General features: G+C 36.2%; 1 protein-coding gene and 1 long non-coding RNA gene across 2 annotated transcripts; one reads left to right on the forward strand and one right to left on the reverse strand.

Annotated features, from left to right (window-relative positions):
- Nucleotides 1-253,189: 253,189 nt before the first annotated feature.
- Nucleotides 253,190-973,807, forward strand: DPP10 (dipeptidyl peptidase like 10). The gene is made up of 26 exons (XM_033231721.1): nt 253,190-253,631; nt 418,097-418,211; nt 448,298-448,393; nt 599,474-599,568; nt 628,872-628,946; nt 814,530-814,582; nt 814,683-814,764; nt 859,923-860,043; nt 872,529-872,683; nt 879,312-879,409; nt 886,379-886,502; nt 896,015-896,053; nt 901,576-901,683; nt 912,804-912,895; nt 913,372-913,419; nt 916,509-916,630; nt 918,012-918,059; nt 926,216-926,314; nt 926,422-926,491; nt 943,552-943,746; nt 944,428-944,482; nt 965,261-965,360; nt 965,610-965,668; nt 965,777-965,849; nt 970,104-970,177; nt 972,686-973,807. Exons 1-26 carry the CDS (start codon nt 253,560-253,562, stop codon nt 972,818-972,820), a joined length of 2,403 nt encoding a protein of 800 aa, XP_033087612.1. The 5' UTR covers nt 253,190-253,559; the 3' UTR covers nt 972,821-973,807.
- On the reverse strand, nt 927,885-943,441 carry LOC117095108. The gene is made up of 2 exons (XR_004441819.1): nt 943,364-943,441; nt 927,885-927,939 (listed from the first exon to the last, which is right to left on the reverse strand). It is a non-coding gene; the product is annotated as an uncharacterized LOC117095108 (long non-coding RNA).
- Nucleotides 973,808-1,039,492: the final 65,685 nt, after the last annotated feature.

Raw genomic sequence — 1,039,492 nt, forward strand, 5'->3', positions numbered from 1 at the left:
TAGTAGTTTGAGTAAGTTCTCTAGTTTTCCGTGTTCATTGAGTGTTAACTGTCATAAAAATAAGTTTGTATTTTCCTAAGTTTTTCTGTATCTGTTGAGATGACCATGAGGTTTTTGTTCTTTAACCTATTAATATAATACATTGCATTAATTGATTTTCAGCTGTTGAACCAACCTTGCAACCTCAGGATAAATACCCACTTGGTCATATTACATAATCCTATTTATGTGTTGCTGGCTTTGTTGTCCTGGTATTTTGTTAGATTTTCTATTTGTATGCATAAGAGATATTTATCTGTAGCTTTCTTATGGTGTTTTTTGTGTTGTTTGGTATCAAGGCCTCATAAAAGGAGGCTGGAAGTATTTCCTCATTTTCTATGTTTTGAACGTTTGTGAGAGATAGGTGTTATGCTTCAAATTTTGGGTAGCATTTACTAATGAAGCCATTTGGGCACGAAATTTTATATGTGGGAAGTTTTAAGATTTTTAATTTATTCCCTATAATTTGTTTCAATCCATTCAGATATTTTAATTTTTCTTGAGTCAGTCTTGGTAGTTTGCATGTTTCTAGAAATTATTCAATTTCATATAAGTTATCTCAATTTTGACTCACAGTTTTTTATAGTATTCATTTTCATATTTTTTAAAAAAGTCTTTCTGTAAGATCAGTAGTAATTTTAGCAATTTAAGTCTTCTTTATTTTTTTCTTGGTCAGTGTAGTGTTTTTAATTTATTCATCTTTTCTAAGAACCAAATTAGATTTTCTTGACTTTTTCTATTTTATTAATTTCTGTTCTAACTTTTATGATTCCCTTCCTTATGGTTATTTTGTGTTAGACTTTCTCTTTTTCCTGTCTCTTAGGAAGAAAAATAATGCTATTTACTTGGGATCTTTCCCTTTTTTAAATATAGAATTTACAACTATATATTTATGTTAAAACACTGCTTTTGCTGCATCTCATAGGATTTGCTATGTTGTGTCTTTATTTGCATTTATCTTAAACTATTTTCTAACTTCCCATCTTTGAGCATTGGTTACTTAGAAGAGTTCATTATAATTTTTAAATATTCCCTCATGTTTTTAAATATCCAAAATTTCCTTCTTATTGATTTCCAAGTTAGTTTTATTATGGTTCAAAAACATGTATGATCTCAATTTTATAAGAATTTTTTCAGGCCTGTTTTTTGATGCCACATATGGTCTATTCTCCTGAATGTTCCATGTGCACTTGGGAGGAATGTGCCTTTTGCTTTAATGGATTAAGTGTTCTGTACATATCTGCTATGTCTAGTTGGCTTATAGTGTTATTCAAAGCTTATATTTCCTTGCTGATCTTCTATCTAGTTGTTCTACCCATTATTGGAAATTGAGTATTGAAGTCTCCAACTACCATTGTTGAACTGTCTCTCTCTTTTTTCAGTTTTTTATTTATATAATTTTGGCTTCTGATATTAGTGCATTTAGATATTTTTACTCAAGCTAGTTGTATCTTTGAATCTAAAGCATATTTCCTTTCCAAAGTATATAATTGTTTTGATGGTTTTTTACCTAGTCTAAGGATCTTACAATCTTGATTAGATTATTCAATATATTCACATTTAATGTTATTATTGATATTGTTGGATTTGCATCTGCTAGTTTTCTTTTGGTTTTGTATGTCTCATGTCTCTTTTTGTTTCTCTGTTCCCCCATACTACTATATTTTTTAGTTACTTGCTTAGTGGATGCCCTAGGGCTTATCATCTATACCTTACCTTATGAGAATTAACATCAGACTTACACTATCTTAATTCCAGTGAGCTAAATTTTAATCTTGTAAAGCTCTATTTCTTTTTTCTTCTTTTTGTGCTACTATTGACGATTTTATCATCAATTATGATGTTTTCTCTTAGTCTTTTTTAGGGGGAGAGATGGACAAACATATCAATAAATTGTTATTTTTTAAAAATCTGGAGTGAAGATTACATTTTACCAAATGCTTTATCTACATAAATTGAAATAATTATATAATTTATTCTTTATTCAGTTAATGTGATGAATTACATTGCTTATGTTTTCTAAATCAACTTTGCATTTCTGGAATAAATATATATTGATCCTGATAATATTATTATTTTTAAATATTGTTGGCATTAGTCAATTCATATTTTACTTAGACATTTTTATCTACATTTGTGAGTTTGACTAGTTGATTCTCGTCATATTTTAATACTGTTTACTATATTGCCAAATTAAAGTTAATTAATTTTTTACAATTTCTGAAAGATTTTTTCTTGAGTTTGAAAGAAATCACTGCTGTTGTATTTTTAGCCTGAAATTTTCTTTGAAAAAAAAAGTTAGATAATGTATTTAATGGTTGTTAATAGTTTACTATTCCATCTTGAGCTTGTTTCAGTATTTATATATTTCTAGGAATATGTTCATTCCATCTAAATTTTCAAGTGTGAATTTCAAAATTTTTAAATTTGAAATTTCTTCTCAATAAAATCTATTATCTAGTCTAAGTTAGTTTTAATTCTCAATAAAATCTATTATCTAGTTAGGCAGGCATGAGTATGAATCTGGTTTCGCCCACCTGTCAGCTATGAGAAATTAGAAAATTCAGTTGGCTTCTCTGATCTTCAGTTTTCTAATGATTAACATGGATAATTAACAGTACCTATTGCATTTCTGATAGCAAATTTTCTATATGGACTACTCCTATGTACAAATGATTTAAAATTCCAGATAAAATGTATAAATAATTATTTAGCTGGAAGAGAAAGCAGAAAAATCCTCAAACAGTATAAAACATCAATACAGAGCTAACTTTGGCCTTGAGGCATCTGTGAATCTCCATTAGCTTACAAATTAGGCTTACAAAGCCTAAAGCCAAGTAAGATAAGACTCCACAAAAATCCAGATTCCCCAACATGCAATACTCTCGATAGAATCTTAGGAAAAATCCTGCCATTCAGTAGGAGTGTGTGGAGATGTATAGCATTCTTAGTCTAGATCCTGAGTAAAGTAGAAAAAAATCTAGTGTTCTCCAAGAAGTCTTAACTACAAGTCAGTAGTCAATGAGTTGGGACTAGAATTCACAAGATTTTTGTGCCTTAGGGAAAAAAAAAACCAAAACAACTGAAGTCAATATCTGTTTAAAGTTGTTCCGAGTTGGCAGTGTACACAGGCATCTGGAAAGAGCAAACACAAATCTTCTTTGTAGGAAGCACTTTCAGTCTGACCTGAATGAGTTTACAGAGGAAGTTTAAAAGGACATAAATATATGTACACATCAGGAAACGTCTAAAAAAGTAAGCCACTATAAGCAAAAGTCAGCAGACGGAATGAACTACAGACTCAGTCTGTAGCGTCTGCATATACTAGGTCCTCGAATCATCCAATACTGAATTACATATCTATGTCTCTATATCTATATATAAACATGTGTATATTTATATATTTATGCATAGATATAGATATAATTAAAACTTTATAAAGAATAGAGAACTGCTATATTATAATTTTGGTAGGCTTTAGGCACTTTTGCCTTCTTGCATAAATAAATAAGATAAACAAATGTATACACGCATATAACTTGTATTTTATGACTGTGCTGGTATAAACACAAATATATTAATATTGTATATCAAAACATTTTCTTCAATCCAAAGGTTATTTTATTTCTTCTAGTTTTATAATAATTTAAACATTTTAAGGAAAAGTGCCAGGAGCCCTAGGCATTGTACCTTATGGATAATTTGGCCCTTGGAGGAAGCAATAAGACTGTATTGACAGCCAGATTTAGAAAGTAACCAAAGAGAATGTTTAGATTGTAAAAGATTGAACTATAAAAATTATAATTTTAATAGTGGCTTAATAACAAATTTGACACAGCTGTAGAATGAATTATTCTAATAAACTGAGATTTTAAAACACATTTTGTCATTTCTAATCTAATAATATTTTTACTACATTCTTTTTTTTTTTTTTTTTTTTTTGAGACGGAGTCTCGCTCTGCCGCCCAGGCTGGAGTGCAGTGGCCGGATCTCAGCTCACTGCAAGCTCCGCCTCCTGGGTTTACGCCATTCTCCTGCCTCAGCCTCCCGAGTAGCTGGGACTACAGGTGCCCGCCACGTCGCCCGGCTAGTTTTTTGTATTTTTTAGTAGAGACGGGGTTTCACCGTGTCTCGATCTCCTGACCTCGTGATCCGCCCATCTCGGCCTCCCAAAGTGCTGGGATTACAGGCTTGAGCCACCGAGCCCGGCTATTTTTACTACATTCTGATTTGTGTTTACTAAGCAGTTTGTGGTCATTGGCCTTATTTTGTACCTAGAACTGTGTTATGTGGGATGAGGGTGTAAAACAGAAAAGCTATTCACACATATAATTCCTGTGATTTGAAAATTCTCAAAAGTTTCGTGCATAAGAAATCTGGAGCAATGATCTTTAAATATAGACTCCACAAATCTATCCCTTAAAATCAAATAGTTCATGCTCAAAAAAATCCAACACTATTTGGAATATAGGGTTTAAATTTTAATACATTTTTTCAATTTTGTTTTGAGCTTTATTTTCTAAAATGATCTAAAGAACCATTTTCTTTGACTTCTTCCCACTATAGAGGGAAGTAAGACTTTGAAGAAGCATATGGCTTATTCTTGTTCTTTAACATTCAAATGTGGCTGTTATCCCAACTATAGCCGAACACTTTTTATTTTTGTATGTACACCTCATTAAGTAGATAGGAAGTGCTCTTAAATGAAGCAAGATATCTAATGTAGTCTCTTTATTCCTTCAAGTGAGTAATATGGTCTTGCCACATGGTATATGTGAAATCAATACACTTCTCAATGCTTCTTGTTTATAGAAAATCCTCACTTTGATTTTAGTTTTTGATTTTTAATGTTCTCATATTTTTTTTTCACTTCAATTTGTCTTTTTTAAGGGTCTTGAGTATTCTTACAGTGTCAAGTTGACAAGTACTAACATTCAAGAAAGGACGCAATCTGCTTTTGTATGACTTTGTTTGTACAGCCCTAATGAATCCATTTACTCATCTATTCTAGTCTTCCATAGAAATTTATTAAGGATCCACTCTTTGTCAGCCATGGTGCTTTACACTAAGCATAAAAAATTTTGAAAAGACAAAGAAGATCTCTGTCCTCCAAGATCATAGATGAACAATACATGGGTAACAAATAGAATGATTGATTCGTCACTGCAAGGTTCATAAGCTGGGTATCATCATGGAGAATAGGAGAATACAGGTATCTACTTTGGATAGAATTTTCAGAAGGGGGCTCTCTTGGGCAGTGACATTAATCTGGCACAAAGGAAGAGAAGAAACCAGTCAAGACAGAGCTCGGCAGAAAGAATCCCAGCAGAGGGAACAATTATGCCAAAAGCACTATGTGGGAAGTAAGTTTAGTGGCTAAGGAACTGAGAGAAAGATAAACCATAATGAGCTTTGGGGCCATAGAAAGTAGACTATTACAGTGAGAAGACTCTGAGGTTTTGTTAAGCAGAAGAGTGAGTGAGATTAATGTTTACATCAATTACACTTGCTGCTCTGTAGAGAATGAACAGGAGAGGCAGAGAGGGAGAGAACTTACAAGGTTGGGAGAGCAGCCTCAGTTAGAGATTGTGAAGGCTTTGACAAGGCTCTAGGGAAAATATTTTTATGTTTCTGCATATTCAGGGCATTTTGAGTAAATTTTACTGTAAGTTTGGACATGGCCTTAAAGAGCAAGATTTGGAAGTTAAATTATAATGGATTGAATAATGATATGCCATTCAGAGAGATATTCCTCCACTGCACAATTATTTTATCCTCATCTTAGATACATATATTTGCACTCACACACATGCATATACATTTACATTTCAAAGAGTAAGAACCAAGGAGACTTCAAAAGTTGAATTTGTTTATTAAAGGAGTGAACATTTTCTCTCCATTTTCAGAGGAGGAGTGAGCACAACTTTCCCAGTACTATATAACCACTGTGATTCATATTTTCACGATTCCACATCTACTATACAGATCCTGCCTTGTAGGATGACATCTAGCTCTCCAAGAAACAGAGCAAAGAATATTCAGTGCAGTTTACTATCAATAAGTGATAACCAACCTGTATGTGCCCCAGGAAATATCATGTTTACATTCATAATAATATTACTAAGTATAGAGGTTAAAAACTTAACACTGAGAGAAGGGAGCCAAGATGGCACATTAGGCTCAGCCAAGGAGAACTTTTCCCACCAAGAGAGACAAGACCATCAAGTAGAATAGCATATTCCAAACAGATCTTTGAAAAGAAGGCACTGAGAGTGGATAGGAAGACAATACAGATGCAAGGCTAAAGCAGGAGGAAGCTGAAAACTCTGCAATGGGTTGCTGAGCACCAGGACTCATTCTGGCCCCAAGCAGCTCCCAGGGAAAAGGTGAGTTTGAATAGTTTTTTGAAAAGATCAACAAAATTGATAGACCGCTAGCAAAACTAATAGAGAAGAAAAGAAAGAAGAACCAAATAGATGCAATGAAATATGATAAAGGGGATACCACCACCAACCCTACCGAAATACAAACTACCATCAGAGAATATTATAAAAACCTCTACGCAAATAAACTAGAAAATATAGAAGAAATGGTTAAATTCCTGGACACATACACTCTCCCAAGACTAAACCAGGAAGAAGTTGAATCCCTGAATAGACCAATAGCAGGCTCTGAAATTGAGGCAATAATTAATAGCCTACCAACCACAAAAAAGTCCAGGACCAGACGGATTCACAGCCAAATTCTACCAAAGGTACAAGGAGGAGCTGGTACCGTTCCTTCTGAGATTATTCCAATCAATAGAAAAAGAGGGAATCCTCTCTAACTTATTTTATGAGGACAACATCATCCTGATACCAAAGACTGGTAGAGACACAACAGAAAAAGAGAATTTTAGACCAATGTCCCTGATGAACATCGATGCAAAAATCCTCAATAAAATACTGGCAAACCAAATCCAGCAGCACATCCCTGGGATGCAAGGCTGGTTCAACATACGCAAATCAATAAACATAATCCAGCATATGAACAGAACCAAAGACAAAAACCACATGATTATCTTAATAGATGCAGAAAAGGCATTTGACAAAATTCAACAGCTCTTCATGATAAAAACTCTCAATAAATTTGGTATTGATGGAACATTCACAAAATAATAAGAGCTATTTATGACAAACCTACAGCCAATATCATACTGAATGGGCAAAAAATGGAAGCATTCTCCTTGAAAACTGGCAAAAGTCAGGGATGCCTTCTCTCACCACTCCTATTCAACATGGTGTTGGAAGTTCTGGCCAGGGCAATCAAGCAGGAGAAAGAAAGAAAGGGTATTCAATTAGGAAAAGAGGAAGTCAAATTGTCCCTGTTTGCAGATGACATGATTGTATATTTAGAAAACCCCATCATCTCAGCTCAAAATCCCAAGCTGATAAACAACTTTAGCTTCAATGCCATCCCCATCAAGCTACCAATGACTTTCTTCACAGAATTGGAAAAAACTGCTTTAAAGTTCATATGGAACCAAAAAAGAGCCCGCATTGCCAAGACAATCCTAGGTCAAAAGGACAAAGCTGGAGGCGTCACGCTACCTGACTTCAAACTATACTACAAGGCTACAGTAACCAAAACAGCATGGTACTGGTACCACAACAGAGAAATAGACCAGTGGAACAGAACAGAGTCCTCAGAAATAATACCACACATCTACAGCCATCTGATCTTTGACAAACCTGAGACAAACAAGAAATGGGGAAAGGATTCCCTATTTAATAAATGGTGCTGGGAAAATTGGCTAGCCATAAGTAGAAAGCTGAAACTGGATCCTTTCCTTACCCCTTATACGAAAATTAATTCAAGATGGATTAGAGACTTAAATGTTAGACCTAATACCATAAAAACCCTAGAAGAAAATCTAGGTAGTACCATTCAGGACATAGGCATGGGCAAGGACTTCATTCTAAAACACCAAAAGCAACGGCAGCAAAAGCCAAAATTGACACATGGGATCTCATTAAACTAAAGAGCTTTTGCACAGCAAAAGAAACTACCATCAGAGTGAACAGGCAACCTACAGAATGGGAGAAAATTTTTGCAACCTACTCATCTGACAAAGGGCTAATATCCAGAATCTACAAAGAACTCAAACAAATATACAAGAAAAAAACAAACAACCCCATCAAAAAGTGGGGAAAGGATATGAACAGACATTTCTCAAAAGAAGACATCCATACAGCCAACAGACACATGAAAAATGCTCGTCATCGCTCGCCATCAGAGAAATGCAAATCAAAACCACAATGAGATACCATCTCACACCAGTTAGAATGGCAATCATTAAGAAGTCAGGAAACAATAGATGTTGGGAGGATGTGGAGAAATAGGAACACTTTTACACTGTTGGTGGGATTGTAAACTAGTTCAACCATTATGGAAAACAGTATGGCGATTCCTCAAGGATCTAGAACTAGATGTACCATATGACCCAGCCATCCCACTACTGGGTATATACCCAAAGGATTATAAATTACTCTACTACAAAGACACATGCACACGTATGTTTATTGCGGCACTATTCACAATAGCAAAGACTTGGAATCAACCCAAATGTCCATCTGTGACAGACTGGATTAAGAAAATGTGGCACCTATACACCATGGAATACTATGCAGCCATAAAAAAGGATGAGTTTGCGTCCTTTGTAGGGACATGGATGCAGCTGGAAACCATCATTCTTAGCAAACTATCACAAGAAGAGAAAACCAAATACCGCATGTTCTCACTCATAGGTGGGAACTGAACAATGAGATCAGTTGGACTCAGGAAGGGGAACATCACACACTGGGGCCTATCATGGGGAGGGGGGAGGAGGGAGGGATTGCATTGGGGAGTTATACATGATATAAACGTTATGCACATGTACCCTAGAACTTAAAGTATAATAAAAAATAAAAAATAAAAATAAAAAAAATAAATAAAAAAAAACTTTAGCAAAGTCTCAGGATACAAAATCAATGTGCAAAAGTCACTAGCATTCTTATACACCAATAACAGACAAACAGAGAGTCAAATCATGAGTGAACTCCCATTCACACTAGCTTCAAAGAGAATAAAATACCTAGGAATCCAACTTACAATGGGATGTAAAGGGTCTCTTCAAGGAGAACTACAAACCACTTCTCAATGAAACAAAAGAGGACACAAACAAATGGAAGAACATTCCATGCTCATGGATAGGAAGAATCAATATCGTGAAAATGGCCATACTGCCCAAGGTAATTTATAGATTCAATAACATCCCCATTAACCTACCAATGACTTTCTTCACAGAATTGGAAAAAACTACTTTAAAGTTCATATGGAACCAAAAAAGAGCCTGCATTGCCAAGACAGTCCTAAGTCAAAAGAACAAAGCTGGAGGCATCACGCTACCTGACTTCAAACTATACTACAAGGCCACAGTAACCAAAACAGCATGGCACTGGTACTAAAACAGAGATATAGACCAATGGAACAGAACAGCGCCCTCAGAAATAATACCACACATCTACAACTGCCTGATCTTTGACAAACCTAACAAAAACAAGAAATGGGGAAAGGATTCCCTATTTAATAAATAGTGCTGGGAAAACTGGCTAGCCATAAGTAGAAAGCTGAAACTAGATCTCTTCCTTACACCTTATACAAAAATTAATTCAAGGTGAATTAGAGATTTAAATATTAGACCTAAAACCATAAAAACCCTAGAAGAAAACCTAGGCAATACCATTCAGGACATAGACATGGGCAAGGACTTCATGTCTAAAACACCAAAAGCAATGGCAACAAAAACCAAAATTGACAAATGGAATCTGATTAAAGAGCTTCTGCACAGCAAAAGAAACTACCATCAGAGTGAATAGGCCACCTACAGAATGGGAGAAAAGTTTTGCAATCTACTCATCTGACAAAGGGCTCATATCCAGAACCTACAAAGAACTCAAACAAATTTACAAGAAAAAAACAACCCCATCAAAAAGTGGGCAAAGGATATGAACAGACACTTCTCAAAAGAAGACATTTATGCAGCCAACAGATTCATGAAAAAATGCTCATCATCACTCGCCATCAGAGAAATGCAAATCAAAACCACAATGAGATACCATCTTACAGCAGTTAGAATGGCGATCATTAAAAAGTCAGGAAACAACAGGTGCTGGAGAGGATATGGAGAAATAGGAACATTTTTACACTGTTGATGGGACTGTAAACTAGTTCAACCATTGTGGAAGACAGTGTGGAGCAATTCCTCAAGGATCTAGAATTAGAAATGCCGTTTGACCGAGCCATCCCACTACTGGGTATATACCCAAAGGATTATCAGACGTGCTGCTCTAAAGACACATGCACACGTATGTTTATTGTGGCACTATTCACAATAGCAAAGACTTGAAACCAACACAAATGTCCATCAGTGCCAGACTGGATTAACAAAATGTGGCACAAATACACCATGGAATACTATGCAGCCATAAAAAAATGATGAGTTCATGTCCTTTATAGGGACATGGATGCAGCTGGAAACCATCATTCTCAGCAAATGGTCGCAAGAACAGAAAACCAAACACCGCATGTTCTCACTCATAGGTGGGAATTGAACAATGAGATCACTTGGACACAGGAAGGGGAGCATTACACACTAGCGCCTGTTGTGGGCTGGGGGAAGGGGGGAGTGATAGCATTAGGAGATACCTAATAAATGACCAGTTAATGGGTGCAGCACTCCAACATGGCACATGTATTCATATGTAACAAACCTGCACGTTATGCACATGTACCCTAGACCTTAAAGTATAACAAAAAAAACAAAAAAAAAAACAAATAGGCATAGAGTGGCCCCCTCTCATCACAGACCTCCAGAATCTTAGCTGCAGCAGACTACATGATCCCCAGGGATATATGAGCTGGCAGGGTTAACTGCCCAAAGAGTTGACAGAGACAGAATAGACAGAATTATAGCCTGCACACAACCCAAAGGGTTTTACATGGGAAAGGCTGCAGTGGAACATAGCCTTAGGCTCCCATCCTCCAAGGCTTGCCATGCTCCTCTAGGTGGCTTTAGCCTGTGTTGGCTGCTAAACCTGGACAGAGCAGTGCTATCTTGTCCATGGGATGTGGCCAATATGATTTGAGCACCCCTCTGTCTTCAGACCTATCATAGGATCTCTGGCTGGGTGTATCTGACTGCTGCACAGCCTCAGCTGCCAAACCAAGATGCTTACCGGCAGCCACCACAATAGCTCTTTTCATGGAAGACCTCTCCTAACAATTGGATAGCTTCTGTAAGTGGGCCTTCACCAGTTAGTACCCATGCACAGCCTTCTTCCATTGGCATGCACTCACTTGCAGCCTCCCCCTCCTACTTTTCAAATGCATACATGCACATGGGTCCTGCCACCACCCACCACCCCCACACTGAAGCATGTTTTCCAGCATCCCCCATCAGAGTATTGTTGCCAGTGGACTGGGAACACCTTGGGTCCTCCAGTACAGCAAGCACTTAACCTTGAGAGGCCAGAGAAAAAAAGCCACGAGCCTGGTCCCAGTCCTTCAGGGATAGAGCACAAATCCTAGGATTGCTGAACTGAGCCTTGACCCCCGGAAATTATCCAGAAATAAAGCCAGTCATCTAAATTCAACTTATACCACAGCCAAAAGCAAAAAGCCCTATCCAAAAGATGACAATTTTAAAGATTAAAGAAACTTCAGCCCAAATAGATGAGGAAGAACCAACACAAGAATTCTGGAAAATCTAAAAACCAGAGAACCTCCAAACAACCACACTAGCTCCCCAGCAATGGTTCTCACATAGACTGAAATGGCTGAAATGATAGACATAGGATTCAGAATCTGGATGACAATGTAGATTAATGAGATTCAGGAGAGAAATGAAACCCAATCCAAGGAATCTAGAGAATCCAGTGAAATAACACAAGCAACACAAGAACTGAACAACAAAATAACCATTTTAAGAAAGAAACGAACTGATCTTCTAGAGCTGAAAACTCACTACAGTAACTGTACAATGCAATTGGAAGTATTAACAGAATAGACCAAGCTGAGGAAAGCATCTCAGAGCTCAAAGACCACTTCTTCAAATCAACTCAGTTAGGCACAAAAAAATTAAAAATAATTTTAAAATGAACAAAACCTCTGGGAAATATAGAATTATGTAAAGAGACCAAATCTATGACTCATTGGCATCTCAGAAGGAGAGAGAGGGGCAAGCAACTTGGAAAACGTATCTGAGGATATTGTCCACAAAAATGTTCCCAACTTCACTAAAGAGATTGACATGCAAATCCAGGAAATTCAGAGAAATTAAATGAGATGCCAAAAAATATTACCATCCCCAAGACACAGTCATCAGATTCTCCAAGATCAATGCAATATATATATATATGAATATAAAAGGCAGCTAAAGAGAAGGGGCAGATCATGTACAAAAGCAACCCTATCAGTCAAACAGCAGATATTTCAGCAGAAACTTTAGAAGCTAGAAGAGTAATTCCTATATTCAGCATCCCTAAAGAAAAGAAATCCCAACTGAGAGTTTTTTATTCAGCCAAACTAAGCTTCATAATCAAAAGAGAAATAAAATCCTTTTTGGATAAGCAAATATTTAGGGAATTTATTGCCACCACCTGCCTTATGAGAAGTCCTTAACTGAATGCTATACATGGAAATGAAAGACCATTACTTGCCACCACAAAAAGAAGTATATAGCCCGCTAGACTATAAAGCAACTATACAATAAAGTCTACATAACAACCAGCTAACAACAGAAAGACAGAATCAAATCCTCACATATCAACATTAACTTTAAACACAAATGGGCTAACTGCTCCACTTAAAAGGCACAGAGTGGCAAACAGGATAATAAAACAAGACTCAACTGTATGCTATCTTCAAGAGACCTACCTCTCATGCAGTGACACCCATTGGCTCCAAATAAATGGAGAAAGATCTATTAAGAAAATGGAAAACAAAAAGAGAAGAGGTTGCTATTCCTATTTCAGACAAAACAGACTTTAAACCAAAAATGATCAAAAAGGACAAAGAAGAGCATTACATAATGATAAAGGATTTAATTTGACAAGAAGTTTTAGCCATTGTAAATATTTGGGTACCCAACTCTGGCCAGATTTATAAAACAAGTTCTTGAAGTCTTAGTTAACTACACTGTAACAGTAGGCGACTTCAACACTCCACTGACAGTGTTAGACATCATTAAGCAGCAAATGAATAAAGATATTTGAGACCTCAGTGCAACACTTCAAAACATGGAACTAACAGACATCTACAGAATAATCCATCCAACAGTAATATAATATACATTCTCATCTGTACATGGTACATAATCTAAAATCAATCATATGCTTGGCTATAAAGGAATTATCTAAAAATTCAAAAAATGGAAATCATACTAAGCACATTATTAGACCACAGTGCAATAAAAATAGAAATCAATAGCAAGAAGATCTCTTGAAACCATATAATTACATGGAAATTAAACAACCTGACCCTGAATGACTTTGGGGAAACAATGAATATAAGGCAGGAATTAAGAAATTATTTGAAACTAATGAAAACAAAGATATAGCATACCAAAATTTCTGAAACACCGTTAAAGCGGTGTTAAGAGGAAAGTTTATAGCATTAAATGCCTACATCAAAAAGTCAGAAATATCTCAAATTAACAACCTAACATCACATCTAGAGGAACTAGATAAACAAGAGCAAACCAACCCCAAGCCTAGCAGAAGAAATAACCAAAATCAGAGCTTAACTGAATGAAACTTACACATGAATCCATAAAAAAGATTTTTAAAAAAGTTGGTTTTGTGAAAGCATACATAAGAAAGACCACTAGCTAGACTAATAAAGAAAAAAGAGAGAACATTCAAATAAATGCAATCAGAAATGACAAAGGTGACATTACCACTAACCCCACAGAAACACAGAAAATCCTCAGAGGCCTTTATGAACACCACTATTCACACAAACTACAACACCTAGAAGAAATGGATAAATTCCTGGAAACATGTAACATGCTAGGATTGAACCAAGAAGAAATTGAATACCTGAACAGACCAAGAATGAGCTCCAAAATGGAATCACTAATAAAAAATGTAACCAGAAAAAGCCCTGGATCAGATGGATTCACAATCAAATTCTCCCAGATGCATACAGAAGATCTGGTACCAAATCTATGGAAACTATTCAAAAAATAGAAGATAAGGTACTACTCTCTAACTCATTCTATGAGGCCAGCATTGTTTTGATACCAAAACCTGACACAGACACAACAACAAAAGCAAAATCTTCAGGCCAATATTCCTAATGCATATAAAAGCAAAAATCCTCAACAAAATACAAGAAAATCAATTCCAGCAGCACATCAAAAAGCTAGTCCACCACAATCAAGTAGGATTTATTCCTGGGATATAAGATTAGTTCAACATATACGAATAAATAAATGTGATTCATCACATACCATGTCCATGGATAGGAAGAATCAATACTGTGAAAATAGCCATACTGCTCAAGGTAATTTATAGATTCAATGCCATCGCCATTAACCTACCAATGACTTTCTTCACAGAATTGGAAAAAAACTGCTTTAAAGTTCATATGGAACCAAAAAGAGCCCACATTGCCAAGACAGTTCTAAGCCAAAAGAACAAAGCTGGAGGCATCACGCTACCTGACTTCAAACTATATTATAAGGCTACAGTAACCAAAACAGCATGGTAATGGTACTAAAACAGAGATATAAACCAATGGAACAGAACAGAGCCCTCAGAAATAATACCACATATCTACAGCCATCTGATCTTTGACAAACCTAACAAAAACAAGAAATGGGGAAAGGATTCCCTATTTAATAAATGGTGCTGGGAAAATTGGTTAGCCATAAGTAGAAAGCTGAAACCGGATCCTTTCCTTACTCCTTATACAAAAATTAATTCAAGATGAATTAGAGATTTAAATGTTAGACCTAAAACCATAAAAACCCTAGAAGAAAACCTAGGCAATACCATTCAGGACATAGGCATGGGCAAGGACTTCATGTCTAAAACACCAAAAGCAATGGCAACAAAAGCCAAAATTGACAAATGGGATCTAATTAAACTAAAGAGCTTCTGCACAGCAAAAGAAACTACCATCAGAGTGAACAGGCCACCTACAGAATGGGAGAAAATTTTTGTAATCTACTCATCTGACAAAGGGCTAATATCCAGAACCTACAAAGAACTCAAACAAATTTACAAGAAAAAAACAAACAACCCCATCAAAAAGTGGGCTAAGGATATGAACAGACACTTTTCAAAAGAAGACATTCATACAGCCAACAGACACATGAAAAAATGCTCATTATCACTTGCCATCAGAGAAATGCAAATCAAAACCACAATGAGATACCATCTCACACCAGTTAGAATGGCAATCATTAAAAAATCAGGAAACAACAGGTGCTGGAGAGGATGTGCAGAAATAGGAACACTTTTACATTGTTGGTGGGACTGTAAACTAGTTCAACCATTGTGGAAAACAGTATGGCGATTCCTCAAAGATCTAGAACTAGAAATACCATTTGACCCAGCCATCCCATTACTGGGTATATACCCAAAGGATTATAAATCATGCTGCTATAAAGACACATGCACACATATGTTTATTGTGGCACTATTCACAATAGCAAAGACTTGGAACCAACACAAATGTCCATCAGTGACAGACTGGATTAAGAAAATGTGGCACATATACACCATGGAATACTATGCAGCCATAAAAAAGGATGAGTTCATGTCCTTTGTAGGGACATGGATGCAGCTGGAAACCATTCTCAGCGAACTGTTGCAAGAACAGAAAACCAAACACCACATGTTCTCACTCATAGGTGGGAATTGAACAATGAGATCACTTGGACACAGGAAGGGGAACATCACACACTGGGTCGTATTGTGGGGAGAGGGGAAGGGAGAAGGATAGCATTAGGAGATATACCTAATGTAAATGATGAGTTAATGGGTGCAGCACACCAACATGGCACATGTATACATATGTAACAAACCTACACGTTGTGTGCATGTACCGTAGAACTTAAACTATAATAATAAAAAAAAAAAACTAAAACAAAAACCACATGATTATCTCAATAAATTCAGAAAAGGCTTTTGATAACTTTCCACATCCCTTCATGATAAAAACCTTCAACAAACTAGGTGTTGAAGGAATACACATCAAAATAATAAAAGCCATCTATGACACCCACAGCTAAAATCATACTGAGTGGGAAAAAGTTGGAAGCATTCCCCTGGAGAACCAGAGCAAGACAAAAATGCCAACGTTGACCATTTCTATTAAACATAGTACTGGAAGTTCCAGCCAGGACAATCAGGCAAGAGAAAGAAGTAAAAGTCATCCAAATAGGAAAAGACGAAGTCAAACCACCTGTCTTTGCAGACAATTTGATTCTATACTTACTAACCTCCATAGTCTCTGCCTAAATGTTCCTAGAACTGATAAACAACTTCAGCAAAGTTTCACAATACAAAATCAATGCACGCAAATCAGTAACATTTCTATACACCAATAATGTCCAAGCTGACAGCCAAATTAAGAACACAATCCCATTCACAGTACTCACCAAAAGAATAAAATACGAAGGCACACAGCTAACCAAGGAAGTGAAAAATCTCTGCAAGAAGAATTACAAACCAGTCCTGAAAGAAATCAGAGATGATATAAACAAATGGAAAATCATTCTATGCTCATGGATGGGAGTTAATATAGTTAAAATTGTCATACTTCCAACAGCAATTTACAGACTCGATGCTATTCCTATCAAACTATCAACGTCATTTTTGACAGAATTAGAAAAAAGCTATTCTAAAACTGAAACCAAAAAAGGAGCCTGAATAGCCAAAGCAATCCTCAGCACACACACACCCAAAAAAAGCTGGAGGCATCACCTGACTTCAAACTATACTACAAGGCTACAGTAAGCAAAATAGCATGGTATTTGTGTAAAAACAGATGCATAGACCAATAGAACAGGTCAGATAACCCAAAATAAATCCACGCACCTACAACCATCAGATCTTTCACAAAGCTGACAAAACAAGCAATGGGGAAAGGACTACATATTAAATAATGGTGCTGGTATAACTGGCTAGCTGCATGGAGAAGACTGAAAGTGGACCTCTTCCTTTCCCCACATACAAAAATCAACGCAAGATGTATTAGTGACTTAAACATAAAACCTAAAAGTACAAAAAGCCCTAGGAGAAAACCTAGGAAATACTATTGCAGACATAGGCCTTGGTAAAGATTTCATGACAAAGACCCCAAAGCAATTGCAACAAAAACAAAAAATTGACAAATGGGATCTAATTAACTAAAGAGCTTCTGCACAGCAAAATAAACTATTAACAGAGTAAACAATCTACAGAATGGGAGAAAATATTATCGAACTATGCATCCAAAAAGGTCTAATATCAAGAGTCTATAGAGAACTTAAACAAGTCAACAAGCAAAAACCAAACAACCTCATTAAATAAGGGCAAAGGACATGAATTGACACTTTCCGAAAGACGACATGCATGTGGCCAACGAACAGATGAAAAAATGTTCAACGTCACTGCTCATTAGAGATGCAAATCAAAACAGCACAATGAAATACTATCTCACATCAGTCAGAATGGCTATTATTGAAAAGTCAAAAAATAACATTTGTGATGGTGCAGAGAAAAGGAAATGCTTATACATTGCTGGTGGGGATGTAAGTTACTTTAACCACCATGGAAAGCAGTTTGGAGATTCTCATAGAAATGAAAACAATCTACCATTCGAACCAGCAATCCTTTTACTGGTTACTTACCCAAAGGAATATACATTGTTCTGCATTAAAGACCCTTGCATGCATACATCCATTGCAGTACTTTTCATGGTAGCAGGGACATGGAATCAACCTTAATGCCCATCACTGTTAGACAGCATAAAGAAAATGCAGCATACATACACCATGGAATACTACAGAGCCATCAAATGAATGAAGTCATGTCCTCTGCAGCAATATGGATGTCTCTGGAGGTCGTTATCTTAAGCAAATTAATGTAGGAATAGAAAACCAAATACTGCATGTTCTCATTTATATGTGGATGCTAAGCACTGAGTACAAAAGTACACAAAGAGGGGAACAATAGTCTCTTGGAATTACTTAAGGGTGGAGGGTGGGAGGAGGGTGAAGACTGAAAAACTACCTATAAAGTACTATGGTCACTACCTGGGCGATGAAATCATTTGTACACCAAACCTTACTGACACACAACTTACCTGTGTAGCAAATGTGCACACATACCCCCTAACCTAAAAAAAAAAGAAACAGTTGGAAGAGAGAGAGAAAAAAAAGGAAAACACTATCATTGGAGATGACAAAGAAAAAAAAAAAACTGTCATTGGAGATGACAAAAAGTAGACAAAATGGAAACATATTTGTAAAGAGATTAAAAAAAAATTTCTGATGGATTAAGTGAGGGTTAGGGGACGAAAGAAAGGTGTCAGTGATCACTCCAAGCTTTATTGAGATGAGGAAAGACTAAGAGAGGAGGAAGTTATGGGTAAAACAATAAAATTCTGTTTTGGTCAACTTAAGTGTAAAATATATATGAGGCATAACAGTAAGTTTTTAATTATGCAATTGGATGTGCATATCTCTGGCTAGAAAAAAAATCACAATGTATTGTAGTCTTAAGGGAATTTGAAGTCACACGTTCACTCTTTTGTCTCACTGAAGGCTATAGTTATTCACAAGCATGGTATGCTTCCTAAAAGATAGAGTTCAGTGACTACTCCACTAGTTTAATTGACTGAAGAGGCCTGAAAGAAAATAAGAATTTCAGAACTAGCTCACAAACTAGTCTTTTGACATTGAAGGTGTTAGACTGGAAAATAGTGAATATCTTAGTCAACTCTAATTCTGTGATTCTAATTTTTTAAAAATTTTTCATTAATGAATCCATATTGGTATTATAACGCAAGTTGCAACTGTATCCAAATTGTTCCTATAAAGCTAAACTCAACCTAGTGGACTTTCTTTTTAAGAAGAAATAATCAGCCAAAATTTACAGATATCAACAGATCTGGGTAAAAGATTGCTTCTTTTTTTTTTTTTTTTTTTTTTTTGAGATGAAGTCTCACTCTGTCGCCCAGGCTGGAGTGCAGTCAGCAAGCTCCGCCTCCCAGGTTTACGCCATTCTCCTGCCTCAGCCTCCCAAGTAAAAGATTGCTTCTAAGAAAACACCTCAATATTTCATTGGCCTTCAATAACTATTCAATGAACTGTTACTCTGACATTTGACTGGCATAACTGAGTAGTTCTCATTTGACTTATTGTGTAGTTGCAGTCTGATGATGTTTTGAGCTGAAGGCATCTGAAGATATCCCCAATCACATTTTCAGTGCCTGGGATGGAATGATTAGAAGAGATAGTTGCTAGTTGATCATCTCTTTATCCACCTGGCCTTTTCATATAGCTAGCATGGACTTGCTAACAGCCTGGCGATCTCCAGATCTCCAGATCTTCCTTCATAGAAGGGAGAAGTTGCAATGCCTCATCTTATCTAATCACGTAAGTCACACAGCATTAATTTTATAATATTTTACTGGTTTAGCAGTCGTTGGCCACTCCACATTCAGGGAGTTTTGAGAAATTAACTCCATCTCTGAGTGGCAGAATGGCTAGCTTCAGGAGGGGTGGAAAGGACTAACTGGTTATCTTTGAAACAATCTACCACATCCCTCTGATCATCAACTGATTTGAATGAAAAACAGTATTTTTTTCCTATCTCAACCTTCAGTCAGGGGTGCTGATCAGATGTAATAAATAGTGAGCTGATAACCACAACAAATGTTCTAAGGAAGAATGTGTAAGGCTGATCCTCTCATCCAGCTGTGACTCATACTTCTCAAAAGTACTCCAAGGCTGGCACACCTGACAGCACCCTACTTTGGTCATGTCCTCTCCCATCTCCATATGTGCTAGCACATTCAATGTCAAAATACTGATTTTTGAGCTAGTTCTGGAATTCTAATCTTTCAGACCTCTTCAGTCAATTAAACTCGTGGAGTGGTCACTGAATTCTATCTTTTAGGAAGCATACTATCTTGTGAATAGCTATAGTCTTTGGTGAGATAAGAGTGAAAGTGTGATTTCAAATTCCCTTAAGACTATAACACTACTGGGTATATACCCAAAGGATTATAAATTACTCTACTACAAAGACACATGCACACGTATGTTTATTGCGGCACTATTCACAATAGCAAAGTCTTGGAATCAACCCAAATGTCCATCTGTGACAGATGGATTCAGAAAATGTGGCACATATACACCATGGAATACTATGCAGCCATAAAAAAGGATGAGTTTGCGTCCTTGTAGGGACATGGATGCAGCTGGAAACCATCATTCTTAGCAAACTATCACAAGAAGAGAAAACCAAACACCGCATGTTCTCACTCATAGGTGGGAACTGAACAATGAGATCACTTGGACTCGGGAAGGGGAACATCACACACTGGGGCCTATCATGGGGAGGGGGGAGGAGGGAGGGATTGCATTGGGGAGTTATACATGATATAAAAGTCATGCACATGTACCCTAGAACTTAAAGTATAATAAAAAAAAAAAAAAAAAAAAAAAAAAAAAAAAAAGAAGTTCAAGATCAAAAAAAAAAAAAAAAAAAAAAAAAAGACTATAACACATTGTGATGTTTTTTCTAGCCAGAGATGTGCACATCCAGTTGCATAAATGAAAACTTACTGATGCCTCATATACATTTTACAAGAAATGAAAACCCTACCATATTTGCAATTCTGACGTCACTTGTGGCTACTCACGGTTTTTCCACTTGTATATTCTTGAGAATTCTAGAGCACAGAATCTCCCCAGTCTACTCGAGAACAGTGGTCCTTAAAGTATGGTTTGAGTACACGTGGTAATACAGGAACTGATGGTGATACAGGTAAACATGATGACACAGAAAAACTTCGCATCAGAGTACTTGCACCAAGAGTTTTAAGGGAATCCGTTTCCAGATCCTTAACATCCATATATGCTATTTGCCGAACTTATCTGCTTGAGAAAGAACCAGCATTAATGAATTTTTTCTTTCAATTTACCAAAAATAAATAAATGATAAACTAACAAATAAATAAAGCTCTTCACCCATGCTAAATCTTACAGTGATGTTGTAAAATCCACCAGGACATCAGACAAAGAAGTAATGGAAATGTTGGCTTATGGAACATTTTAATATTTAATTTCAGAAACACAAATATACAGGATTTCCTGACTTGATATGTATTTTGGTAAGGGACAAAGCTTGCTGTTAGAGAGGTATTTTGGCCTATTTGTGGGTGTTGTAAACTCACATAGCTTAAAAATTTTACATAATGTATTTCAAATATTGTGTGTCTCACTCAATACACAGGTGAAATCGTTTTTCAAATTACATCATAAAATGTTCATCGCAGTTAGATACATTCATATTATTTCATTTTAAAATAATTTCTGGGTATTATAAATAAGATATATTAATTTAAACTCATAATGAAAATATTTAGATGTCAAATTAAAATGTGTAGGGAATATGTAGTTTTATCAAAATTCTCTTAAGGGTTATATAAACTAAATGAGTTGCTACTCATGCTCTATTTCTTATTGCTCTATTGATCTGGCTTTATTGAATTATTTGTTATTAGTTTGACTTCACCTTTGGACTGCAGGTCACATTATTGCCAAGATAATATCTGTCTATTATGGCTATATCCAAGATGCCTACCACAAAGTCTCACATTTCTATACATTCAATGAGTGAATTGAAAATAAGCATGAATGAAAGAGTGAGTGCATGAGCAAAGCAGCAGGTATATAAAACACAGTGGCCTTTTTCCTTGTTTAAACTTTTATTATTTTCTGAGTCACCTACTCTACTACTTTTTGAGGTTTAATGCCTTTATCGTAATATTATGTGATCTATTTTGCAAAGTGGTATAATCATAACATCTGAAGAGTGTCTATGTTACATGCTATTTGGCTATTTGACTTTTTAAGGAACAGTTATATTGAGATATAATTTACATACCACAACGTTAGCCCTTTTAATTTTCAGTGTAAAATTTAATGTAAAATTCAGTGGTTTATAGAATACTCTCAGAATTGTTCAATGCTCTTTCCTATCTAATTTTAGAACGCTTTCATTATCTGAAAAATAAACTTCATAACAGCGGTCACTTCCCTCTCAATTTAGGCAACCACTAATCTCTGTTTTATAGCTTTGCCTATTCTAGACATCTTATTTTATTTATTTATTTTTGAGACAGTTTCACTCTGCCACTCAGGCTGGAGTCCAATGGCATGAACTCAGCTTACTGCAACCTCCGCTTCCTGGGTTCAAACGATTCTCCTGCCTCAGCCTCCTGAGTAGCTGGTATTACAGGCATGCACTGCCACACTTGTTAATTTTTGCATTTGTATTAGACATGGGGTATCACCATGTTGGCCAGACTGATCTGGAACTGTTGACCTCAAGTGTTCCACCTGCCTCGGCCTCCCAAAGTGTTGGGATTACAGGTGTGAGCCACTGTGCCCGGCCTAGACATTTTATATAAGTGGTACTATACAGTATCTGATCTTTTGTGACTGGCTCTTTCACTTAGCATAATGCTTTCAATATTTTTTCATGTTGTACCATGAATCGAAAATTCTTTTTTTAACATTGATGAACAATATTACATTGTACAGATTTATCTCATTTTGTTTATCCATTCGTCAGTTGATGGGCATTTGGGTTGTTTCTACATTTTGGCTACTATGGCTAGTGTTGCTCTGAGCATTTATGTACAAGTTTTAGAAGGACATATGTTTTTATTTTTCTTAGGTGTATATCTAGGAGCAGAATTATTGGTTTACATGGTAACTCTATGTTTAACAATATGAGGAACCACAAACTCTTTTCCAAATTGGCATCACTAATGAGTATATTTTTATGGACTTCATGACCATTTGTACACCTTTTTTGGGGAAATGTCAATTCAAATCCTTTGCCCCCAAAATTGGACTGTCTTTTTATTGTTAAATTACAAGAGTTCTTTGTATATTTTGGATACAAGTCTGTCATCAGATATATGATTTATAATTTTTTTCCCCATTCTGCATTTTTTTTTTCACTCTTCTTTTTTCGTTCTTTTTTTTTCTTTTCTTTCTTTCTTTTTTTTTTTTTTTGAGACAGAGTCTCACTCTGTCACCCAGGCTGGAGTGCAGTGGCACAATCTCAGCTCACTGCAAACTCCACCTCCCAGGTTCAAGTGATTCTCGTGCCTCAGCCTCCCCAGTAGCTGGGATTACAGGTGTGCGCCATCACGCCCAGCTCATTTTTGTATTTTTAGTAGAGGTGGGGTTTCACCATGTTGGCCAGGCTGGTCTCGATCTCCCGGCCTCAAACGATCTGCTCACCTCAGCCTCCTAAAGTGCTGGGATTATAGACATGAGCCACTGCGCTTGGCCTTTTTTCACTTTCTTCATGGTGTACTCTATAGCAAAATTTTAGACAATTTGAATGCAATACAGTTTACCTATTTTTTCAATTATCACTCATTTTGGTGTCATATCTAAGAATACTATATATTTTTTTAATTTTTATAAAGGCAGGGTTTTGTTATATTGCCCTGGCTGGCCTTGAACTCCTTGGCTCAAGCGATCCTCTTGCCTGAGGCTCTCAAAGCTGGGGTTACAGGTGTGAGCCAATGGGCCTAGCTTGATTTTTAATAATTACTGTTGAAAATAAATATAAGCATTGCCATGCTGATTAACTTGCTTTTTGTGACTGCTATCACTTACAATGCAAATTTTACAGGCTTCTCTAGACATTTAGCTAGAACTGCCATGTGTTTTCCCTAAAACCAGCTCATAATAGAGCTGGGCTCACCATAAATCCATTTCCTACTATTCAGTTGAGATCTGTGGGCACTTTTACTTTGTAAAATGGTCTTGCTCGCGCCTGTAATCCTAGCACTTTGGGACGCCAAACGCAGGTGGATTGCCTGAGCTGAGGAGTTTGAGACCAGGCTGGGCAACATGGTGAAACCCCATCTCTCCGAAAAATGCAAAATTTTGCCAGGCGTGGTGGTGTGTGCCGTTAATCCCAGCTACTGTGGAAGCTGAGGCATGAGAATCCCTCGAAACTGGGAGGCGGAGTTTGCAGTGAGCTGAGATTGCACCACTGCACTCCAGCCTGGGCAACAAAGTGAGAATCTGTCTCAAAAAAAAGAAATAAGGAAAAAAATGGCCTTAGGCGAACATAAAAACTGAGGGTCTTAGCAAGCAAAGAATACATATTTTGAGATGAAATTGAGGGAAAATAGAGAGGATAGTGTATTTTGGAAAAGGAAATAAAGCTGGTTTGTTGGAAGACACACCAGCATGGTCTCTTTCTTACTATCCTTGGGATAGATTTCCCAAATGATATTCCAGCCCCTCAGGGCAACAACACAAAACACAGCCAGAAAAAAAAAACAAAAAAAAAAACAAAAAAAAATACAAAAAAAAAACAGCATTTACAGGAGTAAAACTAATTGTAATCATATGATTCAAAAAAGCAGTGCTTTTTGTACTTTTATATGTATACAGATTACCTGTTGAAAACATAGGTTGGCCGGGCGCCGTGGCTCATGCCTGTAATCCCAACACTTTGGGAGGCCGAGGGGGGGCTAAATCGAGACCAGTCTGGCAAACATGGTGAAACCCCATCTCTACTAAAAATACAAAAAATTATCTAGGCATAGTGGTGGATACCTGTAATCCCAGCTACTTGGCAGGCTGAGGCAGGAGAATCACTTCAACCCAGGAGGTGGAGGTTGCAGTGAGCCGACATCACACCACTGCACTCCAGCCTGGGTGACAGAGCGAGACTCTGTCTCAAAATAAAAAAAAAAATAAAATAAATCAGGTGGTGATTAAGCAGTTGTGGAATGGGGGTTTCAAAAGCCTACATTTTTAACAAGCTACCGGTAGTGATGATACTGTTGGTCAGGAACCAAACTTTAAACTTTAAATATCAAAGTTGTAGAGGGCAGAAGGGAGCAAAGAGTTCATTCTCTCCTTCAGAAGGGGAGAAACATTCACTTTTCAATCAGACTGTGTTTATCGAGATGACTGACCTTTTTTGCATGTGTTCAGACTTAAAGGTCAGATCTGTTTTCTTCTCAGCAGCTGCGTGGGAATTGCTTATCTGGCACTTTCTGTATGGGGTTTGATTACATAAGTGAACCAAAAAGTTTCACGATATCTCGGAGAAAAACAGTTCTAGTAGCATCCAACATGCAACGTTTTAAACCAACTGTGAAATGGCAGGCTTACACAGTCAACTTGGAATTGCATCTCTGGTCCAGGCTGATGGAATGAGAGCCCAGAGACTCTCTCCCCGAGAGCCCTGTAGCTGTGTGTGAACGTGTGTGTAGGGATATAGACTGTAGACCCTGTTACAGATACTCAGTATCTCTTTGGAAGAAGGCTGTCCTGAAATGTGCCACTAAAAGCATCCACAGGTTAGTCTTAGGCCAAACTGTAAAAGGAAAGAAGCTTATCCTTGGCAACTACTCAAGCAGACAGTCTGACAAGCTTTCCTGAGTGTCTAGTACATACTAAGCACAGTGTTCATGCCCCAGGTACAGATATTAACAAGTCTCTGATCTCTAAGCCACAAGGCTTGATGGGAAGGCTGGCAATGAAATAGACAATTGCAACATTGTAATGTGTGTGGTATAATAGAGATATACACAGACTGAAGAGAGGTCCAATTCAGCCTCTGGAAGCAGAAAGATCCCGAATAACTTCTCAGATGTGATGTTTGAACTTGTTGCTCATTTTTTTTTTTTTTCCTCCCAAGTGCCTTTATACCATTTAAGGAACTCTTCTTCAAAGAGGGAATTTAAGGAAACTCCTTCACCCCGTGTTATTGATAGTGGCATAAGATACTTAGTCCAGATAATAGGCCTGAATTTCCAAAGGTATTCACCACTGCAAGCTATTCTTAAAATCTAAGAATGAATTGACAGTAATAGAGTTTCACCTGCTAGGAAGACAGATCATTTGGGGGCTAGAGTGCCTATGTTCCAATCCTTAAAAGTCACATTGCTGCAATGACTCCTGACATTTGTCAGAAACTGGATCAGATCACAAAAGCTCTTCCCTGGAGCAAGAGGCCTCCTCCAGGACTGAGCTCATTTACCTGACCTGGCCCTGAATTTCCATAGTGGAGACAGCCTTAGGAAAATGCTAACTGCCTGCTGTGTTGCCAGACTACAAAAGAGTGATCTGTAAAAGTGACAGGTACTTTCCCCCTCTGGGAGAGAAAGGTCCATGTGTTCTCCTGCATGGATCCTCTAGCAAGCCACTTAATAGGGAATCACACCCCTGGAGGATACAGGCGAACCCTTGAACATTCAGGTCAAATCTAAAAGGCAGCTGAATCTAGCTGCAGAGGCAGGTGACAGCTTAAAGTGGCACAAAGTCATAAAATGATTTCCCTTTTGAGCTGAGGGGAAGATACATTTTTAATCAGCATTCCAGGCTAATGTGAGAGTACATGGATGCAGCACTCTATCTCATGCTGGATTAGCAGCCCTGGAAACCAGAGCTGTCTCTTAATCAAGACTAGGTATTGTAAACCTAGATAATCTGAGGCAGGTCTCAGTTAGTTTAGAAAGTTTTTTTTTTGGCCAAGGTTGAGGACGTGTGGGTGACACAGCCTCAGGAGGTCGCGATGACATCGGTCCGAGGTTGTCAGGGCACAGCTTGGTTTTTCACATTTTAGGGACACATGAGACATCAATCAATATATGTAAGAAGTACATTAATTCATCCAGAAAGGCGAGGACAACTCAAGGCAAGCCCCCTCCCCATCCTGAGGTACTTCTATGTCACAGGTAGATGAGACACAAATGGTTGCATTCTTCTGAGTTTCTGATAAGTCCTTCCAAAGGGGGCAATCAGAATATGCATCCATCTCTGTGGGCAGCTGCGATGGCTTTGAATAGAATGGAAGGCAGATTTGCCCTGAGCAGTTCCCAGCTTGAAAGGGCCCAAGATATTTTCCTTTCACAGTATCTTAGTCCATTTTGTGTTGCTATAAAGGTGTACCTGAAGTTGGGTAATTTGTAAAGAAAAGAGATTTAGTTGACTAGTGGTTCTGCAGACTCTACAAGAAGCTTGACACCAGTATCCATCTGCTCAGCTGCTGGTGAGGACTTCAGGCTGCTTCTACTCATGGCAGAAGGCAAAGGGGAGCCAGTATGTGCAGAGATCACAAGGCAAGAGGAAGCAAAAGAGAGTAGGAGGAGGTTCTAGGCTCTTTTTATCAACCAACTCTTGTGGGAACTAGGAAGAGTCAGATTTCACCAACCGTTCCCACCAGGGAAGGCATTAATGTATTCACATAGGATCCACCTCCATGACCCAAACACCTCCCATGAGGTCCCACCTCCAACCTCCAACTTAAGAGGTTTGGGGAGACAAACATCCAAACTACAGCATTTTGCCCCTGGCCTTCCAAAACACATGTCCTTCTCACATTGCAAGATAAAATCGTCCCTCTCCAATAGGCCTCCCAAGTCTTAACTTGTTCCAGCTTCAACTCAAAAGCTAACATTCCAAAGTCTCACCTGAGACTCAAGACAAGTTGCTTAGAGCTGTGAGCTGTAAAATCAAAAATAAGTTATTTGCTTTCAAAATACAATGATTGTACAGGCATTAGGTAAAGATTCTCATTCCAAGAGGGAGAGATGAGCCAAAAGAAAGGGTTAACAGGCCCCACACAAGCCTGAAAATCAGCAGGGCAGACATTAAATCTTGAATCTCCAGAATAATCTATTTTGACTACATGTCCCACATCTTGACACACTGGAAGAAGAGGTGGGCTCCCAAGGCTTAGGGCAGACCTGCCACCCCCGCCCCATGGCTTTGCTGGGTGCAATCCCCCTGGCTGGCTGCTGTCATGGGTTGGAATAGAATGCCTGTGGCTTTTCCAGTCTGAGGGTACATGGTACCAGTAGTTCTACTATTCTGGGGTCTGGAAGGTGAAAGTTCTGTTCCTGCAGCTACTCTAGACATGGTCCTAGTACAGGCTCTCTGTGGTGGCTCTGCTTCTGCAGCAGGCTTTTGTCTGGGCACCCACACATTCCTTCTGAAATCTATGTGGAAGCCTCCAAACTTTCACCACTCTTGCATCCTGGACATCTATAGACATAGCACCAGGTGTATGCCTCCAAGGCTTCCTGCTTACACACCCCAGAGTGGCAGCCTGAGTCATACCTGGGGCTCTTTGAGCTACATCTGGAGCTGGAGCAGCAGGGACACAGGGAACAGGGAGCAGTATCCCAGGGAGGCACAGCAAATGGGCACCCCAAACATGTCCCCAGAATCTATTCTGTCCTCCTAAGCCTCTGGGCTTGTGATGTGAGGGCAGCGTCAAAGATTTCTGAAGAGCCTTTTCGGTCTTTTTTTCTACTGTTTTGACTATTAGCACCTGACTCCCTGTAGTCATGTTCATCTCTTAGCAAGTGGTTTTACTGCAGTACTCTTGGACTTCTCTCCTTAAAATGTTCTTCCCTACCGCATAGCCAGACTGAAAATTTTCTAAATATTTACTCTATGCTTCCTTTTTAATTATAAATTCCACCTTTAAACCATTTCCTTGCTACCGTATCAGGTTGTAAGCAATTGAAAGCAGTCCTGCCACTTCTTGAAGACTTTGCACCTTAGAAATTTATACTCTCAGATACTTTAGGACAGCATTCTTAAATTTGTCCTTTCACTAATCCCAAGGGCATAAATGCAATACAGGACAGTTCTTTGCTAAGGCTAATAAGGATGACCTTTGCTTTACTTTCCAATAAGTTCATCATTTCCATCTGAGGTGCCATCAGCATAACTTTTACTGTCTACGTTTCTATGAGAATTTTAGTCACAACCATTGTCTTAGTTCATTTGTGTTTCTATAAAGGAATACCTAAGGCTGGGTAATAAATTTTTAAAAGTCTTTAGCTTATAGTTCTGTAGGCTGTACAAAAAGCATGGCAGTGGAATTTGCTTCTGATGAGGGCCTAAGGCTGCCTTCAATCATGGTGGAAGATGAAGTGGAGCTGTTGTGTGCAGAGATCACATGGTGAGAGAGGAAGAATAAAAGCATGGAGATACCAGGCTCTTTTCCACAATTGACCCTCATGGGAACTAATAGAGTGAGAACGTATTAACTACTGCAAGAATGGCACCAAGCCATTGGTAAAGGATTTACCCCGTTTCAAACACTTGCCAATATGCTCCACCTCCAACAATGGGGACCAAATGTCAACATGAGGTTTGGACAGGTGAAATCTCCAAACTATACCAACCACTTAACAAATCTCAAAGAAGTTTCCAACTTTCTCTTGCCTTTTTGTGTTTTCTGAGTCCTCCAAAATCCTACAGCCTCTGCCCATTAACCAGTTCCAAAACCACTTCCACATTTTTAGGTATCTTTATAGCAACATCTCATTCCTTGGTAAGCCATTCATGGGGGTCCTCCCCCATGACCGAAACACCTCCCATTTGGCCCCACCTCCAACATCAGGATCAAATTTCAACATGAGATTTAGGGAGACAAACATCCAAACTATAGCACTGGGTAACTGGGTAGCAGAAAGTGTGTATGACTGGAGTAGAATAATCAGGGGACGCAGGTGTTTAGACCAATGTTAGAAATCTGCTGCCATTTGCTAACTGCCTGTCCTTTGACAGTAAGTTAACCAAGCTGCATGTCAGGATCTTCTGTGAAAAAAGGAGGAACAGCTGCATCAGTTAGGGTTGCTCAGTAAAATACTGGAGGTTCAGTTAAATTTAAAGTTCAAATAAAGAATAAATAATTTTTTCAACTAAGTGCACTCCAACTGTTGCATGGGACATAATTATACTAAAATTTATTTATTGTCTTTTGAAATCCAAATTTAACAGGGACACTGCCTTTCTCTTTGCTCATTCTGACAACCTTAGAGTTCATCAAGATAGGCTAGTTTAAGCCAAAGTAATATTTAGTTCTAGAATCTCATTGGCAAATTCTATTGAACAATTTGTGGTTCTCTAAGTGTCATCCCCAGAAAAGCAGCATCTGCATGGCCTAGAAACATTGGAAATGCAATTTTAGACCTACTGAATTAGAAACTATGGGTATAGAGCCAGGCAATTTGTTTTAACAAGCCCCCCAGGTGACTCTTATAGACTAAAGTTTGAAAACTACTGCACACATTGGCAGAACATCCAAAAGCTAAACATTTTTCTGTCCTGTAACGCAACAATTTCATGACTAAGTATATACCAAGAGAAATGAGTGTGTTATTCACTAAAATGTATGAATGGAGTTTTCATAACAGCTTTATATATGTCATGGCCCACGGCTGAAATAACCCAAATACACATCAACAGGAGAATAAATAAATTATGGTACTTAGAACATGGCACAACCCTAAAAAGAACAAATTTCTTATATGTGAAACAATCTGGATGAAAATTTACAGACAATATTTTGAGTAAAAAACATGACACAAAATGTATGTGACATGTATGTTCTATGTGATTTTATTTACATGCAGTTCCCACATCAGGTGAATCTAATCTATTTTAATAGAAATCAGAATAGTGTAACTGCGGTTGGCGTGGATGGCTCCATTGACTGGAAAGAGAAATGAGGAATCTTCTGAGGTACTGAAAATGTTGTATATCTTCACCTGGTTATGGTTATATAGGTGTATTTAGATGTATACATTTATATGTGTGTTCATTGAAGATTAATACATCTTATATATGTTATACCTCAAAAGGAGAAAAGAAAAAATAACTAATGAAAGAAATCTCAGTGCCTAAAAGAATAAAAAAGTATGCCTCACTCCTACTACATGGCTCTTTAAGCTTCCATCACCTAACCCAGACCAATCATTCATGTGGCCTTATCTATCTTTAAGTGGGAAAAGCAGTGCATCCTTCATAGAGGGAGAAATAGCAGAATAGTTATGAACTATCTTACTGACTCCAACACACCTACTTCTTGAAGTTCTATGTAATATTCTCATTTAATCATCCTCTTAAAAAAAAAAAAAAAAAGCTTATACTGTGAACAAAGCACTGTGTTAGCCATGTGAGATTCAGTGATTAAATGAAATGGTCTTGCTCTTAGGGAGCTTATATTGAAAGAAGAAAGACATTAAAAGAGATTACATAAATAATTAATTAGAATAATGATAGATCCAGTAGGATTTTGACCACTTGTCTTCATACTTTTCTTTTTATTTTTTTTATTTTTATTTTTTTTGAGATGGAGTCTCGCTCTGTCGCCCAGGCTGGAGTGCAGTGGCGCGATCTCGGCTCACTGCAAGCTCCGCCTTCCCGGGTTTATGCCATTCTCCTGCCTCAGCCTCCCGAGTAGCTGGGACTACAGGCGCCCGCCACCTCGCCAGGCTAGTTTTTTGTATTTTTTAGTAGATACGGGGTTTCACCGTGTAGACCAGGATGGTCTCGATCTCCTGACCTCGCGATCCACCCGTCTCGGCCTCCCAAAGTGCTGGGATTACAGGCTTGAGCCACCTTGCCCGGCCCATACTTTTCTTAAGGCACTGGTGCTGCCTGGGTACCTCTTTTGCAACCAGGCAGCATCAGCCAAGATACACATGACACAATCTGAAACATCCTTTCTCACCCTCTTCAACACCTCAGCAGCTACATGGGCCATCACCAGTTCATAAACAGGGTAAAGAGTAGAACTGTCCTAGCCAGTGTTTAATGGAAGAGACTGAGATTCTAAACTGCATGAGAAGCTGAATGCAAAATTCAAAATATTTCAGTAGGCAAAAGAAAGTCAAACAGGGCTTACCACTCACCACTGGTCCTCTGAAAGCCCATGATATATAACCAACTATTGCGGTGGATTGGCTAAATTTGCAAGAGTAGAAGAAAGAGAAATGTGAAAGCAGAAAAGCATCAGCAACAATAAAAAGTATCAAAGGGTGAAAGCTATATGATAAAAATAGCCAGAAGAATAGCCAAACATTTGGAAGAGAGATTCTCATACCTGGTCATCCATCAGAATTGCCTTGGGGACTGTTTAGGAAGGTTGTTGGGCCCTATCCACAGAATTTCTGATTCAGCAGACCCAGAGAGGGTCCTAAGAATTTTCACCTCAATAATTCTCAGGTCATGCTGGTGTCGTTAGTCCCTGAACACACATTGAGAATTGCTGACCTAGAGGAAGGAAGGAAATGTAACACTGAACTGCTCTCACGTTCCTTCTATTTTGAACAAGCTGCTATTATTCTGAAACAGAAAACTGAGACATTCTGCCTACTAATGCTATTATTTTTTCAAATTCACCATTAAGATGTAGGGATGTGGTAATAGCTGTGAAACTTCTTGTACTGTACCAGGTCTTCCTTGAGTCCGCTACAAAGAAATAAATCAGTGACTCTTTTCTTATTTATTGTTCAGTTGACCCTTGAACAAAGAAAGGGTTAAGAATGTGAAGTTCGGGCCCATGTCTGTGGTAAAAATCCAAGTATAACTTTTGACTCTCCAAAAACTTAACTACTAATAGCCTACTGTTGACTGGAAGCCTTACCAATAGCATAAATAGTTGATTGGCACGTATATTGTGGGTTACACTTATTGTATACTATATGCTTACAAAAAAAGTAAGCTAGAGAGAAGAGAAAATAAAATATTACTAAGAAAATTATAAGAAATAGAAAATATTCTTACTACACATTAAGTGGAAGTGAAACATCATAAAGGTCTTCATCCTCATCATCTTCATGTTGAGTGGGCTGAGCAGGAGGAGGAGAGGAAGAGTTGGCCTTGCTGTCTCAAGGATGACAGAGGCAGAGTAAAATCTACAAATAAGTGGACCCCTGTAGTTGAAATCTGTGTCATTCAGAGGTCAACTCTGTGTGTGTGTGTGTGTGTGTGTGTGTGTGTGTATTAATTCAGTTTAGACTACAAAGGGCAACCCGCTCTCCAGGAACCAAGACTGATGCTGGATTATGCCACATATACTAGAGGGCATATAGAAGGTGATCATGGAGGACCTTCAGTATCAGAGACTAGGAACCACAGGGTTGAGGTGAGGCGGTAAGTGAAATAATGGGGCTAGGCTAGAATAGAAAGTAGTATCATGGCATTCATTTTTGTATCGCAAATATCTTTTCTCCAAGTCCTTATAAAATAATATTTAAATGTGTTTTTAATCAGTCCTAAATAATTGGCAAATTATTACATCATCATGATAATCACATTTTCTCATTCGTGGAAAGGATATTTACTGAACCTTCAATGAATGCCAATCACTGTGTTTCAGAGATTCACTCATGAATGAGGTAAATCTACTCCAGGTACTTAACTGATAGAGATTTTAAACGATACTAATGTAACCATGCCATGCATTCCCCTGTCAGGACAATCCCACTGCTTCCCATTTTCATTCCTCTACATTTAATTACAACCCGGTCTTCTACTCTAACCTCTCCCTGTGATCTTGATCTATGAGATACTTGCCCCTTCATCATCCTTTCCCTTCTGTTAAAAACAAAATGCCTGTAAGCCCCATTCACCCTTATCCATTCTATAAGGATCATTTCAACCCTCATTTCTACCGAAGCCTCTTACCTCCACTTTAGTCCAAAGTCAGCAGTCTTTCTTTCTAATTTTCTGTAGGACCTAATGTGCCCATTAGGCATTTAAATGTACACATTCAGTATTGAATCTGTATTGAACCATGTTATGTGTAAGTAGTACTGTCCCTTTGCAATTTTAATCTATCAGAAATATGGATAAGATTTGCTGTCCCTTCATAAAATTGTGTTTCCATGGTAGTGCCATTTAAAGTTGAATCATTTCCTCATAGGCACTATGAGTGCAATTTGGTGGCTGGCTTTTAAAAAAATAGGCTAATTCAGTCATTTGCAAGCACAGTCTTGATCAGAAATAATCCTTTTGGTTATTTGCTTAAGTGTGCGTGTGTGTTCAGTTCCAACCCAAGACTAACTATCTCAGAATTTCCAGGTAATCTCAGAATTTTGAGATAACATGGCCTGAGGATCTGTCTTTTAAACAAGTGCCTCCAGAAAATCTTACAAAGAAGCAAGTTTGGAAACCTTCTGGCTGCATGTTAAACTAAAAAACTGAAGGTGTTTTTTTTAAAAAATCAATATCCTAGGATAATTAACTCAAAATCTCTAAAAGTAAGGTTCTCCTGGCATACTTTTTTCTTTTTTTTTTTCACATCTTTCCATGACATTTATTTATTTATTTGTTTGTTTTAATTCATTTTTTATTTCAATAGGTTTTTGGGGAACAGGTGGTGTTTGGTTACATGAATAAGTTCTTTAGTGGTGATTTGTGAAATTTCGGTGCACCCATCACCTGAGCAGTGTATTCTGTACCCAACATGTAGTCTTTTATACCTCACCTGCTTCCCACCCTTTCCCGAAGTCCCCAAAGTCCATTGTATCATTTTTACACCTTTGCATCCTCATAGTTTAGCTCCCACTTTAAGAGTGAGAATGTGCAATGTTTGATTTTCCATTCCTGAGTTACTTAACTTAGAATAGTAGTCTCCAATTCCATCCAGTTTGCTGTGAGTGCCATTATTTTGTTCCTTTTTATGGCTAAGTTGTGTTCCATTGTGTGTGTGTGTGTGTATATTTATATATATGCCTATATACACACACACACTTTTTTTTTTCTACTAGTTGACCGATGTGACTGATGGGCATTTAGGCTGGTTCCACATTTTTTCAATTGCAAATTGTGTTGCTATAAACATGCACATGCAAGTATCTTTTTAATATAATGACCTTCTTCCTCTGGGTAGAAACTTAGACACAGGGTTGCTGGATCAAACGGATCTACTTTTATTTCTTTAAGGAATTTCCACACCGTTTTTCACAGTGGTTATATTATTTACATTCCCATCAGCAGTGTAAAGGTATTCACTTTTTACTGCATCAATGTCAACATCTATTTTTTTATTTTTTATTTTTTGATTATGGCCATTCTTGCGGGAGTGAGGTGTTATCACATTGTGGTTTTGATTTGCATTTTCCTGATCATTAGTGATACTGAGCATTTTTACATATGCTTCTCGGCCATTTGTATATCTTATTTAAAGAATTGTCTATTCATGTCCTTAGCCCACTCTTTGATGGGATTGTTTGGTTTTCTTCTTGCTGATTCGTTTGAGTTCTTTGTAGATTCTGGATATTAGTCCTTTGTTGGATGTATAGATTGTGAAGATTTTTCTCCCACTCTGTGGGTTGTCTGTTAACTCTACTGATTGTTTATTTTGCTGTGCAGAAGCTTTTTAGTTTAACTAAGTTCCATTTGTTTATCTTTAGTTTTGTTGCATTTTCTTTGGGTTCCTGGTCATGAAATCTGCCTAAGCCACTGTCTAGAAGGGTTTGCTGATGTTATCTTCTAAGATCTTTATAGTTTCAGGTCTTAGATTTAAGTCTGATCCATCTTGAGTTGACTTTTCTGTAAGGTGAGAGATGAGGATCCAGGTTCATTCTCCTACCTGTGGCTTGCCAATGATCTCAGCACCATTTATTGAATATGGTGTTCTTTCCACACTTTGTTTTGTTTGCTTTGTTGAAAATCAGTTGCCTGTAAGTATTCAGCTTTATTTCTGGGTTCAGAAAGTGGGGGATGTGGAAGAGTGGGAAAGATCTGCAGGACTGCCATCAGGGCCAGACTGGCTGCCCAGTTCAATCCTCTGGATGGACTGCACAGACCCCACCTGTTTACCCTTAAGGTTTCATGCCTTCTTGAACTCTCTCTTCAAAGTTCTTTCCAACTTTCCCTTGTGGTACTGGTTGACTATTGGTCTTGTGCCAGTCTTTAGCCTTAATTGGAGTTTACCACCAGCTTTGGGCTGCATTTCCAAGCAACCTGACTCCAGGAAGATCTGGGCTGGTTCACCTTTTATGGCCACACCACCCTGAATGTGCCCAATCTCCTCTCATCTTGGAAGCTAAGCAAGGTCGAGCCTGGCTAGTACTTGGATGGGAGTCCTCTGGAATATTTTCTAAAAGCCCCCTATATTCCGAATGGGCAACTAAGTTAAGAACCACCACATAGTGTAACTTATGAACAAGATTGTTGAACAGTCAGTGAAAACAGGAAGTTTAGTACAAAGTCCGTTCATGTATATTTCCTCCATAGAAGATGTGGGAGAACCTTTAAGTTAAAAGAATACTCACTAACTGCCAATTCATTTCTTATAAGTAACATATATACATTTTAGAGAAGTTGGAAAACACTGAAAAGTATAGGAAAGTAAATGAAGTTACTCATTAAGTCAGCGTTCCCCATGAGCACTGTGATCTATTTCATCTTAACCATTTTATCCACAGATTATACATACATCTCCTAACTGTCTGTTTGTAACAAAATTGGTTTTATATTTATGTACTATTGTAACGTACCTCTTTCTATTAATATAGAATATGTATTTTACATGTTTTTTTCTAAAATATGATGTTAAAGAATGTCCATTATTAAATGGGTATAAGAAATTGTTTAGCTAAAACCTATTTCTGTAGGTTTTTCCATTATAATTAATGCCACCATAAATATTTGTACATAGTGTTTTGTATATGTCACTGGTCATTTTCCAGCATTATTGAAGATAAATATAATAAAACATATGATTCTTTCTCAAGTAACCAGAAGAGGATTACTGAGTTAATAGATGATCAAACAATTTTTATTTTCTCTTCAGAAATATACTAGTAGCTTAGCAAAAATTCATGGAGAGATCTTTTTTCATTGCTGTAATGAACACAATTTATTATAAATATGTTTTGATTGGCTAATTTTCCAAGTGAAGGAGTTGTACTTAATTTATTTAATTTGTATAACTAAGAAGTGACATTTTTTCTTAGGCATTAGTCTAATTCTTCCTTTTGCAAATTGCCCATTTATACTTTGTCCCTTTTTTTTTGGTCAGAGGAGACTTTTTGCCTCATTAATTTGTAGGAAATCCTTACACAGTAAGTAATGGTAAGTTTCTTATCCCTTTTTTGCTCTGATCATCATCCTCCCACTTTTATATCTTTTGTTATTTTTTAAACTTTAATCAAAGTTATTAGTCCCTGGGAAGAGACTTCTAACTTTTGATATTATATTTACTTTTCCTAATCCACATTCAGATATTTACTAATTCATTTACTTTCTAGCTTTCCTGTCATTTCATATGTATATTTTTCCATACATGTGAGTGTGTATACAGAAGTGCATATGTGTGTGCTTTTAATTATTCTAGAATGCATTGCAATAGATAAACATCTACTTTATATACTACATTCTTACAAAAAAGCTAGAGAAGAGAAAATATTATCAAGAAAGTTATAAGAAGGAGAAAATATTCTTACTACTCATTAAGTGGAAGTGGAACATCATAAAGACCTTCATCCCCATCATCTTCAAGTTGAGTGGGCTGAGGAGGAGGAGGAAGAGCAGGTGTTGAAAGGGGCAGGGGCTAGGCATCCTTTTGTTCATTTCTAGAAATATTCATTTCTCTCAGTGGTATTTACAAAATAATTTCAATTATTTTACTAAGTTGTGTACTGCCTTTTTGACATACTAAATTTTTAAAATTACTTTTTCCTCCATTATGTATCTTGCTTTATTGACCTGTCTATCCTGACACCTGTTTCACATTGTTTAAATTATTGTAACTACCTTAATAGATATGACTATCAGGATGCACAAAACCTACCTACTTTCTTTCACTTTTATAACCAATTTAAGCAATTTTGAGTCGAACTTCAGATATGACTTAAAGATAATGAAAGAAAAACCCAAGATATAGTTAAAATCTATCAATTTTAATTGTTATCACCAATATTTAATCTAACTCAAGTTCTCCTCTTAATTTTAAGAAAACTTACTTCATTTTTGTCCATTCATGGTATATAAACACCATGGAACTTGTGTTCACATGTCTTTGGATAATTTCTGTGATTTCATTCATTTCTTACCCTGTTTGCTTAGAGGGTGGCTGTGGTTTTACAAAATATTTTTATTTATAACTGTGGCTCATATCAAATATGTTTTATTGAAAGAAATATTTGACTTCAGTTTGTATATCTTATATAGAAAATATCACCCATACCAAAATTTTCTAGAACACATTTATTGCACACATTGAACCATATTAGTCTACAGTGGATCATGAAATACAGGCCTATAATAATCTAATTGCTATCCATAGTAAAAGACTCTTTCACGGTCTCTTGTAATGTGTGCTTATCTACCTTGTTTATGTAGTCTGCCAACTTCTTTAAGTTTGCATTTTAATCCCTAGCAGTTGGGTAAACATTCATAACGTTTGTGTAACAATTATTTCTGAACTGCCCTCCTTTCAAAAGAATTGATAATCAAAAGTTAATGCACAATCGAATTTTTTCCTTTTTGGATCAAGCCTATAACCGTAACACTGTGAAACTCTCAGAAAGTGCTCTATTACACCAGGAAGCTTACACTGCTCTTTGACACACAACCCTTTGGATGGTCTGACTGTCTTGTTATGTGCCAATTGCTACAATAATCAGTTAGAGGCCAGACACATGTTTTATTATAAGAGCAAACAGAGTGCATCTGCTCTAGGGATCAGAGAGAGAGAAAGACACAAGATTTGACAGCAGCAGACTTCTAAAAACAGACTGGCCTGAAATAAAAATTTCTGGAGCTAGAGTAGTTAGCACTGTGACAATCAGTTTACATCTGAATAACAGAATCTACATCAGAGACCACTCAGAAAAAAAAAAAAAATGGTGTTGTAATAAGATTCTTGCAGGTTTGCATTGGTTCAGCCAACACACAGCATAGCAAACCCCAGATCAAGATATGAAACTTTGTCTTTACCTTGTGTTGAGAGAATATCAATTAGGTAGAAAAGAAATTAAAACGTCAGGCTTTGATAATATAGCATTAAATGAGAAACTGAACTGCCGAGACAGCAAAGCCATTATGTTAACAGAATTGCGCATTACTATGACTTGTGTTTACTCCTGTGCTGCACACATTTTATCCTGCCTGTGTATTCTAGTCTCTGGCCTCTTAAAAAGATTAAAAGCTGTAATTTTTTCTTAAATATATCTCCTAAGTCACTAATTACATTCCCTAGACTCTTACATCCTTATTCATGTGACCATTGCTTGTATTTTACAATGGGACGATTGTCAGCTCAACAATCTAGGTGTAATACCCAGAAAAGGCCACACACTCTCAACGCTAAGTCACATTACCGAGTACTTTTTTCTTAGAACTTGTTTTATCGACCGCTTGAGAAAGGTTTAATTGTAAAAGTGCTAAATGAGAATCCAAATAATTTGTTCTTTTTTCTTAAGTAAATTTTAAATTGTTTGGCTTAAACATGTAACGATGCCTGTGATGTCCATGGCATCGAAAGAATACATAGACACTATTCAAATCTCCGAGTGACATGTGTCTTAGGTACCAATCTTCTTGTCAAATGTTCACTCTCAGGATATTTGCTGAAAGGCTTGGATTTCATTTAGGGACTCAGTTCCTGTTTTCTTCTTCTCAATTAGATACCATTCAGTTCTAAAAATCTAAAGATCAAACAGCTACCCAGAGGAGCTTCTCCATGAACAATCACTCTTTATTCCATAAATGAGCCAGATGTTCCCAGGAAATTAGTTATTCCTTGGATATTACGAGTTAAGTGAAAGATTATTTTCTAGATATTACACTATCGGGGATACATTGCTAATAAGCATAATAATATTATTTAAAGTATCTGGAGGATTTAATGATCTCCAGTTCATTTTAAATTTTTTATGTAGGAATAATATAGTTCAGTGATCCTGAAAGTTGCTGGATTGCAACAGATGTTAAATTGTTGAGATTAATTCAATGTCATGAAAATATACTCTTAGCAGAAAACAATTAGCTGCCATTCACTTACCATCTATACCAGGTAATAGACTCAGTGTTGACAAGCAATCAAAAAGGCACATTCTTAGTTGCTGTTATGAGGTTTGTATTCATTCTGTCACACCTGTGATGATCTCTGTAGGGGTGCTGAGAAACACGAGGATGTGGTAAAATTTCGGAAATATGTATTCAGACAGGCTTTGGGGAAAACATGAAATCAATATGGAGACTGTGATAAATGTACCTAATATGACCTCTGTTCTGAACATTTTATCAGATCAAAAATTATGATATCTTGGCTGGGCGCGGTGTCTCACACCTGTAATCCCAGCACTTTGGGAGGCCAAGGCAGGCGGATTACAAGGTCAGGAGATCGATACCATCCTGGCTAACATGGTGAAACCCTGACCATCTCTACTAAAAATACAAAAACTTAGCCGGGCTGGTGGCAGGTACCTGTAGTCCCAGCTACTCGGGAGGCTGAGGCAGAGGAATGGCGTGAACCCGGGAGGCAGAGCTTGCAGGGAGCCGAGATCTCACCACTGCACTCCAGCCTGGGTGACAGGGTGAGACTCTGTCTCAAAAAAGTAATAATAATAAAATATAATTATATATATATTAACATAAAATTATATATAAAAATAAAATTTATATATGTATATGTACATATATTATCTCTAGCTCATCATGAAATATTTTGACCAATTCAGTTGGTTCATTCTACATGGGGAGGATGGTTGAAACATTCTGGCCAGGAAGAATAATTCAAATCTGTCTTTTGATTACATAGATTAGCCAATTTGTTTTCAAAATTGTTGTTTCAGTAGTCAGTATCCCTGGTGCAGTTACTCTAAGATCTGTTCCTATATGCATCATTATCTGCAAACGTTCCTACATTAATTGACTTGCCCTCAGGCAACTTCAGCATCCACTGCTCTTATGATTGCCTTTTACTATAAATATATTAGTGACCATTAAACCTTGCTCAGTGTAACACAAATTATATATGCTAAAGAACAAAGTTTTTATGAGCAGTTACTTAGAAATACCGTAGTAAGTCATGTTTTTCTAAAAAGTAGGAAAATAATTGAGTTAGAGTGAAATAATTATTGCCTTTCACTCTTTGTAAAAATGAACTGTTTTTCTTCTTTTTATTATACTTTAAGTTGTGGAGTACATGTGCAGAACATGCAGGTTTCTTACATAAGTATACATGTGCCATGATGGTTTGCTGCACCCATCAACCTGTCACCTACATTAGATATTTCTCCTAATGCTATCCCTCCTCTAGCCCTCCACACCCTAACAGGCCCTGGTGTGTGATGTTCCCTCCCTGTATCCGTGTGATCTCATTGTTCAGCTCCCACTTATGAGTGAGAACATGCGGTGTTTGGTTTTCTGTTCTTGTGTTACTTTGCTGAGAATGATGATTTCCAGCTTCATCCACGTCCCGCAAAGGACATGAACTCATCGGTTTGGGGTCTGCATAGTATTCCATGGTGTATATGCGCCTTTTTTTTTTTTTTTTTTTTTGAGATGCAATCTCACTCTGTCACCCAGGCTGGAGTGCAATGGCACTATCTCAGCTCAGCTCACTACAACCTTCTGTCTCCCAGGTTCAAGCAATTCTCCTGCCTCAGCCCCCTGAGTAGCTGGGATTACAGGCATGTGCCAACACATCCAGCTAATTTTTATATTTTTAGTAGAGATGGGGTTTCACCATATTGGCCAGGCTGGTCTTGAACTCCTCACCTCATGCTCCACCCACCTCGGCCTCCCAAAGTGCTGGGATTACAGGCATAAGCCACCATGCCTGGTCATGTGCCACATTTTCTTTATCTAGTCTATCATTGATGGTCATTTGGGTTGGTGCCAAGTCTTTGGTATTGTGAATAGTACCGCAATAAACATACATGTGCAGGCGTCTTTATAGTAAAGTGATTTATAATCCTTTGGATATACTGTATTTCTGATTATAATTTAGGTCACAAATATTATAGAAAATACAGAAGTTATAAAATTATTTTAAAAATCAGTCATCACTCTAAAGAAAACCATCATTAAGATGCTAACATATTTCTTTTCATTGTTTTTAAAAATTGTTGAGACTATGATATATGTACAACTTCCTTACAGCAGTTACATAAAAGTTTATAGCAAAAGAGTTTTCTTGGTGGTTATTATCCCATTTTCAACATAAGATGTTATGGCCGCACAATATCTCATTGTGTTAGTATGTGGTAATTTAGTTAGCTCGGTTTTTTATCTTTTTTGCTATCATAATATAATTCTATTAAATATCTTAGGATAATTTTTTAAATTTCAATTTCTTTATGTGTAATAGTTTTTCAGGAGTAGAATACTTTGAATTTGTGCATTAAACATATTCTGGAACCAAGACTGACAATTTTCTTTCCCTGGGTATGTACATTTAAAGAAAGTATTACCTTGATGTTGCAAATACTGTAATTTATAGACATATTTCACATTTATCGACCCTACACTATTAATAATATGATTCATTGTTACAACAGTAGTGTATTTAGATTCTAAATCCATTTCAACCTTGACCAGCTTTGGATAACTTGTCTAATTTTACAGGAGAAAAATGGTACTTTCATTTCATAAGCCTCTTTTCTCTGATACTGGTGAATTTGATTCACGCAGTTGGTTGTTAAACATCCACCTTTCATTTCTTTAAATCAATTATTTGTTGTCCATCCTCTACATTTTAGGTATTCCTTTTCTTAATAAGTTTTGTAAATGATATTTTTTCTTATCCAAACATTGAAAATATATGGTCATCATACTTTTAACCAGGCATCATTTGTTTTATTAAAGGAAGCTTTCTTGAGCCTTAGGGCAGTGTTAAAGATTTTCTCTCTCTATAGGAACCATATAACATAGTAATGACTATCACTGAATGAGCACTAGGGTTTTTACATTAGGCATTTTACATACACTATCTTTTTAAGTCTTCAAAACAGCATTACAAAATAAATATTGACGCTGAAGGAAGTTTAACAGCTACAGGATTTTTTTTGTTGTTGTTGTTAGACTTGGTTTTTTTTTTTTTTTAACATTCTTATCTAATTTCATAATCAGGAGTTTTTTTCAGTTACTTAGGTGAATTTTAAAATGTCCCCAAGAATAGACATAAGTTGCTGGAACAAAATAGCTCCGAAATAAGATCCACACAAATATAATCAACTGCTCTTTGAAAAAGGAGCAAGGACATTGCATTGGAGAAAAGGATAGTCTCTTCAACAAATGGTGTTGGAGAACTTGAATGTCCATATGTAAAAACTGAAACAAAGCATAAAACAAAACACCTAGACAACAATTCAAAATAAATTGTATACCTACAGGCTACATGTAAAATGCAAAACCAAAAAATTCCTAGAAAAGTGTGAAGCAGAAAATCTATGTTAATTTGTGTTTGGTGGTGATATTTTAGATACTATACTAAAAGCATAATCTGTAACAAATTGATATGTTGCATTTTATTAAAAGTAAAAGATTCTTCTCTCTAAAAGATAATGTTAAGAGAATGAATAGACAAGCTACAGACTGGAAGAAAATATGTGTAAAGTATGTAGCTGATAAGGGATTCTATGCAAAATAGACAAAGAAATCCTACAATTCAACAATAAGGAAACAAGCAATCAATTTTTAAAAAGGGGCAAAATATCTGAACAGATATCTCACCAATGAAAGTACATAGAAGGCAGGTAAGCAAATGAAGACTTTCACCATAATTTTATTAAGAAATTGCAAATTAAAATATTTGTAGCTTTGGCCAGGTGCCATGGCTCACGCCTATAATCCCAGCACTTTGGGAGGCCGAGGTAGGTGGATCACCTGAGGTAAGGAGTTCGAGACCAGCCTGGCCAACATGGCAAAACCCCATCTCTACTGAAAATACAAAAAAATTAGCTGAGCATGGCAGCGTACGCCTGTAATCCCAGCTACTCGGGAGGCTTAGATAGGAGAATCGCTTGAACCCAGGAGGCGGAGATTACAGTGAGCCAAGATCCCACCATTGCGCTCCAGCCTGGGCAACAAGAGGGAAACTCTGTCTCAAAACAAACAAACAAACAAAAAGCAAAACAAAACAAACAACAACAACAAAGAAAAACCATTTGTAGCTTCACAATGGAGAAACATGATAAACACTAACTGAGCCAGGTAAACAAGGTCATCATCAATAATAATGCCATATTGATAACATGTGTTGTAACTCAAGTCCAAACATGAGAAAATATTAGGTGAATCCCAAGATGATGACATTCTACAAAACACCTGACCAGTACTTCTGAAAATTGTAAAGGCCATCAAAAACAAGGCATCTGAAACACTGTCAGCCAAGAAGAACTTGAAAAGACACGTCAACTAAATGTAATGTTGAACCCTGAATGGATCTTGGCACAGAAGAAAGAACTTAGGTATAAAACTAAGAAAATCAGAGCAAAGTATGGACTTTACTAAACAATAGCATGTTGCTATTATTAATTGTAGCAAATATACCATATTAATGTTAGATGCTAATGACTGGGGAAACTGGGTGTGGGGTATATGGGAATTCTCTATAGTATCCTCACAATTTGTCTTTAAATTTAGCACTATTCTTTAAAAAGTTTTTTTTAAGACAGTTCTAATGGATATGGAGTTTTAGTTTTGTAAGATGAAAAGTTCTAGACCTCTGTTTTACAAAGTGAATATATATAACACTACTAATTTATACACTGAACAAATAGTTAAGATGGTACACTTTCTGTTTTCTTCCACAATTAAAACTGAAAATAAAATATTTTAAAAGTCTCTAAAAAACAAGGAAATAAAAATATCCCCTATTCATATATGTTTCTCTTTTATGCTGTTAATGCAGTGAATTGCATTTTCTGATTTTTTAATGTAAAACCTATCTTGAATCCTAGCGTAAATTCATGTTTTATTATCCTTTTTATACATTAATAGATTTTTCTTGTTTATATTTCATTTAGGATTTCTTTGTACCTAAATTAATGAGACTTTGGGATTTTTCTTCTTATTTCTTGGAAGGTTCTTGTCAAAGATTTGTATCAGCGTTATTCTAGCCTCATAAAATGTATTGGGATGTGTTCCTTTCTTTTTTGCTGTAAGGGTTATATAGAATTGGCATTATTTCTTCCTTTAAATACTTGGATTATTTTTCCAATGAAGACATGAGTTTGCAGTTTTATTTCTGGGAAGACTGTTAAATGTACATTAAATTTCATAAACATATCTAGAAATATTTACATTTTCCATTTCTCCTTAGGCCAGTTTGGTTAAGCCATACTTTCAAGACATACAAACATTTCATCTAAACATTCAAATGTATTGCATGGTTTTTATCTGTTTGTTTAATCACTTAAACCTAGAGAGCTGTTGTCAAAATATTCAATTTTTTAAATTCTATGTTCTTTTTAGTTGATCATTTGCTTCTTCATATATTTTGAGGATAATCAGCAACCTGCATATGTGACCTGGATTGGTTATTGTTGTTCCTTTATGTTAGCTTTATTTATCAAAACATAATGTCCACTTTGATATCACAAATTTTAATTATTTTCTGATAAGAACAATAATCTAACATTATTTTCCATATTGGTCTAATACACAATTTTTTCCATTGATGAATCAATCTCTTGGTGTTTTTTTAAATTTCATTTATGAAATTATTTGAGAGTCAATTTTTTATGTGAATTTGAGTTTCAGGCTGTGATAATTGCATAGTCATACTTATTACTCTTAGTTTGTTTATTTCCCTCAAATAAAATAAGTTCCTTCATATTTGCCACTCACTATTCTCCATCCTCATTCCAAAACAAGATTTATTGAAAATCCCTTGTCATTGTTTTGGTTAACATTACATTTCAAAAGTTAATAATTTTTTATATTCCCCATATTTCTTTGTTTTTTTTTAACTGTAGTGATTTCTGAAAAAAGGGCCTTTCAGAGAGCGCTTTAGTCAGATGACATTTCTGAGTCTGAGTTAACTCTAAAAACATACTTATGTTTTTAAATAATTTTGATAGATACATATTTTAAGTTCAAAGTCTTCTTTTTTTTCCTGTACATGTACTTCTTGTTTGTGGCTGTAAAGCTCTTTCCTCAGGAAGATTTTGAATTTTCCTTTGGCTTTTTATGTTATTGAATGTAATTTGGTATGTTCATAAGTCTCCCCTCCCCATTATATCTTTTTGTTTCTGTACATTCTGAATCATTTTAATCTAAAATCTTATAGCTTTCTTTAGTTTTAAAAAATCATCGGTCATTAATTCTTCAAATATTCTTCTCTTTATATATTTTTCCCTCCTGGACTATTATTAATTCAATACTGACATTTCTATACATATTCTCTACATCTCTTACCTTATGTTTCTTCTGTTCTTTTTATTTCCTTATGCCTTCCAGTTGCATTGTGGGAGAGTGCCTGGACTTAATTGTTCTATTCACTTGTTTGTTCTTTAGTTGAATTCATTTGACAATTCAATCCTTCAATTAATTACTTAATTTAATTTTTAATTGCTTTATACTCAATGTTTCTATTTGTTTTTTCTTTAGAAATTCTCATTTTTACTTGACATTTCCAATATTATTTCTTATCTCTACAAAGATAATAATTATTCCTCTTTAAATTTTTCTATTTTCCTGCATTTTAGTTCAACTTTATATTGTTTGTCTTAAAAGTCCCGCTCATCAGTTGTCTTGAACTGTTGTATTATGGTTCAATGTTTCCGGTGGGTCATAATCACTTATAATACTCTCAATCTGGGAAAATGTGAAAACTCGGACCTTATTTTTTCCCCTTTTTATAATTTTCAATAGTTAAACATTTCAAAACAAAAATGGAAAATATCAAAATGTAGACTGAACCACTTCTGTTTGTCTGCCTCATAACACTGACCATCCTTATTCCTCAAGGATCTTACTTATTTTTTGTTACTATCTTATCAAGTACCACCATTCTTTCTGAGGAGGGAGAGAGTATATTATTCCGTTTTCACATTGCTATAAAGAAACACCTGAGACTAGGTAATTTAGAAAGAAAAGAGGTTTGACTGACTGGCAGTTCTGTGTGGCCCGGGAGGCCTCAGGAAACTTACATTTGTGGTTGAAAGTGAAGGAGAAGCAAGCACCTCCTTCACAAGGCAGCAGAAGAGAGAGAACCAACGAAGGGGGAAGTAAGACACTTTTTTTTTTTTTTTTTTTAAATGAGAGGGAGTCTTGCTCTGTCGCCCAGGCTGGAGTACAGTGGCACCATCTCGGCTCACTGCAACATCCGCCTCCCAGGTTCAAGTGATTTTCCTGCCTCAGCCTCCTGAGTAGCTGGGACTACAGGGGCCCACCACAACACCCAGCTAATTTTTGTATTTTTAGTAGCGATGGGGTTTCACCATGTTGACCAGAATGGTCTCCATCTCTTGACCTGATGATGCACCTGCCTCAGCCTCCTAAAGTGCTGGTATTACAGGCATGAGCCACTGCGCCTGGCCCAGTGAGACACTTTTAAACCATCTGGTCTCCTGAGAACTCACTTATTATCAGGAGAACAGCATGGGGGAACCACCTCCATAATCCAGTCACCTCCCAGCGGGTCCCTCCCCTGACACATGGGGATTACAATTTGAGATGAGATTTGGATGGGGACACGGAGCCAAACCATATCAGAGAGTATTGCTGGAAGCCACTAGTACCTATTGTTAACCACTTTCTACCCCAGCTATTATTAGCTAGTCTGTAGGGCTTCTCAAACTTGAGTGTTTTTCAGAAGTACTTGGCTAGCTTATTAAAATACAGATTATTTGGCTTCATCCTCAGAGATTTTGATTAATTAGGGCCTGAGTGGTGGGCCCCAAGAGTTTGCACTTGACATGGACCCAGATGTTGCAATGCTGGGTCTGAGTCTGGAACCACACTGAGAATATTCACATTTATTACCCCGAATTCTCTGTCTTGGGTTGGGTTAGCCCTGCTGTTGTTGCTTCTGTTTGCTCTCTCTCAGTGCTAATGATTGAAAGAGGCATCACTTCACCCAGTACAATGAGGGAGGAAACAATGTGAGAATTCTTCCCCAGACTCAACTCTTGGCTGCTAGAGCTCTTTCTGCCATGCTGGCATCCTATAATCTTCCTAAGGGTTTTCACAGTTTCAATGTTAGTAACTAGAACCCATCAAATTCCTTGTTTCTCTGTGGCATCCCCTTTAAGATAGAGTCCAGAGTAGAAAGCCACCAACTTGTGTTGGTTCATCATCTTTTCAGAAATGTGAAGTCTAATGTGACTTAAAAAATTCTTTAAAAAACTGCTGAATAATATGATTTTCATATAGCTATATGTCAAATACTTTGAGAAATTCTTGTATTTAAGATTATCTTTCCTATCTATAAATATAGTAATGTAAATGCAAACCTATCTTGTCTAAACGCAAACAATATATTTCAGTGACACATTTTCCTTTAACATCTTTAGAAGCTTTTTTGTCATTAATGTGAAATTGCCAAGACAACTATCCTATGTGGGTAAAAGAATAAAGAAACTACACTTTAATTTTTTTTTTTTTTTTTTTTTTTGAGACAGAGTCTCACTCTGTTGCCCAGGCTGGAGTGCAGCGCAATCTTGGCTCACTGCAAGCTCCGCCTCCTGTGTTCAAGCCATTCTCCTGCCTCAGCCTCCCGAGTAGCTGGGACTACAGGCGCCTGCCACCATGCACGGCTAATTTTTTTTGTTGTTGTTGTATTTTTAGTAGAGACAGGGTTTCACCATGTTAGCCAAGGTGATCTCGATCTCCTGACCTCGTGATCTGCCTGCTTGAGCCTCTCAAGATTTTTTTTTTTAATACAACATCTTGAATAGCTTTTAGATTCTAATAGCTGTATAACTTAGAATACCTTGGGGTTTTCTATCCTCACAATGTATTTATAGGACCCCACCTCGTTATTTAGGTTTTAAAGGAACTATATTAACAGAAGAAAGATATGTGTCTCCAGAGCATGAATGATTTTGTCAAATCCAGAAGAGGGTTTTAAACACTGAAAAATATCCGATTATTTTCAAACACTAGAAAATAAATGATATGGAAAAACAATATATGACAATGAGGCAGATATGTGTTCATTTCTGGTAACGAGGGCCCCTGGACCACTTATTTGCTGGGTTGGCCTAAAATTTACATTTATGTCAATTCTTTGGACTATAAGGAAAGCATCTCTTGTGGGGATGACAATAGCAAGATACAATGCTACCATGAAATCTAATTGTTATTCACTATTGCACTGGAATGTCAATGAGGGGACGCATTGTTCAAAAGCTGGCATTGGGAAAGTTATTAAATTGATTGGTTCATGAGGGAATATAGTACATTAGTGAGCTATTCAGCTGTGACTGAGCGGATGTATTAGAAAGCATGCCTTCATAAGTTTCCAACATCATAAATCAAGGCAAGATTTAGTACACAACACTGGCAGGAAGGGGCAATCATGTCTTTTACAAGGCTCAGCTCAAGAAAGCTCAATCTTCAATCATATTTGGGTCAGTATTTTATATTGATAATTTGCTCCATGCTATTGTCATGTTTATTAGATTTGGTTCTTGTACAAGGAATTTATAATATGAATATGATTATAACTGAGCAATAAAAAGATGATCTGTGCAGATTCTATTGAGTTTCCTCTATGCTTGGTAAATAAAGTGTATTTTTTTGACTTCTAATTGTGTATGTTTAAAAAGTGATTATAACCAATTTTGCATTTATTTCCCAGATTGCTTCCATAAGTAATTATTCCAAGTTATTAGATATAAATCTAAATATTGTAAAACACCCTAAAGCTAGAGTGAAAAAGAAGGTTTTTTAATAAGAAGAACAGATATTTTTAAGCAGTAAAATTAGAATTTCATTTTCACATTTATACTATTCTAGCCGAAAGATCTGCTTCTTTTATCAAATCTTATCTGGCCTTTCTAATCTGAATGAATATCACTTCTCTGGATTTTATTACTTTGTTTTTAAATGTATTAGCACTCTCAATTCACCTCGTATTACAGTTTTGCTCATATCCACTTCCTCTACCTATTCTACCTACTGACAACAAAAAGCATATCTGGTTAATGAAAATACTTCCTTCTCTTTTCCCTAATACACTTACAGTCATTTATGAGTTTAATATATTTTGTGAATAAATTAATTATCTGATGTCAAATATAAGTATTCATAAAACATCAAGCAAATGTTTTGGTTTAGCAATAATTATTACATAAGAACTATATTTTATAAATAGTAAGTAATATAAGTAGTTTAGGTATATAAAGCAATTTAGGTGCTAGAATTAGGTATATAATTTTATTAGTTACCAAACTAACATATTAAAATCTCATATTAAAATCTCAGAAGATATTTTTAGGGTTATAAAATAATCTAAATAATTAATAAGTGTGTGTTGTGTATGATAAAGTTTCCATGCATAAGTTTGCAAATAATAAAAGTGTTTATATATAAATTATATTATTCATGATATATATACACAAATGCATTCTGGAAATACATTTACATAAAGTGTATACACCCAAAACAAACCTTCTTATATTCAACAGTGTTTTCCCATGTAAACAAATGTAAAAACACCTGTAAACATTCCTATACTGTTTCTCTGATAAAACATTAACATGTTAGATACAGTATGATGTGTCAGAATGTACAGTAGCCACATGGATTGATAGTTGGGTTCTAGACTCAGCAACACTAAGAGCCACCACTCGTCATTTAGAAAATAGCCTAACTTCTCTGGTCTTTGCTAAGCTGCCTTGTAAAATGAGTATATGAAACTTCGATCTCTAAAATATCTATGACAAATAGAAAAATCTGGCCCTTAATATAGTTCTAAGGCTATCATCCTTTTAGCAGTATTAAGAGCTCATGGTGTCTGTCTGTGTATAGACATGTGTGTGAATACAACACGGGTTGGGGAATGGTGAGATCGAAAAAATACACACGAGATATACTCTGTCCAGGAGGAAGTAAAATTTGACTGGCGTAGGTCTAGGTACACAGTAGTTGATGAGCAAACAGTTATGACATGCCTAGAGTTCTTTAAATTTGCTAGTCAGCCATAGCCATGTGAGGAGGAGTTGTCGTTTAAACAGAGAGTTAAAGGATAGAAGAGTCAGTTCTGTCCATTGGATAGAGCCTTTCTGGCAAACGAAACAAAAACTGCGTGTGTGAGGCCAAACAGAGCTTGCTATTCTTTTGAGGCTTTTGTTGTTTTTTGGATGTTGTTAATTTGTCCTATGTCTCTGTAAATCATTAGGAGAGAATGTGTCAGTACTCAGTAATCCAAAAATCTTTTGTAAATACCATTAAAATATTAAATATGCTTTAAAATCCTTCAAAAGTTTAAAAACTCTAATTTTATTTTACATAATCAAATAATAGAATCAGAGAATGGAAGCAGCATTCTTCATAAATCTAGCCCAGTAGTTTTCAAAGTCTGCTATAGAACCATTAGGCTGAGTTTAGCAATCCCATAAGGCACTTAGTTAAAATTACATTAATAAAGTCTATCTTTTGTATAATTTTTGAAGTTGTAGTTTTAAAAGGGAACAACTTCAAATGTCCTATAAACCAAAGTATTAATATACTGGATACCATTAATATAACTTCTGCTTCAAATCTGACTTTTTATTTTCTGAGTCTGAGGACTATAGAATAGTTTTTCTTGCTCTCACATGTGCATGTGTGTGCGTGTGTGTGTGCACATGAACATGTATGTCATGTGTACTAATGATTATTTATTAAAATTGTAACTCAGTATTGTTATTATTCTGAACGAAGGTCTCTACATGCCTACTCCTATTAACTTATAAAGATGAGTATCCTGTTAGATCATGGGCATATCATACTTAATTTTATTTAGAATTTTATCTAAAGTTAGGATACATATTTCTTGCTATGTGCTATAATTATGGTCAATAATAGATTGTTCAACAACAAGAAAATAAAAAATATTTTCTTAATGATACTGTATTATGAATGTTCTAATTTTTAAAACTACCGATTATTTAATGTTTTCTTTGTTATTTGTTATACTTTGATTCAAATTTTGAGTTTATAATAAATACTGTGATTAGTTTTTGAAATTTTGAAGCAAAAATTTCTTCAAATTTTTAGAATCATTTTGCTGAAAAGTTACGCTACATATAAAATTGCTTAAATTATTCACAGCTACTTATTTGCACGAGTCAACACTTCTTGGAATTGTTCAACCAAAACAAAATGTAGCAATAAAATAATTCTGCCCCAGAAAAACCAATGAGTTAAAGATGAGATTAAGAAGGACATTATTTTTTTATTTTTTATTTTTTGAGATGTAGTCTCGCTCTGTCACCCAGGCTGGAGTACAGTGATGCGATTTCGGCTCACTGCAAGCTCTGCCTCCCGGGTTCACGCCATTCTCCTGCCTCAGCCTCCCGAGTAGCTGGGACTACAGGTGCCCGCCACCACGCCCTGCTAATTTTTTGTGTTTTAGTAGAGACGGGGTTTCACCGTGTTAGCCAGGATGGTCTTGATCTCCTGATCTCGTGATCCGCCCACCTCGGCCTCCCAAAGTGCTGGGATTACAGGCATAAGCCACCGCACTGGGCCAAGAAGGATATTTTTAAAATAACTTAAGACAAATGAAAATGGAAACACCACAGACAAAAACTTATGGCATGGAGCAAAAGCAATGCTAATAGGGAAGTTTATAAGTAAGTAAATCAAAAAAGAAGAAAGATTCCAGATAAGCAACCTAACATTACACCTCTAGGAACTGGAAAAAAAAAAAAAAAAGAATAAACCAAACCCAGAATCAGTAGAAGGAAAAAAATAATAAAGACAAGAGCAGTAATAAATGAAATGGAGACTAGGAAGACAATGGAAAAGAACAATGAAACTAGGTGTTTCTTGTTTGAAAAGATAAACCAAGCTGACATGCCTTTAGCCAGACTAAGAAAAAAAAAAAAAAATAGAGGACTTAAATACATAAAATTGTAAGTGAGAAAGGAGATACTACAACTGAAACCACAGAAATACAAAGAGCTATGAGAGACTACTGTGAAAAAATATATGCCAACAAATTGGATTACCTAGAAGAAAGATGTGTATTTCTGGAAATGTATAAACTACAAAAATTAAATCATAAAGAAATCGAAAATCTGAACAGACCCATAACAAGGAGGTTGAATAAATAATAATCAAATGTCAATCAAAGAAAAGCCCAGAAACAACTGGCTTTGTTATAGAAATAGGGTTCCAGTCCAGACCCCAACAGAGGATTCTTGGACCTTGCATAAGAAAGAATTCAGGGTGAGTCCACAGGGCAAAGTTAAAGCAAGTTTATTAAGAAAGTAAAGGAATAACAGAATGTCTAATCCATAGACAGAGAAGCTCCGAGGGCTGCTGGTTGCCCATTTGTATGGTTATTTCTTGATGTATGCTAAACAAAGGATGGATTATTATGCCTCCCCTTTTTAGACCATATAGGGTAACTTTGTGATGTTGCCATGGCATTTGTAAACTGTCATGGTGCTGGCGGGAGTGTAGCAGTGCGGACCACCAGAGGTTACTCTCGTCACCATTTTGGTTTTGGTGGATTTTGGCTGGCTCCTTTACTGCAAACTGTTTTATCAGTGTGGTCTTTATGGCCTGTATTTTGGGCTGACCTCCTATCTCATCCTGTGACTGAGAATGCCTTAACCATCTGGTAATGCTGCCCAGTAGGTTTCAGCCTCATTTTACCCAGTTCTTTTTAAAAAAGAGTTGCTCTGGTTCACAGGCCTCTGACAGTTTCACAGCAGAATTCTATCAAACATTTAAAAAGAAACTAATACTAATCCTCCTCAAACTCTTCCAAAATATTGAAGAAGAGTGACCATTTTCAAACGAATTTTACAAGGCTAGCATTACCCTGCTATCAAAGCTAAATGAGGACTCTATGAGAAAATAATATTTCAGGCCAATAATCCTGATAAACATAGGTGCAAACATCCTCAACAAAATACTAGCAAACCAAGTTTAACAGCACATTAAAAGAATTATTCACCATGATCAAGTGAGATTTATGCTTGGGACTGAAAGATGGCTGAACACACAAAAATCTATGAATTTGATACACTGTATTAATAGAATGAAGGACTAAGCTATATGATCATTTCAATAGACACAGAAAAAGCATTTGACAATATTTAATATTATTTTTATCATATTAAAAAACTCTCAAAAAATTAAGTATGAAAAATATATCTCAACATGATGAAGGCCATCCATATATGATAAGCCCACAGCTAACATCATCAAACTAAATGGTAAAACATTGAACACATCCCTCTAAGATCAGGAAAAACAAGGATGCCCACTCTCACCACTTTTATTCAACATAGTACTGGATGTCTTAGCTAGAGTAATAAGACAAGAAAAAGGAAAAAAAGAACATTCAAAAAGGAAAAGAAAGGGTAATATTGTCTCAATTTGCTGATGGCATATTCCTATACATAAAAAAACCTAAAGGAAACACCACAAAACCATCAGAACTAGTAAATTCAGTAAAGTTGCAGGACACCAAATCAACATGTAAAAATCAGTAACATTACTTTATACTAACAACAAACTACCTGAAAACCAAATTAAGAACTCTATCCCATTCACAGTAGAATAAAGAATAAATTTTTTAAAATGTAGGAGTAAATTTAACTGAAGTAAAAAAGTATGTATATTGAAACTTTTAAAACATTGATGAAAAACATTGAAGAAGAGACAAATAAATTGAAAGATGTCCCATGTTCATGGATTGAAAAAGTTTATATGTTTTAAATATCCATCCTACCCAAAGTGATCTACACATTCAATGCAATCTGTATCAAAATCAAAATGTCATTTTTCATGGAAACAAAAAAGTGTCCTAAAATTTATTTGAAACCATCAAAGACCAGAAATAGCAAAAACCATCTTGAGCAAAAAGAATAATCCTGGAGTTATCACACTACCTGACTTTAATACCTATTGCAAATTTATAGTAATTGAAACAGCATGATACTGGTGTAAAAACAGACACATTGACAAATGGAACAGTATGGAGAGCCCAGAAATTAAGCTATGCATTTAAGGTCAATTGATTTCTGACAAAGATGACAACATGCATTGGAGAAAGGACAGTCTGTCAGTTTCTGGTGTTTGGAAAGCTGGAGATGAAAATGAAGTTTTCTCGTATCATATAAAAAATGTCAACTCAAAATGAATTAAAGACTTACATGTAAGACCTAAAACTCTAAAACTATTTGAAAAAAATAAGAGAAAACTCCATGATATTGGTCTGAGAAAGGTTTCTTGGATATTAGCAAAAAAACACAGGAAACAAAATAAACAAATAAGAATACATGAAAATGAAAAGCTTCTGCATGGCAAAGGAAACAATAGAGTGAAAACCCAGGGATTGGGAGAAAATATTTGCAAACCACACATCTGCTAAGGGACTAATATCCTAAATATTTAAGGAGCTCAAACAACTCAATAACAATAAAATAAATAGCGCATTGAAAAATGGCAAAGGACCTGAACAGACATTTTCCAAGGGAAGACATATAAATTGTCACCAGATATATTAAAAAATTCTTACCATCTTTAATTAGCAGGGAAATGCAAATCAAAACCACAATGAGATATCACCTCACATCTGTTAGAATGTGCCAAAAGTGACAAAGTGACAAAAGATAACAAGTGTGGAAGAGGAAATGGAAAAAGGGGAACCTTTGTTGTTGGTGGAAATGTAAAGTAATACAATCATTATTTAACATTCTATGGAAGTTCCTCAATAAACTAAAAATAGAGTCACCATATGACCAGCCATTTCACCTCTGGGTATATTTCCAAAGGAATGGAAATCAGTATGTTGAAGAAATGCTTACACTTAAACGTTCATTGATGCCTTATTCACAATAGTCAAGATGTGGAACAGACCTAAGTGTACATCAATGAATGAATGGATAAAGAAAATGTAGTGTGCATATATCAATTACAAAATGTAGTGTACATATGTCCTTAAAAGAGAAGGAAATTATGCTATTTGCATCAATGTAGATGAACTTGGAGAAGATTATATTATGTGAAATAAGCCTGGCACAGAAAGACAAATATCATATAACATCTCTTACATATGCAATCTAAAATGTCAAACTCATAGAGGTAGAAAGAATGGTGGTCACCAAAGACTGGAGAAGGATTGGGAAAGGGGAGACGTTGATCAAAAAGTATGCTAAAAGAAATACTTCAGCTGAGTTAAATTTAATGGAGTTTAATTGAGCAAAGAACAGTTTGCAAGTTGGGCAGCCCCCAGAATCACAGCAGATTCAGAGAGACTCCAGGGATGCCTCATGGTCAGAACAAATTTATAGACAAAAGAAAGAGACATGACATACAGATATCAGAAGTGAGGTACAGAAACAGCTGGATTGGTTGCAGATTAGTGTTTGCCTTATCTGAACACAGTTTGAACACTCGGCAGTGTATGGGTGGTTGAAGTATGGCTGATGGGATTGGCCAAGACGCAGTACTGTTACAGGAACATACTCTTGAGTTAGGTTTTCAGTATTGTCTACCTATTAAGTTAGGTCATGGTTCAGCCACAAGGACTCAAATATAGACTTACGAAGTCTTTCTCAGGCCATGTTCGTTCACTATAACAGGTACAAAGTTTCAGCTGGGCAGGAGGACTAACTTTTAGTGATCTACTGCACAGAATGGTGAATAGAATTAATGCATTGCATATTTTAAAATTGCATCAAGATTAGATTTTCAACTTTTTCACCAAAAAAAGATAAGCATGTGAGATGATGGATATGTTAATGAGCTTGATTTAATCATTCCATAATGTAAACATATATCAAAACATCACATTGTATGCCCAAAATATTTATAATTATTTGTAAATTTTAAAAATTAAATTAAATAAATTGTTCTGATGGTATATTATTGATGCTGTCATACGTTACTTTTAACTTTAAATATCGGTATATTAGAATAGCCTCATTGTTTAATTGAATGTTTTTATAATAAGCCAGTATAATAGATTTGATATTATGAGATGAATTTGTAGTTATATATGATTTTTCTGTTTTACAAATTTGTGTTATATATAAGGTAGGCTTTTAAAATTTTTCAATGTTAAAAAAAGGGTGTAAATCACTGATGTAGATCACCCTATTATTTCTCCCAAGCTTGTTAGAGGTACAGCAAATGATTTTCAGATGGAGAAGGAGATTCTCTCAGACTTCTACAAACTAGTTGTTTTGATTGGTTGGAATTGATTGTTTGTTTTTGGGGTTTTTGTTGTTGTTGTTGTTTTGGTTTTTTGGGTTTGATTTTTTTTGTCTGAGATGGAGTCTTGTTCTGTCACCCAGACTGGAGTGCAGTGGCCCGATCTCGGCTCACTGCAACCTCCTCCTCCTGGGTTCAAGCAATTCTCCTGCCTTTAAAACACAGTTTTATTGTGATAAATTTATATTTTATGTAATCATCAATTTAAAGTTCACTGGTTTTAAGTATATTCACAATCACTAATCTGTCTGAGTCCATAGATTTGTCTCTTCTGGACATTTCCTCCTAACAGAATCTTACAATATGTGGCCTTTGATGTCTGGCTTCTTTCAGTTACCGTGTATTTCCAGTTTCATCCATGTAGCATGTATCAATACTTTGGTCTTTTTGTTTTCAAATAATATTTCACTGTAAGGATATAACACATTTTGTTTACTCATTCATCAGTTGATGAACATTTTGAGTTGTTTCCTCTTTTTGGTTATTATGAATAATAACACTGTAAACATTTATGTATAAATTGTATTTGAACACAGGATTTCATTTCTTTTAAATATATACCTAGGAGTGGAATCACTGGGTTTAATCGTAACTCTATTGTTTAACATTTTAAGGAACCACCAAACTGTTTGATGCCACATTGCCAACAGCAATAGATGAGGATTCCACATTCTCCACATCTTCATCAGCACTTGCTAGTCTCTCTCTTTTTTAATATAACTGTTCTGTGGAATATGCAGTGACATGCTATTACAGTTTGGGTTTGCATTTTTCTAATTACTAGTGACGTCAAATAGCTTTTCATGTGCTTATTGGCCATTTGTATATCTTCTTTGTAGAAACATCCATTCAGATCCTTTGCCTATTTTTTAATTGGGCTATTTATTTTCTTATTATCAAGTTGTAAGACACCAGCAGTGTTTGAGGATTCTACAAACAGTTTAAACATGTGGTCATCATTCTTGTGTAACATACATAACTCCATTTTTAATTAGAAAAAAAATTAACCACGTTTCTGTAGCTAAGCTATGTTCATCTTATATGTGAATACCCAGTCAGATAATACAACTTAGTGATATTACTATTTGAAGATTTAAAAATATATAATTTCATCTTCTACCAAACCCATTTGCTAGCTGATGTTTTAGTGCCTTTCCAAAGGCATGACAATTATTTTCCTATGAACTTTCATTTTGAAGAAGGAACTTGAAAACAAAGAGATGTTACTATGGCTCTCATTACCAAAGTCTATTTTCAAAAGAAAATGATAGAGGAATATGCATTTAGAAAATATCTCCTATGTCTCTGGTTGTACACAACAACTTTTGTTGGATGGAATATGACCAGTGATCTGTGGAAATAACTGCTGGAAAACCAAAAAATTGGGATATTATTTGCAAAGTTAATATTTTTACATTGTTAATTTCACTCATTTAAGAAAGTATAAATAATTTTATCATGCATTCATTTCCGGTGCCTGGAACATGCAAAAACTAAAATATAATTTTACATTTTTTGCTTACTCAGGTAGAACCTCATTATCTAATCTCAAGACCACTGAAATGAAAATCCAGTTGTAATCATAATAACACTCTGCACAGTGGTGATAGGTTATATCCGTACAGTTTCTGCTCCAGTGAAATTCCATTTTAAGAAAATACTCTATGCTATTCACTTGCTGGACATTCATTGTAATGAGATGTCATTTGTATAAGCAATATGAATTGTAATCTTCTGTCAAGTGGACATAAGTTCAAGTATGGGTGATTTTGAGAAAGATTCTATACATTGTGACTGACCAATGTGTTTTGGTGGCTATATAGCTTAAATATAACAATGGTTGATATTCTATGAAAAATAGACAAGAAAAAATCTAATGGTTATTGTTTAAATTTAAACAGATAATGTCAAAACTCCAGAAAATATGTGACATCTGCTAAGTAATAATTCTCTACATCTCTATGTGCTTTTTTTTTTTTTTTTTTGACAGAGTTTAGCTTTTGCTACCCAGGCTGGAGTACAATGGCGTGATCTTGGCTCACCACAACCTCCACCTCCCGAGTTCAAGCAGCAATTCTTTTGCCTCAGCCTCCCAAGTAGCTGGGATTACAGGCATGCACCACCACATCCAGCTAATTTTGTACTTTTAGTAGAGATGGGGTTTCTCCATGTTGGTCAGGCTGGTCTCGAACCCCCGACCTCAGGTGATCTGCCCACCTCAGCCTCTCAAAGTGCTAGGATTACAGGCAGGAACCACCGTGCCCGGCCCTCTATGTGCTTTTATAACATTATCTTATGAGATGTAATTGGAACACCATTCATCGCATTGCAATTGTACCTTTGTGTGTGTTTGTGTTTGAATATGTATGTGTGTATGTGTGTGCGTGTTTGTGTGTGTGTGTGTGTGTGCATTTCAGAGAACTAATAAAGGGTATGGAAATAATTGAAGGTATCTTATGAAATGTAGTTGGAACTCTTATCACATTGTAATTGTACCTTTGTGTTGGTTTGTGTTTGAGAGTGTGTGTGGATGTGTGCATTTCAGAGAAATGTGAGAAATAATGAAAGGTATGGAATGTATGGTTTATTTTCATTTTGCCAGTACCTAGTACAATGTCTGACATATAAAAGGTACTCAGGAGGCCGAGGTAGGCAGATCACCTGAGGTCAGGAGTTCAAGACCAGTCTGGCCAACAGGATGAAACCCTGTCTCTACTAAAAATACAAAAATTAGCCAGGCATGATGGAGAGCACCTGTAATCCCAGCTACTATGGAGGGTGAGGCAGGGTAATTTGTTTGAACCCAGGGGGCAAAGGTTGCAGTTAGCCAAGATCATGCCACTGAACTCCAGCCTGGGCAACAGAGAGATACTCCATCTCAAAAAATAAATATAATTTAAATATATATAATACATATTTATATGTCTTATATATAATATATAAATATAAATAAATTATATATAAAATATATAAATATAATATATATAAATAAAAAATAAAAGGTACTCAGTTCCAATTCATGAATTAATTACTACAGCTGCTGCTCTTAGATTGGCTGCTACTGCTACTGCTACAAATACTATCTCTACTATTGCTCACTATTATTTATTGAGCGCTCATTATGTGCTATACTCTTTTTACTTTTTCTCACTAAATCCTCATAAGTATGTGGTACTCTTGTATTGCTTTGTCAATGAAAAGAACTGGGTCACACAAAAAAATAAAGCTGGGGAGAGGTTAAAATTCTTTTAACAAGGTGAGTATTTTGGTTTGCTTTGTTTATGTACATTTGTTTGTTTGTGTGTTTTGCATATATAATCTCCTCAGGAAATGTGGCAGTAAAAGAAACTAGGATCCAACATATGTTTCCAAATAGTGAATGGGATCAGACGCCTGAAAATTCAGTCAATCCCTCATCAGCATGGGGCGAGGGAAAGGGATATGGGGTTGTACATGTGATGTCTTTAGTTCAACCATCTAGGAGGAAAAAGTGTGTTTTTGTCTTATTTTATTTGCCTTTCTGCCACAAACCCACGTTTCAAAGCTTGTTCAAAATGAATACTCAATAAATATTATTGATAGGCAGTCTACCTGCCACACATCATCTTTGATAAGTGAATTATAATGACAATACTTTGGGTTATGATGTCTGCCCTTTGAGAGAAAGAGAATTTAAAGTAACCATAGCCTATCTCAGCTTGCTGGAGATATGAATCTCTTGGCCCCTGTTAGCATAATCTACTTACGGAAGAGACATAAATGTGGAGCGAAAGGGTTGCAAAATGATTTGCTGGGTACTATTGCTGAGCCCTAATTTAAATCACTTGGTTTTCTCCATTATTATTCCAAAGCCTCATCTGAATTCTTCTAACATTAAATGTACTTTATGGGAACAATATATTCCTATAACTTGTAAAATCTTTAATGTAAGATTTATACTATCTTCAGTAAGATGGATGAGAATAACTACTTTGAGTCTTGTTAAGTTCCTCAACCAATACTGTTACAAATTTGTATAACAGAAAGAATTAAAATGTCACAAGATATATTTCTGAGGATAACAACCACAGCATTTAAAAATATTCTTAAGCATAGTATTTTTAAACAAAATTCATGGATTATCTTTGCATATACTTATACACAAGAACAGTATGGTTTTCTTGAAAACATTAGTTACAACCAGCTTTCAGGTTCATTTTAAGTATAGGCCATATTGCTGTTTGTGAAAGCTATCGTTTCACCAGAGCCACAAGGACATTAAAGTTTAAAACAGCAAATGTAAAATCATGCCATTGGTCATTTGATAAACTTGAAAAGAGAGGACACAAATTTCAGTATCTGTCAAAGAAAACACAATTCACTTTTTTATTCATAGCAGGGAAAGTCATATGTCAAAGGAAAAAAAGGATAATTTGCTGTGAGAAGAATGCCAAGGAAAAGGACAAAATAACATTGATTCAGTAGTTAGATTGAATATACAAGAAGGAAGGAAAAATGTGTATTAATGCACATATATTAGAGATGTAAAATTTATATGGGGTACCAAGACATCATGATACAGATTTCCTTTTCTACATAACCCAGGTTGATGCTCTGTGCCAATGTAAATAGGCCCAATTATTACAGTTTCTAGTGCAGCAGAAAGCAAAGAGATTCAGAGAAAATGCTGCCTTAGGCTGTCACCGTGGTGGTCTCAGCAGGGGCTGGGCTAAGCCTGAGAGTCTACAGGACTGACCCAAGACTTGAAGAAACCAGTGAGAGGAAGACTTCACACAGAGGGTCTTGTCGCAAGGGATTTGCTAAAGATCAAATCCTGGTGACCAGGAAAGCCCAAAAGCTAGATAAGAAGTGAAGTGTTTGAAGCACGCCTAGCAGAGCAGAACTAGAACAGGGGGTTTCCAAGGTAAAATTCTGCAAATATTGTTTGAAGCAAAGATACAGAAAAGATGAAAGATTTTATAAAAGCACTTTTGGCTCCTCCCATGGGGATAAAAGGAGTTCTTTATGGTTGAAGAAGTAAGCAGGAGACAGGACTAATAATACTAAGAACCCACCCATAGACCTTTCACTCACCCACTCGATTTCCATTGCCTTCAAGTAATATATTTGATTTCGTTATTTGTAAATGTGATAGCTAACTTGTCTTCCTTAGAGAACACCTGTGAAGATTAAAAGTGACTATGGACATAAAGGCACTCTGCAAGATTAAAATGTATTTACAAATGGGGAATTATTATTCTGTTAATTTTGTTTTATTTTCCTTTCTTTCTTCTTTTCTTACATTCAACAAATATTTCATGAGCATTTAGTATGTACCAGACATTCAATGCCCTATCTGAACAGTCAAATCTTCTTCCCCTATGGAGCTCACATTCAAAGTGGAGAAATGTAAAACAAACAAAATGCTGCAGTAGATGGGACTAGTGCTACAGAGGACGGTACATAAGCAAAAAAGAACTGGATAAGAAGTGTAAGGGTATTGAAATTTTGATAGAGTATCCATGGAAGTCTTGCCTGAGAATGTGACATTTTACGAAAGACTAGGAGACATGAAAGAATGAACCATGCAGATTTCTAGGAGAAGACTATCCAAGCAGAGGGAAGAGCAATCGCAAAGGCCATAAGGTGGGAGAATGTTAACATATCTCAGAATATCCAAGGGGAGCTATATGGTTGGACTGGATAGAGGGAAGTAAGTAGGATAAACAGGACATAGTTAGGCAGCTCAGTTTGTTACATTGAGAATAGACAGAAGAAAACCAATTGTTAAAACCGGGCTCCTCTTTAAAAATATACTGAAAGCATTCAATTGTGAAATGATTTGACGTAGAAAAGAGTGGCAGCAGTGGAAGTGCTGAGAAATGTTAAGATTTTTGGATATAAGGTTAAGGTAGACTCAACAGGTTAACTGAAGACTTGGGTGAAGGTTGTTAACAAAAAGACTAAGTAGTCTGAGCAAATAGGAGGCTGGAGTTGACATTAACTGAGATGGGAAAACTGGAGAGAAGAGGATCTGGGGAGGAGGAAGTGGTAGGAGTTCAGATTTTTTAATTTTATTTTTATTTTTTATTTTATTTTATTTTTTGAGACAGAGTTTTGCTCTTGTTGCCTAGACTGTAGTACAATGCATGATCTCGGCTCACTGCAACCTTTGCTTCCCGGGTTCAAGTGATTTCCCTGCCTCAGCCTCCTGAGTAGCTGGAATTACAGGCATGCGCCACCATGCCTAGCTAATTTTTGTATTATTAGTAGAGACGGGGTTTCACCATGTTGGCCAGACTGGTCTCAAACTCCTGACCTCAGGTGATCCACCCATATTGGCCTCCCAAAGTTTTGGGATTACAAGTGTGATCCACCTTGCCTGGCCAGTTTGGGACATTTTAACTTAGTAGAGGCATATTAAACATCCAAGTGGAGATATCAAGTAGTCTTTTGATATAAATCTGAAGCTTAGGAGAGTAGATTTGGTTGAATTTACAAATGTAGGCATTGTTAGAGTAGAGGTGAAGTGGTCTGTAAATCTAGGAGACCGGTTAAAACCTTTAGGGGAGTAAGTATAGACAGAGTAGAGATCTACAAATTACCTGAGAGGCATACCTATGTTTCCAGCTCAGAAAAATAAGGAGGAACAAGCAAAGAAAACCAACATGGGACAGTAATTAGGACAGTATGGTAATTTGAAAACCAAATAAAGAAGATATCCCGGGAACAGGGAGTGGTGCACTATCAAATGCTTATGATTCAGTGAGATGAGGATGAACATCTACCACCTGCCATGATTTGATTCGTTCTTGCTCGAACTCATGTGAAAATTTGATCCCAAATGTGGCAGTCTTGGGAGGCGGGGCCTCGTGGGAGGTGTTTCGGTCAAGGGGGCAGATCCTTCATAAGGACAGGGTAATGCCCTCCTGCAGGGTTAATTTTTTGCACTCCAGGGAAGGGGTTAGTTCCTGAGAGCAGCTTGTTTCAAAGACTCTGGTTTCCTCAGTTTCTCCCTGTTGTTTCCTCTCTCACCATGTAATCTCTGCACACACCTGCTCCCCTTCCTCTTTCTGCCATATGTTGAAGCATCTGGAGGATCTCACCAGATGCAACTGGCTAATCTTGAACTTGCCATCCACTAGATTCATGAGTCAAATGAACATCTTTTCTTTATAAACTATATATAACTGTACAAACTATACACTATAAAAAAGTCTCAGGTATTCTGTTACAGCAACATGCATAGACTAAGACAGCAGCACACACAACAATGTGGAGGCCGTTTATGATCTTGACCTGAGAAATTTCACCTCAAAGGTGGAGGCAAAGCCATGATAAAGTTAGTTTAAGAACGCAAGAGAAGGCCAGGTGCGGTGGCTCACGCCTGTAATCCCAGCACTTTGGGAGGCCGAGGTGGGCGGATCACAAGGTCAGGAGATCAAGACCACGGTGAAACCCCGTCTCTACTAAAAAAATACAAAAAATTAGCCGGGCGCGGTAGCGGGCGCCTGTAGTCCCAGCTACTCAGGAGACTGAGGCAGAAGAATGGCGTGAACCCGGGAGGCAGAGCTTTCAGTGGGCCGAGATCGTGCCACTGCACTCCAGCCTGGGCGACAGAGTGAGACTCTGTCTCGGAAAAAAAAAAAAAAAAAAGAAAAGAATACAAGAGAAGGCTGGGCATGGTATGGTAGCTCATGCCTGTAATCCCAGCACTTTGGGAGGCCAAGGCAGGTGGATCACTTGAGGTCAGGAGTTTGAGAACAGCCTGACCAACATGGTGAAACCCCACCTCTACTAAAAATGCAAAAATTAGCCAGGGGTGGTGGTGTATGCCTGTAATCCCAGCTCCTCAGGAGGCTGAGGCAGAAGAATCGCTTGAACCCGGGAGGCAGAGGTTTCAGTGAGTTGAGACAGTGCCATTGTACTCCAGCCTGGGCAACAAGAGCGAACCTCTGTCTTAAAAAAAAAAAAAACAAACAAAAAACGAGAGAAGAGAGAAAGTGGAAATAGCAGGCATCAGTAATATTTTCAAGGTGTTTTGGTACCAAGAGAAGCAAAATTAATAATAATAATTTTAAGGGGATGTAAAGTTGAGCAAAGATTCTCATTTGAATAAAAAATATTCTATTAGGAAGCATTCAGAACAGAGGAAAACAATTGATAATTATTGGAACAGTGTTCTTGAGCAAGTGAGAAGGCATAGATCTGGTGTCCAAAGTGAGTTGTCCTGAGATACGTTTGGAAACTCTGCTCTGTGGAAGCAGGAATGCCAGCAGAGTGTGTGGACACAGATGGATTTCTGGGTGAACATGGTGTGGAGAGCCTGCAGAGGCTTTCTTCTGAGTGGTCTAGGTTCTCAGTGAAATTTGAAGCTAAGAGGAACACTGGTACAGAGGGCCGGGCTTAACCAGGGGTCATATATCAAGATAAGTGCACAGAATTGGGGAATGGGGAAAAAAGCAGGGAAAGTATATGTGAGAAAGCCATTATGAATGATCATGTAAGCAAAGTAAAAAGCAAAATGAGAAATGAAGGGTGCGGGCTAAAAGTGAAAAACAGTGAAAGGCTGGAAGGTTTATACATCCCAGGGAGGTCTTACGGCCCAAAAGTCTTGGTCATTTCATCTGCTAAAATGGAATGAGTTTCTCTGCATCCTTATCGCCTCTGCCTTATTTCACATCATTATTATCATTATTATTATTCCCAGGGCATTTTCTTAGCCTCTTCTGGAGTGCTAACCAAAATATCAGAGAACAGCAGCATGAACACCACTTGGGAGCTTATTAGAAATGCAAATTTCTAATCGGCATCGAATTAGACTTATTGAATAAGAATCTCTAGAATTGGAGCTCAGGTGATTCTTCTGCATATAAAATGCAAAAATATCTGCCCTTACTGCATATAACATACAAAAATCTCTGTCCATACAGTCATCCAAGGGATATTCCACATAAGCCAACCTCATTATATTCTACTCTTTCTCAAAAAAATTTGAGCCTGCTTTACCTAAAGCATAACATCTAAAAATGTGCGCTTAGTTCATTCCCATATTTACACCTGTGCTCTCGTCTTGTTGATCATATCTTCATGTCTTAGCCTCTGCTGTTGCTGGCTCTGAAAGGTATTCCTTATCTTGCTATACAGGCATAAAACAAATTTATTCAGTTTTCACATTTAAGCTGAGACCTGTTCTCATTCCTCTTGGTCACTCAGATGTTTTTACCCTGTGCTTTCACCAAACTTTATATAGACTTCCATTTTAATAGGCATATCATTATATTATTAATTTTTCCACGTATTGCCTGCCACTAAACAGAAATCTCCTTGATGGTAAGAATATTTTTCTTTTATCTTTGATGTCCAGCATCTCAATCAGTTATTAGGCATTCACTGTATGTGCTTAGAAGATGAGTAACTGAATAAGGTATTCCAAAGTAAAGTGGTTTCTGCATTTAGATGCTCTGCCATGTCTGAATCTGACTTACAATAATGTATTATACATTGTACACAGCCAGAAATAATGAACAATCTGTTTATAAAATCTATTTCCTTAGACTGGGTTGTTTATGAATATATTAAATAACAAAATACTTACAATACTTTCATTTTTCATATGGTAAGCATTTACTAATTTTTCAGCAAGACTTTGTAATTTGAGTGAATTATTTTTATTGAACTATAAAGGATTTTTCCAATCACTCAGTTTCTTTCCCCAGAGTACCCTTGCAGTACCTGACAGTATTTGCCTATTACTTTGTCAAGTCAATGTGAATGTTTCTGTGGTTTTGCAACAAGTTTTCCAATTTGAACAATGATTGAAGTGATGATAATGACCTCATCAATTTCACATTCCGGACTGAGCCAACCAATTCCATTCAGATTTATGCACCTCATTTCATGGGGCCATACTAAGCAAACACTTTCCTGTTAATATTTGACAGCTGGGTCAACTGACATATTTAAACAAACAGTAAATTATTATTGGACAATGAAGATATAGAATGACAAATGACAAAATGATTAATTTGGTTATGTCAATATTCACTGGAATAGCTTAAATGAAGTCTTTTTATTTATTGCTGGTAGATTAATGGAATCATCTGATAGGTAAACCACCAAAAATTTGGAGGTAGTTTCAACACTTCTGGCTGATGTCATATACTTTTCACACAATAATGCAGACTCATATTACTCTTGAATTATTACAGCAAATGTATGACATGGTATAAAAACAGAACTATATAATACTCTAAAGTATTAAAGGCATATGAAATTTTTGGGAAGACTATTTGTTTTGGAAGAGCATTACTAAGCTTACAAAGGAATTTACATAGCTTCCTTTAGTATTTTGACAATATAAGGTCATTGTTTAAATTTTGGTTTTCTAAATTATACAGAGATTATAGCAGGAAATATATATATGTGTGTGTTTGTGTATCATGTGTATTCACACACACTCATACACACTAAATTAAAGGAATGAGTCAATAATTATTTTACAAAATTATAAACCCCTTGGATTGATACTTCCAAGGATTATCTGCTTGACTTTTGGAAATTCTTGACATCTGTATTGTCTCTTCCTTGGCACATGCTAGACTGCCTTTTCCAGCATTCCTACAGCTATGTGTGATGATGTGACTGAGTTCTGGTCAATGCATCGTGAATGGAAATGCTATGTGGTTCTTCTAGGCAAGAACCAAAACAGCAACAACAACACTAGCCTACTTTTCCTGTCATTGGGCTGAATGAACAAGAGTCCAAGGATCTAAAGGAGGCACCTGGCTCCAAACTGGTTCAATAGTGAAGAAATCCCCCCAACTCCAGTCCCCACTAACCTTTATTAAATTACAATGTAATCAAGATACTTGCATTGTTTTAAACCACTCGAATTATAGGGTTCATCTTTTATAGATGCTATTATTATTTGCCTTAATTAACATCACTGGAATCTACTCTCAATAGCCAAAAGTCAGTCTTATCTCACCCTTTATTCTACCTTGGGTATGGTTGAATGTCTAGGTTCTGCTTGGCAGAGATGATTCAGACAATAAAAGAGAAAAACTGGAAACTTGGACAACGATCAAGGCAGAGGATGGCCAAGCTTAGCCTGGAGCATGCACAAGTTTTCAACATAATTGCTGGCAAGCTTAGTTATGGCCTTAGGATGAAATAAGTGGAGAACTAAAATGGGGAAATAAATTAAGACAAAAATCTAGATACGACTTAAGTAAAGGTGAAGTCTGTGACAATGATGCGAACCTGCTCCAGAAGTTTTATCCACATAGGTTTACAGGTCAAAGCAATATTTTAGCAGCTCTGACTCTATGTAGCTGATTCATATTTTAAAAGCTGCACCTTATAAGAGTGAAAACTATTTTCTACATTGTTAGTATTTTTATTTATTGAGCTCTTCCAATATGCATTTGATGAAAATGATATGTCACTTTGCCACAGTGAGGAGAAACAGGAACACATCACATGCAGGACAGATAGTGACTAATCTCCTAATAATAATCAGATTGTCTGTGGACAAAGGATCAAGTTTATCTGAATTTTACCTACAGCCATGCCAGCTAAGCAGAACAAATCATGGGTTTTCAGTTTTTTCATTTAAATTTGTATATTAATATGTGATTCAAAGTAATGATATATTTAAAGCATCTTTGTTTACTTTACACCAAATAAATTAGGATTTAACAATACATTTGTGCAATTTGTTGTTTTGTCCAACCCCAAGATTATTGATCTCCAGGAACTGAATCCCCAATGCTCAAGTGATTCACTTAGTAGAACAGACAGGTAAGTGATGGATGACTGAGTTAAACACAAGGTAGAGGGCACATGGAATGAGCATCTAACTAGTTTAATTAAGTTAGTTCCATCTAACTAACTTGCAGACTAGGAATTTGAGGAGCAGCAACAAGAAGGCTCTGTTTAGAGGGTTGTTATTAAAGAACAGACAACTCAAGTAGGTAATTCGGGGAGATACATTTTGTGACATGTGTTTTATAAACATTACTCAGCTCAATACATAACCAATTGAAATAAAAGAGTACAACGCGATCACCTCTTGTGTGTCAGATGTGATGCCTCATGTTTTACTAGTGTTATCACATTTAGAGCTTAGGAAGGTCTTGCAAAATTGGCAAGCAATTTGAGAGATAAGAAAACGAATTCACATGTTGAGGTCACATTTGGATATTATGATTTATGGCTTGCTAGTCACTTTCAGAAAGTGATTTTTTTTACTGCCATTATTTAACTTTCTACTTTTTAAAATCAATTTACCTCTTGTCTTGGCAAATAGGTAAACTGAATTATAATTACATGGTACCATTATAGGTTCCTAGAAAAGTTTTTTTATCCTCTCAAAATCACCACCACTTGCTCACTTATATTTTGAATCTGTTTTAGAAAAAATAAAACTTTCTTTCTATTATTAGTGCTCTAGTTTTATATGTAAAAACACCTTCAGAAGAACTGGCACATTAAAATTATTTCACACAGAGATGTAAATGAGTGCCAATCTTCATTTAGTTTGCTGTGACATAAACAACATTATACTTTTTCTATATCGTGACTAAAAAGTAAAAGAGAGAAAGCAGACATTAACAAAATGGAGAGAAAGATGCCATAAGATTTTACAAGAAACACAGGAAAAAGGGAGCAAGGGAAATTTAACCAGAATAGGAGACTACTTTCCACTTTCTCTAAGGCACAACCTCTTTAGATGTTTAATTTTTCATTACTAAAGAAGATAACCAATCAACCTTTAAAAATAGTTGTTTTCCATATTATCTTTGTATCTGTTTTTTACAGTGAGATATTCGTGGTTTGTTCATTCACTTCTGTGATGAACACCTTGCACTAATACAATGACCAAGGGCACCCTCTGGACTTATCATGGATAATGATGAAAACCAAGCCTGAAAACTTGGATTCTCTGTGTCATCCTTTTTAGCAGCACAATTTAGAAACAAGTTAGACTATTATGAATAAGTTGTTTCTCCACAGATGATTTTCTGTGTTGTTAAAACCCCATTTAGAATGAGATTGATTGAATGGTGATCACAACTATTCTAGTTGCCAGTCACTCTTTGGGCTTCACTTTTTGTTATTGTCCTAGAGGGTCAGCAGCTGTGAACTTGTTCTCATTGATTTTCCTAACAAGTGCTAGTTTACATAGAAATGGTTGAGTCCAAACTCAGGACCAATTTGACTGAATTCATTTGAAGTTAGGGAAACAACTGATTAGGGCAGACCTCTAAATTCAACAGATGTTACATTCAGTTTTGAAAACTGATGGAGATTGAAGATCCACGGCCTCAGGGGTTTATAATTGCACTCTAGCACACAATTGATTATTGTGTATTTATTATTTGTCATTTATATGATATGGCATGAAAGACTGGAGCCCTTGACTCATAAATGAATATGTCAGTAAAGATGCTTTAGGTATCCTACTGAACCCATCCTTATACACAAAACAACTTACTTACCTAACAGGAATCTAGAAATAGGGTGGATCTCAGGGCGATGGATCCATTGACTCCATGCCATTGAAGACTGCAACATATATTTCCCCACAGTGCCAGTTTCATCCTGTATTGACTGTCCTCAGGGTGAAGAATGGTTACTATCAGCAACTGGACCTACATGTTTTTTTGTAGATATCTAAAAGCTGAGAAAGAAGGTTTCTTTTCAGTATTCTAATCGAGAAAGTGTTCTATGATTTAGCTTGATTGGCTTGTCTAAGTCACATGTCCACAGTTAATAGTGACTGTGACTAGGGGAATATAATGTGCCGATTATATTGCACTAATGCACACGAGCTCCATAACAGAAGAATAGAGGCATTACGGTTCTTTTGGAAGGAGGAAGGGGTCAATATTTGCTAATCACACAACCAAAAATATCAACGATAGCCTCTGTCCAGCATCCAGAAAACAGTCAGGCTTTGTTCTTCATTTCATTGTTGCATTGCATTTTGTAATTTTGTTTATTTTTATTTTTGCAGTTAATGAATAGTAATATAGTCATATACCACATAATGATGTTTTTGTCAACAACAAATTTCATATATGACAGTGGTTGCATAAGATTATAACGGAACTGAAGAATTCCCATTGCCTAGTGATACCACAGCTGTCTTAACGTCAAAGCAGAATGAATTTCTCATGTGTGTGTGTAATGATGATGGTGTAAACAATCCTACTGTGCTGCCAGTCATATAAAAGTATACCACATACAATTATATATAGAACATAATACTTGATAATAATGTTACTCGTTTATGTATTTACCATACTAGACTTCTTCTGGCTATGTTAGTGTGTACTCCTACTTATTAAAAAAAAGTTAACTGTAAGCTGGGCACGGTGGCTCACGCTTGTAATCCCAGCATTTTGGGAGGCCTAGGCGGGTGGATCACGAGGTCAGGAGATTGAGACTATCCTGGCTAACACAGTGAAACCCCATCTCTACTAAAAATACAAAAAACTTAGCTGGGCATGGTGGCAGGCGCCTGTGCTCCCTGCTACTGGGGAGGCTGAGGCAGGAGAATGGCATGAACCTGGGAGACGGAGCTTGCAGTGAGCCGAGATCACACCACTGCACTCCAGCCTGGGTGACAGAGCTGTCTCAAAAAAAAAAAAAAGTTGACTGTAAAACAGCCTCAGGCAGGTCTCTTAGGAGATATTTCAGAAGGTATTGTTATCATAGGAGATGACAGTTCCATGCATGTTACTGCTCCTGAAGACCTTCCAGTGGGACAAGATGTGGCAGCAGAAGATAGTGATGTTGATAATCCTGACCCTGTGGAGGCCTAGGCTAATGTGCGTGTTTGTGTCTTAATTTTTAACAAAAACTTTAAAAAGAAAAAATCGAAACAAATAAACTTAAACATAAAAAAAGCTTAGAGAATAAGGATATGATGACATAAGATATTTTGTACAGCTGTACCATGTGTTTTAAATTAAGTGTTATTACAAAAGAATCAGAAAGGTAAAAAAATTAGTTTATAAAGTAAAAAATTGCTAGCAGTAAGCTAAGGTAAATTTACTATTGAATTTTTTAAAAATAAATTTAACAAAGCCTAGGTGTACAGTGTTTATAAAGCTTACAGTAGTGAACAGTAATGTCCTAGGTCCTCTCCTTCACTCACAACTTACTAAGTCCTGCAAGCTCCATTCATGGTAAGTGCACCATGTTTTACCTTTTACAGTACTTTTAGTGTACTTTTTCTGTGTTTAGGTATGTTTAGATACACAAATACCATTGTGTTACAATTGCCGACAGTATTCAGTAGAGTAGCAGGCTATTCAGGTTTGTAGCCTAGGAGCAGAAGGCTGTTCCATACAGCCTTGGAATATATTTCATCCTTTTTTGTTCTTGAAACAGAGTCTCACTCTGTTGCCCAGGCTGGAGTGCAGTGGCAAGATTTCTGTGCACTGCAACCTCCGTTCCTGGTTTCAAGTGATTTTCCTGCCTCAGCCTCCCGAGTAGCTGGGATTAATCACCGTGCCCAGCTAAATTTTGTATTTTTAGTAGAGATGGGTTTTCCCTATGTTGGCCAGGCTGGTTTCGAACTCCTGCCCTCAAGTGATCCACCCCCTTAGCCTCGGAAGTGCTGGGATTACAGGTGTGAGCCACTGCACCCTGCCGGGATATAAGCTAAATCCTATATAGAAGGTAGTGGGCAATGAACCTTCTAGGTTCGTGTAAGTAGGCCCTATGATGTTTGCACAAAAACAAAAATCACCTAACAAGGTATTTCTCGGAATGTGTTCTCCTCATTAAGTGATGCATACTGTAAAGTGATAGTAAGAAATATATATATACATAATAATATACAAAAATCTGTTGCATCTATAAAAATTAAATGGAATAGTTTGAGAGGCTTGACACAATTAAGTGGTTAAAAGCTCTTGTAGAATTAATGTTAAAGAAAAAAATATAAGACTGACGGGTGAGATAGGAAAATATCTAGAAGGATTTGCTTGTTTGTTTGTTTTTTGAGACAGAGTTTCACTCTTGTTGCCCTGGCGGGAGTGCAATGGCACGATCTCAGTTCACTGCAGCCTCCATCTCCGCCTCCCAGGTTCAAGCAATTCTCCTGCCTCAGCATCCCGAGTAGCTGGGACAACAGGTGCCCACCACCACATCCAGCTATTTTTTGTATTTTCGGTAGAGATGGGGTTTCATCATGTTGGCCAGGATGGTCTCGATCTCTTGACCTCATGATCCGCTCACCTTGGCCTCCCAAAGTGCTGAGATTACAGGCGTGAGCAACCATGCCCAGCCGAAGGATATGCAATCACATTATTTTGCAAACGTTTTAAATGTTTTAATGTTTTACTCTTCTTTAAAAAAAAAATGAAATTAGAGACCATAGGAAATGTACTGTAGTATGATTATTCTGAAAGGAATAATTTGAATTTCAACTCAGGGCTATGCACTCAAAGAAGAAACATTTATCCTACATCGAATAACTAATGAATGGTGTCTAGTAAAAATATGTTTGTGCTAATACAAAAATGTAAAGATATGCTTATTATTTCTATCTTAACTTAGCATTTTTAAAATCAGTGTTCAATTGCTTTATTTATTTATTTGAGATGGAGTCTCACTCTGTCACCCAAGCTGGAGTGCAGTGGCACAATCTCAGCTCACTGCAAACTTTGACCTCCTGGGTTCAAGCAATTCTCCTGCCTCAGCCTCCTGTGTAGCTGGGATTACAGGCGTACAACACCAGCTCAGCTAATTTTTTTATTTTTAGTAGAGATGGGGTTTCACCATGTTGGCCAGGCTGGTCTCAAACTCCTGATCTCAAGTGGTCCACCTGCCTTAGCCTTCCAAAATACTGGGATTATAGGTGTGAGCCACTGTATCCAGCCAATCAATTGCTTTAAATAAAAGGACGTTTAATTTTAAATGAGAAGTTTCAAATAAATTAGAAATAAACCAAGTAAATTTTACTTGATTTAATGAAAGTAAAATAATTTGAAGTAGAAGTAAAACTTCTAATCTTTACATAAATGTTTATTATATGATTTTTAAATGCTCAACAATGTTTAGAAATTAAAAATCATTAAAATGTTATAATCAATTTAAACTACATAATTCATTTTTACAGCTTTAGTTGATTCTTTGCTGTGAAATACATGATTAGAACTTTTTCCCTTCTGTATTTTTTTCTCCTACCTTGCCTCTGATTTTGTTGCTTTATTCAGCATTTATATACCATTCTACATCTATAATTTTTCTATTGTTTTGTCTTTTATATTTAAATAGATTCAATGTCTGCTGCAACTTCTACCATGGTATCTTTATTTCTTAGTTATTTTAACGTATTTCTTGGCTGAATTTATCATTGTGCAGGTAATTTTTTCCCAAGAAAAATGTGAGTGCAATATTCCATGAAGGCTTTTCTTGTTCACATTTGAGAATGTCTGCCTGTTGCCTTTTTCCTCAAATGATAATGTAACTGGAAATAACACAGAATTGCTGAATCATACTTTCCTTTTTAAACTGTGTGGATAGTTTTACATTGTTTTCTAGTGTAGAATATTTCAGTGCAGAAGTTTGAAAACAGCATACTCTTTCCCTCTGTAAGTAACTTTTCTGCAAAAAATTATTTCTTCATCCTTGAAGTTCAATAACTTCAATGAACCAGGATGGATATGCATGCTGGTGGTTCAGTGATAAATTCTCCTAGTATTTTATTTATTGTGCCTATTTAGTTTGCAGTTTCAATGATCTCTCATTTCAGGAGTTTTTTCCGATAATACTTTCCTCATTACTATTTTCCATTCCATTTGTTGGATTTTCTACTTGGAGAACATCAATTATCTTTACATTCAATCTTCTTTGTCCATCTTCCATATCTATCATCTTCTAATTACTCTGTTCTCTCAGTCTTTTTCTTCACATTCACTCTGATTAATTCCCTCTATGCCAGTAGCTTGATAGTCAGAATCCTACTTTGTTTATTTTGGCTTTCATCCATTTATTATATTAATATTTGTAGCAAAGTTGTTTTGATATTCAGTTTGCTTTGATAATTTTTATTCTGCTGCTTATTAACATTTTTCTCTTTTATTGAATTCATGTTTATATTAAATTTGTTTACATCGTGTGCAATTGTCTCTGTTGTTTTATATTTTGTGTGTTATGATCCTCTCAACACACACCCTACCCTTGACCAAACACGCTTGCAAAGTTATATGCCATTTTTAAAATCTCATTCATCATTAATTTGGGCAGCTCTGTTCACACCTTCTATTTACTTTGATACAACATAAGTGAATGAATTCTTCACACTTTTACCATCTTATCTAATATCGTTGTTTTTCCTTTGAAATTATTATTTGAATGGTGGATACTAAAAATAATCTACTTTTTTATACCTGAAGTCATGAAGATAGCTTTATCTTGGATAAAGCTGAGACCATTCCTTGTTGGAGTACATAGCTCCATTCTCTTCTTTGAAATTGCATGTTTTGTACTAGAGCCAACTCTCTTAGACAGGCGGGTTCTGCAAGACAGCAACCTCCCACCCCCATCCCCCACTTCAAGAAAGCAATCACTCTGGGTTTTTTCTACCTTGCCAAAGTACTACATTGCTGTGTAAAATCCTCCAATCTCAAGAGCTATTTTCATTCTAAAAACTGTCCCTGGTTTACTTCTGGTATTCTTAATCTATTTCTATCCAAACTGGAGAAATATCATTAAAGTTATCAGTACTTAGCTAACTTCTCTTCTTTCCTCGATGCTGTTGTACCCAATTCCAGAATTTTCTTTTATTTTTTTGATTGCCACTTTTTGATGTTTATTTGCCAATGGTGAATCTTATCAATTTTTTAACCAGTTTTGTGGGGTTTTTTTTGGCAAATTTGAGAGGGAGATTTTCCAATACTGCCTTCTGCTGACATCCTAATGCAAAATCATCTGATCTCTAAAATTCTGCTGGTCATGACAAAAAGGAAGTAAAAGAAAAGAAGTACAAGCGAGTGAGGATATTATCAGTTTTTCAATAATTAAAGGTAGCATGATGAATTCAGCAGTTGGGATCACTGTCCTGACATTGGCAATCAGTAAAGTTTCTACAATGATACAAATGTTCTATATATTTCCTATCCAATATGATGACCACTAGCCAAATACGGCTATTGAGCACTTCAAGTGTGACTGGTGTGAGTGAAGAACTGGTATGTTCTATTATATTTTAAGTAATTTGAATTAAAATAAAATAATTCAGGAGGTCTCATTCAGTAGGTCGGGGAAATGACCAATGACCTGATACTTGCTATCCAGGGTACCACATTTTAAAAAGCTCTTCTCTATATAACCAACATTTCTCTACAGATTAAAATCGTGCTGTTGATAAAATTGTGCAATCACAGGAAAAGTGCTAGTTGGTGCAAAATACTTGTCTATAACAACATAGGGATTCTCAAGAATCTCAGGACATAATCTCCAGTAAGAGACAAGACACTACTCTTTGTTCTTTCCTCATAGAAAATAACCACCTTGTCTCTTTCTCATTCCTTTCAATTGTTACCTGGTGTCTTGTGATAATAACAGAATCACGAACTTCCAAGTTCTGGTTTCAACTGTAGAAGACTCTTTAAATAGGAGTTGGGTTCATTTCCAAATAAAAAATGACACTAATATTTTAATATAGGTATATATCCAAATGATTTCTTCATGACATTGCTAGATAATTTTATAACTCACTAAGGTAAATATTTTAAGAATGAGGAATGTTTTATGTCATACATGCTTGTTACCATCAACAATGTAGGAATTGTAGTTCTTTCCTTCTGTAATTCCTAACACACTGTTGACATTTTCCATGCTGGACCATATAATTCAGCATGGCTCATCTCACACAAATTAGGACATTTCGTCATGTTCAAATACAGAGAAAGACATAGTCTAGCATTTCCTAGAGAAAAAAAATTGCCAGCATTTTCTTCCACTGAATAATCTCACCATATATTTTCATTGATCTAACAGCTTATCATATTTTCTAAATCACTTGAATTTTGGTACCATTTTCAGTAGGGTTTTACATAGAGATTTTCTCTAGCTTGGATATTTAAAATGATACATATTGTTATCTGACTTTATTAAAAATGTTTACCAGGCTCAGTGGGGAAAGAGAATCAAAATAATCAGAACAGCTGTTCTATTTATTTAAAAAATTAATTTAAAAACTTTTAAAATTCTTTTAAGACATTAGAAATTTTTAAAATCATATGACAGATCCTATCAGTTCTTTTCTCACTTTTGACGTTTCCTATCATTTTGTTACTGTTTTAACAAACGTAATAAAAATCATGATGTTTATTATTATTGTTTGAGTCTATTGTTTGGTAGGCTTTCTCTATTCTTGCTATAGATTTCTCCTCAGTTATCTTAAATTTCTGTCAGTAGTTAAGATATTTGATAATTAGTGGTAATTACTAAACAATCTGTCATGCTTGACAATGTGTAAATATGATGTATATATAATCTTATATCTTGAAAACTTGTTATTGCAAAAGCTACACCTTAATCTTGAAAGAAAATCACCAAGTGATATTTATTCAGGGTTCATTTTACATTTTTTGTAGCATGCATGGATGAACTACTTTTAAGATTAAATTATGAGCAATAAAAATTAATTTGCTACATTAGCAAATATACCAGTAAATTATCAGAAAATAGTCACTTAAAACTTATACAATACAATTTTAATTTTGTAGAATCCATGTTTAGATATATTTTCTTCATAATATACGTGGGCCGCAATCAAACATATGAATTTTATGCCTAAGAAAATGTTGTCAGTTTCCATAGTCTTCTGCAATTAGGTATATTCTAAGGCTTGTTTTATTTTCTTTTGTTTTGGGTGTTAACTCTCTGTTAATCAAGTATAATGAGGATAATCTCTCTTACATTATTTTGAACAAGTCATTTTATTTCCCTACCTTCCATCATTTTTCTTTGTTTTAGCTTTATCAATGTATAACTGACAAATAAAACTTGTCTACAAGCAGGATGTACAACATAATGTTTCAATATGTTTATATACATTGTGAAATGTCTATTATTTTTCTTGATTCCTCAGACAGCCCATATGTGAGGACAGTGATGTGAATGTAATGTGTGACTGTGTGTGTTTTACTTCTTTATCCCTGCTAAGAAAATAGATAAGGAAGTTAAGTGGAAAGAATAACCTTATATGAATAACTATGAATCTGATCTTATTTATCTTTTAATAATAATATAGTCACAAATCTTCTGTCCTCTAACACTATCTATAAATGCCTACTGACACATTTTTAATATCCCTGTAAAATTACATTGGCACTCAAGAATATGGTTAAGAGGCATTTCTCTGCTGAATTACTAAGATTTTATAAACAAATTTAGAGGACAAGCGATACATTTGGAAAAATTATCTGTTACCTAATGAAGTATAAAAAATAAAAAGTCACACTTTATACAGTTTCTGGAACTTAGAAGTAACAAAAAGAATCTAGGGGAAAAAAAAAGAAAGAATATAATTCAGTAATTCCCTGAACTAGAAATCCAAATGGCCAAAACACAATCCCAGGTTCAATTAACAAATCCAAGTCTTAAGAATAATGATGCAGCAATTGTTAACTAATGAGATTGACAAAATGTAAAGATGAATAATATCTAGTGTTTCAAGGAGTGTATGGAGACAGGTGTTATCATATACTATTGATAGGAGAGTAAACTGGCCTCATCATTTCAGACAGCAATTTGACTGTATTTCTCAAAACTCTAAATACTCAAATCCAATAACTGATTAACTCTATTTCTAAGAGTAAGTCCTGAAAAGACTTTCAGCTGGGGCTATAAGATGTCTGTGCAAAGGGCGCCTATGACATTCTACAACATTTTTATGTAACTGTAAAATGTTGGAAAATACCTCTGTATCCAAGTCAGATAAAATAATTTTGTTGAATCAATAGAATGGATTACTTGTAGCTAATAAAAATAAGAAGATGTATGTGAAAAATGTATCTTTTACTGAAGAAAAAAGCAAGTTGAAAAAACAAAATCTAGTTACAACACTTTTTTACGTAAAAGGTATACACATAAGTGAATACATATGTGCATGTATAAATGCATGAGCCCATATGTTTTATAAGCATAAGAAAAAGGTCTAAAATGGTATACTCCGAATAGTCTACTACTGGGAATCGGGACTGAGTGGCTAAGTAAGTCCCCTTTCTCTTTGTCTTTCTCTCTCTCTTTCGAAACAGGGTCTCTCTCTGTTATCCAGACTGGAATCCTGTGGCACAATCATAGCTCACTGCAGGCTGGAACTCCTGGGCTTAAGCAATCCTCCTGCCTCAGTTTCCTGAGTAGCTGGGACTAAAAGCTCATGCCATCATGCCCAGCTAGGTTTTTTCTTTTCTTTTTTTTTTTTTTTAAGAGATGGGGTGTCTCTCACTATTTCTCCAAGCTGGTATCAAACTCCTGGCCTTAAATGAGTCTTCTCCTGAGTCACTGGGATTACAGTGGTGAGCTATTGTGTTCCATCTTTCTTTTTATTTTTGAGACAGGGTCTCACTCTGTCTCCCAGGCTCCAGTGCAGTGGCCCGGATCTCAGCTCACTACAGCCTCCACCTCCCGGATTCAAGTGATCCTCCCACCTCTGCCTCCTGAGTAGCTGGGACTACAGGCACATACCACCACGCCTAGCTAATTTTTGTCTTTTTTGGTAGAGATAAGGTTTCACCATTTTGGCCAGGCTGGTCTCGAACTCCTGACCTCCAGTGATCTACTCTCCTAGGCCTCCCAGAATGCTGCAGTTATAAGCATGAGTCACTGCACCCCGCCTCCACCTTTCCTTTTTAACTATCAGTTTCATTTGCCTGATATTTTTTACAATAAGTATGTTATATTTGTAATTTTTAGTTTAACTTAATGTCAATAACATTTTATATTCCATAGTATAGAAAAATATAGTATACCTATTCTTTTATATTTAAAGAAAAAATATTTAAATTAAATAAATGCAGTTTTATCCAAATATGTCATTTTATTTTTGTCCAAAAGAACACAGCTGTACTGTCCTGCCAAAAAAAAAAAACTTTCAATAATATGCAGCAAGCTTTTGTTTGGGAGGGGAGATAATATGTAAATTTAAACTATTAACTTTTCTTTAAGCATTTCTACCAAAATAGATTTTAATTCCTATCATTATAGACCATTAACATTTTATATTCCACTATTTCAACCAGTTATGCTAATTTATTTTAGAGATTCTTCAACTCTTCTTTTTCAACAAATATTTTATAATGATCTATGAAGATAAAAAGACAGAGTCAGTAAATTACGACTTTCATGTTATACTAATGCCACACATTTTATGATTGTAGTGACAGAGGTGTCCGTCATGAAACAACAGCTAATTGCAGGAAGTACAAGTTTTCTTTAAAATGAATGAAGCTTCAGCAAAATAACAAAATATGAAAAAAATCAAAACTATGTTTTACTTCAAATATACTTTTTTTTCTTTTTTTCTCTTTATTTTTATTGACACAGGGTGTCACTCTGTCACCCAGGGTAGAGTGCAGTAGTGCCATCATGACTCCCTGCAGCCTCTACTTCTCAGGCTCCATCCATCCTCCCACCCCAGCCTCCTGAATAGCTGGGACTATAGTATTATGCCACCACACCTGTCTAATTTTTGCATTTCTTTTTTGTAGAGATAGAGTTTCGCCATGTTGCCCAGGCTGGTCTTGAACTGCTGGGCTCAAGCAATCTGCCCACCTCAGCCTCCCAAAGTGCTGTGATTACAGCTGTGAGCCACCGCATCGAGCCAATTTTTCAAACTGAACTTTCAGTTATAAAAGATTATTTGTCTTACTTAAGCATTGTTGTCCTACTAAGATATTACTTCTATACATTAATTATCCTTTGGTGACTTTAGATTTGAAATCAAAACCCATTTTCTTTTATATAATATTAACAACACTATTCAGAGCTAAGATGCATTATAACTAACGATGCATTATACACTTGATTATCAATTCTGCTTTTTAAGTGAATAGGAAGAGTGGATATGAAGAGAATGCCCATGGTCCTCATTTTGCTATGGAGATTTGCTTTCCACAATTTTAAATTAGGGTTATCAGACAATCCAGTTTCTCCATAGAAAGGTTTAATTAGTTACATTTGTTGAAAAGTTTGACACATTCTAGATGCTTTATATTTAAGACTATTTTATAATTAAATGCCGTATTACGAAAGCTCTTTTTGCTTCTGCATTAACTTATTAATGGATATTGAATTAAAATCATAAAACTTAATCCTCACTGTTGAATATTTCTTGAATCTCAACTAATAAACAGTTGGCATATGGACATTCTTATTGAAATATAGGACATTTTTACTGGTGAATACATTTTTCCATTTAAAAATTTTTATGCTGATATAATATAATTGGTTCCATTAAGCTATTATAATATAAATTGCATTCCCCTAAGGTCATTTTAGCCTTTACACATGGTTAAAGGCTTTCATCAGTTATATAAAATTCAGTGCTGTCAATGAATTTACTATTGAGTAGCAGACTGCCAAGTAGACTGAACAACTGAAAAAGAGGAGAAAAAGCAAAATAATGATAAAAATAGATAACATTTATATAGAGCTCACTACAAGTCAAGCACTTTTTAAATTGTCTCAACCATATTAATTCATCTAATTCTCATAATGATCTTGAAGGTTGACCCCGTCATCATCCCCATATTGAAGAAACTGAGGCCCAGAGAGGTTAAGCAATTTACCTTTTGTCATACAGGCAGTAAGGAATCAAGCTAGGTTTGACACCAGATATTCTGGCTCCACAGGCCATGCTTTGACTTAACCACTAAGCTACACTGTCCTTCTATGCAAATTGGTTTTGGATGACTGAAATGGTATAGGTGCTTAGAATCAAGTGGCATATAAAGCTGCAGACAAAGACAGACCTAAGATTTTATCATTTTAATTTGCTAACAGTAAACAATTGGCCAGAACTTGGACTTTCTGGCCCTGTGCTTGTTTCTTTCATAGTCTACACCAATATATTTGACATGATTCTATCTTGCTGCCACAAGTGTTAAACTCTAAAGAGACATAGTTATTTGCTTATAATATCTTGCCAGATAATTAATATAGAAAATGATATATTTTTCTCATCAAATGCACCAATGCATTTTTCATTGGAAATACGAACCCTGGTTTGGAGAATGGGGTGAGTCTGGGGCACATTTGTGACTGTCACCTTGGATTCCAAAGATCAGGTTGACTCAGGAGGAATATTAATCAAGGTAACTTCAGTTTGTAAAACATTAGCAAAAAGAATAAAAAAGGAAAAAAAAATGATAAGAGCTGCAAGTCACTGGAGTATGGCAATCCTGCAGGCATGTTAAGAATGAAAACAGCTGGGTGCAGTGGCATGCACCTTTGGTCCCAGCTAATTAGGAAGGTGACACAGAAGGATGGCTTTAGGCTAGGAGTTCAAATCCAGCCTGGGCAACATAGCAAAAACCTGTCTAAATAAATAAATAAATAAAACAGAATTTAAATAGGAAAATGACTAGTGAAGTCACCCATCAGGCACCATTGTTCTAGTCAAAACTTCAGCATTTCCCTAGTTGCTTTTTTCCCTCACTTCTCTACTGTGACATCAGAGCCTTTAGGAAGCCTTGAGATTCATTTCTAAAGCAAAGTGAGACATGCCCATGTTTGGCATTTCCATGACTCCTGTCCTCTATTCCAATCTGTGGTCCTCTCTTCCTAAGAGCTTAGCCATGGTCCCTGCTACGTGTCCATTTCCATGACTTTTACACGTGCCCTCTCCTAGGTTGTGTCCAGGCCACACAGCAGAGGTTTTTAAATGAGAAATGAGATCATATCATTGTCCTGCCTAAAACTCATTTCGGTGAAAATAAGAAAGATTGATATATTCCCATATACGTTAGAATAAAATTCAAACTCCTTGTCAAGGCCCAAAGATTCTAAATAATTTTGCCTTTCTCTAACTCCATCTCATCTCTTCTCCCACCTCCTCCTATCATGCTTACTTATTTCCAGTTATACTGTTTCCCCTTCAGTTCTGCAAATAGCCACACTGTTTTTTGACTTTGTACTTTTTTCTCCTTCCATCTTGAGTGCTCTTCCCTAGCTCTTCAAATGCCTGGCTCAGTTTCACTCAGGTCTGGGCTCACTGTCAACCTTCGGAGAAACCTTGCTGATCATCTATTTAAAACAGGGCTCCTTATTTATTTTCTATCACATCACCCTATTTATTTTCTTCACAGAAGTTACTACAGTCTAAATTATCTTGCTTACCTATTTGATTACATGTGTATTGTCTGCTCCAGTAGACTGTAAGCTTTACCAGAGCAGCAACCTATTCTGCCTCATTTGAAGTGTGTACCCTATGTTGAGCAAAATGCCTGGCATGTAGTAGGTAAGTGGTAAATGTCTATTGCATGAATAAAACTGATGGTGAAGCAGTGTCCACAAATGAGCCAAGGAAAACGGCTCAGGGCTGATAGGGCTGAGACCATGGACAATAAACAAGTTCTTTGCACTGTTTGTGAGAATAGAAAGGCGGGACGCAGTCACATTGGGTTGAGTCCTCGCACAAACAAAATGTTGAAACATGGTAAAAGAATGACCCTTCCCCGTCCATCTATCTATTAGTCAATCATTTATCTATTTACCTTTTGTATGTGTGTAAAGTCTAGAGCTTTATTTTTTCATAAAATGCATGTTGTATTTGGTAATTTTCAAATTTAATCATAATATGAGCATAATTAAAATATAGATGTTTACATTTCATTTTAAAAATAAATGCAAACAGTTATGAGTTTTCAGAATGCAAAATTAAGTGGAACATCTTGTTTCTCAATCTCAGATTAACTAAAGATATACTTTTTGCTGCAGCAGTCAATTTATATGGTTAAACAGTTTATCATTGAAACACTTGCACATACATCTGTAACAATGAGATAATGAAACTACAAAAGCAAAGGAAATAATTTTGATTAAAAGTGAACATGTCTTTTTGGAAGTTAAAATAATCAAATGGTAAAATATTACTTCTAATAATTGCCATATTTATTTTTTTCTTTCATTTTATTTAGAGACCAGTAAACCTATTCCACAAAATTCTAAAAGTGCAAAGATGTGAGAAAAACTGAAACTGAAATGATCATTATTTCCAAGTGCAGGTTTTCTTTTCAACTACAACTGGGTTTTGAGCATATCGTAATTACCACAAAACTTACTGAAAGCTTAGCAAACTTTGAAGGAGGAGGTCGTAGCTTTAATTTTCTTTCCACAGTTCTCAGCAATATCATTTACACCCGCTTCCCTGAAGTGTTTACTCCATGTGCCCCTTCTGGATATAACCATGTAGGGAGTATAAGAATCTTTACAAATTGCTTAAATAGGATGATCATGATTTTAACTGCCACAACCAATCCAGTCTGAAGGTCCACTTATTTAATGAACATGAATTCATTTAAAAAAGGAAATTGCCAAACTCATCAGTTAATCACAAAAAGGGAAACAACACAAATAAATAGCATAATTAAATAGCAAAAGGTAATGAGAATCTAGGCATTTTGAGTATCTGCAAAAGGCTAACAATGACTTTTACAAATTAATTGTTGTAGGATAGGTTTTTTGTTTGTTTGTTTCTTTGTTTTATCAAGATGGAGTCTCACTTTGTCACCCAGGCTGGAGTGCAGTGGCACAATCTTGGCTCACTGCAACCTCCACCTCCCAGGTTCAAGCGATTCTCTTGACTCAGCTTCCCAAGTAGCTGAGACTACCAGCACGTACCACCATGCCTGGATATTTTTTTTTTTTTTTTTTTTTTTTTGTATTTTTAGTAAAGATGCTGTGTCACTATGTTGGCCATGCTTGTCTTGAACTCCTGACCTCAAGTGATCCTCCCACCTCGGCCTCCCAAAGTGCTGGGATTACAGGGTGAACCACTGCGTTTGGCCTAGGATAGGTTTTCTAATTGCCATTATATTAGAGTTTCAAAAAGAAATCTATTGAAAAACTCATTGAACTATACACTTATCTCAATGATTTTTAAGGCATATAAATTACACCTCAGTAAAGCTGCTGGAAAAGTTACATACAAGAACTTTTTTCCAATCATACCTCTACTCTGCATCTTCAACTTTATTCAGTCTACGCCATAGCACTTTCTCCAGTATCTACCACGTATTGCATTGCCCAACCTTCTGCTGAACCTAAATTTCATCACATTTTTAAATAAGTAACTCTCTTCTTGGGCCTTATGCTTGACATAACTTTTCCACTTTTGAGGGATTTTTTCTAAACTATAACTTCATATAATTTCACCCCTTGATTTTTCTATATTCTCTTCTTGTCTCCTCTCATGTCATCTCATTTCTTGTCTTTCCTTCCTTGCTTCTTTTATTACTTTTATTTCTGGCTATATAGTCAATTCATTTACTTAGAATGTCACCCATCCTAATGCATATAAACTGTGAAGGACTGGTACTTCTCTGAGGTTGCTCTTACTTTCACATGGAAATTGGAGTTATTAGGAACTTTCTTAAAGCTAAAATTAGTAGGAATTGCTATTCATTTTGCTCATGTGAAAAGTGTCAGAAATATCTTGGATCTTATTAAGGTTTTACTTCTCACTACTAGTACAAGACTATACTCCTTGGGTGTGGAGACAGTCATTTTTGTTTGCTTGTTTGCTTTTTGCTTTTTTTGAGACGGAGTCTCGCTCTGTTGCCCAGGCTGGAGTGCAGTGGCGCAATCTTGGCTCACTGCAAGCTGCACTTCCCGGGTTCACACCATTCTCCTGCCTCAGCCACCCGAGTAGCTGGGACCACAGGCACCCGCCACCATGTCCGGCTAATTTTTTGTATTTTTAGTAGAGACAGGGTTTCACCGTGCTAGCCAGGATGGTCTCGATCTCCTGACCTCGTGATTCGTCCGCCTTGTCCTCCCAAAGTGCTGGGATTACAGGCGTGAGCCACCGCGCCCGGCCACCAGAGACTGAGTCTTATTCATCTTCATGTGCATCTCCCATAATTGAATGTCTGGCACAGTACTCAAAAAGTAGTATTCACCAAATTTTATGTACCCAACAGTTCCAGAGAAGTTTGTTGTTTTTATTATTGCAGTTGTTCAGTGAAGCAATCATTTCAAATGCCAACATAGAATCCTACCTACCTCTTATTCAGTTCCACAGCTAATGAGGTCCACACCTATGTGGTATCAAATGGTCGTTTTGTAAATAATACAGTCTCTCTCCCTTTACTAAAAGAATAAGTAAGCTGACCATATATGTGAGAAGGAGGAGATGGCAAAAAGCCAAGATTGTTCCTTCTGCTTCCTTGCTCCCGGACTCTTCAGGACTTTACCCCATAAATTCTCATTTTTTCTCATCTACTGCTAATTGATCCATCTTCTAAGCAAATAATCATACTCCAAACCCTGCTTTTAAAAACAATCTCTCCTCAGATCCTTTCCCCGGGATACAGTCATTTTTCTCTTTTTATAGTTCTTTTTCTCATCTTTTGTTCATCAACAATTTATCATCAATATGATCTATGCTTTCATTTCCATCAGCTTCAATCTAGCTTTTTCCTATACCACTATTATGACACTTCTTGTGAAACGAGCACATATGACCTCTTAATAGTTAACTTATAGAGTTTATACATTGTTTCTTGTATTTTGTTTGCACTTAGTAAATCTATAGAATTTGTAATAATTGAGATATGGGTGAAATCACTGTAGCTATTTCAGCCTTGCTCATTTTCAATGGCAAGTAAACCTCATTCTGCATTGATGGTGAATTCAAATGCAAAGATATTTATTAACTATCTACAATTAAAAAAAAAAGGTATAGGGGAAATACAACAAATATACCAAACAGTATTTTATCTAAAATTACTATATAGTAGTATAAACAACCATATACGATGAACTACATTATGTTATGAAACAGACTGTTATGATGGAAATCAAGTGTGTATTAGACAGAAGGGTTATTCTAACTGGAAGGATTGAGGGGTGGGGTCAGGGTTGCTTTAAAAAATTTTTTTCCTTATATTTTTCCCTGCCTTTATTTTTTTTCTTTGAGCTATTGTTATTTGAGTGGTTAATAACACTTCTCAGTTCATGGGACATTGTCGTAAGAGGTCTATGCAAGGTTCTCTCATATTTTATGAATTTATTTACTTCCTGTAACTTCATTCTCCACTGGAGAAAATTTTAAACAGAAGATCACATAAGAACTGAACCTGGGTGGATGAATAGGATGTCCACAGAGGAAGTGAAGGGTGATCCAGAAAGAGGAAAAAGGAGAACATAGGTACCGAGAACTGATCGTTGCTTAAGTCTGGGGTTAGTGGTAGCATATATGTCTGGAAAGATTGTTGCAACCAAGTTGTAAACTCCTTGATATCCTGTGTTAATACAATTGCAACACCATGATGAGTTTTGAGCAAATGGGTTACTGGATCTGGTTCATGTAAGATCATTCTAACAGAAGTATAGAGAATCTATTTTAGAAACTGGGTCAGAGCAAAGATAACTGAGAAAGAACATACAAGAAACTGGACTGGGGAGATTACTTTGAGGGTGGTTCGTTATCTAAATCATAATCACAATTAAGATTTAAGGTAATATTTCCTATTGATATAGAAGTTTAAAATAAGATGTCTATTTGCAATTAATCTTTTCTTCCATACTGATCCTACAGGCCTGGTGTTAAAATGCTTTTCAAAGTGCTCTTGTTATCCCTGTAAACATTGGAGTTTGGTTTCCTTGGGAAATATAAGAGCAGAGTTGATTAGTCTATTCATTCCTAGTACTAAACTATAATGGATCCAGTGGTAGAATGAAAGACTCAGTTTCCTTAACTTGCCATATATCTTTTATTACATTAGTGATGTGTTTTCCTGATATTTGTTTCCTTGTAAACTGTACTTTTCTCTCTTTCTTTGAATTAGTTGCTATCAAGGTGAATAGCTGGATAATCTTGCATTAATTATTAATACTTCTTATGCCAAAGCTAATTAGTGGTTTTGCACAATTTAAATAAACTACAGTCTTATATAAAGAAACAGCTTCTTTCTTTAGAAAACTAACACATATATAAACATATGGTAATAATTTGAACATATTAACAATGTAAGTTTCCAATACAATCATATAAAGATATTAGAAACAAGGAGATGCTGAGTCTTCTGTGATGGCATTCTATTAAAATCCAAATTGAAATGTGAGAAAAAAGTTATGTAAATATATATGCCTATCATCTATCTATCTATAATGTATCTATCTATCTCTTTTCAGCCATCTACTTATTTTGCTGCCTTCATTACCCACAATTTGAGATTCTCCAAATTCCTTTGTATCCATATGTTGTATTTACTAAGAGTTTTGATTTTGGTCTTGGATTTTGTATGATTTCTTTATTATTCTACATTTAATTATTTTTATGCTCCAACAGTTAATGTGATAACCTTTTTCTATTAATATCCCTTTCTCCATTCAAGTATTTAAAGGAGTAAACATTTTTCTCTTTCCTCCCTGACATTTCTCTATGAAGGAAGCTTGACAGCTTTCTATCATGGTATCTTTATGGTCATAGCACAGACACCCTTTGAAGTTAACATCTTGTTTTCTCCTGAAGATAGTTTCTACTCCTTCTTTATTTTCTTTGACCCCAGCCCAGACTTCAATAATGCATTGAACTTGCTGTCGCTGATAGTCCTTCTGCTGATATTTCATTGCTGTCTCTCTTGCTCAGGGTCAGGGATAAACTCTCAGCTATTCTCACAAGATTTTAATAGGCTTTTACTGGCACTTAACATTTATAAATAGCAAACAACAAATGACACTTCTGTTGCATGTGCTACTAAATAAGCTTTTTGTACATTGAAGAATACATTTCTTAAAGAAAAAAATTAAATAATGTCTCTATAACTAAATAACAGATAATAAGACCAAACCATAATTATATAAATTAATATTATTTGGAAACATTTTAGAAAATGTTTTATATTTTTATCAGTGCATGTAGGCTTGGTTATGCTGGAGGAACATATCAACACAGAAACACCAGTGTCTTAAAGTAACAAAAATTTACTTCTGTCATCAAGTTCATCACAGCCCTAGCCAACTGTCCAGGCCAGCTGTCTTCTCAGTTTTTGGCTCACTAGTTCAGACTCTGTGATTATCAAGAGAAATGTAGAGTGTTCAGGAGGATCCACACCAGTAATGTAAGGCATTGGCCTAAAAAGGAACAAAGTTATTTTCTCTGAAAAGCCCTTAACCAGAATTATTCACAGGCTTTCACCTAAGTGGGGGGTGGAGGGAAAAGACACAAAAGGGTAATTCTCTTAAATAGCTATGGAAGTGAAGAATCAGATATGGATAGACCAGAAATTTCTCCCACAACATGATACAGTGGGTTTCTATTTTACTGCCAACAGCATATTAATTCTCCTTTACTCCATGGCTACAAACTTTGGAAGATGTTAAGTTATTAGTAGAAGAAGAAAGAGATAATTTGTTATGGATGAGGCATTCAAAGCTTGATAAATATAAACAAAGTATTTGGGACTAGAATAAATAATGCAAATACAAGGCAAAATAAAAAGGATACATCACTTAGAGGACAGAACCAGTTTGAGAGCTTTTTGGAGATGAGCGTGGAAAGAAAACAGAAAAAGTAGCAGAGAGGGATTGTATGGAGGTTGTGAATGGTGACTATTACAAACACTAAATGCTGACATCCACATATGCTTATGTTCAGGCAAGTCCACAGATGGGAAGTGACTTAGCTGGAGCAGAAATAAGGAATGGGCTGTGAGGTTTACAAGAACAGACCACCCAACACCTGTGTGAAGTGAAAACTTGGCCAAGGACCACAGACATGAATTCAACTTCATTGTCCAGAAAACTAACTCATGCCTCATAGAGCTATTATGGAAGCATCCATTCCTTTTTACATAAAGCCCAATTTTACCTTACGTAAAAAATTTACAGAGCATGCATATGGTTGCAAATAATTCATTTTCTGTGCCCTTTATTTTACTCATAGGTTGAAGAAGTAAAGAGATGTCACAAAGGAAAGATCTGGATCCTAACAGAACTAATATGGTGCCCAAAATGAAAATGCATTCGTCTACATACCTAGTTACGGTTTCGGCTGGTGTTTCTTACTTACAGTTAATAAAATGTTAGATAACTCTCTAGTTCACAGGTTACCCACCCCAGCTCCCTATTCAGAGCTCCCTAGTCAGTGGATGTCATTCATGAATGTCAGTCTCCAACAGAGAGCTTCCACAGATTGCTGCTGCTGCAGCTTCAGGATCCAATCCAGGTCCTGTTTTATGCCAGTCTGGTGTTTAACACTTAGTCTGGTTTATTACTTCCAATCAACCCTTTTTGGGGCTATGTTAACTGAAATTAGCTTCTGTTGTTTGCAACCAAAGAACCATAATTAAGACTGCCCTCTCCACCCCCCAAACAGCTGAGATTTTTGCACCCAAGTTGATTAAGAAACCTCTGAAAATAAATAGCAGGTTTAAGATCCTGGTCTAGAGAGTTGAATCACAAGTCATTTAAAGGAGGATAAACAGGGTTCAATTACTAAATTCCTTTAGTGGAGAAAACAGTCAAAAAGAGAAAAAGCAAGCATAACTAAAGAGTTTTAAAACTGATGTCATCAGAAGAATGTGATACAATCAATAATTACGGGGAGTTAGGCTGTGCATGACTTGTGGACAGTCAGTGGTATTCACATATGCATATGTTTCCATGAACCTGTTTTTCTCAACTATTCCACAAATGGAAGGGGCATGTAACTCCTTTCCGTCTCCGTGATTTTCCTCATGGCCACTATTCCAACTGCACTCCGCTATTGGTAGTTGTCTTAATATGTCATACCCTTTAATGCATACGTATTTGTGCCCAAGTTATTTCTCCCTCCTTGGAGTGACCTTTTCTCCCTTGTTTGTCTTTCACTTCTTAGAATCAGCTGTCACTCTGCGAAATCTCAGAGTCAATAATAAGAACAACCACAAAAATGATCACTCACTCACTATTTTCTTCCTACAGTTCCCAGAACCTACTCCTAGTATTCCGTTTCTCAAAATTCAGTTCATTATTTAGTTGCATTTATTGTCTTTAATGCACTGTGAATTCCTAAAAGTGGGGCTGTGACTTACTTGTCATTGCATGTCTGGTACTTGGCACAGGGTAATACGTTTTTGGTTTTTTTTTTTTTTAAATGGATGAATGAATAAATTAGTGATCTAGCCTTAAGATTTTTCCACCTAAAAATCTGACATGTACACACCTATTTACAAAACCTTACAGAAGCAAGTTTAGATAAAATTAATAAACTGAAAAAAATCCTTTTATATTTAGGTTGTAAATTCAATGTAGATAATGGATAGGTTCTTATTATGTGTGTCTATATATAATAGAATTTATGTTTGAACAGAAGCATCCAATCCTTTTTACATAAAGCCCAATTTTCCCTATGCATAAAATTTACAGAGCATGCATATACTTGCAAATAATTCATTTTCTGTGCCCTTTATTTCACTCATAGATTGTATGTCGATGTACCCATGTACATGTATGTGTGTGTGTTTTTATACACACAGATGTGTGCACACGAGTCTACATGTTTGAATAGATTTTGAGAAGCAATTGTAATGCACTATTACAAGTGAAATCCAAATTGACTGCAACTATGTCAATGGGTGCTGAATCACCAATCTCACTATTTCCTCCTTGACTAGCCTTTCAATAATCTACATTTTCTCGAATATTGCTCCATATTCCTACACTGTACCTTCATTCCCTCATCTCCTTCTTTCCATTAAATTTATTCTTCATGGAACTGACATGGACTTTATTTTCAAACAGTGACTTCATTTTTAGTAAACCAAGCTAGAAAACCCAATTCTGTATGTATTCTGGGTTTGGTTTTGCTGATGTTAATTCACCATATTAAGTTTTTGTCTTGGCTCTGCACAATCTAGTGGTTAGCATATATGTATAAAATAGAAGAAAGCTTTTATATTTAATGTACTTTCCATGTGCATTGAAACTCTGGGCAGAAGATGTGGGGTAAATGCAACGACTATGTAGAGTAGCATGGTAAATCTCAAATTACATGAGAAATTTACCTATAATTAGATCAGATACATAGACGGCAGGTAGGTAGGTAGATAGATAAATTTTATTCAAAATGACCATGATCAGGAGTGAATCTCAAAAATACTGTGAGGCTGTAGAACTTATATTGGGTACTTCTTTGGTTGCCTGTGTACATCCATTCTTCCCTTTATGCAAGCATTCCCCTCTGGATCTCTCACTCTTCCTCCTCCTCCCACATACCCCAGGGGGAATTACCCACCAGGACTACAGGCTCTCCAGGGTGTAGTTCCCAGTTTCCTGTCCCTCAGAAGCTCAACTGCCATTCTCTAGACCTTGTCCCTGACACCTATACTTGACATACTGTCATGTGCTATCCTAGAGTTCTACTTACTCATTATATTCTTTCCAGGTATTCTCTTTTCAGAGTCACACTATGTGAAATACTCTTATCTCTCCTGGGAGCCTGAAAAATGCAGCTTTATCTTGAAATCTCAGTTCTTCTGAGATGACCTGCTCCAGAAAGACTCTTCTAACAACACAGTGGTTGTTTAGATAAATTACCTCTATTTCCTGCCTTATCAATTCTAATATTGCACTTACCATACTGCAATTATTTCTGCATACAATTTTTGTGTGAGACAAAAGGAAAAACTGACCCCAATTCTCAAGCCCTCCCTGTATCCTACGATATTCCCTCATGGTGTCTGGCCATTTTGACACTGAACTTGACCGTGTGACTAACTTTAGCCAGTGGGATGTTTGCAAACGTGAAGTAAGCAGAGGCTTGAAATGAGCTTCTAAATTGAGGCTTCTTTGCTCTTGCCTTTTGCCATTGCCAGGAGAACCTGCCCAGAGGAGCCTGCTGGAGGATGAAGGACACATGGAGCAGAGCCATGTTGCCCTTATCATCTCAGCTGTGGCCATCCTTGACCAAATGCTCACCTGCAGTGTGTTCGTTACCATCCTTGTGTGGCAATGCATAACCAGTATGGTTGCTTTGCCTCTATTCTGTGACCTCTTTGTGAGTGAGACATCTATGTCTTGATTAAGTCTCTTTCCCCCATTCCTAGAACAGTAATTGATCTATTACATTTTGGTTGAATTGAACTTGTTGAATTCCATTGTATTGTTCCTTTCCCAGAAAAAAAAAAGAAAATGAGTGCTGCGTCTTACTTCTAATAGGTTTCTAAACAGTTTGATCCCCTGCTTAAAGGAATTCTACAAAAAATATTGAGAACTGCATAACCTCTTTAGAGTAATCAACATATGCAAATGACCAATTCATCTACCTCTATCGTGAGTCTTAAACTTGGCAAGAGTATAAAAAATTATACATTTTTTCTCAATAGTCTTCATGTAATGTTCTGCACTTTTCTAAAATTGGTTGTGGAAATTGTGCCTGATTTCAGGGTGGGGGGAACCAGCAAGTTTGGAAACATCATCAGTGTTCTTGTTTTATCCCTCTTCTGGTAAACACATTAGGTCTGGACAAAGTCTAATGTATATGCAAGTTCTATATAAACTGCATGGATAAATTAAGTAATCTCTCCTTTTCATGTACTTGATAAAGTACTATTGCTCATATACATTTTTAGAACAAAAATTACCTATAAATTTGCAAGATTGGCAGGTATAACCAAATAAAGACAGCTTTCACTTTTGTATAAATAATGAAAGCCATAGATAGGGAAATCCCAAGATAGGGATTGTGGAAAGACTAGGAATTCTAGGATTCAGCATATTTGAGAAGATTGCTCTGGCCCTCCTCATGAGGGACTTTTCATTCAAACTTTGAAAGAATCAATCTATGTAAGGATATTTCTCTAAGCTGCTAGTCCAAAAGTAATAAACATCAAGCTTACGGACGGGTGTGGAAACTGAATGGCTTTGCTTTTCTTCTGAGGGATTTAATTTATTTTTAATATCACAGGTGGCTGGAGGCGAGGTGTAATCATCTGTCACTCTTCAGTTAAATCATATCACCTCACTTCTGAAATATTCTTTGATCTCTCTACCTGTAAATCACATTCCACTTTCTCTGTCATAGACTGTAGCACATAGATATAATAATGACATTACAAATTACCAAGAGGGTGGAGAGTATGTCTATTTAACAGATGATTGAAAAACACAGACATGCAAATACTAACCCAGACATTTACTTTTTAATGTTGTTCTTCTTTTTTTGACTTGTTACTAGAATATAGGAATTATATGAAACACATACTGAAGACAAGTTTTAATTTTTTACATTTAAAACACAGGCATTTCTTTTTTACTGGCTTTATAGTTTAGGCGATATTAATACCTTACATCTGTAATTTTAGCATTTTGAATACACAGTTTTAAATATACATTATCCATTGGGCAGATCCATAGAACAAGCTGAAACTTTCCACGTTCACATTACTTTAAAAATATTTTGATTTGCCGGGCACGGTGGCTTACGCCTGTAATCCCAGCACTTTGGGAGTCCGAGGCAGACAGATAACGAGGTCAGGAGATGGAGACCATCCCGGCTAACACAGTGAAACCCGTCTCTACTAAAAATACAAAAAATTAGCTGGGCGTGGTGGTGGGTGCCTGTAGTCCAGCTACTTGGGCAACTAAGGCAGAAGAATCGCTTGAACCCGGGAGGCGGAGGTTGCAATGAGCCGAGATAGTATTACTGCCCTCCAGTCTGGCTACAGAGCAAGATTCCGTCTCAAAAAAAAAAAAAAAAAAAAAAAAAAATTGATTTGTAGTCATATGTCTTAGTTAACAAGTTTTCTGAGGGCATCACTGGGTATGCTATGCCTCACTATATTATGTTAGGAAAAGTGATATATAAAACATTAATTTGTATTATTCCAGTATAAAAAGGTCCTCTTTTCTTCCCCCAATCTAATTATTCAATCACTTATAAGAAACTTAAATATTACAATAAGATATCAACACTCTTGAATGAAAGCCATAGATGCACGCCTGTAATTCCAGCACTTTGGGAGGCTGAGGTGGATGGATCACAAGGTCAAAAGATCAAGACCATTCTGGCCAACATGGTGAAACCCCATCTCTCCTAAAAAAAAAAAAAAAAAAAAATACAAAAATTAGCTGGGCGTGGTGGTGGGCGCCTGTAGTCCCAGCTACTTGGGAGGCTGAGGCAGGAGAATCGCCTCAACCTGGGCGGCAGAGGTTGCAGTGAGCTGAGATAGAGCCATAGCACTCCAACCTGAGTACAGAGCGAGACTCCCTCTGTCCAAAAAAAAAAAAAAAGTCATAGATGGAATGCCTTTCTAGGAAACATTACCTTCAAAACATTATAATATTATAATAATCAAAATAGCCAAATTCACATAATTTTACCAAAAAAACAAGATTTGCTGAAATGGTAAATCAAGTCATTGTGAAAACAGCTTTAGCTGTATAAATGATAAAATCATTTATACAGAAATAGGGATGAATGTTATTGAAGAGAAGGTTTCTGTTTATACGAAGAAGGAATTCTGAAGAGATAAGGGAAAGTGATATACTGGCTGAGTGTCCTTTATGCAAAATGCTTGGGACCAGAAGTGTTTAGGGTTTAAAATTTTTCAGATCTTAGAATATTTATATGTACATGCACATTGTGCACATGTACCCTAGAACTTAAAGTATAAACAAACAAACAAAAAGAATATTTGTATGTACCTAATGAGATATCTTAGGAGTAGGACTGTCATCTAAACATGAAATTCACTTATGTTTCCCATACACTTAATACACATAGTTTGAGGGTAACTTTATGCAATATTTTAAATAATTTTGTGCATGAAACAATTTCAGAAAGCAGAGGTTCCACTATCTCCACAAACCATGTGGACAGTCAGTAGTTGATTGGCATCAGCATGATTCCTGACTCTGAATTTATATACTATTGATAAGCAATCATCTTCTTACACTTATTCACACATAAGTACTTAACAGCAAAAAAAATGTGACATGGTATTTTCTAATAAATACTTATTAGTCATATAACTGCTATCCTAATGTTTATGTTGTTAGATCAAAAAAAGGAATAATTATGTTAAAGGACCTCAGACTTCCAAAATCAATCTGTGGGCATCATTGATGTTTTATTTCTCTGAAGCCTACCAATTCCATTTCCTGATTCTTCATAGGACTTTTTGACACATTGCTTCAAACTCTTACATCAATGACATATTAATCCCTAGGTTTAAAAGAATTATTGCGGCCGGGCGCGGTGGCTCAAGCCTGTAATCCCAGCACTTTGGGAGGCCGAGACGGGCGGATCACGAGGTCAGGAGATCGAGACCATCCTGGCTAACACGGTGAAACCCCGTCTCTACTAAAAAAATACAAAAAACTAGCCGGGCGCGGTGGCGGGCGCCTGTAGTCCCAGCTACTCTGGAGGCTGAGGCAGGAGAATGGCGTGAACCGGGAGGCGGAGCTTGCAGTGAGCTGAGATCCGGCCACTGCACTCCAGCCTGGGCGACAGAGCGAGACTCCGTCTCAAAAAAAAAAAAAAAAAAAAGAATTATTGCTATAGTAGGCAGTATGCGTTTAGTTGCAAGTAATACTTTTTTAAAGGAGCTGATCAAAAGGGTGTATTTATTATAAAGATACAGTCAGAGTGGGCAGCAATATACTTAGGCCTCTGGAATGACATGAGAGAGAGGATTGGACAGAAGTCTTCTCTCTGTCCTTGTGTTTCTTATCTGAATTCATTTGATTAATCAGTATCTTGATCAAAAATAAATAGCTTACTCTAACTGAGTAATCTGGGCAGAATAAGCAGACATCTTATACAGACAAGGTATAGCACAGCTCCCTGGCACAAGGAAGACCAGGGAGTCGTTTCCACATCTCAGTCTGGAGGAGAAGGAGCAGAACAGAAAACTCACAGGGGAAAACTGCATGGGGAGGACACCAGCACGTTAGCGCTGCCCCTCTATCTCAGAACTAGCAGCAGGAATACTCCTTAAGCCATTTTTTGGATTTTTCTTCCATTGTCTCATATCTTTTTCTGACCACAGCTGGGAAAAGTTCTCCACTTTTCAGGGTTCATGTGATTTGATTGACCACACTTAGCTGATCCAAGATAATCTGCCCATCTCAATATCATATATCCCTTTGGGTTCTGTGCAGATTGTCCTGGAATAACTAATGCTTGAAGCACTTTTTTATAAAGTGTGGGGAAGTTGTAGTGTAAGAATTTAACCCCCATGAGAGCAGAGACTTTATTTTCCTTATCCTTTGTTTTGCTGTATCTTCAGGATTTAGAATAGTATTTGGCACATAAAAGGAGAAAAGTAAATATTAGTTGAATGAATGAGTGAGTGAATGAGTGGAGAGAGAAATGCCAAGAGATAAATCTGTAGTTTTGAGAAGTAACACATAGGAAAAGAGAGACGCTTCATCGATACAGCCCCTGCCATTATCTCTCTCCCAGGTTACTTCCAAGAGTCCCTCTGAGTTTTTCTGAATTGCATTAATTTCAAATCCATTCCTCATTTTAAGACTAAAATGGAATTTCTTTTGCCTAATAGAATTATTCACTTCCTTGGTTAAATTCCAACTGGGGTTTCCTTTTCCTGTTGTATAAAATCAAGTTCTTACAACACCCTTGAAGATTGGCCCTGACTACCTTTTTCCTCACATTGTGCTCTGCAGTTGCATTAAAAATGTTCTCTTTCCTTGCTCACCTCCTGTCCCTTCTTACCTTGAGGCCTTTGTTGGTGCTAATTCCTCTCCTTTGTATGCCCTGCCATTTTGAGACACCCTTGTCTGGCATCTTTGTTTGTTCTTAATACTCAACACAGGTGCTCCACCCTCCACAAAGCTTCCCTTGACACTTAAACTCTAAGTTTGCTCCTAGAACCTCCTCTGTATAGTTTTCTACCACCCCAGAAGATGCTGCATCTTGTTTTTTGGCTCTGTCTCCTGTCCACTTGATGTGGAGAAAAGCAAAACAAAATAAAACAAAATTGTATTCGTGCCAGAAAAAAAGAATCATCAAAAGGCTCACCCTTCAGAACAATATATTATACTTCCTGCTAATTCATTTCAATTTTCCCTGAGGAAATGCTATGTATACATGCATGTGTATACACCCATTGTTTTGTTAATTCAACCAATTAGGTTTTTTTAAAATCAGTCTCCTTTTTCCTCATGACCATCCCTAAACTCAGAATGAAATTTCCAGATCAATTATATTTAATCTGGTACGTCTCATGGTCTCTACATTTATGGGTTTTTTTTTTCCTCCATCTTTTCTACACAAGAACTAATCTAGTATTGGGTCCTCATCTTAATTAGATTTTTAGCTTATTTTTAATAATTTGTATATATGTGCTTTTCTGTAAATTGCCTAAAACAATTTGTAGAAAAATAAAGGCATACAATTTTAAAATCTAATTCATTAAACTTTAAGTTAGTGCTTTTTGAACATGTAGGATTGCCATAAAGGAAACTAACACACATAAAAAATCGAGGGACATAGTTTCTAGAAAAGAAAATTCTTACCATTGGTATTTTTTCTTTTCCAGGAGTCAATAACTCCAGCAAATAAATACTTCCAAAAGAACTGTGTTCTGTAGTATGGAAATGAAAAACAAATCTAGTTAATTCATTCAGAAGATTTTTCAGTACCTGCATTTAGGAATAAATTTGCATCTTTTACATTGGTTCCTTTTGTCATTACCATAAATAGCCTTGGATGGTAATAACCCACTCTGTTGCTCATAAAACCCATTTGATCTGTGTTTATCACTTGCTCTATAAGTAGCTCTTCATTTCTGTTTGTTGCTGTCATGGTTATAAAATATACTACTATAATAGTTCTTAAACATACAATAGTACTATAAAACAGTATCTTTGGTGGGTATTTAAACAATTTTAATGCTGAGACAAAATAATTTAATTTCCTGCCCATATGTTGAACATTCCTTAAGGCATTAAAAAAAAAATCCCTAAAATCCATACACTTGAAAATATCTAAATTTCTGCCAAACTTAATTCAGGCTTACTAGTAATTCCAAATGAGTGCAATCATTGTGATTACACAAGAAAAAACTGATTAAGGTATGGCAGCTTTCTCTACTATCCACTATTTCAGAACGAAAAACATTAATATGTATATCAAATCTTGGTTTTGTGACATCTAAAATTATCTACAACATTTGTGAGCGAGATAAAGTAGAACCTATCAAATAAACTTTGAGAACCATTAACTTGTTCTACTCTACCTGTAACACTTTCTATAGAGCTAAATTAACATTCTTTGTATTGTTATTTCAATAAAAATGTTACTACTATTTTATAGTTAAAATCAACTTTCTGAATTTTCAGTGCTAACCATTATCACTTAATAAACAACAGTTAGATTTTGACACTTTGATTTATTTTAAAGAAAAGTTAATATGCCATTGAGATGTGAATTTTACATAAAAAGAATAAACAAAAACACAGGATTATCTCAATATATGCAGATAAGGCTTGATAAAACTCAACATCTCTTCATGTTAAGAGCCCTCAATAATCTAGGAATTGAAGGAACATATTTCAAAATACTAAAAGCCACGTATGACAAACCCACAGTCAATATCATTCTGAATGGGCAAAAGCTGGAAGCATTCCCCTTGAGAACCACAACAAGACAACGATAACCTCTCTCATCACTACTATTCAACAAAGCACTGCAAGTCCCCGACAGAGCAACCAGGCAAGAGAAAGAAGTAAAAGGGACCCAAACAGGAAGAGAGGAATTCAGTCTATTCCTGTTTGCAGACATGATTCTATAGTTAGGAAACCTCATAGTCTCTACCCCCAGAGCCTCTTGGCTCTGATAAACAACTTCAAAAAAAATTTTTTTAATATACAAAAATCATGTGCAATTCTAAACACTCACAACATCCAAGCTGAGAGCCAACTCAAGAATGCAATCCTATTCACACTCACCACCAAAAGAATAAAATACCTAGCTCACCAGGGAGGTGAATGACCTCTACAACAAGTGAATACAGCTGGTGGATACAGCTCACCAGGGAGGTGAATGACCTCTACAACAAGAATTACAAACACTGCTCAAAGAAATCAGAGATGACACAAACAAATGGAAAAACATTATATGCTCATGGATAAGAAAAATCAATATAATTAAAATGGCTGCACTGCCCAAGCAATTTATGGATTCAATGCTATTCCTACCAAACTACCAATGACATTCTTCACAGAATTAGACAAAACTATTTAAAAATTCATATGGGACCGAAAAGAGCCAAATAGCCAAGGCATTCCTAAGCAAAAGGAACAGAGCTGGAGGCATCATGTCACCTGACTTCAAACTATATTACAATGGTATAGTAACCAAAACAGCATGGTACTGGTAAAAACAAACAAACAAAAACAGACACGTAGACCAATGCACCAAAACAAAGCACCTACAACCATCAGATCTTAGAAAAAGCTGACAAAAATAAGCAATGGGGAAAGGACACCCTATTCAATAAATAGTGCTGGGATAAAAATAAGCAATGGGGAAAGGATTGAAACTGACCCCTTCCTTATACCATATATAAAAATCAATTCAAGATGAATTAAAACTTAAATGTAAAACCTAAAGCTATAAAACTCCTGAAAGATAACATAGGAAATACTATTCTGGACATAGGGACTGGCAAAGATTTTATGACAGAGAATCCAAAAGCAATTGCAACAGAAACAAAAATTGATAAATGGCATCCAATTCAACTAAAGAACTTCTGCACAGCAAAACAAACTATCAATAAACAGACAACCTAAAGAATGGGAGAAAATATTTATAAACTATGCATCCAACAAAGGTCTAGTATGTAGAATTCCTAAGAAACTTAAACAAATGTACAAGAAAAATACAACCCCACTAAGAAGTGGGCAAAGAACATGAACAGACACTTAACAAAAGAAGACATTCATGTGGCCAAAAAGAACATTAAAAAATCCTCAACATTATTAATCACTAGAGAAATGCAAATCAATACCACAATGAGATACCATCTCATGCTAGTCATAATGATGACTATTAAAAAGTCAAAAATTAACAGATGCTGGCAAGATTGCAGAGAAAGGGGAATGCTTATACCACTGATGGGAGTATAAATTAGCTCAGTCATTTTGGAAAGCAGTGTGGTGATTCCTCAAAGAACTTAAAACAAAATTATCATATGACCCAGCAATCTTATTACTGGGTATATACTCAAAGGACTATATATTGTTCTATCCTAAAGGAACATGCAGCCATATGTTCATTGCAGCATTATTCACAATAGCAAAGACATGAACTCAACCTAGATGCCCATCAACAGTAGACTAGATAAAGAAAATGTGGTACATATACACCATGGAACACTATGTAGCTATTTAAAAAAAAAAAAAAAATGAAATCATGTCCTTTGTAGCAACATGGATGAAGCTGGGGGTCATTATCCCAGGCAAACTAACAAAGGAACGAAAAACTAAATACTGCATGTTCTCACTTATGGGAACTAATAAATGAGAACACATGGACACAAAGAGGGGAACAACAGATGCTGGGACCTCCTTGAGGGTGAAGGGTAGGAGGAGGGAGAAGATTAGAAAAAATACCTATTGGGTACTATGCTTGTTACCTGGCTGATGAAATAATATATACAGCAAATCCCAGTGACATGCAGTTTACCTATAGAATAAATTTGCACTTGAATCCCTAAATCTAAAATGAAAGTCCAGAAACAAAACAAAAAAACAAACAAAAAAGAAATAAATTTTGTGAAGTCTTTAGTTTATAAGTTAAATATGCTAAAAACATAAAGAAATCAAGAGTTATAGAGTAATTATGTCATTTATACAACATGAACAATGCAAACATAAATTTGAAAGCTTACATAATTCTCAAAAGAACCACAAATTATTGAAAAAATAAACATTTTCTATCCATGTAGCTATTGACCAAAATTTTTATAGAAAAAGAGATTAATGAATACACTCAAATTGTAAAAGCAATCTATTGGCATTTCCAAACCTATTGACTTGATTTATTCCAGTACTATAACAGTATATAAAACTATATATTATAACACTACATGTAAATATTACATATATAGTATTAGTTTATTACACAATGCATACAGTATTAGTTTATCATGTAAGCATATATAACTATACATATGTAGTTATTACTTTATTCATCAATTCAGGTATACATCAAATTCATCAAATATGTATTTGCTTACAACTTACTCAACATCTGAAACTGAACTTTGTGTTGAAGATATATAACTTAGCCAGGTCAGTTTCTGCCAGAGCTCTCACTCATATATGGGAGCTAAAAGAGTGGATGGATCTCATGAAGATTGGTGACTACCAGAGGCTGGAAAGGATAGCACGAAGAGAAGGTGGTTAATGGTCCAAATATAGAGTTTGATAAAAGAAATAAGACCTAATGTTTGATATATTAGTGGGATGACTGTAGTTTACAATGTTTTCTAATACATTTCAAAATAGCTAGAATAAAATAATTTAAATGTTATTAGCACAAAGAAAGGACAAATATTTAAAGTGGTGGATATCCCTTGGGCTAAGGGAGGGACAGCTTTAGGAGAAATACCTAACGTACATGATGGGTTGATGGGTGCAGCAAACCACCATGGCATGTGTATACCTACGTAACAAACTTGCACGTTCTGCACATGTATCCTACAACTTAAAGTATAATTTTAAAAAGTGATGGATATCCCAAGTTATACTAATATGACCTTTATACATTATATGACTGTATTAAATTATCATGATGTATATCCACTACTCATTAATAAAAATTTTTTAAAGAAAATAAAATAGATATTTAAAATATGGTATGATAAGTACCATAACAGGGGATGGTAGGTCTTCCAAAACTTACTAGTCCCTTTTCAGTTTGGCATCTGCTTCTTCATTTTGTTAAAATGAAACATAATTGCATATGTTTGTGTTTATCTTAATGATATTGTAATTTATGATTTTTATAAGTATGCAACTTTATGATTTTAATAAATCTTATTTAAATATTATTATAGCCAATTAAGTAAAGGTAATCCAGACACCTAAGCATCAAGTTTGTTACAGGTGGTGACACAATTTAAAAATGTGTACACATGGCCGGGCGCGGTGGCTCAAGCCTGTAATCCCAGCACTTTGGGAGGCCGAGACGGGTGGATCACGAGGTCAGGAGATCGAGACCATCCTGGCTAACACGGTGAAACCCCGTCTCTACTAAAAATACAAAAAAAACTAGCCGGGCGAGGTGGCGGGCGCCTGTAGTCCCAGCTACTCAGGAGGCTGAGACAGGAGAATGGCGTAAACCCGGGAGGCGGAGCTTGCAGTGAGCTGAGATCTGGCCACTGCACTCCAGTCCGGGCGACAGAGTGAGACTCCGCCTCAAAAAAAAAAAAAAAAAAATGTGTACACATTAATGTAACAATGGAATTAAGTTTTTAATTTATTCCTGCTGGTAGATAATAACAGGAAGTCAGGGAGATGGGTGCACAGTTACTATTTATCCAGTCACACATTGTTTGCGACTAAGCACCATTCACGAGACCTGCTTTCTACCTCATTAAATAAGTTAATCATGTAAATCACAGAGAAAATCTGAAAAAATATCGGTATAGTTTGCACATAAATGATGTATTTTTATTGCTGAGAATAAAAACAGATGTGACAATGCCCAGGTGTCAGGCACAAAACACTATCATTCTTTAGTATCTAATGGGAATGAATAGAAAATTAAAAGGTCAAATATATATATATATGTGTGTGTGTGTGTGTGTGTGTGTGTGTATATATGTAAAATCTGTAGAACATAATCACCAATACAAATCATACTCCATGATTAAAATAAATCTAAACAGCTCAACTGCTGTGATAAGAATTTAAAATGAGATACATATTTGGAAATGGCATTGAGAGATTTTTTAAACAGAAGCTGCAAAAATCCATCATTTTATGAAAAAAATGTCTATTAATACATGTTTAATGAGTTCATGACTCATGTCATGGCTGAATCCTTTTTATTTTTCACAGTCCGTCAGTACTCCACAAACCTTCTACTGTTGCCAGCAGTATTAGTAGTATGGCCAGACAGAGGATGCAACACCTGAAAGACTGATGCAGAACAACTAAATAAATGGAAAGGCAAATGTAAACATGGTCATTTCAAAGCAAATAATTACGGTCATGTCTCTGGAGGCAAATATTGGCCCAAATTTGTCTTTTCAATCAGTTTAACATGCTTTAAAACTTCTTTTTTGATTTTGTTTGATCCACGGGTTTTACTTAGGTATATCTTATTTAGTTTCAAATATTTCGGATTTTCCACATATATGGTTACTCATTTGGAATTTAATCATATTGTGGTCAAAGAACATACGTTGCATAATTTTAAAGACTTTTAGATTTGTTGAGACTTACTTTGTGGCTTAGAATATGGTCTATCTTGGTAAATGCTTTGGGTGCCCTTAAAAATAATGTGTAATCTGCTGCTGTACAGTAGGATTCCATAAATGTCAATTAGGGCAAGCAGATTATATTGTTGTTTACCTCTTTTATATCCTTACTGATTTTCTCTCTGTCCTGTCAATCGTTGAGACTGAATCTTGAAATCTCCAACCATAATTGTAGATTTGTGTGTTTCTCATTACAATTCGATCATTTTTTGGCCCATGCATTTTCTTAATTTTTAGGCACATAAACATTTAGGATTGCCATGTCCTTCTGATAAATTGACCCTTTTAACCCACGGTAATACTCTTTGCTCTGGAATCGACTTCGTCTAATATTAACATAGCTCACACATCTTCTTCTTCTTCTTGTTTAATGCTGGCATGGTTTGTATTTTTTTATTTCTTTGATTTTAACATATTTGGGGATAGCAGATTAAGATGGCAGATAGGAGGCAGCAGTAGCCTTGCAGCTCCCACTTGAAAGGACAGAGCAGCATGTGGAGGCTCATATCCTCAATTTTTGCTCCAAGAACTACTGCAAGAATGTAACAGGAAAGCTGAGAGAATCCACACACCTTTTGAAGAAACTGGATCATCGCTGCAGGCTCCCTGAAACATTGAAAACCTGTGTCTGCTTGCTTTTTCAACTGGGAAGTTCCTGGACTGGGGTCGATTCTCAGCTCTGGGCACTGGTTGCCTGGAAATAGACTCGGTGTTGCTGTGGGGTCACAGTGGGAGTGAGACCAGCCTTTAGGACTGCAGGCTGCTGGGAGCAGGGTGAGGTCTGTGACTGCTGGCTTTCCCCCACTTCCCTGGCAATCTGTATGAATAAACAGAGGCAGCCATAATCCCCCTGGGAATATAACTCCATTGGACTAGGAACCACACCCCATGCCCCACATGAGCGGAAGCAAGCCCCGCCCAAGGAAAGGCTGAATTCAGATATGCCTCTCCCTGCCCCTACTCTGTGGTCTTTATCTACCAGCACTGGTAGCTGAAGACAAAGGTCATAATCTCTTGGGAGCTTTATGGCCCTCTCCACCACCTGAGGAACCTGAATACTGAACCACATGTCCCTAGGGCAATTTTGCATCCTTCCCATAGGACCACAGATAATGGGCTCTTGAAAACACCACCTCCTGGCTGGAGGCCAATCAACACAAAACCAGCACATTAAACAAAAACACAACAAAGATCCCTCACAGAGTCCACTTCACTCCCCTGCTACCTTCACCAAAGCAGCTGCTGGTATCCACAGCTGCAAGACCTGAAGGCGGATCACATCCCAGGACTCTTTGCAGACATGCCCCAGTACCAGCCTGGAGCCCAGCAACTCCACTGGGTGACGAGATCCAGAAAAGCAAAAATTATCACTATAGTTTGGCTCGCAGGAAGCTCCATTCCTAGGGGAAGGGGGAGAACACCACATCAAGGGAGCACCCTGTGGGACAAAACGATCTGAACGGCAGCCCTTGAATCCTAGATATTCTCTCTGACATAGAGAAGGAACCAGAAAATGAGAAGGAACCAGAAAAACAATTCTGGTAACATGACAAAAATAAGTTCTTCAAAACCTCCAAAAGATCACACCAGCTCACCAGCAATAGACCTAAACAAAGACAAAATATCTGAATTGCCAGCGAAAGAATTCAGGTCAATTATTCAGGTAATCAAAGAGGCACCAGAGAAAGGCAAAATCGAACTTAAATCAAAAACGTGATATAGGATATGAAAGGAAAATTCTTTATCCAATTTGCCAGTCTGTGTCTTTTTATTGGGGCACTTAGCCTGTTTACATTTAAGGTTAATATTGTTATGTGTGTGAATTTGATCCTGTCGTTATGATGCTGCCTGGTTATATTGCCCATTAGTTGATGCAGTTTCTTCATAGTGTCAATGGTCTTTACAATTGGTATGTTTTTGCAGTGGCTGGTACTGGTTTTTCCTTTCCATATTTAGTGCTTCCTTCAGGAGCTCTTGTAAGGCAGGCCTGGTGGTGACAAAATCTCTCACCATTTGTTTGTCTGTAAAAGATTTTATTTCTCCTTCTCTTATGAAGCTTAGTTTGACTAGATATGAAATTCTGGGTTGAAAATTATTTTCTTTAAGAATGTTGAATATTGGCCCCCACTCTTTTCTGGCTTGTAGGGTTTCTGCAGAGAGATCTGCTGTTAGTCTGATGGGCTTCCATTTGTGGGTAACCCGACCTTTCTCTCTGGTTGCCCTTAACATTTTTTCCTTCATTTCAGCCTTGGTGAATCTGATGGTTATGTGTCTTGGGGTTACCCTTCTCAAAGAGAATCTTTGTGGTGTTCTATGTATTTCCTCAATTTGAATGTTGGCCTGTCTTTCTATGAGTCAAAACCCATTGGTGTGCTGTTTTTAGGAGACTCATCCCATGTGCAAAACACACATAAGCTCAAAATAAAGGGATGGAGGAGTATTTACCAAGCAAATGGAAAGAAAAAAAAAAAAAAAAAAAGCAGGGGTTACAATTCTAGTCTCTGATAAAACAGACTTTAAACCAACAAAGATCAAACAGACTAAGAAGGGCATTATATAATGGTAAAGGGATCAATGCAACAAGAAGAGATAACTATCCTAAATATATATACACTCAATACTGGAGCACCCAGATTTATAAAGAAAGTTCTTAGAGACCTACAAAGAGACTTAGACCCCCACATAATAATAGTGGGAGACTTTAACACCCCACTATCAATATTAGATGATCAATGAGACAGAAAATTAACAAGGATATTCAGGACTTGAACTCAGCTCTGGAACAAACAGATCTAGTAGACATCTATGGAACTCCCTACACCAAATCAACAGAATATACATTCGTCTCAGCACCACAACACACCTATTCTAAAATTGACCACATAATTAGAAGTAAAACACTCCTCAGCAAATGCAGAAGAATGGAAATCATAACAAACAGTCTCTCAGACCACAGTGTAATCAAATTAGAGTTCAGGATTAAGAAACTCACTCAAAACCACACAACTACATGGAAACTGAGCAGTCTGCTCCTGAATGACTACTGGGTAATTAACAAAATTAAGGCAGAAATAAATAAGTTCTTTGAAACTAATGAGAACAAAGACACTATGTACCAGAATCTCTGGGTCAAAGCTAAAGTACTGTTTAGAGGGAAATGTATATAGCTCCAAATACCCACAGGAGAAAGCAGGAAAGGTCTAAAATTGACACCCTAACATGACAATTAAAAGAATTAGAGAAGCAAGAGCAAACAAATTCAAAAGCTAGCAGAAGACAAGATATAAGTAAGATCAGAGCAGAACTGAAGGAGATAGAGACACGAAAAACCTTTCAAAAAATCAATGAATCCAGAAGCTGCTTTGTATAAAAGATCAACAAAATAGACCACTAGCCAGAATAATAAAGAATAAAAGAGAGAAGAATGAAATAGATGCAATAAAAAATGATAAAGGGAATATCACCACTGATCCCAAAGAAATACAAACTACCATCAGAGAATACTATAAACACCTCTATGCAAATAAACTAGAAAATCTAGAAGAAATGGATAAATTCCTGGATACATATATCCTACCAAGACTAAACTAGGAAGAAGTTGAATCCCTGAATAGACCAATAAGAAGTTCTGAAATTGAGAACAATAATTAGTAGCCTACCAACCAAAAAAATAAAATAAAATAAAAAAGCCCAGGACCAGATGGATTCACAGCCAAATTCTACCAGAGGTACAAAGAGGAGCTGGTACCATTCCTTCTGAAACTATTCCAATCAATAGAAAAAGAGGGAATCCTCCCTAACTCATTTTATGAGGCCAGCATCATCCTGATAACAAAACCTGGCAGAAAAACAACAAAAAAAGAAAATTTCAGGCCAATATCCCTGATGAACATCAATGCGAAAATCCTTAATAAATTACTGGCAAACCAAATCCAGCAGCACATCAAAAAGCTTATCCACCACAATCAAGTCAGCTTCATCCCTGGGATGCAAGACTGGTTCAACATATGCAAATCAATAAACGTAATCCATCACATAAATGGAACCAATGACAAAAACCACATGATTATCTCAATAGAGGCAGAAAAGGCTTTTGATAAAATTCAACAGCCCTTCATGCTAAAAACTCTCAATAAACTAGGTATTGATGGGACATATCTCAAAATAATAAGAGCTATTTATGAAAAACCCACAGCCTATATCATACTGAATGGGCAAAAACTGGAAGCATTCTCTTTGAAAACCAGCACAAGAAAAGGATGCTGTCTCTCACGATTCCTATTCAACATAGTACTGGAAGTTCTGGCCAGTGCAATCAGGCAGGAGAAAGAAATAAAGGGTATTCAAATAGGAAGAGAGGAAGTCAAATTTTCTCTGTTTGCAGATGACATGATTGTATATTTAGAAAACCCCATCATTTCAGCCCAAAATCTCCTTAGGCTGATAAGCAACTTCAGCAAAGTCTCAAAATACAAAATCAACGTGTAAAATTCACAAGCATTCCTATATGCCAATAATAGGCATACAGAGAGCCAAATCATGAGTGAACTCCCATTCACAGTGGCTACAAAGAGAATAAAATACCTAGGAATACAACTTACAAGGGATATGAAGGACCTCTTCAAAGAGAACTACAAATCATTGCTCAAGGAAATATGAGAGGATACAAACAAATGGAACAACATTTCATGCTCATGGATAGGAAGAATCAATATTGTGAAAAAGGCCATACTGCCCAAAGTAACTTATAGATTCAATGCTATTCCCATCAAGCTACCATTTACTTTCTTCACAGAATTAGAAAAAAACTACTTAAAATTTCATATGAAACCAAAAAGAGTCCATATAGCCAAGACAATCCTAAGCAAAAAGAACAAAGCTGGAGGCATCACGCTTCCTGACTTCAAACTATACTACAAGGCTAAAGTAAGCAAAACAGCATGGTATTGGTACCAAAACAGGTGTATAGACTAATGGAACAGAACAGAGGCCTCAGAAATAATGCTGCATATCTACAACCATCTGATCTTTGACCAACCTGACAAAAACAAGCAATGAGGAAATAATTCCCTATTTAATAAATGGTTTTTGGAAAACTGGCTAGCCATATGCAGAAGACTGAAACTGGAACCCTTCCTTACACCTTATACAAAAGTTAACTCAAGATGGAATAAAGACTAAAACATAAGACCTAAGACCTAGAAGAAAACCTAGGCAATACCATTCAGGACATAGGCTGGACAAAGACTTCATGATTAAAACACCAAAAGCAATGGCAACAAAACCCAAAATTGACAAATGGTATCTAACTAGACTAAAGAGCTTCTACACAGCAAAAGAAACTACCATTAGAGTGAACAGGTAACCTACAGAAGGGGAGAAAACTTTTGCAAACTATCCATCTGACAAAGGGCTAATATTCAGAATCTACAAATAACTTAAATATATGAGAAAAACCCCATCAAAAAGTGGGTGAAGGATATGAACAGACACTTCTCAAAAGAAGACATTTATGCAGGCAACAAACATATGAAAAAAAGCTCATCATCACTGGTCATTACAGAAATGCAAATGAAAACCACAATGAGATACCATCTCACTCCAGTTAGAATGGCGATCATTAAAAAGCCAGGAAACAACAGATGCTGAAGAGGATGTAGAGAAATAGGAACGCTTTTACACTGCTGGTGGGAGCATAAATTTGTTCGACTATTGGGGAAGACAGTGTGCCGATTCCTCCAGGATCGAGAACTAGAAATACCATTTGAGCCAGGAATCCCATTATTGGGTATATACCCAAAGGATTATAAATCATTCTACTATAATGTATGATTATACACATGCACATGTATGTTTATTGCAGCACTATTCACAAGAGCAGACTTGGAACCAACTCAAATGTCCATCAGTGATGGACTGGATAAAGAAAATGTGACACATATACATCATGGAATACTATGCAGCTATAAAAAGGATGAGTTTGTGTCCTTTGCAGAGACATGGATGAAGCTGGAAACCATTATTCTCAGCAAACTAAGACAGGAACAGAAAACTAAACACTGCGTGTTCTCACTCATAAGTGGGAGCTGAACAACAAAAATACATGGACACAGGGAAAGAAACATCACACACTAGAACCTGTTGCGGGTGGAGAGGGCTAGGGGAAGGATAGCATTATGAGAAATACCTCATGTAGATGATGGATTGATGGGTGCAGCAAACCACCATGGCACGTATATACCTATGTAACAAACCTGCACGTTCTGAACATGTATCCCAGAACTTAAAGTATGATAGAAATAATTAAATAAATAGAGTTTGATCGGTAGTGGGAGTGTAGAGTGGACCTGAGAGAGCCCTGAGCAGCCCCACTCCTGCCGCTGGTCTAGCTACCATCACACCCAGGGAGGAACCACAGCTGCTGCAGCCGGCCCCAGTCACCATCGTGGCAACCATGAGCAGCAAGGCAGACTCAGCACCCACCTGCCACCCCTCCCACACCATTCCCACATCAGACCCCCGCCCCTCCGTCCCCCCACTCAGCATTACCAACACCAAGCCCAGCACTATGGGCAGCAGTGCAAGGAGCGGTGAGATTTTTAAGAACTTCATTTTTAATTTGTAGTGAAAGCTTACAACTTGGTGATTTTTTCAAAAAAGACAACAAACTGCAAGCACCTGTTAATAAAGGTCTTTAGAAATTGTCAAATAAATAAATAAATAGAATGGAAAAAAAAGAAAGGAAAATTCTTCAGTGAAATAGCATAAACAAAAAAAAATCACAGCTTCTAGAAATCAAAGATACAGTTAGAGAAATGCAAAATTAACTTGAAAGTCTCAGCAAGAGAATCAAACAAGCAGAAGAAAGAACTTCAGAGCTTGAAGACAAGCGTTTTGAATTAATCCACTCCAACAAAGACAAGGAAAAAATGAATTTAAAAAACTGTCACGCCTGTACTCCCAGCCCTTTGGGAGGCTGAGGTGGGCGGATCACGAGGTCAGGAGATCGAGATCATCCTGGCTAACATGGTGAAACCCCATCTCTATTAAAAAATACAAAAAATTAGCCAGGCGTGGTGGCGGGCACATGTAGTCGCAGATACTCGGGAGGCTGAGGCAGGAGAATGGCATGAACCTGGGAGAAGGAGCTTGCAGTGAGCCGAGAGCGTGCCACTGCACTCCAGCCTGGGAGGCAGAGCAAGAGACTTGTCTCAAAAGAAAAAAAAAAAAAAAAAATGCCCTTCAAGAAGTTTGGAACTATGTTAAACATCCAAACCTAAGAATAATTGGTTTACCCAGAAGAGAAATATAAAAGTTTGGAAAACATCTTTGAGGGAATAATTGAGGAAAAGTTTCCCAGCCTTGCTAGAGATCTAGACATCCAAATACAAGAAGCTCAAAGAACACCTGGGAAATTCATTGTAAAAAGATCATCGCCTAGGCACATAGTCATCCGGTTATCTAAAGTCAAGACAAAGGAAGAATCTTAAGAGCTATGAGGCAAAAGCATTAGGTAACCCATAAAGGAAAACCTATCAGATTAACAGCAGATTTCTCAGCAGAAACTCTATGAGCTAGAAGGGACCTGGGTCCTATCTTTAGCTTCCTAAACAAAACAATAATTAGCCAAGAATTTCACATCCAGTGAAACTAAGCTTCATAAATGAAGGAACGGTAACAGTCTTTTCCCGTTACACAAATGCTGAGAGAATTTGCCACTACCTAGCCGGCACTATAAGAACTCCTAAAAGGAGCACAAAATCTTAAATCCTCAAAATAGAACCTCTTTAAAGCGTAAATCTCACAAGATTTATATAATGATAACACAGTAAACACACACACACACACGGTATTCAGACAACAAACAGCACAATGAATAGAATAGTACCACACAGCTCAACACTAACGTTGAATGTAAATGTCCTAAATGTTCCACTTAAGAAACAGAATGGCAGAATGGATAAGAATTCACCAACCAAGTTTCTCCTGTCTTAAGGAGACTCACCTAATACATAGGGACTCCCATAAACTTTAGATAAAGTGGTGGAAAAAGATGTTCCACACAAATGAACACCAAAAGTGAGCAGAAGTAGCTATTCTTATATCAGACAAAACAAACTTTAAAGCAAAAGCAATTTAAGAAGACAAAAAGGGACATTATATAATGATATAAGGAACAGTCCAACAGGAAAATATCACAGTTCTAAATATATATGCACCTAACACTGGAGCTCCCAAATTTATACAGCAATTAATACTAGACCTAGAAAATGAGATACATGGCAACACAATAATTTTGGGGGATTTTAATACTCCACTGATAGCACTAGACAGGTCATCAAGACAGAAAGCCAACAAATGAACAATGGACTTAAACTATACCCTACAACAAATGGACTTAACAGAAATTTACAGAACATTCTACCCAACAACTGCAGAGTATACATTCTATTCACCAGGACATGCAACATTCTTCAAGAGAGACCATATGATAGACCATAAAACAAGTCATAGTAAATTTAAGAAAATTAAAATCATATTAAGCACTCTCTCAGACACAGTCGAATAAAATTGGAAATCAACTCCAAAAGAAACCCTCAGAATCATGCAAATACATGGAAATTAAATAGCCTGCTCCTGAAAGATTCTTAGGTCAACAATAAAATCAAGATGAAAATTTAAAAAATTTTTGAACTGAATGACAAGAGTTACACAACCTATCAAAACCTCTGGAATACAGCAAAAGTGATGCTTAAAGGAAAGTTCAGAGCATTAAATGCCTACATCAAAAAGTCTGAAAGAGCACAAATAGACAATCTAAGGTCACACATCACAGAACTAGAGAAACAAAAACAACACAAACCCAAACCCAACAGTAGAAACGAAGTAACGAAGATCAGAGCAGAACTATGAAATTGAAACAAACAAACTACAACAACAAAAAAGATAAATGAAACAAAATGCTCGTTCTTTGAAAAGATAAACAAAATTGATAGATTATTAGTGAGATTAACCAAGAAAAGAAGAGAGAAGATTCAAATAAACACAATTAAAAATGAAATGGCAGGTATTACAACTGATACCACAGAAATAAAAAGATTATTCAAGGCTACTATGAGCACCTTTAAACACCTAAATGAATAAATTCCTGGAAATATACAACCCTCCTAGATTAAACCAGAAAGATATAGAATCTCTGAATATACCAATAAAAAAGTGAGATTGAAATGGTAATTTAAAAATTGCCCAAGAAATGTACAGGACCAGATGGATTCACAGCTGAATTGTATCAGACTTCAAAGAAGAATTGGTACCAATGCTATTGACACTATTCCAAAAGCTAGAGAAAGACGGAATCCTCCCCAAATTGTTCTCTGAAGCCAGTATTACCCTAATACCTAAACCAGGGAAGGACATAACAAAAAAAGAAAACTTCAGACTAATATCCCTGATCAATGCAAAATCAATGCAAAAATCCTCAAAAAATTATGACAGCAATTAATATCAAAAAGATATTCCACCATAATCAAGTGGGTTTCATACCAGAGATGCGGGAATGGATTACCATCTGCAAGTCAACAAATGTGATATGCTACATAAACTGAATTAAAAACAAAAATCACAAGATCATCTCAATAGTCACAAAAAAGCATTTGACAAAGTCCAGCATCCACTTATGATTAAAACCCTCAGCAAAACTGGCCATAGAAAAATAGGACATATCTTAAGGTAATAAAAGCCATCTATGACAAACCCACAGCCAACATTATAATGAATGGGGAAAAGTTGAAAGCATTCCCCCTAAGAACTGAAACAAGATAAAGATGCCAACTTGAATCACTTCTATTCAACATAGTACTGGCAGTCCTAGCCAGAGCAATCAGACAAGAGAAAGAAATAAAGGGCATCCAAATTGGTAAAGAGGAAGTTAAACTTTGCTGTTAGCTGATGATATGCTTGTATACCTAGAAAACCTTAAAGACTCATACAAAAAGCTCCTAGAAAGGGTAAATGAACTCAGCAAATTTCAGGATACAAAATTAATATACACAAATCAGTAGCTCTTCTACACACCAACAGCAACCAAGCTAGGAATCAAATCAAGAACTCAACCCCTTTTACAATAGCTGCAAAAAAGTCAAAATATGTAGGAATATATCTAATCAAGGACACGAAAGATGTCTACAAGGAAAACAACAAAACACCGCTGAAAGAAAACATAGATGACACACACAAATTGAAACACATCCCATGCTCATGGATAAGAATCAATATTGTGAAAATGACCATACTGTCAAAAGCAATCTACAGATTGAATGCAATTTCCATCATAATACCACAATCATTCTCCACAGAACTAGAAAAAACAACCCTAAAATTCATATGGAACCAAAAAAGAGCTCACATACCCAAGGCAGGACTAAGCAAAAAGAACAAATCTGGAGAGATCACGTTACCTGACTTCAAACTATACTATAAGGCCATAGTCACCAAAACAGCATGGTACTTGTATACAAAAGGGACATAGACTAATGGAACAGAATAGATAACCCAGAAATAAAGCCAAATACAGCCAATTAATCTTCAATAAAGCAAACAGAAACATATAGTGAGGAAAGGACACTCTATTCAACAAATGGTGCTGAGATAACTGGCAAGCCACATGCAGAAGAATGAAACTGGATCCTCACCTCTCATTTTATACAAAAATCAACTCGAGATGGATCAAAGACTAAAATCCAAGGTCTGAAACCGTAAAGACTCTAGAAGATAACATTGGAAAAACCCTTGTAGACATTGGCTTAGACAAAGACTTCATGACCAGAAACTCAAAAGCAAATACAACAAAAACAAAAATAAACAGATGGAACTTAATTTGTCTAAAAAGCTTCTGCACAGCAAAAGAAATAACCATCAGAGTAAACTGACAACCCACAGACTGGGAGAAAATATTCAAAATCTATACATACAACAAAGACTAATATCCAGAATCTACAAAAAACTCAAACAAATAATCAAGAAAAGAAACAAACAATCCCATCTAAGAGTGGGCTAAGGACATGAATAGACAATTCTCTAAAAAGATATACAAATGGCCAAGAAGCATATGGAAAAATGCTCAACATCTCTAATTATCAGAGAAATGCATATCAAAACCACAATGAAATACCAGCTAACTCCTGCAAGAATAGCCATAATGAAAACAAACAAACAAACAAAAAAAAAATAGATGTTGATGTGGATGTAGTAGAAAGGGAACACTTTTACACTGTTGGTGGGAATGTAAACTAGTACAACCTCTATGGAAAATAGTGTGGAGATTCCTTAAAGAACAAAAAGTAGATCTGCTGTTTGATCCAGCAATCCCACTTCTAGGTATCTACACAGAGGAAAAAGTTTTATATGGAAAATACACTTGCAAACACATGTTTATAGTAGCACAATTTGCAATTGCAAAAACAATATTAAATCAGCCCAAATACCCATCAATCAACGAGTAGATAAAGAAAATGTGGTTTGTGGTAAACATATATCCCATGGGATACCACTCAGCCATAAAAAGGAGCAAAATAATGGCATTCACAGCAGCCTGGATGGAAATGAAGACTATTATATTAAGTAAAGAAACTCAGCAATAGAAAACCAAGCATCATATGTTGTCACTCATATGCAGGAGCTAAGCTATGTGGTCTCAAAGGGATAAGAATAATACATTGGATTTTGAGGACTTGGGAAAGGGTGGTGGGTGGTGAGGGATAAAAGACTACACACTGGGTACAGTGTACACTGCTTGGGTGATGGGTGCACCAAAATCTCAGAAATCACCACTAAGGAACTTATTCATGTAACCAAATCACCTGTTCCCCAAAAACCTATTAAAAAATTTTTAGAATAAAAAAATTTGGATATTTATATTTCAGGTGGGTTTCTTATAGACAGTATATAGTTGAGTCTTGATTTTTAATCTTAATAGTCTCCTATTTTCATTTGAAATTTTTAGGCCATTTCTATGTAATGTGAATATTGATATGGTTGCTGTTTGTTTTTCATTTGTCCCATTTTTTCTTTGTTCCTGGTTTCCTCTTTTTGCCTGCTCTTGAATTAATTTTGTTTAATGACTCCAATTTATCTCAATTTTAGCTTATAAACTATAACCTTTTATATTTATTAATTTATGTAGTGATTGCTTAGGATTTCTAATATACATACGTATTTTTCTTATTTTTATTTGTACATAACAGATGCACAAGTTTTCAGCATACATGTGATAATTTGATACATTCATATAATGTATAAAGATCAAATTAGGGTAATTGGGATATACATAACCTTAAATGTATATATGTATATATACATACACACATATCACCTTAAATTTATATGTATATAGAGAGACAGAACCTTAAAAATATATTTTTTACACATTAATTTTGTATCCTGAGACTTTGCTGAAGTTGCTTATCAGCTTAAGGAGATTTTGGGCTGAAACAATGAGGTTTTCTAAATATACAATCACGTCATCTGCAAACAGGGACAATTTGACTTCTTTTCCTAACTGAATACCCTTGATTTCTTTCTCTTGCCTGATTGCCCTAGCCAGAACTTCCAACACTATCTTGAATAGGAGTGGTGAGAGAGGGCATCCCTGTCTTGTGCCAGTTTTCAAAGGGAATTTTTCCAGTTTTTGCCCATTCAGTAAGATATTAGCTGTGGGTTTGTCATAAATAGCTCTTATTATTTTGAGGTATGTTCCATCAATACCGAATTTATTGAGCGTTTTTAGCATGAAGGGCTGTTGAATTTTGTCAAAATCCTTTTCTGCATCTATTGAGATAATCATGTGGTTCTTGTCTTTGGTTCTGTTTATATGCTGGATTACGTTTATTGATTTGTGAATGTTGAACCAGCCTTGCATCCCAGGGATGAAGCCCATTTGATCATAGTGGATAAGCTTTTTGATGTGCTGCTGAATCCGGTTTGCCAGTATTTTATTGAGGATTTTTGCATCGATGTTAATCAGGGGTATTGGTCTAAAATTCTCTCTTTTTTGTTGTGTCTCTGCCAGGCTTTGGTATCAGGATGATGTTGGCCTCACAAAATGAGTTAGGGAGGATTACCTCTTTTTCTATTAGTTGGAATAGTTTCAGAAGGAATGGTAGCAGCTCCTCCTTGTACCTCTGGTAGAATTCAGCTGTGAATCCATCTGGTCCTGGACTTTTTTTGGTGGGTAGGCTATTAACTATTGCCTCAATTTCAGAGCCTGCTAATGGTCTATTCAGGGATTCAACTTCTTCCTGGTTTAGTCTTGGAAGAGTATAAGTGTCCAGGAAATTTTCCATTTCTTCTAGATTTTCTAGTTGATTTGCGTAGAGGTGTTTATAGTATTCTCTGATGGTAGTTTGTATTTCTGTGGGGTTCGTGGTGATATCCCCTTTATCATTTTTTATTGCATCTATTTGATTCCTCTCTCTTTTCTTCTTTATTAGTCTTGCTAGCGGTCTGTCAATTTTGTTGACCTTTTCAAAAAGCCAACTCCTGGATTCATTGATTTTTTGGAGGGTTTTTTGTGTCTCTATCTCCTTCAGTTCTGCTCTGATCTTAGTTATTTCTTGCCTTCTGCTAGCTTTTGAATGTGTTTGCTCTTGCCTCTCTAGTTCTTTTAATTGTGATGTTAGAATGTCAATTTTAGATCTTTCCTGCTTTTTCTTGTGGGCATTTAGTGCTATAAATTTCCCTCTACACACTGCTTTGAATGTGTCCCAGAGATTCTGGTATGTTGTATCTTTGTTCTCATTGATTTCAAAGAACATCTTTATTTCTGCCTTCATTTCGTTATGTACCCAGTAGTCATTCAGGAGCAGGTTGTTCAGTTTCCATGTAGTTGAGCGGTTTTGATTGAGTTTCTCAGTCCTGAGTTCTAGTTTGATTGCACTGTGGTCTGAGAGACAGTTTGTTATAATTTCTGTTCTTTTACATTTGCTGAGGAGTGCTTAACTTCCAATTATGTGGTCAATTTTGGAATAAGTACGATGTGGTGCTGAGAAGAATGTATATTCTGTTGATTTGGGGTGGAGAGTTCTATAGATGTCTATTAGGTCCACTTGGTGCAGAGATGAGTTCAATTCCTGGATATCCTTGTTAACTTTCTGTCTCATTGATCTGTCTAATGTTGACAGTGGAGTGTTGAAGTCTCCCATTATTATTGTATGGGAGTCTAAGTCTCTTTGTAAGTCTCTAAGGACTTGCTTTATGAATCTCAGTGCTCCTGTATTGGGTGCATATATATTTAGGAGAGTTAGCTCTTCCTGTTGAATTGATCCCTTTACCATTATGTAATGGCCTTCTTTGTCTCTTTTGATCTTTGATGGTTTAAAGTCTGTTTTGTCAGAGACTAGGATTGCAATTCCTGCTTTTTTTTGTTCTCCATTTGCTTGGTAGATCTTCCTCCATCCCTTTATTTTGAGCCTATGTATGTCTCTGCATGTGAGATGGGTCTCCTGAATACAGCAGACTGATGGGTCTTGACTTTTTATCCAGTTTGCCAGTTGGTGTCTTTTAATTGGAGCATTTAGTCCATTACATTTAAGGTTAATATTGTTATGTGTGAACTTGATCCTGCCATTATGATATTAACTGGTTATTTTGCTCGTTAGTTGATGCAGTTTCTTCCTAGCCTCGATGGTCTTTACATTTTGGCATGTTTTTGCAATGGCTGGTACCGGTTGTTCCTTTCCATGTTTAGGGCTTCCTTCAGGGTCTCTTGTAAGGCAGGCCTGGTGGTGACAAAATCTCTAAGCATTTGCTTATCTGTAAAGGATTTTATTGCTCCTTCACTTATGAAACTTAGTTTGGCTGGATATGAAATTCTGGGTTGAAAATTCTTTTCTTTAAGAACGTTGAATATGGGCCCCCACTCTCTTCTGGCTTGTAGAGTTTCTGCTGAGAGGTCTGCTGTTAGTCTGATGGGCTTCCCTTTGTGGGTAACCCGACCTTTCTCTCTGGCTGCCCTTAAGATTTTTTCCTTCATTTCAACTTTGGTGAATCTGGCAATTATGTGTCTTGGAGTTGCTCTTCTGCAGGAGTATCTTTGTGGTGTTCTCTGTATTTCCTGAATTTGAATGTTGGCCTGCCCTACTAGGTTGGGGAAGTTCTCCTGGATGATATCCTGAAGAGTGTTTTCCAACTTGGTTCCATTTTCCCCCTCCCTTTCAGGCACCCCAATCAGACGTAGATTTGGTCTTTTTACATAATCCCATACTTCTTGCAGGCTTTGTTCATTTCTTTTTCTTCGTTTTTCTTTTGGTTTCTCTTCTCGCTTCATTTCATTCATTTGATCCTCAATCGCTGATACTCTTTCTTCCAGTTGATCGAGTCGGTTACTGAAGCTTGTGCATTTGTCACGTATTTCTCGTGTCATGGTTTTCATCTCTGTCATTTCGTTTATGACCTTCTCTGCATTAATTAGTCTAGCTGTCAATTCTTCCACTCTTTTTTCAAGATTTTTAGTTTCTTTGCACTGGGTACGTAATTCCTCCTTTAGCTCTGAGAAGTTTGATGGACTGAAGCCTTCTTGTCTCATCTCGTCAAAGTCATTCTCTGACCAGCTTTGATCCGTTGCTGGCGATGGGCTGCACTCCTTTGCAGGGGGAGATGCGCTCTTATTTTTTGAATTTCCAGCTTTTCTGCCCTGCTTTTTCCTCATCTTTGTGGTTTTATCTGCCTCTGGTCTTTGATGATGGTGACGTACTGATGGGGTTTTGGTATAGGTGTCCTTCCTGTTTGATAGTTTTCCTTCTAACAGTCAGGACCCTCAGCTGTAGGTCTGTTGGAGATTGCTTGAGGTCCACTCCAGACCCTGTTTGCCTGGGTATCAGCAGCAGAGGTTGCAGAAGATAGAATATTGCTGAACAGCAAGCGTACCTCTCTGATTCTTACTTTGGAAGCTTCCTCTCAGGGGTGTACTCTACCCTGTGTGGTGTGGGGTGTCAGACTGCCCCTAGTGGGGGATGTCTCCTAGTTAGGCTACTCAGGGGTCAGGGACCCACTTGAGCAGGCAGTCTGTCCGTTCTCAGATCTCAACCTCGGTGTTGGGAGATCCACTGCTCTCTTCAAAGCTGTCAGACAGAGTAGTTTGCGTCTGCAGAGGTTCCTGCTGCTTTTGTTGTTGTTGTTGTTAACTGTGCCCTGTCCCCAGAGGTGGAGTCTACAGAGACAGGCAGGTTTCCTTGAGCTGCTGTGAGCTCCACCCAGTTCGAGCTTCCCAGCGGCTTTGTTTACCTACTTAAGCCTCAGCAATGGCAGGCGCCCCTCCCCCAGCCTCGCTGCTGACTTGAGGTTAGATCACAGACTGCTGTGTTAGCAATGAGGGAGGATCCGTGGGCATGGGACCCTCCCGGCCAGGTGTGGGATATATTCTCCTGGTGTGCCTGTTTGCTTAAAGCACAGTATTGGGGTGGGAGTCACCCGATTTTCCAGGTGTTGTGTGTCTCAGTTCCCCTGGCTAGGAAAAGGGATTCCCTTCCCCCTTGCACTTCCCAGGTGAGGCGATGCCTCGCCCTGCTTCAGCTCTCGCTGGTCCGGCTGCAGCAGCTGACCAGCATCGATTGTCCGGCACTCCCTAGTGAGATGACCCCAGTACCTCAGTTGAAAATGCAGAAATCACCGGTGTTCTGTGTAGCTCGCGCTGGGAGTTGGAGACTGGAGCTGTTCCTATTCCGCCATCTTGCTCCGCCCCCTGGAATTATTTTCTTTTTTCCCAACTTTTATTTTAAGTTTGGGGTACATGTGCAGAATGTGTAAGTTTGTTAGTTAAATGTGTGCCATGGTGATTCGCTGCACAGATCCTCCCATCACCTAGGATTAAGCCCACCATTCATTAGCTATTCTTCCTAATTCTTTCTCTCCTCCCACTCCCCACCCTCAAACATGTCCCAGTGTGTGTTGTTCCCTGCCTTGTTTCCATGTGTTCTCATCATTCAGTTCCCAGTTATAAATGGGAACATGCAGTATTTGGTTTTCTGTTCCTGTGCCAGTTTGCATGCTGGTGAGGTTGTGGGGAAAAAAGGAATGCTTTGACACTGTTGGTGGGAGCGTAAATTAGTTCGAAAATTGTGGAAAACAGTGTGGCAAATCCTCAAAGCGAAGACCTAGAGGCAGAAATATCACTTGACCCATTACTGGTTATATACCCATAGAATGTAAGGAATTATTTTCTAATGATTAATCTGATTATTATTTTATGATGTAGCCACACAATTCTGGGAATTTCATTTTTATTGAAAACCTTCTGACATGTAGTCCCTAAACTGGAAGTTCCTTTTGCACAAAGAATTTGACACCATTCTCAGACATTTTTTTCTCGGGAACTGTCTAAGCACCATGCAAGAGGCTTATCATATACTCAAAAGTCACAATATGCCTCATAATTTTTTTCCTCTGGAAAAATATTTTTCAAGGTATCAATCTTAGAAGAGTCATTCACGAGAATGATTTCCTCTGTCAATTCAATGTATATTGAAAAGAAAAAAAGAGTGATATAACTTGAGAAGACATAAACTGTAGGCAACATTTATGTGGCAACATGGCACTGACTTCGATCTTTATTGAGAGCTAATGAGTTTTACTGGATGCCTACTTGGCTTACCATAGATTATTAGAGTTGGCTTGGTTTATTGTGTCCAATCAGGATGGATTTGCAATCTAATTAATTTTTTCCTCACCTGTGTTGACCTTCAAGGGAATAAACAGAAGGAAATTCCTAGACCATTGAATCACTGCTTTCACCACTACATAGTCATTCTTCTGCATGCAGACTGAATATTAAAAAATAAACTGCTTCATAGGTGTTTATTTAGGGTATTGTGAAAGAAACCAAGAGAAGAGGTAAGAAATTGTTCTGTTTATCCTTTTCTCTAATAATTTCATGGACAGGTACATCTTTATAACACCTGTCAAAAAACACCTTAATTTTGTTTTTTTTTTTAATAATGTGAATGATGCAGCTTTTAGTTATTTCGCATTTCTAATCTTGCAATCTGACTTAATGGAAAAATCACTTTGTTTTCTTCATCTCGTTTCAAACAAGAAATATAGCCATAATGTGTTCTTCTCTTGTATAGACTGCATAAGATAATATTAATAAAAATCACTGTGAAACACAGGCCACCCATCATATATAAAATATACTACCACAATAATAGGTGTTGTTGCTGAATTATTCTATTTTCAATGTTCACTATGATGGTTGAACACAAAGCTTGAGTCTATTACATATAATTATTTTTATAAAATACTCTAAAAAGAAGAATCAATATAGGAGAACAAAATTACACTTTGTGGCTAACACAGTGAAAACCCATCTCTACTAAAAACACAAAAAGTTAGCCGGGCAGGGTGGTGGGCGCCTGTAGTCCCAGCTACAGGGGAGGCTGAGGCAGGAGAACGGCATGAACCCGAGAGGCGGAGCTTGCAGTGAGTGGAGATCGCGCCATTGCATTCCAGCCTGGGCAACAGAGCGAGATGCCATCTCAAAAAAAAAAAGTACACTTTGACTTCAACATAGTCTGTATGACAGTGAGGATAAAACGGCTAAAAGATAAAACAAGTAGTATTTGCTAACAATAGAAGAAAATATCCTGGAATCCATTTTTTTTTTCTCAGCAATAGAGGGTAAATCTGGAAGTAATTTTTTTCTTACCAAACTGCCAAGAGTATACAGCAGAGCAGAAAGCATGCAAAGCACAGAAGCCGTTTTCAGAGTATGTCACAACAGCTGCATTTGGAAAAGCGAGTTGAAGAAGTAAAAAACCTGAAATTTTAGTATTACCCATCTCTATATTGTTATGAGAAAGAGTTAATCATAATTCTCTTAAGGCTGTACCTTGAACTATTATACAGAGAAATTTAAAAGTCTTTGAAAACAAATATTTGCAAACAGTGTGATTCAGAATACAAAGAAAGATATTTATTTCCTTTAGCAATAATCAACTGAGTGTTAATAGTATTTGGAGAGGCAGAACCTTTATAAATTCCTTCATAAAATATTTTTAAAATAATAAAAGCAAGTTCCATCATACTTAGAATATAGGTTCATTGGCCAGGCATGGTGGCTTACACCTGTAATCCCAGCACTTTGGGAGGTCAAGGCGGGTGGATCACTGAGGTCAGGAGTTTGAGACCAGCCTGGCCAACATGACAAAAACCTGTATCTACCGAAAAAAAAAAAAAAAAAAAAAAAAAGCAAAAATTAGCTGAGTGCAGTGGCAGGTGCCTGTAATCCCAGCTACTCGGGAGGCTGAGGCAGGAGAATCACTTGAACCCAGGAGGCAGAGGTTGCAATGAGCCGAGATTGCACCACTGCACTCCAGTCTGGGAGACAGAACAAGACTCTGTCAAAAAAAAAAAAAAGAAGAAGAAGAAGAAGAATATAGGTCCATTATAGGTTCATTGTTAGGTACACTTTATAAACATTTTTGATCCATTTTCTCTCTGTTTTAATCATAAGAGTTAGTGATCCTACTCCTTGCCACAGTGACTCCTTTCACTTCTTTCTTGAATATAACAGTTAATCCTTGCAGGGCACTTACCCAGCAGTCAGGTGATCTGTTCTTCACAAATTTTATTTCATTTGAACCTCCCAATAGCACTGAGGTATTGATAGTACTATTATCTTCCCATTTGGCAGACTTGACACTAAGGCAAACAGAGGCTAAGTAATAACTTGGTTTATGCAGTTGAGTAGTGGGAGAGTGAGGATTAAACCCACAGACCCTGTGGTTATAAACATGACGAGATAATGCTTTGTTATATAAACTTAGCCTCTCACTCTGTGACCTTTCTCAGACCTACCCCATCCATAATCATCTCCAGTCTCCTGACCTTCTGTCACTATCTGTCCCTTTGCCTTCTCCATCTTCAGTGACTCCTTTTGCTGAGCCGTATATTAAAGTTTTTATGTTTATTAAAACTGCAGTAATACCACCGTTCTTACCCTCCAACTTCAACTCCTTCCTCTGTGCCAGGGTCCTCAGAGCAATGGTCACTTGGTCTCCATTTCTGGCCTTCTCATTTATTTTATCTCACCCACCATGAAACCGAAAATGTACTCTTAAAATATAGTAATAACTTTCTAATTTCTAGTTTTATTTATTTTCAGTTCACATTCTACTCTAATTGTATACAAAATTTGGCAATTTTTACCACAATATCTTCCCTTCTTTTTTTTGTTTTTTATTTTTAGAAATAGGGTGTTTTTCCATTGCCCAGACTGGAGAGAAGTGGCTCGATCATAGCTCTCTGCAGCCTCAAACTCGTGGGCTGAAGGGATCCTCCACTTCAACCTTCCAAAGTACTGAGACTACATGCATGAGCCACTGTGCCTGGCCAATATCTTTTTCTTTTTTCTTTTTTTTTTTGAGATGGAGTCTTGCTCCATTGCCAGACTGTAGTGCAGTGGTGTAATCTTGGCTCACTGCAACCTCCATCTCCCGGGTTCAAGTGATTCTTCTGCCTCAGCCTCCAGAGTAGCTGGGACTACAGGCGTGTGCTAACAAACCCAGCTAATTTTTGTATTTTTAGCAGAGACAGGGTGTTACCATGTTGGCCACGATGATCTTGATCTCTTGACCTTGTGATCTGCCTGCCTCAGCCTCCCAAAGTGCTGGGATTACAGGTGTGAGCCACTGCGCCCGGCCTGGCCAATATCCTTCTTTAAAGTCTCTTCTTCCTTTCCTTTTTACTCCTGATTTTCCTTCTATGTCAGTTCATTTATTTTTACTTTTTGTCCTCTCTCTCCCCTTAAGTGTTTATGTTTCAAGATTTCTGACCTTTTTTCTCTCTTCTCTTCTTGCTCTATAAAGCATCATTACTCCACAAACAAGAAGAGTCCTAAATTTCTATCTCTAACCCTGACTCTCACCTCAGCATGGGATTCATATTACAAACAGTACAGTGGACATCAGCACCTAAATGCTATGTGGGCTTCTCAAATATTTCCAAAACTAAACACATGATCTCCCACTGCCCTTAAAAATTTCCCCTTCTTCTTCTAAGTTAAAACTCCTGCTTAACTTTTAATCTTGATTTTAAACATTACTCTTTCCCTTCCTAGCTCCCCATCCATTTCCATCCCTACCCCCATCGGGTAGAACAGGGGGCTGTATATGAGAATGACCATTAAGTTATCTAAGCATAAAAATCAAGTCCCTTCTCAATTAGTTAAAATATTTAAAGTGTTTAGAAAAGATCCTGCACATTATAAACACTCAGTCATTTTTAGTGAATAGTAAAATTGCCTTTGCTAGTTAATAGTACTATTGGCCTTTGACTTCTCACTTTTCCTCACTTACGATATCCAACTGAACTCCCATCATGACAATTCAATCCCTGCTAAGTCTCTGGACTTTTGATTTCCCCTTCCTTTTTCACTGCCACTGCTTTAATTCTTTCAGGCTGTCCATTTTCAAACACCAGAGCTGGTCTCCCTGACTTTAGATTCTAACCATTCCCACTACATTTTGTCACTGCCTACAGAGTTATCTTGCTAAAACTTAAGTGGGGTCAGGCACTCCCTGTGATAAGTTCATGTAATCATACCACATACGGCCTTTCCCAATCTAAACACAAGCTACCCTGCCAGTCATGCCAGTTGGCATTTAGCCGATAACATCTTCCATGCCATGCTACAGTTAGAAGTGCTTCTCAACCCTCAGACTGACCATGCCCTGACATATTATACTCTTTTTATACCTATATTCTATGCCTTCTCTTTCTGCCTGGAAAACTCCTACTTAACTTTTCATCTTGATTTTAAACATTACTCTTTCCCTTCCTAGCTCCCCATCCATTTCCATCCCTACCCCCATCAGGTAGAACAGGGGGCTGTCTCAGGGTATCTAGACAAATTTGTAGAAGCCCATTTTTATAACACAAAATGCTAAATAATTGTTTTCACAATATCATAGTTTTACAACATTATGTTTATTGTCCACTAATTATGTAATAGCTAATCATAACTCCAATGTATCTTGAGGGAGGAACTTCAAGTTTGTTTATATTTGTATTTTCAGAACCATTCTTATATTTGACACACAACAAATGCCTAAAAACTGCTTGTGAAGTGAATGAAATAAAACAATTCTTACATTTCACTTTCTCAGCCAACCTACTATTTGATTATAATTATGGTAGATACTGCTTTTATAACCCACTTCATTCCTCACATCCTTTACATTTATACCCGAAATATAAATTGGTAGGAATTCTCTAAACCATTCAGTATCTCATTTTCCTCACCTGTAAAATGCTGAAACTACTTTATAAGGTTGTCATGGGATTTATATACAAAAAATGATTAGAGTATAACAGGTATCTAATTAGCATCTAATAAAATTAACTATTACTATGATTACTCATTTATTCAAATGTTCTTTTTTCCTCTGGTACATTTGTGTGCGGTGCTTCCTATGTATGGATGATAACGTTTTCTTAGTTTTCCCACATAAAAGGGAGAGATCAGTGAGTCCCTTTATAAAAGACATATATAATTATATTAGTCCATTCTCACATTGCTATAAAGAAATACCCGAGACTGGGTAATTTATAAAGGAGAGAGTTTAATTGACTCACAGTTCTCCATGGCTCGGAGGCCTCTGGAAACTTACAATCATGGCGGAAGCCAAAGGAGAAGCAGGCACCTCCCTCACAGGGCGGCAGGACGGACTAAGTGCAAACAGGGGAAAGGCCAGACGCTTATAAAATCATCAGATCTCGTGAGACTTACTCACTATCACGAGAACAACATGGACAAAACTGCCCCATGATCCAATTACCTCCACCTTGTCCTGTCCTTGACATGTGGGGATTAGGGGATTATAATTCAAGATGAGATTTTGGGTGAGGTCACAACCAAATCATGTCAATAATTAAGCCCTAAAATGCTCTTTGGTTAGAAAGGATGAGATTTGTTCTTAGGGTAGTAAGAATTATTCTTATGTTATTATTTTGTTATTATAAGAGCAAGAATTTTCAGTCAAATTATTACAGTCTCCTTTTAAACACTGAAGAACTTTATAAGTGGCTTTTGATTATCACACAATTGTAAAGGGTTACCAAAGGAAACCTAAGGATAAGGGGAGAGATGCTTGCTCTTATTTTCACCCTGGCACCTAAACAAATAAACTACTTTCTGCTTTTTTTTTTTTTTTTTTTTTTTTTGAGATCGAGCCTTGTTCTGTCGCCCAGTCTGGAGTGCAGTGGCGCGATCTCCGCTCACTGCAAGCTCCCCCTCCCGGGTTCATGCCATTCTCCTGCCCCAGCACCCCCCGCTTAGCTGGGCCTACAGGCGCCCGCCACCACGCCCGGCTAATTTTTTTGTATTTTTAATAGAGACGGGGTTTCACTGTGTTTGCCAGGATGGTCTCAATCTACTTTCTGCTTTGCAAGTGCTCCTCAGTTAATGCTGCATGTGAACCCTATTAGTTTATATTTGTTTGTTTTACTGCACTGTTTTTATCAAAGTACTGTATGCTCATTAACCTGTTTTCTATATGGATATTCCAATTAAATATTAGAACAAAAAGTTTACTTTTAAGTTTCTTTTGGGAGAATGGAAGAAACTCCCAAATTTCAGCAATAGAATCGAATTAAAATATAGAAAAGAAGTTTATCTGTGAGTTCCCCCAAGTCTGCAAGATATGAATCATGCTCATCCCTCACTTTTTCAGGCCTCAGGATCGAACTAGTGCCAGAGGAAGACCAGGTGACTTTTTTTTTCTGAGGGAGAGAAGTAATGGGAGCCATTGTCATTCCTCCCCCCCGCTTTTTTTTTTTTTTTTTTTTTTTTTTTTTTTTGAGACTGAATCTCGCTCTGTTGTCCAGGCTGGAGTGCAGTAGCATGACCTAGGCTCACTGCAAGCTCCGCCTCCCAGGTTCACGCCATTCTCCTGCCTCAGCCTCCCGACTAGCTGCGACTGCAGGCGCCCGCCACCAGGCCCGGCTAATTTTGTGTGTTTTTAGTAGAGATGGGGTTTCACCATGTTAACCAGGATGGTCTCGATTTCCTGACCTCGTGATCCACCCGCCTCGGCCTCCCAAAGTGCTGGGATTACAGACGTGAGCCACCGCACCCGGCCATTCCTCTCACTTTTTAAATGGATTGAGCTGCCACGGGAGCTATTTGTCTACCCAACACAGACCGGAACTCATCTACATTTTAACTCGTCATCCAGTGGTTCACATGCATTTCAAAGTCTAAAGAGTAATGATCTAGTCTATATGATTTCTGGAGCCAAATATAATGATGCTATGTGGAATGATTGGCGCGTGTTGTGGGAGACACACTTAAAAAGTTCTCCAAAACTTGAATCCCACCATCACTCATTATTATTCTATTTTTAACATTTCTTGGGTTAATCTGTTTCAACTACTATATTTTACTTGGGTTTCTTACTTTTGTTTGTTTATTTTTACGGTACTGAAAATTTAAAGGGTAGTGATATGCAGTTTGAGTTGGGTTATTGTTTGGATATTTGCCTGGTGGAGGGGCACATGGACAATGACTATGAATTTGCACAAATAAGGGATACACCGCAAGTCAGAGTTAGCACAACATATCTTCATTCATCCACTTCTTTATTTTACTCAGCAAATATTTTATTTATTTATTTGTTTGTTTGTTTGTTTGTTTATTTATTTATTTATTTCGAGATGGAGTCTCGCTCTGTCGCCCAAGCTGGAGTGCAGTGGCTCAATCTCGGCTCTCTGCAAGCTCCACCTCCTGGCATGCCATTCTCCTGCCTCAGCCTCCCGAGTAGCTGGGACTGCAGGCACCTGCCACCACGCCCGGCTAATGTTTGTGTGTGTGTGTTTTTAGTAGAGACGGGGTTTCACCGTGTTAGCCAGGATGGTCTCTATCTCCCAACCTCGTGATCCGCCTGTCTCTGCCTCCCAAAGTGCTGGAATTACAGGCGTGAGCCACCACGCCCGGCCTCAGCAAATATTTATTAAGCTTCTTCTGTGAGCCAGGGATTTAGATAGTATTTACAATATTAATAAAAGCAAACATTTACTAACCACTTTTACTATGTATTGATGAGTCTCCTTAATTGTCACATAAGTTACTGCATTTAACGATCACAACCCTGTAATGGAGGGACAGTGGTTACTCTTGCTTTACAAGTAAGGAAGCTGAAGCCCAGAGAGTTAGAATAACTTGCTCAGAGTCACCCAGCTAGAAAGGATTTTATTGGGAACTTGAATCTCTATGTCTTTCATCAGAGCCCTTCCTTTTAACCTCTATGCTATCCTAATGCTCAGATTTCTGGGACTTAGATCACTGAAGTCCTTAATCAAACAAACCCATGAAAAATGTATGGTGAAAATGTTACACTTGAGGCAAACAGGAGGGTCACTGGAAGTATAGAAGGAAGCAAGAATTCACGAGGAGACAGAGAAGGCCAGAAGATGCTTCCGGGGCACATGAATGGAGAAGGACAGTGGTATTCTAGCCTTATTAAGCAGAACGCACAGCAGCACAAAGCATGAGAGAAACACTGAGTGTAGGAAACTCGACATGTCTTGGTTTTGCTGGAGGGTGAGTTTTGAGACAGGGGAGAAATGGGAAATGATGGACAGAAAGTAAAGGACCAGATATTGAAGAGAATGATACGTCCTGCTAAGTATCTTACATTTCTCTTATAGGTAATACAAGTGTATTGAAAAATTTTGAACCAATAAATTATTATATTTTGCTTCAGATAAATTAATTTTCAAACATTAGTGTAATCTTTTGAATAACAATAAATCCAAATGATTTGTTACTGCAAATTTTAGTCTTCTGAGGGAACATATAAAACAGCTGTGTTTCTGAGAGAGTTTGTAGACATTCTGACCCCAAGGAAAGGGTGAGCATGACATGATTTCTTATACCAGAGGGCAAGACCTTCCCAGTGGTTTGTTTTTGACCTGGAAAATTATATGTGCACATTTTTCTTCCTTAGTCAGTGGTGGTGTTCTTGTAGGTCAGGTGCATTCAAAAAATTATTTTGTGTTGATCATTTAGAAGCACGAGTGATTTTTAAGCCATCATTTAAAAAAAAAAAATTCTTTCTAGGTTATTTGGTAGTTTGGGGTTCTAAAGACTGCACATTTTTGGGCACAACAATTAATTGTGCCACACTCTACCCACAAAGAAATGTATACACCCATCAGCAAGACTCCATTGGGCCATTTTGGAAGTAATGTTTTTTTTTTTTTTTTTTTTTTTGAGACGGAGTCTCGCAGTCGCCCAGGCTGGAGTGCAGTGGCCGGATCTCAGCTCACTACAAGCTCCGCCTCCCGGGTTCACGCCATTCTCCTGCCTCAGCCTCCCGAGTAGCTGGGACTACAGGCGCCCGCCACCTCGCCCGGCTAGTTTTTTTTTTTGTATTTTTTAGTAGAGAGGGGGTTTCACCGTGTTAGCCAGGATGGTCTCGATCTCCTGACCTCGTGATCCGCCCGTCTCGGCCTCCCAAAGTGCTGGGATTACAGGCTTGAGCCACCGCGCCCGGCCGGAAGTAATGTTTTAATAACAACACCAACTCCAGGTACTCAACAACATGATACTTATAAACCCTTACCTGATTAAGCCATCCAATTAACTGTTCAAAGACTGTGTAAATATAGACATAGATGATGACTGGGGGATTACAATCTGACATGAGATTTGGGCAGGGACACATGCCCAAACCATATCACCAGGTGATCACAGAAAACCAAAAAAGAGTAGGAATACTTAGTGTAGACATGGTCATCTGTGGGTTAAGTCCTTCTTTATATCCTATTTATTTAACCCTCCTCACAGCAGGGTTAGTCACACACTCATATGTATCTTTTTTCTAGAAAAAAATAAATATTTCCAAAAGTTTGAATTCCAATTTTATTTCTAAGTGAACTAAATTATAGTTGACTAATTTTAAAAAATAAACTTAGTCACAATTTGAAGCACAAACCAAAGGGAAAGAAGGACTTTACCCACAGATGACCACAGCTACAGGAAATATTCCTACTCTTTTTTGGTTTTCTTGATCACCTGGTAATACGGTTTCGGCCTGTGTCCCTGCCCAAATCTCATGTCAAATTGTAATCCCCAGCATTGGAGGTGGGGCCTGGTGGGAGGTGACTGGATCTTGGGGGTGGATTTGCCCCTCAGTGTTGCTCTCATAACAGTAAGTGTGTGCTGTGAGATTTGGTTGTTTAAAAGTGTGTGGCACCCCTCCACCTCGCTCTCTTCCTCCTGTATAGGCCATGTAAGATGAGCTTGCTCTCCTGTCATCTTCTGCCATGATTGAAAGTTTCCTGAGACTGCTGGGTGCAGTGGTTCACACCTGTAATCCCAACACATTGGGAGGCTGAGGCAGGCCGATGACTTGAGGTCACAAGTTCGAGACCAGCCTGGCCAACATGAGGAAGCACCGTCTCTACTAAAAATACAAAAATTAGTCAGGCATTGTGGTAGGTGCCTGTAATCTCAGCTACTCAGGAGGCTGAGGCAGGAGAATTGCTTGAACCTGGGAAGCAGAGGTTGCAGTGAGCCGAGATTGGGCCACTGCTCTCTAGCCTGGGTGATAGAGCCTACCTTAAAAAAAAAAAAAAAATTCCTGAGCTCTCCTCAGCCATGCTTCCTGTACATCCTGCGGAACCATGAGCCAATCAAACCTCTTTTCTTTATAAATTACCCAGTCTCAGGTATGTCTTTATAGCAGTGCCAGAATGAACTAATATATCTGGCAAATGGAATTAAGTTACACGATGATGCAACATTTTTTTCATTAACTAAATTTCAAGGGTTACGAATCCTGCTCACACTGATATGATTTCCAGTATCTACTACTTGTAGCATATGAAACAAATAATCATTGGCTTCTTACTTTGTGGTTAGCCTGGCATTAACCCAGGAGAGGAGGGTTCTTTGTCATTCTTCCTAACTATGAGATATTGCTTCTGAGGTAGGATAAAGCAGAGCTCTCCAGCTTAGTGATTTTTTTTACGACCCAAATCAGGATACCAACTTAAGCATCTCAGCTCTTATGCATTGACAATCTGTATTCTATGTACATTTTTCACAGTAACAGCACTTTTTGTGATGTTTCTTTATTCCTCCCTTTTGTATCACAGTGGAGCCCATTCACTCTGTTTGTTCCACACAGTATATCTTTCTAGGTCACACCCTTGCTGTCTCAAGAATTTTAATAAGAGTTATACATCTACAGTGTCCAGATACCTGGAAATCTCTTGCTGACCTGATCCTTCATCGTTTTCGCATGAGAATTTGGTATGACTTTGAGTAACGGTGTGTTTTAAGAAAGCGTATTATAGAAATGGGTGGTGCCCTTTGTAACACAGCAAGAATGCCACGAGCCCACCGGTCCTCTGTCAATAGGCCATTCTGTTGGTTGTTGGTTTTCCAGCTGTAGAGATGTCATTAAGATGCTTCCGCTTTCTTTTCTCAAATTAAACTGTTTTTCTATCTTATTTTTTTCTTTTTTTTTTTTTTGCAATCAGTAACCTGTGTTTTATTGGAAAGAACATAGGAAATCAATAAAATTTAGGTTTGAATTCAAGCTTTGGCACCTACCTACTAAGTGATTCTCAGATTCCCAATCTGTAAAATGGATAAAACAAAGCCAATTTCAAAAGATTGCTGTACCTTTTAAATTATGCAATACAAGTAAAATGCTGACATTTTATCTGCCATAAAGTTGGTCCTCATAAATATCTAGTGTAATTGCTGCTGTAATTTTTTTTTTTTTTGACAGGGTCTTGCTGTGTCACCCAGGCTGGAGTGCAGTGGTGTGATCTTGGCTCACTGCAACCTCTGCCTCACGGGTTCAAGTGATTTTCATGCCACAGCCTCCCTAGTAGCTGGGATTTCAGGCACCCACCACCACTGCTGGCTATTTTTTGTATTTTGAGTAAAGACAGAGTTTTGCCATGTTGGCAAGGCTGATCTCAAACTTCTGGCCTCAAGTGCTCCACCCACCTCAGCCTCTCAAAATGCTGGGATCACAGGGGTGAGCCACCACACTTGGCCTAATATTTTGAACACATTTTACTCTTGGCTGTTGATGAATGGAGTGTTAGAGCTGGAATAGTCCTTAATTTCAGTCTCTTCTGCTGTAGATCAGGAAGGCAAGCGATAGAGAGGACAAATGAGGTAATCAAAGAGCAGAGGGTCACAAATAGAACTAGCGCTCTCCTCAAACCATCTTGATCCATCAGTTTCAATTCATGCTATAATCTATTGTATAGTATCTGCCCTATGTTAATATTTCCTTACTGGTAGCAGTATTCCTCTTCCTACCTCATAGTGTATATTTGTACATCATTTTGAAGTTGCAGCTAATAATCAAGGACTCTGTCTAACGTATCATGTGAAACCCTTGGACTTCGTGATACTTTGAATGTTAAATACTGTCATCATTTTAATAGTGTATCTCAGCAATGGCATATGCAAAATTAGCTGGCTGAAGAGTGTTGTCTGACCAAGGTCAGAATCTGTAGCCCAGAGACATAGCACATTTTCCCTGGCCCAATGGTGCTGGAATATATATAAACCTTTATAGCCAACTAAAACAATTCGTTTAAGGAATTGCAAGAGCCAAACTATTTTTCTAGAGTCTCTAACTGATACTTCATGTGCTAATAGAGAAAAATTTATGGTGTCAATGTTTTTCTCTTTAAAATATAATGTAATGTGCCATGACTGATATAGCCAATCTTGAATATTAGAAATGACGCATCATCACCTAATTCATCAAAATCAATCTTGAAAAGGTCAGACTTGCTTGAAAAATAAGTTGATTGGCCTTAAGTGAACATTCTAAGATCTCAAAATTAGAGTGAGACCTCATGGTTTTGCTAAGTTGTTATTTCTAAGTACCCTCATCACAAAATGTAGGCATACAAATGTCAACAGTTTGTATAGTTATGAATTTAAAAAGGCTTCTTCAATGGAAATACACAATGTTTCATAACTTTCAGTGACTAATGCCTACCGTACATAACGACCACAGATTGCATAGTAAACTCTTCATTATTCAGGAATTGACCAGTCAGTTGGTAAATTAACTGCATTCCAGATTTTTAAATTCTCTCTCCTCATTGCAGGTCTTCTGATTACATCAGTACTCACTAGCAAGTCAAACATAATGAAGGAAAAAAACTAAAGAATATCCGATTGAAATTATCTTTTGATTAGCAACTTCTTGATTTTAAAAGTTATGGAGAAAACATTTAAAAATTGGCTTTCATTTGAAACTTTGAGTCTCTCTACACATAATATATCAAAGATCCTTCTCTTCACTATTTATACAAGGCACTGTCTTGCGGTCAATTATATATTTTAGCAGGTGAAGAGCAGAGGCAATAAATTAAAAATTTTTTTTCTAATTTTTAATTTTTATAGGGATATAGTGGGTGTATATATTTCTAGGGTACATGAGATATTCTGATACAGGCATACAATGTGTAATCATCACATCAGGGTAAATGAAGTAATCATTGCCCCAAGTGTTTATCCTTTCTTTGTGTTACTGACATTCAATTATACTCTTTTAGTTATTTTTAAATGTATACTACATTTTCGTTGACTGTAATCACTCTGTGTATTAGGCCATTCTCACAAGCTGTAAACAAATACCTGTGACTAGGTAATATATAAAGAAAAGAGCTTTAATTGACTCATGGTTCCACAGGCTGTATAGGAAGCACAGCATCTTCTGGGGAGGTCTCAGGAAACTTACAATCATTGTAGAAGGTGAAGGGGAAGTAAGATGTCTTACATGGCCAGAGAAGGACAAACAGATAGAGAAGGAAGAGGTGCCACACACTTTTAAAAGACCAGATCTTACAAGAGCTCTATCGTGAGAACAGCACTAGAAGGATGGTGCTAAACCATTAGAAACTGCCCCCCATGATTCAATCACCTCCCACCTCATGCCCCACCTCCAGCATTGGGGATTACATTTCAACATAAGATTTTGGGGAGAACACAGATCCGAACCATATCAACCTGTTATCAGGTTGATCTTATCAAATATTAGATCTTATTCATTCTATCTAATTATATTTAGGTACTCACTAACCATTCTCAATTTCGCCTGCACCCCTCACTACCACTACCCTTCCCAATGTCTGATAACCATCATTCTATTCTCTATCTCCTTAGGTTCAATCATTCTAATTTTTAGATCCCAAAATAAGTGACAGCATGCAGTTTGCCTTTCTATTCCTGGCTTATTTCACTCAACCCAATGTCCTCCAGTTCTATCCATGTTGTTGTAAATGACAGGATCTCATTCTTTTTCATGGATGAATAGCACTGCATTGTGTACTGTACCAGATTTTCTTTATTCGTTCATCTGTTGATGGATACTTTGGTAGATCACAAATCTTGGCTATTGTGAATAGTGCTGCAATAAACATAGAGTGCAGATATCTCTTCAATATACTGATGTCTTTTCTTTTGGGTACATACCAAGCAATGGGATTACTGGATTATATGGTAGTTCTATTTTCAGTTTCCTGAGGAACACTCTAGGATAAAAGGATTTTTGTTTTCTTTCAGCACTTTAAATATGGCATGCCATTCTCTCCTGGACTAATATATTGTTATATTGTATATAATCTGCTGCTAGATATATTGGAATGCTTTTGTATGTTAATTTTTCTCCTGCTACTTCTAAGATTCTTTCTTTATTTTTGACTTCTGAGAGTTCACTTATTAAATATCTTGAGGTAACCTTATTTGGGTTAAATCTCCTTAGCATTCTACAACTTTCTTGTACTTGAATATTGATGTCTTTCTCTAACTTTGGAAAGTTCTGTGTTATTATCTCTTTGAATAAACTTTCTACTCCTACCCAGCCAACTTCTGCCCTGTGTTGCTTTCCACTGGGATCAGGATGCACTGAGTTCCAAGGCAAAGTCCCATAATCACTGCACATAATCACCCTCTCTCAACTACACAGATTTTCTTTCTGTGCCATGTGGTCAAGACTAGGGGATGGTATCAGTAATTCAAGACGGTCTTTCCTACCCTCTTCAGTGCTTCTTTTCTTGATATTATGTTAAAACCAGATATTGTAATCACTCATCCAATTTTTGGTTCTTATGAAGGTGCTTTCTTGTGTGGATAGTGGTTCAATTTGGTGTTCCTGTTGTGGGATTGATCACTGGAGGATTCTATTTGGCCATCTTGCTCTACAGAGGCAGTAATTTTGATTTATCAGTTTTATTAGTTTATAGGGGCTTTGTTTAATTCCTTTTACTAATCCGATGAGTAATTTTCTCAAACTTGTGTTTGCATAAGACAGCCATTTTGAGTGTGCTGAAAGGCATTGTGTGTGTCTATGTGTGTGTGTGTTGCTTAACGTCAAATAGATTCAAATAGATTCAAACTGTTGGTAATTTTGAATTGACCAGCTGTTTTCATGTAAAAGCAATGATAATAAACATTTTGGTGAGATAAGGAGGTAACTTAAGATTCTAGCGATTAATTAATATAAGCAACTTAAAATTATTTCCATCTGTAAAACTATCATTTCAACAAATTATATTGTTTTAGAGCAATGATCATGTCAGCAATGACAATGACAATGTAGCAATGACAAGGACAAAGTTAATTCTGATTACAAAAGAAATAATTCTTGTTTAGTGAAACAAAGATGTCCACTGAAAACCACACCATTTGAATTCTTGCAGACTTTGAAACTTAAGCAGATTATTAGCCTTCACAACCCCTGGGTATTTTTAATAAGAAGCATAGTGCGATTCTCTGCTTGGGTAAGGAAATAAAATAGAAATTTTTCTCAAGAGAGTCCTTAGGTATATTATATCCAATTAGTCCTATCTTGACTCTGTGAAGTTGTCGCAAATAAGAGTGGGTGGTAACTGTTTGTAATTTCCAACCAGAGAATTCACCTTAGTTTGTACTTTGAATAGGTAATGCTTGGAAGTAGCAGCTTACTTTAATATACAGGACATCTGGAAAATACCTTGCAAAGGATGAAACCAAAACATTCAATTGTCCAAAAATATTATGGAGTGAAGAATGCAACCAAATATAATTAACTTAAATGTACAGTGACATTATATTTGTTAAAGAATTTATTAATATTATTATTTTTGATTTCATTCTTTGAAGGAAGTTACTATATATCAATTTTAATTATTTTGGTTTTATATTTTCTGTTGTCATCTGTGATTATTTAAATTAGAATTGCCATTTCCTTAACATAATTGCAGATTTAAACGTGTGACTATATTTTGTAGTTTGATTTTTTGTTTTATAAGCTTCATCTGGTACATATTAACCATGGACCTTACTCTCATTCAATTCAGTTCATGTTCAGGTACCAGAATTGAAGTAGCGTCACTTCTATATTTTTATCATTTATTATTGCAAGCAATTGAGAATTAATGATTTTAACAGAAGTAACATTTGTATACAGTTCCATTAAACAATTAAGATAATACTTGATCCACAGAATACATTGGAAACTTTATAAATTAGAAATACACTGAATAAATAGACAACTCATGCTGAGAATAAATGTCGAATAAATCAAATAAATGTTTCATCATACTCTGTATTCTTCCAATCAGTTATCTAATTTCTACAAATGTATTTTACACTTTATCCTTTTAAGTCTATTTATAATGTCATTGCTCTTTGCCAGCAATACTAAATGTTAATTAAATTTTGAATATTTCAATCACTATTATATTGTGATTTAAAAAAACAACAATATATTCAATCTAATTTTAATGTGTCTCAATCTCAGAAAATATTTCTCTCTGATCATATTTTCATGAGTGAGAATTATTTCCAATTATATTTTGACCATTGCTTTTTCATTGTTTTAAACAGTAAAATTTTAATATGTTTACTCCTTTCTTGTTTTATGAGTCTAAATGCCGTAGAATAAAAAGAGACAATGTGAATTACACAAGCATTTTAAAATGTAAAATAAAAAGCACCTGGATATGAAAAGAAATGCTCAGTTGTACTCTCAAGACAAGAATTTAATAATAAATACTTTTTTTTTTTTTTTTTTTTTTTGAGACGGAGTTTCCCTCTGTCTCCCGGGGCTGGAGTGCAGTGGCCAGTTCTCAGCTCACTGCAAGCTCCGCCTCCCGGGTTTACTCCATTCTTCTGCCTCAGCCTCCTGAGTAGCTGGGACTACAGGCGCCCGCCACCTCGCCCAGGTGGTTTTTTGTATTTTTTAGTAGAGACGGGGTTTCACCGTGTTAGCCAGGATGGTCTCGATCTCCTGACCTCGTGATCCGCCCCTCTCAGCCTCCCAAAGTGCTGGGATTACAGGCTTGAGCCACCACGCCCGGCAATACTATCCTTAATAAGGACAGTTTCTAAAATTAAAAAACCCGAAAGTGATACATAACATAGATATTATTAACAAAAAGAGTGGCTAGATTACTTCTTGCTGATTCTCATCTACACCAGCCCCCAGTAAATTTCTTTCTTTTAAAACTACTTTTCACCTGCTTACCTAAATGTGACTTGTATCTTTCTATCCCTCAGTCCTCCATTTGTCATGAATTGTTCTCTCACCTACTGTTCCCACAGGTCACTCTATGCCCTGAAAATCATAATAGCTTCTGTGTTCATAACTTAGTCTTACTCTCCAAGATTTCTCATATTTTGTGATTACTTTTACATTAAATGTTTTATTTCCTTGACCACATTGTAAAGTCATTGAGGACTGGAAGCATGTTTTATGCTTTTGGATTGTCCATAATGTTGGGTACAGTGCCACGGTGAACAGCGTATTGTATATGTACATTTGTATGCTCCCAACATATGTGACCCTCTTGCCATCATCAGCTTCTTTTCCCTTATTTCAATGTTTCTCAACTGAGTAGCTCCAGCATGCCTACCAGTGGTCAAATCAAATTATTGGTATTTTTCTCAATCTAACAAATCAGTAAGTCTTATCTAGTATTCCTTCTCAATATATCTTGAATTTATCACTATCTCCCATTGACACTATCCTAGGTCAAGTCATTGTTAATCTATAACTTAGCTTGCACTGGCCTTCTAATTGGTATAACTGTTCAAAATTGCTTCTTTCAAAACACTTGCTTATTCAGTAGCCAGAGTGATATTTCTAAAATGTAGACATAAGCTAATTTCCTGCTTAAAATCACCAGTTGTTTTTTATTTGGCTCATGATAAAGTCCAAGCTAAGCAGAGTAGCATAAAAGAACCATTATGATCTGGGGTCTGCCCACTTTGCCACGTCATGTCAAATAGCTCCCTTCATCACTCTCAATGTCTTGTTATACCAAATTATATGAAATACCTTTCCATTTTATGTAACAGTGGACTTTCTACATGTATCTCCTCTTCTTCATATACGTGTTCTCCTTACTTCACTTTACCAGCATGTTTTGATCTTAGCTCTTTTTACAAAAGACTTAGATGATTTCTCCTCCACTCTCAAAAGAAATATTTTGTGTTCTCCAAATGTACTTGCATAATTTCTTTAAATTTACATGTATAATTCATTATGTTTATCCCTATTTTAACATTTGTCATTTACTGATGTTATAAGTATTCTTCTGTTTGCCCACTCATCTGTTAAGTAAATTACATGCAGAGGGCTATGTTTTCCAGAGTTTAATCCCAAATACTTAGTAAAAATATGTTTTTAAAATATTTTTAAACAAGTGATGGGTGGTTTGGTAGATGGATGGTTAAAATAACAATTTTTTAATACATAATGAATATGAAGTGTGTGAATGAGAAATGAAATTTATAGAGCACTGATACAATAGTGTATAATTTTCCTTTAAAATATATTTAAAATTCATTTAATAACTCATTACTTTTATTATGATATAAATAATAATAATGATGGAGTTGGGCAGCAAAGATAATAAGGAGTTACATTACTGAGCACTTAGTGTATGCTAGATAGTCTGCTATGCCCATTTATATTACTATTACACACGCCACTCTTAATTGCTTATTTTCTTACCAAGCTTGAGAAAAGACAGTCAATCAGACTATAGTGAGCCAGCTCCAGTTTCTGTTTTACCACCAAAATGATCTACTTTATAGCCTTTCATTTCTTGTCTTTATCTATGTAATGGAGACAATATTTGGTGCCTTTATAACAATATAGTTATGAGAAGTGAGGCAAGATGTTGAAAATTATTTTAAACTCAGACTACAGAAATTTGATATAAGCCATTCCTTTTCTAAATTGTAATTTGTGTTTCTTCCATATCAGAAAATAATGTTACCCTCATTCATATCAAAAGTACTCCATATCTGAATCTTTCATTCCAGCCGATCTGATACACTCACTATATTCCAAATAGTCATGATGGCATGTGTGAAGAAAACATTACATTGTGCATTTCTGCACTCTTCTTCCTAGTTTTAACTGACAATTTAGTTCTCATAGTTCCGTTTTCTAACATCTTTATCTTTATAGAGTTTTTTAAAGTGACATTTGAACATATGTAAGTTACCTCAAATCTTTTTTGGAATAGGCTAGGGAGAAAATGAGCCAGAAATAGTGAAAATAAAATGCCAGTTATAAGATAACTGAAAATAAATTAAGATTACCTTAGCTATCAGGTTATATTATTTTTTTAACCACCACATTAGGATTCCATAAGTCCATAGGAAGAATTATTTCAAAAGAAATATCCACCAGAGCAAAAAAGGCAGAGTAAGGAACTTGAAAATTCATCTCCTCATAAAAAAAATACAAAAGCTAGCCAAACAACAAAAAAAAAACTTGTCTAATTTGACTTTTCTAGAATTCTGAAAACTAACTAAAATGCTGGAGAAATTGGCAGACCATTTATTGAAGAAATACCAACTGAATCTTGGTAAGAACAATGAGTTTTGTGTTGTTTACACTTACCCTGGTTCCATCCCATACTCTTCATCTTAGAAATGGCAGTGATGAAAATTTACTGTATTTCTAGTACAGGTAATCAGTGCTGGAGGGAGCAAAACAGATCTCACTCACAAATAATTGTTTTAGCCCACCTAGTAGCTCCCTGAAAGACCTGCTTAAAGTCAAGCTAAAAGTGCTTACCTTAATGTCTCATAACTTGGAACTCTCTCAGTGCTGAGGTGGCTACCCAAAGGGTGTTTGTCAAAAATGTTCACAGGCAAATATAATAGTCACTGTTTCCCGGGGGAATGAATAAAAGTTGGGAGAAAAAGAAAAGATTAATTAAAAGCTTAGGATGAAAGGCTGGAGACTGAAATGTTTTGGGGAATAAAGGCTTTGAAAATTTCTCACATATTCTGGGAATCCAGAGGGCCACACATAGGTACAGGGCAGTGCAAATCCTCAGGAAAAAACTAAAAATGCATTAATCTCTCCCCGCTGACTAACCTTCAGTCTCTGTGCCAGCAAGAAATGAATGCTAAGGCAGGGATGGTACACTGCCTCACTAGTGTTTAACACACACAACAAGCCCATCTCCAAATTCTGGGAGATGTTTTTGGTTCCAGGCATGTATAGAAATCTCTGTCCAATTACTAGCTGACTACTAACCTCACAGAAAAGAGATGTTATTGACCACACATAACAAAGAATACAGACTTTATGATAAGAGTTTAGAAAAGTCACTAAACAAACAATTACCATAACAAGCAGAACATGAAACTCTGGAGAAGGGAAAGAACCTGAATTCATATTTGCTACCTTATAATTCTCAAAATGTCCGGTTTTCAACAACAAACACAACAGGTATTAGCCATGCAAACAAACAAGAAGGTATATTCCATGCACAGAAAAAGAAGCCATTCATATAAACTGCCCCTGATTAAATCGAGACATTGGTCTTAGCAGACAAATCCTTTAAGTCAGCTATTTTAAGTATGTTAAATGAACTAAAGAAAGTCTTGCCCAAGGAACTAAAGAAAATAATGAGAACAATGTATCACCAAATTGAGAGTATCAATAAAGAGAAAGAAAATTTACAAATGAATGAGGTAGAAATTCTGAAGCTGAAAAGTACACACTCAAGGTACTGAAAAAAATAACAACTATCAACCAAGAAAATAAGGCATTCCATAATAAATAAAAACAGTTTTCACTAAATAGACTTGTCCTAAAAGAAATGCTAAAGGGAGTACTTCAGACCGAAACTAATGGACACTAGACAGCTACTTGAATCCACACAAAGAAATTAAGAACATGGGTAATAGTAAATAAATAGGCATTATAAAAGTATTGTATAAAAGTCATTATAAGTGCATTTATTGTTTTAACTCCTCCATTTTGCTATCTGATTTCAAAGACAATAGCAAGAATAATAATTATGAATCTATGTTAATGGACACACAATATATAAAGACAATTTATAGCAATAACGTAAAGTTTCAGTTAGGATGAATAAGCTCTAGAGATCTAGCATACAACACAGTGACTATAGTTAGGAATTATGTATTGTATACTTGAAAATTGCTAAGAGAGTAGATCTTAAATGTTCTCATCACCAAAAAAAATGATAAGCATGTGAGGTAATGAAGATGTTAGCTTGATTTAACTGTCTTACAATATGTACTTATGTCAGAATATCATGTTCTATACCATGTATACATATATATACAATTTTTGTCAGTTATACTTTCAAAAGCTGAGAAAATAAAATTAAATAAAGAATTCGAGTTCAGAAATAAATCCCAGTACTTACGTTCAACTGATTTCAACCAAAGTGCTGAGACCACTCAATAAGGAAAGAATAGTCTTTTTAAAAAACAATGCTGAGACAATTTAATACCGACAAGAAAAATGATGACTTTGGCCCCCTATCTCTCATCACATAGAAAAACTAACTAATAGTGGATCAAACACCTAAATGTAAGACCTAAAACTACAAAACTCTGAAAAGGAAACATAGGTGCAAATTTCCTACATTTGAATTAGGCAGTGGTTTCTTAAGTATGACTCCAAAAGCACAAGCAACAAAAGAAAAAAATGGTAAACTAAACTTAATCAAAATTAAACTTTTTATATATTGAAATATATTGTCAAGGAAGTAAAAAAATGACACATGAAATGAGAAATAATGTTTGTAAATAATATATCTCGTAAGGGTTTAATATCCAGAATATGTGAGGACCATAAAACTCAACACTGATAAGACAAACAACACAATTGAAAAATCAGCAAGTAATCTGGATAAACATTTCTCCAAAGAAGATATACAAATGAACAACAAGCACTTGAAAAGATGCTCAGCATCATTAGTCATTAGAGAAATGCAAATCAAAACTACAATGAGATACCACTTCATACCCACTAGAATGGCTAATAAAAATGGAAAATAGGCTGGGTGCAGTGGCTCACACCTGTATCCTAGCACTTTGGGATGCCGAGGCAGGCGGATCACCTGAGGTCAGGAGTTCGAGACCAGCCTGGCCAATTTGGTGAAACCCCATCTCTACTCGAAATACAAAAATTAGCTGGACATAGTGGAAGGCACATATAATTCCAGCTACTCAGGAGGCTGAGGCAGGAGAATCACTTGAACCTGGGAGGCGGAGGTTGCAGTGAGCTGAGATCTCACCTCTGCACTCCAGTCTGGGTGACAGAGGGAGACTCCATGTCAAAAAAAAAAAAAAAAAAAAAAAAAAGAATGGAAAATAATAAGTGTTGGTGGGCATGTGAGAGAATGGCACCCCTAATCCATCATTACTGGGAGTATAAAATGATGCAGCCACTGTGGAAAACAATCAGGCAGTTCCAAAACCTAAACATAAAGTTATTATATGACACAGTAATACCACTCCCAGATAAAGTTAAGGCAATTGAGAATAGATATTAACAAGAAAGCTCATGTTTAGAGTAGCATTATTCACAGTAGACAAAAGGTGGAAATAATCCAAATAACCATCAGCTGATGAATGGGTAAACAATATGTGGTATGTTTATGGAATGGAATATTATCCAGCCATAAAAAGCAGCACAGTACTGTCACATGCTACAATATCCATGAACTCTGAAAACATTATGCTAACTGAAAGATGCCAGACATGAAGGTCCCATATTGTAAGATTCCATTCATGTGAAATGTCCAGAATAAGTAGACAAATTCATGGAGACCTAAAGCAGATTATTGGTTGCAAGTGGCAGGAGCTGAGAGGAATTGGTAGTGACTGATTAATGGATTTTCTGCCAAGGGTGATGAAAATGTTCTACAATTAGATTATTGTGATAATTAGACACCATTGTGATTTTACTAAAGACCACTGAATTTTACATTTTTAAATCGTTAAAATGATAAATTTTATCCCTGTTTTTAAACATTTATAAGAAAATTCCAATACAAATTTTTAATATACATACTAATATAGAAAACAATGGGAATATATTTCATGGCCTTTTGTGTATTCTAAGTGAGGATTGTTTGACAAAAATTCCTTTCTTTTAAACTTTTTATCTGAAACTCACATCATGTTAAATCAGGTTTTCGCAATATCCATTTGTAGAGTCTAGTACAGTACGTTATCTTTTTTCCTAGAACATAAGCATTTTGAGGATACAAATATTTCTTGTTTAGTTAACTGTTTGCAACTAGCTTATTGATTTACAAATAATGAACATACCAATAAGTAGTTGTTTAATGAATGCATTAATTTCCTGGGTTGGGGGAAGGAAGCTAACATATTATCATTGGCAGTGCTTTGCCTAATTCTTGCCTTCAGATTTGAATATAAAAAAACATGATTTATTGTCATAGTTACAAGTAGAATAGAGCGGCTAATATGTTAGGTTCATAGAGATCACTCAATTGATAAATATGATATTATACTGACTTGAATTAATCTTCAGAAACCCATGAAAGCTTTACCTTACGTCGTATGAGTATTATTATTATCTTTGATTTCAGTATTAAATGCTTTGTGGCTCCTTAGAGTCCTAGAACAATGTAAAAGAAGTTAGAGAGGAGGTTTACTTTCATATAAGGAAGAATTTTTAGCTGTCAGATGGTTGACATTAGTGAACTTTACATTTATCTCTTCCTAACAGCAATTTTTAAGCATATGTCTGTTAATCTAGCTCTTTCATTATTTCCATACATAAGCCCATTGCAAAACTCACCAAATTACAATGTAGACTGTCCCTTCAATAATATTATTAGAAAAAAGTGCACTGTTGGATTCATTTTTTGCAGTTTCTCATAGCAACGTTAGTTAAACTAAACAACTAAAGTTAACTTTCACCTGCTTAATTTAACCTTCGGTCTATGATATTCTCATGTCTGATCTTTACTTTAGAAATACATATTATAAGCCCAGGACAGCGGCTCACACCTAGAATCCCACCACTATGGGAGGCTGAGGCAGGTGGGTCATGAGGTCAGGAATGCAAGAGCAGCCTGGCCAATATGCTGAAACCCAGTCTCTACTAAAAATACAAAAATTAGCCAGGCATGATAATCCCAGCTACTAGGGAGGCTGAGGCAGGAGAATTGCTTCAACCTGGGAGATGGAGGTTGCAGTGAGCCGAGATCACGCCACTGCACTCCAGCCTGGGCGACAGAGCAAGACTCCTACTCAAAAACCAAAGACAATACATATCATACCTGCTATGTACAATTTCTTTTCACAATATAATAGGTTTGGATTTTATCTTTTATTATATTTCTTTCCTCAAATATTATTATTTTATTTCAGCATTCTTTTTGAATTGCCCACTCTGCTTTAACAATAGTGCTGTTGTTTATTTTATGGTGCCGTGGCTGCCATTTCTTATTTCTCATCCAACCTGTTTTCTTTCAAAGAAGCTAGCTCTTATTAAAGAAAGATGACACCAACTAGTAATGTCTTGACTACTTTAGACCCCTGAAACATTGTGTTTTCCATCATTCTCTTGAACTTACATAAAGCTTGTCCTGGTTTTAATCTATTTTTCATAAGCTATAGAGCTATGCAACTCAACACAAGAAGCAATACAAATAAAACTTACTCCAAAGACTACTGCTGGAAATGTTTTGTTGTTTTGAAACTTACCATGTCATTCTTGGAAAAGGTGGCTTTCATTTCCAGTTTATTTGAGAAAGTGTTTCAGTTTATTTGAGAAAGTGTTTGGTAGAAGAAAACAACAGGCGAAGAAACACTTAAACAGGTCACTTTGAAGGAGTTCTTTATACTTGAAATTCTATTCTCTCAAGTTCATAATTTTTATAATTGAAATATAAAATATTTTGTTTTCATAGTAAACCTCAAAACTAAAATTAATATCTCATGAGCAAACTATCTGAACATGTTCATTTATTGCTAGTTGTCCAAGGGTAGTTTGAAGATGACTCATTGCAACAATGGTAGAACGGGCATCATTTGTCTGCCACCCAATTCTAGAATGAATTGCTGACTGCATTTTTTGCACCCAAGACACTGTAAGGAAGGATTTGCTCATAATTTTGTAATTGAATTCATTAAAATTTTTACTCTCATAAATATTTGCTATTGTTTGGAATTTCCTGTCATATAAAAAATGTAGAGTTTTGAAGATATGATACCAAAAATGTGTCATATTAGATTCACTCTTAAAAATTAATTAATCATGCAGCATTTAAAACATACATAAATTATAAAGGATGTAAAAGTGAAAACAAAACAAAAAAAGAAATTATAAAGAATGCAATAAATAGGCATATCTACTACCTAGCTTAATAAATAATATATTGTAAAAGGTCAAATATTTGTTGTTTTTTTCTTCCTGAACATCATACCCTGGAGTAAACTTGCATCTGCACATGACTCTCTTAAATTTCCCTGCATGTTTATCGCATACATATGGATCCTTAAACAACATCCGGGTGTTAGAGGGTGAGGCGGGGCATATAGTCTATAATTTGCAGAAAATTTTTGTATGAGTCAAGGATAATATTGTGTGGAGGACAGCATGAGCAGAAGAATAGACCCAGAGTCACTGAGGTACTATTATGTGTAGGATCTGGTAAACATGTGTCACTGAAGGCACATCCTGATTATAGGTTTTGAACACCTTTTTTTCTTTTTCTTCTTCTTTCAAGAGACAAGGTCTTGCTCTGTCACTCAGGCTGGAGTGCAGTGGCACAATCATAGCCTCGATTCAAGTGATCCTCCTACCTCAGCTCCCTAAGTAGCTAAGATTACAGGTGCACACCCCCACATCTTGCTATTTTTTTTTTTTTTTCTAGAGATTGGGTCTTCTGTGTTGTCCAGGTCTGTCTTGAACTCCTGGCCTCAAGCAATCCTCTAATTTTAACCCCTAAAAGTGCTGGGATCAGAGGCATGAGCCACTGGACCTGGTTGACAGGTCCTGAATATCTTAGGGCAATGACAATGTAAGTCCAATGCTACACATCCTCTCTCTCCAAATGGCCCAAAATGGAGGCAAAGGAGTGGGACTCCAAGACAGAAGATGTGAGTGAATTAGAGGAGAAATGAAAGAAACAATCATGGAGATACTGGCTTAGAGCCATGTGTACATTAACAACAACTCTGTTCTTTGGCCTGCAATAAAATAGTCTAAAACAGCTTATCAAAAATAGATTAGTTTTGTTTTATCACTATGGCATTAACTAGTATGTGTTCACAAATGAAGACAGATTGGGAATATACTTCCCTTCACTTTCAAGGTTCATTTCCTCAATTAAGTCTAAAAGAGGAGAACTATTTCCCCCACTCCCTCATCCCCATGAAAAAACAAAATAAAAGAAAAAATTCTGTATCTTTAATTCTTTTCTACCAAAGCTGATACCTGAAAATATTTTACAGCTGCATCTGCTATTTCCCCCACTCCCTCATCCCCATGAAAAACAAAATAAAAGAAAAAATTCTGTATCTTAGTTTTTTTCTACCAAAGCTGATACCTGAAAATATTTTACAGCTGCATCTGCTATTTCCTGCTCAGCCCTTTCTTAACTCTCTTAGATATGAGCTAAAAGAAAATATGCCCAGATACCACCTCACCCAAGCAGCATGTTCTCTACATGTTCTGCTGCCTGAGGTAGAAATAGTAGAGTTTTGGCTGCAAAATACTTTCTTCTTGCATTTATTGTAGATGACAAAATTATTCTGGAGTTAAATGGTGAGATGGAGGAATTATTTTTTTGGTCTTATATTTGACTAAAGACTTATGTTTCTTGTTTTGTGAAAATTTAATATTTCAATTGACTATTCCAGCAGCCCTGTGAAAGCAGGTAAGGTAGATGTACTAAACCCATTTACACGATAAGGCAACCAGAGGCTCAGTGAATTGCTAAGATGGTGAATTGCTTTTTTACTAGGTGAAATTATCTTTTTATGGCATGGACAGAAGGAGCGGAGTTTGTTTTGGTATTTTGCTTTGTTTTTAGTAAATGTGCATGTCCTAGCAAAAAAACAAAGCAGCAAGAAACCAAGGATGTGGTAAATTATCCACTTTATGACTTCAAAGAGCTTCTCTTTTATGAATGGCAGCCTCACAGATCAATAGATATTAGGTGTAAATAAGAGTAATAGAATTTAGAAGTTGGGCAAGGCTTTGAAGGTTATTCAGAACAACCCCTCGTAAGGAGTTATGTTGGTCCAATATCACTTGGAAAAGATAGGCTAGGCCAGAACTTCCAGTGTAGTCTGAGTTTGAGTATGTGTGAGAAATTTGACTCAGACTGGGTACAAGTCTGCTTTTTCTTTGGTTTATTCACAAAGTAGTAAATAAGAAGGGCAAAGATTATGAAAGAACTAAGAATGCTTTGAGGATTAAAATTTCTGCTGCGTTTGCACTGGGGCACTCTTGTACCTGCGATTGCTCTGGAGGGCTTAGGAGATTTCCCATATTGCCCAGTATGGTCAGAATTGTCCACAACCTGCCGCATGAACTAACCCAGACTCTGTGAGAACATTCCCCCACAATAGGTAGTTGATATCATACAGCTTTCTTTCTCACTATAGGAAACCCTAATTTGTCAGCCTTTCTTCTACAGCTTTATATTGCAATCAAGGCTAGCTTTTAATCATACAGTGACAAAAAAACACACTCCTAGTTAACCCCCAGCTTCTACTGAATCTGTTATAAGTCCCTTTGTTTCATGGAGACTAGAAAACACCATTTACATGTCCAACTCTTTGTCTTATTTTATTTTATTTTATTTTGTTTTGTTTTATTTTATTTTATTTCATCTTATTTTACACTCTGTTGCCCCAGGCTAGAGTGCAGTGGTGTGATCTTGGCTCACTGCAACCGCTGCCTCCCGGATTCAAGCGATTCTCCTGCCTCAGCCTCCTGAGTAGCTGGGATTACAGGCACCCACCACCACGCCTAGCTAATTTTTGTATTTTTAGTAGAGACGGGGTTTCGCCATATTGGTCAGTCTGGTCTTGAACTCCTGAACTCAAGTGATCCGCCCCGCCTCAACCTCCCAAAGTGCTGGGGTTACAGATGTGAGCTGCTGTGCCCAGCCTCTTTGTCTTATTTTTGCAGTCTGAAACAAAGAAAAAGTCAACAATCTTTTTCTTTTCTTCTTCTTCTTCTTTTTTTTTTTTTTTTTTTTTTTTGCAAGCCAGCCCTTCAAATACTTAAATGAATTATCTCTATTTCACAACCATTCACAGCCTTGGTCTTCATCTTTATTTTTTGTTTTTCTAGTCCCCAAATCCTGATACATCTTCCCCCATGACATAACTTCCTATTCTGTGTGTGCCTTCACCAGAACATTCTCCAATATGTCACTGCCATTATAAAACGCAGATCTCTTAGCTGACCCCAGTTGAATCTCAATCCTTCTCCCAGAATAGCACATTTCAACTAGGAATCCATTCATTTCTATTTTGGTAATCCTATACAGTCAGTCATTCCACTGAGGGTTCCACCTAACAGTGATCCCAAATGAAGGAAGGGAGGAAGGAGAAAGAAACAAAAAAAACGAGAAAGAAAGAACAAGTATAGAAATATAAGGAAGAAAGAAAAAGATAAAAAGAAAGAAGAGGGAAGAACAAAAGGAAAGATTAAAAAAAGAAGAAGAATGCATTTACTTTAGCATATCTTCTTAATAAATCATGCAAATGTTAAAGAGTCCGCCTCTTTTATCTTGTAAGGTCTCACAAACTATTTGATAAACATTGCAGTAGATATTTCTTTTTTTTTTTATTTTTTATTTTTTTTGTTTTTTTGCCTGTATAATATGCACTCTCTTTTTTCTCTAATAGCAATATCCTAATTTCCTAATGGATCCAGGCTCCGTCACTTGTAGAACAAGTGGTTTGGCAAAGCTGCTAGCTTTGTAGACACACGTTATGCTGTTCTAACCAATCAGATCACTTTATTTCTCCATCCATGACAACAGGTTCGGAGATGGCCATCAGACCTATTCAGAGCCAATCAGAATTACCTCAGAATTTTTATTGAGAAAACCAGAATAGACTCTATTTCAACAAGATTTGGAGGAAATTTTGGGGACATTAGTGACCTCAACGTGAAGCAAAAAAAAAAAAAAAAAAAAAAAAAAAAGCAAATGTGGAAGAAAAATAAGCTGATCTCAGGAGACAAAAACAGCTTCCTGATACGTGGAAATACACAAAGCAAGCTGAGGTCAGTTCTACTAGAGACCTTTTCCCTTACTGATCTTTTTTGTTTAAGCGTCTTTCAGCTGACTTTCTTTTATTTGCAATAGAAAGAGGCATAACTAATATTTATTTTTCCCAAATAGACATCAAATTTCACTTCTTTCCAAATTATTTCCAATTTAAAACATGACGATGAGGTGTGCACATCTTTAGCACTCTCAATTTTTCCAATCCTTACCTTTAATGTAGTTTACTAATAATTATTTAAATCTCCCTCTCTCACTGTTGTAAGCTACACGAAGGCAGAAAACGTCACTTATTTTATTGACCCTTGCAGTTTAGTGCAATGCCAGGCACTTAGTTAACACACCATAAATGTCTAGATAGATAGATAGAGGTAGATTATATATATATATATATGTATGTGTGTGTGTGTGTATATATATATATATATAATAGAAGGAAAGAAAGGATAGGTAGATTTATCAATAGGTATAAAGCCTGTGGGCTGTGACTCATGCCTGTAATTCTAGCAATGGGCGGCCGAGGCAGGTGAATCACTTCAGTCCAGGAGTTTGAGACCAACATGGGCAACATGGCGAACCCCGTTTCTACAAAATATACAAGAATTAGCTGGGTGTGGTGGCATATTCCTGTAGTCCCAGCACTCAGGATGGTGAGATGGAAGGATCCCTTGAGCCTGGAACTTGGAGGCTGCAGTAGGCGGAGACTGTGCCACTGCATTCCAACCTGGGCAACACAGTGAGACTCTGTCTCAAATTGATAGATAGAAGAATAGAAATAATTAAATGAACATTATGTCAACTTCCTTATGGTCTATACATCTTAAGCCTTTAATAGCGTATGCTTTGGGAACTCATTCACAGCATTTTTTATTACTCTGGCAGGTTTCATCTGATCACGTGTTCTTTTGAATGATATTTCCCCTTCTCCCTTTATCCTGGATTATCAGTGTTTCTATCTAAAGAATGTTCATTTTATGCTAAGACGCTGAGCTCAGAGAGATGCTCCTCAAATTTTTAACCTTGGAAAATTTTCTGGGAAACCTATGGACAAGGTACTCACCTCTCTTGCAAGAACAGGCTTAGTATATTCACTGTCATACGTTTCATTGTCTCTCTGAGGGCCAGTGTTTCTTGCTGCACCTCATAATGGATTTAAAAATCCTTGCAATGCCGAACTTCCCTTTAAACAATTAACCAGAGTCTCTTTGGTTCCCTTGGAGACTATTTTAAAACTCTTAAAATTGTTTGTCTTCTCCCCTGCCCACACTGCAGCTAAAAGCTATGAATTACCACAGTAAACAATATTGAGAAATGTCAAAAATCATCATTTGACCTCATGGAAAATAATCAAAGAGCAAAGATAGAGATTCCCTTCCTATTTATGCACTTGTTTAAGAAGTGTCTGACCTCTGTGGGATCTTCTGGGAAAACTTTGATATTTCGACTATTCGTTATTAAAAATTCATAGATAGAGATGAAAGTGACTCATTTACTTTTTTTTCAGTCTGGCCAAAATTAGCCAAATGGCTTTTGCAGCTGACAGTTTCCAGTTATTCTTTGCAAGGGAAAAGGGCTATCAATTTAGGAAGGAGGAGGCATGATAGTGACATCCATAATAAAATTTAAGCAATAATCTACACACAAATAGCATATTTATCATCCCTCATGCAAAAGCTAAGCCATTTGCAATTTGTAAACTTACATTAAGTTCAAAGTAAAGAAATTAAAAAATGCATGCTAGTTAAATAAAATGCACAGTGTTTATAATTGGGAAAAATAATAACAATGATGATGCTAATGATTATAGATAGAACTTACATAGGTTTAAAAGTGTGTCAAGCCCTCTAATAAGCACTTTATGTAAATTGATTCATTTAATCCTTCCAAAGATCATTTGAGGCAGGTACTCAGCTGGGAAAAATATTCTACAGAGTAGGCAGTAGGCACAGCAAGTGCCAAGGGTCTGAGGTGAGAATGAGCACATCACGTTGAAGAAGCCAAAAGACAGTCAGAGTAGGTAATATGTCTTTTACATAACAATATTTTATATCAATTTTTATTTCCTTTCTAGTACAAGGTTATTTAAAATATTAAAATTTTCAGTTAAAATTGTTTTTTTTCATGGCTATTCTTTTCTGTTGTATTTTTTTTTACGTTTTGTTTACAGAATGTGGACTCGATTTTCAGTTTCATATAATTTGTTTTTATTTTAATTTTGAATTAATACACAAAAATTTAAAATATTCTTTCATGGATGTTTGAAAAACTGTATTATTGTTTTAAGATTACAGTTCTGTGTGTGTGTGTGTGTGTGTGTGTGTGTGTCCATGGTTACCAAATCAAATTTTTAGTGGTTTGAATTTTGCTATTCCTCTTTGAGTCTAATGTCAAATAAATTTTGTATGAAGTATCTTTAAAGCTCTAACATTTAAGGATCAGTAAATTTGTCTTTGTATTTCTGTCAGCTTCATTTTGTATATTTTGATGCTGCATTAAAAAAATTACACTCAAGTTTTGTTTTTTATTATATTTTAAGTTACAGGATACAAGTGCAGAATGTGCAGGTTTGTTACATAAGTAACCATGTCCCACGGTGGTTTGCTGCACCTAACATCCCATCACCTAGGTATTAAGCCCAGCATACATCAACTATTTTTCCTGATGCTCTCCCTCCCTCTGTGCACTGCCCCCGCCCCATCAACTGGCCCCAGTCTGTGTTGCTCTCCTCCCTGTGTCTATGTGTTCACATTGTTCAGCTCTCACTTATAACTGAGAACATGCAGTGTTTGATTTTCTGTTCCTGTGCTAGTTTGCTGAAGATAATGACTTCCAGCTTCAGCCATGTCCCTGCAAAGGACATGATCTCAATCCTTTTTATGGCTGCATAGTATTCCATCATGTATATGTACCACATTTTCTTTATCCAGTCTATCATTGACGGGCATTTGGGTTGATTCCAGGTCTTTGCTACTGTGAACAGTGCTGGAATGAATACATGCATGCATGTATCTTTATAATAGAACATTTTATATGTCACTGGGTATATACCCAGTAATGGGATTGCTGGGCCAAATGATATTTCTGGTTCTAGGTCTTTGAGGAAACACCACACTGTCTTCCACAGTGGTTAAACTAATTTACATTGCCACCAATGGTGTAAAAGCGTTCCTATTTGTCCACAGCCTCCCCAGCATCTGTTGTTTGTTGACTTTTTATTAATCACTATTTTGACTGATGCGAGATGGTATCTCATTGTGGTTTTGATTTGCATTTCTCTAATGATCAATGATGTTGAGCTTTTTTTCATGTTTGTTAGCCATATAAATGTCTTCTTTTGAGAAGTGTCTGTTCATGTCCTTTGCCCACTTTTTAATGGGGTTGTTTTTCCCTTGTAAATTTAAGTTCCTTGTAGATTCTGGATATTAGGCCTTTGTCAGATAAAGAGATTGCAAAATTTTTCTCCCATTCTGTAGGATGTCTATTCACACTGATGATGGTTTCTTTAGCTTTGGAGAAGCTCTTTCGTTTAATTATAGCTCATTTGTCAATTTTGCCTTTGTTTCACTTGTTACCAAAAAAGAGCCCATATAGCCAAGACAATCCTAAGCAAAAAGAACAAAGCTGGGGGCATCACACTACCTGACTTCAAACTATACCACAAGGCTACAGTAACCAAAATAGCATAGTACCGGTACAAAAACAGACACACAGACCAATGAAACAGAATAGAGCACTCAGAAATAAGATTGCATGTCTATAACCATCTGATCTTCCACAAATCTGACAAAAACAAGTAATGGGGAAAGGATTCCCTATTTAATAAATGGTGCTGGGAGAACTGGCTAGCCATATGCAGAAAATGGAAACTGGACCTCTTCCTTACACCTTATACAAAAATTAACTCAAGATGGATTAAAGACTTAAATGTAAAATCCAAAACTATAAAAACTCTAGAAGAAAATCTAGGCAATACCATTCAGGACATAGGCAAGGGCAAAAATTTCATGTTGATGCTGTGTTTTCTTATGTATATAGGGTTTTATGACTTTACTTTTACCATTGTAAAATAGTATTAGCTTGTCTCATTCATCTTTTTCTTCTGGTATTATAATGGGTTTCACAGTGCTGGTTCAATGCTTGCCTTTTGTTAAAATTTGCCCAATTTACTTTTACCATCATTTTATTACCATACTTTATATTATCGAATTTTTAAATTGCTCACTTTCACACAACATACAGCTAGATTTGGGATTGTTGTTCATTTGTTTTCTCTTCTTTCTTTCTTTTTTTCTTCTTTTCTCTCCCTAATGCTAGAGCCTCCGATTTATAAGGAAATATAACTTATGTTTATTATCCCTACAAACATACTTAGTATTTCTTAGGTTGAGATCCCCAGCAAGCGGAGCCTGTGCCTAAGGCTGGTGTGCTTCTGCTCCATTCGAGTGTGATCCCGGGGAGAAGTAGTGAGATCAAGTGCAGCAAAGCAGGGAGGAAGGGAGAGCCAATAGAAAACGTGCCATGGGGCTGAGCATTACAAGGTAAAACAGATGTTTGACCTTCAGGATCACTTCCCCCAGAAACTATATGACTGTGGCTCAGAAGAGTGTGCCCAAAGGAGACAGAAGGGAGAATTTATCTACACACAGCTGTTGCCCATCGCTCAAAAGTCTGGCTGATAGGGGGTTAATTCTGCCCCACCACCCACCCCTACAGACACACATTTTGGTTGGACATAGGTGGGCACTGAACATAGATTCTTTGCTTCCTGCACTTATATGTGAAAAGCAAAGTGTTGAGAACTGGAAGCATGAGTGAGTGACATGCAAGGAACTGACATTGAAGTAAGATTCTGTGAGGGTGAGCTTGCATTTGTAGAAGTTGGTTATAGTCCACTTGCAATGGCCATCAGATCAGAGACTTGGCTGAGGGACCAGTAGATGGTTCTGAAAAGGTAAGTGGATACTACCTTGCTACCTGGGTTTGTTTCATCTTCTTTCTAGCAGGGTTTCTGATTGGGTTTCATTTATTTTATTTTCTTCTACTGAATTGTCTTTTCCTATTTTTCTTTTTTGTTTTAAGCATTATCCATCATACGCCTAATAGTTGCCCACATATATTTAATATGTATGTTTATATTATAATTTTTGAAGGATAATTTGAATTATTATCCATTTAGAAAATGACCATAACATACTTTCACATTTCTTGTGCTCTACCTTCTTCACCTCCACTAGCCACCCTTTATATGCTCTGGGTTTCATATTGAAAATAAATTTGAAATATTCCTGGATCATTACATATAACTCTGTAACATTTATTTTTTAAATTCTGGAGAAATGCATTTTTGAGCTCACTAGTTTCCTTTGTAAGTCTATCCATTTCTCAATTCAACCCACCCATAGAGTTTTTTAATTACCTTTTTCAATTAAAAATTGAATATTTAAATCAAACTCTTTTAAAATGACCACTGCTTAATATAAACTGGGAAGGGATAAGAGAGTCATGGCCCATCTGTTCCAGTAATCACCCCGATGGATGACCAGGTAGCCTCTCCCTTGCTTATGATCATTGACTGTGAACCTGGAGGACTGCTACAACCACCCTTAGTGGAAGATCTGAGGACACAAAAGTTTAGGGCACCAGTTTCTTATGTCCATTTTTTTTCTTTGTAGTTCTTTTAATCTTCTCTTTGTGTTTCAGGGATTCCTCAAAATTTCTGGTTGCTTGATGGCACTCTTCATCTTTCTGAAGTTCATTTGGAAGTGGTGTGTGTGTGTGTGTGTGTGTGTGTAGTGTGTGTGTAGCCAATCTTACCAGTAGTGCACACCCCGCCCCCCCATTCTCTCCTCTATCCTACTTTGTTCTTTTGATATTTTTGATTTTAAGGGATTTTGGAAAGTAGAATAGTAAAATTATATAGTCAGTCTACACCCTTTGATACAATTTCTAGTGCACTAATTAATTTTACATTTTTATCATTAATTTTCATTGAAACATGCATGCCAAAGGAAAAAAAATCCCCCCAAGAATAACTGGACTAGTATATCTGAGTTTGCTTGGTAGATAATCTTTTAAATCTTAAATTATGTTAATCTCAGCATTTGCAGAGCCATTGTCTGCTATCCTGTAGTGAACCCAGTTTCTAAATCAGAGCAATCCTTAATTAAAATGATACATTAATCAACAACAAACTATTTGCATCTACCATTATTCTAAATTGCGTGACTTGACAAGATCCATGTTATTGCCTAAGATAAACATTAAACATGTAAACTTTATAAGGCAGAAGTTGTTTATCTTAGTCTTATCTAGAAAAGACATTACAAATAAGGATTCATTAACTTATTCATTTTATATATGTATATTTTTCATGTCATATATATGTATATTATTCTTTGCCAATTATATTATAATTATATGCTTGTTAGGATTAAATAACAGTTGTAATTTTTTGTCACACACGTGCCCACATGTGTAGATGCTTTATGCATATGCACACATTTATATTTATTTACACCTTGTATTATGACTAGAAGTTACATTCAAGATTATGCAAAAAATGAGAAAAACAAAAATAAAAATATAAAAATGCTTAATTCAGTTATTTGTGCAAAGTAACTATAAAATGAGAGCATGCTTTCAGGATCTAACGAGAGTCTTAGAGGTCCATTAGATGGCACAATTGGTTTAAAATGAAAATGTCTGTCAAATTTTTAAAATTAAAATTTGCCTTCAATATAAAGCAACAGTAACAACAAACTGTTAGAATAACTTACGGCACTAACCAATTTGATTCTAAATGGCCACTTGTCCCTAATATCTATGATTTCCTCCACAGATAATTATTGGGAACCTGATACTCAGTATATGTATTAGGCATTAAAAGGATGAAGATGACTAAGAGAACAAAACAACAACTTAGAATGATTCTCTCCTTTTTAGAGTTTTTCCCTAACTTTGTCAAAGTATAATTAAAAAATAAAAATGTATATATTTTCAGCATACCATGTGATGTTTTAATATACATCTTCATTGATTACCATAGTTGTGCTTATTAACATATCTATCACCTCACAGGTTTACTTTTTTTGTGTGTGTGGTGAGAACATTTAAGAATACTCTCTGAGTAAATGTTAAGTATACAGTACAGTATAATTAATGATAGATGTGCTCTGTTGGATTTCCAAAACTAATTCATTCTGCATAACTGAAACTTTATGTCATTTCACCAATGTCTCCTCTTTTCCCTTACTTTCAAGACACTGGCAATCATCACTTTTCTCTCTGTTTCTATGAGTTTGACTTCTTAAGATTGTATATGTGAGAGTATGCTGTATTTTGTCTTTCTGCCCTAGCTTATTCCTTTAACATAATGTTTGCTATGTTCATACATGTTGTTGCAATTGACAGAATTTCCTCTTTTTTTTTTTTTTTTTTTTTTTTTGAGACATAGTGTAGTTCTGTCGCCCAGGCTGGAGTGCAGTGGCGCGATCTCAGCTCACTGCAAGCTCCGCCTCCCGGGTTCACGCCATTCTCCTGCCTCAGCCTCCGGAATAGCTGCGACTACAGGTGCCTACCACCGCGTCCGGCTAATTTTTTGTATTTTTTAATAGAGACGGGATTTCACCTTGTTAGCCAGGATGGTCTCGATCTCCTGACCTCGTGATCCTCCCACCTCGGCTTTCCAAAGTGCTGGGATTACAGGCTTCAGCCACTGCGCCCGGCCAGAGTTTCCTCTTATTAAAAGAACAAAAATGGCCGGGCGCAGTGGCTCACGCCTGTTATCCCAACATTTTGGGAGGCCGAGACGGGCGGATCACGAGGTCAGGAGATTGAGACCATCCTGGCTAACACGGTGAAACCCCGTCTCTACTAAAAATACAAAAAAATTAGCCGAGCGTGGTGGCGGTCGTCTGTAGTCCCAGCTACTCGGGAGGCTGAGGCAGGAGAATGGCATGAACCCAGGAGGCAGAGATTGCAGTGAGCCGAGATCCTGCAACTGAACTCCAGCCTGGGGGACAGAGTGAGACTCTGTCTCAAAAATAAAATAAAATAAAATAAGTAAATAAAGATGAAAAATGTTCCTGTGTGGTGTGTGTGTGGGTGTGCGTTTGTGTTTGTGTATTTTCTTTGTCCATTCATCTGTCTATGAAAACAGGTTGATTCCGTATCTTGGCCATTGTGAGTAATGCTGCAGTGAACGTAGGAATGCAGATATCTCTTCAACATACTGATTTTACTTCCTCTGAATGTATACACAATATTGGGATTGCTGGGTTATATGGTAATTATTTTTATTGTTTTAAGAACCCCCATACTGTTTTTATAATAGCTATAACAATTTACACTCCCACCAAGAATGTACAAGGGTTTCCATTTTTTCACTCCCTCACCAACACTCATTATCTTTTGTCTTTTTGATAACAGCCATTCTAACAAGTGTGAGGTAATTGTGGTGTTAATTTGTATTTCCCTGATGATTAGTAATGTTCAGCTTTTTTTTTCTTTTCGTGTACCTATTGGCCACTTATATGTCTTTTTTTGAGAGCTGTCTCTTCAGATCCTTCGCCCATTTTTTAATTAGGTTATTTGTTTTTGCTGTTGAGATCCTTGAATTCCTTATATGTTTTGGATATTAATCTCTTATTGTATAGATAGCTTGCAAACAATTTCTCCCATGTAGGTTGCCTGTTCATTATGCTAATTATTTCCTTTGCTGTACAGAAGCTTTTTAGTTGATGCATTCCCGTTTGTCTATTTTTGATTTTGTTGCCTTTGCTTTGGGGATCATATCCAAAAATTATTTGCCCAGACCAATGTCAAGAGGGTTTTTTCCTATGTTGTCTTTCAATAATTTTATAGTTTCAGATCTTACATTGAAGACTTTAATCCATTTTGGGTTGGTTTTTGTAGACAGTGTGAGATAAGGATCTGATTTCATTCTTCTGTACTTAGATAACCAGTTTTCCCAACACTTTTATTGAAAAGACTTTCCCCATTGCATGTTCTTGTCATCTTTGTTGAAGATCTGTTGACAACAAATGTGTGGATTTATTTCTGGGCTTTCTATACAATTCCATTGGTCTATATGTCTATTTTTATACCAGTATCATGTTGTTTTTATTACTACAGCTTTGTAGTATATTTCAAAATCTGATAGTATGATGCCTTCATCATTGTTCTTGCTCAGGATTACTTTTGACTGTTTGGAACTTTTATGGTTTCATAGAAAACTTTCGTAGTTTCGTGGAAACCACATAGAAAATTTCATAGAAACTTTCAAAAGAACTTTAGGATTTATTTTGTATTTCTATAAATAATACCACTGAATTTTTATGGGGATTGTATTGATTCTGTGTTTGTTCTGAATTTTTAACAATATCAATTCTTCCAATGCATAAACATAGATATTTTTCCTTTATTTGTGTCTTCTTCAATTTCTTTCATCAATATTTTAAAGTTTAACTGTACAGATCTTTTATCTCCTTTGCTCATTCTATTCCTAAATTTGTTTTAAATGATACTGTGAATGGGATTGCTTCCTTATTTTCTTTTTTGGATGCTTCATTGCTAGTGTATAGAAATGCCACAGATTTTTATATGTTGGTTTTGTATTCTGCAACTATACACTGAAGTTGTTTATTAGTTCTAACACTTTTTCAATAGAGCCTTTAAAGTTTTTCCATATATACAGTCATGCCATCTGCAGAGACAATTTAACTTTTTCAGTCAAGATCATAATGGATATCCTCCAGACTGTTCAGTCGTTTCCTTACAGAAATCAGTTTTACCCTCAATAATCTCAATACAATTACAAAGACAAATAAAAGGATCAGTATGTCTTTGATTTTGTTGGAAATACATTAACTCAGCTTTTACTCAGTTTAGTTTAGTGGTAAGATGTACAGGTTTTGGCATCAGACAGATCCAAATTCCAATTCTGCTTCCTCAAATCACATGCCGATGAATTTAGGCATGTTACTTAACCTCTCCGAGAATCTTTTCTTTCTTTTTTTTTTTTTAATTTGGTAAGTGAGTATAATAATCACAATAATTGAATAGGCTATTTTTTGGATCTATCTATCTCTCTATATAATATCTGTATATGTATATAATATTTATATGTATGTATAAAACATTAAGCATAAAAGCATTCAATTGATTTTAATCTCTTTACCTGTAAGTGTTTATTTTGGTGTGTATTAACACATTGTGTGTATGTTTATATAGTGACTGCATTTAAATAAAATAGATTTAAACTTAATAACCTGGAATGCTAGATTTATATCATCACAATTTATTAGGTTAAAATGTGGGTGCTCTAAAACAAACAAACACAATGCAACCCCTCGGGCTCATGAAAGTAAAATGAGAAATACATTATGTGGTGATAAGAGCTAATACTTCATGCAAATGTGACATTACACATCTCTTTGTGTTTAGGACTATGCTTGTCAGCTATGCAAATGCTAGTCATTATTTCTTAACACACTCTGGTCCTTTAATAGCACCAAGAAGAATGTTCTATATTTCACTCATTTAGTACATTATTGTATTGTAATTTTTAAATAAAATTAAAAAGAACTAGATCACATAACCATCTTTGATCAATGTTCAGAACAAATATATGGCAGAGAATTATTAAACAGTACCTCGAGCACGCTCTTTCCAGAGGGCAACAGATTATTTAGTACCATGTCGAATCACAAAAGCTAATTCAAAAATGATAAATTACAATGAAAATGCATGCTGATGTTTTGTCCCTGAATTCTAATAATGGGTGTCAAATAGTGTTAAGTGTCATTGATCAGACACATTTATTAGCATGCTAACCTAACAATTACCATAGTATTGACTATCAAACAGGCATATGATTATAGTATATGATGTACTATATAGTATATGATTATAGAAAAGATATAGCATGTGGGTTCATTTACTCTAGGAATGCCAATTATAAATATAAATGTAGAATACTAATTTGTTAATTAAATAAATATCATTTTAATTCACAACAGTTGACACTCTGGTTCTCCTTGACTCCCTGAGTTTTAAATAAGAAAATGTATGAACTAACTTAGAATTTTCTCAAATTAATTTATCATTGCACTTAGCCTTCAGCTAATAAAAATGTTTATTTGGCTTCAGGCGTGAAATTTCCCAGATAGTCAAAAACAAATCTGCCAAATCAATGCCAATAATCTTCTAAGTATTTTGAATATTAATATTTATGAAGGACAAAAGGTTACTTTTCTAACGTTGCAATTAAATGTCTATTTTCTCTTCATAAGTAGAAATCAATGAATCAATGCTTATGCAACTGACTGCTTGCCAATTAAACACTTATCTTAGGAATTCATAAATTTCTTTCTCTTCAAAGAGTCAGCAATAGAGAATTCTTTCTTTTTTCTCTTTTTTGTAACCTTTCTTCTACCTACTTTTTTCTTACTCTCCCTGCCTATTTCTTGTCATTCTCTTTGTTCTATACTCCTTTTTCTTTGCTCTTCATCCTCCTCCACCTCCCATGCAGTGTCTGGTGTTAACTCATACAAAGCAGTGCATGTAGAGACTGTGTTGTTAAAACTCCAGGGGTTTGTTCTAGGTTCCATTGCTCACTGCGCAGAAAGCCAATCACTGAGACAATGAGTGTTGCCTGGGAAGGGAGATGGGAGCCAAACCTCAAATCTGTCCTTCTCAATCAAGCAACACTGGGGGTTTGTATATTAGGGAAGGAATTTAGCTATGTACAGAAAGCAATCATGACAAATGAGGGTTCTAGCATCTGTCTGGATTCAGTGATCAGGTGAGTTTCAGTTCCTTCCTTGTCTGAGGGTCAATTTCCATAGGAAGGAACTCAGAAGTAAGTTTCAAGTTTTAAGACCAGAAGGGGCAATTTCTATATTTATGTTTTAAAAAAATGTAAACAAGAGTTCTACAGAGCTTTTGGGCTTGTTTCAGCAGTAGGTGAGGGCATAGCTGAGGCCTGGCAGGGAAACGATGTTCACAAAGCCTGATCACCTTAGTTTAAAACATTTAGAAGCTGAGAGGACATTTCCTGGTCAATAATCTAGGTACCTCAGAAAAGTTTCCATTATTTGTTTTCAAATACACAGATAATTGCTTGACCAAATTGTTCCATGTCGTTGGCAATGACACTGAGGCAAGACCAGGAATGAATGGCTTGAAAGAATGAGAACAGCAAAGAAGAATTGTCCAGTTGTGCAAATGAGATAATTTCAGCCCACAGTTGAGATAATGATAGCAGATCTGGAAAAGACAGGGACGATAGAAGAGACTGTAAAGAAGAGAGACACTGTAGAATTCAGCAATAGGTTGAAGAAAAGACAGAAATGAGTCACAGATTGGAAAAGGAATAAATGCACACTGATGCCTTCCTTCTCCACTGTTTTTTTAAAAAGCACATATATCACCTGATGGTTATCTGAATGAGAGCCCGACTGAAGAGGATGACAATCAGGCTAAGCCAAGCAGACAAGTAAAATAGCTATAGGGAACAGTCCTAGAAACAGGTTTTACAATTTAGCATAGATGTGTCTTTTTTCTTAAAAGAAACAATCTTGGCTTATATTTTATTCATAGAAGCTACTCTTTACTCTTTTGCCTTGAGTGATTTTGGCTATGTGTAGATGTGAGTATAGCAGCTTTAAATTCACCTGTGCCCTTGAAACAGCAGCCTGTAGTACATTCAACATTGTTGCACTGACTGCTGCTATTCTGCCTTCTTTGTGAGCCAATTATGAATCTGTCTTCAGAAAATTGTGCTCTAGTGCTATTACTGAATTAACACTTTGCTTAAGTGTGTTAATTCACAGACACCCACATGTGTACCTTCATGCAACCTCAGAGAAAATGTGTAAATAAGTTAAGAGTAGCAAAAAGGCATACTTTTTATGAAAAGCTTTTAAAGTGTCTAAATTTTTCTACTTATCCTGTTAAGAGAGAAGGATGCAGGGATTTATTAATATTGAATGAAATGATGCATATTAAATAGAATATATATATATATATATTTTTTTTTTTTTTTGAGACGGAGTCTTACTCTGTCACCCAGGCTGGAGTGGAGTGGCACGATCTCAGTTCACTGCAACCTCCATCTCCTGGGTTCAAGCAATTCTCCTACCTCAGCCTCCTGAATAGCTGGGTTTACAGGTGCCCACCACCATACCCAGCTAACTTTTGCGTTTTTAGTAGAGATGGGGTTTTATCATGTTGGCCAGGCTGGTCTCGAACTCCTAACCTCAGGGGATCCCCCTGCTTCAGCCTCCCAATGTGCTGGGATTACAGGCTTGAGCCACCGCTCCCAGCCAGATTATATATTTTTTTAAGATAGAAATAGTAAGCATAATCTTCCTGATCTTCCTGATTTTGTCTCCCATATTAAAGAACCTTTATTGTCTGTCTAAAATTTAATGTTCATGCATACACGGAGTTTAAAGACATAAGGATACATTCCCAAGAAAACTTTAACTTGTATTTTCAAGTCCTATCTTTATGTCGGAACACCCTGTAGAGCTTAAAAAGTTCTAAAACCTGAATACCACCTTGAGAAGTTATGATTTTAAAATCCCCACTGGTCAGTTGGATGCATAGCCAAAGTGGAGGATCCCTGTCCTAGGGCCTGCCTGTCACTGGGCACAGTGGGTAGTGGCAGGGCAGAGTGGAGGTGGGTGTGTGGTAGAAATCACTTCCAAACTTACCTAGCTATAAGATGGGCTGTTGGCTGGGCGCGGTGGCTCAAGCCTATAATCCCAGCACTTTGGGAGGCCGAGACGGGTGGATCACGAGGTCAGGAGATCGAGACCATCCTGGCTAACATGGTGAAACCCCGTCTCTAATAAAAAATACAAAAAACTAGCCGGGCAAGGTGGCAGGCGCCTATAGTCCCAGCTACTCGGGAGGCTAAGACAGGAGAATGGCGTAAACCCGGGAGGCGGAGCTTGCAGTGAGCAGAGATCCGGTCACTGCACTCCAGCCCTCCAGCCTGGGCGACAGAGCAAGACTCCGTTTAAAAAAAAAAAAAAAAAAAAAGATGGGCTGTTAGAGGGCAGTTCCTTCTAAACTTTAAATATGAAATCAACTATTCAGTTTACGATTCTGTTGCTGCATAACCCTGACCTTGAAGTTATCTGGGTCACTTTTGCTTTAAGAAAACAGCCTGTCTAGAAGAGCAGGGATTTTGTAACCAGAGATTTGAACTGAAGTCTTGGCTCTGGCCATTTACTACTGAGATACTTACGTAAATTATTGAATCTCTTCTAACATCTGTTTCCTCACTCTGTAAAGTAGAGTGATTAAAAATATACTCAACAGTTCCAAGGTTGTTCAAGTTCAATGAAAGATAATCTGTGTAGGATGTAACACACAGGAAGTGTTCAGTGTGCGTTAATTTCTTTCTCCTGTACTGAATGTAGCCTTTTTATACTCATTTGTGCTCCTTATAAAATAGGCAAAGTCAAGGGAAAGTGATTAAAATCATGTGAGCCTGTTCTCTATTTGGCAGTATCTCTGTAAAGAAAGAGAAGATTGGCTCTTCTAATTTTTAAGACAGGAAAATGATTTTTTGATTTTGTTTGGACAGAGTCTTGCTTTATTGTCCAGGCTGGAGTGCAGTGGTGCAATCATAGCTCAGTATAACCTTGAACTCCTGGATCCAAAATGTCCTCCTGCCTTAGCTTCCCTAGTGGCTGGGATTACAGGCACACAATACCATACCCAGATAACTTTTTAAATATTTTCTTGCAGAATTAAGGAATCTGCGCAGGCTGGTCTCAAAGTCCTGACCTCGAGCAATCCTCCTGTCTCAACCTCCCAAAGTGCTGGGACTACAGGTGTAACTGCCACAAATGGCAGGGAAATGATTTTTTAAAACACACATAGCAGAATGTTTTTGTCTTAACATGTAATACCCAACTTAAAATAGTTACCTTTGAGAGCTAAGAGGTTGTTCCAAAGATGCTGCACTGAAAAAAACAATTCATAGCCAAGTATATGAAATTGTCTTCCAGAATTTAGGATACGTGAAGCAGGATGGAAATATAGTGCAATTGCAACATCCTAGGGATACAAACCTGGGACAAACAAGAAAGTTTCTTGACTCTATAGAATATATCTTTTAGAGGAAGACAGATGTTGATCAAGTACTCCTACGGAAAACTAGGACATGTAAAATAACTAAGGATGGGAGGGGAGCAAATGTAGAATATGGTAAACCATTTCCAAGGTAATGAGGTTTGTCCAGGGAGAGAGATGATGACACCTGAGACTAGGGTGGGGTGCTGGAGTCAACTTATGTAAATCATTTAGAAGGGAGAGTCAACAGGATTTGGATATAGTGGGGATTTCTGCCTGTATTATTTTAGAGATGAAATCAGTAGGACTTGAAAGAGTAGCTTATATGTGATATATCTGACCTGAGCAACCAGATGAACCATGCTGCTAGTCAATAAAATTGGGAGGACTAAATAAATCTCTCATTTGAGGTGGGAGATCACATTTTGAATACATTGAGTTTGAGATGCCTTTGGACCATCCAAGATGAAATGTTGGATAAGCAGTAGGAGAGATGCCTTGGTCCCACAGACAAGACAGTGAGAAGCAGATATACACGGGTCTTGGTATAAGTCATATGATGGCTAGTGAAGCCATGAGTGTAGGAGGTCATATTCAGAGAAAGCTCAGAGTGAGAAGAATGCCTTTACACAAGTTTTTAAGGACTTCCTATGATAGCATTGACTGCTGATCACATTGGTGTTTGCATAAAATAGCATGATCTAATCCACACATTCTCTTTCTTAGAAGTTGTTTAGTAGTGAAAGCAAAGCTGCTCTTCAATAAACGTCTCTTGCACATACTCAGCCATCCTAGAAGAGGAGCCAAAAGATACAATCAGTGTGTAAAGATACAGTCAGTGTGTAAAGATAGGTATAGATAAGCGCAGATATCTAGGTATAGGTATTTAGAATGTTTAGAATTATCAAGGGGAAGTCCCAGATGAAAAATGTTGGAGGTTGTCTGGCCATTTCAGTTGCAAACCCAGTATGAATCCTGAGATTTTTTATGCCCTATAGAAATAGTTACTCATTAAGATTCTATCAAAATAGTCTCCTTGAAAAAATAATTTTCATGTTTGTCAGCTGCAGTGTGTAATCTAAAATTTAATTAGGGATTTTAAATATCTCTTGAATCTCTGATAGCAGTTTTCAAGACATTTGAGGCTTATTTGTTCAGCCCATTTTACTGCAGGAAAGAGTGAGACAGCAATGGTGAACTTTTTTTTTTTTTTTTTTTTTTTTTAAATGTTAGGCAACTCCTTTTATTCCATAATGAGAAAACACTTGCTCTTTAATTAAAATTCTATTTCTGTATACCTTTCTTCAAGTAGTTGAATCCTAACTATTCAGGGGCAGTGAGTCAATTTAAAACTCATAACAAGTAAAACTTCTTAAATTTACTTGTACCCTTCAGGTTCAAAAGTGCTTTGGTAATTTGGGTTCCAAACAGAATGCAGGAAGCAATTAAGGGAGGGTGCTATTGTGAATCATGCATCACAGTCAGAATCGAAAGACGATGGTTTTCATTCACCCTGTCCTACACACAGGACATGTTTATGAGCTGAGCTTTGTGGAAACAGAGACATATCTTAGTCTCCATATCTAACTTACAAAGATTTGGTACGTTTTGTTGTTTCTGTTGTTGTTGAAGTTTTAAAGTTTATGGTGAAATATATGTCAGACATTCGGTAAGAATAAAATATAAAAATATTACAATAAACAACAAGTTTCATTAAGCTGACATTAGGAAATAATGACTTCAGTTTATTATTTAAGGAATTAAATGCTATAAATACAACTGAGATCCTTTTTCTACCTTTCTCCTGTATTATTTCCTTCCCTCCTCCTCCACTAGACATACAATTAAGAATTCAGTGCACATAAAAGGATTTCTTTTTAGACTGAAGGTCTCCTAGATCCTTATCTGTGACTACAGAGAAAGGGATCAGAGAGTGTGCTAAATCTATATAGGTGCTGGCCCTGTATATGTCAAAAGGATAATAATTTCTATAAATGTATTCTTTTTTATTACATAATTATGTGTTGCTAAGTATATGTAATTTTCTTTGCATTATGTGTTACCTTTATCCAAATAGTACTACATGTACACTACACTACATGTAACATTGTACCTCTTGCTTTTACTCAATATTTTTTTGAGTTTTGTCTATGTTGGTAAAGGTTACTAATATTATTAGATATGGTACATTTGTAAATGGAATAATATGGTAAAGGTGCTACATCATATTATTCCATTTACAAATGTACCATGATATAGTCTTCCATATTCCAGCTGATGGATGTTAGATTGTTTATAATGTTGAATTGTTCATTATAAATAATGAAGTAATGAGCATTATTGCTCTTGAACATGCCTTGTGTTCATATGTGAGAGTTTTATACACAGCGTATTTCTTTCTTGCTGTAGATTAAAATTGTTCACTTTTATTATTACACTGCTATATTGTTTTCTAAAGTGGTTATAGAAATTTATACTCCCAATTGCAGTGTATGAGAGTCTTATTTTTCCGTATTTTTGCAGATATCTACTTTTTCCTTTTCTGTATGCGTACTTGAATTTATCTCAGACTTTCATAGCTAAATCTTTGGGAACACCACCACTGTCACTACCAACATCTCCACAAATGCCACCATCTCCCTGATTCTTTTCATGTAAGCATTGTACATAGGTGCAATGGAATGGGCCAAATACTATTTGTAATCATGGCAGCTGTCATCTAATATATAACTGTATATTATCAAAATAACATGAGTAAAATCTTTATCTTATTCATTCATTAGATGTTATTTAAATGTTGGCACTAAGAATAATTATAATTCTGATTTAATAATAAAAAGATAAAAGAATTATATAATTTTTTATGAGAACACACCAGATTCACCATGAACTTCAAAGAGGGATACATAAAATTCTGCCCTTGTGTGGATCAAATACATGACATCTAACCTCACCGGTGAACTGGAAAATTAGTCAACATAGCAAATAATTATTTAGCTTCTTCCATCCCCTCTTTGACATTTCCTAATTTCACGTAATTCTAGAATTAAAAAGAATACAGTAACAACCTTGCCTGAGTTTCTTATTTAAAATTTAGGAAGAATATTCTCAAATTATGAATCCTAGAGAGGTGAAATGCCTTGATAAAGTCACATAACAAGAGCCTTTCACCTTTAACTTCTTTTACCTGATTTTTGGCAGCCTAGGACCCTGCAAGGCAGTGTTCTGCCAAAACACGTGGACCTGTTGCCCTCAAGAACAGCCCAAGCAATCAAGATTTCCCTGACCCACTTATTTACTCGAACATCTCACCTCCTTTTTCTGTAGTATTTCAGGACTTTCCTCCTTGGTAACCAATCTAATAAGCTAATGAACGCAGCACTGGCAGAGGTTTAATATTCTATCCATTCTCAGCAATATTGCCCAAGAGGGAAATTTTTCAGCCACTTTCTATTGAAGCCTCTCAAAATATTACTCTATAACTATCAACCTAATCGTCTCAAATGTAGGCAGAAAAACAAAAATCACTTCAGTCTTTTCTATTTTAATTTGCTAAGGTACACTAAAGAAAACTTCTCTACCATCATCCACCTCATAAAGGCCTGAGACAATCACACTCACCATTTAAATTCAGACATAAGCATGGCACGCTAATGAAACTAAGGCAAATATGAAGGTAACAGTTTGTTTTTAATGCCTATTAAATATTGTTAAATTAAAATGAAACATTTAAGAAAATATATGTGACATTCAAATGCACACCAAATGATTTCATTTCACACTAGTCAATATTAAATTAACTCCATATTACATGAAAATGTTAAATATTACTGAAATAAGTAATAAAAGAAAATTATACTGTAACCTCACACATACATCATGGTTGGAAATTTGTTATTCAAAAAAAGATTAAGGCAAATACTGTAAAACTGTTTCAAAGTCAATTATTTTTAAAAAGAATTAGGATAAAATATCATCACATCAGTGGATCCATTATGTGTTTTAAATTAATCAGCTGAGGAAACCCACTAAAATGTAGGCAGACATAAACAAATGGCTGTTCGTATAATGCAGTGCTTAGTAAAGATTATTTAAGTAGTATGCTAAAGTCTAAACAACATGTAGAGTCTATAAAGGATAACTTTTAGAATTACATTTCAAAATCAAAAGTTGAAAGAATAAACTGAAGAAATTTCTAACGTAATCAATTCCGAGTTTGCAATATACACACGGGATTGGTCACCTGATATCAATATGTAAGTTGTTTCAAAGTGCAGACTTGATTTTTAAAAGTTTCTTTGATCTCCATATTAATTTCTATTATTCCACACATTCTTTCAAATTAAAGACATATTTAAGTATCACAGATAAATTACTCAAGTTATCAGTTAAATTGCTCAAAGAGTAACACCATAATTACTATACAATAAGATTTTGATTATTTTGACCTCTTTATAGTCATGCTGAAGAGATATTTATAGGTTTTTGATTAATGGGCAATCTTGATTTAGATTAATTCCATGATAAACTTAAGGTTACCAAGTATTATTTTTTCTTCAACCAATAATTTAACATTCACGCATAGACACATACACTTGAGTACACACTTGAGTGTCCACTGTACACCATGCTGGGACACAGAAATAAGAAACTCTTGGTGGGGCGTAGTGTCTCACGCCTGTAATCCCAGCACTCTGGGAGGCCGAGGCGGGTGGATCACGAGGTCAGGAGATTAAGACCATCCTGGCTAACACGGTGAAACCCCGTCTCTACTAAAAATACAAAAAATTAGCTGAGCGTGGTGGCAGGCGCCTGTAGTCCCAGCTACTCGGGAGGCTGAGGCAGGAGAATGGTGTGAACCCGGGAGGCGGAGCTTGCAGTGAGCCCAGATGGCGCCACTGCACTCCAGCCTGGGCGACAAAGCAAGACTCCGTCTCAAAAAAAAAAAAAAAAAAAAAAGAGAAAAAGAAAAGAAAAAGGAAAAGAAATCTTCAAGAAAATCAGAGATTAATGTGGATGACAGATAAACTAGGACACAGTGTTGCCTGCTATGCATGGGGACATTAGCAGAACACTTTGGGAGGCCCGGAGGGCAGCCTATATTGGATTTGGGGTGGCATCACTTTCTCGGGGGAGTGTTGTGTGGATTGAGTCCTGAGAGACTAGTACTTGCCAGGTAGACAAATTGGTGCACACTGGGGCTGGAAAAGCAGCCCATGGGACCACATGAAAAGCAACAGCAGCTGGTGCACTGCACTCTGGAGACCACACTACCCAAGGTCAGTCATGAGATGAGCTTGATGAAGTGAGCCAGAAGTGGTTAGAGAGGAAGGATCAGTACTAAATCACAAAGGCCTCACACGATGGTGAGTGACTGCAGCTTGATGAACAGATAGGGAAGTCTGCAGAAAAAAATGTCAACAGAGAAATGGCATTATCAGATTGATTTTCCAGAAAGTTCCTACTAGTTGCCTCATTGATGTTGAATATTTCCTACAACTGGAAGCATTAAGTGAACATAAGGAAATGCTTTCTGATGATGGCCCAGGTCTTTACCTGGGATTGACCATAGAAGGAAGGGTCAGAGCCTATGCTATATTTATGGTAAACCGTCCTGTATATCTTTTTTTTTTTTTTTTTTTTTTGATGGAGTCTTGCTATTATAGCCAAGCCTGGAGTGCAGTGGCTCAATCTTGGCTCACTGCAACCTCCACCTCCCGGGTTCAAGCGATTCTCCTGGCTCAGCCTCCCAAGTAGTTGGGATTAAAGGCACCCACCACCAAGTCTGGCTAATTTCTGTGTTTTTAGTAGAGATGGGGTTTCACTATATTGGCCAGGCTGATCTCGAACTCCTGACCTTAAGTGATGAGCCCACCTCAGCCTCCCAAAGTCCTGAGATTACAGGCATGATCCACCATGCCCGGCCTCCCTGTATATCTTAAACTACAACAATAAAGTGAAGCCTGTAAGTTTTCTTTTGTTTGTTTGTTATTTCTTCCTTGTAAACTTGGGCACAAACTAAAATGGCTCCTGAATACAGCTCATGAAGTTAAGTTAGAGATCTGCAAATGATGGCCCCTAGACTACACCTAGCCCACTATCTTATTCTGTAAATAGAGTTTTGTTGGAACCAACCCAGCCACATTAAAACCAAAGCTTATTCTTTCATGAATTGTCTGTGGTTGATTTTGTACAACAGCAGAAAATCACAAAAGATACCATAAGGCTTGCAAAGAAGAAAATACAATCTAGCTCCATATGGATAAAGCTTGCCAACCCTTCATTTAAGAGATCACTCATGCCGGGCGCGGTGGCTCAAGCCTGTAATCCCAGCACTTTGGGAGGGCGAGACGGGTGGATCACGAAGTCAGGAGATCGAGAGCATCCTGGCTAACATGGTGAAACCCTGTCTCTACTAAAAAAATACAAAAAAACTAGCCGGGCGAGGTGGCGGGCGCCTGTAGTCCCAGTTACTCTGGAGGCTGAGGCAGGAGAATGGCGTAAATCCGGGAGGCAGAGCTTGCAGTGAGCTGAGATCCGGCCACTGCACTCCAGCCTGGGCGACAGAGCGAGACTCCGTCTCAAAAAAAAAAAAAAAAAATCACTCAGGCAGAACATGTATTTTTTCTCACATATTTCCATCTTTTTTGCTCTTTATTCTTTCTTACACCTTAGATGCACCTGGGATCATTTTCTCTCTGTCTAAAGTGCATCTTTTAGAATTCCTTCAGTGAAAGTTTTCATAAAGACCCCTCTCAACAGTGTTGGCCTGAAAAATTCCATTTTTATCAACATTCCTGAAATGTTCTCTAGATTATGCTCACTCTCGTTGAGTGCATTAAAGAGATTCCACTATTTACTGTCTGACTTTGTTGCTGTTGAGAAGTTAACTATCAGTCAAATTCTTGAGCCTTTGAAGATGATATTCTGTTGCTGTTCACCTGTGGCCTTTCTTAAGATATTTTTCCTCAGTCTTTTTTTTTCCCCCAGCAGTTTCAATGTAACATATTGAGTTGCAGATTTCTTTTTAATTATCTTGCATGGGATTTGTGAGCTTCTTGCATCTGCAGATTACTGTCTTTCAGATCTAGAAAATTGTCAATCACAATCTTTTCAGATATCTCAGCTGTCCTACAGTCCCTCCTCTCCATCTGGGACTCGGATTACATTTCCTAAATCTTGTTTTGGTGTCATTCATGGTTATTAATCTCTCTCATGTATAGTCCATCATGGGTCTTTTAAAATTAAACTCAAAACAATTGTGTGTGAACAATCTTCACAGATACAAACCCTGTCTTTAGCTGTCTTCAGTTTGTTGTTAAGTCTGCTCACAGAGATTTTAGTTTCTGTTATATATTTTTCCAGAAGATTTAAAAAAATCTTCTATGTCCCTTTATATGGCTCCCTGTCCTCTGCAGATATCTTTTAGTGGGTCCTTCATTTACTGAAACCTTTCAGCATAGTTGTTTTATAATCAGTATCTAATTACTTATTAATAAATATATTTTGTCTTTACCTTTTGCTGTGGTTCTGGTTTCCATTTCTGTCCTTTTCTACTTGTTCTCATAGTCTAGCACCCTGTTGTCATTTTTGACATGATGAACATTCTTTTTGAAAAAAAAAAAATTTCGAATTAATTGACAAACATTTTTCAAAGAGAATGTTCATTGCTGTATCAAGTTCAATACGTGGTACAGACAATACATGACTGATTCTATCAAGACTCTGCCACTTCCATTCACCCTTAGCCTGAGGGTAAACTCTTCAGGGTCTCAGCTTATCAAGAAGGAGTCTTCTTAGACTTCCCATTTTAGGTGAATTCTGCATGAGGTTTTGATTCCATTCCCAGAAGGCTTCTGCTAGGAAATCAAATACCTTCAGGGAAAAATCCATTTTTGTACCAGGATAAATTTCCAAGTTTTCATTATTCCTTCTTTTTAGGCCTAAAAATGTCTTATTGTCTTGTGGTCTGTGCGATGCTTTTAAGAAATTATTTTGTAATATTTTAATCGCTTTTTTAGTTGTTTTCAACAGGCCGGAATGTCCCTGTAAGCTGACCCTCCCATTACTATAAACAGTAAGCCTTCTGAACATGCATTTTAACAGTAAGAATATTAGGTTAAATAAGGTCTTAAATAAAAACCTTCCTGCTAAGGTCATTGCTTCCTCTGCTGCCTTTGTGAGCCAAGGGGAGGTTTCTCACTCGTCAAAGCTCTTGTGGACCTAAAGGAAGGCAGCCAGGCTTCATGCTCTTTTTGCTCCAACCTGGTACAAACTCTGTGCTAAAATAGCCTATTGGCATAGTTCCATGTCTACATGGAACTATGGTTATGGCATGTAACCAGAATGCTAAAAATTCTTTGCCGGTAACAAGGTATCTTGCAAAAATGGCAACTTGGCAGCTTTTTGAAAAATGTTGTGGAGTCTATTTCTTCATCCTTTGAATCTGGGCTGCTTTGTGTATTACTTGGTTAATACAATGCTACACAAAGGATGTTCTTTGTAATCTGAGGAGTCTCAAGAATTTTGAGGTATATCCACTCTTACTTTTGGAATGCTGTGAACTTCACATCTAATAAATTACTGAAGGATTTGAGGCCATATGGAAAGATGCCCTACCCATTCCAGCCAGTGAACCTACCAGCTAACTACAGATGCATGAGCAATCTCACTTTAGATAAATTGAGAGGAACCAGTACGACCCAGACTAGAAGATTCACTCAGCAAAATTCACGCCAGATTGCCAACCTAGGAATTCGTGAGCTAAATAACTGGTTATTGTTTTCAGCTACTAAATGTGGAAGAGGTTAGGTTTGCAGGAAAATTCAACACCTAGAGCTATTTAATTGTTCTTCTTAAAATTAAATCTCTCAGTTATCAAATCAATGAGCATTTTTCAGTCCTCATCTAATGAGACTATTTTACAGTATCTGACGGTATTGATTATTCTTAAACAATCTATACTCTTTTAGGGTCTATGACACTGGATCTTCTTGCTTCTGCTAGAATTTCTGTACTATTCATTCTTCATTTCCCTTGTGGATTTTATTTCTTCTTGTTTTCCTTACAAGCATTAGGATTTGTTAGGTTTCCATCTTTTTCTTACTTTTCCATCCACAAACTCTCCCTGTTGGATCTCCTCCACTTTTTTTTGCTCTTTCAATAACCAGTTTGTATAAAGATATAAATTACGTCTTTATGCAAAGCCTCTTCCTGCACTACAGTCCTGAATATATAATCTGACAGTTAGGTAATAGTCAGATATACGTCCCGAAGCCCTGCGCTTCAACATATCCCAAAGTACATAACTGCATTCTTCTCTGCCATCTGCTGGCTGGCTATTCCTCTATTTCACATAGTATCACAATTAGTCACCCAGCAACCTGCTAGAGAAACCTGGCATAACACATGCCTCCCTCCTCATTATATTTGTGTCCACTCTGTTTCTCTCACACTACTCTAGTTTAAGGCCTTCCTTCTCTCTCTTTTGAAACATTATAATCTTTTCTTGACTAGTATCCTCAGCTGTAGTTTGTTTCTCTAATATCTATTCTAAATTTAGCTGTCAAAAAGTTATTAAACAACAACTTTCAGAGCATTTGCTGCAGTGAATTTGGCAAATAATAAACACAGTTGCTACCACGATTTTTGTCTCTGCCTCTGAAAGTCATCACTAAGTGATTTCTGCAAGATTTTCATGGTAGCATCCAACTTTACACAGCCAGCCATTGCTATTGCATAGGAGATAGCTTTAAACCTGAAATCTGTTTGCCTTAGGATTGTCAAAGATTAACAAAGCTGGACAATAGTTAACATGGCAATGATATATTTTAATCAGTAATATACTACTGCAATAAGGAAGAGGATCTAGTTGTATCACAAACACCTCTTCTAATATCCAAGTTAGTTGTCTTTCAGGTGTTTTTTATAAAACATCTAGAGTGGGTTAGGTGCTATACCTTTGTCATTCTGTCAAACCTATATGACATCCTTCAATATGAATATGAAACTTGCATGAATCCCTATCAATACACTAACTCACAATTTTGAGGTTTTCTGATGATTTTTCTATTTATTTTGCTTGGACTCTGTGAAGTCAAGTACTGTATCTTAAATATCTTTATATCCCCATCATTTAGCACAAGATGTGACAAATAAGTCACTCGGTGGTTTTAAAATTTAACAACAGAAAAACATAATAATGCACTGACCTCCTACAACTCGAATGGTGCCTGTGGACTCAACATTATCTGAAAATTGTTCATTTAGCCAGAATTATGATTTCAAAATAACTAAGGACTATAGACAACTCATTCTATTGTCTCAGGGAAATGTCCAAGGTGTCCTACTTTCGTGGACATGTGTTATCTGACAAAAGGTTGTCAAGTTCACTCTTCTTTCCACTTCTGCCTGGTACTATGATTGCGGTGCCTAAGCAGCTTGAATTTCCTGGGCAAGTGTGCACCATGCTGTAATAATTCAGAAGCTGTTTTTGTGTTCTTGAAACATATGGTGCTAGCTCAGATTTATCTTGGGAAAAGCTGGTCAGGAAGAGAAACTGCTGAAGAGCTGAAATCTCTCCCAGCAGCTAAGAAAACAACAGAGGGACACTGGCGTCCTTCCTCTGAGAGCTCAGGCTCTCCACCAGTTTGTGGTCCATATGCTGAATCCAGAGAGCTGCTTCACTTCTAATAACGATTGCGTTAAGTTGTGTCAGGCTGATATTCCTCCAGAGGGCTCACAGTTTCAAGTATACCTAAAAGCACCTATTAGAAAGCACAGCCTCAGAAAAATGTATTAGCATTTCTAAGGAAAGGGCTTATTTTTATTCTTCTTGGTTACAGTTGCAAGTTGGCTTGTTCAGATCAGTTTGGTGCAACATTTCAGTCTGGGAAGAGCACGGAGCACCAAAGGTGGCAAGAGATGGCAATAGAGAAAATGCCAAGTGCCCCCTGGCTTATCTCTTGTAGAAGAATTTGTAGCAGGGCTTAGACCACCTGAAATGAATAGCATTCTGCAGTTCTGTCTGAATTTTACTCTGTGATTTATTATTTCATTATACTAGACTGAATTTGAACCAACAAATAGTTTGCCCAGAGAAGAAAACATACTTTTACCTTACAGATCCTTTCCCTTCCCTTCCATCTCTTTTTCTCCTTTCTGTCCCTCCTTCACCAAAGTGTGTATGTATATGTGTGAGCATGTGTGTGTGCATGTGTGTGTACTCACATCCATTCTGTTATAATAATTGGAAACCCACCTTTGCTGGAGCAGGTTAAATATTGCCTCTTAAATATTAATATGTTTAGAAAACCCATTCCTATAAATAATAAAAGTGGTAATTTCAACACAGTTGTTCCCAAATTTCGATAAATTAATCTGAATAAATGAGTTTATAGATATTACATTTAGAAAATGTATAGTTAAAAGGAAACATTTTAATAAAATAACACTTTTCAAAAAGCTAAATTTCAAACTGGAAATTCAAAAGTAGGTACAATCTGAATATTTGGCCAGTGCCACTAGGATACGTTAGCAAATCTCAACGTTTCCCCTCCCCCTTTAAAAAACAGTGTTCCTCAAAAAAAATATTTACATGTCTCATTTAACTCAGCCTTTTTAGCCCAGGCCTATTATAATGCTGTTTGTTCCAAACTATTTCATAAAATATATTTATGCTAAAATATGTAATATTATCTTCCACTACATAAATAAATATATTGTACACACATCACATACATGTGTACCATCACCAACTCAAATACGAGGACTAAAGCTCTGTGATTTTTTTATCTTGGCCAAATTCCTACCTAAGGGGTGTGGGGAGTCATGTCCTACAAACCAGAAATTCTCATCAGGTGGGTTTTATTTAACCCTATATATTATGACTTACTTTCCAATCTGACTCGGGCATAACATTAGGAGACAAGGAAGAAAATCAAAATATTTCACCCCCAAAACGTGTTTTTCTGCCATATCTTGAAATGGCCCTACAAAGCCATCCTTTGTGGGGGAAGATGTGCATCTTTAAACAATCTCTGTTAACACACCTAGATCTTTTCCTTTCAGGCTCTCCCAATCCTGAAGAGATTAACTGAAAGTCTAGCACCTTTTGACGATCTGAATAGGATACATTTGTCATCTATTGTCTCTAAGGGCAGCCACTGTAAGACTTCAAAAGGATTTTGCTCTCCACAATCTTTTATCTTAACCCAAACATTTATTTTCTATCCATCTCAGGTCTTCAGATAAACTCAACCGATTGTCAACCAGAAAATGTTTAAATTTACCTATAGCCCGAAGCCACCTGCAACCCCTCCCTGCTTAGAGAGTTGTCCTGCCTTTCTGAACCTAATGTATTTCTTAAATGTATTTAATTGATGTCTCATGCCTTCCTAAAATATATAAAACCAAGTTATACCCTGACCAACGTGGGCGCATGTTCTCAGGACCTCCTGAGAGCTGTGTCATAGGCCATGGTCACTCATATTTGGCTCAGAATAAATCTCTTCAAATATTTTACAATGTTTGACTCTTTTCGTCAACATATACTATAATATCTTCCAAAATGTGGTCTGAACTCACGAGAGGAAACAATGCAGAGTGTGTGATATTTTCTAATTCCATGAGTATTAGCTGGTTGTAAAACAAGCACTCTCGGCCAAAAAGCACTGTGTATTCCAAGTCAAGCGTATTCTATCATGTGTTTTTATTTTGCTTCACTCTCTCATGTTACCATTTATCTCATCTTATGGTAAAGCAGTTTTGATCCATAACGGTATTTTTAAAAGCTGAATTTTCCAAACTAAAACACCTAGCTGAGTAGGCTGTGAGTTAAAAGAGTAGTGTTAGAATGACTGTAGATGCCTTCGAGGAAGCGGTTGAAGGAAGGGATAGATTTTAGGTATTGGTTAAAGTCCTTTAATATTTTCTTCAGCATAAAAAAAATGACTAAACCAATTAGTACAAATAACTTCCAGAGCAGTGGTCCTTAAACTCTAGCATGCATCAGAATCACATGGCAGGTGACTTAAACCACAGATTGTTGGCCCCACCTTTAGAGTTTCTATTCAGGAAGTCAAGGTTGTAGCCTGAGACTCTGCCTTTCTTTTTCTTTTCTTTTCTTTTTTCTTTCTTTTTTTTTTTTTTTTTTTTTTTTTTTGACGGAGTTTCACTCTTGTTGCCCAGGCTGGAGTTGCCCAGGCTGGAGTGCAATGGCCTGATCTCAGCTCACCGCAACCTATGCCTCCCAGGTTCAAGTGGTTCTCCTGTCTCAGCCTCTCAAGTATCTGGGATTATAGGCATGCGCCACCATGCCCAGCTAATTTTGAATTTTTAGTAGAGATGGGGTTTCTCCATGTTGGTCAGGCTGGTCTAGAACTCATGACCTCAGGTGATCTGCCTGCCTCGGCCTCCCAAAGTGCTGGGATTACAGGCGTGAGCCACCATGCCCAGTTGAGTATGCCTTTCTAACAAGTTCTGAAGTTATGCAGATGCTATGAGGTGCTGTCTTGGTTGACTTGAGCTGCTGTAACAAAAATACCATAGACTTGGTGGCTTATAACACAGACCTTTATTTTTCACAGTTCTAGAGGCTGGGAAGCTTGGGAAGCTTAAGACTCCAGAAAATTCACTGTCTGGGGAGAGCCCTCTTCTTGGTTTATAGATGGTGCTTTTTAGCTGTGTCCTCACACGATGGAAGGAGAGACCTAGCTTTCTCCAGCCTCTTTTATAATGGCACTAATCCCATTCGTGATGGCTCCCCTCTCATGACCTAATCACCTCCTAAAGGCCTTGCCTCCTAACACCATCACCTTACGTGTTAGAATTTCAGTATGTAAATTGTTAGGGGACACAAACATTCAGACCGTAGCAGCAGGAGGGAACACACTTTGAGAGCTGTTCTTCTAGAGCAATGCCTATAGTGCTTTTCAGTCTGGATTTCCTAAGGGTTACCATGGTATTATCTGAGAAAAACAAAAATGGTGCTACCTAGCTAACTCCCACAGAAAAAATCAGAAACAACTTTTCCTTTTTCTTTTATTTTCTCTTTTTCCTTTGAGAGACGGGGTCTTGCTGGGTCACCCAGACTAGAATGCAGTGGCCTGATCATGGCTCAGAGCAGTCTTGACCTCCTGGGATCAAGGGATCCTCCCACCTCAGCCTCAGCTGGAAATACACGTGGGCATCACTATGCCTGATTGATTTTTTAAAAATTATTTGTAGAGACACAATCTCAATGTGTTGCCCAGGCTGGTCTCAAATTCCTGACCTCAAGCAACCCTCCTACCTTGGCTTCCCAAAGTGATGGAAAAAAATCCAAAAAACTTAAAACTAAGCAACTTTTTAAAAAATGTAATGGATTTATATTAATTTTGTGTTTCTTTTCCACTGAGCAATTAGGAAAATGTTTAGTGAACTTTTAGCCAAATTTAAGAAAAAAACTTCTTAATTTTGTCCTGAATTCCTGGCTATAGCTGGCTAACCACCTCTTGACTTCCACAACCTTTATTGCCATCCCAGGTTGGCCCCTCATCCTCAGAGTAACATCCTGGAGAGCTGTCATCATCCAAGCTTGCCTCACATCTTCTGTCCTAAATTTTTATGTGCCACCTTCTGACCACAAGCTTCTTGACATCTTCAGCCTGATTTCCTCTTTTTCATTTTTTTTCCTTTTTTCTCCATTTCTCAGTTCATTCTCTTCTGCTTTCATTGTTTTTCTGAACATACCTAAACCTTATGGTCAATCATTTGATTGTTTCTTTCTAATATTAGAAATGTCCTGACTTTCTTGTCGTTATTCTTACACAAAGTCAAAATAACCCAATCTAATCATTCTTTTCTCTTTGACTTCCACATTAACAATCATTGCTAGGAAAATTAATGGTTAGACCACCATTTGAATTTCCAACTTCAAAATGTCTTGTCTCCAAGACTAGATGAGACGTAATTGGACATATCCCTCATGAGCACTCTGCCATTTTCCACAATTTTTATTTCAGATTGTCATCACTGAAGTCCCTTTCTCACCATCCTCTCTATCACACTTTGGAAAAAGATCTTTCCTCCCATACTGTACAAATAAAATAATAATAATGGCTACCAATTTTTTTTTTTCTCTTCAACTTTCTTCACCCTTCCCTATCCAGCTATTTACAATTTACAGTCCCTGGGTATTCTTCTGGTTTCTTTCTGTTATTACCTCTCTTAATGGGGTAGGAAGGAGTAGATAAAATTCTACCTAGAGTACCTATTTGAAGATGATACTTCAAATATTATCCCCAAGTGGTGAGGGTTTTGTCAGGGATTTGGGGAGGGGTTTGAGGGGACTTGTACTTGCCTCGGAACAGTCTAAAATTCCAGTTTAGGTTTGTCGTCTCAAATACACTCTCACAAAATCTGTTACGTTCTTCAACTTAGGAACATCACTCTGTTTAGAGTTTGTTTTTCGTAAAAGTTAAAGGAGGAGGAAAGAAACACAAAAAGTGGTTCAACAGTCAAAGACAGATTTATTTTGGAGAACAAACCTGAGAGGGGTTTCTGGCCAATTTTGGTGAGGAGCACTCTCTCTTACAGTCTAAAAGTATTTATTGGTGAGAGAACTTGAAACGTTTCTGTGTTGGAGAGAAGTTTATGGTAGGATTGGAATATCTCTGGTTAGAGGGGAGGTTATCTTGGGGCTGACATCTCTCTGGCCAGATGGCAGGGTTATCTCAGGGCTGGCATGTCTCTGGTTGGGGAGGCGTTTGGAATGTTTCTGCTCGGAGATATCATTTGTGGTTTATGGTCATGCCGACCTTAACCATTAGGCATCAGCCCTTTAGATTAGGCATCAGCCCTTTAGATTTAGGTGGTTTTTGATCAAGGTGAACTTTAAAATGGCAGTGCTCATCCAAGATGGTGATGTTCTCCTGCTCTGTCAGTTTTTAGGGTGGGATTGTGACTCACAACAAAGGTCTGTGATATAATAGGATGGCCATTGCTTTCTCACCCTCCTCATTCTCTTATATCCAACTATCTCCCTGTGCTAAGGAGCCAGATCAAGACAATACCAGTGGCCCTCCAGCAAGTTTCCACTGTACAACTTCCTCTTCTATTCTGCTTTGTGGAAATGCATCTAAACTTTGTCAGGCTCCCTTCCTCCCTCAGACCACATTCATACTTCTAAACTTTGTCAGCCTTTTCCACAAAGAATCATCACATTATCTTTTCAGATTCATTCACTCTCTTTTAGGTAAGTCTGTAGTTGTCTGAAATCTGAGGACATAAATATCAACTTTAATCATCCTCCATGATTTTGATCCAAATTTTAGTGTGTGATGGAGATCACTTGAATTTTAGGTTTGAGGTTGTTTGTTTTTTGGTTTGTTTTTTGTTTTCCACCACATAGGAAAAGTTATACTTTCCTCACCTTCCCCACCCCATCCCCAACCACAATATGTGTCTATATGTTTAGTGACAGTAAAGGGAAAAAAGTAGAAGAAAAATGGCCTGTTGCTGCTATTTTTCATTGGCCTTCCATCCTACCAATTTACTTTGAAATTTGTTTGAAGAATGATGTACTGAAGAGAAAAGATGAACTACAGCAAAAAGTCCCTTGCTAGTTATGCTTTGCTCATGGAAGGCCCTCATTTTGGTGTCCTATGACCTGCAGTTCAGTTCCATTTCTCTCCTCTGAGTGTCCATGTTTAGCCCACCAGTCTCTGCATTGGGCTTTATAGCCTATTTGTTGTTGAGTAGTGAGGATTACATCCTGTTAGAAATGTAAGCTGAAAATAGTCACAATGGAGCTCTAGAATCAATTTTCTTGGCAAAAGTGCTAAATAGTCATCCTGACTCCAGTAAGCCAGGGATACTACTACTACTAAGAGAGCACACACCATGCCAGGCAGTCTGCTAAGGGCTTCAATGCATTTTAATCTTTTCACTAGCCTAGGACTGTTTTTTTTTAAATAAAGAATTCTTAAAATAAAGAAAAATTTTAAAATAAAGAAACTGAACCTCAGAAAGCTTAGATAATTTGTGCTAGTTCATCACACTAATAAGTGGTAGACTCTCTCTGTTTGACTCCAATGACTATATTCTTGAACACTATCCAAATGAACACCAAATAACTCACTTTGCAAACATTTCATGTCCATTATCACCTCATTAATTTGTTCATTTTATTGCTCATTTCCAGAATGCTCTTGCCACTCCTTTTATCATAAAACATCCCATCCATTCTTAAAGAGCCAGCTTATATCTCATCTTGTATCTTATCCTTCCCCTAACTATCCAGCAGGAAGTAGTGTTTCTGCCTCTGTTCCCCTTAAGCATCTCTGTTTTAACACTTATTTTTAATATATCAGTTAATGTTAGAAGGATATTTATTACCTTTCGGTCTCAGAGTTGTACCAGTCCCATCTCCTACTGTGTCTGATACAGGACAGCTTTTTGTTTTGGTTTTCAGAACTTGATTTCAATGTGTATATGAAAAGAGGAGACATGATACAATAAAAAAGTAACATTTGATATAATAATATCTAAGTCCAATTCTAGGATTTACTAGGTGTGTTATATTAGAAAATGCAACAGGGATCACTGAACCTCAATATTGTCATCTGTAAAAATTATCTTCATAATAAAACTACTTGTTTTACCTTTGATTGAGTTTTTAAGAGAAAAACACATACAATAATAAGTGATGAAATACTATAACTCATAATGTGCTATGTTACCGTATTTTGTCATTGCTAATAAAAAATAGTTGATGGATGACTTTTTAAGTGACTTTTAGGCAGGGTCTAGAGCGAGCGGTAAAAGAAATTAAAGCTGAAACTGTGAACCTAAAATTCTGTTGTAGAAGTTGTTAACAACTGTCTTTCCTTCAGCAGAAGTTACCTAGTTCTACACTGCCTCTGGCTTTTTGCCACCCATTAGGATAAAAAGCTAGAAGATATGAACTGGGAAATAATAGAGATAAGGTGAAAGTCTAGCTTGAACTCAGTGAAGCAAACCAAAATAAGCAAAGATCCCTCCCTTGGAGATGTGGTAGAAGACTTGTGTGAACTGCTACGGTGACTAACTACACAGAGGAATAAGGTTATACATATAAAGTTAAAAAAATCTATAATAGGAGTGCTCCTGTTGAAGCAGCCAACATGAATTTAGTCATATATTCATAATAGTGTGCATCATAAAACATTATTACAAATGGCAATGAGTTATAAATGAATTTGACCAATATCAAAAATATACTTAGTGAGAAACTACACTGTATTATTACTTTGTATAATTAAAAAAGATAATTGCTCAATATAAATGATAACTAAAATTTAAGAAGAAATTTTCTATTTTTAATCTAGGTTATAAAATGAATGATACTAATGTAAAGTTTATCTATTTTTCTTTGGAGGAAAACCAAATCTGGAGACATAACAATAATTTGGTATCACGTAATGCCTAGGAAATAGTACATATCTAATAAATATTTGTTGAGTGAATAAATGAATGACAGCCACTGGCATAAGTTAAAAAGTTTTTGTAGGTAAAAGACAAGCCTATAACAATGATTCTTTTGATTGATAACTGGTGGGCCATTAATTATATACATATATGCACACACACACATAAACTTTAAGAAAATAAAATTTTAGGAAAATAGGTAAAATGTCAACTAGTATTTTATTGTTCTGCTAAATGAATTTGTTGTCATTCATGACAGTGTAATGATTCCATCTTGTGTCTCCGTGTAGGCACATTTGTGAACCACTTTCTATAATCCTCTTCTTTTTAGTTTTCTAACATTAGAAAAACTATTTTTTGTGTCTATGAAACATACAGTTTCAAAATTATTTTATGAAATTGAATGGATACTATAGGAATTAATGTCATGTATATTGCTGTGTGATTCCTTTTAAAACTGAATGAGAGGCATTTAAGGCATGCCTACTGTTTTTCAGGGGCATCAAGTAACTTTGAGCTATTAAGTAATGAAATGTGAGTGACAGAGTTCAAGTTCATATTAAACATGAGGAGAAAAACATTCATATAGTAGGTTTAATCACTGTTACTTTACACTTTGATGTGCAAATTAAAATCGAGAACATGTCATTTACGTAGGCTTAAGAGTTATTCAGAGGTAGAAATATGACAGCAGCTGACCTTTATTGTTATGTTTTACTGCAACAAAAGCTCTGTGGATGTTATTCAATTTCTAGTGTGAATTGTCTGAAGGTGATAAAAGAAGTCAAATATCTGGACTGAGGTATATATTTTAGGAGATAGAAAAATTACATTCTTACCTTCAGCAAACTTTCTTATTGATCACAAGAGTCAAAGGGCAATCTTCAATCCTCTAACTTACAACACATGGTGAACTACTTCCTCTGCAATCCCTGAAATGAAAGGTACAGGTGATATTCTGCAAATACAATAAGAAGATTCTGTTGAGTTACGAGCATCTTGTCTGATTAATTTTTACCTTCCATGGACCTAAAATAATACCTGTTTTGAAACAGTAGCTCCATGAGTATTTATGAGGTCAACAGAATTTCATTATCTGAATTTAAAAGTAGTAATTGAATTACCCACACAATGAATTTAGTTTGAGTAGTTTTACTTAGCTAATAGTGGCAAACATAACAATAAAATGGGCAAAGAAATAAGCACGCCAGAGTTCTGCAAGCATTTTCTATAAACAGCCAGATAATAAGTATTTTAACTTAGGAAGGTTTAAAAATAAAATTAAGGATATTATGTAAGTGCATACATAACAACTTAAAATGTAACCACCTAAAAATAAAAAAAAAAAAGCTATTGTAACTCACAAGCCATACAGAAACACAACTGGCACTTTGGCTAGTGGGCTATAGTTTGCCCTTCCCTGAAATAGATTTTTGTGGAATAAATTCAAAGATTTTGTTCATGTAGTTGACCTAAATAATTCTGTAGATTTGGGCCTCCATGGTGCAAATTTACATAGACAAGATAATTAGATGATGGATTGAAATCAATTTCTTGTGAATTAAACAATTGAGACGAATTGTTTTATTATGCCTCTGTATCTGCATATAAGTTAGCAAATTCTGGGAGCCAAATGGGAAATGTGGATAAAAGGATTTAAGCATGTCTGGAGCCCCTACGGAGAATGGCATCTTTGGAAAAAAAAAGTTAGTGGAGTTCAAAGTGTGCCTTGGAAAAGGATAGATTTAGATAGAGAGAAGATCTCATCCCTGGTCATAGGAGGAAGGTCATATGCAAATGGGCTTTGGGAGGAGTGTGAGGGTGAGTTAGTTGGAGCGGGTGAGGGCAGTGGAGCTCACTCTACCAACCTGGCAGAACATTGTGGTCCTCAAGGCCTGATGTAAGTGCATTTAGCTCTGGGAAACGTTAGACACAAGTAAGATTATTCAGGAAACTGCTATTACTTGTTCCCAAAAGGAATTCAGCAATTCTTTTTTTTTTTTTTTGATAGGGAGTCTCACTCTGTCACCCAGGCTGGAATGCAATGGCACAACCTTGGCTCACTGCAACCTCCACCTCCTAGGTTCAAGCAGAAATTCTGCACTTCTAACTGAACAAAATATGCAACTAAATACGCATGAGCAATGGAATTAAATTAACTTTAATCAATTAATTTCTGCATCTTAAATAAGAGTAGTTTATGGAACATTAATATTGCCTTATCACAGGAGCCAAAAGCCATTTTCAAGACTGTAAAACATTTTATATATAGTAGTATCAAGTGGTGTAATGATAAAATTTAAAAGATAAACAAAAAAATTAAGATGAGCAAGCCTCTTGATGTTTCTGAATTTTAGCTTCTTCATGGGTAGGGCAAAGATGTGTTATTTAATGTTTGCCAATGTCTCATCTATCTTTACAATTCCAAGAAGTCATAAAATTCAATGTTAAATATCTAAAGTATAAAATTACTCACCAAGCTACCCAAGGTACACACATATATACTCATTCAACACCTAGACCCATAGTTCCCAAACTATGTGTCAAAGTGCCCTGGGGAACTTTTAGGCTTGTGGGTCATACAGTTTCTTACAGGACAACTCAACTCTGTAGCCCTAAAGCAGACATAAATAATATGCAAACACATGAGCATGGCTGTGTTTTGACAAAGCTTTATTTTCAAAAAAAGTGGCCAACACCCAAGCTGTACTTCACTAAACTCTGGTATACAGTATATACACATATATTTATATATGCACATTAAATATATGTGTTGATATACTTTCAAGAAATGTACAAATATATGAAGTTTCCTAATTGATGAATAAAATAATAAACACATAAATACTTAAGTGAAGAATGGAGAGAAGGAAGACAGTAGGTACATTAGAGATAGCCTGAGTCAAAAGGAATAAAAGCCGCTAGTCAGAGCACTAGATGTTCCTCATTTTTACAATAGGGTTTTATCCCAATAAACCCATCATAATTCGAACATACAATGGGCTTATCAGGACAGAACCCCATCATAAATCAAGAAGTGTACTAAATGCATACGCTTTTGCACAATTTTAAAGTTGACAAATATATGCTGAACCCTCCTAGGTTGGAAAATGGTCTCTCTATACATGTACATATTAATATATTCTCTATGAAATATTGATGACGAATTTGTATTTATTTTTGGTAACAGTCTCAGATGTGATAGATACACAATGTGTATTATTATGAAACTTGTAAAAAGGTTTAAGAATAAATAAATCAATAAACATCCATTTCAAACCTGATAGTAATGAAGTTTAAACTCATTTCCTTGGTACTATCTCTTAAAAATAGTAATAAAAGGTTTTGCTTGAGCAGAATGACTGCCTAACGTAGACATTACACTCTTGTGAAAATAACCACTTTGATAATACAAAGATAGCCAGTCTGGTAGAGATTAAACTGAGACAGCTGTGCACCTGTGTGGCAGACATTCAGTTGGCCATGTTATCAAGACTCAAGATATTGTAACAATTTTTAATATAAATAAAAGTGATAATAGTAATAATAATAAAACTGCTGTAATCAGGCCAGCAGAATGCCCCCAAAATTATTTCCACTTAATAAATGCTCTACTAATCTCATATTAAAGAATGTGTCTCTGATCGCAGTTAAAGACCAAATTTTAAAAATATGGAGACTTCAAATCTGATTCTGTATTGAATTCTAATGTGAAGATCTTTGCTGGAATGCTTCAAAGGAGATTAGAAATATTGATTATCATTTAAGTACTCTTAGATCACCAAAATCTCACTAATGAAGAATTTCTTTATATAATGACTCCTATTGGCCAGTTAACAAACTATAAAATGAACATGTAATACATTAATCCCTCAATAACATGACCTGAAATCCCCACATTCTACAAGTATCTCTTTGTTTTCTGCCTGTAACTGATAGAAATACGCCATTAATGAAATGTTCAGTTCTTGCTTAAAGTTCATACCGTCATCATTTTTCAAGGAATGTAGGTCTTCAATACTTCTTAAAAGTCATGTTTGACTCTTCCTAGGATAGAATATAGAGGTATGATTAGGTAACCTTAAGTGAGAGAGAGATTGCACATAGAAAATAAAGCTTATTCTGCCACCTAGAACAGTTTTTTGAATAGTCCTTGTTAAGGCTGAATCTCGTCACCCAGGTCTCAGTTCAAATACAGAGATCATTTTTTTTGATCACTGTTTTAGGAAGGGGTGTTTAGAAATGAGACTTTGGGACAGAAATGGGTATGTAGGGAGTTTACTGGAAATTGCCTTCTAATTAACACCTGTAGTGGGGTGAAGGAACCTGGACTGGCAGATAAATGTAGTCAAAATTAAGGCCACAGCAGATTCATCTTTTTCACCAGGAGCTCTGGTGCTGGAATGCATCTATAGAATTATTCCAACTTTCCCCAAAGGAGTAGGCATTCATATCTCCATATCAGTCAGTCATTGGATGTAGGACGGGTGCACACCCATGGGTGTCTTACCTCTCCTTGGATGAGGACAATTTCCAGAGCAAGGCTCTGAGAGCTTTCAGCCAAAAACACTCCCAGAAGTTGGGGGAGTAAGAGCCTCAGTCCTAATGAGAGAACTAGGTGGTTTAAAATGTCATCTACAACATTCTACTTCCTGCACTATTCAGGTACTTGTGATTCATATACAGTCATGCATCCCTTACCAGAAGGGATCCATTCTGAGAAATGGGTCCTTAGATGATTTCATCGTTGTACAAACATCATAGAGCATACTTACACAAACCTAGATGGTATAGCTTACTACACACCTAGGTTATATGGTATAGTCTACTGCTCCTGGGCTACAAACCTGTACGACATGTTATTGTATTGAATACTGTCGTCAACGGTCACACAATGGTATTTGTATATCTAAACATAAAAAAAGGTACAGTAAAAATTCAGTACTATAACCTTACGGGACCACCATTGTATATTGCGGCCCATCATTTATCAAAACATTATTATGCGGTGCATGAGTGTATTAAGTTCTGGAATCAACTCCTCTAGAATCCCTGGAAAAACACAAAAGGACAGCAAGTCAGACAAACTACAGCCCACATACTACATCTAGTCAGAAGTCATAAATGATATTCATTGTTTTCCTCTTCTATTATCATTTCTAGATTCACATTTATCTAGTGTTTCTGCAGCTCGAGGTAGCTACCAAATGCAGAATATCACATCTGCAGGGTCTGGGCTCTTAGTCATCATAAGCTTCTCAGGCCTTACCTGTTTCTCTTGTCCAGTTACCACAAACATTTAGCAGCAGAGAACAAAGAGATGCCTCAAAAATCATCAGGTTTAGGCTGGGTGCAGTGGCTCACACCTGTAATTCTAGCACTTTGGGAGGCTGAGGCGGGTGTATCACTTGAGGTCAGGAGTTTAAAACCAGTCTGGCCAACAAGGTGAAACCCCGTCTTTACTAAAAATATGAAAAAATTAGCCGGGCGTGGTGGCAGGTGCCTGTAATCCCGGCTACTCAGGAGGCTGAGGCAGGAGAATTGCTTGAACCCGGGAAGCAGAGGTTGCAGTGAGCCGAGGTTGCGCCACTTCACTCCAGCCTGGGCAACAGAATGAGACTCTGTCTCAACAAAAACACACAAAAAAAGAATCACCAGGTTTATTATGTGGGGGCCATGCCAATTCTTCCCTGTCCCCATTGTGAAACAGCAGCCATACTTTCTCCTGGTGATCAAGGTGAACTGCCTCTACAGGATGACTATCACTTTATTTGTCTCCTGGAGAATTGGTATGAGAAGGTTCAAGTGACATGGTAGCAGCTACAGCTTAAATCTAACGGGGCTTTTGTTGCCCCTCAAGGTTCAGGACTTTTAAACCTCTAGAACCAAGAACTGTGAGGACAGAAAACACAGATTCCTAGGAGTTCAAGGCAGTGAGCTATGAGTCACTGGAAGTAATGATAAATGGATCCATTACTTAGTTCGCATATTCATGTATTATACCAGTTGAGGACGTAATCATACACAGTGGTCCTTCATGTAGAGCGCATGCTGTCTCCTGGAGGATGGGTCCTCTCAGTGTATTATTTCCAAGATGGTGTCTCCGTTGTGCCTTTATAAGGATCTTCTGTTGCTGTCTAAGGCTTGCAGCTTCTGAGTGTTGTGGGGTGTGACAGTGTCAGTGGATCCCATGGATATCTGCTCCATCTCCTTTGCTGAAGTGTGAAGTACTTGGTTCAGTACGATGTAACATAAGACATAAATGTTGATGTAGCAAGCAGTCTTTAGTCCATTGTACAATGGTTCTGACAGAGACCCTGTGAATAGAAAAGGCAAATCTATTCTTGGTTATATGGATGATGCTAGTCAAGATGAATTTCTGCTCTTTCCAGAGTGTAAGGTATCTAATACAATCAATGTGTCACCAAGTGGCTGGTAGGTCTTCTGAAAAGATGATGCCATATGGGAGGTATAGAACTTGTCTCTGTTGGCTGCACGCAGTGGTTCATACCTGTAATCCAAGCACTTTGGGAGGCCAAGGCAAGAGGATCACTTGACATGAGTTCGAGACCAGCCTGGGTAACAGGGCAATAAAGATCCTGTCTCCATAAAAACTTTTAAAGAAATTGTCCAGACATGGTGGTACATGTCTGTAGTCTTAGCTACTTGGGAGGCTGAGGTGGAAGGATTGCTTGAACCCAGGAGTTTGAGGCTGCAATGAGATATAATCTTGCCACAGGACTTCAGCTACTGGGTGACAGAACATGACCACGTCTCAATTTAAAAATATATATATTACACACACACGCACATATATATGAAATATATATAAAGGAATATATAGGAATTATATATATGCATATATTTGTATATATGTATGTGTATATGTATGTGTGTGTATATGTGTGTGTGTGTGTGTGTGTGTGTGTGTATGTGTGTGTCAATTGGTCGCTGTTATTGTCAGGTTAGGTATCCAAAATGGCAGTAACTAAGATGGCATATGAGATATGCTGATTGACATGAACTGGCTGACTTAACTTGGATGATCACTGCCTCTTTTAAGTTGCTCTTGGCTGAGTGTTAACCTGTGACACAAAGATGTTCACGAATTATGATCACTCCCATAGATCCATCCACATATCTAATTTCCGTATCTCCTCTTTCTTAGTCATAATCTTTATCCTTCCAGGCCCCTGAACAATTCGTCCATTCACCACAATCCATGAGTCTGTAAATATCCTTATCTTGGACCACTTTTCCTTCTACACCAAACGGAAAACCGCACCACTTGCAGCTCTCACCACTTGGAGGACTTCCTCTTATAGCTGTTTTTTAGGGTCACTTTTAGGTTTTACCCACATACTGAGCCAACTCCCCTGTGAACCAAGCTCAGTCACTTTCCTCCTCTGCCCACCAGTCATATTTGTCCTCATCACGCAGCCATAGGTGTGTGCTGAGGAAGGGACTTGGATGTAATAGTGACGGATGACATGGAGTCTGGCCTACCTGATTATGCATCATACTTGTGCCCTCTATTTCTGCTCTTGCTCAGTCCCAGGTGTGTAGTTCCATCTTTTGATGGATTTCTTTTGCACCTACCCCACCTTATGGCTGGATGAGTCTCTCAGAAATTCATGATGGAAATATCTGGCTGCAAAATCACTTGATATCTCATGGTTGGCTAACACATATCTCCTAATAACTGCTTTTGGAATACAGTATAATTCTCCACTGCAGTGGCATGATCTTGCACCAGAACTCTATGGGTGTATATTGTGATTATCCTATCAGAGTTTGCTATAAACTCTGCGTTCTTTCCCACCACTGGCATATGTAATAATATGTTATCTTTTGGCTCATATGGCCCAAGTAGGGAAATCACTTTCTCCTACACCTCCTACAAAGCATTTTTCCTCTCTAGTTTTCACCAAAAACAGGCAGCCTTTCCTGTCACACACTAACGGGTAGGAGTATTCCCACATGTGAAACATGCTGTCTTTAGAATCCAAAGTAGTGTTGCACTTTGTCTTTTAATTTGATTGGGTTGTTTCAACATGCCAAAGATCACCGGACTCCTAAAAACATCACTGCTGTGATTGGTCTTTAAATCTTCATGGGGTTTATGTTACACTTTCTAGGGCACTCATGTTTTCCCAAGGCCACTAATACACTTGCAATGTCTTGCTACTCTAGTCCAGTTAATATGAGATTATCAATACAGTGGACCAATGTGCAAAATATTTGGGTACCTGAACCAATTCTGCAAATTAGTTACATGGTCCAGATTTCTTCTGACTAATTATGAAGGGGAAAAACGAGGAAGTTAACACAGAGTTACATGAAAAAGTAAATGTACACTGGGAAGTGTTAGTCTGCTAGGGCTGCTATAATAAAATATTATAAACTGAGTGGCTTAAATAACAGACATTTATTTTCTCACAGTTCCAGAGGGTGGAAAGTCCACGATCAAGATGTTGGTTCCTGCTGAGGGCTTCCTTCCTGGCTTGCAGACAGCTGCCTTCTCACTGTGTCCTCACAGGGCAGAGAGAGAGACAGAGAGCTCTGGTCCCTCTTTCTCTTCTTTCCCTCAGGGGGGCTCCAACCATCATGACCTTATATAAACCTAATTACCTATCAAAGGCCTTACCTCCAAATACCATCATTTTTAGGGTTACAGTTTCAAAATATGAATTTGGGGAACATTAACATTCAGTTAATAACATGGGGGAGGGTTTTGTTTGTTTATTTGTTTTGAGACAGGGTCTCGCTCTGTCACCCAGGCTGGAGTGCAATGGTGCGATCTCAGCTCACTGCAAGCTCCACCTCCCTGGTTCACACCATTCTCCTGCCTCAGCCTCCCAAGTGGCTGGGACTACGGGCACCCGCCACCACGCCCAGCTAATTTTTGTATTTTTAGTAGAGACAGGGTTTCACCGTGTTAGCCAGGATGGTCTCGATCTCCTGACCTCGTGATCCACCCGCCTTGGCCTCCCAAAGTGCTGGGATTACAGGGTCAGCCCCCACACCCGGCCTCAGACAATGATTCTTGAACCAAGCCTTCTTTCAGATTTTGGCTCCACCATCTCCAAAACTTGGCTTCCAGAGTTAACTTGGATGTTACCTGAATTTCTAATTTTAGGAAATGAGAAAAGAATATGAATGATTATGCATGGGAAGTTTTTAATGGAGAAAGCCTAAAACCAGGTCATATGGTTACTCTTAACTGCAGAAGAGAATTCAAAATGGTTTTGCCATGAAGAATCAGAAAGGGGAATGACTTTATTCCCTGTACCCAGAATAGTGCCTGAGTGATAGCAAAACCTCAATACATAATCATTTAATATGTGAATAAATTAGTTTGCTTTGCTCTGCTTCCCAACCAACGGAGGCAGATACTGGTTGATAATTACTTATCCAAACTGCTTAGGACCAGAAGTGTTTTGGATTTCATATTTTTTCAGATTTTGGAATATTTGCATATACTGTACCTAATGAGATATCTTTGGAATAGGACCCAAGTCTGAAATTTGTTTATGTTTCATATATGCCTTAACACACATCCTGAAGATGATTTTATACAATATTTTAAATAATTTTGTATGTGAAACAAAGTTTGTATTAAGTATTTATACATGGAATTTTCCATTTGTGGTGTCAGGTTTGTGCTTTAAAAATTTTGGATTTTGGAGCATGTCAAATATACATGTCTTTTTTTGTTGTTGTTGTTAGAGGCAGGGTCTTGCTCTGTTGCCCAGGCTGGAGTACTGTGGCATCATCATAGCTCACTGCAGCCTTGACCTCCTGAGCTCAAGCAATCCTCCTGCCTCTGCCTCCTGAGTGGCTGGATCTACAGAAGCCCACCACTACACCTGGCTCTAGACCCAACCATATGTCTTGCAAATGTTTTACATGACCGTAGAGTAAGATATTACCTATATCCATGAAAATTCTGAGTTCTAGAGAAGCAACTCAAATGGTGCTGTTTGTTATTGATTGATTCATAATTTCATTTATATATGGGCAGTGGCCATCTGTCTATAGCCCCCTTAGTGACAATATATGTGGTCTTCCTTGTTCCTTCACCCTGAATAAGGTCTCATCAGTGTTTTACATAAGAGGTAGTCTGTTTTGTTTTTTTTTTTCCTTTGCCGATAACTCAGTGAGAGACCACTGCCCTCCAATATAACATCAAAAGTATTTGATCAACTAAGTCAAAAATTTACTTCATCTTCTCTTAGGTTATACAGGAAAAAAATCTGTTTTGCCGGGTGCGGTGGCTCATGCCTATAATCCCAGCACTTTGAGAGGCTGAGGTGGGTGGATCATGAGGTCAAGAGATTGAGACCTTCCTGGTTAACATGGTGAAACCCTGTCTCTACTAAAAATACAAAAATTAGTTAGGTGTGGAGGCATGCACCTGTAGTCCCAGCTACTTGGGAGGCTGAGGCAGGAGAATTGCTAGAACCCGGGAGCCAGAGGTTGTGGTGAGCCAAGATGGTGCCACTGCACTCCATCCTGGGTGACAGAGCAAGTCTCTGTCTCAAAAAAAAAAAAAAAAAAAAATCTCTTTTATAAAATTAACATTTGCTTGAATTGATTGAATTTCCCCATGGGTACAAGGAAATAACCTAGTTTGACAAAGATGACTTATAGAGTTTATATTTTACCGTTTGTCTTTAGCACATACACACATCTGGGTCTACCTCTCTATTGATTATACTTCCTTAAAATTTTTTTCTCTTAGATGACTATGTCATGATTTTACAAATCCACATGTATGTTAGTCTGTTTTGTGTTGCTATGAAGGGATACCTGAGACTGGTAATTTATAAAGGAAAGAGGCTTATTTGGCTCATGGTTCTGCAAACTGTGCAAGAAGTATGGTGCTAGCATCTGCTTCTGGTGAAGGCTTCAAGGAGCTTACAATCATAGGAAAGGCAAAAGGGGAGCAGATGTGTCACATGGTGAGAGAGAGAGAGGAGAAGCAGGACAGGCTTTTTTGAGCAATCAGATTTCATGGTAACTAACAGATCAAGAACTCACTCATTACTATGATGACAGCACCAAGTTATTTAGGAGGAGTCCGCCCCCATGACCCAGACATCTCCCACGTGGCCCCCATATCTTACACTGGGGATCACATTTCAACATGAAATTTGGAGGGGGCAAACACCAAACTATATCAGTATGATTCTGCCCATGAAACGGGTTAGCATAGTTAGAGATCATTAACTAGGCTCCAAATCTATTAAGTTAATATAAATCCTAGGCAAATACATTATTTGTATTTTCTAACAAAATATGTATTGAAGCTAAGCAGGCACATCTGATGAATCAATCATTCTTCTGTTTGTTGTTTCTTTTTAATTACACAAATTTTCAGAGATTATATTGAATATTATGCAGGCAAAAGACTCCAAATAAACAAATGAAAGTTCTTAGAAGAAATGTTACATCTTAATGGCAACACAAACCTTCTTATTTTTATTTTTTAGTATAACTTAGAGGCTTTAAGTCACAGGTCAGGTTAACTCCTGACGTAACTCAGCTATGCAGACTTTGTTTCCTAGTACAAAGACATGAACATACATATAATTTCCATCACCTAAAACTGTTTTGGCATCATTGTGATGGCCTACTGTACTTTGACAAATTACTTTATCATCCTTGCTGCTTTGCAATTCTTCTTGTCAATGCCATGTCTCCAATAATGTCACTTTGAACAGTGATTGTGTGAATGCTTAGAATTACTAATAATTTCCACAGACAGTATCTTGTAGTGAGGTAGTAACGGAATATTTTTCCATTTTGTGTCAGTGTCTTACAGGACTGATTTTTTACAAGATGGCTTTCTTGGCATCCAATGCAAGCACTCTCATCCCAAGAGAAAGCTTTTGGCACCAATTATAAATGAGGAAGTAAAGTTTATTAAACTAGAACTGCATTAGAAGATGTGTTCTCTCTGTCTCTGTTGTTTGTTTGTTTGTTTTTGAGATAGGGGTCATGCTCTGTCATCCAAACTGAAGTGCAGTGGTGTGAATATGGCTCATTTGCAGCCTCAATTTCCCAGACTCAAGCGATCCTCCTACCTCCGCCACCCCGAGTAGCTGGGACTACAGCGCATGCCACCATACCCAGCTAATTTTACATTTTTTTCTTAAGACAAGAGTCTTGCCATATTGCCCAGGGCTGATCTAGTCCTGAACTCAAGCAATCTTTCCACCCCAGCTTCAAAGTTCTGGGATTACAGACGTGAGTCACTGCACCCAGCCTGATGTGTTCTCTCTTAAAAAGTTCTTAAACCAATGATTTTCTATAATCACTAATTAATGACGATTATCATAACTTCAACAACAGTATTTTAAAAAGAGATATTTAAAAGACTTTTCCACTGGTAATTTTTATTATACATAATTTGTGTGTTATGAAGGGAATAGGGTTCACTGATTTGCCAGTCTATTGTTCAGTCTAATTAAGTGTATACAAAACTGAATTTCCCTAAAATACTGAAACTCAAGGATTAAAAATAAATTGTTTAGTAAGAGAAAGGAGAAATAAGAGAGCTGATGGGAAAGACAATAAAGAAGGAACAATAAAAAGTTTGTGGGATTGGTTATAGTTTTTTTTTGTGTATGCTAGCCATAAGATTTATCATATGTCAGATAACTAGAAAATTAAAGTCTATATTTTAAAATCCAGGAGCCAAAATTTCGGCAGATACTTTTTAAACAATAGCTCATATTAGCTAACTAGATAGGTAGGTAGGTAGATAAATAGAAGTTACATAGATAAATAGATGATAGATAGATAGATAGATAGACAGATAGATAGATAGATAGATAGATAGATAGATAGATAGATAGACAGATGAGATAGGTATAACAAAATCTTTTTCAATTTATATCACGAGTGTCTTATGTATTACCATCTTAGTATAAATGCAAAATGTACTTTAAAATGCTAATTTTGAGAAAGATAATGACTAAAGCAATTTTATAGTACTTGTGATTTGTTCCATTTTGGTATATTACCATTATATGTCAAAAGACTTATATAACATTTTTAGTCAGTCTTTTTAAGAAAACCTGAATATGCAAAATTTGAAACAAAACATTCTCTTTTATAAAATAATATATTCGTATAATCTCATCTTTGTTTGAAGGGAAAAATAAATCAAATAACCTTTATTTTTTTCCAAATTAATGCACTTATACATATTTGATCAGCATAAGTTTTTGAGATTACTTCACATAAAATTAACATTTTCAGCATTATTGCTGTTAATTTGATCACCCAGGATACCAGTGATTTAGTCACCCTTTTTCTTGGTACTGGTATTCTCTTTCACCAGACTACTTCTCAGGGTGATATATAGACCCTCTGTGGATATTTACCCCGGGAAAAGAATCTACTTGTTCCTAATATGTATATATCTCAACTTACATAGATGAAATATGCAGGGAAAGGAGATTGTGGATTTGTAAATCTGGAGTAGAATGAAAAAAAATCACTGCACAGAGAGACCAAAGTTTGCAAATTCAGATGCCAGCAGAGGTTTGGTAGGTAATATACAAGATTTGAACAGCCAGATATAACCCAATATATTGGGGTGAATTTGAAAGCCTACGCCCCACTCAAAAAGACAGCACATTATCTACAAAGCTCAAGCAAATTATTTCCTTGCAGAAATGTAAAATCTATCTTTCCAACATAGGAGAAATCAGAAATCCAATTCTTTATGTCAAGCAAGTCTCAGTTAAATGTAGGTAAGAATTTGAATTACTATGTTAAACAATGTACAAATCATACAAAACAAATCTCTTGGAGACATTTGGCCTACCAGTAAGCCAATTTAAAACCTACATATGGATCTAGCATAGGAATTACAGATTTTCTATAAGCAAAGTCTGAAAAAAATTTTAAATTGAATTTTAGTGTCATCCAACATAGCCACTTTTTCTACCATTACTTATTATTACATTCCTGTTAGTTTTAATTATTTACCTGCTTGCAGGCCCTGAATGCCCTTGAGGTTGTAATTAATGTTTGTTCAAAAATCTCACTGACAATATTATTGTGGCACAATCAGTGAAAGAGAAGTTGGAGCATGGTTGAGAAATAGGTATGAGAGATATAGGAGACTGGTTGAATGGAGGTATGGCGGAACTATGACAGTGCCCCTCCTGTATCAGATGTGCACCTCCTCACCCATTTGAGCATCCATAGCTATGTAGAAAAATCCTGAATTTATGTCATTAAAGATGTTTGATGTTAACACAGTAACTGATCATTTATAAAGCAAATAACAGGGATTTGGTGTGTGTGTGTCTGGCCTTGTCAGAAGTAAACAAGGAGAACATTCATAATCTTTCTCAAGTCATCTGGAGAAGGATAGCTCCTTGTAGTAAGACTTCTCTGGAAAACAAAGAGGTTTGGGGATTTCTTAACCCTATTGCTTTCCAGAATCTCAGGGTTCAGTTAAAACTCAACATTGTCGGTCAGGCATGGTGGCTCACGTCTGTAATCAATGCCAGCACTTTGGGAGTCTGAGGCGGGCAGATCACAATATCAGGAGATGGAGAGCATCCTGGCCAACATGGTGAAACCCCGTCTCTACTAAAATAGCTGGGCGTGGTGTTGCATGCCAGTAGTCCCTGCTACTTGGGAGGCTGAGGCAGGAGAATCGCTTGAACCTAGGAGGCGGAGGTTGCAGTGAGTTGATACTGTGCCACTTCACTCCAGCCTAGTGACAGAAGGAGACTCCATGTCCAAAAAAAAAAAAAAAAAAAAAAAAAAAATTCAACATTATCAATAAAAATTTGATGGTGAGGTACAAAGAAAAGGCTAGAGAGAATTTCAATTTAAAGAACTACAAGTTCTATTAGGGAGATATTTTGTAACACAGCTCAAGAAAATATAATCCATTCCTGGAATACAGTGGCTTTCAACTGGAGGTGATTCCTTCACCCTGAATCCTTGGGGACACCTGGAAGCATCATTGGTTGTCACAAATGAATGTGGGAATGTGACTGGCATCAATTGGATAGAGGCCGGAATTTATACTAAACATCCTACAATTAAGAGAGCCCCCCACAATAAAGAATCAGTCACCCTAAACTTTCAATAATGCTGAACTTCAGAGACTCTACTGTAGGAACAAAAACACAAGTTTGAGAATTTGCTAATTCTCTGCCATCTTCAAGCTACATGGACTCCCATAAGTAACTTAGCAAGTATGAGTCTCAGTTTTCTAATGTGATAGTTGGGCAAAATAAAATATTTATTTCACAGGGCTTGTTGTGAGGATTAGTGAAGTAAACTGTGTAAACACCTACCACAGTGCCTGGCAAATAAGTCAGGAAGGAAATAATGATTACCTCTCCATTCCCCACTCTCCTTTCCATCTATTTCTCACTTCAGTTTCTCTGGACTAACTTTTTTGGTAATCAACAATTTCATAGTGATGATAAGGAGAGTCTAAAACTTCTGGCTTTGGAAGTAAGAAAAAAAAAAAGAAAGAAAAAAAACCTTTTGTACCATCACGATCAGTTTTTATGACCTTAGGCAAACCAACTTACTCTCTGTGTTTTAGTTTTCTTATCTGTCAAAAGGACAAAAAGACATTTTCCTTTACCTGTCTTGGAGATGAAAATAAATGAGTTACTAGGAAAAGGAGCAATTTTCCCAGAAGTGATCGATAAAGAACTTTTACTTTAGCAATATATGAAAGCACTTTCAAAAGTTATGGACATTATCTAAATTAAAGGATTTAAGTTATTTTACTGTAAGTTACATTATTTGAACATAATGCATTTAAATAGTTTTTTTGATGTGTGCTATTTATTTTTTAAGTTATATTTTAAATTAGAGAACTATCTATAACATTAAAAATATATAGATGAGTCTCAGATTAAGACTATAAAATTTCTCACATACCAATACACATTTCATCTCTGAATAGTCTTTCTTTTCATAGTTTCTCAGTTTTGTTTCTTCAGGTAGTTTTCTTTATACAGTTTAAATAAATATTTTGATTTTTTCCCCTGATTTACTAGCTTTAGATAGTATCATTTTATTGTACTTTTCAAAAGTGTAATCACATAGCGACTTAGCCAACCGTATGTTCTCTTTCCTTTCCTAGAGCTTGTTTATATGGGTATTTTAAATTTGTAAAGTTTATAAATTTCACATTTGATACGTAGCTAAAGTTGTACTCTAGCTTTACTATAGGTTGATTTTTAAAATATAAGCACGATAACAATTACATTTATGGTTTTAAATTATGCGAATATGCAAACCAAATACTGAAATTGAAACTGTGAAGAAGGAAATGCAATCCTATAGCACTAAAGTTCTAATGCTCAAAAGATAATGTCCCAAACATACACAAGTAGTAGCTTTTCCTTTCTTATGTGCTTATGTTTTCTCCGTACATCTTCGGTGACCACTAACTCATATTCATAATCATCCTCTCTCTTTCTTGAATGTGTTTTTCCTTCTTTTTGTTCTTTAATTAGGTTGTATAGATTTTTGATGGTCATTGGTTTCCCAGTAAGCAGATTCTGAAACAAAGATTTGTGTTCAAGAAATTGATAGGACATTGATTGGATTTTGTTCCTAAGGATCAGCCTGGTGGGGGATAAGGGGAGATAAGGGGAAATTAAAAAGGGTAGCAAGATTGAGTAAAAGAAAAAGCTGGCCTGTGAAACCCTCACAACAAAGGCCTCAACTGATTTCACAGGGAATCTCTTGGGTGGAGATGCCCTTTTTTTGTTTTTCCAGCTGCCGCAAGGGAGTAGGCATGGGTTGTAGGTTACACCCAGGACGGGGTATGATCTTGGGCAAGGTGACTCTCGTTAACCAGAACATATTGGGATGGTGGGTGGGGAGGAATTCAGCTGTAAACTTTCAGTCATCAATAGTCCCAGCAGCTGGGGGAAGGCAGGAAGGCACATAGACCTGAAATATGTGACAGACCAGGGAAAAATTCAGGCCACATGCAATAAGAAGATCCATCCAGAGGAATCCTCAAGATGTAGATTTCTCACGAGATCCTTGAACATTTGGAAAACTGGATTTAGTTTTTCATTGTGCTTCACTGGTAAGTTAATGAAAAGTAGAAATAATTTTCCTCAAGGTGTTTCTTCATTGTCTTTTTAGTACTCAGTGCCTGATGGAAGTCAAGCAGCCCATCAGATTTCTGCTGTGTGGTATACATGTTTTACTTTTTCTCTCCATGGAAGGTTGAGGAAAGTTCCCTATCCTGGAAGTTCTGAAACTTCACAGGATTTGGATCTTTTTAAAATTCTAATCAGCATTTCTATGTTTTTAATAAGAAGATGTGCCTTCCCTTCTCTGAAGACAATCTTTTTCTGATTTATTTACTTGTTTCTTTCATTCACTTTCACAGTTCTTTTCACCCGGAACTCTTGTTAGATAAAATCCAGAATATCGTATCTTTTTTCCATTAAAATAATCTTTTCTTTTATTATTCTTCCCTTTGTCTTCTGTTCTGTTTGTTTCCTGGGAAATTTTCTCAAGTTTTATCATCCAGATCATCAGTTAGATCCTTAGGTGTATTTATTTTCCTTTCCGTTCCATAAAGTAACATTAAAAAGTTTTTATTTTACATATTTTTCTTTTACTTCTTTTCATATGACTTCTTTATAAACATTTATTATTATTTTAATGGACAAAATTTGTATATATTTATCATATACAACAAGGTGCTTTGAAATGCTGTATGTATACATTGTGGAATGGCTAACTCCTGCTGATTAACATATGTATTACCTCTCATACTTACCATTTTTTTCTGATAAGAATATTTAAAATCCATCCTCTTAGCAGTTTTCAAAAATATAATGCATTGTTATTAATATAATACATTGTTATTAATACATATGGCATGATCTCACTTACATGTGAAATCAAGAAAAAAGTTGAACTCATAAAAGTAAAGAGTAAAATGGTGATTACCAGAGACTGAGGGTGGTGGGGTGGTGGGGAGATGTTGGGACAAGGACACAAAATTTCATTTAGGGGAAATATGTTCAAGAGATCTACTGTACAACTTGGTGACCATAGTTAATAGTCCTCTCTTATTTTGACAGCATTCTGTTCTTTTATGAATACAAGTGCTTGCTCTTCTCTGAATCCACCAAATACGTGCTATAGATAATTTCTACCTCTGCTTTGTCAGCCGTATGCTTCCCCATTCTGGTATTTTCGTTCACATTTGGCTCATATGTTTGGTGGTCTATGAGTCATTATTTCATGAATGAAAACACAACTAGTTTAAATGATATAGTTGTTTTCATAGGTTTACTCTGCAGATACATAGATCTGGTTCCCAAAGTGACTAAGTTATAGATGTGTGTGTGGTGTATTTGTGTGTGTTGTATCAGTCTGGACTAAATTTTATGTAATTATAACATGTAATATTATATATCAACATATATAAAATATATAACACCTACAAATATATGCTATGTTTTATATAATGTTTGTTTTGTATGTTTTACTTGTTATATATACCATATGTTACATTTCATATGTTGTATATATGCTATATATATATGTGTATATATTTAAATGTGTCTATATGTGCTTTTTAAAGTCTAAATGTTCCAAAAGGTTTTTTGCCCCCAAATGTATCTTCTGTTAGCCTTAAATTCTCATTGTTTTTAATATTTTCATGAAGTATATCTTAGACAGGTTTTTTCTCTTTTTTGCCCATAAGAATCCTCCTCCCCAATTCCACTCCTTGGCCCAAGGAAAACACTTCTAATAGGATTAGTGTAAAATCAAACAATAGTGAATTCATAGTCACTAGCATGTAAGTTGAGTGTGCATTAAATAATACAGGTCCGTTTTGTATTATTGGTACTTAATACAGGTCTCCTTGTACTTACATAAAGGTTGAAGAGGACTAGGTTGCCAGTATTTGTCATATTATGTTTCATCTCCTCTCTACTTCCTTCATCTATGTGAACAGTCCAAGAATAATAAAGCCTTGAGATACATATTTTGGGGCAACATATAACGTTCCACATAGGCTGCTCAAAACTGAACTTTACCCGAGCAGTGTATTAAGATATCAAGCATTTGTGCAGCCCTTAATATTAGCTGTTATTCTTTTTATGTATTGCCCTGTTGAAAACTGTTATAATTGATCATACACATTGAGTCATTCTTGTCATATTCAAACTGAAACAGTCTAGAAGCTGGGGGGAAAAGCACTCAACGTATAAAACATTGCTCAAAGAATGTAATTCTCTGCAAGTCTGACTACTGAAATTGCTTGTTGTAACCAGAAACCAGTTTTATCTATAGCTTCTGAGATGACTTGCTGCAATGCTAGGACTAATTCTGCCCACCACCATTGCTCAAAAATAAGAACTTGCCAGCTCCCCAAACACTTACTAGTGTCAGTGAACTTTGTCAAAGAGCAGTACATAACATATCTCCTTTTTTATAAAACCTCTAGCCTTCTCTTTGTTCTTTGGACCTACAGAATACCCCCAGTCCATGTACATGCCTCAAACTAAAATTCTTTCTTCACAGATAAAACGTTAAGATTGGAGATTTGTCTTTACATTTTTATTTTGACTTTGAAAAGACACAGAAAAAAAAGAAAGTATGATGAACATGCATTTGATTTAATAAAAGCCTCACTCCTAATTCCTAATTCTTAGTCATGCCCATTTAAACATTCTACTATGTCTACATGAATCCATTTAAAACTGTAAATATTAATGAAGAAAAAAATCATTTATCAATTAGCACCCACCAATATTTATTCTCAAAGGGTTATATTCACAATCTAGATTCTCTTCATGTGCCACCAAATGCCCCAATTTTACTGCTCCTCATTCTGCTCAGGATCCTGTATTCGAGTTCTAACTCCACTTACCTTTTCCTCTCTAAGAGAAAATAAACACACATCCTAATGCAAGTGAATATTTTTTGGTACTGAAAACATTGAAAAATGCCCAATTCAAAATATAAAATTTCTTTCGCGTAATTTTATGTAACACTAGTAACAAATACTAGAATTTGTAACAAATCACTTTTGGCATGCCTCTATTCTGATTGTGACTGACTAGTGTTTCTACTTTGAGTTTTAGAAGTGTAGCATTAACACAAGGGAATTAATTTCCCAGTTTAACTAGAATACTGCCAACAAGGGAAGTGGGAAATAAATAGTTTGATAAGAATACAGAAAATCTAAAACATTATACTGCCTGCAAAATGAATATGTACTGTACCTCTTCACAAAGTGAACAGGTGAGCAGTCATAGGGCACTATGCTGGTTCAGTGCCTACGACGGTACAGGTCGGCTTGTCTATGTGTATGATGATATGTGTGCTCACGTTGGAGACCTATGGGGAGGTTTACAGGAGATGTTATAGAAAACTTGTTTCTTCATCATTTTGCCAAGAGCACTTGTCCTCCAACCTGTGTCCATTCATAGTGGAGCATTATTTGACTAAATGACTGAGCTCTGGGAAACGGGTAAATGACCCAAGGCAGAAAGGTGTAAATAGGCTTGCCTGGGCTTCAGTGTGTGTTACTCTGCTGCTGTGACAACCATTGTTAGCATAACAATAAGATCCATGGTTACCTTTATGGTTGTGTTGAGTTGTTGGGGGAAAACTAGAAGAGAATTTGGATCATCTATTCTCAGGAGACCCATTTGAATCATCAAAGCTTAATGTCACTTGTCTGTATCTCTTTCAGCCATGCATTCCACATACCAATTTGCTTAAATGGTGGATGCACATGCCAAATCTAATTATCCCTTATCTCTCAAAGTCATTAATCATTCCCATCCATTATTCATTGACTACCAATAGCTACTCCAATCTTTAGTACATGCAACTTCAGTACGCATTACAATACTGTGTTTATAAGTGGCATTTATCTCTGAAATGTACTGCATGGCATTTCTAAGTTAGATGAAATATTCTTGGCATAAAAACTGGTGGTGTGTTTTATGGTGTTCTTCTCAAAATCCATAAAATTAATAATATAACAAGAAAATGCTAAAGATAATTGTGAAGCTGCAGATAATTATTCATGGTGATGTTAATTAGCACAGTATTGTGAAAATGGTGCACAACCTACACAGTATCCAGGGATCGCAAAGTACTTTGAAAAGAGATTATATATTATCCAAAGCATCAGAAGGAAAGTGGTGTGAGGGATAGATTAGCCTAGTTAAAAGACAAAAACAATGTGAAATTTGGGGTAACTGAAGCATTCTCTAGCCATTTAATATTCTCAACTGCTGCATTCCACACAATTCATATTGTCCCGTATATACTTTAACCGTTTGTTTTCCTCTAAAATATTTGAGGGGTCCTTAAATAGCACAATGATTGAGTTCAAATCTCATTTTTTTCCCAGAGACACTTAGTCTATGGGACAGCAAAGATTTGAACACAGATCTCCTGACAGCAACCCAGAGCTATTTCATTAATGGATGTATTGAATGAAACCAAGTTTTTTTCAGTGCCTTCTACACAACAAATTACTATGCACAGTGCCATTACATACCATTTTCAGAAGTCTATTGAAAATGCTAATTATTTATCTATCTTTATGTCTATGTTTTCATCTATAACCTCTATCACCTATCATCTTTATTTATAGGTGAGAAAATTGAGAGTCATCAAGGTTATGTATTTTTCCCAAGCTTCCTAGTTAATAAATAGGTCTGCCATGATCCTAATCTTAATTCATCAGATTCAAACTGTGATGTGCATATTTCCAAGACTCTTACCTGTTTTCAGTTTCCTCTCATGCTGGACAAGTAGGAAGGACTTATTCTTTCTTTATAATAAAAATGTTAAGTTTCAAAGATTCCATAGAGAACACCGGGTCCAAATTACTTATTTTAAATATGAGAAGACTGAAACTCAGAGAAGGTGCTTCTTTACATATACATAATTGTTGTAAACTTGAGGTAAAGCACACATTTCCTAAATATTGATCTTATTGGTATATTTTCCACAACATTATGCTTCCCTCTTGAGCTGCTCACAATTGGAATATCATACAATCTTTTCCTCTTTGATTTTCTCTCTTTCTAGTTAAAATCAATACATAATGTAACATTAAGCTCAAAACCTTCATCTTCCATAAATTTTTACCAAATTTCTTATGCACAAGGAATTTATATTTTCTTGGAACTGATAGAACATATATATAGTTCAATTAATCTTTTCCATTTGCTGTATCTTTTTATTTATTCTGCCTCATAATCACTCACCATTTCTTAAACATGTCTATATCTTGTCCCATGAGCTAGATGACAAAGTTATGTGAGAAAATCTCGTACACTTCCTGTTTCTACACTGTTCCTATTGCATTGCCTTTGCCATGGTAAGCATTCAATCAGTATTTGGTGATTGCTTGCTTAATGTTTGACCAGGACAAAGAGTAGATTATTTAGCTTATTTTGTTTACAAGGTATAGCAAGTTAAATAATATGTGTTTTTATCATTAAAAAGAGAAAAGGGAATTAAGGAGATTGAAAATTCAGTGTTCTGCCTGCTACCATGATGGTGGAAAGCGAAAACAGCAATTTTGCCAGTCAGCTTTTCCTGTGATGTGCTTCTACATCAATGAGCTCAGTATTTTAACATAAATTGTGTAAAAATAACTGCTAGTATTTATATTTCAAAATGTGTCTATTTAGTTGAGTGTGGTGGTGTTTGCCTATAGTCCCAGTCACTCGAGAGGATGAGGTGGAAGGAGCACTTGAGTCCAGGAGTTCAAGGCTGCAATGAGCTCAGAAAGCACCACTGCACTCCAGCCTGGGTGACAGTGTGAGAACCTGTCTCTAAAAAGAAAAATCAAACTGTCTGTATTTCCCATATTTCATCACACTTTTGGAGTACTGACTTATACATAGATTTCTGAAAACACTTTGTAAGCTGAACATAAGACAAAAAGAAGATAATGAGAACCAGCCTTATCTTCTTGAAAATAACTATGAAGCTATAAAAAGAAACAGCTACAACTAGACAAGGAAGCTTAAGGGAGGGGGGGAAAAACTTGGATGACCTCTCTCCCTTCTGGTCCTCTTCTATGTGTATTGATTGCCTCAAACACCTTCAGAGTAATCATGTTGTGGGGAGCGTGGATGAACACCTAAGAGTGATAAAATATCAGAATATTGAGTAAAACTAGGTTTTCAAATGCAATAACCACTCACTGTAGCTTTTTAGGGATGATATTTGCCTGGCAATAACTTTTGTTTTTTTTTTTGTTTTTTTTTGTTTTTTTTTGGAATTTATTGTTTTAACCTTCTTATGTATCATTTCTTGTTCCTTTGTCCCTGTGGACTTGAGTTCCCATCTGATGTAATCACCTTAGTGCAATACAGCTTTGCTCCACTTGCCTCTTTTGTGCCATTATTGTCAAATATATTACATTTCTATATGTCATAGACCTAAAAATAAAATTATGTACATATTGTTTTATACAATAACTTTTTAATTCAATTAGGAGGAGAAAGGAAAAGAAATATACATTGATACTGTCTTTATATTTGCATTATTACCTTTACTAGTGCTCTTTGTTTCTTGATGTGGATTCGAATTCCTCTCTGGGATCACTTGCTCTCATCCCAAATAAATCCCTTTATAGCTTTTGTAAGATCTATCTGCTTGCAACAAATTCTCTCAGTTTTTATTTACCTGAGAATGCCTTATTTAATGCTCATTTTTGAAAGATATTTTTGCTCAAGGTAAGATTCTTGGTTGACAAGTCTTTTTTCTTTCAGCACTTTCAATATGTCATCCCATTGCTATCGGCCTCCATTGTTTCCAATAAGAAGTTGACTATTAATCTTATTGCGTTTCTTTATATATAAGAAGTGATTTTCCTCTTGCACTTTCAAAATTTTCTTTGTTTTTCAACCTTTTTAATATGACGTGTCTCGGTGTGGATATCTTTATTGTTACCTTAAGTAAGTTCATCAAGATTCTTGTGTGTGTAAACTGGTGCTTTAAACCAAATTTAGAAGGTTTACAGCAATTATTTCTTTTTTTTTTTTTTTTTTTAAATTTTATTATACTTTAAGTTCTAGGGTACATGTGCATGACGTTTATATCATGTATAACTCCCCAATGCAATCCCTCCCTCCTCCCCGCTCCTAAGTCAAAAGGACAAAGCTGGAGGCGTCACGCTACCTGACTTCAAACTATACTACAAGGCTACAGTAACCAAAACAGCATGGTACTGGTACCACAACAGAGATATAGACCAATGGAACAGAACAGAGTCCTCAGAAATAATACCACACATCTACAGCCATCTGATCTTTGACAAACCTGACAAAAACAAGAAATGGGGAAAGGATTCCCTATTTAATAAATGGTGCTGGGAAAATTGGCTAGCCATAAGTAGAAAGCTGAAACTGGATCCTTTCCTTACCCCTTATACGAAAATTAATTCAAGATGGATCAGAGACTTAAATGTTAGACCTAATACCATAAAAACCCTAGAAGAAAATCTAGGTAGTACCATTCAGGACATAGGCATGGGCAAGGACTTCATGTCTAAAACTTTTGTTTTAAGAAAAATCTTTTTCACCAAAACCTATCCCTTCTCTGAGATGGGTTCCAATCTAGATAAATGGCACCACTATATGCATGTTTACTCAAGACTCAAACCTACATACTGATTCGTCTGTTTACTGAAAACCCAAACCTAGATGTTGATCCCTTTCTCTCCCTTACCTACTATAGCGAATCAATCACCAATTTCTGCTGAGTCTACTACCAAATGTCTCTTGCGTCTTTCCACTTCTCTCCAATCTGTTACTATCACTGTAGTCTGAACCAATATTATCTTTTACCTAGACCATTTATTTACTCCAAACTAATTTCTATCACTATCAACCATCAAATAAGTGTAGAAGTTACAGTGCCAGCTTTCAAGTCAGACTGCTCACTGGTTAGCTAAGCAATATTAGGCAATTTTGAAAGCTTTTGTAAGATGAAAATAATAATATTTACCTTGTTACCAGCAGCAAATTTGTATGGGTCTGCAGCACTACTTCCCTAACTGGAGGAAAAAATTTGGCTGAGGAACAGAAGTAGGTTGAAGGCAGAGGGAGAGATAAAGGCAAGTTTGTTTTTTTGTTATGTTTTTTGTTTTGGAGATGGAGTCTCACTCTATCCCTCAGACTGGAGTGCAGTGGTGCAATCTCTCAGCTCACTACAATCTCTGTCTCCTGAGTTCAAGCTATTCTCCTACCTCATCTTCCCAAGTAGCTGGTACTACAAGCACATGCCACCACGCACAGCTAATTTTGCGTATGTGTGTGTGTGTGTGTGTGTTTAGTAGAGATGGGGTTTCACCATGTTGGCCAGGCTGGTCACACATTCCTGACCTTAAGTGATCCACCCACCTCGACCTCTCAAAGTGCTGGAGTTACAGGCATGAGCCACCACGTCCAGCCTAAAGCAAGTTTAAGAGCAGGAGTGAAAGTTTATTACAAAGTTTTAGAGCAGGAATGAAAGGAAGTCAAGTATACTTGGAAGAGGATCAAGAGGCAACTTAGGAGATCCAAGTTCCCCATCTGGCCCTTGACTTAAGGTTTCATACATTGGAATGCTTCTAGGGTTTGCATTTCTTCTCCCTTGGTTTTTCCCTTGGAGCAGTCTGTTCACATGCACAGGGGCCTGCAAGCACTTTGGAGGGGCTGCATGGTCAGTGTGTTCACTGAAGTCGTGCAGGTGCTCATTTGAAGCATTTTTCCCTTACCAGTAGAGTGTTCCAGAGGAAGGTCATATACCAGTTAAACTACAGCATTTTAGTGTGCATGCCTGAACCCGCTTGCTCAAGTCCTGAGATCTTATCAGGAAACTGTTAATCACCAGCTTCCAGTGTTTTCTATCTATTGGGAGACTGGTGTTGGCTGTGGCCAATTATTATTTTAGCGAGACAGATTAATAACCACTTGATCATCACCTGATGGATGCCTGACATTCCTGATGGGGTGCCCTCTCCTGTCCTACTCAAGTACTCCTACCTATGTACTCTAACATTTCTGCCCTCAAGAGTACATGACCCAATTATTTGATATAATGGATTAAAGTCAGTCTTTTGTGGTAGTTTGTTCTGTGAGTCTTGGTCTCCTGCTAGCTGTCAGGGAAAAGTGGCTACATGGGTGAATGAAAGTGGTATCCAGCTGGGACCAAGGGAGACAGGGGCAGGAATTCAACTCTGTTGTGTTTCTCTAATGGGCATTCTAGGGTCCTCTAAAAGGGTGCCTCTTGTATATTGAGAGGACAGTATCCCTCACTGAGGATTATTTGTAGTTTGATGGCCTGAAGGCAAGAGGAGACAAATTGGGTTATTGTGCTTAGAAGACATGTACCAAAAAAAGAGCAAAAGTAGGAGACTAACAAGTGGGCCTAAAAAGGGAAGAACTCGGGAGAACCATGTCCCAGTTTCTTCCCAATTTAGCCAGTTCTGAGTGTCTTGTTCTTATAAACTGGATGTTCAGTTTAAAACTGTCTGATGTAGTCTTGTACTTTTCCCAATTGATTTACCCCAAAGCAATATTTTTCATCTGAGTCTAAACAGATTTCTCCTTGTGCTGCCATTAACATATCTAGCTCTTGACAACTTTGGAGGACTATGACTGCTAAAGAGTCAATTTGTTCTTGCATAGTTGTTAAAGTTTTATCCATGTCATCAGTGTTACTGGATATTTTCTTTGAGAGTTGGCTATAGGCCAAGGAGGCTTTTGTGATTCCAGCAATTCCAGTACCCATACCAGCTATAATGTCAAGTCCTATGAGAAGGGGGGTTAATTGAATAGATCTACTCATCCTGGGAAGGATGGAATGCCTGTGGATTGGTGATGGGAGAGAGAGACTGCTGGGGATTTGAAGATGTCAGGGATGTGTAGCCTATGGTAGAAGTTCCAGTCTAGTTAGTCAGAAGACATTGGGGAACAGATTGGACACTTATATACAAGGTTCCTTGAACTTAAAGACAAAGAGCCTTCTATATTTGTGGAGATGGTAGAGATGTCAAAACAAAATAAAGTATGACCATATCTAGCATAGCTAGCGGGCATGGCTAACTCTGTATGTTCCCATGCCTTGCCTAGAATTTAATGGATTAAAAGCAGGCAAGTAGTACAATTATTAAGAGTCACAGTATAATTTTATACTACTGTAGCATTTAGTAGACCTAATAACCTTTACAATTTTACATTCCTTTTATAAATTCCCTTTCGCAATTTTTTTATGACTTACATAGACCATCTACAACATACTTGGATTACTTGGCTTGTCCTAAACATCCCTCTTTGTAAACAACTAGTCATTTTACTTTAGGACAATAATTTACCATACAAGATCACTTCTCATATAAAATCTATTTTCTTTATAACCTTCCTTACAAAAAAATCTCTTTACCTTTATAAACTTTGAATTAGATTGAAGTAATTTTCCTTCTGTTAAGAAGTTATGTTGTTGTGCAAGTACTACGAAGAGGGGAAGATGAGACTATCTGCATACTGTAGAAGTTATTCCCCCTCAAGGGATTGCTCAGTTAAATTTCTTACTAGGGCTTCTCTGAGCAAGCATGGACTATTTCTAAACCCCTGAAGTAGGACTATCCAAGTTAAAGTTAAAGAATTAGGTAACTTTCTCAGGAGAAATAGGGCTATTAGAGGGAAAGATTAATTCAGAGTTTGGGTAAATATTAAGCAGGCACCCATCCCAAAGGGGTGGGGGGCTTTTAGATATTACCTGGTACTTATGGAAGAATAGTAATTGGTCCATTAAGTAATATAAAAGTGTGTGAATCTTTTCTTTTGGAGGGAGGTGGTGCCATTTGCCCCCATTACCCAACAGGATTTGGAGGAGAGTTACTTAGAGAAGGAGATTAGCACAGACTAGGCAGCTCTTGAACCCAAAAGAGAAATTTATAACTACTTCGTGCCTCCAGAGTGGCCCTTTGCTTTGTCCTGTTAATGGCCAGCAATGTCTGATCTGGGAGCTGGTTGGAGCTGGGGACTCCTTCAGTTTAAGGCCTTTATTGGATTAGAGCCTGTCCTAGGGGCATTTTTGGCTCTTGGGACAGTCCTTTTTCCAGTGACTGAGCTTGTGGCAGAGGGGGCAGTCTATGTGGGGATTTCTCCCATTTGGCCCATTTGGGCAATTCTTTTTCCAGTGGTCTGGTATTCTGCACCAATGGTAGTTATCTAGAGGAGTGTCCTTAGGGCAACCTGGAGGGGGCTGGTGGGCTTGCAGAGCAGCCAGTAGTTAAGACTGCCTCTTGTTTGTGCATTTCTCCTTCTCCTTAGTCCTGTCTTCCTTATTCTGCTCTAGGTTATGAAAGACTGAGGAGGCTAATTTGAGGATTTCTTGTATAGGGACACTGGGTCCTGAGGCTGACTTTTGTAATTTTCTCCCAGATCATTTTTATGCTAAACAGTATTACAAAGGAAAACTAGATTTTTGTTTTAAGATTGGGGGGCATCAAAATTTTCCCAGGTTTGAGTATGCATCAAAGAGGTATGCCCTGTGGTGTGGAGACACAATTACCTATATGCAAAGAAAGAACAAAGGAGAGAAGAAAATGAAGACATTCTTTCTAGTTTTCCTAACATATTTTTCCTGCACTTATGGTAGACTGGAGTGAACAGAGTGTCCCCCATTCATCCTAGGGGTTCCAGAATGAACCAGTGCTTACTGGGTACCCATAACCTTGGTCCCATCTTTTTTTATGGAAGAGCAATTAGCCATTTGTGAAGATACAACACATGAGAGAAGAGGAGGGCACCCTCCCACCCCCCTTTTTCCCTGAATCCTTTGCCTGTGGCAGATCAGAGTGAACAGGGTTTCCCCCATTTATTCAAGGGACTCTGGAATGAACTAGTACTTACTGGATACCCTTAACCTTGGTCCCATCCAATTTCTGGGACCAGCCTTCATTTCTGTCCTACAGGTACTTTGGTCTCTTACACCTGTGGCCTTGGGCCTGCCTATATCCTTGTTGCCAAGACCTTACAGTGACTCTTGTTCAGAGCATTCTAGAAGTTACAAGGAGCTGGCAGAGCCAGAGGTCCAATTAGTGTGTGCCCTGGCAGTGATCCGAGACTTATCTACAAGGAAGCCCATTTCTTTGCTGCCACACAATGCAGCAAAAGCTGTGGACATACAAATAACAAACTGGGAATGTGGTCCAGAAGGAGCACAAGACCATTTCAGAATACAGACAGACAAAACAGGAGAATAGGCAGTGTGCATTTTTGGGAAAGAAGCAGAGGAAACCTTGAACATTATAGAGCCTTAGGCTTTAGCCCTACCACTCTCAGAAGCCTCCTGTCCAAGAGGGTCATTAGTGCTTCAGGTCTACTCTGTGCAGACTCCAAAGTCCTTCCCACTCCCATGAGCCACTCATCGGGGGAGCTGAGAGATCAGCTGAGAAGAACAGAGCCACTGTGACGAAGAGGAATCATTCTGGGCATTGGTTAGTAAACAGGAGAGTGAAAGGGGAGAAAGAATCCCTGTACAGGGGTTGTATGCCCTCGGCCAAAGAAAGCAAGGCATAGAGGTGTCTTACCACTAGGGAATATGCCTGCCCAAGTCACAGCACCAATGTATATTACCAACTGCAAATCCATATGGATCTGTGACAAATCAATCCTTGCCTCCTTGGAGGAAAGAATTTAGCCAAGGGGCAGAAGTAGGCTGAAGGCAGAGGGAGAGACCAAGACAAGTTGTAGAGCAGGAGGAAAAGTTTATTAAAAAGTTTTATAGCAGGAATGAAAGGAAGTCAAGTACCCTTGGAAGAGGGCCAAGTAGGTGACTTGAGAGATCCAAGTTCCCTGTCTATCCCTTGATTTGAGGTTTTAAATACTGGCATGGTTCTGGGGTCTGTGTTTCTTCTCCCTTTATTCTTCCCTTGGGGTGGGCTGTTCACATGCTCAGTGGCCCGCTAGCACTTGGGAGGGGTTGCATTTGCAGTGCATTTACTAAAGTAGTGCGAATGCTCATTTGAGGCATTTTTCCCTTACCAATCAAGTGTTCCTAACATTTACTGGTTAAACTCCACCATTTTTCCTCTTGTTGTACATCTTTGAGCCTGGTCACTCAATTCCTGAGAGCTTATCAAGAAGCGGCTGATGACTGATTCAGCTGTTTTCTGTCTACTGTGAGACTGTCTTCCTGGTGTCAGCTGAGACCAATTATTATTTTAGAGAGACAGTTTAACAACCACCTGACCATCACCTGATGGTTTCCTAACATTCCTGGGGGAGCCCTCTCCTGCCCTGCTGGTGTCTGCCTAACTACCTATTCTAACAACCTCATTGGGTTGTTTTAAATATTAATGTGTTAGATGTTTGCCCCAAAAGAAGCCTGTTGTACAGGAAGATATTCAGCAAACATTAGCCATTATTTTATTATCACACCCAACAGGCTCAGTTATATCAGTTATACATAAAATGCCTATCTGTGTATGCTTTTTTTTTGAGACAAAGTCTCACTGTGTCACTCAGGCTGGAGTGCAGTGGCCTAATTATGGCTCATTGAATCCTCAACCTCCCAGGCACAATCTTCCAACTGCAGCCTCCTGAGTAGCTGGGACTACAAACATACCCCCACACCTGGCTAATTTTATTATTCTTTTGTAAAAATGGGGCTCTTGCAGTCTTGCCCAGGCTGCTCCTGAACTCCTAGATTCAAGAGATCCTCCTGCCTCCATCTCCCAAAGTGCTAGGATTACAGGCACAAGCCACCACACTCAGCCTGACTATGCCCTTTACAAGCTTAAGACCATTCAATGAATTCCTATTATTTTTGGAATAAATTCCAAAATTATTGACATAGCTCCACATGAGCATCCTTGATTCACCTCTGCATACCTCTCCAGCCATATCTTTGCTATTCACTGTCTCCCTCATTATCTGATCTTTAGCAGCACTGGCTTAATTTAAATTTCTTAGGCACACAAGATTCATTTGGCCTGATTAAGCCCCTGAAAGGCAACTCTCTTATACCTTCCTTAGACTAGAATCCCAGTTATATTCCCTTCACTCCTGATGTTGCTTCAGAACCCAACTTAAAGAGTACTTTCTTAGGGGCATTTCCTATGTGACATTATTATGTGATCACTCAAGACAAGATCAAATCCCCTTCTTATGCAATGTCATAATACCTAGAATTATAACTAATTAATTACTTATGTAATTATATGTCTTTGTTTCTTTCTATCATGTAAATTTTATTACATTAAGTTTATAGTGAAATGGGGAATGTCTGTTAACCAAGGTATCACTAGTGTCTAAAACAGTACCTGACATCTAATGTTTAATAAATAGTTACAGTTATTGAATAAACTCATTGTAAATAAATGAACTAAAAGAAATCTGTGGAGTTACTCTCATTCTGTACTTTGACTTTCTAGGGGTTAATGCTGGATCTACTTAGCAAGAGGATAGCCAGGGACACCTTAGAGATAATTCATCCTAACCACTCCTTTTACAAATAAAACCAGAGTCCATGCAGCTATAAAAAGAGCCTTTCTCAGCCTTCCTCCAGTCAAAATAAGTTCTTTTGTTTCTCTATCTATTGTAACTGTGAAAGGAATTCCATACTTTAACTCAGGCATTAGTGGTGATTAGTTGTCCGATTCATAAAGCTATGCATTGCTAAAAGGGGTAACCCAAAGGTCTAGAATTCAAATTTCAGTAGTAATGAGATCAGTAAAATACAAGAATAAAAAAGGCTTGAGACCACAAGAAAGTATTTCTTCTATCTCATCTTTTTAAAATCATCTCTGAATATAAAATATAACGTGATGTGTATTTTTAAAGATTTCTCAAATGAACTCTAAACAGGAAAAGAAAAAATAAAGGAAAGAAACTTGGATCTTGGTTGGTGCTATAAAACCTGAGAAAGTTATTTATTTTTGTTCTTTCCCTGTGAGGGAAAATGGTATTTCCAATTTCAAGAAATCCAAACATATATAAGCTTTGAAATCAGAAAAATTAGAAGGCAATTATAACATTTTTGAAGTATTTTCTTTGCTTCCTCAATAGTGAGCCACCTAAGCAGAGTAGATCATAATACCTTTTTTGTTTTGTTTTGTTTTTTTGTTTTGAGATGGAGTCTCATTCTGTTGCCCAGGCTGGAGTGCAGTGGCATGATCTTGGCTTACTGCAAGCTCCTTCTCCTGAGTTCACACCATTCTCCTGCCTCAGCCTCCTGAGTAGCTGGGATTACAGGTGCCCTCCACCATGCCCGGCTAATTTTTTTGTTTTTGTTTTTTTTTGTATTTTTGTATTTTTAATAGAGATGGGTTTTCACCGTGTTAGCCAGGATGGTCTTGATCTCTTGACCTCATGATCCGCCCTCCTCGGCCTCCCAAAGTGCTGAGATTAAAGGCGAGAGGCACCATTCTCGGCCCATAATGCCTTTTTAAAAATGTATTTAAATTAGATATTTACCAAGCCATATTATCAGGCTAAGTAAAAAGGTACCTGTTTCATAATTGAGATTATATGTATATTTCCAAAATGACCAAATACATACTTCTGTTGAAAGCAACCCATTTTTTAAACATCTTTATCTTATATAATTTTGTTCTAGTCTACACCATCATTGCTACTGGCAAAAATTATATAGTACTTTATTGTACTCAAGTTTGTTTTGTCTTGTTTTGTTTTGAGACAGGGCCTCCCAATGTTGCCCAGGCTGGAGTGCAATGGTATGATCTTGGCTCACTGCAACCTCTGCCTCTGGGGCTTAAGCTATCCTCTTTCCTCAGCCTTCCAAGTAGCTGGGACTACTGGCTAATTTTTTGCATTTTTTTTTTTTTTTTTTTTTTTTTATAGACAGGATTTCACCACGTTTCCCAGCCTGGTCTTGAACTCCTAGGCTCAAGCAATCCACCTGCCTCAGCCTCCCAAAGAGCTGACATTACAAATGTGAGCCACTGCACCTGGCCACATTTCAAAAGATTTTGTATTTTCTATTCTTGAACAGTCTTGACTGAACGTGGATGCTCTCTTTCTGTCCACCTGGAGTAGTTGAAAGATATTTATTTAAAAGTGATATTAATGATACAAATAGGTAAAAGAAGAGTGTCACCTGGATAAGAATTTTGAAATAAGAGAAATTTGGAGTTATTTTTTACAGTGAAGTACAACTGTTCTTTTTGTTCTTGTTGTTCCGATGCTCTCGCTCTTGTTTCTTTTTGAGTGTCACAGACACTCTTTTATATTCCCCTTTTCTCAACCTAACCTTTCCCTGATTACAGGCATTGTACTAATTACTGTTGTGATTCCACAGTTCAACACAGACAGCTTTGTTCCCACTTCTACAAAAGCACAGAGCTGCATCAATATTCAACAGGGAGTTCTTGAAAATAACCTAAGTGGCATTTTGGAATAGATATTCCTCCAATGGGTAAAATACCTACCCAAAAACCACAAAATATACATTCAGTAGCATATTTTTTTGAAATTCTATAGACTTTCCAAACAACTTTGTTTAGAATAAAATATTCATAATATGCTAATACAAATGTAAATATTGTACCAGGCCACCTCTAAAGGATGGAAAAGTCTAGTAAGTCAAAATGCCCATTACTCTGTGGCTGTAAGATTTTCTACCAGAGAAGATACACAGTAATATACCCTAACTGTTAAGAACGTGGAAGTTTGTTGCTGTTGTGTTTTGTTTTATTTTGTGGGCATCTGTAAGAACTAGACAAAAAATGTAGAGTCCTGGGTGTGTTTTGTTTCACCTGTGGAATACTGATTCTCTTGGTGTTAAAATGATTAATTCTTATTTGTTATAAAATAGAGGATATTATATAAGTTCTGGATTCCTGTATTCTCTTGAAAATCATGAAGATCTGCCAACTCTGCGCCCAATCTCATCTGGCAGCTACTGCTGCAGTATGGTGCTTAGACTCACGGAGGGAGGTGGCTTTTCAGTTCAGCCCTAACCTCATCTCTGCCTTTGCCTCCCATACACTGAAACCTAGAGTCAGATGGGGCATATATCATTTTTTCCCTAATATTAGAGTTGAAAATTTATTTTGTGAATATCTGTGTCTCTATCAGGAGAGTTAAGATTAAAAATGGACCCGAATGGCTGTATGTTTCAAATAAAAGAGGTGTAGTCCAAGAAGAAAGAATATTTCTTTGTGGAAACAAGGGACATCCCATGTGTTTAATTTGTAATGTTGTCTGTGTGAAAGACTACATCTTTGTCATCTGTGCATTTTACTTTACTATACATATTTATATTCATTTACTTGCCCCTTAGTAGCTTAGTCTACAGCCACTGTGACTGTCATATGTCAGTCGTGGTGTAAGTTGACATTTTTTTAAAGGGGGGTGTGAATATGTGTAAACTTAGGAAAAAGTGGCAAAGGATATACTCCCTATGTCAACTCATTATACCTAGTTCATGGGTTTATCAGTTATTTTAACTTTCTTTTGTTTATCTTTTTCATGTTGTGAGTTTTTGACCATGTGCTTGTGTTATATTTAAAAACGGAAAAACAATAAAACACAAAAAGAAAGAAAATGATTTATTCAGAACGCTAAACACATATTTCCTTTTTGTTTCCCTCTGAATGCAATTAATGCATACTTCAATCTTCATCGAACCTAACCCAAAATGCAAGGGTCTTTATAATCAGCCTTCCCAAATTGATTTTTACTCAATCAAAAACCTCCTCTCCAGACATATTGATTTTTTCATTGTCCCTTAAACACACCTGAACTCTGAACCATTTCCTCCTTCACGTTTGTATTTATTCTATTAACCCTCTTGACTTCCATCCCAACCCAGAATATCTTATTTTGTCGATGCATCAAAATACTTACATCATTCAAGGCCAATTTAAACTCCTTATTAATGCTTCCCTTAGATGCCGGAAATGATTGCTGTTCTCCCTAATTGCAATTGCGCTTAAACCAGCTTTAGCAAACAGCTCAATCTTTACTAAATATTTCCTCATATTTCCTCTGAGGAGCACTAAGACCCTGAGATATTAATAGTTTTTATGATATAAAAATTTCCATGGCTTAAAAATAATGCAAAAATGTTCAGAAACATTTGGTTTAAACAAAATTAACCAGATTTATTCACTGCAGTATTTCTCAGAACCATTAAAACGCGTGTGCTCTCCTGCTAATAGTGAAGAGTGGTTTTCATATAAGGAATTTTACAAAATTTCGTCAGCATCAAACTGAAAATTGTCCATATTATTTTGTCCATATTTTCTAGTAGAATAATGTCCTGCAGAAGATAGATTGGGTGATCCTAGTTCACAATATAGTTTTATGTGTATCTCTTTATTTCAAACCAGCTAGCAAATTTCTAAAGTCACTGAACTTGTTCTTACAAATATTTTTACACGTCGAAATCCTTCAACAGTTATGAGTTTATAGTATGTGTGCAAAAACCACGAGAAGGAGAGTAACAATACATTGTCCATTGGCTAAGATACCGGAGCAGTAACAAGGGGACAGTCATCCCAGATTCAGGGCAATAGGAGGAAACCCATCAAAGCACATTAGGTAATCTCTGAAAGTCTGACAATGTTTCCCTCTTCGAGACACTTGGTTCTTGCTTCTCCTCTTCCGTCTGGACCAAATGATTTCAAACTCATGCTTCCTGTAACCCTCTACTGTGAAAGAGGCTTAAAGAGATAGGATCAGTTCAATTCACGGTGCAGCCTCATTTTTCCCTCTGCTGTTCACATATTGATAGGAACTTTACATCTGTCTTGTCTCCTTTTATAGATGAATGTAGGGAGGGTGGATGATAATGCACTTCAATATTTATTCAATTTCAAAATGAAAGACAAGTTGAAGATCCTTCATGAGGATGCAATCCACAGAAATACGAGAGCTGTCTACCTACCATCTCTAACAGATTTTGGCCTTTGCTTATTTCTGAAGCACTTATTTGTCTATATATTCATTAAGATAATTTTTGTTTATATTTTCTCAGGCATATTATGATTCCCTTAAATTTCCAGAGAGCCTGGTTCTATGCTCTGTAAAGGAGAGGCATATGCAGGTTAAATAAGAATTTAATATATTCTTAATAAATGTATCATTTAATTGTAGAATGCATTCTTGTTCCTCCTTGATATTCTTGCCATGCCAAACCATCACAATTTCTGCCGTTTGTCAACGTATATTCTTACTTTGCACTTACACTGATTACACCTGATAGCCCATTTTGCTGAGTCATCCTACTGTTCTCTGTGTCCTTACTTCTCATAGGGTTGTCAGGAAACCAGCAGCATAGGCATCCCCTGAGAGTTTGATAGAATGCAAAATTGCAGCTCCAACTGCAGACATAGTGATTCAGAATACGCATTTAAACAAAAGTCCTTGGCAATTCTTATGCTTATTAAAGTTGGAGAAGCTCTGCTCTAAGTCTTGCCTGGATTTTTCACTGTGGGCTGAGGCACATGACATATAGACATCTCTCTTTTTCTCAGCTTCTTCTGTTCTCCTGGGCATTGTCTTCAATATTTCTCTTTCTTTTTCCTTTCAGCAAGTGCACCTGCTTAGGACTCACTAAACCATTTACACAATTAATTTTCCACCTAATCGAACCCTCCTATCCATATATCTCTACTATCCCTCCAAAAATAAAAGTTTCATTGAGTCTGCCTCCCCTGTAGTTAACTAGCTCAGATGGAAGTTGTAGGCTATTGCACTTAGCAGGCATTTTTCAGCCCATTGTTTGCATTTTTGTTCCATAATTTTCCTGAAACTTTTAAAGTCACAATTACCTAAAACTGTTGAACATATTGAGCATTTTTTTGAATTTCAATTGTCTGGTCTCTCTGCCACCTTTGACACTGTTGTTGATGCGTTTTTCCTTAAAACTCCCTTTTTCCTCAGCTTCTGAGAAATAATCCTCTTCCGATTCCACAAAGACTCAGATGGTCCTTTCTCATTTCCACACCTCTGTGTTCCCATCCAATAGGTATTGTCCTTCCATCCATGCATGCATATATCCATCCATCCATCCATCTATCCATCTATCCATCCATCCATCCATCCATCTTCAGCTTGCTTTTTTAAATCTCTCTATACATTTTCTATAAATGATGTTTCTGACTTTTAAGACTTCAACAACCAAATTGAGAGCTACTGATTCCTTTCATCAGTGACCAAGACTTTTCTCCCACATGCCTCTCTGCATGTGAGATATCTCTCCTTGTCAATACAACCCACACTAAACTTATTTTCTCCCAACCTCTTCTACTCCATATTCCTTAGCTGGGCTGGTAGAATTGAAAAGTCTTTCTCAACTCCTACTTCCTTTTCTGTGCACATCCAATTATCCCCTGGGTTCTGTCAATTCTACTGGCTTAACAACTCTCAAGTCTATCTTGTCTTCCTATCCCATAGTTACCAACTTAGTTCCGATTTTCTTCATTATTTCTTACCTTCACTGCAATAATGGTCTCCTAGTAGGTTTTCATTCTTCTTAGCCACAGAGTTCTTCCTAATCAACATTTCTTACTTTTTACACAGTGAAAAAGCTTCCCTTCTCATACTGTAGCCATCTCAATGGGTTTGTTCATGCAGGTCCACCAAAAGCAAAAGGAAGGGCTCCTGAGGTTATACCAATAGAAAGGACAGAAAGGTGAGTAATTCAGATAAGATGTGGTTTCTCAGACAACGCTCCCTTCCAACATCTATGAAAATAGATGAACATAAAGCAAAATTAAAATAATAGCAAATAGTCTGGGCACAGTGGCTCATGCCTGTAATTCCAGAACGTTGGGAGGCCAAGGCAGGAGCATCACTTGATTCCAGGAGTTCAAGACCAACCTGGGCAAAATGGTGAGATCCTGTCTCTACAAAATTAAAAAATTAGTCAGGCATATTGATATCTGTCTGTGGTCTCAGCTATTTAGGAGGCTAAGGTAGGAGGATTGCTTGAGTCCAGGAGGTCAAGTCTGTAGTGAGCCCTTTTTGTGCCACTGTGCACCTGCCTGGCCATAAAGCAAAACTCTGTCTCAAAAAATAACAAGAAGAAGAAGAGTAGCAAATAAATAGCAAAAATACAGCAGAAAAGAAAGCAGTCAATAAAAATAAAAGTTCAAATTGATTCTGAATAAAAAGCATGCTTGCAAATCCATCTGAAGACTTCCTACCTTAGCCAGTGATTTATTATCAAAAAAAAAAAAAATGCTGTGAAATATTTAAAGAGGTTTATTCTGAGCTAATATGAGTGACCATGGCCTGGGGAACAGTTTCAAGAGATCCTAAGGCCTACAGGTATCCTCAGATGGATTCAGAGATTTTCTTGGCTGGACATAGTGGCTTACACCTGTAATCCCAGCACTTTGAGAAGCCAAGGTGGGCAGATCACCTGAGGTCAGGAGTTCGAGACCAGCCTGGCCAACATGGCGAAATCCTGTCTCTACTAAAAAAAAATATACAAAAATTAGCCGGGTTTGGTGGCACAATCCCAGCTACTCAGGAGGCTGAGGCAGGAGAGTTGCTTAAACCTGGGAGGCAGAGGTTGCAGTGAGCCAAGATCGTGCCACTGCACTCTAGCCTAAATGACAGAGTGAGAAATCATCTCAAAAAAAAAATAATAATAATTTCTGATTTGGAATTTGTTTTAAGATTTAAGCTTTGTCTTTAGACTGGAAGTCTTTGTCTAAAGACTTGAAATTAGTAGACAGAAATGCTCAAGTTAAGATTGGGGTGTTGTGATGACCAAGGTTTCTGTTATGTAGATGAGGCCTCAGAAATTGCAGTTCTCAGAGAGAATAGATGGTAAATGTGTCTTTTGGGACCTTGAAACTTGTCAGACTCTTACTTAATCTTTTCTAGATCTGAGAAGGGTCTGGAAAGGGAAGGCCTGGCTGCATGAATGGAGATTCTCTACCTATGCAAATTTCCCCCCACAAAAGACAGCTTTGCAGGATCATTTCAAAATATGTCAAAGAAATATATTTTGTCATAAAATATTTTATTTCCTTCGGGATGTGCTTTCTGTCATTTCTGTTATGTTATGCTATATTAGAGTCAGGTTGGAATTTAGCATTTTATTGCCACAAGGATTCTCTTTTGTCAGTCTTATGATCTCTGTTTTAACTTTAATGCTGGTCACTTGTGCCTAAGCTCCAAAAGGGAGGTGATATAATGAGGTATGTCCAACCTCCCTTCCAGTTATGGCTGGAAATTCAGGTTTTCAGGTCTTTCTGGGGTCCCATTGGCCTGAAGGTGGTCGGTTCAGCCAGTTGTGGGAGCTGAACATTTTATTTATGGTTTACAGACTTTAGAAATAAACCCTACTTGCCCATCCTATTTTGAGATGGTTCATTCATATATGAAAAACTCCCTCTTCCTTTACATCTTTGATTTATACCTAAAAACTCTGTGCAGGTATGATTTCTGTCATTCCAGTATTCTCCATGCCTCCAAGTAGTGTTAGAAATTTCCTTTTTCCAAAACTACCTCTTTCTGAAGGAGAGTTTTGGAAGCTATCATATAGTTTGGATTCATGGGCTGGGGTTTGGAAAAGAGAATTATTCCAGGAGTTTGTGAAGAACCCTAAAATCTTAACAGAGCAAAATCTCTCTCTGTCTCTCTCTCTCTCTCTCTCTCTCTCTCTCCATATATATATATATATACATTTTTTTTTCTTTTTCTTGAGACAGAGTCCCACTCGGTTGCCCAGGCGGGAGTGTAGTGGCAAAATCTCAGATTTGCCATTGCATTACAGCCTGGGTGGCAAGAATGAAACTCCGTCTAAAACAAAAAACAAAAAACAAACACACAACAACAACAACAACAACAAATTGGCCAGGAACATTTCTGTCTAGGAAATTTAAGATCAAGAAACTGAACTAACATTGGGTACTTACCAAAGTCTAAGACCTGTTATTAATGGGCATTTAGATAAGTTTTCTCATTTAACGTTTATAACAACTCTATTGATAAGGACATGAAATCAGTAGAGAAAAATGAGGAAAAATAAATGAAAATAACAACAATTGAGTACTTAATGCTAAAAGCTTTATCAGACATCGTAAGGTATCTATTATATAAAGCTCATTTTGCAGATGAGGGATGCTGCTCTGAGAAGATGAATAAGCTGCTCACGGAAACGCAGCTCTTAATTGCTAAAGGGAGAAACTAAAGCTTTGCCTACTTTACTGCAAAGCCTGAGCTGTTTTCATTATAGCCATCTACAATCTTCAAGATAGGGAGACCATTTTGGACACAAATGAGCTAAACTGCTTATCTATTTGTGTTTTAATCAGGTCTGTCTGCAAAGTTATCTTCCAGCTATTTTGTATTCACCCCACGATACCTAGCATTGTGTTCTACCATACGTGACAATCAATAAATGTTTGCTAAATTGATGAATGAGCCTTGGTGTGCCATTAAGGAACACTCATCACACTACAGGAATTGCTTTGTCCCCATGTTAATAGACAACTTGCTATGATGAACTTTTAAAGGAAAATAAAATTATCCTTCTTCGAAAACACATCTAATAAAAATGAGGATATTATTATTATTATTTGGTTTATTTTTGAGAATATTGATCTTAAATACAGTTAAATAAATAGCTGGAAGATTGGAAATAACATTAGGAAAAAGATCCTTTATGAGACATGATAAAGAACAATAATTCTTTGATTTATATATTTAAGTACAAATTCGCAGAAATCCTTCTGAAGAAACAATTGTTTTACTCTTAAGTACACATTAAATATTTCCTGGTAGGCAGTTTCATCTATATGTTACATGTCAGTAGCATTACCTCAAATAAGAGTAACCATTTAGACCCTGTTCTTTGGAGTTGAGGAATAGAGGTGATAGTTATTATGTATGAAGTGGTTGACTATATGGTGCACATAGACTGCCTAATGTTGATATTCAAAACAATCATATGAAATATATGTTATGATAATCACATTTAGATGGGAAAACTGAGTGAGGAGGAAGTCAGGTATGTTTCCTGGCTTACATGTCTAGTACATGTTAAAGTCAGAATTTAAATCTGTATGTCTGATTCCAAAATATTTGTCTACTCTGCTTCTCCCATGCTACCTCCAATAGCTCAAAGTATAAAGAAGGCACAGTGATGCAAATAGGGCCTTCATCTAAAAAGATTAGGGTAATAGCATAATGGATAATAAAATATTTACAATATCAACAGGGTCAAGGGTAAGTGCATTTTTAGAAAAAAAAAAATGACTGGAAGGAACCACCACAACGCAAACCGTGGTTATGTTGTATTGTATTACATTTTGCTATTTTAGTAATGGAAAATTTTAAACTCATAAAAAAGCAAGATAAGTGCATTTTAGGACAAGGCTTTACATCAGATTAAAGAAGATTTCTGGGAGAGAATCAGCAAGAGGCCATTGTGTAGCCTGGACAGAGGGAGGGAACGTTCCAAATTGCTGCTCTAACAGAACACAAGCAATGGCATATGGCACTAATTTGTGAAATTACGCTTTTAATTTCAAACCCAGGTTAGGAAGAGTAGTCATGGCTGGAGAATACTGAAGAAGACTTCCACCTATTAGCTCAAACAGGCAGGTAGGAACTAAACTGATCCAGCAGGCAGCATGCTAGATGTTGGAGATAGAGAGTTGAACACCGTCATGTAAGTAAAAACAGCATGTTGTAGGAGCATACTTTAGGGTTCTACTTCTTTATGGATCCTTTGAAGAGGGACACTTGATATATGTGTGTGTGTGTATATATATATATGAGCAAATACATACACATATATAACATCTATAAATATAAATAATATATAATAATATATAATATATAATATATTTAATTGTATGTATGACATATTTATACATAAATATGTATATTATATATTATATATCTTTATATGCTATATATTATTATATCATTTATATACTATATATTTTATATATTATTTATGTATTATATATTATATATTATATATTATATATTATATATTATATATTATATATGTTATACATGCAATTAAATATATTATATATTACATATAATAAATTATATATTATGTATAATTTATATATTATATATTATTTATATGTAAACATATATATATACACACACATATATGAGCAAACAGAACATAATAGCTTTTCTGCTTCCTTCTGCATTGCTTTTTAACCTTTCTTCCTTCCTAATATGTGCATCCTGCATGAATTCCCTATCTACCTTCTTGCATACTGGCCCAATATAGAGAATATATTAATTATTACTTTCCTTATAATAGCACCCAACCCATCTGTTTTATTCAGAAACCCAGTTTTACATTCCATTTTATCAATGTCCAGCAAAAAACAGAGAAGGCCTCAGCATTATGGGTGCTGCCCCATGAGACAGTAGATAGAATGGCCCATCTGTTAAAACACTGTTCATAATTTAAAATGGAACATTTTAAAGCTCAGTGAAATCATTTCTGGTCTCCAGTACAATGAAATTCTGTTCTCTTACCTCCTGGAGAGGTTGACCTGAACATGGAAAATTGGGCCTTTTTGGTTCTTGCAGTGAATATAAATGGTGATGTCAAATCACTAACTTGGCCCAGGAGATAATTTCTTGTGAGTCATTGGGGCTGGCTGTTCAATCTTACATGTTTTACACATAATTCCAGACCATTTTGAAGAAGGCTTCTTGGCTTCCATCTTAAGGATCAAAAGCAAGTTTCCTCATGGTTTGTGATTCTTACGCCAAGAGTAAATGTGCAGGAAGGTCATAAGCAGTAGCAAAGCTCCTTTCACATCTGCCTTAAACTTGAGCAGTCAGGCTTACTAATTTGACCTCCTACTGTCATTTAGAATCTTCTACCAGGAGAGTTTTTCCTTTTTTAAAGAAGTGAGAGGTAGATACTTTGTTTTAATTATTTATATTTAAGAAGTGGAAGGAACAGGGAAGAAAAAAGAGATGCCCTGTTTTTCTGAGGAGTATGCCATGGATGGACATTTAGGGCACAAAACAGCAGCTACCTGGTTTATGCAGAAAAAAATATATAAATATCAATTATTGTGCAGCAGTAGCCCTGAGGAGGTTCTTCTGCATACCCAATCTTTCCAAGCACCCCTAAGTGTCTTGGACTCTCTATTACAGAAAATGTGTTTAGGTCTATGAATGGAAGAGCGCACCTGTGTGTGTTCTGTCTCAGTGTTTCTGTGATGATGTGGATGTGCTATTAAAATACTAGTAGCAAATGGTAATGTTTTTCTAGCCTGGATGTTATTCTCATAGTATTTACAGGTCACATCAACTGGGCAGATGTGGCTACAAAGTAAGGTCATAATACTTCAAAAATTATTCTCCTTGAAAGCTCATGTATATATATTCTCAAGTGACACCCTCAGGCAATTAGAACCAGTGTTTATTTCTTTGTAATGACTTATTCTCCCAAACATGGTTATCTCATTGCCCAGGTCAAAACAGATTAAAAGGGGAAAGGCTTCTAACAATCAGCAAAGGCAAAAACTGCAAAGGGATGGAATAAAAAAACAAACAAACATAAGGCAGACATAATGATTTACAGAGCCAAGAAGTCTGAAGATATCTATTTGAAGAGCCAATAATTACACATATACAAATAATCTTTGGAAGAATAGCACAAAAATTGATGTTTCAGAGGTTGACCCAAATCATAATTTTTAAAATCCCTAGTGTAAGGAGGCACAGAGCAATATAATTTTAGAAAATCACCCATCCAAAATGTATATATATATATATTTTTTCAAAATATATTTTAAAGATTTTTCACTTAAAGAGGACATTCCTTTTACCAATAATGTAGACTACATTAGTTCTTCTTCCATTTAGATCTGAAGTTCAGTTAGCTCAGTCTCTTTTGTACTAGGTAGAGTTAGTGGCTATTCCCTTGAATAGTCCAGATGACTTCACTCTTAACAAGACAGTTCCAGAGTAGTTAGCATGCAAGCCACGTGTGAGGGTGTGTGTGGGAGGGAGAGAGGAGTTGGTGGGAAGAGGAGGTCATCTGTGTTAATGGAAAATAAACTCAAAGGGCATATCCAGCATCACCTTTGTATGGGAAGGACATCTATTTGGGGTTTACATTTTCTGAGAGGGAGTGATAGAATTACAATTAATCTAATAAATAAATAGAGCTTTAGGGAGTACAACCAAAGAATCCCAGCCCTGGCCAGTGATTTGATTTGCTCTAGCACATCTATCTGACTGAGCCATCTGGCAGTGAACCAGTGTTATCAGAACAGCAATGGGTGCAACCTTGAGGTGGGCTGGCCCCTTGACAAACAGACTGGTGGGAAAAACGCAGGATGTGGCAGACTGAGGGTGAACAACCATCTACCCCGCAGAGGATAGCAACATAGGGAGAGAAATGAGTGGTACACATCACTTTGTCCAGAGTGTTTGGCCAGGCCAGGTGTGAAAGGAGCTTAGGCTGCATACCTAGGAATGTCTAATAGCAGGTGGAGCAGACAAGAAAGGAGGCTAGCTCTAGTTAAAAAGAGATTAATTATGGTTTGGAGAGAGCTGTCCATTCATATGGACAGGTCATATTTGGCTCAGACAACTTTACACAGAGAAATGAAGGTCATCAGCGTAAAGATAGAGATGTTCAGAGCTTAAGGAGGAAAAGCAGATGATATCACATGAGGAATGAAAGAGGCACTGGGATGCATAACACTGTATTAAGATGAATATTACAAAGCTGAAACAAAGAGTTTTTAAATTCTAATTTGCATTTCCAAAAGTTATACGCACAGATACTTGCACTGCTTCATTTCCTCTCTACATGGGGGTCTGGGTGGCTATCTGGAGGAAAAGAAGAAAGCTTATCAATTTTTTTTTTTTTTTTTTTTAGTGCCCCATTGAACACATCACTGCATTTTAATCTGGGACAGATGGTGGAAAATGGCATCTGGTTAATCAGGGGTTCATAGATTATTTGGTGATACAACTTAACTGTGCTGATGAAGAAATGAGAAATTGTATGTCTTCCCTAGAGCAGCATTATAAAGCATCCTTCCTGGTGTTTAAAATTGATTGTGCATTATATTGGTTTAAAGAGTGGCATTTTGAAAATAAAATTAGGGCTGATTTGCATTTGTGGTGAAATAGTTGCACAGGCATTTGATAAGAATAGTTCTTCTTTCTTTTATAACACATTTATAGTTTGCATTTATTTATATTAACTCAATGTTTTATTCAACATTGTTTTAAAAGACAAGACTAACATGGATATAATTACGCATAAAGAAAATAACTCTTATGAGTGAGAATGATTACTATGTATTTCATTTGGAAAAATAAAACACAATTTTTTTTTTATTAATTAGTGCACAGGCAATACCTCAGTAAATGTACCAAGGTAATTCAATTTTATAACTGATAATTTTAAAAGGCATTTTGAAACATTATATATTATTAATATTTACATCTAGAATTGCACTTGTAGATGCTATCAGAATACTTGATCAATATCTGTTTATTAAGATTTAAGCTCCATGACTTCGTTGCATTATGTTTAATTTATGTGTATTTCCTTGATTCACAGTCTGTAGTAAATTCTGATTGCTTAGATCTGGGCAAAATGTCTTTAAAATTATCAATAACTTCCAGGCAATAAAAAAAATGAATTGCGTATTGATGGTAAAGGAAAACAAACTGCTACATGTGATGCACACAGATTTATTAACTAAATAAGTCTTCATTCCTCCTCCAAATATGATTGAAATTTATAGTCTTTCTGGAAATTTCTATTTTTCAAGAAAGTGTTTGCAAAGACATTTGTATAGTAATTAAACTAGTAACTTTTCCGGTAATTATAATGGGGAACTTGGACATGTGCAAAGTAATAATCTTATTTTATTTATGTATATCATATTATCTTTGAAAAGGAACTCAGGTGACATGATGTTTAAAAGTTTCACTCTCCTAAATGAAAAATATGTTGCCATTGTAGAATTGGTCTTGTAAGATGGTGTCAGAGATAAAAATCATAGGAAAGTTTATAGATTTTGGTTTTAATTTTTAAGGTATTTCATGTAAATCATCAATGGACTCTAGGAAGACATAATCCCTCTGACCCCCACTGCACACACATCTTAAAAACTTTACATTGTAAAAGGCCAGGAAAATACTGCTGAGACAGAGAAATATATAGTAAGCACCTTGTTGTAAATTTAACCATAATCATCCAGAAGATCAGTTAGAAAATGGACATTCTGGGCTGAGTATCAATGGTTAAGTAAATTAAGCTTTACCAGGAAAGGGAGGGAACTGAATTTCCAAGTGGGTCAGAGGTGAAAGGCAGGTTTTGTGAAACACCTAGGGATGCTGCAATTGAATAGCCTGCAATTGGAAGGTAGATCTAAGAAGTAAAAAAAAAAAAAAATTAAGATACTACTTTGTTTTGAAATAACTTGATGATTCTGTGTTCATGATACAAGAATCAGCTTCCTCCCATCAGTACAGGGAACTGGGTCAATGAACTGACTCTAATGGGTGCTTCTTTGCCCCAAAGTTATAGGGCAGAAAGTCTAAGCTTTAGAAGCTGATTCCTATGGGAGAGGGCGTAGCATTCATGTACCATGACACACATATGTTCATTCTGTGCCCCATAAGGGGCAAACACCATTCTGGGTACTTAGGGCATGAATGTAAACAAAATAGACAAAGGTTTGAAGAGAAGAGAGAAGATAAACGTATAAACAAATCAACGTGTTCCAGATGGTGATAAATTTTACAAAAATAACAAACCAGGGTAAGGAGGATAGCGAATACAGGGATGCTATTTTAGAGAAGGTGATCAGGAAAGATCTTCCAGGCACAGCGACATTTGACAGAGATATAGGGGAAGTAAACAATGAGCTATGTGGATGTTCTAGGGAAGTGCACTCCTGGCAAAGGAAACAGCAGGAATAGCGCGGAGAGTTTCTGTTTAAGGACCAGGAAGACAGGCAGCAAGTGAGGCTGCAGGGCTATGGGCAGAAGGAGGATGATGGAAGATGATGGCTCAGAGCTGGTGATAGCAAAGAGGCCAGATCAATCAGAACCTTTTGACCTCTCTGAGAAACTTGGCTTTTCCTTTCACTGAGGCAAGAGGCCACTGGACATTTTTTAGTAGAGTCATGTGATCTGGTTTCTCTTTTACATAGCTTATTTTGGCTACTCTGAGAAAATTGAAAAGAGGAAGACAACAACAAGCTTTTGCAACAATTCAGACCGAGGGTGTTAAGAGTTTGGACCACATTTATAGCAATGGTAGTGAGAAATCAGCACCTATTCTGATGTGAGAGTCAATGGGATTTGCTGACAGACTGGGTGTAGTGTGTGATAGGAGAAAGAAGTGAAAAGATGTAATCCATGATGCCAAGTTTTCTGATCCACGTAATTAAAAGGATGGAGCTACCATTTACTGAAATGGAGTTGATAATGGGAAGCAAGTAAATCTGAAGTCCATTTGGGGGGCATGATTATTTTGAGATGCTTCTTAGCTATTGAAGGACAGATCAAAAAATGTGATGTGTTCATCTTGAAAAAAAACCCTAAAGAATGAATGAACTAGAGGAATATGGTAAGATTACCAGATAGGCCTAAAAATCACCAGAGTTTGTGAATTTCCTCCAGTGTATTAAAAACTCCACCAGAAATGGGAACAATTGAGTTAGAGCAAGAAGGTAGGGATGTTTGGTGAAGTGGTTAAGGTTTGGAAAAATTACTTAGAAATATTTTATCTTCTATACGTTATAGGGGTGGGGATGTTATGGCCAACTGTGTGGCTTGGAAAAGTTCCTTAGTTAATTCTCATTTCTTCTACTCAACATGCAGTTCATATAAATGCAGAGAGAACATCTCTTTCAGGTTATATCAGGAGCATTCTCAAACTAACACCCAGAAATTGGCAATTTAGGAAGGGAGGAAAGGAATATTCACTGATTACCTGCTATGTTCCAGACATCGTGCGTGCTGCTTCACACATATCATCTTAACTGATCTTCCCGACACATGTTTTAGATGGAAACTCTTATTTTCATTTTAGGGGTGAAGAAAGTAAGGTTAAAGATTCATCTACTTAACACAGTTAGGCAGGGATAGAGCATGGAATTTGCCTTACCTGCCATCATTTCCATCTGAAGAAGCTGAAAAGCTGCCTCCAAATATTTTGGTATGAGATGGGGTACATAAATACTTGTTAATAACTTGTTCGACTACATTACGTCTAGACAAGAATATATTAAATTTGGAAAAGAAATAAATTTAGGAGTGTAAGCTTTATGAGGATTTAGTCCATGCTGTCTTGTATACAGGTGCATTCTATTCATTCACTCACCTAATATTCATTTGGTGCTTACAATAGGAAAGGAGGTTTTTTGTTTATTTGTGTTTGCTTGTTTGAGACAGAATCTCACTCTGTCACCCAGGCTGGAGTGCAGTGACTCAGTGTCAGCTTACTGCAACATCCACCTCCCTGGTTCAAGCGATTCTTGTGCCTCAGCCTCCTGAGTAGGTGGGATTTCAGGTGCACGCCACTATGCTTGGCTAATTTTTGTATTTTCAGTAGAGAGAGGCTTTTGCCAGGTTGGACAGGCTTGTCTCAAACTCCTGTCCTCAAGTGATCCGTCCGCCTCAGCCTCTCAAAGTGCTGGGATTACAGGCATGAGCCCCCATGTGGGGCTAGGCTAGGAGTTATATGCTCCATAGTTAAATAAGATACAGTTCTTGTTCTTGAGGATTTCCTATTTTATATATATATAGATATACAGACAGCCAGATAATAGCACATTGTTTCTACTTTAAAGGCTGGACTCCTTTTGCCTGTTTAATATTCATCAACTGCCTATAATCTGGGGCTTTGCAAAAAATCATTCACTGCTTTTTGCAGTGATCAGTTAATCAAGCAGAGCCACAAAGGGACTCAAGCAAGGATAGTAGAAGGCTGGCTTCTGGAATACAGGAAAAGCCTCTGTTAGCCAGAGCCCAAGGTTCTAAATACAGACAAAGTCAAAGGCTGGGAAGAAAGCAATGTGTGCACATAGATAGCATGGACCCAGGAGATCAGCCCCAGGGATGGAGATCAGATGGAAGCCAATATTGCTGGTCTAAACAGAGGCAGACCAAGTTTAGAAACTGAAGCACAGAAGTTCAACTGTTTCAAAGAGATTTACTGCAGCTTTGAAAAATACGAACTGAAAATCAGGGGTGAGTGTGGCAGGGCCCACAAGCTCCCAAAGAAAGAGAGGGAAGCATTATCCGGGCAGCCTCTGTGTGGCTTCTTAGGCTTTAGACCCTTCTGAAGATGCTGTATATCTTTCTCTATCAGAACCCAGGGAAGCTGGGTTGTTCCCTGGGAATACTTAACTGCTGCACCAGGAGGAAGAGACAGCTCCAGTGCCCTAAGTCCCCAGCTCCAGTAGCCCTTGAGGATCCCTGGTCTACTTCAGCTCCTCTTTCAAAGCTGCCTCACTCTGAGCAGTTTTTCCTCCCTCTAAGAGAGGCCTATTACCCTTGCTGCTGCTGCTGGTGGTGGTGGGGGTGTCCTAGATCTGTCTAGTTGTCTGAGTTTGGGGGCTAGATCTTGGATTGGAGTTGAACTTCAACTTTTATTAAGGGGCAAGGCTCTTGACTGAAATTTCTTCGGTAAACTTTTGTTCCTAGAAAAAAATCCAGCATTAGGCTCCCTTTCATTGACCTTTTCATTCTGTAGATACTAAGCCTAATTCTTCTCCCAGCTAGATTCGCATGTCTTGGGATATTACCTGATTCTGGGAGGGACAGTAGGTCATATCATGATTGCAGTGGATGAGTGTGGTGCTGTGAGGCTGGCTGAAGTGGCCCTCGATAAAGGTCAGAAGCAATAGGCAAGAAGGGTACACCATTTATACCTACTGGTAAAGTCTGTTGGTAGCCCATGACTGGACAGAAAAACGATAGCCCCTTTCAGAGGACGAAAGTTAAATTATTCATTATAAAACTAGAGAAAATGTTCAGGCCACTGGAAGTAATGGTTTATTATGATTATTAAAACAACAATGGCAACATGCACACTGAGGATATCTTTAAGATATTGTAGAATGCCTGAGTAGATAAAATATGAGGCAAGATAAATGGCAGAGAATAAATGGATCTGATTAGTGGATGACTTACTATCCAGGATGTAGCATAATTTCCACAAGGCTATATTCTAAAATATGCAGTTAATGCCATAGAGAGCACAAAAGTGTACAATGCACTGGGATCTCAATATGCCAAATGCACTGTAGAGTCCAGTGGGGTTGATCTTGCTGAGGATGGCCATGCCTCAGCAGAGTTTAGTCTCCTAGATCTTAGGTCATTTGTATTATCTGATGGCATAAAGGTACATGGCATCATGGAAAGAGCTCAGTACCACATTGGAGAAATCTCCCTGGATACCCAAGGATCTCCTAGGAATTTCATTCTGTTCATATCCCACTACCAGTAGAGGACAGAGCAATCTCAGATGCAGCCTCTGCCAATCGCGAGATTTGTTCTCCCAGATCTTTATGTCATCTCAGAAGAATGGTATTTGTTTTTTTAAGTTTGTGTGTGTGTGTGTGTGTGTGTGTGTGTGTGTATGTGTGTGTGTCCCTGTCCTAGATCCACTTCACACTGTATTAAGCAAAGTGGCTGAGAAAATGCAGAGTTCTTTCAGGCTGGGACCTATTATGTTGCCCTATATTGGATAATCATAAGGGCTGTTTACACCATAGGATAGAATTCACTGTTTTATTTTTCAACATTTAACACAGCGAAAGATTTAAACATAGATTATTTGATTGGCTCACTCAGTTACTTGCAGGGAAGCTCCTGAATCGCTGTTTGATCCCCATGCTCCACCAACCAATTCCTGAAACTTGGAACTGAGGCATATTTTTTAGAAACACCAATGCAACCGAAATAAATGTGATTACCCTGGGACCAGTATACCTTTTTCTGACCCATACTTCCCTCTCTCTAGGATTGCTCTCTACTGGGAAATGTATCTTGTTCTTTGGCCATTCTCATGTACACTGTTCCCTCCCCATGCACCTGTTAGGATTCAGAACAAGAAGTTACTTAACTCTTGTTATGTAGAATAGTTAAGAGTACACAATTATTCAGGAAATTGTAACTTTGATATATTTAAATATAAGAAACAACTGCTTGGAATCTGACCCATGTTTGTAGTTCATGGGTGAATCAGAAAATTAGGCTGGGCTTTAAATGATGTTTTAACTGCTCTGCAAGGTGCAGGCTAAAACCTTTCCTCTAGCTGGATACTTTAAAAAGAAAGAACTCACCCAGTGTGGCTCCCTCCTTCCAAGTGTTGACTCTTCTCCAGAATTTGCCTGCTTTTGTCACTCTCCAGTGCCCTCAGGTAGTTGTTCTGTGGTTTTTCCAGCATTTATAGTTATTTTCTTTGGGAAGGGCAGTCTGATTGAAACTTATTCACACATTTTAGAGGCATTTCTGAGGAAACAGGAAGAAAAATTTGCACTGTTAACCCTTTGCCTTGCGAGCAAAAGGTTTGTAATTATTATATACATACACTTTCTTGGCTTTCATTATTTTCTAATATGTATATCAGAAAAACAAAGGAGAAATAAAAGAAAGGCAAGAAGATGAATGGAAGAAAGAGATAAAATAAGGCTTTTGATTAATGTATCCACAATTACAGTATCAGGCAGAATAGTTTCCTGTTCCTAAACATTTCCCATTCTCTACCTATTCATCACTTCCTCCTTCCTTTCAAATTCATGACAACCACTTATCCTTTAACTGTCTCCATAGTTTTGCTTTTCCAGAATGTCACGTATTTGGAATTATGAAGTATGTAGCCTTTTCAGATTGACTTCTTTTAATCAGTAATATGCACTTAAGATTTAGCAATGCATTTTATAGCTTCATAGCTCTTTTTCTTTTAGTATTGAATAATATTTCATTGTATGGATATACCACAGTTTATTCATCCATTCATCTACTGAAGGGCATCTTGGTTGCTTCCAAGTTTTGGCAATTATAAATACAATGCTGTAAACATCTCTGTGCAGGTTTTTATGTGGATATAAATTGTTAATTTATTTGAATAAACACCAAGAAGTGCAATTGCTGGATCATATGGTAAGAATATATCTAGTTTTGTAAGAACTACCAAACCAAATGGCACAGCGGTTGTACCATTTTGAGTTCCCACTAGCAACGAATGAGAGTCTCCGTTGCTCCACATTCTTGTCAGAATTTAGTGTTATCAGTATTTTCAGTTTTAGCGTTCTACTAGATATGTAGTTGTATCTCATTGCTGTTTTAATTCTCAATTTCCTAATGACATATACTATTGAGAATACCCACAGTTTTACAGCGTGGTATACTACCACTGCTGCCATTACTTGCACACACCTAATTAAAACTTTCTATGTACTAGGTAATATGCAGAGTACTTTCCATATATTTCCTCATAACACTGTGAGTCACATACACCATTATTATGCATTTTCAGGAAAAAAAAAAAACTCTGAAGTTTAGAAGAGTTAAGTACACTGCTAGTAAATGTTGAATCTATGACCCCGGGGTCTTTCTGACTCCAACTCTCATATTTTAACCACTACATACTTTTTCATCAAAGTGTGATCCCGAATCTCCTACTTCAAACCAAGTAGGAAGGTGAAAAAAACTCAAAATTCTGAATTGTACAATATCGCATCAGAATCTTCCTGCTGGGAGTGGATCTGGAGTGGGAGAGTCTGAAACACACTCAAGATTAAGAGCCATTTTACTACCATTCTAGGATTACTCCAAGTCCAAATAGCAGTTCTGATATTTTGTTTCTATTTTGTATCATATATTTCTCTTTGAAGTATATTTACAAAAGCCTTGTTACTTATATAAAATAACTTATAATAAAAACATTGAGAGTATATCTTAAATATAGATGAATACATAGTTTTCTATGTTCCCTAATTATGGATGCTATAAAGTCTTTTCCTCGCACACTTCTACCCTAGAGATAAATTTGACAGCGGGGTGGGGGGGTGGGGAACCTGAGTCTGTCAAATATCTACTATGTATCATTCTGAATGTTTGTGTCCTACCAAAATTCATATTTTGAAATCACCAAGGTGATGATATGAGGAGATAGGGCCTTTGAGGGGTGATTAGGTCATAGGTGGAGCCCTCATGAGTGGAATTACTGTTCTTATAAAAATGCTTTAGACAGGTAGCTTGCTCCTGCCCACATATGAGGACACAGCAGGTGCCACCTATACACTAGAAAGTGGACCCTCGCCAGACTCCAAATGTGCCAGAGCCTTGATCTTAGACTTCACAGTCTGTAGAACTGTGAGAAATCATTTTCTGTTGTTTATAAGCCACCCGGTTTATGACATTTTTGTTATAATAGTGCCTAGGGACTAAGATATACTTTGTGCTAGATAAATTGAACAAAGTTCATACAAAATACTTCTGGCATTATGACAGATTTACCTAACTATAAAAGTCTAATGTCTTTACTGGACAGAAAAACTGCATATATTTGCATATATTACTATACGATACATAGTATATATATGCATATATAGCATGTGTATATATATATAGTATCGTATATCTACTATACCAGAGTATACCATAATATACTCTCTCTATATATATATATATATATGTAGTATATTTAGCAGTAATTCCAGGCCAAGGAAAAAGTCATTATTGCAGGCACTCTATGAAAACTTATTAATTAAAATAAACAGACAGCTATTTGTTGTGGCCTTTGATCCAAGACAAGACATTATTAAGGATTTTAACAATAGAATTGCCTGTGTTCAAACCTCTGCTATGCTTCTAAATCATTGTGGAACTTTGGGCAAGCTTCCGTAACACCTTTTAGATCTTGGTGTACAAGATTCTAAATGGAGATAAGGAAAGACTCTACGCTCTAGAATTATTGAATTAAAATAATTAGACAGTGCCTGATTCACATTAAACATTCAATAAATGTGAACTATTATTATTTTCACTATTATTATTCTCAAAAATAAAAATAAAAATGGGAATTGACTAACAGAGTGGTAGAGTGGAAAGCGTGGCAGAATGGTAGTGTGAGGCTCAAAAATATAAGGATAAAAATGATATGTGACAAATCCATAGTGTAGAAATTGAATACTCTGAGCATGAAAAACTGAAGAAATCACTTTTCATGGGAGTGGGCAGGGATGCATGGCTTCTTTGAGGAATGTAAATAAACTTGAAAATGTTTTTAGGTGAAAAGAATGTGTATTTGGAGTGGGTGTCCTCAGGGATGTACAAATTTAGAGACTTTAGCACTGTTTGGTGGATAGGGAAACCCCATTTGGACCCTCAGACACAGCCCACTGTGTCAAGACTTGGCAATTTGAGAAGAGATGGTGCCAAGGTAGGTGCTGTATAAGAAAGGAATCTTAGACACATAAGGAGAAGGCATCCTTTCCATACTAATTGAAGCTCAACTCAAATAGCAAGCTAGAACCCCATTTGCAGCTAGCAAATTGCAGACTGAGTACTACAGTCTTTTAAACAGGCCTGTCACTGAGTTCACAAAGGCAAGAGGCATTGTCACCTGAAGCCACAAACCCTGCTAAGAAGAGCATTAATTGTTCTCTATATCACATAGACTGTTTAGTTCTGCAATCAATAAGAAAGAGTGGGCTCATACCAGGACCCATTGCTTTTTTCAGGTAAATTTGGAATTCAGCAAATAGACCACAATCTACAATTTTCTCCATAAAGCAGAATGCAGGCTAAGTTGATACAGTATTTGCCAGTATGGAAATGAGTTAATGGCCTTCCGATGAGGATCTCAGTGACATAAATTCCCATTCTCTTTACAACTTCTTGAGTTTGTCTTGGTGTTTGCTAACTCTGAGGAGGTCTAAAACAATAAACAGTGTCTGCATTCTGCTTTCAATGCCATAAACACATTTTGGAGAGGCAGGAGCAATTTTATAGCTGTACATACACTGGAGAGAGAGCATGATCCTGGAGAGCTAGAGGTTTATCATCACTTTAAAAAATGACGGTTGAGAAGGAACTGCTCTCAGTGTAGTCTCTGTCTTTTATTTTATATATTTTTAATAGCTACCTCTTATTGAGTGTTTACTAAGAGCCACAAACTCTATTAGGCACTGTTTAAACTTTTATTTTAAAATGAAACACAGATACAGCAAACCACACAAAATTATTATAAGGCAAATATCATCTTAACCACTACATATGTCAAATAATGAAACCTTGCTAGCTATCCAGAAGTCTCGATACATTCTCTGTCCTCTCTCTCTCCAAAAATAACCACCATCTTGACTTTTATATTAATTTTTTTGCATTTTTATTGTTTATAATAAACAATAAATGTTTAAGTGAACATCCTGAGGCATTAAAATGTAGTCATCAATTTTCAAATTGATATGTCTTTTAGCTCCAATATCACCAACATGTCATCTCCCTTCTTCCCACAAACTCCTTTCCCTTAGAATGAATCTGTTGACAAATATGGGCCGCTTGTGGATTTTGCCCCAGTGTGGATTTGGTGAGTATATTGATGTACTCATGGTACCAATCTACATGTTCTTCTCTTCTCTGCATTTCCAGGAAGTGGCAGCAGGACCCTTGATCAAACTCAGCTTTTATATTGTTTGCAACATTATAGGTAGCACTGAGTCATCAGGAGGCAAACTGATGGTTAACAGCAGGCTGGTTATTTTCTTAGTGATTATAAAATGGTAATACTCTAATTCTACCCATTATTTTTACACATTAGCTCAAATAATTTCATATGTAAGATAATTCTTCCTTTCATCTACAGTTTGGTTACCCAGTGGTATAACTCCAAAAAAGACAGAACTGAGGTTTTTACGATAGGTTTGGTGATAGTAAGTTGGTTCCCTATCTTCCTCAGAAGATCAATTAGGATTTAAATTTATCTGGTGGATCCCAATGCACTGTAATTTGTATCCTTATTGAAGTGCTATTTTTTCCTTCTTCAGCCAGGTAGAGCCTTTTCAAGGTTAACTTTTGATTCCTCTTGAACTAGTACTCTTTGATACTTCCCATGTTAGTTCATAACAAAATGTTTCAGATTTATCTGGTATGCTTCTTTTCTTATATCTATATTCAGCCACTTTTCTAAGAAATTCTGTTTTTGTTTTGTTTTGTTTTGTTAACACCACAATCTGGTTGCAAGTGATAGTCATTGCTATTAGGGTTGGCAAAGTTAGCATATAAAAATACAAGCCATGTAGTCACCTACTTGGGACATACTTATACTACAAAATTATTTGTTGTGTATCTGAAACTCAAATTTAATTGAGCACCCTGCATTTTATTTGCCAATTAATTTATGCTAGGCCGGTCGTTATTTTTAGACCGAGTTAATCTAGGTCCTCTGAGAAGCAGGTGCAACTAGATGTGCAAGAGAGTTATTGGTGAAAATGTCTGTGAGGGAGTAAGAGAATGAATGGAAAAAGCAGGAGTATCCTTTAGACTGTGAGGCTTTACTGCTGTGAAGGTCAACGGGAAGAAAGGAGAATAGATAGGAAGAGTCTCAAACTGTAGTTCAGGTCTAAGAAATATTTAGGAGGGTTCTCAAACCAAAGCTGTCCAACAGAGGATTCCCACAAGCCCTAAGGGGACTGCTTCAGTATCTCTGCCACCTGCAAGGGGACTGCTTCAGTATCTCTGCCACCTGCACTCAGTCATTCACCTAGCATAAGCTGTGGGAAGCATAGCCTCACTGCTAATGCTGTTGTGCATTAGGAATGAGGTAATAATGATATCTCCAAATCAAAATTTCCAATTCAATTTCGGGGCTATTTTCTAAAGGAACTTCTTCTATTTGCCTCTTATCTATAGTGAAAATTATAGTTCTTAAAGTCTTGGAGATTAGAGAGTTAGAACATCTCACAATTACTCATTTACTTTTCTAATATTATACACACAACAATAACTATACAAATATTGCCACCACCCATTATAAATATTGAAAACATGTTTTCTTGCATATGCCGTCTCATTCTCTCCATTTGGTTGTACTAAATCTACACTGGTAGATAATATAGCTGTTATGTACTCTTTCCCACTTAACACTCAATTTGTCTTATTCTACAATAACTAAGTATGTAATCCACCATAATTCTTATGCTTATATCTCTCCAGTTCTGGATTGTTCGCAATGGCTCTTAGTGACATGTGGTATTGGACAATTGAAACATGTCTAGTCTAAATTGGTATGTTTGTAAGCATAAAATATTTTTTATGGATATTTGAAATGTACTAACAATGTAAAATCTCGGATAATTTTCATACAGATTATATATCAAAATGATAAAATGTTTAGTGTGTTGGGATAAATAAAATATACCATTGATTTAAATTCTTCTGTTTCTTTTTACTTTTTTTTCAGGTAGCTACTAAAACATTTAAAATTACATATATGATTTTTATTTTTTTATTTAATTGCAATGTTCCTGTTAATTTCATTTTCTGAAACTCATTTCTAGAAGATTCCTCAAAAAAAGTCCCATGAGGACAATATTCCTTGAGTGATTGCATGTTGGTAACAGTCTTTATATGACCGTTATAATTGATATTCAGTTTTACTGAATATAAAATCTCTGGTCCATATTTTTTTCTTGAATATCTTAAATATGTTACTTCATTTTTTCTCTCTAAGATAAAGTGTTACTGTAGGAAAGTTTAATAATAATAATCTTAGTTCCTTTTTAAGTCAAGTATTCTTTTGTCCTAGATGCCCAAGTAATTATTTTTTTTCCTCTTTCTTAATTTTACTTGGTGTTGATTGTATTATATTAATATTAACAGTTACACGATGTGATTTTTCAGTAAATTTAAATGGATTTTTAAAATTTCAGGATTACTTTCTTATACATTTTAGTATTAAGGTTGTTTTTTTTTTTTTTTTTTTTTTTTTTGAGACAGAGTATTGCACTGTCACCCAGGCTGGAGTGCAGTGGTGTGATCTCAGCTCACTGCAAGCTCCACCTCCCAGGTTCAAGCGATTCTCCTGCCTCAGCCTCCCATGTAGCCGGGACTACAGGTGCCCACCACCACACCAGGGTACTTTTTTGTATTTTTGGTAGAGACGAGATTTCACTATGTTGGCCAGAGTGGTCTGGAACTCCTGACCTCGTGATCTGCCTGCCTCAGCTTCCCAAAGTGCTGGGATTACAGGAGTGAGCCACCGCACGCAGATGGTTTTGAGGGTTTTTTTTTTTTTTTCCTTGCTTTGTTCTCTCACTGAGGAACTCCCATGACATTCATCAATCTTTTTTGCCATCTATAATATATGTCACATTTTCTTGAAACCTGTTTCTTTATTTCTTAATTTCTTTTTAGTGTTAAATATTTTTTCTCCTTTTCAACTTGATTTCCTTTAAAGTGTTATTTTTGTACTTATATTCTCTTATTTTCCTGCTAGATTAGTCTTTATACTTACTCTGCTGTTTTTTTATTTCCATTTTTTTTCTTGAGTTTGATCTCTTTTTCTAGTTCTGATTATTTTTTTTCATGTGTTGCATGATTTTCTTAATGTCCTTTAGCTCATTTTAAAGTAATATGTTACACTTCTGAAAATATTTTGAGCATGACATTTTTTGGCAGGCTTATTTTGTCAATAGCAGAAATTGGCAAATTTCCTGTAAGGTTCAAGTCAGTAAATATTTTACACTATATAGGCCATATGGCCTGTCACAAATACTTAACATTGCCATCGTACCATGAAGATAGTCCTAAGCAATATGTAAATGAATAAGCGTGGCTATGTACCAATAAACCTTTATTTCTAAAAAACAGAAAGTAGACTGGAGTTGGCCTCTGGGCTACAATTTGCCAGTCTCTGGTCCCTAGGAATGTCATTCTATGTTTTCTTGTAGCAACTTTCTTTTTGGGGCTAAACTTTACATACATGGCATTTGACCTTGATAGTTTTCAATTACTCATTTTTGTACAAATTTAGTATTTTTGAACTTTTAGATAGGTAAAAATTAAGACAGTCTTTTCAACCTAAAGGAGATCCTTCTTCTCTTATTATGTAACAGTAAATATACTGTTGGAAGGATGCCTGGAAGGTTTGTTTCAAGAGTTCACAGGATCTAGACTGCACCAGCCACCTAAGACCTTGACATAGGCCTGCTAAGCACGATGAAACATCTGAGATTTTATACTGCTTACAAGCTAATGAGTTAACCCACCAGTTTTATGGATGTTGGCAAAAGACATGAGACTCTGGGGTCAGAGGCAAAGAGTTTTATTACTCATAGTACAATGAGTAGGATGAACATGAGCATATTTGTGTGAGTTCTTCTTCTCCTCAAGTCCCATGGGAGGGATGGTTGAGCCAGATGGATGCTTACCCACACTGTAGGCTGTAGTATAGAAGTGGAACCCTGAGCTTAAGGAACACAAATCTTTTATAATGGGGAGTAAGCATGCTTGTTATTTTGTTCCAGAGGAAGACATTATCTTTTTTATAGTGAAGAGCAATAATGCTTGTCCTTTACTCCAGCGGAACGTATTAGTCCTTCTTTCCAGGTTAATTGCTGCACAAATATTCTTTAAAAGATATTATGAAACAAAGGACATTTCCTTCTGATAAGAAATGCAGAAATATGAGAGACCAATTTCCTGCTGAGAAATAGGCTCTCCACAGGGCCCCTTTTACTCAGTGTTGGAATGCACGAAATCTCTCCTAGTTCTACTGAGTGTTCTTACATTGGCCCACTGTAGTTTCTAGTGAATACCCATTGACTATTGGGGGCTTCCTTTCTTAAATAATTTGTAATTATCAGATCTGTACTTTGCCCTACTGCGTTCTTCTGCATTCGCCCACATAGATACCAAAGGCACCCACACTGTGTGGCTTTTGGTATTTAGGGATTTGTAAAGGTATCTAGTTATTTAGAATTGTTGTAAATGTTGTACTTTTGGTTCTGGTGTCTAATTCTCTATGTAGCCTAAAACCATGCTGTCATCACAGCAGCCTATCTTCCCAAAATAACCCTTTCAAAAAAAGTATGCCAAGCCTGATTTTACTTTTTTTAAAGTCCTCATTTTGAGAATAAACTTTATTTTTCCATAAAATACTTATTTCCAAGATCTTCCTAAATTGCATAAAAATACTTGACTCTCCTCCCCTTCCCCCACACTAAGTGGTAGTAAGTTGGTATTATTTTAAGTGGAGGGGCCAATGTTTTCTTTCTTTACTTTCTATAACATTCTGTGTCTTATTTTCTTGCTATATTTGTGTACTCCATCTATCAGCAATTCTTCTTACCCTCTTTCCAAATATGTTGTCTAAAACTAGCAAACCAGATAAACAAGCTTATTTAATATGTGTGCAGAGGATGTAAAGTAAAAATAACTATCTTCTGAGATTGAGCATAATCTTAGAAATTTCTATTGACTTTGTGGTCCTTTTGACAGTATATAAATAGTCTAGAGGAATTTAAGCTGTATTTACAGCAACAATTTTTTTATTCAATTTCAATATTTCCTCAGCGGTTTGCCCATTATAGCACCACCTCCTCCAAATTTAGTATAGTGTTTATATATTAGGTAAGAAATAAAATAAATTGGGAGTGATAGTGCAAACATAATTCTCTCCAAATTCTTCTATGAGCTCTCCACACTGGAAACTTGGTACTTTATAACACATAGTACCTGCTCCTAAGCAGTAGAAAATTTCAAGCTTATCTGGCTTTTACTTGATGTTTTAGAACCAAGCAATATCTGATGGGTTCTTACTCATATCTAGCATCAGTAGATCAAGATTATATAATTCCTACATATCAAAGAAAAATAAAATATTCTAGGACAACAGAAAGAGAAAATATATTTTCCCTGGATGATCCTATTCCATAAAATAAAAAATACAAGCTTGTAGGAGATGCTAACAGAGCTTAATATTGAGAGGGTGAATAAAGTTTTTTTTTTTTTTTTTCCAGAGAACATTTCCTCTGAGATTCCCCCTACTTAGGCAAGGAGACTGATGTAGACCCCTACCTAGCACCGCCCCCCCCCCCACACACACAATTAACTCTGTCCCCAACAGAATTCCTCTCTTCTAAGCATTGATATTAGTAGAAAAGATAAGATGGCACATGTGACAATTAGTATGCTGAGCAAGTTATTAGGTTGGTGCAAAAGTAATTGTGACTTTGCCATTACTTTTTTTCTTTTTTTTTTTTTGAGACAGAGTCTCACTCTGCCACCCAGACTGAAGTGCAGTAGTGCCATCTTGGCTCACTGCAACCTCCGCCCCCTGGGTTCAATCAATTCTCCTGCCTCAGCCTCCCTAGTAGCTGGGTTTATAGGCATGTACCACCACACCAAACTTTTTTGTATTTTTAGTGGAGATGGGGTTTCACCATTTGGCTACCTTGATCTTGAACTCCTGACCTCAAATGATCTGCCCGCCTTGGCTTCCCAAAGTGCTGGTGCTATTATATTTAATTGCAAAAAATGCAATTACCTTTGCACCAACCTGATATTACAAACTAGATGCATGCAATTGTGCAAAGAGATAAGACACTACAAAGAGTGAAAGAAGAAAGTCCCTGTAAACTTGCGATGGGAAGGTTGTGAAAGGTGGTGAGTCCTAATAGATCAGTTATATTCGAGAAGGTGAAAATGTGAGTGGATGCCTTCTCCATGTGGAAGGTCAGGGGACCCCTGAAGAGAAGAGGACTGCCCATTTGTCCTGTGAGGCTTTTGAAGTCCTATTAACTAAGATTAAACACTCTTATAAGTGTTGCTCAGTAAATCAAGTTGCTAACTAAAGGGTGATTTTCTAGTCATTGATTTGTAAGAACTATCATTTGTGTTATAGATTCTCTCCTCCTCCTCCACTGATGCTTACTGTATAATTGGTAAGTGTAACAAATGATAAAATATTACAAGGCAAGGTAAGCTTGTAATTAATTAGTAATATCAAGTATAACTTACCGACAGAGGAATGAGGAAGTTACACTTTTGACTGCATTCTAAAATTATACAAATATATAGAAAACCAATGGCAGGAGCAATATTTAGGCATAACCAGTGGGATTTATGGTATTTCATTTCATGATTCTTATGAAGGTGTTAATAAACCAATGAGACTTACTACACCCTAACATCCCTAACAACTTCAGAATATATTCTCTTGGCTTTTCCCTTCTGTCTCTTTTCCTCCTCCTACTCTCCCTTGTCTCTTCCCCTTCTTTCTCTTTCTTCTTTGATTTGGATAAAGATCTGTGACTTTAGTAAATATTTAGATATGCAGGAGAGAAACTGAGTGACTTAAACCTTTCCTTATTCTCCCAAAAAGATACAGATGTGTGACAGATTGACAGACAGATGAATATAACAAGGGATCTACACTAGCAAGCAACTCATTGTGTCTAATAGATTAAACAGAATTAAACAATGTTCAGTATTGAAAGATGTGTTTTAATGTGTCTTATTTCAGTGTACTTTGCCTCCCCTGGTATCCTGAAACTATTATTTGTATAATCACATGACTCTGCGTGGTGAAAGGAACCCAAGGACTTGGCCTCAAGTTTCCTTTGGCAATGGTGGAAGAAAAATCCCCAGTGGTAGAAAGTCAATTGGTAGAGACAATGCCAGGGACTCTTTAATGTCAGTGGATGCTCTAGAGCTATTGCACCTGAGTCCTCGACTATTCTTGTTTTCTAGAGGAAAATTCATGGGATAATTTGAATCTAGTACTAAATCCTTAAAAACAAATGGAAATGTTAAAAAAGATGAAAATGTTTCCTTCCAAACATTAGTCAAGATCTTCCAGTAGAATTTTCTCTTTCAATTTGTAAAAGATTTTCCAGAATGGGAAATGTGCTTTGTGCTCTTCTGGGAATTTTATAAGGAAAGAAGATGGGTAACCACTATGAAGTCTGCCTCTAATAGAAGGCTCAGTAATCTTGTACTTTTCAAGGAATAAAGGAAGATTATTTTGAATCATTAGAGAATCTTGTCTTGGTTATGGAAACAAGAAATACCAGATTCAAAGAAATTTATTCATCACAGGCAGACATTATCTCAAAAAGACAAATGTCATGCCAATGTTTCTAAATACTCCTCCATACACAGCAACTCTCTGTCATTTGTAGACAAGATCTGATTCAGAAAACTTTATTTTATTTCTAAAGAGTTGTGAAAATCAGGAAAAAATACCATTAATATCAGCTCAAAGAGATGGGTTTTTTTCTTTTTTACTGTGCCAACATAACCAATTCATTAAATGATGACTCTTAAAAAAAAGAGCAAAATAAATAAACACATGTCCCTTGTTGGGCATCTAGTAGGTAAACATAACAACAGCAGGTAAATGTCTCATCTTCTTAAGTTGTTTTGGTGTTACAATTCAGCTATATGTATATAGAGAAAAGCATACACAGGAAAATAATCTACATTGTTTTACTGTCTTAATTCCTGTATATATGACACAGAAGGGCTATGGGGTGAAAGGAAGATGTGAGGTTTTAAATGCAGCACAAAAAGAGATTTGACAACACTGGACCTCAGTAGGCATGAGCAATTTATTAATATCTTCAGGTCTCCAGAGAGCAAGAATGATTCTCAGGATACTGCAACTCTGTCTGCTTCCACCAGAGATCATAATTGGGCTATGAATTTTTATAACAGGAAAGTCTTCCTGTCAAAGACAGAGACTGACAAAAAGTTTAGTTTACTGATACTGAAAGAATCTCAGAACAGAATGAATAATATACATGGGTATCACTTATATATATAATGCCTTTACTTCTTTCTTCTTTTTTTCTTTAAAAGTAAATTCCTGTTATAGTTTACTGGTTAGAGGTTCTACAATAGAGCTTGTTTGTGAGGATTGCTCAGCATACTGGTTTTCTGCCCAGGGACATGATACACATTTTGGGGAATTCAAAAGCCAATTGAGGTGAGTAGAGGTCATTTGTAAATCGAAACCAAATGATAGCAGAAGATGTGAACTAAAGCTATTTCTTCATCTGCAAAGAGCTAATTGGGCACATTTCAGGCCAAGTCTCTGAAGACACAGCTGGTGAACTCTGTCTTCTTGATGCTGTGCTCATTATAGACACTCAATAGAGGACTGGCTAATGCTAGGGAAATCCCCATCAAGGTGGCCTTTACATGACACTGCAGGTTTACATCAGGAAGGAGAATAAAGAGAAGGAAAATGCAGTGAGGGATTCTAGCACGTAGCTGCTTGTGGAGTACTATTTGCCTTGTCTAATTTATCTGAAACTGAAGAGTTTGTCTGTAAAGGATATCCTACTTCACAAATTCTCAAGGGACATTTGTCTTTCTGCCATATCAGCTGTTAGCTAGGCCTTATTTCTTACTTGGTTGTTTTTAGAGTAAATTTTGATTCTTTGGTCTTGTGTCTGCTATTTGAGGTGGAAGATTGAATACTGCATAGATGACCTCTGTATGTCTAGAACAACTAATTTTGCCACAGATACCAAAACACTATAATGATAATCTTGAATTAATTCAATTGTTATCTAAATTTCATAACCTGTCCTCAATTATCCACCTTAATATTTCTAGGTAAAGAGAGATGTACTACATTGACACCTTGTTTTTAAAGGGTAAGACAGCAAGAGAAAGAAAGACATTGTAGATATTCACAATGTTGTATGTGAGGAAGTTTTTGAATGACTTCAGAAACCCAAATGAACATATTCAGAAAGCAGCATTGTGAGTTCTGTCTACATGTGAATCTGAAACTAGGATTTGAGGCAATCCATTTTCAGAAGGAAGTGATGGAGTTTGAATCCTAGGAAATCTTCCTGAATAAAATGGCCATGTGTTGTAAGGTTCAGATATTTATAACCCAAAACAGAAGGAGTTTTGCTAGGTGATCTCTCCAGTTCTTTTTTGGTTATGAGAATCTGATTTCTATCCATGAAAAGGGTAGAAAAACTTCCTTTACTGTTATATGAATGTTATAAAATGTATACTTGTCTATGAATTAGCTGATCAAAGATAATACATAAAGAATATTCAAAATACTCTATAAATCTTTTTTAAAAATCTCTCTTTAATAGATTTTTGTATTCAGAAATGATACTTTGTAAATGCCTTTTAAATTTCAGATTTCTGAATTCTAAACATTATCAAGACAAAATTGTGACTATATGTGTATGTAAAACTAGAGAGCACTGGAAAATGTGGTGAATGGTAAGGGCCTTTTGTGAGGTAATTAACTTATTTAACTTATTTATTGATTTTTTTTTAAAAAGTCTAAGTATTTCATTGACTCTTCCACTAAAATTTAAACATATACAAATAATTTTTCATTCAGAGGATAGGCATTTGACATATAACATCAACATATCATCATAAAAATTTAGAGAATGAGAATATCTTAATGGGCACCTGGTCTAAACATTTTAATTTTACCAGGTAAAAAGGTAGAAGCAAGAGATAAGTGATTTCACTGTGTTCTATACCTTCATGCTCTGATGGACCAAGAAAATCAATCAGTTGACATCTAGTCAGGTACAGAACCCTTGTATCTACACTGCATTAGGGTTATATCTACTTTAGTGCTTTTAAAATTTTGTAGACATTTGATTGTGAATGGACGTTTTGTATTTTTTCTTTAAAATAACATCATTAGAAACTATACAAAACAGAGCCACAAATACTCCCTTCTAAGGTGTAAGATATTCCATCATTTCTTGTTTGGACGTTAGGATTTTTCCTTCAGTAAGAAATTAAGTTGAAAATGAAGTAGAACATCTTATACTGTAATTCAAGTGCAGTACATTGAAAAAATAAAAACAGTATTTAAGTTGGGAAAATCTGTTTACATGTGATTAAGTTTTAATCAGTGCCCTTAACCTAGATCTCAAAAGCTAAAAATGTTCTTAGCTTGACAAAATAACAACCCATTCCCAAAGACAAATACTTAAATCAAAGAAGCATTTTTAATTAAAACAATTCACACCACATACACACACAGACCCCCACAACACATGAAACATATAATAATGTATGTCTTTATTTGCAATGAAGTGGGTTTTATACTGAACTCAGAACGTAGATGTAAGTTCAACAGTTGAACTCAATCAAGTAAGTAATCTTATATAAAAGGATAACTCCCTCTAGCATATACTTATCCTGTGTGACAGATATCTCTGTAATAAAGTAAATTCCTTCAACTCAAGCAGACTGTCCAAAATGGAAACACATTGAAAAGATGAATATACTCAAATAATCAACAGAAGAGCAAAATATAAAAATGGGAACATTTTCTGAATAATGCAGACACCCTCATTCCAAAAAAAATTACATGTGAGGGAATATCTAGATTGTCACAATTACTGGATAAGCTGCCCAATAGCTATTATACTGGTGTTTCATTTAAAAAATTGCTTTATACTTTTGCAACTTGCAAAGTTATTCCTAGCAAAAAGTTATTTCTCCTGAAACAGAATAAATAGGTCATTCACAATATGCACTGGAATATACTTTTGAAAAACAAGATCTCCACTCACCTCTAATTCTATCTTTCTGCTAGTGATTGTTGATATATTTATTTTAAAATATGTACTTTATAGGAACTATTGTTACAATTAAAATTTAGGACAACATTATAATTCATATTTTAGAAACTCGTAAGGCAGGACGACAGCTCCTACCATTTTACAAAGGCCTTTCTGTTAAGAGGCGATTAATTAATGGACTGAGTGGCTCAAAGGAGGGAGCCAGTCCTTAGCCAATAAAGCCCAACTCAGTGCTACCCCACTGCCCCATATTCTCTGTCCTCTCTGCTGGACCTGTCTTGTGCTGAATCCATGAACACCTAAATATTCAACTCACTCCTGCCATTTCTCTGCTGAGCAATCTCCTACAACCTGTGCCTGAGACTTGGAGACTGTTTGTGGTCCATGGGCTTTAGGGGCCCCAGGGAAAGCCACGTGCACTAGTGCATCCGGATGAACTACGGACTTTGTCTATCCACGAGAATTCAACTTCCCAAGAGCTACATTGACTCATTGATTTGTATCCAGGCTCCGGGCTCCCAATTCCCACACAACATTAAGTTCCCTGAAGCCAGGGAATTTGGTAGGTTTGACTTGTTTAGTCTCTCTCCCCTGCAACCCTCTCTCTGAGCCTCACAGTGTGTTTGGCACATAGTAGGTGCTCGGTAAACCTACTTTGAATGGGCGAGGGTTGTGTTGAAGAAAGGAAAGGCCGGGAGGACTTAAGATTTGAAGGTTTTCCTACATTTGTCCAGGAAGAAAGAAAAGGAAAAAAAAAGTGAGTATCAGATTCTTATCATCATTACAGTTATTATTGTTTTTAACCAACCCTTAGGAATTCCACTGGCATTACCCAGGCAGCTGGTAGGAGAATCTGGGCTGGAGGCTAAAGGATGTCCATTGCCCCAAATCAGAAGGCGCAGAACCCCAGGTCACAATCTGAGACAACCCCTAGGGTCCCGACAGGTGTTGCCCGCCTCCCATAGGGCTCCGGACCCCCAGTCCCCGACTGTCCCTTGCCTTCTGGGGCGCTGGAGCATGCCCAGTGGCAGAGCTGGAGTCACCGAGGGCTTTGCACGGGCGCACTCCGCTTCTCCGGGTTTTAGCAGAAGCCCGCGGGGAGGTGGGGGGTTGCGTGTGGGGGGGGTAACCGCTGCACCCGGCAGCCTTGGGCGCGCGAGTGGGGAGCTCTCGCGCCGCACAGGGCTCTCTCCCCGGTTGCGGTTGCTGAGGAGATGCTGGAGCGCGGCACCCGGCTGCTCCACCTGGCGCGCTGAGCACCGCGCCGGGAGCCCCCGGGGGCGGGCGGCAGGGGGCGCGGACTGCGGTAGAATGCGAGCCGGGCTCCTCAAGCGCTGCGAGACGTCTCTCCAGCTCGGTCAGGTGCCGGGGGCCCGCCACTCGCCGCTCCACTAACTTGCCACTTGGTCGTGTCTGGTCTCAGAGGCTCGCTACGCTTTCGGGTGGTGGGGGGCGGGGAGAGTGGGGAGTTAGAGGGTCTGCGGTAGCAGAAGGAGGGATCCTGCGAGGGGGAGCCTGCCTGGTGCCGCTCTTCTTCCCCTCCCCGTCGCTCCCCTCCCCCCACCCCGTCGCTGCCGCTTTGCCTTTCGCCAATTCCGAGAGCGACGGGCGCCTGTGACATGCGAACGCTGCCAAGTGACGGTCCCCGAGTCTGAAGTGCCCGCGAGGAAGTGAGCGCCAACGCGGGCCGCCGGCGATGACAGCCATGAAACAGGAGCAGCAGCCCACACCGGGGGCTAGGGCGAGCCAGGCGCAGCCGGCGGACCAGGTGAGAGTTGGCAGCTGCGGCCAGGCACTCCCGGGAGGGGTGGCTCCAGTCGGCGCTCCCCCCGCCTCTCCTCCCAGGCTCGGCTCCCACGCCTCCCTCTTCCCACCCTCCCCCCCGCCCCAGTTCCAGGCTCTCCTGCTTATCCATGGACTCTGCGGGAAGTTAGAGCCTCTGAGTGCGCTCCGGAGCCGGGCGAGAGGATGCGCAAGGTGGAGAGCCGCGGGGAAGGGGGGAGAGAGGTAAAGGCTGAAGGTGCCCCGGGGAGCCCCGGCGGGCGGGCTACCGAGGGAGGGAGAGGTGGCCAGGGCCAAGGAATGGGGCCTCTTGGCTCCCTATTAACACATGTTGAAAAAATCTGCTGCGCTCCTTATGTCCACTTATCGGGTTCAAGCCCAGTCTTCCTATAGCCGGGACGCTCGCTGACCAAAGCGACCCGAGTAGGCAAATGACCTTTAGGCGAACCGAGTTTTTCCTTTCCTTTCTTGTTTCTTTTGAGGAGACGGGTGTGTGTTTGTGAGGTGGGGTGGTCGCGGGGGTCGATGGGGGAAGTGTGTCCCAGACATCTGTAGTCTGCTGAGTGGAACGGAGCTTGGGGAGCAGCAAGGCATTAATTATTAAGGGGAGCTGGGAAGGTGCTGGCTTTAGTGATTTGTTGGGTTTGGATGTGTTGTGTCTGCAGAGATGAGGTGCCCTGCGTGGGCTGAGGGTTATTACTGTCTCTTTCCCGTCCTTCTACACCCGCCAACCCCTTTTTGTTTTGGTCTTTAGAAATCTGTAGCATAACCGTACCGTCGTGGATCCCCATCTCGTCTCTGTCCCCGATTTGGGGTGATTTGGGAGTTCGGTGTCGCTCTTTTTCCAAAGTTGGAGGGTCGAGAGCGCGGAGATACCCTGGCAAGGAGAAGGAGGAGGAAGGCTGTGCTGAGCCTGGTGGAGGTGCCGTCACGTTTACATCAATTAGAGACTCTGGGCAGAGAGAGCTGCCCTTAGGTCAGGGATTAACTGTGGACCCCGAAGACCCAAGCACTGGGGTAGGAGGATTGGGGATCTTTGCTCGGAGTGCACTGCGAAGGCTGCTGAAGGCGCTCCCGGCAGAAACCCTCCCAGGCTATTGATAGCATGGGATGAAGGGAGTGCACGCAGCTAGGCTCCAGCAGCAACTAGGCTTTTCGCGTATTCTAAGCACTAAAGAGCCTATTAAGGGGAGCTGTCCAAATCGCCCAGTAGTGGTGGCGAGACAGAGGAGGCGATGCCAGCGAGGCTGTTATTAATATTGCAGACTTGGTCATCTCTCCTGGCTTGTGGTCTCTTTTCTCTTCTCCCTTCCCCTTCTCTTTTCCCTCACATATGTTTCATACAGGTGGTGGGGATTACTCAATGACTTAAAGCTCCCTTCTCCTTTATTAGTGGGAAGGGGTTGAATGTTGGCAGTTTTTACAAAGCATTTGTTTTTCTTAAACTATCCTCTTTGATCCATACTCTAAGTATGAAAATATTAAAAGATCGCATGTCCCTTCCTTTTATACCTCTTCCTCCTAATCCCCAGCACACATCAGAATGTGAAAACTGGTTAGCAGACATATAAAAATAATTTCAGGACAGGAACATGGATTTAACATCCTCTTTCAGGCTGACAGCCCTTAAATTTCATTAACAAGCCGCCGAGCCTCTCTACTGCTCTTGGAATGATGCTACCAATAAGAATGATTAGTCAGGTGAGAGTCCCCACACGAAATCTTTGCTCACTAACCTGTGACACCAGCTGGTTACTTGAGGCGCTGCAAACAGTTCAGTGATGGTGGAAGTGGGAGGCAGAAGCAGAGCAGAGCACACAGAAGCTGAAAATGTATGTATAAATAGTGGACACGCTGTCTATGAACAACAAATCCCTTTGTCAGGATTAATCTGGTACTTAAAATTCATGTGAAGAAATAGGTTCAAGCTCGAATCCATTTTTCTTGTTAGTGTGCAGTTTTTAATAGCCACTTCAAATATTCAGGGAGTGGCTACTTTGCAGAACTCTTGCTTTAATAGAGTATTTTAAGTGCCTTTCTGAGTATTGACATGATTTTAAAATGTCAGTTTTATGCATCTTATGCATGTGTTAAAACAGATTGATTTTACAAAGAAAGTCAACTGAAATATATATATGGCAGCATCACAGTGAGGGTTTTTCAAGCACTCCCAGGAAATACTCATATCTAGCATATTTTTGTTCAAAGCTTGACATATGAAATGATGGACAAATAATGTGAATTATGTTGGTGGAAGCTTAAACTACTTTCCGTAAGACTACTAAGCTTTTATTAGCCATATTAGTCATTATGGTTTAATTCTGCAATTGCCACACAACTCTCATGCAATACCAGATATAATAGCTTCATACAGATGTGATTAGGTGTGCTGGTTTCTATAATATTTCAAAAAAAGATTCACAAATTTAAATTAAAATGTACCTTTATGAAATTATACCTAGTGGTTAAATAGGGCATATGTTCCAGCAAATCAATCACTATGCATTGATTTTGAACGATTTAAGCTATTGCATGTTGCCAAAAACGTCTTCTAGTTTCTATGGTAAAGATTTTTATGAAACCTCAAAGGTGCCTTGTCCTGAGGCCATCAAACACCTATTTCCACTTATAGTATAGTGGAAGACCATAATCCTTCCTCTAACTGAAAATGCTTATGGACCATATAATTTGGTTATGGTTATAGTCCTGTAGAGGGCTCAACCTTCCTGTTTTATTTGATCTTTTACTGTCCTCTGGCACAGGGTGCCATGACAAGAGGACATGCTCTCCCTTCCTAGAGAATGGTGACAACAAGAATAGGAGGGACTGTGTAGGGATCGTGTATTTTATGAATATTCTGAATCATTGGAAATATTTTTTATCATCTTAATAATCTTCCTTTTATGGATTCTTTGATCAAAAAATATTTACAACAGTTATTTTTGTTGCGTTCATAACACTCCACATTTACAAAATGTCTAAAAACAAATGCCTTGACATGAGTAGACACAATCATTTCTTAACATGATCAATATCTCAACTAACATTGAAAGATCTAAGAACTTGAGTGGCTAATTGTAATTTATTACTATTTTTTAAAATCCCTTCTTGAATACTTGCCACAGGCAGAGTACTATTCTCAGGGTTCATAAAGTAACATTTATTGAATGTATTTTTCTATTTGATTCTCAAAGTAATTTTTTGAGGTGGGTCTTGTTTTTATTCCTATTTTAAGGGTGAGAATACAGAGGATTAAGGAAGTTACGGTGGAGGTGAGACTTAGCCAGGAACTCATGGAGGTCTGAAGCCTTACCTTTTAACTTCTATACAATCATAATACAACATATTTCTATTGTAAGAATGAAAATAATTCAAATTATCTGTGTGTGCATGTGCACAAATTTACCTTGAATAGAAGATAAATGAATAATTTGTTTAAAGCTTCAGCTATACATGTAAATCACAGCTCTGGAAATTTTAAAGTTAACTTAATATCATGCTACGGATCTAAATAATATAAAAAGAACAAGATAGATCTTCATAAATTTATAGGAGCTTTTTTTGGTCTTTGCATCACTTGTCTCTGATGACGAGACTCTCCAGGTTTGTTAAATGAGTATATATTTTTTAATGGTCAATCAGACAAGGTTTAGAATTTGTTCACATTTCCACCAGGTGGCACCCTTCTGCTGACTCCAGTGGGTAAAAATATTGCCTAAAAAGCATGGCTGTTCTTTCAGCTCCAAAAACAAAACAAAAATAATCACACAAAAACAAAAGCAACAAAAACAAAACCATCCCACTTTTTAGTGTATGACTAAAAAGCATATTTTTAAAAGCAACTATTTGACTACAAAGACAGCACTTGTTATGTATTTTCTTTAAAAAATGCATTTTGGTAGAAAACCAATCTCTTACATTTGAACATGTAGCTGTCACTTGATGAAATAATTCATGACCAGAATTGAGATCAAATGTGTAATGTGTAAAATGCCTTCTGTGAAATATCGATGTGCTTTAGACATTTAGGTAATATTAACTTAAAATATTTTAATACAGAAATTGGTATTCAGTATTTTTATTTCACCTTTGGTCTAGCAAACCAGATTAAAATATTCAAATATATGCTTAATGAAAAATTGCAAAAGAGTTATTCTTCTAGGTGTCCTTTGCTAATATATACGTGTCATAATTTGATCAATAAACTATTATTTTTAAAACAGAAGCTTGAAAAGAGCTTTCATAAATCATATTGAACAATTTTAATGAATAAAAAATTTATTCTAATTATTAAACATATAAAAGTCATATTTAATTGGGGATAAAGTTTTATATAATTTGGTTATAAAAGACAATATACATTAAATAAAAATGTTATATGGAAATCTATGATTTGAGAGAAAATATACATTTCCTACTCTCCTTCAATGTCTTATTTTTTATATATAAATATTATATATTATATGTTTATAATATAAATATTATATATAAGGCATTTTATTTATTGAGTTAAGAACATACCACAAAATATCTCTTGCTTAGAAGCTTCTCATATATCTGTATATCTATTTGATTATTTCAGGATCTGAGCAAATGGTATATTTTAAAAAGATTAAATTATATAAAAACAACATAAAGAAAATTGTATTATTAAATATTAATGCTGCATTATCTTATGAAGCACATTACAGTGGAAACAAAACACTTAACCATATTTCTCCCAGTCTAAGTAAAAATAAAGCAATTTCAAAATTTTGGTTTCTTGAATTATTTATGATTACAGAATGTCTTAAGCTTTACTACTTATAGGCACATTTTAAATTTATTTAGTGTGACGTGTAGCAGATACAGTGACAGAATGCTGTGGATAAGATTGTGAGTTTTTTGTGCTATCAACCACAAATATTTATTCATCACTGTCTATGGGTCATGCACTGGAAATCACAGAGTCAAGTTCATATCCCAGGTCCATGAAAGACCGCTGTATTTTCTTGGGCAGGATAACTGAATTTCCCCTTTTCATCTGTGAATGGAGGTGACTGCAGTTCCCTTTAGATGTTTGTTCTAAAGGTTAAATGAAATAATATGTAAGAGTTTTTGAATAAGGCTTTACTCATACCAAGTCTTCTTATTAAATGTATAGTCTGGGAATAAGAGCCTAGACAAAATTGAAAAAAAAAAAAAAAAATCTGGGCCTGGTGCAGTGGCTCGCACCTGTAATCCCAGCACTTTGGGAGGCTGAGGTAGATGGACTGAGCCTAGGAGTTCTAGACCAGCATGGGCAACAAAGTGTGACCTTGTCTCAAAAAAAAAAAAAAAAAAACAATTAGTAGGGTTTAGTGGCACTCTCCTGTGGTCCCAGCTACTTGGGAGGCTGGGGTGGGAGGATTGAGGATTGCTTGAGCCTGGGAGGTCAAGACCACAGTGAGCCGAGATTGTGCCACTGCACTCTAGCTTGGGCAATAGAGTGAGACCTTGTCTCAAAAAAAAAGTCTTAGAGGATTATTAAGCCATGTATAGTTGATCCATTATTTTAACTTTACAGACAACCACATTTTGCAGTACACATATTAATATGATTACACATGAGTTTTTCGGTGCATGTAAATATTATATTAATGGATTTGGACATCAAAGCTATTTTACCAGGCATCCAGATTTCAAAATATTCTGTTACATCCTGACTTTCATTCAATCAAAATTGAACACTAAAATTCTTTACTATTCTACTCTGTAAGAAGTCAGGCTAAAAGTAAACTTTGGCTAATTCTCACCAAGAGTTGAGTTAGCTGCTGACTATGTTGCATATTGTTTTCAATGCAATGTACTTCCCAAGATAATTAGCATGAGAAAGAGGATATTTAAAGGAAAGACAGATGGGATTTACAGAAATATGTCAGGGGGTGAGATTTCAGTCAGTGTAGCAGGAGAATGTGCTTGGCAGTGGAGCCACCAAGAAACCAGGATGCATGCCCCTATTGTTATGGGGAGGGGCATGGAATTGGATTAAACATGAGTCAAAAGACTTTTTCACAAATTTTTTCTACAGCTTTTTCTTTTTAACCTTTAAACACACATGTATGCACCACTTATTAAAATAATTTCCATATAGTTTCATACTTGCTAAGTGACTTGTGCGTCCTAACCAAGTTCATGTACTACTAACATTAGAATGGGGGCCATATACTAAAACATACATCAACCCAAAAAAGGTTGGAGGATTTTCCATCTGAAGCCCTGTACAAGGTCCAAAAGGAGACCAGATAAATGATAAAGGGAATGTAAACTTCTTCATAAACTTATATCCTCATGGATAGTTAGAATTATTCTTGCTCTAGTGAACGCTGCCCTGCCTTGAGAAGTCGTGGGGCTTAGTATTGATTATTCCCAGCATAATCTTGTTTTAAAGTTTTTATTGACCTGATCCACAAGTGTCTGGCAATAACCAATCTCTGTTTATTTGTCCCTATCTAATAGCACCTGTTCTCTAAGGCATTTGAAATTAGCACCCACCTTCTTTCTACATGGTAGACATTCTTATCATCGACTACGTATTGACTCAAGGAATGGTTGTCATTTTCAGTATAGGAGAGAAGGCTGGGAAGCAGGTTCAGTGGGGAGACTGGGGCACTGAAATGAAAGCTCTTCTATTGTAGCTTTATGTTTGTTGAGCTTTCCTGAATTCTTAGAATTTCAGGCATATCCATTTGTAATGGTAAATGTGTCACCCACTGCCAGACTAAATACAGAAAATTCACTTTTATCCAAAACTGATACAAATAAATATTTTGAATTGTTCTGTTCCGTAATTGATGTGAACAGTATTCTTTCAATGTCTTCCACAAAATTAAAAAATTTTTTCTAAGTTTATCATGCCATAGTTTATTTAGAAGTTATTTAAATGTTCTGCAACATTTTTGGAATTGCCAAATGATTTTCAAATTTAATTACACTTTGGGGAGAGGCAACCTGATGTAAGACTGAGAACAAAGTCAAACAGATTTCATATTGATTCCTTCCTCTATCATTTACTAGGCAATTTATAACCCCACTAAAACCATTCTTTCATCTTGAAAAGAGAGAGGATGATGAGAATGTTGCAATAATTAGAGAATCTATGTGAATGAGTTTTTATTGCATCTGGCTCAAGCTTGAAACCTAATAAGCATTTTCATTCTTAATGCTGTCATGCTTCTAGATCATCTGAGAGGGGTATTTTATTCTTTTACAAAAGTAAATTTGCATTTATGTTAATGAAAATGCTGAATATGTGTGTGTACACCATCATCAAATATATACACACTATATACACACACACACATATATATATTTATGATCTAAATGCTGTATTTTATAGGTAGATTATTATAGGGCATTAGATAGAAATGAATTTGTGACAACTTGACTGATTTCTACTATTTTTAGATGACAGTCTATTTTCACAAAAGACTTAGAATCTTGTTTGATATGTTCATGGTTTAATATTCTCTTTCCAGAAGTTTGGTTCCCAGAAATGATTCACTTAGAAATTCTTTGCATATAGGAACTGGTGATATTACTGAGTTGAAATTTAAAGTTAGTTGAGTGCATAATCAAACCAGCTTTACATTTGGGAATGTTCTCCAGGCAAGCTGTATATTATCTGACTTTAATATTATTGTAATTTGTCATACTTACTGGTTTTCTCAGGTCAGGACAAAATACTATGTATCAGATTATAAAAGGTAGCAAATGAAGAAAAGTGGGGAAAAAAGCTGTTTTTATTATCTTTATTCCCACTCTCTTTTTGATATCTAAATGAAGATTCAGTTTCTTATTCCATCTGAGAAACTCTGCTCTGAAAACAGAAATGTGACGAATCTGTATTACATAATCAAGAACTTGAGTGGCAGGCTGTCCTGTGATTTATTTTCAAATAATGGACCAGAGAGACCACTTGAAGTTGCATTAGTAATGCTTGTACAAGGAGAAATAGGCCTTTCTTGTTATTGGAACATGGGTTTACTTTTGGCAAGAATTGAGTAAGTGAAAACTCTGATATTCATACTTGCGTTAATCAAATCTCACCTCCAGGAATGCTTTTAATATAAGTTAATGAATGCAAAACATGGCTCTTTTTTTCATTTCACATGTTTTAAAACAAGTACTAGAAGTCTTTAGTAAAGCAATCCCTTAAATCGCTGTGTCACAAATTTGCATTAATAATTCTTGTCTCTTAGACACAGAATCGAAGATTAGGAAATAAGACAATGTTTGAATAGAGGTAAAATATATCTTTTTGAGAGGAAAAGAACTGAAGTCCATGAAGGATACCTCAAATTTAGAATAGATCATTTGTTTAGCAAAATTTTAGTCTATAATTTAAATTTCCTGGGATCTATGAAATTATGAATAGATTTTCTATCTACCTCATTAGCTTTTAGGGACTTCAAGGGAAAAGATGACACGTTTCACTTGTATGTACCTTTTTAGAGTACTATAAAACGTAAGTGGTCCAAGAAATAAAGTTAACGTATTTTGAAGCCATACCCAATGTCATCAGGGTTATTTCTTTTTTTCTGATATTAAGAATTTTGAGTACCCTACTTCTTGACAACCATATTGAGAGTGATAGGCATGTGTGAATTGAACCACAAGTTGAAATGAAAGAGACTCCCCCTCCTTCACATTTATTAAGATTGTTTATAATTGCTCCAAAATGAGATTTACTCAACTTTAGGCCACTGTGGCATGATGAGTGGCTCATTATTACACATTTCTATTTGCTCAGAGTCAGTATTTCTGTATTCCAGGAAGGTACTTTTGGTTCCTTCATTTCTCTTTGCATGAATGCCATCTCCAAACCCAAATCCAGTTCCCTCCACCTCTCTACATTTCTGAGAGCCATCGTCTGTCTAGGAGTTGATTGACTTGCTGACAAAGAATACTTTGACATTGGCTGGGTACGTTGGCTCATGCCTGTAATCTCAGCACTTGGGAAGGCTGAGGCAGGTGGATCACCTGAGGTCAGGAGTTTGAGACCAGCCTGGCCAACATGGTGAAGCCTCGTCTCTACTAAAAATACAATAATTATCCAGGTGTGGTGCCGCACGCCTATAATCCTAGCTACTCAGGAGGCTGAGGCTGGAGAATTGCTTGAACCCAGGGGGCAACTGGGAGCCGAGATTCTGCCACTGAACTCCATTCTGGGTGGCAGAGTGAGACTCCATCAAAAAAAAAAAAAAAAAAAAAAAGAAAGAAAAGAAAAGAAAAAGAATAGTTGGATATTGGTAGCAGCATTGCCTTTCTAAATTCTTTCCTTCAAATAGCCATGACATGATAAATGATGGTAACATTCAGAGAAACTGTTGTTTCCTGAATGTTACACCTTTGTATTCAAACCACGAAACAGACAATGGAGAGGTGAAGTGACTTGTCTAAGGTCACATTGTTGTTTAGAATTAGAAACAGTACTTGATGCTGGTTCTCCTTCCATGTAGCCATTCCCAGATTCAGCTGCTGCTACAAAGCCTTTGGTGGTGTCATGGTGGCACATCTGCCTTCTTTGCCACTTGACATAAGTATAACCTTTTAAAATAACAAAACAAAACAAAACATGTTTTAAAATGCTTTGTGTCCATAGGCAAAGCTCATTTGACATTTCTTGATTTCTTGTTTGTGATATACTACTTCTAGGTCAGTGGTCCTTAGACTTTTGGCACCTGGCCACAAGCCATCACAGAAGTGCATATGCATCTTCTGTACTTTGCCATGGCAAGAGGTTACACCCAAAGCCATAATGCCTTTCTGAACGTAAACTGTGAAATTCACTACTCCAGTGAAATGGCAGTGCCACCACTACACAAATAGAAGTTGACTTTCTCAAGCTTCCCGTCTTACTCTTAGCATGAATAAGCAACTGCTGATATCTACACACAGCATTTGAAATCCTAGCAATGGAGTAGCAATTGGGTGAATCCCTCCTAAAGGAGAGATGCACTTAAAAACTGGGGAATGCATGCAGGTAAATTTTAGAGCTTTCTTGGGACATTAATGGAAACAACAGCCTTCTGATACACTGGGATTCTTGGTAAGAAAAGCTTTTCCACCGGGCGTGGTGGTGGGCTCCTGTAGTCCCAGCTACTCCGGAGGCTGAGGCAGGAGAATAGAGTGAACCCGGGAGGCGGAGCTTGCAGTGAGCCGAGATAACACCACTGCACTCCAGTCCGGGAGAGTGAGACTCTGTCTCAAAAAAAAAAAAAAGAAAAGAAAAAACAAATTTCCAGAAACTGATTATTTGTATTCCCAGACAGAGTTGTCAGAGCACCAAGCTCCAATACAGACCAGAGAAATGATTATATGCTAAATAAATAAGTCCATGAGAATAATTTTTGAGACACATATAATTATTTTTAGTGGATAGACCCAGGGATTTCTATTCATTTAACCTGACTTTAGACGCTAGAACCTTGACATACTAGTTTGAACAACTTACCCAGCCTCTCTGAATCTGATACTTCATCTGGAAATGAAATGATGTTTATTTTGCAGAATTGTTGTGAGGATCAGCAATGATATAGGTTTATTATCCAAGAGATGCTGAAAAATGGTGGTGCTTATTATTTGGTTATTAATATGTTGTTGGCTTGCTGTACCAGACAAAGACAGAGTGACGGAAAATTAAACTATGTCGGATTTTGAAGTTCCCAGAAGTTGGAAACACAGCTTTAAAGCACCTTTTGTCATTGTTTGACATTGGAAGCTTAAGGGCGTCTTTAATATTGAACTCCTGTTTTTGTTGGTATGCAGATTATATAGAGTCCTCCCGACTCCAAAGCAAACATAGATTGGGAGTTGGTTAAGAAAATATATGGCATCCATTTTTATATTTCTTATCATGCAGAGAAGTTGACAAAGTTTGTATTTTGAAAATGGAACACTGAATATGCATTTACTTTTCTGAATTTGTTTTTTTTTTCCATTTCCCATCCCCACGGTTAAATTCCATCTCACGCTTATAATGTATTCTGCATTTGGAGTGCAGCTTCGTTCCTTCTCAGAGCTACAGTTCTTGAGCTGTAACAGCGAATCCAAAAAAAATAATATGGAACCACAGATGGTGCAAATATTTGAAAATAGGTAAATACAATCTAGGATTAGCTGCTTGGACTCAGAAATGTCAGCTTCACATTGCTTATTGGTCACACAAGGCAATTTTAGTTAAGGAAAGCCCAGGACAAAGCCATCATGATATAAAATTGCTGCTTTGGAGATGTGCAGCATAACAAGCCCATAATTGTTATGTAAACCTCAAGATGAGTCATTCTGTAACAAGAAAAAAGTATTTTAGAGAGATCACAAAGCACCAAGAGGTTATGTAGGGATAAAAAATTAAGCAGATACCATAACATGTTCCTGTTGTACAGTACCATCTGCTGACTTCCATTTACAGCCAATTTTTAAGGAGAAAATATCCATTCTTATGGGTATGCTTTAGGTAGGCACATATTGAATGACCTGAGCATGAGATGCAACAGTCCAATTGCCAGTGTAAAATGTGCAGACGGTAATTATTAGTAACATGCAGTGTGGATTCATAGTTCTGACTCTAAGAGTCTTAAATAATAGAATCCCATTTTCTTTCCATTATCCCCCTTTAAGATGTACATATATTTTGAATGAATTTTACAACTGACTATGTGATTAGGCTACCTGGTTTACTGATAAGGCAGTTGAGAACGATAAAGGCTGACTTGCTCAAAATCATACAACTGATCAATTTGGTACAGTAGAAAGAAGAGTTCCTCCCACCTATGTTAAGAGTTGGTAGAAGGAGCCGCACTCAATTATTAGAATCATAGAAATCACTTTGGATTGTCTGTGATGATGTCGATAGAGAAAAAAATTGATGAGAATGTAAGTGGAAAGGTTCCAGCTGCTTTAGGATTTTATTTCTGTTTTTGGTAGCAGGTTTAGTAAGAAGATGTATTATATAGATTCTATCTGGAAGCAATAAGGTTAACTGTCCTGGTTTGTGTAAAGTCTAGATTTTCTGCAGGATCTCATTTTCCTGATGAAGCAGAAGAGAGTAGGAAGAGCTGTTCCAGATCAGACATGAAGATCTATAAGACAGTATTGATCCCTTTCAATGTACATGTTTCCAAATAAAAACACGTGGTTCTCATATAAATATGTAGTGAATATCTGTCAAGAATTTAGCTTATTAAAGGAAACATCAAGATGGTAAAGTTGTTTCAAACAATATTTGGGGAAGAGAGATTTATATAGTCTGAAAAGGAATGGCTTACAAGGTTTGCAAAATTAAATACAAAACTGGTTAATATTCAGGCCATAACTTTTGTGTTTGTCTTTGATAGCAGACAGAAATTTTTTGGTACTCATCTATTTTCTATAATTAACATCTACCTTTATAGACTCTGGGCCTATGTAATAGCAAATAGTAAGAGAAAGTAGGGTACATTCTCCTCAAATTATATAAGCATATGTCGGCTGATTGGATAGTGCCCCAGTTTGACATTGAAAAGATGAATGTATAGTTATATTTGTTTTATTTGCAGTTCTTAAATTGTTTTCTTAACATTCCCAAGCTCAGAAAAACTGTGCAATTTGGGCCTGCACTTGATGTCACAGCCAACTTCTTAAGCCATTTTATTAAAGTTTTCTGTAAACCCTATGGAGCTTCCAGTGTCAGATTTGATTCACCAGCAGTGAGGTCCTGGAATACAGCCAGTCAACCAACATTGCTTGTCAGGTTTGTCCCAAGAAATTGATGCAGGTGTCTATGAAGGCTAGAGGAGAACAATTTGGTAGTCTCAAATGGTTTTCTTTGGAGAAGATGAGATAGGATAATTGCACACAAGGAAGTGAAAAACCATTCTTGGAGGATTTAGCAAAATGAGGTTCAGATCAAGCTGCATGGTGGCAGTTGTTCTGGAGATGGCTACTTTTAGAAACTGCCCTTAGGGAGAAGAGAGATTAACTACCAACATGGTGTGATTTAAGGCATATCATAAATGTTCATTCCCTTGTGACTCGCATCTCTGACTGTCAGTGTTCTGAAAAATAGCTCTTCTCATTCATCTGCATAGCTTGGATGCCACCGTGACTCCCTTTGTTCCTTTAACTTCTGGCTGGGCAGGGGATATTAACAATTTATGTCTAATTTGTATTCATTTCCTGCTCCGTGACTGCTTGGTATGCTCTGTCTTGAGAACTCATATTTGGGGGCCAGAGAAAGTGAGGGCCTTATTAGTTTAAAAAGGGTGGGGGAACAGGAAGAAATAAACATATGAATGGGATTGGGAAGCTCAAGAATCACCACTTGCACATGGGGCAACCTATTTCCCTTCCCTGGCCCTTTCCTACCAGTGTTAAAAACAAAAAAGTAAATTTACATGCGTACTTCTGTGCAATATAAAAAGGAGTTCAATGAATAATTTGGAGTTTAAACAACTTATTGAATTATTGAACCTCGGTTTCCTAAAATACCTTTTACTTTCTTACAGAAAAGACCAGCACTATTCAATAGTACATACTGGAAAGATGAAAATATTCTGTATCGGTGCTTTCCAATACAATAACCACCAGCTACACGTGGCTATCGTGTTAAACACTTGAATTGTGACTAGTGACACTGAAGAATTGTATTTTTAATTTTACTTAATTTTAATTAATTTAAGCTTAAATAGCTGTATGTGGCTAGGGCTACTATATTAGAGAATCAGTTTTGGAACACTACTTTCCAAACTTTAATGTGCATATGAATCACTTGGGGATATTGCTGCAAAGCAGATTCTAGTCCAGTGAATGTTAGGTGGGGTCCATGATTCTGCATTTATAGCAGGTGCCCAGATGATGCCTAGTCTGTGGCCCACACTTTGAGGAGTACGGCTTTCTTTCTCAAAAGCAAAGATTCTCTAATCCTAATTTATGTCTTTAGCCAGGCTGACACTTGTCCTAGAAGATGAGTCAGATGAGCTGCAGCAAAATTACAAAATACGACTTTCAAATTATAAAAAGAAAAGAATTTCAGTGACAAAATTATTGGTATCTTTATTATTGACAGTAGCTAAACTTTTGAGTCTATACTATTCAATAATATGTTGTATGTTTATATTTCATATATTTATATATTGTATACAAAATTTTATATATATTTATATTATGTAATGCAATCATCAATTGCTTAAATTTTATTTAATCCTCCCCATAACCTTATGTAATAGATTCCACTTTTATTCCAGTTTTGCAAATGAGGATCTGAGGTTTATTAAGTGAAGAGACTCCTTAGATTGCACTGGTAGTAAATGCAGAAGTTGTCTTTTGATCACATACAACAGAAGTTGTCTTTTGGTCATATATATTATAATAACCATCAACTTCTTTCCTCTTATTAAGTGGAGGCCAATGATTTCCCACTTGTGGCTGATCAATAAATCCTATTTGATTCTTTTCTACAAATGTTAATAGTAAGAGACAGAACTCTGTCTACAAGTTAGTACTGTCATCCTCACTTTAAAGATGAGGAAACTGAGGTTCAGAGAGGGAACCTCTTTGATTACATAATTTGATTACGACCACATAACTTGTAGGTGGTAGAACCAGGTTTTGAACCTGGATTGTCTGCCTCTGGAGTCCATGCCCTTGTCTATTCCAGCAGACAGTTTCTCATGTGTTCAGTGAGCACCTATTCTGTTAGGTAATGTGCTGTGAGCATGGCTCCTGTCTTCTGTATATTCAATTGAAAATGGAATTTACTTTGAAAATTTTAATCATGTATAATTTTATGTCTATCAAAAATATTTTAAGACAAAAAAGTCACTCTTTCTTGTCCAAATGTATAATTTTGTTTGTATCATCTTTGATGCCAACTTTTAAATTAGTTTGTCATCTATGAAGCTGACTTTTTCATTGTGCATATTTAGTTTTAGTATCATACCTCCACTTTTTATTAGTGAAGAACTGGTGAGCACTGCAATATGTGTATGTGTATGTGTGTGTATATCTGTATATATTAATGTAAACTTTACAATTTAGAAAAACTTAAAATTGTCTTCCTTGTCTCCCATAATGAGCTTGAGCAGCAAATTGGCTTCATCATTTTATGAATGGGAAGGTGAATGCTTTGCTCCCGGTTTTTCAGTAAACTAAGCATCTGATTTAGGCCTTATTTTTCAGAGGTCTTTTGTCATTTTGATTAGTTCAGCAGTCAATGCTAACAGAGTCTGTTTCTTTCACTTCCACTTTTAAACAAAACACACAATCTTCTTTAATTTCTGAGTAACATATGCATGTAGGTCAAACATCAAATATTACACAAATATATACAATGGAATGTTTGCTTCCCAGAGTTGTTCCCCAGCTGTGCAGTTTCTCATTCTATCACTCTTTTGATAGGTAATCACTAATATTATTTTCATTGTTTTCTTTTCTTTCTTCCAGAGAAATGTTTGTAGTTTCAGGCTAGTCTAGACTCATTCTTTACCTCTGCTTTTATAAAAATGTTAGCAGACATGTTTATTTTAAAGTGCATAACATTGCTTTTTGTGTGTGTGACAGAGTCTTGCTGTGTCACCCAGGCTGGAGTACAGTGACCCAGTCTCGGATCACTGCAAGCTCCACCTTCTGGGTTCACGCCATTCTCATGCCTGAGCCTCCTGACTAGCTGGGACTATAGGCGTCCGCCACCACACCCGGCTAATTTTTTGTATTTTTAGTAGAGATGGGGTTTCACCGTATTAGCCAGGATGGTCTCAATCTGCTGACCTCGTGATCCACCCGCCTCGGCCTCCCAAAGTGACATTGCTTTTTTTGATAAAAATTTTGATATTATCAAAATAGACCCTCTAAAAGTTGGCTTCTTTAAAAAACGTTCCTCCTTTTTTCATGATGAATTAGATATTATGTGTCTCATAAACTGATAAGTGATAGCCAGTCTTGGTGCAGGTGTGTTTACTGTGCCCTTGCCTGTATACATAAGGGAAGGGCCATGCTCTCCGCACATTGCCTGACAAAGAGTAGGTGCTCATTAAACACCTGAGACACTGTCTACTGGAGTAGACAAGGGCATGAACTCAAGGGGCAGACAATCCAGCTTCAAAACCCGGTTCTGCCACCTAGAAATCACGTGGTCCTAGTCAAATTACTTTCCCTCTCTGAACCTCGGTTTCCTTATCTTTAAAATGAGAACAACAAACTAACTTGCACACAGAATTCTAATCAGCATGATTACTACAACGGCTATTATGAATACCACTACTGTCACCTGTGGAAGAGAGTGGCTACTTTACTGGTCAACCACAATCGGCATATCATTGGCCTCAATTTAATAAAGAAAATAAATTGATGGTTATTATGATATGTATGATTGCATGTAACCTAAAGATAACTTCTGCATTTATTAGCTGTTCTGTTTTGGGTATCCCTTAACCTCTCTGAACCTCAGCTCCTCATTAGCAAAACTGAAATAAAAGTATTCAATATGTTGGCATCTATTTCAATGCTATATCTATGTGTGTCTGTGTGTGTGTATGAATATGTATGTATATATATGTTTATCTGTATACAAGCTTTCCAACTTAGGATGGGGTTAGGTCCTGACATAACCATTGTAAATAAAAAATATCATCGGGCCAAACATGCATCATAAATTGAAACTATCATAAGTTCCTCTACCTATCATGGGATTGTGGTTTCTACTGGATGTGTATGGTTTTCACACCATGGTAAAGCCAAACCATTATAATCCAGGGACCATCTAGATAGCATTAGTCTACATGTCTACATATGTTAATGGGGATCTTAACCAATTATAAAAGTAGAAAAGCTTCCTCCTTATCCCCAGCATTAGACTCAAGTATGTATCCCAGCTTTTGCATATTTTAAGAAGTTGAAAATAATTAATGAGCCTTTCCTAGTAGATGAGTAAAGAAAAAGGGCTATTACTGAAATATTCTGAAACACAATTCTATACCTTATAAGATATTCATGTTAATGAAACAATATAATAATATTTAGAAATTTTGATGTACAATGGAACAAGTTCTCTCTGTTTTCCTTTATAATAAGAAAGTTATTGTATTCCTGGATGTATGAATGATATGAATGTGAAGTCTAAAGACTAGTAATGGACAGAATCCAGTGTTATGAAAATGTTGTTTCTGTATTATTATTAAAAATATAGAGACTCTTAATACATTATAATGAATACATGATGTGCTTATGTTTTCTTATATACTGTGAAATAAGCGTAATTTGAGAAATGAGAGGCATTTCTTTAAAGAATAGGCTGTGCTTCATTCGCCTGTCTTACTCTAAAAAGGCTATATGTTGCTGTCAGTCGAAGCAAATTACCCTCTCAGTGAATAAGAAGGAGAATAATAATAGTTGAGGTAGGGATACAAAACCTTAGCCTTTGCAGTATTCTTTTATGTTTGCAAAGAAAAATTACCTCGACAAATTATAAGCTTATGGATTTTTGTGTACTTAACTCCTCATATATTGAGGAAGCTAAGAATTATTCTAAACTCAGCAAATTTATTTGGTCAAAATATTCCCTTCTATTCCATCAAGTAGTAATGGAATTTAACAAACACACCAGGAAGAAAAATCGCAGCATTGAAATGTTTTATTGATCCATAAGAATGACCAGTTCTACCAAGACTCCAAACCATTTCACAGAAGGGATTTTTAGTTAAACTATTCTTAACAATAGGAAAAATAAGTTTTTTATTTCTTTTAAGATTCTGTAAAGATTATAGAGCTATTTAAAATCAAATAACCTCTTTTCTCTGAAAAATTTTAAAGAAAAATCAATTTTTTACAATACACCTGCTGAATTATTGCAGGCCATATGTGGTAGCTGCTAATCTTTTAACACAAAGAAAAAAACATGTAGTTGTTAATGCTTCTAGGAAGTCAAGCTACTGAATGGAAAGTGGTTTTCAGAGTTCAGATTAGGCCTTAATCTTTGATGTCCTGCTGGGAATATTAGGAGAAGACGTGCGGGCATGGTTGAGGGTACATTAATAGAAATCAACTAGGACTTTGATAATTTTTTTCAAGATTCTTATTAAGTAACCCAGACAGAAAAGGTATCTGAAATGTTACCAGGCAGATTCCTGATTTCATATTATAAATACTGAATAGGTAAAACTTAAAATAAATTTAATCAGTTATTAATTACATATTCATACCTAAAATTTGGGTAATGGTACCATTTGATTCTATCATAAAGAATCAAGCCTCTTGTGTGTTATAATCCAGGATCTTTAGGTCAAACCTCTTGCTTTTGTGAATTAACCTGGAAATCCTGTCAGATCTTCTAATTATGGTGATATAGGGCAGTTTAATAGGAAGTCAGGATTCCCTTGGCCTCTGAGATTTCAGTGCTTGATGGAGTACCAAGCTCTCTGTTTCACCAGCTACTGCAGTGTCTTATGACACACCCAATGGATGAATTATAAGTTATGCCCCCTGAATACATCTAACCTCTACATCCTGTCACTAGAAATGTGCATATGTATATAGACACCCAGACTGATGCTCCAAGGAAATGTTTCTAGATTGAAGGGGTGGGAGTGGGCATGAGTAAAAGTCCCATCTGCTTATTTATCTCAATGTTCATGGAGGTAACTATTTACAATGGAAGGACTGAGGGTAACCCCAAGAACTCTTGATTGTAATGACCCTCTGTCCCTCCCTCCCTCCCTGCCTGCCTCCCTCCCTCCCTTCCTTTCTTTTTTAAGCAAAAAAGCAACAGGAAATGAAGAAGTGAATAAAAGTTGTCTCTTCTTCCTGGAAATATATATTACTTAGTAAAGCGATGTATCTCACCCCTATTTTGATTTGTGAATAAGGACAACTTAAAAACCATCTTCTAATATGAAACACCTTAACACTAAGACCATTCAAGGTGCATCTGTTCTTTTTATCCTGGACATTGAAAACTAATTTACAGACATACAGTTTGGGTGTGAAAATACTTAAAATGAACAACTTTCCTTATCTTTTAAGAAATCACTGGTGAATGTCTATGCTAACTTGAAGACATTCAGAAAGTATTTTAGGTAGATTCTGTTTTATCTGTTACTTCATATCATATCACTCCATTATTCTGTGGCTTAAAACAACCATTTTATTTCTCATGATTCTGTTGGTCATGAGTCCAGGTGGCTTGGTGGGCAGTGCTTCTGATCCAAGTGTATTGTGTATCTTGACTGCATTCATCTGGTAGCTGGAAGGTCAGGAAGACTTCACTCATATGCCTTGTATATTATTGCTTTTTCATGTGACCTCTCTTTCTTTCTCCACATGGATAGTCTGAACTTCTTCATAGCATGGGTCTTAGCATTTCTGACCTGGAAGTTGCCTTCTAAAAGGTGTTATTCCAAGTACCGAGGGGAAAAAAATACCCCTGCAGATCTCTTAAGAATCAACCTTGGGAGTTCTGGAGCCTCTTTTCTGCCACATTTCCTTGGTCAAAGCAGGACATAGGAGCAGCCCAAATACAAAAGGAGGAAAAATGAATTTCTTATTTCCATAAGATAAATGGGAAGGACTGTGTAATCATCTCAGATGCACCACAGACTATCATTGACCAAAACAACAGAACTGTATCTGGATACAGACATTCACTATAATCGGGGCATGTGGATGATTTAAGAATGTTTGAATGTTGAAAATATTATAAGGATAAAAGCGATGTCATGATGTCAGTGCTGTGTGCAGTCATAATTTGTCAACACGTACCATTAGCCATAATCTATCAACACATGCAGACAAGTTACAATTTATAGAAAACAGTCCTTCATGTGCAGTGATGCTTAAAAAGATAAGAATTTACATTTTCACCGTAAAATAGAAATAAATGTAAAGCAATCACCTTTATATAGATGTAGTTATGAAATATATTTATTTGAGAATAAATCCAATGTACCGCTTGGTTGAAAAAGATGATATGTTCTAAATAATCTTTCAGCTTCGGGGAAATTATGACCATTTAGAGTAATTTTGTGTCAAAAATTAAAATATATAGCTAGACTTCTCAGAAGATGTGTATTTTAAGAAGGGACAGATACATAGAAGTGGGTTATGGCCACAAAGATACTTTAATTCTGAGATATATTACATTAATGAATTTTGCCACTGTGAAATCCTTGATGTTGTCACATGTCAGGCTGGAAGAAGCAATTGATCTGGGATTGGTGGGATTCCAAGGTTTTCACAGAAGAAAGCTTTTTCAGATGGGTGGGGGAATTATCAGCGAAAGTCTTTGGGGTTATCAGGAATATAATATAATTCTCTATGAAATACCTTTTTCAAATTATTCCAGCCCCTCTTGGTGCATGAAAATATTCTCTTCTCACCTTTTAAAATCTAACCCTTTTACAGGTACTCCAACGCAAAGACCTTGAAAGCGAAGTGTAGATACTCCTTTCTATGGAATATCACCCTAGTTACGACAAATTTCTCCTTTATTTAGTCCTTGGAATAAGTGAAGGTGATTTAACTCAGAGGGGAAGGTAGGCAGGCTATTTCAAAAGGAAGATACCTCCCTAGCCTGAGTGATGGGGGTTACCTTTCCTTTGCTTCCCACTCCTCCACGTTGCCTGTTTTGCTTAAAATATGACTTCATCCCTTCTTCTTCTTTTGTTGTCATGGGATATTGGAATGTAGGAACCAAGATGTCCTGAGTGGTAAACTTAGCTCCACTGCCTGAGAAGGGCGGTGTGGCATACATCCACTCATGGACAACAGGCTGCTGGGAGTCCTTTTTGGAAACATAAAATATTTACACACACACACACTCACACGCACATGCACACGCACATGCACACAGAGGCACGCACATTAAGGGAAAAATGTTACTTGAACACTTCCCTTGGAATCGTAAGTCTTGTAGAACTAATTGTGGCTAGATTTTAACTCACTCTCTCTTATTCAAAGCAGAAAAGAACATAGAGGAAAATTATCTGCTGCTGTAATGTGATGGTTTTGTACTCCACAATGCCACATGAGAATGTTCATTTTTTTAGAGATAAGTTTTTTAGTAGCATTATAAATTTTGTGAAAAAAAATGTCATTCTTCCAAACTGGTTCTGACCTGTGGAATTTGGGAATAAAGCCATGTGTGCATTTTAAACATGCCTACTTGGGTGCTTTGGGTTAAATGCCCCCCAGCGGTCATGCAATAGAACCTTTTTCTTGCCTCCCTATTACTTTGAAATTACGCGTTTACTGGTGTCTCTCCAAATACCTACGCATTTCTTGAGGTCAGGGACTGGACTTTCTTCATTTTGGATCACCGGTGAAGAGTTTCAAAAAATATTTGTCAATTTGCGTTTGTACTAGAAATACTTTGAAGAAAAGAGAGTTTGACATTTAGGATAGGGTTCCATGGCAATTAAGTTGATTGGCATTTATAGTATCTTCCAGTCTGTGGATCAGCTTAAGGGTATGCTAGGCTAGCAAAGCTGATAAAGTCTGAGTGATCTCAGATTGACAGGTGGAATAAATAATTAGACTTTTGGTATATAACTCTCACAGAGAAAATCTAGAGTGAGCTGATGCACAGTAGAAGGAAAAGAGCTCTAAAAGCTAGATCGAAAGAACTTTTTAAAAATTAGGAAGAGCAAGCAGGGAGAAGTGGAATCCAGAGGATAGTAGGATATCAGAGGGCTGTGTTTCATGTGAGCCTCTAAAAGTGTCCATGGAAATAAGATAGTTGGATAGTTCCTGGAGAACCAGGAGGTGAGGTGAACAAGCCAAACTAACAGGCCAGAGTGATTGCAACATTAGTTTTAACTTTAAATACAGCCAGTTTCTTTGGACTTGCAGCCTTGACAGGGAGAGGGAATAGGGAACTCAATGACTTCTTGAGTAGACAATTGCAAGAAAGTCCATAAAACCCAGTGAGACCAATAATGACCCCACTAGGTAGGGCCTGATCCTGAGGGAGATTATGGGTCAAAATAAAAACAGTTAGTACTTTAAATGTGTGTTCGGTCATCTGAATGATGTAAGCTTTGGCTATTGTTATTATTTCTTCACTATAATGTAATTTATCAAGAGCAATTCTTTTGCCACGTAATGAAGATAATTTGTGGACTTGAACTGACCTTGTATTGGATAGGGAGGAAGAAGAGGTCATTTCAAATGGAAGGGGAAAGTAAAGTTGCGTGAATATCTGTAGAACACATGTGTGAATTCTTATTTCTTCTCTTCATTTTACAAGACGATGGCAGCAGCAGCTGGGGATTCAACAAGAATCACTTTCACTTTGGAGGCTGCCCTTGAGGAATGGCCCCATTTTTCACAACTGTACAGAAGTCATCTCTAGGAGAGCTACAGCACGCAAAGCCAAGCTGGCTGTAATTAATGACCCAGACTAATATTGGTCTTCGACGTTCTTGGATATTAATAAATGTTAGATAAGAAAAGCAGCTATTTATCTTTTCACCCAATACACCTTCAAACATTTGTAGAGAAGATAGATATCCTAATGTAAACATTTGCAGCCTCACATATTGTTGGGATCTCTGAACTGTGACTGTTGACAGCAGGTTGCCTTAAGTAATTGCAATGAGACAGAATAATCTAGTAGAAGCTATTGTCATCATAAGTAATATTTTTCTGAGAAACATAGTTATGAAAAATGAATAATAGCATTTAGTAATGCATAATATGAGAGTCTAGAAGAATATGGAAGACAAAGGATATAATCATCATTGCTTGAGGACAAGTAAATTTTATATAGCTGTCTTTTGTTGTTATGTTAATCAAATTATAAAACAAGTGATAGTGGGAAAATAGCATTGCTGTGTTATAATATTATTTTTCTAATTAGATTGGCTCTGTAACATGAGATGGATCACAGTGAGATTATACCTCATGAGTGCTCAACTCTTATAAACACTACAATGACATTGTTAAATATTCCATGCTTAAAACGCATAGCAAGTTAACTCCTTTATTTCAGGGGTTTGCTTTTATAGTTAGAGAAGGTTTTTTTGTTTCTTTTTTTTTTTTTAACTTTTAGACTATATGTATACAATACATTACAGGTGCCTGTGACTTGCTCTAAAAATGTTGGAAGGTGAACTGCATCATATTCACGAGGGAGAACTTCATGTCAAGAATTTAAATTTACAAAACCCATTAATGTATATTTAGAGCATTTCAACAAAGAAATACATTTAGTGACAAAGGTTTTAAAGTATTACAGAAGAGTCAGAACTAAAAAATAACTCATGGAATTTTAATGAACCATTTTACCAAATGTCCTAAAAAATGATGAGTACTTACAAAAGTAAAAAAGTACATAAAATTTAAGTTATTATTATTAAGAAATATTTTATGTCAATCTATATTAAAACTGCAGGTTTGTTAATTTCTGAAGAAAATTGCATTAAGAGTGTATGGATATTTTAGGATAATGATTAAAATAATCCAAGATAAAATAACATAAATATAGATACCTAATGATATCCATTTGGGCATAGATGGATATGGCTCTAATTCAGTGTGTCAGGAACTCCAGATAGCTAATTTTAACAAAAGAATGTAATCTGGACAATATTAAACATGCAGGTCACAGTATTTAGAGATAATCACTATAATTTTAAACCTGTTAGTAAAGGTTGTAATGCAAGTGTATTGTACTAGAGTTCTCCAGGAATTACTTTCACTTCTCTCCTGAAAAATATTAAAAATACCTTCAAAGATAAAGCTAATTACAGCACAACAAAGCAACTCACTACCACCTCTACTTTATAATAAATACACCCCACATTATTGTGTTAGATGTGAGTTTCACAAAATTTATTGATTAGTTGAACTTTTAAACAGTCTATTATATTGACTTCGTGTCTAACCCTTTTATAAGTGAGTGGAAATAATTTCTTGTATTTCTTCCCCTATTCCCTCACTCTCATCACTGAGTAGCTCCATTGTTTTTATTATCTTATTAATTCCTGGTCTTAGTTCTCTTTGCTTTGTTCTGTTTTACGTGTAAACCCATTTCTGTGTGGAAGTTTTTCTATGCAGAGAGAGCAGGAGTATATTCTTTATTCTTGGGACAATAAACATTTATAGACTGAACATTATATGCCAGGAACTATGCTAATTGCTGGATTTACATTGCTGGAGAAGACATGACAGTCCTCTCAGAGCCTATGGTGGAATACAAACAGAGCAGCACAGTGATTTTCTGAGGTAACAGAGCATGCAGTCAATGCTCTTGTGAGAGCTTGCTTAGCTTTTCCTTGGTGGTAGTAGGGGAGGGGAGTCAAAGAAGTCTTCCTGGATGACGTGACCCGTGACCTAAAATATAAACAGGAGATAGGACGAAGAAGGGGGAAGGATGGAGGGTGGTCATTTCAAGAAGTATGAAGCAGCATACTCAAGTTGTATAACCCTCAACTGCATGGTATTTATGAAAAAATTATTAAAAATTTATGTGACTATCATGTACAGTTCCAGAAGGTGGTGTGTGATGAGGTTGGAGGAGCCATGTCATGGAAATTGTTGTCCTTGTAGGATATTCACAGCAGTTTGGGCTTTACCCGAGAAGATGAGGAGACAGTTGGAGAGTTTTAACTAGGTAACTGGTATGGCTGACTTCACATGCTTCGTTTTGGCAGCAGGACACAGGAAGGACTTGGAATATTAATATGCTAGGGTGCAGCCTCTACCCAGAGGCTGTCAACAAAGACCTGTACTCAAATCATGGTCCACAATTCTGCCAGGTTCTAGCCCTACTGAATTCAGAAGGTGGTGCAAAGATTCTTACAATTCATAAAGAGAAACAAATCCAGCTATGGAGAAGAACTCAGTTTTTGGTATAGAAAGTTAGAGATATTTATGGACATTTTTCATACATACTAAATCTTGAAGCAGAGACACACAAAGACATACATTTGTGAGTTACCACCATATACATGGTTGTGAAAATTGTGAAAGTGGATGGAGTTTTTTAGCCTTGGTTTATATTAATATCACGGGAAAGTGATGGTCCAGGAGACCTATGAAGTTTGGGAGGTCAATAACAAGGGAAGAACTTCCAGAGAGAGCTGGAATCGGAATCAGTAAATTTTAAAGCCCCTGGGAAGCTGAGGTGAAAAATAATGTAGTGGATGGGAGCATGAAAAAGCTCAGATAGGCCTGGTGCGGTGGCTCTCGCCTGTCATCCCACCACTTTGGGAGGCTGAGGCGGGCAGATCACTTGAACCAGGAGCTGGGAATCAGTCTGGGCAACATGGCGAAACCCCATCTCTACACAAAATAAGAAAAAACAAACAAACAAACAAATTAGCAAGGCGTGATGGCGCATGCCTGTAGTCCCAGCTACTTGGGAGGTCAAACCATAGCCAACAGGGGAACCGCAGAGGTGGGAGTATCTCCTGAGCCCTGAGAGGTCAAGGCTGCAGTGAGCTGAGATAGTGCCACTGCACTGCAACCTGGGCAACAGAGTGAGACTATTTAAAGAAAACAGAGAGAGAGAGAGTGCTCAGGAGAAAAGATAAATCTCAGTAGAGAAGTAAGTTTCAAGAATTTTGCTGATGAAGGAAGGAGGAAGACTAGGAATGGAGGAAACATGAAATTCAGCAGACTACCTTTTGAAAATTTTTGTTTTATATTATTTGCATGCTTTTCCTTGTTACTTTTTAGGATAAAAATAATTGAAAGGTGTGTATGGGCTACAGGCCAAGACCTAGTTGAGACTAAGATTGGAAATATGGGCGAAAACGGGATAATTAAAGAAGCAGGGTCCTGGGTGAATGTCAGGTAACTGGATCTTTCTGTATAAAGAAAAGTTTGGGCTAATATCTAGAACTACATTATGGTAAATTCTCATGGAAATTAACTCAGAGGGATCATTTCCAGAGTAATTTTAAGCCTATAGCGATGTTTTAAGAAATCAGGCAGTATTTTAGGGTCTCAAGAAAATTCACAGACCAGGTCATAAAATACAATAAACCAAACGTTTTCTAACCACACATAAAGATCCTTATACTTACTTATAAAAAGAGATATAGTAATTTATACTACACTGCAATACCATTTATCACCTTGAGATTGGCAAAATCCTAAAGTAGTGAATACTGTCATGGGAATTGCTGTTGGAAATGCAAAATGCTACGACTCTTTATGGAGAAGAATTTGGCAGTGTCTAGTAAAATTATATATACTTTTACCTCTTGACCCAGCAATCACACTTTTAGACACCTATTTCACAAAACCTATTGGTAAAAATATGAAAAAAAAAAGCACACCTAAGGCTGTTCACTGTACATCTATTTGTAATAGTGAATGACTGGAAACAGTTCAAATTTTCTTTAATAGTATTGTTGCACATCTATACAAATGTAATACTTTACAGCTATAAAAATGATTCAGAAAGGTAACTATACTATATTTTCATCATTATATATGTATACACACACATATGTACAAATATACAGATGCTCCTTGATTTACGATGGAATTGTTATAAATAAATAGCACTTGAATGTAAATTTTTCTCAGCAAGGCAGTTTTACTTCTATAGAAGGGTGTGAGTTGCAGATGGAACAATAGCAAGAGCACCTCTGAACAAGGGAGGGGAAGGGGTTCTTATGCCTGACACAGGTAGCCCCTACTGCTGTGCCGTTCCCCTGTTGACTAGGGTTGGACTGCATAGTCTAAGCTGAAACCAATGGGCTATTTTAAAGAGAGCAGGGGTATGAGCCGGAGTGGTGGGGTGAGTAGTTTGGCAGGAAGGGTGGCTACAGAACAGGTGACTCAGGATGAGCCAGGACAGAGAAGGTGACCAGGGATGACTCAGGTCAAAGCAGGTGACCAGGGGAACAGATGTGAACTACAAATTAGAACTGGTGGGAAAGTTGTTAACTGAAACTAGAGCCAAGGGGGCGAAGAGAACCCAGAAGTTAAACTTTAAAATGGAGCATCAAAGAATAAGAGAGCTGAATATACTGACTTACTGATTCTTTGAAGAGGAACTTGGGGTTCACTATGTTTAACAGTCCCCCATCTTGAATTTTTACAGTTCTTTCTCTTCAGACTTCCTTAACATGTCTTGGCTTAGTTGTTCCTGCTTGATTCTCTAAAAGAAAAAGCTTCTCTGAATAAGTTGGAGGAGAATTAAGGGAGGTTTTAGTAAGTGCTGCCTCTATGAGTCTGCGCACCAGCCCACGGATGCATGCTATGACACAACACTTGACAAGAAGGAGTACACCTTCTATGGCTGCGAGAGAAGAAAGAATCGAGACTATGATTCCTTTCCACTTACCGAACCATTTTTCTAGCCACCCTGTGAAGGGGTCATTTACTCCTGAGTTTTTGGCTAACTCATTGGACAGAGCAGTTAGACCTTGCAATGCCTTTGTTATACTTCCATCAGGGGTGGTATTGTTTGGGATGAAGGTACAACATTGAGTTTTAATCACGACGTAAACTCCTCTGCTTTCTGCTAATATCATGTCTAAGGTTATTCTATTTTCCCAAGCCATCCGGCTAGTAGCCCGATTGTTCATCTATTCCTTTAACAGCATCTCTAGTGTAGTTAATAAGCCACTGTTGGTTGTAATAAATGTCATTTATTCAAACTATGTTCTTATTAATTGTCACCCACCAAAATATTGACTTAAATCCTGCAGCTATTTGATCTTGGGTTTTATATTCATCTGGTACTCCTCGTGGAACTCCAATAGCATTTATATAAACATGAAGGTCAAAGGATCCATGTGAGGCACTTCTTCTTTTACAATTTTTTTAGTCATGTTGACAGAATCCTAGGGTGAAAGGCATGGTCAGTTGAACTAGAGCATGACTGCTGCTCTAATTACTTGGCAGAGTACCCAGCAATAGTCCCCTGCAATATCACCACACATCTGCTTGGGGATAAAACAGGGCAGACTGATGGGTAAGCTCTTGAAAAGGCTTGGTTTCACTGCACCTTGTTAAGTCTACGAGGAATACTTACTTTTCCCCTTGCCATGAAAGGCACCAGGTGAAGTTAACATCAGGGACTGGAGGCTGGATGGCACTCGGGGACTGACCCACAGGGCTCTTAACCTCAGGGAACAGCAGTGAAAAAGTCTGGCATGACTCATCACCCAAGGCTGTGGGGTTCTGGAAGAGAGCTACCATACAGCTCATGCCCAGTGCATGAGAGGACCACCCAAGTGGAAAGGGGACAATCTGGGTCTCTGGCCTGCCGGTCGCACATAACAGTCACTTTTGTTTAGCATGCGAACAGAATATTTAATCCATTCCAGCCCAGCACTTGTGTCCTGATATCCTCTTTCAATTGCTATAGTTTTTTTATTTTATGTTATTTTATTTTATTTTATTTTTAACCTCTACAGCAACTACTTTGGTTTTATCTTTGGGTACATAATGAGAGAAGGTTTGGTTAGCGGAGAACTTAGGAGAGGGAGAAGGAGGTGTAGGAGGTGAGGAGGCAATGAAGCACATTTCAAAGGATCCTATGGGGTCCTTCCCGAGACTTCTGCTCCTATACCATAGAAATAGCTTAATGAAGGGGAAGAACTCTGGGGTGCAGAGATGGTAATCTGTACTGCATTGCATTGATTTATCTGACCATGGGGAGGGCTAACTCCTTTAGTAAAATGAATATATGGTTTTAAGAAACTGCAAGTACTAGTTGGGGCAGTCCATCCTTGCTCTTTAGTATTTTACAGAGCACTGGACCAACTTCAGCAGAGAAGCTCTGCTCTAGGAGGACAAGATTTCCAGTTCATACTGGAATCTTCATCAAACTCTTCTCAAACTAACTTATCCCAGTTCACAGGATTTTAGTCTGAGGAGAGGTAGGAAGGATAAAGTACTTTTCTGAAGTGGAGAGTTGCCTCTCACTTGGTTAGTCTCCACAGGGTCTAACAAGGCAAGCAACAAATGTAATAGTTTGAGGCAAAATTGACTTGGTTACCTTAAGAAGTAGGTGATCAGCAATAGAGTGAGGAAAGAAGAAGGAGTAATAGAATAGATGAAAGAGAGTTAAATGTTTCTTAGCTTTAGTTTGGTAGGGTTTTCCCCTGGGACTATGGCCCATGATTTGGGAGAGGGCAGTGCTTTCTTGACTTGGGTATTATGGGTCCATCCTTTTTCTGCTGTTCGGACTGTGGTTTCGGTAGTTAGGAGCACTAGGTAAGGTCCTTCCCAGGGCAGTTCGAGCTCTCCAGCTTTTGACGAGCTCTCCGGCTTTTCCTTCTCTCCAGCTTTTGATGAGGACGTGGTCCCCAGGCTGATGTGGATGTACTGGAAACTCTAGGGGTGGCACCTGTGCTAAAAGATCTTTAGTTCTGAGGGAAGAGAAAGTGGAAGATAAACCTAGTATATAATTTCTGAGAAACTGATCTTTTGTTTCAAATATCGGGAGATCAGTAGTAGAATGTAGATAAGGCAATACATAAAGCATCTCATAAGGGGATAGGCCTATGTCTTTTTGGGGAACAGTTCAGACTCTCAACAGGGTAATAGGCTTTTCTACTTTCTCTGATGAAGGTGGATGCCAGGGAGTATGATGTTCCCATGTTATATCCAGTACCTGGGCTAATTTCCTTCCCTTCCCTCCCCTCCCCTCCCCTCCCCTCCCTTCCCTTCCCTTCCCTTCCCTCTTTCCTTTCCTTTCCTTCCTTTTTCTTTTCTTTCTCTCTTTTCTTTCTTTCTTTTCTTTCTTTCTTTTTTGACGGAGTCTCCCTCTGTTGCCCAGGCTGGAGAGCAGTGGCTCGATCTCAGCTCACTGCAAGCTCCGCCTCCCGGTTCATGCCATTCTCCTGCCTCAGCCTCCCCAGTAGCTGGGACTACAGGCGCCTGCCACCACGTCTGGCTGATTTTTTTTGTATTTTTAGTAGAGACGGGGTTTCACCACGGTCTTCATCTCCTGACTTCGTGATCTGCCCACCTCGGCCTCCCAAAGTGCTGGGATTACAAGCGTGAGCCACTGCAACCCGGGCTAATTTTTTAATGGCATGTGCAGTGAAATGAGTCCTATTGTCTGAAGCAATGTTTTCTATTCATCTAAACTTGGGTGTAATATTTTCAGCTAATGCCTTGACTACATCGTTAGAAGTTGTACTTGAAAAGGAAATATCTTTTACCCAATGAGTATGGTGGTCTACTATCACTAATAAATGCTTTGGATGACTAATTGGAGGCATTTCTGTGTAATCAATCTAGATGCTTTGGAATGGCGTTAAGTCTGGACTCCTCCCCCCAAGGGGTAATCTTTTACTAAGCAATTGTCTGTAACCCGTTGGCCAGGGTATAACTTTCTATGCACCCATAAACTCTGAGGACTGTGTCACACATGGCTTGGGGCCCCCAGTGAGTCCCTTGCTGCAGATGGAACAAGATTTCCCTCCTAAGGGGTTTGGATAACATTTTTCTCCAGTCCAGCAATATCCAGTTTCCTTCTGAATTATCTTTAGCACCTATTTTTATTAGCTTTTAGACCATAGAAAATCAAACAGCATTTTATATTTGACAATGCTTCCTGTATGATTTTTATCCCAGACAAGCTAAATTTCACCTTTATATTAGTGTGCTATTAATGTTAAACTCAATTTTTATAAAACCTTATAGACATATTTATCCAATTTTAATGTCTGACCATAATGTAAGATTTTTATAGACTCTTTTTAACCCTTTATAATTTTTGTTACAGAGCAAGTTAGTGCTTTAAGAAAAACCCGTTGTGCTTTTATGTCAATGTCCAGTTCACAGAAAAACTGGATGATACCCCTTTAACTTTAGCCAGTATATTTACACACAGAATTTGCTTTACAATTAACGTTTCAAACTTGCTTAACCACAAAAAAACTTTTTTAACTTTACAAAAAAACTTAACTTTACTTTTGTTGAAAACCTGTAAGTTTGGGATTTAATTAAAGAAAGGCTTTTCTGGTATCCGGGGCCATGGACAATAGCTGTTTCTTTAAAACCACCAAAAAATTGTAACTTTTTAATGTAGGTAAAAATCCACATTCTTATGCCTCCTAATAATCCTTTTACCAAAAATATATTTTACTTTCCTTACACACCTTGCACATAAACTGTTTCTTCAATAGTTTCACATTCAGGAGGCCTAATTACTTTTATTTTTTTATTTATTTTTTTTTTTTGAGACGGAGTCTCGCTCTGTCGCCCAGGCTGGAGCGCAGTGGCCGGATCTCAGCTCACTGCAAGCTCCGCCTCCCGGGTTCACGCCATTCTCCTGCCTCAGCCTCCCGAGTAGCTGGGACTACAGGCGCCCGCCACCTCGCCCGGCTAGTTTTTTTTGTATTTTTAGTAGAGACGGGGTTTCACAGTGTTAGCCAGGATGGTCTCGATCTCCTGACCTCGTGATCCGCCCGTCTCGGCCTCCCAAAGTGCTGGGATTACAGGCTTGAGCCACCGCGCCCGGCTTTTAAATTATACAACATTTCTTGCATAAATTCCCTTTTATAACATGTTTCACGACTTTCACAATCTTTGACATGCCTTAACTTTTTGACTTGTTGTAAACATCTCTTTTTTAAAATAACCAGTTAATTTACTTTAGGACAAGAATTTACAACATAAGATTCTTTTTTACATAAATTCTCCTTTTTTTAAATGTCAAAGATGATAACCATTCTTTTCCAAAGCAAACTTCCTTTATGTCTGTGGACTAGACTGCCTAAGACCACAAGATTAGAAGTTAAGATAATACATATTACAGTGTTAACTTTTAGCACACTTTACTTTTGTTGAAAACCTGTAAGTTTGGGATTTAATTAAAGAAAGCCTTTTCTGGTATCCGGGGCCATGGACAATAGCTGTTCCTTTTGGCAAATGAAGGTTATTTATATATGGGTGATTAATTCCTTGTGGACCAGGTCTTGGTCTTTGCTATTAATAAGTCCTCGTTCAGTGCAAATTTTTCCAAATGTATGAACCACTCAAAAGGCATACTTTTGTGTAGGCCTTTTTGAATCGGTAAGATGGTTCCTTCTTGGTTCTGTAAGTACTTTAAGGCTTGCTGAGTGCAAACAGCTCACACGTTTGAGTAGACCAATTATTAGGCAATTTTCCTAACTCTATTTCTACTCTAATTGATAGAGTTTCTCTATCAATTCTTGAATACCCATTGTGTCTTTTTCCCTCAATCACCCGGGAGGAACCATCTATAAATAAGTGTCGTCCAGTTCTGAAGGGAGTTTCTCCTAGGTCCCGTCGGACCTTTGTATGGTAATTAATTAAATCTAAACACATGTGCTGCCTCTTTAGCTTTGGATCCTCTGTTAGGAAACCTATTGGGTTAAGCAAATTATCAGTGGTTAATGTTAAATCATCTCTTTCTAACAAAATAGCCTCATACTTTAAGAATTTTGAGTCAGTATGCTACTTTTTTGCTTTCTGAGTTAGGATAGCTCTGCCCAGATGAGGTGTGTTCACAATGAAGTTTACTCCAAAACTTATTTTTCTACTTTCTTCTGTTAGCAAAGTCATTGCCGCTACAGATGGAATGCATTTGGGCCATCTGCCGGTTACTGGGTTAAGGATTTTTTTTTTTTTTTTTTTTTTTTGAGATGGAGGTTTGCTCTTGTTGCCCAGCTGAAATGCAATGGCATGATCTCGGCTCACCGTAACCTCCGCCTCCCAGGTTCAAGCGATTCTCCTGCCTCAGCCTCCTGAGTGGCTGGGATTACAGGCATGCGCCACCATGCCTGGCTAATTTTGCATTTCCAGCAGAGATGGGGTTTCTCCGTGTTAAGGATTTTTGATAGGAAGGCTACGAGTTGCCAGTGACCTCCGCGCTTTTGGGTAAGTGTTTCTAAGGCTACGCCCTTGTTTACGCAGACACAAAGATGGAATGGCTGCTTAAGGAGGGTAAAGCTAGGACGGGGCAGTTACTAATAGATGTTTTAACCTTTCTACCTGTTGGATTTCTGGTAATTGCCAAATGAGGGATTTTGGCCCGGCTTGCGTGAGCGTTTTGTACAAAGGTTTTGTTTTTAGGGCTTAAGAGTCTATCCATAGACAACTGTACCTGACTAATTCTAAAATCTTTTAAGTTCACAGTGTTCTGTGAACATTTGTGGAATCTACACAGCGGAAGACTAGAATGGACATTTATGTGTGATGTTTAATATAATAATGCCGTGTGTTGGACCCAGCAGGAGACTACTCCGTGTTTCATATTCTTCGACACTGATCTCAGCAGACATAGAATCTCGGGTCCCCTTGGGAAAACAGCATTTGCTGAAAAGCCTTCGATGCATTATGCATAGGAGAGAAGTCGTGGTGGTCAATTTCCTAGTGTTGGGTTTTGCCTGTCAGATAAATTTAAGTTGGAACAGTGTCTTTTGAAGCTCTGGGGTTATATTTTGGACATTCAGTGTGCGTTCGTGATGATCACTGACTGGACAAACTTATATTGATGAATCAGTATTGTTATTAGAAGATGAGAGGTGCTCTGTAATTTGAAATCTATTTTCTACTCCTGAGACATTGAAAGGGATTCCAATTTGGATTCAATGTGGGTGGCTTTCAAGATAGTTCTTTTAAGATCATGTGATCTTTGCCCTTCTCAAAGTTTAGTGTTGTCTATTTTTAAAGGTGTTAGGAGTAAATGTTGTTTAAGCACAATAAAATAACCATACCTCACTGCCACCCCTAACACCCACTGAGATGAATACACGATAGGGATTGCAACTGTGGAAGGTAAACAAATAAGCAGTTTTGCTCTTTTGTTTTTTAAAAGTGTGACTATTTGTCTTGATAGTACTACCTTGGGCTTGTGCTTCAAAAATCTGTCCAGCTATTTACTTCTGCAGGCATATTCACACTCTCAAGCCTGCTTCTGTTAATGTGTTTGTGTGATTGTTCTCACACGATGAACACGATGCTTGTGGCTATATGTACCCAGAAATTATTATTACATTTTTTTGTAACGTAATTTAGAAAATGAACCAAACGTGTGGACCTTTTTTGTTCATTTAGAAGTGGTAAAGGTTGTTGGGTGGCTTGACAGAATTCTAAACAGCTGCTTCTGCCTTGGTTCTGCTTTATGCGTTTCCTTCCCTGAATGGCCATGGCATTGTATTTTGGGACCCTCTTCCCTCCACAAAGCAACAGGGCAACTCTTCAGTGGATATTAGAATTTTTCTCTTACTTCTCTTCTGGAAACACTGGTGCACCCATACACAGTATATCTTTTATTTTATTACTTCCAGTTTGGTGCAAAACTGGATTTGTCCTGACAACCAAGTATTTAGTGGAACAGAAGCAGAGATAAAGAACACATCTTGAAAGGAATACACAGGATCAATATTTCATGCCCATTTGAAGTGTTTTCAGTGTTGTTCAGGAAAAAATACATCTCATTGAGGTGTCCTTTTTTCCCCAGGGACCAGATGTTCATTTTATTTATCAATTGTGGACAATCCATCAAGCCCAGCAATATTTTTCCAGAGGTTTCCCCCTGTGGTTTTCTAATTTATTTGAAATTTAGGAAAAGAAGAATTGCAACTGCCGCAGAAGAATTGGAGTTCAACTTACATGTGTGTGATCACTGGAGCATATTCCTCTCTCAGACATGAAATGTTTAAAAGGACAGAGTAACTTACACTTTGTTTGAATCTTGCATCTGCCTGCTTCTCCTAACTGGGTGAAGAATGTTGACAATGACCTACTGGATTAGTTATTCCTCTCCTCTATTTTATGAAATATTTCATATTTTGTATTTCAAAATATGACAGCACATTTTACAATTATTACCATAAGACTATATTTATTTTAGATACTCTCCAAATAATTAGTATTGCAAAGCTTCCTGCTTCAGAATGTATTTGTGATTTTGTTCTAATTGCATTGACCCATAATAGCTAAGATTGAACCTACATTTAAAAAATTTCATTTCCCTTCATGTTAGTGGGTAGCTATCACGGTGAACGAGACTACTTGTTTAAAAACAATTGGACTTTTACATTTATTACCACTGTGAGTGCAATGAGGCAAGGCCGCTGACCATGTTCTCTTGGAGATTGTTAAGGCATTCATGAATCTTTTGGAGCTGTCAGCCTGCACTTCTCACTTTGTCAGAGCATATGGATGTGTAGGTGTGGTGTGCAAGCTGACTGTCCTGAAGAAACTTATCAGAGAAATGTTTGGAGGAAAAAACACCATAACACCAAGCATAAGTTTGAATATAGCCATATACTAGAATAAAATATGGAGATCAGAAAAGAGCGTCCTATCAGAGATTGGTAACATTGGAACTTAAATTGCATCTTGGAAATGGATGAATAAAGTTTAGCCCAGTAGTGGATAAACATTACATGGGCAAAAGTTAATAATGGGATATTGAGGAAAGGAGTCCCGGCTGAGGAAACAAAGGAGTAGGCAAAGAGGAGAATGGAGTAAGTGGAGTTGGGAATACGGACTCATAAACTTACCTTTAGGAGTTACTAGGAGAGTTTCACATCAGAAGTGGTCTCATCAAAAAAGCCAATTAACTCCAGCCATTTTTAGTCACTGTAATTTGGCTCCAAATTCAAGTTTTAGGGTAAGATATCTTATTGGGTGTATCTTCAAGTTCTTTAAGCATTGATATCAGATTTTCTGTACCACATTTAGAGCCTACTATAAACTCTAACAGATTACTTTATCTGGGTAGCTAGAATTTGAGATACGTGTGAATCTTGGCTGTAAAATTTGGCTCAATTTGCATCCACTTTGGATGAAGCAACAGGATATTAGGGTCTTGAAGTATGCTTATGAAAATAAATATGCTATGACATTTATAATTGATATGATTCAGAATTTAATTAGATAAACTACCTAGCATTTCTCTGTATTTTCAGAATCTTATTACCAACTTTTGTAGTACTCCCCAAAGAGCAATTTCAGTAATTTGTAGTGTACCTATGGCCATGATAAATGCTATTATATCACTCTGATTTGTAATAGCAGTGCTTTTCACTGTGAAAGATTTACTGACATTTTCTAATTGACTTAGAGCATTGCCTCTCAAACTCTTTCTGTCTCTCATTCACTGTACTTTCTCATCACAACTTAGTAATCATCTTAATGTTGCTTTCTTGGAAATGATTCATATATTTGCATGAAGACTAATTAAAATAGATATGCCTGTCCTAAATGATTAGGCTAAGACTTAAATGAGCAACTCTCAGCTTAAAATTCTCCAGTGATTCCCCAGCTTGCTCCGAGTAAAAGCCAAAGCTTTTATAATAGGTTGTAACACTCTGATACTTTCCTGGATTCATCTCAAACACCCTCTTACTAATACCACTCAGCTTTATGGCCCCACTTTTGGTTGTGGTGAAGCCACCAATGAAAATGTTTGTTGTCTGAATTTGGCATGTATGTGTTTAGTAGTGTACTCACACGTCTGAAAAATATTTACCCTTTAATATAACTTTCTGTCACTCTGTATATACACCTCCAGATTCCTCCAGTTCAGACGTGCCTTTGCCTTTGCTGTTTCACTGGTCTGGAATTATCTTCTCTCAGATATCTTCATGGATTACTCCTTCAGTTTCTTAAACACTTTGATCAAATTACTTCCAGTGAATCTTTCCCTAGAGGGATTTACTTAAAATTGCATCAATTTTTACTTATTTATTCTCTTCGTTGTTTGTGTCCTCTCTCTGCTCAGCCCACCAACCCCACCCAGACTTAAGTTCAGTGAAGAAGATGTTTTTTCTTATTCCTTTACATTACTAAATTTCCAGTGCCTATGTCAAACTCCGGCATGGGGTTAATAAATGTATATAGAATGAAGGAAAGCCTCTTCTAAATGAGTGCTTACTGTCATTATTGCCTCTCAAGAAGTAGATCTTAATATGAAAAAGGATGGAAAACTCTCCTTACCTTTTCTTCTAATCAGAAGCCTTTGCCATCCTTGAAACATTAAATGGAACCTAACTTCTAGATTTATTTCTCTTTACATCTCCACACATTTGCAGTCCTTATAAAAAGCATGTTAGAGGCTAACCATGATAATGTAGATAACAATAGTAGTAGTAATAATAATAGCTAACATTTATTGATGACCTATTAAATTTCAGATATAACTTATTATATCATTAACAAATGTTATTAAATTACTTAATGAAAAGCTTTAATTAAATTTTTAACAAACAAAATTCTTGATAAGCAACTGAGTTGATAATCTTATTTGCCCATTTTGAATATGATAACAAATAGCCACACTTACAGTAACTTTATTTATTTGCGTGCATATCTAAGTATGCATTTTTTCTACTTGGGATCTGTTGTATATTTGTATGGAGGTTCTAGTATATATAGTGCAGAGACTACCATTGTCAGGTGAATTCTGTTATTTCTTTTGGTGCCTATTGGCTTTTAAGCACTGGGCATGAAATATATTTCAAATAACGATTAAGTTGTTATCATCTGACTTTTTCAAACCTTCTACACTAAGGGACTTTTCATTACCTTATTTGAACTACTACTTCTTGGTTTGAATGTAACAAATTCCTGGGAGGCCCATTTTGTCCGCAGAGAACAATGTAGCTCTATCTTTTTTAAAATAACATACCTACTTACCAAAAGAGTTGGAGAAGAAATCTTGATGCATTTAGGATTAGACTAAAATGTTAGGTTAGTTTTTCTTTTATTCGTTATCTTTTTGTTTATAGCATGTATCAAGACTGAAGAGATGATGATTTTAAAAAGATAGTCATTGTATTATGATTTGCTTTTTCTTCACTGTTTTGATAGGATGATTAAAAATATCTGGATTTCGTAAGACGTAATTGACAGGTTGCAGGTCTGAGTTGGAGCACATGTCGAATAATATAATATATCAAAAGCTTGAAACTTTTGAGATGAGATATTGTCATAACACCCACAGTGTTTTAAAATAGGCCAGAGGACAGCCTCCTGGATCTCTGACCTTTAACCAACAGGAAGTATATAAAATATCTGCAGAGTAGAATGACTGTATTCCAAACTTACATTAGACAGAAATGACACCAGCCCTGGGCTCCATCACTATTTCTGTGCATCAGTTGTTGCATCTGATGTTGCATTTGTTCCCCCACACTTCATCTAGTTTGAAGCAAGAAAATCTAAGAGTGCAGCAAAACAAACTGCCTTTTCCAGCTGAACTCTATCTTCTCTGACAGATGGTTTGGTTGGGCGTTCTTTCCATCCAGAGCAGTGCTGTATTTGAAGAATGAAAGCATTGAGAGAGATCATTTGTTGTATAAAGCAGAGTTTCAAATAACCATTACTACTGCCAATCTCTGCTGTAATTCTTGGATTTTGAGATACGTGTACCAGGAACTCTGTGGTGAGATTAAACATTCAGCTAATGCTTTTTTTTTTTTCTTTTCTGCCAAAGTCATTAAGTAGCTAGCATTTAATCTTTTATATACGCAGATTAAAAATGAAGGTTGATTAAGTACCAACAAAGGAAGCTCCATTCAGGAAAACTCTGATATACTCTTTGGTGTCTTTGGTGGAAAGGACTATTTATTATGCAGAAGAATAAGACTTTATAAGACTATTATTTCCCTAAGCAGGCACAGCGCTTGAGAAGGTTACAGAATACCTGTTTACTCCGCTAACCTAACTCTCTGTCGATTTCTCTTGTCAATGCCTTTTGCCATTTTGACACAGAATATTCTACCTAGGACCACCCTGCTGACTATAGGTCAGGCTCTGGACACTTTCTGAATCTATTCTCATAAATCACAATTTTGTTACTGTTTATTCTTGTCTACTTGAGTTATTCCACACAGTGGGAGCTTATTTTTAATACTAATTTAAACTGAGGTGCTACTGAGTGTCTTGATTAACATATTTGCAGTTCCTGAAGACTTCCGAATTTTATCCCAAAGAAATAATGCTCATAGAGAGGAAGCAGACATGCTAGTTATTTTTTGGGAGAGGAAGAAAAAAGGAAATGGATATTTGGAAACAAGAGAGACCTCCATGTTCCTCAATCCATAGCAATTATCCAGTCCTACTTTGGATCATCCTCCTAATCCTATTAAGAAAATAAATGAGACTCCAGCCATTGCAAAATCTGAAAGGTTTTTAGAAAAACAAACTACTCTAAAAGTGTATCTTTGATCAACGCAGTCAAACACAACGCACAGATTTAAAAACTCAGAATCAGCTGGGTGCAGTGGCTCACACCTGTAATCCTAGCACTTTGGGAGGCTGAGGCGGGCCGATCACCTGAGGTCAGAAGTTTGACAGCCTGGCCAACATGGTGAAACCCCATCTATACTAAAAATACAAAAATTAGCCGAGTGTGGTGGTGCATGCCTGTTATCCCAGCTACCTGGGAGGCTGAAGCAGGAGAATCGCTGGAATCTGGGTGGCAGAGGCTGCAGTGAGCTGAGATCATACCACTACACTCACGCCTGGGCTACAGAGTGAGACTCTGTCTAAAATAAAATAAAAAAGAAATACAAAAATAGTAAAGTTAAATGGAACCATTTGATGATTCCCTTAGAGACAGGTCAGATTTTTCACATCACTTCTCAGTGGGTGAAGCCTTAAACTAGGACCTACTAATTGTGTCTAGACATAAACGGAAGAGGAAATGAGTCCAACAAGAGGAAACAAAAATGATTCTTTGTCAAGTAGACTATTCTTTTCAAGAGCTCATGTTATCCTCAAGTTATGTGGAAATCCTTTCTTAAAAAATGACTCCACCTCCCGTTCTGCACGTGTTCCCAACCCCTCCTTCCCCAGTGGAGCAGTAAGAGAGTGAAGGCTTTATGTGTCCTCAAGAGCAATGATTTTGCAAATTCAGAATTGCTACTTCCTCAGGAAAAGTTGAAGTTAAAATAATCTTTATTTGAAGAAGGGAAACATTAGGGCATTATAGGATGAGGATGTCTCTCATTTCCTGTCACACATATAGTGTCTTTCTTTGAAAAGTAGTGTTTTTATGTTTTAGGATGAGGGTACTACATGACGCAGCGTTCTAAATTTTGTGTTAAATTAGTATCTCTGCATTCTTAAGATGCTATTTATCAAGATGATTTTACATTTGATCAGAACTCAACCACAGATTCATAACGCATTTTCATTATTTATTTTTTTAGAGACGGAGTCTTGCTATATTTTCCATGCTGGTCTTGAAATCCTGGCCTCAGGGGATCCTCCTGCCTCAGCCTCACAAAGTGCTAGAATTACAGACATGAGCACCCATGCCTAACCTACATTATTTAATTAATTAAAACTTTTAAGCCACAAAGGCTGCTGAATTTTAAGTTAAGCAATTTTCTATGACCTGGAAACATAAAATAAAATCTTCTCTAGTTTGTCACAAAATGAAAAATATCTGCAAATTAAGAATCAGAAAATCATGGCTTTATGGAATTGAACATATTTTCAATTTACTGATTAAACTCCCTGGGAATTTTAAAGTCATCTAACTGAGCTTCTTCTTGAGTATTTTCTCTTTTAATTGCAAAGCTTTGGTCTAAATACTTCCAGTGGATCTACTTGCCTCTACTTTTCCAGGGAAGTCTATATCAGAGACAGTTGTATTATTTTAATGTGTTTCGTTATTTTCAGAATCCAAAATTGGATTCTGCATAGCTTTACTTGCTTTTCATATTTCTCTATGTAATGGGGATATTTTTGAACTCTAGAAAAGCACTGTCCAATAGCACTTTCTGTGATGAGTAAGTATTTTATTTCTGTTTAATATGGACATGTGGCTAATGAGCACTGGAAGTATGGCTAGTGTGACTGAATTACTGAATTTTGGATTTCATCAATTTTTAACTAAATTAAGTTGAAATAGCCACACATGGCTTCCATATTGGCATGATTTTAGAAATACTGTTTTCATCAAGGACAGAGGAAGAAGAAAATGTCTTTCTCTTGTTTGACTGCCTAATGGGAAAAATTCCTTTTACAAATGTTGAGAAAAAAGCAAAACAACAACAACAACAACAACAACAACAACAAACATGTCTTTTGGAGTTAATGCTTATTTTGCATAGAAATAAAGTCATAAAGGAAATTTCAATATATGGCCAACTCAAATTTAGAAAGCAGTCAGCTCTCTGTGGTAACTAACCAAAGAAGAGATGAATATAGAAGGTGTAGAAGGTGGGGAGTAGGACCTGCTTACCAGCATAAAGACAATTGAAAAGTGACAAGAATTCAACTGCAGTACCGAAGATCATGTTTTCTACAGGAATGCGTGGGTTTTTTTTTTTTATTTCTTACTTTTTATTTTTATTATACTTTAAGTTCTAGGGTACATGTGCATAACGTGCAGGTTTGTTACATATGTATACTTGTGCCATGTTGGTGTGCTGCACCCATCAACTCGTCAGCACCCCTCAATTCATCATTTATATAAGGTATAACTCCCAATGCAATCCCTCCCCCCTCCCCCCTCCCCATGATAGGCCCCAGTGTGTGATGTTCCCCTTCCCCAGTCCAAGTGATCTCATTGTTCAGTTCCCACCTATGAGTGAGAGCATGTGGTGTTTGGTTTTCTGTTCTTGTGATAGTTTGCTAAGAATGATGGTTTCCAGCTGCATCCATGTCCCTACAAAGGACGCAAACTCATCCTTTTTGATGGCTGCATAGTATTCCATGGTGTATATGTGCCACATTTTCTTAATCCAGTCTGTCACAGATGGACATTTGGGTTGATTCCAAGTCTTTGCTATTGTGAATAGTGTTGCAATAAACATACGTGTGCATGTGTCTTTATAGCAGCATGATTTATAATCCTTTGGGTATATACCCAGTAGTGGGATGGCTGGGTCATATGGTACATCTAGTTCTAGATCCTTGAGGAATCGCCATACTGTTTTCCATAATGGTTGAACTAGTTTACAATCCCACCAACAGTGTAAAAGTGTTCCTATTTCTCCACATCCTCTCCAACACTTGTTGTTTCCTGATTTTTTAATGATTGCCATTCTAACTGATGTGAGATGATATCTCATTGTGGTTTTGATTTGCATTTCTCTGATGGCGAGTGATGATGAGCATTTTTTCATGTGTCTGTTGGCTGTTTGAATGTCTTCTTTTGAGAAATGTCTGTTCATAGCCTTTGCCCGCTTCTTGATGGGGTTGTTTGTTTATTTCTTGTATATTTGTTTGAGTTCTTTGTAGATTCTGGATATTAGCCCTTTGTCAGATGAGTAGGTTGCAAAAATTTTCTCCCATTCTGTAGGTTGCCTGTTCACTCTGATGGTAGTTTCTTTTGCTGTGCAGAAGCTCTTTAGTTTAATTAGATCCCATTTGTCAATTTTGGCTTTTGCTGTCGTTGCTTTTGGTGTTTTAGACATGAAGTCCTTGCCCATGCCTATGTCCTGAATGGTACTACCTAGGTTTTCTTCTAGGGTTTTGATGGTATTAGGTCTAACATTTAAGTCTCTAATCCATCTTGAATTAATCTTCGTATAAGGAGTAAGGAAAGGATCCAGTTTCAGCTTTCTAATTATGATTAGCCAATTTTCCCAGCACCATTTATTAATAGGGAATCCTTTCCCCATTTCTTGTTTCTCTCAGGTTTGTCAAAGATCAGATGGCTGTAGATGTGTGTATTATTTCTGAGGACTCTGTTCTGTTCCATTGGTCTATATCTCTGTTTTGGTACCAGTACCATGCTGTTTTGGTTACTGTAGCCTTGTAGTATAGTTTGAAGTCAGGTAGCGTGACGCCTCCAGCTTTGTCCTTTAGACTTAGGATTGTCTTGGCAATGCGGGCTCTTTTTTGGTTCCATATGAACTTTAAAGCCGTTTTTTCCAATTCTGTGAAGAAACAACTTGGTAGCTTGATGGGGATGGCATTGAATCTATAAATAACCTTGGGCAGTATGGCCATTTTCACGATATTGATTCTTCCTATCCATGAGCGTGGTATGTTCTTCCATTTGTTTGTGTCCTCTTTGATTTCACTGGGCAGTGGTTTGTAGTTCTCCTTGAAGAGGTCCTTTACATCCCTTGTAAGTTGGATTCCTAGGTATTTTATTCTCTTTGAAGCAATTGTGAATGGGAGTTCATTCATGATTTGGCTCTTTGTTTGTCTGTTACTGGTGTATAAGAATGCTTGTGATTTTTGCACATTAATTTTGTATCCTGAGACTTTGCTGAAGTTGCTTATCAGCTTAAGGAGATTTTGGGCTGAGACAATGGGGTTTTCTAAATATACAATCATGTCATCTGCAAATAGGGACAATTTGACTTCTTCTTTTCCTAACTGAATACCCTTGATTTCTTTCTCTTGCCTGATTGCCCTAGCCAGAACTTCCCACACTATGTTGAATAGGAGTGGTGAGAGAGGGCATCCCTGTCTTGTGCCAGTTTTCAAAGGAATTTTTCCAGTTTTTGCCCATTCAGTATGATATTAGCTGTGGGTTTGTCATAAATAGCTCTGATTATTTTGAGGTACGTTCCATCAATACCAATTTATTGAGCGTTTTTAGCATAAGGGCTGTTGAATTTTGTCAAAAGCCTTTTCTGCATCTATTGAGATAATTATGTGGTTCTTGCTTTGGTTCTGTTTATATGCTGGATTACGTTTATTGATTTGCGAATGTTGAACCAGCCTTGCATCCCAGGGATGAAGCCCACTTGATCATGGTGGATAAGCTTTTTGATGTGCTGCTGAATCTGGTTTGCCAGTATTTTATTGAGGATTTTTGCATCGATGTTCATCAGGGATATTGGTCTAGAATTCTCTTTTTGTGTTGTGTCTCTGCCAGGCTTTGGTATCAGGATGATGTTGGCCTCATAAAATGAGTTAGGGAGGATTCCCTTTTTTTCTATTGATTGGAATAGTTTCAGAAGGAAAGGTACCAGCTCCTCCTTGTACCTCTGGTAGAATTCAGCTATGAATCCATCTGGTCCTGGACTTTTTTTGGTTGGTAGGCTATTAATTATTGCCTCAAGTTCAGAGCCTGCTATTGGTCTACTCAGGGATTCAACTTCTTCCTGGTTTAGTCTTGGAAGAGTGTAAGTGTCCAGGAAATTATCCATTTCTTCTAGATTTTCTAGTTGATTTGCGTAGAGGTGTTTATAGTATTCTCTGATGGTAGTCTGTATATCTGTGGGGTTGGTGGTGATATACCCTTTATCATTTTTTATTGCGTCTATTTGATTCCTCTCTCTTTTCTTCTTTATTAGTCTTGCTAGCAGTCTGTCAATTTTGTTGATCTTTTCAAAAAACCAGCTCCTGGATTCATTGATTTTTGGAGGGTTTTTGTGTCTCTATCTCCTTCAGTTCTGCTCTGATCTGAGTTATTTCTTGCCTTCTGCTAGCTTTTAAATGTGTTTGCTCTTGCCTCTCTAGTTCTTTTAATTGTGATGTTAGAGTGTCAATTTTAGATCTTTCCTGCTTTCTCTTGTGGGCATTTAGTGCTATAAATTTCCCTCTACACACTGCTTTAAATGTGTCCCAGAGATTCTGGTATGTTGTATCTTTGTTCTCATTGATTTCAAAGAACATCTTTATTTCTGCTTTCATTTCGTTATGTACCCAGTAGTCATTCAGGAGCAGGTTGTTCAGTTTCCATGTAGTTGAGCGGTTTGGATTGAGTTTCTTAGTCCTGAGTTCTAGTTTGATTGCACTGTGGTCTGAGAGACAGTTTGTTATAATTTCTGTTCTTGTACATTTGCTGAGGAATGCTTTACTTCCAATTATGTGGTCAATTTTGGAATAAGTGGAATGTGGTGCTGAGAAGAATGTATATTCTGTTGATTTGGGGTGGAGAGTTCTATAGATGTCTATTAGGTCCACTTGGTGCAGAGGTGAGTTCAATTCCTGGATATCCTTGTTAACTTTCTGTCTCGTTGATCTGTCTAATGTTGACAGTGGAGTGTTGAAGTCTCCCATTATTATTGTATGGGAGTCTAAGTCTCTAAGGACTTGCTTTATGAATCTGGGTGCTCCTGAATTGGGTGCATATATATTTAGGAGAGTTAGCTCTTCCTGTTGAATTGATCCCTTTACCATTATGTAATGGCCTTCTTTGTCTCTTTTGATCTTTGATGGTTTAAAGTCTGTTTTATCAGAGACTAGGATTGCAACCCCTGCTTTTTTTTGTTCTCCATTGTTTTGTAGATCTTCCTCCATCCCTTTATTTTGAGCCTATGTATGTCTCTGCATGTGAGATGGGTCTCCTGAATACAGCAGACTGTTGGGTCTTGACTCTTGATCCAGTTTGCCAGTCTGTGTCTTTTAATTGGAGCATTTAGTCCATTAACATTTAAGGTTAATATTGATATGTGTGAACTTGATCCTGCCATTATGATATTAACTGGTTATTTTGCTTGTTAGTTGATGCAGTTTCTTCCTAGCCTCGATGGTCTTTACATTTTGGCATGTTTTTGCAATGGTTGGTACCGGTTGTTCCTTTCCATGTTTAGGGCTTCCTTCAGGGTCTCTTGTAAGGCAGGCCTGGTGGTGACAAAATCTCTAAGCATTTGCTTATCTGTAAAGGATTTTATTTCTCCTTCACTGATGAAACTTAGTTTGGCTGGATATGAAATTCTGGGTTGAAAATTCTTTTCTTTAAGAACGTTGAATATTGGCCCCCACTCTCTTCTGGCTTGTAGAGTTTCTGCCGAGAGATCTGCTGTTAGTCTGATGGGCTTCCCTTTGTGGGTAACCCGAGCTTCTCTCTGGCTGCCCTTGAGATTTTTTCCTTCATTTCAACTTTGGTGAATCTGGCAATTGTGTGTCTTGGAGTTGCTCTTCTCGAGGAGTATCTTTGTGGCGTTCTCTGTATTTCCTGAATTTGTATGTTGGCCTGCCCTACTAGGTTGGGGAAGTTCTCCTGGATGATATCCTGAAGAGTGTTTTCCAACTTGGTTCCATTTTCCCCCTTCCTTTCAGGCACCCCAATCAGACGTAGATTTGGTCTTTTTACATAATCCCATACTTCTTGCAGGCTTTGTTCATTTCTTTTTCTTCTTTTTTCTTTTGGTTTCTCTTCTCACTTCATTTCATTCATTTGATTCTCAATCGCTGATACTCTTTCTTCCAGTTGATCGAGTCGGTTACTGAAGCTTGTGCATTTGTCACATATTTCTCGTGTCATGATTTTCATCTCTGTCATTTCGTTTATGACCTTCTCTGCATTAATTAGTCTAGCTGTCAATTCTTCCACTCTTTTTTCAAGATTTTTAGTTTCTTTGCGCTGGGTACGTAATTCCACCTTTAGCTCTGAGAAGTTTGATGGACTGAAGCCTTCTTCTCTCATCTCGTCAAAGTCATTCTCTGACCAGCTTTGATCCGTTGCTGGCGATGGGCTGCGCTCCTTTGCAGGGGGAGATGCACTCTTATTTTTTGAATTTCCAGCTTTTCTGCCCCGCTTTTTCCCCATCTTTGTGGTTTTATCTGCCTCTGGTCTTTGATGATGGTGACGTACTGATGGGGTTTTGGTATAGGTGTCCTTCCTGTTTGATAGTTTTCCCTCTGACAGTCAGGGCCCTCAGCTATAGGTCTGTTGGAGATTGCTTGAGGTCCAGGCCCTGTTTGCCTGGGTATCAGCAGCAGAGGTTGCAGAAGATAGAATATTGCTGAACAGCGAGTGTACCTGTCTGATTCTTGCTTTGGAAGCTTCCTCTCAGGGGTGACTCCACTCTGTGAGGTGTGGAGTGTCAGACTGCCCCTAGTGGGGGATGTCTCCCAGTTAGGCTACTCAGGGGTCAGGGACCCACCTGAGCAGGCAGTCTGTCCGTTCTCAGATCTCAACCTCCGTGTTGGGAGATCCACTGCTCTCTTCAAAGCTGTCAGACAGAGTCGTTTGCATCTGCACAGGCCTCTGCTGCTTCCCCTGTTGTTTTTTTAGCTGTGCCCTGTCCCCAGAGGTGGAGTCTACAGAGACAGGCAGGTTTCCTTGAGCTGCTGTGAGCTCCACCCAGTTCGAGCTTCCCAGCGGCTTTGTTTACCTACTTAAGCCTCAGCAATGGCGGGCGCCCCTCCCCCAGCCTCGCTGCTGCCTTGCGGTTAGATCACCGCAGACTGCTGTGTTAGCAACGAGGGAGGCTCCGTGGGCGTGGGACCCTCCTGGCCAGGTGTGGGATATATTCTCCTGGTGTGCCCGTTTGCTTAAAGCGCAGTATTGGGGTGGGAGTTACCTGATTTTCCAGGTGTTGTGTGTCTCAGTTGCCCTGGCTAGGAAAAGGGATTCCCTTCCCCCTTGCACTTCCCGGGTGAGGCGATGCCTCGCCTTGCTTCAGCTCTCGCTGGTCAGGCTGCAGCAGCTGACCAGCACCGATTGTCCGGCACTCCCTAGTGAGATGACCCCAGTACCTCAGTTGAAAGTGCAGAAATCACTGGTCTTCTGTGTCGCTCGCGCTGGGAGTTGGAGACTGGAGCTGTTCCTATTAGGCCATCTTGCTCCGCCCCTCAGAATGCGTGGGTTCTAAGTACAAGGAAGAGTATTGACTTGCGTCTAGTCTTACTATGTTTTTCCCTCTCCAAACTTATTTTTTCCCAAGTTGTTGACAGTGTATAATTTCAATAGATGCTTAGCACTTCTCACATCTCCACTGGAGATGAGCTTTATACAAGTGAAAGTGCTGCTGAGATGGGAAGATGTTAGGTAATGGGATACATGCTTCTCTTTTATCTTTTCTACGGTTTGCCTCCATTCCTTATGTCAGTATCAACAGATTGGAGAGGGATATGCTGAGTGTGTCATATTGAACTGAGCTAAGTTGATCAGAACTAAGGGTGATATGCTACTACCATATCCTACTTACAGCTTCATCCATCTAGTGAAGTAATTTTTCTACCTCAGACAAATTAAAAGATCCACACATATATATCCACACACCCAGACACACACATGGACACATGTACACAAACCTATTAAGTTGGCATTTCAACTTTGACCTCTCACGTCTCTTTTTGACCCTCTCTATTGTCTGCCTCATTTTCCCTGTCCAAACACAAAATATTTTATACTGTCCAATATATTTCATCATGGCTTTTCTGATTAAATTTCCTCTTCTCCTATCTATTCAATCAAAATTCTTTCCCTACATGGAGAGGTTTACCTAGTAATAGAGGTCTACCTAATTTTCATATTAATGTAACTCATATTCAGTTGTGAGGAAGTTCTCTAAGTTAATAATAAAGATCATAGGGAAACTTTATTATCAAATGAATACCTAAATGACACATTTCTGTGGTGATGGACGAGTTTAAGCAGAAGAGACTCCCTCTCGCATTCTATGAATTTTCTTCAGTTATCGTGATTTGACCTGATTTTAGGCTACTTATGAATAAATACAAATTTTACTAATCAGTGAAATTGTCTTCTACAGTTAAAAATCTATTAAACTTTTTCTGTCTGTTTCTGCTATGCAGCTCTGCAAAAACTGGAGCCTCCTTAAAAGGCTAAGTGACTGCTTCTAGTTTAGACGAGATACAAAAACACAAGTAGCAAAGAAAGTAATTTACCTTTGTCTAGAGAATTTATTCTCTAAATATGCACAAATAACAGGCCATGTGTCAGACTTTGTCTTTAGTATTCACAGGAAGAAGGAAAAAGATGAAGCCTTTAGCCTCTTGCTGCTGACAAGAGCAATAGATACTACATGGATTATACAGACCTTGCATGCAGTTGTGATGAATTCTATGATAGTAACAGAAAAAAAAATTATGGAGCCTTTTGACAAGGCCAGCACTTAACAAAACATTTTAGTCCCAACTCTAATAGCTAAACAACCACTAAAGCAGATGTTATCACCCTCATTTTAGAAATGGGGATTCTGAGGCTCAGGGAGATGGCCTCTGTGGATGAAAACTTTAGGTTTGTTCCTGGCAGTAGTAACAAAAACCCAAACCGGCTAAACAGGTTATAAAAGTAAGGAAGCGACTCAGTTTCATCTGTCTGCTTGTTCTGTCAGATAGTGACAGCTCCTCCCCTGGGGAGCAGTGAATACATGAGTGAGAAGACTTTTTAATAGCAGCCATTCTGACTGGTGTGAAATGGCATTCATTTTCGTTTTGATTTACATTTCTCTTATTAGTGATGTTAAGTATTTTTTCCTGTTTGTTGACCACTTTAATGTATTCTGTTGAGAAACGTCTGTTCATGTCCTTCACCCATTTTTAATGGGGTTGCATTTTGCTTTTTGATTGAAGTTTCTTATAAATTCCAGATATTAGACTTTTGTTGGATACATGACTAGTGAGTGTATTCTCCTGTTCTGTAACTTGTCTGTTTACTTTGTATATAGTTTCTTTTGCTGTGCAGAGGCTGTTTAGTTTAATTAGGTCCTACTTGCCAATTTTTATTTTTGTTGCAATTGATTTTGAGGACTTACTCATAGATTCTTTGCCAAGGCCAATGTCCAAAAGGGTATATCCTAGATTTTCTTCTATAATTTTTATAGTTTTAGGTCTTACATTTAAGTCTTTAATTCATCTTCAGTTAACTTTTGTATATGGTAATAGGTAATAATTTAATTTTTTTCTTCTGCATATGGTTAGCCAGTTATCTCAGGACCATTTATTGAGAAGGGAATATTTTTCTTTATTACTTATTTCTGTAGACTTTGTCAAAGATCAGATGGTTTTAGGTGTGCAGTGCGGCTTCAGTTGGTGGGAATGTAAATTAGTTCAGCCACAGTGGAAAGCAGTTTGGAGATTCCTCAGAGAACTAAAAATAGAACTACCATTTGACCCAGCAATGCCATTACTATGTATATACCCAAAGGAAAATAATTTGTTTACCAGAAGGACACATGCATGTGTATGTTCATCACAGCATTATTCATAATTCTGAAGATATGGAATCAACATTGGTGCCCATCAGTGAATGACTGGATAAAGAAAATGTGGTGCATACATACCATAGAATATTATGCAGCCATAGAGAAGAATGAAATCACGTCCTTTGCAGTAACATGGATACAGTTGGAGGCCATTATTCTAAGCAATTTAACATGGAAACAGAAAATCAAATACCACATGGTCTCACTTGTAAGAGGGAGATAAACATTGCATACACAGAGTTATAAAGATGGGAATAGTAGACACTGGGAACTAGAAGAGGGGAAAGCAGGGAGTGGTGCAAGGATTGAAAAACTACCCTTTGGGTCCTGTGCTACCAACTGGGTGATGGGTTCAACTGTATCCCAACTTCACCATTACACAATCTATCCTTGTAACTACCTGCATATGTATCCCTAGAATCTAAATTAAAAGTTGAAACCAAAAATGAGTAAGAAGAATCTGAAAAGAGGAGAAGCAACTTCTCACTTCAAGGAAGCTTTCTTATGGGAGTATGTTTATACACACATATAATGTGAATATGTATATGTGAATCTGTTTTACACACATACACCTATTTCGTTATGGACTATGAGGACAAGAAAGTGGTGCTTCCCTCGTCTGGTGACTGGGCTGCTACTTGGATTTATTAGTTTGGTAAATATGTTAGTGTGAGATAATGTACTAGATGCCTCAGGAAACCAGTTTTTTTAAACAACTAAGAGCACCATGAATTAGCATTTTCTAATATGACTTTCAAATATTAATTACTATTCTCTGAGAAAGAGTTTCATGAAAAGAGTTCAGTTCACAGAGTCCAGGTACATGTGAGAAACTGCTGACTAGGTTCCTTCCTCAAAGCTCTGAGAAGTACTGCAGTAGAGAAAACATTTGATTTTGCTTAAAGCAATTTTCCCCATATTTATTTGGCAATAAAACCATATCTATTTGCTTTTTTCTCTTCCAAAGTCAAGCTATTGACATATCTGTTCTACAGAAGACAACTGAGAAGATTTTTATTAAACCAAAGGAATGAGTAATGTGGAAAATGTGGGCATCATAGTGGGATTAGAGAAACATTTTTGGGAGGAGATGGGTTGTGGGCAACCATTTTATTATGCCATTTAGCTCAGTTTACTCCTCTATTTATTGATGTCCAGTACTGTAAGTGTATAATTATTTAGTGTTCTGTAAATGCTAAGCCATGTTAAATAATAATGCTAAGATTAAGCATATACCTGCTATTTGTCCAATCTAGACACAGGCTAGGCTCAGAGTATGATGTGACTTCAGCCAGGCTGAGGGTTCTATGGGCTTTAATATTCTTCAGAGATGTTATCATAAGACTTAATAGAACTAGAAACAGAACATGAATAAACCAATATGACTGTATTGGAGATTTTTCCAACTGTCAACAAGTGTTTCATTGACTGTTCCAGACTTTTAAAAGTGCTGTAACTTCAACATCCGAATCTCCTTTTTGTGTGCATAATAAACATTCCTGCTTTGTGTAATTTTAACTAGACCAAACGATGCTTACACTTCCCAGATACCAGCTGTTGAAGCAGCAACTTTCAAATGATTTTGCAGATCGGCAAACACATTATATCATTGTGTGTTTTGCAGCTGTCTCTTCAGTTAGCCTGGCTTTGCTTTTTGCAGAGTAACTTGTGTACAGTTACAGAAGAGTATTTGTTTTCCTCCAACAGTCTTGGCAATTAGTGCTTTCCGAGTTTCAGTTTTACTTCAGTGCAATAGGCACCGTGTATTGTGAACCATTTATAAACCAAGGTAATGTCTTGCAGGTTTTTAAAAGGTGCTTACTGCACAAAAAAAAAAAAAAAAAAAAAGCTTTCTCCTGGCTTGAGTGATTTTAAAATTGTTTAGTCAAATATTGGAGTGCCTATTGTGTTTAAGGCACTCTGCTAAGTGTTTTGTGTCCACTGAGCAATACACAGTAGAAGTTAGTCGCATCACAAGTAGGTGGGAAGGTTGTTCTAAAGAACACCACTTTTCAAAAGCAAGAGAGCATATCCCTGTGATGCCACAGAGGGAAACTCAGTGAGACTAGAGCAGAGTACAAAATCAGAGTATGTTATGGTAGGCATGCAAGAAGTAGATTGCAGAAAGCTATGCTAAAGAGTTTGGAATGTAATTGAATTTGGAATTCATGGAAATCCTTTGGAGGATTTTTTTTTTCAAGGGTATGCTAAGTTCAGATTTGTGTTCCTGGTTAAAGATCACTCAGTATAGTAGAGAGAATGAACTTACAGGCAATCAAATTGGGTGCAGGGAAACCAGTAAGCATACTATTGCCTAGTTATAAAACAATAGATTGGCAAAAAGTGCATAGTAGAGACAGTGAGTCCTAGTTAGTTTTCTTAAATGAATCTATTAGCCGATGTACAGATATTAGATAGAGGATGATAGCATTTTAGAGCTGAAAGATCCACTAATCTAAGCCCATTGTCTAAGATATGAAAACGAAGTCTTGGGCCAATTGAATAATCTTGATAAAAGCTTTAAAGCTAGATAGTATCAAAGCTAGAATCACAATCCACATCTCTAAGGATACTTTACATTATCTTTCCTTGTGTGTGTGTGTTTTTTTTTTTTTTTTTTTTTTTTTTTTTTTTTTTTTTGAGATGGAGTCTCCCTTTGTCGCCCAGGCTAGAGTTCAGTGGCGCAATCTTGGCCCATAGTAACCTCTGCCTCCCAGGTTCAAGTGATTCTCCTGCCTCAGCCTCCCAAGTAGCTGGGATTACAGGCATCTGCCACTGCTCCCGGCTAATTTATCTTTCCATTTTTATTTTGTATTTTATTAACTTTATCGTTGAGACTTAATTGCATACATTAAAAGAGTGATTGCTAAAATGAGGACTCAGAGCAGAAGAAAAATGTTTAATGGCAGCTTCCTTTACCTCTTGCTACTTGACTTTGAGCAATGCATTCCTTTAGACTCAAAATCTCCTTTTTATTATTTACCAGTCTTCCTTGTCTGTATTATTCAGTGTGCAAGTATTGATCTCCACTTACGTTCCAGGGACTGTAGCAGGTGTTGGGCGAGTACTATGTGGAAAGCTCTATTATTGAGGCTGTTATGGTGTTGGAGAAATAGATAAGATGGCAGGTGAGATGAAGTGCAGGCCGCTCTGCAACCACAGTGGCAGGACGTCCTGCCCTTCTGGGGAGTTGAAAATCGCTTCCTGGACTTGAAACTTGATTAAGAGCAGTGTCAACATCATCGTTTCAAATTATCTGGAAGTGTACACTTAGGAGCAAATGTACAAAACTACAAAAATGTTTGTAATTCTTTTTTATACCTAATACTTGACCCTTGTGCTTGGCTCTGACGTGCTTACTCTGAAACTCTTCTGGAGTTGGCTTTGCGTGTAGACAACAGATCAGTTCTCAGATCAGAAAGTAAGTAAACTGGCATGATGTTGGATTTCGGCTAACCCTAACTATTAAGTAGTGATGACAAGGGTACTCAGCTCTGAGGCATTTATTTTTTATTTTAGATGACACTATCTTAATCTCAAAAAGATATCCTTTGAGTTGAACACCTTTCCTCAGGTTTAAGCTGTAATCAAGTTAAAAAAAGTTAAACATTCTCAGTTTCAGGAAGCAATTACTACTCTCTAAAACCTACATGCTATCCAAAAGGCCAAATATATCTCTGAAGGGAACATGAACACCTTGGCAGAAAATGAAGCTGTTTATAAATCTTATTTTCTTTGATCTCTCATTCCTTAGTTGTTTTTATTGGTCATATTTAAGATATGGACATTTTAAATATATGTACACACACAAACGTGTATGTGCACAAACACACATACACATACAAACTATGAAATAGTCTATAGCTAAGTGAAATATAAGAAGTCTCAGCATGTGAAACTGTAATAATCTCATTCAGTTACCTTTTGCTAAAGTAGACTTTGTTCTTTTGCATTTCTATTATTTCTTTCTTTTTACTTTTCTTTGTTTACTCTAACTTTCTTGTTGTCTGCCTCTGGGCTATGAGGTCTTGCAGCTCAGAACAGCAAAGAAAAAAATATTTAACCCAATAACTGCAAGGAAGAAACCATGTTTCTTGGGAGAGGAATTATTGCCAAAGCAGATGCAAGAAAAATCAGCTCTGGCAGAGACAAGGAAGAATTACACACATCTCTTAAGTTTATACTTTCTAGATTTTGATCACAATGATAGTAACAAAGATGTAAAACACTTCATTTCTATAATATCTTAAGTAGGACAGGTTCAGTGGCTCACGCCTGTAATACCACGTACTTTGAGGTGGAGGATTGTTTGAAGCTAGGAGTTCAACACTAGCCTGGGCAACATGAGACCTATTCTCTATTAAAAAAACAAAAAAAAAAAAAAAAAAAAACACAAAAAAGCAAACTTAATTAGAGATTCTAATGATACAGAGAGGAAGATCAAATAAGTCAAAGCAATACAATTAAGAAATATTCAAGACATTTATGTTTTAAGATAATTTGTTTATTTTGCCAAAAGCAATACATAATCATTTGATCAATCATATAAATCTGCTATAATTTTTATACTATATTTTATTGATTAATATATAACTTGAATTGTGCTACTCCCTATGATGTTTTGCTAAAATATTTAATTATTATTTTACAAAATTTATTATTTTGCAAAATTGGCAAAATTTTTATTTCAGAAAGGTGAGTTGCTTACTTAGTTGCTTTTGTTGGTCTTATTGATTTTTTTTTTTGGTCAAACATTTTTAAAGATGTTAGCAAATTGAGACTTTGTGTGGCCCAGATGATAAGTTATCATTTCTCATAGGAAATCATATGGCCTAAACCAAAATAAAACAAAAGAATAGGAAGTCTATGAGACAAAGCATGGAAGTCATTTAGCATAGTTAACACCTGGGAAGGCCTGAATAAATTGCCATTAGTTACTTCTTACCATTCCTACAAGTTCTACTGTTTCTGCTTATGAGAGTAGTCGTCTATCTTTCATCATCAATGAAGGCATATATTGGATTTAATAACATTGGCTCTTTTGCCTACTGAATTTTATTATTGTTGACATCAAAACTCCTCCTAATAATTTTTTTTTTTCTTTTCTCCTTAAAATATTGGCTCTGGGAGGACACTTACCCAATTTTCTTTCACTGAATTTGGCAGTAAGATGCTAATGGTCAGACTTTTTTATTGACAGAGTCAACAACAATTAATACAACTTCAGTGCATCATTATTTGACATGTTTTGTCCATATATTGTTTCAAATCTCTTTAAGAAACAAATGATGTCCATATTTGAGTTAAATACAATGGTAGATAAACTAAGTTAGAGGTGTGTGCATGTGTGTGTGTCAGCCAATACTTTGAGTGTTAGAAATGTTTTCCTATTCATTATTGTTTGAATAAACAAGTAAGTGCTAGTTAAAGCTCTATGATGCTGTGACTGTTTAGTTCCTTATACAAAAGACAGGTCAACACCATTGGATTTGTTGAGTTGACTGTGCATTCAGCATTATGCAAAGCAATGACCCAGGATGCATGGCTTAGCTCTGACCTTAACCTGCAATTACTTCTCAATCAAGCTCTGATGCTTTTGTCAAGTACTTATACTTTATTCACAGATTAGCTAATTTTCAAGTTGTGGGGTTAATCTTTATCCGTGTTCCCTTGAAACTAAACACTTACTTTCCCTAAAGCACCTTAGTGCTGGAGTGAACCTCCCTGCCCGAATCTGTTATGTCATGACCCTTTATTACAGACTCTTTTGAAGATATGAGGCAGTTTTGTATTAAGCAAAGATGATCAGAACAGTCTGCTTTATGGAAAGAATCAACCCAATGTGCACGACATGCACCAGTGTTTCTCTTTGCCAAAGGGAACACACTAGTCATTCACATTGGAGATGGTCTTAAGTTACTATAGTCAAAACACTCCACTTTGATCTGTGTTTTCTTTAATTCAGTATAAACTTTTGTGCATATATCTGAGAAGTCCATGCTGGCACTCAGAGGGTTACTCTTTTAGCATATGAGACAGAGTGATATATGTTGGATGATATTTTTATGTTTAGAATGGTCATCTATGGAATGAGATTACAGAACCAATTTAATTTAAAAGAAATAAGTATTTAACCTACTGGAAACACACACAAATATGTTAAAATAAATTAAAATAGTTATTTATGTGTATTTACACACACAAATAGATTAAATATTACCTTGACATATTTTATTATAGCATAACTTGTATCAGTATATATATACATATACATATTGGGTGTATATTTGTTCATAAATTCTTAAAGTAGCTTGGTTTTACATGCTCTATCTCAGATGAGTTTAATATGTCATTATTTAACTATGGGAAATACGTGAGTTGTTCACATTGGTTTATCACATATGGGGTTGAAAGAGTCTATTTTACTTCTCTTTCAGGATCATACAAATAGTTCATTTATATAATCACAAAATGGAGATCCACTCCATGATTAGCCCTGCTCATTAATATTGAATTTTCATCACGCTGTTATTCTTTACGTGAGTTCTTAAATATAATGCTTGCTGGGCTATAGAATATACATTTGAAATAATTATACATTGTGATAGTAGAAAATTCTGAGAGAATTACAGGAAAGTCTTCACTGAGGACTCACTGGAGATAGCTGGGGTGTGTATCTCCCCTTTCCCTAGCAGGATGTCATGCATTTTTACTTCACATATTTTGTCTCAGAATGAGTAAAAGACATACTTTAGAGTAGGGTACAACAATGTTCTTGAATAGCACTAATTTAGAAAATAACTGGGATTGTAAATGCAAATGTATTAGCCATTTTGCAAATCTCTTGCTTGTAAGAAATTGCCCGTATTTTTGCCCCATGTCACCCATCCATGGTGATCAATACTCATCCTTAAGCCTTCAGGTTTTATGTTATATCAGGTGTCCATGGAACAATGTATGTTTTCTTTATTTATCTCCATCCTGACTGATCATATACTGCTTACCTTCGCTCTTTTTAGACTAAAGTCTTTTTCGTTTCTATTTATTTGTTACTCTGACACTATTTTTCTATGCAATTTTGTTTGAGGCTTTCTAGTAGGGGAGAATAGGTCTACATTATTATTTATGATCTCTTCTGATCATTCCTTGATTTTGTTTTTAGTTGTATTACTGCAGTTAATATTTATGTTTACTAATATGTATATGCTTAATCGCAAATGAATACTAATATGATTCATTACAGTGTACAGTATGTCAAGATGACTGGCAGGTATCTGTCTCCTAAGTACTATAATGAGAAGGTTAAGCCTATAGTACTTAGACTACTGTTATTTCAGTACTTACTACAGTCAGTAAATTTTTGAGGCACACTTAAGAGCTTTATAAACTGATGGAGCTTCCTAAATCACTGTTTATTTTATGGAAATAAAGGCAGGATTTATGAATAGAAAAAAATCAGGAACATTTTTTAACCCATAAAATTAGAGTAAAATAATTTCTGTAAATAATCTTTAGTATTTAGACTTTGGTTTTGTGGATAAATTCTGTATTTGACAAACAAGCCTTTCGTGGGACAGAGTTGGGAAGCAGTCCTGGAGAGGAAACATAATATCCTGGCAAATGTGGCCAGTGGCCTGGAGAGTGCCATGCAAATTGAGAACTGAGACCAGTTGTGGATGTGGAATGAATAGGGGTTTGGTCCGGGTGCCAAATCAATGTAAGGAATGAAAGCTACATCCCATGAAGATAGTTTAGTGACAACTCTGGCTTTCAGCAAGTTGATGAAAAGCTTTATTATTCTAATTCTGCTGCAGTTACAGGAATCCTTTCTGGGGGTTAAGCTTACCCAAGAGTATTACTTCATTTCCAAGTCTAAGCATCAGGTTCTGATACATGGTATGAAATTGCTAAACTCTGGATTTTGAGTGTCCTTTTGAAATTATCCTTATCAACCGAGGTGATGTTATGATACACTGAGATCATTTTCGATTAGTTCTACTTCAGCTGATGTTGAGAGGGAGCTGATAGGGAAAAATTGATCAATATTGCCATGGGGTATGCATTTTATATATGAAATAATTACTTGTGTCACTGAGCATGTGTTTGTCTCAAAGCCATATGAAATTGTCAGAATCTGTCCTTTTTTTCTGACTTATTAAACACTCAGTGGTCCTATATCATTCTTAATCTGAGATTGACTTCTGTCTCTAAGGAATGTAACAGCCTGATTTTCTGTGTCAACTCATCACAGGCACTGGCATTCCCATACCTCTCTTCCAACTGAGTTCTTGCTTGGTTGACAGAATTGTGAACCCCTTGCTCCCCTTTGACCCCCAGGTTTCCCAATCCTCTCAAACTGACAATGCCTTTGGCTCTCATTTTTTTTATCCTAGCACATCTTGCTTTTCCTGAGCTTGCTGTCTGGTTGGCAGCTAGACTGCTGTCTATGTTGTTGATAGGACACAAATTGGAAATACAGGGAGAAAAATTTTAACCTGCTCCATTGCCCAATAGTTTTTTTTTTTTTTTTTAATTTGTATTTTTATTTCATACAAGGTAATTTGTGTTGTGACATACCTGTATGGTAATGACTGTTTGGTGGATATCTTCAATGTTGATTTTCCAGAGTTGCCTTAGAACAAAAGTGGTGACATTTTTCTCTAGGCTGGTAAATATGTTGTGCTTCCATTTATGCAGTTTCAAAGGGTAACTTATGATATTTGTCCAAATGAAGAAACATCTTTGTTTTTACCTAGTAGGAACTTATAACTTATTTCAATAATGAATTTTTGAATTTATTTGACCAATAGGATTAACGTATTAAGTTCTGATTTTAACACAAAAAAAGAAAAGGTATTATAAAATAGGCCATATAATTTTGAGCATTTGTGAATTGTATGGAAATACTGTAAGTTTTAAAGTTTTTAAATAGGCCACGTCTCTAGTATTAAAAATAGTTCACATGTCTATTATTATTTAAGTCAAAAAAATTACAGAAGTGGGCAAAGATGTGGAGAAAAGGGAACGCATACATTATTGGTGGGAATATATATTAATACAACTCCTATGGAAAACAGTATCGAGATTTTTTCAAATAACCAAAATTAGAATTACCATTTGATCCAGCAATCCCATTACTGGGTATCTGTCCCCACAACACTAAATCATTGTGTCAAAAATACCTCCATTCGTATGTTTATTGCATTACTATTCTCAATAGTAAATATATGGAATCATGCTAAATATTCATCAAAGGATGGTTGGATAAAGAAAATGTAGTGTATATACATACCGTAGAATACTATTCAGCCAAAAAAGAATGAAATTATGTCTTCTGCAGCACCGTGGAGGGAACTGGAGGCCATTATCTTAAGTGAAATAACTCAGAAACAGAAAGTCAAATATCACATGTTCTCACTTATATGTGGGCGCTAAATAATGTGTACACATGGACAGAGAGAGAGGAGTAACAGACATGGGAGAATCAGAAAGGTGGGAGCATGGGAGGAAAGAGGGAGAAAACATTACCTAATGGGAGCAGTGTACACAATTCAGGTGATGGTTACACTAAGAGCCCAGGCTTCCCCATTACACATATAACCCTGTAACAAAACTCCACTTGCACTCCCTGAATCTGTAACAATGAAAAAATATTAATTATAAAAGTAGACCACATGTTGTTTCAGCTGATGTTTACATGGAAAAATTTGAATCTCCCAAGGTCTCTGGAGAGATAATGGAACTTCAAAAATTTCAGTGACTGATTTTATAAATGCATATGTACATAAATGTGTGTGTGTATATATATATATATATATATGTCTAACTTAGCATAATCAAAAACTAAGTCAAGGCTGGGTGCAGGGGCTCATGCCTGTATTCCCAGCACTTTGGGAGGGCAAGGCAGGCGGATCACCTGAGGCCAGGAGTTCGAGAGCAGCCTGGCCAACATGGTGAAGCCTCATCTCTACTAAAGATACAAAAATCAGCCAGGTGTAGTGGCAGGAACCTGTAGAAGCTACTCAGGAGGCTGAAGAAGGAAAATCACTTGAACTGGGGAGGTGGAGGTTGCAGTGAGCCCAGACTGCACCATGGCACTCCATCCTGGGCAATAGAGAGAGACTCTGTCTCAAAAAAAAAAAGTCAAAAGCTAAGCTATATATATATATATATATATACACATACACACACACACACACATATATGTACAAATATATGTGTTTTGGGACATACATATATACACATATATATGTTGATTCACAAACAATATATGTTTATGTATATATAAACATATACACACATGTATTTATACATATATACACATATATGTCTGTATATATTTGTCTAACTTAACATAATCAAAACTACAAACTATAATTTTAAAACATTAATTACAGCATACCCATCAAATAAATATGTGTCGTGTGTTTTAGACTTATCCTTTTATCTGTCTGATAAGTGACTATTCATCCAGAAGACCTAATTCACATATTAATTTCTCATCTTCTCACAGATGAATTGTTTTCACCAGAGTTTTACCAAGATGCTTCATAATTAGGAGTAAGGAATAGGTTTTGAGCAATTTAGTTTTGAATCCTATGTCTGCTAATTACCAGCTGTTTGAACTTAGGATAATTATCTAATGGCTTTAAATATTAATTTCTTCATCAGTAAAAGGTTTAAATAATAGCTGTCTAATAATACTATATGACCCTTTTTTGTGAGTGCTAAAAGACATCGTACATGGTAAACACATAAAGTGTGCTCGCCACATAAGGCTCATTCAATATTAATTCTGTTTTTGTGGATGATGGTTATTATCACTGTTGACTCAAGACTTGGCATTTTTGTTTTCATCATTTGCTTCATAGCTTTGCTTCCTTTACAGATAGCAATAATTGGCTATGCATTGATCTTTCCTCAGCAGCTAACATGTCAGAAACATAGTAGATATTTAATTAATTTAGGGTGAATAAATGAAGTATGCCACTTCTTTACAAAATGCCACCAGTGGAATTTGCCATATACACATATGATCTAATTTTACTTCAATTTCATCATCACCTGTTCTAAAGCATCTGATCTCCCATATATGAAAATTAAGCTTTTTGGAAAATCACACTATTGTGGTTGGTAGTGATTGCTTTGCCGAAATTATTTTGCCCTCCACAATACACTGCTGATTCACATCTTTTTTTTTTTTCCTTTGGCTCATGTAATTATTGATTACTTCTGTCTAGAATTGCCCTTGCCTTACTTACTTGTCTGATTCACTTACTCTTTCAAAACTCGACTTCAGTATTGCCTTATCTCAGGCCCCGGTCTAGGTTTAGATGCTCCCATGTCATGCTCTGCTTCACCTACTTGTCATATGTTATGTGACCTTTCCTGTCATTAACTGATTTTGTCTCTTACTCATGAGATTGTATTCTTTTCAAGGACGAGCACGGCTTCAGTGTCTCAATTGTGAATTTTTTTGCCAGAGAGTTAGTTCTTAGTTCCTTACTAGGATTCAGTAAACATGTGTTAAGCTGAACTGAATATTGTATATAGATTGTACATTCTCAGTACAGTTTCTTGACTTGCATTCAAAAGGACAATTTTTATTTTTGCAAGGGCCTACATAAAATGCTACTTAAATGCCCTTGTAACTTTGCTGTAAAAATTGAACTTTTGATGAGTGTATTGCCAAAAATTTTGCTAGATCCTTGTATTTTCTAGAAAACCTTTATTTCCTTACTCCTACTTCTACTTGGTTTCCTTAAAACATGACATTTGAATAAAATTTATGCCTTAGGAAAAATGTATTTCTTTTAAGCTATAAGGTTTCCAATATAGTACTGGTATAGATTCAAAGGAGAGGTTCCATGCCGAATTTTGTACTTCAACAAGATCCTGTTCCCTTCCAATTCATTGCATCAGGCTATAGCTTTCATTTAACATGTTTTCTTTGAGAATGCTGTGAGTAAAATGTATGGCTCTTTTTCCATACCAGGAAAATTCTCTACAGAGTAGTGTATACTGGAAACACTTATAATAAGATATACTACTGATTTCCCATGTCTAACATTTGGTTCTCTGATGTTTATGAGCTCTACTAATCAGCCTTGTGGTAATTGGTTCTCTGACTATAATGTGAACAGAAAATACTACTGAATTAAATTGTTTTTAATTGAAGAAAAGTCAATGCAGTTTTCATAATACATTTTTACTAAGAGAGACCAATATCATATGTTCCCATTGGAATTAGACTCAATTATCCTATTAGTGTTAGATGCATAAATACCCATCCTCATATCCGTGACATTACTCACCAAATCACACTGAGTACTTATTATACCCTACAACCTTTGTTTAGAGATAGCATGTATTATCTTATTTATCAAAGTATCCAAAGTAACTATTATTATCCTTTTTTATAAACAATAAACGGAGGCATGGAAAGTTCAAAGTTACATTTGAATGAAATAACATGTTTAAAAAGTGAAAATAGGTTTTAATTTTTCATCCCAAGATGATAAACACATTCTCATAACAGATCTGCATTGACCTCTCTGTACCTGCAGGCTGAGGTTGAACAATTGTTATTTCTAGACCACACTTCTTGAAAATGAGCAAAATTATATTGCATTTATTTCCCTGCTATTCATTACATAATAGGAACGCACTTGATTTTTGTATGTGAATCATGAGCATGGTTCAAGATTTCCAGCTCTAACTTTAAATACTTTTCCAGAATCATCCTACTTCTGTTCCATAAGTACACACACACACACAGATATACACATATACATATATATACTTCCATTCTTACTACTGTTCTCGCTTTGTTTTTCTTTGTCCATGGTGCTGAAAGCAGGAGGCTGTTCCATAAAGAATAATGACAGAAATTATAACAGTAAAAAGGTGCTGTACTCATCAACCATCAAATGATTGATGTTAATCATATATTGTGCATAACATAGAGATATTTGTATTTCTTGGTATATTACCCTAAATTATCAATATAAAGATCAAAAGAACTTAATAATTAGGAGAATAAACTAATCTTAAATATTGTTCATCACACTTTGAGAAACCAAAGGTTAAAAGACTAGCCAGCATCTCACAGAGAGCTTTGAATTGACTGCAGCTGAATAAATATGCTGACTAATTATCATGTCCTCTAATAATACTATCTTATCTGGCTTTTGTGTTATCCTAGAGAAAATTTGTCGTGGAAAAATGTGAATGGCTAAATATTTCATTCAAATTTATCATCTATCATCAACAACTACAAATGTGTGAGCCAGTTATTCACCTAACTACATGCTATGGTAGGATGATGGCCCTGATTGTAACAAAACAACTACCATTTTTTGAACACTTACTGTGATCTTTATAAGGGTCAGCTAATTTAATCTTCACTTCAACCTCATAAAAATTAAAACTCTCATTTTGGAGTTACAAAACCTTTTACATGGGGAGATTTAGTTGCCTGTTTTCCTTGGTGTTGGAGCAGGGTTACTGTTCCAAACCAGATTATCTACACTAAAGTCTATACTCTTAATCATTATTCTATATCACCTCCTTCATTTTATACACTCATTGTTGGTAGCTATCCAAATTGTTGGTATTGCAATGACTGAAGTCTGTCTTTATGAGTCAATGTGAAACAGTGATCCAAAATAGTATATTTCCAATTAGTTACCTCTGTGCAGACCTTCCGTGTGACCTTATGAAAGGTATCTTGAGTTTAATACTATCCTAAGAAAAACAAATTCAGGGTCAGCATGGTGTCTCACACCTGTAATCCCAGTGGTTTGGGAGGCTGAGGTGGGAGAATTACTTGAGGCTGGGAGTTTGAGACCAGCCTGGGCAACAGAGTGAGACCTCCATCTCTATAAAAATAAAAATTTAAAAAAGGAAAATAAATTCAAAAAAATTGCACCACAAAGTCATTTGTTTGCAGACAATTATGTATTGTGTAGATATAACCAATCCTTGATAGACATGTCCCTTACATTTTGGAAATTGTTACACTTACCTTAACTTGTAGTTCATTTAGTTGATATTGCTAAAAACAAAACAAATCACCACTATGCCTTTGATGATTCTTGAGAAGTTCAAAAGGGAAATACAACAATAGTTTACTACTGCTATGCCATGCACTGCACTACATAGTTCACAGAATTTACTTTTAATTATCATATACCTTTTGCTCTCTATTTCATATGTATCTGTATATTATATATTCATATATAATATTTTTGTAATCATATACATTCTTTATTTATATGTAACTAAAATATTATATAGTTAATCAGTGTCAAAGCCAAAATGGTAATCAGTATATTTTGATTATAAAACATTAAAAATAGGCCAGGCGCGGTGGCTCAAGCCTGTAATCCCAGCACTTTGGGAGGCCGAGACGGGCGGATCACGAGGTCAGGAGATCGAGATCATCCTGGCTAATACGGTGAAACCCCGTCTCTACTAAAAAATACAAAAAACTAGCTGGGCGAGGTGGCGGGCGCCTGTAGTCCCAGCTACTCGGGAGGCTGAGGCAGGAGAATGGCGTGAACCCGGGAGGCGGAGCTTGCAGTGAGCTGAGATCCGGCCACTGCACTCCAGCCTGGGCGACAGAGCGAGACTCCATCTCAAAAAAAAAAAAAAAAAAAAAAAAAAAAAACATTAAAAATATTAACTATATCAGAAGTTACAAACTATTCAATTCAGTACAAATGCAATATTTAATGCATTTATATTTCCACTTTTTTTTTGCTCAAAGTGTGTATTTTATAGATGTTGCAGTTGTTAGAGTTTGTCCATAGTATTTTTGAATTAAAATATGTCACAAAGAAATTAGGATTATTTTTTCTCTTGAAATATTAGCAGTCTGGCTGTTTTAGGCTCATATTCATGCATAGATGTATTGACTAAATCCAGGTGTACTTTAAATGAGAATGTTCTCTTTAGTGTACTGTAGTCCCCACCTGACTTACTTCATTCATTTGTATTAGCATATGTTCCCTGTAGGAATTTAGGTTTGTTGCTTTTGCATTATACCCAAATGCACTAAAGCAGGGTTCAGCAAACCATGGCTCATGGGGAATAGCCTATTTTTGAATATAAGTTAAGGATGGTTTCTGCACTATTACAGGGTAAAAGAAAAGAGAGCTAATAATAAAAGGGAATGTGACAGTAACTATATATGGTCCACAAAGTCTAAAATATTTACTATCTGGCCCTATAGATGACCGACCTCTTCTGTAGAGTATTTTGTGGGACTTGTTTATTCCACACTGCCTCCAACTCTTTGAAAAAGATTGGTAGCATTATTCAATACAATCATGAACATTAGAAGAGATTTTTCGTCACCATTAGCCTGGTCATCTTGGGCAAAATTAGAGCCTTTGATGTGCTTGTTTCTGTTTTTGTTTTTTTTTCTATGAACTAAGAGAAAACCATGGTCGATAAGATATTTCTAGAAGCAAAACTAATAACCCCACATGGACAGCTGATTTTTCTGTTGCTCCTGCTTCTAAAGCCAGATTGGGCATTAAAGGATCACCTGAACTGTTCATTTGGAGCTATTTGTTTGAAGCTGATTAGTGAAAATACTAAGTGTAAGTAAGCAGTGTTATTTAAAATCTAGGATTTGGAGAGTTTTTTCACCAGAGGAATCTGATTTAGCTGATTGGAAGGATAGACTGATCGATTTCTTGTTAGTAGGAACTTAGGAACACAGGGGAGAGCAGGTTTAGTAACACAGGCATGCTGATTATGAAGCGTGGTACCACTTACGGGGGAAGAACTCTAATATGTTTAGAGTAAATGAGTAAAGAGGGCCTGGAGATGAATCTGATAATGCATGCCTCACGCAAAGGTACTAAAATAGGGAGAAATATAACAAGTAGCATTGTGCTCATCCACCCAGAGATGTTTCTAGCTCAGTCAGTTCAGCATGACTTCCAGTTGGTAATTTGGTTTGAATCATAATTGATATGATTTGGCTGTGTCCCCACCCACATCTCATCTTGAATTCTCACGTATTGGGAGGTAATTGAATCATGGGGCAGGTCTTCTCATGCTGCTTTCCTGATAGTACATAAGTCTCATGAGATCCATTGGTTTTTAAAAGGGAAGTTTCCCTGCACAAGCCCTCTTCTCTTGTCTGCTGCCATGTGAGACGTGCCTTTCACCTTCCACCATGATTGTGAGGCCTCCCCAGCCACATGAAACTGTAAGTACAGCAAACCTCTTTCTTTTGAAAATTGCCCAGTCTGGGATATGTCCTTAGAAGCAGCATGAAAATGGACTAATACAGTGATCTTTGACTATTATAGTAGAAGACATTCCAAAGCAATTTAGTGCATCTTCATCTCATGAACAGCATTAAAAAAAGCAACTAAAATGGTCATAACACTTAATTAATTTGCCCAAATTTGTCCTGAAGAATCAGCATTAGTATCTAAATATACTTTTGCAAATTTGGGACTCTTTCTATTACACTGTGTGTAATTCCACTGACTTATTTTCTAAAGAACATTATCAAAAAAATCAGTCGCCGATTGCTTTTGAGTAGCAGACCCGAAGAACAAAGGTCTTAGGATTGGATAATCAATGTAATGAATATTTATAAGACTATTTGTAAATGCATTTTGACTAATACAAATAGATCTTGTGGCAATATTGTTTCATAACATATATCGGTGAATGGTGTTTTAGTATCTTAGGGGTTGGGGATTACTTGTTGAGGAGTCAACTAAGTAAGAAAGCCAGTGCATTATTTCTGGACTCAGAATAGACCAATGTGAAGGTATTAACAAGAGTAAAGATGGCAGTAAGAGGATTTAGCTACTTCAACTTTTCCCTTAAGTAAGTTTTAACGTTTGCTTAAAAACAGTATTCTTAAGGATTTTTGTTTGTTTGTTTTTGAGGCCACTGCCACCAGGTTATTTACTAAAATACTTAATGATTAACTTACTATTTTTCTGCCAATGAAAGAGCTAGGATCCATAGGTTTCATTGTGTCTGTGTGAGCTGCTCTTTATGGAGGCTTTGGCAAGTAATTTAAATTCTGAATCTAACAAATTTCCTAAGAGTGGATGAACTGATAGTTCTAGGTACATACTGTAAAGTATATATAGGAAACTAAAATTTAGATAAGGCATATTTGGTTTGACAAACTGTAAGGAGTGAATAGTTTTAATAAACTGTGTTCAAAGTAATGTGAGCATAAGATATGTTCAGCGGAAACTAAAGAAAATGATTAAACAAAAATATGAAATAAATAACAGCAAAAAGGAGCCAATAAACGAAAATGCAGTCCAGCAGCAGCAATATGCTAGAAAATTGGAGGAAACCCTGAAAAATGGAAAGCTGTTGGGACCAGACTAAGGGAAAAAGTACTGAAGGGGAGAGTTGGAATCTTTTCTAATGAAATGATTAATAGCATGCACAAATATGTCCTGGAATGTATATCACATCAGTACGAGTCATAGAATTTGGAAGCAAACTTTTCTTTCACCAACATGCCTTGTTTTAATAAATCATGATAGATCAATACTTTGGAACATTATGTAGCCATTAAAATGATGTTGCTCAATTGTATCTATTCATATCAAAGCTGCAAAATCACATCTAAATTATTCAATAAAAATTTATTTAGCCCCTTCTAGGCATTAGACGCTATTATGTGTACTAGAGGTTCGATGATAAACTCAAAGTAGTCCTGCTTTGAGTGTATTGTCTATTAAATAGAAGACAGACAGTCATCAAGTACATATGCAAATTACTGAATGCAAAGTTACAACTGTGAAAACATTCTTAAAAGCCTCATCTTAAGGAAGTTTGCAAAATGGGATCCGGATCTAATTGGGGGTTTGAATGGGCTTTCCTGAAATCTGAAGGATGAAAGAATTAAGGGTTAACTATGTGAAAATTAGGGGGTAAAAGTATAAGGGAGGAGGAGAAAAAAGGTCATATGACCATATGGATTTTTGCCCCTTAGAAATTGAAATAAGATTTGTGTGACTAGAGGTTAGAAAGTAATCTGTGAATGTAGGATAAGTAGAGTCAGAAAAAGGAATATTAAAAATTTGCTAGGTGAGTTTCTCTCTTTAAGTTTCCTCATATAGTCGAGATATTATTCCCAGAAGCAGGGAGTAGAATGGCGGATACCAGGGGCTGGAGGGAAAGTGGGGAGGTTGGGGAGATGATTGTCAAAGGATACAAAATTTCAGTTGGAGGAATAAAGTCAAGAGATTAATTGTACAACATGGTGATTGTAGTTAATAACAATGTATTATATATTTGAAAATCACTAACATAGTAAATTTTAAGTGTTCTTATCACATACACACAATAATCCTGTGAGATAATATAATTGTAATGTGTTACATTTAGCATTCTACAAGGTATATTTATTTTTTAAAATCATGTTACACACCACAAATGTATTCAATTCTTATGTTTTTTAAAAATAAAATTGCTAGGTGACAAATATTGAATGCTTACCACATATTGAGCATTAAGAATGATCACATTAAGCACTCTGAATAGCTTTTGAGACAGGTTTGAGTATCATTTGCATTTCTCCAGATAAGTACACTAAGATGAAACTAAACCCATGTCACACAGTCCTGCCAGAGCGAGGGTTTGAATCCAGACTGAATAGTAATCACTGCGTTACACTCATCTTCTGGGTGGGAGATAGTCCATAGGTCTATTTTAAATGTTCTGGATTTTGATTTTTATTCTAAAATAAGATAGAAAGCATTGTCGAGTTGTCATTTTTTATAAATTCTTAAGGCATTTGTGGGGAGGAACATTCAAGTGGAGCAAAAGGGAAAGTAAAGGAGGCCGGCAAGAAAGCTATTAAATAATGCAGAAGAGAGGTCATGATAGCTTGCTCTAAGAGGAAAGATTAGAAGTGGAGGGAAGAAGACAGATTGCAGAGACGTTGAACAGGTGAAATTGCATGGTACTCCTTGACAGACCTGTTGGAGTGCAATGTGAGAGGCCGGTCTCAGGCCTGTGTGGAGGATGACAACCTGCCTTGAGATAGGCAGTGCTGAACAAAGGGCCCGATGACTACGAGTGTGTGTGTTTTTCTTCTTATTGAGTGCTTTGAAACATTTATATATTGAAGCCAAATTGCATGAATGTGTGTGTGTGTGTGTGTGTGTGTATGCATGTGTATCTGTAACTCAGGGAAGGTTACTGAGCTGGAGATAGATTTGTGAATCATCTATGATTAGTTAAGAGTTAGAACTGTGGGTATCAATGAAGTTTCTTTGAGACATACATGAATGAATAGAGATGAACATAATAAATCAAGTATTAACTGTAATTATTTCTCTGTTATAATTATAGGTTTTCTTTGTGCTATTTTTCTTTATTTGTACTTTTGTTTTACTTTAGTCAGCACATATTGATTTTTGTGGGAAAAATTGAAAAAGTTTTATTTTTCAATTGAGAAGAAAAAGTTCAAACTTGTAATGTACAATAGATATTATTGTATATGGCAAAGGGTAGAGGAGAAAGAGAACCAAGAAGGACCCAGGGATTTGTGTCTGGATAAAAAGGCTTTTCTCTTCTTATTTTGCACTGTTTACCCCACTCAGTTTGCCACTACCTTTTATTACTCACTGGCAGTATCATTTCCATCAAAATTCTAATTTTTAAATATTTTTGGACAGTAGCGTTAGCTGTTATCAGAAGTTGTCAACAAAGCTTAAATTCAATTTTACTTATACTTTAGCATACAGGCTACACATGCTAACCACTTGTCACTTACAATGCTGTTCTCATTAACCTGGATTGCAGATTTTGTTGTCATGATGATATATGTCTGGCAACATTCTCATAGTGGGTGAGCTCGACTGTCTAAGGACTATCTTCTATTACAGTTTGGTTTATCATGCTCTGTTTGGTGCATTCTTTATTAAGAAACTTAATTACTTATAGTTGTAGATATTATGTGCTAATGAGTTGTACGTGTGAGTACCAAACTCATTTTTGGCTGCTGATAGATTTCTACAAAGATACTTTGAGAAAAAGAAGCAATAAGATCTGGTTCCATTCTTGGTCAGAAAAGTTGCTACTTAGTCATATTGTGGCTTTATTCCATATTTCCATGGAATTCATTTGAGACATAGCAAACCCGTATTTTTGATTTTAATATTTGTAAGTACACTGTCAGTTATCCACATAGTCAAGTAAGACTTAACAGCCGTGAACAAAATCTTTGAACTGTAATGTCATATTGTGTCAGGTAATCTTATTCAGCTATGAAATACTTAACACTTTAAAAATGACACTTTACTGAGCACTTCTACGTATAACAGGGTTTTGTAAAATGTTTATTTTGACTACTTGTTATAGTTATATCAATTTGGTATTTCCAACAGTAATTAGAGGAAGCACAGTTTAATTAAATATGTGGATGAAGATAATTGATTTCAGAGCGAAGTTTCTTATTTCAGATTACTTATTTGGATCTCAGATTTTGCTTGTTGTTAATGGAGTTACATTTGTATAACCAATTGTAATAAAAAGATTTCCTTGAGGCATATGGTTGTGTTCATGCCTGAAGAACTACAGATTTCAAGTAAAACAAAATAAAACACAGAAATCAGCGAACCAAGTCACATTTATTGAGTACAGACATCAACACAAATTTCATTTTTGTATTAAAATCTAAAAATTCCATGTCAATAGCTATGTTCGTAGGTTGTTCTCTTAGGCTAAAAATAAAGATGAATATTGCATCTTTCATCAACATTAACATCAAGATATTTGGGTGGGATCAATCTCAAGATTTGATTTTAAATAGTTGCTTAGTCTTATTCAGATTACACGTATCCTTCCCTTTCAAGGTACATAAAATGAAATGTTCTGAAAAGACAATTATGTGAATATGTAAGATTCTAGGAACTTATAGACTCTACTAATTTTAGCAGTATTTTTTTTCTCATAGTGAAGTCCATTTTCAAAGTACATTAAATCATGTATAAGTAGTCTTCATCTTTCGGTAAAGAGACTGATTCTTCCAGCTGAAATTTAAACTTTCTTTTACTCTCGTTTTCTTTTTTTCTGTTGTCAACTTTATTGAAATGTAATTTGCATAACAGTGAACTTCATCCTTCTTAGTGAACAGTTCTGAATTTTGGCAACTATATATCTGCTGCCGGTATTAGGATATAGAACAATTAGCCCAAACTCCCTCATGCCCCAACTTTAGTCACCTTTCCTTGACACTCACTCCTTGATAGGCACCAATATGTTATTTTGTTCAGATAGTTTTGCTTTTGCAGATTGTTATATAAATAAAATCAGACAATATGTAGCCTTTTGGGTTTGGTTTCCAAAGTTCATCTAATGCATTTGAGATTCATGCATGCTGTGGTGTGTGTGTCAGTCTCTGTTTTCTTTTACTACAGAATAGTATCCCATTATATGAATATACCATAGTTTGTTCAGCCATTTTATGCTTTCTTTTTATTTTGTTTTTTCCAAAATGAATTATTTATTTATACTAATTTTGTAGGTACGTAGTAGTTGTATATATTTATAAGATGCATCCAGTTTTTTTTTTTTTTTGAGAAGAGTGGCATTCTGTCACCCAGGCTAGAATGCAGTGGTGTTATCATGGCTCTCTGCAGCCTTGACACCCTGGACTGAATCAATTCTCCTGCTATGGCCTCCTGAGTAGCTGGGACTACAGGGGTGCACCATTATGCCTCGCTGATTTTTGTGTGTGTGTGTGTGTATATATATACACACACACACACACACACACATACATACATATATGTTGTTGTTGTTGTTGCTGTTGTTGAAATGGGGTTTTGCGGTATTTACAGGCTGGTGTTGAACTACTGGGCTCAAGTGGTCTGTGTGTCTTGGCTTCCCAAAGTACTAGGATTACAGGTGTGAGCCACCGCACCTGGCCCTATGTATGGGGTACAGTATGGGATACAGGAGATGTTTGATACAGGCATACAATGCATACCAATCATATCAGGTTAAATGAGGTGTCCAGCACCGTAAGCATTTATCCTTTCTTTGTGTTACAGACTATCAAATTATACTCTTTTAGTTATTTTAAAATATAGAATAGATTATTGTTACTGTAGTTATTGTTTTGCTATCAAATACTAGATCATATTCACCCTATCTAACTATATTTTTGTACCCACTAATGAAACCCACTTCAATCCCCCCTCCAACCACTACCACACTACCCTTTCCAGCCTCTGGTAACCATCATTCTACTCTCTATCTCTGTAAGCTCAATTAAAAAAAAATTAGTTTCCACAAATAAGTGAGAACATGTGAAGTTTGTCTTTCTACACCACACTTATTCCGCTTAACATAATGACCCCCTGTTCCATCCATGTTGTTGCAAATGACAGGATCACATTGTTTTATATGGCGGAATAGTATTCCATTGTGTATAAGTACAACCATTTCTTCATCCACTCATCTGTTGATGGACACTTAGGTTGCTTCCAAATATTGGCTATTTTGAATAGTGCTGCAATAAACATGGAAGTGCAGATATCTCTGTGATACACTGATTTCCTTTCTTTTGGTTTTATACTTCGCAGTGGGATTGCTGGATCTTATAGTAGCTCTATTTTTAGTCTTTTAAGGAGCCTCCAAGCTATTTGCCATAGTGGTTGTATTAATTTACATTCCCACCAACAGTGTGCAAGGGTCCCCTTTTCTAAACATCCTTGCCAGAACTTGTTACTGCCTGTCTTTTGAATAAAAGCCATTTTAACTGGGATGTGATGATAGCTCATTGTAGCTTTGATTTGCGTATCTCTGATGATCAGTGATGTTGAGCATCTATTCATATACCTGTTTTCCATTTGTAGTCTTCTTTTAAGAAGTGTCTATTTAGATCTTTGCCCATTTTTAATTGGATTATTAGACTTTTTCCCTTTATAGTTGTTTGAGCTCCTTATATGATCTGGTTATTAATCTCTTGTTAGATGGATAGTTTGAAGATCTGTTCCCCCATTCTGTGGGTTGTCTCTTCACTTTGTTGATTGTTTCCTTTGCTGTGCAGAAGCTTTTTAACTTGATGTCATCCCATTTGTCCGTTTTTGCTTTCATTGCCCATGCTTGTTTAGTATTACCCAAGAAATCTTTGCCTACTACAATGTCCTGAAGAGTTTCCCCAGTGGTTTTGTTCTTTGCTTTTGTACAGTAGTTTCATAGTTTGAGGTCTTAGATTTTAGTCTTTAATCCACTTTTATTTGATGTTTATATACAGTTCTAGTCTTATTCTGCATGTGGATATTCAGTTTTTCCAGCACCATTTATTGAAGAGATTGTTCTTAGGACCTTTGTCGAAAATGAATTCACTGTAGATATATAAATTTGCTTCTGGGTTCTCTATTCTATTCTATTGGTCTATGTTTCTTTTTATGCCAGTAGCATGCTGTTTGGTCACTATAGCTCTGCAGTATAATTTGAAATCTGGTAATGTAATTTCTCTATTTTTTTTTCTATTTTTTTTTTGTCTTAGATAGCCTTGGCTATTCTGGGTCTTTTGTGATTCCACATAAATTTTAGGATTGTATTTCCTATTTCTCTGAAGAATGGCATTGGTATTTTGATAGGCATTGCATTGAGTTTTCAGATTCCTTTGAGTAATGTGGACATTATAACAATATTGATTCTTACAGTCCATGAACATGGAATATCTTTTTATTTTTCTTGGGTCTTCGTCAATTTCTTTCATCAGTGTTTTATAGTTTTCACTGTAGAAATTGTTTTTGTTGTTGTCGTTGTTAATTCCTAGCTATTTTATTTTATTTCTGGATATTGTAAATGGGATTACTTTCTTGATTTCTTTTTCAGATTGTTTATTCTTGCCATATAGAAATGGCTATTTTAATGTTGATTTTGTGTCTTGCAACTTTACTGAATCTGTTTATTAGTTTGGGTAGTCTTTTGGTGGAGTATTTAGGTTTTTCCAAGTATAAGATTAAATCATCTGCAAAGATAATTTGACTCTTTTCTTTCCAAGTTGGATGCCCTTCAGTTCTTTCTGTTATCTGATTGATTTAGCTAGGACTTTCTACTTTCTTTTCATTTTGTAGGTAGTATTTCTGCCATGAACACTAGGATTATATTAACATTTTAACTAGTGGTTGTTGTATTTACTTTTATTTTATTTTAGAACTTTTCCAATGAGTTGTTATGATTTTAGACTTTCTAAATGAAGAGCTTTTTTATTTATTAAATTATTTGTGAACATTTCAATTGTAATAAGTGTTGCATTTAATTAAAAATGAACTGCTTTTGAAAAGATTCTATTAAAATTCTAGAGATACGTTAATGATTTATTTGTTATATTTTTGGGGTGCTTTTTCTGGTGAAAACACTAATTACGAAAAATAAGAAACCACAGACATATATAAAAAATATAAGGAAGAAAGATTCATAGTATTCTAACATGGCTTATAGTTTTCTGGAAAATAATTACAATTGTTTTCAATCTCTAATATCTGCAATATCAGTCTCAAAGATTGAGAACTACTGGCAGACCATAGTTGGAAATTTTAATAGTAAAGCCAAAATTAGCTAAGTTAGTTAACTGAGGGGAAGCAAGTTGAGCCTATGGAGTGTAGATAAGAAAACATGCTTCAGTGTTCAAGACATCAAAAAGAAAAAAAAGAGGAAAGAAACATATATTTCATTATTTGAACTAGATTACATTCTTCCTTGCAGTTCCCTACTTTTGTTATCCTGTGTAATGGTGTTTTAAGTAGGGTTAAAACTAAGATATTTCAAATTCTGTGGTAGAAAAAAATAGTCTGATATTATAGATTAAAAAATGAATTAAGGCCGGGCGCGGTGGCTCAAGCCTGTAATCCCAGCACTTTGGGAGGCCGAGACGGGCGGATCACGAGGTCAGGAGATCGAGACCATCCTGCCTAACACGGTGAAACCCCGTCTCTACTAAAAATACAAAAAACTAGCCGGGCGAGGTGGCGGGCGCCTGTAGTCCCAGCTACTCGGGAGGCTGAGGCAGGAGAATGGCGTAAACCCGGGAGGCGGAGCTTGCAGTGAGCTGAGATCCGGCCACTGCACTCCAGCCTGGGCGACAGAGCGAGACTCCGTCTCAAAAAAAAAAAAAAAAAAAAAAAAAAAAAAAAAAAAAAAAAAAATGAATTAAATACAATTATTAATCTAAGATTATGAAGTCTAAGAAATTCCAACTCATTTGTTTAAAACACGAATGTCCATATTCTTTTACTTTTATTCTATGATGTATGACAATATAATAACATGCATTCTATTTATAAAAGTGTGTGTTTATCTTAAGGTACGTATGCTAATGAACATTTACAAATTGCTTTCCTTACATTTTGCTACAAAGAATTTGAAGCACATACTTTACAGTTTGATTCATATTAATAGTTACGGTCTTTTTTGTACAAGTTGTACCTACATTAAAAATTAGAATGGGTCTTAGAAGTCATCTTGGTTCAAGTACCTTATTTTTCTGGAGAAGAAATTCGTCTCTTAAATGGTCAGTGAATAGAAAAGCTTAAATAGATACAAGGATCTCTAGTTTCAATACAAAAGAATTTCGCCTATAACATTACTGTGATGCAATGAAATCTCACCAAAAATAATTTTCTATATGTCTGTTTGTAACAAGTGTTAGCCCCCAAAACTTTAAATCAAGAAGTAGCGCTATATGAAAGAAATCCAGTTCTGTAGTTCACTCTTTTCTGTGACTCTCCCCATTTCCCTCCCTCTATGCTCCCACCACAGTATTTGGGATCAGCTCCACCTCATCTCTTGTAAGGCCAGTACTTCTCACACCTTTGAGGATATGAGAATCATCTGGAGAATCAGTAATGAGCACAAAGTAGAATAGGGCCTGGATTTGCACCAAATTTTGTGGGTGAGTTTTATGCCCCCTAAAGGAATCACTGGTGTAGATTCCTGCATGTGCTTCCACATGAGCCCTTTCCTCTCCAGCCTGCCTCATTCTTCTCGAATCAAGAGGATGTACTTTGGCTGGCACAAGTCTTCTAACTGCCTACTCCATTGTGTTGTTCCAAACAAGTTAATGGCATGCACTGAACTGAGTCACACTTTCCACCTTGGCATCGGAAGCCTCCCCCGTAACATTCTAGCCTGGGTCTCTTCACTCCAGCATGACTGAACTCCGGCCCTCTGAGAGGAGTCATTAAAAGTGTGGTTTCTGTTCTCAGAGACTTGAGTTAAGCTTATAGTTGCTACTAATAGAAATGTTCTGAGCTTCACCTTTTTTCTGAAAAAAAAAAAAAAAAAAAAAAGACAAGTTTTTAGGTGCTTTGAATATGATACATAAAAGCGGAGTATGGGGAAGAAGGCACTTAGCAAACTTGGGGATGATAATGTGATAGGCTGGTCACCTTCCTCTTTAATTATTTTGCTTACAATGTTCCATTTGACCATAGGTTTTGAACTTATACATGCTTTAATGTTCAGTTTTGATTTCACTACTTCCTGGTGCCTTCTGATTTCCCATGTTGTGTCCTTTCTTACTCTTCTGAACATGTATAGAATTGTCATACAGCCACTGGTAAAAAAAAAAAAAAAAAAAAAAAAAAAAAAAATTCTGCCGTATATGAGTGCTAGTATGCCTTCTGCATTATCCTCACACAAGGCAAGGGAGCTGATTTCATTTCTTTTGTAATCACTGCACATGACAAGTTCCCAAAATACATATTGAATGAAGTGAATGAATATACTTATTTTGAACTCTTAGTCTTTATAAACATTAATATTTTCTGGTAATCATAATAACAGCTGCTGTTTATTCAGTAGTTAACATGTGCCAGCCTTGGTGCTAACTGTTTTGTGTGTGTTATTATTATATCCTTAGAACAACTACCCTGACATGCAAGTATTTTAATTCCATTTCATGTATGGGACAATTTGAAGCTCTGTAAAGTTAAATACCTTAATCACTTGCAATAGCTAGTAAGGAGCAGAGTTGAAAACTAAATATAAACTCCTAGCAGCTTTATCAATAGTGTCTATCGTCATCTTAATCTTCACTGTAGATTGACTGTTTTTAAATGGACTTAAAGTGACAGCAAATTAGTGACCACCATGTCATATTTTAAAGGCTTACAATGAAACAATTTATTCTGTTACGTAAAACAGAATGATCTTTCATCTAAATTAGAGAAGTGTTGCGATTGTGTAGGTATATTGAGTGTGTGTGTGTGTGTGTATGTGTGTGTGTGAGCGTTTATTACATGCAGTTCAAGTGAGACTAGGTGTGTGATAATATCTTATCCAATAACTGTTCCCACTGTGCTTCCCGAAAGAAACCAGTCTGATTTCATGTCATTTCAGGCACTTTGGGTTATTTTAAAAGTCTTATCTAGTTTTTTAAGACTTGGTTCTAGAATGTAGTCTAAGAATGCAGTCCCATGTGTGATTATAAGACCTCTTTCTCCCTTCCAGTCTTTCCCTGGTTCAGAAAAGACTTGACTCCGTAGGCATCATGTGGGACTAGAGAAGACCTGTTCTTTTCCCATCCCCTTCAAGTGCTCCTTGCTTTCCCCCTGGTGGTTGTACTTCATAGAGGACTTTCAAATGGGAGTTCACTCTGGGATCCATTTGATAGTTTTTCTCAGGGACTCTGGATCTCCCCTAGAGATTCCTGGAATTAGGACTTAGTCTCTGCCGAGAAAAATTGACAATAGAGTCTGCCACAGTAATAATTTCTACCCAAGTTTGTAACCCTCTTGTGGGTGAGGACAGGATGATACTCCATAGAATTTCCACAGCATCCTTTTGACTCATGGGAAACTCACTCACCTTTGCCACACCAAATGTGGAATGCAGGCTTTTCCCCATCCTCCACACACATATCCCATTTCTGCTCACCTGTCTCTCCCTTAGCCCTTCTTCTGCCTGGTAGTATCAGGTGGATTTAAAACTTAGAAAGTTCTAGACTAGAGAGATAAATCAGCCCTTGAAACAGTAGGAAGTTAAATGGAAGTAGTGAGGGAAATGCTTTCCAAGGTACCTCTTTATCTTGAAGAAGGGGAGATTCTAATAAGTGATAGAATGATGATGAAGTGGTTGTATTCTCTCAAATTCACTTATTCCCAAGTTTTATGGACCAGTGTTTATCATATTTTCTCTGCAGCCCACACTAAGGAATAATTTTTGCATTACAGTCGAGTTGACTCTCCCTCTCTCTTTCTCCTTTTCTCACACATCACACACGTAAAATAATAGTAATAATAATAATAATAAACTCAACACTCACCAATTTTGTATACCCTGCACTATGTTTCCTTTTCTTCTTCTCTCCAGTACTATCGGTGTTTAACATACTTGTTTCATGACCCACGAAACTGATTAGATAACCTTAATCTTGGCATAGGTTAAGTTTCACAATTTATAAAGCACTGCTATAGTAAAGACTAATAAGTGTGTTGGTTGACCTTTCTTCCCTTGTACAAAGGATTCTCAGGTCAATAGCTAGGCTTTACTAAACTGGCCCTGAAAATTTTATAATTTTAATTCTCAGTAGCAGTTTTCTGTACTGTAATCCATGAGCTACTGGGGAACATTTGAAGGCAAAAAGAATAGCAGTTAATATGGCGTGCCACCTTCTCACCATGTACACTTGGATTCGCAGGTAGCTGTGTATGCATGCACTTACATTTCCCAAACCAGTTTTATTGTTTTTCCTGAACATAAAAATAATACATGCTTGTTGTTTAATAAAACTATTCTGAAATATATAAATTAAAAAATTACCTATTCTTTCTCTTTCCTGCAGAGTAATTACTATTTCAGGTCTTTTTTAAGCCCTACATAATACATGTGTACACCCACTTATGCTTATACTTCAGTAGTCTTTTCATTTCTATCATGGTCTTGTTTATTCTAAAAGTTGATCATTGGAGAGAAGGTGACCTTGACATGAAAGTCGGCTCTTGCTTCAAAGTCTAAACTGGGACCTCCTTACTGCCTTGAAGGGTAAATTTATTATCTCTCTGGGATACGAACATGATCTTTAGACTCTATTAACTTTTCTCCAACTTCTTTTTCATTTAACATGAAAATGCTTAGGTTTTTCTTTTTAACCATTTTTTTTTTTTTTTTTAGCTTTTATTGTGCACTTGCTAATTTCATTCTCAGTGTGACCTCTTAAATATCCACAGGGAAAGGAAAATTGCTTTAGAAAACCTCTGTGCAAGGAAGTTCAGAGAATTAGACTTATCTTTGTAAGAATAATATAAGCTGGATATGCTTTACTGGGACACACAAAAAATCTGCATATACCAAGAGATTGGGACAATAGACATAATGATATGAGTAGTAAAAATAATAATGAGGACTTTGCCTCATTTATTGATCTTTTTCACATATTTGCCTTCTGAGTTACTGAGTACAGATCTCTTTCAATTTAGAAAAAATAAAAGAACTAAAGATAAGCAATTATTTGTGGTACACATGTATTTAAAACAATATAATTCTGTTTTAAAATCAAGTTGCCTTACTCATTTCAAAGCTAAGGTTGTGATGGCATTTCTGGAAATTCTCCAGTTTATCTTAAAGTTGACTTAAAAAAATTTTTTTTTTTTTTGAGACCGAGTCTCACTCTGTGGACCAGGCTGGAGTGGTGCAGTGGTGCGATCCCAGGTCACTGCAACCTCCTCTTCCCTGATTCAAGTTATTGTCCTGTCTCAGCCTCCTGAGTAGCTGGGGTTATAGGTGCTTGACACCACACCCAGCGAATTTTGTATATTTAGTAGAGGCAGGGTTTCACCACGTTAGCCACGCTGATCTCGAACTCCTGACTTCTGGTGATCCACCCACCTCGGCCTCCGAAAGTGCTGGGATTACAGACGTGAGCCACCGCGCAGCCAAGTTGACATGTCTTATGGCTGTTGCCTCAAATAAGTACACTATGGAGGATGGCCTTATGGCTTAAGTCTGCCTCATAGACGATTTTTCGGTGAAACATTTGAATTGCTCCCTAAGTCTCAACTCTAATTCCTTAGTTCACAACTAAAAGATTTACTTTTGGCTAAGGAGTGCAAGAAACAGACAAGCAACCAAAACAAAACCTATACACACTCCCCCCACCACACACACCAAGATTCTAATATTCATTATAATAATTATAGCCATATAAGAAGTTCTTTTTGTGTGTCTGACACTATGCTATACATTGTCACTAAATCCCCAAGGAAAACTTAGAGGTATTATTACTAAGTTACAGATAAAATATTTTAAGAAAGGTTTAAATTGATCTAACATCACATTGGTGAACATTTTAACCCATCTTTCAGAGTATACCATGGACATAGTTGTCAGGCAAGCATGTTACTGTAGAGATGCCTTTCATTGTTTAATGGTAGGTGCTCTTTTAGATGTCTGGTAGGAACCCAATAGTTATCTTGTTTATTAATAATGAAGATTAAGATGGGAAGTCATTTTCTTTGGTTCTCTTATTTCCAAGCAACATTTCGGCATTAGTAATGAACTCCTTAAACAAACACCGAGGATTCTTATTAGCTTTCTTTTCCTGTGGCAAACATTATTAACTGATCACGGCATCCTCTCACTGGAAAGGCTGGGCAGCAGAAGCTTCCACAGAGGGCTTTCTAGCCAGACACCACCAATCAATTGTTGAAGGTATCGAAATTAAAACCAATGTACCATTTCCGCCTTCTTCTATCCTATGACTCTCTTACTCTGAGGATTAGAAAGACAAATTTGAAATTTTCACTTAAATCTTAAGAGACATGTTGATTTGCAAAAGGTATTTATTAGGTGTTATGCAGAATAAGCTGGTTAACTCTTTGATATCCTCTCTCATGGAGACTGAGTAAGTTGGCTTTCCCTGTTAAGGAAAAATAGCGCTAATGTCTGCATTTCACAGTGAGTTAAGAATTTTAGGGAATGGGGCTTTACATTTACAGCCTAGGTTCTGAAATTATACATGAACAATTTGAGTTCAAAGATTAGAATGTTGAAAATCAGTGATTTTCTGGCAGCTCCTTAATGTACAGCAGTAGCAACAGCCATCACAATAATAATATAACTTTTCCAGGTTCCTACTGTGAAGCTAAGCTCTGTATAGGCAAAGCTTATTCTATTGCACTTTGTGTTATTGTGCTTTGCAGACAATGCATTTTTTTCCAAATGACAAATTTTTGGCACCATTTTTGCAACAGTATATGCCTAATTCATGTGTTTGTGTCACATTTTGGGAATTCTCATAATATTTCAAATTAATTTATTATTATGGTATCTGTTATTGTGATCTGTGATCAGTGATCTTTGATGTTACTATCGTAATTCGTTTGGAGTGTCATGAACCATGTCAATATAAAACAGCAAAGTTAATCAATAAATGTTGTGTGTGTTCTGGCTGCTCCACCGACTAGCTGTTGCCCTATCTCTCAGCCTTTCCCTAGGCCTCCCTAGTCGCTGATACACAGCAACTTTGAAATTATGACAATTAATAATCCTATAGTCACCTCAAAGTACTCAAGTTAAAGAAAGAGTCACACATCTCTCAATATAAATCAAAAGCAAGAAATGATTAAGCTTAGTGAGGAAGGCATGTCAATAGCCAAGACAGGCCAAAAGCTAGGCCTCTTAGTCCAGTTATCCAAGTTGTGAATGCAAAGGAAAAGTTCTTGAAAGAAATTAAAAGTGCTACTCCAGTGAACACACAAATGATAAGAAAGCAAAACAGCCTTATTGCTAATATGAAGAAAGTTTTAATGATCTGTATAGATCAAAGCAGCCATGACATTCCCTTGAGCCAAAGCCTAATTCCAGAGCAAGGCCCTAACTCCCTTCAGTTCTATAAAGGCTGAGAGAGATGAGGAAATTGCAAAGGAAAACTTTGAAGTGAGCAGAGATTGGTTCACGAGATTTAAGGAAAGATGCTGTCTCCGTAACATCAAAGTGCAAGCTGAAGCAGCAAGTGCTGATGTAGAAATCACAGCAAACTGGTTATCCAGAAGATGTATCTGAGATCATTGCTGAAATTGACCACACTAGACAACAAATTTTCAGTGTAGCCAAAGCAACCTTCTATTGGAAGAAGATGGCATCTAGGAATTTCAGAGCCAGAGAGAAGAAGTTGATGCCTCGCTTCAAAGCTTCAAAGGATGAGCTGACTCTCTTGTTATAGGTTAATGGAGCTGATGGCTTTAAATTGAAGTCAGTGCTCATGTATCTTTCTGAAAACCCTAAGGACCTGAAGAGTTACGCTGACTATGCTCTATAAATGGAATGACAAACCCTGGCTGATAGTACCTCTGCTTACAGCACAGTTTACTCAATAATTTTAAGCCCACTATTGAAACAAAATTTTCTATCAAAATATACCTGCTCATTAACAATGCACCTGGTTACCCAAGAGCTCTGATGGAGAGGTACAAGGAGAATAATGTTGTTTTCAGTCCTGCCAACACAACATTCATTGTACAACCCTTGAATTCAGGATAATTTTTGATTTCAAATCTTATTTTTTAAAAAGTTGATTCCAACCCTCATGAATGACTTTGGCTCCAGACTTTAGTGAAGGAATTCACTGCAGAGGTGGTGGAAATAACAAGATAAATAAAATTAGAAGTGGAGTCTCCGGAAGTTTCTGAATTGCTGTACTCTCATGATAAAACCTAAATGGATAAGGATTTACTTCTTATGGATGAGCAAAGATGGAATTTACTCCCAGTAAATATGATGTGAACATTGTTGAAATGACAGCAAGTGATTTAGAATATTATATAAATTTGGTTGATAAAGCAGTGATAGATTGTATTTGTCAGTCTAGAGGGACAGAACTAATAGGAGATATATATGTATATATAAAAGCGAGTTTATTAAGTGGCATTAACTCACATGATCACAAGGTCCCATAACAGGCCATCTGCAAGCTGAGGAGCAAGGAAGCCAGTCGAAGTCCCAAAGCTGAAGAACTTGGAGTCTAATGTTCAAGGGCAGGAAGCATCCAGCACAAGAGGAGCCTGGGAGGCTAAGCCAATCTAGCCTTTTTATGGTTTTCTGCCTGCTTTATATTCCGGTTACACTGGCAGCTGATTAGTTGGTGCCCCCCCTCCAGATTAAGGGTGGGTCTGCCTTTCCCAGCCCAATGACTCAAATGCTAATCTCCTTTGGCAACACCCTCACAGACACATCCAGGATCAATAGTTTGCATCTTTCGATCAAATTAAGTTGACATTCAATATTAACTATCACATGGAGTTTGAAAGGATAGACTCTAATCTTGAAAGAAGTTCAACTGTGGGAAAAATGCTATCAAACAGCATCACATGCTACAGGTAAATATTTTGTAAAGGAAAAGTCAATCAATGTGGTAAAATTCATTATTGTCTTAATTTCTGAAATTTTCATAGCCACCCCAACATTCAGCAACCACCACCTTGATCAGTCAACAGTCAATAATACCAAGGTAAGTTCCTCCAGCAGCAAAACATTTAGGACTCACTAAAGGCTCAGATGATTGTTAGCATTTTTTAGCAATAAAGTGTTTTCTAATTAGGATATGTGTACTTTTTTAGATGTAATGCTGTTGCACAGTAGTAGACCACAGTATAGTGTAAACATAACTTTCTTTGATTATGCTTTAAGTTCTGGGATACATGTGCAGAACGTGCAGGTTTGTTATATAGGTATACAAGTGCCGTGGTGGTTAGCTGCACCCATCAACCCATCATCTACATTAGGTATTTCTCCTAATGCTATCCCTCCCCTAACCCCCCACCCCATGACAGGCCCCAGTGTGTGATGTTCCCCTCCCTGTGTCCATGTGTTCTCATTGTGCAACTCCCACCTATGAGTGAGAACGTGTGGTGTTTGGTTTTCTGTTCCTGTGTTAGTTTGCTGAGAATCATGGTTTCCAGCTTCATCCGTGTCCCTGCAAAGGACATGAACTCATCCCTTTTTATGGCTGCATAGTATTCCATGGTGAATATGTGTCACATTTTCTTTATCCAGTCTATCATTGATGGACATTTGGGTTGGTTCCAAGTCTTTGCTATTGTGAATAATGCTACAATAAACATACGTGTACATTTGTCTTTATAGCAGAATGACTTATAATCCTTTGGGCATATACCCAGTAATGGGATTGCTGGGTCAAATGATATTTCTGGTTCTAGATCCTTGAGGAATCGCCACACTGTCTTCCACAATTGTTGAACTAATTTACACTCCCACCAACAGTGTAAAAGCATCTATTTCTCCACATCCTCTTCCAGCATCTGTTGTTTCCTGACTTTTTAATGATCACCATTCTAACTGGTGTGCGATGGTATCTCATTGTGGTTTTGATTTGCATTTCTCTAATGACCAGTGATGATAAGCATTTTTTCATATTTTTCTTGATCGCATAAATGTCTTATTTTGAGAAGTGCCTATTTATATCCTTTGACCACTTTTTGCTGGGGTTGTTTTTTTCTTGTAAATTTGTTTAAGTTCTTTGTAGATTCTGGATATTAGCCCTTAGTCTGATGATTCTGAATATTAGCCCTTTGTCTGATGGAGAGATTGAAAAAAAATTTTGCCATTCTGTAGGTTGTCTGTTCACTCTGCACATAGTTTCTTTTGCTGTGCAGAAGCTCTTTAGTGTAAACATGACTTTTAAATGCACTAGGAAACCAAAAATGTATGTGACTTGCATCATTGCAATATTTGCTGTATTGGGGTGATATGGAGTGGAACCTACAATGTCTTCAAAGTATGCCTATACCAAGCACTCACTCCTTATATGTTCGATTTTCACAACACTCTTGTAAGATAATTTTATTCTTTATAAGTCAAAACAAAATATTTGGAATTCAGGCCCCAGTAACTTACTTATCAGCAACGCAGCTACACTTCCCAACTGAATACCAAGTTTGCCTTTTCCTCTGAAGTTGTAATGTGACATAGTACTAAATGATACCAGAGACTTTTCGTGGCAAATCTATAAAAATAAGTAGTGCTGACCGGGTACAGTTGCTTAAGCCTGTAATCCCAGCACTTTGGGAGTTCAAGGCGAATGGATCACGAGGTCAGGAGTTTGAGACCAGTCTGACTCACATGGTGAAACTCCGCCCCTACTAATAATACAGAAATTATGTCGGCGTAGTGGTACGCACCTGTAATTTCAGCTACTCGGGAGGCTGAGGCAGGACAATCGCTTGAACCCGGGGGCGGAGGTTCCAGTGAGTCTAGATTGTGCCACTGCACTCCAACCAGGGGTACAGAGCGAGACTCCATCTCAAAATAAATAAATAAATAAATAAGTAAATAAATAAAGTTTCTAATATCTCTAAGACTGTCTTTAAAACTGCATGTTTAAACATTTTGCTAAACTGATATGTTCAGTAGCCTTGGTAGTTGCTAGTTTCCTGTATCTTCTTTCTTTACTCTTTCTCTGCAAAAGCATAATCCATCTCAATGCTGACATTCTCAGAATCTAATCTTGTACAGATTAACAATATCAAACAGCATGTGCTTATTCACAAAATAATACATATTTGTAGATTTTGTGATTCACAATAAATCAGTAAAAGCACATTGCTCTCTCCCCTCCCCCGACTGGCCTTGGTGATAATTTGTTCTGAGAATTCTATAAACTACGGCATCATCATGAGAGAGATACACATGCTTTCTTTCTGATGTTAATCAAACCATTTCTATTTCTTCATGGCTTTTCGTTAGATGGATTTTGGCTTTATGTATACAGAAACACATCTTTCTTTTAAATTGAACTGTATAACTTCAGTCTTCATCTTTGCTAATTGTTTTACTTTGGTCAAATCTGAAAATCCTTGTATACCTCAGAAATGTATCTGGAAAATGAGGATAAACCTAAATCATAGGGTTCTCATAAAGGTTTTAATATACTAGTGAGGAATTCCTTCGAAATTGAGTATGCATTGACCGCTATTGTTATCACTAGAACTACTTGGAAGTGGACAAGTTGTATCATTTTTAAACAATTGTTTGGTGGTACAGTTTTTTTTTTTTTTAATTCTATAGGTTTTGGGGGGCAAGTAGTATTTGATTACATGAGTAAGTTCTTTAGTGGTGATTTGTGAGATTTTGGTGCACCCATGACCCAAGCAATATACACTGAGCCCAATTTGTAGCCTGTTATCCCTCATGCTCTTCCCACCCTTTCCTCCTGAGTCCTCAAAGTCCATTGTATCATTCTTATGTCTTTGCATCCTCATAGCTTAGTTCCCACTTATTAGTGAGAACATACAATGTTTGGTTTCCCATCGCTGAATTACTTCACTTAGAATAATAATCTCCAATCCAATCCAGGTTGCTGCAAATGCTATTAATTCATTTCTTTTTCTTTTATGGTTGAGTAGTATCCCATCATGTATGTATACCACAATTTCTTTATCAACTCGTTGATTGATGGGCATTTGGGCTGGTTCCATATTTTTGCATTTGCAAATTGTGCTGCTATAAATATGTGTGTGCAAGTATCTTTTTTGTATAATAGCTTCTTTTCCTCTGGGTAGATACCCAATAGTGTGATTGCTGGATCAAATGGTAATTCTACTTTGAGTTCTTTAAGGGATCCCCACACTGTTTACCACAGTGGTTGTACTAGTTTACATTACGACCAGCAATGCAGAGGTGTTCCCATTTCACCACATTCATGCCAACATCTATTTTTTTTTTTTTTTTTTTTTCGTTTATGGCCATTATTGCCAGAGTAAGGTGGTATTGCATTTTGGTTTTGACTTGTGCTTGCCTGATCATTAGTGACGTTGAGCATTTTTTCACATTTGAAAAAACAGCTTAGCTCCCACTTATAACTGGGGGCCATTTGTATGTTTTCTTTTAATTTTTAAATAGTTTAAAAACATAAGCTAAGCTACATGGTCTCATATTTTAACAACTAGCTTGAAAATATTGAATATAAAAATTTGTAGTAATATTACTTATGTAAACCTTTATTGGTAGTTGGTGATATTTCTATCACTCATGTTAAATTCTCTTCTCAAATAAATTATAATAATGGTTTTATAACACATACACACGTGTGCACCTAATATTTGTTGTGCTTTACTAAGTACTAGGCATATAATTTGCCTCCCAATTTATTACAGGTAAGGTTTATCAAATATTTTACCACTGCATAACATGGCATATTGCCTTGCCAGCCTCCAATACTAGTTCCTTGACACCAGCTGCCTGAATGCTAAGGCAGTGACAACCATTTTTGTTTTAATTGTAGCAGGATCCCACTCTTGGTACTTGTTTAGGTATTAGGGAGATTTTGATGGGCACATTGACCTTACTGACAGAACATCTCAGTGTTTCAACACAGAAAAGACACATTTCTTGCTCATGCTATATGTCTGAATGGCTGCAAGGCAACAGTTCTAAAATAAAATTATGCTTAGCTTTAAAAAAATAAAATAAGGCCGGGCGCGGTGGCTCAAGCCTGTAATCCCAGCACTTTGGGAGGCCGAGACGGGCGGATCACGAGGTCAGGAGATCGAGACCATCCTGGCTAACACGGTGAAACCCCGTCTCTACTAAAAAATACAAAAATCTAGCCGGGCGAGGTGGCGGGCGCCTGTAGTCCCAGCTACTCGGGAGGCTGAGGCAGGAGAATGGCGTGAACCCGGGAGGCGGAGCTTGCAGTGAGCTGAGATCTGGCCACTGCACTCCAGCCCGGGAAAGCGAGACTCCGTCTCAAAATAAATAAATAAATAAATAAATAAATAAATAAATAAATAAATAAAAATAAAATAAAATAAGGGTCAGTAAAAGATCTAATTATTTTTCTCTATTTTTATTTTCTCACATTTTCATTCAATTTTACATTATTTTATAAATATAACTGTACAAACTGTAAAACCAGTTACTTGCTAAAGAGTTTTTTGATAAAAACAAATTGACTGAGTAGAAAATCTCACCATGATCTTTGACTGACTTAATGGTACTTACAGAAAACAATTTATATAAATTAAAAGGCCATAGCCCAAGCAACCAGCAAGTATTTGACTCATCCAAATCTGTATCATGGTGTCCATTAGCTCAAGATGTTGACTTTTCTTCTTTCTCTTCTTGCTGGTTTTTTTTTTTTTTTTGACTATTTTTTTTTCATGTAGCCACCAGAGAATGCTTATGGGAAGTTAACATAAATATCACACAGTGTTTTCAAATATTGTTTATGTTTGACTGAATAGAGATTTGTACAAAGAATAGTTAAATATATTGACTAAAATGAATGTTCCACAGTATAAAATAATATTTTGTAGATTACTTATAAAATTTTTCTTGTTATTTTGAAACCCAAAGTTGTTTGTATATGTAGTCTTACTTTTTAGGTTTAAACCTTTTTATGTGTTTGCTATTAACTGACTTAGAAAAAGTAATACCTTAAAATAAGAAAAAAAAATGCTCAGGACAATAGGTAGATTGAAAATTCATTTGACATTAAAAAAATTTTTCGTGACATTTATTTTTGTGCATATTAGTACCAGAACTGAAAATAAAGCCCTGGCAGTCTCTCTCTCTCTCTGTATGTATGTATGTGTGTGCGTGTGTGTGTGTGTGTGTGTGTGTGTGTATATACATGGATGTGTACTATGATACATTGGCCTTTTGGAATTACTTCTACAGTTGCTATTGGTTAAGCCATAATCATAGCAAAATATTTCACCAAAATGAAAGGAATATAAAAATGTTTCTGTCATTATAAAAATTGCAGTGAAGAAGTTGGAACTTAAAGCCAAAACAAATAGCTTGCATAATTAAAACAGAGCTCTGTCTGTGGTAAATTTTTTGGCCTGGAAATATGAAATGTTTCTTAATTCTTAAAAGTAATAGTTGTGAACACTTCATAAAATTATAGTGTGAGAGAGAATGTATTGTAATTAGCAGCTGAAGAGATAAATAGAAAATCTTGCTTAGTTGTTTACCTTACATTTTCATCCTGACAATGCTGGATGCATTTTAATGAGAATAAAATAAATTAAAGCGTCAGCATAGAATCTATATATACTATTTTTCCAATCCGCATTCCAAGGGTACCTCTGTGTTTACCATTGCTGTTAATTTATTTATTTATTTATTTATTTATTTATTGTTTCATTAGTTTGGGAGGAATGGTTGTTTTTGTTACATGGATAAGTTCTTTTGTGGTGATTTCTGAGATGTTGGTGTATCTGTCACCCAAGAAGTGTTCAGTGTACCCAATGTATAGTCTTTTATCCCTCAGCCCCCTCAGCCCCTTCTCATGAGTCCCCAAAGTCCATTGTATAATTCTTATGCCTTTGTGTTCTCATAGCTTAGCTCCCACTAATAACTGAGGAAATGTGATATTTGATTTTCCATCCCTGAGTTACTTCACTTAGAATAATGATCTCCAACTCCATTCGGGTTACTACAAATGCCATTATTTTGTTCCTTTTTATGGCTGAGTAATATTCCACGGTGTATATATACCCCACCTTCTTTATCTGTTCATTGGTGGATGGACATTTAGGCTGATTTCATACTTCTGCAATCGCAAAAACAAATAACCTCATCAAAAAGTGGGCAAAGGACATGAATAGACAATTCTCAAAAGAAGATAAACAAATGGCCAACAAATATATGGAAAAAAAAAAAAGCTCAACATCATTAATTATCAGAGAGATGCAAATTAAAACTACAATGAGATACCACCTTACCTGTGCAAAAATGGCCACAATTTAAAAATAAAAAAAAATAGATATTGGCATGGATGTGGTGAAAAGGGAACACTTTTACACTGCTAGTCAAAATATAAATTAGTACAGCCACTATGGAAAACAGTAGGGAGCTTCCCTAAAAAACTAAAAGTAGAATTACCATTTGACCCAGCAATCCCAATATTGAATATCTACCCAGAAGAAAAGAAGTCATTATAAGAAAAAAAGACCCTTGCAAATGCATGTTTATACCATTGCTTTTAGATTTTACTTTGCAGACTTGTAAGAATTCTGTGATACAATTGGAATATGTTACTTTTGTTGCTGAGTTTTACATGAAAGGTTTCTGTCATTAAGTCAGCAATAAAATTAATGATTGATTAATGATTCTTTTTTTTTTTTTTTTTTTTTTTTTTTAAATTATTTTTATTTAAGCAGTTTTGGGCGTATAATAAGTTTTTGGTTACATGGATAAGTTCTTTTAGTGGTGATTTCTGAGATTTTAATGCACTTGTCACCCGAGCAGTGTACATTGTACTCACTCCGTAGTCCGTATCCCTCACTCTGCTGAGCCCCCAGTCTATTACATCTTTCTTATGCCTTTGCATTCTCATAGCTTAGCTCCCACTTATCAGTGAGAACATATGGACACATGGCTGGGAACATCACACCCCAGGGCCTGTCGTGGGGTGGGGCATTTGGTTTTCCGTTCCCGAGTAACTTCACTTAGGAAACCGGCCTCCAGCTCCATCCATGTTTTCAAGAAAGACATGCTCTCATTCCTTTTTATGGCTGAGTAGTAGTACATGGAGTATATATGCCACATTTTCTTTATCCACTCATTGGTTGATGGGCACTTAGGTTGGTTCCACATCTTTGCAATTATGAACTGTGCTGCTATAAACATGCCTGTGCCTGTGTCTTTTTTCATGTAATGACTTCTTTTCCTTTCGGTACTCAGTAGTGGAATTGCTGGATCAAATGGTAGCTCTACTTTTAGTTCACTAAGGAATCCCCATACAGTTCTGCATAGTGGTTATACTAATTACATTCCCACCAGCAGTATAAAAGTGTTCCCTTTCCACCACACTCATCCCAATATTCATTGTGTTTTTTTTTTTTTTTTTTTATTATTATACTTTAAATTCTAGGGTACATGTGCATGACGTTTATATCATGTATAACTCCCCAATGCAATCCCTCCCTCCTCCCCCCTCCCCATGATAGACCCCAGTGTGTGATGTTCCCCTTCCCGAGTCCAAGTGAAAATGTGGCACATATACACCATGGAATACTATGCAGCCATAAAAAAGGATGAGTTTGCGTCCTTTGTAGGGACATGGATGCAGCTGGAAACCATCATTCTTAGCAAACTATCACAAGAAGAGAAAACCAAACACCGCATGTTCTCACTCATAGGTGGGAACTGAACAATGATTAATGATTCTTATGACCTCCTTATATATATCTTAATGAGATCAATATTAAAGTTTGGCGTTAACTAAATTCTGACCTGAAAAATATATTATTTCAGATATAGTTTATACATTTTTTAAAATTGACTTTTGAGCTGATGTTTGGTTTTATTAGAAAAACATATTCAATGAGCTCCAAAAGTTATGCTTATATGTGATGTCAGAAATATCTGGATACTGAATAAAGAAAATTGAAATGAAAGATGGAAACCTGAAGAAGACTACTTTTGAAACAGAGTGATCTAATTTTTAATTTTACTATCTTCAAAGCCCACCTCTCACTGTATGCATTTTTGGGGTAAAAAAAAATGTGAACTTCACATGCCCAGTTATCTACAGAACTGACAAGATTCATTTAAATTCATTACATAGTTATCAGACCTTCACTACATTACAGTGCTGTCCTACATACTGGCTAGACAACAATAATGAAGCTCATTGAAAATATCATTAGGGCCACAGATAATTTGCTGAGCTTTCCACCAGTGTAATTATCTACGTGCTGTGGTAGCATGAAGACAAACTTTATTCTGCCGGGGAAAACACTAAGGTTTTCCAGAAGAGGTCATCTTTGGTTAAGCCTTGAAAGAGTTGGTGGATTTTTTCAAGTAGAGGTCTCTCTGAGAACACTGTAAACTGAATGACCAGCGTGAACAAATGGATGGGCCATCAGTGGCCTCACAGAGACAGGAGAAATGTCCACCAGTTTGGTGCTTATTGCAGCATCTGGGCGAAGTGTGAAGAGAAACAGATGAGCAGTGTGTCAAGTAGGGAGGAGAGGTGACAGAATGGAGGGAAACTGAAATTGTGAGAATTCAATGTATGGGACACACACAGATGCTGCTGGGGCAGTAGATAGAACTTGGGAACTGGATTTCAACTCTTATTTTACTATATGTATACTTATTTTACCCATTATTATACAATGCTACATATTCTGATAGTAAAATGAGTATAACCACATATACCATGCTCACATCTTGAAGAAGGTTGAAAAAAATCAAACGCCATGGCTTCAAAGTCCTTCCTCCGAACCAGATACGCTCTGCTCAGTGAGTGAGGGTGTATTTGCCTAGACATGCAAATGAATGAATGAGTGAGAGAAGTGCACTAGAAAACCTACTATCACCGAAGACCTATGTCAGTTTTCCCAAACAGCTTTATTAGTAATGCAGCTAACTTTTACATTCAAAAATGATAAAATGAGGAGAAATGCATACATTTGTCATTTATATTAGGGATGAGTGACTAGAATTAGGAAACAGAGAGGAAGACATTTTTATATTTGAATTGCTGATAGATGGTAATGCTAAGAACAGTGTAAAGAATGGAGGAGAAAAATGAGGAGAAGCTGGGGAGAGACTTCTAGTAGGATCTAATTTTGTTTTACAGTTTGTGAAGTGCCTGCATGTCCTCATCATTGAGCTACAGTTTTTGGTTTTGAAGTCAACCAAAGTATAAAAATGAGGTCATCCATATACAGATGGCAGTTACACTGGTTGGGGGGAATGTGACGCCCAGGAATGTGTATATTAAGTCATGTGTTAGAAAGTTGAGTCATGAATACTGAATGCAGAAAGCAAGCATATGATGCAAATTCTTGAGTGATATTTATCTCAGAGAATCCGGAGACCCTGAAATGAGCCAAAAAAGGATGACTGCCCATGAAAGGAGCCCTAGAAGGAAGAGTGAAAAGAGAGAGGAATGTATTATGGTGTGAACATCACACAAGTGATGAATAGGATAAGACTTGAGAAAGGCGTCATTACTCTCGCCCCAAGAGAGTCAATGGTGTCCTGCATTGAGTACTTTTCAGTAGAGTGCTGGAGATGAAATACAGTTGTAGGAAATTAAAGAATGCATAGAGGCAAAAATAAAGAAACAGAAATGCAGTTTACACTTTCAAGAAGACTGATGATGAAGGAAAGAAATGTGTGTGACAATAAAACACCCCATGAAAGATTAGCATGCAAAGACAATACAACAAACCAATATACTGTTTTGTTTTTCCCCTTGGTCCTATTCCAACTAGCTAATGGTGGCTGTATAGCTTTCTTATATGCCTCAGTGTTTAGTTTAGGTTGTCTATCTCCAGGGAGAGCATAATATGGTAAACCCTTGGAATATCATGTCTCCTTTGCTAGTTTTCTTCTTTCCAGTTCAGGGGATTGCAGTGATATTTTACATCATTGGCTGCAGCAAAGATCCCAAAGGTGGAAATATGCCTCCCTCAAAGGCACTGATGTCATCTCCATTAGGAGAAATTTCTGTATAATCTCACTAAAGACACCAGGAAGACTTGTCCTGTGTTTTCAGTGTCTGATAGATGCTGCTGTAAGGCAGCTCTTAGATTTTATATGCACTTTTATGCTTTAATGCAATTCTCTCTCTCTCTAGGACTCAGGTATGAGTCCCACAGGAGAAGGGCTGGCAGAGGCATTAAGTGCTAGACCATGAGCTGTATTGCATCATTCTTTCGTTCAGACCTGGCTCATGGTTTTAAACTGTGCTTGTATACTCTGGCCTCTTTTTCCTTTAGAAGAGATTTCTTTCTTTCTTTTTACTTTTTTTTAAGGGGCCTCTCCGACTCTGCTTACAGACTTCTTTTTCTTTGAGTCAATCCTGCTTGTCCATCACAAGTGCTCAGATTAGGCTACTCATTGGAGTAACCTGCTGCTACATTACTTATTACAGAGAGAGTGATGAAGTAGGTAAAGTTCAAATTGCTGTTCTCTTGCTTTTCACTGAATAAAGGAGGGAGATGGGGGTATAGGGTAGTAAACTGATCATGGAAAGGAAGAGTGGTGCTACTTTTGTTAATATCTGAAGAGCAATAGCCGACAGAACTGTCTCCATGCTAAAATGAAAAGTGTAAGCAATATGATAATTCTTAATACTGTCATGCATGGATGATGTACCAATCATGCTTGTGTTAATGCACCATGTAACTGAGAAGATGAAGAAATCCAAGACATGTGATTACACCCAAAGACCAGGAGAAAAATCATGATAGTATTGAGGATACTTTTAAAGTAAGTGGCTAAGGAAAATGCTGCTACATCTTTCATGAATGTCACAGAAAAAGAGACAGTTTGAAAATGGAAACTTTTCCAAATCATATTGAAGTTTTTCTAGTATATTTTACTGAGAATTGAGCAATGATTTTTGAGACCTTCATTACGCTGAAGATTAAAAATACCAAGTTGTTGTTTCTAAACTCATTTTTTTCAGAGAATAGATAGCTTTTCAGCATTTAATATGTATGATAAATTGCACTGTGGTGACACACAGATGAATCTGACACAGTGTCTATTCTATTTAATTGATGTCCTGATATAAAATGCACTTTAGAAAACATTAAGCATTATAAGAGGTAAATTATTGAAGACATTCAAACAGATTATGTTCATACGTAGTGATTAGGAAAAGCCTTGTAAAAATGATGACATTTTAGCTGGACCTTTATAATAGATAGCACTTAGAATGGCAAGAGAAAATGTGGTGCCTTCCAAACAGAGGGAACCACATAAACCACATGGTAGAAGACACAAGCAATGAACATAGAATGCATGGTTTCTTTTTATTGGGTCAAGTGGTCTTATGAAAGAAGTTAAGAGAAATGAGGTTGAAAATGCAGTTTGAGGCAAGTCATTTCATACCATAATAAGGAGTTTGGGTTTTATCTGAAATAATTTCATTGGATAACTTTAAAACAAGTTGTTAAATGATCTGAGCTGAAACTCTACAAAGAAGCTACTGCAGATAGCAAGCGTTTTGAGTTCTACTTTTTTTCCCCGTTAAACAACTTCTCCATAAGGAAAATTAAAGTCCACAGACTATCAAAGTTAAGGGAACTTTGATTTTCTTCCTCAAAACGATGCCTACTGTAAGTAAGAAAGGTTAACGTTACTGCAGAAAAGGGAGAGTAAATCTCTGGGGTCAGGAAGGCTGTTGTGGTGAATGAATAATGTAATAAAATGATCAAATAGTCCTAAATGATGTTGATTATGACAATTTTGTATTACTATAATTGCTTTGTGTTTATTGAATTATTGCAATGGTTGAGTTACTAGACAGTGAGAAATCTATGCAGTAAGCTGAGCAAACACTGAAAGGATTACAGAATTGGAATGCTCTTGGCTGTTCGGTTCACTGCATAAGCAGTCTCCAAATACATTCAGCTATTTTCTTTTCTTTTTCTCTTTTTCTTCTTGCTCATTATCTGCTCGTTGTCCTTGGATGGGACAGTTACTTATTTGAGAGTATATCACATGATCAGATCTTTTTCATATATACCTTCCTGGCAGACACTGACTCTACAAGTGTTGTACATTGTTTAATTGTTTAATTATTTTGTAAAATAGGTATTTACTGAGAGGCTGCAGTAAAACAGATTCATCACCTAAACTCAGTGAACCCACTGCATGCAATCAATGAAGACGCTTCTCTACCATAGCTCTGAACTGAAATACAGATGCTGCCTTTAATGGCAGAGGTTAAAACCTTAACAGTTAGCATTGAAAAGGGAATGTCCTTGGGGGACATATCAAACCATGTGTGAAGATGTGTGAACAGAACGGTCTGGAGAAAAGAGAGAAGATTGGAAGAGAAATGCATGGGTGGTACATGTAGGGAATAGGGACTCAAAGGGAATGTCTGAGCAATGGGAGACACTGTGAGGCCATGGGATATGGCGATGGCAACCTCAGCTCATAGTACGCTTACATTATTTCTTCTTGTTAGTTTTCCAGAAAAAAAAATAATGTTGCCAATTATGCCAACCTAAATAACAGCTTATATTTCAACACTGTATTTTCTAGGTTATTACTGGCAACTTAGAAAGCCTTTACTTTGGAAAGAGTGCTGGTATGGTATTGAGATTCCCACATTGCCTTAGCAAAGTCTTTTTTGATAACTTACTTCTAGAATTATATTAATGAACAGTAGTAACTTGCTATTTCAGACATGATCTTTATGGGGAAATGTGTACTAAACTCCAGTAAAATGAGAACATCATATATGTCCACACCATGATAGTCTTGTATGCCACTGGAAAATGTTCGGAAGTGGAGGCTTCCTGCCAGCAGTAGTGGACAGAAGAATGAAAGTGAGAGTCGGATTTTTTGGAAAAGCATTTCATAGCTTTCATCCACAGTGTCTTTGGAGGAATATGTCAATTCTGTTATCGTGGGAAGTGCAGTTAGAAATAATAGCAACAGTGCTAGCTGCCAGGGACAGGTCTGTGGACTTTGAGAACTGAAGTACTTGAATTTGCTACCTTTATCTTGATTGGAATCTATGACTATTTTAAACACTTTATCCAATTTACAACAATTTCTCTAAGAAAAGCTTCACAGCTTTCTTTCAGGAAAGCTTTGAGAGGTACGTTTGATTAGCCTAATTTTATTAATGATGGCTTTAAAGCATATTGAGATTGAGGCTGTCACTGCCAAACACAGCACCTCTCTTCGTTAGGCCTCATTTCTCAAACATGTACATTTCTCACTCTCTGCCACTTTTTCAGCCATCCAGTTTCTCTGCTGATTTGTAAATTCAGTCGTGGAGGAAGAATAAGCTTAATATAATCCTCTTATTAGAAAGCTTTTACTTCAACAAAAAATCCCCAGGATCTTAGCTCTAAGTCTCTTCAACCCCTATCTATAGGACCTACTTAAAGGGAAAAAGTGTAAAATAAGTAAAAGCAGACAAAATGAGGAGGGGGAAAAATAAAAGAATTACTTATTAGGAAAAGTAAGAGAATGTGAAAAATAATTGTTTGCAATGTCAATGTTCGCATACTTCTCCAGGTCAAGTTTATTTTTCTCCAACATTAATGATTTATTGAATCTGAACCCCATGCACGATTCTGTGCTAGACAGTGAGGAGTCATAAATATGACAGAAAATATCCTTACCTTCAAAGTGGTACAATGTGATAGAAAAGCATATATTTATAAAATATTCTAAGCTATTTCAAAATAGAATTGAGAATGTGACAAAAGCATAGGCTGTGAAAATGTGGTTTTGAATAGATTTTCTTTGGGCAGCCCCACCTTCCAGTATCAGCAAAAAACCTTTGTTGAAAATTGCTACCAGACAATCTCTCTTGTTGACCATGTCTAAAAAAGTTTCATGCCTATCAATTTTGCATTTTATCACATATCAGTATGGTGCCCTTAAGCAGATTCCAAGAGGACCTCCTCAATCAGAACACATCACCTCATAAATTATAGGATTAATTTGTTTTAAATATGGCAATTTTCTCTTTTATTCAGGAATGCTTTTTCTAAAAATATACTTAGAACCTTATTTAGTAGATACCATCATGAATTTCATGACTAATTCTAATTTGTTCAATAAATTGTTGATTAAATTACATAAAATTTGGGCACACTGGATAATAAATGCAGAGAACTCATCCCTGTCCCCGCAACCTTGCTGTGGGAGCCACTCTTCTTAATTATCGAAATAATTCCAGTGAGTACTTTTACTTAAATTATTTGAATAATTCTACCTGTGCAAACCTGACTGCAATGGACTGTTAACTTAGAAACCCTGAATATTTGATTATATCTGAAATAATTGCCAAATTTATTGTTTAGTTTAACCCTAGTTTAACTCACATATACCAAATGCCTCATTATATTTGTTAACTCTATTCTGATTCTTCAAATATGATTAATTATGATTTATTGAGAACAACCTTTTCCCTCTGTGTTTACTTCAGTCCACAGAGTCTATAGGAGGGGAAATCTAATAGGTTTGATGTTCAGTGGAGTTGTTCATTTGAAATAATTAAAGGTTTATTTATTATTATTATTATTTTTTTTATTATACTTTAAGTTCTAGGGTACATGTGCATAACGTGCAGGTTTGTTACATATGTATACTTGTGCCATGTTGGTGTGCTGCACCCATCAACTCATCAGCACCCATCAATTCATCATTTATATCATGTATAACTCCCAATGCAATCCCCCCCCTCCCCCCTCCCCATGATAGGCCCCGGTGTGTGATGTTCCCCTTCCTGAGTCCAAGTGATCTCATTGTTCAGTTCCCACCTATGAGTGAGAACATGCGCTGTTTGGTTTTCCCTTCTTGTGATAGTTTGCTAAGAATGATGGTTTCCAGCTGCATCCATGTCCCTACAAAGGACGCAAACTCATCCTTTTTTATGGCTGCATAGTATTCCATGGTGTATATGTGCCACATTTTCTTAATCCAGTCTGTCACAGATGGACATTTGGGTTGATTCCAAGTCTTTGCTATTGTGAATAGTGCCGCAATAAACATACGTGTGCATGTGTCTTTGTAGTAGAATAATTTATAATCCTTTGGGTATATACCCAGTAGTGGGATGGCTGGGTCATATGGTACATCTAGTTCTAGATCCTTGAGGAATCGCCATACTGTTTTCCATAATGGTAGAACTAGTTTACAATCCCACCAACAGTGTAAAAGTGTTCCTATTTCTCCACATCCTCTCCAACACCTGTTGTTTCCTGACTTCTTAATGATTGCCATTCTAACTGGTGTGAGATGGTATCTCATTGTGGTTTTGATTTGCATTTCTCTGATGGCCAGTGATGATGAGCATTTTTTCATGTGTCTGTTGGCTGTATGAATGTCTTCTTTTAGACCTAATACCATAAAGGTTTATTTTTAACTTAGCCATAGGGTAAGGACTGCCAGATATTTCTTTATGTACTTGAATAAAATTTGCTTAAATTTCTCAAATCTCTGGTCTAAACTAATTGATTTCTCTGATGTAGTGCTTCCTTTTCCCAGTGGTGTGCCTTTAAATTAAAAATCTCTCTTCTAACCCTCTAGCTATAAGGAGTTCGCTGAAGGCAAAGTCGTTAACCAAGATTTTTATTTCGACCCATAGTTCCAGCTTTCTTTTCATTTTGACAGTTAATATGAATGTAAAGTATCTCAGTGTATTAAGCTATTCTTGTGTTGCCATAAAGCAGTATCTGAGACTGGGTAATTTATGAAGAAAAGAGATTTAATTGGCTCACAGTTCTGTAAGGTATACAAGAAGCATGGTGCCAACATCTGCTTGGCTTCTGGGGAGGTCTCAGGGAGCTTACAATCATGGAAGAAGGTAAAGCAGGAGCAGGCATATCATATGGTGAGAACAGGAGCAAGAGAGGGAGTGGGGGAGGTGCCACACACTTTAAACAACCAGATGTCGTGAGAGGACAGCACCAAGCCATGAGGGAGCCTTCCCCATGACCCAATTTCCACTAGTCTCCGCCTTCAACACTGGTGATTACATCTGCACATGAGATTTGGAGGGAACATATATCCAAACTATATCATTCCACCCTGAACCTGCAATCTCATTTCCTTCTCACATTACAAAATACAAAAATCTTTTCCCAATAGTCCCCCAATGTCTTATTTCATCCCAGCATTAACTCAAAAGTCCTAAGTCCAAAGTTCCGTCTGAGACAAGATGGATCCCTTCCACCTATGTTTATTTACCTCCAAGATGCAAGAGGGTGCAGGCATTAGGTAAACATTTCTGCTCCAAAAAAGGGAAACTGGCTAAAAGAAAAGGGCTCTAGACCCCATGCAAGTTTGAAACCTGGCAGGACAGTCATTAAACCTCAAAACTTTAAAATAATTTTTTTTGACTACACGTCCCATATCCAAGGCACACTGCTGCAAGGAGTTGGCTCCCAAGGGCTTGGACAACTCCACCTCTTTGGCCACTACTCTATCAGGCTGTTGGGTGCTTTTCCAAGTGCAGGATGCAAATTGCTGGTGGATCTACCATTCTGAGGTCTGTAGGGCAGTGTCCTCCTTCCCCCAGCTTCACTAGGCAATGCCACAGTGGGAACTCTGTGTGGATCCTCCAACCCCATATTTCCCTTCTGCACTTCCCTGGTAGAGCTTCTCTTTAAGGGCTCTGCCCCTGAAGCAGGCTTCTGCCTGGGTGCCCAGGCTTTTCTATACACCCTCAGAAATATAAGTGGAAGCCCACAAGCCTTCTTAACTTTTGCACTCTGCATACCTGCAGGCTTAACACCAGGTGAAAGCCACTGTGTTGATCCAATCTCATGCTTCTAATAAAGACATACCTGAGACTGGGTGATTTATAAGAAAAGAGGTTTAATTGACTCACAGTTCAGAATTGCTGGGGTGGCCCCAGGAAATCTACAATCATGGTGGAAGGGGAGACAAACATGTTCTTCACATGGAGGCAACAAAGAGAGTGCCAAACAAAAGAGGGGAAAACCCCTTATAAAACCATCAGATCTCATGAAAACTCACTATCATGAAAACAGGATGAGGGGAGTGACCCCCATGATTCAGTTATCTCCACCTGCCCCCTCCCATGACACATGAGGATTATGGGAACTACAATTCAAGATGAGATTTGGGTGGGGACACAGCCAAACCATATTATTCCACCCCTAGAGCCTCCTAAATCTCATGTGCTTGTAATTTAAAACACACTCATGCCCTTCCAACAGTCCCCCAAAGTCTTAACTCATTCTAGCACTAACGTGGAAATCCAAGTCCAATATCTCATCTGAGAAAAGGCAAGTCCCTTCTGCCTATGAGCCTGTAAAATCAAAAGCTTGTTGGTTACTTCACAGATACAATGGGAGGGCAAACATTGGTTAAATCCACCCATTCCAGATGGGAGAAATTGGCCAAAACAGAGGGGCTCTAGGCCCCATGCAAGTCTGAAATTCAATAGGGCCGTCATTAAACCTTAAAGTTCCAAAATGATCACCTTTGACTGCATGCCTTAGATCCAGGTCACCCTAATGCAAGAGGTGGGCTCCCCCAGCATTTGGCAGCTCCATCCCTGTGGTTTTGCAGGGTACATACGCTCTTCTGGCTGCTTTCATGGGCTGACATCAAGTGTCTGTGGCTTTTCCAGGTGCGTAGTTCAAGCTGTTGGTGGATCTACCATTCTGGGATCTGGAGGACAGTGGTCCTCTTCTCACAGCTCCACTAGGTAGTGATGCAATGGGGACTCTATGTGGGGGCTCCAATCCCACATTTGCCTTCCACACTGTCTTAGAAGAGGTTTTCCAAGAAGGCTCAGTCTGTTCAGCACACCTCTGCCTGGACATCCAGGCATTTCCTTGAATTCTTTGAAATCTAGGTGGAGGTTCCCAAATCTCAACTTTTAACTTCTGTGCACCCGCAGGTTCAACACCATGTGGAAGCTGCCAAGGCTTGGGGCTTGCAGCCTCTGTAGCCATGGCATGAGCTATACCTTGGTGCCTTTTAGCCATGACTGGAGAGGCTGGGAAACAGAGCGCCAAGTCCCTATTCTGCACGCAGCAGGGGTCCTTGGCCCAGGTCCACAAAACCATTTATCCCTCCTGTTCCTCTTGGCCTGTGATAGGAGGGGCTGCCACGTAGGCCTCTGACATGGCCTGAAGACATTTTCCCCATTGTCTTGGTAATTAGCATTCTGTTGCTTGTTACTTATGCAAATTTTTGTAGTCAGTTTGAATTTCTCCCCAGAAAATGGGGTTTTCTTTTGTATCGTATTATCAGGCTGCAAATTTTCCAAACTTTTATGCTCTGCTTCCTCTTTAATGCTTTGCTGCTTAGAATTGTTTTCTACCAGATATCCTAGACCATCTCTCTCAGGTTCAAATTTCCACAGATATTTAGGGCAGGGGCAAAATGCTGCCAGTCTCTTTGCTTAAGTATAACAAGTGTAACCTTTGCTCCGGTTCCCAAGAAGTTCTTTATTTCCATCTGAGACCACCATGGCCTGGACTTCATTGTCCATATCACTGTCAGATTTTGGTCAAAGCCATTCAACAAGTCTCTAGGAAGTTCCAAACCTTCCCACATCTTCCTGTCTTTTGAGCCCTCCAAGTCTCTAGAAAATTCCAAACTTTCCCACATTTTCCTGTCTTCTTCTGAGCCCTCCAAACTGTTTTGACCTCTGCCTGATATCCAGTTCAAAAGTTGCTTCTACATTTTCAGGTCTCTTTACAGCAACACCCAACTTTCTGTGGTACCAATTTACTATATTAGTTTGTTCGCATGCTGCTAATAAAGATGTACATGAGACTGGATAATTTATAAAGGAAAGAAGTTTAATTGACTGACAGTTCAGCATGGCTGGAGAGGCCTCAGGAAACTTACAATCATGGTGGAAAGGGAAGCAAACATGCCTTTCTTCATACAGCAACAGCAAGAAGTGCCAAGCAAAAGGGGGAAAAGCCACATAAAAAATAATCAGATTTCATGAGAATTCACTCACTATCACAAGAACGGCATGGAGGTAAACATTCCCATGATTCAATTACCTGCCACTGGGTGCCTCCCACAGCATATGGGGATTGTGGGAACTATAATTCACGATGAGATTTGGGTGGAGAGAGCGCCAAGCCTTCTCAGCCACTAGGGCTTATGGCATGCCTTCTCTGAAGCAGCAGACTGAGCAGTATCTGGGACCCTCTGAGCATATGGCTGAAGTTGGAGCAGCCAGGATGCAGGGAGTTGTTTTCTAAGGTAGTGTAAGGCTCTGGTGCTCTGGACCTGGCCCAGGAAAACAATTTTCTTCCTAGGCCAAAGGGCCTTTGATGGGAGTGGATACCTGGGAGACTGCTGAAATGCTTTCGAGGCCTTTTCCCCATTGTCTTGTCTAACAGCACCTGGCTATTTTTGAGTCATGCAAATGTATTAAGTGGTTGCTTCACAGCTCACTTGGATTCTTCCCCTGAAAATTTGCTAACACAGATTCAGACTGCAAATTTTTTAAACCTTTACACTCTTCTTCCTTCTTAAATAGATGTTCCAACTTTAACGTCTTTTATTTGCTCCTGCATCTGAATAGTAGGCTGCTTGTTAGAAGCAGCCAGGCCACATCTTGTATACGTTGCTGGTTAGAAATTTCCTCCCCCAGATACTCTAAACTATGACTCTGAAGTTCCGGCTTCCACAAATCCTTAGGGCATAAACAGAATGCAGCCAAGTTATTTGCTAAGGCATAACATATATGATCTTTGCTCCAGTTCCCAGTGATTTCCCTACTTCCATCTGAGACCTTGTAAGCGAGAACTTCACTGTCCATATCACTATCAGCATTTTTACCTCAACCATTTAACCAGTCTCTGAGAAGTTCTAAACATTTCCTTATCTTCCTGTTTTCTTCTGAGCCCTTCAAACTCTTCCAACCCTTTCCTGTTACCCAATTCCAAAGGTGCTTCCACATTTTCAGGTAATTTTTAGCAATACCCCACTCCTCAGTACAAATTTTCTTTATCAGACCATTCTTGTGTTGCTGTAAAGAAATACCTGAGATGGGGCAATTTATAAAGAAAAGAGGTTTAATTGGCTTACAGTTCTGAAGTTTGTATAGGAGGCATGGTGCTGGCATCTGGGGGAAGCCTCAAGGAGCTTGCAATCATGACAGAAGGCAAGGGGTAAGCAGGCATGTCACATGATGAGAACAGGAGCAAAAGAGGGAGTGAGGGAGGTGCTACACACTTCAAACAACTAGATTTTGTGAGACCACAGCCTCAAGCCACGAAAGATTCTTCCTTATGTTCCAGAAACCTCCCACCAGGCCCCATCTTCAACACTGAGGATGACATCTGAGCATGATATTTGGAGAGGCCATATATCCAAACTACGTCACTCAGTATGGCATTTCATCTGGATAGGATGCAAAACTAAGTAGAAGCCCCGCTAATTTCAGATGTTGAGTATTTTTTTCCTAAGTTATATAACATTATGATCTACATTAGTCCATTCATATAACATAGGTATATGCCTTGATGATATAACCTATTTTGTCTTCTGATTTAAAGTCATTTAATAGAATGGATTTCAAGTCAGTAATGTCAACAAAATTGAATTCAAAGTTATAAAGAGTCTTAGAAGAAATTTTTGTTAAGAGAAGGATTCAAACTGTGGAAAAGAGATAGAATATGTGTAGAATTCCACTTGCAATTAAAATATATGTACCACTATTTTCTCTTTTCCTCTACTCTTGTGATTACTTCTATTCTTTAAATGGAAACAGCTGTCATTAAAACTTGAAATTATTTCTGTTTAAAAGCAAATATTGTGTATTGATGCTAAAAGCATCAAGGAAACAAACACACTTTCAAGTTAAATTTGTTGTTGTCACGGTACACTGAAATAGATTTTGTTATACTTTATATGCCTGAAATTAGTATGCTATGCAAAAGGATTTAAGCAGGTCAACAGTGAAGATGCTGCCAGTAACTGGTGTTAAATTGAACATTTAATGTGTGTCAGCTATACGAATGTTTTTCTCTTAATTTTCATGGCAACTTGCTGAAATAGGTACCATTCCTACTTAATAGATGATAAAATTATTCAGTGAGTTTAAATAACTGATTGAAAAGTAGGATAACAAAGACAGTAATCCAGAAATAAAATTGTTCTAGCTTACAAACTGTAGTATTCAAGTTGGCAAAAACATCTTTAAAATGTTGTTAAATAAATAAATTATAGTTAAATTGAAAATCACCCTAAATTGAATATAGAATAATTTGTAATAATAAATAAACATGTATTCAACATGTTAAATGAGAAAAAGCAGATCGCGCACTTCAGGTATAATGATTCTATTTTACTTTATGTGGTCACACACATTGGGAGGCTGAGATGGGAGGATCACTTGAGGCCAGGAGCTTGAGACCAGCCTGGATAACATAGTGAGATGAGGGCATCTCTGCTACTTAGGGCACACTGGCATGCTCCTGTAGTCCCAGATACTGGGGAGGCTGAAGTGGGAGGATCACTTGAGCCTGAGGCTGCAGTGAGCTGTGATAGCACCATTACACTCCAGCCTGAGCAACAGAGTGAGGCCCTGTCTCATAAAGTAAATAAAAAATAAATAATTGTGCTTATATATGTATCTCACCAATGAAGATTAAGTTCAGTTACCTGTGACAGAACACCAAAAATTGCAATGGCTTACGCAAAGTTAAGTCATTTCTCTTTTATATAGAAGAATACAGGGGTAGTAATCCAGGACAGATAGAGTAGTGGTCATCTATTTCTTGCACCTTGCTAACATTTATCTTCCAACCGAGGATCATTCTGTGATCTAGAATTACTGCTGGAATTCCACTCATCCTGCCTGCATTCCCAGTGCCCGAAGGGAGGAAAGAATAGCAAAAGAACGGCTGGGCGCCATGGCTTACACCTGTAATCCCAGCACTTTGGGAGGCCTTGGAGGATGGATCACTTGAGATTGGGAGTTTGAGACCACCCTGACCAACATGGAGAAGCCCAATCTCTACCAAAATGCAAAAAATTAGAAGGTCCTGGTGCTGCATGCCTGTAATTCCAGCGACTTGGGAAACTGAGGCATGAGAATTGCTTGAACCCAGGAGGTGGAGGTTGCAGTGAGCCGAGATCGCACCATTGCACTCCAGCCTGGGCAACAAGAGCGAAACTTCATCTCAAAAAAAAAAACAAAAAAACCAAAAAGAATAGCAAAAGAAGCACACTTCATCTATTTGTACCCATATTAATAATAGTACCTTATCCAGAATCACCCTAGAAAACCTTTTACTTATTGTTCATTGGCCAAGAACATAATCACATGGCCACACTTAGTTACAGGAAGGTATAGGAAATATTTATAGTCTGTACCTAGACATATTGCTGCCTTAAGTATTAGGTGACCATTTAGAGGCCTCTCTCATGTCATATTTGTGTTGAATGAATGATGATATTAAAAATACACATACACATAAATGTATTCACACAAACTATATATGATATATGACATATTATCTATGTGTGTATTTCTTTACTTACAAATGTTTAATTTGGTCATACTTGATTTAGTATATCTAATAGTGGTTATATGTCAGTCGGCCATATGTTTCTTTTTATTTATAATTTAAAATATATTTTAACTTATATAATTATACTTTCAAAAATAATATGTTTAAAAACGAATAAATTTGAAAATTTATATAATTCATTCACTGCTTTTCCATAAAACAACACTTCTGGCATTAATGAGTCACTGCTTTCCAGAAACTACACATAAAAATTATATATATTATACATTATATATTATATTAATTATATATACATTAATTATGATATATATAATTGTATCATGACTATGTATTAACTTCATGGTATTATGTATATAACATCATGGTATTATTCTCAAGTCTTTTGTTAATATCAGAATGTTTTATATAGCAATTAGGGAGCTAGAAATGGATTCAATCATTCTTTTGGTAATAATTTGAACTTACTTTTCTTTCATAGTATGAAAGTTTTTGTGTGCTACTTTTTACCATTCCTAAACCAAGAAATGTGAAGATCATGTGAATGTATTTGCTGTTCAATTGGAGGTCAGATGTTCAGCTCAACAAAGGCTTGGCACAAGATAAATCACTCTGCTGTGAAATGACTCCGTAAACACAATGCACTTGCCAGCCCTCAAATAAAGTAGATTTACAAGTTTTAAAAAATCTCAGTGAGAAGTACCATTGTTTCCTTGAGTGTAAGTTACTCTTATTCATGAATATGTTTAAATTTTAGAAAAGTGGATCACAAAAGTCTATCCTAGCTATAGTAGTCTGTGATTAAATAGGCAAAAGTAAAGGGTGTATGATTTTTAAGCTCGTTTTAGTGCTATTTTCTAGTGTTTTAATTTTTTCTGGTTCTTAATAAACAGGTTTTAATTGGAAGTGTTCTTTTGAAAAATGGAACTAAAACTTTGAGTGGGGCAATATACTTTTAAAGCCAGAGTCTATCCTTGAGTTCATAAGTTCATTCAATTTGGAAATTAAAAGTAGGGGAAACTGACAAGGGAATTGGGGCATGCTACAGAATTACTCTCAAAGCTAAACATGGAGTTAAAACTGTGTCAAAACCATAATTAGTATTTGCCCTTGAATTGTCCTTGTTAATAGAAGTGGAACAGTGGAAAATAGTGCATAGAGGCATTATCTGGAAACTGCATTTCACAGCCAATAAATCCCAACCTACCTTAGTGGAATATAATTATGAGGAGGAGCTATAGTCTCTGTGGCTGAAGAAAAAACAAGAACAGCAACAACAACAACAAAAAAACGTAGAGCACATCTTGCTCTACAATCTAACTTGCATCATGGAATCCACTGAATCTATGCCATTTTGGATTTCATTGCAACTGGTTGAAAGTGGTAGATTTCTTTTATTTTAAGTCAGCTGGAAGACATAATTTTAGTAAGTCTAAAGGGCACTGAGCCATACAGCTACTTTGGTGGATCATTTCAAGTTTGAGGATTCCTAGTGCACAATCAGTTAATGTTATATGGAACGCGTGGTGAAGAAATATGGTTTAGTGAATCTGGAAACTTAAAAAATTGGACTTGGCATCATGAGGAATTCCCATTTGGCCTTGAGCATTTTTGTCTATGTTGGCTTTTCTTTCCCAAGACTTTCTATAATCCAATTTATCACTTGCTTTTTGGGTTAAAGGGAAATAAAATTTCCACACTTCTTCAATATATGTGTTGGAGAGGACAAGGGAAGGGAATTTATTTTTGTGTGTGTGTTGTAAAATCAGAAGCAAATGTTGAAAGGTGATGAACAGTTTGAAACGTATGTTATTCCCTTGTACTACATCCAGAGGTTACCATGAAGTTTTTCTCATCTCTCTTTCGTATCCTTTCTTAAATTCTGCTTTGTGGCAGAGTATCTTATTTATCTCCATATTAGCATGTCTTTTGCAAGGTTTAGTTATATTATTGCAACTGTTCTCAAAAGACACAGACTTCCTCCTAAATTATATCACAATCAGGTTTTACTAGACAGGTACTAACAACCTTAAATTAAACAGGATCTCAGGATGTCTTGTCAGTTTGGGTTTTCAGCTGCAGACAGTTGATGAGGGATAAAGAGGAGCCAGCGAGTACCCACAGAACTAGTGCCACATGCCATCTCCCTCCAAAGAGAGAATCCTTGACCCCTGAGTTTACCATTTTCATTTTTGAGGTTCCATTTTCATTTCTACCACGTATAAATTCCTTTCCTTGTTTTTAACACAGTTAAGTAATTTGAAAAACAAATCTGATAAATAATGTATCTCACATCTCTATGTCTTTTAATAGGAGGAAGGCACATGTTAATTCAATGTATTCATTTGTAAGAACACAAAATCCAGGACTTTTTTTTTTTTTTTTAACTTACTGATCATCATATATCTGAGACATTTGATGTAACACCAAGTCTTTTGTCATCAGTATCTCCCATTTTTTTAAGTCTTCTTCTATCTCTATATTCAGTAAATGTCACAATTATTTGCTATCATTATCTTAATATGTTTACTACTATTATTTTTATTTTAAAATATGTTCTCATTTTCATATACTTACTATTTTATTTTTAGTTTAAAAAATTTTCTCAGAAACTAAATTGTCAGTGAATATAGGTAAATATTTATTCATTTTGACACATATATAGAAATCTAAAGCAAATATTGATTGTGATAGGTACATCTACATATTAACATAACATTTTTATAAACGTATTGTTTCTTTATGTTTCAAACATGAATCTTGGTCAATAATGGATACAAATAAAAATTCAGTTTTTCCACAAAATTTTGCTTATGGTAAATTAAATAAGGTAACCTTTATATTCAGGCAGTTCTGACTCTTGGATAAATTGCATGCTCAGAAATTTCACTTTAATAAAATAAATGTTTTCTCCTCATCTGTAATGTATTCTATCTTTTACTATACTAGCATCTACATATTGACTGTTTTCATGAATTATTTCTTCCCAAAGTCCCAACAAAGAAGTAAAACTCATTCATAATAGATTGTATATTAATCCCCAAATTCCATGTAATTCTACAGAAGGAAAAAACATAAACCAAAATCATGGTACTTGCAGTGGAAGAAACATAAGCATCCTACATTTATACCTTTTTCCCCATAAAAACATAGTGTAGCTGGCAGCCTGCACAGTAATGATTTAATGAGACTGTAAAATCTTAGCAATTCTTACCCTGAGTCTGGAAGTAATCGCTGTGTCCAAGAGCAAGTCATTTCCTTTTCTTAGATGTAGTTTTTTATTCTACAAAATACTAGGAAGAGATTACCTACAACAGAAGTCATATCTTCTGGGTCAAATTAGGATCACAAACGTGTTTGTGTATTAAAGTGCTTTAAATTTGAATCAGTTGACCGTACTTCAAAAATTGGGAGATTTGATATTAATATCTTGCAACACATAATAGGTAGAAGACTGACTGCCCTTGGTAAAGGCATGCATCTCTGGTCCTCCAGAAGCCCTACCATTCCCCCTTGCTACCAGTCACTTAAACCAAGTCGGTGTTGTGGCTTAATATCTGATTGCCATTTTAGTTAAAACTCTGACTTTGGCCCCTGGCCTAGAATGACCATTAATGGTATATTTAGCCACGATATCTATGATTCTTTATCCAATAAATGCTTAAGGCTACCTTTGCCTTGATGTTTCTCCCGGAGCTTGCCTAGTCCAGCTTCATCCTCTTAGTTAATTATGGTCCTATATAGAATATGTGCTATTCTGTCTTTTAAAGACATTTCCAGGCACACATTTGACATATTTAAACACGATAGCTGGGTAAGCTGTTTTAAAGGCTTTATCCTCAACAACTGCAAATCCATAAACATCCCACTCTAGTATAAAAATCATTTCAAAATATACTGTTTTACTAGATTTATTCATTATTAAGTCAAGAGTTGCTTCATCGGATTAGTATTTATTTTCAAATGCCTTTCTCATATCCATGTTAGATAGCTGTGTACTCTGAGACTGGACTTGAAACTTTATTTTTTCTTTATAAAATATTAGTGCAAAATTCACAAAGGGATTCAAAACACACTCACACACATGCTCATTATTAAATAGATTTCATATGTTTGAATTCAAGAAATGATGAATTATAAGTTATATCTGAAATGTCCAGGAGAGTGGGTCTTAATTCAGAAAGAAAAAAATGGAAGGTAGTTAAAAATGATTTCCATAGTAAATATTCAATAAAATTATTCTCCAAGAAGAGTACTTATGCCAAGGAAATTATGTTGAAAACTTAAACTGTTGAGGCTTTTCAAGAGTGTTAAAGGGTATCTGTGACATATTTTTAGTACTTTAATTTGGTGGAAATATTCTTATAATCTGAGTTATAAATCAATTATTAAAACATCAATTAGTTTTTTTGAAAATAATGCCCTACAATAAATGATGCAAAATGTCAATTGACTAACCACAGACAAAATTTATCCCTCACTGAAATTCCTGTGTGTTGTTAATGTGTCTCTGCTTTGGGCTGTTGGTTGGGTTCAGGTGTCTATGTGTCTTTTAATCTGGAACCTATCCTTTGCTGGGGAATAATATTTGTACAGGATAGGGCAGGATTGCATAAACAAGTCAAACTACACATGCACATCTACAGCCTGGTTGGATACAGCTTATTATATTAACTCACATTCGATTAGTCAAAGCAAGTCACAAGGTCAAGCTCGAAGTCAGTGAAGAGGAGCATTATAGATGCATTGTGGCTAAACCACAATAAGCCATTTCAATGTGGGGAAGGAAGGAAGAATTGTGAACACATAATACTATCTGTCACGTGAAATATGCTTGGTAATTTGCATTATTTTGGATATTTCACATAACAAATTCAAAATATAGCTTGAGAAAGATAATAGACAAAGATGTCACATATTTTGGAATGATGATGTTTAAGAAAGATGATGCTATTTCAGTTCTGTAAGCTATAAATATTTATCAGTATGTCATCTTTGTTTTAAAAGATAAATCTTTATCTACATGCTGATTGCGAAAAGTGGGTACCAAATTTTGGGCTATGTAATAGTACATGAAAGGAAATAGTCATAAGAAAATCATGAATTTAGAAAAACACTATTGCATTGATAAGATTTTATTAAGGGTGTCAAATGTTTCAGCTTATACATTAGAGAAATATAAGCCCCTTTTTTTCATACTGCTATGTGGTATCACTTGCTGTTATTATAAACTTCTGTACATTGCACTTGAATTTGGTGAAGATCCATAAAGATTTATTCATTGAAGCATAACAGCTATTGTACCACATAACCTTGGGTTGAGGTCTCAATTCAGAGCCAGCTTCAGGCAGCACCATGAATAAAATTTGACCTCATCAATTTCACATTCCCCGTTTCTCCCATTCAATACATACACATCGATGCTCTCAATGTCTTTATTTTGTCTTTTGGTTTTGGATTCCCCATATATATATATATATACACACACACACACACACACACACATATATATACGTACACACACACACACACACATATATATATATGATTCTCCTTTAATTTCACTCACTATCCTGTCTTACCCATTTTGAGCATCTGTTTAATAAAAAGTTATTATTGGGCACTCTGAATTTAAATAAGCAGGAGACATGGTTCCCTAGGATGATGATATTTGAGCAATTTTTTAAAAATCTTGACAGATTATAAAAAATACATTTTAATTGCAATCCACTAAATACATACATATACATGCATACATAAAGCAAAAGTTTCATAAATAGTAGTAACCTTACTACAGGTATACATTATGATTTATTTTATTTCATTGAGTATGAGTGTTGGTAGCCACCACTAAATGAATGTCAGTCCCTAGTGTTTCTGAATTCAGTGTATAATAACACTTTAATATTTTAGGTTTAATGGTGGCCAGGGATAAGGGTCAGAGAAAGGGGCAGCTACAAATATCTCCAGTATTATTAAATGCCAAATAAATGGTGCAGATAATAAGTGCTGAAGTGTTTAGAAAAAGGGGTCAGGTGCGGTGGCTCACTCCTGTAGTCCCAGCTACTAGGAGGCTGAGGCAGGAGAATTGCTTGAACCCGGGAGGTCGAGGCTGCAGTGAGCTCAGATCATGCCACTGCAATCCAGCCTGAGCAATGGAGCGAGACTCCATCTCAAAAAAAAAAAAAAAAAAAAAAAAAAGTTTAGAAAATGAGGAAGCTTATTTTGGCTAAAATGTAAAATGGTAATACTAGAAGTTATCAAAGACGAAGAGGTAGGACTTAAATTTCATATTAGTGTTTCAAAATATATTAACATGAAAAGGTAATTTAATTATTTGGGAATGGTTATCAGTGAGACATATTTTAGAAGCTCTGTAATAGTTTCGAGGGATTAGGTATAGGAGTTCATTTTGAGAATTACCGTGAGATAAACATGAAATGAAGGATTGATTACGTATTATGTCTGAACATGAATTCCAGGCCAATTATCTCAACATTTATCTTTCATGCAATGGAGATTTTCTTTGAGTTTCTGGTGTGGAAGCTAGAATGATGTAAGAAATATTTAGGAAGGTGAATTTGATATGCACCATGGTCACCTACATGCTATTGTATTTTTTATGTTTTTCTTTGATTTTTCAATAAATATTCTACCCTGCATTTTCTGGGACTTGTTAGCACTTTAGTAGGAGTTATATTGAATAGTACTTTAACTCAAGTGAAGGATAACTGGGTACACTCTTGAGACAGGTGTCCATGGGAATACGATGTATTCATATTACACATTATAGGTTCTAGCCTTATAATTTTTCATGTTTTTCAAAGCCTTATTCCAAGTATCCAATGTATGTTGAATTTATCCTGTATGGTTTTATCCAGAATGCTAACTGTCCACAGAGGTTTGATCTTTGTCCTTTTCAAGGACAATGCAAATAGCTTCAGATTCGAGAATGATAATAATTTGGTCAATGTTTATGTACTGAGAAAATTAATTAATTAATTGAAGTATTTCAAAAAACTAAATAGCATGAAATATTTATAGTTGCTATACAGTGAAAAATAATGAGAGATTTTCCTATCCTCATACGGTATTTTGCAGATGGCATAAGTAAAAGCCCTTGTGATTTTTATCCATCTTGGGGGGAGAATTGGCTAAATTATATTATGTTTTTAAGGTACTGGTTTTTGTTTTATTGTAAGCAAAACTTCTTTACTTTTTATAGTGCTAGTCATTATCAATGCCAGAGGACTGCTGAATTGTCCTGTTCTCACCTCCAGTCCTATAGGAATTCACCATCTAAAAACAGCTTAGTTCCCATATAGCTTTGCTCTAGAGTCTACAAAGATGCTAATGATTATATGCTAGAAGGAATTAAGTGATATTTGGAGGAATTGTTCTCGTGGCTTCTAGATTATCATTTTAGAAGCAAATCATGCTTTCTGTGAGATGTCCATAAGTGCCTCTATCAGAGACGGATTATAATGCTGTGGTATCATGGGTCTGATTCTGTGGGGAGCATTTAGCTTACTAATTTCAAATATACATGCAATATGTATCAAATAGTAAGTGCTGCAAAGTATGTCCCTGTGGTTTAAAAGGGAATTATTGAAGAAATTTCTAATTCCACAATCAAAAATATTAGAGTAGCAGGGACTGGTCTTGAGGGCAGAAATCTACAGATTAGCAAGCACCATTACATTTTAAAGTGATATTTTTCAGGCATTTAAAGAGTCAAGTTCTTGAAAATAAGATGGAGTCTCACTCTGTTACCCAGGCTGGAGTACAATGGCTTGGTCTCTGCTCACTGCAAATTCTGCCGCCCGGGTTCAAGCAATTCTCCCGTCTCAGCCTCCCAAGTAGCTGGGACTACAGGCGCCCGCCACCACGCCTGTGACTTTATTATCACGTAACTGCATTTCAGCACTGCATCACTCTCTGTATCCCCTCTCCTTCTCTCCTTGTCTACCTCTTTCACCTTTATTTCAGTCTCTGCCTTCTAATCTTGTCATTTTGCTTTTCCTGCACTTTCCTTCCTCAAGGCATTTGTTTATGCAGTTTCTGTAGCCCTACATGCTTCTTCTCCTCCTATAGGTAAATACAATTCCAGTTGTTCAAACTCCATCTCCAATCACAGAGCCTTCAAGATGGTTCCCAAAGTTTCCATCAGATTTAATTTGATGTCCCCATATTTGCCATAGATTGTGCTTCTAAAAATTGTAGTTATCTTTCTGTGTCTTATTTAATCGCAATTTATGTGTGTCCACTCATTTCATAATGCTCTACTGTAGGTTAAGGGCTATGTCTGGCTCACAAACATCTTACTCATCATCGCAGAGATTTGCACATAGCAGACACCCAATAGATATTTACACTGATTATTTTACGAATCATATTAAAATCCATAGGTGGCTTTTAACCATACTTGATTGATGTTGTTATTAGAAGACTCTCTCAAAAACTTCATATGCTTTGATGCTGTGGAGCATGCCTCACTCATTGTTGTATCCCTATTTGTAACTAACATTTACTGAGTTCCAATTATGTGACAGATTCCTACTAGCACTTTGCACTTTATATGGCTCATCTCATTGAGTCCTCAGAATAACCCACCAGAATAGGTGAGCAGATATCCACAGTTTATAGGGGAAACAAATTATGCCTGAGAGGCTGATTTACTTTTCCAGGTTTTAAGAGGCAGTAAGTGACAAAATCAAGATAAAAACTCAGAAAATTCTGATATGAAAGCTTCATCACTTTCCGCAAACCTTGGACAATCTAGTGAATGAACAAATGTGGCTTCAGAGTTATGACATAACCAGCAGGAGAAAGAAACCATCATGTGTGACTTCTCAAAATACAATGCATTATTTCTTTCAACAAACTATGCTTAGTAGTTCTTTGAATCATTATCCTGGATTTTATTAACTGTAGGGCTGTAGACTCTAGAACGAAAGATCCTAGTACTGTGTTCAGGAATCAATGAGAAACAAAGGTGTTAGTAGAAAAATGGAGTGGAAGAGAGGCGGTGGGTGTATCGATTATGTACTTTGGTGATTCTTTATGATTTCTATGCTATGAATATTTAAAATTTTGTTTTTCTCTTAATCTTCAATTTCTATCTTCTTGTAACTTCTTTAGATACAAGAGCAAGACACTTTCTTTACTTTTATATCTGCTAGATTTTTATCCAGTGTATTTTAAGAAGTCTTTTTTATCCAGTGCCTTTTATCCAGTGTCTTTTAAGAAGCTGAGGCCGTGTGCGGTGGGGCCTCCAACACTTTAGGAGGCTGAGGCAGGTGGATCACGAGATCAGGAGTTCAAGAGCAGCTTGGCCAACATAGTGAATACCTGTCTCTACTAAAAATACAAAAATTATCTGGGCGTGGTGGTGGGTACCTGTAGTCCCAGCTACTTGGGAGGCTGAGACGGGAGAATTGCTTGAACCCGGGCAGCAGAGTTTGCAGTGAGTGGAGACCAAGCCATTGCACTCCGGTCTGGATGACAGAGTGAGACTCCATCTCAAAGGAAAAAAAAAAGAAACAGAAGCTCAATAAGTGTTATTTGGGATAAAAGATTAACTGGGTTGGGATTGGGCATTAAGGAATAACAGAAGCTACCATCTACTGAATTTTTATTAAGACATTTCAGGACACCAGGAGTGAGAATACAGGATAGCTGTATTTGTTACCTATTGCTCCATAACAAATACTTCCAGACTTTATGGCTTAAAACTACTCGTTATCTCACAGTTTCTTTGACCAGGAATTCAGCATCTCTAACTTAAGGTCTCTAATAGTGAGTTTCCAGTTAAGCGATTATCAGGGTCTGTGGTCTTATCGGGGAGCTTTACTGGTGGAGGATCTGCTTCCAAGTTTACTCATGGGGTCTCAGTTTTTTGCTCTCTGGGGCCAGAGCTCTCTTTCAGTTGCTTGCCATGCAGGTGGCCTCATGAGACTTTCTCATGACATGACAACTGGTTTCCCCATGGTGAGCAGTCTGAGAATCTGTCCAAAATAGAAGCCACAGTGTTTTTATAATCTAAATTGGAAGGGACGTTGTATCGCTTCTGCCACATTCTATTGGTTTGTAGAAAGTCAAAAGGCTAGCCCCCATTCAAGGCAAGAGGATTATAAAAGGGCATAAATACCAGAAAGAGAATTCTGGGGAACTCCCTTAGAAGCTGCCTATCAAGGTACTTACCCTGCCGTTCTGTCTACGTATCATTGTATTTCTCTTTAATTTGATTTTGAGATTGTAAAGTGGCTATAAACTTTAGCCCTGCCCTGATGGAGTTCCAGGGGATCTATTTGGTTGTGGATATTTATGATGTGCCTTTCACTGGATACTTCTTTATCCTAGTGGATGGCCTAATGCCTGTGCCTGACTTGTTACTAGGTATACTACATACACACACACACACACACACACACACAACACACACACACACACACTTATTTATGCTGGCAGACTGACAGTCACCTTTGCAGCTCGTCTGATCTGCCAAGATAGTCACTTTCTGGAAGAGCTATGTCCAGAAGAAAAATTAGGTCTGGATGTATTGATCAGGAGATGTAGAGAAGGCAGCACAGCAAAACACATGAAGTATGAGAAGCAGTTTATTACTCATGAGTCCACAAGAGAAGAGGATTACTACATAGGAAGCAGGGGGCAAGGTTGCAGGAGCAATGTGCTGAACCAGCAGATCAGGAGCAGACAGAAAGAGGACCTGTGGGGCCATGACTTTATTGAGCTATGGGTGTTACCCCTTAGGCTTTCCCATAGAGGTTACTGATAGGCTAGTTTAAAGAAAACACACATGAGGAGGGGAGCTTATTCCCATGACTCTGGTGTTAACATTAGGTTTTGTGGTCAGTAGCTGTGGGTGTGCTGGGCTGTAGATTAGTAAGATGAGAATCAAGCAGATTACCTTACAAATGACCATGTGGCGCGAGGAGGATTTAACTGGGCCACGGGTGATGCAGCATGACTTAGGTCAGGGACTTATGTCAGTCCTAAAGTAGATGCTGAGGCAGCAACTATATGAAACACATTTATGACACACATGCTCATTGCAGATACTAGTAATTGATCATAGCATTATTTCAAAATGAGACAAGATTTGGGTCTACAAAACATTCTCAAGGTAGTGTTCCAGGAAGCTACTGTCAATTATTTAAGATTGGAACTCCATTTGAAATCTATTTGTTCTTTATATTCTTTTTTTCCAAAAGAAGTTTATCTTTGTTAAAAAAGCTGCAAATTGGATATTTATGTTTTTTTATTCCACTTTGGAGAAAACAACAACACTAAGAAATATCAAAATTAATCATTGATATATTTGTGACCAGTACAAACTAGTTCAACCTATTGAAAAATGCTCAAGCTCTTTCCTCCATGTAATAGCACTTTCAATATCATGTTTTTGCAGCTTAAAGGGAATTTGCATTTAGGTATTTGTACAATATCAATAAACTGGTGCTACAGGCACATTTAACATTTTTCTTTTTAGAGGAAATTCAATTCAATTTGATTAGGTTGATATGGGCAACATTAAACTAAACGTTAACCTTATTTTGTATTTATGAATCATTACTGATAGTTTTAAGACACCTGGCCATTTTACTTGTTGGTAAGGTCTTGGAATAAGAAAATCTTGACAGAAGTTTTGAATAGTGTATTATTTATCATTTCAAACTGTGAAAACTATGCACTTTCCTAAGAGTAGATTTTAAAGTCACACAAGGGATCGTGCTGAAAACTGACTTCTAGAGACTTTGCTTGGCAGGTTGTTGCTTTTTTTTCTTTACTATTGAACACTCTTTTGTCCATGCCTTTTTTTCTTACTGCTTGCAGAAATGTGACAAGCTTCAAACTCACGCAGAAAGAATAAGTGGTAGAGATACTAGGTATCATTGAACAGTCCAGATGTCTTTTGAAAATATATATTCAGCTTAACTAGAATTTCAAAATCTGTTAGAAAGCTAAAATATATGTTGGAAAACAAAAGCAGATTTTGAATAAAACATAGGTTAAAAAAACTTTTAAGCAGGAAAATATGAAAAAATGGCAACAGCTTTAAATGATAACTTGATGGCTTCCACGGAGTAATTCATAGTGTATGTATTTTTTATTAAAACTTGACAAATATTCTAAAACATGTAAAAGTGAAAATTAGGCATTTTAATTGAGAAACATGAAATTGGCACCATTTAAAAATTTTTTCATGAGTTCCATTTGTGTTAAAATAGTTCTTATTTAATCAAATATATGTGCAAAATGTTATCTTAAAAATCCTTTTAGAGTTTTAATAAAGAATGCTCAATATGAGCATATATATTCAGCCACTAGTTATATTCACATTCTCTTCCAGAAATAATCTGTTAATAATTAAATGTGTTTTATAAACACTTACATAATAAAACTCAAATTAGCTTCTCAGATAAATTGTTGTTGCTGCTGTTTAGCTGGTATTGTTATAAACCATCATTCATATAACTTTATTATATTGTGAGTGTTTTATTTGAAACTGATCAACCTCAACATTTGGAATATGTAGACTATCAGATGGAGAAATGACTATCTGCCTCAGCATATTAATAAATATTGTTAGACTGGCATAAATATTAGCCTGCACTCATAATGCCTAAAATAGGCCATTCCAGTAATTGCTTAGAAAAATATTATTTATACAGCTTGTAGAAATTTACAAATGAACAGAAAAACTGCATTTGACCTAGGATATATGACTTCTTCAAATAATAAATATATCAAATGTATTCTGAGTTTGAAATAGTCTTCACCTCGAGCCACCAAAAAGGAAGAGAACATAGAATCAAGATTACTTGTTAATTTTCAATTTCGGGGTGAAAAACCTTATCCAACTTCTCCAGTAACTAAATCACATAAAGTTCTTCAGTAGAAGTTAGTTTGTGGAAATAGTTCAAGTAGTTATCCCAAGGCTCCTTCTAACAAAATATCAATGGTTAAAATATCCAGTTTCCTTTTCATTTATGCACGATTGTAGTTGCTAATATAAATGTTGGATCTTTCTGCCTCCCACTCCCACCTCCAGCCCATCTCCTGCCCACGCACCTGCGCTGGCTAACATTGGTGCTCTTTTTCTGCAGGCTGTGCTGAGCAGAAAAGGTGAGGCTATTCAGGGGTCTGTAATGCTCAATTCCATGTTCCCTTTCTTTTCCTCAGAAACAGTTGAAACCTATCTATCAATGAAAAACGCTTCAGAATCCAAACATTACTTCAGTCAGATATGAAGAGTGGGTTTGCTGTGCTGTAACGTGCTATTATTGCTTAGGTTTATTTGATGAAAGTGAACAACCACAACTTTTATGAAAAACTTTTTTTTTTTTTAATTTTATGTGAGTTGTCCTTTTGGCAATAGATAGAGGAGAGACAGAGGGACAAATAATCTACATGAATTTTGGCTTTTCCCTTGAGTATAAATGTTTATCTCTCCCCCTTCAATGTGAGTTGCTTGGATGTTCAAGTGTGGAGTACATTTCTTTTCTAAAAGACAATATATTTTTCAATTTTATTCATTGATTTATCACTCAAAACATTCACTTGAAGATACTCTTACTACTCTTGTTCATGGCCAGTTTATACCGTTTTTTCAGAGTTTCTTGAGACTGCTTACTTTTCTTTGCTTTTTTTTTTTTTTTTTTTTTTTTTTGACGGATCTCCCTCTGTCGCCCAGGCTGGAGTGCAGTGGCGCGATCTCTGCTCACTGCAAGCTCCGCCTCCTGGGTTCACGCCATTCTCCTGCCTCAGCCTCCCAGGTAGCTGGGACTACAGGCTCCTGCCACCACGCCCGGCTAATTTTTGGTATTTTTAGTAGAGACGGGGTTTCACCGTGTTAGCCAGGATGGTCTCCATCTCCTGACTTCGTGATCCGCCCGCCTCGGCCCTCCATAGTGCTGGGATTACAGGCGTGAGCCACCACTCCTGGCCTGAGACCACTTGCTTTTAATGAGCTCTCACAAACAGGTAGCAAGTGTGACTGCCTTTTGATCTAAAATATGATATTTCAGAATATGTTACTAGAAATTTGCAATAATATTATTAAAATTATTAAGCTTATTGATGTGTTTCTGGAGCTCAGTAGCAAACATTCTAAAGATTGATTTTGGAACATGAGGCCAATTTAGTGTTTCCCCAAACTGTTTTGGGTAGAACACTAATAATAATGCCATGTGCTTTTACTAGTATTTCATAGTCAAATAAATTTGGGGATTACAGAGTTAACCCACTTGTAGCTGTGTTGTGGACCGCACAGAGCCTTTACTGTTCTAGTATGCATCATGCATCCGCCTCTCTGAGAGTGGTATCATACATGTCTATTGATTGGAATGAGCAGGTTACTCCTGCTTCCCTCTGTAGAGCGCATCATGAAGAATTGTTATTTGTTTTTTGTTTAATGTGTGTGTGTGTGTGTGTGTGTGTGCGCCACTTTGGATACCCCTCAGTTCACAGTTGTCTAAATCATTCTTGTGATAGGAATGATAATCTTATTATATAAATGATAGCTATACTTGAAAATACAGCTTGATTGTTTTATCTATCCATTTTATCATTCAACGTAAATTGGAAACTTTACTCTTTTGAACCCCGTCATTTCATATTGAAGTTCTTTAACACTAGAACCTGAAGAATTAGCCACACTCTGACATTAAAACTATTTACATTGCCATCCTCTCTTTTTCCCTGATGAATATTTAGATGCACTTTGAGATCTGGTTTGCTATTGCTCTAGTGGTGTGCCTATTTTTAAAATATTTTCATTTTTGTTTAGTCTACAGAGAAGTTCCAAGATCCCCCAGAGCTCTGATGGGAAGAATTATATAGCATGTCCCCTGCCAAAAGATCTAATAAAAAATTTACACAGCGGAGGCTTTGATTAAATGAATTATTCATTGACAACTATCCATCAGGGAATTAGAAGTTTATGGCAACATGAGCTGTGGAAAATAGAAAGAAAAATTACCCATTACTGACTTTTTAAATGAGAAAGTCAGAAACTCAGATTGAATTTGAATTTAACCCATGCACATAGAAAGACACAATGCAAAATATTGAGAGGAGTTGCATAATCTTTATCCAATTTATTACTTAATAAGCACATAATTGGCTGCTAATTAACAGTTGTAGCATCTTTTTTTCTTGTCTTTCTCTCCTCTTGTTAAGCATAATATTATGTGTAGAACTAGCGTAGTGTAGTTTCTAAGTTTAACATTCTTCTGTGAGATCACTTGTGTTCAGCACCTCAGACAGGGTTCTATTGACAACAGAATCCTATTTTGCTTTCTTTTATATTAGAAAGAGTCCACGGCATCTTGACAAGGTATTATGAACTAGAGAGGAAAGGTCAATGATTTAAACCAGCTTTAGGAAAAGCATATATAGAAGTTTTTTCTTAGCTTTCTGGAATGAATTTTAACAGCCGCCTATAATTGAAAGCATTTCATGCAGGGCACTTCACAAAATGGACATTCAAAAACTGCAGGTTGACTTGTACTGAAGATGTGAAATTGCTTTGTGTCTTTGAGAAGTACTCTTGGATGAATCCTGCCATTGTCTATATTGAGTACCCTGATTAAATAATAGTCTCTCTCTATCTCTTTATCTCTCTCTAGCTAGCCATCCATCTACATATATAACACACACACATACTCAAATATTTACATAACGGATCTATCAATGTATATTAATAAGTAATTGCTATGCATTCAGCACATGAATAGGGTACATAATCTCACATACACATTGCAAAAATATTTCAGGGAAAGTATCATTAGTAATATTTTATGTATGACAAAACTGAGGTTCAAAGAGTTTAAGGGATTTTTCCAAGTTCACATGTTAGGAGAAAAAGTTACTATATAAATCACGTTAGCAGCAAAGGCAAGCCTTTCTTCTTTTTCTGGATATTGTATAAAAATTATATAGAAAAGTTTCTTTTTAAACCTAAGCCATGAGAACAATTCTTCAGTTTTCATTTTATTCATATATATATATATATATATATTTTGAGATGGAGTCTCACTGTGTCACCCAGGCTGGAGTGCAGTGGTGCAATCTCTGCTCACTGCAAGCTCTGCCTTCTGGGTTTATGCCATTCTCCTGCCTCAGCCTCCTGAGTAGCTGGGACTACAGCGCCTGCCACAATGCCCGGCTAATTTTTTGTATTTTTTAGTAGAGATGGGGTTTCACCGTGTTTGCCAGGGTGGTCTCGATGTCCTGACCTCGTGATCTGCCCTCCTCGTCCTCCCAAAGGGCTGGGATTACAGGCGTGAGTGGCCTATTCTAGTATATTTCAACTTTTAGTGGCAGAAACATCTTTCTTAAATTTCACCCAGAAGTTAATTATATGACCACCCTTTCTTTTTCCTAATGGGTATGTGGAGAGAACAATTATAGTTCTGCTTTGCTCTCAGCTGTAGGTATAGTTGTTAATAATTAGAAAACACTCAAATGGCAGGTTGCCAATTAGAGAGGGGGGTATAAAGATACATAGAACCTGGGCAATTCAAATTTGGGACAATCACTTTTAAAGAAAAGGAGAGTTCACTAAGGTTGCTAATGAATCCTGTCACTTGTATCAGTCAAGAGGATAATTTGTAAACAGCTTGTACAGAATCATAGGCCAGAATATACTCTCTTTTCTAACAAGCAGAAAACACATTATATGGGCCAATTTCCCTGCATTTTTATCTTTAAAAAAGGAGATGGCTTTCTAATTCTGCAAGCAAATACTTTTTTTTTCCCTAAATGTGAGCTACTTTGAAAAACCTAAAACCACTCATCCTTGAGCAAGAACAGGGCTAGGTTGAGTGTCCAAGAGAAGACTGTCACAGGAGCTGAGACATTAGTGAGAAAGGTGACATTACTCTGGGGATCTTAATGATGCCATTTATTTCTTGGTGCTCTGAAGTACAGCCCCCATTTAGATGGATTACTCTGAGAATTTTGTAAGATGTCCAATGAGATACAATCACCTTTATTGGTGGCACTGTAAAGGCAAGTATGAGAGATTTTGGCAAGATCATCTTTTTTTAGAGACACATGTATCATTTTTCTTTTTTCCCTCTTTATTAAGTAGGTACTAATACTATTTCTGATTCACTGCTCTCTACTCCCACGATTGCACTAATAGGATAATTTTCATAAAGCTTTTGGCTAAGAACTCCTGCTATTGACCTATGCCCCTTTGTGTCTAGGTTGATCCAGAAGATACTTCAGCATAAAAGTACATGCCAACAAAAGTTTAGTTTCAAATTACAAAAATCGGTGTTTCTGTTTTATTTGCCCAAAAGAGTTTCTAAAATGAAATTTTTGCAATTTCAGGTTCATTAACAGTCTGAATCGTATAAAATGCATAGCTTTTATAATACTTATAACTTAGATATTAAGAAAAATCAAGATGTACATTGTTAAAGAAATAACATTTCCATTATTTTTCTTTCTTAGAAGTGGGATAAACACGCACTGTAAACTGAAATAGACAATGCATTCTCAGTTCCCTCCCAATAGAAAATACTGGTGTGCACTGTATTACCATTTCAGAAAGTCCAGAGAATGCTGCAAACTAGGCAGGCAGTCAAGTGCAATGGCAATGAATAACCTTATAAAATTTCCAGACTTTAAGACTGTCAGTTTGGAAGACTACACTATCTTTTAGCACAATGTACTTTTGGAGATTACTCTAGGGATCTTAGAGAATGATAATTATACTTAAGTCCTGCCAGGGCTTTTTTCAATTTTTTTTTTTTTTTTTTTTTTTTTTTTACTGTAGTCAACAGCACTATTGTACTCCTTACATGACATTATATTATAGAAGAAAATGTTTTATAACAACGTCATTTGAGTGCTTCAGTTGTTATGTCTCCTTGACTACATATAAAAGAATAATTGGCTTTGTAGTACAGGACATTCTAGTTACACATCTATACTTTATTGGTTTCTTCTTGTTTTTCTCTTCAGAAGTAGAAACAATGAAAATATAGCATAAGTAGAGAGCAGTTTATGACAGTATTTCTTTCTAGATAAATTAAATATTTTATTATACTTTGAAATATATCACATATGTAAAATATTAAGTATAATGTGTGTGATCATTTTGAAACATAGACTTTTAAACTTTAATAAATTATATCTAAGTAACATTTTAAATTTGTTATCTAACTTCCACTGTTAACATCTGAAAAAAAAGTTAGAATTGCCAGACATGCAGGATGATGTTGATGTGCAGCCATAAAATGTGGAAAGGCCTCAATTAGTATCCCCGATTCACACTTACAAATGTCAGTTTAATTGCAGCGCAGTTTGATAAGGTAGTTAAGACCATAGTTTGGGAGACATATAGACATGGTTTCCAGTCCTGGCTCAGGCATTTAGAAAAAACTTACGTTATTTGGGCATGTCAGTTTTTTTTTCCAAGGCTCATTTCCCTGTCTGTCAATGAGGAAATAATGTTTCCTTTGTAGAAAGGTGGTTGTGAGGGTTCATTGTAATCATGCATATGCATAGTAAGTATTCTATATATCTCAATGTCATGATTGGTTCCTTTGGACAATGCTACACAAACTTACAGTCTACTCACTACCTTTGATGTAAAGCTGTCTCACTGTCCTTGTGTGCTTTTCCTAGAGCTTGAGCTCTTCCTTCATTTCTCGAAGAGTTAGATTTCACCCATAATTTGCCTTTTAAATCTGTTGTTACAGATGCTTTTTTGAATCTGACTGCTCAGAAGCTTAGTCCATTTTGTGTTGCTGTGAAGGCATACATGAGGCTGAGTAATTTATAAAGAAAGGTTTTGGTGCTCATGGTCCTTCAGACTGTATAAGAAGCACGGTGCCAACATCTTCTTGGCTTCTGGTGAGGGCCTCAGGCTGCTTCTACTCGTGGTGGAAGGCAAAGGGGAGCTGACGATGCAGAGATCACATGGGGAGAGAGGAAACACATGGGAGCGGGTGGGTGATGTGCCAGGCTATTTTTAACAAATACCTCCCAGGGAGCTAGTAGGGTGAGAATTCAGTTACCCCAAGGAAGGACATTAACCTATTAAGGAATCTGTCTCCATGACCAAAACACCTCCCACTAGGCCCTACCTCCAATATGGGGGTCAAATTTCAACTTGAGGTTGGAGGAGACAAACATCTACACAATAGCAGAAGGCTTTTTTTTTTCTTTTTTTGTTTTTTAAGCTTTAGCTTTACCGGCCATGTATAATAGTTTAAGTTTCAAGCATAAAAGTAAATGTCTTTTAGCTCATTTAGAGTTGTACTACCATCACCATAATGACACTATGAGACCTTCAAAAGAGAACACAGGTGTAAACTTGTGTTATCTTTGATTAGATTATGATTTATTAGATTTGACACCAAAAGCACAAGCAATAAAAGAGAAAATATATAAGTTGGACTTCACCAAAATTAAAAGCCGATATGCCTTTAGGAAACATGTAAACTCAGAAGCCATTCTTATGTGACTGGCTTATGAACATAATTGATTCAACCAGAAATGGACATTAAAACCATGGTAGGCTGATGCAGTCTCTCATGAACTAGGCACAAGGAAACATCATGAAGAGAACCTCTGTGGACCTTAACATTTTCGAATTTTAGAAAACAACATTTTACTGTGTGGCGTGGAGAGGGAGAGTGTCAAAGAGAAAAACAAGAAAGAGGAGGAGGACGAAAGGAAGAGAGTTTGGCTTAAAACGTTACCACTCAAAATGCCTAGCGCGGATTGGGGCAGGTCCATGAACTGCTTGTTATTGGTCTCTACCCAATAAGGAGCTGGCTCCAGAATGCAGCCCAGTTGACATTTTCTTTTGGAAGAAAGATTTTCTCAATTAAAAAAAAATTACTCTGTTGGTTTGCACTTAATAGAATCTTGTTATCAGACACTAGAATTTGGGTAGCATTTTTCTTTTTTTCTTTTATCTTTTTTCTTTCTTTCTTTCTTTCTTTCTTTTTTTTTTTTTTTCTTTTTTTGAGACAGAGTCTCACTGTGTTGCCCAGGCTGGAGTGCATCAGTGCAATCTTGGCTCACTGCAACTTCCACCTCCTTGGTTTAAGTGATTCTCATGTCTCAGCCTCCCGAGTAGCTGGGATTATAGATGCATGACAGCACGCTCAGCTAATTTTTCTATTTTTAGTAGTGACAGGGTTTCACCATGTTGGCCAGGCTGGTCTTGAACTCCTGATCTCAGGTGATCCACCCATTTTGTCCTCCGAAATTGGGTAGATTTTTCTGGAATATTGACATCTTAAGCTTTCTTATGATACTCCCTCTTTTCTTTCCTATACTGTTATACCCAGTGGGAGAAGATTGCTTGTCCTAACAGTTCTCAGTAAATGCTGAGTAAATAAACTGTAGATGGGTGAATAGTTAACAAGATTCTGAATTTGGCATTGTGATTTTTGAGCCAAAAAATAAGGTTGAAAGACATGTCTTTTGTATCAACAGGCTTGTATAGAGGTAGACATTTATAATCTTAGGCATACTAGTGAGTGATGGACATTTTATTCCTGTTTTGCAAAGATATGGACAACAACTTAAGATCTATGTCTTCTACTTTTAGGCATGTAGGTAAAAATATCAGTAACAATGCAGAAAGCCATTTTATCTGTTTAAAAAATGAATACACTGGAAGCTTTGAATGTGAGGCTGAATAATACAAGCTTTTCCCAGGAGAACTGTGACTTCTTGAGGACCAAAGCTGCACTCTGGAATTATGAGTCCTGAGACATAGTCTATAAACATTAAGTAAATATCAGTCCTATAGTTCAGTGTTCACCACTGATGACTTCTCACACATAAGCAATATCATGCTAAGCAGATAGATACTCATAGTCATCCAGTAGTTTGCACTGAGAAAATAGTTTGCTAAAAAGCAAGATGTCATATTTCTTGTTATGTTTTTCACACATGTTGAGAAATTATCTCTCTTGAAGATATCTTGAGTTAATCTTGGAGCATTAGACTTTGCTAAAAAGTTTGAAAAACTTAATTTTTCCCACTCAGTGTGATCTATTACAAGATATTCTGCTTCCTGAATTTTTGAGAGTACTGCTAGTTATTTTATTCTTGCTTACCTAAGAAGGGTCATATGAGGGAATGTTTTGATTATCCTAAATTCATTTCTATGGCTGACTTCATATCTTTGTTCATATCTGATTTCTTTCATAGTCATTTAAACATGAGAATTCTGTTCTATCTTCCACAAAAGCTATAATTGAAATAGCTGTGCTTTCCACTTAAAAAGTGAAAAGGTGAGGGGGGTGGAGCAAGATGGCCGAATAGGAACAGCTCCAGTCTCCAACTCCCAGCGCGAGCGACACAGAAGACCGGTGATTTCTGCATTTTCAACTGAGGTACTGGGGTCATCTCACTAGGGAGTGCCGGACAATCAGTGCTCGTCAGCTGCTGCAGCCCGACCAGCGAGAGCTGAAGCAGGGCAAGGCATCGCCTCACCTGGGAAGCGCAAGAGGGAAGGGAATCCCTTTTCCTAGCCAAGGGAACTGAGACACACAACACCTGGAAAATCAGGTAACTCCCACCCCAATACTGCGCTTTAAGCAAACGGGCACACCAAGAAAATATATACCACACCTGGCCAGGAGGGTCCACGCCCACGGAGCCTCCCTCATGGCTAACACAGCAGTCTGCGATCTAACCGCAAGGCAGCAGCGAGGCTGGGGGAAGGGTGCCCGCCATTGCTGAGGCTTAAGTAGGTAAACAAAGCCGCTGGGAAGCTAGAACTGGGTGGAGCTCACAGTAGCTCAAGGAAACCTGCCTGTCTCTGTAGACTCCACCTCTGGGGACAGGACACAGCTAAACAACAACAACATCAAAAGCAGCAGGAACCTCTGCAGATGCAAACGACTCTGTCTGACAGCTTTGAAGAGACCGGTGGATCTCCCAACACGGAGGTTGAGATCTGAGAACGGACAGACTGCCTGCTCAAGTGGGTCCCTAACCCCTGAGTAGCCTAACTGGGAGACATCCCCCACTAGGGGCAGTCTGACACCCCACACCTCACAGAGTGGAGTACACCCCTGAGAGGAAGCTTCCAAAGCAAGAATCAGACAGGTACACTCGCTGTTCAGCAATATTCTATCTTCTGCAACCTCTGCTGCTGATACCCAGGCAAACAGGGTCTGGAGTGGACCTCAAGCAATCTCCAACAGATCTATAGCTAAGGGTCCTGACTGTCAGAAGGAAAACTATCAAACAGGAAGGACACCTATACCAAAACCCCATCAGTACGTCACCATCATCAAAGACCAGAGACAGATAAAACCACAAAGATGGGGAAAAAGCAGGGCAGAAAAGCTGGAAATTCAAAAAATAAGAGCGCATCTCCCCCTGCAAAGGAGCACAGCCCATCGCCAGCAACGGATCAAAGCTGGTCAGAGAATGACTTTGACGAGATGAGAGAAGAAGGCTTCAGTCCATCAAACTTCTCAGAGCTAAAGGAGGAGTTACGTACCCAGCGCAAAGAAACTAAAAATCTTGAAAAAAGAGTGGAAGAATTGACAGCTAGACTAATTAATGCAGAGAAGGTCATAAACGAAATGACAGAGATGAAAACCATGACACGAGAAATACATGACAAATGCACAAGCTTCAGTAACCGACTCGATCAACTGGAAGAAAGAGTATGAGCGATTGAAGATCAAATGAATGAAATGAAGTGAGAAGAGAAACCAAAAGAAAAAAGAAGAAAAAGAAATGAACAAAGCCTGCAAGAAGTATGGGATTATGTAAAAAGACCAAATCTACATCTGATTGGGGTGCCTGAAAGTGAGGGGGAAAATGGAACCAAGTTGGAAAACACTATTCAGGATATCATCCAGGAGAACTTCCCCAACCTAGTAGGGCAGGCCAACATTCAAATTCAGGAAGTACAGAGAACACCACAAAGATACTCCTCGAGAAGAGCAACTCCAAGACACATAATTGCCAGATTCACCAAAGTTGAAATGAAGGAAAAAATCTTAAGGGCAGCCAGAGAGAAAGGTCGGGTTACCACAAAGGGAAGCCCATCAGACTACAGCAGATCTCTTGGCAGAAACTCTACAAGCCAGAAGAGAGTGGGGGCCAATATTCAACGTTCTTAAAGAAAAGAATTTTCAACCCAGAATTTCATATCCAGCCAAACTAAGTTTCATCAGTGAAGGAGAAATAAAATCCTTTAGAGATAAGCAAATGCTTAGAGATTTTGTCACCACCAGGCCTGCCTTACAAGAGACCCTGAAGGAAGCCCTAAACATGGAAAGGAACAACCGGTACCAGCCATTGCAAAAACATGCCCAAATGTAAAGACCATCGAGGCTAGGAAGAAACTGCATCAACTAACGAGCAAAATAACCAGTTAATATCATAATGGCAGGATCAAGTTCACACATAACAATATTAACCTTAAATGTTAATGGACTAAATGCTCCAATTAAAAGACACAGACTGGCAAACTGGATAAAGAGTCAAGACCCATCAATCTGCTGTATTCAGGAGACCCGTCTTACATGCAGAGACATACATAGGCTCAAAATAAAGGGATGGAGGAAGATCTACCAAACAAATGGAGAACAAAAAAAAGCAGGGGTTGCAATCCTAGTCTCTGATAAAACAGACTTTAAACCATCAAAGATCAAAAGAGACAAAGAAGGCCATTACATAATGGTAAAGGGATCAATTCAACAGGAAGAGCTAACTCTCTGAAATATATATGCACCCAATACAGGAGCACCCAGATTCATAAAGCAAGTCCTTAGAGACTTACAAAGAGACTTAGACTCCCATACAATAATAATGGGAGACTTCAACACTCCACTGTCAACATTAGACAGATCAACGAGACAGAAAGTTAACAAGGATATCCAGGAATTGAACTCATCTCTGCACCAAGCGGACCTAATAGACATCTATAGAACTCTCCACCCCAAATCAACAGAATATACATTCTTCTCAGCACCACATCGCACTTATTCCAAAATTGACCACATAATTGGAAGTAAAGCACTCCTCAGCAAATGTCAAAGAATAGAAATTATAACAAACTGTCTCTCAGACCACAGTGCAATCAAACTAGAACTCAGGACTAAGAAACTCAATCCAAACCGCTCAACTACATGGAAACTGAACAACCTCCTCTGAATGACTACTGGGTACATAACGAAATGAAAGCAGAAATAAAGATGTTCTTTGAAACCAATGAGAACAAAGACACAACATACCAGACTCTCTGGGACACATTTAAAGCAGTGTGTAGAGGGAAATTTATAGCACTAAATGCCCACAAGAGAAAGCAGGAAAGATCTAAAATTGACACTCTAACATCACAACTAAAAGAACTAGAGAGGCAAGAGCAAACACATTCAAAAGCTAGCAGAAGGCAAGAAGTAACTCAGATCAGAGCAGAACTGAAGGAGATAGAGACACAAAAAACCCTCCAAAAAATCAATGAATCCAGGAGTTGGTTTTTGAAAAGATCAACAAAATTGACAGACCGGTAGCAAGACTAATAAAAAAGAAAAGAGAGAGGAATCAAATAGATGCAATAAAAATGATAAAGGGGATATCACCACCGACCCCACAGAAATACAAACTACCATCAGCGAATACTATAAACACCTCTATGCAAATCAACTAGAAAATCTAGAAGAAATGGATAATTTCCTGGACACTTATACTCTTCCAAGACTAAACCAGGAAGAAGTTGAATCCCTGAATAGACCAATAGCAGGCTCTGAAATTGAGGCAATAATTAATAGCCTACCAACAAAAAAAGTCCACGACCACATGGATCCACAGCTGAATTCTACCAGAGGTACAAAGAGGAGCTGGTACCATTCCTTCTGAAACTATTCCAATCAATAGAAAAAGAGGGAATCCTCCCTAACTCATTTTATGAGGCCAACATCATCCTGATACCAAAGCCTGGCAGAGACACAACACAAAAAGAGAATTTTAGACCAATATCCCTGATGAACATCGATGCAAAAATCCTCAATAAAATAATGGCAAACCGGATTCAGCAGCACATCAAAAAGCTTATCCACCATGATCAAGTGAGCTTCATCCCTGGGATGCAAGGCTGGTTCAACATTCGCAAATCAATAAACGTAATCCAGCATATAAACAGAACCAAAGACAAGAACCACATGATTATCTCAATAGATGCAGAAAAGGCTTTTGACAAAATTCAACAGCCCTTCATGTAAAAACGCTCAATAAATTCGGTATTGAGGAACGTACCTCAAAATAGTAAGAGCTATTTATGACAAACCCACAGCTAATATCATACTGAATGGGCAAAAACTGGAAAAATTCCCTTTGAAAACTGGCACAAGACAGGGATGCCCTCTCTCACCACTCCTATTCAACATAGTGTTGGAAGTTCTGGCTAGGGCAATCAGGCAAGAGAAAGAAATCAAGGGTATTCAGTTAAGAAAAGAAGAAGTCAAATTGTCCCTGTTTGCAGATGACATGATTATATATTTAGAAAACCCCATTGTCTCAGCCCAAAATCTCCTTAAGCTGATAAGCAACTTCTGCAAAGTCTCAGGATGCAAAATTAATGTGCAAAAATCACAAGCATTCTTATACACTAGTAACAGACAAACAGAGAGCCAAATCATGAATGAACTTCCATTCACAATTGCTTCAAAGAGAATAGAATACCTAGGAATCCAACTTACAAGGGATATGAAGGACCTCTTCACGGAGAACTACAAACCACTGCTCAGTGAAATCAAAGAGGACACAAACAAATGGAAGAACATACCATGCTCATGGATAGGAAGAATCAATATCGTGAAAATGGCCATACTGCCCAAGGTTATTTATAGATTCAATGCCATCCCCATCAAGCTACCAATGAGTTTCTTCACAGAATTGGAAAAAACTGCTTTAAAGTTCGTATGGAAACAAAAAAGAGCCCGCATTGCCAAGACAATCCTAAGTCAGAAGGACAAAGCTGAAGGCATCATGCTACCTGACTTCAAACTAAACTACAAGGCTACAGTAACCAAAACAGCATGGTACTGGTACCAAAACAGAGATGTAGACGAATGGAACAGAACAGAGTCCTCAGAAATAATACTACACATCTACAGCCATCTGATCCTTGACAAACCTGAGAGAAACAAGAAATGGGGAAAGAATTCCCTATTTAATAAATGGCGCTGGGAAAATTGGCTAGCCATAAGTAGAAAGCTGAAACTGGATCCTTTCCTTACTCCTTATAAAAAGATTAATTCAAGATGGATTAGAGACTTAAATGTTAGACCTACTACCATAAAAACCCTATAAGAAAACCTAGGTAGTACCATTCAGGACATAGGCATGGGCAAGGACTTCATGTCTAAAACACCAAAAGCAACGGCAGCAAAAGCCAAAATTGACAAATGGTATCTAATTAAACTAAAGAGCTTCTGCACAGCAAAAGAAACTACCATCAGAGTCAACAGGCAATCTACACAATGGAGAAAATTTTTGCAATCTACTCATCTGACAAAGGGCTAATATCCAGAATCTACAAAGAACTCAAACAAATATACAAGAAAAAACAACCCCATCAAAAAGTGGGCAAAGGATATGAAGAGACATTTCTCAAAAGAAGACATTCATACAGCCAACAGACACATGAAAAAATGCTCATCATCCCTCACCATCAGAGAAATGCAAATCAAAACCACAATGAGATACTATCTCACACCAGTTAGAATGGCAATCATTCAAAAGTCAGGAAACAGCAGGTGTTGGAGAGGATGTGGAGAAATAGGAACACTTTTACACTGTTGGTGGGATTGTAAACTAGTTCAACCATTATGTAAAACAGTATGGCGATTCCTCAAGGATCTAGAACTAGATGTACCATATGACCCAGCCATCCCACTACTGGGTACATACCCAAAGGATTATAAATCATGCTGCTATAAAGACACATGCACATGTATGTTTATTGCGGCACTATTCACAATAGCAAAGACTTGGAATCAACCCAAATGTCCATCTGTGACAGACTGGATTAAGAAAATGTGGCACATATACACCATGGAATACTATGCAGCCATCAAAAAGGATGAGTTTGCGTCCTTTGTAGGGACATGGATGCAGCTGGAAACCATCATTCTCAGCAAACTATCACAAGAAGAGAAAACCAAATACCACATGTTCTCACTCATAGGTGGGAACTGAACAATGAGATCGCTCAGACTTGGGAAGGGGAACATCACACACTGGGGCCTATCATGGGGAGGGGGGAGGGGGGAGGGATTGCATTGGGAGTTATACCTGATATAAATGATGAATTGATGGGTGCTGACGAGTTGATGGGTGCAGCACACCAACATGGCACAAGTACACATATGTAACAAACCTGCACGTTATGTAAATGTACCCTAGGACTTAAAGTATAAAAAAAAAAAAAAAAAGGAACAACAAAAGCATTGCTTCAGTCTGTAAACAAGTTTTATATTACTAGTAATATTACAAAGAACTAAGAGACCAAATTTATTTTGGAAAAACTAAATCATTGTTAGATTTTTTGAATGATTGAATTATTTTTGTTTTTAATTCTTTATTCTTTTTACCTCAACCTAGAGAATTGCAGGGTACATGGGTTTAAATGGATAATTAAAATACTAATAGGGACTGAATAAAATGATTTCTGTGATTGTGTAAATCAGTAAGATGAATATTAAACATTTTAGTTGTTTAGCTATTCTAATTAGATAAAATGATGGCATCACAACAACTGAACATCAAGTTGACTGATGAAATATTTTACTTTTCAGTCATTGAAAGATCTTCTGTCTCTACTAATGGATCAACAAGTATTCTTTTTATTGATTGCTCTACTAAAAATGAAATATATATATATATATATTTAGGTGATTATAAAAACTCAGAGTTTCTGATTATGGATTTATAGAGAAATAGGTGTTCATAATCTAAGATAAGATAATTTAGAGACCTTTAGAGGATTACCTTTTTAAAAGCATTAAACATTGTTAGGAAGATTGATATATTAAAGAGAAATCAGTGATTTAGAATAATTTTTATTAGAACAAATAACATGCTGTAAAATAATATTTGTGTTAACATGGATTATTGAAGTAAACAATAGGGAATCAAATGACATTCTGGTAAATATTCAATATTAAATATGGACATATAATTTTAATCATGTGTCATAATGTTTTTCTTGCATTTCGTGATTATTATCAGAGTGAGGCAAATATAAAATAATCTATATATGTTATGGCATATTTAAAGTGATAAATATTGTATTTAACAAAGAAACGTGGAAAATAATCAAATGATAATAAAATCAATAAAACAAATTCTGATTTTATTTTAACCTGTTCATATTAAATCATCCAAATATTCCTTGGAAAACATTAGATTATTTAGTGATTTTTACACTTACTATAGCAAAGTATGAGTTCTGTTAGCCTCTGGAATGTACCTTACTCAAATGGGTTCCTGGATCCCGTTAAGGAGGTAAAGGTAAATAAATTATTATCTGTTCAATTACAAAAAAAAAAGTGAAAAGGTTAATAGTATGGAGATGAAACTGGAATCCGATCCTCATGCACAATACAGTCTTAGAGATTTTTGTGTCGCCTTTTTGATCAGCTAGATATTTTATTTTTTGTTTTTCTTTTTGTCTGATTGCTTCTAAACAGATTTCTATTACATCTCCAAATTTGAGTTTCTCTCCCACTGTCACTCTAGGATAAGTGGAGTTCTTTTTTTTTTTTTTTTTTTTGTTTGTTTTTTTTTTTGAGGCGGAGTCTCGCTCTGTCTCCCGGACTGGAGTGCAGTGGCCGGATCTCAGCTCACTGCAAGCTCCGCCTCCCGGTTCCCGCCATTCTCCTGCCTCAGCCTCCGAGTAGCTGGGACTACAGGCGCCACCACCTCGCCCGGCTAGTTTTTTGTATTTTTAGTAGAGACGGGGTTTCACCGTGTTAGCCAGGATGGTCTCGATCTCCTGACCTCGTGATCCGCCCGTCTCGGCCTCCCAAAGTGCTGGGATTACAGGCTTGAGCCACCGCGCCCGGCCGAGTTCTTACTTTATTTCAATAGAAGCTGGAAATAGGTACCTTAATGAGGTAACTCTTGATTCTATTTCAGAACTTGGTAAAACTTCAGCTTTTCATTTCAAAAACAAAAGTAAGCCTCTGTGCTTGCTGATCTGTGTTCCAAAGACTTATTCTCCCTTTGTACCCACTGTTTCTACTAGCTAGAAGTGAAGGAGATGCTGATCTGTGTTCCAAAGACTTATTCTCCCTTTGTACCCACTGTTTCTACTAGCTAGAAGTGAAGGAGAATTACCATAGAGTAATTGTATTTGAGACACCACAGACATGAGTGCTTCACAGAAGAGGTTTCTTCTTCCTCAGTGGAGCTCATTTGGTAATAGATGCCAGGTGCATGACTGATGCTGGCTTGAAATGGAGGACCCAGTAATAGCTATATCACTCAGTGAAATCGCATGAGCTCACCAGAATTAGAATATGCCCATAAGAGTAAACATAACTTCTCATTTTTGAAAAATTCCTAACTTCCCACAACTTTTGTTGTTCTCATTGCTATTGATACTGTTTTAATGATATTCATCCCTATCAGTGCCTAGCAAGAAAAGATATACAACAAATATTAGTTGAATGAATATTTTAATCCACACAGTGAAAGCCATAGGATATAAACATATGTGATCAATATTCCACTGCAGAAATCACTGGATATCTTAAAACGTTATAAAGTTAAGTGTGGAAAACTATTGCTCTGCTTCATGATTTTAAAAGTAAGGTGTATTTATAATAAAATAAATATTTTATTATATCCAATAATATTTTATTATATCCAATAATAATACCAAGAAATTTTAGAAGTTCTAAAATAGTGACCCAAGAATAATCTTTAGGTTTAATATTAATTTTTATATATGTACTTAAAATTACTATTATTATTATTACATTTGTAAAATGCAATTGGAGTATATTTGTTACTTGTAAGAGTGGGGAAGTGTTTTACTTCAGAAAAATGACATCCAGTTTTGTACTTTTTCTCATGCTGAGAAGTTTGTAGAAATAAGCAATGAACTGAATAACTTTAGTATTTATTTTAAAAAGTGATACACATCCCAACAACTTGTAACTTATTCTTTAAATAACAGAGTTTAAGAAAATAAACAATATTAGATAGTATTACATAATGGTTATGTCTCACTTTTAGTATTTTTATCTTTCTACATATATGAATTTTATAATTAACTGAATATTATAATTTTTAACTTCCAAACTAATTTTCATGATTTTGGTTATCTGCATTGGAGTATAATTTACACACAATAAAATTCACCAATTTTACTTATAAAATTTGATTGGTTTTGGAAAATGTGTGGTATTTGCCCTTGGTTTTCTGACAGTAGAATTAAAAACTCATCAAATCTTTTATCCCCCTTAATCTCATTCCAGTAGAGCTATACTTCTTACATTTTATACTTATAATGTCTTACCTATAGAAACTGATAGAATAGGACCTTTCATAGTACGAATTACTTCATTTGATGTTTACAGCCAAGAAGTTTTGTCCTCAGAGGATCTCACCTAAGAACTAACCCTCATCTGTAACTATAGTTTCTCACACCATCACACTTTTCTTAAAATGTGGCAGAGCCTAGTTAAATATCAAAGAAGAGTCCTGATAGCCTTTGTTTGGGAATAGAAAATAACATGTACTTTGAAGTTACTGTTTCTAACCAATAACGTCCTCAGATTTTAAGATTTTTGTTTTGTTTCATGTCAGTCTCACTGACAAAATACCTTTCCCATTTTGTGCCTGAATTTCTGGTGTGAAGAGCAACACCTTAACTCAGTCTTTAAATACAAGCACTGTTTTTGTCCCTTTTACTGACTGTTTGCTTTTTTAAAAAACAAGTCCAAATTAGTTTCAAGATGAAACTTCTATGTGTATTTAGAATCTAGCCTTGACTATTTCCTAATTTATACTGAATTCCATTTATGTACCATTCTTGGATTAGATTTTCTAATCTGGCCATGTTTTTTTCTCTCAGACCTCACTCTTCTCTATTCAAATCTTAACTCACTCTTTTCTATTCAAACCTTATTTCTCATCCTGGCCTATTTCCCAAGTGCAAAGACAGTGGGGCTTCCTATGTCTTAAACAGCTGCCCAGAGCTCATGCAAATCACTCAATTACAGTATTATAAATAATATTTTGGAGTATATAACAAAAATATTACCACCTTAACAACTTAAAATTGAATTTATAATCAGGCTAGAATTAATCAATGGAAAACTGTGATATAGAGCATTGTGTTTTTCTGTGCACAACTTTGTTGAAATTCTAGCACTTAGGAAATGATGTCTACTGAAGATTTACATTGGCTAATTCTCATACTAATTATTTTTACTATGTTGATTATTTATTGTTTTAAATTGGTTGATGGTTCTTTTGAATGCTCAAATAAGCAGCCATTCTTGATAACTATTGATTATCTCAGATGTGAAGTATATAATAACATTTTATTACTGGTTTTGGTTATTGGTGGTTATTTTAACTAGGATTTTACTCTTAGTTCAGTTTTTAACTGAGTCTAAAAGGTATTATTGCCAGGTAGGGGAGAGGTCAAATAACTCACATTATTTTCCAGTCATTCTGGCAATCTTTAAAAATGTGGTTCCCTGCGTATGTGTGCAGTCATGTACCACATAACAATGTTTCAGTCAGTGATGGACTACATATATGACAGTGGTTAAATGAGATTTTATTACCATACTTTTACTGTACCTTTTTACATTTAGATACAAAAGTACTTACCATGTGTTACAATTGCCTATAGTATTTAGTACAGTAAAATTTACAGATTTGTAGTCTAGGAGCAGTAGACTAGACCATATGGCCCAGGTGTGTAATAGGCTATACCATCTAGATTTGTGTAAGTATACTCTATGATGTTTGCACCATGACAAAATAGCCTAAGGATGGGCTTCTCAGAATATACCCCTGTCAATCAGCAACATGTAACTATACATATGATACTGGGTTGTGATCATTTTCCAATTACAAACAAATTAACTATCAATTTTCTCCATAATATCAAACTTTTATGTGCTTCTAAGTAAATAATTGGCAGAAAGGAGAATTCACATTAGTATACTGAAAAAAAAAAACAGCGTAGTTTTATGAAATCTTGCCTGTTGGTGATATACCCTATTCACTTTTGTTGACAAAATGCAAATTACTTTTATAATATTACTGTTCTCCAGAACATTCTGATTTGTTTAACCTCGTCATGTTTCTATTAACCCAGTTCAACAGAAAGGGCTCATCTACCCGTAAATAATGCATTATCTTTCAAAAGCCCCATTAATTTTGTGCTTATAATATCTGGGTAGCTTCAGTAAGTCAGTAAGTCAAAACGTGACTTCATATTCTAACCTGTCAAACTTGTAGGCATCAAGCAATTTTTCCTTCGCTTTTTGTTACCAGCACAAAATATTATCTGTAATGAATAGATATGTTAACAAGTTATGTTAAAACAGGACAAAACTAGCTTTTGGCTAGGTAGGGAAGAAAAATGTAACTATATTCTTGTTGCTGTTGTTAGGAGGTAGCTATGTTAGAATGTTGCTATGGAAGAGAGATGCTACTGAATTGGGTGCAGGGAGGGGGAAACATGGGAGTTAAAACATGTGATTTATACACCTGTGTATCTAAGATACCATGCAGAAGAGGATGGAATTAGGACTGATGATTAATCAATGTGATAAAGGGATGTGTTTTCAATCCTTGTCAGATGAATTTCTATTTTATCCTCTGGATTATTGGCCTTTATTCTTCTTTCCCTTAGAACTTATCATTCTTAAAAATTGGAATTATTTCAAAGATTGATATGTAATCATATCAAATTATCAGCTCTTAGTGATGTTTCTTACCCACTGTGTTTTAACATCTGAGATATGGGTGTGTAGCTAATTGTCACAATAGCTAACTAGCATTCACTGCATGTTCATATAATGTCCAGCTCTGTGTTAAGGGTTTAAAGCTCATTATCTATTTTAGACTCCACAGCACTCTGAAGTTGGTATTCTTAAGAATTCTGTGAATGAGAAAGCTAATTTAGTGATAAATTTAGGTAAAGAGCAGGCCCAGGACCTACGTCTTTCTACAGTGACATACGTGCCCTGAACCGCTATTCTCTCTCTTACGTTACCTAGGCAGCTTTTATTACACTTTGTTATCTTTAAAATAGAGAATTAACACTTGCTATTTCATAAGCTTAAAGATGCATTGCCTATAATATTGGAAGCTGATATGCAGCTCACCACATATCCAAAGGCCAGTGATAATGAACATACAATAGGGAAGAAAAGACAGAGTATACTGGAATGGATCATTATCTCTACATGTTGATTTATTTTAAAAATTCCTTTCAGTGTATATTAACACCTTGGAATGTGTGCAAGTTACACCGGTGACCTTTCTGCATAGAACTCCAATGAGAGAAAAGACATCCTATTGTTAGATGAAATGCTTTTCATTTCAAGCATGTAAGCAGTACCACACTTGGTGGATTAAAGATCGATTGATCTCAGCAAGCAAAGGACATTGTTAAATTGTTCAGTCCTCCCTTCTGGCTTTCTCTTTTTGCTAGGAATGGGAAAAGAGAAGACCTTGCTCTCTGTTTTCTCAGATTCTTGTACCCAGGGCTATAATTGCTGCAAATAAAACCCAAGAACAATTGGGTTGTGGTTTCCAAGTTTAATTATATTAGAGCTGCTTCTTTTGCCCTATAGTCACATTTGCAATTTGTGATTAAGGTATTAGTGGGAATGAAGTAATGATAGATTGTAGTTAATGAAGCATTTTCTCTATCTGTTGTTTCTTCAATGCCTCCTTCCCCCCACAGAATAACATATTTATGTTAATTTTTATGCATGCCATAGTTAGGTATCTATATATTATGTAGGGAAACTTTTGCATTAGCTCTAATAAATAAAGCATTCAGTTTTAAATCATGGTCTTTGCTCCACTTTATTTATTTGTATTTACTCTTTTTCATTACTGCAGGAGGAAACAGACTCAGTGTTTTATTTTTATAATAAAATACTCTGAGAAAGAGTTATTATGCCTCCTAATACTGGTATGCAAACATCATTAAAGTTTACACAGCAATGGTTTTTAATAACATTTGGAGATATTTTGGCTGATGCAGTTTTTGTGCTAATATTTTGGCTTCAAGATAAGAAGAACTGGATTTAATCCTTGCTAGAATGCTGGAAAAAATTCATGTTATTTGTAAATGAAGATTTAAAAGCATTTAACTAAACTTATTTTTAAGATATACATATAGAGCCACATCTTTTTTTACTTTGGAATTTTAAAATATGATTTATCTTCTCTTGTCAGGTAGACTCCAGGGTTTAAAGTTATATATATATATATGTTATATACATATGTTTTATATATACATACGCACACATATATATGTATGTGTGTATATATATATATGCAGAAGTCTGAGAATTGAACCAGTATTGAAGCATTCTTACCAATGGCAACTGGGATGGTGTTTGAGAATGAGAATATGGGACGTGTGTCAAGGATGGAGGTAAGGGTGTGGATTAGGAGTTGTGGAGGTGAGTTGATAGAGAAGGAAGAAAATTTTATTGTTATAGCTTTCCTTATTGAAACTGCTCATTCATTTGAATCCTTCACTCTTGTCTTGACTCCCCATTAAAAAAGAACATGATCACTGAGAAGGTGTCTAATTTTGATGTGATTTTGAGAGCAAAATAATTATAATAGATAAATCCTTGAAAATGAATTTCCTTGTCACATGACACTGATAACATTACAAAACAGGTGTGCCATGGCAGCTTATAATATTTAAGTTTCCTGATTCTAGGTACAAAGACCTCTCTGTGAAAGCTGGCCAGATATTTAAGAATGTACTGAAGCATTCAAAAGGTGTATATCTATGATCTAGAATAATTGATAAGAGTTTAATAATTGGATTGCTTCACTAGGGAAAGGCAGAAAATGTATGACTGTAGAGTTACCATTCATGAGATTATTAAGGAAATAATAAAGAGAACAATGGAGAATCACTTCCAGTGTACTAAAAGTTAGGGAAGCAGTGGAGGCTTTTGCTGAAATTTGAAAGAGACAAATATTGAGGCACGTGAAAAGTAATAGTCAAGTCATTTGAGATATGTGCATTTGACTCTGTCAGTTTTATTTTAATTAATTTTTAAAAATTTCAATAGCTTGAGGGGTACAAATGGTGTTGGGTTACGTGGATGATTGTATGTGGTCATGGTTTGGCTTTTAGTGTGCCCATCACCAAAATAGTGAAATTGTATTCAACAGGTAATTTTTCATCCCTCACCTCCCTCCTGAGCTTCCTTCCTCTGAGTTTCCAATGTTCATTTTACTACTATGTATGCCTTTGTGTACCCATAACTTAGCTCCCATTTATAAGTGAGAATGTGCAGTATTTGGTTTTCCATTTTTGAGTTACTTAGGATAATGGCCTCCAGTTCTACTCAAGTTGCTGCAAAAGACGTTATTTCACTCATTTTTATGGCTAAGTAGTTTTCCATAATGTTTCCATGGACTCATTTGTCAGTACACAAATCAGTAGCACTGCTGTACACCAACAGTGACCAAACTGAGAATCAAATAAAGAACTCAATCCCTTTTACAATAGCTACAAAAATAAACTAAAATACCTAGGAACATACTTGACCAAGGAGGTGAGAGAGCTCTACAAGAAGAACTACAAAACACTGATGAAAGATTATTCCTTTCCATGGAATGCTAAGGAAATAGTATTTCCATTGTATTTATCCACTTATCTATTGATAGGCACTTGAATTGGTTCCATATCTTTGCAATTGTGAATTAGGCTATGATAAACATACACATGCAAGTGTCTTTTTGGTATAATGACTATTTTTCCTTTGGGTAGATACCCGGTATTGAGATTGCTGGATCAAATGGTAGGTCTACTTTTAGTTCTTTGAGAAATATCCATACCGTTTTCTATAGACGTTTCACTAACTTATATTTCCACCATCAGTAGGTGAGTGTTCTCTTTTTACCACATCTGCACCAATATTTACTGTTTTTGTTTTGTTTTGTTTTGTTTCATAATGACCATTCTGGGTGGAGTAAGGTGGTATCTTGTTGTGGTTTTAATTTGCATTTCTCTGATGATTAGTGATGTTGAGCATTTTTTTTTCTGTGTTTCTTGGCCACTTGTATAGCTTCTTTTGAGAAATGTCTGTTCATATGATTATCTCAGTAGACTCAGGAAAAGCATTCAGTAAAATCCAACATCTCTTTATGATAAAAGCCCTCAACCTGGTTGGGCATGGTGGCTCACACCTGTAATCCCAGCACTTTGGGAGGCCAAGGCAGGTGGATCACTTGAGGTCAGGAGTTTGAGACTAGCCTGGCCAACATGGTGAAACCCCATCTCTATTTAAAAAATACAAAAATTAGCCAGGCCTGGTGAGGGGCGCCTGTAATCCCATCTACTCGGGAGGCTGAGGTAGTAGAATTGCTTGGACCCAGGAAACAAGGTTGCGGTGTGCTGAGATCATGCCGCTGCACTCCAGCCTGGGTGACAAAGCAAGACTCTGCCTCAAAACAAAAAGAAAAAAAGGAAAGAAAAGAAACAAACAATCCTCAACCAACTAGGTGTAGAAGAAACATACCTCAAAGTAATAAAAACCATATATGACAAAGGCCCAGCCAATATAATACCGAATGGGGAAAAGTTGAAAGCATTCCTCCTAAGAACTGGACTAAGACAAGGATGCTCTCTTTCCCTACTTCTATTCAACCCAGTACTGGAAGTCCTAGCCAGAGCAATCATGCAAGAGAAAGGAATAAAGGACATCCATACTGGAAAAGAGGAAGTTAAACTATCTCTGTTTGCCAGTGGTATGATCTTATATCCAGAAAACTCTAAAGATTCCCCCGAAACACTCCCAGATTTGATAAATGAATTCAGTAAAGGCTCAGGTTACAATATCTATGTGAAGAAATCAGTAGTGCTACTATGAAACAATGACCAAACTGATAATAAAATCAAGAACTCAACCCCTTTTATAATAACTAGAGAAAAGCTTTTAAATATCTGTGAATATACTTAACTAAGGAGGTAAATGATCTCTACAAGGAAAACTACAAAACACTGATGAAAATGACATAAACAAATGTGGAAAGGACAACCTATTCAATACGTGGTTCTGGAAAAATTGGATAGTCACAGGTAGAAGAACAAAGCTAGATCCCTATCTCTCACTGTATTAACATTAACCCAAGATGGATTAAACGCTTAAATCTAAGACCTGAAACCTTACAAATTCTAGAATAAAACCTAGGAGAAACTCTTCTGGATATTGACCTAGGCAAAGAATTTATTACTAAGACCCCAAAAGGAAATTCAACAAAAATAAAAATAAGTCAGTGGGACCTAATTAACTAAAAAACTTCTGCACAGTCAAAGAAATAATCAAAAGAGTAAACAGACAACCTACAGAATGGGATAAAGCGTTTCCAAATGATACATCCAACAAAGGACTTATATCTAAAATCTATAAGGAATTTAAACAAATAAGGAAAAGAAAGCAAATTATTTTATTAAAAAGCAGGCAAGTGATATGTAAATTATATTTTTAAAATTATAACAAAGAGTGAAATCTAGTAAATGTTATACCTCTTAGTGTTTAGGAGTGAAGTATACGGAGGTCTTGAAATGCATCTGAAATTATACGTTAGCTTGAAATGTTCAAGTTACCTTGAAATGTGTTCAAAATTAAGATGGATTAATTGATGGGTAGATTAAAGGTGGATCAATGGATGATAGAGGTATACATATGTGGATAAATAGGCAGGTAGATATGTGATTAAGTAAATATAAAAAATATTAATTCTACAATCTAACACTAGGAACATGGCTGCTCACTGCGCACTTCTCTCAACTTTTCTTTATATTTGAACATTTTCATAATGAAATGTTCTTTAAAAAAGTAAAGCTACCTGAGGCAAGGTGAGAAAATTCTTTTTTTTTTTTTTTTTTTTGAGGCAGAGTCTTTCTCTGTCACAGGCGGGAGTGCAGTGGCGCAATCTCGGCTCACTGATATTCAGGTAATACTAGCTGAAAATGAAATTATTGTAAAAAAGCGTTTTGTTAAATTCATGAATTGTAGAAACAATGTCACCCCTTTAAAGTTGCTAATGCCCCTCCGACCTTGTTATAATCCTAGATTAGATAAACCATTTATTTTACAAAAGTATTCAGTTTTGATACACTTTTGATACAAAAGGAATTATAGTATGAAAATCCTTGGCAGAAAATGTCCTTGAGTCACATGACACTGATCTACTGCAAGTCAGCTAAGCGGTAGCAATATTTCATATTTATACTCCCTGCTTCTGGGCATACCATGCCTTAAGGTAAGGATCAGCTACAATATTGCTGACTCATTTGAGACTACAGATCGAAGTATGTATTGAGGATAGAAACTAAGACAGGGATGAGAACCAAATTGAAAATAAACTTTAAGTGGAGATGATTGTCTTAATCCCAAAATATTGCTGACACAGATGTTAATATTAGTTAAAGTCTTTCTAAGGTGACACACTATATAATTTGGGACAAAAATAAATCATAGTGCCTCAATAATCATGCACTTGTAACAAGATTGTCTCTGAATTCTCTAACACTCTAGCATTGCTTGTGAAGGGCATTCTTCGTTTTGGCCAACAAAGAGTATTTCTGTCTTATCTTAAAACAGAGATAAGGTAAATCATTTTGACAGTCTCTGAGGCATGGTAATCCCTGCTAATCTACTCATCTTTCTACCTCTTGTATACAAAGAATAGGCTATAATTTGTCACGGGACCACAGGAATCAGGCTTTGTCCCCAAGTTTATTATTTTTCTGAGGCAGGGTCTCGCTCTGTTGCCCAGGCTGGAGTGCAATGGTGCGATTACAGCTCACTGCAGCCTCGACCTCCTAGACTCAGGAGATTCATCCAAGCCTCCAGGGTAGCTGGGATTACAGGTATGTGCTGCCATGCCTGGCTAATTTCTTATTTTTTGGAGAGACAGAGGTCTCCCTATGTCTCCCAGGCTGATCTTGAGCTCCTGTGCTCAAGCAATTCTCCTGTCTTGACCTCCCAAAGTGCTCAGATTACTGGCGTGAGCCATGGCATCTCGCCTCTGCTTCATTCTTACATACTACTTCTTCCCTCTTTCCCAGACTAAATACTCAAGGTCATTAATAGAATGTTATTAAATTTGAAGACATAAAAATTCTAACTTTAAGCTTTACTAACCAACATAACATATTGAATTTTCCCCACCACAAATTTCTAATAGCTGGTAAATTAATGGTGTGTTTTGTTTTTCATCTTTAAATATTGAATGAAACAAAGTTCTGCTAGATACTGATATCACATTACTTGTCTTCAAAAACAATTTATATGCCCAGTGTATCAACATTTAATTTATTCAGTTTTTTCACCACTACCTTTATTTGAATGATGGATGTCTTGATGCCTAAGCCCGTTTATCACTAAGAATGAAATAACTGCCACTGGGAAACTTTTGGGAATTATATATCCATGAGCATTTCAGAACTGGTCTTTTATGACATGGAGTGGTCACTGACCAGATTCTCATTGTAGACTCATTACTTTTCAACACATTCATCAATACCAAGGCTCGGGTGGCTACTGGATGTCACAGATCTATAGCACTGTGCTACCATGTGCTCCCTAAAAATCTATTAAAAAGTTTAGACTATGTTCTCCCAAGCTTAAACGTAGGAAAATTGATTGCCTTTCCTATAAGTTTACATAATCAGAGAAACTCAGAAATGGAAAGTATTTTAAGCTGTCATTCAGGTCAAACATTTGTGTTCTAATATAACTTTCTTAAAATATCCAATACAGGTAATAGCAGGTTTTGTTCTAAAATATTTCTGGTAAAAAATTATTCCATTTAGATAATGCCATATATGCATCCAGTCCTTCATTATATGCAGTGGTGACTAGTCTAATTTTCATTAGTGCTGTTTAAGCCTGTATCCAGCTAAACTTCATCTCTATAGGAATGAATCCCTTCAGTAACATCCTTATAGTAAACTTCATATATTTATAAAGCTACATAACTACATATAAAACCAATTATGTTTTGTCCTTGTCATTTTTATTTATAATGCATTGTCTAAACTCTTCTGATTTTATTTTAGAACAGCATTGTTTAAACTTTCCTGCTGAATAGTACCAGAGAAGCCTAGAAACTCAAGAAAAACTGCTTTTGAAATATTCTTGGGCTCTACATTTTTGTCTTTAAAACATGCCACATAACCTTTTCTCAGTTCTCCATACTGAATCAATGCTTACCTTAAAACACCACATTTTAACTTATGCATTAGATAGAAGACTTCCACACATCAAATGTTCAGGTAAAATAGATTATCTGTGAACAGACTTGGAATTTATTCTGCCCCTTATGAAATCCTTGCCGTGCTGCTGTTTCCTCCAATGTGGTATGTGTTTAAATCTTGGAGCATACTCTCAGGACATCACAAGTATAGCCTATTATTATTATTGTTGTTATTGATGATGCTATTGGTTTACCAAAAATAATTTCCTGTAATACTTAGCACATGGCTATCCAGTTGAAACACTTAACTTTTACTGAGGATCTGAGCATTGTCCCATGGTGTATTAGGATGTGTTATTGCTAAAGACCTTACTGAAGATGGTGACTGAATTCTTGAAATGTGTCTGTTGTGGCAATTTGAAAGACAGGTGAAAGCCAAGGTCAGGCTATCACTCAGTGAAGCCAACTGGCTGGCTGCCCACGTTTCTCATAGCATTTCATTTATTTTGATGGATTCACCAAGGTACGAGCCCTGGCACTCAGGTTTGGGGCACAGAAACTTTGATGTTTATAAGCACATTAAATGGTTCCATCTCTAGGGTACAGATTCACATTAACCAAGGGCACAAAGACTAGCAAGTAAGCCACAGTGCCAAAGGATAAATTGATAAAGAAAAGAAAAATGGCCTTACAGCTGGCAGGATGTGGGTCAGTGTGGTCAGGCCCTTTTGGCCCTTTTGGCAGGTATTTCAGAAAAGCGAAATGAACATCCAGAAGTTGCTGAGTGAACGTGAAATCAGGAAAGAAAAAAATCAGTTTTATGATTAAGATATTTAGTAGTATTAACCTAATGTTTCCTTATCTATTCATTTCTTCGTAGAGACTCACATGTCATGGGAATCAGAGTGGGAAAGAGTTGGGAAGGCAGTGGTGGTGTTTACACCTTCTTCCAGTTGTTGCACAGCTTCTACAGATGTATTTAATTAATTGTGACATAGGTAGTGCCTTTCTCTGTAGTCTGGAAACAGTTCTTTTTCTGTGATTTAACTTTGAGAAGGTGGTGCTTTCTTTTATTCACTATTACACCATCATGTGGTATAGGTGAGCTTCTGGTAAGGAAAGAATAAAGAAAAGAAATTATGTTTAGTTGTCCAGAAACTGTGTCATTTAGTAACATAGAGCTTCATTACAGTAATGTATCCTGTAAGTGGAAGGACAGGCAGCATGGATATTACAAAATGATTTTGTTTTTAAATGGGAGAGAATGATGGAGAAAGAGACAAAGGAAAGTTATGTTAGAGTCATAAACCCTGGGTGATACTATAAAAGTTCATACTTGATCACTGCAACCTGAATCAACAGGGATGTTAGTAAATCTCTGCTCTTGCTGAAGGAACAAACTAAGACTATAAAGAAGCACTTTTCATACTCATTGTTTTTCCTGACAGCCAAGTCAAAAGAAAGAGATACACAATGAGCGATTTTCTAACATGAAAAACAACACAAGAAATATCTTTCTTATAAAGGAACCCACTCAGTCTGTTAGTGGTATATACTTTGCCAGTCATTCCTACCCAATTTAATGGATATGTATTGATTGAAGATCTAGTCTTGTGAAAGACACTTGAAACTGGACAAACAGATTTAATTTGTTAAGTGCTACCATAGGGATAAGCCAAATGCCATGAGCAGACTAGGGAGGGATGCCTTGGTATCAGGGGAAATCCCACCCCCAGTATTCAACATGGATTCTTTTCTATTTCCCTAAGCGTCAACTGGTCTGAGAAATAAAGAGAAAGAGTACAAAAGAAAGGAATTTTAAAGCTGGGTGTCCAGGGGAGACATCACATGTCAGCAGGTTCCGTGATGCTCCCTGAGCCATAAAACCAGCAAGTTTTTCTTAGTGATTTTCAAAGGGGGAGGGAGTGTGCGAATAGGGTGTGGGTCACAGAGATCACATGCTTCACAAGGTAATAAAATATCACAAGGTAAATGGAGACAGGGCAAGATCACAGGACCACAGGACGGGACGAAATTAAAATTGCTAATGAAGTTTCAGGCACGCATTGTCATTGATAACGTATTATCAGGAGACAGGGTTTGAGAGCAGATGGCTGGTCTGACCAGTTTACTAGGCGGAAATTTCTTCTTCCTAATAAGCCTGGGAGTGCTTCAGGAGACCGGGACTTATTTCATCCCTTTGTCTTCGACCATAAAAGACAGCTGCCCCTAAAACAGCCATTTTAGAGGCCTACCCTCAGGGGTGCATTCTCTTTCTCAGAGATGTTCTTTGCTGAAAAAAAGAATTCAGCAACATTTCTCCTGTTTGCTTTTGAAAGAAGAAAAATATGGCTCTGTTCCGTCCGGCTCACAGCAGTCAGAGTTTAACGTTATCTCCCTTGTTCCCTGAACATTACTGTTATCCTGTTCTGTTTTCAAGGTGCCTAGATTTCATATTGTTCAAACACACATGCTCTACAAACGATTTGTGCAGTTAACACAATCATTGCAGGGTCCTGAGGCAACATACATCCTCCTCAGTTTACGAAGATGATGGGATTAAGAGATTAATGTAAAGACAGACATAGGAAATCACAAGTGGAAGTGATAAGTGTCCATGAAATCTTCACAGTTTATGTTCAGAGATTGCAGTAAATACAGGCATAAGAAATTATAAAAGTATTAATTTGGGGAACTAATAAATATCCATGGTATCTTCACAATTTATGTTCTTCTGCCATGGCTTCAGCCGGTCCCTCCAGTCGGGGTCCCTGACTTCCTGCAACACCTTGGGAGCCTCATTGAATCATTCTGAAGAAGTTCAAAAGGCAGTCATGGGTGGGTGGGCATGTGTTTAACTAGTAGGTTGACCTAGGAGGGAAATATGCTTCTGCTTTTAGAGATTAATGAATGTATTTATCAAATGTGTATTGAAATTCTAATACACATCAGGCTTCATTAACAGTATGGATACACTGAGCAAAAGAAATGAGATTCAGCTCACATACACAAGTAGGTAAATTTTGGGGTTTTTTTTTTTTTTTTTTGGATTAGCTTTTGTAAATTTACATCTAGAAGGACTGTTGCGGTTTTGTACTCTCTCTTTCTGTTTGTTTTTTGCTTTTTGGGGGGAAGGAGACTTCCAAAATGGTATTTATGACTTTCCTTCTTTGAAAAACAGTTCTTAAATTTATCTTCAAAATCTTTTCTGAAAACTAGAACAAAATGAAAAATGACTAGGACTGCATTGTTAACCTTATCAATTGTGACTATCAATATGGAATCCTTACACATATGTAGTTTATGAAGGCGAAGCCTACAGTTGGTTTGAGACAACTATTAAACCTGACCAAATTATCAGAATGCTTTTGTGATGCTAATAAGTATCACCACAAAATGAATCAATGTTTCTCATGCAGCCAACGTGGCAATGATTTTACAGGAGGGAGAGGCATGAGGTTGGTTATCTCTTCCTGGCAGATGGGCTGTCCCTCCCCAACCCCTCCTCCCAACACAGACACAGGTTAGAAGGATTTTTTCCACTTCTCTTGGAGAATGAAAATATTTTTAAAAAGCAAAACAAAAGAAAACTCTTAATTTATATTTAAATTACCCGTAATTGAATGAGTCACGCAAAATGAACTTTCAGAGCAAATGTCTTTTGAAAATGTATGAGGGATGGCTTATTTTTAACTAACGGTACTGACAGGACATTCTGGGGACTGCTGCAGATACTGGCTACTCTATTCACAAAGACTAGGGGGGAAAAAAGGCTCTCTTCAGTAGATGAATGGAAACACTGACTGGCTTTGAGGCGAGTAATTGCCTTACTCACCCATACAAAAATTTCAGCCAGAAAAGTCCTTCTTTAAGCAGAGCACAAATGAAGTGCAATGCATACTTACAGATAAAGTGTAACTTACCTTGAGTTTATTTAATTATTCTTGGTCCATAGGATTTCTGAAAATTGCCAGAATACTACTTTTCTGCAGATATAAATAAAAGATCTAAATGTTGCTTAATTTCTTTTTTCCTTAATTGCATAGTGGCTATATATAGTATACATGTGTTAGAAATGGCTAATAACCATCACAGAGTAGTAGAGAAGTTAAAACACACACATATTCTTAACATTTCTAATTAAAAGCAGCATAGGAATATTGATTACTACAGTGGAAATGTAATGTGTTATTTCTTTCCTTTTTAAATGCCTATATGGTACTTATTAACATTTTTAATGGCAAAAGCAATAAAAATAATTAAAAGCACATTTAGTTCCTGTTCTGTCTCATTTCATTAATTTCTGCTTTTTTTCTTTTGGAGAAAAAGTTGTAAAATTGATGTCTTAGCTGTAGCTGCCTCTTTATGATATTAGATTTCTGTATGTAAAGAAAGTATTAGAAAAATTTGCTCCTACATACATGGAATCTTTAAACTTAAAATAAAAAGTGACTATATCTTCTATTTTCAAGCAGAATAAAACTTTTTTGCAATGAACAGAATTCTTGATTTTCAAAGAAGTTTATTACATTTGGTTTTATCAGAGTTAATAAGTGATAATAAATAAATATGTGAAAAAATAAAATTTTGAGCTAAATCAAATGTGTTTGTTTCTACTTCAGTATGGGTTTTGATGCCTAAGAAAGTGAAATATTTATCTACTGAACGAGCATACATCTTTGTAGCCCCCATCTTTTCCTCTGGCGAACCTTAGGAAAAATAGCACTTGCTCTGGAGGCAGGGAGGAAACTCCAGATCAGACCCAGGTTTCTGGCTTGGGAGGTAGTGGTAGTGGTGAAGGAAGTGCAGTTAGTTAAGATAAGGAGATGAGGTGAATTGCCAAATTTTCCCCTAGACTCTCAGCGGCATCTAAAGGTCAGTGGTGTTATGAAGAGCAAATTAGTAATGCTGGCTTTGAACTTAGCTTGAAGCTACAGTGCCACTTGTTCTTTTCATGCAGTCGTATTTTGCCAATGGCTTTACTATTTTCTTAACCTATGTTTGGCATCTTACCTGACTCCTGGGCAAATACAACCTTTAACTAACCACTAGAAAAGGAAGTACATTAAACACACCTTGTTCATCTTGAAGAGAGAGCAGGCGAATGGGGGTTTCCTCAGCCTGGGATAACTTTCTTCTGCCTTTCAGATCTAAGCTCTTTTTGACCCGGATCTTATTTAACTGGGAAACGGCCAGGATAGATTTGATCGTTAGCATTTCTAACATACATCATCAGGGATTTCTCTTCCCTGAATCCTATTACATTTAGCATCTTGCACCACAGTGCTGAGTATTTTTTAAATATAGTTTTCTCTTTTGTTCTTCTAATGTTTGATAAATTATTTGTCTTCCCAAATAGATTGTCATTTATTTTGGGGACAGTAAGTTCATCTAGAGTCCTTCCTTCCTTACCTACTTTTCTTCCTTTCTTCTTTCATGCATTCCTTCTTCCTTCCATTAGCAATAGGCTGACACTATACTTAGACTTCAAAAATGTGCATGGGGCATGTTCTTGAAGAGTTTACAGATGTTCTAAAAGTAACTCTTTCAGAGGAACTACTTTCCTTGACTCAGTAACAGTTAATCTTCAAGAACGATTATGTATAGTTTTATTAATTCTTCAAATTTGTGAGATGTGGTTATAAGACTTAAATTGATATAGATGAAACAGTTTATAAATAGTTTTCACTTGTATTATTTGTGATTTCTCAGAAAGCTCATAAAAACTGGATGCAAGTATCACTTCTATTTTCTATGTGAGCAGCGTGAGCCTGTGTTATATCTATGAAGTAGATGAGTGGGGGTGGGTTTTGTCACATGCTGGCTACATCAGATAATGCCGCATGGCATAAACTGGACACACACTGCTGTTCCCGTTTTATGCCTAGGAAGATGAAAGCCTTATCTTAAATCATACAAGTAATTATTAATGGGCAGCCCAGGTGGGCAGACCAGGCTGCCAAGTTTACTATTTTCTATCGCTCTACAATGAATATTCCACATTAGATATGGATTATCTGTTGTCAAGAGAGTTTTATATCACACTTTGATATAAAATTAAGTGTAAAAGGCTATTGAGAATCAATATTTGACATTCTAAAAGTAACATCAAGATTATAAGGAAAAAATATTATACTAAGCCAAAAAATAGTTTCTGGGTTTGTTACATTCATCTGTTTAATAAATATAAGTGGATGTGTGGTACACCAAGAACTTTGCTTGGCATTGCAAATGCAATGAGAAGTAACTATATTCTCTACTCTCCTTGTGGACAAGAGTCTAGTCTGTTAACTAGAAACTACTTCTAGATGACTGGGCTGCAAATATGATCTTTCTGCTATGTTTTGCCTAGAACTTTAGGCAGAATGTAGCAGATTATATATGCAGCCTGCTCATCTCCTGAAATCAAGCTTAAAGATGATTGTGTGGCTTCCTATTAATCCGTAGAGGCTTATCAATCCCAGAAATATGGGCTATTGTTCCAGTTTGTAGATCACTGACATTCTTTTAGTGCTCTTTCAACCACAGTTTATAGTTCCCAGGATGGGTCAACAACTGTACTCCTGGGATGTCTTTTCTCTCTATGTTTGAGATTCAGATAGCTAGTTATCCCCTAGTCCTCACAATGCTGAAATGCATCCCTCAAGATTAAAGACCTTATTCCTAACTTTAAGGAATAAAGCTGAGCTTAGTGCTTCAATCCAAACATCTTGTCAGTACTTAGTATGTGCTTTACCAGGTGTTATGGATACAAAAATGAATGTGAAATAGTCTCTGACCAGGTGGAACTCAGTTAGACTTGAACATAATTTGGAAAATAACATGTATGGAGGAAGATTCCTAAGCCTGATCATGTGTGTTAGGCAAAACTAGTTAGGCTTATAATTATGCTTAAATAGATTAGGTCAATCATGTACGTGACAGAGCTAGTAAATAGATAACTAGATATTAAAATGCAGGTGTACTGGTTCCGAAACCACTAACTCACAATGCATTTACCAAATTCCTCTGAGTGTAAGATTGCTCATTTTAGCAGTTTCAGAACTGTATCACTCCGGGACTTAATCTCCATGGTAGGGGTTCTCCAATTTGAGTGTGCACAGGAATCATCTGGAGAGCTTGTTACAACAAAGATTACTCAGTCCTTCCCTCCCTGGGAACTCACTAGGTCTGAGTTGGGGATGAATGATTTGCATTTATATAAGCTCAGGGGTGAAGCTGACCATATTTTGAGTAGCACTGACCTTGGGGAATGTTTCCCAGACTTCAGCACACAGTAGAGTCATCTGGAGAGCCTGTTAAAAGTGGCTGTTAGGACTTCCATGGCCCTGGAGATTCAGAAGGTCTGTGATGGGGCTGAATAATTTTTATTTTCAACAAGCTTTCAGATGATGCTGACCCTACTGGTCCATGCATTGCACTGAGCTAAGGCATTGTCTAAATAGGTAGACAGAAGCAACCGACTAAGAAACCAAATTTTGAAAAATATGAAGGCTTGATCAAAATATGTACTCTCCTTAGCACAGAGTCCTTTCATCAGAGAAATGGGAAAAAGTAAAAGTAAGAAACTAAATGGCATGAATCTGATGGGCAATTTTAAGAAGCAGTAGGCACTCTAAATAGCAACTGACTTGGATATGTATGAAGGATGTGTTACATATATTGGGAGAAGATTGTCTGTCTGAATAATGTAACTGTAGTACCTCTAAGTAGACTGCTTTCTATCTGTTTAGAGGTCAATTTCAGTTTCTATCCCTCTTTCTAAAAATATCTTGCCCATGTATTCTGTTCCTAACATTAACATATAAGGTTGATAGAAAATATGGGTAATATAAAAAGTGCTATTGAATGATATCACTAGAAATAATGTTCATGTAAAGAAAAGATGTGGGCCAGCACCAAGGTCTGGGCAACTCCACAACTTTGAGAAATTGGAAAAGTTCCTAGCAAACAACAAACAAGAAAATATGGTGTCACAGGAGTCAAGAAAAGGTTCTCCTGGGAGGCTTCAGCAGTGAAAGGACTGGAATGCTGATAAGAAATATTGTAAGATGATGGAAAAATTGACTGTCTGACTTGGCTCCATGGAGATCACAGTATTTCTCATTGGAATGTTTTGCACAACCCTAATTGTCCTTCTTTGCAGAATGAAAGTCTTGTGGGAAAATAGAGATTAAAATATAACTAATTCTGTCTATAAATTATATAGACATATATAAGACATATATAATTCCATCTATAAAATATAACTAATGTGTTTGTGTGCATGCAACATTTTTCCCTGAAATATAGTTTTGCTTCCATATTTTTTGGTTCTTATTCATTCCACACATTATTCATTAGCACAGATTTATATTACATTTTGATAACTGATATCCATCAGATACTATTCTCAAAATTATTATTTTATATGATTATTTTTCCATCTAAATTTTAAAATCACTTTATCAGTTAAGAAAAAAAAAAGGGTTTGATTTGGATTTTCACTCAAATTACTTTAAATTTGTAGATTAATCTAGGAAGAATGGACACCTTTACCACATTGAATTTTCCTTAACAGGAATTTGAAGATTCTCTACATCCTTCAAGTGGTCCTATAAATTCTATAATAACATTTTGTGGTTTTCTCTCTTTGAACAATAATACTTTCTAAACACATTTAATATATTGTTTTGCTATGATAAATGTTATTTTCTATATTTTATTGTAAATTTTTGTTATTTTCAACTGTACAGTTTTTAACTGTATTATTTTTAACTGTACAGTTCATTGACATTAAGTACATTCACATTGTTGTGCAACCATCACCACCATCCATCCCTAGAACTTTTTTCATCTTATCAAACTGAAACTGCATAACCATTAAAAAGGTAACTTCCCATTTTTTTCCTCTCTTCAGCCCCTAACAGCTACCATTCTGCCTTCTGTCTCTAAGTATTTGACTACTTAAGGAACTTCGTTTAAGTGGAATGATACAGTATTTGTCTGTTTGTGACTAACTTTATTCCCCTTAACACAGTGTTTTTAAAGTTCATCTCTGTGGTAGCAACTGTCAAGATTTCCTTCATTTTCAAAGCTGAATAATACTCATATACACACACACAGGCACACACACCACATTTTGTTATTCTGTTCATTTATCAATGGTCATCTGACTTGTTTCCACATTTTGGCTATTGTGAATAATGCTTCTTTGAACAGAGGTGTACAAATATCTGTTTGTATCACTGCTTTCAATTGTTTTGGGTATATAACCAGAAGTGGAGTTACTATGGATTATTAATGATAATCCTGTTGTACTGTTCTGTTAGATATATCACAATATGCATTTCCAGCTACAATTTCGATGTCGTTTTAAATACTCTCAGTTTTCTTATGTACCATTTTCCCGATTATCTTTAGTTTGTCATTATTTTTCTTTAGCTTTCAGAGTGTGTTTAAGGCAGTTGTTTAAAAATCTTTCTCTAGTAAATCTGAAGCCTTGATTCTTTAAAGTTGGTTTCCGGAGATTTATTTTGATCTTTTGAAAGGACTAGATTTCCGTATTTCTTTGTATGCCTTGTGATCTTCGTTGAAAATTGGGTGTTTGAAAAATCAGACACTTCTTCCAGTCATTGTAGACTGCGTGGAGTAAGACGTTCTCTAAATAGCCCAGCATGAAAGTTTAAGGTTTTCTCAGGCATGTTCTAGGCATGTCTTCCCAGGGCCTGTGTGTGTGGTGTTCTCTCCCAATCGCCCCATAGACAGGGATGCTTTTATTTATTTGTTTGTTTGTTTGTTTGTTTATTGTGAAGGCTGCTTTGCTATGTTTTATCATCCATCCCTAAGAGTTTCACCCCTGCTTCTTCCTGCAATCTTGGCTGTTCCTCCGTACTACTCTTTCCATAACGTCTTGCCCACAGTTTCTGCATGTCAGCATACTCTTGCAGTTTTCACAAACTATGTTACCCATCACAGTTTTCCATGGCTTCCAAACTGACATTCAAACTATATATTCGGTTTCATCTGAAAGCTCCAATTGAGGCAAGACAGAAAGCAGTCCCACAGGCAGCCCACAGGCAGCCCACAGACAGGTCACAACGTCGCAAAATAAGTTCTACTGCCCTCCTTCCTTCCTGAGAGAAAAATACTGGAACGTGGGCTACTTCTGTTTTACTGCACTCACTGTTCCGAGGTGGGGAAGCACAAGAAATGATGCTCTGAAATGTCCTACCTTTTTCACTGTGGCTTTTTCTTGATGGGGCAGTCATGTGGTTGGAAAGCAGTAAATTTGGCTGGTTACCAGAGCTCCCAAAAGACTGTTTTAGTGAGTCGCTAGTGGTTTACTTGATGATCTTGTGGGAGAATGAGGACCTGGAGCTTTCTAATTTGCCATCTGTCTGACATCAAATGTGTTTGTTTGTATTTTGTCTTTTTTAATAGCTTTAGTTGTAGTTTTTAATCCTAAATGTGTCCAGAATCACAGTTGCTTAGTCCTATCTTAGACCTCTAAATCATGATGCTGAAAGTCTAAAACTAACAACACACAATGTATTAAGGATAGCTGTCACACTTATTTTGTTTCTAGTTTACTGTTAATTCATCTAGGAGTGTGTATTATTTCGTTTTCACATTACTGTAAATAACTGTCTGACACTAGGTAATTTATGAAGAAAAGAGTTTAATTGACTTACAGTTCCACAGGCTTAACAGGAAGCATGACGGCCTCAGGAAACTTACCATCACGGTGGAAGGCAAACGAGAAGCAAATACATGTTACCATGGCAGAGCAAGAGAGAGAGTGAGCGAAGGGGGAAGTGCCACACTCTTTTAAACCATCAAATCTTGTGAGAACTCACTCATTATCATGAGAAGAGCAAGAGGGAAATCTGCCCCCATCATCCACTAGGTTCCTTCTCCAACTGATCCCACTAGGCCCCTTCTCCAACATGTTATTTGGGTAGGGCCACAAATCCAACCATATCCAAGTGTGTCACCAATAATCATAATTATTAGGGAGGGATAAATGCAAATGGTAACTCATATAATTGCCAGTTCTTTTATAAACAAATTAATTATAAACAAACAAACCCAAGCTTAGGCAACAATGCAAGCTCCCATCTCTACACAAAATATATAGAAAAAATGTAGCCAGGTACAGTGGTACGTTTCTGTGGTCCCAGCTACTTGGGAGGCTGAAGTAGGAGGATTACATGAGCCCAGGAGGTTGAGACTACAGTGAGCCATGATTGTGCCACTGCCGTCCAGCCTGAGTGCCAGAGCAGGAACCTGTCTCAAAAACAAAAACAAGAAAAACAAACAATCCCAAATCAAAATAAAATAAACAAACAAAAAGGGCAACAAAAGACACTTGCTTGGCATTTCTAACAAGTTTCCAGCTGATGTTGATGCGTTTGGTCCGTAACTCAGATTTCAATATGAATTACCATAGTTAGCCTTATGTAGGTCAACAGCATAAACCTATAAAGAGCATAATTTTGAAAAATGTGTAACTTGTAATAAGTTATAAAAAAATTACTTTACTTAGCATAGAGTTCTCTAATCATAGAAGAAGGATAAATGAGGAAACTGAATGGCGTGAGAACAATGAGCAATTTTAAGAAGCAATAGGCAGAATAAGTATTAAGTGCAAATTAAATGAGAGAAATGATCTTCATGATTATATTTTCTTTATTGGTATTATTAACTAATGTCTTGTAGGAAACCATCACTGTTTCTCCTAATACTAGACAGTAGTCCATAGTATTTGTTATTTATACTAAACTCTTACATTCAATTGACTAAAGTTTTATTTAGTATAATTGCATTTATTTCTTTAAATTGAATTTAAATTATCTTTTTGTGGTATTTTTTCAGACATACTATTCAGACAACATGAACTTAATAAAAATTTAGAATTTTTTCTGCCTTCAATATGTTATAAAATATTTTAAATAGTTCAAAAGTTATTTGTTTCTTGGAGACAAACACAGATTTTGCCTGCTTCTTTTGGAAACACCTTGAAAATTATCTCAGTTCCTTTTATGCTTATTAATCTATTATTGCTTATAAATGTTGTCAATTATTTTTTCCAGAAGGAAAAAAATGAACACTTTGTGGAAATTTCTAAATACCTACATGTTTATTTTTATACACATTTTCTACTTACTTTTTAAAAAACTCCTCTGATTCCTTTTCCACTGCAGATTTTTTATAGTCATGCAATCCCAGCATGTCCAGCACCTTTTTTTTATAGGATGTTGATTGAATGTGCAAAGTGAATGTTTTATATCAGTATAAGAAAATTAATATTTTTTCTTATTTATTTTCCATAGCAAAATTTTATGACTTATTCTTTTACCTTTATTTGTTTAGCCTTGTGTTATATTGTTGCCTAGAAAATTCTTCCTCAGACTTTATGCTCACTGGGAACAGGTCTTATTTTAATTTGTATTCCAAGCTTCATCTTGTGTGGTATTCCAAGCCTTAACACACTCCAGTACATTTTGTTAAATGATAAATGGTATTATTTAAAGGAAATTTAAATTGAATTTCTATATCTCAATGCTTTTCAAGCCAGAGCTTGCTAAACGTTTGTTAGGTGTGTTGCAAGAGCATTTTTCTTTAAGACGGAGTTTATTCCATGTACCTTTTAAAGTTTTAACTCTTAAATGCTGTTTCTCTAATATCATGAGACAAAATAAAAACTTTTAAAATATTTTAACTTTCTTTAGGATATTTTCAGATTATTCAGTATAAATGTCTTTGGACTATTTCAAACCTTTACATATTTGACATTATTTACAGTTGAAAATATAAACACCATCAGTAAAATAAAACAAGTAAAAACCATTCAAACTTTTGAGCTATTTAACAGAAGGTGAACTGATGGACAAGGACACGTCAATTTTTTTGAATTTTGAGGCACTTTATTGAACTTCTTTGAGAAAACATTAAGATTCTTTGTGAAGACATACTGAAACTAGTAAATATAGGGAAGGGATAAAAGAAAAGTGAATAAGTTTTTGAGTGATTGGTATGACTGTGTTAAGAAAGACACTAAGAATCAATGTAAAAAATGTTAATACTCTAGGGTTAAAAAACCTAAGTACATCTTTTCAAGCAGAAATACAGATATTTTGAAGAACCTTCCTTGTTTGTGCTTCTTAGAAAGTAGACAGGTGGTTGGAGAAAATCTAGTTTTGTTAAAACATACCCACATTGAATCTAGATACATAATTTCAATATCGCAATGATTTTTCCTTGTATTTTCTCTAAATATCATGTTTTTTAGACTATTTCAATATAAATGGATTATATTTCTCTTCAGAGTACATATGGCAGATAAATACATTGATGTTTTCCAAAGGAAAGTGCAAGTGGAATACCATTTTTTTAAAAAACAAATTTTGGTATACTTTCCTTCCTTATGAAGAAAAGCAAATCAGATGGTTAAGACTTTTTCTTTATTTTGCCAAATAAAATGGTGTATAACCCTTACATTTTTCCTACTTATTATGCCCAGCATTTTTCTCCTTGCACCTAAACAAATAAAAATGAATTTGAACTTAGATAAACTATCTTTATAATGGTAAGCCTGGTCTTGTAAACTAAACTGTTCTCTGAAGGGTGATGAGTAATTTGTTAGTGGTAGATATAATGTAAATAATTAGGTTACAGACTCAGTTTAGTTTTGACTATAGCACTAATGTGTCTCTAGGCAATCACAATATTTAATATGATCTGACACCAAACACAAGCATTTCAACTGATGCATCCATCCACTGAAGGGCTCATTTACAAAAGTAGCACCATATATGGATCATTTAATGTTTGTCCCTAAGTTGCTAGACCCCCTCCTTGTGATATCATAATCCAACATGCACTTTGTTGTGTGGCCAAAGCATCAGATGACCATGTTGCAAGTTCCTAACATGTTCCTTGTCTAAGGCTGCTGCCCAGGATCATACCTGTTCTGTTGATCTGGCATGTGGATGGAATTGATTACTTTCCAATGTTGGATGGTAGAAAGTCATCAAAAACAAAGTCAATTAGGATCACTTTCACCACCACTTAATTAACTGGTCAATTACTTTCCAAGCACCTATTAAGAGAACGGGAGATTGTTAACTGATGTAAGGAATCTAAAATTGTCTAAGACTGGGTGTAGTGGTTTATAGTTTTAATCCCAGAACTTTAGGAGGCTGACATGGGAGGATTGCTTGAGGCCAGGAGTTTGAGACCAGCCTTGGCAACATAGAAGACCTTGTCTTTACAAAAAATAATAAAAAAACAAAACAAAACTGAGTGGTGAAGGCACTATGCCTGTAGTCCTAGCTACTCAGAAGGCATAGGAAGGAAGATCACTTGAGCCCAGGAGTTTCAGGTTTCAGTGAGCTATGATTGTGCCACAGGACTCCAGCCTGGGTGACAGAGCAAGACCTTCTCTTTAAAAACATTTTTTTTAATTAAAAAAAATAAAAATTTCTAAGATGTGATTCTTACATTAAGGAATTAATAACTTTAAACCCAACAGGGTTATGATGGATCTTTACACGTGGCTTTAAGCAACACCATCACTACCATTCACCATCATCGTTATGATGGTGATGATGTCGTTCATTCATAATATTATGAATGATGAGAAAGAGTGCAAGTGTATTGAGGGAGAACATTCCAAACAGTTCACGTAGTGTAAACTTTCTTATTGTATACTTAGGTGAGAGTTTTTTTTATGAGTTATTTTCCTTTAATCCTTCCAACACTTAAAAATAATTATCATTGTTATTCCAGTTGTTCAGGTAAAAATATTGAGGCTCAGGATAATTTAGAAGTGTGTTTGAAGTCTACTAGCTCTCAAGTAACAGAGTTGGATTCAAATTTACTGGTACAGTATATTTTAGGCATTTTTTTTTCCCCAGAGAAAGAAAAGTCATATGTGGCTTACATATTTAGGAGAAACTCTCAAGAGAAGAGACATTTGAGCAGGATGTTGAAGGACTAACAGTGTCTAAAACTGGATGCATATGAAAGGGACTGGATGGAACAGAATTAGGAATGGAATGGTAATGTGAAGGTTGAAGCACCTGAGGCAAATGTAAGGAAATGGTAATCAGAGCAGCATGAAATACAAGATTCTTTCTCGGAAGTAGATTGTGCTGGCTGGGGAAACGGGAGCATGGATATAGATAATTATTTTTTCTAGACTCACACATTTGTGTTTGATTCTTTAACTAGCGTAGGGATGTTAAAGAACTTTGGAGACAAAAGTAACGTAAGTAACATCATGCTTTAGAAATGTAATGGTAATAGAATATAAGGTGGATGGAAATGGGAGCATTATATTACATTCATTAAGTCAGCAGTTCTCAGACAAGGACTTGTATATGCCTTGAACATTGATGAGTCATTTCAGAGGAGCCACACATTCTTAAGTGCATTACTTTATGAACATAAAAATACGTCTCACTCAAATTTGTTTTACCGCTTTTTAAATGGTGGACTTCCATAGCCAGTTGTGACTGGGAGAATACACATTTGTTTGCAAAAATTACTGAATTCAGGATAGCATTACTGAATTCCAAATATTACTGTGCATTTTCCCAAATAAAAGGTATTGATATACAGCTATGTATGGGTCCAAATAACTTACTGATTTATTGATTCTTTAATGTACTTGTTCTAGAAATATTTATCTTTACAAATGGCATTATGGTGGTTAAGTGTGATCTTTATAATCAGATTTTATGAACTAGAACTCCAGCTCTCTCACTTATTAGCAATAAATGGATATGTTACTGATCTCTTCAAATCCCATTTTCTTATCTGCAAATTTGTGAAGATGATACTAATCTTACATGATTATTTTGAGGATTATGTGAGCTTGCAGATCTAAAATATTTCAACACCAGATACATAATAATATATATAAGCTATTATTCCTCTTTGTTAGACTATGTCTGGTAGACATTACATGGTTTTATTATAGTCACAAACTGAAAAGTACAGTCAAAAGTCATTTCTCAAATAGTTTGTCATGAGTTGAAGTGACCACCTATCAAGATCATAATCAGTCAATTTCAGTTTATAATTTTTTCTTGATTCTCTTACTGAATTGAAAAGTCAGTTATAACTGCTACATTTCTATTCTTTTTCCCTTTTCTTACATTGTGAAACAATGATGCATACTTGCTTGCCTTAGAGTCAATAAATAGGGAAATATTTATGGTTCTTGGCCCAGATCCTCATTTGCTGTTGGTTACTGCCCCTGTTTTCACTGTCTCAGTTCTTGACCTGAGTATTTCCCAACTTTCAGACCACTGTAGGCTTTGATTTACAGCAGCAACCTCTCTCGTTCTGTCACTCTACCTTCTGAGTAGTCTGGAATGTAGGGTGTTATTATAGAGAATCACTGATCCTCACAGCACACACATTCTGACAAAAGAAACTCACCTAGAAACCTGCAAGAACGTTGCATTCCAGATAAGGGTTTATGTTCACAAGACAACTATCGATCGTCTTTATATCACTTCTCTAAAGCTGATAATTTGGGGGACCCATTGTCTTGATTTACATGGAAAATATGGATGAAAATCCTAAAGTGCAAGAGGAATACAAGTGTTGGATAATAAGCATTATTTGAAAAAGAGGTGTGGAGCAAGTCATTTATGCAAAAGTGGAATTGATCTCTCCTGGATTTGGTTGATCAGAATGAAAGACTAACTTAGTGTTTTATCTGAGAAGGGAAACAGCAAACAACAAAATGCCTCCTATGCATGGTTTCTTCTTGTATTTATTTAGAGTCTAGTTATTTGAATCTGATGGGTTTATGGCACAATTCAACACCAAAATAACTATATGATATTGGCATCAGTGTTTTAATCTGTGAGTCACTGGAACTCATGTACAATTTATTAAATGTTTGCTATTCTGTTTGTTTGTTTAAAACAAAGCTGCTGTCTGTATGGCTTCTTGGGTGATTTGTGCACATGTTGTGAGCTGGATACCTTCATGTTTTGTGTCCTTTATCACCAAATCAGTTAGCTATTTCTGAATGAAGAGGCTGTGTTGAGAAAGGATGAAAAGCAGGTGGGAAATGGAGTAGAAAGAAAAAGAAAACGAGAAGCTCAGTGTTTTATAAACTCTGTTGCACAGAAAAGCTGACATTCGTTTCAAATCAGTGTGATCTGTGCTTTGCTTTGGTGAGTTATGCCCACACATATCTAGTAAACACAGTAGAGCACAGATCATTGGAGGAATGAATAGCTTTACCACATGCATTGTGAGAGATGTACAAGTTTATTTTCCTCATCAACCATACCTTTTGCCAATATCATGCATGTTGCCCAGCAAGTGTCATTAACCACTGATACAGAAGGACTAATTTAATTTAGTTACTACATCCTGTTGGTTTTTATGAGTGGTGGGAGAGCTGTTTAAAAAAGACCCGTTTGGTTAACAAATGTGTGGTGCTCTGCAGTGAGGGACATTTTGAATGATTTTCCCATTTCTTTCTTTTTTTTTTTTTTTTTTCTTTTTTTTTTGAGACGGAGTCTCACTCTGTCGCCCAGGCTAGAGTGCAGTGGCGCGATCTCAGCTCACTGCAAGCTCTGCCTCCCGGGTTCACGCCATTCTCCTGCCTCAGCTTCCCAAGTGTCTGGGACTACAGGCGCCCGCCACCACACCCGGCTAATTTTTTTGTATTTTTAGTAGAGACGGGATTTCACCGTGTTAGCCAGGATGATCTGTAACTCCTGACCTCGTAATCCACCCGTCTGGGCCTCCCAAAGTGCTACGATTACAGGCGTGAGCCACCACGCCCGGCCTGATTTTCCCATTTCTGATCTTTTCCCCATCCAGTTAGAAAGTAGTCCATAGTGCTTCAAGAACATTTGTATTTACATCTTTATTGTAGGTCCCATTGTAGCAAGAATACATGTAAATGGACTAACTCTATTTCCATAATTATTTTGCAGAGTATTTTGGCTATCATCCTGGTGTTTATAGTCAATGCATTTTTACACCATCTACATTTTGGATAGCAAGCATAATACTCTGCTGGTTTATCTCACAGAGAGATCAGATTGCCCCCCAAAAGATAGCCATTTATAATATGTGCACTTTTGAATAATTAAATGAACTACCGAAGAGCAAATGGATTCTAATCAGCTTTCAAACTGTGATTGCGCCATGCACTGAATCATTTCTTTATGAATACATTTCTCTTGGAGCATGTATAATTATGAAACTTTTTTTTTCTATCTCGGTAGGAACTGGGAAGTAACAGCCCTCCACAGAGAAACTGGAAGGGAATTGCTATTGCTCTGCTGGTGATTTTAGTTGTATGCTCACTCATCACTATGTCAGTCATCCTCTTAACCCCAGGTAATCTGTCTTTATTCCTCTCTTATGACAGTATTGTGGATGATAATTTCACATTCAAATGCCTTAAGAGGGTAGCAATATGTGGTATCTTAGGGCACATTAGCATGGGTTGGAATTTGGAAAAAAAAGCATAATCAGACATTTTGCAAATGGCACAGTAATTCTGCAGTTCAAATATCATGCAGGATATTTTGGGGAAGCTGAAAATGTAAAATATATAAGTTGAGAATGCCAAGGAGATTTTTGGTCTCTGTTGTCACTTACAGACTTACTATGTGTTAGTTTGATAAATACAGAAGACATTTGACTTTTATTGTGGGTTGAAGATGAGGGTGTGGCATCTGAAAGTTTCTATATATAGATGATAACCCAACTGTATGGAAACGGAAGAGATGATTTGATGGAAAAAGAAGATCAGATCGAAAGAGAGTGACCTAAGCCTCTATATTTGGACATCTCTTTCTTATACCTTCTTTTCCTTCCTTTCCTTAAAGTTTTTGCATTCTAAGTTTCTACCCTATCTAAAGAACCTTTGCAAATTGTGCTTGCAATGATTTTTGGACTGTGTTCTTCAGATTAAAGAGTTTAATACTAATATGGAAATTATCATTGTGCTTCTTTCTGGGGACTATTTCAATACCCAGGAGATTTTAGTAGGTACTAATAAGGAAGGCAGAGATAAGGGGATCATTTTTAAACTCCCCCAATTGTCTTCCAGATACATTTGGCATGTTGCTGCAACCCACCCACCCTGCAACCCACCCACCCAACTATTTTTCTCAAAGACTGAACACCCACATATGACACAGTGTTATGAAAAATAGTCATTTCTGGGATAGGATTGAATGAATCCAAAAACCAACTGATATTTTAAAATTATAGCCTGTTGTTGAATGTTATTTATTTCCACTTCAGGTTTGTCTTAGTTTTGTTATTTTATGAGCCCCTTAAGCACACTGAACTTATTTCCTGATGTACAAAATACGATTAACGATAACTGGTTTTCAGAGTCATTTAGTCAAGTAATTTTGGTGACTAATTATACAAATGGCAGTATCAATTGTTCCAGTGAGACACTTTGTGAAATATACCATCTTTGTAAAAATATTGACTTTGAAATGTATAGACTGCTAAAAATACAGTTTTTAGATATTAGTTAACATGTGGAGAGGTTGAGAAAGAAATTAAGGGAGATAGTAGGGAAGAAGGAGGAGAGAAAGGTAATTGGAAAGGAAGAAAGAAAAAATTCCCTGGTAAAAGTTGGCTTATCCAGCTTTCTCCCCAGAAATCTTTTCTTAACTGCCTCATTCATACATCTGCAGTACAATGTAATTGAGCAATATGATGGCTCTAAGTTGCTGCACAATGCCAAGAATCTTTGTTACACGAAGATGAGTTTCAGCATGGTGTTTCACTTAAACATAAAAAGTTTAACATAATTATAAAAAATGAATGAGTCGATATTGAGGCCTTCTATTGATGACTCTTAGCCAGATGGAGGTATTCATGTCACAATTCCTGTGTATTTCTCTTGAACTCTTTTCTTTCATCCTGATTCTAGCATCCTTGGCCCAGTGATTCACTTTCTCAGGTTTTCTTGTTACTCACTGAGGCCATAGTGATACTTTGGCATCCTTGAGAGTTTGATACAAGAAAGGCCATATAGAGTTAGCCACTCACTAAATTAAGCCTCCTCTGCTCAACCCTTTCAAATTTTTCTCAGTATAAAACCACAGTGATGAACCATAATTGAGTTCATTTTGTCCTGCACTTATTCATTTATTAAAGCAGGAGGAAGCATGACATACCTTAGTTTGAGTTCTGCCTCTGTAATATACTAGTTTTGTACAATTTGGCGAGTTATTTAATCTTGTCTCTCACTTTACTCGTCTGCATTTTAAGTATAATATTTAGTGCCAACATTGCAGTATTGTTATGGAGGTTAAATGAAATAATGTAGTCCAAGGGTTTATTTAGCACAGTGCCTAGAACTGCTACTGCTTTTCCTCTGATTATTGCTATTATTCAGTACTTATTCACCACCAGAAACCATGACAAGTAGCGTTATATAAAGGATATTTCCCAGAAAAGGTATAAAACCTCTCAGGAATATACATGTTTGTGACTTCAATTTCAGTTATGACAAATGGAAAATATTTAACCTGAAGTTAGTCTTCTAGGGTGAAATTATTCATGCATTCATTCATCCCGTAGGTAATATGGAGTTCTTACCACCCTCTAGGTGCTGTGGTAGTTGGCCCTGCACTTTCGCTATTTTATGTCTTCCACCTCCAATCCCCAGTTACACAAATGCAAATATTTAGAAAATATACATATTTAGAACACCCATAGCCCCCCAACACAGACTTAATTTCATATGATATTAATCGTACAAATAGAAGTGACATTTATTTATTTATTTATGTATGTATGTATGTATGTATGTATGTTTTGTTTTGAGATGGGGTCTCGCTCTGTTGCTCAGGCTGGATTGCCATGGTACAATCATAGCTCACTGCAGACTTGAACTTCTGAGCTCAAGTGATCCTCTCACCTCAGCCTCCTGAGTAGCTGGGACCACCATGCCTGGTTATTTTTTGTTTTTATTTTTATAGAGATAGGGTCTCTCTGTGTTGTCCAGGCTGGTCTCAAACTCCTGGTCTCTAACAATTCTCCTGCCTAGGCCTCCCAAAGTGCAGGGATTACAATCATGAGCCACCACCCCCAGGCCACAATTATTATTTCGATGTACAGTTTACCAAGTGCATTTCACATACCACATGTTCAAATGTCTTCAGATTTCACTATTATTATTGGTAGGGACATTATAAAAATAAAAAAGTAAATAATTATGCTGGGGTGGAAAAGGTACTGCTATAGGAAGCAGACACCTTACTTTATACAGAGAGTGTTCTATGCTTTCTGTAAACTCAATGCCATCAAGTGCCTAGAAGATTATATAAATTGATGAAGTGGGCAAGTGTAACAACAGTGGTTAGAAATTTGAGTTTTGACCCAGCAAAATGGCAGTGCAGTCACATGGCCTTTATGGTGGGCTCAACCCAAACATGTTAGAGTAATATATAAGGCCAGAAGACTAATGGTTTGCAGCTCAATACTTCAGTCTTCAGCCTGGAAGCATTTTTAGAAATTATCTAGTCTTGCCTCTCTCATCGGACAGGAAAAATATCTGAGTTTGTTTAATTTTTGGGGTGAGAACAAGAATATGCATCAAGGCCATGTTCCCTCTTGATTGTGCATGTGTCTGTGGCTGTGTATGTCTGTGGTCAGGCTACAGTGCTCCAATTGCACCAAGCCTTTCTCTTCTAACCCTCCGGCTTGAGTTCTCTCAGCTGTGCTAAAACAGAGCCACAAAGAAAGCCTCCAGCTGGAAATTCAAAATACAGCATCATCCTTCTGATCTTCCCTCTGTCCACCAATATGTTCTCAAGGCCTAGCTTTCTAAGTAGAACCAGTCAAACAGGTGGAAACTTTCAACCAAGTAGAAAAATCTATGTCAGGAGGGGAAGCTTCTGATTGTGGAATTTCACCAAGACCCTGGGACTTTTAGGACAAGGCCTGCCTCTAGAACAACTCTTCTAATAAGAGTGGCAGTCAAGCCAGATGCCATGGCTGACGCCTGTAATGCCAGCACTTTAGGAGGCTGAGGTGGGTGGATCACGAGGTTTGAAGTTCGAGACCATCCTGGCCAACATGATGAAACCCTGTCTCTACTAAAAATACAAAAAATGAGCCAGGCGTGGTGGCATGCGGGCTCATTTACTCGGGAGGCTACTCGAGTAGTAGTCCCAGCTACTCGGGAGGCTGAGGCAGGAGAATTGCTTGAACCTGGGAGGCAGAGGTTGCAGTGAGCCCAGATTGCACCACTGCACTCCAGCCTGGTGACAGAGTAAGACTCCATCTCAAAAAATAAAAAAGAGTGGCAGTCATAAATTCATATAGCTTTTATAATTATATAACCCTGGACTAGTCACTTACTTCTATGGCTTCAGTGTTTCATTGAAGACAAGGATATCTTTGGTTTGCTAGAATGTGAAGTGATCTCTTGAAGTGTGTTATAACTCTAATGTCTATTGTCTAATATATTAATAACAACTACCAACGATAATAATGCCTTGTCTAGTGACAAATATAGCAACAGATGAAATATGGTGGGCTCTTTCACTAAGATTTTTCTACCATGAGCGTGTATTTAATGGGTTGTTTTCAAAGATGAAAGCATACAAAAAGTTATTTAGTCAAAGAAATGTTTTAGAAACTGTTTTACTCAAAATAGCATAACAATTTGCAGGTAAGTGCTAAGGAATGCACGCCTATAACCAGAGAAACACATGTTCATTGTAATTTTGGTTTGATTGCAAATTTATTACAGAAGTAATTTGACACATGTGCCTTCATTTCTAAAATTATCAGACTCTTCGTTGCCGTGTGAAGAGAAGTCCTAACTATTTTTGAAGAATAGACTATTCAAGTATTTCATTTTATAAGTATTTCTGAAAGGAAGAAATTATTCAATTTTTTTAATTACAGGGTGGACTTATTCAGATGTATTGATGAAGCCTACATTTTTTTTTCTGTTGGGTTTGTTTAAAGAAAAAGAATTTATCCACATTTATTTTGATAATATGTTAACTATAAGATCAATAATTATACTCTACAAATATATGAGAGTACATTCATGCTTAAAGTTGTGGAAATCAGTCTAGTAAAGCTATGCATCTACTTTGCGATCTTATTTTTACATTTAATATGTGGAATGAGAAGGACTATACTTGGGAGAACATTTTGTGCAGAATACGATTACAAATTGTGGCCTCTTTTAAGAACAAAGGTGCATATTTTATGAGTCAAAATGCATTTGATATAGGATAGTCATCAGGCTCTTTAATCCATCTGCCATATGGAAATAGCCACCTGAGAACTGTGTATACTTCACAGTTCTTCAGCAACAATGACCTGTTGCCCTTTGACTGTGTCTGTAATCAGTCAATATCAAGACAGAATCATCACACTGATTATCTGTAATGGCTGACTAAGGATAAAATGGGAAAGCACCAAAATGTAGTCTTCATTGTTAGCTCTAGCTCTTGTTTCTGTTGGAAACTTCCCAGTTACCCTCTGTTACAATAGTGGGATTCATTCCTTTAGTACACTTTTTAGGTGTGCACGGTGGATGTTCTTTGCGGGTTTATCAGAGTATGAAAGAAACCAAGCATTGATGTAGGAATCATGAGAGCTCGGCTTGATCTCAGTTAAACAAGAATTTAATAGTAATTTTTCAGTTCTGCAATAGAGATGTCTTTATTTTCACTTCTAGAAGTATCTCTAAGATTAAGAATTTTAAACTAATTTCATATGCCATGTTGGGTAATAACTTACACAGGTTGATACTGCCACAGTGATGTTGATGGTTAGATAAGTCTTTAATATCAGATATGGATTACATCCATGAAACTATGCTCAATTAGTTCATCTGAGTCAAAACATAGAATTAAGGAAGTGAAGGAAATTAGAGAAACAAAGGCAGCCCTATTCAGAAAAATCAACAAAAGAAACCAAAGACTACAAGACAGCATTTAAGGAAGTATGCCTTTCTTACATCAACTTAAATATACAGTGCACACGATCATCTCATTTAACCCTTATAACACATCAGTTTAAAGGAAGTAGAGCAATTTTCTACATAACACAGCTAAGGTCAACAGCTTTGGATGACTTCAGCAGCTAGTTTGTGGAGAAAGTATAGTAGATAGAGTGATTAAATTGACCTTGGTATTAGACTGACTTGGATTCATCTCCTAGCCTTGTTATGTGCCCACAAATATGATGTTGAGGTAAAGAATTCTCTCTTTTCCTATTGTTAAGACACCAGATTAAAAAAAAAGACTTGACCCTTTGAAAGAGAGCTTTAAAAAGATTCATATGCCTGCACACACACACACACGTGAAACTCATTTCCTAGAAAGCATTTAACAAAATTAAGGACTTTATTGAACTGATGACAGCTGATCTGTTATTGTTATGCAAAAACTCAAAGTGAATTCACTCTAGTTACTATTTTGCTCTAACAAAATGACAGCTCCTGGTATAGTTAGTTAAAATGTTATGTTGTACTATATTGCAAACAGTATCTTGGCATCTGTAATTTAATAGGTGTCATTTAAGCACCTGACCTGTGTTTTAAAATGTCAAAGCAATGATTAAACTATCCCCATTATGCTTTATGAGGGGAAAATAATGTTTTACACATTTTTAGATTTGCACTACTTGTAAACATCGGCATCAACCAAGATGCAAATTGTTTATTTTGTTGAATTAAGACAGGAGATGTGTTGTATTGATAGACATAATCTAATGTGTCTCTGCTTGTTTTTTTCACGAACAGCACAGATTGAACACAGATTTCAATGTAGCATTACCCAGGCATAATCAGGCTGCAGAGAAAACAATGACAGATTCTAACAGTTTCCCCCTGGATGATATGGATTGTTGTTGCCTTTCAAAATAGATTTATCTCTGATGTTGAATAAAAAATAATTTTCTCTGGCATTAGTGGAATAAAAGTAGTTACTTTTTTGTCTTTCCTTTAAAGTTTCATTTATATATTTAAGCCATATTTGATTCCCTTAGTTACCCTCATAATGTTAGAGTGTCCAATCAGATAACTGATGAATTTGGTTTACATTATAATGTGCTTAGTTTTACAAGAGTCAGAAGAGAACTTATTAACATTTATGTATACCTTCTTTTGCCAGATGTTGTACTAAGTGCTTTACATGTACTATTTTATTTTTTCTCACATCACTAATATTGCATTGATACTATTCATCTATTTACATTCTAGAGTATTCATTTGAGTCTTACAAGTTGAAGTAAATTGGCTAATTTCACACAACCAAAAGTCTGAGATGCTGGATCACTATCTCAGGCACTTTTGGCTTTGGCATGTGTCATAATCCTTGTAATATAAGTTAAGACATATTCTTGCACCCATGGAAGATAGGGGCAAAAAATATTTTAGAAAAATAAATTTCCCTTTATTCTTTCCCATGAGTTTTGTAATTAGTAAAGTAATTCTGTGTATTTCTAAAAGGGAAGGCATAACAGAGAAAGACTTCAACTGAGGATGGAGGTGTAAAAATTTGGACAAGGGGCAGAAAGGGAGGAAGTGACAGAAGTGGGAAGGTGAAAATCATAAGTGTAAATTCTGTATGTATTTTTATTTCTGGTTTCATAATTTTTCAGAACCTCAAATACCCGCGATAAAATATAAATTCATATTTTCTATCCTAAACCATATTATATAAAATTATGTCGTTGTACAACTTTAATATTTTGTCATATATGTTATTTGCTTCTTCCTAATAGAAATTTGATTTAGAAATGTGATATTCTGGCCTCTAATGCATGATTAGATAGCCTGGTCTCTGAGAAGTCAGGTTTCCATAAAAGAGAGAGTTATGATGGGGTTTAGTGGCTCATGCCTATAATCCCAGCACTTGAGGAGGCCAAGGCAGGAGGATCACTTGAGCCTAGGACTGCAAAACCATACTGGGCCACATAGTGAGACCCCATCTCAACTAAGTGTTTTAAAACAATTAGCCAGGTGTGTTGGGACATGCTGCTCAGGAGGCAGGAGGATTGCTTGAGACTGAGAAGTTGAGGCTGTAGTGAGCCATGATCATTGCCACTGCACTCCAGCCTGGGCAAGAGAGCATAACTCTGTCAAAAAGAGTCTCCTATCTAGTTCCAAAACATTTTCATCATCCCAAAAGGAAACTCTACCTTTTGGGTTTAAGCAGTTGCTCCTCATATCCCAACTCCCTCATCCCCTGGCAATCACCAATCTACTTCATTTCTCTGAAGATTTACTGTTTCTAGATATTTCACATAAATGGAATCAAATAATATGTGACCTTTAGTGTCTAACGTCTTTCACTTTTCATGTTTTAGAAGTGCATCCACCAAGTCACTTATAACAGTGTTTCATTCCTTTTTATGGCTCATAGCAATCCACTGTATGCATGTTCCACAGATTGTGCTACTGTGAACCTGTGTGTATTTGTTTGAGTCCATGTTTTTAGTTTTTTGAGGTTATATACCTAGGAATGGAATTGTTAGGTCATATGGTAATTCTGTGTTTAAATGTCTGAAGAACTATTTGCCACAGCAGCAGAACCATCTTACGTTCCCAACAGAAATATTCATGTGTTCCAGTTTCTCCAAATGCTTACAAACACTTGTTGTTTTCTCTTTTTTTTTTTTTTCATTTATGGATATTCAAGAGATATGAAGTAGTATCTCATTTGGTTTTAATTTGCATTTCCCTAATAATTAACAATAATAACTGAGCATCTTCTCATGTGTTTATTGGCCATTTATATATCTTCTTTAAAGATATGTCTATTTAAGCCTGTTGCCCATTTTAAGGGACTTGCTGGTTTTACTGATAGTGAGTTGTAGGAGTTCTTTATTCTAGATATTAATCTCTTGTCAGAAACATATTTTCGTATACTTTTTTCTATAATGTAGTTTGTCTCTTTACTTTCATGATAGTTTCATTTGGTGCACAAAGTTCTTCATTTACTTATTTTTTCTTATGCTTTTGATATCATATCTAAGAATACATTGCTGAATCCAAGGTCACAAAGATCTATCTTTTCAGTTTTTAAAATAAGTTTATGGTTTTGATTTATCTACATTGGTCATTGATCCATTTTGAGTTAATTTGTTATATGGTATGAGTTAGGGAGTCTAACTTTAATTTTTGCATGTGAACAATCATTTCACCAAGCACTATTTATTGAAGAGACTGTTCTTTCCCAATTATGATAGTGTGACCCTTGTTGATTGTTCTTGTTTATAGATATATGAGTTATTTCTGGGCTTACAATTTTACTTCATTCATCTCTATATTTATCCTCATGCTGGTACTGCATTGTTTTGATTACTGCAGCTTTGTGGAAGTGTTTGAAATCTGGAAGTGTGACTGTTACACTTTAAAAATACATATATTACTTTGCTATGAAGAGCCCATCACAGTTCCATATACATTTGAGGATTAGCTTTTTTATTTCTGCAAGAAAGTCAGTTGGAATTTTAATAGTAATTACATTGAGTCTGTATTTGCTTTAGGTAATATTACCATCTTAGAAATATTAGTGTTCCAATTCATAAATATAGAATGTCTTTATGTTCTTGAAATAATTTAAATAAAACAAAAATCAACATTTTGTAGTTTATCATGTAAAAGTCTTTTACACTTGGTTAAGTTCATTGCTAATTATTTTATTCTGTATGATACTGTAAATAGAATCTTAATATTTTTTTCTGATTAATCATTGTTGGTATACAGAAACACAACTGATTTTTGAGTGTTAATCTTATATTCTTCAACTTTGCTGAAATCATGTTAGGTTTAGTAGCTTATTGTAGATTCTTTGAGATTTTCTATGTATAGAGGATCATGCCATTTGTGAACAGAGATAACTTTACTTCTTCATGTCCAAATCGACTATCTGTTGGTTCTTTTTCTTGTCTAGTTACTCTGGCTAGAATTTGCAGTGCAATGTTAGAAAACAATGGTAAAAGTGATTATTCTCATCTTATTCCATCATAGGTGGAAAGTTTTCAGTCTTTCTTCATTGAGTAGTCTTAGTTTGTTTAGATAAAGATTCTTTACATTATTGAGGAAGATTCTTTTTATTTCTAGATCTTAAACTATTTTTATAAGGAGTGTTGGATATTGTCAAATACATTTTATCAGTAAATTGAAATGATCATTTGTTTTCCTCCTTTTCTATTTTATGTTGTATTACACTGATTTTCTTTTGTTGAGCCACTCTTATACTCCTGGAATAAAACCCACTTGTTTATGGTGTATAAGCCTCTTCATATGCTGAAGAATTCAGTTTTCTAATATACTTTAAGGATTTTTGCATCTGTATTTATAAGATATATCGATCTGTTGGTTTCTTTTCTTGTGCTATCTTTGTCTAGCTTTCATATCAAAGTAATTTTAACTTCACAGAATGAGACAGTAAGTAATCTTTTCTTGTACAATTTTGGGAAGAGTTTGAGAGGGATGAGTGTTAACTATTCTAAATGTTAGAATTCACAAGTGAAGTCATCTGGCCCTAGCCTTTTTATTGTTAGGAAGGTTTTTGATTCATGATTTTGTAACTTACTCATTATTGATCTGTTCAGGTTTTTTAATTTCTTCTTGAATAAGTTTGTGTTTTTCTAGAAACTTGTTTACATCATATAATGTCTAGTTCATTTGTGCTGCTATAACAAAATACCACCGACTGGGTGATATAAACAATAGTAATTTATTTCTCAGTTCTACAAGCTGGAAAGTCCAAGATCAAGGTTCTGGCAGGACTGGTGTCTGGAGGGGGCTGCTCTCTGCTTTCAAGATGACACCTTTTTGCTGCACTCTCCAGAGGGAAGGAACACTGCATTCTCATATGACAGAAGGAACAGAAGGAAGAGACAGCCTTCCCTTCAATCCCAAGCTGTTTTATAAAGCTATTATTTCCATTCACAATGGTAGGGCCCTAATCATTACCTCTCAAAGTTCACACTTCTCAATACTATTGCTTTGGGGATTATATTTCAATATGAATTTGGGAGGGGAACACAGTCACTCAAACCATAGCGTATAATTTGCATCTCTATTATTTCATACATATCTGATTATTATTTTATCTATTTAATGACCATTTTTCAATATATAGTATCATTTCTTATAACAATTTTGACTTAAAGTCTAATTTTTCTGATATGAGGATAACAAATTCTGCTCTTTCTTGGTTACAGTTTGCAAAGAATATATTTTCTATCATTCACCCACAATACATCTTTAGAAAGAAAGTAAGTGAATTTTAAAAATCCATTTTGCCATTTGCAGCCTTTTGAATGGAAAATTACATTTCTTTACATTTAATTTCTTAAAATGAAGTAGTTGTTTCATTGTTCCATTTATTTTCTATTTGTCCTTTAACTTATTGTTTTCTTTAAGTACTTCAATGCTGCCTTATTTTGTGTTTAATTTATTTTTATAGTGTCCTTCTTTGATCTCTTCTCATTTCCTCTTGTGATTTTTTTTCTTATGGTTATGTTGGTTACTGTAATTCATGGTTAAATTTATAACAGTTTAGTTTGAATTAATTTTAACTTATCTTCAATCACAGACACAAACTCTGTTTTCATACAGCTTCACCCTTACAGTATGTTTTTGTCACAAATTACATCTCTATATATATTTTGTGACAATCTAGATTTATAATTATTATTATATACTTTTCTTTTAAATCATATTAATATAAGAAGTATAAAGATGAGTCACAAGCCAAACATACAATAAGATGGCCTTTTCTATCTACCTAAGGAGTTATCATTACTAGAGATTTTTGTTTCTTCATATGGCTTCAAATTATTGTCTAATATTTTTCCACGTCATGCTGAAGTACTCCCTTTAACATTTTTGGAGGGTAGTTCTACTTATTGTAAACTCCCTCAGCTTTCCTCAGCTTTTGTTTATCAGAGAATATCTTGGTTTCTCCTTCATTTGAGTGATGATTTCGCTAGATATAGAATTTTTGTTTGAAAGCTCTTCTTGGCTGGGAGCAGAGGCTCACACCTGTAATCCCAGCACTTTGGAAGGCTGAGGCAGGAGGATCACCTGAGACCAGGAGTTTGAGACCAGCCTGGCCAACGTGGCAAAGCCCTGTCTCTACTAAAAATGCAAAAAATTAGCTGGGTCTGGTGGTGGGAGCCTGTAAGCTCAGCTCCTTGGGAGACTGAGGCAGGAGAATCACTTGAACCCAGGAGGCGGAGGCTGCAGTTCGCTGAGATTGTGCCATTGCACTCCAGCCTGGGCAACAAGAGTGAAACCCCATCTCAAAATAATAATAATAATAATAATAATAATAATAATAATAGTAATAAGAAGAAGAAGAAGAAGAAAGAAAGGAAGGAAGCTCTTTTCTTTAAAAATGTTGTTCCACCTTCTTCTTGTCTCTATATTTATTGCTGAGAAATCTCCTGTTAAACTTATTGTGAATCCCTTATATGTATTAAGAGAGTTTTCTTTTGCTGCTTGCAAGATCATGTCTTTGTTCTTATCTTCTGAATATTTGATTTTAATGTGTCTCAGAATGTATTTTTTAGTGTTTTTTCTTTTTAGTTTGTTGATCTTCTTGAATATATAGTCCCATGTCTTTGCCAAATTTAGCAAGTTGTTGGCCATGATTTCTTTCAATACTCTTTCTGCCCTTTTCCTCTCTCTCCTCTTGTGATTTCCATTATTTTATGCTGCTATGTGTGATGGTGTTATAAATGTGTCTTAGGCTTTGCTCATTTTCCTTCATTCTTTTTTCTTTCTGCTCTCTATACCAGTAATTTTAATTGACCTATCATTTTTTTTCACTGGTTCTTTCTTCTGCCTGCTCAAATCTGCTGTTTTATTCTTCTACTGAGTTTGTAAGTAAGTTCTTATACTTTTAAGCTCCAGAATTTCTGTGCATGTATGAGTTTAATACTTTTTATCTCTTTATGGATATTTTCTACTTTTTTCATACATTGTTATTCTGGTTTCCTTTAGCTCTTTATTCATGATTTCCTTTAGCTCTGTGAGCATATTTAAGACAATTGATTTAAAGTCTTTCTTTATTGAATAAAATGTCTATGCCTCCCCAGCAGCAGTTTCTGTTAACATCTGTGAATGGACTATACTTTCTTATTTCTTTGGATGCTTTACAATTTCTGATTGAAAAGTATACATTTTGATTATTACAATGTGGAACTCTTATAATCAGATTTTTCTTCCTTTTCTGGATTGGCTTTTGTTTCTTGCTGTAGACTGTAGCTATTTGTGTTTTCTTTGGTAGAATCTTTTAAACTATTTTTGAAAAATCACTGTTATTCACCATGTGTGTTCTCTGAAGTCTGTTCTTTAGGTTGTGTTTGGCTAGGGTTTTCTGTTTGATTATTCTGTTTTGCTTGATTTTTTGGTTTATAAATATTTTCTCGAATATTAGGAGGCAAATGTGGCTATGGTGCGGTGTGGAGGGTAGGAGAAACAAAAACAGAGAGGGTAAAATACCTTTTCAGATTAGCTCTGTGTTTCACACTTAAACACTTAGCCAACCCATTTACAACTCTACCTTAATCATTACTTCCTGCCTCTTTTATTGTGATAAACCTGGATTCCTTACTATATTTGAAGCCCAGCATAAGGTTTATATCTTTACCACCTACACTGCTTTCTACTTTATTATATCATTCATAATAGTTTCTATTACAACTAAGTTCTCAATAAATCCAGGCATACATTGTAATATTGCAGGTTTAGTTTAAGAACACTGCTATTAAATAACTATTCCAATAAAGAAAATCATGCAATTTTTTTGGTTTCCCACTGCATGTAAAAGTTATATTTTTAGTGTTTGTGGTTTATTAAGTGTGCAATTGCATTATGTTTTATAAAATTGAACAGAACTTAAATAAAAATTGCTTTGCTGTTAAAAAATTCTATTTGATGATCTGAGCCTTCCTCAAATCATAATCTTTTTGTTGGTAGAGGGTCTTGCATTGATGTTGATGACTGATAACTGAACAAGGTGGTGTTGCTGAAGGTGGGCATGACTGTGACAATTTCTTAAAATAAGACAGAAATAAAGTTTGCCACATTGACTAGCACTTCCTTTCACAGAATTTTCTCCATAGCATGCAGTGCTGTTTGAGAACATTTTCTCCACAGTAGACCTTCCTGCAAAGTGGGAGTTGCTCCTCTCAAATCCTACTTTTTTATCAACTAAGTTTATGTAATATTCTAAATCCTTTGTTGTCATGTCAACAGTGTTTACAGTATGTTATCTAGGAGTAGATTCCATGTCAAGAAACTAGTCCTTTCTCTTCATCTGTAAGAAAAAACTCCTTGTTCATTCAAGATCTATTTTGAGATTGTGAGAGTTCAGTTTCATCTTCGTGTTCCACTTTTAATTCGAATTCTCTTGCTGCTTCTACCACATCTGCAGTTATTTCCTGCCCTGAAGTCTTGAACCTCTGGAAGTTATCAGTGCTGTTTGGAATCAACTTCTTCCAAACTCCTGTTAATGTTGATATTTTGACCTTTTCACATAAATTACAAATGGTCTTAATGGCATCTAGAAATATGAATTCTCTCCAGAAGATTTTTAATTCACTTTGCCCAGATCCTTCGGAAGAATCAGCATCTATGGCAGCCTTACCAAATGCAATTCTTAATTACCAACATTGGAAAATCAAATTTACTTCTTGATTCGTAGCCTGCAGAATGGATGTTGTGTTAGCAGGCAGGAAAACAACCATTAATATTGATGTACCTCTTCATCAGGGCTCTTGGATAACCAGGTGTATTGTCAATGAGCAGTGATATTTTAAAAGGAATATTTTTATGAGCAGTAAGTCTCAATAGTGGATTTAAAATATTTAGTAAACCATGCTACTATATCTAAGTTTTGTCAGCCAGGCTTTCTTGTTTCATTTATAAAGCACAAGCTGAGTAACTTTAGCATAATTCTTAAAGCCCCTAGGGTTTTGAGGATAGTAAATAAGCTTGACTTCCACTGAATGTCACCAGCTGCATTAACCTCTAATAAGAGAGTCAGCCTCTCCTTAGAAGTTTTGAAACCAGACATTGACTTTTCCTCTCTAGCTATGAAAGTCCTAGATAGATCAAGACCATCCTGGCTAACACGATGAAAACCCGTCTCTACTAAAAATACAAAAATTGGCCAGGCAGGGTGGCACGTGCCTATACTCCCAGCTACTTGGGAGTCTGAGGCAGGATAATTACTTGAACCTGGGAGGTGAAGGTTGTAGTGAGCCGAGATCGCACCATTGCACTCCAGCCTGAGTGACAGTGCGAGACTCTGTCTCAAAAAAAAAAAAAAAAAAAAAAAAAAAAAAGTTCTAGATAGTATCTTCTTACAATAGCAGGCTGTTTTGTCTTGTCTACATTGAAAATCTCTTGTTTAGTGTAGCCACCTTCATCAATGATCCTAGCTACAACTTCTTGATAACGGGCTGCAGTTTCTACATCAGCACTTGCTGCTTCATCTTGCACTTTGATGTTATGGAAATAGAGTCTTCCCTTAAACCTCATGAACCAATCTCTCTTTGCTTCAAAGTTTTCTTCTGCAGCCTTCTCATCTCTCTCAGCCTTCACAGAATTGAAGAGATTTAGGACCTTACTCTAGATTAGGCTTTGGTTTAAGGGAAAGGTGTGGCTGGTTGGATCTTCTATCTGGACCACAAAAACTTTCTCCATATCAACAATAAGCCTGTTTTGTTTTGCTATCATTTGTGTGTTCACCAGATTAGCACTTTTAATTTCCCTTAAGAGCTTTTCCTGGCTGTTTGGAGCGAGAGGCTTAGCTTTCAGCCTACCTAAGCTTTTGATATGCCTTCTTCACTAAGCCTAATTGATTCTAGTTTTGGATTTAAAGTGATAGATATTTGACTCTTCCTTTCACTGGGATACTTAGAGGCTACTGTTGCCCTAATTTCAATATCATTATGTCTCAGGGAATAGGGGGGCCTGAAGAGAGAGAGAGAGACAGGGGATCAGTTGGTTGATGTCACAATTAGAACACACACAACATTATGCTCTTATATGGACATGGTTCATGGCTCCTCTACAATAATGGTATCAGAGATCCCTGATCATAGATCACCATAACAGATATAATAATAATGAAGTTTGAAAGATTGTGAGAATTACCAAAGTTTGACACAGAGACATGACGTGACTGCATGCTATCAGAAAAATAGTGTCAATAGGCTTGCTTGACAACAGGCTACCACAACCCTTCAAGTTGTAAAAAACAATGTCTGCAAAGTGTAATTGAGCAAAGCACAATAAAATGGATATATATGTATTGAGCAGTGACAAATTTATCTGGTTATCCACTCTTGCAATAAAAATGTCAGAGAATTGTTTTAGTGAAAGTTCTTGATATTGAAGTACTAAATAATAATACAATAGAGTAAGGTTATTAAAGCTGATGATATTACCAAATAGAAAAGAAAGTCAACATCTTTTGAGACTTGAATAATATTTATTATAACCCTGGCGGTTTGAAATGTGGAAAAACATAAACTTGTAAAATACACAATAAAGTACATGCAGTAGAACTTAGTGTAGTGTACTCTAACAAAGTATTGAGGACCCAAAAATGCTTTGGGGTATTTGAATTGCATATATCACCATTTGTAAAATTAGACATTGCAAATAAATTCTGAGATTCCAAATAAAATATGTATTAATTTATTTAAGATGACAATAATAAAACAATTATATATAAATATAAATAACAAAATGAAAACAGTTATGTGTTTCAAAACAAAGCAAAATAAATGGTGTTGTTTTACATTTTTACAAATGTATGTAATGTCTAACTCAGAGGAAGATGGCAGAATTCTCATATCTGCTCTTCTGTTAATTCTTTTGCAATGCGTTGTTTTGGTTGAGGTATATGTGGAAATTCTGACCTCATAAACACACATAGTTAGAATATGTATGTTAATAGCTATTTCAGATAATTGTAGAGGTTTTTTGCTGTTACTTCTTGAAAACTAGATAAGTGATAGATGCTTGAAGGTTAATCACAGTGTAAAATCTGAATAATATTTTAATAATCTGCTACATTAAAGTCCGTTGGTTCATCTTACACGTTGAAAGACTCTTAATCTGCTTCTGTAATATGAATTGGTCATTTGTAAAATATTAGTTCATTGAGTTATGCAGGTCTTCCAAATGTCAGTGGAGCTTATTATACAGTCATGCACGTTATAATGTCTTTTAGATCAATGACAGACTTCATATATTTTGGTGGTCCCATTTGATTATAATTCAGCTGTAAAGTTCTTATCACCTAGTGACGTAGCCGTAGTAAGGTCATAGTAGTGTGATGCATTACTCGGGTGTTTGTGGTGATGCTGGCATAAATAAACCTACTGTGTTGCCTGTCCTGTAAAATTATATCCCATAGAATTACATATGATACATAATACTTAATAATGATAATAGACTACTGTATTACTGGATTATGTATTTAATATACTACACTTTTATTATTTTACCATGCATTCCTTCTACTTATTGAAACATAAGCTTACAGTATAACAGCCTCAGAAAGGTTCTTCAGGAGGTATTTCAGAAGAAGGCATGATTATCATAGGAGATGTCAGTTCCATGCATGTTATTTACCCTGAAGACCTTTCGGTGGAATAGGATATGAAGGTGGAAGACAGTGATATTGATGATACTGACCCTGTGTAGGCCTAGGCTAATGTGTGTGTGTGTGTTTATGTCTTCATTTCTTAAAAGTAAAAAAAAAATTAAAATAGGCAAAGGTTATGCAATAAGGACATAAAGAAGGAAAATATTTGTGTTCAGTTATGAAATGTGTTTGTATTTTTAAGCTAAATATTATTACAAAAGTGTCAAAGATGAAAAACATTGATAAAGTACAGTTACAGGAAGCTAAGGTTAATTTACTATTAAAGAAAGAAAAAACTATACATTTAATGTAGACTGTGCAATACTTACAAAGTCTAAAATAGTGTACAATAGTATCTCAGACATTCACATTCACCCATCACTCACTGACTCACTCAGAGTAACTTTCAATCCTACAAGCTCTGTTCTTGAAGTGCCCTATCCAGGTATACCATTCTTTTTATCATTTATACCGTATTTTTACTATACATTTTCTATGTTTAGATACACAAATAGTTACCATTTTGTTACAATTGCCTACGGTATTCAGTGCATTAACAGTCAGTACAGGTTTGTAGTCTAGGAGTAATAGGCTGTAACTTACAGCATGGATACGCAGTAGGCTTTCGTATCTCGGCTTGTGTAAGTATATTCCACAGTGTTTGCACAACCATGAAGTTGCCTAATGACACATTTCTCAGAACATACCCCTGTCATTTAGTGACATGTGATTGTACAGTTGTTAAAAATCATGATTAATTTTACTGATGATTTCACTAGAAAAAGCTCACTAGAGAATTATTGACAAATGTTCAAACTCAAGATGGAGACAATCAGTTTTCTAAATTTCATTTTCTTGCTTGAAAGCTTGAATTTTGGCTGGGCGCGGTGGCTCAAGCCTGTAATCCCAGCACTTTGGGAGACCGAGACGGGTGGATCACAAAGTCAGGAGATCGAGACCTCTACACGGTGAAACCCCGTCTCTACTAAAAAAAATACAAAAAACTAGCCAGGCGAGATGGCGGGCGCCTGTAGTCTCAGCTACTCGGGAGGCTGAGGCAGGAGAATGGCGGAAACCCGGGAGGCGGAGCTTGCAGTGAGCCGAGATCGCGCCACTGCACTCCAGCCTGGGTGACAGAGCGAGATTCCGTCTCAAAAAAAAAAAAAAAAAAAAAAAAAAGAAAGCTTGAATTTTATTGTTTGTAACAAATACAACCAATTGTGGGTTTTGTGAAGAAAAAGGTTACTTCATTTTGAAGAAAAAACATCTGTCAAACACTTAAATCTGAATAATTATAATTTGTTACTCATTCCTTCCATTAAAAATAATGTTCTATGAAAAACAACGTGATGAGGTTAGCTCATAACTCAAGCAGCTGCCCATATGCTTTTCCATGAGATAACCATCCTATTTCGTATGTGCTGGTGTTATTTTATTTTATTTTTTTGACATACTGCACGACACAAATATTTAAAAAGTTGTTCAGAGTCAAGATTTAGTACAATTAATATTTTTCACTACTTCTGAACTGAAACTGGGTTTATTTTTAAATTGAGGCTATATGGCCATAAAGAATATAATGACGATTGTTTGATGTCACAGTGTCGACTCATGAAAGGGTACCTGGAGTTTTATCAACCATTGCTTTTGCATTACAAGTGAAAATTTCAACCCATTGACAAGGACAATAATGTCTTTGGGTTATTATGAATACAGGTTTGACTTCTGTGACACCTGTCTTCCTGAAATCCACAGCCATACACCGGAAACCTCTGGTGTACGGTAATAAAGACATGGAATAAAAATTTGGTCATGGTAATGTGATAGAAGCAAGCAGCATATGTGAAGGAGGAACTTAAATGTATGACTTTATAGAGCTGCCGTACCACTTTAGGGTAAAAGGATGACATCATTTCAGGGTGTATGTGTGTACACATGTGTATGTATCACAGTGTGTAACTGTTCTTCTCCTAGTGTGGAAAGCTTTCATACATTTCTCATATTTAGATTCTTTACTTATATTCAGGAGATGTTAACTTGAAAACGGTCTCGGAAAGAGGGTTGAAAATGATTAGCATTTTGAATGATTGACTAATTTGGCTAATTAAAACTACGAGTAAATCCGAAAGCTCTTGACTTATGTACTCAAGGGATGATAAGTTTGAAGTAAAATTTAATAATAGTCCTTCAGAACCAAAAAGTACATTTCTTATTTGATGAGCACTTTGAGTAGCTGCTGAAAATGAAAGAGCTAGTATAAAATATACCAGAAATTCGAGAATCCTAAGAGATGCAAGCTAGTGTGCAGCTCATCATGTGTGTTTGTATGTGTTTTGTGTGTGTGCAAGTTTGTATGCGTAATGCTTCAAATAAAATTCTATACAAAGAACTAAACATGCCAAAGCAGCACCGTTCTGGTTGAAGAGGTCTAATCACATAACCTCTGTCCTTCCCTCATCTCGTCTGTGTCCTGAAAGAGTTCACTAGAGTCCTTAGAACCCTGTTGGATATAGTGTGGTTTAGTCCAACCTTTCGTCTTTGCAAATGCAAAAAATGATGCATAAATAAATGGAATGATCTAACCAAGGAGATACCTGCTAGTGAAGGGTTGAATTAGGACTAAAATATGACCTTCTAACTCTGATCACTGTTTTTGAAGCATCATTGCTTATCCCCTTTTGAGAAAACAGAAGCAGAGGTTAGATTTATTACAGTGTGCTGGGCACTGCAGGGAAGGTGAAGACATTGTAGGAGGTAAACTTCTTGCAGTTTATGCTTTTGTTTTATGTATTCAGTATGAATTTCCTAAATATTATTTCTATATTTGTTGAGAAAAGAGCATAGTTTGGTGAGAAAAAAGAAAGAAGCCGATAATAAATAATATTTTATTTGTCAACTGTCCTCCTCATTCTATTTAATATAGGCACAGTTTGGTCTTAATGTCTTACCCCATGTTGAATTTTAAAAATGTATTTATAATTAAAATATGGTTTTCTGTACAAAAGTCCCATTTTGGAAATATACTCAGATAGGAAAGAACATTCAGTGGATGATTATCTGACCCAGGAAAGAAATTAAGTTAAGGAGTATGTATTATTAGGCTTTGTAAGATACAGAGATAATCTGAATCAAAAGTAGTTCTAATTAGTGGAATTGATCAGGAATTGACCAGACTCTTTTTTTTCCCCAAGAAACCTAGCTATTGCTTCACCAAGAGAGTCGAAAGAGTAAGAAAAGGCAAAAGAAAGAGATATAGAAGGAAACCCCTCATATGCCAAGAAGAACAAAGGTGATTTCCTGGGACTGTAAAACAGATGTAGTGTGACTAACTTTTCCTTTTTGACTTTTGCTTGAATGGATGAATTACATTTCACAATACTAAGTGACAGCTATTTGGTTTTCTTCATTAAAGAGCTTGAATTATAGATTATTATTTTTCTGATTCATATTTTGAAACTTATAAAGTCAGCATAGTTAAATACACTTCTGAAAAGAGACTTCTGGGTGAATTTTACATTTTACTATATTTTTCCTGTAACTATGAAGAAACAACTTCATATTGTGTTTCTAAAGGTAAATCTGAGAATACATGTAGAAACATTTTGGCTGAAGAGAACGACTATGAAAGACACATATTTCGAGAGAATGAAAAACATTTTTTGTGTGTCTGAAATTGAACAATGTGAAGGTGTTTTATGTGGCCCTATACATTTTGCATTTTGATAATAATAAAGACAATGGCTGAAATTAAATGAGCTAAGTAATTTGCTTAGTGATTTCTATATAAGTCTTCTTTTATGTAAAACACAAAACAAAACATAACCCAAAAAATCTATGCAAAATATACCAGGATATATATTTTTATTTTTTTCTGTTCCACTACTGTATTCATTTTCACGCTGCTGATAAATATATACCTGATACTGGGGAATTTACAAAAGAAAGAGATTTATTGGACTTACAGTTCTACATGGCTGGGGAGGTCTCACAATCATGGTGGAAGATAAGGAAGAGAAAGTCACATCTTAACGGGATGACAGGAGGCAAAAAGAAAGCTTGTGCAGGGAAACTCCCATTTTTAAAACCATCAGATCTCGTGAGACTCATTCAGTATCATGAGAACAGTGCAGGAAAGACCCACCCCCATATTTCAATCATCTCCCACTGGGTTCCTCTCATGACACATGGGAATTGTGGGAGTTACAATTCAAAATGAGATTTGGGTAGGGACATAGCCAAACCATATTAACTACCATACAAATTAACTATTGATATTTATTTTTTAAATTTACCTTAAAAATTGTAATTTCTTAAGTAGAAAAGAAGAAACCATTGTTCATTTTCTAGGTGATAAATTAGGAAACATTAAAAAAACAAGTTTGTGATCTTATCCTGATCTCAAATGACATAAATTTAGACAATATTTCATCTACTGCCTAAAATTTCAGCATCGTAGGGAAAGAAAAGAAGGGATATTTTAAAAAGAAGATAAGAATAGAATTTAAATTTCAGATATTAAGTACTAAAACAAAATCTTAGGATCTGCTGACAAGTTAGAGAATGTACAAATCAACAGCAGATATTTTCAAAAATCTAGAATTTAATATTGACTATTGTGATTTGCATTCTATAGTTTCATCTGGCTGTGCAAGGAGGGGTAAAGTGATGTTTTTTTCAATGAGCTATTCAATAATGTTTAAAATGGAAATGCACTAGAAGACTATCCCATATGACACTAATCAGGGAAAATGAAGAAAATGATTAAGAATAAATATTTAAACTACAGCCTTGGGAATGGAGGTGGTGGTACTGGGAAAACCCAGCTAAGGGAGATTCATGTGAGTAGAAAGGAAAATGGCTTGTTCTTCTTGTGGAAAATTTTAAATAACTACTTGATTAGATTTTTCTTTCTATTTCTGTTTTAATAGGAAATTATTTTGAATCGGATTTAAATTAAAGAAATATTTCTGAACCTCTGATATCAAGAATAAACTAGATAAAACGAACACAATTATTTTCAGCAAAGAGGAACCAAGAACTTAAAGTCATAAATTAGCTTTTCTTCAGTTGAATGCTGAAGAACTTTCTTTTTTTTCTTCTAAGATTATGCAGCCAACTCATTTCAAAAGGCCATTTAAAAGGAAGATTGGATTTTTGGAAGAAAGAACAGAAATACCCATAGCAGTCTATGATCTTAAATGACCAAGTAGAGCAGAGAAAAGAACATGGCGTGAATTATTCAATTTCAGTTCTGTTGCCACATTCGTATTGTCAAAGCTGAACTTTTTACTTAAGATTCTATATTACCTTGTAACTATTTAACCATTAAGGATTCTGCTTCCAGGTCTCTAAATACTTGCGAATTGTTAAACCATGCATTTATTTGGATTTTTGTGTCGCTATTCATAATTATAGTATCTGATAAGGTTAACAAATATTTACACTTTTAATAGCAACTGTTAACATATATTAGGTTTTCAGACTTTCATACCTGTATATTCTCTCTCTCTCTCTCTCTCTCTCTCTCTCTCTCTCTCTCTCTCTCTCTATATATATATATATATATGTAATTGTGCCTTATGTTTTGTTACACAATCACTAGAGATGAGATATGTTCTCAAATACCTTGCTAGTAAAGAGAACAGCCTATAAGAGGTGAATATTAAATTTTAGCAGTATTTTCTTTACATTAGGGACTAAGTATTGATTTTAGAATTTCTTTCTCTAAAGATTAATAAGAAAGGAGCTTTATATGAAAGAACGTCTCTTAAAATGATTTACAGTCTAATACTTTTCTTCTGAACTGCCTTCTCATTGCTCAATGTGAGCGATTGAGATGAATGATTGACATCCAGATTTCTCTGTTTGTTAGGTAAAAATTAAGAGAAAATTATTTAAATATATCAAATAGCAAGATTTCTCTAGGTGATTCTCCCTGGGTCTGATTCTAACATAAATTAAGTTCCTGCTAAATTAGGTTGCAATGTGAGTAATAAATGTTTGCTGATGACTGAGTCCTGTTGCAACTATAAATTGCCTGTAACAACGCGCAGAGGGTAAGCTTGGAATTAAAGTCATATTGCAGACAATTGTCTTGAAGAAAGCAAAAGAAAAAAAAAATCCTACATTTTTGTGAATGCTGTGACATTTGTCTCTTTGAGAAAACAGATTATGCTAATATTACCTTCCTGGGCAAGTTGAGGCAGAATGGGATGCTGATAAGGTCCAGAGGGGCTTACACTGAAGAGTTGGATTTCAGCTGTTTCTTGTGGCTAAAAGGCAGTAAGAATATTCTTAAAATATTTTTATAAGATTGTATATTGTCTTGTTAAAAGATGCTATTAATACATTATTAAAGAGAAAAGGAAAGAAAACTTATTTTTGGGAGACAGTATAGTTTAACGAAGAAAACCTAAAGTCAGAGAGATGCAGGTTCAAGTTTCAGCTCTGCCACTTACTAGTTATGTGGTCTTTGTTGACATTGCTGAGCCTGTTTCTCTGTAAAATGAGGATACTAATACCCAGTAGGGTGTGGGGGACATTCAGAAGTGAGAGGATTGGTTGCAAAGGATGAGCAACCCAAATGATTATGATGAGACGGGGGGAAGCCTGCTCATAAAAAAAAAAAAAAAAAAAAAAAAGATAGGGGATAGAAGTTAGCCTTAGAGGCTATTATTCATTATATGTGTGAGGAAGGAGTCTTTATTCTAGGAATGAAAAATTCAAGAGACCTCAGGGTAGGCAGCTAAGGAAAATTTAAGGAAAGGAACAAAGAAAGCAACACAGAAGAAGAAAAAAACAAAGAAATGAATAAAGTATATAGTATTCTCAGTATTCAATAAAGTCAAATGAATTAATTCTTAAATTACATAATCTCTCCTCATTATTGTTTAAACAGAAGATTTATTTACAAGTGTTTGAATTACTTTGAAGGGCTGGTTTTAGAATAAGTTCCAGGGGCAATTGAAGTTAAACAATATTCTTATTATTAAAATTAGTAAATTTTTCTATAACACAGAAAATAAATACAACTCCAAAAATATTTGATAAATGTGTTAATGTGCTAAGTGATCAATATAATACAGAATAGAAAACAAAGGACTGTGTAATTTTATTTATTAACAGATGTAAATATTTAAATAAAAGTTTAACGTATTAATGTAATAGTATAAAAATAAGAATTCAATATGGTTGGATTTTGTTACAGACATATAGGGTGGTTGTAAACAGGAGATTTTATTTATGTAATTTTTATATCAATGTATTAAAGAAAATAATATGTTTGTATAAGCGTCTGGAAAGAAATAATGATTATTTCATAATGGAAACAAAGACAGGAATGTCACTGACACTGTGATCATTCAGCATTGTTTTGTGTTTTTTTTAATTAAGTTTTTTTTAGTTTTAGGGATTAGGTCTCACTCTCCTGCCCAGGCTGGAATGCAGTGGTGTAGTGGCACAGTCATAGCTCACTTTAACCTTGAACTAACTCCTAAACTCAACTGATCCTCCTGCCTCAGCCTCCCAAGCAGCTGGGATTATAGACATGAGCCACCTTGCCTAGCTCAATATCATTTTTCACATTCAAGTTAATGAAATAATTCACTAGAATTAAACAAATGCTTTTCAAAAACGAAGTTGGAACAATTAGTCATCCATAGACACAAAACAAAATAAACCAGCAAACAAACAAAACTTCACATTAAGCCTCATGCCATGTGCAAACATATACAAAAAGCAACTCAAAATAGAACAGGGACTAATATGTGAAATATAAAACTATAACATTTCTTAGGAAAAAGCCATAGGAGAAAGTTTCAAGACCAGGAAATAGGTGAAACATTGTTAGACTTGAAAACAAAAGCATGTTTCATAAAAGGAAAAATTGATTACCTGGACCTCACAAATATTGATACCTTTTTCTCCACAAAACATTTTCTGAAGAGGGTGAAAAGACAAGTTACAGACTGGAGGGAAATATTTGAAATTCACGTATCTGACAAAGGATTTGTATTTAGAATAGACGAAGAACTCTTCAAATGCAGCAGTTAAACAAACACACAAACAAAATAATTCAGTTACAAAATGGATGAATGACATGAGCAGATATTTCACTGAAGACTGTATGGGGATCATAAATAAACACATTAAATGATATTCAACCTCATTAGCTATTGGAGAAATGCAAATTAAACCACAAGGGGATATCACTACATATATGTAAGAATAGTCATTTTTAAAATGGCACCAAATGCTGCCAAGGATGCAGAGAAACTAGATCGTTTATACGTTGCTAGTGAGAATGTAAAATGATACAACTATGGTAAAAAAGCATATGGAATTTTTAAATAAAACTGTAATGTGTTTACATTTGACTCAGCAACTTCATATTTGGGCATTGGTCTCGGATAAAAGAAAATTTATGTTTGTACAAAAATCTATAAACAAATGTTTTTAGTAATTTTCTTTATAATATCCCCAAACCAGAAATAACAATAACTCAAATGTTCTTCAGTGAGTGAAGAGTTAATGAATGCTATATCAATACCCTGGAATATTACTCAGTCATCAAAAGGAATAGATTATTGATACACTCAACGACTTGAAAGGATCTCAAGGGAATTATTCTGAGTGATAAAAGTCAATCCAAAAGCTTAGGTGTGGTATGATTCTGATTATATAGCATTCTTAAAATTACAGAATTTTAAAGATGGAGAACACAGTAGCGGTTGATTGCCAAGGGATTGGGTGGGGGGGACGATTAGTAAAAGGGTAGCACAAGAAATCCTAGTGACGGGACTGTTCTTGACTTTGGTGCTGGTCACATGTGATGCAGTTGCATAGAACTAAACACACAAGAATGCACGTGAATAAATGAATACATATAAAACTGCGGAAATTGAGTAAGGTTGATGGAGTATATCAGTATCAGTTTCTTTTCATGATATTATTATGCAGGATGTTACTTGTCATTGAGAGAAACTGAATGAAGGGTACACAGAATTTCTCTGTAATATTTCTTGCAACTTCATATGAATCTTCAATTATCTGGGAAGCAAATGCATACATAGTATAATTAGTTGCTTAAACTTTGGAAAAGAAATAAAAAATAATATTTTTACAGATGCTATAATGTAATATGTATAAAATAAAAATTCATAATTGAAATATCTAAGAAAATGTGATATGGTGTAATCATTAACCTTATGGGTATAAAAATAATTTAGAATGAGAATGGGAAATACTCAGTTTACAGTAACAAACTATATATACTTTGCACTAAAGTCAGTTGGAAAGGTAAAGGACTTATATGAAAAATCAAAGATAAAATAGTATTAATATACATAAAATGAGGATGGAATATTTCTGAATGAAAAGCCTTACTGTGAAATGTTTAAAATTTTCCAGTTTACACTGTTGTGTGTATGTGTATAATATATATAGTATTATTTTAATAAAACTTCTATGAATGAGTTGTAATATGATTTTAAAGCTCACATGAAAGATACCATGTTTGAAAATTACCAAAATATTTTTTTAAATGTATTTGAAAATAAGATTATTTGATGCGGTGGACTTACAGCCTTTTCTTAAATTAACATCTTCTTAAAAATGTAAATGAAATCTGTGGAACTCGTTAGGAAGAAACTAAATATTTTTAGAGGACAAACAGTTGCATACATTTAAAAGATCTTTATATACAATACAGTTACTATTTTAAATGTAATAGATAAGGATCATTTATTTAATAGTTTGTGTTAGCATTATCTCTCTCACTGAAATAAGCACATGCCTACCTCTCATCTTTACCTACGTAAATTTATTGTATCAAATAAGTCAATGTTTATCAAATATAGATGGTAAAAAATATAATTCTCTAAAAATGGAAGGGATCTGATTAGACAAATAATGGTAAATTTATGTGATAGGGAAATTTAAAAATTTTGAAATTTATGTCAAACCTTGGTTTTATTCAGATACTTCATAGAATAAATATATTTCTGAAGCCCTAATAAAATTAGCTCATCCGATTAAAATCCCATACTTTTATGATGGAAGCTGAATTCCGGATTTTATCTCAAATGTTCTTCCTCCTTCTCCTACCCCTAGTATTCCCTTCCTCTGCCTTTTGAAACCTGTAGTACCCAGGAGTTTTTGTTTATTTATTTATTTATTTATCTATTTATTTATTTGCTAATAGATTATTTTTCAGAGAAATTTTATATTCACAGCAAAATTGAGAGAAAGTTACAGGAAAGGAATTTCCCATATTCTCTTCCCCCAACCCCCCTGTGCCTGATATATGCATAGCTTCCCCCATTATCAACATCCCCCGCCCCTAGAGTGGCACATTTCCTATCACTGATGAACCTATATTGCCACATCATTATCACCCAAAGTCGGTTTGGATTCACTCTCCAGTGGATTGTGTTCTATGGGTTTGGACAAGTAAATAAGGACATTTATCCACTATTGTAGGACCATGTGGAATAACTTCACTACCCTAAAAATTCTCTATGTTCACCTGCTCATTCCTTACCTCGCAATTCCTAGCAACCACTGATATTTTTGCTATCTCTATATTTTTTATTTTTCAAAATGTCATGTAGTTGAAATTATACACTGTGTAGCCTTTTCTTGTTGGCTTCTTTCACTTCATAATATGTATTTAAGTTTCCTCTGTATCTTTTCATGGCTTGATAGCTCATTTTTTTAGCACAGAATAATAACCAATTCATCTAGGTTATTTAGCCATTCACCTAACGAATGACATATTGGTTGCTTTCAAATTTTGGCAATTGTTTAAAAAGCTGCTACAAACATCTGTGTGTAGATTTTTCTGTGTTAATACGTTTTTAACTCCTTTTGGGTAAATACCAAGGAGCATGATTACTGGATGGTATGAAAATAATTTGTTTAGTTTTATAAGAAAATGCCAGATTATTTTCCAAAGTGACTGTACCATTTTGCATTCTTACCCAGGAATTAGTGAGAGTTGGTCATTTTATATTTAAGTAAGGCCTTCTCTGTTTTTTTCGTGAGACATTTCCTTTTTCCAAACTCATTTAGCACTCTCTGTCCTTATACTGACATCTATTCTGTGTGTGTGTGCATGTCTGTGTGTGTATGTGTGTATGTGTGTGTGTGTGTGTGTGTGTGTGTGTATATATATATATATATATATATATATATAATTTGCTTTTTTAGACAAAGTCTCACCCTGTCTCTCAGGCTGGAGTATAGTGGTACAGTGGTATGATCTCAGCTCACTGCAACCTCTGCCTCCTGGGTTCAAGCAGTTCTCTCACCTCAGCCTCCCAAGTAGCTGGACCTCAGATGTGCACCACCACGCCAGGCTAATTTTTTGTTTTATATAATTTGGTTTAGACGGAGTTTCACCATGTTGGCTAGGCTGGTCTCAAACTCCTGACCTCAAGTTGTCCACCTGCCTTGGACCCCCAAAGTGCTGGGATTACAGGCATGACCCACTGCGCCCGGCCTGACATCTGTTATATTTTTTGTTAAGCATGTGCAAACCCCTCAGGACAGGACAGAGATATGTCTCCTTTCCTTTACAATACCTCACTGTTGCCTTGAAATTTTTTGAATGAAACTAGAAAATTTGTGAATGAATTAAGAAATTCTGGTGTTTCGGACTGCCAGGCAAATGATCAAGTATTTATCATCACCTAACAGCATTTCATTTTGCAAATCTCTGTACAATCACAATGTCTTAGGCTAAAATTATAATCAAACAATACTCACTATTGTTACTATAATATTTTTTTCAAATTTTTCTTGGCAGTTATTTTATGGGTTAAATACGTGATTGATTTATGTGAAAAGGAATTGCATTTGAAGTTATTGACTCTTTGCCCCAGCTTTTCAGCTGGAAAAAAGCAAAGCTCTTGCTGTAATAAGTGCTGAACCTTTTAAAAATAAAATCTAATGAGGTTAGTATATGTCCTTGACATTTTATTTTCAACCGAAGTGAAGGTCATAGCTGAAAAGTCACAAAGATGAATCTATACAGCAAATAAACAATGCTATTATTTTGCAAAGAAAATGCAATATTCCTGTCTATAACCTCTTGCATGTAAAAGGGTGTTTGTGATGCCTGATTTTAGTATTCAAGTCCTGTTATCTTTTCCTTTCTTATATTTTGTAATGTAGAAAGAGGAATACACCTAACTTATCTATTAAAAAGTAGTATACAATGTGTATGTTATCATTAATATTCTAGTATTTTATTATTTGAACTTTACATTTAAGTCAAATCTACTTTGTATTTGTTGGGTGGAAGTAGGTAATTATTCTATTTCCTTGGTGAACTTCTTTCTGACTTCAGAGTTTAGTCACACATATTTAAGTCCCTCAAGTCTACCGTCTTTGGTTTTTACAACAAAACTGTACATTTCCAATGAAACAATATGTCAACGTGAGTTTAGAAAATAAGCGGCTGAATTATAGTTAAATGGTAGAAAATCTGCCTTTTGGGGTACAATATACAACAGGAATTCTTAACTGCTTTCATATTATATTACTAATACATAACATGGGATTGCTCTATTAAATTTGTACCAGATCAAGACAATTTTAATAGTAAAAATAGTTCCATTTATTTAAAAAGTCATTAAACAAAGTTCGAATGCCAAAAAATGTGTCAAAATGGTCACTTTATATTGTTATCTAGTTAATATATTTTTTAGAGCAAATATTCCAAATTTTGTAATTTGTTCCTTTTAAAAAACAAACATAAGATAGCCATCTAATTTAGAATTTCCTTTGTTTTAGATGAACTCACAAATTCATCAGAAACCAGATTGTCTTTAGAAGACCTCTTTAGGAAAGACTTTGTGCTTCACGATCCAGAGGCTCGATGGATCAATGGTAAGTGTCTATCTTTTTAAACATTGTATTCATTTTGAGTTCTGTATAATTAAAATTTTTAAAAATGATATTTGTAAGCTGAGCACAGAGGCTCTTGCCTGTAATCCCAGCACTTTGGGAGGCCAAGGCAGTAGAATCGCTTGAATCCGGGAGGCAGATGTTGCAGTGAGCCAAGATCGCACCACTGCACTCCAGCCTGGGTGACAGAGTGAGACTCCATCTAAAAAAAAAAAAAAAGAAAGAAAAAAAGATATATGTAGTTAATATTTTAATTGAAAGTATGCTTCAAAGATTACATGGGTATTATTCAAATTAAAACCTTGGTTCTTGTGAGAGCAAATCAATTCCTAAGATAGGGCGTCAATAAATTATTTGACAAACATTGGGTTGACAGTTTTGTGTCTGCTGCTCTCATGATCATTAGTTATGTGACTTTAAGGATGTATTACATCTCTAGCACATCCCTATATAATTTTTCTTAGTTTGACAGTGTACGTTTTGGGAGCTAGTACATAGAAATGTTAAGTGCTTCAAATTTGACAATATGATTGGTTTTTGTTTTTCTCTGTGGCTCTTCTTTTTAAGCTTAAGTGTTACGAACTAGTAGACTCTATGCAAAGTTGAAATGACTTGGAAATAACTTGGAAATATATGGTACTTTTTTTCTTTTCTCGCCTGGCAAGTGGGACTTCTTAGGTTCTCTTAAGTCAATCTCTGACATAAAAATAAGAAAATAAAATCACTGAGTGGCTTCATGGACTTCGCTTTGTCTTTATGGAAGATAATAAGGGCATAATGTGTTGGTGAAAAGAAAATCAGTTTTTAATCCTTTGAATATTCTAATTTGCCCAACCATACTAATCATTATGGTTGGATAGCTGTTAATCTTTCCCCTTCACTTTATTTGGGCATAATATCTTTGCTTATTTGCAAGGCATAGAGTGTAATATTTGTATAATAGATGAAAGGAGACTTGCCCTTGTATCTAATAAAGATCATCATATTTACAGTCCATTCCTTCTTCTCTCTGACTCTAATTAAGTGTATTTATGCTGGTGAATTAAGCCTTAATTTATGGGAGCTATAAAAAGAATGTAATTTAACCCATGAGGGCAAAGGCCAAATCGCATGTGTTTACTTGACACTGATATGTCTCTTGGAGATCTGTAGACACTCGAGATCTGTGTTTTGAATAAATTAATGAATAATTTTAATTGATGTGCAGTCTCATTTTCACATGAACTGAAATTTTAATTGAAATCAGTTGGAAGATAAATGTGTATTGTGGTAATGATATTATGTGTGAAGAACACAAGGTAGCATTTTTCTTAACAAATCTGTGTATTTTATTTTGAATTGTTTATAAATTTGAGGCTAGACATATTTTTGCTTTGCACTATGATTGTTTCACATGTACACTATAACGAATGCTGTGGCTAAAGAAGGCTAATTAAAAAGATGTATTATCACCATTGTCCAAATATGCAAATCTCTCACAAATAATTCTTCTAATGTGTGATTACAATTATGCCAATCACCTGTTTATTCTGTAGCAAGTATTTTCTATTGAGAGAAATGACAAAATGAAGGTTGCTAGAATTTTTTTAACAGTAGTGTTATGAGTTGTTAGATTTGAAACGCTGAATAATCTTGTTTTATTCACCATGTTTTTGGACAAATTATAGAAATTTTGTGGTCTTTGACTTTGGAAAGCATGAAAAATTACAGGTCTCATCTCCCTTCTCAGGTTAGCTTGGACTATTTAGAGGCATTTACTCCTGTGTATAGCTGACACTGTGATATTGAAGCTCCAAAGGACAGGACAGATATTTAAGTAGTGAACTGCGTGCTAAATTAAGCCGTATTTCAATATCTAGGACACAGATTCTACTCTTATACTTCATAGGTTACCAAAATAATATATTTGGAGTTTATCATTTTTCAAGTATTTTCTTTATTAATCATTGATTAAATTTGATCCTGAGAAGGCATCCTGGGACAAAGCTGCAGTGTTATTATAATGTTCTAAGTGATACCTAAATATATAATTTTTATAAAGAGTTTGCCATAAAGACATCTCTTTAAATTGCAATAAACAGAACATGAGCTCTGAAAGCATGCAGTCTTTATAAATACCGTCGAAGGACCTTCTCAGTGTCTGTAGATTATGTGCACTAAGTTACTTTTTAAGTACAGGAGTGGATTTGTGCTTTTATCCAACCCAGATCTTTCTAGCAAGTACTAGATACTTGGCCTATTTACATATTCTTCACATAGCCTGGAAATTCAATGGGAAATATATGAGTAGAATGTGTAACCTTGGCCTCGTTATCAACAATTATATCTAAATGTAACATGTGAGCTTTTTCTTTATTCTCAAGTGATGTCTCAACTGGTTTTCTTAGTACATAAGTCACTTGAAGGAGTTCAAGTTAAGCTTATTTGGAAGCATCATTCAATTCTTGGAGGTCATCACGGAAATGCTTAATGCATTATTGGTCAAGGGGAAGGAGGGAGTCTAGACGGCCCTGACATGTGTAGGTTATAGTGAGGCGATGCCGTTCGTTATGCTGGTCTCAAAAATATGTATCTGAGAACATCACTGAAGCCTCGGATGGGTGCCCCTGTTCATGGTTAGCTTAACAATGGCCTTACCCCAAGTCTGCTCATATCTTTGAAATCTACATTTTTATAGCATCTTCATTCTGGGAGATCACCTTGGAATTTGAAAATCCATCTTATTTGAAGTTATTCATCTAACCACACACATTTGATAATCAATTGATCACCAAAGAGAGATCTAAAATTGAGTGCCTTCTATTGAGGCTCTGTGATCGATGCTGTATGTACATATTTCATAGGACTGCATATGATATTAAAGTTAACCCCAGAAAACTGAGACTTAACTCAGAAACTTATCCGAACACACACCTAATAAAAGGCAGAGGCTGCTTTAATCATTATGCTTAAGTATAAAACTTGACCTCTTTCATTGTTTTGCTCTGATGTGTCATCCTCATATCTAACATATTTATCAAGTGCCTCCCTGACAATCTCATTGTCACAGACCTCATTGCTGTTGTAGGGTGGAAAGGGATGATAGCCTTCCTCACCCATCATAAAGGTCACAGCCGACACTGCTGTAGCGAAAGACCAGTTAAGAAGAGAAAAGCATAACAAACTTATTTAATCAAAGTTTTATGTCACTTGGAAGACTTTAGAAATGAAGAATCAAAGGACTGGGGAAAACTGTCCATTTGTATGCTTAGGTTAAATAAAGCATGGACAGTGTATTGAAGTGTGACTGGACAAAAAGGTTATACTCTAATGATAATAAAATGAGGGAGAAACCCAGCAAGTCTTACCTGGTCAGGTCCTTCTTGGCCTCCCTCTGTAGCATTTCATCCTCCCAGATATAAAGCAGAACTCCCCTGGAAAGAGGGTCTTATGATCTATTATCTGAAAGGTAGGTCAGTGCATTTCCTTGTGACAGCTCTTACACAGAAAAGCAGAGGAAGGTTAAAATATTTTTAGATTTTATGGTTTGCTTGGAAAGAGGGATGATAGTTTCTTTTTTAATTATTATTATACTTTAAGTTCTAGTGTACAAGTGCAGAACATGCAGGTTTGTTACATAGGTATACACGTGCCATGGTGGTTTGCTGCACCCATCAACCCATCATCTACATTAGGTATTTCCCCTAATGCTATCCCTCCCCTTGTCCCCCACCCCCTGACAGGCCCTGGTGTGTGATGTTCCCTCCCTATGTCCATGTGTTCTCATTGTGCAACTCCCACTTATGAGTGAGAACATGCATTGTTTGGTTTTCTGTCCTTGTGTTAATTTGCTGAGAATGATGGTTTCCAACATCATCCATGTCCCTGCAAAGCATATATGAACTCACCCTTTTTTGTGGCTGCATAGTATTCCATGGTGTATGTGCCGCATTTTCTTTATCCAGTCTACCATTGATGGACATTTGGGTTGGTTCCAAGTCTTTGCTATTGTGAATAGTGCTGCAGTAAACATACGTTTGCATGTGTCTTTATAGCAAAATGATTTATAATTTTTTTGGGTATATACCTAGTAATGGGATTGCTAGTTTTTATAACCTTTTCTGGGGTAGAGGAATCTGTTTTCTATTTCTTGCTTCAGGAATGGCAGAGAGGTAGGAGACAGGGAGGCAGAAGAAGGTCAGATATAGACTTTGCTTCTGAGACTGCCTTCCAATATCTTAGTCAGTTCAGCATACTCAGCATACCACCATGCCATACTTCGAGGTATCATTTTCTGAGTCCCAACACAATTTGTTCATGTTGAATACTACAATAATATGTTTATTACCCCAGGTACATTCATATAGTGGTAACTTATACAGTCACTAAAACTAGAGTTTATACACACGTTTATTGACTTGATCATGTTCTAGAAAAATGAACAAAGTGACTTCAAAACAGCATTCATAGTATGTGATATCACATTGTCTATTGTGTAACAGTGATTTTCTCCAGATTATCCCTTTCTTTTTACTTATTTTGTTTTTCTCAATTTTTTTTCAATAAATGTGTGTGTTTACATAGTTTTTTTTATTATTTTAACTTTTTATTTTAGATTTGGGGGTGCATGTCCAGGTTTGTTACATGGGTATATTGCAACTTTAGCAATATCAGGATATTCATTTTGAGCTATTATATAAAATGAATCAAGCGTATTTTATTTTTAAATCTTTTCTTCTACTCTGTGTCAGTAGACAGTTCCAAAATTTATCTGGTAGAGTGTAAGCCATTAACGTTATCATTTGATCAAAAAATGTGTTGTAAATTTTAAAAACATCTGGGTTTCAGGAGACAGACATACCATCATATAGTGAGATTTTACTGTGCAGCTAGTGTGTCATTTGCCCACCCCATGAGTTTGACAACACCTGCTCAGCGATATTAGTCCATTTACCATTTGTTATGAACCTGCAGCAATATCAAATTGCTATTAAAGTTTTTAAAGTGTACCCACATTTAAACTTACCTGTTCTGGACCAGTGGCCAACCCTTCACCAACTGGCTGCAGTAAGACAACAACACTCTTAGCACAGACCTTCCCTAGGAGACAATAAACCATGAGGAATAACTATCAGTATTCAATGAGTGCTCCATAAATAGTTTCATTATCATAACGAGAACAGTTGTGTATATAATGGGATGGAAGTTGTTTCACATTTCTTTTGAAAAATGACATGCTGTGATAAGTGATAATATGTGAGGCTTTGGGTTTTATTTTGATCTTATTGGACTCAGGTTGGAAAAAAATAAACTCAGTTGTTACATGAGATTCCAACACAGATATTTTAACCTGCTGTCTTTGTAATGTGTGGCAGTATAATATGTGGAAATGGGAGACTCATTAAATCAAGGTAAATCATGGTCTTTCAGCAAGTTATTTAAGCCTCTGAAGGCTTGGTTTCTTCATTCAGAGTGAGGATATTAGTGTCATAGCTAGAAGCATAATACAAAGTGAGTGAGTAAAAATATGTAAGAAGTGAAGATAATAGGTAAAATGTTAAAAAAGAAAAGAAAGAAAAATTATAAATGAAAAGTCAAGGTCTGTAGCCTTGTGGATCTTCAAATGGTAGAGGTTCATATAACTGATTTTAGAGATGCTCTGAACACCTGACATTTCTTATTAAATGTGCTGGGATGTCTCATTCTCATAATATATGCAGGATATTGAAGAGGCAGTGAAAAGTCACTCTTGTAGCCTGTATGAAAAACAAGAGACATTATTGTAAATAATATCAATAACATTTACAATAATTTTGTAAATAATATCAATATTTTACAATTATTTACAATGATAATATTATAAATAATATCAATAATATTTATAATAATTAGGGGAACCATAAATAGGAAAACTAAAAAATACATCTATATTGTTTTTTGCTTGTTTGACACGAATTTATCATACTGCAATTATTGTCCATCAACTTAACTTGGTTGAACTGCAGAAGTTGTTGGGTTTGACAGTGCACAAGGAGCTATTTCTAACTCCAAAGACATTATTACCTGCCCTTTGGCCTATATTCAGCCCCCAGTCAAAATTATCTTATTTTTATCTTATTTTGTATCTTCTTGACCAAAATGTTATTTTTTTATAATCATCAACCAAATTGATAGTTTAATACAATAGAGTTGAATTTATATTCATGAGGCTCTTGAAGATAATGTGTATTTTTCTTGCAACATAATTTATAAAGATAAAAACTTGCATAGATTCTAGATGCACACAATGAGGTATATGGTCAGATACATCAATTTGCCTCTGTTTAATGGAATACTAAGCAGCCATAAAAATTAATATTTAAAAAATTAATGACCTTGAAATGTGCAGATAATATATTAATTAACAATAGCATAATATGGAATTTTATATATATAGTGTATTCACAATTGTGTTACATACATACACACACCTGTATATACAAAGAAAATAATACTAGAATTCAATATGCCAAAATATTAAATAATTTTCTGTTAGAGTGATTGAGTTGTTTTTATTTTTTTCCTTTCTGTCTATATTTTCTAAATTTTCAACAAGCATTCACCTGTTTCATACTATGGCAATTTTATATACTAACTACGGATATTCAAACTTTAGTTTGAAATTCAAATCTAACAAGTAAATGGTTACTAAAATTCTCATTAAAATGTAGATACATTAAGCTGGACAAATATTAATTTTATTATTCTGCATGTGCTTTTTTCTCAAAGATCTGTAGAAGGAGGTACAGAGAGGAACGTGAGGTTACTGAACCTGGGAGAATAGAATGTTCTTAGCACAGCAATGACTATTAGACTTAAGAGGCATGGACTCTTATAACAGCAGTTTCACTTCATTCTTTCCCAATAGATTGAGACATAATATTTCCTGTAGTTTATTATATTCTTTTTTCTTCCACTAATCCAAACCTCTGCAACATGCAATTTATCTATATAACAAACCTGAATAGTACCCTAAACCCCAAAAGGGTTTTTTTTAAAGTCAAAAATAACAAATGTTGGTGAGGCTGTGGAGAAAAGTGAATGCCTCTATGGTGTTGGTAAAAATGTAAATTAGTTCAGCCACTATGGAAGGCAATTTGAAGATTCCTCAAAGAACTTACAACAGAACTAACATTGGACTAGCAATCTTATTAATGGGTATATGCCCAAAGGAAAATAAATTGTTCTACCAAAAAGACCCATACATTTGCGTGTTCTTTGCAGCACTATTCATAATAGCAAAGACATGAAATCAACCTAGGTACCCCAAAATGGTGGAGTGGATAAAGAAAATGTGGTACATATACGCAGTGGAATACTGTGCAGCCATAAAAATGAACCAAAGCACGTATTTTGCAGCAACGTGGATGCAGCAGGAAGCCAATATCCTAAATGAATTAATGCAGAAACAAATCTAAATATCACACATTCTCACTTATAAGTGGGAGCTAAATCTTGAGTACAGGCAGACATAAAGACAGGAACAACCAATATTAGTGACTGCAAAGGTGGGGAGCAGAGAAGGGGAACAAGGCATGAAAAACTTCCTTTTGGGTATTATGTTCACTATTTGGGTAACTGGGATCAATAGAAGTCCAAATCTCAGTATTATAAAATATACCTTGTAACAACTCCACACGTATACCCCCAAATCTACAATAAAGATTAAAACTTTAAAAATCAAATAAAAAGTAAAAACACATAGGACGCTATTGAAATTATGACATACCTAATTCCTGATTCACAGACCCGAGACTTGTAAATGAGAATCAGAATATAAATCATTGTTATCAAGGCTGACTTTTCTTTTCAGAGTTATGTATGACAAAGTATCTTCCTATTAAGAGTAGATAATTTCCTACTAAAACTAAAGAAATGCTCAAAAAGCTTACCGTGAAGCATATTTACTTCTCTCCAAATGACAAAAAAGTTGTATTTATTGCTATGTTGTTTGTAAAATTGTGCTTTTACCAAAGTTTAGATTAAATTTCATCTGTATTAAAATTGTTTGAAATCAATAAAATGGAAATATCTACTATAAAAAATCATACAGTGGCAATCTTATATACTAACTACGATACTCAAACTTTTGTTTGGAATTTAAATCTAAATAGTTTTCTTCAAGAAAATATTTTTAAGATTTCAGTTTGTCTTAAAATGACAATACTTAAACCAAACACCAAGAGAAAGAAAAGGGATTTATGATAAAATTCAGTGTTAACATTTAGGAACAAAAAAGTGTGTAAGAAAAAATATATTTCTATGACCTAGATATGCAATGATCAAAGTACTTAAAGAGAATTTGAAATACATACTAAACTTTAGAATAAAGAAGCTAAATATTTATGTTACCACTTATTTCTTGAAATATAAAACTATGTTTTGATTTTTAAAATTAAAAAAAAAAAGCTTGGGGAAATGGGATGAAAGTTATGTTTGGAGTTCATCAACAAGCATTTATTGAGCTTCAAATATGTGCCCTGCATAGAACTTCATGTATTCCATATGGAATCTGTATACATTTGAAAAGTTTGCAGTAAAATATCTGGTGTCCTCATACTCCTTTGGTATTCTATACAATTGTTGGTCTTGGCCTTGATGGCCCAGGAAATCTGTTTGTCAACACAAATATAGATTAATAGATACATTGATACTGACATCTATCTTTCCATCTATATACAAAGTTATAAAAAAGAATAAACACTGTTCCTTTGATCAAGGACATTATGAATATAAAGAGTTTTTTCCTCACTGAGCACAATATCTTTCCAGTTGTCTTGGGCTTAGAAGTCAAATTGTAATCAAAAGGCTGTGAATGGGAAAGAAAGTAGACGTAACTGAAGAGTTGCAAGAAATATTCAATCCAATTATGATGAACTTTTATTTACCTTCTCCAAAATCCAAAACACATCTTCACATCCAACATCTCTCTCTTTACTATGATGCAGGGTACGCATGGCACATTTTATTTTTTTGAGCTCCTGTATATGCCCTGCCTCTCTTTTTATTTGATATAGTCTTCACTTGCATACAGTAATGATCATGACTAATATATACATGTCCCACTGACATGTTCGAAAGAAATCAAATATAATTATGGTACCCAGAGACTATAGAAACTAGATGAAAATAGTAGGCCTAAAACAATTAGGTGAACAACAATTAGGTGATCCATTTCTGGGTAGTTATTTTTTAAAGTGATCCATTTCTGGGTCATTATTTTTTAAAAACAGATGTTACAACTATGAGAGATCAGTTTGAGTTAAGAATAGTTGGATTTGTCTTGATGGAAAAGATAAAAATCAGTCTCAGTCTAGAGGACAGATGAGCCCAGGGAATGAAAGAGGGCATGGTCTGGAGAACAAGGATGTGTTATGACAAAATCACAGAAATTAGCATAGTGTGTAAGTTTAACTGTAAGGAAAATGCTGTGTATGTGTGGAGGAGGCCTCTATATGTATAAAAGTAGTGGAAAATAAAGTTGAATGACTCAGTATTGGCATGTAATTAGAATATGTATATTTGATTATTTTACTGTAATTGTTATACTTTGATCGCATTTAGCAGATTAACCCTGTATTAACTTTTAATTTGAAACACAAGAATTTGAAGTTGCTCTGATAATTGTCAGCTATTTTGTTGAAATGGAAGATATTAGTAATAGGACTTGAAGTGGGAGATATTAGTTATAGGAATTTACCTAATATATGTGCAGTAAGTCAAAATTTACATATATGTTTCTACTTTTCTAGGGCACTTCTACATATGCTATTTATTTGCATTTTTTTGAAAACTCTTCTTAGGGAGGCAGGATAGGCATTATTTTTCTTTTATACATGAGTAACTTGAGAAACAGGTTTTTTCCACTTCTCTCAGATTCACTCAGTAATGAGTTCTGGCTAGAAGCCACATCTTTCATGTTTAATGTTTGGTAGAAACTAGAGTAGAGAAAATGCTTCAAGTGAATTTTCGTATTATCATGAAACTGACATTTAACAATGTTTATAAATTAATTTTTAAAAACATAGACTTAAGGAAAACAATATTAAGGAAAGAGAGATAAGAATAAGGAAATATTTTCTTTGTAATTGCATATGAATGTTTCCATTTTATTGGAATGTTTAAATATTTTGAGAAGATGTAATTCTTATATCATTGATTTTACATGTTAAGAAAGAGGTCATTGCAGATAGTCATAATAAGAAACTGAAACTTAGGGCATATTTTCATTTTTAAAAAAATGTATTCTTTTTTGTCTACTTTTATTTTAGATTCAGGAGTACATGTTGTTACCTGGGTATATCAGGTTGTTACTTGCGTGTATTGTATGATACTGAGTTTTGCAGTATGATTGAATATGTCACCCAGTTAGTGAGCATAGTACCCAATAGATAATTTTCCAAACCTTGCCTCCCTCCTTCCCTCCCTACCCTCTCTTATTTCCACCAGTGTCTAATGATCCCATCTTCATGTCTATGGGTAACCAATGTTTAGTTCCCACTTTACTTGTGGTGTTGGTTTTTTGTTTTGGTTTTTAGTTTTAGTATTTTTGTTTCTGCATTAATTAGCATAGGATAATGTCTCAAACTGTATCTATGTTGTTGTAAAATGGCATAATTTGGCTCTTTTTATGGCTACATAGTATTCCATGGTATGTATGTGCCACGTTTTCTTTCTTTGTTTTTTTTTTTTTTTTTTTTTTTTTCCTTTAAGTTCCGATTTACATGTGCAGAACGTGCAGGTTTGTTACATTGGTATACATGTGCCATGGTGGTTTGCTGCACCTATTTATTTGTCCTCTAAGTTCCCTCCTCTTGCCTACCACCCAATAATAGGCCCTGGGGTGTATTGTTTCCCTCCCTGTGTCCATATGTTCTCATTGTTCAACTCCCACTTATGAGTGAGAACACTTGGTGTTTGGTTTTCTGTTACTGTGTTAGTTTGCTGAGGATAATGGCTTCCATCTTCATCCATGTCCCTGCAAAGGACATGATCTCATTCCTTTTTATGGCTGCATAGCATTGCATGGTGTATATGTACCATATTTTCATTATACAGTCTATCATTGATGGGCATTTGGGTTGGTTCCATAACTTTGCTATTGTAAGTAGTGCTGCAGTAAACATACATTTGCATGTGTCTTTATAATAGAATGATTTGTAATCTTTTGGGTATATATCCAGTAATGGGATTGCTGGGTCAAATGGTATTTCTGGTTCTAGATTCTTGAGGAATCACCATACTGTCTTCCACAATGGTTGAACTAATTTACATTCCCACCAGCAGTGTAAAAGTGTTCCTATTTCTCCACAGCCTCAGCAGCATCTATTGTTTCTTAACTTTTTAATAATTGTCATTCTGACTGGCATGGCATTGTGGTTTTGATTTGCATTTCTCTAATGATCAGTGATGTTGAGCTTTTTTCATATGTTTGTTGGCCGTTTACATGGCTTCTTTGGATAAGTGTTTTTCTTATCCTTCACCCATTTTTGATGGGATTGTTTTTTTCTTGTAAATTTGTTTAAGTTCCTTGTAGATTCTGGATATTAGACTTTGTCAGATGGAGAGTGCAGAAATTTTTTCCCATTCTAGTGAAGGTTGCCTGTTCACTCTGATAGTTTCTTTTGCTGTGCAGATGCTCCTTAGTTCAGTTAGATCCCATTTGTCAATTTTGGCTTTTGTTGCAATTGCTTTTGGCATTTTCGTTATGAAGTCTTTGTGCATGCCTATGTCCTGAATGATATTGCCTAGGTTTTTGTTTAGGGTTTTTAATGTGTTGGGTTTTATATTTAAGTCTTTAATCCATCTTGAGTTACTTTTTGTTTAAGGTGTGAGGAAGGTGTCCAGTTTCAGCTTTCTGCATATGACTAGTCAGTTTTCACAGCACCATTTGTTGAATAGGAGATCCTTTCCCCATTGCTTGTTTTTGTCAGGTTTGTCAAAGATCAGATGGCTATAAATGTGTGGTGTTATTTCTGAAGTTTCTGTTCGCTCCATTGGTCTATATGTCTGTTTTGGTACCAGTACCATACTGTTTTGGTGACTATAGCCTTGTAGTGTAGTTTGAAGTCAGGTAGTGTGATGCCTCCAGCTTTGTTCTTTTTGTTTGGATTGTCTTGGGTATATGGGGTCTTTTTGATTCCATATGAAATTTAAAGTAGTTTTTTTTTTTTTTTTTTTTTTTTTCTTCTGTGAAGAAAGTCAATACTAGTTTGATGGGGATAGCATCGAATCTATAAATTACTTTGGTCAGTATGGCCATTTTCATGATATTGGTTCTTCCTATCCATGAGCATGGAATGTTTTTCCATTTGTTTGTGTCCTCTCTTATTTCCTTTATTCACTTCTTCCTCAGGATCTATTAAGAGCTGAGAACCAGTTCTGGTGCTCAGCAACTTTGTGCAACTTCCTCCCTCTTCATCCTCAGTGTCTGTGTTGCCTCTCTATGGACTTTCAGTTTTCTCCCAGAAGATCTGCTTGAGGTATGATGGTTCACTAGATATTTTGGTTTCTCTTTGTAGGAGAGTTGCTTCTTGGCTGCATCTGGTCAGCTATCTTGGCCCCCAAGCTCCACATTTTCATATTAACCTTTTAATTCAACTTGCTTTGCTTGTCATGTTTTTGTGTGTGTGTTTGTGCATTGCATTATGAATGGCTAAATTTACTTAATCAGCTTGGTTATATAGTCAATTTGAATGAGCCATTGAGACCTTTGGATAACAATCACTGGTTTCTATTGAATAAACAAGTATTAAACATGTAGGTGCATTCCAAAATGTCTTTAGCTAGAAAAATTTCTAGAGATAACATTCCTTATCATTACATGGCTAAGATTCTATATGGTAAGTTATGTTTTGTAAGTGGGGCAAGTAAAGCCAGATACCATGCTATGCATTTTTAGTTTATTATATCTAATGTTTATAGTTTTCTAACTTAGGTAGGTATATGCTTATTTTATAAATGAAGAACTTGAGTTTAAAGCAAATAGGTGACTTGTTCAAGAACACAGAGATAAATTGAATCTATACTTTTTTACTTATATGTATAATAGAAAAAATCCATAATAAAAAGCTTTATACAGCTGGCATTTGATGTTTTCCAACTTCTGGTTAAGCTGGGTAACCAACAGTGAGTTCCCCATTTCTGCTAATGTTATAGAGAGGTTGGGTGATCATGTGATAAAGATATGTTAGTGAGATTCATATAGTGGATATGAAATTATTAAAAAGTAACTTCTAAGTTCAACTTCAATTCTATTATTTTATCAGTTTTTCTCCAAGTCATCATAAAGGTACAGTTGAAGCTACTGTTTTAATTTTTCCTTGTTTTAGGAAGCCAGTGGATACATTGTTCTAGACCTTTCCTAGGGAATGGTGTCAGCTTTCACAGAAAGTTCTCTGCTTTTCATTTCCAGTCAATAAAATTCCAGTGTTTAATACATAGCTCTTTTCTCTTTGATTTGACTGGCCATATGGAGTTGGTAAAAAATTTAAAAGCTGATCTCATTTAGACTTTCGGTTGATAACACTTTGGTATCCTGTTTTGTGCAGTCGTAACCCATGCCAGTTTTCATGAGCTTGAACATTCATTACTGGGCTCATGACCCAAGCCATTAGCCCATCACTGTCACGCGCTCATCAACAGCATCTGAAAGCAAGAAGCTTAAACCTGTCTGGTCTCTGGTGTTATTCAATTTGTGAGTGAAAAAATTACACATTACCTAGTTATGTGTGTATATATTTTTCCCTTCTCCTTTGAGTTTGAATGTTGTCTGGGTTTTCTACCATTACCGGTATTGCTAATTGTTTAATTTGTGTCTGTCACCCACATCTGTGATAAAATAGTTTGTTTGCACATTATACTCCTTAGCTTTTAATTTCCCCAAGATCCTATTATATTTAAAAGATTAAAAAATGTGAAATCTCTTAAGTAGAAAAGTGACTAAGGCCTTATAGACCATAAGGATTGCATGCTCTCCTCAGGCTCATGGTTAAGTAGCATCAGTGCTCTGAACCATTCAGCTGTGTTGTTCTCTAAGGCCCAACCAACCACCAAGGTAGAGAAGGAGCATATCTATGAATCAGTGTACAGTACCTGAAATGGGAAGGTTAGTTCTGTGTCTAGGAGACATGGTGCGCAAGTTATTTGACTTCTGTCAGTGGCCACGTCTTCTTCACCTGTAGGACTGAGAGAATAATTCCTCTTATGTCTTTTTTCTAAAGGCATTGTGAGCATCACAGGCTTATGCTTTCTAAACATTAGAAACCACTTAAAACATTCTTGACTCCTTCTCTTATTGAATAAAATTTATTTTTCATTTCTCTAGACTATATGGCTTTGGGCAAGTCAACCAGTATTTCTGGGCATTAGTTTTGTCAAAGTACCTGAGTGATAACCACAGTTACTTATTTGGGGTTGAGTATGTGTCCACCATTGGGCCAATAAGGTTTGGTTAACTGTATTTATTCCTCATGAATTATTTTCATTGTCTTCACTTGATGGGTCAGGAAACTGAGCAGAGAGAGTTTGATAACTTCCCTAGGCTCACATAGCTAGTTGCAAAGGTAGAGGTAGATGCTTTAGGTCATTAAATAAGGAGGGATTAAAATAATTCAAGGAGTTGTCCTACGTAGCATCTAGGTTCAAAGAAAGTAAAATGTGGAGAATAAAATATCTGCTTTTTTTTTTTTTTCTTTTTGTTTTGGCCAACTTTTTTCACCAGCCTGTATTTCTTCTCCTTTCTTTCTTATATGTTTTGAAATTCCAATTGCTGCCTTCACTTTGGCGGGGTAGGTGAGGTTGTTTAGAGTTGTCTTCCCTACTGTGCTTAAGTTCTTATTGTGTGAAGATCCTGTAACTCGCTAAATTAGCTTAAACAGCTCTGGTTTTGTTTTCATGCCAGCATATTATCTCACCACACTATCACTTTTTACCCTCCAAGACTTGCCATACCAAGTGGCAGTGCCCAAATCGCATAAAGAGGAGCCATTTTTGCTTGTTCCCTAGTACATGGGTTTATCCCCAAACCATGTCTTTTAACATGATACTAATTTTGTCTGGAATATTCTTATTTTTCCATACAAAAAGCAAATTCCTGCTTTTCCTTAGGAAACATCAATCAGTTCTTCTGTATACTCAACCTTGACTTTCCCAGACATCTTTTTTTTTTTTTTCTTTAAGTTCCCAGCATGACTTTTATGCTCAGCAATGTTTGGATTCCATGTTCCTGAACTAAATTTTCTCAGAGCAGGGATGCTGGTTTTTGCTTTCTGCATTTTCAGCATCAAACACAGTATCTAGAACGTAGTTATGCTATTGTTTCAGCAAATGAATTAGTACTTTGATACAACATACCCTAATTTTAATTTGAAGATAGATGAAATTGTGAAAGTATACTAAAAAGTTTTCTTGAAATTTTAGATGAAATATAAGTAGCACAGCGTATTATTTCTCCTTCCAATAATTAAAGTGAAGAAAATCATTCAGTTTAATTTTCATTTAACAAAAAAGAACCAAAGTGTTAAGGCTAATGCTGTCACAGAGTATGGTGTGATTACTGATGATCAAACTTCTGTAGCAAGTTACGGTTATATCCACAATTACTAAGGCAAGTTCTTAGAAGTAAAAATATTTATGTTTAGATTCCTGAAATAGTCACTAATCATGAGACTGTATTGAAGCAAACCAAATTCCTGGAACTAGACAGACAGTGACAGAATCCAGTAGGCTGATGGAGGTACCCTGCATGACAGCAGGGCAGATGGATTTGCTGAAGTCCACTGTTGCCCAACTACAAATCTTCCATAAAAGAAAAATGCAAACGTGGGGACTTTTAAAATAGCAATAATTTGGACCCTCACAGAGGAACATTTTCAAGTTATGGTGTAGGTGAACTTCTTAAAGCCATCCTGGATTCCAAGAACTGAAAGTAACTGCAGACATCAGGCAGAGATGGTCCAAGTTGTCAAGCAGAAAATACATGAATTACTCAAAACATGCCATTTCTTCATAAGGACTCTTAGAATTTCCATGTGTAAGAATTTATTTTTTTCTATTTCTTTTTTTTAAGACTAGGATTCTTTATATGAAATTATTTTTTTTTCTCCTTGATTTTTTAAACATCTTAATACAATGGCAATTAATTCTGGAAAGTCAAAACTGGAAAGGGTTTTAGATAGGTCTTCCTTACTTTGACATAAGATATTTAAGATGGAAGTCTGTTTTAGTTTTTCATAGATCTTACAATGCCCAACCCAGTGCTTAAAACATTTTAATGTTCAATTAATTTTATTTGAGCTAAATTGGATTCATATCTACTACTCACCACCATCCACAATCATCATTTCAAACCTGTTTGGGAGTTAAAATAAGGGAATCCTAGGATGACTATGGCTTGTCTCAAGGTGAAAAGCTGTGACACAGCTAGATTTAACATGAACAGATTGCTTCTTGTTTTGGTTATTAATGAGTATTATATATATTACTGAATTTTTTGACCTTCTATAATGAAAATTTCTGATTATAGATTTATTTTGTTATGCTAAAAGATATAGAAATTTAAAGAAAAAGGACACCATCAGTGATTGGCAGTCAGAGCCAGGGATTTTCTTAAGAGCTGATACTGAAGTATTATTGAAATGATATAATAATATATGATTGAAATAATATATTTTTCCTATTTTCTTCCCAAAGGATACCTATAATGCTCTGGATGACACCCTACTCTCAGCCTTTTATATCTAGCACCTCATTCCTTAATACTTTCATCTCTTTTCACTATTCTGTGTATTCTGACAGCATTCCAAATTTACCTTACATTATTTATATCATTTTCTTGTGTATAGGAACAATTCTACACATTAATACCACCACTGCTGCTATTGAAATTTTGGTTCTTTGAATATCTCAATTATATTCCTTCTTCTTCACTTTATCATATAGCCTTTTTATCCTGGTTTATTCTTTAGAGTTTAATGCTTTGCTTATATACAATGTACATTGCTATGTATGTCTTTAAGTTAGTAAACAGATTTTTAACTGTTTTGTTTCAGAAAAATATCTAGTCTTCCACAAGTAGATCAATATCAGTTGATTGGCTTGTCTACTGAGTCCTTGGGATGATGTCGTATTTGTTTTCATAATCATTGATTTGTTTGTTCCTGTTTGTCATTGAAGGAAGGTCTGTCTGTCTAGACTCAGTGTTTATTTCTCTTGACTCTGCTGGGTCTTCCAAGGTCCACATATCCACAACGAGTGGAGTTGCCTAGCTCCCAGCTGTCTTCTCAGTGTCTAATCAGATTCTAGCTGTTGCATTCCTGTAATAATTGATATTGTGTCTTTCCTTATAGCTCCAATTCTTACCCCTTCAGCACTGAAAACAGATAGTGTACATGAAAAATCATATTACGGCCGGGCGCGGTGGCTCAAGCCTGTAATCCCAGCACTTTGGGAGGCCGAGACGGGCGAATCACGAGGTCAGGAGATCGAAACCATCCTGGCTAACACGGTGAAACCCCGTCTCTACTAAAAATACAAAAAAATTAGCTGGGCGAGGTGGCGGGCCCCTGTAGTCCCAGCTACTCGGGAGGCTGAGGCAGGAGAATGGCGGGAACCCGGGAGGCGGAGCTTGCAGTGAGCTGAGATCCGGCCACTGCACTCCAGCCTGGGGGCAGAGCGAGACTCTGTCTCAAAAAAAAAAAAAAAAAAAAAAAAGAAAAATCATATTACACCACCAGCAGTATCTTTATAGGAAGATCGGTGTTGGTCATGTCCAAGACAAAATTCCTTAGTTGTATGGACCTTATATCCCACAATGTGTGGAATCCATCACTCTCTTCTTAACACGTCCTATATACTAAGATATTTTCTACAATTTGACGTCTCTAATAGATATTGTAAGAGTGACACTATAGGGAGGAGAGAGTTGGAAAGTAAAGGTCACATACTTTAAGTAGTACCTAAGCAGCAGACAGATGGCCCCTAATTATCTAATAAATGCAGTCATTTGAATTTTAGATGTAATGAACGGACAGTCAGACAATAGTATCACGGCATAGAGTTTTTTTTATTTTGGTTTTGATTATGTTTGTGGGTGTGTTTTGTTGTTGTTGCTGTTTTTAAACTGCTTTTTGACAGAATAGCCTGGTGATCCAAATATTGTGATTTTTAGTTTAGTTCTACAAAAATATAGGTCATGGAAGTTCTTCCCAGAGTCTTCAAGGTTGACAGTTCTAGTTTTCAGTGTAACATGATATCTGCTATATACAACTATATTTGTCTTTATTAGTAATCTAATGAGATCTGGGAGAGGATGTGACAAATACAGCTAACCAGGCATAATTTTAATATTAACTATCATATGACTTTTTATTTTTTAAGTTTTAAAGTGAATTTTTCTACTTTCTTTACACTTTTCAAAATGTTTCAAATTATTAAAATATGTCTTATAATTTTTAAAGACCCTAGGATTAATAAATCACTGAAACTTTAATGAGTTACAATATCAAGGCAGTCTTTTGCTTCAGAAAATGATTACAATTATTAATGAATAACAAGCACTAATACAACTTTGTACATCTTTTTGTTATGTATATGATTAATATTTATTTGAGGTTATGGTAAAATTAAAATTCTATACTATATTTAATAAAACTAGGTTTAGTATTTATGCAAACAGAAGTTGATATTTGATGGAAATGCAAATGGAATAAAACCTCATTATTCTAGGTTTTAGATTGGAATCTAAAGATTTCTAATTTAAAACAATTTAAGAATTAAAGAAACCTTGTCCTAGTTCTGCCTTCCTCTGGTGTATGTTTAGATTAATGTCCCTTAATCTAAGGGACATTAGATAGCTAAAAATCATCAACGAGTTCAGCACACCTTTATTTTAGTCTTTGCTGTAAATTAAGGTCTGTCACCATTATCGAAGGTTTACCTGAACTCCTTACAATACTAGTTTTCAATTTCTTCTTGTCCTGAGTTTGCGCTAAGAAAATCATACAGAAGAAAAATAAGAGAAAACAGAAATTATGACAGAAAGATAAATATAGGATAGCTTCTCTGAATAAAGCATAAGCCTGGAGACAGGAGGTCTGGAGTGGGCCATATTTCTCTCTTTTCTTTCTGGTAGTCCCTTGGGGCCATTGTGAAATCTCCAGGGAGTCCAGTAGCACAGGATAGAAACCATGACATGGGGAGGTTATTGTGAGATTAAAGGATATAATGTATGTGAACTAGTAATATGCAAACTTTACAAATGTAAGATTCAGTATTATTTTACTTTCTATCAGTTTAATGTATTTTAAAGCAGTTATCATCTTTTCCCAATGTATTATTTATTCTACATATTTGAAGCACCATGTCATATCACACTTATCCTTAATTGTCTTCAGGTTTGCAGTATTTAAATTAAATCACTAATTCAAATTGAAAAATGAGAGGAACTATTAGTTTGTAGAAATGTGCTTATTACTAAAGTGTGACAATTCTAGTTTTTTCACGACCAAGTGACTATGTGGTATAATATGATTTCACCAAAAGGCTTCATGTTATTATGAATTTTTGAAAGTGTGTGATAGTTGGCTCCTTTTTAAATTTGAAGTAATTCCAAAATATTTTCTTTAAATAAAATTTGACATCATTATGGAAAATTATATGATATTTAAAAAGTTCTTTTCTATGGTAATATTACTGTATGGTAAGTTTATATCTCATTATTTCTGTGATTGCTATCTGCGCTTTCATTTATTTTATTTGCTCAAGAAAATTGACCATTTTCACTAATGATGTAAGTTACTTTAACTAAAGGATAGGCTCTGCATATATTAACAGAGTTGTTTGAGTTCCAGCTTTCATTGAAATAATTTCCTAAGAATTGATTGCATGCCTGATGATAAACTTTCCTACGAGAGCTGAAAATTCACATTTCAGTGTATCTAACAGCAAATGATCAGACTGCTACCCAAACAGTGTGATTCATCTATAGCCATGTTAGGCTGAAAGTGTGAATGAATCAGTAACACATAATGGTGATAAAGAAATGTTCTCACAATTACATGAAAAAACAAGATTATTTCATAAACAAGTCTATACATTCACAATAAAGTAGAAAGTAGAAGTTTAGATTATTATAATAAAAAAGACATCTGCTTTATGTATAATTAGTTTGCTATGATTCTGTAAAAACTTTGATGCAAATAATTGCCTTATTTTTCCTCTGTAGTTTTGATTACTTAAATATCAATTTATTAAATGCCTGTCCTGTGCCACACCTATCTTTCCATTGATTATTTTCTTTATAAGAGTAGAACTGGGACCAGTGGACCAGTCCTTGAAATAGAAAGATGTTAGAAATAGAAAGATAGTTAGAAATAGAAAGATGAATGAGGGATTATAACTGAACTTCAGGGTGAGATAAAGCTGTGGGCAAATATTTCCAGTAAAATGTTTGGTTGTTATGTAATACTGGAAATCTGTTTAAGACAAAAAGTAGAACAGTAGAAAGATGGAACTTTCTGTGGTGGAGCCTTTACAAAGGAAGTAGAGCTTTATTAAGGTTTTCAAGAATAAATAGAAATTGTGAAATGACAAAGGATTGGCCAGAGAACATTCCAGATTGAGGCAACAATGGCGTCTTTGCAGTACAGATGTGGCCAGAGTGCTTTCTGCTCAGTATTTGAGAAATGTCTTGTTTCTGTCTTCTATTATCCGATTTATTGGCTGATTATTCTGCCCAAGCCAAAAAATATGTATAACTTCTGTTTATGTTAATCCTTGTAAATCCATCTCTAATGAACAGAGAGGTGCCCATGGAAGAAAATGTGTTAGATCAGTTTTCAGATTTGACTGTGCAAAAACTCGGGTTCTAAAGACATGTCTGTGGAGCTGTGGAAGGAAAAGCTGTGTGAAGGCTGTCCTGATTCCCTGCTTCAACCAGAAAAATCTCACTTTAAGTTGGTTTTAATATTGAGATTTCTCATTTGGGAAAAACAAAAACATTGAATTGCAAAAAGAAAATATGTTTAACTGAAATCTCCTATCAAAGAGAGTCTTGTGGTCGCTTTTCTTGTTTAATCTATTCTAAATGACAGAAAAATTGAGAGCTTGTTTGTAGACTTGGGAACTCTTATGCTTTGAAATCCATATTTACTTACTTGAAGGTCAGTCATTTTTGCCCCCCGATGATTTTAGAAAATGTCAGGGAAACAGGCACAGTAATTGATCATGTTAGGATGGAGTGAATCTATGAAGAATTGACAGCTTGATCTTGAAAGCTGTAGTGTATGTATGAGGATTTGTAGAGAAGTAGAAAATAATTAAAGGCCTGTAGAAAGCAGAGTAAACATAGAGCAGAACCTGTACAGAGTCAAGGACTCGTACACTGGTCCCAGTTCTACTCTTATAAACAAAATAATCAATGGAAAGTTAAGGTTTAATTCCTGGATTATATGGTTTTTAAAATGGAAGCAGGTTTTTAGCAAGAAGGTAAATTTAAACAAACAAGGACTCCAGGGTACTCGTATTCTTCATCTGCCTTACCGTCTATTTAATCTAGTTCTGGAACATTATGTCCAGAAAATATAAGATAAATCCAATTTTAGCATGTATCAGAATCACCTGATGGGCTTGTTAAAACATGAACTGGTAGGCCTTGTCCCTGGAATTTCTGATTCAGTAGGTTTGAGGTAAGCATAAGTATTGTCAACTCTCATAAATGCCAGGTGATGCCGCCAGTCGCAGGACTAACTCAGAGAATCATTGAGATAAACAAACCATATAAGTAAATTCCTGAAATTGAGTGTCTTCTTCAAAAAAAAAAAAAAACTCCCATTTTTCTGCCTGAAGAGTTGTGAAGGCCTTTATTTTTGAACACATTAAATGAATTGTTAAAAAATTAAAGGTTTAAACATTTTGCCTAAATGAATATTACAGTACTGGCTACATTTATTTTAACAATTTTGGGGGATCATACAACATCTGCCTATTGGTATTTCCCACAAAATTTGAGCTATGTTTTTTCAACTCTTAAGTTTACCTTAGTTTACAACTTTTGCTTTCACATGCCCATCATGTGAATTTTAAATTTTACATTTTGATTTTCAAGATGAGCTTTCAAGTTGAACTGCTTATGCCTCTCAAATTGCCCCTTTTTCTGCAATTTGAATATAATGCAACCAGATGAAAGAAGTAATATCTCACAAAATGTAGCTCATAGCTCATAGTTCATAGCTCATAAAGATATTTGCAAACTCACCTTTTTTAAGAAACAACAAATGTAGGCTTTATCTATAAAATATGTGAACTTGAGCTCTTTGTGAAACACCTCTTAAAGATCATTGACTTTGAAACCAACTAATTTTACTTTATTGAATACCCTTTTCCTTTCTTTAAAGATTTCCAATGCTATATGTAGATTGTTCTACCCTTTTCAATGTCATTTTGTTTTTCTTGATGCAAAACCATACTCTGAGTTACTTAATTTATCATTCCAAGTATTATTTTTTTCTTTAGCACAGACCCAAACTTATTAAGAATGCTGTGATGTTAATTTCAGAAGAGGATAGTACTAAATGCAGAATAATTCTGATATCCAAATATTTTTATAAATAACATTTGAAAAACAGTATATATTTTGGTTTAGTCTACTATTAATAGAAGAAAGTTATAGGGAAACATATTTTGCCCTAATAAGAAAGAACATCTAAAAAAACAGAACAGAAAATCAATTAAATAATTTGCTGATACTTTCATAAATGTCTTCAAATTATGGTGTGATTAATACTTGTAAGAACTATTTTTCAAGAGGTTCCAGAATAGAGTGAGTTTTCATCTGAGAGCTCTTCTGATCCCCTTACAGTTCTCACAGGGACTTTATAGGCTAATTTTTCTTCCTAATGATGGTTTTCTATGTAGTGTAAAAAGTCTTAAAGTTTCCTTACATATTCATGTATTTAGGAGTATAAAATTCCTTGCAGTCTTTTATTTTAGAGATGTTTTTCATTAATAGATACAATTTTGTTAATCATAGTTTAAACCAAAGGGATATAAGTCTAAGAAATATTATTCTCAGTATGAATTATGGAAGGAGTACAACTTTAAAAATACTTCATAATGAAGTAAGAAAAAGAGTATATGAAACATCTTTTGGGTTTAAAAATATGAACAAGTGATTTCTGGTGAGTTTTTTTCTTTTTAATTGCAATTCTGTTTGGCTATTTCTTTAGCTTCTGAGAATCTCTTAAGAGAATGAATGTAAAGGTAATCATTACCCTTTAGAGGTAAAAAAAAAATCTCTGCAGGTTTCATAGAATCTATTTGATTTCAATAAGCATTAAAATGTGTTGTAATTTTGTAGGGTCTCTCATTGAATGTAGAGCCAAGATTGATTTTGCTGGGAGCTCAGCTAGATGAAAATCTTAGCAAGTGTGAAACACTCTGAATTGGCTCACATCCTTGCAGTGGGACTATCACACACCCAGGCACCATTACTTGTGGTAACTGGCAACTGAGTCAGCAACTGAATGAGAGAAAAAGATTATTAATGAACCTGGATCACAGACCAGATTGCTGACCAGTCCCTGGAGTTAATAATCCAACATATGAAGTAAACACATAACCATCATTTAAGTTAGAGTAATGTAAGCATTGCATCTGACAGCAGTATGGTGTAGGGAGAATGAATGCAGTTATTCCTGGCAGGTTGGTACTGGAATCTTAGCCTAGATCTTTCATTTGACTTTATGCCAATTATTTAACTTACTCTTGGCACTGGAAATAGAAACACAATCAAGACATACTATCTACCTTCCCTCAAGGAATTTATGGAAAATATAGTCAGTTGTGAATGCTGTCAAGTTATTGATATTGTGATAAATATTATGCACAATTACAATAAAAGTTTGTAGAGCTACAATAAGAGTAGTATAGTCTGCCCTTGGAAGCCACAGGAGGTTGCCTAATGAAAGAGATCAGGGAAAGTTTCCTGGAGGATGGGACATCTTAGCTGAAAATAGTAGGAAAAGTAGAAGCAATAGCTCTTTAGTAAATATGTATTCAGTGCTTGTCTCTTACATGTCACTCAGATAATAACAATATAAATGAATTAGTTAGTAGGACAATTCCAATGTGGTAGGAAATCTTATTATGCATCTTCCTTCAGATGAGAAAATAGATATTTAGGGAGGTCTTATAAGATCATTGCTTGTACAGTGCATTGAAGCTCAGTGGGGAGTCAAAGTTAACACCATATGTAGTGCTCTACAGAATGTTAGAATAGTAGATTTGAAAGTCTTTTCTATTAAGATTATATTGAAGCTTAGTAAATGAATGAGAATGCTAACTGAACGTAGGATGAGGGGGAAAGAAATTTGAGCATTATACCAGAGGAATTCCCTTCCTATAGGAAGTAAGAATATGAAAAAAGAGCTAAAAAAAGTGGAAAAACTCGAAAAAGGAAGAATGTTTTCAAAAGAGCATAGTCAATAGGAGCAGATAGTCCATAAGTTAAAATAAAAACGTAATAAAATTCTGATGGATTTATCATTTTGCAATTTACTAGTCGTATTAGTCCGTTCTCATGTTGCTACAGATAACCATCGGAGACTGGGTAATTCACAAAGAAAAAGGTTTAATTGACTCACAATTTCACAGGCTTAACAGGAATCATGACTGTGAGGCTTCAGGAAACTTACAATTCAGGCAGAAAATGAAGGGGAAGCAAGCATGTCTCACCATAGCCAAGCAGGAGAGAGAGAGAGAGCGAAGTGGGAGCATGCCAAACATTTTTAAACCATCAGATCTTGTGAGAACTTACTGTCATGAGAAAAGCAGGGGGGATATCAGGCCTCTCCTGCAACACATGGAGATTACAATTCAACATGAGATTTGGGTGGGGACACAGAGCCAAACCATATCTTTCTGCCACTGACTCTTCTTAAATCTCATGTCCTTCTCACATTTCAAAACCAATCATGCCTTCTAAACAGTCCTCCAGTGTCTTAACTTATTCTGCGAATAACTCAAAAGTCCAAGTCCAAGGCAAATCCCTTCCACTTAGGAGTTACTTCCAAGATACAATGGAGGTACAGGCATTGTGCAAATACTCCCATTCCAAGTGGGATAAATTGACCAAAGCAAAGGGGCCACAGGCCCCATGCAAATCCAAAACTCAGCAAGGCAGTCATTCAATCTTAAAGTTCCAAAATGATCTCCTTTGATTCCATGTCTCACATCCAGGCCACACTGATACAATAAGTGGACTCCCAGTGCCTTGGGCAGCTCTTCCCCTGTGACTCTGCAGGATACAGCCCTTTGACTGCTTTCATAGGCTGGCAATGAGTGCCTGTGGCTTTTCCAGGTGCACGGGGCATGCTGTTGGTGGAACTAGCATTCTGGGGTCTAGAGGACAGTGGTCCTTTTCTCACAGCTCTACCAGGTAGTGCCCCAGTGGAGACCATGTGGGTGTTCCAACCTCACATTTGCGCTCTGCATTGCCTTAGTAGAGATTTTCCATGAGAGCTCCACCCATGCAGTATACTTCTGCCTGAACATCTAGGCATTTCCATATATCATCTGAAATCCAGACGGAAGTTCCCAAACTTCAACTCTTGTCTTCTGCACACCTACAGACCCAACACCATGTGGAAGCCACCAAGACTTGGGGCTTGCACCCTCTGAACCAATGACCAGAGCTACACCTTGGCCTCTTTTAGCCATGGATAAAACTGGAGTGGCTGGGACGTAGGGTGCCATGTTCCAAGGATGCACAGAGCAGCTGACCCTTGGGCCTGGCCCAGGAAACAAATTTTTGCTTGCTAGGCCTCTGGGCCTGTGATGGGAAGGACTACTGTGAAGGTCTCTCACATGCCCTAAAGACATTTTCTCCATTGTCTTGGCTATTAACATTTGGCTTCTCTTCACTTATGTAAACCTCTGCAGCTAGCTTGAATTTCTTCCCAGAAAATGGGTTTTTCTTTTCTACTATATGGTCAGGTTGCAAATTTTCCAAACTTTTATGCTCTGTTTCCCTTTTAAACATAAGTTCTAATTTCAGACCATCTCTCAGGAATGCATATCACTGTATGCTGTTAGGAGCAGCCACGTCACCTCTTGAACACTTTGCTGCTTAGAAGTTTCTTCCAACAGATACCCTAAATCATCTCTCTCAAGTTCAAAGTTTCACAGATCCCTAGAGCATAGCACAATGCTGCCAGTCTCTTTGCTAAAACATAGCAAGAGTGACCTTTGCTCCAGTACCCAATAAGTTCCTCATCTCCATCTGAGATGACCTCAGCCTGGAATTCATTATCTGTATCACTATCACCATTTTGATGTAAACAACTCAACAAGTCTCTGGGAAGTTCCAAACTTCACCACATCTTCCTTTCTTCTTCTGAGCCCTCCAAATTGTTCCAGCCTCTGCCTGTTACCCAGTTCCAAAGTCACTTCCACATTTTCAGGTATCTTTATAGCAGTCTCCCACTCTGCTGGTACCAATTTTCTGTATTAGTTTGTTCTCACACTGCTATAAAGATCTACATGAGACTAGATAATTTATGAAGAAAGAGATTTAATTGAAACACAGTTCCACAGGCTTAACACAAATCATGACTGGAATATGTCAGGAAACTTGCAATCATAGCAGAAGGTGGAGGAGAAGCACACATGTCTTACCATGGTGGAATGCAAGAGAGAGAGCAAGGGGGAAAGTGTCAAACAGTTTTAAACCATTGGAACTCATGGGAACTCACTATCATGAAAACAACAAGAAAATCCACACCCATGATCCAGTCACCTCCCATCAGACCCATTCCCCAACATGAGGGGATTACAATTTGACATGAGATTAAGGTGGGGACATAGAACCAGACCATGTCACTAGTAGTGCTTGGTATAAGAATATTCATTAGACATTGAGGGTGAAAGTCCAGAAATGAGATATTAGTGGGTGAATGTTGAAAGCAGGAGCTGATGCAGTAAATTTAGCACACTCTTGCTAAAATTGTATTGCTGGAGCTATAGATGGAGGCAGCAAGATATAAAACAAATATTCATTTGTCTGCTTGTTTGTTTGAAGACTAGAGACTTTTTAAGGAATTGCTTCTCTTGTTATTGTTAAACCATTTTGTTATAAATTTTGTGAGATCTAATGTGAATGGTGGTATACAGCCTAGAATATGAATTTCAAAATTATAAATATAATGATTGAATGCTGTGTATGAACATTCAGAAATTTTGAGTTTTGCCCTTAATGTTAGGAAAAGGTATAATTTCACAATATTCCCCACAAAGATTAAAAAGACTGGCTTTAGAGTATTGTATTACCAAGTGGAGGGATAATCTTTTTTTTTTCCTTTCTTTTAGTCCTACCCTTCCAAGCTGGCATTCAGAATTTGAATTTCACCAGTGGACACTTGTTGATTGTAGTAGTCTCTTTCCTATGCTATGTCTGTGTCTAGCTAATAAAATAGGTCTCTTCCTAGAAAATTCTTTTAATGAAGGAGAGGTATGAGGTAAAAGTAGGAACATTTTGCTGTCAAGCAGAGCTTGAGTTGGATGTATAAAAAAAGGTGGAATAGTTTTTCCCTTATTGCCACTTTCCATTTACATTTGTTCCCACCCATTCAATTATTCTTTTTAAAAAGGCTAGAGGAAGTGATGGAAAAACTGAAGATAATAAAGACACAAAATGCTGAGGGTGGATATTTGGGAAAATATGTAATAGCAACCAATTGTGGGGCAGGAGGGAAGTCAGAGAGCACTGGAATCTGTTTCTCCTACTCTGCTACAGCATTTTTGAAGCAGCACTCAGTAATTTCTGTACAGGGGGTGCCATACTTAGACAACTCCTTATCAATTTCTCATTATCTTTGAGAAGTGTTGCAGAAAAGAATCTAGAGCAAAGGATGGGAGAGGGGACACTATCAAAGATAATGGGTTACAATTTTCCACAATGGATAAATAGCCTGAGTTTTCAGTTTAAAGAATCACACTGAATATTGAGTGATGATATGGTTTGACTGTGTCCCCACCCAAATATCATCTTGAATCCCCATGTGTTGTGGGAGGGACCTGGTGTGAAGTAATTAAATTGTGGGGCAGGTCTTTCCCATGCTGTTCTCATGGTAGTGAATAAGTCTCACAAGATATGATGGTTTTATACGGAGCAGTTTCCCTGCACAAACTCTCTTCTCTTGTCTGCCACTATGTGAGACATGCCTTTCACTTTCTGCCATTATTGTGAGTCTTCCCCAGCCATGTGGAACTGTGAGTGCATTAAACCTCTTTATTTTGGAAATTACCTAGTCGTGGGTATGACTTTATCAGCAGCATGAAGATGGACTAATACAAGTTGTATTTTTAAAAATTCAGTTATATGACGTAGAAATCCTCTTTTGCATAAACCAGTTTTATCTGGTTTTCTGCCATTTCAGACTTTGCCAAACTAGTCTTCCTGAGAAATGTCCTAATTTTTACTCACCAATTGTGTGTGGATACCTCTGTTTTGCCACACAATGGTCAATTCATATGCATTTAAATATATTTAATAATTTGATTTATAATGTGTATTTCTTATGCACTTAAATATATTTAATAATTTGATTTTTAATGTGTATTTCTTATATAAGTGATTTTGAGCATATTAAAATAGATTACTCTTTCTTTCTTGTTCCAGCATTTGCTTCTTGCATTAGCTACAAAAAGTTAGTTGAGATTATTTCTCAGCAATGTACAGCTACTTTCCTGAAAGACTGCTGTACCTTTTCAAAAACTTAATCCAAAGAAACAAATAGAGCATAAGAAATAACCAAATATAAAGTATCTGTCTAACCAATAGACAAACCTAATTAGAATTCTGCCTACATGCTTATGTAAGTGTTGGCGCTCAGAAAACAATACCCCAAAGTATGTTGCTTTGGCATGCTGAGCCGTTTAAACTAAAGGAGACTGAAGGCCTCAGAAGTCACCTCAGACATAAAATCTCTCTCCCATCTCTTACTCTCCTGTCTTCTGCTCCTCTTTCTCCCTCAAAGAAAGTCATAGAAACCAGAGTTCCTCTTATCCAAGGTGAGGCATAAAAACTAGAACCCAGGTCAGGCATGTTGACTTACAACTATAATCCCAGAACTTGGGGAGGTCACAATGGGAATATCACTGGAGACTAGGAGTTCAGGGCTGGAGTGAGCTATGATCACATGACTGCACTCCAGCCTAGATAACAGAACAAGATCCTGTCTCAGAAAATAAGAAGAAGAAGAAGGAGGAGGAGGAGGAGGAGGAGGAAGAGGAGGAGGAGGAGGAGGAGAAGGAGGAGGAGGAGAAGGAGAAGGAGAAGGAGAAGGAGAAGAACCTACAAACTTTCTTCTCCAAAGCAAGTGGTAAAACCTAGAAAGGTCACTGATATGGTTTGGCTCTTGTCCCCACCCAACTCTCATCTTGAATTTTACTCCCATCATTCCCACATATTGTGGGAGGGACCCAGTGGGAGATAATTTGAATCCTGGTGGTAGTTTCCCCCATACTGTTCTCATGGTAGTGAATAAGTCTCACAAGATCTGATAGGTTCATCAGGGATTTCTGCTTTTGCATCTTTCTCATTTCTGTTGCCGCCACCATGTAAGAAGTGCCTTTCACCTCCTGCCATGATTCTGAGCCTTCCCCAGCTGTGTGGAACTGTAAGTCCAGTTAAACCTCTTGTTCTCCCCATTCTCAGTCATGTCTTTATAAACATCATGAAAACAGACTAATACAGTCACTTTCTCCATTTTCTTGTCTCCCTTGAGGACCCTCATTTCGGAGGGGTCCTGCCCCATACCTTTGAGGAAGGAGTGCTATACAGAGAGGCCAAGACGAATCTGAAGAGAGGCCTTACTGAGTCCTTCTTGAGTATCTCATCATTAGACCAATCCCTTTTGTTCAATCATATTTCTTTTCTTTTCTTTTTCTTTTTTTTATCCAGACAGAGTTTTGCTCTTGTCGCCCAGGCTGGAGTACAGTGGCGTGATCTTGCCTCACTGCAACCTCTCCCTTCCAGGTTCAAACGATTCTCTTGCCTCAGCCTCCTGAGTAGCTGGGATTACAGGTGCCTGCCACCACTCCCAGCTAATGTTTTACGTTTTTAGTAGATCTGGGGTTTTACCATTTTGGCCAGGCTGGTCTTGAACTCCTGACCTCAGGTAATCTTCCCGCCTCAGCTTCCCAAAATGCTAGGATTACAAGCGTGAGCGACTGCGCCCAGCCTGTTTAATCAGATTTCTACAGAGCTGTCCATTCTTCACTAAACCAAAGCATAAATGCAATTTTTCCTGCGTCTTTGAGTTTTTATTTCTGACAGCTTCCCTGTCACATAAAACTTTGATTTGAAAAGTTTGGTAAGCTTTACCTTCTTAATCTGTCTTTTGTTTTAAGAGTATGACTGTGATCCTTATGATGGGTGAGGAAAGGTTTCACATCTTTCCACTCCTACAGAAGGTATGATATAAATTTTCCTCTTTAGTAAACAAAATTGCCAAAAGACAAACAAATGGATTGTAATGATATTCTATGACTATACCACTTGGGAGCAAAGTTGGCCATATAGGTAAGGCTGAATATTAGGATTTATTAAATTTATTTTTAAGTGTTTTAATTCTGTGGAATAATTGGTGGTTAGGCAATTTATATACCTTATATTAATCACTTAAAAATCTCCTAGAAAATTAATTGTATTAGACAAACTTTATAAAGGAGGAAAGAGTAATGAAAATACTATTAATGAAAAGGATCACATGAACAAGATAAGCAAGCTTCTTTGTTTTCTCTGCTCCAAGTCAAAGTAAAAAAAAAAAAAAAAAAAATCTGTGCTACAAAAAAAAGTATAGAGGAGGGAAATTTTTCTTTATCTTGTTTCCATATTAGGTTCATCAGGTGGGGCTCTAGACAGCAAAAAGGCAGATTAACGAGAGAAAAATAAACAGAACTTTATTAACACATGCATCACCCTTACCCGTGAGAGCAATCAGTGATGAGAACACTCAGTGATGAGTGATGATGGTTACAACCTAAGCTTATAAAGTATCTTAGCAAAACAATAATTGTTGTGTCGTGAAATGGCAAGACAAAAGCAAAGGATATTGAGCTTCTAGGGGCAGCATGTTGTGGGAAGGCAAATATGTAAGGAAACTAATGGTTGATAATGGTCAGTTAATAAAGTTTATTTTGTTGATTCCTTTGCTGCTTTCTCAAGTTGATAAGGGTCTAAAGTTGTCTGGAGAGATTAGCTTCTATCCTTCCTGGTAGAGAGAGGAGGGGGGCGCTGTTACACATCTGTCTCTCCTTGGGCAAATGGAGGACAGGTTTTTCTTAAATATGCTGCTTCTCAATTTTGTTCCTCTCACAATAATCCTTATGCCAAAGTGGCGTATTTCGGGGGTGACATATTTTGTTACCCTTTAATGAATTCATGCTGCAATATGTTTGTAATAATCAGCACATATTTATAGATTACATGTTAAGTACTCAGTAAAAAAACTGTGTCAGAATATTAAAATATGAAGGGCAAAATGCCTCCCTTTAAAGAGTCCTAAAGTCAGCTAATGGAGCTAAACGTATATGTCTTAAGTTATGTCTATATGTATCTTTTCTATCTTGAATGAACAATTTCAACATACAATGAAGTAGAGAGGAGTGAGATGAGATTGCAGGTCCTGGGCCTGTCGTGCTTATGAACATTTTCCTCCTTTGCCTGGCCCTTCTGTGCTCTGAGGAGTGGGAGGCTGACCCCTTCACCTGTGGCTTTCAGCACCACCCCCACACTTGGTTCTAGCAATAGAAGGCTCCAATGGAGATGGGGGTGATGGGGCAAGAGAATCCTTAGGCCGTTTCTCCCTCTCTTTCACACCTTTCAGCTTCAAACAGCATGTTAACATCTGGCCTTAGTTGCTTCAATAACTTATTTTTAGTTTTAGTTTTCCCTTTAACAGTCAAAAATAAATTATGGACATTCACCTATAAATTCCTCAGTAGGCATCTGGAAAAACCAAACTATTATTATCACATCAAAGCAAAGTAGCAGGATTTCCATTGAACTCTGTTTTAGTTTTTAAAAATTCCTTACTGTCCTAAGATTTTCTTTTAAATTGATTTATTTGAATCCCAGTCTAAAGAAAGTAAAGATCCCAGTCACATCGAAGTATATTTTATGCAATTGGGACATTCGTATATTAAAATAATATGTTATTGTTTATCTGAAATTCAAATTTAATTAGGTATGTAATATTTTTATTCACTAAATTTAGGAGTCATATCCATATTTCACTTGGTTATTGTGGTTTTATAGGTCACAGGTATTATACAAGCCCTGGGTCAGTGGCTAAATGTAAATATGATGAGCTAGTGAAGGTTTTCTGGAGCTCACTTTATAATTGATGGTGATAAACAGGCAATACACAATTAGATCAACAAGATGTTGATAAGTGCTGTAAACAAAGAAGAAAAAGTGGTAGATGTGACAATGGTAAATGTGCACGGGGCGGTCAGGGATGACTTCTCTGGGGAAGTGACCAAGTGACATTGCCCTGACAGCTAACTTATGGAAAACATCTAGAGATGTGCAAATATTATGCTTAATCTTCAGAGGTTAAAAAAATACATGATGTAAAATTTCTATGAAAGTCAAATTATAGATCATATCACTTTTTCGTCCTAAGAAGAAGCGACTGAAGATGTAAATGCCATGAATCAGAAATGCATGTAGTCTACTCCGCAAACGTAAAAAACTGAATATAAGATTTTGATTTGTAGAGTATCTTGAGTAAACTAGAAGGGTATTTTGAAATAAAGTCAAAGAGGTAGATAGGTGCCACCTTATTTAAAGGCTTTTATGACATAAGGTGGAATTTAGATTTTATTCTATATGTGCTGAGAAGCTTTAATGTAGAATTAGATAAAACTGATTCATGTTACAGGAGAGCCACCTGACTGCAGAAGATGGTCAGAGATCAAGGGTAGAAGCCTTGGGCTGGTTCACAGGGCATAATTATAGCAGGTAAGGTGAGAGATGTAGGTGGTTCCCACCAGAGTTGTAGCAGTGGAGTCAGAAAGAAGAGGATGAATTTGGAATGCTGCTTGGACAAATACTTCCTGGCCCTCTAGAGTGATTCAACTAGCTCTGCTTGGTTTTTTAATTTGTATGTTCAATAGAATTGTGAGTGAATTTGTATCACAACATCTAAAATGCTATATTAACTTTCCTGATTATGTGGTTTTTTTCTCCTACTAGACTATAAACCCCTTGATGACAGAAATAGTGTACATTTCACAGCATCTTGCTCATATTCAGTGCTCAGTGCATTCTGGAGAGGAAGTAATTTAATGAGATTTTAGTTTACATTACACAAATAATTTCCAATGAATATGACTTCTACAATCCTGTTAATTAAAAGGATTGCAACAATAGTCCAAAAATACACATGATATGTAATCTGGCTATTATAGAAACTTTAAATGCTATTCTTTTGACCTTTGAAGGTTAAACTTCGTTCAAGAGCTACCTGGAGTCACAGCAAAAGTAACAAAACACACAAGTTTTTAGCCTCTTGAAGGAATACACATATGACTTCTCAAACTTCCCTTTACCAAATCATATGACTGATATTGAACTATTCTTTTCTCCTTTGCTGTTTTTGCAATCAAAGCCACTCCCATTATCTTGATAAAGAATGTATTCTATGATTCCTTGACTCCTATAAACTTAATGACATCAGCTTTTAAAATCTTGACAGAACAAACCAAGTGCACACAGCTGCAACATTCCCTCTGTCTGCAGTTACGTGCTTTTACTACACACCACACACACACACACACACACACACACACTTACACTCATTCTACTTCATTTCGGTTTGAACTACATGTGACTTACTACATCTCAGTTGATGGCAAACAACATAACTTGTTGGCTTTCATACAAATTCATTATTACTTGTGTATCAATTTGTTTAATTTTGTTTGCCCCTAAACACTCTGAGAAGGAATCATTCCTATTTTGTTAGATTTTCTGCTACCTCTCACATGTGCCTGATACTAAGATTTCCATTTTTTAATGAATAAGTAACTGATGTAATGACCTACATAATAACCTTATTGAACCTAATGCTATGAAGTCAAGTGTGGTTGTCACTCAGAGAATTTTAAGTGGGTGGGATGGTGAGAAGAGTCCCGTTAGAGTAACGCCCATTAACTATAACACCCACTAACAACAAAACACCACTTATACTCTAGAGTTGCTCAACCTAATGCAAGAGGCATTTGGGAAACTTTTGAGAACATACTCACAAAAGAGTAGTATTCAGTATATGATTATCTTAGAGCCTCTGTGATTACTTATTTGGTAAATATATCAATCTTATAGAAGTATTCAACCTGGCTTCTCTATAATTATTCATTCATTATTTAGCCTTCTCATTTGTTGTTAAACACTCTACTTTTCCCTGAAACTAAGTTATGACATTAAGATTCATTGATATCTTATTCCTTATAGGTAGGGTCTTGAGGGCATTAGGAAGAACTTGGGTATTTCTTTGTTAGTGATGGACAAAGTACTTCTATATACAACAAGGTTATTTGCTGAACCCAGCTCTACATTACATTGTATGATTTTTTGCCTCTTCAGCTCTTATTACAGTGACTATCCCCTTGTAGAGAGATACTCAAGTACTATTTGTTGTAACTTGAATGAAGAAACAGCACTTGAGTTGGAAATAGGAAAAAGGCAACGCTTCACAGTTTGTGTTTACGTCCCCAGAAATGCTTGTTGACTACACACAAACACCATGCTGAAATATAATCATCCGATGAAATAAAGCTAAGCTGAGATAATTACCACTGGGCTATTTTTAGTCAATAATAATTATGTGTTAACCAACTGGTATTTTCTGCCAAATGGGAGATGGCATTTCTGTTGATGACACGTTGCATGTGTTCTTTCTACAGCTGCATCTTCTGACTCAACAGGCTTTCTGTAAGTCTCTCTGCAATAGGAATTAACTATCAGACCATCTTGCTCTTTTTTTTTTTTTTATTGCTCTGTCTTTTTGCTCTACTTGATATAAACAGGGATACTGGCCATTTCTTAAGTGATTTTTATTTTTCTACTATATTTCTCAGCATACCAATTTTCCTTTCAATACTCAGGTTTAACGTTGAGAGAGAAATGAATTTTGCCCCCCCCCAAAGCCTCTGTTTACATTTAGTTAATGAGATCATTTGTTGAAAGGCTAAATACCATTACTCACATGCTAAAGTTTCACACCATGTAGAAAGCTTATAGAAACATATTAAACTGAATGCCAAAACTATCTAGACCTCACTAAAAATTGGGATCTGTGTGCCTCACTTTAGTGAAGAAGTTTGAATTAAGAGAGATCACATCACTCTCTCTGAAGTCCAGGGGAGGTCTCAGCATTATGGACTCCATCGTCAACATCATCTTGCACTAGTTAACTTTTCCTTCATTGATAACCTACACATAATAATAGTGCACTTTTTCCTTATGATGGCTAGAGATCCTAGTATTGGTGTATGGAGACCATTAGATAAAAATCTTGGCATTAAAAGCAAGAGAGGGGAGGAATATGGAAAAATGCAGAGCTGTTCAAGAAGGCTAATGCATATAGATTTTAAGAACCACATAAAGGTATTACTTTTGGAGCACAGTGGAAATCAACATAGACCTAATGCATAACTTATCAACATAATCATTTTGGGATAGTATGCATTGCTTGAACATATTTTACTAATTCAAAGTCTTCCAAGGCTTGGATATACAATGGTAGAATAATGATTAACAATAGGACTTATATCTATGCTTTCTTATGACTCCAATAGATATGAAGTCCTTACTACTGGACACTGATCATGTAAGCAGTATAGCACTCATAGAGAGTGATCACAGTCTGAGATCATTCTATCTTATGGCAGCTAAAACAGTGTACATTCAAGGATCTATGAGAATACACTGAGTAAACACCAGATGTAGAAGGAAAGGATTTTGAAGTAATATGTGAAATGGCTTACAGCACATGAGTTGGTGTCAGAAAAATCTGGATTTGAGATCTGGGTCCTCATCTGAATAACTCTATAATCTTCATCAGCTAAGTTCTTTAAAGTACAGTTTCCAAATTTATACATCTGAGGTACCAATATCAATACCATATTTATGATGTATATAACTATACCATAAATATGATGTATATAACACTTAGTGTTATTTTAGCACATACAAATAATAAGCATTTATTGTAATTATAAATATCAAAATAATTTGTCCAATATTCATTTCATTAAACCAAGAACAGAAATAACATATTAAAAATATTTATCCCATTTATCCAAATCAGTGGGAGAAAAGTACAAGATCAGTGGTTGGGGTGGATAGATGAGGAAAACACAACGTCTTTACAGTATTTTCAGTTCACTTCTTCGTTTGCCTTGCTCAATGTAAGTATATCTCAGGAAATTAAAGAGTCAGCTGATAGAATGATTTGTTTGTTACCAGAACCTTAGCATTCTAAGGAGATATAATATTGACCTAGAAGACTGGGGTCTGTGTTCTCTCAGTAACCACTTGTATTTTCCAGGACAAATAAGTTATCATCTTCTTATTTGTGTAATAAAGAGTTGGTTCTTATGGTCATTAAGGTCCCTTTTAGGCACGACTATTTGCTGATATAATAACATCATCTTCAATTTATTTATCCTCTGTTGTCGATGGGAAATCAATTCCAAGTCTTGTATTTTTATGCTTTTTTTGATTAATTTGTTTTCTTTCCTCCCCAAAGCCTGAAATTACTGGCATAGCTGTGGAATTAGTAAAACCTACTGAGGCTCTAGTCTTTGGTGACCTTTAGTTTTATAAGCTGTGCTGGATTTTATTGTCTATAACTAGTTTATTTTAAGTAGATATGTTCACTTTGATATCATATTAATAGAAAACCCTCTAAAATATCAGCCTTAAGAACATAAATTGTTGAACTGCATTTTAGAGTTCTTACCTTTTCATTTTTAATTCTTACATTTCACAAATAAAGATGTATGCTTTCATTAAAACATATATGTATACACAATTACACTCATCCTCTTAAAATATCACATATATAATTATATTTTTAAGAGCATAAGTGGAAAACATGCTAAACCAAGTGAATATAATTTATATAGGATATTATCTTCACAATAATATTGGATTCAAGGCAGTTGATTAGGTGAGCAAGATATTATAGTTTATAGATTGGACTGTATAGTTTGTAGTTTAATTTCAGTGTCTGTGATTTAAATTAAAATGAATTTTTAAAAATTGCATATAAATGCATTGTTTTAGAGATATTAATTCTTCATATTCTTTTTTTCAAATTATTATTATACGTTAAGTTCTAGGGTACATGTGCATAACGTGCAGGTTTGTTACATATGTATACTTGTGCCATGTTGGTGTGCTGCACCCATCAACTCGTCAGCACCCATCAACTCGTCATTTACATCAGGTATAACTCCCAATGCAATCCCTCCCCCCTCCTCCCTCCCCATGATAGGCCCTAGTGTGTAATATTCCCCTTCCCGAGTCCAAGTGATCTCATTGTTCAGTTCCCACCTATGAGTGAGAACATGCGGTGTTTGGTTTTCTGTTCTTGCAATAGTTTGCCGAGAATGATGGTTTCCAGCTGCATCCATGTCCCTACAAAGGACACAAACTCATCCTTTTTTTATGGCTGCATAGTATTCCATGGTGTATATGTGCCACATTTTCTTAATCCAGTCTGTCACTGATGGACATTTGGGTTGATTCCAAGTCTTTGCTATTGTGAATAGTGCTGCAATAAACATACGTGTGCATATGTCTTTATAGCAGCATGATTTATACTCCTTTGAGTATATACCCAGTGATGGGATGGCTGGGTCATATATTAATAGTCATAATTAAATGAGTTTTTCAGTTTAGTGAAAACATTTTTTTTCTATGAAGATCCTTGTGTAAAGATTTCCTTCAGTTTTATTTGAATGAATCTATTACCTTCAAAATAGTCATATTATTTTTTCTTTGCCAGTATGAGAAACTAAAGTTATTGTTATCATTTATATACTTATTTGGAATTTTCCTTTGTTGTTTATATTATTTCTATTTCTTTAAAAAGTATATGTGAATAGGCTGGACGTGGTGGCCCATACCTGTAATCCCAGCACATTGGGAGGCTGAGGTGGGCAGTTCACTTGAGGCCAGGAGTTTGAGACCAGCCTGGCCAACATGGTGAAACCTTATCTCTACTCAGATTAGAAAAATTAGCTGGGCATGGTGGTGCGTGCTTGTGATCCCAGTTGCTTGGGAGGCTGAGGCATGACAATTGCTTGAACCCAATAGGTGGAGGTTGCAATTAGCGGAGATTGTGCCAATGCACTCAAGCCTGGGTGACAGAGCAAGACTCTGTCTCAAAAAAAAAAAAAAAAAATACACCGTATATGTGAATAGATAAGATCAAATAAAATATCTCTAATGCTAATAAATGAAACTGGTAATAATTGAACAACTTATCAAAGTCTGAATGATCATCGAATGTTTTGATGGTAGTCTAGAAACTGAAGCCACCTTCCACTTCTGCAGAACCACGACAAACTGGGATAGAACCCATGGTCTTTTAGCCTTTGAATTCCAGTAGCTCTTAGAAGTTCCATATCAGGATAAATTGGGGTATGAGGAGAAAGGATTGTATTAAATTCATTAAGAGCCAATACAGTTTTCTGGCTCTGGAAACCATTATGTATTCTCAGGGAAGAAGAGAGAGAGAGCATTGGAACTTGTTACTTTCTCTAGTACACAGCTCATAGAATGCAGAAATTTATTTGTTTTCACGTAATTACAGAACTCATTAAAGAGGTGGATGAAATTCCCAGACTTGATCTGTCTGGGGTGGTTTCTAGCAGCAGCAATTCATTCATGCTTGCTAATTCATGCTTGATATAGCAAGCATGAATTGGAGTTGGCTAGGCCAAATAAGGGATGGTGATACATTAGGGTACTTGGACAGATGAAATAGCATATATGGGAGTCCATAGATGAAACAATGAAGTCTAATCTAAGACCTGAAAGAACTTTGTAGTTAGTTGAATGTATACTTTGAGGTTGTTATATATGGGAAATGAAGATTGGTGCTATGAAGTGAGATAAAAATTATGCAGAGATTGAATTATGCAGTTTCATCAGAGATTGGAAAATTATGCAGAGATTGAATTATGCAGTGTCATCAAATATATAAAGAAATTTGGAATTGATTCTAAAAACTAGGAGGATACAGCAAACTGTTTAAAGTGAGAGTGAAGTAATCAGATTTTCATTTTTTAAAACTTGCGTTTGAAACTATTAGAGCCTTAGTATCTTAGATCCTCTTAACAATGAAGGACAGCAGTTTATTCACAGACATTTTAAATAAGAATACAGAACCTCAAAGAATTGAAATGACTTAGATTACATTCCTCCTAAAAATGTCAGTAAAAAGATTGATAAAGCCCAAGTTTCTGTTCTTGGAGGTACTCTTTTGAGAATGTGGGAGATGTTAAAATTCTGTTTTTACTTAGAAAATCACACTCAATTACAGGCTGCTATGTGTAATCAACCTCACAAAAAAAAAAAAGAGAGAGAAAGGGAAAGCATTACTAAATGCTACCTGTCCCAAACATGAGTGAAATTGATGGATAACATTTTAAATAAGTATTTATCTTAGCATGATACGATTTTCTATTATGAGAGCAAGGTATAGAATTAAAGCAACTATCAAAATAGCCCGTATCAGATGGAATCCTTACCCTGAATAACAAGACTATTACAGGATAGGTAGGCGTCTAACCAAAGGGACTTTTAAAAGTGTCTGTCATTTGCTGATGGTGGCACAGGTTTTATTACTTTACAGGTCAGAGGGCCATATATTTCTGTTTATAGTGAGGTGTTTTTTTGTTTGTTTGTTTTTTGAGACGGAGTCTCGCCCTGTCGCCCAGGCTGGAGTGCGGTGGCGCCATCTCGGCTCACTGCAAGCCCCGCCTCCCGGGTTCCCGCCATTCTCCTGCCTCAGCCTCCCGAGTAGCTGGGACTACAGGCGCCCACCACCACACCTGGCTAATTGTTTGTATTTTTAGTAGAGACGAGGTTTCACCATGTTAGCCAGGATGGTCTCGATCTCCTGACCTAGTGATCTACCCGCCTGGGCCTCCCAAAGTGCTGGGATTACAGGCGTGAGCCACTGGTGTTTTTTTAATAGTACAGTTATCTTTCTTGAATATGGGAAATCCATACATAGTTATGTGTTAGAATTCCTCACTAAGAATAATTCTTGATAATCAATGCTATCAGGGGTTGAGGGTGGCACAGGAGAGTTCAAGAATAAGATGATTATTTGATGTTGGAAAAGTAAATGAATTTTCCTAATGCATACCTCCTATCATTGTAGAAAAAAAGTTTATATTCTCAAAACTGTTTTCACATAATACACTCATCACCTCTATGTTAGTTTGCTAGAGCTGCTGTAACAAAATTCCACACTGGGTGGTTTAAATGAATGAAATGTATTTTCTCACTGGTCTGGGTCCTGGAAGTTCATGATCAGGGTGCCGGCAGCACTGGTGCCCTCTGAGCCTCTCTTCTTGGCTTGCAGATGCCCACTCTTCTGCTACCTCTCCCCATGGTCCTGCCTCCGTGCATGTGCACCCCAGTATCTCTTTTTACGTGTATAAATTTCCTCTTGTTATAAGGATGCCAGTCAGACTGGATTAATTTCCACCCTAATGACCTAATTTTAACTTAATTTCTCTTTAAAGATTCTGTCTTCAAATACAGTTACATTTTGAGGCAGTAAGTTTAGAGCTTTGACATATGAGTTTCAGAAGGACAATTCATCCCATAATAACCTCCAAAGATGTCAATGCTGAACAGCCTCCATGGGCTTATTACCAACTCAAAAACATCTCTTTCTTACCAGGCCTTCCCTGTTTGCTTTACTTGACTGATTAATGTATGCTGCTGCTTGTAGCTGAGTTTCTTTCTCCAGTGAAGACCTACAGTTTTCCCACCTTCTTTTCTAAATCCTACCTTGACCTGGTTTACAACTCAGCTCACAATATTCCCAAGTTACTTTATCAGTAAAATGTTTTCAATAAATGAAACTCATAGCAAGTCAATACCCAATTTTCCACTTAAATTTGCATTATTTTATATTGGATTCTAAGTGATCCATACATTTAGATTGTCTTCCCATCTCGTTTGCAGTTGATGAGAATGGGAATGACACCTTATATTTATTTTGTATCTTCATATGTGTTGCTGTACATACCGTATACAATGATAGAGTGCTGTGTATATATTATATCCTCAAATGATTCCATCTGATTCCATTCCTGATAGTAAAATACCCAGATACCTGATTCTGCTGGTTTTCAATGTTACTTTAATTGGCTTTGTGAATTTTCAGCATGAACTGTCCTTCACCATACATACTTTATAACCCTCTAGACTGCTCAAGTTAGCTGGGCCTGGTCTTCCTGACCCAGACCATTGGATGCTTTTTTACATCACATTCCAGGCATGAGGATGGCTGTACATCTATTACCTCACAGATTGTCTAGCTTGATTATTACTGATGTGGATGATTATCTCTAGGTGTCCTTATCATACCTCAGTGGTCCCTCTGTGCCTTTTCAAGAGGAGTATTTTACCCAATACAGAACTTTTTTAGAAATCAAGGTTATACCAGCGTCTGTGCTCGTTTGTGATCATCTTGAAATCCAGAAATATTGTCTGACTATGTTACTGTGTTAGGTGAAAGATTCATGTTGCTCTCCACAGATTATCAGTGTTTTTTTACAGAACATTTGGTTGTGAACAATGTTTGGAAATGAATTGCTACGTGAACTAAGTATCCAATAACTCAAGCCATTTCTCCCATGTGGTCTGTTTTAAAAAGGGAAATTCTGTAATCTGGCTTCCTCACCTTGGAGTAATATACAAAATGTCAAAATGAGAAAAGGGCCCTTGGTAATTGCTGTTTCTTTCTTGTTTATTCTTTCTTGTTGCATACTCAAAGAAAGAAAAACAGCATTCAATCTTAGTAGCTCCCACTGTGTTGACTTTTTACTGTCCTGACATATGTCCTAAAGTTTAAAAAGCAATAAAAGGTTGCTGCTTCCTCAATCATTAGCTTTCGTTGCTGCAGTCAATCATCCATAGAGGTCGGAGCCATATCAGTTTTTTCCATCCTCATTGCATAATCTGCTCTAGCCATTGCGCTCATTTATCATTAAAGGAAAAATGAGTCAAGGAAACTACTGGGACTCAAAAGTGAACTTGCAATGTGGAACAACTCTCATCTCCCTATTTGAGGAAAGATACTACTGACACACTGGGCAAACAATAAAATTACAAGGCCAACACTGTAAATGGAAGTATTATCCCATCTATTGACTTATAATGGATTAATTTTCAAGTGTTTTTATTTGAAAAACATGATATGAACATTGACAGAAGTATTTAGATAGTTTAAGATGAAGTCACTTTTGTCTTAGTGACTTGATCACTTATTCTTAGGCCATAGTTAAGAATCTAATAGGATTATTTCAGCAGAATGTTGCCTGATTCATGTATAAAGTCAAGAAGTCAAAGAAACATTTAAGTTAGTCATGTTTGAGTTGGGTGATGTAACCTTGAAACAAACAAACCTTGAAACAAATTAGACTGGACTAATAAGATCAAGTTAATAAATTCATTGTGAACAAATAAATTAGAAACCTAGGTATTGTTATATTTATTTGCATCTTACTGTCTAACTAGACTTCAGTTGAACTACACTTTATTTCATTTTAATTCAGGCACTCATTGATAATATATTTTGCATTTCTTAGATAATTTCACAAAAAGATAGTGTGCCATAGTCATCTTATTATAAGTGACTAGGGTTACATTCTAAGTCTTCTGACATTCAGTAAAATTGTTATAATTTGGTTAAACATATATGAATTACAAAACATGGGTTTGAAAGTGGTCGTCCAAGCATGATTAAGAAAACTGCATACAAGTAGTCTTACTAAATACAAGTTGTACCACTCCTTGCTTCATCCCTCAGAAAGAGGCGTGATGTGGTCACTGCTACTGGTCTTCAGCTTCCACTTTAGTTTCTGACTAATTCTGGTCTGGCATTTTCTTCCCGTGCTTTTGGCTGTGATTTTCCAATTATTGAAATTTCTTGTCGGCCTTCTTTGAGCTAGAATTTTCAGGTTTAGTGTTTGTATTGTTCTGACTTTGTGTTTACAGAGTTTGGGAAGACTACCACCACAAGTATTTCCCCATGCCTGTAATTATATTCTTGATCAATGCTCCTTGTCTGTGTCCACAAAACCTCTGATGAATCCCAAATGTGTACCCTTGGCAAGTTGCTGGGTTTAGTGTGACAGCTGATACAGCAACATAGAAAAAATGTTCACGGCCAATTTCTAATTTGATAATGTGATGAAATTTATGGATGCTTTCGTCATTAAGATGTTCATCACACAAACAGCTGTATATAATTTAAAGACATATTCGTGCATATGAACTTTAAAACTCATGGTTTAGAGGGGTTTTTAATGCATTTCCTTGAAGTTTTTCATTGTGTATGACCTTTTTTTTTCTTCTTTTGTCCCTTGGTTATATTAAGCTGCTTCTTAATACTTAGAAAAGCAGTGCTTAAGAAATTGGAATATCTCTTTCCATAAATATGTGATAAGATGTACTGCAACTTATATGATTTATTAAGTTGAGTCACGCCTGAAGCAAATGCATTATTAAGTAGTTAAAAAATTCATGACATGTCCTTAACACACTGAGAGTGCCTTAGAGGAGTTCATTCATCTGATAAATATGTGTTTAAGAAAATTGCTTGAAATGAATCTCTTTTATGAGTTTTTGTAATTATTGTTCTTATTTAAGACTTAGATATATATAGCATAAATAACAGAATGTGTTTCTCACATAGGGTTATGGTTTGTTTTTGAATGCAAATAGTCACAGTCTTTTCTTTGTGAGCGTATAATAAAATTCTTTTTGCATCATTAAAAGTTCTCAATAATCTATGGTGTCCTAGAACATATTGTCTACATTGTATATAACTATATTTCTGTTTTGAGATTTAAAGGAACATATTCAATAGCAACTTTATATGAGATTTGATTCTGCATATCAGACTGCAGCCTCAAACATTTAGTTGCAGAATGAAGATCTTAAATTTTGACTTTTGTTTTCAGCCGGACATGTTCAAAATAAAAGTGCTATTTAAAAAGAGGTTTGTTTCCATGTCATCTGAAATAGGGATGTTTGTTATTTATGTTATATTTTGATACACTGAATCAAAGAGACAAGCCTGCCTCAATAACCCAGTATAATTTTCCTATGGCTGCTGTCACAAAGTTACAGCTTTCCATCCCTTTAGCACTTATTTATGTATGGATTTGTATCATTGCTTATGTATGAAATAATTTGACTAAATATTCTGGGGCATTGTCGGTGACTTTTTGTTGCTGTTGGTACCACCTCTTATTTCATTACTACTACTATTAGTACCATCATCTTTGATAATTACTACAATTTACTGAGTGCTCACACTGTTACTAACATGAAGAGAAGTACTTTATTTTAGCTATGTTGCAGATGAGAAACTGAGACCTAGTGATTTTAAATAGCACATTCAAAGGAAAATTATTGGGTGACTAATTATTTTTGTTTGTTTTTGTAATCCATGTACGCAATTCAACAACACACCATACTATAAACTATGATCAAAACTCTTGATAGGTTTTTTATAATGTGATCGGACAACATTATTTAATGTTTTCATTTATTATTTATCTAAACTATTTGAATAATTTCAAAATATTCTCTGCTTTTTAGGCTACTTGATTTGCAGCCCAAATAATCTCAAAGTTGTAATATGTCAAGGAACATTTGTAGCCCGAATTATTTAAAAATTCCTTTAATTTGGCCTTAGAATCAACCCCCACACCATGCATTGCATTTTAGTTTTATGCATTTCTTTATCTTTTATTGATGGACTTTGTAATATAGTAATTTATATGTTTAAAATTCCATTTAGGTATGGATTTACTTTTGATTTAAATGTAACTTAAAGAGAAGAAAGAAAATTTTTATTTCATCACAACTTCTTCCAAGTGTTTTATAACAATTCTGATGGTTCTTTTTACTGAACTTCTTCCAGATGTTTTACAAAAATTCTAATGGTTCTCTTTACTGGCTTGCATTAGCTTGTACTTGCTTTGCTATAAAGAAATATCTGAGGTGGGGTAATTTATAAAGAAAAAAAGGTTTAATTGACTCATGGTTCTGCAGGCTGTACAGGAAGCATAGCAGCTTCTGCTCCTGGGGAGGTCTCACGAAGTCTCCAATCATGGTGGAAGGTAAAAAGGGAGCGGGACATCTCATATGGCCAGAGCAGGAGCGAGAGATGGGGGAGAGGTGCTACACACTCTTAAATGAGATCTCATGGTAACTCACTCACTCACTCATTATCATGAGAACAGCACCAAGAAGATGGTGCTAAGTCATTCATGAAGGACCACCCCCATGATCAAATCACCTCCCACCAGGCCCCACCTCCAGCACTGCGAATATAATTTGATACGAAATTTGGGCAGGAACACAGATCCAAACCATATTATGGCTGAATTTGTCAAATAAACTGTGAATGGAAAGAAGTGAATGAATGCTAGCAAGTAAACGTATTTCAGATTAAATTTTATTAGGGGACTAGAAGTGAATTCCCCTGTTTAAAAAATTAATTTATGATGGACTTCTAGTTTTGGCAGCATGAAGATGTTGTCAGATTCTCTCCAAAAAGCAAGTACAGATGCTTCTAGACTTACAATCATGATATCTTACCATAAGTTAAAAAAAAAAAAATTCTTAAGTAAAACATGTTTAATACCCTTATACTCACCGTAAAGTCAAAAGTTGTAGGTTGAGAGATTGTAAGTCCAGATGCTTCCAGACTTATGATAGGATTACATTTAGATAAACCCATTGTAGGGTGAAAATGTGTATGTTGAACCCTAGTAACTCAGGGACCATCTGTATAATATTGGAAAAAAAATAGAAACAACATTTCAAGGCACATGTGTCAACAAAAAGCAGAAAACAAGCTAATAAAATTTACTTTTAAAATAAATGCAAGAGATGCAAGTTAGAGCAGTATCTGTGGCCTTTTTTCCAGGTGGCTGCCATCTTCACTCCCACATTAATAGAATCAGCAAGAATAGTATTTGTAACAGCTGGCATTGAAAACCAACAGTTTTGAGGCTATGCATGGGGAACTTCCTCAGTTTGGAGTAGCAAGTGAAAACCTATGGCTTTGCCAGTTAAAAGTGAGTACTTAGGTGGGAACAACCGAGAAAAACATTTTTTATTAGCACACAGAGGTCCTGGTTGGGTGAACAATGGATCAGCAAGAAAGTTAGCCAAGAGATTCTGAAAATGAGCGAGCCATAGAAGGTCTGAGATAAGGTCTCGCATATCACTGGCTGTTAGGGAGACCCGAGGGGGATTTGAGAAGTAGAAACTGAGGAAGACTTGAGGACTCACTTCAACTTTAAGTGTGTTTTCCAAACCACTCACTAATAAATGTGAAGTGGGTAGACACTTTATGGAAACAAAGCCTTTGAGTACATCCTCTATCCAAATAATTGGGCGATCACTAAACTATGAAGACACACTGGAAGTCCAGGCTCATTCCTGTAATCCTTGAGCTTTGGGAGGCCAAACCAGGAGGATCATTTGAGACCAGGAGCTTGAGACCAGCCTGGGTCACACAGAGAAGGCTTTTCTCTGCAAAAACATTTTTTTTAATGTATCTGTGCTGGTGGTGTGTGCCTGTAGTCCTAATTACTTGGGAGGTTGAAGTGGGAAGGTCACTTGAGCTCAGGAATTTGAAATTACAGTGAGCTGTGATCAAGCCATCACACTCTAGCCTGGGTGACACTGTGACACCCTGCCTCTAAAAATAAATGAATGGATAAATAGACACAGGGAGGTATTCCTAGAAAACAAGGCATAAAAATATAATAGTAATGGTAAAATAAAATTAAGCAGAGTATCAGTGGCTGGGCTACACATCAAAGCTAATTTTAACACACATACACAGAAATTTAAAATGTATTCCAGAGCTGGTATATTTTCTAATATAGTAAATTTTCAACTACAAATTATGTGATATCCAAAGAAACATGAAAATGTGACCAATACTCAAAAGAGTATTGAGTCCATAGATGTTGACACTACATGGGACCAGATATTGGATTTAGCAGGAAAAAATAATTCAAAATATTTACTATAAATATTTTCAAAATATTGAAGGGGCCACATCAGCAAAATGGTGGGGTAGGATTCTTGAGCTTCACTCCCCCTGTAGAAATCCAACAGCAACTATGCACAGGAAGTACACCATCCTAAATGTCCCTGCACTCAGGAGTGAGGCTAAGACTTCCCTTGGACCCTTGGCCTTCAGAACAAAGAAAAATGGAAATCAAATATTAAGGCCTCAGATGTTTCACTTCATTGCCCTTTCTCTAGGCCACAGTACCATACACAGAGAATTCTCCTGGACCTACAGTTTCAACAGTTGGGAAAGTAAGTTGGAAGCAAATCTTCAGTTTTCGCATCATTCAGGCACTCTTCACGGACAGCTCATTCCTATTTTGTCCCACAGAAAACTTTGGGAGCACAAGCAGGGGTGGACCACCTGGGGTCAGTTGGAAACAAAGAGCATTTAGGGACAACTTTAGAAACGAATAGACAAACCCTTAACTAGACTTCCTCATTACAAAAGAGAAGTTATTCAGTAAACAAAATCAGTCATGAAAGGAGAGGCATTACAGTTTACACCACTAAAATATGAAGAGTCATAAGAAACTACTATGAAAATTACACACCAGTACCTTGGATAACTTAGAAGAAATGGATAAATTCCTAGACTGATGAAAGCTTCGAAAACTCAAACATGAAAAAATAGAAAACTGAACAGAGCAATAATGAGCACAGAGACTGAACCAGTTAAAAAAAAAAAAAAAATCTCCCACTAAAGAAAAGCCCAGGACTGTACAGCTTCACTGCAAAATTCTACTAAACATTTAAAGAAGAATTCTCAAACCATTCCAAAAAACTGAAGTATAAACCAAACAATATTTCCAAACTCATTTTATATCCTGAACTCATTACCATGACACCAAAGGCAGACAAAGACACTACAAGAAAAAATGATACGTGTGTGTATATGTATACACACACACACACACATATATATGCCAATATCATTGATAAAGATACATTTTAAAAATCTCAACAAAAATATTAACAAATCCAATTCAAGAACACGTTAAAAGAATCATTTTTCACAATCAAGTGAGAGTTATTCTTAGCATGCAAAGATGGTTCAAAATATGCAGATCAATAAATGTGATGCTGCACTTTAACAAAATGAGAAGATGCAGAAGCAGCATTTAATAAAACTCAGCACCCTTTTCTTATAAAAATTCTCAACGATTAAATACATGGACAAAATGTACTTCAACACAATATATGACAAACCCATAGCTAGTATTATTCTTAGCAGTGACTAGTTGAAAGCATTTCCTCTAAGATCAGGGATAAGACAAGGATGCTCACTCTCACCACTCCTGTCTTTTTTTCTCTCCCTTTCTTTCTTTCTTTCTTTCTCTTTCTTTCTTTCTTTCTTTCTTTCTTTCTTTCTTTCTTTCTTTCTTTCTTTCTTTCTTTCTTTCTCTCTTTATCTTCCTTCTTTCTCTCTTTCTCTCTTCCTTCCTTTCTTTCTTCCTTCTTTCTTTCTTCTTTCTTTCTTTCTTTCCTTCCTTCCTTCCTTTCTTTCTTTCTTTCTTCTTTCCTTCTTTCCTTCTTTCCTTCTTTCCTTCTTTCTTCTTTCCTTTCTTCCTTTTTCTCCCTCCTCCTTCCCTCCCTTCTTCCTTCCTTTTTTTTTTTTTTTCCAGAGTCTCACTTTGTTCCCCAGGCTGGAGTGCAGTGGTACTCCAGGCAAACTCCTTCCAGCCATAAGCCTGTAAAATAAAAAAAATAAAAAAAATAAAAAATTAAAAAAAAAAAATTCTTCTTTTCTAAATACAGTGGTGGAACAGGCGTAAGATAAGTATTCTCATTCCAAAAGGTAGAGAGAAGCAAAAAGAAAAATCAGCCCAAAGTAAGCCTGAAGCCCAGCAGGGAAGACATTAAATCTTAAAGCTCAGAATACTCTTTTACTTCATGTACCTTTACCTGGACACACTGGGTTAGGGGAGGGGCTTCAAGACCTTAGACAGGCCCATCTCCAAGACTTTGCTGGGTGTAGCCCATGTGGCTACTGTCGTGGATTGCAGTTGCATGCTGGTGCCTGCAGACTTCCTAGGCTGGTATTGTATGTTGCTGATGACTTCTGTGGGTCTGGAGTCCAGGGGGAGGTGGCCCTGCTCCCATGGTTCCACTGGGCATTCTAGAGGAGACTCTGTGTGCCAACTCTGCCACTGTGACAGATTTCTCCCTGAACTCGTAGGCAGTTTGACAAATACTTTGAAATCTAGGTGGAGGCTGCTGTACCTCCTCCACTCTTGCATTCTGCCTGCATGCAGAATTAGCACCATATGGATGTGGATATTGCCAAGGCTTACTACTTTTGCCTTTTGAAGCTGTGGCATGAGCTGTACCTGGGATCACTTAAACCATGGCTGGAGCAGCCAGAGCAGCTGGAATGCATGGAGCAGAGAATCCTGAGGAGTGTGCTTGAGAGGCCTATCCTCCAAAAATGATTCCACCCTTAGAGACCTCTGGGCCTAAGATAGGAAAAACAGCCTGGAAGATCTTTGAAATGCCTTTGGGGTCTTTTTCCCATTGTCCTGATAAATGGCCTCTGGCTTTGCTCTCCTCACACTAATCTATTTTGCGAAAGGTTGCCGCTCCAAACCCTTGGTTTTTCTTCTGAAAACAGTTTTATTCTTTACCACATGGTCAAGCAATAAATTTTCCAAATCTTTCCACTCTACTTCCCTTCTTTCTAGCAGTTCACTGTAAGCAGTTAGAAGTAACTGTGCAGCAGCCTGCACATTTGCTGCTTAGAAATTTCCACAAAGTCCTAGGGCAGGAACACAATATGATCAAGTTCTCTGCTAATGTCTAACAAAGATGGCCTTTACACCAATTCCCAGTAAGATATTCCTCATTTCCATCTGAGGTATCATCTGAATGGCTTTTACTGTTTATTTTTCTGTCAGCATTCTGGTCATGGCAACTTAACCAATCTTTAAGAAATTTTAAACATTTTTTAGTCTTTTTTTGGTCTTCCTTTGAGCCCTCCTTATATTACCCTTAATGGTCCATATACAGAAATACTATTTATAATAGAATATTATTCTACTTAAATGATGGATAAGGGAGATGATGGATATGGTAACTAACTTGGTTAAAAGAGAAAGATACGACCATGTGCTATCTATAAGAGATGAGACTAACTTTAGATTGAAATATAGAAATAAGTTATAAGTAACTTGATTTAAAAATCTATACCATACAATCATAACCATAAGAGAGCACGGCTATATTAAAATCAGACAAATGAATATTTTAAACTAAGGTATATTACTAGTTATAAAGAAGGATCTTTTAATTAACAAAAGGTCAATATGGAAGGAAAAGATAACAATTATAAATATACTTAACACTAGAGCTTTACAATATACGAAGTAAAATCTGACCAAATTGAAAAAAATAGAAATGGATATTTCAACAAATATAATTGTTATTTCAACACCCTTTTCTTAATTGATAGAGCAAGAACAGACTAAATAAGTAAAGATGTAACAAACATGAAAAATACTATTGTTGTAGAAAAAAACTGGGTTCTTGTCACACGACCAGAAAATACTAGGCACACAGACACTTTGAAGAGTGAGGGAGAACGGATTTATTGGATGGAAAAAAAAAAAAAAAAAAAAAAGCCTCTCAGCAAAGCGAGAGGCCAGGCTCCTTGCCCCGCAAACAGTGCAAACTTCCTGAGTCTCCACCAGTCCCCGCAGTCCACAGGTGGGCATTATTCAGAAAGAATTAGTCAGGAAAAGGGAAGGCTTTATCTGGGACAGGCAGTCCTGTTTTTCAGCCTTCAGACTGTTTCAGACTTCAGCCTCAGGCGAGGTTTTGCCAGGGGATCCTTGGCTGCCTCCTGTCTCTATCATTCCCCCTCTAAAGAAGTACATCTAACTGCCATTAGGATAAGGATAAGGATAAGGATAAGGATAAGGATAAGGATGAGGATAAGGATAGGGATGAAGACCAATCTTAACTGCTTCCTAATGACAGGGGGCGCTGTTTTGGAAAAATGGCAGTCAGATCTCCCCCAGAGGCCAGTCTAAGGGTTCCTGGCAAAAGGGGTCGTTGTCCAAGGCTCCCATTGCATGACCGTTTGGAGTTTGATGGCCTGAAGGAGAGAAGAGACAAATCAGGTTATTAGAAAACATGTATCAAAATGAAACAAGGGGTGGGTGAGAACGGCTTAGAAACCTGAGGTCTTTTACCAGTTTGTACAGGGAGAGGGAGGCCAAAAGCCTGACTGGTTAAAAAAAAAACAACAACAACAACAAAAACTTTTACCTTTTTGCCGTCATGTTAGGCTTCTGGGTTCCCTTCCCCTGAGCCCAGTCCTAAGCCAACTAGTTTAAGGTTTGTGAAATTAACTCTTCCCAGTTTGGAGGATGCACATGACGGGAGATGTGCATGTGTGTCCATAGTATGGACACACAATTACCTATCAGTGAAGAGAGGACAGAGGAGGAAAAAGAAAAAAAAAAAAAAAATAGGCATTTGTTTTCAAAGGAGTCCTAGAGATTTAGGATGCATTCAGAGGGGTACAGACTGAAGATGAATGCCTACTCATCTAGAATGAGGGGAGCAAGCGTCCCTGGTTCTCTTCTCTTTCTGGCAAATACATGGGGTACGTGAGGGAGAGAAAGTGAAGCATTCCTCTTTCTTTCCTCCATTCTTGTATCTCCTAGTCTCAGTGACCACGACAGGGTGCCATCCATGGGTGTTAAAGTGGCTTTCAACCATGTTAACAGGGGGACTTAGGTGATAGGAGTATCTGCTCTTACCCGCATATTATACCCTGCCTCCCCTGCTGTCAATAACTTTGACAGAAAGAGGAACTTTCCCAGGAGCAGGAGAGGCCAGGCTCCTCCGCCTTGCAAATGGTGCAAACTTCCTGAGGCTCCACCCCAATCTCCCAGTGTGCAAGTGGACATTCAAAAATAATCAGCGGGGAAAGGGGTCGGTTTCTTCTGGGATGGGCAGTCCAGTTTTTCAGCCTTCAGGCTGTTTCAGTCTTGAAGGTGGGCTTTTGCTGGGGGACCCTTGGCTGCCTCCTGTCTCTATCACTGTCAACCAACTGGATCTAGTTGACATCTGTAAAATATTTTACATGATTGTAAAATATACATTACTTTCAGGCATATGTGGAACGCTCTCAAAGGGAACATATGCTGAGCATTAACAAATGTCTAAATATACATAAAGGGACTGAAATCATATGAAGTATATTCTCTGATCCCAATAGAATTCTATCAGGAATCAACAACAAAATGAATACTTGGAAAATCTTCAAAATTTGAAAATTAATCATAAAGTTATAAGCCCCTTCGTCTAGGACAACATTTTGAGAGATATTTTTAAAAATCCTATGAATGAAAATGGAAACACAAAATCAAAAAACTGATGGAATGTAGGTAAACTAGTGCTTAGTGAGAAATATAGCTTTCAGCCTTAATTTTGAAGAAAAATAAAAATTTTAATGATGTTAAGAATGTAAGATTCGCTCCAAAAAACTAAAGAAACACAGATAAAATCCAAAGTAATTAGAAGTAAATAAATAGTAAATCTCTGAGTGAAAAGAATGAAAAAGAAAGTAGAAAAGGAGAAAACTGGTAACTAAAACTTGTCCATTTTTAAAGATAAAGGGAGGAAAAAAAAAGGATAGACTTTTAATTAGCTTGACTAAGAAATAATCAGAGAAGAAACAAATTATGAAATTGAGAATGAAAAAGTATCCTCACTATAGAAACTAGAGAAATTTATAATGTAGTACTATAATGGGAACATTATGAACTACTTTATTCTAACAACTGTGAAAAACCTAGGTGAAATGGATAAATTTGTGAAAGCCACAAATTACCAAAACAAACTCAACAAAAACAGAAAATATTGAGATGTATATCAAAAAAATGAATTATTAAGAGACAAAAGTGTAAAGCTGACAAAATTTTTGAAGTCAATTTACTGAAGATCACATATAAACAGCATATACAAATGACCAACAAATGTAAAAAAACTGCTCAACATCACTAATGATTAGGGAAATGCAAATCAAAACCACACGCAATACCAACTTACTTCTGCAAGAATGGCCATAATTTAAAAATCAAAAAATAATAGATGTTGGCATAGATGTTGTAAATCAAGAACACTTTTACACTGCTGGTGAGAATGTAAACTAGTATAACCACTATGGAAAACAGTATAGAGATTCTTTAAAGAACTAAAAATAGATCTACCGTTTGATCCAGCAATCCCACTACTGCGTATCTACCAAGAGGAAAAGCAGTCATTATATGAAAAAGACACATGCATGTGCATGTTTATAGCAGCACCATTTGCAATTGCAAAAACGTGGAACCACCCTAAATGTCCTTTAACCAACAAGTGGATAAAGAAACGTATATATACCATGGAATACTACTAAGCCATAAAAAGAAACAAGATAATAACATCTACAGCAACCTGGATGGAAATGGAGACCATTATTCTTAGTGAAGTAACTCAGGAATGGAAAACTAAACATCGTATGTTCTCACATATAAGCAGGAGGTAATCTATGAGGATGCAAAGGCATAAGAATGATACGTGTTTTGGGTTTTACATTTAAGTCTTCAATTCATCTTGAGTTAATTTTTGTATAAGGTGTAAGGAAGGAATCCAGTTTCAAGTTTCTGCATATAGCTAGCCAGATCTCCCAGCCCCATTTATTAAATAGGGAATCTGGGTATATATCCAAAGGAATATAAATTATTCTGTTATAAAGATGCATGCATGCATACGTTCATTGCAGCACTAGTCACAATAGCAAAGATACAAAATCCACTCAAATATCCATCAATGATAGACTGGATAAAGAAAATGTAATAATATACATCATAGAATACTATGCAGCCATAATAAGGAATGAGATCATGCCCTTTGCAGGGACATGGATGGAGCTGGAAGCCATTATCCTCAGCAGACTAACACAGGAACCAAAACCAAACACCACATGCTCTCACTTATAAGTGGGAGCTGAATGATAAGAATACGTGGACACTGGGAGGGGAACAACACACACTGGGACCTGTCGCAGGTGTGAAGGGGACAGCATGAGGAAGAATACCTAATGGATGTTGAACTTAATACCTACGTGATGAGTTGATCTTTGCAGCAAACCACCATGGCACATCCTATGTACATATATAATCTATGTAACCTGCACATCCTGCACATGCACCTAGAACTTAAAATAAAAGTTGAAGGAAAAAGAGAAAAAGGAAGGATATAATGGACTCTGAGGACTCAAGAATTGTGGGAGGAAGGTGAGGGATAAAAGAGTACACATTGAGTGCAGTGTCCACTGCTCAGGTGATGTGTGCACCAAAATCTCCTAAATCACCACTAAACAACTTATCCGTGTAACTAAAACCATCTGTTCCCTACAAACGATTGAAATAATAATAATGAAAATCACATAAGATCATTCTTACAGTAATTTAAACATCATTTAATAGTTCTATATCACTTGTATTAACATTCTGACGTAAAATTAGGCTATTTTGTCTTTCATTTTTAAATGTTTTCACTTCTTTTTTAGTTAATTACATTTCTTAACTTGTAAAACTTTTCCATGGTTACAATATCAAGAGCCGTAGTATGAAAAACAACTATACATAGAAAAGACTCACTTTAAGGGCTAGACACAGTAGCTCACACCTGTAATCCTAGCACTTTGGGAGGCCAAGGTGGTGGGTGGATCACGAGATCAGGAGTTCGAGACCAGCCTGGCCAGCATGGTGAAACCCTGTCTCTACTAAAATTACAAAACATTAACTGGGCATGGTGGTACATGCCTGTAGTCTCAGCTACTCGGGAGGCTGAGACAGGAGAATTGCTTGAACCGGGCAGGTGGAGCTTTCAGTGAGTTGAGATTGCTCCACTGCACTTCAGTCTGGGCAACGGAATGAGACTCCATCTCAAAAAAAAAAAAAAAGATAGAGAAAAAAGAAAACACTTTAATTCTGTCCATTGGTGAGTGATAGCTGCTCAAAACTGTAGAACAACTGGTTTATTGTGAAAAAAAATTGTGTGTATTTGCATCTTGGTCAAGGACAATATTACCTTGATAAAGTCTTAGTATTACTAAGTCTTGAAAGGGGGAGGGAAAATTGGGATATTTTTGAAACTTTGGAATATGATTAAAAGAGGGTCTTTTATGAGAGAGTTTGATTAGGGAGAAGCAAGGATTTTAATGATTTAGATTTGGTTGAGGTGGCAAGGTGAACATTTTGAGAAGCCTTAGAAAGACTTGGGGAGTAAGCTGTCATTTTATGCCTTCTATTGAAGAGCTGAACAATTTGATCTTTATGGAAATAAGATTTTCAGAAAGTTCCTGGAATGAAAAGTTATTTGCAACTATTATCTTCTTGGGCAAGTTTCCTGGAATTATAAAGTCATGTTGACGCAATGTAGTGGAGTTGTTAAATCATGAAAATGTGGACAATACGCTGTGTCGGGGTGGATGGTTCTGGTTCTCATATTCCACCCTGATTCTCCCTGCTCCTTAACTGTATAATTTTTGCTACTTTATTCATTTTCCATCTGATGTTTACTTTTTAAGAAAGCAATTGCAGGTATAGCTATTACTTTTTAGACATTTATTAATGCTTACCACACATTCACCTGAACAACTACTGTGAACCATGCATGGTACTAGGTTTTAAAGATTAAAATGATATAAGGGGAAATGATATTTTCTTCCAAAAAAAGAAAAATCTTACTCTAACTTCCAAAATTTCATTGCTAAGCACACATAATTGCAGCTAAAAGAGGTTGATGAGGGATTGATGAGGGAGAGGAGAAAAGTGCCTATGTGGCAACTCTGCTCACATTTAATTAACTGTCTATAGATGGCTGCTACCTGCATTGGTCAAATGACTACCTATACATATTTTACTCTTACATAGGAAACAATTAAATTGGATCATGATATAATATTTATATAACTTTTTACCACCCATTTATTAAGATATAAATTCTAGATTAATGGAGAATATATCAATTTTAGGCAATTTTACTAAAAAGAGCAGATATTGAAGAACAAAAAAAAAAACACTCTGTAAATACAGGTGTCTACTCGAAGATTCATCGAAATTTAAATTTGTTGTGAATTCTTCACAATAAGACTTTTCATTTTCATCTGAATTCTTGCAGCGTTATTATTCCAGGGTTGGAATACAGTTGCGTATGATAATCTTTGTTTCCTTTAAAATAACTATGAGTGACTCCGGAATTCACCTTGGCACAGGACTACGTTATTTCTGATCTATTCAATGGATTGTACGTATTTAGGGTTATCCATCCTTGTTTACTTAATGTATTTTTCTTCACACATTGTTTTTTAGATGTTATTTGAGAGAAACAAGACCTTTAACTCTTACTGAGAGGGAAGACAAATTTTCTAACCCTGGGATTTGGCTGTTCACTGAGTGTACACATAATAGATGGGTGCTTCCATTGTATAATTAGGGGCATTCAGTAGAGGGCCTCTCATCTACCAGGGCACAATTGAGTACTCCTGATTATTTATTTATTTGTGTTTATATATAAGTAATTCCCCTTTAAATACTAATATTATCAAGTGTTGATCACATGTGATTTCCCTATTCTGAGCTGTCTAACATTGCGTATCAAGGCCAAATCCCATTTTCTGTGGGATTTGGGATTCTTGATCTAAGGACCACCCAGCACCATGCCCCAGAGACCTCCCATCCTGAACACAGCTAATGGGACTGAAGAAGTCCATCGGAGGAAGAGGAAGCTGTTGTCTTTTGTAGTCTGGCCAGGAGATTAGCAAGTAGCCTGGCCCAAAAGCTCTGCCCCACAGGTTTCTCTAGTAAATGGTGAAAGCCAGGTGTTCAGTTACTTTTTCCCAAGGTGTTGAAACATAAAGCATCTGGAAAACATGCAAATAGAAACAGCAAAATGGAAGCAGAGACCATGAATCAGTAAAATCCACGAAATTAAGAGAAGTGAAAATCAAAGTCAGAAAATAGTGGCAGCAGCCCCACAGTAGTGGAGCATGAGGGTAGGTTATCTCCAAGTAGTGAGGTTTGTGTAAATTAGATTTCTTTATATTTTCTCTACTTTTTAATGCTCTGCAATTAAAAAAAATGTTACTTTTGTGATCAGGACAATATGTTCAAATTTTTTTAAAGTACCTACAATTTTTAAAAATCACTAGCTTGATTTAACTAGATTTTCCTTTGTTTATCATCGTGACTCTGCAAAAGCTGCAGCATCTGTTGCTTTATGAATGAAGTGCTGATTAGGCAAGCAAAAATACAGTTTTCCAGACCTCACATTTAGGCAACTGTTAAAAGCCTAGTTTCTGAGTCAAAGCCAGATATAAATTTCTACCCTGTGTCTCAACTCAGGGCCAGTTATGGATAGTGGAGAGTTTGAGATACTAGTGGTCAAGTCTGATTTCAGCTGCCTGTGTTTTTAACCATTTGACTTTATCTAAGGAAGACACTTTTACATCTTCTCTCAGTGATTTTTTTTTCCGCTTAGTTTTCTCTGATATAACTGATATCATTGACATTCGGACTAGAGCCTAAGAAATTTGATATATGTGTCTGATTCAGTGGTTCAAGGTGTTAAAGATAAGCCTTTAATTCGAGGAAGAGCCTTTAGCTTCTCCTTTCTCTTAATACAAACCTGATTCATGCCAGGTTTATCTAGGGGCTACCTGGATAGTAAATAAAAACATGTAATTTTTATCCCCCAAATTGTACCTATTTAGGATTAGATTTCAGCATCTTATTTGAAACTTAAACAGGCTTTAGAAATAATTTTGTCTCACTCTATTATTATAGAGATGAATAAATGTATTTTCAAGACAAGTAAAGTGACTTGCCAAGATTACCAAAAATGTCCAGGACAGAGCCAAATCTAGATGTTTATCTTCTAGTTTGCAGCCAGATACTAGTTTCATGGCTGGTTTCCACTGTGCTCTGGGGGAGGCACATTTTCCATCATCTTTTGTCCCAACACTGAATCTTGTTTTTGACACATTGTAGGAAATCAGTTAATATTATTTAAATGACTACAAATACATGCTATAAAATATATCAAAGAAATCTATTATGTGTTTTCAGACAAGCTTTCATATCTATAATATATGTTTTTATGAGACTGATATGTGTATTTTTAGACTGTGCACCATCAAATGGCATTCATTTTTGAGACATTTTGAGAGTGATATGTATTTACCATCAAATCGAATTCAGTAATATAGCTGAAGTTGTAGCTGGCACTCTGCCAAGTCTTGTCCAAAGAAAATAATATGAAATTAGCTTTGCCTTTCTGAATATTTAATACTTCCAACAAAGTCCAAACAAGAAAAGAAAAATCTGAAGGGAAAATGCTGATCTCTAGAATACTTTGGACAATTCATGCATCAAAAGCCAACTGCAGAGCCGCTATTTGCCAAGTCAAGTCTCAAGATGGTATCCTATCTCCAGGAAAAGGCTTGGAAGGCAAATACTGCTATTGACCCCAATATCTAGATTTCCACAGAGAGGTCATATTTGTTAAGATTCAGAGAGATCTCTCTGAAGTACTATGGCTGAGATTAAATTTGAGCCATTGGAAGACTTCGTCATTATCTCTGATCTTAACATTGCTTGTGCCTTATTCTATTCTTTAGCTAACCCTTGTGCTGCAAACTGTGATCCTATTGTGGTTTTACCCTTACTAGCTGGTTTTCCTGGTAAGAGAAGTATTTCATTCTGCTCAAATTTCTCCTCTTGCCTTCCTAACTGGTCTGAATCTTTCTTTCTGCTTATTATCATTCTGTCTCAGCACGTGTTTATCTGGCTGCGCTTCGACCAGTTTCATTGTTTATGATTATTTGGTTTTGGTGCCTGCCTATATGATCAGTTCAAGTCCTAGCCCTGCTGGAAAATTTCTGGCCTCATTATAGACCAGACATTTCCACTCACAGCTGCTTCTGTATATATCACAGGCATGCATTCCTGCTCATGTGCATCAACCCTATATAAATAGTTCTTTCTAGAGAGATAGGCTCTAAAGTCCATCCTTTTGTATATGATCACAGGTAAAGTGAAAATGGGAAGTAACAAGGTCTTGGTTAATTAAAAGGCCTATTAAGGGCTCAATGCCAAAAGTTGGATATGGGAAAGCTTGCCAAGTGCAAAGGGTTAGAAACTTAATTGCACTTTTCTTTAGCAAGATTTCTATCATCCGCAGTTCTCAAATATATGACTTTCCTTTAATTTTGTGCTAATGTATAAAATGAGGGTTTTGCCTGTTTTCGTACTTGCCATTTGGATGACATATATGCACTCCTGCCATAAGTGGAATATTTACATATGTGTATGTAAAAGTACAATTCTTGGCTTTATGTCAGTGGAAAAATCAGATTATGTAGATGGGTCTGTCTTTATATCTGATTTGCATATATATATATATATATATACACACACACACATTCATATTTTAATAAGCAAAATATTTGAGAATATTTACATGAAATTTTTTATGTAGTAATCTTCTAATTCTGGAATTGCACTGTTTCTTTTGTAGAGCTTCAAAAATAATCAGTACACAAATTTGAAAGCAAAACAGTAAACTTGAAGTCATTTTTGGTTACTCTATCTTCTCAGAATACCAAGGTAATTAGACTACAGGGTATCCTTCAGTACTTGAAATTATATTTTGCTGTTTGCAATTAAGATGCACTGCAGAATATGTTGCCATGGAATGCCCACCCCAATGGCTGTCAAACAGACATTTTTCTTAGCCGAGTCACACAGATAAGTAATAAGGTAGATTCAAGGTTGATAAAACACAAAAGCAAATCCACACTTAATGATTTCCTGGTGTGACATTGAGTATACTTTGGGATTTCACAGAAGGGTTAGAGTTTTCCTTCCTGTATTCTGATCAGTTGCTAATACAGGTTTGATTCCTCTTTCAAGTAGAAATGACTCAGCTATAAATTGGTAGCTTCCTCTGTGGGTAGTTAATGCAGGTGGATAAGCAATATTGAAAGCATGACTAAGTCTAGCCAAAGCAGGTGCATGAAAAATTGTTAGTACATTCTGGAAAACCCTAGGCCATCTATTCTGTAAGATTTCTCTGTCTTTTCCATGCCTGGTATCAAGTACTTAACTACCAACTTAAGCTTATACTGAGGAGGAGGAGATAGGAAAATCTTCCTTAGATATTCAGATATTCAATATTCTATTAATCAATTAAACAATAAATTAATTAAATCACAATTTATTTGTGCACTTTTCATGTGAGAAGCATTTCGCTAATTCTGATGTCATAAGAGATAAACATAAGAAACCATTTCTGCACACTGAGAACTCAAAGGCTTTTGTGGGTATCAGACCAGTCATGAGGCTGCGTTCCAGTTTCAGGAATAGCAGTTTATATAAAGAGATTGAAATTTCTGAGAAGATTAATAGAATTCAGACCTGAGAAGACTGTTCAAGTCAAGGGATGGTGCCAGAAGCGAGCATACCCCTTGCTGTGTTATCGCTGCCTGGTGATATCCTATGGGTCTTTTTATTTTATAATATTTCAAGATGTGTTCTGTAACTCATATATAGGGGGTCAAATTCGTTATTTCTATTCATGCCTGGCATATAAGATCGACATAATCTTACTGTCAAACTTTTCATGAAGAATGGATGTTAGATTCAGGTACATATTTTTGAATTTAACTGGCCCTTGTTATAGATGTGCCAGAACTCCCCAATATAGAAGAAGTTCTTCCAATATTAATTACTGTATGTTGTGTATTACAAGTTGTTGAGGTACCACGAGAAAACACACAAGATCACTGAATGCAAACCCCTCAAATAATGTAAAAAATCACCTCTTTTAGCTCTTAGAAAATGAAGTCGACTTCTTTCTAAAGGATATTGTAACTGTAGGGTTGAGGAAAAAACTCAATTTGGAGGAAATGAGAAAATAATTTGCATTTTAGAAAGGGGTTATGTTATATAAATGTTGGTAATAATTCAATATTAACAATAAATGTTATAATAACAACATAGTTATCATAGTAAACTATTTTATACCAAAGTAATAGTCCCAGAACTTAACATGTATTAACTCTTTCGATTCTTATTACAGTGCTATGGTGTAGCTATGTATGTTACCCCACTTTAGATATAAGAAAAAAGGAGGCAAAAGGAGATCAAGTTTTTTTCAAAATCACAGCTAATACGTCTCAAAGTCTGTGTCAATCTAGATAGCGTTGTTCCAGGTGCCTTAGTCTTAGTCTTAGTCTCTTCAACTGTATGCTGCCTATGAATTTATGATGCCTCACTTCTTCTCCTATGCTGTGCTCATGGTAGTTTATCTTAATTTTTCAGTTAAAACATTTGTCTTTTCCAGGTGTGCAATCATGTCATTAGTCTATTTTTATACCACTACATTTGAACTTTTCTCTGTCTAATTTATTTCTCTTATCTACAGGGGTGGATCATTAACTCTAGAATAATAGTTGTAGCAATGGGCATTCTTGCCCTAATGGGAATTCTTCAATTGTTTTCCCCAATATGTGTGAGTTGGTTTTGAGGTTACACTAAGTATATGTTACAGAGTTAAGGTTTATGTAAGAAATCAACTTCAGAAATCCAGCTGAAAGTCAATAGTGTGAAAGGTAGTCAGAATGTAAATCATTTCAAAGGTAGAGTTGAGAGCATTTCTTGAGAGATTGGATGTGGTGTGTGCAAGAGAAATAGAGGATTCAAAGATGACTCATTTTTTGGTTGTCATTGTTTTTGGTCTGGTCAACTAAAAAGAAAAATGTATTACCTACTAAGATGTGGAGGGCCTGGGAGGAACAAGTTTTGAAGAAAGATCAAGAATTTATTTCTTGATATATATATTAATCTTAATGTATGTAATAATTTATTAATCAAGTAATAAATTAATTACTTGATGTAAGTAGAAACAATAGGGTATATATTGCAGAGAGAGAGGTAGTGAAAGGTGGAGAAAGAGAGCAAAGAGTGAGTGTGAGAGAGAGAGAGAGACTGTTTTAAAAAATGACTCGGCTGGGCGCGGTGGCTCAAGCCTGTAATCCCAGCACTTTGGGAGGCCGAGACCATCCTGGCTAACACAGTGAAACCCCGTCTCTACTGAAAAATACAAACAAACTAGCCGGGCGAGGTGGCAGGCGCCTGTAGTCCCAGCTACTCAGGAGGCTGAGGCAGGAGAATGGCGTGAACCCGGGAGGGGGAGCTTGCAGTGAGCTGAGATCCCGCCACTGCACTCCAGCCTGGGCGACAGAGCAAGACTCCGTCTCAAAAAAAAAAAAAAAAAAAAAAGACTCAAGGGTTTGTTAGGATGGAGAAATCTAAAACTTGCAGAGCAAGCCAGGTACATCGGCTCATGCCTGTAATTCTAGCACTTTGGGAAGTGAGGCAGGAGGATTTCTTGAGTCTGGGAGTTCAAGACCAGGCTGGACACCACAAGACCTCATCTAAAATTTATTTTTTTTTAATTAGCCAGGCATGGTGGTGTGTGTCTGTGATAGCAGCTACTTGGGAGTCTGAGGAGGGAGGTTCACTTGAACCCAGGAGGTTGAGGCTGCAGTGAGCTCTGATCACACCACTGCATTCCAGCCTGGGTGACAGTGAGATCCTGTCTCACACACACACACACACACACACACGCACACACAAATTAATTAATTAATTAATTTTGAAAACTAAAAAGTATAAACAGTTAAAAAAGAATAAAATAAAATTTGCAAAGCAGGCCAGCAGGCTGGAAATTCTGACAAGAGTTCATTTTGTAGTCTGAAGGCAATCTGGGGGCAGTATTCGTTCCTCTTCAGCAAACCTCAGTCTTTTGTATTAAGGCCTTCTAATGATTAGATGAGGTCAACAAACAAGGGTAATTTGTTTTTACCAAAGTCTACTGATTGAAATGTTAATAACCTCTAAAATGTACCTTCACAGCAACATCAAGTGTTTAACCAAACAACTGGATGCCATAACCTAGCTAAGTTGGCACGTAAATTGACCATCACAACATATTAAGTTTTAGATGCCCACTAGACATCTAGGAAAAAATTTCAAATAACCTGTTAAATACACACATCTAAATATCAAGAGAGGAATTCAAGCAAGAGACATACATTCTTGGATTCATCAGAACACAGATGTCAGCGAAGCCTTGGCTCCTGGTTCTGCAGACTGTACAAGAAGCATGGTGTCAGCATCTGCATCTGGTGAGGTCTCAGAAAGTTTTCAATCATGGCAGAAGGAAAAGGGGAGCAGGCATGTCATAAAGCAAGAGAGAGAACAAGAGAGAGGGGAGCGAGGGCTGAGATTAGTTTATAACCTGATTTCTAACAAGCTAGCAGAGGGGAGGACTCACTATTGCAGGGAAGGCACCAAGCCATTTAGGACCCAGACACCTCCCACAAAGCCCCACTTCTAACACTGGGGATCACATTTCAACATGAGACTTGGAAGGGACAAAATATCCGACCTATATCAAATGCTTTATCCAATTTAGCGCAGTGACCAATTTATTAAAGTAAGTTTCAAACACTTACTTAAAAATAGGCCATCTCTTTCTGTTCCTTATGACTTAAATAAGATGAATCAATTTTACCCCAAAACTGTATATGCTGCTTGAATGCTACAGAAAAGAAGGAACTAAAGTATATTTTAAAAATATCTAAAACCATTAAAATGTCTCCTGGTGATATTTAAAATTAGAAATAGGGCACTACTTATTTAAGTAGTATATTAATAATGTGGGAATTGGTTGAATCTTCACCTCTTGAGGTTCTAGAACTTTCCCCTTGCAGTTGTATATATCCATAGATGACTTACATTATCCTTAACTGAGGGATAAAAATGTGTTATGGAAGTATTTTTGATTCTGGTTAATACACTTTATATAAAATGCCCAAAGTAAATTATTAGAGGTAAAGATGAGGCTTTGATATTTTTATGAAATATTTTGGTCCAGAACTTGGTTAACTCAAATCCTGTCCTGCTAATCATGCATTCTCCCTCTGGAGTTCCCGAGAGGCTCTACATCTGACTATCAGAGTATCGCTTTGATCATTGCTATTTAATTTTTTTTTTTTTTTTTTTTTGAGGCGGAGTCTCGCTCTGTCGCCCGGACTGGAGTGCAGTGGCCGGATCTCAGCTCACTGCAAGCTCCGCCTCCCGGGTTTTCGCCATTCTCCTGCCTCAGCCTCCCGAGTAGCTGGGACTACAGGCGCCCGCCGCTTCGCCCGGCTAGTTTTTGTATTTTTAGTAGAGACGGGGTTTCACCGTGTTCGCCAGGATGGTCTCGATCTCCTGACCTCGTGATCCGCCCGTCTCAGCCTCCCAAAGTGCTGGGATTACAGGCTTGAGACACCGCGCCCGGCCGCTATTTAATTTCTTATGACACAATACAGACCTTTGGACAAAGAATGAGTTGGTACAACTGGACTATACACAAGGCCTGATGAGAACTTTCTAATTTATTTTCCCCTCAATGTGTGTCTTGCTACTGCTGTAAACAAGCATGCTTGTAGGAAGGAGAAAGAAATGGCTAAAACAAAATCAATTTATCCATTATGGGTTAGAGTCTATGTAGAACAGAGAGAAAGAGCTGTTTTCACTATAGATAGCTGAAGACCTATGGGGTCCAAAACTATGCTGCTGGATTGTGTCAAACAGTTTAGTAAAAATGAAATATTATTCTCTCCTTTGGCGTAAGACATCATGTTGCTTGGACACAATGAGTGATCCTAAAAATATAATGTGGTTATAGCTTCTGTTAATCAAGAATGAGGTAACCAGCAGCTTTTGAAAACAAAGACTGGTAATGATGGAGATCTCCCTTGAGACATCAATCTCACCTGTGATCAGAAGAAGAGCAGCCCTGGCTCCTTTCTGGGGATCCCTGGCAGCCGTGGTTTTTGACACATCAACAAACAACTCTGTGGCAGCAGGAACTTCCTGGGAAGACAACAGTAGAAGGAGCAGAGTAGAAGACAGGGGGAAATATCAAATACCTAAGAACACAAGAAAAATAGCAGATCCTCAAAAAAATATCCAATGACTAAGAAATGACTCAGAAGACACCAGGATTTCACTAGAGCAGGTGGGAATAGAATCTAGAAATACGTAATTTTATTGTTAATAAAATATAATTCGTAATCTTTCTCCCTGAAATTGGAAGCAATGCAAACACAGGGCTGTTGCGGCCTCTGTTCCAGAAGGCAACCTTTCTACCCTGTAGTGTTGTGGTCCTATTTTTATTTTTTACTCCTCTTTTTCCCCATCTTTCTCAATTGCTTTTAATTCACCAATTATATGTTAAATCTGTACCATGTGTTCAGTGTCAGTCTCTGTGCAAGTGTAAATAATTGATATTACCCTTCACACATGGTATGTCTAGGTCCAGAAATATCCAAATATATGACTAATGTGAATTGTTTAATATTATAAAATCTTCCTCAGCTGCCATGTTCAGTAGTTGTAAATATCCTATGGAACAAGAATGGAACATGGGTGGAAACAAATAAATGTATGCTCAGCAAATGAAAAAAAAAATTCTTACCATGTTCTTACTATTAAGAACTTTCTACCTGCATATATTCCTGGAGTGTCAAACCTGAAAATGATCTTCTGCAACATCAGTTTATTTATATTAATTTGAAGCAATTAGACTTAGGAAAATAGTATAAAATACAGGAAGGAATTCCACGAGGGACTAAATGAAATATAAATTCATAATACCTATAAAAATGCAGCCAGGTGCAGTGGCTCATGCCTGTAATCCCAACACTTTGGGAAGCTGAGACAGGTGGATCACGAGGTCAAGAGATCGAGACTATCCTGGCCAACATGGTGAAACCCCATGTCTACAAAAAGTACAGAAATTAGCTGGCCATGGTGGCGTGAGCCTTTAGTCTCAGCTACTCAGGAGGCTAGGGCAGGAGAATTGCTTGAACCCGGGAGGCAGAGGTTGCAGTGAGCCGAGATCGCTCCATTGCACTCCAGCCTGGCAAAAGAGCGAGATTCCGTCTCCAAAAAAAAAAAAAAAAAAAAAAAAAAAATGCAAGGAGGTCAAATTTAGGGACTATTTCTATTTGAAACTTTCCTTCTGTCTCTAAACAAGTTTAAAAGCTGCATCTCCACCTCTCAAATGCCCTTAATAGACAATGTAATATAAATAGGGCCTACAACTCACTCGGTTTTATTCCTGTAGAAGATGACAAGTGACTGCTCTGCGGCAAGCCACTGTGGGAGATTCTTTAACAAACTCAAATGGATTCGAGAAAGAAAATTGTTGATGCAAAGCTGTTTAATGAGTTCTGTTACTGTGAAGTGAAATCAGTCCTCCCAAGGATCATTCACTGTGAGAGGCAGAATGGAAACTTCCTAATGTCATAAATTGTTATACCGATATTTATAGCAAAGGCAACATAGAACTCTGGAGTTTAAATTAGTTTTTTTCTCTCCAAGAATACATTTTTAGTATTGGCTATTTGTTTTAACCTGGGAAGTTTGAGAAGTTATTTCTATCTGGGCTTTTTCTTAGCTTGACAGTTTAGGTAAGTCTGTGTGGCTATGCCGGTAACATATCTCTTTGTGACAAGAACATGCATCATTCGTTGGCTAAGCAAAAGACAAAATTATTTACTCAAGATAAGCAAAGATTATTGGAAGGCTGAAATTGCAAATGATGAAAGTTCTACGCATAGATTTTGTTTGCCCATGACTTTCATTCTGTCCTTGCAAAGAAAAGAATAACTTGATATATTCCATCAAATAATCACATTTTATATTTATAATTTACATGATTAAAATATGTTTTTAATCCTTTAAATACAGTTGAATTGATGACAAAGAGAAAAAAAATCATATCCAATAGTGTCAGTTCAGATTTTGTGAGTTAAGGATGAAATAACACTATAGGCCGGGCGCGGTGGCTCAAGCCTGTAATCCCAGCACTTTGGGAGGCCGAGACGGGCGGATCACGAGGTCAGGAGATCGAGACCATCCTGGCTAACACGGTGAAACCCCGTCTCTACTAAAAATACAAAAAAAACTAGCCGGGCGAGGTGGCGGGCGCCTGTAGTCCCAGCTACTCCGGAGGCTGAGGAGGGAGAATGGCGTAACCCGGGAGGCGGAGCTTGCAGTGAGCTGAGATCAGGCCACTGCACTCCAGCCCGGGCAAGAGCGAGACTCCGTCTCAAAAAAAAAAAAAAAAAAAAAAAAAAAAAAGAATAACACTATAAATTTGTCCATGTCCTCATGAGTTTCTCAGTGTTTTGAGGTTTTGCTCAGATTCATTTACACATGTGGAAAATGTTTTAATAACTTCGTAAGGGAGCCTCATTTGAAGTGATTTCCTTTTATCCCTCAGTGAAATGAAATCCTTTCAAATGCAACTTCCTTACAAGGTCTAGCCATAGTCTTTAATTATCTTAGCTGCATCTTCTTTAAAGCATCACCATCCTACTGGAATATACTGTGAACCACAAATGTGAACATGACATTTAAATAGTCTAGTGGCAACACTGAAAAAAATGAAACAGGAAAATAGTTTTAATATGATATCAAAGTTTAATATTAACATATTTAATATCTTTAATATAAAACAAGTATAATTAATTTTAATAAAATAATCTAACCAAATATAAATGTTAACTTTTCATCATGTAACCAACATAAGAATTACTCATGACTTATGTTGTCTTCTTTAAAAGAGATTTGTAATTTTTATTTACAGATATTTCAGTTTACACTAGCCACATCTGAAGTACTCAGAGCCAAACATGGCTAGATAGGCTATTGAACAGAGAAGCTGTATGGTACATTTTCTTATTAGATAACTATTATTTAAGGAAATAGCATGAGAAATAAGATATTTTAAATGCTAATTTAAAATTCTAATGACAAAGCCATGTTTTGTATCATATGTGTAAATAAAACAAAGTCAGATCTTTTAAATGAGTGTTTTCTTTGTATATAGAGACAGCTGTTTCTTTCTGTGGAATATTCCTGCTGAGGAAAGAACTGAGAAATGAGGAAAAGAAGGGCTCTCTTTGCCTGGGACAGTAGCAGAGAAAACTAAGAAAAAGGATGACCTAAAATGAGTTAAGAAAATTTGTACTTAGATCCTGGGCATCATAGATTATAAAAGAAACATTTAATGAGAAAAATATTATAATCTCTCAATGTATAGTAAATCAATAGTACCTTGTGGGACTGCTCTCTGATACTAACTGCAACACGGTATTTGAGAGGTATAATTGTTTAATTTGAATATGACTGTCTTCATCAGCAAGAATACCTTACACAGTGTCCGTTATATTTACTATTTTTTTTTTCTATTCTTAACTTGTATGGGCTTATATTTGGCAAAAGCTGATTTTATAACAGGAACCCCGTTTCTACTAAAAATACAAAAAATTACCTGGGTGTGGTGGCGGGCACCTGTAGTCACAGCTACTCTGGCGGCTGAGGCAGGAGAATGATGGAGCTTGCAGTGAACCGAGATCGCGCCACTGCACTCCAGCCTGGGTGATAGAGCGAGACTCCATCTCAAAAAATAATAATAAATAAATAAATAAATAAAAATTAATAAAGAAAGAAAGAAAATCTATAAATTGCATTCATTGTTATGCCAGACTCTTCAGGTACAACTATCAAATACAAGCACTTTCCAGGGCAGCTCATCTTCAAGATCTGATCATTCAGCATTTTACCAGAGTCGTTGGAATCTATGGAGCCACAGTCTCTGTTGGACTCTCTATTACTTTCCTCCAACCTGGCCAGAACCATAGCTAATCAAATAATAAGACATTATGACAAGAAATACCCCCTTACAAAGACAACCAAAAGAGTCAGCATCCAGTATTGTTAAAAACAATTCCAAGTGTAACCAAATGTTTTTATTATTCAATATTGTTTTTTTAAAGTATTATTATTATATGTAAAATTTAAGCTTTGTATGGCAATAGTTCTTGCATTAAGCCAGAACTCACTATTTTTCCTGAAAATACTTACTAATGTACAGAACTTTTTTATTGTAAAATAATTATTGGATTAGAATATATAACCTAATGACTTTCAAACATTTAATTTTATTATTTTCAAAAATGTTATTATTTTTGCCACAGATTATTCTGCCTTGGTGTACTGTCAAGATAAGTTCTCAGCAAGTGGGAAAACAAAAAAAAAAGAAGACAATTTTTTTTTAAAAATAAAGAGAAACTATTGACATGGCTCCTAGAAGTCTGTTACATCCAATTATTGCTTTGTTGTCACTTTGTTACTTCTTGTTCGCCTCAGTTTTATATTTCTTTTGTCTAGGAGGATGTATTTTTTAAAATACATATAGATAAGGATAAATATACATTGAAATTCAGAAGCATAAAATGCATATGCACAGTCACTTATACAATAGGATGATTAAAAATGTGTTTAAATGATGGGACATAGGTAGCTGATACATCTAATACTTAAGATCTCACCTTTACTTCATTGGTACCGGTCACTAAGATAAAAGGCATGTTATTTATTCCTAAGATCAATTTAAGTGATTTGAAATTCTGACTAACAGAATATGATTAATTGTCTGTAGAAAGAGATTGTGTTGCATCTGCACTAATGGGTACTCTACCTTGCCTGACATCTGTGAAAGGTAAAACATGGGCATATTCATTTGAATGGAAGAGAGAAGTAGAATAGTTGGGGAATGAGTGGAGAATGAAGATAGTGTCTCTGAAATGCAGATAGCTTTCTGGGGAATTAATCAATGAACAAGTTCATAAAAGAGAAAAAGGCACAGATGAATGAGGGTCTGTAGCAAAAACTGCAATTGGACAGGAGGTGCTGGCCCCTTAAAGGGTTTATTTAATAATCGAACTGACTGTTTTCCATAGGGGAGTTATGGGTTTGCTAAATTGAATGAGATGACAAGGGGTAGTTGGATAGATGGATTCTAGACAATTCTAGAAACTTCTCTAGGTATTAAAAATGATTTTGAACTTGATTGCAAATTCTTATTTCCAAGTGAGTACTATTGTGTATTCTGTGAAAGTATAATTTTTATGTTGTTTTTGTTGCTGCTGTTTCATGAGTGGAGGGGAGGAACTAATACTTTAGTTTCTAATATAATTCTAAGGTACGTACCTTTTCACTAGCAATGACATTTTTAGTAACCTAGCCTTCAAAATTCCTCATACTCAGAGATATATTCATAACAGTATTTCTTGTGGAATTATTTACAATGAGCATAAATTGAAACAAAGTTCAGCAAATAAGGGAGTGGCTAAAGAATAGGTATCTCTTTATAATAGAACACTATTCCACTTAAATGAAGCACATGTAGTATATGTTGAAAATTAACCAGTTTTCATCTTCCTTTTAAAAAGATAGATAAGTGATTGATTCATGAATTGATAGTGCATTTGGCCATTGTTTGCATTGCTATAAATAAATATCTGAGACTGGGTAATTTATAAATAAAAAATGTTTAATTGGCTCATGGATCTGCAGGCTGTACAAGTATAATACTGGCATCTGCTCAGCTTCTGAAGAGGCCCCAGGGAGCTTTTACTCATGGTAGAAGGTGAAGGGGGAGGAGTCATGTCACATGGGAAAAGCAAGAGCAAGGGAGAATGGGGGAGATACCACAATACCAAACAACTAAATCTGATGAGAACTGGCTTACTACCATGAGGGCAGCACTAAACTAACGAGGGATCCACCTCCATGACCCAAACACCTCCCACCAGGTGCCACCTCTAACACTGGAGATTACATTTCAACATGACATTTGAGTGGAGTCAAACATCCAAACTATATCTTTCTGCCCCTGACCTCCACACATCTCTTACACCTCTCACATTGTTAAATACAATCATGCCTTCTGAATAGTCCCCCAAAGTCTTAACTCACTCCAGAGTTAATTCAGAAGTCCAAAGTTTAAAATCTCACCTGAGGCAAGGCAAATCTTTTCTACCTATAAACCTGTAGAATTAAAAATTAACTTATTTACTTACAAGATACAATGAGGTTATAGGAATTTGGTAAACATTCCCATTCCCAAATGGAGAAATCAGCCAAAAGAAAGGGGCTACAGGCCCCATGCAAGTGTAAAACTCAGCAGGGTAGTTGTTACATCTTAAAGCTCCAAAATACTCTCCTTTGATGAAATGTCCCACATACAGGGCACACAGCTGCAAGGGGTGGGCACCCAGGGCTTTGGGAAGCATTACTCCTGCGTCTTTTCCACACTGAGGTTTCAAGCTGCTGTTGCCACCACCTGTCTGGAGTCTGGAGGATGATGGCTGCCTTCCCACAGCTCCACTAGGCAGTGTCCAAGCTGGGACTCTGTGAGGGAATCCCAATCCCACATTTCCCCACAGCACTACCCTGGTAGAGTTTCTCTGTGAGGGTTCTGCCCCTACGGCAGGCTTCTGCCTGGTTACCCAGCCTCTCTCATACTTTATCTGAAATCCAGGGTGAGGTTGCCAAACCTTCACTCTTGCACTATGCATGCCTGTAGGCTTAATACTACGTGGAAGTCACCAAGGCTTATGGTGGCTTATGCTCTCTGGAGTGGCCCAAGCTGTACTGTGAGGCCTCTGAGTGGTGACTGGAACCACAACAGCCATTATGTTAGCAGGAGCCTCCTGGGGTAACACTGGGCAGTAGCACTCTGGGCCGATTCCCACACCACCAAAACCATTCAGTCCCCCTGGGCCTCTGATGGGAGGGGCTGCCTAGAAGATCTCTGAATGCCTTGGAGGCCTTTTTCTCATTGTCTTGGCTATTGGCCCTTGACTCCCTTTTAGTTATGCACATTTCTTTAGTATGTAATTGCTGCACAGCCTGCTTGAATTCTTCTCCTAAAAATGGGCTTTTTGTTTCTACCCCACAGGCAGGCTGCACATTTTCCAAATTGTTATGCCCTGCTTCCCTTTTAAATATAAATTTCAAATTTAAGTCAGTTCTTTGCTCCTGCATTTGAAGCTGGCTGTTAGAAGCAGCCAGACAACTTCTTGAATGCTATGCTGCTTGGAAATTTCTTCTGCCAGATACCCTAAACCATCTCTCTGAAGTTCAAACTTCCACAGATCCTTAGGGCATGAACACAATCCAGCCAAGATATTTGCTAAGGCATAACACACATGACATTTGCTCCAGTTCCCAAGAAGTTTCTCATTTCCATCTGAAACCTCAGCAGCCTGGACTTCACTGTCCATATCACTGTAATGTAAATGGGGAGCCCAGCAAGAAGACACAAGGCAGATGAGAACAAAGGTATCCTTTATTGGGCTTGCGGGTGAGGTTCACCGGTCCTTTGGGGGAGGACCGAGGAAGTCACGCTTGGGGCGGGTATTGGGGGCCTTTTATAGGGTGAGGTAGGCGGGGTTTGTAGGTTTCAGTTTTCCTGAGTGAGGTTTTGATTTCCGGGGAATGACGTGTCCAGGAGCTTGCACAGAGTGGGGGTTCATTGGCGGGAGCGGGCTTTTTTCGTGTGCTGAGAATCTTAGCAGGAAGTGAAGGGCAGGAAGTCCTAACAAAGGGCCTGCCATGCCGGGTGATACCGCTATGTTGGGTCTAAATTCCTGCCTCACATTCCGACCTCTTTCTAATAAGAAAAAGGGGCGAGGTGTTCATCTGGCTGCTTCCTGCTGATATAGGTCGTTGTGGGGTCCTTCAGAGGTCAGAACTTGGGTATAGGGGTGCAGTAGCATCTGATTGACAGTGACCCGGGAGACTTCTTTCATGCAATCCTGGATGAAGCAGAGGACACAGGGAGCTATGAGTAGCAAGAAGCCAATGATTAGTAAGGGGCTTAGAAAGGGTAGGACCTAACTGGCCATAGACAACTGCCACCACCTAAGTGAAGGCCTTGATCCGAGGTTTCTCTGGTGGAGTCTTGGGGACGGAAAACCAGGAGTGAGGTATCAGCCTGGTGGGGTTTATTAGGTGAGAGGAGAGGAAAGAGGAGTGCGAGGTACGAGGCCTTTAGCTTGGAGAGGAGGTCTAGTCCTAACAAGGGGACTCGGCCTGAAGTAATGTTAAGAAATGAATGTGAGAAGAGGGAGCCATCCAGGCGGCAAGACAGAGGAGGAGTCTGGCGGTAGGTGGAGGGAGTGCCATCAATTCCTATGACTGTGACAGCAGAGGGATGGCTGGGGCCACTGGAGGATGGCAAAACAGAGTAGATAGCCTCGTGTGTCCATAAGGAAGGATATGGACTTACCCGCTGCCTGGAGTGTAACCCTGGGCTCGGTGAGAGTAGGAGAGACTTTCCAGCCTGGGCCTCCACAATAGGAGGGATTTTCCAACCTGGGCCTCCATAGTAGGAGGGATTTTCCAGCCTGGGCCTTTTAATTTTCATCAGTGTCGAGGAGCTGGCATGCTCCTCCAGTACCTGGAGGAGGGTCGTCACGTGGAGGCATAGCGACTGTCCTCAGGTTGGGGCAGTCCAACTTCCAGTGGCCCATCTGCTGACAGCTCGGACAGGGGCGAGTTGGCTCCTCAGGGTTAGGGCACTGCCTGGCCCAGTGGCCTTTGTTGCCCCACTTGAAGCAGGCACCAGGTGGCGCTTGGGGAGTACCTCGTCTCGGAGGGCTCCTAGAGCCGGCCGGCCTCAGGGCTGCTACCAAGGCCTGGGTTTGGAGGTCTACCTTCTGTTTTAGCCTTGCCTGTCGCTGAGCCTCAGCGGCTTCCTCCCTGGAGTTGTAGACCTTGAAGGCCAGTTTGACTAAATCCTGGATGGGAGTTTGAGGGCCGTCCTCCACCATTTTAAATTTTTTTCAGATATCCGGAGCCAACTGAGAAATAAAGTATGTAGCTAAGACGGTTCCTCCTGTGGGGGAGCAGGTGGGTGTGGCCGATGTGAAGGAGGAAAACTGCCGTGAGGGATAAAAGTTGGAAGCTAGCTGTGTTTTTAGCTAACTTATCAGCATAAACATTGTCCTGAGCGATGGGATCTGATGCCTTTTGATGGCTGCTTTTTTAGCTTCCTTATGAGCATAAGCATTGTCTTGAGCAAAGGTTGGGGAAGAAAAATAGATTTTGGAAGTTATGAGAACTGTAGAGAGTTGAGCATAGTTTGTGATTTTTAGGGCCTCTAAAAGTATTAAAGCAGTGGCAGCCACTGCGTGCAGACATGAGGGCTAGGCTAAAACAGTAAGGTCGTTTGGACAGAAAGGCTATAGGATGTGGTCCTAGCTTTTGTGTAAGAATTATGTCCGCACTAACTATGCCTAGGAAGGAAAGGAGTTGCTTTGTAGAAGCGATTGGGGTTTGGGAGATTAGCTGAACACGATCAGCAGGGAGAGTAAGTGTGTATTTATGAGAATTATGCCGAGATAGGTAACAAATGAGGAAGAAATTTGGGCTTGACTGAAGTAATGGGGGGCTGTCTGTGAAGCCTTGCAGCAGTATAGCCTAGGTAATTTGCTGAGCCTGATGGGTGTCAGGGTCATTCTAAGTGAAAGCAAAAGATAGGCTGGGATGAAGGGTATAAAGGAATAGTAAAGAAAGTATGTTTGAGATCTAGAACAGAATAATGGGTTGTGGAGGGAGGTATTGGGGATAGGAGAGTATATGGGTTTGGCACCACGGGGTGGATAGGCAAAACAATTTGGTTGGTAAGGTGCAGATCTTGAACTAACCTGTAAGCCTTATCTGGTTTTAGGACGGGTAAAATGGGGGAATTGAAAAGAGAGTTTATAGGTTTTAAAAGCCCATGCTGTAGCAGGCGAGTGATAACAGGCTTTAATCCTTTTAAAGCGTGCTGCAGGATGGGATATTGGCATTGAGTGGGGTAAGGGTGATTAGGTTTTAATGAGATGGTGAGGGGTGCATGATCAGTCACCAAGGAGGGAGTAGAGGTGTCCTATACTTGTGGGTTAAGGTTGGGGGGTACGAGGGGAGGATGTGAAGAAGGCTTTGAACTGGGGGAAAAGGCAGCAATGAGATGTGGGTGTAGCCTAGGAATAGACAGGGAAGCAGATAATTTAGTTAAAATGTCTTGGTCTAATAAGGGAACTGGGCAGGTGGGGATAACTAAAAAAGAATGCGTAAAAGAATGTTGTCCAAGTTGGCACCAGAGTTGGGTAGTTTTAAGAGGTTTAGAAGCCTGGCCGTCAACACCCACAACAGTTATGGAGGCAAGGGAAACAGGCCATTAAAAAGAAGGTAATGTGGAGTGAGTAGCCTCTGTATTGATTAAGAAGGGAACAGACTTACCCTCCACTGTAAGAGTTACCCAAAGCGTCTGTGATGGTTCAGGAGGCTTCCGAGGCGATGGAGCAGCATCAGTCTTCAGCCGCTAAGCTGAGAAGATCTGGGAAAGAGTCAGTCAGAGAGCCTTGGACCAGAGCTCCAGGGGCTCTGGCAGTGGCTGCTGGGCGAATTGGACAGTCTGATTTCCAGTGGGGTCCCGCACAGATGGGACACGGCTTAGGAGGAATCCTAGGCTGCAGGCATTCCTTGGCCCAGTGGCCAGATTTCCGGCACTTGTAGCAAGCTCCTTGGGGAGTAGGTTCTGGAGGAACCCCTGGCAGCTGCGGTTCAGGTGTTTGGGGTTGTGTGCTGGAGATGTGGCTGGGGTTTGTCTCACAGTGGAGGCAAGGAATTGCAACTCAGAAATAAGTTGCTACTTGGCTCCCTCTACTCTATTATTGTACACCTTGAAGGCGAGGTTCATTAAGTCCTGTTGTGGGGTTTGAGGGCTGGAATTTAATTTTTGGAGCTTTACTTAATGTCTGGAGCAGAATGGGTAATAAAATAAAATGCTTATTGAGAATAAGTCAACCTTCTGACCTTTCAGGGTCTAGGACTGAAAAGTGTCTCAGGGTTGCTGCTAAACGGGCCATGAACTGGACTAAGTTTTTCATATTTGATGAAAGAGCCTAAACGCTAACTGATGTGGGAGAGGTCGGATAAAGAAAAAAGGAACATTAACCTTGACTATGCCTTTATCTCTAGCCACTTTTTTAAGAGGAAATTGCTGGGCAGGTGGGTGAGGGCTAGTCCTGCAACGAAACTGTAAGCCAGACCAGGTGTGAGGAGGGGAGGTGATAAAAGGATTACAGGGTAGGGGGGCAGAGGCTGAGGAAAAATTGGGACCTAGCTCTGCCTGGAGAGGAGGGAAGATGTCAGACGGGTCTGTAGAAAAGGAAGATTAGAAAGACTCAGCGACACTTGGGGTTGCGACTGAGGGGACAGGTGGGAGGGAAAGAAGGAAAATTTCGGACGAGTTGCATAGGGAACAGAGACTAGGGAGGGACTGATGTGTAAAAGAATGCCTGGACGTCAGGCACCTCAGACCGTTTGCCCACTTTATGACAATAATTATTTAGCTCTTGTAGGATGGAAAATATCGAAAGTGCCGTTTTCTGGCTATTTGGAGTCACAGCACCAAAATATCATGCGCGTCCATGTGAAGAGACCACCAAACAGGCTTTGTGTGAGCAACATGGCTGTTTATTTCACCTGGGTGCAGGCGGGCTGAGTCTGAAAAGAGAGTCAGCAAAGGGAGATAAGTGTGGGGCCGTTAGAAGAAACATTTGTCATATTGAATGATTGGTGATGGCCTGGATGCGGTTTTGTATGAATTAAAAAACTAAACAGAAGACACAAGGTCTGAATAAGAAAAGGAGAGAAAACAGGTATTGAAGGACTAAGAATTGGGAGGACCTAGGACATCTAATTAGAGACTGCTTAAGAAGGCTTAGCATAGCCTTGCTAGCAAAGATTATTTATTTAGTTTAAGAGGGAATTTAGAGTGGTGGTTTGGGATAGCACTAGGAGATATCAGCTGTGATGGCTTGGAGAAACAGTGTAAACTATCAGTGTAAACATGAGCAGGGCATTTATGAGTAGTTGAGAATGGTGAATAGGAGTATGACTAGAAAGAAGACAGTAGGGATGAAAGTTTTTTTGGGGTGCAGTCTAAGTTGGTCACACTGGAGCTCAAATGGGCTGTAACCTGTAGCATTCTGAGGACAGGCCTGAATTCTGAGAATGGAAAGTGGTTAAAGTGTTGTCTAGTCCTTTTTAAGTTGGTGACTGAGCTTGGTGAGGTGTGTTTTTAAAAGACTATTAGTCCATTCTACCTTTCCTGAAGATTGAGGACGGTAAAGAATATAAAGGTCTTGCTGAATACTAAGAGCCTGAGAAACTGCTTGGGTGATTTGACTATTAAAGGCTGATCTGTTATCAGGCTGTATAGAGGTAGGAAGCTCAAACTGAGGAATTATGTCTGACAGAAGGAAGGAATGACCGTGGTGGCCTTCTCAGACCCTGTGGGAAAGGCCTCTGCCCATTCAGTGAAAGTATTTACCCAGACTAAGAGATATTTTAGTTTTCTAACTTGCAGCATGTGAGTAAAGTCAATTTGCCAGTCCTGGGAAGGGGCAAATCCTCGAGCTTGATGTGTAGGAAAGGGAGGGGGCCTGAACAATCCCTGAGGGGCAGTAGAATAGCAGATGGGACACTGAGAAGTGATCTCCTTTAGGATAGATTTCCACGATGGAAAGGAAATCAGAGGTTCTAAGAGACGGGCTAGTGGCTTGTAACTTACGTGGAAGAGGTTATGAAATAATGACAGAATAGAATGGGACTGTGAGGCTGGAAGGAGATAATTTCCTTGGTCTAAGAACTATTTGCCTTGTGTGGGAAGAGATTGATAGGTGGAAGTTTCAGCAGGGGACCGAAGGGGGTGCAGGGAAAGAGTATCAGGAGGCTCAGAGAAAGAGGGAGAATCGTCCCTCCCCTTGCTTGAGGGAGGAGATTTCGCAAGCAAGACCTGGGCCAATGAACATCTGGCGCAGATGTCCTGGCGGGAACGCAAGTCCTAAAAGGCCAGAACATAGGGTACCTCCGACCATTTGCCTAGTCTCTTGCAGCAGTTGGTCAGATCCCTGAGAATGTTAAAGTCTAGAGTGCCCTCTGCAGGCCACTGAGACTGATTATCTAATTTATACTGCGGCCATGCCACTGTGCAGAAGAAAATAAGCTGCTTTGTTTTAGGTCTTGACTGAGATCTAAAGTCTGGAAATTAGCCAAGAGGCACCCCAGAGGGGATTTTGGGTCTGGTTTGGACTGGGCAGCCCCCATGGTCCTGAGGCCGGCAGTCCAGAGGCAACCGGAGCGTCCTCCCACTGCCACGCGGAGTGCGGGTATGGTGGCTTCCGGGGAGGTTGAAAGTCTCCTAGTCCTCGGTGCTGGGGTCACAAGTGATGAACGGGGGAAGCCCTGACGTGGCCATGCGTTTGGGGCAGGGATTCCCGGAGCCTGCAGGATGGGGGAAAACTTACCCACCAGTGATCAAGTTGAGTCTTGGATTTGGTGAAAGGCTCCTGGCTGGGAGAGGAGGTCCTGGCTCCGGGAGAGGAGAGCCTGCCGGAACCATCAGGGGTCTGGGGAGGGGTCTCCTCCCGGGTTTCGGCACCAATGTAATGTAAATGGGGAGCCGAGCAAGAAGACACGAGGCAGATGAGAACAAAGGTATCCTTTATTGGGCTGGTGGGGGAGGTTCACTGGTCCTCTAGGGGGAGGGCGGAGGAAGTCACACTTGGGGCAGGTATCGGGGGCCTTTTATAGGGCGAGGTAGGCGGGGTTTGTAGATTTTGGTTTTCCTCAGTTAGGTTTTGATTTCTGGGGAATGACGTGTCCAGGAGCTTGCGCAGAGTGGGGGTTCTTTGGCAGGCACGGGGTTTTTTGGGCACTGAGAGTCTTAGCGGGAAGTGAAGGGCGGGAAGTCCTAACAAAGGGCTTAGCATGCCAGGTGATACCACCATGTTGGGTCTAGATTCCTGCCTCACAATCACTATCAGAATTTTGATCATCACTATTTAACCAGTCTCTTTGAACTTCTAAACTTTCCCTCATCTTCCTGTCTTATTCTGAACCCTCCACACTGTTCCAGCCTCAGCCCATTAACCAGTTCCGAAGCCGCTTTCCACATTTTTATAAAAATGCCCTATGCCTTGGTACCAATTTTCTGTGCTGGGCTGTTCTTGCTTTGCTATCAGAAATACCTGAGACTGGGTAATTTATAAAGAAAAGAGGTTTCATTGGCTCATGATTCTACAGGTTGTACAGGCATAGTGCTCGCATTTGCTTAGCTTCTAGGGAGGCCTCAGGCAGCTTTTACTTATGGCAGAAGGCAAAGCAGGAGCTTGCACCACACATGGTGTGAACAGGAGCAAGGGAGAGGTAGGGGAGATGTCAAACACTTTAAACAACCAGATCTTGCAAGGACAGCACCAAGCCATGAGGAATCCATTCAGATGACCAAAACCCCTCCTACCAGGTCCCACCTCCAACATTGGTGATTTTAGAAATGCTTGTTTCCCAGTTCCATAAAGAAATAGCACTTGAACATACATTTAATTTCCTCAGCAAGGCCATTTTTAGTTTCTGCAGAAAGGGTACACTCACCAGCAGTTTTGCCAGGAGAGTATATTGAACGAAGGAGATAGGGTTATTTATAACCTGATGTGTCCCCTCTACTGCTGTGTCCAGTTTTTATTGGCTGGAATGGGACCTTATATTTAGATGGGGAGGAAAGTATCTTTGTAGAGAAACCTCTACTTTACTTTTTACTGTGATTACATTTCTACATGAGATTTGGGTAGCAACAAATATTCACATTATATCAGGTAGCTATGTAAGAAAAATAAAGGGAAAAACAAAAAGGATTGAAGAAATGTACAGAAGGAAGAAAAAAAGAAACACATAAAAAAGAAATAGAAATGATTAACTATAATTATTTTAGTGAATACAATTTTAGTAAATAAAGGAGGGCATTTTGTAGAGTTTTTTGCTTTATACAGGTAAGGATTTTTTTTTTTTCCTAAGCTTTTCTTACTACTCTTAAAGTGTATTAAATAAAAATAAAAAAATAAAAATTGTATATGTGCATCTGCTTTTCTTATTTGGAGGCTACTGTAATGTTTAAACCGCATTTTATTTATTAGTATACTCCTCATGTGAGAAAGGAGGCTCACAGAGCTATGTAAAATTCAACAAGCTAGCATAAATAAAATGTTTTGGAAAAATAAATGACAATGCAATATGTGATCTTAAAACAGAGTAGTAATGAGGTTTAAAAATATATAACATAATGTCCAACAATGGGATTCCATTATGTCTGACATATAAGAAGAGCTCAAAAGAAGAAGGATTTATTTTATGTGCTTAGTAATAAAAGCTAATTGATGTATTCTAGAGACAATACCCAGAGTGTCCTCAGGACTTTAAAAATCTCATGTATATTTTACAATGAAAATAAACATTAAGTGAATGGCTTATATGTCCCTTCCCCAGCATTTAATCTTGTCTAGAACCTTCGTTTGGTTCACTTTGTCAGTAAAACACATGGAAACATAACCTTCTCCTCAAAAAAGACAACAATTAAGAATCAAGTTGGAAATGTTGACAGTGTAAGGTAGATATGGGACAAATATTTATTAACAGTCATGCAGAATCTTGAATGGCACTTGGGGTCATCACACTATAGACATTACTTTTTCGTAATGTCTATAGTGCAGTTCTTGTTTTCATTATCTAAAAATGTATATGAACAACCTGGAGCATGTTTAGAGCAGTATAACTGGAAGTGCAAAGATGTTTTTTATGACAAGGGCTAAAAGAAAGCATTTCATTTTGGAGGCCTTCAAAAAAGAGCAGGGACACACAGTCTGTGTGGTATTCTTTTGCAAATACCTGAAACCACTAGTTGGGAAATAAAATAAATGAATTAATAAACTAGGAACTGTAGTTTGAGGTTAGATGGAAGTCGATTTGGAACTGCTGTAAGATTTTTTAATGAGCAAATCTGTCCATTGATGAAATTAATTGTCACACAAAGTGATGTTTGCTATTGATATTTAGCTTTAACTGAATGAATACAAGGTCAGTGCTCAAATATTGGAAATGTTCCTGGACTAGACAATTCTAAGATTGCTACAATGCTGCCAGATCCACAGTTGGACTTTCTTTAATTCTTATTCAATAATTAATGAATATGAAATTAATCTTCATAATGTAACATTATGAAGCACAGAAACATAAAAACAGGCTTATTTTATCTGTGAATGTATATAGAGGAAAATGAGATTTAACATTTAAAACATTGGATAATATTAATATTGAGGCTTCTTTACATCTCGATAGATTTTTAAAGTCTTTGTCCATCAAAATATTCAAGTATTTGTGGAATTCAGCTATGTACCAGTAATAAAGTAGATCAGATAATACAAACAAACAATTTCACATTTCAGGAGAAAAAATTAGAAAATGTTACTCCTTTTACATCATGTATAAAGAAACAGCTAAATTGATAATCTCAGGTTTTTGCTTTGTATTGAACTTTCTACCCAAAAAGCCTCGGGCAGTACTTTTTCAAGAATGGTGTTCTTTTTGTATTTGACTTTAATAAAAACAGCACATTGCCAGCGTCCATAAAATGGTAGATGAGCAAATTGCTCTGTGTTTTACTGCTCACTCGACTCCTACATTCATAGTATTTGACAAGCAGGACTTAAATGGGAACACTTTTTTTTTTTTTTTGGAGAGGGCAGTTACTCTATAATCTTAAATGAAACATATTGGAGTAAGATGACATAAATTTGCCTCCTCATTTATTAAGATCCAATCTGCATGCAGTTCTCTGCCAGACACGTTATGTTAGGTTGGTTAAACAGATATGATCCTAGCTTCTTAAGAGAATAATAATCAGACGATATCGACGTAGAGACCCAGAGTTATTATTCATGACAATGCACTGTGATTCTTCATGAACTGATACATCTCACAAAAGTGAAAGAATCCAGGAATTCTGTGATAAATATGAGCCAACTTGTCTTGACCAGAGCTCTAAGGATTGAAAACAGTCGTGAGAGGCTTTCAAGAGTATGGAGGACAAGTCCATGACTATAAGAAGCAAGCAGTACTGTTACCTGAGCATCAGTTTGAATTACAAAGAGTAGACAACGAAGTGGATAAAATGTTGGTGCCCACAGTGGCATAAGATAACCACATAATGCAATCAGGAATCCCAACAGAAACTCCTGCATATTACTAGGTCAGGATGTAGATGAGGAAAAAAATAAACATGGACTGCAAGCATGAATTCTGATACTGCAGTGGTATAGAGATAGCACTACCTACAGCATTCTGCCTAAAGCCAATGATCTCTGAGTGGGTATTGACAAAAAAGCACATGTCTCTTTAGAGCTTTAGGAATGGGAATCTGAAAGAATTTCTCACATCTCTGCAAGCCCCCTTGGGCTCTCCATTGTGCTAATCATATTCATTGCTGGTCTCTAACACATATAGCGGTCTAACCAGATCACTTTTCTTGTGTTTGTGGACCAGCTTGCCCCAAATGCACACACTTTGGATATCACCCCTCCATTCTAGGCCCAATATTGTCCGTTCACTCCTCATAGATCTGAATTTAATAGTAGAACAAGCAGGCACTTGCATCTGCCTAAATTTTCATGTGAACTACATTTTGAACACTAGTGTTCTGAATCTTCATTTCTGCAAGATATCTTTAAAGTGAGATTTGGAATTCAATTAGAATAACATCAGAATTATTGATAATAAGTCAAATAAGCTGCTGGAAATCTGTATACTTTATTCTGATAAAAATCATGCCATTAAACATAGTAAGCAAAACTTTATAAATTACCCATACTCCAGATAGAAAAGCAAACCAAACACAATTACTCCAGAAAAGGGATTTCAAATTATATAGTCAACATTTGTTCTCATTTTTTCTACCCTGGGACTTTTGTTATCTATTAGTTGCCTTCCTTAGAAAGCATCAAGTGTATAGATAAGTACACTTAATTATGTTAGCAGGAATGCTATTCACGACAGACCTCGACAGTTGACTCATACTTTATATACGCTATTATGAGCTTGGCTAAAATCTGAAAGAAAGATGATACAATTTATTTTAGGAAATACGTCTTAAAATTAAAGATTTCAAATGTGGGAGATATTCATTAAAAGAAAGAATTGGTTTTGCTCTCGTTGGTTCTGCTTGTTTGGCTACTGTCTAGCTGTATGAGGGACTTTAGGAAAGCCATTCATACTAAGGTGAGTTTTAGTTTTTTCATCTGTGACATTAAAGAATTAGACATGATCATATAAAGGGACCATTTCCTTCTGTTATACCATAGATTGCTATTGATACACAAAATAATTGGTTAATTCAAGTTCAGTTTTGTTAACCTGAAATAATTTGAATTACTTTTGAGAAATTCTTATTTAAAATCCATAGGCAATTTTGTGTGTGTGTGTGTGTGTGTGTATGTGTGTGTGTCTTTTAGCTCAGTAGTTATCAATGGGGCAATGTTGCCTTTCAGCAGGCATGAAACGATGAGACATTATTGATTGTCACAGATATGGAGAGCTACTGGCATTTAGTGGGTAGAGACTACAAATGCTGCTGAACATCTTTTATGCACAGAAAAGCCTTCCCTTAACAAATAATTATTTGGTCCAAAATGTCAGTAGTGCCAAGAATGAGAAATCGTGCAACTAGTTGTTGTCCAGATTGATGGCCTACCACATCCTTCATGATATAGTGATCCAAGTGCCTTGTCATCTAAACCAAACAGAGCAGAATCTCCCACTTTCCCTGCCATGAGCAAAGGGATTCTATTTTCTGTCACACAGTAAGGATTGGAGACCACATTTGCTCTCGTGCTTGAGAGGCCACATCGTTATTGCATTAACAGTCACAGCTAGAGAATTCAGTCCGTGTATTTATTTTATTAGTGTTGCTTTCCCTTTGTCTTTATGTAACAATTTTTATAAATGTCTCATGGGCTATGAAAGAAGGGCATTTTTCGTTTTCATGCCACTGCATTAGCAATGTATAAATACAATCAATATTATGGATTGTGATTTAGGTGGGTGTTCTATATATTTACAGCCAATTAAAAACCACTGAAGAGATTTTCACTGATTTCATTAATTTCTGTTATCTTAATAATTCTATATTCAGGCAGGGCTACTTTAGCTATCTGTGTGTATGTGTGTTTCCTTGTGTGTGTAATTGTATAAATACATATACACATGTGTGTGTGCATATACATATAAAGTCAAAGGCATATCTATATCTAAACAAAATATTCTGTTCTCATCATGTAATTAATCCCATAAGCAAGATACCATTCTCTGTGTGACACAGGTTTTTTTTTTTTTTTTTTTTTCTAGTTAGAATTCACATTCACTAAATGCTTAATACTCTCTTGATTTCACTTTATAAATAGAACATCAGGCTCACGTATGGCTGCTCTCTACACTCGAACTACCCTCAGGGGTGCACAAATTGAATACACTCAGTATTTTTCTCCTGTTTCTTTAAGAACTCCGTTTATTTTCTTAAGCTTTTGAAATAACAGGGCTGATATTTTCTATAATGAAGTTAGCTAAATGAGCTTCTTATTTAAATTTATTTAATAAGATTCATTCTTCATGTGTCACTCAGGTATCGTGATTTCCATGCTAAAATACAAATTCAAATTTTTGTTTTATGAGATTTTCTATACTTCTGGAGACTTGAATTCCGGTCTGACTCTAACAGTCATTATCTATTTATCTTTAAATAAATAACTTCTGTACACTTGGATCGCTTTAGTTATAAATTGGTCATAGCTTCCGGCTCAATTTGCACCAGAGATAGGCTCAGGTAGTAAATATAAAGGGCTTCTGAAAAATATCAATTACTATACATATATGAGTAATGATGGTAGTATAATTTACACATTAGACAGCACAGCAAAAGCAACAAAACTAAATTAAAATGGGGGGGAAAGATGCTGTAGCATGAAATTTTCTGGATAATTTTAGTTTTATATTATGTTGTTAATTTATAATTGAGAATTTGATAAATTAGTTCCATTTCCATCACCAACCATCTGAAACATTGGCTGATATCATGGCCAGGTAAATTGTGTCCTTTTTTATTAAATGCAGTTGACTGAACATTTACTTATCAGACATTGAATGTGGTCCTGACAATACTTGGATGAATCAAATTGTTTTCACATCCTTGAGAAGCTGCCAGTGCAGGCAAAATAGGGTAAGAGCTGTAATAATCAACACATACACAGCATAGATTGGAGCAAATGGAAGCACTAACAAACTCTTCTTATTTAAAAAAAAAAATTCGTTATTTTACTGATACATAATATTGTACATATTTTGAAAGTACATATGATAGTTTGATATATGTATACAAGATTTAATGATCCAATTAGAGAAATTGGGATATTTATCGCCTCAAACTTGTATCTTTTCTTGGTGTTTGGAACGTTTCAGTTCTCTTCTTGCTTCTTTGAAATATATTTTAAAATGTTAATTATCGTCCACCTACTATACTATCAATCATTAGAATTTATTCCTTCTAATGGCATTTTTGTCACCATTAACCAACTTCTCTTCATCCCTCCCTCCCCAGTAGCTTTCCCAGCCTCTGATAACCACCATTCTACCCTCTATCTCCATGAGATCCACGTTTTTAGCTTCCACATGAGTGAGAAAATGCAATATTTGTACTTCTGTGATTAGTTTATTTCACTTAACATAATGACCTCTAGTTCCATCCATGTTTCTGCAAATGACAAGATTTTATTCTTTTTTATGGCTGAATAATATTTCTACAAACACACACACACACACACACACACACACACACGTATCACATTTCTTTATTCAGTCATCTGTTATTCCATATCTTGGCTATTGTGTATAGTGCTGTAATAAACCTAAGAGTGTAGACATCTCTTCGACATGCTGATTTCCTTTCTTGGGCTATGTACCCAGCAGTTTGATTGAATAATATGGTAGTTGTATTTTTAGTTTTCTGGGGAAGGAACACTATATTGTTTGTTTTTCATAGTGACTGTACTAATGTACATTCCCACCAACAGTGTGCAACAGTGTGTGAGAGTTACCCTTTCTCCACGTCCTCATTAGCATTTATAATTTTAGTCTATTTGATAACAGCTCTTAACTGTGATGAGATGGTTTGATTCTAATTTCTCTGATGGTTAGTGATGTTCAACATCTTTTCATATGCCTGTTGACCATCTTTATGTCTTCTTTTGAGAAATGTCTATTAGGGTCTTTTGCCAATTTTTAATTGGATTATTGTTGATTTTTTTTTTTGCTACTGAGTTGTTTTAGTTCCTTATATATTCTGATTATTAATGCCTTGTTGTTTGGATAATTTGCAAACATAATCAAATTCTGTTGGCTGGCTCTTTACTTTGTGAATTTGTTTCCTTTGCTCTGCAGAAGCTTTTTAATTTGATGTAATCCTACTTGTCTATAGTTGCTTTGCTTTCATTGTCTATCTTAACACAAAACATTTTTTGCCCAGATTAATGTCCTGAGGAATTTCCCCAATGTTTTCTTCTAGTAGTTTCTTATGTTCATGTCTTACATTTAAGTCTACAATCCATATTGAGTCGATTTTGTATATGGTGAGAGATGGGGGCAAATTTCATTCTTCTGCATATGTATATCCCGTTTTCCCAGCACCATTTATTAAGGAGCCTGTCCTTTCCCCGATCCATATACCTGGCACTTGTTTAATGGAAAATTTTTTAATTTTTCTCTGAGTAGAAGCATTTGGACAGATGTTATTGGGAGTGGTAATATTCTTTTGTTTACAAAACAACTCTGTTCACAGTGGAAACGTTAGGTCAAAAGAGTGAAAAATATTTTGCAGAGATATCAATAAAAGTCTATTGCGATGCAAAATAATGTTTTGGGTATGGAATAGTGATAAAAATCTTGGCAATCTTATTTAAGAAGTGATCATTCTATAAATAGTGACATGTTGAACATATACCATGTTCTTTCCTCTGTGTTTGGCATCTCATATAAACTAAGTGCATTAGATAAAATTTGGTTTAATTTCTCCCTACACATTTAATTGTAAGAGTTTAGGATTTTGGATGTCATTAACTCTTTTAAATCTAGAGACAAGTAAATTGCAAATAGATTATTTTATTTTTTAAATTTTGAGGTATTGAAGACAACTGAGAAGTGTTATATTAAAATGCTTAAATGACATAATTTAAATATTAAAATATTGAGATTAAGTGTTAGGGTATAGGTCTCACTTAGAAAATACCTGATTTTTTATCATTGGATTCTTAAGCACACTCATTAGAACTCAAATATTAGACATAATCAATCAACCACTTTTAAACATTATTTATTGAGGCCCATTTAGAATCTTGGCATGGTATGATGCTGGATGTTACAGAGAATAGGGTGAGTATTGAAAAACAACAATAATGAAAAATAGTACAGGAACAAACACTTAGGAGTTTTAAAAATATGGAAAGCTACTGGTCTAATTTGAAGTTTTCTTTTTCTGGTTCTTTAAGATCATTCAGTTTATATGTACAACTGCATTTTGAGGTAGAAATTGGGATATATATATATACGAAGCATTTTAAACTGAACCATCTTTAGTTTAATTAACAATTTATTCTACCCCAATAATAATTAATATTCTAACCTACCAATAGTAAATTCAAAATTGTGGTCTAATAATATGTAAGATACTATTTTTAGTATGTAAGATACTATTTAAGATACTTTGCAATTTCACAAAGTATAAGATACAGTATTTCTCAAAAAGAAGCGTATAGTCTCATCGGTAAGTAATCACCTGACTGTGTGATGTTAAATCAGAGTGTCATTTATTGATAATTACATATCAAGGAAATGTAGCATTTTAGAGTCACAAGAGACTTCCAAATCATCTAATCTGGACTCTTACATTAAGATTTCGTGGAAAAGATGTTTGAATTAATTCAAAATAATGGATAATAGGGTGAAGATATTCCCTAATATCAGCAAGGAGATTTCTACTGAATTAACCCTCTTCTAGTGGTTAGCTCAAGCAGCAACCTTTTTTATACATAAATCAACCCTTGATTATAACCTTTTACACAAGTTTTCAGCATTAGAGAAGAAATATATTTGCCTATTTCTACACTTTATAGAGAGGATCGAAATTGACCCAGTGCTCCATCTCATCTCATGCCATTCAAATCATTCAAATCATGACATAGATTCACAAAAGGAGTCTATGAAGCTGTAGTGGAGTGAAAATGATTAAAAGAGGAACTTGCTTAGAAGTGGTTTAAGTTAAGTGTGTTACTCAATGTTGATAAGCACAACTTTAGTGTCATCTAAGTTATTTATGAGTCCACAGATAAACATCTATGTGGTGCTTTGAAAATTGAAAAATGATACTGGATAGGAAAACAGGTGGCAACTGAAATATTCATAATCCAGTGTCCCTTTACCTTAATCATGTAGTAAACAACAGCTTGCAGTACAGTGTGTGAATTATATGAAGAATATGACTAAACATTGATGTTCATCTAGTAGAAAATAGGTGTGAATTTTGAAAGTGATAAACGACTGCCTTGGTGGTAAGAGCTGTCACCAAAAATGAACAAAAATGATACAGTATTTTGTTGTGTCTAAATTTTTATTCAAACACAATATAATTTCTTTTGTAATATGTGTCTCATTTTATTAAATGCATTTTATGCGCCACATAGTGCCAAACAGCTCACATTCAAGTACTTCAGGAGCGAAAGTTGTATCTGCTTTGTATATTAAAAATAATCATAAGTTTCCTTATATGACTAGGGATTCAAGCTGAAAAAAATGAGAGACAGGCCCGTTAATGTGGATGAAATCTCAAATTAAACAAAAACCATGATTAAAAAATGGTGAGAGTAAGCACATGAAAAGATGTTAAACATCACTAATCATTAGGAAAATACAAATCAAACCACAATGAGACACCACGTCACCTCCATTAGGATGACTGTCATGAAAAAAATATTGCAACAACAACAAAAATAACAAGTGTTGGCAAGGATGTGGAGAAATTAATTGGAACCTTTGTGTATTGCTGCTGTGGAAGAAATGGTGGCGTCTCAAAATATTAAGCATAGAATAACCACATAGAATAACCACACTGCTATGCATGCTAGGTATACACTCAAAAGAATGGAAAGCAAAGACTTGAGCATGTATATGTATGCCAATTATCATACCGACATTATTCTCAGTAGCCCCCCCCCCCCACAAAAGTAGAAACAATTCAGATGTTTCTTGATGGATGAACAGAAAAACAAAATGTGGTGTATACAGGCAATAAAATATTATTTAGTCTTAAAAGGAAGGACATTCTGACACATGCTACCTCATAGATGAATCCAAAAAACATTATGCTAAGTGAAATAAAGTAGATGCAAATGGACACATAGTATGATTCCACTAATACTATGTACCTAAAACAGTCAATCCATGGAAGCACAGTGTAGAATGTGGCTAAGAGGGTCTGCAGAAAGGGAATAATGAGAAGTTATTGTTTAAGGGGTACATAGTTTCAGTTTGAAATGATGAAAAATGTCGGGACGTGAATAGTGGTGATGGTTGCACTGCAATGTGAAAGCCCTTAACGCCACTGAACTGTACACTTAAAAATGGTTAAAATGATCATTTTATGTTACATATATTTTATCACAACAAAAATAGAATATTTTAATCTTGACAAATGTAACTACAGAAAACAACTTACAGAATAGAATTTTAGAAATTTTTGCTACATTGGAATACATTGTTTTATATATATGTATATATTTGTTGTTGTTGTTGTTTTGTTTTGTTTTTGAGGTGGCGTCTCGCTCTGTCGCCCAGACTGGAGTGCGGTGGCGCCATCTCGGCTCACTGCAAGCTCCACCTCCTGGGTTCACTCCATTTTCCTGCCTCAGCATCCTGAGTAGCTGGGACTACAGGTGCCCGCCACCACGCCCGGCTAATTTTTTTTTGTATTTTTAGCAGAGACGGAGTTTCACCGTGTTAACCAGGATAGTCTCAATCTCCTGACCTCGTGATCCGCCCGCCTCTGCCTCCCAAAGTGTTTGGATTACAGGCATGAACCACCACACCCGGCCCATTCTGTTTGATTTCTACCAAGAAGATGAATAGTAGGTTATTTGGAGTTGAAGAATTACAATGCAGCTTCCCCAAATTCTGATCTCCTATGTAGCAGTGATTAGAAACAAATAAAATTCTTATCTCTTATCCTTAAAGAAAATAGAAATTATCACACATATGTTTATTCAGATAGCTGTTCTGAGTTGGAGTGCAAAATAGAGCTTTTATTAAAGACATGGGATATATTAAATTTAAACATATAAAATCTATTGATCAAACTTTCGAAAAGCAAAACCGATTTAAAACTGGATAAACATTTTAGACCGTATTAAAAATTTTAGACTGCCTTTCTAAATTCTAGATTACACTGGATTACCATTGTAGAATTGAAGAGTGGTTGGTTTTGAATTTTACAGTTGTAATTGCAAACTTGCAGAAATATTTGTTTTAGATGCTACTATTTCTTAATCTTCATTTTGTAAATTAACTAACTATTTTGAACAGCATTTTTTTTCTTAGTATGATGCCTATGAGAAAAACTACCTGCCTTGGAGGAATTCGTAATCGAAAAAAATAATTGTGTGTGTGTGTGTGTGTGTGTGCGTGTGCGCGCGCATGCATGTGCATGCATATAACGATTTCCATATATTACATGAAAAGTGAAGTTGAATAGCAAGGTAAGATTTTTTTTGCTAAGCAAAAAATACATTTGTTTTTTATTAGGTAAATATTATAGTGGCATTATTTTGTTCTTACATTGGTTTTCAGAAAATTCAATGGCATATTCAGCTGTATGAGCCATACAGAGCTGCATTTGTCTACTATATTATCTTCCTCCCTTTTTTCTAGATATCCCTTTTTTGTCTGTGTTTTTCTTCCTGCTGATTTAGTGTTATGCATGTCTTATTATTTTACTATGCAGTTTCTCATCTTAACGCCAGAGGATTTTGAAGTAAATAATTAAACCAAATCTAATAAAATAAAATTACAAAATTGGTCACAGGAGAAAAGGGGGAAATAAATAAATATAATATTGAGAGCCAAAGGTGAGTTGAATATAGTGCTGTACAAATCCCGAGTTGGGATTAACCTAGACTTCCAGCTGGAGTTCTTCAGCAAGCTGTGATGTCCATGACCTAGATTTAGCTATTTTGTATGGATTTTGTAATAGATAAATTTTGTTATGTGAAGTTGTGGGGGATGAAGTTGGAAAGGGCTTTTTATGTGACCTAGAATCATCTATTTGTCATTTGAAATCAGATGAACTATTATCTCTTCTGGGAATCTTTCCTATTTCCGCCTGTTCATATTTAGGGTAAATGATTACTGTGTTTATCTGAGATACCCTGTGGTTATGTTTGAATATTACTTACCTGTCTCAGCAATGTTTAATATGGTAGGCACGAGCTACATTTGACTATTGAGCACTTGAAATATAATTATTTGCAGCTCTCAGTTATTCAAATCACATGGGTGGTACAAATTTAGACTCCCTACATGTGGAGGAAAAAACCTAGTTATTTGATTCATCATTCTCATGATGAATATAAACTTTAAAATTTTTTGTCAGACCTATGTCAAGACAAGTTTCTTCTTTGTTTTTTCTTTTTTTGAGACAGAGTTTTTTTGTCTTCACTGTGCTTGTACTCTGTTAAGGTCCTAGATTTAATGCCCAAGTCTCAGTTTTAACCAATTAGTTTTGTTAGGCCCAAAGTTCATCGGCTCTGTAAGAGGACCAAAATCCAATTCCTTAATCAGATATCCAGGTCCAGTGCTCCTCCACTCCTACCCCTTGCCACCATGGCTCTTGCAATATATTATCTGTGTGTGTCTGTGTGTGTGTGTGTGTGTGTGTGTGTGTGTGTGTGGTTTCGTTAGAAATATCTAGATGTTATTTTAGGATTGTTTCTGAGTTAGCCTAATTCCTGATTTGGGGGATCAAGAAGATGTTATTAACAGTATTCAGTGTTCAGTGGAATGTTGCTTAGGATTTGTAAGAGAAGAAGATCAAAATAGTGCTTTCTGAAGATGTTTCTGGTTGTTTGCCTATAAGCGTATTACAAAGGAAAGACAGTAGAACAAGATGCCATTTATTTAATGGCTTTGATGATTAATGAGAGGTAACTTGTTTTAAACTGAACCCAAATCTAAAGACAAATTTACTAAATGTAGTTTTTCCTTTTCAAATCTATGTACAGTTACTCTCCCTTACAACGATATTAAAAACTATTACAGACATTTTCTTCTCTTGGGATTACATTTTTTATGCAATTTCAAGAGGATTACACTATTGAGAGAAATGTAAGGGGACTTAACACTTGCCAGAATAATTAATATTTTGTCCCTCATCTTTCTAAGATGAGTTGTCTTAAACAGTTCTGTATCTCATGTGGCTTTAGATTAGTCTTAGAATACTGGGTTAGAAACCTAGGGATAGCATGGACTGGATAAAAAGGTCTGTAACAAAGATTGAGGCTATTGGTCGATTTTGCACATTTTGCACATTTGTACTTTTTAAAGTTTGTCTTTTTTTATTTTATATTGATGCTAATAAAAAAGCTTTTTAAACATTTACATTATATTCTAATAAAAGTCCTTGTTTTGATTTGGAAAGGCTAAGTTATGAGACAGCCACGTAATTTTCATTAATATCAATCATGTGTACAAATATTTTAGCATGAATTCTTAAAAGCTTACAACGATTTGAGCAAAGTTTTGTTGACTGATGCTTTCAACTTTCAAGGCAGAAGATATTCAAAAGTAGCAAATACCCTCTCCAGACTTTTTTCTCGTAATGTTAAAAGCCTATAATTAACAAGTATTTGTCGTTTGGTAAGGGAAATGCTTCAGAGATAAACAACTCATAGATTTTGAAACGTTGTAGCAGAATTCCAAGCATTTAGATTTGGAAGTTTTTATTAATTTGATATTTGAGTGCCTGTTATGTGAATATGCAGTGCTGAATTGGACAGATTTTACTCTAATGGAATTAAGAATCTGAAAGAGAAGACAGACATTACATTTATGATTATAGATAGGATATATTGTAGGTAAGGAGAAGTATTACATTTTCTGAATGTTTATATCAAAGTAATTTAGGTCAAGATTATGATTCACAAAATGTAGTTCTCAGACAAGTAGCATTAACATCTTCAGGAAGCTTCTTAGACGTGCAAATTCTAGGCTCCACCCAAGACATATTGTGTCAGAAATACTGGGGATAGAACTCAACAATCTGTGATTTAATGTTTTCTAGCTGGTGCTCATGGCTCAAGATTGAAAATAGTTCTTCTAGGTCAGAGGTTCTCAACTTGAGCTCTGTTGATATTTGGGCCAGAAAATTCTTCGTTACAGGAGTCTGTTTCTTGCATTGCAGTTTGTTTAGCAGCATCCCTGGCCTCTAACCATTAGATGCCAGTAGCATGTCCCAGTAGTGACAGCCAAACATGACACCAGAAATTGCCAAATATCTCCAGAAGGCAAATTCTTATTAGCAGTTCCCTGCTTCCCCTCCCCCACATCACCCCAGGCAATACAGATGACTTGCCCTGCCTTTTATCTTATCCTATAGTGTGTGGTAAGGTGCTCTGAAACAGGATAAAGGAATTCCACCATGTTTATTCATTATAAGAGAAGTGAGTTTGATCCCAAGACCAGAGGTGATCCAAGTTCTGGTCATTTTAGTCTTTCAATTTTTTGCCTTGTTTTCAACCTATTTTTCTTCTCACTTCAACAAATGCTCTTATATATTAATCCTGTTTTATCCTCAAATAGTAACATATTCTGTTTATATTCTAAACTTAGTGATTTGATGAATCTCATGTAATTATCATGAGGTTTAGACTCAGGCACCTGCTTGTTCCAAAGATCTTTGAACATAATTAAGAAAGTGAAGGGCATAATTTTAATAGTAAATCAAAATATTCTCATGGATGAATTATGTTATAATAGGTCTCTGTCAATCACATATTCTGTTAGTAATTTGTTTCTTTCCAAGAAGTACAAGTCTTTTTCTGTAGTTACTCATCTATTATATTTCAAAAGTGTTTCTGAATCCATGGTTATGAAGTAGGAAGATCCAGTTTCTTATCTGTCTGTTAATCAAGTTCCAAAGTGTTTTCGTTTTCTGAGTTTTAGATTATAGGTGGTCCTGTTTGAGATGGCTAGGACCCAAGTAGGTAAGAGTAGTTGCAATTAAAATGCAGAGATTACTGCAAATATAACAGTAATACATTTTGGTAGGTTTGTAAACATATGTACACTTTCTACAATGTCTAGATAGCTGTGTACCTATGGCATTTTTTCACAGGTTAGTTTTGCTGGTAGGCCTATAGCAAGATTCAATTATCATTAATATTTGGCTCACATTAACTAACTCATAAGGGTCAGTGATGTGGTTTGGCTCTGTGTCCCCACCCAAATTTTATCTCAAAATGTAATCCCCATGTGTCAAGGAGGGACATAGTGGGAGGTGATTGGATCATGGGGGGAAGTTCCCCCATGCTGTTCTTATGATAGTGAGTTCTCATGAGATCTGATGGTTTTATAAGTGGTGGTTACCCATGCTCTCTCTGTCTTTCTTGTCATCTTTTGAAGAAGGTACTTGTGTCTCCTTCACCTTCTGCCTTGATCGTAAGTTTCCTGAGGCCTCCTCAGCCATGCAGAACTGTGAGTCAATTAGATCTCTTTCCTTTATGAATTATACAGTCTTGGATATATCTTTATAGCAGTGTGAAAACAGACTAATACAGGAAATTGGTACTAGAAGTGGGGTACTGCTATAAAGATAACACGAAAATGTGGAAGCAACTTTAGAACTGGGTGACATGCAGAGTTTGGAACAGTTGGGAGGGCTCAGAAGAAGACAGAAAGATATGAGAAAATTGGAACTTTCTAGAGACTTGTTGAATAGTTTTGAGTTCCTCAGAGATGAGGAACCTATTGAGAACTGGGGCAGAGGTGACTCTTGCTATGCTTTAGCAAAGATACTGGTAGCATTTCGCCCCTGCCCTAGAGATCTGTGGAACCTTTATCTTGAAAGAGATGATTTAGGGTATGAAAGAGATGATTTAGTATGATTTATGGTGGAAGAAATTTCTAAGCATCAAAGCATTCAGGAGATGATAGAGCATAAGTTTGGAAAATTTACAGCCTGACCATGTGGTAGAAAAGAGAAACCCATTTTATGAGAAGAAATTCAAGCTAACTGCAGAAATTTGCGTAAGTAATGAGGAACTGAATGTTAATAGCCAAGACAATGAGGAAAATGTCTTCAGGGCATGTCAGACTTTCATGGCAGCTCCTCTCATCACAGGCCTGAAGGTCTAGGAGGGAAAAATGGTTTTGGAAGATGGGCCCAGGGCCCCACTGCTCTGTGCAGTGTTGAGACTTGGTGTCCTGTGGCCCAGCTGCTCCAGCTCCAGCCATGGATAATAAGGTCCAAGGTACAACTCAGATTGTTGCTTCAGAGGATGCCAATGCCAAGCCTTGGTGGCTTCCATGTGATGTTGAGCCTGCCAGTGTGCAGAAGACAAGAGTTGAGGTTTGGCAACCTTTGCCAAGATTTCAGAGTATATACGAAAATACCTGGATGTCTAGGTAGAAGTTTGCTGCAGGGGCAGAACCCTCACGGAATACCTCTGCTTGGGAAGTGTGGAAGGGAAATGTGGATTTGGAGCCCACCCACAGTCCCCACTGGGCCACTTCCTAGTAGAGCTGGGAGAAGAGGGCAACTGTCCTCCAGACCCCAGAATGGCAGATCCATGGCTAAGAGTTAAAGAAAGAGGAAGAAAACATGAAAAGCAGCTCAGTAGTCAAAGACATATTTATTTTTTAGTATAAACATGAGAGGGACTTCTGGTCGATTTCATTCAGGGGCACTCTGTCTTACAGACTAAGAGTATTTAAGGATTCAGGGTAGGAGAGCTTATCACAGGCTCGGAATGTTTCTGTGTCTCTTTGTCTTGCTTATCTGGGAGGGAGACTATCAGGGAAACCAGCCCCCAATATTTCAACGTAGGTTCTTTTCTATTTTCCCTAAGTGTTGGCTGGTCTGAGAAATAAAGAGAAAGAATACAAAAGAGATAAATTTTACAGCTGGGTCTCCAGAGGTGACATCACATAACGACAGGTTCTGTGATGCCCCCAAGCCACAAAACCAGCAAGTTTTTATTAGCAATTTTCAAAGGTGAGGGAGTGTACGAATAGGGTGTGGCTCACAGAGATCACATGCTTCAAAGGCAATAAAATATCACAAGGCAAAAGGTGGCAGAGTGAGATCACAAGGCCAGGGTGAAACTAGAATTACTGATGAAGGTCCATGTCCTGCTGGGCACACATTGTCACTGATAAACATCTTAAGAGGAAACAGAGTTCGAGAGCAGACAACCAGTTTGACTAGAATTTTGCCAGGCTGAAATTCCCCAATCCTAACAAGCCTGGGGGTGCTGCAGGAGACCAGGGCGTATTTCATCCCTAATCTACAACTGCATAAGACAGACACTCCCAGAGTGGCCATTTTAGAGACCTCTCCCTGAGAATGCTTTCGTTTTCCCAGGGTTATTCCTTGCTGAGAAAAGAATTCAGTGATATTTCTCCTATTCGCTTTCTGAAAGAAGAGAAATGTGCCTCTGTTCTGCCTGGCCCTGTAGGCAGTCAGACTTTATGGTTATCTCCCTTGTTTCCTGAAAATTGCTCTTATACTGTTCTTTTCAAAGTGCCCAGATTTCATATTGTTGAAACACACATGCTCTACAAATAATCTGTGCAGATAACGCAATCATCACCGGGTCCTGAGGTGATGTACATCTTCAGGTTATGAAGATGATGGGATTAAGAGATTAAAGTAATGACAGACATAGGAAATTATAAGAGTATTGATTGGGGAAGTGATAAATGTCCATGAAATCTTCACAATTTATGTTCAGAGACTGCAGTAAAGACAGGCATAATAAATTATAAAAGTATTAATTTGGGGAACTAACAAATGTCCATGAATTCTTCACAATTCATGTTCTTCTGCCGTGGCTTCAGCCAGTCCCTCCATTTGGGGTCCCTGACTTCCTGCAACAGGAGACATTTTGTGTCTGTTTCCATACATCTTCCTGAAGCTGCAGGCATATCCATCTGAGTCTGCTTTTACTTTTCCTATCTTAGTGCACTTAAAGGGAAAGGGATGTGCTTATTAGGTCCACTATTTTACTGGGGCCCATTGTATGAATGTGAAGTTTGGTGATTACCCAAGAGACTTTCCCCCTTCCTTCTGTGCCTGAGCTGCCTTATCTGTGTTTTGCTGTCTGCTCTTTCTGGCTGCTTGTTGTTAAAAGGGAAGTGATTTCCTCGAAATGCATGAGGTTAGAAAGGGAGCTGGAACTTAAAATAGTGGTGTTTGTCCAAGATGACAGTGCTCTTGCTCTGTCACCATGAACAGCTTCTAATGTGCACCTGGAAAAGCTACAGGCACTCAACATCAACCCATGAGAACAGATGTGGGGGTGGAATACTGCAAAGCTACAGTGGTGGATCTGTCCAAGGCCATGTGAATACACCATTTGCATTAGGGTGCCCTACATGTGAGACATGGAGTCAAAGGAGCTTTAAGATTTAATGACTCCCTCCACTGGATTTTGGACTAGGATGGGCATCTGTATCCTCTTTATTTTGACTAATTTGTCCCATTTGAAATGGGGACATTTACCCAATGCCTGTATCCCCATTGTACCTTGGAAGTAACTAACTGTTTCTGATTTTACATGCTCATAGGTGGAAGGGATTTGCTTTGTCTCAGATGAGATTTTGGATTTTAGACTTTTGGGTTAATGCTGGAATGAGTTAAAACTTTGGGGGACTGTTGGAAAGGCATGATTAAAATGTGAAAAGGGCACAAGATTTGGAAGGGGCTGGGGTGGAATGATATGGTTTGTCCTTGTGTCCCCACCCAAATCTCATCTCAAATATAATCCGCATGTGTCAAGGGAGGGACATGGTGGTAGGTGATTGGATCATGGGTATGGTTCTTCCCTTACTGATCTTGTGATAGTGAGAGAGTTCTCACAGGATCTAATGGTTTTATAAGTTGTGGTTTTCCCTGCTCTCTTGGTCTTTCCTGCTGCCTTTTGAACAAAAGGGACTTGCTTTTCCTAATCTTCTGCCATGATTGTAAGTTTCTTGAGGTCTCCTCAGCCATACAGAACTCGGAGGCAATTAAACCTCATTCCTTTGTATATTACCCAGTGTCAGGTATTTCTTTATAGCAGTGTGAAAATGGACTACTATAGTCAGTGAGGGTCAAGCATGTTTTATCTCAACCAACAGCAGATTCTTGATCAGGATGGCATTAATGCAGTTTGATACTAATAGGTGATGGATATAATGATGATGATAATAAATAATATGTAATTATAAATAAATAATATGTAAGTATAACAAATTTTAGGAGGATATGTTTCAAAGAGTACAGAAGTCTGTTTGACCTGACTGGTATTGGATAGACATAACATTGTCTAAGTTTGACAGAAGGGGAATATTCCTCCTGTGTGGGGAACAGTGAGAACAGGTCTGAGGTATGGTGAATCAGATTGTTGATTTATGGGAAGGGTGAAATTTGGAAAATACACAGAATGAGATGTGGCATACTTGAAAGATTCTATTCCAGGGGAAATGTACACATACTGGAAAATGGAGATCTCCCTTAGAGACATGGGATAGAGAAAGAAGCAGCTAAAAAGAATAGGGTTCTATTCGAATAAAATGTCACCAATCAATAAGAAGATAATCAATTAAAAACAGGCTAATGACAACCACCACCATAAGATGAAAACAAAAGTCTACCTGCATTGAATAAACTGCACAATTGTACTTTAATGTAGCAAGAGGAAAAGCATGTACACTTGAACTAAAGATAAAGCCAAGTGAGCCCCCTCCTCCCTTGAGTATCATCTGCTAGTGTGGGAGAAAAATAATTCAAGACATATAATCCTGATCATAAAGGAAATAGAATCCAATGTTTGTAAAACTTACTATATAAAGAAAAATATTGCTTACTATTGCTCGACAAGAAAAATTCAAGATATGAAATTCTGATCATTAAAAAGGATCCTAAAATTTATTAAAATATTCTGTGTAATGAAAAGATAATAAATATTTATTGAATGGATTTCTCATTTTCCTATGAATTGAGAAGTGCTCATGAAAATGCATAGGTAAATTATAAAATGCTACTCCATTTCATTCAGGGCTCTGCTGAACTGAAATACCACAGAGATCCCTTTCCAGACTGAATTGTTTGAAAAAGTTTTTACTTATCATTTTCTTCATAGCAGATATCATTTGAGGTTTTACTATTTTTCTGTCCTTCACTAGAGTATAAGCACCATTTGATCAGTGAGTTCATTTGTTTTAGCTTGTTGTCTCTCATACCTAGAATAGTTCTGGCCAAATAGAAGACACTCATTAAATATTTGCTGAATGGATAAATGAATAAATAAATCTTCATTAAATATTTTGAAGGGATTTTCACATAAAAGAAAAAAGAAATGGTGAACTTTTCAGCAAAGTAACTCATGTATTTGAGATAAAACTAATTCTTCCACTTTAAGTTTGATTTACACAAAAATTGTACATTTTAAAACTATAATTGTAACATGAGAAATATATTTTCTAAATAAGTTAATTAATACATTTTGGGAAACGTTTGATGCAAGATATACCGGGCGAGAGCCATGAGATCTGGCCAATTTACCATTTTACTATTGGGAATGTTAATAAAACAGTAAGATTGCTGATGTTGCTTTCCATTAGGAAAAAATATCAGAGAAACATATGCTAAGGGGTAAACAAAAATGAGGAGCATAGAGTCTACTTGATCTTAGTCACTGAGATAATTCTATTAACAGGAGAGTAGGGGACCAATACAATGTATATAAGGACCAATATAATGTAGTCCTTAACTATATCCTTACATAGTTTGATATACGTATGTGTAACCTAGTAAAGCATTAGTGACTTTACTGCAATGAGCATCAGATTTAGGATCCTATAATGAACACATCACAGTCTCTCTTCTAGCTAAATATTGAAGTCAGATTGGAGAGACTGCATCCTTTGGAGGCTTGACAGAGACTTTGATTGCCATCTGGGCTTATGCTCCATATCAAGCTAACATAAATTAGAAAATTATTCCTACACTGCTGTAAAGGTGAAGCCATAAACTCCTTGTCAGATCCTTAGCATATAATTAATTGAGTTTGTGCCGTAAATAGTGAGGTAGTACAGAAGTTACATGAAAATTCGTCCGTACTACAGTAACAAATATGTATAGTAAAAAGTGTGATTAAATTCAGGGCATTTTAAACTTGAATTGTCCTTTTATTAATCAGAGACAAATACAGTAAAACCTAGAGGAGTGATTTTCCCCCCAAAAACCCAAGAATTATTCATCAGCAGAACAAAGGCATAAATTGAGGCCTCTTGAATCCCAATCCTTTTGTACTCTTTAATACAGGCACTCTTTGATTTATGGTGAGTTTATGTCCCAATTAGCCCATCACAAGTTGAGAATATCATAAGTCAAAAATGCATTAAATACTCCCAACCTACCAAACATCATAGCTTGGTCTAGCCTGTCTTTGGTGTGCTCGGAGCACTTACATTAGACTGTAGTTGGGCAAAATCAACTAACACAAAGCTATTTTATAATAAGGTGTTGAATATCTCATCACTGCATATCACTAGCCTGGAAAAAGATAAAAATTCAAAAATTCACAGTACATTGAAATTGTGATGGTTTTGTATCATTGTACAGTGGAAAAATTACTAACTTGAACCATCATAAGTTGAAGGCTATCTGTATGTGACACTTACCTGCAGAGACTCATCTGGATTCTAACTGAATAAAGTCCTCAACTGAGATTTTAATGAAAAACTTTGATTTGAAACACAATGAATAAACATTAAAATATAAGATACAAAGATACAAGCCAATACTTTGACTATAAAAAAAGCAGCCTTTGACAATAAGACTCCAAGACCAGGATATAGTGAACCTTACTCTTTCATCATGACTTTAGGATGACCAAGGCAGGCACAATGAAGATAAAATATGTCATATACTTGTTGTCCTTCAGAGCCATGAGTATTTGCTTTTTGTTTAAAAGGTGTTTTTAGCAGCTTGAAGAGGCTGCTAAACCATTTATTGACTCTGAATGTTCAGTGAATTATGTTGAGCTCTGAAGGTGCAATAATTTTTAAGTTATCTGCCTATATCTCTCTTAACCCAGCCATACGTCTGTGCACCATGTTAGACTTTATTTGTTACAATTCTCAAAATAGACGATAATAAAAGTATTAACATGCCACTCTTTAGTTTATAAAATGTTTTCAGTTAATATTAAATTCTGAACAATATGACCAGTATTTTTATAGTTGTCTTACTGATGAGGAATGTGAGGCTCATAGAATGTAATTTGACACAAATTACAAACCTTCTAAATGGAAAAGCACAAGATAGGGCTTTCTGACTCCAAAGCCAGTGTTTTCTTGTTTGTTTGTTTGTTTGTTTTTTCTTACTGTATTGCTTGTAGCATCTACTTACAGGCATTATTATTATTGTTTAAAAAATCTTGCCATCTGTTTACATTGACTTATCACTTAGAAACCATTTGCTAAAAAGTTGACAGTACAATAAAAATATTCAGTTATCAAGGATGAATAATTAGAACTAGATGTGAAAGGTGAAAAGGATAGAGTTTAAATACGTATAATTTATTCTTTAAGAATCTTCTAATAAGAAGATTCTTTTTAAATATGACTATACCTTCCAAAATTTCAGTGACTGTTATTAAATTAGCATCCTCAAAGATTTCATCAGTCTGCCAAGTTTTACAGACAAGAATATAACTCTTTGAAAGCATCTTGCCACTTGTCTCTAGCTCCTTTATGTGATAAAATGTTTGTAGATTTATTATAAAATCATAATTTCCATTTCACTATTTTCATAATACATATTTGATAGAAATTACTTAATAAAAATGTTGTCAAAGGAAGCCAGCTGAAAATTAAGAAAGCACAGACAACTGTCTAGGTTGCTACCATGACAATTTTATCTTTTAAGAAGTATTTTATTCTCATTCAACAATGTATATTGGTTAATTTCAAATATATCTTTCAAATTTATGAATGTATAATTTTTATTAAATAAAATTATAAACATGCATAAAACAGTGGAAATACTCATGTTTTTATACAGATCAGTTTAGAATAAATGTAATTTTTTTGAAGGAACAAAATATCAACTGTATAGGAGAGAGAGAATGTGTATGTGTGTGCGTCTGTGTGTGTGTGTGTGTGTGTGTGTGTGTGTCTGTGTTTATAGAGGTGATGGGAATTTATTAAATTCCCCCAAAATGGAACTGGATGTGACCTTATAGTGTATTTGATCTACCTAGACCACCTTACTTCTCAACAAATGGGAGCCAGGAGTCTTTAAATCACTATCTTAAGGTCACATATTATGTTAGTAGCAGAGCAGAACTAGAACAGATTTTCTCATTCTCAGTTATCTTTTCTCATTACTCTTCTCCTTATTTAGTTTTATTTTTTATTTATGTTAATTTACATTGCGTTTGTGAACTGACATGCCTATGAGACTTTGGGTGGCCTGCTTTGCTTAATCCTAAGAGGGCTATGATATGAGGACATCTGAATTGAGAAAGGCAGGGAAATGTATTTAGGTATGACATTAATTTGTGACCTACAAAAATGTTGTAGCATGCCCCAATATCTAGGCCTTAAGTTTAAACAAATTGGCTACATAGGGACTGTTGCTCCCACACTCTCTAATTGCTAAAGCTTCTCTCTCCCATCCCAATCTAAGTTAAGGCTGATTGACTTAGGAGTGTCCTTGTGACTGCCTTCTGGGTGTAAATGCTCAAGATACTGCTGACACATATGGTAACTGTATTCTCTTGTATTCTCAGACATGCAAGTAAGCTATGTGTGATTCTACTTGCAAAGTGTCTGTGCCCATTTCTATTCTTTCCCAGCATTTCCCAGTTTTTCTGGCTTTCCATAGATCTTCATCATTTCCATAAACATTTGTCTTCCTCCTTTTTTTAACTTTTACATGTCATATAGGCGTGGCCCCTGTAACTGTCATTTGTTCTTATCCATCTTTCTCTATGACTAAAGAAAGCTTTTAAATACTGATCAACATAATTCAGGCAATGTTCTTTAATATAAAAGAGACTACTAATAATAAATATGATATTAATAATAATCATTAATACTAATATAAAAGATACATCAGATGAATCAGACATATTTGTTTAGTAGGTCAGATTCTCCATATCATTACAATGATGAGCATATAGTAAGATTTCTGGAAATACTTCACTTACTTTCCCCTTGTAGATATGACAATAGTAAGAATTTTTGCTTTTTTTCTTACCTTTCACTACATAAGCATGAGCTTAGGTTACTTATTTTAAAATCCATAATTAGGCATTTCCAACTACTCAATATGGTTTATACAAAATTTATTAGGAATATCTGTTGAAATAAAACCTTACCTTATGTTTGATTTTAAATGTACCCATCTTAATTCTTAAAATAAGAAGGGTACAATTTTTTTAGTTACTCCTGACTTAAGAAAAGATATTCTTGAGTAGTTGTTTATAATAAGGAGATCATGAACTACTTACATTTTAACTCAAATTCTTCTTAAGTGTTTACATTTTTAAATATTGATTATTCCTAGAAAGAACTTGTACTTTAAATTGGCATACTCTTTTTCTTATTCTTTTCTTGCTTTATTTTTTCTTATTCTATAAATTAGCATTTTTCTTAGAATAAACAAAGAAAATCACAGTGTTCTGAGATTTTGCAAATTCTATGTCACTGAATAAAAGTGAATATGATTGCTTTTTATGAATGAGAATATATTCTCTGGCAAAAATAGAATTAAATTAGAAATCAGCTACACAAATAAATTTGAGATTAAGCTAGGGATGTTAATTTGAGAATATTATTATTTCCTAAAATAGACAATTAAAACTATACATTCCCCCAAAACTACGCTTTAGTTGCATTCTATAAACATTGAGATGTTGCATTTTAGTCTTCATTCAGTTCAAAATATTTTACAATTTCTTGTGTCCTATTTTAGAAGTATATTCATAAATTTCCAAATATTTGAATTAGCAATTTAATATCTTCCGTAAAATAAAAGCCCTCTATCTCATGGCCTCACTCATAAATTCTGTGAAATATTTAAAAAAGAAATAGTAGTAGTCTTTCCTACTGGTACCAGTGGGAATCATCAAAACTTATTTTATTAATAGGCTAGTATAATCCTAATTCTCATACCAGGCAAATACGTCACAAGGAAACACAACCAAACAGATAAATAAGCAACAGAAACTACTGACTAATATTTTTCATGAACATAGAGGCAGAAGTCTTTAACAAAATATTAACAAATTAAATTCAAGAACATATAAAAAGCATTATACACTGTGACCATGTAGGATATATTCCAGACAGTCAAGGTTGGTTTGTCATCTAAAAGTCGAATAAGGTAATACATTATATTAACAGAATAAAGTAAAAAGCAATGCAGTTATCTCAATATACAGAAAAAAATTGAAAAATTCTAGTAGTCATGATAAAAACTCTAAAAAAACTAGTAATAAAAGGGAACATCTTTAAAATGACAAACAGTATTTAGTTCACAGCTGGTATAATACTTACTGGTAGAGAATGTTAAATGTTAATTTGCCATTAATAATGTTAATATTTCCATTATAATCTGGAATGAGGCAAGAATGTCTGTTCTCATCACTTCTATTTAACATAGTACTGAAGGATCTAGCCAGTGCATTAAAAAGGAAAAAAAAAGCAATTAACAGCACTCAAATTGAAAGAGAAATGTACAATTATTTTATTTCTCAGATGACATGATCCTTTATGCAGAAAATACAAAGAGATCCATAATAAAACAACTTGAACTAATAAACAAATTTACCAATGTCATAGGATACAAGATTAATATAATTGTATTTCTGTATATTTGCAAGGAGCAATCTAAAAATGAAATTATAAAAAATTCTTTCCATGACATTAAAAATAAGATACACAGAAAAATTAAGAATATATTATAAATGTAAGTATAATATATGTAATATTAATATAATATAGCATAATTATAATAAAAATAAAAGTAAATATATAAAATAACATCACAAACTAGGAATATAAATTAAAAAAGTAAAAAAATTTGTGTTAAAAACTACAAAATATTGCTAAAACACATTGAAGAAGATCTACAAAAATGGAGAGACATTCCATGTTCATGAATTGTAAGACACCATACTGTTAAGATGGCAATTCTCCCAAAATTGATCTATACATTTAATGTAATTTCTATCAGAATTCTAAGTAGCCTTTTTTTGGAGACAGAAATTGACGAGCTGGTTTAAAAAATGTATGTGAAAATGTTAAGGACCTAAAACAGCCATGACAATATTTAAAAATAAGAAAATGGCCATACTGCCCAAAGTGATTTATAGATACAATGCTATCCCCATCAAGCTATCATTGACTTTCTTCACAGAATGGGAAAAAACTATTTTAAATTTCATATGGAACCAAAAAAGAGCCCACATAGCCAAGATAATCCTAAACAAAAAGAATAGAGCTGGAGGCATCACACTACCAGACTTCAAACTGTACTACAAGGCTATAGTAACCAAAACAGCATGGTACTGATACCAAAACAGATACATAGACCAATGGAACAAAACAGAGGCCTCAGCCATCTAATCTTTGACAAACCTTACAAAAATAAGCAATGGGAAAAGAATTCCCTATTTAATAAATGGTATTGGGAAAACTGGCTAGCCATATGTAGAAAGCTGAAACTGAATCCCTTCCTTTCACCTTATACAATAATTAACTCAAGATGCATTAAAGACTTAAATGTAAAACCTAAAACCGTAAAAAGCCTAGAAGAAAACCTAGGCAATATCATTCAGGACATAGGCATGGGCAAAGACTTCACGACTAAAATACTAAAAGCAATGGCAACAAAAGCCAAAATAGACAAATGGGATCTAGTTAAACTAAAGAGCTTCTGCACAGCAAAAGAAACTATCATCAGAGTGAACAGGCAACCTACAGAATAGGAGAAAAAATTTTCAATCTATCCATCTGACAAAGGGCCAATATCCAAAATCCACAAAGAACTTAAACACCTTTACAAGAAAAAACAAACAACCCCGTCAAAAAGTGGGCAAAGGATATGAACAGACACTTCTCAAAAGAAGACATTTATGTAGCCATCAAACCTATGAAAAAAAAAAAGCTCATCATCACTGGTCATTAGAGAAATGCAAATCAAAACCACAATGAGATATCATCTCATGCCAGTTAGCATGGTGGTCATTAAAAAGTCAGTAAACAACAAATTCTGGGGAGCAAATGGAGAAACAAGAATGCTTTTACGCTGTTGTTGGGAGTGTAAATCAGTTCAACCATTGTGGAAGACAGTGTGGCGATTCCTCAAATATCTAGAACTAGAAATACCATTTGACCAAGCAATACCGTTATTGGGTATATACCCAAAGGATTATAAATCATTCAACTATAAAGACACATGCACGTGTATGTTTATTGTGGCACTATTCACAATAGCAAAGTCTTGGAACCAGCCCAAATGCCCATCAATGATAGGCTGGATAAAGAAAATGTGGCACATATACACCATGGTATACTATGCAGCCATAAAAAAGGATGAGCTCGTGTCCTTTGGAGGGACATGGACGAAGCTGGAAATCATCATTATCAGCAAACTAACACAAGAACAGAAAACCAAACATCGCATGTTCTCATTCATAAATGGGAGTTGAACAAAGAACACATGGTCACAGTAAGGGGAGCATCATACACCGGGACCTGTTGGGGGATGGGGGACTAGGGGAGGAATAGCATTAGGAGTATAGCAGCAATACCTAATGTAAACGATGGGGTGCAGCAAACCACCATGGCACATGTATACCTAAAGAAACCTGCACGTTCTGCACAAGTACCCCAGAACTTAAAGTATAATAAAAAAAATATAAGAAATTGGAGGAATTGCCCTGATTTCAAAACTTACTATAAAGTTACAGTAGCCAAGAAAATGTGGTACTATTATAATGACAAACATATAAATCAGTGAAATAGAATTGAAAGTCAAGAAATAAGCCCTTCGTTTTGTGGTCAATTAATTTTTAAAAATTTCAAGGCAATTCATTGAAGGAAAGAATAGTATTTTCAACAAATGGTGATAGGCAAATTATATATCCATTTGAAAAAAAATGAATTTAGACCCTGATATCGCAATAGAAAAAAATAATTCAGAACATATAAGACTTTAATGTTAGCACTAACACTATAAAACTTTTTAGAAAAAGACTACCATGGAATCATTTACCTTGATTTAGACAAATATTCTTAAATGTGGTATCAAGAGCATCATTCATACAAGTGAAAATTGATAAACTTGACATCATTGTTAAGAGAATGAAAAGTCAGGGAGAACATATTTGCAAACCTTATATTTTATGAAGATCTTATATCTAAAATGTATTTTAAAAAAACAAATTAGGCAAGAGATTTTAACAAATATTTTATGAAAGAATTCATGTGATTAGGTAATACATATATGGAAAGATTATCACCACCATTATCTTTAGGGAAATGCAAATTAAAAACATAATGAGATACCTCTGTATATCTACAAGAATATCTATAATCAAAAGGGTAATACCAAACACTGGCAAGATGTGGAGAAGCTAGAACCTTTATGCATTGCTGGTGGAAATACAAAATAGCACACACTGGGGCCTATCATGGGGAGGGGGGAGGAGGGAGGGATTGCATTGGGGAGTTATACATGATATAAACGTCATGCACATGTACCCTAGAACTTAAAGTATAATATTAAAAAAAAATAAAAAAAATAAAAAAAAAAAAAAAAAACAAAATAGCACAATACTTGGGGAGACAATCTGACAGTTTCCTAAAAAGTAAAATGTATACTTATTAGATAACTCAATAATTCCACTGTTAGTTATATGTCAATGCAAAACGAGACATACAGCTATGCAAAATCTTGTACAGGAATGTTTATGACAACATTCTTTATATACTCAAACACTGCAAACAATACAGAATTCTATTAACTAGTAAATGGATACAGAACGTATATTTATACAGTGGATTACTAATAATGAACAGTAAAAAGAAGAAACCCCTGATGGCCACTTTATAAGATGGATAAGTCCTGAAAACATTGTGCTGAGTAAAAGAAGCATATGCACTGCATATTATATGATTCCATTCATATAAAAAGTCCAGAAAAGACAAATTTTCTGGAGACAAACAGCAGACTGTCTGGTGATTGAATTTTACCTATACAACGGCTAAATTTTCAAGATATGAACATTACACCCCCAAAATGAGAGACATGGAAGGAGTAATCAGAGCCATTTCTAGATGTAATCTCAGCCTCTTACCATAGGGATGATCCAGATTGGAGGAAAGTCTCAAGAATATGATTATTTTAATTGTGATGGGAACAAGGTAATTATAAAGAATAGAAAAAAAAATTGAGATAAGCCTTGATTTCATTTATGTATTAAATTTATAGACAATTGTTTAGACGCTACTTTTGATTGAAATAATGTATATAGGCTGACTATTTAGGCTGTAAAGAAAAAGACATGTAGAAAGTTACCTTTAGTTAAACAAAACCTTCTACTGCTTTCTACATTCCTATTTAGGCTCTTGAAAAGAAAGGAAATGAAAAGGCAAACAGAATGGGTGAAGAGCTTTTATTCAACTACATTTTTTTTTTACCTGATATGTTTTAGATTCAGTGAAAGCCAATTTTATGCGTGTGTGGAGATACATATATGTATATGTATGTTAGTGTATACATATATATATATGCAATTCTATAAAATGGGCAAAGTATTTGACATGGAAATTTTGAAGTAACGGGAAATACTATATTGATGTTTGCCAGCTTTTACTCACTAAAAATGCAGTCTAATATTTATTTTAGGGAAGTACTTAACTAATATGCTTGGATTAGATTATGAGTTAATCATCAAGCTAAACCAGTATCTAATGTCACCCCACCTTTCTTCCCAGTTAAGCTAGAAATGTTGGTTACTTTGGTGATTAAGAGCGAAATAATGCATTTAAAATTGGTGAGCTGGGAGCTCCTCACTGAGAGGGCCACATGTTTTCTGCATTGTCAGCTTGCTACAGATTTTCTCGCAGTGTCTGTGTTCACTTCAACACTAAGATTAAATTTCTGTCTTGATATTGTTGTTGAGAATTTGACTTCTCTCTCATGAATTTCAACATCTATATTTTAAAAGAACATATGTAATTGTCATTTAAGGTCTCAACTCCATGTTTTATTTAGGCTTATTTTCTTTTGTAATGAAGAATGAAAAGTGAGATGTCCTCAGAGAGAAAAACTACGTTGAAACTGCATTGATGCAATATCCACGACTTCAATGTGTGTGTGTACATTGTGTACACAATTAAGCTCTGCATGATTCACTCAAGTTACATAGCAGTTTTCAGCATTGCTTGAATATTAAGACATTTGGAATGATCAGATATAGTAAAATAAACTCTGATATAGAGGACTAGAAAGAGAAAAATGACTTTTTAAAAATAAAACAGGTTCATTTGGACTTTGAATGTTTACATGTGATCCTTATGCACATTACTTATATACATATTTAACATTAAACATGTGAAATATACACAAAAAGATTACATGTTTTATTTATATTTTGCTAGGTTCTCATAGAATCACAAGGAATATTCACCTAATTAAGGCATAACCTTTTCTTTTTGCCATATCCTAACAGCAAAGACAGAGGGACACTCCAGTGACATGTTGTATTTATGATAGATGCTTCCAATCAACAATTGCCACTGCAAACAGTTAGCATTGGTTAGCAACTGTATTAAACTTATACGTACTGTTGGTGATTTGGGTGGACATAACAGTCGTCAAAATTTGGGGTAAGTCAGTTTTTATCTTGTGAGTTTGATTTTTTTTTTTTTTAAATGCTGGGTCTTGCTCTGTTGCCCAGGCTGGAGTGCAGTGGCACAAAGTGGGCTCACTGCAACTGCTGCCTCCCTGGTTCAAGTGATTCACCTGCCTCAACCTCCCAAGTAACTGGAATTACAGGGACGTGCCACCACACCTGGCTAATTTTTGTATTTTTAATAGAGCTGTGGTTTCACCACATTGGCCAGGGTGGTCTCGAACACCGACCTCAGGTGATCCACCCACCTCAGCCTCCCAAAGTGCTAGGATTACAGGCATGAGCTACGACGTCTGGCCGTGAGCTTGATTTTAATATAAAGTTTTCTAACAACATGAAAGAGTTTCTGTTGTTTTTATTACCATGGCTATAATTGATCTTCTCAATGTTTTTCATGCAGGCAATATTAGCATTGTGATACGTAAAATATATACTCAATTTAATTATTTGGGAGTGCCCATCAGCTCTCTCCTTAACTGACTACTCTCTAGGGACAAAAAATCAATTTGAGGAAATTTGGGCCATGTAAAATTATTGCAAACATAGAAATTGTGAGAAACAAAAACTAAATATAATATGAATTCAAGTTGTGTGTATATATTCACGTAAAATCTGTCAAACTTTCAACAGTTGAATGGCTGGAGTTATTTCTAACTTCTGAGATTTGATATTAGTTCTATGACTAAAGAACAAGCCAGAAAAGACTACCATGTTATTAGACCACCCATAGGTAAAATTATTTTCAAGGCTTACATAATAAAACATATATATATATATAAACATATATATATATAATGCCTTTCTTTGCATTATTATACTAGATATTGTGGCTATAAAACAGAACAGAATATGAAATTTGTCCTCAAGGATGTAAAAGTACATTTAAATTTTTTCTTTCTTCTCAGAACATTGTAATAAATGTAGTACATTTTCCTTTGTAGAATTAGTAACCATAGTATTCATTTGAATATCCAGTGGTAATGTGAGTTTCAATTTTTAGCTTTATAGGTACTTTCTAGTGACTGATATAATAGGTTTCAGAGGCCCATTAACTCTACCTGGTGTCCACATAAGTAATCACATATTCTGTTGTATGAATGGCTTACATTTTTCATAACGACCTGCAAATATAAAACCTTTCTTTCTCTTGCTATTAGTTATTCTCTTGGCACATAAGTAGAAGAGACATAATGAAATACCAGGAGTTTTATCTATTTGAACTCAAGTAATATCTCCCAAGGTGACATTCCCATGGTTCAAAAAGCAGTCTTCTTGGTTTTTGTGTTTTAAAACACTTATTTAGATCTAGATTTAAATGGTGCTTTTCTTGTAGGAATTTGAAAATGCTTAACAATCTGAAGTTAATTATTACTCTTTACAAATATATTCAGGTTTCTCAAGTTCTCTAATTGGCTATTCTTCCTGGCCAGTTGCCTGTAGATTTTCTTAGAAAATGTGCTACTTTGACAAGGTAGTAGTTACACGATGTTGTTCCTACTGTTCTATTCTGAGTGTCTCTCATGCTGCCCTATCAGAATACCATGAAATGGCATAGGAAGATCACTGGAGGGTGCAGTGAGCTTAAATTGGTCTGGCTACTGCCAGGTCTTGAGAATGAGAAGAGGAAAGAGTTGTCGTGTATGTTGAGCAATTAGCGTACTATCAAATGAATCTGATCACAGCATATTGCCTGGCTCTCCCAAAGTCTGTTTTGTATATGAGACTGATTATTCCACATGAGAGCAGGAATCTGTCTCTCATAATGAGTCAGGGAAGTGACAATTTCTCGTTAAATTTCAGAGTTATGGGGGATTGACTATAGTATGTATTCTGCAGATATGCCTTGAAGATAAGAATAAATTAAATGCAGTGCAGATGTGTACATGAATTCAAAAATTTGTTCTTTAACCAGTTTGTATTTATTAGCTCCTCTGTGGCTTCTATGTTAAGAGAATAAAAAGATGAATAAAACAGGTTTACACTTGTTTTATCTTGTCATCTTATCTTGTCATCTTAAATGCTCAAAATAGTCTAAAATGATTTGATTTGTTAATTTTATTTTAGTAAAATGTATAACCTAGTGACTAAAACGGCATTCCTTGGAGTGGCAGAGATCTTCTGTGTTTTCCATTAAATACTGTTAAAATGAGTAGATTTTGTTATATGAAAATTTTACTCAAAGTAAGTTGATGTTGGTCAAAAGGCACAGTTTCAGTTATGCAGGATGAATAAGTTCTGGAGATCTTTCATACAGCATGGCGACGATAGTTAACCAATATTGTATTTTATACAAAGTTTGCTAAAAAGAGTAAAGTTTAAATGTTCTCACCACACTTAAAAAGAAAAACTGGTAACTATGTGAAGTAATCGGCTAATCAGTTCGATTGTAGTAATCATTTCACAATATACAGGCACATCAAAACATATTTTACACCATAAATATATACATTTTTTTCCAATTATATCTCAATAAAGATGGAAAAATAAATAAAAATGGTTTATTTTCTCTCTCATTATATAACAGACAATAATGTGTACCAGTACTGCTGGTAAAAGTATTATAAAGAATATTTGCTAATACATATTAATGCAGTTAGAGATTATTTTTCCTTTGCTCTGATGTTCTGATTGTGGAATAATTACTGAGTATAGAGTTAATTCCAGGCTTGCTCTTTCTCTCTGTTTCTTTCTCTCTCTTTCACTCACATAAACTAAAGGCGTAATTAATAAATGCCCTTTCATGTGGACCTCTGGAATGTCTTTTATTCCATTAAAATTTAGAGAAATTGAGTAGTATTTTAAGCCTTTAACACCTTGCTTTAATTTACTATTTTCTACTAAAGAATTGGGATTTCAACAATCCACAGGTACCTCAAGCTTAACATGTTCAAAGTTGAACTCCCTATTGTTCCTTACTAACTTGTATCTTCTGCTCTCCAAACTTCCGTGAATGATACCGTCACTTACCAGTCACTCAAGACAGAGGTCTAGAATTCCTCCATGCCTCCCTTTTCCTGGTCCTTTACCCATGAACCATATTCCAGTTCCATCAGTCCACATCCTTGACACTTCCTGGATCCATTCCCCTGGAGTTACTATTGTGCTTCCAACTTAATTCAGGCTCCATTCATCTTTTACCTGGCCTGCTGCTTTTCTACAATGAATACTTCTGCAGTGGCAAGGTGATCACTACAATATCGAATTGGTTATGTGAACTACTAAAGTTTAATCTTTTACTAATTTACCAGTGCCTACAAGGTTAGAATCCAAATTCCTTGGTATGACATACAAGGTCCTGCATGATCTGAAGCCTATGCATGTCTTCAATAGAATTATAGAACCCGACCATATTTAATAAGTTTATTTAATATTTAATACGAAATCTTAAATCATAGTAGGTTGTCTCACACATATGTAAAATAAAAGTATTATAAAGAATATTTTCTAATGTATATTTATGCAGTTGGAGATTATTTTCCCTTTGCTCTGATGTTTTTTGGTTTTGTCTGAGAAAGTTTCCCTCTGTCGCCCAGGCTGGAGTGCAGAGGCACAATCTCAGCTCACTGCAGCCTCTGCCTCCCAGGCTCAAGTAACCCTCCCACCTCAGCCTCCCAAGTAGCTGTGACTACAGGCACATGCCACCAAGCCTGGCTAATTGTTTTATATTTTTGGTAGAGTTGGGGTTTTGTCATATTGCCCAGACTGGTTTCAAACTTCTGAGCTCAGGCAATCTACCCGTCTCAGTCTCCCAAAGTGTTCTGGTTATAGGTGTTAGCTGCTGTGCCCAGCCTATAATTTTTATTAATTTATTTCCTCTATCTGGAATAGCCTTACTCAAACAGGGTCACCTAGTGAAGTAGCTACTCTGCGCCAGTGTCAACTGCATTTGGAAATTACTCATATTTCTCTGAGGGATAAATGACCAACTCTTCCTTATGCCACCCCAGCATCCTATTTCTATACATGCATTCCCTTGTAAGTTCTTTTTAGAGCATTTCCATAACTGATTCAGCTCTGAGATTCCTATACCACACCTGGCATCTGACACATGGTAAACACCAAATCCTTGACAAGTTACTGACTACTATTTATATTTTATGTGATTTATTTAGGCTGAACTAATTATGATGCTTTCAAAATTTAAATGTGTATAGTTTTTAACATCAATGAAATCCAAAAGAGATAGTTGGAGAAAAAGTTTCTGAGGTTTTTAGGATTGAAGGAAGTATAGGTAAAAGATCATAAAACTGTCAGCAGTTTTTAAATGTACAGAGTGTTACATAAACACATATCTGTCCATAAGTAGTGATTTCATAAAATTGTCTATCCTTCACCTCAAATACACAAAGTGTAATTTATTTTTTCCTTAACAGATTTGGTCTTCCTTATGTGATGAGTATTGGGATATCACACTTTATTTTGGTCCATTTACATCTAATCTTACATTAGTCTATAATGCTGTAGATTCAAGTATCCCTTTAGGTAGTGCTGTCTCTCTTGGTTAAAAATCCTGTCTCTCAACAAGTGCCTCTCTGCCTACTCACCCTGAAGTGTCATCTGAGGGAAGGCTTGATTTCCTAACCTCTTACTGCTGCGATAAGATGCCTGCATTGTGATGCCCTGTGACAAATGTGAACTCCTCTTTTTCCTTCTCCTATATTCCCATAGTTGCTGCTCTCTCTGTTGGTCATAATGGCTGAGCTCCTAAACTATTTTAAGTCCAGAGTGGCATCTGTCTTGTGTGTCCAATAGAGACTGGTGGTCCTCTCTTGCCTACCCAAGCTCTTTTATTATTATTATTATTATTATTATACTTTAAGTTCTAGGGTACATGTGCACAATGTGCAGATTTGTTACATATGTATACATGTGCCATGTTGGTGTGCTGCACCCATTAACTCGTCTTTTGCATTAGGTATATCTCCTAATGCTCTCCCTCCCCCCGCCCCCTCCCCACAACAGGCCTACCCAAGCTCTTCATGGCTCAGGATGGCGCCATAGGCTTCCTGAATCATGGCTTCAATTGGTATAGGGTCCTCATTGTTCAACCACCAGGCCACCTTGCCAGTCCAACTCTACTCCAGATGACCCTGAAATGATTCAAATCATACCATGTGTCTGTTTCCATTAGTGAAGGGTGATGTGATAGAGCAGTTGCAGTCATCATGTCTTTGGAGCTAGAATAAGAACATAAATGGAGATTCTTAGTTTTACATTAAATATTTAACTCATGAATCCATCTGACAGGCTGTTAAAAATATATGCTATCCTTCTACCTTGACAAAAATGTCTTCTTAATGGTCCAGAGAGCCAGATTTGAATTGAGAATCATCTGACTCCTTAAAGTTCTGCAGCCAAAAACAAAAACAAAAACATAAAACAGTGGTACAGGCGAACTAGTACCTGACACCTGCCCTGTGTCTAACACGAGATTTTGTTCACCCCGAGGCTGTTAGCATCTTGAAAGCTTCAGACAAATGTGTGTGAATGCCCCAGCCCATATGCTGAAACTGTTTAGACATGCTATGCCTCAGGCCCAGAGATACCCATATAGGTGACTCAATTCATTGCAAAGAGGAAAAACCCAAGGAATGAACTCCCACAGACCAGGGCAGAGGGCTCGGAGAGGAATGTCTTGAGTCCTGGGTAGGTATGGATTCCAGATAGGTATAATATCAATAGGTAATTTAGCCTCCCCTTGGCCTTATGAAATCCTTGCCATGTGAGTAGGAGTGAGCTAGAGGAGGGAATGAGAACCCTCCAACGTGTAGGGACTGGGTGTCCTTGATCTAAGGTTCATACTTACTCAGTTCACAGTTAGATTTCCATAATCTCAAGTCTAAAAGGCTCCTATCTGCCGCTGTCCTTACTTAAGGTCTTCTGTTTAATTATACCATGGCCTAGTTCTCCTTTTATATTCTTTTATCTTCTTAAAGAGAACGAGTCACTAACACAATCTGCCTGTGAACAATATACTTTTTGTTAGCATCTTAGAGCAGAAAAGATTTTTTAAAAGCAACAATATAAAGAGGAAATTAATTTTCTTTTTGTTTCCTAAGTATTGCTTAATACTTACAATATATTTTTCCTATTATTTATATAAGTGTTGCCATTGACACTTTGTCGGCTGTGGTAATACACACTCGTAAATTTCAGCAGTGAACTCCTCTAGCTCTGCACATAATGCTGTTATTTCTTTTAAACACACGGTTATCCTATTATACATGTGAACCTTGGAATAAAATATATATTAAAATATGACTAAAAATCAAAACAGATTGTACAGGCTTAGGATGTACTATACTTTAAAAGATCTGTATTTTTCACGCTGAGGGGAGAGAACTACTGAAATAAAATGTACTGGTCAAAGTACTATGCACAGAGTATGAGAATGGCAATATTGAATATCCTTGCCCAACTATGGAAAATTAAGGATTCAGATTTTAGGAAATGCTAAATGTGTTAAAATGGAAAATGTAACTGTGTCGAAGTACTAAGTATAGAATATAAGAATTAATGACAATATTAAATATCCTTGCCCAACTGTGGAAAATTAAGGATTAGGATTTGAGAAAGGCTAAATGCATTAAAATGGAAAATGTAGGCCAGGAGTAGTGGCTCTTGCCTGTAATCCCAGTACTTTGGGAGGCCAAGGCAGGTGTATCACCTGAGGTCAGGAGTTCATGAACAGCATGGCCAACATGGTGAAATCTCGGCTCTACTAAAAATACAAAAATTAGCTGGGGATGGTGGTGCATATCTGTAGTCCCAGCTACTTGAGAGGCTGAGGCAGGAGAATTGTTTGAACCCGTGAGGTGAAGGTTGCAATGAGCCAAGATCGTGGTACTGCACTCCAGCCTGAGTGACAGAGTGATACATCATCTCAAAAAATAATAAAAATAAAATAAATGGAAAATAATAAGCAGAACATTTTGTCATTTATTTGATAAATCTTATAGTTTAGAGTTTGCCATGAGTCAAACACTGTGGTTTCCAAAGTGAATTAACTTTCATAGTCATTTGCCTTTTTAAACATGATAATTACACATTCCACAATGGTAATTATAGTTAACTATATTTTAAAAGAGCTCATTTTTTCTATTTATGTATCTATTGATTTGAAAGTGAAAATGTAAAAAAAAAAAATTTATCAACATCACCAACATGTTTGTCTATAAATCTCTAACTGAATTGTATTCTATATCTATAAACTGATAGACCTTTGCTTTAGAAACTTATGTGGAGATGCCACTCCAGAGAAACGCTGTATCCCTATCTCCCACCTGGGACTTTTCAGAACCTGTAATATTCACTTCAAAACGTCTAATATGGGAATTATAGTGTGGTATTCTTTAACTTTTAATATCATAGATCCCATAATTTGGAGCATCAAGTAACATTTTGTAGAGCTACTATTCCTCAGAACACAGTTTGAGAAATGTTCTAATAGAGTCATTTTCTACAAATAGGAAATTCCTACAAATATTATTGTACTAAATCATACTAAAACCTACTCTGATGTATTAATAATAAAGTAGTTTAGATTACTTTAATTTTTGAAGATTATTGCCAAAACTTCTTTCCTAAGAGTATTCTACAATAAATTAAATTTAGTCCACATATAATGCTGGTCATATGTACAGTAACGGTAACATCTGAGATAACGGAATAATGTAAATCTTATAACTTTTGTGAAAAATAGAAAGGGTTACAAAGTAAAATATTAATTGTCTAGAATTTGACTTCCTAGAGGCTTGATATAGTATGATGTAACCCTTAAAATATGGATGTTCTTGTCAGAAATCTAGTTCTATATTGGGTTCTTCTTTTATTGTCAGTATGACTGGGGCAGGTTACTGGATCTCTTTAGGTTTGTTCACTTACAGGTAAAATGGTGGTTAACAATATCTTCCTAGAAGAGTTGTGTTATTAAAGAGATGGCCTATATATGTAAACCTCCCGGCACCTGATAGATGCATTGATGACTCTTCTACCATTCATTTTCTTTGAAATCTATTTGCTTTTGAGGAAGTACTTCTTGGTAACAGTGAAGGTCCTTAACCCTCAACAAAAAGACAAAACTCTGATTCTTGGAGGAAAGAATGTAGCACTCTGTTTAACTTTGTTATAAAAGGTCAAATTTTCCCTTCAGAAATTTGGAAGACGTGGGGATAATTTAAGGGAGCAATAAAGAAGAAAACAGAAATCTGAACATGGGTGACAATAAAAATAAATGGTAAATACATTCATGTACACTCATGCATGTTTGTACACACACATGCACGTGTGCACACATGCCCAACAACCACAAACACATCCACAGATAAAACAAGAGACACTGGCCGGGTGCAGTGACTCATGTCTGTAATCCCAGCACTTTAGGAGGCTGAGGCGGACAGATCATGAGGTCAGGAGTTCGAGACCAGCCTGGTCAAGAGACAAGCCTGGCCAATATGGTGAAACCCCGTCTCTACTAAAAATACAAAAATTAGCTGGGTGTGGTGGTGGACACTTGTAATCCCAGCTACTCGGGAGACTGAGGCAGGAGAATTGCTTTAGCCTGGGAGACAGAGGCTGCAGTGAGCCGAGATCACATCATTGCACTACAGACTGGGTGCCAAAACGAGACTCTGACTTAAAGAAAAAAAAAAAAAAGAGACACAGAAAAAAAGAGAAAATTAACAGTGATGCTCACTACTCCTGTGAGGTTGATTTAACTGCTACCTGGACTGCAATTTAATATGATGAACTTAAGAGTACAAGACATCTGGAATTAATTTTGAAAAATTATTATTAGAATAATGACACTTAAAGTGTTGACTTTTGACTTCTATGGAATATTTATTATGTAGAACATTCTGCATACAGGCAGGACCTTGTGAAGCAAAATTTATAGCTTTGTGTTCAGGAGTGATTGCAAACAAACTAAGATAGCAGAATCAGGGCTTTATTAGAGTACTATGCCATAGTTTTGTTCAATATATGTTAAAGGAATCTGAAAGAATAAAGAGAATCATGCAGATTATCCTAAGGATTCTCCTAAGGAAAATTGAGCTTTCTGTGCTACCCAGAGAAGGGCCCAAATGGTACTGGATTCCTGTTGTAACTTAAAGGGAAGCTTTTACAGTGACTGGAACCTGTGATATCCTGAAAATGAAGGTAGCGGATGTCCTCAAGTTTCTTGCAGTAGGAACTGACTTAAATGGCACCAACCTTGACTTCTAAATGGATCAGTACATCTATAAAAGGAAAAGTGATGGCATCTATATCCTAAATCCGAAGAGGACCTGGGGAAAGCTTCTGCTGGCTGCTCGTGTCATTGTTGCCATTGAAAACTGATGTCAGTGTCATGTCCTCCAGGAATACTGGCCAGAGGGCCGTGCCGACATTTGCTGCTGTCCCTGGAGCAACTCCAATTGCTAGTTGCTTCACTCTTATGGTGTTCACTAACCAGATCCTAGCAGCCTTTCAGGAGCCACAGCTTCTAGTGGTTAATAATCCCAGGGCTGACCACCATCCTCTCACAGAGGCATCTTTTGTTAACCTGCCTACTATTGCACTGTGTTACACAGATTCTCCTCTGTGCTGTGTGGACACTGCCATCCCATGCAACAAAGGAGCTCACTCAGTGGGGCTGATGTGGTAGATGGTGGCCTGGGGAGTTCTGCACATGTGTGGCACCTTCTCCTATGAACATCCGTGGGAGGTCATGCCTGATCTCTACTTCTACAGAGGTCCTAAAGAGATTAAAAAGGAAGAGCAGGCTGCTACTGAAAAAGCTCTGATCAAGGAAGAAGAATTTCAAGATGAATGGCCTACTCTAGCTCCTGAGTTTGCTGCTACTCAGCCTGAGGTTGCAGACTGGTCTCAAGGTGTGCAGGTGCTCTCTGTGCTTATTCAGTAGGGCTCTGCTGAAAACTGGAGCACTCAGACTACTACAGAAGACTGGTCTTCAATTCCCACTTCTCAGGCCACTGAATGGGTAGGAACAACCGCTGAGTGGTCTTAAGCTGTTCTTGCCTAGGTACTTTTTTTTTTTTTTTTTTTCTGAGACGGAGTCTCACCCTGTCACCCAGGTTGGAGTGCATTGGTGCAATCTCAGCTCATTACAACCTCCACCTCCTGAGTAGCTGGGATTACAGGTGCACACCACCATGCCTAGCTAATTTTTTGTGTCTTTAGTAGAGATGGAGTTTCACCATGTTGGCCAGGCTGGTCTTGAAGTTCTTAAGCAACACGGCAATAAGGTTGATGGAAAATAAACATTAGTATGTAAAGAAAATATGCAAGTGAAATACAAAGTTATGAATTTAATACTATTTAGAAGGGCATGAGGAAAGACCAAAGAAGTATTCAAATTGAAATTATTCTAAAAAAAATTTTGGAATTAAATTTAATCTAGTTTCCCATTGCTGATTAAATTTTAGATGACACTGTACAAAGCTATCTGGGAGAGTGAAACCACACGACAAATTTACCGGTTGTCATTTTCTACTTTGTGATTTTAGCCTGTAATCAATTTTAAAGGTCTGATATTTAGAGGATGCTGCCTCTCTACAACTAAGACCTTTTTGACTTTAACTTTACGTCTGTTTGAAGAATCAATATCCCTTCAGAGGTTCTACGATCACAGATTGAAACTACTTTGTAAAAAGTTAGCATCCCCAGGTTCTCTGAAGACTAGTTTCCGAGGCTGAGCACGGTGGGTCACACCTATAGGAGCACTTTGGGAGGCCGAGGTGGGTGGATCACCTGAGGTCAGGAGTTTGAGACCAGACTGACCAACATGGAGAAACTCCATCTCTATTAAAAATACAAAATTGGCCGGACATGGTGGCACATGCCTATAATCCCAGCTACTTGGGAGACTGAGGAAGGAGAATTAGTTGAACCCGGGAGGTGGAGGTTACAGTGAGCTGATATCGTGCCATTACACTCCAGCTGGGGCAACAAGAGCAAAAGTCTGTCTCAAAAAAAAAAAAAACACAGAAAGAAGAAGAAAAAAAAATTTAGGCTGGGCGCTGTGGCTCACGCCTGTAATCCCAGCACTTTGGGAGGCCGAGGTGGGCAGATCAGGAGGTCAGAAGATCCAAAACATCCTGGCTAACATGGTGAAACCCCGTCTCTACTAAAAATACAAAAAAATTAGCCAAGCGTGGTGGCTGGAGCCTGTAGTCCCGGCTACTCAGGAGGCTGAGGCAGGAGAATGGCATGAACCCCAGAGGCGGAGCTTGCAGTGAGCCAGTGAGCCAAGATCGTGCAGCTGCACTCCAGCCTGGGTGGCAGAGCTAGACTCTGTCAAAAAAAAAAAAAAAAAAAAGACTGGTTTCTTTAAAATATGGATATCAGTTCAAATCTTTGTATAGTATTGCATTTTGAATGTGCTGGATTAATGGATTAATTCCATTTTTAAATGAAATGTGGAAAATCTTGTTTTAAGATGAAGAACCCTCACTAAATAGAATCTCTGTACCCTAAAATGGCCTTTTTAATTGGGAATTTTCAAAGTATGAATTTCATTAATTACAGCAACCAATCAAAATCCTTACCTATGAATTGTCCTGTTCTAAAGCAAGAATGTTCAACTCAGACATCTAATGGTGAGGCAAAAAGAGATTTCCCTGTTAGTCCTCTTATAGATTGTGGATATTGGTTATTTGACTTTGAAACATTAAAGAAGAATGTGTTTCAGGGCAGACATGTTGGTAAAAACGTTTCTGTTGCAAAAATTTTAGAGGACAACCCAACTTTTAATGTGGCGAACTTCCTTTAACATCCAGTTTCATCCAGGACCAGGGTTTCATGGCACAGAAAAAAAAAAACCTGGCCATCAAATCATAGCATGTGAACAAGTAGATGGCCCAAATGTTTGAAAGCATAAACATGCCTCTCTCATTGGGCGCTGTTTGAGAGGGTTTGAAGCCCATTATTTGTAATTGCAGTTCAGACAAGGAGAAAAAAAACTGGGTCCAGATGAGAAACAATTGGAATGTTTGTGTGGATTTGGGTTTTGATAGCTTCTGTCACATTCCATCACTGTTTGTGTGAGCATTTTCCAATCTGCTGTCCCAACATCAAAGCCATTTCTGCATAATTTTTTTCTCTGTATTGCTTGTTCTTTTCAAAATTTGGTTTTCTGTCCTCTTCTCCCCCAGTCTCAGTTAGATTTGCATTTTAATGTATGATCTATCTAATGTATTGTGTATTTCACTTCTAACAGTTGTATCTCTTACATTTACAAGTGTACGTCACCATATTTCTTCCAGAGCAGTCACCTTTCTTATTATTTTTACTGCACTTATGACATAATATTGTAACTATCTACAGTTCTAAGACAAAGGAAACCTTTCCAGAAAAGCTTTCAACTTTTTCTCTTTTGACTGGAAGTATGTCTTTCTACATCTATTTTGTCCTTCTAAGTGATAAATGTCTTATGAGTTTTTTTGTCTATCCATATGATAATAGAATCTGAGCATTAATATTTATTTTGGTGGACCATGCACAATATCTAAAATCCAACATTTATTTTCATAACCAATATTACAGTAAATTTGTGAAGCATATACAAGGTTTGGAGGCGTATTGGCTTAATAGACTCAATTCATAGAAAATGATAATTGACTACCTACTCAAAAGCATCCTACCTTGAGAGTCAACTAAGTGGGGAAAGGAAAAGTATGCTTTTCTCTTCAGACAGCCTTTGTATCAGTGTTTCAGTAATCTACGTCACTACTTATTCCCATTTCATTTCTTCTCTTTGAATATTGCCTTTGCCTCTCCTGGAACAGTAGAGTTAATCTTATAGGAATACCTAATTCCACAAAGTCTTTAGAATAGTATAAGGTTGTGCAGTGATTGGCCCTTACCCTGCTCTCTGGTCTCTCCTTCCACCACCGGCTTCCAAGCGGTTCGCAGTCTTACATCTTGAAAACCACTTGCAGTTCCTGAAATGGACCAGGATTCTTCCTTTTCTTTTCTTTTTCTCTCTGTCTCTTTTTTTTTTTCTGACAAGGTCTCACACTGTCACATGGGCTGGAGTGCAGTGGCATGATCATTGCTCACTGCAACCTCAACCTCCCTGGCTCAAGTGATCCTCTCACCTCAGCCTCCTGAGTAGCTGGGACCACAGACATGCGCCACCATGCCAGACTAGTCTTTTTGTTTTGTTTTGTTTTTCTTTTTTTGTTTGGCTTTTTGTTATTGTTGTTGTTGTTGTTTATTAGAATCAAGGTCTCACGCTGTTACCCAGGCTGGTCTCGGTCTCCTGAGCTCAAGTGATCAACTGCCTCAGCCTCCCAAAATGCTAGGATTGCAGGTGTGAGCCTCTCCACCCAGCCAGACCAGGATTCTTTCAAGTTTTGGTGACATTACTTATGTCGTTCCCTGTTCTTGGAATACTCTCCCCATCTGATTACACTGGGACAACTTCCTAACATTTTTTTCAAAGGTTTGTTAAACCATAAAATTAAAAAAATAGAAAAGCATTTCTTGAGATTAATTCTCCTGGCTGTGTTGTGTAATCTTTCTAGGTGCCTGCATGCTCTGTGCTTACTTCTTTAATAATAATTATTATTTGTGTGTTTTAAATCATTTACTCATCTGACAAACCTATTCAGCAAACAACTCTAGTTATCATCAGTCCTATTTTATGAATGTAGAAAACAAGGCAAAGAAAATTAAGTTACTTACCCAATTCTCACAGCTAATGATAGAACAAATTTTGAAGAGGTCTGTAGCAGGGCTGTCCATTAGAAATCTAATATGCTATACCTAATGTAAATGATGAGTTAATGGGTGCAGCACACCAACATGGCACATGTATACACATGTAACAAACCTGCACGTTGTGCACATGTACCCTAGAACTTAAAGTATAATAAAAAAAATTTTAAAAAAAGAGAAAAAATAAAAATGGTTAAGATCCATAACAAAAAAGAAATCTAATATGAGCTAAAAATGCATGCAATTTTTTAAAATTTTCAAGTAGATATATTACAAAAGCAGAAAGAAATAGGTAAAATTAATTGTACTGTTATTTTATTCCAAATATCATTTCAACATATGACCCACATAAAAATGAGATTTTTTTTTTATTTCTTCCCACTGAGTTTTCATATCCAGTGTATATTTTAAACTTGCAGCAGATTTTGATTCAGACTGGCATTCTAGAGTGCGTGTACCTAACTGCTACCTTTATTCAACAGCACAAGTCTTTACTCTTAATTACAGCACCCCTCTTTGTATTGAAATAGTTTTATTTGCCTGCCCATTCTACTGTGTGCATCTTTACTGGGTGAAGCATATACTATTCATTTCTTTATTTCAAGTATATAGACTGGTTAATGCCTAAGATATAGAAACAAGAAATGCTTATGGAATTTTGTTGCTGGAGTATTGCGGTGGCTTCAGAGTACAGAGATTTTTGGATACTCTTTTTTAGCCGTCATTGTAGAACTGAAAATCTAAAAGATTCAAAATGCTTGACCAAATTTCTAAAAGACATGTATTTGCCTTTTAGACTTCTGAGCTGGTCATACAAGAAGATTGGGAAGCTATCCTGGAAGTTAGTTGTGGCCCCTACAGACAGTAGAATATGCCAAGTTTCCGCTTTAAGAATGCGTGTAAATGCTATGACTTTCACTGAAACCACATAACAATATAATAACTGAAACTGTGTTCTAAAGGTGTTCTGACACATTTCCTAATTATTATAACATATTGTATTTTGTTATCATTAGTAGAAAAATGAGATCAGAATTAGCATTGTAATATTATTTTGGTAAAATCATGAATGGGATCATGACTCGTACATAGTAGATGCCTAGTAAATATTAATTTGATTTGATTTATTTGAGCCAGGTTTAGTAAGTTCAACTCCTACTGGTTTCTGTTATTTATTTGAGAACCTATTCAACTTGCCATCATTGGGACAAGCTGTGACAGTTCCTTAAAATGAACTCTATTATAGTCAAATTGTTCCATCTGTTTTCCCTAAATGAAAGAAGATTCCCTCGATGCTAGTCAATGAGTGAGGGCTCCTTGACTCAGAACCAGATGCAAGCTTTCTACTAGCCTTCCATTTCATCCCAATTACATTCTTGGCAGCCTGTGAGACTCGTGGGGTAAACTTTTTATAACAATTATCAATATCAGCCAATTTTTCAGAATGGGCAGGAATAAACTTCAATGGCTCCAGGATGAGTTTTCTGTCTTCCAAAGGCTCTGGCTGGCTGGCTGCCATGGAGAATATGTGGGAGCATAAAGGCTGCTGTTTTATGTAACACTCTAGAAATCAGCTAACTTTATGACTACTTAGGGTTTTAAGATTTTATCAATCTAAATTAACTACTTAGTATTGGCTTAGGTTACTTTTTTGTGACATAGAAAACATTATTTTTATTCCTGTGATACAGACCTCCAAGGTGTGTGAGTACATTACATAGCAATGACTGGAGTCGGGTCTATTGTTGACTCCCTCATGGTTATTGTGGAAGAAAGAGAGAAAGCGTGTTATTGATGGGATATAGGGTCAGCAAAATCCTGGAACATCCTTTGAACTCCCTTTGGGTTAGTGTGTGTGTATTAGGATGGGAGGTTTGGGGAAGTAGAGTGGAAATTTATGGTGTTATGAGATGACATCGTGTCCTTTAACTCAGGAATGACTAAATCCTGTCAATATCTAGCAATCCCTATATATTGTGATCTCAGGTAGATTGTTATGCAATGGCAATGATAATTATGAACACACACTACTCTATTATTCACTGAATGTTCATAATCACAAAAGGGAAATTGTTTCTTAAATTGCAGTAGGACACCAAGATTTTTCTCAAGGTTTAAGAGAAAACTTTTCTATTTTGAGAAGTTTGAAAACTAAAACAAAGAACACATTCATAAGAGAAGAGAAGAAAGTGAGAAGACATGAGTCCTCTGGCCTCTTAGCCAGGCTCTAATGGGTTCAGCCCACAGAGGTAGGAATTAGAAGATATCATAGACCATATCGATTTGGACTTCTTAGAAATTCAGCCACAGAGTTTCTGAAGCATGAGAACAGACTAATACAAAAAGTCACTTTTGTTATGCATTAGCAAAGAACTTGGAGGCATTGTGCCCCTGCCTTATGGATCTGTGGAACTTTGAATTTAAGAGTGATGGATTAGGGTATCTGGTAGAATAAATTTCTAAGGGGCAAGTGATTCAATATGTGGCCAGGCAACTTCTAAAAGCCTATATTCATATGTGTGAGCAAAAAATGACCTGAAACTGGAACTTATATTTAAAGGAAAAACAGAGTGTCAAAAATTGGAAAATTTGCACCCTGACCATGTGATAGAAAAAAAAAAAAAAAAAAGCCCATTTGACAGGGAGGAATTCAAGCAGGCTGCAGAAATTTGCATAAGTAAAGAGGAGTCAATTACTAATAGCCAAGACAATTGGGGAAAGAGCCTCCAAGGCATTTCAGAGACATTTGTGGCATCCACTCCCATCATAGACTCAGAGGCCTAGGAGGACTGAATGGTTTCATGGGCCAAGCCCAGGGCCCGGGCAGCCTTGGGACACTGCTCCCCACATCTCACTCTGCTCCAGCTCTAGCCAAAAAATTTGCAGGCTAGTCATTTGGTAGAAAAGAAAAGCCATTTGCAGGGGAGGAATTCAAACAGGCTACAGAAATCTGCATAAGCAATGAGGAACCAGTTGCCAATAGCCAAGACAATGGGGAGACCTTGAAGGCATTTCATAGATCTCCACGGCAGTAATTCTCCTCACAGGTCCAGAGGCTTAGGAGGTCTGAATGGTTTTGAGGGCCAAGCTCAGGGCCCCATTGGCCTGTGCAGCCTTGGGACACTACTCCCTGCATCCCAGTCACTTCACCACTAGCCATGGTTCAACAAGGCCCAGGTACAGCTTAGGCCACCACTTCAGAGGATGCAGACTGTAAGTCTTGGTGGCTTCCAAGGGGTATTAAGCCTGTGGGTGCATAGAATGCCAAAACTGAGCCTTGAGAGTCCCTGCCTAGATTTCAGAGAATGTATGGAAAAGCCTAGATGTCCAGGCAGAAGCCTGCTGCAGCGGCAGAGCCCTCATGGCGAACCTCCAGGACAGCAGTGTGGAGGGAAAATGTGGGGTTGGAGTCCCCACACAGAATCCCCACTGGAGCATTGTCTAGTGGAGCTGTGAGAAGAGGGCCACTATCTTTTAGACCCCAGAATGGTAGATCCACCAGTAGCTTTCACCCTCAGCATGGAAGAGCCACAGGCACTCAGTACCAGCCCATGAGAACAGTTGTGGGGACTAAACCCTAGAAAGCCACAGGAGTGCAGCTGTCCAAGGCTTTGAGAGCCCTCCTTTTGCATCAGTGTGACCTGGATTGAGACATGGAATTAAAGAAGATTATTTTGGAGCTTTAAGATTTAATGACTGCTTTTCTGGGTTTCAGACTTGCACAGAGCCTGTAGCCTCTTTCTTTTGACCAATTTCTCCATTTTGCAAAGGGAATATTTACCCAATGCCTATACCCACGTTGTATCTTGGAAGTAACTAACTTGTTTTTGATTTTACAAGCTCATATTCAAAAGGAACTTGCTTTGTCTCAGATAAGACTGAGTTAATACTGGAGTGAGTTAAGACTCAGGGGGACTCTTGAGAAGATATGGTTGTATTTTGAAATGTAAGAGAGCCATGAGATTTGGAAGGTGCCAGGAGTTGAATAATATGGCTTGGATTTGTGTCCCCGCCCAAATCTCATGTGGAATTGTAATCCCCAATGCTGGACCTGAAGCCTGGTTTGAGGTGATTGGATCAAGAGGGTGGATTTTCCTTTTGATGCTGTTTTGTGATAGTGAGTGAGTTCTCATGAGATCTGATGTTTTAAAAGTGTGGTACCTCACCACTTTCCCTCCTTCTGCAGCCGTGTAAGACTTGCCTGCTTTCCCTTTGCCTTCCACCTTAATTGTAAGCTTCCTGAGGCCTCTCCAAAAGTGGAAACCACTATACTTCCTGTACAGCCTATAGAACTATGAGACAATTAAGCCTCTTTTCTTTATAAATCACCCAGTCTGAGGTACTTCTTTATAGCAGTGCAAGAACAAACAAATACAGAGAGCCAATGCTTCACATGGCCAGAGTAGAAGCAAGAAAGTTAGGGGTAAGATGCCACACATATTTAAACAGCCAGATCTTGTAAGAACTCACTGTCATGAGAACAGCACCAAGGGTATGACACTAAACAATTCATGAGAAACCTGCCCCCGTAATCCAATCATTTCCTACCAGGCCCCACTTCCAACACTGGGGATTGACACTCAGTATGAAATTTAGAGAATACAACATCCAAACTGTATTAACACTGATACACAAATCCTCAACAAAATACTAACAAACTAAATTTAGCAACATGTTTAAGAGATTATACACCATGACCCACTGGGATTATTCCTGTACTAGAATGGTTCAACATATAAATATCAATCATGTAATACACAGCATTAACAGAGTGAAAGATAAAATTTACAATATCATCACAATTGATACAAAAAAATTTAATAAAAATTAATACCCTTTCGTGATGAAAACTCTCAACAAACTAGAAATAAAAGGAAACTGTTTCAATATAATCTAAGTCACCCATGATAAACCCATAGCACACATTCTTCTCAATGTTGAAATTGCTGAAAAATTGTCCTTGAAGATCAGAAAAATGATAGGATGCTCACTTTTGCCACTTCTATTCAACATAGTATTGGAATTTCTGATCAAGGAAATTAGCCAAGAAAAAGAAATAAAAGCCTTGGAAACTGGAAAGAAAGAGGTAAAATTTATTCTGTTTATATATTATATGGTCTTATATTTAGAAAATTTTAAAGATTTCCAAAAAGTTTGTAAGAACTAATTGAAAACAATAAGCAAAGTGTCAGGATACAAAGTCAATACACAAAAATCTGTTGCATTTTGATGCACTAACAAACAACCCAAAAAAGGAAATTAAGAAAACAGTTCTATTTATAGTAACACCAAAAGGATTAAAATTTTAAGAATTTAGTTACCTAAAGAGATAAAAGTCTTGCATACAAAAAACTACAAAGCATTCCTGAAAAAAACAAAGTTGTAAATTAATGAAAAGCTATTCCATGTACATGGATTGAGAAACAATATTGTTAAGATGTCAATAATGTCCAAAACAATATACACAGATAAATGCAATCCTTATAAAAGTCCCAGTGATTTTCTGCATAAATAGACAAACCCATCCTAAAATTTATATGGCATCTTAAAGTATCCTAATAGTCAGTACAATCCTCAATATAGAATAACAAAATGTTAAGCTCATACTTCCTGATTTCAAATTTTACTGCAAAGCCACAGTTATCAAAACAATGTGGTACTGGTGTGTTAGCTCTTTTTTGTGTGTTGTTATTATACATATAAAGGCAGCCCTGAGGCTAGGTAATTTTTAAGGAAAATGGGCTGGACAGGAAGTATGGTGCTGGCATCTGCTTGGCTTCTGGTGAGGCCTCAGGAAGCTGTAAATCAGGGCACAAGGCAATAGGGTAGCTGACATCTCACATTGTGAGCAGGAGCACAAGAATAGAGGCAGGTGCCACACTCTTTTAAACAACCAGATCTCATGTGTACTCAGAGTGAGAACTCACTCATTACCAAGCCATTCATGAGGGATCCAGCCCTGCGATTCGGTCAGCTTCCACCAGACCCCACCTCCAACACTGGGGATTGCATTTCAATGAGACTGGGAGGGGACAAACAGCCGAACCACATCTATTGGTGTAACAACAGACATATAGACCAATGGAATAGAACAGAGAGCCCAGAAATAAATTCTCAAATATGTGTTTAAATTATTTTCAACAAGGGTCTTGAGACATCAATGGGGAAAAGACAGTATTTTCAACAAATGTTGTTGGGAAAATTGTTTATCTACATGCAGTAGAATGAAATGGAATTGTTACCTAAAATGATGTTTAAAAACTAGTTCTAAGTGAATCTATCACAAAAGTGTTAAACGTTAAACTGTAAAACATTTAGAAGACAGCAGGACAAAAGCCTAAGTGTTTTTGGCAGCAACATTTCTTGGATATGACATCAAAAGACATCATCCACAGAGCGATATGGTAATCTATAGATTGGGAAGAAATATTTGCAAATCATATCTCTGATAAGGGATTAATATCCAGAACATATAGAAAATGCCTACAACTCAACAAGAATAACAAAACAAATAGCATAATTAATAGACAAAGGAGTTACATGAATATTTTTCCAAAAAGATATGCAAATATCCAATAATCATGGAAAAAGGTGTTCAATGTCACTAATCATTGGGAACATGCAAGTTAAAATCAAAATTTGAGACCACATCACATTCACTATGATATATACTATCAAAAAGAAAGTAAATGGAAAATAATATCTGGTGATGATGTGGAGAAGCTGAAAGTCTTGTGCACTGTTGATGGGAATGCAAAATATTATAGCTGCTGTGGAAAACAGTATAATGCTTCTTCACAAAATTCAATGCAGAATTTCTGTATGATCTAGAAATTATTCTTCTGAATAAATACCCAAATGAATTGAAGGCAGGGTCTTAAAGAGATTTTTAGGTACCCCTATTCATAGCAGCATTATTCACAAAAGCTAAAAGATGGAAGAAACCTAAGTGTCCATTGATGGAGGAGTTGGAGAAGCAAAATGTGGTATGTACATACAATGGGATGTTATTCATCCTTAGAGAGGAAGGACATTCTGACACATGCTACAACCTTCTCAGGTTCATCCATGCTAAGTGAAATAAGCCAGTTTCAAGCAGACAAATACTGTGTGTGACTTTATTTATATGAGGTACTTCGAGTAGTCAAAATCATAGACACAGAAAGTAAAATAATGGTTTCCAAGAAATGCAGTAAGGAATGAAGGGTTATTGTTTAATGTGTACAGATTTTCAGCTTTGCAAGATGAAAGTGGTTCTGAAGATAGGTGGTGGCAATGGTTATCCAACAGTTTGAATGTACTTAACACTGCTCAGTTGAAAACTTAAAACGGTTAGGATGGTAAATGATAAATTTTATATTATGTGCAATTTCCTAGAAGTAAAAAATGAGGAAAAAACACAGTTTAAATAAACACACACACACACACACACACACACACACACACACACACATATATATATACACACACACACACACATTTTTGATATGATAATATGTGGTCTCACTTAAGACCAGGAGGACATAATCAAATTTGCTCCAGCTTTATGACCTTCTTTAGCCACTTTGAAAGTCGTCACTCTATATTTGCTGAGGTTCAAAGGTGGGTCTGCAACAGTCTAGTGAAGACTAGCTCCACTTTTAGCCACATGCTGTTGTGCCGCTACCATGGTTTCTCACATTTGTTAACTGACAATGACAAGACTGAAACAAGCAGTAGCATGCACCCTGCAGGGGAGACATGAATGCATACACACCTAAATTTGCCATGTTCAGACCTCAGTTATTTCCCCTAATTCTGATACTACAAGGAATGTTGGGATCTACCCCTTCAACTACAGCCTCTGGGTGCTGCAGGCCATAACCAGGTAGGGTATGTGCTAGAAGGGGGTGGAGACCAAGCAGCACCATCCCTTGGGGTAGTTATTAAAATTTCACTTCCAAATTGTATTTAAAATCTGTCTCCCATTGGAATTCTGGCTACCCCTTTCTCTTAACTGTATGATGTTAGTCCAGTTAATTAAGTTCCCTGGAGTTCAATTTTCTTTATGTAAATATAAGAATTTTCTTTATGTAAATATAAGAATTAAATGAGACAAGTATAAATGTCTAACAAAATGGCCTTCCCAGCGTAGGTGTTAAGAAATGGCTGTTTCTTTTAATGTACTGCATAACTATTTTTTTCTTACTGATTAGGTTATGGTTGCCTTTTCCCCTCCTTCTTCCTACTTCCTAGGGGCATGGTAAACACGTAACAAGTAGTTTATTGAGATTGAAAAGTGTATTCATTATATTGTTGCTTGTTTGTTCTATCAGAACAGTTTGATAGGAACAAAAATGGTGATTTTCTACATCATATCATATCTGTATCTTTGAAGACAGTTTTCTACCTTTTTATCATATTTGTACTTCCAGCTGTGCCCAAGAGCAAATGTTATGGAGTTAAAATGCAGGTGAAGTGAGGTAGGATCTGCAGATTGTGGCTCTTATCTGCTTAATGATGTGTGCAATAAGTGTCATATTAGGAGGAAGAACAGGAAGGCCTATCTTTTTGTAGCAGAAACATAATGTTCAGTACAAAGAATCTCACATCATGTTTTCTAAAAAATTGTCTGAGAAAAAAATGGCAAAATAAAATGCTTAAGGAGAGACATCTGTTCTCTCTGATTCTTTAACCCACTTTAAACTTGGAGAAGCAAAGAAAAGCGACAGTTTAATTCTTGTGTTTCTTTAGGTCCAGATCTTTAGCTCTTGCATAAAAGTGAGCAAGCTGCCATCTGTGCAAACAGGTGGCTTGGATTAAATATGATGCTAAGTATTAGAACAATGATATTTATAGGCATGGCAGGAAGTGACAAAATTAAGAAAACCCAGGGTACTTTTAGTAAGATGAGAAATGTGAGCCATAAACTGTGTCTAAGAAGATAAAGTATGAAAATATATGTTCAAAAGGATCTAAACACCTGCATGTTTGACATTTGCTTCTGATAATTCAAGAAGAGATGAAACACAATTACTCATATGCCTCTTTCAGCATACTACTGTGGGTCAACTGGACCTATCATAGAACAGTATTAGGGAAGATCCTTTATGTCATGAATAAAGAGTTGCTCAACTATGAATTAATTATGATTTAATAGTGAATCTCTTAGCTTCATAAAGTACATTCTTCAAAGCTTGAAGCTAAGTAGAAAGGCCAAAGAACACAGGTGGGAGGGTAAGCTTAAGGAAGCAGTATAAGCATCATTCATTCGTGAAGAGATAACCAGTATTGCAGTAACTAGGCTGGACTTGGAATCCTAATTCAGGAGTTTTCATTGCTGATTCTTCACTGCATTCGACGAGGCTTTTTTGATAACTTTTTCCTCATGGATGAAATGAAGTCAATGAGCAAGATGACCTCCTTGGTTCCGTCCAGCTGTCCAAAACATTTTGGAGCCAATTACTTTGTCAACTTTTTTCTCAGGGGTCATTTGTAGAAACAGTGTATAAAATTTACTGACAAAATCATTAACTATTTTTGACTGTTTTCCTTCAGTTAGATTAATATTTTCAAGGTTCATCTATCTTGTACTATATATCATTATTTCATTCCTTTTTATAGATTAAAATACTTTATTGTATGAACATATCACCTTTGTATGATTAATGTATTTAATATTGTCAACTTATTCAGAATATATATACTACTTGTAAAGCCCTGTATTAGAGGTAAGGAGGAGAAGATTCAAATTAAAGGAGGATTACACATAGCAACTATAACACAAGAACAAACCATTTTTGTTTCAAAGTTAGTAAGAAGTTAAACTTTACTTTGAGTAGTTGAAATGAATACCAGGAAAATGGCACATTGTTTTGTTTTATATTCCACCAGTAGTTTTGATTTTCCAGCCAAAATATATCTAAAGTTTTGTATTTTAAACTTTTGTCATCTCAATTGTTTGCTTTTTGGTCATCGCTATTTTTTCATGTACCTTAAAAAAAAAAAGTTTATTGATATAAAATTGTATACCATAAAATTCACTCTTATTTTTTAAAAATAATTTTTATTGTGTCTATTTAATGTATACATCATAATGTTATAAGACTATATATATATATATATATATATATGCATACATAGTAAAATAGCAACTATGGGGGAACAAATTAGCATATTCATCATCTCACATAGTTACCCACTTTTTCCTCCCTGTGATAAAAACTGCTATGAAATTCACCCTTTTAAAATGTACAATTCGTTGGTTTTAGTATATTCATAGAATTGTCTAACCATCGCTGCTGTTCATTTCCAAAATGAGTTCATCATCTCCAAAGGGAAATCTAGTACACAGTGATTTCTGATTCTCCTCCCCACCAATCTTTAGCAATCACTAATCTACTATCTATTTCTATGGATTTTCCTATTTGAACATTTCCTATGGATTGAATTATGCCATGTGCAGTTCTTTATGAATATCTTCTGTCAGTTACATTCATATTTTTAAGGTTTATTCCTCTTGTACCATGTATCATTCCTTCATTCATCCTTATTGATATGTAAATACCAATATTATTATATGGATATACCACATTTTATCAATTCATCATTTCATTATACTGGGATGGCTTCCTTTCATCATAGACTTACTACCTTAATATCTTCTTACTTTTTCTTTTTATTATTGTGTGCACGATTAACCTCTGGGATTTTACTCTATTCTTGGTTTGTTGTCTCATTAAGTGTATATATGATTTCCAAAATTCTCAAAATGGGAATACTTAGACACTAATTCAATGAGATACGTAAATACCAAATATATACTCAGTCTTATTCTTAGTAATTGGGCAAATAAGGAAATTTGTATATTTTCTTCTAAGAGTACACAGCCATTTTAATGGGTAATGGTAGTATCTGATAAGAGGATGAAATGTAAGTAGGGTGGAGAATTAAAAAATGCCTACTAAATCATTGTAGTCAATTACATTACCTCCATCATCATCATACTCAAGATCACTTTATCGGATACATACTCTGTGCAAGATACTTCATTTTTAACATATATTATAGTATTTGATACTAAAAAAACTTATTTTGGACATTTAGGTTTTTTAAAAAATTATTTCAGATGACAAAAGTAAATTACGAATAGCTAATGTAACCAGCTCCAAAATTAAATACTGTTATGTAGAAGAGTCAGCATTTCACCCCAAATTTATAAAACATACTCCTTCTTCCTTCTTTCACTGCCTGATATGTCTCTCTATCTCTCTATCTATCTGTATGTGTATGTATGTGCATTTGTGTCTGTGTGTATAAAACTAATATTGTTTGGGAGGAATTCATAATTCATGGAAGGGGTGGACTTTCAAATTGCTCATGATGTTAGATAAGAAAAATTTGGTTAATCATGATGAGAAGTGAGGTAGGGTCACTAGTTTGAAGAAAACAACCATAACAATAAAAAATGTACTCACCACATTCATGTTCTAACACTGATTGATGTTTAATTGTAGGTTTAGAGTTTATCCTTACTGGCAGACTTACTTGTAAATTCAGACTGCTCCTTGGCCAATCTGATTACTCTTAACAACTCAACGGGAGACTTGAAACTTTAATGGAGATTTGTGATTCTCCCAGGACATATATCTATATCTTCTCAGCAGTGTCAGACTGATCTGCTGCCAACATGTTTTTCCCCCTCTCAGTAGAATAAATCTCTGACTACACATCCTGGCAAAAGCACACATTTCTCCTGGCAAGCTTCCTCAATGGACATCAAATATCTTGAGATTGCAGACAAAATCATTTTTCTCCAGGGAAAACATGACTTGTGTAGATGACAGGACCCCAGACAAACAGCAAACCCCACTCAGAATTCTAACAATTACTAAAAATGTATTTCCTATCACAGACCCACTTTTTTTGCCACCGGTACCCGCCCCCCCCCACACAAACAAACGTGTGCACACTTACATGTGCACATATATAATCAATTTTCCTGTACTTACCTGCTTTATGAAATGCAAACTTATGGTGAGTTTGGAGAGCTCTTTTTTTTTTTTAAACAAATAATGCCCTCCATAAGTAAACATAGTAATTATCAATGCACACTCATTGTGTAATAGATCTGTTGTCTGTGTCACTTAGCTAACTTTGATCATTTTCTGTCATCCAGATAATAACTTCTTTCTTAAAAACCAACACACAATGAATGCTTGGCAGTAACGGGCATATGATTTAGGTCTCTGCCTAATTAGCACGTTGCATACCACTAACGTACAGCACAAGAATGAGTACCTGGGCGGTCTAAGACCAATGAAAGCAAGGGACCTCCTACTGAGAACCCTGGAAAATATTGTCTTGCTTTTTTACGTTGTCTTTAAAGTGAGAGGCTGTAGGGATTCCATATGCTATAGTCATTTTTAGATCATGAAGAGAAAGCTTGTCGGAATGGAGCCATCTGAAGGAAAACTGTGGTAAGATATTATTCATGCCCCTGATGACAACACTAAAGTACCTGTATCAAGTCATGCATGTCTGCACGAAGCCCTACATGCAGTCAACCAGTTCGGGAGGTACTGTCATTCAGGCGGGAGTTTCTGATACTTCCAAAAGAAGTAAATAGTCTTTACTTTTCTCCCACCTCCTCCCTAAAGTAGGAAATGGTAACAATGACTTATCTATCAATTCTTAGCTGATCATCCTTCTTCTGAAAACATTAACTTGTATATCGTGGCATGTTCCTGTAGTCCCAGCTACTCGGGAGGCTGAGGCAGGAGAATCGCTTGAACCCAGGAGGCAGAAGTTGCAGTGAGCTGAGATTGCACCACTGTACTGCAGCCTGGGCAACAGAGCAAGACTCCATCTCAAAAACAAACAAATAAACATTAACTTGTATAATAGCTGTTTACAGTTAGGTAAGTTACATCCTAGGCATAAGAACAAATATGATTAAGTCCATTGTACAATTTTAGGCTCATCAGCATTTTTTCTTAATCATCTGAATTTATCTCATAAACTAACACTGTTCAAAAAAAAAAAAAAATCTTAAAGCCTACATATGCTTGAGAAGTTATTTTACCCAAGGAAAAATGACAGCCTATTGGCCAAAGTTTTTGCCTCATTTCCACTTGCCCTTGTCTTAGAACTAGCTAGTGTTTTGATATTAGTAACCATCCTATAACTATTTTGTTGTAAGTATTTTCACATATTTTATATTCCTGCCCTGCATTCATGTTGTTAAGCATGTGAATTTTAATTATTCCTTCTGTCACTTCTTTCAATGTTTCTGTTTAAATGAATGCAATACTACCAATTTATTCAACTAAATCAATTTTCTATTTAATTAAGTCTTACTTTATGGTTTAATTATATACTTGGATTACAGTGATCAATTCTTCTCTCTAGAGATTTAATTGAAATATGCAGAAATTGATAAAGGTATGCCATTATGCATTTGAAGAGACACAGCATCTGTTGTTTAGATGTATGAATTAGTTTTCCAGACAACAAAATTCTTCAATACTACTCTATGCAATTATGTTCAGAACTATAGCATGTATTATATATTTCAGTTATGATATTTCCATTTATTTTTCTTTCTATAATGTCCATCGAGAGTGTTAAGCTTTTGAAATAGCTGATGGTGAAATTTTAGTGACAGAGTATATTGCCTAATCTATAATTGTAAGGAATAAAGTCTGATCTAAACGTTGATATGTAAATGATTGCAACTGTGTTTTATAAGAGAACACATTAAAATTGTCAGTTTCCCTTGACATGTTTGCATTACACAAATTTTCCACAGTGAATATACATTACTTTAAAATCAGAAAATGTAAAAAATTATTGTCTTTGACCCATATGTCTTTTTCTTCTATCATCTTTTGTATGCTGATATTAACCATGACTAGAGAAATATTTTCATAAGGGTGAGAAAACTTGTTTAAGTTTTACTGGCACTAGTAACATATCCATCTGTCCATTCAACTGAAATACTAATGGGAAGACATTGAATCTTGAAAAGAAAGACACAGCTTTATCAAAGACGTTGGAGAGTAAACATGTTTGTCAATTGGACAATATCAATAGTCAATGGAAATTAACTAAAGTTCCTAGACTGACCGTGAAAGATTTGAGCAAGATAATAAAATAGCTAAGTGGCGGATGGTTAGGCTATGCTGATAGATATTTAAATATAGGACTTCAGAGTTTTAAATGACAGTCAATGTTGCAGGATCGAAGCACAAATTAGATAAGTAGAGTTCATTTTGAGTTTCTAATTTACAAGTTTGATGAAGGATTATTTGATTTATGACTAAGTTAATGAAACATAACTCTGCAATTTGAGGTCATTTTACTAGTGGCATGGAAATTAAAATTAAAATCTTAAGAGAAAGCAGGGAGATGTTTGGAGTGGAGGGAGGATATCTTTTAAGTGAATAACGGTGAGGGGTCTAAGACTTCACCCTACTTGCAAATTAACAAGTTAACCTGCCAAAGTATGTGCGACGATATAAAAATAAGGCATTTGGGTCAGAGACAAAAAGAGTTTATTATTCACAGCAACAGTCAAATCATTACAGGCCAATGAGGTGTTATAGTGAAGTGTATTACTGGAGTGGAACCCCAAAATACAAAAATTGTCATCTTGCATAGGATTGCTGGTGACCTCCCTTTCTCCTAAAGCACAATGAAAGACTAAAATCAGCTCGGTTTAATCTTTTCAGAATGGGGAAAAACATGGCGACAATATAGTAGCTGACACAAACTAAATAGAGGGAGATGGAAGTAACTGAAATATTTGCCTAGCCTCTTTTATCCTCCATATTTTGCAGTTTAGATGTTACTTTTAAATAAGCTCTATTTTCTGCATATATCACTGCAGTGTAGACTTCTAGACCTTTGGGATCATATAAACACACCAATCTTTATATTTACTTTATATGAGCTGCTCAAGTGAAAGAGAAACATGAATCTGCTTACATCTTTCCTTTGCCTGATGATTTAAATGGACTGGACCATTCAACAAGATTGTTGAGTGTATGAGTATGAAGTCAAAAACTTTTGGTAAGAGTTTTAACTGAAGAAAGTTCAGAATCAGTTAAAGCTGGTGGTTATGCTACTATTATGCAAAAAAACCCTTCTGGTGGGAAAAGATATTTAAAATTCTAGAGAGAGATTTTATTTTCCTCTTATGCGATCTTTTTGCAAATAATCCAAAGAATGCAATGATCGTGTGAAAATTGCTGCTATTCACATTTTAGCTACAAATCAGAAAAACATCATTTAGTTGAGTGGCTATCAACTGCTCCATTATCTAGCCTGAAAAAGGCTCTTTATCCCAGGAAGTAGCATTCATAGGATGGGCACTTCCACATGCATTAATAATGGTTACGTACAATTCTGATGACTTTTAAAGAAAAATGATGTTTATTCTGGTTACTTTTTAGGTAAATGCTTCTATTTTGGATATCTAACTTTATCTTATTTACCAGGAATTTGATTCATGTTTTTAAAAATGTGTATTTCTCATGCCATGTTGTAAAGCAAACAAACAACAACAACAACAAAAAACATACGTTTTAGAGTATATAGCTCTTTAGGAAATCCAGAAGAACTGTCTTTTAGTTACATTGCAATGATCAGTGATTAACATTTATAAATATAGTAAGTAACAAATATGTTCTTTGAATGAGGCAAACAATTAATAGGTTAACATAGATTCCAGCAAACTTTTTATTTAAAGAACCAGAGGGTAAATATTTTAGGCTTTGTGGGCCATATTTTCTCTGTTGCAACTACTCAACTATGCCGTTGTAGGGCATAAGCAACCATCAACAATAAATAGATGTAGCTGTGTTCTTTACAGAAACAGGCCTTGAAAAGCCAGACTGACCCAATGCTATAGTTTATGGACCCCTGATCTAGTATACTATAAACCAAAAATAAAACCCTAAGTCCCCCAACAGACCAAACAGACTCCCTCTTGACCAAGGGGACCCCAGAGAAACCTGAAATCCTGAATTCCTGGCCATGATGGGAAGGGATGTTGAACACTTTTCATTATATCTCCTTCCTTTTGGAATTTAAGGACAACTGACCAGCATTCAGGTTAAAATAGAGATCATAAGACTAACACAACAGTCCCTTTGTGGCTAAATAAAAACAAGACAAAAGGTCATGCAAGGCAAAGGTTAAGGCACATCCTACAAACCACAAAATTTTGTAAATCCGGTGCTTTTTTTTTTTTTTTAATTAACCTGGTACAATTTGGCTTAATTTCTAACCTAATTCTGGCATAGTGTCACAGGATAGATAGCAAACCCTGAAGGAAACAAAAATATTTTACCCCCAAATATATTTTTTGATATATTTTGAAATGGCCCCACAAAGCCACCTTTTGTAGGGAAAATTTGGATCTGCAGACAATCTCCATTCATGCAGCCAGACCTTCCCTTCCCAAGCCTTTCCCAGATCTAGGGGAGATTAACTGATAATCTGACAACTTTAATGTCTGAAAAGAGACATTTACCATCTATTCTCTCTGAAGACTGCTAGCTGTGAGACTTCATCTGCATAACAAAGCCCTGACCTTCACAACCCCCTTTAATCTTGATTCAAGCATTTGTTTCTTCTGATTCAAATATTTAGAGGAAGTTTAACTCTTGCAACCAATTACCAATCAGAAAATCTTTGACTCCACTGATGACATGTAAACCTTCCCCACTTCAAGATATCCCACCTCTTTAGGCTGAACCCATGTAAACCTTCCCTGTATTTATTTATGGTTTTATTAGCCTGTTCTCATGGTGCTATGAAGAAGTACCTGAGATTGGGTAATTTATAAAGCAAAGGGGTTTAATTGACTCACAGTTCTGCATGGCTAAGGAGGCCTCAGGAAACTTACAATCGTGGCAGAAGGTACTTCTTCAAAGGGCAGCAGGAGAGAGAATGAGTGCCAGCAGGAGTAATGCCAGATGTTTGTAAAACCATCAGACCTTGTGAGAACTCACTCGTTATCAGGAGAACAGCATGGGGGAAACCATCCCCATGATTCAGTTACCTCCTACCGGGTCCCTCCCATGACACATGGGGATTATGGAGATTACAGTTCAAGATGAGATTTGGGTGGGGACACAGCTTACCATATTAATGGTTTTACCTACAATTCCTGTCTCCCTACAATGAATAAAACCAAACTGTAACCCAACTCCCTTGAGCATATTTCTCAGTACTTCTTGAGAATGTTCCCTGGGCCATGGTCACTCATATTGGCTCAGAATAAACCTCTTTAAAATGTTTCACAAAATTTATTTCTTCTGTTAACAATGCTAAGTTTAAATTTAAATATATGTAAATGTATTACAAATTCTTTTTTTTTTTTTTTTTTTTTGGGACGGAGTCTCGCTCTGTCGCCCAGGCTGGAGCGCAGTGGCCGGATCTCAGCTCACTGCAAGCTCCGCCTCCCGGGTTCACGCCATTCTCCTGCCTCAGCCTCCCGAGTAGCTGGGACTACAGGCGCCCGCCACATTGCCCGGCTAGTTTTTTGTATTTTTTTAGTAGAGACGGGGTTTCACCATGTTAGCCAGGCTGGTCTCGATCTCCTGACCTCATGATCCGCCCATCTCAGCCTCCCAAAGTGCTGGGATTACAGGCTTGAGCCACCGCGCCCGGCCACAAATTCTTTAAATGTAATGCTGTAATATTATGAAAGTAGGTTATGAAAGTTGAGATTTGCAAAATAGTATTAAAAAAATATTCTGACACTTACTAAAACGCTAAGGAAGACCTTATTCAAAGCGAATGCAATAGGGCTGGGCGTAATGGCTCACGCCCGTATTCCCAGCAGTTTGAGAGGCCAAGATGGTTGATCATTTGAGGTCAGGAGTTTGAGACCAGCCTGGCCAACATGGTGCTGGCCAACATGGTGAAACCCCATCTCTGCTAGAAACACAAAAACTAGCTATGTGTGGTGACTTACACCTGTAGTCTCAGCTATTCCAGAGGCTGAAGCAACAGGATCACTTGAACCTGGGAGGTGGCGGTTGCAGTGAGCTGAGATCCCACCACTGCACTCCAGCCTACAGCCTGGGGAACAGAGTGAAACTCTGTTTCAAGAAAAAAAAAGAAAAGAAAAAAACAGAAAAACCCATACCAAAGCCAACAAAAGAACTATTGCAATGTAGGAAAAAGACTTAACTGCAACCACAGCAAACACTGCTGGAGGTACTTAGAGCCAGTGAGCAGAATAAAGCAGTCAATACATGGAAAACTACAAACAGGAGGTATCCAGGGCAGGGGGAGTCTTGCTAAACTGGTATATGAGTTAAAGAAAGAGGAAAGAAATGCGAAACACAGCTGACAGTTAAAGAGGTTTTCTTTAGTTAAAACCTGAGAAGTGCTCCTGGCCGATTGGTCAGGAGCCCTTTCTCTTACAGACTATGAGTACATATTGGTTTTAGGGTGAGGGGGCTTATTAGAAGCTTGGAATGTTTATGTGTGTGGATAATTTGATGGTAGGAATGTCTCTGGGAGGAGAGGAGGTTATCTTAGGGCAGATATCTTTCCAGTACAGAGAGGGGTTATCTCAGGGCTGGCATCTTCCCAGCAAGAGGGGGTTATCTAGGGGCTAGCATGTCTGTGGTCGGGGAGGAGTTTGGAATGTTTCTGGTTGGAAATGTTATTTGTGGTTTATGGTCATGCTGACCTTAGCCATTAGGCTGATACCCTTTGGATTTAGGCAGCTTTTATTAAGTTGAACTTTAGAATGAAGGACATGTCCAGGATGGCAGTGCTCCTGCTCTGTCAACTGGATTAACACAATTTTTGCTAAAGGAAAGCCATAGACTTAAATTTCAAGGGTGGGGGTAGAGGAATTTGATCAAGGGTCAAGGGCAGGAGGATTCTCACTAAACTGACCCAGCAAGATTCTTGTTAAAGGCCGGCCAATGTCAAGGGCTGGTTGTGAAGTGGACGGAGGAGGTTGAACAAATTTTAGTCAAGGCAGATATCTTCATCAGGAGTGCTAAATGTATTTCTAAATAACGTCACAACAGCAATAAATAAGTAAATAAGTACATATATATTTTTTTGATAAATGTAGTCAAAAACTTAGAGGAAAGAAAAATATTTGCTGTGATCATTCTACTGGATGGGGCTATAGTAAATACTGTAAAAACTACAAACGACTGAATAGTGGCTTGCAAATTTCTGCCAAAATAACCTATTAAAGATAAAGCATGGCTGACTTAATTGTTTAGTTTGGTAAAAAAGATCATTATTGTCACAGAAAGTGAGCAGCATATGGAAAAAGAAAAGCAAAGAAGAAATGCTTATAAAGTATTGTGGGTATGTAGTTTGACAGGTGTTTCAATACGTGGTCTTGATTAGAGTTGGGCATAATTTGTGATTAAGAGTTTAAGATAGGTGAATGGAGGGATGTGAGTGCTTTGGAGAAGCTCTTAAATAGGAAACAGTCATTTGTTTGTGCTGCATGTTGTTCTGAGAAAGATATATTTAGTGAGCCTTAGATGGTAACAGTCTATTTTTCAAGTAAATGGATTTTTGGAAAGTTCTTGGAAAAAGATGGTTATTTGCAACTTCAGCTTCCTGGCAAGAATTTCCTGAAATATTAAAGTTGTATCAATGCAGACAGTTGAATAGCAAATTGTGTTAATGTAAACAGTAAGATGTGTTGACGTAGATGGTTTCAATACTCAAAGGAACAAGAAATAGGTCCCTTCTTGAGTTTATAAAGTAATTGAAAACCCAAAACAAACACATCAAAATGGAATTTTAAAAACTCAGTAAAAAAGATCGAAAGGAATTATATGATTAAATATTAAATGGCTTAGGAGTTCAGAAGAGAGAGATATTAGGTGAATACTTTAACGGTGTTGGGAATTTAACAATGCTTAGAAAAAAATTAAAAGTTTGGACAAGATCTGGTGTATTTATTGTAGGCATTGTAAGAAAATCTGAGTGGGAGTGAAGTTTTACATATGCGGAGAACTGTAAGCAACAGATCATCTAGACTATTTTATAGACTATTGATAGATAATAAATATATAAATGTATGTTAAATTTTATATTTTATGATTAGGAAGGCCACAGGTCTTTATAGAGTGTTTGAGGTAATGGGAAGTATTGTGTCTAATTGATTGGGCTGTGTAATGGTAATACCTAGAGGCATAGAAAACTCTTACAAAACTAACAATAGTCTGGGTGAGTGGTCCTAAAGAACAATATTAATATAGGAGATAGGCCGGGCGCGGTGGCTCAAGCCTGTAATCCCAGCACTTTGGGAGGCCGAGACGGGTGGATCACGAGGTCAGGAGATCGAGACCATCCTGGCTAACACGGTGAAACCCCGTCTCTACTAAAAAAATACAAAAAATTAGCCGGGCGAGATGGCGGGCGCCTGTAGTCCCAGCTACTCGGGAGGCTGAGGCAGGAGAATGGCGTAAACCCGGGAGGCGGAGCTTGCAGTGAGCCGAGATCGCGCCACTGCACTCCAGCCTGGGTGACAGAGCGAGACTCCGTCTCAAAAAAAAAAAAAAATAATAATAATAATAATAATAATATAGGAGATAAAGATACAGGAAAGGTGTAACCAACAGGATGGTATGTATGTAAATGGAATTTGGAGGGCCAGTAGAGCCAAAACTATAAAAAGTTTAATTTTAGTACTGAGACTAATTTTAGTACTGAGTCTTATATGTCTACAAGATATGTGATCTAGTATAGAATTGGAAATATAGAACTGGCATATGGGAAAGATCAGGACTTCAGTTGAATGTTTAAGAATCAATATAGGAAGGTGTGAGTAGTAAAATAGTCACTAAAGAGCTGTTGGAAAAAAAAAAAAAAAAAGGGCCTACAGCTGAGTTTGGAAGGATGCCTTTGTTTAGATAGCAATTGAAAGGAAAATTTGAAGAACAAATACCAGGGCAAGGTAGTAGTTCAAAGTCAAGAGAAGAGGATTGCAAAATCCTACTGTTCATCATCATTGTTAACACACTATGAAGTTGAGTTACGTGGAGACTAAGCATGGGGGAAGAGCATATTGGACTTGGTTATTGCAGGTCAGTGATGATGTTGGAAGTCTGAAATTTCAGGAGAGCAAGAACTGCAGCTGCACTGCAGAAGATATAGAGAATAGCAGAATAGCATATATGGCTGTTAAGGAGAATATGGCTGTTACGGAAACCCCTCAGGCAAAAGGTTTATTGAGGCCTAGAGTGAAAGGGAAAAAACTAGGAACAGAGAAAAACACCAGACTTAATGTACTTTTTTTCTTTTCTTTTTCTTTTTTTTTTTTTTTTTTGAGACAGAGTCTCACTCTGTTGCCAGACTGAGGTACAGTGGTGCAATCTCGGCTCACTGCAAGCTCTGCCTCCCAGGTTCAAGTGATTCTCGTGCCTCAGCCTCCTGAGTAGCTGAGATTACAGCTGCATGCCACCACGGCTAATTTTTGTATTTTTAGTAGAGACGGGGTTTCACCATGTTGACCAGGCTTGTCTCGTTCTGTTGACCTTGTGATCCATCTCCCTCGACCTCCCAAATGCTGGGTTTACAGGTATGAGCCATCATGCCTGGCCATACCTTTTTTGTTTTTGTTTTTTAAGCAGAAATCAAAGATATTTAAGAGCTTAGAACGCATTGACTTGTTTATACAACAGAGTTTCTCTTTGCGAAGGAGAAAGTTCACCTCTTCCCAAAAGTCTTGGGAAACAAAGAGTGTACATGGAATGAGATCTCAAAGTAGAAATAAAGGATATTGAAGCCATTTCTAATGGCCTCAGTTTTCTCAGCTAAATATATGGATCCTGGGGCTCTTCAAAATGTGAGGAAAGTTTAACACTGTTGTGAGCAGTGTTGTAGGAGAGTTGAATGAGGAGCCTACTGTGTTTTAATTATGAATAGCTAAATATTCTAGATTTACCATTGATACAGTTAATTAAAGAATAAAATCTTAACTTGTTAGTTAACAAACCCTTCCTAGATTTATCTGAGCATTTCCTGTGATAGTCATTTCATTTTTTTCCACGTTTTATTTTTAATTGCTCAGCTTTTTTATTGACTATAGTTTCTTTTAAAACATGGACTGCTACAGAATTTTAATTGTGGATATATCAAAATAGTTTTACATGACAATTATGTTTGGATTAAAATTTCTCAGAGAACTGATTTGCCAAGGTTTTTTCTACTTTTTGAAAACTCTTTCCCTGTGTAGAGACAGATGATATGTTTACTGATTGATTTAATTTTGAAACACTGAAAGTAGGTTATCACATCAAAATTAAATACATACTTACATTAGCCGTTAGCAAGACCAACTACCAATATGGGGATTTTATACTGATACACATGGAAGATGAATTTTGTCAGTTTTCAACTTCTCAGAAGACTCACAGCTTAACCTGTTAAGCAAAGCTGAGTTTATTACCTATGATAGAAAACACAACATTTTAAATGAGTCGGAGTGTCCAGAAGGAGAAGTTTAGGGGGAGATATGAATAGGGTTGGAAATCTGGGTTTGAGTAAGTAAGACTGAGCTTTCAGTGCTCTGGTTTGGTTAGGCGCACTTCAAGATGTAATAGTTTAGGATTGGTAGACACAGAAAGGCAGGAATCTTGAAGTGAGTTGTTTGATAATTGAGCATTTTACCCAGTTTTAGGAGTTTAATGTTTCTAGAAACTAATTTTCAGCCATTTTCTGAAAAAAAAAAGTTTTTTGTTCTGATTTACACCGTTAAGTTCATGAACAATAACTTCCTACAACAAATAGTAAAATAATGTGAATATAGGCTGCCTTTGTTCTTGGTCCTGATAGATAAGGTGGATGCAGAAGTCTTAGTTCTTAATTTCAATACCACATTGAGAACTAAATTAGCAATGGCAAATGCTATATTATCTGCTTTGCGTGGAAGGGGTATAAAATATAACATTCCATTTACCTGAAAATTTTTAAATTAGGATACTATGTTTTTCTTTTTATATGCCAAATTATATGTTCTTGGATCTCAGGGTACATAGGCCAGATAGTGATTCTATTCTGCCATACATTTTCATTAAAAAAAAAAAAAAAAAAAAAAAACTGAGTTGAATGGTGTTCAGAATAATTGGCTCTTAACTGTCAAAGAGCTAAAAAGGAGAAAATATTATTTAATCAAAGTACCTTGTAGATATGCATAATGTCATGTTTTAAGGATACTTCAGGTACACCTACCTTAATCTTCCCATGTTAATGCACTTAAGTCATTGATCTGATTCACTCATATTTTATTACTTAATGTTAAACAAAATATATAGTACAACGTTTAGAAATGTAGTTCCAGAATGAAGGATCACTATTAATCTAGTAGATAACTATTAATCTTAGTAACAGGAGTTTCAAAGTTGGGGGTTTCACTAGTGATTATAAATCAAACTGTAAAGTAGAATAAATATGAAATACAGAAGACCAGATTATAAAGAACAAAAAAAAATCCCAAGAAAATTAATAAGGGCAGATATTAGTTGCTTTTAAAATAATTCATGCAAAAATCCTTATTAGTTACTAAGCTAGAGAATTGCATGTAAATTTTAAAAGTTTTCTATTAATGCAGCATTGCAGGTGTAACAGTAAAATCTGCAGGAATGTAGATCTAAAGGTATTTACAAATCTTAATTCTCTGTAGGTTTTTCTCAAGGCCAAACAATTATCCAAGAAAATCGACTTTAAATAAATTGATATTAAGTGTAGTCTTTATCTTTTCAAACAAGCTTCACTTCCTTCTACTTTCATTCTAAGGGAAATAATGATTAATTTTATTTTGACCACCCCTAATAACAAACTATCACTCATTCAAGATTTTCTTTCACTATGAGGAACTGTGGGGTCACATGTTTCTTCTTCTCTTCTCTTGACCAGGAATCACCATTCATAGTAAAAATGCTCTATGACTTTTCTTTCTCTCTGATGCCACAGACCTCATCTCAATTTAAAATTCTGCAATGTGCTTGTGTAATCACCCAATGATTTCTTCCTGCCCACTGCAAAAGCCAGTTCACTGAGACCTTGCTATTGCAGTAAAGAAGAGTTTCAGTAACATGAGATTCGCCACGTGGGAGAACTGGAGTTATTACTCAATGAGTTCCCCTGAAGTCTTGGAGGTCAGGGTTTTTCACGGAAAGTTTGGTGGACATGGGACTAGGGAATGGATGCTGTTGATTGGTTGAGGGAGATGCAATTATAAAAGTGGGGAAAACTGTGCACGGAGTCTGTCTCTGGATGGGAGGTCACAGGACTGTTGAGTCATGAGTCCAGGTGAGGCCAGTCTGAAAATCATCTCAAAAGACCAACCTGAGGTTCTGCAACCTTAATATTATCTATATTATCTATATATAAGGGAGTCACAAATCTTATAAACTCTGGCCACATAACTTTTGAGCAGTAAGGGATTACAGAAACTACAGCTACATTTTAGCAGAATTCAGGCCTCTTTCGTAATTTCAGTTTTGTTTCCTTTCATTAGCATTACAAGGATGGTTTCAGTCCCTGAACAAGGAGGGGATGAGGTTTAGGGAGTGACTATTATGATTCTTGTTTCAAGGTTAAACTATAATTTCACCCATGGTTAGCTTGGTCAATGTCCAAGAATGAGTGAAGACAGCCAGCCTATGAGCCTAAAAGCAAGACGGAGCCAGCCATGTTAGATATCTTTCATTAACACAATCTTTACAAAGATGTTTTTGCCTGCCTCTTGGGAGAAAAACTACTTGTCGAGTGTTTTGTTTTGTTTTGCTGTATTTTTCTCCATGATGCAATGGAAAATGGAAATTTTTCTCTTAATTTATTGAGAAAATATTGTGAGGATGATTTTGTTAGGGCATGCTATTTGGCTTCTGCGAATCCACGATGATATGTTCATCACAATCAAGAAGTGGGCCAGAGATGAGAATATTTTAAAAAATTCAAAGAGTGAATAGATGTTAGAACTCAAAGCTGAGGTTGGACTGTTGATTTGAGCAAGCATTAATTGTGAGCAGGAGGACAGGAAATCAAATCAACGGGCAAGACCAAATGAGCATTACAGATGATTGGTGTTGCTGTTGAGACATGATCATAAATATGGATGGGAAGGAAAGGGAAGACAAGAAATAATAGAAATCAAAATAAATATTTATAGTTTATGTAAATCTGTTATTTGTTCTGCATCAATAGAAAGGAAAACAGGTAAAGTTAATGATTAAAAAAAAGAACTCAACTCCTTTTTAATTGATAACAGAAGTTCAGAAGGTGATACAAGGCCTTAATTTAAAGATCATAGAGAACTATCAGTCCATACAGCCAGCCTCAGGGAGTAACTGGGAAATTCCTTCTTTATCTCCTTACTTTCCTCCTTGCTAAAAAGGCCATTTGTCTTTCCCTGTTTCCCAGGCCACAGTTCCAACATGTCACTGTTCCCGTGTGATTAAGGTTAAGAAGAACTACTGGCCCTCTGTGTTATTCTTGGCTCTAATAGGAGAGTCATATTGGGCCATGTCTTTTGAATTAGACACTGAAGAAAACAAACTTCAGTTTTGCTAGTATTGCTTGCTTCTTGTCATGTAAATTGTAGATATAACTATTAATAATATTTAAATAATGAGAGAAGGATTCAGAAAATCTCGTTCTGCCAAAATGTCAGACACTCTTTTGTATGTTTTTGCTGATAATCTTTGTAACTCATCATTTAGTACTTGTTTTATAAGTTTGCAAGTGAAGACATTCAGTTTCTGAGATATTGTAACTTATACACATTCATTTACTTTAAGTAGTGAATCTAATCTTCATTAATATCACCTTTCTTCCAAGAATGAGCAGGAGATTAGGGATGTGTATGCAACACCATGGAAAAGGCTAGAATTGGGTAAAACTGGGTACAAAGATTATCATTTAAAAAGAGAACATATTCAAAAATACTTTAATGTGGCTATCTTATTTTACCTAATTATATATATATATATATGTGTAATTATGTATAATTACATATATGTATTTATCTCCAGAGTATCCTTATATCCTGTCAGTTTTCCCTCAAGTTAGTAATTTCAGACAGAGATATTGTTAAGATGTTTTAATTTTCTAACAAACATGGCTAAACGTACCTCAAAAATATGTAAAAGCACTTATCTGAAAGAAATGCAATTATTTAAAATGAAGACATAATTCTTCTAGAATTGAAAAAGTTGATTCATTGATATAGTGGTAGCCTCAGAGATTTTGAGCTGCAATTGTGAAAGCCAGATAAAATACCACAGAACAAATTCACAACCCAAAAGAGAATTCAAGAGACTGAATAGGAATTCGGTGGTGATAGAAGAACCAGATCCATAAATAGTTCTGCATGAGAATGATTCAATCTGAGGAGATTTAGAACTGTATAGAGTTACAGTCAACTGGCAGCACTTTTAAGTTAACATACTGGATCATCATCAGTAATGGCCTTTTTTTTTTCTCACTGTAGAATGTGCAGTAAATTGCCCATATTTTAATTAATTTTCATTTGTTAAGCTATGAACCTGAGTGAACCTCATACTAACCCCTTGTTCGTTGTACAACAGACCATGTGTTAGGCGGGCTTCCTGATCTTTCAAAAGAATGAATGCCAAGTACAGAAATCTGCTTGTGTTATTGAAGGCTAAAAATGATTATTCTAATGTGTCTGTTTATTTTGCACGTTTTCTCCCCTACAGTTACTATATTACCTAGTCAATGTATTTGTCAATTGTGAATGTCTTTGTTGTTGCAGATACAGATGTGGTGTATAAAAGCGAGAATGGACATGTCATTAAACTGAATATAGAAACAAATGCCACCACATTATTATTGGAAAACACAACTTTTGTAAGTAATGAATAATTAATTACTTTATGTGTTTCAGTACTGTTTAGAAAGCTCTCTAGATGTACATAACTCTCTGTTCTTCAGCTCCAGCATTTGTAAAGCATTTCAGGTGAAAAGTTGGGGCTGGAATAGCATGAGAATCAGTAAATCTATTAATAAAAAATATCCCGTGACTATCTGCTTCATTTTCTCCCCATTTACTTTTGTTGGTAATTGGAGAAATATTTCCATGAATAGTAATTGCTTAGAAAGAATAATTTTCCCGGTGTTTTATACATAACATTAGTCATACAAATGCCAAGGTTAAGAAATGGCTAGTCTAGCGTTATTTATTATTAACTTTCCTTTCTCCTTTACTTTTCATTATTTCTGACTTCTTTCTAGTTCTGTTGTTTTCTGGATCAGATGGAAAGGCTTTCCAAAGGTGGTCTTCAGCTGAGGTTGATGTGTTTTACTTTTAGAATTTAGGATTCTCTCAGTACCATTTCACTTATTTTCTATCACTGTTTCGCCAACATAGTTTAAATTACTGTGTGTATCTATATTGGTCTTAATACACACTTTGTCTTTCTGAAAAATCTAGTACCCTAAGGTTAGGAGACTTAGCTATAATTACCTGTTTAGTAAGTGATAATGAATTACTATTGCAAATGTTTAAAATCTAGTTACTCAACACCAGTGAAAAATAGTACACAGTTATTTACTTACTATTTTATTGTAATTAAAGTTTCAACAGAGTGCCAATTAAATGAATTCATAAAATACAGACAAAATATATTACAAGCTCTCAGAAAACCTCCACAAAGTAAAAAGATAAGCAAAATGGTTGGCTACTTTTAAAAATGTATTCATACTTGTACACTTAAAATAAATATTTAATCTTCATTTTTATTATGGAATGGCCCTATGGAAGAAATGGACTAAGAACGTTCTGTTTAGTATTTTTACATATTAAAGAGAAAAGGTCATTACAGTCATTAAGTGATTATATATCATTGGGCTAAATTTAACCAGCCAACTAATGTACATTAATAGTGAGGTCATCAGTCAGAAGAAAAATGACATTTTTGTTTTTAAACTAATTTACAGGGAATCAAAGAATAGCTACTTGGTGTGCAACTCTTTATGGTACTCATGGGATGTCAAGGATATGTACAGCAGATTGCCTACTGTCTAAGAATGTGGATTTCCTTTGGGAGATAATACTAACCCTTATGGAGAATTTTAATAAACAGTATAGAGCAGTATTTACTATTTCTTCAGTGGATGGTCCTCAGGGATACTAGAAAAAAGCCTAGAGAATCATTGAGAAATACTGTCAATAGTGGAAAATTAGCCATTAGTAAGAAGATAGGAAAGGAGACAGAATTCCAGAATCTATAATGATGAGAAGGTATGATAATAATATACAGATTAAAGTCAGAATGAATGGATTTTTAATAGAATTAGTTTGGGGAACAAAAATGGAATGCATTTTAATTCGTGCTGTTTTTTTTTTTTTTTTTTTTTCATAAAGTAACATAATGTTATGGAGATTCTAGGCCCTCAGTAGCCAAGCATTCAGGTTAGATATACTCAGTGTATGAATTATTCTGTTATGTGACTGTGCCTTATTAAATACTCATTCATGCAAGTCAGTGAGGTTTTCCCCCATCACTAGTTATATTTTTACTTTCCATTATTTATTCATTACCTTTTTATTTTCCATGATACATCAAAAAAGAAACCAAAACAAACAAAAGTTTTAGATTCTTATTCCATTATCTCAATTCTTTTGTTGGTACTACACACCATCACCATCTCATATCATCGTGGTTTTCTCCATGTGCTAATTAATGCTGTTTTATCTTTGTGCTTTTGTGTTATATCTTTTTAAATCCTTTTGAGGTCTCTTTCTATTCTCCTCTATGTTGGCCATGACTCTTAATTACCACAGGGTCATATTTAGTAAATATTCTAATTTACTTATCTTCTAAGATTCATAGGCTCCCTAAGGACGTTTATGTCACAGCACAGATAATTAAGCAATTTATAAGTCCTAGAGGTATCTAAATTCAATGTGGGCGGAGGGGTTAGGGGAGTGGAAGGTGGCATCAGTTTGCAACCAGTTACCCCAAACTGAGAACAAAAATAGGAATTGCCATAATTCCAGATGATTTCAAAGGAGCTTGTTTAATCATTTTCTCCTAACTTCAAGATGGCGTTATTTAATACACATATGTTTTTAAGACTAACATTAGGCGAAAACCTGGATTTAATTTCTCTTCCAGGAAACTCTGTTGAAAAATATATTTTATTGAAACAAGTATTGCTGGTTTTTCTGTGAGCAATTATCAATATTTTAATTATAATAATAATTAATTGGATCAGATCAGTATGAACAGCTTTGAAATGAAAGCATGACAAGTCGTTTGAGAAAATAAATATGCTATTGATAAAAATATCCTAAGAGAATGGCCTGTTCTATAGTAAGACATATTGTGCTAAAATATGACTACAAATATATTTTAAAAATTAAGCAAATTTAACATCATATTATCACTTTTTAGCTTAAACACATTTTAAAGATGATTACTGTGTACTTTTGGTTAGCAGATTCTATGATTAAAATAAATATTGGGCATGGTTGCCAAAATAAAAAATACTTTTTTAAAAATGAAATACTTGTGTTAAGGCATTCTTTTAGATTGAAGGTAGGTAGATTTCTAATGAAAGGAGGAAATTAAGGGGCATATAACTTTTGAATTAGAGGATGGGAAGTAAGTGATTTAGCCTCAAAACTGTTCTTTATAATTTCTAAGTGTTTGGAAATGTTATCTCTTAAAGCCAGAACTATTTCAAACAAAAGCTCATCCACAATGACAAAATGAGGAAAATGTTTCCTAACTATTAGCTGTACTGTTTCCACTGTCACTTACTCCTTATACGAAGATTCATTCAAGATGGATTAGGGACTTAAATGTTAGACCTAATACCATAAAAACCCTAGAAGAAAACCTAGGTAATACCATTCAGGACATAGGCATGGGCAAGGACTTCATGTCTAAAACACCAAAAGCAACGGCAGCAAAAGCCAAAATTGACAAATGGGATCTAATTCAACTAAAGAGCTTCTGCACAGCAAAAGAAACTACCATCAGAGTGAACAGGCAACCTACAGAATGGGAGAAAATTTTTGCAACCTACTCATCTGACAAAGGGCTAATATCCAGAACCTACAAAGAACTCAAACAAATTTACAAGAAAAAATCAGACAACCCCATCAAAAAGTGGGCAAAGGATATGAACAGACATTTCTCAAAAGAAGACATTCATACAGCCAACAGACACATGAAAAAATGCTCATCATCACTGGCCATCAGAGAAATGCAAATCAAAACCACAATGAGATACCATCTCACACCAGTTAGAATGGCAATCATTAAAAAGTCAGGAAACAACAGGTGCTGCAGAGGATGTGGAGAAATAGGAACACTTTTACATTGTTGGTGGGATTGTAAACTAGTTCAGCCATTATGGAAAACAGTAAGGCAATTCCTCAAGGATCTAGAACTAGATGTACCATATGACCCAGCCATCCCAATACTGGGTATATACCCAAAGGATTATAAATTACTCTACTACAAAGACACATGCACACGTATGTTTATTGCGGCACTATTCACAATAGCAAAGACTTGGAATCAACCCAAATGTCCATCTGTGACAGACTGAATTAAGAAAATGTGGCACATATACACCATGGAATACTATGCAGCCATAAAAAAAGATGAGTTTGCGTCCTTTGTGGGGACATGGATGCAGGTGGAAACCATCATTCTTAGCAAACTATCACAAGAAGAGAAAACCAAACAGCGCGTGTTCTCACTCATAGGTGGGAACTGAACAATGAGATCACTTGGACTCTGGAAGGGGAACATCACACACCGGGGCCTATCATGGGGAGGGGGTGGGGGGAGGGATTGCATTGGGAGTTATACCTGATATAAATGATGAATTGATGGGTGCTGACGAGTTGATGGGTGCAGCACACCAACATGGCACAAGTATACATATGTAACAAACCTGCACGTTATGTACATGTACCCTAGAACTTAATGTATAATAAAAATAATAATAATAATAATAATAATAATAATTTGAGTATCACCAGTGGCCATGGCGGAACATACCAGCAGCCATAAATTATTTTATCAAATCACTTTTTGAAATTATAAGGGGGTTGTAAACATAAGTCGAAGCCCCATGTACTTAAGTATAGCTAAGATCTTAAAATTATGTATCTTTTTTGTTTTTTTTAAGACACAAACTCTTGCTGTCTTGCCCAGGCTGGAATGCAGTGGTGCAATCATAACTTACTGCAGCCTTTAAACTCCTGGGCTCAGGTGAACATCCTGCCTCAGCCTCCTGAGTAGCTAGGACCACAGGTGTGTGCCACCAGGCTCAGCTAATTTTTTAAAACATTTTTTTTTTTTTTTTTTTTTTAGAGATAGGGTCTCACTATGTTGCCCAGGTTCATCTTGAACTACTATCCTCAAGTGATCCTCCTCTGATGGCCTCACAAAGCACTAGGTTTACAAGCGTGGGTCACAGAGCATGGCCCCCTAAAATATATATCTTATGCATTAATATGAAAAGCAATAATTGAGAGATAAGAGTCTCATCTGAAATCTTTGAAACTCTGTAAGTCTATTTAAATACATTCTACTAAAAATAGCCATAACACAGGAAGGAAATTCATATATGGAAGCAGAATGGTTCCAAGCAAAATGTTAGTTACATATTCATTGGTCTAACCGTTTACTTACATCTAGGCCATTACAAAATAGTAGGTTTGGGAAGAACCAAGGAAGATTCATTGATTTATAATGCAAACAGACAGCATCAGCTGGCTTGGATGTCATCCTAGTGTTTTTGGTTTTGTTTCTTGGTTGTTTTATTTGTTGCGCTGCTGGGTATATGGAGGTGCTAGATCCAACTGTGTACCACTGTGGAATCAAGGAACTTATTATTCGATTTGTGTTTGAGGAAATAGGTGCCTTATTAAAACAATAATAACAACAACAACAAGAAAACACAGTAGCACAGATAAAGAACTACTTAACAAAGGCATCAAAAATTTTACCTCATAAAATTTGAGATGAGGAAATATTATCAGAAAATTTGATTGGCTATGTGGCCTCACATAATGGCCAATAGTAATGGAAAATTTGTTAATTATTATTAAGATTTGGTCTACTCAGTATCTGTTGGAATCCCAGTAGTGATAGACATCAGTAGTGTAACTAATACTGATTAATCAGTGAAGCCACCGGAACTGTACATATCAATGTTGTGTTTTGACAGTATTGTTTCTTTCTTTCTCTAGACCAATGTTTATCCTCTGGGGGTGATTTTACTCCCAGGAGACATTTGTCAGCTCTGGAGACATTTTTGATTGTCCTGAACGGATGTGAGGGCTTTGCTGTGGGAATCTACTGAGTAGAGGTCAGAAATGTGCATCCTACACTTAACACAACCAGAAATGTCAGGAGTGTAGAGTTTGAGAAACCCTGTTCTAGGCAGAGATACAAGAAAAACCATGTGATAATTAGATGGCAATTTTTTGAGGTGGGATCAAAGTAATGACTTTTAAATTGGTAATTTTAAGGGAGATATTAAGCTGTGGCTTTCAGCATCATTAGTTTCATGTACTTTTCTTCTTTTCAAGAACAACCCTGCAAAGAAGACCAGCATGCATGACTAGGATCATTTGACCTTGGCTTCCTCTCCTGTGTGTATTGCTGAGTATAAAATAAAAGTGTGACCCAGTTTTCTTACACTTTTTGGATGATACTTCTGATTGAGATTTTTTGTTCAGATAAGTTAGTATCACTTATTTGACCATTGCCAACTTTTTTTTTAACTAGGAAGCAATTGTTCCTTTTTAAGATAGAGGGTAAAAACTGATGGCTACTGGGGACTCCAGTCAGCATAATTGCTTTCATTGGTGCGTTGTGCTTATGAATAATTGAATCTCATCGTCTTTTGCTTGGGCATGTCCTTCCCCTCACTATAGCAGTTACCATTTCCTGTTGCTAGATACCTTCATATTTATCTTATTTTTTATCATCCACTATGAAAATATTTAGATACTTATTATATCCACGATATTTATTTAACAATGATTATTATGTTTATTTACATTATTTAGGTAATTTCCAATTCAGTCATCAAAATAGGATGTACCATTGATGTACATTTAGGGAAATGAATGGAATAATACATGTTTCAGCAAAGATTGGACAGTTTCTATATTTAGGAAAGAAAACATTGAATCTATCATAGATATTTAGGCTTTTCAAAATTTTCTGTAAGTTAGATATATGTGAAAGTGAATTCCAGTATAGCTTTAAAAGTGGTGGTCATTAAAACAGGAAAATTAGAAAGAAAATTTCTGATCCTTACCCTGGAAGTCTACTCATGCACTATTTTAATTAAAAGTGTGAGAAGAAATGGTCTTGTTGCCTCTATGTGTTTGCAAGTATGACAGGATTACCCTGCAGTTTCAAACAGTTATTCATACAGTTCTCCATAGGATTAAAGGGCTAAAATTGACTACTACATTATTATTTTTTACCCTGAATTACCATTGTGAAGGATCTAGAAATTAGATTCTACTAATTTATTCATGAGGATAAAGTATCTCAGATGTTATAACCATTTTATTGTCAATAATGATAGTGTTATTAATAAATCCACACTCATAGCCATTTAATTATTATGTATATTGTTGAATGAGTAAGTCATCCTTATAAACAAAACTATCTACGTAATATATAAACAAAATTATCTAAGTAATATACAAATAATATAACTAAATTGTTTTCTTCAGATAGGAATAAAATTATGACAAAAATAAATTAGATGACACTTGTTTAATTATATGAACTAGAACTTGGTTCAATCTTGTCTGATAGATCCTCTTAGATATATGCAATAAAAAGATTACAATTCTAGTGTTGATTTTTTAGAAGATTCTTATTTAGTCTCTTTGGAGCTAGAGATGTCAGACAGGATGCTGGAAACCAACAGGCAGCTAGATTTATAACAACTGTTTGCAATCGTTTTGGAATTTGGCTTCCTGAGAGGTCAGTTCTCTGACTTGTATCCAGGACCAGTCAGTCCAATTTGAGGAAGTCAAGGCTCTAGCTTAAACATTTGATGGATATTTCTGCCCTTCATTTTCTTTCTGAATAATTTTATATATTGCTGTCTCCCACTCATGGAAAGCCAATTAGAAATTTTAAAAAATATTAGTCAAAGGATGCAAAGTGTCAGACAGAAGGAATAATAAGCTTTTGAGAAACACAGCAGGGTGACCAGAGTTAATAATAATGTATTGTGTATTTCAAAATTACTGAGAGTAAATTTCAAATGTCTTACTATGAAAAGATGGGTATGTGAGGTGATGAATATGTTAATTAGCTTGATTTAATCATTTCACATTGTATATTCATCCATATATAGGAAAACATCACATTTTACCCCATAAATATATACAATTATAATTTATAAATTAAAATTATTAATACAAAGAAATTTTATAAAATAATAAAACACTCAGTGTTTTATTAATTTATGATGGAACTTAAGCAAACAAAATACGTTTTCAAGAAACTTTTCAAGCTTTTGAAGTTGATGATAAAAAAATAATTTTTCCCCTCTTTTGATCTTTCAGAATACTTCAGTTTACACAGCTTTGATGATATAGAACTATGCATTGTTGAAACTGCAGCCCATCCACACTCTACATTATATAATACAGATATTTTAATAGTATGTTGGAAATATATTAAATTAGTATTTTAGTTTGCTTGTGAAACATGCATGAGCATTCAAGAAAGTTCAATTTTTGGTAAGCATCAAATGATAATGACAGCTCATTATAGAGCTAGAAAGCATTTTCCCTGTCTCCTACTTCAGTTTAAATTAAAAAGAAGTAAAATAAAAAACAACTGAGATCCAGAGAAATAGAGACTTGCTCAATATATCTAGTGTAGTCTTGAGACTAGGGCAAACATTTCTTGATTCCTAATCCAGTGTTGTTTTTAATATTACTAGCTGAGAATTCCATTCAAAATACCTTCTAAATAAATTTAAGAATAAATAACAATCCTTTAGTTTTTTATATATAAAAATAATCTATGTTTATTTGTGGAATTTTTACTTAAAACTTTTAGGAAAGATGTTTAAATTAAATATATGTATGTTTATATGTATTTATTCATATGTTCACATAATACAGATAGATGATAGATACCTACATATAGATCTATGTATATATGCAAATATTGATCTATCTATCAATCAATCAATCTAACAGTCTATCCATTTTACTATCAGATAATCAGGAAGGAAACATCATATAGTGAGTGGAAAAGAGGAAAACTGTAAGTGTGGTTTACATGGCTTTGTTTGCCTTAACTTGTCTGAAATCATGTTTTTAACATGTTTTAAATATTGTGATGACTATAACCTGTGTCGTCATTGTTTCCATCCACGTTTTCAATTCTTGTTGAAATACTGCCTCGTGAACAAAGGATGACAACCTTGGCTGCATTATACACACACAGACACACAGACACACACACACACACACACACACACACACACACACAACTACCACCAAGCAAGCAGCACCTATTGTTACCAACTACTCCTCTACTTCTCTTCTTTCCCCTGATATATCTGGCTGAAATAACCTAGTTTATATTTGAATTTCTTCAGTCTCTTAGAAACTTGTAGAGATTTTTCTACATCTCCGTCTTTATAATATTTCTGCCTCATTGTTGAAATGACTCATTATGTCTTATTACTTTATTACTGTATTTGCCAACTGTTGTTTGGACCTCTGTTGTGTGTCAGATAATATTCCAGATTCTGGGGCTACAATGGCAAGGCAAATTTGTCAGACTGACAATAAATAAGTAATTCATTGGAAATACAAGAATATGTCAGCTAGTAAATTTAAGTCCTTGTTGAAAAATAATATAGGGAGAGGTCTAGAGAATGATTAGGTGCTTCGGAAAGACTCACTATGGAGGTAACATTTCAAGGTCAAGTTGAAGAGTTGTGTAGGTTCCAAGGCCAGTAATTACAAAGAACATAGGATTCAAACTATATAGATCTATTCCAAGAACAGAAAATATATAGGCGGTGGACATGGGTAGAGAATGGTACAAGATGAACTCAATAAGAAAACTAGGGGAAAGATTTATATTGAATTTTGTAGGTCAAGGTTTTATTTTGTGAGCAATAGGTACACTTTGAAGAAAGAAGGTGGCAATATCTGAGTCATATTTTAAAAGTACACTCTGTCAATTATATGGAGAGCATTTTCTAGGGATGCTAAAGTAGAAATGGAGAGACCATTCTAAAGGCTATTGCAGTGATACAAACAAGACAAGATGCAGGGCTTGAACTATGTACAGGGATGCTAATGGAGAAGGTAAAAAGTAGGTGGGTGGAGGATTTGCTTGGAGATAAAATGGGTAGGACTTTGTTGGGTTAATTACCTTCAACCTGTTGGAAATAGAGGAATCAGCATCATCTCCGAGGTTTTAAATGTCATTAAATGGGTAATTCTATTTTGAATATTGTGCCACAATTTTTGACAATAGAATCTATTTCATGGTTAGTTCTTATATGTACATGTTTATGCATGTTTTCTGTGTATAACAGTGTAACAGAGGAATTTTTAGAAGCCTGGCTGAAAAAAAAATCTTGAAATAAAATTAACAAATTTATAATACATAGAACATAGACATGCAATCCATTATCTCTTGGGACTTAAAATATATTATATTGCCTATGATTATTTGATTGAATTACTCCATTGTATTTTATATGCTCTTTCTGTCCCAACCACAACTACAGCTGAAGATACAATAGAAAGAAAATAGGAGAGCTCCTGCCATAAAAATCTCATTATGTATTAAGGGATATAGGCACTAATCAAATAATTAGATATATAAATATTTACAATTTATGATATACAATACCTGTGAAGTTTAGGAATATAAGAATGAAAGTTAAATATTGCTTTTACTTTCATTGCTTAATGTCCATGTCAGAATTTATAATGCATTGGCCATATCTGTTTTAAAGAAGTCACAGAAAGCTTCCCTAAAGAAATGAAGATGAGCCGGGCTCAATGGTTCATGTCTGTAATCCCAGCACTTTGGGAGGCTGAGGCGGGCGGATCATAAGGTCAAGAGATCGAGGCCATCCTGGCCAACATGGTGAAACCCCATCTCTACTAAAAATACAAAATTAGCTGGGCATCGTGGCACATGCCTGTAGTCCCAGCTACTCAGGAAGCTGAAGCAGGAGAATTGCTTGAACCTGGAAGGTGGAGGTTGTAGTGAGCTGAGATCACGCCACTGCACTCCAGCCTGGCGACAGAGCGAGATTTCACCTCTAAATAAATAAATAAATAAATAAATAAATAAATAAATAAAAGAAATGAAGATGACTGCAGATAAGTTGACTAAGCAAGAATATGGTTTGAGCATAGTGGGACAGGCATGAAGCATGGAGTATTAGAAACAAAGAATGCCATGGTAGTGGGAGCAGCACAAAGAAGGGGGAAACAGGTTGGAGAAATAAGTAGTGGCCACATCATGTGGGTCATGGTGCTGAATTTTGAAAAATGATCAGATTTGCTTCTGGAAACAAATGTATTCCTGCTGAAATGAGAGAGTAAGTTAAAATTGAAAGTTGTGGCTCAAGAGTGGATAAATAAAGACACTATTGGATGGCCTAGGCTTGAGATTATAAGCAAATGGACTTAGGCAGTGGCAGCAGAGAAGTGAAAGATTTGAACGATAATAAAATAAAATAAGAATAAAAGATAAGAAAAAAAATGAAAAGAAAGTAACAGAATAAGAATATTGTGGTTGGGGATGGGGGTTAGAATGATGTATCAGGGATAATTCTTGAGATTTTGGTTGTATGACTTAGTTGAAAGGGGAGTTAACCACTGAGATGGGGAATTCTGTGTGAGAACCAGGTTTGAGCATATGGTTGAATGAAAATATCTGTTAAGCAGCATTTAGTAACCTAAATGGGGAAATCTATCAAGCAATATTAGGGTGTCATGTTTCTTGATTCAAATGTAAAAAATAAAACTTTAAATTAAAAATAGTCTCCACTTCTAGGTGGAGGTTGCAGTGAGCTGAGATTGTACCACTGCACTCCAGCCTGGCGACAGAGCAAGAATCCATCTCAAAAAAAAAAAAAAAAAAAAAAAAAAAAAAAAAAATGTCTCCACTCCTTAAAAAGAAGGAGCAGAGTTGTGGATCAGATAGTAATTCTGTATTAGCAGTTTGAAGAACTTCTAAGGTGGTTGCATGGATTTGCCTTCCCAGCAATCGTATAAGAGGGGCCTGATTTCTTCACATCTCTGCAAATCATGTTCTTACCTATTTGATTTTAACCATTTTAGTGGGTGTGAAGTAATATCTCACCATGGCATTTATTTGTATTCCCTTACTTTGTTGATGATATTGAGGATCTTTTCATGTGCTTCTTGATCATTTCTATATCTTTGTTGGAGAAATCTCTGTTCAAATTCTTTGCCCACTTTTTATTGAGCTCTTTTCTTTTCAACTGCTCAATTGTAAGATTGTTTTCCTATATTAAAAATCAAATTCCTTGTCAGATACATAAGTTTGAAATGTTTTCTTCCAGGTTTGTTGTCTTTCACTTTCTGGTTGGTGTCTTTTGATGCACCAGATTTAAATGTTGATAAAGTCAAATCTATTTTTTCTTTAGTTTTCTATTCATTGTTAATTTAGACTAACTTCTCTTTGTGTGTTTGAGAACATAATAGATTTTAATTCCTATGTTTAGTTCCATTATACATTTTGAACGGATTTTTTAACATGATGTGAGGAAGGAGGTCCACATTTATTCTTTTACATGTGGACATATGGTTATCCATGTAACATTTTTGAAAAGTTTTTTTTTCTGTTGAATAATTTTGGCACCCTTCTCAAATGTCAGTTGGCCACAAATATATGGTTTTGTTTCAGGACTCTCTATTCTATTATTCTATGTTTATCCGTAGGTCAGTAGTTCAGTCCTGACTACTGTAGCTATGTGGTGAGACTTGTAACCAAGATGTGTGAGCGCTTGTACTTTCATCTTCTTTTTCAAAATTGGATTTCTTTGTCCCTTTCATTTCCATGTAAATTTTAAGATTAACTTGTAAAATGTGCAAACAAAGTCAAAGTAAGCTAAGATTTTTGATAGTGATTATATTGCTTATGTAGATCAATTTGGAAAATATTGCTATCCTAACAAGGTTCTGATCTATAGATGTACAATGTCTTTTAATTTATTTAGATTTTTAAAAATTGCTTAAAAGGATGTGTTATATTTTTCCATCTAAAAATCTTATACTTTTATTGTTAAATTTGTTCCTAGGTATTTTATTGCTTTTGTGGCCATTACAAATGGAATTGCTTCCTCCACTTCATCTTTACATTGTTTGTAGCTAGTGTATAGAAATGTAATGATTTTTGTGTATTGATCGCTTATCCTGCCACATTGCTGAATTTGTTTAATAGGCCAGGCTGTTTATACTCATAAGGGATTATCAGTCTGTAGCTTTTTCCTTTTTTCTAATGTCTTTGTCTGGTTTGATATCAATATAGTATTAGCCCAGTAGAATAAGTAGCAAATTGTTTCCTCCTTTTATTTTTTGGAAAAGTTTGTGAAGGATTTTTTGTTTGTTTGTTTGTTTAATGTTTCATGGAACTCACCAATGATACCACTATGGCCTAGGCTTCTTTTTCAGAGGAAGTTTTAAATTTATTTCATCAATCCTTTTACATGTTATAAGCCTATTCCAAATATATATTTCTTCTGAAATGTATATCTTTCTAAAACCATCTGGTTTTGATCTAAATAACTGAATTTGTTGATAAACAATTTTATAATATTCTGTTATATGTTCACTTCTGTAAGGTTGGTACTGATGCCTCTTCTTTCATGCCTGATTTTAGTAATTTGAATCTTTTTATTTTTTGTCATCCATCTATCTAGAGGCTTGTCAATTTTATTTTTCTTTTCCAGGAACAAATTCTTAGCCTTATTCATTTTCGCCATTTTTTTTTTAGCCCAGATGTAACTTATTTTCACCTAAGCTTTACTATTTCCTTCCTTCTGCTTGCTTGTGTTTAGTTTTCTTGTTTTTTTCCTAACTTCTTTAGGTAGAAATTTAAGATACTAATTTGAGATATTTATTTTCTTCCCCTTTTTTCTTCTTTCTTCTTCTTCTCTTTTCCTTCTTATTCTTCTTTTATTATTTTTTTTTTCAGGGTCTCACTCTGTCACCCAGTCTGGAGTGTAGTGGCACAATCATATCTACTGCAGCCTCAACATCCCAGGCTCAAGTGATCCTCCCATCTCAGCCTCCTGAGTATCTGAGACTATAGATATGTGCCACCATGCCCAGTTAATTTAAAAAAAAAATTTTTTTTTGTCAGACTGTGGTCTGTTTCCTAGGCTGATCTTGACCTTCTAGGCTCAAGTGATCCTCCTGTCTTGGCCTCCCAAACTGTTAGGATTACAGATGTGAGTCACCACATAAGACGTCCTCCGTCCCTTCCTCCCTCCCCTCTTTCCTTCCTTCCTTCCTGTCTGCCTTTCTTTTCTTCTCTTCTCTTTTTCTTTCTTTTCTTTTGACAAAGTCTCACTCTGTTGCCCAGGCTGGAGTGCAGTGGTGTGATCATGGCCCACTGTAGTCCCAATCTCCCAGGCTTAAGTAATCCTCCCACCTCAGCCTCCTGAGAAGCTGGGACTACAGGCATGAGCCACCACATCTGACTACATGTTTAATTTTTTGTTAGATAGTGTCTCACTATGTTGCCCAGACTGGTTGTAAATGACTCACCCCAAGCAATCCTCCCACCTAGGCCTCCCAAAGGGATTATTACAGACGTGAGTCACCATACGTGGCCTAGGATTACAGATATGAGCTACTACACTCTGCCCTTATCTTTTTTTTATTCTTTCATTTCTTTTCTTATTTATTTTTTTCTCTTTACTTTCTTTCTCTCTCTTTTGTTCCCAATATAGATTTTTATAGCTAGTAATTTCTCTGTAAGCTCTTCTTTAGCTCTATATCATAAATTTTGGTATTTTGTGTTTTCATTTTCATTCTTCTCAAATTATTTTATTATTTCCCTTGTTATTTATTTATTGATTCATTGGTTATTTAGGTAACTGTTGTTTAGTATCTATATATTTGTGAATTTCCCAAATTGCCTTCCATTATTGATTTTTAATATAATTTCATTTTGGTCAAATAACATACTTTTATAATTTCAATACGTTTCTATTCATTGAAACTTGCTTTATGGCCTAACACATGATCTCACCTAGAAAATATTTCATGTGGACCTCACAAGTTTGTATGTATTGTCTGCTAGCATTTTCAGTCTGTAAGATCTTTTTGCTTTATAATGTTGTTTTTTTTTTTGAAACGGAGTCTCGCTCTGTCACCCAGGCTGGAGTGCAGTGGCCAGATCTCAGCTCACTGCAAGCTCCGCCTCCCGGGTTCCCGCCATTCTCCCGCCTCAGCCTCCGAGTAGCTGGGACTACAGGCGCCCGCCACCTCGCCCGGCTAGTTTTTTTTTTTTTGTATTTTTTTTTTAGTAGAGACGGGGTTTCACCGTGTTAGCCAGGAGGGTCTCGATCTCCTGACCTCGTGATCCACCCGCCTCGGCCTCCCAAAGTGCTGGGATTACAGGCTTGAGCCACCGCGCCCGGCTATAATGTTGTTTGTCTTCTATTTTATTATTGATGTTCTGCCTACTGGTTCTATCCATTGCTGAAATCAAGCTTTTTAAGTCTCCAACTCTTTCTTATTAAATTGTTTATTTTCCCTTTCAATTCTTTTTTTATAAAAATAAATTTTTGTTTCATATATTTGTGAGCTCTGTTATTTGCATACATATTTACAATTGTTTTATTTTCCTGATAGAATGGCCCTTTTATTATTACATAATTTATATCGTTGTCTTTAGTAAGAGTTTTTGCCTTATAGTGTATTTTGTTTGATGTTAGTGAAACCATTCTATCCTTCTTTTGTTTACCACTTTCATGGTATACCTCTCTCACCTTCTCATTTTAAACTTACTAGTGTCTTGAATTTAGAATAGATCCTTTGTATACAGCATATAATTAGATTATTTTAAAAAATTATCCTGTCAACCTCTACATTTTGATTCATGGGTTTCTCATTAAATGCAATTATTAATAAGGTAGACCTGATATTAGCCACTTATTTAATAATATTTGTTTTCTACAGATCATATGTCATTTTTATTTCTCTATTCTTGGATTTCTCACTCCTTTTTTGTTAGATATTTTCTGCTGTACCTTTTATATTTGTTATTGTTCTTTTTTACTATTTTTTTTTTTTTTGTTATTTAGCCATTGCCTTGTAATTTACAACCAGCGTCTGAATTTAGAATAATGTTGTTCAGATAAAATACTAATTTAATTTCAACGGTATACAAAAATTACTCCAACTTCATTTCATGTTTTTCACCCCTTCGTGCCGTAATTGTCATACAAGTTCTATCTTTATATGTTATAACCCAATCAACACACTTTTATAATTATTATTCTTATGCAGGTATGTTCTAAAACCAGTACGATAAGAAAGGAGTTACAAGCCAATGTGTTTATGCTGTCTTTCATAATAACTGTGTGGATACTTTTACTAGGTCATTGTGTTTCTTCATGTGGTTTCAAGTTACTATTTATTGTCATTTCATTTCAGCCTGAAGAACTTCTTCTTTTAGTGTTTTCTTAGAGCAGGGCTAATAGTAACACATTCTCTCAGGTTTTGTTTATTTAGAAATGACAATTTCTCCTTCCTTTATGAGAGAAATTTTAGCTAAATATAGGATTCTTTGTTGACAAGCTTTTTCTTTTAATACTTTGAAGATGTCAACCTAAATCTCTTCTGGCCCCTGTGGTTTCTTAGGAGAAGTCAGCTGTTATCATAATTGAGGGTTCCTTGTATGGGATGTTATGATTTTAGTGCTGTTTTCATTAATTTCTCTTTGTCTAAGTTTTGTCAACTTGACTATGATGTATCTATGTGAGGATCTTTTTGAGTAGAATTTTTTTGAGTAGAAACTTGGAACTTTTTTGAACTTCTTGAGTATATATATTACGTTTTATCAAATTGAGATGTTTAGAGTCATTATTTTGTAAAATTTGTTTCTACTTATTTCTCCTTTTCTTCTCTGTAGTCCTTATGGTTTTCCTTCTTTTTAAATATTGGATATGTCTCACTCTATGCATTATCTATGTGTGTCTCCTAAAATAGTAACTTTAAATTGTAATTTTAATAAAATATGGTCTAATAATCTAAGTATTACTCTCAGTATCTTCCAGTGATGTTTTTAAAAAGTAGATAATGAAAATACATATTGTAAAATATAAATATTTACACTGTCTGATATAAGAGTCATTAGATAACATGTGGCTACTTAAATTTATTTTATTTTATTTTATTTATTTATTTTTTTTTTGAGACGGAGTCTCGCTCTGTCACCCAGGCTGGAGTGCAGTGGCCGGATCTCCGCTCACTGCAAGCTCCGCCTCCCGGGTTCACGCCATTCTCCTGCCTCAGCCTCCCGAGTAGCTGAGACTACAGGCGCCCGCCACCTCGCCCGGCTAGTTTTTTGTACTTTTTAGTAGAGACGGGGTTTCACTGTGTTAGCCAGGATGGTCTCGATCTCCTGACATTGTGACCCGCCCGTCTCGGCCTCCCAAAGTGCTGGGATTACAGGCTTGAGCCACCGCGCCCGCCTAAATTTATTTTTTAATTAATTAAAATCATATAAAATTTTAAATTCCATCTTTCAGTCACACTAGCCACATTACAAGTTTTCAATAGCTAAATGAAACCAACAGCTACTACATTGGACAGCATAGAGATAAAACATTTTCATCATCACAAAAATTTCTGTTAGATAGAACTGTCACAGACGTATATATAATAAAATATTCCCCCTTCATCACTCAGTACCCATTTTTGAATGCAGCCACATAAATGTTTGTATCTGTCAAAAATCTTCTATAGAAATATGTTTGTCTGTATCTTCATGGATCTATACATAAACAGTATAATATTCTATAATATATACACTTACATGTGTATATGTAAGTGTATATGTCTACAGTATATTTTATTTCAACAGTACATATGGTCTATACTTTTTATCCACTTAATAATGTATCTTGAAGAGCTTTTTATATGAACTTTTTTATTTATTTTTTATTTTTTATTTTTATTTATTTTATTTATTTATTTATTTATTTTTTTGAGACGGAGTCTCGCTCTGTCTCCCAAACTGGAGTGCAGTGGCCGGATCTCAGCTCACTGCAAGCTCCCCCTCCCGGGTTCACGCCATTCTCCTGCCTCAGCCTCCTGAGTAGCTGGGACTACAGGCGCCCGCCACCTCGCCCGACTAGTTTTTTGTATTTTTTAGTAGAGATGGGGTTTCACCATGTTAGCCAGGATGGTCTCGATCTCCTGACCTTGTGATCCGCCCGTCTCGGCCTCCCAAAGTGCTGGGATAACAGGCTTTTTTAAAACAAAAAAAGTAATAGCACCATAAAATGTTCTTGTATGATGTATTACCGCTTGTTTAAATATTTTTCTATTACATGACTGCTCCAAAACAAACAAACAAACAGCAAAGCAGGCATATTTCAAATATATATGTACGCTAGATATCTTCCAGTGCATTGGTGAGTCAAAGAAAGTTTATATTGCAATGTATTAGATAGTATCAAATTTCATTAATCAAACCCACCAATAGTATATGATACTGTCTGTTAATCCACTCTTCCTGTTGTTGGGTATTGTTGAAGCTTTTAATTATTTTCGATTTGGCTGATGAAAGATAGAATTTAATCCTTATGTTGATTCGCAATTATTTAATTATGAGAGAGGTTGAGAATCATCTTTTTCTATGTGCATTGGCCATTGTTGCTTTCTGGTGTTTGAATTCCTGTGCATAAGCCTTTCGTATTGGGACTTTGCAAATGGAACTCATAGCAGGAACATTAAAAAAAAATGTACTTAGTTTTAATCTAACTGGAATTATTCTTTCATTAATATCTGTAAAGTCCATTGAAAGGATATTCTGTGTTTCACATCTCTTAATAAACCTTTATCTGTTTTCACCTGGCCTGAAAGAAGAAATGAATGAATGTAAAGAAAGAGAGAACAATGGGAAGAGTTGTGAGTAAATGTCTATAATTAACTCATTCAGTTATAAACACCTGTTTAATAAAAATTGGAGGTATCATCTACCCCATAAGAGTTGGAAATCTTACCCCCAAATTTTCCTTCAGTTTTTAAAATGAAATAAAATTAGTAAATAAAACGAAAAATAAACACGCACACTGAACACCTTCTTCCAACCTTAGGCTTAATTCAACCTCTATTTGGACATCTAAAAACATGCAGAAAACTGATTTATCTTAGCATTCTACACACTTCACACACACAAAAAAAATCGAAGCTGTTAGTGAATATTTCTGAGAAAGTGGACAATACAAGAAAAGGCTTTTGGATTTGGGCCATAAAAACGCAAGTTTAGTACATGACAACTCAACTAGTGAATGTCTGCCTCAGCTCCTAAGCACAGTTGAGGAGCTCAGCAGTGTTTGCAGCTGTACTTGGGATACAATAAAAGAGAACTCTGTTCTTCAGAGCTTGAGATTTGGCCCAAGACATTGAATCTGGAGGCAGCTCTTGATTGTTTCTTATTGTCATTGTCACTAAATTTGGCTTGATTTTATAGGCCTTCTTTCTTTCCCCAACTAAGCAGAAAGCACCACCAGGGATGTAAATCTAAAATTATTCTTTTCCTTTATTATTGTTATTTGCTTTGGCACGGAAGGGTCATTTATGGTATGTCTGCTTATCAAAAGGATACTGAAAAATGAGCAGGAAACAGCAAATCAATCTATTATTAGGAGTCCTGAACATGAGATGTAATGTTACACCCATTAATATATTCAAGAAATATTGATATTCTAAGCTGAAAACCCGAGCCTTGTTATTCTTTTTTTTCCAAGTGAATTGCACGTTCAGAGCCTTCTTAATTGTCATATACTTATATTTTTTGTTGCTTGCATCCTATATCTAATTTCATGTTAAAATTAGAGGACCGAGATATTTTAGCATATCAATATGCTAAGTTGTAAATTATAAAGACATAATGGAAACTATTAATTAACTTAGAAAATGTTAATATAATTAATATGTAAAAACTTTCAAATCAATTGAAAAGGAACAAAAAATATAAATGGACTTTTTATCAAAAAATTGTTGATAAAAAAGTAAAAGCTGCTTAACATAATTCACAAACAGGAGTATTTATCAACAAGAAGATAGTATTTTTCACATATCCTATTGGCAAAGCTTAACCCTGATGTTACCATGTATTGGAAAGGCTGTGGAATAACAGAGCCTCTTACTCATTGATAGCGGGAATGTCATTTGTGTTTTTACTTTGGGTAAAATTTTGTCATTACTGTGTAAAATGTAACATTCACATGCCGTGCAACCTAAAAATTCCTTCCTGGTATATACCATAAGGAAGCAATTGCATGTATATATCAGTAAACAAGAACAGGGAGGTTTATTCAGTCACAGTTGTAAACAACCACTGGTCTCAACTGTGCTTAGGAGCTACTAATGGATATTTCTGATAAAATGATGTGTATAAAGCATGACTTCCAACCTTGGAGAATTAAAGTGCTAGTAAATGAACACTCAACTTTTAAATTAATTCACTATGTAAATTATTTTTATACCCTTGGGTTTGTGGTTAGTGTCTAACTCAGTTTGCTTTGATACGTAGGTATGTTTGCCTATATGATGTATAATTTAATCTTAGTTGGTCTTGAACTTTTGAAAGAGGCATCAGGCAGTCCATGATCTTCTTATACTTCCCTTTATCACTCAGCATTTTGTTACTGATTCATGCATATTTGCATTTAACCTATAGTTCAGTTATTTTTATAAGATACTCTATTATTATGTCATTATCATGGTTATATGATATGCCATTCTCTACATATTACTATATATCTATTGTTTATCTTATATTTAAATTTAATTGAGAATTAAATTTTTAATTGCTCAATCTATCATGAATGACAAATATGTAAAGAGACAAAAGCTGTGATTAATCCAATTCAAGAGAGAAAATGATAAGGATAAAGTAGATATCTGTCTTATCTATTAATTCATATTTGTCTTATCTACTAAATAGATGTCTGTCTTATCTACTAGTTCATTTTGTATTGCTGTAAAGGAATATCTGAGGCTGGGTAATTTACATAAAAGATGTTTATTTGGCTCATGGTTCTGCAGACTGTGCAAAAAGCGTGGCCCTGGCATCTGCTTCTGGTGAGGGTTTCTAGTTGCTTTATTCATGGTGGAAGGTAAAGAGTAGCCTGCATGTGCAGAGATAACATGGTGAGAAAGGAAGCAGGAAAAAGAGAGAGGAGGTGCCAGGCTCTTTTTAACAGCCAGCTCTCATGAGAACTGATAGAACAAGAGCTCACAATGATAAAACTGGCACCACGCCATTCATGAGGAAGCCTCTCCCAAAACCTAAACACCCATCATTAGCCCCCACCTCCAACACTGGGTATCACATTTCAATATGAGGTTTGAAGGAGTCAAACGTGGAATCTGCAGCAATATCAAATATGGTATCATTGAGAATATGTAAGAATATATCAAATCTGGCACAATTAAATATCTTTTTTATTTGCTAGCCTATGTTTTCTTCTATTTTTTGGAATTATTAATTATAATGCTGAATTAAGGATGTTATATAAACCTTAAATGAAACCTTAAATGAGCCTTTAAACCATCACCTGTCAGGATGATTTAGTCTTTGAATCACTATTATTTCTCTGTTTCTATCTCATAAAAAGAAATAATTGAGCCATGGTAAAAAAAAAAAAAAAAAAAAAAACAGGTTTTTTACTTAATGTTGGACATTATAGTTTCCCTTTTTTAAAAATAAATATGGGAATTGCAAAGCTTTTGGTAACCATTTTTTTTCTTACACTAGAAATAAAATCATATCACTAATTGAAATACAATGTGCATATTATGTTTTAAAATAATAACTATATTATTTTTGTTCATAAAATTATACTCTGTAAAATGTACCTGATGGGATATCATAACAAGAATGAATTTAAGTAACTGTATTGGACAGCTCCAGTCTACCCATCTTATTTTATAAGTATTATATTACACACATTATATAAGGCCACGGCGAGGAAAACTCATCCGGAAATTCTAATGTCAAACTTTTTAGGACTTCTATAGCTTTTATATGTTGTATTCTTTAATGCAGCTGTGCTTGAAGGTAACAGCACCATTTAAGAAAAAAATATACTTGATATATGATGATTATAAAGCACTAAGACAATTGGAAGAATCATTAGACCAGCACAAACTGAACTTCACATAAATAATTTGCATAAATATGTAAGTTACAGTATTCCTTTTTTTCTTTCATCAGTCCATAGCTTTTCCAATTTATTGAAGTGTTTGGTGGAGAAATATTGGCATTCTTCTCAAGTGTTGGGTGGAGAAATATCGGCATTACTCTCAGAGTCATCTTTTCTGCCCTATTGTTTTAAGTTATTAATCGATTTCAGTAACCATTAATTTCTACTTTCTGTGGAAAATAAAAATTGCTTTTTAAATGTTTTAGTGTATGGCCTATGATATAAATGAATAGAATATTATTTTGGCTGTTTACATTTATTGAGCAATAAAAATGTATGTGCATCAGTCTATATGGATTAGTAGGTATTGATTCAATAATTATAAAACTTACCTAGTTGTACCATAGCATTTTCTGCTTTGGGTTGTGTTATTAAATACTCCAGTATCAACAAAATGCATGTTAACAATAAAAAAATATAGAGAGAGAGCATCTATTATGTTTAAAAAATATAGATATTGCCGATGTCAGGAAAGATATACAATTTAAGCACAATCATAATTAATTGGTCAGCTAAGAAAAGAGAACATGAAGAAATACACAGTAAAAAAAAATGATTTTAAAATTTCCTGCATATGTACCCAGTTATAGCTACAGTGAACAATCAAGACTTTGTTTACAGCTAAATGATAAAGACCTATTTGCTTCTTCTCTATTCTTGAAGCCAGACAGTGAAAGAGAGCCTGTCTTTTGCATCATTCTAGGGACTGCCGCCTCCTTTTCCAGCTTCTCTTGATTTCCCTTTTCTTCTTTTCAACCAGATAGTAACCTTTCTCCCTCTTCTCCTCCACTTATGGTCCACTGGCTTTCTAAAATCCTTCCTCATGCTTACACCGGGGAATCTGGTCATTTATACATGCACTATGAAGGAAGCATTTTCATAATATATACTTAATTTACATGTTTCAAAATTAATATTTTTCTGAAATAATAGATGGCTTTTCTAAATATTTTTGTCAGGTATCAATAAACGAATAATGAGATTGAGTAGTGAGGGAAGTTATACCCTAAATAAATTAAACATAAAGGATGGCCGGGCATGGTGGCTCCTGCCTGTAATCCCAGCACTTTGGGAGGCCAAGGCAGGCAGATCACGAGGTCAGGAGTTTGAGACCAGTCTGGCCAACATAGTGAAACCCCGTCTCTACTAAAAATACAAAAAATTAGCCAGGCGTGGTGGCGGGTGCCTGTAGTCCCAGCTACTTGGGAGGCTGAGGCAGGAGAATTGCGTGAACCCAGGAGGTGGAGGTTGCAGTGAGCCAAGATAGCGCCATTGAACTCCAGCCCAGGTGACAATGCGAGACATTTTATAGTGCTATGTCAAAAGACAAAACAAAACTTAAAGGATATGTGTATGTATGTTCAGGGAGTTTGATGGGCTGGAGGTTGAGGGAGCAGGGAAAATATCATACGATCCAAGAAGACTTACATTTTTGTTTCCATCATTCACTATCTGTTAAAAATGTACCCATCTGCAATTTCAGAATTTTTCAGCCAAAGCTCCTGGAGCATGAATTTTTTATTATTTTGTAAATAGAGATGTGTTTAGATCTTTTTATTACCAGCTTATTTCAAGATCTAGAACAATACACATCCCTACTGTACAGTTCCTAATGTTCTGCCATTTGTCAATGTTAAGGCAACCAAGTCCTTCATACCAACTTGTGTTAATTTTAACTGCATCTTTCATTCTCCCTTTGCTTAGTCCTTTCTCAGCCTCAAGTCATACAAATGAATATTTTATATTTTCTGGCACTTCTGACATTTAAGTTTGTGTTTAATGATTTCTTGCTATGATCTTTAATATCTGACATCTTGGAATACCATCATTATCTCATTTCTACCTCTAGTTATAATGTTTCTGACAAAAGTGAATCATTGTAATGGAGCCTCTTAATAGGGACATTACTGTGGCAATAAAATATGTAAATTGCAGTTCCAAACAACCTAGAAGTGCAATCACGAAACAGTGATCAATTGTTAGATGAACTGCACGTGTAATTATATACATGTGAGGTCAGATGAATCACTTGAGCTAAGAAGGACAGGGAAGGCTTAAAGGAGGAGAAATAGAATGACGCTTCAGAGAAGCACAATTTGAATAAGGAAAAGGGAAAGGTGAAGGTGATATAGCAAGTAGAGGAAGTTGAACAGAGGTACAAGAAAAAGAAAACATGCGCATTTAAAGAATACAAGCAATGGTACACAGTGATCTTAACTGCATGATTACTGGCCCACCCCGGTAGACCATGTCATTTGGGGAACTTGTTCCTTTTCTTTAGAGGGGATGGATTTACATTGAACATAAACTTTCATCTAGTACTCTGTATAAATGATTAAAGATGAGGCTTTCTGACATCTCAAACTGCAGGCTTTTTATCCACAAATCCTGCACATTTCCTATTGGCTATCCTTCAGGAGCTATAACAATAATGTACATAAAATTTGAATGTCTAAAACTTTCCTCAAAATATGCCTGTTTTTCTTTATTTTCCCCAGTGAGAATGTTACAAAAGCAACATTCACCCAATGATAAAAACTTGAAAACCTGGAGTTATTCTGTATACTTTCTTCTTTCTCCACCTTCAAATCTAATCTAACCCTTATTTATTTATTTTTTATTTTTTGGACTTTATTCACAACCTCCCCTGTACATGTCCCTTTCACTCTTTGCCTCTGCTTCTTCCTTAACTTCTTAACATTGCTTTCTTGGATTGTCATGAGCCTCTTATCAGCTGTCATGAAGTCAAGATGTCATCAAATCTAAGTAGTTTTTCACCCAGTTGCCAAGGTAATAGTTCTAAATTCAAACCTGATTTTACTTCTTTCTTGGCTTTCAGTTTTACCACTTATAAAAACAGTAATAAGCACTGGCATATTCATGTTGGCAATAATGTGTACTTCATACATAATAGCAGTAATCTATGGAATCATCCCTCATCTTCCCAGGAACTGTTTTTAAGCTACTTGTGCATTTTTTGAAGGTTATTCTCATATTGTAGGTTGTAACTGCATTTAACTCAAAAACACTAGAAGGTAAAAATTTCACTTACATTACCACCAAATAGATGAAAAGGATATAATTCTGCTTTTTAAACCTCATAGCATTGTCTTCTTTCTCCTCACCCATCCTTATAGCAATTATTACTTTATCAAAAATTGGCAAGCTCGTAGGCTCCAGACAGCATCTGGACCCCAAGTATATTTAGGATGGAATCATAATTTTAAAATTATAAGATTATAAGTTAAATTTTGCTTTCTAACTTTTTTTGAAAAAAAGTGGAAAACTAGCAACACTGTGTGTATTTTTCTATAAGACGTTGTATCTGGAGCTGAGGAGCTACTGGGCTCTTTTAAATAGGCGGTCTGACTACTCCATCTCTCTTTGATTCTTACGCAAATAGCTTCATTCTTACTCTGCATACCCAGTGGTTTAAAGCATCCATGTTTCATACCCTGGCTCTACCGTTGACTAAAGAGGTTCATGACACTTGTCTTATCCTGAACAATATGGAATGGAAAACATCCTATTGGGTTTGGTTTCCCAACTTTGTGGCACCTTCAGTGTCTCCCAGGGGTCTTGTTGTACAGTGAATGTTCAATACTTAAGATTCACTTGAATGGAATGATACATAAAGAGTTAACACGAAATGTTCCCAAGCTGCATACATTTGTTTCTCTGCTTGATCAAATACCTTGTCTTTCTCGCTTAATGCATCTAGTTAATCACCTGCACATTCACTTTACTCTGTTTATCATACTTGCTTGCCTTCAACAGAATGTACATAGATGGCAGGATTCATGCATTTTTTTGCCCTTTGTACCTACTAATGTTGGATGTCAAAAACTGCACAAGCAGGCATCATTGCTGAGTAATGGCAATGAACACATGTGGAAATTACATTTGCATCCTTTCATTTCAATGGTAATTAAGTTGTTAAATATGAAAATACTGTAATAGCATTACTGGCAATAATCAAATTCCCCAAACCACAAATTGAAGTCATATTAAGTTGAAATTAAACCAAAACTACTTAATGTCTACAATTAGAATCGGTGTTGATCAAGATGTCTCCTGTGGCTGCTAGAAAGAATTAATCCCCCAAATGCAATAAAGGATAACATTAAGGTCATAAACTAAGACGGATTGACCTAAGATTTCCAACATCTTCTGCCCTGTTGACTAAACTGCCAAGATGTGTTTCTTATTCGTGTATCATCAGTAAGTTTCTCTGCAGCATCAGTGACCTGCCCACAACTCTTTAATTTCAGAGAAGGTTCAGCAGCTTGGGCCCCTAAAAAGATATTGGGAAAGTTTCCCAGTTTGTGTGCTGCATAAGCTTGAGGCAGTAGAGTGATAATTAATAAAGCACCAGACTGGATAATTGTAGGAACTGTAAAAGATACTAAAATGTTGTTACCGGAGGCACAGATGCACCTGTGAAAGCGTGAAGTTAATTTGTGTGAGGAACATCACATGAGGGTGGATGAGGATGAGGGAGGTGAGATTTCGTTTAAATTAATTCAGACTTTAGATAGAGAAGCCCTCAAAAAAAAAAAAAAAAAAAAACAAACCCTACTGCTAGTGAGATAATGCAAGGCTTATGAGAAGAGGCCCTCCTGGATTGTCTTATTATGCATGCTTCTCTCTGACCTTGGGAAAGGTGTAACAACTGCAATATTGTAGGACAAGCATGATGATATTGCCCTACCAGTCTTTACATAACAGCATACCATTTGATACTGTCCCCTTAAACATTTCCTTAAAAGCAATATACCTCCTGACACTATAATGTTGGATACTTTGTGTATCTAGTGTCACCCCAAATTCCCCATAGGTTAATTTCTATCAAATTTCAATATACAATAAAGTAATGAGAGAGAGAATGAGGTTATATCATAGTATTGCCCTGAAGACTATTTAAGATCATTGATAATTGCAAAGGTCCTAGCAACTTGCAGATCACATGATAGATGACCAATCAATGGTAGCTGCTAATGTTGTTATTTTCATGGTTATTTAAATTAATCTTTAAGAAAAAAAAAATTCTTGGCATGAATTATTGCCAATGAACACTGTCATCTTCTTCTAAAATGCCTTATATGTAGATTGTATAAGATAGGTGTGAACTCCCATACCTTAGCATTGTCACATGGTGAGGTCTCCCTGAGCATTCCATTCTCTTGCATATCTGGCTCAGGAATTAACAAGCTATGTCATTCCAAAAATGATTCTCTGATACCAATTGAGTGCTCCGCAATTCAATTCAATACTGAAACTAATTACCAGGAATCAGCATAGACCCCACAGTTAAGGAGCTCAATTCCCCTGGTCTGTCCTCACCTCAGATGCCAGCTGCCAGTCCCTGGTCCCAACGGTACTGAATTACGTCCAACCTGGGCTACAAACGTGAGGGTTCTTATTACCCCTTTTCAGGCTGGAGAATTTCTTAGAATAACTCAGCTCGGACAAGAGCCATTCTTACGAGTAGCAGTTTATCGTAAAGGATACAAATGAACAGCTAGATGAAGAGATATATGGGGTGATGCCTGAAGGAGTCCCCGGAACAGGAGGCTGTTTGTCTTTGAACTGGGGTACATCACCCTCCCAGTGCATCCGGATGTTTACCAACCAGCTGTTTCCCTCAACCCTTATCATTCGGAGTTTCTAAGCAAGGTTTAATTACTTAGGCATGATTTAGTGAATCACTGGCCAGCTGCTGAACTCTGATCTCCAGCTCTTCTCTCCTACCAGATCTCAGAATGGGGCTGAAATTTCTAAATTTGTAATCGCATGATTGATGTGACCTGATGACCAGCTTAATCCTGAAACGATAAGCTAACCCCTCCCCTCACAAAGAGTACTCTGATGTTGCAGTCGCTTTAGCATGAAATCTAATAACGTGCAAAGAAGTTTGCTATGAATAACAAAAGACATTTCTATCACTCAGGAAATTTCAAGGGTTTTTGGAGCTCTGTGCCAAGAACCATAGAAAAGACCAAAAATATATTTTATTATACCACCCAAACTTGCTAAATATGGATTAGTCTGAATTTCTTATCCTATCCATTGTGTATTGGGGTCCCTATGTCAAACAAACACAAACAAACAAAAACAAAACAGAGAAACTCTGACTTTACACTTTCTGAACTCTATAGAGAGCAGTCTTATGGAAACTATAAGGTGTGCATAATTGTTTATGTACATATTTCTCTGCAAATACCATGCAAAGTACCTATTGTGCTTAAAATTTTATACAATTTGTGTTTTTTTGTTTATATTTTGGAGGTTTTTGATACATCAACTCAATGTGCTTGCCCTCTCTGTAGATATGAATTAGACAAGTAGCTCTAATTCAAGGGAAATCTTTTCTCTACCTTGAATGTATTTGTTTCTTTGTGTAGTTTAAATTCCTTCTGTCCTCAAATTTGTTCAATGATTATAGGCTCAAAATTAGTCAAGCACAGTGTAGTAGTTTTTGTTTGACATCAAATGCAATGTTATGTTTTTCTGTTTCACCCTGGGGATTTCCTTTAAAGAGTCTGTCTTTAATGTTAGTATCTTCTTTAAATATAAACATTCAGGCTGGGCGCGGTGGCTCAAGCCTGTAATCCCAGCACTTTGGGAAGCTGAGACGGGCAGATCACGAGGTCAGGAGATCGAGACCATCCTGGCTAACACGGTTAAACCCCGTCTCTACTAAAAAATACAAAAAAATTAGCCGGGCGAGGTGGCGGGCGCCTGCAGTCCCAGCTACTCGGGAGGCTGAGGCAGGAGAATGGCGTGAACCCGGGAGGCGGAGCTTGCAGTGAGCTGAGATCCGGCCACAGCACTCCAGCCTGGGCGGCAGAGCGAGACTCCGTCTCAAAATAAATAAATAAATAAATAAATAAATAAATAAATAAATAAAAAAAATAAAAACATTCAAGCAGTAAGAATACAAAAACACAGAGATAGAAATTATGACAAGCAGAATGTCAATACTTCTTTTCCTTTTGATTAATCTAGCATGCAAATATAGAAGCATTTTGGTTACTCAGGAATTTCAATAGGCCTTTGAATTTTTTAAATGATAAAAATATTGGCAGGGCGCGGTGGCTCACGCCTGTAATCCCAGCACTTTGGGAGGCTGAAGTGGGTGGATCACGAGGTCAGGAGATCGAGACCATCCTGGCTAACACAGTGAAACTCTGTCTCTACTAAAAAAAAAAAAAAAAAAAAAAATACAAAAAATTAGCCGGGTGTGATGGCGGGCACCTATAGTCCCAGCTACTCCGGAGGCTGAGGCATGAGAATGGCGTGAACCTGGGAAGCGGAGCTTTCAGTGAGCCGAGATCACACCACTGCACTCTAGCCTGGGCGACAGAGCGAGAATCTGTCTCAAAATAAATAAATAAATAAATAAATAAATAAATAAATAAAAATAATATTAACATATTCTTTAAGAGATAACATATAGAAAGATATATTAGCTAACTTTTTCTTGCTGAAATGTCTAATATGTCCTCTTTAAGTGTTTTATATTCATCTGAATAATCATACGTACATACGTGCAAATATATAAAAGAAATGAGAATGACATTTTATAGTGCTATGATAACTGAGTTTTTAAAATATATTTATATATCCAATTTCATGTTAAAAAGCTTTTAAATATAACTTTTTTTTTCTTTTTCTAGGTAACCTTCAAAGCCTCAAGACATTCAGTTTCACCAGATTTAAAATATGTCCTTCTGGCATATGATGTCAAACAGGTAAAGGAGTGATCTTCTTTGAGAATACTTTTCTTTGTGATGCATTGGGGTGACAATTCATAATTTTACTCAGCTATAATTCACCTAAGCAAAATCTGGCATATCTAGTAACTACAGGAGGACAGTAATGACTACTTTGCACAAAAGGTGTTCGAAGATAATGTCCAAAGATCTTCCGTATCTATATAGCAAATAATTGGGACAATTTGCCATATGCCTGTGCTGATGCAAGTCCATCTCTTGGCAGAGGATAATGTGGCAGAGTTTAGCAAATCGAATAAATGTTGGCTTGTGAAAGTTTCAAGATAAGCCTTACCATATGCTTGAGTGTTTCATGTGTGTACAGATTAGAGACTTTTCTAGTGGCTATGCCTTGAGCTTCAGATGTGTATGTTGGGAAGGCACCTGCTGAAAACATTGACTCAGATTATGGTCTAGGGATTCTTTAGTGGTATTTGAATGTCAGCTTGGGGTTGTAGAAAGTTTTGCAAATTGGGCAAGCCAAGAAATTAATTCTGAACAAATAAAATGTTCTAATTGAAATTAGTGTTTCCTTATTCCATGTGAGCCCTGAAGCACAATTAGAGCAATATGTATGATTGTTGAGTGTTTTGTACTTAGATATCATTTGCACAGTTAAAAAGCAAAGTAAATGTTGGAAAGCCAATTCAGCAGATTAGTATCTGTAAAGAATAAATGATTGGAAATCATTCAAGGAAGTTTACAAGCTTTAAGATGAACAATAAAAGTTTATGGACTTAAGGCATGAAGCCTCATATAATGCTTTGAAAGCCTTTTGAACACATGGAATTTCACAGTTTGAAAGAACTGCTATTTGATGGCTTTAGTCTTTTGGAATATACATGTGCTATATTTTTTAGGTTATATTTTTTGACTTAAGTAATCTATGCTGTAAAAGACAGAGAGATTTTAGTCAAAGGCCTCTTTTCCTAGTGTAGATGTTGACCTGTTTTCTTATCTTTTGCTTTGAGTTACCTTTATTCATTGGGATTTTGTAAATCATATGTTATAGTAAGAAAAATATTTGACTTTTATAAACAAAAATATTATACTAAAAAATTCTAACATAACATTATCTAAATAATTTAAGCTTGAAAAGTCTGCTGTATTAAACTGATCAGGAACTTTAAAAAAATTAGATTTTGGGAGCTATTGTAATGAAGACCGGAACTGGCAGTAGGACAAACACATAATATCAATGAAAGAGAAGAAAGGACCCAGAAATAGGCCTTCAGAACTATGCCTAATAGATTCTTGGCAAACGTGCACAAGCATTTTAATGGAGGATAGTCTTTTCAACAACTAGTGCCAGAACAATCAGATATCCATAGGCAAAAAATAAAACCTAAAGCCCACAAGAAACAAAAGCATCATATTGGCTTAAGCCACACACCTTATACAAACTCAGAATGGATCATGCTTTTAAATGCAAAGTGTAAATCTATACAACTTTTAGAAAAAAATCTTTGGGATTTAAGGCTAGGGAAAGATTTCTTAAACTGTATGTCAAAAGTATAGTCCATAGCAGGATACACTATTGCTCCATAATAGACCCTGTTTCAGGCTAAAAATACAAATTACAGTCTAGAAGAAAACATTTGAAATTCACATGTTTGACAAAGGACCAACATTCATATATAAAGAATTCTTAAAACTAAACAGTTAAAAATAACAACTATAACAAAAACACAACTATACAATCAGAAAGTGGGCCCAGACATGAAGAGACATTTTACTGAAGATTTACAGATGGCAAATAAGTACATGAAAATATTTTAACATTAGTAGCCAATAGGTAAATGCAAATTGAAACTACAATAGAGTATCACTACAAATCTATCAGAATGGTTAATTTTTGTTTTTAAAGTGACAGCACCAAATGATGGCAAACATGCAGAGAAACTGGATCATTCATACATTGCTGTTGGAATGTATAGTGGTACTGCTGCTTTGGAAGATATTTTGAAAGTTTCTTTAAAAACTAAGCATATACTACTATCCTACCTAGCAATTAAATTTCACTAGACAATTGCTGCAAGGCATTTATTCCAGATAAATAAAAAATAATGTTCACACAAAAACCTGTCTGCAAATATTTGCAGCAGCCTTATTTATAATAGCCAAAAACTGAGACAGCCCAGGTGTTCTTCAAAGGGTGAATGGCTAGATAAACTGTGGTGCATTCATCCCATGGAATAAATATTCAGCAATACAGAGGAACAAGCTTTCGATATAGACAGCAATGTGGATGAATCTTTGGAGTTATGCCAAGTGAAGAAAACACAGTCCCAAATATGATTGTTTGTATGATTTCATCTATGTAACATTCTCAAAGTGACAAAATTAAAGAAATGAAGAAGAGATTAGTAGTTTCCAGGAGAAAAGGAGGGAAAAGGGAGCAGCTTTTGTAATTTTGTGGGACCACAAGAGGGATATTCGTGGAGATAGAAATGCTCTGTTTCTTGATTGTATAAATGTCAGTATCTTGGTTGTTTTCTTGACCTGGTTGTTTTCTTGACCAGGATTTCTTGTAGTTTTATAAGAGAGTATCAGTGGGGAAAACTGGGTGAAAAATACATGTGATCTCTCAGTATTATTTATTACAATGCCATGTGAAAATAATTATGTCAAAATAAAAGAATTTAACTTAAAAAAGCTGTAATTTTAAAAACATCTTAAAATAGGCAAAAGTTTTTTTTGTTGTTGTTGTTTGTTTGTTTGTTTTGGTCTCGGCGGGGGACAGAGTTTCACTCTTCTTGCCCAGGCTGTAATACAGTGCATGATCTCGGCTCGTTGCAACCTCCACCTCCCAGGTTCAAGCAATTCTCCTGCCTCAGCCTCCTGAGTAGCTGGGATTACAGGCACGCACCACCACGCCCAGCTAATTTTGTATTTTCAGTAGAGATGAAGTGTCACCATGTTGGTCAGGCTGGTCTTGAACTCCTGACCTCAGGTGATCCACCTGTTTCGGCCTTGCAAGCGTGTGAGCCACCATGCCTGATGGCAAAAGTAATTCTTTTTTTTTTTTTTTTTTGTTAAATTCAGTTTCAATTTATTTTATTAAGTGTATGGATTATGCAGGATCATTGAAATATTTTGCCCCAAATAAGTTACTGGAAAGAGGTAAAAAGATTTAAGTATGCATTTCCACAGTTATACTTTTATGCAAATCTGATACAGTTTTTAAAGATTAGTGAATGAAAATAGTTAAAAGTAGTAAAAAATGATTGATTATTAAATAAACTAGTGAAATTAGTTTGAGAACTTTTGTATTGTTGTTCAAGTCAGTCGATTTCTATCTAGAAGAACAATTTTTACTACTTGCTTTCAGGGAAGTTGGTTAACTGTCTATGAAAAGTAAAACTGTATTAGATTATGCCAGATCATCCCTGATAGCATCACTAATAAAAATTGCTTTTTCATCTTATTTTTAAATAGTAACTTTTTGTAATTTAGGTTTGTGTTTGCAAAATGTGGAATAAGGAGCATAAAACCAGGTTAACTTTGAGTATTTGGAAAAAATAGAGCACAAGCTTATAAAAATATAATTAATAATATAAACATACTTATGGACCAATCTTCATATTCTTATGGTCTTTTTTTCTTATCAAGGAAAAATAAAGATACTTCATGCCAAAATAACTGGAAGTGAAAGAATGCTAGCATTTAAATCAATTTTAGAAACTTTATTTCACTATTTTATATCATTTCATTTATTCATTTTATTTGTTTATTACATCCCAGGTGCAATTGCTGGACTTTACATTATGCAGGGTGTATTCGTAGGTGTGTTCACATAAATTGAATTATCTCCTTGAAGAAATTTATAACCAGGAAGAGGTGATATGACACATTTATATCCACAACAGACAACATCATGTTATGTATCATACATATGGTCATATCAAAGAATAAAGGAAAATTTTTACTCAGGGTAATCATGTTAGAGAAGAACCATATGCTGGACTTTAAAGAGCAGACAGGTAAAAATGAATAGAAAATCATTCCAGGTGGGCAGAAAACATAAAACCTCAAGGAGGCAGCATTAAGTCTTTGAGGGATAGCAGTCAATTCAGACTCGCTAGCCAATTGCTTGACAATTCAGACAGAAAAAAAAAAAAAAACCTGTAAATCAAATTCAGCTAAAATTATAGAACATTCTATTATATACAGTTTATACTGAAGAAACATTTTAATTTATGTCTCTTGTTGATTTTAAGAGTTCTTTGACCAGGCGTGGTGGCTCACGCCTGTAATCCCAGCACTTTGGAACGCCGAGTGGGTGAATCACAAGGTCAGAAATTCCAGACCAGCCTGGCCAACATGGCGAAACCCTGCCTCTACTAAAAATACAAAAATTAGCCGGGCATGGTGGTGGGCACCTGTAGTCCCAGCTATTTAGGAGACTGAGGCAGGAGAATCACTTGAACCCAGGAGGCAGAGGTTGCAGTGAGTCGAGACGGCACCATTGCACTCCAGCCTGGGCAACAGAGCGAGACTCCGTCTCAAAAACAAAACAAAACAAAAAAGAAGAGTTTTTCATATATTCTAAAGAGTAGATTTGTATCAGGTATATATTTTGCAAATATTTCCTCCCACTCAGTGAGTTTTCTTTTCACTTTCTTGATGATATCCTTTGATTCACAGTTTTTCAAAATTTTGGTGGATTCTGATCTTATCTTTTCTATATTGCATACGATTTTTGTATCATATCTAAAAATCCATTGCCAAAATCAGAAAAAGTTTTATAGTTTCAGTTCTTTTCTTTAGTTTGTTGATCCATTTTGAGTTTATTTTTGTATATTGTGTGAGGTAGAGTCCAGATATTTTAAGTCTCATGCTACATACTGAAAAATTTCTTTCTGCTTTTTTTGTTTTTAGATATTGAAAAGCTGGTAGGCAGTGTGTGACCTATTATGTTTCCATTTTTATTAACACAGGGCTGGATTTAAAAAAAAAAAAAAACTAATTGTTAAATGGTTAGATTATATATAGCCTACCTACTAATCAAACACACACATATCACAAAATCAGTATTAATTGTATATTGCTTCTTAATAAATTGCCCCAAACTAGTGACTTTTAAGAAAGAATTTCCTGTCTGTCACAGTTCCTGTGGATCCGGAGTTTGGAATCATCTTGGCTGGGAGATTCTGGCTCAAGATCTCTCTTGGGGTTGAGCCCAGGTTTCAGCTGAGGCTACGGTAATATGACAGCTTGCCTGAGGCTGGGGCACACACATCCAGATGGGATCACACCCATGTATGGCAAATTGGTGCTGGCTATTGACATGAAGCCTCCAGTTTCTCCACATTGGCTTCTTTACGGGGCTGTGGGAGTGTCCTCATAATGTAATGTCTGGACTTCTCCAGCGTGGGTAATTCAGAGGATCAGTGCCTTGGATGGCCTATCCTTGAATGTCACCTGTTATTTTCACAGGACCTCTTGGTCACACAATTCAGCTCTGTTTCATTGTTGGAGAAGACTGGTAGGGGCTGGGTATCTTGGGAACCATCATGAAGGCTGGCCAACATAGTCCCCAAACGTTTGCTTTCCCTCCTACGTGCAAAATGCTCTCACTCCCTCCAAGGCCCCTCATATTTTCATCCGTTACAGTCTAGCAGTTCATCAAGCACATCAAGTGAGGGTCCCACAGAGACTCTTCAGGTACAGTTCCTTGTCTATAGCCCATTGTGTATACTTGTGTATTCATAAATAAAATTTCATATATCAGTATGCATTCATATTCTTATAATTGTATAAATATAAATATATACATATATAGTTGGTATTTAGAGGTATAGCTATTTCTTTTAATATGTGTTTTAATCCATTTAAGCTAACTTTTCAGTATATATTCTCAGTTTTATTAGTTTTGTGGGGAATAATATATTTATACACTATTTTATCTTTTGTAGTCTTGGTATTTTGTTAAAAAACATTCAGTTGTTGAATTTATTTATTCATTTTACATTTTATTTTTCTTTCTTTAAGTATATCACCAATTGAGGTTTTCAGTTTTTGTTTTGTTTTGTTCTTTGAGATGGAATCTCCACTGTGTCATCCAGGCTGAAGTGAAGTGGCATGATCTCGGCTCACTGCAACCCCTGCCACCCCCCAGGTTCAAGCGATTCTCCTGCCTTAGCCTCCCAAATAGCTGGAATTACAGGCATCTGCCACCACGCCCACCTAATTTTTGTAGATTGGGTTTTTGCCATGTTGGCCAGGCTGGTCTCAAACTCCTGACGTCAGGTGGTCCACCCTCCTCAGCACTCCCAAAGTGCTACGATTACAGGCGTGAGCCACCGTGCCCTGCCGAGGCTTTAAATTTTTTTATTTAAAATATGAATATGGGAATAAAATTTATTTTTACTTTGCTATGTTTCCTTTTTCTCTAGGCTTACTAAACTCCCATCAATATGATTAATATATAATAGTATTATTTTTCTACTTCTGTATGTTTTTATCATAGATTTTCCATTTTACTTTCAATTGTTTATGGTGCCAAATGATTAAAACCAATCTTCCTAAAAGATCAAACAATGGAAAAAATATTCTGTATGAATAAATACAATCATAGCCAGTAATGTGGGTCCACTTCAAAAGAACATTTTTGATGAATTATCAGGAAGCCACATAACACAATTAACAGAGATGCTGCCTGAATCATGGGCATCACGCATATCCTCAGTCCTGTTTTCCCTTAGCTCTAATGAAGAAGAAGAAGATACGAGCACTTCTCAAACTCACTATCTTGAATCATTGCCTTGGGTAAAGAGAAAGACATATGGTAACCAACCTGCTTCGAGGCTTCTGTGATTAGGTGAGAGAGCAACTATGAAAAGATCTAGCACTATTTTTCTTGTAGAATCAGGGTAGATTGAGAAAGCTGGTTTAGTTTTTACCTCCCTAGCAATGTTCTCAATTCGAGTCAAGTAAATATCAATTATTTAGTTTAGGACAAATTTAGACAATTTTTTTTTCAATCAACAACTGACTTCTGTGGACTCTGAGTGTTACTGGAGAAGTTGTTTTTTGTGGATCTAAAGTAGTAGTCTGGGTGTGGTGGCTCATGCCTGTAATCCCAGCACACTGGGAAGCTTAGGTGGGTAGATCACCTGAGGTCAGGTGTTTGAGACCAGCCTGGCCAACATGGTGAAACCCTAGCCCTATTAAAAATACAAAAATATTAGCTGGGTGTTGTGGCATGCACCTGTGGTCCCAGCTACTCGAGAGCCTGAGGCAGGAGAATTGCTTGAACGCAGGAGGTGGAGATTTTAGTGAACTGAGATCAGCTACTGCACTCCAGCCTGAGTGACAGAGCAAGACTCTGTCTCAAAAAAAAAAAAAAAAAAATTAAATAAATAAAGCAGTCATTCTGACTCTTGGCTATACCATTAAAATCATCTGGAGAGTTTTACAAATTATTAATGTTGAGGCCCTCACCTGCAGAAACACTGATTTAATTGGCCTGAGGTATAGCCCCAGCTTTGGAGTTTTACAAACTCTCCAGGAGATAATGTGCAGCTAGGGGTGAAAACCATTAATTTTAAGTGAACTGGTCTCTTCCACCTATTGAAGACTCTCCAGATTTCAGAAAAGGGAAACACTAGAAATCAAAATAAAAACAGCTAATTATTTAAACTGCACATATTTTCTGCCAAAGTCTTTACTTGTACATGCTTAATCCTTATATCTTTTATTCATAACACACAGCAGTAGTTGGTGTAATTCTTCCTTTATTTGAAAATACAGAGACTAACTTACCTAATGTGATTCAAGATTGAAAGTTATTATTTTTTTTCCTGAAACAATGGGTCTCAATGTTTATGCTCAGCATAGCAGTATCAGCATAGCCTGGGAAGTTATTAAAAATCCAAATTATCAGAGCTAAGCAGCCAGAATCTCACCATATGCCCAAATTATCTTGTCTCATTGAAACAGAAACTGGAGGAGTGGGCCCAGCAATCTGTGGTTTGACAAGCCTAAGTGATTCTGATGCATTCAAGACTGAAAACCAGTGTTTAGGGACCTGATTCCTTAAACTGCAAGAGCTCTACCTCAGAAGAGAGCTAAGCAGCCAGAATCTCACCATATGCAGGACAAAGATTAATAGAAAATATCATTTAAGAAAGATGATCTACCCTTTTTTCTTTAGTTTTTCACAATGATTTCTTCCGGGATTTCATGTCCAACTGTTCCTTTCTGACCTTGGATATTGCTCTAGTAAGCAATTTACCCTTCAAGGTAATGTCTGATCTGTTTTCATTATAGGTGGCCTAGTGGGGTGTGCATGGAATTTGGAACAAAATATGTGTTTAAATTCAAATTATCCCTATTAAAATTTGTATTGAAATATAACATACCTATAGGAGCTTGCATACACTCTGAAGATAGCCTGATAAATTTCTATAAACTAAACACCTCTACGGTGCCATCACCCAGATAAAGCAGCAAAACATTGCTGTTCTCCCTGTTACTATGTAACAGAACACTGTCTACATTTGTAAAGATTCATTCTACCTGTTTTTGCACTTTAGGTAAAGTCAAACACTATGTACTGTTTTGTGTGTCTCTTATTTTACTCAATAATTAGTTCATAAAATATACCCATAGTTTTCAAGTGTTGTATAACAGATTGTACTTTCCTGCTATGATACACCATTCCATTACACATACCACAACTTATCCACCCTCTTGTTGATTAGATTGTAATACAGATGTACATGAACAATGCATTATTATATAGATTATTTGTCTGATCACTCTCTCTTTCCCATCCATTACTCTGCTTCTTCTTTGACACCTATTTCAAAAAAAGATTATTTAAGAGAGCACAAACATTTTTTGGGTAGTTAGATAGTGCATCTGCCATAGAAGTGTGTTTATCAATGTAAACCTCCCGAAGTCCTACTTCTTGGCTATTTACATCATATTTTACAGAGGAGAAAGACTTAGAGATGTTAACTAACTTCCTCAAGGTCCCCAGTTCACAGTTGCAGAGCTGGGACTGAATTGTTTTTTTCTAGCTCCAAAGTCCCTAGCTGTCCGATTACTTTGTCATTTTCAAAAAGTTTTATCTATCTTTACAGATTAACTGTGTACTCTGATAGAATTATTTTCCTATTTAAAATCTTATCAACTAATTCCTAATTAATTAATTGGAAGGCAAGTGAAACACATTACAATATTTTATTGTTTATTAATCAAACCATATATGATTTTCAATACTCAGTACTTAATTACTTCTCCAGACGTAATGGTTAGACATTTTATTTTTGTATTTACATCTTTACAACTGTTTCTCAAAATAGTCAATGAAGTAATCATTCTGGAATGCCTTTTAATGCCATAAAATTAAAAATATGCTTTTAAAGAAGATGAAAGCATTCCAAAATATGACAAATCATGATATGCTAAAACCTTGATGATCAGAATATTTGTGGTTAATATTTGTCATCTAGTATTTTGATATTCACCATATCAGACTAAACTATTTTTCAGCATTCTGAGTCATGTATATAAATAGTTTTAATTTAACCAATAAATCTATTTAATGTTATATATTTTCCATATATATTTGGAATTATTGGTGCATTGGAATTATTTAACAATTGTATTTTTAAGCCATCCTTAAAAAGTCAAGAGTCCTTTACCACATATTTTTAAAGGACAAACATGAAATAAGGAGAAATCATTAATTTTTTTAACCTTTTTAAACAAATTTATAGTTTTATAGTTTTCTTGTTTGGGTTTAAAATACACCACGTCAAGTAGGCTAGTTAACCATTTTACATTGTCAACCTCTTTCTTAATACATCCTATGTTTGTGATCAGAAACTTTAATTAAATTTACTGTTGATTCAGCAGAATTAGAATTGCCCTCTATGCATAATGGGATATAAATCTGCATAAGAATTAGCTTTTTCTGAATGCAAGAGTAATAGTTGAATGAATCCTTTAAATCGTGTCTAATAGAGGGAACAAATCAACTGTTACCTGGACTGCATCTGCTGTGTTAGTATCTGTCCTCTAAATTTGATGCTCTGCAAAAAAAGCAGCATTGTTATTCTCTACAGTTAGATGCATTTATTTCAGTTTAGGTCTCTACTATTTTATAGCTCGGTGTACAAAATTATTTTTCTGATAAGTATCTATTTTAACTGAGAAGTAATCCTGTAAAATGCATCCTGCATGCACTACTGCTTTAAGAAGTAACTCTTCTCTAGTGAATTATCTAATTAAATTCCGGACCTTAATACTCAGTGCTTTACAATTACAGATACATATTTAAGAAGTCTGTGGGAGTATATAATCTGGTTATAGAACTATCTAGGCTATTAAGATTCATACATTTGGGGTTCACTAATATTTCAAGAAATACAAACTCCAAGAAAGCAGAGTCTGGGAAAGTTACTATGTTCAAACATGTGGGACTCTGAGTTCATCCTGAAATCCTCCTGCCTTCTAGTGCCCATAGAACACTCACTTTTCCTTTTCTGTAGCTGCTGCTGCTGAACCACCCTCCTATTTAACCTTCTCCTTACTACACAGAGATAATAAGGCATTAAAAATAAGTTAGTATCAATTTTGGAATATTTCTTTTGGGTTAAGGCAAAAATTCAAAAGTCTCTAGGAGGTGACAAAAAGGAAGGAAAGAAGTAAACACAAGAAATATTTTTGGAAGCCAGTATTTACAACATTTTTTGGTGAAAGTTACTAATGTATTTATCAATTTATTACTAATTAAACAACATACTTTTAAATAGCATCTTTTTATTTTGAAATAATATGACTCTATTATAGAGAATCTGAAAATATAAAATTAAGAAGATAAATATAATACCTCTATCTATCTACCTCTGTTTTTTAGAGAAAACCACTGTTAATGTAGTGGTTTATCTCATCTAAGTCTTATTTATTGTCATTAGTACATATATTTTTTCTACCTATAGACAAAATTATAAAAATAGTATAACACAGTTTACTATCATGAGCATTGCACTATGAACATTGTTCCTTGTCTTAAATATTTTTCAAAAACATTATTTTTAATGGCTCTACAATCTTTTCATGTGGTTATATCATAATTTATTCAACTCCATTTCTTTAATATTTAGAGTTGACAGATTAGCACGCTGTCACTATTACAAAAAAAAAAAAACTTCTGCAATGAACACTAATAAATATCTGTCTTTGTTTATTCTCAGTTAAATTAACAAGACTGAAATTATTGGATTATATATTTTCTACATTATTTAATGTTCTTGATGCATATTGCTAAACTGCCCACTAGCAAGCAATGTAAATGTATGCTTCCCCAGTAAAGAGAAAGAATTTAAGGTTCCTTTTTGGTTTATGATACTATTTTATAGGGCACTAATGGTTTTTCTAAGGTAAATGAACAAAAATAAACAACAAAATAATTTATGAATAAGAGAATCTGTGATATGTTAGCAGATTCTGATTCCTTCTTACCACTGAAAGCTCTGATTCATATTCACTCTCTAAGTGCAAATATCTAAGATCAAGTCATTGAGAAAGCAAGCCTATTTTTTAAAAAATAAAATCAACACCTTCAATATCAAATGATTGATTGCCTTCATTACTGTGGTAAAATTACACTAGGAATAATAGATGAGTAGAATTGGCAAGTGATGGAGTATAAGTAAGTTTCTCCTCATAGGAGTTATTTAGTGAGACATATTTTAAAATTGTTACTACACAAGACAGTCCTTAATTGTAAAACATAATGGAGTCATCATTTGTATCTATCACAGGTAGTTTGTTTCTATAGAAACAATATCATGTTTTCATTTTAAACTGCAAGGTGCAGATTCCAACCTACTTCTTTAGCTTTGCATACATTTATGACATACAGGTAGATTTGAAACATGTTTTTAGAATAGGTACCTATATATGTAATTGTATTAACATAATGGACTCTTCTTTAGTTCAGTGGGTTCCTGCATGTGCCTGTTACTTACTTTTACTATCATGAGATAAGTATCTACGACAATAAAATAACCTGTTTCCTTATGGTATGTTGACTGGAAAAGAATCCCCTTGCACATGGGGAGGCCACAAAGTAGAAATAGGCTTAGCATGGAGAAAAAGTAGAGTGAGTTCCTATACATTTGGCAAATATTAGGCTGAATGTGAGTTAAGCAGTTTTCTCTATTATAAGGCTTTAGAGAGATTTTAATAAGTGAGTGTATTATAATTTATCAAATGGAAGAAAACATATTTATTGCACCCTGAGTTTATTTGAGACACATCACTTGTTTTGTTTTGTTTTGTTTTGTTTTGTTTGTTTTTTCTTATGGATCTATGTATGGTCTAGAACAAAAAAACATACTTTGGCCAGTAGTGTATTAGGAAAATACTATGATACTAAGTAAAAAGATCTTATTCTGGTCACCTAATAATGATGCACATCTGCCAGACTTCAGGTCATAAAGCAGTCATTTATTGTGATCATAGATTCTGCAGATCAGGGATTCTAGAAGGGCGTGGGTGTACCTTTCCCACTTGAGGCCTTATGTGATTGATGCCAGATGTGGAGGCTGCAGTCGTCTGAAGGCTTGAATCAGCTGGGAGCTGTACTTTCAAAGTGACTCATTCACGTGGCTGGCAAGTTGAGGCCGGTTGTTGACTGAGAACCTCAGTTTTTTCCATGTGTATGTGTCCACAGGACCACTTCCATGTCCTCATGGGAAGGCTTAAGGCTTCCCCCAGTCTCAGTAATTCAAGGGAGCCGGGCAGAGTGTGCGAAACTGTAGCCTTGAAACGCATAAACCATCACTAGCACTCTGGTGTTTGTCACACAGTCACAGCTGTGATTACAGGTGGGAAGGAAGCACATGAGGCCGTAAAATTCAGGAGATGAGAATGATTGATGGCTGTCTCCCTTGACACAGATCCTGAAATAAAGGAAGTGAACTGCATGAAGGTTTGGAAAATGCATCAGGAAATCACCGTAGAGTTCTGAATACTAGTTAGATCTAGTGAGATTAGATGGCTTTGAAGCTGGCTGAATAACCATATCCAGAGAATTGTGATTAATTGATATTATATGTGAAGGCCTCCATGGATAGATCAGAAACCTGTATTATTATGTATTATTAATATTTTCATGTCTGTTTCTTGTTCTATACACTTTGAAGAGTTTAAAATAAATAGATAAAAGTATACTTATAACAGTTTTGAATGAGCAAGGTAGAATAGAGGGTTGATTTAGAGATAATCTATATAATCAAGATTACAGATAACCTAGGGGTGGCAATGCTGACTGGAGTTCAAATGATTAAACTTAACAGCGTTTCGAGTGAATGTAAGCATGCATTTTATAAAAATCTGGCTCCCAAAGTGGAGCACGAAGGATAGTAATGGATACACTAACTTAAGTGACGTTATTGGCCACAGCTCAGTATTAATTCAGGCTGTCATATTAACTTTAAAAACACTGATACATTTTTAGGTTGGTTGATAAAAATGAAACTACCCAGAACCATGTGCCAGTACTGTAGTCACCAGCCACATGTGTCTATTGAGAGCTTGAAATGTGGCTACTCCAAACTGTGGTAAAAATTGTACTTCCCAGATTTTGAAGACTTAATAGAAAACAGAAAATCATATAATATTATGTGTCATATTCATGATATGTTTAAATAATATTTGGGATACACTGGGTTAAATAAAATATATTAGTAAATTGATTTAACCAGTTACTCTTTATTGTCTATGAACATAGCAACTAAAAATAAGCTTACATATGCTGGGTTTGGGTTACATTTCTGTTGCTCAGTGCTGCTCAGTGGATACAGGAGGTGGATGTGTGGGTGCTCTAAGGGTTAACTGGAAAACACCTGGGATACTCTAGCCAATTAGAGGCTGTATAGGAGACAGTCATAATTCTCCAAGATTTAGCTTGGAGATGAAGCTGAATCTTCATCTCCAGAGTTTTCCTTTTCCACAATTACGTAATTCCTTCATCACATCTTCAACTGTGAGGAAAGAATTATGCAATTGTGGAAAAAGAAAACTCTGCAAAATATGGGAAGTTTAACAGATATCTTCAGTATTGGAGGGCTGTCACAGAGAAGAGAAATTGATGTATTTCTAAGCATAAAACTAGGGCCCTTGATATGAAATGGTGCCAGGAAGGCAGATTTTGGCTCCACATAATGAAGGCCTCTCTCAACACTTGTTTTTTCACTAGTACAAGGCCTAGTGTTGAAGTCAGTGAGTCTGTTTTCTCTAAAAATATTCAAAAGATGGGTGGATAATTGTCCATCATAGGCATTGTGCAAGAAAATCTACCATGGGTGAGTTATGTTGAAATAGTTAAATTGCACTATTTTCCATTAATTCAAGAAGCATAAAAGTTTTACCTCTGAAATAAATCATACCATAAACACAGGAAAAAAGCAATGTGACTTTCCAAATAATATGTCAAGTTTGAAATGTTGCAGCTTATATAGACCTTGATTTTTCTTGCTACAAATTTCAATCAAAAGCAGTAGACTTTTTTTCACGTAATCGTATCTATTTTGAAAAGTATCAAATATGAAATAACTTTTCAGAGAACCATAACAGTAATAATTCTTAGTAGAAACAGAAAACTTCAAGTTAAAAAAAAAAAAAAAACAGGATATACACAGAGAGAAGAAATTCAGAAGTAATATTTTCTAATATTTTCTGATTATACCAAGACAGCAATGTTATGATTCCTAGTTGGAGTTCATACTAATTAATTTTCAATTGTTTTTATGCTGCCTATTTTAAAAAGGAAAACAGTTAAAACTTGTGTGTTAGTAAATTAACCAGCTCAAAGAGAGTGTGTAGTGTGGGGGTCTCTACCTAGAAAGGACCTTAGTGTTTCTGAGGAAAGAAGAAATAGAGAATATAATTAGCCATGAGGTCAACACAGTTTTAAAAGACCTTGGCCAGAAAATGTCCAAGGCTTATGGTCAAAAAAATTATACTTTATTTTTAACAGCAAATTTGTGTTAAGATATAAAATATAATCTACTGTACCTGAAATAGAATGAAGTATTGCATTATGATACTTAATTCTACTTAAACTTCATTACGTTTAATTAAAATTTATACACGTTTTTCTTCCCTTTTTCTCTTGGGATCATTTAAGGCTAAAACTGGAACTTAATCTGTGTGTTAAACCCAGCACCAAGTACAGTGTATGTGCACATTATAGTCATTTGTTTGTTTCTTTAATAATTGCATGAGTGGGGGAAACAAAGCTTGTCTCTTCAGGGAGAAAATATGCATTTTCTGCATCTTTCTAATTCCTTTGCAAGAGACTTGTTTCAAAATAAGAGATACCTTACAGGCTGATGAAAAGCTAGTGGTATTTGTGTGAATTTTGATCTTCATAAAGAATCAAATTAAATAATCTAAGTTATTTGTGCATAATTTTCTAACTTAAACTAGTTTTGCACCTATAATTTTGCACTTAAACTTATGAATACTGTCAGACAATGATTTTCATCATTTTTTTCTTTCTGGATAAAAAAAATTCTATCCATAATATTTCAAATACAAAAACATTAGCAATTTTCAATCTGAGGATATCACTTTGTTGTCATTACTTTTCTCTATATAAAGAATTGAAGAGCACTTTTGGCAGTTGAATTTCATTTAATATGTATGCTTGTATAATAACACATTCTGAGGGAGAACATTTTATTAATAATTTACATTTTCTTTGTTTGCAGATTGAATGATGCCATGAGAACAATTAATGGCATAGATGTTCATTTGCTCTCTCTTATAATTTCTAAGCAGAAGTATTTTCATGTTTATTGATATAAAATACAGTCATCTTGTAAAAGACACTGTGAAAGGGGAAATTTTCTAAATAATGAATGTTGTTAATAGTTATGATGCTAATATAGAATAGAAATTTAAAGCCTATAATTAGGTTATTATGGATTATACTTGTACTTATTAGTTATTCATTTATAAAATGAATTATGGTATTTATTTCCCGAAAAATGTTCCAAATTATGGAGTCATATCCCATACCCCAAAACGTGTCCTGTTTCCTGTTATTGGACAGTTAGGTTAATTTAAAATTTCCCACTGTTATAAACAATGTTGTGATGATCATCCTTGCCCTTAAAACTGTGGCCACATTTCTGATAAATCACTATATCAAGGGATATTAATTTTGTAGAGGTTATTGAGGCATATTACTGCATTTCTTTCCAAGAAGTTTCAAACAGCACTTCCTCTAGCTTTGTGTTTGTGTGTGTTGGGATGTGTGTGTGTGTGTGTGTGTGTGTGTGTACGTGTATGTGTGCGAGACAGAGAGGGAAAGGGAGAGATTTTTTAATTGTAACCTTTTAAGCATTATTGGTTTTGTGGATGAGGGAATTGCATAGAAAGTTCAGGTAATTGCCGGGCGCGGTGGCTCATGCCTGGAATCCCAGCACTTTGGGAGGCCGAGGCGGGCGGATCACGAGGTCAGGAGATCGAGACCATCCTGGCTAACACGGTGAAACCCCGTCTCTACTAAAAATACAAAAAATTGGGCCGGGCGCAGTGGCTCAAGCCTGTAATCCCAGCACTTTGGGAGGCCGAGACGGGCGGATCACGAGGTCAGGAGATCGAGACCATCCTGGCTAACACGGTGAAACCCCGTCTCTACTAAAAAATACAAAAAACTAGCCGGGCGAGGTGGCAGGCGCTTGTAGTCCCAGCTACTCGGGAGGCTGAGGCAGGAGAATGGCGTAAACCCGGGAGGCGGAGCTTGCCATGAGCTGAGATCCGGCCACTGCACTCCAGCCTGGGCGACAGAGCGAGACTCCGTCTCAAAAAAAAAAAAAAAAAAAAAAAAACGAAAAATTAGCCGGGCGAGGTGGCGGGCGCCTGTACTCCCAGCTACTCGGAGGCTGAGGCAGGAGAATGGCATGATCCCGGGAGGCGGAGCTTGAAGTGAGCTGAGATCACTCCACTGCACTCCAGCCTGGTTGACAGAGCGAGACTCTGTCTCAAAAAAAAACAAAGAAAGTTCAGGTAATTTGCTAAAGATCTGCTGGATGATAGCAGAGCTGGGATCAGAATCAGAGGCTCATGATATTAGCCATAATGTTAAGATGGTATTTATATGTAAAATACCAAGTTAATTAATCATAAATTCATTCGATAGCTATCCATGGAAAGCTTACTATGTAAGCTTTCTCCTGCACACATGCCATGGATATAGCACAGAACAAAACAAATTATAATACATAGTAGTGGGGAGAGATAAAGGTGAAAGAAAATAAATAAGGAAATTACATAGCATGTTATATGGTGATAAGTGCTAAGGAGAAATTTATTTTACATTTTATTTCACTTTTACTTACTTTTAAGGACAGACTCACACAAATTTACAAATGAGTATAGAGACCTTTGTATTCCTTACCCATCAGCAAAATTCCCCCAGTGGTGACATCTTGCATAAAAATAGCGCATTATCAAAACCAGACAATTGACTAGTATAATATAATTAATATGATTACAGGTCTTAAACCTGTTTTTGCATATGCTCATTTTCTGATATGCCTTGGTGTGTGATTCTATGACATTTTTTATTACATGTAACCACCTCTACCATCGCAATTGAGATAGAGAACTGCTCTGTCACCACAAAGAGAGTCTCTTCTGCTTTGCCTTTATAGTCACACCCTCTGTCTACTTACCTAATTTCTGGCAACCCCTGTTTTCCATTTCTATAATTTTGTCATATTAGGAATGGTATATAAATGGAATCATGAAGTATATACTTTTTTGAGATTGGCTTATTTTTTATTGTCCAATATAATGCTCTTAAGTTCCATCCACGTTGTTGTGTGTGCCAAGATTTTGTTCCTTTCCATTGCTGAATAGTAGACAGTGACAGTAAAGCAAAAGGGAAGATGCCAATAAAAAGGGTGCAGTTTTCAATGGAGTAGTGAGCAAGGGCATTGTGGTGGAAATGACACCTGTATCGACCTAAGGAAGTGAAGAAAGATTCTTGTGAATATTTGGGGGAAGAGTGTCCTAGGTAACGGGAATATCTTGAGTAAAAGTTTGGAGCAGCCAGGAAGCCCTTTTGGCCTGAGCGGTGAGAGAGAGTACAAGCATTAAGAGATGACATTGAGGCCCCTTTTAAGACCCTGTAGACTCTACAGTTAGTGGTAACTGCAGTAACTGTATAATGATGGTAATTGTATCACATTAGTGACTCAAATTTCCCATGCAGTTACTTCTAAACTCTGAAGAGACTAAAAGAATTATCCCTTCCCTGGGGGTGTAGCAAAATGAATACTTTATAATAGACGCATATTGTAATTGGAATTTTATCTTTTAAAAAGATTTAATGAACTTTTTATTCCATTTATGAAATGTTGTGTCAGTGTTGTCAAACCTTTAAGTAACTTTGGCATTGGATGGGAAGCATATATTCTATTACTTTTCATCATTCGTGATTTTTACTTTGTGAAAACCTCAGTTGGGGGAGGGGGTGCAAAAGGCATAGAATTTACTGGAAGAACAGAGATGGCATCTCGTATGACTCAGAGGACATTGCATCACAGTTGGTGTCCTCAGCCCAGCAGAGAATATCACAGCAAACACTAAAGGGACCTGCCAGAAAATTCTGGTCCATTTGGGCAGTTATATGATCTAAGTCAAGTCTCAGTCTTTCACTCTGTCAAAGAATAAAAACGGTATAAGTCATTTTGACTGGTCTCTAAAGCATCTTAGTAAATGAACAAAGCTCAGGACATCAAAGTTGCCGATGTTAATGAAAGACTGAGTTGAATTGGTGCTTGGGGGACTGGCAGTCCTAATCTGATTTTCACAAACATGCCAATATCAATAAACTTGCAGGTAAACACGCAGCCAAATAAATAGAAGTGTATTCATTTTTGCTAAATACTAGATGTTTGATTTCATGAATTCTGTACTATGTAATTGGAAAGTTACATTTTGGTGTTTTATGTGTATTTCTACCATCACATATGAACTCTTTAAAGGCAGACACATGCTGTTTTTTTTTTTTTTTCCTCTCCCTCACATGCCTAGAATATAGAATCAGTATGTCTTCAGTCACTCGCTGTGAAAAAAATTCATTTATCTGACATCGAAACACACAAGTCGTTGCTTTTGATTACATGGGAATGTCACTGTTGCTGTAAATAAATTCAGACACATTCAATGAGCGTTAACATCTGATTGTTATTCCTTCTACTTATGACAAAGAACTATAAGATGAAATCTAACTGCCAGAAATCAGTAGGGGAAAGTAGTCATTGTGTTAATTTCAATGCCACTGTGTAAATTGCATTAATATTAAATGGATTTTTATTTAACAATTGTAACTTCAAAGGTGGCAAAAATTAATTACCTTAACAAATTAAAAAGTCTTTCCTTCCACTGTACAGGTAAGGAAAAGAATTAAAGAAAAAACAAAATCCTGAAGAAACAGTGACTCTCACATGTTTATTCTCTTCCTGAAAATGTGAGATAGTAAAAACTGAGGAATAAATTAAAATTTGCTTCTAACACTATACAATTTTGTCACAAAAACCATAATAAAAATGAAAATTTCTTATGATATTTGTAGAATATTTAATAATCCTTGAGAAAGTGTCAATATTATCAGCTTTCTGGAATTACAAGTGTATGCTGTTGTTGTAGTTTTAATTTATTGTTTTTGCATTTAAACCTTCTGGGCTACCTTCAGCATATGTGTCCATGATTGACAGTACACAGTTGCTATTTCTGCAAGTCTTTTCATGGTGAGATCAATTTTCCCATTTAGTTCATATTAATTCCTAAGTACTCACATCTTATAAAATTGAGTGAGAGAGCATAATCTCAATTGAGGCCATGGGAAATATGGGCAACCTGGTCAAAGTTTTAAACCTGTCATCAAGGGTTATTTTTTATTTGTCCCTGAGTTCATTCTGGCACAAAATCTAACTGCACATCCTACAACTACTTAGTCAAGACTTTCCTCCCATCAAGAGTAAAACTCTGTTTATAGGCTTTAAGTTTGGCTTATTTTAAGGGCCAAAGCTAAATTAGGCCACTTGAATTTAGACTGGCATCACTCACATTTGCTGTTCTTAAGGGCAACATAACACATGGCATTCAAGCATATCCTCCTGAAAAGACTGACCTTTACATAGAGAGGGGTGCAAAATGTTCCTCACTGCTGCTGGTGGTGGTGAATTGCATTTAAAAAGTAGGGTTGCTTATAGCTTGAGGATGTTTCCCTTTGCTTTATTTTGGTTTGTATTTTCTGTTTGATAAATACAGAAAAGAGGCTGTTTATATCCTCAGGAAGTTTGTCTTGACTGCTGCTTAAGTTTTTTTCTTTCTTCTGGGTTAAAGAAGGTTTTCTGGGATAGTTACCAAGAAATGACAGTGGTTTTTATGTCACAGGTGATGGTAGAACACCTCGATTTATTGCGGAGGAACTGAGGCCCAAAAAAGTCAAGTGACAAAAAAAGCTAGGCAGTGGCAGAGTGTGACCTAGGTAATATGTTTCCAAATGCTTTAATAAAAGACTTTTCCACCACACCGTTCTTTAAAATACTCCATGTTAATGGCAAAAGGAAAAATTTTATTCTCTACAAAAAAGTTGGTAAAAGACACACACATATCTTGATCTTTCAAATACTAATTACCTTGCATTTCTTTCACATATCTACTCATTCATTTTTAAATTATTAAATATGAGGAAATGTGGTAGGTACTAGACATAAAAATAGTTACATGTAATTCTTGCCTTTTGTTTGAAGAGTTCACAATGTAGTGGGGGAAATTTGTGTAAATAGAAGAATTATAGAACATTAGAGCAAGGAGCAAAGAAAAGCTCAAAATTCCAAGAAGAAGGCATCAGAACTGTTAGGAAGATTAGGTCTGAGTTTTCCAATACTTTTTTTTTTTCTTTTTGAGTGGGAGGATGCCTTCAGGCATGTACAGAACAGAGCCATGAAAGGTCCTAGTGTGTGTGCACAACACTGAGAGACTTCATGTGGTAGGAGAGTTGGAAAATGAAGTCTGGAAATCAGAAGTTTAATTCATGTATTTGCTAATTAGTTTCAATCCCTGAAGTTAACTGTGATGAAATTAAATCACAAATCCCCAAATCCTCCAAGGGCTCACAAATCCTCAAATCCTTACTGGCTCACAAAGACTATATGGGATTTTTACATCAGGAAAGAGCTGCCTATTTGTTAGTTGAGAATGCTATTTTTATATGGTGTCTCCAGTCCTAATGAGTTTCACAGGATCACAGGAAGCTACAGAGTCTCTTGTGTACCCTCTGACCTGGGACCTGCAGTAAAAGTAGATGTCATGGTCCCCCCTCTTTTTAATATTTTCATCCTTGATGCTCAGGGCTTTTCCAACTCATTCTTGACCTTGCTAGTTCCCTTTCTATTTGGGAGTGGACAAAAAAGGCAAGAGGAAGCTCTGAGCAATCCCTAGATTTAGGAATGACTGACCCTCTTAGACTTAAGGTCTAAAGCTGCATTCGGGTTTGGAAACATCTTTTTGGTTCTCCACATCTACAAGACAATGTCACTGATGAGTTCCATTCTCTCCCTTTCCAACTGGCCACTAAAATGTCTATCAAAGGTAGATTAGCCACTCCCTACTTGATCAGCTTCCAGCCAGATGAACATTTCTTTGGTTGACACTGAGATAACTGAATTCATTATCAAGCTCTATTCTAACCCAATGTTAAGTGTGTATATGTGAGTGTATACATGTCTACATCTATATCTATATATGTATCTCTCTCTCTATATATAATATATATATATATATACTTTTTCTTCATTCACATTCTGCAGTTGTATTTACCAGTTGTCCTCAATCGGGAGAAATCAAAACCTATAGCTAAACAATGGGTTCCTTTACAATGGGATAGAAATGTATTTTCTTTCTTTTCCATTCATTTAGGGTTCTCTGTATTATACCTACCAATTTTTCTCAACAATTTTACTCCTCATGTATTTTCATGCTGATAATGATAACTAAGATGATTTTCTTCTGTCTTTGGAATGAGTTAGATCACCATGGTCCTGATAAAATATAGGTGTTGGGGTAGGATAAAAAGGAAGACATTGATAATTAAACTTATCAAAGACCAGCAATATCACGTGCACTCAGCTTCTTTCTTTGCAGATAGTCAAGAGCTTAGGGAGTGTTATTTGAGGAACTAAAGGTGTAAATTCCGGGAAGACTCATCACAGTTAGATGATATAGTGGACAGCATGAAAATGTCAGGTACCCTGGGAAAACAGACATTTTCCCTGTTTCACTATTGTGAGATAGGTCTTTCCAGCTCCTCCCATTCTCGATGCAGAATTGCAGCTGCATCACATATAAAAATGCAATTTAATTCAAATGCTAGTTATTGGGTACCTACTAATAGAATTAACATCTGCTGATCCTGACAAGAAATGATATGGAATCCTTGGAAGCTATGAGCCCGGCCTTTGAAAAGTTTATAACTGATATTTTTTCCTTCACTTACTTTTAGTCGCGCATATTCCTCTTTATCCCTGACATGAAATGTCACCTAGTATCCATTTCCATCCCAGTATTGCCCTACAGAAAACTCTGAGCTCTAAGCAAGACATGAATGATAACTTATAATAAAATTCCCAGCGAGGTCATTCTTCATCTTTCACTTTGTTAAATAATTGTGGAACAGTATTTTAAAAGCTATCTGGCAATAACATATAAAGTAGTTTTAGAGTGATGCTTTTGCAGTTACAGCACTAAAATCTTTTTTATGAAAACTTCAAGATTCGTGCAAAAGTCGCTTTGTAAATGAGAGTATTTAAGACTTCCGTGATACGATGGCATCTTATCTTAAAAAGAAAACAAAATGCTTCATCTGATTTTGCAATTTTAAAGTTTGTTTCGTAACTCCATATCAGATACACTTTTCTTAAAATGGCTTATAGGCCAGGCACAGTGACTCATGCCTATAATCCCAACACTTTGGGACAATAAGGAAGGTGATCTCTTGAGCTTAGGTGTTCAAGACCTGCCTGGGCAACATGGTGAAACCCCGCCTCTCCAAAAAAATTAGCTGGCCATTGTGGTATGTTCCTGTAGTCCCAGCTACTGGGGTGGCTGAAGTGGGTGGATCACCTGAGCGTGTAGGTCCAGGCTACAATAAGCTGTGATTACGCCACTGAACTCCAGCCTAGGCGACAGAGTGAGATCCTATCTCAAAAAAAAAAAAAAAAAAAAAGACTTATACATAATTTCATTAAGGCAAATGACAGAAGAGCTTGCTTGCATATTTTCTATTCCTTTACATGTAAGAAGAGCACTTATCCAACAGTCTTAAGTAGAGTTGGCATCTTTCCTTAAGTTAGACCAAAATCTATTTCATTTATGTTTAGATATCCAAATGCATTTTACTTAACAACCCAATTAGACTTGAAAATAGTACTAGAATAAAATATGTGATTTTAACTTTTGCACAATAAAACCTTGATTAGCTAGTAGAGGACTAACAAGAAATATCAATTAACCAGAAGGACCAAAATTATAAGGCAAACTCAAAAGAATCTAGAATTTAGAAAGCTGTAATAGAAAAAATGGAAGAAATTGTGTTCTGAAGGTTATAAGCAAACATCTAATCTGATTCCTTTGTTTTTTTTATGGTTACATAATCACAGTTTAGATGTTTAAATCTTCTGGGATCATTTAAGTGAGTTTTTTTTTTCTATGCATTAGATCCTTCTTACCAACCAGAAAAGTGGAATAAAATTACGACAGTAACATCAACAAAGACTGAAAGAAAAGTTTCTGATGATTATTCAAGTAACTTGAGTCCAACAGAACCTCTAATTTTCCTGGCATTATGCTAAAAAAGCATGCATGGAGGAGGTGATAGTCTCAAAGACGAGTTTCCCAGGCAGACAGTTGAGGACACAGAAGTACAGAGAAGGCCACAGCACACACAGGAGTATTCTTCAAATATCAGTATAGAAAGTCAGTGATGCCATGAGGAGCTTGTATAATAGGCTTTAGCTATAGTATCAACAGATTTCAAGACCCATTATTACTTCAAACAATAAAGACTCGGAAGAAGATACACTTCCTTGCCTCCATGAATTTACCATCAAATGATGGATGAGGAAGGAGTTCAGTAATTAGACACATAGAACAGCCATTGATAAACATCATAATGATGTTTGATGTGTCCATGATGTAGACACATGTGAAATTTGAGACAGCTGCATATTCATTTGAAAATAACATTCACCTCCATCTCAATGACAAATAGTGTTGTTTGATTCTGTGAAAATGTGGCAATGGCATCATGTGACAAAGTTTAAATATCTGTGTAATTATCCTCTTCTCTCACCAAAATGTAATGTTCTGTTGATTCTTCTATTTTTCTTAAAGGTACTACTACCTACCTAACAAAGCTTGAAGCCCCGGTTATCTTTGTAGCACCATCACCATCATTTACCCAATTGTGTTTTGATATCAAAGAACCCAGTTATTGCTTCCACTGCAAATACTTAATCAGGCCTCTTAGTTCCCTCCTTTGCTATGACTCCAGAAGCCATGTCTCTATTACTGCCAGGTACATACTATGAAATAATGGCTTTGTTGTTTGGATACATCAATTTCCTGAAAATCTTAAATGGTCTAGTGCCTTCTGTTAAATAATGTACAAGCTACTTACCCTGATATCGAGGTCTATATAGTAGGCTTGGAGCTGCCTTTCTGACATTATTTTCTTTATCTGTGTTGTGTTTCCTTTCTACTCCAATTGTGTGTGATCAGTCTTCTCCCAGTCCAACACCCTTTGTCCTTTCTTGTGTGGTTAACTGCACTCACTCACAGATGTTCATTCCTTGATCTCAATCTCTTTCTATCCAACTTTTTCTGTCCTTCAATGTTTAGTACAAAGATCTTATCATTCATGCATTCTCTCTCTATTCTCTCATTTCAAAATGACCATTTCTGCCACTGCAATCTTCTACCACTCCTTTGGTTTATTATAAATATCGTCTGTTTATTCCATCTCTACACCACCACACTAGTTAGAATCTCTATGTTTATTCACCTGGATTGCTACAATAAACTCCTATTTGATCTCTATAGCTAATGTACCTTACCTCCTCTCTAGTTCATTCTCTGCGTAGAAACCAGAATAATTTGCTTAAAAACACAAATCAGTCACTGGCTTAAAATCAATCAGCGACACCACATTTAGAATAAAGTCTCAATCCTTTAAAGCTCTACAATGATATGCAAGCTCTGGCTTCTCTGCCTCTCTAGTTTTGTCTTGTCCACTGTCCATGCTCCAGGAACATTTGATGTAATGCATTTTTGAGAGTATCTTATGCCTTCTTACCCAACCTTCACACATACCATTCTCCCAACTGCAATGACTTTCTTCCCACATCACACACATCCCTGAGCCAAGTCACTGTGATGATGAGATTCTGCTGCTCAGGATATACAAATCAAGTCCATCTATGCAGCTCAGGTAGAATTAATTCCAATCAAATCTTTTGAGTCATACAAAAAATGGGGAGAGACAGCTTCCTAAAGGGAAGTCCAAATGCTACAAGCAAGTGAAAGAATAAATGCTAGTCAGTGAAGAGTAAAAATCCACTACAGTCAGTAATGGCTCTCATAAAAATACATAGTTATAGAACCTTTTCTATGCCTGTGAAGTATCATGAATCAGATAGTGAAATATGCATGAAAAACGAAGAAAACTCATCATTGTACATTGCATGTCTATCCTTCCAATTGCTAATGTAGCCGATTTTTTGGGGGGGCAGGTTAGAAGTTTTCATTTTCATAATACCAATCCCTGTAACATTGCTATTGTCATTGCATCTCTGGAACATTTTTCAGCATTGACAGTTATGATGAAATATATGATTCTTACAAAATGTGCTCAAAACCATGTTCATGGGAATATGCATAGCACATGATTGAAACAGATGAAGAGTCTCCAGTGCACTTCACAACCCAGAAATATCCCCTTCATTTTATAACTACTTTTCACGCAGAAACTGACCCTCATTCTTAGTTTTTGCATGAAATTTACAGTAGCCATCTGCTTAGGCTATGACCTATTTTCTTTCTCAACTTTTCTGTTAAAGAGAATCAGCCATAACGCTTATTTAAAGGAATATGAATAAGCTAAATATGGGGTTGCAGCTGGTTCAGACTCTCTATTGAAATTCTCATGGCCTGGTATAATTTAAGATCTATTTATGTAATTGTTGTGAAGTTGGAGAAACAATCAAAGAAAGCTGTGTGTTACATCATTTTGCCAAAAGAGATATTGTCTTTGTCTTCTTGTTTAAAGAACTGAACTCTGTAGTGGTAATCTGGCCCATCCATATATGTATTAAAGTTGATCCTCACAATGTTAACACAAATAATGACTAAAACATTAAAAATCGAATTTATTGTCGATATTTAAAAATTGGAGAATTTTATATTCAAAATCGTATTCCTTTTTTTCTCTTGAAAAATTGGAAGATCTGGCAATACTGGCATATGGAGACATGGTAACAATTGGTTCACTGTCACAGATGGGGCATTCTCTCTTCAGGTAACCTTAGTACTCACGATTTTAAATATTTTATTCTTTCAGACTTCACTTGCTTGTAGTACCTGTCAAACTTTGGTAGACATTTCAGATTGTAATAATTACTTGTCACATTGTGATCCTCTAAAACAAAAGGTTTGGCCAAAATGAATAGTATAAGGAGTACATTGTGCAATATAATTTTAAAATTAAGAACACATTGCTCTTGTGGGCTTGGCTATGGCTATGATATGGGTAGCCAGAACTTCCCAAGACTGGGCTGTAGTTAAGGCTCTGGGTGTGTCAGTGACCATGGGTCAAGCTATGACTGTGGATACAGCTTTGTCTGTGGATTCTCTCTCTAATGACCCCCGAATTCTCAAAGATGTTGATCATTTTGCTGCTAATGTTTGACTTTCAAAGTTTTCATGCCTCTCCATGGTATTCCGTGATAAATTTCAAGAAGCTCATGTTGATTTTTCTTACATTTCTCTTTATTCCTTATGGACAGTGAAAGATAACATGACATTCCAGTTTGATCTTCTGCCTCTTGGGCAGTTTCCAATATTTTGGCACAATCAACATTTAAGCATTTGCTTATATACTGTCAAACTATGGCAATCCAATGTCTCTATTTGTATATATATTTTATTTATCATAGTTCCTGATGAAACGTGTTTAAATTTATTTTTACAAAACAACAACTCACTCAAGTTACAACCTACAACAACTGGAAATATTTTCAGCTACAAGTACAAGAAAACTCAAACACAGTTGGTTAAAAAAAGCGAGTACTAAAAAAATATAAAAAATTAGCCGGGCGAGGTGGCGGGCGCCTGTAGTCCCAGCTACTCGGGAGGCTGAGGCAGGAGAATGGCGTGAACCCGGGAGGCGGAGCTTGCAGTGAGCTGAGATCCGGCCACAGCACTCTAGCCTGGGCGACAGAGCGAGACTCCGTCTCAAAAAAAAAAAAAAAAAAAAAAAAAAGCGAGTTATTAATTTCAAATTATATCTATTAAGTAGGCAGCTAATTTCATTTGTTCTGTGGCTCTACAATAGCAGCCGCTGCATTTCTAGTTGCCCTTAATCTTTCACTGATGCCTGTGACCTTGTTGTTGTAAGATGGCTACCATAGTTCCAGGTGTGCCACACCTATTCCAAGCAAAAGAGTAGATTGAATCAAATGGCAAAGGATTGCATTAGTTTTGTTTGCACCCTTTTTAGCAATGAAACAAAGTATTTACATGAAGTACTATCTAGGTGACTTTAATTAAAATAAATCTCTGGCCAAGAGGAATGAGATTATAATGATTCATTTAAAACAATCATAATTTATCACCTTGAAATAACGTAGTATTTGTCCTCTCTGAGATTAAGTTATCTCCCAGAGTTTTCTTAGCATGGAATCTGGGAAGGAGGTGAAGACATTTGTGTAGGCAAAGGACAAAGTCTATGATACACGCGCCTGTGCTCCCTTTCACTTTCAAGCAATTTCACTATAAATTTTGTCTTGTACTTCATGGAGGCTCCTTCTAGAATAATTATTGCCTCACACTTACAGAATTATTATCAAACCAATCAATATTTCTGATAGATGAGGCTGCTGAGCTGCTCATTCTGTAGGTTTTATTCATTTCCCCTTTTATCTTGGATTACAGTTTACCTTGGCATGTGATAGATATTTTGAAGTAGGTGGAAGATGTTTCTCAGACAAAATTGTTTCAGGATGTGATAAAACAGGGGCAAATTTTAAATAATTTTTAAATGTGTCTTTGTTGACATAAAGAGCACAATGCAGCATGTATTATCAATAAATATTCATCAATATTCATCAATAAATTAAATATTTATTGACGAAAAACTTTATTCAGAAAACTCAAGATCATGATTTAGGCTGGGGTAGCATTAAACATGTATTAGCCAGAGAGATAAGGCAGGGAAGACCAAATTTCTCAATAATCTCTTCCATTTCTTTAAGTTATTCTTCATTCTTTGATTTTAGACAAGAAAAGATTATATAATTTATGCAAAAGTTACACTTTAAATTTCTAGATTTTGAGGTCTTAAATTTGAAACTAGGTTTATCCAGCTGTGGTGACTCAAAAGAAGATAAGAGAGTGAAGGACTCAGACGAAAACCTCCATGTAGTTGTCATTGCCTAGCCTGAGAAATGAATGGATTTAAAAGGAATTTACTATGCTGAAAGCAATTCAGATTAATTTAATGTGACCATTTCAATGTACACTCTTGCATTATTCATGTACTATCTAGATATTATTATTTTATATGCAAGTCTACAGTCATTTGACTTTCAAAGTATATCCTGTAGATATCCTAGGCCTGATATACTTGGTATAAATTATGGAATTACACCATAACATTACCATAAATCTTTATATTCAAATGCAGATTGTGTCTTTCTCCATAGCTATTCTTCTTGCTCATCTAAATAATATGAAGCCAATGTAAATTAGATTTGTAAATGAAAATTATCACTATTTTCAGGATTAAGAAGTATATTAACATATATTAAAAGCTGTTTACAAATCTGTCATTTCACACATTATAGTTTTTCTCAAAAAATGTGAAACTTTTTTATCTGAACCTTGAATGAATAAATATAATGATATATTAAATTAGCATAAAATATTCTGATTATTGAGGATAATACGTTTTCATGGTCTTCCTACAAGAAGAAAAAAAGATCCTAATTAGATCAGGACATTGATTAAATGCATTAGTGAGTAAAATGAAGCTAGTATTTACTGAACAAATGGCATATTCTACTTTATCTGAACTATGATCTTTGTGGCAGGATAAACTATTGATTGTTTTATATAGACGACTCACAACCATGATTTGGATTCATGGCTGTACTGGGAAGATGCTTATATACATGTTCTTTTGGTACCCAAAATTATGCTGAGGGTTTTTTTTTTCTTAATTGATTTCCTTAGATAATTCTTGTTATACTATTCAAACAACTTTCAAAATAAGTCACTGAATTATTTAAACTTAATTATTCAATGTTTCAGGTGGAGTGAATAGTGGAAAGGGCAAGATTCAGGTTAGCTTCTGAGCTCCGACACTTACTTTCTCTATCTCTCTCTCTCTCTCTCTCTCTCTCTCTCTCTCACACACACACACACACACACACACACACACACACACACACAGAGAGAGAACACATTAACACCTTTCTCCAGGACCATAAGCATTTTCACTGCAAAACCCTATCTTGCTTTAATACCAGTGATTACTGAAGTGTCTACTCCCAAAACTACTTTGTGATCTACCTAGAATTTTGACCTTACATTTTACAAGTTTCAGGGAGTTAAAACTGGTCATAATTGCTGAAATTATGTCACATGTGAAAAAATGGGATGAAAATCACAGATGTGTCTTTATACCTGCTTACTATAGGGACAGCAAACAGTGACAAGAGAATCAAGTTTTAGTTCTGTTGTCATTCTCCCCCACCAAGACAGCCATTTATCATTTTGAGGACACCAGCAGCAATGTTATTCCTGGGTTTACAAGTATATCTGAAGACAAAGAATTTGTCCTTGGGCAACATCACTTTGATCACCTATTGATTTGGGGTAGATGCACTAAATAAATGAAATGCATTCATTACCTATACTCAAATCAATGAATATATTGATTATAGTTGCCCCAGTCTATGCTGTGTTCACAAATCCATGCTGATATTTCAGGAGCTTTACATAATCTCATACCCCAAAGGTAACTATTGTTAATGGTTGCTCAGGAGTGCTTCCAAAAACATCTTTCTTCTTAAACACATATACACCAACACACATAAGTCTTTTATACAAATGGTCTGTATCCTCTGTTCTGTTCTGCAGGCAGTCTTAATAATTTTCATGTGATATCTTTCCACGACAAAACACAAGTACAGGGCTCTTCTTTTTCATCAAATCTCTAAAAATATATATTTCCTTGGTTTATATTATAGTCTCTTCCCTTTGTGCAACCTCTGCCTGTTTTACTGAACCAATCACTCCTGACACATTGGATTGAGTTATCTGCTGATGTCCTTTCCCAGAAACATTCCCTTCTAATACAGGGGAAGCTCTAAATCTTAAGCTCCTGTTGAGTACTGGGAGAAAATATCTAACTTCTGCACTAATATCTAGGTTTTCACACCTCGAAAGTAGAAAGGACATGACTATGGCCCAATGTCAGGATCTCATTACTTTTCTTCTCTTACTTTGGTATCCGATGGTCCAAATGGATACTGATGTGGAAATTTATTTCCAATTTAAGAATCAAGAGCAAAACTTCATCTTCTAGAATATATTATTTCCTATTTTATATACTCTTTCCTAGAAACTTAGAACACGTGTAGAGGAGGAAAAGCTTTCCTCTACCCTCTTACATTTGGAGCTGTGGTATGTGAATTAAAGCATACAAATTGTATTAAAGTTAATGTTTTTAGTTTTACATGCATTGGAACCACACAGAAAAGAAGTGAAAAACCTAAAGGAATTATTAGACTCAGGGGCTTATATACTGCTTTAACAAAGGATTATATATTTAGGAAAGTGACTAGGAAATACATGGGGAAAACTGTGATGAGAAGAGTTATTTAGTAAGGTTTGTTTGTGCAGACTCATCTCTCAGTACTATCTTTGTCTCCTGTAACAAGGGTTATTGTCTTCTTGAGATGGGAGAAGGGAACATTTCCACAAGGAAAATTAATGTGATGCTTTTAGTCAGAAAGTGGGTGAGCAGAGAGCTCTTCCTGTTTCTGATTTCTCTCAATTGCCTTCAGTTGTACAACATCATTTTCAAAAGTGGCATATTTTAGTGTGACATATTTTGATCCCCTCATATGATTATGTCCCTTTTTTCTATCTAAAAACTATATCCCCTAAGTACATCCTTGACCTTTTTTACCTTCTTGCATTAGCACTTGAGGAAATCCCAAAAATAATAAATTGTGAAGCCTATTACTGATGAAATGTCTATGTTTCTTTTTGTCATGTATGTGTGGTGGAGGAGGTGCATAGAGGATATTTCTCTGTAACTTCTAGCTTCTTTAACTGTATTGGCAAGCAAATAGATTTCTTTCTGTGTGTGTTTTCAAGTCATTGTCATTAGCATGGACTACCTTTGAAATAACCATCTGAGAGTTCCCAGAGTCTATAATTTTTGAAATAGGAAAATTTTGGGATATTAGTATTATTCTGACTTTAAAAGCGTAACCTAAAGTTAACTTGTAGGTTTTTTCTTTCTTATGCTTTTTACTGAGTGGTAAAGATAAGCAACCTTTTTTTTTTTTTAATAGCCAGGTGCTTTTTATACTCCTAATACAAATGCTGAAAAAATGAAAGGAAAACCCCCTAGACCAAGCTTGTTAAATCCACGGCCTCTGGGCCATATGTGGCCCAGGATCACTTTGAATGCAGCCCAACACATAAATTCATAAACTTTCTTAAAACATTATGAGATTTTGTTTTTTGGCAGGTTTTTTTTTTTTTTTTTTTCTCATCAGCTATCGTTAGTGTATTTTATGTGTGGCCCAAGGCAATTCTTCTTCCAATGTGGCCAAAGAAAGTGAAAATATTGGACATCCCTGGCTTAGATTGTGAGAAAAGAGATCCCATTAAAGTTATGAATGGGCTGTACTGAAAATTGACAGCAACATCAGAATCCCATTGTATGCCAGAAGAAACAGTGCTGTTAGAATTTCTCTGTGCTTAGCAAAGGATTTAGTTAGGACATTCACTTTCAAGCACCCATTCTATGCATTACACCCTCTCATACTCTTTTAACCAATAACCGTTTCTATAAGGACATTCTAGTGAAATTAGTGTGTCCAATAATTTAAATTAAAATGGCGACATCTAATATTTTCTCCTCCAAGGTAACATCAGCATTTCAGAGCATATTCACTATCTGAAAACGTCCAAAAACTGATAGAAGAGCTTTCTGTTTACAAATTTATACACAATAGTAAAGTTCTAATGCAAAGCTTGCACAGCTTTGTGGCATAAGCATCTTATGCCAAATTAGGTGAGGATAATAAGATATTGTGTCATTTGTCCAAAGTCGTAGAGCAGTACAAAACTCAAGATTTGAACAATCATTTTTCTGACTACAAGAACCATTCCATTTCTGTTTGCTAAATCAACAATGAAGTACAATAGTTTTGCATTGTGACTTAGAGGTACCCAATGTATTCCACTAAAATAATTTGTATTTTATTAGAAGTTAAAATATAACCCCATGAAATATGTCTGTGGGTCTCTCTCTCTCTCTCTTTCTCTCTCTACATAATGAATAGCTAGGTGTAATAAAACGCAGTCAAAAAGAGTTCCTGCGGCACCGCATTATTTTTTTCTTTTTGCAACATGACAGTATGCTACTTCTAAGACTAATGGTTAACAAATTTTAAAACTTTCAAAAAACGTGATGAGAAAATTGATGATAAGCCTACTGGACAGAAGCAAGAAGGAGGTTTGAAGTGCCTTTCAAAACAGATTACCAAACAGTCTGTCATTTTGACACCACATAAGATGGCCATAGAATTATCCATCATTGAGAGTTTCTTCATCAAGAACCCTGCCCTCCATCTGTAAAGAGCTTGCAAACTAAAGCACTGCCTTGTTCAGAGTCTTTTCTATTGCCTTAACCCTGTCTTCTTGTGATTATTATTCTCTATTTTATATGCTCTTTCCTAGAAACTCAGAACATGTGTAGAGGAGGAAAAACTTTCCTCTACCCTCTGACATTTGGAGCTGTGGTATATGCTCATTTTTTATAACAGAAGGTAATTGAGAGAAATCAGAAACAGGAAGAGCTCTGAATTCCACATGAAAGTCCCTTTCTTTAGAATATAATTGTATGTAAACTTTTGAGCTGACTTTAAGATTTGTGAGCATATTGTAGAAATACTCAGACATACCCAGCACATTTTTCCAGATGTTCCATGTGTTCCAGAGGTCACAGCTCCATCATGGATTACAAGGCTTTTGGTAAAGAAAGCTGGATCAAGTTTAGAGAGAAAAAAAGAAATGGCCTACTCCTATTTGTCACCTCCTGTGAAATGCAGAGGCTTCTCCTTAGGAAGACATTTTTCAGGTGCCGAGAGGACTCTTGGGAATTTTTTATTGTGGAAGTTTTATTTATTTTGAAGTACCATTTTAAATGCAAGATTAATGCTCAAAATGGGTAATCAACATTATCTAGTAAAAAACACATGGACTTCCACGTTAAAGGTGTTATTCTTATCATCTATGGGAACTTGGTCAAATCAGGTAACAATATATATATTTTATAAGACGATATATTGTATACATTTCATATACATTTGTGTGTGTGTATGTGTGTCCTCTGAGAAGCAGACCCAAAATGGTATTTGTCCTATTTCACCCTGAAAACAACCCCCAGGCGACACATGGCTTCAGCATGAACCTGGCAGTGGATCCAGAGGGGCAGCTGGATCCACCATGCAACTATTGGACAACTGCTCTCTATAACAGGATCTCTTGAATGAGATCTAAGTAATGCTTTTCCATGTGCCATAGTGTATGAGATAGAAGACCCACACCTAATTTAGAACTGTGAGAGAAGCTAACTCTGGACATTGCAAGGAATCCTGAAGATCTCATTCAATGCCATCATTGAACAACGGCAGGAGCAGTTATTAATGAAAACCATTGGTCAGAGACTTTAAAACTTCAGGGTACCCAAGAGTATATTTAAGGGTTTGCTAAAATGCTATTGCCAATCTCAGGAATTAGGATTTAATGAATAAGTAATGAGGATGAATTTTAACAAGCAATCAGGGGGATCCTGAACTGGGTGGTCTGTGTACCACAGTCTGAAAAATACTGACCTTCCTAAGCGATGTAGAACATACAAAACTGTACTCATTATAGTATATTCTATTTAAATGGATTATGTATGTTAGGTTTTCACACTAAAAATCTACTCTGGGAAATTAAGAGTTATTTTCCTTTATTCAGAAAATCATATATAGTGTATGGTATTATACAACTGAGGCATCAACAATAAGTAATTTTGATGAAAGTTCAGAAAGGCAGTAGGGACTTGTAGGCATTTGGAGGGCTTCATTTTCCCTTGTCAGTTGGTATCTCTCTGTTACAGTAGGTGCCATTATCTACTTTAATCATAATGAATCACGGGGGGAATTGTATTTGTGAATGACAGGTACTTACTTATGCAAATAAATTGCCCACAGTGAGCTAGTTTAGTTGTCTTTCCAGGTCAAGTAGGGCATTTCCCAGATAAGATAAATAAATCTCTTGGAAGATAAAGAGGAAATCATTAGACAATATCATTCTATCTGAATTTCAAATAGTATTTTTATATTTAATTTGTTCCCCAAATACTATTCAGACTGACTATATACACTATTTCTTGAAATATTCACTACATTACTGAATACTATCATTTTTGTGTTGTTCAGCCTCACAAAAATATTACCCAAATGGGATGAGTGCTCCAATGAAATTACGAAAGCCATATGAAAGGCAGGTTCAGTATAAATGCAAATTGCTTTATCAGAAATATTGTGAAATCCTCCAAAAGGTACTAATTTAAAATTAGTAGAACACTTTTAAAGTGTCTTTTAATGTCGTTATCCCTGTAATTTTCAGTATCCTGAAAATAGTAATTATGACAGAATTATAATTTAACAACAATAGCTTTCTTAGTTTGATATATTTGAATGACCTAATTAAAGTCATTCTTAATTGTTTTGCCGTTTGATTTCTATTTTACAAACTTGAATGAGAGACTGCTTTCTTGGTGCTTAAGTTAATATAGGATAATATAAATAATGTTTAAATAATAGATTAGAACATTAGACTTCAGTTTTGTTTCTATTAATAATCAAAATTATTAGGTTGCGGTTTGTATTTTTGTTTTCATAACTGTGTGAATCATATATTTTCCAAATTATGTGCAACCTGTTTGATTACCCCTTTTACCTTTAGAGCTAAAGTGCCCAGATGGCATTCTGAAGTATATTTTACAAATAACAAGGTCAAATAAGGAGGATGTGCAGGCCTTTTGACAGATATAATTTGTTAAAACTTTATGCTTTTGTGAAAAACCTTCTACCAAATAATTTCTAATGTTCTAACATAAGGCTATGTTAGATATTCTGTTAGACATTGTGTACCAAGGGTGCATTTTTTCGTGTTTTTAGAACCTTGACTTTAATCTAACTGTGAGTACTTACATATGAATCTACAGAGAAAAGTCCTTTCTCCTGTGTGAACTAGTAGGGACTGACTACTTTAAATTCTCCCTCTAAGTCTTGAGGTTGCTGTTCAAATAACTAACTGCTGTAAAAGAGCCCGCAGTGTCTTCATTACTTTTTTTAAGATACGACAAGCTACTGACTTCAGGGCATGGAGGAGACGGGGGAAGTATATTTACAATCTTCAAAAATTATCTTGTTGATACTGAATACCTAAAAAGAAAAACTCACAGTGATCTATACCCCCGCCCCCAGTCTCCCACCTAGGTAGTTTGGCAGTTTCTGCTGAGATTAGAAAATTTTGGCCGGGCGAGGTGGCTCAAGCCTGTAATCCCAGCACTTTGGGAGGCCGAGACGGGCGGATCACGAGATCAGGAGATCGAGACCATCCTGGCTAACACGGTGAAACCCCGTCTCTACTAAAAAAATACAAAAAAAACTAGCCAGGCGAGGTGGCGGATGCCTGTAGTCCCAGCTACTCGGGAGGCTGAGGCAGGAGAATGGCATGAACCCAGGAGGCAGAGCTTGCAGTGAGCTGAGATCTGGCCACTGCACTCCAGCCTGGGCGACAGAGTTAGACTCCGTCTCAAAAAAAAAAAAAAAAAAAAAAGAAAGAAAATTTTATTTTATTTTGAGACAGGGTCTCCTTCTCTTGACCAAGCTGGAGTGCAGTGGCACTATCATGGCTCACAACAGCCACGGCCTCCAGGGCTCAAGCTAGCCAAGTGATACTGTTGGCGTTCAAAAGAAAGAACAAATTAGCAGTGGGTGTTTTAATATTAAACTCATCTTACTGTGGTCATTATGACCATTCGCTCTTCCATACTAAAATATTTTGAAATGAATCATCAGGGACTCTTTGAGTCAGTGGTCTTGTCTTGATGTCTCATAACATGGGTGCCTCTATTCATTTAGACATCTGTCTTCGCCACTCACTTCCTAGTGAAAGTGAAAGAGCAGGTCGTCAAATTTCAGTATTTTGTTACTTTTTTTCAGTCAGGAGCCATACGGAAACTAGCCCATTACCTAAATTGAGATGATAGAATTTATCTATTGAAATCTCAAGGATTGGCCAGGCACAGTGGCTCACACCTCTAATCCTAGCACTTTGGGAAGCAAAGGCGGGTGGATTGCCTGAGCTCAGGAGTTCAAGACCAGCCTGGCAACACAGTGAAACCCCACTGAAATACAAAACAAGCAAACAAACAAAAATTAGCCAGGCTTGGTGTCAGGCACTTGTAATCCCAGCTACTTGGGAGGCTAAGACAGGAAAATTGCTTGAACCTAGGAGGTGGAGGTTGCAGTGAGCCAAGATCATGCCATTGCACTCCAGCCTGGGTGACAGAGCAAGACTCCATCAAAAAAAAAAAAAAAAAAAAAAAAGAAGGAAGGAAGGAAGGAAATAAATAAATCTCAGGGATTGAAAGACTGACCCATTGCCATGTTGTCATGTCCAAAAAAAGTAGGCATGTTCACTCATTGCTTTGAGAGAATTAGGGAAATTTTATGAGAAAGTTATTTGGAAAACATACAAAATTAAATGTATTTTTACACTCATTTTCAAAATGTACTTTAGCACAAAAGGCCTGGTGCATAGTATATATGAAAAGTGTTTAAATGAAGGCATAAATATTGTAAATTACTCTTAGAAAATAAATGATTTTTCTTGTAAATTCATGAAAGTATTTCAAGTAATATAGAATAATTATCTAAACCAGTGTTGCAATGGCTATTCATTTTCCTTATGGAAGGAAAATAGACAAAGGCATATTACTGATTTGCTTCTCAATCTTTTTAGTCTTTTTTAAATAAATTGGAGAAATACAAGTTTATGTGTAGATTTACTTATATTTGAATATTTAAATAAATGTTCTGAATCGCTTTGCCGCTTCTCAACTTACCCCAAAGCAAAACGAACACTTCCATGTGTCTCCTGGAACTCCTCTCCTTTCATCTCCCAAACTGTCCTATATCTTTAAAGACTTTTCTGAATATATGCCTCATCTCCTTCCTTTCTGTGAAATCTGACAGTTTGTCAAAAACACAATCCTGGTAACCTTTTATAGGTAATGACGATGTTTTATTCTATTTCCCACATGTTATAGAGCCATTATATAAAGTAGGTGCTTTACTTGTTCCTCATTGCTACTTCAAAGTCATATCTCACCTTTTCTCCTTCAAAAACCCAGAATGTTTGAAGCTCGAAGTCATCCAGCTATATACAAATCCTTCCACCTTTTCATTGTTATAACCCACTGACATTTGTCATTCTCTGCCATTCATTTAAGGGGCTGTAGATTCTGGCTCGCTCTTTCTCCTCATCTTTACTTCTGCCTCTATTCTAGTCACCTTCTAAATCCACATGGCCTTAAAACCAAAGGCTTTCAATCACTTGTCTTACTTGTCTCCAATATATTTTCCTTCACCCTAACTCAGCTGATCATTTAAAGGCTGAGACCATACACTTTTTCATCACCGTTATTAGCGCCCCCACTAACATCAATCATGATTCCAAAAGTTCCACACTCATTTTTTCTCTCTCCTGATCAATGGTTAAAATAACCTCACATTTGTCAATTGTTTTTATCTCTTTTTACCTTATCATCTCCTCCTGTTATAATAAACATAGATTCCCAGTCCAAAATTATAACCACTTTCTTGCAAACAATCTTAGCTATTTTACCTTTGTCTTTTTGAATTATATTTATCTGTCAAATATGGGTTTTATTCAGTCATTTGCTTATTTTTATCTGAAATATAATCTCCCCAAAGGTACACTTATATTACTGAAAAACGCTAATTCAGTTTCCTACTCTGCATGATTATTTTATATCTTCTATTGTCTACATAAGTTTAAGTTGGCTTTGTCAAAAGCCGTTCTGATCTCCATAGCCAAGGACGTTCCATCGCTATTGATTTCAACTCATCAGTACGGGTTATCACCAGAAATCTCAGTGATCACAGATAACCTAATAATATCTTCCCAGTCAGGAATGTTTGAAGCCAGTTGGCTATCTTTCTTTCTATGCGTAAGTTATTCATGCACGAAGGTGTGAAATTTTCAACTACCTTTCCTGAAATATAATTTGTGAGTATGTATCAGTAACAATGTATGTCTCCTTTTGTGAACATCATGGGCAAAAGATGAAAACAGAAAAATCACCTCTTAAACATGTCAATCAGTTACCATAGCCAAGTGCACTACGAGGTTATGATTGTTTCCGAGCAGGGAGCATTTGCTGTTCATCATTTTATCCTGAATGTTTTTCCTAACCCTGACTCATGGTAGTAGTCCTCAATATGTATTTATTTGAAATGTATGTTTTATTTTCCTGTTAGATCTTATAAGTATCAGAGTTCCAAGAATATAAATCAGTTAAAGCCTTGTTTATTATTTTTGTGTATCGCTTAAGGAAATGATATTTCATATATATTTTCTGATAGGAAAAGAACAAAAGCCCCTACACTCAAGATAGCTGGTACAATCAAATGAGAAAATGGAAAGGCAAATAAAGAGGATGTGATTCCCTACAGCTATGAACAGTGATGTGGAAAATATACTGGCTGTTAGGTCATATAGGGATTCACATCCTGTCTCTACCACTTAGTGCCTGTGTAACATTGTAAAAACAACACTAAATCTCTCTAAGATAATTAAGACACGGAATCTGAAACACAGTGAGCACTTGATAGGTGTTATCCCTTTTTATACTCCTACCTCTTTGTAAGGAAATATTTCTGAGATAGAATCAAGTTCAGAATCAAAGTAGCAAGATGCTTAAGCCATTTTGACAGAAAGTAGCAAATATGTGGAAAACAACAAAATATCAAACAATTATATAGGTTAAGGGGGATGTGCCCAAGAGCTGGAAGAAGACAGATTTTCTCTATAAATGATTTAGCCAAGAAATTATAGAATGATGATATAAAGCTAGTCATCTGTATTCAAATTTTGATCTAAATGCCTAAGATTGACATGCAATACATGTTTGCTCTTAACCATTTGTAGGACCTTGACAACATTTAAAAATATATTTACATTCATTCGTTTCACTCTCAACCACATTCTCTTTTTGAATCTATCTCTCTGTGCCCCCTTCTGGAAGCCTCTTTTATTACTATTTTTCAGAGTGGAAATTGTATTTGTTGAAATATGCCAGTCCTCAATACACAAATAAACATATTCCAATTGTGGAAAAATGTGAGATGGAATATATTTAATAAAATGAGGTCTCTATTTTTTTCACTCAAATTTGATCATCAGTCTTTTTTTTTTTTTTTTTTGGGTCTTAGTTTTTAAATGTTATATTTTTATTTTATTTTATCCTGACTGGATTCTACTTGCTCAGGCAGAAAAGTAAGACACTAAAATTTGTTTAAAGATAAACTATTAACAAGTGTTAACTTAAGGAAACTTCTAGAATATTTTCCATATGGAAGTCCATTTTCACAGAAATAGAGCCATGTTGTTTTTGTTAATTTGTACCCAGAATTTTCTGCTTACTGAAATATGATAGAAAGTTCTATTTCAGTACACATATATCTAACTACATCATTCATTTTCAAAGACCTTATGGTATTCCAGGATATAAATGCACCGTAATTTATTTAGCTAATATTCTTGAAACTTTTTGAGATGATTCAAAATGAAATGAATTTTTAGTCATAACAACTTTTCTGAACATTTATCACACACAGCCTAGTGTTTTCAATTGTTTTACTCCAAAGAGAAAGGCTTGAAAAAATACATCATATGGTAAAATGTCAATCTGAAGCAGTGTTTCCCACATTAAAAATATTGACATTTTTCTCTTTTCCAAATTTAACTGCCAATTTAAATAACATTTCTGTATTCATTTGTCTTTTATTGATAGAAGAATCAATAGTATTAGTCGATTGGGTTAGAGTGGGAAGAGCTGGAGGTCTGGAGGCAGGTCCTGGGCTTAGACGTGGCCTTTGGTGCTTGATGTTCAAATGCTAAAGGCATTTTCCCTGTTTTCACTGGGAGAGGGTGAGTGATTACCAGAGTTTCTATATTCTGACACCGGTTGGTCTTCTTTTTCCTGTGATACAGAGAGCAAAATCATGAAAATGCTATATACTAGAAGCAGAAAACAGAGAATTATCTCCTACCTCCAAAAAGCAGAAGTTAGCAAACACTGAGCTTTGTGTGCAAGTATGTGTGTGTGTACGCATGTAGGTGTCCCTGAAGATAATTTACATTTTTGTTTTACGTGTTTTGAAACTGTTGAATTTGAAACAATTTTAGTTTATAAGAAAGTTGCAAAATTATTTAATGAAATACTGTAAACCCTTCACCCAGATTATTTCACTACATTTTATGTACATACACACTTGTATATATTAATATATAGCTATTTTTGCTGAACCAATTAAGTTGCCCACATTATGCCCTTTTAGTTCCAAGTACATTTGTTTATTTACACAATGACATTCACTTAAAAATCATAATACAATGATAAAAAATAAAATTATTTTTCATAAAATGTTATCACCAAGACTGTAGATCATATTCATATTTTGCCAATTGTTCTACTAATGTCCTTTAGAATAAAAAAAAAAAAAAAATCCTGATCCTTAGTCTAATCTAGATTCACACAGTACTTTTATCTGGCATGTCTGTTTTGTCTTTTTACATCTGGAATATTTCCATAAGTTTTCTTTGTGGGCTTGATATTTTTAAGGAGTATAGGACAATTATTTTGTAGGTGCTGCTCCATTTAGGTTTGTCTGATATTATCTTGTGATTAGGTAGAGATTATGGGATTTATTTATGTATGTATGTATGTATTTATTTATTTATAGACCGAGTCTTGCTCTGTCGCCCAGGCTGAAGTGCAGCAGCGCCATCTTGGCTCATTGCAACCTCCACCTCCTGGGTTCAAGTGATTCTCCTGCCTCAGCCTCCTGTGTAGCTGGGATTACAGGCATGCCCCACTAAGCCTGGCTAATTCTTCTATTTTTGGTAGAGACGGGGTTTCACCATGTTGGCCAGACTGGTCTTGAATTCCTGACCTCAGGTGATCTGCCCGCCTGAGCCTCCCAAAGTGCTGTAATTAACAAGCATGAGCCACTGTGCCCAGTCAAGGTTATGTATTTTTGACAATAATACTATCAAAGTGACATTGTGCTTTTCAATGTACAACAAATCAGGAGCCTCATAATGTCTAGGGGTTCCGTTAATGATAGTGGTTACTTAGATCATTTAATTAGGATGGTGTGATTTTGTCATTTAAAACTATTTATAATTTTCTGTAGGGAAATACTCTAGCATTATATAAATGTATTTTATATACATTTTTCTTAATGTTTGGATCCATTGAGTTTTCTTGACTGAAAAAGTGTACTATCTTTTTCTAAATGATGGTTTTTCTCTTCATTTTTTTCTATACTAATTAATTACTGTCACAAAGCATTTTCCACTCTTTCCCATTTATTCATTCACGGGTTTATTTATTTATTTATGTTACTATAGACTCGTGGATTCTTATTTTATTCTATGTGTTATGACACATTACTATTAAGATTCATTTTGATGATCCAATTTTCTAGATTTGGCCAGTGGGATCCACTTCAAGCTGGCTCTTGTGTCTTTCAAAAAAAGTCACCATTCTAGGAACATTATCTTAATTTTTGTTACTGTAAGTTGTTCCAGGCTCACTTTGAACATATTCTGCTCCAATTCAAGAATGAAGTATTTATCCAATGTATTTCCTTTTAGTAAAGAATTATATTAAGGCACCAAGAGCTGGTCTTAGGGATGCTCATTGCTACTGTAATGACGTATACATACATTTTCAAAATAAATTTAAGACACTTTCCAGTGTCTGTTTCTAGCTTTCTATTATAATCCATTAATTCATATGATATTCACATTCTAATTTAATATTACAGGGTTTAATTTTGCCACATCCTTTCTGTGTTTTTATATTCCTACTTTAACATTGAGAAACCTGGATTCCATTACCCATAATGTATTTACTATTTCTTCAGCCTTATAATAGACATAAGTAGTTTGAAATGGCTAAATTATGCCATTGTGAAAAGCAAACTAACTCAATACATTTCAATTACAAATTTACTTTAATCGAAGAGTATATGTCAAAATACAGGTTTCAAGTACTATTTGGTATCTTTTTTTTCTCCTTTCAGCACATCTTGACTATTAATTTGAAACACAGTTTTTTTTCCCATGCTTGTACATTCCAGGGATTTGTTTTTATATGTGAAATATCAATATGTAATACTAAAAGTTAAAACTATACAAAAATATATAATAAAGGAATTGTCACCACTCCTCACCTTTTTAATCAATTTTTAAACTCTTATTCTGCTTTCCAATTCTCACCCTCTCCTTACAGATAACCAATATCCCTAGTTTCTAGGTTATCTTTCCAGTGTTTCTTTTACTCACATATCTGCAAATACATGTATATTATATTTCCTTCTCTGTGACAGAAACCTTCGTATGCATTTGATTCCTTTCGCACTTTGCATTTTTCACTTGATATTATAGTATTATAGTCTGGATATCACTCCAAATTACCTCTTAAAGATTTTCTCACCTTTTTTTTTTTTTTTTCTTTACAACTGCATAGGACTCCATTTTATGGAAATATGCAAGTGTACTCAACCTCTCTGATGGATAAGCATTTGAATTGCTTTCAAGTTTTAGCAATTACAAACAATAACTTCATGGATAACCTTGTTTATGTTTTTGAAGTTGAATCATTAAGGAAAATTCCTAGATATTCATTCTGAGTCAAAAGTAAATGCATACATAGTTTTGTTTATATTGTCAAATTCTCCCTTATAAATGTTGGACCAATTTACATTCACAATAGCAGTGTTTGAGAGTGCCAGTTTCCCTTGAACTTTGCCTTGAAAATGTGTTGTCGTATTTTTAAGTTTTTGTTAACATGAAAGGTAAGAAATTTTTCAGTGGCTCACGCCTGTAATCCCAGCACTTTGGGAGGCCGAGGCTGGAGGATCACCTGAGATCAGGAGTTCCAGACCAGCCTGGCCAACATGGTGAAACCCAGTCTCTACTAAAAATACAAAAAAATTAGGTGGTCATGGTGGTGCATGCCTGTAATCCCAGCTACTTGGGAGGCTGAGGCAGGAGAATCACTTGAATCCTGGAGGCGGAGGTTGCAGTGAGCTGAGATCATGCCACGGCACTCCAGCATGGGTGACAAGACTCCGTCTCAAAAAAAAAGAAAGAAAGAAAGAAAGAGAGAGAGAGAGAAAGAGAGAGAGAAAGAGAGAAAGAGAGAGAGAGAGAGAAAGAAAGAAAGAAAGAAAGAAAGAAAGAAAGAAAGAAAGAAAGAAAGAAAGAGAAAAAGAGAAGAGAAAAGAAAAGGCCAGGAGCAGTGGCTCACACCTGTAAACCCAGCACTTTGGGAGACTGAGGCGGGCAGATCACAAGGTCAAGAGATTGAGACCACCCTGGCCAACATGGTGAAACCCCATATCTAGTAAAAATACAAAAATTAGCCAGGCGTTTTGGCATGCGCCTGTAGTCCTAGCTACTCTGGAGGCTGAGGCAGGAGGATCGCTTGAACCCAGGAGGCGGAGGTTGCAGTGAGCTGAGATTGCCCCACTGCACTCCAGCCTGGCGACAGAGTGAGATTCCATCTAAAAAAAAAGAAAGAAAGAAATAATGTTTCAGTATATTTTAATTTGTACTTTTATAATTGCAATGAGGTTGATCCTTTTTTTCTATTTTTAAAGGTCTTTTTTTGTCTATGTTTGGGGATGATTTTGTCATTTGCTCATTTTTCTATCACGTACTTGGTCATTATTCTAAATCCCATTACTCTCATTTTTTTTTTTTTTTTTTCAGAGAGGTCATTTAAAGTTTTCATTTTAGGCTTATTTTCTTTTAATCATGCTCAAGTTGGGTTTTTTTTTTTTTTTACAGTTTTATTTGTTCCTCTTGTTATATATTGGTTCGGGGGAATATGTGGGTTATCTTAGTTTTCTAACCTACTAAAAGTCCTAAAAATACACACATACACACTCACATATACATATTTTTAGCGTGATTTAATTAATTTTTCCTTTAATTCTTAAAAAACAAGAGTGTGCAAACTGCTTAGATTAGTATTTTTAACTGATATCCCTATCTAGAATTTCTTACCTCTTCCCCATTCTTTCTAACCAGAGTAAGCTTCAGGGGATTTGTTTGAGTAATGCCACTTCCCTACTCAGAAGGCTTCAGTGGTATCACAACTCATCTTCAAACAAACTTAAAACTCTACACCTGATTTTTTGTGGGATTCCACGTTGCCCGTTTTTCTTTCGTGTTTCTGCTTATTCCCATGGAGTTAATCTGGGTATGTTCTCCACTTATGCTTCACCCAGGCTGAGCTGTCAGTCAGTGCAGCTCATTCTGCTATCCTTCTGCTAGCCTTGTTTCCTTGTCACCTGAAATACATTTTTTAAGTTTTTGATAATGTTCAGCCAGCATTAACAGAATAAATTGGCCACATTGGGCCAATTAGTGAGAAGTCTCATTTCTATTTTCGTGACATTTTAATCTTTTCTTATTCTGTGTTTCTCTTTCCTTGGTATCAACATTCTTATACTGATGTGTGATAGTCTTCCTTAGTGTCTTTCTGCTGTCTATGCCATAACAAAGGTCCTTCCTTTGCTAAATGTGAGATGTGTACAAGTAATATCTTACATCTATACTTTGCAACAACTACATGTTATATGTACTTTCACCACCCCTTAGTTCACAGATAAAAAAGAAAAACCAAGTTACAGAGAGATAAATAACTGAATTCATACAGCAAGTAATTGATATAACTAAATTTTCAGACCAGGCAACCTGCTTTCAAAGTTTGAACTCAAAACTATATATATAGAAACTCAAAGCAATATATATGTTGCATCAGTTAGACGTATTTCATTGATTTTGAAAACTTGAAGACATATAATACTGCATCCTAAGCTTTAAAAAGACAGAAGTTTGTTGGCTAATGTATTAGGTAAAGAAGTTATCTGATTTTAATTAAAAAGGGCAAAAGTAGGCCACAGTTCATATATTAAGTAATTATAATCTGTGGTGTCATTGGTCTCGAAAATTAATTTATACTTAATTTGTTATATCGGATACTAATTACACTTGGTAGAAGGACAAGAATTCATGCAGAATTCATTAATCAAAGAATGTGCCAGTTTATTTTAAACTGTACTTAGATTACATCTAAACAATCAAGGGATATTTTTGGTAAATTTGGTGCAAGAATTATGTGATCCAAGCTGAAATGATCACTGGGGAAATAGACTTTCACCTGATAACCTTTATTTAACTGAAGTAATTATATCAGACACGAACTATAAGTATAAGTTTGCATTCACAGCCACACCCATGTGCAAACTGCATAACATCTCCCAGACTGGGGGCACCGTGAGTCACTGGAGCAAACCAGGGGCTCAATTGACATTGTCTCATGGTCATGATCCTTTATCATTATTAAGAATTCATTTTATCACAAATGTGAACTAAAACTAATTTGAAATAAAACACTAACGAAATAAAACACATGCCAGTACTAATTATTAAAATTAGATAACTTAAAAATAAAATAATCTGAAAACAAATATTTATATCATCAAGTATTATTTAAATCAAGTTTACTGTGATTGAAATTACCTTACAGTTATGTGTGTGACACAGAGACTAAGGAGAAAATTCTAGGAAACATATTTTTTCTGACATTGAAATGTTGCTTTCTGAGGAGTCTTTATTCCTGCAGAGAAATCAACACAACTGGGAAACTCTTGTCTCTTATACCTGCTGTTTGCTTATTTTACACAAGTGACGTGGCTTAGTTGATGGAAACTGAACAATGCATGAAGCTTTGACACTACATCTTCAGAGCCTAAATCAGCAGAAAGCCTTAAAATAATCTCGTGAACTCAGTACAGTCAGGATAAAATAAGCCAGGAAAATCCCAAATCCCCATTTACTTTAACCGCCCCAACAGTTTTAATGGCACACTTGTAAGAAAGTAATCCTTTTTTTTTTTTTTTTTTTTTTTTTTTGAGGCGGAGTCTCGCTCTGTCGCACGGACTGGAGTGCAGTGGCCGGATCTCAGCTCACTGCAAGCTCCGCCTCCCGGGTTTACGCCATTCTTCTGCCTCAGCCTCCCGAGTAGCTGGGACTACAGGCGCCCGCCACCTCGCCCGGCTCGTTTTTGTATTTTTAGTAGAGATGGGGTTTCACCGTGTTAGCCAGGATGGTCTCGATCTCCTGACCTCGTGATCCGCCCATCTCGGCCTCCCAAAGTGCTGGGATTACAGGCTTGAGCCACCGCGCCCGGCCAAGAAAGTAATTCTTTACTGGTGCTCTACACCTTCTATATACTTCATCAAGGGTAAAATATATGGTTGGGTCTTTCACATAGTCCATGCTTCAGATCTCCCAGAATCTCATTCTGTGCTCACATGTTTTGTGTGAAATTTGGAATCAGTAGGGTTTTCCTTTGAAAGAAATCACTCCTCCACCTGCCATCTTGCTCTGTCAACTTCAGGTGAATGCCAGATATTGGTTCTGAGTTAATGCTGCGTGGTGTTGTTATTCTAACATCCCAACAAGAAAGTGCCAATTAAAGGGAAAAAGTGTTGAAAATAAAGTTATATTTTGTTAAAAGAACATATGTAGGAATGCTTCTCTCTTAAATATAGTTACGGACCAAAACACAGAAATTAAGTGTTTGCATAATGGAAGATTAGGCAATTTGAAAGAACAAATGATGTAAATATAAATATAATAATAATGACGCAAAATTGTTTTTCAGTATACTCGTATTTTACGTACTTCCTTGTAGGGTTATTTTCAGTGATTAACCCATTTCACCTGGCATTTGTTAGCACACTGACTGCCACCACCACAGGACAAAGAGGGGAGTCGGTGGGCATTAACCACAGTGTCAGTCAGGTTGTGGAGATGCAGAGGCAGTCACTTGCTCTGGCACTCACACACCTCGTGTCTGAAGAAGCCAGGACGAGTTCCTACGTTGAACATTCTCAGCCTAGTTTTTCTTACTAGACTCGCTAAGGAAGCGAAATAATTAGATCTATGGAGATACTAAGTGTGAGTCAACACAATGCAAAAACCATCCAAGTAGCCAGTCACTCTATGTCTTTGATTGTTGCCCACATATTTTTTCTCCAACTTTTATTTTGGATTCAGGGAGTACCTGTGCAGGTTTGTTACCTGGGTATATTGCATGATGCTGAGGTTTGGGCTAACAATGATCCTGTCACCCAGGTACCATTAGTTTTTCAAATCTTACCTCCCTCCCTCCCTCCCCCATACGGTAGTCACCAGGTTCTATTGCTGCCATTTTTTATATCCCTGAGAATCCAGTGTTTAGCTTCTTCTTATAAGTGAGAACATGTAGTATTTGGTTTTCTGATCCTGTGTTAATTCACTTAGGATAATTGTTGCCAACATCTTTAATCAGATATGCAATGTGTAGAAATACATTAGTAATAGAAGCATATTGAAAATGGACATTGATGTTGTGTCATTTTGTTCTGTCTTAATCACAAGGACCCTATCTAAGACAATTTAGTTCTGTTTTTTTCAAAACAGCTTGTAGAGTTGTTCCTTGTTGTTGTTTTTTTCCTGATTTTAGAAAAAATATATGCTCATTATGGAAAACATAAAAATGGAGAAAAATATTAAAAGAGCAAAAATCACCATAGTCTCAAACCCCCAAATCTATCCCCTGAAGCATTTTTATTATACTTTCCTCCAATATCTTATGTGTATTTTTTTTATAAAGTAAAATTGTGCACTCCTGAAGGGAATATAAAGCAAACCATTTCACGTTTCCAAACTAAATTGTTATGGACCATTTTTCTATTGAACAATTATATCACTCAGTTTAAATACAAAGAATTTTACCCAGCTATTGTCTGAACAAATCAAAGCTGTCTAATTACAGTATTGTATATTGTACTCTTTTAAAAGCTTGATATATTTACAGATCAAAAGCATGTAACACCACACCTGGGTTGCTATAGAGATGTCTAAATTTTATCAAGGTTAAAAAAACTTCAACAATAAATGCATTTTTGGAGGTATACTAAAGACTTACCATAACTTAAACACCCACAAACATTTTTTTTTTTTTTTGCATCCGTATTCTGGGAAAAATACAGGTGCAAGATATTTTGTGCCTTTTACATAGCTTCATTTTTCTAAACTTATGTCTTTTTTTCTTATACATCCTTTCCACTCACTTATTTTCTAGTTTAGAATTGTCAGTGAAAAGGTTATGGTTTTCAAACTCTTGAAATATGGCCTGCCAAACTAATAGTGTGAAGTATGGAGAAAAATAATGTGTATACACACATTGCACACATGTACATGTACGTACATGTATGTATGCACATATGTAAACACAGACATGTTATATGCATACAAATGTGTTTTTTATATCTGTTTCTATGCTATGTATGTACTTACAAACAGCACTAGCATGAAGACTCTTAAAATGTACATAGGACAGACTCAAGGTCATCTGATCTAGATAAGAGTCATCATACATATTCATAGCTCTGAAATTACCTGAGAGTTTGGGGAGGATATTTCTCTAGGGACTTTAATGTCAGGGTGTTGATTCGACAAGCATCTCTAAAAAATTCATTACTTTATTAGTAAAAGCAAAGTTTAACATTATTATTATTTTTTAAAACCCAAACTTTAAAAACCTTTGGGGTAACTCTTATGAGAAATACCTGACTTTTGTAAGGTATGACTACAGAATTTCATGTTGGCAGTGGCAGAAAAGAGAGTGCAGCTGGAGTTGAGCCTAGGTTCGCATCTGTCATAGCAGCATGCAGAAGATACACCGCTTATTGCTTCAGCTGTTTCTAAATGTTGAGATAGAGTCTTGAAAAGGAGCAAACTCCAAACTCATGGTTCTTTAAGCAGAATTTATCAGTTGGATTCAAAAGAAGCAAAAACGTTAGCATGATGAAATAATATGCAGGTAGAGCCTGAGAAAACCTATTAATATCAACTAGGAAATAGAACAATCAGAGCATGGTATAATCATGTTAATGAACAGAGATGTCAAGGGGAGAACTATAAATTCTTACTACTGAGGTGCTAGCCCTGCAGGACATACCACCTGCCTGAAGCCTACGCTTTCTGGGAATTTTTTTTGGGGGGGGGCGGTGGGGGGACAGAGTCTTACTCTCTGTCACCCAGTCTGGAGTGCAGTAGCACGATCTTGGCTCACTGCAACCTCCGTCTCCTGGGTTTAAGCAATTACAGGAGTGTGCCACCACACCCAGCTAATTTTTGTACTTTTAGTAGAGATGGGGTTTAACCATGTTGGCCAGGCTGGTCTTGAACTCCTGACCTCAAGTGATCTGCCCGCCTTGACCTCTCAAAGTGCTGGAATGACAGGTGTGAGTCATCACGCCTGGCCAGGTAATTTTATACTCCTGGTTTCTAGTATTATTCTCATCTCCTTATTGCTCTGTAGGCATCTTTTGGTAACTCCTCCCTTTACTTGAGCTGGCCTGGTTCTCTACACTTTGAACCACTGAAGCTTAACTAAAACCATGACCTTTCTAACCACAGTCCTTGTGAGTTCCCATAATTTTCTTGGGTTGTTGTAAATTAATTCGGTCATCTGCCATCCATTCATCCATGTAATGCAGGAATCAAGGTGTCACTTCATTCATTCTTCCCTCCATTTCACTGACTTCCCTGCTTTCCCCATCTCCACCCTAGACCCTGTCCTTCCACCTCATTTTCAGGATTAATTAGCCCTCTTCCTCCTTAACAGTACCCTCTCAGTATAGTAATATCTCTTCCCTGAACTGCCATGAAATCTTGGAAGCTGTTTTTCTCCTACCAGTCTTGTTTCTTTCATTCTCCACATTTTATTCTGAGTAATTAATGTGAGACATAATAGGACTATTTGTTATTCTGATTAAAGTTCTATCACAAGTTCCTCACTATCTTATAGTAAGTTCTCCATGACTTGGTTCTACTTCAGCTTTAGCTCCTGCAACACTTCCTGCTCCATTGCCTCTGATTCATTTGCTTTCCCCATATTTATATTCTTGTGCATCTCCCTCTTATCCTTCAACACTTACTTAAATGATCATTTCTTTTTGCAACAAGACTTTTTTTTTTTTTTTTTTTTGAGATGGATTCTCACCCTGTTGCCCAGGCTAGAGTGCAGTGGCACAATTTCAGCTCGCTGCAACCTCTGCGTCCCAGGTTCAAGTGACTCTCCTGCCTCAGACTCCCGAGTAGCTGGGATTACAGGGGCGCACCACCATGCCCAGCTAATTTTTTGTATCTTTAGTAGAGATGGGGTTTCACCATGTTGGCTGGGCTGGTCTTGAACCCCTGACCTCATGATCCTCCCGCCTCAACCTCCGAAAGTGCTGGGATTATAAGGGTGAGCCATCACGCCTGGCCAACTTTCTTAAACACTCTATCTGGACTCTCCTCTGTGCGTCCAAATCAGTGCTACCGCTAATTGAGCACATCTCATTGTCTGCTGAGTCAATATCCATTGGCCTTCCACTAAGCTGTCAGGTTATTAATGGTGAGGACTTTTTTATACTACATTCAAAACCTGGAACAACACCTGGAACATGCCAGTGACTGATGAACATTTGTGGAATGAATTTACCTTGGGCATTGCAGTCCCTTAGATGTACATGACCTCCAGGGCCCTCCCACATTGTGCACTTGATCCACAGTTCTCTGCAGCAGCATTGTCCATGGCAGTTTGTTTACCTGCTGTGCCAGACCCAGTTTGTGGCCAGCACTGCGCCCATGAGAATTCATAGACACAGCTCAGAGATGCCTAGAAAGAAGGCTCTGTAGAGTAAGTGGGACTCCTGCATGGTTTCCCTGAGAACTGGTTTTACTAAGATCTCTTTTGCCCTTCAGTTTTATTGTACAGCACCTTCAACCTTTCCTTCCTGCGATTGACCATACATTTAGAAGAACCCTTCAGTTGCTGCTTTTTGTCTTTGCCCTGCTTTAAGAACAAAATCAGATATTTTAGAAAGATTGTTTGATACCAACAGGAAGGGCTGAACAGCTGTACTGAGTGCAGAGAAATAAGAGTCACCTCAGGCATCAAACTGTTCATAGTGAGAGTTAGAGGTAACCAATACATAAACTTGCTCATACTTTACTGTATTTAGTTTTGATTTATTGGATAAAATATATCTTTAAATATCATCATAAGAAACCGAGTGTTGGGTATCGTTTTCAAGTTTGAATTTGAAAAGGGTTTCAAGTGTGAGGAGTCGGTCTTCTCTCGAGACATTTCACTGGCACTATCATTAGTGTCAAGTGGAGCAGCCTGGGGGGGCCCTTTACATTTATTGTCTTTGTTCCTAAAAGATCAAACGTAGTTTTTCCTTGTACGTACAGAAGCTAGGAGCTTGCCACTTTCTCAGGAGGTGCTAGCCCTGTGGCTGAATTCAATTTGTGTTCAGAACTGCCCGAAGCAGAATTTCATACATCACCAGCTCAGGATCTCACCCTTGCAATTATCCATGTTGAAAGACTGTGGCAGGCAGAATAATGATCCCCCCAAATGTCCACAACCACCAGAACTTGTGAGTCTGCCACCGTCTATGGCAAAGGGGAATTGAGGGTGGAAGTCAGCTGAGAGAGCAGACTGAATTATCCAGGTGGGCCTAATGTAATCATATGGGCCCTTAAAGGCGTACAAGGAAGGAAGAAAAGCCATTCTAAGAGATGTGATAAAGCTAGAGGAAGGAACGCATGAGCACAAGACTGTGAGCAGCCTCTAGAAGCTGGGAAATACCTTCAGTCCCAGTCAGCAGTGAAACATAGACCTCAGTCCTACAACTACCTGCAAAGAACTGAATTTTACCCATAACATGAATAAGCAAGGAGATGGATTTTTCCCTAGAGCCTCTAGAAGGCCTCCGCACTGTCACCTTAATTTTATTAATTCCAACTCATGTTGGACTTGTGACCTACCAAACTGTAAGATAAGAAATTTGTATAGTTTGAAGCTACTAACTTTGTGGTGATTTGTTACTGCAACATGGAAAAGCAATACAATGATCTATAAAAAAACATTGATCACCTTATCCTTGATAGGGCCAAGAATGCCTTAAAGCATATCACAATCTAATTGCCAAGAAAAGATAAAAATAAATGGAAATTTCAACACTGATAAAGGAACAAGACAATATTTTGAGACAGTAATTGGTTGAATGGTATATAACAGTGCATGATAAATTAGCAAATGAATTCTGCTAAGTTTTGAGCAAAGTCTTAATGAAGAGTTAGAAAGAAATGAGTAAATGAGTCTCAGGTTTCTAATCTCAAGTATATTTTGGACGCTAAGCACAGAGTTGGTAGAAAGTTTTATGAACATCGCTTTCTTTAAGAGAAAATGGCATACCATTAAGTTGAATGTTTCATGATACTGAAATGTAGAGACTCCAGTTGAATGTCTCAGGAAAATGGGAAGAAGGAGACTGCATGAAAACCATCTTAAATGTACAGGTTGGAGGATTTGAAAAAGGATGAGATGGAGAGGCTTTCCAGAAGAGAACAAATTGATGAGCACTTCAGAGTTGACAATGTCTACATTACCTCCTGAGACATCAAGGTAAATCAATGCACATGTGCGGAAAGCCACCCACAGAATTGAAGTCCATCCTCCAGCTTCAGACCCACACTTACTCACAAGCATAACTTCATCACCTCAACAGTGGGCAGTACATAATTTCTGAAAATGAGACAATATAGAGTAATCTCTCATGCATCTTTCTTTGGTGTAACAGAGACCAGCCTGAGTTGTAATAAATTTAGGGGAAGGATTCACTATTATTTTGGTTTCTAACTCTTCTCAATCTGGGACAAGATGAAGGCCACTGAAAGGCAAGAGAAAGACTCAGTTAATCTCTCTTTTCCAGCGAAATGCAGGAGTATTGAAGGAACAAGATGATGACAGACAAAGATGCTTTTAGAACAGCCCCTAATGCTCTCTCTGTTCCTAAATGGAAATGGCCAAGGCTGAGGAGGGTTCTACTTTTGAGAAATTGTCCCTGAAAGTGCCCCAGCTGCCAACTGACTCCCAGGCCTAAGGATAGTCAGTCTAGAGGAAGGTGCTGCATCTAATATCTCTTCCTGCCTGGGGTTCCGTAGAGTCCAGTTCCTGTGGAAAGCCATGTATGACATTAAAATGAGTGTGATCTTCTTGGCAAGAAGTCCTGGGTAGAATTTCTGCCTTCCGTGTTCACTCATAAGGGGGCTTCATGCCAATTACGTAACCTTTCTGGGCTTTAGTTTTTTCATTTGTCAATGGCACTGATGATATTAATGGTGTCTTTCTGAGAGTAAGCATTTATGAATTTTTACATGATTTTTAATGAGATCAGATAAATCTTCAGTAAAATTTGAAGTATTATAAAATGTTAGTATTCTTGTAGTTATTATTGTATTAATTTTCTGGGGCTTCTATAACAAAGTACTGTCGATTGAGTGGCTTAAATAGCAAAAACTTATTTCCGGTGGTTCTGGAGGCTGGAAGTTTAAGGTCAAGGTGCCCACAGGGTTGGTGTCTTTTGAGCCATTTCTCTTGGGCTTTAGATGGCCATATTCTCCTTATAGCCTCACATGGTGTTCCCTTTTTGCAGATATGTGTCCCCGATTTCTCATATGAGAACACCAGTCACATTGGCTTAGAGCTCACCCTCATGATTTGATTTTAACTTACTCGTCTCTTTAAAGACACTTTATCTAAATGCAGTCACATTCTGAAATACTGGTGGTTAGGACTTCAGCATATGTAATTCTAGGGGGACTCAATTCAGCTCATAACGTTGTTATTATCATTATTAATTCCAGTTCAGTGGTTAAAATAATATTTTTGCATTATGACAGTCATAACTTTATCTATTAAAAAACGGAATACCTATTTCACGTTCCTTTGAGGCTTTCCAATCACAAAGTCCCCACTTCTCAGAAACAAAAGCAAGCTGGCAGCCTGGTTCCACTGTCTCTTCTTTGCTCAAATGGCCACTGAAACCAGTGCCTTGGCCGCAGTGGCCTCTGTCGCCTTTAACACAAAACACTCTCTTCAGAGTCTGATCTTGTTTTTTGTGCATCGTAAGGGAATCCACTTGAACTGTAGAAGTTGACTCCAATGACAAAATAAATATGAAAAATAGCAACTTTCTGCAGTAACCCTAAATTTTCTTCTGGGAAAACACACAAACATACGTGTGTACACATCCACACGCACAATCCCCCATCCCTCCAACTGCTAAAATTTTCATGCCTAATTGATATTTTCCATAAAACCATTTAAGCTGCTTTCTTCTGTTATGGATTCTCTCCTACCAGGCACAGAAACTGTACTCAATATTTAGGGAAAGGGGCTATATTCCACACTTCCAGTAGCCCCATTTGCATTTTGTCCTCAGACAAGCAAAGACATGGACAGTGAGTAACGTTAATCCTGGGGAAACTGATCAAGAAAGAGAAGCCACCTGGATAAAACAAGTCAGGGAAATGTGCATACTTAGAACCATGATTTGAGATGCTAGTCATTACAGAAGCATGTTTTATTGGTCCATTTAATTTGATTTGGAGAGAAATCTCCCTAAAGGATTTGGGGATTTTGCAGACCTAAGGCACTAACATACAGAGTAAAGTTGGATTTTACTATATTACTTTTCCCTACGGAATCAGTTCATCAAGGCTGCTAATAACTAAAGCAGTGGCTTTCAAACTTTAATGGCTTTAAGAATTATCTGGAGAGCTTGTTAAAATGCCACAGGCTCAAGAAATCCTAACTCATTCAGTCCTGAGTGGGATCTGGAAACCTACACAATATCAAGCCCGCTTCCTCACCCCAGGTGATTTTAATTTTTCTAACCAACACTCATATAGTGTTTATTATATGTAAGACACTGTTATAAGCATTTTATGAATGTTAACTTATTTCAAGTCACGAAAATTTTACATTTGGTTATCCATTTTTTACAGGAGAGCAATGGAGACAGAGTTGTTTATCCAAGGACAGTCTAGCAAGTGGCAGAGTTGGGGTTTGAATCCAGGCAGTTTTGTTCCAGAGTTCATGCTCTTGGCCACCTTATTTTGTTTGTTGTTGTTGTTGTTGTTTTTTTAAGATACCACCCCTCATGCACTCACATGTGTCCTGTTTAGCACGAGTAGCACAGTACTGAGCACTAAGCATTTGATGGTTCTTTATCTTTAGACTGCCAAATCATGGGAAATGACTGTAACATGGAAAGAGCCTTTCTAATGGCATTGCACCACACAAATGTTCAATGTGATTATTTTAATCTCAGTGGAGATTATAATCTCCACCAACAGAGTTGCTGTGTAATGCTGAAACGATTGTAGAACATTCTATAGAAAAACCCTCCAATGTCTGAGCCTCTTTTCACCTCTCCTCCATCCCTGACAGGCTATTTATGTGGTAGTGTTATCGTTTGAAACTTTTTTTTTTTTTGTTATACTTTAAGTTCTAGGGTACATGTGCATAACGTGCAGGTTTGTTACATATGTATACTTGTGCCATGTTGGTGTGTTGCACCCATCAACTCATCAGCACCCATCAACTCGTCAGCACCCATCAACTTGTCAGCACCCATCAACTCGTCATTTACATCAGGTATAACTCCCAATGCAATCTCTCCCCCCTCCCCCCCTCCCCATGATAGGCCCCGGTGTGTGATGTTCCCCTTCCCGAGTCCAAGTGATCTCATTGTTCAGTTCCCACCTATGAGTGAGAACATGCGGTGTTTGGTTTTCTGTTCTTGCGATAGTTTGCTGAGAATGATGGTTTCCAGCTGCATCCATGTCCCTACAAAGGACTCAAACTCATCCTTTTTTATGGCTGCATAGGCCACCTTATTTTGATGCATATTCTCCACGAGCACACTTTGAGAAACACCACAGTAAGGAGTACTCACACAGATGTGAAAACCGCCCCTATAAAGCAAATGATTCCTGTCAATTATGGATACCTGTCTCATTTATTGAAAACCTACTTTATGCCAAGGACTGTGGTAGACAGACAAGTTTTTTAAAGCATTACAAAATGAGTGTGAAAAAAATTCTAAATGAGTCTTGATTAACCCAGTTGGGTCTCTCTGTGGCCTAATGGTGGAACCAAATGATGTAGCAGAAGGAAAGCAATGTTTCTGTGCTTCCGAATGCTCAAATTGCTGCTGAATACACCCTGGGTTCCATCTACTGCAGAACTTATGAATTTGCCCCTATGATTTTTACTTTTTCTTTTAATCCAGTGTTTATTTGGAAACAATTTCAAATTTACAGATATATTTAAAGACTAAGAACTGTATAAAAGACCTTCATATACATTTCATTCAGAATTACTGACTATTAACATTTTACCTCATTAGGTCCAACATTTGCACAATCTCTCTCTCTCTCTCTCTGTTCCTCTCTGTCCACATAATATATACACATTTTAAAAAATTAATTTTAATTTTTGTTTTAAGCTTCAGGGTATGTGTGTACAGGATGTGCAGGTTCATTACATAGATAAATGTGTGCCATAGTGGTTTGCTCCACCTATGAACTCATTACCTAGTATTAAGCCCAGCATGCATTAACTATTTTTCCTAACGCTCTCCTTCCCTCACTCTACCCCCTGTCAGGCCCAAATGTGTGTCGTTCCCCTCCCTGTGTCCATGTGTTCTCATTGTTCAGTTCCCACTTATAAGTGAGACCATGTGGTGTTTGGTTTTCTGTTCCTGCGTTAGTTTGCTAACTCTATCCATGTCCCTGCAAAGCTCTATGCATGTCCCTGCAAAGGATATAATCTTGTTCCTTTTTATGGTTGCATAGTATTCCATAGTATGTAAGTAATTTTTTAACCATTCGTGCCATTAGCATTTTCTTATGGAGGAAGTATTGGTACTTTGTCCCAGAAAATAAAAATAATAAATGAAAAAGTTGGTTAGAGTGTAATACATCTACTTGCCACAATTATTTTAGCAGCTTTAGAAATGCTATTACTGGAATTATTTATCTGGAATCAGTTATTTCATCATATCATTTAATTTCTAATTGATCATTATAATCAACATTATTATCATAATTGTTTTTATTGAGCATTTGTTGTGGGCAAAAAACTTTTTGCATTACCTTATTAATTCACCCAACATTATAATATTATAATAATCCTCTCTGTCTCTGTAACTGTAATTCTTCCTATCCTCCTCCTCACATAGGCTCCTGCAGGCATGCTGGCTTCCTTGTGGATCTATGAATATTCCAGGCACGTTTCAGTCTCATAGCCTTTGTACCTGCTGTTCTATCTACTGGAATATTATTAATCATGATATTCATAAATGAATTCTCTCATTTTCTTCAATGATTCACTCAAATATCAACACTTCAGTGAATCCTTCCTTTTCCATATCATTTAAAATTTCAACACTTCCCTACTATTTTCTTTCCCCCTTCATTGTTGCCTCAATCCCATCTTATGTATGTCAATTACATTTTTTCTCCCTTAAACATGAGTTTCAAGAGGCCAGGATATTTTTCTATTGGGTGTATTCCTGTTTACCAACCCAGAGAAGTGTGTCAGCCATACTGAGGCCTCCTTTAAATATTTGTTGAATAAACACCCATTGTTAAGGTACAGAACATGAGACCTAGAGAGGTTAGATCACTTAGCCAGAGACAAGTTTCAGGAAAGTGTCAGAGCAGATATGGTATCAGGAAATTGTTTGTAGAGCCTGAATTCTCCGTACATCTAATCAGCTGGGAGAAACATGAGGAACATAATTGATTTTCATCTTTTAGAGTTTTACATTCTAGAGCTTCTGTGCTCTTGGTGGAGAAGCTGATGCCACACTTAATGGCTCTGATTTTTGTGGTCACGTGTGCCCAGCTTAACTACGGAAAAGAAATTGACTTCATTAGAATAAGTGCTTTTAGTAGTAGTACTAGAGACACACTGCCCATCTGCAAATATATTTGCTATTTTCCTAGTACTTTTACATACATGATTTCATTTTGCTTCATAATGGGACAGTAAATCAGGGTTCATTATCACCTTTGTGTGGATGAGGAATTGGAAGCCCATTTGGGTTAGTGATTTTCTTGAGGTCATACAGCAAAAATGTGGTTGTGTCAGAAGTAGGGCCAAGGTTCCCAATCTCTGACCTGATTTTTCACTAACAATTTTCTTGCTCAACCACTCATGCTGCTATACTCTACTACAAAAAATAACTCTTCTAAACAAATAAACAAATGCTGGCTCTATAAAACTGTAGGTGTGGTAAGAACAGTAGTCTCAATGGTATCTGCAAATTCCTGAATTACTTGGTTAATTTTACTCAGCAGTACCAAAGGGTTATAGGAAGTTGAGCAAGAAGACCCTCTGGTCATTTGGGGACAGGCATTTAACAATAAATTGAGCCTAAATCTTATAGTTTCCAAACCTGGCTTCCTGAGTGACCAAGCAGAGATGGAATTTAAGGAACAATCATCTTCCTTGTAAGTCCCATCATTGTATTCACCACAAATTACAAGTACTTATATATGAAATGTGCATCTAGAGGCATTACCAGTGGTGACTCCACATGGGTTGGGGTCTGTAGCAACTCTATTCTTGCCTTCTTTGAGGAAATAATTTGGCTGAGGGTCAGAAGGCAGAGTGAGAGACTGAGGCAAGTTTTAGAGCAGGAGTGTAAGTTTATTAAAAAGTTTTAGAGAAGGAACAAAAGGAAGTAAAATACACTTGGAAGAGGGCCAAGCAGGTGCCTTGAGAGATCCAAGTGCCCCATCTGACCCTTGACTTGGGGTTTTACCCTAATACACTGGTATGGTTCCACGGTTTGGGTTTCTTCTGCCCTGATTCTTCCTTGCGGCAGGCTGTCCGCATGCACAGTGGCCTGCCAGCACGTGGGAGGGGCTGCATGTTCAGCATGTTTACTGAAGTTGTGCACATGCTCACTTGAGGCGTGTTTTCCTTACCAGTCAAGTGTTGTGGGAAGAAGGTCATATACCAGTTAAACTCTGCCATTTTGCCTGTTAGTGCACGTGCTTGAGCCCCACTTGCACAACTCCTGCGATCTCATCAGGAAACTGCTCCTCACCAGTTTCGAGTGTTTCCCATCTATTGGGAGACAGCCTTCCCCGGCACCAGCTGCAACCAATTATTATTTCAGTGCAAGTTTGACATCTGCCTAACCATCTGCTAATGGTCACCTGACATTTCTGGGCGTGATACTCTCTTGCCCTGCACATGTCTGCCTAGATACCCACCCTAAGAGAGGTATTCAGTTCAGTAAAATAATAGATTTGTTGTCATTGTCAGTAGCCATCAGTTATGTTTTATATTTCCAAGCAGTTTTTAACTTCATCACATCTCTTAAGAGCAACAGACGTGTGTAATTTTTATTATAAATAACCCAGTGATAGCTGGGCACGGTGGCTCACGCCTGTAATCCCAGCACTTTGGGAGGCTGAGGCAGGTGAATCACAAGGTCAGGAGTTTGAGACCAGCCTGGCCAACATGGTGAAACCTCATCTCTACTAAAAATAGAAAAAATTAGCCAGGCGTAGTGCTGGGCGCCTGTAATCTCAGCTACTCGGGAGGCTGATGCAAGTAAATAGCTTGAACTTGGGAAGCGGTGGTTGCAGTGAGCCGAGATCACTCCACTGCAATCAGGGCAACAGAATGAGAGTCCATCTTAAAAAACAAATAACAAACAAACAATCAGACACCCAGTGATGTTAGTATAAGCAATAATCTCCTTAATTATCACATTCCAAAAAAATTTCTCAGGGTTGTTAATGACTTACCTAATACCTCACAGTTAATATCACTTATTCTCCTGAATGCAAGTCTGTCCTTTTGTTACCACACTGCAGAGGTGAAGGAGAAATATTTGGCATATTCTAGGAACTCAGTTGACATCAGCTTTCTCTTTCTATTTCTCTCTTCCTTATAATGAAATTATCTTATCTTGCAACTTTGTGAGATGATTGGGTATTTTAATCTCCATTTTGATGAATAAGAAAGCTTTTGTAATTGATCTCAAGAAGTGAACTTTAAATCCAACAAACAAAGAGAAAACAGTGCACTGAATATTTGCATTAAGTTTTGTATGTTCCAGGTCACATTTCAAAGTTGCCTTTCTGTTAGACTTCACAGTTGTCAGGTCTACTAGGAAACAAGTTCCTTGATGGCTCTTTTAGAATTATTTGCACTCAGAATTACTTGGTTCGATTCCAGTTATTTACTGTTGCAAAACAAATCTATGTTTAAGGTTAGTAGCATAAAACCACAGGATTGCATTATATATCATAGATTTCCTAGGTTAGAAATTTGAATAAGGAGATTTTTGTCTTCCACTGGATATTAACAGAGATTACTTGCTAGTGTTCAGTTGCAAATGTGCTGGTCTGGAAGGTCCAAGAAGGCCTCTTGGTGCCTTGGAAAGAATAGGACCCTAGAGTAGATGGTACCTGGATGAGATGGCTAGGAGGCTGGATTCACCCAGTACTGCTGACCAAATGACGCATGTGGCCTTTGCGATATGATGGTTTCAAAGTGGTTGGATTTCTTACATGGTATCTCAGGGCTCCCATAGAGGGTTTTCCAAGAGACAGGAAACTGGTAGTGGAGCAAAATTAGTCACACCACTTCCACTATATTCTACCGATCAAATAGTCACATGGCTGTTCAGATTCAGAGGAAAGAAGAAAAGCGATATAGACACAACTTCTCAGGGAGAAAAATGTCACCAAATTTGTGGCCGTCTTTAATATTCACATTTCATGTAGTTCTACTCTATGAGGATAAGCATGCTGGCATCTGACCTGGTCACAGTCTGAACTGTACAGCAAAGGATGGGGGTGTTGAAATGTGGAGTGATGAGCATTAGAAGATGTTTTTTGCCTCTGAGGAGGATTTCCCTAGGCAAAAAACAGAAAGTAGTTAAAGTTGATCTTTGCTGTTGTATTTGCTATTAATCTTTAGGTGAAGATTCTGGCAAGCATATTGAATAACTGAATTCTGCCCTAGCAACCAATGCATGCCATCACCATATCTACTGAGTTTCCTAAGACAATGTTTCCAAATTCTGCAATTCTGTATCATGTTGACCATTTTTACCATATCAGGGTCCTTCTTGAAGTATTTTTTAACTTCTTTTTCTAACTTAGTTGACTCCATTTTTTTCATCACTATTGTAAATGGAAAGCCATTATCACTTGTCATAAGTAAAGATACTTCTGAAAATAAAAATGAGAACCATATAGTGTTATTCGGTTCTAGCAAAGACATGCAATCTTTTTGTTTAAAGTGAAGAATAGGAAGAATTTGGTATTGAAGACATACTATCACCAAATGAAGACATTTCTCTTGATTTAAAAAGACTTGAAAAAATAATTGGAAAAGGAATAACTTATTTAGCATGCATATCGAGGTTATGCAATGTTCTGCCTGAATATCAGGTAAGATCACCTCATATGTCAGGAATAGTATCAGGTATTTTGGGAATGTATTAGCTAGATTGTGTTATATAGAAACTACCTCAAATATTAGCGGTATAAAATAATCATGATTCACTTGCTAACCAGTATGTGGACTAGTAGTTCTGGCATGGCTTAGCTGAGACAGCTCCTTTCTGCTCCATGCCATGTTATCTGGGCTCATCATACAAAGTTGACTAAGCTCAGACAGCATGGCTGAACCACGAAAGAGCTGACCTCTTGAGATGGCTGGACATTTTTCACCATGTGGTCTTTCATACTGAAGGGTGCTAGTCCAGCCTTGCTCACACAGCGGTAGCAATCAAAGTGGGCAAAAACAGGCCAAAACATACAACATTACTCCCATCACATTCCATTGGTGAAAAGATGTCACCACACCAGCCCAGATTCAATGAGTGGAGAAATAGATTTCACCTCGTAATGGCGATAGCAACAAATAATTATGGCCATGTTTTATCTCCCCAAATGAGAGACTTTTCTTAGAAACATATAGCACAAGAGATGTTACAGAAAAATACACAATATTTGCAATTATGTAGCTTTGACTTCAAGCTTGGAATTGGGTTAAATCATATATGAGCTGCACAAACTACTTTTGTTTCTCAATGAGAAGACCTAGAACAGCATTTCTCAAGATATACTTCATGAAGAATTGGTGTGGCCGGGCGCGGTGGCTCAAGCCTGTAATGCCAGCACTTTGGGAGGCCGAGACGGGCGGATCACGAGGTCAGGAGATCGAGACCATCCTGGCTAATACGGTGAAACCCCGTCTCTACTAAAGAATACAAAAAACTAGCCGGGCGACAAGGCGGGCGCCTGTAGTCCCAGCTACTTGGGAGGCGGAGGCAGGAGAATGGCATGAACCTGGGAGGCGGAGCTTGCAGTGAGCTGAGATCCGGCCACCGCACTCCAGCCTGGGCAACAGAGCCAGACTCCGTCTCAAAAAAAAAAAAAAAAGAAGAATTGGTGTTTAGTGAGGTGTTACTAAGTATTCTGGAAACAAACATCCAAACTAGAAGACTTCTAATATTTTAGGGAATGCTATAAAATACAATTCACTTTGAAAGTTCACAGTGTTCTTGTGAGTATGTAAAATAATTTGAGTAAATCAGTTTTACTCGATTTCCCAGACTGACCACAGATCACTTTGATCATAGACCTTCCAAATTCCATTTAACAAATATTTATTACATACCTACTTTGTTCCAAGTCCTCTGCTGGACCTGTGGATTAGATCAGTAAGCAAAGCACATGCAGACCTGTTCCTTAAAGATCATACAATGTGGTAGGCAAGCTCAGTATTACCCAGATGGTCATATAACCACAATGATTGCATCAAGAATACATATATTAAGATGAAAACATACTGAATATTGTACAGATGACCACTGAGCAACACAGGTTTGAACTCTGTGGTTCCACTTGTATATGGATTTTTTTCAATAAATATTTTGGAAAAATATTTTGGAGATTTGTAACAATTTGAAAAAACTTGCAGATGAACCTAAAAAATTAAGTATGTCATGAATGCATAAAATGTGTGTAGATACTAGGCCAGATTTTGTGGCTCACGCCTATAATCCCAGCACTTTGGGAGGCCGAGGTGGGTGGATTACCCGAGGTTAGAAGTTTGAGACCAGCCTGGCCAAAGTGGCAAAATCCTGTCTCTACTAAAAATACAAAAATTAGCCGGGCATGGTGGTGCACACCTCTAATCCCAGCTACTCAAGAGGCTGAGGCAGGAGAATTGCTTGAACCCCAGGGGGCAGAGGTTGCAGTCAGCTGAGATCACACCACTTCACTCCAGCCTGGGCAAAAGAGCAAAATTGCATCTCAAAAAAAAAAAAAAAAAGTGTAGATACTAGTCTATTTTATAATTTACTACCTTAAAATACAATGTATATACATGTATTATAAAAAGTTGACACTGGCCAGGCGCGGTGGCTCAAGCCTGTAATCCCAGCACTTTGGGAGGCCGAGACGAGCGGATCATGAGGTCAGGAGATCGAGACCATCCTGGCTAACACGGTGAAACCCCGTCTCTACTAAAAATACAAAAAATAGCCGGGCGAGGTGGCGGGCGCCTATAGTCCCAGCTACTGGGGAGGCTGAGGCAGGAGAATGGTGTGAACTCGGGAGGCGGAGCTTGCAGTGAGCTGAGATCTGGCCACTGCACTCCAGTCCGGGCGACAGAGCGAGACTCCGCCTCAAAAAAAAAAAAAAAAAAAAAAAAAAAAGTTGACACTTAACCGAAAATTTTTCTACACAAAGATTTACAGATCATACATGGTGCACTTCGCAGTTGAGAGAAATGTAAACAAAAATATGATGCAATATTCAATCATAATTGCGTAAAATTCACTGTAGTAAGTACTGTACTACTATAATAATTTTGTAGCTACCTCCTGTTGCTATTTGGTGAGCTTAAGTGTCGAGAGTATCTACTCGAAACGCTGTATGACGCTGATCATCTCCGTGTGAGCAGTTCATTTTTCTTGTAAATTGCATATTGCGGTAAGAAGTGATCTCCCCCAGTTCTCATGTATTATTGTGTTTAATGCAATATGTTCACCTTGAATGCAAAGTTCTACTTGTGATGCTCAAAGTGTTCCCAAAAAAGCAAAGCCATGTCATTAAAAGACAAACTTAAATTGCTTGATATAGACATAGATTGAGGTCTGCAGCTGCTGCCATTTTAAATAATTTATCTTGTGAATGGACAATGTCAACTTGTGTTATTGATGTATACAGTATAGTAATGTAAACATATTTTATCTTACGATTTTCTTCATAACATTTTTTCTAGCTTACCTTATTATACGAATATAGTATATAAAACATATCACATTCAAAATGTGTGTTAATCGACTCTGTATGTTATTGGTTAAGTCTTCCAGTTAACAGTAGGTTATTAGCAGTTAAGAGTTTGGAGAGTCAAAGTGATATGTGAATTTTTGACTGCATGGGAGGTTGGCAACTCTAATCCCCATGTTGTTCAAGAGTCAACTGTATAATTATATAATATTTGGAGGTCTAATTTAGTTAGGAGGAAGTAGCTAGATGAAAGTGTAAGCCACAGGGTACATGTAGTGTCAAAAAAATAAGATAGGTACATTGTTTTGGAAAATGTTGGGTTTCCTGTGTTGTCCCGTACAATAGCTACTAGCCTCAGGTGGCTATTTAAATTTAAATTTGTTAAAATTTAAGTAAATATAAAAATTCAGTGCCTCCTTTAAATGAGTCATGTTTCATGTTCTCAGTAGCTACAAGTAATTATGGCTATTGTAATATGCAGAATAAAACCTTTTAATTTTCTCAGAAAGTTCTATTAGAAAGCATTTATCTACAGCAGAGGTGAGCAAACTGTATTTGTCATTGGCCAAATCCAGCCTTTGGCTTGTTTTTGAACAACCTGCAAGCAAAAAAAGAAAGAAAGAAGGGATGGAGGGATTAGGGAGAAGAAGGAGAGAAAAAAAAGAGAGAAAGGAAAGAGGAGGAAAGGAAGTAAGGAGGAAGGGAAAAATGGAGGAAGAAAGAAGAATGTATCAAAAAGCATACATAGCCTGCAAAAGCTAAAATATTTACTGTCTGTCCCTTCACAGAAGTTTGATGATCTTTTCTCTAGAGCAATGCTTTTCTTCTTGCTTGTCTTTCCAAAGCAATATTATGTGCTTGTGTTTGCTGCATGCTTAGAAAGCTACATTTGATGCTGCATGGTGACAAACAAAACCTCCTTTCGATGGTATAGAGTTGTTGCTGAGCAGCAGCTGTCCAGGCGAGGAATTATAATTCTGAGCCACAGCATCTAGAGCCATGAGAATGGTTCTTACTAATGGTAGAGAAACAAAAGTGATGGGTGTCATTTTGGGCTCCATGTGGTTAAATACTGGTTGCATGATCCTTCACAATCTCTGTCCTCTCATCTTTCAATCTGCTGGTTGAAAGATGCTTTGTTTAAGGAAATAAGATATTTTGCAGTTTACACTATGGGATTTGATGAACAGTTGTCAGCCTTAAAACACCCATTAATTTTTATTGTGTCCCATTGGCCATAATTATACCAAAAATACATATGCTGGTGAAGTTATAGTAGCAATAACCTTATTACGGGATAACTATTACATGGGCCTGTATGTTATAGAAATTGGTAGTTAAGAAATAATACTCATTTGCAGGCTATGAGGGCAAAATATTGCTTGTCAAATTCATTCAGGGATATTTTCTGAGTCCCAAAATTAGATGTGAGCTAAGAAGTAAATTAATCAGTTTAGGATTTCTATTAACCAAAATTCCAAAGATCTTAATATTAATAAATTACAATGATTAACTCAGACATAATTTCAGTTGCAGGCATGGGTTATCCAGATAATGGCATGTTGAAGATATATAATAGAATAAAACCCATGCAGTACTAATAAATATATAAAAGTAGATTTTATTTAGTCAATTTATCAAGATTACTATCTATTGTTGCTAATTGCAGTACTTTTCATTTGCAAAACACTGCAGTTTCTTACATGTGATGTCACTTAGCCTCACATTGAATAAACAAGGTAAATACATTTTATCAAGTTTTCTTCCTCCCTCTTTCCCTTCCTTCCTTTCTTCTTTCCTTTTTCTTCAAAGAAACAAAGATACCATACAGTAAAGTAGCTTGTCCACAGTTATGTGAGCTTTTCTAGAATCCATTGGTATCTTCCCTACCATTTCCATTTTCTCCTCAATCAGTAAGCCCTTTAATTCATTTTTAGTTTATATTTCCAGTTTAGTGGGATTTTTTAACGTAAGCAAATACATGTGTGGAAATCTAACTATCCATGTCGCCACTTCCTCACACAAAAGGCAGCACCCTATACATTGTTCTGCACTGATTTTTTTTTTTGCTTATTTTCTGTTTAACATATATCCTGGAATTGCCATAGCAATGTATAAAGATGCCTTTAAGCTTTCTTACAATCACATAATAATCCAATGTGAGGATACAATATAGTTTATATAACTTGTCCTTTTTGATGTGTATTTGGAGGTGTTTCTAGTCATTTGTTCTAAAAAATAATATCAAAGGCCAGGTGTGGTGGCTCACACCTGTAATCCCACACTTTGGGAGGCCGAGGCAGGTGGATCACCTGAGGTCAGGAGTTCAAGACCAGCCTGGTAAACATGGCAAAACCTGTCTCTACTAAAAAAATACAAAAAATAGCTGAGTGTGGTGTCACACGCCTGTAATCCCAGCTACTAGGAGGGGCTGAGGCAGGAGAATTGCTTGAACCCAGGATGTGGAGGTTGCAGTGAGCTGAGATCAAGCCATTGCACTCCAGCCTGGGCAACAGAGCGAGACTTCATCGCAATAATATTAATGATAATATCAAAATCTTAGAAAATATGATAGCAAATATTCTTAGAAAAACTTAGAAAGTATGACAAAATACCATTGTCATACATTCTCTCATATTTGGCTACATACTTTTGAAAAGATTCTGAGATGTAGGATTACCAGGTTGAAAGTCAAATGCATGTACAGTTTTGTTGGAAAAAAATGCCTAATTACACTCCATGGTGCTTCGTCCGTATTTCACTCCCAACAGTAATGGAAGAAAATACCTGTCTTCCCACAAGCTCACCATCTTTCCCAAGACAGGATTTTGGCTGTTTTCTTCTGGGAGTAAAATACTTCTCAGTGTGATCCTTTTTGTTTTGTTTTGTTTCCGTTTTACTTGCTTTTCAGTGCTATTGTTTATGCAGAAACTACACAACTGGTTTTAAGTTTGTATTCCCCCAATCATAGTAGCATTACATTCTTACTTGAGTATTCATTGCACTGTTCTCATTATAAGGAACTTGAGTATCGTTTCAAATGTTTAAAACGTTTTTTTTCATTTTTTATTTTAAAATACTTGATTGACAAATTAAAACTGCATATATTCTTATATTCTAAGTATATATGTGATGATTTGATATACATATGTAACGTGCAGTGATTACCACAATCAGATTCATACATTTACTAGCACACCCATGCCGCACATTAGACCTCCAGGACTTGTTTATTTTATAACTGAAAGTTATAACCTTTGACCAACATTGTCCTTTTTTTCCTGTTTTTTTTTTTTTTTTTTTTTTTTTTTGAGACAGAGTCTTGCTCTGTCGCCCAGGCTGGAGTGCAGTGGCATGATCTCAGCTCACTGCAAGCTCCGACTCTCAGACTCACACCATTCTCCTGCCTCAGCCTCCCGAGTAGCTGGGACTACAGGTGCCCGCCACCACGCCTGGATACTCTTTTGTATTTTTAGTGGAAACGGGGTTTCACCATGTTAGTCAGGATGGTCTCGATCTCCTGACCTCGTGATCCTCCTGCCTTGGACTCCCAAAGTGAACATTGTCCTTTTTTCTACTCCTTAGCCTCTGGTAAACACCATTCTACTCTCTGCTTCTAGGAATTTGACCTTTTAAGATTCCACATATAAGTGAGATTATACAGTTTTGTTTTTTTGTGTGTCAGGCTTATCTCATTTAACACAATATCCTCCAGTTTATCGATGTTGTCAAAATAAAATTGATATGTTGAAGATATACTTCATGCACCCTCACGTTCTTTGAAATCTCATATTTATTGCAGCATTGTTAATAATAGCCAAGATATAGAAACAAGATTAGTATCTACTGATGGATGAATAGCTAAATAAAATGTAGTCTATATATACACAATGGAAAAATATTCAGCTATAAAAAGAAATGAAATCCTGGCACTTGTGACATATTTGAAGACATTTTAATGTTTTTCTATAAACTGTTTGATCACATATTGTGATCATTTTTCTTTCAGCTTGCTAGTTTTATTCTTCTCCATTCTGTGAAGCTTAAAGTATTAGATATATTAAGTTTTTATCAGTGATAGAGTTTACAGTATCTGAGATATGTTACAGTTACTGGAAGTTCCAAGTAACAATTACTACAATTATTACTCTAAGATCCAAAATATAAATATTTATTGTAGTTGGTAATATATTGCTTAGGCATTTTGGCATGTAAACTATTATACTTTTTAAAAACTTATGTAAAAAATCTATTGACCTTTTCCATAAAGCTTTTGGAAAAGGAATATATCATCTCTAGGTAGGTATATAAAGAAAATAAACTGTTTTCCTTAATACTTGAATAATTTCTGCTTATTTGTATCTCTGACCCATTGGGTATTTATTGTGGTATGTGGGTGTAAGAAATATTTATAGGCTTTTTAAGACTTTTATGTTTGGTGATCCAGTTCCTCATATGCCATGTATTTAAAAGTTAATCTTTTCATTAATGAATTGGAAAAGCACCTTTTTCATTTATTCATGTAGCATATCTTTCCTTTTAGTGTTTCTCTCAGTTTCAAAAACCATTCTGTCTACTCATTAACCAATATTCATTTTTTTAATTATATTTTATGTTCTAGGGCACATGTGTACAATGTGCAGGTTTGTTACATATGTATACATGTGCCATGTGGGTATGTTACACCCGTTAACTTGTCATTTACATTACATACATCTCCTACTGTTATCCCTCCCCCCTCCCCCAACCCTACAACAGGCCATGGTGTGTGATGTTCCCCTTCCTGTGTCCAAGTGTCCTCATTTATTGAGAACATGTGCTGTTTGGTTTTCTGCTCTTATGATAGTTTGCTGAAGATGATGGTTTCCAGTTGCATCCATTTCCCTACAAAAGACAAGAACTCATCCTTTTTTATGGCTGCATAATATTCCATGGTGTATATGTGTCACATTTTCTTAATCCAGTCTATCATTAATGGACATTTGGGTTGGTTCCAAGTCTTTGCTATTGTGAATAGTGCCGCAATAAACATACGTGTGCATGTGTGTTTATGCAGCATGATTTATAATCTTTTGGGTATATACCCAGTAATGGGATGGCTGGGTCAAATGGTATTTCCAGTTCTAGATCCCTGAGGAATCGCCACACTGTCTTCCACAATGGTAGAACTAGTTTACCGTCCCACCAACAGTCTAAAAGTGTTCCTATTTCTCCACATCCTCTCCAGCACCTGTTGTTTCCTGACTTTTGAATGATTGCCATTCTAACTGGTATGAGATGGTATCTCATTATGGTTTTGATTTGCATTTCTCTGATGGAGAGTGATGCTGAGCATTTTTTCATGTGTCTGTTGGCTGCATAAATGTCTTCTTTTGAGAAGTGTCTGTTTATATCCTTTGTCTACTTTTTGATGGGGTTGTTTTTATCTTGTAAATTTGATTGAGTTCTTTGTAGGTTCTGGATATTAGCCCTTTGTCAGATGAGTAGATTGCAAAAATTTTCCCCCATTCTGTAGGTTGCCTGTTCACTCTGATGGTAGTTTCTTTTGCTGTGCAGAAGCTCTTTAATTCAATTAGATCCCCTTTGTCAATGTTGGCTTTTGTTCCCATTTGTCAATTTTGGCTTTTGTTGCCATTGCTTTTGGTGTTTTAGACATGAAGTCCTTGCCCATGCCTATGTCCTGAATGGTACTACCTAGGTTTTCGTCTAGGGTTTTTATGGTTTTAGGTCTAACATTTTAGTCTCTAATCCATTTTGAATTAATTTTTGTATAAGGTGTAAGGAAGGGATCCAGGTTCAGCTTTCTACTTATGGTTAGCCACTTTTCCCAGCACCATTTATTAAATAGGAAATCCTTTCCCCATTTCTTGTTTTTGTCAGGTTTTTCAAAGATCAGATGGTTGGAGATGTGTGGTGTTATTTCTGAGGGCTATGTTCTGTTCCATTGGTCTATATCTCTGTTTTGGCACCAGTCTCATGCTGTTTTGGTTACTGTAGCCTTGTAGTACACTTTGAAGTCAGGTAGCGTAATGCCTCCAGCTTTGTTCTTTTGGCTTAGGATTGTCTTGGCAATGCGGGCTCTTTTTTGGTTCCATATGAACTTTAAAGTAGTTTTTTCCAATTCTGTGAAGAAAGCCATTGGTACCTTAATGGGGATGGCATAGAATCTATAAATAACCTTGGGCAGTATGACCATTTTCACGATATTAATTCTTCCTATCCATGAGCATGGGATGTTCTTCCATTTGTTTGTATCCTCTTTTATTTCACTGAGTAGTGGTTTGTAGTTCTCCTTGAAGAGGTCCTTCACATCCCTTGTAAGTTGGATTCCTAGGTATTTTATTCTCTTTCAAGCAATTGTGCATGGGAGTTCTCTCATGATTTGGCTCTCTGTTTGTCTGTTATTGGTGTATAAGAATTCTTGTGATTTGTACACATTGATTTTGTATCCTGAGACTTGTAGAAGTTGCTTAACAGCTTAAGGGAGATTTTGGGCTGAGACAATGGGGTTTCCTAAATATACAATCATGTCATCTGCAAACAGGGACAATTTGACTTCCTCTTTTCCTAATTGAATACCCTTTATTTCTTTCTCTTGCTTGATTGCTCTGCCCAGAACTTCCAACACTATGTTAAACAGGAGTGATGAGAGAGGGAATCCCTGTCTTGGGCCAGTTTTCAAGGGGAATGCTTCGAGTTTTTGCCCATTCAGTATGATATTGACTGTGAGTTTGTCATAAATAGCTGTTATTATTTTGAGATATGTTCCATCAGTACTGAATTTATTGAGTTTTTTTGCATGAAGGGCTGTTAAATTTTATCAAAGGACTTTTCTGCATCTATTGAGATAATCATGTGGTTTTTGTCTTTGGTTCTGTTTATATGCTGGATTACGTTTATTATTTTGGGTATATTGAACCAGTCTTGCATCACAGGGATGAAGCCCACTTGATCATGGTGGATAAGCTTTTTGATGTGCTGATGGATTTGGTTTGCCAGTATTTTATTGAGAATTTCTGCATCGATGTTCATCAGGGATATTGGTCTAAAATTCTCTTTTTTTGTTGTTGTGTCTTTGCCAGGCTTTGGTATCAGGATGATGTTGGCTTCATAAAATGAGTTAGGGAGGATTCCCTCTTTTTTTCTTTTTTTTTTTTTTGATCATTCAGATATTTATTTATTTATTTATTATTTTTTTATTTTTATTATACTTTAAGTTCCAGGGTACATGTGCATAACCTTTATATCATGTATAACTCCCCAATGCAATCCCTCCCTCCTCCCCCCTCCCCATGATAGGCCCCAGTGTGTGATGTTCCCCTTCCCCAGTCCAAGTGATCTCATTGTTCAGTTCCCACCTATGAGTGAGAACATGCGGTGTTTGGTTTTCTGTTGTTGTGATAGTTTGCTAAGAATGATGGTTTCCAGCTGCATCCATGTCCCTACAAAGGACGCAAACTCATCCTTTTTGATGGCTGCATAGTATTCCATGGTGTATATGTGCCACATTTTCTTAATCCAGTCTGTCACAGATGGACATTTGGGTTGATTCCAAGTCTTTGCTATTGTGAATAGTGCCGCAATAAACATACGTGTGCATGTGTCTTTGTAGTAGAGTAATTTATAATCCTTTGGGTATATACCCAGTAGTGGGATGGCTGGGTCATATGGTACATCTAGTTCTAGATCCTTGAGGAATCACCATACTGTTTTCCATAATGGCTGAACTAGTTTACAATCCCACCAACAGTGTAAAAGTGTTCCTATTTCTCCACATCCTCTCCAACACCTGTTGTTTCCTGACTTCTTAATGATTGCCATTCTAACTGGTGTGAGATGGTATCTCATTGTGGTTTTGATTTGCATTTCTCTGATGGCGAGTGATGATGAGCATTTTTTCATGTGTCTGTTGGCTATATGGATGTCTTCTTTTGAGAAATGTCTCATCATATCCTTTCCCCACTTTTTGATGGGGTTGTTTTTTCTTGTATATTTGTTTGAATTCTTTGTAGATTCTGGATATTAGCCCTTTGTCAGATGAGTAGGTTGCAAAAATTTTCTCCCATTCTGTAGGTTGCCTGTTCACTCTGATGGTAGTTTCTTTAGCTGTGCAAAAGCTCTTCAGTTTAATTAGATCCCATTTGTCAATTTTGGCTTTTGCTGCCGTTGCTTTTGGTGTTTTAGACATGAAGTCCTTGCCCATGCCTATGTCCTGAATGGTACTACCTAGATTTTCTTCTAGGGTTTTAATGGTATTAGGTCTAACATTTAAGTCTCTAATCCATCTTGAATTAATCTTCGTATAAGGGTAAGGAAAGGATCCAGTTTCAGCTTTCTACTTATGGCTAGCCAATTTTCCCAGCACCATTTATTAAATAGGGAATCCTTTCCCCATTTCTTGTTTCTCTCAGGTTTGTCAAAGATCAGATGGCTGTAGATGTGTGGTATATTTCTGAGGACTCTGTTCTGTTCCATTGGTCTATATCTCTGTTGTGGTACCAGTACCATGCTGTTTTGGTTACTGTAGCCTTGTAGTATAGTTTGAAGTCAGGTAGCGTGACGCCTCCAGCTTTGTCCTTTTGACTTAGGATTGTCTTGGCAATGCGGGCTCTTTTTTGGTTCCATATGAACTTTAAAGCAGTTTTTTCCAATTCTGTGAAGAAACTCATTGGTAGCTTGATGGGGATGGCATTGAATCTATAAATCACCTTGGGCAGTATGGCCATTTTCACGATATTGATTCTTCCTATCCATGAGCATGGTATGTTCTTCCATTTGTTTGTGTCCTCTTTGATTTCACTGAGCAGTGGTTTGTAGTTCTCCTTGAAGAGGTCCTTTACATCCCTTGTAAGCTGGATTCCTAGGTATTTTATTCTCTTTGAAGCAATTGTGAATGGAAGTTCATTCCTGATTTGGCTCTCTGCTTGTCTGTTACTGGTGTATAAGAATGCTTGTGATTTTTGCACATTAATTTTGTATCCTGAGACTTTGCTGAAGTTGCTTATCAGCTTAAGGAGATTTTGGGCTGAGACGATGGGGTTTTCTAAATATACAATCATGTCATCTGCAAACAGGGACAATTTGACTTCTTCTTTTCCTAACTGGATACCCTTGATTTCTTTCTCTTGCCTGATTGCCCTAGCCAGAACTTCCAACACTATGTTGAATAGGAGTGGTGAGAGAGGGCATCCCTGTCTTGTGCCAGTTTTCAAAGGGAATTTTTCCAGTTTTTGCCCATTCAGTATGATATTAGCTGTGGTTTGTCATAAATAGCTCTTATTATTTTGAGGTACGTTCCATCAATACGAATTTATTGAGCTTTTTAGCATAAAGGCTGTTGAATTTTGTCAAAAGCCTTTTCTGCATCTATTGAGATAATCATGTGGTTCTTGTCTTTGGTTCTGTTTATATGCTGGATTACGTTTATTGATTTGCAATGTTGAACCAGCCTTGCATCCAAGGGATGAAGCCCACTTGATCATGGTGGATAAGCTTTTTGATGTGCTGCTGAATCCGGTTTGCCAGTATTTTATTGAGATTTTTGCATCGATGTTCATCAGGGATATTGGTCTAAAATTCTCTTTTTTTGTTGTGTCTCTGCCAGGCTTTGATATCAGGATGATGTTGGCCTCATAAAATGAGTTAGGGAGGATTCCCTCTTTTTCTATTGATTGGAATAGTTTCAGAAGGAATGGTACCAGCTCCTCCTTGTACCTCTGGTAGAATTCAGCTGTGAATCCATCTGGTCCTGGACTTTTTTTGGTGGGTAGGCTATTAATTGTTGCCTCAATTTCAGAGCCTGCTATTGGTCTATTCAGGGATTCAACTTCTTCCTGGTTTAGTCTTGGGAGAGTGTAAGTGTCCAGGAAATTATCCATTTCTTCTAGATTTTCTAGTTGATTTGCGTAGAGGCATTTATAGTATTCTCTGATGGTTGTTTGTATTTCTGTGGGGTTGGTGGTGATATCCCTTTATCATTTTTATTGTGTCTATTTGATTCCTCTCTCTTTTCTTCTTTATTAGTCTAGCTGGTGGTCTGTCAATTTTGTTGATCTTTTCAAAAAACAACTCCTGGATTCATTGATTTTTTGGAGGGTTTTTTGTGTCTCTATCTCCTTCAGTTCTGCTCTGATCTTAGTTATTTCTTGCCTTCTGCTAGCTTTTGAATGTGTTTGCTCTTGCCTCTCTAGTTCTTTTAATTGTGATGTTAGAGTGTCAATTTTAGATCTTTCCTGCTTTCTTTTGTGGGCATTTAGTGCTATAAATTTCTCTCTACACACTGCTTAAATGTGTCCCAGAGATTCTGGTATGTTGTATCTTTGTTCTCATTGGTTTCAAAGAACATCTTTATTTCTGCCTTCATTTCGTTATGTACCCAGTAGTCATTCAGGAGCAGGTTTTTCAGTTTCCATGTAGTTGAGCGGTTTTGATTGAGTTTCTTAGTCCTGAGTTCTAGTTTGATTGCACTGTGGTCTGAGAGACCGTTATAATTTCTGTTCTTGTACATTTGCTGAGGAGTGCTTTACTTCCAATTATGTGGTCAATTTTGGAATAGGTGCGATGTGGTGGTGAGAAGAATGTATATTCTGTTGATTTGGGGTGGAGAGTTCTATAGATGTCTATTAGGTCCGCTTGGTGCAGAGATGAGTTCAATTCCTGGATATCCTTGTTAACTTTCTGTCTCGTTGATCTGTCTAATGTTGACAGTGGAGTGTTGAAGTCTCCCATTATTATTGTATGGGAGTCTAAGTCTCTTTGTAGGTCTCTAAGGACTTGCTTTATGAATCTGGGTGCTCCTGTATTGGGTGCATATATATTTAGAGAGTTAGCTCTTCCTGTTGAATTGATTCCTTTACCATATGTAATGGCCTTCTTTGTCTCTTTTGATCTTTGATGGCTTAAAGTCTGTTTTATCAGAGACTAGGATTGCAACCCCTGCTTTTTTTTGTTCTCCATTTGCTTGGTAGATCTTCCTCCATCCCTTTATTTTGAGCCTATGTATGTCTCTGCATGTGAGATGGGTCTCCTGAATACAGCAGACTGATGGGTCTTGACTCTTGATCCAGTTTGCCAGTCTGTGTCTTTTAATTGGAGCATTTAGCCCATTACATTTAAGGTTAATATTGTTATGTGTGAACTTGATCCTGTCATTATGATATTAACTGGTGATTTTGCTCGTTAGTTGATGCAGTTTCTTCCTAGCCTCGATGGTCTTTACATTTTGGCATGTTTTTGCAATGGGTGGTACTGGTTGTTCCTTTCCATGTTTAGGGCTTCCTTCAGGGTCTCTTGTAAGGCAGGCCTGGTGGTGACAAAATCTCTAAGCATTTGCTTATCTGTAAAGGATTTTATTTCTCCTTCACTGATGAAACTTAGTTTGGCTGGATATGAAATTCTGGGTTGAAAATTCTTTTCTTTAAGAACGTTGAATATTGGCCCCCACTCTCTTCTGGCTTGTAGAGTTTCTGCCGAGAGATCTGCTGTTAGTCTGAGGGCTTCCCTTTGTGGGTAACCCGACCTTTCTCTCTGGCTGCCCTTAAGATTTTTTCCTTCATTTCAACTTTGGTGAATCTGGCAATTATGTGTCTTGGAGTTGCTCTTCTGGAGGAGTATCTTTGTGGCGTTCTCTGTATTTCCTGAATTTGAATGTTGGCCTGCCCTACTAGGTTGGGGAAGTTCTCCTGGATGATATCCTGAAGAGTGTTTTCCAACTTGGTTCCATTTTCCCCCTCACTTTCAGGCACCCCAATCAGACGTAGATTTGGTCTTTTTACATAATCCCATACTTCTTGCAGGCTTTGTTCATTTCTTTTTCTTCTTTTTTCTTTTGGTTTCTCTTCTCGCTTCATTTCATTCATTTGATCCTCAATCGCTGATACTCTTTCTTCCAGTTGATCGAGTCAGTTACTGAAGCTTGTGCATTTGTCACGTATTTCTCGTGTCATGGTTTTCATCTCTGTCATTTCGTTTATGATCTTCTCTGCATTAATTAGTCTAGCTGTCAATTCTTCCACTTTTTTTTCAAGATTTTTAGTTTCATTGCGCTGGGTACCTAATTCCTCCTTTAGCTCTGAGAAGTTTGATGGACTGAAGCCTTCTTCTCTCATCTCGTCAAAGTCTTTCTCTGACCAGCTTTGATCCGTTGCTGGCGATGGGCTGCACTCCTTTGCAGGGGGAGATGCGCTCTTATTTTTTGAATTTCCAGCTTTTCTGCCCTGCTTCTTCCCCATCTTTGTGGTTTTATCTGTCTCTGGTCTTTGATGATGGTGACGTACTGATGGGGTTTTGGTATAGGTGTCCTTCCTGCTTGATAGTTTTCCGTCTGACAGTCAGAAGGACTGTCTGTTGGTCTGTTGGAGATTGCTTGAGGTCCACTCCAGACCTGTTTGCCTGGGTATCAGCAGCAGAGGTTGCCGAAGATGGAATATTGCTGAACAGCGAGTGTACCTGTCTGATTCTTCCTTTGGAAGTTTCCTCTCAGGGGTGACTCCACCCTGTGAGGTGTGGGGTGTCAGACTGCCCCTAGTGGGGGATGTCTCCCAGCTAGGCTACTCAGGGGTCAGGGACCCACCTGAGCAGGCAGTCTGTCCGTTCTCAGATCTCAACCTCCGCGTTAGGAGATCCACGGCTCTCCCCAAAGCTGTCAGATAGAGTCGTTCGCGTCTGCACCGGCCCCCTCTGCTTCCCCTGTTGGACTGCAGCTGTGCGCTGTCCGCAGAGGTAGAGTCTACAGAGACAGGCAGACTTCCTTGAGCTGCTGTGAGCTCCACCCAGTTCGAGCTTCCCAGCGGCTTTGTTTACCTACTTAAGCCTCAGCAATGGCGGGCGCCCCTCCCCCAGCCTCACTGCTGCCTTGGGGATAGATCGCCGCAGACGGCTGTGTTAGCAGTAAGGGAGGCTCCGTGGGCGTGGGACCCTCCCGGCCAGGTGTGGGATATATTCTCCTGGTGTGCCTGTTTCCTTAAAGCTCAGTATTGGGGTGGGAGTTACCCGATTTTCCAGGTGTTGTGTGTCTCAGTTCCCCTGGTTAGGAAAACGGATTTCCTTCCCCCTTGCGCTTCCAGGTGAGGCGATGCCTCGCCCTGCTTCAGCTCATGCTGGTCAGGCTGCAGCAGCTGACCAGCACTGATTGTCCAGCACTCCCTAGAGAGATGACCCCAGTACCTCAGTTGAAAATGCAGAAATCACCGGTCTTCTCTGTCGCTCGCGCTGGGAGTTGGAGACTGGAGCTGTTCCTATTCGGCCATCTCATTCAGATATATCTCCCTCTTTTTTTCTTGATTGGAATAGTTTCAGAAGGAATGGTACCAGCTCCTCCTTGTACCTCTGGTAGAATTAGACTGAATCTGTCTGGTGCTGGACTTTTTTTGGTTGGTAGGCTATTAATTATTGCCTCAATTTCAGAGCCTGTTAATGGTTTATTGAGGGATTCAGCTTCTTCCTGGTTTAGTCTTGGGAGAGTGTATGTGTCCAGGAATTTATCCATTTCTTCTAGGTTTTCTAGTTTATTTGCGTAGAGGTATTTATAATATTCTCTGATGGTAGTTTGTATTTCTGTGGGGTCGCTGGTGATATCCCCTTTATCATTTTTATTGCATTTGTTTGATTCTTGTCTCTTTTCTTCTTTATTAGTTTTGCTAGTGGTCTTTCAATTTTGTTGATCTTTTCAAGAAACCGACTCTTGGATTCGTTGACTTTTTTGGAGGGTTTTTTGTTTCTCTATCTCCTTCAGTTCTGCTTTGATGTTAGTTATTTCTTGCCTTCTGCTAGCTTTTGAATGTGTTTGCTCTTGCTTCTCTAGTTCCTTTAATTGTGATGTTAGGGTGTCAATTTTAGATCTTTCCTGCTTTCTCTTGTGGGCATTTAGTGCTATAAATTTCCCTCTACACACTGCTTTAAATGTGTCCCAGAGATTCTGGTATGTTGTATCTTTGTTCTCATTGATTTCAAAGAACATCTTTATTTCTGCCTTCATTTCGTTATGTACCCAGTAGTCATTCAGGAGCAGGTTGTTCAGTTTCCATGTAGTTGAGCAGGTTTGACTGAATTTCTTAATCCTGAGTTCTAGTTTGATTGCACTGTGGTCTGAGAGACAGTTTGTTATAATTTCTGTTCTTTTACATTTGCTGAGGAGTGCTTTACTTCCAACTATGTTCCAAGATGGCTGAATAGGAACAACTCCAGCCTCCAGCTCCCAGCGTGAGTGACACAGAAGACAGGTAATCTCTGCATTTCCAAATGAGGTACTGGGTTCATCTCACTGGGGCATGTCGGACAGTGGTTGCAGGTCTGTGGGTGCAGCCCACTGAGTGAGAGCTGAAACAAGGCAAGGTATCGCCACACTCGGGAAGCGCAAGAGGGAGGGGAATTCCCATTCCTAGCCAAGGGAAACCATGACACAGAACACCTGGAATATTGGGTCACTCCCACTCTAATACTGTGCTTTTCCAAGGGTCTTAGCAAATGACACACCAGGAGATTATATCCCATGCCTGGCCCAGAGGGTCCCACGCCCACGGAGCCTCCCTCATTGCTAGCACAGCAATCTGAGATCTAACTGCAAGGTGGCAATGAGGCTGGGGAAGGAGCACCCAGCATTGCTGAAGCTTGAGTAGGTAAATAAAGCTGCCGGGAAGATCAAACTGGGTGGAGCCCACCACATCTCAAGGAGGCCTGCCTCCCTCTGTAGACTCCACCTCTGGGGACAGGGAGTAACCAAACAAAAGGCAGCAGAAACCTCTGCAGATGTAAATGTCCCTGTCTGACAGCTTTGAAGAGAGTAGTGGTTCTCCCAGCATGGAGGTTGAGATCTGAGAACAGACAGACTGCCTGCTCAAGTGGGTCCCTGACCCCCGAGTAGCCTAACTGGGAGACAACCCCCACTAGGGGCAGATTGACACCTCACACCTCACACGGTCGGGTACCCCTCTGAGATGAAGCTTCCAGAGGAACAATCAGGCAGCAACACTTGCTGTTCAGCAATATTCACTCTTCTGCAGCCTCCGCTGCTGATAGTCAGACAAACAGGGTCTGGAATGGACCTCAAGCAAACTCCAACAGACCTGGAACTGAGAGTCCTGACTGTTAGAAGGAAAACTAACAAACCAAAAGGACACCCACACCAAAACCCCATCTGTATGTCACCATCATCAAAGACCCAAGGTAGACAAAACCACAATGATGTGGAAAAAGCAGTGCAGAAAAGCCAAAAATTCTAAAAATCAGAGTGCCTCTCCACCTCCAAATGAACGCACCTCCTCACCAGCAACAGAGCAAAGCTGGATGGAGAATCACTTTAACAGTTTAGAGAAGAAAGCTTCAGATGATCGAACTTCTCTGAGCTAAAGGAGCAAGTTCAAACCCATCGCCAAGAAGCTAAAAATCTTGAAAAAAAAGATTTGACAAATGGCTAACTGGAATAACCAATGTAGAAAAGTCCTTAAATAACCTGATAGAGGTGAAAACATGACATGAGAACTACATGACAAATGCACAAGCTTCAGTAACCAACTCAATCAACTGGAAGAAATGATATCAGTGATTGAAGACCAAATGAATGAAATGAAGTGAGAAGAGAAGTTTGGAGAAAAAAGAGCAAAAAGAAATGACAAAGAATCCAAGAAATATGGGACTATGTGAAAAGACCATGTCTATGTCGGATTGGTGTACCTGAAAGTGACAGGGAGAATGGAACCAAGTTGAAAAACACTCTGCAGGATATTATGCAGGAGAACTTCACCAACCTAGCAAGGCAGGCCAACATTCAAATTCAGGAAATACAGATAACGCCACAAAGATATTCCTCGAGAAGTGCAACTCCAAGACACATAACTGTCAGATTCACCAAAGTTGAAATGAAGGAAAAAACGTTAAGGGCAGCCAGAGAGAACGGTCAGGTTACCCACAAAGGGAAGCCCATCAGACCAACAGCAGATCTCTTGACAGAAACGCTAGAAACCAGAAGAGAGTGGGGGCCAATATTTAACATTCTTAAAGAAAAGAATTTTCAACCCAGAATTTCATATCCAGCCAAACTAAGTTTCATAAGTGAACAAGAAATAGAATCCTTTACAGACAAGCAAATGCTGAGAGATTTTGTCACCACCAGGCCTGCCCTACAAGAGCTCCTGAAGGAAGCAGTAAATGTGGAAAGGTACAACTGGTGCCAGCCACTGCAAAACTATGCCAAAATGTAAAGTCCATTGATGCTAGGAAGAAACTGCATCAACTAACGAGCAAAGTAACCAGCTAACATCATAATGATAGGATCAATTTCACACATAACAATATTAACCTTAAATGTAAATGGGTTAAATCATCCAATTAAAAGACACAGACTGGCAAATTGGATAAAGAGTCAAGACCCATCAGTTTGCTATATTCAGGCGGCCCATCTCACGTGCAGAGACACACATAGGCTCAAAATAAAGGGATGGAGGAAGATCTACCAAGCAAATGGAAAACAAAAAAAGGCAGGGGTTGCAATCTTAGTCTCTGATAAAACAGACTTTAACCCATCAAAGATCAAAAGAGACAAAGAAGGCCATTACATAATGGTAAAGGAATCAATTCAACAGGAAGAGCTAACTCTCCTAAATATATATGCACCCAATACAGGAGCACCCAGATTCATAAAGCAAGTCCTTAGAGACTTACAAAGAGACGTAGACCCCCATACAATAATAATGGGAGACTTTAACACCCCACTGTCAACATTAGACAGATCAATGAGACAGAAAGTTAACAAGGATATCCAGGAATTGAACCCAACTGCACCAAGCAGACCTAGTAGACATCTACAGAACTCTCCACCCCAGATCAACAGAATATACATTCTTCTCAGTACCACATCACACTTATTCCAAAATTAACCAATATTCATTTAATAAAATTTGTAATACAGAGGCTTTGTAATGGCTTCAATATATGATGGAGTTGGCTTACCCTACTATCAGGAAGATGATACCTGTGGAACTCTCCTAAGAAACAGGCAGTGATCTTCCAAAGCAGGTGAAGCTCAAATACAGCAAGAGTCCCAAAGAGCTATATACTTGGGGCATGCCACATGGAATCCCGTGTTGCACACACAGGAAGCAAAGGGTGTTTTTAAATGTCAGCCCCACATGAAAAGATGCAAAGGCGAACGCTTTTAGTAGCAGAATTTGATTTGTAATTGAGCTTTTTCTCCCAAATACAATTCTTTTTGTTTGGAGTGGGGACTGAATTTCAGGAACTCCACGTATATTTGTTGAACAAATGAATGAATTAAAGAATAAACTCCATGAACTAAAGACAGGAATTTCCATGCTCAAGTTTGGACAATATTCTTCTATATAATTATAGTTAGGGTGAATAACATTACAAAAATATATTCAGGTATGCCTAGACCGTAATACTGTCTCAGACTGGATTGTACTGGAAAAAAATGTATGAATCTGATTATTAAATAAAATACATTATTATTTGTAAAATGAAAAATTGGAAAAGAGCCTTATCAGTTGAATATAAAATATTAAAACTATCAAAAATGACATAGGCATTCTCTCACTTGACCAATGTTCATTTTATGCCTTTTACATAGCTAGCAAAAATCTATGATGAATTATCCAAGTGAACAGTGTTTGTACACTTAAGATAAAGCATTCAGTAACCACAAAGCTCCTGCTTGAAGTCCCTAAAACCATGAAATGTCAAACCAAACCCAGCTTCTTGGTTGACAGATTGTTGTATCAATCCATTCACCAAAATGCAAATATTAATAGAAAATGCATTGTTATTTTATCAATACATGCTTTAATGTTGTCTGAAATATTTGAGGAATAAAGAAGAGAAGTAATGGCTTTAAAAGAGTTAAGTTAATGTTTACCAAGGTGGACAATCACAGTCTAAATGCTGATTAAAATTTTAGGTCAACTTGGAGGGAAAGAACATGAGATCACTCACAGAACTCTGCTCAAGTGCCTTCCTACTTTCTGTCAAAAACTTCAATTGATGTAGAGAGGATTTTTTTTACAAATATAACTTACGAACAATTTAAATCTGGAAGAGCAAGCAGTTATGGTGAATTCTAGAATCAATGCTCAGAATCAAAAGACTAAAATGACACATCAAAGCGAGCAAAATGAGATCAACTGAAATCTAACCGGTTGGCATTCCATGTTTTAAAAACTTAATTATAAAGGTAATTGTGCAAGAAGTCATGGAATATTAAAGCTCAGAAACAAGTGGTTAAACAAAACTTTAACTTTCATTGACACTAAAATTTAAAATATAAGTAATGTCCTAAGACTGGCATTCATAATTGTGTAGGTATTTTCCAGTATTACAATGGATAGTTTCTGTCAAATAACTCATTTAATAGACAGTCATGCATATCACTATCTATACTTTCAGATACACATTTTTTCAGCAAACCAGGTAGTGTAAAGTATAAGTCCCTACATTGTTCTTTTCATTCTCTAACCCTTGAACACTCTGAAGCACATTAACTCTTTTAATCTCCCTGCTTTTTGTTTCTCTCTCATTCTGACTTACGTTGGTTAACCACAGGAGCAGCAGAGTATTGCAGTCTGAGATTAAAGTGAACCTGCCTTCCTTTTCATTCCTGACAGGCAAGGTGAGCACCCTGAACAACGCAGCTCCCCTGATCTTCTCCCATTACCTACTAAAGGGGGTCGTCCTCCTAAAGGGGCACTGAGAAATCACTGACATGAGGCAGATTGATTAATAGAAAGAAAAGATGTACGGATTTATTTCATGTGTATACATGAGAGCCTTCAGAATAAAGACCCAAGCTAACAATAAGATACAGAAGCTTTTATATTAATATCATCTTAGATAATACAAAGGATGTGGACTCAGAGCATGCCCCAAAACAAGTTTTAGTTTCACGGCAGGTTATAAGAGAGAAAAAGGAAGAGGCTTGACTGGCAAGGGTGGTCTTGTTAGGTAGATGAAGCTTCCCTCAGAGAAAATAGATGGTAAATGTTTCCTTTCAGACTTTTAAAGGTGTCAACCTCTCAATCTCTCTTAGGTCTAGGAAAGGCACCGAAAAGGCCTGAGTAGGCTGGGCGCAGTGGTTCACACCTGTAATCCCAGCACTTTGGGAGGCCAAGGCGGGTAGATCACGAGGTCAAGAGATTTGAGACCATCCTGGCCAACATGGTGAAATCCCGTCTCTACTAAAAAAAAATTACAAAAATTAGCTGGGTGTGGTGGTGTGTGCCTGTAGTCCCAGCTACTTGGGAGGCTGAGGCAGGGGAATTGCTTAAACCTGGGAGGTGGAGTTTGCAGTCAGCCGAGATTGCACCACTGAACTCCAGCCTGGTGACAGAGCGACACTCGGTCTAAAAAAAAAAAAAAAAAAAAAAAAAAAAAAAAGAAGAAAAGAAAGAAAACTCCTGGGTATGTTAATGGAAATTCTCTACAGATGCAAAATTTTTCCTGACAAAAGATACCTTTGCAAGGCCACTTCTGTTTGCTGGCACTGCAACAGGCATTTTATAATATGTGAAATAAATATATTTTGGGATAAAATATTTTTATTTCTTGTGGTACCTACTTTGAAACTTCAAACAATTTTTATACATTAAAAGTCAAGCTGATTACTTTGGTAGAATTTGTGTTAAAGATTATTAGATATAGACAAAAAAGTAGAAAGACAAATTGGTATATATGGAAAAGAATAAATTTAAACATACTGTTTAAATCTTCTTTAGTCTCTTAGTCATGAAAGTATATCAGTTCAGTTAAACAACTGTGTCTCATTCCAAGATGTGGCACTGCAGATGAGCTTTGCCTTTACATGTGATGCAGGCAGTCAGCTCTCTAATAAGGCATTTCTATGGAAACAGAAGGAAAACAAAGGTTAATGTCTGGAGCAGCCCATCTATGGACTAACTTTTCTAGAGTCTCTATGTCATCCTCAGATTGCAATGGCAAACTGACAGATTCTTCTGGATTGTAATTTGGACCAGGAGTGCAAGTGAACTTTCTGAGAAGTCCACACGTCAGCAGGGAGGCGTGATGGTTGTTCATATATAAATTGCTGTTATTTATTTTTACTAATGTTTAAGTTGTCTAGCTTCAGTTTGCAGGGCTTTAAGAAAAGCACAGTTTTAATTTCTAGTAATTCCAAGTCAGAAAAACGGAAGAAAAAAAATGAAAATGAAAAATGTTCATTTGGAGACTGGTAACAAATACAAAATTCAGGATTCAGACCAAAATGTATAGAAAACATGAAAACTCAAAACTAATGGACAAGGCGAGAATCTAATAATAGCATACTACAGTCTCTTTTGAAATATAATTTTTCTGTCTCTATTCCCCCATTTTTTACCAAAGCAAATCATAGTAGGACCAATTTATTTACAACACACGTTTTAGTCTTATTATACTTGGCTTGATTAATTGCCTAAAGTTCAACAGGAATTATTGTACATATAGGCTTTTAAACATTGGTTTTGCTGGAACTTTTTTTGTAAGGAATCTCAGTTTGAACTTTTATAAACCTTTCAAGCCCAGCCAATAACTTACCTGTGCTTGCAGATACCTATTATGAAGTGGGTAAATTCCTCTCTTCTTGAAGTCCCCCCAAAATTTGAGATTCTTAGACCTATCAGAAAGTGGCATTCTTTACTTACCCTAAGTCAGGAACCCTACAAAGTAACCATGTCGACAAGAGATCAGTTTTTCCATGGGTCTGTTATTGGCTTTATAAAATCAATCTTAATTCCTCAAAGCATTCTGGTCATATCTGAAGATATGCCCTTCCAGCTGAATCCATGATAAAATAACCAGTGTGTCTATTTATGTCCTGTTAAAAATGAAACAGATTCTTACTCAACTTATACATATAACTATATTGCCATGAATTAAGAATACTTACAAATAGTTTCCAAATTCTGGAGAAATCAGACAGAAAAAAATAGGCTTCAAATTTTGTTTATAGTATACTTTACTCAATTGTTAAAAGCTATAAATAGCTCAAAAGAGAAAAGTTTTCTTGACTCTGAGAAGCAAAACATAAAGAATTAGCAATGTTTCAAACAAAAAGTCATAAAAAATTATTTCAGTATCTAATATTCCAGAGGCATGCAATTAACTCCTGTTCTTCCTGATGTTGGGTCAACAATCCTCATGAATACTTTAGCTCTCCAATGAAAGTTCTGGAAGTTTTTTCTCTAGTCCAGTGGCACAATCTCCAAAATTATCAGAAACCTGCTTTCAAGCATGCCTATCCAGGTCCTTTCTATGAACTCCCCTAAAGAAGTAAGTTTTCTACTCTAGCTGGTGATAAACCACTTTTTGAGGAGAATCAAAGCAAAACAACTGTGGATGACAAAAGTCTTATCACAGCCATGGTGAAAGACACAATTGACAAGGAAATTTGGTTGCCTCTGTGGCATGCAAAAGTTTATCATAATAATTATAATTATTACTGATAACACATACTGAGACATATCAGAATTATAGAAATCCCATACTATTTTGGAACACATACTAATAACACATTTATACGAATATAACCCAAATGAAGTTAAACATTATGCTGTATTTCACAATGCTTTCTATATGATTTTAACATACCAAATAAGCTGAATATGTCTTTCTTGTACTTCAGGGGACCTAATATCTAAAAAGTTAATGAAGTCGAAAAGACAGAATTTGAAATTGGATTTTGGAAAGTTAGTGAAATCTAAGATTTTTAAACATCTGGTATCAAAAATTAGGCCAATATTTTAGAAAGCAAAAACATTTATGCTTTGAGAGGAGACTCAGTTTCTTAAACAATATGACATAATAAAGATACCATGAAGACAACTGAATCTGCCTTTCTCTTCTCTTTTTTTGCAGTTTACTCAACAGGTTTTAAAAAAAAATCTTGTACTATCTCTTACTATTAACTGAAAACTTTGTCCAAAAAAGAAAACAAAATTTTACCTTTCAATAGCATATTATTAATGCTAAAGCTTGTTTTAATAAAATCTTATGAACAAATTAATCCAACCTCAAACATGAATTAAGATTTTTGTAGACCCTTTTATAAACTTTAATTATTTTCTATTAAGGAGCAGATCAATGCTCCAAGGAAACCATTACTCCAGCACAAGGGCCCTGATGCTGGCCCTGTTTCGGTGTGCTTTTGATATTAATGTTTACTTTATAGAAAAAATGAAATAATTCCTTTAAATTTTAGCCAACTTGATCACAAACAAAATTCCTTCTATAAGATTAATCTGCCATAAACCTTATGTAACTTAGTTAAACCTTCAGTTTTTTTCCAATATTTTACTTTAGGACAAATATTTATTTTCCTTCCCAATTTTCTATATCCGTTTAGTTTTATCCATTTTTTTCTTTAAATTAATTTTTCTTTAATTTAAAACAATTCTTATAAACCTCTAAATGAGACAAAATTACTTTTTCTTTAACAAAAACCACATTTCCATGCTTTTTTAAAAGCTTTTTAGTAAAAACACATCCTACTTTATTATATGCTTTGTATATAGAATTCTTTTACATCTAGTAGTTTTAATTTTATTTATTACAGTGTTGACTCTAACTAACTCTTGTTTTTAGTGGAAAACCTAGGAGGTAAGCAATTTTAGCTATGTGTTAGATGCAGGGCCCAGAACAAAGAGCAGAGGTGTAGTTAATGCCTTACCCTTTCCTGCATAACCAGGAGGCATAGCTAGGCCAAGAAGAACTCATGTCCTTTTGTTTAGAGCCTGGAATCTAATAGTTGTAAAACAGGCAAGTCAAATATTTATCAAAAATAGCACACATAGGCCAGGCACGGTGGCTCACGCCTATAATCCCAGCACTTGGGGAGGCTGAGGTGGGCCAATCACGAGGTCGGAGATCGAGACCATCATGACTAACAAGGTGAAACCCCGTCTCTACTAAAAATACAAAAAATTAACTGGTCGTGGTGGCAGGCGCTGTAGTCCCAGCTACTGGGGAGACTGAGGCAGGAGAATGGCGTGAACCCAGGGGCGGAGACTGTGGTGAGCGGAGATCCCGCCACTGCACTCTTGCCTGGGCGACAGAGCCAGACTCCGTCTCAAAAAAAGGCCGGGCGCGGTGGGTCAAGCCTGTAATCCCAGCACTTTGGGAGGCCGAGACGGGCGGATCACGAGGTCAGGAGATCGAGACCATCCTGGCTAACACGGTGAAACCCCGTCTCTGCTAAAAAATACAAAAAACTAGCCGGGCAAGGCGGCGGGCGCCTGTAGTCCCAGCTACTCGGGAGGCTGAGGCAGGAGAATGGCATAAACCCGGGAGGCGGAGCTTGCAGTGAGCCGAGATCCGGTCACTGCACCCCAGCCTGGGCGACAGAGCGAGACTCCGTCTCAAAAAAAAAAAGAAAAAAAAAAAAAACACACGTAAATATCACAATTTATGACCTTAAAACACCTAACAAAGGCAGTATCTGACTTGCCTGTGTGATTCAGACTGAATTTCTAAGTTAAATTCTGACGATGTTTCTATTTTATTTTACCAGTAACTTTAAAACACTCTTAATTTACCAAAGATTACTGAAGTCACATGAACTAGGAAACTATGTGAGGCAAAATTTTTATTTTTCTGTTAAAATATTTGATTTAAGCATTTTTGTTTTTTTCTTTAAGACACGTATTTAGAGCTCTTTTACATATTTTAGTAGTGAAACATCATATGTGCTTATAAATGGGTATAAACACATAGACATACAGACAGATAAACAAATCTTCTGTTGTCATATTTCAAAGTTTCTCTCCATTATTTTAGACTATCAGTCTCTTGATTACCTGTCTTCTCTAAGCAATTATGACCTAGACAACCCCAAATTTGCAATTCTAAAGGGACAGCTCTTGTAAAACAAAGTAGAAAATTTATACCTCAGAGTACAAAGGTAAAACGTTTGGCCTAAATATTGTATCATCATCTGCTCAAACCACAGGAAAAAATTGTGTAAGTACAGTTCAGTTAAGATGACCCGAGAAAGCACCTTTAACAAAGGGATGACTTGTAAATTTCAAACATTGCTAAACACTTTTAATGTACACCCTGACAAATGGAGATTTCCTTAAATATGTACATTTCTTTTACAAAAGGGTTTCAGGATAGCTAGCTACATGCTAGAAAGTTGTATTTTGGCTTTTTTACTTAACTTGTTTCCTAATTAGATTACTAGCTTTAGAGTGGAGCCCTGTAGTGAATATGGGAAGAAAACCATACAGTTTTTAGGGCTTACTATTTAACTGCATGAGAAGCAGGCACAGCTGGAAGTAAGACGCATATCCCTCTGAATCAAGGATCCCATTTGTGCATTGCATCCTGTGTCCCCCAAAAGAGAGAAACACAACAGGAGGAGGCAGTGCAATGTTTCCACAGTATACTTCACTGTGAGGACATTACCTAGAGGCTGGTAGGCAACCCAATACAAATCAGTCCACTCTATAATCGGCCCATTCCCTAGCCATTAAACACACCAAGGTCAATTTTTTTCACAATACAAAGTAATTTCTCGTGTCCTTCAAAGCCAAAGAGATTAGGTAAGGCAATGCAAACGAAATTGAATATGTCAAAGAGAAAGGAAGAATAAGGTGGATTAAAAATAAATAAGAGAACAATTTTTAAGAAAGGAAGCAAACATAAGTACCATGTACATAATTTAGAAAAAAGTTTTAGCCAACTAAAAATATTCCCCAAAACAGGATCCAAAAAGAGAACATCATAACAGCCATATATACATACATATATACATTTATATACATTCTTTATATATTAATATATATTTTATATGTATATATATATTTCATTTATATATATAAATAAAATGTGTTTGTATGTGTGTGTGTGTAGCTTGGATTGTTATGCCCAGACCGTTTGTTCCCCGAAAAAGACCACCAGAGTCCAGAGTCAAAGCCAAGCGGCAAGGATCTTTAATGCAAGTTCGAACTTGGTCCCTCCGTTCCACAACATACAGGAGGGCCCTGAACAATGCGTGCGCTTGCCTTTTATAGCCTAATGTAAACAGGACTTGTAAAGTTGCAGAGGAACGAGGGAATTCTCTAGGTTACAGTATTACAATTGGTTAACATTTTAAGTTTATACATTTAGCAGTTTTTTTATTGGTTCCCGCGCTCTCACAAACGGCTGTGTTCTTATCGGGGATTTTCCAGGTGGTGTCCTTCTAAAGTTGAGATATATGGTAGTCTTTGAATTGAAAGATATATGGTAGGGAGACATATGGTGGGATGAGCCCAGGAAGTTGAGGGATATATGGAGGGGAGACATATGGTGGGATATGTTTATACTGGGCTCAGGAGGTTGAGAGATATATGGCAAGCACTAGTAATTAGAACAGAAAAAGAACAAGACAGGGACTTTCACATTGCTTGTCTATACAACATCTGAAATCTGTAGATAACATTATTGGTTAGGTCCGGCGTCAACTTTTAACTAGGCTCAAGGCGCCGCCCGGGCTGTCTGCCTGTAGGGTCAACTTCTAACTAGGCTCAAGGCGCCGCCCGGGCTGCCTGCCTGTAGATTTCATTTGGTCTCTTTCAGGATATCAGCTTTTAATTAAGTAGATTTCTAACTGTAGTGTTCACTCCTCCAAAAAAAAAAAAACTTTCAAAATCTTATTACTGGATTTCAGCTGGGACAAATAGCTTACGTGTTTTGGCTTTTGAACTCCTTTACCAAAGCAGTCCTCATAAGATCTAAAAATATCAAATCAAAAGTGACTAAGTGATTTCCTCATCAGACCAACTATTCTGGCAATCATTGAGAAGGTGTTACTCTCAGACTATGATTGTAAAGTTGTCTATTTCTCCCTTTAAATCTTTCAGATTTTTGAAAATTTTCAACTTCAGTTATTAGATATGTAAACATGTATAATTGTTGTGACTTCCTCTCCCTTTTATCATTATAAAATATATCTCTATGTTTGGTAATACTAATTATTTTGAAGTCTATTTCATCTGATATTATTATTGCTACTTCAGCCTTCTGACACTTAGTTGTCAATCTTTTTCCATCCTTTTACTCACAGTTTCTCTGTGTCTTTGTATTTAAATGTATCCCTTTTGGATAGCATATGTTGGAGTCATATGGGTTTTTTAAAAAATATGTGAACATAATCTTTGCCTTTTGACTTGAGTGCTTAGTCCATTAACATTTACTATAAGATACATTCAGATATAGTTCTACTATTTTATTTATGGTTTTTATGATGATCATCTTTTATTTTCTGGTCCTTATGATGGCCATCTTTCATTTTTTGGTCTTCTAATTTCCCTTCCCTGCCTTCTTCTTAAGTACTTGAATATATTTTTAGAATTCAGTTATTTCTTTATTAGCTTTTTACCTATACCTCTTTGTACCATTGTTAAGTGGCTGTTCTATGGCTTACAATTTGTATCCTTAATAATGAACAATATATAGCAGTATACTTCAATGTTTTGTAGTATTTTGTGTAAAATATAGAAATCTTGCAATCATATAACAGGTCAATTTATTCCCACTATCCTTTAATTACAATTGTCAGCTGAATTAATATACATACAGACTAAAAATCCATAAATAATTTTATAATATTTGCTTTAAAAAGTAAATTATATTTTGAAGAAATTTAAAAAAATAGTTTTTTATATTTACTCATAATTTAACATTTTAATGCCATTTGTTTATGACTAAAGATCCAAGCTTTTCATCTGATATAATTTCTTAGTTTCCCTTCAGCCTGAAGACCTTTTTTTTTTTTCATTAATAACATGTTTTTTGGAGTGCAGGTTTGATAGAAATAAATTTTGTACGTTTTTCATTTATGTATTTATTTGACATTAATTTTTGAAACATATCTCACTACATTTTAAATTACGAGATGACAACTTTACCTATTTTTAATTTTTTACCTCTGTAAAGATTTCTTTTTCTTCCCTGCTCTCTTTTGCTCTTCATGGGCTTCTGATGAGAAGTCTGTTTTTATTCAAATTATTACACCTCTAAAATAAATGTTATTTTCACTAGTACTTTAAAATTTTCCCATGCTTTAGACTTTGAAAATTTTGAGTATGATTATCTAGAAAATATATTCTGAATTTGTCTTATTTGGCATTTGCTCAACTATTAAATTTAACATCTTGTTCATTTACCAAAAATGGTAGTTATAGTCATTATTTCTTCAAGCAGCTCTTCTGCCCCATTTTCTTTATCTTCCCTTGTGGGACTCAATTACCTATATGTTAAAACTTTTGACATTGTTCCATAGATTTCTCAGGCTCTGTTGGGTTGGTTAGAATTTTTAAAATCTCTCTCATCTTTTGATTTAGTGAAATCTGTTGACAGATTTTCAAGTTCACTGGCCATTTTCATCTGCATTCTCTTATTAAGCTTACCCAGTGAATTTATTTCAGATATTTATTTATATTTTTTCAGTTCTAACACTTCACTTTCTTTTTTACATTGTATCTTTGCTGAGATTTTATACTTTCATGCATTACAAATGCATTTTTATTTACCTTGAAGAACATAGTTGTAAGAGGTGCTTTACGAGTCTCATATGATAATTCTAACCTCTGCACCATCCTGATTGGCATCTGTTCATTATTAATACCTTGGTAGTGGGTCACATTCTCAGCCTTCCTATATTGAGTAATTTTGAATTGCATCCTGGATATTGTGAGTGTTATGCTGAATATATTCTGTATTCTGTTCTACTTTACCTGCAGCAGATTGTTGGTGGTTTCTATTTTAGCAGGCAATTTACTTGTTTAAACTCAAATTGTAGACTGTCACACATATAGTGCATTGTGGCTCATATCTCACGTTTTTGTAATTTTAGCTATAGGTTGTTTTAATTTTGCCCATCATCCCCCGTTCACCCCATGAATGGTTCCAGGGGTCAACCAGGAACTTACCTTGAGTTTATGCACTGAATTGAGGGTTTCTTTTTCCTGGTCTCTCCTTTCTGTCTTTGACTCTTTGGGAGCCATTGTTACCCCACAGCGCCCTCACCTGTGTTTGTTGTTTGTTCGTTTGTTTGTTTGTTTACGACAAGTCATTTTTAACCTATCTCCACTGCAGCAACAGCTATCTTAAGGATAAATCTCCCATGAAATAGGGATTTTACTCTATGCTGCCCCAAGTTTTGATTCCCCTTTAGAAACTCCCTGCTTGGTTCATCCTCCAAAGACCTCAGCTAGTTGTGTTTTTGTGTTTTATCCAGCATTTAGTTATTTGTGTAAGGATTGTTTTTTTTAAGAGCTTACTCTTCAATTTCAAACACTCAAATTTCCTGTTCAATAATTGTTGAAAAACTAAGATGAAAATGTAATAACTTTCTCCAAATGAACAAGTATTTTAATGGATTTCAGAAAATCCACTAAACATATTTTGGAAAAGAACAATAAAATTTTTTCTTAAAATTTTTATTTACGTGTCCATTTAGTTAAATGTGTTAGCTGATTTCCATGGATATATGGAAAATCAGATAACTAAATTCTTCAGGTAATCTATTTTTGCACATCTTTGGGAAAAAGATTTCTGTTTGATTGCCTCTAAAGCATGGCTCATTCACATTTAATTATTTTAAGAATAGGCCACTTGTAACATTAATCCACAAAGCTGAATTTGTGAGATAATTTGTAAGAGATGGCAACTTTGAAGTTGACATTTCTTTTAGATCAGTGAGATTGCAGCTGCAGATGAAGTGCAAATGGCAAATTATGCAAAATAAAATAATCACAAGGGGAAACTTCAGTTGAATATTTCTGTTTGATTAATAATCTATATGCAGATACCATCTAATTTAAATTTGCACAAAAGCATAACTGCTGTTGAAAAATTGCTGCTGTTTAACAGGGACACCAGTTTGCATTTCTTTCCCTCCTTCTCTTTGTATAGCCAATGATTGCAGTTACTTGGTTTTGAATTGGGCTTTTTAGAATTAATGCCTTGAAAACAGAAAAATAATAAAAAGCTTTACTTCACCCTATTTATGCCTATTCATCTGCTTATCATTTTCAAGTCTTTTCTAGGTCCTATGAGACTAGAATCATTATTCAGTTTTGCCCAGTTACCTACTTCTTAAAAGAGAAATGTCATTCAGATTCTTTAAACTATAGCTGATATTCATTGTTCTACTTTGTCAAAGACCACCTTAAAGTGGTGGCTAGAATTGAAAAGAGAATGTATTTAAGTAAGTGTGATGAATCGAACTCTTCTCATTATCTGGACTTTAAAGTGTTATTAAAGTTTCCTAAGATTAAATTAGGTTTCTTTGTTTTTTAAGGAGTTGGTTTCTTTATGTGTTTTGTTACCGTAGCAACCCTATCACTCTTGTAAGAGCACAACACAAACACCAATTACCCAAGTATAAAAACATAGTTAAAAGCTGTGCCTTTTTCACATCAAATACTACCCAGTCTGGGATGTATTACCTGATTCTGTAATGTAGATACAGAATCTTAAATGCATTGTTATTAAAATTGACCACATTGATAAAATTTAACCACTTGACAGAAATTCTCCCCTATTAAAGAGTAATCTTTAGAAGGAAAAGAAAAAAAAATATATTACTTGGGTTAATGAGCTTGGATGTGGATTTAGAAGGTCTAATTCCCAACTAGTTGAATCACAATAATTGTGTAACTTTATTTTATTTATTCATTTATTTTTTGAGAGGAGTCTTGCTCTGTTGCCAGGCAACCTCATCTCACTGCACGCTCCGCCTCCCAGGTTCAAGTGATTCCCCTCCCTCAGCCTCCTGAGTGGCTGGGATTACAGGCACGCACCACCACGACTGGCTAATTTGTTTTGTACTTTACTAGAGACGGGATATCACCATATTGGCCAGTATGGTCTCTATCTTCTGACGTCGTGATCCACCTGCCTCGGCGTCTCAAAGTGTTGGGATTACAGGCGTGAGCCACTGCACCCGGCCAACTGTGTAACTTTCAACAACTCATTTGACCTCTAAAATTTCTGTTTCTTTAATTGTAAAACTAGATTTTTAAATTAAATCACCTGCGTCTTCTCTTTTATCTCTAAAAATGGACATTTTCATGAATAAAACCCCACATTGTAAGCAGAAACTTAACAGTCTCTAAGTAAAAGTCTGTTTGTCAATAGTTCTGAGTACTCCAGGCAATTCTGTTTCTCATGATCACCTTCACCTGGATATGTTTCCAGAGATCAAAGAACTATCAGACAGTCTGTCCTGAAGAAGCTGATTATCTGTATACAATGACAGAGTTATACATTAAAAAAGATAATGAATGGTTTGAAATGCTAAAACACATTTCCAAAGTAAATGCGCATTTTTAGCACAGAATCTTTTAAAGACCTTACAATCAAATTTATATCACATTAAATAGTCAATTTCAACCCCATATCTTCTATGTATCTTTACTTCTGTGTCCTATAAGGGAAATGATATAATTCAACATTCAAAAACGTCTTTTTAAAAATATACCATTTGCTCTTTGGAGTCATATACATTTCTTGCTTTATTTCTTCATCCTTCTCTTTCGTGTAAAGTTGCTGATTTTATAATACTGAGATTTCATAAAAGAAACAGATCTTCCTCTCGACAAATGTTCTATGTGAGGAAAAAATACACCTGTTTGCAAGGTGACATTTCTCTGAGTGGTCACTCATGGCACAGCCTGGGGATACACAGACCACAGGCCAACATCTGTGGGGAACTCAGAGCTTTGCCAATTGCATTCATTGTATTTGCTGGGGATTCACTTAGTGCTCTGAAAAAGCCAGATAGTTACTGGTTACTTTAAAAATTATTTTGAAAGAAATACATGTAAAGCATATCCCTCTCTTAATTCCTTGAAATACTTTCCAAAAAGTATATAGATAGATAGATAGATAGATAGATAGATATATTTTTTTTTTCTTTTTTTTTTTTTGAGACGGAGTTTCGCCCTGTCACCCAGGCTGGAGTATAGTGGCCGGATCTCAGCTCACTGCAAACTCCGCCTCCCGGGTTCACGCCATTCTCCTGCCTCAGCCTCCCGAGTAGCTGGGACTACAGGCGCCCGCCACCTCGCCCGGCTAGTTTTTTGTAGTTTTTAGTAGAGACGGGGTTTCACCGTGTTAGCCAGGATGGTCTCGATCTCCTGACCTCGTGATCCACCCGTCTCTGCCTCCCAAAGTGCTGGGATTACAGGTTTGAGCCACCGCGCCCGGCCAATTATTTTTAAATAAGTTAAAAGTAAATTTAAGAGAACTGAAAATTATTAAGGTTCTTGATTCTTGATGCTTATTGGCATGTAACCTTCAGAAAGTTGGTGCATTTGCCATTCTAGCTGACATTCTTCCTGACATGTTTAAGGGTCATAGTTCCCTTTATCCTTTTCAACATGCTGAATGTTATCATTTAAAAAATAAATAAGCCTGTGTGTGTGTATGTGTGTGTGTGTGTGTGTGTGTGTGTATGTAGTCATCTGCAAGTTGAACATGTTCTTTGGAGAAATAAAGGTCTATGTCTGAGTCAAAAATTCCATCATCAAGACACAGCTTGTGGTCTCATATTTTCTTCATTTGGTGACAAAGATCTGTGAATTGTGATTTGGAATAAACGCAGACACACACGCGCACCCACGCGCGCACATACACACACACACACACACATACACAACCCAACTCTAGTCTTCATGACAGTAGCAGTGACCAGGAAAATAGAACAGATCTATTTTCTTAGCTTTCTCTGCACTCCCCAGTATCTAGAGAGAGAGGTAAGCAAGGGTGTAAGCTCATGCCCTGGTGTAACATTTGAGCATAACAGAACTGGGCTGGAACTTGGCCTTTCCATCACTGTGTGTTTTTGTTGTTGTTGTCATTTGTTTTTTGTATTTCTTGACAGCTCTAACCATGTAAACCTAATAGCAGAGAAAAGGAGCTAAGTGTCAGCCCTGCCATGTACAATGCTGGCTTTTTTTAAAAGCAGCCCTTTGTTCAAAATAATTCTTAACCATGTTAGAGCAGTGCTATTTCTTCATTGGAATTTGGATCAGAGAACAAATCCAGTCCACTGACAAGATGTGAGATAAACACAAGAGTTTCTTTATTGTCTAAAGTAAAATATTTACGAGATGATTTTTATCAGAAGACACTTATTATGTAGCAATCTTTACAGAGTCTACGCTTGCTGCAGAGTTATCTATGCAAACTTAAACTAAGGGAAACCTAGGTGTTTACATCTTAAGACATATATTTCAACCAAAAGAACATCTATTATAAAGATGTGGTTTATAAAAGTAGAGTGATAAACATACCTTAGGCTAAAGGAAGAAAAAAAAAGCAAGATAGGGACATGCTGCAAGCTGAATAAACCTCCCTTCTAGCTGTTTGGGTTGTGTTGTTGTTTTTGTTGTTTTGTTTGTTTGTTTGTTTGTTTTTTTTAAGATGGTAGCTTTTGATACTGAATTTTCAGGATATTCAGATTCCCTTTCAAACAAATGAATATTCTGTGACCTGATTGCATGTTTTGTTAAGTTGGGTGATGACAGTGGATTCTTAGGGTTGTCCTCCCGAGAAGTAGCCCCAACTTCATTTTCAGAGTGTTTCTATTCTCTAGTCTTTGTATATGCCACAGACATTTCGTCTCTGAGTTCTCAGTCTTATAACAATAGATCTTAAGCTTTGTTATCTAAAAAACTATCCAGCTTCTGATTTAAAACCAAGCTGCCTAACTATAATCCTCATATCTGTTATTTCTTCTAAGATCTCAGAGGAATGCTCTCAACCTAGACTATTTCAGCTCATTCAATAGAACGTAACAGCAGTCTCTGAGCCTGAGCTCGTTAGCCACCACAGTTCTATTCTGTCAGGGTAATTGCTATCATGATTCACAACTAGTGTCTCTTTTCTTCCAGAAACTGTCACTCAGATTTACCCTACCTTCTTCACATAAATCCAAGTCTTTAGATCATAACCTCAATCTCAGCCTTTTTCATTTCACAAACTTACATCTGCAAGGGTCTTTTAATTATTCTCTGACTGTCTTCCAATTTTCTAATATCGACAACATAGTGTTGTATACTTTTCGTGAGGTCATTTGCTTTTTGAAAACATTAAGTACCCACTTCCTTCTTACCATACTGCAAACACTCCTGTGTAAGACTGTTAAGGTCATTTAAAATCTGTACATCTCCAATTTCTTCTGTCATACTTACCACAAGTATTTAAGAAAACATTAATTACCCAATGATGTATGATATTTTCAGTTGCATTTTACTCTAATTTGATATATCTTTATAAGCCACTGCTAATTTGTTATAACTTATTGCATAAAGAGAGTTTGATAGAGGTTTCCATGATCTCACAACAAAATACGAGGATAGGGAGATGATAGTAAAGTTACAGAGCAAATAATCTCCATAGTCACCTCATCTATAGGATTAAGTCATGGAATACTTTGACAAAATAAAGAAATTTGGAGATTGTCTTTTTTGGCAAATAATGATTAACATGCATTTTTTTTGAATGGAGTCAATTTTGGGGATGCCACAAGCGTTATATAATTTAATGCTGATAAGAAACATAATAGTTTCACTGTTTCTCTCATTTTGAAAATGAGAAGACTATGAGCTAGAGAGAATACATATATGATAATTTTTCTAAGCTAACAAAAAGATCAACATTTTAAACTCTTATCACCCCAGGCTATCTCTGTAAATGTTCTTCTTAATTTATGACCTTCTTTCGATATATAGTTCCCCAGGTTTGCATGATTTGCAGCTTTTTAAAATATTCTGATTCTTTCCATTCTAAGCAAAGGAGAAGTGCATTTTTCTCCAGAATGTAAGGGAAGTACTTGGCATTTGATCTTAATTTTGCATTTTTTCAGTGTAGAATGAACTGCAGATAAGAAGAGTGGAAAGAAAGAAAAGAGAGAGAAAGCCCATGGGCAAATTTCTGTTAACTGTCAGATCATGGCATATCCCAGCCAAGAATGTTCCTATCTTCTTATCAACAAAAGTAAAATTTACTTTTTTTTTTGGAAAAATAGAAACCTCTGACTTGCCTTTTAAGCTCAAAATCAAACATTTCTGCAGTACCTACTATGTGAGACGATAATTTTCTCTATCAATCATCTTCCCAACAATATTATGAATGCAAAGTATTATGCAGATTTGTCAAATAAACTTTAACAAGTTATGTATCTGATCCAAATTCACAAAGAAATCCAAACTCCAAGTTCTCATGACTCCAAACTTCTATGCCTTTTCTATTTTATGTATCACTAGATGATATTGTATCTTTCAAATTCCTAATGTAGAATTGTTGGTAAAAATGAAGCTCTCTATCCAAATTTAAATTGACCTATGAGTTAATAAAAATGTGCTGATTTCTAATGCAATATTTTATTAAACATTTTAAATAACTAAAACATTCCTATTCATATTTGTTCACAAAATTAAAATTTATTATCTAAAAATCAATTGCTCAGTAATGTTTGTTTTTAAGCCTTGATAATAATCTGAGGTGCAGTCTTAGTTCTTGAGAGAAAAACCTGTTCTTAAAATCCTACAGGGCAAACTCAAGCATTAGACCTTTATTTCTCAATGTCTTCTTTCGCTTTTTTTTAAATGAAATTGCCAAATAAAGAATAGATTAAAATTTAAACTAAAAGTCTAGAAGATAAAACCAAGCTAAACAAAATAACACTACATTAAAAATATAAGTAGATGAAAATGTGCTATATTTTCTTGTCCACTTCATCCCGTGTAACTTGTCACTGAGCACCAATTAATTTATTTTAAATTGTGTCTTTCACTTTCCTCTTGAGAGCTGGAGTGTTGAATCTAGCAGCAGATCACAGCTGCTTATAAACACTTGGCTGAAGGACTCTCAAACTCTCTGCAAGACTGAGTAAAGTGAACCTAGGAATTCTGAAGGGACACCCTTTAGGCAGTAAGGAAAGAGTGTTCATCTAGTCCTTAGACTTGTTCCTGCTATCACAGAAGTCAAAGTTAAAAACACAGGATATGAATACCAGTACTAATTTCCTGGACTGATTATCAAGTAGCTGTCCTCTTTCATGGTCAGAGGCTAATGTAAGCACTCCTACAACAAAAGCAGGAAACTTTGTTTCTATTTTCTTAGCCCATAACAATCCGTGTCCTTTGTTGATATGGAAGATAAAAAGTGGTGATGGTATCAGACAAAAGGAAAGAAAAGAATGCGAGCTTTCATTTTTCCTCTCCTGCCTTGATGAGAAGCAGTCAAATGCAACCAAATGCCTTTGGCCATGCGAGGTTGGGATATCTCTCAATTAGTCTGCAACTCCAAACTATCAAAAGGTAGGAAAGGCAAGCGTTCTAGGAAGAAAAGCCAAATACAGACAATTAAAAACTAAAGCCTAAGAGTTGATGAATGAAATGATGTCAGCCTACATGAAGTGCACTTATGGCTTTCTACGAATCCCTTATGCTGTCTTCATAACTTGGATACTGGTGTCAAAGAAAATATGCTTATCATTTTTGGCAAAGGCATAACTATGAGAGATAGAGTTAATATGTTTGAAAAAATGATGCAAATTTAATTCAAATATTTAATAATAATGTAAGAAATTAGATGTTTTCTCACAAGATAAATTTAACATAGATATAAAAGCCCACATTTAATGAAAGTGAACATATGAAACCACACATATTTACACAGGTAAATAGGGAGAGATGCTATTTAACAACTGTTTATGTACAAAAAATACATGAGCATTTTCGTTACTTTTAGCACAACACGAGGCAAAAGCATTATGTGTCTACTGAAAGCTTTCTCCTGTAATTTTAGTTAGCACTTTTAGAAATTGTGCTAAAGTAAAACAAGAAAATTGTGCTGTTGCATTCTATCTTTCTTATATCCTTTAGTATTTATTACAACTCCGTATTATTAATTCATTTTTTATTTATTTAATGTGAATCTGTTCCATTAGATTGTATGCTTCATATCACACATGTTTTATTCACTAATCCGTGTTCAACCTATGCCTACTACAGTACATGGTCCGAGATGTATGTCCTTAGTGTCTTATATATAGTATATGAGGAAAATTTGGTGGGGTAAAGGAAGTAGAGGCCAGGGTGAAAATGACATACATTATATCCCAGGAAACAGGCCCAGAATCAATATGTAGAAACCATAGAATGATTACCTTAAAGTCTTAAAGATTGATTTTAGAATACTTAGAATATAATTTGTTGTAAGTATTCTAAAGTTCATAAGTAGTCCAAAATGGAGTAGACTAGACTTCTGTTTAAACATGGTGGGATAATAATACTTTTCTTTCTATGGCCTAAGAGACACCAAGTCAGCTGAGGGCACGAGCACTAACAAAACAGGGAGAAAGTGATGATTACATCCTTATTCTGGCTGGGCGCAATGGCGCATGCCTGTAATCCAAGCACTTTTCGGAGGCCAAGGCGGGGAGATCACCTGAGGTCAGGAGTTTAAGACCAGTCTGACCAACATTGTGAAACCCCATCTCTACTAAAAATACAAAAACATTAACCGGGCATGATAGTGCGGGCCTATAATTCCAACTATTCAGGAGACTGAGGCACGAGAACTGCTTGTGTCTGGGAAGCAGAAGCTGCAGTGAGCCAAGACAGCGTTGCTGTCTGTACTCCAGCCTGGGCAACAGAGCAAGACACTGTCTCAAACAACAACAACAACAACAACAAGAATAACAATAACAACAAAAAACAAACAAAAAAAACACCCTGCCTGCTAACCGTACGTACTCTGTCATGAAGAAAATTGGAAGGCTTTTATCCGAAAATGGAACAAACCAGGAGAAAAGATGTGACATTGCCACATAGTTGTTCCAAATAACATGGGGACAATTATTTGGAACAACTAATGGGGCTACCTGGCCACTCTACAGCAAGGATCATCATTCCTCAAACTATGTGGTAAGAAGTTCCAATAAGCCTTTAGCATCTCTTTCTTAAATATTAGTGGATATTCATTGATGATCAGATATGTGAGCAGAGCTTCTAACATGAAAGGAACAACAGTAAGAAAACTGAAGAAATAGAATGTGAAAGTGGGGAGTATAAGAAGAAAAAGATTAATATCCAAAATGAAATTTTAGGAATTCTTTTGTTAATGACAAGATGATATCAAAAGGAACATAGGATCCATATAAATTGTGTTAGACAAAGTTGAAGATATTGAAAAAGAACAAAAAGACTTAAGCATATAATATAAAAAGAGAAATATAAAACAAATAGAAGATCAATTCATAAAGATCAACAAGAATTCCAGGAAGAAAGAACAGAAAAAAATGAGAAAGAAACAACCCAGGAACAATGGATGGAGAAAAAGAAAATGATTTTTGCTAGGGCACATCATTATGAAATTCCCAAATGTAGAAAATAAACTGTTCCAAAGAAGAAACAATAGATTTGAAAACACAGGATGGAATCTCAGAAAGGGTCTTCATAATGGCAATATTCGACATTAGAAGACATTAAATAAGCATCTTCAAAATACTGAGGCAAAGTAATTAGCAAGCTGGTGATCCATATCTGGCCAGTAGAGCTTATTAGAATGAAGACATCTTCAGACACACAAGATCTCAAACAACAGCTTCCTCAGGAAACTACTAGACAATATATTGCAGAAGAAAAAGGATGAAAATCACAAAGAAAGTAGATATAAGATTGATGTCTAGGAATCAGAGGATCCATCACAGGAGAGATCAAAAAAGAGTCATCAGGAAGATAGTGAAGGGATATTCCAGGATTCCATTTTTTAGCAGTCCCAGAGAGTAACTAACCCAGATAAAATGAAGAGAATCATAAGCTCTCACAGCAAAGTGTTCAAGCTAAAAATAAGTATAAATAAATAAATAAATAAATAAATAAATACCTCCCTTCTCACCCACCAAACAACAACAACAACAACAAAAGCCTGCTAAAATACCAGACCCTACTGTGACATTTCCATTTCACTTATAGAGTTTGGGGATAAATTAGTTGTTACTACAGAGAATAGTAAGAAGAAATTTCAGGAAGAATGAGTCATTAACTTTAGTGAAACCAATATTGTATCAAGTAAAACAATGTAATTAATGGCTCAGCTGTGAATCATATTTATAAGGTCATTAATAGTGAAACTACTGAAAACTGATTAATTTTAAAAACTGAAATACCATATTGAGTGGTGGGAATGAATAGTTAAGAGCTATACCCTCATTTCCATTAATGATAAATTAATACAGAATATCTAAAATGGTAAAATCAAGAAATGATGTATCACAGTTATCGATTGCAGAATATTCAAACGTTTTGTAGCTGAAAACATTACATATTTATTATCTTGCATAGTTTCTGTGGTCAAAAATAGAATAATGGCTTAAATGTGTGAATTGAGTCTCTCATGAGGTTAAGGTTAGGATACCAGCCAAACCTGCAGTCAGTAAGGCTTGACCGGTACTCAAGGATCTGTTTTCAAAGTGACTCAGTCACATGGATGGCAAGCAGATACTACTGTTGGCAGGAGGCCTCAGTTCCCCCCTACCCCCACCATGGACCTCACCTGCTTAAGACTCAAGATACAGCAGCTGAATTTCCCCCAGCGTAAATGATTCAAGAAAGGGCCTGCAATGGGGAAATGTCTTCTATGACTAATCTCAGAGGCTACAAGTTGTTATATTCACAGTATACTATTAGTTACTGAGATCAGCCCTATTCATCATGGGAGAGGACTTGACGTGGGTAACTTACCATGGGGAACAGAGGATGATGTGGGCCAGCTTGAAGACTAGGTGCCACAAGCAGTATAAGAATGTGTGTGTGTGGGTGTGTGTGTGTGTGTGTGTGCTTGTGTGTTTTTGGCATGAAGTGAATTTTAAAACCATTCCCATTACAGGCATAAAAGAGCTACATGGGCAGAGACCCCAGTACTTTTAAAAGAACTGTTTTATAATTATGCATGTGAATGAAACTACGTGTCTGAGACCTTCTTTTCCTGAAATGTTTGTAAATATTGGGCAACTTAGTTTGTTTATTTTTTTTTTATTGTAAGAGATCTTGAGTAACCTGACAGAAAGCTATATGTGCCCTTTAAATTCTATTATCTGCTCTCCAGCACCACTACCTTGGCGCAGGTAGAAGTGAGTACTTAGAATTGGCTTTTTGTATTATTATTTTGAAAAGAGAAAAAAATAAAATCAGTAAACAATAGTGGCCAAAATGAATATCTTTAGAAATAACCTTCTTAGTAGAGCATTGCTATTCCTTGGTATTTCAGGAAATTAATCCACCCACTTGATAATGGTTGAAAATTGGTATCTTAAGACACAGTTCTTTTTCCCAACATGTCTACATTATATCAGATTGATGTAGCTTGCATTCTCCCAGTGAAAAGGAAATAGAATTTTAATAAAAGCTGGATCGTGCGACTAATACTCTGGAATTGTAGTGCATTTTAAAAAATCTTCATGCAGGAAATGAAAGAGAAAAAAAATCCAGATCCTAACTTTTCAATAGAAGAGTGAAATGTAAAATGATGATAGAAAATGGATTATTTTCAATTTTGTATTCTGCACTTTTGAAGAAGAGTGTATTTACCTCCTGGATACATAATTTGGAAACACATTTCAAAACCGTATCTTAATCTATGCAAAGAATGTATCAAAAAGTAAATAAATATCTTCAAGGAAATGAAATATCGTATTAGAGAAGCACACTCTACAACCGCAGTAATTATGGCTTTGCCAGCATTTTTGTGCAAAGCCTGATTCTGAAACATGTTTTTCTTACCCCACACAGCCTTGTTTATGTCAGAATTTGGTGTTTACCTCAACCTTCAAATACAAGTTGACCTATTATTTCTTACTTCTTTAAGTGAAACTTTTTTTAATGACTATATGACTTTCTAACTTCCTCCAAAAATATGTATGGTTCTGGATTTCCTCCATGCTTCATCTACTGTAGCTTACAATGAGACCATTATGGAATGATTGCATTTTAGAATTGAACTTTGAACCATGTTAGTGAAGCCATATCATGATGGGGTGCACTCCAGAAATATTTTTAAAGCACTACTCTTGGAGTCAGAAGCTCTGTGGTAGCCTGCCTACTTATTAGTAGGGTTGCCTTGACGAAGTCACTTCATTTGCCGAAATATCTCTCTCTGTCTCTCTTTCTCTCTCTCTCTCTCCCTTCCTTCTTCCTTCCCTCCCTCTCAAAAATCTGTAAAATGGAATGAACAAACTCAATGGCTTTTAAGATTATTGTAACTTCCAACATTACTCAAGGTTGAATGGAGAGGTAAGACGAGAAACAAATGAAGAATACACATTTCCTGACTCCCAGTTTGGTATATTCACAAATATTAGATTTACGATGATTAGTGAGAAAATATAATTACTCCAAATACATTTCTAGGTATATGAGCTATGTTACAATATGGAAGGAAAATTATACCAAATCGTGGCTCTTCCCTATGGCCCTCATGAGGGAACTATTCTGAAATAATAGGACATATGTCTAACAAAATTCATATTTTTATATGCTCATCAGCTTCTAACTATGCACTTGACTTGATCTATTCTTTTTTTTTTTTTTTTTTGAGACGGAGTCTCGCTCTGTCGCCAGGGCTAGAGTGCAGTGGCCGGATCTCAGCTCACTGCAAGCTCCGCCTCCCGGTGCACGCCATTCTCCTGCCTCAGCCTCCCGAGTAGCTGGACTACAGGCGCCCGCCACCTCGCCCGCTAGTTTTTGTATTTTTTTAGTAGAGACGGGGTTTCACATGTTAGCCAGGATGGTCTCGATCTCCTGACCTCGTGATCCGCCCGTCTCGGCTCCCAAAGTGCTGGGATTACAGGCTTGAGCCACCGCGCCCGGCCTACTTGATCTATTCTTAATGTCACCAAATTAACATCTTGAGGAAGCATGAAATATTCCAAAAAGAATCTATAAGCATTTGGTGGCTATTTGCCAGAAATATTCCTCCTGGACAAAAAGATGGAAAGCCATTCTGAAAAGCTAGACTGTTTTATTAGAATACAACAGTGCTTTAGTTTAATGTGATCATTATCCTTGTACGTTTCTAATCAACTATTTCCAGTATGGTTTTACAAATATGGTTTGACTAACCTCAAGCTTTATTTTTGGCATGTGAAATCTATTAGAAAATGCAACATTATCCTTATTTCATTTACATATTTCTTCCACATGTGTAGTGAAGTAGAATGTATCTCCCTAGTTCTTACCAAAAACCTCTGATATGGTGACATGTTCTGCCATAATGTAATAAATGAGAAAGCATATGCTTTGCAGGCAGGCATACTGGGTATTTGGAATCTCATTTCTGCACTTCTTTGCTATTATGCTCCTGGGCAAGATGTTTAATGTCTGTGAGCCTCAGTTCCTTCCTCTGTGAAATGAGACTAATAATACCATTCTCATAAAGCTGTACTGATATGTATTCTTACTATGTATGTGAAATTACATAAAATTATGAAATAGAGATAGTGGTATATTTAGCTCAGATGCATTAAAATGCTAAACATCTGCATTTTTTTTTTTTTTACCAGTTTTCATTCAATTACAATAAAATCATGACAACTGGCAACTTTCGGAAAAATCTTACCACTGGGCAGAGTTGATATATCAATTGCATAAAATGATACATAAATCAAAGCCTATGTTTCTCTTTTTAATGCATGTAGCCACAACTACTGCATGACCTTCATACTTTACTGCTGAGAGAATACATATTTAGACAAAAGCTCAAGGAGTTGCATTCTGTTATATAACATGCAGTGGTTTGTTTCTGTGACTTGCTGTGGAAGTGATTTCTAGGAAAGCCAGATGTTTGGATACTATTTTTATATAGATAGAAAGGGAATCCCTTCATTTATTGGATGTTCTTGGCATGATATTGTGTGATTTGGTGCTTGACCAGGTGGGAGTCTCTTATTCATGAAGTTCAGAAAATTCCAGTGCTTAGCCAAGTCTCTACTAAATGCCCAGGATATATTTGAAGGTTAACACTGGCATAAAGTATTAGTGTTTCCTGATTTTTATATGTGGATAGAATACAATCATCTTTTGCCCCTTGGTTTATACAGATTCTTGCATTATTCTCTCATGAGATCAGTTCTTGGCCTTAATGCCTTTGAGTTCTTTAGGGCTACTTCCTCCAGCCTTTTTGTCTGACATCACTACTGCCTCTCCATGATGTAAAATCTGCACTATGATTCAAAGAGATCCCCTGCATATAGCAGAATCATTCTTCCAATGTTTTCCTCTTTCTTTTTCATTTCAATTCCCACAATCTCCATCTTCAGCAAGTCTGTTGCTGACAGGTTTGAACAAATACTGCTAAGATATATTTATTCTCTGAGACCCTTTTTCACTTAGAGTAAATATGTTACTGTCTCAGTTCATGTTCCAGCAAAACACAGACTCTAAGATATGGATTTCAGTACAAGTAGATTATTTGGGAGGTGATCTTAAGAAATACCAATGAGAAAGTGGAATAGGGAAGAAAAGTCACAATGAAAGGTCCATTGGGGAACCTGCCAACACTGTGGGCAACTGGGATTGAATCCTTTGGGGAACACTGGAGAATGCTCAACTGAGAGTGACTCCCATGCCTCTCCACAGGAGGGAAAATAGTACACTCAGTCCCTGATTTAAAGCTGATCTCAAAGACATTAATTACCGATAATTCTATAGACTGCTGATGGCAAGATCCATAAAAGCATTCGGGCAGAGCAACACAGCTGTTCAGCTGGAATTCAGGGTATGCCCTGAAATGGTAAGAGACAATGGGATAGGAGCAGATAACCAAAATGTCTACCATAATCACTTTAAAACATGCTTTATGCAATTATAGAATTGGAAATTACTTTAGAGACCAGCTCTCAGTTTATGAGTCACAACAACCTTATTGATAACATTGTAGGTGGGATTATTCTTTATTGGGCAGAGTTAGCTCTACACATTTCAGGATCTACCATTAAGCACCAGTCAGACACCCATTAATTTTGACTGCACAAATAACCATTCATATTTTCAAGTACCCCTCTGTTGGTCAGAATTTTCTCTGAACACCACAATTTTATAGGGGAAGGAATTTTTTTGTTTTTGTTTTTTGAGACCAAGTCTCACTCTCTTGCCCAGGCTGGAGTGCAATGGCACCCTCTCAGCTTACTGCAACTTCCGCCTCCTAGGTTCAAGCAGTTCTCCTGCCTCAGCCTCCCAAGTGCCTGGTATTACAGGCGTATGCCACCATGCCAGCTAATTTTTATATTTTTAGTAGAAATGGGTTTTCATTATGTTGGCCAGGCTGGTCTCAAACTCCTGACCTCAGGTGATCCTCCCACCTCGGCCAGGCGTAAGCAACGGTGCTTGGCTAGGGGAAGGAATTCTAACTTGGCGAGGCTAAGTGACTTGCTAAAAGGCGATTGGCAGCCAGTGTCCGAGTCTCCAGAATTATTATAAAGAGAAAACAGAAATCATCTTTTTGAGGGAGATCTTCTCTGAGATATTTCGTACCTGGGTAGCAATGAATCGTGGATACACAGAAATATAAAATAATATTTGAGTGAAATAAGTATTAAATTATTACAGGTGCTAAACAAATTGCCCTCAATTCCCTATCTGTGCATTTTTTTTCTGCTTTTAAATAATATAAATTATTATTACATATGTCCACTTGCAGAGGCAGAGGAAAAGAAAATCCATTTAAAATGATTACAAGCCAGCAAAATATTTGCAAGTAAAAACATATATTTTGGGGAGAACTGCCTTGTTATTTTAAGTTTACATTATTCCTGCTTTAATTCCAGAATGTCATTACAAAGGGGAAAAAAGATTGATTACCTGAGTAGCATCAGCTTTTTAACCTCCTACTGCTTAGTTCTTTACAGCTGGATAAGTAGGTAACCTTTGTGTCCATGAATTCTTAGGTAGATGGAATCTGTTGGGAAAGGAAATCAATTTTTTGTATATAGGTACACATATTTTTAAATTTCAGGCTGTTTTTTATCTAAAATAGAAGCATGGATTTTGAGTCCCCCCAAAATGGATATTATTTGTCTCATTCAATGGACTTTCTAGAAATTCTAGAATGGCAGAGTGTTATGAACGGCATCACACATGCTACACAAACGCAAATTCTGCTCTTAAGATTACACCATTACAAAATAAGTGTATTCTCAAGTAGCTGCAGTATTCTGTTAAAATGTAGACACAAGCAGGATCATTTTTATTAAGAAAAAATGCACAGCAAAGCATTTAAAATATAAATGAAATATAAAAACAATTGCTTTCATATTAAATACAAAACTAGAGCACTGTTTCAAATTGGTAAGTCGTATCTGTTTAATATTATTGCAATTATTTATGGGGATTCAGAAATTTAATGTCAAATCTAATATTTTGGAAAAATGGAAGACTCAATTAATTAACATGAAACTAGACATTTCATCCTGGAATTCTATTTCTTTTTCTTTCCAGCAGGAATCTAAATGGAGATTATATTAGAGAATTAAGTTTGACAGTTAATTTACAAAGAAGTAATATTATAAGTATCAATTAAATAGAGGTGAGGGATATATGGAATTAGTTTGCGTTATTAAACTGACCATTTAAAAAATTAGAAGTATTTTATCACTAATACAGATCTGTGAAATTATTGGCAATTCTAATTATTCAGATTTGCTTAAATTCAATGATTGTGATTTAGATGAATTAAGAAAGTTACTAAGTTTGTTTAAACTGTGTAAGTTAACTTTAGTGTCCCAAACCTGGGACATTAGCTCCATTTTATTTCAACTATGCCAAGATATCTTTGAAGCTCGTATTCTGTACAACAGTGTGTACTATTGTAGAGAATGGGGATGGATAATAATAATAAAATACAACTTTGTCAGTAAATAAATATTCACTGAATCATAATTGTATGCTAATGAATTTATATGTATATTACCTCATTCAATTCTCATAAAATCTATGTGATAGGTACCAGCATAGTTTTCCATTTTCCAAATGAGGTAACTGGGTCACAGAGAATTAAGCCTCGCAACCATGGTTATGCTGCTAGTATGTAAGGAATCTGCTTTAATCTCCCAGTATCCCTACTCTAATCTAAGTCAGAATCTAGACATGCAGATCAATACAAATACACTTCAAATTAAAAAAAAAAAAAATCTCTCAGAGCACATTTTCAGTTTTGCCAGCAGTTTGCTATTCATCTCCAAAAGCTATTAGTCCCAGTTTGTAATATTAGCAAAAATTAATTTTCAGTCTTTTTCTTATTGATTATCTTGGTAGCTCTTGACAAAGTTGGCCATAACCTCTCTCTGTACCCTACTGCACCTTGTCTTTCAGAACGATACTCTTCTGGTTGACCTGTTATTCCTTTGATAGTTCCTTCTCTGATTCCTTTAGAGGCATCTCTTTTACATTTCTAATAAATGCTGATGGTTTTTAATGTGTTATTTTTGTGATACATATTCCCCTTGGAAAATTGCTCATGTTCAACCACCATCTCATGCTACTGACTCCAGTGTAGATTGCTCTATGTTCAATCATCTTCTGGAAACCACCGTTGAAAGCTTGAGGCGCGTAACTTAAACTTATATTTTCTCAAACCTGCTCTCATACCGACTTACCCTCACTAGAAGTCCTCTTTACTCCTCCCTCTTTTTTACATGTCCCCATGTTAAATTTCATTATTCAGTCTTGATTCATTGATTAATCTTTTATAATTTATAATTTTATATTTTAGAATTTTTTTTCAGGTGCTGGGGATACAGTTATAGACATCATTAAGTATTATTTTCATGAGCTTTGTACAGTAGTTACAGTAGTTTACCCCCTTACCCATGGAGGATACATTCCAAGACCCCCAGTAAATGCTTAAAACCATGGATAGTACCAAACCCTGTGTGTGTGTGTGTGTGCGTGTGTATTTATATTTATATTATATCTAAATATATTATATCTTATATATATAATAGATATATATTATATCTAAATAAAACTGTTAAAAACACAGAATTTGTGGGTGAGTGTGGTGGCTCATGCGTGTAATCCTAGCACTTCAGGAGGCTGAGATGGGTGGACCACCTGAGGTCAAGAGTTCGAGATCAGCCTGGCCAACGTGGAGAAACCTTGTCTCTACCAAAATACAAAAATTAGCTGGGCCTGGTGGCGGGCACCTGTAATCCCAGCATATATGTACATGCTATGAATACATGTACACATATATGTGCTATGAAAACATGTATATTTATGCATAACATGAATGACGAATGCAAAACAAGAATGGAGCAATGCATTTAAAATGTAAATAAAATATAAAAACATTACTTTCGTATTAAATACATATATATGAATAACAATATTTGGTAAAAATAGGCTACATAAAGGCAGTAGCCCTATAAGATTATAATAAGATATTTTTACTGTATCTTTTCTATGTTTAGATATGTTTAGATACAAAAATACTTACCATTTTGTTACAACTGACTACAGCTTTTAGGACATTAACACGCTGTCCTAGCAGCCTAGGAGCAATAACTTACACTACATAGCCTAGGTGTGTAGTAGGCTAGATGACCTAGGTTTGTGTAATTACACTCTATAATGTTTGCAAAACAAAATTGCCTGAAAACTAACTTCTCAGAATGTACCCCCATCATTAAGTAATGCATGACTGTGCTGTTTTTTCCTATATATATATACCTACGATAAAATTTAAAATATAAATTACACACAGTAAGAAATTAATCACAATAACTAATAATAAAATGGAACGATTGTAACAATATACTGTAATATAAGCCATGCCAATGTGGTCTCTCTCTCTCTCTCAACATATTTGATTGTACTTTACTCACCCTTCTTCAGATGACGTGAAATTATAAGACACCTATGTGATAAGATGAAATGAGGTGAATGCTTTAGGCATTGTGACATAGCATTTAAAACATAAATTATTTCTGGACTTTTCCATTTCATGTTAAGCTGCTGTTGACCTTAGGTAACTGAAACTGCAGAAAGTAAAACCAGGGATAAGGAAGGACTACTGTATTCTCATTGAAGAGTTAGGGTTGAGAAAACAAATCTGTAAAGAAGCAAATAATATGCTTTCTGCTAGGGATGAGTGTTTTGAAAAAGCATAAAACAGATGAGTAAATAAAGAGTGAAAGGGCATAGCATTTTATCTAAAATATACACTGAGTGCAATGCATCAGTTGAGTGAACTATTTTTATTGCAAAAGTCATTAAGGCTCTTAGGAGTCATGAAAGCCTTCTGTGAGAAGGTGACTTTGGTCACAGTAAGGAAGGATGAAATGCTGGAATTAATGAAGAGCTGGTGAAAGAGACAAGTAAGAGGGAAAGCAAGTTTAAAGATTCTGAGGAGTGAACAATTTGGCATTTCCCATGGTTTCATTTAACTGTAAGATTTGCTTCCGAAAATCTTTTTCTCTTTGCTGTCACTTGTCTTGCTAGGTACTGTAGGCTCTGGGTTTTTTCTAAATCCAGTATTCACTAAGCAGTCCAAGTTTCCGGTTTATCTACACATACAAATCAGTTTATATGATTTCAGTGCTTATACCTTTCTAGATTTACATGTACAACTGTGCACTGCAAAACACTAAAGGATATCATTCACTTAGACTAGGATGTAAACAGTACTCCATGGAGTTATGTGACATGCTGGCCCTGAATTCTGTGCCATCAACAGTGGAAGGAAGTAGAAATCCTTTGACAACTATTTTCCTCTTGATCTAGGATATACCCTTTGCTGGAGTCTTATTTCTTATAATTTTCTACTACTATATTTATGCTACATTGTGGTTGTTTCTGGTTCTGTTGCCCTGATTCCCTTCCTCCTCCCTGTAATGACTTCCTTTTCTGGTTAACACCTGTTCATTCTTTGAACTTCAGCTCAGATACAACCTATGTGGAGCAGACTTGCCAAGTCTAGATTAAATACCTGTAGCACAACACTGCCAAATGGAGAGACATTTGTCCCTCAGTTTTCCATATGATTTGTAGTTGTTTTTTTTTTTTTTTTTTTGAGACGGAGTCTCCCTCTGTCACCCAAGCTGGAGTGCACTGGCCGGATCTCAGCTCACTGCAAGCTCCGCCTCCCGGGTTCACGCCATTCTCCTGCCTCAGCCTCCCGAGTAGCTGGGACTACAGGCGCCCGCCACCTCGCCCGGCTAGTTTTTTGTAGTTTTTAGTAGAGACGGGGTTCACCGTGTTAGCCAGGATGGTCTCGATCTCCTGACCTTGTGATCCTCCCGCCTCGGCCTCCCAAAGTGCTGGGATTACAGGCTTGAGCCACCGCGCCCGGCCTTTTTTTTTTTTTTTGAAGACAGAGTCTTGCTCTGTCCCCTAGGCTGGAGTGCAGTAGTGTGATCTCGGCTCACTGCCTCAGCCCCCCAAGTAGCTGGGACTACAGGTGCGTGCCGCCATGCCCGGCTAATTTTGTATTTTTGGTAGAGACAGGATTTCACCGTGTTAGCCAGGATGGTTTTGATCTCCTGACCTCATGATCTGCCCACCTCGGCCTCCCAAAGTGCTGGGATTACAGACATGAGCCACCGTGCCCGGCCCTGTTTGTAGTTCTAAAATTCAGGTCTGGATATACTAGTTCCCTGCTTAAAATACCTCGTATCTTTCTATTTTCTATAGTAAAAAGTCTACTATCCTTAGCATAACATTGCCTGTATTTTAAATCTCCTTACAATTCTCGCATATTTTTGTGAGAGTCCCATTCTTAAGTATACACTTACAGTTTCCTGACTAGGCCAAGTGGTTCCTAGCATAGCTCTGTGTAGCCCTCTAGAATTCTACAGTCACCTGCCTATCTCCAAAGGCTCAGTCAAGTGTCACATACATTGTAAGGCTTTTTCTGACCCAGGCATAGAACTGCACTTCTCAGTGTCTCTGCTTTACTCTGTGTGGACTTCTATCACAACACCTATTATCATTTAATGAGTTTAGTCATTTGTTTTTCTGTCTTCTTTTGTAAAATCATGGAGGATGGGACTTTGTTTCTGAACAGTCGGGACAGCTGGCACCTGAGAGTTGATTATCTGAGTAGATGAATTAGTGATTTAAAAAATTTGGGAAGGATATTGAGATGAACCCACTCGTGGTAATCATATTCTTAATAAACACAAACTGAGACAAAAGATTAATTCCATGAATTTCATTTTGCCCTCAAAGTAAAGCAGAATCTCATTTCATATGTAGTATGTGGGAATGTTTTGCCATGGCTGCTATACTGATTGGCACTGGTCACTGCTGTTCGTTGCAATATACACCAGCTATTTTTCAGCAGAATGAGTGGGACACCTTGAAAGCCAAGTCTTTCTTCCCGAACAGAGCACTGAGCCAGGCTCAAATCTATCATCTAATCACTCACTGTGTGCTGAACACTAGTCTGCCTTTCCACATGATCTTTCTACACTTTTTGCACATACACCCACACATTATTTATGCCAAAAAGAAGAATGCGGTTTGAGAGTATAGCGAATGTGTTAGTTTCAAGAGATAAGATTGTCCAGATTCAGAAACTTGTAGCTGTCATCTTCTAGTTTCCTCGCTGCAAGTGTGGAGTAAGATTTGTACAAGATTAGTTCATCATTCTTCTCAAATTAGAAAATCTCACATGGTCATCTGGGAGAACAGGGCAAAACAAAGGTCAAATGTTATGGCTAGAAATCAAGCCTGCAAAGCACCAACAATGGAAAGTTTGTCATATTTTATGGAGAAACCATAATTCTTACATATCTACACTAACAGTTCTGGTTGTGTTGATGCTTTGGACTGTCTAGAGAGTCACAATCTTCTGTCCATTAACTTAAAAGCATGACTTTTTAGTATGTTCATTTCTTCATACTGGGTACAAGATTAGTAATATCTCCTTTTACCAGATACTTTCTCTATGATCATGGACATTTGCCTATTCTAATCAGATCCCTGCATAGTTATTTAGGTAACTCTCTTGAAGAATATAGTCCTGAGGTAGAATGACTATATAATTTATTATCGAAGTTTTTGAGAGTGAAGAAAGCAGTATTTATAGTTACACCAGGATGACAGGCATAAACTGAAATATATGATCAACATAGTATATAGAAGACTTGACTTTTAGGAGAAAATATTTCCAAATAACTCAAATCTTACCTCCAAAGACTTTGAACCCATTCTGGAAACATAATTTGCTGTTCCTATTTCAGAATAACATGGTTATCACCTGGGGATAGAAAGATCATGACAACACTGATGTGTGCCATGAAATTCTTTCTGTATTTACATGAGGTTGTCAGGTCCAAACCCCAAATGCAGAAAAACACGAGGAGCATTGTAGTGCTTGAGCATCTGTTCTTGAATTAGAGCATAACAATTAACTTTTAAATCATTTTTGGATACCATTGCCAATGCTTTTTATTTTGTGTATCTTTTTAACTTAAGTGCTAGCTTTTAGAAGTGGAAAGAAGGATTAATACTGTAATTATCCTTCTATTATAAAATATTACATGTTTAATTACAGCAATTCTTTCTAGCTACAAATCTTTAAATGCATGATGTTTTACTTATGTTTGATAATAAACAGGCAATACTTTGTGATACACGGTTGGCACAAGACAAATCTAAATAAAAAATGAGAACATGAGCCCCATTAATTTTATGGATTGTTTTTTAAACTGACTTTGTTTCTATACAGGCTTTTCACTTTCTGTAAACATTTAAGGGATATTTTTTAATGGAATTCTGTAAAGTAAATTTTAGAATGGAAAGCATAACTCTGAGGTGTATTTTCAATCCACACTTTTTTTTATTATTATTATTATACTTTAAGTTCTAGGGTACATGTGCATAACGTGCAGGTTTGTTACATATGTATACTTATACCATGTTAGTGTGCTGCACCCATCAACTCGTCAGCACCCATCAATTCATCATTTATATCATGTATAACTCCCCAATGCAATCCCTCCCTCCTCCCCCCTCCCCATGATAGGCCCCAGTGTGTGATGTTCCCCTTCCCGTGTCCAAGTGATCTCATTGTTCAGTTTCCACCTATGAGTGAGAACATGCGGTGTTTGGTTTTCTGTTGTTGTGAGAGTTTGCTAAGAATGATGGTTTCCAGCTGCATCCATGTCCCTACAAAGGACGCAAACTCATCCTTTTTGATGGCTGCATAGTATTCCATGGTGTATATGTGCCACATTTTCTTAATCCAGTCTGTCACAGATGGACATTTGGGTTGATTCCAAGTCTTTGCTATTGTGAATAGTGCCGCAATAAACATATGTGTGCACGTGTCTTTGTAGTAGAATAATTTATAATCCTTTGGGTATATACCCAGTAGTGGGATGGCTGGGTCATATGATACATTTAGTTCTAGATCCTTGAGGAATTGCCATACTGTTTTCCTTAATGGTTGAACTAGTTTACAATCCCACCAACAGTGTAAAAGTGTTCCTATTTCTCCACATCCTCTCCAGCACCTGTTGTTTCCTGACTTCGTAATGATTGCCAATCTAACTGGTGTGAGATGGTATCTCATTGTGGTTTTGATTTGCATTTCTCTGATGGCGAGTGATGATGAGCATTTTTTCATGTGTCTGTTGGCTGTATGAATATCTTCTTTTGATAAATGTCTGTTCATATCCTTTCCCCACTTTTTGATGGGGTTGTTTGTTTTTTTCTTGTATATTTATTTGAGTTCTTTGTAGATTCTAGATATTAGCCTTTTGTCAGATGAGTAGGTCGCAAAAATTTTCTCCCTTCTATAGGTTGCCTGTTCACTCTGATGGTAGTTTCTTTTGCTGTGTAGAAGCTCTTTAGTTTAACAGAGGTGTAGAAAACATTCTACCTGTTATTAAAAAAATTCTGTGTGTTTTTGGTTTATTTGTTTGAGATGGAGTTTCACTCTTGACGCCCAGGCTGGAGTGCAATGGCGCGATCTCGGCTCACTACAACCTCCACCTCCCAGGTTCAAGCAATTCTGCCTCAGATCCCCGAGTAGCTGGGATTACAGGTGCCTGCCAATACCCCCAGCTAATTTTTGTATTTTTGGTACAGACAAGGTTTCTCCATGTTGGCCAGGCTGCTCTCGAACTCCTGACCTCAGGTGGTTAGCCCATCTCAGCCTCCTAAAGTGCTGGGATTACAGATGTGAGCCACCACACCCAGCCACAAATTCGGTGTTTTTAACAGCTTTATTGAGATATAATTTACATGCTATAAAGTTACTGATTTAAAGTATAAAGTTTCTAATTTAAAGTGTAAAATTTAATAGTTTTTAGTCCATTTACAGAGCTGTGCATCATCATCCTAAACTAGTTACAGTACATTTTATCCATCTTCTCCTCCAAAAACCTTGATCACATTAGCAATCTCTCCCCATTCCCTCTGCTGTCCACCCCTCACAGAGCCCCCAGACATAGACAAGCACTCATCAACTCTCTGTCTTTATGTATTTGCCTCTTTGGAACATTTCAAAAAAATGGTATTATACAATATATTGCCTTTTATGTCTGGCTTCCTTCATGTAGTATATTTTTGAGATTCATAGGTGTTGTGGCATTTATCAGCACTTCTTTCTTTCACTGTCTAATAGTATTCCATTTCTTGGATATACTACATTTTCTTTATTCATTCCTCAATGGGATCTTTGGGTTGTTTCCATTTTTGACTCTTAATGCTGCCATCCACACAAAAGTTTTTGCAGTGTTTTGTTTCACTGTCTTTTTTTTTTTTTTAACGTATGTTTTCTTTTCTCTTGGGTAGAATTCCACCTCGGAGTAAAGTTGCTGAGTCATGGTAACTTTCTGTTTAACCTTTAGAAACATTGCCAAACTCTTCTCATAATGTGCTGTACCATCTCCCATTACCATCAGCAGTATCTGAGGATCCCAGTTTCTCTACATACGTCCCAATACTTCTACATCTTTTGAAATATAGGCATTTCAGTGGATCACTAGTGATAATAGGCACTTCTGATTGTTTTTGTAAATAAAATGTTATTAGAACACAGCCACACCCATTCATTTTTGATTTTTTTGATTTTTTTATTTTTTTTTAGATGGAGTCTCACTCTGTCACCCAGACTGGAGTGCAGTGGCGCGATCTCTGCTCACTGCAAGCTCTGCCTCCCAGGTCCATGCCATTCTCCTGCCTCAGCCTCCCAAGTAGCTGGGACTACAGGTGCCCCCCAACACATCTGGCTAATTTTTTTTTTTTTTTTTTTTGTATTTTTAGTAGAGATGGGGTTTCACTGTGTTAGCCAGGATGGTCTCGATCTCCTGACCTCGTGATCTGCCCACCTTGGCCTCCCAAAGTGCTGGGATTACAGGCGTGAGCCACCGTGCCCGGCCCCATTCATTTATTCTTATTGTCTATGGGTATTTTTGCGGTATAATGGCAGAGTTGAACAACATAGATGGCATGTCTCACAAATCCTAAAATATTTACTATTTGACCCTTTACAGAAAAAGTTCACCAGCCTCTGCTTTAGCAAATCAGAAATTTACATCCTCAATCATGTTTTATTTACAAGCGATTTGCATATGTCAGGATGTTTAGTGAGCGATACAAGTATATTTCATTGTATTTGGAGGGAATGATTGAAATGATTTTATACAGATAGTCTTCTGAATTTATGATTGGTGTTAAATTTCAATTTATCAATTTATGGATATTTATTTAACAAGTTTATTACATATATATTTATTCGGTGTAGTTGTGAAAGTCTTACTGTATGCCACTGACTGTGTTAGACTTTGAGGACAATGCAGTGAGGATCAACAAGACCCCTGCCTCAACGGAGCTTACAGTTTAAGGAAAGACTGCCTCTTACTCTGAGGAAGGTGGGAGGCGTCCAGTCTACAGTGGAGCTGAGGGCCTGAGGGAAGCTGGGGAATGGTGAGTAAGAGTTAGTGGAAAGAACTGTAAGAACAAATCACTGGTACAAGATCTGTAGTTCTGAGGAGCAGACTCTCCTTTTTGTATAATTTCTCAGAGCCTTTTACATATGAAATATGCATTGCATGTCTCTAGCAAGATTTCCAAGATACCTGAGCACCAGATCTCTTCGTTTGATGAAGTATTTAGGGCTGCATGAAACATTTTCTGAAAAAAAATGATGTAGAACATTGTTGGTCAAGAATTGAGTGTCAGATGAAAAGATTCATTAAAAACCCCTAGAAACAAAACGAGATCATTTACTCAAACACTATTTTTCTAGCGCTACGTGACCTTTTAGATCTTGAAACTTTTTCTTGTGTAGATGTTAGGTCTGTAAATTAGTTATTGTAATGTCTCATTCAAAGGGTCTTTGAAGTTTAGTTTGTCCTTTATTGGATTCCTGTCTTTCATATTTGTCTTTCTAAAGCACTTTAAGATCATGGAGAAGAAAGTTCAAGGAAGGATGATATAATAGATTATTCTTCCTTGGGCTCCAACACTTTTCAAAGGACTATTCCTTATCTTTTTTTTAACTTGACGTCTATAAATTTTTCAAAGTGAAGTGTTTTGGTTCTCAAAGGCTAGGAGTATCCTTTTATCTTCTTTTTCTACTCTCTCATATTTTCCTTCCTTGACAAATTCATGGCTGAATAACAGTATCGAAATGTTATCATAATTCTTTGGCCAATTATATTTGTCAAGCCCCCCAAAAGGCAAAAACAAGCACTGTTTAAAATGTTTAGTTTGGCAGCATGAGATAAATTGGAAGTGCAGAGAGTGAGCAACCTATGAGATCATCTGTCTGCTGCTACGTGCAGCCCATCACAATTCTAGACTGTTAGAAACTCAAGCTCAATTACCCACTTTGCTATTCAGTTCCTGCATACTTGGCATGAATAACTGCCCCCTCTGTAACTCAGATTCCTCAGCTGTATAATCAATGGAGTTAATAATACTTATTTCCGTTATTGTGAAGCACCAAGTAGATGGTTGGCATGCAATAAATATAGTTACCAACCCATAACATTGGTCTAAGGAATGAAGAAACATCTGTTAGAAAGACAGCTTTCTAAATGAAAATACTAATAGTGCCCTGAAGAAAGATTTATCTTTCTTAGTATGTCACAGTTACCAGATGGAAAAATCAGCGAAATACAAAACACTTAATGAATATAGGCATCATGATATCATTATGAGCACAAGAAAAAAAAGTGGAAGAGTTAGATGGGGTTATAACTGGTAAATCAATACTTGAACGAGATGTCTAACATTTAGAATGACGTTCCCCTGGGTTTATTAAAGGTTAGTGTTCTTTATCTTCCCCAGGGAGAATTTTATCAATACATAAATAATGATGTACTTTACATCTTTGGATAAATCTATAAAGGCAATTTAATAAAAAAAAAATGTGTCGAACCTAAAGTTGGAAGAGATCGATAATAATTTGAATAGCAGAATGATGGCCATACCATATGGACAGATGGTGTGATTTATGAGCTAATTGTTTTTTAAAAGAAATGTGAGAAAGAACTTTTTTGGATTCACAATATTATCTTCACAAATCTCTGAAATGGAAAATGTAACTGTGGAAAAAACAAGAATTAAAAATTGCTGTAATTGCAAAATAAGAGGTATAGTGTGCTAAGGAGATACTTCTGACAAAAATAGTCCAATATCATTATTGCCAGACCAAATTGATATGAAATATCTGCAACAGTGGAGATTATTGACCTATTCCATTTTAGACTTCATTATTACTGTGTTAGATTCAGTGGAGCTACTCCATTCTGAGGGACAAAGATAAATGTGAAGGTATTCAAGAAAAGTTAAATAGTTTCTTGGCAGTTGTTGATAAAAGGATTAAGACATTAAGAATAGCCATGTAGTTTAGATAATCAACTACAAAAAATTATATCTAGGAATATCTTTCAAAAACTACCTTTGATATTTTTGTTCCTACAACCCCATGTTTAGGAATTTAACATGAAGGAATCTCTCCTCATGTGAAAGAAATGCCTAGAATTTTAAATTCCAGCATAGTTGTATAATACTGAAAACTACCTAAAGTGTTCATTGAAGAATTTATGTATAACCACTGAGTAGAATAGTATGTGGCCATAAAAAAGAATGAAGAAAGTTTCCTCTGAGCTGATATGAAGTGATTAAGAAGATATATGTTGTAAAGTATAATCACAGTATTTTAACTTTTGTTTTACAAATAAAGAAAAATAAGAATGTATGATTTTGTTTTCTCTCTCTTGAGATATCTCTATATCTCTTTGTCTATTTGTCTGAATCTGTCTGTCTGCTTGGGTATACTTTCCTGGCCAAAAAGGAAAAAAAAAAAAAAAAAAAAAACAGAAGTATAAACAGAAACTAAAAAATAGTTACCTATGTAGAGTAGGTGAAAATGGGGTAGAAGGAATAAGAATCGGAATGTGAGTTCCTTGAAAGCAAAGAACTTGTTTTATGTAGTAAACTCTTTATGTAGTTGATGTTTAAATTATGAAAATATCCTATATATTCAAAAAAACAAAATTAAATTTAAAGGATGAAAAAATCAATTGAATCAAGCAGACATACATGATCTTAACTGAGTATGAAATTATTTACTACTATGCTGAGAAAATAATAAGTAACATTTACTTGATTAATTAATTTGTCAGTTAACATACCAATTAACAAATCAAGATTATAAATTCAGGTAACATTATTCATAAAAAACTTCAAGCACATTTTCATCCATCTCAAATTCATCTGACTATTCTATATCTCAATATTACCTTTTCCCCTTGATTTATATATGCTTAGAAAGATAAATTCTAAAGTCCAATACAACTGCAAAAATATCATTAGCTGTTTTTTTTATAGTTGTATTGGTGTGGTCCTTCTCACATTGTTTGTTTTCTGTATATATTGTATGAAATAACTAGTGAGTAGATGCATTAGCATGGGTGGAAGAAAGGAGGCACAAATATGGAATGGGTATGTGTGGAAGAATGCTTTAGTGCTGGGTTTTCTTTAGAAGTATCAACATAACCCTATTACACGTAGACACATACACGTATTTAATACAAACTTCAAGCACATTTTAATCCATCTTAAATTTATCTGACTATTCTATGTTTCAATATTACCATTTCCTCTTGATTAAAGGATATCATTATGCCTGTTTGTGCCTATAATGGACAGATACTGATTTCTAAATACCACTCACTAAACACACATTGAAAACTGGGAAACTTAAATGGCTGATCTCAAGTCTGAAACAAGAAAGAACAAATTGGGTTATGCCGGAAAGCAATAGTATGCTCAGTAGTTAATAGGATACGGTTGAGAAGGCACAGATGCTCTGTATAGGGAATTTATTGATCACATTTGGGATATGTAGCATCAGTAAGAAAAATATAGAATAACATGTTGAATTAAAAAAAAAAATTCCAAGAGTACATAGTAACACAAGAGATGAAGAAGAAAGACAAAAATGGCAGTTCTTTTAAAAAAGAATTATGCGATTTTATTAGCCCTAGTTCACCCTGTTGGTGATAAACGGATTCCTACTTGAGAATTACATGGATGACGGAATATAACACCTGACACTGGGAAGATGCGATCAACTGCAGTTCATGCACACATATACTCACATATGGCATGCATATATATACTCTCAACCTAGGAGAGGAGAGCACCCCATGCCACAGAGGCCCACACAGGTTGCACTTGGGAACAAAGTGAATAACCAGGGATTGTGGACAGCAAGATTATAGCAAGTACCAAGGAAAGGCCCCTGGTACTTATGGGAGGATGTGATGGGTTTGTTTATTTATTTTATTTTAAAATTTAATGTAATTTAATTTTAAGTTCTGGGATACATGTGCAGGATGTGCAGGTTTGTTATATGGGTAAACAAGTGCTTTGGTGGTTTGCTGCACCTATCAACCCATCACATAGGTATTAAGTCCTGCAAGCCTTAGCTGTTTGTCCTAATGCTCTCTGTCCCGTCGCCCCCTCGACGGGCCCCAGTGTGTGTTACCCTCCCTGTGTCAATGTGCTCTCATTTTTCAGCTCCCACTTAGAAGTGAGAAGAGGCAGTGTTTTGTTTTCTGTTCCTGTGTTAGTTTACTGAGGATAATGGCTCCCAGCTCCATCCATGGCTCTGCAAAGATATAATCTCCTTCCTTTTTATGGCTGTATAACATTCCATGATGTATATATACCACATTTTCTTTATCCAGTCTATTGATTGCAAGAAACATATACACACATGTATCCCAGTAATGGGATTGCTAGTCAAATGGCATTTCCGGTTCTAGGTCTTTGTGGAATCGCCACATCGTCTTCCACAGTGGTTGAACTGATTTACATTCTCATCAACAGTGTAAAAGCATTCCTATCTCTCCACAGCTTCATGGGCATCTGTTCTTTCTTAAATTTTTAATAATCATCATTCCAACTGGCGTGAGATGCTATCTCATTGAGGTTTTGATTTGCATTTCTCAAATGATCAGTGATGTTTAGCTTTTTTTCATGCTTCTTGGCCACATAAATGTCTTCTTTTGAGAAGTGTCTGTTCATGTGCTTTGCCCAGTTTTTAATGGTGGTGTTTGTTTTGTTTCTTGTAAATTCATTTAAGTTCCTTGTAAATTTTGGATATTAGATCCTTGCCAGATGGATACATTGCAAACATTTTCTCCCATTCTGTAGGTTGTCTGTTCAACTGATGATAGTTTCTTTTGCTGTGCAGAAGCTCTTTAGTTTAATTACATCCCATTTGCCAATTTTTTCTTTTGTTGTCGTTGTTTTTGCTGCTTTCATCATGAAATTTTACTCATGCCTATGTTCTGAATGGCATTGCCTGCATATTGTTCTAAGTTTTTTATAGTTTTGGGCTGTACATTTAAATGTTTGAGTTAATTTTTGTATAAGGTGTAAGGAGGGGTTCAGTTTCAATTTTCTGCATATGGTTAGCCAGTTCTCCCAGCACCATTTATTAAATAGGGGATCCTTTCCTCATTGCTTGTTTTTGTCAGGTTTGTTGAAGATCAGATGCTTGTAGATGTGTGGTGTTATTTCTGAGACCTCTGCTCTGTTCCATTGGTCTATATATCTGTTTTGGTACCAGTACCATGCTGTTTTGGTTACCTTGTAGTATAATTTGAAGTCAGGTAGTATGATGCCTCCAGCTTTGTTCTTCTTGCCCAGGATTGTCTTGGCTATGCGGGCTCTTTTTTGGTTCCATGTGAAGTTTAAAGTAGTTTTTTTCTAATTCTGTGAAGAATGCCAATGGTAGTTTCATGGGAATAACATTGAATGTATAAATTACTTTGGGCTGTGTGGCCATTTTCATAATATTGATTATACCTATCTTTGAACATGGAATGTTTTTCCGTTTGTCTGTGTCCTCTCTTATTTCCTTGAGCCATGGTTTGTAGTTCTTGAAGATGTCCTTCACTACCCTTGTTAGCTATATTCCTAGGTATTTTACTCCTTTTGTAGCAATTGTGAATGGGAGTTCATTTATGATTTTGCTGTCTGCTTGTCTGTTGTTGGTGTTTATCCACCTTATGATTTTTGCACATTGATTTTGTATCCTGAGACTTTGCTGAAGTTGCTTATGAGCTTAAGAAGTTTTTAGGCTGAGACAATTGGGGTTTTCTAGATATAGGATCATGTCATCTGCAAACATAGACAGTTTGACTTCCTCTCTTCCTATCTGAATAGAAGGAATTCCATATTTTTTCTCTTGCCTGATTTCCATGGCCAGAATTTCAAATACTATGTTAAATAGTGGTTGTGAGACAGGCCATCCTTGTCTTGTGATGGTTTCCAAGAGAAATGTTTGCAGCTTTTGCCTATTCAATATGGTATTGGCTGTGGGTTTGTAATAAATGGCTCTTATTGTTTTGAGGTATGTTCCTTCAACACCTAGTTTATTAAGAATTTTTAACATGAAGGGATGTTGAATTTTATCAAAAGCCTTTTCAGCATCTATTGAGAATCATGTGGTTTTTGTATTTAGTTCTGTTTATGTGATGAATTACATTTACTGATTTGCATATGTTGAACCAGCCTTGTATCCCAGGGATGAAGTGACTTGATCATGGTGGATAAACTTTTGGATGTGCTGCTGGATCCAGTTTGCCAGTATTTTGTTGAGGATTTTCGCATCGATGTCCATCAGGGCTATTGGCCTGAAATTTTCTTTGTTGTATCTCTGCCAGGTATCAGGATGATACTGCCCGCATAAGATGAATTAGGGAGAAGTCCCTCTTTTTGAATTGTTTGGAATAGTTTCAGAAGAAGTGGTACCAGCTCCTCTTTGTACTTTTGGTAGATTTCACCTGTAAATACATCTGGTCCCGGCCTTTTTTTTTTTTTTTTTTTTTTTGGTTGGTAGGCTATTTATTACTGTCTCAATTTCAGAAGTTACTATTGGTCTACTCAACAATTCAACTTCTTCCTAGTTCAGTCTTGGGAGGGTGTATGTGTCCAGGAATTTATCCATTTCTTATATATTTTCTAGTTTATTTGCATAGGGGTGTTTATAGTATTGTCTGATGATTGTTTGTATTTCTTTAGGGTCAGTGGTGATATCCCTTTATCATGCTTTATTGTGTCTATATGATTCTTTTTTCTTCTTTATTAGTCTAGCTAGTGGTCTGTTTTATTAATTTTTTCAAAAAAACAGCTCCTGGATTCATGGATTTTTTGAAAGGTTTTTCGTGTCCCTATCTCCTTCAGTTGTGCTCTGATCTTGGTTATTTCTTGTCTTCTGCCAGTTTTGGAGTTTGTTTACTCTTGGCTCTGTAATTCTTTTTGTTGTGATTTTAGGGTGTTGATTTGAGCTCTTTCTAGCTTTAAGATGTGGGCATTTTAGTGCTATAAATTCTCCTCTTAACACTGTTTTAGCTGCATCCCAGTGATTTTGATATGTTGTCTCTTTGTTCTCATTGGTTTCAAAGAACTTCTTGATTTCTGTCTTAATTTCATTATTTACCCAGGAGTCATTCAGGAGCAGATTGTTTAATTTTCATGTAGTTGTGTGCTTTTCAGTGAGTTTCTTGATCTTGAGTTCTAATTTGATGACACTGTGGTCTGAGAGACTGCTATGATTTCAGTTCTTTTGCGTTTACTGAGGAGTATTTTACTTCCAATTATGTGATCAATTTCAGAGTAAGTGCCATGTAGCACCAAGAAGAATTTATATGCTGTTGTTTTGGGGTGGAGAATTCTGTAGGTATCTATCAGGTCCACTTGATGCAGAACTGAGTTCAAGTCCCGTATATCCCTGTTAATTTTCAGTTGTGATGAGATGTCTTAGATTGACAGTGGGGTGTTAAAGTCTTGCACTGTTACTATGTGGGAGTCTAAGTCTCTTTGTAGGTCTCTAAGAACTTGTTTTATGAATCTAGGTGCTCCTGTATTGGGTACATATATATTTATGATAGCTAGCTCTTCTTTTTGAATTGATCCCTTTAGCATTATGCAATGTTCTTCTTTGTCTTTTTTGATCTTTTTTGGCTTAAAGTCTGTTTTGTCAGAAAACTAGGATTGCAACCCTTGATATATTCTGCTTTCCATTTGCTTGTTAAATTTTTCCCCATCCCTTTCTTTTGTGTCTTTGCACATGAGATGGATTTCTTCAATGCAGCACACCGATGGGTCTTGACTCTATCCAGCTTGCCATTCTCTGTCTTTTAATTGAGCATTTAGCACGTTTACATTTAAGGTTAATATTGTTATGTGTGAATTTGTGTGTCATTGGTGTTTGTACTTCAGTGCGTTTTTGTAGTGGTCATTAACGATTTTTCCCTTCCATATTTAGTGATTCCTTCAAGAGCTCTTGCAAGGCAGGTCTGGTGGTGATGAATTCCCTCAGCATTTACTTTTCTGAAAAACATGTTATTTCTCCTTTGCTTATGAAGCTTTGTTTGGCCAGATATGAAATTCTGGGTTGGAAATTATTTTCTTTAAGAATGGGAGAAAAACAATCTACCCACCTGACAAAGGGCTAATATCCAGAATCTACAAACAACTTAAACAAATTTACAAGAAAAAATCAGACAACCCCATCAAAAAGTGGGCAAAGGATATGAACAGACACTTCTCAAAAGAAGACGTTTATGCAGGCAACAGACACATGAAAAAATGCTCATCATCACTCGCCATCAGAGAAATGCAAATCAAAACCACAATGAGATATCATCTCACACCAGTTCAAATGACGATCATTAAAAGTCAGAAAATAACAGGTGCTGGAGAGAATGTGGAGAAGTATGAACACTTTTACACTGTTGGTGGGACTGTAAACTAGTTCAGTCATTGTGGAAGACAGTGTGGCGATTCCTCAAGGATCTAGACCTAGAAATACCATTTGACCCAGCAATCCCATTACTGGGTATATTCCCAAAGGATTATAAATCATGCTGCTCTAAAGACACATGCACACATATGTTTATTGTGGCACTATTCACAATAGCAAAGACTTGGAACCAACCCAAATGTCCATCAATGACATACTGGATTAAGAAAATGTGGCACATATACACGTAGAATGCTATGCATCCATAAAAAAGGATGAGTTCATGTCCTTTGTAGGGACATGGATGCAGCTGTAAACCATCATTCTGAGCAAACTATCACAAGGAGAGAAAACCAAACACCGCATGTTCTCACTCATAGGTGGGAATTGAACAATGAGAACACTTGGACACAGGGTGGGGAACATCACACACTAGGGTCTGTCATGGGGTGGGGGGAGTGGGGAGGGATGGCATTAGGAGATATACCTAATGTAAATGACGAATTAATGAGTGCAGCACACCTACATGACACATGTATACATATGTAACAAACATGCACGTTGTGCACATGTACCCTAGAACTTAAGGTATATATAAAAAAAGAATGTTGAATATTGACCCTTCGGCCGGGCGCGGTGGCTCAAGCCTGTAATCCCAGCACTTTGGGAGGCCGAGACGGGCGGATCACGAGGTCAGGAGATCAAGACCATCTGGCTAACACAGTGAAACCCCGTCTCTACTAAAAAATACAAAAAAACTAGCGGGCGAGGTGGCGGGCGCCTGTAGTCCCAGCTACTCGGGAGGCTGAGGCAGGAGAATGGCGTGAACCGGGAGGCGGAGCTTGCAGTGAGCAGAGATCCGGCCACTGCACTCCAGCCTGGGCGGCAGAGCAAGACTCCGTCTCAAAAAAAAAAAATAAATAAATAAATAAATAAATAAATGAATATTGACCCTCAATCTCTTGTGGCATGTAGGGTTTCTGCTGAGAGGTCCACTGTTAGTCTGACAGGCATCCCTTTGTAGGTGACCTGGCCTTTCTCTCTGGCTGCCCTTAACATTTTTTCCTTCATTTCAACCGTAGAGAATCTAATGATTATGTGTCTTGGAGTTGATCTTCTCATGGAGTATCTTACTGGGCTTCTCTGGATTTCCTGAATTTGAATGTTCACCTGTCTTGGTAGGTTGAAGCAGTTCTCCTGGATGACACCCTGAAGTATGTTTTACAACTTGGTTCCATTCTCCCTGTCTCTTTCAGGTACTCCTATCAGTCATAGGTTCAATATTTTTACATAATCTCATAGTCCTTGGAGATTTTGTTCATTCCTTTTCATTCTTTTTTCTCTAATCTTCTCTTCCTGCTTTATTTCAGCAAGATATTCTTCAAGCTCTGAAATTCTTTCCTCTGCTTGATCTCTTCAGTTATTGATACTTGGGTTTGCATTGTGAAGTTTTGTGTTGTGTTTTTCAGCACCATCAGGTCATTTATGTTCCTCTCTAAACTGGTTATTCTATTCAACAGCTCCTTCTGAAGCCTACTTCTGTCAGTTCATCCATCTCAGCCTCTGCCTAGTTCTGTGCTCTTGCTGGAGAGGTGTTGCAATCATTTGGAGAAGAGGCACTCTGGCTTTTTGAGTTTTCAACATTTTTTCAGTGATTCTTTCTCATCTTCATGAGCTTATCTAGTTGTGATCACTGAGGCTGCTGACCTTTGGATGATTTTTTTGTGGGGACTTTTTTGTTGATGTTATTGTTATTTTTGCTTTCTATTTGTTTATTTTTCTTTTAAGAGTCAGGCTCTTCTTTCAAAGGGGTGCTGCAGTTTGCTTGGGGTTCACTCCAGATCCTGTTCACCTCGTTCCTTTCCACATCTGAAAGTGTCACCAGTGGAGCCTACAGAACAGTAAAGATGGCTGCCTTCTCTTTCCTCTGGGATCTCTGTACCGGGGGAGCACTGACTTGATGCTAACAGAAACACTCCTGTATAAGGTGTCTGGCAACCCTAATTGAGAGTTCCCCTCCAGTCAGGAGGCACAGGATGTGGGACTCACTTAATGAGGCACTTTGGCTGCTCCTTGGTGGAGGAGATGCACTGTGCTGGGAGGAATCCCACTTGTCTAGACTGCCTAGATTCCTCAAAGCCAGCAGAGGCAAAAACTAAGTCTACTGATTTGCGAAGACTGTGGCCACCCCTCCTTCTAGGGGCACAGTCCCAGAGAGATTAGAGTTCTGTTGCTAAAACCCTGGCTGGAGTTTCTATAATTCCTGCAGGGCGGCCTTGCCTAGCGAAATGGTGTGGGTCAGGATCCAGCCTAAAGAGGCAATCTGATCACACTCTGCCACAACCACTGTCCTGCACTGTGGGGAATTCCTCCAGCGTCCAAACCGTCCATTTTTCCTGGCATTGCAGGGGAAAGATGGCAAACTGGAGCTGCAGTGATGGTGGCCACCCCTCAGAGCTCAGTCATCTTAGGCAGCAGGCAGCCACAGTGATGGCTGCCGCCCTTCCCCTTGGAAGCTCTGCCATCTTAGGCAGCATGCAAGCACAATGATGATGGCCACTCCTCCCTCTGGGACCTCAGTAGTCTTGGGCAGTCTCCAGCCGAGTAGCCACTGAGAATCTGCACAACTCTGTGGTTCAGACCCAAGGCTCTGGTGGCTTGGGCTGACAAGGGGGATCTCCTGATCTGTGGGTCTCACAGATCTGTGGAAAAAGTGTGGTTTCCCAGGCAGGGTAGCACCATCAGTTACCGCCTCCCTTGGCTGAAGGTGGTAGCTCCCCTTGCCCTCTGTGGCTTGTAGGTGGGCTGTGGCACCACCGTTCTTTCCCTTACTCTCCGTAGGTCACACTAACCACCTACTCAGTCCCACTGAGAGGACCTGAATACCTCAGTCAGTTTGTTTAAATAATTCGTCAAGTTTGCAGGGAACTGAAACTCACCAATTAATGATAAGCAGTAGCTGCACCTGTTCCCTTTGATAAGAAAGGTTATTTGGAGAGGCTCTTAGCTCTAGAAGCCAAATGGAGAGAGAAGTTTATGGTTAAGTTATTGGAGGCCCTGTGATTTCACCAGATATCAAGTCAGCATATAATTTTAGACATTCGTTTTTAGGCTTTATATCATATAATAAATATGGCTGGAATAATGAACTGGAAAAAGTCTTGATGTTTCTCTCCTAATATTCTAATTTATGAATGAAAGTATTATCAATACATTCTAAAATCATTCGGTAAAACGTGTTTAAGAATAGAATATACATGTTTTCAAAGCATCATTGCACATATGACTCAAAAGGTGGAACATGTCCCTTTAAAATGGAAAGATCATGTAGTGACAATCTTAACCAAGTGGCAAAGTTTGGCATTACTGGTGGTCTAAAGCTTAACTTTTTGTTTCTTCAGGTGACATGCAATGGGAGACACACTATAGCAGCTATGCAGTATTCTTACCAAAAATGACCTGAATCTAATCAGACACACAAAAAACAGACAAATCTTTGATGGTATGCTTTGCCAGACAGCTTGCCTGGACTTAATACTTAATATTTTAATATTGCCTGGACTCAACTACTTAATATTTGAGTATTAAATCAAAGTATGTAATAATGAATAATAGGGGAAAACATCAACTATTTTAAATTAGATAAGACTAAAGTAACATAACAGTGAAATGCATTGCATGAAGTTGCATCATAGATTGGAAAGATATAAAGAACATTTATATGACTATTGATGAAATGTAATATAGGTTGCATGTTGTATAATTTTATTAAACTGTTTATTTTTCTCAGTTGTGATAATGGTGTTGTGGTCATATATTCTTGGGAGGCCCATACTTAAATATAATTATGCAATCTCCTTTGGATCATTCAACAAAACAGTTGTGTGTATGTTTATGTTAAAAGAGAGAGAGAAAGGGAGAGAGAGAGAGAAAAAGACGGAGAGAGAGAGAAGGAGAGGAGGAGAAACAGTGAGAGAAATGAAGCATATATAGAAAGATGTTGAGAATTAGTGATTCTAAATGAGGATTATGCAGGTCTTTATTGTACTGTTTTTCAACTTTTCTTCATGTTTGAAGTTTTTAAAAGTAAAAAAAAAATTGCAACATAGCTGAAGGTGAAAACATACCAATTATGGTGGATAAATAACATAAAGAAGGAGTCAGACTTATGCTAACATCTCTTATTGTAATAAAATTGCAGAATCTAAGACAGAGTGGAATCTTAAAAGATTTTAGAGGAAAGGCAGTCTACAGAAGACAAGCAATTTAAACAGGCCTCTCAGCAACAGCCAAGAGAAACCTAAATACAATGAAATATAACTTTAATGAACTGAGATAGCTTAAAATTCTCTACCTAGCAAATACATTTTTCATGAGGATAAGATATATTTTTGAACAGATAATCTGGGATAAACCAAAAACCAATACTCAGTAAAATATATGTTAAAGATATAATGTAAACAGAAAAGAAATCCAGATGTAAAGGTAATGATACAAAAAGAAATTATGAGCAATTATACTGGTAAAATTGTGGCTAAATGTAAGCAAATTATGACTATAGAAAGCCAAAATAATTTGAAATTTTGTGAAGAGGGAAAATATCTTTCAAAAAACTGATTACAAAATTATATACACAATAGGAAGGGGAGTAAAGTAACTGTATACTACGGCTTTTGAGCAGTTTGAAAAGGGGCAAGTTAATTGTTTTTGAATTAGTATAATCACAAAAAATATAGATGCAAAGTACACATTTCTAAAAATAGAGGAGAAAAATAGAATAAGAAAATAGGAAGCAGAGAATTGAGACTCCAAGAATATGAAAAATACAATCCAGTTGATAGAGTAAGATTGGGCAACAGTGACAAGATAAAGATTGGGGATTAGATAAACCAATGCAATATATTGTTGGGAGAGGATTTCCAAGAGCACCAAGAAACTTAGCAGCTCTCAGTAAGAAATAAAAGTTATTTCATGACAATTAATACTAAAACTCTCATGGAATTTGTGTGTGAGCCCCCAAATAGGACATGTTTCATAGGCATAGGACTTGATTAAATTACTCTCTTCCCTAGGAGGGAGGTCCTGGTGACCTCGGGGGAAGCCTACACACAGCTCTCACTGATGGACAAGAATGGTGGCCATCCCAGTCAAACTGAACTTGTGTGAAGACCAGTTAAGCATAGACATCACCACTCTGTGACCTCTAGTACCACCCTTGTACATGTATCACATTCTACTGGTATAACTCAAATATAAGTTCAAAGTGAAAGCACTGAATCATGAAAGTAAGAGTATAACCTGTAGAAAAAGAGCCAGAGATCGGATTCCATGTTAAGTTTCACTCTAGACTATTGCCTCTGAGGATTAATAAAATCTTTGGAATGCAAAGATCACTTTTCCTCTGAATAGGATTTATGAAATCTCTAGAGTTATGCACTTTCATATACATCTGTGGTTCTGCCTAATTTTAATGGGTACTGCCTTGTGATTCTGTGGGAAGAAAATATCATGGGACTTTGAAATCCATCAGTTGATTGCACATTTCCTGTTCAGTCAAAATTTACTTAGAATTCCAAGTGTGCATTTACTAAAACTGTGCTTGAAGGGTTGGTAATGGGTGATTTAATTCTCTGGTATTATATGTGATTGCAATCTGGAAGGCTGAACTCTTTTGGTGATGGTCAACCATGCAGTAAGAAGGTTAACACAATTTGCAATGGTAATCTCTCTTTCATCTACACATTTCAATCAACCTTGGCATTATCTCTAAGGCCGGATCCAAGTGTCTACAAGCCAGAAACCTTCAGGAAGAGCAGCTGTGTTTGTCTTCTTCTCACATCATGGATTCTAGGTCAAAATGTCATGTGAAAGTTTTGTGACCAAAATATCTATATTGATTTCTAGGAATAAAATAGAAATGCCTGGGGGATTCTGTATATTTTCCCTGTAAGTCACTGAAATATCCTGGTGGGTTATCAAGAAACAAAATGGATTTTTTCTCCATTGTACGATTGAGTCCTCCCTTGAAATCCTTGCTATTATCTGGACCAATAAATATGTAGAGTCCAGACTAAGAGTGGAGTTGATTTAGTGTGTGTATCCACTGGATTTTGGTCAACAAAAAAGGACTACTTAAAGCCTTGTTGGATAGGGGTTTATTATAGGAATCAGACCTTACACAAACATGGAAGCACTAAGTGAAGAGAACGTGTTTAAAGGAGACTGGGATGATCAGAAAAAGAATCACTGGCCAGTTTTCCTGAAGTGCTGACTCAGGTAGATAAGAAGCCAAGCATGCTCTGCTGCCAAAGTAGGACTCTGAAGGGGGCATTTCAGCAAGATCTATAAGAAGATGTTGTCTTTGGTGGCCACTACCACTGTAAGTCCACAGCCAAATGCCCAGTGGTAGGTTTGGGGCCACCATTGGTCAGCAGGGCCAGCTACTGAAAAGGTGGACTAGATTCAGAGAAGAGGAGAATAAGGATACACTGAGATTTGCTTGGTACCCCTCTATGTATCTTAGGCATCTATCTTATGAAAACCTTCTGAAAGTAGTAGCTTCTGTTTCTCTTCTTCCTTCCATATCTCACTGAAAGTCTCTCTTCTGGCCAACTGTAATGTGGAAATATCAGGAAAAGTTATTGGGAATGTAATACTCCATATTAGCCTGACATAAGCAAGATACTCTAGTTAGAAGCTGGTAATTTCCTTGTAATGTAGGATAATTAGAAAGTAGAAATTAAAGTCTAAAGCAGTCTGCATACTAGGAAGACAGTGGCAAACAGGAGTAACAGGAAACAAAGTCAGGTACAGTAGATAAACATCTGTCTTAGTGTCATAGGTTGTGCCAGTATGTGGGAGGACGAGGGTCAGAAGGTTTATGCAAAGAGCCAAAGTGAAGCAAGATTTACTTCTGAAATGACAGGAGGTCACAGGTACATGAAACTCAAATGCACTGCAGTTTTTTTTTCTTTGTTATCAAATATAAAGAGCAGGAGATAAATTTCAGCAACTTTTGAGGTATTTGTTAAAAAATGTAGATATCTGAAACCTCCTTGCAGACCGGGGAAGCAGAATCTCTAGGGTTTTGATTCAGGAATCTGCATTTTAAACACAGTCCTCAGATGGTTCTTCTGTGCAGTCTAGTTGGGAAACATATGACTTGCAGAGTGACAGATTCATGCTAACCTCATGTCAGGTACTTACTGAACTGCTTCAGCACTGAGAACAGAGACTGAATTAGAGGAACAGATATAGAAGTGATTTTTTTTTTTTTTTTTAACTGACTCATACAGTAGATTTTGTTATTTTTGTTTTTATTATTTTTTTTTTTTAGAGAAGAGAAAATTCAGGCTGGAGATGGCAAATAAATTATTCATGTCACATACCTAGTAAGTGACTGGGCCCTTACTCGAATTTAGATCTACTTGAATGGAACAAAAGGCTTCAGGCTTCCAGAATTACTGACATACTTGCTAAACATTCATCAGTGAGACCCCTCAGGGAAGGAAAAGTAATACTGGTCTTCTATTAAGCTAAGTCTGTGTGGATTTCTAAGAAAAGTCCTGGAGGCCAACATTCCCCCAAATAAAAGAACTAGTAATAGAGGAAGGCAGGTCCTGAAAAAATCACTCCCAAGAAAAATGAAAACCTCACACTTGCTTTGTTTTCTGCCCCTCTCCTCCTCCCTCTCGGGTGGACTGAGAACTTACGACAACTACTATGACCTCTTCCATCTTTGTGTGTCCTCATCATGCCAAGTATTCCCCTTTCTTCTCGGAAGGAAGGAAGGAAGGAAGGAAGGAAGGAAGGAAGGAAGGAAGGAAGGAAGGGAAGGGAAGGGAAGGACATCTTGGGCTCGTTTATGTGGAATTGATTTTACAGTTAATAAACAAAACCTAATATTTTTTGTCTACTTTTTTGGGAGCAATATGGTGAACTCACATTGGCAAAGTTATCTAATTGTATTTTAAATTGTATTTATGAAGGAATAGATGAGTGTGATTTGAGAAAGTGCAGAATCAGATTGCAGCTGTAAAGATCAGCCGAACCATGGCAGCACAATGTGACCCCTAGTCCTTGCATTCAAATTTAGGTTCTGCTGGGAAGCTTTCTGAGATTATTGATACCTTTCTAACAATTAGAGCTGACCCAGATGGTTTGGGTTGCCTTGGGAATTTGCAAATTCTTCTATGTGAAAGATGTTTCTGAAGGGGCTGATCTTTATACACAGATGGTATAAACAATTAATTTATAAAGTTTCAGTTTCACAGTGTTTATTTATTTATTTATTTTTTCTGTTAGCTATCTATTCACCAAATAGCTATCATTCTTTCCATATCTTGTGGAATTCCTGCTAGGACTAACAAGATAGAAAATGGAAAATAGCTTTGAAAATAGAATAATGTGTATTATATGATGCAGATACAGGAAAGCACTCCTGCATCAGCAACAATTCTACTGATTCCAGTATCCCAAATCCAGCAGCTGCCCTTCACCCTCTCTCCCAGCGCAAGCCATCATTTCTACTGGTTTGCTACCATAGTCTCTTAAATGATCTGCCTGTGTTCTACCTTCTTCCATAAGAGTCCATCGTCTACTCAGAGTTGTTCAGATCCTGTCATTTCCTTGCCCTAAGAGGAGAATCAGGACAAGTTTTGCTATGGCATCAAGGCCCTGCATGATTTGTCCTCACCTGTTTTTCCAGTGTCATTTCCTCACAGTCTTCCCTGGTTGTCTGCATTTCAGCATCACAGACTTGCTTTCTAGTCCCCAATGTGCCTACCTCATTTCCATCTTTGTCTCTGTTCTTCCCATTCATTTCCAATACTACCTCTTCAGAGAGACCTCTTTAAACCAGCCTAAATCAACCCCACTCTCTCCCTCTATCCTAGTATTCTGTTTAGTCTCTTTTATTACAGTACTTATCACTGTCTGAAGTTATCTACTTACAAGTTGATATGTGTATTATTGGTTTTCTGCTATTATACTGAAGTGCAAGCTCAATAAGGGTAACGTCTTTGTCTTGTATCTCTAGTTCCTAGAAGAATGCCTCTCATATACTGGGTTCAATGTGCATGTGGAATAAATGAATGGATAAATGGGAGGGGTTCAATTATATGTGATAGTTTGGTAGACAGCCAGATTCAGTGAAATTATGGAATACTTGTGCCTCAAAAGAAAACCTTTTTTTTTTTTTTGAGACGGAGTCTCACTCTGTTGCCCAGGCTGGAGTGCAGTGGAGCGATCTCTGCTCACTGCAAGCTCCGCCTCCCGGGTTCACGCCATTCTCCTGCCTCAGCCTCCCCAGTAGCTGGGACTACAGGCGCCCGCCACCGCGCCTGGCTAATTTTTTGTATTTTTAGTAGAGACAGGGTTTCACTGTGGTCTCGATCTCCTGACCTTGTGATCCGCCCGCCTCGGCCTCCCAAAGTGCTGGGATTACAGGCGTGAGCCACCGCGCCCGGCAAAAGAAAACCTTTTCTTATGTCATTTCATATACGATAGCGTTACCAAGTATCAACCTTTCCAGCCACACAGCCTGAAATAATGAAATGGAACATAGTAGTTGGACTTGGAACCAACTTCTGCCTTAAGCAGAAAGCTCATGCAGAATTTAAATTGATTATTAAGGGAAAAAAATCCTCTTCGACACCCACAGAAAGTTAGGGTATTGGTTTTCAAGTCATAGGATTTTCAGTAATTAGATAAGAGAATTATAAATATATTATTTGCATGTTACACATTTCTGTAACTCTAACCATCCAAATATGGTTTTTATATTCAAAATGGGTAGCAATTTAAATATAAATGAGACAATGCCTCATGCATACAATATAATGATATTTAAGTTAAAACACTGAGATGGTTAATTCTGTGTGTCAGTTTTGCTAGCTACAGTGCCAGACATTTGGTCAAACACTCCTCTGGATGTATCTGTGACAGTGCTTTTTTGGATGAGATTAACATTCAAATCAGTGGACTTTGAATAAAGAAGATTACCCTCCCACAAGGTGGGTGGTCTCATCCATTCATTTCAGGCCTTATCAGAAAAAAGAATGACCTTGCCTGAGCAAGAAGGAATTCTGCCAGCCAGCTACCTTTGTACTTGAACTGCAATTCTTTTCTGAGTCTCCAGCCTGCTAATCTGTGCCATTAGATTTTGGACTCTGCTGTCTTTGACAATAGCATGGCACAATCCTTAAAATAATTTCCCAATCTTCCTCTCTCACTCTTTTTTTATTTCTCTCTTAAATTCCTTCTCCCTTTCAATCTCTCTCTCTCAATCTCGCTCTCTCCTTTCCCTATCTCTCTCTCAATCTCTCTCTCTCCCTCTCAATATCTCATACACACATACACATACATATATGTGTGTGTTTACATATATGCATATGCATTTTATACACACACACACACACACACACACATATCTTGTCCTGTTTCTCTGGAGCATTCTGATACAGACATATTTCTGATTATAGATTTAACATATACTATGTTGTAGTTCAAATATATAGATATATAGAGAGATTTAAAATATACTATATTGTAGTTCAAATATACTATTGAAAAAATTTACATAACCTGTCCAAATATTTATTTGATTATTAATTCAGTTAAATAGATCGACCTCATCTATCATTTCTGGTCGATTACTTCTTTGAATCAGAAGATGGCAAGTAATATCTCATGCATTATGAAGTCATTTAAATTATTTAACATGCATTAAAAGAGAAATTCAATGTAGCTCATTTCTTCAGGTTTACTAATTAAAGTCAGTCTTGACTCTAGAAATGAAAAAAAAAAAAAATGAGTAAGAAAAGCAACTGTGACAGCATTACTATTCAGTGAAATTGATGACCTTACTGGGTTAGTTTTATATAAACTGTTACGGTACGCACAACTTGTCACTGTAGTTCAAAGTTATGTTCAACACAATTTCTCTTCTTAATTGCTCAAGACACTCCACTCTGACATTGGCTACTTTGGCTGCAATAGAGAGATTAAAGAATCAAGTCATTGTATTTTACAGTTAACAGGATTGCTAATAAAGAATAGTAGTAGCATGAAAAAATTGTAGAGAGGCAGTAACACTGAATGCTCAAGGGTCTACCTGTACAGACTGCGAAATCCATATACTGTACAAGGATTAGAAATGCTGATTAAAGAGGAACTCACGATATAATGGATTAAAACAAAAGATAAGGTGTCTAACAGAACACTGGGTGACTCTGGGAGGATGGGGCACATATGACATTATAAAAATACAGTTATACTCCAAGGCCCTTTTTAAATTACAAGAATTACTTGTACTTTTACTGGCATTAGATTTTGCTTGCAAATGTAGCTAGATTCATCATACTTTTAAAAAGCTGAATACAAGGTTTTGGTCTGTTCCCATGAAATGCCATCCCCAGCTTTTGTGAAAGTAGCCCTTCATTTAGCAAAAACTCATGAGTTTCTTTTCTGTACCAGATGCTGATGAGCTTAGTCAGTTACTTTTTATGCTGTCACTGTTGAGGACAAATCAAACCATTGTCTAAACAGTTCAGTTTGGAATATTGTGAAAATAATAGAGATCCACATAAAAATGTTTAATGTGGTTCTTGTCTTTATCTTTGTTGGTATTTTCCTATCATTGCCATAGTCATTGGTACCATTAGCACCTGACTGGCCAACTAGGTCAGTTGATTTTGTTCATCTGAGTCACTTAACATTTCCAAATCCAATCTCATACTGCACACCAACTGTGGTTCTCCATTAAAAAAAAACTTACAGGAAAATAATAGTTTCTTAGTTTAGTTATTCACTGAAGGACTGGATGCGGTGGCTCACACTTATAAACCCAACACTTTGGAAGGCCAAGGAGGGAGGATTACTTGAGGCCAGGAGTTCCAGGATTTCCAGACCAGCCTTGGCAACATAGAGACACTCTGTCTCTATAAGGTATTTGGAAAAAAAAAAAAAACAATAGCTGGGCATGGTGGCATGCACCTGTAGTCCTAGATACTTGGGAGGCGGAAGCAGGAGGATCCCTTGAGCCCAGGAGTTTGGGGCTGCACTGAACTATGATTGAGCTACTGCACTCCAGCCAAGGTGAAGATCAGAGCAGAACTGAAGGAGATAGAGACACAAAAAACCCTCCAGAAAATCAATGAATCCAGGAGTTGGTTTTTTGAAAAGATCAACAAAATTGACAGACCGCTAGCAAGACTAATAAAGAAGAAAAGAGAGAGGAATCAAATAGATGCAATAAAAAATGATAAAGGGGATATCACCACTGACCCCACAGAAATACAAACAACCATCAGAGAATACTATAAATGCCTCTACGCAAATCAACTAGAAAATCTAGAAGAAATGGATAATTTCCTGGACACTTACACTCTCCCAAGACTAAACCAGGAAGAAGTTGAATCCCTGAATAGACCAATAGCAGGCTCTGAGATTGAGGCAACAATTAATAGCCTACCCACCAAAAAAAGTCCAGGACCAGATGGATTCACAGACGAATTCTACCAGAGGTATAAGGAGGAGCTGGTACCATTCCTTCTGAAACTATTCCAATCAATAGAAAAAGAGGGAATCCTCCCTAACTCATTTGATGAGGCCAACATCATCCTGATACCAAAGCCTGGCAGAGACACAACAAAAAAAGAGAATTTTAGACCAATATCCCTGATGAACATCGATGCAAAAATTCTCAATAAAATACTGGCCAACCGGATTCAGCAGCACATCAAAAAGCTTATCCACCATGATCAAGTGGGCTTCATCCCTTGGATGCAAGGCTGGTTCAACATTCGCAAATCAATAAACGTAATCCAGCATATAAACAGAACCAAAGACAAGAACCACATGATTATCTCAATAGATGCAGAAAAGGCTTTTGACAAAATTCAACAGCCCTTTATGCTAAAAACGCTCAATAAATTCGGTATTGATGGAACGTACCTCAAAATAATAAGAGCTATTTATGACAAACCCACAGCTAATATCATACTGAATGGGCAAAAACTGGAAAAATTCCCTTTGAAAACTGGCACAAGACAGGGATGCCCTCTCTCACCACTCCTATTCAACATAGTGTTGGAAGTTCTGGCTAGGGCAATCAGGCAAGAGAAAGAAATCAAGGGTATCCAGTTAGGAAAAGAAGAAGTCAAATTGTCCCTGTTTGCAGATGACATGATTGTATATTTAGAAAACCCCATCGTCTCAGCCCAAAATCTCCTTAAGCTGATAAGCAACTTCAGCAAAGTCTCAGGATACAAAATTAATGTGCAAAAATCACAAGCATTCTTATACACCAGTAGCAGACAAAGAGAGAGCCAAATCAGGAATGAACTTCCATTCACAATTGCTTCAAAGAGAATAAAATACCTAGGAATCCAGCTTACAAGGGATGTAAAGGACCTCTTCAAGGAGAACTACAAACCACTGCTCAGTGAAATCAAAGAGGACACAAACAAATGGAAGAACATACCATGCTCATGGATAGGAAGAATCAATATCGTGAAAATGGCCATACTGCCCAAGGTTATTTATAGATTCAATGCCATCCCCATCAAGTCTCTAAAAATAAAAATTTTAAAAGTTTTTAATTGAATAGGAGTTCGGTGTGCGTGGAGTTGAACAGTCAGTACCACTAATCTCCGTATTTTAATGTGGTTTATATAAATTATACCACCAAAGATGTAATTATTTATATTGAAATATCAACATGTCTAACAACATAATTGCATTCTATGTTTATTTGCAATGTGAGTAAGTCAGAGGAAAACCTATAGAGTAGCAAAGTCAGATTTCAAAGGTGAACTGCACAGGAACTTGCCCTTTGGTCTTATGGTACTGTCTCCTATTATTTTAAGCGTTCACCTTGATGGTACTGTGAAAAGCATTCTCAAATGGGATCAGATAGGAAGCCAAGACACAGACTCTTTTAGCATAAAGGGTCCTGAGAATTGAGATTGTTTTGAATTCCTAAACACTTTCCTTATATTATAGGCCAACCCCAAGTCCCAAATGTGCTTTACTCTGTTCCACTGAGTATGAAAACTTTGTATCAGTTACCAACATTGAACATTGAGAGTTTTGATACAAAGAGAGTAATTTTCAATTTATTTAGAAGATTAGAAAATGTGGTGCACATCCCTGCATGACCATGATAAGCTGGAGCTGAGAAGCAACACCCTCTTTCAGATGAGTCCTGTGATATTCAGGGCATCCCAATCCCCACCAGCCACTTTAGCTTTTACCTCACCCGCCTGGACACTGTATGAAATGACTTTTCAGTCCCTTAGTCTGAATCCTTCATTTTTCCTATGTAATAATTTGAGTTATGAATAGAAATAATAATTTGCCTGAAATTGAGGAAAATGAAATTCATCCTTACTAAGCCATCATGTCATATCCCCTTCTTCCTTATTATAAAAAAAATTATGCTGTTTAGGGTGGATGTATGTCTAAGTCAAAATACAGAAAATAAACAAAACCATTAAGTTCTTAGGCACCTTTGCAAAAATGACTCATTGTGTAACACACTACGTTCCAATATTAAATAGCAGAAATCAGTTGGGGATTTTTGGGAAATGTTTGCTCTACTTCCTCTTTTTATTCTAACTCTGTTTCCTTCTTTGTCTTCCTATATAAAACATTAAGGTGAAGCTGAAGCATTTATATCATGCTGATGTAGTAACAATTATTAGGACAAAGCACAACATAAATATCATAGTCCGGAAAGATAGAAGAGTCTAAATATGATAAGGCATTATGTTTTGGTTTTTGTTAATTATGATCCTGACTGATATAATCCTGACTGTTAAACATATATATTTCACTTCCCATCACACACACACACGAATATGCACATACACACGCACACACATGCACGTGCACACACACACACACACACACGCACACTTCTTTGCCCTCTTTGCCTCTTCCTATTTATTATTTTATTCAACAGAGAGTGACTAGTGCTTACTCCATGTCACCATATCACTGCACTGGCCCTGCTTCTATCTGGCAGTGATGGAGATCAGGCTGTCACATATTGCTTCTAAACTTAGTAGGCTCATAGAAACTAAAGATAGCATGTACTACCTAGAGCTTTAAAGATCATTACAGTGGGTCTATTAGCACTGTGAATGGGAACACAGCCTGACTCTAGGTAAAGAAAAGAAATTGAAGACTTTATATAAGGGAGATTCTATAATTACTTTAATAAAATTAAGAGATAAGGCAACAAAGATCTAATACTGTAAGTCCTACCTGCATTATCTGTGCTGAAACACCATGTCGTGCACATTGGCTGTGACATGTAATACCACTAAAACACAGAGTAAGTGTTTATGTGTTTAGTAAACATTGAGGTATTTCCTTAATCCAGCTGGGCTAATAAGCTAGGGATTCTTATATAGATGGCTATACAGAAAGATTTTGACATCATTTAAAAACATTCTTAGGTCTTTTGAATGAATTATGTTTTCAGATCATTTAGTTTGGGCAGGTTAAACTGTTTTCATACAAATTCTGAAAAAGTTGGCAACCCTGAGCCTCAATTTCCTTCTCTTTAAATAGGTGATTTTGATTATTTTGAATTTTACCACTATTAAGTTCCTTCCAGATCTACCATGTTTAGAAGTCCGTAACGTCACTCTCTAATGCACTTTATTTTTTTCTTCTTTGCCCGTGTGTACACTGCTAGCTCTTATATTCATCTCAACAGATGAGTGAAATAATTTCATTTGAGGTCACCAAAACTGTAGGCTATAAATAGGAAGTAAGATAGTCATTCTATAGTAACCATAAAAATAGTTCTCATCACATTGGAATGGAACAAAAGTCATGTCACCTCACTCTGGAGAGAAGAGATTTATTTGGTTATTTGTAATTCCTATGGGCTCCAGATGTATGGACAGAAAGAAGGAAGATGGAGACATGGAAGGTTAAAGACACATCAGGGCCTATCGTTTCCTTAGTGTGACACAGTCAAAGGAAGAAGACTGACACTGTTTGGGTTTAACCACTTTAACAAGTGCCGCTCTATACATTACCCTGAGAAATGCGTTCTGAATTCTAGAATTTCAGGCATTGCAGTAGGCAGTTGAAGATGTGGCAGCAGCACTTAGGAAGCTTTGTAAACCTCTCCGTGTAGCTCTATGATGATTATACTCATTCATTAGCCTTTTTCAACAATGATTTAGCAGCTGGTATGTACTAAACACTCTGCTAGGCCTTCAAATATGGCATTGCATAAGGCAAGATCTTTACTATGAAAAGTGCAAATATTTCAACAATAAAAAGATAGATGCTGTATTAGAAATAGTACATGGTAAAAAAAAATTAACAAACAAAGGACTGTGGTAACATGACTGAAGGTACATCTTAGTCAGTTTGTACTACTACAGCAAAATATCTGAGACTGGGTAATTCCTATAAAACAAATTAATTTTTCACAGTTCTAGAGGCTGGGAAGTCCAAGATCAAGGCACTGACATGTGATCTTATGTGGGCCTTTTTTGCTGAGTCTTCACATTGTAGGAAGTCAAAGGGCAACTAGAGCAAGCTTCCCTAACACTGCATGAAGCCCCTTTTAAAGGGCCTTAATTCTATTAATGAGGCAACAATCTCATTGCTTAAGCGCTTCTTAAAGGCTTCACGGCTTAATGCTATCACCTTGAAAACACATGAATTTTGGAGGCGATTAAGTTTCATCATGAATTTTGGAGGGAGCAAACACAATTCAAACCATAGAAGGATAAGACTAACACAGTAAAGATTCATATCACTTTTATTTTGTGCAAAGAAGGATTTATTTTATGTTGTTACTTTAGTTTGCGTGTCTGTGAGAGGGCAAGTGATCCCTCACACCTAGCTTACTAAGATTTGTTCACTTAAGGTACCAGAAGAATTCTCCATCAGAGCAAAAAAAAAAAAAAAAAAAAAAAAAAAAAAAAAAAATAGTGAGAACCTAACAATTCCTTCATTTAGAATAAATCCACTATACGGGAAATATATATTTTTAAAAATTGAACTCATAGAAGCAGAGTAGAATGGTAGTTACCAGGGTCTGTCAAGGGTCAGAGTGGGGGCATTGGTGTGATGTTGGTCAAAGGATACAATATTATAGTTAAATAGAAGGAGTAAGTTCAAGAGATCTATTGTACAACATGGTGATGATAGTTCATATCAATGTATGATATTCTTGAAAATCCCTAAGAGAGCAGATTTTAAGTGTTCTCAAAAAAATATATATGTGATATAACGCATATATTAATTAGTTCAATTTGGCCCTTCCAAAATGTATACATATTTCAAATAATCATATCTTACCCAGGTGGTGAGTTCTTGTGAGCAGCAAACCACCATGGCACACGTTTACCTATGTAACAAACATGCAAATCCTGCACATGTACCCTGGAACTTAAAAAAAATAAAAAAATGAATAAAAAATTAAAAAATAGACAATTTTTGTCAATTGAGAAAATGTAATAAAAGTTAGCCTAGGGTATTCTAGGTAATTTACATAGATTATTGCAAGGGAGGAAGGATGGGTAGTGTGAACCTCCTAAAGCAAAGGTGGAGTGAAGCGAGAGTTCAGATTAGTGGCGTGGAGAGTCCAACCCAGTTGGAAAGCCAAGCAGTAATAAGAGTCATATGGAGGATCCTCAACGTTCACCTTTGTTCCCTTAACACCTAGCAGGGGTAGAAGGAGCCAAGACTTAATAGATTAATGGAGTAGGGACACCAGTCCAGTTGGAAAGCAAAGCAGTAATAAAGACCAGGTGGCAGAACTGGCACAGGTGAGTCCTGGAAACAAACTGAGTGAGTCCATATTACTTTCATTATCCTCTTTAAAATGTGTCTTTCCAGCATTTCTGGGAAGAAAAAAACAAAACCAGAGAAAATTCATAGTTCCAGAGAAAAGGAGAAGAAGTAGATAGTGCAATAGCAAGAATGAGAGTATTAATGACAGGAAGTAATGTAATCCTAAAGGGATTAGCGAATTAATGCTTATAAATGGCTCAAATTCCTGGGCCACATGTTCTATGTGAGAGGAGCTACTCTTCTCTTACTCTATCTGAGCTCATTAACAACCAAATGGATTATAACGGACTTTGATAAGATTAAGTGACAATCAACATTCAAAGTAAGACAAGAGTTTATTATGGAGAATATTGCATTCAAAGATTAACATTAAATTCATGAAATACATTGTAGAAACTACAGATTACATTTTGCTGTGATTTCGTGTTTATATGTCAGTCTTCATTCCTCCTTCAGAGTGCTGCTTATATGATTTGTATATAATTATTTTTAGGAACCCATTGATCAATGTCCTAGTAATATTTCATTCTTTTATATCATCTTTTACAATAAGATTTAGTTGCCTTCAGACTAATTTAAAAATAATCTTTGGGGTTAATATTCTGTTTTCAAATTATGAAAAATGGAGGAATTCAATCAAATATTGCATTCCCTCACCAAGTAGATTTTTAAGTACCATATGCTGTCTTATGCCCTACATTATGTAGTCAGAATGAAAATGTGCTCCATGTTTTCAAAGTATATACCCCCCTCATCTTTCACATTGTTTCAAATAGTGAGAAAATAAATATACGTCCATTCTTCCTACTACTTTCTTTCCTTATGTTTATCTCCCAACTAGCCACCAGACATTCTCTCCACCTTTACTACCTACAAAGAGGGCTGGCTGCTATTCAGGTCATCTGGCAAGTATCGTGTTTTCTCCGGTGTGGAAAAACTAAGACATATGTGTTTTGTCTACAGTGTGTCAAATATGTCAATTCAATGAGTTTTTGGATTTGTTGGCAAAGAAAAGAGACTGAAAAATAAGGAACAGCATTTTTCTTCTGGCCAGTGGTAATTCGTTGGCACAGGAATTTCTGTATTATAAATGACACTAAATTCTCTCTTTGATGGCCTCACTTTAAGAACAGATTTTAAATAAACAGATCTTAGGCACACAGAATTTCAATCATCGAGGTGTATCTGCAGAAGTAATTAGATATTTGAAAGTGACTTTTAATCACTTCAGCTTGAATCCATGTGTTGCAAAAAGATTTCCTAGCTAATATGATTATTCCAGGAACATCTAAAAGTTTTCACTGAGTAACTTTTTTTTGACATGACAACTTCTTATCTTCTTGATCCTGAAAAAATAGTATCAAGATAAAGGCACATGCTGGCATGGGGAAAGAGGGGGAATAATCCACCTGACAACTGGTAAAGATAATCGTATTTTTATAATTTTTGATAAATAAATTAACTTACAAGCCTTATTATGACTCTAGTTTCTTCTCCCTTTAATCAGTTACACATATTACTGCCAGAGTAATTGTCATATATTTTATCATATAATCCACCTGCTAAGAAAGAGTGTTATTGTTTACAAATTATTTCTCTTCTGAGGATGACAACACAGGTCATTTCACATGTGGTCTCTCCTTGGTCTCCCAGACTCATCCAGCCTCCATGAGTATTTCCTAGTTTAGCCATATTCAGCACACTCCCTGCTCCCCGAGGTGCCCATGCATTTGTGCCCATGGTCTTTCTCTTCCAGTAGCACTGAAGGAGAAAGAGGAGGAGGAGGAGCAGAAAAGGAGTGGGGAGGGATGAAAAGAGGAGGCACAGAGAAAAAATGAGAGGAAAGAAATGTCCAGCGAAGGGAAGAGAAAGAAAGGAAGAAAGAGAGTGAGAGAGAGAATTTCTCCACATTTCTCAAGACTCACCTCAAGTGATCCCTCCTCTTCAAGCCTTCCCTAAATCCCGTGACAGAGAGCCCCATGCCACCATACCTTATGCTGCGTCATCCTCTAGCAAATTTACATGGTGTAACAAAGCATGCTTATCTTTTTCTCCATTATAGTTGATCAGAAACTTCAGAGAAGGGTCTGAGTCTTGCTGTTTCTGTGTCTCCCATCACCTAGTAGTAACTAGTCCAAGATTATTTTTTTGAAAGAAGGAATGAATGAAAACTGCAAATTAATTAAACATGAGAGAACAGACCAACAAAATAAAATAGATTTGTTGAACCCTGTTTGTATAATATGAATAGACTTCTAAAATAGTCCTTCTAATTGGAGGAAAATTAATGAACCTGAAAATGAAAAGTAGGGGTCACGTTATAAGCTTTCTAAGAAAATAACTTGAACATTTTTTCCTTGTGCTATCCTCCCTTCCCTGCCCTGAATTATCTTCTAAAATGTTTTGCCCAAGTAGAAAGTTAATTAATTTGTATTAAGCAATTAGAAGAAGGAAAGCAATTTTCATTTTCAAGTAAAAGAATTGGAAAGAAAGAGAGAGGATGAGTAATCATTAGAAATGGCTTAGACATCGAATGGTTTCCCACATATACCAAGATAAAAAGAATGAGCAGTAGGAGGATGATCCATGGAGTAATATAATACTGTCAGTCAGGGTACAGACAGGAATGTCTGCCCTGTCAGCTTTGATCATACCTTGTGGAGATTGGAAAAGAAAAAGATGGTGCTTTTTTACACATATTCTGTAGCTTCCATTTATACTGAAAAGTTATTGTAAAGAGAATAAGCAGAGAATAGTTTCCATGGTTAGACAGCCTTTGTAAGTTTTGCAAATTTTTATTCTTTTTACCAACAGTGACATGCTTAATTCTTCAACTTATCACACTCAAACTGAATTGAATGTTAGTGTTCTGTTAACTATAAAATCTAATGATTCATTTTTCAAAGTTTCTCTGAAACACATCAGTTCAATGACATCTGTAGGTTAAGAGGATGCCCTATGATTCAGATATATAAGAATTCAAATGCAGACTCCATAATCGACCTTATCTGTGATGTTGGACAAGTTAAATTTTATCTTTCAAGACTGTTTTTCTCAGATGTAATATAGAGATGAATAACAAAAACTTAAAAATAGCTAGAATAATTAGATACATGGTATGTGCCAGATGCTCTTTCAAGTACTTTATAGAAATCAATTCATTTAATTATACTGATAAGTTTAGGGTTTAAGTACAATGATTGCATTCATTTTACAGGTGAGAGAAGTCAGAACTAGGAAATTATGAATTATTTGGTAAATGACGTGTATAGCATGGTGTCTTGTATATAGTAGGCAGTCACTAACTGGAAAAAGATACTGCTTTTTTCTTCATTTGTTAGGCTGGATTCTCCACAGAAACAAAACCTATATATATATATATATTCCTTTAAAATATGTATTCTCTAATTCCTTTATATATTATGTATATAATGTAGATAGATAGATACAGTAATTAGCATAGGAAGTTACAGAGGCAGAGAAGTTTCAGGATCTGAAGTTGGCAAGCTGGAGGCTCAGGAGAGCCAATGGTACAGTTCCAGTGTGAGTCTAAAGTCCTGAGAACCAGGAAAGACAATGATTTAAGGTTGTAGACTGAGTTCAAGTATGACAGCAGGAGAAGACTGATGTAGCATTTTGAGAATAGTTGGGCAAAGAGAGCGAATCCTGTTTTATTCCGCATTTTGTTTGATTCAAGCCTCCATGGATTGGATGAGGCCCACTCACACTGGGAAGGGCTGTCTGCATTACTCATTCTATTGATTCAAATGCTAGTCTCATTCAGATACACCCTGAAAGATGCACTCAGACATAATGCTTAATCACGGAACTGGACACTCTGTGGCCCAGTCAAGTTGACACATAAAACATAAAAACAATTCACTATGGCAATTTCAAAGAAGGAAAACATTGGCAAAACTGTTTACAAATGAATTCTCAAAATAAATGTTCTAATTATATTTTACAAGAGACACAGGGGGAAAGCACAAATGATAATGGAGTCTGGTTTATACTTCACACACAGAAAACATTCATTCGATGAATAATTGAGACCATCAGTTAATTAGAGGTGGATATACAAAATTTAAAATATTGTGACAAGTAATTGGAAAGACAAGGCGTGAAAGGCAGTAAAATGAGATGACAATTTAGGAAAAGTAAAGCAGGGAATATGAGGGCAAAGAATGTAAAATCAGACAAATAGACAAAACGTAAATTAAAATTTGTCTAATATAAGTTAAAAAAGAAAAAAATTATTCTTAGAGTGATAAATGATGACTGCACAGAAGACATATCTAACTCTAGCATTTTATATTTTACCCAATTTCATTCCATCCTCAGTAGTACCAATAGTTCATTTTTTAAAAACAACAAATCTGCCATCTACATTAAAAAGGTCTTAGAGAATCTCCGCTGTCTAAATGAAATCCTAATTCCTTTGTATTTTATTACATGCTCCTAAAAGTTTTTCTTAGTCTTCATTTGCAGGCCCATTTCTGGCCACAGTTTTCCCAATATACACTAAATTCTGTCCACAATTAACTTCTCATAATTTTCCAGAAACACAATGTGTATGTTCTTTACTTATATTTATTGTCTTTTCTAGATGATTCCATTCCCCTTTTTCCATCCAGTGGGTCCTATTCCCTAGAAGGCAAGTTGATGTTGATGTGACGATAAAAGGAATGATAATGTCTTGGGAAAGAAAAGTAGAGTGTTGAGGATTACAGCTCTCTTTTATTAGTTATTTTGGCCAATCCTTGTAGAGGATATCTTAACTGCATATTTTATTTAATTCTTACAGCAAACCTACTTTTTGTTATCCATTTTTATTGTTGTGAATGTTATAACTTAAACAGATTAAATGGCTTATCCACGGTCACCCAGTTAATAAGACTATTTTACTCAGTTCAAATACCAAATTTACTTTCGTAAGAACTCTTATTAAGAATAAAATTTTTTAAATTCATAAAGCCCTACAACGTTCTTTTTATATTGTATTAATTATGTCAGAAATATTTACACATCAGTCTACTCAATTTGATTTTGATTTTCCTGAATCTAGGAATGAGTTCCATCTAACCTGCTTCCCCCATCCCCTGAGTTCATCATAAGCAGTTTATAATCTTTTATTTAACAGAAACACGTATAAAAATAAATTCTAAGTATACACAAGTGAAGGCAACACACTCAATAGTACAAACAAGAAATCAAAGCGAACCGCCTTTGCCATTTTAAAAATTTGGAGGAATTAAACTTTATTAAAATTCTCATTAGTAACATTTCCTATTAATAATTTCCTTATTAAAATACTGGAATGTCAATAGATATAGGTATTGAAGAAAACTAAACATAAAATTTAATGGTTTTTCCTAATTATTATTCAGGGAATGTCTTTGAAAAGATAAGTGCAGAATATACAAAATCAGAAAGATCAAGAAGGATGCCGAATTGGCAGTGTGATTGCCAAAGCAAACAGAACAGTCTATAAATTATTATTTAGGGTTTGGGGTGGCTCTTGCATCAGTCACAAAATGCATGGAAATTAAATAGTATGCGTTAAGAAATCTTATCATAAGGGAACAAACACATCATGCTTCTTCCTAAATCTGTTTTTAAAATGAATTTCCTATATGATTGTTCATGAAGAGACCCAATAGTGGCCTTTATTGTTTATAAACCAATCAATATCTCTCAGTCTCAATGTGTAGCCTCTCTTTCACCATTAAGACAGCAGAGGGCAAAGAAAGTGCAATAAATTTTAGCATGTACCAGATGAAATAGCTGATAGGCTCATTAGAGTAACTATCAGGGATAGAGAAAGCTGCCTCTTGATATCAGTTCCCACAACTTTGACCTTTGGGTTGGATTTCTTCATAAAATTCAGCCTGTTTTTTCTAATTTCCAAAATTCTACATTTATTTTCTCTTTTCTCTTGTCTCCTTTTGGATGTTTTTTAAATTTATCCCTCTAAATGGATACTTGTAAAAATTTAATGTTTCTTTGCAACTTCACCCTTTGATTTTTATATATGCATTCAACTGAAGATAAAGGTGGGTTGAAATTTGGAATTCAAGATTACCTTATATCAAAGTATATCTTGTTTTTAGGTAATTTTTATAATATCCCAAATACATAACTTTTTAGGCTTTATTTTATTATAGATATCTGGCCAAGTAAGCACAGTCAAAAGTTTCAATTAAGAGTCTAGGACACAAAGTTTGGGGGAAAAAAATCATAGTATTCTAATAATATGTATTCCTTGGATGCTGTGTGTCTAAAAACACCCATGAATACATAGTGCGCATGTGTTGGAATAATTTTTTTTTTTTAGAGTATAACAAATTCTTTAGAAAACTTTTTGCATCAAATGGTGTAAAAATGAAATCATTTTATATAAATTTAGAATCTGTAAAGTGTACAGATTATGCTTTGCTCACAATTGTATTTATTTACATCTAATCAACTCCATCTTCTGTTTCCTACTAGATATTAGCTCTATTAATTGATTGGTATGGATATATGGGGGTGTGTTATCAAATTATATACATCCTTGTCCTTTTCCTCCTTTCATAAGTTTCCTTTAAATTTATGATTTTTATTACTTCTTTAAACCAATAATGATGGAAAATTAATAAATATAAATATTAAGATATTAATCACATAATCGCTCAACACATTCCCACTGAATTGATTTTAATTTTTGAAGAATTATCATATAATATTGAATAAAGAATTAGCTCTTGAATAATACAAATCATTTCTTAGGGGAAGCCTGAAGAGGAAGACTGAATGAGAAGGAGCTTTGGCAATAGGATGGTAAATACCATGGGAAACAGTCAAACTCATAGTAACTAAGAATAGAATGAATGATGGTTGCCAGGGACTGCGTGAGGAGAAAATGGAAAATTATTTTTCAATGGGTATAAAGTTTCTGTTATGCATAATAAATAAGTTATAAATATCTGATGTGTAACATAGTAATAATCTATATTAATAAGACAGTATTGTGCACTTTAAAATATGAGAGGAGGATAAATTGCATGTTGTGTTCTTACCAAACACACACACACACACACACACACACACACACACGGAAATTTTTGGCAGTGATAGATACATTTATTACCTTGATTTTGGTGATGATATAATGGGTATATGCATACTTTTAAACTAATCAAATTGTATACGTTTAATATGTGCAGTTTTTGTGTACCCATTTTATATCAATAAAACTAAACAATACAATGGAAAAGTCAGTAAGACAGAGATGGATGGTAAAATATTGTTCATATTTTGAGTTACTTTTTCTTAGGCTCAGATTGGTGCTTACTAATTTTTTTTTTAATTCCGAGGGATAAAAAGCTGGAGGTTTCAGAATATCACTAATGTTTTACATGTAGTTCCGAAGATTTGTAAAAAAACTCTCTTCGCCCGCTTTTTAAACTTTATATAAAAAAGGAGAAAGATCAATCTGTGGGTACGAGAAAGGAAAATTGTAATTATAAGTTCTGTCTAGGGATTTACTCATGAATACATTTTTGTTTCAATATTGCAAAAAGCTCTTGTCTATGATTAGAGATGTTCATATTAAAAATTCAGATAATGTAGAATGTTATGAAGAAGTTTCAAATTAACTGAAATAACTTTCAAAACCAGTTAAAGCTCTGAACAACAACAAAATCACTATGATTTCCCTATGTGAGACTAAATGAAGGGTCCTGGGAATATTAATTCTGAAAGAAAGCTTGTCCAGCCTCCCCCTTCAGAATAAACTATATCAATTCAAGGACTACATATAGTAAATTTTTTCAGATTTTATAGTTCTCTGGTTTGAATGTGTCCCCCAAAGTTTATGTGTTGGAAACTGAATCCCCAAAGCACCAGTGTTGAGAAGTGGGAACTTTCAGAGGCAGAGCCCTCATGAATGGAAGGACTAATGCCATTATTATTAAGTGGGTTAGTTAGCATGACAGCGGATTCCTGATAAAATGATAAATTCAACCTCCTTCCCTCTCTCACTCTTGTCCTCTCTTGCCCTTCCACCTAACGTCAGGAGATGACTTAGTAAGAAGGCCTGCATCAGATGCTGGCACCATGCTCTTTCACCAGCAGGAGAAAGTCACCATTATATTTGGCATGTATACCTGAAGAACATACATAAGATATATATATATGCCGGGCGCGGTGGCTCAAGCCTGTAATCCCAGCACTGTGATCCACCCGTCTCGGCCTCATCACGAGGTCAGGAGATCGAGACCATCCTGGCTAACACGGTGAAACCCCGTCTCTACTAAAAAATACAAAAAACTAGCCGGGCGAGGTGGCGGGCGCCTGTAGTCCCAGCTACTCGGGAGGTTGAGGCAGGAGAATGGCGTAAACTTGGGAGGCGGAGCTTGTAGTGAGCTGAGATCCGGCCACTGCACTCCAGCCTGGGTGACAGAGCGAGACTCCGTCTCAAAAAAAAAGAAAAAGAAAAGATTATATATATATATATACACAACCACGATTTGGAAGGCTTGCTTATTTATCTTATAGAAATAATCATTCTATATAAAATTTGAAAAGCGCTTCTTTCATACAATTTATCACGACCATTTTTCTATTATAATCGTGTCTATCATGATTTATCTTAGATTATATGTTTTCCGGTCCTAAGAAATGCAAAGTTCTTGCTTCCATTGGCATTAAATCATAATTATGTATAAGGAATAGATTTAAGGTAAACCTCTTTTATTTGCTTATTTTAAAAAATTCGAATGTTTGTACAAAGCTAAAAGTAAATAAAGTGAGAAGAATAGCAGCCATAAATTTTCTCAGAAAATTACGTGAGAACCTACTTAACAGCTGGTGATAACAGTGGTGAAACAAACTTCCTAAGACTTTAAAATCAGTCATTTGAAACTTACGCTGTCAAACATCAAGTTCAATATGTATTTTAGTATGTGACTCTGCAATCAACAAAAATACATTTATTTTAATTTATGAAACAGAACATATGGTTATTTTCTTTATTTCTTCTCTTAAGACATTACTTATTCTGTATCTTTGTTTTATTGATTTCTTCCTTTTAAAATCTTCATTACTCTTGTTTTTTCTCCCAGCTAGTCCACTTGCCCTGCTTTATCCTGTTACATTCTTCTTCTGATGCTCAACCACCATTCCAAAAGGGCTTCTTCATAATTTAAATTAATAATGGGAGTATCTATTGATTATTACTTGTAGAAGTTTTTATTTTAATGTTTTTGAGCAACCTAAATGCATGGAAGATGCATCATCACACAATTTTAAAAATAAAAATGATAGATCGATATATTTTAATTTGTATTACATGCTATATGCTTATGTTCCTCCCATGTGAATGGCTATTAAAAATAAAAAGCATTAAAAACTTCTCTTGAAGCCTTTAAACATAAGAAACAACTTTTTAAAAATAATTATTTATCTATGTGTCTGAAGAGAACCTTTTTCTACAGTTCTGTGGAAAAACCTTCCATGGAGCATAGGTACATGTTGCCCTTTTTTCAATATTTAAGGTGTTATATGTCTTTTTTTTTTTTTTTTTTTTTTTGAGACGGAGCCTCGCTCTGTCACCCAGGCTGGAGTGTTGTGGCCGGATCTCAGCTCACTGCAAACTCCGCCTCCCGGGTTCACGCCATTCTCCTGCCTCAGCCTCCCGAGTAGCTGGGACTACAGGCGCCGCCACCTCGCCCGGCTAGTTTTTTGTAGTTTTTAGTAGAGACGGGGTTTCACCGTGTTAGCCAGGATGGTCTCGATCTCTAACCTCGTGATCCGCCCGTCTCGGCCTCCCAAAGTGCTGGGATTACAGGCTTCAGCCACCGCGCCCGGCCGTTATATGTCATATTTAAATTGTTGTAGTATTCCAAGGCAGTAAAACTAGTGATATTTAATGTGACAATAATGTATTAATTGTTATTTCAAGACATCTTGTATAAACTATTATTTTTGGAAAGAATTCACCTGTCCTGGATTGGTACGCTCTATTTGGAAGTACATATCCAAATATCAGTCATTTATCTCTATTCCTAAAGTCTAGTAAATGCAACAAGAAATTTGAAAAAAGAAACTGCAGTTGCATAAAATGAGCATAATTGATTACTAATTGATATGCACGTAATAGCGACTTCTTTCTACCCCAGCAGTATCTTTCTATTTATCTTGAATAATGTTTTCAGGTTTGGCCCATTTTCTTGTTCTTTCTTTGCCCCGATCTCCCTTATTTGTTTAAGTCAACTTGATAACTTTTTCTTTCTTTTTTTTTTTGAGAATGAATTCGATGTCTTAAAATATCTCTCTCTTTTTATATTTATTTTAGTTTGGCAGCAAACATTAGTTCTTGCTTGCTATATTTTACTCATCAAAGTGTTAACATCATTCATAAATTATTGCTAATGGTAGGCATTGGTTGTTACCAATCACCAGGGAATAATTGATGCTGATTGAATCAAATAAATGTGGTGTTTGTGAAACTATGACCTTTTCATTCAATTCGGGCACAAAAATCTATTAGATCTATGAGAATTGAATCTTAAAGATAGCTGAAGAAGGCAGCTTTCTATTAACTTAAACAAATAAAAATACTTTTTAATTCGAATATTCCTTTCTTTAAAATATGTGATAGTCTAAAGCGCTGAACAACAACAAAATCACTACTGATCTCCCTATGTGAGACTAAATGAAGGGTCCTGGAAATATTAATTCTGAAAGAAAGCTTGTCCGGCCTCCCATTTTCTAATAAACTATATCAATTCAAGGACTACATAGAGTAAATTTTTTCAAGTTGTATAGTTCTCTGGTTTAAATGTGTCCCCCACAGTTTATGTGTTGGAAACTGAATCCCCAAAGCACCAGTGTTGAGAAGTGGGAACTTTCAGAGGCAGAGCCCTCATGAGCGGAAGGATTAACGCCATTATTATGAAGTGGGTTAGTATGAGAGTGGATTCCTGATAAAATGATAAATTCAACCTCCTTCCTTCTCTCACTCTTGTCCTCTCTTGCCCTTCCACCTAATGTCAGGAGGTGACTTAGTAAGAAGGCCTGCATCAGATGCTGGCACCATGCTCTCATACTTCCCAGCCTCCATAACCATAAGCCAATACATTTCTGTTCTTTATTATCTACCTAGTCTCAGATATTCTTGTATAGCAGCACAAATGAACTAAGACACATAGTGAGCCTTTAGCAGAACCTTATTTTCCTACTAACCTCTCATCTCACCTCCCACAAAGTGCATTTTCTTTTATTTATGCTAAAAGTGACAAAAGAAAACATCGTTTAGAATTGAAACTGTTTCCAGTTGGTATCAAGATGCAAATAGAGTTCACCTTAAGATTTATCTGTAAAAAGCTACAATTCAACAGAATCTCTAAGGCTCTATTCAAATATGAAAAGAAATAAAATGTATTTGTTGTTTTGATTTAGCCACAAATCAGTGATTTAATTTAGCTACTCTTTTCCAAATGACTATGAATTTGATATGGAGTCAGTGCTTTTATAGGATGTACATAGGCGTAAAACGATGGCCTTACTGCTTATAATAATAAGGTAGTTTTGTATATGTCTAATATACTGAGAAATTTCCAAAGTCTTTTTAATCTTTGCTTAGCATAAGGAGTTTAGTCAGTAACTATTGCAAGGAAAAAATGATGTTTTAATTTTTCAGTTCTATAAGCCCCAGGCAAGTTTCCTTCTGTTTTGACTTTTTATTAATTAACCATATCCTAAGTGCTGAAAGCAATGAGTCATTTTTAAAATTTATCTTTCTTTGTATGCCATCACTTCTAGTTTTACCACTTTGTACTCACAAACAAACCACAAATGGATTAATCATTATGTCATCTAAGAAAATAAATCCATGGCATAGGGGTAAATTTAAAAAATAGTTTGTACTAGGATTTTATGATAGTTTAAATTTGTTGAAGGGCTACTGTGTCACAGCCAACATGCTCAGCATTTTTCATGTGTTATTTTCCATTTGTAACTGGCGACTACTTAGGATTGTTTAGCTAAAATCCCTTCCTTTACAGAATGAGATGTCTGTTTATTACGTTTACAGCCACATTACAGATCTCTTGACATAAACTCCAACTATGGTAATTGTTGCTCCTTTTTCCCCCCCTCTCTCTTTCACCTGCTCAATGTTTAGCATAATCAAGGTGAACTTTTTTAGAGAGGCTTGCTTCATTTTTCACATTACTATGACCACTCCTACAGTCATTGTAAAATGCAGTAATAAATCAAATATTTGGACATAAAATAAGGAGTTTAGGCTAAATAAGTTACAAAGTTGTTTTGGGGTCCAAAACTTAATTATGTAAATATCTCCAGGGGATGGAGATTTCTCCCCTGAAAATAGAGCAGTTGGAACATAGAAATTCAGATTGCTTATTTCATATAATACAAATTCCTTATAAAACAACTCTTTAATCTACTTAAAATCCAATAGCCCATTACAATTATCATATTATCTTAGACCCCACTATAATTCTTGTCTCATTCTTTCCTTTCATTTTCTCTGTCTGGTTATTTTTTTTCCTGATTTTTATTTTCTTAATTGCATTGCATGGATGTGTATATTTTGTTTATTCTGTTTTGCTTTGTTCTAATCATGAAGGTCTTTATATTTGGAAACAACAAAGTGTAACTTAAAAATACAAATATCCTTTTTATGCCACATTTATAGATCAATTTCTTGATTAATTATTGGATCAACATGAGTTCTGGGATAATTCTTAAAAACTTGCTGTGTCATCATAAGAAAATCAAGAATAATCATTATCAGAAATAAACGTGCAACCAGTTAAAAAGTCATATATTATAGGCCCTAATTTTATTTCTCTGTCACCCAGGCTGGAGTGCAGTGGCGCGATCTTGGCTCACTGCAACCTCTGCCTCCTGGGTTCAAGCAATTCGCTGCCTCAGTCTCCCGAGTAGCTGGAATTACAGGCGCCCACCACCATGCCCAGCTAGCTTTTTGTATTTTTAGTAGAGACTGGATTTCACCATCTTGGCCAGGCTGATCTTGAACTCCTGACCTCGTGACCCACCTGCCTTGGCCTCCCAAAGTGCTGGGATTACAGATGTGAGCCACCGCGCTCGACCCGAAATATATTTAAATTTGGTTTTGCACATCATTAAATTGGTTTCCCATCATCTTTGACTAGCCTTTCTATAGTTTCTATATTTCTAAGTTCTCAACATGGAAATCAGCTCAAGTTAAGATACAAGTCTGTCACCTATACTGCCCATCATCTGAACTTGATTTGGAATTGTTCAGTAAGAAAAAGCAGGTTCCCTGCAGTGCTTCTAAGTTTTGTTAGGTGGATGGTCACAGAATATTTGGTTTTCGCTGGCATCAGTTGTTGCGAGTCAGGTTCCTAGCATAGAAGTGGCTTTTGTAGTCCTGAAGCAGGTAGACACTTTCTATAAAGGCTCTATGGAGTAGAAGTTATTGTTTCAACAGCCAGTTTCATGGTGTGGTTTCAGCCAACATTCTTGGAAGCTTAGCCCTGATCTGGGTTTTTTGGTTCACCCAACAAGTTGATCAGCTGCCCACACCCTTCATATTTTGCCTTCAGTTTTATTGTGCTATAATTGAAATTAAAATTTCATATACTTAAGATTGCAAGTTAATGATTTGATATACATTATGGGACACTTAATTACCACACTTAAGCTTATTAACTTCTATCACCTCCTATCATTACTATCATCTATTTTTCCGTGGTAAGAATAGTTAAGATCTATCCTCTTCGCAAATTTCATGTATATATAAAACCGTGTCAACTATAGTCATAGTGTTGTACATTAGGTCTCCAGAACTTGTTCATCTCACATAATTAAAACTTTATGCCCTCTGACTGAGAGCTTCTCCTTTCCCCCTCCCCTCAGCTCCTTGGCAACCTCCATTCTACTTTCTGCTTCTGTGTGTTTGACGATTTTGGTCTCCACTTATAAGTAAGATCCTACGGTAATTTTTTGTGTGTGTTTGGTTTATTGTACTTAGCATAATGACCTTCAGGTTTATCCATTTTGTTGCAAATTATGCTCTTCTTTTTTAAAAATTAACATTTTGTTGTATTTATAAGCCACAACTTCTTTATCCATTCATCTACCAAGAGACATTTTAGTTGTTCCCATATTGTGGCTACTTAGTGAATAATGCTGAAATGAACCCAGTAGTGCATAGGTCTCTTAAGGACCCTGATTTTATATCCTTTGAAAATGTACCAAGAATTGAGGTTGTTGTATCATAAGATAGCTCTATTTTTATTTTTATTTTTTTTTAGCAACTTCCATATTGTTTTCTATAATGGCCATACCAGTTCTCAAGAGAAACATACAAATACCAAACAGGTATATGAAAAGGAGCTAAAATATACTAATCATCAGGAAAATGCAAATCAAAATCACACTTAAATATCACCTCATACCTGTTAGCTTGGTCATTATTGAGAAAGAAAAAAGATAAGTGTTGGCAGGGATGTGGAGAAAAGGAAACCCTTGTACACTGTTGGTAGAAATGTAAATTGGTATACCCAGTATCCTTTTTAATACATTCCTTTTAGGTTTAATTAGATAAAATCCAATATTGTTACTTGCAGTCAAGAATTCTGGTATGGCCTTCTTCAAACTGTTATTCAATTAAGGGACTCTCGAAGATATGTGAGCATAGAATGATGTATGAAATATATCTAGAAGTCAAGAAATTCTAGCTTAGGTCCTGGCTCCAATGTGTTCTTACTATATTTAGACAAATCAATTAAATGTTGGCACTTCACTTTTCTTGCATGTAGAATTGTTTTGAGAAGAGAAATTTTTACTTTTTATTTTATCATATTTTACAATTTTTGAGGATACATACTACATATATATATATTTGGGGAGTATATGAGATGTTTTGATATAAGCATGTAATGTGAAATAAGCACATCATGGAAAATGGAGTATCCATCCTCTCAAGCATTTATCCTTTGAGTTACAAACAATCTCATTACATTATTTAAGTTATTTTAAAATAATAATAAAAAATGTAATGTTTTAAATTTATTTTTGTCCTTCTCGTCATTTTTTAAAATTCTTGGGCCAAGGATATATATTTCATATTTTAAAAGATGACTTCTTATTCTTGAGGTCTATATTCTTTAGTAATATATGATAAGATCAAATGAAAACCAAAACTTAAATGTCACTCCTGTTGTGTGCCTAATGCACATGCACTCCATTGTTTCATGGTGTTTAGGTCTGTTTTCCTTGCACAACTTTTCATTGCCCTAGTCTTGATGTTGTTCTGTCAAGGAAGACATCTTTAAAAGGTACATAGACACTTTATAAAAGTTGTTCCTTCTGGGCACTTATGTCCATAGGCGAACTGTTTAGCAGAGGCTCAATGGCTTGTGTGATGAAAATGGTGTTTTGTTTTCTGGTAGAATACAGCCCTGTGCAATAATATAGCCAGAGTATAGATTGACATTCAGCCATCTCTTATTCTCTAAGCTGAGTTGTTTTATGTAGAGAACAAATCACACAATCATATGAAGGAAACCTCTTATATCTACATATAATACATACAGACCAGGCGCAGTGGTTCACGCCTGTAATCCCAGCACTTTGGGAGGCTGAGGCAGGCAGATCATGAGGTTAGGAGTTCGAGACCATCCTGACCAACATAGTGAAACCCCGTCTCTACTAAAAATACAAAAATTAGCCGAGTGTGGTGGCATGTACCTGCAATCCCAGCTACTCAGGAGGCTGAGGCAGGAGAATTGCTTAAACCGGGAGGCAGAGGTTGCAGTGAACCGAGATCATGCCGCTGCACTCCAGCCTGGGTGACAGAGCAAGACTCCATCTCAGTAATAATAATAATACATACATACATACATGTATGTATTTATTTACATTCTCACTTTATATCAGTGATGAAATTAAAATTAGACATTTAAATTAAATTTGGTAAGACATTACATTTTACTCAAATTTAAATTACTACCTACTTCTTACAATTAAATATGCTAAGAGACTTTGGAAATGATTGGAATTCACTAATAACTTTATACTGAAAAACATTTTCAATTTGCCCAAATTGTATACTAAAGAATATAATACATAAGATATAAAAGAAGTATACTTAAGAATTACGGCCGGGCGCGGTGGCTCAAGCCTGTAATCCCAGCACTTTGGGAGGCCGAGATGGGTGGATAGCGAGGTCAGGAGATCGAGACCAACCTAGCTAACACGGCGAAACCCCGTCTCTACTAAAAAATACAAAAAAAAAACTAGCCGGGCGAGTTGGCGGGCGCCTGTAGTACCAGCTACTTGGGAGGCTGAGGCAGGAGAATGGCGTAAACCCGGGAGGCGGAGCTTGCAGTGAGCTGAGATCCGGCCACTGCACTCCAGCCTGGGTGACAGAGTGAGACTCCGTCTCAAAAAAAAAAAAAAATAATAATAATAATAATTACAAATAATTACCAATGATATAAAATACTATCAAATACTGATTACAAATTTTTACAAATTTTTGGTTCATCAGCAGGGAAGATTTTTGTCCTCTGGAAAATCTAAGTATGGGTATGGGTTAAGGTCCTGAATTTTATTATTATTCTCACTATCGGTTGTTATAATATTTAGAAAGTATAATTAACAATAATGCTTAATGTATATCTTCCACTTTTTTTATTGTTCCTAGTACTACATTGAGAAAAAAAACTAATAATAAAATGGGGGCAAGTATTGGGGATTTCTCTGTCTAGCAAGGAAATGCTTTTCTCTAGAAAAATCTGGAAGCTTATCAGTACCACGTGAGAAAGGAAAGACAGTTGGTATTTAGCTGCTGAGCTCACCACCCCCTGTGCTTATTACATTCTTAATTGTTTCTCTCTTACCCCAACTGGGTTCATGATGCAGGACCAAGGATGTCAAAGTAGCACTAGTATTTTCAGAGCAGTGCATTAGGGCAACAAAATGTCTGATCTTTCCATCCTAATCTTAAAAATGCTCAAACCCCATGTCTAAGCTTTGCTGTTCAACACATTACCACTAGTCACATGTGTACATTCACATTTACATTCAGATTGAACACAATTATGTATTCAGTCTGTCAGTTGTACTAGTCATGTCTCAAGTGCTCTAGTCGCCTATGGCTATGGCTACGATATTGGGCAGCACTCATTGAACATTTCCAGCATTGAAGGAAGTTCTATTAAGAGTCCTGACCTAAGCACTTACTTAAATGCTAATTTGCATTTTTAACTTAACAGTTCCCTGGCATCTTGCTTGAAATACTCTGATGACATAGTAAAGGTCTCATTCCCATACTGATTGTGTTCTTTCCATTTAATAGTTGGCACTAGGTAATTAGTAGTGTCTCATGGGATGACAGGCAGCAGAGCACAGCAGTCACAGTGTTATAGTGTTTTAGCCTATAAACCTTTGACAAAGGCACACATCCCTTTATCACAACTTGTTTGTTAAAGTAGAGTAATTAACATATTGCATTCAATCTCAGATACTGTCCATTGAAAGATATACCATTATTTTGTATTTTCATGAGCAGTTAAATTAATGACATCCCATTTGGTCTAGAGTCTGCCCAATTCCAGAGATGTTAAAATGTGAAAAAAGTGTGCACCTTAGGTTTATTGAAATTTAAAATAAGAAGCCCAACGTTTACTCATTTCCAAAATTGAACCTTGTTGCAACACACAGAAAATGAGGCAACTTAAATATAGAAAACCTTACTCATTAGTGTTTTAATGGATTGAGAGGCTTCTTAAAATACTTCTCTATTCCTTTATTTATTTTATGTATCTAGTTGTATTTTGTCCCACTCTAACTCTCTTGCTTTTGGGTGTTCAGTTACACATATGTTAGAACATTTTATATTGCTCCAAACTTTTTTCCTAACACTTCTTCTCTTTGTATTTTAATTTGAGTAATTTAAACTGACATATCTTCAAGCTTACCATTTTTTTTTTATTGGTGATATAGAATCTACCACCCACCAGTGGCAGTTTATATTTCTGTTTTATATTTTTTCCATTTCCAGCATTTCTTTTTTTAATTTCTTTTTTACAAATTGTTTATTTTAGGTTTTGGTACACGTACAGGTTTGTGTTATAGGTAAATTGTGTGTCTCAGGGGTTTGGCATATAGATTATTTCATCACCCGGGTAATACGCATAGTACCCAATAGATAGTTTTTTTAGTCCTCTCCTTCATCTCATTCTCCACCCTCAAGTAGACCCTGGTGTCTGCTGTTCCCTTTTTTTGTGTGCATGTGTACTCAATGTTCAGTTTCCCTCATAAGTGAGAACATCCAGTATTTGGTTTTCTGTTTCTACATTAGTTCACTTAGGATTACATTAGTCCATTTTCATGCTGCTATGAAGCATATCTGAGACCAGGTAACTTACAATGGAAAGGAGTTTAATTGATTCACAGTTCTGCATGGCTGGAGAGGTCTCAGGAAACTTACAATCATGGTGGAAGGCAAAAGGGAAGCAGGCACTTTCCTCGTAGGGCTACAAGAAAGAGAGAACGAGCAGGGGAAAACCTCACTTATAAAACCGTCAGATCTCATGAGAACCCACTCACTATCACGAGAGCATCATGGAAGAAAACTACCCCCATGATCCAATAATCTCCCACCAGGACCCTCCCTCAACAACTGGGGAATCAGAATTCAAGATGAGAGGTGGGTGGCAACACAAAGCCAAAGCATATCAAAGATTATGGCCTCCAGCTACATCCATGTTGCTCTGAAGGACATAATCTCATTCTATTTTATGGCTATTTAGTAGTCTATGGTATGTATGTACCACCTTTTCTTTCTTTAGTCTACTCTTGATGGGCATTTAGGTTGATTCCATGACTTTGCTATTGGGAATAGTGTTGTGATGAATAGACACGTTCCTATGTCTTTATGGTTGAACAATTTATAGTGTTTTGGGTATGTAATGAATAATGGGATTGCTGGGTCAAATGGTGGTTCTGTCATAAGTTCTTTGAAAAATCACTAAATTGCCTCCCACCGTGGCTGAACTAATTTACATTCTTACCAGCAGTGTATAAGCATTCACTTTTCTCTGCAAACTCAACAGCACCAGTTATTTTTTGACTTTTTAGTAATAGCCATTCTGACTGATATGAGAAGACTGGAAGAAGGTGCCTGCTTCCCTTTTGCCTTCCACCATGATTGTAAGTTTCCTGAGACCTCTCCAACCATGCAGAACTGTGAATCAATTAAACCTCTTTACCATCTCATTGTTTTATTTGCATTTCTCTAATGATTAGTGATGTTGAGCATATTTTCATGTTTAGCCAGTTGTATTTTTTCTTTAAAAAAGTGTTTGTTCATGTTCTTTGCTTATTTTTAATAGGGTTATTTGTTTATTGCTTGTTGATTTCTTTAAGTTCCTTATACATTCTGGATATTAGAACTTTGTCAGATGCATACATTGTAAATACTTTCTCCAGTCTGTAGGTAGTTTGTGTGCGAATAGTTTCCTTGTGCAGAAGCTCTTCCATTTAATTAAATCCCACTTGTCAATTTTCATTTTTGTTGCAATTGCTTTTGGCATTTTCATACAATCTTTTCCAGTTTCTATGTCCAGAATGTATTTCTTAGGTTATTTTCCAGGATTTGTATAGTTTTAGGGTTTTCATTTAACTCTTTAATTCATCTTGGTTTTCGTACGTGGTAAGGAAAGGGTCCAGCTTCAATCTTCTGCAGATGGCTTGCCACTTATCCCTGCACTATTTATTAAATAGGGAGTCCTTTCCCCATTGATTGTTTTTGTTGACTTTGTCACAAGATTATAGTTTTGCAGCTTTATTTTTGTTTTTTTTAACATGTTCCATTGGTCTATGTGTCTGTTTCTGTACCAGTCCCATGCCATTTTGGTTACTGCAACCTTGCAGTGTAGTTTAAAGTTGGATAATATGGTGCCTGCAGGTTTGTTCTTTTTGCTTTTATTTCTAGCATTTTCATTTCCTTCTTTCTTGTATTATATTATGTTATTTTATTTCATTCTGCTGCCATTTCCCATCTAATCATGCGTATGTCCTATCTTTTCCACTAGATTCTTTAACATTGTAATCATCTATATATTAAATTTCACAGATGGGAATTTTAATATATAGATGATTAATATGCTAAACATATGTATCATATATAAACTTAGTTTTATTGTTTTATCTCTTGACAGTGTGTTATTTATTTACTTGCATCTTTGTGTATCTTATAATTTTGCTTAAAAGCCATATACCTTGAGTACAGCAGTAGAAACTTACTAAATTGTTTATATATTTTATCCAGAAATTGCCTTTTTTTTTTTTGGTAAGGACTTTATTATAGGGAGTTGTGCCAATATTCAGGTGCTGAGTGCTATGGTTTGAATGTTCCCACCAACATTGATGTTGAAATTTAATAGCCATTTTAACAGTGTTGAGAAGTGGGCCCTTTAAGAGTTGATTAAGTCACAATGGATCCACTTTTAAAATAATGCCATTATTGAGAAAGTGTGCTCCTGATAAAAGGATGAATTTGGTTTCACTATTCTCTCTGTCTTACATGCTCATTCACCATGTGATGCCTTCCACGATGGAACAAACCCCACCAGATGCTGGTGTCATGTTCTTGAATTTCCCAGACCCCAGAAGCATGAGCCAAATAAACTCCTATTTGTTATAAATTATCCAGGCTGTGGTATCCTATTATAGCAGCAGAAAATAAGTTAAGACACTGAGTTTCTGGTTTTCTGCTTCTGGTCACTCTCAGTTCATCACAGGCTTCAAAATACTCTGACTTACCTTATAATTAAAGTGTGGGCTGGTCTGTCAGGTAGTTTCTCTCGATGTCTCATCCACTCTCAAATCCAGATCTCCTATGTGCACTTCTGTCTCAGAGAAGGTCTTTCTTTCCACACTCTTATAATTCCCCCAGCTGTAGACTGTTGTGTATTACTCAACACTTTCTAGCCTAATGTTGGCAGAAAGGGAGGATGACATTTTCCATTTTTCTGTTTTACTATCAGCCTTAGGTAGGGAAGTATGTCATGAGTTTCGAGGGTAGAACCCAATAGGAAAATCCTACTGTTCTTTCATTAGTATGAATTTTTTAATAATCTGTGCCCAGAATGTATTTCAGGTCTTCCGTTAGGATTTTTTTTTTCTTCTCTTTCTCCTGAGGGTAGAAGTATTTGCTGCTATTTTGCGAGTGGTATAAAGCTTTTGTTCTATAGTAGGTACAGAAATGGATCTGGTTTCTTAGACTGGAGGAATATGTGTTATTGTTACTGTTATTGAGTAGGACATTGTAACAAATGTAATCTATTGCTGGTGGTAATGCTATTAGCAAAAGATGTACATTTGGTTTTGGCTATCAGTTGAGAACTAATCTATAGCAAATAAGTAAATAAAAGCATGATGTTTTATTGTGTTAAAGTGTTTAAGGTCAATAGCTTGATCTTCAGAGATAAAACTAAAACTATTGAAGAGCATGAACTAGACAGTTAGATTAGTTCTATACTATAGTTAATAGAAAGGATAAGCATGCAAATGGGAAAAATTAAAGTCAATTCTTAGACTTCCTGTGTTAAATTGTTCTGTTTGCAAGTGACTTACATACTTGCCCAAAATGTCTTAAGGAAAACAGACTTAAATGGTTCATATAGTCAGAAAGTTCCCAAGTACTTCTAGTTTCAAATGTGACTTAATACATAATCTTTATTTATTTTTCTTGGTTTCTTTTTCCATCATTTTGGTTACATTTAAGACAGATATTCTCTGTGGTGACAAAATTGCTCTAGTAATGTCCCACCTCTTTCCAGACTAAACTGCAGCCAGAAATAATGTTTTCTTCTGTTCCAGATTTGTTATCAAACATTGAATGATGATTATTAGCTCTGAATAGTTACATAGCCATTGTATCAGTCATTGCCACCATAGCATAATCAAGCCTCTTAGATGGTAGCCCTGGCATCTGAGAAGAGCCAGATTCCTTCTAAACACATTGAGAAAGAGTGAAAGAAGACTATATTCCCAATAAAATATTAGACATTTTTAGGAGAAATAGAAATAACTGATTCCAGTTGGCTGTTTTAGTCAATTGGGGTGCTGTAACAAATTACCACAGATAGGTGGCTTAAATACCAGACATTTATTTCTCATAGTTCTGCAAGCTGGGAAATCTGAGGTCAAGGTTCTGGAAGATCTGGTATCTGGAGAGGGTCTGCCTTTTGGTTTTCAGATGCAGTCTTCTCATTGGATCTTCACATAACAGAGATCAGAGAATAAGCATACTTTCTTGTTTCTCTGATAAGGGCACTAATCCCATCATAAGGGCTTCCAACTTTATGATCGAATCATCTCTCAAAGGCCCCATATCCAAATGTCATGACATTGGGAATTAGGGTTTTAACCTAAAGATTTGGATGGAGAGGACACAACATTTATTCCACAGAAGTGGCCAAAAAACCAAAAATGACTATTGTATTCAAAGATATCATTGATAGTTTTCATTTCCTTGATATTTCACAAACTCATTTTCTCATCCTTCTCTCGTATTCATGTTTCTCTAGAATTCAAAGACATTGGTCTAATACTAAAGCTCTGTCCACCATGCCAAGTTACCTCAATTTTTGTAAGCTTTTTATCTTATGTCCAGTCTAAGAGTAAAAAGCATTGTCTTTTATTCTAAGTTGTAATTTTGAGAGGCTAAGTTGTGAAACAGCAGAAATGTGACTACGTCTAGAATCTTCTTTTGCAACTGACTTTACTTTTAAGCTGTTTATGCTGAGATATATACCTACCACTTAAAATATCTCAATCAAAGTCTACATTAACACTGTCATTCTCAAATAAGGACTATTTATTCATTTGTCATTTAAAATATATTGTATCACATAATCCTTTCACTCAATTCATGGGGGAGATGATATTGTCTACTTGGTACTGGCATTGCTCTGATCCCAATGATAGGCCAAATAAATGTTAGATTAAGATGCGTCTCCCTCTGACTTCAAAATTTTTACTAATTTTAATGTAATATGATATGTGGATAAACGGGCAAAAAATTGATTCACATGAGTTTTCATGTTTTAGAGAAACTATTGGAAAAAAAATTGTTAAGTCATGACTGGGAAATAAAGAGTATTCCTGGTTTCTAATATTATACAAATCTCAGCTGATTATTTTAAACTAGTGATGACATTCAGGGTATATCCAGAAAACACTGGGAGTATAACTGTGTTCATGGTTGATATAATTAATTTTGATTCATGTTTTCATTGTTCATAAAATTATGATTTTCAAAATATTTTAAGTCTAAATCTTCCATTTTATCCAGTTTTTGTTTTTAAATTCATATAGGTTTTTAACTGGGTATATGAGTAAGAAAAATATATACATTTAATATTTGAGTTCTGGTCTTAACTATAGCAGTTTTATAAACCAAGATGATTTTTTAATTTAATTCTTTAAAAAATATATTTTTTGGGGCCGGGCGCGGTGGCTCAAGCCTGTAATCCCAGCACTTTGGGAGGCCGAGACGGGTGGATCACGAGGTCAGGAGATCGAGACCATCCTGGCCTACACGGTGAAACCCCGTCTCTACTAAAAAATACAAAAAACTAGCCGGGCGAGGTGGCGGGCGCCTGTAGTCCCAGCTACTCGGGAGGCTGAGGCAGGAGAATGGCGGGAACCCGGGAGGCGGAGCTTGCCGTGAGCTGAGATCCGGCCACTGCACTCCAGCCTGGGTGATAGAGCGAGACTCCGCCTCAAAAAAAAAAAAAAAATATATATATATATTTTTTTTTTTGGTTTGCATTGACTTACTAAATAGATTTGAAGTTCAGAATAAATCATAAGTAAATATTCTAGTTTGAACTAGGACTTAAATAAAAAAATTAATTCATTCAAAGTTTTCATTCAAAGTGTAGTTTTGTGCTAGTTAATTAGGTAGCTTTTAGCCTCAAATAGCTACTGAGCACTGGTAACATGGCTAGTGCTACATGTTGAAATTATAATATTTCAGATATGTTACATTAAATAAAATATATTATTAAAATAATTTACATCTGTTTATTTTCAGTTTTACTGTGACTGCTAGAAAATTTAAAACTATGCTTGTGGCTTGCATTTTATTCTATTAGATAGCACTGACTAGATCAAGCTCCAGATCCAGAAATTTAGAAAGCCCTTTAGATTTTAAATCTTTTAAACTGGTGCCTATAAAACATCAGTATTTAAAATCATTTTCTTTCTCTTAGCTAACCAGCAGCTTTGTGAGAATTTTTATTCAGCGTTTTTAGAGAATGCTGAAGTCACTAAATCTCACCACTTGTGCCCCATCTGTATTTATACAAATGGAATAGTGTGACAACTGATATGTAAAACAATGTATTTTATTATGTGCATATTCTGTTATTCATAGTGTATTCAAAACCACTTATAAGGCAAAAGAACTAGTAGCTGAGATTGTCTGCCATCATATACTCAATACTGACAGCTGAGAACAGTTTTCAGTAGTAGAAATATGTGCATTTTCTTGAGCATAACCAGTTGAATGTTGAAAAAAATAGTACTCATTGAGGAATTATGCCCTGTATTTGAAAATATTTTACTTATTCCATTATAGACCTTGGTGTGCTTTTGAGGTGCTCTTGAAGTAATAAACTCTTTGTTATGTTGGTTGGTTTGTTGGATGGTTAATTAATTTGGTATCTTGGTGCCATATTTCATTAGCAGGCACACTTGTACAAAATATTCTATTTTTTTTCCTATGACCTAATCAGATCATATTGCTTGTGCATCAAGAGTCATAATACCCATTTCATGAAAATCATTTATATATAGTTAGAATATAATTGTAAAAATTATTCAAAATGAAGGACAAGGGCAAGGAAAAAATGAGCTCCTTAGGAATTAGAACAATTGTTATTTTCCTACAGATATCCTAAGAAACTGATGCGCAGTTAAAAGAGACTAAGTGCAACATTTAAAAATGTTTATCTTGTCCCTGATGCTTTCATTTCCTTCCTCGATTGATTGTTATCATGGCATCTATCTATCTATCTATATTTTCTTTCTTTCTCTTTTCTTTCTTTTTTCTTTTTTTGACAAATTCTCACTCTGTCACCCAGGCTGGAGTACAGTGGCCCGATCTCGGCTCCCTGCAGCCTCTACCACCTGGGTTCAAGGGATTCTCACCCCTCAGCCTCCTGAGCAGCTGGAACTATATGCATGTGCCACCACACCTGGCTAATTGTTTTTGTACTTTTAGTAGGGACTGGGTTTCACCATGTTGGCCAGGCTGGTCTCAGACTCCTGACCTCAGGTGACCCGCCTGCCTTGGTCTCCCAAAATGCTGGGATTACAGGTCTGAGCCACTGCACCCAATTATCATGGCTTATATTTTAAAAAGTAGTTATGCAGTTATATACAACAGTTAAAACTCTCACCTACATAGATTAATATGAGTAACTGGAATTTTTTTTTTCCTCTACTCTCTCCCAAAACAGAACAATCATTAATGATAGAGTTTGGGATTTAATTGATATCCTTTGTTATACTGTATCTCCAATGCAGCCAAATATGCTTTTATTATTCAGCTGGCTATCTTTTATTCAATGTCAGAATGAGTTAATCACTTTCTTTCTAATAGATACCACATATCAATGAGTTAATGTCATGAAGAATATATCCAGAAAGGAATAACATAGGCTAAAATAGAATATTATAAGCAATATTCTCTATCTGCTTGTTTCACTTCAAGTATCATAATATTGAATGCAATTGCTAATTAAAAGTTTAGAAAATCAAGACATGCCTAAGAATACCTATATAATTGACCTAGATAATCCTAATAACATGTTAGGTGCCTTAACCAAGTCGTTAAAATAATTGTATTTCTTCTGTTCAGTCGTGCGTCAGCCACTAGTTGTTAAATATCTCCTGATACATTTCTTAGTTCCTCACTCTTTCCTAAACTGTTCAGTATGTGTTTATTACCTGGACTCTAAACTTTCTTTTTGTATGGACCTGGTGTGATATTTCAAACCTGTGCTTTTTACTCATATTTTGTGTTCTGACCATGACACAGCATTGGGAGGAGATTGTAAAACAGCTGTTGAGAGTCACTGCCTTGTCTGTAGTCTGAACTAAAACCATCTTTCTTTAGATGACTTAAAGAGTTCATATATTTATAAATTGTTTCTAATGATTTTTATGATTCAGAAAATTTGAGGAATATCAGAGTACACTTTAAAAATGGAGGAAAGTGGCTGGGCGTAGTGCCTTATGCCTATAATCCCAGCATTTTGGGAGGCCAAGGTGGGTGGATCACCTGTGGTCAGGAGTTCGAGATCAGCCTCCTGACCAACATGGAGAAACCCTGTCTCTACAAAAAAAAAAAAAGAAGAAGAAGAAGAAAAACAGAAACAAAAAACAAAACAAAACAAAATTAGCTTGGTGTGGTGGCACATGCCTGTAATCCCAGCTACTTGGGAAGCTGAGGCAGGAGAATCGCTTGAACCTGAGAGACAGAGGCTGCGGTGAGCCAAGATCATGCCACTGCACTCCACCCTGGGCAACAAGAACAAAACGCCATCTCACAAAAAAAAAAAAGAAAAAAAGGAGGAAAGGAAAGTTTGGAGTCATAAAACACTGATCAGTTTTCTAGCATCAACATGACTTTGAGAATCAAGCACAAGTGGGCATAGAAGTAAAGAAAACACGCCTACACACTTCACGGTGCTTTTTTTTCTTAAACATTTTTTCATATGTTTTCTATTTTTGCTGTAAATCATATGTACTCTCTCCCCCTTGCCAGCATTTACATGCTTGTGACATGTAGCCTTCCTAAGAAGGAACAAATGTTTATTATTAAACCTCAGAGTCTGATGCCTGCTCTGATTTCTAGTTTATGGGTGATGTGTTTGGCATTTTGAAGGCTCAGTTGGTTTTGATGAGCTTCAGGACTGAAAACTTGGTCCCTTAAAGAAGAACATTCTGCTTTTAGTAATAACCAGGTTAATGTGGGCCACATGCCAGTCCAGCTGAATATGCATGGAGTGATTGAAATTGAAAGTCAATTCCTTACATATTTGAGTTTCATGCCATGAGGAACCTTACAAATAGAGGTCAGAGGGATTTTTATGTTGAAAATCAGTAGAGTGTTATCTTTGCTATGGGAGAAAACAACTTTCTTCAGATATTAATGTCAGCATTAGAGTAATTGCTCTGTGAAACTCTGTCTCTAGAGTTCCATTCTCTCTTGAACAACAAATCTTTATCATCTCCTTAGTATTCAGGTCATTTTTCATAAGCAGCACATAAAGAACACATTAATCTTTATAGATGTCTGCCTATATTTTTATCTCAAGGTTAGTTATTGTCAAATATTGTCAACCCACAGCCTTTTCCTTTGTCAAGAGTTCTTTATTAACTCCTCCAAAAACCTCCCATCTTTCAAAATAAAAGCATTGATTTTCCCTTGTAGACGTTATCATTACCTGGAAACTGAGACAAACAAAGTTAAATCATGTGTTCAAGTTTTCAGTGTAAATGCTGAACCAGATGCACAATCTACACATATATTTTAATCCATAAACTCACTATTAAAGTTATAATGCAGACTTCGACTAATATGATGATGCAACCTATTAATTAAAAATGTGAACTAGTAAATAATGTTCACGACCAATATAAATGGATGCTTTAAAAAAAAATGACCCAGACAGATGTCATCAAGATGGCTTACTAGAAGCCTCTAGTGCTGACCTCCTCCATGAAGAAGAATCATAACAGCAAACCACACATTGAATAGGATGTTTAAAGGAGAACAATGAAATTCAGCAAGAAAGTGATGAAGACCCTCTGAGGCATGGAAGCTTGAGATGGTGGCATAGAGAGGGAAGCAAAGAATCTGGCCAAGATTGGCTCAGAACCAAGAGGTACTCACCATATCTGAGAATAGGTAAGTGGGGAATGCCCCAAACCCCACATTTCAACCACAGAAACTTGAAATTCTAGCTATAGTAGAGCCCCTCAGCCCTCATAGGGCCTACGTCCATGAGAGGGAGTTTCCTGGAGTTCATAGGATTTTATTATCCCAGAGAAAAAAAATTAACGCTAGATCACCTTCACTTGTTGGGACCCAGGTTACTACAGCGCAATGCCATCTTGAGAGCATGGTCACCATCAGAGTACATCCTTCCCTGAGAACCAATAGCCCCTGCATCTCCACATCCCTGGGGCCTCACTGACATCCATCCCACATCCATTCAGAGGGTTGCAATATTGCACCACCAGCTGGACCCAATAGTTCAGCCATGACTGTTGTACTGAAGCACACGCAGGACCCTCCATCCTAGAGTATAAACAGTCTAGCATAGTGAGGAAGTTTTCTCCAGGACCGAAAAAGCTGACATGCATGTTCCCCAGAGCCTTAAAGCCACCGGTTCAAGGCATACCACCACAACCAGCAATTACATTTACTCCAGCAGCGGAGATGCCATGTACTTGTGCATGTTCTTGAAGGGCCTGAAGGCTGGTCTGCCTGCTATCCCCACCTCTGAGCAAACTTAAGAATTTCCTCTCTGCGATACAATAAATAACTGTCACAAGATAAAGAGAGACTTTTAAAAACAACAAGAGGAAAGCATCAAGACACACGTAAGGAAATCCCAATCAGAGAAATGGTAAATTTGTCAATGGAAACTATACAGATCAGGAGATAATAGGATAATATAGTTAAAGTTCAGGGAAAAGCAGACAAATAAACAACCCTCCAGCCAGAAATGTAATACTCAGACAAAGCTATCCTTTAGAAATTAAGGAGAAATAAAGTGTTTCCCAGGCAAACAAAAACTGAGGGAATTCATCACCACTAGACTGGTCCTACAAGAATGCTTAAGGAAGTCTTACATTTGAAAGCACATGGGCAATCTCTACCATTATAAAAACATATAAAATATGAACCTCACTGGTAGAACAGATAAATAAATGAGAAATAAAACAGAATCAAATTGAATCAATATAGAAAATCACCAAACTGAAAAGATAAACAATAAGAGAGGAAGAAAGAAACAAAGAATTTGCAAAACACCAGAAAACAACGTAAAAAATGATAGGAGTAAGTGTCTCCCAGCCAATAACTGACTAGCATGTAAATGATTTAAATTCCCCAATAAAAAGATACAGATTGGCTGAATCGATTAGAAAACAAGACTCAGCTCTATGCTTCCCACAAGAGACTCACTTCATTTGTAAAGACACATGTAGACTGAAAGTGAAGAGGTGGAAAACAATATTTCATACAAATGGAAATAAAAAGTGAGCAGGAAAGCTATATGTATATCAGATCAAATAAACTTTAAGTAACAAAAAAAGAAACAAAGAAGGTTATTGTGTAATAATAAGATCAATTAAGCAAGAGGATATACAATGTTAAATATATATGTACCCAATACCATAGCATCCAGATTTACTAAGGAAATATTGTTAGAACTAAGGGGAGAGAGAATCTCTAGTACAATAAAAGCTGGGGACTTTAACACCTGACTCTCAGCATGAAACATATCATCTAGACAGAGAATCGCGAAACATAGGTCTTAAAGTGCACTTTACACCAAATAGACCTAAAAGACATTTATAAGTCATTTTATCCTTTAGCTGCAGAAAACACATTCTTCTCATTATCACATAAAATATTATCTAGCATTAATTATACTTTGGGCCAAAAACAAGTCTCAATTTATTTTTGAAAACTCAAAATAATATCAAGTAAGAGGACTGTTGGAAGGGTATGATTGTGTTTTAAAATATGAGGACATGAGATTTGGGGGAGGCATGGGTGGAATTATATGATGTAGCTGTGTCCCCCACCAAAATCTTGTATTGAATTGTAGTTCCCATAATCCCTACATGTTGTGGGAGGGACCTGATGGGAGGTAATTGAATCATAGGAGCAGTTACCTTCATGCTGTTCTCATGATAGTTAGTGAGTTCTTAGGAGATTTGATGGTTTTATAGAGGGCTTTTCTCCTTTTGCTCTGAAGGACATGTTTGCTTCCCCATCCACCATGATTGTAAGTTTCCTGAGGCCTTCCCAGCTATTTGGAACTGTGAGTCAATTAAACCTCTTTTATTTGTAAATTACCAAGTCTCGGATATTTCTTCATAGCAGTGTGAAAATGAACAGTATGGAATCAATGTAAGTGTCCATCACCAGCTGAATGAATTAAAAAATTGTGGTATAAATACACAAGGGAATAATATTCAGCTATTAAAAAATAATAAAATTCTGTTATTTGTATCAACATGGATAAACCTGGAAGATATTATATTAAGTGAAATAAGTTAGGCACAAAAAGATGTGTATCACTTGTATGTGAAAACAAAAACATTGAGCTCACAGAAGTAAAGAGAAGAACTGTGGTTATTAGAGGCTTGAAAGGGTAGAAGTAAGAGAAGATAGTAAGAGACTGAGTAAAGGACATAAAATTATAGCTAGAAAAAAGGAATCCTAGAATTTTGGGCAACTATAATTAAAAATAATTTAATATATATTTTCCAAAATCCTAAAGAGAGGATTTTGAAGGTTCACAACACAAAGAAATAATCAATGTTTTAGGTGATGAGTATGCTAATTATGCAGGTTTAATCATTACATATTATATACATATATAAAACATCACATTGTATTCCAAAAATATGTACAATTTTATATGTCAATCAAAATTTTTTAAATTTTATAAATGACAAGAACATTTTAAAGATTTGTAAGTAAAAAGTTTTAAAACATTTTTAAATAAAATTTTTATTCAACAATATTTAATATGTTTCTCAGTTTAACTAGAACTTAATAAGAATAAGATGTGTTTAAACAGTCAGTATTTAGAGTGTGTATATGTCACGAAAATATGAAAATGTATTAATAGTCTTTGTGATTAAATGTGTTTTAAAGACGCAATATAATTCTTGTAAGGAAAAGGCAAACAAATAAGTAAGTCCACAATAGACCAGTAAAAGACAAATTAAGTATAACATTCAAATAAAGAAAAACGACAAATTACAGAACAAATTGCATTAAGCAACTTTCTGGTTATTTGGGGAATAAAAAACAAAACTGGATGTATATCTTACCCCATAAATAAAAAATAATTATTGCTTTATTTAAGAGATCCTGGATTTTAAAAGTACTAGAAGAAAACGTGTGTGAGAACTTACAATGTTAAGCTAGTGAAGCTACTCTTGGCATGCTACTTAATTATGCAACCATAAAGGAAATAACTTATAGAATAAACATATAAAGATTTAAAAATGATCTATGGAAAACACACAAAATGAAAACACAAATACTAAATAGGGTAAAATGTTTACTGCATACATAAAAACAAAGTTATAATCTGTCATATAACAAGAGCTTTTAGAGATCAACAAGAAAAAGATGAATGAATTCCCAAGAACAAACAGGAAAAAGACATTGATATACAAGTTATGAATATAGAAATACAAGTGATTACAGCTTATGACAGGACATTCAAGCCCAATCATAATCAAACTACAAGTCTAAATGATTTGTTGTTGTTGTTGTTGCTGTTGTTGTCATTGTTTATCCTTGAAACAATTTAAATTACCTCAATGGTAACATGATTGTATTGTGACATTGAGCAAAGAAAGAGATGCTTGTATAGCATGTAGGACTATAAATTCTTTTTAACTTTAGTAAAAAATGACTGGTAATAGGAAAAAACATGTAAAATGTTCATATCTTCTGATTTACACATTTAACTTTTGAGAGTATATCCTAAGCATATGCAAGCTAAGTAATAAAAATAATTTTAGAGTTGTCTATGGTATCTGGAAAATATGAACAATCTAGCTATTAATAGATAAATACATATATTATACTTTCTTGAAATTTATATTTATTACCATTTTTCTAATATTTAAAAAATCATTTAACACAGGTATGTTAATTATGTATGAGGGTGTAGTGTTATGCAAAGTTACAAATACAAAATCCATACAACTCATTTTAAGGATTTTCTATCTCTGCCTGGTAGTAAAACTTTTAAGGAATAAGTTAACAAGTTGCTATTGAAATAGATTTGAGCTTTTCTGGTTATATTATCTTGGCCTTACCCTCAGGTAATAACTAAAAAATTTCCATATATTTTGTCCTTTAATCCTCATAACAAAACATTTGGATATATATTATTTTCTCTATTTCCTTGATGAATAAATTATGGTCCCCTCCCCTCCCCTCCTTTCCCCTCCCCTTCCCTTCTCTTCCCTTCCCTTCCCTTCTCTTCCATTCCTTCTCCCTTCCCCCTTCTCCCTTCCCTTGCCTTCCCTTCCCTTCCCTTCTTTCTCTTTCTTTGTTTCTTTTTCTTCTTCTTGTAACTTGCTAAGGAAAACACAAGCTAAGATTTGATGCTATTGAAATGAAGAAAATATTTTCTCCAAAGCTGCTGGGAAATGAAATGACCACTTTTCTAAGTCATGTTTTATTCAGTTAACAAGGGCTTGTAATTTCCCATGTGTTGAAACAATAATTTTCATCCTTACCTTTCTAGTTTAGCACTAAAGGGAAGCAGGTTTGGGAGTTTGGCTTTCTGTCCTATTGCAATATATGTATTTCTGCATAGATATGCTAGAGAGAAAACTAGTTGATAGCTAGTGAGACAATGTTTAAACTTATTTCAGTATAAATAAAAAATCACTTGTACTACTGCCAGTAATTGATTTTAAATGCCATTCAGGTTATCAAACCAGATGTTTTCAAATGATGATAAGTAGAAAACAGTTTAATGTCAACTGATGTGGAAGTTGCTTATTTGCAGTAATTAAAGAGGAGAGGTCTGGCCCATGAAAATATTATATTACAAACAGTGGCATTGTCAATGAGGCTGTTAGATTACTCAAGAGTGTAGTATGGTGAAAGTTACATGTTAAATATCGATTATTGAAAAATGGAGCATCTTTGAAAAGGAATTTTGCACTATAGAAAACATCTCAGGAACTCTAAGAACAATTCTAAGAGCAATAAAGAAGGTTTTTCTATAATATAATAAGCTTATTTATGTAACAGGGAATATATCAGGAAATGATTTATTCTACTCGCTCAAAGATCTCATTTGGGGTAATAAAGTATAATTTTCTGGTGTTAGCTGCTATTAATACCTAGGCCAGTTGAATTATATCCTAGGCAGAATAGTCCTACATGCAACTGAAAAATGTTGTTCAGGTAATTTTAGTATATTTTTAATATTTGAGTCATCAGCCATCCATTGTCTAAAGTAAAATAAATATATCAAATAAAAACATGTGCACTTCATTCATCTCATTAGATTGTCAGCATTTACAGTCAGAAAGTATTTCTGAAAGTATTGTATTTCAGTTCAGAGGGAATATACTATCATTTATAAACTTGCTGAAACAGTATCCAATTCTTTTCCACTGTGACACCTACTAGACCCAAATAAACCATGGAAAAGTATAAATACTGCTTTATTATACATCCTGTGTAGGCACGGCATCATGCTGCCTATAACAGAATGACCAAATTGGTTTTGTGACAGTTTTGTTTTGCTTTTTAAATAGCAAGTTTATTTTTATGTTTTATAGATTTTGTCAAAAATATAGCCTAATTAAAACAACACCTGTAAACTCTGACATATCTAGACTATGCAATATTATTTATTGAAAAAGAGATGAGCTATCAAAGCATGAAAACACATGGATGAAATGTCTGTGCGTATTACTAAGTGAAAAAAGCCAATGTGAAAAGTCTGCATACTGGATGATTCCAACTATAGGGCATTCTGGGAAATGCAAAATTGTGGAGGTAGTAAAAAATTTAGTGTTTGCTAGGGATTAGGATGGAAGAAGGGATAAACTGGTGGAACACACAGAATTTTGGGGGCAATGAAACTATTCTGTGTGATTCTATAATTACAAAGACAAGTCATTATATGCTCATAAAAACTCATGGAATATACAGCATCAAGAGTAAACCCTAGTGGAAATTATGGACTTTGGGTGACAATGGCATGTTGATACAGGTTTCTTGATTGTAACATGCGTACCACTCTGGTAGGGGATGTTGAAAGTGGAGAGGCTGTGCATGTGTGGCAACAGAGGTGTATGAGTACTTTCTCTAACTTCCATTCTATTTCACTGTGAACCTAAAAATGCTCTAAATGTAGTCTATTTTTAAAACATAAAATAAAAATAAAACACTTAAATTTTATCTTCTTAATCATCATACTTTCAGACTCACCACCTTAAGTATTTTACTCTTTGACACTTACCAAAATGGTGATGCAATTGAAGAATGCTACTTGATTCCTCTATGATGTATCATAGTAAAGTCATGCCTGCATTTTTTCTTTCTTATTGTAGTAGAAAAGACATGGATTTTAGAATCTATAAGATCTTAGTTCCAATTCTGGTTATACTAGCTGTGTATCTTGAATAGATAATATCCTTTTAAGGTTACAGTGAACATTAAGTAAGAAATTTTTTGAAGTAGTTTAAAATACTGATAAATATTAAGTATACTTTTAATACTCATATATATTTTCCCTTTCAGTCAATACTTGTTGTTCAATGTTCACAAAGCTTTTGTTAAAAGGGCAATGTTTTCAAAATATTTCTGTACAGCTGTAGTTTATCATTGTATGAATCGTATTACAACACTAGAGTCTCCTAGCTCATAGCTAGGAGCTAGTTAGTTCTTAACTGTGTAAAGAAGATAAATCTTTTCAAACAACACAGTCACAACTCACTCATCTTAAAAGGTACCTCATTATCCTAGAACAAACTTGGCATCATTGTATTACTGACTTCTAAGAGAAACAAATCCCATTTTGCATGTATTGTCTTTCCTCTTACTGGCATTCTTTTATAAATGCTGTTGACACAGTAGCTTGCTTTCTCACAGTTCAGTTTTCCTAACTGTTTGATTCCATGGCAAATCCATAATCCTATTTTAAATATTCTCCAGGCCATGAAAATGAATGCTATTTATATCAATTCGGCTGTTTAACTGCAGTGCAGAAAAAGCTTTTGTATCCAGAGATACAAGCCTCTGGTTCAAGCATAAATTACTAGGGTACACTGCTCTTTGTTCTTTTAAGTGTAACTCTCCTTGACATGAATCCTCATAGATGTCTTAGGTAATAACTGATATTCCAAGAAAAAAAAATTGTGAAAAACAGTTAAAGAAAAGACAATTTACATTTTTAATCTGATATATCAGATCATGTTTCCAAAATGAAATCTCTCTTAACTCTGGTAATCAATTAATTCATGCATATTTCTATCAATTTGGAAATGAGTCTTTTGCAAAACTTGAATCATGCTTCATGTACTAGCTCCTTGACAGGGTATTGTGCAGAAAGATTAAATCACAAAGTGGATTGTAATCAGACAGATCTTAGTTCGGATTGTGACTCTTTCCTACCTAAACTTTCAGTTTTAAGCTTGAACTTGGCAGAGCTTATTTTATGAATTACAAATAATATTTACTTCTTGAAGTTGATGTAAATATTAAATTATATAATATATGTAAAGCGCTATGCAGAATCTGGCATGTAGTGAAAGCTGAATTCAAATTATTATTAATGCAGGGCTATCTTAAGTTTGACACACTATTTTAGTCCTGCCAAAATTTGAACACAAGGAAAGTACAGAAGTTATCCAAATTCTGACATTCATGCTCTGTAAATGAAAATTAGCTACATTCACTTATTTAACATTTTTATGTTAAGCAATATCTTTGATACAGGCACTACAATAAGTATTATTTTTTTAAATTATCATAATAAAGTTTTTTTTAAAATAAGATCAATAAGAGTGTCAGTTGCCAATTTGTATTTACTTTTATATGCTGTTTGTTGGTTTATAAATGACTATTGAGTACTAATTATGTAACTATTGGATACTAATTATGTGAAAGCTCATAAATGAGGTAACTTGCAAAATGCAAAGACCAAAATAAAAGTAATCTCTTTCTCCAAGGAGCTTATGTTCCATTTGGTGCAACAAGGCCAAGAAACATTACATTGGTATGGAATACTCTGTTGTGGGTCATGGTTCAATTAAGACTGCATATTATAAGTTCATTAGCTTTCCAAAAAATGATTAATCTTTTCGGTTTTAAGGGCACATCATAGAAAATATAATAGAATTTGGATAACTTCTGTACTTTCCTTGTGTTCAAATTTTGGCAGGACTAAAATATGTCTGTTTTTCCTTTCTTCCAAGAATATCTCATGCTATGTTTATGTAATTAATACAGTAGATTATTATCCATGAATTCCATATATGCAAATTCAACTATATGCTAAAGTTTACTTGTGCCCCCCCAAATCTACTCTTTTGTCTTTCACTGTCATTCATAGACATATGCAGAATAGCAGAACAATTGAATTGCTTGTTGTCTACTTTCTCAGCTAAGGTTGAACAAGGTGACACTGTGCCTTCCTGTTTCAGCTCTTTTACTGTAAAGAATTATCATTTTGAGGGTCTACTTAGTGACATGTTTTTCACATTGTTGTGCTTTCTGTTGGGCATGTTCCTGTTTAAAATCACTCCCCACCACTCACTTCTGCCCCTAAGCATAGTGATGAAGAGTTATCCTGTTTTCCTTAGTGCAAGAACGCTGTGATGTGCCTTATGGAGCAAATACATGTGTTAGATAAGCCTCATTCAAGCATGAGTTATAGTGTTGTTGGCCGTGAGTTCAATGTTAATGAAATAAGATGTCTTTAAAATCAGGTGTTTAAAATAAGGTGTCTTTAAACAGAAACACATATGAAATAGGTTATATATTAAAGGGTTCATGAAAATGTTGTGACCAGAGGCTCACAGGAACCTGATCCTGTATTTCTAGCAGGACCAATGATTCAGTAATTGCTAATTCAGTGTTTATGGTGAGAGTATAGGTAAAAACAACTGCAAGTAATGAAAATTATCTATACCACTTGTAGTAGTCAACTCTTAGTAGTCAACTTCTTCTTAGAGTTCACAGTATAATATAGAGATGATGGGTACCAGATTGGATTACATGATCTTTTGATGTTTTTTGATCCTCCTAATACTTTTCTTGATGGAATTGAATGATTGGATATCTTAAGGCCAGCTTCCAGAAATAAGCTTTGATCAAGTTTTGATATGGTATATCTGAATTCTATCCACTCCCACTGCCTTTTCCATAACTATTCACACTCTAACCAGCAGTGGAACATCATTTGCAGAGATGGGATGAATCGGTAATTTTGGGCTGTGAAATGTGCTTGTCCCCAGAGGTCTCATCAGATGCTCAGTTTGGCTTTCACTATGCAGCAGCCAATCATTACAGGAAAAACTGCTACTCTTCCTAATCTTAAGTAACTTTGATTTTACCCTCTCATCATGAAATAAGACCTACTTAGTCATACAGAGGGTAGTTTAAGATAAAGGAAAATGAGAAATGTTAAAAAAGAGTAGAAATGCTATCCAAGGAAGGAGAGAGAAAGAGATGCAGATTAACACAGGGTGAATTTGGACCAGAATGCGTTAATAGAGATGTTCAGTAAAGCTAAATCTAATTATCATTGAAAATCCCCCCCTCCCTTTAAAATATCTCCAACACTATGTTAAGAAAGAGAGAGAGAGAGAGTTAGAAACTTCTTCTTCCAACCTTGTTCAAGATTTTGCCCTCCCCCATACTCTTTATTCTGTTGTGGGCATGGAACGTGATTTTTCTTATTGAAAGTTAAAAAACAACAAATATTTGAGATCTGCTGGGAACACACATGCATGCATAAAAAGATAGTGAATTTTGGAGAAAGAGTTCTAAACTCAGAGTAAAGGACTAGGTTCTAATTATCTGAAGATGGCAAATTGCTGGCTTTGTAGGATGGATGAATATATAGATGACTGATAGATAGATAGATAGATAGATAGATAGATAGATAGATATGGATGAGGCCCAAACCTATAATATGCTACTTCATTTTGCTGTGGGTTTGCAGACAAGTCTAGTTTAACTTCTTTATTGCAGTCTTCACCTCAACACACTTACTGCAAGAGACAATATTATTATCAGGCTAAGAGCTACAGAACAGAAGGTGGATTTATATAGCCCCTTCTCCAATCACACCATTTGGAAGACATCTAAGTCCTTTGGATTTACAATTAGAGAATGAGCAGAAACCTCTATAACAAATAGTACAGAAAGAGACCAAGATTCAATAATTATACCCATTTAGGTCTCAGTGCCTGCTTTGCCTAAAATGATAATACCTGGCAACTTTTTCTCTCAAGATAGATGTGTGCCTAAAAGCGTACACTGTGGTAGGTGATTCAAACATAGGATGAAATACTCTGTATCCCCTCAGGACATCATGATATATTTATCTTCTTTGAAGACCAAGCACTCACTTGGCAGTTTGCTTTGGCAGCAGAGCTTTCTCAGAGAGAGAGAGAGAGAGAGAGAGAGAGAGAGAGAGAGAGAGAGAGAGAAAGAGAAAGTATTGACAGAGTGGTCACATTTCTCATCTTTTTGTCAGCTCTGGTAGTAAATTCAAGATTTAAATTTGTAGTAAAGTATGGAACTTTATAGAACACAATGTAAATGTCAAAATAGACACCAGGAAAAATTATTTTTGCTTCTACAGCCCTATCACAAAGGCAATCTCAGATTTAATAGTTATTCCAAAAGGAATGGGAGCATAAAGCTTCATTGTAAAACACAATACTCTAACAAATGGTGGAAGGCTTGCAATTTCATTGCAAAGAGAGAACATAGTACTTCTTTGCCAAATACGTGGCGAATCATATTTAGTGAAGCTATTATTCCAGTGAGAAGAAATAACAATTTGACTTCTAGGGAGTTTTAATTGACAGTAATGTAATATTTGTGCAATGTATATCCACTACAAGAATAAAAGAAGCTTTTACAATTGCATACTGAAAAATGAAAGTATCAATAAAAGTTCTGTACATCTTGGAAATAATAATATCACAATATAGCTAACTAAAGAACAATTTTCTTCACTAGATTCACATAGCTTAGAGAAAAATAATTTTCACAGAAATACACTCATCATCTCTTTCCCTAACCCATCGTTTGCAATTTTCCTTATTTCCTCTGTATTCCACTATTTCATCATCTCATTATTAAGAAGCAAAACATAGAGGCATTTTTGCATTTTGCACTACAGTCTTTTGTTTGAAATTTAATGGCTCATGAGTTCTGCAGTCCTTGGGAAGATAGTGTTTAAAAAATATATAGGGATTTTTAGCTATTATATACTTGAAGCCATCTGCTTAATATGTCAGTTTCTACCATTACTATAAAGGTGTGGAAAGTGTTATCTCACTTTGACTTCACCAACAAACACTTCAACATGCATTCGTTTTTTCCCATAAGAACCATCACTCAAGAAATACCAGTTGAATGCATAGAAACATGGAACTGTGCTAGGTAATGTGGAGGATGCAAAGGTAATAGACACCTGTATCTGACAACATTCTAGTAGGAAAAGGAGACGTACACAAAATGTTTATATAGTTTCACTACAGAGTGAGATGTGGCCTGAAAGTCATGCAGGAAAGAAACTGTGAGATGAATTTCAATAGAAGAAATCAATATGAGCTCCATACAGGGGTTTTATTATAAGGGAGTAGAATTTTCACCTCAGTTAAGGTAGAATGTCCTTAGGGGAAAAGCAAAGAAAGTTCAGGACACATAGGGAGAATCCATCTAATTTGAAGTATAGACTATATGAGGGAGGCAGTAGGTGATAAGTTTAGAAAAACATGTAGAAGCCAAAATAACAAAATTATTTAACATCAGATAAGGCAGTTTGAATTTTATTTTACAGGCAATAGGGCATCACTGAAAATTTTGAATAAGAAAGTAATATAATCACAATTAGACTCAGGATAGAGTGGATTAAATAAGGAATGGAATTGATATTAGAAATAAAAATTAGGTATAAGGCACAGAGAGGGTAATAACCTCCTGAGCTAGAATATTTTATATTTTCATTTCTGCTTAACACCAATTCTTGGATTCCCTGGATTTTACTAAGAGTATATATACATATATATACATATATATATACAATATATATATATATATATTCACATTAAGATAAAGCTATGATCAATAATGTTTCTTTTTAATTTCAGATTTTTCATTATTCATATACTGCTTCATATGTGATTTACAACATACACACTAGGTAAGTTCTTTGATTTTCTGGTTTTCATGAGCAATTGTGTTATTAAATTGTTGGTATAGATATCAGTTTGTTCATATAAAAATATTCACATTTTTTCAAGGGAAGTTTGGGAGTTAAATCCTCCAGAAGTAGAGGACTCCGTGTTGCAGTACGCGGCCTGGGGTGTCCAAGGGCAGCAGCTGGTAAGCACAGGCATTGGTATGCACTGAACACTACCATTCAGGGTCTTACGGAAAATGTTTACTGAAACTTAGGAAAGGACTTAGGGAAACATAAAGTTTTGTAGGGCAAGTTTTCTTATGGTTTTTCCAAAGTCCTTTATATCTTTTATCTAATATTCCAACTTAAGAATACATTAAATGATACTAGTATGATTTGATCAGTTAATAAAGACAAAAGTTTGTTAAGTAATATATGATTAAACTGCTGGTTTGTAGTGAAACCTAGAAGAGATCCAAGGTTACTAGGACCTTGTACTGAGTAATTTCCATTACATAATATTGTCAGTTTTCATGAAAAATTCAAAATAAAGATTATTTTTTCTTAAAGCCTTGTTCAGGATAAAAATTTGGATGGAATTATTTAATATTCTCTTGAGAGGATTTTTACTTTTATTTTTATTTTGAAATAATTACAAACTCAAAAAGATAATTATTGATGTATAAAGCAGTTTGAGCAATTATATATGTGTGTGTGTGTGTGTGTGTGTGTGTGTGTGTATATATACATATTTTTTTTTTTTTTTGAGGCAAATACGTATATATAGTTTTTGGCAAAGTCTTGCTCTGTCATCCAGGCTGGAGTGAGATCTTGGCTCACTGTAACCTCTGCCTCCCAGGTTCAAGCGATTCTTGTGCCTCAGCCTCCCAAGTACCTGGGATTACAGGCACATGCTACTGTACCTGGCTAAGTTTTGTATTTTTAGTAGAGACAGGGTTTCACCATGTTGGCCAGGCTGATTTCAAACTCCTGACCTCAAGCGATCCACCCACCTAGGCCTCCCAAAGTGATGGGATTACAGATATGAGTCAGTGAGTGCGGCCTGCAATATTATATTCTTGTACATATCTCATGGTGACCATGTAAAGCCTTTCTCAAGGGAATACTGCTCAGGGAGTAGTATTGCTTACTATCATGTGCATGCTCAGATGTATTGAGCATCACCAAACTGATTTCTAGGTTATTTGTCAAGTGTGTTTACACCTACCAGCAACAATGAGAGTTCCCTTTGTTCCATATCCTTGCCAACTCCTATTTTCTCAGACTTCTAAGTAATTACCCAAATGATGATACAAAATGGTATTTCATTATAGTTTTATTAACATTTAGTATTTCCTTGAATTCTAATAAGCTAGAGCAACTTTTCGTATCATTACTGGCAATTTGTATTTTCTCATATGTGAACTATCTATTCATATATTTGTCCATTCACATTTTTTATTCTTTTTTTAATTAAAAGGAACCCCTTATATGTTCTGGATATTAATACATTATTGGGTCTATCTTCATCCAGTTTTTGGATTTACTTCTCGCTCTCTTAATGGATTCATTTCTACAAACAGATTTTTAAAGTAAATGTAGTCTGATTTATCAAATACATGATTTCTACTTTTTGTTATTTATGAAATCTTTATAATGAAATACTTCTCTAGAATTTTTCAAGTGGGCCTTCCATGTATAGGTTCTTGATCCATCCATCTGAAATTGCTTTTTTTTTTTTTGGTATGGTATTAAATCTCTGTCCATTTTTTAATTTTTTAAATTTTTTATTTTTTTTTGAGACGGAGTCTGGCTCTGTCCCCCAGGCTGGAGTGCAGTGGCGCGATCTCGGCTCACTGCAAGCTCCACCTCCTGGGTTCACGCCATTCTCCTGCCGCAGCCTCCCGAGTAGCTGGGACTACAGGCGCCTGCCGCCACGCCCGGCTAATTTGTGTGTGTGTGTGGTGTGTGTGTGTGTGCGTGTATTTTTGTATTTTTAGTAGAGGTGGGGTTTCACCGTGTTAGCCAAGATGGTCTCGATCTCCTGACCTCGTGATCTGCTCGCCTTGGCCTCCCAAAGTGCTGGGATTACAGGCGTGAACCACGGCGCCCGGCCATCTCTGTCCATTTTTATATATGTTTTATATGGCCAACAAATGTCCTGAAACCTTTTATTGACCACTTCATTCTGTAACTAACTACTCCTCTGCAGTGTTACAATGTTGTGCTCCACATATGCATGAGTCTTCTTCTGGCTGTTTTTATTTCCAAATGATTTGTCTATTAATGTGCTAAGACAACAGTGCCTTAATTAAAATAAGCTTTACTCTCTGACAAGGCAGTTTCTTATGCTGACTTTGACTCTTCTTGACTTTTTAGCCTTTCATATTAATGTCACAATTGTCTTTCAGGTTACATGCCCATTTTCAGAATTTTGAATACATTATTTTGAATCTATATGTCTATTTTGGGAAATTAACATCTTAGTGATACTGAATCTTCATGCTTACAAACATTTAACATATGTATTTAGTTATTTAAGACTCTTAATATCTCAGTCAAATTTTACAATTTCATATCTAAAAATTTGCAATTTATCATTTTGGTCACTCTTTTAAGTACTTGTATTTCTTGTTTAAAAAATGTTTGCTACTGGCAAATAGAAAGGTGCTCAAAGTATTTATTTATTTATTTTATATATTTATTTATTATATATATATATATATCAACATTGCTACACACAATTATAAATTCCAAATAATTCTGTGTAGACTATTATGCTTTTTGTTAATAATGACATTTTTCTTTTCCATTTCAATTTTTATAATTTTTATGTCATTAAAATCCTTCTGCACTTGTTAACCTATGAATGTAACTAGGTATTGTAGGGTTTTTTATTTTTGCTGGGATACTAAAACATGGATTCTATTATGGTTACTGGATTAAGTTTTACAATTTTTTTTAGTTAGTTTTAGTTAGTGACTGCAATTGATGAGACATGCTTAATGGCTTAGGATTTTTTCAAAATACTTTTTATGTGATAGATAATTTTATATATTTTCTATGTGACAGGTAACAATGTTCTATATGTGCCTACTGGATCAATCTTAATAATTATGTTTCTAAGAGTTATATGTTCTTACTAATGACAGTGGATATGTGATTGTTTTTCTTTAGTTGTCTGTCAATTTTGCATTATATAATTTGAACTATGTTGTAAAGAGCGAGGAAGTTATAAAAGGATAAATACATCTTTCTATTGAATTCAAATTTTTTAGACCTTAATCAGTATATTTACCTTATTTACCTTTAATAATTCTAATTGGCCAAGCCTCATTCTAACCTTTAACTAGTTTTTTTAATGTAGTTTAGAATCTTCTAGGTTTTTTTAAAATTTTGAATTGCTGTTTTAACAACAGCTGGTTGGGTGGAGTTAAGTTTTTAATTTCCTGCAAATCTCAATTTCCTCATCTATAAATAGAAATATGTACACCATCATATCATTGTGATAATTATTTTGGAAAATGTGACTATTTTTCATAATAAGGTGTACATTACTATTATTTATATCCTATTTTAGAAATCTGAATGCATATTTCTTAAGCTTATTAGTGAAATAGGGTCATTATAATAGCTATTTCTCATCACGAGAAGGCTACAGAATAATATACTCTTGCTAAATAAGTTTTCCTTTCATCAGAAAATAATCTGGACCCTCAAATATTCAAAGAAATCCTACCAACAACCCTGCATTCACTATCCTTTCCACAATAAATTGTTGAATCATTGAGTAAATCAAGATGATGAAAATAGGTTCATGATTTAAAATGCAAAATGTATGGAATTGTCCAGATATCATAGATTATGGACATTATGTTTGCTTTTATTGTGCAGATATTTAGATAAATTAGCAAACAATGCATTTAATCTACTGTAATAGAACTCTCTGTAAATCCATCCCACTATGATATTTCTGAAAAGTGGCAGCAAAATTTGCATAGAATATGGTAAATATGAATGTGCCAGGTTTGGTTTAGATAAGGCATGTAATCAAGGAAACATTCATGGACAGTGGTGAGTGGACACCAAAAAATGGCAGGTGCTCTCATCCTTCCTGTTTCACTCTGATGTTGTGAACAATAGAGCTGGTCCATTGGGCCAGAGCAACTTTGGAACAAACAGAATTTCAGAACACAGAAATCCAAGACAACTTCACCTTTTGTACAAAATACTGTCCAGTATTTTAGAAAAAGTGGACAGTATTTTGGAAAATCTTCCATACTTTGGTTGGTTTTAAATGACCCTCTTGTTCTTTATACTTGAGGGAAACCAACACATATGACAAAATAATAGCACTTTGATACACTCAAGGAAATCGTATTAATTGTATGCATTTTCTTTATTTGTTATTGATTCCTTATTTTTAATATATTTAAGAAAATTATGGAAATACTAAAAATGTATAAAAATTATAGCTTCTCTATTTGAAGCCATATTGCATGTGATTATGTCCTGGTTCTACTGCTGTTGATCTTGAGAACATTATTTAATCTTGATATGCCTTACTATTTTCACCTTTCAAATGGTAGTGTTTTATCAATAGTGCTATTCTAGTGTTTAATGTATGAATACAGCTCTAAAGCACTTTGAATAGTATCTGGCCTATAACAAGTGTTTTGTAGGTGTTCACTTTTATTATTATTAAAAAAGCTGTTTTCATATGAATTTAAACACCTTAGGGAATTTTAGGGTTACTAGTTTTGTGGAGAATTAATCTTAAGTTTTCTGTAATGTCATTTTTCAAACTCCTTTGGGGAATTCTTAGAGAAATTTCATATTTATCAAGTTTATCTTTTAAGTGCATGCAAACATAAATTTAAAAAAGTAAAGGACATACTTCTCTACAAATGGCCAATGGTCCATTTCATATGAGTATGGCATGCTTTGTCAATATTTAAAGTCATTAGCAAACTCAGCAATATGATTTTGAGATGAGTCATTACAATACTTTAATTAGTTTTGCATTAAATAAAGAACCTTGTAGTGTTTACTAACTAAAGATAATTATCCTTCATTTTCAGCTTCAAATCTTATTTGCTGTAAAAGAAATTCCTGGTTTTATAGAAGAGAGGGATTGATATAATTTACTGATGAAGAGGATCTAAGTTAGAACTCAGAATATTGAGGAGAACTTTCAGTAGCACTAAGTGTGAGTAAAGGCAATTTAGATGTGTCAAAATTTGTGGAAAAATGAACCTGAAGCAATAAAGAGTGCATGATTTGGAGAAGGTGGTGAGTAGACCACTTTAGCCGTAATAAATGTTTTATTGAAAATAAATGGTTTGGGAAGAGGAATCTGGGAATTATGATGGAAGCAGAAGCACCAGGAATCTGTTTTTCCATCCAGATAACAATTACTACAGTAGACAAGTAACTATTGAGAACTCTAGTCTGTTGAAAGTGTGTAAATTTTGTCAGAAGGCTTGAATGAAAGTTTGTGGTTAATTTTAGTTGACTTGAACACTTAGCTCAGAGGCAGCTACCTATCTTTGACCCCCAGCCCCATGGCAGGCAGCTGTTCTTATGTTCCTGGAGCATGCATGCATCTTGTAGGAACCAGGATGGACAATAATGGCCCTGTGATGCAAGTAAGTGAGGATTAGTATTCTTATTGCTTATTGCCTCATCTCATTATGAAATTGAAGATATGTAGGAAGGCAGCTATTGTTTCACATCCTTACACCCTTATAACAAGCTCCTCTCCCTCCAGCTGAAGTGAATTCTAAGGTGGTTAAAAGGCCAGTGCCTTTTCCTACTCTTCATTTTCCTCTTTTTAGAGGGATGTCAGCCATTAAAGATTAAGATATTCAAAGGCAACTGAATATTTGGGACAAATTGGCAAGTCACCGTACATGCACAGGGAAATATGCAGGCTTACAAAAGTCCTAAGAAGACTTGTTTTCACCTAAGGCTGATCTTCAGCATAAAGACAGCCTACAACAATTACAAAAGAACCAACATAACGAAACAAAAGCAAAAACATAAAATAGCAAACCATGAGAAATGGGAATGTATTAGTCCATTCTCATGCGGCTAATAAAGACAAGCCTGAGACTGGGTAATTTATAAAGGAAACGGGGTTAATGGACTCACAGTTCCACATAGCTGGGAAAGCCTCAAAATCATGGTAGGAGGCAAAGGAAGAGCAAAGTCACGTCTTACATGGCAGTGGGCAGGAGGGCATGTGCAACTCCCCTTTATAAACCATCAGATCTCGTGAGACTTATTCACTATCATGAGAACAGCTTGAGAAAAACCTGGCCCCATGATTCAATTACCTCCCACCAGGTCCCTACCATGACATGTGGGAATTATTAAAATTTAAGGTGCAATTTCAGTCAGGACACAGAGCCAAATTATATCAGGGGAGATTCTGATTAAAATGTCTGATTTTCAACAATAAAAAAAATTACAAAGGATACGAAGCAATAAGGAAGTGTGGCCAGTTCAAAGGGATAAAAGACCCAACATCAAGAAGTAATGGAAGTCACAGAAAATATGAAGAATACGATGTATGAACAAAATGGAAGTGCCAATGGAGAGAGAGAGAGAGAGAGAGAGAGAGAGAGAGAACCTAAAAGACTCCAAATAAAATATGCTAGAGCAGGGGGCGGAGCAAGATGGCCGAATAGGAACAGCTCCAGTCTCCAACTCCCAGCGCGAGCAACACAGAAGACCGGTGATTTCTGCATTTTCAACTGAGGTACTGGGGTCATCTCACTAGGGAGTGCCGGACAATCGCTGCTGGTCAGCTGCTGCAGCCTGACCAGCGAGAGCTGAAGCAGGGCAAGGCATCGCCTCACCTGGAAGCGCAAGGGGGAAGGAAATCCGTTTTCCTAGCCAGGGGAACTGAGACACACAACACCTGGAAAATCGGGTAACTCCCACCCCAATACTGCGCTTTAAGGAAACAGGCACACCAGGAGAATATATCCCACACCTGGCCGGGAGGGTCCCACGCCCACGGAGCCTCCCTCACTGCTAACTCAGCAGTCTGCGGCGATCTATCCGCAAGGCAGCAGCGAGGCTGGGAGAGGGGCGCCCGCCATTGCTGAGGCTTAAGTAGGTAAACAAAGCCGCTGGGAAGCTCGAACTGGGTGGAGCTCACAGCAGCTCAAGGACGCCTGCCTGTCTCTGTAGACTCCACCTCTGGGGACAGCCCACAGCTGAAGTCCAATAGGGGAAGTAGCGGGGGCCAGTGCAGACGCGAACGACTCTGTCTGACAGCTTTGGGGAGAGCCGTGGATCTCCCAACGCGGAGGTTGAGATCCGAGAACGGACAGACTGCCTGCTCAGGTGGGTCCCTGACCCCTGAGTAGCCTAACTGGGAGACATCCCCCACTAGGGGCAGTCTGACACCCCACACCTCACAGGGTGGAGTCACCCCTGAGAGGAAACTTCCAAAGGAAGAATCAGACAGGTACACTCGCTGTTCAGCAATATTCTATCTTCGGCAACCTCTGCTGCTGATACCCAGGCAAACAGGGTCTGGAGTGGGCCTCAAGCAATCTCCAACAGACCAACAGACAGTCCTTCTGACTGTCAGACGGAAAACTATCAAACAGGAAGGACACCTATACCAAAACCCCATCAGTACGTCACCATCATCAAAGACCAGAGACAGATAAAACCACAAAGATGGGGAAGAAGCAGGGCAGAAAAGCTGGAAATTCAAAAAATAAGAGCGCATCTCCCCCTGCAAAGGAGTGCAGCCCATCGCCAGCAACGGATCAAAGCTGGTCAGAGAATGACTTTGACGAGATGAGAGAGAGAAGAAGGCCAGTCACAAACTTCTCAGAGCTAAAGGAGGAATTACGTACCCAGCGCAAAGAAACTAAAAATCTTGAAAAAAGAGTGGAAGAATTGACAGCTAGACTAATTAATGCAGAGAAGATCATAAACGAAATGACAGAGATGAAAACCATGACACGAGAAATACGTGACAAATGCACAAGCTTCAGTAACCGACTCTCGAACTGGAAGAAAGAGTATCAGCGATTGAGGATCAAATGAATGAAATGAAGCGAGAAGAGAAACCAAAAGAAAAAAGAAGAAAAAGAAATGAACAAAGCCTGCAAGAAGTATGGGATTATGTAAAAAGACCAAATCTACGTCTGATTGGGGTGCCTGAAAGGGAGGGGGAAAATGGAACCAAGTTGGAAAACACTCTTCAGGATATCATCCAGGAGAACTTCCCCAACCTAGTAGGGCAGGCCAACATTCAAATTCAGGAAATACAGAGAACGCCACAAAGATACTCCTCCAGAAGAGCAACTCCAAGACACATAATTGCCAGATTCACCAAAGTGGAAATGAAGGAAAAAATCTTAAGGGCAGCCAGAGAGAAAGGTCGGGTTACCCACAAAGGGAAGCCCATCAGACTAACAGCAGATCTCTCGGCAGAAACTCTACAAGCCAGAAGAGAGTGGGGGCCAATATTCAACGTTCTTAAAGAAAAGAATTTTCAACCCAGAATTTCATATCCAGCCAAACTAAGTTTCATCAGTGAAGGAGAAAGAAAATCCTTTACAGATAAGCAAATGCTTAGAGATTTTGTCACCACCAGGCCTGCCTTACAAGAGACCCTGAAGGAAGCCCTAAACATGGAAAGGAACAACCGGCACCAGCCATTGCAAAAACATGCCCAAATGTAAAGACCATCGAGGCTAGGAAGAAACTGCATCAACTAACGAGCAAAATCACCAGTTAATATCATAATGACAGGATCAAGTTCACACATAACAATATTAACCTTAAATGTAAATGGACTGAATGCTCCAATTAAAAGACACAGACTGGCAAACTGGATCGAGAGTCAAGATCCATCAGTCTGCTGTATACAGGAGACCCATCTCACATGCAGAGACATACATAGGCTCAAAATAAAGGGATGGAGGAAGATCTACCAAGCAAATGGAGAACAAAAAAAAGCAGGGGTTGCAATCCTAGTCTCTGATAAAACAGACTTTAAACCATCAAAGATCAAAAGAGACAAAGAAGGCCATTACATAATGGTAAAGGGATCAATTCAACAGGAAGAGCTAACTCTACTAAATATCTATGCACCCAATACAGGAGCACCCAGATTCATAAAGCAAGTCCTTAGAGACTACAAAGAGACTTAGACTCCCATACAATAATAATAGGAGACTTCAACACTCCACTGTCAACATTAGACAGATCAACGAGACAGAAAGTTAACAAGGATATCCAGGAATTGAACTCATCTCTGCACCAAGCGGACCTAATAGACATCTATAGAACTCTCCACCCCAAATCAACAGAATATACATTCTTCTCAGCACCACATCGCACTTATTCCAAAATTGACCGCATAATTGGAAGTAAAGCACTCCTCAGCAAATGTAAAAGAACAGAAATTATAACAAACTGTCCCTCAGACCACAGTGCGATCAAACTAGAACTCAGGACTAAGAAACTCAATCAAAACTGCTCAACTACATGAAAACTGAACAACCTGCTCCTGAATGACTACTGGGTACATAACGAAATGAAAGCAGAAATAAAGATGTTCTTTGAAACCAATGAGAACAAAGATACAACATACCAGAATCTCTGGGACACATTTAAAGCAGTGTGTAGAGGGAAATTTATAGCACTAAATGCCCACAAGAGAAAGCAGGAAAGATCTAAAATTGACACTCTAACATCACAATTAAAAGAACTAGAGTGGCAAGAGCAAACACATTCAAAAGCTAGCAGAAGGCAAGAAGAAATAACTAAGATCTGAGCAGAACTGAAGGAGATAGAGACACAAAAAACCCTCCAAAAATCAATGAATCCAGGAGTTGGTTTTTTGAAAAGATCAACAAAATTGACAGACCGCTAGCAAGACTAATAAAGAAGAAAAGAGAGAGGATCAAATAGATGCAATAAAAAATGATAAAGGGGATATCACCACTGACCCCGCAGAAATACAAACAACCATCAGAGAATACTATAAATGCCTCTATGCAAATCAACTAGAAAATCTAGAAGAAATGGATAATTTCCTGGACACTTACACTCTCCCAAGACTAAACCAGGAAGAAGTTGAATCCCTGAATAGACCAATAGCAGGCTCTGAAATTGAGGCAACAATTAATAGCCTACCCACCAAAAAAAGTCCAGGACCAGATGGATTCACAGACGAATTCTACCAGAGGTACAAGGAGGAGCTGGTACCATTCCTTCTGAAACTATTCCAATCAATAGAAAAAGAGGGAATCCTCCCTAACTCTTTTTATGAGGCCAACATCATCCTGATACCAAAGCCTGGCAGAGACACAAAAAAAAAAGAGAATTTTAGACCAATATCCCTGATGAACATCGATGCAAAAATTCTCAATAAAATACTGGCAAACCGATTCAGCAGCACATCAAAAAGCTTATCCACCATGATCAAGTGGGCTTCATCCCTGGGATGCAAGGCTGGTTCAACATTCGCAAATCAATAAACGTAATCCAGCATATAAACAGAACCAAAGACAAGAACACATGATTATCTCAATAGATGCAGAAAAGGCTTTTGACAAAATTCAACAGCCCTTCATGCTAAAAACGCTCAATAAATTCGATATTGATGGAACGTACCTCAAAATAATAAGAGCTATTTATGACAAACCCACAGCTAATATCATACTGAATGGGCAAAAACTGGAAAATTCCCTTTGAAAACTGGCACAAGACAGGGATGCCCTCTCTCACCACTCCTATTCAACATAGTGTTGGAAGTTCTGGCTAGGGCAATCAGGCAAGAGAAAGAAATCAAGGGTATCCAGTTAGGAAAAGAAGAAGTCAAATTGTCCTTGTTTGCAGGTGACATGATTGTATATTTAGAAAACCCCATCGTCTCAGCCCAAAATCTCCTTAAGCTGATAAGCAACTTCAGCAAAGTCTCAGGATACAAAATTAATGTGCAAAAATCACAAGCATTATTTTTTTTTTTTTTTTTTTTTTGAGACGGAGTCTCGCTCTGTCGCCCAGGCTGGAGTGCTGTGGCCGGATCTCGGCTCACTGCAAGCTCCGCCTCCCGGGTTCACGCCATTCTCCTGCCTCAGCCTCCCGAGCAGCTGGGACTACAGGCGCCCACCACCTCGCCCGGCTAGTTTTTTGTATTTTTTAGTAGAGACGGGGTTTCACCGTGTTAGCCAGGATGGTCTCGATCTCCTGACCTCGTGATCCACCCGACTCGGCCTCCCAAAGTGCTGGGATTACAGGCTTGAGCCACCGCGCCCGGCCATCACAAGCATTCTTATACACCAGTAACAGACAAGCAGAGAGCCAAATCAGGAATGAACTTTCATTCACAATTGCTTCAAAGAGAATAAAATACCTAGGAATCCAGCTTACAAGAGATGTAAAGGACCTCTTCAAGGAGAACTACAAACCACTGCTCAGTGAAATCAAAGAGGACACTAACAAATGGAAGAACATACCATGCTCATGGATAGGAAGAATCAATATCGTGAAAATGGCCATACTGCCCAGGTGATTTATAGATTCAATGCCATCCCCATCAAGCTACCAATGACTTTCTTCACAGAATTGGAAAAAACGGCTTTAAAGTTCATATGGAACCAAAAAAGAGCCCGCATTGCCAAGACAATCCTAAGTCAAAAGGACAAAGCTGGAGGCGTCACGCTACCTGACTTCAAACTATACTACAAGGCTACAGTAACCAAAACAGCATGGTACTGGTACCACGACAGAGATATAGACCAATGGAACAGAACAGAGTCCTCAGAAATAATACCACACATCTACAGCCATCTGATCTTTGACAAACCTGAGAGAAACAAGAAATGGGGAAAGGATTCCCTATTTAATAAATGGTGCTGGGAAAATTGGCTAGCCATAAGTAGAAAGCTGAAACTGGATCCTTTCCTTACCCCTTATACGAAGATTAATTCAAGATGGATTAGAGACTTAAATGTTAGACCTAATACCATAAAAACCCTAGAAGAAAATCTAGGTAGTACCATTCAGGACATAGGCATGGGCAAGGGCTTCATGTCTAAAACACCAAAGCAACGGCAGCAAAAGCCAAAATTGACAAATGGGATCTCATTAAACTAAAGAGCTTTGCACAGCAAAAGAAACTACCATCAGAGTGAACAGGCAACCTACAGAATGGGAGAAAATTTTTGCAACCTACTCATCTGACAAAGGGCTAATATCCAGAATCTACAAAGAACTCAAACAAATATACAAGAAAAAAAAAAACAACCCCATCAAAAAGTGGGGAAAGGATATGAACAGACATTTCTCAAAAGAAGACATCCATACAGCCAACAGACACATGAAAAAATGCTCATCATCACTGGCCATCAGAGAAATGCAAATCAAAACCACAATGAGATACCATGTCACACCAGTCAGAATGGCAATCATTAAGAAGTCAGGAAACAACAGGTGTTGGAGAGGATGTGGAGAAATAGGAACACTTTTACACTGTTGGTGGGATTGTAAACTAGTTCAACCATTATGGAAAACAGTATGGCGATTCCTCAAGGATCTAGAACTAGATGTACCATATGACCCAGCCATCCCACTACTGGGTATATACCCAAAGGATTATAAATTACTCTACTACAAAGACACATGCACACGTATGTTTATTGCGGCACTATCACAATAGCAAAGACTTGGAATCAACCCAAATGTCCATCTGTGACAGACTGGATGAAGAAAATGTGGCACATATACACCATGGAATACTATGCAGCCATCAAAAAGGATGACTTTGCGTCCTTTGTAGGGACATGGATGCAGCTGGAAACCATCATTCTTAGCAAACTATCACAAGAACAGAAAACCAAACACCGCATGTTCTCACTCATAGGTGGGAACTGAACAATGAGATCACTTGGACTGGGGAAGGGGAACATCACACACTGGGGCCTATCATGGGGAGGGGGGAGGAGGGAGGGATTGCATTGGGGAGTTATACATGATATAAATGATGAATTGATGGGTGCTGACGAGTTGATGGGTGCAGCACACCAACATGGCATAAGTATACATATGTAACAAACCTGCACGTTATGCACATGTACCCTAGAAGTTAAAAAGTATAATTTAAAAAAATAAATAAATTAAAAAAAAAGAGAAAGAACTATAATCAAAAAAAAAATGCTAGAGCAAAAGGTTGCAATAACTGAAATAACAGTTTTACTAGAGTGTCAAGATATACTTGAGCAGGCAGAAGAAAGAAGCCATGAAACTGAAGATAAGACAAGTGAAATGATTGAGTATTAGGAACATAAAAAATAAAAGACTGAAGAAAAATAAACAGAACCTAAAGGACCTGTGGAGTACCATCAAATGGGGCAACATATGGATTGTGGGAATGTTAGAAATAGAAGACAGAGATAAGGGGGTAGAAAAAATATTCTAAAAAATTAATAGCCCTAAATTTGATGAAAGTCATTGGTATAAATAACCAAGAGCTCAAAAAGAAATCCAAATAGGATGAACTCAGAGACCCAAACCAAGACAAGTTATAATCAAACTGTTGAAAGACAAAGACAAAGAGAATTTTGAAAGCAACCTGAGAGAGGCTGCTTGTCACATACAACGTATCCTTATCAGCAGATTTCTCATCAGAAACATAAGAAACCACAAGTCAGTGGGCTGATGTGTTCAAAATGCTAAAAGAAAAACAAAACAAATCAAAACCTGTTAACCAAAAATTTCGTATCTGGCAAAACTATCTTTCAAAAGCAAGGGAGAAATTAAGACATTCACAAATAAAGAAAAATTGACAAGAGTTACCACTAGACCTGCCTTGCAAGAATGACTAGTGGGAGTCCAGTAGTTTGAAATGCAAGTATAATAGGAAGTAACTTGAAGTCTTACAAAGAATAAAGATGCCAGTAAATGTAAATACATGGGCAATTATAGAAATGTATGTTATTGTGACAATGATTTGTAACTGCACTTTTTGTTTTCTACTTAATTTAAAATGCTAACAAATTTAAAATTTTTAGTCTAAAAGCTAATATTATTTTAACTTTAATTTGAATTTCACATTTTGTTTTAGACATAATTTAAGAGACTAATGCCTTAAATGTCTATTAGTTAATACCTTTGGATGTACAATATACAAATACGTAATTTTGTGACTTCAATAACTGAAGGAGATGAGGATGAAACTATACATGAGCAATGTTTTTGAATGTTATTGACGTTAAGCTTGTATGAATTCAAACTAGCACTATAACTTTAGGATGTTACATGTAACTGCCATGGAAACAACAAAGAAAATAATAAATATACACAAAAGGAAGGAAATGAGAATGGAATTAAAACATTCTACTACAAAAAATTAATTCAAATAAGATAGTAATGTGGAAAATGAGGGTCACAAAAGATAAGGGATATAGAAAAGAAATAGAAAAATCACCAGAGCAAGTTATTCCTTATTGGTAATTACTTTAAATATAAATTGATTAAATTCTCCAGTGAAAAGATAGAAACTGAGAAGATAAATTTTAAAATATAACATGATTCAACTACATACTCTCTATAAGAAACTCACTTTAGATACAAAGACACAAATGAGCTGAAAATAAAAGAATGGAAAAAGATATTTCAAGCCAACAGTAAGCAAAATAAAATAGGGCTTGCTATACTAACATAAAAATAGACATTAAATCATAAACAGTTTTGAGAGACAAATAAATCAATACAGTAAGAAGATATAACAATTCAAACATTTACATAGCTAATCGAAATATATAAAACTAAAAATGAATATAATTGAAGGGAATATATATATGTGTGTGTGTGTATATATATATATATATATTTCTACCATAATAGTTGGTGATTTCAACACCATATTCTCAATAATGGCTAGAAAAATCAGACAGAAGATAATCAAGAAAATCGAGGATTTAAAAAACAGAATAAGCCAACTAGACTCAACAGATGTATACAGAACACTCAACACAGCAACAGCATACACGTTCTTTCAAGAGCATATGAGAAATTCTTCAGGATGGATCATACATTTTGCCACCTATTAAGTCTCAATAACTTTTTAAAAATTATCACACAAAAGATCTTCTCTGACCACAATGGGATAAAGTTAGAAATCAGTAACAAAAGGAAAACTGAAACATGTATACATTTGTGGAAATTAGAAAACATACTTTCAAACAACAAATGAGTTAAATAAAACATTACAGGAAAATTAGAAAATACTTAGAGATGAAGTAACATGAAAGCACAACATATCAAAATGTATGAGATGCAGCAAAACAGTGTAGGTGGGAAGTAGCTATATATACTTACTACTGTGGAATTAATGGTGTTCTCACAAAATTTGTATGTTGAAGCCCTAACCTCCAATGAGACTTTGTTGGTTTGTTGGAGATAAATGTTTTAGGAGATAATTAAGGTTGTACAAGATCACAAGTGATGCTTTAATCCAACAGGACTGGTGGGTTAATAAGCAGAGGAAAATCTCTCTCTCACTTTTTCTCTTGTTCTTGCTATCACTCTCACTCTCACTCTTGCTCTTTGTCTCTCTGTACATACTCAAAGGAAAAGTCATGTGAGGGCAAAGCTGCCATTTGCAAGCCAATCAGAGGGCTCTCACCAAAATCTGAAACATGTTGGAACCCTAATCTTGGATTCTTTCGCCTCCAGCACTGTAAATAAATATGTTTCTGTTACAGGCTGCACTGTCTTTGCTACTTTGTAATGGAAGGCTGAGAGGATTAAGACACTTACATTAGAAAGCAAAAAAGATCTCAAATCAACAACCTAATTTTAAAACTGAAGGTACTCGAATTAGAAAAACAAACTACACCTAAAGATAGTAGATATAAACAAAGTAGGGAATTGAAAAACAGAGAAAATCACTAAAATCAAAAGTTGATTCTTCAGAAAAATCAATGAAATTGACAAACCTTTAGTTAGCTTGACTAAAAAAAAAAAAAAGAGAGAGAGAGAAGACTCAGATTCCTAAAATCAGATTGAAAGTGGGGCTAGTATGACCGTTTCTACAGAAATGAAAAGGATTATAATAGTACTATGAACAATTGTACACCAGTTTATACTGGATATGGATATTAAATCAGTAATCAAAAACCCCCTGGCCAAAAACGTTCTGGAACTGATGGCTTCATGAGTGAATTCTACTAAATATTTTTAAGAAAACCTAATACCAGGGCCAAGGCAGGTGGATCACCTGAGGTCAGGAGTTTGAGGCCAGCCTGGTCAACATGGTGAAATACTGTGTCCACTAAAAATACAAAGATTAGCCGGGTGTGGTGTCGGACGCCTGTAATTCTAGCTACTCAGGAGGCTGAGGCAAGAGAATCGCTTGAAGCTGGGAAGCAGAGGTTGCAGTGAGTCGAGATTGTGCCACTGCAGTCCTGCCTGGGTGACAGAGGTGAGACTTTGTCTAATAAAGAAAAACAAACAAAATAATATTTCTGAAACTTTTCCAAAAAGTCAAAGAGGAGAGAACACTTCTTAACCCATTATATGCCAGCATTACCCTGATACAAAAATCTATACATACTACAAAAAACTTATAGATCGATTTTTCTTATGAACATTTGTGTAAAAATTCTCAACAAACTATTAATACAACAAATTCATGTGTGTAAAAGATTATACAACATAGCTAACTAGGATTCATTCTTGAAATGTAAGGATCGTTCAATATATAAAAACCTGATCAATGTAATTGTATTTGTCCATTTGCACATCACTATAAAGAAATATCTGAGGATGGGAATTTATAAAGAAAAGAGGTTTAATTGGCTCACAGTTCTGCAGGTTGTACAGAAAACATGGCTGGGAAGGCCTCAGGAAACTTTTGCTCATGGCAGAAAGGAAAGCTGGAACAGGCATCTTCATGTATCTAGAGCAGGAGGAAGGGAGTGGGAGTTACTACACACTTTTAAACAAACAGATCTTGTGAGAACTCACTCATTATCCTGAGAATAGCACAAAAGTGATGGTACTAAGCTGGACACGGTGGCTCAAGCCTGTAATCCCAGCACTTTGGGAGGCCGAGACGGGCGGATCACGAGGTCAGGAGATCGAGACCATCCTGGCTAACACGGTGAAACCCCGTCTCTACTAAAAAATGCAAAAAACTAGCCAGACGAAGTGGCGGGTGCCTGTAGTCCCAGCTACTCGGGAGGCTGAGGCAGGAGAATGTCATAAACCCGGGAGGCAAAGCTTGCAGTGAACTGAGATCTGGCCACTGCACTCCAGCCTGGGCGACAGAGGGAGACTCCGTCTCAAAAAAAAACAGTGATGGTACTAACCATTCATGAGAAACCCACTGCCATGATTTAATCACCTCCCAGCAGGCCCCTCCTCCAACTTTGCTGAATACATTTAACATGAGATTTGAGTGAGGACATAGATTCAAATCATGTCAGTAATATACTACATTAATGAAATTAAAGAAAAAAAACACATAATCATCCCAACTGATACAGAATAAGCATTTGAAAAAATTTAACACCCTTATATGATTTAAAAACAACACTCAACAAAGTGGATATAGGAGAAAAATACCTCAACAGAATAAATGTCATCTTATATGCAAAATGAACAGTGATCATTGTACTTCATGGTCAAAGACTGAAAGTATTTTCTTTGAGATAAGAAGCAAGGCAAGGATCCTTGGTTTTGACACTTGTATTCACAACAGTACTAGAAGTCCTAGCAAAAGCAATTAAGCAAACAAAAAAATAAAATGAACTCAAATAGAAAGAAAAAGTAAAATTATTTCTATTTATAGATTATATAATTTTATTTCTTTAAAAGCCTAGGGTCCACACACACACTCAGTCTTTTAGAACTAATAAACACATTCAGCAAAGTACTAGGATAAAAAGTCAACACAGATAAATCATAAAAATTTGTAAGTCTATACAATAGCTGTGGGCAATCTGAAAGGAATTAAGAAAATAATATTATTGACAATAGCATGAAGAAGGATACAATACTAAGAAATTAACTCACTCAAACTGATGAAAGATTCATACAATGAAAACTATAAACTATGTCTGAAAAAATTTAAATGACACATAACAAGTGTAAAGACATACCATGTTTATGAATTGGAAGATGTAATCTTGCTATGATGTCAATATGCCCAACACAATCTATAGATCCAATTCAATCCCTACCAAAATCCAAATAATGTCTTTTGTGCAAATATAGAAAAGACTATGCTAAAATTCATATGAAATTTCATAGGACTTCGAGTATCCAAAACATTCCTACAAAAGAAGAAAGTTGGAGTAGTCACACTACTGATTTCAAAACTTACTACAATGTATAGAATTCAAAATAGTGTGACATAAATTATCTGTGCTGGTACAAAGACAGTGATATAGACCAATGGAAAATAAGAGAAAGTCCAAAACTAAACTTTCACATTTATGATCAAATGAAGGTGCCAAATCATCGAATCAGGAAAAGACTATCTTTTTTAAACAACAGATACTAGAAAAACTGGATATCCACATACATAAAAAATAAACTCTTACCTAATCCCACATTCAAAACTTAACTAAGGTTGGATCAAATATCTCAGCATAAGATCTAAAACTATAAAACTTTTAGAAGAAAATATAAGGCAGAAGTTTGAAGATGTTGGAAGGAATAAATGAACCGAATCGTTTTGCAATGCTTTCTTGGATATGACACAAAAGACTCAGGATATTAAAAAATGGACAAATTCGATTTTATCAAAATTTAAAACTGTTGTGCATCAATAACACTACCAATGGAGTAAAAAGGCAACCTGTGGAATGGGAGAAAAGATTTGCAAATCACTTATCTAAGAACAGGTTAATATAGAGGAATTTTATATTACAGAAATAAAGTATACAGGAGTTCTAATATAGAGGGATTCTAAAATTTAATAAAAAGAAAGCAACCTGATTCCAAAATAGGCAATGAGTTTAGATATCAAAGAAAATATGTAAATGGCCAATAAGTTCATCAAAATACCAATTCCTATGGAAAGAAGTTTGATCTTAATACGAAGTTGAGCCTTAGGAATTTACCATTTTCAGTAGGTAAACACAATTGAATATAGATGCTTTAATATCATTCCATCGCAGGAAGTAGCAAAATTTAAGTTAAAGTGAGCTACCATTTCATATCTATATGATCATCAAAAGTTTAAATCTGATAATACCATTTACTAGTGAAAATACCATTTACTAGTACACAATAGGGACATGCATCTCCTGCCAAAGGATGACTAGTGACACAATGACCTTGAGGAACAAGGTCAAGTTTGCAGAACTTAGTCGAGTTAAAGAAGTCCATCTCTAACTCTCATAGAGTGCTGGTGGGCATGTAAAATGGTACAGCCTCTTTGGAAAACAGTCTGATATCTTCTCAAACAATTAAACATAAAGTTATATGATCCAGCAATTCCATTCCTAGGTATATGCCTAAAAGTCCACACCAGCTTTGTACACAAATGTCCACAGCAGAATTATTCATAGTAACCAAAAGGTGAGGAAGAAGACAAATGCCTACAAACAGATGAATGGATTAAAAAAAATGGTATATTCAAACAATGAAATTATTATTCATGCAATGAAATTACTCAGCCATAAGAAGAAATGAAGCACTGATACGTGCTACAGCTTGGATGAACCTTAAAAACATGCTAAGTGAAAGGAGCCAGTCTTCTTTCAGAAGTCATATATGATTTCATTTATGTGAAAGTCCAGAATGAGGAAGTCTGCAGGACAGAAGGGAGATTAGTGGTTACTTACAGTTGGAAGGATTGAGGGATCAGGGAGTGATAGCTAAAGTATACAGGACTTCTTTTTGAGATAATGCAAATTTTATAAAATTAACCATGATAATAGCTGTGCACATCTGAGAATACAGTACAAACTATAAATCTGTAATTTTTAATGGGTGACTTGTTTGATATGCGAAGAATAGGTGTTTTTTTAAAGAAAGAACTGGTAAGTCTTACAATAGGAAGAATATTTTAGGCCTTCAGTTGAAAAGGTATGTGATGCAAGAAGGTGGTCATTTTTCTTTTTAAAACATAACATAGCCTTATAAAGGTCAAAATTACTCATTGTAGAACATTTTGAAATTGATGTAATTAATAAAAATGGGAAGTATACTTATCTGTAATTATATCATGAAGAATGGAAGAATTTTGAAAATCGGGTGAAGGAATTACAGGTTTAAAAGGAAAAACATGTTACTGATTAGAGTGAATCTAGAATCAAGAAGCTCAAGTCCAGATTCTTTTCCATTCTTTTTCTTTGTTCTATTTTTTTTTTTTTTTTTTTTTTTTCCGCTTTGTGATTTAGGGAGAGCTGAAGGCTGTATGCTTAAATTTACTCACATTAAAAATGAAAGATGGTCATAACTAGTTCCAGTTTTAAGTTTTAACTGAGGTATGTCAATCGTATCAGTTAAAATTCTCCAGAAAAACAGAACCAATAGGATATATATCTCCATATATATATATATATATATATATATATATATATATATAAATGTATATGTGGAGAGGGAGAATGATTTTAAAGAATTAACTCATGCAACTGTGAGGGCTCACAAGTTTGAAGTCTTTGGAGCAGGCCAGCAGGCTGGACAAGTATTAATGAGTTGATGTTTCAGTCTTGAGTCCTAAATCTGTCAGGCAGGTTGGCAGTTGGGAAAGTTAGAAACAATCTTTTGAAGCAGAATTCATTTTTTGGGGGAAACCTCATCTCGTATCTTTAAGGCCTTCAGCTGATTGGCTAAGGACCATCCATATTATTGAGAATACTCTTCTACTTAAAATAAATTGATTGTAAATGTTAATCACATGAACTCAATACCTCCACAGCAACATCTAGACTAGTGTTTTGCCAAACAACTGGCCACTATAGCCTAACCAAGTTAGCACATAAAATTAACCATCACAGTGGGTATGACACTTAACAGAGTAAGCGCTCAATAAACGATATCTATTATTTTGTTCCCACTTGTTCTTTCCTGCAAATAATTCACTTAATTAGAATCTCATCATCTTTCACCTAGATATTTTAGTAGCTTATTTTCTAAAATTCATTCTCACATCTCCAGTCATTCTAATTCAGCCACCATCCACAGAGATATATGTTAAAATTGAACATACTTAACAGATTCCCACAAGGTTATATAATGTCTTTGAAGTGACACTCGATGTCACTGATGTAACTAATGTGACAGCTGGTTCATCATCTGAGCTCCTGCCACTCCAGCACAGCACATATTTTTCTCTATCTGAACTAAACTCTTTGTAATTTCTGGGTGAAAGACATCTGACTCCTCTGTGTCTCTGAGTCATTCCCCGTGGTAGACCTAGTCATTTAAAAAAAAAAAAAAAATCCTTCAAAAGTCTTTGTTGAATACTTTCTCTTGCCTTCTCTGATAATTTCTTCCTAACCCTTACTCCATGCTCTCCATGCTAAGTGAATAGTTTGCTTTTTGGGATTCTGGCATTCCTGTCTCTCAAATAATTTTTAATACTATGTATTTACATTGTTATCTTCTACCACTGACTTAAGGGAACAGCTAGAATACAGGATCAGCTAAACATTTTTTCTCTCTCATTTATTTTTCTCCTCCTCCACTTCTTCCTCCTCCTGTTTCCGTAAAATTTACTGTAGCTCAAGGCAAAATGTAAGTTTAATAAATTTCTGGTTGCATTGAGAAATTAATGAAAGACTTACTATTATTTCTGTGTAAAATAGGAAACCAAAGAAGGTTTTGAGGATGGTATAATACGGAAAAAAGTCATGTGTGAGAAGAGAGATCTTGTAGAGGAGGCCATGATATACCATAAGCTATTGAATCTGGAAGCAAGGAGCTAGGTGTAGAGGCCATTATTATAATCTGGAACTGCAATGATAATCAACCATTTATCAATATAACAAGCTTTTATGCTGAGATCTATAATTTGATTACTATTCAAAGATAAAAATTATCTTATAAACCTAGTTAATGTAAATGAAATGAGGCAAATATTAAAGAAGTATATGTTTACTCTTTCTTTACAAGAAACATTTCTTAATGTTTCTTTTTCTTTTTACAAACACGTCCTCTTTGAGACTCCTTCTCTGAAATTGCTAATATTTGTTTTATTTTATTTTATTTTATTTTATTTTATTTTTATTTATTTATTTATTTTTTTTTTTGAGGCGGAGTCTCGCTCTGTCGCCCGGACTGGAGTGCAGTGGCCGGATCTCAGCTCACTGCAAGCTCCGCCTCCCGGGTTCACGCCATTCTCCTGCCTCAGCCTCCCGAGTAGCTGGGACTACAGGCGCACGCCATCTCGCCCGGCTAGTTTTTGTATTTTTGGTAGAGACGGGGTTTCACCGTGTTAGCCAGGAAGGTCTTGATCTCCTGACCTCGCGATCCGCCCGTCTCGGCCTCCCAAAGTGCTGGGATTACAGGCTTGAGCCACCGCGCCCGGCCTGTTTTATTTTTTATATTGTTGAAAAATGTAATGTTTAGGTAATTCTTCAAATACAAACAAAAATTATCAAAATCTCTGTATCACTTATGTTTTTACTATTATTAGGAATTTATCTTAAACTTTTATTAAAACCTCAAATTATGAGCAATGGTTTAGTGTCTTTGGGAGACTTTAAATTTGTGATATAATCTCTTACTTTATTACTAACAGCAATTGTGAACTATTTTATCAATTTTTCCCGGGTAGTATTTAAGGTAGCACTTTTCAAACATATCTTTGAAATCTCACATGTCCTACTAAAAGTCAATTAGACTTTTGCCTCATATTCCATTAAATATCTATGCTTTTTAATACAAAAGTAATTATTTTAAATTTTCTTAGGATATGTTTGAGAAATGTATGATAAACATACACAAATATATTTGTGTGTTTGTATGCACACACACCCACATTCACACACATTACTGCTGGTACCAAACACATTCTGGGCTGAAAGTCTTGGCCTTAGAGTCCTATCACACCAGAGCTTTAATGGAAGTAGATAAGGAAACAAGGCCAGAAATTGACAAACTCTATTTCAAGTTAGTTATTTAACTGTAGTTTGTGTGATTCTCATTTCTAGTTGGAGGGTGATGCAGAAAACCACTAGGGAGTGAAGCCAAACAATTTACACTATTAATATCAAGTGTTTGACACGATGAGTGTTTCCAATATAAATAAATGTGGACCACTATTTTTTGTTGTTTACCTCATTCATCTTCATTAGTGAAGATAATTAAAATCAGGTTACCTTTTCATTTTATTTGAAACAAAATTGAATGTTCCTGTTTTTAGTTGCAGGGTATAAAAACAATCTCCCTTACCACATTCTAGTATTGCCCCATACCTAAGGTCTAATGGGTCTCAAATCGAATTTGAGATCAGGAAAATCAATGCCAAGCAGCTCATATCATTTATTTACTCAATATTTAGGCCAGAAATAGTAATAAACTATAAGGGGATAAGTCTGGGTTTAATGGGAAAAACATAACAACAGAAAACAAAACCTCACCTTTAAATGATCTTAACTATCTTGACTTATAAATTTGCAATGTATTTAGGTATATATTTACATAAGTATATTATATATGTAAATGTGACAGGAAATACAGTGTCACATAAATAAAATGCCTTAACATTCTGCAGATATGTGGGACAAATATGCAATTATGGTATATAATTTAAAGGAAAATTAATTTGCATTGCTGTGGAAAAAATCACCTACACATCAGGTGAGCAATCCCACAAACCTCCTTTAATTCATATTTAGGCAATATTTTAGTCATTCAGAAATACTAAGGTATTTGTAATGACTTTATCTTTTTTCTCATTTTCCAAAGTAAATCACAATTTCTCTGGCACGTCTTGTTTCATCCTGCTCATAACATAATATTAAATATTAAATTGTGGAGTAAGAACCATCAAAATCCTGGGATTGTAGATTTTCTAACTGTTCGCCTGTGTCATTCATCATCTAATATACGCAAAGTATACTTTAGACAATTCCTGCTAAGGAAACTATTTGAATGAAAGAGCAATGTAGATGACAATCAGTGAAAGTTCCTGAATATTTGACTCTTTCTGTTTCATTGCAACTAAGTTCTTACACCATATCTATTATTCTTACATTTGATCAGACAGGGTTAACCTAGAGTGATATGCGAAGTTTCATTTGATCAGCAGTCTGAACAAAAATTTAAGAAAAATGATAAGATTATAATAGTGTCTACCACAAGATGTGACCCATCTTACATAACCTCTGAGGTTAAGAGATCCCAATTAGGCAGAGTTCAGTACTTTAGTGATTTACTGTGTTTTATTAAATGGCATGCAGAGAACTCCCCAAAGGGAACTGTGGTCTGCATTAATGTCGAGACTCTTCATGTCAGAAATAACTTCAGACATTGTTTAAGTGGTGTGGTAGAGGAGCTCTCCACTTGCTCTCCTCCTTAAGAACAACCAAAGAAATGAAAAATGAGAAAAGACAGCACAACTTTTATGATACCATTAATCAGCTACAGCCTAATCTATAATCTCTAAGGATCATAGATTTTAAAAAAATATCCAGAGCCAGAAAAGGATTGAAAGCAAATATACACTTTAATAGACTTTGAGAAACAGAGAGAAATAGACAAACTGACAATTTTAGCTGGTAATTTCAGCATTTCTCTTACAGTGCAACATGAAAAATGTAGATAGGAAATCAGTAGGGTATAAATGGTTCGAGTAGCACCATCAACGAAATTGACATAACTGACTTTAATAGAACACTATACGTGACAATTACAGAATACTTGACATGTTTAAGTGCACACACTGGGCCATAAAACAAGTATCAATAAATATAAAAGAATTGAATTCATACCAAATTATATTCTATGACCATAAATGAATTAAATAAGAAACAAACAAATTTTACAGACACACACACACACTCTCTCTCGCGTGCGTGCGCACGCCATATTTTTTATTGGAATAAGAATATATCTAATGAGTACTATAGTAGTATATATCTAGTGATTCCAAATGTAGATTTTATCCTGTAAATATATATTACACATGTGTCTCAAGACATACATTAAGAAAATTCATTGTAACATTATTTGTAATTTAAAAAACAAAATAGAAGACTGAACACAACTAAATTATTATTATGAGAGTAGTAAAATAAACTATGGTACATAAAATAATAAAATAGTGACTTCTTAAGAAGCCATTGAAATTGATGATTCTTCTATATGTGCAGGAAAGCAGTGCTATCTAGTGATAAAAGGAAGGTCTATATTATTACTTAGTATGTTCTTTTTATTACAGTAGGTAAAACATTCCCCCAAACAAAAATGTCTATATATTATTTAAATATTTCCAGAATTATGAATAGCAAAGAAACCTAATATACAAAATCGATGACTTTTAACATAGCATATGAAAAGTAAAACACATCAGGAACTTCCAAAGTAAAGAAAAAGGTGGCAAATTATTATATATATGGATATAGATATAGATGCAGATATAGATATGTAGATGCAGATATAGATATAGCTGCAGATGACACATGTGTTACATGTGTCAAACATAATCAGGGACAAAATAGGGAAAGCAATATTTTAAAGTAAAAATAATTATTGTTTTATAGCAGTAGGATGATAGGTAATATGGTCTTTAACATTAATGTTATTGTTTTACATATTGTTTTAAGTGTTACAAGAGGAACTAGAATTTGAGGAGCAAGGGACATAAAGGACTAGACATTTAAAGCTGAGTTTAAAAAGCAACTGTGACTTGGACCTTAATTCTACTTAGTAGAAAAGACTTGCTAATAATACTGAAGTTGGTTGTTAAAAGACCCTGGTAAGTATCTTATTTGTTTCTGATGTGCCCTGGAATGGAAGTAGAATACGAAGATCATTACATTACAAATTGGTACTCAACTCAATTCTTTCAAAATTATCCTAATAACTGTTTCTAACATCCTAGAACTAAACTGTGATATGGGGGTGAAGATTGTCAAGTTGGCTGTTCATTTAAGAAAAACAAAGCTTGTCCACTAACTTTTTTGATTTCCTTTATATTATTCAAATTAGTATCTTCCAAAAGAGCTTTTTTGGGGGATAAATTTTCACCATGTTCTAACCAATTTTATATCTCTAACATAAAACCTGTCCCTGAAAGCACAATGAAATTTGTATATGTACTAATAATTCAGATCTTTATACTTATTCTTGGAATTAGAATCAAAACTAGAAATAAACCACTTTACCTTTTAAAATTGTATCATTTACTTGACATTAATACATTCTTATTGAATAGGAAAAATAAAAATACTACACCTGGATATGATGAAGAATGTACTGGAAAATAACCTTTTACTTCAGAGCAATCACAATGTAAAGAACTTTGACTAAAGTTGAATAAATGGTTTTACAACCCTGATATGGAAGGGCAATTGCTCACATATTAATCTTCAGACAAATTCAGCTATAAACTCTGACAAAACCTTAAAACAAACCAACACAACAAAAAAAGCTACCCAAGGACTCCAGCCTGAACAAAACCAGGCAGATTTTCGAAGGGAGTGAAATTTATAGAAAAATAACTTGCAAAATAGGATTCCTCCATTTTGTTAGTTTTGTTTAGAGATTTAGCCTAAGGGCAACTGTAGTGGAGGCAGAGTGTGGGTATAAAGGGAGCTGAATCTCCAATAGGAAACCCTGCTGTCGTTTAGGCAGGAGAAAGCGAAAGAGCCTTTGGGTGGCTATAACTGCCAGAGAATGAGAAGGATCCCTGAGAGAGTCAGAGGAGGGGTAGCTAGCTGTATGCAGGAACTCAGCCAAGTGTTTGACTGAACTTCAACTATAAATGACAGAATTTTCAGGTGAAGTCTCAAACTGTATTTCCTGATCTTCATAAAAATTAATGCATAAGGAATAAAAGCATAGGCTATATCAGCATACAAATATACTTACCTTAAATCTATCTGTTATTATATTTATATATCTCATATATCCTATCGTTCATAGACAGATACACAAAGAATATTAAGAAGAAAATGGACACTTTTAGAATTTCAAAACAATATTTGAAATAAAAAAGAAATTGGATGGACTAAACAGCAGAATGAAGATGAGAGAGAACAGAGTCTGTGGCACACAGATCAATACACCATATTTAATCTGAAAAACCTGAGATATTTACAAAAGACGGAAAAAAAAAAAAAAAAAAAAAAACAGGCCCCTAGGGACCTGTAGGAAAACTGCAAATCACTAACAGATGGTGCTTGGAATCTCAGAAGAAAAGGAGAGAATAAGGCGGGAAAAATATCTGCCAAAAATGATAGAAATTCCAAAATGCAATAAAAAAACACAAATGTACATGTTCAAGGTGCTCAGTGAACTCCAAACACAATCTATTCAAGGATAATCCCTCAAAAGTACATGTTAGTGAAACTGTTGAAAACTAGAGAAAATGTGGAAGTCAACAGAGACACAACACAACATATAACAAGGACCAACATTAGAATGCTTGCAGACATCTCATTAAGAACCATGGAGAATCTAAGTGAAATAAAGACAGTTTCTGATTAAAGAAAAATAAGGGATCTATACTAAAAAAAATTCTCTTCAGTGAAAAATAATGATATCTTAGGGGAACTTGGATCTTCAGGAATGAAAGAAGAATGTTGGAAATGTTAAGTATATGAGTAAACATAAACCACTAAGTTTCCTCTTAATTTCTGTAGAAGACATATCACTGTTAAAAGCAAAAATGACAGTATGGGGGTATTTATGTATGTATAATGTGTGACAATTGTAATGATAAAAATGGTGAGGGAGTAAGGAAATTATAGATTTGTAACATTTCTCTATTTTACATGAGTTTATTATCTTCCTTAATAATAATTTTCACAAGGCACTTTGAGTTGTTAGTGATAAAAATCAGATTGCCTGGTAAATAATTTTAGAATTTAAGGATAGGTGGTAAATGAGGTAGTGTATTTTCATCAAACAATAATAGATAATCATGGATTCATAAACAATGTTCATATTTTTTTCTAACATTTTGATTCCAAATGCATTTGAAAAGTTGAAACGAGTCACTATAAAAAGGCTTCAGAATGATTAATGACTTAAAATTGTTCCAACTTTTTTCTAGAACATAATGAGCTTTTAAAATTTGGGGTTATTTTATTCTTATTCCTAAAACCTAAGATGTATTCTTTTGGTAGCTAATCTAGTTTTAATCATGCAGTTAATAAAATATTTATTAACTAACCCTGCTTTGTTGGTAGCCTGCATTACTCCCAAAGGTCATAATTTAGTTAATAAAATGTGGAAAATATTTCCACAAAGAAACAACAGGACTTGAGTTTTTAAAGAATAAGAAGTTTGCTTTTAGAATCTGTAATGTGTTAGTCACTCTGGAGAATTCAGTTGGAAAAAAATGAAAGAACTGAACTGCTGAGATATTTAAAATCTAGAAGCATGAGGTGATAAGTCAAGAAATACTTTGTGCAAAACTGAAATTCATATAGCAAAATAACATGCAGACAAAGCTAGGTGAGTACACGTTTTTTTAATGGGGTGAGGGGAATGAATAGTGGATTTGCTGTCTTAGAACCACAGTTTCTTAATTTCAGGTTTGAAAGTTATATACATCAATTTGCAGAAAAGAAATAGAGACCTTACAAAAGATAAAAGTTACTTGCAAAGACTATTAGGGACAATTTGGTAAGTACTGTTAGAGAAATTAAAGATGAGAAAAATGAGGGATACACATAAAGAATGGGGTTGGCTTGGTTGACCTGGAATGCTACAGTGGCTATGTATTTGCAGAGATTATAAATTGAGAGTCACTCTGGATTCTTATACAACATAAAATTGAGTTTAAGATTCCTCTAGCAGTTGTATTCAGGATGGATTTATTCAAGAGGAGGGTGATTGTATGGGATGGAGTCCACTGAAATGACTGTCCTTTGAATGGAGATTTGAAGTACTAATCCTATATAGGTGTGGGAATGAAAAAGATGCATAGGTGGTAAATAATATGGATAAGGGTGATTTCTGTGGATTTTGATTGAAAGAAGGCAATGTGAGGAGGTCCAGAAGATAAAGGTATCAGAAATAACTTCTTAAAGATGAGTTTGTTCTTATTGCTAGACTTTGCTGACATTGAGTTGACACATATCATAAAGTGTTATGCAATTTGAAAGCTGTAAAAATAATTGGTTCTTAAGGTTACATATTGTGATCCATATATTAGTTCATTTTTTACTTAAGAAGATATACTTTAAAATGCATTTTTAAGAGTTTTCCTAGAATATTTGGACCTATAAAATGTTCTGATTTTTTTTTTAATCATTATATAATGCATTTAGAACAGCAGTTCTCAACCTTTTTGGCACCAGACACTAGTTTTGTAGAAAACAATTTTTTTCCATGGACTGGGGCAAGGGAGGGATGGCTTTGGGAGATTTAAGAGCATTGCATTTATTGTGCACTTCATTACTATGATTATAACATTGTAATACATAATGAAATAATTATACAACTCATCATAATGTAGAATCAGTAGGATCCCCAAGCTTGTTTTCCTACATCTAGATAGTCCCATCTGGGGGTAATGGGAGACAGTGACAGATCATCAGGAATTAGATTTCATAAGGAGCATGCCACCTAGAGAGCTACATGCATGGTTCACAATAGGGTTGGCACTCCTCTGAGAATCCAGTGCCACCACTGATCTGACAGGAGACGGAGCTCAAGCAGGAATGTGAGCGATGGGAGTGGCTATAAGCACAGATGAAGCCCACGTTTCACCTCCTGCTGTGCAGCCCAGTCCCTAACAGGCCACAGAATGGTCCATGGCCTGGGGGTTGGCAACCCCTAATTTAGAAAATACAATATAGTATCCTAGTTCTCATTCGCAATGAAATTAGAAATAGCTTTGAAGAATCCTGAATTAAATATATATTATATATATATATATATATATATAAAGAAACTGTCTAATTTTATTTAACACAATGTTTTATAGTTGTTTTACCCTACACTAGGGATCAGCATTTTTTTTTTCTGCAAAGAACCATATAGTAAATATATTTGGCTTTGTTAGACAAGAGGCAAAACCAAAGTTATATAGGTGATTATACAATAAGATAGAAATCAAACTGCTACAAAATTTTATTGTAGTTATTCAAAATAAAATAATAAGTACAATGTTACATAATACAAGTCTACAAACGAAATAAATGAAATATATTTTTGCGGGTTGCATGTAAGTATTCTGTCATCAAGTCCATTGCAAATGTTGGTCTGCAAAAACCATTTTTAGTTTGCATGCTATACAAAAAGAGGAACAGACTAGATTTTGCCTATGTACCCTAGTGTGTTGAACACCACTCTAGACCATGAAAACTCATTTTTTTAAAAATATAATGCCTATTAGAATTGGTGTTTTAGAAAATCACTCTTCTGCAATGAGGAGCCAAAAAGTAGTAAATCTGATTGGAATAAACCTCATATGAGAACGAATATTTTTTTAAAATAAAGAAGTAGAAACGTTTTGATGTTAAAAAAAAAAAAAAAAGCAATAGGTAGCAATGAGCGTCTTGAGGCGTGAGTAGACAAGCAGCAGTCATGAGAGAGGGCAGCTGGGAAACTGAGTCATCAAGGAAGACCTAGACATCACCTATGGCAAAGAAGGAGAAGGAACACTCAGGAGAGACTGAATTGAGAGTAGAGGTAAGTTGGTTGTTTATGGAGTGACAATTTTAGAACATAGAGCTAAAGGTTTTGGAATAGTGAATGGATAAAAAGCCAGGGATTATTGAACATTATTATGGGAATGATAAATTGATGGAGGATCAATTTTTAGTGACAACAGGACTTACAATCTGGGGATGACTGATGTGGACAGGGATACGTGGCATGAAAGATTTAAGTGATATAGTCTGTGTGAGGAAGGGGGTCACTAAACCTAGTGTCAGGGGGACTTAGTTGCTGTGATAATGGGATTCATTGAAGTTCCTTATTCTAGAATAAATGCTATTGCAAAGCATTATATTTCTTGAAGTATGTGATAAAGGATTCTGGACAGGAGACTTGCACTGCAGCCTGAGAGACTGAGCAAATAACTTAGTATCTGGGTATACTTCCTCAATTCTCATTTTTCTCCTTTTTATCTTCCTCTTCGTTTTCCCCCTCTTTGAGTTACTTTTGCATTATCAGAAATTACAAAAGTCTCTTCAGAGAGACTTTTATGAAAGTTAGTTAATGTCAAACCATCATCTCTTTTAATCTCTTCTTATCCCATCGTCCATTTATAAAGCCAGAATGTTTATGCACTGGTGACATCTGCCCCAGAAGCCCACTGCTCATTTTCTCCCCAATCTCGTTAAATATTTTCAAGAGTTATGATTCCAAGTCATCACTGAAGATTGAATTTGGACTTTCCTGTAAAGTCTAGCTGTCTAAACATCTGCTTTTTTGCTTCTATTCATTTCAGGTTAGTCTATTCTAACATTAAAGTATCACACAGAACCACACCCACCTTCCAGCAAAGGCTGATGTGAAAAACAGTCCGTTGTAACTGAGCACATGTTATTTGTTTACTGTATTAATACCTGTAGGAGACTCATATGGGAAAGGTGTTTGGAGGTTCGTTTGAGATATCCTTTTACCTTAATTGTTATATTACAGTATTGTTGAGACTATTGCTATCCTATTCACTTACTGCTTTTCCACTAGAGCAGAATGCAAAGAAAGTAATTTCCAGATTAATTAAAAATAAAATGAAAGATCTTAGGATCAGGATTTTTAAATGTCTTGACTCTTTATCCATCATTGTATCTCCAAAATTGGACCAGTATTTTTCTAGCCAGTTTTTAGGTGGAGCTCTTCAGAATAATCAAAGAAAACAGTGAACAATTTTAAAGAAAGTGTCTCCCTCTTATCTCTGTGCATTTTCCCTGCATCTCTCTTGTTCTCTAATACTTCTTTTACATTTGTATCTTGACCCCACTCTTTCTCTAGCATACATGTCTTTGCCTTAACATTTGCCTTTCTTTCCTTTGGGTTCTTTCTACACACAGTAGTTTCAACACGTGTCACCTTGATCTGCCTTTCCTCACACTAGTTTCTCTACTTGGAATAGCCCTTTCTCTGCTTAGAAAAATCTACTGGATGGGCACGGTGGTTCAAGCCTATAATCCCAACACTTTGGGAGGCCAAGGCAGGTGGATCATGAGATCAGGAGTTCAAGACCAGCCTGGTCAAGATGGCGAAACCCTGTTTCTACTAAAAATATACAAAAATTAGCCAGTCGTGGCAACAGGCACCTGTAGTCCCAGTTACTTGGGAGGCTGAGGCATGAGAATCTCTTGACCTGAGAGGGAAAGGTAGGAGTGAGCCGAGATCGTGCCATCGCACTCCAGCCTGGGAGACAGAGCAAGACTTTGTCTCAAAAAATAAAAAATAAAAATAAAAATAAAAAATAAAATTTATTAAAAGCCAGGCTCAGTGGCTCATGCTTGTCATCCCAGCACTTTGGGAAGCTGAGGCAGGTGGATCACTTGAGGTAGGGAGTTCGAGACCAGCCCGACCAACATGGAGAAACCCCATCTCTACTGAAAACACAAAATTACCCAGGCATGGTGGCACATGCCTGTAATCCCAGCTACTTAGGAGGCTGAGGCAGTAGAATCACTTGAACCCAGGAGGCAGAGGTTGCAGTAAGCCAAGATTGCACCAATGCACTCCAGCCTGAGCAATAAGAGCAAAACCCCATCTCAAAAAATAAATAAATAAATAAACAAAAATAATAATGATAATACAAAGAAAATAAAAAGAAAAATCTACTGGAACTTGTTGGCCCAGCTAAAATACCATGGCTCATCTGAAGCCTTTTTTTGACCCTCCCATCTGTCAACCAGATTCAGACTGTTTCATGACCTTCCCTCAGATTCCAATAACACTTGATGCTTCACTCTATTATAAACATACCATACCATATTTGGTAAATTTGTTAGCTCTTCCTTATCTTTCTCATGTTAAACTATGAATTGTTCAGCAACAGGGGCTGTGACTTGGTTGCTGTTGTTTCACAGGCACATTAGGACCGCAGTGAAACTGTAGAGGAATGAGTGAACTGTATAATCCTCACGTCTCCGCGCATACCCGCTCAACTGTACACAGGCACACTTTTCTTTTTCCTTTTATCTTTACATTTTCTTTATTAATTCATTTTAAAAGTATTTCTTCCAAATAGCAAATATATATTTACATGTTTCTTTAAATGATATGAAACTTACGATATCATTTGGCATTAACATTTGACAAAAGTGCTCTTTTTCCAGGAAGTCTACCTAGGTGTTCTGACCAAGGTAGCTTTTTCGTTTTGTGTATCAATGTCTTCTCCAATGAAGAAGAAAATAATACAAATACAGACATTGATTCATATTTATGCAATGGCAAGTGAATGCGGTTCGCTAAGCCAGAAGCTGCCTTATAGATGGATTAAGAGATCCATTCTAAACCATATACTTTGCTGGTAATTTCAGCCTAAAGAGTTTGGTTTTTCTTCTTTGTGGAACGTGTAGTAATACAATATTGTTGGTGTCACTGAATTGGACAATATCAGTGAAAACACTAGCAGACAGCTTCTCTTTTGTTATATTGGAAAATGCAGTTAGAACTGAAGGGAGGAACCACAGGGAATAATTTATTGCAAACAACCCAACATGAATTACTGAGAATTAGAAATTACTCTGTTGAGTACTTTTTGACACACTTTTCACCCCCAAATTAAAAGTGATTAGGGGATATTGTGATGTAGTCATGTATACATCGTAGGTAGTATGTAGTTGTATCCCATTGTGACAGACAGATTAACTGAAGTACAAGCGATAGCCAATTCTATAGAAGCTCATAGGGAGAAAAAGACTCAGGGAAGTATTCTAACTGCTTTTTATTTTGGATCCTAAGTTATGCTTGGATTTAAGTGATTCTCATCCTCAGTCATCGTTGGTGCAATTTAATTTAAGTTCATAAGAATACTAAAAGGAATACGTTAATTCTGGACATGGGCATTTTGGAACCAAGTTCGCTTTTCTATGATTGTTTTACTGGTATACATTGTGTTTGAAGAATATAGTAAAAAATATTTGGATGTTTCTGTATTGCAAAAAAAAAAAAAACAATATTTATTCATTTGTGGCCAAAGATGCCTTGAAATTTCATGAAGTAGTATAAAAAGGCAAGAGCTGTGGGAAAAATGTGCATGGGAGATAACCAAGTCTGGTTCCACCTTCTGCATTTTTCAATTTGTTTTCTTATCAGCATGCCCATAAACTGGAAAAGCATTAGGCACAAACCTATTGATAAGCATATGAGAATTTCTTCTAGTGTCCCTCATTCTTTATGGAATTTTTTACAAGAATTTTGGAATCCCCATTTGAAATACAAAGAGTTGCAATACAAACGTAAAAACAAATTAATTTAGTGTCAGAGGCTGAAATGCATATGCAAGATCCCTGTTGTTAATCTTTGGATGAATGAGAGGGAGGGGAACCCTCCTGGGGAGAAAGAGGAGTTAATTCAGCTCACTACCAACAGAAATGACAGTGAAGGACTTTCTTAACATTGAGGCTTTGAAGGTTAAACTGTTGCATGCCACCTTCTTTTTTTCTTTTCTTTTTTTTTTTTTTTTTTTTTTTTTTTTTTGCATGCCACCTTCTAATTAGGATGCCTGGAAGTAAGCAACAGAAGGAGACTCAGGCTTACTTCAAGAGAAAATCAACTCATTAAAAATATATCTATAAGCTCTCGGAATCAAAGAGAAAGTTGGAATTTCAGAACTGGAAAATGAACAGGAGTTAGGAGGGCCCACACATTTTTGAACATAAGAATGTGTTCAGGAAAATCTGATTAGGATCCTGCAACTGGAAGCCACATTAATGGGCATGAACCACACCACCCTTGCTGGATACTGAGGGTCTACTGTTGCTTTTGTGAATAATTTTTCAATTACAGTTTTATTTTTTCAAAATTCAGGGTCCAGGGTGGGGGCACAACCTAAGGATATTTTATCTGGATTTTGTCTTATGATTAAAGACTGGGTTGTACTTCCCACGGATACTCACATAATACAAGGATCCTCCAAAATAGAAAGAGAAGTCAGATGTAGAGTAGCCAAATAAGAGGAAAAAAATGTATAGTAGGTAGCCGGTATAGAGAAAATTGGTGTGTGGTCATTAATTTGCCATCTTTTAAAGCATATAGGTATTTTCAGGGTAACTGGATAAAAATGTCTGATTCTTTCTAAATTATAATTATATATTTTATATTTTGTGGAAAATCACTTACTAGCTTCCAGCAATTTAAAAAAAAAAAAAATCAAACATCTATATACGGGTACGCTGACCAATGTCCATGACCTGATTTTGGTTTATTTAAACCTGTGGACAACCATGAGAAGTATTAATATCGCGTTTTTACAAATGAGAAAACAGACTCAGAGAGAGAAAGTAATGTGATTGCCCAAATATTACAAAGAGCAACTGACATTGTCAGGATGAGATCTCATGTCTCCTGATAGAAATTTCATTTTTCTACAGAACCATGAAAAAAAGTTATCTTTCAGATAACATAGTTGTCATTTAGTTCTCTACTGACTATTTCTACATTTCTTAGATCTCTTTTTTTCTGTGTTTTTTTCTTTACTAAAAATCTTGCTTTTATTTTTATTTTCCATTTTGAGTTCTACTGCAATCACTCATATTAGGCAGTAACATTTTCTGCTAAATTAATGCCCTCATCCATTGGTTTTATTTTTCCTTATTCTCCATATCTTTTTTTTTTTTTTTTTTTTTTTTTTTTTTGAGACGGAGTCTCACTCTGTCGCCCGGGCTGGAGTGCAGTGGCCGGATCTCCGCTCACTGCAAGCTCCGCCTCCCGGGTTCACGCCATTCTCCTGCCTCAGCCTCCCGAGTAGCTGGGACTACAGGTGCCCACCACCTCGCCCGGCTAGTTTTTTTGTATTTTTTAGTAGAGACGGGGTTTCACAGTGTTAGCCAGGATGGTCTCGATCTCCTGACCTCGTGATCCGCCCGTCTGGGCCTCCCAAAGTGCTGGGATTACAGGCTTGAGCCACCGCGCCCGGCTATTCTCCATATCTATATTAATTTGTGTATATTTGTAATGAAAAGTCACATTAGAACATAAGATCTTCTATTTTTTTAATCTTTATAACCTCAAGACTCAGCACAGGGCCTGGCACATAGGAGATGCCTGATACATATTTGCTACATGATAATGGGCTTGAAGAAGGAAAATAAGGCATGACAATGGGGTGGTAAAGGAAAAGTGAAAAAGTAGAAAGTTGGGTAGAGAAGAAAATGCATATGCAATGACTAGATAAAACCATCCTCTAGCACTTTGACCCACATAAATCAACACATAAGGAATTTTTAAATAACAGTTATAATATTGATGACTGTTTGTCTCCTGTGGATTCCAGTTTATTTCTTGGGGCCTGTAAATATTTTTCTTAATGTTTTCAATTACCAAAATGATTTATTCATCACAAGGTCTCCTCTTATGCTAAATAAGTTTTATGAACTGATATAGCCAAGAGAAAGTCTGTTATTATATTCCTTATATTCCATTTATCGGAGTTGGTCTTTTTGCTAACTTTTGTCTGGTATCCATTTTTCTCCTAAAAAGCATAGATTAAAAGATATGGCTTTAGGACTGGTAAGTGACTTACATAATTATGAATTTAAGACAAAGGGACATATTTCATTTCTTTGAAAATGCATAAAGTGCTGCAAAGGTTTTAAGAAATAAGAACTCTTTGGAAGGGCTTCCTGATATGAATAATTGCAAATGTCAAGGGATAACAGTTTCCTGATAGTGATTCTATTTCTAGAATGTCAGGTATTGATGCAAAGGTGACATGAGTGATTTGAATGAGTTGTTCTGTCTCAGAGATGGTTCTATAGAGATATGAAAGCAGTACTTTATAACCAACAGAGAGATTTATTTAAGGCCAAAATGTCAGAGGTAATCAAACTGTTTAACTTGTGCTCCTAGCTTTGCTTTGCATTATATAAATGGACACACACAATTTATTGTATACTGACAAATTACAGAAACAGAATTTTATAAAAAGTAAAGTTGAATGCTGCATTGTGGCTTTCAGTAAATTTTGATAAGTCTTGATGGTAATACTCTTAATGAAGTATAAATGCTAATATATATTCTATATAACATTTTTCCTTGTGCTTTAAGTTTACATTAGCATGCATGCAACAAAATGTACAGAACTGATCCTTGTCAATGCTTCCATGTGCATGGTGCCCACAGCAGGGATAGAACATTGTTCATACAATTGAAAAACCTCTATTCTGACATCCACCAGTTACTATTTACCCGCAAGGGTAATCATTATCCTGATTTGTAACATCATTGTTGACTATCACAAATAGCATTACTAAGAACGTTTTTGCATGTGTCTTTTGATACAGAAGGCACAGATACAGACATCTATCTATCTACCCATATCTGTTTCTGTTAGGTGTATACCTTACAGTGGAGTTGCTGAGTCAGTCCTATGCTCTGCTTTGGTAAGAACTGTTAAAAGGATTTACAATTTGGTCGTACCGATTTATTCTCCCACCAGCAGTGCATGAGAGTTCCAATTGCTTCACATCCTTGACAACACTTATGAGTGGTTCTCTTTTTCATTTTAGCCATTCTAATTATAATACCAAAATATTTCGTGTGTGTGTTTGGTTATATTCACTCATACTACCAAAAGAATCTAAATGATATAAATCAAAATAAGCACTTTTCATTTATCAGTTTATACATCAAGATTTTAAAGAGTAATTCCTCCAAATGGTTTCCAGAATAAAATGTAGTATATTGCTTAGAGGAGGAAACATTTTTTCAGTATTCAATGATCCATTTAAAATTATGTCTTAAATATTTCAAAAATTTATATTTATTAAACAGATTTAAAGGTTTTGCAACATCCTATGTATGTGATGGAATTCAAGGTGTCTTATTCTTGTAATACCTTTCTCTGATAAAAGATAACTATAAATGTACTTACATGTTTTAATACAGTCTATATGATAATACTTTTTTATTTATTGAAATACAATATAGCATGTTGGAGGTTTCTATGTGAAATAGAAAGCTAGTAGTGATTCTATTTCACTGAAGAATTTCCATATGTCTCATTTATTTCCAAAACAATATTACATCAAATTTAAAGACAAATATTTAGTTTATTCTAAAATGTGTTCTTAAAGACATTTATAAACTGGCATGACTAAAAAATTAATGCAATCCAATTTTTACCTCGTAAAACAAAAGGCCTAAAGTTCCAGATAAATTTTGAAGCACATGTTTTGTCAAGGGCCATGGTAAGGCTGGAATATGGGTGGTGGGCCAGGAGCCAAAAGGAGCTGAGGATATGGTTGCTGGAATGTTCAAGTTCTATTAGACAGGGAAAAAGGTGAGAAGGTCATATGTTTTGAAGGATATGCAACCAGTGCTAAAAAGAGCTGCAGTGGTTGACTCTGGAAGATGAACCTTAGAAGGATTCAAGTGGGAGATACTAAAACATTGGCATTGGAATTCACAAACATTTTAGGCATATACATGTAAGACATAGGTTAGGAATCATGACTCCATTTTGCCAATTATAATTCCTATTAGGCAGAATATCTGAATCATTCTTCTGCCAGCAGTCCCCCATGTCCATCACCTATTCTGTAACTATCACCAATTATTTTCCCCAATACTTTCCTAAAGCTGATTAAACACTCATGGCTCATAACAAATTTAAATTTGTCAATAATTGAAAACAGTAGGTTCTACCTATGTGATCTAGCATTCAAGCTGCCCTATGGTTTTGTGCAAACTGAACCTTTAGCGCAACTACGTCATCATATGTATATCATCACTAAAATTAACGTTGGTACTTTATTCATAAACATGTATAATTTACATACATAAACTTGTAGAAGTCATGTACAACAATAAGTGCAGTGACTAATCATCAGGGAAATGCAAATCAAAACCACAATGAGATATCACTTCACATCTGTCAAGACAGCTATTATAAAAAGAAAAAGTGTTGGTAAAAATGTGGAGAAATTGGAACTCCCGTACACTGTTCAGTATACAAAATAATCCAGGTACTACATGAAAACAGCGTGAAAGCTCCTCAACAAATTAAAAAATAAAACTACCTTATGATCTAGTGGCGCTATTTCTGGGTATTTATTCAAAATAATTGAAATTGGAATCTCAAAGAGTTATCAGCACTCCTGTGATCATTGCAGCACTATTCACAATAGCCAGGAGGTAGAAACAGTCTCAATGTCCATCAGCAGATGAATGGGTAATATGCTATATATATATATGCAATGGAATACTATGCAGCCTTTAAAAAGAAGGAAATTGTGTCATATGCAACAACATAGATGGACCTTGAAGACATTATGCTAAGTGAAATAAGCCAGGCACAGAAAGACAAATACTGCATGATTCCCCTTTTATGGGGAATCAAACATAGTCAAATATATAGAATTTAAGAGTGAAATGGTGGTTGCAAGGGCCTGAGGAAGAAGAAAAAATGGGAAGTTACTATCAACATGCACAGAATTTCAGTCAAGTGAGATTAGTAAACTCTAGAGATCAACTGGACAACATTATACCTGCAGTCAACGATAATGCATTGTACGCTTACAAATTTAAGAGGGTAGATTTCATGTTGTGTTCTTACCACACAGACAATTTTTTTAAGTTTTTACACTATCTTCCTAATCTTTTCTGTTTGACTATCTGCTTTCCACTTCTGTGCCCCACCGTGCATCCATCCATATTAAAAGGCAAACACAGATCCTTCCATAGTCTCCCCATGCTTTCATGTATTTGTAAAATACAGTCATGTGTCACTTAATGATGGGGATAGGTTCAGAGAAATGTGTTGTTAGGCAATTTTGTCCTTGTGTGAACATCATAAGGTATAGCTATACACACCTATTTTGTATAGTCTACTACAAATAGGCTATATGGTACAGCTTATTGGTCCTAAGCTATAAAACCTGTAAAGCATGTTACTGTACTGAATATGTGGGCAACTGCAACACAATGGTATGTATCTTTGTGTCACACATATAGAAACATAGAAAAGAAATAGCAAAAATAGAGTATTATAGTCTCATGGACCACCTTCATGTACATGGTCTGTTACTGACCAAAACATTGTAATGCAGTGCATGACTCTACTGTCCAAGCAACTATATTCATACATTTTTGTACAGTTTCACTAAGGGTTTCCAAACAGGAAAACAGGTATTACTCTAGTGATTCAGATAGAAGAGATTTAATACAGATAATTGTCACAATGTTGTAAAGGCTGGAGGGGCCAAAGTGGTGGTATGCAGAACCGATAAACACATGTTGCTATTATCAAGGCAGGACCCAGGAGCTTACATTCCCATCACCACTGCCACTGAGGTGCTATTGCTGAAGCTGGTATGCCAGAGCCACTTCCACATGCTTCCAGTCTGTGACTGGTAGCTCTCTCCTTTTCTGCAGAAAGTAGCTAGAAGCCAACTAGCAAAGAAGCTAAGAAGACTATTTTGCAAGAAAGTCTTAGAAATGTAAATTTCAGGCTTCTAACCACCCCCAGTAATAAAAAACATAGAGGGTCAGGCGTGCGGCTGAGTACCAACAGACAACATCCAATGTGTATGTGTCAGTAAGATTACTGATAGTATAAATTTATGTTAGTATTGTCATTGTCTGGTGTATGAAAATGGGCTCACACTGAATTCTTTGTTGTTTTTGTTTTCCTTTGGTTTTCTATCTTGCTTTTGTTACTTGACGATATCTCAATGAAAATCTTCCAAGTCAACTTTATTTTTTTCCAAGCACAAATTTATTCTCTCCAAGTCATGAATGTTCTTATATGGTGTGGATGAATAGTAATCTGTCCAGGCATTCAATTCAATTATGATGAGTTTTCACTGTGACTCTTCTTTTTTGACTGAAATGAACATCACTGCTCATTTTTCTCTACAGGTTGGTGTATTTTGTTGTTGTTGTTTTGTTTTGTTTTTCTACATAGCAAGGTCTCAGGTTTAGGATTGCTGGTGAGATGGAATATGTTAAGTTTGCAATTGCCATATTACATTCCCAAATGGCCATAACACATTATAATTTTACAACTAAATTAGAAAAGGGCAGTTTTCACTGCATCCCTGCCACCAATAGGCATTATCGGGGATACTTTCTTAATTACAATTTTATTTCCCAGAAAGCAGGCCATGGTAGAATGAATGCAAATACTATCTCAACTCCACTGTAATTTTACAGATCTTTCCAAACCATTGTCATGCATGGAGATTTTTTAATGATTCACCATTTTCTAATTTAAAATTGTCATGAAAAGTACTCAAATCATTGAATGCAGAATAGCTTTTCAGTAATGTTTCAGCCAAAATAGGTCTAATGTTTAATTATGTTTCCTTTATTTTGTGTTTTTATTTTGTTTTAAGATGGCTAAAATTTTGTATATATCAGCCATTGTGACAGGTTGAATCACTCACAGTAAGCTAATTTACACTGTAATTGAGCTCGACCTCAAGATCTTAATAAGCTTTAATATCAAATGTTCATTTCTTGCCACATGCTCATCACAAGTTGTTTGTGGGTGTGGAGAGAATCTGCTTAATGGCTGTTCATCCAGAAATCCAGGTTGCTGGGTGTCCAGCATCTGGTGCATTTGGTAGTAGTTGTGGCAGAAGAGAAGGTGGCAAATTAAAAATTGGCTCTTAAAGACTTCTGGCCAGCAGTGATGTATATTGGGTCTAATCATTTGTTAATAAGCAACATTGACTAACACATTGATTCAAATATACCTTGAAACGTTTATTACATATTTCCTAACTTGGCATAATGCAGTGCATAGTATTTCAGTTGTTCTTCTATTTGTGTGTGTGTGTGTGTGTGTGTGTGTGATTTTGAATTATTTTATGGGTAGAGTAAGACCATTGACTTTGAAAGACTGGGAAGTTGGCTGACTCTGCAAATTGAAGACTTAAGTCATCAAATAGCTTTCCCTTTTTATTTGTTAGGCTGCTTAGGTGGTGTTTGTTCTTGCATTGCTATAAACACCTGAGACTAGGTAATTTATAAAGAAAAGAGGTTTAAGTGGTTCGAGGTTCTGCGGGTTGTGCAAGCATGGCATACACATCTGCTCGGCATCTGGGGAGGCCTCATGGGTGTTTACTCATATCAGAAGGTGAAGCAGGAGCAGGCATATCACATGGCTAGAACAGAAGTAAGAGTAGGGTGTTGGAACGCCACACACTTCCAAACAGCCAGATCTCACACAAACCCATTCAATATTGTGAGGACAGCACCCAGCTGTGAGGGATGCATGCTCATGACCTAAACAGCTCCCACCAGGCCTCATCTCCAACACTAGGGATTACATCTCAAAACGAGATTTGGCAGGGACATAGATCTAAACCATATCATGTGACTCACTGAAGAAAATAATTAATAGTATAAAATGTTGTGACAGTTTAATCAATAACATTAGGATAAATAGCATTAGTGTGTGTCATATTTTCAGTGTGATTTAAATCTAAATGCAGCCCTTGATGATTGTCATTTGGATCCAGTCTAATTTCATCAGAATGCTCACACAGTACCTGGGAATACTTGCAGCTCTCAAATTGTTAAGGTAGTAGTTAAGAGGTTTCAATTATTGTTTGAAACAACTACAACTAAAGGATAAACCTTGATAATTGAAAAGGGATTAGGATATTAAAAATGCACATTTTCATGAAGACAGCTACTTATTTTTTATCCACTGAAGAAAACATCTTGTGGACATTCTCTCGTGTTACAGCTTTCCGTGGCATGGCATTAAAATTCTGACTCCATATTGCTTGTTCTTCTACATTGAAGCAGATGTCAGTTTCATATGGATTCTGAATATCATCCAATCTGTCAAATATAAATGTAATTACTGGTCAATAGTTTTGGATAATTTTTACATCTGTTGAAGTCGTGGAGGTTTTATTAATTATTTTGACTTAGATTGTATTCCCTTCAGAAAGCTGTGAATTTTGAACCATATTACTTTGGGTGAGGTCACCTCCACTCCTAATAAGAGCAATAGGTGCTGAGCAGACCATGTGTGCATCATCTGTGCTGTTATGACTCACAAGTCCTACGAGAAGGTTCAGGCACAGGAAAGGCATTTCCTCCAAGTAAGGAAAACGTTGTGCACCTGTGTTGTATACTGTTTGTGAAAAGCAAGAGGATGTAGTATCCGAAAGGTGTAAGCTTATGCTTTAGTTGGCTAGAACAAAGTTCATATTTTTTCTCAGTTGTCAGGGATCGTGAAAGTCATTAAATCCAACTTCTATCCAGTGTTAAGGAACCTGAGAGGTAATTCTCAAACTTTTGCCTAAGTGTGATCCACGTAATTTCAATAATAAGCTTATTTCCTGTTTCATTGTCTCACCTGAGAACTTTCTAACTGAGGTTAAAGCAATAAATCTCATTTGTTAATATCTCTCTCCTCCTCCATGTCCCCTGCCTGCCTACTATGAATACTACCACTATTGCTGCTACTATTCTGCTGCTACTCCTAATACATATTTAACTAATATAATGTGTACTCTACCAGCCAAACATTGGGATGATTTACATATCAGCTAAAGCTGTAGAGGTTTCATTTTGACTTGGAGTTTGTTGTCTCCCAAACTCTTAACATTCTGAAGCAGGCTTATCTTGTATACAGGCCACTCTGCTTTTAGTAATAGCCCAATGTATTCTTTATTCTGTATTCATCATCTCATTTATTCTTCACCACAGATCTGTAAGGTATGTGAGTATTATTTGCATTTTATAAAGTAGAGGACTGAGATTTAGAAAGGTTAAGAATGCTATCAAGGTCATTAGGATTTTAAATTTTGGCTGGCTGGCTATAAAGCCCACGCTTTTAAGCACCCGGCAGTACCCTCCTTTCATTGTTTTTATTTATTTTTGCATTCTTACTCTGATATTGAGATTCTTACCTGTGATATACAAAAGATCCTGTTGTAGTGGTGGAATTAATAGTTAAATGCACCCACCTGTAAATGCTTGTTAAATCACCAGAATTAAAATCGAATAGCCATGAAATGTTCTAGATATTAAAATTGCTTTTGTCACTGTTCACACCAAGATTTAAAACCTAGGGCCTCGTAATTATTCAGACAATTGTTTTGGAAGTTCTTGTGTTTTCTCTATTTGCTATTGTGTATTGATTCTATAGCATGCTAAGATACACGGGCCCTATGCCATCTTTCACCTTCTTAGTAGAATATTTGGTCTAAACAGCAATTTGGCTTGCCCTGGACAATGTTCTGCTTCCCCTAACCACAGAAACATGGTTCTATGGAAGGTTATAGTACCACATGGGTCAGCAGTTTCAAATATTGGGCATTAAAGACATTGTAAAGTGAATTATAAAAAATTTTATCCTGAATTATCTATATCATAGGCACATCCTGACTTATTTAGTTTGTTCCTGTTGTTGGGGCTATTGTTGATATTATTTTGGCAGACTCTGTGATATATTCAAATTAAAACTCTTTCTGGAACTCTCAGTTACAAGGTTATTATTGCTGTGCTATTTACAAAAGAGTTGCCAAGACGCGTGCACTGGAAGCTGTGTTCCACTTATCAGTTCAAAGGAATTTTATTATCGTTTCTACCATCAGTGAATCTGTGAGCTGAGCTGGATAGAATCAGAGAGATTATCTAGAGATTATTTTATCGATCACCAAATGCATTTTTGTAAAAGTAAAGACCCCAAATTGAAGCTCTTCAAACAGTCAGTTGGCATTACTAAAATGGCTTATAGTTACAGTTATCAGTCTCTTGAGTATGCTAAATGTTATCTCAAAGCCAAACCAATTTTGTGGTATGGAGAGAAATTATTACGTAGTTGAAATATTGTTGCTAAAAATATGGATTTGAAAACATCAATACCAAGTGCCATGGAATTTCCAGATGACAACTTGATACAATAAAACAGAAAACGGCATTAATAATTGAAAGCAATAAAAACATATGCCTTAAATAAAAACAACTTGAAGCGGTAAATAATACAACATGGCTATTCAGTGATCATTCTGTAATACTAAAGTTTCAAAAGACATCCTAACGTGTTGGGTTTTTTGTTTGTTTCACATGTTTCCTGATCCAGATTTATATTTTTGAAAATAATATCTACTATCAACCTGATATAAAGAGCAGTTCATTGCGACTGACATCTTCTGGAAAAGAAGAAATAATTTTTAATGGGATTGCTGACTGGTTATATGAAGGTGAGTTGATCAGATTTAGTTTCAAAAGAAACAAATGACATCTTTTTATACAAAATCTACCAAAAAAAAAAAAAAATCTGTTCATTCCGGAGCAATACTTACAGTACAATTTCTTCTCATTTCCTCTCACAATTGCCCTCACGCTTTCATATCTTTGCATGCGCTTATATTTTGTGTGGTTGTGATTTACATCTGCTTATATGATTCCACATTTGGTATATACGTGTACATATAGGTTAGATAGATATTATTTGTGAGGACAACTAATGAAAGTAAATGGTTACCTTACATCACTTTGAAATTAGGTGCTGAATTTTTTTCTGACTCTCTGGAAAAGAAGAAACAGAAGTCTTTATTTCTAAAAAAAAAAAAAAAAAAAAAAAAAGCATAAAAAGCCACCTGATTTTAGTTATTTCCATTAGGGACATTCTGTCACACTTTATAAGCTATTACAGAGGGAGCAAAATAAAGCCCACATAAAGAGTTATTTTCAATATCTATTGAATCAAGTTTTAGTAATAGCTGAGAATATAAAATAAATCAGGTGAAGAAAAGTTATCCAGTTTTTATCACGTACCAATTATCAGCTGAGTTCTAGATGCCGATTGCCTGGGGAAGACTCAAACGTTTGAGTTTATTACCTGTGTTTCAGACGTTTCGGCTGATTTTGGCAAAATATGTCAAGATTGAAAGTAAGTCTACTTTATTATAAATTATAAAGCTATGACTCATTCAAAAAGTGAATTTTATTTCATGGGCAGTATTTGCAAATGTAATCTCTCTACCTCAGAAGTGGTATTTTTAATTCTATAAGAAAAGTGAATAATTTAGACGAATTATTCATTCATTCATTCTGTCACTCAAATAATATCATTGAAGGCCTACTGTATTCCAGACAGGTGTCTAGGTGCTAAGATAAAAGGTGGAGCAAAAAGTACCGCTCTGATAGACCATATATTTATGTGAAATATTTTGTTAGGTGGAGCTAGTTTATTAAGAGATGTAGTAACCCTTGAGATTTATATGTATATGTGTACATGTATGTTTGTATCTATAATAGATTTCTGTGTACATGCCAGCATCAAATAAGATTTTCAGAGGCTACAATTTATTGTGAAGAGCAGTGAGAGCTTCACGAAAATATCAACAATAAGTATGCTATGAAAGTGTGTATTAGAAAAAGAACTACACAGGTAAGGAGGGTTCACTGGTGGAGAGTGACAGAATCTAAATTTGGCTTTTCTATTTCAAAGAGATACATTACTGGAGGGGACTGGGATGGCCTCCAGAATTTAATAAACAGGTGGAGAACACATTTAAAATCTGGTTAGTTCTGGCAATCTAGGTAGCAGGAGTTAATTGAAGTGCGAAGACTAAGACGTATCCTTTTTCTTCAAAATATTATTGTTACCGTGTGACACCCTGACAGATGAAGAAACCATGTTAATGCAGTGTGGTAAGTAGTTGAATCTTAGTCAATACATAATTCTATGGCAGAACAAAGGAATGATACCATTCTAGGGATTTGCAAGCATTTTTCTAAAGGAGAAACCCTGGCCAACCACAGTAGCTCAAGCCTGTAATCTCAGCGCTTTGGGAGGCCAAGGTGGGAGAATTATTCAAAGCCAGGAGTTCCATACCAGCCTAGGCAACAAAGCAAGTTTCTCATTTCTACTAAATAATTTGAAAAATTAGCCAGATGTGGTGGCATGCACCTGTGTTCCCAGCTGAAGAGAGAGGATTGCTAGTAAGAGAGGTTTGCTTGAGCTCAGGAGTTGAAAGCTGCAATGAGCTATGATCCAGGCCCCTGCACTCCAGCTTAGGCAACAGAGTGAGATCCTTACCTCTTAAAATGAGGGAGAGGAGAGAGAGGAGAGGGGAGGGGAGGGGAGGGGAGGGGAGGGGAGGGGAGGAGAGGAGAGGAGAGGAGAGGAGGAGAGGGCATCTGAGTCAAGCCTGAACAATTAACAAGTGTTACGCATGAGAAGAAATTAGGAAGGAAAAATCTAAGCAGATGTAACAATTTGCAAAAACTCACAAGTGTGTCCCTAGGGAAAAGTCTCCTTGATATAATTGGGCCATAAAATTTGACATAAAGGAAGATAGCAAGAACCAAGGGATAGTGACCTCTAGCAATGATTTGGAATTTCAATTATTTTTCTACCATTGATTAGGAAAACTAATAGGACTTTTCAAGTAAGGGAGTGACAAGGTTGGATCTTCCATATGAATAGATTGTTTTTGCCACAGTGGGAACCTGGTGTCTAATGGTGGAAAGAGACAGTGAGCGTCTGTAAGGCTTCTTCTATGTTCTATCAAGAGATAATGAGCAATGGAACTAGGGTTAAAGCAGTAAGAAGGAGGAAAGATTCTAAAACTGATAAGACAATGAAATATATAGGTCTTAGTGGCTAAGCAGATGGGGTGAATGATAAGAAGTCAAGGATGATTCTGTGTCTTCTGGTTCGGGTCACTAGTAAGTAGTGGTGGCAGACATAGTGAGCAAATATTAACGAAGAACATTGGGTTTCAGGGAAGAGAAGACTAGCTTAGCAGCAATGTGGGCATTGAACCATGTACTGTGTGACCTTGATAAAAGGAAGTCTGTAACATCGATGAACTTTTCAGTCAACTGAGGGTATACGCAATATAGATCATGCTTATTGTGCTGCTCCAACCCGAATTAAGATGACTTGGGTCTCTGTCCTATTGAAAAGGCTTCATACAGGTTTACGGGCATTACATTTTTAAGGAAATTTTAAGAAGAGAAATTAGAGACCATGTTCTGACAAATATGGTAATTTTCCTAACTAAAGAATAAAAATCTATGTATTTGGTCTGAGAGTAAACTGTTTGTAGGGGTTGTGGAGAGCAGAACAAATGGGTAATACAAACTTTTGTGATGATGCTGTAGGCCTGACACATTCCAAAGAGGAAAGGAAAAATTATAGTTTTTGCCATACTTTGGGCTCCTATGTTGCAGATAACTAGGAAATGCTGTACGTGTATGTGATTTAATCATCACCATGTTTGTGTATCTAATCATTTACTCAGAAACCAAGACGTACCCAGTGTTGTGGCTCGTGCCAGCAATCCTAGCACTTTGAGGGGCTGAGGCAGGTGGATCAAATGTGGCAGGAGTTCAAGACCAGCCTGGGCAATATGGCAAAATCCCGTCTCCACTAAAAATACAAAAAAAAAAGGCCAGGCATGGTGGCTCATGCCTGTAATCCCAGCACTTTGGGAGGCCAAGGTGGGCGGATCATGAGGTCAGGAGATCGAGACCATCTTGGTCAACATGGTGAAACCCTGTCTCTACTAAAAATACAAAAATTAGCTGGGCGTGGTGGCACATGCCTGTAATCCCAGCTACTTGGGAGCCTGAGGCAGGAAAATCACTTGAACCAGGGAGTCGGAAGTTACAGAGCCGAGATCATGTCACTGCACTCCAGCCTGGCGACAGAGTGAGACTCTGTCTCAAAAAAAAAAAAAAAAATTAACTGCATGGAGTGGTGGGGTGGTGCATGCCTGTGGTTCCCCCTACTTTGGAAGCTGAGGTGGGAGGATCACCTAAGCCAGGAAGTTGAGGCTGCAGTGAGTCAAGATCATGCCACTGCACTCTAGCCTGGGTAGCAGAAGTGAGACCATGTCTCCAAAGAAAAACATTAAAAAAGAAACCAAGACTCAGAGAGGATCAGTGATTTAGACATGGCCTCAGAGCTAATGAGTGGGAGAGCCAGCATTTGAATGTGTCTTTTGTTCCTAGAGCCAGGGCTTAGTCACTAGTCTACTCTATTTGTTATAGGGGGATATCCTTCACTGTTCCCCAAGACACAGCACACATTTTGGGACCTAAATTGTCAGATTTCAGTGATCTGTTTCCTCAGCCAAAGACTCATCCGACTGTCCATGGACTTGCCCCAATCCTCACTGCATTTCCAGGAGAAGGAGCCCTACCCATGACATCAATGTTAAGGTTTGGCAGAGGGATGTAAGCTATTCAGATATTATTGATTTTCCCTCACTATTTTGACTGCTATCTCCAACCTCTGCTTCAAGAGTTCTACGTGCACCTTACCCTCCCACTATCACTTTGCTTGTGGAATGTGCCAGGAGCTCCCAGGCTCCAGACCGTTTTTTCCCCTTTAATGCACTCACTGAAACACAGTGATATTGCCTAGGGAATGCATGTAATTTCAACATTATGTGTGTGATACTCTGTTGTGGAGATTTCCTTCTTATTACTTTGCAGGAGTCAATTACAATCTACATTAGCATGTATGGGAGACACAGAAAGTAACATGTAACATTTCAACTTTTTTAAAATTGAAATTTACCTTTTGTAAATGTCATTTGAAAAAGATGAGAGAGTCACATAAAAGACAACAAAATGTTTTTACAGTAAGCTTTAAGGGCATGTCTTAATCTCTTAAGACCAGGCCAATCTGTAAAAGTGGCTGCTGCTCCCAACTAGTCACTAAATAGTGTCCTTAAAAGTGTCAGTTTTGAGAATCTTTGTCTCTATTTCAAGTATTGTTTAGTTCCTAAAGAAAGTAAAGCAATATAAGATATAATGCATTTTAAACAGTGAAGTCAGAAAAATAAGAAAATGCTCAAAACAGAAGAGCAGAACAAACAGGTGAAGAAACTTTTGTGATGATGCTGTGGGTCTGACACATTCCAAAGAGGAAAGGAAAAATTATGGTTTTTGCCATACTTTGGACTTCTGTGTTGCAGATAACTAGGAAATGCTGCACGTGTATGTGATTTAATCATCACAATGTTTGTGTATCTAATCATTTACTAAGAAACCAAGACGTGCTCAGTGCTGTGGCTCATGCCAGCAATCCTAGCACTTTGAGGGGCCAAGGTGGGTGCATCACTTGAGCCCAGGAGTTCAAGACCAGCCTGGGCAATATGGCAAAATCCTGTCTCTACTAAAAATACTAAAAATATTATTTAAAATATAATTCACACAAAACACATATAATGTTATTCACATAAATTGCTGTATTTAACATAGCAAGTAATTAAATAAGATATCAGATCAAAGTTTTTAAAAAATTTTTAAATGTCACTAAAAGGAAAGTTTACAGTTACCAACTTCACAGCTTTGAAAATTTCCATAAAGCATTTCATCTATTAAATAGGAAAAAAAGACTCTCACTTTCAATTATTTAAGCATATAGAATCATATAATTAATATGCTTAAGTAATTTACAAATATATTTTAGAACCTTGAATATTTAAGGGATTATTCCTTAAAATTTAATCCAACAACTGTGGAGCAAATATATCTGCCAGGCATTGTCTAAGAGCAATACAATGAGAAATACGGGTTTCCATGTTTCGGGTATTTCCAACGTAGTGCAGTGATAAACAATAAACAACTGTTGTATTGGGAACCATTTGAAGCATAGTAAATATACATATAAATATTATTTATTTCACATACTAAATAGGATTATAAGTAGAACTAAGTCTGATTGGATGGAGGAATGTCAGGTGCTTCATAGAAGACACAGTCCTTGTATTGGTCTTCAAGAATGACAAGATTTAAAAAGTGAGGAAAAATTCGCGAGATAAGCAACATTCTTACCAGCAGATGCTGATTGTTACACTTTTGTGTAGAAATAAAACAGGGCAAAATGCCTATTTTCACATCATGTTTGTTTCACATTAATGTCTTTTGGCGACATGAAGTTGCATTCATTTCATCACTGATTCAACAAATATTTATTGAGCACTTACTCAGTGCCATCTATGGGGCTGCAGCATGGGAATCAAAGGAGGACAGGGTTATCAGGAGTGCTGAGTCTCCAGAGGTCAAACAAAGAAAGGATTCCCAAGTTTTTGTTGGATTTGCTCATAGACCATTGATGGCCTTGACGGGAGTAAAAAACGTTAATTGGTGGGGCCAAATCCAAGGCTGCAGTGGACGGAGGTGTAAATGGGGAGTGAGAAGGTTATGAATACAGACTATTCTTTCAAGGAATTTGACAGTGAAATGCAGAAAATTAAAAAAAAAAAAAATCAAACACAGGCCTGCAGAGCTACAAGTAGTATCCTCAGGAAATCCTACTGGTCTAAACTGATAAACTAAAAATGGAAAAAATCAACTTGCTTTTTACAATAGCACATTAATCTAAACACAATGGTTGTATCTCAGTATTGTGGAAGTGCTTTGTATTGTGGCTATGTTTTTAAGTGTCTGTGATATAAAACCACATGTGCTGAAAACTCCATCTGCTCTGCAGTGAGATTTTCTAAATCAGAGTAATAAAAACAATGAAGAGCCAAACCTACACTAAATTGGAATGAAACACCATTTGCAAAGATAAATTCTTTGTAATTAATATGATATAAGTAACATAGGAAGTTTCAATCCATGAGTAAATGTGTCCATTAGTTGCAATTAAAGAAGCTTGTGCCTTATCCAGGATGACTGTTGAGCAAATGCGTATTAAAGATTCTTTTATTTACCTCCTTCCCTTTCCAGGTAGCTTTATTTTTCCATCTGAAGAAAGTCACAAGGCTCTCTATATGATTGTTTTGCTACATTAGCATTTTTATGGGGAAGAACATTAATCATATGTCACTCTAAAATAAATGAGAGTAGGTGATGCCTCGTTTCTCTTGAAAAGCATACTCCAATTTGGGTCAGGCTTACTCTTGGGAAGTACTGGACACACATACTTCAGCACCTATGACAGAGCCTGTTTCTTAGAAATCTAGAGTATTGACTTTAGCCAACAGGGTATCTTTGTACCTTCATATCTCGTAGAACTTAGAGTTTACAGTGGGGCTGGGCACAGTGGCTGACCCCTGTAATCCCAGCACTTTGGGAGGCCGAGGTGGGCAGATCAACTGAAGTCAGGAGTTCGAGATCAGCCTCGCCAACATGGTAAAACCCCGTCTCTAATAAAAATACAAAAATTAGCTGGGAGTGGTGGTGAGCACCTGTAGTCCTAGCTACTTGAGAGGCTGAGGCGGGAAAATCACTTGAACCCTGGAGGTAGAGGTTGCAGTGAGCCAATATCATGCCACTGCATTCTAACCTGGGTAACACAGTGAGACTCCATCTTTAAAAAAAAAAAAAAAAAAGAACTTGGAGTTTACACTCAATTTGGCCCTTAGCATGCATGTATATACCCACAAACATATATGTATATTTTTTCCTCAATGTGTCATGTGTATAACTCATATCACCTTAACAAAATTGTAAGTTAGTTGTATAAATCAGTGTCAATATCACAACTGAAGACAGGTGGCACATTTAAAAGGGAGTAATTCAAGGAGGTTTAAGCTATGAAGGGGCCCCTTATCGTGAACAAGGTAAATGCCACAAACCATGGCTTGTAATGGTTTAGCCATTAGCAGCCGAAGGGGAAAGGGGACACAGCAGTCACCTGAAACTAGGAGAGAATGCTGTAAATGTTTTGCAGAAATAGAAGCAGTGGCTTCTGGTTGGGCAAAGCCAAACTCACATAATTTAGATGCATGAGAGATAAGAAAATAAATTCCATGCACTCACTTCCTCCCTTCATTTGATTTGCTGGGGTTTCACAGTGGTCATACCCAAGAAAAAGTCAAAGAACATAAGAATATTCTTATTATTCAAATTAAAATTTCGTGTCCCAGGAAAAGAAGCACATAAAATCTTATCTGCTATTGCTTCATTGCAGGATAGTATTAGTCCTGTTATATATCTGGAATTTGTAAATATAGCCACCACTTGTATTTTTCATAGAAGGTTATGGAGAAACGCCCCTATTAATAATAATTTTTTAAAAAGCTTATTATGTAATCTTAATTGGTAATTACAGTTGCCTTCTTCAAATGTTTATTTATTTTACTTTTACTTTCTGTCAGCATGCTAGAGAGGTTATTTAACAGGTGGGTCAGGCCAAAACTTCATTCCTGCCAAATCTTACTCCTTTCCATCCTTTTCTTTTCTTTTTTCCTTTCTTTTTTTTTTTTTTTGACAAGAGTCTTGCTTTTTTGCTCAAGCTGGAATGTAGTGGCACCATCTCAACTCACTGCAACCTCCAGCTCCAGAGTTCAAGGGATTCTCCTGCCTGGGCCACCTGAGTAACTGGGATTACAGGCACCCACCACATCTGGGTAATTTTTGTGGGTTTTTTTTTATTATTATTTTTTAGTAGAGATGCAGTTTCGTTATATTGGCCAGGCAGTCTCGAACTTCTGACTTCAGGTGATCCGCCCACCTTGGCCTCCCAAAGTGCTCTGATTATAGGCATGAGCCACTGCACCTGGCCTCATCCTTTTGTTAATTATGTTGTTACAATTTTGGTTTTCCATCAACCAGTACTATTGGACAAAAATGTATTTGTGACTCTCCTAGTTCCAAATGTATTTCTCTTTGCCCTCCTTTGCATAGCAAACATATTTTATTTCTGGCAGATGAGGTCCATTGTCAGACCCAGCTTAGTAACTGTGTTTTGTCTTTTTTGGGGGAAGGAGTTGCATAACGAGCCCACAATGGTGGGGAGAAAATTTTAGTTTCCATTTCAGAGGAACAGAATTATGACTATATTCCTGGTGGATACCCTCTTCCTTTAGGCGATGGACTTCTAAATTCACCAACTTCAATATTATGAGAATGAGAAGCAAATTGTGTTCTGTGGGTTATTGGTGTGGTAATAAAAGACAACACTACTACTTCTACCCCTTAGTTCCTAGATCTGTACCTCATGGCTATACAGATGGGACACATTGCATGTTAAAGGATGACATCCTGGCTTCAAGGTTATTGCTAAACAAATAGTGCCAGAACTGAGGTAGAGCAGACTATTTTACTCCTCTATCAACCCAGGTACATATAGCTAGTGAGGAACAGGATGAAATTAGTAAATACCACCACTGAGCCCATGGTGCTTTTTTGCCATAAAATATTTCCTTTTTTGAGATAATGTAATGTAGATTATTATGGTAACAGATAAATGTTTCTGTAAGGAGTCGTGCTGAACAGATCCGTTGGCAGCAAAAGCAAATCCACACCCAGAATATATGTGTATCTCTGTGATGACAAAATGCTACACTGTCTTGATGGAAAGGTTTTCATATAACTCATGTGCCTTCCTCATTACATTATCTCAAAAAAGGAAATATTTTGTGGCAAAAACTTCATGTGCCATCAGCTCTTCCCCTGAGAAGTGATACTATGTCAGAGTCTCAGTGATGGCCACTACCACTGGCAGGTAATAGTGGGAGCCGGAGGCTGACGGACATGTACTTCGCAGTCATCTTCTCCTGAATTTTTCCCCTTTCTAGTAAGTCGATTCACTTGTTTTCCCTAAACCTCCTTGTCACTAGTTTTCTAATTTTACTTTATGCCACATCCCTGATAGGAGGACCCTTACTAGTTATTGTGCCTGAGTTAGGACGTTTCCATGCCTGAAACTAAGTCTCCTTCCACGAAAAGTGGACAACTAAGTATTCCCTTCAAAATCTTACCAACTGGGAAGATTTCTGTTTATTATTGTCTTTCAGTGCCACTCCTGAGTCAGATTCTAATACAGAGCCTACCCAATTCCAGCTTGTTGTTGTACATCATGCAGACCTGCCGTAAACCAGGCCTGCATTTATTTCTCCCTTGCCAACGTGTGTTAGAAAACATGCCTAGTGGCACAGATGTGAGATGAGGAGAGGTGATGAAGCAGAGAACGCAATACAATGGGTAGTCACATTTGTTTTCTGGCTCAATTTCACTGTTATTTTTTAGTGGAATGGTGTGTGTGTGTTCTATTCTATGGTCAGTGGATCAGATAACATTTCATGATGGGCAGTTTTGGTTGCATACTCACTTGATATCCTATGGTGAGGCTAAATGTTTCTACTGGAGCCCTGGAAAGAGCTGCTCTTGAAATAGATACTATTTTTCAATACAAGTGACAATGGTCTTTTTTCAAATCTTGTAATGCCTGTCCTATGATTGTCATATGGAGAGTCCCAAAGGCTCCACACAGCATCTCTATTTGCCATGGGCACTGACATTGCCATCGGATCTGCTGGAGTCACAAAGTTCTGGACATAGAGAAGGTGGCAACATGGCCTAGATCAGTTGCAGGGGCCCCGGTACATGGATTCTACTCAGAACTAGCAGCTTTACAGCTTGTCTGGGATACAGAACAGAGAACATATGCCAATGCAGCTTATTTTCAAAGTCCAAAGAATTCAATTCCTGTTTACTTTTGCATAAGTACAATCACAACAATTTTTCTCTCACTTTAGAAGAGACATCCCAGTGTATCCCAAACTACTACATTTCTAGAAACATCCCCGGTGTTGCACACTTTTACATTTTAAATAAATTTGTCTCCCATTCTCTACCTCTATGCAGAGGAGGTCTTGTTCCCTAGGATAGAGGTTGCCTCTGTCAGCAAGAAGATTTGTCAGAATTTTGATGGTCAGTGTCTTCAGCCATAAAATTAACCACATACAGCAGCACTCAACCATAATGTATTATTTATAAGATTGTCCCAGAAATCATAACTATACTGTATACTTTTGTCCAAACATTCTTATCCTGTGTGTTGGGGTCCCAATCCATCTTTATGAATATCTTTGGCTTTCCTTAAAAGAACAAATGGAGTTGAGCCTCTAATATGTATTGCAACCCTGCAACCGTTCCTATGTTATCTTGGACTGTAGCCATAGTTTTCTTGCAACGACAAAAGAGACGGACTCTTCCAAAGATACCATCATGACCTTTTGTTCTGCATGGCATTCCTAATTTCACAATCATGGTTTCAAGTTCTCTTTTTTCCTGTGTACTATCTCTGGGGTGTCAGAAGAACCATGGGAACTTATTTCCTAATCTTTACAATCACCATTGTTGTAGCAAGTAAGTGCCAGAACACTTACTTGCTAAAACTAGAGATGCTGTGTGGAGCCTTTGCCACTCTCCATATGACAATCATAGGACAGGCATTACAAGATTTGAAAAAAGACCATTGTCACTTGTATTGAAAAATATTATCTATTTCAACAAGCACTTGTTCTCCCAATGCCGTTTCCCTCTACCTGTATTTTATTCCATGTCACCACCACTGATGATTGATTACTCACAATTCCATCTCTTGCTATGGATTGTCTATGCTCCAGTTCTCACCTGAAAGTGATAAATTCCATTTGTACATATAGATAGAGAGATGACAAGTAGTCTCAAAATCTAATTTTGAGGGTATCTTCTGACTCTGCTACTAGTATTAACTTCTGTATCTGTCAGAGTCCCAAGTGTTGGCACATTCAACAAGATACTTTGAAGTCAATTTATTTACAAAGCAAATATTTTATTATTGTTTTATTTATAAGGAGAGCATTTGCTAAGGTGAAGAGGTAGGAAAACCACAAAGGAAAGTGATGTAAACTCAGCTAGTAGCAGCCAAATTGTTACCATTCCTATGACCATGAAGATGAGCCATTACTAGACACCTAAGGAGAAATCTGTGTAGAGGTGGCTGCAGTGACACAAGTAGTGACATCATTTAAAGTTCACAGCCAGCTTGGCCGGGCGCGGTGGCTCAAGCCTGTAATCCCAGCACTTTGGGAGGCCGAGACGGGCAGATCACGAGATCAGGAGTTCGAGACCATCCTGGCGAACACGGTGAAACCCCGTCTCTACTAAAAAATACAAAAAAACTAGCCAGGCGAGGTGGTGGCACCTGTAGTCCCAGCTACTCGGGAGGCTGAGGCAGGAGAATGGCGTGAACCCGGGAGGCAGAGCTTGCAGTGAGCTGAGGTCCGGCCACAGCACTCCAGCCTGGGCGACAGAGCGAGACTCCGTCTCAAAAAAAAAAAAAAAAAAAGTTCACAGCCAGCCTGAGGTAACATTGTAGGGTAGAGCCAAGAGAATAAATAACCTGACTTTACTCTCTTCTTTCTAATCTCCTGCCAAAGGGAAGCCAGAGGACATGGGGGCCCTTTTGATGTCATTCATATAGGTTAGCTTTCTGGACCAGAAAGTGGGAATCAAAAAAGTGGACAGTGGATCTTGAATTAAATGACAGATACCTAGTATACCTCTTATTCTGTTTTCCTAGAGCTTAAAATAGTTTGAGCCATCTAGTGGGCCCTCCATTTGGTTGATGATGATAGAATGCAAATATGATTGCATGCAAATACGAATGATTCATGACATGGATATGGTTTTAGGCCACATCTCAGTCTTCAATCACTGTTCTCATTCTGATTACTCCAGTAGTGCTTTCATCTGTTCTGTCTACATTACTGAAAATTCATGAAATCCTGACTTCATTGCTTCATTGTTTCCTTCCTCTACAGCTGCTCTTCCTGGAATTAAAAGGGTAACTCAGAATTGGAGAACTCTCAGGGAAGTTAATAAATTTCAATATACAGTCTAGAAAATGTAGGTGTATAGTGGAGATTTCAAGGACAGATGTTTGTGGGTCACTGAGCCCACATCTCTACAGTTGGTCTCAAATAACACTCATTTATTCTAGAGGAACTCCTGCATTCTCACATCGCCCATTGGTGGTCACCAGATGGAGAAAGACTTGCCTTCCTGATGATAAATGACTCCTTGGTACCCACCATGGTTATCCCTCGGTTTACTGGAGCATTGTATCCCAAAGGAAAGCAGTATCCGTATCCTAAGGTAAGTAACGTGAAAGTCCTATTTTGTTCCTTCTCTCTCTGCACTAGTGACTTGACAGATGGTATTCTTGGTTCTTGAACAAGTTGTCTTTGGAGGAAAACAGAAGTTTTCAACACTTGTCAGACTCATCACTTTCAAGCTCCCAATAGTCTATACACAGTGAAAGAGGTAGAGATGATTTGAAAGTGTGTGGACTTTCACTTTTGCTGCATTTCTTTCCTGTGGATGCTTACTTTTATTTTTTCACACCTTACAGTTGAAAGTGGGGAGAAAAGTGATTGGGGGTGTACTGATGCCAGGGCAATGTTTTCTCCAAGGCGTACCCCATAATAGTTGTTACAAGGAAGGGGAAAGTGCCATGGTCAAATACACTGGAGCATCTTTAAAAAAAAATCTAGCCTCTTTCAGATGATTTCTTAGAGCACTTAATGTACTATATGTTAATGTATATTATAAATCTTCTATAAAAAATAGACTACACATAAAGAATCTCCAGTATGAAATAGATTAAGCATAAAGAATCTCAGTAAAGAAAAGACCAAGCATGAAAAATCACCGATAAAGAATAGACTAAGCATAAAGCATTTATTAGTATTAGTATTAATATCAGCATTACCTTGGCAGAGCATAATCTAGAACACACTATATAAAATGCTGGTATGGAGTCATAACCATGGGTAGGTAAGATAGATAGAACTTTTTGTCAGATGAAGCAAATATGGCAATATGTTCCAGGCAACAAAAGTATTTTCAAGTGTTGGGCAAGGGCTCTATAAGAGGGTTGTAAAAACATCTGGATTGTACTGTTTTTTCCTCTGTATGCCATCTTTAATTACTTGAGATCTCTTTTAAACCTGTGATTTTCCCAATGTTTATGTAACGAAGAAGAAAACTCATGAGGAAGGCTCCCAATACATTAATCATGTAAAGATGTCTTACAGGAAACTTGTAAAATTTCACTTCTCATTTTAGCTCCTAGTTAAGAGAGGATGTTGATCTCATTTAGAAGTCATTTTTACACCATTTCTTTAGTGAGTTGTACTTTGCTTTTTCAAGCACAATAGATTTTCTACCTTTTAATTCATGCACTACATTAGTTGGACAAACTACAGGGCAGACTCCCATCACCCTCATTACTCTAGCCCTGTCAGGGTGGGGGTGAGGTAATTCACACTTTCCTTCTGTTCGCACCATCCACCACATTCATTTTATACTAGGGCAAAAAAAGGAGGCTTGAATACGGAGGATCAGAAATAAGATGAGCGTTTTGCTCAGTGAGATTTTACTGCCATTCTTTCTCATCCATCCTCCTTCCACAGGTTGTAGTATTAAATGCAAGATTATGAAGAATATAAATCCATGATTTTTAAATGTTATTTTTAGTGTCTTCTCTGGACATAGATTTAAAGGCAGATATACTCAGTGTTTTTTAGGATAACATAACGATTTAACTTCACAAAAAAATAATACTCAGTAGGAGATTTTTATTATACTCAAAGAAAAGAACTTCTGCTTTCTCCAGTTATAGATTTAGCCTTTTTTTTTTTTTTTTTTGGCATGACAGTTTGGGCCTATACAGCATACCAACACTATTTTTTACCCCAGAAAAAACCTGAAAAGTTGCCCCAAATGTATTAATGCTCACATTGTTTGATTTATGATAATAAATGTTCACCTGGCAATTTAAATGTGAAATGGAGAACTAGTGACATACTGTGAAATGCACATTCAACTGTTCAGTGCACAGCACAAAGGAATAGAATAATATCCAGCTCCTCATTGCACTGCACAAAAGGAACACAGTCACATCTGACTGCTCAATGCACTGCACAAAGAAAATTCAGCCAGTTCTGTGGAAGGGACAACTGTTTGTAACTGATTTCCCAAAAGAAATGGGATTTTTTTTTTTATTCACATAGAAAAACCATATGCATTAGCTGTATGCTCAAATTGCCTTCTTAGTTCTAGACTCATGGTGCTTGAACTTGGCCATACCTAGGCCTCATAATTTTGACTAGATTGAGACAAACACATGAGCCAATGGAAGCATTTGAGGAAGTTAAATTATGTCAGCAATAATTCAGAAGATACTGGATATGAACCTAGATACTTTATTATTTGATAATTTCTTCTAATAAATTAATAGTGGTTGATAGTAAAGATAGGCATAACATAATAATGTTTGTTGATTAATTGTAGAAATCACATATGCTAGTGATAAACTTTATGTTTTCAGGGAGACTTTCCACTTATTTGGTTTTTTTTCATTTGGTCTTTATCACAATTGTCTCTATTTCACAAATGAGCAAATAGATTCTAAAAGGCTTAGTGCTTTTATAAAAGTCACAGTTGTTTTAAGAACAAAGAAAAAACTCAAATCTATTGATTTCATCCCTCTCTATAAAACTACCACAGGTCAACAATTTGTATTTCTAAAAACACAGCTGGAATCCAAATCTAAATCTCCTTGTCAAGTTAACACATATATATGGAGCTCTATTTGCTCCATTTACTCCTAATGACTTAGCTACATATGGGTGCCATTCTTAGCCTCACACCTGTCATTTTATATATATGCAAATAATATATAGAACTATATATGATAACTACTGTTAATATTCATTACCTGTCATTTTATATATAAGCAAATAATATATATAACTATATACGATAACCACTGTTAATATTCATTACTTGTCATTTTATATATATGCAAATAATATATATAACTCTATATGATAACTACCGCTAATATTTATTAGAAATAAGAAAGCATTTCCAGTTCTCAGGTGATTTTTAGTAGGAAGACCTGCTCACCTACCCAGGTACTTAAGACAATAGGACTCTAAGAAAATAATCTGTTTTGGTTCTTGTTCTTAAAACAAATTTTAGTATCATTTTGGGTATGTTACTTCAATTTTCAGAATTTTTATTATCTACTCTGGTTTCAAAATTTTTTTGTTAGTTTTTGCTGTAACAAATGTATTGTTTCAATTCACTCTTATGCAATAAAAACTTTCAAAAAATGCTACTTTGAAAATTGAAACAACACAGAGTTTATACTAAATTGTGATTTAAATTAAACTAGATTAAAAGGAGTATAGCAAATACTTAATGTGGTCAGATTTACTAATGAAATACAGTAAACAAATATATTTGTATTTTACTTAATTCAGCATCATTCAGAACTCATAAAATACCCTATCATTAGCAATTCAGCACAAAAGAGATGCACGCTTCTATCCCAGTAACCTCAGGTTAATCTTTTTAATTAAAACATTATCTTGTTTAATGACAATTTAGTTGCCAGAAAAATAAGGTTAATTGTTATTGAGGCTTGTGTTTCAGAATAACAGAGGGAAGGAATTTGTGGATTTGCAGTCTTCATGGCAAATGTAACTGTAAAGAGCAAATAGATGAAAACCCTCTAATCTGCAAACTCTTGAAATGATTCAAATATTAAAATGTACAAATGAACTTGTGATGTGCGCTTAATTTCAAAACTCCATGGAAAGATACAAATCTGAGATTATAGAATGCTGGACTCTTGAATTTTGGAGGCAGCCTAACGCTTAGTTCAGATGTTTACATTTTGTCTGAAAACTGGCCACATGGGTGCACAACTTCTACTTTGTGATAAGCTTATAGTGCTGCAGACATAAAGAAAATTGCCTTAAAGATGATAACTGATATGTCTTTAACAAAGTGCGCCATAAAACTGCATCATTGGTACGAATTCACAGAAAGATCTAATTAAATTTCCCATTTGCTTTAATCAGTGTATCAAATGATAAAAAAATAGAAGCACAGCTTTTCACTAACTAGAAGATTTACTGTCTTAACAATAATTATCATTTTAATTCAGTACCATATCCTATTTTAGGCACTTCATATAAATCTTTTTATTCGTCTACGAGATATTCTTATCTACAGACAGGAAAGCTTCAACTCAAAATTTCTGATTTGTGACATATTCTCAAAGAACAGTTTGTTTCACTTTGGACAAAATGAGACGAATAAAATGATACTTGAGATTCTTTAGCATGTGCTCATAGCCATGCCAACTAAATAAAAGGGTCAACACTTGGACTCAGGTTTCACTGACTTACATATTAAGCTAAGCCCGTTCTCAAAATGTGGTCCTTGCACCAGCATCATAGGGTATCAGCTTCATGCTGGAGGTGGACTGGCTTCAGCAATCAGTATCTTAACAAGCTCCTCAGGACCTCTGAATGATTGTGACGCTGGCTATCTTTTGACCACCACTGAGCTGTTACATAGATAGATAGATAAATAGATAAGGATACAGATAAAGATAAGTATTTTATTAAAATTTGGACACCGATTATCTGGGAATTTTGTTAAAACAGATTTGTAGGCCCACACGGAGAGATTCTAATTCCATGTCTGAATACAGGTTTCAGGTGGGGTCCATGAGTACATTGCTAAGCTTCCAGATGCTGATTGATGCTACAGTCCAAGAACAACACTCTGAATGGCACTGCTATACTGTGTCAGGCTTTAAAGTATAGCATACCTGATCTAGCTAGATAAATGGTAGGCTGAAAATTAAATAGATAAGGTCATTATTTTCAGGGAGAAACATGACAACTAATTTAAAACAAGAATGATGTGAAAGGGAGTTCCTAAGAGTCACAGAAGGCTAAACTGCCCAAAAAATGTGTCCAGGCACTGTCAGGCTTGGGAACAATGAAAAGATTTGCAAATTCTGATACCAGAGCCTTTGGTGGGTGGCAGGCTCATAGCTTATCTTCCAGGAAGCCCTTTACTCTATGAACCAGTTTCATAATCTCTCTTAATAGTTACATCATTTCCGTAGTGGAAACGTTTCCGGACTTCCTTCTTTGGCTCAAAACTTCTGACCTGTGCATGATGCACTTCCACAGATGTGCTAGTCTCTTTTGATATCCTAACAAAACAACAGTTATTGAGGAACTCTTGCTGGCTATTCTTGGAAAGTATTACGTTGATTCTGGTCCTGATTTGACTATGGGTTTTGTCAATGCCAGTTCCTTAAACATGGATCTTCGACATGTTTAAATCTGTTTTATCATTCCCTTTAGGTTTTTAGCAGATTTTTAAATTCAACTCACATTTAATTTCCTTTTTCTTTTCTATATATTTCATGTAGACTTCTTTAAGCATCAGCCACATCATAAAGATCATGGCATATTGTTTAGAATCATATTGAGCCACAAGTAATCAAGCAATTTGATACATTATTGATGTGATTATTCATTCATTCATTCAAACTGCTTGAGATATAGCGATGAAAGTTCTCATTCCTGCCCCTTACTCACAGTGTATTTGGTAAAACTTTGAAGGCCATTGTGTTGGAATGAACAGAAAGCACAATATTTGCATTGTAGTTAAGAACATCCTGCGTTTAGGCCGGGCGCGGTGGCTCAAGCCTGTAATCCTAGCACTTTGGGAGGCCGAGACGGGCGGATCGCGAGGTCAGGAGATCGAGACCATCCTGGCTAACACGGTGAAACCCCGTCTCTACTAAGAACTACAAAAAACTAGCCGGGCGAGGTGGCGGCGCCTGTAGTCCCAGCTACCTGGGAGGCTGAGGCAGGAGAATGGCATGAACCCCGGAGGCGGAGCTTGCAGTGAGCTGAGATCCGGCCACTGCACTCCAGCCTGGGCGATAGAGCTAGACTCCGTCTCAAAAAAAAAAAAAAAAAAAAAAAGAACATCCTGCGTTTAAATACTAACTTTCTTAGTTTTAGGTATTTGACCTTGCAGTTTGCTTAGATTCACCATTGTGACCAAGAAAATGTTTATATCTTACGACTGTAGTAGGGACATTTAATTTAATAATTTGTGCAATGCCTTTAGTGTCTACTATGTGCCAGAAACATACCAACTACTATGCCTGCTAGTTATTATTTATTTAATAAAGTGTTGATTCACTAAACTCAAATTACAGTATCCTTGTTATCCTTGCCTTTCTGTTCCTCATGCCAGGTACTCAGTGAGGGCAGTCTGCCCATGGCCCACCTTCCAAGGGTCGTCAATTATGCAAATGAGTCACCCCATGTAGTAATTAGTAATGTTTAAAAGAAAAGCCAGGGAGATTAATGTGTTAGCCTACATTAGGCTTTTGGAATTTTAAGCATGGGACACCTGGTTTGAGTAGGCTTCCTTCTTTCTTTCCTTTTTTTTTTTTTCTTCATTTCTCCTTTTTTTTTTTTTTTTTTTGATTAGTCAAACCTTCTTCCCATTGCAGTGCATATCCTGTAATGTGAGTAGCTATTTGATCTACTAGGTTTTGTTGTTGTTGTTGTTTTGTTTTTGTTTTTGTACAGCCAGCCCTTCTGGTGCCATTTTAGGGAAAGAACACAGTAGCACTGCCTAATGAGTGAAGTCATCACAATTTCCTATCACCTTTAATTGTCTGACGAAAATGCTTGAGAAGCAGCAATCTTCAAAAACAATTCAAAGCAATCATGTTGTCGAATTTAAAATCATTTCTACTTCAGAGAAATTAAACTTTTTTTCTCTTCTAACACAAAACAGTAAATGAATCAAAAATCCTCTTCTTTTTTGCTCAATATATTCTAATGCTTAATATACTTGCAATACAACTTTCATTTTCTCAAAGGCAGGTCAAGTGAACCCAACAATAAAATTATATGTTGTAAACCTGTATGGACCAACTCACACTTTGGAACTCATGCCACCTGACAGCTTTAAATCAAGGTATGCAATTTCAATTTCACTTTTATGGGGAAATAGATATTTTCACTCCAATTATCATTTTGCTGCAATTTAGAGAGAGATGTGATCAGCTCAACAAATCCACTTGAAAATAGAGCTGAAGTTGCCTACATTAGTGAGGAATGAAGTCATTCTCGGTGTCTGGCTGTTCCCAAGAAGCATTTAGCTCCAAGGTGATTATCAGCACCACACAATGACTGAAGAGCCTGATACCGAGAATTAGGCCTTTTGCTGGAGATGTGACAGAGATGGGAACAAAGGATCATTTTCCACTGAATTTTCTTCAAGAACATAGTTGCTCCACATGCTTTTTTGAAGGTGTTCGTTAAAAGTGTATAATCTCTCTGGAATTTGTGAGTTTTTCCAACTTTCTCCCCAGAGTTTTGCCAAAGATTCTCAAGCTTTCTTCTCCAGACAGAGACATTTAATAATTTTTTTTCAAAATATCCTACGTATGAAGTATTTATATTTAAGAAACTTTATCAGGGAGAAAATAAACACATTTTATTGGGTCAGAGGCATAATTTCAATATTAGCAAAATCTTCAGTAGTGAACTAATTAAACAATCATGTGTGTTTTGAAATTCAGCATGGTTTCAGACTTCAAAAGTGATTCTTTCAAATACTAGAGTCCTTTGGACATTTTTACAACCCTAGAGATGGGATAGGCAGCTGATTTAGAAAAATGTTTTCACATTATATTGAATGATGTGGGGCTAAGTTCAAAGTTTATTTGATGATATCGATAATCAGTTAGGGTGATTGGTTCCAACAGAAATTTCATTCAAATGTTGTTTCATTGACATTATTTAGAAAAAATTTCATCCCAGTTGGTCATTTTCACAGAGAGTGCAGCCTGATGTGTGTGGAAATTTTACCTACTTGAAAAGGTAATAAAGGTTTATGGAATGCTTACTCCAGAAGACCTTCATTAACTACCTAATACAAATGTCTCCTTCTACTGATGGAAAAGATAAATCCCAGTGAGAGTAAATGATTGTATCTCAATCCTGAGAGGCTCAGGACTGATTGATAAGAAAAGTAGAAAATGAAGTAAGGCCTCTTTATCAAGTTGCAGAGCATTTCATCCACATTGGATGGAAGACCTTAAAGATAGGCCTGAATTGACATATAATGTAATAAAGCTGACCAAATCAAATAGTAACATGTATTTCTGAGCTTGATCTAGCAGCCTTGAATGGTTACCTTACAAATGAAGCAATGATGGATACTACTGACGTTTTATCTGGTCCTTAACTCTTGTCTTTTTCTCTGGTTTGTTTAATGCTATGGAATAACAAGAAAGGGAAATAGACTAGGACTGTTTGAGTCACCATTTCATTTATCTCATTGGATAAATCACTTTACTTCTCTCAGGGCTGAATCCCCTTGTCTTTTTTTTTTTTTTTTTTTTTTTTTTGGAGATGGCGTCTAGCTCTGTCACCCAGGCTGGAGTGCAGTGGCACATTCTCAGTTCACTGCAATCTCTGCCTCCCGGGTTCAAGCTATTCTACTGCCTCAGCTTCCCAAGTAGCTGGGACTACAGGTGTGTGCCACCATTCCTGGCTAATGTTTTGAATTTTTAGTAGAGATCGGGTTTCAACGTGTTAGCCAGGATGGTCTCGATCTCTTGAACTCGTGATGCATCCACCTCGGCCTCCCAAAATGCTGGGATGACAGGCGTGAGCCACCGTGACTGGCCCTGCTTGTCTTGAAATAATAATTTCTAATTTTTTTCCTTTCAAAAAAATGTTTGCAATTGGAATCAATTTTACAATATCCATGTTTCTTAAAAGGAGCTCTTGATTCCTGACTTTTTTTTTTTTTACTTATTTGTATAAATATAAATATATATAAATTAAATTATTAATAACATACTTTCTTCATGTCCTATTAAGTTCATCAAATGTCCTCTTTTCTTTTCGATGTTTGTGTTGTGTTCATAGCGTAGCTACCTGTATAATTTGAAATACTGCCTAAACTCTCAATAGCAGAATACTTAAATAATTAACTCTTTTTATAATAATTTGCATGCTTATGGGTTTTTTGTATGTTACTTAAACATCTGGCATATTTTTATAATCTTTAGGTTATCTGTGAGTTGGCAGTCAATAAGTGAATCATATTTGGTTTCTCAGTATAGTCACAAACTATCGTTTTTTCCTTTTCAGTTTCCTTTTTAGTACTTTTTTCCCCACCACACCTAAACCGCAAATACGATCATCTCTTAGCTTTCATCTCTTAATAAAATCGCCACAATGACTACAATAATAATATAAGGAGGAATAATAGTAAGATCAATATAGAAAGTTTTTTTCATGATTTGCACTACCTTATAAACCGGATTCTCTGACCTCCACACTGGAGAACAACATTTTTTGTTGTTTGAATTGAAGATCTTAGGTTCTTTTTTTGGTCTGTTTGATTGTTTATCTGGACGATTAGTTTACTTATTTATAATAACTAATGTTTATCCCTACAATAGAAAAAGTTCCCCAAGCTAGTATCATTATCATTGTCCCTTCAACCCAATGCTTATACTCATCAAAGACTGTAAAATACATTTTAATTAATTTATATGATTTAAAAAGAAATTAAAAGGATAAGATAATCTATAGTAATGCACAATTTCTTCCCCTAATTATTTTCCTCATATTCTCTTCAATTGTTTTATTTGTTTATTTATATCTGATTCAGCTGAAGTCATTTCACCAGTGTAGACAATGAGTGCAAATTTTCTTCAATAGTAATTCAGTTCAGACTCATCTCATCACCATTCAGTTTATATTTATCTGAATCACAGTCTATATTGATTCTGAAAAGAATGTAACATGGTAGAAACTAAGATAATGCCCCTTCTTGAATATCCCCAGAACCAGTGGGAGTTAGATGGGTTATCTCATCTTGGAAGGAAGAAACATTTTGCCAAATTGTTGTACTGTTCACTTAGGTATTGCAATCACTCAATACCTTTATTAGAAAATTTAAGTGTGAATTTTAAAATATATATTTACTTTCCAGGGAAATTTTATCTTATGATAATGAATCATGAAGATTTTCCACAGATTGGATAAGTCACATTAATTTGGAGAAGTGATACATGGTCATTTGTGTAGACCTCTCTAGTCTGAAAAGTAAAAGTAATGATTCGTCCTTGGTTTCTTCTTACTCTATGTCTTTAGCATTATTTTACTTCTTAGAAACCTTTCTGTAGTCACCTATCTTTTGTGACCCATTGTTCTCAACCTGCATCACTGATTTAACATGGTCATTCTGCCCCTGTCACTCTGGGCTTGACACTCTCATGCTTTCTCTCCTTATTTCTTTAAGTATATCTAGCCTACATCTCTCAGTCTTCCAAGGAATATCTGTGCCTTCCAAGAAAATCTAATTAATAAATTAACCTATGTTCATGGAAGTGTCCTGAATAACCCTTCTTACAAGTAATGCATAGTTATTAACAGAGGTCTTTGGAGAACACTAGCTATAATTTGGTCATGAATACCATCACAATATACTTACGGGAAGACATCACAGATTATCGAGAAGAGAATGAGCTCAAAGTAACTACATTACATGAATATTTTGGTGTAAACACAGAGCAATGATTGGACAGGAAGGCCGTGAAAACACGGTGTAACTGCTAACATACCTGTCTGCAGGTGATGCTGGGGCCTCCATTCCACATAACCTTGTGGACAATTAGATCTTCTGTGCCAGACCACCCAGCTGATAGAAAGTCTCTGTTGACTTGAGTGCAATCCCTCTAACTAGCTTGTCTCTGTCTCTGTGGCTCAAGAGGACCAGATCCTCGAGGACTTCCTGGGTAATCCAGAGCCATGGAGACTAGGAACAAGCAGGAAACCCAGTTATAAGAAAGGGACACTTCTGCTGGCCACTGGTCGTGGAACACCAGATCTAATGTGTTCATGAGATGGAGTTCCAGGAGGACAGCTACATCTGCAGCAGGCAGGCCAAGGAGTGTGGAATTTCCAGGTAAGGGTGCTTCCCTACTCCCTCATTCAGAGACAACCTGAATACTTATGAGTAAGCATGATCAGTCAATATGAATCACAGGGAGCTGTACACCTAGGCTCCTGGGGCAAGGACAGAAAGGACATAGGAAGTGATTTAGTGAATAGATATATCTTTCCTCCCTGCCTATGTGTCAAGCTCTACTTGAGCTTCCATTTTGGCTATCTCCAACACTTTAACATAGAAATTTCAGTGGTTTGAAATGGCCATTTGTTTGACTTTACAAATTAAAATTTGTGGAAAGCCTTCATTCTTCAGATTTTGTTTACCACGTGCAAGGTCATTCTTGGGTATAAGCAAGGTTTATAATGAGGTATCTCACATCAGATTATGCTTTGTTTATAACCATAAGGCACATTATGTAAAAACAAACAAAATAATCACAATATTTAATCAAAAAGAAATATAAGTGTATTGCTGTAAATTAATGATTTTCAACTTAACAATTTACAACTAAGTTAGTGTTCCCTTAAAAATCAGTTATTCTCCACATTTGTACCGGTTGACTTTTTCATTCTTTTCCAAAGATTAAGTTTTGTTTTTTTAAGTCAAAATTTGGCATCTTAGCTAATCAATATATTCTGTCATGCCTGTGAGGTGTTGCAAAGATGTTCTTGTAACATTTCATTTGAGACCAACTTTGAAAAGGAAAGCTCTCAAGATGAATAAATTGTTTTGTTGTTGTTGGTATTTATTTTTAAAATTATTCCTGTTAGTTTGTTACCTTATATTGCACAAAATACAATATTATGGCAGGTAATTGAGACAAATTTCCGATTAGATTAGAAAATCAACTGTATATCCATTCAGTCTAAATTTTTACCAGAAAATATGACCTTCTTGATTTTGCAGTCTTTGGTTAGTTGTTTACAATATTCAAATTAATTTTTTACTTCAAATTTCTACAACATGTATATCAATTATTCAGCATTTCAGCAATTATTTTCTGATTATTTATAGTACTTAGTATCATTTTTCTATAAGCTAAATTCTCTAGAAAAATCTATTAAAGTTTAATACTTCATTTTCTACTTTTTAATATTCACATTGCTAAATATAATGGTGTATGCAAAATAATCGACTTAAATGAAACACAGTGAAAGTGAACAGGACACTGTTCTTTGCAGGATCACAAGGCCTATTGATATGGACAAAGATTATACCGAAGCCAGCTGCATATTTGATTCAATGTTGCCTTATTAACTCTACTTAGGGCACTTCATGTTTTGATTTTACTGAGTTTAAAGACAGTTTTCAAGCAGAGCTCAGCTAGTTATGAAAGCTGCCAGATGTCTTGAAGAGATTGTTGAAAAAAATATGGCAGCCTTCCCTGTATGTCAAGTTATGCTTGTCCTTCTACTGACATCTTCACTTTGAGAGGCTAACAGGTTTTCTAGAGGAAGAAGTAGCTACTCAGTAATGTTAGATATGTAACATTCACATAGTTGGATATCTATCCCAGATACTTCTAAAGACAGGCGATTTGTATCAAGAGGTTATTTTTCTGTAGTTGATTTTTTTAAGTCATATAAAACTAAGTTAATTAACTATGGTTTTTTGTTTTTTTTTTTTGAGACAGAGTCTTGTTCTGTCACTCAGGCTGTAGGGCAGTGGCACAATCTCGGCTCACTGCAACCTCCGCCTCCCGGGTGTAAGTGATTCTCCTGCTTCAGCCTCCCGAGTAGCTGGGATTACAGGGGTGTGCCACAACACCCGGCTAATTTTTTGTATTTTTAATAGAGACGGGGTTTACCATGTTAGTCAGCATGGTCTCGACCTGCTGACCTCATGATCCTCCCACCTCGGCCTCCCAAAGTGCTGGGATTACAGGCATAAGCCACTGTGCCTGGCCAAAACTAGGTTAATTAGTTTGAATACAGTATATTTATGACACTTTCCATGACACATGGATGGCTATTTCTTCTGAGATCACATGATATCGGGCATGTTCAGGGTGGTATGGCTGTAGACTGGATGGCTATTTCTAAAGTAACTGATCTGTTCTGAAACTGGGCAAGTTTTTAGAAAAGTTTTTTTTGTAATTCTTATCATAAATGGATGAGTATTGATGATTGCATTTTGTTGCGTGTGAGTTGGAAGCTCTGTGACATATTGTATACACTTCCAAACGTATGTGTTACAAAGGAAATATAAACTTTTTCCAATTACCAATTACCATGAGGACATAATTGGCCCCATGAATTATATTCTTATTATACCAAGAATTTAATAGACTCTCATATTCTTTAATTTGATTCATTCCTTGTTTAAAAATGTTTCCAATAAATAATTAACAACATGGAAAAAAATATTATGTATTAAAAATTGGGACTGATCCTTGGTCTACAACTGGCAAAGACCAAAACAAGCCATTCAAACCTTGGTAGCCAAAGTCCCCATGTATAAAGTAAAACAACACAGAGGTTATGTAAAAGATAAGTATTAAGCCAGGATTAATCTTTGCCTCTTAATTGGAAAAGATGATTCTCGATGATTCACTGATTGTGATTTTAAAGAAAATAACATAACTTTATAAATGTACACTTATTTTGCACGTAAAGGAGTACTAATCAATAGAACATTTTCATAAATGTCTAGCATGTGATTGTTTTGATTTTTCCAAGAAATACTTTTCTGGGAAATGATTCACTCTCAAATTTTTTCTCAAATTATCTGTATATTTGTATACATATGTATGCGTCCATGTGAATATATACATACACATATATTTGTATTTATGTACATTTTGAAAACAGTAGATTTCTATTTATCTATCTATCTATACATAAATTAATATGAAGCAACATCCTTAGAGTAGTTCAGTTATTCTTATGTATAAAATGGCAAATGTATATTGTTGGTACTGTATCAATGCCCTGGCTCTAAACATATGTTTTAATTTTGTTTCCAAACTAGAGAATACTATATCACTATGGTTAAATGGGTAAGCAATACCAAGACTGTGGTAAGATGGTTAAACCGACCTCAGAATATCTCCATCCTCACAGTCTGTGAGACCACTACTGGTGCTTGTAGTAAAGTGAGTATAATTTACTTTTCTTTTATGCCTAAAATGAAGTAGCTTGTGCAACTTTACAAAGGGGAATCAGAAAATGCTTTGTACAAAAAATTCAGTGTTTAACTTTTAAAACTAGTAGGAAAAGAATTATTCTATTGAGAATATATACTTTAATTTATAAAGCTTCCAAACTTTGAAGTGAACAATATTGATGATAAGCAGAAGAGAACAAACTGAGCTTTGAAAAACCAAATTAATTTTTATACAGCATGAAGTATAATCCAAGCCACGTTAGCTTCTTTCTCAGATATGGAATTTTTCTCCATATTTTGTCTTTTGATTATCTTGAGAATATAAGAAGTTTCTTTCCTATCTTCTTTAAACATATTCCTTTTAATTTTTTCTGTAGTTCGGATAGATCTGATAAAATAACAGTGTTTTTGTCCCAAAATTAAGTAAAACAAGTAAAAATATTGGTTCCCGAACCACTCTGTTTTGAAATCATGTTACATTTCAATTCCTAATATCAGTTTTTATAAACTCTGTAGTAAATTCAGTGTGTCATTTTTAAGATTCCTGGTAGAGAAAATATTGCAATAAGTTTAAATGGTTATGTGTATGGTATTTGGGTAAAGGATTTTTAGATTAACAACTGAATTTTCAAACTTCTGTTCTGGAAAAGATGTAGTAAATGTTACCTGACTAGCTTTTCTGTTGTAAACAACTGTAAAATTGTACAAAATATGCAAAACAGCTGTTTTCAGATATGGGACATTAGGAGGATCATGACCATAAATGCTGAAATCAAGTAAATGCACAAAATCAACCTTGCTATGACTTTCTCTTCACAACACTTTTGAGACCAAATGGCAAGGAGATGGAGCCCAAGCAGACCAAAAAGATCTTTATGATCTAAGCAGACAGGGAGAATCAGAGTTTGAGGCTTTTTTGGTGACTAGCATTTATAGGACAGGGACCAGAGAAGTTGGAGCTATATAGAAAAGGACTCCAGTAATCTGTGAAGAGGGCCCCTTAAGTATTAAGCTCAATGCTTAGCTGTGCATACATATATGCTTCCATGTTGTCTTAAAGAAAGCAACCACTAAAAATTTTTGAAGCAAATGAAGAATCTGCAAGTTGCAAAGTACTTAGGGATGTTAGAGTTCTGAACAACAATAGTGAAGAGATCTCCCTGAAAACTCCGGGTATTCAACTGAGAACCCAGAAAGAAAGAGCATTAGAAGTAGGGCCATTCTAGATACCTTCTAATCACCTTTCAATTACACTGTAAGGTATCAAGTTCATCTGTCTGTAAATTAACTGTCTACTAGGACAAAGTTTACATTTTTAAAGGGAAAAGTACAATTAATAAAGACTATCAACAATGTAGCATTTGTAATGTCAATCATATGATCAATACTATATATGTAGAAAAGTGAAAAATATAACCTACTCCCCTTTCTCAAAAATATCCAGTGAAAGCTGACCTACAAAGGATAGTAATATGGAATAGCAGACACATAAGTTTTGAGAACGCTGTGTCGCCAATAGTGCAATCTACTGCAAGCTCGCCTTCCGCCATCTGCCTCAGCCTCCGAGTAACTACATCGGCTAGTTTTTTGTATTTTAGTAGAGACGGGGTTTCACCGTGTTAGCCAGGATGGTCTCGATCTCCGACGTGATCCGCCCGCCCTCGGCCTCCCAAAGTGCTGGGATACATGAGCCAGCCACATAATGTTTTAAAAGTTATTCGAAATGATAAATGTTTGAAGTGATGGATATCTTAAATACACTGATTTGATTATTGCACCTTGTATATACATATCAAAATATCACAGGTGCTCCAAAATATGTATGATTATTATGTATTAATAAAAAATTAAAAATCAAGGTATAAGTAAAGTACTATGAAGAAAAGAAATCTCACGTGTGCAGTTAAATGAGTTTTGACAAATGGATATATCCCATAATTCACACCTCATCATGATGTAAAACATCCCTATTATCCCAGAAAGCTTCTTTGTCCTCTTTTCCAATTAATATCAGTTCTCAGAGGCAACTAATATTCTTATGTCTATTATAAATTGGTTTTTCATGTTTTTAAATTTCATATAAATTCACTTATACAATAACAAAGTTATTAGAAATAAATCTAACAACTTACAAAAGAGAATAGCTCCAATAAATAAACAGATGAGAAATTGTAGTAGAGAAATATAAACTTTAACATGAAAATAAAATTTCAGGAACTGAAAAATACAATGTTTGAAATGAAAACACTGAATAGGCAATTCAGAAATAAATGCGTGTGTTTATAGTGAACTGATTTTCAACAAATGCATCAGAACACATATCAGGGAAAGGACAGCCTCTTTAGTAAATATTGCTGGGAAACTGGATGTCAATGTGTGGAAAAATGAAACGAGATTTGTATCTCTCACCATATACAAAATTCAACTCAAAATAAAAACTAAACCATAATTTCCAAAACTATAAAACTACGAGAAGAAAACAGAGAAAATGCTTATGGACATTGGTCTACGCAAAGATTTTATGGCTAAGACTTCAAAAGCACAGACAACAAAAAGAAATGTAAATTGGTACAGCTATTATGGAAAACAGTATGGAGGTTTCTCAAAAAACTAAAAATATAATTAACATATGGTAGTAGCAATTCTACTACTGGGTGTTTATCCGAAACAAAGGAAATTAGTATATCAAATACATACCTGCATCTGATGTTTACTGCAGCTGTGCTCATAATAGTCAGGATGTAGAATCAGCCTAAATGTTCATCAATAAATGAATATAGTTTTTAAAAAGTATATATGTATATTTTTTTAAAAAGTGTGTGTATGTGTGTATATGTATATATACATAAAACATTCCATTGTACATATACAACGGAATACTATTCAGCCATAAAAAAAAAGCATGAAATTCTGTCATTCATGGCAACATGGATAAGTCTGAAGGACATTATGTTAACTGAGATAAGCGAGTCAACACAAAGATAAATATTACATGTTTTTGCATCTATCTGGGAGCTAAAAGAAATTGAGCTTATAGAAGTAGAGGGTAGAATTGTGTTTATTAGAGTCCGAAAAGCTTGGGTGGAAAGGTTAGAGAGTAGTTAGTTAACAGATACAACATTACAGCCATATAAAAAGATTAAGTTCTAGTGTTCTGAAGCGCTGAACGTTGAATGTGGTTAATAATGATTTAGTGTATATTTTCAAATAGCTAGAAAAGAGAATGTTGAATATTTAGAACACATAAAAAATGATAAATGTTTGAGGTAATGGATATATTAGTTATCCTGACTTTGTCATTATACATATTTTACATGTATCAAAATAGCACTCTGTATTTATAAATATATACAATAATTACATGTCAACTAAAAATAAAGGAAAATACATCACCAAAGTGAATGTATGGAAAGGAAGAATATTTGAATAATTTTACATCAATTAAGATAAAAAATAAAGAATGAATTAAAGATAAATTTATTTAGTAAATTAAATAAATTTAATTCATAATTAGAAATCTTGCCACAAAGAAAACTCTAGAAGCAGGTGGATTCATTGATGGATTCTATCAATTACTAAGGAATAAATCCTATAATTCCTTGTCTTCGTTTGTTTTGTGTTGCCATTGCAACCTACCACAGGCTGGGTAGTTTATAATGAACAGAAATTTATTGACTTGCAGTTTTGGAGGCTGGGAAATTCAAGATCGAGGGGTTGGCATCTGGTGAGGGACTTCTTGCTGCATCATCCCATGACAGAAGGGCAAAGAGAGGGTGAGAGAGAGAGAAACAAAAGGAGGCTGAACTTGTCCTTTTATAAGGAGCCCACTCCTGTGATAACAAACCTACTACCATAATAAAGGCATGAATCCATTAATGATGGCAGAACGCTCATGGCCTAAATACCCCTCAGGATTCTACCTCTTAATACTGTTGCACTCTCACAATCACAATTAAATTGTAACATGATTCGGGAGTGGGGAGCAAATATTCAGACACTATAACATTCTTACTAAGGAGTGTATGATAGCATCCCTATACTCCTTAGAAAGTGAAGAAGAAAGATAACATTTCAACTAATATTTTAAGAGTAGGATAATACTGATACCACAACTAGACAAGAAAAATACAAGAGACGACATTTTAGACTGATCTCTCTCATTAACACATGTAGTAGTCTGTTTTCATGCTGCTAATAAAGACATACCCGAGACTGCACAATTTCCAAAAAAAATAAATAAATAATAAGGTTTATTGGACTTACTGTTCTGCACGTCTGGGGAGGCTTCACAGTCATGGCAGAAGGCAAGGAGGAACAAGCGACATCTTACGTGGATGGCAGGAGGCAACGACAGAGCTGGTGCAGGGAAACTCCCAATGCAAAATCATCAGATCTCGTGAGATTCATTCACTATCACGAGAACAGCAAAGGAAACACTCGCCCCCATAATTCAATCACCTCCCACCAGGTTTCTCCCACAACGCATGGGAATTGTGAGAGTTACAATTCAAGATGTGATTTGGGTGGGACATAGTCAAATCATATCAACACAAATATGAGAAAATCCTTAAACATATCAATACTCAATTCCAGCAATATAAATAGAGGATAGTGCATTATGATCAAATGAGGTTAATCCCAGGAATTTAAGGTTGGTTTAATATTGAAAACCAATCAATATAATTTATTATATTAAGAAAAAGGAATTAAATATCTTGGTAGATGAAGAAAAAGCAATTGATAATATTCAAAACCAGTTCATGATAACTTTCAACATAAATGAATAAGAAGAGACATCCCCAATCCGTTAAAAGATACTCATAAAGTACCCCCTTACTGAATGTGCAAACACTAACCTTATTCATGTTAAGATTAGCAGTGAAATAAGGGTATCCATTCTCAGTATTGTGATGCAAACTTTTCCAGAGGCCGCACTTAACAAGGAATCAGGATAGTGTTAGGAAAGGAAGAAGTAAATCTGTATTTATAGATAACAAAATTGTGTACATTTAAAAAAAAAGCCTACAAAAAACCCTAGAATACAAAATCACAATATGTAAGGAAGCAAATGGGGTAAAATATAAACAGGTGGCAGGTAAGTCCAGAGGATATTCAGGTTTCTCAAACCAGTATTCTAACTTGTCTATAAGTTTGTACTTGTTTCAAAATAATGAAGAAACAACAAAACATAATTTCTATATGTTAGTGATATTAAGTAAAAAAAATCCGTTAAAATACCATTAAAACCCTTAAAACTTTAAATTCACAATTATAAACTTAACAAATATTGTGAAATACCCCAATACCGAATACTACAACGTTGCTAAAAGGCATTTGAGAGACCTAAATAAATGGAAGCTATTCCATGTTTTTAAATAGAAAAGATGAATATTGTTAAGATATTAATTCTACCCAAATTTAACCATAATTTTAATATAAAACCAATTAAAGTCCCTTCTGATTTTTTTGTCAGAACAGACAAGCTGTTTTTAAAATTAGTACGGAAACAAAAAATACCTGAACAAGTCAAAGCAATCCTGTAAAAGAATAAAATTGAAGGAGTTAGCCCTACCTGACTTCAAGAATAAATAAAAAGCTGCAAAAACCTAGAGATGCTAGTGGAGGCATAAGGACCACAAATAGGTCAACTAAATTGGTTTCCAGAGAACAGACCCACGTTTATATGATTGATTGATTTTCTACACAGGTGCTAAGGCAGTTCGATGGAGAAAAATCGTGCTGAAATAATTGGCATCCCTGTTGGATTAAAACAAAAATGATATTCGACATCTCATATAATATTCTAAAATCAATTTGGGATAAATCATAGCCCTAAATTTAAGAGCTAATACTGTCAATGTTCTAGGGGAAAATATGAAATAAAACCTTACTATACTGAATAAGGCAAAAAATCGTTAATTACGAAATAATAAATTGGACATCAATAAAATTAGAAACTTCCCATGAAAGACACCATTAAGGAAATGGATCTGCAAACTACAGTCTGGAAGAAAATAGTTTGCAAAATGTGTATCAGAAAAAAATACATATAAAGAAATTCTATAACTCAATAATAAAAATACAACCTCATAAAAACATCAAAACATGTGAACAGTTACTTATAAGGAAGAGAATGAACACATGAAAAAGTACTCAACATTTGGCGAGGTATAGTGGCTCATCCTTGTAATTTTAGTAATTTGGGAGGCTGACGTGAGAGGATCTTTTGAGGCCAAGAGTTCAAGACCAGCCTGGACAACAAAATGAGATCCCATTACTATATACAAAATTAAAAAATAAGAAATAAAAGTATACAACTTCATTAGACATTAGCAAAATGTAGATTAAAATTATAACAATATAATACTACACATCATTAGAATGACTACACTAAAATCACAAAAATACTGACAACATTAACTGTTAAAGAGGACGTGAAGGACAGCAATTCTCATTCTTTGCAGGTGGGGATGTAAAATAATACTATTACATTAAAATAATATTTTAGTTCCCAATAAAATTAAACATATATGTAAATATAATTTTTTGTGTATATATGAATGAGACACACACACATATATATACACACACATGCACATATATAAAAACGTACATTATAGGCCAGGTATGGCGGCTCATGCCTGTAATCCCAGCACTTTGGGAGGCCGAGGCATGCAGATCACCTGAGGTCGGGAGTTCGAGACCAGCCTAACTAACATGGAGAAACCCTGTCCCTACTAAAAATACAAAATTAACCCGGCATGTTGGTACATGCCTGTAATCCCAGCTACTTGGTAGGCTGAGGCAGCACAATTGCTTGAACCTGGGAGGTGGAGGTCGCTGTGAGCCGAGATCATGCCCTTGCACTCCAGTCTGGGCAACAACAGTGAAACTCTGTCACAAAAAAATACAAAAAACAAACAAACAAAAAACAAACCCATACATTATAATTCCATTATAAAGTATTTGCGCATGAAATGAAAATGTGTCCACCAAAGGATTGGTGAAAAACCGTCTGTAGAGAAGCTTTATTTACAATAGCTAAAAAGTAGAGACTATTTAATTGTCCAGTAACAGGGAATAGACTTTAACGTAAGGTATAGCTACACAATGGAATTCTACTTGGTAGTAGAAACAAAATACTGATATACTCAACAACATGAGTGAATCTCAAAAACATGTGGTGTGAAAGAAACCTCATACTACACAGTACATAATATGTATTTAATACATGATTTCAATTACCTGAATTTCTAACACAGGCATATGCTATCTCTGGGGAAAAAGATCAGAAGTGATTGCCTTTTGAGAACCTCCGGGGAGGAGCATGAGATAATGTTTTGGGGAGAAATAAAGGTCCTATAACTTGATGGGATCAATTTGTCAAACTCATCACATTATATACTTCAAATCTGTGCAATTCACTATAGGTGAAAACTTTAAAACATATTATTTAAATAGTCTGTGAAGAAGAGATCTCAAGAGGCAGACTTCTCTTTGAGTAGAATGATGAGTATAGTCGTGGAAATGAGATAGTTAAATGAACCATTTGATGCTCTTCTCATTAAGCTTGTATTGTTAGAAAATTCGTCTCTTTCTTTTGGCTAGATTATAGGTTGACTGGGATTTCTCCATGTATCTGTTAAAGTGTTCTGGCTGGTTTCTTATTTGGCTGATTAGTAAGTCATTTAAAAACTGGCCTACAGGCCAGCTGTGGTGGCTTATGCCTGTAATCCCAGCACTTTGGGAGGCCAACGTGGGCAGATCACCTGAGGCCAGGAGTTTGAGACCAGCCTGGCCAACATGGTGAAACCCTGTCTCTACTAAAACTACAAAAATTCGCCGGGCATGGTGGTGCACACCTGTAATACCAGCTACTCAGGAGGCTGAAGCAGGAGAATTGCTTGAATTTGGGAGGCAGAGGTTGCAGTGAGTCAAGATAGGGCCACTGCATTCCAGCCTGGGCAACAAAGAAAGACTTTGTCTTAAAAAGAAGAAGAAGAAGAAAAAGACACAGGCCAGCCATGGGTAGCTCACACCAGTTATTCCAAACTTTGGGAGGCCAAGTGGGGAGAATGGCTTGAGGCTAAGAGTTCGAGACCTACCTGGGCAACATAATGAGACACCGTCTTGATTTTTACATAAAAAATTAAAGTAAAAATTTAAAAATCAGCCTACATATATTGTAGTTAATTAGAGAAAGCCCTTCTAGATAAAGATATTGTAAATATTTTCGTTGCATACAGATAACTGCAAAGATAAATTAAAATGCTTCAATAGAAAACAGATACAGTAATCCTATCATACTATTGATTTGACACCTTATTGATATTGTAATATATTTTATTCTATGTATGGCGTTTAAAAAACTTTGTATTCTGTTAATTGAAATAATGAGACAAACAATAACACATGAAGTTTTGGGCTCTCATGGATTCTACCAAAACTTGGTGGTACTAACAAGCAGTGGCATTGGTGTCTATTTTATTTCTGTGCTTTATAGATATCAATAATGGTTATTACTAGAGTGTAAATGGAGAACAAAGAAATGATTCAGTTAGTTTTTTTTTATATCTTCATGTAATGAAGATATATATAAAAAAAAATGCCCTGAAAAGAGAAAGTGATCAATTATAATATAATCATAACATGAATTTAGAAAAAAGAAATTAGTATTTTAAAACCTATAAATAATTTATTATTAACAATTTGAGATGGATACCTCTGCATATAGGACAATCCTTCATATATTGTTACTTATCTTTCTTAATTCAAATAGTTTTATTATAGAATCATTTCTTTCAGGAAACCACAAGATATTTCATGTCATTACATGTAAACAGTATTTCTAAAGCTTGTTTTTTCTACATATATTTAACTTGAGGTTAAATTAGTCTAATTTTGCTTTTTGTAGTATGATTTTGGCTCTCATCTATTCCAAGACTGTTTTGAAGGGCCACATAATTTTGTCATTTCAAATGTTTCATGTTTTTCTCAAAGACTGAGTTACTACTGATAAGAAAAAAAGAAGGCCATGATTATGAGTGAATTGAATATTGAAAGAATGTCTACTTTTTAATTTTATTCCTGGCTGCTTGCCCAGTTGCTTTGAAGGACTTAATAATTTTGTCTCCCAATGATGCCTAGAGGTGAAAAGAGACAGTGTCTGGAGGTTCAAAACAGTTTGAATGAGGTAATCAAACAGAGCTGGAAAATGATCCTCTATCCCTGGTGAGGTACTGCTGGGAATTCTGAAAGAGTTCACCAAAGAAAAGACTTTATAATTAAATTATCATTTAGTCCCTATTCTCTACTTACTCATTCAGATTAAATCAATAATGACAATGAAATCTCTCATGGTATTTCACCAGTTGAAGAGAGGTAAAAAAAAAAAAAAAAAAAAAAAAAAAACCCGATGAAAACTGTGTTTTTAAAAAGTTAAATTTATATATGCTCATTTTGGTCTTTAGATGCTTCATGGAGTTACTTGTTTTGTTTCAGAAATATGAGATGACATCAGATACGTGGCTCTCTAAGCAGGTACAGTATAGGTGGTCTGTCACATCTTGGCCATTGTGACCATCCTGTTTACCCATTTCTTATGTGATAACTTTCTGTGAAAAGTATGAGTTTAAGGCTTTGCTAGGTTTGACAGAGTGATCCTTTTTCATTAAAAGGATCACTTATCACTTGGACTTTATATGGCACCATTTGTGAAAAGGTTCCTTCCATTTTTTTATGAGACATAAATTGCAGAATAACTGCCGGGATCACTTTTTAAATTATATGGGTAAGTATACTTTTGTGTAGATGAAGGAGAAAAACTCAGGACCTAACCAAACTGGAAATCATTAGCATTGTTCAAATTGTCTGAAAAATTGACCTGACCTTTACATAAATTGATCATGGAGATTATCCAAATAAATACTTCTCTTCTTAGTTGTATTCTAGCTCACAATTCTAGTTTGTGACATAAATGAGGCTGGAATCAAGATGAACATGACAGACTAAAAACCTAATCACCGTTACATGGTCTCATCCTGGACAATTCAGAAGGAAACACAAAGAACTTTTTAAAATATAGCTGAATTCATTTTACTCTTAACTCCATTACTGAGTTTTTACAAAGAGAAATAATATGTGTGGTATGGTTTGGTTTGGCTTTCTTTTTGTTCTTTAAAGCCCTCTTTTATTTTATATTCTGTCTGTGGTGTTAATGACCACCCACCCGTATTTTGAACCTTCACATTTATCCAGACACTTCAGTGAGTTCTGAAATATCCAAATTTATGCTTGCCATCTCCTCCTAAATCTGTAAAAGTAGCTTCATACTCCCCAGGTCTAAACTGAACTCATTCCTTTTCCAGTCAGTCTTATTTATTTTTATCATAGGAGTCAATGACATAATTATCCATGCAGATCTTAAAACTATTTATCTAATAGTCATCCTTGAATCTTTTCTCGTTTTTATCTATATATAATTAATATGTACATATTTTACTTTCAAACATCTCTCAAGTCAATTTACTTTCCTCTAATTCACAAACACTGTCCATGTTCAAACTACAGATCCAGCACATCTCAACCCCTCAGGCACCTGCCAATCTGTTCACACTGCAGGCTGACTGAGTGACCTTTTTAAAATATGCATTTAATTGTTGCTACTAGCATTCCCCTCATACTTGCACTTCCACAACTCAAAGAACTTTTCTCTCTTCTTTCTGTCCTTCAGATAAAGACCAACATCCTTAAAAGGTCCACAAGTGATGAAAGTGAAAACTTTTTCAGCTCTGTGTCATAGAATCATTTTACGTGTTTTCTCCAGTCTAGCTACATGGACCCTCATATGCACAGGGACTTCATGAGTGCCCTTCCTTCTGAACAAAATTCCCTCAAACTTCCTTATTTGAAGCCTATTTCTTTTTCAAACCTTGGCTTAAATCACCTACATAAGAAGTCACTTCCTCTAGCCTAACCAAATCACATCTCCCAATAAAAGTTATATTAAAGTCAAGTGTAATCTTTGTGTAACACTTACACAATTATTGCTATGTTTTTTTTTTTTTTTTTTTAGCTAAGATACAAGGGTGTGAGGATGTTTATTTTTTGCTCCTAATTGTAAATCAAATGCCTAGTATAGAGTTCGAAATGTAAGAAGAGCTCAATAGATAGTTACTGAATGATTAAGAACAAAAGTAAAAAGGATTATAAATAATTGTTTGTCTGAAGGGTAGGTAGATGGATAGACACAGATTCATGTTTGTATATATATTATGAGTATATGTGTCTTTATACATGATTATCTATTAATATAAATACTTTTACCTTAGTCAATATACAAAATAAAATGGAAAAAATCTCTGATTTTGCAGCCAATAATAGACTCACAAGTTTCAGTTAGATGCAGAAAATAAGAACAATGAAAAATATATAACACACAATACTGATGCATTCTGAATTTCCCTCCGTTATTAAACATCTTTTGCTGTTACTTTTATTGCCAGTGACATTCATAATAGTTTAACATATGTTAACATAATGCATGTTCTTTAGAGATTATGCTATCTAATTTTTAAATCCCAAATTTATGAATGTTTAATAGAAACTTATTTTAAAAAACAAAGCATCCAGTTATTATTCAGTTAGTAAATGCCGTTGGTCATTTTTCACAGTTGATTTTTTTCTTCAGAAGCTCTAAGAGAATTTTATGAAATACTTAGTGTTATATGAAATTTAATGGATGAGCATGGTAGCATTAATAAGAAGTAGCAAATTTCTAAGATAATTATACATTTAATAGAATCATCATGTACTCTTTTTGCATAGTAGATAAGGCAAAGAGAAGTAGGCATGCTTAGCCTAGCTTTCAAGGGACATGCAGTTGGGATGACCACTGTATGATAGATTTGGTCAAGGGATAGAGTCCAATATCCCCAGTTCACCATATTGTGTGTCAAAAACACTGACTTGTATAATGTCATGAAACTGAGCAGTGAGATTGGCACTGCTTGTATGGAACTGAATGTTTATCACCAGACATTGTCAAGTGTGGGGGGCAGATTTTTTAGTCCAGCAAGGCGTTTGAGATTGTAGCCCTCATCTTTTCCTTTTCTGAACTACTTGTAAGGTACTAGAACTGGGAAGAAGGCAATGTAAATGGGAGAATGCTCATATATATCAGTATATGAGAAAAAAGCTATTAATCTTTTGAGAGAAGTACAAAGGGAGAATGGTAAGGTAGGAGTTGCTATGTGAGGGTAAATCTGGTGGATAGAATGATATATATAACTAGTATTTTTGTTCATTGTATCCATACATTCATCTATTCACCAATTATGAGTTGGGACCTACCACATCCTACGCAATAGAGCTAAACAGATAAAATTTAAAATTTAGTTCAGTTATTAATTGCCTAGTGAAGGAAGCCAAAAAGTTAATAGATCAATGTAATAGACTGCACTGGAAGCCATGATAAAGATGAATACAAGATACTTTTTAGAATATCTGAGGAGACATTTCCTAACTAGGGAAATCTTTGAAATTCTTTTGTTTCATGAGAATAAGTAAAAAATGAATAAGATTTAGCAGAAAAAGGAAGACGAAAAGGTTGTTCTAGACAAAAGAAACTCCAAGAGAGAAATATCCCACAGGAGCAGGAGATGGAACAAATAGAATTATTGACTTTATTATAGTTGAAAGAAGTGATTCACCCAGTCAAGTATTTTGTCAGTATCCATTATATGCTCAGTTATACAATTTTTCCAACCTTGAATGGTATATTACTTTAGAAATTTAAATTTATTACATATGTTACTTATATTTTCATGAATGTTCATAAGGCAGATAAGGAAAATATCCTTGTTTTACTGTCAAGAGATGTATTATAAATGAAGCTAAAATCAGACTGTTCAGTATATTAAAATACTTATTAATTGCCTGATTCATTCGGTAAATAATTATTGAACTCAATTTACATGATATTCACTGTTCCAGGTGCTACAGATGCAATAGTGAAAAATACAAGTTTCCTGCCTATGGGGCGTACATTTACAGAGAACTGCATGCATACGTACATACATACATACATACATACATATGTAAATATGAGACTGGTGCATAAGTAATTGAGGTTCTTGCCATTACTATTAATGGGAAGAAGGCAATGTAAATGGGAGAATGCTCATATATCCGTATATGAGAAAAAAGCTATTCATCTTTTGAGAGAAGTACAAAGGGAGAATGGCTTTTAATGGCATTACTTTTCCTGGCAAGAACCTCAATTACTTCTGCACCAATCTCATATATACATATATTCATATATGATATGTACATATGTACATACATTCATATACATACTTTGCCATCAAAAGTAATAGCAAAAACCACAATTACTTTTGTACCAATCTCATGCATGCATACATACATACATTCATATACAAGCACATACATACACAAATCATACACTGAATGGTGTTAGTTGCTGTATTAGTCCATTCTTGCACAGCTGTAAGAGACCAGGTAATGCATAAAGAAAAGAAGTCTAATTGGCTCTAAGTACTGCAGGCTGTACAGAAGCATAGTAGCTTCTGCTTCCAGAGAGACCTCAAAAAGCTTCCAATCATGGCAGAAGGCAAACATGGAGCAACACTTCACGTGGCCTGAGAAGGTGAAAGAGAGGGATGGGGGAGGCATTATACACTTTTAAACAGCCAGATCTTGTAATAACTCATTCACTCACTGTCATGAGATAGCACCCAGGGGATGCTGCTAAACCATTCATGAAGGATTCATCCCCATGATCCAGTCACCTCCCACCAGGCCCCACCTCCAACACTGGGGATTTCAATATGACATGAGTTTTGGTTGGGACACAGATCCAAACTATATCAGGTGCTATGGAAAACTAGAAAGAAAATAAAAGGAGATGATAGATGTCAGATAGAGCTGGATGGTCTGACTTTCCTAGTCTCACTTTATATAGAGTAATAAGGAAACACCTTATTGATAAGGAGATTTCAGACCAGAGACCTGAAAGAGGTAAGAGGAAGAGCCAGACCAAGAGAATACAAAGTACAAAAGCCCTGGAGCAGGATCGTGCAGGAACCGAGTGAAGAAGCAAGAAAATGAAAAATATGAGATCAGAAAGACAGTAGAGGGCCAAGTCATCTAAAAGGGCTTGAAGGTGACTGCGCAGAGCTACTCAGGACCCATATCAAAGCCTTGCTTTATACCATATATGTAATCACTCTCATGAATCCAGCAGAAAAAACTCAATGTTTCATCAGATAAATCTATTTTCTTAATGTTTGTGTATATATATGTATATATACGTGTGTATATGTAAAATATATGTGTGTATATATGTATATATGACTTTCATCAATTAATTTTCAAAAATAATTCTATTGATTTAATGTGTCACCAGAGTTTAAAAATTATCAAATGGGCTCACAGTTGTAGTTGGGCATTTGTGTTTCTGTGTTTGTGGAGAGATGAGCAGTAAGGATGGTAAATTTGAATTAAATAACTTTCTATAGAATCCTTTCAATTTTGTGGCCTGTTGTCTTATGTATTTTCAGTAAATTTATGAATACATTATCAGAAATGAACCTTCAAGTACCTACAGTTGCTGAAGAAAGGATTTCAAAAAATATATTACAGAATTTTATAATTAAAAGATTTATTTTGATAAACTGGTGCAGATGTTTTCATGTTCCTTATCTTTGAAAGATATATCACTAAACACAATCCCATGTGAAGATATGACAGTTCTTGTTTGAACCAATTTAGAAAGTGTCTTTAGTCTAATAGTAAATCATTCATATCCACCATGCACAAAATCTTCTTATCCTTCCCACAACTCAACCACATATGTATAGAATGTATCAGATTTACTTTTAAAAAACTAAAAAATAGCATACATTCATTTATTTAGAGTAGTGTGCCCATTTTCCTAACTAATTTTAAATCAGTATTTGGTATAACCCATGAAGGAATGAACAGTAAGCAGCACAGGTTGCACGCGTCTTTTTGAGATTGTTCTGTGCTCTTCCATATTTTAGAATGAGGAGCCCGTGTTTTCTAGAGATGGCAGCAAATTCTTTATGACAGTTCCTGTTAAGCAAGGAGGACGTGGAGAATTTCACCACATAGCTATGTTCCTCATTCAGGTAAGTGCTTGCTTTTTTCCATGTTTTGATTTCATTGTCCTCATGTCACTGAAGGCCCAGTTCTTGTGGCATTCTAAACCTCTAGTTCATGGCCGTGAAACCCAGCCATATATACAACTCACAGACATCTTAGGAAGAGGACGTCCATCCATAGCCATACATTCAAGCCTTACCTTCCCAAAAAACAGTCTCAACACTCAGTACAATTTAATGAGTTAGATGTGTGTCCTGTGAACTGAGGGCTTTGGGATATAGAATTTAATAAATAAAAACCTCCCAACTTTTGAGGACCTGAGGCAATCTAGAGAAGATTTTTTTATTCAGTGAATACATATAACCTATTTTGTACAAGTAATATTTTCCAGGTGCTATAAAAGTTTTAAATACTCAAAACAACCTAAATATCCACCAAAAATTGATGGTTGAATAAATTATGGCACATCTCCAAAAGCAAATACAGTGCAGATTTTTAGAAACAGGATAAAATAGATGTTTTATGTTAAATAACATAGATTTCATGTTATAAAGTATAATCTATGTTATATTTTTATAGACTTTCTGATAAAAAGAGGGGAAAGGTTACTTTTTAAGCTAATCAAAGAATATGAAGGGTTTATACAGTTTTGTTATTTAAAAATTAGTAAATTCAGGTAGTTAGTTTAAATATGACAAGGCTAATGAGTCAATCTGAATTTAATTTCCAAGAGCAAGCATTCATGAAAAAATAAAGCATCCTTCAAAATCATATACATAAATACTCTAGTCTCACACATGGGTTAAAGACTCTAATGAAAAGTCACCGTGGCTGAAATGGGATCTTTATGAGAGTTTTACAAACTAGCTAAGAGTAATTTTGTACTTACAAAATATAGAATAAATATAAATATGGCAAGGATACCTAACTGACCTTAGTAATCTTATGTTTTTAGAACCTTTAAGACCTGGGCACATTCTCAAATGATTACCATTATCTATATACATTTGTATTGGACAGCTTCATGCTTTTGAGTCTCAAAATGTTATGTCAATAGTTTAAAATTTGAAACTTGTTCAGCGTCTGTGCAATTAAAATAATTGTCATTATTTCAACTTTAATTTTAATGAAGACTGAAACAAATAATTTGGAACACATACAATTTCCACAGTACAGATGTAGATTGATTTTCATAGTATATTATTAAGGTGGAAAAACAGGTTATAAACTAATGCATAATGTGATCCTATTTATGCTCTAAATAAATGTATGCATGTATAGATGCATAAAATTTTGGATGTTTTTATATCTATGATTCTATAAGTCAGTTAATTATATCTATAAGTCAGATATAATTAAGGGAACTTTTTTATGAAACTGAAGGGAACTAGACTAGCGAATTACCTTACTTTATAAACGTTTGCTAATTAAGAGTCAACTTGGTTATCACAAATATTAGAGAACTATTTTGGCCCCCAAAATAACACACTTTCCGAATCTTATAACTGATTAAAACACTTCATTGAATTTTTAAATTTCAGTATTTTATATTCAAGAAGCTCTGTGAAAAATGTAAGGAGTAAAGAAGATTACATACAAATTATAGATATTTATGAGAGATAGTGAAGGATAGGAAAACTTGCACAGTACATCTTTGTATATGTAATTCCCCAAAGAAGACAATCTGTCCTTGACTGTAGGTACCTTGTTGTGCTATCAAATACTAGATCTTACTCATTCTGTCTAATTGTATTTTTGTATCCATTATTCAACAAATAAATAAGAGAAATAGTGTCTTTTAAAAAGTATGGCATTGGGTAGGGTTGTGATGTTAACATGTAGGAATTAAAATATTTATACACACCCAAACCAAGAGTTTTTTTATAAGCCTAGGGAAGAAATACCTTCTATTTTACAGTCAAATCAGCCTAACATGTAGGCTAATTCCTGTATTTCTGAAATATTCAGAAGAAAAACTTAATAAAGTTCTTACATTGTGTTTACTTTGTTCCTCTTCTCTATGGAGACTATAACAAAGCCTTCGTTGAAGTAGAAAACATTTTTCTTCTATTCTGGTTGCTGTTCAAGTAATTTGTGGTTTGCCTCATTGAGAAATGAACATGACTACATGATTATTTATGAATATTTTGGCAATTGATTAAAATTAGTCTACTTTGCTAATGAGTCAGAAGTCAGTGCTAGGTAAATGCAATATATACCTAACTTTAAACACACACAAACACAATCACATACATTATTTTAGGAAATAGCTTGCACTACCTTGCCTCAATTTAAAAATAGCTAACAAAAAAGCTATTTATGATTTATTTATGACTGCTTAATTGGCATTATGAACTATAAAATTCTGAAAAATTCAAACTGAATAAACTGATAAAGGAGTATACAAAATCACCCACAATATCATTACCTCACATTCTCACACTTTTAATCCATTATTGTGTATATGTTAAATTCTTTTTTACATGAGAAATATATAATTTTCCCCTAAAGATTGCAATTATAGCACAATATACATTTATAACATTAAAATAATAACTAATGAGCATTTTCTTAAAACATTTAATTGTATTCCTAATATTTAACATTTTACATTTTTCTTAAATGTGATTTTAATAGCTGCTCAGCATTACATCAAGCAGATGTACCATACTACACTTATTTATTTATTTATTTATTTATTTATTTATTTATTTTGAGACAGAGTCTCACTTCATTACCCAGGCTGGAATGCAGTGACATGATCTCAGCTCACTGCACCCCTGCCTCCCGAGTTCAAGCGATTCTCCTGCCTTAGCCTCCCGAGTAGCTGGGATTACAGGCACCCACCATCATGCCTGGCTAACTTTTGTATTTATAGTAGAGGTGGGTTTCACGGTGTTGTCCAGGCTGGTCTCAAATTTCTGATATCAGGTAATCTGCCTGCTTCAGCCTCCCAAAGTGCTGGGATTACAGGCATGAGCCGCCGTGCCTGGCCTGTACTGTATTTAAATGATACAAGTTTATTTATCATTAAAGTTATTTCTGTATTTTGATGTTAGAAATGATTTAGAGTTAAAAGCCCTTATAAACACTTTATTTATAATTCTTCCCACAAAATTATATTTCTAGATGTTAAAAGATACACAGGCGGAGTATATCCATATGTATGTGTTTAGGTTTTGATGTGTAATGCCAAATTCGCTCTCCAAAAAATAGTACAGTAATTTACTGCCTAAACAGTAGTGCATGCCAGCATTGATGACTTTTACCCCCTTTTCTTCACTTGCCATGTTACCTAATTCTACTTAAAATTGTTATGCCTGAAAAGTGAGAAATGACAGAACTGGGACCTTGGCCACCAACAGTCAGCCAGATCACCTCTGCAGTACTTGGCGCTGACCTATGTTTGAGAGTTTACTGGTTCACTCAGAATATATTTATTTGTTTGAAGTACCTTACTACATGAAATTACTAAATTTTTGCAAACATTTGCTCTCTCATATTATCAGTAAGTACATAAAAATCATTAATTAGAGACCAACCTGGAAAATTATTGCTTTCAAGCTATTTTCATTATGGAGAGTGATGATTGTGATTACATATATTTTAGGGTTTTTTTTTTTTTTCTCTCATTTACAAGAGCGGTCCTTGTTAAAGTGATTCCAAAGGATACAAATAAAAAGAGCAAAGAATGCATGTGTTTTCCTCCAGTCTTCATTTAAACATTATTTTAATTTTATAGAAACTGCAGTATTGCATCCTGATATGTCAAATTTAAATTTTAAATGCATACTTTTCCCACAATGCTAAATAATTTTGAAAAAAAATTCTTTAGAAGATTAATATTGAGTTGACTGGATGTGCATCAATAACTATTATTTGTTGTTCTGTGTTTAATTTACTGGCAATTTGTTGTAATGATAGATGTCACTGTATATAAAGCTTATTTGTATTGTGGATTATTTCTTTAGTATTGATTAACAAAAGTGGAATTGCTGGATCAAAAGTAAAAGATTTCTGAGGCCTACTAGATGTATTTCCAGATCACTTTCAGTATGAATATATGAAAGCAAAATTTGTGAGTGTTTTCTCCACTTTCATATATTCTATTAAAGATAATTTTTTTGAAAACTATGACTTTTCTGAAATCTATATAGCTAAAGAAATTGTTCTTCTGGATAGAGTGTTTAGTATGCATTTTAATATCAGTTTATGTACTTCCTGAGTTATACACTGATACAAAACTTTTTACCCCAGACCATTAAACTTTTGATCACTTCAGATATTTGCCCCTTCACTCCCTGAAAAATAGTTGTTATGTTGACCTCAAACTTCTGAATTCTCATCTCAGGAACTGTAACATTCTACATCCTGCCATTCAGGCTGCAGCAAAGAGATAGTTTTTTATCAAAGATATAGCACCTTTTTCTCTCAAATATGGAGTAAGCAGAGTTTTCATTGTGTTCAGTCGTTCAGATTCATAGGCATAAGGAACGGCCCTGTCATCTTCTAAAATTGTGTTAAATGAAAAATTATATGTTGGTGAATCCATTCACTTTCTCTATTCAGCAACACGAAGTTTTACCCATGAGACCTTATGATTTCACTTGGAAAAATTGTAAGTACATTATTCACTGCAAATACTGTGGAAAATAGTATGCCCCCAATCCACAATTTTATCACCTAATCAACCCAGTAAAATTTTTGCATTAACTTTCATTGCTGTATCTGATTAGGACATTGTCTGAAAACAATTAGCTCATCTCATGTGATGAATAGATGGCAAATTAAAGCATGCTATTTTTAAGCACTACAACATTTCCCTTATTTAGAAGCTATAAAAGTTAAAATTTAATATAACAAACTTGAATGAATAATGTGTAATTAGGTAAAAAGCACATGCACCGTTAAACTTGTATTGATACCGAATGTGTTTCTAATTTGTAAATAGAAGTATAAAACTAATATTTAACTTCCTTGAGCGGGATAAAATCTCTGTGAATTCAAGGGCACTTGTCTGATGTCTTATGTTCCAAATAAAAACTCTATTTCAAATTTCCAGCCCTTTTTTAAGAATGAGTGAACTCACAAGGTTTGCTGCTTTTTAGTCTGAAATTAAAGATGAAATATTAGTTCAATTTTAAATACATTATCATATTGCCTTTATCAAAAGTTCACTACAGTTTTATATTTATATGCAGATTTCTAGTCTATCAAGTTAATACTGCAGAGATTATGGATGCACAGAAAGAAACAAATGTTACCGTAGAGTAAAAACTGCTGTTCTTTCCTGCTTTGTTAAGTGACATTTCCTGTGATTGTATTTCTGCTGAAGGTGCTTGAAAACCTAACTGAAGTACAAACATCCCTTTGTGAAACCTGCTCAAATCCCTTGATATTTATTTTTTAACTGTCGCTCAGTCATCTACCATATTCTGATTGGTATTAAGATTATTAACCAGATCAAAATTAATGTGCCCCCTGCTGTGACATTCTTATATAGGTTATTAGAAGGTAAATCTTTGCTATTATATGCAAAATGGGGGTTCAACCTATTCCCCATACCACATTTGCCCTAATAGGTAAAAAGCAAGCAAGGCAATTACAACTGTTTAAAATAAATCAAAAGGTTGTAGGGTTGTTATTATGGCTTCTGACAAGGGATCTTTTGGTCCTACACTTGAAAGTATAATATTTTGAACTAAAAGTATCATTGAAGTAAATAGTGTATAGTTTTATTTTTTTATATTCTGTTCAAACATTTTTCAAAGCATTGAGTTTTTACTCATGGCAATTTTAATGTTACATTTCATTTGTCTTTAAAACACACACACACACACACACACACACACCCCAAAGTATCTTGAAAAACAGAAAATAATTAACCTAGAAATCTGTGGGCCAAAAGTTTCTCTAGATGTTTTCAAATATTGAGAAAAGTTTCTTCACTTTTTTAATGTTTTGAGATTTTTTTTATCTTGAAATTGGCATCAAAGATGCACTAAAACCTTGAAATTTTAGTATCCCGTCCTTGGCTCATTCAAAGCAGAGCCTGGAAATGAGTAAGAAAGAGGAGCTATCCACTGAGTTATTTTTCTGTGGGAACTTGGCAATAAAATGTATGACTTTAGGACTCTGTGCCAGCCTTTGGGTTGTGCAGGTCTCATATCTCACAATGTATGTAATGTAAGTGTCTTTGCACTTACATCGTTAGTCAACAAATACTTGTAAATCACAGTGGTACATCAGATAGTATACAAAGAAGGAGATACAAAGAAGTCACAGGCTTGCTGTTGACCTAAAACAGTTAGATGTCTAGAGAACTTCCACTAAGAACACAAGATAGACTTCTTTGGCAGATATTGAAATGCAAATACACACCAATAAGAACATTTTTCAAAGGAAGATTCTGTTAGTACACATGTGTAGTAAGCTATAGAATGCCTTTTTAGTTTACACTTTCAGTTGTATGGGAAAATAGATGTTATAATAAAACTGTCCCATATGAACCTAATTCTGAATTTATTTTTACCAAAAATGCATTGAAAGTGTTACTCAGCTGACAGAGTACACTCTCTGAAGACAATGCAATTGAATTGCACAAATTATAACATTTAAAAGGTCAGACATTTAGAAACAAAATATAATTTCTATTCATAGTTTCAAGAAGAAATCAGCAAATACTTAGAACTAAATGAAAATACTACATATACCAAAATACGTGGTACATATAAACAATAATTTTTAATATATGCAATAATGTTACATGCATACATGAAATTATGTATATATCCAATGTCAGAATTTAGAAAAAGAAGAGAATAAATTCAAATGTAAAAGAAAGCAAATTAGAAATGAAAGAGTAGGCTGGGCGCAGTGGCTCATGCCTATAATCCCAGCACTTTAGGAGGCTGAGGTGGGCAGATCACCTGAGGTCGGGAGTTCGAGACTAGCCTGACAAACATGGAGAAACCTCTTCTCTACTAAAAATACACAATTAGCCGGGCATGGCAGTACATGCCTGTAATCCCAGCTACTAGGGAGGCTGAGGCAGGAGAATGGCTGGTAGCTGGGAGACGGAGGTGGCTGTGTGCCAAGATCGCGCCATTGCACTCCAGCCTGGGCAACAAGAGCGAAACTAAATCTCAAACAAACAAACAAACAAAAAAATGAAAGAGTAGCACTTATTAAGCTAGTAAGCAAACATGAAATAAAGCGGTGTGATAAAACAAATAAGTTCTTTGGAAAAAGAAATTAAATCTATAATAGCTATCAAGGGTAATAATAACTTGGACAGCTCCAAAGTATAAATAATGGAAACGGACAAATTTTAAAAACATTAAAAGAATACTATGAATAACTTTACGTTGATAAACTTGAAATCTAGGAGAAATGGATGTAATCCAGAAAAAAAATCAAAAATCAGATTTAAGAAACAATCAAAATCCTCCATAATGTTAAGAAAATGGAATCAGTGATGTAAAATGTTTCACATCAGGGAAAGGTTGTTTTTAAAACTGAATTTAACCAGATATTCTAACAATATGCACTTCCAATTTTATGTTATTTTGAAAATGAAAAAAGATGGCATATCTTTAGTACAATTTATGACATGGGTATCATCTTGTAACCAAAACCAAATTAAGACAATATGAGAAAGGACAGTATAAGAGAGTTTAAAAATACTGAACCAATTATTGACAAGTTGACTTATTTAATGCGTTTAAAAAATGAACTCATTTTTCACAAAGGAATGCAAAATTTGCTTAAAATTTCAAAAATATATAAGATAATTAACTGCATTTAAATCTTCATGAGAAAATTATAATCACCTTAATAGATGCAGACATAGGATCCAACAAAATCCACAAATTCAGTATTCAAAAATTCAAAGTTCAACAAAAATCAGTATTCAAAAACCTTAGAAATTTGGGAATAAAGGGAACTTCTTTTAGGTGAGAAAGACACTTGCCAAAAGGTTCATTAATGTAGCATAGTTGATAATGGAACAGTAGTAACAGTCCCTTTAAAATCAGCACTGAGATAAGGAATCAGAATGAAGTAACTTGAGTATATCCAAAACCAGAGATAATAGTTTTGTGGTTTGTTTGTTTGTTTATACTTTAAGTTCTGGGATACATGTGCAGAAGGTGCAGGTTAGTTACATAGGTATACACGTGCTATGGTGGTTTCCTGCACCCGTCAACCCATCATCTACATTAGGTATTTCTCCTAATGCTATCTCTCCCCTTGCCCCCCATCCCCTGACAGGCCCTGGTGTGTGATATTCCCCTCCCTATGTCCATGTGTTCTCATTGTTCAGCTCCCACTTATGAGTGAGAATATACAGTGTTTGGTTTTCTGTTCTTGTGTTAGTTTGCTGAGAAAGATGGTTTCCAACTTCATCCATGTCCCTGCAAAGGACATGAACTCATCCTTTTTTACAGCTGTATAGTATTCCATGGTGCATATGTGCCACATTTTCTTTCTCCAGTCTATCATTGATGGGCGTTTGGGTTAGTTCCAAATCTTTATAATCCATTCTAATCAGTGTTCTCTATCTATGTAAAATGATTAAGGAATAGAATGATAGTATTTCTTTTTTTTTTTTTAAATTATACTTTGTTCTAGGGTACATGTGCATAACGTGCAGGTTTGTTACATATGTATACATGTGCCATGTTGGTGTGCTGCACCCATCAACTCGTCAGCACCCATCAACTCGTCACTTACATCAAGTATAACTCCCAATGCCATCCCTCCCTCCTCCCCCCTCCCCACAATAGGCCCCGGTGTGTGATGTTCCCCTTCCCTTGTCCAAGTGATCTCATTGTTCAATTCCCACCTATGAGTGAGAACATGTGGTGTTTGGTTTTCTGTTCTTGCAATAGTTTGCTGAGAATGATGGTTTCCAGCTGCATCCATGTCCCTAAAAAGGACTCAAACTCATCCTTTTTTATGACTGCGTAGTATTCCATGGTGTATATGTGCCACATTTTCTTAATCCAGTCTGTCACAGATGGACATTTGGGTTGATTCCAAGTCTTTGCTATTGTGAATAGTGCCACAATAAACATACGTGTGCATGTGTCTTTAGAGCAGCATGATTTATAATCCTTTGGGTATATCCCCAGTAATGGGATGGCTGGGTCATATGGTATTTCTAGTTCTAGATCCTTGAGGAATTGCCATACTGTTTTCCATAATGGTTGAACTAGTTTACAATCCCACCAACAGTGTAAAAGTGTTCCTATTTCTCCACATCCTCTCCAGCACCTGTTGTTTCCTGCCTTTTGAATGATTGCCCTTCTAACTGGTGTGAGATGGTATCTCATTGTGGTTTTGATTTGCATTTCTCTGATGGCCTGTGGTGATGAGCATTTTTTCATGTGTCTGTTGGCTGTATGAATGTCTTCTTTTGAGAAATGTCTGTTCATATACTTTGCCCACTTGTTGATGGGGTTGTCTCATTTTTTCTTGTAAATTTGATTGAGTTCTTTGTAGGTTCTGGATATTAGCCCTTTGTCAGATGAGTAGATTGCATAAATGTTCTCCCATTCTGTAGGTTGCCTGTTCACTCTGATGGTAGTTTCTTTTGCTGTGCAGAAGCTCTTTAGTTTAATTAGATCCCATTTGTCAATTTTGGCTTTTGTTGCTGTTGCTTTTGGTGTTTTAGACATGAAGTCTTTGCCCATGCCTATGTCCTGAATGGCATTACCTAGGTTTTCTTCTAGGGTTTTTATGGTATTAGGTCTAACATTTAAGTCTCTAATCCATCTTGAATTAATTTTTGTATAAGAAGTAAGGAAAGGATCTAGTTTCAGCTTTCTACTTATGGCTAGCCAATTTTCCCAGCACCATTTATTAAATAGGGAATCCTTTCCCCATTTCTTGTTTTTGTCAGGTTTGTCAAAGATCAGATGGCTGTAGATGTGTGGTATTATTTCTGAGGGCTCTGTTCTGTTCCATTGGTCTATATCTCTGTTTTGGTACCAGTACCATGCTGTTTTGGTTACTGTGGCCTTGTAGTATAGTTTGAAGTCAGGTGGTGTGATGCCTCCAGCTTTGTTCTTTTGACTTAGGATTGTCTTTGCAATGCAGGCTCTTTTTTGGTTCCATACGAACTTTAAAGCAGTTTTTTCCAATTCTGTGAAGAAAGTCATTGGTAGCTATTGTCCCTGTTTGCAGATGACATGATTGTATATTTAGAAAACCCCATTGTCTCAGCCCAAAATCTCCTCAAGCTGATAAGCAACTTCAGCAAAGTCTCAGGATACAAAATCAATGTGCAAAAATCACAAGTAACAGACAAACAGAGAGCCAAATCGTGAATGAACTCCCATTCACAATAGCTTCAAAGAGAATAAAATACCTAGGAATCCAACTTTCAAGGGATGTGAAGGACCTCTTCAAGGAGAACTACAAACCACTGCTCAGTGAAATAAACGAGGGCACAAATAAATGGAAGAACATACCATGCTCATGGATAGGAAGAATCAATATTGTGAAAATGGCCATACTGCCTAAGGTAATTTATAGAATTATAGTATTTCTAAGAATACTTTTTGAGTCAAGCAATATATATTTTTTAGACAATACTACTACCTGTTTTCTACATATTAAAATGTTAGTCCTATAAACATTTGGAAGCATTGATTTAACTAATTACCTTCATCAACGTGAATTCATCTTAGAAAAAAAATTATTGCATTAAATGGCAAATCTTATAACAATGCTCATACTGCAAAGGTAAAATGAATACAAACCTGAGTTTTTATTGGAGTAAATTTTGTTTTAAAATTTTTTTTAAAAAAAACTAACTGTAGAGCTGCCAGTCATCTAGATGAGAATGATTAAAGTCCTACCTTGATATCAAATGCTGCAATCAACATGGTATACTTGATTCACCCTCACCTGGAGGAGTTTTCTGAATGACTTTCCTGTAGTTCAAATAAAAGCACTAAGCTACCTGCCTTGGTCTGTGTTCACAGGAACGCGCGTTGATTCTTGAGCTAAGGAACAGAAAACTGAACGTTAACTGAGAATTAAAGAATTCAAAGTGTCACGAGCAGTTGGTACATTCGTGTTTAGCAGAGCGATGCTGTTTAAATAAAAGGAAAAATCAATATTTTCTATTTCTTTGCAGAGTAAAAGTGAGCAAATTACCGTGCGGCATCTGACATCAGGAAACTGGGAAGTGATAAAGATCTTGGCATACGATGAAACTACTCAAAAAATGTGAGTGTTTTCAGTTCTCTAATCAGGCTGTAAGTCAGGGTTGTCAAATGCCATCTTTTCTACTAGAATTATGTTTTGCTTACCATAGTCCTACTCAAAACAAGCCAGCCATGGAAAGAATAACCTTTCTTTAAAGATCTCTTCCACACTTCACACAGAGGCATCTTACACAGAGGCATGTACGCGTGTGTGCGTGCACGCACACACACACAGTGACTGGGAGAGATTATGAAAAAGGACGATTTTATCAGGGGAAAAATTATGTTTCCTAGATTGATCAAAGCCCTGTGTTTGAATAGCAAAACAACTCCTGTTTGTATTTTGACAGTTTTAAAAATTTAAGTGAAGATTTAATGTGAAAATTCAGGTGAAGATTCAATGTGAATTCAAGATTCAATGTGACAATGTGACAAAATTCACAGATCACGAAAAATAGATCTGTGTCTAATGCTTGTGTTGTTTTCTTTCCTGGACAGTTACTTTCTGAGCACTGAATCGTCTCCCAGAGGAAGGCAGCTGTACAGGTAAGCAGTATGCAAGGATCTCCTTACACAGACTAGCTTCTCAATGGCTATCTGTGTAGCATAAGGAAGGGAAGGAAAAATTCAAAATGTCTTTTTCAGCATGGCTAGGGAGAGCCAACTTTGCATGACAAAGCTTCACACTCTTGCACCAGTCTCTCCCTTGGCAGGACTGGAGACAATGCAGCCTGCTTTCTCCCTTCCTGCTCTGCTCTCTCCTTATTCTTTTCTTCACCTGCTTTTGCGGTTTCTTAGCATCTTTCTTTTGTGGCTTGTTTCTCTCAACTCTCCACATCAGAGACATTTGCATATTTTCCCTTGTGCCTTCAGCTCCTGCTAAGTCTCCTTTTAAATTTTCAGTACATTCATGTGGCACAGGTGAAATTTATTCTTGTAGAGTATGATGTTGTTGTGAACAGTTAGTCTACTGTATCAAGCAGGAAGCTTTCCCTCTTTGTCTTGTCGTTCATAAAACCCAGTGAGATTGTTTCAGGAGGAGTCATCCTTATTTAAATAAGGAACGTTCATTGCTTGCTAAAATAAAGCAATATATGGGAAAATAATTACGTCTGTTCAGTGTTCCCAAATGCAAAACTATACTCAGAAAGAGGCTTAAGCTCACACCTATTTAGTATTAAAATGTCTCCTCACTCAGGAAGCTTTCACCAGGATCTCACAAGAATGGCTTTTATTTTTGACTGGCAAGCAGCCTGCTAATTCTAGACTTTATATATATGTTCTAATTTCCATTTCACAGATCCATTTTTAAAGTGTCAAAACTGCCGTGACATATTCTCAGGGGAAATTCATCATGTTTGAAGAAGTGTCACCGCTAATTCTTACCGAGTAGCATGGACTTTCCTTTGAGAGTAAAAATGCATGTTTAAAGTCCCCCGACTTCCTCTACATCACCCCCCACACTCTTATTTGTACACAGTTAGCTTTCATCAGAAGCAACCTTGTCCTTTTAATTGCCTTTCTTAGTATATCATTTTTATATTCTTAGTTTATTCTCTTGGACCTTCTGGAACCCATGTTCTTAATTCTGACTTCTAGGAAGCAAAGCTATTTATATAGAGATAGTGATTTGAGTTTTGGATTAGGGATCTTGATCAAAGTACTGGTCACTTTTTCTTTTGGTGACCTGAAGCTTATCTTTCTTGAAACATATGTTATGATTTATATCGGTAGCCATAAACTATAACTTAGAGAGGTGGAAATACTTTATATCTTTTAAAACTCCTATTTTTTAAAACTCAAAGAAAAATGACAGCATCAGATTAGACTTGGTCAAGTTTAGCAAATGGAACTGCCTCAATCTTTCTTCCCATTATTAGTCTAAAATGTGATTTGAATCATAATGGCTTCTTAGATTTGTGTGCTTGTCTTATCTCTCTAGTGACTGAGGCAGAACAGTCAATATATCTCTGACATGTACTAGTGTAGTCGACTGTGTTATAAAGAACACAGTCTTTATAACACAGTCTTTCTTTGTGAAATAAAGAAAATGTAGTACCAATAAATTTTCCCTTAAATAGCTCATCAAATGCCAGTTGGCTTGACTGTAAGATAATGTTAGTGTTTGACCCAGAAAATGCAATCAATGTCTTGCCCAGGCCATAAAAATGATCATTGGTTGACTTAATATATGGCACTAGGCACCCCTGCAGGAGTAGGACTGCTACCATAGTCATTGTTATTTTCTTTGTCTCAAAATTTGCATCTCTCTATTTCAGCAATCTCATAATCTAAATAATGAGAAAATACCACATAAATCTCCAGGGAACTTGGATCTAAAAGCTTTACGGAAGAGTAGAGAGAAAAAGGTTTTAAATCTTAGTGTGTCACTGAATAGCTGTGTTCAACTGGGGTAATTTCTAAGCTTTTCTGTGGTGAAAATTGTACAATATTGTGAATGTAATTAATGAAACTGAATTGTGCACTTAGAAATGCTTAAAATGGCAAATTTTATGTTATACAGGTTTAACCTAAATTTTATAAAATAAAAAATATTGACTACGAATATTTTATAAGTTATTATGAGTGAAACTAATATGATTTTTGCTTAGTATATGCTAATTGTTTTGACTATTATAAGACAATTTTGGATTATAATCATCACACAGTGTTTCAAATATGGAATTGTGATTTTGTGAACCGTTTCTTGTATCTGCCTTAACACCCCTATTCCAATCCCCATACCTACAGCGTATTGCACATCAAAACCAACGTGAATATTATTCATTTGTAAATATGTAGCCAAAAATCGTGTTTCATTCCAAAATGAAATCGAGACCTTTTGTCTGAGCCAGTTTTTTAAAGATATTCTCAACAGTGTTTTCATCCAATGACCTACCAAACTTTGCATTCAGACTTATTTATTAAATAAACAATTTGATAAATAAAATTTAATCTTGTATTAATTTTTCAACTCCTATAACCTTAAGCACCATTATTGTAAAATAAAGATAGTGATGACTTTTCTTTTTACCACCTCATTATGTCAAAGTGTGTATTGTTGTTAGTGTTATATATGCTATAATACAAATACAACTTTGTTTAAAATCAGTAATTTTTCTGCAAGTAAATGATGGGGAAAATTTGGTACTGATACCAAATTCTAATGTTTAGAATGTTTAATTTAGAAAATCATGAGCTTGATGTTTTGTTTGACTTGTGGAAATGTGTATTCCTTCTTTCAATGAGTATATATTAAATATTGAATAATATCTGTGGGAAATTCCCTTTAAGACTTTACACAGAAATATCTATTTAAAATGCAAAAAAAAGTAAGTTATTTTGAGTTCCTTTGAAATCAGTTCTTTGTTTATAGCCATACATACAAACATACATATTACATAAGTAAAAGAATGCATACTTTTAATTTTAATAGATTAAGAAAAATATGTATGTTTTAACATTACTAATGGAAGTTGACTTTTTATGTATATGGTGATTCATAGTTTACAATGAACCTCTATGCAAGTACCGATGTAACTCCCCTGTTTATATTATATTTAAATATGAGCACCACACATTCAAGTGCCTAGAATAGTAGCATTTCTATAATAACTTCCTTTTTCTTTCTCCAGTGCTTCTACTGAAGGATTATTGAATCGCCAATGCATTTCATGTAATTTCATGAAAGAACAATGTACATATTTTGATGCCAGTTTTAGTCCCATGAATCAACATTTCTTATTATTCTGTGAGGGTAAGATAATACATGAATTCTGATTTAATATATTTTATTCATTGTATTTGATCAATATCTGTTGGTATCAGCAATTATTACTCTAGATGATTTCATAATCTTAATTTGTAAATTTTTGTTAATAGAATATACATTATATATGCATTTACTGAGATACAATTTTTTACATATTTCATATAGAAATAAAAACTGAGACTAAGTCAATAAACATGCACACATAATTAATAAGTGCTATTTGAACATGAGCAACTCTAAAAGGTGAATAAATATATTTATATCAGCAAAGCCATGCCACAATCATAAACTAATTTACCTAGTCTTTAGGAAAAGTAATAGTCTAGTCTTCTTGTTAAAACAATGCCTTGGTTGTTAAGAGATTTAGGATCTATGGAAATTCAGGACCTATGGAAATTGAATTCCCCTGCTTCAGTGTTCTTCAATTCTGAGCAATTATATTCACCATTATCACCCTTTCTATCTTGTAACAATATGCATAGTCTTACATGTTTATACAGTATTTCTGCAATATATTCATAGAAATCATTTTCCTTTTAATATGATACTGTATTTTCCAGAAATTAAATGGAACTCATGTGTCCTCTTATAATATGAGGAGTTGAGTGCTACTACTGCAGCTGATACATTCAGTTGTCCTTTTTTAAGACACAATGAGATATATACCAAGACTTACTTTTTAACATTGTTTTTATGTTGATATATGAAATGAAGTAATCAAAAAAGAAGTTCTTGTTTAACGACATCAGGAAAAAAAAACAAAAAACATTAGTTTTAGATGGGATTCCTTAGAGAAGTGAAGTTTCAGGATAACTTTTTACAGTAACAAATTAGCTAGTATATTTTAAGTATTTGGATACTTATGGAGATTATGGTTAACATATTTTTAAATTAATGTAAAATTACTACCCAATTTTTAAACTTTTCTTGTGGATGAACTATTTCAAATATGCATACATTCTTTCTTTTTTGTCTGAGTGGCAAATAGAATTTGATCTTGAATCGGTGGATGGGGGTGAAAGGGTCGCGGATTAGCTTTCTGAACATCAGTGGCTAGTCTATAAAAGACTAGAGATAAAGAGAAAGCATGTAGAATTGGCTAAAAACATAGAAATATAGATCATGTGGGGGAAGAGAGAATCTTAACACAATCTCTGCAAATAGTTTCTTTCTTATATATTCTTACCCTTTTGAATATAATGCTTATAAATAGGAATGAAAACTAGTTATCTGGTTTCTGTTTTGTTATGTTTTAACCACGAACTGCTTCCATTTTGGGGAAAAAAAAAAACTATGATGTAAACTTTCTAATGATTATTACTTAGACGTCTTTAAAAATATTTATGAACCTATTTTTAAATTCCAGGTCCAAGGGTCCCAGTGGTCAGCCTACATAGTACAGACAACCCAGCAAGTGAGTACACAAGAAGACAATTAAGAATAGTTACGGTTGGCATAGTCTTAGACATTGTATTATCTATTCTGAGTCATATACTCTATAAATCCTTCCTCAAAAAATCCCCAGCATGAGGAAAGCTGTGTGTATACCATCAACTTGACCTTCCTTATGTATGTAAGAAAGGCAGTAAAGCAAGTGATGTGAGCCATGTTACAGGCGGGCGGTGAATCTTATATGCCCAAAATAGGATATTTACTACCTAAATCAAATAGAGTTATTGATGAAACAGGTACATTTTAGCTTACTGGCCTCGTAATGTTCTGGTTCATTCTTGCCTGGGCCTCACCTAAGTTGTTCCTCCAGAATAATCTTTTGAAGACATTTTGGAAAATTATGAAAAATATTTTATATATTTTCTATCCTGTTTGTTCCAGATATCCAGGTTCTTCTAGTTTTATATATGCACTTTTTCATTTATGCATTTATTCATTTGTATATTTGTTAAGTGATCACCTACTTTTGTCAAGTAATGTGACAGAGTCTGAGGGTCCATTGAAAGGGTCTCGTGTTCAAGAACTTACAGTAAAGTAGATAAATAAATGCATGGTTGGGCTTATCTTAAAAATGAATAACCAGACTTCATCCTTTCTTCCTTTCTCTTTCCTTTCTTCCATGTTTGTATCCTTCTTTCATTTTTTAAGTTTTATTTAATCAGTGCTTCTATCCTGTTATTATTTCACATAAGCTACTATAATCTGATAATGGCTCATATTTATTGACTCATTTAAACTTCAGAACACCTCTGAGATAGGTAATTTGATTACCCCTTTTTACAGGTGAGAAAAATTAGTCTCAAAGAGGTTAAGGATTAATAACTTGGCCAGAGTCGTACTAATAAATGGCAGAACCATGAATCAAATGAGACAGTCTGACTCGAGAATAGGGTTTGTAATTCACTACAATATAACAGCTACTTTTTCTATTGTGCTTTTGCCTCTTGCACTGCATGTTCTTATTTAAGTAGGAGTCAATTAGGTGCCTTAACTTAGAAGATATACAGGTAAAAAAGTATAAGTTTGAATGACAAATATCATTTTGAGAAAACAGATCAAGACCAATTATATTCTTCAAACAATGTCATATGGCCACTTAGTGCAAGCACTAGACAACAAGAAATTTCTAAATTTGTGTTGGGTTTTTGTGTGGCTGGAAGATGGTTTAGCACACATTTTAGTTTCTATTTATTTCATTATTTCCATTTTCAGTGTAAATCTTAAAGAGGTTATGTTAAGCAACTCAAATCTATTCAATATTAACTCTAACAGCAACAATAATGATCATAGACAGTATGGTTGATAAAATGGAAAGAAGGCTGAATCTCATAGACAGAACAATCGGTGTATAAAATAAGTATCACATGCTTTTTGTGGGATCCAAGATGGTGTGTTAGCATCTCATACAATCAGTGTCCTCCAAGGCAAATAAACAAATGTGTTTGCAGTGAAAATGAGTAATATTCATGACATATAGGACACACTTAATCAATAACTATTTGTGTTACACTGTATATTCTGCCTTTAACAAAGGATGATTAAAAATTTTTTCCAGCCTGATTTTAATTTAATTTTATCCTATTGTTACAAGGCAATGTCTTTTCTAATAACTTCTGCTTCAAATTACATAACATTTCTGTCTAAGGGAAACCACGTTATTTTCCTGTTCAGAAGCCAATCATGATTGTCTCAAGGTCAACAAAAACAAAAAAAGGCTACAAATAATGGTCAAGTGCTTAATTTTCTTTTCAAAGGATAATTACTTAGGGAGATAAAATTTATAATCAATGGCAAGTAAATCTTTGGGTTAATTAAAGCAAATATACCAAAAATAAGTCATAACTCATTTTGGGGCCACATGAAGTAGGATAATGCATGGGGAGAAAATTTAAAAAAAGAAAAAGGAACATATTTAACAAGCATGGAAAATCTTTAAACCCACTAGTTATCAAAGAAATGCAGAAGAAACTACTGCCATGTAATTTTTCCTAACAAATTAATAACGTTAAACATTTGTGTTACTAATAAAGATAGAATGTGGTAGAAGTGTTAACTATAACATATTAAAAATAATAGTCAAGACTTAATTCTTTTTTCTTCTTTTGTTATTTTTTTATTTTTTTTATTTTTTATTTTTTATTTTTTTTGAGACAGAGTTTTGCTCTTATTGCCCAGGCTGGAGAGCAGTGGTGCAATCTCAGCTCACTGCAACCTCTGCCTTCCAGGTTCAAGCAATTTTCCTGCCTCAGCCCCCTGAGTAGCTGGGATTGCAGGCATGTGCCACCACGCCTGACTAATTTTGTATTTTTAGTAGAGACGGGATTTCTCTATGTTGGTCAGGCTGGTCTCAAACTCACAACCTCAGGTGATCTGCCAGCCTCAGCCTCCCAAAGTGCTGAGAGTATAGCCGTGAGCCACCATGCCTAGCAAAAACTTAATTCTTTTATATCTTTTTCATTTTTGTAGTTTATACTGAGAAAATAATTCTAAATGGAGAATATTATGACAAAGCTATTGAAAATAGAAATAGACATTATAAATAACAAATAATGGGTAATGTAAATCAGTCTTAATGGAATATTACTCAGTGCCCTGAGCATCTTCCATTTGTTTTTCCAGAACCACTTTTAACTCTCAATTCTCTTCAATGTTCTCTGGCCTAGAAGTACTTTCTATAGATGACTTAGGTTCTGTTGCCCCATGACTTCCAACTGGATTCAACCAAAGGAAGTCTTGCAGGCAACTGGAAAGAGGGAGAAAACTGCTCTGAATTATTTATTCTGCCAGCCCTGTTCCTGTGGAGTCACCACAGGTTGGCTGTGACCTTTGGCTGAAGGGAATCTTCACCCTTGACCTTCAGGCCCAGCCACTGTGTTCCTGAAGTTTTCTTTTTTCACTGTGTTTCTGCCGGGGTTTGGTATTGGAATCATACTAAATGATTGAGTTGGAATCAGAAATCATACCAAAAGAATGAGTTGGGGAGGAATCCCTTCTCCTTGATTTTTGGGATTAGCTTCAGTAGGATTAGTCGCAGCTCTTCTTTATACATGTCATAGAATTTGAGTATGAATCCATCTGGTTCCAGCCTTTTTCTAGTTGGTAGGCTTTTTATTACTGATTTAATTTCATAACTCATTATTGGTCTGTTCAGGGTTCCAATTTCTCCCTGGTCCATTCTTGAGAGGGTATGTATGTCCAGGAATTTATCAACTTCTTGTAGGTTTTTTAGTCTGTGGGCATAGAAGCACTCATAATAGTCTCTGAAGGTTTTTTGTATTTCCATGGGGTCAGTGGTAATGTCCCATTTGTCATTTCTGATTGTGCCTATTTGAATTTTCTCTCTTTTTTTATTAGGCTGTCTAGCAGTCTATTAATTGTATTTATACTTTTGAAGAACCAACTTTTGATTTTGTTTATCTTTTGTATGCTTTTTGACATGTTCATTTCATTCAGTTCAGCTCTGACTTTTTTTTCTCCTGTAGCTTTGGATTTGGAATTGGTTTGCTCTTGTTTTTCTAGTTTCTCTGAGTGAATATTCACCATTTTTTTAAGTATTTAAAATTAAATGCTTAGGATAGCTTCTTTGAAAATATACTAATGTTTAAATAATCAGAGTTTCTTTACATTTTAAACACGTAAAAAACCTCTTAGAACATCTAGTCTTCCAGATATATGTTATAGGGGGAGATATTTACCTACAAAAGAGGTAGTTTGATGTGCCTGAGATTACACATACACAGCATAGTCCAATGGGAGACACATAAAATTACATGGTTAGAATAGTCTGTGATTATTTCTCTGGTAAAAGTGCACACAGTTCAGGGCAAGAGGAAGTCAATGAGAAGACATTTTCAGAAAAATAAATGTGTATATACAAACATAAGAACAAATAAAAATGTTCACATTTGCAAGATAAACATTGTTCATCATGGCTGGAACAAAACATTTACTAAAAAAGCAAAAATATATGAGAGCCAGAGGGACAGACTGGAACTGGATTATAACTCTTATTTTTTTCTAAGTAGTTTGGATTCAGTCATATTGGTTCAATGATAAACCTTTGAGATTTTAATTTTTTTTTTAAATTCTGGCCATGGAGTAACTGGAAATAGACCCAATCCCCTGGTTTCCCTTAATTAATAGTAATAATAATAAAGAAAGCTGGACAAAATATACAGATCAACTGTTTCTAGACGTTTGACAATAGCCAACATGGGTCTCAGATCCCTGAAAGAAGGAAACAAGCAAAATTAGTGTTGTAATTTCTCTGGCTTTCTTGTTAACAGCAATTTCTGAACTCCAATGCAATAAAGAATAAACTAATCATAATACAATGATATTCCTGAGTTGAAGAGACAGAAAATGATATTCAGGCAGATTGAGGCTTGTGGAATGGTGAGGAATGGTATGAAATTTTATGGAATTGAGGCTTATGGAATGATGGAACTGGAAATGAAGAAGCCGCATGGAGAAAGACATCTGCATAGGGCTGGAAGAGGGATCACCCTGAATCGGAAGAGCGATCACCCTGAATCAGCTGCTGAAAATACCTAACTGAGTATGCATAGGAAGATGCTTCATGAGTGTGGGCAATGCCAGAGCTCACAGAGTGGTGGGATGTGCTCACGTTATAATCAGCAGAGTAGTGGAACATTTAGAAGAGATCCTAGAAGTGTCCTGTCTTTTGTAGTGCTAAACTAACCATAGAGCAAAGGTCATTTAAATACACACTAAAAAGATTTATTTAAAAGTCTTGAAACAGTCAACCTGCCTGCAACATATGCCAGAACAAAGTCCAACAATTGTTAAAAGATTACAACAAAACCCAGGCTTTCAAAATGTAAATGCCGCAATAGTCAGTATCTGATAAAAAATTACTAGCTTTGTGAAGAAAGTAGAAAATATGACTCATAAATAGGAGAAAGATTAGTGAATAGAAACAGACTCAGAAATGACAGAGATGATGGAAATCACTGACAAATACAGTAAATTAGCTGTTACAAATACATAAAGCCATCAAGAAAAGAATGAATGTAAATAGAAAACAGAGAGAATATATTTTTACAAATAACTTTGTGAATTTAAAATAAAATATTTGAAATATAAACTTCACTGGAAAATACTAAAAACAGATTAGAGGCTGCAGAAGAAAAGATCAGTGTACTTGAAACAATATCCGTAGAAAATTTCTTGACACAAAAAGAAAAAGATAGACAAAGGAAGAACATGAATTAACCATAGGCCAATATCTACATCTAACATATTTGTAATTAGAGTCAGAATGGGGCAAGGAGACTTGCAAAAAATATTTGATGCAATAATGGCCAATAATTTTCTAAATCTGATGAAAAAGTTCCAAAAAGTTCAACATAACGAAAACAAGATAAATGTCAATAAAACCACACTAGCGCACATCATGAGCAAATTATACAAATCAATGATAAAGAAAAAAATTTTAAATCATCAAAAAGTAAAAGACACATTACGTCCACATATAATACACATAGTAAAAACAAATGACTACAGATATCTCATCAGAAAAAAAGTAAACCGAAAGACAATAGAACAAAATACTGCAAATGCTTACGGAAAACCAAACTAAACTAAACAAAAATCCTTAATAGAAAAACAAACCTAGAAGATATTTCTCACTTAAAAATGAAGACAAAAAGAAAGTTTCAAGAAAAAAAGAAGTGAGAATGTTCTGTCATCAAACTTGCACTTCTAAATAACACATTGATCAATAAAAAATAAATAATTAGAAAATATTTAGAGCCAAAGGAAATTAAAAAGACATCAGATCCCAATTTAGGGGTAACTACAGCTGTGACTGGAAAGAAATTTGTGACTCTAACTTACTGTATAAAAATAAAAACAGATCCCAATTTGGGGGTTACTACAGTTGTGATGAGAAAGGAATTTATGATTCTAACTTATTGCATAAAAAGGAAGGGCTTAAAATCGATAATCTCCTCTTTCACCTTTAGAAACTAGAAAAAGAAGAGCAAATTAAAACAAAGTTGAAAGAAGGAGATAAAAATGGGTAAGAAGGAAATAAATGATATTGAAAAGAGCAATAGAGAAAATGTATAAAACCAAAGGGTGCTTCCCTGACAAAATCAATAAAGTTGGCAAAATTCTAGCAAGAGACATGAAGAAAAAGAGAAAAATGTAATGCCATTAATAAAAGAGATGATGTCTACACAAATTCTATAGATATTAGAATGACAATAATGGAACATTATAAGTAATTTTGTGCCAATAAATTTGACATCTTAGATGAAATGGAAAAATTCCTTAAAAGACACAAATTTCTAAACATTCACACTAGAAGAAATATACAATTAACATTCTCCTCACAAAGAAAACTCCAGTTTCAGCTAGCTTTACTGGTACATTCTATGCAACATTGAATAAATTAATACCAAGCTTACACAAACTCTTTTTAAAAATATAAGACAAGTATTGACCAGATTCCAAATACAGACATATATATTGGGAGGACAAAAAAAAAAAAAAGATCACGACAAAATAAAGATGAATTTAGATGCAAAACACCTTAATTAAATAATGGCAAGTCAAACCTAACAATTATAGAAAGTATGATAATTTATTATGGCCATGTTGGGTTTACCCAAAGATTCTACATTTGCTGTAACCTTCAACAAACTATGTAATTCACCATATTACAATGAAACTTTAAAGGACTTAGAAAAAAATTGAAAATTTTGGCCAACAACAATAATAATCAATCAATAGTAATTCCTAATCAAGATAAGCTAGAAAAGAAATTCCTGAACTTCATGAATGGTATCTGTAAAAATAATACAGCTGACATCATGCTTAATGGTGAAAATGATTCTTCTCCCTGAGAACTGGGAGAGTCAAGAATGTTTGTTCTCACTCCTTCTGTGCGACATTGTAGTAGAGGACTTAGCCAGTAAAATGGGTAAGACAAAGAATTTTATGCAGTAAAACTGTGTTTATTTGCGGAAGACATACCGTGTAAAAAACAAAAAATAAGGAAACAAAAATTGTGGAATATACACACCTATAAACTATTGAAAACAAGTGAATTTATCATGGTTACAGCTGTAGGCCAATATGCAAAATTCAACTATTTCATCAACGAAAATGCAAGATTTGAGTATTTTTAAAATGCTGTTTAAAGTAAGGTCAAAATATCCATAGAGTATCTATGAATAAATCTAATAAAAATAAATGCCTCCTCTATAAATCTATATAATATTGCTGGGAGAAATTAAAGACTCAAATTTCCACACAGACATATATGTGTGTGTATATATATACACACACATATATATACACACAGTATGTACACATCGATATATATGTATACAGTATGTACACATATGCAAACATATATGTGAGTGTATATATATATTTATGGATTAGAAGGTTCACTATTTTTATGAGGTAAAGTCTCTCCAAATAGATCTACAAATTTAATACAATACATGTACATCAAAATTCCAGCAAGTACTGATGTCCACTTCATGTTTTATCAAATGTTTTGACGTTTCATTTTTGATATTTGTCTATTACTGTATTTTCAAGGTCATTACTCTTTTCTTCTGCAGTGCCTTATATTTTATTAATCTCACCCAGTATATTTTTCATCTTAGGTCATATAATTTTCATGTATTTCAGATTCTGCAGTTTTTATTTTTAGAAATATATAATATGCGCATGCTTTTTCTACCTTATTAAACACTTGAACTGCAGTCCAGATGTCCTCATCCTGTGTTTCTGTATGCCTTTTAATTGGTATAGGTACCTAGATATTGTGAATCTCAACTCATTTGGTGTTAGATAATCTTGTATTTTACTAAAATATTCTTAAGCAGGTTAACAATATGATCAGATTTGCATTTTGAAAATGTAAATGATAAATTTAATAAAGAAGCAAATTAAAAAAATTACTGGCATAATGAAGCTCACTTAGAAAACTGTTGTAGTAACTCAGAAGAGAAATGATGAGTTAATCAGCACAGTGCCTGCCAAATGGTAACAACTGGATAATTTTTTGTTGTGTCACACTGATTCTTGTTTAATGCATAGGAGTTAGCTATTTACACTACCTTTTTTGGTTTACAGAATATTTTATATTGGAAAGCAATTCTATGCTGAAGGAAGCTATCCTGAAGAAGAAAATAGTAAAGCCGGAAGTTAAAATCCTTCATATTGACGACTATGGTAAAGTTTTGTGCATGCTATGTTATTCAAGAACAACTTTCTCTGCGTCTTATAGTTTTACCTGCAAATGACTCTCCATCTTTAATATTTTGCTCTTTCTTTAAAAGAACTTCCTTTACAGTTGTCCCTTCCCAAAGATTTTATGGACCGAAACCAGTATGCTCTTCTGTTAATAATGTAAGTATTTTATTTGTTTTTGAAATAAAGGAATATAAAGATTTTCTATTTTTATGTCTCACATGACAACATTTGATTCAATAAACAAGAGAAGTCCTATGTGTGTAGTTAACCAGGGCAGCTGTCTGTTGTCTAAATTCCTCTAGAAGTCCATCACTAAATCATGTGTAAGAATATGTAATTTTTTTGAACTTCTTGCATCCCACATGGAGTTTGGTGCTACCACCAGGAATAGTGACACAGAATAGTTTGATTTCTGGGTGTCTGCTTAGCGGTTAGTGAAGTCCTGGGCTCTTTATCAGTTGTTTCTGCCACACTGAGGAACATGTAATTCCACTGCTAAAACAATGGGTTATGTTTGTATCACTCCTGTCAGTTTTTCCTCCTGGATACATGGCCTGCAGTAAGCTGCTCTCATGCTCAGAAAACTTGACTCAAGGTTTTTTTTTTTTAATCTTGAAATTGACTTTGAAATTAAATATCTTTATAAATGTTGTAAGGCTATGTCATGACTGTATAGTATTATGCACCGAGTCCCCTAATATCTAATACATAACTAACGTGATATTGATTTTGCATTGCATTTCTGAGAGTTATAAGTTATTTCTCTTATTAATATGCTCAGGTAGCATATTGATATAATAGTGCTTAAAATTGTCTAAAATTATACCTTTAGATATAATATTTAGAAATAGTAAATACGAAAATATTATTGCTTATTATGATCCCTGAATATAGTGGATAAGTATTCAGTCTGTGGAATCGGATTTCCTGGGTTCAAATTCTAGTTTTGCCATTTCTTAGCTGTGTGTCCTTGGGTAAATTCCTTAACCTCTTACAAGGCTAAGTTTATCTAAACATAAAATAAGCATTACAATACAACCTGTGTTCTAAGACTGCCTTGCAGATGGGGTGAAATACAGCATATAAAGTCCCTTAAACAGTGTCTAACACATACGATTCTTATAATTATTGGGGTTATAATTCTTTTTTGTATAGATGGCTTTTTTTATTTAGGTATTTTAATATATACAAGCAATTTGTCCCTTTATTTTAACAAACCACATAATACAGAAAGAATATAATATTTATTTTTCTCTCTGACTCCAGTGTTCATTTCTAATTCTAATTATTGAGTTTTGTGTAGTTTCTCATATCCAAACTTTTCTCCTTTCTCCGTAAGAGCCAGAAAGTTTCTGAAAGTTTTTTTTGTTTGTTTGTTTGTTTGTTTTTTGAGACAGAGTCTCGCTTTGTCGCCCAGGCTGAAGTGGGGTGGCGCGATCTCGGCTCACTGCAAGCTCCGCCTCCCGGGTTCACACCATTCTCCTGCCTCAACCTCCCAGTAGCTGGGACTACAGGCGCCCGCCACCACGCCCGGCTAATTTTTTTGTATTTTTAGTAGAGACGGGGTTTCACCGTGTTAGCCAGGATGGTCTCGATCTCCTGACCTCGTGATCCGCCCTCCTCGGCCTCCCAAAGTGCTGGGATTACAGGCGTGAGCCACCGCGCCCGGCCTGAAAGTTCTTAATGTCTCTCTAAGGAAGTTCTTATTTGATGTTTCTTGATTGCATTTTTTTCTCGTCTTTTTTACCTGTTTTTTCCTACTCCATTTTAACTGTATGTATGATTTACTGAGGAAAAATGTTTAAGGCACTAAAACGAGACAAAAAGAAAAAAAACCAACGGCATCTTCTATCTTAGTCACGTCTCCCTTTGGTAAAAGGAAATGCTATTTTGATTCACTGAAAAATTTTCTCAAGGAAAGAGACATCCCTCAGGCACATCCTAGGCATCCCTCAGTATGTGATGACCTTCAAATTGGAAGATAAAAGAACTGACTGCCCTTGAAACATGACATTTATGCAGACGAATGTGTAGATAATTATGCTGACTTGGTATCCACTTGCTCTAGGGCAGTGTCACACATAGGGAGAAAACCAAATAAGAGTTAACAGAATCTCTTTGTTTTCTGAAACAGATAAGCTAACTGGCTCATCTTGGCATCAGACTTGTGTTTTGTTCTGGTTGATTTTTAGTTTGTAAGAGGAATATAAGAACCTACACAAGAAACCAATTTGAAGACTTGTCTTATTGGCAAGGCCTACTTAGGTCTTTTTTGAGAAGTAGGATTTTGGAGCAAAATGCTGGTTTTGGACTCAGGTAGGACTGGGTTCAAATTGTAGCACTGAGATTTAACAATACATTGCTGAATTTTTCTAATCTTCTCTTACCTTACAAATAAACTGGAGAAAATAACATGGGATAATATTTATATTTAAATATATTACCATAGTGTTTGGTAGAGCATAAACACTTGCAAATAGTCTTTAATAAATCATAAGCAGAATCATAATTATTATTAGGATGGTACAAAAGTAATTGCAGTTATTATAAATGGCAAAAGTATAAGTAGTTACATTACTTATAAATGGCCAAAACTGCAATTGCTTCTGTGCCAAACTAATATGGAAATAGTATTTTAAAGTATTTAATTTGATTAATATAAATATTTAATGTATAATTTAATGCTCATAAAGTTGTTCAATAGACAGACACTACTAAAACAGATAAAATAGTGCAATCAGACCCATAGAATTTACTTTGCTACTTTTTTGGTTGATACAGGAAGAATGAAAATGAATATTAAATCATTTCTAGTTATTTCAGTATATATTGTTCATACTAAATATTAATTGACATTATCCACACTTTTGGATTTTAGAGGAAAATTACCGAAAGCTTTGCAGAATGTGACTTACAAAATCCAAAATGAGGATTTCTTCTTTAAAAATTTATACTTACAATATGATCTATTCTTTTAAATTTGCATGATTATTTCTAAAATACTATCTTGGAAACATATAAGGGTCAGAATAGCAAAAGCAGAAAGTGTTTTTTAAGAATTTAGAAAACTGCCCATAATTTAAAGCCATATTTTTTCTCAAGCTTAAAAACTGCTTTCAGTGACACATTGACTGTCCCATTCTAAAAGTAATATTAGTAATTTTTTCATAAATGAACAATTAGACAGACAGTGATGAATAATAGAGTGACTATTATTTAAATGAGTCTAAGAGTCATTCAGTGATTTTGGTGTCAGTACTTTATTGCTATTTTTGTGCCGTATATCTGGTAGCCAAAAGAGTATGAGCCATTTCTTGATCTGTAGAGATGGGTTTACATCCAAGGAATTATATAATGAATTCATGAGTTAGAGTCAAGTTGCAGCAAGCACCTGAGGGGGCTGCAAGAAAGATTGCCCTGGAAGAAAGTGGCCTCAGGCAATTAGGAAACCCAGTTCTGCTCAATCTTCATTTTGGATCTGGAAAAGAAATGGTCCTCTGACCTCCCTTGCTTGGGTTTTGAAACTCAGACTTAATCTCGTAACATTTAAAATGTAAGTGAATCAAAGATCAATGTCAATGTCACATTAAAAAGAGTATTTGGGATGGAGTACATACCGCATAAATATTTTTCCTGTATAATGTTTCTACTGTAATGGAAAATCTAAGAATCATTGGCACCACAGTTGGATCTCAGTGACCTGAGTTTGCTGCGGTCTCTATGGAGTCATGATCCCCTTTTTCTGAATAACTCCTCCAATTCTCCCTTCAACTGCCTACTTGTTTTACTCCTGCCTTTCTGTTTAACATTATAGGGAGCCCTTAAGGACCCAGAGTCCTTATTCATTTTTAAACTTATTCTAGACACATCTATATTCATTCCAGCTCTGATAACCTCATACTGTTCTTTTAAAATATTATTCTTATTTCCTACTCGTGTGTGTGTAATTTAATACCATACACATCTACCACGTTGCTTTTACGTATGAGGAGCCATGTTAATGGCTATGGGGAGATAACAAGATTGCAAGCTTCTTAAAGTCTGTAATAGTTATTTGGGTGTGTTCAGTCTATCTCCACAATGCCTAATACACAGAACTAACTGACTATCCTGTAATTACCAAATAGTGCCAAGACTGAAGGTGTTGTGGAAAATGCCCTGCAGTTGTAGACGTTCATTTGGTAAATAAATAAATATGAATCTAATATGCTTAGATGCTCGTAAAAGCAATCTAGAAAGTTGTATTGTTATTAAAAAACAAGGGATTTTTGTTTTTGTTTTTATTTTCGGTCCCTCTGAAGAGGAGCAGCATCAACTCAGGAGTTTAGTGCAGTACCCGTCATCTCTTCCCATTTTCTACTTTTTCTTACTCAAGTTATCTTGCCACACTCATTAAAGGTCTAATAAAGGAGGCAATAAATGTTCAGCAAATTATATTAACTTTCAGAATGCAACATATGCTATCATGCCTCCATGACTTTCTTTCCTTTCTCTGAATTCACCTTCCTTGAAATCCCAAGAAATTCATGGTCATCCATCAAATCTTATCTTCCTAGAGCTTTCTTCCATTCTCCTCCTCTGTCAGCCTATGGATCAGGTCATTGTAACTCAAGAACATTATTCATTTTTATCTAGAGTCTCATCACTGAATATTCTGTGTATCAGAATCCTATAATTTGGTCATCTCGGTAGAAGTGATCTGTTTTCTATATAACTATTCTTTGAACAGCGTGATATAAGTAACTGATCCATTCACAGTGAGGGAATATATTCAGTTATTCATATCCAATGGTCAAGATAACATCATTGCTGGTCTGTTATACTCACATTTCATTTCCTCAAACAACTTGAAATATTGTTCAATATTGTAACTAGCATCAAGCTTCAGATCAGTCAGACATCCTATCTGGATGATTGAACTCTAACCTGCTATACTATTCTCTACTTACACTTGCTTTTCTTTAGTTTATTGCTTTTTGCTCTCTGTCTCTTTTAGTTGCTTTACCACACTGTTGCTGAGAGTGTAGCCCTCCTATCTAAAATCCTCTCATTATTCATTCATCATTGATTAAATATCTGCATTTTCCCTCACACTACATAACAGTCTTCATGATATATTTTCTATTTTTCTCTTCATTTTTATCTCACACCAGCCACCCCAGAAGAGAAATCCCATCCTTTAGGTAGACTACTTTATTCTGGGGATCACCACCACTTCAATCATCACTTGTGTTTTCACATAGTTTCCCCAGTGCCCTGAGTTTGCCTGCCCACCTGGAGAAGTTCTATTAAGACTTCCAGACACACTTCCAGATAACTTTATGCACACCACTATTATAAACATATAGCCATACCAGATTACAATATTTACTTTGCTTTCTCTTCTGTTAAACTGCCAATTCCTTTTGAATTGTTTTGCCATAATGCACTACCAGGAGCATTATTTGATAGAATAAATGAATGAATATATAAATACATCAATGAATAAGTAAACAAATGAATTAACCCTGAGTTTGTTCCTCAGGAATGAATTAAGTTGAGATGGGGAAATGGAGAAATAAATGATTTGTGAGTTTATAATTGATTTCTGTATGGGTCCATTTCTCTACAGTTTAGTTTCCCACTCAGTAGAATGAGACATGAGATTCTAATTTCTTTTATAGTCTTTCTGGATAGGACTGAATACTGATTGATTTTCATGCTGCCTCTTCACTGTTCCTTTTTACAATTTTTTTTATTGAGCTTAAGATAAGAATTGATATTGGCTACCATTTATTGTTTATCATGAAAAGAGTGTCATGCTAAATATGTAGACACCATCTTTAATCCTTATAGAAATCATCCAAAGTAAATAGTACTGTCCTCATTTTAATACAAGGAAACTATAATTAAAATAGATCATGTATATGTGTTCCCCCAAGATCATAAACAGGAACGGTTAGGGTTTGAACTCAAGTTTATATATCTATTTTCTGTACTAAAACCTCTGCTGTATTACCCAATGCTGCCTGCCTACATAGTCCACCATATTATGATAATTATTGGCATATTATCAAAGAACGATGACTTGAATCAGAAGAGGCCTTTCTGTCACCAAACTCTAATGAACTTTTCTTCTTTCTACTGAACAGTTTATAGTAATTTCTGGAATATAACATTTTCCACATGTACTATGTTAATGCTTTGGTATAAAGTATTAATTTTAGAAATCATGACTGAGTTCATGAATATTCCACAAAAGAGATCAAATTCTCAGCTCAGATTATTTAATAAAATTCTGAATTCTCATCAAAATGTTCACTTTGTGAGAAGTCTTTTCTACTCTGTATTTATTTCATGAATTCCTAGGGTTTTAGCAGATCAGACTGTCAGATGTAAGTTCATTTTGTTTCCCAAGGGTGAAGACACATATATTCCAATAACCTCTAACATCATTTGATCTATTTGTTCATGCCACGTATACGTCTACTTTTACCCTCAGTTTCTTGCAAAAATAGTACAGATACTGTCTGATGTGGATGAAAGAGATCGCTTATTGATATTGGTATTTTCTCAAGGGTGATTATTATTGCTTTGCCGTATAATGAGGCTCAAGGCTTATCATTTTTTGTATCTTCGTCATTTAAATGAATGGAGAATGTACCTACACATTTTCTAATACATAGAAAATGATTAAGAGGAAAAAAGGCAGTGGCATTTAATCTTGTTAATAGAAGGGGAGAAGGTGATCATTTGTTTCTATTTTTTTCTTGAACATATTTAACCTTGTTCTTTCACAATTTGTAGATAATGCATCTTAAATGTCAGCATTAATTGCTTACCACTATTTAAAGTTGTACAAACTCAAAGTTGCTGTATTAAGAAGGTGACATGGGGGAAAAATCCAAATTTAGATAAATTTGTAGATAATGCATAAGCTATAATATTCTTTTGGTGATTATTTTAACTGGAATATATATATGTATATGCATATGCAGAAACGCCATTTTAGGTCTTCTGTTAACATGGATTTTAGATATGCATGGATTCACAGAATTATATGAATGATATAATGTGGTTTCATATGAATGATATGGGCTTATTAATAGTTCCTGTTTAAAACTTACATGTATATGATATATTTACAGATACACTATTGAATACTTTTTGTAAGAAATATTAAACTTAATTTACAAAGTTCTTAGTTTTAGATGGTCATATAAATGTAGTCATTAATGTAAGGGTAATTCATATTTAAATCAGTCTCTTTTTCTTTTTTAATTAGTTATTTGTTTCTAAGAAAAAACATATTAGGATATAAAATTAACTATATTATTTGTTTAACATGACTTTGAAAGGTGAAGTTAAAAATACTAAGATACAGTGTTTTCTTTCTTGGTAATCCCACACAGCACCATGTCAGAGGAGTACATCAATGACATATGTTATTCCAGGATTTTAAAAATAATATATTCTTCCCTTTTTACTTATATATAAAAACAGTATATTATGAATCATGTAATGCTGTGTAGCATGTGAGTTAAAGGTTGTCTATCATGATGGCAGACTAAGCCAGAGCTCTAGGCTTTTCTAGTCCAATGCACATATATTTTTGAGCAACAAGTAGTGTGCAAAGTCAATTACTAAAAATTACAGAGCTTCTAGGAGATATAAAACTTGGGAAGAAAACAATAATTATTGTATTTTTAAAACAAAACCACAACCCAAATAATACAATTGCTATTAACATAGTAAAGTTTTAATCAGCATTTTGATTTGGAATCATTCAGTCCTTTTGAACTTCAGCACTTGTTCTTCCTCTTTGAGGGCATTCTCTTATAGCCATTTTTTCTCATGTTTATAACGTCATTTTTATCAAAATTATAAATCTGATCTAGCTGTAGTCTTCTTCATGAATCCACTGATTGAGTCCACGTCTTTGTAGCCTCTATGATTAGAGCTCTCAGTTGTCACCTGTCCCTCAGTAACACGGAGGAAGCATAATCAATTGGAAGTTGCTAGATCAGCCACAACTCACCTAAAAAAGTGCTTCCATTGATTTTTAGCTTTTTTTAAATAAGGTTCCAATATATTGCAAAGACTTTTTCCTTACTTATAAGAAAATGTGGCTCTGATTACCTCTAAACATTAATACCTTGAGAAAGGCTGTGCCTGCACCACTGTGACAGTGCGTTATACTGATATAATCTCCCTCTTTTTCATCACATAGAAAGTATGTCACACAAAATAAATCTATGTTGCACAAAACATTCTGCATCTTTGGGAATTAAAAGTGATGAAAATTATATTTATACATATAGGTTAATGTATAGCTTATATATTTTAATTTATAAGAGCACACGAAAAATGTCCATCTATATAACTTATAGTTTACAAACTTCCTATGCTTTTTTTTTTTTTTTGAGATGCAGTCTCACTTTTGTCTCCCAGGCTGCAGTGCAGTGGTGCGATCTCAACTCACTGCAACCTCTGCCTCCTGGGTTCAAGCTATTCTCCTGCCTCAGCCTCCCGAGTAGCTAGGATTACAGGCGCCCATCACCACACCCGGCTGATTTTTGTACTTTTAGTAGAGATGAGGTTTCACTATGTTGGCCAGGCTGGTCTTGAACTCCTGACCTCAGGTGATCTGCTTGCCTTGGCCTCCCAAAGTGCTGGGATTACAGGAGTGAGCCACCACACCTGTCCCTTCCTATGCTTTTATAAAAGCTTGTATTCTCAGAGCGTTATGATTACAACAGGGCAGATATTCTAATCCACATTTTACAGGTGAGGACACTTGAGGGACAGAATTGAAGAGCAATATGCCTCATGTTGAACATCTACTAAGAAGTGAAAACTCAGCAACAACGTTCAATACAAGCTTTTATTACTCCCCCCCCCAAAAAAATTCTAAGAATAAAGGAATTTAAAATACGTGGTGTAAATTCAGAAAAAGGCCTATAATTAGAACTTAATAAATAAAAGAGATTTTTTAACACCTTAAATTTATAATATTTTTCTGGCTAAGAATTCCAATTTCTTTTTGCACTGAGGATATAATTGCTTATATGCCAAAGGTAATAAGTGAATATTTTGTTGAAGTCAACTTTTATAATTGTGTTCTCTCAAAAAAACTGGCGTTATTTATCTATCTATGGCTTATAATTTACCTCTACGTGTCAGTTTATTAAATTGTAAAATAGTTCTGCTAATGCCTTCTCATACTTAGTACTATAATCATTATTATTCCTATTTAACTGACGTAAAAACTGAGCTAAGATGTAAAATTCCCTATGTTTATATAACCACACTTTCCAGTGGATAAATGGATTTTTAGAATGTAGGTAAAGGATTATATAGTTAGAAAACCAGTATTGTATCACCACCATACATTACTGAAAGTGTCGTGATGCCCTACCAAGGATGAAATACAGGTTGAAAGTTAATAATTAGCATCCATTCCTGTATTACCAATCCGTTGCACGGGTATGTATTCCTTGATATATAGTCCACGTATTGTCAGCCTTAGTACCATACTCACTACATTCCCGTGCTGAATTGCCCTCTCCTTGAAAAAATAGAGAAATCTAAGTTTGTTGTGCAGATTGCCAACTGCTTCTTTTTTAAAGATACACACTTTGTTCTATTTTTTTATCTAAATTGCCCCCCCACCCCCTGTTCCTGAAGCCAGCATGTAGAATATTTTCCATGATCATATCCAAAGTGGACTTACTGCATAGGAGAGTCACATTGCAGTTATGTGCACATGAAAAATGAGATAAATTCTTCTGCCTTTGGTGTATTTATAAAATGTGCTAAGCTTTCTTTTAACCATGAATAATTTAGGTATGACCCTTTCTAAATGCAAGAGAATAGATCAAATGCTATCCTAGCTCTGTGATGATATAGCTATTCCCAGCAACTGAAAGAAAAGATCACCAAAGCCTCTTTCCTTTCTACTTACTCACCCACACTGTTAGAAATTATCTCAAATGGAAATTGGCCAAAGGATAGGAATTAACGTAGTAAGACTTTGACAGCAAAGATGATTAGAAGATTGGACAATTCCTTCCATTATATTGAACAATTTCTGGCTGGGAGATGTCCCTGAGGTCCTTTTCTATTGGTTCTCTTCTAATATTTTCATGTGCTGTCTAAGATGTTTATCCTGAAGTTAATTTTGTATGGATAATGCTAACAGTCCATTTTTGAGTTTTAGAGCTGGCTCATTAATATCCATGCTGTTCAGTGTTTCCACTTGTATAACAATAAACCTTTCATTTTTTTGGATTTGTACTAAAGTACAAATAACTTCATTTAAACAAGTGGACTCTGCTTTTTCTTCATTACTCTCATGATGGTCATTATGCAGTTTTTGCATCAGGCTAAGGAGACAATCTCTGGCTTTCATTAAAGATAAAGAGCAAGACAGTATCAAATTCCATTCAAAACAAGGAAGAGTGCCTTTGGCCTATAATAGTTGATCATGACATGAGGAAAACTATTTCATTAAAAATAGAAGAGAGAAAAAAGGGAGAAGTAGGGGGAAGGCAAGGGAAGAGATCCAGAAAAAAGATTTCATTTTATTAATGCAAAACACCCAAACATGGAGATCAAGAAAAAAATAAATAAATAAAACATCAAATATATGTTTTAAAAAAAATTCTTTAAAAACACAAAAAATTCTGATTGAGGAAAAACATCAAATTTCAGGTTTATCTGAAGTCACAGACAACAATATTAATGACGCTAAAATGTACTGAACAGACCCACATATGAAAAAGTGAAAACACTTAAGAATTTTTTATTTAAAATCAAACTACAACTGAGTTCAGAGGCACTCTGGATTTTAGCAATTTAAAAGCAATCAGTGTTACTAATCTAATTATGATGAAGGTCGTAAGATACCTTTAACATATGGCTAATAAAATTGCAAAAGTGACAGACACTCGTTCAAGAGATACATGCTGAGCATCATATACATGTGTGAAAGGCACAATATTTCTTTTCCATTTGCATGGCTATATAACTATAATTCAAGTCAGCAAAGATTTGATTATGTGACATAAAAACTGTCAGAATAATAAAGAGATTTTAACATTATGTGTATTTGTGCAAATAGACTAGAGGTCAGGAACACTTTGATGATATAAAACCACCTTCCCTGAGAAACTATGTTCTTGAATAAGAGCACAGGAATTATTGATGCAGAGTTGCATAGATATAGCCAGATTTGGGTGGCTCAGCTTCTAAAAGAGGAATGGAAGGTGAAAGATCAAGTCCCAAAGTGTTATCCAGAACTAGGTTAATAATATTGAACACCTATACCAAGGACCAGGCACTTTACAAAGCTACATATAGAATCTCATTTAATCCCTGCCATAACTCTACTGGCTAGATACTATTATCACCCTCTATACCAAATGAAAAGCAAAGTTAGGCGTAGGTGTCTAAAGCCACTGGATTTGGGCTCAGCTCAGTTTGATTTGATCCCCTTATCACCTGTACCTTTTCACAGTGACATGCTTACTTCTTTATAAGGTCTAGGTCATTAATGCAGGTAATTTTTCTAAAGGTTTGACAATGGACAAAAGTCTGAGAATGAAAATAGATGAGTACAAGTGATTTGGAGATAAATGCAATTTGAGAATGTAATTTACGAACAGAATTTTCTATACATTATCAGGTGAAGATAGGGTCTTGGTAGCAGCATGAACAACCTTGATCGTATCAAATGCTTTCCTGGTTATGATTTATAAAAAAAAATAAGTCAACCAAAAGTTACACTGTAAATAAACCAGGGTGAGGTATTTGAAGCTTATATTAACAATATCCCTAATGGAAGAAGATGGGAATGTGGACAAGAAACAGTTCTCTGGTAGGAAAAAAATAATGTAATTCCTTACATGATGAAGTAAATACAGTGTATGAGAAAATTCATTCAGCCATTCTTCATGTAGGAAAATCCATCTGTGAGAAGAAATTTAAAAATAATGAAGAGATAAATAGAAGTAATTGGCCCAAGAGGCCCTTAGCCAATATGTGGATCTATATGTACATACTGCTTGAAAGAGGGCAAACTTCATTATACTTTAGATATGCTGCAACTAAATCATCATGGATTATAAGTCTCTATAAAGTAAATTGTTAATTAAACCAAGGTAAATATTGTTTAAAGCTACTATCCTATGTTAATCTAATATTCTACCTGAAATGAATTGTCATGAAGAATAAAATTGAAGCATTGATAATTGATTATCCTTCAGAATATAAGGTAATATTGTTCTTTGCATATTGTTTCCTTTTCCTTACCTTGATTTTTATTCTGTTCTTTACCCCTCCTTTCACATTCTTTTTAAATTCATAATACCTACAATAAAATTGCAACCCTTGGTTCTCAAGGATTCTAGCTCTGAAACAGGTACTCGTGCAACTGAGTGAACCTGTTGTAGGCCTAGAAAGAGCGATGAACTGAGATGACTAGAAAGCACTTCTCTCTATGTCCCTTCTTTCCACTGTCCCATTTGACATGGATAAGCAGCTGACAAATTCTGCCATGCTTTTCACTGGTCATGGGAAGTCCTCTCATTGAATAATATTCTTCCTTCTTTTTATTATAACTAAAGCTTTACTGAAAAGGATAAGAGCTTTTAAAAATGTACTGTCCTGATAATTTGTGATCTTAACTATTTACCACCAAATATTACTTAACAAGGGAAACAATAAATAAAAATAAAAGGAGCAATTAATTGCTCAAGGTATCTCAGCACATTGGTAACGAAATCAAGGACTAAAACCTCAGTCTTCTGAATATAAATTCAATCCTCTTTTTAGAATTTAATTGAAACACTTTGTGAACCTGATCAAACATGTAGTTTGAACAAATCTCTACACTTTAATCCAGTTTTGGTGTATTATTTTGTTATGTCATAAAGAGGTGGCTTGTTCTGTCTTTTTAAAAATCTATTGTTTGTTTTATTCCCTTTTTTCTATATTTTATTATATTGTGAACTCATCCATACAGACACATTCAGTGTTGAAGGTATTGAAATAGATGAGGATTCTGCCCTCAAAGACCTTAACTTCTAAGAAAAGTTTGCAGTCTTAATTTGACTCTGCTGCTTGTGTTAAGAAATAGACAAGTTTCATATTGCTATGACCTTTTCACTGCTTAAAACAGATGGAATTGTTCTTTTCACCACAAATTTCAACAAAGTTGTATGTCCCTACTCTCAACCTTGAAACACCCTTCCTACTATGAATCCCCAAAGATTTCTGAGACAGATAAAAAAGCAAAATTGTGTAGAAGGAAAATGAGGGAGACACTCAGAAAGAAACAAAAATAACTAAATCAATTGGAGCTCAGCAATCTTGCACAGCCAATACACACATGAGTCATGGTACCCATTTATTATAAGATAGATGATATTTCTGTAGTACATCCTCTGTGGTCATCCCTAGCACCAAATGTTTTGCTATTCCTACCTTACGGAATAAGTACTCTTTGCTTAGCTTTATTTATAAGTCTAGTATTTTCTGCTCAACACTTTGTAAACAAGTAATGCCCCTCATTTTCCAGCACATGCCTGGTTTGTTCCTTATAATGTCAATGATTAGCATGATAATCCATGTTCTTTTAAATGAATGTTGAAATAGATACACCTATACTGTGCACCAAAGAAACAGAAACAACACCCAATTAGATCACAGAAAGGGGTTCAAAATCTTTGGTTCATAATGAGTGGTCTAACATTTAAACCTTGGAAAGACTAGGTTAAAGTTTAAAATGGCAATTTAGAGAAGAGAGCAAAAGAGCGCAATTGTAGTTTTCTTCCATGGGTGTGGCAATTATGAGTAAAGGATTGAAGGTTTTGTTTTAAAAAATTTGTAGCCATTTACTAATTGTGAGTCTGTAAACTATACCTTATTTTAAACTGTATCTTATAATAATTTATTTGCCTACCATAAAATATCTGACTTAGTTACATTTTAACTAAACATAACTTAGTTGTGAATTTCTAAAAATCTCTGTGAACAAGGCAATCTGTTATATATAAATTGGAAAGTTATATATTTTAAATAAACAAAACATTTTACATTGCTTTAGCACTGCTGCCAGAGTTTAAAGGTGAACAATCCTGCCTTAAAAGTTAGTGACACTCTGCTGATCTCCAAGGGTCTGTTGATTGCATTTTTTTAATATCCTTGTAAGGCTTTAAATTTCATTGGTCCAACTAGAAAATGAGAGTACCTCTGACATAAGAGCTCATATTACACAGCAATTATGCTTTATCCATAGATATTGTGCATTTAATTATTGTACAACTAGCCAAAATTCTTTACGTAGTTCTCCATTTTTAACTGTAACTCTAAAGAAATATGCTCAACATAAGCAAAATTAACTTCAGATAAAATAGTAAAAAACAGTTTTTATTGTCCTATAAATCTAATCATGGTTTTGTTCATTATACTTCATGAAATATTTTCAAATACCTTATGGCATTAATGCTTACAGGATGTCTTCGAGGGAAACAGGATAATATTTTCCATTATTATAGACACAGACTGAGTCCTAGTGTTTCAGTTATTTTTGCCTAAGTTCATAGTGAAGTTGAGATTCAACCTTGGTATTTTTACTCAGCTTTGTATTCACTGGTGAATTTAATCTTTGGTACCTGTTCTTTGTGAGTCAAAATATTTGCAGTAAATCCACAAGCTTCAAAATACAGTGTCTTTATGTAATCTCAAGACTTTTTAAGGCCTTTCAATTTTAAACTTCATCTGAGTCTGTTTTCCCTGAAAAGGTCTACTTCAACAAGCATTGGCCGTGTCCTACGCATACTAGAAATTGTGCTAGACATGATGATTCCTGCTAGTTTTCAAATGTTACACAAGCTCTATCAGGATCAACTGGGCAACTGAAAAAAACAAAAACAAAAACAAAAAAAAAACCCCAGCAATTCCAGGCTTACTTCTGAATAAAGACATTAGAATTCTAGGTTAGAGCGTGGGGACATGGGTAGTAACAAATTTCAGATTATCTGATCAAGAGCCAAGGTTGCATAAACTAAATACATTTTAAAAGAAAATATAAGAGAAAAGAAAAAAATATCTAGGTTGCAAACACTATGGAAAGACAAGGCATATTTCTATTTAATCACTGAAGATCACCATTAAATGAGTGATTTAGAAAAGAACGGAGGAGAGTTGTGATTCATTAATTTCTGTGGCACAGTTTATTTATGGTGTTTCTTTATAATACATCTCATAATCCACATAACAGAAAACTTACTCCCGAAAGGTTTATTAAATTTTGGAAATAGAGAGTGCATGACATAATGGATCTTAATGCTTAGACCACAGAAGGCATTTATATTAGTTTGCTAGGACCACCATAACTAAATATCAAATATCACTGACTGGATATCTTAAACAATGGAAATTAATTTTCTCACAGCTCTGAAGGCTAGAAATCAAAGATCAGTGTGCTAGCAGGATTGGTTACTTCTGAGGGCTCTCCTTGAGTTACAGACAACCACCCTCTTTGCACCTCTTCGTATGGTAGTCCCACTGTACCTGTGCACCTCTGGGGTCTCTTGTGTGTCTAAATTTCCTCTTCTTTAATGGGCACCAGTCACATTGGATTGGGGCCCACGCTTATGGTTTCATTTGAACTTAGTTACCTTTTTAAAGGCTGTATCTCCAAGTATAGTCACAATCTAAGCGACTGGGAGTTAGGAATTCAACATATAAATTTTGGGGAACACAATTCAGCTCCCAATAGCCTTTAATAATTTTTAGTTGCTCTGTGTTTTGTCTGATTCGCTACTTACTTCTTTATGCAACTTTCTGTTCCCTCACAACCCCTGTATCTGCTTGGTTTCATTTGTTGCTGAGAGATTTATTTGCTGTAGTGAATCTGATAACCTAGAAGTTTGTTATTGGATACGGTTTGTGTATTGGGGCTTCTAGATAAACATTTACATGTTTATAAATTTACATGTAAATGTTAAACATTTACATGCTCTTAAAAGAGGAAGGCAGGAGAGTTTGATGTTTTTACCTTGAAGAGTGAGTAGGGTGGGAATTTCTCACAGGTTACCCAACTAACAATGGAGATCCTTTTAGAGTTGGATGTTTGAATGCTCTTCAAACATACACATGCACAACTGCCTGTTGGAACTATACTTAGGTATGAACTTTGACACTCTCTGTGATTGTATCAGAGTTTCATTTTTTTTTCCTTTTACTGTGTTCTAGAAAATAAACTAATAAAAATTTTTAAGCTGACATTTTAAAATTGTACCTTCTTTTCCCTCTGGAAAAAACATTCATGCTTTATTATTTGTGTGTCTTTTTTTCCTTCTAGCTTTCAAATGTTTCAAACATACATGTCTATGCTTCTTGCTGTCAACTTTAGTGATAAAAAAAGAATTTTTCTCACTGCTTGTTTAAATTTTCCTCAGTGAGAATTCCACCACAAAAACAAACAAACAAAACAATTCAGGAAATACCAATGTAGTTTTCTTTTTAGTTTAACATTATTTATGGTTGTATATTTTCAGTTAAATTATTATCAATTATTTCATAATTGGTTCTGCTATCAGGCCCTTCAACCCTTGGAAGCCATTTGCAAGACATTTCTAAAACACTCTGGAAGAAATCCAGTAAAGATAGACCTGCCTACCAACTTGACAGTCATTCTTTAGAAATGCCTTTGGGAAAGTACCATCCATTTTTCTTCATTTTTCCCCATTGAGAAATGAGCTACACTAATTTATACTACAGTGTTAAGTCATACTTTCATTTCATTCAGGGAACTTTTCAATTACAATTTTACAAAGGACAATACAATTTTACAGAGGAAAATACAATTTTACAAAAGAAAATTGTATTTTTACCTTCAGGTTTATCATCAAGAATTAAGAGAAATTTTTTTTTTTTTTTTTTTTTTTTTTTGAGACAGAGTCTCACTCTGTCGCCCAGGCTGGAGTACAGTGGCCGGATCTCAGCCCACCGGGTTAGCCAGGATGGTCTCAATCTCCTGACCTCATGATCCGCCCATCTCGGCCTCCCAAAGTGCTGGGATAACAGGCTTGAGGCAACGCGCCCAGCCAACAGAAATTTTAATAGCCAGCACAGTTCTTTCCCGTTACTTAACTAGTGAATATGAAAGCTAAAATTTCTACCAGATTTTCAATTGCTCTTGTTTTGGTCCAATATGTTGGTATTTCCAGGGATGAAGAACCAGGAGGCCAGTTGGTTACAGATAAGTTCCATATTGACTGGGATTCCGTACTCATTGACATGGATAACGTCATTGTAGCAAGATTTGATGGCAGAGGAAGTGGATTCCAGGGTCTGAAAATTTTGCAGGAGATTCATCGAAGATTAGGTTCAGTAGAAGTAAAGGACCAAATAACAGCTGTGAAGTAAGTGGGTGCACATTTTTCTTCTGTTTTCTATAATGACAGAGTCTAGGTATATACATATAATATTACTAACCCTGACTCAAGGCTTCTAATTTGGTGATTGAGGAATGTTGTAAGGTAATCATAAAGCCTATTTCATTTTTCTCAAGTACCTGTCACCCTTAGTGGTATAATAAAATAATTCTCATATTTCCCCTCTGGAATTAAAATTTACTTTGGATTTATGAAAGTAGGATACATTTTAATTATACCACTATATTATTTGTTTACAGTAATCCACAATGTCTGTTACATCCTCAGTTAATCACAATTCTTGAAGTTTCACAGATACCATTACCACACTGGCATGAATGTGTGACCTAAGAAAGTTAGTGGGCTCTTTATAATAGCACACAGAAACCAGATATGATATGGTTCAAATGTAGATGTTGATTCAGTAGGAATGGAATGGGGCCCAGGTTTCTGCATTTATAACAAGCTTTCAGGTGATACCAAGCTACTAGACCATCACTTTGAGTAGGAAGATTTGGGAGTATATGACCCTTATACATGAATAGAGCTACAGTTAGTAAAGCATTTCTAGTCATTAGCTATTGTTTTGGATGTATGCATGCCAAGTATACATTTATATATGCATTTAACTTACAAAGATACAACTATTGTTTTTCTTTTTCATTGCAGATTTTTGCTGAAACTGCCTTATATTGACTCCAAAAGATTAAGCATTTTTGGAAAGGTAAATAGAAGAAATGCTGAATCTACCTTTCTAAGTATATCTGTGTATCTATCTATCCTATTACACATTCACAGGAGGCCAGTTGGTTACAGATAAGTTCCATATTGACTGGAATTCCATACTTACTAACATGGAAAACCTCACTGTAGTAAGATTTGATGGCAGAGGAAGTGGATTCCAGAGTCTGAAATATATGTATGTATCTCATATATATCTCATATATATGAAATACACAATATAATGAAGCATGTATATGTACACATATATGTATTGTTTGTATGTATACATACGTAATTACATGCTTCATTATATTATTGTGAATTATATTATTATTATCATTATTGGAATGATCACTTTCTTAGATGTTTTCCTTTAAAAAAAAACAAAAAATGAATCTTTCGTATATATCCACTTAACAAATGAGTAAAATACAAATCAGTGCAAATCACGACCATCCTCTCTCCACTTCAGACATCTGCAGTGTATCATGCCTTTGCAGTATTCTATGCTTGTTGTCAGCAATATTCAGCAGATAAGTAAAAATATTTTGTGAACATTGCTCCTCCAACATAACACAAACAAGTAAATAACTGAAAGGGCATCCCTAGTAGTAAAGACTCATTTTTCGTGTTTTTTTTTAAAGGAAAACATCTAAGACAGTGATCATTCCAAAGAAATGGAAACCCTAGGTATATTAAAAAGTAAAACGAAATCCTGTCTCAGACTGCAGCACTGTTAAGCCTAAGGGACGTTGTGCAAAGTGAAGATAGCCAGTCACAGAAGGACAAATACTGTATAATTCTACTTATTAAATGAGATATCTAGAGTGGTTGAGTTCATGTAAACAAAGAGTGAAACGGTGGTTGCTAGGGTTTGAGGGGAGAGGAAAAAGGGAAGTTGTTTTTTAGTGGATATATGATGGATATACAATAATGACAAGAATGTAAACTAGTAAAGTAAAAAACAAAGATAAATAGAGAACAACCAAGCCAGAAAATACAATTCACTGGAAAAAAAAAAAAAAAGAGGGATGGAAGGGAGACAAAAAGGGAGAATAGGAGCAATAAAGGAAGAATTTGAGTGCAAAGGACAGCAAGGTGCTGTCAGTTAGTGATTAGCCATTTTATGAGCTCATCAATTTCTTATTAGAGTTCTTGGAAGTTTTGTGGAGTTTCATACTTGCAAGATGAAAAAGTTCTGAAAATCTGTTTCACAGAAACAAATATGTACCTGACACTACAAAACTGTGTGTTTAAAAGTGGTTAGTAGAGAAAATTCTATGTTATATGTTTTTAACACAAACAAAAAAGTACATGCCATAGGGAACATTTTACTCTTTAACAGTCCTGATATATGTAATAATTTACAAATGGTTTAGGGCTTATGTATTTCAATGCTCTACTTACTGTACACATAAATAAGCATAAAGGACCAAAGAAGCTTTTACAAACATGCATGGAAATTTAGAGAAGATTCAAAGGGTTGTAAAATGCCTCATGGAAAACTGGGTTGTGATCAGCAAGTAGAGGGGAAGGAAAAGTCTCATGCAAATGCACAGTACCAGTAAAGGTAGTATGTGTGGAGAACATGAAATGAAGTAGTTGGCTGTTATTAGAAGAATAATAAGCAATAAGAATGAGAGGAAGACTGAGCAGAGATGATAGAGGATCTTCCATAGCCACTGAGAAATTAGAAGCTGAGCCTATAAACCATGGAAACATAACATTCTAGACTTCACATTTATAAGTTCAAAATCTTTTTCCCCAAATCGTCATTGTATACTTGAGGTGCCTCAGAACAAATGACTCTGGAAAACTAAAACAGTGACGTAGGATACAAACAAGTAAAAATATGAATGACTTCATCTTAAATAGAAAAAAAAAATCCAGGTCAATCAACAAATATGCATATCGGTGACTGAGTTATAAATTAAAAGTTGACTTTCTCAGCATATAAAAAAACACTGTTTATCTTAAGATTCAGTAGACCTTGTGATTTTGTTTATTGAAATATACTGATTTCAGATTCAAATTAGGTAATGCTAAACTCATAAAATGGGTGGAAAACAATGTTCTTGCTATACTGATTGCGTGGAAAAATTTGTTTAAAATTGGAACTAGACTATAAAGACATTTGGAGCCATTGCTTTCTTTGTGGGATTAAAAAAATTATTTAGTGTTTAAATTTATGTAATCAATAAAAGACTCTTAAGATTTTGTTTCATTTCTTCTGGAGTCACTTTTAGCACTTTGAAAAGAATATTTTTTCAAAGTACTAAAACTTATATAACTTTTCAAGAATATACACAAACAATAATATATAATATCCTCTAATTATATGTTTAGTCATTTCGCTTGTGGCAGTAATATCCCATTTTGATTTCTATTATGACTTACTAGTGCCTTCTTGGTTTTGCGAGGGCACGATCTTGCTCTCATTTGCACTCACGTTCTTCCTTTATTGTTCTTACTCTCCCTTTTTGTCTCCCCTCTATCCCTCTCTTTTTTTTTTTCAGTGAACTGTATTTTCTGGCTTGGTTGTTCTCTATCTTTGTTTTTTACTTTACTAGTTTACATTCTTGTCATTATTATTTTTCATCTACTTTTTATATCCATTTTATTCATCAATGATTAAGTTGAATGTCCAGCTTATTAATTTTTCATTCTTCCTTTCAAATATAAGCATTTAAATTAAAAATCCCTTCGAGATGCTGTCTTGGGTATTTTTCACTAGTACAGATATGGAGTACTTTTATTAACATTTAGTGTAAATATCTCTTTGTCAGGATAAGTCTATGTCTTGTGAACTGTTCTTATTTTTATTTCAAATTGAATGAAATAATTTTTTGGTACTTTTCTGTAACTTACTGACTATAATTGAAATGTGGCCAAAAAATTGATGAGGATAACAAAAATACTTTGAAATATCAATTGATTTATGAGTTAGGAAGGGAATAATTTTTTATCTTTATTAATCATTTAATTTTGCGTAATTAATTTTTCTATTTTGCTTGATCCTGATTAGCCATTTTATGAGCCCATCAGTTTCTTATTGGAGTTCTGGAATTTTTGTTTATTGAATTGATTTTTTTTTCTTTAATTGTTTTTTTATTTCAGCAGAGTTTTGGGGACTAGGTAATGTTTAGTCACATGAGTAAGTTCTTTAGTGGTAGTTTCTGATATTTAGTTGCACCCATCAGCCAAGCAGTGTATATTGTACCCAATGCGTAGTCTTTCATCCCTTACTCACCTCCCACCCTTTCCCCCAAGTCCCCAAAGTCCATTGAATCATTCTTATGCTTTTGCATCCTCATAGCTTAGCTTTCACTTATGAGTGAGAATATACTATGTTTAGTTTTCCATTCCTAACTTACTTCACTTAGAATAATGGTCTCCAATTCCATCCAGGTTGATGTGAATGCCAATGTTTCATTCATTTTTATGGCTGAATAGTATTCCATGGTGTGTGTGTGTGTGTGTGTGTGTGTGTGTGTGTGTCACAATTTGTTTATCCACTTGTTGATTGAAGGGCGTGTGGGCTGGTTCCAAGTTTTTTGCAACTATGAATTTTACTGCTATAAACGTGTATATGCAATTATCTTTTTCATATAATGACTTCTTTTCCTCTGGGTAGATACCCAATAGTGGGATTGCTAGATCAAATGGTAGTTCTACTTTTAGTTCTTTAAGAAATTGCCACACTGTTTTCCATAGTGGTTGTACCAGTTTACATTTTTAAAACTTCCATGTGTGCCTAAAAGTGTTTGTGTTACATGTATGTCCATTTAATCAAACATATCCACTTTTATGTCCAAATAATAAACTTTTTATTTTCACTATGTCCTGAGAAAAGTGCATTAAAATATCCTTTTATAATGTGAACTCATAAATTTCTCCTTATTAAGTTAATTTTTCTAAGTGTATATTAAGGCTATTATTATTCAAGTTTTGCAACTACAGAATCATTATATCTTCTGGATAAACGTAATCTTTTGTTGTTTTTATTGGCCAAGTTTATCTCTATTAATTTTTTGCATTAAAGATGATTTTTGTATTAAAATTACTATTACAGCCTTTTTTCACTGATACGTGCTTATTATCAACCTTTCCATCTTATTATTTTCAGTCCTTGTCCTAATGATTTAGGTATGCCCTTTAAACAAAAAGAGAGAGGAATATGTTTTTATCTTTTTGCCAATTTCTATGTTTTGGTCAAAGATTATATTTGTTTAAATTTCTTCTAATTACTGACAAATTTAAATGTTACTGTTTTCATTATATGTGCCTATTATCTGTCATATTTTTCTTCTGTCTTCCATTTATTTGAATTGATTATTTTTTCTCTTTCATTCTTTTTCCTAAATATAATTTTGTTTGTTCAATTATATTTCTGAGAAGTATTGTCTTGTATGACTTATAAAATAATTTGTTTACCCATTCACCTATGGATAAACATTTGTGTTGTTTTTAGTTTTGTATATAGTTATTATAAACATTTGTATGCTTGTTTTGTGTAAACATGTATTTTCATATTTTTTTGTAAATACATAAGAGTAGAATTGTTAAGTCACATAGTAATTCCATGTTTATCTGTATAAGGAATTTCCATACTTTTTTGACAGTACTCATACTTTGTATTTTATTTTATAGGAACCATATAGAAGAGTTTCATTTGTTCTACATTTATGCCAACACTTAATATCATCATTCTCTTTAAATCATTCACAATTGATGAATAGAGAGATTTATTTTATTTTCATTTGTAGTTTACTGATAACTAATAATACTGGACACCTTTTCATGTGTTTATTGCTTCATATAGGTATATTTTAACATAACTGATTTGTTGACCATTCAGACTGTGCAACTTTCACTTTCATATTAAAATTTACTAAATCACAGAAAGCATGTCACAACTGCATACCTATTCCTTCCTTCCCCTTTTCATCATTTTTAATTGAGATATAATTGACATACCACAAAATTCATCCTTACATCGTATCTTAACATCAGATAGTAGTATCTTAAAATCAAATAGTGGTAGTTCTTCTGTCTTCTTCTTTTTCAAAATTCTTTTGGCTCATCTAGATGTATTACATTTCTGTATAAATTTTAGAATCACTTTGTATTATTTCTAAAGAAAAATATGCCATAGGGATTTCTAATGTGAATTGTATTGAATCTATAAATCACCTGGCTTAGAGATAACTGACATCTAAGCAATATTGAAGCTTTCATATTCTTAAAAGATAATTTTCTTTGGTGTTCTGTTTTTTTTCTAATATGTGCACAGTTATAGATATTTTTAAATTGACCATGTTTAGGTTGTATTGGATTTTCTGAGTCTATGTTTTGGTGCTTTGTCAATTTTAGAAAATTATTAGTTTTCTATTAGAATATTGTCATAACTTCTCATCCTCCTTAAACTCTTATTAAAAATGTGTTAAAATCTAATTTTAACATGGTTATTTTATAAACTTTTCTTGGTGCCTTTTGGTATTTAATTCTGTGTCATACTTGCTTCTATAGTCCAATAATTCTCTCTTCATGTGTGACTAATGGTTTTCTATATTCATTGCTTAAATTAAAAAAAATTGTAACTAGAAGTTTCACTGAGCTTTTTTTTTTTTTTTTTTTTTTTTTTTTTTTGTTTGAGACGGAGTCTTGCTCTGCCACCCAGGCTGGAGTGCAATGGCCGGATCTCAACTCACTGCAAGCTCCGCCTCCCGGGTTTACGCCATTCTCCTGCCTCAGCCTCCCGAGTAGCTGGGACTACAGGCGCCCGCCTCGTCGCCCGGCTAGTTTTTTTCATTTTTAAGTAGAGACAGGGTTTCACCGTATTAGCCAGGGTGGTCTCGATCTCCTGACCTCGTGATCCGCCCGTCCCGGCCTCCCAAAGTGCTGGGATTACAGGCTTGAGCCACCGCGCCCGGCCTCACTGAGCTTTCTATCAAAATGTTTAGCTATATTTTAACTCCTGCTTTGCTGATGTGTATTTTGTAAGACATATTTAACATCATTATCTGATATTTTACATCTTATTAAACAAATATCTTTTATTTTTGAGCATCAGTTTCTCTTGCCTCTTTTCTCTGCTGGGTCTTAGTCATGGTGATACTTTTCCTTATGTACTATATATTTACTCGTAGATGAGCTTATCGTTCTTGGAATTTTATCTATGGAAATTATTTGATGCTTTTGTTCCTTTTGTATTTATGTATTATGTTTTATATTTAATTGTGTATGCTGAATTGGGACCACAAATCCAAATGTAGACTTACAGCTCAAATTTTTAGTCAAGATTAATTATTTATTATTAGCTCAGTACAAGCTCATAACAGGAATAAAAAGCAACACATTTCACCAATCTGTTTTATGCAACATGTTTATTTTTATCACATTTAGACAATGCTTTTGGGATCTAGATTTATTTAGGGTCTCCTTTAGACCCATTGTGGATTTTGTTTACCCCATCCACCAATGAAGCCCTTAGAACAAAACGTCAAAGTCTTTAGCATGTGAATAAAACATTGGTTTTATGCTTTCTTTACTTTTCAAGTTTCCAGCTTTCAGTTTATATTTGGCTTTTGTGGATTTATGAGCTTGATTTTTAGTGTTTGGGGTTGTGCCATTTTTTAAAGCCACCAATTTATATTTGTGTTTTATTTGTTCGGTTGGTTGGTTGGTTTCACTTTGGTAATCTTTAGTTGAGGGACCAAGTGGAGTATCTGTTTCACCTAATGCTGGAAAAGAAACTGCCATAAATATGTTGTTCTCATCAATGAGGCTAAAACAAGTCTACCTTGTAAGATTCTAGGCTAAGTTAAATCTCAATGTAAAAAGTGATGTGATTCATTTGAGATATTCCCCCAAGGAAAGGAAAAATGATTGGCAGCTCTAGTTCTAGGAATTTGCAATTTCTAGCAACTTCTTTTCTTCACACTCACTAATATTTGAATGAATTTCCAGGTTCTGTCTTTTCTCCTTTTGGTCTAAGATTTACCATGTTTTTATGGTGATATATATCTATATCTAGATAGCTAGCTAAATAATTTCATTCATTATTATGGACTTTGCCAGCAAAAACTAAATTTACATTCTGAGATATATCATACTGATATATATACACCTCCATAAAGCTGAAATTATGAAATTTTTAAAAATGCTCAATGTTTTTGTTGTGTGTATAATTTGTTTAGTTTAATTTTTTGTTTTTGAGTATGGAAGTATTTAATAAGGAGTTGGGATTTGGGGATGCCTGTGAGGCACATTCTTTTCATTTTTTTAATTTTTTAAACTTTTACTATAAGTACCATGATACACATGCAGAATATGCAGGTTTGTTACGTAGGTATACATGTGCCATGGTGGTTTGCTGCACTTATCAATCTGTCTTCTAGGTTTTAAGCCCCACATGCATTAGGTATTTGTCCTAATGCTCTCCCTTCCCTTGTTTCCCACCCCATGACAGGCCCCAGTGTGTGATTTTCCCCTCCCTGTGTCCAGGTGTTCTCATTGTTCAACTCCTGCTTGTGAATGAGAACATGTAGTGTTTGGTTTTCTGTTCCTGTGTTAGTTTGCTGAGAATGATGGCTTCCAGCTTCATCAATGTCCCTGCCAAGAACATGATCTCATTCTTTTTTTTTTTTTTTTTTTTTTTTTTTGAGACGGAGTCTGGCTCTGCCGCCCAGGCTGGAGTGCAGTGGCCAGCTCTCAGCTCACTGCAAGCTCCGCCTCCCGGGTTCACGCCATTCTCCTGTCTCAGCCTCCCGAGTAGCTGGGACTACAGGCGCCCGCCTCGTCGCCCGGCTAGTTTTTTGTATTTTTTAGTAGAGACGGGGTTTCACCGTATTAGCCAGGATGGTCTCGATCTCCTGACCTCGTGATCCGCCCGTCTCGGCCTCCCAAAGTGCTGGGATTACAGGCTTGAGCCACCGTGCCCGGCCGATCTCATTCTTTTTTATGGCGGCATAGTATTCCATGGTGTGTATATGCCACGTTTTTGTTATCCAGTCTATCATTGATGGGCATTTGGGTTGGTTCCAAATCTTTCTAATCCATTCTAATCAGTATTTTCTAATGATGTAAAGTGATTAAGGAATAGACTGATAGTATTTCTAAGAATATTCTTTGGTCAAACAATATATATTTTTTAGACAATACTACTACCTGTTTTCTATGTATTAAAATGTTACTCCTGTAAATACCAGGAAAGCATTGATTGAATTAAACCTATTACATGGATATTAGAGGAAAAGAGAAGAGACAAACTTCAGTCAGTATAAAAGCATAGATGTCAACTTTCGTCTTTTTACACGCAATTTTATTTCAATATTTCACAAGTATTCACTAAATTCTAAAAGTTGAAACTATTACGTAAAATCGATCCTAATGATATTTCAATTGTATTTACTGTTATTTTATTTTATTTCCAACTGCACTTTCTGCAATATAGTTTAACTGAAATCTCTTTGATTATAAGCATGCCTTCTACCTTTCTACTTCAGTATCTTTGTTCATGCCTTTTTACTTTTTTTTCTAACAGCCTCTAGCCTACATACTGCTTTAGAATTCTCTTATTAAGTCCTATGCAGGTGTCCCTTCCTCCATTAACTGTCACGCGCGTCCGTGTGAAGAGATCACCAAACAGGCTTTGTGTGAGCAATAAAGCTTTTTAATCACCTGGGTGCAGGCAGGCTGAGTCCGAAAAGAGAGTCAGCGAAGGGAGATAAGTGTGGGGCCCTTTTACAGGATTTGGGTAGGTAAAGGAAAATTACAGTCAAAGGGGGGTTGTTCTCTGGCGGGCAGGAGTGGGGGTTACAAGGTGCTCAGTGGGGGAGCTTTTTGAGCCAGGATGAGCCAGGAAAAGGACTTTCACAAGGTAATGTCATCACTGAAGGCAAAGACCGGCCATTTTCACTTCTTTTGTGGTGGAATGTCATCGGTTAAGGCCGGGCAGGGCATTTTCACTTCTTTTGTGATTCTTCAGTGACTTCAGGCCATCTGGGCATGTACCTGCAAGTTACAGGGGATGCAATGACTTGGCTTGGGCTCAGAGGCCTGACATTAACCATCCGTTCAATCTCTCCCACTAGCAAATGCTATTCCCTCCTGTGTACTCATAGAACACTTTTTAGTAGCTTCTTGAAATTATTATACCTGTATGTAATATATTACATTCATTTGTTTTCTGCTTTCATTTCTGAGTCAGACTGTATGTTTTGTCAAGGTAGTTCAGTTTTATTTGATTTTTTGTTGCAGAGACATTTGAATTGAACTATTTCATAATCTTTCTTTAATTTGGAATTCCCTCTCCTTCTAGATATCCAAACTTTATCCTTTTTTCAAACTCCAATTCAAACCTTTCCTATTCTTAAAGTCTTTACCTCAGTTTCATCACACAGAATATCCTATAAATATCAATGAAGTCAAATTGATTGAATATATTTTTCAAGCTTTTTGTTTCTTTACTTATTTTCTGTCTACTTTTTCTATCAGCTAATGAAAGAGAGTGTTGAAATCTTTGGCTATGCTGTAAGGCAAAATTACAACAATTTAGTCTAAAAATCTTAATTGCTTTATTTGCAGTTCTAGAATGGACAACACTTCATTCCATAAAATAGAAAAAGTGTCCCAAAGAGCTGGGCAGAAGAGGCTGGTTTTACAGATAGAAAAGAATTAAAGAAAGAAGTAACAAAAAGCAGATTGGTCATTTCAAAGTTGCTTTCCTTATAAAGCAGGAACAGTAGAAAAAAATAACTGGTTAACATCAGGTCACTTGAGGTTACACTTTGTTGTTAGTATTAAAGCAGAGGAAACTTCATTATCGTGCTGATTGAAACTGGCCTGTTTGGGAAATTAGGCTGTTAACCTCTGACTACTGCTTTCTAGGAAGGTCAAGTAACAAGTCAGTTTGGGTTTGCTGACATGGAAAGTCAGCATGAGTAGCTCCATTTTGATTTTTAGTCTGGTCTGTTGAGCCTAGTGCAGTAGCTTAGTTCAAAACAACGACTTCCTGTCATTTTTATTTAAAGGCTATAATTGTCTGTTTGCCTTTTCGTACTTTCAATTCTATCAGTTTTGGCTTCATGTATTTCCATACTCTTTTATTGTATAGATACATACATGCTTAGGATCATTATTTCCTCTTGATTAGTTAACCTCTTTTTTGTTAAGAAATGACCTTCTTGTCCGGGCATGGTGGCTCACGCCTGTAATCCCAGCACTTTGGGAGGCCTAGGTGGCCAGATTATGTGAGGTCAGGAGTTCAAGAGCAATTTGGCCAACATAGTGAAACCCCATCTCTACTAAAAATACAAAAATTATCTGGGCATGGTGGTGGGCACCTGTAATCCCAGCTACTTGGGAGGCTGAGGCAGGAGAATTGCTTGAACCCAGGAGGCAGAGGTTACAGTGAGCAGAGATTGTGCCACTGCACTCCAGCCTGGGCAATTTTATTTTTGGTTATATTATTTCCTTTGAAATATTTTTTGTCAGATATTAATACAGCCATTCCATCTTTCTTTTGGTTATTGTAAACATGTTATAAATCTTACTCCATTATTTTTCTTTTTATGTATTTATGTGTTTATATTTATGTATTATGTATTTATATTTAAAGTGTGTTTCTCATAGGCTGCAAAGTGTTGGGTCCTGCTTTTTTCTTCAATCTGACAGACTCTGCATGTTAAATCTCTAGATTTTTAATAATGTATTTAGCTCTTTCACTTTTAATATGATCATTGTTATTGTTGCATTAAGGTCTATCATCTTGCCATACACTTTCCATTTCTTCTGCTTTTAGTCTCTTTAAAATTTTGTCTAGTGTGCTTTGTATTAAAAGAGCATTTTTAATAATTAAATTTGCTTTGTTATTTGTTAATTATAACTGTTTTTTGCATTATTTTGATGTTTCCTTTGTGGCTTATAATGTATATTTTTAACTATTTAAAGTTGTCCTCCTGTGATATTATTATTTTACTTCACTCTTCAAGGCAGTGAGCTGTAAACAGGCCAGTATTTAAGTATGTATTTATATATGTATATGTACATATTTACACATGCATATTATATATATATCCATGTACATGGATATATATACATACATATGTATATCTATATATATGTACATGTATATGAAATGGGATATATCAGAGGAGGGCAAGTGTGTGTGTGTGTGTGTGTGTGTGTGTGTGTGTATGAGCTCAACAGTGGTATACTTCTGTTTCTCTATTTCCAACCTTTATGCCATAGTTATCATACATTTTATGCTACATGTTATAAATCCCAAAATACATTGTTATAATTTTTGCATTTAAAAGTCAGTTATTTTTATTTTTATTTTATTTTATTTTTTTGAGACGGAGTTTCACTCTGTTGCCCAGACTGGAGTGCAATGGTATGATCTCGACTCATTACAATCTCCACCTCCCGAGTTCAAGCAATTCTCCTGCCTCAGCCTCCCCAGTAGCTAGGATTACAGGTGTGGGCCACCACGCCTAGCTAATTTTTGTATTATTAGTAGAGATGGGGGTTTCACCTTGTTGGCCAGGCTGGTCTCAAACTCCTGACCTCAGGTGATCCACCAGCGTCGGCCTCCCAAAGTGCTGGGATTACAGTCATGAGCCACTGCACCCAGCCTAAAATTGAGTTATTTTTAAACAAATTTAAATACAGTGTTTAAATGTTTATATATTTACCCATGTAACTATCAATTTCAGTGTTCATCATTTCTTTGTGTAGATACAGATTTCCACCTAGTCTCACTTTTTCTTCTGCTTGAAGAACATCCTTTAAATTACCTTTTACTCCAGGTGTGCAAGTAATATATTCTTCCAGCTCTAATGTGTCTTTATTTCACTTTAATCTTTTAAATATTTTATTATTTTCTAGTCAAAAAATTTAAGGTTGACATTTCTTATTCTATACTGTAAAGATGTTTACTACTTTCTGGTTTGCATTTTTTTCAATAAGAATATGCCATCATTCTTAACTTTGTTCTTCTGTGTACAATGCATCTTTTCTGTCTAGATGCTTTTAATAATTTTTCATTGTGATATGCCTTGGTATAGTTTTCTTCATATGTCTTACGCTTCAGTTTATTGAATTTCTTAACTATCTAGGTTAAGTGTTTTTAACAAATTTGGAAAACTTTTAGTTATTATTACTCCAAATATTTTTTGTGGTCCACTTTTTCAGGGATTATAAATATATGTAGATTGGGCTACTTGAAGTTGCCCCAAGCTTACTAATATGCTTTTAAAACTTTTCTTAAAAAGCACGTATTTCTTTGCATGTTCCATTTCAGATAGTTCTGCTATGCCTCAACTTCATTCTTCAAGGTAGCAAGCTGTAACAATCCTAGGATTGATGTGTTTGTTTCTCATCATTCAGGGATCAGCGTCCTTCGTCGCTCAATGTCCAATGTCCTAAAAACTTCTATTTTATATATTTTGTCTATATTTTTAGTTATTTCATGTGGGAGGATAAATCTCATTTCTGTTGCTTCATCACATTAGAATTATATACTTTTAAATAAAATAAATTGTATGTTTATTAATCATTTTATATATCTCTTTTTGGATTGTCTATTTACCCATTATATATGCTTAGTTTATGTTGACTTCTGGTATATATGAACATGTATTTGTTTCCTTGTTGACATACTAAGATTTTGCTATTTTAAAGATAGCAGTCTCTATTCATACTTGTTTGAAATATTTCTTCAGCTTCTTGAATTTCGTTAAAATTTGCATAAGATGAATCAAAAAACTGAGATTCTAAAACTTAGCAAACTCTTCTCAAATGCTTTCTTGGGTAATTTCTTCTAGTGATTTTATTATTTAGATGTCCTGTATCTATCAAAAGGCTAAATGAGTATTTATTATGTTTTCTCTTTATTTATCTGAGTTTAATAGAGATGAGAGAGATGCATAACACTTGTGATGGATGGTGAGAATTTACTTATATAGTTTCAAAGAGCTAGCCAGTTTCCTAGCTCCATTGGTTGACTAAATCAAAATCATTAACAGTGATACCCACTAAGTATTAAGTTCTCATTCATTTCAGGGTTTATTTCTGTTGAATTCTGTCTTTCTGTTCTCATGCTAATCTTACAGTCTTTCAATGATAACATGCTTCATTATAACTCATTTTAATATTTTTAAAAGATATTTTCACTCTTCTCTCTTTGAAAATATTCTTGGCTCACCTGTCCTATTATCTTTGTTTTTTTCAAATTCCCCCAAATATTCAACTGGAATTTTTTTAATTAAAATTTGTTTCAACAGTTATAATAATTTAAGAATTAAAATAGTCACAAGGTGTAGCTTTCATCTGAGTGAGACAATATGCACAGTACATTTATTTCTTTTTTTATATACCCTAGTAGAATTTTATAGCTTTCTTAAAATATGCCAAATCTCTTTCCTGCTGTTTTTATTGTTGTGCCCGAAGTCGCGAGACCCCAGTAAGTGACCACCAGAGTCCAGAGTCAAAGCCAAATAGCCGGGGTCACTTTATTACGAGTTCGAACCCGGACCTCTCCGCTTTATACAATGGCAGGTAAAGAGAGAGGTCCTGGCTGCTGTTTTAGGGTTTCTGCTGTTTTAGGGTTTCTTTTATAGCGAGGTACAAACAACTCACAGAGAAACAGTAGTTACAAGCTTATTATTGGTTAACATTTAAAGTTGAACATTCGGCAGTTTCTGGTTGGTTCCCGCCTTTTTCGCAACCTCAAACGGCTGGGGGTTTTCCAGATAAGTTGTTTGTGTAAGCCCGGGGTGGTCACATGCATGTATGTTGCAACCTCAAAGGGCTAGGGGCTTTCTTTTTTTTTTTTTTTGAGACGGAGTCTTGCTGTTTCGCCCGGGCTGGAGTGCAGTGGCCGGATCTCAGCTCACTGCAAGCTCCGCCTCCCGGGTTTTACGCCATTCTCCTGCCTCAGCCTCCGGAGTAGCTGGGACTACAGGCGCCCGCCACCTCGCCCGGCTAGTTTTTTTTTTGTATTTTTAGTAGAGACGGGGTTTCACCGTGTTAGCCAGGATGGTCTCGATCTCCTGACCTCGTGATCCGCCCGTCTCGGCCTCCCAAAGTGCTGGGATTACAGGCTTGAGCCACCGCGCCCGGCCCACGGCTAGGGGTTTTCTAGATAAATTGTTTGTGTAAGCCCGGGGGGTGGTCACATGCATGTATGTTGCAACCTCAAACAGCTCGGGGTTTTCTAGATAAGTTGTTTGTGTAAGCCCGGGGGGTGGTCACATGCATGTATGTTTAGAATTTTTCCCTTAGGGGCTTTCTAGCTCATTATTTCTAAGTATTGCTTATTATTTGTGTGTTTTAATTTTTATTGTAAATGGTGTCATTTTCTCAGTGTTATTTTCTAACTAGCTTGTTGGGATAATGGGAAGGTTATGATAATAGCATATGTAGCTTTTAACTGGCCATGTGTTTATTACTTAGTAATTATGAGTATGACTTGATTGAAGACATTAAGCTACTTTAGTTTGAATAATTATCCTCAGGACCTAATGTCATTTAATATATAATAATTTTATTCTTTTTTCTTTTAAGAATTCTGTGTAAGTGCTAAATATAAAACAAAACTCCTAGAAGCAAAATGTTATTGACATAGCTTCCTTGAAAACAGTAATCACAGCTGGGAGCAGTGACTCATGCCTGTAATCCCATCACTTTGGGAGGCCGAGGGGGGTGGAGGGGGTGGATCACCTGAGGTCAGGAGTTCGAGACCAGCCTGGCCAACATGGTGAAACCCTATCTCTACTAAAAAAAAGAACAAAAATTGGCTGGATGTGGTGGCGAGTGCCTGTAATGCCAGCTACTCAGGAGGTTGAGGCAGGAGAATCACTTGAACCCAGTAGGCGGAGGTTGCAGTGAGTCCAATTCACGCTACTGCACTCCAGCCTAGGCAATAAGAGCGAAACTCTGTCTCAAAAAAAATAAAATAAAATAAAAAAATAAAAAAAAATTATCACAAGAACTGAAATTAAGTTTGTCTTACAAACATTTTTTTAGAACTGATATAACTGTAATTACCAAATATTAATTCATCCAACAAACATTATTGAATGTGCACTGTGTGCCCCGCACTTTTTTTGAAGTGTTGGAAATACAGTGGTCAAAGAACAGAAGAAAAGTCTTTCTTTATTGAATTTAGTTCAGTGAGGAGAGCTGTATGGAAAACATGTAAACTAAACAAAATTGGTGAAATATATAATATGTCAGGTGGTGAGAGTTTGATTCCAAAAAAATGAAGAAGAGAGATAAATAAGAAGGCCAGGATTAGAGCTAATGTGGCAAATTTAGATTGGAAGTAAAGAAAGCTATCACTAGGAGATCATGTTTGAACTAAGAGAAGGCAATGTAAGGAGATAAGAACTATGGATATCTAGGGAAAACAATAGAAATTTTAAAATGTAAATGAATATGGAAGCTTAAAACTTTACTTAGGGAGGTAAGTATTTGTTATTTAAAGTTTTGTATCTTTTCAATTGAGGGAGGGCCTCTCAGTGTTTGAGACCAGCTCCAGTCACTTCTAAGGTTTAAAGCTTCAGTATACATTATCCTTAGAATTAAGATCCTACCTCCTTGAGGAAGGATTAAGATTCTGCTTGAAGGCAGGATTATAAGTATTGTGATAAAATGTGAATGATTATGTTAAGTGAATTAATAGTTTTAATGCAAAATAATATAGTGTAATAAAATTTATCTTGTATTTATAAAATTCTTTATTTCAAATTAATTCATGGTGTACCACAAGTGAAGTGGTTCAGAAAGAATTACACAAGTTTGCGCAAATCACCTCTTTATGTATTTATTTATTTATTATTTTTATTTTTTGAGACAGAGTCTTGCTCAGTTGCCCAGGCTGGAGTTCAGTTGCGCGATTTCAGCTCAATGCAGCCTCTGCCTCCCATGTTCAAGCAATTCTACCTCAGTCTCCTGAGTAGCTGGGATTACGCCACCACACCTGGCTAATTTTTGTAATTTTAGTAGAGACGGGGTTTCACCATGCTGGCCAGGCTGGTTTCCAACTATTTACCTCGTGATCTGCTGGCCTCAGCCTCCCAAAGTGCTGGGATTACAGGCTTAAGCCACCATGCCCAGCCCAAATAACTTCTTTTTAAATCCCAGTCTGTCAGTGTATCCCTTTTACTATATTCATAAAGTCATTAAAGATGATCTGAAAACCTGGGACCACTGCAAACATAAATTTTGAGTGAATGGCATTGCAGACCCCACCTCTGCTTCTCCAAGTCCTTCTATCTATGGAATGTAGTTTCCTACATCATGGGTATATTTCTTTTAAGAAGGAAAATTCTAAGGAAATGTTCCTATATTTTAGGTTTACTAAATTAAATTTAAAAATAACATAAACTTGTTAAAATTTTGTCAGTAATGCTAAAATGCTTGGCAAATGAGAATGACAAAACAATTTAATGAGTAGAAAAAGCTGATCACTGGGAGACCAATAAAATACACAATGAAAACAGAGCAGCCTCCACTGATGATGGAAGTTTTTGATCTTTATTAAATCAAAAATAGCCTCTAATTTACCACAGACAATATGGTGATTCCCATTTTTTAATCTACCCGATGATATACGTTGTTTTGAAAGTTGAAAGCATGATCTTATATCTACCTGGAAATTATATCTTATTTTTGCCCTCTTCTGAAGTAAATTTTCCAAAAACTCTTTTGTGATATACTCTTGCATTCTGTGAATATGTATAAAACGGGTGAGAGGAAGGCGAGCCATTAAAATTTAATTTATTTTCAGATGGGGCTGGTGAGTCACACCTGTAATCCCAGTTCTTTGGGAGGCCGAGGCGAGTGGATCACTTGAGCCTAGGAGTTGGAGACTAGCCTGGGCAACCATGGCAAAACCTATCTGTACAAATAAATACACAAATTAGCTGGCCATGGTGGCACGCAGCTGTGATCCCAGCTACTCAGGAGACTGAAGTGGGAGGATGGCTTGAGCCCGGGAGGCAGAGGTTGCAATGAGCAGAGATTGTGCCATGTATTTCAGCCTGGGTGACAGAGCGAGACCATGTCCAAAAAAAAAAAAAAATTATTCTAGTTTCTGCCAGTGTTGATTTTTGTTTAAAAATCGATTAAAGAAGCATTTGTGGTTCAATTTTAAATGCTATAAATAGAATTTTATTCAACAACTTTTATTATCATTTATCATTAAGACTTAGAAAATATTTGGCTTCATTAAATGCCAAATTTTCATATTTACAAAAATAGTAAAATATAACTTCTTGTATAGCTAGCAATAATTTACAATCCTGGTTTCACTGAAGAATCATATGGGGAGATCCATCAGGTGCCCATTCTCCACAGTTTGTGACTGAATGTGGGTGAGGGGAAGCACTGGCACTTTTTTTTTTAAAGCTTCACTCATCTAGGGAATGTTGGCTGGAACTAAGAAGATGTTTCCGGTAGGCATCTTTATTATACAATTATGCAGTAATAACTTGCTGTATGTAATATAGATCAGCAGCATAGCGGTCCCCTGAAGTTTATTTAAAAATGCAAAATCTTAGGTCCCACCTCAGGTCTACTGAATTTGAATCTGTGTGCTCACAACACTCTCAAGTGATTTGAATTAACTTACAAGTGAAGAAGCGTTGTTCTGGGATCCACCCCTCCTTTGGAAGGCAGGATTCTTGATTCCTAGAGATACTCAGGCTATGAGAGACATGTGAAACTGAGATAAATAAAATAAAACAAAGCAACAAAAACATATCATGTCAACTTATCTGTATCATTTAAATGTAACATATGCTTTTATGGACTGGAATATTCATTATTCAGATGTACAACGATTCTGTCAATGTTTTCAGGTTATATAAACAAACAGATCATAATCAGCTGAAAGTTTGCTTGGCCATCATGATATTGCTAATAGAACCAGAAAGTTGCATGCATCAACTAAGATGTGTGATGCATTCCTCACTATGGGAAGAGTCTTGCCCAGGGGAAATACTTGAAATCTCTTGGCTGCAACAGCCTTTGCCCATCCTTATAACAGAGAACTAGAAACAATATACTGGAAATGCTCCCTCTAGGGCCAAGACTTTCAAGAGCTGTTTCCACTTTTGCTTTATGATACAGGTTCAATGTACCTAATCTGAAATTTGAAATGCTCCAAATCCAAACTGTGTTGAACACTGACATAATGCCACACATGGAAAATTCTACACTTGACCCTATGTGATGGGTCACAGTCAAAAATGCCATCAAAGCTGTTTCATACACAAAATTACTAAAAATATTGTATACAATTACCATCAGGCTGTGTGTATAAGGTATATTAAAGCATATATTAATTTCATGTTTAGACTTCAGTTTTCATTCCTAAGTTAACACATTATGTATCAGTAAATTTCTCTAAATTTTAAAAGAATTCAAAATCTGAAACTTCTAACTCTAAGCATTTCAGATAAGGGAGATTCAGCCTTTCGTTATGTATTTTCTTGCTTTGCATAGCTTCCCCGCCCTTTTCTTCTTCTTTTTTAGGTAGGTTAATATGTTTATCTACCTAAGGTAACATTTAAAATGTGCTACTTCCAAATGTTGCTGGCCTAAGGCTGTCTCTTTCAATGAGAATGAGCAAGGGCACTTTAAGGTGGCTTATATCTATAAAGGATAATTTTCTTTCCTTTAGTTACTAATTGTTAGAGCTTTGCTCGAGCTTCTGAGTACTACCTAAATATTCCAGTACCAGAACAATATATGTTATCTCAGTCCATTCAGTAATAATGACTGCATTTTGAACTTTTATGTACCAATTTTTAAATGATGCTCCAAATACACATAGATGAAATTATTTCTTACTTCAAGAGTTTAGTGACAATGACAATAAAACTATAACCTGTACCACACTTGAGACATCTGAAAATCTTTCAAAAGTAGACTTCATCATGAACAAATTGCATCAGAATTTCTGAGATTGAGGCCTGAATATTAATATTTTTAATACCTCCCAAGATGTTCTGATTTCTAATAGCATAAAGTACATTACTGAGAGTAGGGCTGAAAATTAACTTCTAAAACAGATAACACAGTAGGTCATTTCCTTTTTTCAGCGTTACTGTAATTATTAAAATCTCCTCTGGAACTTTTCTAGTCAGATCATGGGCTACAAAAGAAAACTGGACATCTTGATTTATTAAAAAACATTTCAAGAGGATATTCAAAATTAAACACAAACAATAATTTAACTCATCTATCTGGGAACATTATTCATTATATCCCATTGCTTTCCAACACTTAGTTGTGTGAAATATAGAGGAGAAGACAATTTTGTCCTTTACTCTTCAAGAGTTTTTTTGTCAAGATTCACTGTAACAAAAGGCAGATTAACAAGAGAAAAACAAGCCAGGCACGGTGGCTCACGCCTGTAATCCCAGCACTTTGGGACGCCGAGGCGGGCGGATCACAAGGTCAGGAGATCGAGACCATCCTGGCTAACATGGCGAAACCCCATCTCAACTAAATATATAAAAAAATTAGCCAGGTGTGGTGACAGGTGCCTGCAGTCCCAGCTACTCGGGAGGCTGAGGCAGGAGAATGGCATGAACCCAGGGGGAGTAGCTTGCAGTGAGCGGAGATCTCACCACTGTACTCCAGCCTGGGCGACAGAGGGAGACTCCGTCTCAAAAAAAAGAAAAACAAACAAAAAAACAAAACAAAAAACAGAAAAACAGAAGCTTAATAACATAAATACCTCCTTGATGGGACAGAACCAAGAAAAATGGGCAGATCTCTAGAGCAGATCTCAAAGAACTGTCTTAGACCTCAGATGCAAACACTATCATTCTCTGAAACAAAGGAATAAGGATGTGGGGAAAGACTTTGTTAAGAGAGATGACCAGGAAAAGCAAAACACAAGCAAAGTTTGTTATGTATACTTAAGTCAATTCCTTCTCCATTTATTGAGTCTTCAGTGATGTAGTTATTCTTCTCTTCCTGGTGCAGAAGGAGAGGGAGAGAAAGAGAGAGAAAGAGAAACCCTTGAAAATGTCTATAAATTTCCTTTATAGACGTAAATTGATCTTACAAAAGGGCAACTTCCAGCCTTGTTTTCAGTACTCTTTCTGTGTCTGCAGTTTCTCAAAATATCTAGCTCAAAATAATCCTAAGCCAGAGAGGCATATTTCCGGTGAAATAGTCTGATTGCAGCCTTATTTTGGGGTGACATGTTCTGAATCCTATAAGAAATGAAAACAATCTATATTTTCAAAATTTCATTCGTATTTTTAAATTCTACATAATCACCATTATTTCAATATTTTATTATATTATATAATAAAATATTGAATTATATTATATATATATATATATATATATATATATATATATATATATATAAAATTAGGGGAAAAATATGTGATTTAACAAGTGCTTTATTTCCCTAATCTCAAATTATTTGGGGCAATTTCCAGATGTGTGGTATGAAATCATGGAGCAAATATTTGACATTTGGTGATGTAATTAATTTCATATTTCACTTAAGGCTTATTAAAACAGCTGTTATATAACAATTTAAACAAATGTTCAAAAATTTTAATTGCACACAATGATTTTAGCTTTTTTTTTTTTTTCAAATCTGAGACATTCTGATATGATGTACTGTACCAAACATTGATCAAAAGCTAAAAATATCTGCAGGCATAGTTGTTATATATAAATATGTGTGTGTGTGATATATATATATATATATATATACATATACATATTTGTCCCCTAGGGTTATGGTGGCTATATTGCATCAATGATCTTAAAATCAGATGAAAAGCTCTTTAAATGTGGATCAGTGGTTGCACCTATCACAGACTTGAAATTGTATGGTAAGTACTTTCTACAGACTGACCTACTATAATGTCTTGATTTGTGGAAAACAAAAGCCCAATTTAGAATAGCTCAATTGAGCTCATTTATCATATGTTGTTAGAGCCTGTTTTGAGCTGTTTATCTCCTCCTTGATTCAGTTGATTTTACTAAAGCATGACAATTAAATGTAAAATGAAGAAATTAATGAAATATGCTAGTCAAATAGTTTTTAGTTTGTTCTTGAATATCTGTTTCTTGGGTCACAGCCTCAGCTTTCTCTGAAAGATACCTGGGGATGCCATCTAAGGAAAAAAGCACTTACCAGGTAACTAATTTGAAAATAACAAAGAAAGAGGAGTATTTTTGTTCTGAAAATTCAGTTCAATTGCTTATTTAGATCTATAGGTACAGATATTTGTATTTTCCTTTATAGGCAGCCAGTGTGCTACATAATATTCATGGCTTGAAAGAAGAAAATATATTAATAATTCATGGAACCGCTGACAGTAAGTATTATACTTGCTGCTGTTGTTTAATGGGATATGACCTTTTACAAAGGGATACATCTAAGGACTTGCTTAGAGGAAGCCCTGTAAACCTTCTGAAGAAGGGAGCAGAGAGTCACACAAACAATCAGACACATGATAGGAGGTAGGAAAAAAGAATTCAGAGATAAGAGGAGAGGAGGCTGTGCCTCAAATGGCACCATTGTCCAGTCAAATTCCCTGTAATGATGGAAATACTTTATCAATGCTGCTCAAAGAGTAGCCACCGGCCACTTGTGGCCATACTGTGTTTAGTGTGACTGAGGAACTGAATTGATTTTATTTAATTTTAATTTAAAAAGGCATTTGTGTCTAGCGACTGTGGTTACAGTGTTATTTAGCACATCTACAATGGAAACCAACCTGGAAAATAGAAACCAAAAACATGCACGCACTGACATGAAATTCTAATGAGGTTACCCGCTTAAATGAACTTAAAACAAAAACTTTAAAAAGGCACTTTTATACCATCCCTCATTTTTTCATCACTTTAAACCTTGGAGGTGGATGTGATTGATGTTAGTAGTAATAAATAATATCACTTTATATTTACATGACACTCTTAGGGACCAAAGAATCTATATTTTATTATCCTCTGTGATATTTTACAACAGACGACTGAATATTTATAGCTCCATTCATGGATGAGAAAAATCAATTTCCAAAAGGAAACAGATTTATCCAAGGCCATCTGGCAAGTGAGCCAAGAAAGTGAAAGTCTTGAATCAATATTTCCTAAATCTTGAACTTAACTCCTTCCTCTTTAGAGTGGGTTCTACTGAATGATTAGCTTCAAGGATACTATATGGAAAGGGAGAGAAAGAGGAACCTTACAGTGGAGAAATTTGACAAACATCACATCAGCAGTGACAAGTCATGTTATTACTATTATTAAATGCCCTTGATATGATGTAGTGGGGACAGCACTTTACCTCCACGGTTTAATATTCCAAGCCCATATATAACACCCATCTAACCATGAGAAAAACATATCCAAATAAGGAAATTTCTATCAGATATCCAGCCAGTACCCCTCAGAACTGTTGGGGTCATTAAAAAAAAAAAAGTCTGAGAAAGTCTCATAGACCAGAGGAAGTTAAAAGACATGATGTCTAAATATAATGTGGGATTGTGAATGGAACCCTGGAACAGAAAGGTAACACAAGAAAACAACAACAAGAACACCAACAAGAAAAACTCGTGGAAATAAAGTGGAACCCCAAATAAAGCAGGTTTAGTTAATGGTAGTATATGAGTCTTAGTTTCTATTTGCGACAAAGTATATAATAATGTAAGATGTTAACAATGGGGGAAACTGCAGGATGGGTATCCAGGAACTCTGCACTATCTTTGCAACTGTTCTGAAAATGTAAAACAATTATAGTGTTAATAATCTATTAAAGAAAGATGTAGATGATACCAGTGTTGGGAGAAGGAGAGCATAAAAATTTTGAAGGACATTTAGATGTTGTTCTAAGCTATTAAGATCTAACATATATATCAACCGTAATAAAAATAAATAGCAATTAAGAACTCATTGTATGTCAGAAAACATGCTAAAAGCATTTAATATTATCTTATTTGTTCTTCTCACAAACAAGGAATAGTAGATATTATTACTTGTATTTAACAGATTGGGAAAATAAATATTGGGAAATGACATAACTTCCCTAAAAGTGTAGACACAATTGATTAGTAGGAAGGATATTTGAATCCATGTATTGAGCCTTTTATTCACTGTGCCCTGAGGCCTTATTCATGTGAATAAATTATATTCAAGGTTAAATTATTTTACATCTACCCATCATGCTGGACTCATATATTAGAGCTATTTCAAATTTCTCTGTCAATATCTTGTAGCTATAAAGGTAAATCACAATGTTCTATCTGACTCACTCAGTCACAGGCCTGGCGCTTCACTCATCTAATAAAATACAAGCAAAGGTTCAGCCCCGGTCACTTCAGAGAATATGCACCTGTGAATGTGTATGAGCACACACACACAGGCACACACACACAGGCCCGCACACACACAGGCACACACACACAGGCGCACACAGGCACACACACAGGCGCACACACACACAGAGGCACACACATGCACAGGTGCACACACACACAGAGGCACACACACGCACAGGCACACACACAGCGCACACACACACATAGGCGCACACACACACAGGCACACACACGCACAGGCACACACACACACAAACGCACACACAGGCGCACACACACACATAGGCACACACACGCACAGGCACACACATACACAGGCACACACACACCCCACACAACCCATATGGGCCTGGTGAATTATGAGTGCTCAGTCATGACACTGTAATGCCACTACTATTAATATTCAAAAATTACCAGCAAATTAATTCAACCAGTCAAACCTGTAATGTTCCCTTTTAGCTATAGCAAACAGACAAATAGCAACAAATATCAATGAAGTTTGTACTAGAAACTAAGCAGAAAAAAAAAAATCCAACTGGAAAAATCCATTTGCACATTTATTTTCAGCTGTACCCATACAGAGAAATAAGAGATCACATTACCTCTGTCACTGACCTTTTTAATTAGCATTTCTAGAAGCTTACATTAATAGAGCAGTTGGTACTTACGTAGCAACGACAAGGTCATTTTCCCATTAAGTGCCATAGGAAGATGTTGAAAAAGATCTTGACTATCTAGTTTTTAAATAGGTTTAAATGATTGTCTGCCATTTTACATTCTCTGCTGTGTGGTCTGATTATTCAACATTCTAGAGTTAAGGCATTAAAGAAGCTCAAACTATTGATAAGGCTGCCCTAGCTTTGCAACAACAATTAAAAATGTTAGCTTAGGCTGGGTGCGGTGGCTCACTCCTGTAGTCTCAGCACTTTGAGAGACAGAGGTAGGCAGCTCACGGGGTCAGGAGTTTTAGACCAGCCTGACCAACACGGTGAAACCCGGTCTCTACTAAAAATTACAAAAAAAAAAAAAAAAAAAAAAAAAAAACTAGCCGGGCGAGGTGGCGGGCGCCTGTAGTCCCAGCTACTCGGGAGGCTGAGGCAGGAGAATGGCGTAAACCCAGGAGGCGGAGCTTGCAGTGAGCTGAGATCCGGCCACTGCACTCCAGCCTGGGCAACACAGCCAGACTCCGTCTCAAAAAAAAAAAAAAAAAAGTCAGCTTAAACGTTAGTTACAGAAATTTAAAGATACACAAACTACAGGAAGGAACACCCCAGACAGAATGTGAGCAAACTGCTGCAAAAAGAAACGTCACCAAATCTTCATAGCTACCAAACCCAGGGCTATTGGGCTGCTTACTTCAGAATTTTGGATCTTAGATTCAAGCAGAAGGAAGATAAAAGAAAGCAAGAGTAACCAGGACGCTCTATATTAAATAGCCCTTGTATAATGAGATGTGTATTCTGTTTTCTCAGTATGTGGTATTCTTTTCTAATTTGGATAATAAAGCAGAATGCCAGTATCCGACTGAGACTGTGCCCTAGTAATCTTCGAAATGAAATAGATAGCTGGTTTCCTGTATAAATATCCAGAAAAGACGTTTGCCATGTTAAAGTTTTTATAAATTTTATCAAATTTATAAAAACATGTGTACCATTAGGAATAATAAATAATATCCAGTAAAGTAAATCTAAACACCATTCTGTAAAGTAGGACTTAGTTGTAGCTCCTGTTTTGTTTTTTTTTAAACAGAGTGAAGCTCAAAGTGTTATCATTATATTTACCAGCTTTCTACCTAAAACCAGATATAAGGTTTTTTTTGTTTTTTTTGTTTTTGTTTTTGTTTTTTTTGAAACAGAGTCTCGCTCTGTCCCCCAGGCTGGAGTGCAGTGGCGCGATCTCGGCTCACTGCAAGCTCCGCCTCCCGGATTCACGCCATTCTCCGGCCTCAGCCTCCTGAGTAGCTGGGACTACAGGCACCCGTCAGCACGCCTGGCTAATTTTTTATATTTTTTAGTGGAGACGGAGTTTCACCATGTTAGCCAGGATGGTCTTGTCTTGACCTTGTGATCCGCCCGCCTTGGCCTCCCAAAGTGCCGGGATTAGAGGGGTGAGCCACTGTGCCCGACCAGATAAAAGTCTTTTAAATATGCAACGTATGTAAAATAAAATACTGAATCTCTTTGAAAAATAATATGAAAAAGTTCTGATACAAGCAATGTGTTTCTTCAAATATCATAATCTGATTTCTTGCAGCAAAAGTTCATTTCCAACACTCAGCAGAATTAATCAAGCACCTAATAAAAGCTGGAGTGAATTATACTATGCAGGTAAGCTACTTTCTTAGAAGAGTGTGTTTTCCTGCTGTGTTTTTTCACTTGTGAGATACACAACACAGCTTCTCTATTATTCCGTTCTCCATAGTATTATTTTTTAATACTTTATTTATTTTTTTTTTTAATTTTTACTATACTTTAAGTTCTAGGGTACATGTGCATAACGTGCAGGTTTGTTATATATGTATACTTATGCCATGTTGGTGTGCTGTACCCATCAACTCGTCAGCACCCATCAATTCATCATTTATATCATGTATAACTCCCCAATGCAATCCCTCCCTCCTCCCCCCTCCCCATGATAGGCCCCAGTGTGTGATGTTCCCCTTCCCCAGTCCAAGTGATCTCATTGTTCAGTTCCCACCTATGAGTGAGAACATGCGGTGTTTGGTTTTCTGTTCTTGTGATAGTTTGCTAAGAATGATGGTTTCCAGCTGCATCCATGTCCCTACAAAGGACGCAAACTCATCCTTTTTGATGGCTGCATAGTATTCCATGGTGTATATGTGCCACATTTTCTTCATCCAGTCTGTCACAGATGGACATTTGGGTTGATTCCAAGTCTTTGCTATTGTGAATAGTGCTGCAATAAACATACGTGTGCATGTGTCTTTGTAGTAGAATAATTTATAATCCTTTGGGTATATACCCAGTAGTGGGATGGCTGGGTCATATGGTACATCTAGTTCTAGATCCTTGAGGAATCGCCGTACTGTTTTCCATAATGGTTGAACTAGTTTACAATCCCACCAACAGTGTAAAAGTGTTCCTATTTCTCCACATCCTCTCCAGTACCTGTTGTTTCCTGACTTCTTAATGATTGCCATTCTAACTGGTGTGAGATGGTATCTCATTGTGGTTTTGATTTGCATTTCTCTGATGGCGAGTGATGATGAGCATTTTTTCATGTGTCTGTTGGCTGTATGAATGTCTTCTTTTGAGAAATGTCTGTTCATATCCTTTCCCCACTTTTTGATGGGGTTGTTTGTTTTTTTCTTGTATATTTGTTTGAGTTCTTTGTAGATTCTGGATATTAGCCCTTTGTCAGATGAGTAGGTTGCAAAAATTTTCTCCCATTCTGTAGGTTGCCTGTTCACTCTGATGGTAGTTTGTTTTGCTGTGCAGAAGCTCTTTAGTTTAATTAGATCCCGTTTGTCCATTTTGGCTTTTGCTGCCGTTGCTTTTGGTGTTTTAGACATGAAGTCCTTGCCCATGCCTATGTTAATACGTTTTTTAGGTACCAAAGATTGTGTTCTCTGTTCCTAATTACAGCGGGAATGTGAATGAGCTCATGCTTTACAAGTGAATTGCATGAATCCTTTCTAAATTGTCATTTTCCTCTCAGACTTATTCATATCCCAGATATTTAATTATTTTAAAAGTCACAAGTTTCTACTTCCCTTCTTGTTCCTTTTGTCTTTTCTTCCTTTTGTTGTTCCTTTCTTCCTTTTCTTGTTCCTTTTGTCTTTTTCCTTTGTCTTTATTATTAAATATGATAATTTATTATCAATTTATTGTTAAGTATGAGAATTTATTATAATTCTCATAATAAATAGTGGATACAAAATGTTTGGGGAAATATAGGTAAAGAAGAGAGGATAAAAGGCCATTTGCACTACCATTTACACCTGTGCATTCATATATTTAATACATATTTATCAAGGACATTATAGTGGTCACTCTGCTCTGTGGGTAACAAGACATACTTTACACTATCAACGAGGTTCCAGTCTGATATAGGAGTCATGAAAGGAAAAAATAAAGTCATTTAAATTTCTCACCATTCAGAAGAACCAAAAGTTGTTCAACCTGCTTAAAACACAAACTACCAGCTTTAGGATAATGAAAGATGAAGACATACGGATAAACATATGTCAGGTCATTCCATAAGCATTGTTGAGGAATATGGAGTTTTATTCAAAGGTCAATGAGGCACCATGTAAACCTTTGTACTCAGGAATTAATGGGATAATAATTTTATTTTTTATTTGTATTTTAGAAACAGTAAAATGTTGTTTACATTGGAAAGGGCATTGTCAAAGTAATTATTGCACCAGACAATGTTAAACATGCAAGGAAGACCTTATGAAAAACTACTGCAAAGAAGACAGAGACTGACCTCAATGCTCTTTAAATAAAGAGCTGGAAAGTTTTCTAAACGAAATACTCCTAAAAAGGGTAGGAGGGCCCAAGGGCCTATAGTCAAAAAGAAACTGTCCAGTTTAGTCAAGCTAAGGGAAAGGTTAGTTCATCTCAGTCAACATAAACTTGAAAAAGTCTACCTTTTATGGCCAACACATTCTAATTTAAATACCAAATATTAATTGACGTGATTACAATTGTTTTAAAAATTTAGCATGAAGAACTTAAGACTTGAATTAGGTGTGATTTTGGTCAGATATTATTATTCAAAGTTTCCATGCCATTGGGGCTCAGAAAATGAATGCAAGGGACAATAGTTTCTTGGATAATTTGAAATCTTCTTTCTCCTCAATATCTTAGGTCTACCCAGATGAAGGTCATAATGTATCTGAGAAAAGCAAGTATCATCTCTACAGCACAATCCTCAAATTCTTCAGTGATTGCTTGAAGGAAGAAATATCTGTGTTACCACAGGAGCCAGAAGAAGATGAATAATGGACCATATTTATACAGAACTGAAGGGAATATTGAGGCTCAATGAAACCTGACAAAGAGACTGTAATATTGTAGTTGCTCCAGAATGTCAAGGGCAGCTTATGGAGATGACACTGGAGCAGCACGCTCAGAGACAGTGAACTAGCATTTGAATACAGAAGTCGAGGTCTACTGTGTGGCCAGGGGTGCAGAACCCATTTCTTTGTATAAGAGAGGTCAAAGGGTTGGTTTCCTGGGAGAAATTAGTTTTGCATTAAAGTAGGAGTAGTGCATGTTTTCTTCTGTTATCCCCTGTTTGTTCTGTAACTAGTTGCTCTCATTTTAATTTCACTGGCCACCATTATCTTTGCATATAATGCACAATTTATCATCTGTCCTACAGTCCCTGATCTTTCATGGCTGAGCTGCAATCTAACACTTTACTGTACCTTTATAATAAGTGCAATTCTTTCATTGTCTATTATTATGCTTAAGAAAATATTCAGTTAATAAAAAAACAGAGTATTTTATGTAATTTCTGTTTTTAAAAAGACATTATTAAATGGGTCAAAGGACATGTAGAAATGTGGATTTCAGCACCTTCCAAAGTTCAGCCAGTTATCGGTAGATACAATATCTTTAAATGAACACACGAGTGTATGTCTCACAATATATATACACACGTGTGCATATACAGTTAATGAAACTATCTTTAAATGTTATTCATGCTGTAAAGGGTAAACTTTTGATGAATTAGAAGAGATGCTCTTTTCCAAGCTATAATGGATGCTTTGTTTAATGAGCCAAATATGATGAAACATTTTTTCCAATTCAAATTCTAGCTATTGCTTTCCTATAAATGTTTGGGTTGTGTTTGGTATTGTTTTTAGTGGTTAATAGTTTTCTAGTTGCATTTAATTTTTTGAATATGATACCTTGTCACATGTAAATTAGATACTTAAATATTAAATTATAGTTTCTGATAAAGAAATTTTGTTAACAATGCAATGCCACTGAGTGCTATTTTGCTCTTTTGGTGGAGAAGGCTTTTTTCAAAATCTGGTCCTTTTACTTCTATCTCTCAGTGCAGAATCAATTGTCCTTTTCATTGTAAAAGCAAATAGCTGGATTATTTCATTTGCCAGTTTCTATTTAGTATTCCATGCCTGCCCAATTCATCTGTTACTGTTTAATTTCAATCCTTCTAGTGAGAATTAGAAATGAAATATTTTTTATTTATTGGCCAAAAAGTTCACAAACAGCAGCGTTTGCTATTTCCTTTGAATTGAAGGCACAAAATGCATCAATTCCTGTGCTGTGTTGACTTGCAGTAGTAAGTAACTGAGAGCATAAAATAAACCTGACTGTATGAAGTCAATTTAAGTGATGAAAACATTAACTTTGGTGACTAAAGTCAGAGTATCTTCTCATTTCACTTAAGCGATCTTCCAGAAGATATCTAAAAGTCTGTAATAAGCTTAGAAGTTCAGATAAATCCAGGCAGGATACTGCATTTTTGTGGTTTTAAAAAAGTCCTTAGGACAGACTGAGTTATCCTAACTTATGGCATCAGGAGGAAACATTAAAATATCAAGGAATCCTCAGTCACCCTCCTGTCTTGTTGAAGGATCAGCCGCCAATTCTGGGTATTTGAGTACATGTGAACCATGGATTGGGAATTCCATTTTCCCTGGGTATTTGAGTACATGTGAATCATGGATTGGGGATTCCATTTTCCCCTGGATGCTTTGGAATTATGCGCCTTCCATGCTCCACTGGGTTCAATTTAAAATAGGAAACACTTTCTCTTCTTAAAGACCCATTTTAGGTCTTTTTCAAGAATAGTGAACGCATTTTTTAACAAAATAAGTTGTAATTTTAAAAGGAAAGTTTTGCCTATTTTATTAAGATGGAAATTTCTTTTTAGGCTAATTTGAAATCCAACTGAAGCTTTTTAATCAATATTTTAAAATTGAACCACTAGACTTTTTTATGATGCAAATGATTAGGTTGTCTGAAAGATGTGGTTTTATTGAATGTCTATTTGAGTATCATTTAAAAAGTATTTGCCTTTTACTGTCATCATTTCTCTTGTTATTATTATTATCAATGTTTATCTATTTTTCAATTAATTTAATACAGTTTCTAATGTGAAAGACGTTTGTCTGGAACCCATTTTCCCCTCAGAGGCTAAAGAGATGTCAAGCGAAAGCATATTGCTTAGTAGGAAAGTAGAAAATTTTAATCATTGTGATTCTTTGAGTTTTAATGACAGGGTCATTTTCAGTAAAGGAAATGCTCACCAACACATAGTCACCAATTATTAAAGGAATCATGTGATTGCATTTTCCCCTTTATACATTTACCCTTGGTCATGATCCCACTATTTCATACATATTTATGCATTGCTAGAGTTTCCTAGGACTCCAATAGCATGCTTTCCAAGTGTTATTATTCCCTTAATGTTAAAGAAAAAAAAATCAATATATTGAATTCTATAATAAAATAGGTAAGCAATATTAAATCATCCATAGAGATAAACAACCTCTTGAAACTCTTTTGAAAGAGAAAAGTGTACGTTCACTTTCATTGCCTTCATTAAGATCTCCAAATACTCAGACTAAGGAGGCTATTCTCATCTATTTGAGTTTCCTGACAGAACTAAGGGAAGGAGTCACTCTTCAAAAGATGGATCTCAGTTCACTCTGAAAATGTGCCTTTTTTAATTGGGTGTTTAGCATAAAAGTCACTATTGGGGATCTTACAGATGTCTGTTGTAGATCTATTACAATAAGGTGACTTAGACATTGGGCTTTACCATATTAGAGAATTACTCAAGCTATTGTCCTTCAAGTGTTGGGCTTTGAGAAAGAAGTACCTGACACTGAATTGCTCTCAAGTCTCTGGAATCACAGACAGCACGTGGCTTCTATGAGGAATTATATATGAAATACCTCTTGTGTCCTTCCTCAAGTTCTCTGACCACCTTCACATCCTGCGGCAACCAAAACTGTATGAATACAATCTGGCCTCTCAGCTGTGCTCATTTTCTGTTCTGGGGATTCTCTGGTACTAATTTTGGCTACTTGCTAGAACCAAGAGACAAATCACTTACATACCGCAAACCTATGTGAGGGTGTTACTAACCTGCTAAAACACAATGAATGAAAGACTGTAGCAGGTGACTAATCTTTCCCTCAGATATTCTACATGGTCCACGGAAGACTCTGTGGGCCCCAGAAGCCCAGAGCTGCATACTCTTCTATTTTCCTCTTCCCCATTTCACTCTTTTAAGCTCCCTACTCCTATTCCCTAGAATCACTTTCCAAAATAAACTGCAGGTGTGCTAACTGTTGTCTTAGACTCTGCTTCCTGGAAACTATTTTTCTCCTCCACAAAAAATGATCACTGTGAATATTACAGGAGGAGAAATAAAAGAAGAATAAATAAGTGGTTTATTTTCAAGTTCGAATAAACTCTTTCTAACGAAAATGTACTGGACTCTTACTAAGTGCCAAACCTAAGATAAATGCTCTACGTACACCATCAAATTGAATCTTCTCAAAATGCCCTAAGGAGATATTATGTTTCCCATTTTACAGATAAGGAAATTGAGTTTTAGAGAAGTATGTAACTTGCCCACATTTATGTAAGTAGTAAGTAAAAGGACTAAAATCCAGCACCAGCCAACTTAGGAGTTCATGTTCTTAGTGATTCTGCTCTCTAGCACTCCTGAAATAAGGAGAGTTAACCCATGTTGACAGCACATAAGAAAATATTCTGAATATTTAAACACACAGTTTCAAATATTTTTGAGACTAATTTGATAGCAATAATACTGAAAAGTAATGGGAAAACCGGTTTACCATTGTGGAATGTTTGAAGATACATGAATTCCCTAATGTCAAGAGGACATATGTAACATTAAAACACGGTTTCTTTTCCCATTGAATATATATAACAGTTATTCCTGTGCATGGAAATCTTTGCTCAGAAGACCACGACTATATGCTTGGAAGTCATTAGTAAATCTCCTTGCTTGGGCATTATACCAAAAACACTGCAAAATCATTCAGAGAGGCATCCATATACTGCAGAACCGTTATACTGTTGAAAACACCCAGGCTTGTAAACATGAAAACCTCATGTAGTTCTCAAACCCTACAACATACACAAAGCATGTCACAACATTTCAAGTCATGGCAGACACCCACAATCCTATTTGCAATCTGACGCAGATTACCTCCCACTTTTCTACTAGTGTAGAAATAGTTTTGGTTTACCACTGATGAGATCTGCTAACAACACTTTTATTTCATTTAGCAATATTCCAGCAGTTGTTGAGGAGAGAATCTGTGAATTTGAAAAAATCTCTCTCTCATCATAATTGAGGCAGACAGGTTTTAAAAAGAAAATAAGTCACATCAAAGTACAATTTTTATTATTATTATTATTATTTTTTTTTTCTGAGACGGGAGTCTAGCTCTGTCTCCCAGGCTGGAGTGCAGTAGCGCAATCTCGGCTCACTGCAAGCTCCGCCTCCCGGGTTCACGCCATTCTCCTGCCTCAGCTTCCCGTGTAGCTGGGACTACAGGCGCCTGCCACCACGCCCGGCTAATTTTTTGTATTTTTAGTAGAGACGGGGTTTCACTGTGTTAGCCAGGATGGTCTCGATCTCCTGACCTTGTGATCCACCCGTCTCGGCCTCCCAAAGTGCTGGGATTACAGGCTTGAGCCACCGTGCCCACCCTATTTTTCTTTTAGACATCCAATTAAGTTTATGGTTGACTGATACAAGCATCACAGTCTTCTAATAACAACAATTGAGATAGTAAGAAAATTTCTGTGCCAATTCTCACAACCTATTTCTATCATACCTACCCCCTTGTCATGAAGTTATCTTTGACGTGTGTGAAGCTTGAGAATGCAGATTTCTATCTGGCCAATAGCATCAGAGAAAAAGAACTCACATTTATTCTACACCTATGCTTTTTGTTACATAAACTCAGCTAATCCTCAGTCCAGCCATATAAGATAAATACTATTGTTCTCTGATAAAGAAATCAAGATTCAGAGAGATTAAACAATTTTCCAGCAAAGCCTCGTAGTGTGTAAATGATGGAATCAATATTTGAAGTCAGACCTTGATGATCTCAAAACCCTCACATGTAATGGTTTTATCTAAGCATTTTTTAAGCTAGTTCCTAAAGTTCATCATCATGTCTTTGGATTCAGTTTTCAAACCCCTCACTGTTCGAAGATGTCATTTTGCATGCTTCTGGCTGCAGGAAACTAAATACAACATTTTAAATGGCTTAAATACTTGTGATTCAATATATGCACAGCTTGGACATCACCTGGGAGTTTGTTAGATATGTACAGTCTAAGGAACTACCATGACCTTCTTGAATCAGAACCTGAATGTTAACAAGATCCCCAAGTGATTGTTGTGCATACTAAAAGTTTGAGAAACATTGGTTTAAATGATAGGAACTATTACTGATTCACATTACAGGAGCGCTAAAGTTGGGTGCTTTCAGGTCAGTTAACAGATCAATGATAGACTCAAATCCCAGTCTCCTCCCAAGTTTACACTTCTGCTTCGGTCTGCTTTTTGTTCCCTGCCTTGTCTTCAGATAACTGCAGCTGCCCCAGGCAACATATCTTTTCAGAGCAATGTCCAAGAATAGAAGGTCAAAGGATGACTCTCCTCTTGCCTATCTTTTATCAGGAAAGATCATTTTCTCTGGAAGTCTTAAGAAGAATTTTCTCAGGCCCCTTTGTACTGTTCAGGCTTTGATTGCAAGTCCTTCTCCGAGATATAAGGAAAGCTGGAAAGCAATACATCTGAAACTGCAATCTCTTTGTTGAGGTTGCCACAAGGAAGAAGGATAGGAGAATGAACATAAACAAGATCAAGGAACAGAAGGGAAAGGTATACCCTACCCATAGCGATAAGGTTCTTGATGCTGGCATCTCATCTGGAGGTATACCTCAAAATGTTAAACATTAAAAACTGTGTTTTATACATATTACACTAGGTAGCTAGTCAGACATGAGCAGAGGAGGAGACGGCTCCTGCCCACCAGGAATGTAGGGTGACCATCATCAGGTGACTGTCAGGCAGGTGTTTCACCGCCTCTTTAAAATAATAATTGGTCCTAACAAGCGCCAGGGAACGGTAGCCTCCCACTAAACAGAAACACCTGAAACTGGTTGTCAGCAGCTTCTCAATCATATTAGTATGTCAGGAGCTGGGTTAGTGGGCTCAAGCATGCGCACTGAGAGGCAAAATGGTGGTGGTTAACTGATATATGACCTTCAAGGGACATTTGGCTGTCAAGGGAAGAACGCCTCAAGGAAGCATGCATACAACTCCAGTAAACACTGCACAAGCAGCCCCTCCGAAACTGGCAGGTCACTGCGTGTGCAGACAGCCCACCCCAAGTGAAGACTCCGGAGATGTAACGCAAGACCCGGTGAGTACACCAACACATAAGACCCAAAGTCAAAAGGTCAAACAGTGCACTTGAGCTCTCAAGTTGCCCACTTGGCCCTCTTCCAAGGGTACTTTACTCTCTTTCCTCTCTTCTCTAAAGCCTTGTACTAAAGTTTCACTCCTGCTCTAAAAACTTGCCTTGGTCCCTCCTTCTGCCTTCTGCCTCCTCAGTGGAATTCTTCCTATGGAGGAGGCAAGAACTGAGGATCCTGCAGATCCCTACGGATTCACTGCCAGTAACAGACAGACTCACTTTTCCTCCCAGAAAACCCCAAACGTCGACTCCACTCTCTGTTCCTGAGAGTGAGTACACTCTTCCCTGTTTGGCATTTTCTGTTTTCACCTGTGTGCTTCATCATTGACGCATTTTCCAGTGCAGGCAGGCAGTTTTGAAATGTGATTGCTGTGCTAGCAGTCCCGTTTGGTAGGCTTTATTTGCCCTGACACAATTTATGATGCCTTGATTATCTCCGTATGGCCTAAATTGCTAGGCACACCATTAATTCTACTGATTGATGGAGTGTGTAAGGCATATACCAATGAGAAAAGAAAAGGCCTGACAAGGAAACACAGGTAACACAGCCTCGCAATTCATATGCACTTTTAATGGGTGTAATTCTCATTGCACTCCAGCTCTATGCCTTAGGACATCATGTGTGACTTTTAATGATCTGTATAGTGTAATTGGATTTCAAGCCCTTGGGAAGAACAAATTGTAAATTCCCTTGCTCAGATAAAGGAAAAATTTTAACATCAAGGTTGGCTTAAATCATGAAATAACACAAAGATAATTTATGCCTACTATGTACCAGGTACTCTGCTGGATGGCACAGCATTAGGATTCTTGTTTTAACAATCTAATTAGTAAGTCTATACATATGAATGGATATTTCAGTACAAATGTTACAGCTAAATGAGTCATCAGTTACTAAAAAATATCAGCACAGTCAATTTTTTTTTCATTGAGTCATTTTTATTTCTTTTCCTTTTTCTTTTTCTTTCTTTTTTTTTTTTTTGAGACAGAATTTCAGTCTTGTCGCCTAGGCTGGAGTGCAGTGACACAATCTGGGCTCACTGCAACCACCCTTCCTGGGTTCAAGTGATTCTCCTGCCTCAACCTCCCGAGTAGCTAGGATTATAGGCATACGCCACCACACCCAGTTAATTTTTGTATTTTTAGTAGAGACGGGGTTTCTCCATGTTAGCGATGCTGGTCTTGAACTCCTGACCTCGGGTGATCCTCCTGCCTTGGCCTCCCAAAATTCTGGGATTATAGGCATGAGCCACCACGCCTAGCCCATTGAGTCATTTTTAATGCTCACCTAGTTGAGTGCACTATTCTCTTGTGCCCACCCCACCTTGAAAAAATATTTCATAATGAATCTACTTTTAAAAATTTAAGTGAAAAGGGCTCTATAGCCCACTTTTATACCGAATGTGGTTGGTCTATATGTGGTTGCCCATTCCGGTCTCAATTTCAAGGACATTTGTAGTAAAGCCCTGCCATTTTTTGATAATTATTTCTTAGTCCAAATTGCCTCTGGCATAAGGGCATTGACAGAAAAAGTTTAATTTAGTTTTGTTTTGTTTTGTTATTTTGTGGTGTGTGAACATTATTTTAAGTAAATTTGCCAAGGGTAGAAGAAAGGAATTGACATCTCATAGAAAAATAAATATTTCCACAGAGTGAAAAATTTTCAAAAAGTCAAATGGCTACTTGCCCTCACCCACCTCACTGCCTTTCGATCTCAGTTGTGTCTGTACCTAGCTTGGACCCAGAACCAGCCTTTTCCTTTTTGCTTTATTGACCTTCTTTCAGTGTGTTCTCATTCTCCAAAACCAGGAAATCATATACTTTGGAAGCTTTTCTTTTGTTCTTAGGTTGACAGATAATAGTAAAAGGAGTAAAGAGGTTTGATATTTGGAATTATGCTTTTAACTTCATCTGGACTCTATACTCCATATTTAAACATTTTCTTTAACTGTTATCCACTTTTCTATCAAATTCTAATATATATTTCTTAACAATTTCCAATTATCTTCAATTCCTGAACCCCCCTACCTTGTTCTATTTCATTGAATATAATTTCTCATTCGTATATGCTCTTTTTAATGTGTAGAATTTATATTATGCCCTACTCAGTTTACAAATTGCTATGATAAAATATGTTAATAATGATGAGAGCTAACATTACCTAGTTGCTTAATTTGTACCAAGTCCTAAGATATGCTCATTAACACACTTATTTTTAACCTTAAAACAGTAACTAGTTAAGTATGATCACTATCCCAACTTTTACATGAGAAAACTGTAAGCTTAGAAAATTTAAATAAGTTATTAAAGGTCAGTAGATTAGTCAAAGTAAGACATACTAGTTAGGGCAACAAAGGGAAAAGAAAATCAATTTCAGTATGTTAAAATAAAGCTTTATTTCTCACTCCCATGAAGTTACATATGGGCAGGTAAAAGCTATTATTATGTATGCCATCTGGAGCATGTGGCCTCCGTGCTGTAACCTCAAGGGCAAAGAAGGTTGAAGGAGACACACAAAGCCAGTTTTCAATTGTCATCTCCCTGAAGTGACACACATCACATCTGTTTGTAGTCTATTATTGAGGACAGCTCTGAGTCGCAGTCTAACAGCACAAGGGTTGGAAAATGCATGGGAACAAATGGAGAATTTAGTGAGCACTAGCTGTCACTGTCACAGTCCACCATCTGGATATCAAAAATTTTACTTGTTCCTTCAATTTCTCTACACATTAAACACAATCAACTCCACCCCAAGAAACATAACTCCAAACCCTTCCAGCTCAAAGCCCGGGATTTCTGGGTGATGTTAAGTAGACCTTACATTTAATTTATATACAACTCCTTTTTGTCTGAAAAACTTTAAACTTTAACATAATCAGTTTTCTGTTCTCCATTCTCCTAATAACAGTAGAACAGGGATGAAATAACCAAAATAAATCATTCTATTTGGAAAGGAAAAGAATAAGTAAGTCTGCCTTAGGAAGCAACACAGTTTCCCTAGTCTACCTCTTACTTAAAAACAGATGGCAGCTGATATAGTTTGAATGTTTGTCCCCTCCAAACCTCATGTTGAAGTGTAACCCCCAATGTTGGAGATGTGCCTAGTTGGGGTGTTTGGGTCATGGGGATGGATCCTGTACGAATAGCTTGCTTTTATCCCATGGTAATGAGTTATTTCTCCCTCTTGTAGTTTGTGCAAGAGTTGGTTGTTTAAAAGAGTCTAGTATATCTCCCCATCTCTCTTGCTCTCACTCAACCATGTGATGTTCCAGCTCCCCTTTGCCTTCTGCCATGGTTGTATGCTTCCTGAAGCCCTCACCAGAAGCCATGCAGATACTGGTGCCACGCTGGCACAGCCTGCAGAACTGTGAGCCAAAATAAACCTCTTTTTTCATAAATTGCTCAGTCTCTGGTATTCCTTTATAGTAAGGCAAAATGGACTAATACAGGAGTCCAACTATTTTCTTAAGACTTAAACAGTGAAATTCAATTTTGCATATATTTAGTGCTGGAAAATTAGCAAGTTTCGTATTTATTTAACTTTCAAACTGGTTTAAAGCTACTCATTACATTCAAATTTCTTTTAGATCATTGTCTTACTCCATTTTCTGTTGCTATGACTCAACACCTAAGATTAAGTAACTTATAAATGAAAGAAATTTATTTATTATGTTTATGTAGGCTATAAAGTCTAATATCTAGGACTTGTCATCTGGTCAGCTTCTGGTGATTGTGTTGTGTTCCCTCACATGATGAAAGGCATGAAAGAGTGAGACAGGTGCACTGAGAGCCAAACTGGCACTTACAACAAATTTACTCTCATGATAGCTAACCCATTCCCATGATAATCCATTAATCCACTAACCAATTAATCTATGAACGAATTACGTCATTCACGAGGAAACAGCCCTCATGTCCCAATCACTTCTTAAAGGCCCCACTTTTTCATACAGTTACATTGGGAAATAAGTTTCAACATGAGTTTCAGAGGACACAAATATTGAAACCATAGCACTCATTACTTAAGAATCTGCACTATCTTTTGAGGGATAGGATATGAGTGGTTCTTTCCTTATCCCTCACTAAATTGTCAGCTAATTTAAGACTGCAGCATAAAAAGGAAAGTTCACACAATTAATCTGATCTTTATATTGATCTCTTACTCAAAGAAATAATTTTACTAGACCTGTGTGGTCTGAAGCTTATTTAATCCTGTTACTTTCTATTTATAATTAATAACTGTGACTTTCTGAACCCTGAAGAGACCCAGATATGTAGACTCTTTATTTAACATTTTCTTAAATTCATTTTCTAATGAGATACAATTCACATACCATAAAATTCACCTTTTTAAGGTGTACATTTCAGTGATTTTTAGTATTTTCACAAAGTTGTACAAAAACTTTCATAATTTTCACAGCCTCCAAAAACACCCCTATGTCCTATTATAGTCACTTTCCATGTCTCCTTTCCCCAGCTCCTGACGATCACTCATGTATCTTTTTCTATTAATTTGTCTATTCTGTATATTTAATATAAATGGAATCATATAATAATTGGCCTGTTTCATTTAGCTTAATGCTTTCAAGATTGATCCATGCTTGAGTATACATCAAGATTTCAATACTAACATTCTTCTTATGACTAAGAAAGTATACGTGTATGTATGTATATACAGTGTATGTATATACCACATTTTTAAATTTCATACATCATTTGGTAGATATTTGGGTTTCTGTCTCTTATTATTATGAATAGTGCTTCAGTGAACTTTTTTTTGTGGTTTTTGTGTGTATATGTTTACAAATGTCCTGGCTATGTACCTAACTGGGGAGCTACTTGGTCATAGGGCAACTCTATGTTTAACTTTTTAGGAACTTCAAAACTGTTTTCCAGAGTGACTGCCCTAATTTACATTACCAGTAGCAATGTATGAGGGTTACAATCTCTCCATATCTGGCCAACATTTGTTATTTTCCATGTTTCTTTTATTGTAGCCATCCTAGTTAGTAGGTGTTAAGTATCTTATTGTGGTTTTAATTTACATTTCCCTAGTGACTAAATATATTAAGCATCTTTGTATATGATTACTGGTCATTTATATATCTTTAGAGAAATGTCTAATGAAAATCTTTATCCATTTTTATTATTATTATTATTTTTTGCTTGGCACCTTGCTTTTTTATTGATACTAAATTTTACATGCATATGGGGTACATGTGATATTTTGACACATGCATACAATGTATAATGATTAAATCAGGGTACTTAGGACATCCATCAGCTCAAACATTTATAATTGCTTTGAGAACAGGTCAAATCTTCTAGCTATTTGGAAAAATAAAATAAATTATTAACTATAGTCACCCTACTGTGCTATCAAATAGTAGAATTTATTCCTTCTAGCTAACTCTATATTTCTATCATTAATCAACCTTTCTTTATCCCTCCCCCACAACTCCCAGTCTTTAGTAACCATCATTCTACTCTCTGCCTCCATGCAATAACTTGTTTATCTCCCACACATGATCAAGAACATGTGATATTTTTCTTTCTGTGCGTGGCCTATTTAACATAAAAACCTCTAGTTCCACTCATTTTGCTGCAAATCATAGGATTGTATTCCTCTTTAATGGCTGAATAGTATCCCATTGTGTATATATGCCACATTTTCTATATCTGTTGATCTATTGATAGACATTTCAGGTTTTTTTTTTTTTTTTTTGAGATGGAGTCTTGCTCTGTTGCCCAGGCTGGAGTGCAGTGGTGCCATCTCGGCTCACTGCAAGCTCTGCCTCCCGGGTTCCAGCCATTCTCTGGCCTCAGCCTCTTGAGTAGCTGGGACTACAGGCGCTGGCCACCACGCATGGCTATTTTTTTGTATTTTTAGTAGAGACAGGGTTTCACCGTGTTAGCCAGGATGGTATCAATCTCCTGACCTTGTGATCCGCCCACCTCGGCCTCCCAAAGTGCTGGGATTAGGGGCGTGAGCCACTGCGCCCGGCCTCCGTTGATTTTGTATCTTGGCTATTATGAGCAGTGTTGTAGTTATAAACATGGTGGACCAGGTATCCCTATGGTGTACTGATTGCCTTTCCTTTGAATAAATACCCCGTAATGGGATTGCTAGATTATATAGCCATTTTATTTTTAGATTTTTGCAAAGTGTCCACACTCTAAAAAATTTCTACTAATAGCGTTCCTTTTGAATAACAGCCTTTCTAACTGGGGCGAGATACTATCCCAATGTGGCTTTGATTTCCAGTTCTCTGATGATTATGATGCTGAGTATTTTTCATATACCTGTTTGTGTTTTGTATTTCTTCTTCTGAAAAAAGCCTATGTAGCTCATTTGCCCATTTTTGAAATTAGATTATTTAGTTCTTTTTTTTTTCTTTTCTGTTGAGTTGTTTTGAGTTCCTTGTATATTCTGGATATGAGTACTTTGTTGAATGAATGGTTTGTAAATACTTTCTCCCATTTTATAAGTTGTCTCTTCATTCTGCTGATTATTTCCTTTGCTGTGCAGAAGCTTTTTAGTTTAATGTAATTTTATTGGTCTATGTTTTGTTTTTGTTGCCTGTGCTGTTGAAGACTTAGCTTTAAGTTCTATGCCTAGACTAATTTTCTGAAGCACTTCTCCTTGTTTTTTTGCAATAGTTTTATAGCTTCAGGTCTTACATTTAAGTTTCTAATGAATTTTGAGTTGATTTTTATATATGGTGAAAGATTGGGTTCTAGTGTCTCTTTTCTGCATATGAATATTCCATTTTCTCAGAACCACTTATTTCAGAAAATGTTATTTTCTCAACATGTGTTCTTGGTGCCTTTGTCAAATATTAGTTGACTTAATAAATGACTAAAATACATGGATTTATTTCTGGATTTTCTATTTTGCTCTATTAGTCTATGTATCTGTTTTTATGCCAATACTATGCTGTTTTGGTTACTATGGTAGTATGTTTTAAAGTCAGATAGTGTGATGCCTTCAACTTTGTTTTTTTTACTTAGTATTGCTTTGGCTATTTGGGCTGTTTTGTGTTTTCATACTAACTTTACGATTTTTTTTTTCTATTTATATGAAGAATGTCGTTGGTATTTTATAGAGATTGCATTGAATCTATATGTTTCTTTGGGTAGTATGGCTATTTTAACAAATATGAGTTATTCCAGTCCATGAGCAAGAGTCAGTCATCTTTCCATTTGTTTATTGTTTTCTTTAATTTCTTTACCCACTGTTTTATAGTTTTTGTCTGTTTGTTTCAAGATGGAGTCTTGCTCTGTCATCCAGGCTAGAGTGCAGTGGTTGATCTCACCTCACTGCAGCCTTCGCCTCCTGGGTTTATACTGCTGCCTCAGGCTCCTGAGTAGCTGGGACTACAGTCACGTGCCACTATGCCCAGCTAATTTGTGCATTTTTAGTAGAGATGGGGCTTCACCATGTTGACCAGGCTGGTCTCAAACTCCTGAGTAGTCTGCCCACCTGGGCCTCCCAAAGTACTGGGATTATAGGAATGAGCCACCGCACCTAGCCTTATACTTTTCATTATAGGTGTATTTTACCCTTTTGATTAAATGTATTAATAGGTATTTTACTTTTTTGTTTGCAGCTTTTGCGAATAACATAAGATTTCTTGATTTCTTTTTTAGCTAGTTTTTTTTTTTTTTGATGCATAGGAATGCTATTAATTTTAAAGGTTGATTTTGTATCATATAACTTTACTGAATTTATCAGTTTTATTATTATTATTATTTTTTGGTGGAGACTTTAGCTTTCTCTAACTATAAAATAATGTCTTTGGCAAAGATGGACAATTTGACTTCCTTTTTCCCAACTTGGATGCCTTCTATTTCTTCTCTTGCCGTATTGGTCTGGCTAGGACTTTTGCTCTAATATTAAATAAATGTAGTGAAAGTGAACATCCTTGTTTTGTTCCAATTCAGGAAAAGCTTTTTGCACTTCCACATTCAGCACGATGTTAGCTGTGATTTTCATATATGGCTTTTATTATTTTGAGATATTTTCCTTTTATGTCTAACAGAATAATGTTAACTCTGCTGAATGATTTAGGAAAATTTCCACTATCAATTTTTTAGAATAGTTTGAGATTTGGTATTAAGTCTCCTTTGGAAGTTTAGTAGATTCATCAGTAAAGCCATTTGGTCCTGGGTTTTGCTTTTTAGGGAGAATTTATTACTGATCTAATCTTATTTTTCATGATTAGTCTCTTCAACTTTTCTACTTCTTCTTTGTTCACTCTTGGTGGATTGTATGTGTCCAGGAATTTATCCCTTTCCTTTAATTTTTAAAAATTGGTTAGCTCATACTTGTTTATTCTAGTCTCTAATCCTCCTTTGTATTTCTGTGGGTTAAGTTGCAATGTCATCTTTTTCTTTTCTGATTTTGAGTCTTCTCTCTTTTTCTTCATTAGTCTAGCTAATGGTTTATCGATGTTTTTAGTTTTTCATTTTTATTTTCTTTTATTTTTTAAGTTCTGGGGTACATGTACAGGATGTACAAGTTTGTTGCATAGGTAAATATATGCCATGGTGGTTTGCTGTACCTATCAACCTATCACGTCAGTATGAAGACCTGCATGCATTAGCTCTTTTTCCTAATGCCCTAAAAGCCAACTTTTCATTTTGTTCATTCTCTGTATTTTTGTTTCTGATTTCTTTAGTTCTGCTCTAATCTTTGTTATTTATTTTCTACTATTAATTTTGGGTTTGGTTTGCTTTTGCTTTTCTAGTTCCTTATGGAGCATTAATAGGTAATTTAAAATCTTTCAACTTTTTAGATGTAGTTGTTCATTGCTATAATAGTTTTTCTATTAGCACTGCTTTTGCTGTATCCCATAAATTTTGGTATGCTGCATTTTCATTTTCATTTGTTTTAAGGATATTTTTATTTTTGTATTTTTTCATTAATTTGATGGTTATTCAGGAGCACTTTTTTATTTATTTGTACAGCTTCCAATTTTTTATTGTAATTTATTTCTAGTTTTATTTCATTGTGATATAAGAAAATACTTAAATCTATTTTTAAAAATATGTTGAGAATTGTATTGTGGACTAACTTTTGGTCTGAAACATCCAGGAGAATGTTCCGTGTGCTGATGAGAAGAATGAATATTCTTCAGCTGTTGCATAAAATGTTCTCTTAATGTTTGTTTAGTCCCTTTGGTCTATTGTGCAGATTTAGTCCTATGTTTCTTTGCTGATTTTCTGTATAGATCCTCTGTCTAATGCTGAAAGTCGGGTATTGAATTTCCCAGGTATTATAACGTTAGGGTCTATTTTTCTATTTAGCTCTGCTAATTTAGCTATATGTAACTCAGTACTCTGTTATTGGGTGCATAGATATTTATAATTGTTACATCTTCTTGGTGTATTGGCCCGTTCATCATCGTATAATGATTTTCTCTTTTTATTATTTTTCACTTAATATCTTATTTTTTTTTTCTGATATAAACACAGGTACTCCTGTAGACTTTTGGTTTCTTTTTACATGAAATCTTTTTTCCATCCTTATAGTGTGGATGTGTCTTTATCTATGAAGTAAGTTTGCTATAGGCAGCATGTAATTGGATTTATATACTTAATCCATTCAATTTGTCTGTATATTTTAACTGGGGAACTTAAACCACTTACATTCAACATTGTTATTGATAGGGGAAGACTTACTCTTGTCACCTTTTAAATTGTTGCCCAATTGGTTGCATACCCTTATTTCCTCTTCTATTATTTACCTTTATATATTTTTAATTTTTATTTTTTATTATACTTTAAGTTCTAGGGTACATGTGTGCAAAGTTCAGATTTGTTACATATGTATACATGTGCCATGTTGGTGTGCTGCACCCATAAACTCATCATTTACATTAGATGTATCTCCTAATGCTACCCCTCCCCCCCCCACCAAAACAGGCCCCGGTGTGTGATGTTCCCCACCCTGTGTCCAAGTGTTCCCATTGTTCAGTTCCCACCTATGAGTGAGAACATGCAGTGTTTGGTTTTCTGTTCTGGCAATAGTCTGCTGAGAATGATGGTTTCCAGCTGCATCCATGTCCCTACAAAGGACATGAACTCATCTTTTTTATGGCTGCATAGTATTCCATGGTGTATATGTGCCACATTTTCTTAATCCAGTCTGTCATTCATGGACATTTGGGTTGGTTCCAAGTCTTTGCTATTGTGAATAGTGCTGCAATAAACATACGTGTGCATGTGTCTTTATTGCAGCATGATTTATAATCCTTTGGGTATATCCCCAGTAATGGGATGGCTGGGTCATATGGTATTTCTAGTTCTAGATCCTTGAAGAATCGCCACACTATTTTCCACAGTGGCTGAATTACTTTAAAGTCCCACCAACAGTGTAAAAGTGTTCCTATTTCTCCACATCCTCTCCAGTACCTGTTGTTTCCTGACTTTTTAATGATCACCATTCTAACTGGTGTGAGATGGGATCTCATTGTGGTTTTGATCTGCATTTCTCTGATGGCTAGTGATGATGAGCATTTTTTCATGTGTCTGTTGGCTGCATAAATGTCTTCTTATGAAAAGTGTCTATTCATATCCTTTGCCCACTTTTTGATGGGGTTGTCTGATTTTTTCTTGTAAATTTGTTTGAGTTCTTTGTAGGTTCTGGGTATTAGCCCTTTGTCAGATGAGTAGATTGCAAAAATTTTCTCCTGTTCTGTAGGTGGTCTGTTCACTCTGATGATAGTTTCCTTTGCTGTGCAGAATCTTTTTAGTTTAATTAGATCCCATTTGTCAATGTTGGCTTTTGTTGCCATTGCTTTAGGTGTTTTAGACATGAAGTCCTTGCCCATGCCTATGTCCTGAACAGTATTGCCTAGGTTTTCTTCTAGAGTTTTTATGGTTTTAAGTCTAACATTTAAGTCTCTAATCCATCTTGAATTAATTTTTGTGTAAGGTGTAAGGAAGGGATCCAGTTTCAGCTTTCTACTTATGACTAGCCAGTTTTCCCAGCACCATTTATTAAATAGGGAATCCTTTCCCCATTTCTTGTTTTTGTCAGGTTTGTCAAAGATCAGATGGTTGTAGATGTGTGGTATTATTTCTGAGGGCTCTGTTCTGTTCCATTGGTCTATATCTCTGTTTTGGTACCAGTATCATGCTGTTTTGGTTACTGTAGGCTTGTAGCATAGTTTGAAGTCAGGTAGCGTGATGCCTCCAGCTTTGTTATTTTGGCTTAGGACTGACTTAGCAATGCGAGCTCTTTTTTAGTTCCATATGAACTTTAAGGTAGTTTTTTCCAATTCTGTGTAGAAAGTCATTGGTAGCTTAATGGGCATGGCATTGAATGTATAAATTACCTTGGACAGTATGACCATTTTCACGATATTGATTCCTCCTATCCATGAGCATGGTATGTTCTTCCATTTTTTTGTGTCCTCTTTTATTTCGTTGAGCAGTGATTTGTAGTTCTTCTTGAAGAGGTCCTTTACATCCCTTGTAAGTTGGATTCCCAGATATTTAATTCTCTTTGTTGAAATTGTGAATGGAGTTAACTCATGATTTGGCTCTCTGTCTGTTATTGGTGAATAAGAATGCTAGTGACTTTTGCACATTAATTTTGTATCCTGAGACTTTGCTGAAATTGCTTACCAGCTTAAGGAGATTTGGGGCTGAGACAATAGGGTTTTCTAAATAGACTAATAAAGAAGAAAAGAGAGAAGAATCAAATACATGCAGTAAAAAATGGTAAAGAGGATATCACCACCGACCCCACAGAAATACAAACTACCATCAGAGAATACTATAAACACCTCTATGCAAATAAACTAGAAAACTGAGAAGAAATGGATAGATTCCTGGACACATACACTCTCCCAAGACTAAACCAGGAAGAAGTTGAATCCCTGAATAGACCAATAACAGGCTCTGAAATTGAGGCAATAATTAATAGCTTACCCACCAAAAAAGTCCAGGACCAGACGGATTCACAGACGAATTCTACCAGAGGTACAAGGAGGAGCTGGTACCATTCCTTCTGAAATTATTCCAATCAATAGAAAAGGAGGGAATCCTCCCTAACTCATTTTATGAGACCAACATCATCCTGATACCAAAGCCTGGCAGAGACACAACAATAAAAGAGAATTTTAGACCAATATCCCTGATGAACATCGATGCAAAAATCCTCAATAAAATACTGGCAAACCGGATGCAGCAGCACATCAAAAAGCTTATCCACCATGATCAAGTGGACTTCATCCCTGGGATGCAAGGCTGGTTCAACATGTGCAAATCGATAAATGTAATCTAGCATATACACAGAACCAAAGATAAAAACCACATGATTATCCCAATAGATGCAGGAAAGGCCTTTGACAAAATTCAACAGCCCTTCTTGCTAAAAATTCTCGATAAATTTGGTATTGATGGAACATATCTCAAAATAATAAGAGCTATTTATGAAAAACCCACAGCCAATATCATACTGAATGGGCAGAACTGGAAGCATTTCCCTTGAAAACTGACAAAAGACAGGGATGCCCCCTCTCATCACTCCTACCTTTATATATATTTTTTGTACTGATAGTGTTTGGTTCTCTTTCTCAGTTGATTATCTGTTTTCCCAGTGGGTTTTTCTTTTCTTTTTTTTTAATATTAGGTATCATCCTCTTATTCCACATACAGAACTTCTTTAAGCATTTCTTTTAAAGTCATTCTAGTAGTTATGATTTCCTTCAGGTTTTGCTTTTCTTGGAAAGACTTTATTTCTCCTTCATTTCTGAAGGTTGGCTTTGGTAGGTATCGTATTCTTGGCTGGCAGCTTTTATTCTTTCAGCACTTTGAATATATCCTGTGCTCTCCTGGCCTATAAGGTCTTGCTGAGAAATTCACTGTTAGTATCACGGAGACTACCTTATATGTGACTTGACCCTCTTACTATTTTTAGAATTCTGTCTTTGATTTTTGACTATGTGTCTTCTAGAAAACCTTTTTGAGTTGAATCTATTTGGGGTTTCCTTGAGTTTCCCAAATCTGAATGTCTCTATCTCTTGCAAGACTTGGAGACTATCAACTATTATTTCATTAAATGGGTTTTCTGTGCTTTTGCCTATTTCTTCTTCTGGAACTCCCGAAAATAGAGTATTTGGGTGCTTTATAATGTTCCACATGTCATGTAGGCTTTCTTCATTTTTTTATTTTCGTCTTACTGGTTTATTTTAGAAGACGTGTTGCCACATTTAGAATTGTTTTCTTCTGCTTTATTTAGATGATTGTGGAAGCTTTCAACTGTATTATTTTATTTTATGGTTTGAATTATTCACTTCTCAAATTTCTGTTTTGTTCTTTTTGGTGATATCTGTTTTTGTTGAATTTCTTATTGAAATAAAAAAATTGTTTCTGATTTATTTGTATTGTTTGTCTGTGTTCTCTTGTATCTCACTGAGTTTAAAAAATATTATTTCAAATTATTTCTTAGGTAGTTTATAGTTTCTTTTCATTGGGATCTGTTAATGGAGAATTATTATACTCCTTTGAGGTATAATATTTTCATACTTTTTTGTGTTTCTTGTGTTCTTAGGTTAATATGTCCACATCTGGTATGACAGCCTCTTCTGCCAATTTTATGGATTGACTTTTGTGAGTAAAGACTATTTTATTTAGATATATCTATAATACTGGTTTGGTAGGGTGCTTTGACTTTGATTCTGGATGGGTGTAATCTGCAATAGTGCAATCTTCATATGATTTATTCAGCTGTAATCAACATCACTAACGTCTGTGAGTTCCTTTGTGGCTTAGACTTAATGGAGAATGTGCTGAATATTTGCTGAGGATAAGGATGCCATGTGGGCTTGTTCTAGGGCACTGGTGGTCATAGTGTCAGGCCAGGAAGGCCAGTCCTCATGACCCTGGTGTATACGTGGGTGCCAGCAGCGATGGCTTCAGGTGGCTGGTCTTCAGACCTCTAGGTAGCATGCTTGTGTGCTGATGGTGGCAGGGAGAAGCTGGTTGTGAGGTTCTTAGTCCCCCTGGAGGTGTGCATTATGTTGGCAGTGGCAGTAGTGGCAGAGGGTCGCTCTTTGGGCTCTTGCATGGTTGACCCATATGGCAGAGGGTTGGATGAGCTAGAACTTGGACCCCTAGATAGCACACAAATTGACAGTTGCAGGTAGGGCAGACCCATCATCAGGCTTCTGAATGCTGTGCATGGGTGCCCATAAAAATTTCTGTCCATTTTTAATTTGTTTAAATCTTTTTAAGAGTCTTTGTAATATTCTGAACACAAATTTCTTATCAGATATATAATTTGCAAATATTTTCTCACATTTTATGAGTCTTCTCATTTGCTTGACAGTCTTTTGAAGCACAAACTTTTAATTTTGATGAAGCTCAATTTATCTATTTTTCTCATAGCTGCCTCTTTTAATATTACATCCAGGAAATCATTGCCTAATTCCAAGGGCATAACGATATATTCCTGTGTTTACTTTGAAGACATTCATATTTTTAGCTTTTACAATTAGGACTTTAATCCATTTTGAGTTATTTTTATATGATGTGACATGGACATCTAAATTTATTCTTTTGCATGTTAATAAACACTTGTCCCAGAACTCTTTGTTAAAAAGATTATTGTTTTCTCTGAATTATCTTGGCCTTCTAACTGCAAATCAATTAACCACAAATGTAAGACTATATTTCTGGAGCCTCAATTATATTCTATTGGTCCATATGTCTATACTTATGCCAATGTTACACATTCTTAATTATTATAGTTTTAATAAATTTTGAAATTGGAAAGTCTGAATTCTCCAAATCTGTTTCTTTTTCATGATTGTTTTGGCTATTCTGACTGGATCCTCTGAATTTTTCATATGGAACTTAAGATTAGATTGTCAGTTTCTGCACAAAGGCAGATGGAACTTTGACAAATATTATATTTGCATTAAAAGATGAAACAGACTAATTGATATCTTAACCGTGTCTTCCAATCGACAAACACAGAATATCTTTTAATTAATTTATTTTTTCTTTATTTTTTCAATAAAAATTTGTAGTTTTCACTATATAATCCTTGAAATTATTTTGTTAAATTTATTTCTAATTATGTTATTCTTTTTCTTTTTTTTTTTTTTGAGACGGAGTCTGGCTCTGTCACCCAGGCTGGAGTGCAGTGGCGCGATCTCGGCTCACTGCAAGCTCCGCCTCCCGGGTTCACGCCATTCTCCTGCCTCAGCCTCCCAAGCAGCTGGGACTATAGGCGGCCGCCACCTCGCCCGGCTAGTTTTTTGTATTTTTTAGTAGAGACAGGGTTTCACCGCGTTAGCCAGGATGGTCTCGATCTCCTGACCTCGTGATCCGCCGGCCTCGGCCTCCCAAAGTCCTGGGATTACAGGCTTGAGCCACCGCGCCTGGCATGTTATTCTTTTTAATGATAATATAAATTGTTTTCATTTCATTTTAGAGGATTTGTTGCTACTGTATAGACAAGTAATTGACTTCTGTATGTTAATCTCATATGCTGCAATTTTATTGAACTTATTTATTAGCTTTAGTGTTTTTCTTACTGTTTTCTTAGGATTTTCTACATACAAAATTATGCCCTCTGTGAATAGATAAACTTATTTCTTTCTATCCAACATAGACACATTTTATTTCTTTTTCTTGCCTAACTACTTTGTTTAGAGTCGGATTAGAGCTTCTAGTAAAATACTGCATAAAAGTAATAAGAGGAAATAATCTTGTTTTATTCCTGATCTTAGAGGCAAATATTTCAGTCTTTCATTATTAACTGTGATTTTAACTGGGTTTTTCATACATGCCCATTATTGGGTTGAGGAAGCTTTCTTCTTTTTTTTTTTTAATCATCATTTTGTCAAGTGTTTGTATCATACAAAGACAATAAATTGTTGTCAAATGCTTGTTCTTCATATATTGAAATGATTCAATTGTTTGTAGTCCTTATCTCATGTTTTTAAATTCTTACTCTATTAACATGGTATAGTAGGGGGTTTTTCATATGGTGAACCAAATGTACATTCCTAGAACCAATTGGACAAAGTGTTTAATCTTCTACATTCAGTTTACTACTATTTTTTGATGATTTTTGGATTTGCATTCGTGAGAAGTTGGCTTTTCACGAGATGTTTTTGTCTCATTTCGGTAGCAGGGTAATACTGGCCACATGGAATAAGAGAGAAAGTTTTGTTCCTCTTTAACCTTTGTAACAACTTATACAACTCTTTTAAATATTTTTTAAAATCAAATATTAATTATTTTAAATATTTAAAACATACATATAATTTACCAGTGAATACATCTCTGGTCTAGAATTCTCTCTATTGTAATTTTTTAAATTAATAATTTAGCGTATTTCTCTTTATCAGTCTGTTCAGATTTTCTATTTCTTCTTGAAATGTTTTGGTAGTATGTGGCTTTTCAGGTATTTATGTCTTCGATATAGGTTACCTAACATGTTAGTATATTTTTTTATGATTTTTTTCTTATAATCCTTTTATTTATCTCTATAAAGTCAATAGTAATGTCATCTTCATTTTTTATTTTGTCTTTTTTTCTTGTTCAGCCTAGCTAAGACTTGTATACTTGGTTTACATCTATTAAAACCAACTTTTCATTTTGTTGATTTTATCTATTGCTTCTCTACTGTATATTTTGCTCATAGTCACTGTAATATTCATTGTTTAATGGCTCAACATATAATATACCCTATAAAATGTTTCACGTGAACTTGTAGACCTAGTTCATGGATTTCACAAGTAGAATTTAGAATATTTAAGGAACAGAGAAAGTTCAGGAGTTGGATCATGTGCATAAAGGGAAGATGTTGTAAAATGGAGTAGACAGGTAGCCAGAAAGAGGTTCATGCATGTCTCATAAACAGGGTAGGGATTTAATTCTTATTCAAGTCCATAAGAACTTATTGAAAGGAATTAAGCAAGGCTATGATATGATTTGATTTTTATTTAATAATAACAATAGGTCAGCTGCTGTGAGGAGAATAAATTGAAATGGTGAAAGAATGGAAGTAGAAAAACAATTTAAAATGATGTAGTCATTCAGAGAAGAGATAATAGTGGCTTTAAATAAAATACTGGTGGTGGAGATGGAGAGAAGTAGACACCTTTAGGATTTATTTCAGATGTAGAGTGAACAGTACTTCCTGACACATAGGATGCTCAGGATAAGAGGAAGACTAGGCTTGAAGATCTTGTGTAGAATTTTGATTTGAGCAGTTGGGTGAATACAGCTGCCACTTATTGGAATAGAAAAAAATTTAGGAGAAAAGCAGATGGCAAAGAGCAGATGAAAATATCAACACTTTTGACCATTTTAAGTTTTTTTTCCTCCTTCTTTCTTTTTTTTTTCTTTTTTTCTTTTTTTTTTAGTTTTAATATTTTTATTTTTTTTATTTTTTTATTTTTATTTTCTTTTTATTTAAGTTCTAGGGTACATGTGCATAACGTTTATATCACAAGAAGAGAAAACCAAACACCGTATGTTCTCACTCATAGGTGGGAACTGAACAATGAGATCACTTGGACTCGGGAAGGGGAACATCACACACTGGGGCCTATCATGGGGAGGGGGGAGGAGGGAGGGATTGCATTTTAAGTTTTAAATGACTTCTTACTTCTGAAGTATAATCATAAATAGGCAGTCAGATGGATAGGTTTGGTTCCTTTTAGAGGTTATGGTTATATCTTTCAATCTGGTTATTATCAGCATTTCGATTATATTTTACCTTGAGGCTACGTAATATTTGCTAGGACAACAATACAAATCGAGGGGTAGGGTGCTAGTAAGCGTGCCCTGGGTCTTTTCAATATTCAGAAGACAAACAGAGAACCGCAGGAGCTAGTAAAGGAGAGCAACAAAGAGGCCAATATTTCAGACAAAGAAAGAAGAGCATGTGTCACTGAAGCCGAGAGGAGATTGTTTTGAAAAAGAAGTGTTGACCTATTTTAAATATGGCTGACAGATCAACAGACACAACCTTACTGTTCTTATTGGCTGATGCATCATCATTTTCGGATCTAGCCTACACAGTTGAGTACGAAAGGGTCTTCTCTTTCTGGCTTCTTTGTCTTATTGCATTATCTAGGTCTTCCAGTATGGTGTTGAAAGGAATGGACAGAGGACATATCCATGCCTTGCTCCTAACCTCAGTGGGAAAGCTTCTAGTTTCTGACAGTCAGGGATGTTGTTACCTATAGGATTTTGTAGATATTCTTTACTGAGTTAAAGAAGATTCCCTTATTTCTGGTTTACTGGGAATTTTTATCATAAATGCGTTTTTTTTTTTTATATGCTTTTTCTGTACCTATTGATATGATGATGTGATTTTACTGTTTTGGCTATTTATGTGGCAAATTATATTAATTGATTTTCAAACATTGGTCCAGGCTTGCATACTTGTGATAAATGCTAATGGTTGGGGTGTATAATTTCCTTTATCCTTATTGAATTCAATTGGCTAATATTTTTCAGAGAATATTTTTGTATCCTTTTGAGATAATCTAGGTAGTCTCCTAAAACTTAATTTGTTATATGACAAAATAGGCTGTGCTTTCTGTGTATTCCTTGCCACAGACTTGGATCTATGGTTCTTTACAATGCAAAATTATGTTATAAAATTACATTATAAGTTAAGCAATAAGATTGCTCAATAATAATTTATAAATAATTTAAATATGCTATATGTTTGGTACTAAGTGCAGTTCTTGAGAAGTTGTTCATAGGTTTCAAACCACAATCCAACATTATAATCTAATAAAAATCATAACAACTTTACCACTGATAATATAATTAGTAAGTTAGCTTCAGACTTTTTACTAATCCTTAGAGTACAGAGCCAAATTACCATATTTTAAAATTATTTGGGAAAAAAAATTCCTTAAATATGATATTTTATACTCCATATAAAGTTAAAATTATTGGTTTTATATTTTTAAATATTTAAGCTCTGTGCTCAATTTTGTTGTATAAAATATTTGCATGATTTAAAAATTAAGTCTATAAAAAAATGAATATAAAACAGATTCTATTCTACTTCCTTCTACTCATTCTTCTCCCCATATATGGCACTTACAAAATAAGGTTTATGTATTTTATGTTTAAATAGTATGGATTGACAAAGTATGTATAGATTAGTACTCACCTCCAGCTACTTAAATGAACAGTGCAATATTAAGATTGTTTTCTCCAACTTGATTTTTCATTCAAAAATAGATCCTGAAGATGACTTCATAGGATTATAAAGATAGGTTCCTCGTGCTTTTTACTGTTGCATATTACTAAATTATAAAAATAATGTAACAATAATACTATCCCTTATTTTAATGGATTGTATTACATATATAAATTAACTTCAAGAGAGGTGATGTTTTTATCTTGCTGATATTCCCTGTGCAAGAACACAGGAACTTCCAATCTATGTTTCATTCAGAAGTGTTTCATAGTTTAGCTCATATGGATTTTCCATATGTCTTGTTTTCACTCATATATTTTTATTCTATTTATTTTTAGTAAATAGATTTTCTTTCCTTTAGCTGTTTTTTTCTTTGTATATAAAAATATACGTATTTTTGTTGTTTTCTTAACCAGCTACTTTACTAAATTGACCTAGTTTTAATGACAGTTTTTTTCTTGATTCTTTTGGAAAGTTTTTAGATATATAATAACAACAAATATAGTTTGACCTCTTTCCCTTTAATTCTTGTACCTCTAATTGCTTTGCCTAGTTTATTTTCATTGGCTGAATATATATTATGAATTATATACAAAAGTCTCTTTATATAAATGTATCTATCCACATATATCTATTTATGTCTGTAACAACTACGTTATTATTAGGTTGTTAAATACTTTATGTTCTTAATAGTTTGTTCATATCTGTCTTAGATTGAAAGGAATGTACTAAAGTCTCATATTGTTAATTTGTGTCTGTCTGTTTTCTCTTATGTTTTCTGTGATTTCTGCTTTATAAAATTGTTGCATGGTAACTAGGGGCCTCAATGCCAGGGCAATATTCTTTTCTTTCCTGTTTCTTTAAGCTGTATAATTTTGTCAGAATTTGTGTCTATTTTGGCCATTTGGGGTGATTTTCCCCAAATTCACAGTGTCTGTTAATAGTAGATTTTTAACAATAAATTATAGTATAAATTTAGTAAATTCCCTTTGCTTCAGTTTTTTCCCCCTTCAGGAATTATTATTAAATATTAATTGAATATTTTTTGTTTATGTTATATAACCCACATTTATGTCTTTTTATTTTAAAAAATTTCATTCCTGTTGTTTACTCACTTTTGTGTTTTCTCTAATCTTCATTTCTGAAATATTTTCTTTTACTATTTCAAGATTTCTTAAATTCTTTCAGTACTGTCATGTTAATACTTTTCTGCAATTGCTTCACCATGTTTATTTAATTTTAATGTATGTTATTGCTTCAATCTTTCTGTCACTTTTTAAGCTTATTTTAAAATATTATATTCCAACCTTAATCTGCTTTGTTGCTATTTTACTTTACATATATGCATATATCATCTCATGATAAATCATGATATATCATAAATCATCTCATAATTTATCCAAGAATAGCTGTTAACATTTGTACTGATAGTGCAAAACAGTTGGGGTTGGGGGATGTTAATGCTGGCATTTCAGCAAGAATCAAGGCAGTGAAACAAACAGAACTAGTAGCCAGTGTATTCTTCACTGTCATACTTTACTAAAATAAAAAAAAAATAAAATTCCATTTCTTTTCTTTTTCTTTCCTTGGAGTGCAGTGGTGCAATCTCACCTCATGGCAACCTCCCCCTCCCGGGATCAAGCGATTCTCCTGCCTCAGCCTCCTGAGTAGCTGGGATTACAGATGCCGGCCACTATGCCCAGCTAATTTTTTGTATTTTTAGTAGAGATGGGGTTCCACCATGTTGGCCAGGCTGGTCTCGAACTCCTGACCTCATTATGCACCTGCCTTGGCCTCCCAAAGTGCAGGGATTACAGGCATGAGCCGCTGTGCGCAGTCAAAATTCCATTTAAGTCTTTGATGAAGCAATAATAAATATGAATATTATTAAATGTCAACCAGTTAATACATACCTTTCTAATGTTCTATGTGATTCCATGAGTGATACACATGAGACTCTTACATATCAAAGTACAATGGTGTTCTTGAGGAGAAGCACTTTTGACTTTGTGTAAGTTGCAAGCTTAACTAATTACTTTTTTAATGGATCACCATTTTCACTTGCAAAAACCATGACAGGAAATTATAGTCATTCATACTTGGGTATTTGATAGAAATATTTTTGAAAATTAAGGAAGTTAGCCTGTAATTTCAATAAAAACAACTGATTATTTTTGCTACTCATAAAAGTTTGTACTTTCAAGTTAGCATTAAAATTAGAAAAACTTGATATCTGTCACCAAAATCTTGACAGTTTCCTAACATTTAAGGATTTTAGAATGAGATTAGTGATATATTAAAAATGTGATTAAAAAATATTATATGGCAAAAGGTGTCAATATCTGGAAAATCTGCAGAACTAAGTGAGCCAATATTTTCCAAATGCTCAGTTTATGATGTTAGAAAATCATGCATAGGTTAATGATTCATTATAAGTGAATCCCAACAGTCTCTCCTAATTTAGGGCCTTTACTCTGAAAGAAAACGTTTGTTGTGTCATTTGGAGAGTTCAGAGATCCCTAAATACCTCAGCACAATTTCACTTTTCCTCAGAATCCTCAATTCACCCATTCATTAGAACATGGAACCCTCGACCCGTTGTCTCCATTGAGAACATTGTTCTCATATTTTTCTGCTGCACACTAGAATGAGTTTCTGTTGATGATTTAGAATTTTTAGCTTTCAGTAACTTATGGATTTCCTTTATTTTCTGTATTAGTAAATTTTCATACTCCTATAAAGAATATCTGAGAATGGGTAATTTACGAAGGAAAGAGGATTAATTGATTCACGGTTCTGCATAGCTGGGGAGGCCCCGAGAAACTTAAAATCATGGCGGAAGGCAAAGGGGAAGCATGTACCTTCTTAACAAGGTGGCAGGAGAGAGAGAAAGAGCAGGAGAAACTGCCAGGAGGAACGGCCACTCATAACATCATCAGATCTCGTGAGAACTCACTATCACCAGAACAGCATGGGGGAAACTGCCCCCATGATCCAATCACCTCCCACAAGGTGTCTCCCTTTACATGTGGGATTTACAATTCACGATGAGACTTGAGTGGGAACACAGAGCCAAACTGTATCATCTTTCTTCTGTTTTCTTTTATACCACTGCTAATACCACACAGTTAATTTAATTTGAGGTATTTATTCTACTTGTATTTTGGAGATTATGAGCATGCTTTGTCACTTAATATTTTTCTAGATGTTATCCACGTTTATTCTTTTACCTTCCTGATAGATGTTAATTTTTATACAAATGTTCAGAGACATTTTAAAACCATGCTCCTGCACATCTTTCCAAAATTCTTCTTCCCAAAGCAGTATCTATTTGAGAAAATAGCGAATATGTCTGGCTTGCCCAATCTTCATTTACTAAAAACAGTACCAATATTCCACTGGAAATTACTGCTAGTTTTAAATTATATCTGTCCTTTTGGTCAAGAGGTTTTTGTTTGTTTGTTTGTTTAACTTTTATTTTATGTTCAGGGGTACCTGTGGAGGTTTGTTATATCGGTAAACTTGTATCATGGGGGTTTGTTGTACAGATTTTTTTGGTCATACCAGTAATAATCCTAGTACCCAATAGTTATTTTTCCTGATCCTCTGGGAGTAAGTTTTGAGTAGTTGGTGAACATGACTTGCCTGTTATTAACTATTTTAAATACTATTCATGGAAGCAATTGACTTTATATTATTATTATTATTATTTTATTTAGATAAGTTTAGCTTCCAGAAGAATACTTCAAAAGAAAGGATAAACAGATTAAATATGGACTGACTTTTTGCTATCTAAAAGTGAGTATTTTTCTCCACTGTTAATGAAATTAAATTATACCAGAATTTTGCCACTTCATCAAATTTTCATATGAAAGTAGAAAACATTTCTTTGAAAAAATAGCGTTATTCAATCAGATATAATGAAAGAACTACTCAATTTGCAGCATAACTCAAGTTTTGGGAGCTGATGTTTTTACACAAGAGCTCAAAATAAAACTCAAATATGCAAATACAATCTGTGATATCCTTGAGTAAAGATGTCATCTGTATACATCTTTTTCCACCTGAGCTTTAGTTAAGATTGACATTCAGAAAGCACTCCATAAAGGTGTTTTGATTTAGTAAGAGACCTACTTGAATTAGTGAAAACTACATTGAAATGCATATACTGAAGATATGATGTATAAATTCATGTGCAGTTGAAACACAAATAGAGTAAAAATTGTGATTTGTAACAGGAAAGTTGTATGCTGCATCTTAGAAATGTAATTGGAAATACAGTTGAGCTCATTGATTGACTTGTGTGTGAAAATGGTAGACTCCCTACTTAATCAGATTCCAGATGGAAGATTAGTCTGAAAAATACAATTTTTTAATGTAAGCAACATTTTTTTGGAAAAATGGATTAGTAAAAACACATAATTTACATAAACAGATAAGCTGTCAAACGCAATCCTTTAGGTCCAGTCTTTTTTTAAAATAAAAGTTCATCATACTGAATCTAAAATGTCAAAGTAAAAAACATAGTTATCATTGGTAACTTCAAGCTGAAGCTATATCTTATTTAATTTAAGTTTTATATGTATATGCACATATCTGAATTCTTAAGCAAGTGGAAAAATGTGGAACAAAAAATGTATAAAATGTGAAAGGACCGCAAAGAAAGATAAGGAAAGAAAGAAGAAAAAAAGAGAGGCTTAAGTAAAATAGCATGCTGTGAATAAGACTTCAGCTAAATGAAGCGAAAACAAAATTAAAAAGGTTTCATATGGGAGGAAGTTCATAGGTTTATAAAAGAGGAAAGATGGAGGTTGAAGGAAATTCAGCAAAAAGAAGCCATACGTGAGACTGCCATAATAGATGCCTCAGAGATTGTCCAAACCAACCCTGAAAATGAATAAAAGAAAAAATGAAGACCAAACCTATGGTTGACACTATCCCTTGATCTCCTCTTACCCTGTCTCCAAAGAGGGTTATCTGGGAACAAAAAGTTGTTTTCTTTTTCACTGCTTAACACAGAAACCATTTCAACTACCTCCGTTTTTTTTTTTTAAAAAACAAATTGAAATGTATCACTTTCAAACATAAATAGTGATTATATTTAACTATATTTGCAAATTATTTCAAATAGATTCTGAGGCCACCAGTTTTATTGAAGAGATTATAATTTTGGGTAAGTTTATTTTAATAAGGATAAATATTTCATTGTGAATTAAACTCTTATTTTCTTTTTTTCTTTTTTTTGAGTGTGTGTGCCACCCTGCACCTTCTTTTATTATTATTATTATTATTATTATACTTTAAGTTCTAGGGCACATGTGCATAATGTGCAGGTTTGTTACATATGTATACTTATGCCATGTTGGTGTGCTGCACCCATCAACTCATCAGCACCCATCAACTCATCATTTACATCAGGTATAACTCCCAATGCAATCCCTCCGCAACCCCCATAATAGGCCCCGGTGCGTAATGTTCCCCTTCCCGAGTCCAAGTGATCTCATTCTTCCGTTCCCACCTATGAGTGAGAACATATGGTGTTTGGTTTTCTGTTCTTGCTATAGTTTGCTGAGAATGATAGTTTCCAGCTGCATCCATGTCCCTACAAAGGACACAAACTCATCCTTTTTTATGGCTGCATAGTATTCCATGGTGTATACGTGCCACATTTTCTTAATCCAGTCTGTCACTGATGGACATTTGGATTGATTCCAAGTCTTTGCTATTGTGAATAGTGCCGCAATGAACATACATGCGCATGTGTCTTTATAGCAGCATGATTTATAATCCTTTGGGTATATACCCAGTAATGGGATGGCTGGGTCATATGGTACTTCTAGTTCTAGATTCTTGAGGAATCGCCATACTGTTTTCCAAAATGGTTGAACTAGTTTACAATCCCACCAACAGTGTAAAAGTGTTCCTATTTCTCCGCATCCTCTCCAGCAACTGTTATTTCCTGACTTTTTAATGATCGCCATTCTAACTGGTGTGAGATGGTATCTCATTGTGGTTTTGATTTGCATTTCTCTGATGGCCAGTGATGATGAGCATTTTTTCATGTGTCTGTTGGCCGTATGCATGTCTTCTTTTGAGAAATGTCTGTTCATATCCCTTTCCCACTTTTTCATGGGGTTGTTTGTTTGTTTCTTGTAAATTTGTTTGAGTTCTTTGTAGGTTCTGGATATTAGCCCTTTGTCAGTAGATTGCAAAAATTTTCTCCCATTCTGTAGGTTGCCTGTTCACTCTGATGGTAGTTTCTTTAGCTGTGCAGAAGCTCTTTAGTTTAATTAGATCCCATTTGTCCATTTTGGCTTTTGTTGCCTTTGCTTTTGGTGTTTTAGACATGAAGTCCTTGCTCATGCCTCTATCCTGAATGGTATTACCTAGGTTTTCTTCTAGAGTTTTTATGGTATTAGGTCTAACATTTAAGTCTCTAATCCATCTGGAATAAATTTTCATATAAGGAGTAAGGAAAGGATCCAGTTTCAGCTTTCTACTTAGAGCTAGCCAATTTTCCCAGCACCATTTATTAAATAGGGAATCCTTTTCCCATTTCTTGTTTTTCTCAGGTTTATCAAAGATCAGATGGCTGTAGATGTGTGGTATTATTTCTGAGGACTCTGTTCTGTTCCATTGGTCTATATCTCTGTTTTGGTACCAGTACCATGTTGTTTTGGTTACTGTAGCCTTGTAGTATAGTTTGAAGTCAGGTAGCGTGATGCCTCCAGCTTTGTCCTTTTGACTTAGGATTGTCTTGGCAATGCGGGCTTTTTTTGGTTCCATATGAACTTTAAAGCAGTTTTTTCCAATTCTGTGAAGAAACTCGTTGGTAGCTTGATGGGGATGGCATTGAATCTATACATTACCTTGAGCAGTATGGCCATTTTCACGATATTGATTCTTCCTATCCATGAGCATGGTATGTTCTTCCATTTGTTTGTGTCCTCTTTTATTTCATTGAGCAGTGGTTTGTAGTTCTCCTTGAAGAGGTCCTTGACATCCCTTGTAAGTTGGATTCCTAGGTATTTGATTCTCTTTGAAGCAATTGTGAATGGAAGTTCATTCCTGATTTGGCTCTCTGTTTGTCTGTTACTGGTGTATAAGAATGCTTGTGATTTTTGCACATTAATTTTGTATCCTGAGACTTTGCTGAAGTTGCTTATCAGCTTAAGGAGATTTTGGGCTGAGACAATAAGGTTTTCTAAAGATACAATCATGTCATCTGCAAACAGGGACAATTTGACTTCTTCTTTTCCTAACTGAATACCCTTGATTTCTTTCTCTTGCCTGATTGTCCTAGCCAGAACTTCCAACACCGTGTTGAATAGGAGTGGTGAGAGAGGGCATCCCTGTCCTGTGCCAGTTTTCAAAGGGAATGCTTCCAGTTTTTGCCCATTCAGTATGATATTGGCTGTGGGTTTGCGATAAATAGCTCTTATTATTTTGAGATACGTTCCATCAATACTGAATTTATTGAGAGTTTTTAGCATGAAGGGCTGTTGAATTTTGTCAAAGGCCTTTTCTGCATCTATTGAGATAATCATGTAGTTTTTGTCTTTGGTTCTGTTTATAGGCTGGATTACATTTATTGATTTGCATATGTTGAATCAGCCTTGCATCCCAGGAATGAAGCCCACTTGATCATGGTGGATAAGCTTTTTGATGTGCTGCTGGATCTGGTTTGCTAGTATTTTATTGAGGATTTTTGCATCGATGTTCATCAGGGATATTGGTCTAAAAGTCTCTTTTTTTGTTGTGTCTCTGCCAGGCTTTGGTATCAGGATGATGTTGGCCTCATAAAATGAGTTAGGGAGGATTCCCTCTTTTTCTATTGATTGGAATAGTTTCAGAAGGAATGGTACCAGCTCCTCCTTGTACCTCTGGTAGAATTCAGCTGTGAATCCATCTGGTCCTGGACTTTTTTTGGTTGGTAGGCTATTAATTATTGCCTCAATTTCAGAGCCTGCTATTGGTCTATTCAGGGATTCAACTTCTTCCTGGTTTAGTCTTGGAAGAGTGTAAGTGTCCAGGAAATTATCCATTTCTTCTAGATTTTCTAGTTGATTTGCGTAGAGGTGTTTATAGTTTTCTCTGATGGTAGTTTGTATTTCTGTGGTGTCGGTGGTGATATCCCCTTTATCATTTTTTATTGCGTCTATTTGATTCTTCTCTCTTTTCTTCTTTATTAGTCTTGCTAGCAATCTGTCAATTTTGTTGATCTTTTCAAAAAACCCACTCCTGGATTCATTGATTTTTTGGAGGGGTTTTGTGTCTCTATCTCCTTCAGTTCTGCTCTGATCTTCGTTATTTCTTGCCTTCTACTAGCTTTTGAATGTGTTTGCTCTTGCTTCTCTAGTTCTTTTAATTGTGATGTTAGAGTGTCAATTTTAGATCTTTTCTGCTTTCTCTTGTGGGCATTTAGTGCTATAAATTTCCCTCTACACACTGCTTTAAATGTGTCCCAGAGACTCTGGTATGTTGTATCTTTGTTCTCATTGGTTTCAAAGAACATCTTTATTTCTGCCTTCATTTCATTATGTACCCAGTAGTCATTCAGGAGCAGGTTGTTCCGTTTCCATGTAGTTGAGCGGTTTTGATTGAGTTTCTTAATCCTGAGTTCTAGTTTGATTGCACTGTGGTCTGAGAGTTAAAATTTGTGTTCTTTTACATTTCTGAGGAATGCTTCACTTCCACCTATGTGGTCAATTTTGGAATAAGTGCAATGTGCTGAGAAGAATATGTATTCTGTTGATTTGGAGTGGAGAGTTCTGTAGATGTCTATTAGGTTCACTTGGTGCAGGGCTGAGTTCAATTGCTGGATATCCTTGTTAACTTTCTGTCTCATTGATCTGTCTAATGTTGACAGTGGGATGTTGAAGTCTCCCGTTACTATTGTATGGGAGTCTAAGTCTCTTTGTAAGTCTCTAAAGACTTGCTTTATGAATCTGGGTGCTCTTATATTGGGTGCATATATATTTAGGATAGTTAGCTCTTCCTGTTGAATTGATCCCTATATCATTATGTAATGTCCTTCTTTGTCTCTTTTGATCTTTGATGGTTTAAAGTCTGCTTTTGTCAGAGACTAGGATTGCAACCCCTACTTTTTTTTGCTCTCCATTTGCTTGGTAGATCTTCCTCCATCCCTTTATTTTGAGCCTATGTATTTCTCTGCATGTGAGATGAGTCTCGTGAATACAGCAAACTGATGGGTCTTGACTCTTTATCCAGTTTGCCAGTCTGTGTCTTTTAATTGGAGCATTTAGTCCATTTACAATTAAGGTTAATATTGTTATGTGTGAACTTGATCCTGTCATTATGATACTAACTGGTTATTTTGCTGTTAGTTGATGCCATTTCTTCCTGCCATCGATGGTCTTTACATTTTGGCATGTTTTTGCCATGGCTGGTACCAGTTTTTCCTTTCCATGTATAGTGCTTCCTTTAGGGTCTCTTGTAAGGCAGGCCTGGTGGTGACAAAATCTCTTAGCATTTGCTTATCTGTAAAGGATTTTATTTCTCCTTCACTTATGAAACTTAGTTTGGCTGGATATGAAATTCTGGATTCAAAATTATTTTCTTTAAGAATGTTGCATATCGGCCCCACTCTCTTCTGGCTTGTAGAGTTTCTGCCGAGAGATCTGCTGTTAGTCTGATGGGCTTCCCTTTGTGGGTAACCCGACCTTTCTCTCTGGCTGCCCTTAACAGTTTTTCCTTCATTTCAACTTTGGTGAAACTGACAGTTATGTGTCTTGGAGTTGCTCTTCTGGAGGAGTATCTTTGTGGCGTTCTCCGTATTTCCTGAATTTGAATGTTGGCCTGCCTTCCTAGGTTGGGGAAGTTCTCCTGGATGATATCCTGAAGAGTGTTTTCCAACTTGGTTCCATATTTCCCTTCACTTTCAGGCACCCCAATCAGAGGTAGATTTGGTCCTTTCACATAATCCCATACTTCTTGCAGGCTTTGTTCATTTTGTTTTCCTCTTTTTTCTTTAGCCTTCTCTTCTCACTTCATTTCATTCATTTTATCCTCAATTGCTGATACTCTTTCTTCCAGTTGATCCAGTTGGTTACTGAAGCTTGTGCATTTGTCATGTATTTCTCATGTCATGGTTTTTATCTCTGTCAGTTCATTTATAGCCCTCTCTGCATTGATTATTCTAGTTATCCATTCTTCCATTCTTTTTTCAAGATTTTTAGTTTCTTTGCGCTGGATACGTAATTCCTGCTTTAGCTCTGAGAAGTTTGATTGACTGAAGCCTTCTTCTCTCAACTCATCAAAGTCATTCTCCATCCAGCTTTGATCTGTTGCTGACGATGAGCTGCGTTCCTTTGGAGGGGGAGATGCACTCTTATTTTTTGAATTTCCAGCTTTTCTGCCCTGCTTTTTACGCATCTTTGTGGTTTTATCTGCCTTTGGTCTTTGATGATGGTGATGTTCTGATGGGGTTTTGGTGTGGGTGTCCTTCCTGTTTGTTAGTTTTCTTTCTAACATTCAGGACCCTAAGCTGTAGGTCTGTTGGAGACTGCCTGAGGTCCACTCCAGATGCTGTTTGCCTGGGTATCAGCAGCAGAGGCTGCAGAAGATAGAATATTGCTGAACAGCGAGTGTACCTGTCTGATTCTTGCTTTGGAAGCTTTGTCTCAGGGATGTACCCCACTGTGTGAGGTGTTGAGTGTCGGTCTGCCCCTAGAGGGGGATGTCTCCCAGTTAGGCTACTCAGGGGTCAGGGACCCACTTGAGCAGGAGTCTGTCCGTTCTCAGATCTCAACCTCCATGTTGGGAGATCCACTGCTCTCTTCAAAGCTGTCAGACAGGGTCATTTGCGTCTGCAGAGGTTTCTGCTGCCTTTTTTTTTTTTTTTTTTGGCTGTGCCCTTTCCCCAGAGGTGGAGTCTACAGAGAGAGGCAAGCCTCCTTGAGCTGCTGTGGGCTCCACCCAGTTCCAGCTTCTCAGCAGCTTTGTTTACCTACTTAAGCCTCAGCAATGGTGGGCGCCCCTCCCCCAGCCTGACTGCTGCCTTGCAGTTAGAGCGCAGACTGCTGTACTAGCAATGAGGGAGACTCCAAGGGCATGGGACCCTCCTGGCCAGGTGTGGGATATAATCTCCTGGTGTGCCGTTTGCTAAGACGTTTGGTACATTTGGTAAAGCGCAGTATTGGGGTGGGAGTTACCTGATTTTCCAGGTGTTGCGTGTCTCAGTTCCCCTGGCTAGGAAAAGGAATTCCCTTCCCCCTTGCGCTTCCCAGGTGAGGCCATGCCTCGCCCTGCTTCAGCTCTTGCTGGTGGGTCTGCAGCAGCTGACCAGCACCGATTGTCTGGCTCTCCCTAATGAGATGAACCCCGTACCTCAGTCGAAAATGCAGAAGTCACCCATCTTCTGTGTCACTCACACTGGGAGCTGGAGACTGGAGGTGTTCCTATTCGGCCGTCTTGCTCTGCCCCTCCTAAACTGTTATTTTCTATAGTGCTTTTGGAAAGATGAACCAAAGACAAAGCTAGCTCTTTCCTTTATCCGTAATACAAATGTAAATTATTACCATATAGCAATGCAAATTTTGGACCAGCATGATTAAGGAGAATCGTGAGTTTGCAGAAGGCTTTTGGGGTACTTGGACAAGGGTGTTTGGCATCGTAAAAACTTGGTTTCTCTTCAAAGCAACTGTGTGACATTTCCAGGCTATGTCAACCCATAATCCAAATGCTAAGTGAGAGTGAAGAGCTCTAAAGAGGAATTCAGTCCTCAACTGAAAAAGAATAAGTAAATGATTATCCAGTGTGGTTTGGGGAGTACTATAATGTCCACATGAGTAAAATGTCTCTCTCCTCTGATAAAAAAAAAACAAAAAAAACAAAAAAAAAAAACACATGTTCCCACTCATAAGTGGGAGTTGCACAATGAGAACACATGGACACAGGGAGGGAAACTACACACTAGGGCCTATCGGGGGGTAGGGGCCAGGGGGAGGGACAGCACTAGGAGAAATACCGAATGTAGATGACTGGGTTGATGGGTGCAACAAACCACCATGGCACACGAATATCTTTGTAACAAATCTGCACATTTTGGACATGTACCCCAGAACTTAAAGCATAATAATAATATTAATAAAAATCCTACCATTGACACTGTTCCTTTAGGTTAAGTCACTGTCTCTAGAAGACCTCAATAGAAATAAAAAAAGAAAAAAACATTATAAAGGATACATGTTTACATTAACATGAAATCATTGATATAATTAGGAAATAGGGTGGAGGAAGATCATAATAACTTAATGAGAGCAAGAAGAAACAAAGTTCTTTGAAAAGCAGAAGGGATAAGACAAATCTTGGATTATCTAGTACTAGTTTACTAGGGATGGAGAATATCAATGTGTGTCTAGTTGCTTGGGCAAACAGGGAATGCCTTCATGCTATAGAACCCTTGGCTATTCTTTTGTTGCTCACCTGTCTTCTAAATGCCTTCCCTTCAACGTTGAAGCTTCCTCTTTAACAAGTTTAGAATATCAATGAACTCGTTCATTTTCTTCTATTCCCTTTTTGATACTTAAAGGTACTTTGTAAATATTTTACCCATATAAGAGCCGTTTCCTTTGTCATAACAATTTTTCCTAGGGCTTTTAATAGTTCCTTTTTATCGATTATCTTGTTAACAGGTTTTTGGTTTTGAACAATGAATTTTATACATTATGATACTCAATATATATTTGTTAAATAAATGAACTGAAGCAATGATGTTCATAATCACTATGAATGTCCAGTATAACATTTTAGTGGTTTGAAAATATAAACTTCAGTTATACTAAAAGAGATAAGATGTGATATACAAAAGGACTTAACATAGTGCCTGGAGCATAGATTTTTATTTCTATATAAGTGATCCAGTAAGTCATTTACTAGGAAGTGGTGAAAAAATTATTAATTTAAAGTTATTTTGGATCTGTCCAACCAAAGCCTGTTATTTTGATTATCATGAATTTTGCTGCCTCTATTGAACATCTGCGATGTGTAACACAGTACTAGGTAAATATGAAAAGTCAATAATACATTTATATTGATTAGGCATATTCATAAATGATAGATTTTGTATTTGTTTTCTTAACAAGTTAATGTCTGCAGGATCATAATACATTCTAATCCTTCATATATTTATTAATGTAATATGCTGAGTATCCTTAGTGTCATATGCCCAGTTTGTACTGCTAATGCATGTTTATTAAACTTGACTTTTTAGATTTGGTATCTAAGGTTTTGTCGGTATAGATTAGAGTTGAGATTAATAAAACAAGGGATTAACCTCATTGTTGGGTCAAGTATGGCAGGAAGAAGCCCACAATGCTAAGAAGTCATGGGTAAGGAAATTGAAGCAGGAAGACTTTTGGCACTGAGAGGGGCTGGGAGTTCCAACAGAGATCATTAATTTATAGTGTCTTTTCTTTAAAGGCAAGCATGCAGAGAGCTCCTGGAATATATCAGTAAACAAATCTTTACATTTGGGTAGTACGAGTATCTAGTAACAATTTACTGAATGCTTATTTTGCCATAATTCATTACTGAACATTCTAGATAAAAACTTGTAAATACTCTAAAGGTAATGTCTAAGGAGGTTAAAGCCACAAAACATATTAAACCATTTCAAATAAAGCAGAAGTTACGACTATGGGGGTAATTTTTGAGGCTTGTTGAATCTGTACAAATATCTTATTAACTTTTCAAAACAAGGATAAAAGATGTAGAACTATAGGGGTACTTTTGAGCTCTTCCCCAACTCTTAAATTCTGGTGTTCTAGAGTTTTATAAATAGGGTATGTTTAAAGATCAGCACAGCACAGACAAATATTTTGCTAAGAGCAAAGAATCAAGCCATGGGGCTGAAGAAAAGAAAACTCAAATAAACGTCATCCTGATGTCCTCAAACTAAACACTTGGTGGATATAAACTCAAATTAGTACTAACAATCTAAATTTCATGATCTTTCTACAAGCTTCTAGAATAGAATCTAAACTTTGTAATCTCTCAATTTAATATTGCTTGAAATCCTTAAGGTTATTTTAACAAATATCAATCAGGTACAGAACACAAAACATTCCTTATTTTTTTTTTTTTCTTTTTTTCTTTTTAGTTCTGGTTTCCTTCTTGTTGATGCTCTTGACTCAGGGAGTCACTGGAGGAGAATGTCTCACTGTTCTCACTGCCATTGGTGCTTTCCAGAGGATTATGACCAAGTGTGCTTCCTCCCTATTACCTAAAAGTTGCCAAACCAGTTCCACAAATAAGTGTAAGGTATCTGGCCACATTTTATCATTTAATCCTTAATGGTTACTCCTGCTTACACACACACACACACACATACACACACACACACACACACACACACACACAAACACACACAACCAAGGTTTTATCAATGGAAACAATTTCTTTATCTTAGATCTCTAACCCTCAGTTTATAAGAATTTGAAACCATTTCAAGAGACTTGGCAAGAAACTAAGGCCATTCCATTGACTAGCTTCTCCACGAACCAAATCCCTACTAATGTCTTCATTCTTTTCTCTAAAGTGAAAGCCTTCACTAAAATCTCTTTTTAAAAATTCCCACTATTTTATTTCAACATTAGTGTTGGTACAACTGGTAGGCCATACTATCATAGTAACCAGCTATGTGTTGTTACTAACAACTAATTGTTGGGTATCAACTTATTAGACAAGACTATTTCAGCTGCAAGCAACATAAAAACGATTTAAGGCTGGGCGGGCGTGGTGGCTCATGCCTGTAATCCCAGTACTCTGGGAGGCCAAGGCGGGCGGATCACAAGGTCAGGAGATTGAGACCATCCTGGCTAACGCGGTAAAACCCCGTCTCTACTAAAAAATACAAAAAAAAATAGCCTGGCATAGTGGCAGACGCTAACGCGGTAAAACCCCGTCTCTACTAACGCGGTAAAACCCCGTCTCTACTAAAAAATACAAAAAAAAAATAGCCTGGCATAGTGGCAGGCGCCTATAGTCCCAGATACTCGGGAAGCTGAGGCAGGAGAATGGCGTGAACCCAGGAGGTGGAGCTTACAGTGAGCTGAGATCGCGCCACTGCACTCCAGTCTGGGCAACAGAGCAAGACTCCATCTCAAAAAATAAAAAATAAAAAATCATAAATAAATGATTTAAACAGACTTCAGGGGAAAATAAAGGCTGGCTAATAACAATGTGCAGAGATCCAAGCAAAGTCACTGGGATATAGTCCGTCTCTTTACGGATTGGATTTTTTATATTCTATCTTGACTTTCTTCTCTAACAGCATTTCTCAACATTATGAGACTCATCTCAAGGCTTCTGCCAACTAGTTTAGTAACCCTGGTGAGGATAGAAATGATCTTTCCTAATAGCTCCAGCAAAGGCCTGAAACTGAGTGCTATTGGCCTTTTTGGGTTACAAGACCATCCATGGTTCATAGGTAAATTGTTGTGTTCAAAGGAATAATATGCCCTGAATGAGTGGGCTTGATGCTCCTTAAGTCATGTATAGTTGAAATTAGCTATACACAAACCACATGAACTGAGTGAAGAGAAAGAAGGCATTCCACATTAGAAAACTGAGGTGCAGACCAGGGGTGGTAGCTCACACCTGTAATCCCAGCACTTTGGGAGGCCGAGGTGGGTGGATCACCTGAAGTCAGGAGTTCAAGACTAGCCTGATCAACGTGGTGAAACCCCGTCTCTACTAAAAATACAAAAATTAGCAAGGTGTGGTGGTGCAGGCCTATAATCCCAGCAACTTGGGAGGCTGAGGCATGAGAATTGCCTGAACCCAGGAGGTGGTGGTTGTGGTGAGTCAAGATCATGCCATTGCATTCCAGCGTGGGCAACGAGAGCAAAACTCGATCTCAAAAAAAAAAAAAAAAAAAGAAAGAAAAAAAGAAAACTGATGTGCACATAATAAAAAAATGAAAGAAATGGTAATGGACAATAGGCAACTATGTTCACCAGTGTTGATAACACTCCTATTTTAGTATCTTCACCTTTTCTTTACCAATCAATAAATTGTATTGTTTACAGATGAGGAAGGAAAAGGAAAAAATAGAAAAGAAAAAAATTAAAGTTCAAATTCCTGCTTACAAGATGTTCTCAATTCATCTCTCTGTGGCCAAGATTGTACCCTGTCCTTTGCACTGCCTTTGAAAAGACACACACACAATTTCAATAAACATGTTTTCACCTTTCCCAGCATTTGGCCTTTGCAGCTTTATATCATCAATGTAAATATTATAGGAATTGGAATGACCGTTTGCACAGGGAAGAAAATCTGGTATTGTGTGCTGGTGGAATATCAATTCTAGAGACAAACAGAATATAACCTCAGCATGTTACCTTAATGCCTCAGCAAATATCACACTTCCTGAAGAACATCATAAACAGATATCTCTTCCACATTAGAAACCCTCTTCCAGGTTAAGAAGTGTGAGAAAATTTCCCATGGTATCTTCATTACGCATAGTAGAAAACTGTTAAGAAAAGTGCCTTTTTTTTTTTTTTTTAATTTTTATTTTTAGGGGAATGAGCACAGAGCTTCCATGCCTTTCATGGTTGCACCATCCTCCAGAAACCTCCAATTGTCCAGCTCTCTGGAAGCTCTGAGAAACAATTTTTTGTAAGTTTATAGAATATAACATCTTGGTAAGAGTTGAAGATTTATTTCTCTTCTTCACTGATATCTTTGTTTACTGTTAAGTATAAGATACAGAGGAAGGAAGTATAGGCTTGTGAGGACAATTCAAACACTAGTCGCAGATCTGCTAAGGTCTACATGTGTAACTACTACAAGAAACTCTAACAGTCAGTATTTCAGTCTCTTCATATTAACAGATAGTAATAACTCGCCTTTTTATAACATGGTTCTTATAAGAATGAAATATTGCTATGACCACCCATTGAAAAATTATAAAGTCTTTTATAAAGGGAAGGTAGCACTTTATTGCTCTTGCTATTATTTTATCATCTACAATTTTACCATATATTTCTATATATGGTAACATAAACCTGTTTCCTCCAATCTTAACAGTCATAAATTCCATTTCATAGCCTCTAAATGGATGCTGGTAACCCCTAAATCTATCTCTTCATTCCCAAACTCTCTCATTATAGTTAAATGCGTATAGTTAACTACTAACTTAACATATCCACTGAGATATCTGATGGGGGACTTTCATACTCAACATGTTCAAAGCAAACTTTGATGCTTTTCCTCTAATCTTTTTTCTACTCCCATCATCTCCCTTGTAATAAATTGAACTGAAAATCACCAGTTGCTCAGGTCAAAAATCTGTCGTTCATCAGGAATTATTTCTCTTCACCTTATATATCTTATTCATCAGCAAGATCTCAAAATATATCTACACCATAATATCTTTTCACCACCTTCACTAAACCACTCTAGGAAAGCCTTCCTTCTTCCACATTTACCCTCCTGGTAGGCTACATCTAAGAAAAGCAGGTTCAGGTGGTTCATTTTGCATTGCCATATTTTGCAGCATGTGTTACTGTTTCCAAACCAGCTATTTTGACAGCTGGGCCAGGAATTAGATATTTCTTTTTTTTTTTTTTTTTTTTTTTTTTTCTGTGAGACAGAGCATCATTCAGCCGCCCAGGCTGGAGTGCAGTGGTGCAAACTTGGCTCACTTAAACCTCCACCTCCCCAGGTTCAAGAGATTATCCTGCCTCAGCCTCTCAAGTAGTTGGGACTACAGGTACACACCACCACGCCTGGCTAATTTTTATATTTTTCGTAGAGATGGTTGGCCATCATCACCATGTTGCCCAGGCTGGTCTCCATCTTATGACCTTGTGATCCATCCACCTCAGCCTCCCAAACTGCTGGCATTACAGGACTGAGTCACCGCGCCCGACCAAGAGATTTCTTAAACAAAGGTTCTGCTCAGTAAAAGTACTCTATATTTGATAATGACACATTACACTAAAACAATTAGGACTGCTTAGGGAGTTTTACTGTGAAAGGGAGTCAGGAATATTGACAACAGAATCCAAGCAAGTCCACTGGAAAGGCAATGAAATAAGAATATTGAGTAGGAGAATGATGTGTGTATGCTTGTGTGTATATGTGTGTGTATGTGGTATGCATATATTATATCAGTATGTGTGACATTAAAAGAGAGACAGAAACATAGTTTAGCCATTGCATCCTTGGGAAAGAGAACTGCTAGGATAGTCTTGTAAACTGAGAGTCTCTAATTTAAGAATCTTTGTTACGCAACTTTTGAAAGTGTTTGCTCTTTTTCTTTTGTGTTTCTTAAACCATCTTAACTGAGGTAACCAAAACAAGTCCATGTTCTTTGTAGCTTGAAAAAAAATCATCAAAAATAGCTATTTCAGGTGGTTTTCGAGTAACAGATCTTTAGAGAAGCTTAGAGGTTATGGAAATAGCAATCGTGCAAATGTGGAGGGGAGAGTAAGTGGTAGCCCACGATTTGTCTGTGAAGCTGATGATCTCTTACATAAAAGATGTCCCTGCCAAAGCAAAGTTTTGACTACAGTTTTGGAATTCTTTCAATGTGTTAAGTAACGTAGGCACAGTAGAAATAAAAGTTTGCTTCTCACACCTCTAAATTACTACATAAGGAAAAATACAAGAAAGGAAGAAAAATACTTGTATTATATAAAATTATTTTATATTTTCTTCTTGTAACTGGTACTCTAAGCTAGCTTTAAACTAGCACTTAAGACATGCACAGCACAATTAAAACAACCCAAAACACTGAAGTCTAAAGGTGATAAAATTTCCTGGTCAAGATCATGGTCAAGGTCTCTAATAGTGAGGGTCAGGCACTTAGAAATTCGAATGAGATTACTCAGGAAGAATTGAAAGTATATGAGAAGTTGGAGAATCCCATCAGCTCTTAATATATCACTACAACTAGAGCAAATCAGAATGCCCCATGAGCCTGGGAACAATGTCAATAAACCAGATTAACAAACAAAGAAATTTAGCAAGAATTGTATATAATCTTTTAAAGCAAGCCATTAAACAATTAGGTAAATATAAACTTTAACGGTTCCTGATGTAAAAGCTTAGCAAATAGGTAAATATTACATTGAGATGATTGCTTGCTTGCTTGGTGGAAATGCATGGGGAAATGACAGACGGTTCAGTGTGTTAACGTGAACAGCTCTCTATAGCTTTAATATCTTCTTGGGTTAACTAACGCAAATTAGTTCCAGTGGTGACCCACACTTCTCAACACTGGAGAATTAATAGACTACCAGCTATGGGAGGAAACAGTGGAATTGTACCTATCACATGCATCTGGTTGATTCACTCCTGCCTGAAAGTCCCAGGCAGGATGCAAAAACAATACAAAACAAAATGTGCACTGCCATGCATTTAGGAGAAGCTGTTAGAAGTTAAAATATTGGGCCAGGCACGGTGACTCACGCCTGTAATCCCAGCACTTTGAGAGGCTGGCAGGCAGATCATGAGGTCAGGAGATTGAGACCATCCTGGCCAACATGGTGAAACCTTGTCTCTACTAAAAATACAAAAATAGCTGGGCGTGGTGGTGCATGACTGTAGCCCCAGCTACTTAGGATGCTGAAGCAGGAGAATCGCTTGAACCAGGGAGGCGGAGGTTGTAGTGAGCCGAGATCGTGCCGCCGCACTCCAGCCTGGCAAGACTCCATCTCAAAAAAAAAGAAAAAAAGTTAAAATACCACTTTTCCGATAGTCCTGTCTAAGCCAATAAATGCTAATAAGATAGAAAAACTACAAAATATTAACCACAAAATCCCAAAGGCCTTAAATATAGCAATGGTGTATTGTTCACTCAGGCTGTACTAAGAAAAAAAAAAAACATGTAGGGACTTTATTAATTCAATTAGTAGGTAGCTCAAGTCATGTTTCCTGACAGCCTGTTGGGTGGAACTATCACAAGGCTTTGCTAAATTGCAAGGTGGCAGAAAAATGCCAAATGAAATAAAAGGGGAACATCATTGTTTCTGTTTTCTGTTTTATTGCCATTCTGTTCACCATCTCTCCCTTGACTGTCTTTTCATAGAACACCTTCAACCCTTCCCCAATGGAGATAGCCCAGATGTTTTTGCTTATCTTGCTCTAAGTTTGGAATATGTAGGTGAGGTATGGAAAGTCCCTGCATAGTCATTACCATTGTTTTCTCTTGGTCTCAAGGTGAATTAACCTAAAAAAAAAAAAAAAAAGTTATCCCACCAAATCTAATGTGTAACAATAATAGGATTGAGGTAGCTACAATGAATATATCTAACTAGAGAGAAAAAAAGTACATACAGATTCTGAAAGCTCACTGGGCAGATGTTATGTCTGCCCCCACCCTGGAGAGGGAAACTGCTCATCAGGCCCTCACCCTGAGAGTGACTTCACTGTCTACAGTTTTTTTCCTTTCTGAAATTCTTCTTTCTCTATTTTCTCTCTTTATCGCAACTGACATTGAGTTTGGGAAATAAACTCTCTTCTTTTTTTTTTTTTAATTATACTTTAAGTTCTAGGGTACATGTGCATAATGTGTAGGTTTGTTACATATATATACTTGTGCCATTGTGTAGCTTTCTCTTTGCCATAAAAACCTGGGGCCTCAATGCTTGTTTTTAGTTACAGTCTCTTTTAATCTAGACTCCAAAACCTGGTTACTGTGATTTGTGTGTATTCTATTGTATCCGCATCATATACCAGTAACTATGCCTACAGGTTTTGTTGTTGTTGTTGTTCCTATTTTAGATAGGGTCTCCCTCTGTCACCCAGTCTGGATCATGGCTCACTGAAGCCTCAACTTTCCAGGCTCAAGCCATTCCCCAGCCTCAGCCTCCTGAGTAGCTGGGACTACAGGTATGCGCCACCACACGCAGCTAATGTTTGTATATTTTGTAGAGCTGGGGTTTCACATGTTGCTCAGGCTGGTCTTGAAATCCTGAATTCAAGTGATCTGCCCACCTTCGCCTTCCAAAGGGCTGGGATTACAGGCGTGAGCCACTGCACCTGGCCAACCTACTGTTTCGTTACAGTTACATTTCTCATGATGAATATGCTTGGCTCTTCATTTTCCACTTTCTCCTTCTTCTCCCTCCTCTTGCCTTTTTCACTCACTTAGTGGAATTAATGGTAGGCACCTTCAGGTTATATAACCAGAAGAGTTAAAAGAGCCGCATCACTATCATAAACTTTTCCTCTAATACTTTTTTAAACTGAAAAAATTTACTGGGTGTCACTCTTTAGTATGAACTTTGCTTTGAGGCAATTTAATTAATTGGAAGATTTTGCTAAATATTTGTTACTCAAAGTCATTCTCATTCTAGTTTCTGCCTCTTTGCCATTGAACGTTACCATTAGGACATATACCTAATGCATGCAGGGCTTAAAACCTAGATGACGGGTTGATGGGTGCAGCAAACCACCATGGCACATGTATGCCTATGTAACAAACCTGCACGTTCTGCACATGTATCCCAGAACTTAAAGTAAAATTTAAAAAAAAAAGTGGCATTTCTGATAGTGCAACTTCACTAATTTCTGAGATTTCTCTAGCCCATTTCATTTCTGGTCAGAAAATTGACAATCCTTCCGTGAGTTCAGCTCTTTCCTGCAGTGCCTCCCTGATGCAGGTGAAAACAAATAAAGCCCACTACTAATGTTCTTTGTAAAGCTATTTGTCCATAGCTAAAGGTTCATTAATCTATGACTTGCCTTCCAATTTTCCACAGGTGACAGTATTACCTAATATTTTGCCATTTTATTACTTGGATCACTGCCTTTTCAGGGTTTTATATTAGTTTTTTCACCATTATTCTCAATTACTAAGCCTAACAATTAAGCTAAAGGCATATATTTTAAGCTTTTTTCTTTTGTTTGATTCTGTAGTCTGTCCTCCTTTCTCCTCCTTCTCCTTCTTCCTTCTCTTCTTCACCTCCTCTTCTGCTTCTCCTCCTCCTCCTCCTTTTTCCTTCTGCTTCTTATTAATAATTAATCCAGACAGAAAGGCTATGCTGTAATTACAAACAATACTAGTATATCAGAGGTTTTATAAACAAGTCTGTGCATGGCACTGATGGCTGGCAAGGGAAACGTTTTCTTGCTTATGCTATGTTCTATCACCTTGTGCCTCCACCATTTTACAAACCAACTGGCCTATTTGGTTGCCATAAAAGAGAAGGAGAGACTAGAGGACAATACTTGTTTGCCTATAGGATTATTTTTACTGACTCAAGCCAAGCGTCATTGCTCTATAGGGTGGTTGAAAATTTAGAGGTGCCAATAGAGTATGTGGTAAGCATTGCAGTCTCGCAGTGGACTCAGTGGTGCCTGTTAAGTGTTAGAAGGTATGTGATCATTGTCATGTGACTAGGAGACTTTTGATCCCTTTTAATAACTAGATATAACTATAGTAGATAAATTATATTCATAGCTGACCTGGAAAGGAATCAGCTAGAATTTGCTTGCTGTAGGAATTATTTGGAAGGATAACCAAGAAAGGAAATCTTTTCATTTGGGATAATATTTTAGTGCATAATCCCCATAAAATTATCATAGCCCTTTGTCCAGAGAACAGTTCAAGGCAGAAAGGTGGACATTCACAGGTGAATAATTCATACCAAAAAATGGTCTTGTAAAATAGCTCTGCACAACAGGCCCGCTATAACAGGGCACATCTCTGTTGTGACTAATGAAGCCAATCTTAGTCCTGCTCCTGACTTTTGAATATGAGACACAGAGATAGGCCATCACCAGAAAACAGAGAAGCAATACTGGAACCCTACGTCCTGAAATATATCTTATGATAAATCTCCATTTACTGAGATAAAGTGTTTCTATTTCTTGTAACTTGAAACATCCTGACTCACACAAAAAGTGGATATGTGCAAATTATGAAGATATTGTATCCCCCAAAAGTCAGATATTAAAGTCTCACCCCCAACGTGCCTATTTGGAGATAGGGCTTTTTAGGAAGCCAGTTAGGTTAAATGAGGTCATACAGGTGGGTTCCTAATCCTATACGACTGGTGCCCTTATATGTAGAGGAAACTACACTAGATACTTTTCTTTTCTTTGTTTCTTTTTGAGACAGAGTTTCCTTTTGTCATGTAGGCTGGAGTGCAATGGCATGGTCTCAGCTCACTGCAACAGCAGGATCTCAGCTCACTGCGACCTCCGCCTCCTGGGCTCAAGTGATTCCTGTTCCTCAGCCTCCCAAGTAGCTAGAATTACAGGCACATGCCACCATGCCCAACTAATTTTTGAATTTTTAGTAGAGACGGGGTTTCACCATGATGGCCAGGCTGGTCTTGAACTCCTGGCCTCAAGTGATCCACCCATCTCAGCCTCCCAAAATGCTGGGATTACAGGCGTGAGCTACCGCACCCGGCCTAGACTAGATATTTTTCTTTCTCTGTGCACACAAAGGAAAGGGCATGAGAGGGCACAGCAAGAAGGTGGCTGTCTACAAACCAGAAAGAGAGACCTCACCAGAAATAAACGCTGACGGCACCTTGGTCTAAGACATTCAGCCTCCAGAAATTTGAGAAAATAAATTTCTGTTGTTTAAGTCTGGCAGTTGATGGTATCTTGATATGGCAGCCTGAGAAGAGTAAAACAGCATGTATTCTTTACTGCGGCTCCTTGGTATGAACACACTATACCTACTGCTAATTGTTTTTCTTTTGTCTAAGAGCCTCTTATTCAAACGTTTTCAGTTCCACAACAGAAGTATTACTTTATTCCTTTTTGCCTTGGCAAGTTTTTGTAGTTTAATGGTTTGAAGATCAACAAAGACAATCCATGGGCTGGCTTTACAAATCAGTAACAGTAAGAAAAAATAAATTATCAATATTTTACTAATCTTCATGGAAGCTGGTGTGGAAAATTGAGGCAATTATATGAAACAAATGGCCCCTGATAGTTGCAATACTTGCAAGTTTTTTGTTTACTCTTATTTTTTTGAAAATTTTGTCTAGAACTGTTTTTAATAAAATTTTAATCATTCTAATAATAATTAAATTTATAAAACATATTTTGAGCATTTATCATATGTCAGAGTTCTAGATGCTGAGGAGTAATTAGTGAACAAAATAGACACAAATTTATACCTTCACAAAGGTTGGTAAAATAAGCCAGGTAATAAATATAGATATGCTAAATATTTGATATGCTGTGTAGTGATATGTGCTGCCATGTTGGAAAGAAGATTCGCGTGGTAGGAATTATAATTTAACTGAAGATAACATTTGAGTAGAAAATCTGGAGGAGATATGAGATTGTCAACCACGTATCTGAGGGGAAAATCTTTCCAGGCAGAACGAACAGCAAATTCACAGATGTGAAAAGAAAACATGTTGATGGGTTTAAAAAGTAGCAAAGTCAGCATGGCTGGAGGAAGGTGATGGGAATGGGGATCAGAAAGGTGATCAGCTGGGTCCTGGTTAATTGAAGGATTTGTCTTTTGACGTCAGAGAGGTAGAAGTCACTGAAGAATATTGAGCAAAGCTATGACATGATCTGACATATTTTAACAAGACAACTCTGGCTGCTGCATTGAGAAGAACAGACTAAAAGATGCCAAGATAACAGACAGGAAGACCAGTTAGGAAACAACCAAAGTGACAAAGGAGTGAGATGATGGCACCTTGGATCAGAAGCATCCTAGTGGAGGTATTGGAAAGTTGCCTGATTCTGGATACATTTTGTAGACAGAGCCACTAGCAGGTGCTGAATTACTGAATACAAAGTGTGACAAAAAGACGGGTATTAAGGGTTATTCCAAGGTTTTTGGTCTGGACAAATGTAAGGAGGGGTTGTCATTCGCTGAGACGGGCTAAGTGAGAAGCTACACATATGTTGGATGCAAGAGGAATTAGCAGTTTCTTTTCGACCATGTTAAATTTGAAATATTCAATATATTGAAGATTGAATATTCTGTATCTGTGTGGTGATGTCAGATGAGTAGTTCAAGATTTGAGTCTGGAATTGAGGGAATGAGACACAAACATTTGAATGGTGTCAGTAAATAAAAGATATTTAAAACCGTGGCACAGATGATACTCACAAAGGAAGGGTGTGTAGATAAGTAAGAGAAAAAAATTCAAGGGATAATTAGAGATTCTGATTAGATGCAGCAACTTTTATGAAGCTATTGTCAAATATTTTATTTTAGCACTTGTTGATTATATCTTGTTTTATCCAAACAAATTTATAGAATAACACTGGACATTTATTTCCTTACTTACAGTAAGTCTTTCTTTACTGCATAAAAACTTAAGTTGATTGTAGTATCTCTCTGTTTTACAATACGGAGAATTTTTATATCTTTAAGTTTACTGACTTCCTTAACTTTCTGAAAAATGTTTATTTTTCACTCTTTCAAACGTTATCATTCTCGATTATCAAGTCTATTGTTGATATTTCTGAATGTTATTCTGTGAAACAAAACAAATCAAATGTTTCCATATTCTAATTTTTTGAAGCAAAATAGTACCTTTCTGCATCATTACAAATCCAGAAAGAAGATTACTTGTTTATAATAGGGACATGAAGATCATTGTTAAATGAATAGATTCAGATGTAAAAGAAGAGAGAGTTCATGAATAAAGGAGTGGACAGAGCTGATAGGAGGTTGTTTTGATCTGATTACAATTAATTGGAAGAGAAGACCCTACATTGTTCAAGATTTAATTTCAGTAGGTGTTGAAATAAAATGCCTGTTATTATATATAACAAATTATATAAAATAATTTGCAATTACGGTAGCACTGTAACTGCTTCTATTCAGGACAATAATCATATAGCCCTATGTCCTCTTATTCATGTATGAAGAAGTGAGGGTGGAGAGACAATCTGGACAGCCTTCCTCTGACCAGGCTTTTGTCCAGTGTTAATTTGGTAACAGAGTCTGCCTGAAGTCAAATTTAATGCTATGTACAATATCCTGATAAGTAATTGAAAATATTACTAAAATGTTGTGGATTTATTAATTATCTAACACATTTTTACTGAGTGACTTGTGTATGCTCACTGGTCTTCTAAATGCTAAGAATTTAGCAGTGAACTGGACATACAGTCTGTGCCCTCAAGGAGCTTGCATCTTAGTAGGCAATAAACAAAGAAATATATAAATGAAAAATGTCAGATATGATGTGTGTTAAAGAGAAAATACAGAAGGTTAAAGGGATAGAGACAGAGACAGCAGTAGGTAATAGACAATGTGTTTTATGCAGAGATCAGAAAACACCTCTCTAAAAAGACACTTGAATGATGATCTAAATGAAGTGATCTAGCACCTACACACACTGGTGGAAGATTGGCACAGAAAGAGGACAAAGTAGGTGTAATAAATGTGTAAGGATTCATTCATTCATTTAATAATAAACCCTAACATAATAATAGATGATAGATGCTACGTTTCAAAGAATACAGTATCAGTCCTTGAAGAACTTACGTTCTACTGGTCTGGTGAGCGCTCTCATGAAGGTCTATTATTAAATATCAACAACTTATTACCAGAACTAGAAGGCAGTGTGAGTGGAGTTTTGAGCAGCATTTCTTTTTCATTAAGGATAACAGGTCTTATGCTCATCAGGAATGGTTAGGTCATTGTCCCACTTCTACATTTTTCTTCTGTTCCTTTCTGTTATTTGTCCATATTTATATGAACGTTGCAGAGATCTACACACTCTATGTGCTATCTTTTCAGTGTCCAGTTACTCCATTGCTATGACATTGATGCCCTTTGCCATTTTTTTTATTCTTCCATGTCCTATACACTTTGAACCTCATGCAAACCGTGCACTTTCAAGACACTCTTTCTTGTGTACTTTCAGTTTTCTGACCAATGTAACTTACTAACTTGTCTTTTCCTCAATATCATCTGCTGCTGCTTCTCTGATACTTTTTTTAAAAACTGAAATTTTAGAATATTTTTAAGTGGCCAGAAAAGTTCTGAAGTATAGAGAGTATAATCAACATCTCACATCAGTATGTTACAATTGAAACAGTAAGTGAAACAGTATTTATACATAATTAACTAAAATTCGTGTTTCATTTAGGTTCCCTTAGACTTTACCTAACGTTCCTTTCCTGTTCCTTGATTCCACCCAGTAGTATATCACATTCCATCTAGTTGTTAAGTCTCTGTAGGCCCCTCTTTACTGTTATAATATCTGAAACTTTTCTTGTGTCTGATAACCTTGACAATTTTTAAAAGTGCCCCAGGCTGTTTTGGAAAATACTTCTCAATTTGTGTCTGTCTGATGCTTTTGCCCATGACTAGACTGGGTTTATGGGTTTAGGGAGGAAGATGAGAGGTAAAAAAGTGCCACTGTCTTTACATCAAGAGTACATCAGTATGACTTGCTCTTGATGTTGACCTTGATAACCTGACTGAGGTGGTATTTGTCAGGTTTCTCCATTGTAAAGTTACTCTTCCCTTCCCCTTTAAATACGATACTGTACTCTTTGTAAGCAAGTTACTATGCACAATCCACACTTAATGAATGGGAAGATATGTTCCACCTACTTAAAGGCAAAGCATCTATCAAAATTATTTGGAATTTATCTGCACAGATTTGTATCTATCTATCTATCCATCCATCCATCCATCCATCCATCCATCCACCCACCCACCCATCCATCCATCTATTCAGTTGTTTACTTATATCAGTATGAACTAATGGATATTAGTTAATTTTTTCATGAGTTTATTATTTTTACCATCTTGTTCCATTTCAAAACACAGAAGACTTCCTGATTTTTGCCTATTTTTCTTTTTAAAATGTGCCTTTTGTTTGTCAGAGAAAGCCAGCATATTCTTTGGGGCAGGAGGTATGCAGTTACTTTGACCTTTGGGGCTCTAGTAGTATTCTCAAATTGTTTGTTCAGCCTATGAGGGGGAAAAACTCTGCCAGTATTTTCTTTAGGGACCCAGGAGAGGTGAATAGCTGGATTAGGTGTCAGGAGGAAAGTGAAGAGCATGGAAGTCCCATGCCTGGTAATTCCCATGACCCAGCTTCTTGAGGCCAGATTTTTAAACCTTCAACTCTTTTTTCCCATTCCTATTATATATTTAGAATGTACTCTTTAAACTCACTTTCAAAATGTTTTGATATCTATTCTCTCTAAATATTTTGAAATCTGGTTTCCACTCCACCGTTATACTAGAACGAAACTCTAAATATTTAATGTTTCTCAACGGCTAAAGTAGCAAAAATCCAAAATTTTAACAATATACTCTGTACCTAATGATTCAGGTTCTTGATGAGTATTGTTTTTTATTGAGAAGCCACTGTTTTCTTCACCAGAAATCCTGATCAGAGATATATAATGAGCCCCTGTGTGCATCTCATGGTTCCACGTATAGTTCTCTTTGCCATCATTGTGGATCAGCAACAAAGTTCTCACGCCTGTAATCCCAGCACTTTGGGAGGCTGAGGTGGGCAGATCAACTGAAGTCAGGAGTTCAAGACCAGCCTAACCAATATGGTGAAACCCGGGCTCTACTAAATACAAAAAATTAGCTAGGTGCGGTGGCAGGTGCCCGTAATCCCAGCTACTTGAGAGGCTGAGGCAGGAGAATCGCTTGAACCAGGGAGTTAGAGGTTTCAGTGAGTCAAGATTGCACCATTAGCCGGGCGCGGTGGCTCAAGCCTGTAATCCCAGCACTTTGGGAGGCTGAGACGGGCGGATCACGAGGTCAGGAGATCGAGACCATCCTGGCTAACATGGTGAAACCCCGTCTCTACTAAAAAATATAAACAACTAGCCGGGCGAGGTGGTGGGCGCCTGTAGTCCCAGCTACTCGGGAGGCTGAGGCAGGAGAATGGCGTAAACCCGGGAGGCGGAGCTTGCAGTGAGCTGAGATCCGGCCACTGCACTCTCAGCCCGGGCGACAGAGCGAGACTCCGTCTCAAAAAAAAAAAAAAAAAAAAAAAAAAAAAAGATTGCACCATTGTACCCCAGCCTGGGCAACAGAGTAAGACTCTATCTCAAAAACAAACAAACAAACAAAAAACACCACCACCACCAACAAAACCCTGTCCTTTTGGTAATAAAGATCAGTATTTGGCCAGGTCAGTGATCCCCTTTCTATGATTTTTTTTCCAACTGCATAAAGATTACAGGTTAGGGGTAATATCAAATCTAAATTTAAAGGCCGGGCGCGGTGGCTCAAGCCTGTAATCCCAGCACTTTGGGAGGCCGAGACGGGCGGATCACGAGGTCAGGAGATCGAGACCATCCTGGCTAACACGGTGAAACCCCGTCTCTACTAAAAATACAAAAACTAGCTGGGCGAGGTGGTGGGCGCCTGTAGTCCCAGCTACTCGGGAGGCTGAGGCAGGAGAATGGCGTAAACCCGGGGGGCGGAGCTTGCAGTGAGCTGAGATCTGGCCACTGCACTCCAGTCCGGGCGACAGAGCGAGACTCTGCCTCAAAAAAAAAAAAAAAAAAAAAAAAAAAATCTAAATTTAATATCATTTTTCCTTAATAATGTAGCACTAGGCAATGACTTACAAACTTTCATATTTGCCAGGGAAATAAACTTGTTAATGCACAAAACACTGGATCTGAATCACTTTTATATTATTTAACAAGCCTTACTTTATATTTTATTTTATTTTTGAGATGAAGTCTTACTCTGAAGCCCAGGCTAGAGTGCAGTGACACAATCTTGGCTCGCTGAAACTCACTGCAATCTCCGCCTTCCGAGTTCAAGTGATTCTCCTGCCTCAGCCTCCTGAGTAGCTGGGTTTACAGCCACACACAGCCACTCTCAGCTAATTTTTGTATTTTTAGTAGAGATGGTGTTTTACCATGTTGGCCAGGCTGGTCTCAAACTCCTGACTTCAGGTGATACGCCCACCTTGGCCTCCCAAAGTGCTGGGATTACAGGTGTGAGCCACCACACCCAGCCCGTATCTTATATTTTAGACATCTGAGTATGTACCTTATTTCCTTTAGTAGTTGGGAAATTATTGAAAGGACATTTCGTATGTTAATTAGCATCATTTTCTCTATAAAGGCATCCCTATATAGCATTTTACTAGACTGAATGATGTTGTTTCTAGGTCACACATTTGTTAGTTGTTAATAGTTGAAGGAAAGCTTTTGCTTCCTGATTTCTTTGTTCCTTCTTTCCTTTTTAGTCAAAAAGCCATTACGTAATTTAGGTAAATATTCTACCTGCAAGGAGATGTATTATAACCCCTACTCTTTAAGTGTGGAATGCACATAATAAATTATTTCCAAAGACTATAATATGGATAGGGGAAAGAAAGTAAATTTACAGTGAAGCAACCTGGAAAGCTCTATTCCTGATGGGTAATCAAAGTTCACATCCACAGTGGTAAGGCAGGTTGAGTGTGTACCCTTTGATATGATATGATGATAATGGCACTTTGTTTCTCTGGTCTCCCTTCTCAAAAGCTGTAACTCCTGTATAATCAGGATATATATCCCAATTGAGGAACAGTCAACCCAATCTCTGATCAGATCAATATTCCTTAAAACTGTACATTACATTATAAAGAAGAGACGTCTGGGAAACCATCATAACCAAGAGGAACCTATGAAGACAGGATTGATGACTAAATATAAGATGGTGTCCAAGGTAGGGTTCTAGAACAAAAACAACAAAAAAGGACATGAACTGAAGACTATGGGAATCTAAATAATGTCTGGACTTTAGATCATAATCATGTATCAATACTGGTTCATTAATTATTATAAATATTCCATACTAATGTATGGTAATAGTAATAGAGGAAACTTGGTATAGGGTATATGAAGACTGTGTCTACTGTATGCAAAATTTGTGGTAAATTTCAATCTATTTTAAATAAAAAAGAATGTTTATTACAAAAGGTTTAAAAAATACATTAGGTAGCTCAAATAGGGCACCTGATGGTGGCCAAAGCCCAAGCAAGGAGAATGTCAGAACGAGGTAGCTGTGGCAGCTGGGACCCACCCAAGGCAGACTTCAAAGCAGAGTAAGAATATGTTCCAAAGATTGACTGCAGTGAAGGAGATCGAGCCAACAATTAAACATATCTGATTAACAATGGATAATAGAGCCAGGTTTCTCATTTGTTGGAGAAGTGAGGTGCAAATACGGAAAGGAGGAAAAATAGAATGAAGCCTATGGTATTGGACAAATTCACATTAAAGAACATTCTAGAAAATTATTGGTCTATAATTTTTGAAAATGTGAGAAATTATTTCCTGGAAATCAAGAAAAAGAGAAAGATTGAAAAAAGATTCCATATTTTAAAAGACTGGAGAAATAGGACATCTAGGTGTAGCATAACATCTTTTTACTCTAAAGGACATGTAACAACAGGCAGTTCTTTGTTCTAGCCCTGTTATCTTCAAAAGAAAAAACAGAAATTAAATAAGGTAAAGTTCCATTTTCTAAAATTACACTTCACACATACACACACACACACACACACCATTCTTAAATAATAGATTATAGAGACATTTCAGTTCAAACTACCTAAGAAATATTTAAACATTCAGGTAAAGAGGTTTGATACCTCGGGACAACTGGCTTTCTTTCCCCAACGATTCTGATTAATTACATATTTTTCTCTAATAATTCTTTACTTATACCTCCTGCTCTTCTTGGCTTAGTGAAGTTTTTCTTGGTTTTTTTTTTTTTTTTTTTTTTTTGGTTTGTTTTGTTTTTTCTGGGTACCTAAATAAATTGTTTATTTAAACTCTAATCAACTTTAAACTGAAGGAAACCACTTCCATGTCAATAGAAATAGATTTTGGCCTATACTCAGGCTCCACATTGGATTATATCCTTACAAAAAAGTTGTCATCTTTTTAAGTAAGAACCATACTAATAAAAATAGGAAAGAGACAACTCTATGTCAAAAGAGAGTTAAAAATTATTTCTACTTCTCTTTCTTCCTTCCTTCTTTTTTCCCCTCCTTCTTTCCCTCCCTCCCTCCTGATCCTCCCTCCCTCCCTCCCTCCCTCCCTTCCTTCCTTCCTTCCTTCCTTCCTTCCTTTTTTCCTTCACTCCCTCTCTCCCTTTCTCCCTCCCTTACTTCTTTCCTTTCTTTCCTTCCTCCCTCTGTCACTTACTGGCTTTGTTTTAAATATGTTGTGGTCTAAGATATCATCCATAATTTCCTCTAATTTCTTAACTTATTTAAAGTGAAGGTAGTGACATTTACAATAATAATATATAATACAATTAATTAAGCAAGAAAGCTCAAATTATTTTTAAATGGTTTTAATCACAGGGTTAAATGCCATGCTCATGAAACTCTCTAAGGAAAGACTCTATCCAAGATCATCTGGGATAGAGAAGGCAGAAATGACGCAGGTTACTCATCAGGGAAGAGTGGCATTCTTTGAATATTTGCCAATAAATTTTATAATAAGCCAATCATCCAGAAGAAAAGAAACACTCAAGTAATAATTTCTTTATAATTCATTTCTAATAGGAGCATAGCATAGGATATTTATCTTTTAATGAGAATGGTTTTATGATGTGTTTTAAGCAGCACACTTGAGAGATTTAATTCCAACTAACTTAGCTACTTTCTGAATAGTTCAGTGTACCTAAAATTCCAGAGACTCAGATTTATTCTATTTCTACATTCTAGTGGAAGTGGCCTGGAACTGGAAAACAGAACTGGCCTTACCACCTTCACTTTATACATCACATGAATTAAGTTGAATTGTTTTGTTTCCAAAGCTACTAATCTCCAGCTGTTGCGATGTAGTGAACTAGAGTTTGTATTTGCCTTCTCCTTTCCTCACACCTTGCTAGGGCTCAGTCCATAAGACTTATTTTTCCTTGCTTGGAAATAAATTTTCAATAATTTTTTCTTAATACTTTTCATTAACTCTGCAATAAGATATCAAAAATACCACAATTTTGTTGGAGTGAAATACTCCCATTTCAGGAATATTGCAATTGCCTTTACTTTTGTATTTGCCTTCATGTAAAATTTATTGAAAATTGCTGTTCAGAGTAATTTTCTTAAAATACTGCTTTTGCTACTGCTCACAATTCAGTACTGAGTGCAGAAAATTATCTAAATTTCTATATGACAATTCCAGTCAATTCTCAAACTGCTTTACCCTTCATTTACAGGTATATTTTCTCTTGCTCACCTATTTGTTGTCTCAATTTCTAGTCAAAGCAGTTTGCTTATGTCCCATTATCTATGTTCCTATTTCTTGTGTCCACATCTTTGTTCATATTATCTCTCCTATGTATTATATGGGCAGCAAAAACTCCTTTCCCACCTCACTTTGCCTCCTTATCAAAATTGTATCAAACATTAATCTTCAACTTAAAATCTTTTCCAACAGCAGAATATGCGCTCTTCTCAAGTGCAAATGAACACTCTTCATTATAGATTATGTCTTAGACCACAAAACAATTCTGAATACATTTAAAAATATTAAAATCATACAAAGTATAGTTTTTGTTTTTTTTTTTAATTTTTTAAATTATATTTTAAGTTCTGGGATACATGTGCACACTGTGCAGGTTTGTTACATGAGCATACACGTGCCATGGTGGTTGTCTGCACCCATCAACACATCATCCACATTACTTATTTTTCCTAATGCTATCCCTCCCCTAGCTCCTCACCCTCTGACAAGCCCGGTGTGTGATGTTCCCCTCTCTGTGTCCATGTGTTCTCATAGTTCAACTCCCACTTATGAGTGAGAACATGCAGTGTTTGGTTTTCTGTTCCTTTGTTAGTTTGCTGAGAATGATGATTTCCAGCTTCATCCACGTCCCTGCAAAGGACATGAACTCATCCTTTTTTATGGCTGCATAGTATTCCATGGTGTATATGTGCCACATTTTCTTTATCCAGTCTATCAATCATTGATGAGCATTTGGGTTGGTTCCAAGTCTTTGCTATTATAAATAGTGCTGCAATAAACATACATGTACATGTGTTTTTATAGTAGCATGATTTGTAATCCTTTGGGTATATACCCAGTAATGGGATTGCTGGATCAAGTGGTATTTCTGGTTCTAGATCCTTGAGGAATTGCCACACCGTCTTCCACAATGGTTGAACTAATTTACACCCCCACCAACAGTGTAAAAGTATTCCTATTTCTGCACATCTTCTCCAGCATCTGCTGTTTCCTAACTTTTTAATGATTGCTATTCTAACTGGAATGAAACAGTATCTCATTGTGGTTTTGATTTGCATTTCTCTAATGAACAGTGATTATGCACTTTGTTTTGTATGTTTGTTGGCTGCATAAATGCCTTTTTTTGAGAAGTGTCTGTTCATATCCTTTGCCCACTTTTTGATGAGGTTGTTTGTTTTTTTCATGTAAATTTGTTTAAGTTCCTTGTAGATTCTGGATATTAGCCCTTTGACAGACAGGTAGATTGCAAAAAATTTCTCCTGTAGGTTGCCTTTTCACTCTGATAATAGTTTCTTTTGCTGTACAGAAGCTCTTTAGTTTAATTAGATCCCATTTGTCTGTTTTGGCTTTTGTTGCCATTGCTTTTGGTGTTTTACTTATGAAATCTTTGTCTGTACTTGTGTCCTGAATGGTATTACCTAAGTTTTCTTCTAGGGTTTTCATGGTTTTAAGTCTTACATTTAAGTATTGAATCCATTTTGAGTTAATTTTCCTATAAGGTATAAGGAATTTCAGTTTTCTGCATATGGCTAGCTGGTTTTCCCAACCCATTTATTAAGTAGGGAATCTTTTCTCCATTGCTTTTGTCAGGTTTGTCAAAGATCAGATGGTTTCAGATGTGTTGTGTTTTTTCTGAGACCTCTGTTTTGTTCCGTTGGTCTATATATCTGTTTTGGTACCAGTACCATGCTGTTTTGGTTACTGTAACCTTGAGGTATAGTTTGAAGTCAGAAAGCATGATGCCTCCAGCCTTTTATTTATTTATTTTTTTGCTTAGGGATTTTTTTTGTTATATGGGCTCTTTTTTTGTTCCATATGAAATTTAAAGTAGTTTTTCTAACTCTGTGAAGAAAGTCAGTGGTAGCTTGATGGGGATAGAATTGAATCTATAAATTACTTTGGGCCATATGGCCATTTTCACAATATTTATTCTTCCTATCCACAAGCATGGAATGTTTTTCCATTTGTTTGTGCCCTCTCTTATTTCCTTGAGCAGAGGTTTGTAGATCTCCTTGAAGAGATCCTTCACATCGCTTGTAAGTTGTATTCCTAGGTATTTTGTTCTCTTTGTAGCAATTGTGAATGGGAGTTCCCTTATGATTTGACTCTGTTTTTCTATTATTGGTGTATAGGAATGCACATTGGTTTTGTACCCTGAGACTTTGCTGAAGTTGCTTCTCAACTTAAGGAGATTTTGGACTGAGGTGATGGTATTTTCTAAATATATAATTATGTTATCTACAAGCAGAGACAATTTGACTTCCTCTCTTCCTATGTGTACACCTTTATTACTTTCTCTTGCCTGATTGCCCTGGCCAGAACTTCCAACACTATATGTTAAATAGGAGAGGTGAGTGAGGGCATCCTTGTCTTGTGCCGTTTGTCAAAGGGAATGCTTCCAGCTTTTGCCCATTCAGTATGATATTGGCTGTGGGTTTGTCATAAATAGCTCTTATTATTTTGAGATATGTTTCCTCAGTACTGAGTTTACTGATAGAATTTAGCATGAAGGGGTGTTGAATTTTTGGAAGGCCTTTTCTGCCTCTATTGAGATAATCATGTGTTTTTTATCATTGGTTCTGTTTATGTAATGGATTACATTTATTGATTTGCGTATGTTGAACCAGCCTTGCATCCCAGGGATGAAGCCGACTTGATCATGGTGGATAAGGTTTTGTGCACTGCAGGATTCAGGTTGCCAGTATTTTACTGAGGATTTTCGCATTGATGTTCATCAGGGATATTGGCCTAAAATTTTCTTTTTTGGTTATGTCACTGCCAGGTTTTGGTATCAGGATGATCCTAGCCTCATAAAATGAGTTAGGGAGGATTCCCTCTTTTTCTATTCTTTGAAATAGTTTCAGAAGGAATGGTACTAAGTCCTTTTTGTACCTCTGGTAGAATTCGGCTGTGAATCCCTCTGGTCCTGGGCTTTTTTTGGTTGGTAGGCTATTAATCGTTATCTCAATTTTAGAACTTGTTATTGATCTATTCAGAGATTCCACTTCTTTCTGGTTTAGTCTTGGGAGGGTGTATGTGTCCAGGAATTTATCCATGTCTTCTAGATTTTCTAGTTTATTTGTGTAAAGGTGTTTCTAGTATTCTCTGATGGTAGTTTGTATTTCTGTGAGTCAGTGGTGATATTCCCTTTATCATTTTTTGTTGTGTCTATTTGATTCTTCTCTCTTCTTCACTAGTCTGGCTAGTGGTTTATCTATTTTGTTAATCTTTTCAAAAAACCAGCTCCTGGATTCGTTAATTTTTGGAGGTTTTTTTGTGTCTCTATCTCCTTCAGTTGTGCTCTGATCTTAGTTATTTCTTGCCTTCTGCTAGTTTTTGAATGTTTGCTCTAGCTTCTGTAATTTTTTAAATTGTGATGTTAGGGTGTTGATGTTAGGTCGTTTGCACTTTCTCCCGTGGGGATTTTAGTGCCATAAATTTCCCTCTACACACTGCTTTAGCTATATTCCAGAGATTCTGGTATGTTGTGTCTTTGTTCTCATTGGTTTCAAAGAACATCTTTATCTCTGCCTTCATTTTGCTATTTTCCCAGTAGTCATTCAGGAGCAGGTTGTTCAGTTTTCATATAGTTGTATGGTTCTGAGTGAGTTTCTTAATCCTGAGTTCTAATTTGATTGCACTGTGATCTGAGAGACTGTTTGTTATTATTTCCATTCTTTTGCATTTGCTGAGGAGTGTTTTACTTCCAATTATGTGGTTAATTTTAGAATAAGTGCGATGTGTGGCTGAGAAGAAGGTATATTCTGTCGATTTGGGGTGGAGAGTTACGTAGATGTCTGTTAGGTCTGCTTGGTCCAGAGCTGAGTTCAAGTCCTGAATATCTTTGTTAATTTTCTGTCTTGTTGATCTAATATTGACAGTGGGGTGTTAAAGTTTTCCACTATTATTGTGTGGAAGTCTAAGTCTCTTTGTAGGTCTCTAAGAACTTGCTTTATGAATCTCGGTGCTCCTGTACTGGGTGCATATATATTTAGGATAGTTAATACTTCTTGTTATGTTGACCTGTTTACCATTATGTAATGCCTTTCTTTGTCTTTTTTGATCTTTGTTGGTTTAAAGTCTGTTTTATCAGAGACTAGGATTACAACCTCTGCTTTTTTTTTTTTTTTTTTTTTTTTGCTTTCCATTTGCTTGGTAAATATTCCTCCATCCCTTTATTTTGAGCCTCTACATGTCTATGCATATGAGATGGATCTCCTTAATACAGCACACCAATGGGTCTTGAGTCTCTATCTAATTTGCCAGTCTATGTCTTTTAATTAGGGCATTTAGTCCATTACATTTAAGGTTAATATTGTTATGTGTGAATTTGATCCTGTCATTATGATGCTAGCTGGTATTTTGACCGTTAGCTGAGGCAGTTTCTTCATACTGTCAGTGATCTTTACAATTTGGTATGTTTTTGCAATGGCTGGTACCAGTTTTTCCTTTCCGTATTTAGTGCTTCCTTCAACAGCCCTTGTAAGGCAGGCCTGATGGTGACAAAATGTCTCAGCATTTGCTTGTCTGTAAAGGATTTTATTTCTCCTTTGCTAATAAAGCTCAGTTTGGCTGGGTATGAAATTCTGGTTTGAAAATTCTTTTTTTTAAGAATGTTGAATATTGGATTCCACTCTCTTCTGTCTTGTAAGGTTTCTGCAGAGAGATCTTTTGTTAGTCTGATTGGCTTCCCTTTGTGGGTAACCCGACCTTTTTCTCTGGATCCCCTTAACATTTTTTCCTTCATTTCAACCTTCGTGAATCTGATGATTATGTTTCTTGGAGTTGCTCTTCTCAAGGAGTATCTTTCTGGTATTCTCTGTATTTCCTGAATTTGAATGTTGTCCTGTCTTGTTAGGTTGGAGAAGTTCTGGATAATATCCTGAAGAATGTTTTCCAACTTGGTTCCATTCTCCCCGTCACTTTCAGGTACACCAATCAAACATAGGTTTGGTCTTTTCACGTAGCCTCAAATTTCTTTGAGGCTTTGTTCATTCCTTTTCATTCTTTTTTCTCTAATCTTGTCTTCATGCTTTATTTCATCAAGTTGATCTTCAATCTCTGCTATCCTTTCTTCCGCTGGATCGATTCAGCTATTGTTACTTGTGTATGCTTCACAAAATTCTCGTGCTGTGTTTTCCAGCTCCATCAGGTCATTTATGTTCTTCTCTAAACTGGTTATTCTACTTAGCAATTTTTTCATGGCTCTTAGCTTCCTTACATTGGGTTAGAACATGCTCCCTTAGCTTGGAGGAGTTTATTATTACCGAACTTCCGAAGCCTACTTCTGTCAATTTGTCAAACTCATTCTCCATCCAGTTTTGTTTCCTTGCTGGTGAGGAGTTGTGATCCTTTGGAAAAGAAGAGGTGTTCTGGTTTTTGGCATTTTCAGCCTTTTTACACTGGTGTTTCCTCATCTTCGTGGATTTATCTATCTTTGTTCTTTGATGTTGGTGACTTTTGGATGTGGTTTATGTGTGGATGTCCTTTTTGTTGATGTTGATGCTATTCCTTTCTGTTTGTTAGTTTTCGTTCTAACAGGCCTCTTTGCAGGTATGCTGGAGTTTGCTAGAGGTCCACTCCAGGCACTGTTTGCCTGTGTATCCCCAGTGGAGGCTGCAGAACAGGAAATATTACTGCTTGTTCCTTCCTCTGGAAGCTTCATCCCAGAGGGGTACCTGCCAGATGCCAGTTGGAGCTCTCCTGTATGAGGTGTCTGTCTACCCCTGCTGGGAGGTGTCTCCTAGTCAAGAGGCACTGGGGTCAGGGACCCACTTGAGGAGGCAGTCTGTCCGTTAGCAGAGTTTGAGCACTGTGCTAGGAGATCTGCTGCTCTCTTCAGGGCAGGCAGGCATGTTTAAGTCTGCTGAAGCTGCACCCACTGCCGTCCCTTCCCCCAAGCGCTCTGTCCCAGGGAGATGGAAGTTTGATCTATAAGCCCCTGAGTCCACTGCCTTTCTGTCAGAGATTCCCTGCCCAGAGAGGAAGAATCTAGAGAGGCAGTCTGGCTGCAGTGCCTTTGCCAGGCTACAGTGGTGGGCTCCACCCAGTTTGAACCTCTGGCAGCTTTGCACTGTGAGGGGAAAACCACCTACTCAAGCCTCAGTAATGGTGGACCCTCCCTCCCTCCACTAAGCTTGAGCATTGCAGGTCAACTTCAGACTGATGTGCTGACAGCAAGAATTTCAAGCCAATGGATCTTAGCTTGAAGGGCTCCGTGGGGGTGGAATCTGCTGAGCTAGACCACTTGGCTCCCTGGTTTCAGACCCCTTTTCAAGGGAATGAAAGGTTCTGTCTCACTGGTATTCTAGGCACCACTGGGATATTTAAAAAAACTCCTGCAACTAGCTCAGTGTCTGCCCAAACAGCTGCCCATTTTTGTGCTTGAAACCAGGGCCCTGGTGGTATAGGCACCCAAGGGAATCTCCTGGTCTGTGGGTTGTGAAGACCATGGGAAAAGTGTTGTATCTGGGCTGGAATGGCACGGTCCCTCACAGCTTCCCTTGGCTAGGGGAGGGAGTTCCCCAACCCCTTGCACTTCCAGGGTGAGGCAACACCCCACCCTGCTCTGGCTCACCCTCCGTGGGCTGCACTCACTGTCTAACCAGTACCAATGAGATGAGCAGGGTACCTCAGTTGGAAACGCAGAAATCACCCACCTTCTGCATTGATCTTGCTGGGAGCTGTAGACTGGAGCTGTTCCTATTCAGCCATCTTGCCCAGGAATCTTCACAAAATATCTTTTATGAGCACATTGAAGTGAAACTACAAATCAATATCGGAAAGACAACCAGAAAATTCACAAACACATGTAAATTAAACAACAAACTCTTAAACAGAAAAACAAAAAAAGGTCAAAGAGATAATCACGTATTAAATAAGTCAATTTTTCAAAATGAATAAAAATGATAACACAACATACCACAATTTAAGGAATGCAGCTAAGAAAGTGAACAGAAAAAAAATTTATAGCTATAAATGCCTGCATTGAAAAAGAAATCAGATCTAAAAGCAATAGCCTAGCTCTACATTCTGAGGAATTAGAAAAAGAGGAATAAACAAGCCAAAAGGTAGCAGAAGAAAGGAAATAATAAACAATACAACAAAGATAAATTAAATAGAATATAGAAAAATAATAGGGAGAATCAACAAACCCAAAATTTGATTATTTTAAAAGATTAATAAAATTAACAAACTTTTAGGTAGGGTAACAAAGAAAGAAAAAAGAAGACACAAATAAATCAGAAATGAAAGTGGAAATAGTATTGACTTTAAAATTATAAAAATTATGACACTACTATAAAAATTGTATGCTAACAAATTACATAACCTAAATGAAATGGGCACATTTCTAGACATATAAATTACTTAACTTCACCCAAGAGGAATTAGAAAATCACAACAGATCTATGATAAGCAAATAGATTGAATTAGTAATTAAAAGACTCTCAACAAAAAAAAATTTCAGATAGCTTCACTGGTACATTTTATCAATCATTCCAAACATCTCAGCAATCCTTCTGAAAAGCTTAAAATTACAGAAAAATAAGGAAAATTTTCCAACTCATTACTATTAACCTAACATTAGCCTGATATTAAAGCCAGATAAGACATCACAAGAAAATTACTGGACAATATTCTTTATGAATGTAGATACAAAATCCCTGAAGGAAATACTGTCAACCTGGATCCAACAGTATAGTAAAAGGATTATACACCATGACCTAGTGGGATTTATTCCAAGGTTCAAGGATTAGTCAATATAAGAACATCAATGTGATACTCTACATTAATAGAATGAAGGGG

This window comes from Trachypithecus francoisi, unplaced genomic scaffold, assembly GCF_009764315.1.
Source record: "Trachypithecus francoisi isolate TF-2019V2 unplaced genomic scaffold, Tfra_2.0 Lachesis_group13, whole genome shotgun sequence".
NCBI lineage: Eukaryota > Metazoa > Chordata > Mammalia > Primates > Cercopithecidae > Trachypithecus > Trachypithecus francoisi.

Bases quoted from the DNA above. Each gene is read 5' to 3' on its own strand.
- DPP10 (XM_033231721.1), top strand. From the start codon at position 253,560: ATGACAGCCATGAAACAGGAGCAGCAGCCCACACCGGGGGCTAGGGCG. The intron at 872,684-879,311 runs GTAAGTAACGTG...ATTTTCTCAAAG, and splicing joins AGCAGTATCCGTATCCTAAG to GCAGGTCAAGTGAACCCAAC. The intron at 886,503-896,014 runs GTGAGTATAATT...GTTTTGTTTCAG, and splicing joins CTACTGGTGCTTGTAGTAAA to AAATATGAGATGACATCAGA.